This window comes from Colletotrichum truncatum (assembly GCF_014235925.2).
Source record: "Colletotrichum truncatum strain CMES1059 chromosome Unknown Contig_0003, whole genome shotgun sequence".
Lineage (NCBI taxonomy): Eukaryota > Fungi > Ascomycota > Sordariomycetes > Glomerellales > Glomerellaceae > Colletotrichum > Colletotrichum truncatum.
In genome coordinates, this window is record NW_027222400.1 from 4,994,481 (window position 1) to 6,080,929 (window position 1,086,449).

The 1,086,449-nt window shown below is 49.0% G+C and overlaps 323 protein-coding genes across 323 annotated transcripts in view, besides 3 other annotated features; 155 read left to right on the forward strand and 168 right to left on the reverse strand.

Annotated features, from left to right (window-relative positions):
- CTRU02_206229 (DNA mismatch repair protein) overlaps nt 1-181 on the forward strand; it is a gene marked incomplete at both ends in the record, with an annotated part of 2,865 nt that extends 2,684 nt beyond the window's left edge. The window contains one exon of the mRNA XM_036728173.1: nt 1-181. This exon is cut by the window's left edge and continues 2,423 nt beyond it. Within this exon, the coding sequence (XP_036580287.1) occupies nt 1-181 (181 nt within the window).
- A 2,446-nt stretch (nt 182-2,627) lies between these two features.
- Nucleotides 2,628-3,439, reverse strand: CTRU02_206230 (NADH-ubiquinone oxidoreductase subunit (Tim17/Tim22/Tim23 family protein); the record flags this gene model as incomplete). The annotated part of the gene is made up of 4 exons (XM_036728172.1): nt 2,628-2,722; nt 2,788-2,982; nt 3,060-3,179; nt 3,265-3,439. 4 exons carry the CDS (start codon nt 3,437-3,439, stop codon nt 2,628-2,630), a joined length of 585 nt encoding a protein of 194 aa, XP_036580286.1.
- A 1,410-nt stretch (nt 3,440-4,849) lies between these two features.
- On the forward strand, nt 4,850-8,792 carry CTRU02_206231 (ubiquitin carboxyl-terminal hydrolase; the record flags this gene model as incomplete). The annotated part of the gene is made up of 4 exons (XM_036728171.1): nt 4,850-4,961; nt 5,075-6,534; nt 6,587-7,001; nt 7,057-8,792. 4 exons carry the CDS (start codon nt 4,850-4,852, stop codon nt 8,790-8,792), a joined length of 3,723 nt encoding a protein of 1,240 aa, XP_036580285.1.
- A 6,810-nt stretch (nt 8,793-15,602) lies between these two features.
- CTRU02_206232 (xylulose-5-phosphate phosphoketolase) lies at nt 15,603-18,108 on the forward strand (the record flags this gene model as incomplete). Its single annotated transcript, XM_036728169.1, has 2 exons — nt 15,603-17,118; nt 17,168-18,108. 2 exons carry the CDS (start codon nt 15,603-15,605, stop codon nt 18,106-18,108), a joined length of 2,457 nt encoding a protein of 818 aa, XP_036580284.1.
- A 1,110-nt stretch (nt 18,109-19,218) lies between these two features.
- On the reverse strand, nt 19,219-19,797 carry CTRU02_206233 (ras small monomeric; the record flags this gene model as incomplete). Its single annotated transcript, XM_036728170.1, has 1 exon — nt 19,219-19,797. One exon carries the CDS (start codon nt 19,795-19,797, stop codon nt 19,219-19,221), a length of 579 nt encoding a protein of 192 aa, XP_036580283.1.
- Nucleotides 19,798-25,433: 5,636 nt separating this feature from the next.
- Nucleotides 25,434-27,141, forward strand: CTRU02_206234 (uncharacterized protein; the record flags this gene model as incomplete). Its single annotated transcript, XM_036728168.1, has 4 exons — nt 25,434-25,499; nt 25,582-25,872; nt 25,920-25,964; nt 26,014-27,141. 4 exons carry the CDS (start codon nt 25,434-25,436, stop codon nt 27,139-27,141), a joined length of 1,530 nt encoding a protein of 509 aa, XP_036580282.1.
- A 504-nt stretch (nt 27,142-27,645) lies between these two features.
- Nucleotides 27,646-29,772, forward strand: CTRU02_206235 (putative pumilio-family RNA binding repeat domain-containing protein; the record flags this gene model as incomplete). Its single annotated transcript, XM_036728167.1, has 1 exon — nt 27,646-29,772. One exon carries the CDS (start codon nt 27,646-27,648, stop codon nt 29,770-29,772), a length of 2,127 nt encoding a protein of 708 aa, XP_036580281.1.
- Nucleotides 29,773-31,332: 1,560 nt separating this feature from the next.
- Nucleotides 31,333-32,663, reverse strand: CTRU02_206236 (uncharacterized protein; the record flags this gene model as incomplete). Its single annotated transcript, XM_036728166.1, has 2 exons — nt 31,333-32,403; nt 32,595-32,663. 2 exons carry the CDS (start codon nt 32,661-32,663, stop codon nt 31,333-31,335), a joined length of 1,140 nt encoding a protein of 379 aa, XP_036580280.1.
- An 8,652-nt stretch (nt 32,664-41,315) lies between these two features.
- Nucleotides 41,316-42,293, forward strand: CTRU02_206237 (arylesterase monooxygenase; the record flags this gene model as incomplete). The annotated part of the gene is made up of 1 exon (XM_036728165.1): nt 41,316-42,293. The coding sequence occupies one exon, from the start codon at nt 41,316-41,318 to the stop codon at nt 42,291-42,293; it is 978 nt and encodes a 325-aa protein (XP_036580279.1).
- A 4,172-nt stretch (nt 42,294-46,465) lies between these two features.
- On the forward strand, nt 46,466-47,916 carry CTRU02_206238 (oxalate formate antiporter; the record flags this gene model as incomplete). The annotated part of the gene is made up of 4 exons (XM_036728164.1): nt 46,466-46,526; nt 46,582-46,806; nt 46,864-46,956; nt 47,009-47,916. The coding sequence occupies 4 exons, from the start codon at nt 46,466-46,468 to the stop codon at nt 47,914-47,916; spliced, it is 1,287 nt and encodes a 428-aa protein (XP_036580278.1).
- A 3,134-nt stretch (nt 47,917-51,050) lies between these two features.
- Nucleotides 51,051-51,668, reverse strand: CTRU02_206239 (phenylacrylic acid decarboxylase; the record flags this gene model as incomplete). Its single annotated transcript, XM_036728163.1, has 1 exon — nt 51,051-51,668. One exon carries the CDS (start codon nt 51,666-51,668, stop codon nt 51,051-51,053), a length of 618 nt encoding a protein of 205 aa, XP_036580277.1.
- A 1,167-nt stretch (nt 51,669-52,835) lies between these two features.
- On the forward strand, nt 52,836-54,356 carry CTRU02_206240 (uncharacterized protein; the record flags this gene model as incomplete). The annotated part of the gene is made up of 1 exon (XM_036728162.1): nt 52,836-54,356. The coding sequence occupies one exon, from the start codon at nt 52,836-52,838 to the stop codon at nt 54,354-54,356; it is 1,521 nt and encodes a 506-aa protein (XP_036580276.1).
- A 315-nt stretch (nt 54,357-54,671) lies between these two features.
- On the reverse strand, nt 54,672-55,829 carry CTRU02_206241 (transposase; the record flags this gene model as incomplete). Its single annotated transcript, XM_036728161.2, has 1 exon — nt 54,672-55,829. One exon carries the CDS (start codon nt 55,827-55,829, stop codon nt 54,672-54,674), a length of 1,158 nt encoding a protein of 385 aa, XP_036580275.2.
- Nucleotides 55,830-56,477: 648 nt separating this feature from the next.
- On the reverse strand, nt 56,478-57,993 carry CTRU02_206242 (nitrogen assimilation transcription factor nira; the record flags this gene model as incomplete). The annotated part of the gene is made up of 4 exons (XM_036728160.1): nt 56,478-57,018; nt 57,068-57,409; nt 57,465-57,787; nt 57,877-57,993. 4 exons carry the CDS (start codon nt 57,991-57,993, stop codon nt 56,478-56,480), a joined length of 1,323 nt encoding a protein of 440 aa, XP_036580274.1.
- Nucleotides 57,994-60,151: 2,158 nt separating this feature from the next.
- On the reverse strand, nt 60,152-61,113 carry CTRU02_206243 (HpcH/HpaI aldolase; the record flags this gene model as incomplete). Its single annotated transcript, XM_036728159.1, has 3 exons — nt 60,152-60,639; nt 60,673-60,949; nt 61,054-61,113. The coding sequence occupies 3 exons, from the start codon at nt 61,111-61,113 to the stop codon at nt 60,152-60,154; spliced, it is 825 nt and encodes a 274-aa protein (XP_036580273.1).
- Nucleotides 61,114-61,495: 382 nt separating this feature from the next.
- CTRU02_206244 (aspartate aminotransferase) lies at nt 61,496-63,087 on the forward strand (the record flags this gene model as incomplete). The annotated part of the gene is made up of 6 exons (XM_036728158.1): nt 61,496-61,666; nt 61,798-61,905; nt 61,996-62,636; nt 62,689-62,770; nt 62,826-62,872; nt 62,928-63,087. The coding sequence occupies 6 exons, from the start codon at nt 61,496-61,498 to the stop codon at nt 63,085-63,087; spliced, it is 1,209 nt and encodes a 402-aa protein (XP_036580272.1).
- Nucleotides 63,088-63,506: 419 nt separating this feature from the next.
- Nucleotides 63,507-64,963, reverse strand: CTRU02_206245 (uncharacterized protein; the record flags this gene model as incomplete). The annotated part of the gene is made up of 6 exons (XM_036728157.1): nt 63,507-63,787; nt 63,858-64,025; nt 64,088-64,197; nt 64,282-64,541; nt 64,580-64,818; nt 64,915-64,963. 6 exons carry the CDS (start codon nt 64,961-64,963, stop codon nt 63,507-63,509), a joined length of 1,107 nt encoding a protein of 368 aa, XP_036580271.1.
- A 3,815-nt stretch (nt 64,964-68,778) lies between these two features.
- CTRU02_206246 (rare lipoprotein A) lies at nt 68,779-69,544 on the forward strand (the record flags this gene model as incomplete). The annotated part of the gene is made up of 3 exons (XM_036728156.1): nt 68,779-69,018; nt 69,071-69,246; nt 69,301-69,544. The coding sequence occupies 3 exons, from the start codon at nt 68,779-68,781 to the stop codon at nt 69,542-69,544; spliced, it is 660 nt and encodes a 219-aa protein (XP_036580270.1).
- A 1,308-nt stretch (nt 69,545-70,852) lies between these two features.
- Nucleotides 70,853-73,492, forward strand: CTRU02_206247 (uncharacterized protein; the record flags this gene model as incomplete). The annotated part of the gene is made up of 9 exons (XM_070204680.1): nt 70,853-70,944; nt 71,011-71,133; nt 71,188-71,303; nt 71,366-71,566; nt 71,613-72,160; nt 72,216-72,489; nt 72,541-72,713; nt 72,761-72,938; nt 73,017-73,492. 9 exons carry the CDS (start codon nt 70,853-70,855, stop codon nt 73,490-73,492), a joined length of 2,181 nt encoding a protein of 726 aa, XP_070061784.1.
- A 570-nt stretch (nt 73,493-74,062) lies between these two features.
- CTRU02_206248 (dicarboxylic amino acid permease) lies at nt 74,063-75,878 on the forward strand (the record flags this gene model as incomplete). The annotated part of the gene is made up of 3 exons (XM_036728154.1): nt 74,063-74,247; nt 74,323-75,380; nt 75,439-75,878. 3 exons carry the CDS (start codon nt 74,063-74,065, stop codon nt 75,876-75,878), a joined length of 1,683 nt encoding a protein of 560 aa, XP_036580268.1.
- Nucleotides 75,879-76,693: 815 nt separating this feature from the next.
- Nucleotides 76,694-78,311, forward strand: CTRU02_206249 (methyltransferase domain-containing protein; the record flags this gene model as incomplete). The annotated part of the gene is made up of 8 exons (XM_070204681.1): nt 76,694-76,909; nt 76,963-76,986; nt 77,062-77,155; nt 77,225-77,266; nt 77,326-77,518; nt 77,576-77,713; nt 77,770-78,189; nt 78,254-78,311. Coding segments are annotated over 8 exons (1,185 nt in total), but the record flags the coding sequence as incomplete, so codon positions are not given.
- Nucleotides 78,312-80,100: 1,789 nt separating this feature from the next.
- Nucleotides 80,101-80,481, forward strand: CTRU02_206250 (uncharacterized protein; the record flags this gene model as incomplete). The annotated part of the gene is made up of 1 exon (XM_036728152.1): nt 80,101-80,481. One exon carries the CDS (start codon nt 80,101-80,103, stop codon nt 80,479-80,481), a length of 381 nt encoding a protein of 126 aa, XP_036580266.1.
- A 272-nt stretch (nt 80,482-80,753) lies between these two features.
- CTRU02_206251 (transposase) lies at nt 80,754-81,911 on the reverse strand (the record flags this gene model as incomplete). The annotated part of the gene is made up of 2 exons (XM_070204682.1): nt 80,754-81,733; nt 81,791-81,911. 2 exons carry the CDS (start codon nt 81,909-81,911, stop codon nt 80,754-80,756), a joined length of 1,101 nt encoding a protein of 366 aa, XP_070061786.1.
- A 2,690-nt stretch (nt 81,912-84,601) lies between these two features.
- CTRU02_206252 (proteasome regulatory particle subunit) lies at nt 84,602-86,467 on the reverse strand (the record flags this gene model as incomplete). The annotated part of the gene is made up of 3 exons (XM_036728150.1): nt 84,602-84,745; nt 84,804-86,131; nt 86,215-86,467. The coding sequence occupies 3 exons, from the start codon at nt 86,465-86,467 to the stop codon at nt 84,602-84,604; spliced, it is 1,725 nt and encodes a 574-aa protein (XP_036580264.1).
- Nucleotides 86,468-88,140: 1,673 nt separating this feature from the next.
- CTRU02_206253 (transcription initiation factor TFIID subunit A) lies at nt 88,141-90,505 on the reverse strand (the record flags this gene model as incomplete). The annotated part of the gene is made up of 2 exons (XM_036728149.1): nt 88,141-88,395; nt 88,457-90,505. 2 exons carry the CDS (start codon nt 90,503-90,505, stop codon nt 88,141-88,143), a joined length of 2,304 nt encoding a protein of 767 aa, XP_036580263.1.
- A 5,637-nt stretch (nt 90,506-96,142) lies between these two features.
- CTRU02_206254 (uncharacterized protein) lies at nt 96,143-97,489 on the forward strand (the record flags this gene model as incomplete). The annotated part of the gene is made up of 1 exon (XM_036728148.1): nt 96,143-97,489. The coding sequence occupies one exon, from the start codon at nt 96,143-96,145 to the stop codon at nt 97,487-97,489; it is 1,347 nt and encodes a 448-aa protein (XP_036580262.1).
- A 2,330-nt stretch (nt 97,490-99,819) lies between these two features.
- On the reverse strand, nt 99,820-100,512 carry CTRU02_206255 (uncharacterized protein; the record flags this gene model as incomplete). The annotated part of the gene is made up of 3 exons (XM_070204683.1): nt 99,820-100,063; nt 100,120-100,296; nt 100,358-100,512. 3 exons carry the CDS (start codon nt 100,510-100,512, stop codon nt 99,820-99,822), a joined length of 576 nt encoding a protein of 191 aa, XP_070061787.1.
- Nucleotides 100,513-101,964: 1,452 nt separating this feature from the next.
- On the reverse strand, nt 101,965-103,282 carry CTRU02_206256 (methyltransferase domain-containing protein; the record flags this gene model as incomplete). Its single annotated transcript, XM_070204684.1, has 6 exons — nt 101,965-102,388; nt 102,442-102,579; nt 102,634-102,671; nt 102,770-102,915; nt 102,998-103,056; nt 103,182-103,282. The coding sequence occupies 6 exons, from the start codon at nt 103,280-103,282 to the stop codon at nt 101,965-101,967; spliced, it is 906 nt and encodes a 301-aa protein (XP_070061788.1).
- Nucleotides 103,283-105,173: 1,891 nt separating this feature from the next.
- On the reverse strand, nt 105,174-105,545 carry CTRU02_206257 (uncharacterized protein; the record flags this gene model as incomplete). Its single annotated transcript, XM_036728145.2, has 1 exon — nt 105,174-105,545. One exon carries the CDS (start codon nt 105,543-105,545, stop codon nt 105,174-105,176), a length of 372 nt encoding a protein of 123 aa, XP_036580259.2.
- Nucleotides 105,546-108,836: 3,291 nt separating this feature from the next.
- CTRU02_206258 (uncharacterized protein) lies at nt 108,837-109,382 on the reverse strand (the record flags this gene model as incomplete). Its single annotated transcript, XM_036728144.1, has 1 exon — nt 108,837-109,382. The coding sequence occupies one exon, from the start codon at nt 109,380-109,382 to the stop codon at nt 108,837-108,839; it is 546 nt and encodes a 181-aa protein (XP_036580258.1).
- Nucleotides 109,383-113,161: 3,779 nt separating this feature from the next.
- CTRU02_206259 (uncharacterized protein) lies at nt 113,162-114,254 on the forward strand (the record flags this gene model as incomplete). Its single annotated transcript, XM_070204685.1, has 2 exons — nt 113,162-113,289; nt 114,062-114,254. 2 exons carry the CDS (start codon nt 113,162-113,164, stop codon nt 114,252-114,254), a joined length of 321 nt encoding a protein of 106 aa, XP_070061789.1.
- Nucleotides 114,255-114,381: 127 nt separating this feature from the next.
- On the forward strand, nt 114,382-115,600 carry CTRU02_206260 (uncharacterized protein; the record flags this gene model as incomplete). Its single annotated transcript, XM_036728142.1, has 2 exons — nt 114,382-114,443; nt 114,493-115,600. The coding sequence occupies 2 exons, from the start codon at nt 114,382-114,384 to the stop codon at nt 115,598-115,600; spliced, it is 1,170 nt and encodes a 389-aa protein (XP_036580256.1).
- Nucleotides 115,601-116,574: 974 nt separating this feature from the next.
- On the forward strand, nt 116,575-118,096 carry CTRU02_206261 (serine/threonine-protein kinase SRPK3; the record flags this gene model as incomplete). The annotated part of the gene is made up of 3 exons (XM_070204686.1): nt 116,575-116,807; nt 116,875-117,452; nt 117,507-118,096. 3 exons carry the CDS (start codon nt 116,575-116,577, stop codon nt 118,094-118,096), a joined length of 1,401 nt encoding a protein of 466 aa, XP_070061790.1.
- Nucleotides 118,097-119,931: 1,835 nt separating this feature from the next.
- Nucleotides 119,932-120,888, forward strand: CTRU02_206262 (beta-lactamase-like protein; the record flags this gene model as incomplete). The annotated part of the gene is made up of 1 exon (XM_036728140.1): nt 119,932-120,888. The coding sequence occupies one exon, from the start codon at nt 119,932-119,934 to the stop codon at nt 120,886-120,888; it is 957 nt and encodes a 318-aa protein (XP_036580254.1).
- A 993-nt stretch (nt 120,889-121,881) lies between these two features.
- CTRU02_206263 (transposase) lies at nt 121,882-123,039 on the forward strand (the record flags this gene model as incomplete). The annotated part of the gene is made up of 1 exon (XM_036728139.2): nt 121,882-123,039. One exon carries the CDS (start codon nt 121,882-121,884, stop codon nt 123,037-123,039), a length of 1,158 nt encoding a protein of 385 aa, XP_036580253.2.
- An 87-nt stretch (nt 123,040-123,126) lies between these two features.
- CTRU02_206264 (binuclear zinc transcription factor) lies at nt 123,127-125,271 on the reverse strand (the record flags this gene model as incomplete). Its single annotated transcript, XM_036728138.1, has 6 exons — nt 123,127-123,261; nt 123,321-124,037; nt 124,115-124,417; nt 124,477-124,693; nt 124,748-124,991; nt 125,073-125,271. The coding sequence occupies 6 exons, from the start codon at nt 125,269-125,271 to the stop codon at nt 123,127-123,129; spliced, it is 1,815 nt and encodes a 604-aa protein (XP_036580252.1).
- Nucleotides 125,272-128,426: 3,155 nt separating this feature from the next.
- CTRU02_206265 (uncharacterized protein) lies at nt 128,427-128,709 on the forward strand (the record flags this gene model as incomplete). Its single annotated transcript, XM_036728137.2, has 2 exons — nt 128,427-128,608; nt 128,664-128,709. 2 exons carry the CDS (start codon nt 128,427-128,429, stop codon nt 128,707-128,709), a joined length of 228 nt encoding a protein of 75 aa, XP_036580251.2.
- A 1,040-nt stretch (nt 128,710-129,749) lies between these two features.
- On the reverse strand, nt 129,750-131,210 carry CTRU02_206266 (uncharacterized protein; the record flags this gene model as incomplete). Its single annotated transcript, XM_036728135.1, has 1 exon — nt 129,750-131,210. One exon carries the CDS (start codon nt 131,208-131,210, stop codon nt 129,750-129,752), a length of 1,461 nt encoding a protein of 486 aa, XP_036580249.1.
- CTRU02_206267 (uncharacterized protein) lies at nt 130,737-131,072 on the forward strand (the record flags this gene model as incomplete). The annotated part of the gene is made up of 1 exon (XM_036728136.1): nt 130,737-131,072. The coding sequence occupies one exon, from the start codon at nt 130,737-130,739 to the stop codon at nt 131,070-131,072; it is 336 nt and encodes a 111-aa protein (XP_036580250.1).
- A 959-nt stretch (nt 131,211-132,169) lies between the features above and the next one.
- On the forward strand, nt 132,170-133,323 carry CTRU02_206268 (uncharacterized protein; the record flags this gene model as incomplete). Its single annotated transcript, XM_036728134.1, has 2 exons — nt 132,170-132,221; nt 132,281-133,323. The coding sequence occupies 2 exons, from the start codon at nt 132,170-132,172 to the stop codon at nt 133,321-133,323; spliced, it is 1,095 nt and encodes a 364-aa protein (XP_036580248.1).
- Nucleotides 133,324-134,109: 786 nt separating this feature from the next.
- On the reverse strand, nt 134,110-136,049 carry CTRU02_206269 (het domain-containing protein; the record flags this gene model as incomplete). The annotated part of the gene is made up of 2 exons (XM_070204687.1): nt 134,110-135,441; nt 135,705-136,049. The coding sequence occupies 2 exons, from the start codon at nt 136,047-136,049 to the stop codon at nt 134,110-134,112; spliced, it is 1,677 nt and encodes a 558-aa protein (XP_070061791.1).
- A 996-nt stretch (nt 136,050-137,045) lies between these two features.
- Nucleotides 137,046-138,380, forward strand: CTRU02_206270 (uncharacterized protein; the record flags this gene model as incomplete). The annotated part of the gene is made up of 1 exon (XM_036728132.1): nt 137,046-138,380. One exon carries the CDS (start codon nt 137,046-137,048, stop codon nt 138,378-138,380), a length of 1,335 nt encoding a protein of 444 aa, XP_036580246.1.
- A 1,980-nt stretch (nt 138,381-140,360) lies between these two features.
- On the reverse strand, nt 140,361-141,390 carry CTRU02_206271 (NmrA-like family protein; the record flags this gene model as incomplete). Its single annotated transcript, XM_036728131.1, has 3 exons — nt 140,361-140,517; nt 140,565-140,727; nt 140,778-141,390. 3 exons carry the CDS (start codon nt 141,388-141,390, stop codon nt 140,361-140,363), a joined length of 933 nt encoding a protein of 310 aa, XP_036580245.1.
- A 540-nt stretch (nt 141,391-141,930) lies between these two features.
- On the forward strand, nt 141,931-142,860 carry CTRU02_206272 (nucleoside-diphosphate-sugar epimerase family protein; the record flags this gene model as incomplete). The annotated part of the gene is made up of 1 exon (XM_036728130.1): nt 141,931-142,860. One exon carries the CDS (start codon nt 141,931-141,933, stop codon nt 142,858-142,860), a length of 930 nt encoding a protein of 309 aa, XP_036580244.1.
- A 1,168-nt stretch (nt 142,861-144,028) lies between these two features.
- CTRU02_206273 (uncharacterized protein) lies at nt 144,029-144,352 on the forward strand (the record flags this gene model as incomplete). The annotated part of the gene is made up of 1 exon (XM_036728129.1): nt 144,029-144,352. One exon carries the CDS (start codon nt 144,029-144,031, stop codon nt 144,350-144,352), a length of 324 nt encoding a protein of 107 aa, XP_036580243.1.
- A 738-nt stretch (nt 144,353-145,090) lies between these two features.
- On the reverse strand, nt 145,091-146,293 carry CTRU02_206274 (aldehyde reductase ii; the record flags this gene model as incomplete). The annotated part of the gene is made up of 3 exons (XM_036728128.1): nt 145,091-145,389; nt 145,442-145,990; nt 146,041-146,293. 3 exons carry the CDS (start codon nt 146,291-146,293, stop codon nt 145,091-145,093), a joined length of 1,101 nt encoding a protein of 366 aa, XP_036580242.1.
- Nucleotides 146,294-148,037: 1,744 nt separating this feature from the next.
- On the forward strand, nt 148,038-149,471 carry CTRU02_206275 (monocarboxylate transporter; the record flags this gene model as incomplete). The annotated part of the gene is made up of 1 exon (XM_036728127.1): nt 148,038-149,471. One exon carries the CDS (start codon nt 148,038-148,040, stop codon nt 149,469-149,471), a length of 1,434 nt encoding a protein of 477 aa, XP_036580241.1.
- A 1,442-nt stretch (nt 149,472-150,913) lies between these two features.
- CTRU02_206276 (uncharacterized protein) lies at nt 150,914-151,284 on the reverse strand (the record flags this gene model as incomplete). Its single annotated transcript, XM_036728126.1, has 3 exons — nt 150,914-150,988; nt 151,051-151,191; nt 151,249-151,284. 3 exons carry the CDS (start codon nt 151,282-151,284, stop codon nt 150,914-150,916), a joined length of 252 nt encoding a protein of 83 aa, XP_036580240.1.
- Nucleotides 151,285-152,545: 1,261 nt separating this feature from the next.
- On the forward strand, nt 152,546-153,042 carry CTRU02_206277 (uncharacterized protein; the record flags this gene model as incomplete). The annotated part of the gene is made up of 2 exons (XM_036728125.1): nt 152,546-152,548; nt 152,602-153,042. The coding sequence occupies 2 exons, from the start codon at nt 152,546-152,548 to the stop codon at nt 153,040-153,042; spliced, it is 444 nt and encodes a 147-aa protein (XP_036580239.1).
- Nucleotides 153,043-153,114: 72 nt separating this feature from the next.
- CTRU02_206278 (N-acetylglucosaminyl transferase component) lies at nt 153,115-155,434 on the reverse strand (the record flags this gene model as incomplete). Its single annotated transcript, XM_036728124.1, has 4 exons — nt 153,115-153,423; nt 153,479-153,567; nt 153,620-154,081; nt 154,129-155,434. The coding sequence occupies 4 exons, from the start codon at nt 155,432-155,434 to the stop codon at nt 153,115-153,117; spliced, it is 2,166 nt and encodes a 721-aa protein (XP_036580238.1).
- Nucleotides 155,435-157,338: 1,904 nt separating this feature from the next.
- Nucleotides 157,339-157,924, reverse strand: CTRU02_206279 (mitochondrial distribution and morphology; the record flags this gene model as incomplete). The annotated part of the gene is made up of 5 exons (XM_036728123.1): nt 157,339-157,406; nt 157,491-157,581; nt 157,644-157,717; nt 157,794-157,831; nt 157,884-157,924. 5 exons carry the CDS (start codon nt 157,922-157,924, stop codon nt 157,339-157,341), a joined length of 312 nt encoding a protein of 103 aa, XP_036580237.1.
- A 511-nt stretch (nt 157,925-158,435) lies between these two features.
- Nucleotides 158,436-161,327, forward strand: CTRU02_206280 (exosome complex exonuclease; the record flags this gene model as incomplete). Its single annotated transcript, XM_036728122.1, has 4 exons — nt 158,436-158,804; nt 158,865-159,509; nt 159,557-159,747; nt 159,797-161,327. The coding sequence occupies 4 exons, from the start codon at nt 158,436-158,438 to the stop codon at nt 161,325-161,327; spliced, it is 2,736 nt and encodes a 911-aa protein (XP_036580236.1).
- Nucleotides 161,328-162,241: 914 nt separating this feature from the next.
- On the forward strand, nt 162,242-163,497 carry CTRU02_206281 (glycerate dehydrogenase; the record flags this gene model as incomplete). The annotated part of the gene is made up of 3 exons (XM_036728121.1): nt 162,242-162,501; nt 162,576-162,705; nt 162,766-163,497. 3 exons carry the CDS (start codon nt 162,242-162,244, stop codon nt 163,495-163,497), a joined length of 1,122 nt encoding a protein of 373 aa, XP_036580235.1.
- A 1,505-nt stretch (nt 163,498-165,002) lies between these two features.
- CTRU02_206282 (small secreted protein) lies at nt 165,003-165,517 on the forward strand (the record flags this gene model as incomplete). Its single annotated transcript, XM_036728120.1, has 2 exons — nt 165,003-165,316; nt 165,400-165,517. 2 exons carry the CDS (start codon nt 165,003-165,005, stop codon nt 165,515-165,517), a joined length of 432 nt encoding a protein of 143 aa, XP_036580234.1.
- A 1,178-nt stretch (nt 165,518-166,695) lies between these two features.
- Nucleotides 166,696-167,959, forward strand: CTRU02_206283 (uncharacterized protein; the record flags this gene model as incomplete). Its single annotated transcript, XM_036728119.2, has 6 exons — nt 166,696-166,716; nt 166,769-166,855; nt 166,913-166,990; nt 167,043-167,172; nt 167,235-167,404; nt 167,864-167,959. The coding sequence occupies 6 exons, from the start codon at nt 166,696-166,698 to the stop codon at nt 167,957-167,959; spliced, it is 582 nt and encodes a 193-aa protein (XP_036580233.2).
- Nucleotides 167,960-177,277: 9,318 nt separating this feature from the next.
- On the forward strand, nt 177,278-178,057 carry CTRU02_206284 (ATP synthase subunit; the record flags this gene model as incomplete). The annotated part of the gene is made up of 3 exons (XM_036728117.1): nt 177,278-177,383; nt 177,659-177,972; nt 178,052-178,057. The coding sequence occupies 3 exons, from the start codon at nt 177,278-177,280 to the stop codon at nt 178,055-178,057; spliced, it is 426 nt and encodes a 141-aa protein (XP_036580231.1).
- Nucleotides 178,058-182,657: 4,600 nt separating this feature from the next.
- Nucleotides 182,658-182,789: a sequence feature (Protein overlapping with rRNA (CTRU02_206285, KAL0939675.1) was converted to a misc_feature.).
- A 539-nt stretch (nt 182,790-183,328) lies between these two features.
- On the reverse strand, nt 183,329-185,469 carry CTRU02_206286 (histone acetyltransferase; the record flags this gene model as incomplete). Its single annotated transcript, XM_070204688.1, has 3 exons — nt 183,329-184,093; nt 184,162-184,800; nt 184,843-185,469. The coding sequence occupies 3 exons, from the start codon at nt 185,467-185,469 to the stop codon at nt 183,329-183,331; spliced, it is 2,031 nt and encodes a 676-aa protein (XP_070061792.1).
- Nucleotides 185,470-186,340: 871 nt separating this feature from the next.
- CTRU02_206287 (leucine rich repeat protein) lies at nt 186,341-188,410 on the reverse strand (the record flags this gene model as incomplete). The annotated part of the gene is made up of 1 exon (XM_036728115.1): nt 186,341-188,410. The coding sequence occupies one exon, from the start codon at nt 188,408-188,410 to the stop codon at nt 186,341-186,343; it is 2,070 nt and encodes a 689-aa protein (XP_036580229.1).
- A 2,488-nt stretch (nt 188,411-190,898) lies between these two features.
- CTRU02_206288 (uncharacterized protein) lies at nt 190,899-192,470 on the forward strand (the record flags this gene model as incomplete). Its single annotated transcript, XM_036728114.1, has 1 exon — nt 190,899-192,470. The coding sequence occupies one exon, from the start codon at nt 190,899-190,901 to the stop codon at nt 192,468-192,470; it is 1,572 nt and encodes a 523-aa protein (XP_036580228.1).
- A 1,132-nt stretch (nt 192,471-193,602) lies between these two features.
- Nucleotides 193,603-194,374, reverse strand: CTRU02_206289 (uncharacterized protein; the record flags this gene model as incomplete). The annotated part of the gene is made up of 3 exons (XM_036728113.1): nt 193,603-193,729; nt 193,862-193,976; nt 194,146-194,374. 3 exons carry the CDS (start codon nt 194,372-194,374, stop codon nt 193,603-193,605), a joined length of 471 nt encoding a protein of 156 aa, XP_036580227.1.
- Nucleotides 194,375-196,594: 2,220 nt separating this feature from the next.
- Nucleotides 196,595-197,722, forward strand: CTRU02_206290 (uncharacterized protein; the record flags this gene model as incomplete). The annotated part of the gene is made up of 1 exon (XM_036728112.2): nt 196,595-197,722. One exon carries the CDS (start codon nt 196,595-196,597, stop codon nt 197,720-197,722), a length of 1,128 nt encoding a protein of 375 aa, XP_036580226.2.
- A 2,007-nt stretch (nt 197,723-199,729) lies between these two features.
- Nucleotides 199,730-201,063, forward strand: CTRU02_206291 (Tubulin-specific chaperone C; the record flags this gene model as incomplete). Its single annotated transcript, XM_036728110.1, has 4 exons — nt 199,730-199,841; nt 199,918-200,078; nt 200,130-200,810; nt 200,863-201,063. The coding sequence occupies 4 exons, from the start codon at nt 199,730-199,732 to the stop codon at nt 201,061-201,063; spliced, it is 1,155 nt and encodes a 384-aa protein (XP_036580225.1).
- A 300-nt stretch (nt 201,064-201,363) lies between these two features.
- Nucleotides 201,364-201,807, reverse strand: CTRU02_206292 (uncharacterized protein; the record flags this gene model as incomplete). Its single annotated transcript, XM_036728111.1, has 1 exon — nt 201,364-201,807. One exon carries the CDS (start codon nt 201,805-201,807, stop codon nt 201,364-201,366), a length of 444 nt encoding a protein of 147 aa, XP_036580224.1.
- Nucleotides 201,808-202,544: 737 nt separating this feature from the next.
- CTRU02_206293 (2,3-bisphosphoglycerate-independent phosphoglycerate mutase) lies at nt 202,545-204,503 on the forward strand (the record flags this gene model as incomplete). The annotated part of the gene is made up of 5 exons (XM_036728109.2): nt 202,545-202,575; nt 202,600-202,735; nt 202,784-202,856; nt 202,939-203,247; nt 203,313-204,503. The coding sequence occupies 5 exons, from the start codon at nt 202,545-202,547 to the stop codon at nt 204,501-204,503; spliced, it is 1,740 nt and encodes a 579-aa protein (XP_036580223.2).
- A 3,875-nt stretch (nt 204,504-208,378) lies between these two features.
- CTRU02_206294 (ethanolamine utilization protein) lies at nt 208,379-208,988 on the reverse strand (the record flags this gene model as incomplete). Its single annotated transcript, XM_036728108.2, has 4 exons — nt 208,379-208,486; nt 208,545-208,619; nt 208,685-208,820; nt 208,876-208,988. The coding sequence occupies 4 exons, from the start codon at nt 208,986-208,988 to the stop codon at nt 208,379-208,381; spliced, it is 432 nt and encodes a 143-aa protein (XP_036580222.2).
- A 3,619-nt stretch (nt 208,989-212,607) lies between these two features.
- Nucleotides 212,608-213,483, forward strand: CTRU02_206295 (uncharacterized protein; the record flags this gene model as incomplete). Its single annotated transcript, XM_036728107.1, has 1 exon — nt 212,608-213,483. The coding sequence occupies one exon, from the start codon at nt 212,608-212,610 to the stop codon at nt 213,481-213,483; it is 876 nt and encodes a 291-aa protein (XP_036580221.1).
- A 3,975-nt stretch (nt 213,484-217,458) lies between these two features.
- On the forward strand, nt 217,459-218,317 carry CTRU02_206296 (cas1 appressorium specific protein; the record flags this gene model as incomplete). Its single annotated transcript, XM_036728106.1, has 3 exons — nt 217,459-217,611; nt 217,665-218,057; nt 218,123-218,317. 3 exons carry the CDS (start codon nt 217,459-217,461, stop codon nt 218,315-218,317), a joined length of 741 nt encoding a protein of 246 aa, XP_036580220.1.
- Nucleotides 218,318-219,736: 1,419 nt separating this feature from the next.
- Nucleotides 219,737-220,720, forward strand: CTRU02_206297 (extracellular dioxygenase; the record flags this gene model as incomplete). The annotated part of the gene is made up of 2 exons (XM_070204689.1): nt 219,737-219,971; nt 220,032-220,720. 2 exons carry the CDS (start codon nt 219,737-219,739, stop codon nt 220,718-220,720), a joined length of 924 nt encoding a protein of 307 aa, XP_070061793.1.
- Nucleotides 220,721-225,075: 4,355 nt separating this feature from the next.
- CTRU02_206298 (frequency clock protein) lies at nt 225,076-228,058 on the reverse strand (the record flags this gene model as incomplete). Its single annotated transcript, XM_036728104.1, has 2 exons — nt 225,076-227,705; nt 227,758-228,058. The coding sequence occupies 2 exons, from the start codon at nt 228,056-228,058 to the stop codon at nt 225,076-225,078; spliced, it is 2,931 nt and encodes a 976-aa protein (XP_036580218.1).
- An 8,108-nt stretch (nt 228,059-236,166) lies between these two features.
- CTRU02_206299 (mitochondrial carrier C4G9.20c) lies at nt 236,167-237,286 on the reverse strand (the record flags this gene model as incomplete). Its single annotated transcript, XM_036728103.1, has 2 exons — nt 236,167-236,975; nt 237,181-237,286. 2 exons carry the CDS (start codon nt 237,284-237,286, stop codon nt 236,167-236,169), a joined length of 915 nt encoding a protein of 304 aa, XP_036580217.1.
- Nucleotides 237,287-237,902: 616 nt separating this feature from the next.
- Nucleotides 237,903-240,404, reverse strand: CTRU02_206300 (golgi complex component; the record flags this gene model as incomplete). Its single annotated transcript, XM_036728102.2, has 5 exons — nt 237,903-238,499; nt 238,549-239,487; nt 239,539-239,878; nt 239,928-240,229; nt 240,294-240,404. 5 exons carry the CDS (start codon nt 240,402-240,404, stop codon nt 237,903-237,905), a joined length of 2,289 nt encoding a protein of 762 aa, XP_036580216.2.
- A 422-nt stretch (nt 240,405-240,826) lies between these two features.
- Nucleotides 240,827-242,665, forward strand: CTRU02_206301 (mitochondrial protein; the record flags this gene model as incomplete). The annotated part of the gene is made up of 1 exon (XM_036728101.1): nt 240,827-242,665. One exon carries the CDS (start codon nt 240,827-240,829, stop codon nt 242,663-242,665), a length of 1,839 nt encoding a protein of 612 aa, XP_036580215.1.
- Nucleotides 242,666-246,540: 3,875 nt separating this feature from the next.
- On the forward strand, nt 246,541-248,091 carry CTRU02_206302 (Receptor-type tyrosine-protein phosphatase O; the record flags this gene model as incomplete). The annotated part of the gene is made up of 3 exons (XM_070204690.1): nt 246,541-246,624; nt 246,646-247,004; nt 247,026-248,091. 3 exons carry the CDS (start codon nt 246,541-246,543, stop codon nt 248,089-248,091), a joined length of 1,509 nt encoding a protein of 502 aa, XP_070061794.1.
- Nucleotides 248,092-256,443: 8,352 nt separating this feature from the next.
- On the forward strand, nt 256,444-258,156 carry CTRU02_206303 (uncharacterized protein; the record flags this gene model as incomplete). The annotated part of the gene is made up of 1 exon (XM_036728099.1): nt 256,444-258,156. One exon carries the CDS (start codon nt 256,444-256,446, stop codon nt 258,154-258,156), a length of 1,713 nt encoding a protein of 570 aa, XP_036580213.1.
- Nucleotides 258,157-259,807: 1,651 nt separating this feature from the next.
- On the reverse strand, nt 259,808-260,876 carry CTRU02_206304 (26s protease regulatory subunit 6b; the record flags this gene model as incomplete). The annotated part of the gene is made up of 2 exons (XM_036728098.1): nt 259,808-260,777; nt 260,857-260,876. 2 exons carry the CDS (start codon nt 260,874-260,876, stop codon nt 259,808-259,810), a joined length of 990 nt encoding a protein of 329 aa, XP_036580212.1.
- Nucleotides 260,877-262,051: 1,175 nt separating this feature from the next.
- CTRU02_206305 (uncharacterized protein) lies at nt 262,052-262,694 on the forward strand (the record flags this gene model as incomplete). The annotated part of the gene is made up of 4 exons (XM_036728097.1): nt 262,052-262,247; nt 262,358-262,425; nt 262,481-262,523; nt 262,579-262,694. 4 exons carry the CDS (start codon nt 262,052-262,054, stop codon nt 262,692-262,694), a joined length of 423 nt encoding a protein of 140 aa, XP_036580211.1.
- A 1,865-nt stretch (nt 262,695-264,559) lies between these two features.
- Nucleotides 264,560-265,584, forward strand: CTRU02_206306 (uncharacterized protein; the record flags this gene model as incomplete). The annotated part of the gene is made up of 2 exons (XM_036728096.1): nt 264,560-264,937; nt 265,093-265,584. 2 exons carry the CDS (start codon nt 264,560-264,562, stop codon nt 265,582-265,584), a joined length of 870 nt encoding a protein of 289 aa, XP_036580210.1.
- Nucleotides 265,585-266,063: 479 nt separating this feature from the next.
- CTRU02_206307 (sec14 cytosolic factor) lies at nt 266,064-267,293 on the reverse strand (the record flags this gene model as incomplete). Its single annotated transcript, XM_036728095.1, has 4 exons — nt 266,064-266,738; nt 266,803-266,926; nt 266,986-267,035; nt 267,117-267,293. The coding sequence occupies 4 exons, from the start codon at nt 267,291-267,293 to the stop codon at nt 266,064-266,066; spliced, it is 1,026 nt and encodes a 341-aa protein (XP_036580209.1).
- Nucleotides 267,294-268,295: 1,002 nt separating this feature from the next.
- Nucleotides 268,296-269,251, reverse strand: CTRU02_206308 (prefoldin subunit 3; the record flags this gene model as incomplete). Its single annotated transcript, XM_070204691.1, has 6 exons — nt 268,296-268,412; nt 268,466-268,591; nt 268,646-268,744; nt 268,799-268,910; nt 269,025-269,150; nt 269,217-269,251. The coding sequence occupies 6 exons, from the start codon at nt 269,249-269,251 to the stop codon at nt 268,296-268,298; spliced, it is 615 nt and encodes a 204-aa protein (XP_070061795.1).
- A 1,813-nt stretch (nt 269,252-271,064) lies between these two features.
- Nucleotides 271,065-272,636, forward strand: CTRU02_206309 (fungal specific transcription factor; the record flags this gene model as incomplete). The annotated part of the gene is made up of 5 exons (XM_070204692.1): nt 271,065-271,237; nt 271,298-271,320; nt 271,374-271,565; nt 271,637-271,905; nt 271,986-272,636. 5 exons carry the CDS (start codon nt 271,065-271,067, stop codon nt 272,634-272,636), a joined length of 1,308 nt encoding a protein of 435 aa, XP_070061796.1.
- A 249-nt stretch (nt 272,637-272,885) lies between these two features.
- Nucleotides 272,886-275,600, reverse strand: CTRU02_206310 (uncharacterized protein; the record flags this gene model as incomplete). Its single annotated transcript, XM_070204693.1, has 1 exon — nt 272,886-275,600. The coding sequence occupies one exon, from the start codon at nt 275,598-275,600 to the stop codon at nt 272,886-272,888; it is 2,715 nt and encodes a 904-aa protein (XP_070061797.1).
- Nucleotides 275,601-276,920: 1,320 nt separating this feature from the next.
- On the forward strand, nt 276,921-277,534 carry CTRU02_206311 (fungal specific transcription factor; the record flags this gene model as incomplete). The annotated part of the gene is made up of 2 exons (XM_036728092.1): nt 276,921-277,006; nt 277,060-277,534. 2 exons carry the CDS (start codon nt 276,921-276,923, stop codon nt 277,532-277,534), a joined length of 561 nt encoding a protein of 186 aa, XP_036580206.1.
- A 368-nt stretch (nt 277,535-277,902) lies between these two features.
- CTRU02_206312 (uncharacterized protein) lies at nt 277,903-278,560 on the reverse strand (the record flags this gene model as incomplete). The annotated part of the gene is made up of 4 exons (XM_070204694.1): nt 277,903-278,040; nt 278,133-278,245; nt 278,297-278,360; nt 278,459-278,560. The coding sequence occupies 4 exons, from the start codon at nt 278,558-278,560 to the stop codon at nt 277,903-277,905; spliced, it is 417 nt and encodes a 138-aa protein (XP_070061798.1).
- Nucleotides 278,561-279,707: 1,147 nt separating this feature from the next.
- On the reverse strand, nt 279,708-282,175 carry CTRU02_206313 (rint-1 family protein; the record flags this gene model as incomplete). Its single annotated transcript, XM_036728090.1, has 3 exons — nt 279,708-280,127; nt 280,178-280,227; nt 280,276-282,175. The coding sequence occupies 3 exons, from the start codon at nt 282,173-282,175 to the stop codon at nt 279,708-279,710; spliced, it is 2,370 nt and encodes a 789-aa protein (XP_036580204.1).
- Nucleotides 282,176-286,167: 3,992 nt separating this feature from the next.
- Nucleotides 286,168-287,126, forward strand: CTRU02_206314 (factor-induced protein 1; the record flags this gene model as incomplete). The annotated part of the gene is made up of 4 exons (XM_036728089.1): nt 286,168-286,195; nt 286,252-286,320; nt 286,374-286,701; nt 286,754-287,126. 4 exons carry the CDS (start codon nt 286,168-286,170, stop codon nt 287,124-287,126), a joined length of 798 nt encoding a protein of 265 aa, XP_036580203.1.
- Nucleotides 287,127-288,323: 1,197 nt separating this feature from the next.
- On the reverse strand, nt 288,324-291,560 carry CTRU02_206315 (class I alpha-mannosidase 1a; the record flags this gene model as incomplete). Its single annotated transcript, XM_036728088.1, has 3 exons — nt 288,324-288,618; nt 288,713-289,752; nt 289,803-291,560. 3 exons carry the CDS (start codon nt 291,558-291,560, stop codon nt 288,324-288,326), a joined length of 3,093 nt encoding a protein of 1,030 aa, XP_036580202.1.
- Nucleotides 291,561-295,078: 3,518 nt separating this feature from the next.
- CTRU02_206316 (map kinase kinase kinase) lies at nt 295,079-300,458 on the reverse strand (the record flags this gene model as incomplete). Its single annotated transcript, XM_036728087.1, has 2 exons — nt 295,079-295,202; nt 295,252-300,458. 2 exons carry the CDS (start codon nt 300,456-300,458, stop codon nt 295,079-295,081), a joined length of 5,331 nt encoding a protein of 1,776 aa, XP_036580201.1.
- A 2,891-nt stretch (nt 300,459-303,349) lies between these two features.
- Nucleotides 303,350-308,200, reverse strand: CTRU02_206317 (reverse transcriptase domain protein; the record flags this gene model as incomplete). The annotated part of the gene is made up of 1 exon (XM_036728086.1): nt 303,350-308,200. One exon carries the CDS (start codon nt 308,198-308,200, stop codon nt 303,350-303,352), a length of 4,851 nt encoding a protein of 1,616 aa, XP_036580200.1.
- Nucleotides 308,201-309,762: 1,562 nt separating this feature from the next.
- On the reverse strand, nt 309,763-311,212 carry CTRU02_206318 (fungal specific transcription factor domain-containing protein; the record flags this gene model as incomplete). Its single annotated transcript, XM_036728085.1, has 3 exons — nt 309,763-310,675; nt 310,727-310,864; nt 310,920-311,212. 3 exons carry the CDS (start codon nt 311,210-311,212, stop codon nt 309,763-309,765), a joined length of 1,344 nt encoding a protein of 447 aa, XP_036580199.1.
- A 1,206-nt stretch (nt 311,213-312,418) lies between these two features.
- CTRU02_206319 (alcohol dehydrogenase GroES-like domain-containing protein) lies at nt 312,419-313,588 on the reverse strand (the record flags this gene model as incomplete). The annotated part of the gene is made up of 1 exon (XM_070204695.1): nt 312,419-313,588. One exon carries the CDS (start codon nt 313,586-313,588, stop codon nt 312,419-312,421), a length of 1,170 nt encoding a protein of 389 aa, XP_070061799.1.
- A 1,504-nt stretch (nt 313,589-315,092) lies between these two features.
- Nucleotides 315,093-317,481, reverse strand: CTRU02_206320 (glycosyl hydrolase; the record flags this gene model as incomplete). Its single annotated transcript, XM_070204696.1, has 3 exons — nt 315,093-315,743; nt 315,795-317,045; nt 317,098-317,481. The coding sequence occupies 3 exons, from the start codon at nt 317,479-317,481 to the stop codon at nt 315,093-315,095; spliced, it is 2,286 nt and encodes a 761-aa protein (XP_070061800.1).
- A 1,088-nt stretch (nt 317,482-318,569) lies between these two features.
- Nucleotides 318,570-320,826, reverse strand: CTRU02_206321 (uncharacterized protein; the record flags this gene model as incomplete). Its single annotated transcript, XM_036728083.2, has 4 exons — nt 318,570-319,870; nt 319,927-320,256; nt 320,327-320,608; nt 320,712-320,826. 4 exons carry the CDS (start codon nt 320,824-320,826, stop codon nt 318,570-318,572), a joined length of 2,028 nt encoding a protein of 675 aa, XP_036580197.2.
- Nucleotides 320,827-322,487: 1,661 nt separating this feature from the next.
- Nucleotides 322,488-324,875, forward strand: CTRU02_206322 (ankyrin repeat protein; the record flags this gene model as incomplete). The annotated part of the gene is made up of 2 exons (XM_036728082.1): nt 322,488-322,915; nt 322,976-324,875. The coding sequence occupies 2 exons, from the start codon at nt 322,488-322,490 to the stop codon at nt 324,873-324,875; spliced, it is 2,328 nt and encodes a 775-aa protein (XP_036580196.1).
- A 580-nt stretch (nt 324,876-325,455) lies between these two features.
- On the forward strand, nt 325,456-329,754 carry CTRU02_206323 (antiviral protein; the record flags this gene model as incomplete). The annotated part of the gene is made up of 2 exons (XM_036728080.1): nt 325,456-325,574; nt 325,632-329,754. The coding sequence occupies 2 exons, from the start codon at nt 325,456-325,458 to the stop codon at nt 329,752-329,754; spliced, it is 4,242 nt and encodes a 1,413-aa protein (XP_036580195.1).
- A 246-nt stretch (nt 329,755-330,000) lies between these two features.
- CTRU02_206324 (RecQ mediated genome instability protein Rmi1) lies at nt 330,001-330,705 on the reverse strand (the record flags this gene model as incomplete). Its single annotated transcript, XM_036728081.1, has 1 exon — nt 330,001-330,705. One exon carries the CDS (start codon nt 330,703-330,705, stop codon nt 330,001-330,003), a length of 705 nt encoding a protein of 234 aa, XP_036580194.1.
- A 429-nt stretch (nt 330,706-331,134) lies between these two features.
- CTRU02_206325 (uncharacterized protein) lies at nt 331,135-332,127 on the forward strand (the record flags this gene model as incomplete). Its single annotated transcript, XM_036728079.1, has 2 exons — nt 331,135-331,644; nt 331,717-332,127. The coding sequence occupies 2 exons, from the start codon at nt 331,135-331,137 to the stop codon at nt 332,125-332,127; spliced, it is 921 nt and encodes a 306-aa protein (XP_036580193.1).
- A 355-nt stretch (nt 332,128-332,482) lies between these two features.
- On the reverse strand, nt 332,483-333,677 carry CTRU02_206326 (NIF3-like protein; the record flags this gene model as incomplete). Its single annotated transcript, XM_036728078.2, has 3 exons — nt 332,483-333,159; nt 333,213-333,388; nt 333,445-333,677. The coding sequence occupies 3 exons, from the start codon at nt 333,675-333,677 to the stop codon at nt 332,483-332,485; spliced, it is 1,086 nt and encodes a 361-aa protein (XP_036580192.2).
- A 1,472-nt stretch (nt 333,678-335,149) lies between these two features.
- CTRU02_206327 (bolA-like protein C8C9.11) lies at nt 335,150-335,615 on the forward strand (the record flags this gene model as incomplete). Its single annotated transcript, XM_036728077.1, has 2 exons — nt 335,150-335,237; nt 335,374-335,615. 2 exons carry the CDS (start codon nt 335,150-335,152, stop codon nt 335,613-335,615), a joined length of 330 nt encoding a protein of 109 aa, XP_036580191.1.
- A 297-nt stretch (nt 335,616-335,912) lies between these two features.
- On the reverse strand, nt 335,913-338,309 carry CTRU02_206328 (AP-2 complex subunit beta; the record flags this gene model as incomplete). Its single annotated transcript, XM_070204697.1, has 3 exons — nt 335,913-336,779; nt 336,802-338,008; nt 338,080-338,309. 3 exons carry the CDS (start codon nt 338,307-338,309, stop codon nt 335,913-335,915), a joined length of 2,304 nt encoding a protein of 767 aa, XP_070061801.1.
- A 1,863-nt stretch (nt 338,310-340,172) lies between these two features.
- On the reverse strand, nt 340,173-340,893 carry CTRU02_206329 (cupin domain protein; the record flags this gene model as incomplete). The annotated part of the gene is made up of 3 exons (XM_036728075.1): nt 340,173-340,519; nt 340,577-340,634; nt 340,723-340,893. The coding sequence occupies 3 exons, from the start codon at nt 340,891-340,893 to the stop codon at nt 340,173-340,175; spliced, it is 576 nt and encodes a 191-aa protein (XP_036580189.1).
- A 404-nt stretch (nt 340,894-341,297) lies between these two features.
- On the reverse strand, nt 341,298-343,954 carry CTRU02_206330 (DNA ligase; the record flags this gene model as incomplete). Its single annotated transcript, XM_036728074.1, has 2 exons — nt 341,298-342,890; nt 342,944-343,954. 2 exons carry the CDS (start codon nt 343,952-343,954, stop codon nt 341,298-341,300), a joined length of 2,604 nt encoding a protein of 867 aa, XP_036580188.1.
- A 503-nt stretch (nt 343,955-344,457) lies between these two features.
- CTRU02_206331 (eukaryotic translation initiation factor 3 subunit) lies at nt 344,458-345,438 on the forward strand (the record flags this gene model as incomplete). The annotated part of the gene is made up of 2 exons (XM_036728073.1): nt 344,458-344,624; nt 344,904-345,438. The coding sequence occupies 2 exons, from the start codon at nt 344,458-344,460 to the stop codon at nt 345,436-345,438; spliced, it is 702 nt and encodes a 233-aa protein (XP_036580187.1).
- A 305-nt stretch (nt 345,439-345,743) lies between these two features.
- On the reverse strand, nt 345,744-347,074 carry CTRU02_206332 (programmed cell death protein 2, C-terminal domain containing protein; the record flags this gene model as incomplete). Its single annotated transcript, XM_036728072.1, has 2 exons — nt 345,744-346,865; nt 346,958-347,074. The coding sequence occupies 2 exons, from the start codon at nt 347,072-347,074 to the stop codon at nt 345,744-345,746; spliced, it is 1,239 nt and encodes a 412-aa protein (XP_036580186.1).
- A 579-nt stretch (nt 347,075-347,653) lies between these two features.
- Nucleotides 347,654-348,966, reverse strand: CTRU02_206333 (T-complex protein 1; the record flags this gene model as incomplete). The annotated part of the gene is made up of 2 exons (XM_036728071.1): nt 347,654-348,661; nt 348,715-348,966. The coding sequence occupies 2 exons, from the start codon at nt 348,964-348,966 to the stop codon at nt 347,654-347,656; spliced, it is 1,260 nt and encodes a 419-aa protein (XP_036580185.1).
- A 1,154-nt stretch (nt 348,967-350,120) lies between these two features.
- CTRU02_206334 (prenylcysteine oxidase) lies at nt 350,121-351,957 on the forward strand (the record flags this gene model as incomplete). The annotated part of the gene is made up of 3 exons (XM_036728070.1): nt 350,121-350,235; nt 350,341-350,861; nt 350,914-351,957. 3 exons carry the CDS (start codon nt 350,121-350,123, stop codon nt 351,955-351,957), a joined length of 1,680 nt encoding a protein of 559 aa, XP_036580184.1.
- A 1,171-nt stretch (nt 351,958-353,128) lies between these two features.
- Nucleotides 353,129-355,771, forward strand: CTRU02_206335 (vid27 family protein; the record flags this gene model as incomplete). Its single annotated transcript, XM_036728069.1, has 2 exons — nt 353,129-353,147; nt 353,340-355,771. The coding sequence occupies 2 exons, from the start codon at nt 353,129-353,131 to the stop codon at nt 355,769-355,771; spliced, it is 2,451 nt and encodes an 816-aa protein (XP_036580183.1).
- Nucleotides 355,772-356,746: 975 nt separating this feature from the next.
- CTRU02_206336 (trehalose-phosphate synthase) lies at nt 356,747-358,451 on the reverse strand (the record flags this gene model as incomplete). Its single annotated transcript, XM_036728068.1, has 3 exons — nt 356,747-357,659; nt 357,712-358,084; nt 358,148-358,451. The coding sequence occupies 3 exons, from the start codon at nt 358,449-358,451 to the stop codon at nt 356,747-356,749; spliced, it is 1,590 nt and encodes a 529-aa protein (XP_036580182.1).
- Nucleotides 358,452-361,352: 2,901 nt separating this feature from the next.
- On the forward strand, nt 361,353-362,715 carry CTRU02_206337 (transcriptional regulator; the record flags this gene model as incomplete). The annotated part of the gene is made up of 2 exons (XM_036728067.1): nt 361,353-361,544; nt 361,627-362,715. The coding sequence occupies 2 exons, from the start codon at nt 361,353-361,355 to the stop codon at nt 362,713-362,715; spliced, it is 1,281 nt and encodes a 426-aa protein (XP_036580181.1).
- A 907-nt stretch (nt 362,716-363,622) lies between these two features.
- CTRU02_206338 (Bifunctional protein GAL10-like protein 2) lies at nt 363,623-364,648 on the forward strand (the record flags this gene model as incomplete). The annotated part of the gene is made up of 1 exon (XM_036728066.1): nt 363,623-364,648. One exon carries the CDS (start codon nt 363,623-363,625, stop codon nt 364,646-364,648), a length of 1,026 nt encoding a protein of 341 aa, XP_036580180.1.
- A 736-nt stretch (nt 364,649-365,384) lies between these two features.
- On the forward strand, nt 365,385-366,386 carry CTRU02_206340 (uncharacterized protein; the record flags this gene model as incomplete). Its single annotated transcript, XM_036728065.1, has 1 exon — nt 365,385-366,386. The coding sequence occupies one exon, from the start codon at nt 365,385-365,387 to the stop codon at nt 366,384-366,386; it is 1,002 nt and encodes a 333-aa protein (XP_036580179.1).
- A 484-nt stretch (nt 366,387-366,870) lies between these two features.
- CTRU02_206339 (uncharacterized protein) lies at nt 366,871-367,545 on the reverse strand (the record flags this gene model as incomplete). Its single annotated transcript, XM_036728064.1, has 2 exons — nt 366,871-367,112; nt 367,170-367,545. The coding sequence occupies 2 exons, from the start codon at nt 367,543-367,545 to the stop codon at nt 366,871-366,873; spliced, it is 618 nt and encodes a 205-aa protein (XP_036580178.1).
- An 834-nt stretch (nt 367,546-368,379) lies between these two features.
- Nucleotides 368,380-375,187, forward strand: CTRU02_206341 (DNA polymerase family B; the record flags this gene model as incomplete). The annotated part of the gene is made up of 3 exons (XM_036728063.1): nt 368,380-368,996; nt 369,052-369,194; nt 369,249-375,187. 3 exons carry the CDS (start codon nt 368,380-368,382, stop codon nt 375,185-375,187), a joined length of 6,699 nt encoding a protein of 2,232 aa, XP_036580177.1.
- Nucleotides 375,188-376,098: 911 nt separating this feature from the next.
- On the reverse strand, nt 376,099-376,629 carry CTRU02_206342 (uncharacterized protein; the record flags this gene model as incomplete). The annotated part of the gene is made up of 3 exons (XM_036728062.1): nt 376,099-376,210; nt 376,287-376,368; nt 376,446-376,629. 3 exons carry the CDS (start codon nt 376,627-376,629, stop codon nt 376,099-376,101), a joined length of 378 nt encoding a protein of 125 aa, XP_036580176.1.
- Nucleotides 376,630-378,421: 1,792 nt separating this feature from the next.
- On the reverse strand, nt 378,422-379,272 carry CTRU02_206343 (subtilisin-like protease; the record flags this gene model as incomplete). The annotated part of the gene is made up of 2 exons (XM_036728061.1): nt 378,422-378,576; nt 378,648-379,272. The coding sequence occupies 2 exons, from the start codon at nt 379,270-379,272 to the stop codon at nt 378,422-378,424; spliced, it is 780 nt and encodes a 259-aa protein (XP_036580175.1).
- A 105-nt stretch (nt 379,273-379,377) lies between these two features.
- On the reverse strand, nt 379,378-385,364 carry CTRU02_206344 (FAD binding domain protein; the record flags this gene model as incomplete). Its single annotated transcript, XM_070204698.1, has 7 exons — nt 379,378-380,601; nt 383,427-383,657; nt 383,715-384,398; nt 384,467-384,650; nt 384,711-384,734; nt 384,792-385,210; nt 385,293-385,364. 7 exons carry the CDS (start codon nt 385,362-385,364, stop codon nt 379,378-379,380), a joined length of 2,838 nt encoding a protein of 945 aa, XP_070061802.1.
- An 822-nt stretch (nt 385,365-386,186) lies between these two features.
- Nucleotides 386,187-387,560, forward strand: CTRU02_206345 (C6 finger domain protein; the record flags this gene model as incomplete). The annotated part of the gene is made up of 1 exon (XM_036728058.1): nt 386,187-387,560. One exon carries the CDS (start codon nt 386,187-386,189, stop codon nt 387,558-387,560), a length of 1,374 nt encoding a protein of 457 aa, XP_036580172.1.
- A 1,368-nt stretch (nt 387,561-388,928) lies between these two features.
- CTRU02_206346 (phosphorylase superfamily protein) lies at nt 388,929-390,128 on the reverse strand (the record flags this gene model as incomplete). The annotated part of the gene is made up of 1 exon (XM_036728057.1): nt 388,929-390,128. The coding sequence occupies one exon, from the start codon at nt 390,126-390,128 to the stop codon at nt 388,929-388,931; it is 1,200 nt and encodes a 399-aa protein (XP_036580171.1).
- Nucleotides 390,129-390,364: 236 nt separating this feature from the next.
- CTRU02_206347 (kinesin light chain) lies at nt 390,365-393,212 on the forward strand (the record flags this gene model as incomplete). The annotated part of the gene is made up of 3 exons (XM_036728056.1): nt 390,365-390,467; nt 390,518-390,674; nt 390,722-393,212. 3 exons carry the CDS (start codon nt 390,365-390,367, stop codon nt 393,210-393,212), a joined length of 2,751 nt encoding a protein of 916 aa, XP_036580170.1.
- A 503-nt stretch (nt 393,213-393,715) lies between these two features.
- On the reverse strand, nt 393,716-396,193 carry CTRU02_206348 (heterokaryon incompatibility protein; the record flags this gene model as incomplete). Its single annotated transcript, XM_036728055.2, has 1 exon — nt 393,716-396,193. The coding sequence occupies one exon, from the start codon at nt 396,191-396,193 to the stop codon at nt 393,716-393,718; it is 2,478 nt and encodes an 825-aa protein (XP_036580169.2).
- Nucleotides 396,194-396,829: 636 nt separating this feature from the next.
- CTRU02_206349 (t-complex protein 1 subunit eta) lies at nt 396,830-398,670 on the forward strand (the record flags this gene model as incomplete). The annotated part of the gene is made up of 4 exons (XM_036728054.1): nt 396,830-396,875; nt 396,941-397,107; nt 397,162-397,483; nt 397,532-398,670. 4 exons carry the CDS (start codon nt 396,830-396,832, stop codon nt 398,668-398,670), a joined length of 1,674 nt encoding a protein of 557 aa, XP_036580168.1.
- Nucleotides 398,671-399,283: 613 nt separating this feature from the next.
- CTRU02_206350 (acetyltransferase) lies at nt 399,284-400,951 on the reverse strand (the record flags this gene model as incomplete). The annotated part of the gene is made up of 1 exon (XM_036728053.1): nt 399,284-400,951. One exon carries the CDS (start codon nt 400,949-400,951, stop codon nt 399,284-399,286), a length of 1,668 nt encoding a protein of 555 aa, XP_036580167.1.
- Nucleotides 400,952-402,895: 1,944 nt separating this feature from the next.
- CTRU02_206351 (uncharacterized protein) lies at nt 402,896-407,060 on the reverse strand (the record flags this gene model as incomplete). Its single annotated transcript, XM_070204699.1, has 6 exons — nt 402,896-403,265; nt 403,330-404,188; nt 404,252-404,290; nt 404,706-405,668; nt 405,724-406,762; nt 406,863-407,060. 6 exons carry the CDS (start codon nt 407,058-407,060, stop codon nt 402,896-402,898), a joined length of 3,468 nt encoding a protein of 1,155 aa, XP_070061803.1.
- A 6,776-nt stretch (nt 407,061-413,836) lies between these two features.
- On the forward strand, nt 413,837-416,329 carry CTRU02_206352 (Metallothionein expression activator 1; the record flags this gene model as incomplete). Its single annotated transcript, XM_036728051.1, has 2 exons — nt 413,837-414,629; nt 414,681-416,329. The coding sequence occupies 2 exons, from the start codon at nt 413,837-413,839 to the stop codon at nt 416,327-416,329; spliced, it is 2,442 nt and encodes an 813-aa protein (XP_036580165.1).
- An 810-nt stretch (nt 416,330-417,139) lies between these two features.
- On the reverse strand, nt 417,140-418,003 carry CTRU02_206353 (uncharacterized protein; the record flags this gene model as incomplete). The annotated part of the gene is made up of 1 exon (XM_036728050.1): nt 417,140-418,003. The coding sequence occupies one exon, from the start codon at nt 418,001-418,003 to the stop codon at nt 417,140-417,142; it is 864 nt and encodes a 287-aa protein (XP_036580164.1).
- Nucleotides 418,004-420,906: 2,903 nt separating this feature from the next.
- Nucleotides 420,907-421,269, forward strand: CTRU02_206354 (uncharacterized protein; the record flags this gene model as incomplete). Its single annotated transcript, XM_036728049.1, has 2 exons — nt 420,907-421,009; nt 421,076-421,269. 2 exons carry the CDS (start codon nt 420,907-420,909, stop codon nt 421,267-421,269), a joined length of 297 nt encoding a protein of 98 aa, XP_036580163.1.
- A 2,420-nt stretch (nt 421,270-423,689) lies between these two features.
- Nucleotides 423,690-424,338, forward strand: CTRU02_206355 (uncharacterized protein; the record flags this gene model as incomplete). The annotated part of the gene is made up of 2 exons (XM_036728048.1): nt 423,690-423,840; nt 423,887-424,338. 2 exons carry the CDS (start codon nt 423,690-423,692, stop codon nt 424,336-424,338), a joined length of 603 nt encoding a protein of 200 aa, XP_036580162.1.
- Nucleotides 424,339-425,606: 1,268 nt separating this feature from the next.
- CTRU02_206356 (uncharacterized protein) lies at nt 425,607-426,182 on the reverse strand (the record flags this gene model as incomplete). The annotated part of the gene is made up of 2 exons (XM_036728047.1): nt 425,607-425,835; nt 425,941-426,182. The coding sequence occupies 2 exons, from the start codon at nt 426,180-426,182 to the stop codon at nt 425,607-425,609; spliced, it is 471 nt and encodes a 156-aa protein (XP_036580161.1).
- Nucleotides 426,183-428,493: 2,311 nt separating this feature from the next.
- CTRU02_206357 (uncharacterized protein) lies at nt 428,494-429,290 on the forward strand (the record flags this gene model as incomplete). The annotated part of the gene is made up of 2 exons (XM_036728046.1): nt 428,494-429,071; nt 429,137-429,290. 2 exons carry the CDS (start codon nt 428,494-428,496, stop codon nt 429,288-429,290), a joined length of 732 nt encoding a protein of 243 aa, XP_036580160.1.
- Nucleotides 429,291-429,659: 369 nt separating this feature from the next.
- Nucleotides 429,660-431,497, reverse strand: CTRU02_206358 (uncharacterized protein; the record flags this gene model as incomplete). The annotated part of the gene is made up of 5 exons (XM_070204700.1): nt 429,660-430,021; nt 430,087-430,388; nt 430,618-430,745; nt 430,817-431,112; nt 431,134-431,497. 5 exons carry the CDS (start codon nt 431,495-431,497, stop codon nt 429,660-429,662), a joined length of 1,452 nt encoding a protein of 483 aa, XP_070061804.1.
- A 1,033-nt stretch (nt 431,498-432,530) lies between these two features.
- On the forward strand, nt 432,531-433,650 carry CTRU02_206359 (uncharacterized protein; the record flags this gene model as incomplete). Its single annotated transcript, XM_036728044.1, has 3 exons — nt 432,531-432,620; nt 432,699-433,124; nt 433,180-433,650. 3 exons carry the CDS (start codon nt 432,531-432,533, stop codon nt 433,648-433,650), a joined length of 987 nt encoding a protein of 328 aa, XP_036580158.1.
- Nucleotides 433,651-435,012: 1,362 nt separating this feature from the next.
- CTRU02_206360 (uncharacterized protein) lies at nt 435,013-436,349 on the forward strand (the record flags this gene model as incomplete). The annotated part of the gene is made up of 5 exons (XM_070204701.1): nt 435,013-435,192; nt 435,262-435,298; nt 435,360-435,580; nt 435,687-435,913; nt 435,989-436,349. 5 exons carry the CDS (start codon nt 435,013-435,015, stop codon nt 436,347-436,349), a joined length of 1,026 nt encoding a protein of 341 aa, XP_070061805.1.
- A 2,988-nt stretch (nt 436,350-439,337) lies between these two features.
- CTRU02_206361 (uncharacterized protein) lies at nt 439,338-439,648 on the forward strand (the record flags this gene model as incomplete). Its single annotated transcript, XM_036728043.1, has 2 exons — nt 439,338-439,434; nt 439,512-439,648. The coding sequence occupies 2 exons, from the start codon at nt 439,338-439,340 to the stop codon at nt 439,646-439,648; spliced, it is 234 nt and encodes a 77-aa protein (XP_036580157.1).
- Nucleotides 439,649-440,437: 789 nt separating this feature from the next.
- On the reverse strand, nt 440,438-441,972 carry CTRU02_206362 (prolyl 4-hydroxylase; the record flags this gene model as incomplete). The annotated part of the gene is made up of 2 exons (XM_036728042.1): nt 440,438-441,618; nt 441,684-441,972. 2 exons carry the CDS (start codon nt 441,970-441,972, stop codon nt 440,438-440,440), a joined length of 1,470 nt encoding a protein of 489 aa, XP_036580156.1.
- Nucleotides 441,973-443,595: 1,623 nt separating this feature from the next.
- Nucleotides 443,596-445,258, reverse strand: CTRU02_206363 (hydroxymethylglutaryl synthase; the record flags this gene model as incomplete). The annotated part of the gene is made up of 5 exons (XM_036728041.2): nt 443,596-443,733; nt 443,791-443,922; nt 443,988-444,928; nt 445,028-445,130; nt 445,202-445,258. 5 exons carry the CDS (start codon nt 445,256-445,258, stop codon nt 443,596-443,598), a joined length of 1,371 nt encoding a protein of 456 aa, XP_036580155.2.
- Nucleotides 445,259-447,783: 2,525 nt separating this feature from the next.
- On the forward strand, nt 447,784-449,203 carry CTRU02_206364 (uncharacterized protein; the record flags this gene model as incomplete). The annotated part of the gene is made up of 3 exons (XM_036728040.1): nt 447,784-448,293; nt 448,351-448,596; nt 448,646-449,203. The coding sequence occupies 3 exons, from the start codon at nt 447,784-447,786 to the stop codon at nt 449,201-449,203; spliced, it is 1,314 nt and encodes a 437-aa protein (XP_036580154.1).
- A 299-nt stretch (nt 449,204-449,502) lies between these two features.
- Nucleotides 449,503-449,571: a sequence feature (Short protein (CTRU02_206365, KAL0939755.1) was converted to a misc_feature.).
- Nucleotides 449,572-458,201: 8,630 nt separating this feature from the next.
- Nucleotides 458,202-459,152, forward strand: CTRU02_206366 (WSC domain containing protein; the record flags this gene model as incomplete). Its single annotated transcript, XM_070204702.1, has 3 exons — nt 458,202-458,541; nt 458,597-459,078; nt 459,138-459,152. The coding sequence occupies 3 exons, from the start codon at nt 458,202-458,204 to the stop codon at nt 459,150-459,152; spliced, it is 837 nt and encodes a 278-aa protein (XP_070061806.1).
- Nucleotides 459,153-461,966: 2,814 nt separating this feature from the next.
- Nucleotides 461,967-463,730, reverse strand: CTRU02_206367 (het domain protein; the record flags this gene model as incomplete). Its single annotated transcript, XM_036728038.1, has 1 exon — nt 461,967-463,730. One exon carries the CDS (start codon nt 463,728-463,730, stop codon nt 461,967-461,969), a length of 1,764 nt encoding a protein of 587 aa, XP_036580152.1.
- Nucleotides 463,731-464,125: 395 nt separating this feature from the next.
- On the reverse strand, nt 464,126-467,879 carry CTRU02_206368 (mynd finger family protein; the record flags this gene model as incomplete). The annotated part of the gene is made up of 3 exons (XM_036728037.1): nt 464,126-467,556; nt 467,604-467,654; nt 467,708-467,879. The coding sequence occupies 3 exons, from the start codon at nt 467,877-467,879 to the stop codon at nt 464,126-464,128; spliced, it is 3,654 nt and encodes a 1,217-aa protein (XP_036580151.1).
- Nucleotides 467,880-468,728: 849 nt separating this feature from the next.
- CTRU02_206370 (uncharacterized protein) lies at nt 468,729-470,949 on the forward strand (the record flags this gene model as incomplete). The annotated part of the gene is made up of 2 exons (XM_036728036.1): nt 468,729-468,781; nt 468,843-470,949. 2 exons carry the CDS (start codon nt 468,729-468,731, stop codon nt 470,947-470,949), a joined length of 2,160 nt encoding a protein of 719 aa, XP_036580150.1.
- A 933-nt stretch (nt 470,950-471,882) lies between these two features.
- On the reverse strand, nt 471,883-472,906 carry CTRU02_206369 (uncharacterized protein; the record flags this gene model as incomplete). The annotated part of the gene is made up of 4 exons (XM_036728035.1): nt 471,883-472,331; nt 472,410-472,558; nt 472,619-472,760; nt 472,849-472,906. 4 exons carry the CDS (start codon nt 472,904-472,906, stop codon nt 471,883-471,885), a joined length of 798 nt encoding a protein of 265 aa, XP_036580149.1.
- Nucleotides 472,907-482,528: 9,622 nt separating this feature from the next.
- Nucleotides 482,529-483,611, forward strand: CTRU02_206371 (uncharacterized protein; the record flags this gene model as incomplete). Its single annotated transcript, XM_036728034.2, has 3 exons — nt 482,529-482,769; nt 482,834-482,988; nt 483,117-483,611. 3 exons carry the CDS (start codon nt 482,529-482,531, stop codon nt 483,609-483,611), a joined length of 891 nt encoding a protein of 296 aa, XP_036580148.2.
- Nucleotides 483,612-485,372: 1,761 nt separating this feature from the next.
- CTRU02_206372 (alpha-mannosyltransferase och1) lies at nt 485,373-486,494 on the forward strand (the record flags this gene model as incomplete). The annotated part of the gene is made up of 2 exons (XM_036728033.2): nt 485,373-485,728; nt 485,813-486,494. 2 exons carry the CDS (start codon nt 485,373-485,375, stop codon nt 486,492-486,494), a joined length of 1,038 nt encoding a protein of 345 aa, XP_036580147.2.
- Nucleotides 486,495-488,080: 1,586 nt separating this feature from the next.
- On the reverse strand, nt 488,081-488,533 carry CTRU02_206373 (lea domain protein; the record flags this gene model as incomplete). The annotated part of the gene is made up of 2 exons (XM_036728032.1): nt 488,081-488,271; nt 488,335-488,533. 2 exons carry the CDS (start codon nt 488,531-488,533, stop codon nt 488,081-488,083), a joined length of 390 nt encoding a protein of 129 aa, XP_036580146.1.
- A 1,514-nt stretch (nt 488,534-490,047) lies between these two features.
- On the reverse strand, nt 490,048-491,129 carry CTRU02_206374 (mitochondrial methylglutaconyl-hydratase; the record flags this gene model as incomplete). The annotated part of the gene is made up of 2 exons (XM_036728031.1): nt 490,048-490,642; nt 490,702-491,129. 2 exons carry the CDS (start codon nt 491,127-491,129, stop codon nt 490,048-490,050), a joined length of 1,023 nt encoding a protein of 340 aa, XP_036580145.1.
- A 1,056-nt stretch (nt 491,130-492,185) lies between these two features.
- On the forward strand, nt 492,186-493,124 carry CTRU02_206375 (transporter C5D6.04; the record flags this gene model as incomplete). Its single annotated transcript, XM_036728030.2, has 1 exon — nt 492,186-493,124. The coding sequence occupies one exon, from the start codon at nt 492,186-492,188 to the stop codon at nt 493,122-493,124; it is 939 nt and encodes a 312-aa protein (XP_036580144.2).
- A 935-nt stretch (nt 493,125-494,059) lies between these two features.
- On the forward strand, nt 494,060-494,641 carry CTRU02_206376 (ankyrin-like protein; the record flags this gene model as incomplete). The annotated part of the gene is made up of 3 exons (XM_070204703.1): nt 494,060-494,212; nt 494,290-494,430; nt 494,489-494,641. The coding sequence occupies 3 exons, from the start codon at nt 494,060-494,062 to the stop codon at nt 494,639-494,641; spliced, it is 447 nt and encodes a 148-aa protein (XP_070061807.1).
- A 175-nt stretch (nt 494,642-494,816) lies between these two features.
- CTRU02_206377 (methyltransferase domain-containing protein) lies at nt 494,817-496,356 on the reverse strand (the record flags this gene model as incomplete). The annotated part of the gene is made up of 8 exons (XM_070204704.1): nt 494,817-495,240; nt 495,306-495,443; nt 495,496-495,533; nt 495,594-495,631; nt 495,693-495,822; nt 495,885-495,907; nt 495,965-496,156; nt 496,278-496,356. 8 exons carry the CDS (start codon nt 496,354-496,356, stop codon nt 494,817-494,819), a joined length of 1,062 nt encoding a protein of 353 aa, XP_070061808.1.
- A 2,400-nt stretch (nt 496,357-498,756) lies between these two features.
- CTRU02_206378 (Organic hydroperoxide resistance protein) lies at nt 498,757-499,452 on the reverse strand (the record flags this gene model as incomplete). The annotated part of the gene is made up of 1 exon (XM_036728027.1): nt 498,757-499,452. One exon carries the CDS (start codon nt 499,450-499,452, stop codon nt 498,757-498,759), a length of 696 nt encoding a protein of 231 aa, XP_036580141.1.
- A 4,809-nt stretch (nt 499,453-504,261) lies between these two features.
- Nucleotides 504,262-506,012, forward strand: CTRU02_206379 (major facilitator superfamily transporter; the record flags this gene model as incomplete). The annotated part of the gene is made up of 5 exons (XM_036728026.1): nt 504,262-504,462; nt 504,527-504,663; nt 504,722-504,893; nt 504,952-505,124; nt 505,214-506,012. The coding sequence occupies 5 exons, from the start codon at nt 504,262-504,264 to the stop codon at nt 506,010-506,012; spliced, it is 1,482 nt and encodes a 493-aa protein (XP_036580140.1).
- A 412-nt stretch (nt 506,013-506,424) lies between these two features.
- CTRU02_206380 (uncharacterized protein) lies at nt 506,425-506,565 on the reverse strand (the record flags this gene model as incomplete). Its single annotated transcript, XM_036728025.1, has 1 exon — nt 506,425-506,565. One exon carries the CDS (start codon nt 506,563-506,565, stop codon nt 506,425-506,427), a length of 141 nt encoding a protein of 46 aa, XP_036580139.1.
- Nucleotides 506,566-507,676: 1,111 nt separating this feature from the next.
- On the reverse strand, nt 507,677-510,032 carry CTRU02_206381 (uncharacterized protein; the record flags this gene model as incomplete). Its single annotated transcript, XM_070204705.1, has 7 exons — nt 507,677-508,071; nt 508,137-508,353; nt 508,411-508,965; nt 509,019-509,464; nt 509,521-509,557; nt 509,612-509,898; nt 509,957-510,032. 7 exons carry the CDS (start codon nt 510,030-510,032, stop codon nt 507,677-507,679), a joined length of 2,013 nt encoding a protein of 670 aa, XP_070061809.1.
- Nucleotides 510,033-510,645: 613 nt separating this feature from the next.
- Nucleotides 510,646-512,162, reverse strand: CTRU02_206382 (fructosyl amino acid oxidase; the record flags this gene model as incomplete). Its single annotated transcript, XM_036728023.1, has 4 exons — nt 510,646-510,958; nt 511,054-511,279; nt 511,345-511,660; nt 511,722-512,162. 4 exons carry the CDS (start codon nt 512,160-512,162, stop codon nt 510,646-510,648), a joined length of 1,296 nt encoding a protein of 431 aa, XP_036580137.1.
- Nucleotides 512,163-513,760: 1,598 nt separating this feature from the next.
- On the forward strand, nt 513,761-515,181 carry CTRU02_206383 (TNA1 is necessary for nicotinic acid import into the cell; the record flags this gene model as incomplete). Its single annotated transcript, XM_070204706.1, has 3 exons — nt 513,761-513,842; nt 514,172-514,623; nt 514,717-515,181. 3 exons carry the CDS (start codon nt 513,761-513,763, stop codon nt 515,179-515,181), a joined length of 999 nt encoding a protein of 332 aa, XP_070061810.1.
- A 2,828-nt stretch (nt 515,182-518,009) lies between these two features.
- CTRU02_206384 (glucose-methanol-choline oxidoreductase) lies at nt 518,010-520,293 on the reverse strand (the record flags this gene model as incomplete). Its single annotated transcript, XM_036728020.2, has 9 exons — nt 518,010-518,085; nt 518,231-518,391; nt 518,461-518,751; nt 518,818-519,227; nt 519,288-519,501; nt 519,549-519,621; nt 519,668-519,750; nt 519,814-520,163; nt 520,260-520,293. 9 exons carry the CDS (start codon nt 520,291-520,293, stop codon nt 518,010-518,012), a joined length of 1,692 nt encoding a protein of 563 aa, XP_036580134.2.
- Nucleotides 520,294-521,024: 731 nt separating this feature from the next.
- CTRU02_206385 (thermoresistant glucokinase family carbohydrate kinase) lies at nt 521,025-521,661 on the reverse strand (the record flags this gene model as incomplete). Its single annotated transcript, XM_036728019.1, has 2 exons — nt 521,025-521,453; nt 521,545-521,661. The coding sequence occupies 2 exons, from the start codon at nt 521,659-521,661 to the stop codon at nt 521,025-521,027; spliced, it is 546 nt and encodes a 181-aa protein (XP_036580133.1).
- Nucleotides 521,662-523,093: 1,432 nt separating this feature from the next.
- On the reverse strand, nt 523,094-524,901 carry CTRU02_206386 (Phenylacetaldehyde dehydrogenase 2; the record flags this gene model as incomplete). Its single annotated transcript, XM_036728018.1, has 3 exons — nt 523,094-524,543; nt 524,653-524,694; nt 524,840-524,901. 3 exons carry the CDS (start codon nt 524,899-524,901, stop codon nt 523,094-523,096), a joined length of 1,554 nt encoding a protein of 517 aa, XP_036580132.1.
- A 966-nt stretch (nt 524,902-525,867) lies between these two features.
- On the forward strand, nt 525,868-527,623 carry CTRU02_206387 (lysr family regulatory protein; the record flags this gene model as incomplete). The annotated part of the gene is made up of 2 exons (XM_036728017.1): nt 525,868-526,113; nt 526,211-527,623. The coding sequence occupies 2 exons, from the start codon at nt 525,868-525,870 to the stop codon at nt 527,621-527,623; spliced, it is 1,659 nt and encodes a 552-aa protein (XP_036580131.1).
- Nucleotides 527,624-528,330: 707 nt separating this feature from the next.
- On the reverse strand, nt 528,331-531,075 carry CTRU02_206388 (aspartyl-tRNA synthetase; the record flags this gene model as incomplete). The annotated part of the gene is made up of 2 exons (XM_036728016.1): nt 528,331-530,013; nt 530,071-531,075. 2 exons carry the CDS (start codon nt 531,073-531,075, stop codon nt 528,331-528,333), a joined length of 2,688 nt encoding a protein of 895 aa, XP_036580130.1.
- A 2,194-nt stretch (nt 531,076-533,269) lies between these two features.
- On the forward strand, nt 533,270-534,448 carry CTRU02_206389 (uncharacterized protein; the record flags this gene model as incomplete). The annotated part of the gene is made up of 1 exon (XM_036728015.1): nt 533,270-534,448. One exon carries the CDS (start codon nt 533,270-533,272, stop codon nt 534,446-534,448), a length of 1,179 nt encoding a protein of 392 aa, XP_036580129.1.
- A 3,926-nt stretch (nt 534,449-538,374) lies between these two features.
- On the reverse strand, nt 538,375-539,414 carry CTRU02_206390 (uncharacterized protein; the record flags this gene model as incomplete). The annotated part of the gene is made up of 4 exons (XM_036728014.2): nt 538,375-538,752; nt 538,829-538,971; nt 539,069-539,105; nt 539,184-539,414. The coding sequence occupies 4 exons, from the start codon at nt 539,412-539,414 to the stop codon at nt 538,375-538,377; spliced, it is 789 nt and encodes a 262-aa protein (XP_036580128.2).
- A 2,425-nt stretch (nt 539,415-541,839) lies between these two features.
- On the forward strand, nt 541,840-542,661 carry CTRU02_206391 (uncharacterized protein; the record flags this gene model as incomplete). Its single annotated transcript, XM_036728013.1, has 1 exon — nt 541,840-542,661. One exon carries the CDS (start codon nt 541,840-541,842, stop codon nt 542,659-542,661), a length of 822 nt encoding a protein of 273 aa, XP_036580127.1.
- A 6,422-nt stretch (nt 542,662-549,083) lies between these two features.
- On the forward strand, nt 549,084-553,861 carry CTRU02_206392 (sec7 domain-containing protein; the record flags this gene model as incomplete). Its single annotated transcript, XM_036728012.1, has 2 exons — nt 549,084-551,820; nt 551,877-553,861. The coding sequence occupies 2 exons, from the start codon at nt 549,084-549,086 to the stop codon at nt 553,859-553,861; spliced, it is 4,722 nt and encodes a 1,573-aa protein (XP_036580126.1).
- Nucleotides 553,862-555,555: 1,694 nt separating this feature from the next.
- CTRU02_206393 (glycosyl hydrolase family 16 protein) lies at nt 555,556-556,808 on the reverse strand (the record flags this gene model as incomplete). The annotated part of the gene is made up of 2 exons (XM_036728011.1): nt 555,556-556,667; nt 556,724-556,808. The coding sequence occupies 2 exons, from the start codon at nt 556,806-556,808 to the stop codon at nt 555,556-555,558; spliced, it is 1,197 nt and encodes a 398-aa protein (XP_036580125.1).
- Nucleotides 556,809-558,873: 2,065 nt separating this feature from the next.
- On the reverse strand, nt 558,874-559,667 carry CTRU02_206394 (uncharacterized protein; the record flags this gene model as incomplete). The annotated part of the gene is made up of 3 exons (XM_036728010.1): nt 558,874-559,125; nt 559,233-559,523; nt 559,584-559,667. The coding sequence occupies 3 exons, from the start codon at nt 559,665-559,667 to the stop codon at nt 558,874-558,876; spliced, it is 627 nt and encodes a 208-aa protein (XP_036580124.1).
- A 1,225-nt stretch (nt 559,668-560,892) lies between these two features.
- On the reverse strand, nt 560,893-563,769 carry CTRU02_206395 (alpha-ketoglutarate-dependent sulfonate dioxygenase; the record flags this gene model as incomplete). The annotated part of the gene is made up of 8 exons (XM_036728009.1): nt 560,893-560,915; nt 560,972-561,014; nt 561,124-561,581; nt 561,653-561,712; nt 561,803-562,133; nt 562,187-563,005; nt 563,057-563,109; nt 563,163-563,769. 8 exons carry the CDS (start codon nt 563,767-563,769, stop codon nt 560,893-560,895), a joined length of 2,394 nt encoding a protein of 797 aa, XP_036580123.1.
- Nucleotides 563,770-565,223: 1,454 nt separating this feature from the next.
- Nucleotides 565,224-568,182, forward strand: CTRU02_206396 (uncharacterized protein; the record flags this gene model as incomplete). The annotated part of the gene is made up of 2 exons (XM_036728008.1): nt 565,224-565,663; nt 565,731-568,182. 2 exons carry the CDS (start codon nt 565,224-565,226, stop codon nt 568,180-568,182), a joined length of 2,892 nt encoding a protein of 963 aa, XP_036580122.1.
- A 2,746-nt stretch (nt 568,183-570,928) lies between these two features.
- Nucleotides 570,929-571,929, reverse strand: CTRU02_206397 (uncharacterized protein; the record flags this gene model as incomplete). The annotated part of the gene is made up of 4 exons (XM_070204707.1): nt 570,929-571,354; nt 571,435-571,502; nt 571,577-571,599; nt 571,757-571,929. The coding sequence occupies 4 exons, from the start codon at nt 571,927-571,929 to the stop codon at nt 570,929-570,931; spliced, it is 690 nt and encodes a 229-aa protein (XP_070061811.1).
- Nucleotides 571,930-573,563: 1,634 nt separating this feature from the next.
- CTRU02_206398 (uncharacterized protein) lies at nt 573,564-577,300 on the forward strand (the record flags this gene model as incomplete). The annotated part of the gene is made up of 4 exons (XM_036728006.1): nt 573,564-574,214; nt 574,265-574,874; nt 574,936-575,563; nt 575,623-577,300. 4 exons carry the CDS (start codon nt 573,564-573,566, stop codon nt 577,298-577,300), a joined length of 3,567 nt encoding a protein of 1,188 aa, XP_036580120.1.
- Nucleotides 577,301-577,818: 518 nt separating this feature from the next.
- Nucleotides 577,819-579,632, reverse strand: CTRU02_206399 (hexose transporter; the record flags this gene model as incomplete). The annotated part of the gene is made up of 3 exons (XM_036728005.1): nt 577,819-578,253; nt 578,307-579,420; nt 579,475-579,632. The coding sequence occupies 3 exons, from the start codon at nt 579,630-579,632 to the stop codon at nt 577,819-577,821; spliced, it is 1,707 nt and encodes a 568-aa protein (XP_036580119.1).
- Nucleotides 579,633-582,707: 3,075 nt separating this feature from the next.
- Nucleotides 582,708-584,026, reverse strand: CTRU02_206400 (alpha-ketoglutarate-dependent taurine dioxygenase (TfdA family); the record flags this gene model as incomplete). Its single annotated transcript, XM_070204708.1, has 5 exons — nt 582,708-582,911; nt 582,968-583,069; nt 583,122-583,493; nt 583,545-583,892; nt 583,940-584,026. The coding sequence occupies 5 exons, from the start codon at nt 584,024-584,026 to the stop codon at nt 582,708-582,710; spliced, it is 1,113 nt and encodes a 370-aa protein (XP_070061812.1).
- A 719-nt stretch (nt 584,027-584,745) lies between these two features.
- On the reverse strand, nt 584,746-587,033 carry CTRU02_206401 (metallopeptidase; the record flags this gene model as incomplete). Its single annotated transcript, XM_036728003.1, has 3 exons — nt 584,746-584,941; nt 585,008-585,648; nt 585,708-587,033. 3 exons carry the CDS (start codon nt 587,031-587,033, stop codon nt 584,746-584,748), a joined length of 2,163 nt encoding a protein of 720 aa, XP_036580117.1.
- A 788-nt stretch (nt 587,034-587,821) lies between these two features.
- CTRU02_206402 (uncharacterized protein) lies at nt 587,822-589,773 on the reverse strand (the record flags this gene model as incomplete). The annotated part of the gene is made up of 4 exons (XM_036728002.1): nt 587,822-588,688; nt 588,737-589,180; nt 589,232-589,622; nt 589,712-589,773. 4 exons carry the CDS (start codon nt 589,771-589,773, stop codon nt 587,822-587,824), a joined length of 1,764 nt encoding a protein of 587 aa, XP_036580116.1.
- A 710-nt stretch (nt 589,774-590,483) lies between these two features.
- CTRU02_206403 (major facilitator superfamily transporter) lies at nt 590,484-592,380 on the reverse strand (the record flags this gene model as incomplete). The annotated part of the gene is made up of 4 exons (XM_070204709.1): nt 590,484-591,124; nt 591,188-591,691; nt 591,747-592,017; nt 592,075-592,380. 4 exons carry the CDS (start codon nt 592,378-592,380, stop codon nt 590,484-590,486), a joined length of 1,722 nt encoding a protein of 573 aa, XP_070061813.1.
- A 666-nt stretch (nt 592,381-593,046) lies between these two features.
- CTRU02_206404 (C6 transcription factor) lies at nt 593,047-595,099 on the reverse strand (the record flags this gene model as incomplete). The annotated part of the gene is made up of 3 exons (XM_036728000.2): nt 593,047-593,627; nt 593,698-594,884; nt 594,987-595,099. The coding sequence occupies 3 exons, from the start codon at nt 595,097-595,099 to the stop codon at nt 593,047-593,049; spliced, it is 1,881 nt and encodes a 626-aa protein (XP_036580114.2).
- A 677-nt stretch (nt 595,100-595,776) lies between these two features.
- On the reverse strand, nt 595,777-596,844 carry CTRU02_206405 (NAD-dependent epimerase dehydratase; the record flags this gene model as incomplete). The annotated part of the gene is made up of 1 exon (XM_036727999.1): nt 595,777-596,844. One exon carries the CDS (start codon nt 596,842-596,844, stop codon nt 595,777-595,779), a length of 1,068 nt encoding a protein of 355 aa, XP_036580113.1.
- Nucleotides 596,845-598,246: 1,402 nt separating this feature from the next.
- On the forward strand, nt 598,247-599,360 carry CTRU02_206406 (zinc-binding dehydrogenase; the record flags this gene model as incomplete). The annotated part of the gene is made up of 3 exons (XM_036727998.1): nt 598,247-598,271; nt 598,322-598,683; nt 598,740-599,360. The coding sequence occupies 3 exons, from the start codon at nt 598,247-598,249 to the stop codon at nt 599,358-599,360; spliced, it is 1,008 nt and encodes a 335-aa protein (XP_036580112.1).
- Nucleotides 599,361-599,707: 347 nt separating this feature from the next.
- Nucleotides 599,708-600,577, reverse strand: CTRU02_206407 (uncharacterized protein; the record flags this gene model as incomplete). Its single annotated transcript, XM_036727997.1, has 3 exons — nt 599,708-600,055; nt 600,129-600,440; nt 600,527-600,577. 3 exons carry the CDS (start codon nt 600,575-600,577, stop codon nt 599,708-599,710), a joined length of 711 nt encoding a protein of 236 aa, XP_036580111.1.
- A 1,836-nt stretch (nt 600,578-602,413) lies between these two features.
- Nucleotides 602,414-603,704, reverse strand: CTRU02_206408 (Zinc-type alcohol dehydrogenase-like protein C2E1P3.01-like protein 4; the record flags this gene model as incomplete). The annotated part of the gene is made up of 5 exons (XM_036727996.2): nt 602,414-602,596; nt 602,651-603,021; nt 603,116-603,316; nt 603,378-603,512; nt 603,566-603,704. The coding sequence occupies 5 exons, from the start codon at nt 603,702-603,704 to the stop codon at nt 602,414-602,416; spliced, it is 1,029 nt and encodes a 342-aa protein (XP_036580110.2).
- Nucleotides 603,705-608,532: 4,828 nt separating this feature from the next.
- Nucleotides 608,533-608,841, reverse strand: CTRU02_206409 (uncharacterized protein; the record flags this gene model as incomplete). The annotated part of the gene is made up of 1 exon (XM_036727993.2): nt 608,533-608,841. The coding sequence occupies one exon, from the start codon at nt 608,839-608,841 to the stop codon at nt 608,533-608,535; it is 309 nt and encodes a 102-aa protein (XP_036580107.2).
- A 778-nt stretch (nt 608,842-609,619) lies between these two features.
- CTRU02_206410 (glyoxal oxidase precursor) lies at nt 609,620-610,119 on the reverse strand (the record flags this gene model as incomplete). The annotated part of the gene is made up of 2 exons (XM_070204710.1): nt 609,620-609,717; nt 609,843-610,119. 2 exons carry the CDS (start codon nt 610,117-610,119, stop codon nt 609,620-609,622), a joined length of 375 nt encoding a protein of 124 aa, XP_070061814.1.
- A 1,965-nt stretch (nt 610,120-612,084) lies between these two features.
- Nucleotides 612,085-612,818, reverse strand: CTRU02_206411 (uncharacterized protein; the record flags this gene model as incomplete). Its single annotated transcript, XM_070204711.1, has 2 exons — nt 612,085-612,626; nt 612,671-612,818. The coding sequence occupies 2 exons, from the start codon at nt 612,816-612,818 to the stop codon at nt 612,085-612,087; spliced, it is 690 nt and encodes a 229-aa protein (XP_070061815.1).
- Nucleotides 612,819-613,560: 742 nt separating this feature from the next.
- CTRU02_206412 (uncharacterized protein) lies at nt 613,561-614,991 on the reverse strand (the record flags this gene model as incomplete). Its single annotated transcript, XM_070204712.1, has 4 exons — nt 613,561-613,685; nt 613,736-613,772; nt 614,177-614,266; nt 614,839-614,991. The coding sequence occupies 4 exons, from the start codon at nt 614,989-614,991 to the stop codon at nt 613,561-613,563; spliced, it is 405 nt and encodes a 134-aa protein (XP_070061816.1).
- Nucleotides 614,992-621,310: 6,319 nt separating this feature from the next.
- On the forward strand, nt 621,311-621,694 carry CTRU02_206413 (uncharacterized protein; the record flags this gene model as incomplete). The annotated part of the gene is made up of 1 exon (XM_036727990.1): nt 621,311-621,694. The coding sequence occupies one exon, from the start codon at nt 621,311-621,313 to the stop codon at nt 621,692-621,694; it is 384 nt and encodes a 127-aa protein (XP_036580104.1).
- Nucleotides 621,695-622,539: 845 nt separating this feature from the next.
- Nucleotides 622,540-624,363, reverse strand: CTRU02_206414 (C6 zinc finger domain protein; the record flags this gene model as incomplete). The annotated part of the gene is made up of 3 exons (XM_070204713.1): nt 622,540-623,520; nt 623,570-624,014; nt 624,062-624,363. The coding sequence occupies 3 exons, from the start codon at nt 624,361-624,363 to the stop codon at nt 622,540-622,542; spliced, it is 1,728 nt and encodes a 575-aa protein (XP_070061817.1).
- A 1,043-nt stretch (nt 624,364-625,406) lies between these two features.
- CTRU02_206415 (arginine deiminase type-3) lies at nt 625,407-627,251 on the forward strand (the record flags this gene model as incomplete). The annotated part of the gene is made up of 1 exon (XM_070204714.1): nt 625,407-627,251. The coding sequence occupies one exon, from the start codon at nt 625,407-625,409 to the stop codon at nt 627,249-627,251; it is 1,845 nt and encodes a 614-aa protein (XP_070061818.1).
- A 102-nt stretch (nt 627,252-627,353) lies between these two features.
- On the reverse strand, nt 627,354-628,910 carry CTRU02_206416 (uncharacterized protein; the record flags this gene model as incomplete). Its single annotated transcript, XM_036727987.1, has 1 exon — nt 627,354-628,910. One exon carries the CDS (start codon nt 628,908-628,910, stop codon nt 627,354-627,356), a length of 1,557 nt encoding a protein of 518 aa, XP_036580101.1.
- A 904-nt stretch (nt 628,911-629,814) lies between these two features.
- Nucleotides 629,815-631,031, forward strand: CTRU02_206417 (alpha-ketoglutarate-dependent sulfonate; the record flags this gene model as incomplete). Its single annotated transcript, XM_036727986.1, has 4 exons — nt 629,815-630,087; nt 630,147-630,221; nt 630,281-630,348; nt 630,398-631,031. The coding sequence occupies 4 exons, from the start codon at nt 629,815-629,817 to the stop codon at nt 631,029-631,031; spliced, it is 1,050 nt and encodes a 349-aa protein (XP_036580100.1).
- Nucleotides 631,032-631,672: 641 nt separating this feature from the next.
- Nucleotides 631,673-632,409, forward strand: CTRU02_206418 (peroxiredoxin 1 variant 2; the record flags this gene model as incomplete). Its single annotated transcript, XM_036727985.1, has 2 exons — nt 631,673-631,779; nt 631,857-632,409. The coding sequence occupies 2 exons, from the start codon at nt 631,673-631,675 to the stop codon at nt 632,407-632,409; spliced, it is 660 nt and encodes a 219-aa protein (XP_036580099.1).
- Nucleotides 632,410-634,543: 2,134 nt separating this feature from the next.
- CTRU02_206419 (uncharacterized protein) lies at nt 634,544-634,891 on the reverse strand (the record flags this gene model as incomplete). The annotated part of the gene is made up of 2 exons (XM_036727984.1): nt 634,544-634,570; nt 634,679-634,891. The coding sequence occupies 2 exons, from the start codon at nt 634,889-634,891 to the stop codon at nt 634,544-634,546; spliced, it is 240 nt and encodes a 79-aa protein (XP_036580098.1).
- Nucleotides 634,892-642,305: 7,414 nt separating this feature from the next.
- On the forward strand, nt 642,306-643,913 carry CTRU02_206420 (transposase; the record flags this gene model as incomplete). Its single annotated transcript, XM_070204715.1, has 2 exons — nt 642,306-643,315; nt 643,385-643,913. 2 exons carry the CDS (start codon nt 642,306-642,308, stop codon nt 643,911-643,913), a joined length of 1,539 nt encoding a protein of 512 aa, XP_070061819.1.
- Nucleotides 643,914-651,533: 7,620 nt separating this feature from the next.
- CTRU02_206421 (transposase) lies at nt 651,534-652,691 on the reverse strand (the record flags this gene model as incomplete). Its single annotated transcript, XM_036733488.2, has 1 exon — nt 651,534-652,691. One exon carries the CDS (start codon nt 652,689-652,691, stop codon nt 651,534-651,536), a length of 1,158 nt encoding a protein of 385 aa, XP_036574829.2.
- A 2,185-nt stretch (nt 652,692-654,876) lies between these two features.
- CTRU02_206422 (uncharacterized protein) lies at nt 654,877-655,911 on the forward strand (the record flags this gene model as incomplete). The annotated part of the gene is made up of 1 exon (XM_036733487.1): nt 654,877-655,911. One exon carries the CDS (start codon nt 654,877-654,879, stop codon nt 655,909-655,911), a length of 1,035 nt encoding a protein of 344 aa, XP_036574828.1.
- A 469-nt stretch (nt 655,912-656,380) lies between these two features.
- On the reverse strand, nt 656,381-656,584 carry CTRU02_206423 (uncharacterized protein; the record flags this gene model as incomplete). Its single annotated transcript, XM_036733486.1, has 1 exon — nt 656,381-656,584. One exon carries the CDS (start codon nt 656,582-656,584, stop codon nt 656,381-656,383), a length of 204 nt encoding a protein of 67 aa, XP_036574827.1.
- Nucleotides 656,585-658,507: 1,923 nt separating this feature from the next.
- CTRU02_206424 (fungal specific transcription factor domain-containing protein) lies at nt 658,508-660,910 on the reverse strand (the record flags this gene model as incomplete). The annotated part of the gene is made up of 1 exon (XM_036733485.1): nt 658,508-660,910. The coding sequence occupies one exon, from the start codon at nt 660,908-660,910 to the stop codon at nt 658,508-658,510; it is 2,403 nt and encodes an 800-aa protein (XP_036574826.1).
- Nucleotides 660,911-662,474: 1,564 nt separating this feature from the next.
- Nucleotides 662,475-663,629, reverse strand: CTRU02_206425 (major facilitator superfamily transporter; the record flags this gene model as incomplete). Its single annotated transcript, XM_036733484.1, has 4 exons — nt 662,475-662,754; nt 662,813-663,104; nt 663,159-663,286; nt 663,355-663,629. The coding sequence occupies 4 exons, from the start codon at nt 663,627-663,629 to the stop codon at nt 662,475-662,477; spliced, it is 975 nt and encodes a 324-aa protein (XP_036574825.1).
- Nucleotides 663,630-664,315: 686 nt separating this feature from the next.
- Nucleotides 664,316-666,127, forward strand: CTRU02_206426 (x-pro dipeptidyl-peptidase c-terminal non-catalytic domain-containing protein; the record flags this gene model as incomplete). Its single annotated transcript, XM_036733483.1, has 2 exons — nt 664,316-665,284; nt 665,333-666,127. The coding sequence occupies 2 exons, from the start codon at nt 664,316-664,318 to the stop codon at nt 666,125-666,127; spliced, it is 1,764 nt and encodes a 587-aa protein (XP_036574824.1).
- A 648-nt stretch (nt 666,128-666,775) lies between these two features.
- CTRU02_206427 (major facilitator superfamily transporter) lies at nt 666,776-668,674 on the reverse strand (the record flags this gene model as incomplete). The annotated part of the gene is made up of 4 exons (XM_036733482.1): nt 666,776-667,409; nt 667,493-668,346; nt 668,411-668,442; nt 668,515-668,674. The coding sequence occupies 4 exons, from the start codon at nt 668,672-668,674 to the stop codon at nt 666,776-666,778; spliced, it is 1,680 nt and encodes a 559-aa protein (XP_036574823.1).
- A 1,080-nt stretch (nt 668,675-669,754) lies between these two features.
- On the reverse strand, nt 669,755-670,889 carry CTRU02_206428 (phytanoyl- dioxygenase; the record flags this gene model as incomplete). The annotated part of the gene is made up of 4 exons (XM_070204716.1): nt 669,755-669,924; nt 669,991-670,381; nt 670,433-670,700; nt 670,747-670,889. The coding sequence occupies 4 exons, from the start codon at nt 670,887-670,889 to the stop codon at nt 669,755-669,757; spliced, it is 972 nt and encodes a 323-aa protein (XP_070061820.1).
- Nucleotides 670,890-671,476: 587 nt separating this feature from the next.
- Nucleotides 671,477-673,481, forward strand: CTRU02_206429 (uncharacterized protein; the record flags this gene model as incomplete). Its single annotated transcript, XM_036733480.1, has 13 exons — nt 671,477-671,539; nt 671,609-671,691; nt 671,750-671,770; nt 671,834-671,900; nt 671,953-672,024; nt 672,094-672,113; nt 672,163-672,336; nt 672,389-672,453; nt 672,516-672,686; nt 672,744-672,892; nt 672,948-673,127; nt 673,177-673,277; nt 673,328-673,481. 13 exons carry the CDS (start codon nt 671,477-671,479, stop codon nt 673,479-673,481), a joined length of 1,320 nt encoding a protein of 439 aa, XP_036574821.1.
- A 1,140-nt stretch (nt 673,482-674,621) lies between these two features.
- On the forward strand, nt 674,622-677,105 carry CTRU02_206430 (ABC transporter; the record flags this gene model as incomplete). The annotated part of the gene is made up of 1 exon (XM_036733479.1): nt 674,622-677,105. One exon carries the CDS (start codon nt 674,622-674,624, stop codon nt 677,103-677,105), a length of 2,484 nt encoding a protein of 827 aa, XP_036574820.1.
- Nucleotides 677,106-677,234: 129 nt separating this feature from the next.
- CTRU02_206431 (uncharacterized protein) lies at nt 677,235-678,993 on the reverse strand (the record flags this gene model as incomplete). The annotated part of the gene is made up of 6 exons (XM_036733478.1): nt 677,235-677,327; nt 677,380-678,063; nt 678,114-678,331; nt 678,388-678,481; nt 678,536-678,686; nt 678,767-678,993. The coding sequence occupies 6 exons, from the start codon at nt 678,991-678,993 to the stop codon at nt 677,235-677,237; spliced, it is 1,467 nt and encodes a 488-aa protein (XP_036574819.1).
- Nucleotides 678,994-680,174: 1,181 nt separating this feature from the next.
- On the forward strand, nt 680,175-681,882 carry CTRU02_206432 (alkaline phosphatase family protein; the record flags this gene model as incomplete). Its single annotated transcript, XM_036733477.1, has 3 exons — nt 680,175-680,258; nt 680,308-681,531; nt 681,598-681,882. 3 exons carry the CDS (start codon nt 680,175-680,177, stop codon nt 681,880-681,882), a joined length of 1,593 nt encoding a protein of 530 aa, XP_036574818.1.
- Nucleotides 681,883-682,321: 439 nt separating this feature from the next.
- Nucleotides 682,322-682,513, reverse strand: CTRU02_206433 (uncharacterized protein; the record flags this gene model as incomplete). The annotated part of the gene is made up of 1 exon (XM_070204717.1): nt 682,322-682,513. One exon carries the CDS (start codon nt 682,511-682,513, stop codon nt 682,322-682,324), a length of 192 nt encoding a protein of 63 aa, XP_070061821.1.
- Nucleotides 682,514-684,206: 1,693 nt separating this feature from the next.
- On the forward strand, nt 684,207-685,167 carry CTRU02_206434 (methyltransferase domain-containing protein; the record flags this gene model as incomplete). Its single annotated transcript, XM_036733475.2, has 4 exons — nt 684,207-684,351; nt 684,404-684,640; nt 684,689-684,991; nt 685,043-685,167. 4 exons carry the CDS (start codon nt 684,207-684,209, stop codon nt 685,165-685,167), a joined length of 810 nt encoding a protein of 269 aa, XP_036574816.2.
- A 197-nt stretch (nt 685,168-685,364) lies between these two features.
- CTRU02_206435 (uncharacterized protein) lies at nt 685,365-685,556 on the reverse strand (the record flags this gene model as incomplete). The annotated part of the gene is made up of 1 exon (XM_036733474.1): nt 685,365-685,556. The coding sequence occupies one exon, from the start codon at nt 685,554-685,556 to the stop codon at nt 685,365-685,367; it is 192 nt and encodes a 63-aa protein (XP_036574815.1).
- Nucleotides 685,557-686,247: 691 nt separating this feature from the next.
- CTRU02_206436 (P-loop containing nucleoside triphosphate hydrolase (ATPase)) lies at nt 686,248-688,802 on the reverse strand (the record flags this gene model as incomplete). Its single annotated transcript, XM_036733473.2, has 6 exons — nt 686,248-686,453; nt 686,515-686,787; nt 686,846-687,049; nt 687,106-687,348; nt 687,398-687,671; nt 687,732-688,802. The coding sequence occupies 6 exons, from the start codon at nt 688,800-688,802 to the stop codon at nt 686,248-686,250; spliced, it is 2,271 nt and encodes a 756-aa protein (XP_036574814.2).
- A 294-nt stretch (nt 688,803-689,096) lies between these two features.
- On the forward strand, nt 689,097-691,351 carry CTRU02_206437 (phytanoyl- dioxygenase family protein; the record flags this gene model as incomplete). The annotated part of the gene is made up of 5 exons (XM_070204718.1): nt 689,097-689,130; nt 689,181-689,487; nt 689,545-689,869; nt 689,928-690,549; nt 690,603-691,351. 5 exons carry the CDS (start codon nt 689,097-689,099, stop codon nt 691,349-691,351), a joined length of 2,037 nt encoding a protein of 678 aa, XP_070061822.1.
- Nucleotides 691,352-691,768: 417 nt separating this feature from the next.
- On the forward strand, nt 691,769-693,468 carry CTRU02_206438 (carboxylesterase; the record flags this gene model as incomplete). Its single annotated transcript, XM_036733471.1, has 3 exons — nt 691,769-692,225; nt 692,284-692,873; nt 692,938-693,468. 3 exons carry the CDS (start codon nt 691,769-691,771, stop codon nt 693,466-693,468), a joined length of 1,578 nt encoding a protein of 525 aa, XP_036574812.1.
- Nucleotides 693,469-701,090: 7,622 nt separating this feature from the next.
- CTRU02_206439 (reverse transcriptase domain protein) lies at nt 701,091-701,507 on the reverse strand (the record flags this gene model as incomplete). Its single annotated transcript, XM_036733469.1, has 1 exon — nt 701,091-701,507. The coding sequence occupies one exon, from the start codon at nt 701,505-701,507 to the stop codon at nt 701,091-701,093; it is 417 nt and encodes a 138-aa protein (XP_036574810.1).
- A 2,225-nt stretch (nt 701,508-703,732) lies between these two features.
- Nucleotides 703,733-704,480, forward strand: CTRU02_206440 (reverse transcriptase domain protein; the record flags this gene model as incomplete). Its single annotated transcript, XM_070204719.1, has 2 exons — nt 703,733-704,110; nt 704,169-704,480. 2 exons carry the CDS (start codon nt 703,733-703,735, stop codon nt 704,478-704,480), a joined length of 690 nt encoding a protein of 229 aa, XP_070061823.1.
- A 441-nt stretch (nt 704,481-704,921) lies between these two features.
- On the forward strand, nt 704,922-705,598 carry CTRU02_206441 (uncharacterized protein; the record flags this gene model as incomplete). The annotated part of the gene is made up of 2 exons (XM_070204720.1): nt 704,922-705,119; nt 705,236-705,598. The coding sequence occupies 2 exons, from the start codon at nt 704,922-704,924 to the stop codon at nt 705,596-705,598; spliced, it is 561 nt and encodes a 186-aa protein (XP_070061824.1).
- A 3,498-nt stretch (nt 705,599-709,096) lies between these two features.
- Nucleotides 709,097-709,755, reverse strand: CTRU02_206442 (uncharacterized protein; the record flags this gene model as incomplete). Its single annotated transcript, XM_036733467.2, has 2 exons — nt 709,097-709,437; nt 709,569-709,755. 2 exons carry the CDS (start codon nt 709,753-709,755, stop codon nt 709,097-709,099), a joined length of 528 nt encoding a protein of 175 aa, XP_036574808.2.
- A 1,090-nt stretch (nt 709,756-710,845) lies between these two features.
- On the forward strand, nt 710,846-711,382 carry CTRU02_206443 (uncharacterized protein; the record flags this gene model as incomplete). Its single annotated transcript, XM_036733466.2, has 1 exon — nt 710,846-711,382. The coding sequence occupies one exon, from the start codon at nt 710,846-710,848 to the stop codon at nt 711,380-711,382; it is 537 nt and encodes a 178-aa protein (XP_036574807.1).
- Nucleotides 711,383-711,574: 192 nt separating this feature from the next.
- CTRU02_206444 (uncharacterized protein) lies at nt 711,575-711,832 on the reverse strand (the record flags this gene model as incomplete). Its single annotated transcript, XM_036733465.2, has 1 exon — nt 711,575-711,832. The coding sequence occupies one exon, from the start codon at nt 711,830-711,832 to the stop codon at nt 711,575-711,577; it is 258 nt and encodes an 85-aa protein (XP_036574806.2).
- Nucleotides 711,833-713,317: 1,485 nt separating this feature from the next.
- Nucleotides 713,318-713,542, forward strand: CTRU02_206445 (uncharacterized protein; the record flags this gene model as incomplete). The annotated part of the gene is made up of 2 exons (XM_036733464.2): nt 713,318-713,398; nt 713,453-713,542. 2 exons carry the CDS (start codon nt 713,318-713,320, stop codon nt 713,540-713,542), a joined length of 171 nt encoding a protein of 56 aa, XP_036574805.2.
- Nucleotides 713,543-716,368: 2,826 nt separating this feature from the next.
- On the forward strand, nt 716,369-717,457 carry CTRU02_206446 (HMG box protein; the record flags this gene model as incomplete). The annotated part of the gene is made up of 1 exon (XM_036733463.1): nt 716,369-717,457. The coding sequence occupies one exon, from the start codon at nt 716,369-716,371 to the stop codon at nt 717,455-717,457; it is 1,089 nt and encodes a 362-aa protein (XP_036574804.1).
- Nucleotides 717,458-718,256: 799 nt separating this feature from the next.
- On the reverse strand, nt 718,257-720,467 carry CTRU02_206447 (cellulose synthase (udp-forming) family; the record flags this gene model as incomplete). Its single annotated transcript, XM_036733462.1, has 5 exons — nt 718,257-718,732; nt 718,781-718,974; nt 719,025-720,088; nt 720,149-720,250; nt 720,324-720,467. The coding sequence occupies 5 exons, from the start codon at nt 720,465-720,467 to the stop codon at nt 718,257-718,259; spliced, it is 1,980 nt and encodes a 659-aa protein (XP_036574803.1).
- Nucleotides 720,468-725,702: 5,235 nt separating this feature from the next.
- CTRU02_206448 (Endoglucanase cel12A) lies at nt 725,703-727,111 on the reverse strand (the record flags this gene model as incomplete). The annotated part of the gene is made up of 4 exons (XM_070204721.1): nt 725,703-726,063; nt 726,204-726,610; nt 726,858-726,907; nt 726,991-727,111. The coding sequence occupies 4 exons, from the start codon at nt 727,109-727,111 to the stop codon at nt 725,703-725,705; spliced, it is 939 nt and encodes a 312-aa protein (XP_070061825.1).
- Nucleotides 727,112-736,161: 9,050 nt separating this feature from the next.
- CTRU02_206449 (udp-glucose 6-dehydrogenase) lies at nt 736,162-738,438 on the forward strand (the record flags this gene model as incomplete). The annotated part of the gene is made up of 3 exons (XM_036733460.1): nt 736,162-736,420; nt 736,701-737,149; nt 737,218-738,438. The coding sequence occupies 3 exons, from the start codon at nt 736,162-736,164 to the stop codon at nt 738,436-738,438; spliced, it is 1,929 nt and encodes a 642-aa protein (XP_036574801.1).
- Nucleotides 738,439-740,678: 2,240 nt separating this feature from the next.
- CTRU02_206450 (sulfonate biosynthesis enzyme) lies at nt 740,679-741,776 on the reverse strand (the record flags this gene model as incomplete). Its single annotated transcript, XM_036733459.1, has 3 exons — nt 740,679-741,254; nt 741,312-741,429; nt 741,487-741,776. The coding sequence occupies 3 exons, from the start codon at nt 741,774-741,776 to the stop codon at nt 740,679-740,681; spliced, it is 984 nt and encodes a 327-aa protein (XP_036574800.1).
- Nucleotides 741,777-742,988: 1,212 nt separating this feature from the next.
- CTRU02_206451 (C6 zinc finger domain-containing protein) lies at nt 742,989-744,906 on the reverse strand (the record flags this gene model as incomplete). The annotated part of the gene is made up of 3 exons (XM_036733458.1): nt 742,989-743,303; nt 743,350-744,833; nt 744,888-744,906. The coding sequence occupies 3 exons, from the start codon at nt 744,904-744,906 to the stop codon at nt 742,989-742,991; spliced, it is 1,818 nt and encodes a 605-aa protein (XP_036574799.1).
- Nucleotides 744,907-745,369: 463 nt separating this feature from the next.
- On the forward strand, nt 745,370-746,837 carry CTRU02_206452 (signal peptide-containing protein; the record flags this gene model as incomplete). The annotated part of the gene is made up of 3 exons (XM_036733457.1): nt 745,370-745,676; nt 745,728-746,615; nt 746,668-746,837. The coding sequence occupies 3 exons, from the start codon at nt 745,370-745,372 to the stop codon at nt 746,835-746,837; spliced, it is 1,365 nt and encodes a 454-aa protein (XP_036574798.1).
- A 383-nt stretch (nt 746,838-747,220) lies between these two features.
- Nucleotides 747,221-748,299, reverse strand: CTRU02_206453 (putative short-chain dehydrogenase; the record flags this gene model as incomplete). The annotated part of the gene is made up of 2 exons (XM_036733456.1): nt 747,221-747,861; nt 747,918-748,299. The coding sequence occupies 2 exons, from the start codon at nt 748,297-748,299 to the stop codon at nt 747,221-747,223; spliced, it is 1,023 nt and encodes a 340-aa protein (XP_036574797.1).
- An 850-nt stretch (nt 748,300-749,149) lies between these two features.
- CTRU02_206454 (fungal specific transcription factor) lies at nt 749,150-750,929 on the forward strand (the record flags this gene model as incomplete). The annotated part of the gene is made up of 5 exons (XM_036733455.2): nt 749,150-749,178; nt 749,232-749,277; nt 749,333-750,054; nt 750,142-750,830; nt 750,892-750,929. 5 exons carry the CDS (start codon nt 749,150-749,152, stop codon nt 750,927-750,929), a joined length of 1,524 nt encoding a protein of 507 aa, XP_036574796.2.
- Nucleotides 750,930-751,474: 545 nt separating this feature from the next.
- Nucleotides 751,475-752,110, reverse strand: CTRU02_206455 (uncharacterized protein; the record flags this gene model as incomplete). Its single annotated transcript, XM_036733454.1, has 1 exon — nt 751,475-752,110. One exon carries the CDS (start codon nt 752,108-752,110, stop codon nt 751,475-751,477), a length of 636 nt encoding a protein of 211 aa, XP_036574795.1.
- Nucleotides 752,111-756,786: 4,676 nt separating this feature from the next.
- Nucleotides 756,787-757,776, reverse strand: CTRU02_206456 (uncharacterized protein; the record flags this gene model as incomplete). Its single annotated transcript, XM_036733450.2, has 4 exons — nt 756,787-757,056; nt 757,133-757,388; nt 757,444-757,705; nt 757,755-757,776. 4 exons carry the CDS (start codon nt 757,774-757,776, stop codon nt 756,787-756,789), a joined length of 810 nt encoding a protein of 269 aa, XP_036574791.1.
- Nucleotides 757,777-758,152: 376 nt separating this feature from the next.
- CTRU02_206457 (histone H3) lies at nt 758,153-758,374 on the forward strand (the record flags this gene model as incomplete). The annotated part of the gene is made up of 2 exons (XM_036733449.1): nt 758,153-758,198; nt 758,250-758,374. 2 exons carry the CDS (start codon nt 758,153-758,155, stop codon nt 758,372-758,374), a joined length of 171 nt encoding a protein of 56 aa, XP_036574790.1.
- A 537-nt stretch (nt 758,375-758,911) lies between these two features.
- Nucleotides 758,912-759,663, reverse strand: CTRU02_206458 (uncharacterized protein; the record flags this gene model as incomplete). Its single annotated transcript, XM_036733448.1, has 2 exons — nt 758,912-759,370; nt 759,460-759,663. 2 exons carry the CDS (start codon nt 759,661-759,663, stop codon nt 758,912-758,914), a joined length of 663 nt encoding a protein of 220 aa, XP_036574789.1.
- A 2,659-nt stretch (nt 759,664-762,322) lies between these two features.
- Nucleotides 762,323-762,742, reverse strand: CTRU02_206459 (uncharacterized protein; the record flags this gene model as incomplete). Its single annotated transcript, XM_036733447.1, has 2 exons — nt 762,323-762,612; nt 762,667-762,742. 2 exons carry the CDS (start codon nt 762,740-762,742, stop codon nt 762,323-762,325), a joined length of 366 nt encoding a protein of 121 aa, XP_036574788.1.
- Nucleotides 762,743-764,403: 1,661 nt separating this feature from the next.
- On the forward strand, nt 764,404-764,774 carry CTRU02_206460 (uncharacterized protein; the record flags this gene model as incomplete). Its single annotated transcript, XM_036733446.1, has 2 exons — nt 764,404-764,453; nt 764,519-764,774. The coding sequence occupies 2 exons, from the start codon at nt 764,404-764,406 to the stop codon at nt 764,772-764,774; spliced, it is 306 nt and encodes a 101-aa protein (XP_036574787.1).
- Nucleotides 764,775-783,762: 18,988 nt separating this feature from the next.
- On the reverse strand, nt 783,763-784,815 carry CTRU02_206461 (mutator-like element; the record flags this gene model as incomplete). The annotated part of the gene is made up of 1 exon (XM_036731905.1): nt 783,763-784,815. The coding sequence occupies one exon, from the start codon at nt 784,813-784,815 to the stop codon at nt 783,763-783,765; it is 1,053 nt and encodes a 350-aa protein (XP_036576293.1).
- Nucleotides 784,816-788,418: 3,603 nt separating this feature from the next.
- CTRU02_206462 (uncharacterized protein) lies at nt 788,419-788,945 on the forward strand (the record flags this gene model as incomplete). Its single annotated transcript, XM_036726097.2, has 2 exons — nt 788,419-788,551; nt 788,605-788,945. The coding sequence occupies 2 exons, from the start codon at nt 788,419-788,421 to the stop codon at nt 788,943-788,945; spliced, it is 474 nt and encodes a 157-aa protein (XP_036582290.2).
- A 3,275-nt stretch (nt 788,946-792,220) lies between these two features.
- On the reverse strand, nt 792,221-793,284 carry CTRU02_206463 (uncharacterized protein; the record flags this gene model as incomplete). Its single annotated transcript, XM_070204722.1, has 3 exons — nt 792,221-792,575; nt 792,674-793,163; nt 793,194-793,284. The coding sequence occupies 3 exons, from the start codon at nt 793,282-793,284 to the stop codon at nt 792,221-792,223; spliced, it is 936 nt and encodes a 311-aa protein (XP_070061826.1).
- Nucleotides 793,285-795,594: 2,310 nt separating this feature from the next.
- On the reverse strand, nt 795,595-795,963 carry CTRU02_206464 (uncharacterized protein; the record flags this gene model as incomplete). Its single annotated transcript, XM_070204723.1, has 1 exon — nt 795,595-795,963. The coding sequence occupies one exon, from the start codon at nt 795,961-795,963 to the stop codon at nt 795,595-795,597; it is 369 nt and encodes a 122-aa protein (XP_070061827.1).
- A 12,327-nt stretch (nt 795,964-808,290) lies between these two features.
- On the forward strand, nt 808,291-808,668 carry CTRU02_206465 (gag protein; the record flags this gene model as incomplete). Its single annotated transcript, XM_036730074.1, has 1 exon — nt 808,291-808,668. The coding sequence occupies one exon, from the start codon at nt 808,291-808,293 to the stop codon at nt 808,666-808,668; it is 378 nt and encodes a 125-aa protein (XP_036578047.1).
- Nucleotides 808,669-809,047: 379 nt separating this feature from the next.
- On the reverse strand, nt 809,048-810,253 carry CTRU02_206466 (gag protein; the record flags this gene model as incomplete). Its single annotated transcript, XM_036730075.1, has 2 exons — nt 809,048-809,831; nt 809,910-810,253. The coding sequence occupies 2 exons, from the start codon at nt 810,251-810,253 to the stop codon at nt 809,048-809,050; spliced, it is 1,128 nt and encodes a 375-aa protein (XP_036578048.1).
- A 6,017-nt stretch (nt 810,254-816,270) lies between these two features.
- On the forward strand, nt 816,271-816,675 carry CTRU02_206467 (uncharacterized protein; the record flags this gene model as incomplete). Its single annotated transcript, XM_070204724.1, has 1 exon — nt 816,271-816,675. The coding sequence occupies one exon, from the start codon at nt 816,271-816,273 to the stop codon at nt 816,673-816,675; it is 405 nt and encodes a 134-aa protein (XP_070061828.1).
- A 1,417-nt stretch (nt 816,676-818,092) lies between these two features.
- Nucleotides 818,093-819,770, forward strand: CTRU02_206468 (uncharacterized protein; the record flags this gene model as incomplete). The annotated part of the gene is made up of 2 exons (XM_036730078.2): nt 818,093-818,539; nt 818,598-819,770. Coding segments are annotated over 2 exons (1,620 nt in total), but the record flags the coding sequence as incomplete, so codon positions are not given.
- A 754-nt stretch (nt 819,771-820,524) lies between these two features.
- CTRU02_206469 (alpha-rhamnosidase) lies at nt 820,525-823,174 on the forward strand (the record flags this gene model as incomplete). Its single annotated transcript, XM_070204725.1, has 4 exons — nt 820,525-820,800; nt 820,969-821,217; nt 821,251-821,967; nt 822,263-823,174. 4 exons carry the CDS (start codon nt 820,525-820,527, stop codon nt 823,172-823,174), a joined length of 2,154 nt encoding a protein of 717 aa, XP_070061829.1.
- Nucleotides 823,175-824,488: 1,314 nt separating this feature from the next.
- CTRU02_206470 (MFS hexose) lies at nt 824,489-825,856 on the forward strand (the record flags this gene model as incomplete). Its single annotated transcript, XM_036730080.1, has 1 exon — nt 824,489-825,856. The coding sequence occupies one exon, from the start codon at nt 824,489-824,491 to the stop codon at nt 825,854-825,856; it is 1,368 nt and encodes a 455-aa protein (XP_036578053.1).
- A 1,193-nt stretch (nt 825,857-827,049) lies between these two features.
- On the forward strand, nt 827,050-827,238 carry CTRU02_206471 (xylosidase; the record flags this gene model as incomplete). Its single annotated transcript, XM_036730081.1, has 1 exon — nt 827,050-827,238. One exon carries the CDS (start codon nt 827,050-827,052, stop codon nt 827,236-827,238), a length of 189 nt encoding a protein of 62 aa, XP_036578054.1.
- A 4,885-nt stretch (nt 827,239-832,123) lies between these two features.
- Nucleotides 832,124-832,822, reverse strand: CTRU02_206472 (uncharacterized protein; the record flags this gene model as incomplete). The annotated part of the gene is made up of 1 exon (XM_036730083.1): nt 832,124-832,822. One exon carries the CDS (start codon nt 832,820-832,822, stop codon nt 832,124-832,126), a length of 699 nt encoding a protein of 232 aa, XP_036578055.1.
- Nucleotides 832,823-834,551: 1,729 nt separating this feature from the next.
- CTRU02_206473 (uncharacterized protein) lies at nt 834,552-834,998 on the forward strand (the record flags this gene model as incomplete). Its single annotated transcript, XM_036730082.1, has 3 exons — nt 834,552-834,604; nt 834,657-834,795; nt 834,852-834,998. The coding sequence occupies 3 exons, from the start codon at nt 834,552-834,554 to the stop codon at nt 834,996-834,998; spliced, it is 339 nt and encodes a 112-aa protein (XP_036578056.1).
- Nucleotides 834,999-838,061: 3,063 nt separating this feature from the next.
- CTRU02_206474 (DUF567 domain protein) lies at nt 838,062-838,735 on the forward strand (the record flags this gene model as incomplete). The annotated part of the gene is made up of 2 exons (XM_036730084.1): nt 838,062-838,386; nt 838,449-838,735. The coding sequence occupies 2 exons, from the start codon at nt 838,062-838,064 to the stop codon at nt 838,733-838,735; spliced, it is 612 nt and encodes a 203-aa protein (XP_036578057.1).
- Nucleotides 838,736-839,725: 990 nt separating this feature from the next.
- On the forward strand, nt 839,726-842,244 carry CTRU02_206475 (uncharacterized protein; the record flags this gene model as incomplete). Its single annotated transcript, XM_036730085.1, has 2 exons — nt 839,726-840,378; nt 840,441-842,244. Coding segments are annotated over 2 exons (2,457 nt in total), but the record flags the coding sequence as incomplete, so codon positions are not given.
- Nucleotides 842,245-842,968: 724 nt separating this feature from the next.
- On the forward strand, nt 842,969-843,645 carry CTRU02_206476 (ycii-related domain protein; the record flags this gene model as incomplete). The annotated part of the gene is made up of 4 exons (XM_036730087.1): nt 842,969-843,162; nt 843,250-843,305; nt 843,373-843,539; nt 843,616-843,645. The coding sequence occupies 4 exons, from the start codon at nt 842,969-842,971 to the stop codon at nt 843,643-843,645; spliced, it is 447 nt and encodes a 148-aa protein (XP_036578059.1).
- Nucleotides 843,646-843,765: 120 nt separating this feature from the next.
- Nucleotides 843,766-846,269, reverse strand: CTRU02_206477 (C6 transcription factor; the record flags this gene model as incomplete). Its single annotated transcript, XM_070204726.1, has 8 exons — nt 843,766-844,190; nt 844,254-844,440; nt 844,489-844,664; nt 844,722-844,995; nt 845,057-845,598; nt 845,668-845,832; nt 845,922-846,106; nt 846,166-846,269. 8 exons carry the CDS (start codon nt 846,267-846,269, stop codon nt 843,766-843,768), a joined length of 2,058 nt encoding a protein of 685 aa, XP_070061830.1.
- Nucleotides 846,270-847,681: 1,412 nt separating this feature from the next.
- Nucleotides 847,682-848,581, forward strand: CTRU02_206478 (uncharacterized protein; the record flags this gene model as incomplete). The annotated part of the gene is made up of 1 exon (XM_036730088.1): nt 847,682-848,581. The coding sequence occupies one exon, from the start codon at nt 847,682-847,684 to the stop codon at nt 848,579-848,581; it is 900 nt and encodes a 299-aa protein (XP_036578061.1).
- A 147-nt stretch (nt 848,582-848,728) lies between these two features.
- Nucleotides 848,729-850,202, reverse strand: CTRU02_206479 (proline oxidase; the record flags this gene model as incomplete). The annotated part of the gene is made up of 2 exons (XM_036730089.1): nt 848,729-849,542; nt 849,601-850,202. The coding sequence occupies 2 exons, from the start codon at nt 850,200-850,202 to the stop codon at nt 848,729-848,731; spliced, it is 1,416 nt and encodes a 471-aa protein (XP_036578062.1).
- A 7,484-nt stretch (nt 850,203-857,686) lies between these two features.
- CTRU02_206480 (uncharacterized protein) lies at nt 857,687-858,619 on the reverse strand (the record flags this gene model as incomplete). Its single annotated transcript, XM_036730091.1, has 1 exon — nt 857,687-858,619. One exon carries the CDS (start codon nt 858,617-858,619, stop codon nt 857,687-857,689), a length of 933 nt encoding a protein of 310 aa, XP_036578064.1.
- Nucleotides 858,620-860,162: 1,543 nt separating this feature from the next.
- On the forward strand, nt 860,163-861,479 carry CTRU02_206481 (CreD; the record flags this gene model as incomplete). Its single annotated transcript, XM_036730092.1, has 4 exons — nt 860,163-860,221; nt 860,277-860,420; nt 860,494-861,226; nt 861,276-861,479. The coding sequence occupies 4 exons, from the start codon at nt 860,163-860,165 to the stop codon at nt 861,477-861,479; spliced, it is 1,140 nt and encodes a 379-aa protein (XP_036578065.1).
- A 327-nt stretch (nt 861,480-861,806) lies between these two features.
- CTRU02_206482 (major facilitator superfamily transporter) lies at nt 861,807-863,466 on the reverse strand (the record flags this gene model as incomplete). The annotated part of the gene is made up of 6 exons (XM_070204727.1): nt 861,807-862,148; nt 862,202-862,558; nt 862,618-863,022; nt 863,089-863,103; nt 863,159-863,342; nt 863,399-863,466. 6 exons carry the CDS (start codon nt 863,464-863,466, stop codon nt 861,807-861,809), a joined length of 1,371 nt encoding a protein of 456 aa, XP_070061831.1.
- Nucleotides 863,467-864,939: 1,473 nt separating this feature from the next.
- Nucleotides 864,940-865,809, forward strand: CTRU02_206483 (endonuclease exonuclease phosphatase family protein; the record flags this gene model as incomplete). Its single annotated transcript, XM_036730094.1, has 1 exon — nt 864,940-865,809. The coding sequence occupies one exon, from the start codon at nt 864,940-864,942 to the stop codon at nt 865,807-865,809; it is 870 nt and encodes a 289-aa protein (XP_036578067.1).
- A 290-nt stretch (nt 865,810-866,099) lies between these two features.
- CTRU02_206484 (ncs1 nucleoside transporter) lies at nt 866,100-867,890 on the reverse strand (the record flags this gene model as incomplete). Its single annotated transcript, XM_070204728.1, has 3 exons — nt 866,100-867,351; nt 867,401-867,674; nt 867,731-867,890. The coding sequence occupies 3 exons, from the start codon at nt 867,888-867,890 to the stop codon at nt 866,100-866,102; spliced, it is 1,686 nt and encodes a 561-aa protein (XP_070061832.1).
- A 713-nt stretch (nt 867,891-868,603) lies between these two features.
- CTRU02_206485 (hydantoinase/oxoprolinase) lies at nt 868,604-871,735 on the forward strand (the record flags this gene model as incomplete). The annotated part of the gene is made up of 3 exons (XM_036730096.1): nt 868,604-868,658; nt 868,731-870,647; nt 870,714-871,735. The coding sequence occupies 3 exons, from the start codon at nt 868,604-868,606 to the stop codon at nt 871,733-871,735; spliced, it is 2,994 nt and encodes a 997-aa protein (XP_036578069.1).
- A 286-nt stretch (nt 871,736-872,021) lies between these two features.
- On the reverse strand, nt 872,022-873,651 carry CTRU02_206486 (uncharacterized protein; the record flags this gene model as incomplete). The annotated part of the gene is made up of 5 exons (XM_036730097.2): nt 872,022-872,376; nt 872,459-872,860; nt 872,926-873,248; nt 873,308-873,329; nt 873,395-873,651. The coding sequence occupies 5 exons, from the start codon at nt 873,649-873,651 to the stop codon at nt 872,022-872,024; spliced, it is 1,359 nt and encodes a 452-aa protein (XP_036578070.2).
- A 782-nt stretch (nt 873,652-874,433) lies between these two features.
- CTRU02_206487 (sugar transporter) lies at nt 874,434-876,182 on the reverse strand (the record flags this gene model as incomplete). Its single annotated transcript, XM_070204729.1, has 4 exons — nt 874,434-874,803; nt 874,866-875,497; nt 875,553-875,597; nt 875,679-876,182. 4 exons carry the CDS (start codon nt 876,180-876,182, stop codon nt 874,434-874,436), a joined length of 1,551 nt encoding a protein of 516 aa, XP_070061833.1.
- A 3,517-nt stretch (nt 876,183-879,699) lies between these two features.
- CTRU02_206488 (uncharacterized protein) lies at nt 879,700-881,647 on the reverse strand (the record flags this gene model as incomplete). The annotated part of the gene is made up of 2 exons (XM_036730098.1): nt 879,700-880,964; nt 881,023-881,647. The coding sequence occupies 2 exons, from the start codon at nt 881,645-881,647 to the stop codon at nt 879,700-879,702; spliced, it is 1,890 nt and encodes a 629-aa protein (XP_036578071.1).
- A 1,798-nt stretch (nt 881,648-883,445) lies between these two features.
- CTRU02_206489 (glycosyl hydrolase family 61) lies at nt 883,446-884,486 on the reverse strand (the record flags this gene model as incomplete). The annotated part of the gene is made up of 1 exon (XM_036730099.2): nt 883,446-884,486. One exon carries the CDS (start codon nt 884,484-884,486, stop codon nt 883,446-883,448), a length of 1,041 nt encoding a protein of 346 aa, XP_036578072.2.
- Nucleotides 884,487-887,422: 2,936 nt separating this feature from the next.
- Nucleotides 887,423-887,905, reverse strand: CTRU02_206490 (uncharacterized protein; the record flags this gene model as incomplete). The annotated part of the gene is made up of 1 exon (XM_036730100.1): nt 887,423-887,905. The coding sequence occupies one exon, from the start codon at nt 887,903-887,905 to the stop codon at nt 887,423-887,425; it is 483 nt and encodes a 160-aa protein (XP_036578073.1).
- Nucleotides 887,906-889,046: 1,141 nt separating this feature from the next.
- CTRU02_206491 (cobW domain-containing protein) lies at nt 889,047-891,069 on the reverse strand (the record flags this gene model as incomplete). The annotated part of the gene is made up of 6 exons (XM_036730101.1): nt 889,047-889,820; nt 889,873-890,061; nt 890,115-890,325; nt 890,380-890,676; nt 890,740-890,825; nt 890,887-891,069. 6 exons carry the CDS (start codon nt 891,067-891,069, stop codon nt 889,047-889,049), a joined length of 1,740 nt encoding a protein of 579 aa, XP_036578074.1.
- A 2,639-nt stretch (nt 891,070-893,708) lies between these two features.
- On the forward strand, nt 893,709-895,101 carry CTRU02_206492 (uncharacterized protein; the record flags this gene model as incomplete). Its single annotated transcript, XM_036730102.2, has 7 exons — nt 893,709-893,733; nt 894,253-894,290; nt 894,364-894,441; nt 894,494-894,623; nt 894,686-894,825; nt 894,889-894,970; nt 895,025-895,101. 7 exons carry the CDS (start codon nt 893,709-893,711, stop codon nt 895,099-895,101), a joined length of 570 nt encoding a protein of 189 aa, XP_036578075.2.
- Nucleotides 895,102-895,459: 358 nt separating this feature from the next.
- On the reverse strand, nt 895,460-895,666 carry CTRU02_206493 (uncharacterized protein; the record flags this gene model as incomplete). The annotated part of the gene is made up of 1 exon (XM_070204730.1): nt 895,460-895,666. The coding sequence occupies one exon, from the start codon at nt 895,664-895,666 to the stop codon at nt 895,460-895,462; it is 207 nt and encodes a 68-aa protein (XP_070061834.1).
- A 3,835-nt stretch (nt 895,667-899,501) lies between these two features.
- CTRU02_206494 (uncharacterized protein) lies at nt 899,502-901,278 on the forward strand (the record flags this gene model as incomplete). Its single annotated transcript, XM_036730104.2, has 3 exons — nt 899,502-899,533; nt 899,590-900,470; nt 900,524-901,278. The coding sequence occupies 3 exons, from the start codon at nt 899,502-899,504 to the stop codon at nt 901,276-901,278; spliced, it is 1,668 nt and encodes a 555-aa protein (XP_036578077.2).
- Nucleotides 901,279-903,167: 1,889 nt separating this feature from the next.
- CTRU02_206495 (uncharacterized protein) lies at nt 903,168-904,017 on the forward strand (the record flags this gene model as incomplete). Its single annotated transcript, XM_036730105.1, has 3 exons — nt 903,168-903,426; nt 903,484-903,573; nt 903,632-904,017. 3 exons carry the CDS (start codon nt 903,168-903,170, stop codon nt 904,015-904,017), a joined length of 735 nt encoding a protein of 244 aa, XP_036578078.1.
- A 553-nt stretch (nt 904,018-904,570) lies between these two features.
- Nucleotides 904,571-905,563, forward strand: CTRU02_206496 (NmrA family protein; the record flags this gene model as incomplete). Its single annotated transcript, XM_036730106.2, has 1 exon — nt 904,571-905,563. One exon carries the CDS (start codon nt 904,571-904,573, stop codon nt 905,561-905,563), a length of 993 nt encoding a protein of 330 aa, XP_036578079.2.
- Nucleotides 905,564-906,424: 861 nt separating this feature from the next.
- Nucleotides 906,425-907,264, forward strand: CTRU02_206497 (prolyl aminopeptidase protein; the record flags this gene model as incomplete). Its single annotated transcript, XM_036730107.2, has 2 exons — nt 906,425-906,859; nt 906,911-907,264. The coding sequence occupies 2 exons, from the start codon at nt 906,425-906,427 to the stop codon at nt 907,262-907,264; spliced, it is 789 nt and encodes a 262-aa protein (XP_036578080.2).
- Nucleotides 907,265-908,011: 747 nt separating this feature from the next.
- CTRU02_206498 (Cytochrome P450 52A2) lies at nt 908,012-909,663 on the reverse strand (the record flags this gene model as incomplete). The annotated part of the gene is made up of 2 exons (XM_036730108.1): nt 908,012-908,172; nt 908,238-909,663. 2 exons carry the CDS (start codon nt 909,661-909,663, stop codon nt 908,012-908,014), a joined length of 1,587 nt encoding a protein of 528 aa, XP_036578081.1.
- Nucleotides 909,664-911,067: 1,404 nt separating this feature from the next.
- On the reverse strand, nt 911,068-912,396 carry CTRU02_206499 (oligomeric Golgi complex subunit 5; the record flags this gene model as incomplete). Its single annotated transcript, XM_036730109.1, has 1 exon — nt 911,068-912,396. One exon carries the CDS (start codon nt 912,394-912,396, stop codon nt 911,068-911,070), a length of 1,329 nt encoding a protein of 442 aa, XP_036578082.1.
- Nucleotides 912,397-913,354: 958 nt separating this feature from the next.
- On the forward strand, nt 913,355-915,133 carry CTRU02_206500 (uncharacterized protein; the record flags this gene model as incomplete). Its single annotated transcript, XM_036730110.1, has 2 exons — nt 913,355-914,041; nt 914,099-915,133. 2 exons carry the CDS (start codon nt 913,355-913,357, stop codon nt 915,131-915,133), a joined length of 1,722 nt encoding a protein of 573 aa, XP_036578083.1.
- An 11,602-nt stretch (nt 915,134-926,735) lies between these two features.
- Nucleotides 926,736-928,876, forward strand: CTRU02_206501 (C2H2 transcription factor; the record flags this gene model as incomplete). Its single annotated transcript, XM_036730111.1, has 2 exons — nt 926,736-927,247; nt 927,295-928,876. 2 exons carry the CDS (start codon nt 926,736-926,738, stop codon nt 928,874-928,876), a joined length of 2,094 nt encoding a protein of 697 aa, XP_036578084.1.
- A 1,502-nt stretch (nt 928,877-930,378) lies between these two features.
- Nucleotides 930,379-932,043, forward strand: CTRU02_206502 (tannase and feruloyl esterase; the record flags this gene model as incomplete). Its single annotated transcript, XM_036730112.1, has 1 exon — nt 930,379-932,043. The coding sequence occupies one exon, from the start codon at nt 930,379-930,381 to the stop codon at nt 932,041-932,043; it is 1,665 nt and encodes a 554-aa protein (XP_036578085.1).
- A 1,621-nt stretch (nt 932,044-933,664) lies between these two features.
- On the reverse strand, nt 933,665-934,273 carry CTRU02_206503 (Pep1-like protein; the record flags this gene model as incomplete). The annotated part of the gene is made up of 1 exon (XM_036730113.1): nt 933,665-934,273. One exon carries the CDS (start codon nt 934,271-934,273, stop codon nt 933,665-933,667), a length of 609 nt encoding a protein of 202 aa, XP_036578086.1.
- A 2,331-nt stretch (nt 934,274-936,604) lies between these two features.
- On the reverse strand, nt 936,605-938,378 carry CTRU02_206504 (cytochrome p450 oxidoreductase; the record flags this gene model as incomplete). Its single annotated transcript, XM_036730114.1, has 3 exons — nt 936,605-937,305; nt 937,360-938,125; nt 938,187-938,378. 3 exons carry the CDS (start codon nt 938,376-938,378, stop codon nt 936,605-936,607), a joined length of 1,659 nt encoding a protein of 552 aa, XP_036578087.1.
- Nucleotides 938,379-939,694: 1,316 nt separating this feature from the next.
- Nucleotides 939,695-941,816, reverse strand: CTRU02_206505 (squalene-hopene cyclase; the record flags this gene model as incomplete). The annotated part of the gene is made up of 2 exons (XM_036730115.1): nt 939,695-940,549; nt 940,611-941,816. The coding sequence occupies 2 exons, from the start codon at nt 941,814-941,816 to the stop codon at nt 939,695-939,697; spliced, it is 2,061 nt and encodes a 686-aa protein (XP_036578088.1).
- Nucleotides 941,817-942,934: 1,118 nt separating this feature from the next.
- CTRU02_206506 (cytochrome p450 71b25) lies at nt 942,935-944,962 on the forward strand (the record flags this gene model as incomplete). The annotated part of the gene is made up of 2 exons (XM_036730116.1): nt 942,935-944,617; nt 944,678-944,962. The coding sequence occupies 2 exons, from the start codon at nt 942,935-942,937 to the stop codon at nt 944,960-944,962; spliced, it is 1,968 nt and encodes a 655-aa protein (XP_036578089.1).
- An 823-nt stretch (nt 944,963-945,785) lies between these two features.
- On the forward strand, nt 945,786-947,555 carry CTRU02_206507 (cytochrome p450; the record flags this gene model as incomplete). The annotated part of the gene is made up of 4 exons (XM_036730117.1): nt 945,786-946,181; nt 946,245-946,347; nt 946,410-946,478; nt 946,555-947,555. 4 exons carry the CDS (start codon nt 945,786-945,788, stop codon nt 947,553-947,555), a joined length of 1,569 nt encoding a protein of 522 aa, XP_036578090.1.
- A 466-nt stretch (nt 947,556-948,021) lies between these two features.
- CTRU02_206508 (uncharacterized protein) lies at nt 948,022-949,701 on the reverse strand (the record flags this gene model as incomplete). Its single annotated transcript, XM_036730118.1, has 4 exons — nt 948,022-948,846; nt 948,904-948,981; nt 949,045-949,423; nt 949,478-949,701. The coding sequence occupies 4 exons, from the start codon at nt 949,699-949,701 to the stop codon at nt 948,022-948,024; spliced, it is 1,506 nt and encodes a 501-aa protein (XP_036578091.1).
- An 816-nt stretch (nt 949,702-950,517) lies between these two features.
- CTRU02_206509 (cytochrome p450) lies at nt 950,518-952,309 on the forward strand (the record flags this gene model as incomplete). The annotated part of the gene is made up of 5 exons (XM_036730119.1): nt 950,518-950,779; nt 950,839-950,927; nt 950,994-951,078; nt 951,134-951,316; nt 951,372-952,309. The coding sequence occupies 5 exons, from the start codon at nt 950,518-950,520 to the stop codon at nt 952,307-952,309; spliced, it is 1,557 nt and encodes a 518-aa protein (XP_036578092.1).
- Nucleotides 952,310-953,420: 1,111 nt separating this feature from the next.
- Nucleotides 953,421-954,211, forward strand: CTRU02_206510 (rieske domain-containing protein; the record flags this gene model as incomplete). Its single annotated transcript, XM_036730120.1, has 2 exons — nt 953,421-953,610; nt 953,712-954,211. The coding sequence occupies 2 exons, from the start codon at nt 953,421-953,423 to the stop codon at nt 954,209-954,211; spliced, it is 690 nt and encodes a 229-aa protein (XP_036578093.1).
- Nucleotides 954,212-954,886: 675 nt separating this feature from the next.
- Nucleotides 954,887-955,504, forward strand: CTRU02_206511 (rieske domain-containing protein; the record flags this gene model as incomplete). Its single annotated transcript, XM_036730121.1, has 2 exons — nt 954,887-955,183; nt 955,241-955,504. 2 exons carry the CDS (start codon nt 954,887-954,889, stop codon nt 955,502-955,504), a joined length of 561 nt encoding a protein of 186 aa, XP_036578094.1.
- Nucleotides 955,505-955,833: 329 nt separating this feature from the next.
- CTRU02_206512 (carboxylesterase family protein) lies at nt 955,834-957,732 on the reverse strand (the record flags this gene model as incomplete). Its single annotated transcript, XM_036730122.1, has 6 exons — nt 955,834-956,045; nt 956,161-956,259; nt 956,307-956,657; nt 956,707-956,872; nt 956,925-957,014; nt 957,070-957,732. 6 exons carry the CDS (start codon nt 957,730-957,732, stop codon nt 955,834-955,836), a joined length of 1,581 nt encoding a protein of 526 aa, XP_036578095.1.
- A 1,052-nt stretch (nt 957,733-958,784) lies between these two features.
- CTRU02_206513 (MFS transporter) lies at nt 958,785-960,563 on the reverse strand (the record flags this gene model as incomplete). Its single annotated transcript, XM_036730123.1, has 2 exons — nt 958,785-960,260; nt 960,318-960,563. 2 exons carry the CDS (start codon nt 960,561-960,563, stop codon nt 958,785-958,787), a joined length of 1,722 nt encoding a protein of 573 aa, XP_036578096.1.
- Nucleotides 960,564-962,321: 1,758 nt separating this feature from the next.
- On the forward strand, nt 962,322-963,149 carry CTRU02_206514 (glycolipid transfer protein HET-C2; the record flags this gene model as incomplete). The annotated part of the gene is made up of 4 exons (XM_036730124.1): nt 962,322-962,454; nt 962,517-962,575; nt 962,660-962,778; nt 962,852-963,149. The coding sequence occupies 4 exons, from the start codon at nt 962,322-962,324 to the stop codon at nt 963,147-963,149; spliced, it is 609 nt and encodes a 202-aa protein (XP_036578097.1).
- A 1,940-nt stretch (nt 963,150-965,089) lies between these two features.
- On the forward strand, nt 965,090-965,341 carry CTRU02_206515 (uncharacterized protein; the record flags this gene model as incomplete). The annotated part of the gene is made up of 1 exon (XM_036730125.1): nt 965,090-965,341. One exon carries the CDS (start codon nt 965,090-965,092, stop codon nt 965,339-965,341), a length of 252 nt encoding a protein of 83 aa, XP_036578098.1.
- Nucleotides 965,342-966,090: 749 nt separating this feature from the next.
- On the reverse strand, nt 966,091-966,570 carry CTRU02_206516 (uncharacterized protein; the record flags this gene model as incomplete). Its single annotated transcript, XM_036730126.1, has 1 exon — nt 966,091-966,570. One exon carries the CDS (start codon nt 966,568-966,570, stop codon nt 966,091-966,093), a length of 480 nt encoding a protein of 159 aa, XP_036578099.1.
- A 4,886-nt stretch (nt 966,571-971,456) lies between these two features.
- CTRU02_206517 (alpha-l-rhamnosidase) lies at nt 971,457-974,210 on the forward strand (the record flags this gene model as incomplete). The annotated part of the gene is made up of 2 exons (XM_036730127.1): nt 971,457-973,247; nt 973,302-974,210. 2 exons carry the CDS (start codon nt 971,457-971,459, stop codon nt 974,208-974,210), a joined length of 2,700 nt encoding a protein of 899 aa, XP_036578100.1.
- A 429-nt stretch (nt 974,211-974,639) lies between these two features.
- CTRU02_206518 (uncharacterized protein) lies at nt 974,640-975,277 on the reverse strand (the record flags this gene model as incomplete). Its single annotated transcript, XM_036730128.1, has 2 exons — nt 974,640-974,693; nt 974,747-975,277. The coding sequence occupies 2 exons, from the start codon at nt 975,275-975,277 to the stop codon at nt 974,640-974,642; spliced, it is 585 nt and encodes a 194-aa protein (XP_036578101.1).
- An 886-nt stretch (nt 975,278-976,163) lies between these two features.
- CTRU02_206519 (uncharacterized protein) lies at nt 976,164-977,226 on the forward strand (the record flags this gene model as incomplete). The annotated part of the gene is made up of 4 exons (XM_036730129.1): nt 976,164-976,389; nt 976,447-976,727; nt 976,779-976,869; nt 976,940-977,226. The coding sequence occupies 4 exons, from the start codon at nt 976,164-976,166 to the stop codon at nt 977,224-977,226; spliced, it is 885 nt and encodes a 294-aa protein (XP_036578102.1).
- A 1,109-nt stretch (nt 977,227-978,335) lies between these two features.
- Nucleotides 978,336-979,176, forward strand: CTRU02_206520 (GDSL-like lipase acylhydrolase; the record flags this gene model as incomplete). Its single annotated transcript, XM_036730130.1, has 2 exons — nt 978,336-978,761; nt 978,817-979,176. 2 exons carry the CDS (start codon nt 978,336-978,338, stop codon nt 979,174-979,176), a joined length of 786 nt encoding a protein of 261 aa, XP_036578103.1.
- Nucleotides 979,177-979,710: 534 nt separating this feature from the next.
- CTRU02_206521 (Xylosidase/arabinosidase) lies at nt 979,711-981,325 on the reverse strand (the record flags this gene model as incomplete). The annotated part of the gene is made up of 2 exons (XM_036730131.1): nt 979,711-981,107; nt 981,166-981,325. 2 exons carry the CDS (start codon nt 981,323-981,325, stop codon nt 979,711-979,713), a joined length of 1,557 nt encoding a protein of 518 aa, XP_036578104.1.
- Nucleotides 981,326-982,420: 1,095 nt separating this feature from the next.
- CTRU02_206522 (MFS alpha-glucoside) lies at nt 982,421-984,289 on the forward strand (the record flags this gene model as incomplete). Its single annotated transcript, XM_070204731.1, has 4 exons — nt 982,421-982,662; nt 982,753-983,783; nt 983,869-984,121; nt 984,178-984,289. The coding sequence occupies 4 exons, from the start codon at nt 982,421-982,423 to the stop codon at nt 984,287-984,289; spliced, it is 1,638 nt and encodes a 545-aa protein (XP_070061835.1).
- Nucleotides 984,290-984,565: 276 nt separating this feature from the next.
- CTRU02_206523 (udp- transferase) lies at nt 984,566-987,454 on the reverse strand (the record flags this gene model as incomplete). The annotated part of the gene is made up of 3 exons (XM_036730133.1): nt 984,566-984,759; nt 984,867-986,530; nt 986,583-987,454. The coding sequence occupies 3 exons, from the start codon at nt 987,452-987,454 to the stop codon at nt 984,566-984,568; spliced, it is 2,730 nt and encodes a 909-aa protein (XP_036578106.1).
- Nucleotides 987,455-989,467: 2,013 nt separating this feature from the next.
- On the reverse strand, nt 989,468-991,050 carry CTRU02_206524 (tyrosinase central domain containing protein; the record flags this gene model as incomplete). The annotated part of the gene is made up of 7 exons (XM_070204732.1): nt 989,468-989,663; nt 989,737-989,929; nt 989,993-990,338; nt 990,406-990,491; nt 990,545-990,599; nt 990,659-990,767; nt 990,824-991,050. The coding sequence occupies 7 exons, from the start codon at nt 991,048-991,050 to the stop codon at nt 989,468-989,470; spliced, it is 1,212 nt and encodes a 403-aa protein (XP_070061836.1).
- A 1,388-nt stretch (nt 991,051-992,438) lies between these two features.
- On the forward strand, nt 992,439-993,986 carry CTRU02_206525 (integral membrane family protein; the record flags this gene model as incomplete). The annotated part of the gene is made up of 7 exons (XM_036730135.2): nt 992,439-992,609; nt 992,775-992,933; nt 992,979-993,039; nt 993,094-993,204; nt 993,261-993,378; nt 993,457-993,549; nt 993,617-993,986. 7 exons carry the CDS (start codon nt 992,439-992,441, stop codon nt 993,984-993,986), a joined length of 1,083 nt encoding a protein of 360 aa, XP_036578108.2.
- Nucleotides 993,987-994,487: 501 nt separating this feature from the next.
- CTRU02_206526 (6-phosphogluconate decarboxylating) lies at nt 994,488-996,039 on the forward strand (the record flags this gene model as incomplete). The annotated part of the gene is made up of 2 exons (XM_070204733.1): nt 994,488-994,569; nt 994,628-996,039. 2 exons carry the CDS (start codon nt 994,488-994,490, stop codon nt 996,037-996,039), a joined length of 1,494 nt encoding a protein of 497 aa, XP_070061837.1.
- A 1,545-nt stretch (nt 996,040-997,584) lies between these two features.
- CTRU02_206527 (glycoside hydrolase family 18 protein) lies at nt 997,585-998,948 on the forward strand (the record flags this gene model as incomplete). Its single annotated transcript, XM_036730136.2, has 3 exons — nt 997,585-997,989; nt 998,044-998,715; nt 998,772-998,948. 3 exons carry the CDS (start codon nt 997,585-997,587, stop codon nt 998,946-998,948), a joined length of 1,254 nt encoding a protein of 417 aa, XP_036578109.2.
- A 698-nt stretch (nt 998,949-999,646) lies between these two features.
- Nucleotides 999,647-999,835: a sequence feature (Protein overlapping with rRNA (CTRU02_206528, KAL0939918.1) was converted to a misc_feature.).
- Nucleotides 999,836-1,000,756: 921 nt separating this feature from the next.
- CTRU02_206529 (uncharacterized protein) lies at nt 1,000,757-1,001,215 on the forward strand (the record flags this gene model as incomplete). Its single annotated transcript, XM_036730137.1, has 1 exon — nt 1,000,757-1,001,215. The coding sequence occupies one exon, from the start codon at nt 1,000,757-1,000,759 to the stop codon at nt 1,001,213-1,001,215; it is 459 nt and encodes a 152-aa protein (XP_036578110.1).
- Nucleotides 1,001,216-1,002,574: 1,359 nt separating this feature from the next.
- CTRU02_206530 (uncharacterized protein) lies at nt 1,002,575-1,004,197 on the reverse strand (the record flags this gene model as incomplete). Its single annotated transcript, XM_036730138.1, has 1 exon — nt 1,002,575-1,004,197. The coding sequence occupies one exon, from the start codon at nt 1,004,195-1,004,197 to the stop codon at nt 1,002,575-1,002,577; it is 1,623 nt and encodes a 540-aa protein (XP_036578111.1).
- A 518-nt stretch (nt 1,004,198-1,004,715) lies between these two features.
- On the reverse strand, nt 1,004,716-1,005,896 carry CTRU02_206531 (C6 zinc finger domain-containing protein; the record flags this gene model as incomplete). The annotated part of the gene is made up of 2 exons (XM_036730139.1): nt 1,004,716-1,004,903; nt 1,004,963-1,005,896. 2 exons carry the CDS (start codon nt 1,005,894-1,005,896, stop codon nt 1,004,716-1,004,718), a joined length of 1,122 nt encoding a protein of 373 aa, XP_036578112.1.
- Nucleotides 1,005,897-1,007,197: 1,301 nt separating this feature from the next.
- On the reverse strand, nt 1,007,198-1,007,818 carry CTRU02_206532 (uncharacterized protein; the record flags this gene model as incomplete). The annotated part of the gene is made up of 1 exon (XM_036730140.1): nt 1,007,198-1,007,818. The coding sequence occupies one exon, from the start codon at nt 1,007,816-1,007,818 to the stop codon at nt 1,007,198-1,007,200; it is 621 nt and encodes a 206-aa protein (XP_036578113.1).
- Nucleotides 1,007,819-1,008,706: 888 nt separating this feature from the next.
- On the reverse strand, nt 1,008,707-1,010,425 carry CTRU02_206533 (myo-inositol transporter; the record flags this gene model as incomplete). Its single annotated transcript, XM_036730141.1, has 3 exons — nt 1,008,707-1,009,357; nt 1,009,409-1,009,882; nt 1,009,946-1,010,425. The coding sequence occupies 3 exons, from the start codon at nt 1,010,423-1,010,425 to the stop codon at nt 1,008,707-1,008,709; spliced, it is 1,605 nt and encodes a 534-aa protein (XP_036578114.1).
- Nucleotides 1,010,426-1,013,573: 3,148 nt separating this feature from the next.
- On the forward strand, nt 1,013,574-1,014,565 carry CTRU02_206534 (glycosyl hydrolase family 11; the record flags this gene model as incomplete). The annotated part of the gene is made up of 4 exons (XM_036730142.1): nt 1,013,574-1,013,824; nt 1,013,876-1,013,960; nt 1,014,017-1,014,394; nt 1,014,455-1,014,565. The coding sequence occupies 4 exons, from the start codon at nt 1,013,574-1,013,576 to the stop codon at nt 1,014,563-1,014,565; spliced, it is 825 nt and encodes a 274-aa protein (XP_036578115.1).
- An 897-nt stretch (nt 1,014,566-1,015,462) lies between these two features.
- CTRU02_206535 (uncharacterized protein) lies at nt 1,015,463-1,016,764 on the forward strand (the record flags this gene model as incomplete). The annotated part of the gene is made up of 1 exon (XM_036730143.1): nt 1,015,463-1,016,764. The coding sequence occupies one exon, from the start codon at nt 1,015,463-1,015,465 to the stop codon at nt 1,016,762-1,016,764; it is 1,302 nt and encodes a 433-aa protein (XP_036578116.1).
- Nucleotides 1,016,765-1,020,794: 4,030 nt separating this feature from the next.
- CTRU02_206536 (uncharacterized protein) lies at nt 1,020,795-1,023,211 on the forward strand (the record flags this gene model as incomplete). The annotated part of the gene is made up of 3 exons (XM_036730145.1): nt 1,020,795-1,021,029; nt 1,021,082-1,021,351; nt 1,021,398-1,023,211. 3 exons carry the CDS (start codon nt 1,020,795-1,020,797, stop codon nt 1,023,209-1,023,211), a joined length of 2,319 nt encoding a protein of 772 aa, XP_036578118.1.
- A 4,403-nt stretch (nt 1,023,212-1,027,614) lies between these two features.
- CTRU02_206537 (uncharacterized protein) lies at nt 1,027,615-1,028,308 on the forward strand (the record flags this gene model as incomplete). Its single annotated transcript, XM_070204734.1, has 3 exons — nt 1,027,615-1,027,725; nt 1,027,777-1,028,070; nt 1,028,123-1,028,308. 3 exons carry the CDS (start codon nt 1,027,615-1,027,617, stop codon nt 1,028,306-1,028,308), a joined length of 591 nt encoding a protein of 196 aa, XP_070061838.1.
- A 2,910-nt stretch (nt 1,028,309-1,031,218) lies between these two features.
- Nucleotides 1,031,219-1,033,022, forward strand: CTRU02_206538 (zip zinc transporter; the record flags this gene model as incomplete). The annotated part of the gene is made up of 4 exons (XM_036730147.1): nt 1,031,219-1,031,370; nt 1,031,445-1,031,534; nt 1,031,579-1,032,447; nt 1,032,496-1,033,022. The coding sequence occupies 4 exons, from the start codon at nt 1,031,219-1,031,221 to the stop codon at nt 1,033,020-1,033,022; spliced, it is 1,638 nt and encodes a 545-aa protein (XP_036578120.1).
- Nucleotides 1,033,023-1,034,097: 1,075 nt separating this feature from the next.
- CTRU02_206539 (uncharacterized protein) lies at nt 1,034,098-1,035,915 on the reverse strand (the record flags this gene model as incomplete). Its single annotated transcript, XM_036730148.1, has 1 exon — nt 1,034,098-1,035,915. One exon carries the CDS (start codon nt 1,035,913-1,035,915, stop codon nt 1,034,098-1,034,100), a length of 1,818 nt encoding a protein of 605 aa, XP_036578121.1.
- Nucleotides 1,035,916-1,040,956: 5,041 nt separating this feature from the next.
- Nucleotides 1,040,957-1,042,612, forward strand: CTRU02_206540 (transposase; the record flags this gene model as incomplete). The annotated part of the gene is made up of 1 exon (XM_070204735.1): nt 1,040,957-1,042,612. One exon carries the CDS (start codon nt 1,040,957-1,040,959, stop codon nt 1,042,610-1,042,612), a length of 1,656 nt encoding a protein of 551 aa, XP_070061839.1.
- A 2,219-nt stretch (nt 1,042,613-1,044,831) lies between these two features.
- CTRU02_206541 (amidase) lies at nt 1,044,832-1,046,308 on the reverse strand (the record flags this gene model as incomplete). Its single annotated transcript, XM_036730149.1, has 4 exons — nt 1,044,832-1,044,999; nt 1,045,045-1,045,853; nt 1,045,900-1,046,001; nt 1,046,026-1,046,308. The coding sequence occupies 4 exons, from the start codon at nt 1,046,306-1,046,308 to the stop codon at nt 1,044,832-1,044,834; spliced, it is 1,362 nt and encodes a 453-aa protein (XP_036578122.1).
- A 749-nt stretch (nt 1,046,309-1,047,057) lies between these two features.
- CTRU02_206542 (Allantoin permease) lies at nt 1,047,058-1,049,023 on the reverse strand (the record flags this gene model as incomplete). Its single annotated transcript, XM_070204736.1, has 5 exons — nt 1,047,058-1,047,537; nt 1,047,576-1,048,256; nt 1,048,312-1,048,558; nt 1,048,610-1,048,710; nt 1,048,760-1,049,023. 5 exons carry the CDS (start codon nt 1,049,021-1,049,023, stop codon nt 1,047,058-1,047,060), a joined length of 1,773 nt encoding a protein of 590 aa, XP_070061840.1.
- An 844-nt stretch (nt 1,049,024-1,049,867) lies between these two features.
- Nucleotides 1,049,868-1,051,758, reverse strand: CTRU02_206543 (major facilitator superfamily transporter; the record flags this gene model as incomplete). Its single annotated transcript, XM_036730151.2, has 9 exons — nt 1,049,868-1,050,032; nt 1,050,086-1,050,218; nt 1,050,269-1,050,293; nt 1,050,356-1,050,435; nt 1,050,493-1,050,911; nt 1,050,963-1,051,382; nt 1,051,452-1,051,469; nt 1,051,521-1,051,533; nt 1,051,589-1,051,758. 9 exons carry the CDS (start codon nt 1,051,756-1,051,758, stop codon nt 1,049,868-1,049,870), a joined length of 1,443 nt encoding a protein of 480 aa, XP_036578124.2.
- Nucleotides 1,051,759-1,053,985: 2,227 nt separating this feature from the next.
- Nucleotides 1,053,986-1,056,493, forward strand: CTRU02_206544 (fungal specific transcription factor domain-containing protein; the record flags this gene model as incomplete). The annotated part of the gene is made up of 5 exons (XM_036730152.1): nt 1,053,986-1,054,138; nt 1,054,190-1,054,915; nt 1,054,972-1,055,295; nt 1,055,347-1,055,684; nt 1,055,740-1,056,493. 5 exons carry the CDS (start codon nt 1,053,986-1,053,988, stop codon nt 1,056,491-1,056,493), a joined length of 2,295 nt encoding a protein of 764 aa, XP_036578125.1.
- Nucleotides 1,056,494-1,057,167: 674 nt separating this feature from the next.
- On the forward strand, nt 1,057,168-1,058,058 carry CTRU02_206545 (uncharacterized protein; the record flags this gene model as incomplete). Its single annotated transcript, XM_036730153.2, has 6 exons — nt 1,057,168-1,057,263; nt 1,057,321-1,057,398; nt 1,057,451-1,057,580; nt 1,057,643-1,057,782; nt 1,057,846-1,057,927; nt 1,057,982-1,058,058. 6 exons carry the CDS (start codon nt 1,057,168-1,057,170, stop codon nt 1,058,056-1,058,058), a joined length of 603 nt encoding a protein of 200 aa, XP_036578126.2.
- A 358-nt stretch (nt 1,058,059-1,058,416) lies between these two features.
- On the reverse strand, nt 1,058,417-1,058,623 carry CTRU02_206546 (uncharacterized protein; the record flags this gene model as incomplete). Its single annotated transcript, XM_070204737.1, has 1 exon — nt 1,058,417-1,058,623. The coding sequence occupies one exon, from the start codon at nt 1,058,621-1,058,623 to the stop codon at nt 1,058,417-1,058,419; it is 207 nt and encodes a 68-aa protein (XP_070061841.1).
- A 3,552-nt stretch (nt 1,058,624-1,062,175) lies between these two features.
- CTRU02_206547 (chitin deacetylase 1 (polysaccharide deacetylase)) lies at nt 1,062,176-1,063,218 on the reverse strand (the record flags this gene model as incomplete). The annotated part of the gene is made up of 2 exons (XM_036730155.1): nt 1,062,176-1,063,030; nt 1,063,084-1,063,218. The coding sequence occupies 2 exons, from the start codon at nt 1,063,216-1,063,218 to the stop codon at nt 1,062,176-1,062,178; spliced, it is 990 nt and encodes a 329-aa protein (XP_036578128.1).
- Nucleotides 1,063,219-1,064,026: 808 nt separating this feature from the next.
- CTRU02_206548 (major facilitator superfamily transporter) lies at nt 1,064,027-1,065,812 on the reverse strand (the record flags this gene model as incomplete). The annotated part of the gene is made up of 2 exons (XM_036730156.2): nt 1,064,027-1,065,207; nt 1,065,257-1,065,812. 2 exons carry the CDS (start codon nt 1,065,810-1,065,812, stop codon nt 1,064,027-1,064,029), a joined length of 1,737 nt encoding a protein of 578 aa, XP_036578129.2.
- Nucleotides 1,065,813-1,066,553: 741 nt separating this feature from the next.
- Nucleotides 1,066,554-1,067,715, forward strand: CTRU02_206549 (nadh:flavin oxidoreductase nadh oxidase family protein; the record flags this gene model as incomplete). Its single annotated transcript, XM_036730157.1, has 2 exons — nt 1,066,554-1,066,674; nt 1,066,730-1,067,715. 2 exons carry the CDS (start codon nt 1,066,554-1,066,556, stop codon nt 1,067,713-1,067,715), a joined length of 1,107 nt encoding a protein of 368 aa, XP_036578130.1.
- A 271-nt stretch (nt 1,067,716-1,067,986) lies between these two features.
- Nucleotides 1,067,987-1,068,889, reverse strand: CTRU02_206550 (uncharacterized protein; the record flags this gene model as incomplete). The annotated part of the gene is made up of 1 exon (XM_036730158.1): nt 1,067,987-1,068,889. One exon carries the CDS (start codon nt 1,068,887-1,068,889, stop codon nt 1,067,987-1,067,989), a length of 903 nt encoding a protein of 300 aa, XP_036578131.1.
- A 1,293-nt stretch (nt 1,068,890-1,070,182) lies between these two features.
- CTRU02_206551 (nadp-dependent leukotriene b4 12-hydroxydehydrogenase) lies at nt 1,070,183-1,071,344 on the reverse strand (the record flags this gene model as incomplete). The annotated part of the gene is made up of 3 exons (XM_036730159.1): nt 1,070,183-1,070,434; nt 1,070,492-1,071,105; nt 1,071,164-1,071,344. 3 exons carry the CDS (start codon nt 1,071,342-1,071,344, stop codon nt 1,070,183-1,070,185), a joined length of 1,047 nt encoding a protein of 348 aa, XP_036578132.1.
- A 3,959-nt stretch (nt 1,071,345-1,075,303) lies between these two features.
- Nucleotides 1,075,304-1,075,480, reverse strand: CTRU02_206552 (uncharacterized protein; the record flags this gene model as incomplete). Its single annotated transcript, XM_070204738.1, has 1 exon — nt 1,075,304-1,075,480. The coding sequence occupies one exon, from the start codon at nt 1,075,478-1,075,480 to the stop codon at nt 1,075,304-1,075,306; it is 177 nt and encodes a 58-aa protein (XP_070061842.1).
- A 303-nt stretch (nt 1,075,481-1,075,783) lies between these two features.
- Nucleotides 1,075,784-1,078,485, reverse strand: CTRU02_206553 (uncharacterized protein; the record flags this gene model as incomplete). The annotated part of the gene is made up of 4 exons (XM_036730160.1): nt 1,075,784-1,076,325; nt 1,076,383-1,076,507; nt 1,076,567-1,076,785; nt 1,076,843-1,078,485. The coding sequence occupies 4 exons, from the start codon at nt 1,078,483-1,078,485 to the stop codon at nt 1,075,784-1,075,786; spliced, it is 2,529 nt and encodes an 842-aa protein (XP_036578133.1).
- A 1,145-nt stretch (nt 1,078,486-1,079,630) lies between these two features.
- Nucleotides 1,079,631-1,082,891, reverse strand: CTRU02_206554 (serine endopeptidase; the record flags this gene model as incomplete). The annotated part of the gene is made up of 11 exons (XM_036730161.1): nt 1,079,631-1,079,736; nt 1,079,789-1,080,048; nt 1,080,117-1,080,204; nt 1,080,255-1,080,467; nt 1,080,520-1,081,802; nt 1,081,850-1,081,906; nt 1,081,973-1,082,030; nt 1,082,089-1,082,191; nt 1,082,251-1,082,314; nt 1,082,365-1,082,706; nt 1,082,772-1,082,891. 11 exons carry the CDS (start codon nt 1,082,889-1,082,891, stop codon nt 1,079,631-1,079,633), a joined length of 2,694 nt encoding a protein of 897 aa, XP_036578134.1.
- Nucleotides 1,082,892-1,086,449: the final 3,558 nt, after the last annotated feature.

Sequence of the window (1,086,449 nt, forward strand, 5' to 3'; positions counted from 1 at the left end):
CAGCAAGACGGACATGGAGGAGGGCAGTACAATGCTGAAGGAGATCCTCCTCAAGTGGAAGGAGGAGGTTGCTGCCGGATCGATGAGCAAGGAGGAGATGGTGTCGAAGTTGAAGGGTTTGGTTATGGCGGATGAGAAGCTGCTTGCGAACCCTTTCTTCCAATCTGTCAAGACTTTGTAAGGGGGCTTGTGTTAAAAATGGTCCGACTTTGGGGCACGGCGTTTAGGGGTTTTGACAACCGGCACTGGGCACGGGGCAGTGTAATGATATTGGCAAGCCTCTACTGGAATGGCTAAAGGGATTCATGGCTATATAGGACTACATCTGTAGAAATACACTGATAACTTATAAGATTAAACAATAAGACATGGTCAGATGTCAATGATTGCAGATGTCGTGGGGTCTAGACTTTGGATCAGTCAGTACATGGTAAAACCAAACATATGCTAACAAGGTGTCAAGTACAAAAAAAAAAAAAAAGATCAGACAAATGATAGAACGGTGATGTTTCGAATCATAACGATGTTCATAAACAGCCTCTGAAGCTGAGTATCATCATAGTAATAGGGTGGAAGATGCTGAGGAGGATGGCATAGTAACTTACCAGATAGTTTAGGGTTGTACTCACCTGCCACGTCCAAACGACGTCAGCAAGAGAGGTATTAGAAATGCCGGCGAACAAGGGGGTAAATCTAAAACCGTGAGTTAGGATAACGTTTGAACACATGATGGTCAAATAATGGAAGGTTTGGTTGGGAAATCAGAAAAAATGATAGAACGGTGATGTTTCGAATCATATTGATGTAATCATAAACAGCCTCTGAAGCTGAATCTCATCATGGAAGCGGGAAATTGGGTGTTTGCGGTAGGAGATTGGGACTTACCAGTATGGCTGAAAAGTATCGGATACATCGAGGTGGCGGGGTCCATTGAGGTATGATGAAGAACTGAAGATATGGGGTTAGCCACTGTCTGTTCCGGATGCGTCAGGCGTAGCAAGAATTTGTAGTGTGCAAGGGATCAGAAAAATGATAGAACGGTGATATTTCGAATCATTAAATAATTCATAAACAGCCTCTGAAGCTGAGTCTCATCATGGAAAGAACACGGGGGCAAGGATGTATCGAATAGAAGCTTACCTCAGAGTTTAAGTTGTGTGATGTGAATGGCTTTGCTTTACCTTGATGCGAGAGGACGCTATAAACCGATGCACAGTCAGTCACGGTTCCGTAAAACAAAGAGCAAGAATATTAATAGATGTTGGGAAAATATCAGAAAAATGATAGAACGGTGATGGGTCGAATCATAATTGATCATAAACAGCCTCTGAAGCTAGGATTCATCATATGGTAAAAGGGCAGGACTTGAGACTCATAAGATGGGGAACGTACCATTTAACTGACCAATTACAGAAACAGAACGAGAATGAAAACTGAACAGCCATAACTATTCTGAGCATCCTAAGTTAGCCATTGTCAAATAATGATAGCGGTAAAAGAAGGCAGGTGAAAGGTGTAGTAATCAGACAAAAAGATAGAACGGTGATGTTTCGAATCATGAAAAGTTCATAAACAGCCTCTGAAGCTAGTGTATCATCATGGAGAGGAAAAAAAGAAACCACGAGCAGACATACCCTGAGCTACTTCGAAGAGAGTCTCATAGTTTGAGACAGACGGGTGTATGGAAATATGTGAAACTGAGTTGAAGCAGTCAGTGAATGTTGCTAATTCGAGTTGCTTGCAATGCGATAACAGGAGAACTAAATCAGACAAAAAGATAGAACGGTGATGAGTCGAATCATAATTGATCATAAACAGCCTCTGAAGCTAATGTATCATCATATAGAGTAGGGAAGAAAAGAGCCGGGGCGAGGCTTACATCTGTCGTGAGTTACACCCTGGTCGATGTCTTGGCATCTTTATTTGCGAAGATCTAAATTGACGTAGTCAGTAAAAGCTACCAAGATTGAAGAGCAGCAATATTGAGAGTCAAGGAGTGTAAGTCAGACAAATGATAGAACGGTGATGGGTCGAATCATAACAATGTTCATAAACAGCCTCTGAAGCTAGTATATCATCATGTAGAGTGAGGAAGGAAAGGACATGGGCGTGAAGCTTACATTCTATTATGTTGTGAGTTGAGGAGACTTGTCGATGTTTTTGCATCTTGGCTCGCGAAGATCTAACTTGACGTAATTAGCAAAAGCTACCAAGGTTGAAGAGCAACAATATCGAGAATGAAGGAGCGTAAATCAGACAAATGATAGAACGGTGATGGGTCGAATCATAACAATTTTCATAAACAGCCTCTGAAGCTAGTTTATCATCATGAAGGGTAGTAGCGCAAGTTAGCATGCAAGAAGACGTACCGTTTTGATGACGCAGTCGGCGGTGCGTCATTAGAGACAAGCACACATCACGCGAAAGCTACGCGAAAGAAAGCTCAAAGAGCATTGGAAAAAATAGTACAAGTTCTCCATTCCTCTAGCCGATGAGACTCCTCTTCTTATGCCCACAGTTTTTCTCGCGGGCCTGTGTATATACAAACGGGGAAGAAAAAAAGAGCATGCCTCGCTTGGCGGGTTGGGTGTTTCGTAGTGGTGGTGGGGTTTTGGGGAATGTTTCCTTTATTCGACAGTTGCCCTGACGGGGTTGATCTCGACTCCGTACTTCTCCTTAAGTCTCTCACGTCTCCGCTCCTCGTAGCCGGGTGGCCGGATGCCTAACATATGTCAGCCTCCACACACGGATTGTGGTAAAATTGGTAGGAGGGAGGGGAAAATGTACCTCGGCCCTCGCCAATCTCTGCAATCGTCTCCTCAATCGGACGTCTCTTGGCCGCGCGCTGGGCGATCTTGGTCTCGAACTCATCCTCGTCTAATCTGTCGGTCCATCCCCTCAAGCGGCTGCCGGTGACGGTAAAGATACCCTGCCACGCGGCGAAGCCAGCGCCGAGGCCGAGCACGACGGGCATCTTCTTGGCTGTATTTTAGTCGGCTCGTAAGTACGTGTCCTTCGCTAGTGCAACGATTGGGTTTAGGGAGAGGAAATATCCGTACTTGTCATTCCCAAGATAGAACCTGCGACGAAGCCGGCAGTCGCGGTGTTCCACGCATCATCCTTTTCTCTCAGATTGGCCATTGCGGACTGGGTGAAGCCGTATGCGCCTCCACCAATTGCTGTTGTTACGCCCCGTCAGCCATACGTCCCAATGTATTCCTCGGTCCCATGACAAGACTCGTCAAGAAAACCAAGACGGCTTACTCATGACGGCGATGATGCCTCCGCTACGTGTGAAGACAGACATGGCGCCGACATTCTGCTTCTGGAGGGCGTTGGTGACAGCGGCCAGGAAGAAACCAGTACCGCCTAGGGCAGTGGCAGCCGTGATGCCGGACTTGATGGCATCCTTGGGGTGGTACGTGTCGTCGCCGGCCATGGTGGGTTCGGGGGGGCTCTGCGGGCCAAACACTCAATTGGAAAAGACGAAAGTTGGTGAGGGATGTTGCGGAAGTTTGAGGTCGGGTTGAAGCTCCACGGAAAGGTGCTCCACATCCGGTGGTCTAGTCACGTGGTTTCTATCGGTGTAAGGCCAATCAGCGTGCAGGAGATGGTCAACTCGGCTGAGAAAGTTGCGCCTGCGTTGGACTCAGTGAAACTTCCAATAAGCTATTTTGCCAATTGAGTGCATTTAAAAGTCAAGATCCCTCAAATTATCAACAACTCTCCGTAGGATCCTTTTTTTCCTTGTAAAGTTGGTGAACTGTGGTTCATATTTACTATGAAATGACAGCGGCGCTTGCTATTGGCTGGAGCTGAGATGACTAAGCTTTAGATGTTTCCTCTGTAGTCAACTGAAGGATGTCAAAGGTCACGTGCCAAATCACCTGCCTGTCTGTGGTAATGTATGAAGTGAATCCTTGCTTTGGAAGCCATATCCTTGCGTTCCATGTGATTCTAGCCACACAGAACCTAGCGGTAGTACCTTAAAGCTATTTGTTCTCCACGCCGAGTTGGGGGGGCAAACGAAGCAGCACGGGAACAAGGTCGGCCTTACCTCAGTCACCGCAGGTGCCGAGCTACATCTCAGCAGTACCATTGACGGCCTAGGAGTTGCGCTACTGCATTGTACACTAGCACACTACAGCCGATACAGCTACCGCTGTGCGAGGCTGCCAGTTGCGTCAGCCTGTCCACGTTTCCTCCCCGCCACACCTGCCCACCTTTTTGCCTTACCTCACCAGGTCCCGGGGCCACCTTCTAGAAGCTGGCGCATAGTTTAGGCCCGCCATTATTTACCCTTGACGCATTGCATGAAAGCTGGCGTAATGTTTGCTGTGTTTCTGCTGGGACAGCTTCCACGGTTTTCATATTCTCTCCCGGGTTATGTTATTTGCCCTCGCGCATAGATACCCAAAGCTTCCTCCATCTGTTTCGCCCCGCTGTTGCTACAGCTAGTAGCCGTGGCTGCTTCCTGTCGCTCAGATTTCCAACCCTTCAAACAGAGGCACCCTCCGTTTGGATCCAGTCGGAGACTACCTGGCCGGCACATCCAACTTGTCGATGAGAGGTTGTTGAGTCATGTATGTTTTGATTTCACGATTGTTCATATAGACGTGTTGGTACTGACTCTTGCGCAGAAGCCCCCGCTGAACGACACCTTCTCTCCAAGGATCGAACACAGATCTCAGCACGTAACTTCGAAAAGCGATACTATATCCGGCCCGGAATACCTCTTTGACACAAGCGAACGACAGCGATCGATCGAAGACCTAACGAGAGCGGCACCACAGACTGAGCTACGATCCGTCATCCTCACTCCAATTGCAGGTTGGCTGGCAATTAAGAAATGGTTGCGACCGACGGCTACGGCATAATGTCGCCTCATGGTTCACCTCCAACGGCGCAACACTGGGAGGGCTTTTCGCCTCTGATAAAGGAGAGCATGGCCGGCAAGTCGGGTATGTCAAGCTATAGCTGTTATACGGCCTTGCGGTCGTCGCAGTGCTGATGTTCATTGCAACTGGAAACGCCATGATCTCAGGACAAGGAATATAAGCTGACTGTTCTATAGGTCGACTCGCTCCCAGATGGGTTCATGATCTTCTGAATTCTGAGTTGGACGTCGGTTCCTTCACAAACATCCAATGGGACCCGAACGCACGCTGCAGTAGAAAGACCGTAACGCACACTCTCGTTCTTGTTGGGAATCAAAGCAGTGCCGAGGGACGAAACCCTGGCGTCCTCTCGTGCGTTTGCACTACATGTGACTTTCACTTTCTCATAAGGACGGCCTGGGATGCTGACCAGTTGGTGTGTCTTTGCCAACCGTTTCCTGTTCACTTTCCGCCAAAGGACACAGACTTTTACCTACATCACCTTGTCAATATTGAGCAGCCGCCTCAAAACCAAGACTACACGTCTGACTATCATCCCTTGATTCGGGAATCTCTGATTGCCGTCGAACATTTCGGTTGTTCAGCTCCCCGTTGTACGTTCCAAGTGACGGTCGAGATATCACGCCCTCGCCTCAAGCGCGAGTGGGTACAGCTACTAACCGACCAACAACGCATTTTGGACAACCTAGCGCGAGCACGAAAACAGTCGCCTGACCGATTCTCAGATGCTAGGGATGATTGGTGTACCAGCGCGCCGTCAACGCTGAACACGTACTTGAGAGACCTGCTGGATAAGCCAAACCCACGCAATATTTCTCAACGCAACAAGCGTTTCCAGGTAGTTTTTGGTGAGGAATGCTATGTTATCTTTAAAGCGATTGAGTTTTCTGAGGAAATACTCGACAAAGATGGCGTTCTGGAGCCTTACTTCATCCCTCCTGTTCTGGAACCTGGCACTGCGGGTACGCCAACGAGACTGAGTACTTTGCGGGCATTCGTGGAGGATATGCAAGCTGAAGCGGAAAGTCTCATTATTCGCAATGGAAAACCTGGAGAAAACCGGCCTGTGGCAGGAAATCGTGTTTTCAAGGAGCTCCAATGCCTGGACTATCCGCAGAACAAGGTTTCCCCGCGACCAGTCGAAGCTCATCGGACCCTTGGTGTTCTGCCTGACTTTGACAAGGCACTCATTTTCTATGCTTATAACCGCCAGTCTATTTTATGTGAGCAACGTCGGCCTGATTATGTTCAGGCACTTCGTGATATTGCTCAAGAAACTGCTGATGATGAATTCCAAACCCGGGCAATTCAGGAGCTCACCATGGTAGAGAGAATGCCCACTGCGGGTCATTATGGTGCGGGTGATGAGTTGGAGCAGCAGGCATATTCTTTCTTCAGTTTGCAGTACACAGCGACGGACGACGCTGTCATCCATGCTTTCAACAAGAAAATCGAGCATTCGCCCTCCCAGGCTGACTCAGCGCGCGAGATGCTACAAATAATTGGGCGGCACAGGTCCAATGACAGGATTCTCAATCATGCAAGTGGCCCTATGGATGTCGCTGCAGCTTATCGCATTCTTGAGGCGGATCCACAGTGGCCCGACAGTACTATATCGATGATGTGCAGTGTTAAGGTTTGTTGAACGAAGCCGAATACTTGATTGAGACTGTAACTGACCAGTTTAGCTCAACAAACACCCCGAAAATAAAGCTGTTGTTGCGCAAGCAGTTGAGGCTATGGAAGCTATCGCTGCCGACAGAAACAGCGATGAGTTACGACAAGCTGCCATCTCTCTGAAAGCAGATCTTTCGCGCATGCAGCAGCAATCGCAAGATGGTCAAATGTTCTCAGTCGATGCTGGCAGTGTTCAAAATGATCCCAAGCCCCGTCTAGATCTGCCCGCTGGCCTCGAAAATATTGGTAACACGTGTTACCTGAACAGCATTTTGCAGTACTTGAGGACGGTTATCCCAATTAGAGTGTTGCTCGCTCAGTATTCAGAGTATCAGCTGGGACTCGAGGAATCTGATATCACCAACAGACTTATTGGTGGTAATAAGCTCAAGGTCGAAACTGCGGAGGCCGTTATTGGACGTATTTGTGAGTCTAAACGCGAAACCGTCGATTACTGATTTTGATGCTGATTTTTCGCAAGTCGTTGAAGAGCTTGACAGACTATTAGACAACCTCGATAACACCAAGGAGATCGCAATTCGCCCATCCCAACGTCTTGCCAACGCCGTTCTGTTACCCACTAGTCAGATCAAGAAGGAGTCAAACGCGGTAGAGGCTAAAGAGCCCGAGGCACAGAGAACACAAGAGGTTATGGGTGCTCAATTCCCCATCCCTCCTCCCCTGCCAGCACGTCCGGCTCCTGGACCACCTACTAAGAACGTGGACCATGTAGAAGATGTCAACATGGTTAACGTCTCTGTTAACCCTGTCTCCGAATCTGCAAGCAGCGTAAGCTCGCAGACCTTGGTCAGTTTGCCAGATGCTGACGAGGAGAAGAGCGACGTCAAACTCAACTCGAACAAACACGAGCCGGCACCCGAACTTGTACCAGATAACGATGTTCAAATGATCGACGCCGAAACGCCAATCCTATCTGTCCAGCAGATCGAGCAGAGAGTACTGAAAGCCCTCGAGACCCAGAAGCGCTCCTCCGGGACCGATCAACAAGACGTGGAAGAAGTCATGGGCAGTATCATCAACCGCCTGCAGGCAGCAATCCGGCCCACTGAAATAAGTAAAGATGGAGTTCAGTGGGAACCTATTATGAAAACATTCTACGTCGAGTTGACGAACCACACAAGAATGCCGAGTCAGACAAAGTTTACACCGGATTCAACCCTAGAAAGAGCAATCACGGCATACCCTGCGGAAACTGGCCCAAGCACAATTCACGAAGGCCTCAGTCGGAACTTTGATTTGCAAAGAGTTGCTGTTGAGAAGGGTGAAGATATCATGCGGTTTACTTCGATTAAGAATCTTCCTCCTATCTTGCACGTACTCATCCAAAGAACCAAGAATGACGGGCACAAGAATATGAACCCTGTCGAAGTATCGGAGATGCTTTATCTTGATCGATACATGGATACTCCTGGGGACCCTGAGTTCTTCAAGCTGAGACAAAAAGGATGGGCTCTGCAGCAGCGCTTGGAGCAGTTAAACAGCATTTCCAGGACCACTACCGAAGACCTACAAATCATGGATGGCTTTATCAAAGACTTTGTCTGCATTGAAAAATCGGATTTTGAGCCTTCACTTTTAGCAGATCAGCCGGTATCATCGCTCAGCTTTGCCGGGGAAGAAGCTCCATTCAAAACCTACACGCCTCATTCGGAGCCAACATTTGAGAAGATCGAGCCGCCTGCTGCGGCAAGCGTTACTCCAGCTGCACGAGAACAAATCAACAACATGCGTGAAGACGAAGTGAAGAAGTACAAAGCTGAGCTGGACGAATTATTCTCTCAGCACAAACAGCAGGCCTACCGTTTGCATGCCGTCATCTGCCATAGTGGCCGGCTGACAGCTGGTCACTACTGGGTCTGGATTCATGACTTCGAGGACGGCATTTGGCGAAAGTATAATGACGGAATAGTTACCGAAAACGCTAACACTGAAGAGGTCCTGAAAACATTGAACAGCAATGGTGACCCATACTACCTTTGCTACGTCAAAGACGAAATGAGATTCGACCTGGTGCGAGTTCCCAAACGAGTAGAGGCAACATCCGGCCAGGCTCAAAAGGACACCGATGGGGATATCGACTTGATTGACGTGGCAGAGGCGAGGGCTGATGGAGAAGGAATTCCTAACGAGACGGCTTCCGACCGCAATGTGGTCGAGCATGATTCTGTACCGTCACAGAGCAACGACCGGACTTAGAAGGACGGCGTGGATGAAGATGATGACGATGGCGAGAGAGGTAAGCGAGACGAAAACCGGAGAAACCGTCGTCAACAGAAAGCTGAGTTTCGAAAGCTGTTCCACAGGCGCGAAGAGCTCTTCAGCGCTTCCAACTCGACTGAGCTGCGGGCTTCTAAGCTCATTGCGCGCCGCAGAATTAGGCCAACTCCGCGATTGGTGATATTGCACCAATCAAATATTTCGGGGCCAAAACAAAGCAATATGGTCTCTGGCAGGTATCGAAGAGAGTCCCCTGTTCTGGTAGACTATTGGAAGCAAAAAGGCCGAGAAAGTTTGGACCAGCCATAATAGTACTTAAAATGGGTTAAAGACAGCGGATCTTACGATGACGGACGCACACGGGAGCTCTAGCTTTCGTCGACAGCTATTTGGTGGTCTTGCCTCTACCACCAGCATGACTAACGAAGAATATGGCGGCATGGTGGTCGGATAAATTTGCAGCATGGTATTTTTGCTGTACAATACCCATATGTAGACAAGAAAACGATTCACGAACCATACCATTTCTCTTTTCTGAAGTCTTTTATTGACTGTCATAACTGATACTGACTTCCTCACTTGCGTTATGCATTGGAGTGCGAGCCCCGCTCTTCATGCCCCGCTCCATGCCCGATCGAAATTGGGAATCGGTTGATATCTGCAACATCGTCGATTGAGCGAGTGTGGAGATGTTTTACGCATTACCGTCCAACCACGACGAAGTCCACGCCCCTTTGGCTCAGTGGTAGAGCGTCTCACTCGTATCGTGTGCGAATTATGAGAAGGTCCACGGTTCAATCCCGTGAGGGGGCATTCTCTTTTGCCGGATGGAGTTGGATTTCAGCTTTTGCTCGAGTGAGATTTGCCGGCTTTGGCCTTTTGAATGTAGTAGATGCGGACCGGACATCATTGCTAACTAATACCTAGTTACTTACTTACAACTTGAGTGCGTTGGCTCTTCCTAGAGCAGTCTACGATTTTGGTTGCTCCAAAGCACCAGTGGCGGAAATGGCAAACCTATAACGCGTCAAAGAGGCTCCGGTCATGTCACACGCCCAGCTTCATGCGGTGGTTAGCGACTATTTGCTAATGTGTTTTACTTGGAATACCAGAATCAGTGCTTCGACACAGGATAAGTATCTGAAGGCCTTGTAGACTCGGCAGAGCCAAAAGAGTCAAGTATGTAGCGACACCTCAGAATCCAGCGTAACTAGAGAAGCAGGTCGTCATAGCGCCGCGGCATCTGGTATACATTAAACTGTCAGTATCTCACGGAGGTCGTATGTATTTATCCCTTGTGCTCACTGTTTCTCCATCGGCAGTCTATATGAATACGATGACTTGTCCCAACGTAATGTTAACCAAATGCCTTGAAGAGATGTCGGCACCCAGCATCAGACAACAAGACACGTCCATCCCACGCAGTGTTCTAATAAGATGTTACTGCATCACAACTAGCACCCCGGATCCCCCCCCCCTCCCGGACGTTCCCTTACCTTGAATATCAAATATCAGTTATTCCATCCTCTAACGCTCCTTCCTGCAGTTCCCATAAGTTACCATTCCCACATCGGCTGTCCCGGCCGCTGCAAGATTCAGCTCAACCCAACCTGCAAGATCCAAGCCCTGACGCAGTATCATGCAAGATGAGAAAACAGATGTATGCGAGCGCTGCTGCAAGTCGCCGGTATCTGGGTACCTGGACTGCAAGATCTCGCTTGAAGGGGGGCCCGCCGCCTGCCCGCCGAACGGATGAATGGAAGACTGCATCGTCAGGGGGCTTGCGTTCTATGCAATACTCACGTCAAAAGCACGGGGCATATAGTCACCCCGGCGGGAGCTGTGGTCTGATCTCAAGTCGGTGGCGTACATTGATCCGGGTTTCTGGAACCGTAGCAATGTGCGGGGTTTGGGGGGGCGGGCGGTGATCATGGCAGTTCAAAGTGATATGGAAGAGAACCGAGATCCAGCGTCTACGGATACTGAGAGACATGAAGAGTAGGGTTTCAATCACTAGGGTGCAGAGCTAGACGGCATATGGGAGAGCGGTAGAAAATATGCGTTGAACCAAGATAATTAATACAGATTTCTCGAGTTGATATCACAGTCTTCATGATGCGTGTCCTTGTCCCAGTTATAAAGTAAATGTCCAAAATTGCGAGGCCAGTTGCAACAATCCTCAAATCCTGTAGAAGATCTGCATCTGGTTTGATTATCCCTCTTTCGCCATTCAGTAGTCTCTTGTCACATCGCTCTGCTCGTCGTCCCCGTCGTTGATGGGAATAGGAGGGGGAGGTTGCGGGGTCTGGGGCTTATGACTTGGGTACGATGCCATGTCGTCTTTATCTGTGGCAATTTACACATTGTCAGCTGGGTACTGTGATACTTTCATCTTGATCACTCTACCTAGTATCAAATTGTTGATCGCTGTCTGATAGTTGTGGGATGCAAAACTGGAAGAAAGTTCTGTCGTCTGTCGTTCGTACACGATGGCGACAGCGACATGGGAAACCTTATATGCCTCTGCGATGAATCAAATAATCGGAGATCGGTAGCGCCATTGATCGGCGGGGAACGTGACGTCAGGCCACCATGATGTGGGAGTGCGACGACTTTTGGAGATAATCTAACTGAAGCACGGTTATTGTTTGGGCGGTCCTTCCGGGTGTTCGTAGCTCGAAGTGGTCGTCAGCTTCGGGTAAACGGATTGGGAACGAGTATACAAACAGAGGGGTCCAAAAAGTGTCCAAAGTGTGTGGTTTAGGTGTTCGACAGATGAAATTCACGAATGCGCTCTATGGACGGTGGAACGAGACCTCGGAGGTAATCTCGCATGAGAGGAAGCTACTGATCCGTCATTGTCATTTGGGATCAGACCAGAGCGAGCAGCGGGCAGCGTGAGATGTTGTCGCTGGGCAGCGACCCTGGCTAAAACGGATCCGATACAAACACTCTTCTGCCAACTAGGATCGCCAATGACAACTGTAGAAGGGTAAGGAAAAACAGAGAGTCCTACTACATAGTAAGCCTTTCATACAAAGTAGATTTCAAGCATGGCGCAGCTCTCGCCTACACAAACTGTCCTAACTTTCCAAGGCTTTCATTCTAGTTCCTGATCAGCGAGCCCCTCATAACTGTGTCTGCAACGGTAGGCTGTCTCCCGACTGGGCAGCTCTGGTGTCTTGTTAGTTATCCACAATGTTGAACCTCTTGGAAGGTGCTTGTAAAATATTAGCTCCCGCATGTTGACAGTCATTTCCCCATAGACCCCTGTCTCTCCGGGCCCCATCTTGGGTGACCCGCATGCGAATTGCATGCGGCAAAGCACTGATTACAGCTGTCAAAGCCCCTCCAACATCAGAACATCGGATTTTGGAACCCCACCGACGACAAAGCCTCCTGCGGAGATCTCCTCCCCGAGGGTCCCGAGCCAACCGTAGCCTTCTCGTCTGCGATGTTGCGGTGAGAAGACCGTTTTCTGTAGGCTCTTCAAAGGATCATTCAGCCTCGGTCACTGATGAAACCTTGGCTAGAAAGGCCGCTGGGGTCACTGACAGCTCAGACCACAACGATAAGTTGCTAGGATTCGAGTGACTTTCCAGGATCTACACATGTAGCCAACAAGGTTAGTAAGGCAGAGCTGCAAACAGCTCTCGTTGAGATGGTACTTGGTAGCTTCCAGCAAGTAGACGAGTTCTTTGTCTCATATCTTCCATTGCAACTCTCAAAGACCCTTATCCGACAGCCCCGCGTTGTGATGCAATCCCTCGCATTGGTTGCTGATGCTTGTCCCGAAAATGATGAATCCCTCCGACCCTGGTCAAGATGTGTATTTGCTCATTTGTGATATGCACTCTACTCGTGCCGTCGTTTCGAGCGGTTAGTCGGCTTTAAGGGTAGGTTCCAACCTAATCCAATGCTCATGCGAGCTGCCAGGTGGCTTGCAACAGGGCGGTGTCTCATACATATCTGTCCTTCCAATCCATAGCTTGAGCTTCCCCTTGTTAGCCAATGTCCCGCCAAGGTGTTACCCCTCTGTTGACGATGTCTAGCCGACTGGCACGCTGCTTGTTGCTACCCCTCTATATCCATAGCGTCCAAATTTTTGATGATTCATTGTGGCTGGCATATTCATCAAGGGGGCATAAGAGAAGAATCAACAGTCGTGGGTGAAAGAAACGGTAGTGAGGAAGGAAAATCGCCCCGAGCAAAAAATCTGTAAAATGCGATATTTGAATCTCGATGCATGTCACCACCACCCGGTTTCCATGGACTAACACCAAGCTCCAAGCTCCATTTGTTTTGTCGGGGGTTGGTCCTAGCTCCCGTCGTACTCAGGCTGGTGGGGTGATGTCTGCAGGATTGACACTCGGCGGGGTGAGGCAGGCTGCTAGGGTGGGCAGGGGTACTAACCAGGTTTAGGGCAGGCAAAGAGTGACAGGAGAGTAGCGGTGCCATGATCTGCGTGCATATGCCACGATTCAGGCCACCCCCGGAATCAGCTGCTTTTGATTTTGGGCAAGGAGCCTGCCGGCCTCCGCTGGGCTCATTGCCCATGGCCTGCGGCGCCGGCGAAGATGACATACTCAACTGCCATGCAGATACGGTAGTCAGGCGTGTTTCAGCGTAAGTGGCATAGTCGACTTTGAGGTGCACTGCGACTGCGTGGCCAAGAAACACACCATGCAATAGACGGGACATTGCTGCGTGCCTTGGGTTCCATTAGTTGACACCAGTAACAAGGCCGGCGGCTGACCGACCGTTGAATCATTGAAGTTCCGTTTCCCTATCTCTACTTGCCACTAAGTAAAGTTATGTTTCGATATTCATCTTTTTATCCTCTGCTCCGTTCTGCTTCTATCGACGGCGCTGTTGCTGGTGCCGCTGCTGGTTCTGATGCTCAACTTTTGATAGCTACTGGGTCCCGATGCTGAATTAGTGGCCTGCTCTGGTAGGTGAGTTGGCGGGAAATGGCCTGGTGTGCTCTGGTTTGCTCAGGGGCAAGGTTGAGTGCAAGACGCGCTGGTACGAGCAAACGGTCCGAGACGGTATGGCGGTGGGCGGCGACTAACCCAGAACGGAGGCCCTAGAGTCTATGTGCGTTGGGATGAAGAGCATTCTGCTGTTTCCAGCTGTTTTCCGAACAAAAGAGGCCACAGTCCCGTGATGATAGGGAGACATTCTACAGAGGCCATCTGCTTCAGTGCCACGCCAAGCTTCGAATTGTATCTGGCAATATCCTTTTATCTTGGGACATGGTAATCTCATTCCCGAAGATTAGGTAGTGAGACCACTTGGCGAAGACAAAATGAGGCTCCCGACAGGAAACGGGCGGTTTAGATTGGATTGTGTGGATTGTGGTGTTGGTGTTGGTGGTTGGTGTGACTGACCAAGCCGGAAGCCTAAACAGAGCCTCTTCCGGTAGTGGCACTTACAGTAGTGATTGCTATTTTCCAGTGGCCTTACAGTCAACAGTAGCGGAGCCCTAGTTTGCAAGAGCAGTCTGAGGAAGGCCCGATGGCCCGCACCAAAGCACTTTCCTCGTGTTGACCTTGCTTCTTCCCTTTCTACGCGGTGGCAGTTTCCTTACTTGTTAAACCGGTCCTTTTCATAACGGGGTTTTCAATGACCCGGCCAGTAGGCTAACTTCCTGCGTATAGTAATTATTTTATTCTACTTAATATTGCTCGCCATGTTAACCGTTCACCGTTTACCATTTACCGTTTCCCATCAACGTAACTCATTACCTAACAGCTGGAAACAGTAAGTACCTCAACCTAGACACCCTCCCAACTTCTACGCTCCTACCACCTAAGTAGCCGCTTATTCAGACCACAACCGCCCAACATGCATGCAATACAGCCAAAAGTCTGGTAAAACCATCTTTTCTGCATCTGAAAGAAATGGATAGTCAAGATAGGCAAGCATAATGACGCGGTAATCATCACAAAAGCCACCGGCGTGGGGCGTAAGGTGACGTCGGCAACATGTCGGCCGGCGCCATGGCCGCAGTCGAGCGCTTTCAAAAAATCAGACCACCTTTCTCCCCACGCTCAACCACGCAGAGATCAACCTTCAACCGTCAAAACCATGGCAGGAAAACCCCGAAAAGTCCTCAGCTCACCTGCAGCCGCTCCTAGTCACCACCAACACCCCGGCGCCGGCCTGTTATAGGCTCTTTCCGAGCTCCGCAGAAGAAGCCACCAGCACCACTAGAGCCCATGGTTCCAACATTCAATGGAGAATACCGTGACGGATAGAGACCACCACCCCCCACGTTGCCAGTCAACTGGACTCCTCCTCGTCCTGGCCCGCCGATACGTTCTAGACAGATACCAGAATAGTGTCGACATCTACGTACCCTGTCCCATTCCTTCGTAACCCCTCCCCCCCTACTCGCATCTTCTCTTGTGCAGAGCCCGCAGCCCTCGCCTCCTCCCACCCCGGTCAAGGCCGTCAACATCGACTGATAGCTCCCGGACCTGCGTCGCGTTGGATAATGTCTGCTTCCCACCTGAGATCAGCACCATGAGCATGAGCATCAGTCCCAAGCCTGGGCTGAGTTGTCCGCCTGCCGTCCATTCTCTGGGCAAAGACACCGCAACTAACCTCCGGGTTTGTATGTACTCCATCATGTTCTGCTTCGACTGAGAGCTATAAAGACCAAGCCATCTCAAGTCACTTCTGTCTTTCTGTCTCTTGTTTCTACCACCACTCCCAAGGCATTTTAGCCTAAACACAGCTAAATCTTCTACACCCATTACTTACACACCTCCCTCCACCTCGACAATGTCAGACAAGGAGGTCGAGTCCATCAGTCCATATGGACCAGCTCGCTCAACAATCAAGGGCGAGCCTCTCTCGGAGGAGGAGATCGAGAAGTACAATGACTTCTGGAAGGCTAGCTTGTACCTGTCACTAGGTATGATCTACCTTAAGGAAAACCCTCTTCTCAAAGAGCCGCTCAAGATTGAGCATCTTAAGTTGAGGTTACTCGGCCACTTCGGATCAGCTCCGGGCCAGATCTTCACCTGGATGCATTTCAACCGCCTCATTAAGAAATACGACCTCGACTCTATCTTCATCTCTGGTCCCGGTCACGGCGCCCCAGCCGTTCTCTCCCAGTCATACCTCGAAGGTGTCTACTCAGAGGTTTACCCGGAGAAGTCAGAGGACGAGGAGGGCATGCAAAAGTTTTTCAAGTCCTTCTCCTTCCCCGGTGGCATCGGCTCCCACGCCACCCCCGAGACTCCGGGCTCCATTCACGAGGGTGGAGAGCTCGGTTACTCCGTCTCCCACGCCTTCGGCGCCGTCTTCGACCACCCTGACCTCATCGCCTTGACCATGGTCGGTGATGGTGAGGCCGAGACTGGTCCTCTGGCCACTGCCTGGCACAGCACCAAGTTCCTTAACCCCATCGTCGACGGTGCGGTTCTGCCCGTTCTACACCTCAACGGCTACAAGATCAACAACCCTACAATCTTGGCCAGAATCTCACACAAAGAGCTTGAGAACCTGTTCCTGGGCTATGGCTGGCAACCCTACTTCGTTGAAGGTGACGATGTCAACACCATGCACCAAGCCATGGCCGCCACCCTCGAGCACTGCGTTCTCGAGATCCGGAAGTACCAAAAGCAGGCTCGTGACTCTGGCAAGGCCTTCCGTCCCATGTGGCCCTTGATTGTGCTCCGCAGTCCCAAGGGCTGGACCGGTCCGCGGAAGATCGACGGCAACTACATGGAGGGCTACTGGAGGGCTCACCAAGTCCCTATCCCCAGCGTCGCCTCCAACCCAGAGCACCTGAAGATCTTGGAGGACTGGATGCGCAGCTACGAGCCAGATCGTATCTTCAAAGACGGCAAGATTTCCGACGAGCTCAAGTCCCTGTGCCCCACGGGAAACCGCCGCATGAGTGCGAACCCCGTTGCCAATGGTGGTGTTCTCAGGAAGCCGCTTAAGCTCCCCGACTTCAAGGAGTACGCCCTCAAGGTTGACAAGGCCGGCGCTACCAACGCCGCTAGCATGAACAACATGGCGACCTATCTCAGAGATGTTATTGCCCTCAACCAGACCAGCTTCCGTTTGTTCGGTCCTGATGAGACCGAGTCCAACAAGCTTGGAAAGGTCTACGAGGCCGGCCAGAAGGTCTGGATGGGCGAGTACTTTGAAGAGGATGCCAACGGCGGCAACCTCGCCCCCGAGGGACGCGTTATGGAGATGCTTTCCGAACACACCTGCGAGGGTTGGCTCGAGGGTTACATCCTCACTGGCCGTCATGGTTTGCTTAACAGCTACGAACCATTCAGTAAGTCACCTATCAACAGACCTGGTAACACTTCGCTAACAACAGGCAGTTCATGTAATCGACTCCATGGTCAACCAGCACTGCAAGTGGATTGAGAAGGCCCTTGAGGTCGAATGGCGCAACAAGATCGCCTCTCTCAATATCCTCCTCACCGCCGTCGTCTGGCGCCAGGACCACAATGGTTTCACGCACCAAGATCCTGGTTTCCTTGACGTCGTCGCCAACAAGAGCCCTGAGGTCGTTCGTATCTACCTCCCGCCTGATGGAAACTGTCTCCTCTCCACCATGGACCACTGCCTGGCCTCCTCCAACTACGTCAACGTCATTGTTGCCGACAAGCAGGAGCACTTGCAGTACCTCAGCATGGAGAAGGCTGTCGAGCACTGCACCAAGGGCATTGGCATCTGGCCTCAATTCAGCACCGACCAGGGCGAAGAGCCCGACCTCGTCATGGCCTCTTGCGGTGACATCTCCACGCACGAGTCCCTAGCAGCCATTGACCTGCTGCTCCAGCACTTCCCCGAGCTCAAGATCCGCTGTGTCAACTGCGTCGACCTCTTCAAACTCATCTCCCATGAGGACCACCCTCACGGCCTCACCAACGCCGAGTGGATCTCCCTCTTCACGGACGACAAGCCCATCATCTTCAACTTCCACTCCTATCCCTGGCTCGTCCACCGCCTCACCTACAAGCGCCCGGGCTCCATCAACTTGCACGTCCGCGGCTACAAGGAGAAGGGCAACATCGATACGCCCCTCGAGCTTGCCATCCGTAACCAGACGGATCGCTTCTCCCTCGCCATGGACGCCATCGACCGCATGCCCCATCTGCACAACCGGGGTGCTTCGGCTCGGGAGCAGCTCCGCAACCAGCAGATCCACGCCCGCAACGAAGCCTTTGAGACTGGCATGGATCCCCCGTTCCTTAAGAACTGGATGTGGTCCCACAATGGCCTGTGGAAGCAGACCGTTTCCAAGATCACCAACTAGAGTGATATAGACACAGGGCACGGATTACCTAGAGGTAAAAGGGGGAGGGTGTTGATAGACGAGTTTCATGTTTATTATGATTATTTGATGGCGTTGGATGGGAAATTCGGGGGAAATATCTTTGCCTGGAATCGAGGTCGGCGGTGGTGGTAACTTGTGCTCAAACAAAGAATTCAGTAGCTTGCTTTCTTGGTTAGAATACATTCTTTTCAATACATATACACTATGAACATACACACATATATATACAACATGTCCACGCACGAATCAAATCGATGCCTGAGCCAATTATGAAAAGTAATGTCTTCATTTTTGCGATTCGACTGATGAGCCTTGGTATCTAACCACACAACTACAAACACACTGAGCCCGGAAAGAGGCCCACGTCAATGGGACAATGCAGTAAAGGCGGGTACAAATCCAGAACCAGTACAAGATGAACCAGAATATAAAAAAAAAAAAAAAAAAAAAAAAAAGAAAAGAAAAGAAAAGAAAAAGCAACAAACGGAAACATGAACGAAGTGAAAAAGTCCAAGAAAGCTAGCTCCTTTCTCGAATGATGTAAATTTGAGAGGCTGGTTCTCTCTATCTTCTCAAAAAGACTCCATGTACGCCTTCGGTACCTTGTACAACTACCACCCACTCAGTCCGGGGGAGGAGGTGGTGTGTTTACATGTATGCTGTTGAATGCATGACCAAAAACTCAGATACCAGAACAAAGGAGAAGAAGAAGAAGAAAAAGACACTTGCGTGCGTCTAAACCGGACCGGTCTGGGAGTAATAACAAACTCTGCAAAACACCAAAAACCCAAATACAAAGTGATAATTCCAGTGCCGCCGCCCTTTCCTCCCGCCCTTTCTTTCATACAACGTTGGCGCATGTCATGACGTTTCGTTCGTAGTTTCCCTTTCCCGTTCCTTTCCCTTCCCTTACCTTACCTGTTCTAAATGTGTTTCCGGTGTACGGTTACATGAATCCCTCTTTCCGTTTCTTTGCCTGTCTATGGCCTGTGTCATGGTGAATGATAACCTTTAGCCGAGAAGGGATGCGCGGGACAAGTCGAGGTCCCGTCCACTCTAATCGTATACACCCCCTAACTGCAACTACGCTCACCAGCACCGGAGCTTTTTCCATACCGAAGGCTTCTTGTACTTGCCGCCTTCTAACTTCGGTGGTCGCACACCTGCGCCGCGCTTTTCGTCCAAGCCGCTTGGTGGCAAGGGGCTGAGCGGCTTCGTCATGCCGCGGCGGTCCATCTCCATGTTTTCGTTGACGCCCATCTCAGCCAGCCTCCTCGCCTCAGCTACGCGCCGGATAATGAGTGCGAATGTCTCCTCGATATTGACCTCTAAACGTGCGCTGGTCTCCATGAACCCGCAGCCCCTTCGACGTGCCCAGTCGAGGCCCATGGTGGCAGGCACGGCGCGCGACTCCTGCAGGTCGCACTTGTTGCCGGCGACGATCTTGACGGGCGGGACGGTCTTAGCGCCCGGGCCGGCGGCAACAGTGTCGCGGTATGACGCTGGAGAGATGCCGGCGCGTTTTGCGCGGTCTGCATTGTCGAGGCGGGTCTCAGCCTCCATGTCGATCAGGTCGTTGAAGTACTGCAGGGCGTCGAGGGAGTCACGAGAGGTGATGTCGTAGACAAGCAGGAAGGCGTCGGCGCCGAGGTTGGATGAGGCCCACATACCACGGTACTCTTCTTGACCCGCCGTGTCGGTGAGGGAGAGGTGGTAGTTTTGGCCGTCGATCTTGCGGGTGATGGAGTACGAGTCCTCAATGGTGGGGTCGTATTCGGATGTCCATTGAGAGCGCACAAGGCGGAGGGTTATGGAGGACTTTCCGCAACCGCCGTCGCCGCAGATGGTAATGGAAATCGGTATCGGGGGTTGCTGAGAGAGTGACATCTTCTTGTGTGGTTGATTCATACTGAATTGGCGCCGGAGGTAGCTCCTATGTCTTGTAAGGTGGTAGTTTTGAGTCTGATTGCCTCCCTGTGGGAGATGTCGTCACAGGGTGTTGTGCGCGTGCGGTTGGGAGATTCGCGATCGTCGATAATCGATGCGGGTCGCTTGTGTGGTGCCAAGTTGCGTGGATGTCGCAGAGCGGGATGGAGAGAATGCAGGGAGCCTAGCAGGGAAGCAAGAGAATCAAGCTTCCGCAAGAGTTGTTGACGAGATTGGGGGGGAAAGATGTTGGCGAGCAGGTCGAGGAAGGTAATTGTTAAAAGCGAGGCTAAGGGCAATAATTGGGCGACCTATCCTGGGCAATCGGACAGGCTATGTAGCTTAGCTTCGTTTCGGCTCTCAGACCGCGCGCGCGGCTCGATCGTATTTCTTCTTCGAGTTAGGAAGAAAAGAAAAGAGAAGCAGCACAGGCTGAGGCTGCGTCTCCTGGACGAAAAAAGGTTTCGTTCGTTTGGACCTTGTTATGACAAGCGGGGGAAACAAATATAAGCGCGTGCGTCTGTGTTGCGTTCAGCTGTCGAGTCCAGTTCGCCAAAGCCTTTTTTTGTTGGAAGAGTTGGTGATGGTTTGCGATAGTGTGTGTGTGGAGGTTGTAGCTGGGGATGGTCCGTACTTTATTTATGCGGGGGGCAGACGTTGCTGCGAGAGGTGTGCAAAGAACGTATCTGTATTGAACGGCGCGTTTGCTTTTCGTTCGCAACTGGGGCCTGTGTAAGGGGTGGTTGGTTTGTCGAAGGTTGAGCTGGATGCAGCGCGATGCAGTCGACACCCGAGAGGCGCGATGGAAAAAGGTGGGAGTGAGACGCGGGAGTCAGATGCGGGAATCTCAGGTATGACGATGGTGCTGGTGGTAGATGCATGCGCAGTGGCAGATGGTGCTAGTGGATGGATGGATGGACACGGCTGGGCGTGCGCAGGGGAATGGGAAGGGGAGAAGCTCTTGCTTTTTCTGAGCGACGTATTGCTTGTGTGGTTGCAGAAGTTACGAATGTCTGTGGCCAATGCCAAATCTGGTTGATTTTGATAGGGTAAAAAGAAGAATCGAACAACGGCAGGAAGTATCCGTATATCTCCTTCCGCGTCCCTCGTTCCTTCTAATAGCAAAGTACGGATAACAGGAGTGGCAGGTGCACTTGGTCGACTGGTGGCGGGGATGGCAAAATAACCCCCCCAATAATAATAAGAGTGATAATGGCTGTGATAATAAACACTGACCTTCCTTGTGGAATAAGCAGTAGGCGAAGAGGGATGGGGAGAGGCAAAGAGGCGAAAAGAAAAAAAAAAATAAAGGCACACACGAATGAGCAGGGAAGGTCAAGGTAAATACAACACTGCCCTTGCCTTGTCCTTTTTGATCCTGTTCGCGTGATCGCCAAGTTGCTTGAGCACTTGGTCCAGGCCGTTGAGGGATGAAGCTTGTGAGACCCTACAACAGTCAACCGCCCCCAGCTCCTAGCTCGCCTTGGTTCGGGTGCGACTCGGACTGCTGCGCGGCTCTGTCTCGGCGGGTTGTGGGCTATGGAGTTATGGAGGAGCCAGCTCCAAGAAGGGGGTTCCTTGTAACGCGGTGTCTTTTCCTCTTGCAGTCCCGATGAGTTGTGCTCGGATTTGGGAGGGATAATGCTGTTGCGTGGACAAGCGTTTTGTTGTTTTGTTGTGTTGCGGACAGATACAGATACGGTCACGGTTTGTCTTGGTGACAAATGTGCAGATAGAGAGGGATAGGTATGTGTGTGTGTGTGGGTGGGTTGTGTTTGGGAGATCAACAAATGTAACCAAAATGACAGAGAGAAGCGGGCGGTTTGTTCATGTATGAGATATACGGATTCGAATAGGAAGACATCAGGACCAGGTAATCAATCAATGCATGCACGGAAGATGAGGAAATGAAAATTTGATGTATTCCTTTCCTTCCCCCCTTTCTCACGTACTATTTTCCGTACACGGTGAGGATGAATACGGTCTACATCTGCCAATAAATTTCTCGATTGATCAATTTTTTTTACCCAAGCGGATAAGGACAGGGACTCTTTGCTGTTTCTGGAGATGTCGTCCCGAGAGTTCAGGGTGTCGCTGTACGTGCTCGTCCGGGATGTTGTCGGTGCGCCGACGGGGGGGTTTAATGAGATTGCGGGTAAGTAAGGCCGATTCAACGATTACATGTGGCTGGATACAGATCTGAGAGCGCCCTTTTGTGTAAGTCTCTTACCTGTTTGGAAACAGACATGGCAGAGATTCACGAAATGAGCGTGGATCACTGCAATTCAACGGCTGTAGCAAAAAGAAAGCGTCAGGGACTGGGGAGGGAAGGGGCACTCGATTAGGACATGTCATCAATCCTTCTCCCCCTTTGCAGTCGTATTATCCGATTTTCCTGCCGCTGCCGTATTAAATTACCTTCGGAAAAAAATAAAAAATACCAGGTAGATGAAAGATGTCAAAACCATCTCTCGCCTTTTAGGAAACATCGTCGCTTACGTGGAATTCCCGCCACCGTCCAAATAGCTACCCGGAACTCATCGCAATCGCTATTGTTTCGACCGAGAACCCCCGAAAGATAATAATAAACCGCCACGCTGCGCCATGCCGCCCAAATCATCAACGAGCTGGCCCCCAATGTCAGCCACTCTAAAACCACCTCGTTTGCTTTGGTTCGTCCGCCCTGATTCTTAGTGCCCGCCTCCAAACACGGCAGTTGATCGTCCGCAGATGGCCCGGGATCCAAGACCTGACCAGTGACAAACGCAACCAAGACCGTTGCTGAGATTCCTTAACTGGAGCGGGTCCCCACTGAAACCTTCCAAATTCCTCTTGGGCATGTTAGCGGCCGGTTTGTTCGTCGTTGTATGCCCGTTGGACTACGGGTCCTCGTGCCATTGTTCTGCAAACAAAGGTTCCGCCATTGTCAGGGATGCCCCAGCCTTCTTTTCATCGACTGCGGAAATGCCATTCGCAACTAGAAACAAGCATATCTCGTCCTCACTCGACAATCTCACTTGAATCCTTTCTCACATAGGGGCAGGGAAAGAAAAAAACAATATGCAACGAGCTCCGACAGTCTGGTGCTGCAGACCAGAACAGGACCAGTGCTAGGGCAGGGCTCTTTGCAAGGAGATGAACCAGTACAGCGATCTCTCCCCTTAAAAGTGGCGTAACCCAGGGCGAAGGAAACATGCGAGTCCGGTATGACGGAAACTTGATGACGCTCTTCCCGTCGGATCGTCTTGGCCCGATTCCCCCAGTTCCATGACCGATGGACACGCAAGCTTACCATTTCGAGACGCCCTTCCCCTCATCTTCTTCTGGGCATCACTGGTTCCTGGTTCCTGAGATTCGTACCACGTGTGTCACCGGGATGCCGTTTTACACGCCCAATCATGCAATATTGCGTCGGTTCACGGCTCATCAGTAGCAGCTCCCTGTAAGCCACCGCGTCAAGATGCGGTGCCAAACAAATGTCTACTCGATGCTGCAGTTTTTCAGTCTGATTGCATAGAACTTGCGCGGAAAGACGGCTGCATGCAAGCCACACACGGAGACTGCCGTATAGCGTAGATGCAGATCTACATTAACTGCCACTGCGTATCTGATTTTCTTCGTGACGATTGCCCCCCGTCGAGGCCACATGCTGGTCGCACATCACAACGACGCAAGTGCCTGTTTCAAGCCATTGTCAGATGGCACGTACCTGCATTGATCACACTTACACCCGGCACCATGAACACCGAATATTTGTTCCAGCAAATCTCAAAAGGGTCCCTTCAGTGCATGGGAACCCCGTTGAAACTTTCCCCCCTCATGATATCCAAAACCAAACGTTTCTTTGGTCATTTTTCCCAGGCCCTTTCATGCCCAGTCAAGCCCCCTTCCAAGAAGCAAGTAAATGGGCCGGCGGTGACTTGCCATGCGGAGCCATCTCCGGTTTAATGACATTCGGGAGATGGCGAGTCCACCGCTCGGCCTTCAAATAAATATGCGCACGGACGGGCGGTTGAAGCTAGCAACATCACTCTTCGTCAGGACACTGTCCGTCCATGCAGCTGCCGTATTTATTGCAAGTATACGGGGCAAACGGGGAAGACGGGATTGTTGGGCTTGTATGCAGAGAGTTTACGCCACACTATACATGGAGGAAATATCCTACAGTCTATTTTTTTTTTTCCCCTCCTCAAAGTGATGTGGCCTTTTGGGGAGACAGCTAAGGTTTGACTGCCAGCCATATCGGATGGATCTCTTCAATGGAGTGCTGCTATTTACGGTAGCAAAATCACAAAGATCTTGTCCTAAGAATCATATGCTTTGGCGATTACAAACAGGAACTGCCCGGCATATGATCAGTCACTTGTGGCATATCGGACGATGAGTGTTAGTCGGCATGCTCCGTGCTTCGCCACTGCATTGATTGCAGCGTCATCCGCATAATCAATCGACTGCAGTGGAAACAAACAGTCCCGAATCATGTATCATTCTCGTTGAGCGAGAAAAGGAAGGAAAGAAAAAAAGAAAAAAAAACCAAGCAAACACCGAGTGAGCTGCAACAAACGCAGCCAATCTGCCTCGTTGCATGTGATCACAAAGACAAGGCCTGCAGAGACCGGCGCCACGGTGAGACACGGCTAGCTGGAAGCCATAGGACGGAGGCGCGGGGATAGGCGGGGACGGCTGTAAATTTTTCTATTCTTTTCTTTTTTTTAGTACTGCCGCCCGCGGCTGTCGGGTCCGAGTCGCACTGACCTGTCGGCGGCGCCAGCGGGCTCTGAAGGATTGATTCTTCCCCATAGTGCTGTCAAAAACGCTGAAAATTAAAGAGGCGAACGTGCTAAATTTGTTTTAGCCCCTTGTGCCTGTTCCTTTTTTCTTATTTCTTCAGCGGCGGGTTAGCGTCTTCTTTTTAGAGAGATTAAAAAAAAAAAAAACTAAAAACTCTTTAGCTACCGGCTTTGGTCGAACTTCGGGGTTGGTTGCCATCGAGATGACGAAGAATACGCCGCAGATTGTGAAATCCGTCGGCCGCCTCGGCCACGGCGGCTAACACCCCGGCCGCGTTCGCGCCAATTTTTTTGCCTGGGTGTGCCGTCATCGGGGGGGAGGAGGAGACAAGAAGCCGGGCTCTGGGTTCATTTTCACTCTCCATAATCTCCCAATCCAGGTCAGGACATCGCAGTACCGAACAATTCCAGGGCAAGCTTCAGGAATTTCTACCATCGGAGTTGTCTCGTTCGGCGGCAGTTTCGTTTCCACTGAAAAGTTTCCCCTAACAGGAAAAAAAAAGTGACTAAACTTTATCCATCGTAATTAGCTTCTCCGAGAGAATTTTTTTGGCCTGCCTCGTTTCATCTGGTTCTCAAACCATCATCATGAACGGCATCAACGGAAAAAATGCTGTCCCGCAGCAACTCAAGAGGGCTGAGGAAGTCGAGGATGTGAGTATCCCGGAGTTGTAAGTGAGTGCATGTCTCACTGCAACAAAATCAACTGACGTTCGCCTTTTCTCTTGTCTCATAGTTGCTCGATGCCGTCAAGGAGTTGATTGTTCCTTACATCAGAGCTGCCGACGATGCCGCGGGACAGAAGGCTGGCGGGAACACCTCGGTGAACATTCCCGGTGTTCCGAGTAACGTACTAGTCGACACACAAAAGCCGGAGGCCTTGGTAGAGAAGCTGAAGCTCTTACTACCGCAGGGTGATGGCCTTGGCAAGGATGGCTTGCTTGATGTGGTGCAGAAGATCCTGAGGTACAGCGTGAACACTTGGGACCAAGGCTTCATGGACAAGCTCTATGCCAGTAACACACCCGTATGTCTGCTTGTCGACTTCTAGTGCTTCTTCGCTGACTTGGCCAGGTCGGCGTGGTTTCTGATCTTCTCTTGTCCGTGCTAAACACCAATGTGAGTCATCTGTTACTTCATGCTTGGAATTGATGTTGACTTGGAACAGCTCCATGTGTACCAAGTTTCTCCTGCTTTGAGCATCATCGAAAAGATTACCGCTCGAAAGTTTGCGAATCTGTTCGGCTTCACCGGCCCCCGTGCTGGAGGAGTCACATGTCAAGGCGGCAGCTCTTCCAATCTGACGTCGCTGGTCGTCGCTCGCAGCGCTCTCTACCCCGAGACCAAGGCATCCGGCAACGGATCCCATGACTTTGTAGTCTTCACTAGTGCCCACGGGCACTACTCCGTCGAGAAGAGCGCGTTGACTTGCGGCCTTGGTGCCTCAAGCGTATGGGCGGTCCCGATCGACTCTGAGGGTCGTATGATTCCAGGGGCTCTGCGGGAGCTAGTGCTTCATGCCAAGGCTGAAGGCAAGACGCCCCTCTACGTCAACTCTACTGCCGGAACGACAGTTATGGGCTCATATGACCCCTTTGAAGAGATCGCGGCCATCTGCAAGGAATTCGGCATGTGGTTCCACATCGACGCAAGCTGGGGCGGATCCGTCGTCTTCTCGGAGAAGCAGAGGTTGAAGTTGAAGGGCTCCCACCTGGCCGACTCCATCACGGTCAACCCGCACAAGATGCTGAACGTGCCGGTGACGTGCTCGTTCCTTCTGACGCCGGATGAGAAGGTTTTCCACAAGGCCAACACCCTGCCTGCAGGATATCTCTTCCACAACGTCGACGAAACTGACAATGTGTGGGACCTTGCCGACCTGACTCTGCAGTGCGGTCGCAGGGGTGACAGTCTCAAACTGGCCCTGGCCTGGATCTACTACGGCGCCGGCGGTTTCGAGAAGCAGATTGACCAAGCCTTCTTGCTGGCAGAGCACCTGGCCACCCTCGTCCAGGAGAGCGAGAACTTTGTATTGGTGTCATCAAACCCACCGCCATGCCTGCAGGTCTGCTTCTACTACGCACCGAACGGTAAGCTGGCGGAGGACCCTGCGACAAACACGAAGCGTACCAGTGAGATGGTGTCCCGACTCATCAGACGCGGCTTCATGGTTGACTACGCCCCAGGAGAGAAGGGCAGCTTCTTCCGTGTGGTAGTCAACTGCCAGACCTTAAAGGGAACCGTGGAGGGTCTTTTCAAGGCGTTGGAGGAGGTGGGTAAGGAGGTCGTGGTCTAGTGTATGAGCGACGAAGATGATGTAAGACCGTTTGGAATGTCAATAAGCGTATTTTGGACACAAGAATATAGAAAGATAGACGTATACTGGAGGAAATGCTAGCCTTTGTTTATTTGAATTGTGTGGAGACACCTCATTCACGCGGTTTTTATGTCGTAACAGCTCAGCCAGAAATCGATTTTCGTCCTATTTATCTGTTAATTGATGAGATTGTTCACAAAGAAATCTGCACTTCAAACTGAAAAGCGAAAACAAAATTAAGTACAAGCTCGACTAAGAAAGAAAGAACCGATTACGAAGAGCGAGTTTCCGCTGCAATGTTGAAGCTCCACAAAGGACGCCGGGGTCAGCAAGGATATGCATGGCGGGTGGGGTACGATAAGATAACAGATAAGATAGTGCCTCTGCCAAAAGTTTTTTTCGGATCTGCTCCTCAGCACATGCGACAGTCCGCCGTGTTCCCCAGCAACTCAATCGCATCTGCACCGGTCACGCTCAGTCACAATGCCGAAGCCAAGAACGAAAAGACAAGCCATTCGCGACGAGCGAAAGAAGAAGAGGAGAGAGGCTCACGAGGAAAACTTCGAAGAACCGCAATCGAAGCGCAGACGCGTTGAGGGGGAAGAGCAAGAAACCGAGGAGCCCATCTACGATGATGCGGGCGAGCAACAGCAACACTTCCCCAGCAATGGCCCCGAGAAGGAATTCTTCGGCATGCTCGCCGACGAAGAGCAGGAGTACTTCCGTCGCGCTGACGAACTGCTCGAGCTGAACCAGTTCCCCTCCTCTGAGGAGCGCGATGTCTTCCTGCAAAACATTTACAAGGAGGCCCGGGGTAAGGAACTCAAGCTCGCCAGCAGTCAATCGCTGTCACGGTTGATGGAGCGTTTGATTCTCCTGTCCAACACGAAGCAAAAGAAACAGATCTTCAATGCCTTTGCCGGCCACTTTCTGTCTCTTGTTCAGCACCGATTCGCAAGCCATTGCTGCGAGACGCTGTTTTTGCAGTCCGCCCCCTTGGTTACGCAGGAATTGGGAGGCCTTCTTCCGGATGAGACAGCCGAGGACGACGAAGAACAAAACGAGGGCGAGGAGGGTGCTCCGGCGGAAAACACCATGGAGAATCTCTTCTTGTTGACTCTGGACGAGTTCGAGCAGCACATGGGATTCCTTCTCACCGACCGATTCGGCTCTCACACCTTGCGAGTGCTCCTCGTTGTCCTTTCTGGTCGCCCGCTGGAGGATTCGGCTACCAAGTCGATGTTGAAGAGCAAGAAGAAGGAACACATTTCAGTTCACGGAGCCGCGGCATCGTCCAACGAGCTCAGCCACCAGTTGAGAGCCGTCCCCGAGTCTTTCACGCTCGCTACCAAGAAGATCATCCAGGATGCCGTCGCCGGCATGGACTTCACGGCTTTGCGCGTTCTCGCCAAGCACCCGACTGGCAACCCCCTCCTACAGCTCCTGCTGGAACTCGACATTTCCCTCAACCACAAGAGCGACAAGTCGTCCGCCGCGTCCAGCAAGGACACTCTCCTGTATAGACTCTTGCCGGATGCCCCCGCATCTCTCAGCGACAGCACTTCGCAGGCGGCAGACTTCGTCAACAGCATGGTTTACGACCAAATTGGTTCCCGCCTCCTCGAAACCCTTATCACGCACTGCCCTGGAAAGATCTTCAAGGCACTCTCGCAGAACTTCTTTGGTGAGCGCATCGCAACCTACGTCCGAAACGACATCGCTTCGTACCCCGCCCTCCGCGTCCTCAACCGTTTCAGCAAGGACGACCTCGTCGAAGCCGTCAAGAAGATCCTTCCCGCCGTCCCTATCCTGGTGACCAAGGCCCGATACAACGTCCTAAAGACCCTCTTCGAGCGCTGCGAGGCCCGTGGCGCGTACGAGGAGAAGTCCGCCCTCACCAGGGCCCTGACCAATGCCCTGGGCCCCAACCCCAAGGACCTCGTCCCGAAGCTCTGCCACTTGGTGGAGGATGAGCCCGCCGAGAAGGAGGAGTTCCAGCAAGTGACGCAGAATAAGACTGCCGTCGCCGCGCACGGCGCCCATCTCGTCACAGCCATGCTCAAGACCACCGGCAACCCCTCCAAGGCCGCACAAAAGTCGCTCATGGCCCTCCCCTCCGATCTTCTCCTCCAGCTCGCGACGCAGTCCATGGCAACAGTCAACGTCCTAACGACAGCGCTCGCCAACCCCGCCGCCCCGCAGAACGAAATCTTCCACAAGGCCCTTGTCGGCGCCCTCGTCCCGCACATTGGCGACCTGGCTCAGTCGCAGAACGGTCACAACATTGTCAACGCCATCATCGACATCCCCTCTCGCGGCAAGGACCGCTCCGTGCCGTTCCACGTCAAGCAGACCATCATGGCCGCTCTGGCAGAACACGAGCGGACGCTGCGTGACTCGTGGTTCGGACGCAGCGTGTGGCGCACGTGGAAGGGTGACATGTGGAAGACGAGGCGGTCGGACTGGGTCAAGTGGGCGAAGGAGGTGGACGGCCCGGCGGATGAGACGAGGCTCAAGCCGTGGGAGAGGAGGAAATTGGAACAGCAGCAGAAGGGGCCCCTGTCGAGACCGCAGGAGAAGAAGGAACCCGTGGAGGAGAACGGGGAATAAATGTAGCCTTTGTATGATACCCGGCATCAAAAATGAACAACATCTACCTACATCTTAAAAAACTTTCCCCTTTCTACTTGACCGGAAGGTGGCGGGCATAGGGGCGTGGGTAGGAGGACGTAATGATAGGTGGCGACACCAAAATTATTCCATGAATCGATGTGTTCAAAAGCCAAGTCCCTTGCTGATGTTGCCTCAATCTGTCAACCAACCTGTTTTGACAATGTTTCCCAATCTTGAAACCGCCAGACGACGGCTTGACTTGGAAATCTTCCATTTACCAATAGCTGAGATGTGGCATCGTCAGGTATCTCGTCGGGAAGCCTAGTAAAACACACAAATTCTACATTCAAGATGGACCACCGACTTTCCATGGAAACGAACGAATAGTGTGTTTTCCGGCCGCGCCTCGAGGGCTCCGTCTCTGCCCCGCTCCGTATGTGTGTACCCACCCAGCTCCGTGGCCCGGCGAGTGGGCCCTCAACTCCGGACTTATTATATAGTCAAGCAAGGATGAGTGAAATTAGACAAGCGATGTGATGTGATGGGAGCAGAGAGACCTGAAATGTTCAACTTATATGTAATGCAATAATACTTGATATTTCTTGGCATCTATGCATGTTGTTCTCACAGCATTACGTGCCGTCGATAAGCTATTTGGTCAACTTTTCAGAAGGAACACTTGCGTTGGTGATGGCCATTCAGGCGGACTTTAAACTGTCGAAAGATTCCAGAAATATCCTTTCAGTACGGAAGAGAACTACTTTGATGTTCAATTTCCCAGTCAAACAACCTTAGACTGCGTTGAGACCTCGCCAGTGGGTCAAAAAATCTGGCAGGTTCACTTTAGTTTGCAAGATTTCACGTGGAGCTTCCAAAGACATGGTTTGTGACGAATCAGTTTTCTCGTGTTTTCCTGATTTTTTTTTGTAAAGTCTCGACTACAAAACGACCTCGCCGGGTTTCGTGCCTCTTACCAGCACTTGCTTCCGCTGAGTCGCCATATGGCGAGGCCTTGCCAACGACCCATTCGTCTGATTTTGAAGTTTTCTTTCCTCCCATCTCGTCGCCGGTCCTCCTTGTCCTTAATAGTTCCTTTCTTGTGATAAATTCCTTCTCTTCATCATAGCAGAGCGTTGCCTGCTTACACGTTCCATATTTAACACCTCCTCACGGCCAAGCATTCCGTGTATATGGCCTCCTCTGGTGTGTACAACCGAACCCCTCCGACGACGGATTAGTTAATAAAGAAATACGAGGGCATAATAGCCCACAATCCAAATGGCGGATTACAAACTGGGAAAGCAAATAGAAAAAAGTCATCAGGACACTGTCCCAAAATCCATAACGCCGCCATTGAGCTGCCAAATGCCTCCCCCTTGGGTATCCCATGCTCCGCCTTTTGTGGACCGACCGATGCAACGCGTACTCTAAAAAGTCATGCTCATGAACCAGCCAGGGCCCCTTCATCATATCATGCCGCAGTTTCTTCTCTTCTTTTCCTCCTCATTATAATCCTTCAGTTTACACAAAGCCCCCTGCTTGTGAGAAGACAGCCGACTACAATGCCGGGTCGACAGCTCCAGTGTCATTCTGGTCGCCAAAATCAAGGAATGCTTCCCAATTGTCGTTAACCCCCGGCCCCGGAGTGGCGCACTCGCTTTGCAGGCCTTCGTAACGCTGTGTGTACGGGTTCAGGTGACCGTTAAAGTACTCATGAGGAGACAAGCTCGGATCACCCATGGAAGAATCGTGTTTCAAATCAGCCATGTCCGGGTAGTACATTTGCTGCTGTAGCGGGTTTCCCATAAACATTTGAGACATTGGATCGTTCATGTCAAAGTTAGGCGCCATCATTTTGGCGTCCATGGGCAATTCTGCAGTGAAAGAGGATTCGAGAGGGAACAGACTTGCGTCCATGCTTGGCATCGGCGACGGAAAGGTCGACGTGGAATGATTCGACGGTGTAGCATCTGCAGCCTCCGAGGACGGCGATAACGCTGGTGGCGATTGCACGTTGTCCCGCATTACGGGCGTAGAGAGAGCCATAGGTGAGGCAACCGACTGTGATCGATCTCTGGGCTGCTGCTGCGGCGTCTGCTGGTAGCTCATTGTGCTAAAAGTCGGGGACATAGGGCTTGCAGCTGAAATGTCGGTTTCAGCCTGCTGCTGGCGCATGGCATTTGGGGCGACAGATTGATAGTACATGGAGTTCGTGAGGTTACGAGACAGTGCTTGAGCTTGCTTGTTGGCATTGGGAAACTGTTCCGCGAACATCTTGTTGATGGGGTTCTCTGCCCATTCTTGGTTACGAAGACCTGCAACCATGCTGGCCATCGCGACTCGGTTCGCAAGGAAGGCGTTCACTCGATAATCGAATTCGGCGGAGCCGGTCTGCAAATGAGAAGCTAGCATGCGATAGGACCTAGGCATGTCATCTTCCTCCTCCTCGTACATTTCCTCTGCTTGGACGATAGCCTCGGAAATCTTAAAGCCCTTGCCGGTACGTTTCTTGTGAATTTCGCTGGCCATCTTGGCGGACTGCACTCGCGCCTCGATGCTGCGGTCTGCCCGCCGCGAGGCAGCAATATAAGCTCGCTCTTGGTTTTCTTCGTGAGATCTCTCCGTCTGTGGAGCGGGATATTGGTCAGCTCGGGCCAGAAACTTGAGTCAACTGTATCCAGTGTGCACGAAAGGTGGCTGCAGGTAAAGTTTTCACATGAAGGATACGGCAAATGGATCATGGGCAAAAGGAACAATGATAAAAGAGATGGCATATATAGGTTGCAGCCCAGAAAGTGTGTCTAGGAATGGTTTCGTACCTTCTTCTGGCCCCTGTCCAACGGCATCGTGGGCGACAGGCTGCTAGCATCTAGTGATCGCTTCGGCATTATTATTGACGTCGAGGATCGACGACGGTTTTAACAAATGAGTAACCGATAAAATATCAAGGCCTGTTGGTGGCTGATCTCGAGAGGTTCTCAAGCCGTGCCGTAAAGGTCGTTGTCAGGTGTGAAAAGTACAGAGGTGGCGGCGAGTAGGCTTCGAAATGGCTAGAACCTCGAAACTTAAGCCACCTGATATGCTCGGCTCTTGAGGGGATTAGATTTCAGGGCTTGCTGCTTTCAACTTTTATTGCGGTCGTTTTCCTGTATACCTTTCTGGTGATGAAAGAACTTTTCCGTCGAATGGGCACCAAAAGGGTGTGTTGGAAAGGGAAGGCGAAGGTGGGCACAGGGCAAGATCCAAGTCTTATACAAACGTAGGGTTCGCGCTTCGGACTTTGGACTTTGGAGGCTGGACGACTGGGGAGGAGGAGTAGGCAGCATAGCGGGCCAAAAGTAAAATGGAGCAGAGTTCCATACCGCAGATGGGATGGGTATGGGTGTGGGAGCGACGGTTACTGGAGCTGGAGCAGGTGAACGCTGCAGACAGAAAGACCAGGACAGGCTTTCGGCGTTTGCTGCGAGACGTGGTAGTGACAACGAACAGTGGCGGACAGGCATGTGGTAGCGGAAAGGGAAAGTGGCATTTACCTGGTTTCGATTGCTAGGCGATCTGAGTGTACTGTGTATTAGGTACACTTTGATCGGATTATACTCTGCTGATCGATCTCGATGAGAGGGAGGTGTTAGAGCGACCCCCGCCGACGAGGTATCGACCCAGTCACTCTGCAATCGAGGGAAGGGCCCCTTCCCCTAACCCAAAAAGGCGCCTGCCAGTTGCTTTCTGCTTCCCTCTTTCTCGTGCTCTACCGCAAGAGGCTTAGCATCCCGTCTATTGGGCGACACGGAGGCGCGGGCAGAACAGGGCAGGGGTCGCAGAAGGGCAGTAGCGAGAGACATTGAACACTGGGGAAGGAAGGGTGGGGCACACCGGAAGTGGGGCGATCCCAACTCGGGCTCGAGCCCCACCAAGTGCAACCGACAGGGCGGGAAAGAACCCCCGGGCCACTTGGTCCAGGCTGTATCCCAGTTGGGAACCTTCCGGGCGTTCCAGTCACACCTACGCAAGTATTATAATTTGTGCAGCAGGAGGGAACAACTCTCTGCCTGCCTGCAGCACATCAATAGTATGAAGTTGACTTGCTGAATGGATAGCAAGCCAGAAACTCGCTGTACTGAATGGGAAGCAGTCACACCCCTCAAACCCTCAATATGATGCTCTTAATCCCCAGCTACCGAAACCTGATGTCAGGAGGGGGCAGGAAGTAACCCATATGCCATGCCAGCTCCCCTTTTACCCTCTTTGCTTTTCCTCTCCGCTGAACATAATATTTGTGCCAATGGAAGCCCTGAAAAACTCCTAGCTTGGGACAATCGGAGTGGAATTCGATGGAAACGAGCTCACCGCCACCTTTCCTGTCCCACATACATTCCCATTATCACCTGCATCTGCATTGGAATCCTTTCCCTGAACTGCCCGCATGCTACAGTGGCTGGTCTAGAATGCACTAAGGGACATGCCGTCCTGGTGGCCCTTCCCACGCTCACCATGCCCCTCAAGTTGCTGGCTATGTTTATTGATGCTTCCATGATCTACTGATTATGACAGAAAACTTTGGAATCCAAGCCCCCACCTTTATGCCCCGGGCTGTTATACAGCACTTTGAGATTGCTCAGCTTGCTCGGCCTTTGGCGGGCCTCATCGCCATGCTGCCACGACCGACGTACAGCATTTATTTTATCTACCCATAGTTAACTGTAACAACTCGCTGCAAACATGCGGAGTGTAAGACAAAACAGCAATGCATACCGTATCATCTCTCTATACAGACCGGTTGCCCTGCCTCTGCTTAAGAAGAGATGCATTTGCGGATAGACGCCGCTTTCTGCTTCACCTTGGTCGAAACTGGTTCTGGGCCTTGGCAGGCAACTTTGTACCTCGCATTCCGGTTCGGTTTCATGGAGTTGGCTCCGAATGATGGTGAAATTTGACTGGTTGACTACCTAGAATCACCATCTTGGATTTGTGTGGTGCCACCTCTCCGCGTTGTAAGTCGACATGCTTTGCCGCTCCAAAACCTTGCCGTGTGCCAACGTCCTCAGTAAGACACAAGCTGACCAATTACACATGTGGATGGCACACACGGCCCAACTGGCGGGCTAACAAGGTCTAGCTGTACAGACACAGCTCTGAGTTGACCACACCCACCTATTGAGTCTACAAGCTTCCGTCTTCGAAGCTGCACTCCCACGCCGGGTAATATTGTCTATTAACCTCTTTGTACCAAGCCGAGCAACCGGTGGGATCAGATTGCATGCACCGAATCAGGGCCATAGGCGCAGACCGTGGTAGGAAATTACTCTGTTTCGTTGGTCCGACCCCCCTTCAAAGCTCGGTATTCTAATCCCTCCGCGTCCGCTCCTCAGAGAAAAAAAAGGTGGGTTCAATCAATGGGACCCCAGCGATCGATCTAAGGGTCGGGTGTCGATGGACAGGGTCCCAAGCTGCTAGCGATGGGTTATGTGGCATCGCATTTTTAGGGGAATATTCCAGCACTTTTCAAAGGATAAGCTCCCCCCTAAATATGACACGCTCGAGTGCACCGATGTCCACAAAGAATGACTTCTTTGCGGTAGCAGGTTCGAACCAACCTAAGCTGCCGCGCTCTGCAAATGAGCACTTGTTGGATTAGATCGGTCGGCTGCTTGTATGCCTGATGGATCATAGACCTAGCCAAATTCATAGTTCACAGAATGGCTACAGAGTACTCGTCAGATTGATCGACAAGTGGTATAAGCTAGATCAGAGTAGCTGTGTTGCGACCTCCACATGAGGCTTCGGCTCACTCGCAAGACCGACCTTTCATGGAAATGTATCACCAGGGTGATGCGCCAAATTACGGGGTGGCTGCCCGCAACAGGGGCCTGGGAACGTGGCGCCTGCGGGTTGAGAGCAGTAAGTGTGGATGATGCACCACTAAATCTGACTCGACCCTAACTTGGGAGATAAGCCTGGTCCTCCAGGCGTAGCGTTCTTTCTTTCTATGGATCTGATGGCGGAATAGAAGCAGTAAGAAGCTCGCAATCGGCGGCGTATACACGCGTCTTGACGAGATGGCATATGGCTCAGAGACTACCACACGTCTAGCTAGGAATGCTACGAAAACATGGAATTCAGCCTGTGCTTCCTAGCCTTGCAGTTGCTAGCTATAAGAACAAACTACGGTGGAGAAAGACAGTCGACAAAAGCTGTGTGAACAAACAGCTGTTACCCCGCCAAACAGAAGGGAGAAACTTGCTTCTTCAAGGTGACTCCCTTGTGCTCTGCCCCTGAGAGAGGTTTCCTTGGCTGCAACCTTGGCGGTGGGCTTCTAGCCGTAAGTCCAACCGAGAAGCGACTGGGCTTGCCGAAAGGCACTTACTGCTATCTCTCTTATAATCGTGAACGTGATACCATCCAGTAAAGGCTGGCTGCTTCGACTATTACTACGAGAAAAAACAGCCGGCGCTTTGGGAGGCACCCAAATATCTGGAATTTGACGTCACATAGAGATCGACGTAGCAGCTGGTATAGAATTAGAGATGGGCGGGCAGTTAATGGCAGTGGTCCTGTCCGGGTGTGCAATTCGCTTGTCTCGAGCAACAGCCCTGTGCTTGCTTTGGCCGTGGCTGGCTAGGCATGCAGAAGCAACTCCCATTTCTTGTCTCGTCTTTGCCCTACGCGAGAACGGAGCAAACAGTCCGCGCAACTCACACAAGTCGTTTGTGAAACAATACATTGAAGTACATACGCTCTTTAGCCATCCCCCCACCGTAGGGATGAACTACGCTTCAACCAATCAGCAGGTTCTGTTGATCTACAGAGCACAGAGGAATAGCCTCTTGTCGCTGGTTGTTAGTGCCAACACACATCACATCGACATTTCGAATTCCGGTTTCCAGCCACAGCCAGTTCCCCTTCCAGATGGGATTAGACACTACGAATCCCTAACGTCGGCAGCTAGAATCAAGGGAACTCGCCCCACTACACACGACACGGCAGATTGAAGTCGGGATCTTCAGCCACAGGCCTTCGGTTGTAGGTAGTTCGTCGGCAGAAAGCCACCCACAAGAAATGACATCGTCCTTTCATCAGAGAAACGTCCGCAAAAGAATTCCCAGTCAAACACACACCGATTCCCACTTATGGATAGCCAATCTCAGTGCCTTGCCACGTCCAGCATATCATTATGCAGAGCCAATCAGAGACAAGTCGGAATGGTGTCCGTTCGAGCTATACAACACGTTCCCAGCAAGATGTGGCAAATATGGCAAAAAAAACATGTCTAGTCCATCCAGTCTCTGGAACAACAGAGACAATCGTCCAATGCAGAGCGATCTCTGCCCTCCATAATTTTAAGCAAGCGGCACACAAAGATAACCGAGCACCCACATGTCCCGCAAATTCCCATGCTTCGAACCATGGCATTTGACTTTCCCCAACTGCAAATCTGCGACATCCTCACGCTGTCCGCTCATCCGGCCCTGATCGGCAGAGGTGTTTGCAGCTTGCTTTTACTATGTACTTCACACCGAGCACACCCACATGATTATGACGGTAAACCTACAGTGCATGTTTTTGTTAGCCCTTTGCTTCAATCAGCTGTAAGAGTTGCCCGTACCAACCTGCCCTGCCTGGAACAGCTTGGTACACACCCTCGACCTGAACATGCTGCGAAGTAATTTTGGGCATAGGAAGAAATTCTCGGGAAAACAATAAGAGATTTCCTCCAAACCGAGTGAGCGCGCATCAGTAACCTGGAGGCTTGGGGAATGATTGATCATCTACATCAGATCCCCATCTTTGAGCCAAGTTCGACACGCCCTTCTATGCTCATACTATGCTCCCTTCCATAAGCAAACTACAGAAAACGGCGGGCAGCAGCGTCAGCTCCTATTCGGCACGCCCCCGCATGTGGCAAGTTATACCCCGACGACGGCCATTTTACAAAGCACACTTTTACTACTGATGCCGGCAGATACACTTTGGGTACTGGCACACCCCAGGGTCTCCTGATGACAATCAAACGAGAAGTTGACGCCACGTTCCTGAACCTTGACGTAGAGCCTCGTGGGTCTTGCTTGGGCCGGTAATGGGCCCTTCCGACATGGTGTGCTCAGAACGGATCTGGGATAATCAATTCACACCCTCGGGCGGTACGGTACATACGCCAAAGTCTCCATTCATTATCAGGCCCGCAGCAGCCTTGATGGAAGAAGGCGCGCCAAAACATGGACCCTGAAAGATGGGAATAGAGGCTGGGTGTCCTGTGGGATGCCAACTATGCACTCTGTTCGGACCCCTACGTCAACTCTAATCCCCCAACCTCACAGATCATGGTCTAGACCATCACCCAATGTGAGACCGTGCAATGTGCTCCGGCGGTAAGCGTTGCTGCTTGTGATTGTAGGCTCGTGGGTACCTCGAGGCACACTTTTGCACGGCTGATTCTAGTTCAGATCTTGAGTGATCTTGGTCAAACCTACACGTATCTTTCACGTTGATTCCTCATAGTCGCAATGAACACGACGACTACGGCCACTTGCAAATGCTGATCACCAACTACCTGACCGCGGACCATTCCGAGAGCTTTCCTTCTTGGCTTTAGGTGATTGCCAACGCTAGCTTGCATGACTACTGCTGTAAGAGAGCCTTAACCGATGGACTGGCATAGCCGCTAGGACGTGAGGAGACTAACAATGCCTACTTTGACACTCGTTTCCCGCTCAAGAATGTCGATGGTGGTCGAAAAGGACGATGGCAGCTTCCACACAATTCCTTTCTAGTCCGTCCATTGGGCCACTGAAACCCTACCCATTCCTCGATCAGTCGAGAGCAGTGGGGGGAAAGGGACTAGCGTTCCGGAAGCCCACATTCCTCGTAACTGGCCGGGCACGAGACAGCACTGAATTTACCTGTTCATTCTCGAAGCTAGGGGATGGATGTACTGGACTGGATGAAGAAGAAGAAAGAAAGATTGAATCGTATGGGAATGTCGCTCGTCAAATGCAGAGCATCCTTCAGGGGTGGCTCGATTGAAGCGGTCGCAAAGACTACTACTACCTCCCGAGTCCTCCGTGAAGTAACCTATCGATTTTCGTACCTTCAATAGACCGTTGAACAAGCTGGGCCCGTTCCTGGCTGTTGAGTCATTTTCATCTCAATCGACGGCACCGTTCCCGGACAAGGTATAGCCTTTTGGTTTTTTTTTTTTTTTTTTATCCTGGTTTAGGGACACCACCGAGACCTCGAACACCTTAAATGCCAGTGCTATTTTGGGTGAGAAACGCATGCCACCTGTTAATTGAGTGTTTCCCCCAAGACCTCCAATTACTCAAAAAAAAAAAATCCTTAAAATTAGATGTTACCGCCGTTCGTAAATAAACGCTTTTCGTAAACTTCGTATTCCCAGTTACACGCACACACATACACACATGTTGTTCACTACAGGCTCACTGCATAATCCGGAGGTATTGGGGCCGGGAATTATAGAATGGCAGGCAGGTATGACGCGAAAAGCTCGTGGTCGGGGCGTTTGGCAAGCTCTAGAATCCTGGTTTCGGATTAACTGGACGTGTTCGTCGATCGGACGGTGCCGAATTTCGCGATCTACTGAGGCACCCTGGGGGAGTCTGCATCGCCTACTACCTGTGTGTGGTGTACATAGCCCCCCTCCCCCTCTTTCACCCCCTGGCTCCACGAGCTGGTTCCTTTGTTGGACAGATCGAACCAGTTGACGTACCATCGGAGCATTAGGAACCCCGTCTCCAACGTGCTGGATCGCAACTGTCTGCCGGCTCCTAGATCGAGCATGACAAAATCTCGCTATCAGTTTCCCATCAACCCTGCATCACTCGGACGAAAGCCCCCGTCGCCGATCGACGACGGTTGAGGGAGGCTTCCAAGCATGCGTGCAACCTATTACTTATCATTTCCACCTCTTGACGGCCGGAGGTTATACATATCTTTCTTTCCCTCCTTCCCCCATCCTGCAGCTAATCGTCACCGCGAGAGAAGCATTTCGTGATAGTGCATCTGACTGCACGATCTCATTTCCCCTTTCTCGCGTGGCAATATGGGGGTTAAGGTTACTCCAAGATGAAGATTGCCGATCATACACGATGCCGAGATACGCGCTTTGTGGATCGGTGGGTTTGTAGGATTTTCTGATTTTAACCACCATGACTTCAAGATGAGATTATTATATTTCCCCGGATTACCCTCTGGGCGCGTAGTGGTTCCCTCTGGCCGTTAGCGCAATCTGCTTTCGTCGTCTTCGTCGCCGCCAGAGCTATCCTGCAAGTGCAGATAGCTCGCACTGACGGACAAACCGCCGAACGAACTGTTACTGGCTGCAGTTGCGTCGATGCAGTCGGGGGTTGTCGATTTCTGCCCCGTATCGAAACTTGCGATCGTGGAGAAAGGGCCGTACTCTGGACCCCGGACGTTTCAGGAATCACAATCTCAACAGCTTTTTCTTTTTTTTTGCGCTATACAAGTTGTATGGTCATTCCGCCTAGTCGGCGGCTCTGATGACATACATACATATGTCATTTGTTGAGCGAGCTGGGTCATGCAACGCTCCGCCCTCGACTCGCTTTACAAGCGTATTTTGGTGTTTGTAAACTGATACGGTGACTCTCAGTTTCGCTCTAGGGCAGTGCAGGTTGGGTTATGACGCTGGAGATTTGGCACTGCGAAACAGATTGGACAGGTCAATCAATATCTTGCATACAAGCGAGTGCTTGATGGGTATGAAGAATGGTGATCATCGGTCGGTGTCCCTCCAGGAAGCCTCACGATCACTCATCTGGCAGCCAGTCGGGTCCTCCACGCTCTTGACAGTGGAAAGGGACTCTTTGAATATTGGTTATCTACAATATTTTCTGGAAAGCGAATCCTAGATTTCCCTTTGTTGCCAGTAATTAACCATACTGAAGGACTTCAGCCTCGCTACTTCATCGCACTTCAACCCCACTTCTAAACTGCGTTTGCATGGGATTGTTGAAGATACGATGTAAATTTTCCGCGGAACAAGCGAGGGATCCTCCTCAGACCCTTGAAATCTTTATCGCGATAAAAGACCGACGAGGCGTTCGTCCGTGGTCGCCATCCGCGATTATAAACCAATGATACACAGAACAAGGGGCGTCCCACCGTGTCTGGTGTCAATCGGCAATAGGCCCCTGTCAACGAGGCACCTACCACGTATTCTGTCCTAGTATCATGAGTTTCTTCCTTGGAAGGATACAAGTGGCTGACAAAGCGTTACTTTAATCGGGAAGCGACCGCTGCCGGCGGTACGATGGCGATGCTGCGATTGAAAGGCAGCGGGTTGTGTAATCACTGCAGTTGAAGTGGAGGAGGATGCGCTCGTTGGCGCCAAATTTCGGGATTACGGGCAGCTCGCCCAGAACCCATGGCACAGGCGGATGTATTGCTCATAAAAGGCCACGACTCATACGACCGCATCTACCTAACTATCGACGCCCGTTTTACGACAACACATCTTCGCTGCATCAGTCAAGACTTGTAGAAGGAGAAAAAGTCTGGAAACCATGGCCGCCAACGAACTACGCTACGACCCGGAATACCTGGCTGTCATCTCCGCCAGAGATGGAGGAGAGGGCCCGGCGCCATTCAAGGACGTCTGGGAACTCCGCGCCTGGTCTGAGCCGATGATGCGGACCGTCCTCCGCGCGCAGCCCACCCCCGAACACGTCCTCGAGACCAAGATCCCGTTCAAAAGTCACGACGGGCAGGAGGTCAACGTCTTTCGGTATGCGACGAAGGAGATGATCGAGGCCACGGGTCCGCAGGCGGCGATCGTCTACGTGCACGGCGGCGGTTTCATCACATGCGATGTCGACATTTTTGCCCCGCAAATCAAGCGGTTTGTTGACCAGATCGGGCTGCCGTTCTTTGCAGTGGACTACCGCCTCGCGCCAGAGTTTCCGGACGGATTGGGCGCCGAGGATGTGTACTTTGGGTTGAAACATCTCTCAGAGCACGCGGCGGAGTGGAACGTTGACCCCACCAAGATCGTCATGATGGGCGATTCCGCGGGCGGAGGCATCGCGGCCGGCGCAACTCTCATTGCGCGCGACAGGAAGCTCGACCCGCCGTTGAGGAAGCAGGTGCTGGTATACCCCATGCTCGACGACCGCACCAAAGTCGAAGAGACGTCCGGCATATACAAGTTTCTCACGTGGAAGACGAACGACAACCGCATCGCGTGGGATGCTGTGCTCGGGAGCAAGGCGGGTGATCCTGATGCGGATGTGTCGTTGTATGCGGCTCCTGGCAGAGCAACGGTGGAGGACCTGAGGGGCTTGCCACCTACGTACGTTGACGTTGGCAGCTTGGATTTGTTCCGGGACGAGTGTGTTGAGTATGTGTTGAAGTTGAGCAAGGCGGATGTGGAGGTTGAGTTTCACATGTGGCCAGGCCTGCCGCATGGGTTTGAGAGCGCGCCGACGATTCGGTGGGTTAACAAGGCTCTAGAGGCTAGAAGTGAGGCTATGAGAAGGCTATGAGGGGGGTTTTATTAGGATTGAGGCTTAAGAAGAATCTCGCAGGGAGACCGAGGAATTCGATAGGGGATATGTCTAAGGGCTTAATGCGACCATGTATGTGGTTTGAGTAGCTGATCATCACGACTGCACTAGGAAAAGCATATCTCATACGTTCTCTAAACTGCCCATGTAGACCGTCAAAGTCGCAGTTTCGAAGAAAGCTCATGTAACAGCGCTTAACAAATTGATGAAGGGCTGCGGGGGTAGAGACGCTTGGCAAGTGCAGAAGGCAGACCTGTTGATAGAATAACTATGATAGTACAGTACCGCTAGATGGAGCGAGGTTCTCTGTCCATCAGGAAGTATTCGACGGATATCCACACTGGCTGCGTTCCAGAAACAGAAGCGTACGAGTTCAATTCCTTCGTGGATTACGGTATCTACTTCTTGAATTTGTAGTCGACATACTTAGTTTAATGCAACTACTGTTGATGTTGGATGAGATGACGCTTGGAAAGGCTCGAATAAATGCAAGGAAAAGGTAGAAACTAGAGTTGACTTGCCGAGTTTTAGCATCACGTTCATTTTCCTACTGAAGCTGAAGCAGCAGTTCTCCCAAAATCATCCCACCACATTCCACTGGTCATGCTGGTTTGTTGTGGCATCTTGGTGCGTGCATGCAATAGCCCACAGGGTGGCATACCCTTAAGCTTGACATGATAGAAAGAGGGTGTCTGAGAACCGTAGGCCGACTTAGGTATGCTAGGAAATTGGAAAAGTTAGAGAGCTGTGATGTTGCCAATTCAGCTGTTTTTTTCGAATTACATATGCTGTTCCTTCTGATACTCAGAAGGGTGCCATTACTTCGAAGCATGAGAAGGGCAATAGAATTATCGCTTGCGTCGTAGTAGTGAGATAGCTCATATGTCTACTAGGTCGCCATCATTCTCAGTTACGCAAATATAACAGCACTGTACTGACGGCGAATTAATGCGAACATGTAACAGTTACGCTTCCGAGAAATTGAACATCTCCTTAACGTACAAAGACTCAGACATGATGCACCTTCGTTGGATGCAGCCTAGGGTGCATAACAGGTGAAAAAAATCTATATGTCACCAGGCTCACCACAAGCCAAATTCCCAAAAGACACCATATCTGATTGCCCGAAAACTGAAGGGTATATTCATCTTCTGAAGGACTCCATTCCCAGGTATATATCAAATACAAACTGCCTACTTCTGCAGCAATGTAACCTGTCGCCAAGCTCACAACGAGTGAAATGATGAATCTAATCTTTCTGGTGCTGGGGGCAACTGAGGGAAAGCAGCCGTCCTCTGGGTACTTGTCATGCTTATCAAACTTGTCCAGATTAACAGCAAAGTAGTTCTTCTCTGCCTCACGCCCGTCTGACAACTGGGGTTCGCCGCTAGCCTTGTGTGGGGGAAGACCTTTGAAGGCTCTGCCTCTAACTGCAAAACGTTCCATTATAATAGAAAATGATTTGCCATATATTTGTTTTGTTGGCCGTGAAGACGGTAACGATTGTGTGTTCGCGGAGCGACGTGTGGTATATTAACGAAGATGTATGTATGATAGCGCGGGAAATTTGCCAATGGGGATGGAAACGCCGTGCATTTTATGATGCCAACCGGGATGATAGCGTAAATGTCTTGGATGTGAAAACCTCAAGACACTTATGACGGTAAAGCGTACACTCGGGATTTGACCTCTACAATGGGACATGATGAGACTCCATGATGCCCTCGCTGTCCTACGTAGCTTTTCAAGATTTCAATGGTATCAAAGTTAATGTAAAGTCTGAGCTCATGCAGTCTATACCAACCCTGATGTACGAAAGATGCTGTAAGGGTTGAGGATTATTGTTATCAGTAGCCATCTCCACGAGCCATCCCACTTACCAGAATAGAACCTGTTAAGGTTGCGGGCTACTCATCAATATATGTACGTTCGAACTCTGATCTTTAAGCTCTCGGCTGTGGTATTTCGGTTCATGCGCCGAGAAATAGTATTAGTGAGGTAGAAACCGGACACACAAGGTGAGACCACATGGGGTGCAAGCTGCTGATAATAGAGACATAACAGAAGCTAGAAGTAAAAGTACACACGGATCACAGCCCTCCTACGTCTCGCTGTTGAGGGCATCAGTTGACCTTGAGATTACAAAGTAAATTCTTGAGTGATAAGATACCTTACCTGAGCTCTGAACATACGCCATCGACATGAGAAGTAACAGCTAACTATAAAAATACTGTTGTAGCTTTGGAGGGTTGCAAAGGTGAGATTGGGTTCTCGAAACAACACACATGTGATTTCAACTTTCTCAGCTTCCAGCTTTATTCGACGTCTTTGATATTATTCGCATTGCATTGTCTTCAAGTTGTTTTGGATGACCCAGAAGGGAATGAAGGTGCATTGATCAACCCAACTTACTCGTGGAACGCTCATCGTCGAGCATGACCAGAGGACAAGCGCTTCAAATCGGTAATCCGGGATTGCTGCATGCAACCGCTTTTGTAGACGAATTGCGGTTATATCGGCAAGCATACCCTTGCAATGCAGTGCTGGCATTACTCAATAAGGGGCAACAGTTTTCCTAGACCACCAGTTCTTGAAAGTTTCGGCAATGGGTTCTCGGGGTGTGCTAGCGTCAACATTAAACATTGGCCGAAGCCGAACACAGCCCACCGACTTTCGGGGCCGAAGTCTGTGATTGATCTAATTTGCTATAACATAGACCGAACTCCCAGGATTCCGTTCTCTGAAAATAAACAGTATCCAATATCAAAGACAGTGATTGGCAGGGGGCCCTCTTCTTCAATATCAAATCGAAGCCAGCTGAATAGCTTTAGTTGATAAATCCCTGATTGTATAAATAATATCAAAGCACGAATCCTATTCCTGTAAGTATTTGGAGGATGCGCGCTATAACCCAATTTATTTGTATATTCCATGGTCGGCGCGAGCGACTGGAATGTTCTGGGAACTCCCCGATCCCATGGGGTAACTGGTAAGAAATGACATGTTGGCTCCGTAACTTGTGGACCATTCATAGTTCATAATTATTTTATTTTACATACTTGCGGAAGGAGACTTTTTTTTTTTTATGTAAACAAAGCTGCTGGCTGACATACGTATTTGTGGACTTCCTAAGGAGTAACGTTATTCAAGGGTGGAGAGGTTGAGGCAACGGCCCAGCCCTACATCATGACTCCACTGAAGCCTTGCCATACATGATGCTGCATAGACTATTGTGAGAGCCTTGGAGATATGAATGGCAGTTTAGCAATGTTTGAGGAAGTTGATACTAGAATAGTGATGTACCCATGGCGTACAGTCTGTACACTGATACTTGGAGATTAGGCTGTCCATTTTGCCATTCATTCACGAGGAACGGCGGGGGATGAGTTTTGCTTGGGCGTTATCAACCTCTGTTAGCTCGGGCAAGTCAACCACGTCATTCCGGCTTAGTACGCGGGAGGCGACTTGCAGATTCAACCAGACAATTGCTAGTCCCACCTGAAAGCCATTAAGCATAAAGATCGGCTTCGGCCTCTCGGTCGCATTCTCCCGGAATTACTCCGTACCGAATAAACCCTACAGAAGTGTGCAGGAGAGATTGACAGCCATGACTATCAATCAAGAGGCTTGGATATGATATGAACATCGTCATTCAATCCACCGATGACTCACAATAAAGAGTGCAAGACACAATTGGTCCTTGCATGGCTCCCATACGGCTGGTCCGTTTCCATTGAAGCAATAATCGCCGCGGTGAAGAGATTGCACCTGTCAACTACGCCCAAAACAACCTCAGACTAGCGTTCGTATTTATAAGCACTACAAAAGGAAACGAGCAGTGGAGACCACGCCATACGGCTTGCGTTTTCCCGGCTTCGCTGGGCCCACAGCTACACCACCTCGATATCTTACTTATGCTACCAACTACAAACCGACGGGAAGTGGTTGAGATCGGGTCAAGTTCGGATGCGTGATTGGACGAGAGCTGTATAGACAGGCACCACTTGCTGAGAAATACCCGAAAAAATAGTATGAGCCTTAGGTTGGTGTAAGTATTAGCCTGGGGGATCATCTGTATAAAATTTAGCCAGCGCCTGCCTCAGGAAAGAGAAGAGCCTGAATTACTAGCGCAACTACAAGGCTCAACCAACATGCTTGTGAACGAACGTCCGAACTCGAATGTGGAGGAAGAGGCGCGGTCCACTACACATGGTAAGTTCTTGAATTGAAACCTTACGTTTGAGGAAGCTAACCCTTTGGCTGGTAGAGTTGGAATTGGACGAGCTCTCATACCCTGAAGGCGGCAAAGATGCATGGTTAGTTGTGGCTGGGGCTTGGTGTGCCATGATACCATCCATGGGTCTTCTCAACACCTTGGCTGTCCTCCAAGCTTGGGTAGTAGAGTACGAGCTCCACGGACTGTCAGAGTCGACGATTGGCTGGATTTTCAGTACATATGCGTTTTTTCTATATTTTTGCGGCGCTCAAGTTGGTGGGTTATCACAGGAAACTACCCAATGCCTAGGGCTGGACCTGCTAACCTAACTAGGTCCAATTTTTGATGCCCATGATGCAAAGTTTCTTGTGGTACCCGGATGCATTGGTATCGTGGCATCTGTCATGCTGCTGAGTGTCTGCAAAGGTATCATGCCTCATACAATCCTCTCCTATTTCGCCAGTCTAACCAAGAACAGAGTTTTATCAGTTCCTGCTCACTTTTGGTGTGCTTGGCGGTATATCCGCTTCTCTCCTTTTCAACCCAAGCATTGCTTCCATTGGTCACTGGTTCTCCAAGCGACGCGCACTTGCAACTGGCATCGCTTGTACTGCTGGGGGTGTTGGTGGCGTGGTGTTCCCTCTCATCATCCTCTACGTGGCTCCTCGAAAGGGATTTCCATGGGCTATTCGGATAGTCGGCTTCATTTGCGTGGTAATGTCGATCCTAGCATGCCTGCTTCTTAAGAAGAGGCTACCTCACAATAAGCAAGCGGGTGCGGCCATAGACATCAAGGCGTTGAAAGACGCCAAGTTCGCCTTAACAACTCTGGCTGTTTTTCTCATTGAGTTCGCCGTCTTCATCCCATACACCTATATCTGCTCCTACGCCATCCACGGTGGCATTGGACTGCAGAAGTCACTGCTTCTCAACGCCCTTCTCAACACCGGCGCTATCCCTGGCCGTGCCCTTCCAGGTTACGTTGCCGACCGCTTTGGTCCATTCAACGTTATGTGCTTTACGGCTCTTGTCTGTTCCACTTTCATTTTCGCTTTATGGTTGACTGCCCAAGGCGGTGAGGCAGCAACCACTGCCTTTGCCGTTCTCTTCGGATTTTGGTCGGGCGCCGCAATCAGTCTAACGCCAGTTTGTATCGGCCGGGTGTGTAAAACAGAGGACTTAGGCAAGAGAAGCGGAACCGCTTTCTCGATCTCCAGCATCGCCGCATTGGCTGGTGTGCCATTAGCTGGAGCTATTCTGCAGTTTTGCGGTGGTGCTTACTACGGCATAATTCTCTTTGCTGGTGGCTTGTACGTATTGGCTCTTTTGGCCTTCACCGCAGCAAGAGGTGTCGGTGGTGGCTGGGGATTATCAGTAATATACTGATATAATGGCTTGATGATAGAGATTGAATTTGTTCATGCAATCCGATTAACCATAAATACCTTAAACCTTGCGCAAGCCTGGACTCATATATCCTTAGCTGCGTCGATGGCAGAAGCTCAGAAACTGCGGGCCTGTGAAAGTTACTCTACGATTCTCTTGGAAATAATGCTCTGAGTAATGGGCGGTCATCAAGGTCAGAACGCAAAACAAATCTAATGACGGGTTATAAGTAGTCCAAACGAACATGGCCTTTTGATCTGGTAGGTGCTAGTGAGGAAACACGTTGACCAGGGCTTGGTGTGACAGGTTTAATGCAACATAAAGCTAGGCTTGAGACCAGATTTTCACACTAAGCTGTTCCTTTCTCTTTCATCACTTATGCCATTCAACCACCTGACAGCGACAATACACTATCTCACATCAGACCTCAAACAACTGGACTGCAAACTCGTCTTGCGTCCAAAATGCGGGTAGAATTGATAATACTCATTATCGTTAATGCCATGCTGGCGTCAATGGCAGAAGCAAACAGACACAAACACAAGCCGGATTATGTCCCCTGGCCATGCTGGTACGAATGCGATGATTTATGCGGGATTTTCTTTAAAACTATCATACTGATCCCAAAATACGGAAAATGTCGTAAGTTAACCCGGCTTGTTCAAATACTTCTTGTGGATATTCGGAGGTCAGTGTTTGACATTTGAGTTACAACTGCAGAGCAAGAGTGCTTAATGAAGCGCATAGAAGACGAGAAATGTTTCTAAATTAGTTTCCCGGAGAGTAAACAGTGGGAATCTTTATGACAGAACGAATAAGTTCACTTCATCAAACACCGCAGTCCGTCACAGTTTAGTTACTGTATACCTTCTTACTTAGGATGAGATGACAAAGGTGATGACTCGGTGAAATAAACATCTTTCATGTTATATAGATAATAAGGAACATGAATACAATCAATTTTGCCAAATGAAGCTGATGCTAGTATTTGCACTGTCTGAATTGCGCCATAAAACAGCCGTACCCGGAAATCTACACCTGCATTTTTTTCGTTTAATCACTGGTGCTACATCAAATACCTTGTATTTAGACGTCGTAGAAATGATTTATCCGGAAAGATAAACTAACGATTTCAAGTTTCAAGATGTTGGCGATTCAGATGCCGCTGCCTCAGTGAACTCCTGAAACTTTCATGAAGATGCCATACTGGAAGTACTCGGGGGCAAGTTCTACAACCCCCCGAAGTAAGGTGACAATCGTGTTAAATCAGTCTCTGAGAGCATTCATGAAATGATATCTGTAAGGAAGGAGCGAACCTCAGCAACTAATAGGATCCAAATCGACTTCAGGTGTAGCGAACGTATCATCTCTGAATTACACTTTGAATAGAGCGATACGCCACTGGAGTAACTAAGAGATTCTCGAGACCCAGGGCTATGTGATTTGCCATCTATTCAAACAGAGGCCCTTGGGGCTATGGTCTCAGATTTGATATGATTATTCAAACAAGTCACCTCATGTTCACCTTATGCTTGAAGTAGGCGAGGTGTGGTCTGTGAATGCGTTTGTTGAGGCCGAGAGCGTGAGTCCACTATTGTGCAAATGAATATGTGACTCGTGGACCAGCTATTAAGTAAAGTAGAGTTGTACAAGTACAGTGCAGTCTTTACGAAGCTGTCATCGGTTTCCTTGGCACACGTTGCAACAGGATGCGTGATAAAATTCACTATTAGCTGAACTTCACTATCGACACTTTCTACCGGCATTTCCCCAGTTGAAAAAAGTGCAAATCATCACATCACAATGCTCGCCACCTGGGCATTCGATTCATCTCAATCCCCCGGTGGTTTTGGATGGTTGCGCATAAAGGTTAGATTAGTTTACCCCCCAGATACTGATGGTTGTCGATGTACCAGCCTTGTTCGATTGTTTGTATTAAAAATGCCCGTAAGAATGGAAGAAGGTTTGAAATCAAAGAATTTTGGTGGTAACAGGAGCTAATTGGATATAAGAAATGAAGAAGTGTAAGATTGAACTGGTAAGGGGAGATACTTCCCCCAGACTGCCACTTCAATCCTTATTCTAACTGTCGCAACACCTACCATAAATTGTAAATTTATGTGCTAACTATACATCTGGCAATCAATATAAACTGTTTTGCTCTCGGAGGCGTAGAAGCATAAATGTGAATCGTATTTTACGCCGAGGTTGGTATTCAGCATATGTGTGCAGAACTCGCGCGGATAGTAACAATAAATATGACCTACCAATTCCTGACCTAGATTAACTTGCGGCGCATTCCAGCAGGTTTCTGTCAAACATGTATGTTTACGATGTCCTGTTCGTCTGAGGCAAGCGAAAGGCTTGGATACCACAAACTTATTCTCTTGATTTGAAGGAGCGTACCTAGCTAGGCTAAAAGACTGGGTTTCTTAGTTGGATCCCGCTCAACGGATTATCGTAGGCTTATCACTGTGTTCTCGAATGATGTAAATTCTTCAAGAAGTGTACTCAATTTTTCGAAATGGCACGTGTGTCCCCGGTACGAAGGGGATTTGGCTTCGTTGCCTAGCTTTGACATGAGTTCATCTATCTTTTCAGCCTCTAGCGAGACGTAGAACTAAAAAATAAGCAAACAATCTACGTGGGGCAACATGATATACCAGCATTGGGCGTGTGTAATATGGTAACGCATCATTCATCCTTGTATCATAGTTGTGCTCTGCATTTGTCAGCACTGGCTGGGCATCAAACGTCCTCTCATAGATAGTTCGAATCTTGCAACATGAGCTCGTCGAGTTGCATACAATCGATGCCAGTGTAAACGAAGTTGGAACTACCTCTCTAAGAGTGGTGGTCAGCTGTTGCGATACTGATGCTGTTGAATCCCCAGTTCCGCCCATGTGATGGTTGATGGGTCAACGTGGACACATGGGTTGAACCACATTCTACCTCAGGGTAGGTAGTTGGGAAAAGAACGGGTTAATAAGGCAACCGGGCACTGTGGTGGTCAGTCGTTGGTGTTGCTATGACTCGGAGAGTAACGAAAAGCCATGGTCAGACGTAGCAAGCCATATAAGTAACGATGCAAAAAACAAAGAATACAACAAACAAAAGAGGAATATTCTATTGCGCTAATCTTTCTGAAACCCGTCCCAACGGTCAAAGTCCTGAGTATCCAAGTCGAATAAGTCCAGCATTCTCCCTACACTATGGTCCACAATGTCGTCTATGGTTGCCGGTCTTTGGTAGAAAGCCGGGACCGGCGGGAAAATTATGACCCCATTCTGCGTGAGGGAGAGCATGTTTTGGAGGTGGATCCCGCTTAAAGGGCACTCACGTGCTGCAAGAACGAGTTTGCGGCGCTCCTTAATGATGACATCTGCGGCTCGGGCGATAAGAGTATCGCAGAGCCCTGTATTGATGGCAGCAAGGGTCTTCATGCTGCATGGGACGACGATCATTCCGTCCACACGAAAAGATCCGCTTGCGATTGGCGCAGCCATATCGTGGTTGCTGTAGACATGGTCTGCTAGTGCACGCACGTTGGCGACAGTATAATTTGTTTCATATTTAAGGGTGCTCTCTGCCCATTTGCTGATGATGACGTGTGTTTCGATGTTGAGGCGGCGGAGGGCAATTAAGGTCTTGATGCCGAGAATTGAGCCGGTAGCCCCAGTCAGGGCTACAATCATTCTCTTGCGTCTTGGTGTATGAGTGTTTCCGCCATTGTGATTGTTTTCGGTGGTCATTGTGCAGGCCCAAAAGTATAAACTATGATAGATGATGATTGTTTAATGAAGGCTTACAAAGGAGCAATAAACATGCATGCATGGGCGGAGAACTAACGGCTCTTGTAGTTGAGCAGAAGAGGGCTGGCCATCGACTTGAGGAAAGAGATAATGGTATGTTGGTGTAGGTTGAGGGTCAAGACTGAGCAAGCAAGCTGCAGCTCTTACCAAACCTCGACTAAGTACACAAGGAGACGCAGATCCATCCAGCTGAAAACCCTGGTCCATGGAGCTGGAACATGCGCGGTAATGCTGCAGATTCCACCCTGTCAGAAGCCAACAACGACTCAGCACGTAATAGCGGTTAACTAAGACCACCGGTCGCCCCGCCAAGACCGGGAATGTTCGTGGCAATAATAACGTTATACATGAGGTCGATATTTAGTTTCCTCGGTGGGGAATTTTGGGAATACTCGCGGATATAAAAGCTTTGTTTGAGCCTTTTCCCTTTTCGATCAACTATAACGTAAGTTGATGGACGTGTTCCCCATCCAGCGGTGCTGGGTCCCAGTGCTTTTTCCCTACGGATGGCCTCCCGATGAAGACTACGGGAGCTGTCCCGAGTTTCAAAGGAGCTTGCCGCGTCATAAGTGGGCGATTTGTCATATGGATACGGAAAACGCCGAAAGTCCCCATGGGCATATTCTCCGTAGATCCAGTCTCGGGCCGGCTTGTAACATAACTGTGCATCAAGATCTTAAGATCTTGCTAATTCGCTCATGGCCCAAAGAACCATCACTCAGTCTTGATAAAATTTGATAGTCATGACACCACTTCCAAGGACCCATAATGCCCCTCTCTTGAGCACAAACGAGGAGGGGCCTCAGTAAAGAAGGCTATGTCCTAGGCTTCTTTCGGCTGACCAGACAAACAAGCCCCTCAGACATCACAAGCGTTCAGGTGGGCTTCGGAGGGTGCTAGAAGCCACAGTGGCTGCCGACTACGAATGGAATGGTCTCCTTCTCGAAGGCCGCTCTGACCTATAACTGTTTGCCAGGTTTCTGCTCATGGCAGTAGGATTCACTCAATATTCTGAACTAGCTTTATCACACACAAAATAATCGTGTTGTACCTTACCAACGAGACCTCCTTGAAAGATTTCACCAACCTTCGATTCAACATTACACAATGCCTGAACATACAGCTCCGCAGAGCAACAAGCACGCTGCTGCTAGCTTCCGCCAGTATGTTCAGGAGCTAGCGGAGGAGGGTGACCTTGTGTCGATTTCCAAGGAGGTCGACCCTCACCTTGAGCTGGCTGCTATAGTCCGAAAGGTATACGAGACCGAGGACAAAGCTCCCTTGTTTGAAAACGTCAAGGGACGCAATGAAAATGGGCTTTTCCGTGTCTTGGGAGCTCCTGTAGGAGCCAGCAGCCTCCCTGGAAAGCGGTTCATCCGCATCGCCAAGTCTCTGGGATTGCCTTCTACAGCTAGCGGCCGGGATATTGTCCATGCCATCAACCACGCTAAAAAGCTTGATCCTATTCCACCAAAAGAATTTGAATCGGGCCCCGTCAAAGACTTCAAGTTATTTGGGGATGAAATTGATCTGGAGACTCTTCCAGTTCCTCTCTTCCACCAAGATGACGGCGGAAAGTACCTCCAGACTTTCGGCATGTACATCGTACAAAGCCCCGATGGCTCATGGGTTAACTGGTCGATTACCCGCGGCATGGTTAATGGCAAACGCTCCTTGGTTGGGCCTACGATGTCGGCTCAAGACATTGGGGTTATCAGGAAGATGTGGCAGGACCGGGGCGAGGACATGCCTTTTGCACTTTGCTTTGGTGTACCCCCCGCGGCTATCATGGTCGGCGGTATGCCTATTCCCAAGGGCGTCAACGAAAGCGGATTCGTGGGTGGTTTGCTCGGTGAACCCGTGGAAGTAGTCAAATGTGAAACCAACGATATTCGAGTGCCTCGTGGCGCGGAAATTGTACTCGAAGGTGTCGTTTCCAGTACCGAAACTGCCAACGAAGGACCTTTTGTCGAATATCACGGCCACGTGTTCCCCGGTGCGGGTAAACCAGCCCCAGTTTTCAAGATCAACGCCATCACCTACCAAAAAGACCCGATTCTATCAATCTGCGTTGCTGGAAGGGCAACAGAGGAAAGTGAGACTGTGTGGGCTCTCACACAGACGGCGGAGGTGCTCAACATCTGTGAAGCGGCTGGACTACCTATTGAAATGGTTTGGAGTCCGTTTGAGTCTCATTGTCTCTGGTTCGTATTGCAGGTCAACTGGGCAAAGCTGCAAGCCCTCAACACCAATATGAAGGACTTCTGTGAAAAGGTCGGCCGGACAGTCTTTGCATCAAAGCCTGGATTTTATATCCCCAAGATCTACTTGGTTGGAGAGGACATCGATCCGACTAACCTAAATGATGTTATCTGGGCAGAAGCAACCAGGTGCCAGCCAGGCGTGAACGAGTTCTTCTTTGATGATTACGCAAACATTCCCCTCATCCCTTATGTCAGTCATGGACTTAAGGAGAATAAGAACCATGTCAAGGTTGTACGGTGCTGCATGTTCCCTATGGAGTTTACCGACTCCAGAATAGAATGGAAGCATGGTTCTTTCCGTGGTTCATACCCACAGGCACTTCAGGACAAGGTGGATAGTCAGTGGGCTGAGTATGGGTTTTAATTTAGCTATCGACGATAGTACTAATTAATCACGAATATTCCTACCGCTTGAGCCAAAAGCAATGTCCAAAGCCATTCCTAACCATTCCTAACTGCACATTGTGTTCAGCCTTGCTAACAAAATCGAAGATAAGAGCGACGGATTTTCTGTAGAACGCGTAGTACTCAATTGGAATATCAAGCGCACTAGCAGTCAATCCTGTCACATCCTCTCAATGTACGAAAGTAACTAACGTCGCACACCCACTTCTCGCACACCCCCACATTTCGCACACCCATAAATTGGGTCATCATGAGGTATTCATCAACTTCATAACTATAAGTCTGATTCGTCTCCTGCAACTGTGATACTATCGCCAGTTTTAATAGGTAATTCAGGCTCGCTAGATTCATCTGAGCTATCCTCAATTTCGCCAGCCTCAATTTGGGCTTTGTGAATTGCCTCAATGTTGGCAAACTTCGAATTTGGGCTCATTTGGACCTTACGCCGCTTCCGTACCATTCCAGCCTCAACTTCTGCTTCCAACATTGCAATCTTCTTCTCTGCTGTAGCCAATTGATAGTCCTTTTCATCAAATCCCTTTTGAACCTTCCGAAACAACAGTCGCTGCGTTTGCTGATCTTTATCCAACTTGCTGAATAAGCTAAGTTGATCATATAGATCAACTGTCTTCTTGGGCGTTGACCAGGCTACTATGGATGTAGCAGATGCCCAGTTTTCGTCTTTTCCACCATCAGAGGCCCTCATAGGCGTAGAATAGCCTGGCTTTGAGGGCTTGGAAGCATTCTCAAGCAGTAGAGGGCTCATGAGCGGTCGAGCTATCGAAATGGGCCATAGTCCTGTTGCTTTCCAGCCGCTTCTGATATTCTTGCTTGAAAATGCCATCTGGCGTGCTTTTCCATAGCAGGTAAGAAAGTTCCGTTTGCCTACAACTGTAGAATCGTTGTGTTGAATGAGGTATCCAAGCTCTTTTCGATAGGTCGCCTTGAGAGGCCCAAAGACTGCTTGGTCTAGAGGTTGGAGAACGTGGGATGTATGTGGCGGTAGGAAAAGGAGATATATCTTGTGTTTATAACAGAGATACATAAATTCTGTTGTTTCATGACTGCCATGACCGTCTAGGATCAATAGTCTCTGCTCAGAGGGATGATCAGGCTTAGTCAGAGGGATAAAGATGTTCTCAAGCCATTCCACAGCTGTAGAGTCTGAAGTCCAGCCATTCTCAGTTGCTGTGAACTTCCAACCACTGTAAATATCACGTTTATGGATATCAAGAGGAAACCATTGTTGTTGAACCGATTTCCCTCGATAAATAACAAGTGGAGGAAGCGCCTGACCAGTTGCAGAGACACACTCAAGCATAGTTGTCCAAGCCCGAGACCCAGGCTGTTTTTTTCGCATTGATGAGCTTTCTGATGATCCCAGTACTAAGCCATTTGATCCTCTGCCTTCTAGGATACCAGTTTCATCCATGTTATAGCGATGATGTGGTTTGATCGCCTTGATCTCTGGAAGGGCGAGTTGTTGAAACCATTGCCTGATTACATTAGTTGAGGCCCCATTGACACGCTTAGAATCGATGGCTCTAGCTCTATGAACCTTGATTGATGGATTTCTCTTAATAAAGAACTGAATCCAGTTTCTCCCAAGTGGCTGGGTAGTGCCTCTGATGTCTAGGATTCGCTGGGCAAATTCCTTGAGTTGTTGATGTGTTGGCGGCAGCCCTAACGCCGCCTGGATACGCACCCATTCAGCTAAGTGACTTTCCTGTGCTGGAGATAGCTTCTGGAAGCTAGAGAAAGCTACATTTCTTGCCTGTGAACCCTTTAATCGAGACTGGAGGGTTGATGGTGGAATTCCAGCATCATGAGCTGCCTTTCGGACACTCTGCCCACTTGCAACTGCATTGAGAGCTTGATTGACTTCTGTTTCCGTATACTGGCCCATTAAGCGTATAAGAGTAACTATTCAAAGAATTATAATAATCGCTGTAAAAGTGGTGAAGATATTAAAGAATGTTGAAGAGGGTAAAATTCTACATGAGCGATTTATGGGTGTGCGAAATGTGGGGGTGTGCGAGAAGTGGGTGTGCGACGTTATATAACCGTTATCCAACGTGCGTTATTCTACATCAACCACTGCATCGTCGTAACTCTGGATCAATTCAGAGACAGTAAATAGGTCCTTCTCTAGACTTGAGGATCCTTTCGTGACAGACTTTGAGTCTACAGACATGTATGCCTTGTCAATATAGGCGGTACCCGCCAAAGTCTCTAAGCCTGTGAGGTATTGGACAAGGGCCTTCGGAAGCTTGACTTTGTGCGCAGTGAGAAGAGCCCGAATCACCCGAAGGTACTGATTGGCAACGTTGACATTATCGCCGATCTCTCTTAAGGCCTGACATGCCTTGACGAAGATATCGACATACGGCGTGCCGGGTACTAGCTTTTGTATCACAGCTTTTGCAGCACTTACGCAGCCTTGGCAGAACCAGTATTCGTGACGCAATGAGTACATTGATCGGTATTTCCAAATTATCGCCATAGCCGATGCTGCATGAGCCTCACTCAGGGCGACTGGGTCTAGCTGCCGTTCAAGAGGCGGAAATTTGGCCATGGCCATAGGCTCCAACAAGATCATCGCCGCGACCTCAAAGGTGGAGCTATTGAAAGATTAGAAAAATCGGAGGCATGATGATACATGAGACTAACTGAAGGACCATTACAGAAGGAAGAACACTTTCTTCAACCTTGAGATAGTTCGGGAGTTGTGCTTTCCAGTCTAGAAGTCGTGTATAACTGGCAGCGAAAACATCCTTGTGGATTTGAGAAGTTGCTCGTTTGACCTCTTGGCACGTGACCAAAAGGTCGTGAACGATTTTGGAAAGATTTTGTTCGGCGAGAAATAGCTCTTCAAGATGCGAGTCAAATGGCTTCAACGAGACCGGATATGCAAACCAATAACGGCTGTCGTCATCTGGAAAAGTGGGACGATAACCTTCTCGTGGTTGCGGCACGTCTTTTGCCGGTTCTCCAAAAGCGAGACATGATTTCCTGTGACAACTGATGAGCTATAAAGGATAGGAAGCTGTGACATAGAATTCCATACGCATTAGTACACCAAAAGCCCCATAGGGCGTGCAGAGTGGCTCTATGTCTTGTCTGTTCTCTTTGATTTGGGTGAAGTGATCCCTCGAAGTTGCCCATTAGCTGCCTGTAAACTTCGCAGGCATCGTTGAAGTACTGTACGGCCAAAGTACCATCACCACATACCCCATCAAAGAACCACAACAAACAATACGTTTGAAGTAGCGGTATAGATGGACCAGGGCATTCGCTCTCGATTATTCGACGGGCTTCACTCGAAAAGCGGAGACCTTCTTCAGCATTGCTTTTTAAGCCTGTCGAGTACTGATAGTTCACGGAGTGTGCCTGCGAGTTCCATCGATGTTAACTGAAAGGTGCAAAGTTTCAAATAACTAATAATCTTTGAGAAGGAAAAAAAAAGGAAATTTGCTTACACATCCCATAGCTAACATGGCGTTGACCAAAAATGGCGTACAAAAACTTTGGCGTTGATTGGCAATGTCTCTGTCGATCGATTTCAAATCTTCCATGAAGGCTGCTCGGTCAACCATATGGGAGACCGTGTTGTCCCAAGTAAAAAAGAGAGTTAGAAGATGGGTGAGATACCCATCATCCTGGGTAGCGCTAATCCACTTGGATACTGGTAGGGCAATTGAGGGTATGTCAACAATGAGGTTTTCTGCTGTTGAGCGGCGCTCATGCCCAGCATATTGCTGTTCAAACACGAAGTCGGGATTATCGAATCTAGAGCCATGATTTAGATAGTTCTTCGAGTGGAATAAAGAAATTGAGATTAAAAAAAGATAAACCGACCTTGAAGGGAGAAGTTTGGGGGAGAAACTCGAAGTTGACGGGTATGCCGTGCCCTTCTCAATTGTCAAGGAAATCGGATCGGAGGCTGAACCTTTGGCTTAGCTGTCTGCGACTGACCTAGCGAAATATTGAGCAGAAAGTTTAGGAGACCTTACCCGAACCTCCAGTCTTATCAGGAAGGAGTAATGTCGCATATCGAATTGATTCAATAGCATCCTCTACGCTTGGCGACTCTCTTATGTGACGCATGATGGTCTCCACCTCTGCAATGCTTGAGTTGCGAATGAGCTCAATGACAGTCTTTATGTCATCGTGGGCTCTCGAGACCTCCTCAAGCCTCCTTTTTTGAGCTTCTTGGTTCCTTTCGCGATACTCGCATATCAAATTGAATACAGAGCATCGGGAGCAGGTAGGTTTCTTTCCATCACACTTGAATAGGTATTACAACTCAGCTAGGATTCTTGGATGGAATAATTTACGAGGTATAAGAAAATATAAAATACTTGAATAATTCCAAATAAATACTAACCTTGCTTTTCTTCTTTCGGCAGACTGTAACAAAATGTTAGCCAGGAGATGTTTTGTCACAGGTGTATTACCCGACTCCAACTTACTTTCGCAAGCAACAGATACGTTCCGACGCTTAGGGACGGACTCGTTGCCCTCGTCGTCTCTTCTACCTTGGTCGTCTTTCAGGTCGTTTTTAGGTAAATTTGGTCGAAATGGGTGCCCAGCGGTGAGAGAGTAGTACATGCTGGGCCTTGCAGAAGACGTCTAGATTCTTGAGTGGCGTTAAGCATGAACTGCCTAAGCAAATCTTTTGGATCTGTGAGCTGGTGATCGCTAGTGCGAAACGAGGGTTTGAAATATGATCTTTTTAAAAAACAAAATGTTACCGGTGTTTCCTATGCCATTAAACTATCCCTGGCACGGCGGGTCGTTGAAGTTATCCTTTGATGTGCTTCCTCTCTCTCGCATTTGATGCCCATCTTCAGACATCAACAGTGCAGCATCTGGTTGGTTGAGGGAGCAGCGGGTCTCAGACAGTCACCTGATCAGTGACGTCAGGCACCGTGATTGGTCGAATCTGATTGGGCATGAAATAAGATGTCTTATGATTTCTTGCCATAGTCACAAACGCTAGCATATCCTCCCTTGTGAGGCGCTACACCCTTTCACACCACTGCGCTCTTTTTTTGTTTCCTCAATTTTTGTCGAGGTGATATTCTCTTAAAACTTGCGGCTCATATCACAGGTCAGCTAGTGCATGTCTGATCTTTTTGTCGGTAGGTAGCAGGCCAAGAGATGTGTTTCGTCCAAGTATGCATAAATGTTTCAATCTTGCATTGTTTTGCACGGATGTACACTGCCTTTCTTAATACTCTTAGTGGACTTTTGCCAGGAAGCCGGGCATGTCTCTGAATTTTGCTTTCATCTTTTGCTTATACATTCCCCTGGCATGTTTCAATGTGGCCATTAGTAAATCATTTTCTTTTTTAAAGATTCTTGCATTTCCATAGTTGTAACCAAATTAGCAAGTTCTGCCTACCGCGGCTTCAAACGAAGCGGTTAGGCTTAGAATTAATGGCTTCACTAATCAGTTGTCGGAAAGCGCGAAACGTTCTCATTGCGGCACTAGGCACTTTGGCTTTGACTGCCTTTTTATTGACCTTAAAATCTGGATGGAATGCTGCCAAATTGTCTGAGGTATCTTCAGTCGTGAAACTAGTAACGAGGCGATCAAAGCGGCATGAACTTTCAACATAAAAGCCTCGTCTACGCGGCCCATTTTGATGCTGACAAAATTTGAAAGTCCACCGCATGACCTTAATGTACCTCTGTTGGGGTAGTAGAAATAGATGGGTTGTTGGTGGCTGTGCAAATGTTTCCCTTTAGTTATTTAGGGACTTTGGAAATGGCCGACATAACCGCTTTTACGCCTTTGGCTAGAATTGCCGAGTCCTGCCCGCCAAGAAGAAACCGTACACCCAGGTGGTTGATTGCCCAATCATGTAATTCATGATTGTCATAAATACCAGCCAGCCCCATAATCTTTCCATGCTTCTTACAGGCTTCGCTAATCTTTTCCATGGCCGCTCGGAATGCCTCGCTCTTGAATTGACCAGGCACCCCAAGCTCGATAGCAAGATCGTTCGAGCCGACCAGCAGCACATCCGCACCTTCGATGGAAGCAATCTCATCAATATTCTCTATGCTTTCTTTTGTCTCAATCATCAGAAAGACACTTGAACCATGTGAATTGGTCTCCAAGATGATTGTCTCTTGCGGTGTTCCCTTAAGAGAGAACAACGGTAACTGTCCAGTCATAGATCTCTTCCCCTGGGGTGGGTACTTGCATATCGAAACAGCCGCCTCGGCGTCTCCTATTTTTAGTCATCAGTCTCCATCTTGCATATTAGTGTCGACGTTATGAGGTTTACCTCGACCGTGGATGTGAGGAAACACTATCCCCATCGCTCCACCATCTAATACCTTCTGGACGAAGCCGTTACCACACTGATGAGGTACTCTGACGAAAGGAGTGACTCCTAGTTGCAGGCCCACAATGCAATGTTGGCTTGCATCTTTAATAGACAATGTTGAATGTTCTAGATCGATGAAAAGAGCATTAAAGCCTCCATTGGCTGCAAGATGAACAACCTGGGTGTCGGTTACGAGTCTGATGCCCATAGCCTAAGATTTGTAAGCATTTGACGATACACAACAGATTCCAAGAGCTCCCGATACACACGCACGCAGCGGTGTCAGAGAGTAAGGTGGCTTGAAATTCAACGTACTGTACACAGCTTGCCAGCTGCGTTAAGGCGCACCAAGCTATTCGTAAAGAGAGAAGCCATAATGATGGAATAGACAACAAATGCTACGGGTAAAGATACGAGTCGCCGCCTTACAGAGAAAAATTAGGGAAAAACTTCTTGATTAATAAAAGTAGGTTACTCCTGAATGGCTGAAGGGAAAGACTGCTTGCATTCGGCCAGTGTTTCCGTCAGCATGCACGATTCGGTTTCCCTTACCGAGCGCTTGTAAGTCCAAAGTGGGGCCTCGGGAGGCTGGGCCATCGTGATCTCGGGCACGACCACCGCGACCGTCTGCAATGAGATATTATGCCTGTTAAACCTAACATCACTGCCAAGGAACTCTTGCTGAAAAAAAAACCGTCGTTTCGGCATCTTCATAGACATTAGCTCTGTCAACCTGGAAGCACCTTTGTTAGCTACGATGCTGGAACACATTCAATCGGGCCCACCGGACCCTATGTTTGTTCTTAAAAAGATTGCAGACAATGATCTTAGCCCAGGGAAAGTTGATTTGGGTGTTGGGATTTACCGGAGCGAAGCTGGCTCTTATCAAGAGCTAGACGTTGTTAAGCAGGTGGGTGTTCCACTTCCGTTGGGTAATTGCCGGATAAAATAAATGCTGACCACCATCTACCTAGGCCAAAATACACCTTAATCATCTTCACTTAGGACACGACGTAAGACATACTCTTGGAGATCAGTTGAATACTAGTACATGACTAGCCGCTAAATATTTCACAGTATGAGCAGACGACTGGAGATGCAGATTTTCTTAAACTTGCTGCAGGTGTAATGTTTGGAGATGATTCTCAAGCTTTAGCATGCGGAAAGGTAAGCTCTTAAAGCCTAAGAACAATTAAAAGATACCTATCAATCAGCTTTAACAGCGTATGAAACACGACTTTGCTAATAATGTAGTAGATTTCATCTGTTCAAACTATCTCTGGCACTGGTGCCAACTCTCTTGGCGCTCTGCTGATTGCAAAGACAATGCAGCCTAAGCCTAAAGTTTACATCGGCATACCCACGTGGGGAAACCATATCCCGATCTTTGAGAACGTCGGCTTGGAAACAAGCACCTACTCTTATCTCGACTCGACAGGACACGCAGTAGATCTTTCTGCCATTCTTAATGCCGTGCGAACAGCCCCTCGAGGTAGCGTCTTTGTGTTGCAGGGATGCTGTCATAATCCTTCAGGTGTAGATTTGAGTGTCAATCAATGGAGAGAACTAGCTCTGGAGATGAAATCATATGGCCATCTGCCATTCTTCGACACGGCTTACCAAGGTCTTGGAGATGGGCTTGACGAAGATGCCTCCGGCGTTCGAATCTTTGTGGATACTGGCATAGAAATGTTTGTCTGTCAGTCATTTTCAAAGAACTTTGCTTTGTATGGGGAAAGGTGTGGAGCACTGCATGTGGTAGCTGGTTGCACTCAAGTGGCTGCCAATGTCCAAGACCAGCTTCGGAGCTTGATACGTCATACATATTCTTCATCCCCAGCATATGGGAGCCGTTTGGTCAAGACTGTACTGAAAAGTCCTGACTTGAGAGCAGCCTGGTAAGTCTTTTCTCTTACAAAAGCAGGACTTGTAAACTCATTTCTTAATTAGGGCCATGGAACTTGAAGGCATGAGAAAGCGACTGGAGCGAAACCGATCTGCCCTGCATTACCATTTGACACAAGTCCTAGGGGTGAGAGTTACATGAATTGTTTTATTGTAAGAGGCATCGAGCTTACTTCAACCAGACACCTGGGAATTGGGACCATCTTATTAAAGAGAAAGGATTGTTTTCGTAAGTGACATTTATACAATGGTTATTGTATTATCAGACTAACTAGATGAGATAGGTGCCTTGCACTTTCCCCATTTCAATGCAGGATTTTAATTGACACGCACCACATATATTTGCCGCAGTCTGGGCGTATCAATATAGCGGGTTTGAGCGAGGCGAATGTCGGACGTGCAGCTGAGGCCATTGACAAAGTTGTTCGACTCTCAGGAGAATAATATCCCTGAACAATGGTACCTATATTACCAATTCTGAATACTTGAAATATCGAAAGTCGTCATATTTCTGAAATATCAGCTCTTTACCTATGATGCACGACCTTAAATTACACCATCAACAGACAATTGTCCGATACGTGGACCAAACCAATCGCAGCTCAATGCTCGTGAACCATGCCATATAAAACATTGGAGGTGAAAATAAGTGTGTAAGTTAGATATTCTTCTATAAGAACAAATCTAGGAAACTTCTTCGTGATAGATTCGTTCACACATGTCCTATGTACATGAAAGCACCATTAAGGCGCGTATTCTTGTCTACATTATATAAAGTTTAGCCATGCTTTGAAATCCACGCCTTGAATCCCAGCATGCCCATTAATTATGATACTTGAAATTGGCTTGTTGATAGTTCCTCGCTAACAGATGCTCTGAACCTCGAGGCCCGACTTTTGTGACTGTGTTGAAGAACTCGCGGCAGCATTCTCGAGGTCGATGTCTTCTGTAACGGTTGGTAATGTCCTAATATCGAACTCAGTCATGCAAGAAGCTCGCATTGGTGTCTTGACTGTTGACTTGTAGTTGTAACCATGTGAGCCATCGGAATAGCCCAACATACGACTTGATCGAAAATATGGTCGTAGTGATGGTAAGCTAGCAACCAGTAGACCAATGTTGACATCCAGCTCGCTCCACAGTTCTAAATGTAGGTTAGAGCATTCAGTAATGTGCCCAGTCGGAGCGCAAGATTTTGACTTATCATAACTTACCGACTAAGCCAAAAGGCAAATCATCAATGGGAACGGTTTCAATCGTTATAAATCTGACCAGGGAAAATGTCATATTGATTATCCCCAGGCCGAAGGTAAAATAGACCCCCATCTTCAATGTTCGTCTGATCTTCAAATTTGGGATGATGAGCCATGGGAGTAAGAACACTGCTCGAAAATTCAGCTTCATAATTCCCCAGTAGATGGTCTCCCATGACATTCCGACTTACCAAGAACATCCCCGAAGAAGTGTAACGCCCATCCAACCTGGAACACAATGGCTGGCGAAGATGCCGAGCACATCACATCGTCAGTCTCGGCAAGGTGGTCTTGTACCGCCCTACAGTGACAAAACAGTCAGTATGATGGCTCTTGAGACTTAGTAAATGGCCCTGTAGTCCTCGAAACAGGCAATATGTCATACCAGTTTTTACTGAGAGGTAAACAAATCGCAAACAACAGCAAGATGCTGGTTAGATATGCAAGCCCAGTGTAAACAATCGTTGCCCAAACCAGCATCCTTCGATAATACATGAATAGTGGGAAAAATTGAAGGTAGATGACGAGAAGTGCTGCTTTACAAAGATAAAATGTCGTAAAGAATGGAATACTGCTGGCCCAGAAAAGCTGAATGACAGCCAATGTTAGCAACCGTTCAAATAAGGTGCTGGTGTAGTAGCACACCGGACTTCGTCGTGACAAGTATCAGTGGGGTCCCTCACCCGCAAGATTAGGGCAGTGTCAGCGTCACTGCCATCGTAGCCATCCAATGTTATCTTCACATGCTGTTTTAAAGCACCCATAACCGTGAACTGAATATCGAAAGATGCCGTCGCCACCGCGGAGCACCAGGCCAGACAAAGGAGTATATCGCTCGTGAGCAATCTCCTCCCTTGAATATTGATTCGGAGATGAAGGGATGCAGCAATTACTGCACCCGCAGTGAGAATCAGCAACCATCCGGTGGTCTATAGCTCGCGTATGATAAATGTCAGCAAAGAAACATCATAGGTAGTATTTGTGGGTTGGAAGGGCCGAGATCTGGGGCTCGACGCACTATGATTGTTACCCCCTTCGGGGTCGGGTAGTGAGCCATTATCCATCATCACATCTTCATAACACGCTCGTCGAAATGCTTTCTTCGCCAGTGGGTGCCTTCACATATAAGAGCAAGTAATCCTTAACATAAAGCTGAGCCTTACGATTGACTAGTTCGTATTTTCACTAGCGTTGCGAAACCATGCCTCTGCGTGGCCCGTTTCCGTTTTGTAAGTTTCTGTTCGGCCGGATCCATCGTCCGGATTCGGCAGGAGGACCCTAACTCCGTTCTGGATTGTCCCACCTACGGAGTATCATCGACAAGTGAGTGTTTGAAGGATTTCTCCGGAGAAGTTAATCTGGGCAGCGTCACATATGAGGTATAAGAAAGCGTAATAAACAAAACAATGACGATGAAGACGATCCGCTTAAAAAAACCTCATTCAATGCATTCCTTGCCGAAGATATATGTTGAAATTATCAACGTACATTTGTTCCTTCTACAGCATTGAATAGTCGAGTAGAATTGTGTTGGTTGCCTTGGCGGTGATTGGCATGCCATTCGGCCTCCACAGTAAGCCCATGTCTCAGACGCTCCACATTCTGAGTGGTACATAGTCTCTGTTGATGAGGCGTAAATAGTCTCACTCGTCGAAATCCCCGGGCTGATTGTTGCATCACTTAATCTGTTTGTCTTCTTCCAAAGAGCTTTATACAAACCATACGGAAAGAGCCGCAAGATTTTGAACGCCTGTAGCGGTACGAATATGGGGGAATAGAGACTCTACGAGCTTGTCGGCGTTGCCTGCGTGGTTCATCTTTCCATCTCGTGCGTAACCGTGACCCTTTCCGTGTCGATCTCATGAGCCGGTTGCGTAGCTGCTGCGCCACTCTGTCCGATTGCCCGCCACATCGCAGCTTCAGCACGTAATCCAAGCCACTATCCCTGGAAGGTCCCTAAAAATACGATCTAGGCCTCCACTCCTCTTTAGTCTACTGGCACGACTGGTTCCGATTGAAATCGGGGCCAAGATCTGGATTCGGGGGAAGCACGTGGGCCAGCCTATTTATCACTTAATTCAACGGCAACTAGGCTTTTCATGCGCCTTTAACTGTCTATCCGTTGCACGTGATTGAATATGAACAAAGATACCCGACCATCCTAGGCATTTTACGGACGTAGTGAGACCTTGACGACAGGGCTGTCCACTTTCGTCAAGGCCAAGGCTAGCCTCTCGGGTCATTCGGATTAAGCGATGGGTTTGGCGGATTTTACTTATTAATGTGGATTTTTCTAATGAGTTTGTCTCAAGGGCCAGTGAGGCGAGGACTCAAACATAGTTTGAGAACGCAACAGGTGTGCACTTAGGAGCGCGGGCCTGGTGTCTTACTCCAACAACAAGGTGCATGCATGATGATCTTACTTCACCACGTATCCTGTCTGCGTCGATAGATTTCATGTTATATACGTTGTTTGATAAATATTAATATGAAACCATCTAAGAGCAGATGGCTGACAGTTCCTCCCCTGACCTCCCGGCCCCTCATTCAACCCCGGCGCAGTGACGGCCCCACTTGTCACGCAATCCCGGAAGCGGCCCGGCCAAACTTCGATCGACGGGAAAGGGTTGAATAGTGGCGTAGCTGACTAACATACACCGATTCAATCTCACACAGCTCTAGAACCGAGGTTGCTCCGCAGAAGTCTGTACCATCTTTCTAGACGAAAACGGAAACACAAACAGCTATACTCGCGCCCCAACTCCAATACAGCCTTCTCCCTTTCACTTTGATGTGCTAGTAGTAATTTCGGCGAATGTCGCCGTTTCGCCGGCCAATGATAGCCGACGAGATACCCCATTAAAATGACTGACGAGATTAAGCGGCAGCAAGAGTCTCGTATGAGACAAGAGAAGATGTAGTTAGTGGTCGTTCAATGATGACTTACCAATCACCGGTTAGCGTTCAGATGGACAACATCTTGAATATTGATGAATTTGGCTGAACTATGTACAAGGAAAAACGATATAATTCATGCATGTGTGATTATTACCTTTTTCCGATGCAGAACCCAGGTCAAGAAAGTTAAGTTCTTCTAAAAAGATCAACTCTCATTCAAAAACCTCAAATTTGGCGTCACGCAATCTGGATGCACGAGCCTGGATATAAAATTGTGGTATCAGACGAATTTCGAGCTTCACAAACGACCTTTCAATGGTTAGTTTAACTTCAGAAAAGTCCCGAAAAAAGGATACCAGCTTTCATGCTACACTGCCAAATAGCTTCCTGTTCTCAGCTAGTGATAATTAAATTGATACAAACGAAACATTAGTGTAGAGACAGACAATAGAATCAAATTTGCTAACAGAACAAGATTTCTGGAAACTGCGAACGCAAGAGAGTGAGCCTCGAATCCATTTCAGATGCCCTTTTTAAAGCCAATTTAACTTCTTATACCATTTGGCATGAACAGCTGTTAGAAGTTTGCATGAAACCATTGTGGAAGAAAAAAATATATTGATAAAATAGCCAGAGCAGGAGAATAGACACCATCTGCGTGTCCCGACATCGGCAGCTTACTTGTTGCCGAAAGTGTCCTCCGTGAAAGAAGCCTGCCATGTGCAAGACCATCGTGAGCGGCTGTAAAAGGTTTAAGTAGGGAGTAGCTTAGTCAACTTGTAAAGCTACTATCGCCTTTCAGAATGCTATCATCAGCAGCGAAGTAATCCGGATGGACCTAGGTCACTGCTTGTATTCTTAGCAATCTAACCTAATAAACCATGCAATCAGACTGTTACAAAAATGCAACCACATTTCACAATCTGTTCCGAACAATCCGGTAGCAGTCGTAAAGTATTGAACAATCAACATATGAGGAGCAAGAATGAGCAAAAAATGTTACCCACACAGAGGAGCTTTTCTTCCTATCGACTTCTAAGCGGCCACGCCGATGGCAAGGCCTCTGAGGCTGTTTCTGTTGCACGTAGTCCGCCAAAGGATCAAAGAATACGAAGGATTCTTCAGGCATGGGAATTTTGACGCTAGCCATTAAAGTATCATCACCCACATCATAGCCCGTCCGGGTAGTATCAAAAGTGGAAATCTAGCGTAACAACCAGGCTGTGAAGATGGATCAGTCCACTACATCACGACTCATGCTCTCTATCCACTTTGGTCTAGGCCTATAGTGAACTTGCGCTCTTTTGGTCTAATTTCGGCTGTATGAGTGAAAATGATCCCCGAGTTGGGATCCTTATTCTTCCTACCAAGCAGAAGAGGCAGCCCTACACCAAAACACGAGGCATACCCGCAAACACCTGAGAACCTGGCCCAACAGCCTTGCAATTTATAAATTAAATGTAGCCGAAGCCGAGAATCACGGGCCGCGGCTAACTTTAACCTTGACAAAACTGGCAGGCCCTACCACACAACGTCACCTTACCACCTCTTTGGCGCAATTGTGGTGTTTCTACTCATACTCACTAGTAACCTGTCTCAGCGAATGAGAGGGCCGTGTTGAAACATGGAGGTTTGTTCAGGGTTATGAGAGGGGGTTGGCTAGTCTGAGTGGCGGGTTTCTGATTGAGACTGGGCGCTAGACTTCATCAACATCCATGCTCCAGGAGCTTGAGGGGTAAGGCCGTATAGGTCGACACACCAAAGTAAGGTCATTGTTGCGGACTGCCCTACAGCAAACATGTCTTGTCCGGCCTGCCCGTTGTGACCTTCTGTATTTGATTGATTCCCGTGATCGTATTGGTTAGTAGTCGGCTGGTCACTCATGATATAAAAGGCCGCAGATTTCCTTGAATTAAACGAAGTAATCTTCACATCTCATCTTATCTTCAACAAACAACTTGATAGGACTATTTCTCTATAAATCATGCACGGCCTTCTATCCATGGGTACGGCTCTGGCCGTCATGATCCAGGGCACAAATGCTGCGACCAGCGCTATCGCTTCTTGGTATGGCGGTAACTTGAACGGAGGCAACTGCCTGTTTTCCGGCTACACTCTACCCGCCGGAGTCCTCGGAACCGCTTTGTCTTACACCAATTACAATGGTAATTGCGGCACTTGCCTTAATGTTAAGGGCCCTAAAGGAAACACTATCAAGGTCATGGTAAGCTGTTCGGCAATGCTTACTGGAAGAACTTAGCTAAAAATGGAGCCAGGTTGTTGACAAATGCCCTGAGGGTTGCGGAAACGGCCAGCTTGACCTCTTTCCCGACGCCTTCGCCAAACTAGACAACCCGGATAAGGGTCTGATTAATGTTCAGTGGGAGCAGGTACCTTGCGGTATCACTACTCCCCTGGTGGTTCGTAACAAGGAAGGCACATCCAAGTGGTGGTATGTTTCGGCGTCAAGTTTCTCTGCGGCCAAAAATGCTTACCTGAACACTAGGTTCTCCATGCAAGTTATGAACCACAACTACCCCGTCACCAAGTTCGAAGTGAGTACCGATGGCGGTAAGACGTGGCAAAACACCGTCCGTAAGGACTATAACTACTGGCAGAAGAGCAGTGGTGATGGTTTCAATGTCGACACTGTCAGTGTTCGTGTTACCTGCTCCAACGGCAAGCAAGTAGTAGTCAACAACGTTGGCACTACGGAGAAGGCCCAATTCAAGGCTTCCGGCAACTGTTAGATGACGCTCTATTAACAGTACACTTCAAAAGCTTACGGTTCTGTTGCAATTCACGAATTGGAATGATAGCTTTACTTTAGGTCGGCCAACTTTTGTACATACATTCAAATTACTTGTATATATTCTCAGGTATATAACATCAAAGCACTATCATTGATTAGATGTATGCGTGCTATTGCCAGAAGTGCTGTTGCGAGAATATTTGGAGGGTTTTATGAATGGTATAAAAGCTAATTAACTGGTGATGGATAAAGATATCCTTCTTTACCACCTAAATATCGCTGCGTGGAGCAATATTTAGCTAGGTCAATTTTACTTCAAACCAACAGAAAGCAACAAATATTTCACAGCCGAAGTTTGGCGTAGTTCATTCTCGTTCTATATCTTCTTTCGCTGAAGTTCCAACTCAGCACATCCTTCACGGGAAATCAAGATTCCGAGTTGAAAACATGCTGTGAGGACAAAAGCAATTATTCATTTAAAAAAAAAAAAAAAAAAAAGGCTAAGGCCTAGAGGGAAAACAGGCCGTAATATTTTATAATGGAGGAATTTCATGGTTGTATGTCCATTAATAACAAGTTTCGATATCTGAAACCTGGGTGAAAGAAATCTGATTCGAATACACTGCTTGCAATCCCGAGTCAATGCTACTAATGTATTCGACCATATCAGCAGAAAGTGGTCATACTGAATCCGCCAGGCAACATCTTGACTCAAAAACTTGTCCTAAACATGAACGAACCTGTAAAGTCGCAGTTGGTAAGTATTTTGATGAACTCTAAAAAAAAGCAAGCCTTCCCCCAGAGCCACTTAGAGCCATAGAATAGAAGTGTTGAGTTACACGCAACACAGATATTGTGGTGCAAAAGTGGACCCATAGTTGCGGTGATCCAATTGCGGTATAGCTGCTGTACGACAGATATAATTATGCCTGGGACCTATTCCGAGATCGGGGAGCGTTTATGATTTTGTTGTTCTCTTACATTGCCTAGCATCGGACCAGTAGCCAATGATCTAATTGTTCGGCAATCCATTCCGTTAGGTGCTCAATTCTACAACAAGCTAGCTAAATCTCCACAACGAATGCGGAACTTCAGGCCGAGAAATCTGATGGCCCGCCCGCCTTCCGGCAGAGAAATGCGCCACACCTGTGTGGCTGGACGGCACCTGCGGGTCTTCTGATTTCAGAGGGCAAGTGCGCTGGCGGTCGCATCCATTCGTCACTTTGTCGAGAATTTCATCATTGAAGGCCAACTGGGTCTCAACGTTGAAAGTAAAGATTTCTGAGCCAGCCACCTTTAATTCATAATGACTAGAGAAGGGGAAAGTCCTGGCAATGCGGCAGATAACGAAACGGAGATGGGAGCCTCGGGGTCGCGGGGGAAACGCTCAAGTAACGCGTGAGTCCCGCCAGGCTTAATAGATGAATCAGACTCCAAGAGCAGCATGACTAATAAGACTTCAAGATGCATTCGCTGTCGAGAACGAAAGGTCAAATGCTCAGGTTCCGTGCCCTGCGTTAACTGCATACGCAAGGCAACCGAATGCGTGTTCGACAAGGAGGATAGAAAGGTTATGGTCTCTGAGAGGTACATGTCTTCTCTGGTTACCTACATATCTATCATAAGGTTCTCATTCTCTAGGTTTTTAAATGAGCTGAAGCGCAAGTCTGGTTATGCAGACCACGGTGGGCCTTCAACATCGCCCGTTGCGAAGCGGTCTCGATTACACCGAACTCCTTCGCCCACTGCAGACGATAGACAGCATTGTATGTAATCATTCAGGAAATATTGAGTTTCTAACACTAATCTAACCTTGCAGCTAAGACGGACAGGTCTTCTCGAGTAAATGCAGATGGTGATACTGTCCAAGCGTTCACCTCTGTTGCTGTTGACGATGGCACCACAATTGTTGGCGGAGACGAGGACCTGGGCGATCGGCGACATGAAGGTTTTGAAACAATGCGAAACCCTTTGGCAAGCGGATCTTCCAGGTTCCTGACGGATTCAACGGGCAGACGACGTGAGTCTTCTTACTAGTTGTGAATGTTGTCTCTGACCTTCTCTAGGTTGGCTTGGTCCCACTTCAACCTGGGCATACAGTCGGCAAGTCTTGACTATGATTCAAGGACAGCTAGTTCAGCATGAATCACCTGAGGTTCCTTTGAAGGTCGACGCCCAGGCATTTAAATTAGACTGGCCTTCCTCTCGAGAAGTCGTATCGAAACCTCCAGTCGATATTCCCTCACTAGATTACGCCCTCTATCTCACCAATACTGTGAAGTTCCATCTTGGTCAGACCTACCATCTCTTCGAGGAAGAACTTTTCATGAATGGGTTGTATCAATTCTACAGGAGTGGTTTGAAGACAGGATCAACTGCTAATGGCCGATTGTGGTATATTCATTTCCTTCTCATCATGGCTTTCGGCAAGGCCCTCCTCGTTCCAGGTACACCAGATCAAAATCCTCCCGGGAGCGGGCTAGTCTCTCGTGCGCTGGAGCTACTGCCTGATACTCATGGTCTTTATGAAGATCCGGTTCTGTCTGTAGAGATACTGTGCTGCCTTGCTTTGTACTTGCAATCAGTCGATCACAGAAACAGTGCGTATACTTATGTAAGCTGATAACTCCCTCTTTACTGTTGCTATTGAACCCTACTGATGAGATCAGATCGGGATAGCCTTTCGCATTGCTCTCACACAAGGCCTTCACCGAGAGCCTCTACAGCACCTTCTGAGTGAGAATGAAGCCAACCGCCTCCGTTGCATATGGTGGACTCTGTACATCCTGGATCGAAAGCTGTCCTCTTTGATGGGTGCTCCAAACTCAATACAAGATAGCGACATAACTGTGCAGCTTCCCAAGCCAGATCCGGCGATCAACAAGTATAAAGCTCTTGGTATCCATGTAGTTGTCTCCCAGCTACTGGCCAAAGTCCTGAACAGTTAGCTACTACTCCAAACTGTAAGACAGATATAATCTAACATCGCCTTAGCCGTATATGGTGTAGATGGGAGGCTTGATCCATCTTTTTTGAGGAACGTTCAAGAAGTCCTGCGGGACATGGCCAGACTTGTGCCGCAGCTTACAGCTGGCTTCGAATTCAAGTTTAGCAGCAGCGAACCAGCTTCCAGGGTTTCCGCCACTCTTAATTTATGTTATCATCAGGTTCGTGTCTCAGCGCAATTATTAAAGCCTTGACTGACTACTCCGAGTGTGTTGTGCTTGCAACTCGTCCTCTACTGATGTGTCTGTTGCAAGACCTCTTGGCGAGAAAAGACCACACACATCAAAACCTTGCAAGCCCAATAAAGGCACTCCTTCAAACATCATCAGAATCTGCTAGCAAGTCCCTTCGTATTTTATCTAGGTTAAAATCACAACATCTTCTAGGTAAGTTGAGTTGGCGTGCTCTTTCCAGGGCAAATCGCCCGTAACTGTGACAACATAGCATGGCTAAGTTGGCAGCAGAGACTTTCCTTCCGTTCGACCTAGAGCACACTTTCTCATCTGCATTTGTTCTCGCGCTTATGGGTGCCATACCTGGACTTCCCGATCGCGAAAGTAACTATATGAAAACCACATCCAGCATTCTTGATGCCATGATTCTTCGTGGCAACGTGGTTGCACAATTTCGAAAGGAGGAATTAGAGAAGCTGCAGGAGATATTGCGGCTTGTCCAATTTGAATTAGATACCACACCAGCAACATGCAATGGAGGCAGGCAACCATCACAGAATCCTGGGATGGATATAAATCCTTCAGGAGGAGGGCCCCCAACCGACAGCACTGTTAACGGCCTGGCATCCGAGCAAATACTATCAATAGCAGGGCTTCTTGACTGGGAGCCGAACGTATCTACCTTCAGCGACGATCAACTTGTCGGTAGCTGGTTGTGGACAGACACCATTGCTGATGACTTCGACCTCAGTGGAGACCTGCTATGATACTACTTCAAGCAACTCCACGGACGTTTCATTCCGATACGTATCTGATCAAAAGATAGCCATGCTTCCAGATAACGAGAGGGCTCTAGGGCTTCCAGGCGTCATCAGGTGACACTTATCGCTACAGACTTGATACTCATCGTGGCTGATCGGTGTAGATGCATGGGAAAGCCTAGCTAAGCAGCCTATATATCTTAAACAGAGGCAAATTACTATTGACTTAGAAAATGATAAGCAATCGAATCCGCGGAGCTCCAGATAAAGACTTGCCGAGTCAGTGGACCACTGATTGCGGGATGAGAAACCGAGGAAGACTCCCCGCACTCCCCCAGTTTCGGGACCCACTCCCGAGCCATTACCCCGGACCCAAACAGTTGGAATAATGACCAAGCTTGGCGTATCAAACACTTGGAGAGGCGACTCTGAGGTTTGGGGCTGAGGTATAACTGTTCTCATGTTCAATCTTGCGGTCGAAATACTGTCGGTTCGAAAGGCTAGAGTTGCTCTCGTCTTGGTTTGCCTACTTCAAACGTTCGTCAACACACTATTGCCTAAGACTTTCCAAACACCATGAGACACGAAGAAAAGGAGCCCAGAGGCCTGGAGAACCTATCTCATCAGCAAAGCGCAAAGCTCGGCGAGGTTCAAGATGCAGCAAGTCAACCTGGTCACGATCTTCGCAAGCGCCTTGAAACTCGTCATGTTACCATGATCGCTTTGGGCGGAGCTCTCGGCACAGGTCTTTTGATTGGAACGTAAGTCCAAGAGACTGTACATTTGAGAAGTAACGGGGTGTCGTTATTGTTCAAAGCTAATCAAATGTCCCGCAGCGGATCTGCCCTCGTCAAAACCGGACCAGCGGGGATCCTCATCGACTACACGATCGTTGGCTGCATCGTCTTCCTCGTTATGGCCGCCCTTGGCGAAATAATATCTTATATGCCTCTGTCTCACGGCTTTGGTGGTTATGCAACCCGTTTCGTCGACCCAGCTCTAGGTTTCGCAACAGGCTACTCGTATTTCTTCAAGTACCTTCTTGCTACACCAAACCAGCTCTCCGCCTTCGCCCTCATCATGAAGTTCTGGGTCGGTGACCGTATCAACCCCGCGGTCTTCATCACCATCGCGCTTGTCTTAATTCTTGCTATCAACAGCGTCAGTGTTAAGGCATTTGGCGAGTTCGAGTTCTGGCTATCGTCTTTGAAGGTGCTGATAATGATTGGTGTGATCCTCCTCCTCTTCATCCTTGCGGTGGGCGGTGGACCGACCGGTGACCGTCCTGGATTCAGGTACTGGTCTGAACCAGGAGCGTTTGCAGAGTATAAGACGGAGGACGCCACGGGACGTTTACTCGGTGTTTGGAGCGCCATGGTTGCAGCTGTGTATGCCTTTTCAGGCACAGAACTCGTGGGAGTCACTGTTGGCGAGGCAAAGAACCCGCGCCTAAGCATGCCGAAAGCTGTTCGTCTGACCTTCCTTCGCATCGTGTTCTTCTACGTCATTTCAGTCTTCTTGCTGGGGCTTGTCGTCCCTTACAACAGTCAGGAACTCGCCTTTGCTGTTGGAGCCAAGACCAGTGCTGCTGCATCACCATTTGTTGTAGCCATTAAGATCGCAAAGATAAAAGGGCTCGATCATGTTATCAACGGCTGTCTTGTTGTTTTCGTGTTTTCCGCGGCAAATTCGGACATATATATTTCATCTCGCACGCTTTACGGTATTGCCATCGACGGAAAGGCTCCCAAAATATTCACGCGCACAACGAAATCCGGCGTACCTTTTGTGTCGCTGGCTTTATGTGGCGTGTTTTGTGGGTTGGCTTACATGTCTGTCAGCTCGAATGCTGCCACAGTATTTAACAACCTTACTAGCATTGTCACTGTCTTTGGTAAGGAAACAACGCTTAGTAGAAGTACAGCTACCTTATACTTACACCAACCTTTTAGGCCTTCTGACCTGGATATCTATCCTTGTATCTCACATTTTCTTCTGCCGCGCTCGCGAGGTTCAACACATCGACTCAGCCTATATCCCTTACCGAGCCCCATTTGGCGCATGGGGCTCTTACATCGCACTGATCTTCCTCATAATTTTGACCCTTACAAAGGGCGTTGAGGTGTTTGTCGGAACCTTTGACTACAAGAGTTTCATCGTGCAGTATATCGGCATCCCTGTTTACCTTGTTTGCATTTTTGGCTACAAGGTGGCTAGGAAATCACGCCGCGTACGGGCCGAGGTGGCAGATCTAGTAACAGGCGTTCCGCGGGAGACAGTCGCAGAGGAGAGAGCAGCAGTTGAAGCTGCAAGCAGGGAGAAGGAGTTGGTATCAGGTAAGAAAGGTGTGCTAACCAAGGTTTATCGGAAGGGATTCTCCTGGTTGTTCTGAGCAAATGTGGTGCGCATTGCGCACGATACCACATAGATAAATGCAAGAAGTTACATGCCTGCCAGCGCAAGTCAACAATCTTTTCATATGTAGTTTTTGTGATTTTGAATATTTAAACCACTAAACTATAGCTCAAAAGAGGGGTTATTTATGCGAATTCCAACTGCGGAGGTTAAATCATTCTTCCATGAATTATTTAGTCATTCACTCCTCCTCCAACATGAAATTGTTTGCATATATGAAACTGAAATAGCATAGAAAAACTGACCGCTCAATGCAAAACCGCATTGGATACGGAGGGAGATAATGCTGGCTGTTAGAGGCATAGCTTTGGTATTCGGTTTGTTGAAAAAGCGGGATTGGTTGGGAACAACGAAAACTGGGCTTGATTGCGTACTTCATCCCTGGTTTGACTTGGGATGGTGAGACCTAGGTATGCTCATATTGGAAGCTCGAATGCTCCGCAAAAGCTGGGAGTTTGAATGCATCCCGTTCACCTCCGTCAACTTAGCGATTGGGTGATGAACAAGCGAGCGGTTGGAACCATGGGTGTGCAGAAATTGCTTTCTGCAGTTTCGTCCAATGGGAAACACTTGTTGGTAAGTCAGACCAAACATGTCATCTATCATACAAGAGTCCTTTGTATTTCCTGGTCTTTTCATTCGCTTCTGAGCAACGAAGGCTGGTCGCTTGCACCAACAGTACCCGCTCATGAAAACCTCGGCTAACTGCACTCTCATCACCCAGAACCCTGTGCTCAAGGCTCAAAAGAGGGGTATCAGGCAGTAGAAATAAATCTTATGACTCCGTAGCATTGTTCCATTCAATTATTTTGTTACTCAAGGCTAAACAACGTCTTGCAAAGACGAGGTTATAGGAAGACTTTACCAGTGGAGCCACATTTGTTTAAATCCTGTCCATTCAAGATGTCGACTGCTACTGCTGCGGACAGTGCCGCTCAGGCAGCTGCAACCGACGTTCGCTCGAACAATGCAGTTGATCATGAAATTTTCATCCAGGCCGATGACCAGGTAGCCATTCAATATCAATCTAAGCATGTAAAACCTACTAATCGTTTGGTGAGAGCGACACTTCATCTGTTGACTTGGTAATTAATACGCAGATGTCCAAGAAATAGTTAAAAGGGGGCATTAAACGTTGCTAACTCAGAAACTTCATCAAGCAAAGCGTAGCTTCATCAAGCACGAGTGTGACTAGCTCTATGCTTGATTATCGTGTTGAGAATGGCAGAACCTACCACCGATACAAGGATGGAAGTAAGTCCAAACTATTGACAACCCCTTCTTTGATGGAGAAAAAGTGGCACTAACCGCAGATACATCCAGAATATAATTTTCCCAACGATGAGAGGGAGCTTGATAGACTCGGTGATTACCAATAGTGTACCGTTTCCAACTCTGTGCACTGCCTCTAACCCCGTGACTAGACATGCAACACCACTTGTTCCTGCTTACTTTCAACAACAGGCTTGGAACTGCTCCACCAAACGATCCTGGGGCCAAGGTCGGTCGAGTGTTGGATGTGGGAACAGGTACTGGCATCTGGGCTATGGACTTTGGAGATGAACATCCTGAAGCCGAGGTTTACGGCATCGACCTTTCCGCAACCCAGCCCGAGTTGTGAGGCATCCACCAGACACTCCAACTAGTTGTTTTGCTGGTAACTGACTTATCAAGTGCACCACCAAATGTTAGATTTGAGATTGACGATCTGGACGAGCCCTGGACCTTCTCAAAGCCTTTCGATTACATCCATAGCCGCGGTATGAACGCTTCGATCAAGGACTGGGGAGAATATATCCAGAAGTGTTACGAGTAAGCCCGAGTCAGACTTGCAGAGAATTGGACGACTCCAGCTAACCACAGCGAAGTAATCTTGCCCCAGGTGGATATTTGGAGCTCATTGAGCTTTATTTCCTCCCTCTTAGTGATGATGGCACTCTGAAGTCAGACCACAAGATTATGAAAGCCATTCGGCTTTTGGGAGAGGCTTCGCAAAAGTTGGGTCGGTCTGTCCAAGACGTCAAAGAATTGAAGCCCGTGATGATTGAAAGCGGTTTCAAAGATGTGGTCATGGTTCAATACAAATGGCCCACCAATGCCTGGCCAAAGGACAAGCGCTTCAAGGAGCTTGGTATGTGGAGTAACGAAAACATCTTGCAAGGCTGGGAGGGTGTCTGCATGGCACCCTTTACAAGAGCTCTAGGGTGGACAAGGGAAGAAGTGTTGGTGTTGTTGGCTGAGACTCGCAAGGAGTTCAACGACACAAGCATTCATGCGTATTTCTCCCTGTAGGTTGGCCGACGTCTCAATTGACAGACCATTTATTGTATATGACCACTAACATGACTGCAGTTGGACAATCTACGGAAGAAAACCCACCAACGAGGAAGCTGCAGCAGGCGAAAAATAAGGTTTCTGTAAGTCCTTTATCAGAACCGACTGAAACAGAGTTTTATTCTAGCTAGCAATGGTTCTTTCACTTCTTTTCGTTCGGCATCTTCCCTGCCGCGTGAAATCTTGATCAATCCAATCTTTCTTTTCATCTAGACATAATAGAGCATGTCCATAGATGCACTAGAACGGTTTTACATAGTATAGTCAGTTCACACCTGTCTAAATGGCTTCGTCCGCCGAACAGGATGTATTTAGGATGGCAAGGAATAACATGACGTAACCATCATTGAATCGAACGCGTCTACCTTCTGATGATCCTGATAAATCTAGTTGAGAGTGCTGCTTTGCCAATGATATCTACCATTATTATCATGTCGCCTAGAAGATTAAGGAGAAGAATTAGATCGGTTAGCAACAGTAGGAAGACCCATTAAGATTAGGTTGGCTTAGGTTCATGGGTCAGATCAAAGATTCAACTCTTTATCAGAATATGTCAAATTTAAATGGTCCAAGATTTCATCTTTACCGGTACTGTGGTCGATCGCACATTTCTATTATAAGTCGAACGAGCTGTAGACCTTAGGCAGACGTCATGAAACTAGAAATCTGGTAGCAGACGATCCATTAAATGCCTGAAATTATCGAGGCACTGGCTGCAGGCCTGGATTTACCTGGATGTAAGAGATATCGGGTAGAATTATGGACAAACGCATATAATTGCCGAGGTTCCTTCATAGCCCGGAACTGCGGAAAGAGTTACGGACACGATCAGGAATTTATATTTGTGTGTTTGTGAGTCTTGCTTGTTTTGTGATTAGACATGTTTACGTGCGGTCGACCTGCACGCCGGTGTACCCATCACGAGGTCAGAGAAAGCGGGGCGTCGCAATATACTCTATTTGCCGTGTACCGTCGACGATGTTATGTAACAAACGGTCCAGGGCTGCAATCAAAAATTTGTCTCATAGTCCGAATCTAACCAGTATCATATCTCCATTACTCAGACCTTGAAAGAATCATTGATAATCTACCTTATTTGAGGACAACCAGGGCTATTGACAACGTGTAGAGAGGAGGAACAAACCTCTGGGATGAGTTGTGAGTACTTATACTAGTTGCGAACCTTATCTTCGGCAATAACGGTTGAGTTGCCGTTTCAGAACAAACAGGGCAACTTTTGGTCCTCTCTTGACTCAGCAAATAGAACTATCTCTCTGTTGTAATCACGCCTAACGTATCTGCGCAAGTCAGCAGCGGTATCTCATATTTTACAATTGAGAGAAGCCAACTCAATTAAATGGGTCAATTCTCCGGCACCTGGCCAGCAGATGCATATTGAACATGATAGGCTTGTCTTGCATTTGGTCAATTTATCAGATTTCTCTGTTAGGACTTTTCAAAGCTTACTGCAAAACCTGACTCGTTGGAAATGGAGGTTGCATCTGGCCCTGCAGCCCTGGATTTCCGCAGCCCGTCCGGTATCTCATTGTTTGTCAAGTGACTAAACCGCGTATCGAGGGCAGTCTTTCGTAGACGCCGGGTTGGTTGCAGGCCGGAACCAGGCGATAACCACTCTAGAGGGGGCGGTTTGCATTTTAAAAATGCAAGGCCCCTTGCTATAAACAACACACACATCCTCTCAAGTATATAAAGAAGACGTCCTTCCAGAGTTGCAACTTTATCATCCCACGCCAAGACAATCACACATTGCTCTTAACCTAATCCCGCCCACGTAAGTTAGACTTTCCGTCTGTATCTCTGAAATGAGAGAATCTGCGTGTACTTAGGACCCCTTTGTACAGGCCATGCAACCTCAGATTCTCTTGGTCGCGGCCGCCAGCGCCGTCTTCGCCGCACCAGCTCCCGCCCCGGAACCGGCCATCGGGGCTACCGTCCCCGCATACCGCCTCATCTGCTCCGGCGTCCAGAGGGGCAACAAGCTTAGCTTCGACAACATCATGTGGGCGATCAAGAACCGAAGAAACGAGTTGGACCTGCAAGCGGGTTATTGGAACCCAAAGAATGTTGTCTGTACAGACACCGACAGGGATAAGCAACACGCGAACGCAGTCGTCATCACCTACAACCACCAACGCAACGTTAATGCACAGACGACCCTCCGCGGAGGTGAAGGAGTGGTTTGCGCGCCGGCCAGCTGGTGGGAACGTACGAGCTGCCCGGAGTAACGTATTTTGAGCTCCAGGTGTTTCCACAGAGGTAGCTGCCTGCTTAGAATAATCAATGCTCCCAGCTCTTTAATGAGTTCCGTATTGTCATGGCCGAGTAAACTCGGCATCGGAAAAGGCATTCCTGATGCTAGTGTCGCTACCTTAACAGTCCTCAAGGACGTAGAATCGACCAGAGTGAACCAATAACGTCGCACACCCACTTCTCGCACACCCCCACATTTCGCACACCCATAAATTGGGTCATCATGAGGTATTCATCAACTTCATAACTATAAGTCTGATTCGTCTCCTGCAACTGTGATACTATCGCCAGTTTTAATAGGTAATTCAGGCTCGCTAGATTCATCTGAGCTATCCTCAATTTCGCCAGCCTCAATTTGGGCTTTGTGAATTGCCTCAATGTTGGCAAACTTCGAATTTGGGCTCATTTGGACCTTACGCCGCTTCCGTACCATTCCAGCCTCAACTTCTGCTTCCAACATTGCAATCTTCTTCTCTGCTGTAGCCAATTGATAGTCCTTTTCATCAAATCCCTTTTGAACCTTCCGAAACAACAGTCGCTGCGTTTGCTGATCTTTATCCAACTTGCTGAATAAGCTAAGTTGATCATATAGATCAACTGTCTTCTTGGGCGTTGACCAGGCTACTATGGATGTAGCAGATGCCCAGTTTTCGTCTTTTCCACCATCAGAGGCCCTCATAGGCGTAGAATAGCCTGGCTTTGAGGGCTTGGAAGCATTCTCAAGCAGTAGAGGGCTCATGAGCGGTCGAGCTATCGAAATGGGCCATAGTCCTGTTGCTTTCCAGCCGCTTCTGATATTCTTGCTTGAAAATGCCATCTGGCGTGCTTTTCCATAGCAGGTAAGAAAGTTCCGTTTGCCTACAACTGTAGAATCGTTGTGTTGAATGAGGTATCCAAGCTCTTTTCGATAGGTCGCCTTGAGAGGCCCAAAGACTGCTTGGTCTAGAGGTTGGAGAACGTGGGATGTATGTGGCGGTAGGAAAAGGAGATATATCTTGTGTTTATAACAGAGATACATAAATTCTGTTGTTTCATGACTGCCATGACCGTCTAGGATCAATAGTCTCTGCTCAGAGGGATGATCAGGCTTAGTCAGAGGGATAAAGATGTTCTCAAGCCATTCCACAGCTGTAGAGTCTGAAGTCCAGCCATTCTCAGTTGCTGTGAACTTCCAACCACTGTAAATATCACGTTTATGGATATCAAGAGGAAACCATTGTTGTTGAACCGATTTCCCTCGATAAATAACAAGTGGAGGAAGCGCCTGACCAGTTGCAGAGACACACTCAAGCATAGTTGTCCAAGCCCGAGACCCAGGCTGTTTTTTTCGCATTGATGAGCTTTCTGATGATCCCAGTACTAAGCCATTTGATCCTCTGCCTTCTAGGATACCAGTTTCATCCATGTTATAGCGATGATGTGGTTTGATCGCCTTGATCTCTGGAAGGGCGAGTTGTTGAAACCATTGCCTGATTACATTAGTTGAGGCCCCATTGACACGCTTAGAATCGATGGCTCTAGCTCTATGAACCTTGATTGATGGATTTCTCTTAATAAAGAACTGAATCCAGTTTCTCCCAAGTGGCTGGGTAGTGCCTCTGATGTCTAGGATTCGCTGGGCAAATTCCTTGAGTTGTTGATGTGTTGGCGGCAGCCCTAACGCCGCCTGGATACGCACCCATTCAGCTAAGTGACTTTCCTGTGCTGGAGATAGCTTCTGGAAGCTAGAGAAAGCTACATTTCTTGCCTGTGAACCCTTTAATCGAGACTGGAGGGTTGATGGTGGAATTCCAGCATCATGAGCTGCCTTTCGGACACTCTGCCCATGTTACGGCCAGCTATCTGACAGTAGGGTTCTGCTAACAGAAGGTGCAGTAAGAGACTAACACTGGTTCGTAGAGGTCGTTCTGGTAGATCGTAGGGTTAGGGTAAGGTGATCAGTCTTACACTATGGTAACGAGGTTCTTAGTATTCACAATACTGAGAGGTAAGCTGAAAGTCATTCGAGGATGAATCACAAGTTGATTGCTGAAGAACTATCTAGAGGGCTTGAGCAGGTACTCAAGTCCTGGTCTATATAGGAGTCTATCTACACGTATTGTCTGTAGTCGTTGGAGATCATATTGATCGAACATGATCCGTTGGCCCCCAACTCTTCTTGGATCATTCTGACCTAGAATGATTCATCACGTGACTTGTTCCGTTCTATAGTTCTTCCGTTCCGAGAGGTTACCTTTTGTTCCCGTGGCCCTGCATACAAAGTCCTGTCATAACCGCCCAACCGAGTGGGTCCTGTTAAGTGCATCTGACGGGTCGTAACAGCCCACTTGCAACTGCATTGAGAGCTTGATTGACTTCTGTTTCCGTATACTGGCCCATTAAGCGTATAAGAGTAACTATTCAAAGAATTATAATAATCGCTGTAAAAGTGGTGAAGATATTAAAGAATGTTGAAGAGGGTAAAATTCTACATGAGCGATTTATGGGTGTGCGAAATGTGGGGGTGTGCGAGAAGTGGGTGTGCGACGTTATCCCAGAAAAGCGGCATATTATGCATCGTGGCAGCTTCATATGACAACCTCTTTCTCCCATCATGCAAAGCGTGGGCCAGCCGCATCTGTCACCCATCCCGACGCGGATAGAAGAGTTCAGCAACATCGCGAATTTATCATAAAGCCATGTCACTATGGAAGAATGGAGTTTTTTGTACTCAAACTTGGATATTTATGCTACAGCGATAACTCCCATGCACCCGCTCAGCATCTTGATCTCAAAAACAAACCGACAATTCTCAACCCCGAGGCTTCATCGATACTCGTGCTGTGAGAGTAGATTATGCTATAATGACAAAAAAAAAAAAAATCGTTCATGAAATTAGTCGTCGCCTGCAGCATATTCAACTTTCCCACTTCTCCCTCGCATCATGTTATCCCCTTCATCTACCCAAAGACTCCGCAAGCAACCGATCTAAGCCTGAAATTTGTATATCAAGCACAACAGAGATGCCGCCACACTCGATGAGTCCATAGGTACCAACAGGGGTCCATATCACCAGGCCTTGAAAACGGCAATTGTGCAAGAATAAACGATGTGCCTACCAGGTCCCTCATCGTCACGCTAACCCTCACGCGGCGCCCAAGTATCCTCCCATCAACACCCAGAAACATCTCGCCGGCACTAAACTTACGTGACCCTCGACTCACGCTAGATATCCACGGTCGAACCGTCAAGCCGTGCCCTTGTGCCACATTGCCAACCAAGACCAGCATGTTAAACCCCCCAATCCTCAACTTGACAACTGCAGCACTACAAATCAAGTCTATTAGTCACTTATACCATGACACACTGCTGCTTTCCCCCCATCACTACAAGTCTAATCGTGACATACAACCGCCATGATATCTCCAAATGACTTACTCCCGCCGCAGTACCCTACAGTCAAACAGCCTGACTAAGGGACCCCCCCCCCCCCCCCCCGCCCCGTGTTCAGGACTCCTTTAAAAAAGCAGCAGGGCGACCCTCACGCGGAACCCGGGGGGTGACGTTTCCCATCCAGGCACTACGATAATTGACCCGTTAATGTAAACGAGAATATACATCCCATCTTTCAACTCACAGTCTCACCAACTTACAAACATGGACACAAACCCTCACAGTTGAAATCAAACACTTGGGACGAACAGCATTGCTGAAATTGGCAACCTCCTCCATGTCTTTGCGTTATCTAGTACACACACACAACAGAGTCGCAGCCGCAACACACCCTGCCTCTCACACGTACACGTCCGTCGCCTTAAATCTCCTTTACCCGGAGGTCACCACCATCACCCGCGCATGCCCGCATCACTTGGAAGGAGTAAAAAAAACAAAAAAAAAAGGTCTATCATCACCGCCCCTGAATCGTGTGCGGAAGGCATTCCCCCCTCCCAGCGCCGCCCTCTTCATTAAGGAACCAGAAAGAGCTTGCGCCTGCCATTCGTTTCCTTCTCCATGCCACATTGTTGAGAATTTTGCAGTGCGAGGAAGGGGCCGGCAAGCAAGCAAGCATCGGCAAAAGAGTTGATAAGACAACAACACAAGTAGAGAATAGAGTTGTTACATGCCCTCGAACTCGCCACCGAGGTCGTCCTCGTCCAAGTCTCCCTCCTGTATCTCCTTCGCCATCTCACGTTCGCGTTCGCGCGCTTCTTGAGCGTTCTTGAGCTCGAGACGGTGCTGGTTCATGGGGAATCGCATAGCCTAGAAAACAAAACTGTTAGTCTGGGGGGTAGTGCTCAAGAGAATTGTCCAAACTTACCTTGACACTCTCATCGTGCAGAGCCAAGCAGGCGCGAATTCTGTCGTGGAAAGCCTCACCCGGCTCTCGTGTGGCATAGACATCGCCGACCTCCTTGCTCTTCATGTAACCGTGCTCACGGTCCAGGGTGGCCTCGATAACTCCATCGCGGATGGCCTTGGCGACAATGTACTCAGCTGACTCCTCACTGCCGAGGTCGAGACGAATGCAGATGTCGCGCAGGGAAATTCGGGAATATGACAGAGACATCATACGGATACCAGTCTTGATAACGTTTTGGCGGAGACGGAGGATCAGGCTGTAGGTGCCGTCACGGCGGAAAGTATCGGCGTGGTCGGCAATAATAGTCTCGAAGTTCTGTACCTTACCCACTCGCACGGCTTGCACAAGAAGGAAGTAGGGGTGCAGAGCCAGCTCGAGAGTAGGTTGGCGGAAAGTGGATCGCTCGGGGATATCGCCCATCAACAACTCAACGACAAGCAACAGCTTGGTTGCGGTCTGGGAGAAGCCCACAGCGGCCGCACTTGAGGGGGCCTTGCGCGTGGCAGCCGTCAGGTGTTCGTGTGCCTCAGTGTATCTCAGCTGGATGGCGCGAATGCGGCCGAGGTAGTACAGGAAGCGAGCGACCTGGTTGTTGGCAGCGTTCTCGGGGAACTGTGTGTGGGAGACGAGGAGATCCGCTTGTGCGATGTGGGATGTGGACAGGTAGCTGCGAAGCAACAACACAATGACTGATGCTTGCGTGTCAATGTCCTTGCGGAGCACCGCAGTGCGCAGAGCAGCCAGCAGAGTGGGCCGGATAGCCACAACCGGAGACTGAGGAGAAGGGTGCTGAGGAGCGAGGCTCTCGCAGAACATGGAATAGTAGAAGTAGACCTTGGCGGAGAGGGAGTCTAATGTGCGGCGGTTGAGGGTGTGGATGCGGTCGGTCAGCTGCTTGGAGAAGTCGACTCCACGCTGGTGCTGCTTCGAGTCGTAGAGGTATACCTGGACCAGGATACCGAGGAAGATGTCAATCTCCGGGATGGTCTCCTTTGCCTCCTTCTTCTGGCCGTTCTTGGTCGTCTTCGCGGGCTCGGTGTCAACCTCCATCTCCTGGCCACTGGAGCGGCCCAGGGGAACGTTTTCACGACCGATAGCAATCAGAAGCTGCTTGGCAACATTTCCAGAGGTGACGGTCGCGGGGAAGGTCTCGACGATGACCTGGGCGATAATGTCGGGCGTCAGACGCTTACGAATGGTTGAGATTGATCGCAGGGCCCGGAGGGTAAATCTGGCATCGAAGAGGACAACGGCACGGTCTAGCAGAGCAAAATTGCTCTTGATATCTGTTCAACGAAGAGTCATTAGCTTGAAGCTTTGGCGGGAAGGGGAAACCAAGCGAATTCGGAGATGATGAGTCTTCGCGTACCTGCTACAGCCTGCACCACCGGGTCGACCTTGATTTCTGCGTCATCCTTGTTCTCATCGCCCATCTCAACGTCACCATCGGCATCACCAGCTGCAGCAGCAGCCTTCTTTGAGGGGGGAACGACAACAGTCATCTCCTCGTCACCGTCCTTTGCCGCCTTCTTGCTCTTGTTCTTGGCGTCCTTGGTCTCGTCTTTGCGGACGCCGTTCTCGAGGGGCTCCTTCCCGTTGCGCGAGGGTGTTTTGCCCGGCATTTCTGGTTACTGGGCTAGCTGTGGTAATATGTGAGAGGTGATCTGGGTGCTGTTTAGGATGGCACCGGCCGGGTGTCGCTTGGTGATGTCGCGCCCGGAGAGGAGGGAGCAAAGGTGGGTTGTTTTGCGTAGATACGGGGCGCCGTCAGGTGTCTCGTACCGGAGGAAAATGGAGAAAAGTCAGGTGACAGAGGTAGGATGTGCTCAGGTCGATGTCGAAGCTCCGTCGAACTCGGCTACCGTTGATGGGAATGGGTGGATGTTGTGTGGTCGTTTGCCTCGTGATGCAAGAAGGTTCGATGGAGGAGAGCTCAAAGATTGAATACCTGAGGCTTAGGTTGTTGCTCTCAGGCCCTTGGGGCGACGACACACACACCAAGCCCGCCTGGAACCAGGTCACGGTACCTTGTTGAGGTGGGTCGGGTACATACATGAGACGCGGGATAAGCTGACAGAAGAGGGCTGGCAGCGGTATCCTTGATGTACCTTAGCTAAGCGAGCGAGATTGCCGGGCCTGCTGGGAGCGTAGAGCAACCATGCCCAAAACTGAATGGGGGAGGGAAGGCCACACGGGTCTCAGGCGCGAGTGACGTTGTCGATGCTGCCTGCCTGTCTGCAGTGCCACATTTGTGCAGCTCTCAGCTTGAATTATGTAATTATTCACGAATTGCACCTTCACCATCCACCTCCCACACTTCAACATGGAATTACTAAGCAGTTAATTACATAGTAAGCTGCCTCTACTCAATTCTTATGCGCATCTTCTCAAAGAAAAAAACGTTGGTGGTTATAATGCGTCGACCAATTCCTTCGCATAAAAGTCTTGCATGAAAAGCTTCAATATGCAAGAGCCCAACTTTGTCTTGTTGACCTAACGCGACTTCTCTGTCTTCGTCCAAAGATGAGAGACCACATGTATGAAATGCGGCGCCACCTACATGTCTGCGTGTGACGTCCAGCCGAATCCGGACTCCCATGCTCACGGTCTGGCGGTCCGGCACCAGCTGAACATGGCTTGGCAACAGCTGTCCTTGGCAGAGCTGACTCATGCCAGCGACTCATCATATCGACAAATGTGTAGAGAGACGTCATTAGTGAAATAGTTAATATCGTAAATGTCCTGTTGTCAATTTTTGGGTATAGCCTACACTAAGGAAAGAGCATTCTCTGCGGCACTCGGGATGTCAAAAGGTACCCCCAAAAGACTGCATATAGTGCCCTCCGAACGCCTAATCATATCTTCCCATCCTTTCCGTAATGATTATGACCATGTCAAGCAGATGAACCACCTCAATCATGATACAACCCCCCCAACCGTCTTATCCCGTCTTCCAGTTAATCTCAAGCTGAGGAGCAGCCTGCATTCCACCCTGCTGGGTGCTTTCGGTCGAGTATTGAATCTTTGGTGGACCACTGACAGGGAGTGTGACCTGTGCCTCGTTCTGGCAATGGTTTTGGCCGGCTTGTTGAGAGGGAGAAGCAGTCTCATGTGATCCTGATGGAGCAGGAGTGCCAGCGCTGGATGGCTTTGTAGGGGTATTGGGCCTGGATACTCCTCCATCAACTCCACCCTCTTTCTCATCAGCAAAGAAGCGTACGCTCTTGGCCACGCCACGCTTAACGTGGCTCCGCTTCTTCTTCAACGTCGGCTTCGGTACGTCTACGGGCAGGTACTACTCGCCCTTGCCAGAGGTAACCTTGGCAGCTTGGATGGCACTCATCTTAGTAATCCATGCGGTCGAGGGCTGGATCTTGCGAACGGTGCGCAATTCGTCAGAAGAGTAGCCAGGAACACGGATATTGTAGGTCCGTTCAAGGACAAGCTGGATGTCGCGGATTTCAAGAACCTTGGAGCCGCGTTCCTTGGCGTTGCGGCAAGCGGTCTCCAAAACGTTGTCGACGAAGCTATCAGCCATGGTCAAGACGCTCTGTATTCATATTAGCATACGTAAAGACCACAAATGATGATTAAAAAAAAAAAAAACACACCTCTTCGACCTCGGGAGTCAGTAAATTAGGATCCTGACTTTCGCCGCTTCCACCGCAAACCTGTCGGACAAGCTCGTCTAATTTCTTCTTGCTGAGAACGTGGTCACCTTCAGCCTCGTGCACGTAGGCAGGAATCTTAGCCATCGCAGGTTGGCCCATAACACCTCCAGCGATACCGCCGCCACCGGTGTATGTGGGACGACCGGCCCCAGCACCACCACTCATCGCAACAGGCTGGGGAACAGCAGTGGCCTTTTCAGGAAGTTGCTTGGGAATCGGCAGCTTAGACTGAAGAGTTTGAGTAGGCTGGGTCGGATGGGCGTGCTGCTGGTGAGGAACAGCCCCAGAGCCCATCACGTTCTGAGGGCCGGCGGATCCAGGAGCTTGGGCGGGCTGTTGTTGTTGAGCGGGCATAGGAGTGGGTAGAGAGTTGACGCGTTGGTTGGCGCGCGAAACGGCGGCAGAGTGGCTAAGAGCCTGGCCAGGTCCAGCGGGGATGGCGGATTGGGGAGTCGCGACACGGTTTTGAGTGGGTGTACCTGCCGAAGGAAGACCACCTCCTGCAGAAACTGAAGCGATGGCAGTATTGACAGGAGGAGGATGAGGTTGTTGATGACCTTGAGCACCCATGGGTTGTTGTTGTTGCTGCTGTGCAGACACAGGCTGTTGTGGTTGAATAGGCTGAGATGGAGTCGGGGTCTGGGCAGGCGCGGACGGAGTAGGAGCGTGGGCTTGTTGTTGCTGTTGCTGCTGCTGCTGCTGTTGTTGTTGCTGGACTTGGTGTGCCTGCTGCTGTTGAGGAGGAGTGCCTCGTCCGGCCGCCGCAGCCGCCATCTGTTGGTTTTTGGCAGCCTCGATAGCTGCATTCACCGCCGAAGTTGTCTGAGAATTTTGCATCGCGGGGGTTCCTACCGCGGCAGGCACGGGGCTCGGTTGGGCTCCTGCCTGCGTAGCAGGAGTTTGCGCAGCCGCCACAGCTGGGCTAGGCTGCTGCTGCTGTTGCTGCTGTGCCTGTTGCTGGGGAGTCTGCTGCTGCTGCTGCTGCGCTGGTTGTTGCTGTTGCTGAGGTCGAGCAGCCGCCTGGGGACCAGCAGGTTGACCAGCGGCAGCGCGCTGCTTGTTGATCGTGTCCTGACTCTTACGGAAGTTGTCAACAAACTTGTGCGCCTCGGTATACATCTTCTGGGCGTGATCGCGTCGGATCTGCAGCTGCTTAATCTCCTCGGCGTTGTATGGGTTGCCCTTGTCCTGTCTGTCTTTGATGACGGCATCGATGCGCTTCATCTGTGTTCCCTGCTGATCCATCTGCATCAGGGCTCGAAGATACTTCGCCTTGAAGTCGTTGGACCAGCGTGTGACCGCTTCGGGGCCCTTATCAGAAATCGACATTGGAGGGTTGAAAGTCATCTGTCGAATATGCGCAAGGATGTGCTCTGGAAACTGGGTCGTCTGAGGAGCCTGATGGGCGGGAGCAGGAGTCGGCGCGGCGGCGGGGGCGGGGGCAGGGGCAGGCGTGGGAGCATGTGCAGGCTCAGCGGCTGTCGATGGGGTGCCTTCGGGCTTTGGCTCAGTCTTGATCGCAGCACCACCGGCGTTCTGGTTCGCAGCTGGAGCCGCAGCCGGGGCTTGTGCCTGCGCCTGTGTCTGTGCCTGCGGCTGCTGGGGGAGTTGTTGCGGCTGCTGCTGAGGCGTTGGTGCCTGTGCCTGGGCGGGCTGATTCTGCTGTTGGGCAGGCTGAGCAGTCTGCTGCTGCTGGGCCTGTTGCTGTTGTTGGACCTGCATTCTCCGTTGCTGCAACTTATTCAGCAGCATTTTGGTGAAGTCCTGGATCTTCTTTTTCGCATCCTGGTGTTGAGCCGAATCTTCGGGGTGCGTCTCGTAATGGTTCCAAAGCTGGCGTAGGCCGCGCTCGTACTTGGCTTTCTCCTCGTCATTCAGAATAGGGAGGTTTCGCATCATCTCGGGTCGATACATGGGGGGCGCCCGTGTCCCTGGCACAGGTTGACTGGCCATCGGGTTCGGCTGGCCAGGCTGGCCTTGGTTGTTCATCGTCGTGGGATCGTGAGAGTACTGTTTGGGAGACAGGGGCAGTTCTACAGGGAACAGAGTCTACAGGTTCGAACAGACTGCTCGAGCGACGGGATTCTAAGTGTTGCTAAGTTGTGAACAGAAAAGAGTATAAGTACAGGTGCTAATTGTTTCGATGGATGGGATAGAAAAGGCTGACGGAGAAAGATTGACCTTTGGAGTTGAAGTTGCGACATGGCGCGCGAAGCTGGAAAGTTCCGCGTGGAGGTGGTCCGGGCTGTTCTGATTGGCTGGACCGCGTTCTTACCAAAGTCACGCCCCAGCCATCCAGGGTTTTGGAGAAGTATGGGAGAACTAAATATCGATTGACAGGTATTCCTTTATTTTGATTCAAATTTTTAGTTTTTATTCCATTATAGCAGAATGAGTCTTATAGACGGATTGCATGATTTATTTCAGGGGGTTGCATATTAAGAACTTTGAATAGCAAGGCTTGCAGTGCCTTGGGTAAGTTATTGTGTACGGAGTATGTAAACTGAATTCCATCACTCGGGCCAGAGAAGTATCTCGGCCGAGTGATCGGATTCAATCATCAATCATGGTGTGTAAGCAGTGTCATTCGAGGTAAGGGTCGCTGGTTGAATTTTCCGGGAATTAATTTGGTGAGAGGCAGAAAACCACTGTCGAATCTTTTCCCACGTCTTTCCCGCTTGATTATTGCTTCTCTTTCATCACTTGATTCCTTGAAATCACTTGGCACGATACCTTGCCGTAGTCGATAAAGTGCAATGTGATGAGCCCAAAAGTCGGCTCTTCTTTCATCACCAGAATCGTTGTCGGCAATCATCTAACATTATGATGGAGTTGGACGAGAGGAAAAATACCGCCGAGGCTTGCGTCATCAGACAAGTACTTCCTCTTCGAATAATTATCTTCCTCGTTAGAAGGTACTGGGCATTCATCTCGAACGGTGGGTGGTTAATCAGATAGACGGCACTCCGAGATCTTAAAAGCCTCGCCAAATGAGTCCACCTTATTACCTTGCCCTTCCATATTTAGCAGGCTTCTCGAAAGGACAAGGGCCGCAGCACACCGTCATCACCACCAACAGCACACATCGCGTGGAGAGAGCCCAGAAAAAAAAAGACTCTGCTGGTCCTTCTGCGGGAGGCCCGCTGGACCTGCAGATGAATGGAGCCCCTTGGGACTGCCCACTCTCTGGCGCGAACTTAGCCATGCGCAATGGCGCAAGTCGACGATGGCCGCATAAAGCCCTGCACAGGGGGGCTTGTTTAACAAGACGTTTGAGAAGCAAGAAGAAAACGGGGGGGGTCATGCCCTAACCCGGAAACGAAGGAAGGCGAAATGCATCATGGCCGAAATTTTTTTTTTAAAATTTTTTTTAGTTCACGGGAACGAGGGATGGGCAGCCGCTTAGAGGACGGACGGAAGGGAGATTTCTCATGGCGGCCCAACCCAGCCTTCACTTTTTTTTTCCGCCGTGGAACGGGCCGAGATCAAGGCTGTCTTTCGCTCCTGGTTTGTCAAACCCCGTAAGTACTAGGTAAGGCCGTCAGTGTACGTTACCAAGGTACAAGGGAACCCGACTACATCATCTAGAGCCAGGTGCAGGGCCAGCAGTGCTTGGGTTGGGTAAGGGAGTTTGTCTCTCTCATTTAGCGAAGGACGAAGAAAACAAAAAGGCTAAGAAGAGGGGCCGTCAGCGTTGGTCTGCAGGGGGTGGCCAGGTCGTTCTCCGTCATCCCGGCAGCAAATGAACACCTATCAGCATGAGCATGAGAGAGAGAGAGAGAGAGAGAGAGAGAGAGAGAGAGAGAGGATGCCTGCAACTGTAGCCATGTATAGGAGCCGAGTAGTTCACACACACACGAATTTACAGGCACGATAAGTTTCCCAATTGTGGGAGGGATGACCTGGCACCAATGAGTTGAAAATAAGGGCGGGAGGACGGGAAGCTTAAACGTGGCATGGTAAATTGCCGTCGGCTCAAGTTACACGACGTCGAGGCCCGATGTGAAAGCTGCCGTCGCCGTATCTGCACCGGACGTCAGAGAGGACGGAAAGGGAGAGTCGAGACGAGACAAACCTAGACCTTCTAGAAAGCTGGAAATATTGAGGCGGTTTGATTCTTCCATTCAGTGTGTGCGTCTTGACCGCCTTCTTTTTCACTCACTCATATCCTCTCTCCACAAATCCAACCCAGCCACATCAAACCCCCGATTCTGAATTTTTCCTTCCCTTCTCTTTCTTGGAGGTGCAGTTTAGTTGCTACATAGTGCTGCAAGTCCAGCTGCAAGGACCAAAAAAACCTGCAGGGAGTTGGACAAGCACGGTCTCTCTCTGGCCTCCGCTCCGTTGCCGTCTCGTTTTCGAACCCTCGTTCATTGGGCACAAGTGCTGCTACCCAGCCGACCCCTTCAGTATTTGTTGCAATTTATTTTTCTTTCTTCCCAGTTTCTCTACCCGTTTCCATATGGTCCCTATGCCCATCATATGCTGCTTGTGGCTAAAGTCATCCATCCCCGGTCCCTGTCGCTGTCGCTGCCCCCCGGCGGAAAGCAGGTAGCCTTACAGATGGAAATCGCTCAGTAGTAGGTCTAATAAAGCTTGCCGGGGACACGAATCATCGGCGTTGAGGGTGGAATGGAACGCATGATGGATAGTCTTTGCGCTCAAAGAGAACAGATGGCTGGGCCCTACCTCTTCTCATGCCGCTGCATTGACAGCAGAAGGAAGAAAAAAAAAAAACAATTACACTGCCACAGAAGATGATTCGGCAGTAGCCCGCCGAATCCCTAATACGGCTAATGGTTGTCACGCCGGACCGTTGATGTATGGCGTCGATAGGCCAGAGACGGACAGATAAACTGCCTCAGACAAGTTTGACAGGCTGCATAAAGCTTGAGCTAAGGAAACGTCCACGGTGAAACAAAACATCACCAAGAAGCGAATAGAGGGGGGGAAAAAAACATTAGAGAAAATCGCCAATGGTTCGGCGATCTGACGTTTAGTCTACACTACCCAAGTCCTACGCCTCTCCACAAACAACCCCCCTCCAACTCTTACTAGTAGAGCTATTACTACCCCTCCCTCCACTTCTTCCCGGGTCCTGTCTCTCGAACACTGCAACTGGGTTGGTCCTCTTCCCGCTGTTCGTCTCTCCCAATCCAGTCCAGTCCACCCGAGCAGCCAGTCAAGCCGGTCCGGCTCCCATCCCACCCCCCTCCTTAGCCCGCAAAAGCCCAGCGAGCCCGCCGGTGCGGCCTACGCAAATGCGTAAGGGCTCACACATGCCAATTTTCACTCAACTGCGGGATACACACGGGTAGACCAGGGAATCCTGGGAGCATTGCTGCCCAAAGGCTCGAACTTGCGTTGCGGCGCCCCGCGAGAATGCGCAAAAGAGGGCCCCGGGGGGGCCAGTAAAGTACTACTATGTACGGCAAGGTCCAACCCCAGCCGCCGACCACACACACACAAACACACGCACACACTATCGCGAGACTGTTTTTTTTTTTTTTTTGTCTTGTTTCTACTTTTGGGGCTTCTGATAGGAAGACTCGTGAGAGTACCAGTAAAAGGGTTCTGCACCACACTACGTACTGTATGGTATGACAGCAGAGACTGAATTAGAGGTGCCAGCAGGGCCCAGCGGTACAAAGCCTCATAAGCATCCACAAAACCCAGCAGCCAGAAAGAAAGAGAGGCGTTTGGCTGACTAGTTGGCTGGATACTCCAGTCCTTTTTGCTGCATGGCATGGCATGGGCATGGCACAGCTGCAGTGAGCGCACATACGATGACTCTTTTTTTAATAATTCTTAATTCTCCTCCATCCCACACACATTCGTAGAAATTCTCTCCTCTCTCTTTTTTTTTTCTTTCTCCTTCTCTTCTTTTCTTCGTCGTTGACACATGTCTACCTCCTCTTGGACCATCACCATCTTGCTATCTGATCTATTCTGTCCTTGTTCCCCTTGTTAGTCGGTCCGTTTCTCTTTCGCCGGGGAAGACAGAGCGACAGACTACGTAAACGGGACAAATCTGTGGGAATACACAGACTATATCAGCCATTTCTATAAGACCGGACTGTCTGGTCGCGCCATCGACGTCTTCCGACCTATCACGAGCCGCCACCAATAACCCCCCTCGTCCTTTCGAGTCGAATATAGCCAGAGCAGAGACAGGAAGGCGTGAGATTTTCCTCCTCGTGCCCCCAATAGCTCGGACATCCACATCCACATCCACCACAAATTCGCAGCCAGAGACCAAGAATCATTAAACAATATTCCTCTTTCGGCTGTCCGTCCCTTTTTTGGCTGTTCATTCACTTGAAACAACCAATTCATCAACAACGAATCCGTAATCAAGCACGTTTGCGCGGTGCGCGGCAATTCCGGAATTCTCTCTTCTTATCTTGCCATCATTATATTGTAGCCCCGTGGCTTACGGTCTTCATCCCACCCCTCCGACATAGCTAAGCTCGCCTCCAACAAATTCCTGAGCCTCTATTTTCACTAGCCGGGCCCCCCACGCCTGTCTCTCGTCTTCTCTCCAATAACCGTTTCATCCAATTATCTCCCTTCAAGGCCAATATCGGAGCTCGCCTTGTTGACCATTGCTTTTGCTCGCGTGTACACATACATCGCATAGCACCGCTCCTCTCCTTCGTCACTCTGCTCTCGTCAGCCATTCCGTGCTGCTACTGCTGCTGCTGCAACCCCTCTCAACAAGGACCATCCCTTGTCGCCCAGCAGATAGTCCGTCCTATCGTCACCGCCCGCCCGATTTTCGTCGTCCCCACAGCCGGGATCCCGCACCTTGTTCCCCGAAACATTCCTCTCACTCTGATCCTCACTCACTCACTCACTCTCACACACACACCCACACTCTCTCTATTGTCTCTGTCGACGCCAACAACAGGGACTGAGACGTGGATCTGGGGATCGAAAGAAAAACAATAATCGACTGCCTCGGTATCGCCTTTCGCCTTTTGCCAGTCCGCAATTGGCACTTTGTATCCATTCCTCGAAGGGACATCCCGTTGCTGCTGTATCACAAGCGCAATCCGGACCCGTTCTCTTCCCCCCTCCAAGCGCCCGCCCCCAGCTCCGTCTTTCTCGCTTTTCCCCCGAGATCTATCATGACAACCTACAGCCGCAGCCGAATATCCTCTTCTCCTTGTTGGAGGTTCCTACTCTGGGTACTGACCCCTTGACTTTGTTACAACCATTCTGCTTGCCTTTTCTAAAAAAGAAACCCAACCTGCTGCTGCTGCTGCTGCTCACCGCACATCTCCACCACTCATCGACTACCGCACACTTACTAGTAGTACATCTTACCGGGTGGCCATCGCTAGTGGGAAAACTGATCTGATCCCTCCCATTTTCCCCGCCAAATTCCTATTTTTTCCCCACACCAAACACCCAAAAAAAAAGACCCGGGTTCCCAACTGGAGAGGCCCCGATCGATTAGATCAACGCCCAGAAACAGAAACAAGTCGACAATTGCCGGCGGACGTCGATCCCATTCACACGCTCTTGGTTTCTCTGAACCTCGACATTTAGATCGTCTCTTGACCAAATAGAGCCTCAATTACCTTTTTTTTTTTTCTTGTTTGGCCTCGTAACGACGAAATCATGCCTCGCAGGCTGCGCACATCGACGCCCGGCATGATGCTGGGCCCTTTGGGGGGCGGCCCCAACTCACCGCCCCAGTCCCCTACCTCAACCTCGCCTATGCTTAATCACAAGCAGTACGCCGCCCGCCATTTGCCACCATATCACAACATCAACCGTCCGGTCTTGCTGGACGATTCGGGTATCCAACCCACTGGCAACGGCCACCATTTCAGCTTTACTCCTTCCAATCGCTTCGCGCAGTTGTCTCCTCGCACATCGTCAGATGATTCCGACGAGGAAGAGGAATCCGAGTCCGAATCCGAGTCTGATGAGAGCGAAGCACCCCGGACAAAACCAATGCCGGCGGATGAGGACGAGGACAGCGATGAAGAAGACGACAGCGAGGAAGAAAGCATCGATGAGGAGGAAGAATCAGATGAGGATGGTGATATTTCCATGAACATCTATCCTCCCGCCCCAGCTCCGGTACCCATGCCGGCGCCAATGCCAGTATCAATGCCGCCGCCCATATCAGCGCCACTGCATACCCCGCGCATGGCCGTCGATAGCAGTTCCGAGGAAGAATCAAACGACGAAGATGAGGAGGATGATGACGACGACGACGATGACGAAGAAGATGATGATTCCGAAGAAGAAGAACAAGAAGAAGCATCAGACTCGGACTCGGACTCTGAAATCCTCCCTCACGCCCCCGAACTCCCCCAGGAACCCCGTCCGGCCGCCGTCGCGCCCAAGGCCAACTTCACCGTCGAAGAAATGTCCGACTTTGACCCAATGGACCACGACCGCACCGGCACCATCGCCCCGTCAGGCTTCTCCTCTCCAGCATCAGCCCGCTCCCGCTCCCGCGCACCCGCCGCCGCCGCCGCGGCGCCGGCTGAGCTCCCCCCGGGTTTCACCCAGGACATGCGCAACCTGAACTGCAGCGCATCGGACTCGGAATCGGACTCGGACTCCTCCGAGGACGTCGACGAGGACGCCGCTGCGCACCGCGAGTTCGTGCGCATGCAACGGGAGCTCCGCATGCGCAAACGCCGCACGCACGGGTCCAGCATCGGCAAGCGCACCATCTCGGAGCGCAGCGACTCGGACCACGAGGACTGGACGCCGATCGACCCGGACGCCGTCGGGTCCAGCGCCAGGAGGCTCAGGCGCAGGGTCGGCGACCGCAGGAGCTTCATCCACCTGCAGTTCCAGGACCCGCCGCCGCCGCGCATCGACGAGTGCGACGAGCCGGAGAGCGAGGTCGAGGGCGCCGTCTACTTTTGCGACGGCGAGACCCTCGCGAGGGAACTGCCGTATTGGTCCATTGAGATAATGGAATACGAAAGCCCTAGCCCGTGAGCGGGGTCTTATAACGGCCTGCTACACGACGGCTACGCTATATACGTTTTTTGTTTTAAAAACTTTTATATATATATCCACCACACGCTACATCGCGGTGGTGTATCGCATCACGTTGGGGAAGAAAGAACACCTGGTATATATAGACCCAGGGTATCAACGGATCGCAAATACGATGTTTCACGAAATGAACATATACGCGGGGAAGTATAGAATGACGACGACGACAACGACGACGATGATGATAGGAAATGAAGGGGAGAAAAGTCTCGAAGACTTTTTTGTGGTTATCCTTTCGAGGCTTTTCTATTTACTCTCTTGATGAGTGATACCTCGAACCTTTTTTTTTTTTTTTTTTTTTTTTTTTCAATCTTAAGACTCCAGCATCTATCGGGAATGGGCACAGAACATTGGAGGAACGTCACAGCGCGGAGTAGCATTATTTTTTTCCTGCCGATTTTACGATTTTCTGGAGTGCTTTGTTTAGTTTTTTTTTTTTACCGTTAGAACCGGTGTACGTTGAAGAGCCTCATCGCTCTGATGAAATGGATACCCTCGATTACCTACCATCACGTCTCCCACGCCTCTGTCTCTCGGTGCTTCGCATGAATAGTCTATCTTTAGTCTGCGCCCTTCGTACCTAGTAAAAAAAAAAGTAGCAGCAGTGTTCAGAAGTGGGGGAGGCAACTAAGAAAAAAAGTAAAAAATCCCCGCCGCCGTCGACGCCCGTCTCTAGCTCGACGGGCTTTTATCAGGGCGGTGTGTAGAAATGATGGTCGGGGACCCGGACGATGACGTGCAGCGGGAGGTAATGGTGAGGAGGAGGAGGGGGGGGCGGAGGTTTGGTTTGCCTGTGTTGTGCAGGCTTTAACCCTTTCTCACTCAGTCCACATGTGCGTGTACACACGCTTGGTACGCCAGCACGCCCAGCTAGAAAATGACCCGGCCTTCCGCGTAGCCCCGGGACATGTTCGTTTATTGGGTCGAGTGGTCTTTTTTTTTTTTGTGAGATTACTGTTGGCTCATGTTTTCGTCGGTGATTTCATTGGATGTTGTCATGTGAGTGAGTGAGGCGAGCGGGGAGGGGGGGATTTGGGGGCCGCTTGGATGAGGTGTGCGAGCACGTGTTTGGTGAATGCTGCGAATTCGTCGAATTGCATGTGTTGGATTCGCTTACCTCGTTGGAATCTACCTTGTTGGAAGGCATGTGTTTGTTGACGATTGTAGAGGTTCATTTGGATGAGACACTCGGGCTAGCTGGATAACAACGTCTGGGCGTGAGGGTGGGAGGGGGGGATTTGCCGGGACGCACCGGGTTCTGGGGCCGCGAAACGGCGGTCAGCGGATGGTGGGGCGGCATGTGAATAGTCCGTGGGCCGGTCTGGGTCGGGGATCCGGGGAGTCCGTTCCGCGCTTTTGGCGGGTTTGGTTGACTTTGAGGCCCCAGGTGAACGCTCAGTTTCGGGGGTTCGAGTTGTTTGGCTTGCAGTCGAATTGGTTTGGTCGTGTTACTTTTATGGTTTTTGATGTGTTCAAGGGTGATTTGGCTGGGTATGAAGCACATCGCTGGCGCCTGGGTTGACTGTTGAGGTGGCCGTTCCCGTCTCAAGTATGCAGAGTCATTATTAAGTACACAAACAAGAGTTTCAGCGTTGTGCAGAAACATTTCGACTTGATCGGCTTTTCGTAGATAGTTGAGATTTTAACCAAGTCATATTTCTGGATGAGGCTTCAAGCAACACTTCGTGCTACTAATGATTGCCGAGTGGTTATTAACCTCGACGCACATCATTCAATCGTGCCTCTCATGAAATCTCTAGCCCTCTGTTCTTCTTCTTCCTAACCTGATATCGTTGAGTTTAGGGACATGAAATTGATTCCCCAGAATCTCGTTAGGGCCTGGCTAAATATTCTGTGAAGAGCCTATCCGCCCACTGAAAACAATTCGGGCTCCAACGCCAGTGTAAATAAATTGCCAGTGAGGAAACGAAGGGGCAAGTTCAATTTTTCGGATATAACGGCACCTAAGCCATGCACCACCTTCGAAAAGCCTACCAAGTCTGATATAGACGTGAGCTAGGAAGACAGCACGATAGTTAAGTCTAGATGACACGATCAATACATCTCCACAAGCCAAAAGAATTCACAAGTCCTGGAATGATTATATTAAGAGTTCATTATAGACCATCTTATAAGATGGACTAAAGCTTGTAAAACGTAAAACCTTCTCGTGCCTTGACTTCTCAGCGGGAATCAAACAATGCGACCCAAACTCCTTGAACAAATGCAGATGTTGCGTAGACACACAGGCTGAAACACCTCCCCGTCGGTTATTTGTATACCGGAAGACCTTGATTCTGGGCAACCGGTGGCGCGACGGGTTCATACTGAGACGGTACCATCGGGTATATTGGGCCCTGGGGCCCAAAGACCTGGATGGGACCGTCATGCGGCCGCGTCGCGACCCTCTGACGGCAGTTGGAGCACGAGAAGTGGGTATCCTCGCACCAGCCTGCCAAGCAGGGCACGCACGTAAGGCAGACGCAGACGAGGCAGCATAAAGCGCCAGCAAGACTAACGTCACAGTCAGCGTCCGTAATTCCTATCGCTCTTCTCACTGGCTAACTTACATTTGCATACTAGTACCTTCAGTGTCAACCACAGTTGTCGTTCTGCTCTGGCAGAATGGGCAATCGATCCACTGGGGCGAGTCACTAAGCATGTGCAGTGGCGTGACCCCCTGGATCATCACAGGTGGTAGTGCCGCGCTCTGGTTTCCCTTCTCGTTCGTGGGAGGTGCCATGGAGTTGGACCTATCGTGATATCAGCTATGCAAGCTTAATTGGTGGTGGTAGAATAAAGCCTTACTGGGCGTTCAAATTTGTCGGCAAATCCGTCGCGGGTGCTGGGCTAGTTTCTTGCGTCGTGGCCGCGGTCGTCGCGTCCCTCTCGTGAGTTGGTGCTGGTTGTTGGACTGCGGCAACTTGCGGCGCCTCGGCCGTGACTGTCTGCGGCTGCGACATGGTGTTTAGTGTTGTTGGATGTGGTGAGATTTCGATTAGCTATTTTATACACAGCTTTTAAAGAGATTGAACTTGCGTCGACAATTATTTACTGACAATGACTCTGAAGCAGGATCCAGGCACCTTATGTACGGTCCCTAGACGGTGCCAATTTACGCGAAATGCGGCACAGCAAAGACTAATAAACCCACCCAACAGGCAGAACAGCAGCACTAAGACCAAATGAACCAACCATTTGGCCTCAGATACCCTTGGCCCAACGACCCCATGTGGCGCAGCCCTACATTCAGGGCGAGAGGCCTGCAGGGGTGGCAGATTAGGCCGAATAAAGCTTCATGGTCCTCATCTCGGCATGGGGTCTCGTTCCAACAGTCTACCTCTTTACTTTCTACGACTCTCGTTTTTGATTCCACGGTGCCGCTATAATGCATGAGACTCGGTTTTTATCATTGTTTGAGGAATCTATAATTTCAAATCACAACAATGCAAACAAAACTGATAATTGAATGACACTATGTGCTCTTTGTATTTATTCTCTTCCTCATCGCCAGCCCACAAGAGTCGACTCATCTTCTGAAGAATCTGGAATCTATCTTGACCTGAACACCGAGTGACCTTCGTGCTACTCGTGGTTACTAAATACAAAACAAGATAAGACCACTTATAAAGTTGGATTAGTTGTCAGTCGCAAAATAACTACTTATTAAGTATCTGCTCAAGGCATGTTTTAAATCCAAATCCGATCCCTGCTCTCTACCGAGGTGCTCATGAATTTAGAAATGCAAGATTGTCTGAGCTAAGGTTGCAGTGTCTCGTCCGGGAACTATTGGGATGATAATGCAAGACCCAGATCGACTGCTTTACATTCTCACTTTCGTGTGTTACAACTCTATCAGAGATCCTTGTTATACCTGACTTGCATGTTGATAACCATACATTTTGAGAGTCCCCATGTAATATTAGAAATCATATTTCAAACGCGATTAATGCGAGAACCAAACTGATAAAATGCCGATGGGGGTTGCTTGTCGATCACGTCTTCTGGGTTCGGTCCAATTCTTGCTTACATGAAATCTTTTAATGATTAGATACACAGTCAATGATAAGCGTTCCATTGGGCGATCAATTCTTGACCAATCTAGTCGCCTGTTTCAAATTTTCTGCAAGCCTTTGAACAAGCATCTTGATACAACTGCCATGGCAACGTTCATTGGAAGTTCAGTATCTCCTAAAAGAAAATCTAAAAGTGTCTATTTTCTTTTTTCATAACAGAAGGCATTGTTCAAAATGGTCGTGCCAGGTTGAAATAAGAAGCTTCAGTCTTCCTATGCGTCGGCATCTTCATCGTCCGCCTTCAGAGGCTTTTGGGCGTAGACAACACGCCTGCCCAACTTAGTTAACATACAAGCAAGGTGCTGGGAGGAGAGAATAATGTGGAATGAAAATAAAGACTCACATGTTCCAATAGGCGTGCATACCCTTGTTCTTTAGGTCCTTTCGCACATGGGCACACAAAGCAAGAACCTCCTCCTTGCTCCAGTCAAAGGCACGGGTGAGCAGAGCCATACTCATTGCCTCAAGGCCGCTGTCGAGGTTAACATACTGCCATTTTCCAATCTCACTCAGCTTTTCGTCTTTAGGCCATGAGTTAAGCGGCCATATGAGGTCTTTGGCCGTTATGTTGACAAACCCCATCTCCTCCATTTCCTTGGTGTGGTGAGCCAGGCCCTTCATCGGACGGCCTAGCTTCTCAGCTGCCTCTGTAGCTAGCTCGTGCCAGCGTCGAAGGTGGGAATCAGCCGGGACGGTATCATCATCGCAGCCCAGTGGCATTATGAGTTCTCCAAATTCCAGCCATCCACCCGGTGTGAGGGCTCTATGAAGATCTGTAAGTGATATGATGGTTTATCTGTCTTGTGGTTTTCTCACTTGTAGCAGCTTTCTGCAATTTTTGCTGGATCAGCGAAACAGCTTGTCATGCCGCGGCAGAAGATGAAATCAAAAGGTTCGGTCCAAGTCCAGTCTTTCTCGACATCGTCGATTTCGAAGCGGCAGTTGGGAGGTGCCCTTGGAGCTTGTGTTAGCTAGCTGAACCCTATGAACAAGTATAGAACTCTTTACCACTCAGGCTGAATAGGGCTCAGATCAACGCCAATTACCTATAAAGATTAGATAATGCGTCTTTTAGATTGTTTTCCAATTCAAACCTCGGCAGATGGGAAAGCGTCGGCTACCATTGTTGTTAGTAAAGAGGTGTCTCATGCAGACTTATACACGTACCATAATCAATTGCCCAAATACCAGTTCCTGTTCCAATATCAAGGACACGCTTAGCTGTTTTGTGGCCAGGGGCAAGCGCTAACTCTTCATCTAGAGAAATTTGCCAGATGCGGTGTTGGAAATCTGTGGATATTAGTAATTTTAATGGGTCAAAATGGGATATTCAACCAGGCTGCTGAAAGCTTTGGTTGTTCTTCATACACACCCAATCTGTCATTCTCTCGCTGTAGGCAGTTATTACTTATTATTAGCCGACGGTTTCTTCTTTTCACACAACTATTGTTGCTGTAGCAAACATGCGCCACTTACCTCATCATTCGGATAATTATACTCTGCCGCAATATTAGCACAAGAAGCAACACTGTTGGCCGCACTTACTTCCAGCACTCATGGAATGGTATGTGCGCCCATTCTCGACTTGGTGCTCTAAGATGCTCGATCTCAAAGAGGCAACGGAAGAATCCTCATAGAGCTTTTGAAATGTAATCATTTAGCTGGCTGTAAACGATCGTTTTATCGCATGTTGACAGTCACTCACACTTCCAAGCTCCGAGGAGCTATCGTCCTCCACAGCTTGTGCAGGTTGCTCTTGTTGCATGTTGTATAGCGGAGCTATTGACCTTGAACATGGGTCGGTTCTGCGGATTGTGTCAGCTTGGCATGAAGGATCGGATATTCTCTACACGGCTGCACGTTGCCACACCAGCGGCAGCAGTAAAAATACACATGCCTCAGAACCTCAAGTACGAACAACTCTCAAGCTTACCTTACGTTAAATCGCGGCTCGGAATCACTTTTCGCGAATGAAATGGTGAGGAACCTTTCTCCTGCATTGATGGGGGCGAAGCCCTTTGATATATTGGTAGTTGGTGCAGGGTTCTTTGCATCGCTTGTGTCGGCGGTGGAGCAATGTTTTCGCCAAGTGCTGGAAACTGAGGGGGAAAATGCCCAAAAAAGCATCTCGCTGTAACATTTGCAAGCTATTCGCTTGCTGCTAACTTCTTAGTGGACAATACTGTATGCAGTTGGTGGTTGTTGACCCAACGTAGCTTGTTGATAGGTTGAATTGCGACCAGCATGATCTGATGCCTGCACAGAGCCTAGCAAACTTGCGGAAGGAACCAGCTTTTTTTTAGTAGAACCCCTGTATAATCTGCGGGGTGTTGTTTTGACAGTTCCTCACAAGGAGGCAATGAAGAACACATATTTCGCACAACAGACTTACTATTGCTCTTCGATGACTTCGTCGCAACCACGTGGGGGTATTAAAACTGTATGCAGCCTCCGGAACCTTTTGCTTTTGCGGCCTGCTCTTGATAACAAAGCCGCTCCGCTGTGGAGGCCTTGAAACAGAGTTGACTCTAAGCGTCATTTGCCTGCCAAGGAGACACTGCAGCTGGATCTAGCACATTAGTTCACCTTTTAATGATTATGAACTCAAACGCTCACACAATGACCGATCGTTCCTTTTTTTGCAATCGAGGTTTGAACGCTGCTCCATATTCTTCGCCGTTGCTCTGGGCGAAAGCACAAAGCTAAATACCTGTTTTGTCTCGCAGTTGTGGCGACTGGAAAAAGCAAAACAAGAAAATGCACGTGGAGCGAACAGCAAGTGCTTGTAAAGCTAACTCAACAATATATCTGCTTCAATTCCAAGTTGTCCACTGCACATTACATCTCTCTCTCTCCTATTGTTACGCGCCCAACTTTGTTACTGTGATATAATGGCTGGGATATCTTATCAATTCAGGCTTGGGGTTTTCCTGGGATTGTTCTTGTATTGGCGGAGGAAAGGACTCGAGTTTATGGGCTCTCGCTGTTGAGAAGTTTCAAAAATCAACTCTAATATTGTCTTTCGCATGTATTTGATAAGAGATTTTTCCAACGAGGAATGAGAAAAGCATGAATATTTCAGTGTGATATCATGTCTTGGCTCACAGGTTAGAAAGCTTTGGTGATTTCGCTGCTGCGCGTTAGTGAGCATCCTCCTGGCTTTGAAGGCTGCGCCAAGTTTCTTCATTTCTAGGGCACTTTCAAGCACTGAAAAGCGACTTTCAGGAAATGATCGCACTATGAGTGCTATGTATATTGACTATCCTAGCAAACAAGGCATCCTTTGTTTAGAGTTGATTGACCGACACCCCTTACAAATGAAGAAAGAAAGAAGTATGTGCAGTTATAACCCCCCTCAAAGTTCCCATGCGATCCGTTGTGACTAGCTTCATGAACGACTAAAATTGACTTGGCGTGTAAAGTATCCAACCAGCCGCTTCTTCGGATTGTTTAATTAGCCGCCCATTTAGCAGCGCTCGTTGTTGGGGTCAACGCTGGATAAAGGCTATTAGCAATGTACATTAGTGTTTAATTCATAGATAAAGAACCTACCGGAAGCGCCAGCCGCTGACATCGTGCTCGCTGCCCTTGCCGCAGTTGTTGATCTCGTTCTGAAGACGCAGGGTGCAGTCCTGGTCCCCGAGGTCGAATCCAGTGTTCTTGTTCAAGTTTCCAACTGACATTCTGATGCTCTGGGTGCCAGAAATGTTGACGCAGGCGTTCTTGAACTCTCCAGGGGCGAAGCGACCCTGGAAAGCGCCCTTCTTGCCGTCATAGCCCTCACAAGCCCGCTTAGCATGGTACTTGGCAGTCTCCTTGTTTTCGTAGGAAGCACCGGTGACAAAGCACGTGGCTGAGGCAGTCTCGATACCGACACCGAGGAGAACGGTAAGAGTGGTGAGAATAGAAGTGACCTTCATGTTGATGATTTGGAATGTAGATATTTCTCAAAGACTGAGGAATTGATGTTGGTGAACTGTTTAGGAGGCTTGGGTGCTTGTCTTGGTGAGTGATGCTGATGAAGTATCAGAAGATTTCCCATTTTGCGCCGGCGGGATCATTCCTTATATAGTTTAAATCTTGATACAAGCTGCCGCCTGTCGTTATACTTGATTGTAGACAACAGCAAGTGAAAAGGCGAAAACGTACTAGCTGTGGATTCAAAATCCCACCCAAATTCAACGATCGCGTGATTGTCCAAAGGATATTGCGCAGCCACGTGAAGGATACAAGTCAGCTCCATCCAGTAACTGGTGATCAAGACAAGTGGGACGTTTCCATTTGCCTAAAAAGGAAAATTGAAGTAGTGGAACAGTGTTCGTGAGTTAGTTAAAGTAAAGTAGTGGGTCCAATCTGTCGTGGCCTTGTCTAACCGAACTCTAATTGCCCAAACTTTGGTACTGCCAACATGAGATTCGACTTCCCGAACTTTTTGTCTCTACAAGAAATTGATGAAAACCACAGCTAGAGGTGAATCTTTCGAATTAAAGACATTTAGTTCGCTTTGGTTGAAATTTTCAATGTCTCAACCTAAGCGTGGGGAAACTGCAAATCAGACTTCCCCAGTTGATGTGACGAGCAACCTAAACATGTAATTACTAGTACGCAGAGTATTCGATGCAATTGCAACATAAAAGATGGCTCGAAGGTAAGCGTGATAGGGTCTCTAAAGATTTGCGGGTGGGCCTAGTTTGTATTTGACATGCCAAGGATCGTGAGGCACTGCTTAGATGGGACCGAGATCCTGAAAAGTCCTACCAGTTTAGAAGACTTACAATTGGCTCATAGCTCGAACCCTTTCGATTTCATATGCATATACGAGCTGCGGCGTTAAATCTCTCCCATTGAGCCTTACCGAGTTAAGATAATCATCAGGGTCCTGGACCGTGGCCCAATCCTGCATCCTTCCAATACAATGGGAAAACTAAGTGGAATAACACAACTTAAATCAATACTGTTTCCCAAAAGGGCGAATAATCTGGCTACTAGGTTTCGAAGGGAAGAGTTCTGCCTTTTGTATCCGTCATTGCACTTCATTGTAGCAGTCGCAGCTTCGGAACTCCAGCGACAACTACAACTGCTTTGTTGGGCATTCTAATTGAACCGATTCGGTAATCAGCTGGAACAAAAACCCTGTTGCCCACAAATATTACCGAATCTCACGTTCCTCTTTGGTGTGTCGTGAAGGCCATCACCCCTAGACGGCTCTGTGTTCACTTCCGATCCATCCGCGGCAACTTCCCCACTTAGACCCATCTCACAGGGCTCTTTGTCGGCCAAAGAAGTGATCACATGTTGTCTTTGCCTTTGAGCGCTTGGCACTCCCTACCAAGCATTGCCTCAAAACGTCTTTATTTTGACAATGTTAAAGCCAGGGTATCGTACGCTGCAGGCCTTCTGGTATTACTAGTTCATGCGATAGGGTCTAGCTAAACGACGAGGCATTTAAACAACCTGGAAAGGGTTGATCCTGCAGGAACAGTGGCCAGTGGGAATGTCAGCCGAGGTCCTTTACCAGAAGTCCCCTAATTTCCTAAAAGGGAAGAAAAGCTTCTCTCTTCAACTTGTTCGGTCATGTCGGTCTAGCCCGGCCCCTTTACCCTCCACACGGTCCGATCCGTTGATCCAATCGTTCGCCAGGCAAGACACCCGCCCCTCCACTTTGTTGTCCTCGACCCTGTTCTCGCCCAAATTGCCCCACCTATTGAGTGGCAATTAGAGCCCGGTGCTTGTCAACGTTAATTGCCAAGCATTCGCTGGCACTCAGCCATGTCCTGTATTGCGGCTGTGAAATCGTTGCGATGGCCCCTGCGAGTATTGCTTTGGGGGTTCCAAATGTCCCACTGTAGGTATTTGGTCGGGTACCCGATGTTGCCAAATGTGCAGTCTGATGCTTAGCCTTGCACAAAGTTAGGCTTCCAAGTTATTAGTATATTGCTGTCCGGGCGTGGAGTTCATGCCTAGAATCGAAGTCTTGATCCAAGCCAGTCCCAGGCGCAGCAAATTTTGTCCTTTTGTGTATGTTGCCCTGGGATTTAACCGTTCTATCGTTCTGTATTTCTGCCTTCCTCAGTAATGAAAGTTGCCTGTTGAGCCTCGGATAACAGAAGGCACTTCGTGTGCAAACCTCAGTACCTCTAACGCCCCACTCCCAGGGCTCTAGATTTCTTCTCATCCCATGGAATCTACATTCGGATGTTCCTCAGCTAATCAACCGCTATCCTATAGGGTGAGTTGGTTTATTTTCACTGCTTCAAGCTTATTATCTAAGAGAAGCTGGGTGAGGCTGGGGTGAGGCTAAGGGTGAGACTGGATGTCTCGGTGTTACGACCCGTTAGGCATAACATAACCAGGACCGAACCCATAGGACACCTGGCGGCTATATGAAAGTTTTAAGTAGAACAGAATGGAATAAAGGGGTTACCTTAGGACAGAAGAACTATAATAAGTCATGTAATAAAGAATTAATCAAGTAAGAGTCGATGGATAACTTCAACGTTTTTCAAACTAGCTTTAGACAAGAGTTAATAAAGCCGATAGGTAACTCTCTTGACTACTTATCTATATAATACAATAGGATAACTAGGGATATTAGGGCTTGTGTATAGACGGAGATTTAAATACTTACTTTAAAGCTTGTAGATAGTTCTTTAGTAATCAACTTCATGATCTTATACAGCCTCTAGCCCAAGTGTGCCTAAGTATTATAGTAGTATGATGTTTACTACCTCTTTCTTACCGTATACTTACTTGCCGAATGTATTGTCACCTAGAAAACGCTGCGCCGTGGATAGATACGTGGGACCAGATCTACTGCGTATGCTGCCAACAGGTTGGATTTTTCTTAGCTTTCTTTCTCGTAGCTCGAAGGTTTAGAAAAACTCCCTCTCAGCATTATGACTTTAAGCACGATACGCGATGAAAACAATGGTGTTCCTCAGTCATCATGCAAGCCCTTGTCCCCATCGTGTCTCACACAAACTTTCACATGGATCATTTTCTCTACAGACATGCAAGCATCGAATTGGAAGCAATTCGTCTAAATCTTAAATACACATCTAATCCCAAGCGCGTAGACGCTTTTATCTCCTTGAATAATATAGTCAACCCCTCCGAAAACTTTGAGCCACCGACCTGGACCATGCATGGTTATCCACGCTTGACGATGGGGAGGGCATCCTCCCTCCCAATTTTCTTAGAAACAGGTTCCTTTACAGGTCCTGGCCTAGCTTATACAGAAGCGTGATTTTAAATGACCCGTCAGAGCCACCGTCCCCTGTCCTGAAACTCGCCGCCTGCTCGGGTGAGATTCTCACAACGGCCGTCTCGCTACCTATTTGGAGGTTGGAGTGGTTGAAATCGAAGTGCGAGTTACGGATCAACAGGCGAACGTTGATCTCAGCGTGCGCTGGCAGCCTGTAGTGTGTGCCGATCGACGCAAGCACCACTACAGCGCCCGTAGTCTGGGTCTCGACCCGGAGAGTGACCTGGGTGTCCGGGGTGTCGAGGTAGAGCGCGCGGGCCGTTGAGGCGGGGGGGCGGAAGTCGTAGCGGGTCGGGGTGTTAGGCAGGCCGCGGTTGAAGGGGTTGCAGAAGGGCCAGCACCAACCGCCTCCGGCCCGAGGCGTGATGACGGAGTTGTCGGCGGTGGCGGCCTGCGGGCTGCTAATGGCCACAGGGGAGGTGGATACTAGATGAGCGCCGATCAAGACGACGAAGAGGGCGCAGAGGCTACGAAAAAGGTTTGGGGACTGCATCTTGCGTGGTTGAAAGAAGACGTTGAGATTGACCTGAGATGATTCTGTACTGTCTTTGGGTCAACGGTAATGACGATTGCGTGGCTTAAATACTTGGCTTCAATCTCGGCCACAACACCCCGTGCTGAATCCCAAAATGCTGCTTACGGCCACTGAACCTATCTCATCAATCATACTATACTAGAATGAAGTTTATTTAAATACATCAATGCAGCGCAATCTCTTTCAAGAATCACAACAACCCATGATACCGACTTCCAAGTAATTGAGAGCTTTGCATGTTGATCAGGGCACTGGATCAAGTTGCTTCAACCATGGCCGCTTTATGCTCGCCCAAGCCCCCCGACACCTACGTGGTACGCTAGTGCTTGAGTAGCTCATTGGCCCCAAGCAGTGGGATTAAATGAGGCAGACAAATTCTGAAATAGTTGTAGGAACTCTAACTGATTGTGTGAGCCCAGGCCACGCCTACTTGCAAAAGCCGCTTCTCGCCATTCTATTGCACCTGGGATTTAAAACGATCTCCCCCTGGCATGTGAGTAGAAGGCAAGCGGGTGACACAGTAATAGGGACGCTTCTACTTGCACATGGGTGCAAAGTGCCCCTGTTCTTAGTCACTGGCGTATATGGGTTTGCAGACAGAGAAAGCTGCAGCCAAGGGATGAGATAGTTCTGAAAATTCAGTCTGGCTTATTAATGGTGCATATACACTCTAGATATGAGTACTAAACCTTCATGTCGGCGTAACCGGTGCTGCTCTGTTTCCGGAATCCTATTAAAGTGGGGGCGGGGCGGGCATGAGAACTGCATAACCAGTTAATGTGTAGATCCGGACCAATATGCACAGTAAGTCCGTGAACTCGAGACTAATTTATACTCGCAAAAGCTAATTCATATTAACCCACAAACTTATCTCTTCGTTGAATAGATAATATAGAAAAAGCGAACAAAGGGCCGAAAGGGAATTATTTATTCTCTAATATCTTAACTAAATATATGTTATTTTCGCTCAACATTCAATTTTTGATAATCTTGAGAAAACTACTTGTCAACCTAGCTTAATTTTCGTCTTATTCTCAAAGCAGCGCCTGTAGGTGAACCTCGAGAGAGCTTTAAATATGGAAACCGTTCATTATTAAGCCATTCGACATGTAATAATGAGTAAGCGTTGACAGGTTCGTACCTTGAATTGTTGTTGGTCCTCTTGCGTTGGTTCTCTGCCTTTTTGTATTTGTTGTCAGATACAGCGGAGGATCTGACCAGTTGCAGCTCGGCAATACAGAGAAGGTGGAGAATAAAGATGTTTTGAGCAGGACGGACTGCGCTCGTAGGGGTTTGCAGTAAGAAGTAATACCTGCAGTAACAATAATGATTACTTAACTTTAGAGAATTTTCCGCTCGAGGGACAAATCGCGCCCATTATCTACTGCTGCTGGGTTTTGAACCATCAACTTTTCTGTGACGATAGTGTCAACGCTCACCGAACACACCGAGTGAGGTGTGTCTACGTAAGGCATATGAAACACACACCGTAGACGTATGAGTATGTGCTTCCTAACGCATATACCCTCTTTGTAAATCAAGTCGTTCTTTTACACCTTTTCTAGCCTGATTGCTATGTGCCTAGTTCGTCACATTTTCTTATTCCCATTGCTTTTCAGCGGAGCTGTCTTAATTGGTTTTCTTCAGAGAAAGGCAAGAAACTGTCGAAAATGCCGCAGGCAACATTAATCATTTTACAGAATCAAGGATCATCACCAATAGGAAGGCTGTGGCGGGGAAAGGCCAGGCGGTCTCGTTAGCTACGGGCCGTGTCAACAGTGGATAGACAATATGTCTTGCTTCTCTTAGGTTTGGCGTTGATAACAGCCATGAAGATTTCATGGTAGTAAGCAAGTTCTATTTCCGTAAGGATCTGCAACAAATTAATCATTAACTTGTGCGGCCTAGTTTGCAATTTTGGATGCATCCCTTTCAGAGCTGGCCAGTTCCCATCGGCACTAGGCTAGCTGTCGCGAGGAATGAAGGCGCTCCTTGTTCGTTGTTTCCTCAGGTACTCCTTCTCGACCTTGTTTCATGTCTTCATTGAGGCGTTGGTGAATTTACCAGGTTGCTGAAAATTATGACCGAAATGACTTAGTTTGCAATTCATATAAGACAGCGAATGACTTTCAGAAACATGTCGGCCCGAGGGGGCTTCTTAGTCTCCGGAAATGACTGCTTGCCGGTTTCACTCATATGGTCCCATAGCTGGCCACAATCCCTGTGAATATCTGGTACAGAAACCAAGAAAATAACTGTCGTGCCCTCAAATGTGTCAACCACTTGGAGAAACACATGATAGCCAAGACCAGTGAGGCCTTGAGCTGGGAGATTTGTGCAGCTCTTGCTCCTGCGGCGATAATTTTTGGCGTAGTGATCTGGCCTATGGAGATTCAAGTGTAGGTAACCATTGCAGGGAGACTTCAGACCCCTAAAAGTCGTCAACGTTATTGCTGAGGTCCAAAGCAACTATCATCTTAAGCAGGCGCCACGAAAAGTGAGACATCTTCATAGCCAGGAGATTATGTTCCGTCGGTCTGATGCAGGGGTTGATACGGGCCCGTCGTTCAGTACAATGACTTTTTTCTCCCCTGGGGTTTCTCGATAGATACTTGGTCACATTTCGCCGCAGGCAGCCTGATGTTTCCCACACCGAAGTTGTCTTCCAGATACTGCTACGGTGATTTCAACGATGGTTAAGAACACATGGTGAATAGGTAATACCATGACCTTTTCTTTACACATAAATTTTAAAATCACGTCCAGCTATAGACTCGTTGCAAAGAAGTGTTAACAGCCAATATCGACTTCATTAGTTGGTGCATAGCAACTTATATTTGAACATGCCTTGCACAAATCCCTCTCCAGGATGACCCTGATCCAGTACATTCTCCCTCGTATTGTTTGACAATTAGAAGGAGTGGAAAGACATCGCAACTCCCACAATATGGAGGGCTGATTTATTGTACCGTGTAATGCAAGATAGCAGCGTGCCTCAAGATTTACCGTTGTCAATCAGCAGCGGTCGGCTACATAAGTCCATCAGCTTTTCCAGACCATGTTGCCAGAGCAACGAGCCGTCGGAAGCGTCCATTCCGTTAAAGGAATGCACTGATGATTGCAGACCGTAATTAGGAGTTCGAAGGAATTTTTTCATCTTATGTCTACTATAGTTTTTGTTATCTATATAATTTGTTGGCTGAACAAGCGGAAGCCGACTTATCGACGCAGCTCAATACTGTAATTCTTAAAGGAAGGCAAGGCTTTATTGGTTCAATTTCAATTTTAGTCTTAATCGATGGCCCATGGCCTTTTCTTCCTTCTGTCTATAATGCTATGTTAAGTTGGACATCTTGCACTGCTCGACGTACCTACAAGGAAGAGTGGAGCAGGTTCTTTCGACCAGGAACAATTTATTGGAGATCTTTGATCATTATACGATGAGGTCACACCCGGGACAGTACTGGGTCGTAGCTTCGGCAGCTCTATTTGGTAGTATTGCCGGTATCACGATCAACCCAGGCGTGGACTCCGACATCATAGCCTCTGGTGCAATTCAAGATTCTCGCATTGAAAATGTTGTGTCAGAGAGGTATAGATATCCAAGCCCTTTTTCATCCGGGACATTCACAAACGGACCCCCGGGGCTTGAGGCCGGCGCTATATTAACCACTGGCCTTGCAAACCAGGCACCGTCTGATGCCGGTAAAGCTCTGAATGTAAACTTCGGCTACTCAATGATGACGCCGGATGGATGCGTTCTTCCCACGGTATCCTACGAGCATGTGTTGATAGACTTTACCTTTGACATTCCCCCTAGCGTGTCGGGTATCAAGGTTAACCTCCTCTTCGCTTCTCAAGAGATGTGAGTTTTCCACTCAGTTCGGACTTTATAAGCTTTCAAGAAAATTTACTGACAACTAGCAGCCCATATCGTGAAGGTAATACATTTTTAGACAGCGCTCGGTTTTCCTTTGACCATGCGATCAACGGCGAGATAACTGCCGCAGCTGCCGACTTGCTCAAGACGGGAGCAAATTACGGCCTCTCATACGCACGCGCAGGCGATATTAAAACTTTTACTTATACTGCCACTGGTCGTCATCGATTGATTTTCATTGTTTGCGATCAAGGTGACGGGCAATTTGACTCGGCGATCCTTTTCAATGTTGTTGCCTTTCCTCCGGCAACGTCTAGTACAACGTCCAGCATGAGGTCTAGCTCTACAATGTCTACAATATCCAGCACCGTTTCGAGTATGACAATATCCAGCACGATTTCTAGCACTACAACATCCAGCGAGGCCACGAGCATCACAGCATCCAGCACGGCTTCTAGCACCACAACTTCCAGCACAACGTCTGGTTTTACGACTTCCAGCGACAGTTCAACCGGCGGGTTCGCTTCAAGTACTACTAGCGGTTCTAAAACATCCAAAACCATTGATATGAATTCCAGTGGGACAACAACTAGTCAATCTTCTACCATTCTACTAGAATCTTTAAAACTCAATAGTACAAGTAGTCGTTCATCCGAGGGATCGAAAACTTTAATCAGAACAAGTGACAGTAACTAGCCTCTTACAATTCTCCTAATGTTGTTATCAACTTTCTAATCCATATCCACACCTGGAATAGCTCATATCTCGCCAACCGCTTCTTCGTCGTCCTTTTCAACAAGGCCATCTTCCTTGGGCTCAGCTTCAACAGTCTTATCCTCGAGAATTTCATCCTCAATCACATTGACCTCCAAACCGCTATCAACTGCTACGCTGTCAGTCTCGTCAACACCGCCTACATTGCCCAGATCAATAGCCAGGTCGCTCAGTAGTTCTTTAACTTCGTCAGTCAGCCCAAATCCGTCTAGTCTGTCTAGCTTCGGAGCTTTTATTCTTTTAGGCTGCGTAGGCTCTTCATCTGGCTATCCCAGCTTCACCGAGATGGGCAAGGACCCATTCATGACTCCGCAGAGGTGTACTGTCTTGGCTTCGGGACGGAGGTATATCGGAATATTTTTTGAGTATGCGCCAGTCCCCGGCTTAGTAGTTGATCTCTAACAACTTATGCAGCACGTGCTATGCTTCTGATACGCTTGAAGCAACTTCATTCACAGGGCTTGCTGCATGCTCGATTCCTTGTCCTGGGGATAGTACCCAGTTGTGTGGTGGGAACGTATTTCTTAACACCTCTAGAAACCGCCGTCGACATAAGGATCTGCGGCAACTTTTGGGGCGAGCTGCTCCGTCGAACGTTCTACTTATAATCTATGAGTTCACGCTTGCCCTTCCAATCACCAGTACTACGGCATCAGGCGCAACAACGTTTGGAACTTTAGCTACCGCTCTCGAGCCTGAGACCAGTATTCCAGGGCTTGGAACAACTGTTGCCGGGCCCTTAGCAACCTCCCAAATGAGCCTAGGAGGTGTGGGAGCGGCAGGTACAGGAGTAGCTGGACAAGTGAGTCCCGCCGTTGGGCCTGGAAATACTGTTGCCAGCCCAGGAACGATTAATCCGACAAATCTCGGCCCCTTTGTCATCACCTCCGTGGTGACAACAGTGTCATACACAACCATCGACCCGGAAAATCCCACAGCTCTCATTCCAACTGAGTATTGTACGACACTATACTACGAAGACTGCGGATGCCCGACCCAAACTGTTCCAAAGGTCAGCATGGCCACTCTCAGCGTCAACTGCAGCGCATGCGGATACAATGGGGCGAATCATATCCTTCTGACTGTTCCTGGAGGATCAGATGATATCTACTCAACTAAGACCAATCTTTTGGGTAATAGTGGAGTTCCAGGACGAGAGGGCGTCACCCCGAGCTCTGATCCCGATATCAAGCAGTTAGGAGCTTTCCCTGATATTCCAAGCCACGCCTCCACCAACGTCAACAATGATCTAGCTGGATCTGGAACAAAAATACAGGGTTCTGCAACCGTGCTTCGTGCTCCGGGCTTGATTGTTCCTGTGAGCGGAATACAAACTGGAAACGGGCAAGTGGCACAGACGATCGCGTCTGCTGGCGGTTCTTCCAATGGCGAACTATTAACCATGATACCAAGCAATTTTGCAACTGCTGGGACAAACGGCAGGTCTGCCAGCTTCGGAGTGGCTCGCTTTGTTTTCGTAAGCTTTTGTGCTGTAATGATTGTCCATCTTATTACCTTTTGATGATAGCCGCTCTACGTATGGCACTACCACGAATGACATATATAGCCTTGTATCTATGAACGAATCACAGGGAATCAACGCTCGTTTTATAATCTCCTTAAGGTGATCAAGAAACAAAAACAACACAAAAAATCAGCTTGTATGCATCGACCTAGTTATTCCACGCACGGAGGTCATATCTCTTTGTATTCAATAGTTGTATTTAAAAGTTGTGAGTCTGTTTATATTCGGGATCGATTAGGTGCTGCTTTGCTCGATAGGGTATGCGACAGTGTCTACGTACATGGGGTCTGGAGCCATTAGCTTACAACTTGAAGACCCTGGCATCTGCTTTCCCTTTTCTGCTGACTCCAGGTCTAGATTTACCGCAACATAGCTAATCACCAAACTAGTGTTGGTTGCTTATTGGCCTTCCAGCCAACTTCCCAGTTTCGACGCCGACATTCCAAGAACAGAGAATATTATACGAATAATGTCGGGAAACTTTTTATGTTAGAAAAGATGGAATTGAGATGAACAAGTGTAGAGGCTCCTCAGCTGAATAGCTAGATGGTTCTAGCTTGTTGCAACTAATCCATTGAATCGGACCCTAATTGTCTGCAAACTGTTGATAATGATGAGCCTAAAATTGTAAACACTTAGTCCCGAGGACATACAATTGTGGAGAACGGCTTGATCAGAAACACTGGCAAGTTTGAATGATATGTTAGCGCAAATTGAAGGCGGTTTGCTGACTGCTTTAATGGTAATGTGATGCATCAGGTAAGCTGAGGGCCAACAAGGGTAGATTGGGAGTGGTGTTAGGTAGCCATGATACAGTCTTTGTACATTGATTGGAATTATGCCACCGCCCTGATTGAGTAAGGCCCTTCTAATCCTAGGAACTGTGATCACCTGCACCCCCCAACATAACCCCACGTCTCTTGTCCAACAGCTCGCCTGAAATTTCTGGACCAACACCTCCGCTTTTCACCATGAGCGATTCTCCTCCAAGCGATTCTCCTCCAACCCCGCCAACAAGGAACCCGGCACATGATGAGAAAAGGTTCAAACCTATTACCACACCCTGTGAATGGGTGGAGGATTACCATCCCGGCGGTTACCATCCCGTTCACCTTGGCGACATTTTTAATAACGGCCAGTACAAGGCTATCCGGAAGCTAGGAGAGGGCTCTTACTCAACGGTCTGGTTGGCCCGCGATGTTTGGTAAGGCTGTGGTTTATGCCGTCTGCCTGTAACATCATTCTGGTCTTGATTGCTAACGGTATTCAAGGGAAAATAGATATGTCGCGCTGAAGATTCTTGTATCGGCAGTCTCAAGTTCTACAGCCGAGCTAAATATTTTGCGCCACCTTGCCAAGGTCGCCCAAAAAGACGCTGCTCAACATATTGTACATCTATTAGGCGATTTTGATCATCGCGGGCCGAATGGCGTTCATAAGGTCCTAGTGCTTGAACCTATGGGAAGTAGTGTAAACTCTATGGTTGAGGAGCTACCACAGTTCAACCCTCGTACACTTGGAATGAGGGTTCGCTACCCTCCACAGATGGCCAAGAGGATCCTCAAGCAGTCCCTTCAAGGCCTCGCATTTCTTCACAAGAACGGTATCGCCCATGGAGACTTCCAGCCAGGAAACATGCTGTTCTCTCTCAATGACATCAACTCGGAGCCTGAGGACGTGCTCCGACAGGCGGAAGATGCACAGGGCGGATCAATATCGCCCCCAGTCGAGAGGCTGGACGGCAAACCAGACAAATGGGCTCCTCGATATCTTTGTACCGCGCAGCCGCTGAGCACTTTTACTCAGTACACTGAGGGCTTCAAGATAAAGCTATCTGACATGGGTGGCGGTAAGAAACCCCTCTCCCTCCTCCATTTTCCTCTCCTTATTCTTCCTTTGTTCGCTGTTGTCAATGATTGGATTTGTACTAATTGCTATTCATCTCAAACAGCATATTTCTTCACGGATCCGCCACTAAAGCTTGTCACACCGCTCGGTTTGAGAGCTCCCGAACTGATTTTGAAAGGCGCCGTCAACCCAACCCTTGACGTCTGGAGCTTTGGATGTCTGGTGTTTGAGCTCATTACCGGGCAACCCCTCTTTTGCGTACCAGGGGGCGAGTTTAAAGATGATGATCATCTACTCTCGCTTACCTCCCAGCTTGGCCCCCTACCAGATGAGCTCTTTAAGCATTGGAAGACGTCTTCTTTCTACTTCACTCCTGAGGGGAAACTCTTCAATTGCCAGGTCGGCGGGTGTGGGGAAGGCGAGGAACCCCTTATGCTGGAGGAGACGTCGATGGAAGAACTTTTTGATGAGGCTGGTCCAGATATAAGTGACGAGGAAGCCGGCACTATCAAGAGGCTAATTCGGCGAATTCTGCAATATGACCCCGCGAGAAGACCGTCGCCTTCGGAGATTTTGCAAGATCCGTGGTTTTCTGAGCTTGAAATGGTCCAAATGGATGGAGTTGTCGAAACTCAGAATGATTAGATTGGCTCATGAGCTTAAGGTCCTATCCCTTAGAGAAAGTCTCGTCGAGAAATAGATCATACAAGAACTGGCCGCCTTAGCAAAAAGTTTCTTTAGACAAGAGATCAGAATACAAGCCACTGTTAAGAGGTCTTGACTGCAACTCAATGGTCTACCCTAATTTTCATGGAGTGATCAATACGACAATGATACTGACGCTTTTTCTCTGCATATATCAAAAGAATTCCTTATGCATACTTAAAAATTGGAGGCAAAGACTGAACGAGACACAGCATGCAGCCTCTAGAGATGATTATGGCGCGTCTGGATAGCAAAAATCAAGGTTTAGTCGGATTGCAAGCACACTACAAGATATAAACATTTGAGACTCTCACGTATTCGCGTTAGAGAGCAAGACCGCAACAATCTACTTGCAGGGCAAACAAAAACGCTTCGGTAGGGTCATTTTTGCTTCTTGTTCTGCATGAAGTAGAATTGAGTCTTTAAGAAATTACTTACAGCCGCTATTGAGAGCAGATTCTGAGTTCCTGTCTTCAAGATGGATGGTTAATTCAAGCCATTCTATTAGAAAAGAATCAACTCTGGAGCATATCTTACAATGTCATCAACTCTAGTGAATGCGAAACTCCGGAGTAGAAAGCTATCACGGCTATACTTTTCCCCAACGGATCAAGGGGTCAGGCCGCCATCCGCTTCCGGTGGCTAACGGGTATTTAAAAGCTCCCTGACGGCCTATCTTTGACCCATGTAACACTCCTATGGCTAATTATATTGCTCCGGTTCTCGGTTCTTAGGGGCGGCAATACGGCGGCTCGAAATTAAGGCCTTTTTTTTGTACGCAAATTAAGACACCCACTGCAGCACAAAGCAAAAAGTCCGGGAATAACAATCGGCTGTCATTGTCCACTGTTCTGTACTCTATAGATTTGTGCACAGAGACCGATTCTGCGGATCATAAAAGAGAATTTCACTAAGTACCTTGTATAGAGACAGCAAGACATCAAGACATCATCACATATTTGGGGTTTCTTAGAGAGACATGAGATTTGTTCTATTAATAAAAGAACTGCCAATACGAAAAGTGTGAGATTCTCGGAAATTGTGTGAGACTGGGATTTCTACTGTCGTGAATGAAAAATTACGATTGGCGATTGCCATAGCATTGAATTAGTGCATCTTTTCCAAATATACGGTCAATGACTGAGCAATGACTTGGATCGGCATTAGCTATGTCCGTGATGTGATATCGGAGCCGTAAGGCCCGTGAACCGACTGAAACGCGATAATATTGGGGCTAACAGGAGGTCTAGACTAGAAATGCCACCCAACATCATGTCATGGCTCCACGCAATCTCAGCTTCTTGACGTGACAGCCCCAACTACTGAGGCATGAACCCAAATGCAAGCAAGACAACACACTTTCTACTCGAGACGGGCAATTTTAGACAAACCAATAACTCGTTCATTCTCTCTTTCGGGGGCGGCTTCATGGTGAATCTGCTTATCTACGTGCCCGATGGGAACGGTAGCTCGGTAATTAAGAGCACCGAGGGTCCATTTCTGGAACTGGACTTTCAAGATATAAATCAATTTGTAACAACCTTTATACAAAATTGCGTTTTTACAGTTGGAAAATCGCAGCCTTGGGCTTTCTTTGAAATCGCGCTACAGTCAGTTATAAGATATCGCAGTCCACCACAAAGACCAAAAGGGAACCACAGCTTCACAAACTCACAGGTTACAACTTTGTGTTATCTTCTCTTTCTCTGTCTTTCACCCACCAGACTACAAGTCCGTTTTCTGCCTCTGAACTTTGAAACTTTCCAGAGTACACAATGGGGATAAACGCTAAAATCCTCGAAACTGGAACTATCCGCATCCGACCCAGCCACCGTTATCAAACAGCCAACAAGCCGATATGGTTGCGCCGGCTGTCGGTTGCGCTCGATCGATCATGGACGATCCCGTTGCCTATCAATACGTATCTTATCGAACATCCTGAGGGATACATCTTATTTGATTCTGGGGAGTCGCCTCGCACTATGGAACCAGGATATTTCCCTATCTGGATGCCCTTCTACCATCTGGCTGTCGATATCCACGTACGAGAGCATGAAGGAATTGGTGCCCGGCTCGCACAGAACAACCTTCGACCAGAGGACTTGAAAGCTGTTGTTCTTTCTCACCTGCATCATGATCATGGCGACGGGCTTCCGGATCTTATTGGGCCACCGATTTACATTACCTCTGAGCACTGGGATGCTTACAAAAGCCCATTTCATGCCACTATGGAAGGTGCTGTTCCCGGACAATGGCCTAAAGGTTTCGCACCCGAGATCATTGAACCGACAGGAGGACCGATTGGGCTCTGGAACCGTAGTTATCCAATCACCAAAGATGGCAAAGTTGTTGCCATTGACACGCCTGGTCATGTGCCTGGTCATCTATCCTTGATCGTATACGGGGAAGATGTAACATACCTCCTCCTTGGAGATGCCACCTATGATCAAGACTTGCTTGATCAAGAGCTTACTGACGGCGTCAATAGCAACCCGCATCTTGCTATTGAATCTTTGAGGAAAGTGAAGGAGTTTTCAAAACAGCGGTCGGTAGTATTGCTGCCAGCCCACGATCCAAAAGCTGCTTGGCGTTTAAAGAACAAGATTGTTTACAAACCAGGATTATCATCTCGAGATGTAGAGCCAGCATCTACTGGGATCTTTGGGCTTTTGCTTTCATTTCTAACCTTCTTTGCATTCCTTATTGCACTGTTTCGACGCGTAAGGAACTAATTTAGTCTTTATCATGGGGAAAAGGGTTCTTTTTATTTCAATACACTTGTTTTTAGTCCAAGAAGCGTTGGTTTGCAGGAAAATATGAAGCAAGAAGCAAGCATAGTAAGCTAGAGATACGTTGGAAGCATCATATGCGGCACTGCCGCGCGGTCCTTGTCTTAGCTAGACCTTGGCCGGCAAGCTCCTCCCGCATAGGCTTATTAATTGAAAGAAAACGATATCACGTCACTTGTCGCCCAATAAGCTGGGGACAGAGATGTCACAGGTTATGGTGCTTGGGACAGAGATTGGATTGGGTCAACTTCTAGCGGCTGTTGTTCAAAACTTTTGTTATTTTCCACAACCTTGTGTATCATACGTATTATAACGTCGCACACCCACTTCTCGCACACCCCCACATTTCGCACACCCATAAATCGCTCATGTAGAATTTTACCCTCTTCAACATTCTTTAATATCTTCACCACTTTTACAGCGATTATTATAATTCTTTGAATAGTTACTCTTATACGCTTAATGGGCCAGTATACGGAAACAGAAGTCAATCAAGCTCTCAATGCAGTTGCAAGTGGGCAGAGTGTCCGAAAGGCAGCTCATGATGCTGGAATTCCACCATCAACCCTCCAGTCTCGATTAAAGGGTTCACAGGCAAGAAATGTAGCTTTCTCTAGCTTCCAGAAGCTATCTCCAGCACAGGAAAGTCACTTAGCTGAATGGGTGCGTATCCAGGCGGCGTTAGGGCTGCCGCCAACACATCAACAACTCAAGGAATTTGCCCAGCGAATCCTAGACATCAGAGGCACTACCCAGCCACTTGGGAGAAACTGGATTCAGTTCTTTATTAAGAGAAATCCATCAATCAAGGTTCATAGAGCTAGAGCCATCGATTCTAAGCGTGTCAATGGGGCCTCAACTAATGTAATCAGGCAATGGTTTCAACAACTCGCCCTTCCAGAGATCAAGGCGATCAAACCACATCATCGCTATAACATGGATGAAACTGGTATTCTAGAAGGCAGAGGATCAAATGGCTTAGTACTGGGATCATCAGAAAGCTCATCAATGCGAAAAAAACAGCCTGGGTCTCGGGCTTGGACAACTATGCTTGAGTGTGTCTCTGCAACTGGTCAGGCGCTTCCTCCACTTGTTATTTATCGAGGGAAATCGGTTCAACAACAATGGTTTCCTCTTGATATCCATAAACGTGATATTTACAGTGGTTGGAAGTTCACAGCAACTGAGAATGGCTGGACTTCAGACTCTACAGCTGTGGAATGGCTTGAGAACATCTTTATCCCTCTGACTAAGCCTGATCATCCCTCTGAGCAGAGACTATTGATCCTAGACGGTCATGGCAGTCATGAAACAACAGAATTTATGTATCTCTGTTATAAACACAAGATATATCTCCTTTTCCTACCGCCACATACATCCCACGTTCTCCAACCTCTAGACCAAGCAGTCTTTGGGCCTCTCAAGGCGACCTATCGAAAAGAGCTTGGATACCTCATTCAACACAACGATTCTACAGTTGTAGGCAAACGGAACTTTCTTACCTGCTATGGAAAAGCACGCCAGATGGCATTTTCAAGCAAGAATATCAGAAGCGGCTGGAAAGCAACAGGACTATGGCCCATTTCGATAGCTCGACCGCTCATGAGCCCTCTACTGCTTGAGAATGCTTCCAAGCCCTCAAAGCCAGGCTATTCTACGCCTATGAGGGCCTCTGATGGTGGAAAAGACGAAAACTGGGCATCTGCTACATCCATAGTAGCCTGGTCAACGCCCAAGAAGACAGTTGATCTATATGATCAACTTAGCTTATTCAGCAAGTTGGATAAAGATCAGCAAACGCAGCGACTGTTGTTTCGGAAGGTTCAAAAGGGATTTGATGAAAAGGACTATCAATTGGCTACAGCAGAGAAGAAGATTGCAATGTTGGAAGCAGAAGTTGAGGCTGGAATGGTACGGAAGCGGCGTAAGGTCCAAATGAGCCCAAATTCGAAGTTTGCCAACATTGAGGCAATTCACAAAGCCCAAATTGAGGCTGGCGAAATTGAGGATAGCTCAGATGAATCTAGCGAGCCTGAATTACCTATTAAAACTGGCGATAGTATCACAGTTGCAGGAGACGAATCAGACTTATAGTTATGAAGTTGATGAATACCTCATGATGACCCAATTTATGGGTGTGCGAAATGTGGGGGTGTGCGAGAAGTGGGTGTGCGACGTTATTTATAGATTATCCGAAGTAGAGCTCAAGGTACTTCCAGAATTGGGACTTGTGAGCTGAAACAAAAAGTTGGAAGATTGAGAATCTCCCTTGGCAAAAATAGGTACTAAGCTCCTTTGAAGTGGCATTTCCTTTGCCTGACGGCCCATATGTTACTTAAAACCAACTAATCGGTAATGAAAGTGCTTTGGCTTACCTTCTCTACTGCTGGAGAATCTATCCCACGTTGCCGCATATCTGAAGCCAGTTGGGCAGCCATTGAGCCGGTTACCGGGTTATCCCATGTCTTGGCAGCAAGCATCATGATTCTGAGAATGAAGTTCAGGCTATCCTGTCGTTGATAATGCGGATCTGCCGATACCGGCTGATCAAGAAAAACCAGAGAGGCGGTGTACACCGAAAATGTGAGCATCGGGTTCTTTAGCGCCTGGTTGACGTCTGGCATCATTCTGAAGATGTTGAGCAGTTCTTCTGCAGCAGCAATGAGCCTCCCTCTGCTCTGGCGTATTGTTTGTTCTGATAAGCCTAGTCTTTGTGTGCTTGACAACACTCCTCGGTGAAGGCAAATAATCGAAGTTTGTATGATGATGTTGACGAAGGTTGCGTTTTGACAGCGTATCTTGCATGGAAGTTGAAGGTCACCCGGAAGACCTTGAAGGAGCGCAACTAGATCATTGTCGATCTCGTGATGGCGTTTCCAGTATAAGCTTATGTCGACGTCACTGCAAACTCCATTTCGAGGAAGTTGTGTTGAATGTTGGAAAGTTTGATAGAAAAGAGATGTAGCTAGGACTCGGCCGGCGAACGGTGAGAATCCTTGCCCTTCTTGGTGTAATACACTAGTCAAGTAACTCGTGGGCTCTTCTGAGCCCGTTTCAAATGCGTTCTCTGAAGCCGGAAGTCGTGTGTGAAGCTGTGTTTCTGTAAACATCAAGTATAGAGTATGGCCCCGGCGCAGCGCGTGGGAGTGTATGGGTTAGAGTCTCTTACATCTCTCTCGTCGATCATGGCTGGCCAGCCGGTACTGCCACAAACTAGCCGGTCAGAACAATAAATGACCCACCAAGTCCTACGCCTTTCCTCTGCCTCAACCCAGTCCGCTGGCGGCGCAAGTAAAGGTAGAGATTCCATGCTATCTCTATCAATGTGATGTAAGCCCAGCATCTGAGCAGTTCTAATTGCTCGGCAGAGACTCATCGACGATTGGGCGAAAAACAGTTGCTGGGCTTCGAAATTCGCAATCAGGCTCCAAGCCTGGGCATGTGCAAGTGTGGCAAAGAATTGGCCCTCGCCCTAGAACTACAGTGAGATACATTGTACGCCTACAAAGCGGATACACACTGCCAACTTACTCTCATTTCGTCGGACTGGATATAAGCCCTAGCCCGCTGGTAGAAGGGGATTGCTAATTGGCGATGTGTCTTGACAATATCAGCGCCTAGGGCCATTATGATGTATTGAAGGCACATTGGCGGGCGCATATGAGGTGGCAAGTACAAGGACATCATGTACCGATCTTGCTGAAACATGGGAGCAGCATAATGCCATTTTTCAAAGTAACTATTCACCCTGAGGACTGAAGTTAGTTGAATTGATTGTGGAAAAGTGGTGAGTATACTATACAAGAATGTGACAAGTTCTATGGAGGGTTGTTGCTCGAACAAACCCACTGATACCAGTTCTGCAAAATAATTGTCTGCTTGAGAGTGACTTTGGCTGGGCTCGGGAGTTGCGCTTGTTGATTCACTGTTGAAGGTTTCAGTGTTGATGATGAAGTCTCTGGAATCGTCGAAAGCCCCCTGTTGCTCTGTGACTTCTTGGGCAGCTTTCGGTTGTTCAACGCCTCTCGCCAAGCGTTCGAGTTGATCTTACAGGTATCAGCCAATGTCTCTCGAAGTGAAGCTGCTCTTCGTATAAAGGAAACAAAAATTCGAAGTCATTTACCTACCTAGTTTTGTTTCTAGTTCGTGAACCCGTTTCCTTCTTCCCACATTTGCTCGCCTTACTTGTGGGTAACCGCAGGCATCTCCGATCCGAACACAGCGGCCGCAGGAAGGCCGTATTCGATCGCATTTCAGTTTCCTATAACGGCACTGATGGCATGAAAATGGGGTGGCAGATATGTTCTCGCCGGTGTTCCTGGCCATTGATCCATCAATCTGACTGCCGTTTTGTGACTTCATTTTCGAGGTGAGAGGCCATGAACGACTACGAAAACTGCAGACCGTATTTCTTTGAAGTCTCATCCCATGATTGCACGAGCATGATTACATAATACAGGCTTTAAGACACGAGTAATGCACAAGTTGCATTCTACGTAAGATGCCACTGCCTATTACGCCGTAGATGAATATCATTTGACGAATGCGTAGAGCCGGTCTCCGATGAAGTGCGAACTTGTACACTGGACCCACAGTTTCGAATGTGAGCCAATGGCGTCATGGAGCGAGACCGAGCGATCCCTCCCGGACCGAATCGAAGAGGATACCACGACCATGACCCAAGTTCCATGGGTGAAAAGCTGCAAAGATAAACATCCTAGGATGCTATTCTTAAATGCTATCGTACTTTTACACCTACCAATTTTACGTCCCCTCAACACAAACTGGGGCGCTCGGGCTGAAATTGAAATGTCGAAAATGACAAAACGACCTTAATTCCGAGTCCGACAAGTCCCAAAATTGCGAGACAGGCTAATCTTCATTTGACAAATGATCATGCCCAAAGCGGATCGCCTGTTTAACTTTGCTGACAAAGAAGTGATAGGTTTTGCAATGACAACTAGATGTAGACAGATCGCCTGTTACCATGCATCGGTATGAAGAACAGTAGCAGAGAAAACGGCATCTATTGCGAGACCAGCGAATATCTAAAGGTGTCATCACTTTACACCCTTTTTCAGGGGACTTCAGTCAATTTCACTTTCGCAGTCGCTGAAGAAACTGGTTTTTTCGTAAGCACGATTTGATGGTTCATCCCACCTTGATGTCTCGGTATATCTGTATGGACACGAACGGAAAATTGCTCCAAAGCAGCATAATGCGGCTGCAAGTCCTTGCAACAACGGAGCTCCGGCGTCTGAGGCCGTGGAGCTTTATGCCACCACAACTGCATCCGCGTCCCTTGGAAGCATGACCACGTATTAGACAAACTGAATAATAAAGATGGTGAGTCATAGCTGAGCAATTGAGTTAAGAAAAATACCATGTGGCGTCTGAGATGTTAGTATTATGTTGTGCAGGATAAGATAAGGTCCTAAATTTTGCTATCTTAGCTAGGAAAGATTCTCGAGAACTCCTATGGTTCCTCTGGTCTGGCCTTTGGACACCTCGATGACAGGGGTCGGCTTGTAGCGAATATCCGCCTTCATAATGAATGATCCCACTACGATACTAGCTTCACATTGGCAACATTTTTCACCAAGCCAGCATCGTTATTGCGTATTAATCCAGTTTGGTTAATCCAAGTTAAAATGCTTCTCGTCTCGATCGCACTATTGGGAGGATGAACCATTACGGCAATCCAAAAGTCTCATGCGGCGTCAAGCTTGCAATATGCAAGAGACTAGAGTGCACTGAGATACCACGCTCGTGTACTCCGTAATGCTGCATTAGGATAGTATGACAACCGACAATGGGGGTCTTTTACCTAGGCCTCTTTCAATGTAATGTACTGCAGCAGTTTGACGGGCAGCTTGAGTTGATACCCTGTTGATGTTGGTTGACGCAATGGGTAACATCCAAGGCATGAACATCCTTTGCGTGCATTACAGAACCCACTTAGGTCAAGGTTCTTGCTTAAGCTTACTATTGAGAAATCAGGAAAATCGAAGATCACCTAGTAAGCGACCCCAGATTCACTTGCAAAGGGCCGGCTTGTGGAGTTAGTGGCGTCAGAAAACCTAATTAGGACATCAGTCCTCAATTCCGCCTTATGGGATCAGTCTCGAACAGCTACCAGAGGTGGGCTCATATGGGTAATCATACGAAATATCAAGTTCCTGCCGAGGCCTCCGAGGCTCAGCAGCTTCGTGGTGGGGTGGGGTGCCGGAACTTCATGCCAACGGGGCCGGAGTGGATTCCTCCCCGATGGACTTCGCCTCCGATCGGGGAATGACGCCATTCGGAAAGTCAATGGTCACGAGGAACTCTCTCTCTTCTATGGTGTTTCTCAGGTTTGTTGATCAACTAATAACTATGCATGTTACATATTCCTCGGTTGTCTATTGACATAATCTCACCACTGGGACATTAGTCGTAGCGTAGATGTGTGTATCGACGCTTGTATTCAGAGATCTGGATTACCAGTCTCAGCCTCATGATTGGGAATCAGGTGGACTCCATACTACTGTAACCGTAGTATTCCAGCATGCCGCATCACATAGTGCAGCTTATTGTATCCATGTAGGGTCCCAATCCCACCGGAGCGCAGTCCTTGGTAGTCCCCACGATCGCATTGCCCAATCGAGCAAACGTTGAACCTTCCAGAAAAGCGGAGAATTCGACTTGGGACGCCGCACTGATGTAATAGTCTGGGCGGAGTCGGCCTAGTTCACGTGTGTCGAGGTTCTTGCGGAAGGTCCGAGGCATTGCGGTCGTGGGGGCTGCTTGTGAAGTTCCAGCGATTCTAGAAGACCCATCCCCGTTGCTGATCGCCCGTTTGACGTCTCGTCTAAAGCAAAAGTCACCTACCTATCACAAGTCCCCCTCTTAGCTAGGAATTAAAACTTTCAGGACCCTGTATTTGACGTATAGATGACCTTGTCGTCCCATCTTTTGCTTGAAAGCGCAGCCACCATATCCTGTGTGCCACAGTCGAGTCCTACTCAATCGAAGGTGTAACGGACTTACTCCATTAGGCTTTCACATCCCCTCTTTTGTAAATCCCAAAGCGGAAGATTAATGCGAGTATCAAAGTGCCAACAGACGTCATCTGCTGCCACTCCCTAGATCTGACAGCGGGAGCGTCGGCATCCTAGCCGTCATGGCCTATGCATGTGCCGGATGGGCGGTAAAGTACCTTATCTGACGGGACGACGTAATCGTATTCGCAGACCTAGTGAAGCCCGTTGTAAGGAAGAAAAGCTATTTGAATGTCGTAAAAAATATGTATATAATCATCCTGTCGAACCCATCTTTTCCTGACTTAGAATGATCAGCATCAACACCAACACGAATAAGAGAACTCGCAAATAAGCACTCCAGAAACTCATCACACCATCACGAAATCACGATTCAAAAATTTGAAAACTTGAAAATACACTCCAAAGCCTCTATTTAACAAAATCACCAATTCTTTCACAATGCGCTTTTCCATCATCTTCACCATCTTCGCTGCTTCCTTCGCAACTGCCATGCCAGTCGATGCCAAAGACGGCGGTGATAAGGAGGGCGGGGACATCGCCACCTGTGAGACAAAGGCTGCTGCGGATCATGTAGCCTGCATCAATGCATGCAATAAGGATGCTACTTGCATCACTGGTTGGTGAGTTTTGTCCATTATCATCTTACCGTTGCAATAGTAGCTAACGCACACTTAGCACTGCGACTGCCGTGCAGCAATACACTGGATGCGCTGGTGTTTAATACCGCTGCGGGTTTAGGGTCCATGAATCAATGATGAATAGACGAATTACAGAGCGTCGTTAGAATCCCATGTTTTAGTGGGACATGATAGCGTTGACAATTGACCGAATTCAAACCTATGACTTCCTGAGCGTCTGAGTTTCTGTCACCACAGCCTTGACCTAGATAGTGCCACTTGATTGACGAATGTTCCCGGGCCTATCAATGTTCCACACTTATTTTGAACTTCGTGTTTCCCTAGAAGGGCCCCTGAGTAGTGAGACATGACTTTTAATAGTGATCAAAGACTGAGTTGTCTAGGAGCATTACAACCAATTCATGCGGCCGCTGCTGGTTTCCTGCATAATGAAATTGTCATGAGTGAGACAGCACGTAGCTGCGTCAGCAGCTACACATAGTGAAGTGTGGATGTGCTTGGGCAGAAAACTCACTTGTCTCAACCCCCTCAACATCGAAGCTGGCCTTCAGCAGGGTAATGACTTATCATGCTGCGTATAACCTGTTCTATATTCCGGGCATCTGCTGGCAGTACACATTATGGCTTTCACTGTAAGAACAGGAACCCGTCTTTTCGTTCCTGTTCCGGGGTGGCTGGCAAATGAATTATCGATCTGTGCCGAGAATGTCGGCATACAACCAGACTTCAACGAACACCTCAATTAATGAAGTTAGAATCATACGCCTAGGCTCGATGCAAACGCCTAAGAATAAGACAGTTCTTCTTTAACAACATAGTGAGTGTAAGTCTCTGGGGATGACAACGTAGTTACAGAAGAAAAGTGCAGAGTGACATCAAACCCTGCCGTTACAATGTTTGCAATGTTCTAGCGCCGGGCTGGAACAATTGTATTAAGAAAACAGCGATATAGGTACATTGCAGGTCCTTGGCCAATTTTAATAGTCCAAGTAGCAGGTATCTTAAACATGACAGCTAGATGGCCACTCAATCACACAATGCCGAATGTTCAAAGGTAGACACTGCCGTCTGCTAACTACAAACAGCCTGCGCCTGCTCTACCTCAATAACAACATCCACTCGTTTACAGAAATCCAAAGCAGCCCCTTGATTTAGCTTTGCCATTTGTCTTCTTCCCGTCGCTGGATACTGATGGTGACTGGATTCTCTCATCTCTTCTTGGTGCTCCATAGGGGCTGGTGTTGGGATAGACATGTGGGCCAATGGCCACTGAACCCATCCTAGACCCAGCGTCTCGCCTCCCAGCTTGGAGAGGTTGGCCTGGAAGAGGGGGCATAGCTGTTGAAGTCGGCCATGTCCCTGGTCCGTGAGGGTTTCTCTGCTCTCTCCTCGCTCCTGGAGTGACATTGCTTGGATAGCCAATCGGTGGAGGGTAGGCGGACGACATTTCTACCCTTGATGAAGGTCCCACGGCGGCTCGTTGAGGGACAGCTGGAGGTGGTGGTAGGTGTAAAGGTGTGCCCCATGTTCCTGACTTTGGCATTCCTGCTTTGTATGGGATAGGCTGAAGGGGCGGCTGCGGTTGAACCGAAGGGCTGGACAATTTGGTGATCCATAAATCCCACTCTGCGCAGGATGTCGCTCCACTGATACCTCTCTTCTTTACTATTTCTGCCTCAAGAACAGCTAGCTCTGCGGCTTCGGCCTGTTGTGGTCTTTGCATCCGAAAGCGCCAGTAGTCGAGCACGCAAGCTACCTTATACTTTCCCTGAGGCTCGAAGCTGGCTCCCATACCATTGACTACTGCACGATTTGCCTCGGTCCGGAAAGGATTTTCCCAATTATGCCATGTTTTGTCTCTCTCATCCTCATCAACGGCCAAATGTGCTCGTATATCATTTGAGAATCTCTCAATCTCAGTCATGCGTCTCGCCGCTTCGGGTGTGCATCTTGCCTTCATCGTGTCTATATGTCTGAACCTAGCGTCTCTGCCGAAGCTATCAAGGGCCTGCAGACGCATGTAACGAGCTGAAGTCGCAGCGACAGTAAAGATGGAGTGTTCTTCGTGAAGCATGATGCACGGCGCTAGACCGGGAAAGAAACCCTTTCCATGCTCAACCTTTTTGAGACGTTGCTGCAGCCCAACAAGAACATCTCGCAGAGGTCTCAAGCTGCTCCAATCATTGGGGCGAACATTAATCCGCAGTTTGTTGAGGCTCTCGGCAATGATTTGGAGGAGAAGCGTCAACGGGCAGATGTTATCGTAGCGGTCGATTGTAATGTGCCTCGGAAGCACGACATTCTTGTCGGCCACTCGCATGCCGGTGAAATCGACAGAACTATTATGCGACTTCATATCTCGTCTTATGATGCTGAAAATAATTTGAAAATCGGCAACCATGTCTTCAAGACGCTTGATTTGCATGCCATCGGCGAAATGGGATAGTAGAGTTTTCGTGGACACCACGCGGCCAGCTTGCAATATAACGTTGAAATTGTGCTCGGCCGCATTGACTTCGTCAATGCTCTCAGAAAATTTTGTACCCGACTTTGGGAATTTAGAAACTTTGATGCTCGATGTCATCTTCGCTGTTGAAACCAGAATTGACCTGGCTTGGATGTAGCCAACGTCTATGGGAGTGGACTCTTGCCGGGTTCTAACTCAGAGCACTTGTAACTGCAGCACAACATGTTAATAAGAGGAGCCTTGCATTAGAAAGAGTGTGTTTTATTTTTTGGAATACTTACTGGTAATTGTTGGCATATGAAAAGTAGCGTATACACCGATAATTGAGAAAATATCTTTTGGTAGCAAGGACACAGATTCCATAAAGTGAAGCACGGGTGAAATGAGAGACATGCAGTACGTGGGACATCATGAACAAGACTGTAGGCGAACGAGTTAAGTATCTAATAGCACGGCATCTCTCATTGCCAACGTACAACGAAAGAAGGGCGGTTAGGGTATTGCAGGCCCGTTGGTTATCAGAAAGCGGCATGGGCGGCTGCTGCAACGCTGTGCCGTAGTTATTCGTAGCAATGGCCCAGTGGCCGATGTTACCCAGTGCTACCAACATCAGCAGCGATACGCCAGTCATTCTATCTGGAACCAACACAGCTGCAATTCAGTGAGCAGCAGCAGAGTGCTCTGCGAATATGACATGTTGGCTGCAAGCAACACAGCATTTGCAAGGATTAGAGCAGTCGTTGGAGCGAGGTCACGCTCTAGCAATGTTAAGCGCGACTTGCCGCCGCAGCCAGGGCCATTCTAAAAATACCGTACCTATGTCGTTTACAAGGAACCTGAAGTGACCAGCCAATCATACAGTGCTTGTAGGCGCTGCCCAAAGTACAGCCTTGACGCAGGACAGACCCGCACCCTCCTAGTTATAATTGAGAGTGGAATGTTTTCTCAACCAAACAGCCTCTCTTAACTTCGAACAACCCTTTCTTTCTTCGATATTCCGGTAAAAAGCGTCTCAATCACTACGCAGCCAGTTGATCAACACCAGCTCAGAATCCCCGCAATTTTACCTTTTCATCATGTCCTCTGCCGCGGAACAGACCAGCTCGACACGCAAAAGTGTAGAAAAAGGTCAGTTCGCTCATATGATTCTTCGTACGACTCATACGTGGCTCACGGCTCGATTTCAGTAGATCTTAGCTCCCCAGCCTTGCAAGAGGGCGACAGAAGGTCTAGTTTGTCGGATGCTGACACATATGACACTGATGACTCGGATGACTCGGATTTGACCCTTGAGCGACATGAAGATCATATGGATCGAGTTTACTACTCGAATCCGTTCGAACTTCCTGGAGAAGAGTGGCATTGGTTCCATGACTGGCTTGACACAGGGATCGATACCTTTGCAAATGGCAAGCTCTACGAAGAACCAACAACTCAGAACTGGCTGGCAAAGTTACATTTGTCGCACCGAGAAAACGTTGCACAGCTCCTCAAAGTGCACGACTTCCTTGGGATATGTAGAATTCCCCTCTTCGAAGCTGATAATGGAGACGAATATCAGATCAAACTTTCTACTTCATGTACACGCTTGCCAATAATATGCTGTCCTGATATCTTACGTGGCAGAAAATGGGACATGAAGGATCTGATTTTCGAGTTTCGGAGCCGCGATGATTTATCCTTGGATGCACGAAAGGGGAAAGTTCCCGGGCTTCCTAAATTTGCCCTGGATTTGGGAAGCTTGGAAGTTAGGACTACTGCAACACCGGAGCGACATTATCTCACCAGTGGCGAGCGTGTCACCGAATGCACAGGTTACCAAGTCATAGTAGACGTTCTTGGTGACGGCATGCCGCTGTGGATCACCGCGGCGCGAAGGCAGTTGCAAACACGCAACACAGGCGCAGTCAACCAACCGAAATCAGTTTATCCCATCTTCAAAGACCATATGCTTGGAGACAATGGCGGTTTTGATACCGCTTGTTTCTTACCATCAATTCATCAACTTCCTACTTCGAAGCCAGAGACCACGGAGGCAATATTTCGACAAGCTTGCGAACTGGTGAGAAAAACGAGGGTCAGCGTTGATCCTGTAGCTGTCATAATACCGAAGGAGACAGTTGACGAGTATTTTGCAAATCACCCGACTCAGACGCACGTATTAGGAATCAATTTCAAACAGCTCTTGGGTGGTGTGAAGTCGAGGATCTGGACATTTTTGGGAAAGTAAATTTAGGCAAGCTAGTGGACAACTTGGACCTATATCTAGCCTGTAGAACCACCAGAAAAACATTATCGGCTATCCAAATACAAAACCCCGCCTCTTATTAGATACCTAGAGCGTGTTCATCATCGTCACTTTCTCAAAACTTGTGAACAACAAGGTCTGGTCATTGGCATGATCATTCTCGGACGAAGATAGTTGATATTCCAGCTTTTAGAAAACAAAAGATATTTTATGTCAGCCAAAGATTCGACATCATAAGCAAGATCCAAAGAACTGAAAAGATCATAAATCTAAATACAACCCATTCCAGAACAGAGAAAGAACATCATGGGCCGTAAGTAGATCCTTAAAGAGGTAATCTTCGAGATTTCTACCAAATTTTGCGATAAATCGAGTCAAAAACTCACCTTTCAGGGGCATTCGGATTTAAAAGTGGCGTCTTAAAAGCCATCTTCAGATGATCCAATACCGATATCGGTAGTAATTTATAGTTCAGTGTTGGCATAGCTCCTTTCTCAGCACAGAACAACCAGATCATCACTTTATATTTAGTAGACCTGGCTCTGGTTTGACAATACATATTTGCCTCTTCGCCAAACATTCTTCTTATGCAACTACCTTCACTAAAGCTTCGTCTGAAGTAGATATCGCGGCTCTAGATGACAAACGTGACAATGGCCTCGTATTAAAGAACACATCCGCGTTCGATTTTTTCGTACCGAGGCACACTTATATGGTTTCTTGACATGTTAATCTACCGTGAATTATTTCCCTCACCACTAAGTCTCACTAAACTATCTCAAACACTGTCCTTGTCATCTCTTCTCCACGAGATCCATCCACCGCCTGCCCATTCATAATCCCGTGTACGTAGCACTCTCCAAGGAGCAAGTATTTGTTTCCCCAAGGTCGTAAACAAAATGGCATTTTGCCCCCCAACAAAACACACACAATATCTCCTGGCTCCATCGTCTTTGGGCCAAGGACATAATAGCCGTCTTTCGTTTTAGCAAATACCCGGTTTCTTGACGCCCCGTTTGCAGCACGCGCCCACTTTGCCGCATCCCCAGCTTTCGCCAAATCTCGGAGAGATTCTGAAATGGCGCAAGACTTCCCAGCTGCACGAACTAGATACGCTGCGCCGTGAGCTAACCACATGTCCTTTGAGGCAGACTCGTAGGGTTGATTGTCTTGCCACGCAACCGCGACGCAAGCGTTACTTAGTGTCTGAAGATATGCGAAGACTGCACTGCTTTTGCCATCTTCTAGGCCCTTCTCCTTGTCTTGCTGTTGGGAAGTCGTACGTGCTGTAGGAAGATATCGACTTGCTAGGTCAAAGTCGGACTCTTCACATACCTCACGCCAAATTTTCTCGATGACATTCGAATATTCGGAACCGTTGACATGAAACTCGCGGGGTTGGAAGGATTTAGAATGCGCGGCTATGGTGTCAACTATTACCCCTTTGATATAAATAGTCTTGCTTGACCCGTCCACTTGAAGGCTTGATCTAAGTGCTCCACTGGCACGGTGCGGGCTAGTCGGTTCTGAGAGAATGTGTGACTGATACGTTCGCCAGTCAGGGACCCATGACGGCAATTTATTGGGCGACACGGAAGAATAGTCCAGGCTGGACAGCTCTAAAGCATGCTGCTTGGAGGGTACCGTCTTATGCTGGACGGAAGCCAGTGTCAGGAGGGATTTGTCATCTCCGATCAGGCCTCTGGTTGCCACATCATTGTAAACCTCTTCCAAGGTTTTGGAGTAATCTGGCTTCAGAGCTCTTATCTCCTGGTTTGGGGTATTTCGGATTGAGTAATGACCCAGCATAGCATACACTCTGTCTCTGGGGTCGGAAGCCATCAGGTGCCGGGCTCTATGTAGCTCGTATAGAAAGCTGAAGCGGTTGGCATGCCGTGAAGAACGGTCTGGTTCTATGAAGCGGCGATACATATATTTGACCTTAGGTGTCTGGATGTCGACTTCTTTTCGGAGATGATGGTAGTCAGTTAAATCTTTGCAGACCGAGTGCAAAACTTCCCACTCGATATATACGTCGCCCCAAAAAAGTGTCGCGGGTGCTCGAGTGCCTATTTCTTGGACTATCCAAGCTCGGGTAAACTGGGATCAAGCCGTTAATCGATGATGACAAAATTGAGGGCCACTGGCGGCCCCTTGATCATATGTCCTCTTACCCATGAAAGACTTGTTAGTGCCCTTAGTGGAGACCACATATCATGGGAATCATTACAAGAGGCTGAATTCTCCGCTTGACGGCGATCAAATGCTGCTCGTCTTTCTCTATCAGCGAACGTTGCAGCCAGGTCAGAAACCAAGTCGAACGCCGCTCTCGCAACCTTTTGCTCATCGTGACCCAGCCACACCAGCACGTGTTTTGCATTTCGATAAATGACGTTCATCAGGGGGATCTGGCTGCTCTTCTCTTCAGTATTTTCCTGATCAATACAAATCTGATCAGCCCAAAGCCGCCTCGATGCATGAGGAAGGCGGAGGCACGTAAGCGCTCCATGAAGACTCTTGGTGATCAACACTTCGACCCCATCGCAGACCATTCCATGCGTTTTTGACGGATCTCCCCATACATAAGATATGGTTTCATAAGCGCCAGCACCGCTGTCGATGTTCACAAACTCTAGCCCGCCACGGAGCGGATCGCTGGGGACTCCCGGATACAAGGTGAATACCCGGATAGAGCGAGAATCAGGCATCGCGGCATGAATGCGTCCCCCCATGACGGCGGTTTTGTCAAAAAATGATTTTTTTGAAATATTATTTCTGTATTCTTGTCGTCTTTGTGGGGAGGAAATGCAGGTGTGGTGCGGCATACAAGACTTTTAGAAGCTGACACATTGCTTGTGAATTGGACCAATGCTGCCTAATCCTTTTTGCATGCGTGAGAGTTTCCGCAAAGCATGGCATCAGGATTAGACGAGCGATAGGATTGGCCGTGGGTGCGAGCTCAGTAGAAATACCGGGGTTGCTCCGTTCAGCGAACGGTGTTACATTTTGTTTAGGCACCTAGAATACCCCTGCGCAGGATGGTCAGCCTCTCTCTTTCTGGTCAAGGGGGGCGGGAGAGGATTGCGGGATAACAAGGGCTATGGGAATGGCGGAAAGTGGAGATGCTAGAGGGTGGGTGGTGAGTGATTTCGGGACTTTGGTCATGATGTTACTCCGTATGTTTGCGGGGTTTCCAGGAAAATGTCGCTGCTCCCTCTCTCACACACGAGCATGAAAGTGTGATGCGCTTGAAGTGAGAATACTGTATCCCTGTTCCCGCTGGCTATGACAGTCTGTCGCTTCTGCAATCCAAAACTGTGAGATTGGCATTGAATGAAGTTGAAAGCATCAGAGTATCCAGTGGCTTGCGTTATCCGATCTGGTTGTCATCAAGGAGTAGGGCAGCCCACCTTCCAGCCGCTCCATTTTAATCGACTAATCCGGAGTGTGACAGCAAGGATTCATCGCTTGCTCGACAAGGGCATTGGGTCAACGTCAGATATATAGACCCTGCTCTCCTCGCGCCCTCCTCCGTATCGTTCCCTTTGCGAGGCCTGGCTTACGGTTACAATCACGCTCTTGAATGAGTCTTACGCGGGACGTCACGAATAATGGCAGACACACACGATGATGAGCGCTTCGAAAAGCTGCTCAAAGAGTTTGAGGAGGAGCATTGGGTCCGAACAAGAGGTCTCCATGCCCATATGAAAGCAGCATTGGATATCCTCGAATCCAAGAAAGACGGTCTTCGACATGGTAGCTTGAACGTTCAACATACTCCTATATCAGCCCGGCTCAAGGACAAAAGCAAAGCCCTGAGAACTCTCAGGCGCAGGCAAGAAGATCGAAAGCAGCTCGTTGAATTGAAAAGGCTGGTAGAAGCGCGTCAGGAGTCATGGCATGAGTATTGCAAAATCTGGAATATGGAGGATAAGGAGTACGAAGCCGAACCTTTCACCTCTATTGAGCAAATGTTCACAGCCATGCATGATTTGGCCGGCATTCGCATCTCCGTTTATTTTCCAAATGACGTGCAAAAGGTGGTGGACTTCCTCGACGAAAAGTTCCATATTGTCGACGGACCTAGTCGAAAAGGAGGCATGACACGCGACTTTCAAAAGGTCCGCAAGCTGGTGGAGAGACAGCGCCAGATGAAGGATGCGCCCGAGGACAGGAGAATCGGCCCAGCAGTCGAATCGACTTTTGCCGGTTACAGGGCAACACATGTGGTAATTCAACACAAAAGCCTCGACTTTGACGAGCACGCTCGTGGCGACCGCATCACCAATATTGAAATACAAATTGGAAGCATCATTATGCATGCTTGGTCAGACATTGAGCATGATATCCTTTACAAGCCTTCCGGTGCCGGCGAAACGTCACCTGACGTGGTTCGTATGCTGGATCTGATTAACGGTATCGTTATGACAGGCGAGGTTGCATTGCAGCAACTTGCTTCAGTTGCAGCCGCCGAGGCTACGCGTCAAGCCGAGGACCGCACACAGCAAGCCATGAACTGGCAATACATGGTGCCTTGGCTTGATAGGTACTTCAACGACCGTAAAATTCCTTTACCCCCTAGGAACGAGTGGTTGTCTATGCGCTTCCTGTTTGAAATACTGAAGGCCACAGACGACCATACCTTTGGTCGAGTCGAGGAGTTGTTGGAAGAGATGGACCCAAAACCTGATGAGCGTCTGCCCGTTATGATGCTGCACCACATTGGTCGTGAAACATATCCATTCGAGGACAGAGGCTTTGAGCCTTTCAACCTAGCTACTACGTGGAACGCACGATACTGGGCCACATGTCTAGTCAACGCACTCAATCTGGCAATCTTCATGTCCTCTAGTCCCAACCTCTACCGCACAATGTGGTACTACTCCAAAGAGGTTGAATCCATCCATAACTATCGACCTACATTCGCCGAATTCCTCGATATTCTGCACCCCACAAAGCCTCGGAGACGGACAGACCGTGAGTCCCGAATGATCGACTTTTGCAAGAGAGTTCTATCTTCAAGTTCAAAATGTAAGTGAATCATTTCATATTACGTACCGCCTTCAAGTAGAAGGTGGTGGATAGTCGGTGAGAGGATATCCGGCGACAAAGACGATGGAACGATACCCGTGAAAACTACTTGAAGATGTTAATGTGTTAGCAAGTTAACCCACAATCACACGCCTTGGCTGCCATGAAACTCGCTTCTGCTGGGTATGTGGTTCGTCCGCGTCTTTCAGATGAAGAAGAGGCCGCTGTTCAGCTCGACGAGCCATTTGTTTTTGTGCCGGCTCTACTCAAACGTCTCACGTACGACAGTCTCATAGGGTTCCGCATCGCCCTAAGCAGCATAAACGATGAGCTACCGGACGATGACCAACTCTATTTCATTCCGCAGACGGTCGATGGTGATCAGGCCGCAGTGTGGAAACCAATACGTCGCGAGCCTGGCAACAAATGGGTGATCACTAAAACGCCATTCTCCAACGAGAAGTCCAAGTCCCTCGCATTTGAGGACGATAAGCTAGGTCGACGGCTCCTGACGGAGCATCTATGTCGTGTGCTTGATATTGACATTGCCCCCGAAGAAGTCAACACTTTGCGAAAGCTTGCCGTTGACCTAAAGTTCGATGACAAGCCCGAAGAAGTGCGAGCTCTGATCAAGAATACGCACACCCTAAACAGCACAGAACTCGAGGTATACCGCATGTTCCTCAAGGCGCGGGATGGCCTTAAAGTTGATGGAAACAATAAGAAAGATCAAGCACTTGCCGAGCTTGCGCGGCTCCTACAACCCAACGATGCAGAAGAATTGATCGAGTACTACAAGTTGTCTCGGTCACAAGACACGAAAGATCCAGAGGAGCTACGTGCATTGAGACACCTTGCTAGTAGCTACGGTATAGAAGACCCCGAAGAGTTGAGGGCATTGAGAGAACAACAACGAGGCGCAGAGGAGAGCCCGCTCGACGATGACGACGGGAGAAGCTGGGATGAAACTACGAACTCCAGAGGTTACTTGCCTGAGAGTAGTGAAGGAGACGTAGCCAGTCCTGATACCACACAGCAGCAAAACCGTCACGATACGACGCAAGAAATACTGCATGGACCTGACAGCCGGTGGCACTCGCAGCAGAACGTGCATCAGTACTACGACAAATCGCAGGATGAAGCCGCTGGATACCAGCCCCGCCAGGAATGGCAGGGGCACGATTCACCGGAACAAACCTACCAAGTACCCCAAGACCACGTGCAGACTGCATCAACGGTACAATCATGGCAGAATCGGGATGAGTCTGATTATTACAGGCAACAACAATCACAGTCTTACCACCACAATGATGATGAAAGACAGCGGTCGCAGCAACTTGGACAGAACGAAGGATACAGCAAGGATGTGTCCTCGCATGGACTCGCTGATGAGACCAAATACTCGATGAACGAGGGCGCAGATGACAAATGGCGCCGTGCGAAAGATGACGATGATGACTCTCATCTGGGAGTTGAAAGCTCTGCCGGATTGCATGATGATATGTCTATTGAGACCGACGGCGAAGCTCAGTCAGAGACTAAACGTGATAAAATCATCAAGGGATTTGGAGCTCTGAGGACCTCGTGGAACGCTAAGTATAAGCGATAGATAGTGTGTGACGATTGTTACAAAAACAAGGGTCGGGGTTTGTCTTTTTAAGGAACGCTTGGCTTCTTACATGTATACTGTTGGAGATTCGTTTTCAAGCGCAGAAGCAGCAGCTACAGCAGGAGTTATCATAGTCAAGGCGGTAGTGAAGATTGGCTCAGTCTATTAGTTGAAAGTGACAAACACTAAAGCTACCCTATGTATCAGAGTTAAGGAGCAATCTACGATGTTACCCCCCACACTTCACTTGTCCTGGCTCATGTAAGAAACTTCCTCTCTTCCACCTCGCTATCGTAAGATATACCCTACTTTGACTTGGTCCAGTCCATGCTTGGTGTAGCCCTGGTTTACAAATGAACCTTTTTCTTGTGGTAGTTGACTAGGAAGAAAGAGAGTAGTATGCACCAGCCAGCTCTTGCACGGTTCGGTTCTTCATGAAAGCCTCCCAAGTCACCGGCTTAACCTCAGGGTATTTGTCGTTTTGAACATCTGGACCGACGAAAGTCTGGCCGTTGATCCAGTAGTAGAGAAAGAACCTAGGCGGTGTCAGTTTTGGGCCAAAGCACTAGTGTATATGACTTACAAGGACATGTATTTGAAGATATCAGCGGGGTTCTCTTGTCGCAGGCTGTGCATACGAGTCTTAAGTTCATCAAGTGAACCAAGACGTTCCAACTTGGGCTCAATGCCGTACACTTCCTTGAAAGAGGCCGCGATCTCTTTGATGGTTTTCCGGTCTCCCAGGACTGTATCAATTTAGCATTACTCTGCGTACAATCAGCGGAGTTAAACTTACACTTTTGGATGCCAATGGCAGATGGATCGGTCGCAACCGCAGCAGTGTACTCTGCGGCGTTCTCGTATGAAGTTCCCTCCCAAGGTTCGGTGCCTTCTCCCCAGTACCTGAAGGTGTTTGTAGCCGGGTCAAAGACTTGGAAGAAGGGGCTGAAGATAGGGTCCATGAAACCTCCGATAAGGATGTGAACACCCTTGACTGACTTCTGGGTGTCAAGGTATGCCTTGACATGCTTCATGGGATCCTTGGGGAAGAGCTCGCCAAACTCCAACTTGGTATAGTCCAGAGCCCAATCGCTTGCAATGTATCGAGGCACACCCTCTACTTCGCAAGCGTCAATGAGTTGCTTCTGGCCATCCACCATAAGCTTATCATCTCCAAGATAGGCGCAGATAACGACGTCACAGCCTTTGACGAATTCCTGGATCTTTTCTTTATCGTAAGCTCCGCCCTGCCACAAAGATACTTGGGAAGACGATGCGAGCGGGGTGATGACTTTGCTGGGGTCGCGACAGTAACCGCGAAGAACGACATCAGAATTCTGAATGAGCTTGGAAGCAAGAAGGCGACCAAACTTGCCGGTGATACCAGCCAAACCAACAGTGATAGCCATGGCGATAATGTGTTTGATTGAGATTCAAATAGATTGAAAAGTGCAGTAGGATAATTGTAGAGTTTTAAGATTTCTCTCGCTCGCCTCGACGGCAAGCTTTTATATATGATTCCGACCAGTATTGAACTCCCAAAATAAATTCTATTGACTTCGCCTTCATGATTCAATGCGTCAGATCAGTGCTAACTTCGGAGAGGGCTTACAAATGAGACACTTCTCAGGTGATGCAGCTGAGATCCGGAACAAAGACCGGGTGGGTCCGGCCTCCGACCATGTCCGAGATGGACCCCGTTCCATGACATTTCCGGCTTTGCAATCAACCCGCATCAGCGCTGTAAGATGTCCGAGTTAGTAATAGAAAGAAATTTTAACTCTTGGCTTCTGTTTCCTTATATTAATTCCAAATTTGATGTATACCAGAGGTCTTTCGATATAAAATTCTAGAATCCCCCTGCAAGTTGTTTTCTTTTCGCCGAGTCCATTTTCAGTACACAAACTTCTTCAATCGATTTAAGGCGGGAGACTCTTCAAATCGAAACCATGTCGCGGGCACTCTTAATCACAGGTGCAACCGGAAAGCAAGGCGGTGCTGTCATCAATGCCCTTCTCCAACGGCAACCCTCAGACTTCCTCCTACTCGCTGTAACAAGGAACGCACAATCTGCTTCAGCACAGCGTCTCGCCGCTAAATCGAAGAACATTAAGCTCGTCGAAGGCGATCTTGACGCGACACCAGCACTCTTCGCTTCCGCTAAGGCTGCTGCTGGAACGGTCCCTCTATGGGGTGTTTATTCTGTCCAAGTCCCAGCGATGAACAGCAAGAAGTCAGACAGTGAAGTCAGACAGGGAAAGGCCCTTGTTGATGAGTCGATAAAGGCTGGTGTCCAGCACTTTGTCTATAGCAGTGTAGAACGTGGCGGCGATGAGCGGTCGTGGAGCAACCCAACACCGGTACCTCATTTTATTACAAAACACCAGATCGAGCACCATCTGCGTGATTCCACAGCAAATGGAAAGAGCCAAATGGGATGGACCATCCTCCGACCGGTCATTTTCATGGACAATCTGCAGCCTGGATTCTTCGGCAAAGTGTTCTTCACTTTGTTGCGGGACGTCATGAAGGACAAGCCGCTGCAGTGGATTGCGACAAAAGACATTGGCTTTTTTGGAGCTGAAGCTTTCCATAACCCAGAAAAGTGGAACAAGAGAGCTATTGGCTTGGCGTCCGATGAGCTTACCTATGCCCAGTTGAGTCAAACCTTCCAGAAAGTGACTGGAGAGCCAGCCGGAACGACGCTAGGTGTGCTTGGCAAGGCACTGAAGCATGGCGTTTCTGAGGTTGGGGTGATGGTGGACTGGTTCAAGAACGACGGATACAAAGCAAATATTGCGGAGGTCAAGAAGGTCCATCCAAACGCAACTACTTTGGAAGACTGGCTGAAAGAAAGCCCATTTGTTAAGAAGGCTTGAGGGGGGTTTGGCGGAGTGAACAACTTGTAATAGCAGCACCAGGTTGGCGGCTGTTGGTTAAGGTCTAAATATGTTTCGATAATCAACTGTATTAATTTTGCACAACACCACCAAAAAGAACCAGTAAACAATTCTCAAACTTGAGTGCCGCGTTATCAATCATTACTATGGTTCTTCTTTAAGGTTATGACGACTAGTAATTTCCTCTGATTGTAACGCCATCTGTGCTGAGCTACCATGCAACAGAGGTCTATTTGTCATCCGGATTTGTACCACCTTTTGACCCTAATTGTCACCTTCACAAGATATTACACAGCATTATATTATAGTGTTATGCTTGAAGAGTCTTTATTGGTCTTGCATTAACAAGCCTGCAGATCACTTACATGGGATGGCAGTTGGCCGCTGCTCAGTCTGCTCATTTGCTTATGGTACGGATATAAAAGGGCCTTAGATTGCAATCAAGAAGCAAGGTTCTCTAAGAGGCAAACTCTCGGCGAAAGATGCTGCAAACAACTCGAAGAGCGGCCTCTGCCCCTGCCTGAAAGACGAACCATCCACACAAGAGTTGCGCTGCCGCTGTAGTTCCGGGTCCACCGAAACCTAAGAACCGGTTTGTCATACTTTTACAGAGACAGCACCTGCCAACCGCGACTCCATTTATCATTCTTTACATTGTACAAGTTCCCGGCCGGGGTCCCATCGGCAATGATTTCCACATCGAGTCAGTGGCCTGACTTTAATGGTTGCTAGAAGCGGGGATAGTGTCGCATTTATACTACCTTACTACACAATACCGCGCGGGTAGGTCTTCTACATCCTCGGAGTTTACAAACCGAGATCAATACAGCTAGAAAGTATCCTTCTTGCATATAGATACCACTTGGTGATAGGCTGTTATGTGGCCCCTGTTCATATCGGTGACGCATGAAGAGTCAACACTTGAAGGGGAAAAGGGCGGGAATAAGTGGCATCGTAAGATCATGGAAATTTCGGATAGTTTGATACCCTGCTAGTAGGCTAAATGATGAAGATATAAACTGGTTAGAATACCCCAATGGATTCGGAGACCAAACAATCACGAAGACATCTCACACACATCAGAAATCCCAAATCTTTCCCTTGCGCCAAGTAACTATCGTTAAACACTCAATCAGTCATTTTCAAAATGAAGTTCGCCGCTATTCTACTGCCTCTCGTTCCCGCAGCCTTCGCCGCTGAGTGTGTCCGCGATGCTGGATGCCCCGGGTGTGGCACAGTCGACAGCGTAAAGTTTACTCAAAGCGGCAGCACTTACACCGCCACATCACCCTCATATGGGTCCATGATAATGGACGATAAGACCCTCACTGTCAAAAACACGTCGAAGAAGTGGCTGCTGTTCTGCGTCTACGGATCTGTCTGTGTGCCCCTCGGCGCCGGAGATACCTGTACCACAGCCCGAATCTCCTCAGACTCTCCTGCCCTCGGACTGCAGGTGTGGTCTCAGTAGATGAGCCCATTTACCACTTCCACGCGATTTCTCGTCGATTACAAAAAGTTGTTGGAATCTGTCGCAGTCGTTTATCTGCCAAGTGGTTTCGCCAGCTTCAATACTCGAACTGCTCTTGTGTTGCGAGATTCACAGATCTCAACAGTCTACATTGAGATGCTGAACCCAAGGATATCTGATGAAAGGTTCAAATGGAAGCCGCTTGTAACTAAATGCTGGAATCAAACTGGTCTTGAAAAAGACTTATTTGGATCATCATGTAGGCGCGATAAATGGCAGGAAGTGGACCTTGACTTTACTGCATTATTCCGATACGGGCAGTTTTTTGCATACCGTGGCAGCGAGGTAGCACCGGACTCTATAGTAGAAACCTTGGGAATTAAAGTTATTTTCGGCAGATCAGGTGACAGTTCAGCGGCACGCTCCAAGTTGAATACCAATGACGTATATTTAGGCATTGAGCCAAGGCTAAGGAGTGGAGAGTTGGCCGTATTCCTCCGCCTAGATGGGCGTCCTGAGTTTGCACCCTTGCGTGCAGCAGCATCGATGTGACGCTTTGGCCAACAGCTGAGAGATGTCGTATCTCATGTAAAATAGTTGGAAAATATATAAAAGATGAATGAAAGTGTGTTGCCTTTGAAAGCGTCCATCAAGCTTCGTCGTCTTGCCCTCCTGTCGGCCACGCCTCTTCCTCGAACGCATCGTCGCCCAGTCCCCTATCAATACCGGTGTTTTCCTTCAAGGCAAATCATCAACGTTATTCAAAACACTCTCCTCCAAAGAAGTGAAGCCGTCCCTGCCTAGGCGTCTCAGAAGCTGGTTCGCCCGTGCCCGAGCTTTGTCTGCGGCTGAGAGATCTTGGTAATGGTGAAAGTTTTCCACAAAATGCTTGTTGGGGAATTTCCTGCGCAGAACATCTAGAACAACATCGAAGTTGAAAGGTTCGGCCCACGCAAAGATTCTTTCGCCATGGACTTCTGGTAGCACAGCACAGGCCACATGGAGCCTTGCAGTGTCTTCCACGTCGACGAATTGTTCTATTACGACCATTAGTTACTGTGACAAGGCGTCTATCACAACTCAACGTACGTGGTGGACTACAAGCAAGTCGATCCATGTTGATCCCGTACCATAGGCTCTCAATAAAGGATGATGTTGAGGGATGGCCTTGGTTGACGACGTCAAGGCTTCGCCCAAAGTTGCAACCAGGCAGCACTATGGATAGGTCAGTCTTCGTTTGTTCAACAGTTTCGATGCGTCTGGCAGTGTATTTACCTGTATTTACGACCAAGTCCGGCCGGCAGCTTTTGTCCTGGTTATAAAATTTCCATACCGTCCTTTCCGCTTCAATCTTGCTTGCCGCATAGACGTGCCATGCTTGGTGTGGATGAGGCTTCCCCCAGGCAACTGCAACCGACTCGATGTTCCAGCTAGTTGTTGTGATCTCGTCTCCCTTTTGATCAGGCTTAGGCAGAGCCGCGGCGACGGAAGAGCTGGTCAGGACAAATCGCTTGACGCTTGGTGATCTGTTTGCGGCTTTGAGTGCATTCATGGCCCCGGTAATGCTGCTGGGGATGACGCTCTCTGGATCAGGGCTCAAAGACACAGAGGAGGCCACATGAATAACAGCCGATACGTCTAAGCTCAGAGTCATTAAAATCACTTTTGACGAGTTGAAAAAGACAAACCTTTAACAAGAGGATCAAATGCACCCTCCTCTTCCAAGTCCGGCAAAGAGACCAGCGTAAAGCTGGCCCTGTGGCTCTCCTTTTCCATCAAGTCCTCGACCCAGGCGTACTTCGTCCTGTCCCTGACGGTTCCGCGGACATCAAAGCCCAGCTGCAGTAGTTGGCTACAGACATGGGATCCGATGAAGCCATTCACGCCCGTCACAAGAACGGTAGAGCCTTTGGGGATTCCGAAGCTCTCTTCCGAATGCATGTTGACGTTATTGGCGGTTGGTGATCTTGTGGGCCAGCTAAGACTCGATGGGAGACGGTGAAGTCTCGAGGTGCAGAGCTGGGAGCTCGGTTGCTGTAGATCTTAAGTCGATCATGGCTGTCAAAGTTGTCAAGGGTGTCACGATCCCCTGGGGGTGACTGCAAAAATGGAAACCATAATGAAACGATGGCATGCTGAGCAAGAAAAGGCGGCATTTTTTGCGTATGGTATTATCAAGCAATTATTTTTCTTTTACCCCGCCTCAGAATTTTATTTTGGAATGGAGGGGGGGTTTCGCGTCTGTCATTGTGTGACAATTTCTTTCCGGCTTGAAACGCAACTCTCGCCTAGATACCACTGTTGTTGAACGCCAAGTGGGACTCCTGAAAATCATTGGGGTCGTTCTGGACACCCAAACCCCAAGTCCGACATCGTATCAGAACCGTGGAGTAAGAAATCACAGCACTTTCAGCATTGTCGACACGGGCGATCTAGATCTTCGGTACCAAAAATCTGGATTAGAAATTGCGTTTAGGAACCTCAAGTCCGAGGTCGCGCACCAATTTGGCAGTTGGCCGGGGGAGTTGAGACATCAATACGAGGGACTAGCTGGGATGAGAAACGCGAAACGCAACAAGACGATCGATGCGAATGACGACGCTGTCATAGACCCCTGGGTAGATCTTTTCGCTTTACCAGTCACGATATAGACGGCCCGTCGCACGTCTGAGCGTCAGTTAGAAGTTGAGAATGAGGCCGCCGTTGGGGCAGGTGTTTGTCGATGGACTTCTATTTTTCTCGACGATGACAAGGTAGATTTAATCACGTGAGAATGAAGAGCACTTCATACTGTCTTGTCGATTTTTGAAGAGTAAGTATAACTGGGATACAAAGGATCCTGAAATTGTAATGTAATTTGACGAAAAGGCTCGAATGAAACATTCGCCAATAATCCTTAGCAAGGAACTATATTCATTCTTGCTGAGACTAAGCAGATGGTTATGAGATGGCATCTTTCATTGGTTCCGTGCTTCGAAAGTAAATCAGCAAGTCTAAGTTTAGTTTAGAATTCGGGTACCGCGTATCCCAACGGCTGGGGAATTGCAACAGACATATGACCTACGGGATGCCAACCATACAGACACGGATACTGCAACTTTCGCTCGCCTAGTGAGCTCTATGCTATTTGGTATTTGATAAACATGGGTCATTAACAGCAAATGGGCTAAATTGTACCTGTTGACATTCTGTAGTCGATGACATACGACAATCCAACACATATGCCTTCACTTAAGTCCGGCCCTTGTTCCCTCTATGTTCAAATAATTATTTAGCCTCCAGATAAACATATTTAACAAAGCCTTTATTACCCGTAGCAGTTCGACGTATGAGTTCTCTTTCGCATCTTCCAGTTTTACGATAAAACATTATAACCATAAGGCTCTAAGACAGATACGTTAGCCACGTTATGGCAGTGTGCTGACATAAGGCAATGCCGCTTCATTCAGGACAGGTCCCCTCAGGCCCGGCTCAGTTCCCGGCCAAGCTCTAATGACAGCGGCTCACCCGGCCTGTTCACCCGGCTCCACATCTAGCACACCTCTCTCCGGCCAATGCACCTCTGGACTGGTGCGGGCGCTCCCCGATGTCGGGCGGGCCCTCGATGCAGACGCCGCCCGCGACCGGATCCATGAGTTGACGAGTCATAGCCAGTCTTGGCCTGCGCCCTTTGCTTTGGAGAAGAATGTCATTGGGGGTTGGATTTAATCTTTATCACGACCCCGAGGGGAAAACTGAGAGGTTTCCCACAAGCATACCTGGCAAGCTACAACACCTCAAATCGATCAGTCTCAGCGTAGACGACGACACACCCATCATGTCCGCCGAACTGACAACCTTCAACACCAACCGCACCGCGCGCGCCGAGGAGTCGGACCGCGAGGCGACGGAATCACTCGTCCAGACCCTGGCGCCGCCGGACCGTGGCATCGCCGCCTGGAAATTCCTATTCAGCGCCTTCGTCGTCGAGGCGCTCCTCTGGGGATTCCCCCTCGCCTACGGTGTCTTCCAGGAGTACTACTCGACGCACCCGGACTTCGAGGGCAACACGGGTAACATTGCCGTCGTCGGCACCCTCGCGACGAGTATCTACTTCATCGGCGCGCCGTTCGTCACCCCGGTCGTGAAGCGCTACCAGCGGTGGCAGACGCACATGATTGGCGTCGGGTCGATCCTCTGTGTCGTCGCGCTCGTCGCCGCCTCGTTTGCGACGTCTGTCTCGGGCCTCGTCGCCACGCAGGGCGTCATGTACGGCGTCGGCTTCACGATGCTGTACTTCCCTGTGCTGCGCATGTTAAACGAGTGGTTCATTGAGCGTCGCGGTATGGCGTACGGCATCATGTTCGCCGGCGGTGGCTTCAGCGGCGTCGGGTTCCCGTTCCTGCTCGAGGTGCTCCTCTCAAAGTACGGTCACAAGACGACCCTCCGCGCCGTCGCGGTCGGCATCGCCATCTCGACCCTGCCGCTGCTGCCGTTGCTCAAGGGCCGTCTCCCCGTGGCGCACGGCGGTGCCCTGCGCGCTTTGGACGTCAGCTTCTTCAAGCAGCCGCTCTTCTACATTTTTGCCTTGTCCAACCTGTTCCAGGGGCTGGGGTACTACATCCCGAGCATTTACCTGCCGACGTACGCATCTAGCCTTGGTCTGTCCGGTACGACCGGTGCCCTTATCCTTGCGCTCTTCAACTTGTCGACGACGTTTGGGCAGTTGGCAATGGGATGGCTGTCGGACAGGACGAGCAACGCGCTACTGCTCGTCTTCTTATCGTCGTTCCCGTCTGCCCTGGCGGCGTTCCTGTTGTGGGGATTCGCTTCGTCGCTGCCGACGCTAATGGCCTTTTCCATCATTTACGGCTGGTTTGCGGGCAGCTTCGTCATTCTCTGGCCCAAATTCGGCGGCATCCTGTCCGACGACCCGGGCGCCGTGTACAGCATGATGGCGTTCGGCAAGGGCGTCGGAAACCTTTTGACGGGCCCGATCAGCGTGCCGCTCATGAGCGGGCCGGTGCAGTCCGGATATGGACTCAACCGGTTTGAACCGCTGATTCTGTACCTGGGGTCGATGATGCTCGTGTCGTCACTGGGAATTGTCGGGTGGCCGGTTCGCGTGAGGCCCAACTGAGAGGGTGGGTGACTGGATCCAGGTGGCTACTTGGTGAGAAGGACGACGACTAAGCATACGGTAATCATATGGAGACTTGTAAAGAGTGAGTTGATTTAGCATAGAGTGTATTTACAGAAACGCGCGCAAAAATAAGTTTGCGGCATGCGCAGTATAGCTTATAACCGTACCAAGCTTGGCGTATGGGGTAAGCATTGATGTTATCATCACAGAAAAACAGAGAGTTGTGTATCTCTTCGTCAGTAAGATCAACAAGCGACACGGCTAATTGCAAGCTTCTGCGACGCAAACGACAGTTGCAGGTCTATAGAGGCCTGGCTCAAGGGTTGGGAGCTGGGCTTGACCTTGGAGCGCGCCCGTTCTTACTCGCACACATCGACTTGTGCACCAGAATAATCACAAAAAGCAGTAGGTTTGGCGTGGTGGGCTTGGCAAATGTTATATACCGCAGGGTCTCCCTGAACGTGTCATTTCATTTTGGGCGGGCGCTGCGGGCACTCTGTTCCAAATTACAGGGGATGATGGGATGGATGATCAGCCAACAGACCGCTGAGCCGTGGGCCATTCGGCAGGGTAAATGCGTTTGTCGTTATAAGTCAAGATAGTCATCCTCTCGGGCCTCAAGACAGATACTGGTCTACTTGAAACGGCCTGGCCTAGGCCAACGGCACAACTGTCGTCGCTCTAGCGGCCTCCTTATCCCGACAGCCAACCTTGCTGTTCCTGTCATGAACTTGTGCTTTCATGGTGAGCTGCTCTCAATATTAGCCTGGTTGACCTTGCTGCAGCAATCCGCCAGAGTCTGCACCAGTCTGCACCACGGAAGACTCGTGACAGTGATCCAGGAATTGGCAGTGATTCCATGAACAATACACAAGCAAAGAAAGACAATAAACACGGTCCAACTACGACTTAAGACTGCGGGCCTGTTGAATACGATCTTTGGTTTCGGTCCAGTTCCGGCAGATAATGATATACATATCATAGGTCCTGTCTCGACGGGCCGGATAGGCGAACTAAGGTGTGCTGGATAGACTCACGACAGATGTCATGAGCCCCTTTGATAGGAGCAGAAATCTCTGGTATACAGAAGATGTACTTTTTGCAATTGTCTTACCTTATGAATTATCCCAACTGCTTAGTTTAGCAAAATGGTAGACGACTGTTTGGCATAGATTGCTGACTGTAGCAGAATGCAACTCAGATCAGGTTGCTTAAATCGACGCTCATTACCGCACGAGTGTCACATCGAACAAAACGGAGATCTGCTCTCCTAACCCAAAGTCGACAAACTTGAAAACAGTGCATGATTCATATGTGCTTGAAGTTTAATATGTACATGTTGGTATCCAAAATCGCTCCAAGACACCATAAATCAAAGCACAAACACATTCCTACTAATAGCCTCCTTCAAGGCTATTCGACCCCCAAGCCAGGCTTTGTTAGCCGTTGGCAGCGCGGTAGCCGTTGTGAGCGTGGCAGCAGGACTGGAAGCCACGCCAGTTGTTGGTACAGCACTATCTCCGTCAGTCCCCCAAGTCTCGGTTCCCTGGTGTCAAGGTATGTATTTTCAACTCACAAAGCCGTCTTGCATGAAGCTCCCGCCGGGGCAGCACGAGGCAGTGTAGCCCGAGTTGCTGTTATCGCTGCGGAGGCACTGCCATATCAGACTGGGCTGGTTGTTGCACCATTTTGCGGATGCGCCGCCCGCGAAGAGACTCTGTGGTTTTTTTGTTAGGTGATACCGGCCGAGCAAAGCGTGTTAGTGGTTACGTACCGCTGTGAGAAGCACAAACACTTCTTGTACTCTCATCTTGAGAAACGGATGAGTTGCTAGGGGAGGAAGATTGGTGATTTCAGCCCTGAATGTAATCTGGACTGGATTGAATTTCTCTTCTGATGCAAGAAATGGCGAGGACTGTTTACCCTTTAAATACTCTTCGAGGCTGGCATATCTCAACTCAGCATCGTATCTCGCGCGAGTCACAAACGTACCATGATCGGTGTCCCAGCACTGAACAGGGCCGGTGTAATTTAGCGTGGCTAAGCCCAGCGTGACGGGGGCAGAATTTACTAGAGACGCTGAAGAGCCTTTTAGTGCCCAATCACAAGTTGTCTCGAACGTAAGTAGCCCACTGGCTCATCAATTAAAGTTTAGGTAGAGCGTCTTACTCGCGCTGCTTCATAGGGTATCAAATAGCGCTTTGAGAGGACAATCTATAACAAGTACGAGCTGGCTACTTCGGATGTGTCAGGAATATAGTGAAGTGCGTTGAGACGTAGAAAATCCGTCTTGGCGACTTTACTCGTAATTTTACGCCGACTACGATGAGCGGACCGGAGGAGAATACCGTGGGAAGGCCGTTCGGATTCGGGTTTACAAGTCTGTACGCGTTCCTCGTCAATCAAGCTGTGGTTTCATTCTTTTACGGAAGGGGAATGTCTTCACTTTGCCATCTCATACAGAAAGGATCACCGCGCCGAGAGCCAACTCGCTTCATCCGCTTTGGAGTCAACCGCAATTAAGAGCAGATAAGGTTATTACCCTAGCGTTGGGTATGAGATCCAGGGGGTCGAGGCAAAAGTAAAAGCCGTCTAAAGTAAAAGCCGTTTAAAGTTGGCGGGAGCGCGATCCGCGGACCTGCTATTAGTGACGGATGTATAGAACCCCCGACCAGTCCGTCGTACCTTGATTTTTCGCTTACGAGAACCGCAGAAAGATTATTAATGTCATACAGTCTCTCTTTCATGTTTCACCGTTCCTGAGTTTGATGTCGTCCTTGACACCTGTCATTCAACGGCTGTCTCTCGTCGGAAGCATTGGACTTGATATTGAGTTACTCAAACCTCGTCGGTAAACGGTTATCCGTACAACGCATCACCCGTGATGTCTCACACTCGTGTCCCTCAAAAGTCCCTCGTGAAGTTCTCCCACCAAGAAAACGCCAAAGTTGCGTGCGTTAAGACTTGGTCTTAAACCGCCACAACCGTCACTCTGATTCTTAAGACTCCCAGATGTTAAACTTACTCACATCATACAGGCCACTAACTCAGCCCAAATCCCCAGTTTTAAGATGGTAAGTCTCCCATTACAAAGTAAACCACCACCAACCTAACCTCCCACCCCCAGAAACTCAACCTGCTCCACTACCTCCCGACTCTCAGCGACAACCTCTCCCCTCGGTCTCTTTCGCAGCCAACCTACTGGAACTGCACAGCCCACGCCCCGCTCGCGCCAGGCCTCACGGGCCTGCAGACCATCCAAGCGGTCTTCACCGCCCTCTACGGCACAGAGCCTCTGACGCTACAAGCAGAAGAGGCCCGCGTGGCAACTTGTGGCGGTCTCCTTTTCGGCCTCTGGAACGGACATCCTCACAGCGTCACGGAGAAACCTAACTTTCGAGACTGGGTTGCTGAACAGGATCCTGGGAGCAAAGGGACAGAGTGCCTTGGAGATGCAGACGACGAAGATAGCCTGGCTGATGATCTGAAGCTGAGTTACATGTTTGGGTTCGGGCAAGATTCGTGGGTTACGGGGGGGTTAACCGAAATCCGCCGTTGCGAGAATTAGTTACACAGGTCATCTCACTTAAATCATCAACGTATTGCAGCAGGAACAATGAATTATAACGTCGATTCGTATCTAATGGTGGTATCTCGTCCTCCCGCCCCCACCAAGCCCCGAGGGGTACCTCCTCCCGTTTATCATGAACGGCACGAGCTTCCTCGAAGGTTGCGCGGTCGTGATGGCGTCCCACATCTGGCGGATCCCCGCCCGACGCGCAGGCAGCATGCTGTACTGCAGGCTGTACAGGTTCTTGCGGTTGAGAGGCGGTACGAATCTGCCGGTTAGGAGGCAGAGCAGGACGCGAGGTGAGAGGTAATGCTTGCGGATGCGGCTCCCCATTTGGAAGTACTGGTGGAACATAGCACGGAAAGTAAGAGGGATGGACTGCAGCTGTTAGTCGTGTCATCGAGAACTCGGCAAGGCGAGAAATGGCTCGTACCTTAAGGTAGATGACGGAGGTGGGTGGTTCGTTGGAAGTATTACTAAGTCTATAATCATGGGTATCTCGAAGTTCAAAACGGATGCCGCCTGTACGAATGTTAGTCATCCCCCCTTTTGTCTCAGGACAAACTGGTCTCACCTGGAAGTCGTCTCGGGTCTTTAACCCGTAACATCAGCGCGAAGAGGGGAAAGTGGTTTAAGCAAGAAAGAAGTGTGTCAAAGACGGCCTTCAAAGAAATAATGACCATGCGAGCAATGGCAAAATTTAAGTAGAATACCACCACCGTCGGCAGGAGGAAGAAAAGCAATGTGAAGAGGATGGTGCCTACGAGAAGCTGGTCCAGGTCATAGCCGCACGAGTCGATACGGTTACGGAGGACATTATGCTTCTTGCCGCGGAAGAGATGGAAGAGTGAGATGAGGATCGTCAGCTGCCAATGATAGATCCGGGCGGATGCAAGGTAGAAAGAGTAAATGTGGACAGTCAGCCCGGATAGCAAATCAGAAAACATGGCAATTGGCATGCTGGCACCGGCAAAGCTCGAAAAGCCGATGAACCAAATGATGTGAGGCAGCACAGGCTGAAGGGCAGCAATACAATCTGTCAAGTTAGCGTTGGACGCCCCATCGCGAGTCGCTGAGACTTACTTGACCAGTAATCAATGACCCAAAGGAAAAGGTCACCAAGAAACATGGCCAGCTCGCTGTTGATCTTCAAACCGGCGGGCCAGCCCATCAACCATGATATGCTTCGCTGTAGCGCTTCAACAGTGTACTTGCTAAGGAGCTCACTTATGGCATTGGCGGCCCATTCCGCGTTATCGATGATGTACGAACCCAGCGCAATGCCAATGATGACGTCGTTGGCAACAAGCCATAAGCTGTTATAGAACCGAATGTAGTCGGGGTGGCTTGTCGTAACACTCTCCCAGTCGTTTTTTCGCTGCCGCAGTGTCGTATACTGCATGGGCCAATAACAGAATTGCTGGAGCCGAATTTCTACCTGCTGCGCCGTTGCCGAAATATCCTTCAGCGCCAAATAATTGTCCTTCAGTCTGAACTCCAAAATTTGAAGTAGGAATTCGGCGACCGCTCTGTGACCCATCAACATGTAGACGAAACCCCACTGGATCAGTGGCAGGACGTATAAGATCAAGAGATCCCATACGAAATTCCGCATCGTCGTCGCATGTTCAACCACCCTCTCGGAAACGCTCAGAGACCGCTTAGGCCTGGTACCGATTCGAGAAATGTTCTTCTGCAACAGCTGCTCCAGCTCCCAGGACCAATTGATCTGATTCACAATTTTCGGTAGAGCTTTCTCTTTCGGCGACGGGGTCCTCTTGACGATGGTATGCAGCTTCAGCTTCTCAACAAGCTTCCTCTTCTGCTCCTTCATCTTTAGCTCGTACTTTTCCTCCTCTGCCATGTGTTCCGTCGGTGGCAGGCCGGGGGCCTCCTTGTTGCCGAGGGCGAGGGAGATAGGGTTCAACGAGATGTATTGCATTCGGCCAGGGCGGGGTCGGTCGTAGAGTATAATTTGGATACTCAGGGCTTTTGCGCATGTGATCCAAGGGACCTTTGCGTTCGCCGGGGTCGTCGCCACGAACAAGGAAGGGTCGAGAACCACAGCATCGCTGGGGTTGGTCAGGCCCAGCACATGCATAGCGCCATGGCCGCATCGTTCGTATATGCTATTGACAGGGTGAGGTGAGTTGCGAAATAGCGTGCCCGCCTTCAGGGCGAATTCCACATGGCCGGCCTGTTGATTCGTCAATTGGTGTCCATACGGTCGGTATAAGGGTGCGGTTATGCTGACATCGACATCGTCAAGGATGGCCACGACGAAGACATCCAGGCTCGAGTTCCTCCATCCCACGACAACGCCAGGCAGGTCGGAGCGCTGGATGTCCGTCGGCCAGAATATCCTCATCAAGCCATCATTTTCTGGCATATCAACCAAGCACCCAACAACGGGAGACGGCGCTTAGAAGGAACCTCTCCGTCGCAACTGTTCCCTGGCTGAGACGCCAGCTCCGGTGGATCTTGGATGCTGTAGAACGAGCGTGTTGTTAGCTAGAAGCTGTATCCCACCTGCGCAACTATACATATCTCAGCGGGGGACGGTGGAAGAATTCGTCGTACCAAGTTCGCCTCTCTAGTAGCCAGGCGTTCCACGGGGATGAAGACGAGGAGGAAGACGAGGGTCAAGAGGCCAAAACCCTTGGCGGCGCGTGTCTGTTGAGGCGTCGACGTTAGAGACAGGTGGCGCAAGAAAACAAAGGGCTAACGTTAAACCCCGAAAAAGGACGCGAAGTTGAGGGGGCGGGGGAGAGGCAAGCTCCATACCACGACTCCGTAATTCCAGGCAAAAATGGCAAGCTCATAAAGACGAGTAACCAGGTCCCATCGGGCGGTGATGTAGCCAGCTACGAAGATCCCAACGCTGAGAACAGAGAGGGGGTGCATAGAATCGCTATTCCCTAGGGCAGTGCATGCCGAGGCTTGTCGCCAAGAGAAACACGGAGCGCCTTGGGGAGTTTGGGGAGGGATTCAGAATTGGTCGGATCGAAGACGGCGGGCTGTGGGTTTGCGACTGCGGGACAAGCGCGGGGGGGAAGAAAGAAGAGAGGGGGTAGAAGCTTCAGCGGTCTAAGAAGAACCGGGTCGCAAGCTTAATTCGAGCTTCGGTTTCCGGAGAATTTCGAGATGGAAAGGTGGGCGATCGGTGGGAGGAAACACTCGAGGCAGGTTGGTTTTTGTTCGGGTTGTACGACAGCCGTGTTTATGGCGCGTTGTCTGGGGAAGAAGGGGAAACGGGGAGGAGAAGGAGTTGGAGACGGGATGTTTCCGTAGAAGCGTGGGTATCGGGGCGTGGAGGTGGAAGGGCAAGGGACAAGCTTCGCTCATTGATGAGCCTCGCAAATCCGGGAATTGGCAATATAACAATTGGCAGCGAACGGCCTGTTTCCCCCCCTGTTCAATGCATCGATGTGCTCCCACTAGCGAAATCTCTTGACAGCGCCAGCGGGTCTTGCCCACTGAAGGGTCGGCATTGGGTGAGTGAGAAGGCCCACTGGGCCCTGCTGAAGCTGCAACTGGACACGGTTGACAAGTGTGTCTTAGCCAGTCCAGAGCGTGTTCTAGCGCCTGTGACGGGGGGGGTTGTGGGAGGGAGCCCTCTGGCATGCTGGATGGGGGGCACCTAAGAGAGAGGGGGGGAGGGGGGGTCCCCTGGGATGTGGGCGGTCTGGAACCTAGAACAAACCGTGTAGAACTGCAATTGGATTGGTCAAGGAGTGGTCCTTGCTTGACGCGATCTGGAACTGGGACGGGATGGAGCAAGCTCAAATTGGATGGAATGGGAAAAATGTGCAATCACGTGGTGCAGTTGGGAGATCCGAGAACCTTCTGTGCTTCTTCGACTAAAGGTGATGCATCATGCAGGTTTTTCTTCAAATTGGGTACGTCGTAAGCGTACCTATTTGGAGGATGGCGGATCATCTCTCAACATTGGACCTAATGACCGTTGGAAGCGCTGCCAAGAACACAACAGGCTGCTCGGAGAGGAGGACATTGGGAGGGAAGAGCAGATTAACAACAAGAACAACATGAGGCCATCAGGCGAATACACTGACCATGATGCTTTCTTTTTCCTCTGATCATTCCGCACACCATAAATTTAAGGAGGTTTTCCGCCGGGGAATTCAAGCTTACACTCCTCCGAACCGGCAGTCAGTCACAGGGATGCATAGCACACCCAAATGCAGAGACACCACCACACTAGGTTAGGTATTCCGTTCCTTATGGCTGAACACGTCATGGAGAAGAGAATGGGGCTTATTGAGATTGCGGTTTCTACACTGCCACATTGCGCCCAACAAATGCAACCCTGGAAAACGCCATTTCAACCGCGAGATATGCCCCTAGCTTATATAATGTGTCCTGCACGAGTGGTTAGATTCTCCCACCAAAGACTCAACAACGATAAGGGTGCTGCATAAACTCACATTTGCGTCCCAAGTATGTTGCGTCGTTCTCCTTGCTATCTTCCCGTGCCTCATCAAGGAGCTTGTCTATGCCGCGTTCCTTCAGCGCCCCCTGTCAAGCCGCCTCGTCAGCGTCTCTTGGTCCACGGCAGCCAAAAAACCGTCGCGACTTACCGTCAAGCAGTTTTGGTAGTTCTTGAAAAGGTCGGCGCACTCGTTGTTGTCCGTTCCAGCTCCTCTGAGGTATTCTGTGGCAAGTTAGAGTTTGGTTCTTACATACCAGCTTGAAGTCGTCACGGCTTCCATCGTGGCGAGGAAACTCACTCTCGCTGTACCACTTCAAGAAGCACGTATCGTAGCGCCTATTTCGAAAATCAGTCAAGCTCATATGACGACCTCTTAGTCTAATCTTACTCCTTGACTTCATTGCATTCGGGCGCTAGTGAGGCAGACATGGTGACTTGATGTGTTGACGGATACCGCGGAAGGCTTGAGGTTGAAGTTGAGAGATGCGGCGAGAAGCAGAGGCAAAATCCATCTACCCTGGCGCCAGGCACTCAGGCGCGTCACAGCGGCTACACCCGCTGTAAGTGGAAGCCTGGCCAAGCAACTGCTCCTGGGACCGTCCTCCGCGCATCACGTTTTTCTATTTTCTTCAATTTAATAAACCAAAATAGCTTTACTTCAGCAATCTGTCACACATGCATCATTGGTTTTCTAGCTTTGCCTTCTCGAAACCGATATTCCTTAGCTACTTCTTCTACCGTCTTCTTGGCATTCGCCTCCCCTTGGTATAGCTGACTGCGTAGGAAGCTCCTGTGCGCTTATCCTTATCGATAACAAAGTGGGGATGCTCTAATCTTATCGGCCAGGGATCTTTGTTGGCGGGCATAATTTTTGTGATCGTCAAACTTCGCAGTGAAGCCGCGACAAGGCTTTTGGTATCCTAAGCGCCATATCAACACCATGACGTCTCCCCAGGACTTCAAGTCCCTCCAGGACAAGATTCAGTCCGCGCTAGTGGCCACCACTCGATCTGTCAACCGCATTGCCGCTGAGGATCTCGCCTTTCAACGCGCCGTTAACCCCGGCGTGGGCGATGACCTCGACGCCAAAACCGAACGCCTCCTCGAGCTGTCGACCACTCTCCTCAAGTCGGCTGCCGAAATCTGTGGCCTCAATGCCCCCAAGCTCGAAGATGCGGACGATGTCGACATGCGCTGGCGGGGTATTGTGGACGTGATTGACTCCGTCCTGGAGAAGGCCGACACCTCAATCGACGAGTATACAGGAGCCCTGAAGAGAAAGGATGCGCCGACCGCAGATGTGAGCCCTCTGAGATTCGGCATGGACCGAACAGTATATTGACCCAGCGCGCAGGCCTCTCAGGCGAAGAAGACAAAGACGACCACTGGAACTGACAAAGTCATCCGCAACGCAAACATCACGAAGCCCCAGCTCAACTTCGATCCCCCAGTCGACAACAATGTCCCATGGAAGCCCGTCATCACAAGCAAGCCTCACGCCAAGGTGCCACTCGAACAGAGCCTGGTGCCCAGCGAGACGGACGCGGGTTTCGTCCAGTACGATACTACAATTTCCTTACTGTCGCCCCTGCCAGCCACCTTTAATTCACCGATAGTCTCAAAAAAGAAACACAAGAGACTAAAGAGGCCGTTTGTTCGAGTTACTGACAGCCCAATCAGGTACAAGCATCCGTACGAAACCGAGATTCTCGAGGCCAAATATCCCGACCGAGTCTACGAACAAGCCGAGCCGATTCCCTGGCAACCAGTCGAGAAGACCGAACCCACATGGGTTGATACGTACGAGGGCGTGTTGGAGATGCTGGAGGAGCTCAAGAAGGCAAAGGAGATTGCAGTGGATTTGGAACACCACGACTACAGGACATACGTCGGCCTCACCTCACTGATGCAGATCAGCACGCGCGAGAAGGACTGGATCGTCGATACCTTGAAGCCGTGGAGGCAGCAGCTCCAAGTTCTGAACGAAGTCTTTGCCGACCCAAACATCATCAAGGTAATTACGCCTCAGTCTCACCCCGCCGACGTGACTAACAAATCTAGGTCTTCCACGGCGCATACATGGACATTGTATGGCTGCAGCGTGATCTTGGTCTATACGTGAACGGACTCTTTGACACATTCTTTGCATGCGAAGTCTTGAACTACCCACAGAAGAGCTTGGCCTTCCTGTTGAGCAAGTTTGCAAACTTCAACGCCGACAAGAGATATCAAATGGCCGATTGGCGGATGCGGTAGGTGGAAAGTCGGAAGCCCAGGGAGATCAACACTAACACGATACAGACCGTTGCCCACAGAGATGCTCTACTACGCGCGCTCTGACACGCACTACTTGCTCTACGTTTACGACAAGATTCGCAATGAACTTGTGATGAAGTCAGACCGTGGCAATCCCAGTACCGACTACATTGAGATGGTGCTTCAAAAGTCCAAGGCTCAATCGCTGGGCAGATACGAGGGTGATTTCTTCGACCCTGTTTCCGGCAAGGGCGGCAAAGGCTGGTATGGTTCCCTTCTCAAGCACCCCTCGCCCTTCTCCGGTCAGCAATTCGCCGTGTACAGAGCTATCTGGGCTTGGAGAGACGAGGTGGCACGGAGGGAAGACGAAAGCACCGCATACGTTCTGCCCAACGCTATTGTTGGCGACATCGCCAAACGCATGCCGCCCGACGCCAAAGCTTTGCACGCGCTCATCCCGAACAACGCATTCATCGCGAGGAGAAACGTCAACGACCTTTGGGTGCGCTACCAAGAGGCGAGAGAGAAGGGTGTCAACGAGCCTAGCCTGTTCGAGTTCTTCCGCTCAGATATGCCTACAACGGCAGCGAAACCGCTAGCAGAGGTTGCGGAAGACGAAGCGGTCGATGCTGCCCTGGAACCTGCTCAGCTGAAGCAGTCTCAGCTGTTCGGCGGGATGCCTCTAAGCTCTGCGTGGGAAGCAACATCCTCTGCGGCTAATGGCCTTGGAGAGTACGTCATGCTCCCGTGGCAGAAGTTTGTGCAGGAGGTGGCTACGATTGAGGCGTCTGCTCAGGAAGATGTCGCTATGGAGGGAGGCGTAGAGGAAGATGCCAAGGCTTCTGCTGCTGCTGCTCCTGAGCCGGAAGTCGAGGAGGAGTTCACGCTCAAGGCCGGAACGAAACGAAAGACCCCGGCACAGGATGCATCAGACGCGAGCGAAGACGAGTCCGATTCGGACGAGAGCTCCATCGATTTCGTCTTGGAGAGGCCCGGTTCGCAGACCACGCCCAGAGGCAAGAAGGGCAAGGCGAAACACACAGAGGGCGAGCGCAAGGCAAACGTCGACGCGAAGAGGGCAGCCAAGGTCGCCCGGTACACGGAAGACTATACGCGAGCTCAAGCCGAGGTCGAGCGCCTCACTGGCGAGGTCGCTCAAAACCCCGCGTCGTCCACGCAGCTCGAGGAAGCTCAAGGTGTCGCCCAGGAGAAGAAGGAAAAGCTGGACAACTACGTTAAGGCGCTCGGCAACCGCAAGTCAAAGGCGGAACGGAAGGCGGAGAAGAAGGCACTAAAGGATGCTAAGAAGAAGGACAAGAACGCGAAGAAGGCGGACAAGAAGGCAAAGAAGGAGGCAAAGAAGGAGGCAAAGGCGGCGAACAACGAGGGAGAGAATGAGGAGGAGGCTTTCAACTACGGCCAGGCCGCGTCGGTGCTGCATGCAAACCGCAGTGGAGGCAGCAGGGTACCGAAGCCTACGTTCGACCCGTACTCCAAGACGGGAGATGATGCGCCCAAGGCTGCCCGCAAGGCTCCTCCTGCGAGAGGTGAGAGGAGCGCCACCTTTAAGAGATGAGGTGGTGGCTTGGGGTTGCGGGGAAAGGGAGGCGGGGTGTGATAATTTTCAGCATTTTCTTGGGGCGGTCTCGCCTCAAATCACGGCCCATTGCTAGATGAGCATGGGATTAAAAAAATAAAATAAAATAACTAAAAAGATTGAAAGAGCTGTACTCCATAATGTTACTATTCTCATGGGTGGTATGTGCCGTGATTCAAACTTTCCGAGAGTGCGGAATTCCGTCCGCCGCTTATTGAGAGACAACAGGCGCCCTGCGTCTGGGGCAGCATCCAAGACCCCGCGAAGGGCGGGATGTCAAGCCCAGAAACGGTCTTAGTGGCCGGAAGGTCAGACAAACAGTGACTATCCCACCGGTAAAACCCACCTCATGGCGCGGGATGGATCTTCATCCCAAGGGTGGATTGTATGCGAGATGTCAAAAGGGTACCTCCACCCCGCGCCCTATGGTAGACGAGATGCATATGCGGTTGGTCGATGCATCACCTCTTTCTGGGTCCGCATGGCGCTAACGCGGTGAGTAGGGAGCGATTCGACAGATTGCGTATATAGGAAGTGAAGCTCTATCGATGAGATATAAAGTAGAGTTATACTCCTACAGTCTTGAATGTTTACCATTTAAGATTGAATCACCCAGTTACTTTGCCAAACTCTATCAAACACTTTTAAGTTGAACCCTCTAAAAACAGCCACCTCAATATATATATACGGATACCTTGTTATAATAACCTCGGCCATTTTTCCCCACTCTCGGCACCCTGGACATCTTTACAGCCTCAACTCTATATCAACCGCCAATTGTCCGCATTATTTTCGCACGGAGTCTATTGTTAGAGACCGAAATCACTTCTTTTTAAAGGAGCGAGTCATTGAGTCTAGATAGACACAGTTTATTAGACACGCATCAGAACAAAATGGCCGACGACCCCGCAACGGAAGTCAAATCCGCCGTCCGCCTCCCCTCCGCGACACACCATGTCATCGTGAAGCTGGAGACAATCCACGTGTCCCTCCCCGAGATCGACACGGGAGACCTGACGCACGAGGTCATCGGGTACAAGTACACGCGCCCGACGGATACCGCTGTGGCGGCGGCGAGGGTACGGCCCGCGAGTATCCTCATCACCACGACGGTGCCGATCACCGCAGAGACGCTCGGGGAAGCGCCTTATCTGTGAGTTTTAACTAGGACCCCTTGCTTGCATGAAAAATGGTAAGGTGGACGAACAAAGACTGACAAGTCCTAAGGAAATGCGTCATTACGGAGACGACGGGCACGAATCACATTGACCTGGAAGAATGCGAGCGCCGCGGGGTTACAGTGATGTACTCACCCAATGCAACGGCCGAGGCTGTTTCTGAACACGCTATCGGGTTTGTAAGTGTTTCAAACCTCTCCCCTGGAGCCGTTTCGCTCGAGGCATGCTGACGACTGCAGTACTTCTCGACCCGTCGCCGCCTCGTGAAGCTCCACAACACGATGATGGACCACAGTCCCTCCCGCGCGAACGCCTGGCGCGCGACGGGAAGCATGTCTTCTCTTCTCCTGGACTCCGAGGGCCGGCCGCCGCATACCTGCGGCAACGAGGTCGTGGGGATGCTCGGGTACGGGCCCATCGGGCAGAAGATCGCAAAGATGTGCAAGGCGCTAGGGATGGAAGTCCTGGTCGCCGCGAGGAAGTCCGCTCCCTCGCCATCATCCTCTTCTCCGCCGACGTCGGCGCTTGTGAACGGAAATGGAGATGCGGAGCGTACGCCGTTCGAGGAGGTGATTCGCCGCGCGACGACGCTCTTCCTCGTCGTCCCGCTCACTCCGGAGACGAAGAATCTGATCGGGGAGGAGGAGCTGAGGATGATGAGACCTGACGTCGTCATCGTCAACGTCGGGAGAGGCGGGACGATTGATGAGAAGGCTTTGCTTTCTGCGCTTGCCGAGAACAGGATTTATGGCGCCGCGACGGATGTCTATGAGGTTGAGCCTGCGGGCAGCGGGGAGGATAGCGTATTGCTCGGGGATGAGGCGAGGGGGTTGAACTTGACGCTTACGCCGCATCTTGCGTGGTGCGCGGACCAGACGCGGGTGAACATCAGGAGGGTTGTGGGTGAGAATCTGAGGGGGTTTGTGAGGGGGGAGAAGGGGGCCAATGTCGTGCTTGATATGAGGAAATGAGTGGAATGATGGATGGGAATTGTTAGAATATGGGAGACGCCGAGATGCCTTCATAAAGTTCATGACATAGAGCGGTAGTTGGCATATTACATCACATCAACACCCAAGTGTCATCCCATCCTTCACCGAGGATCCCAGGTGTGTCTGGAACCTCCGCTGACTGCAGCACCCCCCACACTTTGCGACGTAAAAATGTCCGATTGTTCCTCGGATTCCATTGGTTGCGTCTGATCCTCCCGCACGACGCCATCTCACCTGCGCGATGCCAAGATAGGGCTGTGGTTGAGGCCGACCGGACACGGGAAGCGCCCCGTTGATTCGCAGTATTCGGCCGAGAAGGTAAATATCATACTTCACAGAGAAACTTACATGTCGCGAGTTTAGTGAGTTGACGACTGAGACCAATCATGCCGTTCTGACACTGCGCTGGCGACTCTATTCGAAACCTCGAGGAGCTTAGCATGGCACCATTTCAAGCATTGGGGAACACGTCTGGCTCATCCCAACCGCCACCTAACGCGGACCCTTACATCTGGAAGTAACTATTCCACTATGAAACAATAACCAGTTCAGTCTCTTCTTGTCTACTAAACAAACTCTTACTAACAGAAAACTTCAAGAAATGAGAGTCAACGGGCGTCGTCATCCGCCGCTCAACCTGACTCTCATCGCCCCTTGAACGTTGTCCCTACCGAGTTACAGAGAGATGGGCGACTGTAAGGCGCAGAAACCCCACTGATCGCCTTTAATTTCCAGAACCCCCTGAGCAGGGCTGCGCTGCCGTAAGCCGATTGTGTGGAGATCATACGCATTGGATGAACCTATGTTGACGTGTGTGTTTTGGTATATACACAAAAGCTCAAGACAATCGAGTGCATGAAACCTGTCTATCTCCTATAATTACCCTAAGTTGTTGAATTCCAAGCGTTTATAGTCTTTAGGTTTCGGCAACAAGTCAATCAACTCGATGCAAGACCGCACGGGTGTCGGCAAGATCCACTCCGGCATATCCTGACTGTGGAGATTCTGAGGTGCCCAAACTGGGTGAGCAATACGAAAAAAAAAAAAAAGAAAAAAAAATCAGGGGATTCAAGCAACTGTCATGACCTCACGGGCATGCTTCCAGAAGTAAACAAAACATAGTACCTAGTGGGGAGCGCGGGCAGGGCGATAGCCCAGACCACCGCGGGAAGCAGGGATGTTTCCCGGCCGGCTAGGATGAACGTGCCGACTAGGCAGCCCGATTCCTCATAGTGACATTATGGGAATCTGTTCGAAACGCGGCGGGCCCCAGCATCCAATTTACATGTCGACGCTACGCGGGTTCAGCCAGGAGGGTGTTATGGAGAAGGAAAACATCACGGGGTGTGAATCGTATAAGACCAGAAGGAAGCTCTGTCTCTCGGTTTCTAAGGAGTCTAGCCAAGCAATAGAACTGCAATCATCCAAAAACCGTCTTTCGCTCCCTTTCAGACGTTTACTAAAGTCACTCGTTTACCAAAAAAATGCAGCTCGCCTACCTCCTCCTCGCCGCTCCCGCCCTCGTGGCCGCCACCCTCGACCCGGCCACCTCCAACACCAAGGGCGCCTGCCCGAGCGTCTACAACTGCAGCGCCGTCAAGGTCTCCAAGGCCATCCAGGCCGCCGAGTGCTCGCACAACACCCGCACCTCCAAGCAGACCTTCGCCGTCTTCGAGACCGACCACCAGTACGACAAGGTCAAGGGTGCCCCCTACGGCACCTGCTCGGCCTACAACTGCGTCTCTCCCACCAAGTCTCAGATGACGAAGGATGCGGATTGCTGGACTTTCTTCTGGAGGTGAGTTTCCTTAACCTCCCTACAGTAGCGTGGAGGTGCGTGTGTAAAAGTAAAAGGCAGTGATGCTGATGAATTGTGAACAGTGGCTCTGGTACCTCCAGCGGCGAGGGAGTCGGATGCATCAAGGACCCCCAGACCGGCATCTGCGGTTGCGAGAACTCGGACGGTACCTTTGTTCCCGGTAGCAGCAGCTGCAAATAGACTACCTTGAAACAGGAAGTTCGTGTAGGAGGAGGCGTGGTTGACATGATGAAAGAGTCAGCGGCCTTCGCATGACACGATATTTGGATCAATTCGTGTATATATCATAGAACATTGTACAAAGCCACAAGAAAGATATTCAAAGACTTTCAGTTGCAGGGCACCTGTGTTGTGTTTGATTCCTCAAGTTACCAACTGTAGTCATTATGAGACAGACGATTGGGGTCCTTGAGAAAGAATACAGCAAATTGATGTTCCAGCTCGATGAAGTGTAGTAGAGAAGCAAGCCCAATATGATGTTGAAGAACTGGCGTGTCTAAGAGCTTGATCGGACGAATTGCGGAACTCGACGTTTCTGGATGGACACCCCCGAGAGAACTATCTTGTACTGCCTTGGGTTTCGATCATGTCATTCCTTTAGGTTCCATGGGCATGAACGATTCATACGTTAGCACTTCCTCATGTCTATTACATTCATCAGCAGCTGGTCTGGAGGGCAGGAATCGAGAATAAAATTGGCGGCAAGGAATTTATATAGTACCTGTCAATCTTCAGCCATTAAATCTAGACAACATAACTCAGTCAGCTCAGTGTTAATATTTTGTGATCATTTTCCCCGAAGAGTAGGCACAACATCGCTGGTGACCGAAAGCCACTGGTATATCTGTACTTGTATACACTTACGCCAACACACGACCAAATTCATAAGCCGTACCATTACTAGGTCACAGGCTATTCTGATTGAACGCTCAATACACAAATGCCGAGATCGACATGACGTTCGGTTAAGAGATAGAGTTCAGGGTGGTGGGGAAGCGGCCCGGGCTTGACGGTGAGGGTGTGGTCAAGGCGACCATTGGGGGGGGGGGATAACCTGACCAATTACCCACTTATTTAAATGAATTATGGGTCTATCTGACCAATTTTATGATTGGCTGTATTGAGGTGAAGTGGGTCCACCTGACCATGGAATTTTTAATCGGTCAGGTGCACGGACCAGTTACTGATTGCGTCCCACTACTGATTGGGGTGCATACCCCATATTAATATTTAAATCCCTATTCCATTCTGATTCTCTTCCTTTTCCCTCCGTAACCCTTTCAAATCGTATGCGCCCCCCCCCCCCCCTGGCGCACCGATTCCTAATTACTTCCGAATCAGTTCAGAAATCCGACATCATGCCTTCATACAAGGATTCTGTAAGTACAATGGAATCGGTTTAGGATCGATTCAGAACTGATTCAGAATCAGGACGATTACAAGACCTACAAAGAAGGTCTTCTCCAGGGCGGCAAGAACCACCGCATGGAGGATCTTCCTCCCTTCGAGTTCAACGAGGTAAGTGATTCAGAAGCGATTCCACAACGATTCAGAAGCAGTTCTGAATCGATTCAGGCTGGCGAAGTCAAGCTCGCCCCTGGCGAACTCTACTGCCGCTGGGGTGGTAGATCCAGCAGCATCACGTGCACCAAGGTAATTCAGAATCAGTTCCGGATCAGTTCAGAACTAATTTCGAATCGATTAGACGGAGCGGTTCTCGAGCGAGTCGAACCTCAAGAACCACATCAAGAAGCACAAGCTCGACGGGGTCCCGGCCAAGGTTAAGAGCCGCAAGTCCGGCGCGAACTCCGTCGAGGAGAACGATGATGCAGCTGGTAAGTGATTCTGAACTGATTCTGTACCGATTCTGAACTAGTTCTAAACTGATTATGAATAGAATTCTACGACCGCATCCACGGCATCGCCATCGGCGCTCGCGATGACAGCGAGCTGCAGACTCCTTCCAAGAAACGGAAGGCGCAGACCCCTCCCCCCCTTCTTGCCGTGCAGTTCAGAACTAATTACGAATCGATTCAGAATGTCCTCCCGCCCTTCGCGATCAGGAATGTGAGGTCTGGGCCCGCTTTGAGGATGATGAAGAAGATGAGGCCTGAATCAATTCAGGATCGGTTTGGAACCAGTTTGGGACTTCTTTCGGGACCGATTTGGAACCGCTTTAGAATCAATTCTTTATAGATACCCGGGGCGTTCGGTTTTTAAGCTTTTTTTTAAAAAAAAAGCATTTCTAAATCAATACAGAAATGATTTAGAATCGATTCTCTACCTATCCTATATGCTATCAAAGTCCTAACCTTCTCCGCCGCTCTGCTAACTCTAGTTCCTTTTCTTGTAGTTCAAGCTTCTGTTTTTCAACTAGAAGTTTTCTTGCTTCTAATTCTAATCGCTTTTCTTCTAATTCTAGACTTTGCTTCTGTAAGTCAAAGTCATCTTGTTGTCCCTGTCTGATTTCGTTTCTTAAGTTAGAAATAGATGTTCTTTGGAGAGTATTTGACCTAATAACCCCAGAAGATGAAGCATGGGAAAGACGAGGGGATCGATTCCGAATCGCTTCTGAAAGACTTCGGGATCGATTCGGAATTGAGGATGGACTTCTTGAATTAGTACCCCTTGAGGGACTAGACGTAAAGAGTCGGGTTGATAAAAGCCTTTCAACACGTTCATTATCTAGTTGCTCACGGGATTCCCTCTGGCGTTGGCGTTTAAGTTCTAAAATAATTTAGAAATAATTATTAATAAATATTAAAGTATTTTTAACTTACGTAAACGGCTTGCAGCTGTATTATAACGGCCAATAATAGAAACATCTTTCCAGGAAAGCCGGATTCCTAGTGTTGTAAACACTGTATCCTGCTCTAAAAGATGGCGATCGTATTCTGCACATCTAAGTACTTTTGAATTAGTTCTCAACGCATTCCAAACCAATTCCGAATCAATTCAGAAGGGATTCCAAACTTACTTCTGGATACATGTAAGTAATGGTAAATACCGATTACTCCAAGTATATGAGGCTTCATGTAAAACCTCAACAGTATTTGTATTAGGTATGAATTGACTCCAATCTGATAAGGGGATTTTAGAGCAGTTCTGATTAAGTCCAGCTGCAATTGTTTTTCGGGCTTTATGTTGAGCCCATGCTTTTATTTGAGGTTCAGCTAAGTAAATTAGTTCCCAAGTGATTCTGAAGCGATTCGGAAGCGATATAGAATTGATCCTTACTCTCAAATGCCTGACATAAAGCGAAGTAGTCTTCTGAGGAACGGCAGAATAGTAGGCTGCGCATTTGATTCCATAGAGAGTCAGGGCTACGGTCTTCTGTACAGTATGCCTCAATCCCTCGTTGGAAATGAATTAAACAGAAGCGTACAGAGCGTTCAACCTGCCATGCCCATGGTCTATGCTCTGGGTCACATTCCAGAGATAGATATTTCCCAAACCCTAGATAATTAGTTATAAATCGGTTCTGAATCGGTTTAGAAACTATTAAGAACCCATACCAATAAGGTTTTTATGGTCTTGATCAACTGTAATACCTAGTAGACCCCTACCATGAAGGTGTTTCCACTTGACTTTATATCCAAATTTCTTATAAAGTAGTTTAAACACAATTGTATACATCTGCTGATACATTTCTGTACTTTCAGAATTGGTAAAAACTCGGATAAGTGGAATTGCTAAAATAGTTAGGAATCTGTTAAGAATCCGTTCTAAATCGATTTAGAAGCGATTACGCACCTTTCGAAGATATCGAATTATACCATCCCCAAATAACCTCAACTTCCTCCTTTCCAGCTAGATGTTTATAGTTTGTATCTACCTGGAAAGTATTAAAAGCCTCTTTCTTCCATAATTCAGCTTGCTCTGCATGAAATACAATACATAGGTATGTATTGCCGTCATCATTAAAGTACTGAATATACTATAAGTAAATTAGTATTGAACCCGCTCAGAACCGATTCAGAATCACTTCATACCCGAATTTGACGCCTAGTTTGAGCATACTGGTATTCATACCAAATCGCTAGACGTGAACAGCCTGCTGGAAAGCTAATTGCTTCTTGTTTACGGATAATTGAGCGTAAGAAGTCTGTATTTGCTAGACTTTGATGAACGCTTGTAATAGTCTGGCTATTATAAGTATCACAGAATTCCTGAAGTTCGCGAGATTGTAGGAATGCATCTAGAATCAATACTGGATTAGTTCTGAATCGGTTCGGAAACGATTCTAAAAGGATTCTCACTTAACCCCGTTCTAGGTTGATTGATCTTCTGGACTACCTGTTGCAGCCCAGATATAATACCAGCTGGGGCTCTAACTGGTGGTGGTGGTGGATGTAAATGGACCCCATGAGAAGTTAGAAGAATAACTGGGGTAGCTTCTAGATCAAGCGGGACCCAGAAGTTCCATTTTACTGAACACGTAATTTGAAGAATTGTTTCAGGAACGATATGATTAGCGTCTAGATTGATTCAGAATCAGTTGGGAACCCATTTGGAATCGATTCGATACTAATTTACTTACCGCATCGTGTAATTCTCCTCTTATTGCTAGCAAAAAGATAACAGCTATCAGTAGGGGAGCTTTCTTCTATACTTCCCCCTTGAAGTATAGTTTTGATTAGAGGTAAATATAGCTGGAATTCGATTGGAGGAAAGCCAATATAATGGTTTTCTCCTTGGAGACTTTGTGACCAGCAGATGCAGCGGGCTGTAATCTGGGAAGTTCCTGGAATATACTAAAGTGATTCCGAATCAGTTCCAAATTGAATCCCAATCCATTCAGAAAGGCTTCTTACCCCATACTCTGTTTTAACTACTTCAAGACTACATCTTTCTGTAAACGGTCGGCAGGCGGTATGTTGTTGGAAACGTTTTATCTGTGCTTGTGCCCATCTATTTATAAGTATTAGTATATTATTTCTAAAAGGGTTCCGAACCCGTTCGGAATCGATTCTGAATGCTTACGAAACTGCTTTCCGTTTGAGATCATACTGTAGTACCTCTGTTCGTAATGCTTCAATACTTTGCAAGATTTCTGGGGTAACTTTCTGATGCTTCCAGCATGGAAGATTCTGATCGAAATAAGAGCATGCCTTTCCACCTGTACAAGTGTAAGTTGAACGTAAACAAACAGCATTTTGAAGGAATGCTGAAGTCGTCCGTTTTGGTGGGAATTGCCGGGCATGGTTGTACTGAATCTGTGATGTAATTAGTTCTGAAGTAGTTCGGGATCGATCCCGGATCGATTCAAAAGTAGTTCGTTTACCATTCTCCAAGGCGATTTAATATCCTCCTCATTTAAAGTCCTTATATCAATAACATAAAGGACTCCATTCTCACTTGTTTCTGGATATTCTATAAATGTAGGTAGAAAGATTACTTTTTGAGCAAGTACATGAACATCCCTGAGGCTATTATGCCCAGAACGGGTTGCCTCTGATGAAACAAGTGTTGGAGGTATTTCTGAATCGGTTTCGAGTTGATCCTGAATCGATTTAGAACTAATTCCAAAGTCGTTCTCATATATCCCTACCTCCTCATTTACTGGTAAGCCAGACTGGGCCTGGGCTGGTAGTTGATAGTAAAGATTTAAGTCTTCTTCAGCTTCTGCATCAAGACTAGTAGGTTCTAATAGAGGACTTATTCCCTCTAGGCGAGGGAAGAGATTTTCAATCGATTGAAGAGCCATTGTAAATCGATTCGGAACGGATTTGGAAGCGTTTAAATGTCGTATGTTCTTACAAAAAGTATGTCAAGGGTGAGGTTTCAAACCGCGCTAAGGAATTTCAACCTGACCATAGCTAACTAGCTGACCATGGTCAGCTGATCTCAGGGTAGCCCCACAAATCACAAAATAAGTGGGTAATTGGTCAGGTTATCCCCCCCCCCCAATGGTCGCCTTGACCACACCCTCCTTGACGGTTGTCGCTGGGATGCCAGAGGCATTCATAATGACACCCCGTAAGAGAATAACACGACTCATGTAGGAGGTTAAACAACTGTCTGTCGTTGGAAAAGCTTAGAAATTGTCCACGAAGGATGGCCGGTGTATGAATGCCTCCTGCCTTCCCAAGCTAGGAGACCATGTATCTCTTCCCGTATCTGGCAGGTTAATCAAACCGTTAGAAACTGGCCTAAAGCAGCGTTGGAGAAGGCTTTGGAGTGAAATATTAACTATTACGAAGTCCTGTAAGGTGCAAAGTCTTGTGTGTAGACAAGTAATATGCGCCAAGTAAGTCTCGCCGTGACACCCTGGCGGCTCTCTTGCATGATCGCTCACTAATTCACACCTTTCACGATTCACCTGACTACCCTCTAAGATTGATGGAATTAGCAGCCGGCTATTGCAGTCCATGGGCATATCCGCAAGTCCTCGCTCTTTTGTCTTCTTTCTCCTACCCTGGTATTCTCCGGTTTCTCCAGTGCTTATACCGATATTGAAGAACGAGGATGCTGACATCCGCGAGAGTTGATATCCAAGTCGGGTTTCTTTCCCTGTCAACCAAAGGACGCGTTCGTTGCTTGCTCCTCGAATACCAGTAGAACCCGGTCTTCTAAATGGCTTTCACATGGACAATGTGGATCAACCCTCATGAGTTTATCGAGGTATACCACTTGTTGTTCCTCCAAGATTCAACCCATAAAAAGCTCGAATAACCAATAAAGTTCATAGAAGCTACTCAAAACTTCTTCTAAATTAATGGTAATCCACCTGATTTGTATGCGGCATTGATTAGGACAACCCCAGGGCACTAATATAGGAAAGATTGAAACCCCTAACAGAGGAGCTTTCGATGGGTTGCGAGCACAGCTCATATATTATTCAAACAGTCCAATTGTGTTATAGATAGCAGGCTCTGAGAAACTCCGACGTCTCAATCACCATGTCACAAGTAGTAAGACTTGAGGAACAACGTCAATACAACTTGCCCGATCCACCTATTCTCTTCCACACGGTCCGACCATTGCCCTGTTGTACCTCTCAAAGACCAGCAAATGGTCATTCCAACTCATTAGCCTTCGTAATCAACTGCGCGCATTTTCCACCGTCAGCAACTCATCTGTCAAGCCTGCAACTCTGGAATGATTGGACTAGGCGCATCAATGAGCAAATTCCATGTAACCGAGACCGGCGAAGTGCCGGCATAAACTATCGACATCGTTCTCATCTACTGGAGCCCAACGAGTTGAACGATCTGGTCTGCTGCACCCTGTTCTACGGTAAGACGACTGACTTAATCGGCCACGACGCCACCTCTTGCACCTGAGCCGGGTCAGAGTGTTGTGATAAGGGAGCTGTCTCGGCTGAGCTCTTGCTACCTGCAGTTTACAACAATAGCTGATTGAAAAGCGGTCCTCAATGGTCACCAACCATAGACACGGAAGAACACCATCTAAATCGACGTTGTTTACACGAAGGAGAACGCCCATCAAGATTCTGGCCTGGCTGATCGGGGGCCTCGTTCTAGGCGCCGTCATACTGCACATTTGCGAACTGCTTCACTTGCTGAATATTTCCCGTCTTAGCTGTGCGGCCAGTCAACCTGGGCATAGGTAGATACGTCCTTGGTCAAGTTTCTCTCGCGCTGAATAGGTGACGTTTGGAGAATTAATCCAACTAGTCATGCTATCTGCTTTGGATCATCTACGCTGCTGAACAAGGCAACCGGAAGTTGACCGCAGGTCTGATTCGGAGAATGACTCCCGCTTATAATCATAGGTCAGAGGGGTTGAGCTTGTCAAGGCCATCGTTATATGCGCCAGACTACACCCGTAAAGTTGCCACCGCAGACCGGTGGTAATTCATCGTTATTGCGGCTCTAACAAGAGCCCAAGGCAGCATCCCTTGGAGTTAAATTATCTTTTCAAGTAGAAAACCATTGGCACCCTGCAAGTGCCTACATTCAAGCCGAAAGTGTCTTTAAGACGCCAAAGTTTGAAAGTAATGGTTCAACAACAACCAGTGATCTATCTGTACTAGATCACTAGACGAACATTTATCTTGCAAAGCTGGCTCTATATAACGTTTCAAGGACAAGCCGAGTACGTACAACAGCCACAAGGTTCACTGCCGAGGAATCCAGAGTATAAGTTGCTTTCACCCTTTGGCTCGAGCTGGAATCTTGTGGGACATTTCTTCGTCACGATGAACGGCATGGGCGCAATGCTGGTTGTACGTCTTTCCAAAGCACGTCGACCCTTGGGTTGTAGTCCATCAAACCGAGCATGATAGACGTATACTAATGGATGACGCTCAGCTGGGTTCAGGAGAGCTGCAAAAGGCACCGACTAGCGGTCATAAGCCCGTCTGCCTGGATGCATCATTGCACATGGAACATACAGCATAGAGAGCAGCCTAGAGAGCTGCCCTTTCGAGTAGCTCGAGATCACAAGCCATACTTCGATATCACAGTCTGGATGCTAGCGCATCACCCACCGGTAAATAACGGGCACCAACAATTGCCTGTCGAGAGCTCCATCGCGTTAATGGCCTTGTACGGCGAGAATTCCTCAGCAGACAATCTGTCCTCATCGTACGGAGCTTCTTGATGCCCTAGATGTGAGGTAATCACAACACCAACATTTGGGAAGGAATGATCGAGTGTAACCCCAGCGGGAGTTGTCGGAAGGCGTAAAACGCCAAAAGTGAAAGGGAGTAGGAGCTATTCGATCGATAGGTCGGAAAAGGAAAGGAGCTTGGGCCAGGCAAAGCTCTGGAACGTCGCGGACGACGCCAACCGAAATGATGCAGCAAAAATTTTTCCTTCTTTTTTTCTTTGTTGACGCCGGGACGGACTCGCTCGGATGGTTTGTTGGTGCTCCCACGCAACACGGTCGATCGATGTAAAGGCGGTCGGTCAATTGATTGGAACTACGCGGTCGCCAAGAGTAAAATGAGCGTCGAGCTCTCGTGTCGGCGTAGTGTTGTCGCAAGGATAGCTGCAAATATTCGCTTGTCGGTCTGGGCTTTGTATGGAATGTTGTAACGAAATGCTGGAAGCTTTCCCAATTGATCCCTTCCGGGATTAATTTTTTGGTTTTCCGTCAGGGTCACCTGCAGCTTTCTCCCGCTTTGGAAGGCTGCATTGTTCTTTTTCTTTGGTTGAAATCTCCTAGCAATCCCGGAAGGACGTTGGGATGTCACCGCACCTTCTGGGCATGTGGCGTCTCACACCCGTTCTTGCCCGCTGGTGCTGGCTAGGCGCTGACTAGGCAGGCATCGGGTGTTTCGGTTGATGATGCAGCCACAACGGAATTTTAAGCTTGAGCCTAAGGCAACGACGTCTCCTTCGGACGGCGCCTACCTTGGCCGGCAGGAGACCGGCACGGCAGGGACGCAGCCATTTGCAGCGAGGGAGGAACTGTCCGAGGGGAGACAAGTAGCCGGAGCTTGGTCCCGGGATAAAGGAGAGAAAAGAATTTTTTTTTTTGGTCCGTAGTCATTCATTGGCGTTGTATCATGCCTTCCCCTAGGCGTCATCGGCTATCCCGCTCAATTGGCTCACTGAAGCAAACAAAAATAATATTGCTTTTTCCTGCGACACTCAATTTTAAGATATGATCGGAATGCAGATGTCAGACACAGTGACTCAGTAGCACAAGAAAAGTTTTCGTCTCAGCCATTGGCTTTTTTGAGAAAGCTCAACGCGAATGACACTGCATTGACGCAGGACACCCAGCAGTGATGCGTCATTTTTGAGGCTCTTGAGCCTCAGGCATGCAGAAACCTTAGTTAGTAGAGAGACAACGGCAATCACAGCCAGAGTCAGTGTGCGCCAACGGCGTTCCGGCATTTCTTCTGCAGCAACCATCAGCAAGAAGGAAAAAACAGCCATCAAACCAGCCAGCAGTATCGGCTTTGCCTTCAGAGCAGTAAAACAGCTTGAAGCTTGAGGCTTGAGGCTTGAGGCTTGGCCAAACAGAATTTTCCTTCTGCCGTCAAGGCTTACTTAGTAGTAGTGTCCGTGTAGAAAGTACCTTCAACCGTACAGGTACTTGTTTCCCCCCGAGACAGGGCAGGACCCACTCGTCATCTTACGGTCTGCACGCTGTGTGTACGTACTGGCAAAGGGCTGCATTTGCATTCGTACCGACAGCTGGGATTGACAACGCTAGATTTACGTTTGACGCTGATTCAATCTCGCAGATAGTCCTTTTGTGGGCCCTGACATTACGGTTGCGGTTGCGGTGTTGCACCCCATCTCGGCCATCTCAGACACTGGAGCCTCGGAGGTCGGCTGAATGGCGCCAGACGTTTTCTCATTGGCGGTTATTCCGAACCGGGCAGCTGTCACCAGCCCAGCAGACGCTGAGTGCCAGCGCACGCCAGCCAGGTTTCTGGGTTTCTGCCGGGATCTCACGTAACACTCGTCTACTGGTCATGCGGTAAGGGGGACAGCCTGGAAGGGGTGTGTGATCGGGTGCAGTCGCCGACACCGTCCCAAAACAGTACTAGGCCTATGCGCAGTGTGCTTCGATTGACTTCATCCCATCAATGGTGAGGGTGGCCTGGCGATATGAGGAAAAACTTTGATACGGTTGGATTGGTCGAAAATTAACGGAAGGAAGAGGGAATGAAAGGGAAAAAAATCTAAACGGAGGGCCATCACTCTTCAGAAGGTCTTTCAATCAGTGATTCGTCTCACCGCGTCCCTTTTTATCTCTGGGACCAACGTTCCAACTTTGGTTGTCGTGTCCACTTTCTTCTTCTTGTTTTCTGAGAGATTTTTCGGGTCCACCCACGTGTGAGTGCTGGGCTGCGGCTGATTGGGCTAACAAGCCTCAAAGTGGGGGCTTAGACGGTGCCGAGTGGGGGTCACCGCAAAAAGCCATGACCGGTTTGATATCAAAGCTGACCTTGTCTCCAGCGTGCTCTGATTGTACCTTTTTTTTTTCCCCTTCCCTGACGGCTTTCCGCTTGCGTGCCTGAGGGAACGTTTTTTTGAGAAAATTTTCTCGTCATGGGAAGCCCGTCTATCGAATTTGGCACCGGGCCGTATCCCCAACATCGACCACCACCGATTTCTTCCATTGCTTGAACGTCTCGAGTGTCTAACGAGGCATCAATGAAAATGTTGTATCAACTCGAGTGAGAGGGTGTATAGTGGATTCGGAGTTGCAAGTTGCTGCTCATCAACCATTGGGAACAATAACGGATTCAATCCGTAACTCTTTCTTTCTCATTGCCGGTCGTGACGGACTCAACCCTGTGGATTCTTCCAGCCTCGACACAAGCAAACCCACTTCTCATGATTCGTGTTCCCGGCCAAGGGGCCCCTTAGGTCCTTTTTCCTTCCACAACGTACCTAAGCCTGAGGCGTCTACGCAGCACGGCAGTACCCAAGATCAACCATTATCCCCTTTCTTTCCAGGATTCCCTTCGCCGCCCAGCCTCCCGACAATGCCCGAGATCGGTGCGAGGGCGTGTGTGTTGGGTCCGTTTGGTGGATGAAGGTCCACGATATGTCAACGAATAGTCACGTCTTAACCTGATTGGGACGCCTCGCACATTGCGAAATCCATCCCGGCGCCGGGCCCACCGAGCGAATGGATTCACCAATGTCTCTCCTGTTTGATCCGATGGATGGCCACAGTATTGCCGCAACAAAGTGCCCAGTCACCGTATCAACCTCAGGTTTCAATTGAACCTGTTCCCTGGTTACTCCGTGGAACCTTGGGCCCAGTGGCCGAGCCATCTGGATCAACTTCCGCCGTCCCGTTGCCCGGGCCCCTGCCCTCTCGTTCTACCGAGCTTGCCATCACCTGAGCAGAGCTTTTCCCATCCTCGAAGCTTTTTCTCTCTTCTCCTTTTCCTCCTTCCACTTTACCTCTCCATCCCCAATCTGTCTCTTGTTTTCCTATCTTCTTCCTTCCAGTCCATCACCGGTCCTATTCCACCACCTCTCCCCTCCATCAGTCACAATGGCCTCCACTCGTGTCCTCGCCTCCAGACTCGCCACCCAGATGGCCACCAAGGCCGCCCGCCCTGCGGTGCGTGTCTCTGCCATGCCCAAGCGCACCATCTCTGGTAAGTTTTTTCTGATGACACGTTCGAGATGAAGTCGAGAAAGAGAAAGAGCGAAGGAAGAGATCAAAGAGGAGGGAAAGAAGGACAACGACGAACCATATACACCCGCCGATGAAGAGCCAATTGGCCTCGCCGGCACCCGATCCGACGTCCATACGATGTCGATATCGGCCTCTTCCTTCCTGTCTTCCCCCCCGACCATCATGAGCACAAGCACATCTCAAAAAAAAGACAATCTCGAATTCACCGTTTCTGACACGACTGCGAATTTTCAGGCTTCAGCCCCCTCCAGGTTGCCCGCAAGCAGGCTGTCCAGGCCAAGCCCTTCGCCCAGACCAAGCGCGCCTACTCTTCTGAGATCGCCCAGGCCATGGTCGAGGTCTCCAAGAACTTGGGTATGGGTTCCGCCGCCATCGGTCTGACTGGTGCTGGTATCGGTATCGGTCTGGTCTTCGCTGCCCTCCTTAACGGTGTTGCCCGCAACCCCGCCCTCCGTGGCCAGCTTTTCTCCTACGCCATTCTGGGTTTCGCTTTCGTCGAGGCCATCGGTCTTTTCGACCTCATGGTTGCCCTCATGGCCAAGTTCGTATGTCACACCCAATATTCCCCCACAATATCTCAATTGAGATGTGTGAAATGTTTCCAATTGATACTGACCAACATCACAGACGTAAGCGATTTATTTCGCACTGGCGAGCTGGGGAGAAACAGGTGGCAGCTTTGGACAAGCTGTCTCTTGATGCCCTTCTCCCCTGGGACAGGTCGCCTTTTCATCTGCGGTTATCACCCTACTGTATGATGAGAAAGAGTAATAGACGGGAAAACTTAGACAGCATGGTGGGCATCTTAGAAGTATAGAGGTCATAGACCGCACGGCTATGTTGTGTTGTATAGATGGAGAAACTTCCGTGGTTGGCGATGAAGAGCCTGGGGACAACGCACTACTCCATCCAGCGAAATGGTTTTTTTGCTTGTTACCACTTTATCCGCTCGCTGGGAATTTTCTTCCCCACGTATCTCCCCCCCGTGGCTCCTGGCCCTGATACATTTTTTCTGTAAAAATACTAGAAACCTCAAAACTCACTCTCTGTGTCTCCTCATCGCGATCGTGACGTGAAATTCTAAACGAACAACGGAAGCACTTGCCTGGATCCGGGCTTCACAATGACATTCCCATAGTGTCTGATTACTTTTCCTCGGCAGTCAGACTCACCCATTAAACATTTTTAGACGAAAAAAGCAGCATGCGGCATCTCCACTCTAGAACGGGAGAGCTCATGAAGCTCTGAGATGTCAAAGTGAATTGGCCAATGTGAGATGAGAATTGGAAAGGGGGCGTGTGAAAAGAAGCTGCGAGCTTCACTTGAGCCGGGAGCTATTGCGGGCTCCCTCACGCGAAAAAAAAAAAAAAAGAGCGGGAAGGGGGCGACAAGGGAAGCCTCTCTCTCCCCATGGGGGAGAGTCACAAGTCCCAAATTGAAACTACCCTTTCGACTTCCCGTCCGTTCCTATCCCTTCTTCTCTGCGGCGGCCCCTCCCCATGGTTCGAACCAACAACCCGTGAGACCGTCCGATTCAGATCTGAGCCTGACGAAGCGCTGACGGGGTAGTTGGGTGGATAGTGGCGCGCCTGTTCTTCAGCAGCTGCCAGCCCATTTCACACCGCTGGACGAACGGATGGGAGACGGCCCTCTCTCTCTCTCTTCTCCCTTTGCTCTGTCTGTCACTCACTTGAGATCCCGGCCATCAATTGAACCAAAGACAACACATAGGTGTCCAACAGCAGCCAAAGTGCTCGGTCTCCGAGGTTCCGCCCGCTCATTGGACCGTATGTCCTTATCTCGCGATTTCGAGTCCCGAGTCGTGTCCGAACGCAAAACAACAAAAAATCCCGCTTTTTTTTTTTTCCTAACCCCCTCCTCCCGCTTGACAGTCCAGCCTAGGTGGGCAAGCTTCCTCTCAAACGGCGACGTCCGAGAGGGTTGAACTCAATTGATCTCTCAAAAAAGGATACCCAACGCAGGCTTTCACTCTGCTTGAACCTTCTGCTCTTCCCGCTGGCAATCTGCTGCGGAAAAAAACCAAAGTGAATGATGGCCCATGTGATGTGACGCCTTTGGCCCCGATCTCGATGGTCGCGACCGAGCTTGCTCGGGCGAGCGCCCGTCTCAACACTCTGTACCGGAGTACCTCTCTTCTTCTTTTTTTCCCTTTCTATTTTTTCCGATGGCAAAACCCCAGTTTCGTGCGAACAGGGCCCCATTCATTTTCTCCCCCCGCCCTTCCGTTTCGCAAAAACCGAAGGGGGAAAGGAAAATCGAAATCCTTTTCTCTTATCGCGGGATCCGCAATCATCGTGGCTCACTAACTCCCCCTTCCCTCCGCCCCCTTGGCCAAAAGTCGGCGGGTCTGACGGGGCGGTTCCACAGTATGGCATCATGACATTTGCTGGAATCGGGTCCGTTACCAATTTCATTTTTCATTAGTAGGGATCTCACCGTTTCTGTTACTTGTGTAGCGACCGTTTTCCATACACACTTTTAGCGGACGGCGGATGTGGTGTGTGCTGTAGTTGCTTGATGAGACGAAATGCTAAATGACGATGGGATGTCGTTGAATGGATTAGATAATTCGCCCAGGGGGTGTGTGTGAGTGTGTGCGCCAAATGTGATATACCAAGGGAAAGGTAATGACATATGTTCCCCTCACGCAGGTCTCGTTCGATTTTTTCCGAGACCTGGGCTCATTTGCATACACACATAAGCACTCACTCACTTTACTCCAACTTTTTTTTTTTTTTTGTTTTTTTTTCTGTGAGGAGGAGGGGATGCCGAACCGAGGGTTTGGTTCGGTACAACGGCGACCGCAGGAGACGAGGGAGAGAAAACCACGCAAATGACAACCCCCACCCCCACTCTTTGCCTGTGTAGGATAGGACATTACTTGGAAGGATTTTTTCTGGAAAAAAACAAGGTACTTGACTTGGGTGGTTTGTTTTGACGACGTGCGTGCATTTCACTGAAGATTTGTTTGGTGGTTGGAAAAGAAGTATATGCGGAGCAAAGCTGTTTTCGGCCTCCCGATTGACAGTCAGTCTTACAAAGTGGATAGATGGATTATCTTAGTTAGACTACAGCGAGTGGACTTGTCAGACCGTTTTCAGAGAACTCCGGGAGACCGTCCGGGATGCGTGGGCATGAGTCAGGGTTCGCGGGATGTATGGTCCGGGTTCCATGACGCGATGGACGGCCTGCTTACCGCGACGCCTGCTTCCAAGGTCGGAAACAGCTTCGCTAAGGGACGCTTTGCTCGGGGGTGGCGAGACGTAGTGACTTTGGCCTGATGTTACTCTTGACCATCGCTCTTTTCGAACACTCGTGAAATAATCTGTAAAATTGCCTCCCCGGAAAGCAACAGGACAGAGGTGACTACTAGACCACGGAGACTTGACATCCCTCTCAATGTAGCACTCCATGAAAACGGAGCAGCAGAACTCAAGTTCGCCCGCCCCCGCCCCCCACGGGGAAAGAGTCCCGCAAGTTCGTGAGGTGATGTGGATGCGGGAGCCGGGGACAGCGTGCTATCGAAAGCGAGCTATCGTGTGTGGATGACTCGGAGGGGGGGGCGTGTGGCTTACTGGCGTGCGAGAGTGACTGACGAGAGTGTTGTGTTGTGGGCGGTGCCTCTCCTGTCTGTCTGTCTCCATTCTCTCAAGGGTATTAATTCATCTAGGCCTGCTTTGGGACTGGCAAGACCTTTTACAGTCCTCTAGGGCGATGTCGAGGGGTTTCATCAGGGGCTGCTGAGGACAAGGGGAGATAACGCTTCGTCGCCCTTTTCTCTGGTCATGGGAGGTTCATCGATTTGTGCGCCTTCAAACGGCAGTCGTAAATCCACTGCTCTCCGTATCCCTCTGTTATCCCTGGTATTTCGTCCATGTCGTCACCCATGCCTTGCCCGTGCTGCCCTTGTTATGCTCCTTTTACGAGCCCACTTATCCATCGGCCTTCCCCAGATATTGCAAGGCGAGATATGACGATGGATGTGGAGGCGGGGATTAGCAGGCTGTGCTTGTTTTTTGAAGTATGGAGAAATGCTTTTAATCAAGGTTGCGTTAAGATGGCTGGTTGTTTGTGGGAGAAGTTGTGATCTCGAACTATGTAAACAACTTAATACTTTTCAACAATTGCTAAGCACCAATCCTTACATCACCGTCAGGAAAAGAAACATCTAAGGGGACAAGGCAGTTGGAAGTAAAAGCCTACCTTTGTATGCCAACTGGTTTCTCTTTCATAGAGAGACGTGTTCCTGTCCTCGTCGTCGGAACATACCATGCCAGCAGCCAACAATTGCGGCGAGGGGGATGATTTGGAGCACCAAATAACTAAGTATGGGTAGTCGACGCCAGCCAGTGAAGCCAACTTGAATCCTCCATGCCGAAGCCAGTGCTCCTCTGTGTTGCTTAGACACCTCATCGGTACGGCAATCTTGACCAGGACGCGGATCATGCTGACTTCGATGAACGGTCCACCACTGCTATCATGTCAAAGTAACCCTCAACTAGACGATGGGAGCGAATACTACTACCACAAGAGTCAATGACCAAGGTCAAGTACATTGTGGAACAATTCCTGTGACCGTACGTGCCCCATACTTCTTCAATGGCGAGGTTGAGGCTCAAGCCCCAGTTGTAGATAGGTGTAGCACATGCCTTACGAAAACAAGCTTGGATTCGGTTTATAAGTCAATATTGCACGGTCTCTACTCGCCATGTCTTGACTTCTGTTGACGAAAAAACGACAAATTTGGCTATGTTAATTGTCACCTTTACCATTCACTTCATGGCTACCAAGTCTGTATACAAAGAGACGTCTTGAGCCAAGTTACAGCAATGAAGAAAGATACCAAAACGGTATTAAACATGAGGCAAGAAGTTACACTCCACGTCTTAGCTGATTCCACGCACATGTAGGCTTTTCACTGTATAGACTCCCGAAGTTTGTCCCGTCATCACCTTCCCAATCCCTGCGTTGACGTCGAAATCCGGTTGGCTCTTTCGGCTAGAAACAGTAATTCGTCAAAGTTACATCTGACTGAATCGTTCGTTAAATCTATGAAGAAAAGTAATTGATAAAAACATTTGTTGCTACGACTACCTCAACGCCGAACCAAAAGAATCTCATGATGCGGCAAAACGAAAAAAAAACATACAACACCAGGTATTCGCTGGTCGTCACCGACCCAACTACTAATCCGGCCCTCATTGGCTTATCTATGGGAGAGCGGACGGGATCCCGAGTTTTCCAATGGGTATGGTCGTATGTGCTAGAAATCAGACAAATGGGTGGCTATATAGGGATGGTTTCTGCCTCTGTCATGGATAACGAGCTTTGCGGTCCACGGTAGGACTTTTATCAAGATACATGAGAGTATCGGTAATAAAGACGAGAATCATAATGATGGTTATAGACAAACCTGACAGAGTATACAACCGAGAGACTAGAAGTAAGCCAGTTGAAATCGAATCTTCATGTTAGCATTCTGGACAACGTCGCCTTTCATGATATACACTCGGGGTTCCATTGTAAACCTTGAATGGCCCTTTCAGCACAAGGCGAACTTCAAGAAAACACCTGCTAACCCTTGTAAAGGCCTCGTAGCATGCTCACCTATACAATAGAAATGAGCGTCTTTAGTATCTCGTCACATTCCCCAAACCACCGGAGAAAAGCTGCGCCATATTACAACGTGACGAAGAATCGCATCCTGACCGTTAGGACTGACAGCCATCCGCAAGATCACTCCAAACCCCAGAACTCACCATACCTAAATCAAAGAATCAGAAGCAAGCACGTAAACACCAAAGCCACGCAGTTGTCGGAGAAGCGAATCAGGGGATATCATAACTCTCTAAATCATCAACTACAGTCCGTCGCCCGCCACTCTCACTCCCCATCCTCTTCATTATCGGGCTGTTTAATGGCATACCCCTCCGCAAACCCGTCCGGGTCGCATATCTTCTCCAGGCTAATCCCATTGGCGGCAATCCACGCTGCCACGGCCGTCTTATCGACCTTGACCCGCGCCACATCGGGCCTCTCTTCCTCCTCCACATCCTCCATCTCGACATCCTCACCCTCTCCTCCTTCTTCCTGCTCCCTCTTCCGCTTAGCAGGCGGCTTCCCAGGGCCCATTCCGGCCTCAGTGACAACCCCCATCTCCCTGAGTGTCGCCAAGCAATCCTCGAGAGCAATCCACGTCGCCTTGGAGCAATCCTCCACATCGACCAGTAACGCTGGATCGGCCGCCGAAACGTTATTAGTAGGACAACTCAGCAACCACCTCGCAATCTCACCTCCCCAGAACCGTTTGTACCCTTTCCTCCCCAACTCAGAAATGGGCTTTTCCGGACCGCCGAGCACGCCTTCGCGTCGCGAAATCTCGTACGAAACACCCATCAGCAGCGCGCCGAGCCCCTTGCGCTGCCAGGGCGGGAAGACAAGAATGCAGGCTAGGTTGTTGTTATCCCACGACATCTTCTCCTTGGAAAAGAAGCCGACGATGTGCGGGCGCGGAGGCGGGTCGGGGGCGTTGGGTTGCGGAGGGGGCGTGTAGACGAGCAGGAAGTAATTGAAGCCGCGGACGTCAAAGAAGACGGATTTGTTATCGAGGAAGAGCTTCGCAAAAAGGGAAAGGTTTTGGCAGAAAAGCTGCATTTCATGTTAGCCACCCCGCTTGCCGATGTTGAACAGCGAAAAAGGAAACAGCCAAGACTTACCACGTCCTGCTCACCGTCCACCTCCCACACGCTCCATTCCCCCTCATCCGTGACATACTCCTCCGTGTATTTTGCCGCAACATTCCCCTTCTTCCCCGCTGGCCTTGGAATCTCCTTGCGCACTAACCTCTTCCCTCGAGGGTGCACGTAGACCTTCCTCCCCGGCACTGTCCCCGCGCGTTCGCACATGCGGACGTGACCCCACCATGCCACCAGTTCTTTCGAGTATTTGAAGCACACGGGGCATACGTATAACCTATCTAGAATCGGAGCGTCGTTGCCCTTGCGGTGGCTATTCTTCGCACCAGCACCACCGGCAATTTCGCCCGTCAACGGGTTCTTCCCGCTCCCTGCATTGCCCTTGGCGCTAGCGGAAGCATCGCCGAGAACTTCCTTGCCGTAGTATGAGGGGTACCACGCTCTGAAGCAGATGTTACCCAGCATTACTTTATCAATGTTGCGATCTGTTCTTGGGGCAGATTTGTCCACTGTCCTCGGAGCAGTCTTTGTTTTGGGTTTTGAGGGGATGGGGGCGGCAGGTTGTTGTTGCTTCTGTAATGCTTGTGGTTGCTGTTGCTGTTGCTGCTGCTGTTGTTGTTGCTGCTGCTGCTGCTGCCTTTGTTGCGGTTGTTGCTGCTGGTACTGCTTCAAGGTCGTCGTTGAGGTGTTTGACGGAGCCAACGTCGATGTCGATGTCGGAGGCACCGGCACAGGTACGGCAGTAACCGTGGCAGGGATAGCATGATGGTATGAAGAAGGCCGTGGCGCCGGACGAAAGTGCGATGTTATCGGCGGCTGATTCGTCGGCGGGCTAGGCCTGACAAGACTTCCCCCCATCCGATGCGGCTGGGGCTGGGAGGCCTGGTATGTTATCTTTGGTGCGACAAGCGTCACCGGGCGCACATTCTCTTTTGCGTCCTTCACTCCCATGGTGGGTGTATCTGCTGCGCCGCCGCTTTTTCGTCGGTTCACGCGGGGTTCGGCGGGAGTGGTAGAGGTATGGCCCGCTGGGGTGGGCTGATGTTGATGTGACGTCGAGGACGAGGAGGGTGTGATGGGTACCGGGATCGGGGTCTCGGAGATCTTTTGAGTGAGGGCCGGTCTAGAAGTTGTTGAGGGACGACGGCGCTTCTCGTCGACGGCGGACGGGGCCTGGGGTTGCGATTGCGAGGTGGCGGTCGGGATCGGAGGGGGCAAGATCGGAGTTTGACGCGTTGCGCGACGCGTTGAGTCGCCGGCGGGAGCGGTGGTGGTGGGGGCCGGAGGTTCAAGCTCGTCGTGGGGTCTTTTGCGCTTCAACGGCGCCATGCTCGGGGCATGCGTGCTTCGGTTTTTTTTTTTTTTTTTTTCCCTTCCCTCTCGCACCCAGAGAATGAGATCGGCCCGATGGGGTCGACAGAATGTGCGATAGCGAAATTCGGTATGATGGTCAATTAAACTTTGCGTTATCGTGGGCGGGAGTGACCTTGCAGGGGTTATGGTTGAGATCGGGAGGTGGGCGGGTTCCACGAAGAATGGAGCAAGACAGTTTCGGGGCTAAAATGCGTAGACGAATGATGCTGGTCTCACTGAGCCGGAGCAAAAGGTATTGGGAGACAAGCGCTCAGCGCCGCAATTGGAATGACTATCGGCGCGATTTGTGTATTCCGACGATCTGTTGACTGTTGATCCAGACCGCGTGTCACAAGCAATGACGTTGAAGCTTATATAAGCAATCGATTCCTTCCAGACTTCGTCTCTGATAAGAAACGACCCACTTTTATTGAGCCTCGTTGCTTATCTTATTTTAATCCTGTACAAACCTTGTGGGACCCAAGTGAGAAAAAGAGATAAAGAAGTGCTTCCACCAAGACTAAGTAAGAGCCTACAAAATTCCAACAAAAGCAAAACGGTAAGGTCCATCCAGGATTCGAACCTGGGCTTACGGAAGGAACTGATGGTAAATCAGAATCCGACGTCCTAACCAACTAGACTAATAGACCTGAGTCATTGGTTGTTGTTGTAGTAGGATGACCCATTGAGATCCATATTTCCTATCAATGCGCAAAATCCTTGAGCCGGTGTTACTTTCCCGTGTACTCCAGAAGAGATCCAAGAGTCTCTTACCTCCGCCAAAACTCACTCATCTTAGTACTATGGGGAATGAATCCTGGCAGAGTCCTTAAACAAGGCTGGGTAATCAGTGTTTGCGCCGAGTGCAGAAAGGACCCTGGGCATTCATCACCCGGTTGAGGGTATCGTCATTCTCATCCCACTCTTTGACTAAAAGTTTAAGTCGCCGACGCGCAAACCCAGCATCGCGGTTGCGGTATACCGAATCAATTTTTCGTACGTCGGTTTTATCGTTGACAATCCAGCGTTTCTCCTCTTCCAGGAAGTGCGAGTAGGTCATTTGGTCGCCATACTTAGCCTTCACGTTGGCTTCTAGATGATCCTCAACGGCTTTTTCGGCAGCCTTCTCATCTTTCGAGGGTGCTGTAAACGAGTGGATATTAGGCATTGTATGATTAGCCGAAGGGTTGAATCTGGGTGCCTTGATTGTCTTGTCTGGGAGAATGGACTCCGCTTCATAATACAGCAGCGAGCTGTTCAGGACAGCAGCGTTAATCTCTCGTAACAGCTGCGGCGTGATCGGGCAATGGCCAAGGTCCAGGTACTCAAGGGTCTGATTTGTCGACAGAAGCTCACGGAAGACCGGCGCAATACCGTCTTCGAAGTAGTTCCATGCCTGTCCGAGATCCACTGTCGCATACGCCTGCGCAAGGTCTAGGGAGCGCATCCCAGGATGTGATGTAACAGCCTGAGCAATGGCGATGGCGCCCGCCGTGTTAAGGCCAGTCGACTGAAGCGACAGACGAGTCAATTGAGGAGCTTGACGAATACCATCGGCCAGTGCCTGTGCACCCGCATCACCAAGTGGGTTGCAAGACAGGTAAAGCGAGGTGACACCGCAGGCTGGCGAGGCGAGGAAGGCTGCAAGTGCTTTGGCGGCCGTTGTCGAGATGCCATTACCGTTCAAGTACAGATGTCGCAGGGGCAACTTACGGCCGGAGACATCACCATACCTTGCCAGAAGAGAAAACAGCTCTGCGAGACCGGCGTCGCCAAGTTCAGTCTGATCAAGATCCAGGGTGCGCAGGTTTTTCGTCTCGGTCATGAGCCGATAAACATCTACTGCGGCCGCAGGACCCAATGGATTGCGTTTCAACCAGACATTTGTCACGGCGTCCGAAGTAACCATGGCATCGACGAGGATCTTGAAGCTGGGAGCGTCAATGCAGTTGCCAGCCAGATACCAAGTATCCATGCGATCAGGAAAATCTTGAATGAAGCGGGCAATCTCATGAGCCCCAACGGGCCCAATAATATTGTTCCCCAGCAGAAAGTGTCGGACGAAGGAGTTCGGCCGTAAGCTGTCCATCAGGCTGCCAATGTGGTCTGGGCCAACAACCATTTTGCACAGATCCATGCGACCATCCTCGTAAACCACACCTTTTCGAAATTCGGCTCCTTTGACACCATAATACGGCTCGCCTTTACCGTTGTCAAGGTCAACGCCGGCAGAGTCCTCGTCAAGCTCGTGAGTGCCGCCCAGCTCGAGGTGGTCAAAGAACGGAGCCAGGTCGGCGGCGTCAGCTACGGCGACGGGCATCGGAATGGCTCTAACGCCTGCAGTCGACACGGGATGTCTTGACGGGTCCCACGGGCCCTGGGCAAGGATCCGGGATGACCAGACAGGCGCATGCACACCGGGAGCAGCTCCGCCAGTCAAGCCGCGGAAGCTGTGACCATTCCGTTTGGTGGCGGTAAATATGTCGTACTTCCGCTGCAGGGCGACCCACGCACGCAGTCTCACACGGGCGGCATCGTACCGGATCACAGATGACAGAGCCTTCTCGTGGGTGGCGGGATACAACAGAGTCGCAATGGCAGAAGCCAGGGAAGACCGCGTAGACTTCCGACGGGGTAGGCCGTGCAACTCGTCAGGCAAGCGAACTGTGTCAACGGGGAGTGCCAAAATCTCATCGGCTGTGTAGGCGTATTGATGATTGAAGTCCGGCACCTTGGCATCGAGGAGATTTAGTGCGTCGCGGCAGAGGGGGGCCAGACGGATTGCCTCCTCAATGTCGGCAATGGTAATGTCGTTCGTGTTACCCATTTGGGTGGCTGGTGACACGCCATAAGGCTGACTGACACCTCCACCAAATATTGACGGGGCTGTCAGTTGGATTGTAGCAGCGGCGGCCATCTTGGATTGTATGCAATTGTTAAAAGGGGATGGCTTTGGCTGCCTTTGATGATGACTGGCTTGATTGAATGGTTGAGTATATGACTTGTTACATCAAGCGGGATGAGATGTTTTATATCAGTCGCTGTAAACATCCAACATTGTTAACTGTAAATTTCCTTTCCTAGCAATGAATGAGTCAAAGTGTAGTTATTCCATCAGACTCGACATGCTTCTCCGCACGGGTTGGTTGGAGATGGCAAGGCTTTCTCTGGGCTGATGCGAACGTTGAGGCTGAGGCAGGCAACCATGGGGATCCTCCAATCACGAAAGCGGACGGTCTCCATTGTGGTCGAATCCCCTGTCGTTCATGTCGTTCATGTCATTATTGAAGGGCGTATATGACTAGACTTTGACATGTAAAAGCCTAGCCCTGCCCCAGATGTGTTGTTGGTATGGCTATCAGACGGAAAGAGTACGAAAGTCCCATCTGAGGTAACCGCTGGGCAGATTGTAACCCACCATCAGTAGGGATAGTGGCAGGTGCATCGTCGGCTGTTCAACGGGCAGCTGCCATCTGACAAGCTTATTTGACTCACGCCTGCTACAAACCCGAAAGAGGTGGCTGCACCCACCTTCCCAATGACTGGTGCTATCTATGTGTTCCTACCTTAATGACGGACTAATGTACCATTTGCTATGTACCTTCCTCATGCTGTATCTAACGAGATGACCTGATGGTCCCTGCACGAAACAGTTGTGGCAGGGCGGGCATGCAACCAGCCACAATAGCCCCCAAGGCCACAATATGCCACATTCTGTTAGTACTGTATTGAGTCTCTCGTTCACCATCTCACCTACATCACACCCCCCCACACACATACATCAGACGGACACCAAGACTCCAATCCTTCGCTTCCTGCTCCGCTCACACCAAAACATTATCTCGGAGCTTTTTCAACTGCACTGCAGCTCGTTCAAAAGCAAACAAAACGCGTCCGCCGTCGCATCGCACCTGCTATCGCTTCTTGTTCCCGGTCGCCTCGCGTTGCATTGCGTTAAACAACGTTACGTCGCTGAACCCTACTTTGCCTCCTTGCACTGCAGCCGCTTTCAATTTACTGCACTTTGGTCTACGACTCCGGCCTCGACTCCGCTGTTCCGCTGCGATCCCCTGTCGGACAGTTTATAATATTGTCTTGTCGCCATTCGCCCCCCCGCCAGCGAGCGGCCTGTCTGAGTCTGTCGCGGCTGGCTACAGCCTCTAGGAATCCACCGCAATCAATATGTGTAACACAACAGACCACGTCAACAAACGCCCATCATCTTCCCCCAAACGATCTTGTCTAGCTGTGACTGGCTTGTAAGAACTGCCACAATTATATATCACGCTCCCTGCGGTTATTTATTTAGTAGCACCCTGATTCGCAGGATGCAACTGTCTTGTCCTGTCTCTGAAAGTCTCATGCCGCCGTGCTCGGACGAGACACTTTGCTTTTCCCGCCTTGCTTCTTCCTTGACACTCACGCCATGTCCCGTTTCTCATCCAGCGGTGAGCAGATGACGGAGCCCGCCGCCGACGTTTTCTTCATTTTTTCTAACTTCAGCCTTCCGAAACTCCATTCCTGATTTCTCGGGAAGTCCTGGCGAGGAATCGTCTCCATGACCACATCGGACCGCGAGCTGTCAGTCCAACAACAAACAGCCAGCATACGTGTTTGCAGATTGATGCTGTTGTGCCCCCCTCCTTTTCGGAAGGACTTGACTTGTTTTGTTCCGCCACGCATGAATGAAATCCTGTAGCTTCCGCAGCTGCAGGTCGCGCTCCTGGTCCCAACCGCCGGCCACTCGCAGGTCCTTGAGACCAACATTGCTTTTCCCGTCATCCTCCCTCGGGCAGCGACGCATGCAATCAATCGGCAATGCCACAATTTCGGCCGGTTGACACGAGGCACTGAACCGGCCAGAAGCACGCGGGAGTGGTTGCCGAGCTCCCTGATTGGACCTCATATTGCTTTTTAGCCAAACACAATGCCGATCTCTTCGGAAGGCATGCAGGGAGATGCCAAGGGCTATTGAGACTGTGGCAGACACTTACGCACACTAACACAGAAGATGGTGGTGTGTCTCCCAAGTGCCCGGTCAGGCGGGGACATTTTTTTTTCTGTCTACCTCAGCGCATACCCATCGACGAGGATAGCCCTACCAACTGTCCCTCAAGTGTCATGCGTTGGATGAGGAAGAAAGAAGAAAAGTAACTTCCTTGGTATGTTGGCTGGTGAGGGATTGGCTCCTGTGGGGAGAACGCAAGACATTATGTCTCGGTGAGCTCTAGTTTGACTGACCGCTCCCCCCCTTGGTCCGATTGTTTGGTTGGCGCTTCTCGTAGAGGATCTTCTGTATATATGATAGACCCGCCGGCAAGTGTGCGGCCGAAGTTCGCTCTTTTCTCACGGGTCCGTTGCTGTTACGAAGCTCTTGTTTACGTCTTGTTTCCTTGTTGTTTAGTATGTCATCGTTGCCAATGTATCGCCCTATGCCTCGAAGAAACGCCGAAGGGCAGGTTTCTCTTGCCAAATGGCCTACCACAACATCATCTCGCTCGCCCGCATCTCCTTGGGATGTAGATGATTCTACAGCTCAAACAGTCAGCAGATTAAATTCGTACTTTGGGTTTCGCCCGCCATCAACCTACAGGAAGCCGGTAGCAACCTCGCCTGACCAAGCGGCCGGCTATTCACCAGAACTTCCGCAACTTTGCCCAGATCGAACTCCTGAACTTCGGCACGATACCCCTTCAGAAGCCAGGGCGCGAACGTCGTCGTTCGGCCCAGAGACGCCGCCAATGATTTTTGACACGTCCTTTCCGAATGAACCTCACGTCCAACCCCTGACCCCAGCCCGACACGGCCCTTCCCACCTGCGCTCGTACTCGGACGGCTGCAGTCTCCAAAGCTTTCGAACCGATTACCGAGCAGAGTCGGAAGTTTCAAATGCGGAACAAGACTACAAGCAACATCTACACACTGCGTTGATGCCTCGAGCTGGAGACAGCCTTCACACTCAATCATCTACCCAAGAAACATCTTCTCCACATCATAGTTACACCGTCAACCTGACACGCGATAACCGAGCTGTAACCCTCTGCTTGACATCGGGCGCATCTCCGAATCCGTCCACCCCAACAATCACTTGTTTTCGGCAAACCTACCTTCCTCTCGGTGGACAGTATGCCGAGTTCTTCAAGGCATCCGAAGCCCTTGCCTTGCTCCAACATATGGTGAATGCCCCATCTCAACCTACCGTGCCTCTTTCAAGGCGGGAGCGCTCTGAATTGATGTTCCGTATGCGCACATCGCAGGGTAGCATGGTTCTAGGTGATCCATGTTCCAACGCCCGAGCATGGACAAGCTTTTTTTCTGCAGAACTCGCTGCTGGAAGGGTCTGGGAAGCTGGCACTATTATTTTTCCTTGGGCGATGCTCCAAAAGCTGATGAACTCGTTGAACTCCGAGTGCGGTCGAAAAAGAAGAATGCAAACGAGGATGGCCACACCCCATGTCAGACAAGACATGGAGGACGACTTCGGATCACGAGCTCATTTTCAACATAGTCAAACGGTCGATTCCCATCCTGTTTCTCTGCAGTTGACCAACGAGTCTGAGCTCTCGGCAATAGAGACGGTCGGAGACCGCAACTCAGTCTCTTCGATGTCTCCTCCGCCTCATACGCCAACAGAACCCAACCCAGCGGCAAGGATACCGTTTATGCGGGACCGGGTAAGATCACCGGTGTCATCAGCCAGCCCTATCCGCCGCAGGCGACAGAACTCTGAGCCGATCCGGAGATTAAGTCTGTCCCCGCCGCGCATTGCGCTGCTCAAGTCCAACCCCTGCCGGCAGAGCTTGCGCCGACTGCATGCCGCTTCGGCGCCCTCGCAGTTGGTATTTTACGACTCTATTCGTACGTGGCCTACAAGTTCGTACCGCTCAAGGGTCAGACTGCCGCCTTGTTCCAAATTCTTGGAGCTAGCGGCCGCCGACCATCAGGGGACAAACCCACGCAACCCGATCGTTCTGTGAATGGTTTTCAGGTGACCCGCCTGTGGTGTGGTTTGGTATCCACTCAGTAAGGGTGTTATTTTGCTTTTTCTTCCTCAGCTATTTCTTTTTCATGACTGTGCATCTGACTGGGATGGGTAGACGGGGTTAGCAGACACGCGTGCTGAAGCCGGCGGCGTCTTCGAACATCTAGAGGGGTCTCGATGTCTTTTGCTTTTTAAAGATCTTGATCGCGGGATCAACGGGTTTATGAGAAACGGTATACGAAGAGATATGGGATTATGAAAGAAACGATGAGAGCATTGCATTAGATTTAGTTTTTTTGACGAACGGGGTTCGCTGGCCGATTCACTGGACGAAGGATTGAGGGAATTATTGCAAATGTGTTATGATACAATGCTCTGAGGCGGTTGGCTATCCAATGTACTACTGGCTTGTGGCTGAGGTTTAGGTTGCAAATACCATCCAAGGATAGATATGTTCAACATACACTGTTTCCATACTCTTGGCAATGGATCGTGCTTGTGTTTAGATGCATGTGACGATAGAGTAGCCTCGGCATTTGCATAGTCAAGAGCCGGACTCTCTCGACTCCTGTAAAGATAGGTTTATGTCATGCTCCCTGTACAGCATCAGCCACCCTCGAGCTGATGCGCATACGGAGCACACTGTATGACAGGGACGCTGAAGACGTGCACATCGGTATTTTCCCACCACCTCCTAACTTCCGCTGAAGACCATCAAAACGAATACATGCCTGAAGTGTGTATCAGTAGAAGACAAGCTGAAAGGTCCCAGGACAGTTTACAAAGACTAGCAGTACTCTCCAGGGTGTTCTCATATTACCACGGCCAAACCAAACTGGCCACCGTTGAGAGGTTCTAAGATTAGCCGTCGTTGGTCAGGGCTCTGAAACGCGGAGGACGGAAAAAGAAAGCAACGCGGGCTCAAGTCAACGCTGTTTTGTAAAGAATAACAAACTACGATGCTTTTCTCACTGGGCGTCCCACTGACGCACCGCCGCAGACCCCCCCCCCCCCCCCCCCCCCCCCCCCCCCGACAGCCAATATATCCAAGGCCAGGAGGTGAGAATAAGAGGTCACAACTGAGACGCATCAATTCAACGCTCGCGATGCTGAACCGCTAATCCCCGCTAAGACGAGACAGTACACTTCACGCCCTTGAGACCATCCGCCGTTGTCGTCTCCTCGCACTTCATCGTCCCCGTGGAGGCGAACACCAAGCTCACGGTTCCGTTCGTCGACGCCTCGAAGTTGACACTTTGTGCGCGCGCGGGTTAGCCACGTCGATCATCATGTACCCACTAGGCCCGGAACAATTGCAGCCAGCAAGAAAAAGCAAAAAATAGTAGAAGGATGGTTAGTTGGGCTTGTGGATTGGGGGCAGCGTACTTTGAGTTGAACTTGATCGGGTTGACGCCAATGCCGAGACCGATGTTCATCTTGTCCTTAGTGATGGTGAATCCACCACCGAGACCGAAAGAGTCGGAGCCGGATTGCAGACCGCCTATTTTTTTGATGAGACAATTTCCGTCAGCCGTCTTCGTCATGATAACTTGGACCGGACCCCCCCTTGTCTTCCCATTCATGGCGAAACCCATCCCCACGATTCGGGTTCATGTTTCTTCCACTCCGCCTGACTCGATATATGTGCCGATGGCTTGCGTACGACTCACCTCCGAAAGACTGGCCTTCCGCCCAGTTAATACCACATCCGACTCCAATGCCTCCAAACGGAGACAGTGTCCCCGCGGCGCTGACTGCGCCGCTACCCGAGGTCGCGGTGACGTTCTTGTTCAGCGCCGTGATGTCGACTGCCGCCGTCTCGTTTTGTTGCTGACGCGGAGCGAGAATGCCTGCGGACGCGAGCCCGGCGAAAAGGAGAAATGCGGCGGAGCTGACCATGTTGGGATTATTCTACGGTAGGATTATTGTTCGTCGGTGTTTGGTGGAGTGCGTTTGATGAGTATCGATGATCGTGGTGGTTGGTGGAACGAGTGACTGTGGTGAGTTGAGCTTGCGATAAGCACCTGCGTCACCATCTCGCGCGGGCCAGGCGAGGGACGGACCAGCTAGTATATATATATATATATACATCTAGTCATTCTCACCGGAGGCGGCGACCGGAAGCCAAGAGCATCCCGTTTCCCACCCCCATCGAGAAAGGGGGAACTACCTAGCACACGCCTGCGAACTTTTAATGAATGAGATTCCTTTGCGGTCCACTACTGTCCCGTCGGTATTTTTGGGGCTGATGTAACTGCGGTTTGCCCGGGAGCTCGTCTCAAGAGAGGCGTTTAATCTATTCTCGAAAGTTTATTTCACACCCCGGTCCCTGGTCCTCCTGTGCCCGCTGAGGGAAACCCCTCTTCCCCGGGGCAATGGTTCCCGCGTATGTGAACGAGTGTGGGTTTCTGGATGACAATAGCATTGGCGACATGACTGCGGATCCTGGAGAACATGATCTCTTTTAAAAAAGAGAGGAACTGGTTTGCTGGTTGTGGTGGTGTTCGCTTGTGTGGACGGTGCTTGACGTGAAACTCTAAAAGGCGATGTCAACGAGTCAGTGGTGATATGTCGCTTCTGGAAGCTTAGTTGGCTGAACTTCAGTCGGCGGGTTTCCGGGGTTCTGGATTGGTCTGTTTCTGGGTGGAATAGCATCGTGAGAGTTGATAGTCGTTGTCACCTAAAGCAGGCGAAGCCTGGTCACTAACTGCTAATGTACAGTACCAAGTACTTCAAGTGCGAAAAAGGAAGATCTGTGGACAGCAAGTGGGAAGTGACTGAGGACCCGAATAGTGGGCGCATTGCTGGTTGTGACGAGGCCTGAATGTGCTATATATTCGCCGGACTGCTAAAAGTATGTGAACGCAAGTGTCATGAGTGACCACGGCAGCGTAATATACCGTCAGATCTAAACTCTGAAGATATCAGATAGGGGCTTTGTTCGTGTCGATTGTCCAGTTCTCAATCGATTCATCAAGCATAGCCTGGCTGGGAAGAAAACACCATCACGTGATCACAGTTCTCTTAATGGACATTATGGAGAAATTAGAATAGGATTGATGTACCTTGTTTAAGAAACTGTGGTGGAAATACAATATGTTTGCTGAAAAGGCAATAGGCTTCGCCTTCTTGTGAAGAATCAAACCCCACCAAAGGAAATGCGGTTTGAGCTGACAATAGTCTGGCAGTACAAACAGAACAGCAACAACGCACAGTGTTAAGGACCCAGAAATTACATGTGTTTCCTTAGCAATGGGTGATTGACACTGATGAAATGAGCTTGATTCCAATTCGGGCACTATGGCTTCTGTCCGTTTTCGCAATGTTGACATATGGCAGCTTGCCTAGTGAGATATGAACTAAAGCTGCTTGTAGATTGCCTCGTGTCGCAGACTCATTGTATTTAAACTTACTCTATGTGAAGAGGCATAATTCTGTCAGCTACAGGTGTACTTCGAATGAGTGTCACGTGTTACCAATGAGTCTCTCAAATTGCTTGATACTAGTTCTACTACACACAGTAGCAGCATACAGGCAATATCAACCTTTACGTTCCCTCGGTAAACAAAAGAGAAATTCTACTAACTCTAGTTACCTAGAAGATGAAGTGGAGTGAACTCCGACGTGTTTGTTTTGATTTGGGAAAGCACCTGCCACTTGGGTGAATTACGACGGCTTGACCAAGGTTGAGACCTTTTTGGAGTACCGTCTGGTAGCTAACGGTCCACTTACAAAACAGAGGAAGGAGGTCGCGAATAAGCTCAACCATACCGTGGTTCCATTCTCAAAACCCATCTCCGACACATCGTGGCCCAAAAGGTCAAAGTCACGGTGGAAGATAAAAGCAGTCCTCTGCTGTTGTTCTGAATCATCCTTCTGTAAGAAAACAATCCCTTGTTCACAGCCTTCCAAGTTGGTCGACAAAAACAAATTCACTTCCTTCTTCCACATAAAGCTGCCAAGATGCCGTTTTCACAACAAAACTCACTACCCCTTCCAGGAAAGCATTCTGACCCTTTCTCCTCCATAGAAAAAACCACTACAACGCGCAAGAAGGTATTCAATTTCACACACAAAAGACATTACTCAAACAGACACAAACAATCCTCCCACAAAAAAATGGAGTCCAGAATTTCACTCGCTCAGAAGCCAACGGATGGTCCAGTTTATGACGCCTTACGCTTCGCCTGGGCCATATGCAAATCCGTGAATGACAGAGTCAGGAATCGCAAGAAGAAATCGAAAAGATCGTCTGAGCAACGTTCTGACGAATGGGATCTGCTCGAAGGGGGTACTGTTCGTACCTCATCTCTCTTGAACAAATACGAAGGTCCCGGCACGAAATCCATCACAGAGGATAAGGAGAACTCCAACCCCCTGCGCAAGAACAAAGTCGCATCTCACAAAAAGAAACATGTTCCCCTTGTTATCCCAACCATTGTTCTCACAACTCCAGAAGGCGAGACAATCGTTGGTAAGGACATCCCCAAAGGCAGACGAGTTCAGGGCAGAAGCAGCACGTACACAGAACAGTGGTTATCCTACGTCAGGAACTGCGAGACCCATCTCCTTCCCATCACGAAATCTGTGCAGAAGGGTCTTGTGGATGACGCGAAAGAAGCACGGAAGAATGAAGCCATTGAGAAGGAAGAGCAAGAAAAACGAGAGTCCGAACTGCGTCAGAAAGAGGAACAAGAGAGGCTCAAACAAGAGAAGCGCCGTCAATCACAAGCCGCGGGATTCTCCCTGGCAGATGTGAAAAACCGCATCAATGGCAACCAAAAGGAAGTGCTGGAGCTAGATTTGCTCAGAAAGGAACGTCAAATCCAAGGATTGAAGCACTTTGAGCAGCAGGAACTATACAAATCACAACAAAAGGAACCACAAGGAGCCTCTATGGAGGCAGCCGCACGTAAGCGCTCTCGCCAGGAGAGACGCGATGTCGTTGCCAGCCAATGGGAGACGACTAGATGCGAGGCCCAGACACACAGAGAGAAGAAGCATGATTTGGTTACGAATAGACGCGGCGCGACTGGACAGAAGTTCTGGGACGAAATGGGGGAGATGGACCGAGCACAGGCCGCGGCCGAGGAGAGGCTGGAGCAGCTGAAGAAGGAACTCTACGAGCTCTGCATTGAGAGCGAGGATGATGACAACGAGAACGAAGAGGCCGTTGCCTTTGATGATGACAATGTTGTTGGTGATGACGATGAAGTCAACGAATTGTGGGAGTACGAGATGATATAATATGCTCGAGTCAGGTGCTGGATGTCACAGCAGAACCTGTCTCAAACGCTGGTTGGGTGTAGTTAGAGTACACCTTATGGAGTTACGGGATTGATAGCCAAATAAAAGTCTTGATTGGCATTTGTAGTTGGTGTTGCCTTGGTGACTTTGGGAGCCTTCCGGGAAGTGATGCCTTGAAAACGGTTGTGAGCAAGTGGAAATCTCATTACTGTACCCCCGTCCCACTGGGCCCTCCCAATGCTAACTGGTCTATGTCAGGTTTACTCAGCCCTTGAGCCGCCAATGAGGTTTCGCTAGCAACTGCCACTAGCATCAACGACATTCATTACATGAACCAGTTCGTGTAAGCCTCGATGCCCACAATCACCCCCGTCAATTACCTCATCCCAAGTCCCACCGGCGGTCGGCACTCGGGTCTCCACGAAAACGACGTCAGATGACCAATGCGCGTGCCTCGCGATGAAATCTACATCTCCGCCGATCCAGGGACCATTCACTACGTAGTACATGGTAGCAAACAGTCAGTGGATGCGGGGGAGGCGAGCCAGTCCATGACAGCGTTCCAAGGCTTCAGATTACCATGTGTTACTCCACTCTTTTCTCTCTCGGCCGGCGATGGAGTCTATCCCTGCAGGGCCGGGTCATCGACCCGTCCTTTCGTCTGCGTGTCGTGAGTGTGTCGTGTGGTGGAGGGAGCCAAGATGGGATGGAAGACACAATAAAAGACCGAAAAGAGAGCTAAAACAGGGTAAGTAGTTGGCAGGTTCCCCACAGGGCGTTGGGTGGGGGAAAGCATCCACTAACCCTGAAGAAAATCCGACCGAGAGAGCCGCCAATCTACGTTGGCTGGAGCCCCCGCTGTCCAGTAACAAGCGTGCTGTCACGCAGTCAATTTGCCCACCACTTATGGGGTAAAAAAAGATGCTTCCATTCATTAGAGACTGTCTAGGGGTTATTGGGTTGATTATATAACCGTCTATTCGGTAATTACCGATTTGAAGGTTTTCATGCACAAAATGACATCCCCGTTAGTTTTATATGGGAAACAATAGCCGGGTGCATGGGTTGATGTTAGATTGACGCCTGCGTCCGGATAAAATGCTAGGAAATCTAGCTTAGTTGCATTCTTGCAATATGCTGAAACCGGGAAGAACGGGTAGATACAAAACAGAACCCCGCTTCAACCGGAATGGGTAGAATCACTCAATCAACAACATGAATCACTCTTTGCTCAATGAACCCCAGGTGTATTGCATCAAACTAATATCGTTTATCTAACAGTTGAATGCATGCCCCGATATATGCAGTGGTCCGTGTGACACGTGCCCTGCCACTGACTGACCCACTTAACACTTTTACGTACCATGCAGCAGTTCTGGGCTGCTAGACGACAGACAGCTACTCACAACCAGGGCTTTTTTCCCCTACCCCCCCTCTGCTGTGAAGATGCAAGTGTGGGTGGGCTTGAATCGATCACCTCACCCTGCAGCCCAACCCTTCCATCGTCCGACCTGGCACCCAGAGTTAAGCCAAGTGAGCTGCTTTCCATACCCGTTTTTGTCCTACTGCTGCAACCCTTCCCGCAGCTAGCACACCCTCAGCGAAAGCGAGGTAACTGCAACTTCGTTTCCCCCGGATATTCCACTCACCCACCCTTCTCCCTGTTACCTGACGACGTCACTCTCACCGACGCAAACTCGTCACAAGCCACCTGCTTCTTCGGAAAGTCGAATGTTATTTTTTTTAATAGTATTTTGTTCCAGAGCATTCTCGAACTCGATGTATTAAAGACTGCTTTCCTCACCGACAAGCTGCATTTGGGGACCGTTTAGCTTGACTGCTGCCCTACACTTTTTTTTTTTACCTTCCCAGGTATAGTAGGTCACTTGTCATATGCCCGTTCACTTTTGAAACACGAGTTCAGAGCTTCTTTGTCCCTCCTCGTATATATAATCATAAAAAAAGAAAACATTGTTTTATTGTTATATTTTACAAATACAACGAACAATGGCGCCTGAAGTGATTCAGCCTGTTGCCTACGGTGGAGGATTGCCAGTAACCAAGATGCAGAGCGATCCTAAAGAGAAGTTTTACCGCCATTTCCAGGAAGCCGTTGCTAGTAGGTTATGACTACTTTTAACTCCTCCCCAGTAATTAGGTTGCGGTGCCTCCGGATTCTGACCGTCCCCGCACAGGCTTGCTGGACGAAATCAACGGCCTCGGCTCTATTGCACAGATTGGTGGTGAGAGGCAGGATGCTATCGATCACATCCTCGCCAGCATTTCGGCGTTGTCAAACGAGGTCGCCGATGCCTCTGACTTTGTGCCCTCATATGACCAGCGGACTTACGCTCAGGTAAGAAGCTCCTGTGAGATTCAAATCAAGGACAGGTTCTAATTTCACCAGGCCATTAAAGCTCTTACAGACAAGTTGAACGAGACCACAACTAAGCTGGCCCCTCGCTCACGCTTCCAATTCAAGAACCGCGGGAAGACCGCAGCGACCAGCGAATTGGCAGCTCCAAAGAATGACCCGCGTCTAGTCGTGGGCGGCAGCCTGGCTGATCCCGTCCCGGCATCCCGAGGCGGCCCCGTCGTGGCGTCCGAACCACAGGCGGAGGCCGATGGTCTCGGCGCCCTTCCCTCGTTCCCCAAGAACTACAACGAGGAGATGGCGAGGCCGAGCGCCTCCAAAGTCCGCAAGCCCAGTTTCTCAACCGCCAAGGACATTGCCATCTTCGGCCAGCAAGGCCTGCACATTATTCTCCCGACCTCGGCATCGAGAGCGACGTCCTCCGGCCGCTTGACGGATTTGAAGGGCTGCATTGTCGACATGTCCCTAGCAATCTCCGGCAACACGTCTTTTGCAAACCTGGCGCTGAAGAACATCGAAAAGAGTCTCATCGTCGCCGGCAACGTCGCCGGGCCGGCGCATATCACTGGTGTGTCGGACAGCATCATCGTCGTCTCGGCCCGGCAGGTGCGCATCCACGAGTGCAAGAACGTCGACATTTACCTGCACTGCTCGAGCCACCCCATCATCGAAGATTGCTCCAACATGCGCTTCGCACCGCTACCCGCGGCTTTCGTAAGTCAAATAGCGTCGTTGTGGCATGGACTTGCGTGGCTGACTTTCACAGGATACCCCCGAAGACCCCGTCAAGAACCAGTGGGACCAGGTCGACGATTTCAAGTGGCTCAAGTCGGAACCGAGCCCGAACTGGAGTGTGTTGCCCGAGGAGCAGAGGTTGTCCGAGGAGATTTGGACGAGGACTGTACCGGGAGAGCGGGGTAAGGACCTGCATGATATCCTCAAGGCCGTCGGTATCATGGAGCACTGAGAGGTCTACGAAGTTTGGCATTGGTGGAAAGTCATTTTAATGATGTGTGTCAGGACAGGAGTTAGTGGCGGTACTTTCTTTGCGAGAGAGAGAGATACGGCACCGGGGCGCAACAAACAACGTGAAATTTTCTCCTCCAAGTGTTCAGTCATGGTTTGAAATTGCATTTCGGGGTATCATAGGAGCAATTTGGTAAAAAGAAAGAAGAAAAAAAAAATGAACAAATGTAATCCCACTCATCAAACCCTCTCCCTCGAACTCGTCTTCCGCCATCCATGTGTTCTCTCGGTGACCAGCCAGTTATTCCGTCTCCATCTTCTCGCCCTTACCGCCCTCCTCCTCATGACCGAACCTGACGCCGGACTCCCGCAGTCGGTCCAGCACCTCACGCTGCATCCTGATCCGCTCCTCGAGTTCCTTGATTTCTTCCTCCTGTTCAGCGGTGGAGCGCTCCATGTCGGGGAGAGTGCGCATCTGCACGCGCGCGCGCTGTAGCTTGTGCTTTAGAGCATCGGTCTGGGCAGGCACGTCTTTGAGAGATAGCGGCGCGTTGGGACTAGCGCCGAGGGGGTTCGGTGTGGCTCCGGGGCCGGTACCGGCGGGCGTGGCGCCTGTGATGCCGCCTGCTGAGCCGGAGGCCTGGATCGCGGTGCGGAGGCGCGTGAGGATGCCCGTCAGCTCGGTAAGGGTGTCCAGGGCATCGGGAGAGAGGGTTGGTGGGAGCTCGAGCGGGTGAGGAGGCATATTTGGTGCTGGGGCGTCTCCGAAGATGTGTGTGTATTGGGCGGTTGAAGGAGCCGCGACGGTTGGTTGGAGGCGGTTCAACAGGTTGAAAGGCTTCTCAATCAAGCGAACTAGCGGAGGTTTGAAGTGTGAGGCAACGGACGTCCAGCCTTGCGGTATGTGCGCTATCGCAGCGGTGTCGTTGGTTGAGGGACGAGGCGTTGAAAGTCAATTGATCAAAAGGTGCGGCTGGTGAGGCGTCAATATGGAGTAGTTTGTTTGTGCAGGGGGAAGCTCCGCCGAGACATTTGCGGTCCGGAAAGCTACCACGGGCGTTTTAGCGCGGCGTCGATTGGCAGCTAAGAAAAAATGTTGAAAGTCAACAGAGGGGCAGCTTTGATCAGCCCACACCGTCGCCAAGGGAGACAGCACTGTGTGGTGGCAGGAGATATGGCGTATTTGGACAGTGTTATTGTGGGCTGGTCCGACACGGAGCTGGTTATCGGTGATACTATGACATAACCCCCCACCAAACACTGACACTGATAAAACGAGAGAAACGGCAGACAGGCCGGAGCTTGTTCAGGGTCGGTCGGGTACATTGGCTGATTCAATCAAATCTCCTCAACCAGGCTCTCTCACCACCACCATAAAAAATAAATACCAAAAAATCACGCAACTAGTTGACTTTTCCCTCTTTCTTCCCCCTTCCATACCCCATTCTATAAAGAATTCGAAGCATTGAAATACCATACACCATGGCCAAGACCGACCAGAAGGCCTGCCTGAGTACGTCTAAAGATCTCCCTCCCAACCCTCCGAGCCCCTCCTCGAAGCCCCGCGGTGGTGTCGGCGTTGGTGGTGGTGGTGGTGGTGTGAGTGCCGCAGCTGGTAGAGGAGTCGCGTTGCAAAACCAGCAGAACCCGCAGAACAAGGACAGCCTGCCTAGGGTAGCAGATTCTCAGCATCATGATGATGATCATCGTCGCCCTCCTACCCCTCCCCCCAAACACAAATCCCCCAGACCCGACTATATTCTCACCCTCGCCTACATTGTCCTGTATCTCGAGGTTGGCTGGCTAATTCTGTGGATTTTGCGCTCGTACAGTCGTGATTGATGGCTGGGGCGTCCCCGGTGCGGAATCCCCCAAGGATGGCGATGCCATCACTAACGCCAACACCCCCGTCATGGACGAGTTCGCCAAGAGTAAGACCGGCTACTGCGAACTTGACGCCTCATCCCTTGCCGTTGGTCTTCCCGAGGGCCTGATGGGCAACTCGGAGGTCGGCCATCTGAACATCGGTGCTGGCCGTGTCGTCTGGCAGGATGTCGTTCGCATCGACCAGACTATCAAGCAGGGCGAGCTCCCCAACAACGCCGTTATCAAGAAGACTTTCGAGAGCGCCAAGAACGGCAACGGCAGACTGCACCTTTGCGGTCTCGTCTCCCACGGTGGCGTGGTCAGTTTTTCCTCGTGATATTTCACTTTTATGATGCCAAATCGCTAACCGCTTTTGACTTGCAGCACTCCAAGCAGGAGCATCTTTACCACCTCCTCAGAGCCGCCAAGCAGTACGGCGTCCCCAAGGTCTACATCCACTTCTTTGGCGACGGCCGTGACACCGACCCCAAGTCCGGTGCCGGTTACATGGAGGAGCTTGTCCAGACCGCCAAGGATATCGGCATTGGCGAGATCGCCACCGTCGTTGGCCGTTACTACGCCATGGACCGTGACAAGAGATGGGAGCGTGTCGAGATCGCCCTCAAGGGTATGATCCTCGGTGAGGGTGAGGAGAGCACCGACCCCGTCAAGACCGTCAAGGAGCGCTACGCACGTGGCGGCGACAAGGACAAGGACGAGTTCCTGACCCCCATCATCGTCGGCGGCGATGAGGGCCGCATCAAGGACGACGACACCGTCTTCTTCTTCAACTACCGCTCCGACCGTGTCCGCCAGATCACTCAGCTCCTCGGCGACGTCGACCGCTCCGTCCTCCCTGACTTCCCCTACCCCAAGATCGACAAGCTCGTCACCATGACCCAGTACAAGACTGACTACCCCTTTGAGATTGCCTTCGAGCCCCAGCGCATGGGCAACGTGCTCGCCGAGTGGCTCGGCAAGCAGGGCGTTGAGCAGGTCCACATCGCCGAGACGGAGAAGTATGCCCACGTCACCTTCTTCTTCAACGGTGGTGTCGAGAAGGTCTTCGCCCTCGAGACCCGTGATGAGAAGCAGGATCTCGTCCCCTCCAACAAGTCCGTTGCCACCTACGACAAGGCCCCCGAGATGTCCGCCGATGGCGTCGCCAACCAGGTCGCCAAGCGTCTCGGCGAGCAGAAGTTCCCCTTCGTCATGAACAACTTCGCGCCCCCCGACATGGTCGGTCACACCGGCGTGTACGAGGCCGCCATCGTCGGTGTCGAGGCCACCGACAAGGCCATCGGTAAGATCTACGAGGCCTGCAAGAAGGAGGGCTACATCCTCTTCATCACCGCCGACCACGGCAACGCCGAGGAGATGAAGTTCCCCGACGGCAAGCCCAAGACCTCCCACACCACCAACAAGGTTCCCTTCATCATGGCCAACGCCCCCGAGGGCTGGAGCCTGAAGCAGGTCGGCGGTGTCCTGGGTGATGTCGCCCCGACCATCCTGGGCGCCATGGGCCTGCCCCAGCCTGAGGAGATGACTGGAGAGAACTTGCTGATCAAGGCATAAATGTGCGTTGATGTTGTTGCGTCGTGGAGTTGCGGATGTGTCTTTGGGGAGCGGGCTACGGGAAAAAAAGGCAGAGAACGTGAGGCGCGAGTGGAATACACCTAGGTTATGATGAGTAATAGACAACCTATAGAGAATGAGAGTACGCTTTGATGACAACAGTTTGGCTTGCAACCGTTATGATTGCCTCTTGACATATGCTCTTCTTCGCCGAAGGCTGTAGCCTAAGCCATTCACTAAGGCTTCAGGTGCTTAAATGAGCAGTTAAGTGCAACCTCATTACAGCTAACATCGCCTTCGCCCCAAATATGATGGAAATTAACGATCTAGCTAGGGTAAAGTCTTGACATCTTGGGAACTGGAGTTTCTAGTTGCGTGGTGATACATCATCGGCAGATCGCAGTGTGGCTTATGGAGAGGACAGCTACCCAAATAACCAGTGGCAGCTGCCTCGAGATCATTTGTAAGTGTGTTCAGGGCTCTTCGCTGCAGTCTTGTCGGATGTGTCACGAGAATTGCCTTGCAATGCATGGAAATTTGGTTACTTCTTTGTCTAAGGTAAAAACTTTTCCTTGATTTTGTTCTTCCAAAGACGGCTTTATTCTCATCAATACCTAGGTAGGAAGCAGGAGCAAGTACGCGGTAGCACAGTCTCTCGCACCCAACCCTGACATTATCTCATTCTCCAATTATTACTGGCTGGAATCCTAGTACATGAGAGACATGAGTCTAGAGTGCTATTTTATCGACTGCTGCTGGACCCCATTTTCGCCGAGACTGCACATGGATAGCCACTGTTTTTTTCCAAATTCGAATCAGTGCCTAAGTGGTACCTCACTTATCCGTATATGTTTCTTATTTTGTAACGTATCTTGACCTTCTGTATCAGTAGAGCTTACTAGTACCCCTGACAAACTCGGAAGCTACAGAGAATAGATGTGCCCTGAAGCTCAGTAAATGATGTGTTGAGAACAGCGGAAAATTGAGCCTTGCCCCTCCCTTGGCGGAGATGGGGTTCAGCGGCACTCGATGGGCTTTGAGTGCTAATGCATATAGTTGCGCTAAAGACAAGGCAACCAATGGCCTTAATGCTGCGCCATTGTAGGGGGTGGTCAGCACAGCCAAGGCTGAATTATGTCTTGAGCGTGGGAGTTCTAGTTTATCAATACCTCCTGTGTTCCCTAGCTAAGCTTTATGTCCTTCTTGTTTCGCCAACTCACTTCATTACTCCCGCGCTAGCTGTACCTAGCCCCAGCACAGCTCATACAAAGTTCAGTCGTAGCAACTGAAACTAACTACTAGAATACTACCATGAGGCTCCAAATTGCGATCTTCACATTGCTCGCTGTATCAACCAGTTCGTTAGCTGATGGTCTAGTAGAAGAAACAGGGGAGCTGTCTCCCGGAGACCCTGGAGGACAGCACACGAACCTCTGTACCTTTAAAGACCATTGGGAAATGGCTGAGGAACTTGGCCATTTTATCGAGCAATCTGATTACAGAGCTGTTATTAATTACGTACAAGAATGCAAAGATGTATGCGTCCAATTATACGGATCAGGCAACCCTGACATAACCGGAATCGGGGTATGTAACAAATCACTCTGTTTTCTTGTTTCTTTCTTCAGACACATACTTTTATTCGCTTGGTCTAACATGTACACGCGCATAACAAGGCCATGGCATGCTATTATATTCAGGCAGTTCTTGTTCTCTTGGGGCCTATACTCAATTTCCTTCTCGATCACCCTGTGATCATGCAAGTGATCCCCACGTCAGCCTCGCTCGAAAACTTACGGAAAAGCGTAACATCATTTTCGAATTCAGTTCATTTCGCCAATATTTTATTCTCGTTAACCATTATCATTGCAGCATGTATTCGTTGCCATGGCTGGAAGGATGTACCACTCATGGAAATTCCAATTCTCAAAACTCTGTCGTTTTACGAATTGGGTACTTGCGGCTACACCTTCCTGAGCCATCTCATCGCGAGGCGTCTTTATTACATTGACGTTGACCGCATCAAAGTTCACGAGGGTCTTGCAGGTGTCTTGAATTTTGTCACTACCGTTGCCCACTCCGCCATAGCGTTTGCAGAGCTCCGGGTGTTTAGTTGTACTGCGTCTCCGCTTGGTTCAAAAGCACTCAACGAGGTCGTGAGGACTTGCGCAACCCTGCACGGATATCCCTTTCCTAGCTACAGCCATGATTTTGTGCATTCTGAGGGTTGGTTTCCTTCGGGCTCTTGGAACGTTCAAGACTTTGCGTTTTTTTATATGGCGCCTGCTATTGGGTTCTTATTTCTCTTGTTTATAGTTTTCAAGTTGCGACATAATGCAGAGGAAGTTCAAGGCAGGGCTTGTGTGGCATGTACACATCAAACTGTTGTAGAAACTCATGGCTCCTTGTGAGTTTGCGGGCCTTGAACAACTTACGACTCAATCTAACCTCGAGTTTAGGTCTTGGGGAGAAACCTGGATCAAGACTCTCAAGAGTCTATTACTCGATCAACGGTTGCTAAGGGATTTGTTCTTTTTAGCCTTTGTTGGAGGAACTTGTGGCATGTTCCTCTACGACGCATTTAACATGTTGCAGCAAGTTTCGAAGAATCAAAAACTCTTGAAGAAAGCAGCAGGTGACGAATTCAAGGATGACCAGTGGGGCTTTGGCCAAATCACCATTATGATGATGTGGCTACCTTTATTGCGAGATGTCGTCAAACTTTATTTCGGTAAGTTAACACTGCAGCCGAGAATTCAATTACTGAAGAAGGAAAGGAAATTAGTGAGAAGACTAGGAAAGGAAAAGCGAGACATGGCTTTTCGAGACTTCGTAATGATACTGAGACTTGAAACAGATCATCGGAAACGAGCAAAAGATATTCAGACCGAACTACAAGAGCAAAACAGTCAAAAGGCGATTGACAACAACGATACGCCTTCCACTTCGAATGACGAGATTGCATCTGGGATCTCAAGGTCCGAAGATATTCCCACCACAAACACCAACGTCAGCACGGCCGATGGGAGCGGGCTGCAAGAGACTTCGGTCGAGGAAGCAGCGGAGTCAATTTCTCGCAGACGACCAAATGCTACTTCGACAGGTGGCGAGCGTGATATAGCCCTGACATCCAGGCTTACATTTTCCCAGAGCTCAGATGGCATTTGACCGTAAGTCGGATGATTTTGGAAACGCCAACAAGCGGGGAGGGCGGGTCTGAAGAGGTGATGGAACATTCGGCAATGTGACAGTTGTCAGTCATTCAAGAACTTGGAACTGTAAATCATCTTTAACGAGGATAAGAAATGTACAAACAGCACGAAACATAGCGAGATCCGCGCTTAGAGATTCAATGTTAAAGTTATTTGACAACGCATAATGCTCATTGGGCGTTGTCTTAACAACTTCATGATCATAATTATACTCGGAGTTCAAGAAAACTTCAATCCCAGACATCAACATGTCATTCTTATCCAGATTTCCCGAATCTCAATTCAGAAAACCTTTTACAGCGAACAATAACCAAGTTCTCCAAATCATAAGATTTTGGAGCAAGACCTTTGCCCATTCGACGCTCTGGTGTGATTAACCCCACATGACTAGGCACTCCTCTCCCAAGCCAGCCACTGCCCCGACTGGTGGTGGAGTGTTTAGAAATGCTCGTCATATCGTCTACTGTGGGTACAAGGAGAACGCAGCGTCTCTTCCATGGGAACCACAGCAACAATCATCGAATAGACAACTTCTTGAACGAACCATGATCTAACAAATTTTAGTCACATGGAGGAAGTAAAGATACGTTTCAAGATCATGATTCATTGCTTGATACCAAGCATCTTCTCATCTTTCATTCAAAATCATTCTGCTTATTCTATTTATAGTCTGGACTTGACATCCTCCTCCCGTCCTTGGAGGTTGGGGTGTGCGACCCTTACGGGCCGAGTAACGGCGTAGAAAGCCAATCCCTCAGACTTGGTTGAAAACTTTCAAGCGGGAATATCAGCTCGTCGCTCACTGTTTGTAAAGAGGGATATCACAAACCTGGACTTTGGAGCCAACGTAGAAAAAGGCAAAATCACCAGGTACCAAGTGGTGTGTAACTCCAGTTGCCTCATCCTATTCCCCAGAAAGGCCATTGTTAACAAAATCTCGACTCACAAAAGGGTAGAGAGGAAACGAACCAAGATGTCTATTTGACCACTGAGGATATACTTCGTCTCCTCAAAGGTGTAGTGTGCTGGCCGAGAGGGACCGGCGACTATTTTATAGAACCCCGAGGTCAGATGGGAAGGGGATTCGGTGGTCTGAGTTCGGATGCTGCAAAATCGAATATTAATAAATGCAAAACCACTCTAGAATAAGTAAATCTTACGAATGAAAGTCGGCAACGGTTGCGTTCTCGCCCTGAGGCAGGGGAATGAACTCGTGGCCGGCGCCCTTGACGATGGTAAGAGGAACTAGTTTTCCAGACACTAAAAAGGTCATTCGTGTTAGTGGTATTAACGGTTACATTGGCGGAGTGCATTTCCAACAAGGTATGCAAATTCAGTTTCAACTTACTAATTGTTGATTTTTTCTTCTCCTTTTCAATATTGAAAGTTGACGTAGGGAGACATACCGACACGTTAGGTTGGTCTCGATTGATATAAGGAATTGGATTGCTTCGGTTAGGGTCCCGAGAAATATCTCGGAGCATTCTCGGGGTGTGTGGGAAACCTTAATGCGATCTCGGAACTCAACCCGGTGACACCTATGTAGTAATAAACCGGCCCGTTGACGTTATTACCCCATTTCCCCAGCTTGTACGGTATTGGGCCAACGGATGATCTACCCGGCTCCGTTCAAGGATGTAGTGTGGTGTTCGGGAGACGACGTCGGGGACGGGGTCATAGCTCCTCTTAGCGGAAGCTTGCCGACCACACACGCGAGGTGAATGACACAAAAGAAGGGACTAGAATTATTTTTCGATGCTTTTCAAATCCGTTGTTGCTGTACTTGATTTTTGTAGTGTACTACTCCAGAGGTAAATGCAGCCTCGGTTCCAGAGTGAATCCCGCCATGAGTTGTAAGAGTTGCACCCTTCCCAACCCTTCCCATATACCAACACAGTATTTGTTGTCTCATGTGCTTGGTTAACCGTCGGCTGCATTTGGACTTCATCTCATAGTCTCCATTGCTGTGCGGGAGAGTCTACCTATTCTCGTAAATAGCTGCATGCCTTTCTAATGTGCCCACTAGCTTACGGTTTCCTTGAAATAGAAGTCCACTGAAACACAGTGAGATTGTCACCAGCAACAGCTATCAACTGGGGTTAGATAAGACCTTCATATCCAAGACAATCTACTGTGATTCCAAAACTATCATTACAATTAAGAAGATCATATCACTGCCATAGTTGATACATCTTTATGACACATTTCGTTATTACCCAAAAACTTATTCATTCGTTTTGAAATGTATAGATTTTCGTGTATGCTATGCAGTTTAGATTAAGCGCGACCGAAAACACCTTGTGCCAAGCAGTTCTTACCCCGCACTTGGCCGGGGAAGAAGGGTGGGGTTATCTTCACTGAGTCTACTAAAGGAACACGGCCCGTGTGGCTGAAGAAAGAAGAAGGCCACATGATGTGGTAGTCGCAGAACAATCCAAGTAACACATGATGTAGTCGAGAGACTCAGGTGAGTAAGAACCCATAAAGCGTTCCGATCAAGTATGGCAAGCATTTCTTACGTATGCCAACGCTTGTAACTGTTTTGGCGTCGAATCTAAAGTAGGTCAAATTGTACTTGAGGACATAGATTTGATCGACTGCGAGAGACAACGAGAGGCTGGACTAGAGACTGTGATCCAATGAAAGTGAAATGGCGGATTTTTTTCTTCTCTCGCACAACTAGCTTTTCACTAGAACATGTATTGACTAACACGTAATGCAGTTGGCAAAGGTTTAGGCATGAAGTTGTCGATCAGTTCGGTTTAATTAAGCGCGTTTTAAATCAAACCAGATACAGACACACTTGACTGGATGCCAGGTCGATGCCTTACCTTTATTTAAGGACATGAAAGTATCGACCTGAATAGTCTAAGATGTTGCTGAGACTATGTATTCTTTCAAGAAATGATTCGGTACGATGAGTCGGACCTAGGGTAGATTAAGTGTGTGTGCAGTCCTGTAGGCGGGGTCTGACCCTTCACACATACAAGCTCTAGGCGTACTAGAGGGGTTAGTGATCTCAATTAATACGTAATGCCTGTGTCGGAACACTTAGAATAATAGAGACAGATAAGCAGTTGTTTGTGTACTAATGTAATACCGAGCCAATGTAGTTATTGAAGTAGAAATTTGAGGGTTTGGCAAAAGCGAGGTCATGCAGCAGCCGATGAGACAACGTTTACTGGCTGCCCCCTGCCGCATTGCTTGGGCGGCCACCTCCGGCTGTTAGTCTGAAAAACTTGTCTTGCACCGTTGGCCTTTTTTTCTCGGTCCTTGCAAGCTAGCATTCTCGAAGAGACTTTTTTCTCATGTGGTAAGCCATCATCAGACAAGGTAAATCGAGTTGTGTCTCAAAATGCTGTAGGACATCGCCCAAAAAAGCGCTTATTAGGAAGAATGAGGAGGTGAAATCAGGAATCCAAATGGGCTGACTTCGCTCCAAAATAGGCGAGATCTACCGCTAAGGCCGTATGCCAAGATACCTTTCCAATGCGGGTTTAGCTCAAGGCGTACTTCTTCCCTTGCAGGTGGCAGGCTTAGCGAGAAAACAGCGCCTGTGTAGGCACTCGTGGTAACATAACTACTTGAGGAGCTCTTATCCCATTTTCTGATTTGTTATATTACCCCGAATCTGCGCCGTCTGCGCCATCGCGCGTTTAGCCATGAATTACGACTTTGGGGCCGTCATACGGCTTCATCGATGGCTTCTTGTGTTCGCCTTTCTATCGCTAGTTGTCTTAGCACTAAACCTCGCTCTCCTTATCGTGTCGTCGAAACTGCCTTTCACTCAAGACAAAACAAATGTTCTCTTACGCAGCGACTGCGTATCCGTCTCGAAATGGAACGTCTTGTCGCATTTGATAATCAACATCATGGGCACTGTGCTTCTCGCTGCATCAAACTATTCGATGCAGTTGGCTATGGCACCTACTCGAGAGGACGTAAACAAAGAACATGCAAGGCGTCGTTGGTTAAACATCGGCGTGCCCTCAATACGCAACCTTCGAGCCATGTCCCTACCAAGGCAGGTTTGCTGGGCACTATTACTGTTTAGCTCGTTCCCCTTACATCTAGTATACAACTCAGCCATTCTAGCTACACAAAGTACGACAGAATACATTGTCGCAGAACTTGATGAAACCTTCCTCGACACTGGTGCGGCAACCATACTTGACGCAAATTGGACCCAAACCTATAACAAAGTTAATCAGGAAAGTGAACGCGCTCTAAAAGAGTATTTCCGCGACGATATTGTTCCCAAAGCCGCTCAATGGGAAAAGCTTACTTTAGAGTCGTGTGCAGCAATCTACTCTGGGGTAATGCAGACCACATACCGCAATCTGATTTTGGTCGTACCGCACGAGGATCCTCCCAGGTTGCCGGGGCTAATCACCACAGCCAAGTATAACAGCTGGATGTGTGATGATGGCCGGTTTAATGCACCTATATGTCCGACTCATCAGGCCAAGTTTGGAAGCCCCGACCGTAGTAGAGGACTCGTGCCTGCCGAGCCAGTATATTGCTTGGCTGAGCCACTTCGTCAACAGTGTAATCTGGAAATATACACGCCATTCTTACTGACGGCTATTTCTTGTAACGCCATAAAGACTTTGGTTATGGTTGCGTTATTCTTTGTGGTGAGGGATCGGTCCTTGAACACGTTGGGAGACGCGATTGCTTCATTTCTCCGACAACCTGATCCATCCACTGAAGGATTTGGTGCCTTTGACTGCAAACAATTGCTATCTCGATGGTCAAAAAACGTTATACCTGAGCCCTTGAGATGGAAAACTCGCAGGTATCGACGGTATAACGCTGTTTCAAAGGCTCGGCTTATTTCTTCCTGGGCCCTGTTCTCCGCTGCGATTGTTGTTGTTACAACATTGTTTATTATGGCAATGGTTTCCGACTCCGAAGGTGAACGCCGTTCAACAGCGTTCTCTCTATCTTCCTTCACAGCAAAGGACTATGCCTCAATTGTGGGTTGGACGACACTGGCAAAAGCCTCGTTTGCTTCCCTTGTTGTATTAGTCAACACCCCCCAGATACTCTTCAGCGCTCTTTACTTCCTGTATAACGCACTACTGTCATCTTTCCTACAAGCATCTGACTGGAACGACTTTTCTCGAGAACATCAGACCCTACGGGTCACGCGACCAGAGCGTGGCCTGAACAGCCTGCAACGCTCGGCGTACTGGCTTCAGATCCCTCCTAAATATGCCATTCCTCTTCTCCTCTTCGGCGGTACGAGTCACTGGCTTATATCACAGGCCTTTTTTCTCTCCAAAATTTCCTTTTTCAGCTATCAGGGAAAGCCAGCAACTTCACTTGGTCGTATGGGTTTTGGGCGTGAGAATAGTGATAGAGATGGAGAATTGCTGGTGGCCAATTATTCAAGCCTCTACCTGATGCTATCTCTAATATTGGCGGTGCTTGCACTCGTTGCATTATTTCTTATCAGCAGAGTACGGCTCGCTGGTAACATGGTTCTTCAGAGTGGCTGCTCCGTGGCCATTGCGGCCGCTTGCCAGCACGCTCAGCGACGAGGCGAGAAGCAGGCTCTGAATAAGTCTGGTAACTATGACTATCAAGAGACAGAGGAAACAGGTGGCTGCGGTGAAAATGAAGCAGACGAATGGACCCAACCATTGATGTGGGGAGAAATCAAGCGGACAGTTCGCGGCGTGACAGGCTCGGAGGAACGACTTTTTGTCGGGTTAACGGCTGGCCTAGCAGAAGAACCAGTGGCGGGTAGGATGTACTCATGATATTTTGATCTTGGCATAATTATATGATGTCTGTTAAACTCAATTGATACTCTATTCGCTCAATAGCTCCTGCTTCTTGATTGCCCGTCGACTCACCTCTTCGGTCTGACTGTCATTAATGCCACCGCAGCCGAATTACCCAAATCAATAGTTGCGACAAGCAAAACTGTTAGCTCTAAAAGAAAAGAAAGAAAAAAAAGGTCCCTTAACTTGCTTTGCAATAGGGCTGTTGCTCATCTTCATCGTTGGTACCAAAGACAACTCCATGGTGTTTGGAGTCTTCAGATTAACTACTCTGAAGTCAACCCGATCCTCCACAAGTGTGATACTTTACACTAATAATTTAGTCTTAAAGCCAGAACAAGCATAAGAAAACTGTAAAATAAAATCCCGAGTTGAAGTGATTCTGTGGCTGCCCAATGTGTGTCTCACATTAACAGTTCAGCTTGCACTTCTTCTAGAACTTCTCCTAGACATGACATAAGATTAACAGACTTTTTACCCTTTGAAAGGAATCCCACTTTACGGGTACCCCTGTAATCCCGACGAAGAAACCTTCCTGTGAACGAAACTTTGAGCATTCGTTAGACGCACCAAACCCGGAAAGTTTATTCGTGAACACGGAAAAGCATATCCAAAATAACAGGTTGAAGGTAATTGGCGCCTATCCGAAGGGCTAAAGAGAGACATAGGAGGTATTGGTGGTGTTTTTTCTAAGCTCCAAAGCAGCGAGGAAGTGTTGCTGCCTTTTTTGGTGCCCTCTAGAGCGTCGCACCCCCGTTGCCTCCACAGCCCAATGAGGATATTAACAACCGATATTAGAAGACGCTCGGATCCTGATTACGTAGCTTTTTGATAACAAACATCATACCGTTTCATTCTCGAAACATTAAAGGCAGGCTCTGAGGCAAAGAGAGGAGAACTGCGGCTTCAACAGCTTGTTGAGTACGGGGGTTGCCCTATGTAAACTTCGTACGAGGTCCGAAGTGCGCGGCATCACATGTTGGCCCACTTGATCGTTTTCTCTACAAGTTTTTCATTCACGAGTAAGGGATGAAAGAATGAGATCTACAATCAAGGTTGTATTTGGGCTGTCTGTTGCTCTAAGTATTACGCATGCCTCTCATTTTTTAGTCTCGAATTGCGTAGACTTCAGCAGCTGTAACTATCGTGTCAAGGTTACCTGCCAACCCAGTGAACAAGAAGAGTTCAGTTAGTCGAAACTGTTGTTCAGAAGCGTCCAAGTAACCCCAATCCTGAATCAACCGAGAAGACCGTTCGTAGAAACTATACTTGACCATACGGTTACCGATAGTACCTAGCTCGAAATCAGAAGTGGACGGTGGTTTGCCTTTTTGGGCAAGATTAGACACATTTGCAAAGTTAGACGACTGGCCCAGGGTATTGGTAAGTGAAGTGTTCCAGAGGCAAATATTGATGATAATTTAGGATTTCGGCTTTATCGAACTCGATAAGAAGGAAACAGTCTGGGGCTTTGTCGGGGGCAGAAGATGTGACAAGTGCTCAAGCAACGCTGAGAAAAGGAGGCACGAAGCCTTCTCCACAACTCTTTCTGTGCTGTATAGCATTATGCTAAGAAACAACCGCGGCCCATTTCACCTTGGGCCTCTATTTGCACGGCCACCAAGCTTATGCTCCTTCTTGTCGTTTTGAGGTAACTTGGTGGACTCCATCGGATATGCCGATACTGAGCTTCATACAAGGAGAGGGGGAAGTTGCAGCTTCAATGCCACATTCGGAAAAGGGGCTGTCTAGGTTTGCAATCAAGCAATCTCGGAGTCTGCAACAACCCCGGAGCTGTTCGTCCTCCTGACAGGTATTCCTTGTAATGGGTAGTTTTGCCGTTTTGATTTGGAGTGGAGGCTGTGGTGATGATGTCAATGATTCACCAATGACAGTGGACCGCAGTGTGGCAGGGCGATCCAACATTGTTGTTTGAAGCGCCAACGTCCTTGGGCCGCTGGGCATCTTAACCCATGATGTATGGCTGTCATGAGACACGTTTGTGGGTGAAGGACTCTTCTAACGGTCCCGTGCACACATGCGGTCCCTTGTTGCGGCCCCTGGCATAACAAGGACGATGCCGGTTTCCCGCCGGTGGGGCCGCGCCCTACACTAGCTGGTTTCCGCATGCTTCAAGTTGATGATTTCTTCTGTCTCGACTCCAGCTTTGTGCTGGTAAAAATCATTTGCAGCGGTATTATTCCCGAAGGATTGACAGTGCTTGGGGAGATCGACGTCGATCATCCTGGAAACACGATCATCTTTTGAAAGTGAAAGGAAGATCATGGCCGCTCAATAAGGTTCCCCCCCCCCCCCCCCCCCCCCCCCCCCCCTCTTTGCCAGGAACCAAACAGTATTCAACGCCGAGTATCTTGGCAAAATCTTGACTGAACGCCCACGGGAAATCAACCGAGTTTGACAGCGGTTAAAACATCGGTACTTGGTCTGTGCTGGGTTTCGATTCAGTAACCATTGTTGGCCTCGTAAGACAAGCCCAGTAACCATTCAGATTACGGAAGAAAAATACATGCGACGGCAGGGTACTCGCGGACTTTAGCGCGGGTGGTAAAGCGACCATACCTTTACTATTACACGCCGATATAGGTTCGAGGGTGGTGGATGACAGGTGTCAGATGACACGCGCGTGTCAGTGTCATCCAATACCTCTGGCCGTTATGCGTCGCACCTCGCTTTCTTCCATCGCCTACAGCTTCATCTCATCTATGTATATGTGGAAGAATTAACGGCCAATTGAGCCGCAAGTATGCTGGGGGGAAGGCCGCTCGTCAAAGGTGTTCTTGGCATGTGAAACATTATGCGTGCGGGACAGCATCGCGCGCGCCCCGACAGTGGTCTCTGATTTCCCAATATGGCCCAGCCCTGTTTCAAGATCGCCATTTTCTAGGGTGGAGACGGCAAAGACAGCGGCAACGCAAAAGGTGATGAGGGCGACGGCAAAATCACGGCCTGTTGCTCGGAGGCACTAGTGGGCCAGGAGCATAGGACGTAGAAACCGAGTTCACTAGAGTCTGAAGATGAGGAAGGATTCATGGGATTTCGGCTAATCGGAGTTGGGCCACGATTCTGCGGGGTGCTTCGGCACAGATCAAGCTTGTGGAGTTGTGAGAACCTACACCTACTCTCTCTATGCCTTGGACTTTTTCTTACCACCTGTAAAAGGAGGATAACATAAGCCATGTCGAATATGATATTCAGGATTCTAAGAATATATGACTCGCTCATATCGAAAAGAATTTGATTCCCCAATGCTTGAATTCACTTTGTTAATAGCTATAGTTAAGATTTGTTTAAGCTGCAGTACTATAGCAGTCCAGAAGATTTTCGTAGGGTAGGCCCCATATGTGGCAGGTTTTGCCTATGTCGAGTGTCCTGACAGTTGCGTATCATTGGATGCCACGGAAATACTCCGAAGCCTTGTTGATATTAGATGGATTTACGCATCGCACTTGCATGCCCCTCCCCCCCCACACATTAGCCGCTGCAGAACTCGAGAGGTGAAGATCTCGAGACGTTTCACACGCTTCAGACGACATGGGGCTGTCACTTCGTCCCTGACTCCCTCGGAATACTCGTGCTAAGAGGATTTCTCAATTTTGCCTAGCTGTAATGTTCCTGAATCGGCAAGCTCACCCGCAAAGCTGTGCGGCTTCAAGGTACATCTCTTGACATACCAATATCCAAGAGTAGGCATCAGTAAGGAACGCCAGTGGTATAAAGGTCTCGCGACGATCCGGCTTTGAATCCGAATCTTTTCTATCCCTCATCAGTATCTTCTTCCTTCATCAGTTCTTTCATCTTCTACTCGCCGATTGATTCGTGCGTCTACTTTTCTCGCTTTCACTTATTCTCAAACCACTTTAATCGCAGTCCACATTTTCCCGTTGCTTTTAATTAACTTAAAATTCATTTTTCATCAACAAATCGATCAAAATGGTTTCCAAGGCTGTCATCTTCGCTCTCGCAGCCACCCCTCTTGTTGCCGCTCACGGCAAGCCCGTTGTGTTGACTGGCAACCTCGGTGGAAACGGCACTGCTTTGGCCAACATGGGCGGTGTTGTTCCCTTGACCGGCCCCAACAGGAAGGTGTGTATATAAACCGCAAATATAAGTGGATTGTGCTAACTCGATGACCAAAGACTGAGGTGGATACCACTGTCTTCAAGAGCAGGAACATCATGACGGACGGCCTTGGCAAGACTACCGGTAATGGCAAGGTCCAGGTCGCTGATATCGACGCCGCCAACCAGATGTCCGGTGGCACCCTGCCTCAGGTCTCCTCCACTGGTGGCAGCATCTCTGGAACTTTCCACGTCGTTACTACCGATGGTGCTGGACCTCTCCGCGCTGTTTTGGACCCCACGGGCACCGGTTCCTTCTCCAATGGCGTTGAACTCACTGCCACTCAACAAGTCCCTGGCAACGGCGGAAACATGAGGCCCAATGGCAGTGTGCCGGGCAAGAAGAACAACGCTCGTGACATCCTGGAGAGGGCTATCTTCAAGCGTGCTGCTAATGTCAATAAGGACTTCGTAAGTAACCTGAACTCGTTTCTGTAGAGATCGATCAGCATCGACTAACACATCTTTCTCCATAGCCTATGGCTTTCTCCGTCCCCGACGGTACCACCTGCACAGGCACTTCCGGCAACCTGCAGAATGTCTGCTTGGTTAAGATTGCCAATAACAACGGTGCTGGTCCTTTTGGCGGAGTCATGGCCATCCAGATCCCTCCCAATGGTGCGGCAGCTGGCGGCGCCGCTGCCAAGCGCGAGGTCGCATTCCAGTCTTAAGGAACGTGGTTAACTCCACACTCCGACAACATTAGACCCCCGGCGGGCATCATCAAAACGGGCACCTATTATGATAGGACCAATTTCTTCTAACAGTAGATATTAGTTAAGTTAGTTCTGCAATTGACTTTTCTCTTCCTTGAAGTAGTGCGTACCTCGGTGCACGCTTTTGGTCGCCAGTCACATTGTGATTCTTTTCAACCTTTTTGAGTTCTGAATTCAAACACCTCCTTGATTATTTTTATACTTGAACCATCGATTAGGTCTTTGATTTGTGCCGAGTCTACTATTTATACGTGAGAAACTGCATTTCAAACAGGCCAATGAATGCATATACTTAAAAGATTCGGAAAGGTGGCCTAAGCAGCCCGAGAAACCTGAGCGTAAGTAGAGATTGAAATCTGCCCAACCTTCCCTCCATTCATCTGGTTACGAGACATAATTCAAAGAGTCTGAAAGAATCAATGCTTCTGCATGTTCGTCACTTTCAGTTGTGGAATCCCACCAAATATGGACTCCAGATGTGGGCTGAAAGGCGTGTTTGACTCTCACACCTTACAACGCAGATGGAGACATCACAAAGCCATCTTGCCAGCGTCTTTCTATGTATTGAGTTCACCATGCTTCTTATGTAATAGTTCTAGACATATAAGAAGCATCTGTAATATAGAGTGACAAAAACCGTCCAATTCCTAATTAATTTCATTTGGGTACCGTGATGAGAGAAAATTATTTTGGCCAACTAACGAACTCCATGAACCCGTCTTATTTTTAGGCTTGAAGAGTAGACGCGTCAGTGATAGCGACGTACGGCAAGGCGTTGGAAAGCAGAGGTCGGGTCTTCGATGGGTACAGGTACACTCTGGCTCCGGTAAGCTGAGTCGCGCGGAGCACTGGTGTCTCCCACATTCCGTGGCCCTTGCATCCCACCTTCCGAGTGGCTTATACCGGCCGTTACTGCCCTACGCGTAGATTTTTATATTCGGCTGCTACTACACTCTATGTCTGTAGCCTGTAGCTTATTGAAAATATTGGTATACGACTGCTTGGCCAATAGAAACATGATCAATTACGAATCTTCACCTAAAAACTATCCACGGCAAATCCGCAATTCAGAACAATGCCGGATATATAAGGGGCCTTCGCAACCAGAGAGCGGGCGATATGAGGCGTAGCATATTGAACAGTCTGTTAGTTTATCAAGACTTCATATGAGTTCATTGAGTATAGGTAGTCGCATCCTCTTATAGCAAAGAGCTCTTTCAGCTCATTAGAACACAACCGCCTTCAAAGTCCATTCCCCCACACATATCTAGCCGCCTGATCCTTATCCTTCCAGATCCTTACATTCTTAGTTTTCTCACGGTACTTCTTTCCAGAAATCACAGAAGCAAAAAGCCTGTCATCAAATACGCAACAATGAGGCTCACTGCTCTCGCTCATGTCACCCTCTCCATTTCAGCTACCGAGATCTTCGCTCACCCCGAGAGGCTGACTAAAGAGACTGCAAAACAAGAGGCTGCTCTTGCAGGCCGTTCCACCAACAAATGCGCTGCCGCTGTTGAGAAACGCAAGGCCGAAAGCATCACCAAGCGCTCTCAGAGCCTCTACGAGCGCCGTGTTGAGAACGGTGACATTGTACCCAATGTTCACGGCATGTCTAAGCGCAACACTCTGCAGTACACCAGCATTCAGAACAACACTTGACTTCTAGCCCCTAAAACAATCTTTGGACGCATTGACGTTCAGACCTGCGAGCCCTTGGGGAGAGCTTCCGCATCCATCTGGCACTGTAATGCTACCGGACTCTATGCCTTGTCCACTGGCATCGACCTAGACACTTCAGAGCTGTTTGATGGCTGGAGAAAGCGTTCCGATGGTACGACTGACGATGAGACATTCCTCCGTGGCGTTCACGTCTCCGACTCGAACGGCATGATTGAGTTTTTGACCAAGTTCCCCGGCTACTACGTCTCCCGTTCCACTCATATTCACGTTGCCGTTCAGGCCAACGCTTCTCAGGGTGTCTCCCACAGCCAGAGCACCGCACATCATGTCGGTCAGCTTTTCTTCGAGGAGGATCTTTTGTCTCAAGTGTACGCTGCTAGCCCTTACTCTTCCCATCAAGAGACTCTGAACCGTACGACCAACGATGAGGACTCTGTTTTGTCTAGCGCTAGCGAGGATGGCTACAGCCCGTCCATCAGTATCTCCCTGCTTGGCGCTAGTATTGAAGATGACCTCGTCGGTTACATTACAATCGGAGTAGACTCCACTGGCGAAGGCGTTGCGACCACTGGTAACGACGTCAATCCCCAGGGTTGGATTCCTACCGTCTCCGTCGGCACGGCAAAGCTGGCACAAGCCACTGCAGCTGACCGCGCTGCTGGCTACACCTCCTAAGTTTGGCGGCAGCGCTGGAATCATCGCATAAAGTCACACGACCAGAATTTATGGAGCTTCGAGAGGTTTAGGGACGGCAGCACTACAGGGCGTTTACATAAGTGTTTGATTCACCAAAAGATTGAAAGTTGCTTAGTCTTCTAGACGCTTCATTGGACCACGTATCTCTTTAGATAAGTTATTATATTATTAAATATTAAATTAATCTAATCCATTGACGGTTGGCCATTTCAACCTCTTGAAAAACTTGTGCATAGGTGCTCCGCTCTTCTTTGCCGTCCAGCCTTCTGTTGAATGATAAGCCCTCTTACTAGTCCCTAGATAGTACGTTATGTGCTTAGGGGTTTGGCAGGGATAAGAACAGAAGGAATTGAATAGAAATACTGCCCCAATGTCCGCTATATTTGCAAATCCCCATCAGGAGGTGCGGCAGGGAATGTACTCAACCCATGGTCATGTGTTAGGCTTACCCCAAACCAATAAATTCGCGATTTCCTAAGTTATGAATGATAGTATATGGAATGTTACTATTTGCAAACCCTCACCCCCAAGACGAAAGTAGTTTCTGGACAAATTCGCAAAGCAGCTCTAGCAAACAGCGTCCACCATTCTTATGCTACCGCCAGTTACCACATCTAACAGAAGCAGAGATCTCCTGTACATGTCAAGACATACATAAAATACACTTCCCCAGGATTTTACCCTCCTTAGCGACGGACGAGTAATTTTAGGTGGCCTCTGAAGGCATTCAATGGCATTTTATCACGAATAGTCCCATTTGCCATGACGCTACACCACATCTCTGAACGCAAGCATGGCGATGGCGGGTGTACGACTGCCTTTGAAAGTTGCTAAAGAAAAAAAGACAACATTGATCAATGGATGGTTACAATATACTTCAAGAAGGGCAATGCAGCTTGCATTCGTCTCTGTGCTTCCACTGGACCTAATTTGAGGGTGATTTATCGACAACCATATCAATAACCTGTCAGAGTTGTTCTTGAGTGGTGGACCACGTTGGTTTGTTAACATGGCATTTGTTTCTTAAAGGATGCTGTCTAGGAGGCCTTGGAACCTTTGAGGACTGACGTCAAAAAGCCCATCCGGCAACAAAATGTCGACGGATCCGCACCGGGTCTACGACCCACTCCGAACTGGCCCCCGGACTGACTCCGCAGCCCCGACACCAGGAAACCAAGTAGCGGCGCTTTTTACCAAGTTTAAGCCCTATCACGTCCGGGAGTTGGCTCACGTACCTCTACGAACACGCATAAATCAAGGGCATCGTGCACGCTAACCTTGGCTGAGAAGAATGGTTCACAGTGAGACCCGAATAGAAACCGACGAGGGGGTGTTTACGCAAGTTGTCTACATACTGACACGCATCGTTACGATGACCGTACAATAATTCGGCAATTGCCTACAATTCCCTCAAAACTTTGATATTTGGGGAGGGGCACGAAGATTGCTTCAGCCTATCATGGCTAAGGGAGGACGGAGGCAGCCACAAAGCCAGCACAGCAAGATGTCCTTCCTAGCAGTTATCATTGTGGCGTTGATTGCCATCACTACACGAAAAATGCCGGTTATAATTTCTAATCGCCTTCAAATACTAGTCTATAAGGCTGCTCGACGCCCACCTGCAGAACAAACACATAAGGTAACATATGTTACTTAGATTCGTTTTCAGAGATTTCTCCAGGTCATCACCCATCATCGAGAACGTCTAGTCGACCTTTCAGTTTTTTCAAGAATCGCTAAAGCACAACTGGAGCGTAGCGGTAAGCTAAAGTGTCACTCTGCAACCAAAGTGTCTCGCTTCTCTAACGGCTCCCCCCCCCCCCCCCCCCAACGTACCGCTTTTATTCGCAACCTTCGCCTACTCAAAGTCGAGATACTGGCAGCGTCTTCCCCGTCTTCCCCAGCGGCAACAACGCCGGAACCATGGCACCGGCTGTCTCGGAAGACGTTCTAAATCGGCAATATCCACCAACAGACCAAGGATGCTGATCTGGCCCGCACCGCAAATTGTCCGTCATCCTAATATGCGTCTTCGTCACTGTAGTGTACGTCATTGGCAGAGTTCTTTTACTTCTTTCGCCAAGGTGAAGACAGCGTCTTTCTGCCACATAGGGGGATGGAGGACACCACGGGTAGAATAGTGCTAGGTAATCGAGAAATGACCTCCGCCATCACGGTGATCACGGTTCAGTTGAATACGTCGGTCCTGGTCTACGCCTGCAACACCTTCCTGGCCATCACTCCACTGACATGTGCCAACTCAAATGTATATATGCGGCCTCGAAGAACCCTTTTGCGGGGGCGGTGCAGCCTTGGGTGCCACGCGCTGGTGTGGTTCGGGGAAAACGAACAGGCGTAAAGTGCCGCCTCAGACATTGGTCTTCTCGGTGGCCGCGTTCCGGTAGGTGCCGCCCATACCAATTAGGGGCGGCGCGTACACAAATATACCCCCATCGGCGTGATTAGTCCCCCGAGTCACGCGAATCTTCCCCCATGGACAAGGTTGCTGACTCTTACCCCGCCACCCCGGTTCATCGAGACTTTGGCCCAAATGGACTCCACGGGCGCCGTCATGATATGGGCGTGCCAATGCCTAGCTTACTATCGAGTTCATCCTGGTTAAACAGCTAATTCGGTGCCCACGGCCTTTGAATCGCGGGAGGTTTGCCAACACGGGGCGGCAGCGTTGACAAGTACTGGCACGCGCTTGAAGGCCGCAAGGTCGTTCAGGTTCAGCGCTGAAATACAAGGACAACGGCTACCAATGTGCAGACATGACCAGTTTTTTCTAGCGTGTATAGCCTTGATATGTTACGTCTACATTCAGGTCGTCTGCAACGGAACCTTTTTTTGGCAGTGCTTCAATATATTGCTGTTCTGTCGGCATTTCTTCATGTAAGTGTCGTAACCGCACGCCTGTCCTTGTGCGAAGATTGAGGGAAGATACAAGACCTGTTCAATGAGTGAGACATGATGCAGATCTTTGTCTTCACTGCGTTGTGGATTTGTTTGAAGCTTTTCAAGGATAAAAAAACGGTCAATATCAGACCGCCCACATACAGGGCATGTCTTAGGTTGTCGGGCACTTTCGCGAAATGCGAGTCGCCACGACCTAAATGCACAAAAGAACCAAGAACTCGCGGAACAGAGAGCTTCGTAACTAATGTGTCGCAACCTCTGGCCTTTCTGCGTGCCCATGGGAGCGACCGCCACCAGATTGAACTTTACTCCAGAGGGTTAGGCTGTCACTGCCTAACAGAGATCACCAAGCCGTACCCCATTTATCAGCGGCAGCAAAGGCGGGTATATCTCAGCCCAAGAGTTGAAACGATGACGATACCCAGAACCAGAACTGTGCAGCACATTCACGCCGGCTTGGGGTTCCGTGTGAACGATGACGATGATCAGAAGGCGATGCAAGCGGGATTTGTCGATACGGGAAGCACCCAAGGACAAGTAAAAGCTGCGCGCTAATAGACTTCGGGGAGGACAGTAGGGATGTGACTTATGTTCCCACTTGCGCAGGGCATGTCAGCAACCACCGGCTCCGCCTCCGAACTTGTCAAAAGAAAGCTACCACCATTCACCATTCCGCGGAAAACAGGTTAAATCTTCAGCGTTTCCCTAATGAAAAGGAAATCGACTCCTCTTTTATGACCTTACTGGCATGTACCTTGTACACGACAACTCCTTTACCCCCTGGATGCTCTTGCTGCGACTAGGATATGCGTGTTCCAACATCAGTAGCGGTAAATATCGTCATGAAACTGGGCCAACGTGGTGCTGTTAAGCTTGGCACTGGGATTCCGGCACAAACTATTGACTGTCGTCAGTTTATGTGGCCATACGGTATTACTTACAATCGGTCCGCCATCGGTAGGCTGTATGGTTTTGTAGTGGGCAGACGTCGCTCTTATCAGTTTCAGGAAAGATTGTGTTGTTACTTTCTTTCTCTGAAAAAGTCACAAGGCCCTTGATATCACCCGAGTGCGTAGGCAGAAACAGTCTAGGTGTAGAAATGGGTATCATTGTTAGAGAAAACATCGCTGTCCAAACACCTCCTATCTATGGCCACTGTCACACAAGAACTTTTGCCTAGTTTCTTATTCATCTCCTTCAAAGGTTCTCCTCGTAAGTCCAATTTCTGTGTAAAGTGCTCAGAATATGAAAGTGACAATGCTGCTGTCCATCCTTGGTATCTCTTGAACAATTCTGCCCGGTAAAACGCCTCGCAATGCTCCATCAAAATAAAATCATAGCAGTGCACAGATCACTGGGCCATAGATTGCTGAACGTCCCATCCTAGCACAATCTTTTGCTTTCAGTTTTCCAATTCAAGTACTCTCTTCGCGACTGCTGCTATAACCGCTCTCAGCACCGCCCGCCGTGGCGACCGAGCTGCCGGTTGCAACAGGTAGCTCAACACTCTGGCTTTTGCTACGGCTTCGAACCGTGCCAGCTGCTGCAAGAGCGCTGCTGCTGCTGCGACGGCGGATATTGCTCAGTGGGATGGGAATCTTGATTTCATCGCTGGATCCATCTTCGTCCTCGGCGTCTGGCTCATCTTCATCGTCGGGTTCACCGCCCTCCTCGTCTCCGCTTGTCATCTCTTCATCGTCTGGGTAAGTGTTTTCAAACATATGAGGACCGGCCCGATTTCCCTTCAGGGATAGAGACTCATCCATGTCACCCGATGCGGAATCGCTCGTCACAAACGAATCGCTTTCAAAGTCGAAGTACATGCCTGGTGGAGGTAGTGGCGCAGGATCCAACTTTTTAATGGATCCGGACGTGTACTGAATACCGACAAGACACGGCTGTCGTTCGTATGGTTGCGGCGATCTTTCGTTTGCTGAGTTCAGAGGAGAAATGATTCTCTTCACAAGCTTGGGAACGTCTTCAGAGTTCAGCTTGCATGAGCTTGCAAGGGTATCAGTTTTGGGTCGTTTGGTGTTAACAAGAACCATAAAGTGATCATCTGGTATGACTCCGCCGAGACCACAGGCGTCCAAAGTGCTTGTTGGAGTACTCTGTGAAGTATCAGACCAGGGAAAGTCCGCCTCCATTTCCGTGTCAGAATCATCAAGCTCTGTCCCTGTTCCAACGGCTTCGTTTGGGATTTGTGTATCCTCGCTAAGGGGTCGGTAAGGGAGTACGGAGCCTGATGCGGTACGCGGGATAGGCTCAGGTCTGAGTAAATCCGTGCTGGAGGACAATCCCTGTTCTTGTTCACTCGATATATAAGAAGGAGATGCGTCGCCAGGATCGCCAGACAAGTCAGTGCAAAATGGGGCACCACTGTAATAAATGATGGCACCGTCAAGCCGACGCTTCTTCCGCCGGGACGATGCTGACCCATCATTATCCCATCGTGAATCGCCATTGATGCTGTCCTCGCCAGCAGCAAAAGACGAGCCGGTCTCATCAAGAGAGGTTTGCTCGGCTGAGGAACCCTGATGCAGAAACAGAGGCTTGTAGTGGAAGCTATCAGCCGACGACAACTGCTGCTCTAATTTGGATTGTTCCGACGTATTGTTTGCGGAAGAGGAAGAAAAGTGCCCATTCTTTGATGACTGGGTCGCTTTCCGCTTCTTCCTGTTTCCTCCTTCCTCGACTTCTTCTGACTCATCTGATCGACTCATCTGGGATGTGTCACCAGAACTGTCGCTGCTGAATTTGGTGCCGTCAGTACCTCCTCGCCATCTAATCTTGCGTCCATCCGGAGAAAGTTGAAACTTTGTGCTCTTTTCAGCTACCGCACTGCGGATATAGTCAGGTGCGACGTTGAGCATGTGTAGTTGTGCCATGTTGCATAACAAATTCAAGTAAACCCAACCGTCGACATCGGGCGCAACGTCATCATGAGTAGCCAGAGCAGTCAAGTGAGGTGGTGCGAGTCCTAGATGGCGAATGTAATCCATGTTCTCGGTCGGGTTTTGCTTCCGGTCCGGGTCCAGATCCCGTGGGCGAGTGGGGCGTTGTTCCGGAGGTGGGGCATCATCCGGTGATGATGACGCGCCGACATCTACCGCAGTGGCCGAGTTGCCACCCGAGTCGAGCTGGTCGTTCGAGTTTGAAGTCGAGTTATTGTCTTTCGACTTGCTCTTCTGTTCCTCCATTGAGAGGATCCGCGCTTCACGAGACGGTTCATTTTGTGCGGTTAGAATATTAGGCGGCCCGTGGTTGGTGGTAGTATTTCCCGTCGCTGGCTCAACCATGATAGGGGCCAAAGGGGCGATGTTGGCGGCGGACTTGGGTTGATTGCGGGTAAGGCTTCGACCAGTTATTCTCCCGGTGAAAATCTGTTCTAGGCGGCGAACAATAAGTTTCTTCTTGTCCTTCTCTGTCATGACCATATGTCGCGGATACAACCCCTCTGGGATGTCTTTCAAATAATTCTCCACCTTCTGCTCCGAGGATCTCGCTCTTGAACTGATTGACGGTCGTGCTAAGGAGGTTCCAGATGAATGGGCACCTGTTGACATTGAAGCATACGCAGAGTCAACTGGTCTTGAGTGGGACCCGGACGACGACGATGCGTGCTTGGACATTGAGCCTGAGCCAAAATCCTGGCGCGTCGTATGCCGCGACTTTTTCCGCGCCGAAGATGCCTCAGCACTGGGGGTATTACTCTCCAACCCGGATGCAAAATCGCGTAAAGTGCTCTCCAGCTCTCTCTTCTTGCGCTTTGGGAGGCCATGAACTTTTATCTCAAACAGTTTGTCCCTCTTCATCATCTCCGGACCATTCTGCTTGTACCGCCGCAATTCATCCTTCAACCTCTTAATCTCAACGGTTAAGTCATCGATTACACTTCGGTAGTCGTCAGCGCTGCTGCTATGAGTGGCGCTAGGTTTGAGAGTGCCTGTCATAGGAGGCTTCAACAAATGCGCGGGATAGCTAGTCGGCTTCCCTGTGTCTTCGTTAGAGGAGTCGGACTCCTTTTGGAAAAATGGAGGGTCAACTGTGACACTGGTTAGATACAATTAGTGAGAGTATCGACTTCCTTCGCTTACCGTCCATTGCATGGGAAAACCCGACCGTTGGGTTTTCATTGTTCTGGTCGAACCACTTCGTCGGATCGCTAGGTCCAGATTTTTGGCTGTCGCCGGATGACTGTCTCCTCGCCGATGAAGAGGACCTGGAGCTAGCAGCGGCAGCGACGCGTGACGACGCAGCTCTTTCACTTGCTTCACGAGCAAGGCGATGGTGACGAAGGGTTATAGAATGCTCAGGTGACGAGCGTCGTGGGAGGGGATGTCCTTTCGGCGACGTCGGGGGTTGCGCTCCATGCGATGTGTGCTTGAGGTCGGGCATGTTGGCGGCATATAGACGTTGTGAACAATATGTCGGTATGAGGCTTGAATGCTGTAGCTACTAGCGGGGTGAGAAGTGAGGCATGAAGTAATAGGACTGCCGGTGTAAATGGTAATAGCTGTGGTGTCGTCGGTTGGTCACCCTGTTCAGTACAGCTGAAGTGTACGAGACGTCTTTGCTGCTAAGTCTGACTTGGCTAACGAGTTGATGAATGGTCAGCAAATGGCAAATCAAATTGTGTTGAGCGTAATGATCTTGTCAAGACGGCTGAGTCCAAAGGTCCAGGCGGGCATGGGCTATGATTGGTCGAGGTATCGATCGATCGATCGAGAGTAAGGAGTGAGGTATGACGACAAACTCTACTCGGTGCAGAAGCTATGAGAGGATAATACCTACAGTATTAACAGAAGTGTGTCGTGTATGACTGTCCAGAGGATTCGAAAGCCCAAGTGTATAAGCTGGAAAGGACTCGATTTCGGATTGACAACTTGAGGTTTGGCAGTTCCGAAGGGCGACAAAGTCAGCCTTGGGAAGCCGGCGTGCCAAAAACCAGTGGAGAATTCGAATGTTGAAAAGCCACAACTAGCGTTTTGTTTGTAGTCGGTTGTCAACTAGAAAACCCAAGTCTACAGCGAGAGATAGCTGTCAATCGTTAAGAATCGTCGGGTGGGTAATTGCGGTGGGGTCCGGCACGACTAGAGAATTCGTCTCCGGGTGCAAGAGACCAAGAGTGAATGACGGAGAGCAATCGAGCTGCTGCTGGTTCACCACGGCATACAGACGACGATCAAAGACGCTTGCCGGAATAAAGTTGAACAGCAAAAAACGGGCAAAATCGATTGTTGCAATAGACTGTCGCGATATTCGAAGCTCGTCTGGGTAGATTGCCGGTAGGTGGATCGTGTGTGGTTGTATTGTGGACGCGCGGGTGCCGGTTTGAAAGGCGAACGTGGACGGGCAGTTGAACGGATGTTGATCAAGATCGATGCGATGCGCAAAGCGCAAAATGGGAGTAAGTAAAAATCCGATGCAACTTTGGTCTTCTTCTACCCTGGGATTGAGAAATATCGACGGGCGTGAGGCGAAAAAGTGCAGAAGGGTTGGAACAAGATTAGGTCTGGTCGGCAGGATGGGAAAAAGGTCCCCACGCCCCCTACGCCAAACAACAAGATCGGCCAATACTGGGCCAATCTTTACTGGGCCAAAGGCAAGGAAAAAGGAGCTTTGTGGTAGGAACGGCAGACATTCGACCCGGAGCTATAGCGAGGGTTACTGGCAGTTGGGGGTGTGAGGCAAGGGCCAAGGGCCACCACGGCAACGTCAGCTCACGCCCTCCGCCCTCAGCAACTTTTTTCGCTGCCTCCAAAAGAGAGGGAAAGGGTAGTGTTGAACGAGGTCAAGTTCAAGGTTGCGAAACGTTTCGAGAGGTCTGGCCAATTCCCCACGCGCAGGTGGCAGGAGAGGACCCACACTAGCTCGCAAGCTCTTTGGTCTGATCTCCAGGACTGAGCAGGGTTCTGGTGATCGAGAGTAAATCGAAGAGAATAGTGGGACCAGTCGTCCGAGAGGGGAGTAGGTTTAGAAAGGGAAAGGGGTGTGAGGGTTTGGTGCTGCACTAATCGAACGAGGGACAGTATACGATGGTACGTACTGGCTGGGGTCTACCTCACCGGCAAGAGTTCTGGTCGGGGTGCACCTGATCCCGGCCTTCTCTAGTGTACTTGCTCATGAGAAGCTGGCAACCGCGGGCGACACAGGGCATTTGCCAACCAGTGCACTCAACTTAGTTCAGTATGAGGCCGAGGACGAGACCGTGCTGAGCCCTCTCTACCCCCTTCAGTATCTCTCGCTCTTTATCTCAACTCCCCCAATCTCATGCCCAATCTCCCAAATCGTTGTCACGTGTACCAGCGCACCACGAGCAAGGTGGCAACTACCAACTTTTTTGGGAAGGGATTCGGACTTTCATCCGGCTACCGTAGCTTATTTTATCCAGGGTTAGGTTTGCAGGACCCCTCAAGTTTTGAAGACGCTTCCACACTTCTCCCTGTTCCATTTCTGTTTTCTTGTTTTTCGCCTCTGGTAATTATGAGAAAAGAGGGTATACGCAACAGGGATTTGTCGCCTTATTGCAAGTCATGCCATGTGTCGGCGAATAGACCAATACTCCAAGCGCTGTTAGATCTACTCGCCCAATAATGGTGTTGTGTCTTGTACTGAAGAAATCGATGGTCGATCATCACTTGATTGCTGGTGTATACAACCAGTGTAAGCAGTAAACTGTGAGTGTTTCTCAGGCTACATTATGTATAATACTGTGTATAACACAGGACGCCTTCTCGCCCCCATCCATCCCCCACCATCTTGCCTGCAGCCAGAGAGACCCTAGAAGAGCTGACCCGATGGGTTAGATCCCAGAAAATTCCTGCAGACACAAGCAGACACCACTAGTAGTGTACAGACAGCGACCACCCACCTTTTTACAAGCCTCCCTATCAACACACCCCTCCCCTGCCCTACCCTTCCAAGCCGTCAAGTCGTATCTGGACTAGCGCTAACTCCCAGGAAATGGCTTGTCGACGTTGGGTTTTGTCAGCGCTGCATCTGCGTACTGGTCGTTCAAACACCCAAACACTGTTACAATGGGTTCAAATGCCTCGATAAACTTTGGGGATTCCCTCTTAACAAATGACCTTTCTTGTTCCAGCTATGATGCATCCAGCGTCCGGCCCACTCCTCAGACCGCAGATACGGCGTCCTCGAGCAGGGCATGTGGTATGTCAGCGGTAGCGGTGCATTCGTCAACGGCGAATCCCCGGGTCCGGGGGGACCACCCGACTGCAGCCAATCCCTGGCCTTGAAGACACCACACGGACCGCAGGACGGTCTGTTAGTTTTAAGTGAATCCACCACGCTCTGAGTCTACGATCTCGCTTTTGCAGTGTCATCGAGTCGTCAGGGGACTCAGGTGCCGCCGCTTCGACAGACAGCGTTACCGAGTGCCCGCTTCTGCGAAGATATTATTCAAATCATTTCCCTAATTATTACTGCCTCAAGCCCTTCTCATTCGATCGCCGATGTTTCTCAACAACCGAACCATAACCAAGCCCTGCGTTTCCTCCCACTAGACAATGTCTGGCTGAGGAGTCGCGATTACATTGCAAATGATGTTATTCAGAACATGCGCCGAAACAATATGGTTCTGTACAATCATTCCACAAGGGTCACTAGTATTTCCCTAATAACCAATCTGCAACCGCTGCTACCTTAATGCGCTTATTGGAACACCCCTCAGACCTTTGATTTTCCATTGCAAAGCTAAAGTCATTCAGCAAACCAATGAACCATTGAACGCTCCCGGAGTCCAGTCCGGCGGTACCCCTCTTTCGTTCCTCTCGATGGTTGGCTGTTTAGGATCCACTTTTAATCATAGCGGATTGATCGACAGGCTCGCCCTTGCAACAGGGCACGTCACGGTCTGACTGTTGCATTTCACCGACTCACAGAGAGGCGAAAGGGAGGGAACCTCTGCCTCGCCCTGCCGCAAGACACTGACAACCAGTGGACATCTGTTGCCGCCACAGTCATCGACAAATCAGGCCTAAATTTGGCTGGTTGACGTGACGATCACCTTCTGTTTACAACACACGCCGCATACGTCATCCAGGTACGGACCCTGGTCATCACCCGCCTTCTTTTTCAGGGTCTTTTGCGGGCAGAGGATTCCCTCAGTTTCCATCAAGTACGATTATGACGAAGGCAGGCTTGCATCCATTCGGCATGTCCCAGGCCCTTCTGGGGGAAAACTCTAGCCATTGACGACTTGTCGCAGAGATGCGTCCGTTCGAGTGGCAGTGCCTTCGGAAGGAATGGGGCAAGCACAAGCTGTCGCCGGCGCCCTTGGATGGTCGGATTGTGCCGGAGAGGTGGATTGAGTGAACGGCCCGCTCTGGTGGGAAGGCCCGTCTTCGTGGTCTCCGGTCGAGCGACGGGGCCGGTCTTCCGGCTACTTCTCCCGAAAAACAGCGCTAAGGAACTCCCAACCAATCACCTGTGTCGTCACTGGGCTCGCGAATTAAGGTTTGCCTCTCGATCTCTGAGAACTGTACTATTAGCGTGGATCGAGAGCACAGAAGACCCTTCGTGCAGCTCCCATTGCTATTTTCACGTCTGGCCACAAGCTACCACCAACGTAGATCGCCATTCTAAGCCAATCGTCACGAACCACTGATTGATTGGTTTATGGCAATGCACGATCTGGACCACGCTGCGAATTCCTGATTCCCGTTCTTGAGGCGACTTTTTCGCATCTGAGAATCATGCGGATCTCGAAATACCAATACATCCCACCCAAGTCAAGTTCTTCCAAAAACCGCCTTGGATGTGGAGCAAGCCCATCCAGAAACTCGGGCACACAACATGGAGGGGGGTGTATTTTGATACCGCACACCATTAGAAACACAAAGAATGAGGAAGGAACAAGGGCATCTTGAGGAACTATGCCGCCTGGCGCTGCGTCTCCAGATACCCCTGGTTGCTCTCGAGGCTCTCCCTTCGACTTCGCTACGTAAGCCAACTCCATCGCCTAGCCATGTGAATTACTTATTACGAGCTCGGTAGGCTGGCTAGACAAAGAGCAGCGGCAATCGCACACCTTGGTCAGGGGGGCTGGCCAACTGACTGCTGGTCTAGGCCATGCTTCCTGCGTCGAACCCCTTACGGACCTCCATCTTAGGGACGAACAAGCTTATTTCGTTAGTAAGATCTCAACGGATTATTAAGCATGCTGCAATCCGATTCAGAAGTTCTGCGGTGCTGCCGTAAATCTGGGAATTGCGCGTTGTAACGACCGATGCCCAGCAAACAACCCCCTGTTTGCCCCATGTCCTGCAGCAGCCGTTTCGAGCGGTCCAGAACTGTACAGCCCCCGTCACCCTCTTTCCGGCCTTTGAGATCAACCCTATTACCCAGATGCCCGGTATCTCTAATGATTGGATGCTTAGCAGGTTTGTGCCTCGCCGTAGTACAAGCTTTCCAACTCATCAAGGGGCTGTGTGGCTGTGTGTGAGAGGGAACGAACGGGAGGCCTGCCGATTTGGCGCAGGACGGGCTGCAATCCTGGTACCCCTCACAAGCGAAGAAACCGATATCGTGCGTGCGTGCTCACCCGCACCTTTGATAGTGTATCGTGCAGGCTAGATCCTACGCTGCTAGGTAACTAGTCCCTCTCCACTCCCTAGTCCATGAGCTTTGCGTATCACATGAGGATCCTCTTATTGAGCGAGTGCCTATTAACGATTACTGGTTGTAGAAGGGCCTACTTCTCCAACGGTAGCAAATACGGTTGTACATCATCAACAACCCACAACGTCGGACATCCTTACCCCGGCTCAACGCACAGTGTTATGGAGGGAATTACATTAGCCAAAACGCACCATCAAGCAAGGCGCGTATTTCAGACATGGACGTGGCAAGTGAGTCTAGTGGTTTCTCACGTTAACTTCGCTACAACTTCATCTGAACAACTACAAGTATTCAGTACGGTCCGTGAAGAACTTGGCAAGGTCTAGATGAGTCCATGCGGCAATGAATGGACCCCTAGTGGTTCCTGGAGACAGGGGAAGAATGGTGGGAAAAGGCCGGAGATTTTCACCCGGATGTGCCCAGGGTAGGTAGTGTGGTGTAACGCTGCAACCGACTCGGCCATTGCGAGGTTTTGTAAAAACCCCATAGCTGAACACTGACATTTCACATCGGAAAATGTTTCTAGTTCCCACAAGCACGTGGCTCCCTCGAAGATTGACGAGACTGTCAACGCCGTGACCCCACCTGGCGGGACAACCCACCAAACGACGCCCCCCACCTAGGGCAATCATCGCCAACATCCGCTCGCTTCTGACATCTACACACAATATCTGGCAAGATGGCCGAGCGGTCTAAGGCGCTAGCTTCAGGTGCTAGTCTAGTAATAGGCGAGGGTTCGAATCCCTCTCTTGTCAACAGTCAGCGGCGTCCAGCTGTTTCTTTTCTTTTTTCCGGGATTTTTTTTCCCTTCTTTTCGCGCGCGACGCGTTCCAGAAAATGCAGGACGTGGTGTCGTATGCTAGCAAGAGCAGCATGCCATCATGAAGCTTTGGGACATATGGTTATGGCACAAAATCGGTCTAGTCGGTCGTCCAGTCGTTGGGGAGAACAGGCAATCCTTGGGTCCTTGATCGCGCCTTTCGTTTCTCATCCAGTCCAAAGTTGCTTAGTTGGGCACGGGACATTGATGGCTCACAGTATGATCACGGTGTGCAAGGTTTTTTTGGTCCACAAAAGGACAGCGATGGCTGTAGTTGTATTGATATGGTAATCTATCACGGATTTGTACTTTCGCATAGTTGAAGAAAACGCTTAATTCACATCGCACTGGTGTATATGAACCTAAGATTACACAATGCGTCCGTATCCTTCCTATCTTCACCTATTCCGAAGGCCGCTGCAAAGATTTGTCCTTGCGGTGGCCGTTGGCGTTACCTTGAAGCCCGGATACACATATTCACAATGTGTGAATGGGAAAGCCCTCGTGGCAGACGCCAACAGTCAACATTGAGCGGGGAGAACTACTACGGGAATAAGATTGAGCTGAGGAGACGGAGTGAGAGGCTGTACAGCCAAACGTCGCAGTGAGAAAGAGCAGTCCTTGAGCCAGGACGACAAGTTTGATGGCTTTTTGTGCAACGCCATTGCCGTTGATCCAAACCCGGTTTCTTCAAGAGGACTGCATTGGTCACGATAAGCACGGCTAGCTAGTCATCTAACAGGCGTGGGGTACGATGAAGATTGCATGCTTTCACGAGTACACGATTGTTCAGTGGTCTGTCGACTGGTTGCAGGGGATAACCCGTTAGTGTCGCGTTAAGATTGACGCAGCCCTTGCTGCCCTATCACATTAGGGTCGCGTGTGGACAATCATGCATACCTCCTGCAAGGAAGTGGATGTCAGTCATTGTGTCAATACCGAGGCATCTGTTTGACTGAGTTGTCAGGGCGTCTCGTCGCCCGATCATGTCGTAAGAGGTTGGCCTTTCTTGCAATCGGCCTCAGATAATCCGTCTCAAAAATCGCTCTATTAGTCTCTTCGACAAGGTTTGCAGATATTAAGGACTTCATGTGGTTCGTTATAAGACGCTAGGCATCTCGAGAACCCGCCTTCTTGATAGTTCAGTGCCTTACGGCCTGGTATCTGGCTTGATGCTGTTATTGCCGGCATTTTCTTCGCAGATTGCCATCGAACTGAACACCAGATGGCAAATAAGTTCGATAACAAGAAGTTCATGATATGTGGCATTTGTAGACAAACTGCACATGTAGGTAACCGTTAATGTAGCCACGGCGTCACGTAATCATGTCACCGAGGAGTCAGTCTTTCCCGCAGGCACGGATAAATATCAAACCTGGTACTGTTAGTGAGCTCTGTTGCGTCCTGCTGGCCCTTCATCCAACCTTGAACGTCAAAAAGTGGATGAAGACTGTACTCAGGAGGATTGTTCAGCACTTGACAGTGCTGTAACTGGATGTTCAAACTCAGACACGCTTGCGAGATTCGAATAGATCTGAAAATCTACTGTGAGAACCTCCGCTGCACTAATCATTGGTCGAAAGGGGGTCTTGGCTATAGTGTTCTTTGAAAGCGGCAAGGAAAAAGCATGAAGTGTCGGACCTGCAGTAAGAAATACACTATAATAAATGAAGACCGCTAATTTCATTGTTTCTTGCGGAGCGGAAAGCTTGCACGCAGCTTGGATGATCTTCTCATTAGATGTTGCGGGTTGGGGCAGAACATAAATGTTATTGTATATTTGCAAAATTCTCTTCTAAATCGCAACTGTTCTAGTGCAGGTTCTTCCATATAACCCAGTAGTAGACGGCAAAGTCCTCGTACTACATGCCGAACATGATGCAACGCGCCGGAGGAAGCGCAGTCATATGCGAAGCCGGCCGAGGTAGATGCTACCCGTCATCCAGACTCTACTCGACGAGACTATATCCCTCACAATCATCACGGGTCTCTTATTGACCCAGATGCAGTGGCCACATTCGGATCATTACTTCCGAGAAAGACCTTAGTTGATAGCCCTCATGGTCATTTCGACCACAGCGAAAGTACCGGCGCTGACAGGCATAGCCCTCAACAAGGTCGGCACGATACCCCTCCAGAAGCCACGCAGGCCCTCGGCGCGGTACGTCTGCTTGAAGCAGTCGCGCATCGTCTTGTACTTCTGGTCGGCACCGAAACCATCGGTCTGCATCTTGCTCTTGACGACGTCGAAGGGATAACTTCCGAGCCACAAAGCCTCACCGGCAAGACCTCCGTAGAAGGCGATCTTGTAGCTGGGGATGTCCTTACGGTCAATCTTGTTCCGCGCCGCATCGGCGTTCATCATCCACTCAAAGGCGAGGAACCACACGCCGTAGGCCTGGGCCTCACGCCAGATGGTCACGGCCTCGCCACGGTACAGACCCTTCAGAACGCCACCGTGAGCGGAGAGCTTGCGCACGCAGTCGAGGGGTCCGGAGTAAAGCTTCGCGGCGCCGTGGGGCTGCGTCTGGAGTCTGATACGGACATGCTCGATAGGGCCGGAGATAACCGAGTTTGCGACACCGGCGAAGGCGCCGGCAGCGTAGTACTGTCCGTAGCTGAGGGCCGGAATTCCGACCTTGGCGGTGTTGGCCGTCTCGAAGTAACGGCGGGCTTGGTGGAAAGCGCCGAACTGAATGGAGACGCAGGCACCAATACCAATGAGAGGTGTCAAAGTTCCCTTGTAGAAGGCGAGGGCACCCTCGTTCTTGTAGATTTGAGTGGCGGCGTTGAGGGCTGATGTTGAGGTGGTGGAGGTTTGAAGACGGACTTTGACAATGTCAAAAGGTTGGCCTGCTCTGGTCAGTCTCGTTCATTTACAAAAAGCAATATCCATCTTTGATTCAGACGCAGTGAGCGGTGTAAATGTGATGGGGATGAGTTCTCATGAGTTCGGATATTGTTCCGAGGTCGGCGCTCATTGCCGAAGCCTCACTCATGAGAAAATAGAGATATCGTGAATGATAAGCGCTTCCGACCACCAATTCGAATAACTCACCCAAAAGAACCTGGGCGATACCGCCCGCGGCACCGGCAAAGAGGTCCTTGGCCGTTTGCAGCGCTCCGCCGCTCACGATCTCGGGGTCAACGGCTGCGTCCGCCATCTTTAGCTGTCGGTTTAGATACCCCGCCGCCGCTTATCGAGCCGCCTGTGATGATGTCGAGGGTTTTTCGGAACCCGAAATTTTTCTCGAGGTAGAACGATGAGAGACGCGGGGTGAGAGGAAGGTTAGACGGCTCAATTGACCAACAGGGCGGAGAGACTATCAGGGTAAGTTGTCGGTGAGGTTGGAAGACACCCTGAGCTTTCACCTTAATCGCGGCTGATTTATTAGCTTTTAGTGCGATTGCTCCCCCGGACAGCTAATGTGGGTCCGGCACGCAAAGGCGTATATGGCGTGCGACAGCGCTAACTTTGTCGTGGTGACGGTAAGGTATTTGACCTGATGAGTCAGCTGGACGTCAAGGTTCACTTACCAGCTCGGCATAGCCTTCCAGTTTTTCAACGTCGGTTCGACTTCAGGATACGCCCTATCACCAGAGTTTGTACGTATAGTCTTGTTTGTCTAATCTTATTTCACATACGGCCTGTGGATCTGATCATAACCGAGTCATTACTTTATACCATACAAATTTGAATATGATGGACATGTATTCCGCCGCTTCTCCTATCTGACTCTCGGCATGCCTCCGAAGCCGAGGTGCAATGCAGCTTTGCATCTAGTACCGTCTGATGCCCTTTTTCTCGCCATTTGCTGCCCCTTGCGCTTGTGCATTAATCTCAATAGCCTCCTTGAGCTTCCCGATAACCTCGGGCTGGTTGCTAAAAGCCCTCTGCAGCAGTTCTTCCAGTTCCTTCTCAACCTTTCCAATCGGCTTCACACCCGGCTTTCGCTCAGTCGCGTCATTTGTCAACTTGCCCCAGCGCTGCGTGAAAGCGACAATGGACTGCCTCAGCAATTCATCCAACTGCTCGCTCATATCCTCGACCGTCAGCGTCTTAGCCGTGACGGATGGCTGTTGCGTGCCGCCACGCGACCAGAGCGATCCGACGCTAATGATGTTGCTGACGAAGCCGACCCAGTTCTGGGGGCTCAAGTGCTCCCAGATATGACCGAAATGCTGCATGGCAGCGGCGTCGCTGCGGATATCGCCGATCTCGAGTGAGACGAGCTCATTCTTGATGATAAGAAGGTTCTTGACCATGAAGAGATCGGGGTCTGTGCCAGCCTTGATGGACTTTATGCGAGCCTCGGCGCGTTGAAGGATGTGAATCGTCTCCCGGACTATTTTGAAAACCACAGTGTTGTTTTTTTGCTGTTGACAGTTAGTATATTACTTTGTACAGGTTTGTAGCTTAACTTACGCTTCGCTCCTTTGGCATGGCCTGGTCGTACATGGAAAGCAGCTTCAGCGCTTGCTTAACCGTTGGGTAGGCGTTGGACGAAGAGACACCGTTTACAACAGGCCCAATAGTGAGAGCGTCGTCTTTCACTGCAGCCTTGGTAACGGTCTTCGTAATCTCCGCCTCGAAGAAGTTGTCTGTAAACACCCACAAATGCTCCGTCAACAGCCTGGCGCTGAGCTCTCGGCATTGGCGTGCAAAAGGAGACTCTTCCTCTTCGTAGTCGAGGACCAGGTACTCGTTGGTCAGCCAGCCAACAACGCTGCAGATCGTATCCAAGTCTGTACTTTGCAGCGCAACCTGCAGGTTCGTGGCCAGGTGAACGAGATTGGCAGGGTTCACCAGTGATCTGTTGTTAGACTTGAGGACCGCATAGGCAGACTCGGGATCCGAACTCCATTGCAAATCCAGGTTGAATATCTTGGCGAACAAGTTCGACTCATTGAAAGCCCGTTCGAAAGTCTGCTTTATGTAGTTTCTCGAGGCTGTTTCTACAGAAAGATCTTTGATCTCTTTCTTGAACTCGTCCAAGTCATGCTGCACTACGGGCTTCAGGTCGCGATCTCGAACAGCTAGGTATGCCTGGAACAGGTTGCTGACGGTGTTGGAGTAGATGTCCTTAGCAACGCTGGCAATCGGAAGACCGTATTCATCATATGCGCCGTTGACCACCCTGTGAATGTTAGGGATGAGCGAGTATGAGTCGAGAATCATCTCCTCGAAGCGCCCGTATGCGAGAGCATGCCGGGTCGCCTCCGATTTCGTTGCCGCAATTTGACTGGCAATCTCTGATGAAATGCCGTCGAGTCTGTTTGTGAAGCCAACCTCGAGTAGGTGGAGTGCCTTTGTGAGCAAAGATTCGTACCGAGCAAGGTAAGACTCGGCATCGCGATAAGTGGTCTAGCGTTGTTGCGTCAGCAGCAGTGCGGTAGCGGGAAACGGAAAACATACGTGTGTGGACATGAAGTTTATGCAAGAGTCTAGGTTCCTGAGGACCTCACCAAAGGAATCATCGTCAACTAGTCGGCCGGCGCCTGGGGCGTTCAAACGCCTCGTGACGTTATCAAGATATACGTAGAAATGAATATCGGTGCCGACCTCGTCCGCGAGTTTCTCGAGCCTGTGTTGCTCAGACAGCAGGTCCTCGCACTGGGACTGAAACGAAGATGTCTGCGCCTCGACGGACTGGAAGGACTCGGATAGCGTCGTCAGGAGCTTAAGAGCCGCATTGGTGTCCTCAATGAGCGCGTCAAGATGTCGTTCGGTGACTGTTAGTTGATCCTTGTAGAGCCTACCAAGTCAGTACTAATTACCCCTCCGAACTAGGATGGACAACCTACAGATACTCCTGCTGGCTAGCTTCAAGAAGCTCCTCGTCATATTGATCCAGCACTGGGCGACGGTTCACACTGGCGTCATGGACCTGTGCTGCAACATCCAACGCATCCCAGCTCTTATCCTTCCTCCGCTTCCGTCTCTTCTTATGCTCATCCTTGGCCAATTGCGCTCGAACAACATGATAGAAGTCGGAGTAGGAATTGGCGCGTCGTAGCACTGTTGCTTCTGGGGGTGTGTTTGTGTCTTCTATTTCTTCAAAAATCTCGTCGAGAGCTTCAGGCGTATCGGAAGCTTGCGCAATACCCTACAAAAGGAGCTATCATCAACATACTATTCAGAAGTGGGGATGGGATGCAGTGCGAGCTTACGTTGGGCTGTTGCAGCAGAGATTCTTTGCGGCGGTGACCAGCGCCCTGAGCGGCAGAGGCAGCCTTCTTGGCCACATCCGGCACGAAGCTGTACCAGGAATCGTCGTACATCGTGGCTTGCTCGGGGAGAGCTCTGGGTGGTGATCGAGATAAGCTGTCCGTGTCCGGTCTGGCGCCGCTCAATGTTCCCACCCGACCTTCTTTCCAGCCAGCTCAGCTTCCTTGCCGTAAACTGGGCGGAAAATCATTGGCCCCAATTGCGACGGTTTTTTTGGGAGTGGGGCCAACGCAGCATGTTCACCCGCTGTGGGGCGCACAGTCCCTGAAGGGACAGGGGTCTGAAAGTCTAGATTAAGTGCTGGCGAATCGAACTTTTAGTTTTCGTGGATGACCTCACGACCTGTCAGCGACGTCCCCGGCAGCACCTCGATCAAACGGTGCTCTATCAACGGGTTTTATGAACTTGGCTTAATAACGACCTCGTCGTTCATCCTACATCATCTTTGTTTTGAGTCAACTGTGTAAGCTAGACGATGAGAGCTTGCAGAGTAGCTTCTCACGCTCGCGCGTCTCTTACAGCGCAGAGATGCTCCTCGGTCGCCCGCCAGCAATGGCGTTACGCCAGCGGAGGTTCTCATCGAGCTGGTGAGAAGTCGGGACTGAGGAAAGCAGTGCCCTTGCTCCTTACAGCTGGAGTCGGTGGCGGTCTTTACTATCTGGACGATTCTATGAACGGGCCTCTCAAGCAGTTGCTCAGCGGCGAGAGCAAGCAGGAAGCTGAGCCCCGCAAGCCAAAGTACCAAAAAGCAGAAATCGAATTCGAAAAGGCTAGGAAGCATTCCGAATCAGCAGAGGAGAATCGCGATCTTATCAGCTCTCAGCACGTCCAGGTCAAGAAGAGCTGGGAGAACCCTGGCGTTTATGCTTGGGGCTCCAACGTTGGCAAAGTCATTGACCCCAACTCCAAGGAGAACGTCGTCAAGCTTCCAAGGAGGATCTCCTACTTTGATGGCCAGCTGTTGCGGGACATCAAGCTCACTCAGGGGTTTGGCGCCGCCGTCACGGAAAAGGGTGACGTTGTGCAGTGGGGATTGGATTTTTCGAAGAAGGACCCTACGCCTCAGGAGACTCTCAAGGGCAAGGACATTTCCAAGATTGCTGTCTCCAACGACCGCATCATTGCTCTTTCATCAAATGGCTCGGTTTACTCTCTTCCAGCATCCCGTAGCGACCAAGAGGTCGGCGCAAAGTTGGAGCCTCAGTCGCAGTCATCATCCTGGATCCCCTTCTGGAGCTCGAACGGGCCCGAGAGTGTCAACTTCAGAAACCTGACACCCAAATCTCTGGGCCGCGGTGAAAAGGTGGTGGACATCAAGAGCGGTCTGCAGCACTGCCTGCTCCTGACGTCCCAGGGACGCGTCTTCTCCGCCGCTGCCAGCACGTCTGAGTTCCCATCCAAGGGCCAGTTGGGCATTCCGGGCTTGACCTGGGCGACGCGCCCCAAGGGTCCCTACGACCAGCCCCATGAGATCAGCGGTCTCTCCGGGTTCAAGATTGCCAAGATCGCCGCCGGTGACCTTCACTCGGTTGCTCTGGACCAGGACGGAAAGATTTTCACCTTTGGCGACAACACGTTCGGCCAGCTCGGATTCCCCTACGACGCGACCTACCAGAAGCTGGATGTACCGTCCCTCCTGCCCATTGCGAAGCTCTATGCCAATAGCGGACTGGTCCCGAAGATCACGTCCGTTGCCGCTGGAGGACTGAACACCTTTTTCACAGTGGACGCTACCGAGTCCGGCAATCAGAACACCAGCGGCGACGTCTCCCCTTCACGCCGCATGCCGCGTGTCACGGCGGATCTTTGGGCCTGCGGACAAGGCGTTCTGGGAGCCCTGGGAACCGGCAAGTGGACACACGTCACTCCTGGCCCAGTCAAGGTCAAGGCCCTCTCGTCGCTCTTTGAGTTTGACGAGAAGTCCAACGGCATGGCGCCCATCCGCCTGTCCAATATTTCCGTCGGCAGCACGCACGTGTCGGCGACAATGGACAACGTCACGCGAACAGGCGCCGGATCCAAGGGCTCTGAGAGCGACACCAACTGGGGCGCGGATGTGCTCTTCTGGGGCGGCAACGAGCACTACCAGTTGGGAACCGGCAAGCGCAACAACCTCAATACGCCGAGTTACATTGGTACGCTGGACGGCGGCGCGAGCGATGCGCTCATGGGCCGCGGCGGCGAGATGCACCGGTTCCAGCTGACGCCCCGGCAAACGGTCCGGCTGGGCGAGGATGGCAAGGGTAGGAAGGTGAGCTTGGAGCAGAGGGTGGAGTGTGGGCGGTTCGTGACGGCCGTCTACTCGGGCGTCTAGGCTCTTGTTATGACGGCATCGGCGACTGTATATGTTTCACCGGGGTGGAGGGATATCAAGGTCCGTGACAGTCACAGAGAAAGACGAATGTGCCATTAGGAAACTTGTAAGGATCTAACCATGTAATATTACCCAACAAAACTCAACTAGGGGAAAGAAAAAAAGGGTCTTTGCGAGGGCTTCTATTGTCGAGATATGGCGTTCTGGCAGGGGTTATAGGCCACTTGGAGGGGGTGGAAGGGGGGTGCGTCGTCGATATCGTCAGAGGTGTTTTCAGTTAAGCAGCCTCACACCTCAGCTCTCTTCTCCCGCTCGGCAACGCGTTCGAAAGCTTGGCAATTCCAACTCACTTTTTCATTTACTCCATCATGTGTTTAACCGTATTTGTGGTACATCATCTCTCGGGGGTCTATCCTTGTGCAAAGAGCGGCGGGTGGGGAGAGAAAAGGGGGATGATGGAAGGATGAAAGTGCTGTACCGGTAGATCGCCGCCAGATGCTGCAAGAGGTGAATCATCTGAAGTCTGGTCTGTGCTTGGCAGTGTTTAAAGAAGGGTGGAAAGATCAGGCGCTTGTTTCCAAAAGGGAGTTGGGCCTGCGGCAAGAAAAGGCCTGGAACGGGAATAAGAGTTTGCAAAGTCCATATGTTGCGTGCATGTTTTTATGTGGTAATTAGCATACAAACAGAATGACACAGTTGAGCGCAAAGACTTGCCGTGGACGACAACTTCAAGCGAATGCGCGTCGGGCTTGGCGGCCGGCTTGGTAGTGACAGGTTTTCATCCCCATTTTTTCTTCTTCTTTCTTTCTTGGCTCTACTGCGACGACGTCCAAGCCGACGGACTTTTTCTAGAAGCTTGTCATCCGGTGGTTGCGTGTATCAACTTGAACTTGTGTTGTTATTTCTAGTAGCTTCAGGCCCAAACGTGGCATGGGCTGGCTGCCTGTTGGTTGGTGTGTGTTTGCGCTGCGTGGAGATTTGTAAACTAATTAGTATGTCTCTAATGGGGCGAGTGATCGCAACTGGCAACGGCAGCAACAGTAGATGATTTGCCCTGTTTGCCTCCCTTGTTTCGGGCACGTCAAGCTTGCCCATTTGATTCGTGTTGGTTGGTCACGTATACGTGTACAGTTGAGAAAGGGTGCTGCTAATCTTAGCCACCACGGCAAATGACCGAATATGACTTGCAGACAAACTTGCTGCGGGTGACTCGGAATACCCACAAGAAAAGAGCAGCACGTCCGGCGGCAACTAATGAGAGTTGCAGAATGACTGTTCTCAGGGCTCTCATTCCGCCTCCAGCAGTAAGCCCGGGCCCGTCCCGTCCGCCACCCACTGAGTAGGAGTAGGTATGTATTTACAGTTGAAGCACCATCGGCAAGTTTCGTCGACTGCAACCCCCAATCACCAGACAAGACAAACTCCGATTTCATGTGTGTGGTTCTCTCGGAGTTGAGAGAGTGTTTGCGTGGAAAAAAAAAAAAAAAAAGATCCACTTGCTTAACAAGTCTCTGCCTCGTATAGAACAACGAGAGGTTTAGTTTAAACTCTCAAGTTTGAAGATACCGAGATAGAAGCGAACGCGACAAGAAAACTATTGAGCTGGAAGTTTCCCGAGAAACTCACAGTGGAAACGGCCAATGAGACGGCGTAGGTTATGCCGTAGATGTCCCGGATACGGGTCGGAACACACGGTGTTTTCCCCCAAGTATGCCCCCAAGCCGAGGCCTAATGGCACCTACCTGCTTAGCTACTTGCATCTGCTTCATTTTCCATTACAGCGGGCTTCCAGCTCCTCGGGACGCGGCGACACAGGGCGGAGGCCAGGCGGGGGCCATACCCCCCTACACGCCCCCTGAACCCGGGAGGGAAGCCAACAAAAAGTGATAAAATGGAAAATGATACCCCCACTAGAAACCACACACCCCTAAAGAAAGCCCCCAGCAGAACCTCCGTGCACTGCCTTGCCTGGCCCTGTCCAACGCCCTGCCCGGCCGGCGGCGGACGGGAAAGCCCACATCAGCCCCAAAGTGCAGGTACCGTACTACTACGCAACAAGAGAAGGAGACCACGCAAGGCCCGGCCCCAGAAACCCTGTCGATTGGCCTAGAAGCCTTGGTGCATTTACAGATTGCAGATTACATACAAGGGGGCAGTGGAATGGATGGAGGAGAGAGGGGGGAAAGTTCAACCACGTCGCGGCGCGCAAAATGTATCGAGGCCCCCAAAGCCCAGAGGGGAGGGGAGAACCAGCCAAGTTTACCGTCTCCCCTTCGGCTGGAAACAGACCGCGCAGCGAAGTGACCTTTGTCAAGGAACCTCCCAACTCTGTGCGGCTGGATGCCCGTACGTAGTATCCCTGAATAAACCCCTTCCCGTCTCCTCGGTTGAAGCATAGCATGGTATGGTAACATGGCATATTCTTCTTCCTTGCCTCTGTTAAACCCCTACCTTAGCTTACCTCCGCAGTAATATCATCTCTCCCCACATGTACAACAGCCTCATCTTGCGGTGCCATCCCCCATCGTCTTTTCTTGGGAACCTCTCTCTGCCTCCCTCTCGCTCTGTCTTTTCTTTTCTTTTTTTTTCTTGATCCTCCCTACTGCTCACCTCTTCCGATTCTTGCAGCTCACAAGCTTGGTTGCTTATTCAGAGTTCCGACGTGGGGCAGGAAAGGAATCTTTTACCGAGGAGAAAGAAAAACTAAAAATAAAAAGAGGCAGAGAGTGTGTGAAGCGGAAGAAAGATACAGAGAGAGAAGAGAGACACAGCTGCGCGAAGCGATACCCGCCTTTTTTTTTTTTTTTTTAACTATCATAATCAAATTTCTACTCCGTTACTTGTCTTCCTAATCGTGGCAATTTCCGCCCCCAGACAAGCCAAACCCTTCTTTCTCTTGCCCATACACTTCTACTCTTCTTCCTCTTCCTCTTTCTTTTCATTTTTGGTTTACAAAACTTCGGATACCTACCTAATCTGGTCCCTCTTTCCTCATTCCACATCAACAAACCTTTTGATTCCCACGACTGGCACGTGCCCTCCCCCCACCACCATCGAGAGAAAGTGACACAGGCTAAAAAGCCACGACTCGTGACGCACGAACGACGCCGTCTCCGAAGGCCCATCCATGCGACCTATTCTGGATCGCCAGGAACGCAACCTTTCGTCGCTAGGCCGTTTCCATTCCCTACCTTCCTATCATCCGTTGATTTAGGTTGACGGTACCTCCTTTCTCTCTTGCGCGCGCGCGTGCCTTTGGCTGGGAATCACGGACACAAGCACACACACAACGACCAGAGATACTTCCCACCCACTTGTCTCTCTCTCTCTCTCTCTTTTCCCTCTTATACTTCTCCCTCCCCATCCTGGATTAAGATTTGGGAAGAGAAACCCCGGCGGAAAATACCAGATACATACACGCGCATACCGAGCTCAACCTCGCGGATAAGCCACACAAAGAAAAGCCCCGACTTGCTTTGTGACTACCCCAGCTTGCATCTTGGGTCCCTCTGCAGCTCCCCATCTCCCGGAGCCACACACCATATCCAAAAAAAGAAAGGAGCTTCCTGCAGGCCGCCGACCACCACCACAACCACACCCCCCCGGCCCCCAAAAAACCCTCTGACGACATTCCAACCTACTTAACCATCCTTTCACGCCAGCCGGTGTTTCGCGCCTCCTCGTCGGTTACCTCATTCTTCTTGTCGCCGTCGTCTATATTATCCTCCCTTACAGCCTTGCCATCTACTCCGCCACTCAAACGATCTCCCGCCGTCATATTTACCGCCGCGACCCCGCGCTCCCCCAATACGCCCCGCGCGATAAGCTCAGCCGCACCACTTCCACCACCACCAAAACCACCCAGCGCAAACAAAATGGATCACCTCCCAAAGTTCCGAAGAAAACCAAAGATTCCCACAATCTCTACCACCGACGTCAAACCTCATCCCTCCCGCAACGGTGGTGGCATTGTCGAACAGGATCAGCACTCCTCCCCCCAGCAAATTTACCCCTCTACCACTGTTACAGTCACCAGCAGCGGCGGACGGTCTCCGACCCCAACGAAGCCCGGCCTGCGCAAATCGGCTTTCCGCGGCCTCCACCTCCGCGGATCAGCCAAGCGCGCCCGCTCGCCTCCTCTGGCCTCACTCCCTTCGTCGCCGCCACCCGCGATCGTCTCCCACGACGGCATCACCTCCCCGCCCTCTTCCACAAGGCATAGGGACAGCAGCAGCAAGGACGAAGGGACGGCGTCGGAGAAGGATGGCCAGGAGAGCACAGGGATGCCGAAGCCTAAGATCCCTGCTTTCCTCGACCTGTCCACACCAGGTAGGAGCCCCTCTCGGAGCCCCTCGCGTTGGAAACCCAGAAAACGAGGACTAGGCGCTGATGATGACATGTCGCGATTGCCCGCAGACCTGGAGAATAAGTTCCAAGAGCTCGTGTGGCAGGAACGCAATCGCCTCGCGGCCGGCATGGCCCCCGATGCCGACGAAAACTCGAAATGGGGTTCCTACAAGCAGACGGACCTGCGCAGGGGCGTGCAGGACCGCTACTTTAATATCAAGCCCTGGAACCATAACCGCATTAAGCTACGCGTCCCCGAGGACGAGCTTGACTATGTAAACGCGTCAACGATAACACTGAATTCGCCCTCGAACAAGGACCTTCCGCCGCTGCGTTACATCGCGATGCAGGGGCCGACGCAGGCATCCCTCGACTTCGTCTGGCGCATGGTCGCCGAGCAGCTCTCTTCGCCCGTGGTCATCGTCCAGCTCACCAACATGTTCGAGAACAACCAAGTCAAATGCTACCCCTACCTTCCCATGGACGAGACAGAGGAGCCTTGGACGCTGAACGAGATGGACGGCTGGAACGACGGCTGGACCGCGACGCTGACGTTCGACTCCCTGCTCTCACTCGAGGACGGCGCTATTGAGGTGCGCAAGCTTTTGTTGCGTGTCGGTGACGAAGAGGACGACAGGACAATATGGCACATGCTCTATACAAAGTGGCCCGACTTTGGCGTACCTGCTGTCGACGACCTTGGGTCCTTCTTCACCCTCATGCGTCTCTCGCGTGAATACAACACGGCCGGTCCTGATACGCCTCGTATTATCCACTGTAGCGCGGGCGTCGGCCGTACGGGGACCTTCATTACGCTGGAGCACCTTATGCGTGAGCTCGACGAGGGCGCGCTGGGCGACTATGACGGCACATCAGAGGGCAGCGACCTCATCTACTCGACCGTGGACGCACTCCGCGAGCAGAGGCGGAGCATGGTCCAGGCCGAAGCGCAATACCTGTTCCTCTATCAAGTCCTGCGGAAGCTGTGGCAAGAGAAATACGACGTCGAGGACAGCGACGGGGACAGCGAACCGGCAGCTAAGAGACTCGAAGTCGAGGACTCGTCGTTTACAGATTAATAGCCGGTTCAACGGCGCAAGAGAGAGAGATAGAGTTACGAGGAGACTACGATTAATTGTAAGAATTGTGTGTGTGTGTGTGTGTGTGTGGGCATGTATATATGTAACTCTGGGTTTTTCTTTTTTTTCCTTTTTTTTTTTCCTGCTCTTATCAAAACACTTGTACTAAGCAAGCAGCATCATCGGCGTCTATTTTCTTGGGAGGTTCAACAGACTATTTCACAGGAGCATACAGCCAACCCAGAAAGGGATGGGAAACTGTGTACGGATACATTGGGTTGTTTTCTTTTTCTTTTCTTTTCTTCTTCTTCTTTTTATTTTATTTTTACTCTATTTCTTTCAAAGCTGTATTGCCCGCATGCTGTATTCTCTTGCGCGTGGAACAGACGGTTGTCGCAGACGACACATGGGCGATTTGGTAGGACCACCAGGTTAAGAATGCCACGTTGAGCGCTGGCAAAAAATACACATCCAGATACCCCCTCTTATAAAAGTGTCTAGGTCCAAGCAAACGAGTTTGCCGTGATGCAATGTATGGACGAAGACTCCTCGGTGAATACTTACAAAGAACATTACTGTATGGGACTTTGGTATCTTATGGTGGGATAGATGTGACAGGCGGGAGCGAAAACCGGCGATCTCGGTGCAGTAGTAGAGGACATTCACATGACAAGCCAAAATGTTCGGAGATGTATCTCGCGAAGAAAGGAGCATCGTCGCATGGAACGTGCGCAGGGGAACATACACAGACAGACACACATGTGCAAAGACATGGACGTACGTGCCCACGTATAGAATGCAACCTCGACTTGACCGGTTCCGGGGACTCCCGCAACTCGGTGTGAGATTGGTGACAAGGGGTGGTAAGCCGGAGAAGGGGGACGAGGGCTTGGATGATAACGGGAGTGAGGGAGGAAGGGAGGTACGGGCCTCTTTACTTCTCAGCTGGCAGTGCTCTATGCCCCGAGCCATTGAGTCAAATGCTCGCGCAGCCTGCCTGTTGCTCGGGATGGGCTAGCTCTCCGATTGAACTCCGCGTTGATCTTTCTTTGGGGGCGTGCGTGTGTGACATATGACCATGTGACGGTGACGAGGGATTGAGCGTGCATGATGCGTCATTGTGTCTCTGTCGGCCGTCTTTGGCGGCGACTGATCGTCGGACATGGGATCGTCCCAACCCGTCTAGACTGTTTGAAGATGCCTGCGTGAATGCTTGATTGTCAGAGATGGGGGATCGGCGAAGATGCGAGGTGAGAGAAGAGAAGACCCTGTGTTGGGTAGAGAGACGGATAAATTAAAGCCCACGAACGGAGCTGTGTCCGCTAGGGTCACGGTCCCCGGCTCCGTGATAATGGATGATGCCCCGGTAGCAGGACCGGCACCATTTAATTACTAGTAGTATTTAAATGTGATTAAAATGCCTGGCCCGATTCGGGAAATAAGCACCGATGAAGCTAGTCGACCGAAGCCGAGAATGTCGGCTAATCGCGATTGATGGTCGATGTTCGTAGGGGCCTCTTTCCCAGGGCCAGGCTCCTGGTGTAGAGCAACAGTAAATTTGCAAAATCTCTCGGCCGGGTTGCTGGGCGAGGGGGGATGATGAGATGAAAGGGGGAAGGGGGGCTTGGATGATCTGATGTGATTTGTGGGTGATGGGCAGTTCGGACCGACGCGGCTAATTTGGGGCCGGCCGTTCTTGGTATTCTGGGGAGTTTTATCTTTCTTCGTATTCTTGCCATTGGTGTTGGGCTTTGGCCAAAATCTGGGTTGGGGCTTTACGACTTTGGAGTATCGAATGTCACAGCTCTCGTACATTCGATGCTACAGAGAGGCTAATCAATCGAATTGGTAAAATTGGCCCCTAAAGATGCGTCACATCTTCGCGATATCATTCGTAACCTGAAAGACGCTTGTGCAACGACGAACTGTTTCTGGGATCCTTGTCAGAGGCGCCCCGAGTTGGCGCGAGACTGGCGTGGACTGTAGAGCTTGCTGCAGTGACATTCTGTGCCGTCGTTACACGGCAGAAAGAGCACGGAGCCCTTCGGGTCACTGGAGCGAAGTGCAGCGAACCTCACTGCGACAAGCGAGGCCATCGAGACGAGATGAACCAGCAAATGAGGGCCTGCCGACAGACCCCAGATTCAGCACTGCAGCGTGACGCATGAATAGGGAGCTTGGAGTTTTGGGGTGCAGGTCGCTACTCTTTCTGTATGCCACATTCGGTGGAGGGGCCAGCCCGTCCGTCGCACTTCATGGCCAGCTGTTTGGGTTAGCATTCCGGAGTTAATGATGTAGTGGATGCTACTCCGTACTTTTTGATGTGGTAAGTTGATGTTGGATGACCTCCATCGCTTTTAGTGAATGTGATGTCTGTGCGTTATGCCGTCACCCATCATTGGCAAGGAGCCGGCTGGCTGGCTGGGCCAGAACGTGGGCCTGACACATGGTAGAGGAGCATCGAAGGCTGCAGGGTTGCGGTGAGGGTCAAGGAGGGGGTCTTTCGTTTTGTGACGCTGGTCAAGTTTTCGTGCTCTCCCGGAGCACGGACACTGCCATGCAAGGTGGCTGCATTATTGCTGGGGTCGAAGTATCGTGACACCCAAAGAAAATTGCCGGTGTGCCTGGATGTAATTGCCTTTTTTACCAACAGCAGATGTGTGATGATGAGCGGGGTATAAAAAGAACATCATGGTGCAAAGAGCATGCTGCCTCATGAAGCGTCAAACTGTTGAGTTAATGCCCAGGAGTAAGGTGGGAACACTGCTAAGTAACCGTGTCTACCAGAGTCCACATAGTGGGTTCCCTAGTCCCGGGCTACAGGTGACGTTTCCCCGAGCAGCGGTTCATGGAGCTTGAGCTCAGTGGAGGAAAGCGTCTCAATCATGATGCATAAATTGGAGGTGCTCCTCACCACCAAACCGGTGGCCAAGAAAGACGACTACCCCAGACGTTGTTGGCGTATTTCAAGGTCGGAACAAACTTTGAATTGGGGCATGATGGCACAGACTTTGTGTGCGCATGTACGTAGGTTGCATTGTCGTGCGGGTGAAATGAAGTGACCCAACGGGCGGTAGTTGAGGGAGACGTGGAGCTGAATTGGGAGTGTAGGAGGGCGAGGCTCCATCTGGCTGCGGCGTTTTTTTTTCCCCCCAGGCTTACGGAACAGCAGGTGTCGCACTTTGGGACGAAGGATTGTAGCGTTTGAGGGTTCCGGGACTTTTAGCTTTGAGGCCGCGAGTATGGCGGTGAGAAGAAAGAGATGAGGCATCATGGGGCCCATACAACCCATTTGAACGAGGTTGAGTTGGACTCGTGTCGTCGGAGCTGCAGTGATTTGATTTGCGGACCTTGGGAGGCATAAAACAGAAGATAAGCTGGAGGGTTGTGACTCGTCCGGCAGAGGAAGGAATTGGGTCCCGAGAAAAGGCAATTCCAGGGAACTGACAGCTACGCAACGCGCTGGTCAGATCTGGGCACAGCTGCATGACGCGGACGACTCTCAGGTGAAGGAGTGGTCGGTGTCCTCAGTTTAGGCACTTCTATGGCATGGTTACAACTGGGGCGGACTTGACAGAAACAAGCTGAAAGCATGACGAGAGGTCGGTGCGTGAAGCATATTGAAGGCACGATGAAATGTTAATGATTATGTGTGCGGTCGCGAGGGCAAAGCGGGCCGAGCGTGTTAGTTGTTACCCTGGATGAGTTGTTTTTGGGAGCGATGAAATAAGTCGCAGGTGAGATACACACCGCTGTAACCAAAGAGACACAGTGGATACAAATATTTTCGCTAATATCTTGGGTTCTCCCGTCGAAATCAATGTGAGGACGAGGTAGTAACGTTTTGGTGTTTCCATGGATGACCCGAGTCTGGCACCGCCAGGTTGACCGTTAAAGCGAAGAGTCCACCCGATATGCCATGCACCGTGATCACATGTGTTTTTGTCAAGGCTGGTGAAGTAGAAAGTGGGCGGCGAAGGAAAGACCAAACAAATCAGCCGGAGGGGATTATGTTTGGGAGAGGCTTTGGCCCACCGGTTGGAGGCTCTCGTCCTTCCTTCGTCTGGAGTTTTGATACGTAAGGTTCCATGTCTTTTTTGTTGCCAAATGAGTCAAAGACGACGGCGCTAGTGCAACTTACCGCCGGTATTGTTTCCGATGTTGCGGTAAGGGGAAGCAGGGAGTTGCGGTCGTGATGTGAAAGTGAATGAGCTCGCTCCGGTAAATGGGAATTGCGGTGGCAGAATTTTTTTTCTTCCCCTCCCAGGACCCTGCGGTTGATGCAGGCCTGCCCTGCAACGTGCCTTCTTCCATTGCCTTAACTTGCAGCTACACCCATGGAAGGAAGTCACAACGCAACAACAACCAATGGCAAGTGTAACTACCCAAAGCGTGGGAATTGGGAATAAGGTGTGAGAGGGGAAGGTACAGAAACAGCCCCGCATTACCTCATCCCCTCCTTCCCAAGTGACACTCGTGCAAAATCGACCCCAGACAATGCACGAACTGGAGAGGGAAGGAGCAGTCCACTTTGAGATGAGACTCGGATCACGAGGCAGCGCTAAGGTAAGGCTAGGAGAAAATTTCTGGCCAGACATGTGTTCTTGTTACCCAATTGTCTGATACTGCCCAATGTCTGAAGCAGGTCTGGTCTATGATTCAGGAACTGACCGAGTCGAGTCGAGCCGAGTTTGTACTTGGTATGCCTGTACCTGTCACAATCCTGGCCGCTATAACAGTCAATGACTGGAATGGCAAGTAATTGATATGCACCTGGAAGAGAGTAGGGGTGAAAGAAACCCCGAGCAAATAAGAAGAAACCTAGGATGGACCATGTCAGCATTACAGTAGGACAAACAGAGGAGGAAAACGACAGTGAGAGACTAAGTGAGTGATCCGTCAGCCTGAACACCTTTCCATCCTGGACAGATTAGCGACACGGATACCTCGCATTTATTCACATTGTGCCAAGCCCCTCTGGGCGACTTTGGTACAGGTACAGTGAAGTAGAGGGTAGTTCTTGCCCAGAATGTGATAAAAATGTTCAAGGCAACAGCCTCGCCTACAGCGAGGTCCCTCCTGGCGGGATTGGGAAGAACATTCCAACTTTTAAGTGGGGAATTGAAAGCTCCTTTCCTGGACCGTGCTTTGCGTTGCCCCTTCTTGTTCCTGAGCGGTCCAAGTCCCCCCCACTGGCTGGAAGCCTTCTGGAAGATGTGGATGATCATCCACCCCCATCCTTCTTTCACACTTCCATTCGATTGCACCTCAATACAGCCCTGGCCGCCCCCTGAGCATGGCACTTGCGGTCCAACTGGGTCTTTGCTTGAGCGCCCATCCGACAGGGGTACTGTTTCTGCTTTTCTACTTCTGCTCCTGTCCGATCCAAGGGGTGGATGGTCGCGTCGGAGAGGAGAGCGAAGAGAGCCCCCTTGCCCTCTCATCTGTCGGGCAACATACAGGGGACGGAAAAAGAAAGCTGTACCGCCAACATGGGCCGTTGTTCGGAGCAGAGCTGGAACTCGGAATGCTTTACTTGCGGAGTTAGACGGAGACTACCTACCACCTGTGCCATGCTTGGGACATCTTGCTCACGGCAGATACTGTGGTTAGGTTTACGGATACTACACGGAAGAGGCAGCGGGGGACACAGAGCATTTCGTGGATGACTGTCGACCTTACACCCTAATCTGGAACGGCAGTCGATTCATCATCAACCGACAGTTCCGCCACTTGGCATTCCCGAACCCTCCACTGCGGCTCCAGTCGGTACAGTTGCGCCCCAACCCAGACCTCTACACGTATTAGTCCACTAGCGTTTCTTTCCCTTCACAGCTACAGAGGTTGAAATCATGCCTTACGGATCTTGCAACCTACAATGTATGGGCTGCAGTGTGCGAGTTTACTGTTTAAGCCATATCAAGTACGAAAGGGCCACTCCCAAAGACGCTGTGACGCGTACTCCGCTGCGAAGCCCCTTCGATACTAGTGCGCCGCTGCAGAGGCAACTGTTTACATACAAGAAATTATCGTCGTCTCCATCAAAACGTTATACTTGCAGCCATTCACTGGCACCGACAAGACAGCAGCCCCCACTTGCAAGCGAATGAGACTTAAAAAAGGATGAAAAAAAAAAAAAAAGAAGAGAGGGAAAAAAGAACAGCCTACAACATCGTGGAGCCTCTCGACCTGTGGGTCTCTGGATCTAGAGCGAGTCAACAGCCCGGCCCCGTCGTCCAGGCCGTCCCACGTCTCCCGGGCCCTAATCCCGCCGTCTTAGCCAGTCATTCTTGGTGTTCTCCAATTTGCTGTCCATGTTCCATCCCCGAGCCCCATGCTTTTCGACTCCTAGTCCCAGTAAGTACCGGGTGTGATTACCCCCAGTTGCGAGTGCCCAATCCTAGTGTACAGAGCCCAAACCAAAGTCCCCCAGGTGTCCTAAATCCACGGTTAACTTTGTCAAAAAAGGCCTCGACAGTGTCTGTGAGGTGCTCTGTCTGAGAAGAAAGTTCTGGACATCCTTTTTTTTTTTTTTTTTCCCTCCCCTACCGGCCCTAGGTTAGGCTTACAGCTTACCCCTTACCCCCACTACATCCAGGTGACCACAAGATTACTACCAAGTAGTATATGTAATGCCCACGGGAACTATGGTACGTGCGTATTTGCCTGTACCTGCTTTGCCCGTATGTCCCGCCGCCGGCCCCGGTTGAGCTTCTCTGAAGTCGCTTTAATTGTTCGGCGGGCTTTCTCATTCAAAGACAGCCACTCAGGAACGACTCATTACTAGCGCGCGTGTCATTTCTGCTGTCAGAACAGACCATAGTGTAAACTATTACTCAGTCTTGTCACTGCCGTCCCAGCCCTTCCGTGAATGTTAGTTACCAAGAGACTTCCTCTTGTCATTTTGCCCTAGTACCATCCTCCCGCCAGTCCGGCCGTTGGTGCTATTTGGTGCTTGTTACCACATCGAGTTACGACCTTCACTCCCCAGCCAACCACACCGGCCATCCCATCCTAAGCCGGCCAGTCCATCAGCATCGAATCGAATTGCCTCGCATCGCATCCGGCCGGGACTTCCCACGCTCCTCATACGACACGAAGCTGCACCTTCCGGGATCCCCGCCCATCGCTACTGCTTAGTGTGTGTGGCCTGCTGCTTTTAGCGTTCGCGGTAGCCAACTTGGCTCTCGCCCATCGTCGTCCTCATCCTCATCCTCGCCTTCACTTTGAGCAGCAAGCCTACTTTTTTGCTGCAGCCGCACCACACCCACTTATTCGCCCACGCCCACTAACTCTCACTTGCCTTAATCTTTTACTCTTTCACTCTCTCACACACACAACTTATTATTGCCATCACATCCATACACCTCCTGCAACGCTACTTTAATCTCTACACCTCTCTTTTTTCATCATTATTATTGCTGTGTTTCCCACCCTTCGGAACCCGTCCTCGCGTCGTCCCCCGCCTCTAACCGTCGTTCCGTGAGGCCGAATAACCAAATAAAATAATCCAAAAAAAACAACAACGAGCCACAGAACATCCTTGTTGTTGTTCCCCCCCGTCGCAGCCATTTCTTTCTTTTCTCTCCCACCTCTAGCTGTCTGGCTTAATTGCCTACCTCTGTCATTGGCGAAACAAACAAGCACCCGGATTCGGCCTGGGGAGGGGATACGTCATGACATCCATAGTGAGTTTGCTTTCCCATTTCCTACCCCCATCTGTCTGAATTGTCACTTTGGCCCCCGGCTGCAAAGTTGCAAGCTTCCAAGTTGCTTCACCTTTCCACGCAGCCAATCTTGATTGCAGCGCAGCGGTCTTGCTGCCCCCGGCCGTCAATAAACCTCCCGTCCGTTGTGTAATTGGCAGGCAAAACGAGAGCCGCTCACTCACCGCTTCACCGCTTCCCGCATATCAGTGCACATCCCCATCCTCTCTCCGTCTTCCCCGTCTCTCAGCCCAGACACTCAGACAAGAGCCAGACACGAGACACCGGCAATCAGGAAACCATTCCCCCTCCACCCCCACGACCGGGGTTCTGCCTGTTGCAACCGGCTTCACCTTGCCCAACTTCCTCATCTCGTCCTATCTGTTCCCATGTTCAAATAATGCTCGTCCCTAATTAGCCCACACCCTTCCCTTACACACACGCAACATTGCTCTCTCTCTCTCCGTCTCTCAATCTCACTCCCATCTTGTTCTTGTCCTCCCCTCCCCCATCTTTCTCATTCAACACACCCAGACCACACCCCCCTTAAAACTTCCCATAAGAAAGGGAGACTGCGCCGCCATGGCCTCTCTGCGCTTCCTCGTCATCCCCTGTCTCTCGCACACATAACTCTACCCACGGTCGCATGTTACGACTCGCAACCGCCTGCCCTCCATCGTGCCCATTCTTCTCATACTTGTTACCCCAAACTTGTATAAGCTGTACCAACAGCCCGACTCTGAGCGGCTTCTGCCATGGCCTTCTTCTTCCCTTGAGGTTGTCTTTTTTTCTCCCCCTGCAGCACGCCACGCTTCTCATTGTTGGCGCTGCCCTTCTTGTCATTTGGCTCAAGGTTGCTGTACTCCTCATAATGCGTGTTCCGTCGTTTGAAGATTCTTTCGTTACGCCTCGCGGAATCACGGAAACAATGCACCAACCACCAAATTCTTTGTCGCTAATGACTGGCATCCAGCTATGCCTCGCTCACTACTGTGACCAACATGGCCCGACCCCGCTTATGGTCACTGAAGGTCTACCTGTCCCATGCACCACATGCTTCGATGATGGCGCCTCCAATTTTGCCGATCAGGAACAACTCCGACCCCGGACCAGCGCCCCAACTACAGCGGCCTCACTAAGCCAGACCGTTGCTATGTCGGACGCCTTACGCAGGATGCATCTGAATGCCAACCGCAGCTCTTCCCTGCCAGCTTCAGAAAATGAGGCTCAGACCCAGCGCGCCGCCCTGTTGCGAGCATCATCCGCAACCGCGTCTCCAGCTTCCCCTCTGTCGCCCTCCGCCATAGAAACCCCACCCGACAGCCCCCGCCGGATATCGGAGCAACCGCAGCCGCGACGAGACTCGAGCTTCCGACGAACCTACGACGAATACGTAACCAAACGCGCCGGCCCTTGCGAAAACTGCGCGTTGACACTTCCGCAGCGACAGGGCGGCAAGGACAAGACCGATCTAAAAGCTGAGCGTGGCCCAACATTACGAACTCGTGCGCCGTACGCAAGGGTATATGGCCAGGCATCTCCGCCAGCTTCCCAAGCGTCTTCGGCTAGTGACACAGACAGCGATGGGCACCCCGAACGAATACACCGAAGAGCCACGGGCTCAACTACAACGAGGTCTAGCATGTCTTCGGGAAGACATGCTAGCCACACCCACTATCTCGATTACACCTCCACCCATGAGCCTTTAATACCGACGTCTTTCTCGATTGTGCGATCATCATGCTTACGGACCCTCTCCCTCGAGACTCTTCCTCGTGCGCCTGCGAACCCGACACCGAGCGCTTCACCGCAATCGAGCACTATGCCCGCCTTCGTCACTACACATAGCGCCGGATCTGCTGCGTCTGGTGGACCCATATTCTTCGGGGACCCCGTGAATGGCTACACCACAGCCTACATCTTCCGTATACCCGACATGCATGCTCGCGGTCACAAACGTGTCTATGCATTCCTCGCTTTAAGCACTCACAAGGAGCGTCTTGCTATGAAGACCTTTGGTTTCATGGCAGCTGCCTTCCGTGACTTGGCCGCATGGATCCAGAAGCTTGCAGAGGCAGAGGCTGAGAAAGCCGCCGAGGCGAGTCCCATTGGAGGTCCTCAACACCAGGGTGCATTTCCTACCATGAATGTGCAAGAGAGGGAGGGCCCCGATCGTGGTGGCAGCAGCTTCCTTACTGGGGGAGGTGGCTTCACGAGGCGGATGGGAGGCGGCCCTGGCGGTGTTTCGCTCAAGGCACGAGGCCTTGCCGAGCTCGTTGGCATGCCCGATTTCTTTATTGAGCTACACGCCAAGTTTGTAAAGCTTATGCTTGAACTTGGTGTGGTCCTGAGCTCATGACAGCCCTTCATATGGGCAAATATACGTTGACAATACAGACGACCATGGCACTTGCCATGGTCTGAAAGATGGAGAGACTAGTCGAGAAAAGATACCCAGGCATTAATGTTGCCACATGACGTTAGCCTGCCAGCAGGCAGGCAGGCACATCCCTTAGCCCTGTTCTTATACAGAACTGGTCTCGAATACCACTATAAGAAAGCAAGCAGCAATGAGTAACGGATAATTTCCGATTACCTTATCCGCAGCTCACAAGGGACAAGAAGAAGTAGTGAGAAGAGGTGGCCAAGGGAAGAAGATATACCCACTCATCCCCCTTAAGAAATGCAAAGGCATCTCATGTTGCGTTACGACTTTTGCATCAGCGACGGTAGCATCCCGGGAGTTTTTTTTTTTTTTCATTTTTTGTTTTTTATTATGTCGTGTTCGAGCTTTCTCAGCGTTCGCTGCTGCTGTGAGTGGGGCAGGCTGGCCTTACTCGCAGAGCTTGGCTTTGATAGAGGTGATCCTTAACGGCACCACTGTTCACACTTTTTCTTTCCATGATTCATGGCCTGCCCTTTGTTCTATTCTTCGTGTCCTTATTTCCGCATTTCTGAGAATTCTTTTTAGACATAAGGCTCCCAGGCCGAGGCACGGAAAAGGGAAATCAAAAAAGGAAAAGAGGAAAAGAAAAACGACCAAGGGAAATCGGCTTGGTAGGGCAAAAGAAAATCGGAAGGCTAGCTTCTAGACAAGGGGATTCGGATTCCTAAAATTGAGAAAAGATTACTTCAACCAGACTTTATATTTTCACGTGATATATTGTGAAGCTTGTATTGTCTACTAGTCACTGGCTAAACTGAATAAGTAGGCATTGACTTCTGCAACACCTGTCGTCATATATCACAGGCCAAGGGGTGTGTGTGTATACGTGATCTGATGAGACAAGAGAGACCTTTGACGAATATGAAGCGACCGTCACCTTCCCTTTATGGTCAAATCTGCAGTTGAGAACTGATAGGGAAAAGGAGACGGTATGTTAAGGAGAAACGAGACGTCTACCACCCCTCATCCGGCCCGAGTCCTTGCACCGAAGGACTCGGCTTGGCCGCCAAGTTTTCGTCCCGGTGGCATGTGATTGTAAGAGGCATGCGAAAGAACTACGCAGGAAAGCCCTAGCCATCAACTTGATGTTTCGCGTCTATCCAGTACAAACATGCACTCGAATGTCCACGTCATGCGGAGCTGTCAGGTGAGATGATTACTTCTTGGAAAAAGCACAACATTTGCCTGTGACACGTACATTAATCGGTCAATACCCCAGATGGCTACATCTCAGTAGGAATTGACCGAGGTGGCCTCGATAAAAATCGGATCTCAGCGTGTTCGGGACACCAGCAGGTCCGAAAACCTCGAACGCCCTCGAAGTGAGTCACTGTGGCACAATACATGCAGGTGGTAACGCAGCTTTTTTATCGAGAATATTGTACAACACAACGCCGAGCTCCGCTCCGCCGAAGCCATTGACTGATGAAGTTGTCTATCCCTGCTCCTCCCGACCATGTCCATCCCATTACATCGCCAGCATTGCAGCGAGCAGTGTTTCCTTCCACTCCCGCCTCTCCCTTTCTTCCGGCTCGTTCGTCCGCGCCTGATCGTAGTTCGTCGTTTATTTGTAGAAATCAAACTTGTTCTCGTCGCTCGTGCCCTTAACCTGGCTTGAGTAGGCATCCTCCAAATCGCTCTGGATGATGTTGTACCGGTTCTTCCGCACGGCACGTAGGCCGGCCTCCTGCATGATGGCAGCAATGACGGCACCACTCAGGGGGTCGTTGCGCACAATCAGCGAATCCAAGTCAACCTCTGGTGCCAGACTCATCTTGCTGGCGATAGTGGAGAAGATGAGTCTACGCTCACGGCGGTCACGTAGACTGGGGAACTCAATCTTTCGGTCTAGACGACCGGGACGCAGCAGGGCGGGATCGAGTGTATCGGCACGGTTGGTGGCCATAATGACCTTCACGTTGGCGGTCTGATCGAAACCGTCCATCTGGTTAAGCAGCTCAAGAAGAATACGCTGGACTTCACGGTCGGCACCCGTCTGCGCGTCGAAACGTTTCGTCGCAATAGCGTCAATCTCGTCGATGAAGATAATGGCCGGGGCATTCTCGCGAGCCATACGGAAGACGTCGCGAACCATGCGAGGACCCTCACCGAGGTACTTCTGGACAAATTCGGAGCCCACGACGCGGATGAAGTTGGCCGTTGTGGAGTTGGCGACGGCCTTAACCAACATGGTCTTTCCGGTTCCAGGCGGACCATACAAGAGAACACCACGTGGAGGATCGATACCAATTTGCTTGTAGAGGTCAAAGTGCGTCAAGGGTAGCTCGACAGCCTCGCGGATCTCTTGCTTCTGCATGTCGAGACCACCAACATCAGCATACGTCACGTCCGGCTTTTCATCGGAGCCAAGCATGGCAATGGAGGAGTCGGCTTCGGGAGGGAGGATGTCGACCAAGGCGTTAGAGTGGCGGTGGAGGGCAACAGAAGACGAGGGCTTCAGTTTCTCGCGGTCGAGAGTAGAGAGAATGCGGACAACATAGTTAGAGCCAGTCGATGACTGGACAATTCCGGTGCTGTTTGAAAGTTAGCTGACTGGACTTCCAAGAGGTACGAGAGCTAGCTGGCCATGGGTCTGCCGCGGGGTCAACGTACTTCTGATCGATGGCCTCCATAAACTGCCCAATGACTAAGGGCACACTCTGAATCCGCTTGATCTCCTCCTGAGCTCGAACAAGCTCACGCTTCAGACTCCTGTGAAAACTAGTCAGCAAGCCGTGTATCCAATGCAAACCTCCGTCTCAAACCTCTGCTCATCCTTGATGTATTCCTCCTGGAGTTGGATGTACTCCAGTTGTCTTTGCAGCTTCTTCAGTGTGGCATAGTCATCACCTCCTTCCGTAGAAATGCCCTCAAAATTCTCGATACTGGGAATTGTTGAGGGCGCCGTCTTCTTCTGAGGAAGGACGTGGTTGGCCGGGTTCTCCACCAAAACGTCACCCATTGTGCCTGAAAGTCGAAAAGTGTCGAAAGCTTTTGTCAGAACAGAGTTATAGCTTATTTGGTACTGGGATCGTATCGAGAGTAAGATCGTGGGGGATGGCGTGGTATCGTTGGCGATGGCAAGGTTGATGTTCTCAGAGCTTGGGTGATGCTACTTGCTTGCCGGAGCTTGCCTGTAGGCGTCAATGGATACGCATGCAGCCTTTCAGCCCGGCTTAGTCAGGAAGAAGATCACTGCTTAGATTGTCACGTGACTTTCACATTGTACGGATAATTGATTGGTAGAGCAGCCTGCCCAGAACAGGGCGAAGTGCCTGTAGCACATTACCCAGCTTGAAGGCAGCGACTGGCGCCGATTGGCTACAAACCGACCCACATACCCCATGTACTATGGAGCCTAATCGACATCCCTGCCATGATGATGCGAGGGTCTCTCCCGCTATCCACTGTTAGAGACTCTAAGCTGGAGTCCATACGTCCCCTTAGCAGTGCCTCCAGTGCCGTCACCTATCTCTTATCAGACCCCAAGGTCTATGGGATGATGTGGGCGTGATTCACCGGATGCCTCGTTAGGCCTCGTCCCAGCAGTTTACCCAGCACTTTGGCACTGTACTGTATCAGTCACAAGCACACTTCTTCTTCGGTCTCGTACCTTTAATCCCCATTCTTGACTCTTTCAACAACTCGTCCTCTTCAGTCCGAAACAAGCTGGTTCCCCTCACCAACGAACCGCCAGTGCGCTTTCCTTGGCTTCCTCAATCACTCAGACCGTTTAAACTATTCTTGGGGTCTCTCGTCTTACTTCGGTGTCCTCGTTCCCCTCTCTAATACCTCAACCCCAATCACCATGTCGTCGTCGATTGCGATTCCGATGACCCCGTCGTCGGCAAATGCCTATGGCCACCACGACCACCACCAGTCGTCTCAAGCTCGAGGTGCAACTAGCTCGTCGTCCTCTTCGTACTCTAGTTCGCCGCGGACTTCTTCCCCGCCTTCCGCCCAGAAACAAAAGATGGCTCACGAGCGTCGTCCCAGCCTTCTCAGTATGTCATTCCACCATGGGTTGGAGCTCCGAAGCCTGAGCCTTACCGGCCTCTTCTGCCTTGGAGCGGCACAACTACAGCCTTTAACCAGTCGCTAATACTGAGATCAGGTTCGGCGCTGTCAAAGCAAGAGAGCACCGTCATCAACATCGGCGAACCCAACGGCACTCCTCGCTTGGTAAAACTCCCTCTGCCCTTGGAGTAAGTCGGCATCGGCTAATAAGGCTTGACAGATTTCCTACCTCTCTTCAAGCCAAGGCTTCGCATGGAACCCAGGTGTGTATCTCGTCCGGCTTGAACATGAGTTGACTAAGCTGACCGGCTGGTACAGAAATATTTCTGCCATCATACGTTGACTGCGATTATGTACCCCTTGAGAATCGCCGGGAGCCTGTACACGAGATTGTCCTGAGCGATGAGGAAATCAACAGCATGTTCCCCCAATAACGGCGCCCTTGCGGGGTCCGCCTGACGAGACCACACGAACATCAACATCCAGAGTGTTTTTAGACCCATGAATTCTCACGAGACACCCTTTTCTGTTCTATACCACGGCGTCCGGATACGACCTGAACCCTTTTCGACTCTTCTTCGGCCTATCACTTGATTTAACTACTGCTGCGGCGGATACGGCCATGCCCGGACCTGAGGACGACGCAAACCGAAAAGGCGGGTAGGAGCAAAAATGCATTTTGCGCCCTGTCCCCTCTGGAGTCATGCCTTTTCTTTTTCCTTTCCTTTACGAATACTAGCTGGGCTTGGAAGGATCATCGGCGGAGTTGGGATTACTGCGGCGAGATGGGTTTCATTGAGAGCTACATTTCTTATTTGTTTGTTGCCGTTTTAATTTTCGTTTTCGCTTGGATTGAGGCGTTTCCCTCGGTATTTCAGCACATACCCTCTTCTCTCATTCGGTCGTGTATTTCTTGCTAGTACGGGTCCCCCGGGACCTTTTTCGATCCCCATGCGATCTTCATAGTCACAATAGAGTCACAAGACACTATTCAAGGCATTAGGTTCCGTCATCGTGCTCCCCACACGAGGGGGGTTTACTCATGTGCAAGATAGTATGTTGATTGTGCTCTCAAGCATATACCCTTCTCCGAATTACGAGAGTTCAGGAGGCCAAGGCGGCACGAATCGGTAGTATTAGGGGGGGCACGGGTTGCATCGGAGTGAGGCCAATCGCCTCTAGGCTGCATGCCTCGTTGAGGCTGACTTAGATAGGTATGGCGTATTTCTACATATGAACCCGGGATAATGCCCACAAAAGGAACCAAAAAGATAAAAAGCAGAGTAAAGTGTAAGACCCCATTCTTGGAATTGTGATGAAACGGGAATCCCTTCGGACATCTTTCTGGACCTTGGTGGTCTGTTACTCACTAGCAGAGTCGTACTGTATGTACGCCATGTCCGCCCCAGATAGCGTCAAAAGCTGAGAAAGAGGGTCCAGTTCCAGGCCCCATCGACCCGTAAGGGTGCCGGCCGCACCACAACGTACGGTGCTGCACCACCAACCACGCCTACCGCTGCGACCCCCATCTTTCTTTCCCGATGTTCCTCCCACAGCGCCCACTACAAGCGACCCCCGGTAGTGTACGCCGCCGCCCCGCCACTGAGCATGACTGTGAATTTCATGCCCCGCCGTGATTCGACGCTGTGGTCTCACCCATGCAGGTCCGTCCCAGTTGCAACTGTCATAGCGCCGAAAGGCATCATCCCTGGGGAACGACGACAAGGTGAAAGGGAAATAAATGGCGGGATAAATAGTAGAGAAGACGGTGTTTTGTTCCTTGGCAGGAGAAATAACGGCCTCTAGCCTGTTAAGAATGAAGTCCTTTAATGTTTTGGCAGTGTGTTGTCTTGTTTACTTTGAACAGTTGTTGCCCACATTTGCCAAAAGCATACTGTCTCATCTGTTCCGTTTGACATACATCGTCATTCTTCATGTACCTCGCCGTATAACGTCGATCTGATCCTAGAATACCCTTACATCATCCAGTTAAAAGTATCCAAGCCAGCGGCCAGACCTCGAAATCCAAGGCCTCAAGCACCCCTTGCACGTCCGGTTACTAATAATGGCCCTCTCACATTCGAACTGCAATGTGGCCCGTGTTTCACACATTGCCGTTACGGCACCTGCGCTGTCATGTCCGATCTCGGCAATTTTCGGGGGTGCGGCACCGCATGGAGTTGCAGCAAATGTGGCTTAAGTCACATGCAGTCTATCGATAAGATAACGGAGAAAAGACGATAAAGATAACACGAGCTAACAGGGAGGGGTCCAGTCACGGTGTCTTGGAAGAGGTCGGATGACGGACTTGACGCGCGCCGACCGAACTACGACCAAAGTAAACACTGCGGGCATCCCCTCCGGCACCGACAACAACCACCGCTTCCGCCTTGCGCCGTATTTCGACATCCGGCGGGGCCCGCTGACACTACGACCGGAAGCATCCGTTTTCTTTGTTATATTTTCTATCGTTGCTGGGAAAACCACAAGGCGTGAGAAAACCATGGAAGACGCCCATCGGAAGATCGAGCTCCAGTCCCATGAGGACTTGGCGTACCTGCTCAACAACGTGCGACGCGCCGCACAAGACCAACTCGACAAAGCTTTCCCCCAGATCGAGGGCAGCAACGCGCAGGAAGACGAGTTGCGTGCGCCTATCGAGCGTCTTGTCAACGAGGTAAGTCGGTCCTTGCACTTTCGACTCTCGATTTTCATCGCCAAAACGTTCCTTTCCACTGGCTCAGGGCAGTTCTCACGCTGAATTGCGTTTAATTATTCCATTTCTTCATGAACAATCAACGGCTGACCGTAGATACGTTGGTCGGCAAATAGTACATTGATAAAACCTTTACCTACGCAGCTCCGAACCTCTCCATTAATGGCATGGACACCAACCCCGCCGTCTTTCTCTCAAACACCCCGTCCAACGAGCCCGAAGAAGCCTATGAGCCTTGGGACGCGCGTCTCCGCCAGCGGGTTGAGGATCTTGCTCGCGAAGAGGAGGACCTGCTCAACGAGATCGCGGCCCTGAAGAAGAGCGTCCCTGGATCCGTAGCGGCTGCCACAACCCAAGCGTTTAAGAACTCGACCGCAGCAGACGAGGCGGCAATTGAAGCCGCTAAAAAGGCGAGCGAGGACGACCTCAAGGCACGGGATGCCGAGGTGCTTCCATTAGAAGAGATGGAGAGGCAGGGCGAGACGAAGGAGGCTTTTGGCACAGTGGTAGAAGGGTTAGGCAAGTTGAAGAAGGATATGCCTGCTACAGTTGCAAAAATGGAGAGGGCAAGGGTTGCGGGAGAGTACACTGTTACGGAACGGTCATAAAGGACTTACGATGGAGATGTTTTTCGTTTTCCGGAGTTTGGCGTTGGAGATCAATACCAACATGAGAATATTATTGGGGGAATTTTTCTTCGTTCTACAAGTACAAGACTACAATCTTTCTACAGGGACCATGCAGAAAAACAATACAGCGTGTCCAGTTAGTTTGAAATTGCGGTGAACTTGGACTATGCTTGGCATTGTGGGAACTTCCAAATCAATGAGCCCAAACGAAAGAGAGAGTATGTAAAAATAAGGTAGCAAATTTACTCAGACCAAAACGTGTATGAGCAACTCTACAGGTGAAGCTCTTGTTTTTTGACCGCCCCTTTCTCCCAACCAACCCCGTAATCTTCATCTTAGATGCAACAACAAATCTTGCAAACGCCTCTTCTTTGACTGGTTCGTCTTGTCTACCAGCACCCATACTTGAAACAACATCATCAGCCCTTCACTGCACGCAAGCAATCGTAACCAGTCGCTTATGCCGCAGCAGGGGCCTTGGCGGGGTCAGCAGCAGTGTCGGTGGTGACAGCAGTGCCCGCGGGAGCCTGACCGCCAGCAGGGGCAGTGACGGTCTCGCCGCCCTTGTTCTCGATAACGTCGTTAGCAGGTTGAGGCTTGGCCCACCAGGGCTCCTTGGTCCACTCCTTCTCGTGCCACGGGCCAGCATCGCTGAGCTCACAACCGCCCTGGCACTCGCACTTTCCGCCCAAAGACTTGGGAAGGTTCTCGGCAGGGATCTGGTTGAGGAGCTCCTTCTGGTAACCGGAGCCGAGGATGTTAATCTTTGAGACGGTAACGGGATCGAGCCAGCCCTTGACGACACCCCAGACGGTAGAGAAGCCCCAGGGGGCGTTGATCATGTAGAGCTTGCCAAGACGCTCGGGGTAGTAGTTCTGGGAGATGACCGAAGCCTGCTTGACGTAGGTGTAGACTTGAGGAACGCGAGAAATACCAACACCCTTAAGGTCCATGATGGTGCAGCAAGTCTCAACAAGGTGGTTGGCCTTGCGCGAGCAGGCAGGGAAACGAGGGTCAGCGCACTTCTCGTACTCGACAGCCAGGTTGGTCAGCATGCGCTCAGCTGTGGTGATCTTGTACATGGCGTTCAAGTCAATACCACCAAGCTGCTCGATGTAAACAGGGCGGCCATCCTGTAGTAGTCCTTTGTAAATAGCTGTCTCAGGAACGAGCGGGATGTTGTTGGAAGGACAGTACCTTGTCAGTCTTGTGATAGTACTGAGGGTAGTACTTGAAGATCTCGGCCTTCTCGGGATACTCCCAAGTTGGGACGGTCGCGTCGAGGTTGGTCGTTTTCCGCCAGTTCTCAAACTCAACGAACCTGGAGGTATAATTGGTTAGTCGGCGCTGTACGAGCGATGAGAATGGGGCATGGCTTACATCTGCTTGGCGAGGTTGACATCAAACTTGCGGGCACGAAGGAAACGCAGCTACAAATTTCCCAAGGTTAGCCAATATGGAGCATGCAACGCATTATCTTGCGACCTAGCTGCTGCAAAAATGTATCGTACCATGGTCAAGGTGTCAAGGCGCTTGTTGTAGCCCTCTGCCTCAAGCATCAGACGCAGCTGAGCAACCTGAGCCTTCTGCTCCTCGGTGAGATGGCCAGGATGACCACTCTGCGCCGTCGGGGCGACGGTCGGGTAGTCGTACTGGTCATACTTGGGATCGAGTTCGTTCTGGGCCATGGTGGGGCTCTTTAAGGGTCTTCTTCACAAGGAAGAAGAACGATGCAGAGAAGGTGGTTGAGAGGGATTTTTGTCCAAACGCGGGGTGGAAGATGAGGTTGAGATTTCGAAACAACAGGTGCTAAGTTGTTGTTCCTAGGGAAAGGTTTGACTAGGATAGTAGGTGTTCAGGAAAAGGAGCTGGTTGTGGGGAAGCAGAGGCGGGAAAGAGATCTTCTGCACAAATGTCGGGGCGCCTTGGGGAGTTGAATTAAAGTGAACGACGCTGGCGGTATGCCAAAATTCGTCATAGCGACCAGTCCCGCACTTTGTTGCCCCTGGTTGCCCCTCAAAATGGCTCTAGCGCCCAGGTCTCACCGCACTTGCACGAGCATCCTGGATACGGAGTACGTATGTCTTCCCACAGTAGACCTTACGTAAGTCATGGAAGCCAACCCACGAGCAACCAGTGGCGCTGTACATTGGTGCGTTCCGGCAGGCGGCACTACCCTGTTGACAGTATACTCAAAGTTATCACAGCACTGAATCAGTTCTAGACTTTCTTTGAGCTGACGTGATTCGGTTACTTGAGGTGGTGGCAGTGCCATCTCGCTGAGGGTGGCTGACGACTTAATATTGCCCTATCGGATTGCGGATGCTGCCAGCCAACTTGCTATTGGGGCATGACGTCTGTCAGTTAAATGTTGCCTACATGCGCCGTGACGATTAAGTCTGTGGTGTCGCACAGATCAAAGCTCCTATGTATACGCTGGCCCTTTATAAAATGGCAAAGGGCCGCCAAGAAAATGCTACATTGTATGGACCTTGCCTCTAAACGTCAAGCCACGCCATCTTGGCTCGTTGCTCTCACTGAATTCATTTGCTCATCCGAGGCTGACAGTTGCCCTGTGAGCAATCATTCACTATCATGGAGAACAGCTACTCGGGGCAATTGCATGAGTTGTCGTCGATAGCTTGATGCTGCGAAAAGTACGGGTTCTTTTGTTTGGTATCGATTCCCATCTAGCCGTTCGACTCGACCTTGTCCTTGCCCTTCTCAGCGCCTTTTCCTTCGTCCTTGTCTTTGCGCTTTTGAACAACTTCCCAGTTGTAAACTCTTGCGATCGCAACCTCCATAGTCTGTCCTTTATTAGCCAGCAGCTCGGAACTAGCTTATAAATTTCACAACGTACCGTGATCTGCTCCCTGAGGAAGTCCAGGTCCTCCTCACAATTTGATAAGCTCAGCTTCGCCGTTGACAGCTTGGATTCCAAAAGAGTCTCGGCTTCGTCAATGGGGTATGATAGCATGACGTTTGCCTATGCTTGGTCAGTCTCGTCGATCACGGTTTCTGTTCGGAGGTGGAAACGAACGCCTAGCCAGATATACACCTCGTCGGTGGCCGGAATCTTCGCCTTGGAGTACAGCGTGTCATTGAGTTCAAAAGTTGTCTCAATCGGCTCCTCCTCGTCCTTCGTCATGTCAGCGCCTCATCCTTGATTGTCGACAGATCGTATAGCTCCCACCTGTCTGAGCTTCAAGAACTGCACAGAGTCGAGAGTCTTCTGGATGTCGGGGATCTTGTCCTTCAAACCAGCCATCCGCTTCTGGAGGTTCAGTTCCATGAACTGATATTTCCTGCACACAGTAAAGTGTTACCAAAATGTCCCTTCGCGTATCTCCCTCTGGTCGTCTCGGTCGCGGCCTGATTCGACTTGCGGGCGGGCGCTGCTCGAGCGCTGGGCGACTCACGAAATCATCTCTTGAAAGTTACGCAGGGTCGGTTCAACATCTTCGCGAGTCGTGACGTAGTCCTCGACCTTGTCGACGAACGGCGCCTTGGGAATACCTCGAGGGTTGCTGGGCGTAGCATCCTTGCTGTGCGATGAGAAAAATGGTTAGTGTGACCTTGAACTATGGAAGAATAAATTCGGCGGTGCTTACCTAGCCGTTTCCGGCTTCTTGCCCTCTGCTGACATGGTGAATATAGCGAGATGCTGCTTCAGCGCATCATCTGTTGCTCGGGAGGAGCTTGCGATTTTTCGCCAACGGTGTGGAGGGGAGCTGCAGTGACGGTCCGCTGCCGAGCCGATTGACGGGTGGTCTGTTCACCGAGGTGAGGGGCACAACCCAAGTCTCTCACCTGGACTGGCAACACCATGGTGGGGCGGCCTATGGCACTGACTTGTATTCTTCCTAATAGCTCTCAACTTCATTTCCTTCCACGGCATTTCTCATTTCTGCATCAGAAAACGATTGTTATTTTCACAGGCCAGCTATTTCATAGACTGTACATACCCCTCGTATGTTAGAGAAATCCTTAACAGTGCGTCTCTTTAGGTTCATGTATTGAACTGACCACTCCTTCCACGCACCTCTGCAAGGCATACTGACTATACACGCCGCTCATAAGCTGGTACTCTGCCGATTACTTCTGTATTATGGCTGAGCGGAACGACTATTTGATCTTGTTTAAAGCCGCTGTATGAAACTTTGTACATACCTCGCTATAGTTTAGTGATAAAACTACATTAGTCTAATGATTAAACTACAATCGAATTTAACTTCAACCCATCACAATAACCATGAACACCGACAGTTTATCCATCGCCAGCAGCATTGAGGGCATTGGATTCTCTAGCCAATCCCTCTAATCGAGCGATCATCCGATCACCCGCCCCAACGTGATTTTTTTTTTTTCTTTGCAAGATTCCATGACATTTTTAGTATCAATATTGACCGACACATTTGCAAACTTAGTTGGGAAATTTCTTTCAATAGCTTCAGAAAAGATAGATCTGGCAACAGTCCCTTTATCAGAAAACTAGAGATAAAAAGCGTTGGATTAGATGCTAGATTTCACTCTTAATAACGATGGAATATGTCCTTGGTGTCCACCACAGCTTCGCCTCTCATTTATTGCAACAATTATTGTTCTCCCTCTTTGATATTTTACCCCAATACCTCAAAATCTAGCATTGTGGCTCTCTGTAGTAGTGGGAAATCTGCATGGCCCGCTGAAGTAGTCTAATCGAGCTATTATTGAAACTTGTACCGATGTCGAAAGCCAAGAAATCGTACATGTCACCATATCGCTTGTACAGTTCTTACGACTAGGTTTATTCAATCTGACATAGGGAAGAGTTATTCTCATTTTCTTATTAAAGCATTTGGTGTTGTTATTCTATAATCTTCCATGTAAGTTGATAATTTACTTTCTGGTTGGACTGCGATGTTCTGACGAAGAATGCCTAGATATGCCGCATATAGTCGTGGTGATGCACTACGCTAAGAACGGACATCCGAGCGCGCCAGCTGTTGACCGAACCCCGCTCATACGCAGAGCTAGAAACTTAATTAAACAGTCATTACCAAGTACGGTACATGTAGTTGCCGTCGCTTTCGCTGCTTTTTGTTGTGAAATACAACTAACGATTACCGTTCTACGTCGTTTCTGGATCTGATTATATCCAAGTACCGCTTTACTATTGCCTACCAACCACTCAGACTCAGAGGCAAATCTTTGTCTTGAAACCTTGAAAGTCAATAAAAATATGCCCAAACTTGCATGTACGAATTGTCGTAGTCGAAAGGTTTCGATTCCACCGATGGCACTCATAAGGCTACTGAAACTAACTTCAGCAGGTCAAATGCGACCATGTAGCCCCGATTTGTTCAAACTGCGCGAGGCAGGGAATCGATTGTCTCTGGCCGGAGAGGCGGACTGCTGCGCGATACCAAAGGTGCGGTACCTGGGCGCTCTTTCGCTGAATAACACTGACAGTAGTCAGAATGTCCCAAGCCATGTTTGGGCGATTGGCAGATATGGAACGTCAGGTTGAGCAGCTCCAGAAATCTCAGGGCTCGGGTATACCTTCTGGTACCACAACAGTTGAACAAACATCTCAGACTGACGCGGTGACACAACTCAACCCACCTACCAACAGCGGCAGGGAAACGGCTAAGTATATGGCATCTTATCAACAGGCAACAAAAGAGAGATCTAGTTACTCAAATGCTTTCAGCGAATCAAGCGTTCATGCCGTTGGTGAGTGTCCTCTCTCCTTCAGAGGCCTCCTACGTTCATTTATATTATCATAGGTGCTTGCTCCCTGTTGTCGCCAGAAGGTGCCAAGAAGGTTGACTACATCATTGGAGACAGCAGATTCTCCAACTTGATCCAAGGTGTGCTGCGCCAAATCCGGCAACGCCCAGGGCGTCCAACACTCCAGGTTTTTGATGCCGTAGAACACCATTTCCCTCCCAATAATATTGCGATGGACCTTGTGGACGGTCTGTATTTTGTTTTCTTTTGCATTTCCCTTGGTTACTGCAAGTGGGCATATGATTAATTTCTTTACCAGATTTTCTCGCTTCTCAAAACCATGCCTTGGGAGTGTTTCGAGCAGCCGAAGTACGTGAAGTGCTACAGCAACACATTTACGGGGAGCCTACAACCAGAGTAGGAGCTAGCATGTGTTTGAATGTTATTGTTGCACATTCCATACGAAAACGTGATAAAATGCAAGTGGCTTGGGACTATGAGAAGTACATTTTCAATGCACTCCGATACCTGCCAAGCGCCCTTATTGAACAGCCCGATCCGTTGACTATTGGCTCCCTCATCTCTTTGGTAAGTCTCCAGTAACATCAGAATTTATAACTTGAGATGAAAGAACAAACTAAAGAACCAGCAATTCTGACTGTTAACAGGTTCGCTATTTCATTTTCACGGGAGATAATCACATTGCCGTATCTCTTCTAGGCTTAACCGTTCAGCTTGTCTTATTGGCGGGTTATCACCTAAAGGACAACCTCTCAGATCTCAATGCCGCAGACATGTTACACCGCCGACGTCTTTTTTGGCATGCTTACATTATCGACCGTGATCTAATGCTCCGGATCGGCAAACCTCCTATCATTAGCGAGGAGTTTCTCGTTGACCTACCCGACGCGCAGCCTCTTGACGGCTACAGTATCTTCTACTACCCTGGCAACGTGCATGTCAACTACTTCCGCCAGCAAGCTGAGCTGGCTGAAATTCAGGGGAGAATCTGGCGTCGAATTTACTCTCGTGTTGACAACGAGAGCTTTTCTAGATCTCAGCTCGAAGCAGAGATTATTTCTCTCGACACCGAGCTTCAAAGCTGGCGCAAAAAGCTTCCAGATATAACTCAATCGATAGCCGAAGCGGTCCCATCCAGCTCAGCAGGCAACAAGATGAAGATCTTGACAGTCCTGCATTTCGCGTACTTCCAGACAGTGGTTGCTGTAGGTTTCACAGGGGGTGAAACAGGGGGTGAAACGGAATTCCGTTCGTCAATAACAAATAACAGTAAATTGGTTCTAATCGATGGTTCATGATGATAGTTGAAAGTGGTGTTGTTGACTAGAAGGTGGGGATATTCCCCCTTGGCCTGTCACGTGGGTCTGGGAGGCTTGGGCCTCTCAGCCTGGCGGGCGTGTGGCTGGAAGTGCCACACGGCTCCGTATTCCAACTATCGCAACACTGGAAACTCTCTTTTTATGGTGTTGAAGCGGTTGGAATACGTTGTCCCTATACAGTTCCGTCTCCTCGTCAATTCGGCCTCCTATCCCTACTTTCTCCCGTAGTTACGGTCTTGTTACCCATCCCTCCATACGTATCGTTATCGTGTTGCTATCAACGAATCTCTCGAGGGCTCGATTTGGTTTGCTCTTCGTGAGGGCATCAGCAGGGTTGTCTTCGCCGTTAATCCAACGAATTTCTTGTAGTTCTCGTCTTTCGTACGATTGTCTCAACGCCATGATATCGATCATGAGTCGCTTTTCTTTGGTAGTGCCCAGCTTCACGAGACACTCGTACAGCGAATAAGAATCGGTACAGACAACTGTCTGAATCGTTGGTAGGTTGAGGTGGTCAGTGATTGTCGCCAGGGTTGTGGCGAGGGCGTAGGCCATATCGACGCCAGCGACCATCCCGTAGATCTCTGACGCTAATACGCTGCGGGTGACTCGTTTACTCTTCGTAGAGCTGTAATGAACGAGGTTACCGTGAATCGTGAATTCTCCGTTGTTGCTGTCAGAGGAAGTGTCGTTGGCTAGGATGATCAGAAACCCTAATTGGGAGGAGAGGTCGTGGTTATTAGCGAACGACCCGTCAACGAAAACGAATAGCTTGGCTGTTGTAAGGTCGAGTGGGATAAACGTTATTCCTCGGTTAGGCGATTCTATTTGCCATCGAATCCGTTGATTCAGTGCTTTTATCGCTTCTGGCGAGGGGTCTTGGTGTTGGGCAGCAGTGGATAAATCGAAACAGGCCTCGGGTTGGCAAATTGACGCGATGTACGCCCCTCTGGCGCGTTGTTCGACATATTGCTGTTTTGGGTTGGGTTTAGTAGTCTCAATACATCGTAACTTCTTGGCTTGTCCCTTTTGCCTCAAATTGATCGAATTGTCGGTTGACAGCGCGATTATCCCTCCGTTGAATTGGAGGGGTTCGTCAATTGTGAGGATATTCTTCGCTTTTGCCGTAAAAGCCGCTTTTTCTAACTGTTCGTCTTCTAATTGTGAGAACGCCTTGTCTGACAAACCGAGGGTATCGTCGGTTTGCATGCCGATACAGCCAAAGTGTGGATTTTCGGTAGATGAGATCAATAGGCATGGATCGTACGAAGAAGTAACCATCTGGAGATTCTCTCTGTGATGCTTGTGATACGTTGCCCACCAGTGGGTTCCAGCTTCTGCGATTCCGTACAGAGGCTTCACAACCTCCATAATGGTCCCTTTTGGGTACTGGTCTTGAATTTGCTTCGGTGGGTAGGCGAGAATAGTACGATTGAGCCTTGTGGAGGATTGAACGTAGGCTTGTGTGATATCTCGAAGCCATAGTTGTTTCCCTTCTCGTAGGAGTGACGGGGTAATTGACAGAATTAGCCGTTGACTCGCCCGTTGAATCGTTGGCGATTGGGTCAATATAGCCTTCTTGCTATCGTCGGCGTAACCCTGTATTACAAGTCTCGATTTCTCGTAGGGTTCGGTTGTTTTACCCTTGACTTCGTTGACGATACGAGATCGGAAGATTCGTACGTTCTGGTGCCTTCTCTTATTGAACTGGGTGAATTTGAACACTCCTCTAGCGATGAGGCTGTTGATCTCTTGTTTAGTTGACTGTTCGAACGGTTCGCCTGGTGTAGTAATAACACCTTCTCGTCGTAGTTTGATTGCCAATTCTTCGTCTGCTTGCTCCTTAATCGATAGGAATATTTGTTGATAATCCGGGTCATCGTTGAATTCCTCTGTGAAGTGGGCGATTGGCAGTGGTCTCTTCCGGGGTCTGCCCGGGCGTCTTCTCGGTGGCTCCGGTGCCTCTTGCGGTTCGTCCGGTTCACTGCCTCCGCCGGCGACGATAATTTCGTCGCGTACTACTTCCTGCTGCGGTATCTCAGCTTCGGGTTCTTCTTCTTCTGGCGCGGCGATGGAATTAGGTGGTTGATCGGGATCTTCGTAGTATGGTTTGACTACGGTAGACCGGAAGGTCTTCGGACCACGTGGCGTATCGACAGTACAGGTTTCGCCGTTTATGGCTGCTAAAGTAAACGGTCCGGTCCAGCCCTTCTTTTCGCGTACATCGTACATATCGCCGCTGTATTTCATATCGTCGGGGTATAGTTTCGCGAATTCTGTTAATTGCTTTCCGATACGGTCTGTTGACTCGTATGGTTGGAAGTCTGTTAACGGAGAGACCGTGGGATGTGGCGGTCGGTACGGTAGTTGCCACTGTTGTTGTTCTTGTGGAGGAGGTGGCTGTAGGGTTGGTTCGACTCTTCCTCCTGTGCTGTTGGCTACTGTTGCCGGTCTCGTGATCTCTTCGTGGAATTCGGGGTCTTTTATCAGAGCCTTCAGGTTGCGATATCTCTTGACGCCTTGTTCGAGTTCTTGGGGTGACCAGTAGTGGAATTCTTCCTTTTTGAGGGCTAATGCCACGTTTTTCGAGATTTTCTTGCCATCCATTTCGACGTAGACGCCGTTACCGATTAAATGGTCTCTGAAGAATCGTAGGATTGGGGGAGGTACGTTCTGGAAGTCTTCTTCTGACCAGTCGGCGAAATCGGGAGAAACTTCGTTCCATAGCTCGAGGCCCGTGAGATTCCTCTTCTCATAGGTCTCAAGTAGGAAACCCATATAGGAACCCAGTTGCTGTGGGCTAGCGTTTGTAAGGTCGATTGCCCAGTTGCCCCATACTGCTGGATCGATCATACTTTCGATTCTCTGTGGGATGGGGACTGTTGATTGGCTTTTGGCAGTGACGCCGCTCGCGGGCGATCCTTCTCGTGAATTTCGCTCCATTCTGACAGTATAAAAGGATTACTTCTGTTTAGAATCTTGAATTCTAATCCTCAACAGCGTCAGCTGCGATTGGTGCAAGATGCAGGCCTGGAAGTGGGAGTCAAAAGACGATTCGGGATATTACGATTCTAAGGGGAAAGAATCGTGAAATCGGGGATTTTCGTCGGTTCGTCGTTTGTTTCCGTCGGCGCCGTTCTCGCTGATGTTCTCGAGGGGTGTGAGGGTATACACAGGTCTCGAATTGGTAGGGAGAGAGTTCTACCGTAGATTCTCTCGTGAATCTCTCTTTCTCGCTTCGGGCTTCGCTCCTCACTGTTGGGAAGTTTAGAATCTAGCGGACAGTTGGCCTTATGACGCCCACAACCACGTGCGTTTCTCCTAAGCCGCAGCCTCGGAGGCGTATACGTATAGCTGTATAGGCGGATTACCGCCGGTAGTCTCCGCTCGCCTTTCGGCGTGTTCTTCTTCTAGTGGGGAGGTCTCTTGTGGCAGGCGCCTCGCGGTTGGCACCTCGTCTGGGGATTTATTGAGAAACTAGCGGGCGCCTCGTGATTGGCACCGCGCGTGGGGGATAGTTGTAGTTGGGGAAGTTGTTGTCCCTTGTGGGATTCGTGAATCTTCGCCCTTGTGGCGTGAAGAGGTTGGAAGACCGTCGATTCGGTAGGTCTCTTCTTCTGGTGATTGAAAACGCGTGATGGAACGCTCTTGCCAGCGATAATTGGCTGCGATTAACCTTATCCCGCCTAGGGTGAGCGTAGCAGTCCCTAGGTTACTCGAATAATCGGATTGCTGGTAGATTCGAGGAAAAGAAGCTTTCTTCTGCTGGTTTCCGTAGATCCCAGTTACTCTCGCTTCTTCTCTCGTTAGCACGAAATCCCTACTTTTACCTGGGCTTGGGTATCCAGTTCAAGAAGTCGTCTCTTCTGGTGTTGACCTTGCTGATCTGCGGTTTGTCCGTAGCAGAGTGGTAATTGTGAAGTTAACCAAATTAATGGCAACTGTGAGGTTTACCACTGATCAGTGTAGGTTTCACAGGGGGTGAAACAGGGGGTGAAACGGAATTCCGTTCGTCAATAACAAATAACAGTAAATTGGTTCTAATCGATGGTTCATGATGATAGTTGAAAGTGGTGTTGTTGACTAGAAGGTGGGGATATTCCCCCTTGGCCTGTCACGTGGGTCTGGGAGGCTTGGGCCTCTCAGCCTGGCGGGCGTGTGGCTGGAAGTGCCACACGGCTCCGTATTCCAACTATCGCAACAGTTGCCATCCACTCCGCCGCATTTCGGCTTCCTATCCAAGACAACACCGTCGAAGACCTGATGCCGAACGTTCCACTTTGTGTGAGTGCATCTCGTGCAGCTATTTTGCTTTTACATCAACACCCAAGCCAACATCCTTTTACAATGTAAGAAACCAATTACCTGGTTCCAGCGAGGACCCACGCTAACATCGTTCCAGCCACTTGCTCTATCAGGTTTCTTGGAGCGTTGACATACTCTTTGTCAGCATCCTCCAGAATAGGCTCAGCCCGCAGGTTTACAAAGATTTGGAGCTTCTAGAGACCGTGGTTCACTTTTTTGAGACTTACGATCCCCAACACGAGACTGTGCCATTGTATCATGTCGTCAAGAGCCTAGCATCAGTGGCATCCTCAGTTCTACAAAGTTCTCGAAACTCGCCAGCGATACTACCAGAAATGCCGTTACAAGAGGAAGTGCCGCAGCAAATGTCGCGAGAAGAGAGTGGTTTTCTTGCAGGAGACACCTCTTTGGTATTTGAGAAACCTTGTCTTGCGGGTGCCAATCCAAACTTGCAGAGCGCTACCCCTACCCTCAACACTTGGGGTCTTCCAATCGACTACAATCCAGAACTTTGGCACTTTGAGTATTTGGAAGATGAGTACTTCACGGATGGAAAATTAGGCACACTTTAAAATCGTCGGAACTCTAGTAGTTATTATTCTTTTAACTACGTCCGCATGTCGCACGTGCGATGCGTACGGCCCCTAAAGAAAGTTTATAGCCAGTTGAGAAAGAAAGAAGACAAACAATTGAGAAAAGTTTCAAGACCACTAAGCTGTGAGTTTGCTTGGATAGCAGCCTGGGCTTTTGCGAATTCTGAAACTGCCACGTATGTACGACAAAATCGTGTAATGGTTCAAGGCATCCCAATATTGAGTTCCACAAGAGTCAAGTACACGACCAAACATGCCATAGATTTAGTAACTTGGGGCTTCAATAACCAACCTGAATACTTATGAATAAAAATAGCTTCAGTATTTGATTATAGTACAATTTCTTTTCAGGTCTGAAATGCCACCTCGTAGATGCTGAAGGCATTGCCAGAAGGGTCGAGATACTTAGCGTACCATCCGTCACCCCGGGCGTCAGTCTTTGCCAGTATTCGCTTTCCTCCGAGACCCATGATCGTATCATGAGTCTGTGGTACGTTAGTTCAGGATGTAGCCCAATGCGACGAGCGACACAGGCCTACTCTTATGCAAACCACAAGGTGAGAACACGGGAACCAACCTCAGCGATGGAATCAACAAGGAAGTACACCGTCATGCCAACCGCCTCAGCAGTTCCATTATTCGTAGAAGTCAGAGTGTGATCATTCACTTTGATGATAGCCCCTTCGATGTCTTGAGCGCGTGAGCAGAAGCAACTGAGTCTTTCTAAAATGCACAACTTACAAGCAGGCTCCTCGATTTTGAATAACGAAATGAACTGTTCGTCGTGTCGCTCAGAGTTGCCAAACTGCCAAGATGGGAAGACTGATTTATAAAATTGCTCCAAGTCGCTTCTTGTTAGCTACTTTTCTCGCGCTTATCGACAAGAGTTCAAGATCGCCTTACCTGAAGCGTAGGCACGTCAAGAGCAGGAATCTCAATCCAGTTAACACCACCCTGGGGAGGGCGGATGGAGAAGGGTTTCGAGATGTTGGTGTACTTGTACATGCTTAAAAATTGAAATTATTTATCTGTTAGATTTCAGCTGAAGTTGGACAATCTTGTATCTGAACGAAGGGTGATTGCTGAATGTGAAAAATGCTTGCTTTGTGGTTCTACGCTCCTGCCTTTATAATGAAGTAACCTGACTAACTTTTCCATAAGAGCAATCGCAAGCTGCACGGGTCAAAGGAAGAGACGCACTATCGGATAGCGACGGAGAAAAAGGGCGGAAGTGCATTATACTCAAAATTCGGTGGTTGATACGTGCACGCTCGGAAAAAATGTCCGAACCTTGGTTTACAGACGGACCAGTAGACGACAAACATCGATTATTTGCCGCCAACTTTTAAGATGAAACCATCAAATCCACTTGTTAAGACTCATTCGGTTTTTTGAACTCTTGAGTTTGACAAAGATCGATCAAGTTGTCATTAGGCCCTACAGTCAGAATCATGTTCCTTAACTCGCACGCGTGTAACTGGTGGTGCTTTGCAGAGTAAAGCAGAAAGATGACAGCTTGCAAGTGTGTCTTACAAGCATCTCTGGCTATCAGGATTTTACTCGATGGTCGTATTGTTTGAGTCTTCACCATCACGTAAAGAACACTAGGTGCAGCTACGTCTTTTAATACAACAGATTGAGATTTCTGCTGCATGCGGAGCTGTGTTTGTCTATCAATATCGCAGATATAAACACTTAGCTCCGACAGAGCAGCGAGGGAAAACACTGAGTACTTTCTGTGGAAGCAATAACTGCCTTGTGAGGGCCTTTACTGCTTCAGCTGTCGGAATAGCGGTCATGGGTGAACAAGAAATGGCTGCCTGCGTTCAAGGAACTATGCCCGTTACCACTGGCGCAAATATGACTGACGCAAGAACTATGATATCAATGGCTTCACGTTGGCCACTACACCAAATCGATTGGTTTGCCGGACCGCCTTGTTGCGGAGCCTTATATTGAGTGCAGCGGTCGCTCTCACCAGGCTGCTGCATCCCAACACACCCCTGAAAACTGGGTAAGGCACACATGCATGATTATTTGGGCATTTCATTGCATTACCTCTGAAAAGTTTTGTTTTCTATAAGTCTAGAAGCCCCGGCGCCGATTATTTGCCGGACCGAATGTCTAGACACGACCTGAGGAGGAAACCCAACTATTCTTTGTTCTCAACCCTGCGCTGTAGAATGTGCCTCGCGTTTGCCGGGGTGAGCGTGTCAATATCCAGCTCTTCCAGCGTCTTCTTTGCTTCAGTGTTGTCTGTGAACACTCGATCAGTTGCCTCTTTCAGTGACAGCGCACCCTCTGCAGGCTCTGTGGGGAGATTAAGAAGCTTCAAGGCGTCAACCAAGCTCGCCATCGAAGCTACTCCATTCGGAATGTATCTCTCAATCAATGAAAAGATAGCATTGACATCGCGGGTGAATTGAGCGGCACCAAATGCTGTGAAGCTCGCCCTCATAAGGACCTCTCCCCATAGCAGATCTTGGAGCTTGTCAAGAGTGGAACGCCATGTACGGCGGAAAGGCGCGGTGCCGATGGCCTTCACCAGAAAATCGAGGTTGCGTTTCAAAATCTGGAAGTCGTTAGGAAAGTGTCCCTTTACACATATAGAAGGGTACTCACTCTCAATGGCTCATCCAGTTCGGGCGTGATGGCAAGCTGTGAGGGGTCAACTGCGAGAGAATTAGACTTCATCATTTATCTCTGGTATCGTTGCTTACTTTCTGAACCACCGTCACTAATGGTTGTCCACTGAGTGCGCGTCGCATAGGCTCGGAAGGCCTTGTAGTGAGAGTCGGAAAGAGCATTGACCAAAAAGTCCTGCGCCGTCTTGCGTCGGAGACTATATGCAGCAATCGTCTCATCGAACAGAATACCATCGTCCGTATCGGCGCCAACCGCCGTGGAAGTACGATCTTTGACCTCCTCATAGCTCATGTCGCCAGACATCCTCGAAGGCTCGCCATCTTTGGTTGCACGAGCCTGGAGCTGATCCCATAGGGTAACGAAGAACTCCTCGTTACTCCAGTCCTTAAGTGTGTTGACAACGTGGTCAGCACTACCATATACCTTACATAGTGACTCTAGGGCACCTGTGCCTTCGAGAGCCGCAAGCTGTTCCTTCGTCACCCCATGGAGAGTCCTACCAACAGTTGACGTAAGGGCTTGATAGGCTTCAAGTGAGCCACGAAGGCGATCATGGAACTCATCCAAGATATCAAGCTGAATACCTATCAAAAAGCGAATCTTGTGCTTGAAGGTGCGGACCCTTTCGTACTGCGTCGTGATCGACTTCAGCAAGTCGGTGACTCGCACCGCTCCAAACGTAGGCTTGGTCTTTCCAGCGCTGGTGTAGTCGTAGTCTATGTTCCGCGCGTCTGGCGTGTCCATTATAGCCTGGAAACGCTCCATTGCAAAGGCCTTTTCAGCCTGGAACCACGGCTCGAACCAGTCCTCTAAGATCTCCGAGGCCAAACCAGGCCAGCCCTGCTCCGGGTTGCCTCCGTCGTAGTTGAATTTTGAACGAACGTTCTCATCGAACGTCATCAGCTGGCCCATGAGGCTACTAAGAAAGGTTGGATCCTTCGCAGCATCTGCTACCACAGCCTTGACTTTCTCTCTCATGACAGGGAGCATACTAGTAATGAAGGCACAAACTGGGTCAACGTACACCAAGCTATTGGCAGCTGGCGTATCACGGAACTTATCTGCCAGAGTGAAGCCTAGATTGTCTCGGAAGAAACCTTCCCATTTTTCTATAGTTGCCAGAAACCAGGGGAAACAGTGCGTCCCTATCGCCTCAGGCTTGCTCGTCGGCTTGTCGCTGAAGAAGTGGAAGCGGAACTCTGAGATGAATATCCGACTCATAACATCAAAAGGTAGGAGACTGACAGTCGCCTTGCTCAGAGTAACCTCAGGGATTTGAAGATCGATTAGCTTCTCGAAGCAAGCAAGCCACTCTTCGTCCATTTCTGAGGTCGGATCCACCATTGGCCACGATCTCTTGCTCAGTATGGCCTCCAGCTCGCTCGACATAATCTTCTTCATCTCTTCCCAGAGCGTCTCGGTGACGCTGCGAACATGGTTCAAAAGATGCACTGCCGCATCGTCGGCAGGCCCGGAAAGCTCCTCCAACCGTCTTGAAAGCTGCTTCAACTTCGAGTACGGCTCTAGCGCAGCTTTAGGACTCTCAGGGAGATATGAGCGTGCTTCGGTTCGCAGTTTTTCAACATCTTGTAGAAGCACCAAATATTTCTGCGCAAGTTCGATTGTCTGGAGCTTCTTCATGGGCCTCTGTAGTCTGGCGATGGCTTGGTTGGGTGCATCCGAGGCCGCAGCGATCTTGACACGAATGTCAATGCTACGCTGTAGCTCTTGAAAGTCATGGATACGCTGAGAAAGCGATGACTGGCGGTCATCTGAAGTGCGACGAGCCTCGTCGAGCTGCTTGATCGCATTGTCAAGCTGGCTTTGAAGCTGGCTCCGCTGAACCTCGACATTGGCAAGCAAGGAGTCGAGGTTTTCGAGATCGGTCGTGGATTGGAGCTTGTCGTCAAGGTAGTCTTCGACGCGGATGTCCAGAGCACCCGCCTGGGGGCGTGTGTCGGACTTTGTGGCCATGGGGGGCTAAGGTGTGATTTTGCGACAGAACAGACGCCCAGGTTCTCGACTTCTCAACGTGTGATGTGAACAATGACGTGGAGCTAAGGATGGCTGTTGTGGTGGGGTTATGCATTTATGAAGCATAATGGCATATATGCAGTATACACGTATATGCAATATTTCTATATCTGCAGCCCGGTCTAGAAACAGATTTTGGTATTTGAGCAACTTCTGCTGTGCTATGAATGTAAGCGCGCACCATAAATCCTGTACGAAAACGGTAAAAGTAGATGAAAACTGGATATGGAGACCGTTATTTCAAAAATCATCTCGTGGCAAGATCTTCCAAGTGTCTAAGGCTCTCTTTTCATTCACAATTGCTGTATCGACGTGGAAGCACGGAGAGAGAGCTCAGCTCTCACGGAGAAATAGAGGTCAAAAAACCTAGGTGCTGCCGCTGCTGATTTTCATCTGTCACCATAATCATATTATCCAAAAAGCCGGCCAACCAGGTCCAGAAATCCTTACTGGAACAGAATCTCTTGGCCATTTGTCGTGCTCCATGAAGCATTATCATAGCCATCTTGAATTGAGTTCAACTTCGCAGATTGTGGAGGCCTTATATTCAATACCATATCATAAAACCAAGCCCCTAATGCTGCGATATTTTGATGCGCTCCATTATCATTCTGCTTCACGCCCGCGAGATCGCCAATTCACATTCTAGGAAGCATATCCTACGGCATTATGTTGCCAGAAAGCTTCAGGCAGCTCTGCACGATCTGTGTTACATCTTTGCCTCAGCTTCCCAATCCGACGAAGTAAGAAGTAAGGGATGATGACATCAGTCGAACATATCTCAGTAATATGCTATTTTAACTGCTAACGAGGTATATGAGCATAGGAATTATATCTTGGTAATGCTTCGATTCAAGTATTGTTGTGACAACCTCACAGGCCTCCATATAACACTACATTTGTATGATGGCTGTAAGACTGTGGCAAGCCCACCATCTACTAAGACGGTCGGGTTAGACTATAATCATCCGGCTATGAGTAATTGTTTATCATAGATAAAAAGAGACTTTCACAGTTCGCTGCCCTAATTGAAGCCAGATGAGGGCGCGTTGCTGAAAGTAATATTTGAACCGTTGGCTTGCAGCTGTCATGCAAAACGTCGAAAATATGGGATCGACAGGATGGCTTCGTCTCTTATGTTTCCTATCTCTTAAAGGTGATCGAGAGCGATGGTTTTAATTTCGACGTACTTCTTTTCTTTTTCTACGTCCTTTCCTTATCGATCACAGCAAATATGGAGAAGAGTACACCATGTTTAGATATCAGGTGGTGGATAACCTTAAGGTTGGTATTGGGAGGAGATCGTCGCTTGGTTCATTACACGTTCGGCAGATACCTGTTGCGTCGAGCTCTTCTTGGCATAGGTGTTTCGCGGATTATGTTATTTCTAAGTCCGGTGGTCTCGGACTGAGCTTCACAGGACAAAACGAACAAGCAAGGTGAGAAGACCTCAGCCTCAACGCACGGGCCGAGTTTACCAGCCTCATGTTCATGTCGAATGAACCCTTCCGCCCAGTTGGGACGTAGACTTCTGACGTAGTGTGGCAGCGACGCAAGTGCGCCCCTCAAGTAGAGTAACTCTGTAGGAGGATCACCCATAAGGCTGGACAGTGTTGCGGGATGCGCTGAAATTACCATCGGTCTACTAATGAGTCATCATGTGATGTTTGTGAGGGAACACGACCCGAAGGTTGTTGTTCCTTCTTGTAAGCACGATTGGCTAGTATGACTGTCTGTGTATCCAACCTCTTGCACAGATAAGAAAGCTGAAATGTGCAAACAGGTTGCGTCAATGGCTTGGAAGGTTACTTTGTGCGAACGGATGCCGTTGCCAATTTTCGCCGCTGTCGAAGGAAGGTTTGTCCACGCAAGCTGTTGGTATTGGAATGGGATTGGAGAAGAAAACACATTGACTTCCGAGATCTGCAGAGAATCGGTGCCTTCAAATCGGGCATATAGACGGCGGAAGTAAGACAGCATTAGCGCCGATCAACAGCAGTCAGTGCAGGATCGGGAGGACAGCGGTCAACCAGTACCTGGGAGGCAGCGAGATATAAGTACAAAGTGGTGAGCATCACACACGGCGAGATATACTGGAGAGCGTTGACCGCCATACGACGAAAGCGGTGTGCTAGAAACAGAGATCCGACTTTTTGTCCTGTGGAGATGCAGAATCGATGGGTCTTCAAGACGGGAACACGGAGCCGTCTGGGGTTCCTGCAGCAAGCGTATCCGCCTTGCAGGGGGGAAGCAACTGCGAATAGCCTCAAAAAGTCTCAGGCTATGTGAAGACAGGTTGGTGACCGCATTTACGGCAAAGTGCGCGCCGATGCCGAGTCCTTCAAGTTCCACGAGATGTGTCTGGGCTGTCATCCGGACTCGAGCCATCAGAGCTGTCACCGTGACAACAGGGGGGCAAAGGCGGCTTGGGATGCCGGGAGCATCGCATCACCAAGACTCAAGGAGAACGAATCGAGACAAAAGCAAGGCGACAACCCAATGCGTCAGACCCTTGCTCACGCCCGAGTGTCATCTCAAATGCAGGAACTCCCGTGTCGAGTCGTGTGCGTGGTTGGATTGGGTAAGGTGAGCGGCAGCCTGAAGCAAGCGATGCACAAACAGGGAAAGCTGCAAGCAAGACACGAGAGCGTTGGAAGCCATTTGGCTATCTACCTGTAGTCAGGTAGATTGCGGATAGGTGTTGAAGAGCTGCCACAGGTTCCAGATTGTAAGAGAACAAGCCAGGAGCTGGGCAAGACTGGGTTAGCTTGACCAGGATGTTAAGTGCACTAAGATGCGGCCTCTTAGATTTGACGGGGGAACAGGGAAGAAACAAACGCCATAGTAACTACTCCGTAGTAAAGAGTGTGTTAACTGGCACCAATGGAGGGGACCCCTGAAAAGACGTCACCCAGCCACCGGGCTTTTTTTTTTTTCCTTGGGCTCTAATGCCTGTTGTCCACTGCGTTGGTGTGCCCGCCTTCCCACTCGGGTAACGCAGAAGCCACAGAAGACCACCCCCGGACAGCTGAGCCCCACTCATAGCCCTGCTCGCCCAGGAACAGCTGCAACGCTGAGAATCGCCCGGACAACCACTTCGCCGCGCCACGAGTAAATAGAGGAGGTTGGCGTAGCTACGTAACTCCTTCCACCATCGCACTTCCTCGTATCTTGGCGGCGATTAGTGGATGGCAGGACCAATTGCGCATCCTCAAACCTCTTGCCATCTCCAGATCCATTCATCACCCTTTATTCTTTCCACTCTCACTTTTCGACCCTGTTACCAGCCATCTGAATATTCGAGTCTGCAAACCGATCTACAAACCTCCCGCAGTGCCCGAACTTGCGGGCATCCCGCTTTACACTCTGGACACACTTTTTTTTTGCTTCCAGAGAGAGACAAATCTAAGTTCCACCCTTTCTTCCCTTCCCAGCCATCCCAATATCCGTACAGATCAACCTCTTCCCACATACCTTGATCACCTACCCGTCCCGCACATCCACACTTGCATTCACACTCACACACACTTTGCCGTCCTTCCCTCATCGTCAATTCCTCAACGACAGCACCAAAAGTGGTAGTTTGTTTTGTGTCTGACAGTAATCAGAAAAGTATCAAAGTATATCTCACAGGTTCAGCACCGTCCCGCATTCCTCGCGGTGTTCTCAAACCAGTCCGATCATTCGCAAGTCGGCCCCATCTCTACATTCCTCATCTACACCGAGGCAACAAAGCCATTCATTCTCGGTACTTCGATCGCTAGTCCCGCCCGTTGCGCGATCTACCCACGACAAGGAGAGACAAGCAGCGTGCCAGCGCTGATAGTGTCGCGATCAGAACCCAACCCTCGCTCCGCTATAACGGAGGACGGGCACGGGTTGAGTAAGACAACTCTACAGGGTGGAGGAGTAGGATCACACAGCCTACCAAGATGGCGAAATTCCAAGTAGGCTGGTATCGTGAGTCGAGTCCCTCCGATTGAGAAACTGACAACTCAGCTAACACGTTTCCCCAGGGTTTGTGCCTTTTCTAGGATACCACCATGTCTTGATGATCTTGATAGCAGTTTCTATCATCCTTCTATGTAGGTTCTCCGGTCATGTGCCTCATGGCCTTGAAATGCTGACTTGCCGGCAGCCCTACTACTTGCAGGTTGCTCATCGTCTTCACCTTTAATACCTGACATCTTCCTCCTGTCCCTGTACTATGACAGATACACGGCGGTCCCCGACACGGCGCAAGTAGACTACAACGTCCACACTGCCATCGAAAACATTGCAGGCGACGCCCGCCTTGCCGCACGCGTTGGCTACTTCGGAATTTGCATCAGCCCTGACGGCGGCAGCTGGCTCTGCAGTAACAACGCCACTGCTCTCGCCAATGAAGTCTCCGTCGACCAGGACCCTCTAAACCTCATCTGGCTTGCCGCTCAGTTCAAGGACATGATTGTGTTCCCCTACCTCATGTGAGTTCTCATTTCAGCTCTCGTTACCAAACATCACGCTGATTGTGCCCAGCATCATCGCCATCATCTTTGCCTTCGTCTGCTTCCTTCTTCTCGCCACCTTTCCGGGCTGGCATGAGGAGGAGGACTCGGAGGGCTCCGACCGCGAAGTCAAGCCATTCCCCTCGCGACCCGTTTCCCAGATCTCGTTGGCTATCATCTTCATCGCCTCCATCTTCGTCCTCGTTTCCGTATTGTGGCAGCACACCGCCTCCGTTGCAGCCTCCATTATCGCGCAAGACTTTGGAAATGGTGCAGTCAAGTCTGGTGTCGGTTCCTCAGCCATGGTTCTCGGTTGGTTCAGCTTCACTCTGCTCATCATTGTCACCATCGGTCTGTTGGTCATGATCCTGAGTATCCGTGTCCTGAGCCAGATGGTTGCGTAACGCGCACCGGACTTCGGGTCAGACGAGATGAATATTCGATAAGGAAATGTGTAGATGATGGGGGCCCAGAGCCCGAAAGGGAGTTTCTTTGTATATGGGCCGGACTTCGATGAGGGAGTACACAAGGTACCCTCTCTCGTCCACCAATCCTTCAGCACATTCCTCATCGCCCCAGCACATAAAACCAAGCATCAGGGAATCCGGCGTTTTATTTCGAGTCATGTTTTCTTTCAAAGCTACTTTTTTTTTCTTTTTGGCATTTCAATTGGGCTGGCAAGGGGGCCTTACGTACAAGGGACGCATCCAGCGTCCCAGGCCCCCATGTTTTTAATGTTGAGGACGCTTTTTAAGCAGCGGATACAGCAAAGAAGAGACGAGAACAGAAAGGATGGACGATAGATGAATCAGCAACGCCGCAGGGGTTTCTGTTCACACCTATTTACCCGCCAATCATTAACCTCTCGAACGACAAACCCTGGCCGTGACACACGGTCACTTTTCAGCTTGGACCACAATCCGAAGAACTGGAGGGAAGAGTCGAAGAGCAGGAGTTTGATGACTGGGAGCGGGCAAAGGAAGAACAGAAACAGAAGCCAGAGAGCAAAGATGAGAAGACCGACACGCGGCATGAGGGACATGAAGGGAATGGGCTTTCTTCTTTTTCAGGACACTATAGGGATTTGGGAATTGTAGGAGTACGTCCACCATGACTATGGGATGAAGAGTGTCCGAGAAAAGACCGAAGACTAAAAAAGATGAAGATGAAAGAGGAAATGAAATTGAATATGCCCAGACCCCAGTCATATCCCCTGCAATGTGAAGTTTGAATGGATCGCGATGAGATTCATATGTAGGTAGACCTGAAGGCGACATCACAGTTTCCGTCCTGATGGAATTGAACATGTTTGCTTGAACCAAATAGGCAGCTTTTTCATAGTTTATACAATGAGAATTAAAAAAAAAAAAAAAAAAAAAGGTCTGATGAACCGGATTTCAAGTTCCTAATACAAAACACGCCTTAAACGCCATTATTCCAACCGGCCCCCTAGTTTCCGTGATATCTCATGCTCAGGCAGGATGCTTCTTTACTCTCTGCTTTCCTGCATTTTGTTTCTCTTATGCACTGCCACAGATAGACCACACACACACACACACACACAAACACACACGCTCATACGCGGCCTTCCGTTAGAGCATCTATACGGGCCTCTTGAAAGGGTGAGCCTCCGTGTTGAGGACCCAGTCGTCGAGGCTGATGACATCGGGTGTCGAGTAGAGGAGGTAAAAGTACTTGAGCGTCTCGGCCACCCAGAAACTCTCCATTTCGTCGACGGGCTCCGGCTTCTCGGACAGGACGTTGTCAACGGCGCTGGCGCCGTACTCGGTGCGCGTCGCCTTGATAACGGCCTGCCACATGTTCCAGCCCTTCTCCTGCCAGATAGGGTCGCCCGTGATGCGGTACATGTACCACACGGATTCGATGGCCTCAGGTCTGTACTATTCGTTAGTTACTGAAGGAGTGAAGTAACGGCTGTAGAGTCGTGAAACTGGGGTTGGGGCATTGGATGTGCATGCCTATGACTTACCGAAGAATGTAGCGCCTGGCATTGATGTTAACAAAACCAGGCGGGATCTTCTCCTCGTCAAGCTTGTTCGCAATATACTCCTTGTGTGACATGGGCTTGGGGTCTGAAGATTCATCAGAGTAGATAGGGATCGAGCCGACGATACCTCCGCTGACCGGCGAGCCGTCGGCGACACTGTCGGAGTTATCGGCGTTGTTCAGGTCGAGCTTGTCCTTGAGAGAGTTGGTAGCCTTCTCTGCGTCGGTTCCCTTGCGGGGGTCATTCTGCTCAGTGGAAGCCCTCTTCTTAAGCAGATGCTCGTCGACGTTGGATGGGGACTTGTTCAGGCCGGGCTCGGGGGCGGGGTACTCGGTCTTCTTAGCCTGGCCGACCTTCTTCGGCTCGTCCTTGGGTACCTCGATACCAGCGAAGGGGTCTGGCTTCTTCTCTTCGACTCTTTTTTGCTCTGCCTCCTCCTCGTCTGCCTTCTTGTCATCTGCCTTCTCATCTGCGGCAGGTTTGTTCTCCGCCGGCGGGGGCATGACCTTGTCCACCGAGTACTTCTCAACGGCCGCCTCCCTCCTGAGTTCCTCGCTCTTCTTGTTGCGCTGTCTCTCTTCCCACTCCTTGACCTGCTCGTCGCGCCAAGAGGAAGAGGGGTCGAGGTGCTCCCACCAAAGAGTTTCGTTCCAAGGGCAGCTCTGCGTGGATGCGCAGGGGACGACGGTAGCGCCCTCGGGCATGATTCCGGAAGGCATCGATTCGTACGCCCAGACACAGCCGTCTGTCAATTTCTTGGCAATCTCAATGTCCTCGGGCCTGTCAAAAATCTTGCCACCAAGACCGAACATGCCACCGATGAAGCAGGTGAGATGCGTGACCTCGTACTCGGTCCGGGCATCCTTCTCAGGTTCGCCAGAGGTGGAAACTTTGGCGGAAAAGAGAATGTCCCTGTCCTTAGGAACCATAGGTCTATAGAGAAGCCACTTCTTGACGGCTTCAATCGTCTTAATGTGCATTGTCTTGTACTTGGGCTCAAGGCCGCCGAGCATAAGATATTCCTGCAAAAGTTAGTTTAGAATTACCATTGTGTCGATGAAGTGAACGTTACCTTGGGGAAGTACTCGTAGGTAGAGTCCTGGCTTCCGCCCATGCTGTACTGCTCATATCCCCAGCCGCCAGGGGCAAGTCCCTGCTTGATGCATTGCCTCTCCTCCCTCTTCTCCGGAGTTGTGGGAGAGGGCATGCGACCGCTCATGCCAGGGTACAAGGGCTGCTCGTTCACCTTGGGTTCGGGGAAAGCCTCCTTTTTTTCAATGTTGGCGTTCTCCACCACAGAAGTGCCGCCTTCGGTGAGACCAACCGCTCGCTTCCGGAGCGAGCTGCTGTCCGACTCACTGTCTTTACCTTTGGGTGCACCGGTCTCCAAAGGAAGGGACGCGGGAACCTGGTCTCGCTTGTCGTCCGTAGCGGGCTTGTGACCCTCGGGTTCCTTGAGAGCAGCAGCGGCGGCAGCGGCGCTGGCGCTTGCAGCCGCGGCTTGTTCCTCCTGGTAACGAATAGACTCGGCGGTCCTGTTGCAGCCTGAAGCGTCCAGCTGCTCCGGGAAAATGCCGTTCAGCGTGGTGCCACGGTTCTGGAGGTCCTCGAAAGCGTTGGTAATGCGAGCAATCGCGTCGTAGTACTTGTTTTCCCCCGTCAACTGCGCAAGACGAGTAAACTCCATACTCATGGAACCCAGCTCGGCCACGCCAACAGTGCCGGCGCGGTGCGGTTGGGAGGCATACTGGGGCTGCCAGTTGTAGTACAGGATGGGCATACGGTTGGGGGTATCGAAGACGCCCATCAGAATCTCGGCGAGCTCGGTGGCCTTGTCCAGCAGCATGTCGTATCCGCCCTCCTTGCCTCCACTCACATCGTACGCCGCCAGCAAACCGCCCAAGTATCTAATAATCGTCTCGAAAACGGGAATGTCGCGGCGCGTCGGGCTGAAAGTGAAATCAATGTTTTTGACGGCCTTGGCGGCCTCGTCGAACTCTTCCTTCATGCCCATGATCCAAAGGGTATCGAGGCCGTCCACAAGGGTGGCAGCCCAGCCGCAAAAGGGGTCGCGGAAACGGGCGCTGACAGGCGACAGTTCGTCATGCATCCAAGCAAACTTGCGGTATCCGCCCCAGGAGCGCAGCATCTCGGCCTTGATTTGCGCCAAACGGCTCTCGCGCTTCTCCTTGGCCACTGCAGACTCAGCGGTGAACTTATACTGGACCTTGGGGATCTCCTTGGGCTTGCCGGTAGGAAGGGGGATGATCTCGTCGGTAGGAACTGGGAAGTGCTCGGAGACCTTATGCCAGTGGATTTGGGACGTCGTCGTGGATGCGCTCTCACGCGCGCGGTCGGGGTTGAGTCTGCCTGGAGGGTTCTTGGCGTGGATATCCTCCTCAACGGGGATCGTTGCGGCCTTCGTGACGTCGGCGGCTTTTTCTGGGTTATAGACAGGCATCGTAGGGGTGTTGACAGACTTGGTAGGGTTGACCTTCTCCTTCGGCGCCGCCTCAGTCTTGAGCTGGGGGATCTTGACGGTCTGCTTGGCCGTTTGCTTTTGGGGGTTCTGTTCAGGTTCATCCTCCTCCTGGTCGTGAGGGTGCTCGTGCTCCGGGGGCGGCTGGTTGTTCAGGGGCTTGTTTACGGCTTGATCGTTGACAGGAGGTTGCTTGCCCGGCTCAGTCTTGACCTTGTCAGGGACATTCTGCTTGATGCTGCCGGTATAGCCTGTCGCATCCCACTCAGGGTTCTTGAAGACCTGGTACAGCATGAAAGCCATGACAAAGGCGACCAGGAGCACATAGCGGCTCCTCCGGCGGGGCATCATGGTTGCGAGCTTGCCTGTGCGAGGTCTTCGATCGTGAGATTCTGCTAAGATGTGATATCCGTCATATGCTACTCAGCAGGTAGCAATTCGACCGCAAAAGTAGGACCGGATGGTCCAGGGAAAAGAAGAGCGGCAAAGATGAAAGCAGGCTAGTAAAGTCTCATCTCTCGGTCTGCAGATTAGTCGTCGTTGGAAGAGGGACCACGACGGAGCAGCACAGGTGGTGATTTGTGACAATCAATGGAGGAAGGTAAAGGATGGGAACTCAATGGGTTGAAGCGTGGCCAGAGTCAGCCAGATGGGAAGAGAAGAAAAAGATACGTAGAGAACGGACAACGGGTCGAGGTAAGGCGAAACCCAGCTGGTCGAGTTAACTTTCCGGTGAAGTAGGTGGCATAGGAAGATTGGCTTAAGGGGGGGCACACAGAGCTTAGCCAGGATGAACCCAAGGGTTCTGGGACGGCCTCAGAGGGGAACTTTGCACAAGTTTAGGTAAGAATAGGTGGGTGGGTGGGTGTGACGGGGACTGGGATGGGATTTCCAAGAATGGATGGATACAACACTAAACAGCACCGACAGCGCGGTAAAGGAAGTACCTCGACTTTCAACCTACTTGCCAAGCCGCCACCGATGGTTGTGGAGGCAGACCCGTGCAACGTACTGGAGCACACGAGAGCAGACGAAAAATAAAAAAGATGAAAAGAACAGCACGGCAGAATGGTGGTACGCGCCAAGACGCGAGATCTGAGCTTTCCCCGTGTCGGATTGAATTAGACCGTCAGGGGTTCAAGACGGCTTTTACTACCTTTAGCTGGCTGCTGGGTCCCCCGCCAAATGCGAGTGTACGGCACGCTGTTCGCTGGTGAGCTACTGCAAAAGTGGACCGTACTCCTTCTTCCTGCCCCTCCCTGTGGCCTGTATAGCGTAGCGAACTATGGAGTACACTGGCCAGGTTCTCCTGAAAAATAACCGTCGCGAATACTGAGGATCGTCCGTATGAAATGTTTGTCTGGAAAGGATGCATTCTCGTTCTCTCTGTGAAAAAGACGTTTTGACACATATCTCATCGCAATCTTTTGACAACGGCCCCATTGCACAGAGCATTCAGCCCGGGCCGCCGCCCGCACTTGTCAGTCAAGGGAGACACGGTACGTCACATAATGTCTCTGCCTCCCTTTCTCGCTATCCGTAGGACTCATTCCAAAGTACTGCTACTACCGCCATGTAGGCGGGAAGTAAATTGTGTGTACCTGGTAAATGGATGGTTTTTGGTACCCCGGACGCGAGCAGCTGGAAGAGAGAAATGTCAGCAGGCAATTGGCTTCCGGAGCGGGTCACACCTTGAGTGATGCTTCAGAGCACTCCAAGCAATCCAAGACACCCTCTCGCCTCTCTGGATGTGCTACAGTCAATCTGATGGCAGGGGTGGCCCGGCGCAGCACAGTAGCGGGGCGGAACGGAGCCCATATGGACCTTATTTTTCCAGGGCATGGGTGGGCCTTTGGGCTTTCTCCTCGTCTTCTCCCCCTCGTCCACCAAAAACGTCGTATCCGCCAAATGGAACATCTCTCAGTAATTTAAAAGATGCTTTTTACAGCAGACAATGACCCCGAAAGAAGAGACAGACGCGCGCAGGGTGAAAAAAGAGAGTAACGTGCAAGTGCCGCCGCCATCCATTTTCGGTTGAGGTCAACTTGGCTTCAAGCTGCATCCCGCCCAATGAATGTCACAAACCATTCGAATGATTTTACAGCACCACCACCTGTAATCCAGCTCAATTAGTCAAACCACCCGACCATATTCAGCCAAGCCGGACGGGCCTTCGCCTTTTAACCGGGTAATCTTCTTGGCAACCCACGACAGCGACCTGGTTGTCACCCTGCTAAAGCTGGAAGAGCTTCTGTTTCCGGTATGCCTCTGTCTGAGACTCTCCACCGAGTCCCTCGTCGCCCCCTGGCAATCAAAAGACACGAACCTCGTTGTTTTCGTATGGTCGTGCCAGTGAAAGCTAGCAAGCTATATACCTAAAAAACCCACGTACAAGCTTTCTAACCCCGAGGAAATGTCAGAGTGACACAAAAATGGAGAGCGGGAGGGGCAGTCGACATGCCCTTTTTCATCCTGATCTCATTCCACCACCCCCCCGCCAGCCCCTTCACGACACAAGATCCCACGGACGGGACGATGTCATTCCAGCCGCCGGCAGCACGGGGAATCCACTCGGGTCCCGCTGATCAGAAACGCCGTCTTTAAGCCGAAACACCTGAGCTCTCTGACATGACTTCACAGCTCCATATCGCATAAGACAAGACAAGGTAAGGTTATAAAAAAATAAAAATAAAAACAGACAGAGTACATAGAGAGCCGGTCCGACAGTGGCAAAAGAAGGAACAGACACAAACAATTGAGGACAGGGCGAAGAAAAACAAAACCAGACACCGTTTCGGCTTTGATGTCCTTGCACCGAGCCGAACAGCAATTTTTGCCGACAATTCACTGGGTAGAATTCAAATTTTGGCTCCATCTACCGAAAGAACCGCGTATATTGCAATGCTTAAAAGCCTAGAACTCAAAACTATATAGCAACAATATAGCATACTTGGGAGGGAACCCCCAGTCCCTGTCAAAATCGCGCGCCCCCGCGCTACAGAAACAATAGTCGGGCTGCCGGTCTCCGAGCCGAACACCATTACAAGCGGGGGAGCTTCTAGTAGAATCAGGCAGCTGGTCGCTCTTTTGCCGGGCCTACCGTACTACCTTACCTTATAAGGTGGTGCACGCGACTACCATGTGACCTGCGAGAATTACGGAAAAATTGACCAAATAACGAATGTAAATGTCTAGAATGGGGCATGCGGAAGGTGGTGTTTGCCCAACCACCCACTCAGATAATTTGGGACTACTGCAACGCATATGCTTAATAAATTCTATATAGTGCGGTAGGAATAGCAGGGGTCCCCCTGTGGAGGACAAGTCCAGGGCGTGGCTTTCCGTCATGGCAGCAAAGTTGGACGGCCAGGCACAGAGTTGGACGAGGAAAGGTAATGATCGTTGAATCAACATACTGGAGGGAAGGCAAACGGACAGAAACTCCCTCTTGAGAGAAGTCTTGGAAATTAGCTCCAACAGACAGTGTCCACTCGACAAGATGACGGATCAAAGTGCTCACGCTGGTTCCTGTTTCAATATGAATTATTGGTCTCGTAGCTAGTATACCATACCGAGCCCAACGGCTCCGAGTCTTGGACGTGGCAATGCCCAAGAGCATAACAGCACCTGGAACTTAAACTAAGAGCGCGCCTCACAGAACAGTGATTCCCAATGCCTTCCATGCGCCATCGCTATAATTCACCAAGCGCCCAACATGGCTGCTTACAAGACGAGGCATCCTTCCTAGGGGATTGGGTGAAATAAAAAACAAGACTGGAATCGCTGCTTCACCTCTGGCTTTGTTAAGTGGTCCAACTTCTCTTTCTCTACCATCGGGTACTATGTTCTCCCCTTGGTCTTTTCATCGCCTAGACGTCTTTACCGCGAATCTTTGTATATAAGCCGGTGTCGAAAAAATTGTAATTGGGATCCAGCTCGCAGAATGGATGCTGCGATAGCAGCACATCTGCTGTTGGCCGCTCCAGAGGATTTCTGTCAAATGTTAGCCTCGTGTCTCCATCTCAGGTATATCTATACTTACACAGTAAAACAATCCAGCATGAAGGCGATCGCCAAGGGACTGATTGTTTCCCGGACCTCATCCGGAATGGGCGGTGTCTCTCCATTCGCAATCTTGTAAATGGCTCCTACAGCTTCCTCCTTGGACCAGGGCCGTCGACCTGCAAACATCTCCAAGACGACGCATCCCAAGCTCCAGATATCGACCTTGGCGCTGTAGCCCTTACCCTCGGAGCGGATGACTTCGGGTGCCATCCAGAATACCGAACCCTGCATTGAGTTCGACTTGTCGTTGCCGTAAATATTATCCGTCTTCTTCGATATACCGAAATCCGAAATCTTGCAGGTGCCGTCAAGATCCAACAAGATGTTGTCGGCCTTCAGATCACGATGTAAGATGCCCTCCCTGTGGAGATAGGCGAGCCCGGAAAGCATCTGCCGTGTGAGCGATGAGACGACCGACTCCTCAAACTTGCCGTGTTTTCGCAGGCAAGATCCAATGCTACCACCAGAGATATACTCAAGAAAGATACTGATCGACGTTTCCTTGCGTTCACAACCAAGGTACTGCACAATGTTGACGTGGTCCAGATGCTGCATGGTCTCGATTTCTTGGTCCAGGGCCGCGACCAGCTCCCGCATCTTGGCCTTGTCGCCTTGTGCTGCCTTGGGGTTGACCTCGACTTCCTTGACGGCCAAGAACTCTCCTGTGGTAGCATTCATACCGAGGTAAACACGACCATATGTACCCTTGCCAATAAGTTGACCCTTGAACCAACGGAATGTGGTCTGGCGTTTGGGCAAAGTGTCCTGAGGGATCTGGGGCATAACCATGCTGCCCCGCTGGTCCGGACGAATCTGCACGATATTGGCGTTGAACATCTTTGTGCTCTTCCTCCTCATCAATGCGGAGGTGTTTTGGCCATTCTGGCCAGGTTGTGTTGTTGTGGTAGTAAACCGCTTGTTGGCCTCATGAGCGCCACGAGCAACTTCACGGATAGATTTCATACGGCCAAGGCCACCTGAGCGTCTGACACTTCTTTGCGCAACGGATGCAACTGAAGCTGGCCGCTCAAGGGCCTTGAGGGTTGACTCGTCTGAGCCCAGAGTATCGCTGTCGTTATAGAATGACCGGTTGGCGGTGCCCATAGCCACACGCAAGCTCGGTGGCGGCGATTGGGGATGCGCCGAGGGGCCCGGTGCGGTTTCCTTCTCCTCTGCCTCAGCTATCGGAGATGGAGGCGATGGCTCTTCGGAACCTTCCTCCAGAACCGGTTGATCAAGGTCCAAGTTGGGGAAGAAATCATCCAGGTTGTTGATAAGGGCGTCGGTAGTAGGACGATTGGCCCAGACGTCTTTCTCTACAAACGACTTTCTGCGACTTAACTTGCTGTCTTCCGACTCCCAGCCTTCTGAGCCAGGTGTGTTAGGGGTTCTTCGAGAGCTTCTTCCGCTCCGTGCGCTCATTAGAGCCTCATCTTCTTCTCCTTCTTTGCTAGAGCCACCATTACCAAAAGACTTTGGCGAGTTGAACGAAACAGAAGCCTTCTTCTTGGACTTGGCAGTGTTCACCGTCAAGTTTGGTCTCTTGTCTTGTGCTTCATCCGGCGAATCGTCACCGTCGAAAATGCGCGTAATCTTTGTCGGCTTGGCGATGGGGATAGCAAACAACCCATCATCTGAATCATCTCCAGAGTCATCATCCCGCTGAGCAGGAGGTGGCTTATCAAAGCTGACTTCCGGTCCGAGGAAGTCAAAATCAGGGCCGTGAGACTTGCGACGAGGGGGCGGGGCTTGTGTACTCGGGGGTATGTGGGGTGGGTTGGAGGAGCTGGGGCTAATCTCACGAGAAGGCACCCGGTGTACTGTTGAGTTTAACTTAGCGACCATACCATTTTGAGATCCTTTTACGGCTTTCATAGTAAACGGAGTCCCGCCGGGAGAATAGTCAGGCACGACGAAGGGCAAATTCCCACGACTCCATGTGAGAGTGCCAGGTGAGCCAGACGCCGAGCGAGGACTGCCTCGATCCGAGCAGGACTTGCCGAAGTCTACCGAAGACATTGCTCCCTTACCTCGGTCTGAGTAATCGCCGCTCATAACTGGTTGCGAAGATACTCTGTTGGGCGACTTGGGTATCCGGTTATTCGAGTGGCCGACTGCTCCGAGGCCTCTGCCCATGCCAACGAGAGCAGCACCTATACCGCCGACAGGTTGGCTGTTTGTCTTCTTCTTCTTATCCTGGATCTGGCCCGGAAGCTCCATGTCTTCGAACAGGGTAGAGGGTCGTCGCGGCGCAGTTCCACCATCAGACGCGCGCATTGAATGTCCTGTCTTTTTACTTAAGGAATTTGCCTTTAGCAAAGTTGCTGACCCATCACTAGGTGGCGCAGGCGGTTTGCGCACGGGGAAGAGAACTTCTGGTTTCTTGTCCTCGTACGGCGACTGGCGTGGCTGGTCAAAGTCAACAGTTCGGCCGTGGATGCCGTAGGGAGTGGATACGCCTTCTGAAGCGTTTCCAGATCCATCCTTCAACGCTGCTCGTCTCCTCTTCTCAAGATACTCTCGTTGCTTCCGTTCCATTTCGGCACGATAATCATTTGCCTCCTGCGCGAGCATCTTATCGTCCACTCTCTCACCTGTCATTGTGTTTTGCCTTGATGTCGGCGGCGATGAGCTCGACCTCGTCCTCGAGACACCATTTAAGCGGTTGTAAGCTTCTTCATCGAGAGATGTGTGTGTCGGTGCGCCGTTAGCCTTGCTTGAACCCTGAGGCACAAAGCCGGCAGGGCGAATAAAGAATTTGAGAGACCCCGTAGCATCAGCCCTGACCTTACGGCTGGTAATAAGTTTTTGGTCATCGAGAGGCTGTTCGTGATCGAATTTACCAAGCTCCGTCAGATAAATTTGCGAGTTCAAGGCATCCATCAACCCCAAATTGCTGCAAATAATCTGGCGAAGGTCCGTTGCCGATTCCGCGTCTGTGATATCGCACATACGATAGTTGTACCCGTCCATGGTGGCCAGAACGAAGGTCCTCCCCGGTCCAGAGCGCCTTGTTCGCGTACCGTCCTTCTCATGCAGGAGGTCCAAAGAGGTCTCACTGTTGTTGGCAAAACGAGAGCCAAAGGAATGGGGCTTGAAAGTAAGGGCCGGTGAAGTGGGTGATTCCATATCGTCAGGACTGGGAAAGCCGTCTTCCTTTTGTTTCTTCTTTCTGGATAAAAAGCTGAGGAAACTCTTAGAGTCCTTGGCAGATGATGGGGGCTCAGTACCAGCAGAGCGGTCGCCGTTAGACTCTTGAGGGGACGGACGCCCGCCGTCCTGACCCAACCGCCGGCTCTCAGTGTTGTTACGGGTAGCCTGGATCATGTCTGCGATATTCATACCGCTGCGCAGCATTTGACTGGCCTCGGGAGGTATCCCAGAACCATAGATGGCAGCATTAGAAGATACGGAGTCGGTGCTGTTCCGTGACCTGTGCCCGAATTTGGCCGAATGTGGGGACGCCGACAAATTGCCTGCCGAGGAAGCAAACAGAGAAGCACTCTGGGGCTTCGGGCTCCCATTCGGGCTATCAGTCCGCAGGGGCGGTGGCGGGCGGAAGGTATCGCCGGGTTCGCTGGCGTTCGGGCTATGACGTCGACCACCGTCTACATCAATCTGCTTCAGGATAGTCCTATGATTAGAATCTGAACTCATGGTGCTGTTCAGCGTGGGCATGGTGGTGGATCTAGTTTGTGAGAATCGTCTACCGCCAAATCCAGGGCCTGGCGCTTTGATTGGCGTCTGCCGTTCATCAGCCTTCGAGATTTCACCCGGACGAACTATCATACTCACGTTGGGAGAGTCTGCACCATCAGTTCCCGCGCTGGGTAGGCTATTGCCGTGGCTTACAGACTCCTTCCTGCCGTGTGAAGATACCTTGGACGGGTCGGCCGGCCGGCCGGTCACGATGCTTCGAATAAGACGCCGCATTCTCTTTCCCTCCTCACGTTCCCTTGGTTGATCCCATCCAGTTCCACTGTTTGTGCACTCTACAGCGAGCCTGGGGTACACTTGTTGGTGCATCATGCCAAAGTTCCCTCGGCCTCCGTGGGCGCTGCCAAGCTCAAGAAAGTGGGATCCGTGAAGGTTCAGCCCCTTAAAGGTCTCCTGCCAATCCTTAGAAAACTGGTTGGAAGCAAGCCAAAGCAAGACCTTTTCCAAAGGCCACTGGGCAGCCAGATCAGGGTGAATGCTCGATGTTGTAGTGTTCGACGCTTGCGAAAGCCCTCGGCTGTGCATGGCCTGGGCATACATCCTGTCCCGTCCAGATATTTCATCTTGGGGTGTCGTCATGGTCGTGTCAGCACTGTTTTGGCTGTTCGTCGGCCATGAACTCTGCGATATTGTCGAGAATGTTGACGATTCGTCAAAGCCACCCAGACCTGGAATTCCCACTCCTTCACCATATGTATCTCCTTGAGGTATGTATGTTGCGGACATGACCGTGGCGTGGTCGCTTGGAGGGGGGGGAGGCGGGATCGACAGGTTCGTGCCGGTCGCGACTTGAGCGTGCAGCTTCGGATTATAGGCCTGATGTTGTCCCAGCGGGGGAGGGGGCACGCCGAAGCCATTGCGACCGTCGTACATGCGCCCGAACGCACCGTGCCATGGCGCCTGACCTGCCATTGCACTTCCCGGTGGTGGGCCCGGCGGAGGCGGCAGCATCATACCACCACCGGCGCCAGTCGCACCGGGAGCAGAAGGGAAGCGAGGTGGAGGGGGTGGTATGGACATCATGTTGTTCATCTGGCCTTGGACGGGCGGCGACATGGGCGGTGGCGGCGGAGGGACCTGGAAAGGCCTCGAGGAGTCGGCGGCCGAGACATGTCGTTGACCGTTTTGATACATGCCGAAGGGTTTCGAAGGCGGGCCAGCTCTGGTAGCTGGCCTCGCGGCGTCGTGACCGAGTAGAGGAGTGGTCGGGACGGAGCTCGCAGTCGCGGCTCTTGGGCGGGAACCGCCGACGGAAAGAAAGCTGGATTGGGAAGACTTGTTGTTCAGCGAGAGGGGCGCAGGTTTGGCGCTAGGAACGGCGTAGTTGGTAGGCAAATGGTCAAAGACGAGGCCGTCGAGGTTGTGAATCTCGTCTCTCGACCGTGGGACGGATGGAAATGGGCTCGAATTTCGGTCGTGGGTATCAGATCTAGTCGCGGAGCGCTGGCGGGAGCTGCCACTACTCATGGTATGCCCAAGCAGGTCCAGTTACCAGTCCAGTCCAGTCGTGGTGGTATGGATAGGTTAGGATGGGATGGGTACGCGGCACATGGCAGGGGTGGTGTGGGCTGCTTTGCTGTGGGCCTTTTAGGCCGTTGCCATGTTCAGTCTATCTTCTTGGTTGCTTCTCCTCAATTAACGTAAAGCGCCCGTGTCGTGCAAGAATCGTTGTCGGCTTATCAGCCGGCGGTGGGTTGAAGCGAAAGATGTTGAAGTTGTAACGCAGATTCCAACTGGCAACCGGATGGGGACTTTTTGGGGGGAGGGGTGAGAGCGAGTGGCACGTATGTGTCTTTGAATGAGCCTTGCTTCGTGCAGCTGCAGCACCAGCAGCAGAGACAGTCGGCGGGGCCTAGGAGCAATGCGTAGTAGCGCGCTTACAGCGACCGATTGAAGGTGGTGTCGAAGAGGGTGAGGAGGGGGGCTGGGCCCTTCACGACTTGCGTCTAGTAGACTAACGCACGGCAGACCGAGATGGGCGAGGGTATGATAGGCGTTTTGGCGTGGACCACCAAGCAGCACAATTGAGATGCAACTTTGGCGGGGCGGATGTACCGTGCAGATCTCCGAACCAATGAAGATAATGTGACGGAAGAGGGGATGGATGTTGGTGTTGAAATGACACTAGATGTTATTCAGTAAGAAAAGGAAGAAGAAGTGGAAGCAATTACAGATATGGGGATTCATTATACGAACGGATAAGGATACGCTTTTTCTGTCTCTCTCTGTTAGAGCTTCAGTGATGATGGACGGTGAAAGGGGCGTGGACGATTGAAAAAGAGTTCGATGGATGATGAGGGGCCACGAAATACATACTATTTAGCACTACGTGGGTTCTTTGGTACTTGTACACATTCCCGCAACAGTGGGAGGTGCCTATTCAACATGTCACTTGGCTCCTGCCTGCACTTGTGCACTCTGTTTGCTGCACCTGCAGCTTTTTTTTCCCCCTCCTCGCCAGTGCCTTCCGTCCCTTCCAACCTCTTTACATATGTCTCCTCTTGATGGTCTTCGATGGGTGGTCAGCCACGTCGGCGCCTCAGTTCGGCGCTTCCTATCATATACATAAATATATACTTTTCTTTATTTTCTACCCTCTCCATCTCCTCTTTGCCCAAAACTCAGACTCACCCAATCACCCCAATTGGATAAAAAGCTCCAGCCTCAACTTTTAGACCAACGCGCTAAGACAGACGGAGACCAGACCCAGAACACACCACACCCGAACTGCACTGCGACCCGACGCGGGACCCCGGTTGTTTCATTTGCTCTGCATGGGTTCGGCTCAGGTTTGTCCCACTGAATGCTCCTTGCCGCTCTTACACGAACAACTCATCAAAAGCCGAATCCGCAATTCGCTTTGCGCAACCCATAAGGGGAATCGCTCATTTAATTCTGAATAAATTTATTCCGATAGAACAATCTGGTCTCTGCCCTGAAACAGGACTCCTCAGAATATATATATATATTGGTGGTTTTCCATTGAGCAGAGCAAGACAGCCTCGAAAGGTTCTAACTTGGCATTATGGGTCCTGTTGTACTTTAAACTCCCCCGTTCTCGGTTTCCGTTACAAGCGAGATTCATTATGAATGTTCAGTGTAAGATCATCTGCCAAGAAGGATCCTATCAGATAGGACAGAGGCTTCGTTATTGAATTATCAGACGTGAAAATCCTCCAACTACGGATACACACTGCCGAGTACCTGATGCTCCAATCTTCCCAATGACAAGGGGCCTTAAAGCAGCAGCGCCTAACCTCCAATCGTCCCACATACCAGGCAGGGGGCCCATCCCGCAGAATGCAAGCAGCCGCCCACGTCCACCCCCTCATTCGCCAGATTCCGCATCCTCCGCGCACCCGCAAGCGCCAGCTCAACGCTCTCGGTCTAGCGCTGTGCTGTCCTCGTGCATGTCTTCCTCGCAAATCGCCATTGTCTGGTACTTGCGCAACAGTAGTGCCCATTCTTACCCTGTCCAACAGTGTAATGTGTGGGGACCTCGTTCTCAGCCTCACCTCTGCCGACGTCGAAAGCAACATACCCGGGGCCCATCTCATAGCATGGCTCATTAAGAAGAACCACGTTCCACGCATCCCACGGCTGTCCAGTCCTATAATACCATTAACGATATAACCTGGCCATCGTCATATCAAAAAAAGGGCGCATGTCAAACCAACTCAATCGACGTCATCCCCCACCACTGAAACTTCCCCATCATGCCCAGGAACCAGGAAACCTCAACTCCATCGACATCTCGGCATACCCATACTTGAAAGGGGCCAAGAATGTCCTTCTGATGCGTACACTATCTACTTAGTGCTTCACGAATCAGTGCCTGCAATTAGCTTTCTTCAACCGACGTGAAGAGTCGCGGCAACAGCTCGAAGCGGAAACTATAGGTCGCGGCCGTGCATGAACCCTTCCTTCCCTTCCACGAACGTCACAGCTTGAGACGCCTCAGTGGCGGCCTCAATAAAGTTTAAATGCGTCCTAGAAGGAGGTCCGCGCTTTCCTCTTGCCTTGTGTCACGCAGTCAATTTGCCCACCACTTATGGGGTCAAAAAAAGATGCTTCCATTCATTAGAGACTGTCTAGGGGTTATTGGGTTGATTATATAACCGTCTATTCGGTAATTACCGATTTGAAGGTTTTCATGCACAAAATGACATCCCCGTTAGTTTTATATGGGAAACAATAGCCGGGTGCATGGGTTGAATGCATGCCCCGATATATGCAGTGGTCCGTGTGACACACCCCCTCAGAGAGGCAACCTGTTGTAGGTTGATTCTCTGTATTCTCATTCAAATACAGAAATGATACTATTCAGAACTCCGTATACTTACTACCAAATTCCAGATTCATACTGCGTTCTTCTCGATCAAATGTTCAATATTCGCCATACCCAATTGGGCGATAAAGTGGTTGTGTTTTTGGGCTGGCATTGCTTTAGTCATACCGTCTGCCACCATTTCGTTGGTTGGAACCCATTGAAAGTCAATTGATCCCTTCTGTAATTCCTGGCGAAGCCATAAGTTGTTGATATTGATATGGCGTAATTTGCTAGTCGCTTGGGGTCTTTCAGCAATCAATAGTCGAAGAGTTTGCTTATTGTCGCATTGCATGATGTATTTATCATCTAATTGGAGATTCAATTGTTCCATGAGTCGAATGGTTGCCATATATTCTCTTGTGGCTGCTGTCAAAGCAGCAAGCTCAGCTTCTGTGCTTGAAGTGACTACTCTTCGTTGTTTGACTGCTTTCCAATGAATTGGACCTCCGAATAGCATCATCACATATCCTTGAGTGCTTTTTCGAGTGACAGAGTCATCAGCGAATGAAGCGTCTGAGGCGCAGTAGAGGACTCCTTTCCCTTTGCAGTTGAACTCGATAGCGAGGTATTTGTTGTCCTCAAGATATTGTAAGCATTCATATGCTGCTTTCTGGTGTTCAGAAGATGGATTTGATAGGAATTCTGCTAGTCTCGAGCTTGTTCGAGCTATATCTGGTCTGCCAATCACTCCAGCATAGTTGATTGATCCAACCTTCCGTTGATAGTAGTTGATTTCCTCTGGCGTAGCCTGACCAGGACTTGGGACCAGGTTATCTATTGCCATAGGTGTTTGGCGTCGCTTGGTTGAGGTTCTGATCTTGAATTCTTCAGTGACCTTAGATATATAGTTGTCGAGACTCATCCATAGTTGACGGGTTTTTCGTTCTCTTATTATTCTGACTCCTAGGAAGATACTCAATTCTCCCATATCTTTCATTTCATACTCCTTTTTGAGTTGTTGAACTGCTTCTTTTACTTTGGTTTCATGCTTTTTATGGTATATAACCCCAATATCGTCCACAAAGTGGAATACTATGAAGTATTGATTGGTGTAGATACAGTCATCTTCTTGGAGTGGGATAAGGCCAAGCTTCTTGAATGATCTCTCCAGATTCTTTTGCCATAGCAGTGGGCTTCGTCTCAATCCATATAGTGCTTTTCGCAGGGCAAGACAGTATCCCTCTTGTCTGAATCCTGGAGGAAACCAAACATAGACTTCCTCATCAATTGTGGCATGTGTAAATGCGTTGACTGCGTCCAATTGAAGAGTCTCTAAGTCAAATCTCGCCACAATTGCCATGAGACTTCGCAGCGATATACCAGCAAGCGTTGAGGCATAGGTCTCTAGTTCATTTGTCGGTTGGAGATCTCCTCGAACACAGATCCTCGCTTTGAACTTCTTGAGATATCCTTTGCTGCCCTTATATGTGAATACCCACTTCAATGGGATAATTCGCTGAGTGTCTTGATCAATATTGCCAAGATCAATCATTTCAAACGTGCCCATTTGCCATAGTGATCTGTTCTCAATATTCATTGCAGCAATCCATTTGTGACTGTATTGGTGTTTGATCGCTTCACTGTAATTCTTTGGAACTGGTGGAAGTGTCTTTTGGTGTGGATTGCCTAAATCATCTGCTGATGCATCCCATTGATCTCTTCCTTTTACTGTATCCGTAGATTGCAGTGTGAAGTGGGATTCTCTTGCTCTTCTCAGTCTTTGTGATGATCTTGTTGCTTCTGGTGGCTGTTGATTTGTTTGACCAAGAGGGGCTGATCGATTGTAGATGTTGTGATTTCTGCTGCCACGAGGTCTTCCCCTTCTCGCTATGTTTGGGATTACTGTGGAGGAATCTTGTGGTATGATTTCTTCTGGTTCCAATTCTATGACTGGTGTCTGTTGTAGTTCGAGTCGGTCTGTTGAGGTTTCCTCTATGGTCTCACTTTGATCCGATTGTTCTGGAGTTGGCGATACTTCTGGAGTTTCTGGAGTCTCCCTCACCCCCTCAGTTGTTTGAGAATCTGACAGCTGTACTGTTGGTGATAGAGAAGTGGGTGTAGGTAATTGAAAATCCCCTGATTCTTTCTCCTGCATCGGTGTTGCCGGTGTTGTTTCTTGAGCGGCTGGATTCGAGGCGGGTAGTGGCCCGGTAATATTATCGCTGAAATCTTCTCCATCCCAGCCAGCTGTGTCTAGGTCTTGTTCAATTGGATTTGTGAATGGGATATCCATTTCTGTGAACTGGAATTCAAGTTCCATTTGGCTTAACTTGCTGGTATCCTCAATCCTTGGATCATACAGCGTGTTTTCGTCGAAAGTAACGTCTCTAGTTCTCATGACTTTTCCTATTGCTGGGATCCAGATTCTGTAGATATTTGTGCTGTCATAACCACATAGATAGCCAATATGAGCTCTTGGCGCAGTTTTGTTTGACTTTTCTATTCCTCTCTTGTAGTTTTGTGTCAAGGGGTAAGCTCTGCAGCCATATCGCCTCAAGTGTGCTAGTTGTGGCTTTTCAGCCCTCTTGTGGGTAGACTGTTGATGAGAGTTCAGCCAAGTGTTGACCAACCCCAATGGTGTCTGCCACTTGTGGCGTCTTCGAGGCAATCTGTTTGACAGATAAACTGCTGCTTTTGCCAGCTCTGGTGCCATCAATTCAGGAAAGCGAGATTGAAATCGAAGTGCTCTCATGATCATAAACACAGCACCTCCAGCTCTTTCTGCTGGGTTTTGAGCACCAGTGTACTCAGCTGATCTTTCAATCATATATCCATTCACAGCTGCCCATAGTTCAAACGCATTGCGTAAAGCAACCTCCCAATCTAGGCGTAGAATAGAGATTTTGATAAAGCACTGTCTCTCGAGGTATGCTGCTAATTCTGTCATAGCTTGTAGTCCCTCCTTTCGAGTACGAAGAGTTCTTATCCAGAAGAACCCTGACCAGCCATCGCTGACCAGCAGGATCACCTTCTCCCCATTGTATGCTTTGCTAAGTGTAAAGAAGTCGAGAGATAGATAATCTCCTACAGCAGTTGGCCAATGGTCTGGGTTTCTGCGGGAAATTTGGCGAGTTGCCTTCCCAACAGCACAGGCATCACATTCCACTTTTGTGATTCCTTTTATCTGTATCCCAAGAGCTGTTTTAAGTAGCTGTTCCAGTCCCTCAGCGCCTGGATGACCAAGTCTCTCATGCCACAACTTGGCTTCTGCTGATGATGTTGGGAGTGGTTGTCTTGTTGACTGAAAACCTTTGGTTGGTTTCCTTTCTACGGTTGGGCTGAATCTCACAGTCTTCTCGGTATTGCTGAACGAGGTATTGTTCAGCAGAGCTGGGCCAGCTTCAATAATGTATTGACCATATCGGTTTGGTGTTTTGAATAGAAGTCTGCCTTTTGAGTCGATAAGACCCGGTATTCCTGTTGTAAAGTTGATCCCTTTTTGCTTCAGCGGTTCTGTCCCAAGGAGCGATGTTGGGTATCCAGGCACAAGCCATACATTTCTGACTTTGATCTCCTTGTTGTTGGATTTGCCGCCTTGGTTTGGTTTGATGATCATTGTGCCTTTCGCAATTGCATGTACATCTCCTCCTCCAGTGATGAAGTCTTTTGTGACTGTGTAGTCGAGATCATGAAGTCTTGAGGAGTCGTTGCAGATGTGGAATCCTGTTCCTGAGTCTACTATCACACTGTCTGACAGTGGGAATCCTGAATAGAGACTTGCTTCTCCTTGATTGACGATAGTGACGAAAGATGAGAGTGATCCTTCTCCATCAGACACTTCTTGAGTATAGTGGGATGATGATTGTGTAGTGTTTCTCCAGTTTGAGGAAGATGTTGCTCGATCTGGGGACTTTTGAGACTGCTGATCGCTTGCCCCTTTTCGTAGTTTTTCAACTATTCTCTTTAAGTGTGGTTTCTTCTGGAGATACTCATTCAATCTTTCCAGTGCTTTCTTATTTTCTGGATTATCTTCATGATAGTTTGGGCCTCGCTTCTTAGGGTTGGCATGTTTGCAATCAACAAATCGGTGACTTTCGTTTGGGCAAGCTGCACACTTTTGCTCTCGTTTTGCCCCCTGTTTTATTCCTTGTTCGTTTTCTCCTTGCCAAGTAGCGAAACTCGTGTCTTTTAATGGAGCAGCATTCAGCCAGTCTGGGTGGAAAGTTCTCACCCAACTGCGGAAATCGTTAGCTTGCTCAATTCCAGCAGTCTTGCTGATCGAACTGTAGGTTGGGTCATCCTTGTATCGCTTTGTGAAGTCGTAAGAGGCAGATGTGTAGTAATCTGGTGCAATTTGCTTGACTGCTTTCAAGAACTCAGAGACTTGAGTAACTGGATCGCTGAGAGCAGGGATTCCGATTGTTTGGGCTTCATCCATGATTTCTCGATAGATTATGAGCCATCCTCCAAGTTTTGCTCTTTTGATTGATAGCATATGCTTGTTATATCTTTCCAATACCATTTGTTGTCTCCCAAAGTTGTCTGGCGCTAGCTGTTTTTCAAGAGCTTTTATGATATCCCTGACTGTTTGCTCCTTGCTGACTTGGCTGATATAAGTGGCTGCTACAGTGTTCATGATCCAACTGTGAATTTCTAGAAGACTTCGCCGAACCTGGTTGTATTGGTCTTTTTCTTCTTGATAGATAGCTTTTCCATAGCTGATAACGTTGCTATAGTTTGCTCGTTCTTCTTGTCTGAGGTCTTTTGGGTCTGGGAATTCCAATCTTGGCTTAGTATTAATCTTGGTTCCTTTTGGATTCACATAGTCCCAGACTTCATGAACGTTTGCCAGCATCTGTAAGTTGTTGAACCAGTGGTTCCAGTCGCTGTCAGTCTGTAGCCGCTGTGTGTATTTTGCAGTTTCCGTAGTTGAATTCATGATCTCTCTTGAAAAGAGAACTGGTCTCTCTCTTCTGATCGTTGTGCAGTTGGTTTTTCGCCGTGGCCAAGATTGAGTTCGTGACTAGACACTTCTTGTTTCAAGTTGGTGATTTTGTCGATTGTTGCCTAGAGGTTTGAGGGTATATAGCCAATCTCAACGCCTCAATTCTCAACAAAACGCAAGACGCCCCCCCTGTCTAATGAACCTGCCGTTTAGTGTAGTTGGTCTAGCCACCCAACTTGTAGCTATTCGCAAGGACCGTAAGACTGGCAAGCTCCCCTTCGTGGGTTCAATTCAGGGTTGTGGAGTTTTCGCAATTTGTAAAAAGTCTTATCGGTTCCGTTACACGAAGACTATAAAGTGAACCACCTGTTCGTCTTATCTGCCCGAAGCTTTCAGAGGCATAAAATGAGCAACTAGGTGTCTCTTCCGTTTCGTAATTCCAACCCTCCTGGCTGCGTATCAGTGGTATGGTCGAGCATGAACTTATATAAGGTTCAAGTTAAGAGTCCTGGGTTCAACTCCTCAGATGTGGTAAGTCCCCCTGAGTTGAGATGAACTTTTTGTGATTTTTTGATAAGTGTTGATGATATGAATTGATGACCAGAAGTTCTTTTGTGATTGAATGTTTCAACACTTCAACGTTCAGCCTTGTGTGATTGGAATTGATGTTTTGTTTGGTGGACTTGACTGCCAAAGTCTCATGGGTCGGTAACTTCGTCAATTGAGTGCCCTTGTCTATGGCATAAGTCTGAACTGCTCCCTTCTGGAAGTCGGTTTTTCAATTGGTAATTGTCACCATGAGGTACTGGGCTCATAACTGTCACGCAGTCAATTTGCCCACCACTTATGGGGTCAAAAAAAGATGCTTCCATTCATTAGAGACTGTCTAGGGGTTATTGGGTTGATTATATAACCGTCTATTCGGTAATTACCGATTTGAAGGTTTTCATGCACAAAATGACATCCCCGTTAGTTTTATATGGGAAACAATAGCCGGGTGCATGGGTTGAATGCATGCCCCGATATATGCAGTGGTCCGTGTGACACCTTGCTTTGCCTTGCATCGGTAAGGTACCGTTGTCATGACCTGCGGCTGCATCTCGGGCCCCGGCAGTAAACATCGACATCGGATGAAATACATTGCCTTTTTGTTCTTCTTAGTCACCCATCTTGGCATGCAGAAGTTTCGTATATGTGATGATTACCTAGCAAGTCACATGAAGAGAATGGTAAGAACCTTGCTCCGATAGTGTCGAAGAACTTGTGATAACACACATATTGGCGAGTTTGGCAACGACAGATGCGTGAAGCTTATTGGTTAGCATCATATGAGAGTTGACCGCTTGGTCTCACCAAACCTGCCCTGCTAGCCTCTCTTACTCAATTTAAATCTGGCCATTGCCAACTCGACAAGACCATGTTATGAGTTACCCGTTCACCCATCACTCATCTTGACAAGCTTCGATATCATTTTAGGATTCTTTTTAACGCCAACCTATTAGGGACAGGAGAGCTCATGATGAATGCTATACCCACCAACGCCCTTGCCATCAATTTTACAGTTCAAAAAGCCCATCCGCTTCTATCTCATAAAACTCCGGTTGAAACCGGCTATTGAGACCGTTCGAGTCTATATCGAACAGAGGGCCAGAAAAATCCAAAACTCTCTTTTCCAACTCCTCTGAAGGGACCGCGAACGGGACGTCACCGGCAGCGCTCTGCTGGACCGCATCCAAACCCAAATGTTCACTCATCACAGCTTCAGCTTTTCTCAGTGCAGCAAACCCCGTCCTGGCAAGCGGGGACCGATCAGCCAGTTTGTCCAACCTGAGAGCGGACTCTCTGGTAGCCAAAAGCGCCTTCTCAGCCGTGTCGCGGTCCATCTTGTCCAGAAACACGACTGCGTATGCGATGAACAAGCACGAGTCGATACAGTGGCATGAGAACCCATACACGCGTTGCTGATGCGCTGGAAGCAGAGCTAGAAGCTTCCCCACAGCCTCCAATAAGGCCAACGCAGCTCGCGTCGCGATCTTCAGGCTCTCCTCGTGCAAGGGGGCGTGATCCCTGTGCAAAGTCAACAACACCGAGGTCGCGAGGACTCTGGCGTACTCCCGTTGCTGTATGATCAAAGGTGTGGTGGCGTCCCATGATGTGTCAGGGTTTTTGCGGCGCAGAGCCGGATGGTGGTTATCCCATAACGACATTATCTCGCCGTGAAACTTACTCACAGCGCTATAGCTTGGAACAGTGCGCTTGTTGGCGGATGTCGTGAGAATTTCGTGAACTTTCCGGCCAAGGGTGTAGCTGAAGAGCCTGTTGGCAAACATGGGCGGCTTCTCTGAGAACGATATCGGACGAGGCAGGCTTGTTAAGCGGTCACGGGGAATGTCGCATCCTGCCGGGGGTTCGGCTGTGCAATCGCTCAAGTTGATCGCTCGCGGGCGAGATAGAATACATGCCATGTGACTTGGGTTGATTAGATGTCTCTCATGAGTTCTTGGGCTTTCAAAGGCGTACCTGTCCCAGGTGAAGAGCGTAATCCAGAGGCGTCGTCGATACTCATCCCACCACACCGAGGCGACGGCATCATCTGCAGTCAAGCTGGGCTGATTTTGAAGGTTTCGTTGAAGGTGCAAGCCCAGGGCTTGAGCCTGCCTGCGATGTATTAGTAAGGAAACATCAGGATCTCTGCTGTGCATCACAAGCTCACCTGATAGCGCTCCCGAGCACCTGCCATGAAGCGGTGCCTCTGCTATTTGTCTTGAGCCACAAGCATTTGACTAGATCATGCTGCACTGTTGCCAGACTCGGGCTGTACTGCCTAAACATGTCGGCCAGTTTACTCCCTGTGGCACTGTAGGAAGCGGACAGGGCGTCGCAAGCCAAGTGGTCGTGAAGATGAAGACCTTCTGCAACTTCAGCATCATCCAAAGGGAGAAAAAGCAGCGCAACGGCCAAAGTCTGGAACAACAGCGCCGGGAAAGCAAGCTCAGAAGCACGCATACTGGCGCCTGGAATGACACTCCGATTAACTAGATCCGTTTCCAGCCAGATCTGCTGCATATCATCAAAGAAGCAGCGCTCCAATACTTGAAAATGCCAATTGGCTTCAGAGAAAAAATGATCCACGAGCCTCTCACAAACTGCCGGGGATGGGAGTAGTGATATGAGTGATTTATATTCGCTCTGAATTCCTTGGGTAAAAACGACTGCATCGGACTCTATGTCTGATAAGCCAGTCTTTAGTCAAGTCAGTTTATACACTCCTAGACAAGGTGATGGGCATTGCTGACGGCTTTCTCGGTCAAGAGGCTATACGCGCTGCTCATCGGACTGTAGCCGACTTGGTCGGCCATCTGGGTTTCCGGAGTGAGCGGGATAAGAGGTTCCTGGACATCAACCAGAAGCGGCTCTGAACTCCCGACTCCCCGAACACTATTCTTTTTCAAACCGCATTCATTAGATGCATCCCGAAAGTAGAAACAGACATAAAAAGGGTCTCTGACGTACTCGGAGTTATCATCATAGTGGCAGCGGTCAGGAACCCCTCGTCGTAGACAGAAGTTACAAGGCTTCTCTCGGTTGCACTGCAATGCATCAAGTCAGCCACAGCAATTAGAAGTTGGCCTTTATTTTCACCTTCTGCTTCCGTCTGTGGCACTCTCTGCAAGTCGTCACCTTTCTTCCATGTCGGGATCTCAGGGGCCAGTCGTTCATGATGATGGCTTACATGGATAACAAGAAGAGGGGAAATTGGACTGGTCTGGGCTAAATGCCAGGCGCACATGCCTACCCCACAAGTGAACGATATCGGACCGGAAAACTCCCGCAGGTATTGAACATGACGTCTCCTGTAAGGAACAACTAATAAATTGTCGTGTCTTTCAACTGCCCCTGAAATGTAGGTTACATCGAATAGGTCAGCAAGCTCTCACATACAAGTGCAAGGTATTGAGCTGCTATTCTGATGTTTATCTCTGGAGGCTTCCAATTACGGTTGTCTTCCATTCACCATATATAGATGTGTTGTGCTCAAAGCCACAGAACAATTATTTGGTTAAAATGGTGCTAGATTGGTTGACTCTGGTTCTTGATTCCAACTGATTTTCAACCAGATTCAGTTTTCTTTTTTTTTGATTGTTCATTATGAATCAAACAACATGTTGAATAACCAAGTTAGATAGACTGAGACAATAGGTCCTTTCTCATCTAGTCAAAATGTATATACACCTTGATCTCCTCCTTGCGATCAAATCTTTCATAATACTCAGCAGCCTGTTCGATCCCGATCTCCGCTGTCTTGATGAACCCAGGCTTCGCCTTGCCGCTGGCAATGAGATTGACCAGTTCCGAAGCGACGAGTTTGACGTCGACAGGTCCGCCCTGCATCCGCAGCCTCTTGGAAAAGAAATCGGACAGCGGGAAGCTCATGTTAGGGGACAGAGTACTGCCCAGAGGCGACCCAGGAGCATCCGCTACGGCTCGCCACACGCCCACCTGGCCGATACCACCGCCAATGTGTGCAACCTGGACAGCCTGCCGCACCACAATCTCAGGGTCACTCTCTCCCCGCGCATTCACAGCTTCATTACCAACTGCATCGATGGCGCGAAGCACACCATTGGGCTCGTACTCCAGTATCTGCGCCACCGGGTCTGAATTCGCGAAGTTGATAGGCACCGCCCCGATGGAAGCGGCAACTTCAAGACGCTGTGCGACGTTGTCAACAACGTAAACTTTGCTGGCGCCGCGAAGGAAAGCTGAGTATGCCACAAGGAGTCCCACGGGTCCGGCGCCGAATACAGCGATTGTGTCACCGGACTCGAAACCGGACCAATCGAGGGCCATCCAAGCCGTGGCAAAGATGTCGGATATGGTAAGGTAATCCTGCTCGACTGTACGGTTTGTAGTTTCAGAGGTCAGGGGTACGGGGATGAGGCTGTGGTCGGCAAAAGGAACGCGGGCGTACTCGGCTAGAAAGAAGATCGTCAGTATTTTAAAACCTTTTGTAAACAGTGGTGAGCGTGACTTACTTTGCAAGCCTCCCAGGCCACCACCGCCGCCACCAAAGAACGAGAAAGAGGGCGGCTCCAAAGCCAGATGGCCCCGATGCGGCGTATCCGCAATGACCACATAGTCACCAACGGACAGCGAAGAAACTCCTTCCCCAATCTCCGTGATGTATCCCATCGCTTCATGTCCCATTGTCCAAGGCGGTGTTCCAGCACCGGCGATGCCGTGATAGGTGTGCAGATCAGAACCGCACAGCGCCGAAGTCGTGATGCGAACAATGGCGTCGTTGGCATTCTGGAGAGTCGGGACCGGTATGTCTTCAACAACCATTTGGTGTGGGACGCCATGATACACAACGCCACGCATCGTGGTGGCGTTGATGCCGATGGTGTGGTTAAACGTAGGGGCTAGAGACATTGTACTGTAAAATATTAAGGTAGACGGTGAATATTGCGCAAACCTATGGCTTCTTTGGTGTAATAGTTTGATCTAAAAGGACTTACACCATGTTTTATAGCCTCGACGAGGCGTTGGCACGATCACTGACGGACACATCAGGCCCCATCATGCCAAGGTTGGCAGTATTGAGGGATTAAACAATGGGTATAGTGAGACTAGAAATGAATGGATATTGCGATGGAAGGCCACAGAATTCATGGCGGTGATTTGATCGGCTGTATTTCCTCGGCTGGTAATGTCCAAGAACCGGCCGAGCTGATGATGTCGTTGCCAATGATGCCATCGTATATTTTAGCATGTCAGCATTCTTGCCAAGGAGGCCGGAGTTAACAACCTTCCAATTTTTCAAGTCAACATGACCGAAGACGCCGATGAATGCTCATTACATCCACGTAATCCTAACAGAGAAAGAACACTGATCGGCCGAAAGTGGATACGACTAACAACCATCGGCCGAAAGTGGGTCTGGAAGGCATCGGCCGAAGAACCCCGGGAGAGGCAGCTCTGAAGCCAGTTCAACCGGCTCATCTGAGGGCTGTGCTCTTGGATGTTGAAAATACGAGGGTTATCTAGGTAGATAGATTCTGGGCATCTAAAAAACAAGGAATGCTTCCGAGAATACTGGACCCTCGGCGACGCCCTCTTGATACAGCATGTTGCAGTACTTGCTTTGCCGTGGTATCATTTGCCAATATGACTGCCAAGTCAAAGTTACAAGGAAATTCTAGCCATTTTAATATTTAGCAAGACCAGAATGTAGTGTTGAAGAGTCAAAGACACTGTAGACGGTTGTGTCAAGTCGTCTATAACGACCTCATATCATTTTACAGACACTGAAGCAGGAAATGGCGGACTGGCTGAGACCTTGGTAAAAAGTAGTCCAGTAATCATAGAAGAACTGTGACTCGAATGTCTTCAAAAGAACCGCTCCTAGACAGCTCAAACTGATCAGTTGTTCAAGGTGCCGCAAAACCCACCAAATATAAACTAGGAACATCCTTAAGCCCTCTTCCTCTGCTACCACTACATAACTACTACATCGACGAGATCTGCTGTGAAAATACGGCACTTTGACAATAGTGATATTCGAAACAGATGCACGCTCTTTCTGGCATTATTTAGACATAACCTGTGCACTGTATACGTAGTAACACCAACAACTTAGATGCTGCATAATTTGATCAATTTGGCCAGTTGTCGCAAAAACGTCCAATTGCTCACAAAGCCAGGCTGGAGATACTATAACGATCAAATCTAGAAGTATTCGGGTACGTACAATGCTGTGGCTTCCATTAAACCTGGCATCAAGTCATGCCTCAAGTGAAAGTCTTCGACCATATGTCATAATGTAACAAAACTCCGTCTCCGAACCCATGCCGCCAAAACAAAGTGTCCACCTCTTTGAAGTCATTTACATAACACTGCAGTTGGCGTAGTTTCTCTGGCACTGTTCCAAGTACCCCATGTCTTCCTCAGAACCCTCAGTTACATTATGCTGCCTTACTAGTCCAGTGACTTTGAGTGTCTGCTCGCCGTCACCGTGCCACCACTTGAGTTTCTGCACAAGCGGCCCCTCGTCGTCATCCATACTGATAGCCCACTTGCCAGAGGAAACCTCGACGTGACAGTGATCTTGCGGGAAATGGAAATCGGGCAAGAACACCTCCGTGGGAGCATTCTCTGCTGGCGGCGCCGGAGCTTTCAACTTGAGGGTGAACTGACAGTTACGCAGGTCGAAGCCGGACTGCAGCACTTTACCAGCGACTAAGAAAGGGCTTGGTCTTACGAAAGCCTCAGCGGCGCGAAGGCCAGGTGCATTGGTGATAGTAGGATCCTTGGTCGGCTCGGTTGAAATTGACGGGTTGGTGATCGTTCTCTGGAGGTTCTCCGGTGTGACCGTTGACTCATCTGGCACATCTCTGCTCATGGAGGTGCGCGGTTTGTCTGATGACTGGTTGGATTCCGGGTCACGCGGTAGAGGTGACATGGGTAAAGTTTTGTCGTCTAGTGAAAAGACAGACAAGTCTTCGCCGTTCCACAAGTCACCATGCTGGTGTGTGTTCTGCTCAAAGTGATTAGTAAGTGCAGTACAGTCATCAGAAAACCTACTTACCTTTGCAACGTAAACCCACAAACAATGGCCCTCCATGCCTGAACCTTCCGCTCCAAAGTAGTTCGCGTCCAAAGCCAGGGACTGATCCGTGTAGTCGCCTGTCTTATATGCCTTCTTGTCACCCATGTCGTAAGGAATACCAAACTCTGTCATGACACAGGGATGGTTACCCATCCTGTCACGGCCTTCCTGCCGTAGAGTCGCAAGTTGGTCTTTGAAGCAGTTGCGAATGGCAGTCTCTCCAACCTTGACCGACAACGCCTCGTGCCAGTACTTTCCGCGTAGGACACCCACAACATCGACGTTCCACACTCTATTCCAGCGCTTCGTCATGAGGGTGATACCGTCGTACCAATGGGGGGCGAAGCCCATCAACGGGTCATCATCCTCGGTTCCCTTGATCTCGGGTGGTAGCTCCAATGTAGGATACTGCATCAACAGAATGCAGTTCTTGTGGATTGGCCGGATGGCATCCCTGAACAGACGGTAAGAGTCCATGAAATAAGTATTAGTATACTCTGGGTGGTCGATCGTTTTCCCTGTATTCGGATTCTTCGCAAAGTAGTTCTTTTTGAGCAGCGTATCTGTTTTTGGGTCCCAGACGCCATGTTGGGCCCAGATACACTCTCCAAGTTTCCAACCCTCGTCTCGCTTCCATCCGTATCTCGAGTCATCGTAATCGGCAGGTAGCCAAGCACTTTCGCCGTGGGGATCAATCAAAGAACGGCCGACCTTATACGGCCCCATGCCGCCCATATCCCAGGTTTCTACTTCACAAGCACGACCAGATCCAGTAAGAATAGCCTGCCAAATAGTCGGAGAGGTGCCCTTCTTGAGCTTCTGCGAACTAGGGATGACGGTGAGATCAGGGTACCCTACCAGTCCGGTGCCCGGCTCGTTCATGCTCTCCCAACCCACAACGACCTCGTTCTCTAGGTCGCCGGCCTCATGTATGCGCCTCGCAAGGTGTGCGCAAGCCCCAACAAAGTGACCCTGAAGGAAGTCTTGGATATTGATGCCGTTGATGATGCACTTTGGCGCAAAGTCCCGGCCACCGAAGTACATGGTGAAGATGGTGGCGGCAGCGAGGCGCCAATAGTTTGTCGACCATATCATCTTCGGGAACTCGTCGGGCTTCGGATAGGTGTTGTGCACGATGGCAGCTTCGGTTGCGGCGAAGCTCTGGGGGTTGAGGCCACAAGCGTAAATCGTCCACATTGGTGCGCCGGAGCCGCCGCAAAACCTGGCCCACTGGGGATGGTCAGTATCGATCTGGTTGGGATGTTGTGAACTGGAAACATACCACATCCTGATGGGGGTCCATGAAGACATAAAATCCGTACTCCTTGGCTATCCTCAAGATATCAATCGTGTGTTGGATCCATTCCTCGTCGTAACGCCCGGGGCCGGCAGCCTCGATGGCCTCCCATGTGAAAACGTAACGGATAGTGTTGTAACCGTAGCGCTTTATCCTTGAGAAATGCTCGTGGGCCTCCTCTTTGGGAAACGGGCGGTTGTGGAACTTGACGTTATCGCCGTCAAAGAAATCTTCGCCCACGTGGGAAGGTTGGTCCGGCTCGCTGGGCAACTTGGCGTCGGCGGCGACGTTGAGGCCTCGAAGAACGACCTGTCTGCCATAGCCGTCACGGAACTGGCCATCTTCGATGGTCAATCGCAAAGAAGTCATGACGGCTGCTCTGCTGGTATCTGGTATCTTGATAGTTGCGTTTTCTCCAACAACGCCCAGAACTTGCGGTGTCTGAAGGGTGCTACTGCGGGCGGAGGAGGTTAGGAGAGCACGAGGGACAAGGACGGCAAGTCGCGGCGGACGGGACACCAAAGGTCCGAGATTGAAATTGGGACGGTTCGATGACGTCTCCTGATGAGGGTCCCGATTTAGTGGGATGTGACAGGGTACTGGTAGTCACCCAGTGCAACCACTTTGGCGACCGCCAAGCGCTAATTTTACTGGGTCTTCTGACAACTACTGCTGTAGAGTCTCTCTGAACAGAACAACCTTGGCGTTCAACTCTTGACGTAAATGAGCTTCCGGATCTTAGTTATGTTTGTTAGGGCTCGGATGGAAAACGGAGAAGAAGAAGAGAAGCATAAGTTTGGAAATTTCAAGTCTAGGTAGGTTTGCAGAGATTTAAATAGATAAAATCGCAATATGTCCGTAAGTTTGCTTTCAAGGCATCTTTCAACATCACTTTGGACGCCTCCGGAGTATCGTCGGGTCTCGCTGATTGCCTGAAAGGGAAGCATGACCGCACCTTCCATCTTCACTTGTTTTCGTGTTACACGCATGGCCAATGGGCGTTGGCGTCTATGAGCTTTGGCGGGCTGTGTGGGCCGATAGCGTCGGTTGCCGCTAGAACTCCGGGTCGACGCCGCCAATATTCCGGGGGGCTTTGGTCTGCGGGGAAGACGCTCATCTGGTGTACCCTGTTGGTACGCCCACACTCCCAGGTGAGTGGTAAGTTGGGGAACGAGACACAACGCCACCTGATTGATTCGATGTCCTAGGGGGCAGTGTTGGGTGGGATTACCCTGAAGTTTACCCGATGATACTGAAAGCACACAGAACCGCGTAATCATCGGGGGCCATGTAGTGAGATAGTCTCGTCGCAAGCTTCAACTCAGGAACATTGGTATTTGAGTTTCCTGGCGGACGAACTCTGGACCCGAAGGGTAAACTTAGAACACCGATCAACGCATACAACAGACAAAAAGGTGGATTAATTGATGACGAATTATTTGATTCATTACGCCTCTTCAAGCGTGAATACTACTCCTCTCAGACTCTGAACTGTACCTTGGCCCGTTGCCAAAGGTTCCTCCTCTAGGCCTTTCCTCACTTACAGACCCCCAAATCAAGTCGATGTATAAGCTCGGCTTGACATCCTTCTTCCTCAACAAATAGTGCCTGAGGAACCACGGAAGGTACTCAGTAACCTGGTGGTGCATGAATTTGCGCTTCGACACTGCAAATACCAAGTCCAAGTCCTCCAGGCTCCGCCTCTTGGTCTCCTCCAACAGTAAGAACGCCAACACGAAGGCAACTATATTTAATCCCGCAAACAGGTATAGAGATCCGTCGTCGCCCAGTCCAGAGTTGATCCTCGGGAAGAACATTGACAGAAGACCGGCAAATGTAAGGTTGACGGCAATAGCGAACGCCGCGCCGGCTTCACGATGGGAGAGAGGAAAACTCTCTGAGGCATAGGTGAAAGGTATCGGTCCTAAACCCGGCGAGTAGGCTGCCGCGAATAAGAGGATGAAGAGTGCCACCACACCGATCTTGGCGTCGTTGTCTGAGATGTTGAAAGACACGCCCGCCAGTAACATGAAGAGCGCCATGACTGGTAGAGTCAGCATGAGCCACTTCCGCCGTCCGAGAGTGTCGATTGTCCGGATGGCCGGGAGACCAAAGATGAAGTTGACCGCGCCATAACCTAGACTGAAAACCATCGAGATGCGCTTGTTCAAGCCGGCACGGTTAAACAGCGTTCCACTGTAGAATGCCAAAACGTTGATTCCGCAAAGCTGTTGCGCCAGAGCCACGGTTGAACTGCTAATCAAGGCGTTCCGTAGTCGCCTCTCCAGAAACAGCTGCTTGTACTGTCGTAGAAACCCAACTATAGTCGACAGGAAACCAGTTGCCGCCCGAGGACGCGAGGTCCTATCTGGCAGCTCTTCTTGTTCGATGGACTTGTGGACGAGGTAAATGTCCCGTAGTGCTTGTAATTCCGTGTTTCTAAGCTTCTTGAGGATCTCAAATGCGCGCTGTGGGTTGTAGCGGGGACTCGAGATGCGCATTAGGTACCGTGGACTTTCGTCGCAAAACCAGATAACTAAGACCAGTAGTGCTAGTGCTGGAACCAGGGGGGCGGCAACCATGAGTTGAAAAGTCAATCTCTTATCTGATGCCGTGTCGAATATCAGGTTGAAAGCGAACCCTATCATCAAACCCGCGGCTACCCAAAGTTGCCACGCTAGGATGGATGTGCCACGCCAAAACCCAACTGCAGTCTCACTGGCCAGAATAGGAGTACTGACGGCTTTGAGACCCATGCCTATTGTTCATATTAGTGCGATCTGTGCATGCATGTGCAGCCCATATCAAACTCACCGATACCGTTGACGAGACGAATAGCAAATAATTCCTGCCATGTTCTTGCAAACGCAGAGCCCAAAGAGCTGGCAAATATCAACACAGCAGCAATTACCATCCCACCTTTGCGGCCGAGGTAGTGGTTAACGGGGAGTGCCAACGGACATCCTAGCACCCCGGCGAACAGGAACGGTGATGCGTTGGCAGCTCCGAGCTTCCAATCGTCGCGACCAAGCTCGGCATGCGCTCCCGTGGTGATATCGTTGCTTTGCTCGTTCGAGGTCGTAGTGTTTAGACCAAATTGATTATCGTACAACGATGAGCCGTTGAACGATGCTTGGACATGTCCTCGTAAACAGTAAGCATTTACAAGTCGTATTAAAACGCCAGCACACAACAAAGGCACTACCTAGCATACCTTGAAGAAAGGCCGCGAGGGACACTGTAATAATGATGGTCCACATTCCTCGCTCACTGAAAGGAACGTCGCGTTCCCGACGAAGTGCTCGTTTTTCTTCTTCCGTCAACTGAACTGGCAGTTCTTTGCCGGCTCCAGGGGTTTGGTTTCGTGCAACTTCATCATAGAGCCGTATATCCTTGGCCACGCGAGCAGCGCGCAGGAGATCTGCTGTGTCGACGGTGAGGCACTTCTCGGCAAAAGATTTAACGTCTGCTTCAAGTTGTTCATCTGTATAATGCGCTAAATCTGAAGTTAGCTCATGAGGAACAAGGACCAAGAGAGATGCGGAGCTTCTTCTGCGCCATGTCTTGACTAGACCTTATTACATGAAGTGCTAACATACCAAGTGGGTTTTCGATAACGGCACGCTCATTGATGCGCCGACGATGAGCCTGTGCCGTCAGCCTATCATTACTAGAGTATGGCTCAGCCTGCTCGAAGTGTTCTAGAGACGCCATTTCGAGGGAGAGATGGTCGAACCAATCAGTTCTAAGCTCGTTGGAAGTAGATCACTGTCAAACGACATGTAAAGAAGCTCAACATAGGGCTGCGTTTCTCAGAAACCAGGTCCATCCCAGGTAATACTAAAATGTTGCCGGGTATTCATTCATTTTAAGGTATTCGAACCAGACTTGCGAAATAGCACGAACCCTACCCAGCCCTCGAAACTGAGACCCTTGCGCTAGAGCTCCAATAGGGACCCAATGTGCACTTCCGCATTGTAATTAAACCTGCTTGGTTAACGTTTCCCTCGACAGGCTGTGTAGAACATAATATGCAACATATGCACACGTCCGTCATATGAATCCTTCCGGCAGTGGTGATCGTCAACGACCGAGCCTTCTATACTCGTATATCCCCCATTCGCAGGGCAAGGGAGATGTGTGGAGAGTCAGTTGTCTGGTTGCATAGTTTATCATGTAGGGCTGTGGTGGCGAAGCCGATCCTCCCCATATCCCTTGTCATACCATGAGGTGGGCGATCAACAGTCTTGTATGGACGAGCTGCGTGTCTGAATCCACCTACTACGCTGCAATCCTTCGTCCCATTGCTTTTCGAAAGACAAACGGCCGCCTAAATCAAGACAAAACTGTAGATTCGCCCCGAAATGCGGGCGTAGGATTTTCTCTTGCGTTAACTGAGTAGGAAAGAACTCGTCACCTGGAAGCCTCGTTTCGGGCGCAAACAAACCCAGTCCTGAACCTCGATTGCCGTACTATTAATCTTCACCGAGGTCAAGGGCTCAAGTAGGCGACTAACGTACTCAGGAAACACCAAGAACAGGCAGCAATGGCAAGGTGGCTTGCGTCTGGCCAATGGCTGTTCAGAGCGAGCGTATACGGTTTTTCAAGGCTGCAGCGCGCGCAGATCCCAACCCTCATTGTCATCATGAGCAAACAATTCGACAACTGGCATGAACTCGTCCCGTGTCTTGCTGCGCCACTCGCGTGCGGTCAACACCAAGACAATCTTGGCAGTCAGGGTGAGCTGAAGTAAAACTGCTGCGGGGGACAACTGCATGAGATCCTGGTGAGCGCAATACCCCGCGGGGTTGGTTGTTCAGCCATCCATTGGTGATGGCATCCGGCATGAAGCTTGAGAATACAAGGGAAAAGACGAAAAAAGGCAATAAAGAAATAAAGTCATAAACTGTCAAAATGACAAAGATAGTACCGCTAGAAACAAGCTACACTGGGCTATCAAGCCTTCATTGATGGTGAGAGTTTCCAAGTAGCAGAAGTATTGCATATAATAATAGTTACCTGTTGTGCACTCGTGATGACCGCTTTTGTGGCCATGCCCCCCAAGAGTCCAGTAGAGCAATGTCTCGGGGGAGGGGCTGGACATGGGTCGTTGTCTGTCGATCGCGGAGAGAGCAGGGGAGGGAGTACCTTACCTTCTAATAAGAAGGGTCCTGAATAAATCTCCGTGCTGTCGTCAAGTACAATTCGATGCATCTTCAGTTGTCAAGTGTTTCCAGCCAGGTAGACTGTCCATAATCCGCATAACATGTGCCTCAACACACGATTGAGGCCAGATTTGATCGACTCCCATATCCCGAACGACTAATCATAAAATCTAATCGATATTGCGCGGAACTTTGCCCGACAGCAACATCATGGACCCCCTAAGCATCGCGGCGTTTACCATGACGCTCATCGGCGTGGCTGGCAAGGTCGTCGAAGGTACTGCCAAGTTCGTGGAAGAAACCAAAATGATTGATACGAGTATTCGCGACTTCCATGAGACGATTCGGAATCTTTATACTGCGTTGCGTAACGTAGCTAGGATTCTCGATCAGCATCCGACTCAGTTTCCGTTTGAAAGAGAGCATCATCAAGATATCTTCCGCATTCTCAAGTCATGCAGCGGAGCACTTGAGAGATTGCGATCCGCGCTACCGGAGCTGGCTCAAAACCCGGGGCCGATTGCGAAAGCTCGCGCGAGTTTCTCTGCTACACTGAAAACGAGCGTCATACGAGACCTCGTCTCTCACATTACCTCGTACACCCAGGTCCTTCAATTAAGTCTCATCACTCTCTCATTGTAAGTAGATCAAGTTGAAGTGTGAAAGCCTTGAACAGCCGGTTCACTAACACTAATCAGGGGTTCTGTCTGGAACCAACAAAAATCCCAGGACCAGATTCACGTAGAGATTAGAAAGTTGACTGACGCCATTCGGTCCGCCAATCTCGCTTCGCGTGCTCCTGCAGTGCCGCGAAGGCCATCAACAGAATGGGATGATGACGACGAAACCAGAGTGGAAGAAAACTTGTCAGTAACGAAGGAAATCCACGCATGGAGGATGTCAGCAGATGAGGTCGCAGCCGCAGTCACGCTTCATGATGCTGAGAGAGATCCATCCATACTGTCATTCGGCTCATCGTTTACCCAATTGCCCAGTGGAAAGGAACACAGCTGGAAAGAGACAATGAACGACGTCGATTCGGATGGTTGGGACCCAGAGCCTGAACGCAAGGATGGACCGAGCAAAGAGATTCTGAAGCATCAATTTGAGGCCAACCAGGATATTGTCAACCAACTGGTAAAGTGTGGCATATTTCTACGAGCATCATTGTACCAGAAACGGGGCATCGAACTCCGAGAACAGCTAAGCCAATCGGGCCTTGAAGACATATTCACCTTCTCAGAACAAGTTATTATGAGAGAGAGACTTGCCGAGATTCTTCTCTACTGTGAGACTGAGGACGAAACTGTTGAGGCGAAGACGATCCTCCAGAAACTACTACAAGAGGAAGTGAAGCAGCCAGAAGAGGAAAGGGATGACAAGCGCCGCAGTCGACTTTATCACGACCTTGGAAACATTTACATCAAGCTGGGGAATCTGAAACAGGCAAAGATCTTCCTGAGTCGAGCTCTCGAAGGCAGGAAGAATGAAGTCCCCATGCCAGTAGACTTGGTTATGGAAACCGCCAACCAGTATATCAAAGCCTTGCAACTCGCCGAAGCCTTTGACGAAGCTCGCGGTGTGAAGAATTGGGTCGAAACAGACGTCATGCCGCTGACCAATAGATTTGTTTCACCACCTCTGTCGGATCCAATATCGAGCCCTCGAAGACAGTCCGCGATGGGAGAACTCTCCCTAGTTTATGCATGGTGCAGCAAGAGCGGATTTGACATTGACTCGCCGAGCGGGTTCCACTTTGATGTTTGCGACTTCATGACGAGCACATCACCCCTCCACAAGGCTATTCAAGACGAGAACGTGGAAATTATGGCCCTGATGATGGGCCATATTACAAGCCTCGAGAACGGCGGCAACGTTGGTCTGCCAACGCCATTGCTACTCGCTGCTTCTACAAGAAACCGTGAAAGCGTTGGCTTGTTGCTGAGGAATAATGCGCGAACAGATGTGAGGGATAGTGCAGGAATGAGCCCCCTGCACCGGTGCCAGAGCGAGTCTGGCGGTGTGAATGTTGCCCAGCTTCTTCTCGACCACACTCCTAGTCTTCTCAACCTGGTTGACAACTCGGGCAAGACAGCGCTATATATGGCGTGCGAAATGGGAAACAAGGGGATGGTTCGATTTTTGCTGATTCAAGGGGCAGACCCTAATATCTGCCATCAGGCACGGAGGGGTTCGGCATCATCTGCGCTGGACGCCGCCAACATATGCACTCCACTGATAGCTGCCATCCAAGTGGTGGCAACAAGGAGTTCTCGTAAGATTGCCATGATTGATATGCTTCTCTCTCACGGAGCAAACCCGCACCTCACAGATGCTAGCGGGAGAAATGCCTTTCAGGCGGCGAACAATTCTGGGTTGGCTGGATCGGAAATCAAGCGGCTCCTTCAACAACACGCCCAGATACCAACTCGTAAATCGAGTGACGCATCTTCATCAACTGTCTTTACGCGGTCTTCAACGTCGAGCGAGCGTGTAGCCCAAGGCCAATCTGGGCAGCACCGGCGTGGACTGATGAGGTTTCTGAGCAAAACCGACTCGCATCATTCAGGTGTTGAATCAGTCCCAGAAAGGGATTAGGCGAATGGTTGATATGTTTGATACACGCGATGATTGATTTGATAAGTTTAGATACCCCTGCAAGTAATCGAATAAGATTCTAAAGACAGGACCCGATCGTATGCCATAAGGACATGTTGCTGAATCATTTTTGGTCCACTAACGGTTGTGTACTTCATAGGTTGTTTGGCGGCGAATGCAAGTGTCCTAAGATGGTAAGCTGATGGGAAAACGGCAATGTGGAACTTAGCGAATACCTTATCTTATCGGGTTGTCACAAATGCTCGAAGCGGGGCATGATGTAATAAGGGAGGCGTTGGTGGGGCATGCACTTTGGAGCACTCATCACAGCTCATCACAGCTTCTCACCCAACACAACCAGCGTGTGCATACGCTAGAAAGAGCCACAATAGACTCGACCTAGCCTCAAAAGCTACACCCGCGCCTTCATTTGAAGTTCTTAATCTTTTGGCCGGGTTTTGCCCCTCTTATTGCCTTTTAATCTCGCCGGTCAACCGTCTTCGAGCTACGAGCAGTTAGGTGGTGCCCCGCCATCAGAAGATCTCACCTTCATGATTGAGGATACCTCTCACTAGTCACAATGTCAGGGTCCAAGGCTGCGCTCAAGGCAATTGGCGACTTTGTCAAGCAACAAAAATGGGACGATGCTATCCAGAAAGCAAGCGAGTTTCTTGAGCGCGAACCCAAAAACTACCAGGCGTATGGGACTTTTCGCTGCTCCTGCTCCGCTTGCAAGGCTGCTAACTCGAGTCACAGAAACATCTTCTTAGCCTTCGCGCTTGATAAGAAGAGCCGAGTAGACGAGGCTGAAAAGGCATATAAAGCTGCCGCAGCGCTCCGGCCAAAAGAAAGCCAAGCATGGCAAGGCCTTATCAAACTCTACGAAAAACAGGATCGCAAGCGCATAGGAGCGTATCAGCAAGCTGCAGTTAGCTTGGCAGAGATCTACCGGGACGCTGAAGACATGTATAAGTGTCAAGACGTCATTGATAAGTTCATAGATTTTGCCAGATCTCAGGGTGACACCAACCAGTATGTCGAGGCTCTGAGCGTCATCCTCCCAGGAAGCCCTATCTATCCTGCTCTCGAAGGCAGAGTGCCACACCCTGCCAAGACGTACGAGACGATGGCACAGATCATAGAAGCCGACGAGAAGAAGCGCATCAACACACTCATTGGCGAGCGAAGGACAAGAATAGGAGCGCGCTTAAACGAAGTCACATTGGAAGTGAAGCGCGAGGTGATCAAACAGAGCAAGCTCGAGTGGATTTACCAGCAACTGATCAATTGGACTAACGACGACGAGCTGCGGCGGAGATATGAGGAAAAGCTTCTGCAGTGGTGCTATGATCGTTTGTTAGTTGCACCACTTGGCCCCGAAAAGGGCCAGGCCTTGCAAGCTGTCTTGAAACTAGCCCTCGACATGGTCATTATCAAGCATCCGTTCAGGCTTGCCTGGGAGATCGCCATCAACTGGAAGGATGCGAAAGAAATCAGAGAATGGGATATCAACATGTTGAGAGACTATTGCACGTTTTTCCCGGAAACCGACTTATATAAAGTCATCACTGGCTTCCTGACGAGTACCATTTCCCCATTCCCGAAGCCAACACCCGCAGAGCTTGAAGCAGAAGAAACCGAAGAAGAGAGTGAGGATGATGAAGGAGGAGGCGTGTCGATGGTTCCGTTGACAGAACAGGATAGAATTCTGATGATGACTGATGGCATCACCACCTCGGACTCGCTTTTCGCTCACCGTCTGATGGGAGAGTACTATCAACATCTCGAGGAGTATGAGAGCACTGCAGAGCTGATGCGGAAGTCTATGGAACACCTCAAGGCGGAGAGGACCAAAACTGGAATGACCTTCCAAAACACCAGCGATGCCTTTTCGTTGTATCTAGGCACAGCCCTGGTATTTTACCATTCCCCAAGAAACCACGGCGAGGCCAAGAAGCTATTTGAAGAGGTTCTTACTCATGATCCTTCGTCTACTCCCGCACTGATTGGTATCGGCCTTATTTACGAGGAGGAGGAGGACTATGACGACGCTATTGACTTCTTTGGCCGCGCGCTACAGAGGGATCCAAATAATCTCCGCGTCAAGACCGAATCTGCCTGGGTTCAAGCACTGAAAGGGGACTACGAAACAGCCAAGACTGAGTTGGAAGCTTCCCTTCCTCTGATTGAAAAACTCACGCCACCCGCAAAGGAATTGCTCGCCCAAACACAATATCGTCTCGGTTCCTGCATATGGAATTTGGACTCGTCAAAAGCAGCTCGCAAGAGCCGCACAGGCGCTTATGCTTACTTCTTGGAGGCCCTGAAGAACAATCTGAATTTCGCATCCGCCTACACTAGTCTAGGTATTTACTACGCTGACTACGCCAAAGATAAGAAGAGGGCTAGACGATGCTTCCAGAAAGCTGTCGAACTTTCGTCCTCTGAAGTGGAAGCTGCTAAACGCCTTGCGCAATCGTTTGCGGATGAGGGTGATTGGGATCGCGTTGAGTTGGTGGCTCAGCGGGTGGTTGACTCCGGAAAAGTTAAGCCACCACCAGGTTCTAAGAGGAAGGGTATTAGCTGGCCCTTCGCTGCTCTCGGAGTTGCGGAACTCAACAAGCAGGGCTTCCACAAATCTATTGTGTCTTTCCAATCGGCTCTTAGAATATCACCTGAAGATTACCACTCCTGGGTTGGCTTAGGGGAAAGTTACTACTCCTCAGGCCGATACATTGCCGCAACAAAGGCTATTCTGAACGCGCAGAAATTAGAAGAAACTGCGCCGAAGGAGGTGCTGGGAGATACCTGGTTCACCAAATACATGCTTGCTAATGTCAAGCGTGAGTTGGCTGAGTTTGATGACGCCATCGGACTTTACCAGGATGTTATTGAGGGCCGGCCCAATGAAGACGGCGTCGCTATTGCTTTGATACAGACCATGGTCGACAACGCACTTGATTGTGTGGAAAAGGGTCTCTTTGGTAAGGCAGTGCAGTTAGCGAAGGATACCATTGCCTTTGCGTCTAATGCGGCTGTTAGTGTGGTTGAGACCTTTAACTTCTGGAAGTCACTGGCGGAGGCTTGCTCTGTGTTCTCTGCAGTGCAGAGCCGCGCGGTCGATTTCCCAAAAGAAGCGATTATGACTCTTCTTGACAGTGGTGACAAGCAAGCCTACGACACATTTTCAGACGTCGACAATGTTGGCACTGGGGTTATTTCCGCAAAGGGCCTTTTCTCCGAAGACGAGAGGCTAGGAGTCGATCTGACGAGATGTATTCATGCAACGATACTCTGCCACAAGCGGGCCATTCATGCGTCGGCAAATGACTTGCATGCTCAGGCTGTTGCGTATTATAACCTGGGCTGGGCAGAGCACCGAGCTCACATCTGCCTGCCTTCAAGCATCCGGAAGAAATCGAGCGTATACCTCAAGACCGCAATGAAATGTTTCAAGCGTGCTATCGAGCTCGAGGCTGGAAACTCGGAATTCTGGAACTCATTGGGCGTCGTTACGAGCGAAATCAGCCCAGCAGTCTCTCAACACTCGTTCGTCCGAAGTCTGCATCTTAATGAGCGAAGCCCTGCAGCCTGGACGAACCTTGGAACTCTCGCGCTTTTGCAGAATGACGTGCAATTTGCCAATGAGGCCTTCAACCGGGCTCAATCAACAGATCCTGATTACGCACATGCTTGGCTTGGCCAGGGCTTTGTGGCCCTCCTTTTCGGAAAGACGAAGGAGGCAAGAGGTCTGTTCACTCATGCGATGGACATCGCAGAGTCTTCCTCTGTCCTTACTAGGCGTCAGTTCCCCGTGTCGGTGTTTGACCATATCCTGACAGCGACCTCTGTCAACATCACCTCTTTAATCCAGCCTATCTTTGCTCTGGGCCAACTCAACAGCCTGAAGCCCCAAGATCTGGCCTATGGACACTTGTCAACCATGTTTTTGGAACGGACCCATGACAATGTGAAGGCAGTGGAGATGTTGGAGAAAATCTGCAGTATCCTGGAGGCCGACTTTGAAGTGACCGAATCCACCAAGGCTCTCGCACAATTCGCGCTTGCAAAGGCTGATTTGGCGAGATCATACCTGGCATCCGGTTCCTATGAACAGGCTATCGAATGTGGCGAGATGGCCCTCCAATTGAGCAGTGACGAATCTGACAATGAGTTGACCAAAGAAGAGCGGAAGAAGGCACGTCTCTCAGCTCATTTGACAGTTGGTTTGGCGCAATATTATAGTGAGGATATTAGCGAGGCACTCTTGTGCTTTGAAGCGGCACTTGAAGAATCCGACGGCAACCCGGATGCTGTGTGCCTCCTTGCCCAAGTCCTATGGGCCAACGGCACAGAAGAATCCCGTGAAAAGGCTCGAAATTCGCTCTTCGAAGTGATTGAAAAGCAGCCCGACCATGTCCAGTCCGTCCTACTGCTCGGTGTTGTCGCAGTTCTTGACAACGACGAAGAATCCATCGAGGCAGTTGTGTCCGAACTGGAGGGTCTTCGAACCAGCGACAAGATTTCGGACGCAGATCAGTCTCAGATTGGTGAGGTGCTTGGCGCCATCGCCAAGCTTGGAGAGACAAGCACAGACGAAGACGTCCAGACCCAGATCCAGAGGGATATAATGTTGTACCCTAACCTTCCTCATGGCTGGTCTAATCTTGGAGACTTCAGTGGGGAACAGTACCCTGCGGAGATGGCGTTGACAGTGGCCAAGAAGGGAATTCCGCCGCGGGGAACACTCGAGGCGGCGGATCTGGCCAAGGCGTACGCAGGTACTGGTGTTGCTGCGGATGCTCAGACAGCAATTTTCTTGTCTCCTTGGACTGCGGACGGTTGGAACTCCCTGCAGGAAGTTGTTTCTGGAAACTAGATATGCTGCATTTACTTCTACAGTTGATGTCAATGAATCCGCCCAGACTAGGCAGAGGCAAGTGTTTGGGCATGATAGAGCATTAGGAGAAAATAGATCGCCATGAGAGTTATCTGACATGGTTGTAAAGCACAAAGTTCCAGGCTGGTGACCACAAATTGTTTCCCAACGCCTTCGTCGTCTCAACAGCTAGTTTATAGGTATCAAAATTTCTAAGCAATACAATCTCCATCTTCCTATATCCCACTATGCCCCTTCGGCCCCAATAGCTTCCTTTAGTCTCGCAATTCTCTCCTCGACCCAGGCCTTCTGCCAAGCATCAACTTTTCCACCCAACATCACGCAATTGTCCGGCTCAAGCAACACTGTGCCCCTTGCCACAACTGCCCCAGCCTTGAGCATAATCTTCTCTCCGATGTTCGTACTCCCGATCCCAATCTTCTCAATCCGCCTCAGCTCAACGGCATAAATTTTCTGACCCGTGCAATCCTCCAACACAAGTCTATGCGTTGCATTCTTCCTTTGCTGCGGCTGAGGTTGTGCTCTCCCAGAGCCCTCATCGACATTATCGTATTCGGACTCCTCTGCCGCAATCCTCACAACTCTCCGGCCGGTGGTTTGCTCCCCACGCGCTATGGCCTCTAGCTCCTCTACCTGCTCCCAGCGCGAGAGGCTCAAATTCTCAACATCGAGGATCTGGCAATGAACATTCTGGGAGAGGATCGTCTCCGGAGTGGTGGGCCTTGGAGGAGGAAGATGTGCTGTAGAAGAGGGTTCGATGAGACCCGGAGTGGTAAGATTGGATGCGAGGAGACGTGCTTTGGCGGTCGCAATGAGTGAGGGGAGCGGGGGAGTTGGAACGCGGGATGTCAAGGTCGTAATCCAGGGGATTGAAGGCACGGGGAAGGATTGAGACTGTAGCGCGGCGCGAATTTGAGTTGCCAGGTCCATTTTCCCGGTCACGTCTGTCTTTTTACATCTCGAATGCTTCGTCTTTGTTGTGAGTTGACCGGAAACTTTTAGCTCTGGAAGCTTGCGGGTTCCATTGCAATTCTTCCAAAGGCGGGAATAGCTTCAGTGGGGTACCTACCCCAAATTCCTGGGTCGTGTACCCCTCCACTGTAGATCTCCGAAATTAGCATGTGTCAACTAGCGCAGCCTCGCTGAACAGCTGAAGTCCAGGGGCCAACCCCACAGGAGCTCTGCCAGCCTATCGCCTGCATCCCCGTTTTCCCTCGACGCTGTAGCCTTGCCAACCCCGAAACCCATCGTCACGAGCTTCGCGACAGATTGTCATCAACTTGCGACAGCCTTCAATTGGCTCTCTTCTATAGAATCTCTCTGTTCAGTCAATAGCACTCTAAAAGCCACTTCAGAAAAATGTCTACAATTGCATCTCCCCGCGAACCGCCTGCCCTTACAAGGCGCATCTCAGCCCAGCCACACACCCCAACGTCCTCCACCAGGCCTTCCCTCGACGTCCCGCGCTCCCTCACAAGCTCCCCAAACCCAGGTTCTTCGGCTACATTCGGTGCTCCAGCGGCTCCAGGAGCAGCTCCTTCTAAACGCGCGAACCGTGCCGCCCTCCGCGAGTATTACAATCTCAAGAAAGCCGGTGGCGCCGCTGGTCCTCCGTCCTTAGAAGTTACCGACGATTCTTCCGAACGCGGTGCCGTAGAATACTCCGAAGTTCCTCCTAGCGAGCTGGATAATCTGTCTTTCGATGCGGAGGCGTATGTTCGCAAGGCGCTGGCGGAGAACAGCCTTGACGATCTGTTGAGAGTGTACACGCGCGTGCTGGGCGAGATTCGGGCTCTGGATGCGGAGAAGAAAGCTTTGGTCTATGATAACTACTCAAAGCTCATCTCTGCTACAGAGACCATTCGAAAGGTGAGTGTCCTTTTCTCCGATTTTATCCCTGGTTGGTGAGATGTGGAAGCACGGCTGAGACGAGATAAACAGATGCGCGCGAACATGGACCCGCTGAACCCAATGGCTTCAACACTTGACCCGGCAATTGCGGGCATTTATGCCCAGGCGAGCTCGATTCGAGAGGCACTGCGCAAGACTGTTGCTGCACCTGACTCAAAGGAAAGACAAGAAGAAGCGGCGGCGGCGAGGAGGAGGAGAACAAGACAACTTGCAAAAGAGGCGCTAGGAACACCAGAAAAGCTGAGAAAGCTGGTTAAGGAGGGCAAGATTGAGGAAGCCAAGAAGGAGTGGGAGATGCCTCGACGATTATTAGAGGTCTGGAAGGAGAAAGGGCTCGGCGGGAAGGATGTTTTGGACTGCCTTGAAGAGGGGGATGCAGCATTGAGGGGCGGTACTGGGGACAGTAGTGTGCGGACGTCGAAGGATAGCGGCATGTCATAAGCATAAATTGTTCCGCACAGGACTGGGTGTGTGGTAGATGTTTCGATCATAGCGAGGGAGTTTTGGCGTTGAAGACGAGTCATTTTGTGGTTACAAATTAGCAGAGATAATCGGAAGAACTGAACGATGTCCCAATCATCTCAGCTGCATGCTGGGTGGGTGTACGTTAGTGGGCTTTTCCGTCGAATATAGCTGTTATATACAACAGAGAGAGATATTAGTACTTTCACGCCGGCTACCCATAGATACGTCGACGAGTGCCAATTGTTGACAGCAACAGCTCAAAGACGACGTTCACTTTTCTCTAAACCCCTTTTCTTCTGCTTTATACTCCAACGCCCCTAAAGAAGCCCACTCAAAGCTCGGAAACATCAATAATGTCAAACGGATCCCGATCCGCCTCGCTCACAAGAACCTGCACGCCCGCCTCCTTCTGCTTCAGCTCTTCCTCCAGCAGAGGCTTCATCACCTCCTTGAGGTACCCTCTCTCCGAGTTGCTGTGGAAGACTGTCACAACAGTCTTGCCCTCCTGCACTGCCTTGAGCGCATTATGGTGGCTCATCTCGCCAGTGACCACCAAATCAGCCTTGGCACTCTTGACAACATCCCAGCCGCTGCCCGCACACACCGCCACGGCATCTACACGTGCGGTTGAGATCCTTGCTGGATCCGGGCTCGCAACCATGACGCGGCGCATGCCTACACGCTCCGACACGCGGCGGATAATAGTCGCCAGTGACTCGGGCTGACGGAAAGTGCACAGCAGACCGTACCCAGAGCCCTCAAATCCAGCAGGAGTTGCGGATGGTGAGATGGGCGTGATCACAGTGCGTTCGCTGGGCGTCGCTGACGACGAAGACACAGGCCCGCCGGAGACAACATCGCCAAGCCAAGCATTCAAGCCATTAGGGGCAGCATCAATAGCAGTGTGCGGGCAGTAGACCGCAATACCTTGCGCTGCAAGACGAATGAGGGTTGCCTGCTGCGGGTCTTTTGTGGTGATGGATTTGAGGCCAGAGAAAATGAAGGGGTCTGTTTAGTAAGTGATTAGATAGGATTGAGATGAACAGACGCGGGAAACATACGATAGCTGACGATGACACTGGCGTTTTTCTTGATGGCCTCTTCGGCAACTGCATAGGTGAGGTCATTGGTGAGTAGAACGACAGGGGATTTAGCCTGGCGGGACTCGGGGGTTTCGATGTTGCCTAGAAGAAGACCGACATTGTCCCAGCGCCTATCAGCAAGCTCTTCGGGGTAGCTACAAAAGACATCAGTGCATGATCTCTTATATGTGAGTAGCAGTTACGGTCTTACTGCTTCTTCATGGCCTCCACGACCAAGCCGGTGAAGCTAGGCGAAGAGTACTTGTTGCTGGCCGCCATTTTCAAAGTAGTGTGAGGTGTCTGAAAAAAAGGGATCGTGGAAAATGGCGCTTTGCAGGTCTGTCTTGCAAAACTTGTTTGGGATGGATGGAATCGAGGTGTGAATGCAACCCCGCAGGCTTGTGGACTTATATGCGTGGATGCCCTTAAAAGCTTAGTCCTCATGGACGGGAGAGTGGTCCTGAAGCCAGTGAGCATAGTGCAACTTTGAAGCATTCAATACGAATGGACGCACTCTTTGAGTAGCTGGTAACCCTTTTTACAGAAGCCTTTAGCTTTTAAACCGGAGTATTTAAATGTTTTCACAAGATGCAGAAGGCAAATCCAAGTTGATGAAATCTCTGGTAAGTGCATATCATTTGTTTCCCTTATAGAGGAAGCCAAATAGATGTTGGTGGCCTTACATAAGCCCCGTAAAGACACTACCCCACTCTCACGTCATTTCTTGCTCCCAAATGCATTCACAGAGTTGGTATTGCAAGCCACCCTTTGGCTTTCAAGGGAACCAATAGAAGAAACGTTTCTGAACAAATCACGCCTGGCCTGGGTATTCATCAGCATACGAAAGGCCCCGTCCCATGTCGATATCCGTTGACATTGAGTACCCTGCTTCAACAATCCCATATCCGATCTATTGTAGTGGGCAATATGACGCCCTCCCACCCTGATGCGAGGTTAGATATAACCTCGATTTAATTTCTCGGTTTCGAAACATCCTGGACATTGTGTTCATTTTCCCTATTTCCTGTGAAAGGCCCATCATATTTTCCTTGGAGAGCTTTATCTTGCAGGCACAAGTGGCAATTAAGCTGTCAAGTCGTCTATCATTATCCAGGCCTAACTAGAGCCTCAACCACACCCCAGCAGGCTTACGTTCCCACTGCTACTTCAGGCGAATTTATATTGCGCTGGGGTGATGTTTGGCTAGTTTGGAAGCTTTGAATCGATTCAACCACGAAATCCACTGCAGAGGCCATGGATGTGTTAGAATCAAAAGTTGACAGGTTTGAGAAGAATCTTTCAAGTAAATTTGGAATGTGTGACATTTAGATATCGCCTTGAATGAGGGAGTTTATGATGGTATATGAAAAGGTAGTATCTCGTTATAAAAATGTGAAAACATCGCTGTATCAATCGGACAAGAACCTGCTGAATCGGTCTTTGTTGAAGCTCTACTCCTACCGTTTGCGGCAGGTTCGAAACAGCACCCTATGTCGACATCCAATCCCGGAGTGAAGTCCATACCAAGGCAAAGAATGAAAGCTTATTAGGTGCAAAAACCCTTGCCAACTATGAGGAAGCTTAAAAAGAATGCGTACCTCGTTCACTGCATAACAGTAGGCAAACTAGCCACAAGCTTGACATGGGCAAATCTGTTGGCACGGAGGTGGGGCCGAAGCTTAGCTAAGCACAAGTCGCAACTAAGTACTTTGCTGTGGTACGGGACGAGGCCACTACAATGACGGAACCACGCCGACAGGACCTCATTGTGACCCCACCATCTAATCAATCTAATCAGGCCTGCCCAAGCACCTCTGATTTTCAGCAACTCTCCCAACCGCGACTAACTTGACCCTGTTGCGCAAAACCACACCCCCGCAAGTTTCTTTTCTAGAGACATTTCACAAACAAGCAAAATGTCGAACCAAATATCAGAGGCCTACCTAAAGGACGCGCTCACTCAGCGCCTTCAGGCAGTCTTTGTGAAGGTGACAGACATGTCTGGTACGCGATCGAACCCCTCGATCTGCCGCATTTCCCCCCCACGTCATGCCCCGCCGTATTAGAAATGCGACACCGGCGCAATTGCGACTCGTTCTTCCTCGCGGCCAGCTTGTCACTAACACATTTCTTTGCTTAGGCGGCTGCGGCCAATCCTTTACCTCCCTAATCGTTTCCCCCCTCTTCGAGAAGCAGACCTCCCTCAAGCGCCATCGCCTCGTCAACGCCGCGCTTAAGGACGAGATCGCCAGCATCCATGCCTGGAGTGCAAAGTGCCAAACCCCTGACGAGTGGGAGCGCGATATGGCAGCTAGCAACGGGAATGACGGTCCGCCGTTGGACGGAACAGTCGATGGGAGAGTGCAGGGTGTTGCCCAGTGAAGACAAAAGAGCGTCATATAATGCATTTTGGTCTACAAGGTTGTGAAACATGGTATAGGGCGAGGCATGAGTTCAGATACGATTGAAGGTTCATCATCATCACGATCTCGGACGGCGCGATAGGTGTTTGGACCAAGACACCACTTTTTGAGTATATACATTTGGTTTGCAGGAAATGAATAAAATTGAAGCAGGCTTTTCGTGGCTTCGTTCTTGTCATATATCAACCTATTTGAATTTACTGCGCCTAAACAGCATGCCTGGAGCCCAGACGAAATAGCCGCATTATTCACAGATCTAGAACAAACCCAGCAAATCCTCGTTCGTCTTCTTCCCGCTGCCTTCACTAGGTTGTGACTGCGGGTCCTGGGTCTGGTTCAATTGCATGGCAGCCGGGAGCGGCTGGCTCGATCCCGTGTTTCCAAAATCAAGCCCGGAGAAGCCGTTCATCAAGTCATTCATGCCACTACCGCCGCCAGGGCTCATGGGGTTCGCAGCCGATTGCTGCTGCTGCTGCTGCTGCTGCTGTTGAGGCGGAGGGGCGTCAAACAAGCCCATCATGTCCGCCATGGCACTTGAGGGGGCGCCACCTGAAGGACTGGCAACTCTGTCTGGGGTGTTGATGTTGCTGTTCTGCTCAGCTGATGCAGGGGCAGCGCCATCGAAGTCAATGTCCAGCAGGTTTTCGATATTGTTTTGCGATGAAGCATTGCCGTTTGCAGCTGCCGCTGCCGCAACCGACGCTGCGATCGGGTTTTCGGCCGCCTCTTGCCGTTGTTCGCGGATAGCAGCACGCTGGATCTCGTCTGCTCCGAAGCGGCCCTTGCCGACGAATGATTCCGGCGGCTTGTGGTATACCGAGGCCAGGGTAGAGAGCTCAGCAAGTAGTTGTTCCAAAAGAGCGGGAGGGAGGCTGGTCATCGTTGTAGAAATAGCAGGCTTTTGTGAGAGGATGATGCTCTTGGCGACATCCAAGTCGCCTGACAACAAACGCCAGTAAACATAAGCTCTGTCACGAATATCCGGATTGTCGTTATCTGTTGTGGCTGACTGAAGAACCTTCTGTACCAGACCTTGGTTATTGCCAGGTTTTTTCAAGAAGAGCTTTACAACTGCTGTAAGGATTTGGAGTTGCGTCTGCTTCAGATCAGTCTTGCGTTCTAGTTAGGAGAATGTAACGACGAACCTGTGTGAACTCTTCCATGAAACCGTCCACAAAGCTTTCCAGAATCTCGTCGGCATTGTTGATCTTTTCCGCATACTCTCCGACGATCCAGATCAGGGATCCTCTTGCTGTTGGCTCGTCAAGCTCATCAATATGCTGGCAAAGTGTAGGAATAACGCCCTCGTAGCCAGGGTATTTTCGGAGAATATCCTTAATAACCACAACGACCTCTTGCACAACGTAATTGACCTTGGTAGCAATCAGATCCAAAAGGGCATTAACGCACTTTTGGCTAGCGCTTTCGATCTTGATGGCGACCTGCCCAATCGCCTTGACTGCTCGCTTGACGAAGTCCATGTCGACCTCAAGAGCGTACTCCTTCAACTCGGCGAGCAACTGATCAAAGTTCTTGTCGTTGGCTATCCGAACCATGATTTCGAGCTTCTGAAGTTTAACGTATGGGGGATCGTTATATTTGCAGAAGAAGACGCGGAGCTCTTTGCTAAGGATATCGGGCTTCGCCTGGAGAAGAAGGTCGATGTTACGGAGAGCGACGTACTGAACTTCAGGGGCGGAAGCTACTAGGGTGACCAGGGGTGGTGCCATCTTCTTAAGGTAAGACCGCACCAATTCCGAGTTAATTGCTTTCATGTGGGTAAAGACAACCTTGACAGCTGCCAAAACGACACTGGGGTTGACGTGCTGGAACTGCGGTGCTACCCTCTCACAAATGTGCTCAGACTCCTTAACATCCACAGCGGGATAGTCGGCTAACGTAGTCAGAATTGTGACACGACCCCATTCCGTACACTCGTTCAAAGCCATCAGCAACTTCTTCAAAGTCGCTGGGGTTACCACAAGCGCTCTGGTCTCCGGTGCGGTTTCGGATATCTCAGACAGAGCCTGAACCGAGTTCGCGACGACCATGGGATTCGGGTCACCGATCAGTTCCTGTAAGGACTCCAAGAAGCCGTTTTCTATGCACATGGTCGGATTCAGATCGAAAAGTTTGGCCACGCAAATAGCAGCTGTCTTGCGAACATATGGCGATTCGTCTCGTAACGTCTTCCGTAGCGGCTCTTCCATATAATCTACCATCTTGTCGACTCTAATACATCCCATCGTCCGGATCGCCAATGCCCTAATGAGAGGATTCGGGTCTTCGGAGTCTTGTACGAATGTGTTGACGGCAAGGATACAGAGATCGGGGTGCGACTTTGCATAGTTCCTTGAGCTCCCATCAGCACCTTGCTAGCATAATACTTGCCGTTTGAATCCGATTGTAATGCGCAAACTCACATCAGATATAGATAAACCAGCTTCTTCTGGTCGAGATCGCCCGTCGCGATATTCTTCAAGACGTCAGGGAATAAGGCTGACACGTCCTTGCCCAGCGTCATCGCCATGATCGTCTTCTGGATGGATTCCTTGCGCTCGTACGCATATTGAGAAACAAGTCCTGCCCGCAACTCGAAAGTCTCTCCCTTCCTCGGGGGAGCAAAGGCTCCACGGATGCGATTGACCGCCATGGTGTTCGATGTGTTTTGGTCGTAGAGGGGCTCGATAGCTGAGGTTAAATGGACGAAGGATGGTGACTTGCGTCACGAGCCAGTCGGCGGGTTAGGGGAGACAGCCAGTCCTACGAGGACGTGGACAAGCGCATCCAAATCGGAGACGTCGGTGGTTGACAACAGCCTGTTTCGTTCGTATCGTCGGTGTTTTGTAGAGATGCAGCAAGTGCAGCTCAGGGAATCTGCCAAGACGATGAGGTGGTCGAAGAAGTACCTGCCAGTGGAATGGCCCCCTAACCTTAATCCCGGCCTGGCCAGCCTGGCAGTGCCAGGTGCTCAGGCACCCCCATTTCGCTAAGTGAATGGACCTCATCCCTGGATGCTCCACAATCTTTCCATGCATGTATCGGGTCGCTGGTCGCTGGTGATACTCAGGTACCTACCTACATGCATCTCAGTCTTGCTTTCACATCAGTCACTCTCGTAATTTCTCCTCACACAGCACCTCACTTCTCAATCGCCTCTTTTACTGGTTATTCTTTTTTGCCGAACTACTTGCCATCAAAATACAAATAAAGCGCTCTTTTTTTATAGTTCATCATCCGCAAGTCAAGACGCCTTCTGAGTCAAAAGACGTAAACAACCAGGGTCACCATGGTAAGTCATCACAGTCAAGGCTCCTAGTTCTACCTCTCATTCTGATCACCGTCGCCAAGGCAACATTGCCAAATCTGCGTCGCCTATTCATTGAGGCAAGGTCAGACGACGAAGAACGGGAGGTGTCAAGAAAAGCTGTAAGTCCGGTCGACAGCTTGTAGTTGCTCCTAACTCACGAATTGTTCATAGTTTTACAATGCAGTGCTTTTCATGAGCTCAGTAGCCGTCTTCAGCTTGATAGCTCAAAGAATGAACGCAACTAAATGAATGTGCTTGCTGCCATGAATTAAGCTCCGTCAATCACCAGGGTGCTGGTGATCTTGGCACCAACAACACCCAGTCTATGCAGAAGCAAGGCTGGGTTCTCGGTACAACATCCACGAGAGGGCCAGAAACATATACATCCAAATCGAACTGGATATGGTGTTCAATCCTCGACTATAGACGCCGCTACGAGCTCGGGGCACGGCCGGGTATATCCTCAACGCTATCAGCGATCTGCTTGATGATCGCGTATAACTCCTGTCGACGTCACGCTTTCGTGTCTTCGAGTAATGAAAGCCCGGTGGGGTTGCTTAGCTTCTTATGGTGAATAAATGCCCGAAAACTGGCTGCGGAATATGAAAGGGAAAGTTAGTATGACAAAGGAAGCCGTCAGCAGTATGGTTGAGGGGACAAACGGTTGAAAGAAGAGACTCCAGTCAAAGACTGAGTACTTGCAGGGAGGCGGTTCAACTGCACTCCTGTTTTTTCACACTTGGAAAAAACATCTGAAGCTTTCCACTATCACTGAATCCCAGTGCAACATAGCAAAGAAGCATGAATATAGGCCAACGAAGAATGTACATGTGAGGAGAGCGATGTCGAACGCTGTCCAACAATTTGGATTTACCAAACTACATGCCTAATACTACTGATAATTCTGAATATAATCAGTTATGTAAACTTTGCTCAACGCCTCTTCACCATGGCAGTCATGTACCTAACCATGTACACCACCGAAGATGTAAGAGAACCTACAAGGGCAAGATTAGCCCAATACTACATATGAAGTCTATTGTGTAAATAGTACAATTGTATCCCCAACAAATATTGGTACTTTTACATTGGCTCCTCAACATCATCATCTTTTAAATGTTTGATCTTCCACCCTCTCAAGCTCGTAAGGAGTAAGCAAACAAGAACAGCCCGATTCAATTGAGTATTACCAAATTTTTCATCACATTATCCTCTAACACTCTTCCATATCTGCACCAAGGGTCCATCGAGCCCATACACAGGATCGCAAGGAGGCACAGGCACACCCGCTACCTCTGCTACGAGATCCGGTTTCTCCATCAGGGATTTCTTTCCCATCTCAATACTATAATGAGGTGAACCCTCAGGATAGACGCCAATGTAACGGTACTCATTCTCACCCGATGCTTCTTCGCTTTCTGGAGTAGATGCATGTGCCACCCCGGCTGGAACAACCACCACATCGCCGGCATGCACTTCGCATTTCACACCGCTGCCAGTGGAATCTGAACTGCCTTCGCCAAAGACCAGCTCTGAACGGCCTTGGAAGATGCCTAATTTTTATTTTCCGAAAGATTAGTCAGGGATTTATCACCTGATTGTTGACTTACCATAGCATTCATGTGTATTGGGATGGAAGTGCTTCAGCTTTATAGTCCCCCAAGTGCCCTATTGCCGTTATAAAAGTTAGTGTTCTTCCAATGGTGTAATTTACCCAGATCTTAGTTGAAGAAGCGTTAGTTCAAATGACACCCACCTTCTTCACCCAGCCATTCCGCTGCAGCCGCTCAGACACACTTGTCTCATCCAGTTGCTCTCCCAAGACGTTTCGATATATAAGCACAGGGAGATCATTGTTAGGACAGTGCGTGGTGCGCCTCAACAAATAGGTCTCTGGCTTCGTCTGTTTTCCGTTCGCAGCCATCATGTAAACGGCGCCAGTGGGTTGTGCGATCACTGAGTCGGGCGGTTGCCATTTAACTAACGACCCAATCGATCTTCAAGATGACAGGCCCCATTATCATCACTTTCTTATCACACGCGGCGGCCGGCCATCGGAAGACTCTTCGGGAAAACTGTACAGGAGACCTACTCCGTCATTCTTTCCTCAATTGCATGGTTCAATGCCAAGCTTTGACTACCAGGTGGCGGTACGCGGGTGCTCCGATGAAGGAGGAAGCTCCAGTTATCTCCGAATGCATGTAGATCCCTGGATCGGCTCCGACAACCACTAATGACCGAGGCCTGCATGACGAACATGCAGATATGTTGGTATCTTTATTTCTCCGAGCCTCAGCTGATGATGACCTTACTCGTACAACCTTGCACACATCACTCCTCATACTCATTAACATCATCAACCGTACCCTCCTTCGACGGCGTCTTCGCTTCTTGCTTTCTCCATAGCCCAGCAAGAAACTCATTTGTGCTTGCCTCATCAAGACTTTTGTCCTCACGCTTCTTCAAGAACCTCGGAAACCGCAAACTCAGGCCACGATCCTCGCTCACCAGTCCAATGGCAGCAGTATAAGTTGGGCTCAGTGTGATGTCCGCAAATGCCATTTCCCACACTTCCTGTGCCTCGAACCATACATCAGGTTCCGGCCCGGAGTACTCGACGAAAGCAGGCTTCGTTGTTCGCGTGTTCCTCCGCTCGCCCGTAGTCTCTCCGTCGTCGTAAAAATCTCTATTGGCCTTGTAGAATGCATCTGTAAAACCGGACATACATTTGCAGACGACTTCGAGGGACCCGCTGTCCTCGTTTCGGACGGCCATAAGAATTGGTGACCACCATTTAGCTTTGCGGCCTTGACCGTGCCAGCCTGCTACTGGGATCATGTCAAGTGTATCGAAGCTTGAGCTGTAATCCTTTTTGACCTTAAGCCATGAGTCGAGACGTTTGTCGGGCTCATATGTAGCGAGGAGGGGCTTGCGACGACCTTTCTTCTTGGGACCTGCTTCTTCATCTTTGCCGGATTTACCCCTTTTCGACTTGGAAGGCGTCCTTGGTTCTTCGGCGATGTCTATTTCGGCTTCGGCTGTGTCATCACCCTGGTATGGGACATCGGTCAGATTGTCTAGAATCTTGACCATGATGCCTTCGCACTTGATATCCGTTGCCTGTTTGAAGAAGTCCAGCACAGCATCGGCATCTTGTGATGTTGCGTCCAGACTTCTAACCCAGGTGAACTGGTGGGGAACTTCAGTAAACATCGAGCGCAGGAGCTCGCGTCTTTCTCTGAAGGATCTGTCCAGAAGAGGCTGGCCATTCAGGAACATAAGATCGAATGCAAACATGCAGACATCAACCTGAATGCTGCCAAGTGCAACATCTTTACGGGCGCGGTTGGTCAAAGTCTGGAAGTTCTTCATCTCTCCAGTCTCTCTATCCACCGCAACTACTTCGCCTTCCATAATGAAGCTTTCTACCCCTTCACCACGGATCTTCGGCATTAGTGCCACCAAATCCGGATATTTGTCGGTCATAAGTTCCAAATGCCGAGAAAATATAGTCACTTTGCCCTTATCGTCGCAGTGAATTTGGGCGCGCTGGCCATCGTATTTGAACTCGCATGCAAAGTCTCTTCCCTGAAGTTTAGTGAGCATTTCGGAGAGGTCGCGGGTGATGCTACCCAGCATGGGCCTCAGCGGAATGTGTAGAGTCAGCCCGCAACGTAGGAGTAACTCGTCGCAAACGCCAATTTCTAACAAAACCGGCACAAGGTCATTGTAGTTTGGCCGTCGGGCAAAGCAGGCCTTCACTATTTCTTCTGGCCTACTCCACACCTCAGCCAGCTCCTCTTTCTTCAGCCTTTGCAGATCCTTCACAGATCGCAAGGGGAAGTCAGCTCCTGGTGGACGCGAAAGCATAAACGCTCTTGAGAGCGCGATCAACATAGTGGTTTTCACTGCGCCGATACGCAACTGTAAGAGTTGTTAGCCTGGTCGAAATTGTAAAACAATAGGGGCACTCTCACATGCTGGCATAGCGTCCGCACGATATATCTACTTTCTTCGCCGCCCCTAGCATCTTGCAGAAGCCGGTCAACTATCCTCTGCTTGGCTTCCCCACTACCCTGGCCTTGACTGTTGGCGATTTTGACCAGAGATTGATAGACGGCCTTGATCGTGAGCGGTTTTGGTTTGCGCAAAGTGAAGCTCTGCTTCTTCTTTGCCTCGAAAGCTACATCGCCGGCATCGCCATACTTGTCGTATATAGTTTTCAAAGCTCGACTGTCTAAACCGCAGACTTGTTTAAGTGCCTTGGATATTGCTGACCCGCCCAGGCCAAGCTCTAAAGAAATATAAGGAGGCGAGATAGCATTTGTGGCAAGCCACACAGCTGGTAGCAGACTATCTGGATCTGCCTCGATCAAGACTCTGATGCAGTTGACGAGGGTATCTACAATCTTGATTCGGCTTTGCGTACCATTCACAAGGACAAAGCATCTAGTCAAGAAGGCATACGAAGCATGCCCACCATCTGTATCCCAGTGCTCTTTGAGTTGAGGAATGAACTCTGATGGGTCAAAGGTCAGAGGGCTTTGATCCAATGGAATAGTCGTTGATACGGTATCTTCGGCGTTAGCTACCGAAGACAACGACAAAGTGTTCTTTGGAGCCTGTGGAAGAATGGAAATTGGTTTTGAGAGTTCAACAGCAGATTCTGGCGCATCTTCTTCTTCCCTAACCTGCGGGGTCGGGTCTTTTGCAGGCTCAGGGCATGGTGTTGAGGCAGCCCTCTCATTCTGCACTTCGGCATCCCACTCTGCTTGAAGTTTCCTTGCCAGCTCCTCATCTGTCAATACAGAATGCTCGCTATTTGATCCAGTACCATTTACTGTGGCTTCCGGTGTTTCTTTTCCAGTCTCCGTTGGCTTTGAGTTGCCATTTTGTCTTTGTTTTGAGAAGAAGTACTCTAGACCCCTCGACGGTGTTGCGGATGAGGATTGGTCGTTAAGCTTCCGCTTCTTTGTTGGGCTCGGCATGGTGTCAAAGGTCAATGAGCGAAAGTGGCCGAAAGAGCCATATGCTTCACAAGACAGAACTAACAAAGCCAGACAGTAGGGAATTCTGATTGGTAATGAAAGATCTCTAGAGAGCTGTCAACATATTTGTGTCAGCACTTAAGAGGCCTTGAATGTATTGCTTGCCTGTCGAGGCCTTCTCAGTCAATGACGCTTCACCATAGTGTTACAGGGTCCAAGCTCCCTGCGATGGATTAGTCATCAAAAAGTATATGCCACTCCAGCTGGGGTTGAAATTTCGGCTACACCTTTTGCCTATGACCGGCGCTAAACCTCATTCGTTCACCCAAGCGACTTTCACACAACAATCCGCCAACTTTGAGAAATCTTTCCCAGGTGGCCCCAAAGTGTGCAGAGAGCCCCACCAAAGCGGTTTTCTCTCTCGAACCCCCTCCACGAACCTCGAACTCCCGACACCACCACCCAACCCCCGTGATACCCCCCCGCCCAGACAACCAGCAACCATGTTGAACGGCGAAGATCCGCCCGAGCGGCCCGACTACATTGTCAACATCATCAATGGCCTTGAGAGGTACAACCCCGAGGCCGTTGTCACCCTTGAGGCCTACCTCCAGGAGCAGTGCGAGCAGAAGTACTGCGACTGCAACGCGAACCGGACACTCCTGAAGCTGTGAGTTTACGCCTCCATAGCTACTGCGTGACTTGAACGTCAGCAGTTGCTCATTTCTCCCGTTGTCCTTCATTGGTCCTGCACCGGTTATATGATGACCAAAACGTTTCCTATTACCTGACATGCGCCGGCCCGGATTCTACTTGAACCACCGATCGCAAAGGAAGTCAACTTTGGTGATTACTGAATAAAACCTGGAATCTCTCTGGAGCAAACTATCAAGAAGAATGCGACAGTCCCGAACACGTTCGCTAACGATTCCTCCTTCTCTCTGTATAGGTACCAGCTGAACCCCGACCGCATGAAGGATGAGGTTGCTACCAACATCCTCGTTAAGGCCATGACCCAGTTCCCCTCGCCCCAGTTCAGCCTGGCTCTTCACCTGATCAACGCCTCTGCCGCTGCCCAGGGTGAGCTCCACGAGGCTATCACCAAGCTGCGTACCCTTAACGGCCAGCTCGAGGGTGCCCAGTACGCTCGCTTCTGGAACACCATCGACGGCGATGACCTCTGCGCCGACCTCATTGCCGACATCTCCGGCTTCGAGGACCTTATCCGCAACAACATCGTTGGTCAGATCTCTCAGGCCTTCCGCGAGATTTCTGTGTCCCAACTGGAGTCCTGGCTCGGCCTGAGCGCCGAGGCCACCGCTAAGTTCGTCTCCGAGGTTGCTGGCTGGACTGTCGGCGACAACGGCGTCGTCACTATCCCCCGCAACGCCGAGAACGAGGCCAAGAAGGCCGAGATCAGAGAGGATGTCAACATCGACATGTTCTCAAGGGTTCTGCGGAGATCATGGGAGGAGACTGCCTAAGGGGAGAAGAAATCGAAAACTGGTGAGAGGATGAACATCAAGGGGATGAGCAAGGGTGCAAAGGTCCCTTGGCTGCTTGACGGCTCCGTTAATGGAGTTAGGGCTGAACGAGAGCATGGCGGCAAAATTACCGGCGTTCAATGTGACTTTGGAATTGGGAGCCATAGAGGATATCCCTGAATATGAGACATGCCATAAATATTTGAGATGTCGTATAATTCCTCATCATTCCTGCGTGTCTATATAACTTTTGGCCTCTCCTTTTTTTTTTTTTCCCTCCCAGTAAACCTGACATGCTTATGCTTTTATCGCTTTGCAAGCTCCTCCCATTGAACACCACACCACTCCTCCAAATATCCGTCTCCACCAACCTCGACTCCTCTTTGTTGGCAATCCGCCTCGCAGACACCCACGATAATCGTGCCCCAATCCATACCCTCGAGCGATAACTCCTCAGCCTCGAGTTCCGTAATGGCGTGCGGCGTCATCTGGACCTCAAACACACGTCCGGCACCGCAGTTGCCGCACCGCGGCAACTTGCCACCAGAAGCAGTAAGGGCCTTGCCCACGGCGTCGGCCTTTGAGTACAGCAAGGGCACGCCGCCATACTCGTAGCGGATGGCCTGCTCGGGATTCTGAGCCATGCGGTCCGCAAACTTCTGGAAGATGGCGTCCATAGATGATTCAAAGACGTCCTTAGTGTCCGTGGACCCGCCCGCACCTCCCGCACCATCGTCAACTTCCATTCGCACGTTCTGCGGCACCGCCGCAGGCTCCGGGTCCAAAGTCTCGAACTCGGCGTCCGCAAGGTAGGACAACGGGTAAGGCTTGGGTTGAGCCGATACCTCAGGCCAAGGCTCCGAGGGCGGCGGTGGGCCGGAGGGTGTCTGAGGGTTGTTGAGGGAGAGCGTTTCGGCGAAAGTCTTCGGGAGGGATTCTGCCGTGACCTCCGGCTCAGGCTTGGCTTCTTCGGTAGGCTTGGGCTCGGAAGGCTTTGAGAAAGGGTTGGAGGATGGCGCAGTCGTGCTAAAGGGGCTGCTTGAGGAACCGGTGCTGAAAGGGTTCGTATTGCTGGCGAAGGGGTTGGCAGCGCCTGAGCCGCCACCAAACAGCGCGCTGCCAAGGCCGGGACCGTCGTCTTTCTTGGGCTCCTCCTCCTTCTTCACTTCCGTCTTCTGCGCAGGCTGTTTCTTCGAGGAAACTGAAGGCGCGTCCTTGGATATTCTAACTCCTCTCAGGGCGCGAATGCTGCCTTGTTTGCGCCGACAGGAGGGCCTGCGGCATGCAAAGACGTACAAGCGGCGCTCGTGGCCGGGAAACTTTTCGGGGAGCTCGCCGTTAAGCTGCAGAAGCTGGACCATGATATCATTGCAGATCTTGCAGCGTGCGAGAGCCGCAGACGGCGGTTGGTCAGGGTTCAACCAATCCTGAATTAAAAGCACCATGTCAGTCAATTGTTTAAACAGATGTTTGGCGGGGTGACTCTGATTTTGGAACTGAGCTGTCGCGATGTACTTACAGGTCGACCGCCGAGACGGCTAATGGTGTCCTCATCAGCATCCTTAGTGGCGTAACCAAGAAGGACATTTGTCTCGGTAAACTCCTGCTCGGAGGAATCACTGTCGTAATCTGCCATGGTTTCGGGGATGTGGCATGCAATTGCTGGGTTGGGCTGTGTACGTGGGGTCAAGATTTTCTGGCTCTCGAAATATTCGATGCGGGGCTTATCTTATCGCACCGGCTTCCAGCGAGGGGTCAACGCTTGCCACTCGTCTAACATCAATCACTGGGAAAAAGTCCATAAAACCACGCAACGTATACATCATGAATGTTCTTCGTAAATGGATATCATTCCAGTTCTCAGCTTTTGACAGGTCTAAGAGCAACGCCTTTTGTCTACCATGCCAATACTTTACAATGAAATCCGTTCAGCTCATTACTCCTCAGGTCCGTCCATACCGGGGCCTGGGCCGCCTTGTCTACCCATCTGTCTTGCCTTCAGCAACTCGTCGCAAAGCAGCAGGTTGGATGCGATGCTGGAGCTGGAGGCGATGCAGTTTCTCAACACCCTGAAGGAGTCAAAGATACCCTCAAGCTCGGGGTCCATCGGCTCACCCGTCGCGAGGTCCAAGCCCACAACGTTGCCATCGGCATGCTCGTCTTGCAGAGCAGCAACTGTGACATGTTAGCTTAGCTGAATCAAGAGGAAGGTTAATTACTCACGGGCATCCTGGATGTCAAGACCAGCGTTGGCAGCCAAAGTCTTGGGGATAATGAGAAGAGCATCAGCGAACGCCTCGACACCCCACTTGGCCTTGCCCTTGACCGTCTTGGAGAAAGCATCGCTCTTCAGGTGCGCCGCGCAAGCCACCTGGAAGGCGCCAGCACCTGGGACAACGCTCTTGTCGACAATCATGTTGTAGACGCTGCGGAGACCGTCGCGGACGGCGTCGGTAACCTGGGTGATGGTGTGTGCGTTGGGGCCCTTAATCAGAAGGGTAACAGACTTGGGGTCCTTGACCTCCTCGATGAAGGTGTATTTCTCCTCACCCAGAGTCTGCTCGTAGACAAGGCCAGCCCATCCCAGAACGTCGGGTGTCAGGTCGTCAACGCTGTTCTGTGCAATACCGCCGCAGATGAGCTGCAGTCTTTCCATGTTTCTCCTCTTGGCCCGGCGCAGGGCAAGGATGCCGTTCTTGGCCAGCACGTCAAGAGACAAGGGGTCAATACCCTTCTGGTTAATGATGACAAAGTTCTTGTTGGGGTCGTTTCCGCAAACCTCCTTCTTCAGCTCGACAATCTTCTTCAGCTTAGCATCGACGAATCTGCGCTCGCTCTCCACCAGCTTGTCTCTCTGCTCCGCGCTGGAGTAGAAGAATCCGGAGTTGATCTCAGTCTTCTCGTACTCCAAGCTCACGTTCATTGTAAGAATGTAGGCGTTCTCAAGGCGCTTCGGCATATCGGGGTGGCGGGCACCGTGGTCCAAAGCCAAGCCCTTAATCAGCTGGGTATCGGAAGCTGTCCGGTGCTGCATCTTCATAATCTCAACCATGTGCAAGTCGGGCTTGGCGGGTGCCTGGTAAATAGCGAGCACGGCATCGACGATATCGGGCGTAAGCTTAGCAGCAAGGCTAGAGTTGAGCTTCGTGGACAGCGATGTGCGGGCAACAGAGAGGAGAAGCTCGCGGTCAACCTCCTTGTCAAGCTTGAAGCCGTCAAGGAACTGTAACATATTAGCCCCCTGTATTCTTGTTCGTTTTCTGACTAAAGACGCACCTTGAGTGCCTCGTTCTTGGCAATCTCGAAACCGTCGGTGATGATTCTGGGGTGCAGTCCTTCGGAGATGTAACGATCCGCCTGCTTGAGAAGCTCGCCAATCAACAAAACAGCGGACGTCGTGCCATCGCCGCAAATGTCGTCCTGAGCAGTAGCAGCTCGTGCAATCATGACGGCGGTAGGGTTTTGTATTTGCATCTCTCTGAGAAGAACGTTTCCATCTTTTGTCAACTTGATCTGTTCGAGGCGCATTAGCAGCGGTCCAGGGGAAGAGGGGCGGTAAGTCGCACTTGGCCGGCGCCGTCAACAAGCCTACGAAAATGTCAGTGATAACTATTCCATGAAGAATACGGCGTGCCTACATCTTGATGGTGCCCAGAGGGCCGAGGTTGGACTTGAGGACATCTTGCAGGCCTTCACCAGCGCTGATGTTGACCTTCAGGGCTTCACCCCGCCGCTACTTGAATGATTAGCAACACAACCCAAAACGGCAGAAAATTGCAGTGCGCACCCTGGATTCGGCCTTGGGGTTGAGCAGTTGAGCCGCGGACATTTTGGCTGAAGGTCGTCTAGAGGCTCGTGAGGGGGTATCGATCGGTAAGTTAATTGGATTAGCGACCTGGCGTGGAGTGTTCTCGAGGGTTGACCTGGCCTGGGGAGCTTCAGGTGCGGGACCTGGTGGTGACTTTTTTTCTGCCTCGAGGTGGCAGGCGGTCAGTCAGTGGTAGAAGGTGCTGGCTGCTGGCCGGTGCCTGGCGTAGTCATGCCCGGTTGATGAAAACGATGTTTAGATGTATATACCCACTTGGGTCAATAAATTGCATATGTATATAGGGAGGTCACACCTGTCAGAACCTGACGACATGTACTGTGGTCTGTGCATCATTAGCTAGTGGCCGATGGCTACTGCACGGCCGACGGGAGGCAGGGACATTGGGGGTGTTTTGGGGACCACCTGAATGAAACCTCCACTTGGGGATTCAACCGCTGCTTTATCGGAGCTGTCTAACCGCCATGCTATGTACCTTTGGCTCGAAACTACGGCTCTTCTCAAATTAATTAGGATTTTTCTTTCCAACCGATTATCTTGCAAACCAAAGATCTCCGTTTTGGCTCTTACATAGTTTTCTTGGTCCTGATGATGCTTGCCCTGTCCACCTCCTGAGTACTCAATACCCCCCGGTGACGCTAATAAAGCGGCGGTTTGTTTACTCACCCTGAGTCTAATTCATTGGGGGACCACCCGGGGATACGAATTACGAATCTCATTCATGCTCCCTCCCATCCGCTTTATCCCCAAAACATGTCTTGAATTTCGTCCGCCTTCCTTTCATTTTCATCACTCAGTATTCTAGTTGTAACATCGCATTCTAAGTTCGCATTGTTGGACAAGCCTACGCTACGCAATGTGGGGGTCCAAGCTCTCTGCTCTGCTCTCCGCGATCAGCTTGACGGGGGTCCCCGCGACCGAGGTCGAAGTCGCTACTGTTGACAGTAACGTCAAGCAGGTCGCAATCATTGGTCCGTGAATTTTGCCCGTGTTACGCCCCCAAAAACTTCAACACGCTTAATGATTTCTCGATACTCATTCGTCTCTTTGAAGAACATTACTGACATCTCACTCAGGAGCTGGAGCGGGTGGTTCTAGTGCAGCTTATTACTTGCAGCAATATGCCGAAGCAGAGGGTCTTCCGGTCAATATTACCGTCTTTGAAAAGACCAATCACATCGGAGGTCGAACTTTGACTGTAGAGGCGTATGACAACCCGCTCGAACAAGTTGAGCTGGGTGCCTCCATCTTTATTGAAGCCAACCACATTCTCTACAATGCTAGTCATCGTTTCGGGCTTCCATTGAAGGAGCCCGAATCTGGCAGTGACGGTTTCCTGGGTATTTGGGACGGAGAAAAGTTTGTCTATACTCAGGATGATAGTTCCTGGCAATGGTGGAACTTGGCCAAACTCTTTTGGAAGTACGGCTTGGCTCCTTACAAAGCGCAGAAGCTCGTTCAGTCGACAGTTGATACCTTTCTCAAGTTGTATGAGGCGCCTCACTTCCCTTTCAGATCGCTCACTCAAAGAGCCTTCGAGCTGGATCTTCTCAAGGCAACTTCTGTAACCGGAGAACAATTTCTGGCCAACAATGAGGTACGTTTGACAAGCCTTGGACATCTCTGTGACAGCAGCTCATCTCGTGCAGATCGGCGAATTATTTTCTCAGCACATTATCCAAGCAGCCACTCGCGTCAACTATGCTTCAAACTTGAAGTACATTCATGGCCTTGAAACCATGGTCTCGATGGCTCCGGAGGGCGCTAAGCAAGTTATTGGCGGCAACTGGCAGATCTTCGAGACGATGCTTCGGCATAGTAATGCGACTGTCAACCGGAACACTCGGGTAGCTTCCATTGAGCTCAAGTCCGGTCCCGCAAGCTCCAAATATTTGCTCTCGACTCAGAACACCAACTCCGAAGTTGTTGCCGATGCCGAACAATATCCCGTCGCCTTTGACAATGTTGTTATTGCTAGCCCTTGGCAATACAGCGACATCAGCGTCGCCGATGACTTGTTCCAGCATAAGATCGACGAAATCCCTTATACCAAGCTCCATGTTACACTCTTTGCATCCCCATTCCGTCTGTCTCCTGAGTATTTCGGTTTAGCGTCCGGGTCAAAGGCTCCTGACACGGTATTGACAACCCTGACTCTGGACGAAGAAGCAAAGACTGGAGCCGAGGGCGCTGGAAAAGCCGGTTTCTACTCCATTAGCACACTGAGAATCGCTACGAACCCCAACACCCTTAAAGATGAATTTATCTACAAGATATTTTCTCCTAACAAGGTCACAGCTGAATTTCTTTCAGAGCTTCTTGGTGTTAAGGTACCTGAGAGTATTGTACCAGAAAAGACTGCCGAGAGCAGTCAGAGCACTGTCGATCCCATCTCATGGTATCACCCGCATGTCTTCAACTCGTATCCTATCGAATACCCTCGCGTCACCTTCCAGGACCCTATTCTAAGAGACGGCCTGTACTATCTCTCTGGAATTGAGAGTTTCATCTCTTGCATGGAAACCAGCGCGCTTATGGGAATGAATATTGCCAAGTTGATTGCTGAGGACTTTGTGAGCTTCGCTAAGTCTGCCCAAGAGGAAGGGGAGAAATTTGAGAAGGTTGACATGGATGAAGCTCAAGAGGTGCTTGGGCAAACGGATGAAGAGGCTACCACTCCTGACGAGCTGTAGCCTTATCAGATTTTCTTTCTGGCGCTGCCATTTTCGGGTCAACAATATCGAATGTTGCGTTTTTTGTTTAAATAGGTTCTCAAGAAGGCGCAAACAAGCAATAAAGGGCGTTTCGTTTCATGCATGAGATTCAAAGGCAATGCTTTTTTTGACAACTAGGTAGTCCCTGGTATATCTTGGCCGGTAGAAGCAAGTTGGAAAGAAGACTGAAAGCTTGGTTATGATATCACTTGTTTCAGAGAGACTCAAATTACATATCATAAGTCACTTGACGTGCTTGAGTGAGATCCATGTCTAGTTGAACCGTTTGTGCTTCTGTTTTAATAGTTCTCAATCAGACACGTTAGGAGCAAGCAAGGTGTCTGCAGGTTGAATGCTGGACCAGCTAATGTCGTTTGAAGGTGAAATGCGTGCAGGCCGCAGCTGCATTTCATAATCTAGTTTGGGCACTTGCATTTGCATATTTGAAAAGTGATGCTCAACTCAAACGGGCGAGCCCATAACCACGGTTTCTAAGAGCCATGATACGTCACAATCTCAAATGTGATGGCCCCAACAACTGCACAAAGCTTAACTCTGATTTTCATTTAAGCCAGGTGTGTGGATCCTGAGAGTTAGGATATTTTGAGGGTGGATTTATGTAATTTTTTTTTTCTTAGTACAGTGAAGCCAAAAAGTACTCCTAGGCGCAGCAACCTAGCATGAAGTAAGAAATTCCAGATCATGGAAAGATGTACACACCACAGTAACCTGCAGTGTTAGTGAAGAGTGAGTAAAGTGAAGGCCGTTTGGGCCTAGACCGCTAGACCCACCCCTGCCGGGGCCCCACGTGATACCCCAGTCCTTGTGGCTGACGTATCCGCAGGTTGCTGTGGCGAGAAAATTTGGAGGAAAAAAGGGACGTGCACGGCCATAATTTACTTCACCCCTCCATCAGTTGGACCGTGACCCCCCAACGCAGGAAGCTATTGTTATGACGCATTTTCTTCCCCGTGGTGCCTGATCTCTTCTGTTCTGTGGCCAAGGTCTGGGATTTTCCGCCTCTCTTTGTCTCTCATTCATCTAAGTGGACGGGAATGCTCTGTGAAGATCCATAAATACTGGCAGAAGCTCTCCGGTCCAGTCTACGATCTACCCGCTTTCATTACAAGCCCCTCCCTTCAACTTCAAAATGTTTGTCCTCAGAAACGGTAAGTTTACCCCGCCACTCAACCGTCGCTGATAACCTGTTCTGCCACCACAAATCGCACGTTAAGTTGTTGGTTGGGCCAGTTCGTCATCACCAGGTTTCGGCCAACGATTTGGCCGCTCTCCCACTTTTTCTTACCCTTTGCGCCATCTCAGCTAGTCACATTTACACTGACATTTTTTTGCTTTTCTAGTTGGCAAACTCATCTTTGGATCCAGTAACCAAGAGTCCCTTATTGAGCTCCCCCAAGGACAACTCTATCTTGTTCGTCCGCTTTCACCCAAAGGCTACTCCGAGCTCATCTTCAAAGACGCCGCCGCTCGTATCCGACGAACCGCGCAGGATTTCCAGTACCAGCTGGTGATCCAGAGAGTATACGAGGAAGGAGAGGCTGAACTTCTAGCCGAGGAAGAAGGAGAGGACGCCGAGATTGACGCACTTGCCGCCGCTGAGAGAGACGAGAAGACATTTCTGCTTGACGAGGCCCTCCACTTCCGAGTTGAGTTTCGCGAGGGTTCTGAGAAGGTTCTTGCTTGGCGGGATCTGAGCGGTGACACCGGCGACGTTTACGAGTTTGTTTGCGATAACGTCGTGTCTCCTGGTCAAGTCGCACAGTTCGAGCGTATCGCAAAGGAGTGCCAGTACGAGCGCAAGTACCGCAAGCCGCATACCACCGCTTCCGACGCGGACCTTGACCAGTTCGAATTTCAAGACGAGCAGCCTATTCCTCCCGCGAGTCCCATCCACAGTCCGTCTCTGACCAGGTCGATCGACTCGGCCGACGGTTTGTTTGTGCCCCAGACTCCACCCAAAGCCGCGAATACATCTGCAAAGAGAGAAGAGACGCCTGTCAAAACGCCCGTCAAAACGCCCGTCATGCCCGAGAAGAAAAAGGATATGGGCCCGCCCAAGTCTGCCGAAGCCCCACCTGCTCTCAGCACGTATGCCGCCGAGAGCGCCGAGCTGCACTTCTTCGACTTCCCTTCAGGCTCCTTCGTCCAGCAAGACGGCGCAGTCACTGCTACTGTCACTGAGGTTGGCAAGTGGCAGTACTGGCTGCAGATTGAGAGCGAAGACCGGGCATGGCTTGGCATCCCTATTGTGGCCGATATCAACCCAGTCTTCAACTTTGAATTTCTCTCATTCATCTTCAATCAATTCTCACCTGACGGCTCAGCTTACTCATGGCTTCTTCGTTTCAAAGACCAGCCGACTCTGGAGCGTTTCCAAGACGCTCTTCTTCGCGCCTTGTGGGAGCAGTTGAACGAGACAAAGTGGGAGAAGATCAAGGAGAGGGAGCAAGAGTACATTACGGATGCCTTCAACGATTTGACGATGGAAGATAGGCCTGAGGAAGAGGAAGAAGAAGAAGAAGATGACGAGGACGATGCTCAGCGAAGTGAGCATTACGACAGCGACGAGGAGGAGGATGATGTTGCTACGAAGGATGAGGATGGCAACGTCAACTCACAGCTTGCTGTTGGTTATAAGCATGACCGCTCTTTCGTCGTCCGTGGATCCAAGATTGGTGTTTTCAAGCATACCAACAGCAACAACCTTGAATTCTCAACCAACATCTCAAAGGTTGAGACTCCCAAGGGCACATTGTTTAGCCCGAAGAAGGTCATGCTTCATAACGAGGACCGCAATATGATCCTACAGAATGAGGCAGACCCGAACAAACTCTACCGCATGGATCTTGAGTATGGCAAGGTTGTGGACGAGTGGAACGTACATGAGGACATCCCTGTCCTCAACTTCGCTCCGGAGAACAAGTTTGCCCAGATGACGCACGAGCCTACCTTCCTCGGTATCTCGAAGAATGCGCTCTACCGTGTCGATCCTCGTTTGGCCGGCTCTAAGCTGGTTGACTCGCAGCTGAAGCAATATGTCTCGAAGAACGACTTCTCTGCCATTTCAACGACGGAGAAGGGCTACATTGCTGTCGCTTCCAACAAAGGTGATGTTCGTCTATTTGATCGTTTGGGTATCAACGCCAAGACTCACATCCCCGCCCTTGGTGAGGCTATCATCGGTCTCGATGTCTCTGCCGATGGTCGCTGGGTCCTCGCCACCTGCCGGACATATATCCTCCTCATCGATGCCATGCAAAAATCTGGCAAGAACGAAGGCAAGCTTGGTTTCGAAAAGTCGTTTGCGGCCAACGATAAGCCTCAACCGCGCCGTCTGGCTCTCACCCCCGAGCACGTCGCTCAGTTTGCCCATGAGACCGGCAAGCCCGTGTCGTTCACCCCGGCACGTTTCAACACTGGCACAGGCGCCGAGGAGACGAGCATCATCACGGCCACTGGACCGTACATCGTCGAATGGAACCTCAAGAAGGTGCTTCGCGGCGCCAAGGCTCCGTACCTCATCAAGCGCTATGCCGAGGAGGTCAAGGCCGACGACTTCAAGTACGGCTCTGACAAGAATGTCATTGTCGCCCTGCCTAACGAAGTTAACATGATCGGCAAACAGGGCCTTAAGAGGCCCACTCGTGAGAGTATTGCCGGCCCCGGATGGGCGAGACTCAGCATGGGACGCAGAGATTCAGGGCGTATCGGCACGCCACAAAGCGGACGGTACAAGCTTGGCAAGGAGGACATTGTCGCGTCGCCGTTCTAATCTCACTTAGTAGCGATTGGGGTACGCAACCTCTCCGGTTTTGTCATGTCATGTTTGATGTTCACGTTGATGTTGGAAGTCGCCTTTCACCGACGACGGGCGTTTTCTTGGACTCTTTTTTTTTTACAAACGCGAGCGCGCAACGCGAGGGGGAGAGGGAAGGGGGGAGAATAAGAGGGACGGAAATGGATCATTCAGCATCAAAGGAACACACATTTGCTTCATGTTTTACCCCATTAACCTTTCGCTTTCCTTTCTATTCTTTCCGCAGCCAAACAGCTGGGAATCCTCTTTAGATACCTTTTGAAAGCCGAGCCGACAGAGACTTTTCTTTTCCGCGTGTGTAGCTGGCAATGCAATCCATCCTCTTTTTTTTTCTAAAGATCTTGCTGAGTTTTCGGAAATTGTTTGCTTGTTTTTTCTAATTTGCCTTGTTGCCTGGTGCCGTGTCTCTTGACCTTTTCTTCCTAGTGATTGACTAAACATGAGTTTGTTTGAATGTATTTGTGATAAATCGAGTACATGTCGCCAAGATCATACACATCAGGCAGAGGTTCTCGTCAGATAAGTAGATAGTCTAATGCTAAACCAACATAAACTCGAAATACATAGCGGGATAAGAGAGGTATTGACGAGATGTGTTCCTGTGTGTGATCCCGCCCCAACACCCCGTTCCATCCCTCTCCCTCTCGACACAGGACGTAAACCTTTAAATAAAAATGAAAAAACAAACTCCGCTAGGCTCGATGCCTTTCCCAACCGACAATTAAGATATGATTTCGCCTCGCTCATGTGCAATCCTTTCCCAAAGAGCTATATGCCTTGGTGATGAATGTTTGTAATCGGTACGATTTGCGAGGTCGGGTATGTATGTGTGTTTATCTTGTTCCTCATGCTTTCATCAAAACGCTGTCCTTTTGACAGCTTGCGAGGCGGGATAAAACGAAAATGTGTAGTAGGATGTACAATGAGCCGTTACGCTTCTTGCTTCTCCTGCTTCGCCTCCTCAGAGGTATTGCCCTTGCCCGCCAGGTTTTGGGCGCCTTCAACGGCTCCTTGAAGAGCCTTGCTCACCTGACCCACAACATTGCCACTGATGTTTCTCAACGTCTTTGACTGCATCGTCTCGTGGGAGAGGCGGGTCATCTCAGCGACGAAGGACTGGCCCCACCAGGCGGACGTGTACTTGAAGACATAACGCTCAAGCTTGCGGTAGTTGGTCTCGCGCTGCTCGGGTGACATGGTAACGGCGTCGTGGATGGCGTTTGCGAGCTCCTCTGTGTTCCAGGGGTTGACAATGAGGGAGCCATTGAGGGACTGGGCGGCACCAGTGAACTCGGACAGAATCATGACACCGTGACGCTCGCGCTGAGTTGCGATGTACTCGTATGAGACCAGGTTCATGCCGTCACGCGTTGAAGAAACAAGGCAGACGTCCGAGACGGCGTACAGAGCGGTCAGTTCGTCGAAAGAGACACTCTGATGGAGGAAATGGATGGGCATAAATTCGATGGTGCCAAACTTTCCGTTAATACGACCGACGAGCTCGTTGACAACAGCACGGAGGTTTTGGTACTCCTCAACGTCCTGGCGCGACGGAACGGCAACTTGGACGAGGACGATCTTACCAATCCATTCAGGATGCTCTGTCAGGAAAACCTCCAGAGCATGGAGCTTCTGCGGTACGCCCTTGATGTAATCAAGACGGTCAACACCAACAATGAGCTTGACGCCGTTGAACTTGCGCTTGAGCGCTTCAATACGCTCCTGCACCTTCGGTTTCTTGAGACCCTCAACGAACTTCTCGGGGTCGATACCAATGGGAAATGCGCCCACAGTGACGAATCTGCCATTGTAATCAACGCCATTGGGAGTTGTGGGAGTTCCACTGGATTCCTGTTAACTCAAGGACATGTGTGGATGGAGAGAGCTTGACATACAGAATACGAGAGCAACTGCTCAGAAAGTGGCGAGCATAGTCGTAGGTGTGGAAACCGATGAGATCGCAGTCGAGAACGCCAGTCAAGAGTGCTTCACGGACGGGAAGAATACGGTAGATTTCTGAAGAAGGGAAGGGCGTGTGTAGGAAAAAGCCGATCTTGACATTCTTCTTGGAGTCACCAATCTCTTCGCGCAGCATCTCGGGAAGCAGCATGAGATGGTAGTCGTGAACCCAGATAAGGTCTCCATCCTGTACGTCCTGTACAACTGCCTTGGCAAACAGGCGGTTGACTTCGCGATAGGCGCTCCATGCGCTCTCATCGAATGTAATCTCACCGGGGTGGTAGTGGAAGAGGGGCCAGAGAATGGAGTCTGTAACGGGCGGCTGTTAGTTCGGAAGACAGATACTGTTGAAATAGGAATAGTTTTCCGTACTGGAGAAGCCATTGTAATGCTTGTCGGCGAGCTCATCATCAATGAAGACGGGATGGGCGTTATACTCGTCCTTGAGACGCTGCTTCATGCCGGCAATCTCACTCTCAGGAACCTCGAGGCCTGGCCAGCCGTACCATTGGAAGCTTGTGGTTTTTGACAAACCGCTGAGGCCGGTAACGAGACCACCAGAAGACATGGAAAAGGAATAACTGCCATCATCGGAGCGCTTGATAGTGATGGGGAGTCGGTTGGAAAGGAGCAAGAGGCGCCCAGGGGCGGTGTCTTCGTCGACGAGGGCAGGCATGGTGAAGATGCTTTGCCCGGCGGTGCGGTTGTGGCGAAGAGTGGAAGAAATTCGAGGACGGGTTCGGAGAGTGGGAATTGGGGAACAGCAGCTGATGAGCTTAGTGGATGTTCTGGTGGGTTGGGAAAAGATGTTAGCTGAGTCGCGTTGTCGGGCTGGGATGAGCTTGCGGGGGAATGGAGGGGTAATTGTAGGCTCGGCTGGCTTAGCAGTACTGTAAAGCAAGGTACCCAATGCGATAGCGACGCAACACACAGCTGAGGGCTTCCTTTTGCTATTGTTACTTTGCAGGAGAGGGCAAGACAAAGCTTAAGATAAAAACAAGCTTCCTTACCCTTTGAGTTGCTAGCTACTGAAGCTGAAGCTGATTGCTGCTTGGTGCTTGCTGGCAATCGTATAGTGAGGCAAGCAACTGACGTAGGTATAAGCAGGGCGAGGGCGGGAGCTGTTGATGGGAGAAAGGGCAGCAGCACTAAGTGGCTGGACAACAGCGGACTGAATGCGTGGAGAGGAATGTCACAAGACAGCAAGCAGTGCAAATACGATGCAGCGCAGGTAGCAGTTTTAGAAAGAAAGAAGAGAGGAGGAGGAGGAAGAAGGAAAACAAGATGGAAAGAAACGGAAGAAGGCGGCTTGGTCGGCGGTTGGCTAAAGGTGCCCTTTTCTCACACCCAATTACCCGTTTGGCAACAGAAGGTGACGGAGCTGGTTTCTCACTGGGTACAGCCCAGGGTGTGGCAAGGCAACATGTGAGGTGAGGGAGGGATTGGAGGGCGGGGTGTTGAGGGACATGGGCAAGCAGAAGCAGAATGAATGCCAATCCGATGGCCTGCAGGTAAGAAAGAGCAATCCAGACCCTGGAGCTCTCCCGCAGAAGTCAAAGTACTTACGTCGTGGTGTTGTAAGGCCATCAGGGAATGTACGTACAGGTTACTCTCGGGGAAAGGAATACCTTACTATGGTAGACAGCTCCAAAAAAAACTGCTGGGCTTTAACTGTTGACTAGCGGCACCAAGGAGCCATCTACGTAATTTTTGGTGCGGGACCCATGCTGTCTCATTGCGAGAAAATTCCGGCCTGTCACTAGTGTATTGATTATTATTCTTATTATTATTATTATTTCAAAGTATTTTTTTTTCTTCCATTGCCGTTTCTGGCCCCCTCCCCTCCAACATCTTCCCGTCACCCTCCGGCATCTGCACCCAATCTCTTTTGTAAGATGGATGTGTATGATCGCCTTTGCCGAGGGGGTTTTCCGGACAATTAGGGAACGAGGCCGAGTGATTTTTGGGTGAGCGATATAAATCTGCAGGGCCGCTGAGCCGAACCTCCTCAGCTCTTGGGTGCAACCGAAAAAAGAGAATATCAATTAGGTATCGGTACCTGAGGAACCTCGCCATGTTACCCGCTCGACTGGTGGGGTCCGGCGCCGAGGTGTGGGCACCGCATCGCCGATAGAACACAGAAGATTCACGATGCCTCTACTTTGGAAATTCTTCCCTTCCAGCCATCCACCCTGCTTTTCTTCAGCGCCCGGCCAGAGCCCAACACAGCTTTTAAAACCCACTGGCCAAAGCAAGGATGATGGCGCATCGTCTGCAGATTTCCATCCATCCCCGCCAGCAGTCAGTCTTTCTTGAGGGAAGTCTCGGTTGGCTAAGCTGTGGCTTCGGAGGGCTGTCCGAAAATGTCCATTAAGGTTGGCTTGACTTACACAGAGGCTGTCGTGGCTGTCTAAGCCTTGTTTGCCCTTTCCCAATGAATGCCAGGGGCTTTACATTGTAATCATGGCCATTCTGTGCTTATGCAAGAACCCGACCAGTTCTAATGATGCACGGAGCCTCATGCTGGCAAGTGAATAATGCTCTGTGTTCTAGGCCCCTGAAAACCGACGCAACCGTGCCGTCATTTTCAAGGCCAGGCCTTTATCCAAGGAAATGGAGAAAGCCAGGAAGCTCCCGTCAGTCTGGTGCTTTCAAAGGAGCTTCAGCCCCGGCACCTGCACGACGTTTCAACGTTGAACCCGTCTCAGTGACCAATAAGGGAGACCAAAATCCCAGGGAACACTCTAGCCCAATCATTCAGCCCACAAGGTCCCTGTTGGGCTACCGCAGACTGACATCGAAGGCCCCATTATCTCCCCCGGAATCCGGACCAAAACTTCCACACAGGCATTGCGCAACGGTGCAAGGCCGATTGCCTTCAGTGCCCGGCCCGAATTGACGCGGGCTTGCGTCGATGTATCGAGATATTCCCGATTGCAACTAACTTCATCGTGGAGAAGAGATGCCAAGCGGTGGATAAAATCGGTAAGCCTCCTTTGAAATCTGCGGATTTGATAAAGGGAGGTTGAGTATCTGTATTGTCTTTAACCTGCCAGTGCTTCTCTTCCTGCTCCTCTGCTGATGACGCCTATTTGTTTAGAATGGGATGCTCATCATCATCATTATCCTTAAAATGCCCATAACATGCTAATAAATCAATCAAAATCAAAGCGTCAAGCAAAGCATCAAGTGATGTTTTCTCTTTGTGTTCTGTTTTTCTCTTCTTTATACTCTTCTCCAGAGTCCTCAATGCCCTTATTCAGAATTCCTCCTCTGCTGTTGTTGCTTGACAGAGCCAGGAGCACAGACCAGTACCGGGTGACTTGAGCCCCACTCCCGGTCCAAGCCAGTCGTAGCTGCCCCCGGTTTCGATTGATCTACGCCTGCCCGCGCCGGCTTTGTTGATGCGCTCCATCCGTTGTTCCTCGACGCGACGACAACCGCGACAAGGCAGTTCGAGCTTTACCGGATCACAGTAATATCGCAATTGTCTGTTTGAGGATCCGCCAGTGTTGTTTGTTAGAATTTTTGTAGCGCCACATCCATCAACCTCTATCCCTGTCATCGTGCCCTGGTCATGGCTCCCTCGGACGAGAAGCTCGAGACAGAGCTCCTCAATGCTGTTCGCGATATCTGGAAGTCCGATAGAGAACAACTCACCGTAAACTTTATCCGAAAACGCGTCGAAGACGATCTTGATCTGGAAGATGGCTTCTTCTCGTCTGGTAAATGGAAGGATAAGAGCAAGAAACTGATCAAGGAGCTTGCTGTAATTGATCCCTGCCTCGGCGCGCGCACGCGTGCACAAATTCTATTTGGAAAGCTGACTCGGCTAACAACATCTTTTCTAGGCTGAGCTTCTCGAAAACAATACCGCACCCGAAGCGAAATCATCTCCAGCTCCGGAAGACGCAAAACCTACAAAGTCTGGCAAGCGCCAATCGACCGAAGCATCTCCGCCGTCGAAGCGCAGAAAGCGTACATCTGGCGCCAAAGACGCAAATATCGAGGATGAAGAGTCGCAGAATGAGAAATCGAAACCGAAGAAGGCTGCCGGCCGGAAAAAGTCGCGTGCCACGGTTGACTCTGAGGACGAGCTGAGCCCTGCCAAGGCAAAGCCTGTCAAAAGCCGAAGCGGGCGCGCAGACAAGGTGGAAAACAGCGACTCAGACGCGTTGACTACGCCGCCCGAGAGCGAGGACGAGAAGGATGATAACGAAGAGGAAATATCACAAGACAAGGAGGCAAAACCGTCTTCCAAGGCTTCGGTCACAAAAGAGAAACCCGCCGCAGAATCTCACAAAGCGGACGAATCTTCCAAGAAGGATGCCGAATCTGCCAATGAAAAGAAGACAGAACAGGCAGCACTCGACGACACGTCCAGCGAATTATCTGATGTCATAGATGAGCCGCCCAAACCAAAACGAAAGAAGAAAGAGACTGGAAAGGCACCGAAGGCGTCCAAGCAGAAAAAAGCGCCTGCAACTTCTGACAACCCGGATGATGCCGAGATTAAGAAGCTGCAGTCTCAATTGGTCAAGTGTGGCGTGCGCAAGATTTGGGGTTTCGAGCTGAAGCAATACGGAGACAATTCGAAAGCGAAAATTAAGCATCTCAAAGACATGCTCAATGACATTGGCATGGACGGCCGCTTCTCAGAAGCCAAGGCACGGGAGATCAAAGAGCGCAGGGAACTAGAGGCGGATCTTGAGGCAGTCCAAGAGATGAATGCCAATTGGGGCGCCGGAGGTCGAGCATCACGGAGCAAGGCGCGTGGACAACCTGCGCAGGTTCAAAAAGATGATGCTGCCGAGGAAGAAAAGGGCGACGAGGAAGACGATGACGAGGATGAAGAGGATGCTGTTGTGTCATCGCGTGCACGAGGCAAGGCGCGGGCTGACCTCGCCTTCCTCGGTGACGATGACGAGGAATCGGATTGATGGATCTTCATGGCAAAGGAGCATTTATGGTTTACGGAGCATCTGTTGACTGATTGCACTTGTTGCAGGTTGTATTATATACCATAACGTACACGCAACGATGTTTTTGCGGTTGGCGCCATCGCGGAATGTCGGCCGAGACGATAATGAGCATGGAGTTCCCCCCATGATTATCCGCCCCAATGTACTATCCAATTTTGCACGGCAGTGGGTTTCCCATGAAATTGGAGCTTGTTGCCAACTAATACCTCACTTCGTGACCAGAGCAGGCAGGATTATGGTATTAGTGGCATTTTTTTCTCTTGTCAAGCGGACCTTTAAAGGATACTAGTGCCCATCCACCACTACCACCAGCACCACATTGGCCCCGGCTTCCCCAAAGCTGGAGATACGAGGCAAGCTGCCCGTATTTAAACGCGCCAGTCAGACGACAGCATGGCCGCTCGGGATGGGGCTAGAGACCGGGTTGGAGTCTTGGTGCGAGGAACTTAAGCCCAGGGAGAGGGGAAGCTTGGGTTTCTGGGCTCTGTGCCACGCAGCTTCCAATCCCCCCAATTTACCCCGCCGCGGGCGAATGCCCCGCAGATGCCATCATGTCTCTTCAACACCCTTCTTCCCCCTCTATCCTCGTCCAACCCCCCACTAAACCCGCCAACAAGCGCAAATACAAGCAATAATAGCCTGAATTGCAAGTCTCGCCGTGGTGGCCCAGTCAAGTAAAGGGGAGCTCTGCTAGACTTAAAGGAGACACCCCCCTCTCATCGCCTTGCGTGATTTCACCTTCGCCGCGTCAATAAAACAAACAAAAGCAACCGGCAGTTTGTGATTTGTACACTCGCATCAGGCTTCTACTCCTGGACACTCACAGCTTCCTTACTTGAAACTTTTCTTCACATTATCCATCGCCATGGCTGACGCACCCTTCGAATTCCTGCCCTTGGGCGCCATCCTCCAGTCCTTCAAGGTAAAGGGCACCAACATTGTTCAGGGTTTCCCTACCCAGGAGCTTTACGAGAAGCACAACTCACCTTACTTTGGTGTCACCGTCGGCCGCGTTGCGAACCGTCTCGAGTCCGCCCAGATCAAGTCTCTTAACGGTGGTCAGACTTACAAGCTCGCCGCCAACGACGGTCCCAACAACCTGCACGGTGGCATCAAGCCATGGAGCAAGCGCGTTTGGAACGGCCCCAAGCCCGTCGGCACCCGCGAGATCCCCGGCGTCGAGGGCCTCAAGGGCGGTGAGAGCATTGAGTTCTCCCTCGTAAGCGAGGACGGCGACGAGGGCTTCCCCGGAACTGTCAAGGTTACTGTTGTCTACACCGCAGGCACGCAGGAGGTCGATGGCAAGGAGGTTTCTGTTCTGGGCATGGAGTACGAGGCACAGCTGGTTGACGGCGCTGACGAGACGGCCATTAACATGACGAACCACTCCTACTTCAACCTCACCGGAGACGAGACCTTTGCTGGCACCATCGCCACTCTGGCGACGAACGCCCATCTGCCCCGCGACTCTGTCGGTATTCCTACTGGCGGCCCCGTGCCGTTCCCCGGTATTGAGGGCGGCAAGCCCTTCGAGCTGGGCGTTGACGGACCTGCTGTTGACGACTGCTTCATCGTGAACGAGAAGCCTGACTCTGTGCCCATTGACACCCGCAAGGAGCCTCTGAAGCTGCACGTACACGCGAAGCACCCCAAGAACGGTGTCAACCTGGAGGTGCTCAGCACTGAGCCCGCGTTCCAGTTCTACACCGGCGAGGGTATTGACGTTCCCGCTGTCGAGGGTGCGCCGGCGCGTGGTAAGCGCAGCGGTTTCTGTGTTGAGCCCAGCCGCTGGGTCAACGCCATCAACGTCCCCGAATGGAAGAACCAGATGTTGCTGAAGAAGGGCGAGACATACGGTACCAGAATTGTGTACAAGGCTTGGAGCGAGTAAAGCGATCTTGGGACAAAACGGGTCGATGATAAAATATTTTTAGGGAGCCAAAATGGTTATGAATGATTTCAACGGATAGGAGTGAATAGTATTTGAATAGGAGTTGGCTATGTTGGCCCTCAGCAACATGCGAAGCTCATTTCGTGAATCACCAGAGTTCGAAGATGGTATTGCTGAATTTCTTGCCTCGGCCGGCGTGTCAAGAAACATCATACTCAGCAAAGGTAAAACTGTAAACGCCCGGGGTCCAGCTCAATGCCGCGCGTCTGTGTGTCAATAAACAGCCGGTTTGACTAAGCTGATGGTAAAATTGGGAAACATAAACTTGGGATGAAGATAAGATCTCGCTGCGCTGCTCACCGAGGGGCTCTAGCTTTATCTTAGCGCGCCTCTTCCTGCTGCTTATCGTACCGATGCACCGGCCGGTTAGCGCAGGGACAACGACCTTAAGGTGAGTGCTGCCCCAAAGTGTAACTGCCGGGTTACCCAAAGAACCCAAGGCCGATCAAATCCTCTCGAACAACAAACCCCTACTACTCCAGACTCTATCCTCAACAACCCCGGAATATTCGGTACAGCAATTTCCATCACAATTGGCCGTATGACGCAGAATAATTACGGCACCCACGCTGCCGCTCCTACTCTTTGAATCCATCGCTTCCAAAACTCGACGAGTCAGGACATATACACTCCAGCTTTCCTCTACGCTGACCGAGGGCGAACGACCTCCGCAATTATGACAGACACCTTCCCGACTCTAACAACAACGCCAAAACGGAAGAGAGATGACGAAGAACCACACCCATCGCCGATACACACTACCGCACAATTCTCCTTCCAGCTTCCCGAGGCTAAGAGCGACGAGGATGGGAGCGCAAGCCCACGCAGCAAAGTGGTGCACAAGTTCCGTGGTCTGGCGCTGGGTGGTGGGGGCGGGGTAGCCCAGCAACAGAGCAACAGCCAACAGCGCCAGGGCCCGTATGACCCGACTCGCGACGTCGGCGATGACGGGCTCTACAGCGACGACCCGTTCGCGAGTCGTAAGAGAATGAAGGTACCAGAGCTGGAGATGAAGGACGCCGACGCAGCCGATGCCGCTGAGCCAGCTCCCGTTCCAGATCCTGACATTAAGAGCGACCCGGAACTCGTTTCAACGCCAAGTGTGGTTGGGCCTGATGCGGCGGCTGTAGACACGAATGATCAACTCATCACGGCAACTACTGCTACAGCGGCAACCGCGGATACTACTACAAGTACACAACGGTCACTTCCTTTTCTCAACCGAATACAAAACTCGAAATCTGCAGCACGGAGACGAGCCGGGACACCCCCTCTCAAGGGTCGTAAGGGCAAGGTTGCCGCGGATACAAGTACACCAACAGAAGAAGACGGAAAGATGGAGATTGTTGATCCAGTCAGAGCTGCGCTGACATGGAAAGAGGAGGAAATTACGATTTACGACCCCGACGACGAGGACGACGACGGCACTGGTATTAACGGTGTCGGGTTTATGCCAACGGCCGCGATGGCGTACGCACGCACACAGAAGCGCCGGCTGCAGCTGGCCGAGTACAAGAAACGGGAAGAGAGCGAGGCTAGAGCTCGGCGGAACCAACGTCGACGAGGCAGCGGTGCGGGATTGGGCGCCAAGGTTGATTCAAAGCCGGCACCTGGCAGTGGTGTGCGAAAAGTGCGGTTTATGGAGTCGGAACCAAATACGATTGTGACGAATGGATGAGATGCAAATGACCCGAGACGGGAAGAGCTGATGAGGAAATATTCCACCCAATCTTTTAACTCACATGGTCCCAATAGAGGGCTGATTATTGGCGTTTGGTTGGCCGTGTTTATGCACAGGGCGCGGGCGAAGGCATGGCTGCATTTGAGGCACATGCCACTGGGTTCTCACGGATGCATTTCTTTCATTGGACGACAAGTATTGGCAACCTCTTTTTTTTATTATTCTTTTCTATATCAATAAGCGAGGGCATCATAACTGGGACAGTAGATGCAGGAGTCCGGACGGACGATATGAATAGTCTTTCTTTTATACCCCAAAGTTGAAATGGACTGAGATGATACAAGGCTTTATTTTTCGGTTCCCCACGCATCGTGCCCAACGCCTGTGATGTGATGCTTCTGTATGTGAGGGAAAGATATTCGTACACGGAGGATCGATCGTCCTCAGAAAGGGTTTTGATGATGGTTACAAAGGTCAAAGATTACCAGAACTTGTACCAAGACTTCTGGCTGGCCTTGACGGCCGCCTGCTCCTCGAGCTTCTTCTTCTCCAGCGCCTCTGCATCGCGGCGGTGCTTCTCCGCCATGCTCTCCTGGTAGACCTCGACAGTCCTCTTCATCCTAATGCGCTCTTGACGGCGCTGGTACTGGCAGTACTCAAAGTAGCCTGCGGCACCAGCGAGGAAGCTACCGACGGCCCAGTTTGCGGACTTGATAGGTGTGCCTGGCTGATGTGAGTTGATGGTCACTCATATCTTTGGTTTTTAAAGAAAAGACTCACCCCTAAAGACATATCTCAAACCACCAACACCGGCGCCAGTCGCAATACCAGTAAGGAACCCGCCTCTCGCGCACGGTGTCTGCGCGACGTTGAGGAAATCCTCACTCTTGATCGTCTTGACGGCCTCACTGATGGTCGAACCGTGCGGCTTGTGCTCGCCTCCCTCGTTGATGGGAAAATTGGCCTGGAAATCCTTGGGATCAGGCTTTGCAGCTGCACCTGTCGCTTCCGCCAGCGTCGTAGACGTCTCTGGTGTCTCTGAGCCCGGAGCGCCCTCTCCTACCGGCTTGTTCGCCGATCGGGACCAGAGGTACAGCTTCTTCCCATCCTTCCTCGGCTCCGGGAGGTTGGGGGTGTCTGGTGTTTCTTGTGCCATTTGCCGGGATAGGCTAGGGGTGTGTGTGCATTTACGTTTCGATTATCTCAACTCTTCTTCCTCTCAAAGAAAAAAAAGTGCTTCCTTCTCACTCACTCACTCAAAATCTGCCCATGGCCTGAGATGACGTCCACCAAAATTCCGCCGTTGCTGGGCCGTGAATGGTCCGTGCGTCTCGGTTGATTGACACGAACCTAACTACAGAGTACCCCACCCACCACCCACCCCTGTGTAGGTACCGCCAGGAGCCTTAGTATACTTAGTACTTACTTCCAGGCGTTAATTGATTGTGGGGCCCCTTTTCGCAGTAAAAGCGTGCATTTTGTCGCGTAAAGTCGCGCCCAGGACGCGTCTTTTCGTCGCTGGGCTGGACCTGGACCGTACAACTCTCTCTCCCACACCCCGGCCCGCGCCATCTAAAGATTGTGCACTACGGCCCCTCCAGAAAGCCCATGCCTACACAAAAGTGACAATTGCCAAACTCCCACTCGTCCAATTCCTACATTGTAGCGGACGTAACCCAGTTCTGTTCTGTATCTTCGACTTCGTCCTTTTTTTTTCTTAATTCCCCAAAACAGAACTTTCTTGATACCCCCCCGTACAGCTGCGGAAAGGTTTCTATGCCTTTGCCCCCCTTCTTGTTTACGACACCAGGCGTCCGAATTCGATATCCAGCTCTTTCGCCTAATGGTTCCTTAGAGAAGATTTGATCCTCCCCGAGAGTCTCGACTTCTAAGAGCCCCTCGACGGAGAACTCGATTATACCACCTCGTCATCGTTCCGAACATATCCAACCTACGGAACACTGATAGACGGAGAGCAAGGACACACACGATGCCCAACACAAGCCTTCGGCGCCCGCAAAAGGGCTACCGCGGCCGCGGCAGGAAACAATCATATCATGGCGGCGGTCGTACAACCCGCACCTTCGCCGCTTCAAGCCGCAACGAAGCGACGTCTGCCGATGAGAAATGGGAGCGCACCCGTCTGGCGCACAGCATCGACGAGAACATGGGCTTCGCGCGGTACGAGGGCGGCAAGCGCAAGGATGGATGGCTGGTCAACGTCCAGCCGACGTCGGTTGAGGACGAGCGGATACCGGGCGGCCGCGCGGCGCTAGACTGCTACTTCCTGGAAGACGACGGAACGACGTTCAAGGCGACGGTCGAGTACGACCCGTATTTCCTGATTGCCGTGAAGAAGGGCAGGGAGAGCGAGGTCGAGGAGTGGGTGAAGCGCGTGCCCGGTGGCGGCGTCGTCAAGACAGTAAAGCGGATCGACAAGGAGGATCTCAGCATGCCGAACCATCTGCTTGGGTACCGCCGGACATTTCTGGAACTGAGGTTCGCGAATGTGGCCGATCTAATGGCGGCGAGGAAGGACATCATGCCCATTGCGGCGAAGAACAGGAAGAATGTGGATGCGATGGACGCATATGCCGAGGTCTCTACGTAGGTGTTGCGATCAGGTTTGGCTTGCGAGGGGAGGCGGCTGACGAGTTTCTAGGACCAACGGCGACTTTGACCTTTTTGACGACTCACGAGATGACGATAGACGAGCTAATGCTTCTTTTGCTGATGCCAGCGACTTCATTGTCGATATTAGAGAGTACGACGTACCATACCATGTAAGAGTAATGATAGATATGGGTACGTTTGGAGTTTGTTTATGAGTCTTTGGCTGGGTTATGCTGACAGCGACAGATATCCGGGTGGGAAAGTGGTATTTCGTAGACGTCAAGCACGGCGTTACGAAGGTGACCATCAATGAAGACAGACTGGCCATGGCGGACCCGGTCGTCATGGCCTACGATATCGAGACCACGAAGTTGCCCTTAAAGTTCCCCGACGCCGCCATCGACCAGGTCATGATGATTTCGTACATGATCGATGGCCAGGGTTTCCTAATCACCAACCGAGAGATCGTTTCTGAAGACATCGCCGACTTCGACTACACGCCCAAGCCAGAATACCCCGGCCCGTTCATGATCTTCAACGAACCCAACGAGAAGGCCGTGCTCGAGCGGTTCTTCCTGCACATCAAGGAGGCGCGGCCAACCGTCATCGCGACGTACAACGGTGACTTTTTCGATTGGCCCTTCGTAGAAGCTCGAGCCAGCGTCAACGGAATCGACATGTACCAGGAGATCGGCTGGAAGAAGGACAGCGAGGACCAGTACAAGTGCAATTACAGCGTGCACATGGACTGCTTCCACTGGGTTAACCGAGACTCCTACCTGCCTCAGGGCTCTCGAGGTTTGAAGGCCGTCACGGTTGCTAAGCTAGGATACGACCCTGACGAGCTCGACCCCGAACTGATGACGCCTTATGCGGCGGAGCGCCCCCAGACGCTGGCAGAGTACTCAGTTTCCGATGCCGTGGCAACGTACTACCTGTACATGAAATACGTCCACCCCTTCATCTTCTCATTGTGTACCATTCTGCCACTCGGCGGTGATGACACGCTAAGGAAAGGTACCGGTACCCTTTGCGAGATGTTGTTGATGGTCCAGGCGTACCAGAAGGAGATTGTCCTGCCCAACAAGCACGTTTCGCCCAGGGAAGCCTTCTACGAAGGTCACCTGCTTGAATCAGAGACATATGTCGGTGGTCACGTCGAGAGTATCGAGGCCGGTGTCTTCCGGTCAGATATCCCCGTCAACTTTGCGGTTGATACGGGTGCCGTAGACGAACTGCTCAAGGACTTGGACGCAGCATTGACGTTCAGTATCACTGTCGAAGAAAAGAAGTCCATGGACGACATTGAGAACTACGAAGAGATCAAAGAGCAGATTGCCGCGCGACTGCGTTCCCTGAAGGAGACCCCAAACCGGAGCGAGCGACCCCTGATTTACCATCTTGATGTCGCATCCATGTATCCCAATATTATGACAACGAATCGTCTTCAGCCGGATTCCATGATCCAAGAGTCAGACTGCGCGGCGTGCGACTTTAACCGACCTGGTAAGACATGCGACAGACGGTTGCCGTGGGCCTGGAGAGGAGAGTACCTCCCAGCGAAGCGCGACGAGTACAACATGATCAGGAACGCCCTGGAAAACGAAAAGTTCCCCGGCAAGTGGCCCAATTCACCGATGCGGACGTTCCAGGATCTGAGCCCGGATGAACAGACGGCGTTGCTGAGGAAGCGTCTGCAAATATACTCGCAAAAGGTCTACCACAAGATCCGCGACTCGACAACTATCGTCAAGGAAGCTATTATCTGCCAGCGCGAGAACCCCTTCTATATCAACACCGTAAGAGACTTCCGTGACCGTCGTTACGACTACAAGGGCAAGGCCAAGGTGTGGAAGGGCAAGACGGAGGCTCTCAAGTCGTCCGGCGCGGGGTCTTCCGAAGTCGACGCGGCGAAGAAGATGATTATTCTCTTCGACTCGTTACAGCTTGCCCATAAGGTCATTTTGAATTCGTTCTACGGCTACGTCATGAGAAAGGGATCACGTTGGTACTCCATGGAAATGGCCGGCGTGACCTGTCTGACGGGAGCGACGATTATCCAGCTCGCCAGAAGTCTCGTTGAGCGTTTGGGTCGCCCGCTCGAGTTGGACACTGACGGTATCTGGTGTATGCTTCCCGCCACGTTCCCAGAAAACTTTTCGTTCAAGACGAAGAATGGCAAGAAGGTCACTATTTCGTACCCCTGTACCATGTTGAACCACTTGGTCCACGCCAAGTTCACGAACCACCAATACCAGACGCTTGTCGACCCCAAGACATTCAAGTACGAGACACACAGCGACAATTCTATCTTCTTCGAAGTCGACGGTCCTTATAAGGCCATGGTTCTGCCCACATCAAAGGAGGAGGACAAGAACTTGAAGAAGCGTTATGCAGTCTTCAACGACGACGGCAGTCTGGCTGAGTTGAAAGGTTTCGAGGTCAAGCGCAGAGGTGAGCTTAAGCTCATCAAGATCTTCCAGCAGCAAATTTTCAAGTTCTTCCTGGAGGGCACGACGCTGGCAGAATGTTACACTGCCGTCGCCAAGGTCGCCAACAGGTGGCTTGACGTTTTACATAGCAAGGGCGCGACGTTGGCGGACGAAGAGCTCATGGAGCTGATTTCTGAGAACCGAAGCATGTCCAAGACGCTTGAGGAGTACGGCAGCCAGAAGTCAACATCCATTACCACGGCGAAGCGTCTGGCCGATTTCCTGGGCGAGCAGATGGTCAAAGATAAGGGTCTGAACTGTAAATTTATCATCTGCGCCAGGCCAAAGAATGCTCCTGTCACCGAACGAGCCGTGCCGGTTGCAATCTTCTCTGCCGAAGAGACCACGAAGCGCTTCTACCTCAAGAAGTGGCTGAAGGAAGAACCTGCTGACACTGACCCGAGAGCCCTTTTGGACTGGGATTACTACCTGGAGCGTCTGGGCTCCGTCATCCAGAAGCTCATCACCATCCCCGCCGCGCTCCAGAAAGTCCGGAACCCCGTCCCGCGTGTTCCCCACCCCGACTGGCTCCAGCGGAGAATCAACATCAAGGAAGACAAGATGAAGCAGAAGAAGCTTACCGATTTGTTTACAAAGGGCCCTCTGGAAGATATTACCAACCTCAACGGTCGGAATATGGATGACATGGAGGACTTTGGCAGCAAGCTTCTCAAGCCGAAGCCAGTCGCTTCTGCGGTTGCTTCTTCGCAGCCAGCACCAACTGCTCAGAAGAGAAAGTCACCTGAACCGGCCGAAAGTGCGGACCCCTTTGCAGCGCTTCCCAAGGTCATGCCCTCGCCTTCGGAGGACTATGTCGGCTTCCTGAAGTATCAGAAGCAAAAGTGGAACATCCAGAAACAAGCCCGTATCCGCAGGCGACAACTCTTTGGTGACCGACGCGGCAACCAGAGTAACATCCAGGCGACGTTCATGAAACAGGCTCACATAACGTTTATGAACACATGGCAGCTTTTGCATCTCAAAGCAACTGAAACTCCTGGTATTGTAAACGCGCATGTTCTTATTGATGCCAAAATCCATTCGCTCAAGATCAAAGTCCCGCGGCAGGTATTCTTGAATTTGAAGAGTGGCGATATGCCTGACGTTGATATTCCCGGCTGCGAGGTAGAGCAGGTCAACCACACTCTCCCTAACGGACACTCATCTGTTCACCTGTTCAAGCTCACTGTTCCTGAGGATGTCTACTTTACTGAGGCTGACAAGTTCTCGCTGCTATTCAACCATCCCAGTGTCGAAGGCGTGTATGAGAAGCATCTGCCGCTCAACATCCGTGCCGTTCTTCAGCTTGGCAATCTCTGCACCATTGACGAACAACAACATGCTGTGCTCGGAAAGGGACTGGATCAAGGATTCGACCTCACTGGCCTCAAGCGGCCCCTGAAGCCTAGGACATACCTTGACTCTTCGCCGCTGGCATACATCTACATTTCTCACATCACCGCTGGTGACAAACAGATCTTTGGCGTGTTCTCAACAACAAGAGACGAGGCACACGTTATTATTCTGCAAAAGAGCAGAGACTCGGGTCAGGAGCTACCAAACATTTCGAAGATCTACACTGAGCTGCTTGCTCGCCGGGGCGAAGAAGCTGAAGGTACCAACTGGCAAGACTGCTTCCGGTACCAGGAGAAGATGACTTTCAAAATCACGCAAGTGACGACTAAAAGGAAGGCTCACTTGGAGCTCAGCGACGTTGTCAAGAAGATGAGGAAGGACGAGCTGAGGCCGCAAATGATGGTCATTCAGTCCTCACAGCGTAATATGCTCATCACCGACGTACCGATCCTGGGCGACTTCCCTGTCCTCCCGCTCAAGTATGATCCTGCGGATAGTTCTCTCCCGCCTCTTGGTTGGCAGGCTGCCGTGGCAAAGCGTCTTGTTGGGCATTACCTCGGGCTTGGCTCTTGGATCCTGCACTTGACAACCCTTGCGCGGTACGGCGATGTTCCTCTATGCAACTTGGAGAGAGAAGATCCGCGGTTCCTTATCGATATTACATATGCCAGACGACTTCAAAACAACAATATCGTTCTCTGGTGGTCTGCCAGCCCCCGACCTGATCACGCAGGATACGAGAAGGATGATATTACCGGTCCCCTCCAAACTGTACAGATGCCGTCGATCAACAACCCGGGCACGTTCTCGTCTGTCTGTATTGACCTGGAAGTCAGAAATCTCGCAATCAACACCATCTTGACTTCGTCTCTGATCAACGAGTTGGAAGGGGCTGATTCCATCTCTTTCAACCCTGCCGGCGATGGAGGCGCATCTGGAGAGGAAGTTATCTCATCGGAGGGCACATTCGCCAACGCCGGTATCCTCGTTCTCCGCGAGATGGTGAAGAACTGGTGGCAAGAAGCCTGTAAGGGCAACACGATGGCCGACGTCATGGTCCAGCACCTCGTCCGCTGGGTCGAGAACCCGGATTCATTCTTGTACGACCGCGCTCTGCACTATTACGTTCAAATGATGTCCCGCAAGGCTTTCCAGCAACTTATGGCAGACTTCCGCCGCGTCGGTTCACAGGTCGTATTTGCCAACTCAAACCGTCTACTCCTGCAAACCACCAAGGCCGAGGTCGGTACCGCATACGCATACAGCCAGTACATCATCAAGTCAATCAAGAGCAAGCCCCTCTTCCACTTTATCGATCTTGAGATCAAGGAGTACTGGGACTACCTGGTATGGTACGATGAGTTCAACTACGGAGGCAAGGCGTGCCAGGAGGTCGTCGAGGCGGACCAGCAGGCCCTGGACACCGTCATGCACTGGCAGATGGCCACATTTCTTCCGATCCGGCTGCAGCCGACGTTCCAGGACTGGGTCATTGAGTTCATCCAGCTCATGCACGCCCTCAAGAGGCCGCAGAACGGAGAGTTCGATTCCACGCCGAGACTTACTCAAATCCCGCAGAAGTCGCTTGCCGAAGGAGCGGAAGGACAGATCATTCTCGGCAAGAAGTTTGAGAAGCCCCTGAAAAAGGACATTGCCAACCTAGTCAATCTGCAAAAGAGGGAGCTGCTACACCCAGAGCTGGCGGAGGACTACTCATTCCCGCAGCTGCCTGGCTCGCATCTGTCCCACTTATCGTCGCGAAACGCTGTGCTGGAGCTCGTAAAGGCGCTGATGCAGGTGCTCTCTCTCGACAAGAACATTACCCTCGAAGCCCGTCTCCTAAGAAAAGAACTGCTTGCCATGTTCGATATTAGGGAATTCAGCAAAGAAGGAGCCTTCCAAAATCCGAGCGAGAGTCTCAAGCTCACGCAGCTCAGCTGCGACAGCTGCACCATGGCGCGCGACCTCGATTTCTGTAGAGATGAGGACTTGGTACCTGAGCTCGGGCCCGATGGCAAGAGACTGGGCCCTGAGACGCGGCCCTGGAGGTGTTCGTTCTGTGAGGCGGAGTACGACCGCAACGCGATCGAGGAGATGTTGCTCGCTAACGTCGAGGCTTTCGTGGTTGAGTGGAGCACGCAGGACCTGAAGTGTGCCAAGTGTGGCGCGTTGAGGCTGAACGAATTCATGGAGCATTGTACGTGCAGTGGCGAGTGGGTTGAGAGTGTGAAGAGACAGGAGATTGTGAGTAGATTGGGTGTTTATTCGAATGTGGCGAAGTTTTTTGGTTTGAAGATGCTGATGGATGTTACGGAGGGGCTGAAGAAGGGGTTGTAAGTGCCGCGTGACGGGGATGAAGGTTTACGAATGTATCATGTTACGGTGTTTTGGAGTTGATGTGGGAGCCTTTGATGAATTTGAATTAAACAATTTCAACTCGAGCCTTTGTACTTGTGTGACTTATTGACTGTGAGCCCGGCTTCTTCCCCATGTCCAAGGACAAATATTCAGAAGACTGCCTTGAACCATGCTACCCCAGCATCTGTCACACAGTATCATTGCCGTATTGGGCCATGAGCATACACCCACCGCCGCTCTGATGTTTACGCCGACCTCCTTTGGATTCCAACAACACAGACCGCCGGTTGAGCCTGACTTGGAAGGACCTGACTCGATTGACTGTCAGCCCATAATCTCAGCCGCCGACATTAAGCTTATATTGAGATGAAACTCGTTTACAACAAATCTACACAATCTACTGTAGAGCCTATGACGCAACACCTCTCTTCTGGTCAGGTAGAGGCGTGGTGGTGTAATTTTTGACAAGATGATTGACTTGATGCATGCCACAAGCACATACGACATATCACCAACCAGAAGTGGTAATCTTAAAGAACTGGTATGTTTCGAAAGATAGAATTTATTAAACTTTCAGCCAGCTTACCGAAGCTGACGAGAATAAATATACCGCAAGAATTTGACACAGGTACAGACTGCTGAGCCGTAACAAGACATACATGTTGCTGAGCGACCATTGTGATTAACAGAAGTCGGGTGGTTGCACGAAATGTTCAGACTACCTCGGTTGGTTCGTATTAGTGCGATTAGTTGTGCAACTCCCGTGACTTGCCAGACAGTAAACTACCCCCGTCAACGACAAGAAACTGCTCGGTTGTAAGCGGTGTTCCTTTGAAGGTAGGCTCGGGGGCACCTTACGACGATGACTGGATGTTGTGGATAGTCAACCATTACTTCCTGTTGCACTCGTAGCTGCGGATGGCGTCGTTGAAGCGGCCGTTGCCGTCTCCTAGATCCCTATCTTCCTGATTGCGATAGGTGTCACCACGGCAGTCGCGCTCGCTGCCAATCACAAAAAGTCAATCGTTAGAAACGTCCCTTGCACATGAAAGTTAGTGCTGGGCGCTGGAAAACTCACCGGTACCAGGTGCAAGTGGTAGACTCTCGGTCGTTGTTACGAATTGAGCTGATGCGGTCGATGAATTCAGACGGTGCATTGTCTAGGTACATCACATCATGTTAACGTTTTCCAACTCTCTTCGGACGCATTAACAGTCGCAGCAAAGGGGAAGCGTACAGCATGATCCAGTCTGGATTACGTCGTCCCGGCAGAGGCCCCTGTAGCGGGTATCCTCACACATGAAGATGGTGACCTGATCCCGAGCCACTAGAACCGAGCCAGAAGACTCTTCCACGGGGGCAGCGATGACAACAGCGGCAGAGGCTGCCAAAGCATTGAGGATCAATTTGAACGAGACCATTATGATTAAAGTGTAGGGGTTTGTGAGAAGGACGGGGTTGAATTTAGAAAAGATATCGACAGTGAGCGCTGTTATATGTACCGATCGGAGGCTCTGGGGAGAAAGGGCATGGTAAAGTACGAACCGCTGCGTCCTATTTATCTCAACACCCGTCCAATCAGAGCGTGTGCGCTTCGATCAGATAACTTTTGATCATCACGACAACTCACAAATCTTAACCAGGACTCCGCATGACCTCCCCCGGTAGTCCGGTTTCATGGATTCATGGGTATCCTTAATCGTATTGAACGTAGTTAATCAAGCTTGTTCAACTTGGCGCGAAGCTTTAAGGTTATGGTAGTTTAACGTATGAACGGTGCTCTACAGTTTGCCGTTTGGTTATCAGCGGCTAAGTACGGAGGACGAGACGAAACCAGGCGTTTCCACAAAGTAGATGAGGCGTAAATTCAGAGAAGTATTGAAGGAGAAATCTACAAGTCCATATGTGTCCGTCAAGTGGCGTGGTGACATACCTGGAATCACCTCGCTGCCCACTTACAAACGATGGTTGGCCAGTGTCACGTCATACTTCTAGGCATACGTAGTTCATGTAAGTGGTGTAAGTACGAAACTCGGAAAATGTGTCCGGAAGAGTTAAGTTCGTCATTACCTTTCTCCCTGGGTGACATCTTGTGATCGTTTTCCGACTGCGAAAGTCTAGACGAAATTACGTTTTGGGCTCGAACCTTGATTTCTTGGCCAGTATTCCCAAAACTCAACTCAGCATTTTATGGCCATATTTTTGTTTGCCCGCTCGGCCCTTTGACATTAAACAACTTTGGTTTGATGCCGCACTTTGTCAAAGCGGTTGGATAGTTTTTTTTTGCTAGCTGAAGTATCTTCTCCCCATCATGATGTTAGCTGGACGATTTCTGATGGATCTAGTTGAGCATGGACCGACTTCGTCTAAGTAGCTGTCTACAATCGCATAAATTTCAATCGCCCTGAGAGGAAACGCGCTGTTTTAAGAGGAGTTGCAGAATCTCTTAGAGAGATGGCCAAGGTTTGAGGAAGCGGGCGCGTCTTTAACCGCTTACGGAAAATCTGAGATGAGAGGCTTCGCCAGAACAGATTGAAGCGCCAATTGCATACGTATGGGAAACACTGAAAACGTTTCATTCGAAATTTTGCTTAACCTTTTAGGAGTTGAACAGACACAGAATGATTTGACATACTGGCTAAGGGTTCAGGGTCACTGTGTGGAAGAGTTATAAACAGCAAACGTCTTTCAGTCACAAGCGTACCTTTGTTGTGTATAGATCGTAGCATCGTTTCCATTTAGGAGAACTCGCCGCGGCTTTACTTTGGTAGCAATGTACTAAGTGCCATCACATGGCCCAGCTAGCTGAGAAAGCCGTGGAAACTGTGCAGAAGCAGGATGAATAACCGTAGCATCCACAGAAAGCTATATAAAAACGAAAGAAATGATAACAAAGAAAATAGGCTCTAGATCAAAGCGGAAACTCTAGTAGACAAACGATTGCAAGATGCTCAATAGAAATGTTACCCCATACAGCTTCACGAAGCCAGAGTTTGAGCTTTGGCTGACTTGCCGTTCACTGATATATCTTGTCATCACCACAGTCATTCTTACATTTGCAGGCAACTGCCTTGCAATTTTCTAAATTGTATGAGTAGAATTAATCCTACTGACTTTGGCAGTTGGCAAAGCCGTGCCGACGCGAATGTAGTTACCTCCAGTACTTGGCCAAGCATACCCACCGCCTGAAGGTTGCACAACCTGAGCGAGGCTCTAAAGCGGTGGGCAACCCTTGTCATTATATCTAAAGGGGCATTTGCCCTCTGGGTCAGGCGGCGCTTCACTAACAACTTCTGTGGCGGATTTGTCGAAAAACAGACAGACATCGATGCTATACGTGACCCTGTCTTCCTTGCCAAATGCCCAGGCTATTACAACAAGTTAGCAATCATGTCTTTAACAATGAAATGGATATCGAGTGTTAAGATTAGTTCCTCACATTTGCAGTTGGGGTTCGTTTCGCAAGAACTCCGCGCGTATTCAGCCCCCGAGCAGCCAACTTGTCCTCCTATCATGCCAGGCGCACTATCTGCAGCCTCAGCACCGCATGAGTTGCACCTTAACGGCGTGGTAGCTGTCTCTGTGATTGAGGTAGTTGTCGTTGTGGGAACATCAGCTGCTGGCTTGGAAGGGGCGACGGATGCTGTTGGAGCCGCTGAAGGCGCTGAAACTGCTGATGTAGGCGCATACGAACATGCCTTGCCGAGATCGCGTCTCCTGTCTCGCCGGGCCCGGGTTCCAGTTCCACTGCCTGGGTTGCCGCACTCCTCTGCCAGGTCATGCCCGTTCCACGCGATGGGGGGGTAACCCGCCTCCTTGATGCGCGGGTAGGCGAGGGCGCCCACCATGTCGCGTAACGTCGTAGCAACTTGGCCTGCGGGCAACTCACCGGCGAATTCTGGATGCGACATCCAATACGCTACCATACCGGCGACCTGGGGTGCGGCGAAAGATGTACCCGAGTCCGTTGCAAGGCTGGCCAGGTCGAACACATCAGCACATTTAATGTCAACGCCAATGGCCCATGCTGTCACAAGGTTGCCACGCTGACTCGTAGCAGCCATCTCAAATTTCTGTGTAGCCGAGCCTACTACGATGATAGGCAACTCCTTGGCTAAGATCGCTGGTAACTTGTCGGGGTCTGAGAGGCCTTGCTGCCCAAACTTATTTCAAGCTGCAGCGACAATAGGGATGTCCAGGTTGACAAAAGACTTCAAGACGCTGCGCATCGAGGCAGTGTAAATAGTGTCAGGCGGTCGCATGAGAATCGAAGTTGTTACGACAGCCTTGCCCTTCAGTCCCTTTTGCTTAATCTCGTTGAAGGCGGACTGAAGGCCGCGGAGCAGGCCAAACGCGGTAAAGTCAATACGCACGCCGACCAAGTTTGCGCGTTTTGCCGCTCCAGTTGTCTTGCCGACAGCCTTGGATGCTACGCATGTTCCATGTTGAGTGTCTGGAATGGTGAATTTCTTGTTCCTGGCCACATTCAACTCTCGACGAGTGACTTGCTTGTCGGTTGACTCGAATTCTTCATGATTCAGGACGAACGGGCCTGTATCGACTACATAGATAGTTATACCCTCGCCTGCGAAATCGTCATATCGGTAATTGGGAAGGATATCCTTTTCTTTCGGAGGCGTTGAAAGTGTGCGTAGGTCAAATATGTCGTTGTTGCCAACGGGGCTCTGGGTGACCTCTGCCCGCTTCTGTTGAGAGGCCGTGGGTGCCTGGCTCTCAGCTGCATCTGGGTCGTCGCGTGTAAGAGGATCATTTATCCTAGCTTCAGCAACAACACGGTCAGCTTTAACTTTGGCAAGCTGATCCGGAGTGAGATTTGCACGCCAAACAATGGCAACACCGCTATCGTTGTGAATGATATCAACATTATCTGCTCCGACCAAGCCTGCCAATGTGTTACCGAAACCATCGCCGTCTTCCTTTGTGGTGCCCTCCTTGGCAAAAATGATGTAGTCTGCACTTGTGCCGCTCGGTGCTGCGGATGATGATGACGTCTTGCTTGGGTTCGAACTTGAAATGGGTTCACTGGTTGTGCTTGCTGCTGGTAATTCCGAGCTCACTGGACCGCTCGACTTTGGTCCTGGGGTTGTCTCCGCGTCGGTATCGCGGGACTTCTCCTTGCTTGGGTCTTCTGGGTCATTTGGGTTGTCCGGAATCTGCGGCGCTGTTGACCCGGCGACAGCAACTGCGCCTGCCGCAATGGGTGTCTTGACACCGTTGACTGTGAAGAAACCTCCTATTCCGGCACCGACGACGACAACTCCGGGCAAAACGTCAACATTCTCGCCATTGCTTACAGTAACAGTAGTAGCAGGGGCAGATGACGTCGTTGACGGGGCTGATGATCGAACTGGCGTTGGCGTAATTGATATAAACTGCGATTTGAATGTTGAAGGAGCCGAGCTTGGCTTTTTTGATGGGGGACGAGACGAGGTTGTATTACGCTAAGTGAATTGCTGAGAATGAGTGGTGACTTCTCCGTGAGATTGTTGAGAGTAACACACGGGAACAAGTGCAAAGAAAAGAGTGATCAAGTGAATGTGATACATAACGAAAGGAATGGTTAGAGTATCTAACCTCTGAAATGAATGATGATTCAAGGCTGATGTAAAGACAGGCTTGTCAACGACATGCTGGAATGTTGAGCATCAGCTCGGACACTCAGGTGTTGATATATACGGCATAGATATGTCTTTTGCTCCATCCCCAGAACATGATCTCTCATTCAACTCGAATGACTTGCCCTGACTCACGGTAGTGGAAGGCTGTGACTTAATTAAACTGAAGAAAAAGCAGCGCAAATGTCATAAATCATAGTGATAAGAATGGACTCATGCCGATACTCCTAGGTGAGCTACGTTAATCAGATTTGTCAAAGACTGCAAATCATCTCTGAACGACTCTTTCAATGTCGATCTTTTGTCTTATTGGCCTTAGCCCCCGTCTGAAGTGTAACTAGTGTGCCACAGGATGGGGATGCGCCCTGATTATGGCTGTTTGGGCGGATGCCAGCTCGGCTGTGTTCGTGAGCAACCCGGGGCTGGGTAGTCATCTTTTCATGGATTGGGGACTAGATTACCATGAAATGGATTAAATTGATTATTATAGCCAAGTCCATGTGTGCAATAGATTGAGAGACAGTGCTATTTTCGGGAACTCGAGACATACTTCCTTGGCAGACACACCATTAATGTGTGCAAAGTAGTCGTGCAAAGTCACCTGTAGCGACTAACACGCATCCACATAATGTCGATCATACATTGCGCGACCGCCTCACTATATGTAGGTTTGTTGTAGTGGGTCAGATAGGCAGAGTTAACCCTTATATAAGGTAGTTGGACGCTCTTAAGAAGCTAGCGTCTGTTGCATGAGGGATTGCCGACTTACCCGAGCTCGTCGGCCTCTTCTTCTCTTGATGACGAAAAACTACTGGTTAAACCAACATTTATTCAATCAGTAATAGTCTTTTTATTGCGTATAAGGAGGGAAGTTAGTCAGCTCATACTCTTTGTGGGCGTTGTGTATTTAGAAGGCTTTTTAGAGCTTTGCATCCTCAATGGGCGTAGGCCCAACGCACACTTTGAGGCTCGGCCCTCAACAAGCGTAAGATGAAACCATAACAGACTTTGTTATTCTCGCTCCCGAAAACGAGCCTCATTGTTGCCCCCGCCAAGATCCTCGCAGAAGTCTTTAGACATTTGTAGTATCCTTCTCGATACCTGGTAAAGTATTTAAGTATAGGATCATACCAAAACAGTACATGATTCTGCATAAAATAGTTTGCCAACCCCTGTTACCGTGAAGTCCCGGCAAAGACGGCAGTCCTTCGTAAAGACATTGTCATGCCGCCACCGCCAGGAAGCGAGGCAGAAGTCACTTGGGACATGACTGGTGGTGTCCCTCAACGGCAACAATTTTAATCCTTGAAGCTCGAATTTGAACTGCATGATCTTGGAACGGTGTCTGCAAGCCCAACAAAACTTGCTAGCAACCGACAGCTTATTAAGGCAGTGCTGTCTCTTCAGCGTCTCTAGGCGTAATTTGCAGCAAGAAAACATGGGATATGAATTATTTCTTCCTTTTTTAAGAAGTTCAATCTTAATTTCCGTTTAGTTCGCAACTTTTTGGATGCGAACCTCAAAATTCCACGTCGTGGTTGAAAGTTTATGGTCTCTTGTCGAAGCACAAAACACGACAACCGCAGATTTGACAACATTAGCAGTATAGGCAACTATGGCTACAGTGGTATTAATGAATGATGGTAAAAGTGACTGTGCGATTGACTGTGTAAGTGACAATAGTGCGACTTAATGTATGCGTTGAAATCGCCTGCGCACGTTGGTTCCACTCCGTGTAGACCCAGATCATTCATTGCGCGGAGTATTATGTCGCAGCCAACTTAGTAGTAACTGTGGGTGGAATTTTCATGCGAACTTTTTCGCACGGTAATTACCTCAGGCTTGTTACACATTTTCGATTCATCTGAGTGCCTAGTGAGTGATAAAGCCATCCACTGTGCTCTCCTCAACACGTATCGCACCACCAACATGTTTTTAAGAGGTTGCGAGGCAAGCCACTCGTGCTATTGTTACGGTAGCTGTTCAAACTATCTCTCACATTGCCTGGCATGACTTCCCTTACTCCGCTAACTCATAGGGTAGTACATTATTCATTTGTTTATTTCCAATCTTGGACTTGGGTCCAAAGTCTTTAGGTAATCGGCGCCGGGATATTGTCATATGCTTCCTAAGGCACTCATCCACTGAGGCTGTCTATTCCTAGACGTTGACTATCTTTACAATTACTCAGTAACTACACCTATGGTAGATACATTTCAGCAACGATTTTGTAATTGCTGTGTCCGAAACTACTTTTAACCAAACATTGGTGCCGTGTGGGCAGGGAGGAAGTGAGAAGGCGCTTCTCAGAACTGTGATTTACACTGAAAAGGGCTGATAGTTGTGGCACAGTTTTCCGTCCTCCTGCTGGATCCAATCTTCACTGCCAACGCATTGAGGACACCAAAGCAGACCCTCTGGATCGATCTTCCCTTTGATCTCTCTTAAGCGTCCGTAATTGGTGCCGAAGAAAGACCATTGCCACCCTGGCTCTAGTGAATTCGCCTATTGGGGAAAGAAACTGGATTAGCTCGTGTCTTGACAGGCAAGGACATGGGTACCGATTAAGAAGTGAAACTAACCTCGTTCAAGTATGTGCCAGAGCTGGGATCCAGTCTCTGAAGAGCGTTGAGTTTCTTGTAAGTCATGTTATTGACCGCCTCTGAGACCTTTGATTGCGGTAGTGAGTCTTTCCAAGACTGAGAGACAATGAGGTGAACAACTGAATCGCGCCAAGCCGGGTTCAGAGAGTTGTCGATTGGCTCGTGGCTAATTGTCATTGTCCCTGAAATAGATGGGTTGGACACCCCATCCTATTGGTTCTTTATTAATTCCGGCCTCGCGAATCTCGAGTCTTAAGTTTTACTTACTGTTGGTTCAACTGCCAGTGGGCCAATTTCTTCGAGAACACGGGCCAGTTCTTCCTGTTCCTCCATAACCACTTTTCGAGTAATGAGCCTCGCAGCTGTGATTGCCGTAGACTTTCCCACATTCTCAATAGCGGAGACAGATCCAATAAGATCATAGATATTTGAGACGGGCATTGTAGACACCGATCCAGTCACAGTATCGTTATTTGCGGAAAGAAGCTGTCTGATGGGAGCCACGGCTTTGTCGGCAGTTCCATTACTGGCATTCCAAAGGAACAGAGAACCAGCAACTCCGATCGTCTGGCTGGAGGGTGGCCCCCCCATGGTGTAATATCCTTTGACACCCTGATCCTGAAGTGCAGGCAGCAGCCCATGAAGTTGTGCAACAAACTTCCACCAGGACTTGGTAGAAGTACCATTCTTTGCAGCAATTTCAAATCCCATGAATGTCATTTTCGGTATGGGGTACGCTTTGAGAGTCATGTTGATGATGACGCCGAAGGTGCCACCGCCGCCGCCGCGGATGGCCCAGAAGATATCTTCGTTTTGACAGGCGTTTGCAATTATGAGCTCTCCATTTGGAGTAACGATAGAGGCTTCGAGGATGTTGTCTGCTCCCATGCCATATTCGCCGGTGAGATAGCCATGGCCACCTCCAGTAGCCCATCCCACCACTCCCACGTCCTAAAGCAGCAATCGGTCATTTTAAGCTCATCGAAAAGCACCTTTGAAAAACGAAATGTTGTACTCACTGCGTTAGTTCCTCCAACTGCTACCACATTGTTCTTTTTGGCGAAGTCATAAATCTCACCATCTTGGATACCTGCACCAATTGTGATGGCCATCTGGCTATCCTTCCACGTCATGTTGGCGGAGCAAGATGTAGGCTGGAATACCTGGTGAAATACGGTCTGTTTCATGTTGTGCGTCCATATTCTTACGGAGATTGTTAAAACACAGCTTGTTAAGACTCAGTTTAGGGCGGAGAAAACATACGAGAGGCTGCTGAACCCAAGGTTTCTACAATTGAAGATTAGTGCTGTACCTGGAACTAGGTGGTTGAAGAGACAGCCTTACCTTCCTGAGCCGTTGTGTCCAGTGTTTTTAATGCTGATTCTCAAGTTACGCTTTTTCGCAAATTGAAGTGTCTCGTTCACGTGAGTTGCTTCCGTTGCATTCACGACGAAAGGTGGCAAAGCACCCAACGAACAACCCTTTTTCCCTGCATCAGGATCACCAGCGACGCTGGTTCCATTTGGGTAGATTGGATTACAACTGTTGTTTGACCATGCCGATGGGACACTTGCTGGATCAGAAGAGTGGAAAACGGAGGTAGTCCACTTAGAGAGAACTGTGTTGCAGGCTTGTTCATCATAGTTCGGTTCGGAGGGATAACAGACAGAGGCGGGTGGAATGGTACGAATGAGCCTCCCAGAAATCGTCTCATTGAAGTCATTCCACTCGGACGCCGAAGGCCAGCAAGGATCTAACGAAGACTAGCATACGATTAGCATTTGGTGTTTTGGGACTTTTTGGGGCCAACAAAGGATGTAGATTCAGAATGCCAACATGACTTACACACTTGCAAACGTCCCCCAGGGCCGTATGGCCCATGAGTAAGAGGGAGACAAAGGTTAAAGTGAATGACATCTTGAAAAAGAATCAAAAGACTGGCAGTGTTGAAGCAGGAAGGGGAGGAGATAGTATTGTTGCTTTCCTGTCCAGCTCGTGTGGCCAGAGCAAGTCTAAGCTGGATGGTTCCTATCTTATATTCTTCAATGGCTCCAGTGGCAAGAACATGGTTCTCCGGAAGCACGGCCTACCCATACCTTGGTAGCGGCATATCAGGTTGTGGGTGGTGACGGATTCGTCAGTGTATTCAATCCCTGGATATCAAGTCCCAGTCGAGGTGCTCGATGGCATGCAAAGGCCACCAGGCCATCCCGGCTACTACCGATCCAGAATGGATACCAAAGGTGATCTCATAATTAAAGCGTACTACTGACTCTCCGAAAATACGGCAATTACACGAGTGATCGTCTTTAGACCCATCGGCTCTTATTTTGTGAGCAATGGGCAGTGAAGAAGCGACTAGGATTTAGACCAACTGCATAGAATGGGCTTGAGCAGTCGGAGAGTACAGAAACGGAAATTTTTGGGTCTGGCAGTTGCACTAAAGTCGGGTTGCGTAACCACGCCTTGTTGTTGACTACATACCCTTGCTTTGCTCAATTATTAGGTATCCCTGTTTTGGGAGGAGGCTTATTTTGTTTGATGTATTTAACCTATCGTGTGCCAAGCAGTCTCGCATCCTAGCATTCTATCCGCGCATTTCTCGTTTACAACATCGCCACGACTCTTGCTGACGCTTGGTCTTCCAACTCGACTCCTTTCGTTGCTTGTCCAGACGTGCCGCTTGTCTCCTTGGAAAGCAGCCATACCTGATTTCCTAAGAACCCATTACCTCTCCAAATGAGCTCACCTGAAAGCAGAAACAAGCATCGGCGGTCCCACCGAAAGTCCAGGCTGGGCTGTCAACAGTGCAAAAGGAGGAAGATCAAATGCGATGAAGCCAGACCTTCCTGTCTCAATTGTGTCCGCAGGGATGAAGACTGCAGCTTCGCACTCGAGCCTGAGGACCGAGGGTCGCGATCTGAAGGTTGCAGTTGCAAATGCTTGGGATGTCACCCCAGTAGCAGCAATGCCAACCAACGTCATGATTTGTCCTCGACGAATTCTCCCGACACACAGATGGATCAAGTAGGTTGCAACAGCAAAACGCTCGAAATGAGAGAAACGCTGCTTGAACAGTCCGCAAAACTAGATGCCATGTCTCGACGACTTACTTCTATGGAAAATCTTATCCTTCAATCCAGCCGACCCGAAACATCGCAGCCTGCCTTGAGCTACACTGATATGGAGCTGCTCCATCATTTCTTCTCCATGACCGTACCTACAGTAGCGATGGACGACCAAGCATATGAGTTCTGGAGCATTCGCTTGCCAGAAATTGGGTTTGCACATCCACACGTGTTGCACCTGATGCTCGCATTTGCTGCGCTGCACAAAGCTCGACTTTATCCGTACCAACGCGACAGCCTAGTTATCCAATCTCAACGGCATTACAATTTGGGGGTCAGAGGATCTACTGAAATGCTCAAGGACATCAACGATGACAACTATGAGTTTGTGCACGCATCGGCTACTCTGATCGGCCTCATCAACCTTGCGATAGGTCCTCGGCCAGGGGAATACATCGCGTTCAGCGAATGCAACGATATCAGCTTCTTAAGCTTACTGCGAGGGGTGCGGGCTATTAGGAGCCACAAAGAACATTTGTCGACAGCGGATAGTGTGTCCTCTGGGTCGTTCAACCCAATGACTCCACAAACACCATCCGCGGAGGCTCAGTTACTGTACGATTGTAAAGTTCATTTACGTCACATCCGTCGGCTTATTCGAGAAATACCTGACCTAAAGCTTCAAAGCTCGTACCTCGTAGCTTTAGAGGATCTGGAACAATTCTTCCTCCGGGCGCATGGTGCTTCCCCTGAAGCACCTAATGCCTTAGTACAAATCGACACAGCCCATCGCGCAACCCCTTTAGGCTGGCTTTACCGAATTTCAGACGATTTTCTATCGCAAATACAGATAAAGCACCCTCTGGCTTTAGCAATGCTCTATTTATTCTGTGTAGTTTTGAAAGAATTGGAACTAGGGTGGCCCGCAGAGGGTTGGGCAGAGCACATAATGTCTGGCATCTGGGAATCTATAAGGATGGAAGACAGGCATTTGATCCGATGGCCGATGAACAGAATGAAATGGGAACCAGTGGAGAGACAATGAATATCAGTTTGAATCAGTTTGATACTTATAGTTGTTCTGCTGCGATTGCCATGGGCTACTACTGCGCGTGTCATACTCTAATCAGCTCCTGTCAAGCCAGAAATGCCTTGAATCAGTAGAAATCAGTACACACGTAGTATGAATCTCTTGGGACTAAGGTATGTGTGGGTGGCAGGCCTCGCCGGCCCGTCACGTGGGCTGACGGCCGCCACCACTGGTCTTAGCCAGCCTCCACAGCCCTCTAGCCAGTTAGTTAGTTCTTCCAACCAACAACACCACTTTTCCCATTCTGAGCGTTCTGTGCTGGTTTCGCCCACAGTATGTTACCCTTGCTTGACTAGGTAACCCGCATGTTCCGGCTAGAGACGGCGTATTTTCGTATTCTATGCGAGAATACGATTCACATCGGTCCGGCCGCCACGGGGTTTCTGTTTTAGGAAGCCCGACTACTTACCAACAAGGATGTTCCCTTACCACCAGCAAGAGCATAATCAACTCGGAGAACAATATTCAACACTTAACCGCCTAAACTACAGACAACATAAACCCTTTTCATGTTTCTGCCTGCTTCTCAAATCATGGATCTCTCATTGCCCCAGCTACCATGGCCAATTTTACATCACAATAATCTCGAGAAACTACCCTACGGCCAACAAAACACTTGTGACTACTGTAAGGGTGAAGACCCTATAGTCTCATTGTTGCCATAGCCGGAACTCTGGGTTGAAGTGGTTCCGCCGTCGGCGAGACTGCCGTTTGCCGGCTGCCCACAGACGGGTATAAGTCTCGCGACCACTTCAGCCAGCCCTTCTACTAGATCTCCTCCCAGTCATGACACAGGAATATACACCAGTTCCACACCTTTGAAAAGTATACACCATTTTACGGGCTAAGATACCCTGTGATCCCAGCACTATAGACCTCACATCGGGTCAACAATGTCACCAGGATCTCAAAGAAGAGTGGTCAAAACAGTGGTTTCAAAAGTGGAAGTAACAGTAGAAATTGGCTAGATCCGGCGGTGCCAGAGCTTAATTTGGATTCATCGCTTTAACCATCACTCCCGCCAATCTTGCCGTATTAACATTCAGTCAAGACGTTCTGGCCACACTCACAATTGCTTTCACAGTCGCTACTGCTGTGGCCCGCTTCCAGTTACCATAAGGTTCAACAGGTCAATGGTTGCTAAATGAGTTTCGCCGCTACTACGCAAACTGACTGTTGGCGTAAGGTAGCCAGCCTACAGACACATTGCGCACCGGACTTCTAACATGGAAAACCGGAGAAGTGGGCCCCACCCGACTATGGCGACCGTCTCCGCCCTGAACGGCTGCCACACCAGGCGCCGCGCCGTTTACAAGCAACCCGTCAATTGCCAAAGTTCATGTTCGTGACTCCTCCGCTCGTGTGTTGCCCTGCAACCACATATTTTCCTGTGATGGCCCCGTTGAAGATTGGACCCTGGCTGCCGGAGGGCGTGGTCGTTGCCTCTCTGCTATTGTGATCGACTGCGTCTCTGTCCGTTCGGATGTAGCGTGCCAGGAGGGCTTTCATCACAGATGCGGCTGTTGCAGCGGCGTATGTCTGCCACTTCTTGTTCTTGTGACTGTCCGCGTAGTCACAGACGCCCTTGACGACGATGCATGGCACTTCATCCCACACACCGGCCCCTTCCATTTCAAAGGCAATAACGTTTAGCTCCTGAGCGATCCTATCGCGATCTGCGCCAGACTTCATCACCGTATCGCCTGATGCAATGCTGCCAATGTGGATCTCGAACTCCTGGCTGTCGCCGCCTGTGCCATTTCTCTCCAACTCGTCCATCTCATCGAGTCTTTCTCGTCGCTCCAGCTCAGCTATGTCGCAATGGAGCTCGTCGCACGATGAGGCCCGAGCCGTCTCGCAAACTTGCAAGCCGCAGCCGCAATCAGTTCTTTCATGATGCATGTGCACATATTTCGGCTTGAAAAGCTTGTCTTCGGACGAAGGGGGACGTTTATATTTTGCGGAACGTCGTTTCTTTGCCGCTTTCTTCTGGATCTGGTCGAGGAATAGCGAAGCTGCCAGCTGAAGACGTTCACGCACAAGGTTTGTCTGCGTTGTAGCCAGCAGAGATCGGATGTCTTTGTTTGGTCGCCCAAGATTGTCATCCACGGTATCCTTTCGGATGAACCTGTCTGTATATTGTCGCCCGAAATCATACTGAACGACCGTCTTACTGATCACGACGTCGCCCAGAATGATCTCATTTTCAGTCCCTAGGCCGGGGACTCCACCACAAATCCCTGTCAAAAGGGCCAGCCTTAGGCCTGTGTAGCTGGATCGCAGGCTTGCCGCAGCACTCGCCGCATTAACCTTACCCATACCTGACAGGAGTGCGAGGACGACATTATAATGTCCAATTCGGCCGGTCGTATAGGTGTTTGTGTCGCCCTGGGCTCTTCCGTACTTGTCGTCTTCTTCGTCCCAGAATTCGTCGAAAGCAAGCGCCACAGCATCGTACTCTAGGGGCAGAGCACACACTACTGCGATTTCAAAACCGTCACGGCTGGTAGGACGCATGGCCATTATGATGATGTATAGTCAGTAGAAAAGATGACTGAACGAAAAAGTGAGAGGGGATCTGTTGGAACGATGAGGCTGAGGGGTGTAAACACGTGTTGGCTGCCCCTGTTGGCCGAGCTGCAGCCTGATTTCCCCCGCTTTGTCGACACTCGTTGATGTCTGCTTCGACAAGGGCAAACTTGTAGAACATCTTTACTGCCACCTGTACCCAGGTAGTCGCTCACCTTTTGGGCATCAATATGGAAACGCAACAGACATTCGGATCGACGGCTGGACATATCGCGTTTCCCGGCGCGCACGTCGAAACCGGTGGAACGTTAAATGTGACAGTTTCCAACAGTCGTAAGTAGACCGCTGCCCCGCCTCTCGAAGACAAACTTATAATGTCCTAGGCCCGCCACCGACGGTTGCCCGACCCCATTTCGTGGTTCCTTTCAAGCAAAATAAGGAAGTCATTGATCGCCCAGATATTTTTGTCAAACTCGACGACCTGCTCCCGCCCGTTGACGAATACCAATGTGCGGCGCTCTGGGGTCTTGGTGGGTCTGGGTAAGCTATCGCGCCTTTGTGAAAGGAAATAGGACTGATCGTGATAGCAAAACCCAAATAGCACTCGAGTTTGCCTACCGCCGTTTCTACGACAACAAATGCCCCGTTTACTGGGTCCACGCAGACAACGAAGCGACGTTCACGCAAGGCTATGAAGTGCTTGCAAGACTAGCTGGTGTGACTGACAAGCAAGGCCAGGAGCTACTAGTGGCTGTGCGCGAGTGGATAGAGGCGCAAGAATCTTGGCTTCTCGTCGTCGACAACGCAGATGATCTCAGCATCTTCGGTGTTGGATCAAACATGTCAATTACTCGGAAATCGAGTGGTGAAGCCTGTTTGAATGACTACATACCACAGGCGCCTTACGGCACGGTGCTCTGGACAAGCCGTGACAAGAGGATTGTGGATATTGTGGGCTCTCGCCAGGCAATTGAGGTCAGCCGTATGACAGTTAAAGAGGCTACTGCACTATTTGAGGCCTCGAGTAACGAAAACATTGCAGTTGAGGATAAGCTCACCGTCTCTGAGTTGTTGATACAACTAGACCACCTTCCCCTTGCCGTTTCTCAAGCTGCTGCATACATCCGCCGAACATCTACACCAGTTTCAGAATACCTCTCGAGGCTGCGGGAAGGTAAAAAGAGGTGGAGACTTTTGCAGAGATCAGAACACGATCGGCATCGTCGACGCGAAGTCCCAAACAGCATCCTGGAAACATGGACCATTTCGATGGAACATTTGAAGCGGGAGAACGGCGCTGCATACCGGATTCTTCTTGTTCTTGCGTATGTTCATAACCAAAATATTCCGGAAAGTCTTATTCGGGCTGCCGCTCTGGAAGACTGCAGAGACGACACAAACGACACAGACGACACAGACGACACAGACGATGCGGACGACGCGGACGACGCGGACGAAGATGATGATAGCGAAATCTCCACCGACGACAGTTCATATGCAGAAAGTGAAACTGACTCGGATGACAACAACGATGCGTTTACTGACGCATTAACTCGTCTGAGAGAGTTCTCCTTTCTATCTCCACAGAAACAGGGATCCGAGTTGGCTGAAAAGACGTACAAGATGCACAAACTTGTCCAGGATGCAGCACGGTATAGCATGAACCAGAAAGGACGCTTACATGAGGCCGCTCGATATGCCAAGGAAGCACTCAATCTTGTGCTATTTCTTTTTCCGCCAAGCCAGCCTGGCAAATGGGAGAAGACTGAATTATGGCTTCCCCATGCATTGCAGGTCAGTGACTGGGCCGAATTATGCAAAGCTGGCACAGATTCAGAGACAGTGAACCTGTTAAGTCAAGTTTCAGGTTTTCTACTTGACCGCGGGCGATGGAGAGAGAAAGAAACGGTGGATACGAAGGCGTATGCATTAAGCAAGCGAGCACAGGGTGATGGACACCCGGTCACTTTAGAAACCATGCATAATCTGGGAATCACATACTCTAGCCAAGGGCGATATAGTGAGGCAGAAAAGATCATTAGAGAAGTACTAAAGCTACGCCAGGAGATTCTCAGCGAGAGACACCCAGATACTCTCGCCAGTATGGCTAGTCTTGCAGCAACATACCATAGCCAGGGGCGGTATAGCGAAGCAGAAGAGATCAAGAGAGAAGCACTAACGCTATATCAAGAGGTCCTAGGCGAGAGGCACCCAGATACTCTCGCTAGTATAGCTAGTCTTGCAGCAACATACCATAGCCAGGGGCGGTATAGCGAAGCAGAAGAGATTAGGAGAGAAGTACTAAAGCTATATCAAGAGGTCCTAGGCGAGAGGCACCCAGGCACTATTAATAATATAGCTAGCCTTGCAGTAGTATACCATAGCCAGGGGCGGTATAACGAGGCAGGAGAAATCAAGAGAGAAGCACTAAAGCTATATCAAGAGGTCCTAGGCGAGAAGCACCCAGAGACTCTCGCTTGTATAGCTGATCTTGCAGCAACATACCATAGCCAGGAGCGGTATAGCGAAGCAGAAGAGATCAAGAGAGAAGCACTAAAGCTATATCAAGAGGTCCTAGGCGAGAGGCACCCAGAGACTCTCGCTAGTATAGCTAGTCTTGCAGCAACATACTATAGCCAAGGGCGGTATAGCGAAGCAGAAGTGCTCGAGAGAGAAGCACTAAAGCTACGTCAAGAGGTTCTAGGCGAGAGACACCTAGATACTATTACTAGTATGACTGGCCTTGCAGTAATATACCATAGCCAGGGGCGGTATAGCGAAGCAGAAGTGCTCGAGAGAGAAGCACTAAAGCTACGTCAAGAGGTTCTAGGCGAGAGACACCTAGATACTATTACTAGTATGACTGGCCTTGCAGTAATATACCATAGCCAGGGGCGGTATAGCGAAGCAGAAGTGCTCGAGAGAGAAGCACTAAAGCTACGTCAAGAGGTTCTAGGCGAGAGACACCTAGACAATATTACTAGTATGACTGGCCTTGCAGTAATATACCATAGCCAGGGGCGGTATAGCGAAGCAGAAGAGATCTTGAGAGAAGCAATAGAGCTACGTCAAGAGTGAGGGCTGAAATGTCAGGGTGAGATTGTTGGGATCACAGGGGCACCCCTAAAGTGGGATAATTTCTTGAGGGGAAAACTGACGTATTATCTTGTGTCTTTTGTACTTTTTGTAGGAAGAAGTTTCAGCAGAAATGCTGGAGGAAAGGGGCGCGGAACTTATAGCTGTCTGGCGGACTTCCCGTCACGTAGGCAGCCAGGGTCGCCGGCAGACCTGCCGGCGACGGAGCCACTTCAACCCGGAGTTCTGGCTACTTCAACAGAGATATATCCAGTTTGGTTACGCTTCAACTGGGTATCAAGCAGGCGAGAGGTTAATAAGCTGTGAAATATAGCATGGCAAGTGATGCGAATGAACAGTAAATCCTCCCACTCTTGGATAACCAAGACAGCTGTCGATTATGACCAAGAGTTCTACTCTTCATGGGCATGACTGACAAGTGGCTAGCATATACCTAGAACACCAAATATTGGATTACAACTCCCATTACAATAATTAGACTGAATTCAATAAAGAATAAATTCCTCCCTATGACTACTCCAAGCCTGTCGCAGTTGCTGTTGTAGCATATCCCTTGAACCTATGTATTCCGAGTTGCTTCCACGGACGCTATCTCCTTGCCCCCGGTGCATGATTCCTTCAACGTAACAAGTTCCTACCATTGCCATGATCCGTTTTTTCAGTCTTTTCCGCAGTATGTATGGCATCAAGCCGCCTTCCAGGATGCATACTTCGTCGCCCGCGCGCATGGCTTCCGGACCCAAGCCAACAAGTCCTCTCGAGGTCACAAACAGGCGACAGCCGCCCGCCACGGCTCTGATGGTATCTTCAATCCATCGTTTATCTTCAGACCAAAGTCTCACGGAATGATCTGAATCGAATTCACCTCTTGGACTAAAGTCTCGGGTAAAAGTGAAAAGTCGAACTCCTCCTTGCGCAGAATATGTGCTGTCATCAGCCGCGGGATGACTACAGCACCACATCGCCAATTTCTCTTTTGACCTCAGGTCCCAGAACGTATGATCTCTTATTATTTTGATGTAAATGCTCAGTTCTGTGTCTTCTTTGAGCGCTGCTATCCAAGAAATAAGGTTGTCTTCAAAGTCAGCTTCAAACAAATTGATAAGCCTGGGGTCGTAGTAACGTGTATTCGGCAGGTGTTCCATAGCATGCCTCAACGCCCAATATGAGGCTTGTCTCATTTGATCTGTGCTAAGAATACTAGGAGCTTTGTAACCATCGGGTCCGCTCTCAGTTCGTATTGAAGAGCAGAGAGCGCACGCCAGAATCTCCATTAGGGGCTTGCGGTGTAATAATTCCCCCCCTTGAACGAGCTGCCAGCACTTTGAGATGGTTTGGAGTATGACTTCTGGTAGATTGGACAGGTCACTCATGATTGGGTCGCTGATGTCCTCTATCAACCCGCAAGAAATCCCATTGAGGTTTAAGGCGAGGCGTAGTTGTTCTTCGATATCTACCTCCATTACAGAAGTGCCTGTGCTTGTGGCATAAATGGAAAGGACTGGTAGGCGGTGCGTTGTTTCCCACCTTAGGTCAACATCAACCTCTCCATTAGCCAAACGCTCGTAGTGCTGTTGGGGTGAGACAACGTCTTCTTTGATGACACCATCAACGGCATGGAAATGCCGGAACATGGCACCACTGGTGTTGAAAACTTGAAATAGTTCCCCGTGAAAGCGTACACGTTGCTGACTGAAGCCAGGTATAGGGTTATCCGACGACCAATCAGGGACCCAAGAAGGAATGTCTTTTCTTGATTTGGCAAGCAAGTCGGACGTTGTCACCCACATGAGGCCGGTTTGTTTGAAGATCTCGTAAGCCACTTGTGAGAACAGATTGCTTACGCTAATTTCGTAGTCTGTATCAATGTTCAAGTCAACATGGCTGAATAGTGTCTCTCTTTTGAGATCCTTTGCAAGACGAAGGAGTGCGTATATCTTATCTCGTGGTTCGGATGACCTTCTGTCGCGGAAGTTCCTCAGGAGCCACAAAAGAGAGCTGTTGGTTGCAACGGAGGATGTGCGGAAAGAGCCTCGAAACCGGAAGAAATCAATCGCGTCTGCTTTCTCTGCCATATAGGATACCACCTTCATGAACTCAAAGGGCTTCGGAGAGGACGAGTCTAGGAATTCGCGAGCCCCTTGTACGATTACCCTGAAGGGAATAGAAGCACGGCCATATAGAATGGTCAGTTTTTTGGCGACACAAGCTTCCTGCACAACCCACATGCGATTCCACCAGTCACTGACTGCAAATACCCTCATCCTCTCGGAAATTTGCTGCAGTCGGTGTTCATCAGCCGGACTCTCCCTTTTCGGGAACCACTGATTCGCAGAGTATGTCTCTTCTCCCTCTTGTTGAGGCTTTTTGGTGTTGAAAAAACTCTCGTGTAACGCTGCGGAAATGAGGCTGTAAAGGCAAATGATCTCGTCTTGCTCTGACAACGATCCCGGTGGTGAGCGCTTCCACAGGTCAATGGATCTTTCGATTAGAGGTATGTCGCTCTGATCTCCAGCAAAGGTAATTGGAGATAATTTGCCCAACTTTTCAAAACGACGAGTGTAGTCTTTGAGACTGCGGTCCAAGCCATCGCCCACACATGCAACAACTTCAATAGCTGAGCTGAAAATGTCATGCATGAGTCCAACTTGGTGACCCTTTTCGACAGCATCATTTTGGTTGATGCATATAGAATCGATCCATATTACAACGGGCTTCGTCTTTTGACGAATCGCACGCAAGGCCCTGTCCAGATTAAAGGTTATGTGTTTAACTTCGCCGTTGACAATGATTTGATTCGATCTTTTAGTACTGCCCCAAGCATATGACAAGGCAATATACCGCCATGTCTGATCGGCCAAGTGCAACTGTGCCTCAAGGTCATCCAGCCAATCTCCAGGTAAAAGTCGAAGAAGCCGGATCTCATCATCCTGCAGTATGTCGCGATACTTGAAGGTTGACATGGCCATTTGGGCATGAGGCTCAATTCCACCTGCGATTATGGTGCCAACAGACATGAAAAAGGCATTTAGAAGTACACGTAGGCTTTATTAAGCTAGGCAGCGGCTGAGAAGCCTTTGAAGGTCAGCCTGCAGTTCATGGTGTTGCTGATTGGTAGGGCCAACACGCTGCAGCAGTAACGCAGCCATCTCAGTCAGGCATATTTAGTTTTGGATTGTGAAAAAAAAAAAAAATTGCCAAGTAATAGTTTACAGGCCTCACTTCAGCAATTGTTCCATGACTATACTCTTCTGTACTGCGCCTGTTGAAAGAGGGAAGCTCTTCCTGGCTGATTAACCGTAGTTGAGAGGGATGTTGAAAAGAGCAGGCACGAATGTGGGGTTCAGCAGGCAGACCTGACCAGGGTAGGAAATACCCCTCCTCAATTACATAAGCTTTATCAGGTAAGGCAACAAGACAGGCTGGTCCGTGCCCGGGGGGCATCACGAAAGGCTGCAATAATTTTTTGGAGCTCCAGAAGCTTCTTGGGCCACGAACAGTTGAACTACAGCCTCCCCACGACGACACACGAACCCCGCCATATCCCTCGTTACGAACACTTGGGCGCTGTACTCGTCGTCTCACACTAATACTTCAAGATGTCGTTCGGAGGCCAGACCCCGACTATTATCGTCCTGAAAGAGGGTGCGTTACCCCACCGCCTTCTCCTTGCTGGCCCTGGAACCATGATTGACGAGTCTGTTGCGCAGGAACCGATACCTCTCAGGGCAAGGGTCAGATTGTTTCCAACATCAACGCATGTTTGGCTGTTCAGGCCACGATCAAGTCTACTCTCGGTCCCTATGGAGGCGACCTTTTGATGGTCGATGCCAACGGCAGGCAGACCATTACCAACGATGGTGCTACCGTCATGAAGGTCAGGATGACACAGGCAGACTGTCGACCACAAGGGATGTTAACGTGATTCTAGCTCCTCGACATTATTCACCCCGCAGCCCGTATTCTCGTCGACATTGCGAGATCACAAGATGCCGAAGTTGGCGACGGCACAACATCCGTGGTGGTTCTGGCTGGAGAGATCCTCAAGGAGATTAAGGAGCACGTCGAGCAGGGTGTCAGCTCCCAGGTCATCGTCAAGGGCCTGAGAAGGGCGTCGATGATGGCTGTCAACAAGATTAAGGAGATCGCAGTCGACACCAACGAGGGTAACAGAAGGGAAACGCTCGGCAAGCTCGCCGCTACTGCCATGACGAGCAAGCTGATTAAGCGCAACACTGAGTTCTTCACAAAGAGTACGTCAAATCACTCCCTTGAAGCCTTTTGATTCTAACCTTCCATAGTGGTCGTCGATGCCGTCCTGTCCCTCGACCAAGATGACCTGAACGAGAAGTTGATCGGCGTCAAGAAGATTCCCGGCGGTTCCCTTACCGACTCCCTCTTCGTCAATGGTGTCGCTTTCAAGAAGACTTTCTCCTACGCCGGTTTCGAGCAACAACCCAAGTCTTTCCAGAAGCCCAAGATTGTGTGCCTGAACGTCGAGTTGGAGCTGAAGGCCGAGAAGGACAACGCCGAGGTCCGTGTCGAGCAGGTGTCGGATTACCAGGCTGTTGTCGATGCGGAGTGGCAGATTATCTACAAGAAGTTGGAGGCTATCTACAAGACCGGCGCGAAGGTGGTCCTGAGCAAGCTGCCCATTGGTGACTTGGCCACCCAGTACTTCGCGGACCGCGACATCTTCTGCGCTGGCCGCGTTGCATCTGAGGATATGGAGCGTGTGGTTCAGGCTACTGGCGCAACTGTCCAGTCAACATGCTCTGATATCCTGGCGGAGCACCTCGGTACCTGCGGCAGCTTTGAGGAGCGCCAGATTGGTGGCGAGCGCTTCAACTTCTTCGAGGGCTGCCCTGAGGCCAAGACCTGCACGTTGGTTCTCCGTGGTGGTGCGGAGCAGTTCATTGCTGAGGTCGAGCGATCTCTGCACGACGCCATTATGATCGTCAAGCGCGCGATCAAGAACCACACCATCGTCGGTGGTGGTGGTGCCGCCGAGATGGAGATCTCTGCCTACCTCCACAGCTTCGCCGACAAGAACATTCCTCACAAGCAACAAGCTATCATCAAGAGTTTCGCCAAGGCTCTTGAGGTCATCCCGCGCCAGCTCTGCGACAACGCCGGCTTCGACGCGACTGACATTCTCAACAAGCTGCGTGTGGAGCACCGCAAGGGCAACACCTGGGCTGGTGTTGACTTCACCAACGAGGGCGTTGCCGACATGATGGAGCGCTTCGTCTGGGAGCCGGCGCTGGTCAAGATCAACGCCATCCAGGCGGCTACCGAGGCCAGTTGCCTCATCCTCGGCGTCGACGAGACGATCCGCAACGAGGAGAGCGCGGCGCCCCAGGCCCCAGGCCAGCAGCTGCCTCCTGGCGCGGCTCAGCGTGCTCTGAGAGGCAGAGGACGGGGCATGCCTCGTCGGTAAAGTAGTCATGACCGGAAAATGAAGGGAAAAAGGAAAATAAAGGAATTGATGAATGGCGTCTGTATGATACCTAGAATGGCCCTCAGGGGTCTTGGCTTCCAAAAGTCCAAATAGACTGGGTCATTTGTCGTCTGTCAAAACGTTTAAGTTACTTTGATTGAAAGCTAAGCCGAGTCAAGAAGTGATCGGTGAGCCTTGGCAGTTGTTGCTCCTGGGTGAGATAAAAATGCAGTGCAAGGCGCCAGTAGAAGGCCTCCTGCTTCTGCAGCCATCAGGCGCCATGTCGTTGGCCAACATGACTATGGCTTGATAATCTCTAATGCTGCACTAAGACGTTCCAGGCTACTATTATTTCCTCACGCAGGTTCATCTATGCATGATGGAATGAGTTGAGCAAGGTAGGTAAGCCACAACTCCATAACACTTGAAACGTATCAACAACCATTCAGTTTTACGGCCCACAGTAGACAAACTAAAGTGTGTGTGTCTAATGGTTCATCTTTTGACTGCCGATGCTTGCCTACAAGGTATGAAATGAGAAAAGAAAACCAAAATGCCGCCCCCAACCCGCCAACCAACGCCAAACAGCAAAACAAAAACAATCCGCCATCCTTCATGTTCCAGAGTACCCCATGGCGTACATTTCTTTGTCTCTCTCTTTATCCACCATCGGCTCGTCGACATCCTCTTCCTCCTCGTCCCCTTGCTCTATCAACATGTCCAGGTCTCGGTCCACGGCAGCTGCCTCCTCCGGCGTCTCCTCCGCCTCCGTCGCGTTCAACAAGGCTTGGAAGTCTGTGTGGTGCGGGTGATAGTGGTTGTAAGGGTCGTGAGTAGTTGTTGCGGGTCCGATAATTTGAGGGTCGATGGGCTGATATGATTCGTCTTGTAACATGGGATTATGATGTGGATGCCGGGGTAACGGGGAGGCTGAAGGGTCTCGGAGAGTGTGTGACGGTGGTATTGATGCGACCTCTGTATACGGCGAGGACCGCGGTGAAGAAAGTGACGGGAGATGATGGGATTGAAGTGCAAGAACAGGGCTGGTAGTGGTGTCGACGTTTGTGGCGGGCGGTGTCGACGTTGAAGAATTATTCGATAACGAGTGATTCGAAAGAGAATTGTTTGAAATAGCAGCATTGCTTTTATTCGAGGACGAAGCGGCGGCGGCGGCGGCGGCAGCAGCAGCAGCAGCAGCAGCCGCAGCCGCCCTACCCCTCGCACCTCCGTTCCCGCCAGGCGCAGGCATCTTCCCCAGCTCCTTACACTCGGTGCAGTTGCGGATGACATCGCTGACGGTCTCCTTGATGCGGCTCCAGTGGTACTTTTCGGCGATGGTGGCCGTGGTCTTGTTGATGCCGCCGTGCTGGGCGACGTGGACCTCGCGGGCGATCTCGTACTGGCGGCGCGGGTCCGGGACGACCTCCTTGTCCTTGAGCATCAACCGGTCGCCGTCGAGGAGTTTATAGTGCGTCGCGGCGCTGCGGAGCCTGGATTTCTCGGCGCGGTCAGCCCCGGCCGGGTACTTGCCGTACTTGAGGTAGAACTTGATCTTGTCGAAACGCTCTTCACTCACGAGTTCCTCGGTCTCGCCGGGTACGAGGTCGCGCCCGTATATGATGGCGTCGATGAGCTGGCCGGGGTGCGACTTGAGGTTGCCGCAGCCCTTGACGCGGCCGATGCGCTTGAAGCCCAGCGCGTCCCAAATCTTGCACGACGCTACGTTGGTCTCGTACACGAGGTTGAACACCGAGTACGTGTACCCCAGCTTCGGCGCCCAGTCGATGTAGCACTCGCCCATGAGGCGGCCCACGCCGCGGTTTCGCGAGGCGTCGGTGACTAGAAAACCGGCGTTGCACACGTGGCTGCTGCGACCCGGGTAGTTTGGCTTGATGTAGACGCTGCCGAGACACTCGCGGGACCAGTCCATGTCGTCGGAGAGGTCGGAGCGCTCGATGTTGCCGAGGAGCATGATGGCGCCGAAGTTCTGGAACCAGTAGGCGCCGAACTTGTCTGCGGGCATGGGGTCAGTCATCGGGTAGGTGTCGCCGCCCTCGATTTCCTTGTTGAGCTGGTCGCTGAGGTAGCGGACGAGGGATTGGGGCACTTCATGGCGGGAGGCGAATGGGATGATTGTCGCGACGGTCTGGCGGTCCCTGAGCGTCACTTGACGGGGGACGATGTCGGCCGGTAGTTCGGGCTTGTTCGGGTCCGGATACGGCGGCGCCCCGGAGACGCGGTAGATTGTGGGGCTCGCCGGATCATCTAGCATGGCCGGCATCTTGACTGACTCGTCGGCGGATTTCGACTCCGCAGGGGCCTCTCTCTAAACGATGTAAGTTGAGTGAGGGGAGGGGTTATAGCGAGAGTGAGAGTGAGAGTGAGAGCCCTTGCAATCTGGCCGTTTGCCCCTTTCTCAACACAACAAGTAGGCTCTAACCGACTTGATGCTAGAAAAGTCACAAGCGACAAATGAGTTAGTTAACATTTCACATGGTGGTACGGTATGTAGCAAGAAAGCAGCAGTCGACATGGTGGTCTGCCCCCCCTCTTCCCCCCTCATCCTGCGTGTTGCGTTGTCTCTTCTCTCCCTTTTCTCCCCTTCCTTGTCTCTTCTCTCTCTCGCTCTACTTTCTTCTTCTCTCCTTTTGTCTCTCTCGGACCATTCTTGGTCCATCTAAATAAGGAAAATGCAACATGATTTGTAAGGAAAAGGCTGCAAAGTAAGCCTACCGAAAATCTGTGGATGCGTGCCGCCGAAAAAGCGAGGTCAAGACCGACTGGTTGTCGGGGGGCCACCAATAAAACGACCTCGGCTCAAACGCCGATTCGCGAAACCAAATAATTGTTTGTCCAGAGGGGTGGCTTGCCGCTGGCTGCACTTGGTTATGATATGCGCGGTGCGCGCGTGCGTGCACGTTTGCCTGCTGCCAGTTTTTAGCTGCGATGACACCACAGCTACACCATGCACGAATGCCTAACCTTGGCGGGGTATGTGTGTGTGTGTGTGTGCGTGTTAATACGGAGCCGTCTGGCCGCCCTGGGCTTGTGCGTGCTGAAATGTTCGTTTGGTGATGAGTTTTGGACCTTGGGGAGGGGAAATGCGCAGGCGCGAAGTTTTCAACATGGGGGGCGGGGTCTGGCGTTATGTAAGCTGGAAACTCTATTCGCAAGCCTCACTGTGGCTTGATGGTTATCAGATATCATCTTGTTCACGACACATGAAGTTGAGGTTGCCAAGAGATTGTTAGAGCCTCAGTGGCGATCAGACCAGGCTATTGCAGAGTTGACGTCGATGTCAGATTATTGGTCAGTCACGATTAATGTTCTGACTGACTGACGAGACTGCTGTATGTCTCAAAGTTTAAGCCTGGAGACATGCTCTGAAGCCTGAATCATATTGGCAATGACACTACGCATAATTGAAAGAAACAGACCGTGAAGAAAGTAGTTAAATAGAATTTGGTGTAGATTGTGTTGTGTCAGGGTGTGCTTATTTGACAACCCGGCGCCTGAAAGAGTTCGCTGTTGGAACATGTAGAGATAAGTTTGTAAGTCAAATAAATCGGAATTGAGAGAGTACAAAAAGTTGATACTGGTTATTAACTGTACTCTGAAACAACTACATTAAAATCCACATCGTCTAAAATCTCTTATTCATCAGATTAGAGAGGTGGCCACGACAGTCACACCACGAGACGCTTGCACATGGTACAGCAGTCACAGCCTGTCCATTCATGCCGAGTTATCTTGGTGGAGAAACGTTTGACTTACTATATGGGTAGGAATTATACAAAGAGAAACCCCAAGTACTCTGCTTCAGGACAACAGAGACACCCAGCCTAGTTTCGACGAGACAGCTCAACAACAATGCGAGAATGAGCCACTACCAACAACCAAGTCATGGTCAGTAAACATCCATGTCCTGGCAAAAGCAACAGGTTAGACCGTCATCGTCAAAAATTCCAAAAACACCAAGACTACAACAGGTGATCGCTTCACTCACAGAACCCAACATATCAATCACGAAAGAGCTCAAACACTTCCAGAGCAAGAAACCCTCAACGGGCAAGATTTCTATAATACTGTACATGTTCATACATTAGTGTATCTGTACAAAAGCCCTCGTCAACCCATCCGACAGGCCCCTTTTTACACTTTTTTCTTTTTCCCTGTTTCTCAAAAAAGCAGCACCACTAGCACCACCATCACCACCACCACCAGCCTACTCCATCAACTGCTTCCTCAGCTGCTCGTTCAGCGCACCCTCCTTCATCTGCTCAGCAGTCAACTCCTGCTCCATCTCGTCCTCGACAACCTCCTCGCCGAACATGGCGTGCTTGCGCTGCGCCTGCACCATCTCGAGGAGCTGCGCCTCGCCACCCTGGCCCTGCTCCTCCGCGAGGTTGGCGTTCTCGCGCTGCCAGCGCTTCCTCTCGTTGGCCCACCTGCTCTTCGCCTCGCGCATGAACCGGTTCGTGTCCTGCGGCGTCTGCCAGCTGGTAACGCCATTGCTGGCGTCATCAAGACGGCGCTTCTGGCCCTGTTCGCCGGCGCGGCCGAGGATGCCTCCGATGACGGCGACGGAACGGTAGCTATCATGTGTTAGTTAAAGATTAGCTTCTCAAGTGAAAAGGACGTGAAAAAATGGACACATACCTGTCGTCGTTGGCGGGGATGGTGTACGTAACCCAGTCAGGGTTCGCGTTGGTGTCAATGATACCAATGGTAGGGATGTTGGCCAATCCGCACTCGTACAGCATGGTGTAGTTCTCCATAGGGTTCAGACAGACAACGAGGTCAGGCAGCAGAGGACGAGCGATACGCTCGTACCGCTCGAAACCCTTCAACTTCTTGTCGGCCTCGTCGACGACCTTGATCTCCTTGCCGCGGTTGATCAGGTCACGGTTCGTAATGTTACCGGGCGTCCACTTGCTGAACAAGTGGCATCCGCCCGCGAGCTTCGCCGCCTTGGTCACGATATCCATCTGGCCCTTGCGGGTGCCGACGAACAGCACCAGACCGCCGCGGTACGAGACCTCCTCGACCACCCTCGCGGCCCTCCGCAGGTGCGAGGCGGTGACTTCGAGGGAGATGAGGTGGATACCCTGCCTCGCGCCGTAAATGTACCGCGCGTTGGCCGGGTTCCAGAGCGACGTGTGGTGACCCATGTGCGTCTGCGAGGCCATGAGCATCTCGAGGGAGATATCCTTGGGCGAAGGCGGGTTGTGGATGAGCGATGAGGGGGCGTAGTGCTTGCCGACGGAGGAGCCGATGCGGTCGGTGGCCTTCTGCACGTCGCGGAACCGCTCGTAGGTCTCTTTGATGGTCCACTGAGGGCCGAAGTCCCGTTTTTGACCGTCGCGGGTCTTTCTGCGCGGCGTGATGCCAGCGGCGGCCTTTGCGGCGCGGTAGGTGAAGGCCTCGATCTGCTCGGGGGTGATCTCGCCCGTGAGGGACTCGGTCTTGATGGTGCGGTGGCATGATCGGACGACTGGCGCCGCCAGGGCTCTGCGGCCTGAGAGAAAATGTTTCGTTAGTGACATGTTCAATTGGGTTTTGTGGAACACGGGCAACATACCGTGCAGACCAACTATGCTCCTCACAATCATGGCGTCGGCTGCAGCGTGATAGTCAGGAGTGATTGCTGCAGTCTGCGCTGGGAATATTTTTTGGAGCTTCGGGAGCTGGGACGGAAGTCTCCGCCGTGCCTATGCCGCGGATTGCTTAGGTAAGCAGCCAAGGATACGCGACTGGCTATGCATAATTCTCAGCAGCGATATTTCATACTCAAGAAGTCAATTGGATATTTTTTTACAAAAGAAGTTTAAGAAAGAATTTCAGGCTCATTCAGATTTATAGAGAAAATGTTTTTTTATGTCCAATCCATAGAGGTGCGCGGTGTATTAATTAACGTCGGGGTACTCAGTCTAAAGACAACCATACTCGATACATATTTACAATGCTCGCCAAGGACTTTCGTGAAGTCATGAATGAGATCCGCCCCCTTCTATCCCTTGACATCCCTTACCTACTGGTCAGGCGCGAGATGGTGAAGACACCGACAATAACAACCGCCAACGTCACAATCGCACCGGGGAGCAACAGCTCATTCGGAACACCCGCAATGACCTGGTCGGGATCTTGTGCGGGAGCCGCCCTGGAGCGGCGCGACCTCCGGACGTGAGAAACATCATCATCCTCATCCTCCGCATCATCGTCCTCGTCATCGTATCTCCTCCGGTGGCGCAGATCGGGGGTGGCAGAGATGGGGGGAGTGGGGAGAGCGACGGGCTCCACGGGCAGCGCGGCAGCGACGGGAGGCTTCTCGGGGTCGTGGACAAACAGATCGACCTTTTCCCTGCGTCCCTGGCGGGCGAGGAGAATGGACTCGAGGAGATCGTTGTCTGTCGTGATGGAGACAGAGTCGCCCTCGTCGTCGAGGTAGCTGAGCGCAAAGCCACCCGAAATTCTGCCCTCCTCGATTGTGGGAGCACCGCCAATGGCGTCCACCTCGTTGCCGAGCTTGGAAATTACGTTGGCCACCATGGCACCGATGCCCTGGGAGGCAATGACCTGCAAACGGTGGACACGTCCGGAGGGTGCCTTGAACTTGAAAGGGAACGGCAGCTCGGCGGGAGACTGCTGGGCCGGGCTGTTTCCGGTGACGATGGAATGCGGCGGAGACTCAAGGCCGACATGGGAGGCGGAGTCGCCAGGAGCGACGCTGTCGCCGATACGCTCACGAGTGATATCGGGAGACATGATGCGGGAACCGAGGTTCGTGTGGTGGGTGTGGCTGCCCTCGCCGGACATCATGGACTCTGTGCCGTCGTCGAGCGAAAGCCAGAACTTGTTCCACGCGGGTCCCTCGCTATCAGCTGTGGACATGGTGTTGATTTGCTCGAGAGTAGCGTAGGTGAGCTTGAGAACATCGACCATGCCGACGATCTCGCCGCCGTCGGCCGTCATGACGGGCAGGTTGAGGTAGTGACCATCTGGAATTTGTCAGTTGTCTGTGTTTCTCTTCATGTTTGACAGAATCGGTCTTACCGTGCATCTTGCGCAGAGCGGCCTGGATGCTCATGTCCATGGGAGCAAAGTCGGGATGAGGCGTCATGACGCGAACGACGCTGCAGGTTGCGGGGTCCAGACCGGGAGCAATGACACGAAGGACGACGTCCTTGCTGGTGAAGATACCGGTAATCGCTCCCTGATCTTGCACAAGGACGGCAGTGGTGCGGTTCTCCTTCATCTGCTGAGCAGCCTCCTTCACCGACGTGCGCACGCTGACAGTCGTAGGGGGGCGTCCGTCGAGGACAGACTCCAGGGTCGGGCCGGACATCTTGCTACGAAGTGCCTCAACGTACTGGATGATCTGCTGCGGCTGGCTCGTGCCGAGCTCAGACTGCACACCCTCGAGGGCGTCGTACAAGCGTCTTGAGGACGAGTAGGCACGCTCCAACTTCTCCATAGCATCGTAGAAGCACTTTGTAATATCCAGAATACCCGAAATGTCCTGGTTCTCGTCCATGACAGGCAAGTGACGGAAACCCTTGCGGACCATCAGATCGAGGGCGTCGGTAGCGCTGGTGTCGGTGCGGGCGCAGAGGGGGTTCTTGGTCATGATCTCGGCGATGGTGATGTGGTTCGGCTTCTGGCCAGCCCCGACGACGCGGAAGGCCAGATCCTTGGCGGTGAAGATACCGGCGATGCGGTCGTCATCGTCGGTGACGAGCACGCAGTCCTCGCGCTTCGCGGCCATGAGCTGGGCGGCCTCGGCAACGGTCGTGGCGGGCTTGATCTGGAGGGCAGGACTGGGCTTCAGGGCGAGAACGGTGCCCGGCGGGGCCTTGCGCGAGTGGCGGGCTCGGCTCGTGAGGTGCTTCTTCTTGGAGAGATCGCTCTCCATCTTCTTGCGGATGGCCTTGACGTAGTAGTCAGTATCCATTGTGTCGAGCAGTCTGGCTCTCTCAAGCTCGCGATAGGTGAGGTTTCCCATTCTGTTCCCTGGAGTTTCGTCTGTGTCTCGTCCAGTCTGGCAGATATTCGAGGCGGACAGACCAAGAACAGGGTAAAGCAGACGGATAGACTATACTAGACAGAAAGGGAAAGAAAAAAAATAACCTCCCCGGATCCAGAGGGGCAGAAAATATCACACATCGTGGGGTAATAGCACAGGAGTAACATACCTCATCTCTCTTGGTCTGCTTCTGCCGGCTTGCACTGACTCCCGATCCACCAGCTTCGCTCTGGGAAGCCTGGGTCTCTAGCACGGGGCGAGGAATGCCAGAGGCAGCGGCAGGAGTGGAAGAAGGGCTATTGTTGAAGGGGATGCCTCCACGGGCCTGGCCGCGATTGGGCGTGCCTCTAAGGGTGTTGCCTGACATCGCATAAACTTGGTAGATTGCGAGATGATGGGTGTTGATGCGAGGTCTCTATTTTTGAGTGTGTGTGCGTGTGTGCGTGGGTGGATGCCGAGGAGAGCCGGACTCGGAACTGGGGGCGGTGATGGAAGTTTATTGTTGTTTGTTTTGTTTGCCTGTCTGCTTGAAGGGGGGCCGCAGAGGTGTAGTGTAAAATGTGTATGTGTATATACACGTGTTTGTGTGTATCGGAGAGAGGAAGAACAAAGGAAGCAGACGAGCTAGACTGGAATATCCAAAATCTAGCCTAGTCGGCGGTGAGGTGAACGGCAAAGAGACCGACGCAGGAAACGGAGAGAGCTTTTGGAGGGATTCCCAAGCGGGTGGATATTTGGGCAGCTTGTCGCTGGGCCTGGGTCTGGGCTGATGAGTTTTGGAACAGGGGGGAGGAATTGCTTTCTGGGTCGGTGCCGGGTCAGTTATTTCCAGAGTTCCTCAAGGGGAGATGGTGGTCATGGGTGCTGGAAATTTGGCTGCAGAGAGAAAATCGATCGGAATGGGACGCCCCGACGACCTGTTGTACGCTACAGTGCCACCTTACGACGTGGTTTAGGGGAGACCAATTGGCCACTGAAGGACACGGATAGGGCAGGTAGGCGGTAGTACACTACAGGCCAGTGGACTTTTTTTTTTTTCACCGACTGACCCCTGGTTGTCGCGGTGACCCAACTGGAGGTGAAGACTCGGTGCACGAGCCACTATCGGCACCTGTGCAAGCCAAACTTGTCCAAATCCGTCTTCGCGTCCTGTTTCCAATGCTCCACTCTCTCTTCTCTGGTCCCTGAAGCTCCCGAGGCCACAGGTCATTCGGCCTCGGGATGCCACTAGAATAAGCAACGGGGACAGTGACAAATTTTTGAATTTCACAAGCCCATTCATTCTGCTTAAGGTATTGGTTAGTGCACAACACCCGCCAGAGACAATAGTGACAATAATTTTCATCTCTTGGCTTAACTTGCAATCCATCATCCTCATCATCAATGTTGCGCTTCACAAGAAAAGAGAAGAAGAAGAAAAAAAAGATATTAAAAACTCAATTGCTCGCTCTCAAAATTCATGCAAACTTTTGTGGAAACAATCTTCCATTCGCCCACCCCTGGCTCCCCTTGCATGAACCAACCAGGCCGCACTGAATATCAACCTTTTCTTAACACACCTGAACCCTGTCGGGTCCGAGAGATGCATGTCATCTGATGTTTGCACCTGTATTTCCCTCTCAAGAGCCATACTATGCCGCAAGTAACGAATACTGGAACGATAAAACCTTCCGTGCAGTCCTCGTCGCCTCATCGAAACAACGCATCATCATCGGCCGACTCTTACACCACCTCCCACATATCCTCCAACCAACAAACAGTACTTTTCTGCCAGCCCCAGACTTCCCCAAGTCTTGCATGATTCGAGCCACCATTTAATGCAGCACATCTTCGTCCATCTTCACAAACTGACCCGACGCGGCGGGTCTCTTCCTCCCCTTTTCAGCTAAGGCTGAGTGAGGTCCAATATCGCCTGACTTGCTGACCCCATTGATCATTTTCTTTTCTCCCCTAGTTCACTACCGAGCTCAAGAGTCGCCGGATTATCCGCTGCCATGCGGTCGGGCGATCGGCGTGAGCTAAGCACCCGGGCCGTAATAGTGACCACATAAACCTATCCGTAGAATTGCTGGTAGCCGCCTTTCTCATTTGGTGAATATTGACAATGTCCGTGTGTCAGGCTTAGAGCTATGGAGGTCAGACCTTTAATTGACCCCCACCCCTTTTCTCCTGACCCTTCCTCTAGTGATTTTACTTTTCGATATCACCATCGGCGTCTATCTTGGGCGTGAGTGGAGGCAGAAGCTCAGACCGGGTAGCTGGTGGTAAGAATGCGACATTGGAACCCGATCTGACATATTTAGAGCTGCAAAGGCTGGAAACAGCATTGTTTCTCTGATTTTAGGTCCAGGTTCCGGGGCGGGCCCGTTGGTCGGCCGTGTTTTACATCTTGGTATTTCATAATTCAACCTCGGATCAACAGCCAGCTCTCCTACTTTGACACAACTGATGAAGACTTGGTCAAATATCAAGACATTGCAAGCCGCTTTTGAAAACCACACATTGAAATGATTTTGATCATATAGATAGACTTATGCCACCGATGACTTCGACTCCTGGTAGAGAGAGCACCAAAATGGCACAGTACCTCACGAGCGAGGCCCGATTACATTTGTCGTGGCGTTCCGGTTTCACAAAGCCAAGGGCTGAGATACCAAAGTCCCTTTTTTCTGTCTTTTGATTCACTGTCATAGGTAACAGCTTTGCCCCATCGTCCAATTCAGTATAATATGAGCTTGTCATGGATTTTCCACACTTCACTTGCCGCGAGCCCAATGGGAAGATGCTGATTCTATGCTCTTTACTCCGGCTACTTGTGTTTTTACTCGTGCCTGTGATGCACCCATTCTCTGTACATATCGACGTTAGAAATGCCAAAGGTTAATTACCTAGTTAGGTAGTTGTAACCTGCATTTCTCAGCCAGAAGGTTCAGCCGGCTTGGCCAATCAGTGGCAAGGAAAAGCAATGAGTGGGAAGGACGATGCCGTGATACGACTTGCCTTTATATATCGTTACTGTCTATGTTTACTTTTTGTGTCTAACGGCGCGCCGCAGCTTTTCTTCTCTTCCACACAACCGTGACGGTCTCTCGAACTTTGATTTGACAATCTTGAGGTTCTCAATCTTGGAGTTGCCCATTGCGACGAACTAGGCACATGATAATCAGGCTAGAAAAGTTGTAAAAGATTGACTTGATTCAGAGAGAGAATGTGCGCAAGAAAGTACCTGCTTTTACGTCTACGGTGTACCTTTAAGAAGGTTTACATAAACACGTCTCGCTCGGTGTGTCCCGCGAATATTGACGTTGTCGTCACACATCTTTTGCTAGGTAAGTTAACACATGTTTTAGTGTTCAATAACTTGTATTTGACATTCATTCACCGAATTGCGTATGCAAGGCTACATAAATTTGCTGGTCTTATACAAGAATCATGATTTCTCATACTTTTTCCACAGCCGCTTCATGCTATTATGGCTGCTGAAGATGAGTAAGGATTACGAAGTTTGATTTAACGCTTCAGTCCCTTTAGGAAGTCACGACAAGGCGATTGTGAGGAAACTTCAGTACATTAAAGCCCGGTAATATAAGACTATAATCAATCCTTAATAGCTGTAAGACTGGTATGATAGAGATGCTAACGTTTTGACGGCAAGGAAGGAAGCCATTTGCCATGCAAGACTCTTTTCCTTCGGCCGTGATTTTAGCTGGCTGGGATGCACCATAAACCATACAAAATGTTGACCAGAACGGTTAGAGTGAACACACATGTATTTAGAAACCTTGAGTGCAATAGTTGTTGCCATCTAATTCATGGAGTTGCCACAAAACCTCAGAAATCGCTTGTAGTAAGTCATGGTCAACAAGTGAGACACCACGTGATTAATAGCATCCCTCCTTGTAGTCTTTCAGTACTTTCACAGCTTGGCAACAACCATGATGCAGGTCAATCAGAGTAAAAGTTTCCATTCTAGGAGTGCGTTATGCCTTTTCCTATCGTTGTTGGTGCACGATGTTGCCCAACAAGTTCGGTGAGCCAAGGGAGACTAGGTAAAGACTAGGCAAGGACCTTGGAAGAGAATGGATTGGGCAACACACTGTCACCCTCAGACACACGCAAGGCTGAATCGTGGGGTGGTAACGGCGGGTAAACGTCAACAGGAATATACTCTCCGATCCGCATCGATTCCGATCTACCGAGTACATCACCCAGGATAGCCCCGTGTCCCCAGCAATGGCCCAACACCACGAAAGGCACACTTTACAGTTAGAGTACCTAGCCCAGTTGTAGTAAGATGTTCTTTCTGCGACGCCAGCTCATAAAATAATCCTGACACCTCTAAAGTCTCGCCGTCTGCCTGCCCTTACCCAGAAGGGAAAACACGCCCACCGTGGCCGTTGGGCAGTCTAACCTAGAGCAATCATCATTTGCGAGCTCGCCAAACTCCTTGCGGGCGGGCCCACGATATGCATCAATCAGTCTGTCCCACACGTTGCATTCTTCACCGCGACAGTCTTGCTGCTCTAGTCAGATGGCACAGCCAAAGCCCGCCAAGTCTGCTTTCGAGTGGCTTGCAGCGCATGCCAGTTCCTCCATCTCCGCTGCAGAAGGGCTCTGAAACTCCATGACTAGGCCAGGCCACCTGGCGAGAAACCAATCGAGATGTTTGGAAGCGGCCTCACCGCAAGATACCTGGCCAATGAACTCCACGATGCTTGGCACGTATCACCCTCAAATGCACGATGACTCTTTCGATGGGACCGAAGCGATATGCGGAAACCTAGCGACGTCGCGTGTGATTTTATTGCTCCTGTCATTGATGAGTTTGATGTCGAGGCTTTTGGTATCGTCGATTACGCAGGGATGTAGTTCCCGTCGGAAGTCAATGTCGGTTCCCACGTGAGGTTTTGTCTTTATTGCGAGACGAGTAGCTCAGGAAAGTGATTTGATGACCTCGTCTCGGGGTTTGAATCAAGGTTGCAAGGGATAAACCCTCAGCAGCAAGTCTTTTTGTAGCAGAAACGGCTTTCATCTCATGGGTTCGCTCTCAGGATGTAGACTCCAGAACAACAGGCCTAGGCGCTTGCCGCGAGCTCCAGGATGTCCTAGTCAAAATAAAAATGTAATTGCGATGAGTTTGCTGTGAATAAATGTACAATTGGATTCACTGGGATATTTGGTCGTTGGGTGAAGCTATTCACAGGGGTGGATATGTTGGTGGGCCGGGTATCAAATTCGGTAATGCATTGGCCATGGGGGCTGGTAATGAAATCGGGAAACAATGTCAGGCCATCGGACGACGGAAGAAAAGGCCCTTGGTGCTCTTGAGCACGGGGATTCCGGATGCAATGAAGAGTGCTCAAGGAAAACCGTCCGATGGCCCTCGCTCAGTCATCTCATGTTACGGCGTACGAATACTCAACTTCGACAACATCAGGTGGCAGCAATGGAGCAGGTGATACAGAAAAGACGCAGGGAGGGACAGAGTGTTAAAGCAAGGGATAAGGGATGGTTACAGGGCCTCTCTTGTTCCCGTCTTTGACAGACAATTAGGCTGATGAGAGACAGCAGGTGAAACCAGACTTTGGTGATTGTGGCTGGACAAACACACCATGGCGGATGTTGTGCGTGGTCGGTTCCAAGTCGCTGGCAGCGGTGGTGAGACTTGGGTGTTCGGTGGGCGTCGGCTACCCTCCACAAGTCCGGTTGCTGGGGTTGTACGATCGGAGGATCGAATCGAGAGGTGACGAAACGGGAGCACGTCCTCTTTTTTTTTTTTTTTTTCTCTCCTTGAATTGCGGAGAAGAATGAGGTTGACGGGGATGTTTGTTTGGTGGTCCACTCTGCTTATGGGTGAGGAGGATGGGATACTAGGAGTAATTGGACAGCAACAAGATTTGCGGTGTAAGCCAATTAGTTGGGTTCACGTTGTTGTTCTCCAGTCTTTATAATAGAACCAACTTGGATGATGCTGATCCGGAAAATACATGTATACATCTTGAGTGGAACAGCATGCTCAGGGAGAAGAAAATGATGGGAATATGAGTGAACGGCAACCAGAAGCAACCGTCGCAAAACTTGGCCCAAGATGCGACGGACCTGGGCTCGGCTAGAGAATAGACCAGGAGGCCTTGTCTTAGCCGACAAGATTTCCTAGTGTTTTAGAGTGAAATGGCCCTGGGCGATGACGAGAGAAAGTTAGTTACCTGGGTCATAGTGTGGTGCCAGTGCGGGAGCTCCAACTGCCTGCAAAGTACCTGGGCCAGGGCCACTAGCTGTGTTTGGTAGTCCGTAGTCTGGGAGTCTGTTAGTATGGGCGGCAGCTGCGGTCCAGGTCCAGCTGGTGCAAACCCACGCTACTCGATCTCGTTGCTGTGGAGACGACTGGGCTCTCCCATGTCAACAAAGCCCATCACGCCTTGGGTACCCGCCCACCACCGTAAGCCTGGTCTGGTTTCCTCAGATACAACACCCCTCCAACCAACTCTGGTGCTGTTGCTATCTTTACCCCGTCAGCTTGTCTGTTTGCCGCTACTACTACTACTCCTACCCACCCAGATCACCTCCAGAGTGGAATCTTGAATTTCCTCCCCTCCCCTCCCGCCCAAACCCACTACTGCAGGAAGACAACCTCTACTCCAACTTTCTCCGTCGTCCATCGCGACTACATCTCACACTACCACTACCACTACCGCTACCGCTACTACTACTACTACTACTACTACTACTACTACTCAAGAAGCCAATACTTCTTGTGTATCCATACATCACCATTTATTGCCATTGACAAGTTTACCTTTGCCTAGGTAGAGAGCGCACGCTCGTATCGCTCTCATCTTATCTTACATCGCCTGTATAAGGCGTAACAGAACAGATTCTATCTGATTTTAACCGCGAAGTCGACCTCGACTGAGCACAACCAACCCTTACCCCTAGCCCGGCAGCTCTGCTTGCGCTGCGTGAGGTGAGTTCATCATCATCTTTTTTTCTCTCTTTTAACCAAAAAGATCAAAACCAAAAGGCCCAACATATGCGCCATGCGCAACTCCGATGCTGACAACTTACATCCAGTTTCGGACCAAAAGGTTCCCTCGACAACCAACCGACCGACGACAATTCCCTCCGGACTCGACTTGCGACACCATGCTGTCTAACCATCCGCCAACTAGCAGTCTTCATGCCCGTCACCGGCACCGACGCCAAAATTCGACACCGACGGCCTTTGAAGGAGTGAAGATCCAGCCATTGCCTAACAATGTCCAGCGTCAACGTGCCCTCGGCCACCGCCGAGGCCTTAGCCTGGACACTCGCAGACAAGTGATGTCTCCCACGACAGCCACAAGGCAGGACTTTGCGACGGTAAGTATCACTAACAACACAGGACTAGCACAACAACCGCAGCACGTACTGCGAGAAGCGCAGCAGCAACGCATACAAGCACGCCCGGGCCCCAGGCAGCAAGCACACTTTCACCAACAGCAGCAGCAACAACAACAACAACAACTCCAACATCAACAGCACATGTTCGTGGCCGCTAACGATCACGAAAACTACCTCGTTTCCCCCAACGGCACCCCGCAGACCCAGCGGTTCGACGCCTCGTGTTTTGATTCGACTCCCATTCAGTTCGATCAGTATGGAAACCCGATCAACGGCATGATGGCGAAGAACCAGCAGGCCTACGGCGCCAACATGGGAGGAAACAAGGACTTCGAACTCTTTGGCCCTGACACTTCCCTCTCGACACCCTCCTTCATGAACTTTAGCGACGCCCCCAATACCCCACAGGGCTGGATCTCTGAGGGCGACACCGCCAGCACGAGGCGATCCTCGAGGAGAATCAGCAACGGTATCATGGACAGGGTAAACAAGTTCGAGACCATGGGCATTGAACAAATGTCAAGACCTATGACGCCCCCTCATCAGAATGCAAACAGTATGTCGTCCGATGACCAATCAACGATGCTCAGTCACTTACAAGGTCTAGATTACTTCCCCCCTACTCCAACGGAGACGCCTCATGATCGGGCCGTTAAGCACGAGCCCATGTCGGCCAGACCAAGCCGCTTCGCTGACGGATATGATGAGTCTATGGAAGAGACGCTCAAGCCGACGAGGAAGTCAAACCAGCGGACCCAGAACATCTTTGAAGAGATGAGGAGACAGTCTGAACAGAACGCCATGCCTGGTCAGCCGCAGCCTACTCAGGTTACCGACGGCGCCATGTATGAGCAGGTGCCCACGGCCGACTTCATGAACATGAACAACTTCAACGCCGAGTTCATGAAGATCCAGGGCGGCTACGATGGCATCACCGACGACTTCAACGGCTCTGACCTGTCGGCACAATCAACTCCTCACACTCCTCTGATGAATTTCCACGCCGCGTTCGACCACAGACCCGATCTGCGTCATCCTAATATTGAAATCTCATCCATGTCTCCCGCTCGATCCCTTGACATGTCTTGCCGCACTTCACCTCATCGTCGTACCGAGTCTCTTGCCAGCATCGCCAGCGCAGCCAGCATCGCAAGCATCAACATTGAGGAAACCAAGACTGAAACCGGTGTCACCCTCGAGGATATTGCAAATTACATCCAAGGCCCCGATCCTGCCGATGGCAAGTGGACTTGTGTGTACGACGACTGCGGCAAGAAGTTTGGCAGGAAAGAAAACATAAAGTCCCACGTTCAAACCCATCTCAACGACCGACAATACCAGTGCCCTACCTGCAAGAAGTGCTTCGTTCGCCAGCACGACCTGAAGCGGCACGCCAAGATCCACACCGGTATCAAGCCCTACCCCTGCGAGTGTGGCAACAGCTTCGCCCGCCACGATGCTCTTACTCGCCATCGCCAGCGCGGTATGTGCATTGGCGCCTTCGACGGAATCGTGAAGAAGGTCGTCAAGCGCGGCCGCCCTCGCAAGCACCGCCCCGAAATGGACGAGCGCGTCAACAAGTCGGCTCGTACCAGGACCAAGAACAAGTCTACCACCTCCACCTCGTCGCAATCCGGATACTCTGACAGCTCTGCGGTCAACTCCCCAGAGAACGACTTCATGATGTCCGACGACCACTTCGAGATGGGTGGTATCAGCATCGAACGACCGGGTCTGGACATGCCTCTCCAAATCACCACGGTATCCTCTGCGCCGATGCCTTCGTCGCCGCCCCGGATTCACAGAGAATTGGATATTGAGCCATCACCCGCTGCAAGCCACAACTCGGGCTACGTCTCGCCGGAAGCCCTCATGGAGGCGCCAGCTTCGTTGCCCCAGCAACCCGAATCACCATCCAAGAGCGAGTACAACACCCCGCCAGAGCTTTCCCAGTCCTCATCGCCTCCCCCGAACCAGTTCTTTGACGCCGAGCCTAACGCCTCTGGCTTCAGCGACGATTCACTTTTGGCTGGAATGAGAGGCACTTCTGGCGCGGTCGGCAACACCAGCATCTCCAGCCTCGGTCTGGGCGACCCTGATGATGAGATGCTCATGAAGGCGTTCACCAGCGAGGAGGGACTGGTCCAATTCGACCGCGACCCCAACATGCTCATGATGAGCAAGTTTGATGAGGAGTTCGATGACGCGGTGAACATGTTCACCAACAACGACGACATCTTTTTCGGTAGCTCATGAGCAACTTGGGGATGTCTTGTTCGGCGTTTCGGTCCCACTCGGGGAAAACAAAAAAAACGTTATCTTGGACGATGTCACGACTTCACAATTTGGCGACCTGTACGTTAATGACGCTTTTACGCTTGTGTGCTTGATGTATGGTTTCACTCCCAGCACCACCCCGGATCACGTAATGACGACAACTATTTGGCGACGCTTTCTTTTCTTTCGTTCGCTGAACGGATGTACTACTACTGGGGGTTCATAAAAAGAAACTTTCTTTGGGGGTACGGCTATTCGGTCGGAGGGGGTGGGGGTTACGGTTGAAATTTCTTTGGCGATCTTGGTCAAGGTTCTATTTCCGGGTTTTTTTTTATTTTTATTTCATCGGTATTCAACGGGGGGAAAGATGGGTTATTGGAATGAACGAACTCAAATGTTGGTACGAGGCACACTACCTATGTCTGCTGCCCCCCTTAACCAACGGTTTTTGAGTTCTGGGACTTTATGCGATAGAGTGGCATATGAAGAATTGAATTTGGTATGGATTTCATCAACGTTTTTTTTTATGACTCGATTAGTGACATATGTGACATGAACCTTGAATATGTGATTCGTTTCTTCGTGAACCCCCTCCCTTTCCCATGCGTGTGTAACATTCTTCTCCCATGACCCCATGCGCCGCCACCACCACATATGCCTCGTGCGTATATGACATCCTCCCCTCCCCAAAATATCCACCGTCTGGAATGCAAGACGTCTTGGGCAACAAAGAACAGAGCCAAAAAAAAAAAAAAAAAAAAAGAAGGTCAAAAAAAAAAGGTCTCAAACTCAGTTGGGTATCTCATTCCAGCAGTGTCCCCTCGCAACGGCGGTGAAGCAGTCGCTGCCGGGGAACGCGAACTTGTTGCTGTGGTTGTCGCACGACTTGATGGGCCAGCCGTTGTAGTCTATGCACGAGGAGTAGTCGCGGGGGCACCGGCCGTGGTTGATGTTGTACACCTGCGAGCACACCCTGCCGCCGTGGTTCTGTTTGCAGGAGCCGCCTTTTCCCTCGTCTCTTGGGCCAATGTGTTTTCCAACGTCGTCGTTGTCATTGTCGTGATCGTCATGATCGTGATCGTGGTCGTGGCCGTGACCGTGGGCGTGTGCGCCCTCGCGCCAGCCAAAGTCGTACACTAGAATGTTCGAGTCCGCGCCGTACCTGCGGACGGGGTACGCCGGCTCGCTGAGGTAAATGACGCCGTCTCTGACGACGTTGCCCTTGACGCCCGTCACGTGGGCCGTCTGATAGCGTCCCACGACGGCGAGGTCGCCGTCCAGGACCGGGTGCGGGTGCTCGCCAAAGGTGTTGGCCTCGACGAGGGAGCCGGCGTGGTACATTAGGGCGTTCTCGACGGGGAAGTAGACGCGCATCGTGGACTCGTGGGGGTCGTGGTAGGCGGATGTGAAGGCGGCCCATTCCGAGGGCGAGGAGCGGATGTTGAGTTTCAGGTCCTCGTGCTGGGAGGCCGTCATGACGATGCGCTTGAAGCCTACCAGCTTTACGGTGTTGTTTGGGTGCGTCCAGGTGAGGGTTGAGAGGAAGGATTCTTCAAAGTTGCGGATGGAGAGGTCGCGGGCTACGAGGTCCGGGGTTGGTGAGGCGGTGGTCAGGGAAATGAGGGAGAGGAGAGGTAGCGTGAGGGACTTCATGTTGGGAGATGGGAGAGGGCCGTTGTTTCGGGATGTCTTTGTCACCTGGATGCTGGTGAGAATGTGATTTTGAATGACAGAGGGTAGAAGGAGATTGACGAGCGGCTTCTTTATAGTTGACCATGATGGGCAACTTCATCATCACGAAATGGCTTACTGCGGATCAGCCTGAGGGATCGATTTAGCAACATGAGGTTGTATGTATCTCGGCCTGAACTAGGTAGATAGAGACATGCAAGGACCTCGTCACTCCTTCGATTTGCAGATTATCAACGGCTGAATTATCCCTAGAACAGGGCTGACAGATCCTTCCTGCGTCCGTAGGTGATGTTCGGATTATCATGAGGCTAGAGACAAGCGCCGCGATGATCGATTGCAGCGCCCTATGAGAATGCCTAACATGACGAGCAGCTAACACGAGGAATCCGAGGGGACGCATCGAAAGGCGTGATGGTTATTTCCAGGCTTGAAGTGACATCGTGCGACGAGCTACGGTACTGTCGTATGTTTACAATAGATTCAAGGCATATTTAGACTGCTGATTGTGGTGCTCCTTACATTGTGAAGCGCCGGTGAGCGGCTACGTCTGCGCGGAACCCTGCGCTTGTACAGCCGCGTGAGGCGTTTTTCCCTCTGGTATTTCAGTCGTCGTGCAGAAGCTGGACAGGATACGTTTGAGCTTAAATTGGTTTATTGGCAATTCAGTAGTTTACTGGCTCCAAACACGTTATAAGGTGTGAGCCGGATATAGAGATTTAGAGCGACGTCGAAAGATAAGACGGAGAAGGGTTCACCCGTTTTGCATCCCATCCCCACAAGAACGTGTACTGCGGAGGCTCCGGATGGGGGCCGATTGGGGGCCTATTATTTGCTTGATGTGCAGAAGCTGAATGCGATGCGGGCGATTTTGGTGGTTGCGCGTTATGTCAGGGGCGCTGCAAGGGCGGGACGGGAAGCCGGAGTGTGGCTGGGGGCATGAAGTGAAACGCTTAGCCTGGGTTTTGGGGTGACATGGTGAAGTGGGATGTAGTCACATCACCTTCTTTTCGAGACTGAAGTTGTTCACGCTGGTTTGGCATTCGACATAGATGAGGATGCTGTCAAGTAGTTGTTGGTGAGTTGACGAGGTCGACATAATGTACTACAGGCTATGAAGCGTGAGATTGCCTTGGTAAGACGGAGAGTCTGAGCGCCGGTGATGTGTTAGTGTTTTCAGCTGAAAAGATGTCTTCGCCACGCTTCACAGATCAGCGATGATCCTGAAGCCTCATGGCCGTAGCGCCTTGTCTAGGTGATAACGGTGGTCACGATGTTCATCACCAAACCTAACATATCAGGACGATGGATTCCATGAGCAGAGAAGTGTTGTTTGAGGCGAGTCGACGTAGGCTGATGGCTTGACCCCCTGGCCTGGTCTTTTGGTCTAATAAGTGGGACAATGCCAGCACGATCATCTTAGGAAGATGGATGACAAGCACAGGCTTGAAATTGCATGCCTATTGAGGACAATACGCAGAGGAACCGACTTGCAAAACGTCTGATTCCTAACTTCCCGCTTATAATGCGATTCCCGAGTCAAGCGTCGGCTAACCCGTAGGGCATCCATAATTTGCAAGGAACGCCCTGTAGTATTTCATCTGGTCTCTCCCGTCCCACTTTCGTCGGCGAATGTGATCCAACAGTTGCTCGAGCCCTGTCCAGAATCATGACAGATAAGAGGCAGAAAGCTTACGAATGTTGAAACCGCTGCGTAGCCCTGTATTCCAAAGAATAGTTTATTTCTCGCTGGAATTCTGCGTTTTCAACAGTAGGCTCTCAAAAAGATCTGATGTTTGAAGCTGACGATGGTTGTCCGAGTTCGGGATTCTTTGAGGAGGGATCGGTAACGGTCATCAGGAGGGATTGCTACCCCGATCGCTACCGTGCCGTGTTTGATAAACTACCACTCTATGAGACTCAAGCTCCCTCATCGCCCTTTTTCAAACTTTTCGTCTCGTGCGGGGTTCACTCTCTCATGGTTTCAGTAGATAGTCTTGGTAGATTTCCAATCAACGCGCAGAACCTTACCCGGCAGTTTTTCGTCTATTAACACTCTGAAGGCGACAATCGCCAAGCTTGTCAATATTAAGCCTACATTCCGAACGCTGCACACTATGGCTTTGAATCACCGAGTCGCTCTGGCTTTCATCTCAACCTCACTACGGACGACACGCGTGTCCCTTAAAGCAATGTAAAAATAGCCATCTGCTATCCTTCGCTGTTGCCGTGCCATCCCGATTGGCTGGGAGCACGACGTCAGACTCTTCTGAAACCAAATTTGTCTCTTGGAGGCAGTCTTCTAGAATCAATGCACAAGGATGCGACAAACGCTATTCCTGCCGGCACCACACAATGCGTTTATCCCCCTCCTCGTGCCCGTTGCCATGGGACGGCTTTCGATGGGACACCTATTCTGACGAACCCGAAGACTCGAGACAGGGCGTACGTAACCAGCTCGAACCCGGTACGCCTGGGCCGGCATGCACGCCGGCCGGGCTCCTCCACGAGACGATTGTCGATCTTGATCTGGTTGCAGCACGCCAAGCCGTGCGACTAGAGAAACTACACAGCCTCGAAAAGATCAGATGTATTACGACTCCTTGATTACCATCTCTGACTCGTGGATCGTGGAGAACACAACGGCAATCTATATAGCTTCAGCAAGGCCCGCGGATCTACAAGATATCCTTTCTCCTCATTAAACTCAACTGTCAGCACCGGGAAACACAGGGCTATATTCAAATAACACACTCGCTTACAAAAAAACTGCTTAAAACCAACGGCACGCACCTGCTCCAACTTTTATTACACATACATCAACACAAGCACATACACTGCACAACCGCTGTACAAAGATCGCCAAAATGAAGTTTACTCTCACCACATTCGTTGCAATCATTGGCGTTGCTTCCGCTATCAGCGTCGATGCCGGCCTTGTCAAGAGACAATGCGTCTCCAAAGTAGGAGGTTGGTTCTCCCCCCAATCCAATGCAATGCCTGTAGGTAACGGTGAGCTAACATTTTCTATCTCAGATACCTGCGGTACTCGACCATGCTGCAGCGGCCTGACCTGCCAACCAGTCGCAGGAAGCAGCCAGTCTACCTGCGTCAAAGAGATCGCCAAGAGAGACGAGAACCATCTCTCCGGGCGGTCCGAGAAGAAGTCCGCTCGGCTGCAAACGAGGAGATACCCTGAAATCCCTGCGGACGAGCCCCGGTGGGGCTAGGTCCTGCGTATAAGAGAAACAAGGGGGGGAAAAGCATAATCAAGGAAAGATGCCTTTCGTTTCTTGGCCTTGACGGCTGGTTTTTTTTTTTTTTTTTTTAAAGGCGCAATTTATTTGCGGCGAATTAGCTTTGCAAAGCATTTAGACATTGATACCACTTGGAAGGCTTACGAATCTGGCCTTTTTTCATTTCTTTTATTTTCATTTCTTTCTATATAGATATCCTGTTTCATCAATTCACGATAACATTTACCCTACTGGATTGGGTCAACTTCATACAAATCTTCATTTTCAATGTGCATCCTCTTCCGCCATCTCTATCTGTGAGCATGTCGTCCCGGCTGTTGAAAGTCGATACGAGTTTACCTCCTACACGTATCTTAAGTTTTTTCTTCTTGGCAATCACTACACGCTGAGATTGTCAATTTTTTCAGTTAAATTGGCCTACACATAAGCTTTTCGGTTCGTCTGTTGGAAGATAAGCATCCATGCAGCCGGTGGTGCAGGGAGCATGGTTAACGACATTGCCATCTGTCAAACTGGAGCCATCCACATTTACGGGGACGAACAAGTACATGTGAAGGGTCCAATAACGTTATAGATAAAGTAACATGTATATGAAGTTTTTGCAGACTCGCAGCATGTGTTAATGTTCATATATTTGACGATGTTGCAGGTAAATCCTAATGTCCTGACAGCACTCATTGTGGGAATATGAAGTAGCATTTCTGTCTCTAGCAAGACTGACGTAACGGCAGCAATTTCTGACAGAAATATAGTAAAACCCTGCGGGCTTTGTTGTAGTACGGGGACTATTAACCTCTGGTCAAACGAGGTATTGAAGAGCGCGTATCCTACAGCATGTTCCCTCCTACTCTTTCTACTCAGCCTCTCTTCATCGCCATCAACGACTGATGAGTGATAAAATATTGAAAAGTGAGAAGGGAGTGAAATGGAAACCGTTCAGCAAATTTCACGATGAATAAAAAAGAAACAACCAAGCCTGGCTTCGTTGATTCATACGTATCAATCCAATCAAACGCTGACTGGCAACAGGTCTGTTACTCCCGGTTCATTTTTTCCTGCCTACCTTTTCCTCTAACAACAGAATTGCAATTGTATGGCAATACGTTAGAAACCCATCTGTTTCCTCTGCCATATCCACTACTGAGCGTAAAAGTGACGTCTAGCGGCCTGTTAAAAACGGTCTAAGATGTCTCGTAGGAGCTTGCCTCTGTTCCTGCTAATCGTGCTACTTTGGCCTTTTGCTGTCTCCTTCTCAGCACGGCTATCAATGCGTCCCCACCGTTTCAAAGTTGTATGTGGAAGAAGAAGGAAGGGAGGGGAAGATGCAGAGAGGTGAAAAGGAAGCAATGAGATTTCAGGCAGCTCAGTATGAAAACCGCACAACTTTATGAACAGGGAACATAAGTGGAAAGCCTAACAACTTCCAGAGACGATTTCCTTAAAAGAAAAAGGTGAGAGGAGCAATAGTTGAATATGAGCATTGCGTACACAGACGACAATTATGGGGTGCCTCTACACTTTCAGCAACTGCCCTCTAATCCCTGCGAGTCGCTGGTATCTTACTACTGTCCCCCAATTCGCAGACTTTCCTTGGTATACCTAATGATTGATGCACATGATGCTCGAAGTGCTTGCCTACCTTTCCCCACCCACAGCATTCATCCTGACGATCGAAAATCAAAGTTGCAACGTTGGTTAGGACTTGATCAGCCGAGTCACATTCTCACAAATAACATAAGAGATGTAATATAGAGTTCCAATCCTTAAGAACCTGACTTGAACCGAAGCTGCAGTTCATGAAAATGTCGAGAATCGACAGCTTCAATCATTCAGCAAGTTATTTGCCTTGTGGAAGTATCTGATATAAATTCGCCATTGCTATGATCTGTTTCTCCGCTTATGAGAGATATTAGAATCAGAAGCCGAGTTGAGATCTTATCCTACAAATGATTGACTTCGGGGTTTACCATCGGAGATATGAAAGCAGTCGCATGGTGTTCAACTTTGTTGAAAGACTCACTAGACTTGATTGGGCTCCATGACCTTGAGATGTTGAACATGCGAAGAAGGTCAGACTCCTTGGTTGAGCCGTCAGCCGACAAGGATTCCCTCAAGTCGAACATCGAACAGTCTGGCTGTCTAGGGTTATCTGATTCGTATCATGTTTGCATAGCTCAGTCATCCGTGCGATTTGAGTGGATATGTCCCATGTTTGGGGACAGTTTGTGTGGAACACGTTCGAGCACGTTCGAGCTGGATCCCTGCTAACTCGATATGCTTTCACCACGCCGCTCGGTTGGTATAAGACGACAGCCCATCTCCTAGGATAAACTTCGTCTCCAATCCATTCATATTCCCCAGTGTCGTGAGAATTTTGACAAACTACCGCACCGATGCAGCACTCTACCATCGCCCTCTTATTGAGCAACGCCCTGTTGACCTGGGCTGCGACTCCCGCAGGCTTTCAGCCTGCTTCCAATGTCGATCTCATCGTTGCTTACGGTGACCAGTCGGCTCTCAATGGCGTTGATTTGGCCAAAAGCCGTAGGTAAAACTCATGCGCTAAAGAAACCCAGGCTAATCATATCAGTTACACAATCGGAGCCTACAGTTGGCACGACGGAGCCCTTGACCGGAAAAAGCTATGCCCTCATCATGGTTGACATTGATATTCCTACCAACAACCCTCCGGCCACCGGTACCTTTCTTCACTGGGCCCAGGCGGATCTCACTCCCGCCGCCTCGACCACCACAGTCAAGCTGAACGACGGCGAGCGCACCATTCACACTTTGACTACCAATGCACAGGCTATTGCGCCTTACAAGGGCCCTTCGCCACCCGCAAAGGTTCCCCTGTCGCACCGATACGTCGAGATACTGGTCGACACCAGCGACATCACACCAGAAGGAACCGCAGCTCTGCAAACCCTCTCGAACCGTCTGGGCGTTCAAGTTAACGATGTTCTCACCCAAGCGGGGCTGGCAAACAAGGTGGTGGCTGGCAACTTCTTCAACGTCACCAACGCGGGACCTGCGGCATAGAGTAGCTATTCCATCACGGCACTAACCTGTTGAACGAGGGGGGGAAAATTATCTGACGCCGGAAATTCCGAGACGAGAACGCGCGGCGCGCATTCTGCGTCATGGTTTTGAACAGTGTGTTGTCTGGGTAATGATAATACAAGCTCAGTTTCATCTGATTGTCGAGTACATGTTCCATGTTTCATAACGGCAATGACACCAAGAGGCACGAACTGCCGAAGTGGGGCCGAAACCGGCAAACGTCGGACGGACACCGTCCAATCGCGAATACTACCTCCATCTTAATCAAATGTTATTGCAAGTGCCCTATTCTTGATGATGCAGGTGTGATATCTTAAGCGGCGACGCGTATTTGTTGAGGATCCTGCCCTGCCAACTTTCGTCAACAGTTCGGGGCTCTTGTAGCAGGAATAAGGTAGTTCAGGATCAACTCGCTGGCACTCAGTAGGTAGCTCAACGTGGTCGTTCCCGAGTCATAAGCTTACCAGGCCTATTCGACACCCTATCATTAACATAAGTTTACAACAGAAAATTTTGTTTTCTTTCCCTTTTCTCGTTTCTTCAGGGTAGGGAAGTCTCAAAAAAATAAAAAATAAAATACGACGATACCAGAACAAATGAAATACGCAGCTTTGTTTTACTGTGCTGGTTTGGGGTGTCTATCTCCCCAAAGAATACCTGGGTAATAGGGTTTAATGGCAGTTGAAAATCCGTGCTATGACGAAAACTGATCTTTATTGAAGCTCTGGTTCAATTGAACCGCATTCAGAACAACTTACTTCATCCCTCTATTTTATCCCAAAGTTTAGACTAAGCACTGAACTCCGGCAAGAGAATTGAATTGTTACCAAAAGGCTCAAGTAACATTTTTTTTTATTACAATGGACCTTCAGGGCTTTGGAGAAAACGTGTTAAAGCCGAGCTGTTGTATTAAAAGAACTTTACGTTAAGAAAGGCACAACTGCTACGAAGATTGCGGCTCTTTGGGAGCAGCGTGGTGTGGTTACATACACAGCAAACTAGAGCAAAGTTGGAGAGCTAAAATATTACAACAAGTAAAGACCATGTTCTTCGCAAGCTTGGCTGAAACAAGAAACAGTCACAATCAATTAAGTGATATCATGTAGTTAACCCATGCATATCTTGCAAGAATAACCGAGTCCCAATTCCAAGATACTAGGTAAAAAACCGGAATTTATATTGGTAGAGGCTAAGCTATGTAGTAGAAGAGGTTGAAAACGGCATGCGTGTATGATGGATGGCGATTCCTATTTGCCCCAGGAAGAGCTGGAGCATCCAGAAACGTAGTTGATGGTAGTCAAGCATCCGTTGCCCCAATGCTTCGATCCACAGATTCTGCAACCACTCTTGCGGATGTCCTGGTAGTCCCACCACATCTGATTACCACTGCGCGTGCAGTGCGACGGGCCTTGGATGAAGACACCGCATCCCATGGGACCAAAAGGAGCCGAGCACGAGCCGGAAGGCTTTCCACTTCTAAAATCCCAATAAGATATTGTAATTAGTCTCAGGGTTGGATTATTGCCTCGAACTAACCGAATTTGCTCGGTTTTGAGTTGATATTCAGAGAGGAGTTCTTACCCAGGGGCGCCGTAGTTAATGTCATCGTTGCGGATCAGCTTGTTGTTTACTGCATCGTCGCAGGTTGTAAGGCTACCGCAAAGGCCACTGCCCTTGCAGTCGTATGTGTCGCGCTTGTCCAGAACGTTTCCAGGGTTCGGCGAGATATCAATGGCGAGGTCGTGTTCATGAGAGTGCTCAGGAATCACCCCGGCAGCGCAGGAGGCGACAAGAACGGACATAGAGAGAAGCTGGAGCTGCATTTTGAAGATTTTGATAACGAGCTCGATCTTCTAGAGAATTCTTTTTTGAACTTGATCTTGTTGATGTGATGAGTTGAAGTACATTATTTCAGTCACGCTGGCCGACCCTTTATATGTCATTGAAGGACAGTTCTTACTGTTCAAACCACAACATATGCCGTATATCTCCGCCGCCAATATGGAATTATCTCTCGAATTAGGGAAGTTTACTAAAAAGAGATCGCATCAAAGAGACGTTGGAATACGGATGAGACCCATCAACCCACTCATCAACCATTTCCATGGCGCAACTAAATTTCCATTGACCTTGAACAACTTTAACGAGTCAAGGGTTGCAGAGATTTTGCTTGCCGTATTAGGAAATTTTACCAGATGCGTTGGTGGGCTCAAGCGAACCATTCCCCTAGAGACCCTTTAAATTGTTGCCTAAACTCGTAAATCTTTGGGTTGCTGCCTGTTATAGGATCCACTTGTATACAACACGGTTGAAGAAGCGATATTCTACGAAATGGCGGTAAATTGAAGGATTCTATTGTGAACTAGGCCCACAGGTTATGTTGAACATGTTGCTGTAGGGCGGCTTGGCTGATTTTAAAGGCCTATTCTTCGCTCCTGGCTCTCAGGTGGAGTAAATAGCACCAGCCATAGCTAACTTGGACTATCGTAGCTATACCCATTGTCACCTGCCGGAAAAGTGTTAGCAGTTAGAGCGGAACACGACACACCTTTTCGCCTTGTTGAAAAAACCTAGCTGGTGAAGGAGTCGGGTTAGCTGTTAGCCGACGTATATAAACGTGTAGGCCTCTGTTGACTCTCTTAACGACCCCTGCATTTTATTCTGAAAACTTTATTTCTTACTAATAGACATGAATGAGATAACTCTAGAGGAGAACTTCAAAGGAAAGATGTGTGCAGTTTATACCTAGCGTAGGGACACTGCCTGTTGACGATATTCACATCTGGGCAAAGCCATTGCGTTGTGGTCCCTCTAGCCCCCACAAGGGAAGCTCCACAGACCGCCTTACACCCAGACATCTGCCAATTGCCGTGAAATACGGAGGCTGAAGGTTTGGGTCCCGAAAACCTTTTATTCTATGTATTCTTAAAGATGTATTGATGTATGAAGCCCTTCTTCATCTGCAGCCCTTGTTGTGGAAGTTGCGAATTAAAGTACTTTTCCATGTTCAGATATTATGCACTCAAATTTTACTCACCAGCATTAGTCTTGAAGCTTCAAGGCAAAACAAATTGAAAACATGGATATGAAAGGTGCAGCGAATGACTGACAGGGAAAATTCGAACACTGCAGGCAGAAAATGCTTCCAAGCTGCAACAATACCCAAGTCAGACCTCGAGATCGTAAAACTATCGGCACTAGTCTATGAAAGGGCGCAACTCACTTACCTACTTATGATCATTATCCTCAAGTTTGAGCGTGTTTCATTTCAATTTAGGCATTGTAGATATTCTCAGTCATTGGACGCGGTCGTCGTCGACACTTATCCATGCAGCGATAAGCATTGTTAAGATCCAAGAGGAACACTTGCGTTCGAAGCATCCACTCACTAAATTACACGTAGACTTTTTCCTTTCCTTCTTTTGTTTCATTCTTAATAAATTTTAATTTTCTTGAAATAAAGGGCAGACTTTGTGTTTTGAAAGCTGTTTGTTCAGTGCTTTCAACTTTCCGTGGGCTTGTCATTCTCATCGCAACGGCTAAATCGGCATTGCTACGTCAATCGCCAAGTGCTTCACTCTGGTCCGCCATGAAATAATGGTGAGATAATATGCCACTCCACCTCCCAATCCAGACACCACGCTAGGTGATCATGATCTTCGCTTGAATTTACCGAGAGCTTGTTAGAGCTGCTGATAATTGAACGCGTCGGCCAAGGCGCTCACTACGTATTTTTAACCCCTACATCAACACATGACCGTTTGCCGCCGAACAGAAACATATCGAAATGAAGCAGAAAGTCAACGAGATGATTGGACTTCAGCCGGAGGTAGCATGGGTAGAAGCCTGCTGGATTCTCGCCTCGTCGTCACGTCTTGGTGACGAAAAAATCTGGAAAATAAATGCATTTAGCCAGGGGCATGTTTATCCACAAGCATCCAAAGAATATAAAGCTTAGCTAGTCTTTCCTGACTAGAAAGCTTATACCTCTTCATGAGTAAACAGTTTGCACACATTAGATTACAGTCACTTCTCCCTATCAGCAACGATAACTGGTCTATCACCAAAAAAACCCACAGTCTCAGCACCTCTTCCTCCCAGACTTCCGCGCGCATACTATAGCAGATCATTAAGATGCAGCGTCAACCTCTAGATGGCCCCGCCTACGTAGACGGTCCTGCATATAATAATGAGAAACCCACCGGCCTTCTGACGCGCTTCGTACCCGAGAGAATCCGAAACACAGGTCTTTATCGTTGGTTTCTTCGCCTAACTCGCCTTCTTCAGTTTATCTCTTCGGTCGTCTCTCTTGGAATTTTCTCTCAGCGTTTCTATAAGGTCTACCGGCTGGTCAATTCTATCAAGACCCGTCGGGGCGTCAACGGCTCGTACGGCGCTGTGGAGGGCATTCTTGCGGCTGCGGTTCTTTACACCCTCATCACCACACTATTCAGTTGCATCAAGAAAAACAGTAGCCCTGGCACCGCGAGGTGGCTGCGCTGGCTGTGGGTCCTCCTCGACCTTGCCTTCGTGGGTGCCTTCATTGCCGTTTCTGTCCTCACCAGACCCAATGGTGGAATGGCCGGGCCTAGACACTGCTACTCTATCGATCGCCTTACAGACGGATCGAGCAATGCAACTGGCGAGACGGCGAGCAACGATGACAGTTGCAACTTGCCCTGGGGCACATTCATCCTGGCCATTGTCAGCACGTAAGTATCTCCTCTGTTTGAAGCCTTGGGAGTGAAATAGAAGGCTAATAAAATCTCCCATCCAGTGTCCTTCACGCAATCACTGCCGCATTCCACGAGGTTCGAGACCGACACCGAAGACACAAGCGTGCCCTTGAAGAGGAGAAGGCCATCAGTCAAGGATACGGGGGTCGAAGCATGGGAGCTGCAGGGCCCACGGTAGCCAACAACCGGTATTAAAAGATGAGAAACTGGTCTTTTAGACTGGTTAATGTTGCTAGATTAATTATTAACGGCCTGGAACCTGGTTTGGGAGTACATCAATACCAGCGATTGAGGAAGAATATTCAATATCCCACTCTAGTGTGTTTCAATTATTGTAAGAAATGGGGCGATTTGGATATTTGTAGTAATTCAATGGTAAACTTGAATAAATAACGTAAAATATTTCACATCCTTATTAAAGGCGCTGATTATTTGCCATCTTAAACTGAGGGGAAAAAAAAAGAGATTGATTTAATGGCCAATATTGATTGTCTTTGAACATTAATGCTACGGCTCTTTGGTCCAACTATCAACTGCAATCCGACAACAAAAACGCGTGCCCAATTATGTCACTGTTACATGTCCGACTTTTGTCCATGTAACCCCATCAAATGCCACTTCCATTAACTGCCCACCTCTCTGAAAATAGCATCTCGTCTCTTTTGAAGCTTCTTCCAAAAGTACCTCGCCGAAATCCGGGTCTCGGTATGTAGTTGCCATAGTAAGGCATGAAATGTCTGTGTCAGAATCCACATTTTTCAAATCAGACGGCTGCACCGTCTTCCACGACCCAGATTCAACGTAAACTACGTTTATGTTGAAAGATGCGTCGAGATAAAGAACGTATGTGTTGACGCGCTGCAACGGGTCCGACGGTCGAGCAACTGAAAAAGCGGCAAACACAGCATGCTCTGGCAAAGTTATAGATGGGAAGTCTGCTCAATACCTTAGAATGGAACTTCCAGTTAAAGAAAATGACTTGAAAACTTACTTGTAGGCCAAGAAGAAGCATATTCACCAGCAATTGCTAACTCTAGGCGTGGCACGGTTGTAGCCAATCGACCATCCGTACTCTGATAAATTATCCCATAACCTCCTGCGTCCGCAATCTTGCTAAAGTTCGTCGACAAAGGCACCAGTGCCAACCTGCTTGCATTAGCGGCTTGAATACCCAGGTCAATCCAGTTCCAGTTCTTTTCAGGTGAAAGTTTGGCACCAAGGCGGTTCCGCACTTCGACAAGTTCACCACTAGGTTTTTGGAATGTTATCCATGGCCAGTATGCACTGATACTGTTGCGACAGTTGGAATACGGAGTCGTGTGGCACTTCCAGCCACACGCCCGCCAGGCTGAGAGGCCCAAGCCTCCCAGACCCACGTGACAGGCCAAGGGGGAATATCCCCACCTTCTAGTCAACAACACCACTTTCAACTATCATGAACCATCGATTAGAACCAATTTACTGTTATTTGTTATTGACGAACGGAATTCCGTTTCACCCCCTGTGAAACCTACAGATACTACTGTTTACCCCAGTAGCGAAAGCGATATTCTTGATATTGTTCTCCTCGTATGATGTTATGAGTTTTTCGTTGATGCTAACGCCGAGAAGCCGGTTCTTATCACTAGTATAGAAGAGCTCGATTTGTGGCTGAGAAGGTCATGTGTCAGCACCTTTAGTTGATTTACATGAGGAATGGACGAAACAGAAACGCCAATTACCAGGTAGCCTTGACCCCAGTGGATTATTGTTCCGGCCAGGCGAGTACCCTCACTGGCAAAGGAGTTGTATTTGTCAAGTTTGTGCCAAGAGTTGCCCCAATATCGTGTACCATCGTATATGTAACCCCGAATCTCGTTGTTGTAGTCCTGATAGTAGAGATATATCTCAACACCATCATGTTTTCGCCAACCAGTAACGGTCAACGGTGAGCCCTGTCGTATTGACTGTTGTTTTTGAGTCGTGTTGGTGCTCGGGGTAGAGGTAGGTGTGCTGGCTGGTTTCTCTTCATCAGAGTCTCCGGTTGCTAAGCCGCTGCTGTCGTGCGTCTTCTTTCGGCTTGCTATTAAGCCTCCGAGAGCAGCGCCAATGACAACAAGTATAAACAATGTAACTCCCACAATGTACCGAATGGGCTTTCGACGTTTTGTTGGTGATACTGCTCTCTCGTTTTGTGGGAGTTCAGCATAGTCCGTGACCACAGTTATCTTATCGTTTGTGCAATATCCTGATACTACTTCTTTCCCATTGTTCTGATAGTATTCGGATGGGCTGCTGGCTACTTGAAGTCTCGACCATTCTTCTGAGTGCTCGAGTTGTTCTTGAGGGGTGACCTCCAAGCCAGGTTGTTCGTATGGCCCTGTAGCCTGGTCTTCGTGAGTCTGCAAACAACCCAGAGGCATCAGTATTAGAGCAACAAAATTACTGAGAAGCAAAAGATTCACATCCATCATAGACTTACATCAACTGAAGGCATGGCTAGGGCCACCGACATCAAAACGTAGCATTACAAAAACGCGGTTGTTGCGGTTCACGCGTAGGGGAAAGGAAAATCATTGCGATTAGGAGTAGCAGCGCGTTGAAGCGTACCGTAAACGATTCAAAGCAAGGGGCTTGATTGTTTGAATTCAGCCTTGGATGGAAACGTCTCATGTCACTTCCTACGAATTTGCAACCTGCATGAACAGCACCAACAACACAATGCGATTCGTCCAAGTCTTTGGAAGCCATACCAACGTACATTGTGATCCCCACTTTTTGCCAGATTTGGTTTATTCTAATAGGGGTGAGCGATACCAAAAGCCTAGGATGCATTGCTGCAGCCAAGCCAGAACGACACACCTCACCGGAGCAACAAGAATTGATAAATTGTTAAATCTCTGGAGCCGGATCGGTCAGGACAAAAAAACCTGCCTTTCAGGTCGGTATTGGCAATTTTGACGTGTGCTGAGATTTTGTATCCGGCGGCGAGGCCCGAAATGAGTAGTTGACGAAAATGGCCAAGCTTCCGCCGTAGTCCCCAATAGTCGCACACAATTTCTGCGCGAAGTTGTGACAGTGAACTTTCTTCAACTTCAAGCGAAGCCGACACAAAGAAGCTCATTACTTTTCATATGCCATTTGAGCTGGCTACCAAACGTGGCAGCGCCTCATCATTTGACGTGGGCAACCATTAGGTTTTCTCCGCGCTTGTACGGAGCCGCTCCCACACTCCGTCTGCTTCGGTCATGAAGCCCCTATTCTTAGTCTTATCCACACAACAGGGGTTCCAGCCAGTGAATGCCTCTAAATGCATACATGTAGCCCACCTTCCACGTCAGTCTATGCCGCGTTGCTTCGCATATCATCTTCAGCGAATTTCTTCATTCATTATTTGTGACCTCTTTCTTTTTAGATGCTGGTTTCTACATTATTTTACGCCAACTATATTTTACAATGCCTTCTATAGGGACGCCTCTGAAAATCGGTGTCATCACGGTCGTGTTCTTAATCGTGACAGCCACATGGATTTTCCCCTTCCACATTGTATGTATCATTCCAAGATAACAGTTTGGTGTCATTTTTGAATTGGTGGCTAACAAGGGGATTCCCGCCGGAAAATAGCCCCAAGCGAGGCATTCTATAAAACATGGTTCTTTTCAACACGGCTCTCCAGCATCAAAGAACAAGGGCTCGAGTGACAGGCCACTCATTGTCTATGCTTATCACGAGTCTGATAGTGCGCGAGCAAACTTGGAGTACTTCGTCGCAAAGGGCCTTCACAATGCAGCGGATTTCGTTTTCATTTTCAACGGGGATGCAAAGTCGTCGAGTATTATCCCCGAATTGCCCCATGTGAAAATTGTGAAGCGAGAAAACACATGCTTCGATATGGGTGCTATCGGAGAAGTTCTCCGTGAAGGGGACCTATGGAAGAAGTACAAGCGGTTTATCACTATGAACGCGAGCATCAGGGGTCCCTTCTTGCCGATGTGGAGTTTCTCCTGCTGGACCGACCTGTTTCTTAGCAAGCTGACGGACAAAACCAAGGTAAGTACTCCTGCTCTTTGGATACAAGGTATTCAATAGGCTAACAAACATTCAGCTCGTTGGCATGACGCTCAACTGCCAACCTAGATTGCATGTGCAGTCTATGATATTTGCGACAGACGACATCGGCATGGGGATTCTCCTTGACCCCACCATCGCAACATCAGCATCAGAAGACGACCCGTTCGGGTCGAAAGATGCCCCCGTTGGCCTCAGCGGATGTTACGCCGACTGGAACGCCGCGGTTCATGCTGAAGTCGGTACTACAGGTCTGATCATGAAGTCTGGCTATGATGTCGACGTTATGATGACCTCTATGCATCCTGATGGCGATGTTAAGAAATATTGCAAGGCTCATCCGGACTCCGGTGATGTCCTATGGGACAAGAAGTACTTTGGGAGCAATGTTCATCCCTATGAGACGATATTCATCAAGGCAAACCGGGATGTTGATCCACAACTAATGTCTTCGATGACGGATTGGCACCTACGGATGAACGTCACTAGTTTCGATACGTGCGGGTGATTATGCGCAACGTGGTGGGATGTTCCACAGATCCTGCGATCAAAGCTCACCGGAGGCTCACAGTAACACCGGGATAAGGGTGGGGCTGAGGGTGAAAGCAGCTCAATCCAAAGGAAAACAAAGAAGCAGGGTCAGCAAAGCCATCTTTATCGGCCGGCAGTGACCGACGATTCTATCAACCGAACTTGGGGATATGTGAGGAGAACATCCTCGGGTCTTCAAGTCCTCTTTCTTCTCGAGCGACAAGCTTCTCCGCATTCAACGCTAAAACAAACAAAGATACCCACGTTAAAGGGGAGGGAGCTTAAAAACTCACTCACGCCACAATAGATCTCACCTCACTAGTTAAGAGATTAATAGAAGAGGTCATTATACAGTTATAATACAAAAAGCGTTCAAAAAAGTTCAAGCAATATACCAAAGATACACTTTCCCTTAAAGATAACAGAGGACTTAATAAACAAAAAGATCGAGAAACAGCAGACGAAAGTACTCGGAATTAAAAAGAAAAAAAAGCTAGCCAAGCTTGCAAAGTCTCAGAGCTAGGCTACGGAATGATTAGATGAGGCATTGCTAAGGCTGATAGCCTCGTATAGTGGGACATGACAGGAAGGTTCCAGCCGGCTGGAACATTATGTCTAAGCGGGAGCTGTTGAACCCATAACTTGCTGTTTGGCTATTCCAAAAAGGGACAAACAGCCGCTCCTATTGTGCTTCGCGACGCCTAGTATTCCAGAAGATTGCTCCGAAGCCACCCTCGCTCAGCTCTTAATCAGACTGAGGTAGTTGAGATGAAAGAAACATCCCCATTTGCCGTGAACGGACAGCGGGCCCTTCTGATGTCAGAATTTCCGACTTTCATGTGTGCCACATGCGAAATTTATTATGAAGTGCTTTTTTTTTTTGGCGCGCGTACATGGCTAAGAATTCACATCAGCCCGTCCTTTTGGTATCAAGGAGCTATGCCAAGAACAGCTTGGTTACAGTTAAAGAGCTGACGCCTCCAAATACACATCTGGATAACTGCCTCGCTACCCAATAAGATCGCATGCTTGTTCGCTTGTGCTATTGTCGAATCGAACTCAAAGTGGGCTTCCAGTACGCGCCACTTCGCGTTCTGGAATCTTTCAGCGCTGCTTGGTTTTGGATGAAAACGGAGAAGGACAGGCCGTTATTATCCACAACTTCGAAGTATGCGATATCTGGTTAGATCGCTGATAAAGAAATTGGCCTGTGCTGTAATTGTGTCTCGTAAGCACGATAAATACTCTAACGACCTCCAGAGGATGGCCTCGGGTGTTGGTAGTGTGTTGGTTTGTGTTCAGCAGGACCTTCAATGAACTTATCACTTGTCTAACGGAGATGTCAGAGCTGTCCTCGGCAAATGTGGCCTACCTCACCCTTGAGTATCGTAATCGGACAATCATAACGACTAGCGTCTGTTTTCCATTAGGTCTTCTTGCAGTTGTTCTTCGTTTTGTCTCTCGCAGGATATCGAGGGCAGGCATATGGTACGATGACTGGCTTGCTCTCTTCGCACTGGTATGCCACATCCAACCCTTTTTGATACCGTTTGTTCTTTAGTCCCAAGACTGACAACATGTCTTCCAGACATCAGTAGGAGTCTTCATCGGTCTTATGATCGTTGGTAAGAATACGTAGTCTCGACAATTCTTCTAGCTTACACGCTGACATTTGTGTCTTCATAGATCTACCTACTGACGCTACCATCCGCGGGGAGCCGATTCCCGAGAGCACTCTTCTCTCAAATGCAAAGACGGTTTACATCGCTGAGCTCTTCTATTACATTATCCAGATGAGCCTAAAAGCCTCAATACTCGCATTTTACTGGAGACTGTTTGAATCTACTTCAATGCGTGTTCCTATTTATCTTGTCGCGTGCTTTTCAGCATGTTGGTTCATTGCCTCGGTAGGTCATCTCGTCCCCAATGGCCCACCTACGCGGCCATACCGGATAACTCTCCACCTTCCGTTCCTTACGAACAGTGTAATGCTCACTGCCTGTCTAAGCGCAGCTCCTCGTCACAGCTTTTCAATGTATACCAGTCGCATCTCTTTGGGACCCTGAGCTGCAAGCCACAGCGCGGTGTGTTGAGCTAGGGCCCTTCTTTTTCGGCACCTCGATCCCAAACATTCTTGCCGATCTGTTCCTGCTTATACTGCCCATGCCCTACGTATGGCAGCTAAAGATCCGCTCCACCCAAAAAGGCTTCGTCATTGGTTTCTTTCTACTGGGAGGATTGTAAGTCCATTATAAGCCCCTTGTACGGGAGGGCGATCATGATTCCAGAAACGCTAACGACTGAAATTACCTCAGCGTGCTCATAGCATCGGCCCTACGACTCCGCTTCTTACTCCTTCTGGACCTTCGAGGATTTAATGCGAACTGGGCAGTCGAAAACGCCTGCTTCTGGAGTGCTGTAGAAGGATGTATGGGTGTTGTCTGCATCTGTCTGCCTTCTCTGAGGCCCATCCTCAGGCTACTCCCTTTCTCATCACGCTTTCTCGAGAACTCCGGTACAAATGACAATAAGATTGTGACCATTGGAAGAGCAGGATCTGAGAAATATAGGCAAAGGCTCAAGCGAATAGGGCTGAGTGATGATGAGATGCTTGTATCGACCGGCACAATGGCCCGGATCGAATTAGAGAAGTCTGTGGAACGGTCTTCTGTTTAATCAGGAAACACTTAAGAGATATCTAGAATCCATGGTTGCCTGCCCTGCTTGTGATACTTGCTTAGTAATTATGTTATTTAAATTCACCACAGGAATGTTCGTTAGGGATCATTTCTAGCTGTCTACATTATCCGTACTTTGAGCCTGAAATATGAGACTGGCCGAAAGTAATGGAGACGACCCAGGTGCAGTGCATAGCTCACCACGGCCCAGCAAGCGTGTTTGGCGCAATTAGTTGGTTCCGTAGGTAGAAACAACCCGAATCTGTTTAATGACTGTCTTCAGAGACACATCACGGGAGAATTGACGGAATAACGAGCTTCCCAATGGGTGCGATCACGTTGTGAATGAATACCTACTGGTGCTTGGTGTTGAAGACCTAGCAGTGGAGAGACTCGGCCGAACGGCAATCTTCGTCGAACAGTAGGAAACGTGGCCAGCCCCGTAACCCCTGGCACGCAGTAGTTTATAGATGTCTATAGCAGTACATTCGCCTTCCTCTTTTCCGCTGAACTGAGGCAGAGAAGTGGATGAGGGAATAAATCACATCGTGGTCCTGAGTTCGCAACAGCCCTACTATCCGGGTGCGGCCGGATTACCCGCCATCTAAACCCGTCCAAGCTGTGAGCGATATGAGCAGGATGTGTCAGTTCCCTGCAGGTTTAACAGGGGACCGACAGAGATGGGATATGCGTTACGCTACAACAATCCCAATAGGATTCCAGCACATAGACGCCAAATATTCTTGGCGCTGTGCTATACACCATTGACTAGGTAGCTTCGGTTAGCTTTATGGAATACCAATTGCTTCTTCTGGCAAAAGCCAAGAAATAGCCGAGCTTATCTTCGTGCATGAACCTGTAATGGGCTGAGGAGGCCGCATGCTTCTGAACTTCGGCCTCACATTTGCTTAGAGAGAATGGCTTTGCCATCAATGGCTGCTGTGTGGCCCCTGTCTCGAAAACAACTGCCTTAGTCGCTCTAGTGCGGTTACGGAAGGGCAAAAATCACCAAAGTTCTTCCGCCATGCCTATGCTGCTTAGAACAGTTGCGGGAGGATTTGCTTGGCACTTTTGGGGGTTGGTGCTAAAGACAATTTAACCTGAATACACATATTGCAGACGCACAGCATCGTGTTGTCTTTGTATGTAAACCCAATGCCACGCTCGAGAGGGCTGCTTCCACCGGACAAATATAGTCGGATGAGGCGCTAAAAGTAAAATTTTAGTAATTCGAAGAGCAATTCGGAAGATGGGAGAGTTTCATCTGTGCTTTCTTTTAGTCTATTGAGAGTAGAAGTGACTGCACAGGCTGCGTCGGGTACATATCGGACTTGTTGATGTTGGAGAATGCCTGGTTGTGTATTGAACAACACTTGATAGGCCGATTTCAAAACTGGCTTCCATCTAAGCCAGTGTAATGTATTCCCATGATACCAAGGTGTCTAAAATTTCATTCTCCACCACTTTCCCACCAGCCGCCAACACTATATGCTGGCAGCTGAATCTTTAATCAATAGTCAATGTCTCACTCTCTCCGACACTCAGATACGCAGATGTATGTCTCCACTGATTTTCTAGAGAGCCTGACGGTTCAATCTTGTTCAAATTGTGACATAAGTTGGTCTCGTTGAGCTGCGGCCTGGTTGATCGGTCATCCTGCAGATTCCAGCTCCATGAGCCTATATCTGCGCTATGCATTGCGCGTCAGGATTCGTCACTAGCTCAGAGTAACGAGCCAGATACGACACTTCGGAAAAGGAAATATAGGGCCCAGACTCTGCTCTATCCCCTGTCATACCTGTTCCTCCCGATCCCCGCATTGCTGCTGTCGCCGTATTTAACACCGAGGGCTGTAAAGCGGGGAGAGGCATGCTTCAGCTCCTCAGTACACAAGCCCATGCCAGCAGTATCTAAGTTACATATTGATAGTCACCCAACTGCAATGCCAAATCAACAGGTTCTGTCGGGTTGCTCAACTAACATTCAAAGATTTCATAACTAGTGCAGCTTGTTCTTATGTCAGGGGCCCGATCAGAACAAGTATAGACATTGGCTATCTTAAAGAATGCCAATGGAACGCGTCACGCCGGCTTTGAGGTATAATTTCTTACGTTCTCCTCAACGACTACTCCGTACTTCAGCTGGAGTCACTTCGCCCGAGCACCCCCATGTTCCATAGCATTAGCGCCTACTGAGTAGGATGAGGATCCATAATAGGAACCTTATCCGTACTCAACGGCAAAATACTGAGACCCTATTGGTTTTTCCAGTGACTTGAACAGCGCGAATTTATACTATTTTCTTACTTAATGATCCTTCAGTTGTCTCGTTGATCTGATTGGTCAAATAAGTAGTATACCCTAGACGCCAGTCCTGCACGATCTGGCTGGGGAACGGGAAGGTCCATAATCCTTTCCCTGCAAGGCATAACAGAAGGCGGGGTAGAGGTAACCTTGTCATAACTGTTGAAGGTGTAAGTGGTCCAATCATTATGTCTCAAGCAAGCCTCAACTCTTGCAACTGCATCAGTAACGAACCGTCTTTCAAGAAGCAGACCCAGCACTGGCTAATGCGTGATGTAAGCACCCGATCCTCGTAGTTGAACGAGACTATTTCGGCCGAGAGATTTTGAAAGTCGCACCAATGGCCGCTCCTAGTAGCTCTCTACTATCCCTTTCGAGTGTAGAAGAAGCAATTCCTGGCGCTGTGCCTTGAAGATACGTCTACAGAGGACCCAAGCGTCCGAAGGCTATGTGGAGAGCTCAGTGCTACACCTGCAAGACACGCCAGCAATGGAGACTCAAGCGCTTGCTCAAGATTTCCAAGAAGAATGTCATATACCAAAGTTTCAGCTTCCAAAAAGTATATAAAAAGAAGCTCCTGCCCTTTCCCTAGAGTCTACCCTTCTCTTCTTCACACAACAGCTCCAGAGCAAGAATCAGTCATCGCCAACACTTCTCAAGCACCACGACTTCAAGTCTTCAAAATGCGTTTCACCTCGGTCCTCGCTACCCTTGTCGCTGTGGCTGCTGCTGCGCCTACGGTTTCCGTTGAGGAGCGTGATGTTGAGGCTCCCAAGTCCCGTACGAGCGCCCTCCTGTCCTCATATTATTCGAAGTAGTGGCAACTTAGCTAACTATCCTTCTCTTCTCAACTCCAGAATTGGTTGACGTTCACATCCAAATGCAGTGCAGAGACTACGACAAGTACTTTTGGTGCATTGAGCAGGGTTGCCAGACTCCCAACCCCGACCTGTGCTTCCCTGGTTTCACGTGCGCTATCATCTGGTGCACCTAAGTGGTCAGAAGCCCTTGGCTGCAAGCTGGGTCGTATGCCAGCATGGTGAACATCAAAGAGAAATGAGGGTTTAGGAGGCTTGGAAGGGCGGAATGTAGCCCTTTCAGCACTGGCTGCATGTTGATAGCATGTAGGCATCCTATAGATTCGATGGTAGCTGGGAGCTGCGTGGGAAAGACACGGTTTTCTCGCAACTTCGACTTCCATCTTCTTTGCTTTGGTTCCTTTGAGATTCACGTTTAGCTCCGTATTAAACTTATGGCCATATTTTCTCGTTCCCGGTCATTGACCACTTACCTAAATGAGATTTTGACTTCTTCTTAAGACGACTATGACGCTGCTTAAGTGTGGGGGAAGACCATGACTGCCTGCCTGACCACATTAAATCTCCTTCACAATGTTTTTGCTGTCTACGGCGAGAACGTTTCTACATGTCTTTTTGCCAGGCTGCACACTTACATGTTTGCTAACCTAAACACTGGCCCTTTTCATGAACGTAACCATGACGCTTACTCCAAGCTCATCTAAAATCACTTTACTACTTCATAAGAACTTTATACAGATATGCATCTAAAGTGATTTCGCGTGAATAGCACTTTCTTTCAATTCAATCAGATGTTATTTCGCAGGCGACGCAGAGATGCGTACCTTTCATTATCATTATCTCACTAAATACTCTTAGCGCTGGCTTATTCATTATCATTGCCCGCTAGCAATCTGCGTTTTGACTGCATCTTATAAAACAAAAGACTGTATTTTGTTTTTAGAAAGTAACAAAGACATTTACTTTTATTCAGATGGCTCAACATCATATTCCACTTCTGTCCTGATGACATACTTAGCCCCCTTTCTCACGCCCGTCCCCTCATGCAGTAGCGCGCCTCTAGTGTCTCCATGCGGGAACAAGGCTACATTTCCCATCACTGGGCGGATTGGGTACGCATTAAGGGTTCCTTCCCGCGCCGCAGGTAGGAAATAAGTTGTCTCTCCACCCTCGAACTCGTCATTCAAATAGATCAGGAACGTGAAGAGCGAACTTTGCTTTTTGTCTTTGGGCGATGCATCGTACACATAAGTGTCATCAGGAAGTACATCAGAGGGTGGCCACGCCCCGTCAATGTGAGCACGGTACTCAGCACCAGGAACGTAACGATATACGCGGAAGCGACGGTTGAGGCCGCGGGCTTGACGTCCCCTAACGGAGGCGGGGACGTGTGGTGCAACGCGTGACCAGAGGGTGTCGTGAAAGAGAGGGTCGACAACCCAATAAAAGTTGTGTGCTAGAATGCTGATGTCTCCGTCCTCGCGGAGAGGAGCATCGGGGAGAAAATTGACAGTTTCACCTGCGGCAATGATGGCCTTGCACTCCTCTGGCGAAAGAACATTGCTCAAGACCCCGAGGTCAGGGACAACCGGGTGCGGCTGATATGATACGGAGGGCCGGTCTGTGGCAAGAGGAACTGTATTTGGGGCGGAAGTATAAAGAAGTGCATCATGATGGTTAGGTGGCTTGCGCTGAGGACCAGGGGTTTTCTCGATCATGCGAAGGCCGGTCGCCAAAGATGCTGGCGCGGAGTCAAAGATTGACTTGTCTAGGACGGAAGCATAGACTTGCTCTGATGGTGTAGAGGGGCGGAGATCCCAGATCTCTTGAAGGGCGATGCCGGGCGTTGTTGAGATGGGCAGGGCCTCTGGATTGATATCGACAGGGCCGGTAACTCGTAGGACAGCATCAATAACGCGAAGGCGTTGCTCGTCTCGTTCACTACGCTGAATAGCAGTTCCATCTCCTCCAGGTATTGTCGATAATCCGCTGATAACGTCCAGGTCTCGGACCCATCGACACAGGGCACCGAGTTTCGGTTCTTGATCGCGAATTCTCATCTCAGCCAGAAGGATTCTCGCTTCGGTATATCGTTCATCGGTAAGGGCAGAAGTGATTCGGGCAGTGAGACTGAGGTTTGATCCGGCTAGAAAGCTCAATTGTCAATAGCTGTTTTCAATGCCATTTTAAGCTGGGTGGCGAGAAACGTACGAGCATCGCTGACCGAGGCCTGCCGAAAGTCGTAGACAGCCACGCGAAGGTCCTTACATGGCCTTGACTTGATCAGGCCTGGGTATTGTGCGAGTGTCTTGAGAGTGTCAACCGTAATCTCGAGTTCTTCATCCGAAATGACCGTCTGTAAGCTCTTGGGTTCGAGTGATGCGCCGTCGCCGTCGCTGTCAGGTGGAGGAGTAATCGTCACGCCATTCGTCTTGGCGACTTTGTTGGGTACGTCGGACGGCGCATTCTGCTTTCTCTTCTTCGATTTAGACTTCGTCATGGCTATTCAGTTGATTCCGACAACGGTGGGTGCGCGGGGTGATTGGCGGGGTGGTGTGGTGGGTAATGAGGTCCAGGTATTTGAGAAGCTTCAATCCAAAATTATCGGGACGGCAGATTTTACGGCGTAAAGCACCACCGGGCTTTTCCCGGCAAGACCCCGCTTGTGGGGCAAGTGGCCGGCACCTGCCCCCAGATGAATGCACGCACCATTTCAACGCCCGGCCACTGTGGACGAAAGGTTCTCGTTAGCGAGCCAATTAGGTCGCATTTCCATCCCCCCACTCCCTGCTGCACAAATAAGGTAGTTGAGTAGCCTTGGAAAAAAAGGTACCTGAAAGAAGGTCTACCTCGCAGTGAATCAGACATTTCCTGTATTAAGAGTCTCGTATAAAGTCAAATTTTTATTTACTTGGGCTCACTTAACAAGCGGATTCAAGTCTCGTTGTCATAAGAGCTTCAAGTTGCTGGCGGCACGTTGTCTTTGGGTCTATCAATATCTCAACTTGTATTAGACACTTGATACACACGCAATTATTGACAATGTAAATCTAGTCTGATAGCATCACAGCTCCTCTACAGTAAGAGCTACATGGGTGGCCGACAAACGTGGGACATTCTCGAGTTGCAGTACACATACGGTATGACCACACTACTCATTCACTTGTTTCTTTACTTGGCGACGGGCTTTTAAGTATTTTGGGAACACTGACGATTTCAATTTTCCCCAAGGTCCTTTTGTTCGTATCTCCGCTTAAAATTTGTCAATTAACACGGCAAAATCATGGTCCGGTTTTCAGGGTGTTGGCCATGCTGTAATTTGTTAACATTTGATAGAACTTGACGTAAACGCATCAGGGGCATTTCATCAAACTTGCTAACTAACTTCTTTTGCTAAAAAGTAGAAATATTCGAGAATTGGCTTTCGGAAGAGACTTTCAAGGCATTGAAACGCATATGAAAACACCTGCGGAGGGTCCTGGGTCGTGCTGGATGAATCCCCTCAACTGACGAACTTGATTCTAACCACGCTCAAATTCCTTAGGCCAACCCATTTCTGGATTAATTACGTTCTATGCAGCATGCTTTAGGCGAGTGTTTCGTTGGATGCCAGCAGGCTGACTTGTCTGGAACTACACGTCACTGCAGCTAAGATTATCTACACTTACGAGATTGAGCTTGTCGAGGGAACCTTGGATTGAAGCAAGGATGCACGGATAATTTTGCTGTGGAAAAAGCCTAATCTTGTCATCAAGTTGATGAAGAGGACCCGGCAAATGACCAGGCTTCTTTTGTTCATAGTATACATGCTGAGGCCGATCATTCTATTACTCGCAACTTCATTTCAACCAGATACTGTGACACGTAACACGGTACATTCAACAACCTCTGTCATCTTGAACTGGAAACTTGCTACGATGGGACTAAGGTAGGGGCACATAGAAGAGGGAAAAAACAATGTACTTTATTAATTGGGTTATAATAATTCATTCAAAGCCGCTGAACAGTGTATGCTCTCTGTCTGTCTAATCTCTGCTTTCTAGACTCAATCTTCTATATGCTTTGGGTCGAACTTGGATAACAACTACGAGAGATTAACACCGGTCATCATCACATCATCTATTTACTCCTTCACGGCGTATGTCCTCCTGTACGCCTCGTCGATTTCCTTCAGATAGTATGTGCCCGGAGCCATGTTCTCAATGCTGCCAGTGGGCTCAAAGTTCTTAGCGCCGTAAGCCTTCAATCTGAGGTCGCAAGCCTGATCGTCTGCGATCAGCAAAAGCTCAGTATCATAATGTTAGGCACAGTTGATTACCTCTTCATATTCTTCAGGAGTAGAGATCTTGCGCTGACTCAATCGGTTCATCAAATCAATCTTTTGTACTAATTCAGTAAGATCACCTGTCACCTTGACCGCAAACAAAGTACTGGCGATTCCGCTGCCGTACTGGTAGGAACAAGGATAATTAGTATAAATAGGGCGTCGGAGAATGCAGCAACACGATGACTTACGCTGAACATGCCAATCGTCTTCCCCACTGAAGTCTTCAGGTCGATGTTGCTGATCAAGCTGATAAGGGAGCAGTACAGACTGGCGGTGTACATGTTGCCGCATTGCGTGGGAGCGGCAATACACGGCTCGACTCGCGACTTAAAACGATCCTTGGACAAAGCGACAAACAGCTTTTCCAGCTCCTTGCTCTTTAGGGAGTCCTCATAGCTCAGCTCGCGGAGCTCGGCAGGGACCTTCCCCCAGGTGTCCTCGTTACCACCCAGCTTGTAGTCGTTGTACAGCAGACGTCCGTAAGACTTGCTGACCAGCTTGCAATTAGGGGTATGGAACGCCATGTAGTCGAAGATGTCCAAAAGGCTGCGCGTGTCAGTTTTGGGCCCGTGGCCGTTCGCCTTCACATTGGCCTCCTCGACTCTCTCCCGGAGACGGTTGTAGCAGCCATCAAGCGCTGAGGTGTAGCATCGAAGAGACTCGTGTCCGTTGACCACGGGAAATTCTGCCTTGAGGTCGGGCTTGTAGAAGTCGTAGGCGTGTGTCATGAAGGTGCCCTTGAGCGTTGGATCCAGGGAGAGCACCGCATCGGGGCCCACGAGCATGGCGACACAGCCGGCGCCGCCGGTCGGCCGGGAAGAGGCCTCCTTATAGAGCGCAATGTCCGATGCCACTACGATTGCGTCGCGGCCGTCCCATGAGCGAGACTCGACCCAATTAACGGCATTGAAAAGAGCACTTGTGCCTCCGTAGCACGCATTGACGGTGTCGATACCCTCCAGGCTTGTGTTCCCGGCAGGCTCAAACAGCTGGGTCAACACAGTCTTGATGGACTTTGCCTTGTCGATCAGGGACTCCGTACCGACCTCGAGGCGGCCAATGGACTTGGGCTCGATGTTGTACTTCTTCAGGAGAGAAGAGACTGCCGTGAGAGCAAGGGATGTCGCATCTAAGGTCGCTATGTCAGTAGTTGATGGGCATGCGGAGCGCCACTCCGAAAATCGTGCTTCCTCCAGAAGCAGGGGGTTGACGCATCACAAGCACTAACCTTCGCGGTCATTGCAGAAGTTCATGTACTTGAGACCCAAGCCGATGGTGTATTTGCCAGCCGAAACTCCCTGATATTGTTCGAAGAGCGACTGGTCCAAGGCCTGGAAATCTGCATTAATTGCTGGGCAAAAGTGAGGATGAAGCTGGGGAGTGTTGCTAGCAAACCACGAACCTGGCCGGGGACGTAGATCTCCATGGCCTTGATGCCAACATTGTTAGGGTACGCCATCGTGAATACCGGAGTCGTAGAATACACTGAGCGGGTGTCTCGTGCCCGGCGGTGAGGAGGCAAAGAAAGAGGTCTGGATGAAAAGGTGGCGGTTTCTGGTGATGCCAATGGATGTGGGAGAGACTGTAGTTAAAAAAGAAGTGAACCAACCGATGCGTGAATGTCACTGTCCAGCGGAATTCGGGCCAAGGCCGCCCAACCCTGACAAGCTGAGGACCAGCGCAGGCACCGGGGTCCCCATGCTTACAACCCCTGTTGAATGAGCAGTAGCTGTCAGGGATTGAAGATCAGAAGTCCCTTAGTTCCATATGTGTGCACCGCGAGTGAGGACTGTTTGCTTGCGAAGTGAAAACAAGCGGCGGTAGCGAGTCTCTTTTGGAAGGCATCGAGCTTAGTCACCGACAGGGTTATCCGGCACGCCATTCCGAGTTTGCCTTGGTAGTCCACTATATCCGTAAGACGGGATTTATGATTTGCTAACACTTGGCGGGCTGCGCAGATTTGGAAGTCGACCACCGATGCAGGTTCACGGCGTAGAAGCAGGAACTGCTCTGCTGTAAACACAATCTACGCCAATGCACAGACTCGACACACCCGAGGAGACTCATACCCCCCCTTCCGAAGCGAACACTTTGATGTCTGCTTTGGAGGCTTCGTGAGCTCCACCAAACTCGAATGGGTACCCACAATATGGACTTGCTAACGAAGCTTCAGAGGGAGAGACTGCGTCACAAGATAAGGCATGTATCAAAGGTTGCAAGAACTGTAAAGGGATCTTGTGTTGTCTGTTCTGTTATTTCGGTTAGATCTTACTCCTCGACTTTTAATAAAAACACATCACGACAACAATACCACCAAAATGACTCTCTTAGTTCCTTTCCGGAATAAACAGACATAAAACGGGTCGGGGCCCATGAGAAAGCCTGTGAAGAATGGTAATGGCATGTTCAAGCTTAATGGTACCCACTCGCCGGTGTACATTGGAGAGGATACCTGCTTGGTACCTTATATTAACGTCTGCCTGCTCGATGGAACGGCCTGGTGTACTGAAGCGCTTCGCCATGAACTTGCACCTGAATGACGAGAAGCTCGCCGATATGAGAGAGGTGGAGATGAACTGTGCCAAGCACATCTCCATCTCCAATATAATTCATAACTGGGATAAGGAGTTGGAGCAATCACAAGCTGCGTAGGAAGAGGAATCCGTGCTCTGTTCGGGATTTAAGGGGCTTGCAGACAGCACAGGACTTGACATCGAGGCAGCGAGACAAGGCAGAGTTGCCTTGGTAAAGAAAGGAATGTGAGGGTCGCTAAACCTCGCAGTGAAGCAGAGACATTTCCTGTAACGCTTGACAGTTCAAAACGTAACAAGAGTCTCGTATGAAGTCAAGTCTTAATTAACACGCGCTCACCCAAGAAGAAGAAAAGATAGTCGAAGTCAAGTTTTGTTGTCATAAGAGCATCAAGTTGTTGGCTGAACATTGCCTTTCAAGTGCTGTTTATCGATATCTCAACATGTGTTAGAGACTCGACAACACTCCACTATTGGCAATGTAACCAAGGCACTTTTGAGATTTCTGATACTCAATATCTTGTAACTGAATAGTACGTATTAAGCTTACAATCACCTACCTTATTTCATTGATATTTCTAACGCTACCATAGAAGCTCATGTTGACGTTGTCTCCGCTTTTTGGACAACTAGGTGTAGAAGGAGCATCTTGATGACGTTCTTTCCGGCGCTTATTACTGCATGCAGTCCGTTCAGATCTATGGGAATGATTGAGTTTGATGACAGCCTCTTCTTCCCGTCTCTAATCTGTTGATCCTCGGCCCGGATGTTCAACCAGTAATGACGCTCATTGTTGTCATAGTATGTAGTAGTTTCCTAATTAAGCGTTGTGACGATTCGTTTTAGCCTTTCTAGAGGTTAGACCGTGGAGAAATACTCCGAGTTGTCAAAGCGCTAGTTGCTGGCGATGCGAAGCCAGCAACGGCGCCATGTTCGCGGGCTACCAGTAGACGCTAGTCGTTCGGAATCTTTGTTTTCCGTCTTGAAGAACTTGAAGTTCGTGATTCCATCCGTGTTCTTGGCCCATTCGACGCTTTTTTGAGTTTGACGGTGTCCTCAAGTGCCCGGTCTTTGGTTAACATTCTTAATGCTCTGAAATGGTGATCTACAAAGCAGACGATGGATAGCGCTGACGCACTGAGTGTTTTTACGCCCTAGAATAAAGCTTTTGCTCTTGCCAAGCGGTTGACGATTTGGGCCATTGGAAAGGCGAATATGTTCATGTTATCGCGAATGGCTCTGACCTCATCTAGGAGTCTTGCTGTCTAGCTTCTCAAATGTTTTTGTCGTCATAAGAATTCTCCATGTTGCTATTTATGGCCGGTGGAACTTATATAATGCGATGTTGGCCCTCTCAATGCTATAGTCTTGCATTTCTAATTCATCCGTGGTCGTTCAGAAGACAGAGTTACTATTCATTGGCCGAATTCTTGCATTCACACAATTTGTCAATATGAAGCTCCAAAGCGCAACAGCAGTCTCTCTCGCTGCTCTAGGAGCAGCTTTCCCATCCATGCTGGGCTCAAAAGAGCAGCTCGAAGAACTTCTCAAGCGTGACCCTGAACCCGTGGCAAAACCAGAACCTCAACTCCTAGGCAATATCATCAGTTCTCTTACAAACACCGTCACCGGTCTCCTTGGAGCGATCGCTCAGAATGTTAGCCCAGAGAATGCCCGTCCGGAGAAGGGCTTCGAGTTTCGGGCTCCTGGCCCTAACGACAGCAGAGGTCCTTGCCCGGGGTTGAATCTGCTCGCCAACCATGGCTATCTTCCCCGCAACGGCCATGTCACCCTCGGCCAAGTCATTGAGGCGACTGCGCGTGGTTTCAACATGGGACCTGATTTATCCACCATTCTTGGTGTATTTGCTGTTCTCACTGACGGAGACATCGCCACAGAATCTTTCTATCTGGGGGCTGGCCCGGGTAAAGTTGGTGGTTTGAACCGACACTCCACCGTTGAGGTAAGCATTCACGGAATCAAAGGGATGAGAATGAGAGTAACTTAACGACGTCATTAGGTCGATATTTCTGTCAATCGAGAAGACTTTTACAACGGGTGTGGTGATAACCACCACCTTTCGTCCCGTATGTTTAAGCAAAACGTCAACATAGTCGCCAGCAGCGCAAGCAAGCAGTTCGACCTCACAAATATGGGTACTCAGTATCAAAAGAACTCCATGTTCTCTCAAAAGTACAATCCATACATTTACTACTTCCCTTTCCCTCTTATTGTTTCAATCGGTGCCTTCGCGTTTTACCCCCAGGTAGGTTTTGCAAAACTTCTCAAAGCATGTTCGAGGCTAAACCTCTTAGTTCATGAGCAACGGTACCTATGGAGCTGGAGGAGTTGCCAACTACGAGTCCATCTCTTCCATCATCGGCGCCAAGTATGACAGCAAGACCGGAGAGTTCCAGTACGTTCCGGAGACCTGGCCCAAGAACTGGTATCGCCGCGCGACCCCCTACGGCACCGTGCAGACGGTTTTAGAGGGTCTTCTTGACATCTACCTCCGCAACCCTGTGGTCCCGGGTGTTGCTCAACTCGGAACCGGAAATCTCAATGCCACAACTCTCCTATGCGACCTGTACCAGGGCTTGAACTCTGTCGTTCCTCTTTTCGTCGCGGGCACTACGGAAGAGGTGGCGGCTGCAACTACATGGGCAGCCTCGAAGCTCGATCCATACTTTAGCAACACTGTTCTCGGATGCCCGACCAGCGTTCTTTCTCCCAACCCACCTTCGCTGCTGTTCCCTAATCCTCGTAACGAGGGAGGCCCGCTCAACCCCCCGCCGAGTGTTGCGAAGAACATTGGCGATAACGTGTACTACAAGACGTATTTCACCACCGCACCTACATCACCCGCATGTTAGCAGAGAGAACTATTTCGAAATGAGATATGACGGGCGATTGGTTGTAAGTGCGAGCATTGTAACGGCGGGGGCTTCGTTGCCGGCATGATAATAAGGGAGTACATTGGTTTGAGTTGAAATGACTGTTGATGACCTTTTTGTTCTAAAATTTAACTTCTATTAAGAGATGAAATTATGATTTTCTCAGTAATTGAGTTTTCAGAAAATTGAGTTTTCAGAAAAGATTTACAATGTTTCTTTCCTTACCCTGATGGTGTCCTCAACTCGAATACCTAGATGCAGTTTAGGTTATAGCCTATCTAACAACAGGAAACCATCACATACGACCATACCCATTGGAAAACTCGGGATCCCGTCCGCTCTCCCATAGATAAGCCAATGAGGGCCGGATTAGTAGTTGGGTCGGTGACGACCAGCGAATACCTGGTGTTGTATGTTTTTGGTTGTTGCTGTCAGTTCTTTTTGCTGAGAGTCACGATACTATGGATGGGGACGACATACGCAACGAATGTGTCATTGTACACAACCACTTTACTTTCTAGTCTCAATTTTGATGTTAGAATTAAATTAGAGAAGCTGCTAATAGTTATGTCCAAACAATATTGTTAGATGTGATGCCGTTGGGGACGTGCCTATTTTATCTTGCCTATTATGTTTTGTGCAATATAAAATCAACTATATTTCCACCTTTTTTGTTGTACTCATGTTTCAAAGTCCTTTCTCTCAACATTGATTTATACAATCATCAGACTACAATGATTTGGCTTGAATAAACACAACTCTCTCTTTTTATTCGGTTATCATCCAAATCTTGAGTATTTACCAAGGTTGTAAACATACGCCACCTGCATGTCACGATAAGCAGCGCCACCATCCACACGCCAACAATCACGTGTCGTTCAATAGCTTATATGTATTAGAAATCCCAGCTTTGGCTGAGCTGACTGCACGAAAATCTTTGTACAACAGATAGACGCCCCTATTATTTCGATCAACAGCTACCACGCGGCCAAATCCGCTAGTTGACGGCAAAAGGCATGTTCCATGTCCATCCTTGCCTGCAAGAGCCATCAAGCGTTGACGAAGAATAGGCACTAGCCACTAACTAGAAGTAAACTTAAAATGCCTTTAGTGCCGTTCCAAAGGGGGCTCGGAGTGATAACCGCAGCTGAAAAAGGAGACATTGAGAGGTTAACCCCAAGAAAGTATATCCGAGCTTTTGGAAAAAAAAAATTAAAAAATTCATTCATGTCATGGTGCACTTATGCCAGGCACACGCGGCCGCTGCTCCTTTTTCCAAGTCCCGTTTCCATGACTGATTTCAGAACTACCGAGCCGCACGGAACAAGCAAAAAAACCTGGAGTCTCTCTACTAGCTACCTTACCCATCAGAATCAACGGCACGTGTGTCCGGGCTGTGTGAAGAGAGGGTTGGTAATCAGGCCCCCTTTTCTCCACCGGCAAGGCACATCTCCTCCTGTGGCGAAAAAAGGGTGCAAATCCGACTTCACAAGGACAGTTCGACGTTCAAATGGATGACGCAAGAAGCATGCTCGCTTAGAGATGCGGAGGCATCTCGAACAGAAAGAAGCGGAATAAAAAGCACTCGGTCTAGACTCAATCGGCACTGGGAAGGGCAGCGAGTGTTATGTGGGTGAGCGAGAACGAGACGCGTCCCCCCTCGATTTCAAAAGGTGGAGTTGTAAACAGGTTCCACTATTTCTTGTTCGGACATTATGATGACTGGTGAAGTCTCAACCTGCACAAAGATGTGCACAAGTAGTTTGTGACGGATGGGACTTCTATGGCTGACACGGGGAAACTATCGAATGATAAACGCGAGCTAAGGTGGTAGGTATGAGAGACAGAAAGCACTGCCGCCTGAAGATTGAGGACACATGAAGATACAACTCTGCCAACGTCGAATGTGGTCCGCATGTTCCTGGTCTCCGATCTTGTTATAGCATATCGGGTGTTGTGGACGGCGGGCGTAAGCCGGCCTTCCGGCTCGTAAGATCTTGTTGCTGCAGCCTGCAGGGGGGATTTGCGTCGGCATGGGGGCGGCTTAAACTAGAACCCTGACGATATGTACCTACTTCTAGATACCTTCGAGGTTCACGTTCGGCGTGTTGGCACATTGTCCGGGATTTAGTTTGATCCCGACCTCAATAGGATGTTTTCCTGATATCTTTGATGCGGTGGGAGTACGTAAGAAAGGTGGCTGTCGATTGCGAGGCTGGCGCCCGAGATACGGCTGTCATAACCCTTTCCAGCTTTTCTCTGGACCTAAAATTACAGCCAAGAGCTCTATTTTTGGCCCAGGAAGTATCGTGTGGTATGCCGATGGACCTTGACTAGTTGGTCAAGGAATTCACCATAAAGATCTTGTGTTTTTTTTTTTTTTTTTCAAGCCCGACATGTGGTAGCCCGCATTTTTAGAAGACGTGAGCGATGCAATGGTTTTTCTGAAGCAGCGTGGAAGCTGGAATAGGCATGTAAACACACAAAAAAACACACAGTCCTTTGGGCTCGCGTAATTAAACATCCAAGACTCGGTCTTGCACGGCTGACGGAACTGTCACAACCGAGACGGCTGCTGTCTTGGAATTTGAGTTTGCTCCAGATGTTCCATGCCACAAAATCGTTCACGCAAGCCCTCAAAGCATCATGAACGCCAAGTTCAGACCCTGAAAAAAAGGACGGGGAGAGTGAGGTTTTGTTGCGTTGACTTCTGGGAGGACGGGCTCGAGCGTCTCGAGAGAGAGAGAGAGAGAGACCAGACTAGTGGGAAACTAGGGCGACACGATGCGGGCGGGATCTGCGGTAAGGCCAGGGGAAGAGAGATGAGGGCAAGGCTAATATCTTTTCGACGGAGGCGAATCCATCTAGGAGCCGTCGAAAGCCATACTAGTAGCTGGACCGAATGCGCTGAACCTAGGCGATTTCGATTTCGTTGTTCAGACGACGAAAGACGACACCGGATAAGAAACGTGACAAGCAGGGCCCCATGAGGTCCTTCGTCATATCCCGTCGGCATGTAAGGGGGCCAGAAAATCGGGGTCCCGCTCGTCACGGAGAGCGATGATGGGTTTGGGGGCGTACGGAGTACTACGTACTGCCTGACAAGCCCCCCCCCATGAGGAAGAAGCCTGGCCGAGCCCGATGGCGGTTTGGACTATCAGAAGATGGGACGACCGTTCACGTCGGGCTAGCTGGCAGTGCCTTGGTTTGGCCGACTCTTGGGCTAAATTGTGTCTCTCATTGAAGGGGAGGGCTCTGGGCACACCTGAAAGGGGGGACTTCAATTGGAAAGGTGCTCCGGGCAAGCCATGACTCGGCCATCTCCAGAGCATCCACAGCGAGGGCAGCACGACACTGTGGATTTTTTGGTCATGTTGGCTGTGCAGGATCGCCCCTGCAGGAACGCGCCTTGGAAGATGGGTGATTTGATGGGCTAACAGGACGAGTCTACAGGCTCCGTTGAGCGTCGCAATCAATAATCAATAATGGGGGGGCCCAGCGGTACGGAGTACGGCGTGTAGGCCCGGAGGTTGCAATCAAGGATGAACCGGAAGCCGGGAACCGGCTCAAGTTAGGAAGTCCCAGGGACCGATCAGCGGACATTTAGAGTATACCGGGGAATCTGATTGCTTGGACGGTGGGCTTATTGGAAAAAAAAAAAGAGTTTTCGTCCTTCACTGATGGCAGCTCGTATTAATCAAGCATATCCGTGATGGGGCCTCATTGGAACGCTGGGAAACCTTCTTCCCGGGTCACGGTAAGAGCGGGTGTTTGTGCGCGCGCGTGTCATGGTTGTTTTTCTGATGGTTGGCATCTGGTGATGGTCGCGAGCGTCCGTCTTGTCGGAATCCAGTGACAGGTTGCTTTTTCCTTTGGCTTGTAGGTTTGAGCTCGGTGGAATTGTAAGCTGGAAATGTACAAGTACGGGGATGGATTGAAGAGAGGGCACGTTCATAAGCAGACAGGGAGAGCGTTGCTTCTTCAGGGGCTAGTTTGTCAGCTGGAATAGCCCCCCCCCCCCCCAATCAACCCACGGCACTGAAGCCGCGGCCGCGGTCAGTGTCTCCCTCCTTTTTCTCAATGCTGACATGGTAACAAATACAGTTACTGACACACCCTTCGAGGATAAGGCCTACGAGGTTATTTATTTGAAGACAAAGTGAGGCGAGCCGAAAGAGCTCAGCCGGAATATGCCGCGAATAGGAGGAACAGAGGCAATAAACCAATGCTTCAAATCAAGCACCATATGAATGCTTAAAATGCGAATCTAACCTACAAAGGATAACGGCATGGGCAAATGCGATGAACTGCCCAGCATTGGCACATGCCGGTCCAAGTTTGCGGGCGACAACTGTTCAGCTCTCTTGTTCAAGACGGCGGCGCGCCTGGAACGCAGATGACTCTCGAAACATTCGGCGTCATCTCCCCATCTCTCGGTAGCCGTCGGCTCGTAGAATCCTGCCTAGGTGGGATGCTGTGCATCCATCCGGCTTCCTCGGCGACCCTTGCTGGAGGATTCGGACTTTGAAGCATCAGGGGAAGGGAGGGGGGAAAAAAGACTAACAGACACAAAAAAGAAGTTCGCTTGCAGAACGCCAACGGCAACGCCAACAGTGACATGACGCAGATGCTCTGTAAAATTGATTGCTGAGGCTGTGCACAGAAAGCAACATCAGTCTCAAGCCCAAAAGCAAATTGACCTTTGGGCTGTCCAAGCATAACCTGTGCTGCAATGCCCGGATTTTTTCAGACGACTAAGGACAAGCTTCTTGATTAAGCGTTTCCCTCTCCCAAACCCCCCCACCCCCTCTCTTCCGCAACCTGGCCGGGGGGTTGTGTGTTTGTACACGTACTCATGCATCCAGTCTTTTACAGACTAGAGCTAAGAATGGCCTGAAGAAAATACGTCTCTGCCCAAAAATGACAAACCCTTGGAGATCTATTATCCGATATACTCATAGTAGAGGAGATGGGATGTAAGCTCCCTTTTAGATTTGGGTTTGCTTCGTGGGGGGTGTGTGTGTGGTTGGGAGCACGTTTTTCTGGCGTGATGGAATGATGAGTTCTCATTTACAGTGTCTCTTTTTGACTCGCCATCGTTTCGCTCAAAGTCTTGGGTGTCTTTATCTTTTATGATGTCTTCCCGTACTGGAAGGAGGTTTGACATAACCCCCGACGAGAAAGGCCAGGCAGAAAGACTCGCAGCACACTGCACACACCATTAATTACAACAGCGGCACGGTTGGGAGGGGGCCCTATCGATGATTCCGGCCCCTCTGCCCGGCCCCAATGCAAGCCACCTGATCAAGACTACGCAGCGATTATGGGTGACTGGAACAGACAGACAGGTCAGAAAAGAGAAGAAGAATGGATACGCTGCAAGCCTCTCTGCAAGTCCTTCTCCAAGTTTCTTGGCCCGACCGCCCAGCCTCGTATCGTCTCCCAAAAGGAGAGACAGACATTTGAGGGGAGTGGGAATATCCCGCTGCCCAATCTCGCCTCTGTCAGTTAGCGTGGCGTGTCGTGTGCGCACCACGGGCATCTTCGTTCAGGCGCAGAGTCCTCCCCCCCTGGAGATTCGCTGACTGGGCTTAGGCTGTCCAGCCAGAGAGTATCAGTATACATAACGTTGGATATGAAACGCTGTTGTGCACAGCAGGTACTTTATACGGCACAACAGCTGATCATGGGCACTCTTGACGGGTGCTGACATGTACAGTTTTGTAGGTTTTGTCTAGGAGCCGTCACCGTTCAGGCCACAAACCAGCTGATTATTCATGCACGGAAACTGCATACATGTCCCCCCAGGTAATAGATAATTCAACTTGGTAGTGTACGTAGTTAGTGGTGCCTCCAGGTTTGCCAGCAGACCAATCTGCCTTACCGATCTCGACCCCCTCATCTGGGGGACCCAATTTCAGTGGCACCGTCTCCATGTCCAGGCATTGGTGTCGGACAATAATAGCAGACGGCAGCGCCCCAAACGTTCCTGCTGGTCCTGATTGTATGCTGATGAAAGTGAGGAAGCAATTAAGAAAAAAAAAAAAAAAAAAAAGGGCGGTCGGCATTCGTCCTCGACTGCTATTTTACCGTTTGTTTCTTTTGTTTCAAGTTTCACCCTGCGACTCTGGTCAGCTCCTTGGCGGAGTTTTGATTCTCATCAGCTCGTCGCTTGGAGCGACTATGGTATGAAGGATGACCATGAGAAATGCATGATCGGCATTTTCGCCATCTGTCTTGTCTGTCTTGTGCTTGTGCTTGTGCTGGTGCTTGTGCTCGCCGTGCCCCAACCGTCAGTCGACAGCGGCTCACAGTCTGGGGGCTGCCCGTCAAGTCATCGCGGACAGGAGTGATCGGTGAAGAGAAGTTCCAACTACTGCATCCCATGAATCAAAGCAGACGGTCCGTCCAAACAGTCAGGCGGGAAGGAGTTACGCCTCCTCTGCTTCGGCTACAGAGGTCAGATTTTCAGCACGTTCAGCTGGGACGACAGTTGAGACGAAAGGAAACGTCAAGGAGAGGGTTAATTGGCATGGGACCGAGCAAAAAAAGGTTCATCCTGTCAGGCTATCGTGGCACCAGAGGCCCCCAAGGTGTAACGGACGCCGGTGCGCAGGCGTCCCGTAAAACCGTGGTACGAACGGCTTAAAACGGGTACCTGAGTTTGTGCCACCCAAAGTAACCAACCAGTACGTTCCTGGATCCAGGTTCATCCACATGCATTTTCTTGGTCAGGGATACCATATGCAGCTCGAGGCGCGTGGCACCCTGACAATCAGCGTCAAACACACACAAAGCACGCCAGAGAGCGAGCAACGGGTTTTTGGTACACCGTACTGGTACACCCCAAGCGGGAGGAGAGGGGGGAGAAGAAAAAAGGACTCGTCCAGTCTTCAACAAATTGGCGCAGTGTTGTTGTACAGCATATACACCGTCACCGAGACAGAATTTCGCTTCGCAAACTTTGCAACATCAGTTTGAGCGAGATTGAAGTTCTCCCGTTCTGGTACCCATGGCTGTGCAAACGGCCAGCACCCACAAGGTATGGAATAATGTATTGTGCAGTATACCATGGGGGGTGGCATGTCCGGCTCTAAAAATGACTCTCCCCATGAGAAGATCACGAGCTTCGATGCAGGCGAGCAAGCGCTTCACTTTCGCTAGACACAACCAGCGTCGTGTCGTCTTTCATAACTCAACAGGATGCCCCATTTCATATGCCATGCCCGGTATCGCTATCGCTTATGATGTAGTTGAGTGGGTGTGACAAGTTATCCACGGCCCTCCCCCCTTTTTTTTTTTTTTTTTTTTTTCCTGGCTGCACAAACCAAGATTTTATGAAGGCTGCCAAGTGTATTGGCGGTGGTTGTGGTGTTGTGTTGTATTTTGTGAAGGATTTAATTGGAAAGTGGATCTGATCACTGACGGTGACGATTGTGTGTACTGGAAACCAAGCCCATGTTAGACTAGAGTAATGATGTTAAGGCGCAATCGCTAACAGGGTTGTGACGCAGCTGTAGGTATAGGATACTATGGAGGCCCATAATGTCAGTGATCTGCACAGCCAACTGCGCCCCTGACGGTGCTTCTGGTTCCTGGATTCTTCCGGGAGAAGACTTGATTAGGGACCCCTGTTGGCATCTAGTGGGCGTATCCAATCGTCGGCGCCGTTGGACAACAGAACGGGCAACTTCATCCAATAAAATCAGGACGGATGGAGTCTGTGCCAGGCACGGCATGGAGCCATTGGACGATGGCCGCGTCAAACTGTTGCCCAGCCTAAGCCCAAAACCGCCTGGGTTCCAATCGTGGCTGCTTCCCTCAGAGACTCCAAGCCCAGACTAGAGTGACTAGGAAGGGGTTAAGTGCCCGTTTGGCCTCCCCTAGTCCCAAGCGTCAGTGTCCCCGTCTGAAGGCCCCTTGGAGCTTTTGCCAGGGGAGCCTGGGCTGTTACTGGTGCCTCTGTATCATGCTCTTCAAGGCTTGCCCCAGTACGAGTCCGTCCCTCGCAGGTGATGACTGGCGGATACCACGGCTTTTTTGCTTCCTTTTTGACGAAAGGGTGGATGACAATTCTGTGACTCCTTGCCTTTTTATGCAGATGTTGTGCAAAATACGAACAAGAGAGAAGATGGTGTGTGTATTGTATGTATGCACATGTGGGCGAGGAGTGACTGACAGACATAACGGTTGATTATACTGCTAAACTGTACGGTAGTGCGTAAAGACGGTAGAGAATAGAAAGGTACGTACTCTGGGTCTACACCCACACTGCCTCCCCCGAACCCCCCGGGATGTGCTGCAAAGTGGATTCGCAATCTCGCTTTTCCTCCTCATCTCAACCCACTCCGTGCTCGTTTCCCTCTTTTCAACAAAACAAGCCATTCCCTCCAATTCCGCCCGCTGTCACTCGTTCCAATTTCCTCCCCTACCCCCCCAATTCTCTCTCTCCCTCTTCCAACCGCCTGTTACTCATCCACGATCCGCCAAGGTCTCCTCCTTTCCCTTGTTCTGTTGCGCTCACCTTCGATGTCATTTATTCGGTGATATCTCTTTTGCTGCAAAAAAGGAGACGACGACGACGACAACAATACCTTGAGCAAACCCTCGACACCTGCGAAAAGGAAAGTAGGCCTGCCGTGCCCACACATTCGTTCGGACTCGTCTTGCTTCTCGGACGCACGACCTAGTCACGGTCCTCCCCAGTTCCGACACGCTCGCTCGCCCAACATTTCCGTATCCTCGACCGATCGAACAACCGGCTCATCGACGGACAACAGTTTGAACGAACGGGAGGGATTTTGCAAGATTATCGAGTTGGAAATATTCGTCGCCGATCCCACAGCAGAAGTCATTAGCCCCTGACCCGCGTGAACGACTCTGGTCGTCACTTCGAATTCCTAGACTTCCTTAAACAACGCCCTTCATTCGACTTTATTTTTTTTCTCACATTCGCTCAACACCATCATAACCGAAAATGAAGTTTTCATCAGCCTTTTTGGCAGCCGTGGCTTTCGGCGTCGCCGCTGCCCAGTCATCCACTGGTGGTATTTGGCAGAGACCCAGCAAGCTTCCCACGCAAAATCAAATCACCTCCCATGGCTGCTTCAACGCAAATGCTACCTCGTGGAAGAAATACCCCGTGGATAACCTGAGTGTGGGCAGTTGCACGGGAGAATGCAAGGACAAACAGCAACAGGAGGTTGCTGCCATCAACGGCGAAGATTGCTACTGTGGTAACGAATATCCGCCAGCGGACTCTCTTGTTGCCGACACCAAGTGCAACTTCCCCTGTCCAGGCTATAACTTGGAGGCCTGTACGTTGTTCTCCATCCCTACTAATATGGCGAATCTTACTGACTTGGACCACAGGCGGTGGTGTTGACCTTCCTACTTTGTTCTACTCGGTTTACAACACTGGCATCAAACTAGTTGTGCCAAACGCGCAGCCTGTGTCGACCTCGGTGGCCTCTACTGCCAAGCCCACAACAAGTTCACCAGGCCCCATGCAAACGATCATTGAGACTCCGACTACGGAACCGACGCCCACTGGTGATTCCAAGAAGGGTGGCACAAACGTAGCCGGCATCGCCGCCGGTGTCGTTGTTGGCGTTGTCGTCATTGCTGCCATTGTCGGAGGCGCCTTCTTCTTCATCCGTCGCAAGCGCAACCAGGAGATTGAGGAGGAGCACCGCCGCAACGCTGCCGTGAACGCCTTCATTGGCGGTTCCAAGCCTCCCAGCAGCAGCGGTGTCTCCATGACGGACTCTCGCATGGATCCCACGCTTGCTCACCGCCGCATGAGCGACGGAAGTATCGCGGACAACCAAGATTACTCGCGAAAGATTCTTCGAGTGAGTATATCTGACAGTTTCTTGGGGGATGCAAAAATATATTGACTGTTTATTTTTAGGTTACAAACGCATGAACAACTCACGTCGCGACGACCAACGACGAGCCTACGGCTACTAAATTACTTTACATTCTGGCATCTATGGCGTTTTGAGGTGTTTAATTTCCCGACGCTGGCTTACTCGGGGACATCTTCCGAAAACGACCAGTGTCGTCGGATTTCATATGTATTAAGGTGTAGGGAACAGAAGTCGAATTTTCCGATATGGGTTTGCGTTAGATTCATCGTTTTGGACACAAAAATCGCCTTTTTAGCACGAAACCCCCTACGCCGTTCACTCCTTTTGCAAATACTTTTTAGACATTTTCTCGGATATATCCAAGGGGGCGTCTCGAGACAGTTTCCCAGACCAACCCGCCATCACCATCACTACCACCAAAAAATCTCAATCCATCACCAAACATCCCGGTCCGCCATCCACACCACCCCCGCTGGGCATCTTTTTATTTTTCACACGATTCCTCTCACCGGGGGTTTGGCCGGCCGGAATATCTCCTTAAAATCTATCGGCGGCGGTTAGGGATATCCTCTTTTTTATTTAACGACATTTGATGGAAAGTGTTGCGACGGAGTATGGTGGCGCCCTTTCCATCTTGTGTGTATAGTACAACGGCCCTCATATTATGGACGACGCGGCGGCCTTGCCGGGGCTGCATATACACGGCTGTACTCGAGCCCGACAATGCCAGCATCCGGAGGGTGTCGTGACGGCGGAAAGGAAGGAGGGCCGACTTTGGGAGTGTTGGTTGAAAGTATTCTCTGCTCGAAGGAAAGGGCCATGAGGCCGCGGTGCTGGAATTTTTTCTGATAACCTAAGCGTTCGATGTACTTGGAGGAAATGGGCATAGTAATCGAGCATTCAATGACCTCATCTTCACGAGTCTTGTCTCACATATGACAGTTCTCAGACCGCCTTGGCCCGTCTACTTGTAGTGATATCAGTAGTGGAAGGGCCGTGAACTTTGCAGTAGACAAACCCCCGTTGGCCGGCGTAGCGTCGTCACCGAGCCCCCCGTGTCACGGACCCGGGTTTTAACCTCGTGACTTGCTTTTTCCGGGGAACACAACTTGGCATGTTCTCTCAATTGAGGATAACCAAGTCACATGACATGGCGATCCGTCATACTGACTCTCTTGTCGACCGCCCCGTTCACTTGACCGCCTCAAGGACTCTCTTTACTACGCCTACTAAAGACTCTCTATGTTTCCCGTGTGCTAATTGTGCCTATCGACCTTGTCCTCCACGATCCACTCGGAGAAAAAATCACAAACACAAAACGAAGGAGAATCAAACATGTAAATAAAACGCTCAGTGCTACCTACTCTGTTCTGTACACCGACTAATGATTTATGATTTAAGCTTGGCAAATAAACGCCGTTCAACTTGGCCCGCGATTATATTTTACCAAGTTTTTTTTTTTTTCCAAAACCCGGTTTTTTTGTAAGGATCTGTTTGGGCCCCCATTCCCACAAGGCAGGCCTCCGGGCACGTGGAGATGGAACGACAATGGTAAAAAGACGCCGGATTGGATGTTAAAAGGGGGGGTGATCGCGAATGCCGGTTGTGTTAGGTTGCGAGGTCCGGTGCGTGTTGGACCGCGGTTCGGCGGTGGGTGCGCTGGGGAAAGAAAAACGGGGCTGGGTGTGTCATGTTAAGGACCCCTGACGATCGCTGGCGGTTTTCTTTTTTTTGCTGTTTTTTTTGTGAGGGGTTTAGTTAGCCTCTCTCTGTGTGTGTGTGTGTGTGTGCGTATGTGGGTGGTCGACTGATCAACCGTTCGGCGCTTAGACTTGACGATGCACCAGCCGGTGCCGCTTATGTCGATGCCTTTGGTATTATTGGATTTTGTGATTGTCTATTTGGATGGTGCAAGTAACGGACGTTGACCGCTCTTATTATCATTGGTTTTGTTAAGCTGTGAGTTGTCTGGGTGGGTAGTATGTGGTATATACTGATGGTGTGACTTGATGGAGGGGCAGACCCTGATCCTCCGTGGCCATCGGGTCCCGGTCTAGCTTGACGGCATTTGTTCACGCCAAGTCGGACACTCGAGATGCCTCTACATGTTATGACGGTGGCAACGGGGGGGGGGGGGGGGGGGATAACAAGGTGGCTGGGAATGTGTTTCAAGGCGAGGGACAATCCCATGATGCTTCGACGCGCCCTATTGTAATTCGGGTTCATGAAGAAGAAACCAGGGCTGGGAGCGGTGGGGAGGTGGGTTTGTGTGGTGTCTGTCTGCCTTGCGACTTACACTAATGTCGTCCACATCTTCAAGGCCCCTCGCCCTCCCGGGACCTTTCTGACGGGGACTAGAGAAATGGGGATTTCTGACTTTCGTGGCAGGATTTCGGGATACCGAGCTGGGTCCTGTGACGGGTTTAACTGGATTCTTGGCACACTGCCCTCGTGTGTCGACTCCCCGAGTCCCGGGTTTTATGATGTGGTATTCGGACGGGCTGTGTGACGTCTTGATCGGCCTGGGGGCGAAACGACGATCGGCTCTGGAAATCTTTTGGGCCCCGGCAAGGGAACTTTTTTCTTTGGTCTGAAGGAGGGACAGGTGAGTAGAGTTAGGGGGGCTCCCCCCCCCCCCGTGTGTTTCGTTGTAGAATATACTGGGATTCCAAAATTGGGGGACATTGCTGGAAATAAATACAAGGCTGATTTGTTTCTCTTCATACGAAACTAAAAGGAAATTGGACTGCGAGAGTCGGATATCATCATCTCCCAAGACCTTAAATCGTGTGACATGACCGCTTCTGGCTTTTGCTCCCACACACGACTAACTAACGTAGAGCACACACCACCACCACCCGTACAGCAAACTAACTCCTTGCTATTTGAGAACCACCAAACTCCGAATTTGCGGAGTCTGAGTGTACATCTTCCCAGTCCTTCGCGTCCCCAGAGTCTTCAGAGTCATACTCGCAGTTCTGGTGTAGCACAATCCTGGGGCCCTCCTCGACGACGGCATCAAACATTACGCTGCGGGGCCGCCCGTCCGGCTCACCGAGTCTCTGGACCTTCACATTCGCCTTTGGCTGATACTCCCCGCTTTCCTTTGCGAGTTTGTACTTTGCGAAAAGCCCGTCAATCTCGATGCGGCCTTGGCCGTAGAGAGCGCGAAAACTGCTATCCTCGGCGACTTCCCATATCTTCTCGTCGGATATGGGCACTGCGTAAATCTCCACGTCGGGATCCTGGCCCGCTATCTTGAAAATCAGCATGGCCAGCACCAGCGGCTCCTTGAACTCGGCGTAGACGTTGATGTAGCCCGTGAAGTCCTCCGAGAACGCGTCGCCGCTGTACCCGTAAAAGCCAAAGTCCCAGAAGTCGGTGGGGTACGGGTCGATGGACTTGAGCGCGCCCGGGTCGAACCTGTACGACAGCCTCAGCGGGCGGCGCACGAGCTGTTCGAGGGCGGCGCTCTCCAGGGGGTCGACCTGCTTGCACGTGTATATGTCCTTGTCCTGGTTCCGTTCCCCGGCCGGCCACGGGCAGCATCTCTCGGAAGACGTGCGCACGCAACCCTTGGCCGTGGAGACGAGCAGCACGAGCACGTCATGCCTCTCGAGGCACGTCGGACAGTCGTTCTGGAGACCCAGGGGCATCACCGTGGAGGTGTCGTCTTCGCACTGATACGACGACACGTGGAACCTGACGCCCTTGTTCGTGAGGGAGAACTCTGGCTTCGCGAACATGGATCGGTTTCCGAGCTTGACTCCCGAACACCCTGCGAACTCCATCGGGGATTTGGCAAAGACGCCGCGGTAGACTTGGCTCGCGTCGGTGGAATGCCACGAGAATAGAGAGGCGTCGTCGGACTGAGTGGCGATTTGTTCTTGTAGTCTCAGGAAAGCCTTGCTTCCCTCGCCGTAAAGCATGGGCATGTTGATGTCGAATATGCCGAGGAGGCAGTAAGCTATATCCTCGGGCCGCCTCGTCTGGCGTTTCGACGCCCATGACATCTTGACGGCGACGAGCACAGATTTGAGGGGCTTGGTCATCCTCAAAACGCCGACGTCGATCTGGGTGATGGACGACAGCTTCGACGCCACTTCTTCCTTGGTGAAGCGGAACTGCCAGTCGACGTCGTAGAACTCTACGTTGGCTGGCGCTATGAGTTCTTGTAACGTCCAGCCCCGGCTGAACCATCTGCAGGAGCCAAGGTCCGATAGGTCATGGAGCGAGTCCGTCTTGCTGGACGGCGGAGCCGTCGAGGGTGATGATGGGGTTTCTGGGTCTTGGGTGCTCGCCGATGGTGCGAGGTCTGCCAGGTAGACTATGCAGACGGCCGATCGTTGGTACCATGGGAACATGGAGTTGATGGCCTCGCTGAGCTCCGCGCTGCTCGTCTTGTCGATACAGCACGTGTCTACCCAGGCATACTTGAGGTCTTTGCGTCGTGCAATTTCGCATGTTTTTGCAATCTTTACAAAACCCTTCTTTTTCTCTGCTTTCGAAAGACAACTTATGTCCTTGAAGGTGACTTCCTCCTCGCCCCAGGTATGGGAGAGGATGGCGTAGACAGTGGCGGAGGGGTCCTCGATTTCCTCCAGCTGTAGCGTCTCTGTATTGATGAGCCACATTGCGACTAAACTGAGAGGTTTCAAACAAAGTGAACCATGTATCGACAGCTGATGCGTTAAGTATTCTCAAAATCTCGTCAAGTTGTTGTGAGGAAGCGAAATGGGAAGCGCGTAAGCACAATTATCTCGAGGCTGTCCCGCGACTTTAATGTGCTGTTGTTGGTTGCCTCGCTGCCATAGCCACTGCGAAGCGACCTATTAGGGATCAGTCGCATCCGCCAAAGTACAATAGCTGAATCCTTAGCGTGTGGATTGGAAACCCATGTAGAATAAGGCTGCAGCTCTAACGAGCAATTACATCAAAATGGAAAAAAAAAGGAATAGAGCTGGGGAAGCCTTTTGAGGGGGTGTTGCCATTTGACGTTGTTCATCGCTAATTAAACCTATAGCAGCCATCATTTCAGGTACTCATCGCTTTCCTCGCACTCCCCGCGATGCTTGCGCCAATCCTTCTTCTGACATTCACCACTGCAATACTTTACCCGCAAACACCGCATACATTTCTTCAACGCGGCGCCATCCTTGCCGGAGGTCTTGCCGCAATTGGTGCATCTCTCCTGTGGTTCTTGGCGGGCCGCACCGCCGCCGCTCTGCTTCCACGCGTCAAAATCAACGACATCGTCGACGAATGGCACCGCAAAGGTAGGACTGATGGCAACACGCGTGGCATATTTCGCCGCGGTATCCCATTCAGGGAGGCCGACGAAATCATCCGGCAACCGCCCGGCACCGCACGAGCACAGGATCGGCTCGCCTATCCTCAGCGACACGGGTGCAGAGCCGGCTTTGCTATACTCGCACGATGACTTGTGATCCCACGTGCGACTGCGTTCCGCAAGAGAAGGAAGCACCTTGCGCCAGAAGACGAGCTCCTCGTCATTGACGGTGATGGAGCACATCTCCAGCGTGCGGAGGATGAGCAGGAAGGACTCGAGCTCCTTGACGATGGACTCCGTAAAGGGGATCACGGCCGCATCGAGAACGATGGAGCCCGACGAGGCGTCAAGTCGGACCGCTGATACGAAAATGAGCATGTGCGTGCCGCTGCCGTCGGGATGGCTGAGGCTGAAGAGGCCCGTCTGGCCACCCTGCAGGCCCGTGGAGAGCATGAACATTGTGAAGAGGGATTCTTTGAAATTGAGGCGGTTGGAGGTGGAGAGGCTCTCTCTGCCTGCGTTGACTTCCTCGCGCATCGCCTTCTCGCGGACGGAGAACTGGAATGATAGGAGAGTCGTGATCCAGCGGTTGGCGGCCTTGTCAGTAAGGTCGATGATGGGGAGCCGATCAAGGTTGAAGTGCGGGGTGTTGAGGTCCGCGGGAATATTAGACAGGTTCCGGGCGAGGGTTGTTGGGTAGACAAAGTCCGAGAGGACTGATTTGGTCTGAGGATCGGTGGAGGGCGTGGCAAGAGGGGCGATGACCTCAAAGTAGGCTGACTTGCGGGCGATGCGCGTTTTGGCTTTGCTTGCGTCAACCGGGATGGGGAAGACGAGAGGGTATACGTGCTCTTTGTTGCCGAATACGATGTTGATCGTGAAGGGCGATTCTTGCTCCATGGTGACCGGGACCTTGTCGGTGAGAAGTTTCTTGCCCTTGTCAGACAAGAAGTCGAGATGGCCTGTGATAGTAGCGATCTTGTCCTGCTCCTTGGTTATATCGGCGGTAAATATGGCTTGTGTCTCGCCCTTGGTCTGCGTCTCCGATTCCGCGACAGCGCCGGCAGCTTCACAAGTAGCAGGATACCTGGTCTGGCCAGGCAGGTGCTTCGCAATGTACACGCTGGATTCATCTCCCAGTTTTGCTTCGTGAATTTTCAACTCCTCGCCCAGCGTCTTTTGATAGACGGCAATGTTTTGCGCAGAGGCTTGGACCTCCAGACGAACGTACGAAGTCTTGCGCTCCACCTGAAGGGCCGCTGCAGGTACGTAGAATGACGCGATGAGGGGGGAGTCTCCGGCCCAACCAGCGGGATCAGGCTCAATGGTCACGGAGAAGGCGTTTGTTTCTCTGTCACCGCTGGTTTTGATGGTACCGAAGGCGAGCTGGACATCGTCGAAGAAGTTGTGCCATTTATGATCGGCATCTTTGCCAGAGACCATGGCTCCTCTTACGGTTGGAGATGCTATCTTTGCCTGATCTGAGCCGCTGAACATGCGAGTTATCCCCTCCTTTGGGACGACAAGGCTCACGGCGACGACCTCCGGAATAGATTCCCACGAATCGAAGCCACCGAGATTTCGGTTAGGACGAATGTCCCTTCGGAGCCAGTCTTCGGAGAAAAGGTCCTGGGTATGCAGTTGGAGGGACAATTCCTGTCTCAAATTGCCTGTAAACATCAGGCTTCTCTCGAAAGAGTACTTCTCGAGGAGGATTCTGATCGTGGTTTCGAAATCAGACACAGAGAGTCGCAGTTTCAGATAACGCAGCAAGGCAACGAGAGTTCCGCGGTGGAAGTTGGTGTAGGCAGTGTTCCTGATCAGCTGCGTCATGGAAGCCTTGGAGATGGAGAGAAGCTTCATTGGATTCTCATGGGCGAAGATGTCAAGATACGTCTTAAAGACGACGCCGGCAAGAGCTTCAGGGTCAACCTTGAGGGGTTGCGCGGTGTTGACACCGGAGAAGAATTTGCTCTGTTTCCAGTTTATGCGACAGTGACACTGGCTCTGGGTTTGATTGTCAGGACTGGACATGCCAGAGGTAAGGCCGATGAGTATCTCATCAACCCATGATACCGCGGTAGAGTTGGTCCAATATTCAACCGGACTGGCACCCAGCAACAGAGATATCGTGGGCCCGTCGCCAAAGAGTAGCTTATCGAATGCCTGTTTCGTAGTTTCCTCTGTCTTGAGAAGAGTCTCTGTGAAGAGAGACGACCAAGGGCGGGCAGTGAGAAGAGGTAGTGCGGATGTGATCAAGCTAAGTGTACCGAGATAGTCTGCGAGGTTGGATGTGTCGATGGCATCGAACGATGTAGGTGCGGCTCGTTTGCTGCCGTAAACGTCGGGGTCCAAAGAAAGGGATCGAACATCGAACTGCCTGCGGTACCAGCCGCCCGACCTCTCTTTCGTCACCACAAAGTGTTGGAGTGTCTGGCAAAAGGCCAAAGCATCGCTAACAACGGAGCGAATGACAAGTTTCTTGGTTTTAAGCAGGGTGCCGCACGCAGCTGCCCATTCTCTGAACTGGGTCTTGGCCGCTGCGTAAGCTTTCAGCTCATCATCTTTCTGTTCAGGTCTCAGAGGCGATGAATTGCTCAAAGTAACGAAAGCATTGGCGAGGTGGAAGCCAAGGATTGGGTCGGTGCCGTAGTGGAGGACTCTGTGCTTTGACAAGGTAGCGGCAAAGAGGGGGTTCGGGATATTGGCAGAGCCACTGGGTTCGGCAAAGGCAGATTTCCAGTACGACTCGGAGGCCTCGATGATGTTTTGGAAATTTTGCAAAGCGACTGGGGCAGCGGATCGTAGACCAGTCATAACCTGGGCGTCGTTGCCGAAAGCGATTCCTCGAATCTCTAAAGAATACCTCAAATTCGCCTGGAGGGCCGCCATGTTCGCGGATATGTCGTCTGAGGAGGCGGCATCATGAAAGCTTTTCCAGATCGTACGAACATCGTCAAAGGTGGCTTGATCGGAGAAAGGCAAGGCTTTGCCATATGAGCTGGCTTTCCACGAAGCCAAGGACTCTGACGCCGCAATAAGCTTCTTGAGTTGTGCCGAAAGAATGTCGAGGTCTGATTTGGAAAGACGAAGGTCATAATAGAGACTCCAGGGTGTATTTGTCGATGCGTCATTGTCTAGTAGTAGCGAAAATAGCAGGATGTTACGCGCTTTAACTGGTCAGTATAGGTATCTGCGACATGAAGAGGCTACATACCGATGATGGCCTCATCCAAATCGTTGCACGTAATATCTAGACTTCGGCTGGCTAATCCCGTGTCAGTGGATTCTAGCGGGCAAAAATAGGGGAAAGTGCCTTACGTAGTCCAACCTCATTGTAGGCTGTGTGCAAGATGTGTCTCACGTCCCCGCACCCCAAGAGTAGTAAACTGACATCGAGACCTTGAGGCAAAGCTCTTGCAAGGTTCAAAGCTGGAGTGTTGCCAACGGGATAGAAAAAGGTTGTGGAGTTGGCAACCGTCGGGGTCAGCATCTTGTCGGTTTGGTGAGACTAGCTGAGTGACAGGTATTGCGCTGTAGTAAACGCTGGTCGACGAGAAACGAGTGAATAAAGGCGAACTTTTGATGTTTATATGATTTAGTAAGATTGTACAATTATGGAATTGCTAAGAAACTCGGCTTTGTTGGGAACTTACTAGGCGGCGATGGGATCTTGAGTCTCACTATTCACCACATTAAGCTGGGTGGAGTTGAGTATTGGCCAGTAGCTGGTGTGTAGATCCAGGTAATTGCCAATTTCTAGGCTCGGATGGCGAGAAACGAAGTTAGACAAGAATAAACTTGGTATCTCGAAAGATCTGCACGGAGCGATTCAAAGGCGGGCCAATGTCCCTGTCGCCTCAATAAACAGATCAACTGGTGAGCGATGGAAGCTCTGAGCTCACACAGCTGGAGCTCTAAGAGTTTCGGTATGGAGCGGGGGGCTTGGACACAGATGGTGCCAGGTGGTGACAGCCCTATTATCAGCCGAATCACTGCACTGCATCAGACACACCGCCTAATGCTAGCCACACTGGCAGAAAAAGCCCTGTGGGGACCAGCCACAGAAGCTGCCGCCTGCGATGCTTTTCGCGACTCTCATCGCGTTTTTGCTTGAGAACCAGCTCCAACTTCAGTATCCGGGAAGTTAATCGCAGTCTGCGTGCAATTGCTCCCCGCAACATCTCAACCCCCAATTCATTGCCTTGTGTATCATCTTTACTCCTGGACGAAAAACAACCAAGGCAGGCACTCTCGAGCGCCCATCGTTTACGCCGATCGCGAGGCTTCGGTATTGCTTCCTTCCACCATCCATCGAAAACAACCATCACAAGAATCAGCCATGGCCCAGCCCACGCCACGGGTTCGACGCACGTCGCAAAACACACAATATACGTACGCGCATTGCCTGGAAATATACTGCTTTGCGCCAGATTACATGCTAACTTCGTTCTAGCTACAACCTCTCGAGACGCATCCACAATGTGAAGACCTACCCTGTCCAGTCTCCTCAAGGAGCCACCATCCTTCTTTACGGTCACGATAATGGTGTTACCATTGTATGGAAGGGAGGGCGTCGATTCAAGCCAACGAAGAAGCCATTGCCATCTCCAAAACAAAATGGGGCCCCGGACGATGCGGTCATGATTATTGATTCCGACGAGGACGAACCACCAGCCAAGTCATCGAAGGCTTCAGCGCCCTTTATTGATAAACCCGAGTTTGAAGATGCTGAGGAGGATACGCCATATCCTGAAATCATTCAGACTCTCGATCTTTCTCTTGGCACCGCTGCTCTGCATTTGGCGGTATTGCCCATGACACCATGCCCCGCTGAAGACGCAGCTTGGGAAGGAGCTGATGTCCTCAAGGAGAAGATGGTCTTCACAGTGGCTTGTGCCACCAACGAAGTCTATGTCGTTACTCTTCCACTAACGCCACCGAGCCCTGAGAGTAAGGCAAGACCGGAGCTGAGATCCAGTCTGTTAGCTGGCAAGGCAGGTTCGGGCCAGTGGGGTGAGAGGGTCATCTTCCTCGGCGGCCAGTACAAGCACAGTGAAGGCGTCGCCATGTCATTAATCAAACCCAAGACATCCTCCAACTCAGAACGGATACGGGAACAGTCTGGTGCCTCACAGAAACCCCGTCTCGTGGTGGCATCTCATACCCGCGAGGCAGCTGGTACCCTACGCCTTTGGGATGTTCCCTTGGATGTTCAGCCTGGTGAAGCTAGCGGCCGTATCAACCCTTTCCAAACCGAGTATCTGCCTAGCCCCCTCTCGAGCATATCCTTTAATCCTACACACCTCACTCAACTGCTGACGGTAGCTTCACCGCATGCCGTCCGTATCTACGATTTTGCACTGCCTTCCCTGCCGCCTGATGACCAGGCCACAGGCCCCTTCCCGAGCCAAGGATCATGGCTCCTCTCCCTGTTCCAGCCTTTCACACGCCCTACATCTACACGGAAACCCATTCTCGATGCAGCTTGGATCGCCCATGGCAGAGCTGTTCTTGCTCTACTCGCCGACGGTACTTGGGGAATATGGGATGTGGACGGTGCCAGCCCACTAGGCGGCTCTATTTTGGGAAAGAACAGCTCTGGAATCAAGGGCGCTGCGCTGACAGCTTTCAGTGCCACTGGGCATGTCGAGGGTACGGGCCCCTTGCGAACCACGGCTGCTGTGCCAAGGTCAAATGGAAACGGAGACTTTGTACCCATGACACCCCACAGCCGACGTGATGCTGCTGCATCCTTGAGCGCTGGTGGCTCTCTAGAACGCCTTGTGGCTATTAGAGGCGGCATTGCTGTTACTCCCTTGCCTGGCAGTGGCTCGGGCTCTGCTGACGAGAGCGTCGTTCTGTGGATTGGCGGACTCGATAACGTTTCTGTCATTCCTGCTGTTTCTCGTTTCTGGGATTCCCAGCTGAGACGCGGCTCTGGAGGCGGTGTCAACCTATTCAGTGGCACCACTCCCACGAAGATGATCCGACTACATGACCTATCCACGGGACTTCTGGGCGAGCGTTGCTGCGGTGTGGGAGCTGCTGTGAACTTCGCCAAGCTCGAGGACAATGACGGAGGCTTGCAGATCGAAGTTCTTGTCATGGGCGAGAGCCGATTGGTTATCGTTCACGAATCAGAAGATGCACCTGGCGCTAAGATCGGGGGTGTAGTATCAACTCGCCGGCGTCTATTCGGCGACAAGAAAGCAGAGCCGCCTAGCGCCATCATTGTCCATCCCCGACCAGACCAGCCTCGCAACGTCTCCTTCAACCTGAGCGTTAACAAGACGAGAAGCCTGCGCCCGAAGTCCCGCGGACGCGACAGTTCTGTTCCCGATGACGACCCCACCCACGATTTCACGTTGCCGATCGGACGGCCAAAGTCTGGTTTCGGTTTCGCCGAAACTCTCAGCGCTGCCGCGGATTTGCAAGACGACGTAACGACACGTGATGTTGAGGTGGAGATGTTGGATATCTTGGAGATTGATCGAGCTCTGGAGAATATGGAAGACGACCGTGGCAGTGGACGCAAGAAGGTCTTCTTTGAGGATAACTGAGGTGGCCATTTCGCTATGCTGGCTAACGAATCTTGAATCAGACGAGACAACAAAATGTACGATACCCATAGGCCGTTCCAGCTACAGCACGACCCTTGGTACGCGCCAAAGACTAATGCCGTTGATGCCTTATTACTATTATCTTCTTTTTCTTTTCCCTGTCTTTCACATGAACCACACTATGCACATTAGCCGAGTCTTTCGAGGCTAAGGCATCCGCACGTCAAGGTGGAGCGCAAGGAGAGATTCATCCTTGATCCAGCTCTGTATTACGAGCGGTACATTAAGAAGCCGTCCTCTGGGCTCTTTCGCAAGGCACAAGATCGCAAGATGAAGTGTTGTCGGGGATGCCACAAGACGGAGCCAACGTTTCCTACATATTGGACAGGGAATTTTTACGGGCGGGGGCAACTGGGTGGTTCTGCTTGCGAATTGACCATTTGCTCTCCCAGCCTCCGCGTCATCCTGCTATCTGCCCCAATCCCGGACTCTGGTTGCTCTGCAGCCGGGGAAAGATGGGAGGGGTGGGGGATGTCAGGGTTGGGAGGTGGTATCGTTGGTACATATTATCGATTGTTTGTGATCTGAAGTGATGATTGTTGATGTCCCTTGTTTGTACCTCATCTCCAATTTGTGAGCACATGTTTTCTTCCTCCGCATATGCGCCCATTGTCCTTGTCCTTGCCCGCCACTACCATAGCCTCGGAATTCATCGTCTTCGTCTTTAATTCATTTGCCGTCGTCCTCATCTGGGGCTCCCACCGGGTATTCGTACAAAGAGAGGGTCGTCCAAGCTGCTATAATCACCTAAGCAGCGCCATGCAGAAATAGCATCCAGTTGTATCTCCAACACATCCCTACCTCTTGCAACGCTTTCACTCATATATCTTTGACAACCTTACATGCCAAGCGTTCATTCACCTTCAAGCTTCTTCATATGTGTCCATTTCCAGCATTCCGTGTTGTACTTTGTCCGTTCATCTCGTAGACGGTCCCTGAATCCAACTCCGCTGGCGGAGGCGGGTAGCTCCCATTCATCTCGTACACTGGCTGCGGATTCTGCTGCCAGTTTCCCACCGGCGAGGGGCCGCCATGCGACTTTGCGTATGCCGAACCCAGGACAGACGAGTCGGGTGCTTCAGCCAAGTCTCCGTTCTTCCGCGGGTCGTCTCTTCCAGCTGCTCCCCTCCGTCGCCGCCTCCACACCATGAAGACAACAAGGCCGATTATTGCGATGCCTGCCAAAGGCCCGATGACTGCGCCGGCTATCCACGCTTTACTCGACTGGGACTCGGAAGGGCCGGGGGCGGGCGTATCGCTCGGGGCGGATGTGGCTGGTGGTTCTGTGATGAGGGGATCTGTTTCTGTTGCTGCGGCTGTGGCTGTTTAAAGGGGGCAAGGGGTTAGCTCTTGATCTCGTTGCGAAAATATGTTGAACGTGATTGAAACAAGACACTTACACCTTGCGGTCATGGTCGCACCGAGCTCCCGGTACATGATGGTGCCCCAAGTCGAGAGGCGGCAGTGGATATGCGTCATGATAGGCTCCCCTGACGGGTAATTCTGGTAGATGGATACCGTGCCACATTGATCGCCGGCACGGGTACCGCTGTGATGGCTTTGTTAGCTATTTCTGATATAATCTCTCGTCCTACGGACAACGTCTTACCAGAACCGGCCGGTGCCGCTATCAGAGTATAACGTGTTGTCGCGGCATGCCGTGACCATTTTGCAAGAGGCGGAGGGGCAACATGTCGCGTAGCTCCCGGAGGTGATGTGTGTTTGCTTGAGAGGGCAATAGATGGCGGTGACTATACGGCGTTCGAAAACCCCATGAGTTACTCGCACTCTTCAAAATGAAAGCATCATGATAGACTCAGGCAAGGCAGAGTGGCTTACACGTGTCTCCGTCCATCAACCAAGCCCTAAAGTCATGTCGCGTAGAAGTCGGTTCCATCTTGCGGCTACCACTGCGATTTGCAAATGTTTTTTTTAGAGACAATGGGCACGCCGCGGATGACAATAGGGATAATTCAGTGGTTAATGTGAGCGATGGAGCAGGGACATAGGTCTGGATCCAAGGGCCGCGGTGGGTAAAGGGCACTGATGCCAACAGGCCACAATGGAAGGATTCTTGGGAAATCTCTTTGAATTAAAACTATTTGCTCGCCAATTCAGGATTTCTGTGTATCGACCAATGACTGTTTACAGAATCCTACTCGGCGTCGCAGCATACACGGAACCCGGGCGAAGATGGGCGGCAGTAGGGCGGAAGTCCATTCGCTTGTTCCTAGCTGTAAGGCTTTCTTTGCCACTTCGCCTTGCACTAGACAGCAGGCTCTTGGTAAGTTGAACGCGGGTGGTGTGATTTGTCCGGTAGTGCGTGGCACAAGCGGATGTAGGGGAAATGAGCGGGCTGCTATTCTTGATACGGGAATTGCCAAGGTCTTACATGCATACAAAGACCGGGGGGGATTCGTGGGGTCCGTATGCCCAATGACGTTTTCTATCTCGAGCTCAGTTTCAAGTGTTAGGTACATACTGATTGTAGTTCTGAAATAGCTTGTCGTGGAGGAGGCAGCTTTGTCGCTTTTGCGCTGCCTTTAGAACTACTCGGTGGCGTCTTTAACGTCGACATCTATACTATAACTTATTTAACGAACTCTACGATAGCAACAAGACCCATCATATGATTCATATCCCAGCGTTGATGCGGGCTTGAAAAAGATCGACATAGAGCTTAAATTAGCAGCCCATACGACTGCTGGCAGTTGGAGGGTTGCATGTTGTTCTTGACTTTGATAGCGATACTCGTGCTATTGTAACGACACTCTAATTGAAAAACTGCGATCGGTGGTTTTGTTCGGCTATTCTTCTTGGAAGACCTATCCAGCTACTTGCCTCTAATGTTAAGAGGTGAAATATATTTGAGTGCGCTACCTATAAAGGGGGCCACCTTAGCTTCAGCAATCAATACTACCTAGTACTGATATTTTCAAATTGTAAGGCGAGTTTGAGTCCATCGCATACCAATTGATACGTAACTGTTGGGTTGATTCGCGCAAAGGTTCGTATCAGGCTGTCACTTTGATGAACAATTGCATGCCGATTTTGTTCCGATGAATGGTTTACTCGCATACCAACACGCAGATCATTCATAAGCAATTAATCCACTAAATAATAGTGTGCCAAATGTCAATATCTTCTGAGAACACTCATTTTCAGGTGCTTGATGAAACTTACATTGTGCATGGATTCGGGCTAACTGTTATGAAACGTCGAAGACAATGAACGGTTTTCAAGCAGTATGAGATACCCTAAGTCATTAGTATCTTGAAAGAAATCCAATGCCCACATTAATGTTCCTAAAATATCTTTCTCTAGAGATCTATCCGCCTTGCGTTCCTGTTTCTTGCTGTTCCATGGCTTGAGTCTAGTCTACCTTTCCATGATCTTGAGAGCCCCATATAATGTTCACCCATCACAACACTACATGAAGCTTGCTTGTTGACAGCATGCCACGTGACTGAAAGCAAATGGAATGCTGATAGCCTTAGCTGTGTATTTATATGAAAAATGAAAGTCTCATACCCCTCCCAGGAACCTTTCTCGATACTACCTGAGTTGCCCAAGCCTACCTTAGTACGATAAAGTCAAACTTGAAAAGGGGGCTAACATCACGGTATATAGCTTTAAAAAAGCTCCAGACTATGAATTTGGACCGTGAAATTAAAGAATAACTACTTAATCACAGCCAGCAGTTGTGTAAGCGCATCAGTGCTGTCCCATGAACCTGTATCCTGTTCACATGATTTACCATCGAGGTTCCAACGATGATTAGTTGATGAAGAAAGCTTAGGAAATTAATTTCTCCCAGTATCACAAAAGACATATACATTGAAAAAATAGAGAATCGACCAGTAACAATAGATTCGAGTTTTGATTTGTTTTTAGATACGGATAATATAGGTTTCACAGGGGGTGAAACGGAATTCCGTTCGTCAATAACAAATAACAGTAAATTGGTTCTAATCGATGGTTCATGATAGTTGAAAGTGGTGTTGTTGACTAGAAGGTGGGGATATTCCCCCTTGGCCTGTCACGTGGGTCTGGGAGGCTTGGGCCTCTCAGCCTGGCGGGCGTATGGCTGGAAGTGCCACACGACTCCGTATTCTAACTATCGCAACACTAGAAACTCTCTTTTTATAGTGTTGAAGCGGTTGGAATACGTTATCCCTATATAGTTCCGTCTCCTCGTCAATTCAGCCTCCTATCCCTACTTTCTCCCGTAGTTACGGTCTTATTACCTATCCCTCTATACGTATCGTTATCGTATTGCTATCAACGAATCTCTCGAAGGCTCGATTTAGTTTGCTCTTCGTAAAAGCATTAGCAAGGTTGTCTTCGCCGTTAATCTAACGAATTTCTTATAGTTCTCGTCTTTCGTACGATTATCTTAACGCTATAATATCGATTATAAGTCGCTTTTCTTTAGTAATACCTAGCTTTACGAGATACTCGTATAGCAAATAAGAATTAGTATAGATAACTATCTAAATCGTTAATAGGTTAAGGTAGTTAGTAATTATTACTAAGGTTATAGCGAAGGCGTAAGCTATATCGACGCTAGCGACTATCCCGTAGATCTCTAACGCTAATACGCTACGGGTAACTTATTTACTCTTCGTAAAGCTATAATAAATAAGGTTACCGTAAATCGTAAATTCTCCGTTATTACTATTAGAGGAAGTATCGTTAGCTAAGGTGATTAAAAACCTTAATTAGGAAGAAAGGTCGTAGTTATTAGCAAACGACCTGTTAACAAAAACGAATAGCTTAGCTATTATAAGGTCGAGTAGGATAAACGTTATTCCTCGGTTAGGCGATTCTATTTACTATCGAATCTGTTAATTTAGTACTTTTATTACTTCTAGTAAAAGGTCTTAGTATTAGGTAGTAGTAGATAAATCGAAACAAGCCTTAGGTTAGCAAATTGACGCGATATACGCCTTTCTAGCGTGTTATTTGATATATTGCTATTTTAGGTTAGGTTTAGTAGTCTTAATATATTGTAACTTCTTAGCTTATCCCTTTTGCCTTAAATTGATCGAATTATCGGTTAATAGCGCGATTATCCCTTTATTAAATTAGAAGGGTTTATTAATTATAAGGATATTCTTCGCTTTTGCTATAAAAGCCGCTTTTTCTAACTATTCGTCTTCTAATTATAAGAACGCCTTGTCTAACAAACCGAGGGTATCGTCGGTTTACATGCCGATATAGCCAAAGTATAGATTTTCGATAGATAAGATTAATAAGCATAGATCGTACGAAGAAGTAACTATCTAGAGATTCTCTCTATAATGCTTATAATATATTGCCTACTAGTAGGTTCTAGCTTCTGCGATTCCGTACAAAGGCTTCATAACCTTTATAATAATCCCTTTTAAGTACTAGTCTTAAATTTACTTCGGTAGGTAGGCAAGAATAGTACGATTAAGCCTTATAGAGGATTAAACGTAGGCTTATATAATATCTTAAAGCTATAGTTATTTCCCTTCTCGTAGGAGTAACAAGGTAATTAATAGAATTAGCTGTTAACTTGCCTGCTAAATCGTTAGCGATTAGGTTAATATAGCCTTCTTACTATCGTTAGCGTAACCCTGTATTATAAGTCTCGATTTCTCGTAAGGTTCGGTTGTTTTACCCTTAACTTCGTTAACGATACGAGATCGGAAGATTTATACGTTCTAATACCTTCTCTTATTAAACTAGGTAAATTTAAACACTCCTCTAGCGATAAGGCTATTAATCTCTTATTTAGTTAACTATTCGAACGGTTTGCCTAGTATAGTAATAATACCTTCTCGTCGTAGTTTAATTACTAATTCTTCGTCTACTTACTCCTTAATCGATAAGAATATTTATTAATAATCCGGGTTATCGTTAAATTCCTTTATAAAGTAGGCGATTAGCAGTAGTCTCTTCCGGGGTCTACCTAGGCGTCTTCTCGGTAGCTCTAGTGCCTCTTACGGTTCGTCCGGTTTACTGCTTCTGCTAGCGACGATAATTTCGTCGCGTACTACTTCCTACTACGGTATCTTAGCTTCAGGTTCTTCTTCTTCTAGCGTAGCGATAGAATTAGGTAGTTAATCAAGATCTTCGTAGTATAGTTTAACTATAGTAGACCGGAAGGTCTTTAGACTATATAGCGTATTGATAGTATAGGTTTTGCCGTTTATAGCTACTAAAGTAAACAGTCTAGTCTAGCCCTTCTTTTCGCGCTATACTCGTATTTATAACTATAGTAGTAAATTAATAATTAGCCTTATATTAAGGCTATTATAGGTAGCGATAGCTTCTACTACCTATCGCCTTACGTAAAGTTCGTATACTTTGCTTATCGCCTTCTTAATCGCTTTCGCCTGCCTTATAACTTCGGGAGATAGTAGCAAATCGTTAGTAATTTGTAAGTATAAGCTAAATACTAAGAGTATTAGTACTATTCCGTTTAGGCTAGTAGTATCGTTAACTACTTTAACTACTATTTAAAATGCTAATTCTAGCATAATTATTAAGTCTTTTACTTTAATAATTTTGTACGCCTTCCTTAAAGGTATATAGTATCGTTTAACTTTCCTAATACTATTATAGGCTTTTATAGGAATTTCCTTGATTTTAATTGCTATTTCTCTCGCCGCGTTTCGGAATTTTATTAAGCAGAAGTTTATTCTAGCGTTAGTAACTAGCTAGTCTAGGGGTCCCTAATACACATCTATCTAGCAAAGGCGTAAGGCTTCCTAAGTAGCTTTCGCAGAAATATCCTTAAGGAACTAGGCAGCGTTAAACGCCGTAGCAGTATCGACGACGTAGAAGACCAGTCTATTACCCTCAAGGTACATCACGTCGGCGATAACCTCGTAGTTAAATTCGTAATCGTCTCGTAACGTAAATTTAAACCGTAATAGCGTTAGTATATATATTTAGTATCGATAGCAGACTTTCGATAGTTACTTAATTACCGTAATTTCAACTAGGTAGCTAGCCTTCTAAAGCACCTTATATAATCGTTAAACAGATAGGTATCCGAAGCGATAGTAAACCTGTCGCAATTTAGCATCTATAAGGTAGTTCTAAGCAAGTAGTTTCTCCTTATCAAGTAATAACTATAGGTAGCCTTATTTGCAAATAATAGGTACGACCTTGTTTCCTTAGATAAAGGTATTTGTAACGTTATTAAAATAAACCTTTAATCGGTCTATATCTCCTAGGCATATAAGGAAGGGAGTATTAGTCTTAATAACGTGAAATTTAACGCTTCTAAACAGCGTTAGCACTTTAGTAGTCCCTATAGACTCTAGTAGTATCCTATCGCCGAATTTTACTATAACGCCGCTAGCCGCCTTAGTATTTAACGTAATTCCTTCGTAAATTTATTATAAGGCTACGAATTATAGGTAGCTAGCGGTTAAGAATCCTGCTACGCCCGAGTCGGGCATAATCCCTTAGAAGTTCTAGGTAGAGTAGCATCCCTCGAGTATAAATTACGAAGGTAGCTCTTTCGGTTCTAGTTAGTTACGGAAGAGGTCTTCTTTCGTAATAGCATAGTAGGTTAACTAGTCTACTAGGATCGTAACGATCCTATTACCGTCAATTACTATTATAGTAAAATAGGCGGTAACTTAGAATTAACTATCGCTACTAGTCTCTTCCTCTTCGTTACCTTTACTAGTTTGTTCGGTTACGTAGTAGTATTGCTAGGGGTCTTCGGCGGTAGGTTATAAGTCTAATCCGTCGAAACCCTTGTATTAGACGAGAAATTAGCTATATGCTAGAAGTAACGTATCCTAGGCATATTAAGTAGTTTTAAACTTCTCGTACGCTTTTCGTCTCTCTTCTATAGTATATTTAGTTAACTAGCAGTTAGGTTTTCTATATACGTAGCACTTCTTAGGTGTTAGTAGTAATAAAGGTCTATTACGGCTTCTTCCTCGTAATAATCGACTTCGTAATAAACGACTATATCGTAAATAACGCCCTCGACCGTTAAAAGTTCTATCAGTCTAGTACTACTCTAGTAGGTTAGCTACTATATTAAATTATTATTAGTTAAGACAGGTAGCTATCTCGATCGACAAGATTAATTAGCTACGAAGTCCCTCGTACGTCTCAGCCGGTATAAATAACGCTATTACATACTCTAGAATATCTCTATAAGCATATAGAAGTTAGGTATAGAGGGATCGGTCGTTATAATCCTGTTATAGCAAACCAGGCTAAATCTTGCTTAATTTATCATATAGTATGTCAAAATACTCTGATTTAGTCTTTCTAAGGTTATTGCGAATAATTTAGGGAAAAGTAGTTATATTCTACTACGTAACGTATGCTTATTGCCTTTCCCTAGTCTCGAAGTATAATTTCAATTAGTTAATTATAGTCTCGAAGTTAGGCTATAGGTTGATTACTTTAATCGAGGCGTAGAAGTAGGTTTTAGCTATTCCTTTTAGTATTAGGGGAAGTACCTTATTATATTAAGAGGTATAAATTCCTAGCATTCTATAATAATCTACAAATACTAGCATCTTCTTTTCGAGTACATCGTATATATCGCCGCTATATTTTATATCGTCGGGGTATAGTTTTGCAAATTCTATTAATTGCTTTCTAATACGGTCTATTAACTTGTATAGTTAGAAGTCTATTAACAGAGAGACTATAGGATATAGCGGTCGGTACGGTAGTTGCTACTATTATTATTCTTATAGAGGAGGTAGCTATAGGGTTAGTTCGACTCTTCCTCCTATACTATTAGCTACTATTGCTAGTCTCGTAATCTCTTCGTAGAATTCGGGGTCTTTTATCAAAGCCTTTAGGTTACGATATCTCTTAACGCCTTGTTCGAGTTCTTAAGGTAACTAGTAGTAGAATTCTTCCTTTTTAAAGGCTAATGCTACGTTTTTCGAGATTTTCTTACTATCTATTTCGACGTAGACGCCGTTACCGATTAAATAGTCTCTAAAGAATCGTAGGATTAGGGGAGGTATATTCTAGAAGTCTTCTTCTAACTAGTCGGCGAAATCAGGAGAAACTTCGTTCTATAGCTCGAAGCCTATAAGATTTCTCTTCTTATAAGTCTTAAGTAGGAAACCTATATAGAAACCTAATTACTATAGGCTAGCGTTTATAAGGTTAATTGCCTAGTACCCTATACTACTAGATCGATTATACTTTCGATTCTTTATAAGATAGGGACTATTAATTAGCTTTTAGTAGTAACGCCGCTTGCAGGCGATCCTTCTCGTAAATTTCGCTCTATTCGTAGATTTCCTCGTAAATCTCTCTTTCTCGCTTCAGGCTTCGCTCCTCACTATTAAGAAGTTTAGAATCTAGCAGACAGTTAGCCTTATAACGCCTACAACTACGTACGTTTCTCCTAAGCCGTAGCCTCGGAGGCGTATACGTATAGCTATATAGGCGGATTACCGCCGGTAGTCTCCGCTCGCCTTTCAGCATGTTCTTCTTCTAGTAGGGAGGTCTTTTATAACAAGCGCCTCGCGGTTGGCACCTTGTCTAGGGATTTATTAAGAAACTAGCAGGCGCTTCGTGATTAGCACCGTGCGTAGGGGATAGTTATAGTTAAGGAAGTTATTATCCCTTATAAGATTCGTGAATCTTCGCCTTTATAGCGTAAAGAGGTTAGAAGACTGTTGATTCGGTAGGTCTCTTCTTCTAGTAATTGAAAACGCGTGATAGAACGCTTTTGCTAGCGATAATTAGCTACGATTAACCTTATCCTACCTAAGGTAAGCATAGTAGTCCTTAGGTTACTTAAATAATCGGATTACTAGTAGATTCGAGGAAAAGAAGCTTTCTTCTACTAGTTTCCGTAGATCCTAGTTACTCTCGCTTCTTCTCTCGTTAATACGAAATCCCTACTTTTACCTAGGCTTAGGTATCCAGTTTAAGAAGTCGTCTCTTCTAGTATTAACCTTACTAATCTACGGTTTATCCGTAGCAAAGTAGTAATTATAAAGTTAACTAAATTAATAGCAACTATAAGGTTTACTACTAATCAGTATAGGTTTCACAGGGTGTGAAACGGAATTCCGTTCGTTAATAACAAATAATAGTAAATTGGTTCTAATCGATAGTTTATGATAGTTGAAAGTAGTGTTGTTGACTAGAAGATAGGGATATTCCCCCTTGGCCTGTCACGTGGGTCTGGGAGGCTTGGGCCTCTCAGCCTGGCGGGCGTGTGGCTGGAAGTGCCACACGACTCCGTATTCCAACTATCGCAACAGATAATCTGAGTTGAAGTTCAGTCGTACTAACCTTGTTTCCCTCTTCAAAACAGGCGTTGATTTTCTAGTGAAGAGAAATTGAACTGCGTTGAAATTTTCCAAGAAATGTTCGTCATTATGAAGGACCTTGTTATCAGGCGTTCCACAATGTCGGCCAAGACATACAATCGACAGGCATTGAAGCCGTTGGCCATTCGTTGCCACGCATGGGGCTCACACAAGACCTGGGATCAAAGTCATGGAAGAATCCATTTATAGGAGATTCAAATTGAAAAAGAGAGTCAAGACACCAGGGCAGTCAACGCCTCCCGTTGCGAAAGACATGCGGCTCGAAATATTAGGCGCCCAAAGCGATGTCCACCCCCTTTCCCAGAAAAAGGATGCTGAAGAATGCGAGGAGCAAGGAGAAAGTGGGATTGAATTCCATCGCAGTGAGAGGGCCTTTATTTAGTATGTTGACTTAATTCCTGAAATGGCGTTTTGTCTCAGCGGCCCTTCGGGGGCGCAATCAGTCGCAGAGGCTGGAACATCCTCATAGCCTATCTGCCACTCTTTCATCTGAATGTCAAGGGATAGAAGTGGCCTAGATGACGAAGACAGAAATGATCTCTGAATTTTGCAGCGGAGCGAATCGCCGAGGTCAGTCATTCAAATTCGAATAAATGCAGATAAAGATCCACTGATATCAATGCCGAAAAGGTCATCCTACAAATAGAGAAGAGGGGGAGGTTTTCCCGTCTGGACACCAGCTCGTAACCGATAATCCTGAACTGCCAAGTTGCTTGCAGAACGCACCCTCCCTTGATACCGGGCCCCAAGACATAATGCGAACTTTCCCACCTCCTGAACAACGCAAGGGAACTTACACTACTGTTTCTTTCAGGGTGATATAAGAGAAACCATGACACCAAACAGGCTTTCAAAGTGTAGGTTACTGTGTTTTGCTTCTCTACTTGCTTCTTTCTTGAACAGCGGCGTCAGGGGCAAACTGTATTGGATGTCGTTTTCTTTTTTATGGCAAAGACATACAGGTAGCATTGGCTTACGATGCCATCATTAGCATACTGGCGATTGCTCGCCATGGTGGGATTGGCCTCACTATGGATCATGTGCACACTGCCCATTGGGCCGGATCGTCTAGTAGGTCACTGCCTCATGAATGTGTGGTCTTGAAAGCCTGACTAACAGTACATCTTGAAATAGGCCGCGAGATCGAGAGCGCATAGGGGATTAGGGGCTTCATCCTCGTTAGACGGCACAGGGAGAGATGTGCTGATGAACCAAAAAGCAATGAGCCAAAAGGGTCAGAAGCTTCTGGTGACATTTACATACTACGAATCGGTGTCGGCACGAGCGAACCTGAAGTATTTCCTCAAGCATGGCCTACACGACGCCGCCGACTTCGTCTTCATTTTCAACGGAGACACCCCTCAAGGCCAGGAGAAAGCAGCTAAACTCATCCCGAAGCGGAACAACATCAAGATTGTGGAGCGAAACAATACGTGTTTCGACCTCGGTATGTTTTGGCAACAGATGTTTTTTTTCTAAAGTGATTGTATTGATATTTATTCTCGATGTAGGCGCCACTGGTGAAGTACTGAAGAAGAATAAAATGTGGAAGAAGTACGACAAGTTCATCGTCATGAACGCGAGTTTGCGAGGACCGTTTTTGCCGCACTGGAGTGATAGCTGCTGGTCGGACTTATTCCTGGCGAAGGTCACAGATGAGGTCAAGGTCAGTAATGACAATATGTTTACCCCTTCAGCCTCGATGGAAATCAGTCTTTTCCACCTACGCAGGTCAACTTGAGCATGTAAGCAACTATGTAAGACGATGTTAAAGCTAACGCATGCGCCGAATAGTTGGTGGGCATTACCGCAAACTGCTACCCGCGCTTCCATGTACAGTCCATGATTTGGGCTACGGATAGGATTGGTATGGAGCTCCTTCTCGACCCTTTCCAAGGACTTGCGGCATCCGTAGGTGACGGATGGGGCTCGCGCGAGGACCTGGTCGGATTGGGAGGGTGCTACAATGAGTACATCAAAGCCATCCACGCGGAAATCGGCAGTACGAGCATCATTACGGGAGCGGGCTACAAGGTCGACGTGATGATGACTTCGTACCACGGAATCTCGACGCCCGACCCGCGAACCTACTGCACATCGATTCCGTCCCACGTCCAGGACACGCTGCGAGAGGGCGAATACTTTGGTTTCACGATCCACCCATACGAGACCATCTTCATCAAGACGAATCGAAATATCAACCCGGCGCAAATTGAGCACCTGTCGAGATGGATGGGGAACGGAGGTTATACGAGTTATGAGAAATGTAAAGCCACTAGAAGAGCCTGATTTTCAAAGAAGAATAAGGGGGAAAGAAGATTTGATGAATGAAATTTTCGCTCATGGGTCTTGTTTCAATGATTTCGGCTCACGATCTGACATTGTTAGGGGTAAGGGTTATCTTGAACTTAGCGTCCAGTTGGCAGAGTTCCAGCTGGATGGTTTTGGCTGGTGGTTTCATGTGAATAAGGAGGCCTGCCAAATTTTAGCAGTAATTTAGTAGATAAATCCGTGGCCGACTTATTCTCGATACGGAAGTGGCCGTCGCATTTCAACATCAGCATTGGCGCGATCCGCCACTAGTTTGCATCTCAGCATGCAGCTATTGAATCTTAGCTTGACGGCTTCGTGTGTACACGTCTTGCGTCATGCACAGATTTTCCAGCTCCATCCGCTAGCGATAGGAGGTTGCTGGAGTTAGCTAAGCCAGCTACTTCTCCCAATCTATTAATTCTACCATAAGGGCTTTCGTGTCCAGCGTCGTGACAAGCTGACCGGACTGGTTTCTCAGCTAGGGCAGATAAGAATTTGATAGGAGTGGGTTTCACCTGCGAGTCTCCTTTTCTTAGTCGCATTCCAACGTTATGAGCACAAAACCCATTGAAGGGGGGTTTTGCCCCTGAATGGGAGATTCCAACATGGCCGCCGGAAAATGCAACAATTTTCTCGACTGGTCTAGTCTCCACGCGAATCGCTTGCTACCAAAAGAGAGACAAGCTTTCCGCTCGTCTTAACTGCTCGTATGCACAGGTAATCGGACGGAGCCGCCCCTTTGAACGGAGTTCGGGCGAAGCATACAGTCTGCTGATTCACGACAAGCTTTCTCTCAAGACGCAGGAAAGACAAATGTCTGGAATGGATATACCCATTCTACGTAGTAGATAAACATGTGCGTTGTTGTTTCCGCCATGGCTGAGACACAAACGTTCCCTCGAGCCAGCCCCGTGGCACGATCATTGGCTGACATTCTGGGATATGTTGATCTGTACCACATTCAACCCCAAATTCGTGCGTATTTTTGCCTCCAGCTGGCTAAAGAAATGTGGGATGCTTCGCCCAGCCTGTGTCGCCCATTCCCAACGGTAGGCCAACCGCGCCAGCAGCCTTGGCAGGAGAAGAGTTATGTTCGCTGGACTTTCTTGGGGGCCAACTCAGGAGCTGGCGTTTGATTCGCGAGCCTCTAGGCTGTTAGGTTAAATGAGCTCCGATAGTCTGGAAGTGCCGTCCACAAGCGCCTACTAGCAAGTCGCTTAACATTGCCTCCGGTCCACAGACTGATACGCGATAGTAGTGTAGAGCTTACTGCGGCTGAGTAAATACGCCTAGAGGACTGCCAGAATGATGCTCGGATACACACACATCTAGGAGCATAAGCCTTGGTGTCTTTCTCGAGAACGGATTGCCGGGATCTCCGGTATACTTGCCTCCCCCCTGAGGCAGAACGGCAAGTGACAATCTGACACTAAAACAGTCTTGTGGCGCACCGTCCGGTTGGCCCAACTGCAAAAAAAGGGAGTGTAGGCCGGAACATCGTGCGGTATGAGATGAGCCTCCCTGGCTTCCCCGCGTCTGTCCGCATGGGTCTAGGTTAAGGGGAGAGAGATGATAGTCTGCCGAACATTCTTGTATAATACTCGATGGGGGCACCCTCAGCTTCTTCGATGGTTTCGTGGGACTTTGCCCAGGTTTTCCCTCCAAGTCTTCCTCATCCCAACTGACTGGTTCAACATCTGGTACTTGTTGATCGGCTATTGGACTATATCGGAAATCATGTTCTTGTCGCATCAACAGAAGCCGCCGAGCTCGCCCATCTGGGCGCAGCCTATCCAGATCCAGCACCCTGCACGATTCCGGTACAGGACTATTGTCGCCGCCCTCTGTCTCACGTTGCTCTCTCTTCTCTGGGTTTACAACAGTCACAACGACTCATTTCATTTTGGGACGCGGAAGGATGGCGCAGTACCGGCAGCGGCATGGAGAAGTAGAGTCACTCAACTGGTGCCGCCCAAGATTTGGCAAATCGTCTTGCCCAAGAAGAACCCAGAATCGGAGAAGGATCTCACTATCGACCCTGAAAAGGTGGTAGCCTCGGCCTCATGGATCGCTATGAACTCGGGATATTCATAGTAAGTGGCCCACAGCCTTCCACTCATGCATTCTACACGCTTTCTTTTCCGACGGCCGATGTCGCTAACTCGATCTTGTAATAGCACCCTGGTCGGCGAGCCATCGGGCTTGAAGTTCATCCAGCAGCACTTCCCAAACCGGCCAGAGATCCTTGAGGCCTACATCAACATGCCCAACGTCGGCATGAAATCCGACTTTCTCCGATACCTCATCCTGGGTCTCGAGGGTGGCGTATACACTGACACTGACACCGTCGCGCTGAAGCCCATCGATAAGTGGGTGCCCGAAGAGTACCGAGACAAGGTGCGACTCATTGTCGGCATCGAGTTTGACCGTCGAAGCGGCAGCGGCTGGTTCGACATCCTCCACTGGGTTCAGTTCTGCCAGTGGACGATCGCCGCAGCGCCAGGCCACCCCGTATTCGGCAAGATGGTTTCGCGAATCCTGCAGTCGCTGGACAGCTTAGCGGCGACACACTCGATGCCGATCAACCAGGTGAAGCCAACTAGCACGGAGGTCATGAACTCCACGGGCCCGGCGGCCTGGACGGAGACCGTGTTCAAGCAACTGCAGGAGTACGATAATACTCTGACGGACATTAAGAACCTTTCCTATCTTACGGAGCCAAAGTTGATTGGCGACGTGCTTGTTCTGCCGATTGATGGTTTCGGCATGGGCCAACCACACTCGAACAGCACGGTGGGCGAACCGCCTGAGGGTGCGTTGATGAAGCATCTGTTCCACGGGTCTTGGAGAGGTGATTAGAATAGGTGAAGTTTGGTTATAAAATTTGAAGCATTGGCGTTTTGGGAACTGGGTCGGCAATACCTACAGTACATACCATAATCTTTTTCTTTGTCAACCTTCTGCAGCCAGAGGACTTAATATATATATATATCCCAATGATAACTAATTGAACCTAAAAATCGCACGGATATTATTCTTGTCATGGAACGTTGTGTGAATCAGAAGCCTTGAAAAGTACAGTAAACCAGGAGCAAGATCGTGTCTGATTACAGCAAACTTGTTCTCATTGACTTGATGCCATGGAAAGCTTCACGCAGCAAAGACTTCCAACGTAAAAGACAAGACTGTGGCTCTGGAAAATGTGCAATGTGCAGTTGTAATACTCTTCAATTATGCCCTGCCAGCGCTCGACAAGATATTTACTTCTTGTCCGGTCTGATTCAGAATCTTTAATGAAGCTTTTAAAAAGCCTATCGGGCGCGCTCCAGGCCTATACTGAACCTGAGCAAAGATGACCAGGCCATCGTCTTATAAGACATTGGAACGCCCTCCAGAAGAAACGAAATACTGCTGTAACATGGCAGTGTAGGAATAAAGCCAAAGAGATAAGTTGAAAAGAGGAAATGGTTAGTTTCAGTGAGGTATACTGCCTTCTTCGTTTCTAGGTAAGTCATCGTATGAGAGACGGTAGGAGGTCTCGTTGCAGGACCCAACTTGTGATTTCATCTTTCTTTCTCAAGCAATCATGAGGGATTCTACGTATATCAAGTAAACAGTCTCCCAGTTGAAAGTGGAACAAGTCTTTTCACCTACATGTCTTGATCGGGTAGGAAGAGTTTGATTAAAGCTTAGACTGTCTGTGGTCGTTAAAGATGTTAAAGTCTTGATAGTTGTATTTAGAAAACTATCATTGTCTTTGTGCTTTCAACCCTTTCTCAGCCGTACTCGACATGGCAGCCACAAGACTGTTCCTCGCATTGACTGAAGCGAATCACAACGCAGTCGGCTTTTGAGACTCTTGGGCTCTCTAGATGGCGGTGGCTAAAATGACTGCTCAAAAACAAGATATATCGCTTAACTATTTCAATTTATGAGAGATGAATCCGTGGAATCAGCGAGAATGCGGTGAGCCCCTTGTGACTGGCTTGTCTCGGTATTGTCATCTGGGCAGTCGTGGTGGCTGGTAGGCCGACCGTGGCGCGAGGCTTCTGGATCGAGTGATGTCACTAAGTGCACATCGGAACACAGGCGAGCCATTCAATTCTAATGAAAAAAACTGGCCACTCGGGAATTTGAAGGTATGAATGGATGGAGCTCTAGCTTCAGAGCTCATATTGGGAATAAGGACGCAAAACTCTAGAGCAACGTCGACGTGTATGGTAAAATCACGAGATACCGAAGCATTCACATAAATAAAGCCCAAATTTAATCATCAATCGCAATATTGATTGAACTTGCTAAACGCCCCTTGTTAAACCCGATAACCCTTCCATGCTATGAGGTGGTGGTGGTAGTATACAATGGACATCTCAGTCCGTCATAAGCCATGCCGGTTTGGTTTTTGATAATGGATTTAAAAAGAAAAAACATCTCGCTTCCGCGATTTACAGGTTCTTCTGAACCCGGTCGGCGGCACCCTTGGCCTTGCCGGCCAACTCGTTCGCCTTGCCCTTGGCCTGACCCTCGAGCTCCTGGGCCTTGCCCTTGGCCTCGCCTCGCAGCTCTTCCGCGGTGCCCTTAGTGTTGCCCTGGGCGACTTCGGAGCTGGCATCCTTGACCTTGCTGGCGACGTTGGCTTGATGATGTTAGTAAATGTCTCCAGAAGAAGAGGAAACGAAGGTATGCCAGGTAAACTTACATCCGATGTTGATGCCATCGACGAGCTTGTCACTGACCTTGCGGTCGACAGTCTTCAGACCATCCTTGACGGTCTCGGTCGCGGACTTCTGGGCGGGAGTGGTAGTGGCGAAGCTTCTAGGGGCGACGGCAACAGCTCTAGGGACGACGCGGGGGAGAGTAGCCATGCGGCGGCCGGCAGTCTCGATGAGGAACGACATTTTGATATGTGGTTTTGTGGTGTGGTTTTGTGGTTGTTTATTTTAGGTGATGAAATCGCAATTGGTTTGGCGGTTGGTTGAAATTCGCAGTTTGTTATTGTACAAGTAAAAACAATCGAGGATCAGAAGTACTGGTTCGAGGAGCAAGGGAGCTCAAATATGAGAGGAAGAGCAGCCAACCTCTTCCCGAGGATAGCTCCCAGCTAGCTATGAGCTACAGGTGATGTCATCGCGGTCGTCTAGGGAGGTAAGGATGGGCGCGGCGCACGGGTGGCCGCTGCACTTTCACCCTGATTTCGCGGGGGGCCTCGCTGGGCTTCGTCTTCGTTAGCGGACGGACGGGAGCTGCTGCTAGGCCATCACTGCAGTGCAGACACATGCCAAAACAAAAAACGCCGCCTGGAGCGTGCTTAACCCCACTGAAAGGCCGCCATGACGTTCAGGGCCACAGCGTTCTGGCCAGTGAGACATTGTATCACACCTACATCATCGATCCCACCTGCAGCTACCCAGCAAAAAAAGGACGCAGCCGCAATTTTCATCATGTTTGTACTGTCAAGGTATCGTAGCCTGGCCGTCTCTATGACACTCGCACGGAACGAGCATGGGCTCGATGCAGGTAATGACGCCATAGCTACCTTGACACCATCACCCCATTTACGTGTAGGGCCGCTTGCATTGCCTCGGTATTTTGGGGAGTCCTGAATTCCTGACGGGCGGAAAAATGCGATTATTTTTCAGCTACGGCTGCTGAGGATACAGTATAGATCCAAATGTAGATTCTTCAATGTGGACGGGTGACGGATTTGGGTGGTTACCAATGCATCTTGAAAAATGAGTAGATAATGTCGGTCGAAGATCTCGATCGATCGGACTTGGAGGGCCCGGACGTATGCCAAATGGATCCGGGTTATTGATTCACTCCGGAACAGTTCCGTATGCCGTTCTGGACCGGCCATTTCGGGGTTTGGCGTGTGCAGGTTCTGCTTAAGTGCTGCGTTTGTGCCATTGGCGTTGTGCCATTGGCGCTTTCGGTCTGCATCTTGACTTTCCTATATACCAAGTGATGGGCTTACAGTATATGTGCTGGTATGCCTAATTTAAGTATGGCTATAGGAACCCTCCTGGAGTGATATTCCTCAACTTGTATAGCATTTGCTAAAGGTTCAAGACGTATTCAGAAGCCAGGGCATATTATTCTCCAGCCAGTAAAGCAGGCTTGCTACTAGGCTCTCTTGTAATGTAATCACAACCACACAACACCCTGCAAGAGTCGATCGATACGGAATACCTAATAGTATGGGACTAACAACACATTCGTGACACTTCTATACTTCAACTTGACAAGCACTGCTAACGCATGCACTTTTTACTTCTCATGATTCTTATCTGTTACCTCAATAGGCGTAAATGTACAACATAAGGTAGCTTAAGCTACTAGAGGTCATGTGAACCTATAAAACAAGTCTTCCTGACATCCGACAGTCAGTTTTCATTAAAGCCAGGGCAGATATTTATCGGCCCTTGAAAACGGGCTTCCTCTTCTCCTGGAACGCCTTAAGCGCCTCGTTGCGGTCCTCGGTCGCAACAACCCGCTCGTACATCTTGTTCTCAACCTCCTCACGCGCCCAGTTAACAGCCTGCAGACCAGCGCGGATGGCAATGGGACCGCCCTCGCAGATCTCACCAGCAAGACGCACACTCTCGCTCAACACGGCCTTTCTCGCCGCAAGCAATACGCCCTTGTCCTTGTCTCCCTCGCCGAGCTTCTCAGCCTCCTCGTGCGTAATCTCGACCAAGCGGTCCGCAATGCCCAAAAAGTAGGCCTCGGGCGCCGAGACGCGGCGGCCGGTCAGGATGAGATCGCGAGCGCGAGAAATGCCGATGAGAGCAGGCAGGCGGTGGGTGCCACCGGCGCCGGGGATGATGCCCAGACGTGTTTCGGGAAGGCCGATGAGAGCATTGGAGGAGAGAACGCGGAAGTGCGTTGAAAGGGCCAGCTCGAGGCCGCCGCCGAGGGCGAGAGAGGAGATGGCGGAGATGGTGGGGATGGGGAGGTTCTGAAGAGCGTTGAAGGTGCCGCGGAGGTTGGAGAGGAAAATGTCGGTCCTGTGACAAGGAGTTTAGTGATTGATCTCCAACTTCAATGCTCAATTGGAGGAACTTACTGCTCCTGCGTGAAGCCCCGTCTCTCCTTCAGATCTGCGCCAGCGCAGAAGCTCGTCTCGACAGCACTCGCCAGAATAAGAGCACGAGTCGGGCCCTTGGCATCGACACCAGCGGCTCCTCCAAAGGTCTGTTTTTGGGCAACCTCATCTCCCTCCTCGGTATACTGGGAATGTATATCGTCAATCTCAGCGCGGAGCTGAGAAAGCAGGGCGCCAGAAATGGCGTTACGAGCTTTAGGACGGTTCAACTCGAGGATGCGAATGTGTCCTGACCCGGGCGCGGGGAGCTGGGTGACGGTTATCAACGGCTGGTTAGAGTCGCTGGCTGTTGCGGTCGAGTACAAGGCCGCAGCCACAGGTGTCGTCTTGGAGGAGCATCGCGGGATGCGGACGGCTAAGCGGAGCGGGGCGGCGAGACGGGGAGGCATTGTGGGCGTCTAAGGATATATTAGACGGGTATAATGGAGGAATGTGAAGGACAGATACCGTTGATGGTGTTTAGGCCGAATGGGAATTGGCTAAGCCGTTGAGCCTGTAGCTTGTGGACCGGGAAAAGCTCAGTTTTGGCCGAGGGAGAAGGAGCTTCATTGGTGAAAAATAGCTATGACGTTAATGGCAGGTCGGCTTTGCTCGGTTATTTATGGGGACATCAGGTACGAGAAGCCTTCTGAATGGTCAACTTCCAGCGCTCGTTCTCGGTGAAGAGGGTCCCCAAGTAGCTTCACCGAACTGCCAACGCTTGGGCTGCACCTATAATTACTCTTGGGGCTATTCTAGCCATTTTTACCTCTATAAATGATGGTCAAAGTCTCAAGAATTCCAATTTAAATCACAACAACAGAAAATAACTCAAGTCATGAGGAAATCAACCCCCCGGAAGCAGCCAAGACGAATCATCAGGGAAAGCCATCAAGGGGCGTCTTTGGCCCGTGCACAGTGACGTCCATCGTTTGTCGCCAAGAATATACGCCAAGCTCTTCTGTCCCTGCGCAAGTCTGGTTTGGCTGTTGACGGAGTGTCGCGTGCCTCTCTACTGCTCACCTTTAAAAGCCTCACCTTGCCGCCCTACTATTATAGTCTCTAGTTCGGTTTTCATTTTATACACCAAAATGTCAGGGAACACGGCAGAGAGCTTTCTTATTCCCTTCCTGGGTGCCTTCCAGGCCTCTTTATCAGTTATTCTCACCATCGCTGCCGGTGTCATTGCTGCCCAGTATGGCCTCCTCGATGGAGACAGTAGCAAGAAGATTTCGACCTTTTGCGTCCGTATGGCCTTGCCAGCACTCTTGATCACAAACGTTGGATCTCAACTTGACCTCGACACTGTATGTGCTCATCATCATCATCCATGATCATACCATCACCACCGGCAACTACTAACCGACTGACCCCAGGGGCTAAGATATGTCCCCATTGTATTGTGGGCCATCTTCTACACCATCGTCTCTATCGGCATCGGCCTCTTCCTGAATAAGGTCCTGGGCATGCCTGACTGGGTCACACCGGCTATTGCCTTCAACAACACTACCAGTCTGCCCCTTTTGCTGGTCCAGTCATTAGATGCCACTGGCATTCTCAGTTCCATCGATGACAGCTCCGGAGTTGTTGCCAAGGCGAAGAGCTACTTCTTGGTGAATGCCATGATTGGCAACTCTCTGACATTCGCTCTGGGTCCCAAGCTGCTCAACGGCCAGGAGGAAGAGGCACCCGACAATGAAGATGACGACTATGAGAGCGAAGACGAAGATGATGTCGAGTCTCAGGAACAGGATGCCATAGAGAGGAACGAGCGGACGTCACTTCTGCCTCGCAGTGTAGCCGCCAAGCGCACACGTGCCCAACACCGTACCCTGCGCAAGGGTCGGCGCTATTGGTCTTCCCTATCACCTAGATCACAGAGCATCCTCGACTTCTTGTACAGCTTCATCAACGCCCCGGTCATTGGCGCTCTCCTCGGTGCCCTCGTTGGACTTGTGCCCGCGTTGCACCGTCTGTTTTTCAACGAACCGGAAGAAGGCGGCTACTTCAACGCCTGGTTGACTTCGGCCATCAAGAATGTCGGTGACCTCTTCGCCGTGCTCCAGGTTATCGTCGTTGGCGTCAAGCTCTCCAAGGCGTTGTTGGAGTTCAAGAACGGATCCGAGTCGAAGGAGAGCAAGATTCCCATGGTACCATTCCTGGCTGTGACGGCGGTAAGATTCGTCTTGTGGCCCATTATCTCGATCGGCATCATCTATGTGCTCGCCAGCAAGACAACTGTGCTGTCCAACGACGCACTTCTGTGGTTCTGTATGATGCTCATGCCCACGGGTCCACCGGCGATGAAGTTGTCTGCGCTGGCGGACTGCGAAGGGTCTGATGAGTCACAAAAGATGTTGATTGCCAAATTCTTGACTGTAAGTGTTGCCCCTCAAGTCACCTGAAACGGTTTCTGACATGTCCTAGATGTCCTACATCATTTCGCCGTTGATCTGCTTCACCGTTGTAGGCGCTCTGAAGGCGAGCGAAGCCGCTGTCGGTAGCTGAAGCACAGCTTCAACGCGACTTCAGACTACTTCAGGGTCAAGCTCCCTGAAACAACCTGCGATAATCGCAAAGTTGAAGTAGAGCATTAGCTTGTGCTTCTGGGCACTTGCACACTTGTGCGCTGAGGGTATCAACAACAGGCAACAGTTGATTCTGCCTCAAACATGTTCGATGCATCTCTTACGGGTGCGCTCTTCCTGGTGGAATTGGCAAAGGCCTCGACGAAGGAAAGAGAGGCCTGCCACACAGTAATAAGAAGGCTCTATACGATACACAAAGATACCGACGGCTGAGATGAGAACAGCCTGTAGTTGCGCAGAGACGGTAAATGCGTTGGAAATGGGCCTGATTGCCGAAGAAATAAGTAGCCAACCAGAAAAACAATAAGAAGCATTACTGAGCCGCCTCCTGAATAAAATGTACATGATTGGCCTGTAACGCCCCAGGTTTGGCACTGTGGTCGCTGTCCCCGCTGAAGCCGTGGGTCCCGCGAAGACTTTCCCATTCCCTCACGTCATCCACTTACTCTCACTCACTCATCGGCTTGGACTTCTTACCCCACCATCCCGAATGCCGGCAGCTTACCTTACTACTCTCAACCCAGCCTCCAACTTCTTTGATAATTCCTGATATCTCTGGATCTCTGGTAATGCTCTTCAGCTTCACTAGTGTTTCCTAAGTAATCATTTATCCTAAAAAGAAATTCATTAAGGTAAGATTATACAGGTGCGCGGGGTAACCAGAGTACCTAACCTCGGCTCATTCCCTAGCTCATCTCATGCTCTGTTTCTCGTTCATTTCATGTTATGCTCACCTTCACAGCACACTCAAAATGGAACCAGCCTCCCAGACACTGCCACCAGAGGCCATTGCCCTTGCGGGAAGGCTGTACGATGGCGCGCGCAGCGGCAACATTGAGCTATTCCAGCAGGCCCTTCCCGCCGGTCTGCCGGCAAACATGACCAATGAGAAGGGTGACACTCTGGTTCGTTACCACATATTATTTAGCGTCATACCTAATCGTCGAAGAGTTCCGAGAGCTGATGAACGTGAAATTGATAGCTTATGCTGGCCGCTTACCACGGTCACGCAGAGCTGGTCAAGCTCCTGATACAGCACGGCGCGGACCCCAACAGGTTGAATGATAGGGGGCAGAGCCCCTTGGCGGGTGCGGTGTTCAAGAAGGAGGACGACGTCATTGAGGTTTGTCCTTTCCACTGCACTTTTCTGACCAGAACAAGATGGGATCCGGACTAACATGACTGACTTCCAGGTCCTCCTCGAGGGCGGTGCGGATCCGGACTACGGAAACCCGAGCGCATTGCAATGCGTCGCCATGTTTAAGCAGGAAGACAAGTGGCAGGCAAAATTTGAAGCCGCGCCAGGACGAGGGAAGGCTGAGTCGAAAGCTTGATGGGAGGCCGCATGTAAATAATGGAAAAAATGCGTTGAAGATTCACATCATCAGAGATCACGATCGAAGCGATGAGTTCCAAAGGGGGTGTCATGCAAGTCCTGGTTTCTGCGCGTAAACTATATGACTGCAACTCGGTTAGCTTTCTCACCTCGCCCACGACATAGAGACATACTCACTGGTCAAACATGGCATGGACCGCAGCACTCTTCATCTCCTCCCTTACCTTCCCCAGCAACTCCCTCAGCCAACCCTCACTCTGCCCCAGGAACCCGCAAAACACCTTTAAACTAAACCCTTCCAGCCCCTCGAGGAGCTGCACCAAGTTGAGCATCCCCACGTCCTTGAAGTGCGGGTCTCTAGGCCAGGGCCCTATCGGAACCTTGAATCTCCGGTGGACGACGTTCTGGAAACCCGCGTGCCTGACCCAGCCTTCCAGCTGCGGACCGGGGCGGGCCGTCCGGCCCATTGCTTCGCAGGCTTCGATGAATTTCTTGTTCCACTGGTACATGGCGTGTTCTTCGGTGTAGGTGCCGTCGTCGGAGTAGTATTTGCCGTCCATGTCTTGGAACTCTACCCACCCGCCGGGGTTTAGGTGGCTATTGTTCACAGCCGGTTATTACTGATGTTCAAGGATGACAACTGAGTTCCGGGGCACGCTTACTCAAAAATGTTCGCAACCAACTTTGGCCAGTCCGCTATGGCTACCAGCATGTACCGAACGAAGATGTAATCGTACTTTTTCGGATCGATCCATTCGCTCTCCACGTCGTCGACTACGAACTTGACGTTGGAAGGCAGCCTGTCTTGGATTAGCATCTGACCAGGGTAACGCCCGGTGGATTTGGTCATACCAGTCCGGTTGGATGGCGCTGAGATCGTTTCCGACGACCTGGTTTTGTTCTCTTTAGCGCCCCTTTCGCCGAGGTCCTTGGTCGTTGAGGGGTTTTACTTCTGCGTTGGGGAAGAGATCGCCCATTTCTATCGACCCTGGGGCATTTTAGCTGTCTTGTAGCGTTTGTTTACGATGCGGGGAGTTGGTTGTGCGTACATAAACCGGTTCCTGTTCCAACATCAAGTATTCTTTGAACGTTCTCTGGTTGGATCGGGGCGAGGTATAGCTTATAACCGATGGATTTGAACATTAGAGTATGCGTCATGTCGAGACGGTGCATTTCGGTCTGCCAGCGTCAGAAATGGGTTCGGATACAGGTAACGCAATCTCGAACGGTGGAAAGCTAACCTCGTCATTCGGGAACGAATAAGCTGCGCACGCACATTAGGTATTGGTCTTATAGCACTAACAAGGACGACACAACTAACCGCCCTGCCGAAAAGCATGATATCGCCGTCCGTATTCCACGGGGTAATCCACGACGCTCGACGATATCGATCGGGTATACGACGATCTATTCGCGTAAAGTAAGCCTAAAACAAAACCCCCGCCAAACTGGGAAGATGACGTCTTCGTTCCGGGATCTCGTACATTCGATCGTCCATGACAGAGTCGTAATCCTGCCGGCGAAAATCAGTATCTTTAAACCAATACCAAAAGGGGAAAATGGGAAAGATCAAACATTAAACCCCTCGTCGGCCTCCGGCTCAATAGTCGCGGTTTCTGCAGCGTGAAACTGACCATCTGCCGCCGGTGGGTATGCGGGAGCGCCCGCAGCGCTGGAACCAGACTGTCGGGTCGTCGCCCACGAATCGTCCATCCCGGCTCGCGACGTCTAGTTTTGGGGGCCGAAACAAAACGAGTATAGCCCTTAAAATTTCCTGTAAAATAAAAAGAAGCCGAGAATACGCGGACGATGAGACGGGGGGGAATAACCAAGCCCTATGCGGTATTTTCGCGTTTACGACAGGTCTAGGAATTGCAGAGACAGACCTGGTACCCGGAATCCTTCGTAGCAAGGTGGGAGAGAGACCGCCTTTTGACGAAGAAGGGGGGTGGTGGGCTCAGCCCAGCGAGCTTTTAGCGAACACAGCCTTACTGGAGGGACCCGCTGTTCGGGACTGCGTACTGTTGGATCTTCTGCTGCAGGGCCCTTGTCCAAGCAAGGCTCTCGGAAGTTATTCGCTTGCCGTGGAACCCGCCGAAGAAGCCTGGTCTGCGCGTGTGACGGAGGGGAGAACAATAACGGTCCATAATTGGCACATTGTGGCACTATCTGCCCAGGAATAGGACAAAGTGGTGTAGCCCGCTTTGCCGGGTTGGGCAAGCAATGCGTGACGTCGACCCGGTTTTCGTGAGGACCTCTTGGGTGTTTGATTTAAGGGGAGGAGAACTATTTGAGGGTATAGAACCTAGACAGTTTACTTCTGAGTCTCTGAGGAAACTACTAGGTGGGTTTTTGAATCGAGTCAACTTTCCTCGGGGCTGTAATTGGTATCAGTTCATTTGCATCCTCTCTTAGTATCTCGAACAAAGCGATAAGAATGTGAATCTTTGGACTAGGTTGTGGCTATGCCAAGTCTACTGCAACACTTTAGGCAGCCGTGGGGCTGCAGCATGGTCAGATTCTCATTGACCACTTAGTAAGGGCCATTATTGTGAAGCATATTTTGCCTCACAAGTGAGCTGGTGTTTACAAGAGTTGCTGTTGTGGTGGTTGAATTTAAAGCTAGCATTACAGCCTTCACGATGGTCGCTGACAATAGAGTTTCAACTTCTCTTGGTGGTTGTCACGGGGAATGTATCTCTGGTAGTTTCTTTCCACTTTTGTGGCTCGCGGGGCCATACTCATCGGAGAAAGTAATCCGATTTTAGTACTTTAAAACATGGGAAGTTCTATTGCATCATTCCACTTATAATAAACCAGACCTTTATAATCCAACCCTGGAAAAAAGCATATTCCGTTCATTTCACTGGACGACAGCTTCATATTTCTTTCAACTTTGGAACAAAAGTTCCCTAGTAGTACGAGCTCTCAAATTACAATATTCCTGAGTTCATTCCCAAGTTCTGAAAAAAGTCACCATGTCATCGAGCAATCGTCAAGGGGCTAGGTTACCCCACGTCGACAACAGTCATGATTTCCAGTCTGTCCAGGGACAAGTGACACTACCCTTTAGAGAAATAACTTCAGAACATTCGAATGAAAGTGTCAACAAAACTGAAACAAATTTCGGTCAGCCGCAGACACAAGTGTCATTAGGTTATTTACACCTGACACCTGATGGTCCATTCGGCAGGCGTTGGGGCCGAGGACAACATGCTCAACACGTAGAGCTGACAACAGACCCTTTGAACTACGTTACACAAGCCAGCCAGGAGATCCCTATGCGAATTTGGCGACTAACTCCTGATGACGAGACTATACGACAACTCAATATGCTCCATGGCATTGAGTTGAGACCGGAAGTGGCCTTAGGAGAGCATTCTACTCTCCCTAGACAACAAACCATTAATTACAACAATGCTCCTCCAATATTACGAGTTGAAAATTCGAGTAATGCAACTGGATGGGCATCCACTAGTAGTGTTGAGAACCCCAGGCAACCGACTTCGGCTCCAGTTGTTGCTCTGCCCCCAATTAACCCTCAACTCCCATATCCATGGGCAACCCATTCAGCAACCATAGCCAACGATGAAGAGGAGGATGACTCGAGTTCTGCATGGAGAGATTTGCATCGGATTACTAACCGTTGGGGTCCGCCGACTCGAATAGTCGCCTGTCAAGTGCTTCCTCCATGATGAGAAAATGGCTAGGGAATGCTGTCAGCAAGAATCAAGACATGCATTGCTACCAGTGTCGATACGATTTTTTCATGAGCTATACACTAGAGAATGGAAGTCTCAAATTATAATGGTGAGGCGCAGTTGGAGGCGTTGGAAAGTATGTAAATGAGACTGAGTTCCGTCAATAGCATCGTAAGGAATGAAAAGGCGGTTTGGCTGTTATAACAAGTGAGGTTGCGAGGTTATTTGAGGCAGTCCCGCTTTTCTTATTGTTAAAATACCATCACCGCTACGCCAACTGTCAGAAACGAAGTTTTTATCATTGTGAATTTGCGCCGTGGAGGCCACGCGACCTGGTGATTGAATCGAGGTTTGAAAACCCTCGTCTAATATTACACTTCTATTTACACTTTAAATTGTTCGCAATTACCACTTACTGATAGTCGCTGTGTCCCTCTGGCTTCACGCCCGACATCTTCGTGGGGTCATCAGACTTCTTAGAGCTACCAGAACTCTCAGAGCCCGATGAACTTCCGGAGCTTCCAGACTCATCAAACTTGACAACCTCAATGTTCGTCGTGACGTTACCCTGTGTCGCCCGGCTGTACGGGCAGACTTCCTTCGCCTTGTCAACAACCTTTTGAACCTCCTCGTTGCTGAGTCCCTTGACGCGAACCCTCATATCCACGCGGATGCCCATGTCGAGCCCCTTCATGTCTCCCACGAGGTGAACAGTCGTGTCGACGATGGAGTCCTCGGGCTTCTTGGGCATCTGGATCTTCATACTCGTCGCCGAAGCATTCATGGCACTTTGGAAACACGCGCCGTAGCCCGCGGCGAAGAGCTCCTCTGGGTTCGTCTTGCCCTTGTCACCCGCGCCGCCGAGGGCCTTGGCCATGGTGAGGTCAATGTCAAGATCATCGCCTTGGACGTGGCCTGTTCTCGCACCAATGACCTTGGCATGAGCACTGTAGAGGACTGGCGCAGTATCGGTGTTGAGGAGGCGTTTTTGGAGTAATGCAATACGTGATTGGCTGGGGAAAAGACGCGATGAAGGTGCGGATGCACGTGAGAGCGCCTGAGGGGCGCGTTGGGTGAGACGCAGAGCTCGGAAAGAAGCAGCAGCCATTGTGAAAATATTATAATCTGATGATGTAATTTGGATCTTGAGATTGTGACAGGATTGAAAAACCAACTCTGATTGAAGGCCTTTGGCAGGCCTTAATTATAGCCAGCTCCCAGAAATCGAAATGTGGATCGTCAGGTGTACTGGTCACGGTGACGTAAAGTATTTCAGCCCTCAGACCGGAAACCATCATCGTTTAATGCTGAGTCATCTATGAGCTTTTATGGAAGAATGCTGATCTCACAAGCAAATTTGAATGGGTTCATCAATGAAACTTGAATTTTGTTGTGGCCCATTAAGTTGTGGAGGCGCTGCAACGTCGTGTAGTGCTTGGATTCTCTTTCTGCCTTACCATGGTGGAAGTGAAAGAAACGATAGTCAAATCAGCATGATAAAAGATTTGATAAACTAGCAACCCGGTACAGCAGAATAAGGTCGCTGAGTTTTGAGATGAACGCGAATCAGACATCAGGGTGAAATCTGTAGCACACGCTAGAAAATGCAAAATGAGGAAGGGTGGGCGAAATTCGTGAAAGTTCTTTAAACGACCGTATATTGCTACAGAGAGTCGAAAGCGACACGTTCTCACTAATGACCATGAAGAGTATCCGTACATTGAAAGTATCTATCGAGATCACTGTTGGGTTCGCTTTCAGATGGATGCCATATGCACACTACCAAATGAATTTAATTAGTGTAAGGTTGATCATTGAAGACGAAACGAGTTGGGAGGGTGATTCTAGCTTACTTTACCCAGCTTGGCCACCCTTTCTCATGCCAAGTACACACCGCTATTGCATACCATGCCCAATGGAAACATGATTGGAGCAGCAAGTACAATAAGGGACAATAAGAAGTCCAAACATTAAATATCGCTTGCTTTTTCGGCTGTCTGGGATTCTGAATAGTTTCACCGTCCAACTGTGTTAAATAGCCAGACATGACTACTGAGGATCCAGAATGATGCAAAAGCGAACGTGACATGAAGGGCAATCCGGAACGTGGTTGCTAAAATAGGAGTCAATAGTTACTTGAGACTTTTCTGGGGCACGCTAGCCGTTATAAGACTTCTCTTCCATGTGAATATGACTGACAAGTCTCTTCTGAGGAAGTGTACATTTTTGACTCCCCCCTTCACAAGAAAGCGGTGGCGAGGAGCATATGCAAAGCCTACTTTTAAGCAGAATTTGATATTGGTAATCTTAGTGTATTGAAGATGAAGACAGCCTTGACCAAGATGGCACAAAAGAGTTATTGTCTAGCAGCTATTTGAAATGCGATGTTTCCGGCCATTGGGGAGCGGAGTGCTGCTGAAAAGTCATCAGGTCGGGGTCCCCTGTCTCAACCTTTTTGGTTCATCGCATATGCAAGTGTGGGAGGGAACAACGGCGGATTGCGGTACATTACCATGTGGAAATTCTGTGGTAGCAAGGTATGATTAATGTTGCACCCAAAACAGTATGCAAGTTGACCAAGGTGGAAGCATAAAAGAGGTAGCATGCAAATGTGACAGATCGACCCACCACTCGGTCAACCCAGACTCAGTATGCAACCAGATTACCGGGCTGTCTCGTTCATGGAGGGCGAGACTGATGTTACATTGATGGAAGCTGTGAAGTTCTCAAAGCAGAGTGATTAACAAGACCACACCCCTTTTCAGTGGAGGCACGAAATGCTACATGTATCCTGGCACAACGAGCCACGCGACTTCCATGATGGTATAACCAATCGCAAAGCGGACAGCTTCACCTTCAGCAATGTTTCATTCCTTCTAATTAGTCCAAAACGCCACCAACTCAGATATTGCATTCTTCCACGAATGAAGCGTAGTTCACTTCCAGGTTCACTGAGCGGCTGACTAGGCCTGGAACGCCGCTCTGTATCGCAAATGTGGCACCCTCTTGAAAGGGGTTCAAGTGGGACATACATGACAAAAGTGTCCAATCTAGGTAGTAGCTGTATTTGAAGATGCGTTACCATCATTGCTACTTTTGAATGTATTAGAGCTCGGCGAGAATGATCCGAATGACCCATGCCTCGCTTGAACCGCACTGAACCTAGCGTAGCCACTTCAACAAACGGTGTTCCAGGATAACACTAATAAACGGTCATGGAGAGCAGAAAGGATAAAACAGACTAGAGGATACATTATCACGCCTAATGCTCTTCTAAACCCTACAGCATAGCCCTTCAGAAAGTAGCGAACGAATGAACTCCCTCGAGGCACTTTAGATGAATCGTTTCGTGGCTCACGAGGCATCAAATCCAGTGATTCTTTAGAAGGCTCTCGTACATGATTTGGATGTCTGCTTAATGATCGTTCTTTTCTTTCTTTGGTTACTAAATGCCTGGTGTGCCACCTGACTACTTGTTGAGATGAAAGAATGTTGAGGCAGGCAATCATCGCCCGCAGCACAGAAGCGGCAATCCAGAGTCTAAGAAGCAATAGTATCATTTACCATTGCCCGATTGACACGTAAAGGAATGGCCAAATGTCGAGGTCTAGCCGATATATTGAATGGCGGATGTAATCAGTGGATAAGTCCGATATCTCTGTCATTCTGTCGACATCTCTGGAGGATAAGTCCGAATTTCGACGGCGATTAAGAAACAACAAGCTCCCTCTGTCTGAGGACGTGACTTTTCCGAAGCCACATCGGCCGGAATAGGTGCTTAGCCGTTGTCGACTCGGAGCTGTAAAGTGGCAGCCTCTTACCCTGGAAACTCATTGGCTCGACTGTGTGTAACTACCGCCTCTTCGGGACCGCTAAGCTAGCTCTTCTTGGCAGCGACGTCGAGATGGGTGTGGGATGAGATGGCAGACGCGGCTGGCTCATGGGAGGCCATGTCCAAGCTCAAGACTTCACGGAGATGCCCAAGCCAGCCAAGAGGTCACAAGAGATGAGTGCAAGCACATCTGCATTGCTTGGCAACAGCCTCCAATACCTGGAAAACAGCGAGCCATAACGACATCCTTGTCGGTCCAACACCGACCTGCACCACTATGGCATGATGTCTCGTGGAATGACCGTGTCCTGACTTGACCATTAAGCCGAACGCAGATCTATGTCCCCTGGGGACATCTCCCCCACCTTCAAATGATGGCCGGGGTTCAGATACCTCCTCGGCCCAACAAAGGAGCACCTCCAAAGAGAGATTATCGCTGCACAGCAGCGCCTGAAGCGAACCCCCCAGGTTCGGGGAAAACAACCGACAGGCGGTGACTAACACCTGCTGGGGACCAATCCTGAATGGACAAGCATGCCATGTCACTTCGCGTTGTAACCCTGGTAGTGAGGAGGTCGGTGAGGGGGTATTTCATATGCACCTCAAACAAACTCCACTGAACAAACACCCTCGCAACTTGCACTGGAGTCAAGGCACACATGCAGGCCAAAACAACTGGTGTCCGTTTTTTTTTTATAAGATCTGGAGCTAACAACTCAAAGTTATCTCTACGCATGCGTAGTTACGCTCATACCCACAATGGGCAGGGCATCTGTATGGTTGAGCGGCACTCCGCCCGAGGGAGGAGGAGTCATGGTTGGGAATGCGGCGTGCAGGATGCTGAAGGGGAGCATTTACCGTGGGTCAGCAATCTGCATGCCTTTACACAAAAGGTCAGAAATGTTCAAGCGCCATTGGGGAACCTGCATGGCAGATGACCATGATCTTTGATGAGCGGGTAAGTTGGAAACTGCTGGGGATGTACGGAGCATTCCCATTCTTTTTGTTTTTATTTGTAGCGTCCAAGTCATCCTGCGGTTTTCCGACAGGCAACCAAGGCCATTCAAATAAGCTCATCTGCAGGTGTTTCCCTTGGTGTGGCTGATGATCGACGCTGCCAATAAATTGAGAGGAAGACGAATTCTCAACATATCCGTTTGAAAACATGTTTTCCGTTTGTCTTTTCCGTGTCGACCTTGGCGCACCGGCACAACGCCAACGGGGGTGTGATGAAAAACTGGTGAAGGGACGCCATCACCGCCAAGCATTCTCGTACTTGGAGTGGTATGTACCGACAGGGGGACATCATGGCGCTGCGCCACCCGTATCTCTTGCGCGCGTACCGCAACGGCTTGCAACATCATACTAAGTAATCCAAGAGAGGGGAAAATGTGTAGGCCAAGGCGTTGGCAAACCCGGAGTTGAGGGTAACAAGTATGTGAGAGTCATTTGAATATCGAGTTCGGGAAGATTTTAACAGTAGAAAATGTGTAAGAGAATCATGGCCCATGAAGTAAAGAGATGGATATAGATCAGATGTCGCAGCGCGCGCCGGCTCAGACTGTGTTGTGTCTTTACGAATGGCTAGAACCGTTCGACGCCAGGCTCCGGTAGTAGACCCTGACTGCCCAGACTTTAATGAGACTAAAAGATGCACCTCAGGCTCTGGCTCTAGTTCAGGATGTCAACGCCTTTTTAAGAGTCTTGGCTGCTTCCCCTTCCCCGCACTCCGCACTCGCGGAAAAGCCGTTGTACCCCATCTACCCCATGGGGAGACTCCTCTTCTCCACCAATTAGGCCTACCAAACTCCGCCTTTGAGACCCGGCTAGATGGCTGCGAACTGTAGGAGAAGATGGGGGCTGGTAAGGATAAGGTCAATTAGAGATGAGGATATATATCTGAGCTCCCTCAGCTATAAGTTACTACATCTCAGTCTGCAACCTGCGAATTCAGGGAAAACCCGCCGTCATCAACCTTGTGAAAGTAACGGCTGGAATCTTGTCCGGGCTTGCTTCTCTCCATTTCATACATCAGACTTCTATCTTTTCTTTGAACGGCTGTAGAACAAGGCCGACGAAGTCAAAATGGCTGCCAAAAACGAAACCGACAGGCCCGAGTCGCCTCAGGACAAGGCCGGTGTCAACCAGATGGAGCATGTCTTCACAGCGGACGACCCGGCGCTCATGAAGCAGCCCGTCATCGAGAAGGTGGACGAGTTCGGAGCTCACAAGAAAACCGACCCAAAGGAGATTGCGCTAGTGAAGAAGCTTGACTGGTACATTCTGGTATGGCACTCGACATTGTGGCAATTGAACTTGAAGAGCTACGCTGACAAAGCACTTTGGACAGCCCATTCTCTGGGTTATGTACTTCCTCAACTTCCTGGACCGAAACGCGATGATTAACGGAAAGCTCAACAATCTTGATAAGCACCTGGGTCTCAAGGGACAACAGTATAACACCTGTGTCTCCATTCTTTTCGTCGGGTAGGCGCCCATCATTTTAAAGCAATCATTCTGCGAATATTCAGCTAATCCCTCAAAGTTACCTCTGTGGCCAAGTTCCCTCCAACATGATTCTCAACAGAGTCCGCCCTTCTTGGTACATGGCTGGCTTCATGATGGCCTGGTCTGTCGTCAGTTTGTTGACCTACAAGTGCCACGACTTCGCCACGATGGTGGTGTGCCGTTTCCTCCTTGGAATCACCGAAGCTCCCGTGAGTTACCCTCATCTAATGTCTGTAATCCATTGCATGGCCTGACCTACCAAACTAGTTCTACCCCGGTGCCTTGTACATGCTCTCCATGTTTTACACTCGCAAGGAGATTTCCAGCCGCATGGCTGTCTTCTACACCGGAAACATGGCTGCCAGTGCTTTCTCTGGTCTCATCGCCGCCCCCATCTTTTCCGAATTGCACGGCGTGCGAGGTCTTTACGGCTGGCAATGGTTAGTCATCTCCTAACGAAAGCTCCAAAGACTACGGTTATTACGGTACCTACATGATCAAAGCGTTTGCTAATCTTGGCTTTTTCCAGGCTTTTCATCATCCAGGGCGCCGCCTCCATCCTCGTAGCCTTCTTCGCATTCTTCCTCCTGCCCGACAGCCCCCTCAAGACTCGTTGGTTGACCGAGGAGGAGCGCCAGCTCGCCCACACCCGAATCTACAACGACACTACTGACCGTCGGGAGGGAACCTCCGTCTGGACTGGTCTGCGCGAGGCATGCACGGACTGGCGCACCTGGGTCTTCTGCCTCATGGACAACCTCCACTTGTCTGCCAACGGCTTCAAGAACTTCCTCCCCAGCGTCGTCAAGACCCTCAAGTTCAACACCACCATCACCCTCGTCCTCACCTGCCCGCCTTACGTCTTCTCCGCCTTCTTCTCCGTCTTGGTTCCCTGGTCGTCTGGAAAGTACAACGAGCGCACGTGGCATATCACCATCAGCAAGCTCATCGTCTGTGTTGGTTTTGTCATGTCTGTCGCCTCCCTCAACATGGGTGTCCGCTACACTGGTATCATGCTCTTCGTTGGTGCCACCTACGGCGTGAACAACCTCATTCTCGGCTGGACATCTTCGGTTCTCGGCCAGACCGACGAGAAGAAGGCCGTCGCAATTGCCATGGCTAACACCCTTGGAAACGCCGCTAGTATCTACACCCCTTACCTCTGGCCCAGCTCTGATGAGCCTCGTTATCTCACCGCCATGTGTGCTAGCATTGGCTTCTCCCTTGGCGTTGTTGCCTGCGCTTGGTTCATGAAGTTCATGCTTATCCGGATGAACAACAAGAAGAAAAGGGAGGACCCCACCGCTACCAACTTCTACGTTTACTAAGCGGGTAATGGGAGCTCGTATACATGGATATATCCAGAGAGTTTTATTTTGTTGATAATGGACGCAAGGAGGCGAGGATGATTTAGCGCTTACATGTGTCGGCACATAGTACCGTGAACAAGTAATGTAACGAGGTCGATACCAAGCTGTCAATGACATCACAAAGTCTTCAATGACAGAAGACACATGAAAACTACCAAGAGCTCATACTGCAATTTCAAAGTTGTGATTTCAATGTGATTTGTATACTCGTAGCTGCATTCTAGAAGCAATCTTTCTCGAATCCGTTAACAGTTTTGCGTTACAGTCTGATAAATAGTTCTGCATCCAATCTTGTTGCAAACGCCAGGATCATTGCATGGAAAGTTGGTGGTGACTGTCGGAATAGCGTTGGGGCACCCGCACTGTTGCGTCAATGTCTCCTTGGCCGTGCATTGAGGCACAAAACAGGTCTTGCATGCCGTTCCTGTAGCAGTTGCAGCTGGGCAATTTGCCGGCGGCTGGGCCTTCGTCGTCGTTCTCGCAGGGGCGGATGTGCTCGGACCTGGACCATCTCGCGTGCTTACCGACGAAGTGGTTGTTACGACTGGTTTGGAGCTTGATGTAATCAATAGGGGTGTAGTAGTTGAGGGTTCCTCTGGAGGGTCAGGTGTAAAGGAAGGCCAGTCTGGAAAACCACCTCTGGAAGATTTCGTAATTGTGATGGGCGTCAAGGTAATAGGACGCTGAGGAGCCCCTAGACCTCCACTGAGAACGAAACTTGACTTAGCACTAATCACATTCTGCGTTCCTACTTACTTACACTGCTAGGCACGCCAAAAGGCAAAGTTTCGATAACATGATGTCAATGATCTGATGGGGAACTCAGATGTATAGTTGAAGTATGATGATGGAAGAACGAGTGGATGCCTGACAGCTGGATACAGCTTTCCTTTTATAATTAAGAGATGTGTTTGCTTCCATTCAGCAGGATCTTCCGGTAACGGAGCGAATTAGACATGTCCAAGTTGACTCCTATGGCCCCATAGACCTTGGTTCTCTGCAACTTGCATGCATGATGGTATAGTTTCAGACGTCTCAGCTGGACTCCCAGGTGTGGTGCCACAGAGTGCCTGGGCCTTGTTTAATATCGCCAGTGGCATCAGTCAGATTTTCATTAATTTACACGATCTCATGCCTCGCCACAGTCCAATTAAAGTCTGATTGAAGTCCATACAAGCTTTTGACAGAGTCGCGTCATCTCGGACGGAGGCCGAGGCTATTACTCCCCGAATGTGTCTAGGCCATGTGGGAAGTTGCGTTGAGCCAATATCGGTCTCAGCTGAACAGATCAATTTCGCTAGGTCCTGACATTCTGCGTATGAGAACTGCATTGTAATAAATAATTTGCTATTTACCAACCGAGAAGTGCGGAGCAGTGTTCCGAATCGTGCGGGTTGATTTTAGCCTACAAGAATGACAATATGGCCGGGCTTATTGCCTGCAGAGAGCATTGGCTAGACCACTACCATGTAGCTCTTATCCACGGTAGACAAGCTATAAGTTGCCTTTGGTACACAGTTCCTCCCGATTTGATGGTCGGAGCGGGGATAAAGTCCGTGGCATAGCCGAAGAGAATATCGACTGGTCTTTCAATTTCACCACACTGAATGGGAGACTACAGACTATATGCCTTGGGTGTATGTACTCAGTATGCTTTCCCAATCTGCATCACACCATATACTCTGCTCGCTGTCCAGGTCCGCAAAATTAAGTTCCGGAAAGTTCAGAGACACATTCATGTCCTCGGTCCCCACGATTACCTGAGACGTCGACTTCTCCTCTTCTGAGACTCTCTTCACCATTGCCTCAACATCGGATAGCAAAGCATCGTGATCTTTCGCTGCTGGGTTTCCGACACAGGCCATTTCACTGAGAAGGGCTCTTGTTCTAGTGTATAGTGCCGTGTCATCTTCAGCAGGAGGGAAGAGTTGTTCTGTCCGATCAACGGACACGCGGGCTAAGACAAGAATAGCCAAGCCCGAGAAAAGATGGAGCGACTCCCAATAGCCGAATTTTGCTGTTGTAGAATTACAAATCAGCTACGCACGTATGCCAAGTTGATTATTGTTAGAAAGAACTTACCAATCTTGTCATAGTTCCAGAGGCCAAGTAGAATCTTGCAGTTATTGCGTGCTGCTTGAAGGCATTGAATTTTGACAGCATTCATAGGGTCATCTTCTACTGCTACCGATGGGACTATATGGCGACTACTATTGAATTGTTGAATGCTCATCCGCCGCTGCTGTAATATCGATGAAAGTTTCTGAAGATATAGCGGTCTGAGGAGCAGAATATAACACTATGAAAGCTAGTTAACCAGAGACCCGAGAACCGAAAAAAAGAACAATCTTCTCACCTGATGGTATCTTAGGTAAATAGACGCTAGTATTCGGCCATACTGGGCCTCCATCAGCCTCGTTGGCAGGTCATCATCAAAACTAAAGGCCATGGCCTGTGGCAAGCCAGCCCTCCACTGCTGCAACATGTCGATACAAGGCTTAATAGCATCTAAGCGCTTCTCATCGTCAATGTCGCCATGCTGTGCAGCAGTCACAATAACGTTACGTTTAATCTCGCAGAGCTGAATGGATGCAGTCAACAGGCTAGGATCTGAGAACTCTTCCGACTGCTCAGGAGTGAGACCAAAGGAGCTGGGAAGCTTCATTCCCTCAGGTACGGATGCAAGTGTCGGAGTAACACCCAGTTCTAGACTAATCATTCGATCCATGCAATAGGATGTCCACCACAGCCTTTTTCTATGTTCATTTTCCATGCAGACGCTTTCACGTTCCGTCGTGGATTCTGGCAACGCGCGAGGTTTGTGTAGTTGCAGGAGCTTAGCTAGTGCGACGCTCTGGCTGGCGTACGAGTATGCTGTCTTGCGTCGGTTCAGTGAGTAACAGTAGAATGCCTGTACGTCTGTCAACTGGCGTATCCACCTCGAGTGCTTCCCATGTAACTCACAATCAAATTCAATGCTTCAACATCCTCCGGTACTGGTTCTTCATGCGACATTTTTAGCAGCTTCAAGCCTTGATCAAAGAAATCAGACCCGGGAGGCAGTGGGAGGGACTGCGATGGATGAGCCAAGTCGAAGAGAGGAGGCGACACAGAATCGAGGGTAGCCGATATTCCTGCGTTGCTTGACGGCTGTTGCCCTGCGACTTTCAAATGGGTTGATGAAGTCATTCGCGACCGGTTGAAGCTCTCTGCTAACGCCAGTACCACGGAGACTCTGCACAACCAGTTGCGATCGTGAGACTGAGAGTCTGGATCAGAGTAGGTCAGTATTAGGCGTTCTTGAAATCTCTTTCGACGGAACCAGTGATATTCGCTAAATCCTTCTTCAAAAGCTTTCAATAAGAGAAAAGCATATGGCCGAGGCGGAAGTCGGAACGAGACCTCGGGTTCTGAGGGTGCCTGTTAGTTCTCAGTTACACAACATATTGCACATGACTTGACTTACGCAGAAAGTCGAAATCCAAACGGGAGTATGTGTAACTCTCGGAAACGGCGGTGGCAGAGGTTTTGAACTCGCCATCAGTGTGTGTGTTTGCCCAGGATAATTGTTTCAACCTCCGAACGAAAAACTCCGGACTACAGTCTTCTAGGAGTTCCTCCTTGACTGCTCGACTACGCTTTTCTGGAGATATTGGAGATGCGAAATTATGACTCTCCCTATGGACTGGCTCTGGAAGAAGGCCCGGGCTTGAAGGCGCTATGGCTGCTCCTCGCTGTGCCCTCTCCAAGTGACGCAAATAGCTCTCTGGGACGTGTATGAATTTATCTCTGACGGGATAAACACATTCTTTACGACGTAACTGGCAGCGTTCGCATGGTGTGCCTTAAAACCCTCGATTAATCAGTCAATTCGGGCACGGTCGGCGATATGGCTCACATACCGCCGTTGCATTTCAACTTTTGTGCATGGCATGCTTTGCAAGCCATGGCACTTCGGCCCTTGGAAGTTCTGCCCATAACCACAGACTTGCTTAATTGGGTCTTTTGAGGTGACACAAGATGTTCCGAGGTCTTTGTTGAACGAGGTAATATTGCAGATAATCGTCTCTATTGGAGGCGTTGGGCGACACCGTAGACAAGCAGGCCCAGACTGTTGGGAATCGGAAAAGAGTTGACACTGCACAAAGTGTGTGCAGACGCGTCTCCTATTAACGGGCATTGTGCTGCGCATTTAAGGAACTGGCAAGTCAGGTTGTACAAGCAGATAGTGTCGCCAAGCGGGGCACTTGCACCGGTTTAAAGCGCTAGAGGGTGGGTATCTTTTAGGGACGGTGTTGCACACGTTTGATCTATTGCGAGTCGTTGCTAATGCAGGGGCTAGGGTCTTAAGAAGTTGGGGTAATCGGCATTTCATTCTACGTGGCTTTGCGGATAATATCTTGTTAAACGAGCTGTTTTCTATTCAAACTGAGAAGCAAACAACCTTACATCAATCATTGTATCCTTTTAACTACCTAGCAACTGCATGTGTAGACCAAGTTGTAATAAGGTACTTGGTAGTAAACTCGAAAGAGTCAACTCATGTCAACATATGTTGTATAGCTACATCGTGTATAGCTCACATCAATAATCATAGACGACTCCAAGTCCATGGCAGCTTGCCAGCCCCGGGTGCATTTCTCCCGCGCCAACCGGAAAGGTCTGAAAGGTCCCGGAGGGGCCACGGATGGGGATCTTGTGTGCCTTCAGGAATCCTTCCATTCTTCCAAGCCCATAAGTCCTGCCACTCCTTGCCCAGTTTACCCTCGAGCATGTCAGCGACGTATTTCCCGATGACTGGCAAAAACTTAAAACCGTGATTCGACCCGACTGTGGCAACGAATAAGTTCTTAGTGTTGGGATAAGGGCAGATTCTGAAGTTAAGGTCCGTCGCCATACCATCCCTAGTTGAGATTAGCAGTTGCCGTGCATGTGATGTCGCCGCATCATAGAAAGAGACTCATTTGAATAAGGGTAATTGGACTTTTTGCAAACATACCAACAAAGCTTGGTTGAGATGAATGGCCTATCTGCCAGCTCTGGTATCATTTCCCGTACAAATGACCGCATCTCATCCTCAATCTCCTTTGGGCATCCATCGTCGGGATAGTCTCCTAAGGAGTGCAGAACAGAGGCCCCAGCGACAGACTTATTGCGGTAGTTGGTGAGTAGTCGTACACTACAGAGCTTGATCAAGCCATTCTCATCTGGCGGAAAGATGATGCCTTTGATCCTGGTAAGCATGCATTATCATCAACTGCGTTGTCTTATTAGGGCGGGATCAAGTTACCTTGTTCGAAATCGTCGATGATGGGAATGTCCTTGTACTTTTCGACCTCGTGTGGTTCAAGCTTCATGACACAGATAACTGATGTCTGTGCCACAATCTCCCTCTTGGCTTCAACGAGCGACGCCGTGTTCGCGCCAGTGGCGAGCACGACAATGTCAGCTGTGTAGAGAGTGCCATCAGCAGCGACAGCGCCCTTGCAGGTTCCATCGCTATCATATAATAACTTTTTAATGTGGCCGGCATCTCCACTGACATACTTGACACCCTGTGCTTTGGCAGCGTTGGCCATTCTCAAAAGCGCTTGAGCCGATGGCACCTAAACAAGGAAGTAATTTGTTAGCAGATATAGAAATTTCTAGCAGGATAAAAAGACCAACCCAACCAGCAGCAGGACTCCAAAGGTTAGTCCAGTCCGGAAAGTCACCTGTCAGCGCAGGCCACTTCTCCTTCATTTCATCGGCCGTCATGAATTTGACACCTTGACGACCAGCTTTCTTGGCTGTCTCAACCGCACTGTTGAGCCAACTTCGCGTCATGCTATGGCCTCCCATGATCCAGCCAGTCTCCTGATACATACCGGCAAAGAGGGAGCTTGGATTAGTCCACTCACGCATGGTCTCTTCACCGAGTTTTGCGTATAATGGGTTTGGATAGTCGGCGCGCACAACTTTGTTTAGGTCAGTTGCGGCTGAATCTTTGGATGGGGCATCAAAACGATCGAGAACTGTAATGGAGCTGTACCCGCGCAGGGAAAGGTGATAAGCGGTAGACGTGCCGAAGACGCCACCGCCAACGATCAAAACGGAGGGTTTAGCCATGTTGCTTGATACTGACGGCAGCACAGTAGTTGAATAATTTGGATGAAAAATAGAGGACGAAATGACAAGGTATGTTAAACCTTATGTGTAGATAGTACCAATTTTGACTTTCTTGCTGCGTTTGCTTCAAGCCGCCCATTTTGAATCATCAGATTGGAATCTTATAACCACAAGCCACAAGCGTCATTCGGCTCACAACGCAATTTCGACCGACCGTGAAGCCGAACAACTCCTTAGGGACTGTTGCCACGCCGCACGAATCGGTATGTGACGGACAGGTTTCCCCGCGTTTATGGGGTGAGCTAAGACGACCACGATCCAGCCTACATGAATGGATACAGCGTACATTGGTGACCGACTCATATTGATGTGCGGCACTCAAGCCGGGCATTGTGACAGTTAACCCAACGACTTGCACATTGGTTGGAACAGGGCCCCTGGTCAGAGATAGGCCAACAGACAAGTGACATTGCCGCCGGGTATCCGGGTTCAGGCTCCGTGAATTTTGCTTGCCCAGACTTTCGGCTTGAACTGACCGAACGGAAGCAAACATTGTCTGAAAAAGATAAAGAGGGACAAGGCCCGCTTCTGCTTCGGTTTCTCATGCTCTAGCGGCCGATTGATAAGTAACGCATTCCCTGATTCAAACCCACCACCCCCGCAATCCTATGAATCCAGCAGACCCACCGGCATCCGTGCATTAACAACCGATACTTAGCACCCAGTGGACGAATCTGGGGGTTGACATCGGAGTGGAGTACGTTACATCTGCTTTGTCTTCCTCTTGGTTATCGAGACTTATCTCGAGAAAAGATAGCGCTATCGCCGGTTGGATGGGGGATTCTAACTTGAACTTACACATCAATCATACATCTGCCTCTATACTACAGGCCTCCGGACTGGGCTGGGCATTTTCGCGGGGTATTGTTAGCCTGAAGAAGCAGAGGGTAGATCAAGTCCGATGGGCGTAAGAACACTTCCGGGTTTATTACCATGTCGCATATATAATCCAGAAGTTCGTCTGGAACTGAAATTCTTTGTCTCTTAGATTCAAGACAATTATAGTTGCATCACCTGGTTTGATTGACAAGATGGTGAACGACAAGAAAGGCTCGACCGACGCTGATTCGCATAAGCAACACCAAACCACAGACGATAACAAGACCAGTCTCGAAGGACAAAGCACAGAATGGCAGACAAGGCAGTTGCCAGAACTACTGAGAGATCTCTCGGAGGAAGAGTTCAAAGCTCTCGAGAAAAGCTTAATCCGAAAAGTTGGTCATTTCTGTAAAAATCACACCAGCACTCTAACAATCACAAAGGTTGACTATCGAATGCTGCCAACCATGATTCTCATATACATCATGAATTATCTCGACAGGTTAGATCTTTTCGACTTCATCATATCTAGAAAAAAAGAGGCTAAACAAGCAGCAGAAATGCCATTGGGTCCGCCAGATTGGGTGGATTGGAAGAAGACCTTGGTTTGACGGGCAATGAGTTCCAGGTAAGCTGATTCTTGTCAAAGTGGAATAACAAACGCCTAACATTTTTTTTATGACAGACTTGTGTATCGATCCTTTTCGTCGGATACACTCATGCAGGTACCCTCAAACCTATTCCTCAACAAGATCGGACGTCCTGCCATGTACTTGACGGGATGCATGGCAGTTTGGGTAAGTGAGAAAAGTCAAGCACTCGTCAATCATGTTGTTTGCTCGGCACATCCCTATGCGCCTGTTGGGCCGCATTACATGGTTGTAACGTGATGGCGACTCGGTCGAATCGCATGCTGTGTAACCACGTGCGAACCAACGCCTATATAACATTGACTGATAATTGCACAGGGGGTATTGTGCGCTTGTAGTGGTGCGGCTCAAAATTATGGCGGTCTTTTGGCAACACGATTCCTCCTTGGATTTGTAGAAGCAGCCTTCTACCCAGGCAAGATTTCTCCAATGTCGATACCCGGTCGTGAACTTGGCATCTCTAACGCGTATCATAAATAGGATGCCTTGCAACACTTAGTGCTTGGTATGTTCGCAAAGAACTCGGTGTTCGCACTGGTATCTTCTACAGCGGCTCCATGCTCTCCGGTGCATTCTCGGGCCTTATTGCGGCAGGCATAACAAACGGCATGGATGGCCTCGGTGGGCTGCTCGCCTGGCGCTGGCTCTTCATCATCGAGGGTTCTTTAACTGTAGTTATTGCTATCGGCGCCTACTTCGTCCTTCCTGACTTCCCTGCAAACACGAAGTGGCTGACTGAACAGGAGCGGCAGATGGCGATGTGGCGTATGGAGGCCGATGCCGCTGGCGAGGAGGACTGGACTTCTTCATCTGCGCAACCCTTATTAGCCGGGTTCAAGATGATCATAGTCGATCCTATCAACTGGATTCTTGTTGTTGTTGTTTACGGCGCAGCGAGCTCCATTTCCATCAACAGTTTCTTTCCAACTGTCGTGGGCAGTCTCGGAAAAGATCGCATTACGACACTACTTCTTACATCACCTCCCTATCTCCTCGCTTGCATCGCATGTGCGGGAGTGTCGTAGAATGCAGATCGAACAAATGAGAGATTTTGGCATACCGTTGGGCCGCTGTCGTGCGCCCTTGTCGGGTTCATCGTCTCCAGCGCCGCGACAGGTATAGGACCACGATACTTTGGCGCCATGGTCATGTTGCCAGGGATCTACACGGGCTTTAACATGTCAATGGTATGGACTGCCAACACCATGTACCGGCCGGCCGCCAAACGTGCAGCTGCAGTAGCGTTCAACAACGCTTGCTCCACGTTGGCTAGCATTTACGGCTCATACCTGTACCCGAATGATGCTGCTCCTCGCTTCGTGTTGGCTTTCAGCGTGAATGCGGCAATGGCGCTGATGGCCATTCTTGCGAGTACGCTACTGCACTTTGTGCTGAAGAGGGAGAACCGAAAGCTGGAGTTGAAAGAGCGGGAGGCTGAAGCTGCTGGCCACGTCAATGTTGTGGGCAAGGGTTTCAGGTATCTCATTTGAGGCCAAGGCAAAGGTGTGGGAGATGAAATCTTGGTTGCCTCGATTTTTTAAAAGCTTCTATTTCTATTTCAAGGTGTATAATTTAACAGCTGTCGCGAAGGCAGCATATAGTTCACGCGTGTTTGTCATGTTACTCCTATATGAGCAACTATATGTTACTGTTGCCCTTTGTAGAGTTACCTTACAAAGGCGCATTGCATAAAGCCGGGAATGCATGTGCCTCGGGCTCCTGCAAAGCATCTAAGATCGCTTCAAACGTGTGATCTCTACAAATCTACGGCTGCTTGCTCCGGTGATCACGCAGTCGCCACCGTTGACCCCCGTATCGAGCACTGTTGCGATGTCCTTGGAAGGTGTCAAGTTCAACTCCGAGGCTAAGCTCCGCTGGTGCTGGCTACGACAAGTTGGTATCCTACATTTGATGGCAAGTTTGACACCCTCCGTTTAAGCCATAGTGCAGCCTGTGTGGTACTCAGGTCTGAGGTGCCTAGCGTGATTAGAAGTATTCCAAATATGGCATCGAACCCATCTATCGGTAACCGGTCGCTCTTAGCCTTACCCTCATCTTCCCGCTCAATGTACTGTATGTACCCTTTCTGGATTTCTGTAGTAATTCTTGACTTCCTCAGTTGATCACAAAAATCACATCGCAGGTCGGTGTTGTACCAAGCAGTTTGGCTCAGTACAGTGGTGCATCCCCTAGGGGCGAGGGCCGTGCCAGGGAACTGGAGTCCAGTTCTGCTACGTCAAGTCAACACAAGGGTCGATACGTGTTAGATGAAGAGATATGCAGCATAAAAGCTTTCAATCCATTCGCCTTCTGTCCAACAAAGGTAACTAAACATCAGCATACCGAACAGCATCTCTTGGGGCTGGCTTCATGATGTAAATGTTGTCCATTGTCGACAAAAAAGGTAATAACGACGAGAGGCGCAAGCATTGCGCTGCAATTCTACTTACAGATGGATAGAGTTTGTTTATAGTTATGTGAACTACGGTAGGAAACAGCGGTGTATCCCTTCGGAATCAAACAGTCCCCCTCCAAGACCACAAATGCTTATCCAAGAGTAATTTTATTAAAGGAAAAGAATTTAGCTTATCAAAGGGGATTGTTCTAACTTTGGTAACGAGATTGATGCTGCTGGGATGGCAAGGCAACCTTCTTGACTGCGCATATACAATTGATCGTCGTCCCGAATGAGCTTGAAGACAGAAACTTTCTATAATTGAAGATTTTGGGAAACCCAAAACGTCGGCGGGGCCTCTAGTACCCCAAAAGTGTCTGATGACAACATATTAATGAATTATAGGGGCCGAATCAATTAATTATGTTATGTTTTAGAGTTATTGGAAGTGAAATCACTCAGCGGATCTATGACTCGACGTTCCTATTGCCGCTGAGCATTCGCTGGGCTGCCCGAGCCAACTGGCTAACTAGAACTATTTTTCGCTTTTACTATAGCCTCCTCGTTTTTAAGTCTTTCTAAGCTGCACTTTATTGATTAGGTCAACTTAATTGTACTACAGCCTCTGCAGGTTTATAACACTTCATCCTACTAGTGAGCACTCCGATACAAAGGTAGGCAAAACTTGTAACACTACGTGTGTTCTGCGTTGAATCTATCTCAGAAAAGGCTCAGAAAAAGATCACGTCCCAGCTGATCTTGCCTAGCCCCAGTTTGCTAGTCTGGGATATAGATATGCCGTACTTTTCCAAATTCGGAAAGTATGGAGGGTACATCTATATGCCTTGGGTCAGAAAAGAGGCATAGGTCGGGTCAGGTTGCAACTAGTCCGATGGGGTCTACTATATGACGAATAATTATTGGGGAGACGCTGCTGATCTTACTGTTGACATAAAAGTCTATCCTGAAATGGGACTCTATAACAAGGCCTTCAATTGCAAACACGGGGCTTTCATGTAACTATTTATTGTAAAACGAGTTCCAGAGTCTTGCTCTCACCAGAGAAGATCATTCAGTTCTCAACATTTCCAATTTCACTTCAAGAAATCTGATCAATCAAATAACCTTGCGCCTACAAGATGAAGGTGTCAATCATGCAGCCCAAGATGTTGATGCTTGCCTCGATCTTGCTTTTCGAGGCTGTTACGGCACGGTTTTGCGCAGGGTTTTGGATCAATTGCAGCTACAACAATGGCCAAAAGTGTGCTAATAACTGTTGGACAAAGTGCCGGTGCCCTGCCGAGTTCAATGGAGGCTCCCTGGTAGGAAGCGGATGCACCGACACTATCCAGGCCTTTCCCCTAGGATGCTGAAATGTATGGTAGGCATTGCAATGAGTTACGCAGATTATTTGCATTGTGCTAATGGAAATTTGCAGGGGAATCGCTTTTTGTTTCTTAGATTGTTAGGAGTCTCACTATTTGGGGTGGCGAGGCGGGATCAGGGCATCATATCAACATCTCCGGACGAGAAGAAGAGCGGCCAAGGGAGGCTGGCACTGGTCTCCTGTCATTAACCATCTGAGAATCGTTGTTTTATGTTGGAACAGCTTATACACGACCGACTTTCAGAGAGCAGCTTCCCACCAATAGAAGCTGAGAGGTTTTCGAGGTATCTCTAAGCTGCCCCAATACCAGCTGGGTTCCATGTGAGAATACATGCCTAACAGACCTTTCCATAATACACAACTTATTAGCCCACAACTACATCACAGCTAACTTTGAGAAAGTATGAGTGCCATTTATTTATTTAAAGCCAATACAGCATATACACTAAATAATTCGCAAGTACATAGCGTCAAGTTGAGTGACCAAGAAACAAACCATCACAAACGTGCATGTCCTGAATACCTATTGTATTTTGTCAAAGCTTATGGTCCTGCGCGATCTTCTCGGCTGCAACCTGCCCGATAGCATATGCAATAATTTGGGGATCTGCAAATGGATTAGCATTAAAATGTACAGTCGCGCATGTCGAACTCAATGAAGGCGGGTGGTCCTGATTGAGCTTGCACTTACGGCCACTATTGCACGTTAGTTGTGTTACTTATCTCACGCTCCAATGATAGGATAGGGCAGACGTACCTGGGGAGAATTGGTGTGACGCTCAGGTCAGCAACTCTCAGCCCACCGATGCCGTGGACCTTTAGATCACTGTCAACGCAGCTACCATCCATCTCACTCTTCCCCATCTTTACACTGCACGAAGGATGCCACAAGCCGGCCACACTCTCCTCGATAAACTCCTGAATAAGAGTAAGTAATTGCGATTACAAAATCATCAGGAATATACTAAAAGTTGCCCATTAACTTACAACAAGATCATCATCATTTGAAGACTTTGGTGCAAAAACAGGCGCAACAAAGTGCTCCTTCATGGTCGGGGTCTGCATCAGATTGAGAGCCTCACGCAGGCCTTCCTTTAGATTAACTAAATCGAAAGGATGGTTAAGATATCTCGGATCAATTGAAGGTGGATCGTTGGGATCAGAAGATGTCAGTTTGACTTGTCCGCGGGATATCGAGTTCATGGTTGCCACAAAGATGGAAAAGAACCCATCATCCGGTGACTCGAACTTATGGGTTGGTGGGATCAAAGGTCCATTCTGCAGCAAAAAAAAAAAAACCTCTGATTAAACATAATTTGGCACATGCCTAGTAGGGTGACTTACTACAAGCTCATAACTTGGAACGCCAGGTTTCAGTAAGAACTCCTTCGTCTCTTCTGGCAGCTGTTGAAACTCAGGCGTCTTGTAAGCTCGATCGTTCTTGAGAAAAGCATGGGGAATAGATGAAAAGTGTCGTAGGAGAGGTCCCGTTCCGGTCTCAGTGAACTGCTTGACGGCCTCCTGGTACTTTTCGGGATCAGCTAGCTGCATTCTGTCGGTGAATCCAGGCTTCATCTGGAAGCAGACGACGACCATGGGGTGGTCTGTAAAGGATTTTCCAACACCTTCGAGGTCCTTGACTACCTCGATTCCGAGGTCTTCCAGTTCTGACCTGGGCCCGACGCCAGAAAGGAGCAAAAGGCGAGGGGTATCTATGGCGCCGGCGGAAACTATGACCTCCTTCTTCGCGCGTACTGGCAGCGATAGGCGTTAGAAGATTCAGCACATCCCTGGAACCATCTTCATATGCTCACTTTCAGTCCCGTCTTCCTTCAAAACGCCAACGGCTTGTTTGTTCTCGAACAGGATCTTGACGATACGGGTTTCCGTGAGGATGTGTAAGTTTGGCGGTACATCTTTCTCGAGGAATGCTGAAGCGCTCGTGGTTCGCACGCTGTTGAGACTAGTAACTGGGTTTAGTGAGAATCCAATGAGATCACCACTATTTGCGTCCAGGTTCCTTCTATGCTGTTCCCGCATCAATAAGCATTCTTTCTCTCGGCAGCCCAACTTACCCCCAAGTCTTCACCAGCATCGATGAAAGACTTCGTCTCACGCTCCACGTATCCGATGGAGACATCAATGGGCCTTTCCAGTCAGCCTGTTGTAACTCACTAAGCGATGCTTTACTCACCCCGAAAAGCCGTGGCTTTCAGGCCCTGGTTTGATATATTCGTCCCACTCCTCTGTCACTCCCTCGAGGTGCAAGTTTTCCAGCTTTTCACGGGTCAGAAATCTCCCGTCTTGGACGAGTGTAATTTTCAGAGAGCATCTCCATACCTGCTTGATTCTCTGAATAATGCTCTCAAACCCCCAAGCCTCATCCCCTGCCTCCTCCGCCCATGCATCAAACTCCTCTCTTGCGCCCAGTGACCAAGCCTGGAAGTTTACTGCACTGGATCCGCCGAGCCCTTTCCCGCGTGACTGCAACACCTCGCGGTTTCGCGCGTGCTTCTGAGGCGTCGATAGGTAGCCATAATCAAGGCCAGGCTGCAGCAAAGTGAAAAACCGCTCGGCAGTCAGCCTGTATTCGGGCTTGTCAAGATCTTTTCCGCCCTCAAGCAGCGCAACGCTGGGCCTGGACTCTGTGTTTGCGAGGCGGGAAGCGAGAAGACAACCGGCTGTGCCACCTGGCGGGAGAATTGAAAGTGTCAGCGATGTTCTGATCTTTTGAGCCTATGACGAATTCATTCAAGACAAATTCCTAGCAGAAATTGAGGACTTACCGCCGACGATTACAAAGTCGAATTCCTGTGTCATCTTAGCAAGCTCTGCGATATATAGTTGCGTTGTTGAAGTATGATAGATACGAACTGGTTATGGAGTTCTTTTATAGACATCAGGTTTACCCATAGCACTTTGCAATTTCTTTTTCGTTGCAGATGAAACTATTGACAGCATGTCTCTCGTATGTGGTAACCCAACCCACATGACTGACTGATCCAGCATTGTCAGCTTAGTCTGCCTCCACATGTTCGAAACCTCACCTATCGGCTTCGAGATTTGGATACAATTAGAAACCATGGTAGATGATAGCCGAAAGTGATACCCGGCCATTCATGGTAGGGCTTCAGCTCGGGTTTAGAATGGTTCTAAGAAAGGCATGCATGATACAGAATAGGTTTGCTTTTACTTATTGCTTAGTTTTTGCGGGCTTGTGGGAGAACACACTTGGCATGTGGTGTGTGGTGTGTGGTGTGTGGTTACACAAAAGCAAAATCAGCTCATTAGGCAAGGTGAGAACTATCGGTGGCTGCTTATATGGATTACTGAGGGAAATTTCTTAGACCGGATGATGCAAAGTGCCAGGGACGAATAACAAGCTGCCATAAACGCAAGTACTTGTGTTATTGGTGTTTTTGTTTGTCATTATATAATTCATTGCTTTCTAAAGTCTTTAGAATACTAAGAAAATGCCTAGAGACCCCTGGGACAGGAAACTCGTAACTGTAATCGAGGCATGGCATAAGCAGCCACCATGCGGTAACACCCTATCTACCGAGCAGGTCCTTCACCTTCTGTAGCGCATTCTTCTGCACCTCGTCCACTGGAGGCTGTACGTCAACACCAACAACGTCCTCTTCATCCTCCTGCGGGGGGTCCAGACTCTGGAACTGGCTGTGCACCAGGTTCGCACCGGCAAAGTGACCGTGGCGGCCCTTGACGCGCTCGAAAAGAACGTCCTCTGGCGCGTGTAGGGTGACGAAGTTGACAAAGATATCCTTGTCAGGATGTGATGCTCCCCGCAACACGTCGCGGTAGGTCCGCTTCAGGGCCGAGCAGGCGACGACGACGCCTGGCAGGTCCTGGTCTAACCCCTTCAGGGCTTCGTCGCGCAGAGTGTCGAGCCAACCCCAACGGTCCTCATCAGTGAGGGGCTCACCCCTGTGCATCTTTTCCACGTTTTCTTTGGGGTGATACTGAGGCGGGAAGAATGTCAGTGCACTGCGGCGGCGACGAGAATTACAGCTGTTATGAGTTTTGGAGGAGGGGGGGAAGAGGAGCACGGACATCGTCACCCTCGATGAAGGTCATGTGGAGCGATTCGGTTAGATATTTCGCTATTGTCGTCTTGCCGGTTCCAGTCGGCCCCGTGAGGAATATGATGTGCTGTTTCGGGCGCGACATGTTTGAGTTGGGCCTATGAAAACTCGCAGGGAAAAGGAAAAAGTCTGTCAGAGAATCGGCGATATTGGTCTAGAAGACTCGGAAAACAAGGCAAGAATGGTGATTTGGGTTGATTGGAGCTCGATCTTCTGACTCTCAGACTTGGATGTTCAGGCGAAAGACCGAAGAGGTTGCTTTAACGTTGATGTGTTTGCCAATGCGACGACGCTCCTGTGATCTCAATAGGGCAATAGTCGAGAAGGGGGAGACAAGAGGTTGTCGTCAGTCGACTGGAGGCTTCTGCGTCTTGTTACTTTCCATTCGTCCCGGCTGGACTGATGTCTAACTTTCTTCATCGCCGTTCCCACTGTTTCCTATGGCGTTCGGATGATGTCATGCGGCCCCAACCGCAGCACCTTTGAGGTGAACTGCTGGTTTGTGGCTCTTGGACGCTGCCCTCTTTTGGTGACCTTTTGTTCAGTTTGAGCCGAATGATGATCGGATTAATATCCAAAAACAACATCTCAACGAGGCATAATCAGGCACATTGACGAGTGTTTGTAATGCGGAAAGCTTGCCAATGTCAAGAGACAGGGGACAGCCCAATTGAATTATGCGGCCCGGTGTTTCTCTCATTTCCACCCGAGAGCGACCCAAGATTGACAGGGAATGGTAATGCAGAGAAGCCATCCGGATACAAAGGCATGGACATACGGAAAACTATGCCGAGTTGATTTCATGTCGATTACAGATTTGACGTGGTTATTTTAGGGCGGCTGGCAAAAGTAAATGGCCAAATGGCTGACATTATAGTTGGTACTGCCCCATGGCTAGTGGCTAACAGCACTATGCTCAACAGCTGCCACAGGGATTCCCACCAAAGCACGGCACTTAGGCCGGTTCCACACCAGAATACCCAACAATCAATAGGCACTGGTCTATTAGTCTAGTTGGTTAGGACGTCGGATTCTGATTAACCCCAGATCTTCCGTAAGCCCAGGTTCGAATCCTGGATGGACCTATTCTTTTGCCCTTTTTTGGCCTCCATATCATTCCAAACAACTGCTTGTGCTGTACTGCTACCAAGTTTCGAGTATGCAGTTAATTAAGCCTTTACATTCTTAGTCCATTCTAATCCTTAAGTTTTCTTAGCGTTGCGGCCCGAGATACAGAAGCACTACATGGGTAATTAATGTTCGCCCTGCAGGCTAGAAACATGTCAAGCCATGGCGCACTGACAGGTTCTCCCCTGCTGAAACAAAAGTCTTCGCTTGTTCATCCCCGAACATCAGCAGAAGTAGCGCCCTTTTTCCCTCGCTTTACCCTCTACTGCGTAGTAATCATCCTTTACACACTCTCTCTTTCGTACTGCTATTTTCGTATCTCCTCTCGCATACAACCTTTTTGTATTGGTCAATGGCTTCTACTCTACCAAATGCCTACCAGTATTGGTCTATCCATACCGCACATCACCAGCTCCCTCTCGGAACCAGTCATCCGTCGCCAATGCTTCCTCTGAGCTTGCATAGCTTATGATGGTACTCTTGGTCGTCGTGTAAGCATCGTACGCATCCTTTCCGTTCTCGCTCCCGACGCCGCTCGCACTCTTTGCGCCACCCCACGGACTGCTGGGGTCGTTTCGATGATGTGTGTTCACCCACACGATGCCTGCGTCAATCTGCTCCGATATTCGAAACGCTTGCGCCACGTCGCGAGTCCAGATGCCCGCTCCCAGTCCAAAGTCGCTGTCGTTGGCGAGCGCCACGGCCTCTGACTCCGTCTTGAACGGCGCCACCACTATGACGGGCCCAAACGCCTCCTCCCGCCAGATGCGTGTCTTGAGGATGTCGCCCTCGGCCTTCGACACCAGCACAGTTGGCTCGAAGAAGTAGCCCTTGGCAAAATCGATACCGTCGAGGCTGCTTGTTCCAGACATGCGACGCCCGCCCGCTAGAGCTGCACCCTCTGCCTCAAGCGCCTCGTTGACAAGCGCCTCTACGTTTTGTAACTGCTTCGCAGAGATCAGCGGTCCCATCATTGAGTCTGGGTTGCTCGGAGAGCCTATCCTCCGCAGGATAGATTCCGTCTTGGTTTTGAGCTTGTCTAGCAGTGGTTGCAGGGCTTTCTCTTCCACGAGGATCCTGGTGCTGGCGACGCACGTCTGTCCGCTGGCGATGAACGAACCGAAAGCGATCCCGTTCACCGCGACGTCAATGTCTGCTTGCTCAAACACGATGAGCGGTGCCTTTCCTCCCAGCTCTGCCGTATACCGCGCCAAATTGCCGCCAACGATTGATCCGATGGCTCTTCCCGCCACCGTCCCGCCAGTGACGTCGACTTTGCGAACCAGAGGGTGCTCAACGAGGGCCTTGCCCGTTGTCGCACCGTAACCGGGCAAAACACTAAAGACTCCGTCCGGCACGCCCGCCTCCTTTAGGATTTTGCCTAGCAGAAGTGTCGTGAGGGGCGTCAATTCGCTGGGCTTCACGATAACACTGTTTCCTGCTGCGAGGGCAGGCGCTATTTTCTTTACAGCGATGAGCAGCGGGTGGTTGAAGGGTGTAATCTGCACAACGACACCGAGAGGCAAGCGATCAATCCAGTTGTGCAGCTTGCCTACTGTCGGTAGAACCGCACGCTCTTCGGTGCGCAGCAGGGCGGCGTAGTATTTAAACCACTTGACCAGCGTAGGCACTTGCGCGCGCATCTCGCGTATCGCCCGTCCGGTTTGGCGTACCTCGAGGGGGATCAGTGAGGGAAGCTCCGCGGTGAGGAGCTCCGCCGTCTTATCGAGGACCTCGGCCCGGACATGACGGGGAGCTCTGGACCATGTCCCAGCCTTGAAGGTGTCGTGCGCCAGCTGGATAGCTTCATGTACATCTTGGGAGGATGCGGCGTGGCAGCTGCATGTTGTCAGAATCCGATAAACGTCCTGAGTGAGTTTTGCGCCACGTTGGCAATTGACGGGCATGAAGATAAGGGTTGGGGTGGCTTGCGGGCTGAGAACCTTACTTTGCGAATATTTCACCTGTTGCAGGGTCTTCGACTGGTATCCTGTTGATTGCTGTGTCAGTCCTGAGTTATGAAGCGAAGCTCGAGCCACGAGCATGAAGCGCGAGCACAGATGAGCCTGCTGCAGATGCAACGCGTGCGCGGGGTCACCAAGATAGAGAGGGGGGGAGGGAGAACCGTCACGAACTGCTCTGCATTGCCCGGCTTTTCCTGGCCTCCCACCCAAAGATTATACGCCTGTGCTGTCATCTTGTCTCGTGGGTATCCTGTCACTCAAGGTTCGTCCGCCAATGTAACGAAGAAAGGGGCGTTTCCAACGGTCGGGAGCTTTGGTTTATTAAGGGAACATTGAGAGTTTTGTTATCTTCATGCGGGGAATAAGTGCGGGCGGGCTACATGCGATGCGATAGCTCCTCATTCTCGTCCGGCCGGCTCCGTGTAAAGGTTGTTTCCCCGCTCATTTCCTGTCTTGGAAGGTCACTTTTCTGCTGCCGATAGCAGCTGGAACCGCCCCTCCGATTTGGGTCTCTTTGTCAACCAATCTCGTAACACGTGCTGCAACGACCATCGACAGGGATGTCGATCAACTCCTTACAAGATCTCGACAACAAACAAGGCGAAATTGAATTGCTTTGTTACTCTCCTGCCAAGCTGGGGAACGGATGGGGAATAACACCACAGCCCGCCTTGAATGTGGAACTACTACTGCAAGTGTTATACTTCAAGGGGGCACCATCTCGCTCGGCTTCTGTACGAAACGCACATACATTCTCGACAAAGGCTGTTTCTCGGTGCTGCATCAAGAACGCAATGAACTCCTCTTGGGAGGTATCAGCCGCCTATGGCCGTGCTTCAAACCAACAGGAAACCTCCGTGACAGCGGAAACAACGGTTACCTGCTGGGAAGATGCCATGGTCCTGGGCCCGGGTTTGCGTAGCCCTGACAATAAGACAGTCTACCGGTGTCTGGTAATATAAGCTGGCATCCGACGACGTGTGGAACCCTCTACGGCCTGGAGCCCAGGTATTTTGTTTTCGAAATACTGGTTGGTTTGCTTGCACCGACAGACGGCTGGATTGAATCCCCTCTTACTCTCTTTTAATTTTGGTCTGCGACCGACAAGTCTTGCTTGTTGGAGGCTCTGGGTAGCCCGCAAGCAACGGCGACAAAGACAGCGCTTCAAGTTCTCCTCTCTCTCCGTCCGCGCAGCAACCATGGCTGTCGACATAGTGAAGACGATCTTCGCCCGCAAACCCAAGGTCGTGCAGCCGCCTAGGGTAGCAACCGACGATGTTTATCCGGTCCACTTCTTCGATGACACGAAGCCCTTCCGAGAGATGCTTCTCAACTGGACATTGAGGTTTGACGACGTCCTCGACGCGGACAAGCTTGAAACCGCTCTTGCCAGGCTGCTCGAGATTGGTGACTGGAAGAAGTTTGGAGGTCGCATGCGCTTGACGGTAAATCCACTCTGACGGCGGATACCCTTTTGTTTTCCACCCTCCCTCGGGGTATGTCAAGTCAAGTAATGGGACTAACACATGCACTCTACTCTAGGATGACGATAGGCTGGAACTTCATGTACCACAAGTGTTTACGCCGGAACGCCCAGCTATCCGCACCTCCCACGATGTACATGATTGCAGCATCAATGACCACGAAGTCGCCAAGCACCTCCCGAGGACGACGAGCGAACCATCCATCCAACCGGGCGTTGTCAACTTTTACAACCTCGGCGCCCGTTCCGACGCCCCCATGACCCTCGAAGACCTCCTCTCCTCCGATGAGCCCCAGATCCACCTCCACATCGTCTCGTTCAACGATGCCACCGTCATCGGCCTTCTCTTCTCCCACGTCCTCTTCGGCGCCGCCGGTATGCAGTCCCTCGTCGTCAACTGGTCTCGTGTCCTCGCCGGCCGCGAGCACGAGGTGCCCGCCCTCTGCGGCAGCCGTCAAGACATTCTCGACGACGTCGGCGTCGCCTCGGACCCGGATAAGGAGCCCTTCATCCTCGACCACCGCCACCTCAAGGGCCTGCGCCACTTCCGCTTCACCCTGCAGACCGTGTGGGATATCTTCCGCCGCCCAGAAATCGAATCCAAGATCCTCTGCCTGCCGGCCAAGTTCGTGTCCGACCTCCGCGCCCGCGCCATGGCCGACCTGCACGCCATGGACGAGAAGGGACTCGGCGGCGAGGAGGCCCCCTTCGTCAGCGAGGGCGACGTCCTCACCGCCTGGTGGACCCGTCTCGTGTGCACCGCCCGCGGCAGCAAGCGCTCCGTCACCGTCCTCAACGCCGTCGACATCACGGGCCGCCTCAGGTCCGTCTTCGCCCCGGACAAGCACTACGTCCAGAACGTCGCCCTGGGCACCTGGACCATCCTCAACTCCAACGAGGTCGTCAAGGCGCCCCTCGGCTACGGCGCCCGCTGCTTCCGCTACGACATCCAGACCCAGACCACCCCCTCCCAGATCATGGCCTACATGCGCCGCCTCCGCGAGGGCGGCCGCTGCGGCAAGCAGCCCCTCTACGGGAAGCCCGACAGCATGCTCATCATCTTCACCAACTGGGCCCGCTGCAAGTTCTTCGAGTGCATCGACTTCAGCCCGGCCGTTATCCCCCGTCCCGCCGACTCCGAGGAGGCTACCGTCGTCGTCGTCGACACGGAGGAGGCCGTTGCCGACAAGACGTCCGAGGACAGCGAAATCACCAGCGCCAGCAGCACCGGCGACCCGGAGAAGCGCGCTCCCGAAGATACGGTGACCACCGAGGTGCTGCCGCCGCCCCTCGGCCGTCCCCCGCCGGGAAGGCTCTCGTACCACCACTCCCTCGCGCGCACGCGCACCGTGCTCTCCCGCAACGTCTTCACGATCCTGGGTAAGGATCTGCAGGGCAACGTATGGGTCTCGGCCCTAGGACACCCGGAGTGCTGGGAACATTTGGAGAAGGCGATTGCCGAGGCGAGCTGAGCGAGCTGAGCGAGCTGAGGATCTTTCATTTCTTGGAAATCCACAAACATGCCGCCCACATCCATCTCTCTCTCTCTCTCTTCCTCCAATGTTTAAGCTCTCTCCTCCGATTAAGTAGAACACACACACACACACACACACACACACACACACACACACCAACCAACCAACACTCCCTAACTAGATGGTCGCGCACATTCATTCGTACCTGCACTGCCTAGGAGTTTTAGGGCAGAACGTCAAACATCCGCATCACTTGAATTATTACTATTTTCTTTTTTCCTTCCAAAATTTGATCACTGGTGACACGTATAGTTGAGTGACATGTCAGTACACCATCGTCTTTTTCATTTTATGATGAAATTGAATAAGTCCATGGTATTACTATGACCTTGACAAAGGAGACTGCGCTCTACGCTGGTATCAAATTCTAAATCGAAAACAAAACGTAATAGAAAAACAAGACGTCAAGGTATCGTTGACATTATCCATTGCGTTGCGTGAGGGTTGTGATTGAACCAAGGAAAAGAAGAAGAAAAACAAATGAAACAATTGCCCGATCCCTAATGGAACCCGAACCCTGTGGCTATCCAACTCCCTCCTCCATGCTCATTACCAGCATTATCAAATCTTTCTATAACTTGTTTATTTTCGTTCCAAGTAATCGCGTGCAACCGGGCACGAGAGTACGTTTCAATTGTGCTGCCTTAGTTGTCGTCATCCATGAAGAACTTTACAATCTCCTTCAAGTCAAACAATGTGACGCCGCGCCGGGGGTAGCATATGTACACCTGCTCGCCCAGGACGCCAAACTTGCCACGGAACTCGGACTTCTTCATCAAGCCCATGCTCTTGACGATGGTGGCGTAGGTCTTGCTCAAAAATTTGGCCCGGACGCCGTGTAGGTGCTGGCCGGGGATCAACTTCTCGCTCACGCCCGCGCCGAAGGTCACGGGTCCCGAGATGCATGAGAGTGCATACTCGATGAGAACCTCGATCGTGCCGTTTGGTGCATCAGGGAAATCGAGGGCCCACTTCACTTGCCATCCGTACCGCGGCGCCAGCTGGGCGAGGACGACCATGCACAGCACTTTGCCATCCTTCTCTGCGGCGAAGTACCGACGGTGAGCCTGATCGACCCAAGGCCGAATCTCGGTGAGATGGACCTGCTTCTTGCCCTTACGCTTCTCCTTCCACGCCTCGATAGACTTGTCGGCGCGTTTGATGAAGTCATCATCAGGCTTCAGCTCATGGATCTTGATGCCCTCGCGCTTCACGCGGCGGGCGGCGCGGTTGTCTGTACCGGTGTGCTGGTCGGCGTCGGTGCGCTGCTCTTCGGTGCAGGACATGGTGCGCCAACCGATGCGGCGGCCCAGGATTTCCTGCACTCTACTGGACACGAGCATCCAGACGGGAGTAAGTTTGAGCTCCTTGGTAACAAACTCTACAAAGGCCGGAATGACTTCTTCGTATTGACCTCGGTCACAGAGAGGATCACCAGTGATCATGGCAAATTTGCCCTGTCTCACGTAACCCACTGCGGCACCGCAGCTGTGGCGCCAGATTTCGAAACGCTCATCGAGCCATGATGTGTTGGATGCATCGCCGTAGTTGGCAATGAGTTCCTCAAGGGGAGGCAGCTCTCTGCCTGCCCAAATCTTGGTGGTGTCAGCATTGGGGTGTGGCAAGGAGAAGGACCGCGAGGGGAGAGATTTCGGGTCGCGGTAAAACAGCGATCCGTATCGAATATCGCCCAAGTTGAGAAGGAGGAAGACGACACGGTCCAGGCCCAAGCCGGCACCACCATGAGGAGGAGCGCCGAGGTCGAATGCTTCAAGGTATTCAGACATTTCGTCCTCTGAAATGCCTTTTTCTGCCATGTTCTTTCTCAGCTCTTTGGGGTCGTTAATGCGTTGACCGCCTGTACAGATTTCCTGTCCACGGACAAAGATATCGAAGGAGTTCGTCCAGAATGGGTCTTCGGCCTTGTGGGTGTAGAATGGTCGGGCATTGGCAGGGAACTTGTCGAGGATGTAGTAGTCGGTTCCATACTTCTCCTTGACCAACTCTCCTAGTCGAATCTCATCTGGAGTCGAAAGATCCTCGTCCGCGACATCTCGATCATCATCGCGCAGCATTTGGAGACCTTCTGGGAAGGGAATGATAGGTGTCTCGTCCAGCCAAACAAGATCTTCACTCGGCCATCGCTCACGGACAATCTTGAGCTCGGGCATAGAATGAACAGCTGTGAAGATGTTCTTGAGTACCTGATCAATGACCTTGATGAGCTCATGGTAGTGCTTGTGAATCTTCATTTCAATGTCGAGGCCGGTGTACTCGGTCAAGTGCCGGTGGGTGTTGGAGTTTTCGGCACGGAAGACAGGGCCAATCTTACATTGTCAGCAATGGATCGTTTCATTGGTTTGTTCGGGGAATTTTTTTCTTACCTCGTAGACTTTGCCAAAGTCGGCAGAAATCGCCATCTGCTTGGCCAATTGGGGGCTCTGCGCCAAGAAGGCACGACGACCAAAATAGTTGAGCTTGAAGACCTCAGCACCACTTTCCGTCGCAGCGGGTTGGAGCTTTGGGGTCTGGATTTCAATGAAGCCACTGTTGTCAAGGGTTTCACGGAACTTGCGGGTGATCATGGCACGAATGCGAAAGAGAGCCTGGTTAGAGGGGTGGCGCAGATCAAGAACGCGGTTGTTGAGCCTGTAATTCATGCTGTCGGGGGGCAAGTAGTTGCTGAACGGAGGTGCCTGAGCAGGGTTGATGAGGTGAATGGAGTAGATGTCGACCTCGACATCATGGTGGTTGGCAGACTTAATGTCTTCAACCGGCTTCTTCAACGTACCGGACACCTGGACGATGGATTCGGGGTGCAGTCGCTGTACCCATTTTACCATGTTGGGGCTCACATTGGCCAGGACACCTTGGATAGTTTCGGTCTGGTCGCGGAAAAGGATGAAGTCGAGGTGCTTCGAGATGTTGCGCTGTGTGTGAATTCTGGCGCGGAATGTAACTTTGGTGCCGATGCCCATCTCGCTCACCTCGGCGATGGTGTTAAGCTCGGATGGGTAATCATCCTCGTCACCCTCGCCGTAACGTGCCCTCGTTTCTTCATCTTCACTCTTACGAGCCTCTTCGTATTCTCGCCTCCTGCGCTCTTCCAGCTCACGCTGCTCCTGTTCACGACGGAGAAGCTTCTCAGCGCGTTCCCTGCGTCTGGACTCACTGCTCCTAGCGGGGCTTCTCGTTGGGCTTCTACCGTCGCTCGACTTGCTTGTTTGACTCGTCTTGCTGGATGTTGGAGTCTGTTTCTCATAGACGGTGGTCTTGGTAGAAGAGGTCGAACTCGTGGGGCTGTGGGTCTTCAATGGTGATGTTATCTTCTGTGCAATGCGAGATAGGGCGCCGGAAGGGGGCGCTTGTACGGTTTCCTGTTCCGTCATTGTGGTGTTACCTCCCCTTGGCGAGGGTTGGATAGCGTCGTGATTGAGATGCTAGTTGGCTTGGCGTATGTGTTGACGTTTGGGCAGAAAGGATAAAGTAAAAGGGGAAATGTGCGAGTAGGCCAAGACTGGGTTTACATATGAAGGGAGGGGGAGTGAGAGGGGCTTGGGTGCTTTTGGGGGTAGATCACTGCAGGTACAAAATAATGATGATTAAACAAGCGGTGGGAAGGCGGGAAGCAGAAAGCGGCGAGGATGGAGGGGAGGATGAAAAATAAGAATGATAATGATGAGGGCACTCGGCGCACATCACGGTCCGCATCGGACAACCCTCGGTTCCGGGAAGGACGCTGCTCTCTATTTTAGTAGACTACGTATACATTTTTGTACTGGCGACTTGGCTGCCGCAACAGAGTCTGCCCAAGTCTTGATTTTTAGGCAAGACCAAGACGGGGTTAAACGGCATGCGGCAGGGCAATAATGTTCCAGCCTGACGTCCAGCTGGTCGAGGTACGTCACAAGATTCAGGGACGAACGAGGTATCATGTACCGTCCCACCCGGTAGCCAAGGTACCTTTGAAACTCGAGTAATTGAGCCCGGGTGCCTTCCGTTTGACGGTGCCCGGGAAAAGGATGCGCGTACTGCTAGTTTAGAGTAGGTGTAGGTGCGTCTGGTAGGCTAGCCACGGGTCGTGAGAAAAGTTTGCTGAATGCAACGATAGGGAATCGATCGCATCGGACAAGTGGCTCCCAGTGGTCCCTTCCCTTGTAATAGTGTACAGGTGAGGCAGGTGGCAGGCAGGGGATAAACTCCTTACCTTACCTAGTGGTCCCCTTCGCCTTCCCATCAATTTCTTCATGGGTTGACTGGGTAGGCACGCAAAGCAAGGGAAGCTTCCTAAACTTTCCAGCCCGCGCTTGCCATGTGGTGTCAGTACGGCGTCATTGTTGGTGGGGCGAAATACGTACCCTGGTTCGAAACTGCATGGAAAGGCACGAGGGTCGTCAAATGGCCCTTCCTCAGTGGCCAGTTGGCTATAGCTCTTTCCCAATAGTCACTCATGGACCGTTTGCTCCGAGACCAAATCCCTGGAGAGGCTCCGCTCCTTCCCGTGTTCAGGGGATCTAGTTTGCCCTAAGCAATACCTAAAAATCAGAAGGCCCCCCAAGTGGCCCCTCCCAGGTCTTCTGGTATCGTCTGGAAAGCGCGTCCATCTGTAGCCCGCTGGGAGCCCCGATCGCATCCCGGAAACCACGGCCCCACACTGAGCCTCGACTGACGTCACCTTCTCGGCATCTACTGCTCTTGCGGTTTTCGCCCAGTCACCAGCCACCAACTGCCAACTCAATTCACCCACCAATTCATTCACGTCCAATATCCGTACCTAAGAGAAAATGAGCACCTGACGAGTCACTACTGCTCACTATAGGCTTTCTTTGAACAAGCCACGACTACACGTACTCTGGTGTACCATGCCTGCGTCAATGACATCGCAACATTTGCCCCCCTGTTCCCTAATCGTTCTCCTGCTCTTCCTCCCCTCTCTTTGTCTGGCTTTTGCTTCGGCCGATACGGAGTACACGTACTCACTATCGTCCCCCCTTACCGCCTACCGTCTTAAGCCAGCATGTTGCTCTTCCATCACTGATACAGCACCTTAGTATACTACCCATACGCGTACTGAAAGACTTGTCGTATTGACGCTTGATACCCCCAAAGAGGTTACCTCATCAAAGCTGGTGCTCCATCCTCCATCTATACTAGAGTGACTAGCTCCTAATCTATCTGATCTTCAATTGCCAAGACCGCCCCCGGGCGCAAGGCACTACCGGCGCCCAGTTGGCCAACTTTTTCAACGTCAACGACCACCTGACTCTGCACGTCCACCACTTGCCCAGAGCCTACACTAGAATTGTCCTGCAAGCTCAGTACCCTTGCCCCGACAGTGGTACCAAAAAGCTCTTCATCTCTCGCTGTTGATTTGTCACAATCTTTCCCCATCTTCCCTCCCTTCCATTCCGCCAACCTATTATCAATCGCTGCCTGTTCCGCTCTACCCGAGACACCATCGCACTCATTGACTGCATCCGTCGTCCGATGCTGTTTATTCACTCTTGTCCGATTGTCCGCACCTCCTAGCCTACACCAGGCCGCCAGTCCCTTGTGCGGGCTCCGCGTATTCCGCACCCCCCGATGAAGTCAAACAGACTCACGCGTACCGTTTCCAGCATATCAAACCTATCCAGGAGCAGCAAAAAAGGCAGCAAAGTCAACAGCGCGGCCAACAGTGCTCCCGGCACTCCCGAGGGTGAATATGATAACCCACTCGAGAGCATGGCCCGCTGGCGGCTGAACGCCAACGCAGTAGCCCTTCGCTCTGGGGCTGCCTTTGCCTTCGGGTTACAAAACCTCTCTGCCCCGGTTCCTCCCGCTGTAAATAGAGTCATCTGGCTCGACTCCACTTTGTCTGAATGGAAGGGCAAGGAAAAGATACGGGTCGACGTTTGGCTTCCTCCTCGAACCACCAATACCAAACCGGCGGGGACGGTCCCTGCAGTTATTAACTTTCATGGCGGGGGCTTCATCCTGGGACAGGGGACAGATGATGCCCGATGGGCCGGCGCCGTGTCAACCGCTTTGAATGCCGTCGTCTTCTCCGTCAACTACCGACTTGCTCCGGGCTACCCATTCCCTACTCCGGTGGAGGATGCTGCCGACTCTATCCTTCAGATCGTTGCACGTGCTGACGAATTCCGCATTGACAAATCAAATATCCTGTTGTCGGGCTTCTCGGCCGGCGGCACGCTAGCGCTTGCTAGCTGGAATCTCCTTCAAGAGCCCCAGAGGTGGGGTTATGAGCTTAAATTTCCTATCCCCGACATATCCGGGATTGTCCTCTTCTATCCCCTCCTCGACTGGACAATCACAAGGCCCATGAAGCGTGAGACATGTGGCAGGCCAGACATGACTTTGCCAAAAGGCATGACCGATCTTTTTGACGCGTCTTATGTGTATCCTCCCCGGCCCAGGTCCGAGCGCTACGATCCAAGGCTATCTCCAGGGTTGATGACAGACGAGATGGTGGATCGTCTGCCACCCATTCACCTGTGCATGTGCGAATACGACATGTTGCTTTTGGAGGGACAGAACTTTGCTGAAAGGCTACAATCCCGAGGACGCCGGATCAGCACTCGCGTGGTCGCCGCAGAAAAGCATGCGTGGGATAAACCACCGCCGTTCACGCCAAAGGCGAGCGTGACCGTGGAGTACAACGCAGCCATCGCCGTCGTCAAGGAATGGCTTGCCCGTAATCTGTCTGGCAAGAATAAATCCGATAATGATACAGAAAGCGCTAGAGTAGACAGTGTGTAAGATAATAGAAGACCATCCACAAGTGAAACATGTGACAATGTTCCAACTCATATCTGCGGGATTTATGTGCCCAAAAACATGTTTTGGACCACATGCCAATGCTTCACAAGGGTCTTGGCCTTGTAGGGAAGCTTGGGGGTTTATTTTCGTGGAGATGAGCAAGCTTTATCATCTGACCTTGGCGGCCGTCTAGACTCTCGGCAGAAGGGCTGGTACATAGTTTGCAACAAAAGATGGTGTCGAATAGTACAAAAGAGTGGTAACCATGGGAAGCTTGCCGCTTAATCATGTTTGCTGCTAGTATCGTCGACGACAGTTGTGATTTCCTGCTTATTCGTGATGATGGCATGGAATAGTAACGCCGAGTTGCTTTAAATAAGCAGAATTCGAAAGAGAGGCTACCTAAGTGGACATATATTTCGTTTATTCAGACTTTGTTCGAATGTTTCGAGTTTTCGAAATTAGTTAAAATTGATGTGTTAACGCCAACGCCCAAAATAGGATTCAATAGACGGTCAAGTCCTTCAAACATTCTGTACTGAAATTGTAAGGCTTTTGTTATATACCAATGCTTTAATTGCAAGAAGAAGCTCAGTTTTTGTTGTTGCTGGTTCGGAGACCTTTGTGTAGACACTGCTCTGACAAGTTTTACAGAAGCAGTATCCACGGGCCCCGATATTGAATCTGTGCCCCATTTGAACCTCATCTCCTTGACCTTTTCGTCTTTGTTGGACCATGTTATTTTTCGAGATATCAGGTTCTGGGCCATGAGATAGGAATACTTGGGTTTCACCTAAATCACTTATATACTGTGGTAAAAAGTCACAACTCATCTTAATTATCTTGGTCTCAAACCAAATCATCTTGAATCCTCATTCTCGATGTGATTTTGATAACAATCTGCTTAATCTTCAAGAATCCACCTTCCCTTACATTATGAGAGCCGACAAGACTAATCGTCATTCCCACCGTCATGATAAACTTATCATTTGCCCTCATAATCCAGTGAGAACCTGTAATACCATCTTGTTCAACCACTCTTTTCTAAAATGAAGTCACTATCTTGGGCAAAGGTTATCTCACGGATTGAAAACACATGGGGGACGGGATATGTAGCCAACTCATGCAGGTTTTGTATTCCCACCTAACGTAATTGCCCAGATGCCCAGCAATATTCTGCTGCTGTAAGGTGATAAATGTCAAAATTGAATCTCTGTGATAAACTGGAAGGGGAAGGTAAACTATAAGATCTTGTGAAAAGATAGAGATGATACTTATTGTCTTCGCCTTGAAGACAGGTGCAGATTTCCTCCTGGCATCTAGCGACTGTATCTAGGCAAGAGTTGTTTGGTATCCCACATTTCGGATTCATGGCATCGAGCAGCCGGGAATGTGGCCTCCTGGCTAGTTTGAACTATATAAATCCGCAACCTCGAAGGAATTAAGCACTCTGCGCGCATCCTTTCGAGGTTATCAGACCCGCTGGTTGTACTGAAGTTAAGGAAATGATGCCCAATAGCAGCATCATGTTGAAACTCTGTGTAACCATCAACCGTTCGAAGGTTTTCCTATTTTATTTCTACTAGACATGCGACAAGAGTAAAAATATAGGTAACTGGTGTGGTAACCATGCTGCAGCTGAAGGTCTTTACACAGTTGGGTATGGTTACGTCGTCGAGGAGGTAATGGCTATTGCCCATTGCATAATTGGCTAGGCACCCTTTGTTGAAATGAACTGGCTTGTGTTCATTGAAATTCTTCGATAAAATTTCCGAACGCTTTGGTGCCTTTCTCCTGGAACGAATTCTAGAGGGGTGCATGTGAGAAGCTATCGCCGCCATCAACAAGCATCGGAACACGCTCAAGCAACCATAAATTGAGTCATTGGTAGACCTCTTAGTTCGCCCTCCGGCATAGCCGAACAATATACCCACATCAGTAAAGTACATAGTCCATCCTCGCAAGCCGAAAAAGAGATACAGTCTCTAAAAGGCATAAATATTTCTCCCTTAGTGTTTTGGTTAAAGCAAAGTTCCAATCTTGCAGTTCTGATTGATTTCTTACGATGATTTCAACCAAAGATCACGTAATGTTCAGTCAGATTTGTCAGTGAGTAGGAATGCTCTTACATTCAGTATTACAGCATCCTTATCGTTAACAAAGTCCCACGGAGTTCGCCATCAAATATCACAAGGAAAACAGCTCAGTTCAGCCGGTTTTCCCAGACAATAATCCATAGATGATCACAGATACCCAAAAGAGTTGGCGCTTATGCTCAACTACGGCATAGTCGTCATAATAGAAGCTCTAATGGCCAAGACCGTCTTCTCATAGGGACTAATCGGTATGCTCGTTCAAGCTAGTTTCATCTCAGCAAGGTCGACATCCTGCTCTGCCGTGAGACCCGAGTTATGAAAGATTTCGTACCATTTGATGGGAGCCACACATACGGGACAGCAAGTACCTATCATGTTCCTGTCCTTGACTTCCTTGTGAATACCATAAGACTTCGTCCAGGTCAACTTTCTGGCTAATTAAAAACATAAAGCCTGAGGTCTCCATGGCGTTTTAGGGACGTCTGTGGTTTAATCGTTACAGCTGGGATTAAGAACAGCAGCATAGGCTGCGGGAGATAGAAGCGACGTTTTGATAACGTAAAGGAACAAATGTTATGGGGCATCAACAGATTACCGAATGAGCTAAACATGACAGTAAGTTGGTACGTCCTTACCTAATTAACTAAACAAGTGAAGGCACACGGTACCTATTCTGTTTTGATTTTCGTCTCTCGTCTTTCGGCTTCGCTATTCTTACCTTACTACTTGGTATCAATGTCCGCCTCCTGTGTGATTGTTGGAGCTTTAACCATCACCTATATGATGTTCATCGCCAGCCTGCTTGCTGCCCCTGCTTTTGTTAAAGTTCTCGTCTGGGCGCACCAGCTGAGGCACCGGCTGACCTACCAAGTCGAAGGGCACCTCATCTGGCACCTCGCATATCGTTGTTCTCTTATTGGCCTGTATGAACGACATCGCTTACTGCAGTGGCGGTATTTAATGCTGTCAATAAATTTTGTCTAGCCTCTGGTCTGTCATCTCTATGGACGTAATCCTGTACCTGAAGCTTACCAACGACCTGTACCTTTAGCGCTCCTAATACCCCCGTCGTAGTCGGACTCTCATGGGAGAGCCTGCTCAGTGATCACGGCGTGCCCTGGTTTGTCGGCTGTCTTGGTATTGCCAGATCTTGTACTCGCTGTATGTGTTGGTAAACCGTCTTCCTGTAGGTCATAGCAGTCCGGGATGTTATTGCGGGCCAACAGTCTCCGGTTCCTTACCACTATCCGAGTTACCGTCAATACTGTCGCTCGTCTAGACGAGTCCCACAACCTCCGTATTAGAAATCGGGATATTATTGGCAAGTTGCAAACTGCAGAGCCAACTGCTAACTCCATGTAACTCCAGAATACTGTAGTAGCAGACCAGCCTAATGCGGCTCATCAGCATTTCTTCGAGATACAGCCCAATATGCTTCAGAGATGTTATATTGGCGAACAAAAATTGTTGGGAGCGTAGAAAGGAAAATGAGCGTAGGAAAAGGCGAAATGCCCTTACCGAGTGCGTCCCCATCGCCAGCCCCGTGTTCACGTAGCCACGTATAGAGGTAGCCATCTTAAAGAGTCAGTTGATAATTACACTATACCAACCTTGGCAACTCACCTCGAAACAAATACAATGGTAGGGTTAGAACTAAGCCGAAGTATGAAGATACGACGGCTCTGGGATAATAAGGAGTGAGCTTGTGTCAAATGAATGATTGAGGATAGGTTCGAAAGAACGACGTACAAGAATCCCAAGGCAAAAACGGCCAATATGTATCTCTGTTGGTCTTTGGCCACTTCAGCGTAGGTAAAGTCAGCAGGAGTCCTACAACAACCCAAACCCGGTAGTGCGCAACATACTCGTTAGCGTTATCTTGTATAGCGGCCACATCGGTAAGATGAACACAATTGTGTCGATAATGACCATGCAAACTCCGATGCCGAAGTTGTAAGCGTACAATTGTAGGCACTGTTGCGCCGCCGTGTCATGATTGATCCACCGCGCTTCCGGATGTACTCCGCAGGCGAAGATTGTCATTGCGGTATGTACCACCATAAACAAGACCACAAGGCCGACGAGGACGTTTATTAACATTACGTATCGCTTTCCCTGGTACGAGAAGAGCTTCCGAAAGAGGAAGAGGAAGGCCAGTCGAACAGTCCCAACGCCGACACCTTGGAGGCAGTTCAAAATATAGATGATCTATAACACCAAGAATTGGTTATTGTCAACAGCTTACAGCAAGTTTGAGCGGGGGAATCAGGGTTCGCAGATGTACCTCGACATGGAGTTGGTATAACTTCATGAACACTGGGTGCTCTGTGTCCTTACTGGCCAATGTATAGTCGCTCCTTGGCCAGGGTCCTTCTGGCAGTGGCCACGGATCCCAATCGTGCCGGCCGATGACACGGTTAACCGCACCTGTTTCCAGGTGAGAATCAGTTATGAACCTGCAAGATTCCGCCGAATTACTCGCGAGAAACCGTCGGCTTAGAATTCAGTGCATGTAGGTACGCACCATATAATGTGATGATTCCTGTCACAATGGAGACAAACTTGCGTTCCCAAAATTGTCAGCTTGCACCTTGACTATCTTATAAGAAAATGACGTGGCCGAGCGACTGGTCACTCACACATGCGAGCATGGCAGAATAATCATCGGCCTGGGGCCGTGACCTTCGCTGTCGGACGGACGCGAAACGGAGGGACAGCGTCAACAGGTCGATAAAGGTCATCACCGGCACGATTGCATAGAGTGTTTCGTAGGTAACAAAATTGAAAAATCCAATGTTCGTATTATTTGTATCCTCAGTGATGTACGCGCGCTTTTGTGGCGAAGTTGATAGTGCCGTCCTTACCATCATCCTTCATTATGCCCTTGTCGTCGTCGGCGGCACAGAGGGAATGGCAGACTACATCGAAGTAGGAGCGATGTGCTAAGAGTCCATCCCAAGTTCAGCGGCAGGACTCTTGGTGAGTATGTAATTGTGTACGGCAATTGACTGGCGATTGCCTGCGGGTGGCTCACCTCGAATCTGGGATCTGGTGGAGATCAAAGCGTTCTGCATGGCTTCTTCGAGGCAACTGTGCTTTATACGTCTGCTTAGGTTCCTCATGACTCAGCTAACTGCATATCGTGTGTACCTAATGAGGCAATGCTGAACATCGGCTGCGTTGACTTTTATCAAAAAGCCTAAAGGCAGTTTGCTCAGTAGAGCATCCTGCAGTCAACTGCCATAATGGTTTCGACCAGCGCTACTATACGAGCAGCGCTAAGCGACTCTAGCAAAACTTTCTTCTAGTCGAAACTTTCTTCAACTTTGAGTTGTTACCGCGAGGTGCACCATGCAGTGCTGACCCGGAAAAGGTTGTTCGACTGGGGAGTTTCTTTTACCCAAGAAGGTTTCGGCGTCAGCATTCTATTCAAAGGTATGCCAGACTTAGCCCAATATAAGCGGCAGAACGCAACATGTCCCTTTTGTTCAGAAATTCTGCCCTCGAGTTCAGGTGTGTTATTGCGTGAACTTTAAGCAGGGGCAGTCATCCAGTCCTAGCTCATTTAGTATCGCATTTCGCTTCATCTATGCTGCTTTTGCAATGCGTGGAAGTGAGGCAAAAGTATCCTAAACCCCGCGGGGCATTGTTTTGTGGATATCAGAATACCATTGGTGGGAAGAATTCCACATTGCCGGGAGGAAACCAAATAATTAAGGATTGACTCCTGGTCGAGACGCCGGCAGTTTGGTTCAACACGTGGTCAACCCATGGAGGACTAGAATGAACTGAGAGAAAGCGCGCATTGGGCAATGGGAGCACATACAGGCGTGTCTGGTATGGCTAAGCCACGATGGACAGCAATACAGACCGACGTCTAAAGAGAGGAGTCAGGAGACAGCGTTGCAAAGCATTGCTTCCGCAGCACCTGCGTCCTGGTTTCAATGTTTCACATGCCGCGTAAGCCCTGTCTGTGAACAAGGCTAGGTTGTTGTTATGTTTCGTAATATGGGTTTCAAGATATAGAAACTTCGTGTACAAACTTCGACCACTTACGGGGGTGAACCGCCACTCATATAGTCACTCCCCACTTATAGCCACACCTTTATACAAATAACCAGTTGTTGTTCAAAACAATCAACATTGAGTTGTTACAGACTAATGGGGGATCAACAGTAGTCTTCGACAGGCAAGCTGAACACGAGGAGGTCATGGTAACAGACGCCTGGAATCCTAGCGATCAGTTTTAACGAATTCGGTCCACGCGCGGAGAAACAACTCTTTCTATTTAACACCAAAATACACTGCAGTTTTCTACTTGATTTCGTTCCCCAACATAAGAGTGAGCTGACACCTATCTATCTCATGGAAAGCTATGTAGATTGTATTTCAGATGTTTATTCAACTGCCTTTAAGCCACGATCAGGTTAGAAAATGGATCTGAGGCAAGAAGATTTAACGAAACCAACTATCATTTATCACTTTCATTATGGAACAGACCTGGTTCATTATTGAGTCATTGAGTGCTGAGATCTTTGGGCTTCGTGTCTTCTCTCTGTCCCAGGCATCACGTTTGTACACTGGGTGAAGGTCCCATTACGTATGTTGTAGAACGTAAATTGAGAAGCCCAATTTTGTAGTTAAAACCCAGTCCAATTCACTCTGTTAACTACCATTGAATGGAGTCGCTCCAGAGATGGAAAGAGTTGCGGTATCCAAATAACCTCGCTGGATATATGCCCCGTGCCAAAGGAATAAATCAAATTATAATGGGCTGCTGGTAAGTCTATTACCTCATCAAAACACACCAAGCAGACTCAACTAATTACCAACACTCAGCGAATTACCCCGGCGATCTCATCTTCTTTCCGCGCTAAGTATTCCTCTACAAGTATCGACGAGCGACAATCCGCCGTGTCCTTAGCCCATCATCTCCCAGACCCTCCCCCCCCCCTTGCCATGAAAACACATGGCATACTCCCCAACAAATCGCCAGATAATGTTTAACTTGATCTAATTTTCCGACCTCCCAGAGCCCTATTTTCATTTCCAGAACCGACGATCACCATGTGTCCGACCCCTTGCCTGTCGCCCCCGGCCGCGTCGATGTGGGTCACTCGGCCGAGCCCAGCCAACGGGGGCGGCACAGTCGCTAATTTCTCACCTACCTCCTTTTTCCCCATCACGAACTCGACAAGTACCATGACTCTCATTCCCCAAGGGCGTTGAGTCGTGAACACGCCAGACAAGGGGTTTTACCAAAGAAGAAAAAGTCCGAAAAGGGAGACTAGGAAAATGCGGAGCTACAGCTTCCAGTGGCTCCTCGCCGCGCTCACGACAACCCGGCTGTTCCACCAAGCACTCTCTCTACCAGACAACACAATAGAGTTGGACCTGCTCTTCCCCCGTCCCGGAGGTACCTACGCCGAGACACCCTCCGGCCTGCCCGTCCTCATCGCCCTGCACAACCCGGACGTCGCGTACCACTACGGCTGGGTCTTCTCCTGGGACGTATACAAGCAACCGCACCGAGCCGTCCCGGGTCTACCATTCAACACCATCGGCGCCGTCATCGGCAACGGCACAACCTACCCTGACAACCCGCACCTCGAGACGGCGTCGACGGGGCGTCTCGAGGCGGGCAAGTACACATTCTCATGGACCTTCCACACGGGGCCGTGGTGCGAGATCTCCCGCAGCAGCGCAGAATACGACCATACGAAAAAGGTCAGCAACGGCACGTTCGAGTTCACCGTCGCGAGCGGCGCGCCGACGCCGACTTTTACCGGGACGTGCGCGACGGCTCTGGGGATGGTGAGTTATGTGTCGACGACGGTGTACGGGGGTTTGCCGTTCGACTTCGAGGCCGACACCGCGACGCAGACGCTGACCTGCGGCGTTACGACGAGCGTCACGGCAGAGCCGGAGCCCTGCAGTGCGAGTGTGGATGCGGCGCAGGAGACGAGCATATCTAGCCGGCTTCACTGGGGCGCGTTTGCCACCGCCACTGCCTCTTCTTCGTCTACGACCGCGTCGCCTAGTGCCGGGTGTTTGTTGACGGTGTCGTTTTGGTCATGGGTGGTTGTGTGGACGGCTGCGATGTGGCTGGTTGTATGAGTGAGAGGAATTTGCATGTAATTTTCAAGTTATATACCCTGATTCGTCGTTCTGTGTTGAAGTTCGAGTTCTAACGGGTTACCATTGTGACATGTTGACTCACGAAACCTGGCTTATCATCGCGAACATGGTGAAAAACTAAGAATATAGTGATGTGAAAGGATTGAAGGCTGTCATAAGCCCCTCGCATCAGACAAGATTAGCTTGTGTGCCACTTGGGATATCAAGTATAGGCCAACGAAATATCTGGAGAGTCCTTTGCTTGTTGAAGCTTGTCACAATAATTGCAGAAAAAGGAAGGTTGCCTATCAGGTAGTCAAACAGCCTAGCCCTTATCTTCTTCAAAGATACCGTTCAAAGGACAGTACAACATATATACGCATAGAGCGAAGCGTCATCCGGAGAACCTCCTCCTTAAAGTACGTCTCTCACGCTTCTTAAGCAAAGATACTTGGCGTCGTCTCGGGCTAGCACGCAACCTTCCAATTCCATCGTTTGCACCATCTGCTGTTGTACGGGTTGTCTCCTCCGAACGTATCAACGAGACAACACAAGCTCACCATTTTAGCACTGAGATCCTACTTTCTCAAACATCCTCTATGCAGTCCCCAGAGCAATATTCATAACTACTGCATTCTATAAGGGGCAACTCAACATCGCATTACTCAGGCCGGTGCTTGGCGTTGTATCGTCAGTCGGATCGGTTCGCATGTCATGATTCGAGTCATCAGAGTCACAGAGTGCCATTTCAGAACTTCGCAACATGTCCGCCGCTTTGGCGCTTAACCGCAAAAAAGTGGTGACAAGAAAGACCAAACTGCAGGCATACCGGCAAAGGATGTCTCGGGATCTGCTGCAGTTTTGATTTGATTTTTGTTGTTGCATCTGTTTTGGTCTCATGAAGTACCGTCTCATTCCCCTGCCCATTCCACGTGTGACCGAAATAGGTAGACAGTAAACAGCCGAAAATGTGGGTTTGGTCGTAGAGGCTCTGGAGGTAGCCAACAGGACAAAGGGCATCAAAGTTTCGAGCTACATGCGTATATGCGAAGCCCCAGCACCACTGGCCTTGAGCTGATGTTCAAAATCCAAATTTGGAGGGGAAAATGGGGAAATTTCTCCCTGCGTATGTCCAAAACGAGAGGAAAGAAATCCTTTCGCTCGTTGTACTTTTCGGGACCGATGTTCGGATGATTTGCATTGACCGAGTGACCGTCGCGACGACATGGCTGCCGACATGGTGTGGAGGGTTGACTCCGAGTAATGTGGAGGGTGTATAGTTCGGATCACTCAGTAAATGGGTGCCAGGTTGATGATCTCCAGATCTACGCCGGCTAGTCTTTACGACGACGAAGGACTGCGATGATATTCGCTGGAGTATCCCACGTTCCAGATTTAACAGGAAACTGTCTTGTATTTGGGCGAGGTTAAGCAGACAAGCTTATTCAGGGCTCGGATGCTCTGGCACGACTTGCTCGCCTTTTTACCACCCTATTGTATGCTTCTCATTTCCGGCTTCCTACATTTGTCTGTATCTCTACCTTTTAGTGTGGTTGTCTTGAAGAACCGGGAAAACTATCGCTCTGATCATTTTTCGTTTTTGTGGTTACCCAAGATGTGTGTCGTTCAGGAATGCCACTAAGGCATTCGGCAAGCGAATTGATGGCTGAACAAGCAACTGTTTGTCATGCTGTCGAAAGGGTGACAAATGGCTCGACCAATACCCGTACCCTTCTGCTTAACGTCAACATGCAAGGGTTCGTGAAGAGTGGAACGATGGCCAGACGGTTGCCAACCTTGAAGTTTGTCGGTGTGTTTTGAGTTTGACAATTTAGCGCAGACAGATTCAGGATGGGGGCCGCCGGTGTTGGAGATTGAGTCGCTAGAGGGTGGGCTTGAATTGAAGCGGGCATAGAGGCCGAGCTCAATCTGAGTTGAATGGAGAACTGTTGGTCAGTGGCTGGCGTGTGTCCCGCAGATCACTAGCACAAGCAGAACCGTTGGAATGTAGTTGGAGCCAGTCGACGATCGTGGGCAGACGCCGCCACTGGTGGTACAGCCAGTGACGCCAGGCCTGTGGAATGCAACTCGACCACTCCAAGACAGTGTGTGGCAAAATCAATCACATTATTGGGCTTCTAGTGTGCCATCACAGACCCTCTCAACGTAGTGCAGTGATTGGCAGGGCTCAGGATGGAGGCGACGCCATGTTTGCCGGCAACCATTTGGGGCTCCAGGTGGGTGTCGCAGAGCCGTCAAGTGACAATTAATGTCCTCGTTATGACATCGGCACTTGGCGGCCATGAGTGTTGTTACCGAAGGCATGTCTGGTCTGAGTCTGGGGAAGACGGCATATGGAAACTTTGTGGCCAGGGATTACCACTCAGTATGGAACCTGGGGCGAAATTCAGGATCCCTTTCCTCATTCTTTGATGCGTCAGTTTTTCCTGACAATCCCTCCTGAATGGAGTTACAGCGCGCCGTCAGTATTCTGGTAGCGAGCCGTGTCCCCTATCATTGGACGCTCAGGCACCGCCGGACAGTAGCTCACGAGGCCAGACTTACAGACACTGTTCCATCCCGCCGTCCTGTAATCCCACGATCCGAGGATCTCACATCCAGCCAGCCAGGGAAGGCGGTGGACCAGGCAAAGAGTACTGTAGCCTGGAAGCGTGGGGATGCGGAAAGACGCCGATGGTGACGAGGACTGTCGGAAGGATTTCGAAGCGGGCGAATGAGCAGATAGCAGGAGGTAAGTGGGCGAGTCGCGTATGGCACGGTCCTCTTGTTGCTAAGTTGGTGTCTGCATCTACTCAGGGGAAACCATAGGTGCCTGCATGCAAGTGCTCCCTTCCATGTCGGCGCGAATGAATGGGCACATCCGACGGTTGATGGAGACGTACGGATGGAGGCGCGTGCGGTGGGAGGAGGCGAGAGAAAAAGCAGGAGCCGCAACATTAATAGACGTGATAAGGCGCGGCTCGAAGAATGGGTATGCCTTCTCTCGGTGACCGAATGCTCTGGGCTCTAGGGTGAAGCGTCCATTTTCGTTGTAGTGTGTCCGGACCAACTTCGCATTGGTGGAAGGGTACAGAGGAGCGTTGCATTTGGTACAGCGGTTGCACTGAGAGCATGAATCCATGCTCACGGCCGGCCTGCCACGCGTGGTAATTGCCCATCACGTTTGTGGAGTTGTGTGTTTTCTGGAAAGCATCCGTATCTTGGGTCGGTTTCCATGACCCGTTTTCCCGCCTCTGGTGTTGGGCTTGTCAGCGACCGGATGCTAGCGAATAAGAAAGGCTACGGCGAATAGTGTTGATTTTGACAGACAAACATAGCGAAAGGGGTCTCTCGACTCCCCTGGGGGGGGGCCCTGGAACTAACTGCTTCTTTGGGACAAAAGCTATGGGTGAGCTGGCTGCATCTCGCATACCCCCTGCAGCCCTGTCCAATGTTGTCCCATTTGGCGCGCAGGGTCTGGCCTGTCGGAGAGTAGGGGCTGCTTGTCGGTCGTGTGTCTGGCGCCCTGAGGTGTCGTGTCTCGGACCGGTAGGCCAGCGTTCTTCGCTGTGGAAGACTAGCCGTTGGTGGGAATGTCTCGAGATGTGGCGGACACCAATTGAGATACTGGGGCAGTGGGAATCATGTGGGTGTTTTGAAGTGAAATTAGTGGTGATTGATGGCGAGAGATTATACGCAGTTCTTTAAGTATCTTATCTCTAAGCACGCCAAAGGATAAGAAAGATAAATAAAAGAAAAAGCGATGCGGTGGAAGAGGAAGAAGTAAGCGGGAAAAGGGGGGAAACCCTGTATGATCAGGGGACTCTATTGAGTTTAGGCGTGGTCGACAACAATTGGCAAGGGCGACCACAAGGAATTGACAAGGTTACAGGGTCCGGACCATGTGTCTCAAGGCCCCCAAGAAGAAAGAGAGAGAGAGAGAGCGAGCGAACGAGTGACGGCAGGAACGTCTGGAAATGGAGGGCATGGGGGCCAGGCTGAGGGGCCTCAGGAACCTGTAAAGAAGGTTCAGTGCGCTGTCCTCATTCTCTCAGGTCTGGAGGTACGTACCATAAGAGAGTTCATTTGATTGGCAGGACCTATCTATTACGGAGGGGGGATCAGGTACATGGAGAAATTAAATACAATTTGAAGATGAGAACAAGAATGCCAATGAAAGGAAGGAAGGAACGAGGAACAGAGTCGCCTGAACGAACGAATGACAGAAGGAAAGAAAAAAAAAAGGACCAGAGAGGGGAGGAGCAGTAGCACCGCCTGCCCTGAACAGAGGAAAGGATTAAGAAAAAAAAAAAAAAAAGGGCAAGAAGGCATGAGAGGGTCCATCCATCTGCAGGTACAGCTGGCAACTGCAGGTGCTTCGTGACTGCCCCAACTCAATGGGTCCAGTCCCGGTAGCCCCTCCCCATCTATTACCACCACTACATAGTACATACGACCACTGCATACGTAGTATTACATCCGTAGTACCTTGCACTATGTAGGTATCCTCTCGGTCATCGTCTGGTCCTTTTTCCCTCTTCAGTTCCTGCCGTGCCCACCTCGTCCAAGGTGTTCCAAGGATGAGCATGTTTTGTGCCGTCCGTGCAGTTCTATTGTGCCCGTTATTTCTGTTATTGTTGTATCGTCTGGTGTTTCTATTGTTTACCCCGGCAGACTAGCTGGTCGCATCACCGACCCATCATTTACTCCTTTATCGTTGCATCCGATGTCGTTGTTGTTTATTTTGAATACGAGAGACGTTGATTGCATATCGTCAGACAGCCAACGGAGACATTAAAGCGTTGCAGAAAAGTACTGCAGACATTGAAACATTGGACATTAGACATTTCCTTAGACACAGATACAGATACAGAAAGATACTGGACTTGGTCACACAGACATTAAGCCTGTCGCCGTTTGCACAACAACTAAAGGCGTTTTTCTTTAGTGGTCTTTAGCTCCTTAGAACCTTTTTTGATTTTTTTTTCCGGGTCGGTCTCACTTTTTTTTTTCCTGCTGTAGATCCATGGCCGTTCACATCCACCATGTCGGATACCATGTCGTCACGCCCGGCATCTAGCATCTAGGTGATAATATCACAGGTACGCAGTAATACTACTGTTGGTATTATTGCCAATGTCCTTGGTCCTGCAAATCGCATCACAATCAGAAATCCCCCATTGCCCCGTGCTCTTCTCAAATATCCACAATCTTCTATTGCTAATCCCCCTGTTCCCAGGCCAACATAACTGGCTTCCATCATTAATCCAACTCTCTTTCTATTCCGCATCTTTTCCCTCTTCGACTCTCCACGTGCGTTTCATGGTGGCGCGGCTTATGCCCATCATCAAAAACCATCCTCAGCGCCGTCTCTTCTCCGACTCCTCCGCCTTCAGCCCACCCCCCCAGCTCGCATCATCGCATCATCGCATCGGGACGCTGGCCAACAACCCTCCCTCGTCGACTGGTACGCGCACTACCACATAGTGTAGACAAGCACATCCACAGGCAGGCCAGCCCACGCATACTCAACACTAATAATACTGTCCGGGGCCCCCTTTCACCCTGGGCTGTCATTCCTCCCGTCGTTATACACACACACATAAATCCTCACCCCCCTCGGTCGATCACCTTCTCTCCCCTACTCCAGAAGCCTAGCTAGTCTAGGTCAGGGGAAGATTGAGGGTAGCATTCCTCGCTTGTTGCGGATTACCATCCAATACGGAGTACTAAAACGACCAAATCCAACAAAAAAAAAAACCATATTAATACATAATAAACACGCCCGCTCACAATACACCAATTCTCGCTTCCCGTGGCACTTGTTGCCTATGATTGATTACTCCCCCACACCTTGCTCAATCCAATCTATAGGGGGGCAACAGCAAGACGGAAACAGAGAGAGAGAGAGGAAGAAAAAGGAAGCAATCCGCACGAGCAAAAGGAAAAAAAAGAAAATATTACGACGTCGCCCACCAAAAGGAGAAAGTCGCCTACGTTCATTTCGGCCACTGATTACTGGGTTAGGCCTCGTTCATGGGACAAAGCCCGCGGCTAGTCCGTGTAATCCCTCGATTCCGAACCCGGCGTTGTGGACATTGCGACTGAGTAGCCTTTCGGTTTGGCTCGATTGCGGCGTTTCTATCCGCCTAGGATTGGATCGCTTTGTCTTGGGTCGCATTGGATTTGCAGGACGGCACTTTCGACCTGCACCTATTCCGCAACCCACCATATCCAAGTAGTCCGGCCTTTTACAGCTGGTGCTGCACCTGTCCCTACCTAGTTTTTGGACCCGGACCTGAACCTAGAACCAGGACCTGGGCTTGTGCCTGTTAGGCTTATTGGATTGGAAAGCTGGAAATGAGTTGAAAACACTTCCTGACCCGCACGATACCCCGTTCCGTTCTTTTTTTTCCTTCACAATGTACGCCGACATCCCTCGACGTTCAAGCCGTCGTCGTCCTAATCTCAACATTGACACATCTCCTACTGGCCGCCCTAGGTCGCCAGTCGTGTCGCGAGGAGAACGAGAGCCCTCCGTCTCTGCTTTGGCCGACCCCCAGACGCCGCCAAGCAACAGAAATAAGCAGCCGCCGCCAATTTCTCTCAAGTCCAGCTCCCGAGCGCTTAGAGGCCCCTCCTCCCGCCATGCCGACGACTCTTTCCTAGACACCCCCGATTCTGCCGATAGTTTCGACATGTCCTCGAATAAGGAGAACGACAATCCCGATCAATCTCGTCCTCGCGATTCTCACGACCTGTCCCTGTCCCCGCGCAATGTTACACGCGACTCTCTCATGACTAATATGCTCATCTCTCTTGACCAATTCTCCATGGGCGGTCCATTTGGAAGCGGAAGAGGAGGTCTGTTCGACGACCCGTCACAACAATACCCTTACGATACAGACGGAGACAGCATGCCGAGGCCAGTGAGAGGAGCCCGGGCCAACGGCCACAGTTACTCATACAGTTCCGATTTCGACGCCGACGATGCAAGCAGGATATCCTCACGAGGACGACGGAGTAATAGTAGTTCCAATTTTCAGAGCGGACTGCACCGCATCAGCAGTATGCGCGAATCTATGCGGAGCACTCCAGGCACCCCACGTCACATGCATTCCAGGGGAGGTAAGGGGAGCACAAAAAGCAGCAGTTCGAATAGCATCGACGCGGGCTATGCTCAGGTCCTCGGCAGCACTAGGTGGGCGTCGGGCTTCGGTGGCAGATCCTCGAGTTTCGATTACGGTCATCGTCCCCCGGCATTTCAATTCACCCAGCAGCAGCAGCAACAACAACAACAACAACAACAACATGGACAGGCGCCATGGCACATTGAGTTTTCCAACACTTTTTTTAGCGAAGACTACGATGCCGCGCCGACGCCCACAGTGCCTGGAGGACCTAGACGCATAGCCCAGCCCATGACCCCTCCCGCCACATCCTATCCCCGATCGCCTGTAATCGCTCCCGAGACTGATGACCAAATAGAGCCGCCGCCAGTTGCTCTCGAACGCAAACGCTCGAACCGATCTGCCAAAAGCACATCGACAAACCGCAAGACAGAAAATAATGCCACCAAGGCTCGTGAAGAGGTGCCTCCATTACCCGCGCCAGTAGCCGCACCCGCACCCGTACCCGCACCCGCGCCCACACCTGCAGCAGCTCCCACGTTCGAGATTGATTCCGCACCCGCGCCACACGTGGGCTACGGCAAGACAAAAGAGGCCGTGCACGGAGCTCCGATTCCGACACATACACCGTCGCAAACAAAAGAAAAACCGGGGTTTTTCAGGCGAGTCTTTGGCTCGTCCAGAAACAATGCCTCCAATAACTCATCCGAGACGCAAAACTCGTCGGGCGTACCGTCCTCAACACCTGTGGATACTGCCGATCAGAGATCCGGGAATCGATCTCTCCACATCGCCAACCAGATGAAGCCGTCCACATCCGCCCCGCCCTCGAGGGACACGTCTTCATCCCATTCTCACCATCACGTGCTGCAAAAGAAGCCGAGCTCTTTCTTCCGTCGCAGAAAGAAGTCTGTGTCCGCCGACGACGTGCCTCCAGTACCTGCTCCTACCGCCCTCGAGCCGCCTATGCCCCCTCTCGTGCCTCCAATCCAGCTGGGCGTTACTAAGGACAAGCTTTCCGCGAAGCCTGAGCCCAGTCCAATCAGCAGCTTGCGTAGGGTTATGAATCCCTACCTTAAAGGAAGCCCCTTGACGCCCAACGCGCCGCTCTCTCCTCCATCTGCTTCCCTCCAAGCTACTGATGCAGATATGGCGGCCACTTCGCAAGACGAGGGAACATCCGCAGAGGAGCACCCACGTTCATTCTCGCCCGACTACGACCCGAGTCCCAATGCACGCATTCGAGAGGTCAGGCCTGGCTCTCACAGCGACGAGCATTCTTATTCCGAAAGCGAACGTCGCACCGACACCCCAACTCGACCGCCGCCTAAACCCCCCGTTTCGAGCGAGAAGAGGAATAACTCGTTCCTGGACATTGATGGCAGCGACAACGAGGCCGATTCCGAGTCGAAACAACGGGGTAAGACAAGAAGAGACAAGGGTCAGAAACCGGGCAGAAGAGATGATTCCACAATCAGAGGCAGGAAAATCAACAATCTTACTGTTGACACAGCAGACTCTGATGAGGAAGGCCACAAGCCGGGACTCGTGCTACCGATCGAGGGCACCAGATCTACCAGCAGGGCATCCGGATCCACTACTACTGAATACAAGTCTGCAATCAGCGGAACGCCCAGCGTCAGAGTCGAAAATCTCGACAACAGCCCCAAGGTTTTGGGTACGTTCGAGTCGATGAACGCGAAACCACTGGACGAACCCGAATTTGTGGTCGGAGACCCAACCGATGACGATCGCCAAAAGGCACAGAAGATCTTTGACGGTAATGAGGACTTCATCCAGAAGGAGAAGGCCGCTGCATGGATGGGCGAGGAAGGCCCCATCCGGCAGAGAACCCTGCGTGCATACATGGACCTTTATGATTTCACCAACAAGAGCATCCTGCAAAGTCTTCGTTTGATTTGCGAACGTTTGGTTTTTAGAGCAGAGACCCAACAGGTGGATCGTATTCTGGTTGCTTTTTCAAAGCGCTGGTGCGATTGCAACACCAACCATGGGTTCAAAGCTTCTGGTGAGTTATTGCCTATTAACGATGGCTTAATCATCCTGCTAACTAGCTTCATACAGATGTCATTCACACAATCTGCTATTCGATCATGCTGCTCAACACTGACCTACATCTTGCTGACATCGACCAAAAGATGACTCGGAGTCAGTTCGTGAAAAATACCATGACTACGATCATTCAAGCGGTGGCCGAGTCTGCTCCTGAAGCCTTTGAGCGACCGACCGTTCTGCCCGGCAAACCCAACAGCTCCCTCGGAGGCGATGACTCCAGGCACTCGATCGAAGAACGGTTCGTTTCACGCCGATTGTCGTTCCGACCGCCGCCGAGAAACGAAGAAGGTTCCTCGGAGAACGCCCACGACGAATGCGGACCGCTGGTCAAGGCACCGTTCGACGGTTCGATGCGAGCTTGGGAAAGCCAGGTTGAAGTCGTCCTCAAGGACATTTATACCTCGATCCGCGACGAGCGATTACCACTATTCGGTGCGGACCCGTCCAAGAACTTGACGCCCAGTAATACCAATAGCCTGTCCGTTATCGGCATGTTGAAGCGAACGCCTAGCGTTCTGAGTAAGGCCCCGTCAGAGAGTCAGGCATCTATGCGAGGGCGCATAGCTGAACATGGTCGTGCCAATTCTTCCAGATGGAATTCGAAGAGCAGGTCACGACCTCGTATGGGCAATCCGGGATTCTCTTCGTCGAGAACGAGCTTCGAGGACGGAAATTCGGTTTGGAGCCCTACGGCTTCGTCCGCGACGTGGAGCAAGCTCTCGCTGGGGAGAACGCAAACCTCGATGTCTGTGGATTCGCTCCACTCATCTTTCAAGGGAGGAGACTATCAACAGTCCATCGGATTTGCCAACGCCCTTAGCCAGGCCATCATCCGTGATGATGAGTCAAGCTTCGGCAAGGCCCCCTCGATCATGAGCGACGAACTAAGACCCGCGCACCTCCTCGAAGATGAGTCCCTCGAGCTAGCCGGACCCCCGTGGGTGAAGGAGGGTATCGTGATTCACAAGCACCACCTGGATGGTATTGACAAGAAAGCAAAGGATAGGCACTGGAACGAGGTTTTTGCGGTCATTCAAAAAGGCCAGATGAGCATCTTTTCGTTTGGCACTAACAAATCGTCGTTGGGACGAAAGCACCGCAATCGTCAAGCGCCCAAAGGCCCTGCTATTGTTGGAGGCGGAAATTGGCAGGAGAATGCTACTAACCTTGGCACATTTAGCCTTCGCCAGACGTTAGCATCCGCCCTGCCACCGCCCGGCTATTCGAGAGCCCGACCTCATGTATGGGCGCTCAGCTTGCCCAGCGGCGCCGTTCACCTTTTCCAGGTCGGCACGCCCGAAATCAGTAAGGAGTTTGTAACCACGGCCAACTACTGGAGCGCGCGGTTGAGTACGCACCCGTTGGTCGGTGGTATCAGCAACATTGAGTACGGCTGGAGCGACGCCATTATTAACAACGCCCTCGTCACAGCTATCAACGAACAGACTTCGGGGCAGCCATCGGGCCGCACCTCGCGGCCGGGAAGCAGCGCTGCCAACACTCGCCCGAGTATGCAAAGCGGCACCTTCCGCTCCGCGTCTCTTGATTACGGCTCCGGCCGCCCCTACTCAGCTGGCCGCGGCAACAAGCTGCCTGGAGACAGGATTACCGTTGCCGACTGGGCACCCCCGACGCAAAGCATGCGGCCTAGCAACCTGCCCGAGGAGGAGCAGCTCGGTAGCCTGGTGGCGTACGTCAAGGGCATTGAGGACGAGCTGCAAACGCACAACCAGCTGCGCAGCCCCATGCTCCTTGCCTTTACGCCCCGCGGGACCAACGCGAACAAGGCCATGGCCAACTGGGAACGCAAGAGCGCTTACCTCTTGAGAGAGATTGTCAAGTTCCGCACGTACGTTGACTGCCTACAGCAGGCGGCGGTACGCAAGAACGAGATCTACTCGGAGAGAGACTTGGCTCGCCGAGCTGCGAGGGGAGAATTGGATGAAGGAGAGATTGAATTTGATGTCCCGCAAAACATGACTATCAGAGCATGAAAAGGGACGGGTGTAATCAGAAGAAAAAGAGGGAGGTCTAATCAGGAAATTCACGAGAGGAAGGTTTACAGGCAAATACGGCCGAGCCCACGACGACATGACCACGTTGGACTCTAGGAGTTTGGGTGGGCATGGGCATTATCAGGGTGTTGGCAATGGTGCATTTTCAAGTTTGTTTTAATTCTTTTATCTTTTTTTTCCCTTTCCATTTGTACAAACCTAGTTTGATACCCAGACTTTTTCTCCGTCAAGCGGACAACACACACACACACACACACACACACATACACCCTCGTCTGTAACGGAGTCACTGGCCGACCCTCTGCAATGCTTGAGGGGAGATATAATAATGGGATCGCTCGCAGTTTTGAATCCTGCTGCTCCGAGTGGCCTCGTTGAACGAGGATAGTCTGCGTCCTGGCATTTCTGGCTTTGAACGGAGGGCGGGGACTTGGGTAATGGGGTGTAAAATAATAATTAACGGGGCAAGACAAAAAGAAATGAAGACTGGTTTTTTTTTTAAAACTCTTGTTTTGTGATTGGGTGTCTTTTTTTTTTTTTTTAACGGTCGTGGAGATAGGTCGAGGGCCGTTTAGGGGATGCGTCAATGAGTATCATGTCTGCTGGGGACGTAAATGAAGACGTTTATGTGAGATGTGTGCGGCACCGTTTGAGGGTATGGTATGTAAAACGCTTGCTTGGAGGGGGGATTTCGATTGTGTGAGGCGAGAGACATGGGCGCGCGGCTCAACGGGTGCCCCCGTTGATGTTATTTTGGGAGAAGTCGTCGTTGTGAATATTTGAGACAGGGGGCGGCGGTTGGTTGCGTGGGCGGGGGGTTTTTTTTTTTTTTTCTCACGCGCCGAGATCGAGCCGTTTTCCGTTGCTGGCTTGGGATTGGGGTCATTGAGTCTGTCACGTTTTCGACTCACTGGATTTGTGAATCTCTTTTTTTAGCGAGGCATCAAAGAAAAGAGAGATACTGGATGTGTCGAGGATATTGGCGTCATTCTTTCCCGTTTCTTGGCTTTCTTGGAAACATTACTGGGTTCTGTTTGTTTGCTTGTGATGGGACGATAGGGAGTTGAGTGCACTGATACTGATGAGCCTGGATGTATGCATCCCAAATTGTAGAAGACGCTCTTGTTCCCAAGTTTGCATGTATACATGTATTGCTTCTTCTTTTGCCATCATCATTGGATCGTATGTTTAGGCCAGGTCGACGTGATGTCCTCGAACGGTGGATAATAGGGTAACAATGAAAACTGAAATTTTATTGCTTTGGCTTTATGGTGCCGTTTTCTGATAGATGTTTTCATCATTTGTATCCCTGCATACGCTTGTTTAACAGCGGATAGCCCAGAGGCACTTGCTTTCACCAAGTAATGAAAGAAAGATCTTGGGATAACCAAAGATCGAGAATCAAAAAATGAGTCCGCTGGGGGCTTTATACATGTCACAACTTCCAACGCTGGCGTTACACATCACTTGTCGATAAAAGTAAAAGAAGGATTCATTCATTGTGGTATTATTAAAACGAGTAGCAAAACTCCGTGGTTGTCTCCAAAGACAAACCATGTAACCACTCTGTTACCCCAACGTACAATCATACACAGCGCCTGGCCCATAAGCATTATTTACACATTAAATATGGGTCGGGCGTCGAAAGCTCCAAACTGTACAAAGGCACCAGGCTATAGCATCATGGCGGCAAAGAAGGCGGCGACACCAGCAATGAAGACGCTTCCTTGAACAGAAGAAGCAGCAGCAGGTGCCGGCTCGGTGGGTCTGGCGGAGGCACTGGGAAGAGTGGTCTGGGCGTGGACGGATCCAGTAGCCGACTCGGCCTTGCTGGTCAGTCTTGTCACAAGCGTCGCGTTGACGGCGGCAGTCGTCGTGGATTTGCTGTCGGCGATAACAGGAGGCGAGGAAACACTGGGAGAACTGCTGGCAGTGGAAGCGGCCTTGGTAGCAGATCCAGTGGTGGGTGCAACGGAGCCCGTGGACTCGGCGCTGGGCTGCTCCTTGTAAACACCGTCGGAGCCTCCCTTCTTCTCGCCGACGCCGTTGACGCGGATGCTCTGCCACTTGCCGTCGGAGCCCTTCTTGTATTCGTAAGAGGTGGCACCGGCCTTGTCACCGCCAGCGTAGTCCGAGATCTTAAGAGAGCGGTAATAAGCGGCGAAAGGAGCCTGGTCCCATTGTGCGAGACCACCAGCCCAGTCGATAGTGCCCTGAGCATCACCCTTGCCACCGACCCAGGTTCCAAGCTTCAGCTGCATGGGCGTCTGCGGGTAGTTGCCCTCGGCAGGGGTGGCGGTGCGGTACACCTTGCCGTCAATGGAGAAGACGATGGCCTCCTTGGTCCACTCGATGGTGTACGTGTGTATCGAGGTCATGGGGTTGAAGGGAACCTCGTAGTACCTGGCACGGGTGTAGTCGTTGACACCAAGGGCGTAGAAGTTGGTTTGGACGCGGGCCTGGTCGGCGCCGACGAATTCCCAGTCGATCTCATCCAGAGCGTCGGACTGGAGTACGATACTGGTGACGATACCCTGGCCGGGAGCGGCTTGGAGCTCGACTTCGACCTTGCCAAAGAAGATGTAATTCTTGGAGGTGAGGGTGGGGGCGTTGTTTTCTTCAAAGATGATCATCTTTGCGCCTGTGTCCTTGGAGAATGTCATGACCTTGGGGTTGTACTTGACACCACCATCGACGATGAAGAATGACTCCAGATCGTCAATCTTGGCCGCGTTACGGAAGTCATAGCTGGCATCACCACCGAAAGCTGGGTTTGCAGGGCAAGCTGATGGATGTTAGGGTATTCCAAGTTACTGGTGTAAGTGGGGGGTTTAGACTCACTGTCTCCTTTAACGGGGTTGCACAACGACCAAGTCTGCGCAGAAGCCAGGCCGGCGACGGCCAGAGTGAGGGCTGTAAACTTCATCTTGACTGGTGGAAAGCAATGAAAGCTCGATGAGGTTGGGTTGGGTTGCTGGAAGAGAAATGAACGAAAGTGGGATGTGATATATCACAGAGACGAGAACGAGCTGTGGTCCGAGTGACGAGATCAGACGGCTAACTTGATGTAAGGATCTCTCCAAATATAGAAATCGGAGGGCTTAGAGGCAGTGGCGGCCAGGGTCAGTGACGGACAGTGAAAAGAATGGCACTGACGGTAGTCACTAGGGCGAAAACGTATAAACGAGAGGCTGGGGGGGAAAGCTACAAAGTGCTCAGAGAATGTGAGCGATCAGAGAAGGCCAAAAAGAAAAAGAAGAAGCTGAAAGCAGGCAAATGGCAAGTAACACGAGTGCGGATGTGACCCAGTAATTGTACCTGCGTTTTCTCAGCCGCCCCTGCCCAGAACGACGGGACTTTGTCCATCCCAAGGCTCCAAGAAAGGCTGTGCCTCATTTTGTGCCGCATTAGGGGCGTCTTGGTCGCCCGTTGTTGCCCATTCACTGGCAAGGAGAGACCACCTGCCAAGGACCAGAATAGGCAGAATGCACCAGTGACAGGAGCGGGTTTGGCTGGGCGGATGCAGGGAAAGAGCAGGTAGAATTGGAAGGAGGGGGAAGGTGCGACGCAGGCAAGGCCCAAGGTATCTTTTCTGCAAACGGAGTATGGAGAGATACATTAGCAAACCCAAGTGCTTACTTACTAGTAGCTTCTTGGTTCTTTTGGGATTGGCTGCTGCGAGTGGAAATTACCTTAGCTGCACCTTCTTTTTTTTTTTTTTTTTTTTGCCGCCTTTGCGGTCCTTCCTTCCCAGAATTCCATCCACCTTTCAGAGGAAAAGGGCAAATAGTTACTGTGGTCACTCCTGAATGGCGATGCAGGAAAGTGTGAGGGTCCGACAGTGTTGGTTGCCCGTTGTTGCTGTGCCGAAACTGCCCATCTCAGTCCAGACCCGGGCGCTGCTTCCGTCTCACTCCGCCGTCATCAAGTTCCAGATGTTCCAATTCCCAACCTCTCTCCATTCTCGCCCTTTTTTGGCTTCATGGCCTCTTAATCATCTCACGCCTTTTCTTGTCGTCTCCTAGGTTTCTTGTCTTCCGTCTTGACCAATCTATGCCGATACCATCCAATATGACGGCGCTTGTGTTCACTCGCAAACATCCATCCATCATTTACGACAACGCTGTCGTCAAGATTGTTCCAGTCTCGATTTCCCCCCAGCCCTCGGCTGACATTCTTTTCGACGCCACTGTCTGAAGCCTAAACGTTCGACAAGATACCCCCTCTTTTTGCCCGCCGAGGTCTCGGCTCGCATTGGCGCAATTTCGGGTTGTTGGTCCACTGTCGCAAAGAGGATTAGCTCTGACATAGTAGTGCTCACCCTGCGAGACCCCGAGGAGACAGCATTTCTGGCAAATCTGCTGCACACCAACACCAACTCGTTGCCCTGCCCAGCCCTACGGCGCAGCAGACTGAACACACGATCATATGGGATGCCAAGAGCGTTGGTCGTCTCGTGACTTTCGCAAATTAGACGAGACCCTTGGAGTTGTACCGAGATTGCCGATCGCAGTTATCAATGATTGAAACCAGCATATAATCGCATCAAGCAAGGCAAAGACGGCTCCTTACATTTCAAGAGCAGCGGTGACTCGTTGCTTTTTTCCATTTTTTGTTGCATATCTGGTCCGAGGCTAGAGCGACATCATCAAGATTTTCTACACCATTAGCATCTGGATTTGCCTCCCTTTGATGCATCATGCAACAATGGCCTTGTTTTTCTGGCCTCAGAATCAATCCGTTTCAAATCGTCATCATACGCCAGCTTTGGCGCCAAGCGGAACCGGTCCTTCAACCATCCACCACCGTTCTCGGCTGGCCCATATTCCATAGCCGATGGCCTGTTTTGGGAAAAAGAACTTCCCCTGAAGAAAAAAAAAGTTGAAGAGAAGAAAATACTAAAGGGCAAAAACACCCACTCAACCCGTTGGCTACCATCGGGCCACGCTATCCTCATCAACAGATTCATCACTCGTTTCCGTCTCTGTCGCTTAGCAAGTGTTGAGCATCGTTGTGAGCGCGGTCTTCTCAGCCGACGTTACGGAGAGAGCCCAGTAGCTCTTGACCTGCACCCAAGACTTGGCATAGGTGCAGTGGAAGCTGGATACGGAAGGCTTCCAAGAGTCAGGGCTCTTGTCACTCTTGGACTGGTTGACTGAGTCGGTAACCGCCCACAGCTGGGGACGAGTGAGGTCGTTGGCGAACTGCTCGCGCTTGGAGGTGGTCCAAGATGCGGCACCGGACTGTCATCCAATGTTAGATTCCATTTTTTCATTCGGTCGAAGCGCACAGAAGTGCGACGCCGGCATGCAACCGTGCGGGATCAAAATTAGGGCAGCATATCACTTACAACCCAGGCGTTCTTCAAGGGGACCATGTGGTCAATGTCAACATCGCTGGCCGCCGTCCAGGTGGCTCCATCGTAAGGGCTCACCCAGGTGCCGCTGGTGGAAGCGCAGGCCGAGTTGGTCACGACGTTGGTGCCGTCGCGCTTGAGAACCGTCTCGCGGGTGTTGCAAGTGCCAGAGACGGTTGACCAGTGGGGGAAAAGGTCACGGTCGTATGTGTCCGTGTTGGTCCATGCACGCACAGTCAGAGCAGCCAGCTGAGACTTGGCATTTGCGGCCGTGGGAATACCAGGCTTTGAATTGTCAGCACAAATTTATTTGTCTTGGTGGTGGTGGAGGGCGTGGCGACTTACAGGAGCGGGCATCGGCATGGGCTCCGGGACGGGGGCGGCCATGCCGGTGCCGGCGAGCATGAAAAGAGCGGCGGTAACCTTCATATTGACAGAGACGACCGGTGTAACTGAGCGGGAACAGGGATGACTGTTGTGAGATGTCGTGAACGAGTGTCTTGGCACTTACTGAGGTAAACCATTGCCCCAGAGCGGGAGATCCGCCGTCAGTTTATATCTTTTTGTTTGTCTCCTTCCTCTTTGTCTCGTGGGTATCCAGACGGGTCCTTCATCATCCGTTTGCGATAGTCCCAAGCCCACGTTTCCTTCTATCTAACAAGGACAAAACCCCACCTCTCCGGCTCTCAGGTGCCGCTGAACCAGTCACGATCCTTCCCGACCCCACGATTGCTTGACCAGCTGTCTTTAATCTCAGCCCGACCCTCCAGGAACCCGCCGTCACAGCTTCATTGAAACGACAAAACGGCGCATTTCTCTGAAAACAGATGCAAAGTCCGGTCGCAGTGTGACCCGAGGCAAACGACTCGAGGACCTTCGCAGGGGGGTCTTCAGGGTTCAGCGGGCGAGCTGACTGCTGTGTGCGGCTTTATCGCTGTTCTTATTGGCGGGGTAATCTAATAATGTTTATCCTCAGTGCCGATGAACGGCGCGCACCCTTTCCCGTTCCCTTGTTCAGAGTCTACTCTAACCTCAAACCAAGTCCGGGACCAGCCACTCATATCTTCCAGTAACTGCACGTTATCTTATCGGACCCTGTCAATCACCTGCAGAACACCCCAAACGGACTGTTTAGAGTCGAGATATCTTGTCCATCTCCGCTGCGCGTCAATCCGTCATGTGCAGGACCTTTCCTTCCAGCGCACCAGGCTCTAAAGGAACCTTCCTATTCGGGCACCAGATGCCGATCTTGCGTAATGGGGACAAAGTGCCGGGCGATGGTCAAACTCTTGGGGGCCAACGAAGAGTTTCTTGGGCTGCAGTAGTGAAGCCTGATGTCTCACGCCAGACGAAGAGAGGCAGGTGAGCGGTCGAGTTGTCTGTATCACCAAAATGCAAGCCTAGCCTAGACACGGCGCTATCGAACGCAGGTTGATTTGCTTTGTTAAGCAGCCAAGCAAGCGCGAATGGTGATCGACTCGTTAAGCGGTGTACACATTATCAATGGCTACTCTCTCATTAAACATGGTTTCCACAATTTGCTTGAGCCAGGCTCCGTATCCTCGTCCTCTCATTACTCGTGTGACGGGGCTTCTCTTGGACGCCGTGCCCACATCCCGACCTCCGATTAGACATTGTATTCAACCGAATAAGCTTAAAAACCGACTGAACCTGAATCTGCAGTCCAAGTACGTTAGAAATACGCATCCCACCAGCAACATTGTGGCACTCACCACCGAAACCTACGCAGCCGGCTTTGCCGCCGAACCACGCGCTCTGTAACTTTGTCAGCGCTCACGTCCAAAACCCTCGGTGTAGATAAGGGAAAAGGAACCAGGGATATATATCGCGCAATACCAAAAGAGGTACTAGGACAAGAACTTACCCCTACACATCCGGCGGAGCACAATCCCAATGTCTCCGAGCCGCATCCAGTCGCACCACCACACGTGCCCGTTGCGCAGCTGCCTACTGATCCAGGACCCGTATGGACGAAGCCTGGCGGAGATGGGTATATCGCACTAGTTGAAGCAGCGGCCATACCTGACGCCCACGGTCCGTCGACTTGGATGTTCTTCCCCCAGAAGCGCGTTGTGTCCTCACCTCTTGGTCCCATTCGCTTTCCTTTCTCAACCTTGAATGTCTTGTTAGCTCTCTTTCGCGCTTTGGAGTGTGTCACCTCCAGCCTGTTACGGTACTCAAGACGCAGCGGACGGGTTGTCACCCGCCTGGCTGTTGTCTCGTTGGTGTGCACCGCCGGGTGCGATGAGACATGCGCTGATTCGGCAGCCGGAGCTATGGGTACGTCTTTGGCTTGAGGAGATTCATGCCATGCTTCCAGAACTGGCCACAGATTGTGAGTGTGGTTGCACGGCAGATGAGAGATGCGGGGGAGGGGTTAGGTGCATGCTTACGTTTTTCCTCCTTCCCTAAACCGAACATCTTGGTTACAGGCAGGGCCATTACTCTTACAGCTGATAGCAAAGGGCCGTCAGTATCATTCCTTCATCAGCATCGGAAAGCGCCGACTGGCGATATGATGCTATCGCAGATGATAAACTTACTCTCACAATACCAGCACTTGCACTCGGAGTATATCTCTCCGAATTTGTCCTGATACGTCTTACATGTCCATTCGAAGGCGGTACTGAGTCTATCCTCATCGACTTTGTCGTTATGGTCGACGAAAACCTCCGTTTTTAGGACGGAGTAGTTGTAATACGATTGTGGACTGAGCTGATGTGTGTGCCAGGCGAGGTCGACGTCAAGCGTTGGGACAGCGACCTTGTCTTTGGTGGCTGCTGCAATGGCAACGATTTCGATGAAGCGTGTGTATTTTTGGATCAATTGGGCCACGATGGTGCGAGCATTGGGAAAACTTAACCAGTTGATCCGCTTTTGTCAACAGGATACCACGGAGAAAAGTAGATAGAGTGAAGATGACTGACCTTGCACATCTTTTCGGTGAAAGCCCCCTGCCGCATGACGCAGCCGACCAAGTCGATGCTCAAAGGCGACGCGTTCTCCCAATACCGAGACATCATCTTCCTTGTCTGCCTCCGGCCGTCCAAACTGAGCCGGAACTCAGTCACCTTCTTATGGCCATGTCTGTCCATCAATTCTCTTAGGTTCTTTGAGTCCGCAAACCTTCCCGTGAAGTTTTCCTCCATGACGTTGCGCACTGCCATCATTGAGGGTGCCACGGAGCTTTCGGGCTTCAGCATCTCGACAACCTCAACAAGTAGCCCACGACGTGCGAGACGGGCGGGAAAGAGCTGGTCTGGGCATCCCCCGTCCGAGCTGTCGTCGTCGTATTTGACAAGCTTTGGTATTCCGGTTTTCAAGTCCAGAATCGTGCCGGGGATGGCGTGGTCCTGCGTGATGGAGGCTTGCAGGTCGGCTCGGAATTTAGAGATGCGGAGAGATTCGTGGGTCACCTTTTTAGCGCAGGAAGGGCACTGATGAGATAGCTGGCCATCTGCGAGACCTTCTCCCACAATACCGGGGCGTCTGGTTCCTTGATAGTCCTCAGCCTGACCGCACGTCGTCCAAGGGATCGTCACCGTAGCCGCGCACACGGGACATTTGACGTCTTTGGTGTCCGGGTCGTCCTCGTTCCGCCATGCGAGATCAGTCCTGGCGGTCCACTGCGCGACGCACTCGTTTGAGGCGACGTATTGGAATGTCGGCCCCTGGATGGCGGCGTTCACAACTTGCCAGGGCATCCCGGCGGCCCAGAGAGTCCCGTGGCCGTACCGGATGCAATCCTGTGGCCGGTATCAGCAGCTACCGTCAGCAGAGCAAAATGTGCTTCTTACCTCGAGGTAGAGTCTGGGGTTGAGCATATGCGCATGCCATACCATCAACACATCTAGGACGATTAGCAACGTCTTTTCAAACGGTGGCTGGGGAGAAAATGCGTACCTAAAGGCGGCAGCATATCACCGTTCCAGACCATGCCATCGCCTTTCACAAAACCCTCGTACCGATCCTTTCTGTCTTGGTCCGGGTCAATCATGTCATTCTCCTGCAACATGTCCGGGACGAAACTCTTCCACCACGCAACGTAGCGATCCACCGCCCGCGCGACGTAGACTGCCCATCTCTTCTCGCGGATCTTGACGAGAACGTCCTCGTTGAACCCCGGACCTGCCGCTGCTGCAGCTTTACCATTGTTGCTGGCTGGGGAAGGGGCGGCTTTGGCGCGGCAATCGAAAAGATCCCATAGCCCCTCGCGATACCCCATCTCCGTCTTGAGGCGTTCGAACGCTTTCAGGAGACGCAGGTGTGCGAGGCACGCGTCTTCAGTGGGGATTGGGGACGGTGATAGCGTGAGGTTGGTAATGAGGGTGGAGAAGTCGTCTGGTGCGACGGAGTGGGTTGCGTCTTGGGCGGTGTAGGCTGGAGGGGCTACGGAGGCGGCAACGGGGTTGCTGTGGTTTGTGGAGTCCTGTGTGCCGGGGCCGGAGCCGGAGCCGGAGCCGGAGCCCGCTTCGTCTTGTGCGACTTTGTCCTTCTTTCTCCTCCACATGTTTTCTTATTTACGTGGCGATGATACTGGGGTCTGTGATGTAGAAGGTTCTGCGGCGAAAGGGAAGAAAGCTCGGGTCAGAGGAGCTTGGCTGTCGAAGCTATTTAAAATGCGGCCCCCTGGTCTCTCGCTTGTGTCGCGATTCCGAAGTCAGCGGACGAATGAATAGATTAAGTTCCTGCCGGGCGTCGTCCGTTATTGAAGCTTCAGGTCAGCCTCGAAAAGATTTCCTTGGAGAAAGCCGCGTAATTCGACTTTTTATCGGATTTCTCTCTTCACCCCCGCAGATAACGCGGTACGGAACGACGGTCCCGGGCGCCGAGGCGTATGAGGGTATCTGTTAGGGATGCTTAACTTGCTGCTGAGAATAATCCGACTGGTGGTTTTGATTGTGCTGTGCCGCTTGCCCAAGAGAGGGGGGGAGGGCGACTTTAGGTGATTGGGCGAGACGGTGGACTGCGCCTCACTTCTAGAAGGAATGGTGCTCTACCAGCCGGGCGATGGACGCGTGTTTTTTTTTGGCTTTGGTGGTGGGTTGCATGTTGCATCTCGATATGGCTGATGAGAAGTCATTTGATTGCCGATGTGTGTTTTCTTTGCGATGAGATTGGGGGGTGACTTGACTGCCGCGGTCAGGGAAGGGCTGATGGGGGTTAGGGGCTTGTGTTTTTGGTGTTTGTCTGTGGGATGTGACGCTGCCCCGCGTTTATGATATGTTAGGGGTGTTGATAGTAGGTAACTGAGAGAGGGGTGTTGGGTTACGTGAAGATTTGAGCACTTTGCGTTGGATCTAGAATGCGGGCTTTTGTGGTGATGCAAGATATGCATGCCATGCAATGTTTCTTGCCTTTTAGACTGGTGAGTACTAAGGAATGAGGCTGTTTAAGTAACTACATGTGTTCAGACGTTGTTGATATTGGATGAAGTTTTTAAGCCTCGAATGAGCTTGGTCGAACTCATATCCAACTTTATTATTGGCTAGGCGTCATTCCTATTATTTCGTAGCTAGACTTAATTCTGTTGAGATTATAATCGCTTTACTCTGAAAGACTTCGGAGTAATCTGTGTGGGATGAGCATACAGATATGCGGACATTCACTACTCGAGCTGCCTCACCAAATATCTATCGAGGCTGATAGGTTATGGCAATTCCTCAGCTGAGTACTTCGCCTGATTGCCTCGGTGGCGCAGGAAAAATATTGAACGCCTGCATATGCAACATGACCTTGCCATCCCTGGTCCCCCTGCTAACCGCCCGAGCTAAATGCTTCTCGTTTGATAAGCGAAAATCGTAGCTGAACTCGAATGCAGACACAGCCTGTTCTCATGAAGGATCTACCAATAAGCAGATGTTTGAATGGTAAACAAGCTATAAAAGTACACTGCCCGCATCGTGAACCGGCGCCTTGCACACTGGGCCCTTTCTGGCGTCCGCCCGACTGAACGTCGCTCAAATGGACCCAGCAAGCATCATCGGCGTCGTCGCCGCTTCTCTCCAATTCCTTGAATTCGGTACCAAGATAGCCACCAGAGCGTACCAAATCAAGAACTCGACTACTGGCCAGACTAAAGAAAATGCTACAATCCTTGAAACCGTGAATAGCCTCGATAAACATGTCACTCATTTGGAAGACAGATGGCGCGAGCACACGGCCAAGGCGACACCATCGCAAAACGAGGGAGAGCTTCAAGATGCGGTCAGCGAGTGCCGAGAAATTGGCAGCACGATGCAAGACATTCTACACGGCCTCGCTAATAACAAGAGCTCAAAGCCGTTTCAATCATTTCAACACGCCATTCAAAGCGTAATGGCGCGGGGGGACATTGAAAAGCTCGCCGCAAGGTTAGAGGTTGCTAGAACCAGGATCACCATGGCCACTGTGTCGTGTGTTTTGTTAGTATTTATGCTCGTTTACCTCTTGATCCGGGCCGTCGCTCACTCTTGCGGATACTTTCTTTAGAGACGAAATACACGTAACAAATGCCTCTCTCGCACAAATACACAAGAAGGCGGACTTTCTTGTCCAGTCCAGGCTGAGGGAAGAGATTGCCTCTGATGAAGATCCATCAGAGGATGAAAAGGACGACGATCCTGCCTTGGCAAGGTTCCCACATGCTGAACTCCTCGGGATTCCGGCCCAGATTAAGACGGCATGGGGTTCGATTGATCCGGATAACCCGCTTCTAACGGCATTATTCGATGAATTGGTAACGAAGATCTGGAAGCCAGACTGGGACGCAAATTTCGACAACCACCAACGGGACCTTCCCTCCATCCTGGAGCCATCTTTGGATGTAATTAGGCAGGGAATCGTGGCATCTCTTCAGTTCCATGTCATTGACAAACGAGAGAATGAAATTGTGCAAAGCGCCGAAAACACCTTTGAGTGGATATGGCACAACGAACCGCCAAACGTCGATGGGCATCCTGCGTGGTCGAGTTTTCCTACCTGGCTCCGGCAAGACCAAACGAAGGTGTTCTGGGTCACTGGAGTCCCTGGATCAGGCAAATCTACTCTGATGAAGTATATTCTTGGGCATAATGAGCTGAGAACGCTACTCTCAGAATTGCGACCCGAACTGCCTACCGTTGTGCTGCACTACTACGCCTGGCACACTGGCACAAACGAGCAAAAGTCATATGAGGGATTGCTCCGAACCATACTTGCCCAAGGCCTGGCGGCAGTGCCCGATATTGTGGGAGTCGCTGCCAAAAGAAGATGGGCCCTTTTCCGGGCTATCCAGCCCGCCTCTCTCCGGGACTTTGAGCAATTACCTAGAAAGCTCTGGGAACTCGACGAGTTGGAAGAAGTTCTTGGCTGTTTTCTTGCAGAACTGAAGGCGCGAAAGCAAGAAATTGTCATTTTCATAGACGGCCTGGACGAATTTGAAGCCCCTCCTACCGCCATTGTTAAAAAGATACAAATATTGGGCGCAAGTGGTGGTATTAAAATCTGTGCTGCGAGCCGTCCATGGAGGGAATTCGAGAAGGCGTTTGACCAAGGCCCTCTCCTGCGCATGCACGACTTGACGAAAAACGACATCTCAGCCTTCATTAAACAAGAACTCGAGGAACTTCAAGCGTTCAAGGACCGCCAGTATGAGATTAGTGAGCTTACAGAACAGATACGCACTAAGGCCAGAGGCGTTTTCCTCTGGGTCTCGCTTGTTGTCAAGCAGCTACGTCTCGGTGTGGATGGTGGCAGAAGCTTTGCGGCTCTTCAACAATCAATCGACCAACTTCCCGAGAGGATCCAGGAGCTATATAGCGTCATCTGGAAAAGAATACCCGTGGCGTTTAAAACGGATGCTTCCAAGCTGTTTCAGTTATTCAAGGCTTCGGAGCGCTCTCGAAACATGCTGTTCATGTGGGTAGCCTATGAGGGCAAACCGGCAAGCTTCATGTTCGGATCAAAAACGATGCGTGGGATCAAGGCGACCACGCGGAGGCGACTAGACAGCCACACAAGAGGAATCATACAACTCTCACATACAGACGACCTCGAACTACTCCATCGGACAGCGCAGGAGTGGATGCTGGCGGCCTGGGACGAGATCTGCTCGGAGGCTCCTTTATTCAATCCGCACATCCATCTCATGAATGCATGGTTGGTGTTTTCCTGGCATTGGGGCCCGAAATCTTTTAACAACGCTTTGTTTCATGCCTGCAGAGCAGCTTTACCGGCCGAAGCCCGAACAAGGGAGACAATATCTGAACGCGATGCAGTAAACGATCTCATCAATTCCTTTGAGGCGTTTGAGGAGACTACTTTGCAATGGGGCAATCAACATTACCATTGGAGGCCTTGGTTGAACGAGCTCGAAATCCCCAACTTCGTGTCTCTGATGGGACTCGTCGGTGCTTCCGATTATCTTCGAAAATTGTCACAATCGGGCAGGTTGGCAAAGTTTATCAACTCCACAGATTCCACAGAGCGACTCGAATTGGCATGGGTTATCCTGGATTCTAGACTGCTCAACTCTAAAGGCGAAGTACCGCAGACAGTCTTGGACTCAAAGTTCGAGTGCGTTAAGCTCTATTTTGCAGGAGTGGATGACCCAAAAGCCCTGTGCGGGGCAGTTGCTGCAGCAAGCGCAATGGCTGAAGGCTGCTTAAGACTTTCCGGGACCCAGAGCCGCATAGACTATTATAACAAGGTAATAGCGTACGTGAAGCAGTGGACTAGGGATCAAGGGCTGGAAAAGCAGTTTGCCGCAGCACGCAAAGCGCGAAGAAAGCTAGGCCTTGACGACGTACCAGTAAATGGCTCCCAAGCTCAAGAACTCGACTCAGCTGAAGATCAGCATTCACCCTACGGAGTAGCTTTCACTGCTTTTAGCAACCCTCCGACTCCGAAAAAGTCATTCCTCAGGAATAGAATGGCAAAACTTCGAGGTCGTCTATCTAATTAACTGAATGGTTGGGAAAGGGGATTCCCTCTTCATCAATCCAGTCTCTCAAACAGCTTGAACTGATTACTTATAGAGTAAGGTATGCCACACATGGACATACTAGTTAACACTGTCACGTGTGGCATCAGTAAATCATCTTTTTAGTTGCTCATCCTGCAATTCTATAGAAACATTGATAGAGAAAAATCATCTTCGTCTAAGTATAGGGTGATAAGTATTTTCTGAAGAACAGAGAGGCAATATAGGCGCAGTTGTTCATCCATCGTCGCCGCGGGCGTCAAAACCACCTTGAAAGGAATTCTGAACCGTACAATAAATGGTTTCTGACCCCCCAACCCAATCCTCGTTGGCATATTCTCCCCCATACGCAAAGCCAAAGTTGAGAGAAAACCAGGCTAGAATGAATCATACATACCCCTTCAGACACCAAGACACTCATTGTAAAAGTAAAAAAAGAAAAAAAAAAAAGAAAAACCATGAATTAGAAAGAGTTTTATTGTAATGATAAAGTGGTGTACAATGTTTGTAAACAGCTTTATAATTCTTATGACCAATTATAAGTTTCCCTTTAAAATCTTAAGATTACTTAGAATCAAAGATATGAGCAAGTAGGTGAATATAAATTCGTTTCATAGTCAGAACTTTGAAGCAAGCCACCTTCGAGTCCTAACACGTAAACAAAAATAGGTAGACAGAAACAAACACAAGAGTACTTGAGAGTATCAACCGATCGAAAATGTGCCGAGATTCTGATGCAGCAGCAACAGGAATAGTGGTGATGACTGAAAAAGTCGGACTTGCGGTGCTCAAATTGGCACCATCTATAGCTTTGGAGGGCACAGTATCAGCTGATCTAGTCAAAGGTTGGAGAGACAACTCCACATCTTGATTTGATGCTTGAGCTGCGGCAGTGGAACCCGCTGTGTCTTTCTCATCAGGGAGCGGCCTCTTTCTTGTTTGTTGAAATTCCGACGGAAAGGACGATAGTGGAAGGAGTTCGTTCGATGGAAAATCGGCATGGTGTTTTGACTCGGCACCACGTTGCAATGGCACAACAAGGGTAACAGTGTCCTCCCCTTTGGGACCACAGGCATGACACTGGGCGATAGTGGTTACCATAGGCACTATCGGATTAACTTGCGTGGGACAGCCACAGTCGCTAAAATATAGAGTTGTACAAAGCTCGGTTTTGACCAAAGCTGCAGAATTAAACGGATTGACCGTGGTGTAAAAGAGAGTGGTAACCACAGATGTGATGGTTTCAACTTTACTCGTTAGAACCATGGCTGTTATGCTGCTTTGGCCACTCGGCAATGGGGCCACTTGAATGGCCGGGCTGGATAAGGGAGCCACGCCTCTGGTTGAGCTGCCCGGTTGGGATGATGGGTTTGGTAGAGTCGATACAGGGCTTGTGGAGATAGACCCAGTAACGTCCCACACCCACTTCTGGGCACCCCCCACATTTGGGCACCCCATTTACACCAAAAACGCCGTTTTTCGAAATTCTATATTAAACTAACTACTATACTTACTAAGAAAAGAAAATATATATAAACTATGTTAAGTATAATTATAGCCATCTAATTTTTTATAAAGGTTTAAATATAATAATAGTTATAATATAGAAGTTTAAAACTAAAAGCTTTAAAATGTTAGTAGATACTAGTAACTTACTAGTATTCCTTAACATTAGAAAAATATATTTTCGCTTATATATACTTATTTAAAAAATCTAGGAAATTAATATTTATACTTATTAAAAGTATATAATTATATCTAAAAGAGATTTAAAAGTATTACTTTAGTAAATATAGTATAATTAAGGGTTAAAATTCTATAATAGAAACTTTTCTTAAGGGAAATTTTAAAATATTATTCTAAGCTTAAAGAATTTTTTACTAAGTATAAGAATATATAAATCTACTATATCTTACTTAAAAATTCTAATCATATTAGTTAAATATCTCTACCTATTTTATATATTAAGATATAGGCTAGGTAAATTAGTATTATAAATGTTAAACTTTGAATTTATAATACTTATTATCAATAATACTAGTATATAGCTACTTAAGTATTATAATTAAGTCTTAATCTATTTAACATATATTTATTCTCTTTAATAAGTAAAGTATTTAGTTTAATATAGAATTTCGAAAAACGGCGTTTTTGGTGTAAATGGGGTGCCCAAATGTGGGGGGTGCCCAGAAGTGGGTGTGGGACGTTAGTGGCTGAGTTAGAACTAGTATTATCGATGACAGCAAACAAGCTGAGGAGTACATTCGGTGGTGCAGCGCGTCGGAATTTTGGCGAACCATAATGATTCCGTTCGCGAAGTGTGGTAATGCCATTGATTAAGCCACCACAGATCTGGGTAGCATCACCGGGGCAGGGCAACCCACACCGGTCAAGCGTTACAATCTCAGTCGCCGCCAGGGAGTCCGATTCATAGCATGTGCTGTATATATTTCAGATTTTTCGAGCTATCACGTGCCAAAGGGAAACTTACTCATTAAATACGCCTAAGTAGCGACGCCCTTGGCCTAATATGATGCATTTCATCTGAGTCATTGTTGGATCTCGACCAATCTCGTTGAATCCTGGATACCCTGATGTTGACTCCAAGCAACCAAGAAACGAATAATTGTTAACGAAAGGAACGTTGGTTGCTGGTGTTGATGGGGCAGGCACAGTTCTTGGACTCGAAAAGGAAGACGATGAACCGTCCGAGCCTCGGGAAGTGACGTTACTCGGTAGCGTGCTTGTACCAGCGGATGTTGGATAAAAGCTCCCGGCTGGGACGACAATATTGGCAGACTGTGTGCTCGATGACGACAAGCTTAAGGATGACGACATGCTCAAGGATGATGATATGTTCAAGGATAATGGTACTCCGACGGAATTCTGACTTTGCAAGGCTGACGCCATAGTAGGCGCGCTGGTAGATGTTCTGAGAAATGCACTGGGTGAAAGTGAGGTGACTGAGAGGGAAGACACGACTGGATTTGACTCTGAAGTCAAGGTTAGGGTCGTGGCTGGCAATGTTGGTGTGACAGAAGGAGTTATGGTGGGAGGTAAAGTCAACATTGAAGATGAGGCTGATGACGTTGGTTCTGTCCAGGAAGTTGACTGAGAAAAAGCCGTTGAGCCAGAAACCGTACTCTGGGATAAGCTAGGCGATGAAATAGAATCAGATGAAGAAGTTGAAGTCGAGCTAGCCGTGGAAGACGCTGAGGAAGAAGTGCTACTAACTACCGGGTCAACAGCCTCTATGTTGTACAGCAAAGCCATGTCGCGAGTGCCAGGTGGAAACTCGCATACTATAAGCACAACGTAAAACGCTTGGTTTTGGCGAGTGAATTCAATTGAGCGAAGTGTAGTTGACCTTGCATACGATATGCCGTTACCTGGTGTTGTCTGGTTCATTAGCTGAGATTGGGATGACAACCACGTCGAGGTTCCATCGAGGGGTGTCGCGGTACCCAAATTTACTAATGCGCTATCTGGGTCTCCGCCGACTCTATTCTTATGTGTAAGCCATGGGGGATCTTGTGGACAAAGAGAGATAGCTTACAGTTCCTGAGTGGCAATGATAAAATTGATGCGCGCTTTGGCAATCTCTGGAGGTGCATTAAACTCCACGTATTGTATAGTGTATTCCTCGGAGGTAAAGTAATTGCTGCCACAGATGTTACCTGGATCGTACCCAGAGGTAACCCAGTTCTTGTTAGGGGTTTGTCCAATCATGGCTTCTGTTGCTATGCCAGTGGTGATAATAACGCCGGTCTCAAGCCCCGGCGGCCCACCCGTAAAGTATCCCATAGCAGAGGGATCTGGAGCATCGATGTAGCGAGTTCCTGCTAGTCTAGTCAATCGGCTATCTACAAGTGCCTTTGCCTCTAAGACGTTGGAATTATAGTTTGCCGTGATAGCAATGCCTGCTGAAAGAGTGAGAAGCCCGGCCCATGGTCCGGTTAGAGCCAAGAGCGCATTCCTCCTGCTAACAAGCTTCATTTGGAGCGCGTGATTCCTACAAGGCTTGAAAGAACGTTGTAAACTGAAAACTCTCAAGCAAAAAGATACCTTTAAGCTCTCGGGAAGGGGGGAAAGGGGTATAGATTTAATAAGATGACGGACGCTTATATTTGTATGGTTAACGCATCATCATTTTTTTGTCTTGCATATTATTTGATGAAGCATTTTTTGTGTGTTGATTATGTTGAGCTTGTTCCAATGCAAGGGATGGTTTGCCTTTGGCCATTGTTGTCAGAGAAAATCCCCACATTCCACGTACGATCAATGGTACGTGAAGTAATGAGTTTATCCGGAGCGCCTGCTCCTGGAGCGGAAGCGCGAACTCCAGGAGCAGACGTTCATACTTTATAATGGATGAAAATGCCTTCCTGTTTACCCATTGAACGGTTGGGGAAGTCATTTAAGAAGGCCCGGTGATGGTTTAGTGTTCATTATGATCCGATGGTCTGCATTGCAGATATCCGCAGGAGCTTGTCTGTACCGTACCAATCAGGGTGTCAGCTTTAGGCTTGCCAGACGTATACACATCACTATGACCTACGGTACGAAAACGGTAGATACCTTTCCATGCCTGCGTGACTATAAAGAATAGTCGACTCAATGAGATCCAAACCACCTGGCCGTATGTGTGACGAGGATTCTGTGTATCAAAGCTTATATGCCAGCTGCATGCTAATATTCGTATGCGAGGTTCAGCTCAGTACGCGTTGGAGAAACGGTTTGAAGAATTCAAGTACCATCCCAATGGCATATGATAAAGACCAGACGACAGAATTAAAAGTGTGTGAGGTTAATGCTTACTGATCTCAACCAACTGCTTTAAAAATCTACACGGTAAATAGGGATAGACAAGGTAGGAAAGTAGACAGCCGCCATACTGTTTACAGGTGCCATACATCGTCTTGCATGCTGACCCCTGCAGGTTGGGCTGGACCAATCTGTTTGGCAGACGATGCACTCCGTACCCTTACCCTTGCTCCAGACATTGTTTGCCCCTCTTCAGCCGCACGAAAGAGCTGACAGTGCTGTTCGGGGTTTCAATCGGACCACCACACATGCACCTACTCGTCTTGACTTACTCTCGTTATCTAGAAATCAACAGCTTGAAACACATCCGAACTTGCTTTCCGCCGTCTGCAAAGCGCGCGGGTAGCTTTCACTGGCCTGTGTTGCTACGCCACTTACATGAGTTATCAGCGGAGAAATTGAAGAACTGAGTCTTCTACGTCAGCACGTTATCTCGTTGTTGAGCCGCGTCCTCATTGCCACAGCTCCGGTAGCAGTCAGTAAACACTATAAAACTAACTAAAGTAACCCACAAAGTCTCCGGCTTACCAGTGCCCGAAATGGCCGGCACTGAGTTCCCTGCGGAGGGTAAATCCAGCTGTCTCCCCGCGTTGACCTCGTGCTTCAAGCCTAAAAGAACGTTGAGCTCTGTAACGACATCTGAATTAAACACGAGACCAGCAACTATAAAAGTAGATAAGGAAACAGCGACGTCAGCTGGCCGCTCGCTGTCCAAGGATCCGGTCGCAAGCGCCGTAACAAAACCTTCATCACAATCCACAACGTCGACTCATTCCGCCCGTAAGGAATCGCTCTCACAGGGAAGAGGGCTAGACAAATCCGACAGTCTTGTTGAAAGCCCATCGTCAGGAGACCCCATTCTCTCTAAACACGAACCTACCTCAAGTCGCGCTATCGATCTATGGCTGGCCGCCTTTGAGAAGACGGACGAAGAGACAAAAAAATGGATTGGAGACTTTGGCGACCGTAAAAGTAACATCCAAGTCCAAGAGCTGACGAGGATCGTAAGGGAAAAGGAAGAGGCATACAAAGACAACGGATCAAGTATGAAGGTCAATGGGCAAAAGCTCCTGTGGAGAGATTACGCAAGCCGAGTAGTAACATGGGTGACGGCGATTGGGGATATTTCCGTTCAATTCGCTCCTGCACCGGCCTCACCTATCTGGTCGGCTTTGAAAGTGCTCTTAAAGGTGAGTTTTGAGACCAAGAATGTCTCTGAACCTTACAATAACGACGATAGGCCCATGTGACTCAGTTAGACCAAGTCGTGGCTGTGTTTGGATGCGCAGACAAAGTGCTCCAGCTTGTTAGACGCGGCCAGGTGTATGAGATTGTTTACGACCTTCCCACTGCGACAGAGAATTCGAAAGTCGCCCTGAGAAACTCGTTGATTGAACTTTACAAAGCCTTGCTGGAATTCTTGGCTTCGGCAGTCAAACAACTCAATGGGGGCTGGGCTAAGCAATTCGTTCGCGCGCTTGCTAACCCCGGTGAAGCTGAATCGATGACATCGCAGCTTTCGAGGCTGGAGAGAGCCGTTTCCGAGGATTCTCGAATTTGCGAAATTCAGTGGGCTCAGGCTGCGGATGAAAAGCAGCGTGAACTTTTGCAAACTCTCCATGCCCCTCTGAGGCGGATTGACGACAACGTGGCAAAGTTCTTTGAGAGTTTCGATGAAAGCAAAAGGAGGAACGCGATGAACCATATCAGTCGAATTGAAGTTGATATAATACATCTTGCGAAGAAAGAATCAAGGACAGAGGGGACATGTGAGTGGTTAATTCAGCACCCACGATTTATTCAATGGGAAGAGTCAAGTTGTTCCTCTCTCTTATGGCTGAATGGCCAGAGTAAGTCGCCCTAATCAAAAGGCTTAAATAGCGTAACTGATAAGTTTTCGCTTCCAAACAGTGGGATTTGGAAAGTCATACCTTACTTCGAAAGTCATCGACCGGTACCGTTATCAATCGGGCATCGCCCCATCAACGGCAGCCACGAACGACGAGGGTTTTGCACATTTCTACTGCGACCGCTCAAACATTGACCGAAGAAATGCCAAGTCTGTTCTCAGCAGCTACATCGTCCAGCTTCTCGCTGTGTCGCGCCATCAACATAAGTGGCACGGACTGCTCCGCCCTTTTTGCGACGACTCAGATGCTGCCAGGCGAGGCCTCGAACTTACTGACTGCAAACGGATTGTAACCCAGCTAATTGAAACATATCCCCGGTCTATTTTGGTTCTGGATGCTCTAGATGAGTGCGAGGAAGAATCTAGGCAGGATCTTATTGACTTTTTCCGCGGTCTAGTCGATGAGGCGACCAAGCCCGTGAAGATCTTTGTCTCTAGCCGCCCGGAAACCGACATTGCGAAGTCAATGGGGCGGTCGAATATCATTGAAATTAGTACTCTCGATAACAAGGGTGATATTGAGCGGTACATCCATACTGTCCTCAGAAAACACAGACCCGGGTCAGTGTGGGAGGAAAATCGGATCCAAGATAATGTGAAAGAAGCACTGCTAAGCAAAAGCGACGGCATGTAAGTCAAACTTTCTAGCTCGAGAGCTCCAGAGCCACGCTAACTCACCTACTTACAAGGTTCAAATGGGTGGAGCTCCAGTGGGAACAACTAAAAGGGCTGAATACCGAGAAGTCAATTATGAGGCGGCTCGGAGCGCTACCTCGCAATCTAATGGACGCGTACGGAGAGATCTACTCCCAACAAGAAGACCACGATCTGGTTGTGTTGCAACGAGCCGTGATGTGGGCCAAATCCTCCCTTAAACCGTTGACAACAAAGATGCTTCTTGAGGCTATTCGGCTCTCTTTTTCAAAAGATAACTCTGCATTCAAGCTTGAGATCGACCAGGAGAGCTTACAAGAGTCGAACTTGGAATTCATCTGTCGTCATTTGATTGTCAAGGACCCTCTTCAAAAGACGTGGAAATTCCCACATGCTTCCGTTGCAGAATTCTTCGAGTTAGAGCAACACAGCGGCTGGATCGGTAAATCAGAGCAAGATGTAGTAACCTTGCAGCTTCTCTCCTTATTAGATTGCTACACGAACTGGGAGTTGCCCAAGTACGTTATGCCTGGGCTCTCATCTACGCTTTACATGCAGCCTAGGGTCGATATGAACGAGCGCAAGAGTGCAGATTGTCTCCGCCCGGGGGGCCCTTTTATGCATTATGCCAGCACATACTGCATCCAACACATTCAAATGATATATTGGAACGACCCCAAGACGAAGGAAATGTCTGATATCCTCGAGTACTTTTTGGGGGCGATCGATCCTCAACGCCAGTCAAGTTTTCAGTACCAAGCATGGATCAAGCATATCACGGTCCAAATTGAGGAGATGTACGATGACAATTTCCAGACGCTGATTGAAAATCTCCCGCCCTTGCAAAACCCTATTTTCGCGCTTTGCACCTTTGGCTCACTTGACCTGGTACAAAAGTGGCACGGCATGGGCCTCGACATCACCCAGGTGAACTCCAAAGGGTACGACTTGCTCTCCATCGCAGCCAGAAACGGCCACGACCAGCTTTGTGTCTATCTCATCAGCCAGGGAAGCGACGTCAACAGGTCATGCAACGGTGAGACAGCGTTGCACGTAGCTATCCAAGACAAACGCGTCACGACAGCGAAGATGCTGCTCGACAACAATGCAGACCCGAACATGCAACGGAACGAACGCTACTCGAGAAGGAAGACGACGTCGCTTTGCGACGCTCTCGCCTTTTGTTCCATACTAGCCCCGACACTGTTGGAAAATGGCGCGGACCCAAACCTCCGATGTCAAGAATGCGACTTTCAATTTCCTTTGACAGCTGCGTTTGGGACCGACGACGATCTAACAATGAGAATCCTCCTCGAGCACGGAGCTGATACGGAAATCATCGAGGATGAACACGGAACTGCGGTAGGCATCGCGGCGTTCTACGGAGCGGTGAAGTGTCTCAAGATTCTCGTGGAGGAGCTCGGGGCGGACGTGAATGCGCCGACGGGGGGGGATTACGGCAGCGCGCTCGTTGCTGCCCTCTTCGGACAAGGGGGGATCGAAACTGTTCGATATTTGGTTGAAACTTGCAAGGCGGATCCGTCGTCGATCAAGTCATGGTCGAATCCCACCTGCATTACCATTTGGGACGTCCCGAAAAGGCTCGAAAAGGCAATGTACTTGTTGGATGCGGGCCACGTGCAGAACGAAGACCTGATGAAAATCGAGTATCTGCGAGACTGGGATTTGGATTCGGTGGATATGCCATACTGACACTTACCATTTACAAATCCCAATACGACTGTCAAAAATAAGGCCTTGGTCCCTGTCGACCGTCTACGTGACAAGCTTGAATGTAGACTATGGAATAGCCTAACTTCGACTATGACTGGAAGTCCGTCAAAGGCTATAATAGCTTTCACAACTATGCTAGTCCTGAAAGTGTCAGATTACTTTAACCTTCATCACCAAAGCATTCCGATTTCATTATTTACACCTCTCATGATCTCACATTGCAGTTCTAAAATATTAACGGAGTTTAGAGCAAAGACACAACGAATATCACTCAAAGCAATCACTCCAGTTGGCACGCTGAATAGTATGAAGTAGTTGAAATTGGTATAAAAAGTATTGAAAATCGCCATGCGCCAATGCAAATCACCTAAACCCATGCCTCAACTCCATGCCACGCAATTTCGTCATCTTAAACAAGCCACCCATTATATGTGTACATCTCTACCTGACATTTCAGGCTTTATGATGCGAATCACTTGTCTTGATCTTAAATGGAATTAAACTCTCTCCGCATGAGCAGTGTCCTGCTGCGTGTCCTTTGGCCGAAGAGGCTCGTTCTTCTCATTGTGTGCACCAGATTCGCTTGCGCTGGCGTCCAGCTCAGTGCCAGCCTGCTTGCGGATTCTAGCCATCTCCTCAGCAGAGGGAGGCTCCCACTTGGTGCTCTTCCAAGGAGTGACGCGCTCGAGGTACATGGTGTCGATCTCCTCGAGTGTGCGGCCCTGGCCCTCAATGACAAAGAAGTAGACGATGGCGGCGGCGACGATGTTGCAGCCGGCAAAGACGTAGCCGTAACGGAAGTCAATGGCCTTGGTGATGAAGGGCGAGAAGAAACCAATGAAGAAGTTCCAGGTCCAGTTGCTGGCGGTTGAAAGGGCCATGGCCTTGGCGCGGTAGCGGGAGGGGAAAAGCTCGGCCTGAATTGTCCAGATCTGGGAAGTGTTAGTTGGTTGTCAAAATACTTGATGAGCGCGAGGGTGCTTACCATAGGTCCCCAAGTCGTGGCAAAGCCGAGAATGAAGAGTGAGGCAAAGACGATGAGGGCAATACCAGGTCCTGGAGTGTTTTGGGGGTTCGCAATGTCAAGGCTGAAGTGGCCGACAGAGGCAAAGATCATGAAGCAGATGAACATCCAGAGGGAACCGGCAATGAGAGACTTGCGACGGCCGTAGTGCTCAACAATGTACAGACCGATGAAGGTAGTACCGAAGTTGATGGCGTTGAGAATGATCTGCGTAATGAAGGAGTTGATGTTGACAGACGCGAAGATGGTGGTTCCGTAGTAAAAGAAGTAGTTGGCACCCGTGAGCTGTTGGAACATCTGCAGAATCATTCCCAGGGCGATGCGGTAGGCCATGCGAGGCGCCTTGAACATGCCTGTAAACTCGCTGATAGCACTGCCCTTGATCTGGGACTCGGCACGGAGCTTGCTCTCAATCTCCTCGAGCTGAACGTAGATACTGTAGTGGTTCTCGGGAGCGCCATAGACGCGGCAGAGGGTGCGCTTAGCCTCTTCGACCTTACCAAGGCGGTAGTTGAAACGAGGAGTCTCGGGGAAGGCTAGGATACCAACACCAAGAATGATGGTCCAAAGCCAGCCAAGGCCAATGACAATACGCCATGATGCGGAGCTGTGCTCCTGGTGCGTGACAGTACCGTAGTTGAAGCAAGCCGCGAGGAAGATACCGAGGGTAATGAACAATTGGTAGGCGCAGACTAGGGCGCCACGAATCCAAGGCGGTGCGGTCTCAGCTTGGAACATGGGCACGATGAGACTGAGAGCGCCGACACCGAAGCCGGCAACAAGACGTCCAACCATGATCTGTTCCCAGGTACGCTCGGCAGCAATCTGGATGACGAAGCCGATAGAGGTGATGATGCACCAGAAAGAGATGGAATTCCTGCGGCCGAACTTATCGGCGATGGGAGCGGCAACAAGAGCGCCGATGAGGGTACCAATGGAGAGGAGACCGACGATCAAACCGGAGCGGACATTGCTAAAAGTCGGGGTGCCATCAGGGGTGTCACGCTCTCCGAAGCGGTCGAGAAAGTCGGGCATCTCGAGAAAACCGGAGATCTGACCGGTGTCATATCCGAAGCTAGGGTCGAGTTAGTATAGTGCGCATCGGGGGAGATATTTTTCGTTTACTTACACCATGCCACCCATGGAGACGAGAAGTCCCATGGCCCATGTGCGCCCTGTGATGCGCTTGAGCGGGGAGTAGTCGAGATGGGCGAGGTCCTGGCGGGCATCGCTCGCCTTCTCGGAGGCGGGGTTGTATTTGTCGAACTCGATCGTCGAGAACCCCATGATGGGCAATGACGATGTATGTGATTAGTTGAGGTGAGTGTAGGTTGAAGGGGCTTTGGAGTGCCTGTGATGGTTCATCCGAGACACAAGAGAAATGTCTTGGGGGGACATGGCGGGGAGTATATATGGACGTTTCGAAGATCGACACACGAGCGTTCGACTGTTGCTCGCAAAGCTGGACCAGAAAAAAAAAAGAGCCTTCTGCGCGCGTGAGAGGGAGGGGTGTCTGAATAGCACAGAGGCGTGACGTCAAGAGACGAGGGCCGAGGGCCAGGTCAGAGCATCAGAATATGAGTGACTGGCCGATGACTTGGGATGGAGTGGAAGGCACCGAGGTGCAGCCGTCCCGGTTCTGGGGTCTCCAGGCGTCGAAATCGGTCCGGCCGCATCAGTTGGGATTCGACCAAGGGGTTCTTTTGGGGAAGACGACATGGGGGGATTGGATGACGGGGGCAAAGTATGGGGCAGGTGTATTACGAATGCGGCTCTCGTGGTGATGGGAATTTGAGAAATTGTGGAGGGCGATAGCTTGATGTCTGCGGGAAGGCCGTGGGCAGCAGACCGGGCGGGCAGTTGGGCCACAATTCCCTGGAACGAATCTCGAGGTTGATGAATGATTGTATGACGTTGGTCGAGATGAGTGGATCGTTTGAGCAACGGGGGGCGTGTGGAATGATGTGATGATGTAAACGTGAGAATGGAAAAGCCCATGGAGAGAACAGACCCGCTGTCGGATCCGAGGTCGTTGCGTGGTATACGTACATAGCAATACCTTTTTGCTGCATGATTAATGGATAACACGGAGAGGGTTATTGCCGGACATGCAAGTATCAGGTGTGAAGGCGAGGCGTGTCGGATGAGCCGGGACTGGGGGGTGTGAAAGTGGGTGCTAGAAACCTGCGAGGGTTGCCACAACCATGGTAAAGATGCTCCGTACACTAGAAGAATAGTACTCCGTACAGAAGACCTAGACTCAGTTTTCTTTCTGGAGCTCCCATGGGGTTGAACACGAAGGTAAAATAGTGCTCCCCGTGGAGTTTGGAGGGGAGTCAGTGCCAGAACGATCTATTAGAGTCTGGACTGTGCTAGCCGGTCTCTAAGGTGTTTGTTTTTTTTCAAATTCCCAGCTGGAATAAATCGTTGTGCTGTGATATGTTTCTTGTTGCTGGCTGTAGTGAAGTAAAGCCACTGTGACGTACTATACACATGCGAGTCGAGTATATTGCCAGGTTAATTTGTATGAGCAGGTACATCGAGTCAGTGTCGTACGCCAAATGACGGCATCTTTCCGCGGCTGCAGCAGTGCTGCCTTCCTTCCCTGGACTGTCCAGGAAATAGGAAAGAACGTCTATTGCAGTATCCGTACCTTGCTGACCCGTAAACACGGATAGGGACCAACTGAAGGCGGTTGCAGTTCCATCTTGGCCAATCATGAATCCACTACGTAGTATTTACCGCCTACCTCCCGTCAGCGCCTACCCGTAAACCCGTTCCCCTACCGCATCGCCAATCGCGCCAAGCAGGCCTTCCCGACCGGGTGGATCGGATCTTGCCTGCTTGCCCAGCCTCGATCGCCGCACAAATTCCTCCAAAAAAGCAAACAAGCACCTGTTCCAAGCCGCCAATAATTCTTGATTGAACCGCCGGCCGGCCGTCTTCTTCAATTCACATTTCACCATCCTCTAAGTCCGGCCCCACTGTCAGATGACGTCGCCGCTCGCTCCGGTTTTTTTTTTTTTTTTTTTTTTTTTTGTATTTCAATTTTTATCTTTATTTTTTTGTCGTCTCCCCCTTCTTCCAGCGGCCATGGCCTCTCTTCGGCCCTTTTCATCCTCTCCTCCAGAGTCTCCAGCCAAGCCCCAGACATTCTCCAGAAATCTCCAGTCTTTTGCTTCGTGTCTCCCCGAGCCAGACTGACTTTCCTTATTCTACAGGTCTAACCGGTCTGTCGGTCGCCGTCCGAGGCGCTGACTCCAATGCCTCCACCGTTGTTCCCCGAGGGGCTCCCAGATTTTGTCTCGACGCGCTTTTTCTCTGGGTCACTCGGGGCCCCTTCTGGGGAGATAAGCCAATCCCAAAAAAAGGGTCTCTCATTGAGTCTGAGCAGGGAATTGGAATAAATCAATACTGAGGAAAGACGAAAAAAAAAGAAGACCCATTGTTTCGGCCTCCGCCTGTATCCCGCTCCCGCCAATCACACCATCATCCTGCTGAGTCTTGCTCTCCCCCTTCCGGTTGTCGTGAGGATCGATGAGGCTCTCACGGAATTCGGCGGTGTCAGCGGGCGTCGTTGACGCTCCGCTTTTCATCAGTCACAGTCATCAGCTCGGCATGCCCAGCCTCGGCCGGAGACAAAAGTCGGCACTGAGCCTCACCACCATGGAGAGAACCGGATCGACGATGCCCAGACTGGCTGGCTCCACTCTCCTTCTGTCACGCGTCCCTTCTAGAATCACCCGTCTTTATCATCACACGAGACGAAGCACTGGCCTTGGATGAGAAATCAGTCTTTGGCTCCTGGGGAGATTTTTCCTACCTCCACATCTCGGGAATAACGCTCCAGTTACCCCCTGAGACAGGAGACTGACTGTTGGGACAGCCACGTGCCTCCATCCCCGACTAGACGCCACTTCGCTACTGTCCCTCATCTCCATTAATCATGTTAACAGTGTTGGCATAGGCACGTCTCGCTGATCACTAGATTTCGCAACTTGTCCACTTTTCTCGGTCGCACTGCGGAATATTTCCCCATTGCTATGCGCAAGCTTTCTGCAAGGTACATCACATCACCCATACGACAAAAGAGGCGCACGGATCGACCCCTTTCTCCAGCGACACCCCCGTGTTCCGACTGTTGTCTCGGGATCCCTTGGGCACAAATCATGGGAACGCATGGCCCGCCTCTTTTACTCCCGCAATAATCGTTCTTCCCGTTTCAACAACTTCCGAGCTTCCATGCCCACCCCTGACTTCGCGAAAGTTTTTGAACAGAAAGTCCAGACTTTGGATTCGTCCAATTTGCAAGTCCAACCATTACGTGATCTGTGGGCAACGGACCGAATGCTGTTATGCAGCCTACCACGTGGACTCCAAGCCATTCACCCCCGTTGGTTTGTCTGCCAGCGTTGTGATCCGGAACCCGTGCCGCAGCCCTTCTTGGGGGTTGTGGACGTTGTAGTCCGAGATGGCCGTGTGCGCTGTTACGCGGTTATCCCAAAGGGCTACTGTGCCCTCCTCCCACTTGATGCGGACCTGGAAGTCCTGGCCAAGGGTGATGTGCTGTCTTATTTTTAACACTTATTTTGACAGGCATGAACTTTGAATGGTTCACAAACCTTAAAGAGAAGCTTCAGCAGCGCGTCAGACTCCTCGTCACGAAGTCCAATGATCTTCTTTGTAAAGCCCGGGTTGATAAACAACGCCTTCTGACCAGTCGCCTGTTCGAAATGTTAGTGTCCGGGTTATTGATATGGAGGCATTGTAACATACCGGGTGAATCCGGACGACCGGATGCGCCGACTTGACCGGCTCCCTCCTTACGAACTTACCATCTCGTCTCGCGTTGTCCGCTTGTGGAAACCCGCTGTGCTCAGCCCTCAAACCTTCGAGAAGCGCCTGAATGGGCCGAGAGAGCCGCGCATATGCAGCTGTTTGCGATACCCATGCCGTATCACCCCCCGTCTCCGGCACCGAGAGGAGTGTCAGAATGGTGACACCTGGCGACTGGTGCTCGTACGACACGTCTGAGTGATAACCGATCGTCGAGAGCTTGTTGCTCTTGCTGCGGTTGCGGTACTCGTTGTCGGGGCCCAGGTAGATGTTGTGGAACTCGAGATGGTCCTTGACGTGCGCGCCTACGGGCTGTTTAAATTCGTCAAAGAAGCTCTTTTGGATGATTCAAGGGATACCTACGTGGATATGAAGAGGCCCAAAGTATCGCCCAAATTCTTTTTGTTGCTCAATACTGATATCCTTGAAATCCTGATCGCGAAAGACAACCACGCCTCGCTCGGCGATGAGAAGTGCTAGTTCATCCTTCTGTCTGTCGTCAAGCTGAGAGAGTTGAAGCCCTCGAATTTCGGTTCCAATGACCGGCGTGAGTTTGGTGGCTTTAATGGTAGTATTGTCTTTCGGGAGGAGATTTGGCTTTTCCTTGTTCGCTGCCAGCCCGCGATCGTTGAACTCGAACGGCTGCAGCGGGGGAAGCGATGTTTTCTCGTCATAGACAGGTAGGTACTGTGAGTATTTGTACTTGCTCCTCTGTGAGTAGTGTGTTGTGAAATATTAAGCGATAGACTTGTTCTTACCTGGTCATGAATCTTGTCATCGTACGCCAAAGTCAACTTGATGGGCGGCGCTTCGGCTTCCGTCGCAGTAGCGGTCGTAGTGGACATGATGAATGCTCTACTGTAGATGTTCTGTATGATGAAATTCAGGCTGCTGCCAAATCAGGAATATGTTTCTTTATCGTTGTTTAATCTCTTCGCGGTTTTATATGGCCTCGTTTCAAATCCATCGCGTCAGTCAATCCGAAATGACGAGTCCTCATACCATCCATCCGGCGTTTCACGCAATCGATATATATGTGCGGGGTGTTGAAGATACGCGGCATCGTAGCAATTGTCGAGCATGTCACTGGTCGCGAGATCCGGGGATATGCATGGCATCACACTGATCAGCGCCCACTGCTCGGCAGTGAAGCGATTAGCTCTAGCGAGAAACTTCAATGGTAAACTTCCATGCACGACTTGCCGCACGGTAGCATTACAGCTTCATTTCGCTCGCACTTGATAGGATATCTGTCGGGGGTTCGTGATTCGGACAAGAATTGCATCAGAGCTGCTGACCAAACTGGGGGAGGACAGTACCGATTCGGCACCGGTTCGGCGATGCCGCCGGCTGGTTGAAGATGCCCCACTTCGGACCCGAATCTCCGGTCCCTCAGCGGCGCATCGGCGCCTTCAGTCTGATGCAAGGATTAAGACTATCAAGACATATCAACGAATGTGTACTCTCAAATTTTACACAAAAGCTTTTATTGCGCGGGTCTCAATATATCTAGGACGAAAAGGAACGTCATATACACTTGCTCGTCTTGCAACATCTAAGAAGATTAAACAACGAGCCCTAAATCCTCGTAAAACGGCTCCATTTTTGCCTCTCTGCCCAGAAACTCCATCAAAGTCGTCATCTCGGGCTGACTTCCTCCTTTTTCAAGCACACCATACCGATACTTCCTCCCAGCCTCAGCGCTCATCGGATCCTGTTCGAAAATGGTTGAAAAGATGTCCTGCGCATACACTTTCGAGCTGTTACCGTGTTAGACACCTGCTACCACGCCCCCCTCTAATATCCTGAGCATAAAGAAGACTTACAATAAATAACTGTAAAACCCAGCATCATACTCCTTTATAAAGTGCGTAATGTTAGTATACCCATGTCCCCATTTATCGCCCTCCCCGAGCACAAACGGGTCCTGCGTAGGCACGATCTCCCGTCTCAGCGCAGTCCACAACGCGGTGAAATCCACGCTTTCAAAATCATCCCCCGGCTTGTGGACAGCCATGTCAAACACGCCCATGAACAACTGGTGCAGCGTGCTCAACGCTTGGCCGACGTGTCTCGCCCTCAGCAGACTATCAACCATGTCCCGCGGCAACTCCTCCGCCGGCTGCTGCGCAGCGCCCCCGGACGTCGCCCGCCACGCGGAGAGGTATTTGTCCGAGAGATGGGAGTAATGTTTGCTCAGCGAAGTAAGTTGCGAGGGCGTCCAGCACCAGTTCTCGAGGACCTGGCTGGGCGCCTCGCCAAAGTCGACGACGGTGCCCATTGGTCCGTGGAAGCGCGCATATTGCGTCCGCGAGACGAGGTCGTGGATCCCGTGGCCTAGCTCGTGGAACAGGATCACGACGTCTGGGTGCCGCAGGAGCGTCGGTTTTGCGGATGTCGGTTTGGGGAAGCTGCAGATTAGGGCTGTTGAGGGGTATACCCTTTTCCCGTCTGGTTTTGTGAAGCCCTGGGTGAAGTTAGAGTGGACTCTGAGAAGGTTAGAGGGGGGAGGGGGTGGTTTTTTACGGGGACGAGACTGAAGTTTGCTGGGTTTCTGGATTTTCCATCGCGGTGGTAGAGGTCTAGGTAGATGTATCCTAGAAATTCACCACCTTCGGAAGGGGAGTCCCAGGCTGCGAAGAGCTGTACGTCAGGATTCCAGAGGAGGTCCTCTCCTTTTCCTGTCAGTGACAGGGAAGCTCGCTCTGCGTCGTGGATCTCGTGGAATACGATGCCGAAGAGGTGCTCGAAGGTGCTCAGCATGCCTTCCACCGTGGACTGCAGTGGGAAGTACTCTGATATCTTTGCGTGATCGACGGAGTACTCCTTTTGCAGAAGCAGATTGTCATAGAATGGGACATCCCAGGTGAAGAATCGCCCGTCGAAGTCTTCCCCTCTCGCTTCGACATCGTGTGTCTTGAGCAGCAGCAGGGTTTCTGCCTCCTGCTTCCCACAATCTGTTAGTTTCGAGCGGAGGGATGCGAGGAAGGCGTTCACTCGAGCGGGCGTCTCGGCCATTTTATCTTCGATGCTGAGAGTTGCGTGGTTCGGGTAGCCGAGAAGTTGCGCGGCTTCATGGCGGAGACTTACGACTTCGCTAAACACGGCGATGTTTGCGGGACAGCGGTTGTCGAACGCTAGTCTGGCGCGCTTCCTAGTGGAAGGGCTCTTGGTGGTCCGGAGGAGCGCAGCCAAGTCCATTGGAATCTCAACCTTTACTTTCCCCTCGTTATCAGTCCCAGGTTGTCCCTTCTCGAGCTGTGATAAACTATCCTTAGGGAACCCCGCGAGTTCGTCAGGGTGAAAGTATACTGCCGTCTTATCCTCTGCCAGGTTCTTTGAGAATTGGGAAGTGAGAGTGTCGATGCGACTGCGGATATGCTTAAACCGCTCTCGTTTGGGTCCAGGAGGAATTCTCAGGCCGTTTTTGACGAATTCTTTGTGCTTTTTGTTCAGAAAGTTGCGTTGCTCCGCGGTAAGTGACTCATTGGCCGTGGTATTATATACGGCGTCGACGAGTCTGAAGACGTCTTCGTCCATTGATGCCTCAGTTTGATAGTCTCGCAGCATACTCCGAGCTTTGCTGGAGGCATCGCGAACCTGTTTGTCTGTAGAGACGGAATCGTAGAAGATCAAAAGGTTTGACTCTGAAAGTAGAGCGTTCTCTGCGTGGGCGAGGGGGAGGAGCACTTTGGCAAACGTTGCGGACTGAACGGTAACAGCATTGGTGAGGTTGTGATGAGCTTGCTTTGAGGCTTGGATTAGTCGAGTTATGGACTCGATGATTGCGGTTGAGGTTAAGGTGAAGGTGGGGGGTGCTTGTGGTGGGGTATGGAGTTGAGTTGATGCCATTTTGAATGTGTAAATTGATTATGGTGATGATGTCCAGGATTGCTTATGACGGGAGCTTTCAATTGTGTCTTATAAATGTTTTGGTCATTCAGGCAACTACTTTGTCCCATGCGGATTAATCAAAGTTGGCGATGTTGGTGCAGGACAAGATAGGAAGGTAGATAGCTGCGGCGTATGTCACTGCTGTTGGTTTCAGGTTATTTGACGCAGGGGTTAGATTGATAATTGGGTGGTTTTCGGGAAATGGCATCGGTGCCTTTGAATGATCGACTCCCAGTAGTATACAACTTTAATGTGCCCAGGCTTCCTCACAGATTCGCCGCAGGCAACTTTCACCTGTCACGTCTGAGCCCCAAAGCTAGGGTCCGTTGGTCTCCTGCATATCACTCATCCCGGGGTTTCTACCAGGATTACTATGTGGAGCAACATGCCGCCGTAGCCGGCCCGGGTCTCCGCCGACTTCCCCGGCTTGATCGGTGGGGTTGAAATCGTGCACGGCCTTCTGAGCCCAGGCAGCATGATTTTTCTGTTCGAGATATGGATATAGTTCTTCAGAATGTGGGAGCCTGTTCATTCTAAGAGGAGGATAAAAGTTGTCAACAATGTACAATTGGGGATTTTTAGGCTCCAGCTAACAACCCCGACGAATCTTTACATCTCCTCGGTGATCAAAGCAGTCCATGTTATCGACGCTATTACTTTTGTACAAATAGAACTCAAAATTGCGGACTTAGTGATTAGCTACCTCCTCTTGATCAAATGCAAAAAACTACGTTGTATCAGTAGCATTAGCTCTTCTGATCAACCGGAGCATCCGATTGTAAGCTCTCAAAGTCACTCAACCCTGTCAGATTTCTCCTGAGAGTGTTGGCGCTGAGGTATTTCGTGTACCTGTCGACAGCGAGGATTGCTAGGAATATTAGTGCAACAGTAGGCAGCGTCGCAGCACTCTTGAGATATTTGAAGATAAACTCGTCCGATGCCGCACCAGCTGCTAGCCCAATAGCCAGCAAAGAAGCCAGCCCTCTACTTGTAACAGCCGCCTTGTCAAAGATGTTGAGAGGCCGGTCCTTGTGTCTGGTAATGAGGATGAACACGCCAAAGAAGGCGACGACGAACAGAAAAGAGCTCCAGTAGTACACATACACTGTAGTGTATGCTGGCTCTGCAATATCCCCGGGATCTGCCTCATCCGACGAGCTCAGTCCGTTATACGACTTGAATAGCACACCAATCACTCGTCTCGTCAGTTTCTTATAAGGAGAAGGCAAGAAGAGATCGTCTCCGCCAGTGGTGTTTGCTGCGGAACACAAGCCCGTCATGTTGCCCAGGTTGTATATCTCTTGGTAGACGAAAGGAATCATATCCCGCACCTCGAGACTATTCGGCATCTGAAGGCTTTGGAAGGATGTTATGGTGGAGTTGGTCAGAGCCAGGCCATCTTCGTTTCGTGAGACGCAGGCTTTGCGGATATCGCTGAAAAAGCTGCCAAATTGACTCATGACCTGCCAGGCAAGAGCGATCTGTTGGGAACCTTCAACAACACCAATCATGCCGAGATGAAAGGGAAAGTGAAGAACAGCCCAAATTTGCTGACGGACGGTACCGAATTTACATTCGGGGGGGTTGTCGAAGTAGAGCATCCAACAAAACATCTAGAAGGCCTGTTAGTTACCCGCTGAAGACAAAAAGGGATGACATACCAAGATGAAGACTATGCAGCCGACAACTAGACAGGCGTCAAGTCTGAGGCCGGTATCACTCATGAGATTACCGACTGTCTTGGTGGCACCAATGGCTCCCTCGCCGATGATGACAAGCGTAAACAGTCCCATTCGCTCGGTAAGATGGGTGTGCTTGAAGCCCATGTTTCGCCATATTGACGAGATGCCTAGGGTGATTGCTGCCTCAATGGCGAGAATGATGTACCAGACGTAGTAGATACCAAGCCCGTTCCCAGATTCAGGAGCGAAAGCCGGCGTCATGGAGTAGAATGATCCGCCGGAGAAGATGAAAAGAGTGATGGTAAGGGAGAGGGGCCATGTCAAGGCCTTTGTTTTCTTTCGGACAAAGTGCAACGCGACCGAATACTGTGCAACCATCAAGAGCCGGCTTGCGAAAAGGATGTTACAGAGAAGTTTGAAGCTCTACTCCATCATCAACAAACACACATAATGCGCTCGAGTAATCAAACCTACCGCATTGTTGTGCTCCTTAGTTCCAGGACTGAACGACGACCCTACCAAAGCGAATCCCACAAATAGCAAGAATTGCAGGATCTTACACATCCGTTCGTATCCAGAGTCAATCGAGAACCGCACATCATGTAGTGTGATTTGGAACCATGTGAACCAGATAATACCGAAAAAACCGAGATATGCTGCCAGACTACTGAGGTTGGTGATGCTGTGTGTTTGCGTAAAAGTTTCGAGGTTTGCAACGAAGAAGAGGTCGGAAAACAGCTCGATGGTGTTGGCATTGTGCCTGACAAACAGCTTTACTTCGCCAGTGTCCTCATCAGAGGATATTACGGGGGTCTCGATCCATGTGAGAGGCGTGATCTTTTCTTCCTGCAGGTAGTCTAGGCCCCTATACACATTTAGCCAGGTGCATAAAGAAGTATGTCACTTTCAAGACGAGTGCATTTAAAAGTGACATGATGGTTAGGCGCTACTTACCAGCTGATTGACGAAGCGTCGGAATCGACCCGGCGAACCTGACTGCTCGGAAGCTTCACCATTGCGTGGCGTTGTTGGGCGCTGAACGCCTCTACTCGTTTGCTAGGTAGTTGACGATAAAATGTTTCTTGCGAGTCCGAAAGAGAGACATGAAAGAGGTGGAGGAAAGAAACGGTTCTCAATATGTGATAGGCATATTGGGCCAGGCGGGTAGGTCCGTGTAACTGGACTTCTCCGACATGTTCAAGATTCGTAGTTCTCGAGTCATACCCTCTATCCTAATCCCTCTCCATCTGGTTGTCAAAACTTTGGAACATGGTTGCGTTTGTGCTTAAGCTTTATGGACACGCACTAATTATAGTGGACCCGCACACGGTGCCGGGATTTCGGTCTCGGTCTCGGTCTCGTCGTTATGGGTAAGGGTCCTGGCAATTGCCGTCTACCTTATGGTATTTGCCAGTTAAATAGCAGGAGAACATGTGTTAATATTTAGAATTGGAGCTTGTTCAATTGTCTTATTGAGCACTTGCTCATCTTGGTTCCCACTTTCGTTACATTCTTCAAACCAGCCAATTCCCAACCTGTCCCCATAGCGTTTATCTAGGTACTACAGTGCTGCTTCAGTGCTCTTCAGGTAGTGATACTTGGCTTCGTGGCCAAGATTTCCTTGAGAGCATGCCGCCCTTTCCCCTGAAATTGTGACTACCGCGACCAACAGACATGCCGTGAGGCCTGACTTCATTGGGTCCGGGATATAACTACAAAAACCCGCCTATCTCCGAGGTATCTGTTTCTGGTCTTCGGCCTCAGATTTCAATGCTTTAAGCTTCCTCTCAACCCGAATATCCTTCCATCCAAGGCCCCAGGCAAAAGAAAAGGTGGCAAAGCCGATGCCGATGCCGAGGTACATGACGGTGTCGACACTATCACTGTATGCCTGCAGCGTGTGGCGAAGCTGATCCCCTGAGACGAGCCTGCGGATGGAGTTCAGCCCAGAGTTAACAATTACGTCTGGTTCAACTCCAATCAAAAGGGCACGCTGTTGTAGTTCCTTCCGCAGAGTGTTGCTGAAGACTGCATTTGCTGCAACTAGAAATATCGCACCACCCATATTTTGCATGAAGATAACGATTGCCATGGCGATGGGTATTTGGGGAGCCGGTACAAGATTTTGGACAGCAATGTAGTGCTGAGAACAGGAATAACAAAGGTCAGCTTTTAGAAACCATAAAGAATACAGGACGGTACTTACACCTGATGACATAGATCCACTACCAACTCCATAAAATAGTTGATACCCAATCCATTTCGCTGTAGAGGTCGTTGGACTCAGTGTGGACAAGAGCCCATACCCGATGGCCGCGATAGAACTGCCTCCTGTGACCCATGGAAGGTAGTAACCGAGCTTTTCAACTGCGAAGAATTAGTTTGTCATTCTCCAGAGGACTAAAAAATAATAAAAATCTAAACACATACTCATCACTCCCGAGATCATGGTGAATAGAACCAAACTGAGAGTTGTGGGCAACAAATGAACTCCACTCATAAAAGGCGAATCTCCATGGACCGCTTGGAAGTATATAGCCAGGTAAAAGTCGGCAACGAGAACAGTACCCAGAAGGAAGAAGGCACAGCCTGCGGCAGACCATATGATTCGGTGCTTCAACATGGCGAACGGTACCATAGCTCCGTCTCCTTGGCGATGTTCCCAGAACAGAAACGCGACAAAGGTCATGCCGCCGCCAACTAATAGGCCAATGACGACAGAGCTGTTCCAGGCATATTCGTTTCCTCCATATTGCAAGCCAAGAAGGAACATTACCGCGGCGGGGCTGATGAGTAGGAACCCCGGAAGGTCCAAAGACTTGATCGCTGTACCGAGGACCTGTCGTGCAGGAGGCTTGGGTTCCAAGTCGGGAATGCGGGATAGAATGAGGAGTACGGCGATGGGTACACCGACTGGGAGATTGATGTAAAAGCCTCATAATTACTGTCAGCTTTCATCGACAGGGAACTGCCTAGGGATTACACTTACACCATCTCCAGGAAACGTATTCAGTGAACAAGCCTCCAAGAACGGGACCCAATGCAATACCCAGCTGGCCGAGGCCCATGCTAACGCCCAAGAATTTGGCCTGCTCTTTAGGTGGCATGATGCACGAGATGATGGTCAAAGTCCCCGTGGACAGGCCCGAAGATCCCACACCAGCAATGGCTCTTCCAATGATGAACATGGACGAGGATGTAGCAACTCCGCATAGCAGTGAGCCGAGCTCAAATATGCCAAAGAAGACAAGAAACGACCACTGGGTGAGCATGTTAGATGGGGGGATCGATGGGAAATGGTTCTGGTAGTGTCTTACCTTTGCCGAGAAGTGTTGATATATCTTGCCACTCAAGGGTTGAAAAGCTGAACCTCCCAACTGATACGCCCCGCCGTACCAACCGACGTCGACTAAGGACTGGAAGCTCGATGTGATGGCTGGTGTAGCAGTAGATACGACGGCCAGGTCAAGAAAGACAAGAAAGAAAGACAAAGTAGCGGGCAATATTATCAAAATCCGCTTGATTCCTGTAGGATATTCTTTCTTCTCGTCTGCTTCATCTGCAACTGCAGTTATGTTCTTTTCAGCGTCAGACGTTTCTTGCGGTGCCTCTGTGGAAATCATCGGTGCAACCTTGTTGTCGTCAGTCACCTGAGTGCCATTTAAGTCGGAAGATAAAGAAGCCATGTCGAGGGAATTGTGTTATCGCTTGAATGAAGATTGGATATAGAGTGTTGTACATGGTATCGCTTTAACTTTTATATGATGTATTTGAAGGTGAAGTGTGTTGAGAGAAGAGAGCAGAACGAACACGGCCCTCAACACATTTCTCTTCTAGTGATTTATCAGCGGTAGCCTTTCCATCGGCCTGAATTGAACCGGCTGAATATGAAGAATTCTCAATTTGCCCCGGGTTTGAAGTCCAGCCGAACGTGGGTCGGGATCGGATTCTGAAATCCGATGCATCGGGCTAATCGTATTTCTTGGCCTCACGTGGAAGTTTTGTGTACTGTTTTGTCCATCCAGGCACCTTCAATCGCACAGCTCGACGAAATGAGAGATACAGGGCATGACTCTCATCTGGTCATTTCTTTCTTTTTCACCCAAAAATTGGCATGTTGAAATTACAGTAAATGGATGGCATTAAAACCGACGTGGTAAATATGCAAAGAGGTGAAAAGCCTTCCACAATCTCTAATAGAGGTTTTAGACAGAGCCGCATAATTCTACATGAGAAACGATACATAATATGTAGCAGTCCTGGCTACTCATCTCTATATTAGTATATAATTAGGCCCTCTTAGCCCAAAAGTTCTCTATCCAAGACCCGATGTTCCCATCAAATCCGCTCGTGCTCGTCATGAGCCCTGGTCCGGGCTCCCCCCAGTTGCCTGTTTCTTGGCTCTGTAAGTTCCTACAAAACACGCCAAAACTATCTGCCAGACTCGCAAATACTCCGTCTGACTCTGACTCTCCAGATTCGTTGGCAGCTAACTGGAAAATATCAACTAGCCGGCCCAGCATAACTGGTAGCTCAGCTATAGCTCTAATGATGGCTGGATCTTTTTCTGAACCTCCAAAAGACGCACCAGCACGACACAAAATCGCGACACAGTTCGCAAGATATGTCCACTGAGCCGCTTGAAGAAAAGAAGCGTAAAGGAAACAAGAGGGGGTAAGTGCCAAAAGTGCCGTTGCGAAGTTCTTGACAGCGAGCTGGGCTTTCCATAAGCAGAAAGTATGATCACTCTGCAAGGATACACTGGCATTGCTTGGGCCAGCACAAGGAATTCCGGAGGATACAGTTATGTCTGGCTTGGCAGCTTCAAGGATACGTAATTCCGTAAAATAAGTATGGCCCATAAGAGTTTCTACGTTATCCAGAGTTATGTCAGCAAATTTGCATCAGCATTATCACAGCGTTACTCGACAAGGACTTACTACTATCGGGTAGTGCTTTCGAAGAAATGAATGTTCGAATCTCTTGCAATCGCATCAGCATGTCTCGAGTATGCAAGATGGTCGGAGGAGGTAGCCCCATGATCCCAACTTGATCCATTTCAAGCTTGCACGATTGTGCGGCTTGCAAGGCAAGCAATTGAAGGCGGACCTGTACGGCGAGAACCATATCAGACGGATATTCTGTGTCACCTGCGATGGCGGCAAGGTCTTCTTCCATTTGCGGCGTCCACGTCAAAGGTTCTATCTCGCCAAAGTGTGTCGAGACCATAGAGCTGAGCGCGAAACATCCCAGAACTGTACGCCGACGTTCCATGAGTTTTTCTTTCGCCAGTTCATCATTTCTTTCGTCGTCTTGTTTGTCGTGACTTGCAACTGATAACATTAGTGGGCTTGACTGATGTGCTGTCGGCTTATCCAGATGCATCTCTCCAACCAGCGACAAAGCCAGCATCATGAGGCGTGACAAGCTGCGACCGCCAATTACGTGATCCCAACCCCAGGCGATAAAGACTAGCAGTCCCAGTAGGAGGTCTGTTGTTTTTTCCATGCTTTCATGATGATTCTTAATGTCCTCACTATGGAAAAAGGCCAGTCCACTCAGCACGCGTTTCAGCTCATGCCCATGCTCCCGCTTCTCATGCGTTGGGAGAGAGGCAACGCAGGTGATAGCGCGAAATAGGAATGGCCGATCGAGCTGTAGTTTCTCAGCCGTCACCTCGGTGGATAAGTGGATGAAAGGAAACTTGGGAAGCATGCGGGATCGAAATCTTTGGAGTTTCGCCACATCTGAAGAGACTGAAAGTTCCGATGCATTAGTTGCAGGTCCTGGTGAAATGGTTGTCGGTGGCGATAGCATTTCTTCATCTTCGTAATGTCGGTCACTACCATCGATGATGAGGCTTGTATCATCATCAATGTCACCGGTCATTGAGATGCTGCGATTAAGTTCGCCAGTACCACAAGACTCTGGTTCCGCAGCCTGGTATCGTGTGTGTTGTTGTGCTAGCCCGTTGTCGTCGATAACCTTGCGATCTTGCAGCAACGCCACGAGACTTTCAAGTTTCCCTTCAAGCTCAGCAATCCGCGTGTTTGCTTTTTGGTTCCTGTCGGCTGCACGCCGCCGGACGGAGTCACCGGGGCGGCATGGTTTCTTGAGGCGGTGGCACCTGTGGATTGCAACAGGAATGGTTGGTACTACTTTCTCGCCATCGCTCGTCTGGCTTTTGCATGCTTGTGCGATCTGCTAGCTGTACAGGGAATGGACTGACCTTTCACACTCGTCGCCATTAGGGCGTAAGATACATTTGCACTTGGATTTAAAGCATCCAATGCATGATTGCCCATAGGCAGCTGGACGGCCTGGAACTCTTCGGCTTTCCATTACTGATAAGACAGAAAGATGGTTGAATGGCAAAGGTGTTTGACCCAGGGCTTTGGGATGCTGTTTGGTCCTCGGATTTCGTCGACTACGTAGCGTCAGAACGGATTTCGGATTCCGGTCTTGGCAATGAGAGTGAGACGGTGTGAGATTGGATGATACTAGGGGGTTCAGTCTCAAGCTCAAAAGACTGATTGGTTCGGTCCACATTAGTAATTCATCGTCAGATTACCCGGCTTTCATATTCTGCCGACCGCATGCAGCCCAACAATCCGAGGAATCTAGAACAGCAGGGGTCAACGTGCCGCTAACTATATTTCTAGAGAGGTAAGCAGAGTGATGCCTGCACGAATGAGATGCAAACATTATATGACAGATGTTAGCGTTAGCTACTTTACAGCATGAGGAAGGGGGTTCCTCTATTCCGGGCATTGATATCGGCTTACTTGTTTGCTTTTGTTGATGCTCTTTATGGGTTTCATCTTTTGAATGAGCTTCATGTACCTTACCACACGAATCCCTTCAGGCCAGCGGCGGTATTGCTACTAAAAGCTTTAATAACCTTATCGTGAGAGTCATTGCAATGAGATACTCGATTCTCACGGTAAATTCGGCAAATTCGGCTCATAAAAGTATTAAATTATCTATCATTACAACGCTCATACCATCACAAAATACGATCATGCCGTCTTTTGTGCCAGCTCATCAATATGGGCTAGCTGCACAGCAACCTGTTTGAAAGTGTCTTCAATACTAGTGTATTTTAGACCCAGAACTTTCTGAATCAGAGAAGAATCCACCTTGAACAAGCCCTTTGGAAGTTCAGCATTGTCCGGCTCTCCCTCGGGTATCCTATCCGCCAACTTAGGCAGCGCCTCTCTGAAAAGGTTTGCAATCTTCTGGTTCGAGACCCCTCCGTTGCCGATGACGAACCTCTTGCCTCCAGCCTCAGGCGTAACAACTGAAAGAACATGTGCTCGTGCTACATCACGAACGTCCACATAAAGGTGTAAGCCCTCAGGCGGCACAGGTGATGCAGATGTCAGGCCCGGGTCAAGGAAGTTGCGCCACAGGTTGAAATTGCTCTGGTTGAGCGCTTGTGGGCTCTTGTAAGTGTTTGGATCGGCGAGCGGTCCGTATACCATGGGAGGGTTGATGATGACAAGATCGAAACCGGGGTTCTTCTTGGCAACAAAATCCCACGCTGCCTCTTCAGCGAACTTCTTACTGGCGCCATATGCCAGATTCAAGACCTTGGTACTGACGGCCTCGTCCCAAGTAATAGGGTTCCAATCGGCTTCTGTGTATATCTTCGCGGGATCTGTCTGCTTCGGCAAGAACCAGTTGATCACGGCAGCCATAGAGCTGGTCATTACAACACGCTTAACCGATGGAGCGACGCGGGCGATACCAGAGAGGATCTCGGTAGTACCCTTGATGGCCGGGTCTATGAAGTCAAGGTTTGAGGAAACGACTCGGTAGTTAAATGGCGACGCAGTATGCAGGACTGCGTCAAAGGGCCGGTTTGATGCGAGTGCTGCATCGAACGCGCCAGGGGTGGTGATGTCGGGAACGAGAGCTGTGTCCAGCTGTGTGGAGGGGTAGGAGGCGAAGGTGGAGAGCAGCTGGTCGGCCTTTGGCTGGTTTCGTACCACAGCTCGAACTGAATGGCCTGCTTCAAGGAGCTGTGTAAGAATATGCTGGGCGATGAAGCCATTTGCACCGGTGAGAAGGATGCGATGGGCCATATTGATGAAGAGTGATTTGTGTTATTAGAGACGAGGGTATTCTGAATTGATTGTTGAATGATGTTGTAGAATGTATGATTTCATGTTTAAACTAAACCTTCGGAGACTGCATTTATATAATTCTAGGGTTGATGCCATTGTGCAAAATAACTTGTTGCTGATCTTGAAACGGCTTTGCTGACTGTGTTGTTCGTCAAGTGTAATTGTTTGGGGGATGGCCACTAACGCCGAAGCTTACACAATTCGTCAGCCACAGCCCAAACGCCGAACAACCAACGATTCGAGACGGTGATAACCGGTTAAGCGGCTTGTAGCATCAGTAAGTCGCTGACGAAGAATAACCTGTCTTGATGGCGCGCCCAAGAAAACATAGTAGATCAGTTGTTATGCACTAACTTGACTTGCAAGTTTATCAATATCCCTTATTGGATTCACATTTTCAGTTTTGTGCGCTTCTATTAGATAGATTAGGAACTCAGTAAGAGTCAAATCTCTCGGTGTTGGATAACCAAGGCAGCAAAGCAATTGCAGAGCCAGCGACACACAGTCCATCAAGGCCATAGAAAAAAACCGCACGAGTGCAATTTTCAGATTCCATCCTAGTAAAACCTTTGCGGGTAGCTTCTGTGGTGAGGTGACGGCGATTGACAGCCAGCAAGGAATTGAGTTGCGGAACTCCACGAGATAAGGTAGTAATCAGTAGGTAGGTAACTAGTGCCCATGTCGTAGTTTAGTTTGGCTCAGCTCGCCCTATCTGCTAATCGCCGAACAAGGAGACGATGACGTCAGACAATGAAAGCAAACCACCATTGAAGAGGTTCCTAAATTACTAATAAGGTGCATGCGAATGGAGTCGAAGGCGTCAACTGTTCCCTGAATCATGATGGCCCAATACGTTTTGTCTCGCAAGTGTTGCACGCTGGATTGTCCAGGGAATGCTGGAATAGTGGCCGCAAATGGCCTGAAAGATTGAGTCTAGTGGCCAGCAGTCGGCCATGCCGCCTGTGGCATTACTCATCACCGGTTCTTCGGCAACCAATGTTAGTGCGCTACAGGTAACCGTGTTCGCCCGGCTAGTGAGCTAGGTTACGTTGGCTTGATACTCCAAAGTATCAATAATTGTTTCATTGGATTACTGTTCAAGTGAGAGAATAAGCATCCAGCTTGATTTAAGGTTTGGTTAGCACCAAGCTTGATCAGTAAGTGACCATCGGAGGAATCTAGGACATGATAAATCAACGATCGACATCATTCACTACCTACATTAAGACCTGGGCAAGACAGCTTAGAAAATAAGAGTTGGGGAACACCAGGAACTACAACAATCCAAGCCTTCACCACCGCAAACCAAACCCACCGCGTCTCTATTTTAATCTCTATAAATACACTACCACCATAAAAAATGAGTGATAAAATGAGGGCAATAGGTAAGTAAGAGCAAACCCATCACACAGGCGTTTCTAACTCGTTATGCTAGACATCAAGGGGGGAAGGGGCCCCAAAGAGAATTTGTTCATCAATGCAGATACGCCCAAGCCAACACCCAGCGAGGGTGAAGTTCTTGTAAAGATTAAGGCATTCGGGATCAATCGTATGGACCAGATTCAACGCCTCGGCGACTATCCCCTTCCGCCACAGGCACCCAAAACGCTCGGCGTAGAATTCAGCGGTAAAATCGAATCGTTCGGACCAGGAGACCGTGGCACTTTCAAGGAAGACGACGAGGTTTTTGGCCTGGCATATGGAGGTGCATACGCTGAGTACATCGCCGTGAACCACAAGATGCTACTGCATAAGCCAGCCGACCTTACCTGGGAGCAGGCTGCCGGTATTCCAGAGGTAAACTCACTTGAAAATGGCACCTTTTAGAGAGCGTACAACTAACAGGCCTGTAGACTTGGATCACCGCAACACAGGCCCTTTTCATTGTTGGAGAATTCTTTGCAGGCAAGTCAGTACTTTGGCATGCTGGGGCTTCCAGCGTTTCCGTTGCCGGTATCCAACTGGCAAAAGACGCTGGCGCATCCGCCATATATGCAACAGCGGGGTCCCAGGCGAAATGCGACTTTGTTGTCCGGGATTTAGGCGCAACGGCAGCCTTCAATTACAAGACAGAAGACTGGGCTGAGCGAATCAAAGAAGCAACAGGTGGCAAGGGAGTGGACATCATTGTGGACTTCATTGGTGGCGGTTACTTCCAGAAGAACCTCGACGTCGCAGCACGAGACGCTCGTATTGTGGTGTTAGGACTGTTGGGCGGAGGCAGGATTGAGGGTGCAGACATCGATCAGCTACTCTACAAGAGGATCCGGATGGAGGGAAGCACCTTGAGAAGCAGGGATGTTGAGTATCAGGGGAGGTTACGGGATCGCCTTGAAGAGTATATCCCGCGCTTTAAGATGGGGAAGCTTAAAGTGGTAATTGATACGGTATTGCCGTGGGAGGAGATACAGAAAGCTCACGGTATGCTGGAGGATAATGCCAACTCGGGAAAAATCATTTGCACCATCTCTTAGCGACAGAATGGGGCCATCAGAATAGCAGTGAGATAGAAAGCATGATAACTTAACCCAAGGCAGAGGACCTCTCGTTTTTTGGAGGGCTGCTGCAAGAAATCATTTCATGTGCTGGCACTGTCGAAGTTTTATACATGGATAGATTCAGTGCATATTTATTTGTGATATTGAGTTGTGATAGCTGGCTACATTTACATTAAGTCATACAATAACCATGTCCACATTCTACTCATCTTCGCCCTCGGCCCAGACAAAACTACATCATGTTTTCAGGTTGGTACAGACTGAAATCTGATTCTCGTTGTTAACCTGGTCTTTTCCAGCAAGCTATGTTCGAGTAAGTTCTCTTAGACCGGCTGGCCACTGGAGCTGAAAAAGCGGCAAGTAGCAGTGATGACATTGTATCCCTTGTCGACGTTGAAGCGCTGAGCAGAGGGCTGGAAAATGGCACTGACGGTGGTCAGGACGCAACCTGACACGACGTCCTCAATCATGTTTGCCAAGTGACTGCAAGCCATGTCGATAGCATATGTGTTGTCGTTGCAAAACACAGTGGCAGAGGTGCCGTCGCAGGTAGTCCTGATGCACTGCCTGGCTTGGACAACGCATCTGCTGACACTTCTGAGATGCCTGACACCCTTGTCCAAGTCCCAGTAGGTGATGCCTCCCCAAGGCTTATCACACTCGTTCCTGTACTGTAGTGAAGACAGTGATTAGCTCAAAGTTCTAGTAACGCTAGGCAATAGCAACAAGAGAAAGGTCACCAACTCTGTCGTCACGGGTTTCCAACTCCCGCTCATCCAGTCGAACCACCTCTGATCCGCCGAATGAAGCGCCGTCCGGGACACCGACAGCGGTGCTGTTGTCGGAGAATTCCATTGTGCCATCAAAAAGGGACACTTCGGGATGATCAGACTTGATTTGGGCGTCGATGTCGGTCAAGTCATCTCCCTCGTAGTAAACAGCAGGGCCACCTTCAGTCACAGCTCCGTACCATCCCAGACGACCGACTGGGTAAGGAGGCGAGACGTCAACATCAGTCTGTTGGACATCGGCAGCGGTGGCGTCGACGGCAGCTGCCTAGTCACGTTGTCAGCACTTCGCCAGCAACATAATAGCATAATCTGATGAATCACAACTTTTGAGGAGGCGAGGAGGGGACATACCGAAACAACGCCAGCGCAGGCAACAAGGAACGCGGGAATGAAGCTCTTCATTTTCGAACTGTTTATGATGGCGACTGAGAAGTGTACAATCGGGAGAGGTCTGCAGTAAGCTGGATGAGCGGCTGAAGAATTGAGATACGAATGAGAGTACACGAGCCCTTTTATACTTCTCGTCCCTCTGGCAAAAGCTGGAGTTTCTTCAAGACCTGAGGTTTTAAATCTTCTACACTGCCCTTTGCGGTAATCTGTCTCCGCCAAAGGATTCAAGGTAAGCGCTAGTACTTGTCAAAGAACCAAAGTCCCTTTTAAATTTCGGGTAAAGAGTAACCTTATTTCTCCACAACTGCCTTCTTGGTCAATCTAGGTTAATACAGATTCTTCCGGCGTTGAACTGATCCACAACCATAAGCTTAGCAGAATACGGGGTACTTCGCTCACGTGGTCCCACTTCTCGAGAGCGTCCTTGTTCTGAGTCATACAGAACAGAATCTCTCTGTGACTGCCGCTTAACTGCGGAGTTCGTGATTCTAGAAAGCTTTGAAGACAAGAGCTCTCCGAGACATCTTTTTAATTAGTCATTGGTGAAAGGAAGTGGAGAGCCGTCCAGTTAGGTCGTGATATGTCAAAACAGCTCGCGTGATGCGTGTACTGCAGCTTCATGTGAACTGATGGACCAATGGATACTTGTCGACCTTCTTGATGGTTATTAGCTGGGTCTTGGCAAAAGAGGATTGGAATCTGCCTGTTCAAGTCATGGGTTTCTAGGCAACAAGAAAATCTCAAGACTCTGTAAGGGTCTTTACTACTGGTTGACAGGGATGGGGCGGCCGACCCCTGTGTAAAGAATCCTTAGGCAGAGATAGTCCACTCACTCAGCCGCAGCACCCACAACTCTCGCTGTCTTTTACTTCGGATGACCGAAATGATTACCCCGAGTGTCGAATAACCTTAGGCCGCATCTTTGCCAACAGCATCTTGCAAGTGAATGGAGTTCGAACAGCCGAAATCTCATGCGTTGGACGGGTAGATTTCTTGGTAACGATCACTACGTTGATTCATCTGCAGGCTCTCGAACTGATTGTATGTTTCAAACTCCAGAATTCAGACACAAAGTCTCAGCGGCCCCGTTCTTCAAACGCCAACGTGATCCTTATTTTCAACTCTGCCAGTTGATGTAGAGGGATTATTACATGCGCAGGAGGGCATTATGCATCATAACGTAATTCTAAGCCAGGTCAGCGCTTACATTACCACTCAGGATATAGCATTTCGAGATGGTTTGCATGGAACCTACCCATTTTCCATCCGATCAGGGACGGTAAGGGTGGGGCGTCCCCAGTATCGGCCTGGTGCGACTGGTGCCGACGCTGCTCTCAATCTTCGACGGTAGTGCGACACCATCATCGGGGCGGATCTGCCGGGTCCTGACGGGCCGAGGTACATCAGTTCGCTTTGGCTGCATGCATGCAGCTCAACAACAAAACACAACCATATCCACAGCTCGGTTTCGGGGCTTTTCGTATGAGAAGTTCTGAGAGTCTTTGAATTCCTCTTTATGAGGACGCTCCTATTATACTCAGCCTAACTAGTGAGATTTTGCATCTACAATGCCTCGAGTCTCGTCGAGGCATATTGCTTAGTGTTTTCTCTGCCACGAGTGTAATAATCAAAGGCAAGACTCTATGCAGTGGTCCTTGTAAATTAAAAAAAGAAAAAGAAAATAGATTCCTCCAACCTCATACAGAACCCCAATCAGAGTGTGTATCAGGTTCTGGCTTCCACAACATTAGGTGACTTTGTATTTCGTAACGAAGTAATGAATGTAGCTTTCAATGGGTAAAATGTATTATCATGAAGTCCACAGTGTTATTTCTCTATAAACTGTTGTTAAATCCTATAGACAACCTTCTTGCCCGAGATCTTGCCATCGCGGTGCATTTGAAAGCCTTTAGGTATCGACTGAAGCCCTTCCAGCTGAAGAACAGCATTAGGTCTAACCTTGCCCTCGGCAACCCACTTGGGGATATTATCAAAAAGCTCGGCTGCAAGATCTCGGTCTTTCTGACTTTTCTAAAGAAGATTTTTAGTAAATATAAAACATGTTAGGATGGACAATTGTCTTACAAGCCACTGATGTCCCTTGTAATTAACCTCCTTCAGGAATGCGGTCCAGATCATGACGTCAACGCACTTTACTGTGTCCGGCACGCCTTCAGTATTGACTAGCCCTGGCCGGACAGTACACAGTATGGAGTCGGCGTTGGCTGAGGTCGCCGCAAGGCCTGACGAGTTTTGTTCGTTGCCAATCGTGTCGAAGACATACTTCAGATCGGGCACGTCTTTCCGGATCTGTTGGCTTACATTGATGGCGTTGTAGTCATAGACGTGCTTGGCTCCGAGATCTTTAACTAGGTCAAAGTTGTGCGGACTGCAAGTAGTCACGACGTCGAGACCGAAAATGCAGGCAAGCTGAATAGCGAACTGTCCGACGCTCGCTGTATTCATGAGGTTAGTATTGTGGCATGAAACGATGTTGAAAATCGGATAACTGAGGCCAACGTAAAAGAATCTAGCGGTTTGGTAACTTACAACTCCCGCCCCAAATGAGTACACTTTCTTTTCTGGACCGATCGATGTTTAGGCAGCGTTCAGAGAAGAGTGCCAGCCAAGCTGTACATGCAGCCAGAGGAATCGTGGCAGCCGAAGCCTCGGAGATGTCAGAAACCCTAAAGGATATCTTTTCATCAGCCAGTGTGTGAGTCGCGAAGGCTCCGATGCCTTTAGTCTCGCCTGTTCAGACCTGGTTTAAGTAGGTGATGACTAGAGAATGACCTCGCTTGCAAAAGCTTACCTCCCCAGACCGTCGAAGCAACCAAATCGCCCACGTTATACTTGGTCACACTCTCTCCAAGCTCTATAATCTTGCCAACAAAGTCGCAGCCTAGCACCGCACCGTCTCCGAACATGAAAATATCATAGCTCTGAACTGCCCAAAGTTTAGCAGATTATTTTTCCATACTACAAAATCGCTCGACATACCATCAGTAGGGTTTTGGGCAGCATATTGCACCTCGACGAGCATCTGGCCGCTGCCGGGCTTGGGGGTATTGATTTCTTTGTATTCCAGCGAGGGGCCAGGACCGGTAACCATAGCCATTGTCTTTTTGGAGTTTTGCATATTGCCAAGTTGAAAGAAAGTCAGGTGAATTGAGTTGGTTTTGGATCCGCTAGCAATAGTGAAAATAGTCGATGAAAAATGAGCTGAGTAGATGCTTTTGAGGTCAACATATATACCCAACAGGAGGGCCCATGACTGCAAGATCAGAGCAATCCATCGTGTGTTAAACTAGTGCGAGGAGCCAGGTATCCATTTGGGGATGAAAGAAACGAAATGCTGCCTCCAGTTGTGGTCTCTCGTCAATGTTTTCTATTTAAGGCAGTGGGGAGCGAGTCCATTTTTTGCACCTTGTAGTGTTGGTCTTGTTAGCACAATTTGGGTTGAGCTCCCACTGCATTACGTCATTAGCTTTTGCAGAGGATGGATGCAGTCGGATGATAATTCGTCTGTGACTTCCTAATTGAGAACCCTTAGACGAAAGTACCCATAAAGCTGATTATCAATCCCGCAGTATCGCCTGAGTCATGACCATAGATACATCGGATCATGAATTCAACACATACATCAAGAAAATATCTTCCATATCAGACTAAGGTAACGAGGTTGGCAATCAACGTATGAAATTCCTATGAGATGCAGGTTACTGCCCTTTGATATGCAGATAGCCGTTTCCAACTGAAAAATAACTTTGCACAGTGAACGGTCGTCCATGCCTATGCGTGGTATTAACTAATGTGACGGATTGTTTGTTTCCATGTTTTTTTCCGTTTTCGCTTTTTTCCTTATTTTAGACAATAGTTGTCTATATAAATTATAGCAAAGCCTATGAGTTGAATAGATCATTACAGGTTTCATCGGAAGGTCCGCTTATCTCGATGTAAGAAACAGGAATCAGGTTCACACTTTGCTGTGAAGGGGGTTATTTTGCCTGGATAGCAACTTAAAACCTTTCCACCTTCTTCGTCTAGTACTCTTTGATTGTATCTTGATGGAAACAACTGTTTGAGAGCATCGAGAACCGTCGGGCTGGATCCCATGCCGCCACGGCATGGACTACCATTGACGCCTGCCGTTTCGGACTATGCCTACATTGAGCGCTGCCGTAAGGACCCCTTCGGCTTTCATCCCTTTGGTAGCCCGTTCTTCACAGAAAACATACGGTGGCACATGATGAATCCAGACATAATCTGATCATCCCACTCTACTTCCTGGCGACATATCTGAAAAGCTATGACGCATTAATTTTGTCACGCGTAGCAATAGGTACTCGTGGTATGGGCTTGGGATCGATTTAGCAGTGCAAAACTCTTTTTGGTCATGCTACTCCGGGCTTCAGCTATTCATTCCATACCGCTCTTGTGGGACATGATTGATTGGAATTCTAAGTCTGACCCAGGGACTCGACAAGCGCAGAGCCACATGCGTGTGATGAACCTGAAGGCCTCTACGCCCTTTTTCGTCAGGCTATTCCCCATAGCTTACGCAACTCACTGGTTCGCCATTCAGTTTTCCACCCAGTCTGACTATGGATGAGACCAAATATCTCAAGTACAGCAAACTTCTCAGATCGCGTACGCATGTGTCGGCCACATATATAAGCTGGCTGCAACGAATTGACTAGACAACATCTATGCAACTACCGTCAATCAGAGACTTATGGTATTTCCAACAAATAATACGCTTACGTTTGAGGGTTTGTTTTGATGACTCCGCAGGCTAGTCGAGCGTGACGGTAAATCTCGTGAGAGGTGGTCGAATGGAGATCAGAGCCATCTGACGCTGCAACTTCCAAGAGAAGCACCATTGCTGTATGAAACATACATCGCCCGATCACTGTGCATCCGGGATAAGCGCGGTCTCTAATTATTGACAAGATATCAAACACACCTGAGCTAGAATTGGCGAGCAAGACCATCGGAAACGGCTCATCTTCCACGTTCTCAGTGTCAATGTAAACAAGCGGCTGCGTAGCTAAGGATCCTTTAGCCTCCCACAGAGACAATAACGACTGTAGTATCTCAATTTCTTGCTGAAATTTAGTGTGATGTTTTCGGGACTGCTTTGACAACAAGTTGACAACTCTGGCACACAGCCACTGCGCAACATGAGCATGTGCTTCTTCATTCATGTTCTCCTGCTCCATGACTGCGACAGGGTCATCAAACCAAATATCCGTTGGTACGACTGTAGAATTTTGAGAGCAAAAGGCAGCCCATATATCTAAACAATAAGCTTCAAAAAACGAACATTATAAAGAACGGCGAGAAAAAGAAACGAGAATCGTCGGGCTCACCTGTGCGTGAAAACGACCAGAATGACTGTGAGACGAATCTATCATCCGCTGAGCCGTTCCAATGATTTGTGAGAAATATGCTTGCACAGCCATTGAGATGACGAGACCAGTCCGCGTAGGCAAAAGTCATCATTTCATATACGGCGAGTATTTGACATGCGGCAAGTCCTTCAGTATCTCGGTGCCCTTGGGAAAAATACCTGATCACGCGTTGAACAGCGATTTGATAAAGTTCGAGTGATAGAGATCCTCTTTCTAGACTGTAATCCCCTCGAAGCTCAAGGTTCTTGGCCGAGAGTGCCAAAGCAGCTGCCTTCCATGGAGGACAGTGCATCATGCGCTGAATCTTCCTAGAAGCAAAGTGGCGAAATGGATCAGTTGCGTCAAACCACGGGGCTACCTCGCCAATGTAATTACGGATGAGCAGTATTTCTTTTGCAGCCGATAAATTTAGCGAACTTAAGTCCACATCCTGGTTCGGAGAGCTTCTTCGAGTGACCCTTGGAGTTGATAGTGTGCTCAGGACATCCTCAGTCAAAGATGTTCCAAAACTAGGGGTGCCTCCGTCTAAATTTGGTGTATTGTGTACATTGACAGAAGAAGTGTGAGCTTGTTGAACATCTGTAGATGTGGTTTCTGTGCCGTCGCGAATGCGAGAGCTGGTACGCTCTGTTACCGGCAAGGTACGAGGACTTGGAATGATTGATTCACTTGAGGAGCACCCCGCAGCATCGTCTGCGGTCACAACCGCTTCGCCAGGCTCTGACACAAATGAGGTCGCAGAAGCCGTCAAGGCACGCTTAACACTATCAGAGGAATGTGTAGCTGGCGTTTGTGACTAAAGATTATCAACACACATGAAAAGAACAAATTCGTCGTGGCCCCAACCACCTCGCTAACTTGCTCATCGGCTCCTTGGGAAGCGACGGACGCCACGCTATCATCCTGATAGACGAATCGAATTGCCTTCTGCCAGTTGCATTCAACATCGCGTTTGCGGCAGTTAAGGCAGACAGGTTTTGCCTCATCACACCGGACACGACGTCGCCGACAGGTGAGGCAACCAGTTCGACGTCGAGTGGTTGCCCTCTGTGACATGTTTGTTTCATCATACACACGAGTTGCTGATAATAGATGCACAGAGTCCCTTGCATGTGGTTTAGTTGAGTAGACCGCCTTGTTGAGCCGTATTGCTGATGTAACATTATGCATTAGGAAGACGAAGAGGAGATGAAGAAACGGAAACGAACGGGTGCTGACGTCATCAGCAACAGACCCGCGGCTCTTGCTCAAGTGTGTCAAGCCCAACTACACTATCTACGGTTGGATCTTATAATAAACACATTTAAATCAGTTTATTTCGATTACAATTAATAATGAGAAATATTAAACCGTTAGTCTTTAGAATAGGGGGAAACCACGGAGGTCTACGGAATATCACAATGATTAACACGGTCTACAGACTAGCACTCCGCTGGCTTCACACAATGTTAAAACGGCAAAACCTCGGACATATACCACAGACTATTTTATTAGTCGGGAAGAAGTCAAGGAAACTACCGTGTGTGCCTCTAAGAGTGCATACTCGCAATAAGAATAAAGATTTCTCACAAGTAGGCTGATTCTTTGCCCCAAATATAGTTCCATGAGGAGACTCTCTCCCACAGGGCCCAGAAAGCCACCGGGCGCTTGATCGGCCTTGATTTCGAAGGATATGACGATACAACATTTCTCCAAGGCTGATGAGTAGATTGAGTGATATCGACCTTAGGCTCTCTTAACTACGCCGATCAAAATTTTCACTGTTGCGTTACAACTAGAGCGCCTTGCCTCCCGCACTTGATCCGTATCGCACCTTCTGATGGGCCCGCCTTGGCTATCAGTACCCTGACATTTATTAAGATTCCTGTCCACATCGATCTTTTAGGATTGCTAGGTATCCGTGAAGTAGTATATTCTTTCAAGAGGAAAAAAAAAACTTTTCTTGTCCTTTAGTTTGGTGTGCCTAGTTCTGGAGAAATTCTGGTAGAACTAAAAACTGAATTAGCAGTAGAAGTTATATTCCGTATGGTTACACTTCTAGAATACCTAACGCGCTTGTCTAAGTTCTAGTAGGTGATACCTCTCAAAGGCTTATCACAAGACTGCCTCCAGCGCGCTGCCCCGTGCCTCCTCATTAGTAGGCCTTCTGCGCTCTCGAACCCTCCTGTGACTACTTCTCCTACGCTCTGACTTAATAAGTATAGAGCCCCTTAACTGCCTTGACTTGCCTAAGGTCAGCTGCAGATCTGATTAATTCAAATCTGGGGTCGAAATTGACTGGAGAGTAACGTTTGAAGTGCTGGAGAACATGATCTCAGTTTGCAGAAAGTCATGTTTTATTTCTCTGTAGCTTAGAAGGTCATTAATTGTCAAAATTCAAAAGATGTATTTATCTGCTCTAAAGTCTATGAGTAGTTCTATGACGCTAGTAATCATAAGAATTACAAGCCCTCTACAAACCAACAATACTTAAGGAATTTTCGATCTGCTTTATTAGAGGGGGAAAAAGAAAAAGGGCTGGCGGATGACGTTATCTGCCCGACAGGATGCAGTCTAATCAAGCTGTATGAGCGTGACATCGTCAATATACAGTTGGTTGGTGCCCTCTGCGATCGTTCCCGTGGCATTTCCGTTCAAGCCCAACATAATCTTTGTGAAAGATGAGGTAGCCTTGAAGGTCAGGGATCTCTTCTCCCACTGATTCACCGTGAAGAACATGGATTCATCATTAGTGGTGCTGTCTTCATTAGGTAAGACATAAAGATGAAGACCGTTGGCCGCTTTTGGGTTGGTCGACCAGCCGTACGCTTCGAACCTGTACGTCTTTCCAGGAATAATCTTAAGCTGGCGATTGAAAACCATCGCGCCAACGATTTGGTTCGTATAGAAAGCCGAGAGACTGAATTTACCTGATCGAGGACGGACAGAATTTACTAAAGGGTTAAAATGGGCTGCATTTCCAATTGCAGCCCAGTCTCCCATATTACCAGATTCCCACCCGCCGTCCCCAAGCAAGTCGACGCCGGTAGCCGGGGTAGCCGGAGTAGCTGACGGTGTCTGGCTAGCCGGATAGGTTTTTGTAACACAATTCGTGTCATAACTGCAGATTAGCGACGCTTCTGGTGTATTCAAGCAGGCTATGGCGCTGGCGGTATTCGCAACTTTACTTGGGTCCAAACAAGCTGACGCCTTGGGGTTTATAGTCATGCTGCTAAACTGGGAAAGCGCATATTTGCAAGATCTGATGAAATAGGTCAGATCATAGGGAGCAACAACGAATCTAGTAGACGGCCTGCATCCTGGAGGCAAGCCTCCAGGTGCAAAGCAGTATTCCGGAGTTCCGTTGTATGTGGCCGCCGCAGGACAGCTGGTGACAGTTGTCATCACGGGGTCGCTATTTGTTAAGGTAGCGAGTGCCATTGACAATGCTGTTGAGGATGTTGAGGATATTGCGGATATTGAGGATATTGAGGATATTGAGGATGTGGACGATGTAGACGATGTAGACGATGTAGACGATGTAGACGATGTAGACGATGTAGACGATGTAGACGATGTAGACGATGTAGACGATGTAGACGATGTAGACGATGTAGACGATGTAGACGATGTAGACGATGTAGACGATGTAGACGATGTATCAGAAGTCGATGTTAATGGCTTCAGCGATAAGGACTGTGAAGTCGATATTGTATCTGATGTTGATGACGATGAGGACTTTGAAGCTGACAATGCCCCCTTTGAGTATAAATTCAGTCTGTTTGAGTCTCCACACTTCTGGCTGAGTGCGCCTACACATGGCATGTTGCATTCTTTCTCTGGAGCGGCTTTTCCAGTTAAATCATTGCCACAATAGCACTCACGGGAGTACTCAAGTCCAAAGAACGTATAGGCCTTACATCTTTCAGCGCATTTGTCGATAGTCATGTCATCCGTCCGGTAGTCGATAGCCTTGAGCGATCGGTCGTAGGTATCATCAGTCCAGCAAGACTGGTAAGTAAACCCGCTAAGAGAGTTCCCGGTGCTTGTAGTAGAGGCGGTGTCGGGAGCTGATGTTGCTGCTGGAGTTTGACTAAGCTTGTAGACGTTCAGGCGCATACCGCCACCACAAAACTCTCCAAAATTGCCAGAGCAGACCATATTGCAATCGGACGCAGGTGCCGAGACTTCCGGAGCGGCATTTCCACAGTAACATTCCGAAGACCATTGAGTCCCAAAGTAGGTATAACCAGCGCAGTTAGCCGCACATTTAGCTGCCGTCATATCGCTATCGGAAATGCTTTTGCTTGGAAGTTGGCGGGGAATGGCATCGACAAAGCAGCCAAGAGACGCAATTCCCGGCAGAGTAGCAGGTCCCTGGACTTTAACATCTATATTGCTATAGATATTTAATCGATTCCCGGCGCCGCAGAAGTTCTTTGAATTGCCAGAACAAGGAAAGTTACAGTCGGTAGGGTCTGCTACCTTGCTGCTGAGATCCCGAGAGTTACCGCAGAAGCATTCGCGGCCGAATTCAAGGCCAAACAGCGCAAAGTTGGAGCAGAATGCGGCGCACTTCTCAATTGTCATATCGTCGGAAGCGGTGTTACGAGCGTTAAGAGCCCGTTTACCATCCACAAGATCGGTAAAGCAACCGAGTGAAGTAGGCGAGAGGACTCTCTTAGGGTGCTGATTCGGCAAGGCAGATACAGCGGCGATGAAAGAAAGAGAGTAGAGCGGCAGAAGCCGCAAGATCAAATGAATGAGAGCCATTGGTATTACAGAAGTGGCGGTATGATCAAAAAAGAGTGGATAAAGCGAGTGGGTTATAGAACTGAAGCAAGGTTAGCAGAACAAGTCCTGAGATCACCTTTATACATCAGATAATCCATACCCAGGTCCCAAACCACTTTGAAGTCTTTGCAGCTAGCTACCTAGCTAGTTAATAAGTTCTAGAACATTTGCCCTCGGCCTGGGCGGTATACAAAGGGCTTTGTTGTATCCAAAAGTGGCGTCACTTGGTCGATCACGCTAGGAAAGGGATAGTCAGAGCTAAAACACTAGGATTTGCGGAGGGTATACACACGTGGTAATAAAACCACTCACAAAATGGAACATCAAAGCGGTCTTCTAGACCAGCTTTATATGCCATAAGCCCACTACTCTTCTTACTCGCCACTTTCGTTGCTCTTGTTACTTCTGTTATCCTGAACTCTTCAGGCGCTCTGCCCACTCTATCTGCTTCAGCGGCTCTCCCGATTACACCAAAGGGAACAACACTGCCACTGTCTCTGCCCTGCTGGAGGGCCTATCCCCGCATTTGATCCGTAGCGCACTTTCCCAGGCGCCTCGTAAAGGTACTCTTACATATGGCAGGTTTCCCACCCACATCGATTCAGTGGACAGATTTTCTCCTTTCAACAAGTATACCGGTCGTCTTGACACGGCATTGCCACTTAATTGGTTTTCCTACTTTGCCTTTGTCTACTAGAGAACAAGGTCAGAGGCACTCTACCTCCCCCATCTCCCGGAAAAGCGCCACCGCCTAGTGTCAAATCTCGGCCCGTGACTAACGTGGTCTTCGGCTCAGTAGTGACTGTATACCTTACCCAGTAGTCTCCATTTCCTCCACCTATAACTTTTCTTTCGGCGCCTCCTAGTCGTTCATGATAACTTCCATGCCTATGTGAACGGTTTCAAAGTAGTCTTTGCCATCATCGTCGCTGGCGTGGGTGTCTTCTTCGTCCCGCCTGACACGAGGTGGACAAAGTTAACAATAAGAGCCTCACCAGTGCCGCTTTAAAAAAGGGAGCAAATTTGGGATTGGTTGGGACCAAAGGGGTACCCCTAAAGTGAGATCATCTTTTGAGGGAAAAACTGATATTTGTTCTTGTATCTGATGTCTAAGAAGAAATTCCCAACAGAAGTGCTGGATGAAGTGATTGCAGCACTTGTACCCGTTTGTCTGGCTGCCGGCAGGTCTGCCATCGACGGAGCCACTTCAAACCCAACACTGGCAATCTTTTCTTTTCTGCTGTGGCCGTAGTAAGCGGAACTCGTTGTCTGCTACTGTACACTTTTCCCATTACACTGGTTACAACCGGAAAACCCCCTTTTTCCTCAACTCTAGTCTCGAGTTACCCATCCCTCCATGCGAACCGTCATGACGTTGTTGTCAACCAGACGCTCCAGCGCCCGGTTTGGATTTGCTTTAGTTAGCGCATCTGCCTGGTTATCCTCACCGTTAATCCACCGGATCTCCTGGAGCTCCCGGCGCTCGTATGACTGCCTCAGCGCCATTATATCGATCATGAGACGCTTTTCCTTTGTTGTGCCCAACTTTACCAGACACTCGTACAGGGAGTACGAATCTGTACATACAGCGGTGGGAAGTCCCAGTCTGTCAGTGATAGTATGCAGGGTGGTGGCAAGAGCGTACGGCAAGTCTACTCCTGCGACCATACCATAGATTTCGGAGGCTAAGACGCTCCGGGTTACCCTTTTGCTCTTTGTCGAGCTGTAGTGGACTATACTGCCGGTCAAAGTGAACTGGCCGTCAGCCGGCGCCTCGTTGGCTAGGGTGATGATAAATCCTAGTTGCGACGACAGATCTGTATTGTTGGCTAATGAGCCGTCAACAAATACAAATATTTTTGCCGTCGCTACGTCTAGCGGAACGAACGTCAGCCCTCGTTCTAGGGAACTAATCTGCCAGTCAATCCGCCGTTTGATGACTTTGATCGCTTCTGGCGAGGGTTTCTGGTGCTGATCGGCAGTAGAAAGGTCGTGTTAGGCATATTGCTGGCAATTGAGGCGATGTAGGCGCCTCTTGCCCGATGTTCGACGTACTGTTGTTTCATGTTGGCCAAAGTGGTGTTAAAACTAAAGACTGTCTTCCCTTGCCACTTGTGCCTGAGAATTACTGATCCATCGGTCTTCAGTGTTACTATTCCTCCTTTGAAAGCGAGGGATTCATCTACTTTTTGAGGAACCTTCTCTTTGGCGGTAAAAGCGGCATTACCAGCTGTTCGTCCCCACGTTTAGAGAACGCTTTGTCTGATAGACCCCTTGGCTATCCGTCCGCGATAAAGTACTGGTTCCCTCATGCTCAAACATCCTGAACGCCGGTGCGAAAAACCCTTTCCAAAGACGCGATACGCACAAAAAGGCGGCAAAAGAGACATGGCGTTATTGCTCGCCAAGTTCTTCTACCCCCCCTAGCACAGGCGGATTAGAGTCCCACACCCTTCCCATAAGGGTCGCAAGGGGCAACTTGCGAATCTCCTTGCTACTCTTCGCGAGATGCCTATCGTCGATGGGTAATATATCGCGGGTTGATCTGATGATACAAACGTCGCGTTAGGCAAGCTGTCCATGCCTGAATAGCCCAAATACACATCCTCTCCGACCTGCGCCAAGTGGGAGAAGAGCCCGTCGGCGACGGCCTTCAGCTCGTTGAAGGCCCCGCGGAGGACTTCGAGCGTGGTGAAGGCTTATCCACCTCGGTCCCTAGAAGAAGTAATAATTGGCAATACGCATATAACAGGTAAGGGGTTCCGAGCTATACTTTGTCTTCGTAAGGCTGCAAAACATCAAGCCACCCTATCCAAAGGCGTCGTACAGCGCCCTCGGCACCACTGCGTCCTTCATCTCGTTGTCGTAATACGACTTGGAGAAGGAGAGCGTCTGGAGCATGATGGCCTTCAACTTGTCGAAGTTGCTGAAGCCTATCTTGTCATGGTTTCCCTTGTGCTATACAACCGGATCAACTCGGCACCTTCTTCCGTCTCGGCCAGTTCCTGTAGCCGGTCGTTCTACAAGGAGAAGAGGACCATGAGGCAACTATGTCGGATGGGATTTACAGCGACGGACGAGCTCTGAAACTCGGAGATGGTATACGCCATCCTCCGAAGCCCTTCCTGCACCTGTTGGTCGAGAAAGACATTGGCTATGGCAGCCTGTCTGCGTACTGCAGTTGAGTAAGAATAGATCGCAACTATATTGTCCTTATATTTGCTGATCATGGTGCTTAGCATGAATGTGGCCTGTTTTGCGGCTTGATCGACCGTGAAAGTCTGTCTAACGACCATGGTGTTTCTCTTTAACGGGAACACCGTAATCGTAAGCCAGGTTATGAGCTTAACCTACAGCATACCCATGGCTACCTTGTCAGTCGTGGCGGAAATCGGTTCGTCTTTGTGTCTCCCGCGCTGCATACACTACTCTCGTCCCCGGCGTAGTTGCCATCTTCCTCGGGACTTTCGACCTCGGGCTGCTCGTCGCCCTCATCGGCGTTGCCATCTTCCAACTAAGTCTCGACCTCGGGCTGACCATCGCCCTCAGCGGCCAAAGTGACGTCGTCCTGCGTGCCAACACGCCCATAGTCAGGGTTTATAGCCGAAGAAATTAATAGGCATAGTTCGTACGAAGAGGGTATCATCTGGAGATTCTCTCTGTGGTGATTATAGTAGCTTCCTTACCAGTGAGTTCCAGCCACTGCTATTCAGTGCAGTGGCTTCACTGCTGCTCCGGGAACGTTCTTGAAACCGCGCTGCAGAGTGGCGACATCGACCTCCGATGTCATTTCGACATCAACTTCAGCATCAACGCCGGTATCATCAACTTCAACCACGGCAGATGGAGCGACGGGAAGTGGCTATATAGGCTCAGCCATCTCGGTGTCGTTGTTGCCCAGGCTACCTCCAGGGAGACAGGAGGTGTAGAGTGTGTAACTTTCCCCCTCAGGATCTCCATCTTGTAGTTCCCACGCAACCAGAAAGTTGTCGGTGTCGATGCCGTCATGATTCGCCTGTCCGACAGCCTTAATCATTCTCTCGAGAGTATGGAAGAACTCGCCACGAAGGCCAACTATACCCTTACCCCAAATCGTGCCACTGTGTGTGATAGCGTTGTGAAGATGAGGACCTTTGTCGGATCAAAGTCAGGGAAATATCTTTTCACGATCCTGTTGAACTTCACAAGTTCTTCGACGGATTTGAGAGGGTCGGACGCAGCCCAGATCACGTTGAACATGATGTTGGTTTTTCCGGTGCCTACTCCATTGGCAAACATACTCCCCTTCCAAGGCTTACGTTCGCTATCCCGCATCCAACCGGAGTCTACAATGAGACAATGAGTTAGCAGGGAGTCCATCGAAGGGAAGGTCACCTAGGGGCTGTTGAGTGGGCTTTCTTCACGGCCGTGAGAGGGATGGGGCAGGGTCTCACGGCCGTGAAGATAGGGCACCCAACAGCCTGGCTGTCTGTCACGTGGGCAGATGACAGACTCGCCTACGACGGAACCACTTCAACCCGGAATTCCGGCTATTACAAGAGATTTGAAAGCGGTTTTACAAGTTCTGTCTGTGTTCCGCAGAGTTCCTGGTAGACCAGCAGTTCTGTTTGCCACAGACGTAACACTTCTTTCGAACATAGGATCGGAGGATGCGGTAGTTCTGGGAGTGGTTGTGGTTGTGGCTACTAGTGTTTTAATCCTGCCGGCCGTGTGGTTGCCCGGAGAGATATATTCATGCCCTCGACAGCTGTAGGTACGGTTGCTCCAGAAATGCTCGCACGTTGATTCTGTCGTGAACCATTGTTCCTGATGTTGGGTAGCAGTACCTCGGGCGGAGAACAATTGGGTTTCAGACCCGGTCCTTGGTGAGGGTAGGGATGGGGTTGTAGAGGCAAAGGTCACATTCCCTGACACCTCGACAGGGACTTGGCAATTAGTCTTGGAGGACTTTGTCAGACTGGCCGATGGTTGACATAGTGAGTTGCAGTTGCGTCAGTCTATCGACAAAAGTTCTAGGCGGTCGGGCTCATTCTTGTCGGGGTTTTCCTGGATATCCTGTGGGAAGGCGCCATCACGCCGTTGTTGAAGGTTATTTTGCTGGGTCCCTGTCGTCTCAAACTTGGTTTTGACACAGCAGACCATAGGGTGAGAGCCTCGGGGGCTGATGTTGGCAAGAGTGGTTGTAGTAAAACGAAAGTGCCCGGCCCTTTAGCATGACTGAGAAAGCGCCGGCAAAATTTTTGAGCCTGAAGGTTGCTGTCATCGGATGAGGGGGTTGAGGCGGAACTCGAAAAATCGTCAACGGCCTTGACCAAGATGGGTATTCTTTGCTTATGACCTTGGGGTGATCGGGGCCAGCCTCTGGAGCGGTTTCGGGCAGGACCCTAGGGATTCCGGGGTAAATTTCGCCTTGATTATCAATTGTGGGGGTGTCCGTGGACAGTTCTTCGTCCGGGGAAGATTCTTTCGAGTTGGATAAAGTGGTTTCATTCGTACGGGTGTCGGGTCCAGCTGAGGATGAATGTGGCTGCGTATTCTCGGCATTGCCGTCTTGAGTGATTGGATCCGAGACGTCACCTCTCCTAGTCTCATCGGGCAGTTCGGTGGGTGAGTGCGCCTGGGTCTCCATGATGTCCTAACTTTGCATTAAGGGAGGTGGAAGCGAACTGGCTGTAGATGTTGATAGCTACTGAGGATTCCAAGTTTGTGACAGTCGTTGGGAAAGATAGTTGCTTAGATGTGTGGAAATCTAGCAATCTATCGCCAAGACTTCCGCTCAAAGGTCGAAAAAGTATTGTAGCGTCTCGCCTTCCAGCATGGTGGACAATCCAGAACATTATACTTGCCGCCTCCGTATTTCAAGTCGGGTATATATACTCTGCCGAGACCCGTTGGTTGTTTAGGCGTAGGGCCTGGGGCAGTCAACTACTACTGTAGCGGTAATCTTGGATAGGTGGTGGTGGGGTTGGCTGTTGTTGTCGATGACTCGTAGTGAATGTAGAAGGGGACTGGTTGTGAGGCTGGCGGCTTTGTGATTGTGCCTGTAGGTCTTATAGTTGCTGACCTTGTGGCTGCCGGTCTTATCTTTGCCAGTGGAGGCGTGGTAATTGTGGCGAGAAAACATTAGGTTCTAGCATGGCTCAGAAGTTCCTATTGTCAAAGACGGCTTTGTTTATATCTGCGGTGGAACAGTAGTAGAAGAATCTGACGTGAGCTCGACATTCCGCTTCAGAAAGTTGCCTCAGGCCCTGAAGGACTAGGGTTCCAGTAGGTATACCAGAAACACCCTTTTCCAATAATTGACTGTACCCCTGGCGACGTTTAAGCTGTTGATCCGTTGCGACTGCATTGGCCGAGTTCTTCCGGGGGCCTTGTCTCGCCAGCTCCGCCTTCGAGATTGCTTGAAGCTCATTGAAGGGGACACCCGTGCTTCAACAACGGAATCGGTGCAGAATTCGAACGAGCTGTCCTACCGCTAATAGTAAAATCCAACCATGTTCGAACTGACGACATTGCAGGAGGCGCAGTAACAAAGAGCCGGTAACTCGTCTTCCACCTTTCAATGATCTAATAAGTGACAGACAATGGGTTCTTTGTTTGTATGACCCTCGTCGAAGATGCACACAAGGAAATCCATATCGCATGGATGACCGAACTTCGTCTTGCTCATGGGATTGGGATCGGCATCGTCATCGCGACGCACAGCCATGTCCGTGTCTTCGTCAAGTCCATCCCCGTTGTGGTTGTGGTAGTACTTGGGAAGGTAGCCAAAAGCAGAGGCTAGTTCCTTTCCCAAGCGTTCTTCAATGTGTTTAACATTCCAGTAGGCCCAGGTGCTTCAGCTAATCAGTATCAGATGCCTGGTAGGGTTTGGTAACTCTCGGTCGAAGTCGCCGATGTGGTCTGCCACAGTGGCGTATTCGTAGGCGTTGTGGAAGCTATAGTAGACATTGGAAGTGGAAAAGACGTGGGGGCGAGGTATAGGGGAGAGTAAAAGTGAAAGTGAGAGTAGAAATAGAAGGTGAAGGATAAGTGTGTAGGGAAAAGTTGACTCATCGACTGCCATAGGGCTACAGGTATATTGCAAGCCATACATCGATCCATGTTTCTCTATAATCCATGAAAAATAGGCATGCGATTGGAAAGAAACTCATAATGTCTGTTTCTGGCTGGCTATGACCTCAGATACGATGTCCCTGTGGCCGAATGGCAGTCGACGAGACGTAAAGTAGCGTGGAAGATGGCAGCAAAAGTTGAATGTTTGAGAAAGTACCTAGCGATGTTGTTGGTAGAAAGAAGAGATCTCGAGAGGACGAAAGTTGGGTCCTTATAGTAGACTGTCGCTCGAGGATTCTCCGCAGAAATCATGAGGCTTGCACGAGGTTGACAGGCTTCTGTAGAGTGTTAGCCGAGCGGTGGAAAAACCAGCAGGATAGGCGGATAGCCACGTCCGCCAGCTGAGGCCACGGGAGGGGGAAATCTGGCGGTCAAACAGGTCAAACGAAGCAGTTTGGCGGGTAGTTGGCTAATTGAAAGATAGTTGACCGTTAGGAGGTGGGCAGTTAACGGGAAGTTGCCGTCTCAACAAAAATCAAATAGCGCAAGGGTTTGCGGGTATGGAGATCGGTGGGATTCGGTTGTGAAAGTGACAGAGACTGAAATTGCAAAACTAGAGGGCGTCAATTCTTCCGGTTGCTAGGTAGGGAAGCGGCAGGTCCCCTCTTCAAACAATAATGACTGCATGGTGGACGCTCTGCCAGCTTGTCAAACGCAATCATGGTTTATTTACAGGTAGATTCCATAGGTTTCTTTTGCTGAGACGTTGTGAAAACTTTGGTTTGAGGATAGCAGCTTCAGCTTTCTTTCACTTGTCTATTCAAGATCAGGGATAGTGTGTAATAGTACTCATAAAGGACTCAAGATCGAAATGATGTTGCGCGCGTAATGGTTAGACCAGCCTATCATAACATGCCAAGACTATGCTGATGCGCAAAAGTTTGAATGGTTATAGTAAAATATTGGACTTATGAACATGATGCAGCCTTGACTAACCAACAATCAATCGCCGCCTTTTCTGAGGCATGGAAGTGGTCCCGATGAATGCATGGTAGGTTCACGAACATCAGTTACGAAGCACAGATGGCATTGGCACCAATCCCTTGGCGTGATGTCTCTGTCATCGTTCAACGAATCAAAATGTTGATTAAGAAAAACCATGGTAGGTGAAAACATATTCCTGTCGTTCAGCACAATGTCCGTGAGTGGAGAGAACCCCATGTCAAGCAACTGAGGATGCATCAGTGCGATGAGAGGTTGCAAACAGATGGGAACCCGATAAGATAAGGGACCAAAAGCAGAGATGCACCTGGAAAAGGTCACAACAGTTGACCCGACGGCGAAGATGTAATATCGCTTAAAACCAAGTTTTCCCCGGGTTGGTAAACTCGGAAGGCAGGGAGGGCGGAAGGACCCCTGGAGCCCAGTTCCACAGATGGCGCTGGAACGATGTAACACCGAATGCGAAGGTTCAGGAGATTCTGGTGGCGGCGGGGCAGCAGGGTGGCAGAGCAGACACGAGAGCCCAGGGGGTGGGATGACGGCGGTAGCATGGATGCATTTCTGGCATCTGCATTTCTCAAGGTGCGCTACCAGTGTTACGGAGTAGGTATAGACGGTCTGAGCCTACTGGGAGCGAGAAGAAATGAAGGAACTGGTTCCATCCCGGGAGGTTTAGTGGACAGAGTGATGCAGGACAAACGGCGTCATGGAGCATTCCAGGCCGGATCTGCACTATGGATGCATGTCTTTGGAGTCTGGAGAACTAGTGAGTTTAACCGTCGAGGATGTAGGTGTGACGGTTGAAGAAAAAACAAAGGAATATGAGACATTTTGACATGTAGCGAGAAACGGTGGGAAAAATTAAGTAAAAATAAAAAAGAAAAAGACGAAAAAAAAAGAAGAAAAACAAGGGGGGAAAACAGAGACCAAAGAGGAGGAAAGCCGACGCCGCTGAGCACGCAAGACGCTGCATTGGAAGCCTCGGAGACCCACCGAAAGAGGAACAGCAGCCGGGCCAGAGAGCAAGAAAAAGCACCGTGTCCGGGGTGGGAAGGGGCAAGAGAGCACATGGCCGGACAAGGAAGTCGTCCAATATTGTTGGCTGACAATGCGTGGTAAGTGGGGGCTAATGGGACCATGTGGATATTGATGGAGCCGTTTTGGACGCCATGTCCTGAAGAGGGAAAGATGGGCAGGGACTGACAGGGAAAGGACGAAGCATGAACCAGTCCATCGGGGGACCGTCCCTTCTATCCTGGATAATTTGTCCCGCGCCGCCTCAGCACCTCCCCCCCCATCGTGGGCAGCAATGCAACTAATCCGGTTTTGGCCTGGCCTCCCAGGATACGAGCCAATGAGGAGCTGTGGCTTGCTGGAGGAACGAGGAAATGCAAAGAGAAAGTGGGAAAGTGCCATGCATCCACCCCCATGGAAGTTCCTGCACTGTTTGTTGCACCTGCAACTGTGCCTGCAACCCGCACCTGCTGCACCTGCACTTTCAGCCGCCCTCGACGCTGACTACTACTGCACAAACGGTTAAGTCGCTTCGCCTTCATTCGTTCCTTTCCCCTTCCTTCCCATTGTTGAGCGAGTCGCCAAAAACTGCAACCACGAGTCCGCCGGTCGAGTCTTTCCTCTCTTTTCTTCCCCCTCCTCTTTTCTTGTGATTTTTACCCTTTAACCTCTTCCCATCCAAATCCAACCAACCAATTTACCTTGTCATTCATTTTACCCCCTCCTCCAAAAACGGCCAAGCCGTCGTCAACCATCCATCCCGATTCAGTCCAGTCCATCACAGACAAGTCTAGTCCAGCCACTCGGAAATACCTCATCCTACCGTGCTACCCTCGCTATCACTTGACACCATCGGCCGTTCTAGTCCTGTCCACTCCTTCTCTCATAATACTACATTGAGGTCTCGAAGCCCGGCGTTTTGACATACTCTTGTTCACTCTCTCTCTCTTTCTCGCCCGCTCCGCCTCGCCACACAGACGTTGAGCTACTCCGAGCTACCTCCAAGCTACTTGAAGCTACTGCCGCCGGCCCGTATTTCAGATTGCATTCAGAGACGCTCCAACATCTGCCATCGTCAGTCAGACATTACTGACCACTGAGCACGTACCTCCCATTAATTCCCGACACGAGTCCCCGACGCAAACGCCAAAAGGGCACCAAACGGAAGAGAAAAAAAAAGGGGGGAGCATACCTTGACCCGGTACTTCGCTTCCATCAGAGACATTTGTGTCACAGCCTTGCAACAGTCTTTCCACCCATTCCAGCTGCCGCGATAAGCTTTCCGTCCGATCATTTACGCTCTCTAAAATACCACCTGCATCTGCCACCGACCACGGACATTGCCTAATAGGTTTCCTGTCGTCCGTATTGTGTTCCTTTGCCTGCCATTATTGTCTAGCAACACAATTATCTCTCGAACCCTATTGACGCACACTCCAACAACAAATCTACAACCGTTGTAACCGTGATCAAAACAAAAGTCAAGATGGCTCCCAACATTATCGAACGCATTCAACAAAAGATTGAGCTTTTCCGTCTCGAGCAGCGTTACACCCGCCGTCGTGACCGCCGTTCTACCTTCGTCTCCAACGCCGTCTACGTGGATGGTGAGTACGTCTACCAGACTCCCAACTCGACCGGCTCCTCCTCGACCGGCAGCACCAGGAGCAAGGAGTCTGCCTCAGCCCGCGTCAACGCTCTACACCACTCAGAGCCCGTCTCTCCCACGATCGCTTCCACACAAACCGAACCCAGCAAGAAGCGACTGAGCCGTTTCGCTTCCATTTCCGGCTTCGGATCATCAAACAAGCAGAGCCCAACACAGGACTGGCGGACAAGCCACGTCACGGTCGATGAGGTCCGACGGTAGGAGCGTTTGGCCAAGGGGCTTTGACGAAGACAAATAAGGAAGAAGGGGAAAAAAAGGTGTATGATACTCGCGTCAGAAGAGCGATTTCATGACGGCGATACGATAACCCTCGGGGCCCGGCCTTTGAGGTGCGACGAAGCATTGCTGAACGGCAAAATGGCACATTGCTCTATACGACTTTCCTGGGTCACGGCTCTACAGCGGCGCATTGCAATTGCATTGGGGGGTTGCCTGTTTGGGTTGTTTCTTTTTTTGGTTGGGGAGGTTTTTACTTGTTGATGTTGCATCCGCGCACATTTGCATTCGTCACCCCCAAAATCACCAGATGTCGTGTCATCCCGCACATCGACACTGGACATGCTTGTCTGGATACATTACACCGACTTGTAATTTTGACTGTTGCTCGGGATACCCTCCAGCATACCGGCGTTTTGCACGCACTTTTCTATTGTACATATCCATAGGATTATAAGACTTTTTCATTTTTTACCACACAACTGCTGTTCAACTCATTTGTTATGATTTGTTGACTGACATTCTGCAGAGGCGGCGGAAATGAGCAGGGCGGGAAATTCCTCTGGGACTACAAACGCTGAAGCCGTTCCGTGTCTCAGAATTTGAAGCCGTACCGGCAATGATCGGCCGTTATTTTTGATGAGCCACGCGATGTGTGAAGGACATTCGGGCGATCGTTCCGCTCGCACCGGCGACGCTTGGCTGTTTGATCCAGAGTTTCCAAGGGGCGAGACCCATCAAGACCCTTGCGGGGTCAACAGTCCCAAGCTCCCGTTGAGGGTTTTCAGCTGATGTCGGGTTAACCTTGGTTTGCCCGTCACACATTTTGTTTACATCAAGAACAAGGGTGCCCCGTCGAACAGATCATCCCACGACCTGGGCTCGTTGCCGTTTTTGTACGACTGCTGTAACTTCTCCACGAGGCGGGCACCGTCTATCATGCTGACCGTGCCTAGCTCTTCGCCTATGGACTGCATTCCGGCGCACAGATATGCCGCGGCCTCTTCGTCGCGGTGTACGAGCGCGGCTTGTATGCCGCCTATCACCATCGGCCAAATGACGAACTTGTGAAGCAGACCCGCGCTGGTTGCGGCGGGGTCGGAGGTCGTTTCGTCTTTGCGTTGATCTCGCCGTTGGGTTCTTTGGTCAAAGAGGAAACGGACCGAAGCCAGAAGCGCATGGTATGCCGTCATCTCCCGTCCGGTTAGGGATGTAGTCCATTCCTGAGAGGACGCAGCCACGCGCAGGTGAGTACCGCCCAATCCGGCGAGACCGTTGATGGCGTATAGGACGGTGGCGTTGAGAAACGCCGTCATCAAAGCTCGCCAAGCTGCCTTGCTTTCTGCGTCTTCACTCAGCTGGCCGGGCGCCACCCAGACGGTGGCATTTGTGGCTACCTCCTTGGCCCAGCTGTCGGGCGAAGCGGTGTCGAGGGCGCTTAATACGGCTGAAAGGCCTTCATGGCGGGATGCTGCTGAGGGGGCCAAGGTGTTTTGTGCCCGTAGCATGTTGATTTGGCTGAGCGCCTTGGCTAGGCCGTTGGGCATCAGCGTCCATGGGTTGAGGATGTCGATTGCACTGGCGTCAAAAATCATGGCATACGACGCGTGACGAGATAGAATCGTCCTCGCTGATGTTTCTGTCAGGTGGTGTGTCGACATGCCAAAGATGTCGACGACGGCAATCTGTTGAAACACGCGACAGAGGTCCTTATCCATCCTGGCCAGAACTTCCATGCCGCCTTGAGCGGCAATCAGGCCCCAGGCGCCGTGGATGTGGGCTTGCCATGGGGCGTACGCGGAGTATTGGATCTGTTGCGTGTTAGAAAAGAGATATTGATGGTTTGTTTAGAGACTCTACCTGGGACGACAGCATCAGCATGATGCCGTGGAGCGTATCTGCCCCAGCGGCGGCGGCGGCGGCTTCATTGGCCTGGTGTTTATGGAGTTCCTCGCTCAACGCCCTCAAAGCAGCAGCTTGAGCAGCGAAATGTACGCTCTGGAAGTCGCCTGCGCCCATCAACTCCGCAAGGTCCGACGGATCCGTCGCGGCCGGATTTCCCCTGGCCCGAGACCGCACAACAGATAAAGAACTGACGCTGCCGTCCGAGGACAAGCTACTCGTCGTCCCCGGTTCTCGGCTCACGAACCTGTGAAGCGCGGAAATGGAAATGTACGACTTGCGAACATACTCAGCCAGCTCGCCGACTGCGCTAGGCGCAATCTGGTAGGGGCTCTGCTGCGTCGCGTACGGCACCAAGTCGGGCGCCACGCGCATATTATCTGCAACGTAATAAATCAGCCGACTGGGCCACAAAGGTCCCTCCAGGCTGGCAAGGGTTCGCCTATTTACCCACAATACTCAATGGCGTCGGCGGTCATCCTCAGCTCGAGTTCGGACCCGACGGTCCTTGGCGACCGGCATATGATGCCCATGACGGAGGCCGAGGCCGGCTTGTCGTGCGCCCCGTTTTCGCGCACCCGGACGATGCCCTTGTCCGTCAGCACCAGCGGGTTGCGCCACGCGATGGGCCGTTTGTCGCCGTAGCCTGGGCAGTCGACGTCTGCGGCTGTGCATTTACGGCAGTTTGGGACCGAGGAGTCGCACCGGAGACGTTTTTTGCGGCAGCGCCAGCACTGCGGGCCTAGACTCATTCTATGCCTTGGAGTGGATGATGATGATGATGATCCTTGTACGGGAAAAAAAAGAGTTTACTGTCTACGAGAAAAAGGTGGATGCCATTACTTGTTGTGCGCTGTGAAGAGGTTCATCTCTCAGTTAGCCACACGTTCTTTTTTGCGGTGAGAGGCTTGACAGTGGACGCTTTTGGTAGATTGCCTCTCCGCCCCTCGGAGTTTATCGGCAGTTGAGATGCGGAACGGCGATGTCGGCCCCCGACGGGGGTTGCGCACGGAGCACCAGCTGCCGCTTCGGGAAATCGCCTTTGGCATTTCTTGTAAGTGGATAGGGCGGCCTCGGAGGGGCTGGTTTTTGTTGGTGCATGTTTGATGGTATCTGTGAATTGCGTGTGTGTCTGTGTAACCCACTGATAAGGTTATCTATCAACAAACAATGCTGTAGCAATGACGGAAACGATATCCTTGGGCACCGGTAACGCCGTTTCCCACGGTCTGTACTATGTAGTAGTATCCATATCCCATATCCACCTGGGGAACCCGGCTGGTGATCCACCGAAAAGTCTTGGCCACGAAATCTTCCCGATGTGGTTTAGTGACGCACTGATGTTAGTCGAGATGGCTTCAACTACTGTGGCTCTCGTCGACTATCGTGCGTGCTTTTTTATCTCCTTCTTCTTGCTTGCTTGGTTGATAAGGGGGCGGTTCATATCCCATTGCATTGCTCATGGGTGGTTACTCAAGAGGTGTTATCTCGTGCTAATCATTACTACGCTGAGGACCACACAATATCTTTGTCGAATCATACAAACTGCCATAATGGGGAATGGAGCAGGCAAAGAGGCCAAGGCCCTTACGGGGACACGCGGTGAGGCAGCCAAGCCAATATCTGCATTCGCAATCATCATCTCGGTTCTATTTGTTCGCAACGACGCCTTCCAAGTATAAATACGGACCTCCTCTCGCCAGATGGACTGACATGAGACCAGGCAGCCAGCGCGCTCTTAACGGTGAAGCAGCCCAGACTCTCAACTTCTCCTTCCGAATCAAAGATCGGCGACATGTACTTCTCGACAAAGTCGGCGGCCATCGCCCTGGCCACCCTCCAACTTGGAGCGGTCTTCGGAAACGCCCAGCAGGTTCGCCCCGTCATCAGGGCGGACACCAACCGCGACGGTGTCGTCGATGAGGCTGACGAAGCTGGCAAGGCCTACTGGACCTCGTCTCGCGGCGCCATCTTCCTGCCCAACGTCGGCGATTCCCACGGTCGGTGCGCGACCAAGGACCTTCAGGGCAACCCCCTGAGCAACCACGAACTTGCGTCCTGCCACGATGCCTCTGGCCATCTGCTCCTCGAGCCCCAATACGTTGCTCCGTTGAAGACTCTCCCGGTCGATGTTGCGGACGACGCCTTTGCGCACATTTACGCCACCCCCGATGCTGCTTCTGAGCGAGTCCGGTTGTTCCTGAACGACTTCCCCGACCGCGCGGGCGAGACGGCTTCCTGGCGCTTCGTGGACCCCGAGTTCATCTTCAACGCGACCCAGTTGAAAGCCGGAATTACCCTTGGCATCGACGGCAGGGAGTTCGTCAAGGATGCGACCAAGTGGGACGGTAAGGTCAAGGTCCACTTTGATCTCTACAACAACAATACTATCTTGTCCGACGCAGTCGAGCTCAAGGTTGCCCCCGTCCTCACGCACCACCACCTCCAGCGCGTGGATACTCTTCTCAGCACAGCGGCCAACGACTCAGAGCCCATCCAGCTGGAGTTCCTGCGCCAGCTCGACCAGGGCCGCAAGGACGCGGGACTCGAGACGCCGCTTTACCTCTTCAACCAGAGCAGCGATATCTGGGCGCAGGATATCATCGAGCCGGCGTACGCGAGCATGCCTGGTCCCAATGGCACCGTTTCCATCCGTATTATTTTGAGGTCCGCCCAGTCTACTCGTACCGGTGGCCGTCAGGTTTTTGAGCAGCTGCGCGGTAAGGGCATCGGTGGGTTCCAGCCGGAAGGTGGCCGTCGCGGGTTCGGACATCTCGAGATCAACTCCTTTGGTAACCTCGAGACTATCCCTCCCTACACCTCCAAGAGCGGTATCAAGTACCCCGCCGGCCGCATTATCCAGGGAAAGCATTTCGAGAAGCTGCCCGCGGAGGCGATGACTGCGTTCCTCAACGGCCAGGAGCTCCAGAAGCCTCTGCTGCTTGAGTCCGGATGGCTGCTTATCGGCCACGTTGATGAGTTCGTCCAGTTCCTGCCGTCCGACAAAACTGGTCTCGGCTTCACTATCGCCATCGCGGATACTACTTCCGCCCTTGGAGCATTGAAGAACGCATCGACTGCAGGAAACGGTGGCGTCCGCGCCATCTCCTTCAACGGCAGCGTTGACGACGCGTTTACGGTTTCCAAGGAGGAGCTCGCCACCACCATCGAACAGATCCTCGCCAACGAAACTTTCCACCAAGTGAACGCCTACGCGCAGAAGCACCTCGACGCTAACCTCGAGACTCTCCTCGCCGAGATCCCCATTGCGAGGGAGCACGTCATTCGCGTGCCTGTGCTTTTCAAGGACCTCAACATTGGTGGCGGGGGCTTCAGCCGTACCAACGACGGTTTGCCTTCGCATACTGACGTTGTCATGAAGGACGAGTGGCTTGTGGCGTCTTTCAGCCCTGCTGCCATCAACGGTATCGTTCTCGGGAAGCATTATCTGTCCCCGAAGCCGTGGGGTCCCGTCGTCAACGGCGTGGACGTGTTTGAGACGGCGATCAAGGAGGCGTATGGCAGGGCTGGCATGACGGTCAGTTTCGTGGATGACTTTTTGTCGCACCATGTCGGGCTGGGAGAGATTCACTGCGGTTCCAACACTTTCAGGGAGACCGATGTGAAGTGGTGGGAGTAAGCTACCTAGGTGGAGAGATTGTCTCGAAAGTGTATTTATAATATTATGTGGTTTTTTTGCCTGCTGGTATAGATATATATGTAATGCGAATACGACAAATGGCTACGAAGACACGCTCTTGGTGCTCTCCCTCACAGTCTCCTTCCGTCTCTCGTCGTCGTCGGAACCGTCCACTTCAACCTTGTCTAGGCTCGCGACGCTCTCCCCGGCCCCCTTCAACGCCTTCCAGTTGAGGCCGAAGTCGAGAATGTCCGGGTACCTCTTGACGTACCAGTACATCCCCATTATCGCCGCGATGCTACCCACGCTGAACGCCGCTGCGAGGGGGAAACCGATGGGGTACCGCGGCGAGTCGGCCGTGCGCCAGGCGCGCAGGGGGATGGTGGCGTGGCCCACGTATACCAGCGTGACCGCGAGACCGACGATGACGGAGCGCGCCTCGGGTTCCTTGCGCAGAATGATGGCCAGCCACGCCAGCAAAGCGTAGCCCCATGCCGCGGTCGCGAAGGTGAGAAAGTAGAACGTCATGATGGTCCCGCGGCCGTTCGGCCAGGCTGCGAGCACCGATGTCGCGACGACCTGGAGGAGCGCCGCGCCCACGGCGACCTGCCAGCGCCAGTTCTTCCAATCCGATAGCGCGTTGAGGGAGATGTTGGCCACGATGGAGATGGCGTAGCCGCCCAGCGGGATCAGGTTGACGGTGTACACCGAGTAAAGCGCCTTCCCGTCGGCGCCCTTGAGGCCTTTGAGGTACAGCAGGAAATACGAGTTTGCGCGCTGGGACCAGGCGAACTGGAGGTATGCCGCCAGGAAGAGGTAGGTCACGGGCGAGGTGAAGAGCTTCTTGATCTTGTCCCAGAGGGCCCTGCCCTTGATGACTTCCTGCGTCGTGGTTCCCGACTTGGCCATCCGCGAGGCCGCGATCACGCGCTCCTCCTTTGTGAGCCAGAGAGCCCTCGTGGTCGTCGGCGCGTCCGGGATGACGAGGAAGCCGTAGAGGCCCCAGACGATGGTCATGATTCCCGAGACGACGAACAGCCACTGCCAACCCTCGATGCCGTGGGCGCCGTTGAGGTTCTTGTACAGCGCGGCCTGGAGGATGCCGAGGAACATGCTGCCGGCGACGCCGCTGACGCCGAAGATGGCGAGGCGCTTGCCGAGCTCGGAGGGCGTGTACCAGTTGAAGATGAGGTTGACGATGCCCGGCCAGGAGGTCGCCTCGAAGACGCCGAGGAAGAAGCGGAGGACGAAGACGGTCCGCGCGTTGCGCGCGGCGAAGGTCGCGAGGGTGATGGCGCCCCAGACGACTTCGCAGAAGGGCAGCCAGAGCGAGGGCCGGACGCGGGTCTGGACCAGCTGCGAGGGCACGATGAAGAGGGCGTAGCCGATGGAGAAGTAGGTCGTGAACTCGACGAGCTCGTTCCCGTACAGGGAGAGCGCCTCCTGCATCCCCGAGACGTAGGCCGCCGTCGTGGCCGACTGGTCCATGTCCTTCATGAGGCCGGCGACGAAGGCCCAGCTGAGGAGGAGGATGTCGAGCTTCAGGACCAGCACGTGTTCTGCGTCGTGGAAGTACGGGTGTATCTTGGCGAGCCATGATGTGGATTTCGGTCTCTGGTTGGCGTCCGCCAGCGACGTTTGTTCCGTTATCGTCGCCATGGCTTTTTTTTTTTTTTTTTTTTTTTTAAGGGGGGTTGTGGTTTTGTCGTCCTGTTCCACCGACTTTGGTCTGTGAGATATTACAGGATGGATTTACGAGGCGGGACGAGTGAGGACCTTTATGGGTTTGTCGACGCTCATGAAGTTTGCAACCCAGAGATGATGTCTTTCAAGAGGCGTAATCACGTAGTGTGTCTGTTGTCTTACACCGTTCCAAGGCTCACCGAGCGGTCTCTTCCCGACGTGATGTCGGGACGCCCCGACGTTTTAGACTGGTTGAGGCTTGCACTAGGCGGTATCGCAACATGGACAACATCAATGATGAAATCGAGGATAACTGCGTTTTGGAAGTCTTTGTGTTGAAAAAGAACAACCAAAGTTTCCCCTTTTGGCTTTTCCCCAGGCAATTTTGGGTGTCGCCAAAACTAGGGCTTGGCATTTGATGGTAGCGCACCGGCGATTCATGGGTCATCCTAGCTTTGGGGAATTGTGCACCAGCACATTCAACGCGATGTCGCCATCGCCACGGACGATGCCGTCAGTCGTCGGGACCCCACCGAAACACTCAGCCGGCAGAGATTTCTGACCCGTCCCCCCGGGGTTATCTGGATCGTACGGGGTAAGATTGGTCGGGGTGGCGCCGACGGTGGCTCCTCTGCCATGCGCCGTCGGACGATTAACGTGCTTAGAGATACCGCTGGGATAAATGGCTGGACTGGTAGACACATCGGCGAGACCAGATACATATACCGAGAGGCAGACGCAAGTTCTCAAAAGGGGGGTTATTGCGTGCTCACATCACTTTTGCATAAACCGCGCGTCGTTCACAAATTGACGTTGCAGTCTTCCATAAAAGTCTCTTTTGCGTACGGAGTACTCCTCTGCAGAGCGAGTCAGTTCAACAATGTCGACGCAGCCGCTGTACCCGGCGTACCTCCCCACCCGGCCCGACGGCTTCCAGCCGACGATTGACGTGCCGTTCTTTGAGGCAGACGAGCCCGGACTGCGCGCGAAGAAGTCGAACAAGTTGTCGGTATTCAAGACCGGGGATGCCAAGGTGGAGAACATCACGCCCCGCGTTGGCTCCGAGGTTAGGGGCGTGCAGTTGACCCAGTTGTCCAAGGCGGGCCTTGATGAGGTTGCGCTGTTGGCGGCTGAGAGGGGCGTGCTGGTGTTTGTGAGTTGAAGTTGGTCGTATCATTGATCTGTACGGGTTGGCTAATGGGACGATAATAGAGAGACCAAGACTTTGCCGATGCTGGTTTCGAGAAGCAAAAGGAGATTGTCCAACACTATGGGCCATTGCACCAGGTAAGTTCATGGCAGAGACGCTGTGAAATGTTTGACAAGTCCACTAACAATGGCGATAGCATCCTACGATGGGGTACCCCGAGGGAACTGGGCCAGAGTTTCACGTCGTCTATGCAGACGAAAAGGCGTAAGCTGTGCCTTTCTCATTACTATTTATCGTTACTTACCATCAACAGAGGCAACCTCCGCAACCTTCTCGGACCCCATACAGCCTACGACCTGTGGCATGTAGACCAAACCTTCACCCCAAATGTCCCCTCAACGACGTTCTTTTGGGTCCTCGAACAGCCGGCTTCCGGAGGTGGAGACACGGCCTTTACTTCCCTGACCGCCGCATACGCCGCTCTTTCCCCGTCTTTCCGCCGCACTCTCCACGGTCTCCGCTTATTCCACACCTCCGCCTCCGTGGGGGAGGTCGCCCGTGTCGGCGCGGAGCGGGCGCTTAAAGAGGCAGTTTCAACCACGCATCCTCTTGTTATCAGACACCCCGTCACGGGAAAGCCGAGTTTGTTCGTGAACCCGACCATCGCGCGCAGGGTGGAGGGATTTCTGCCCGAGGAGTCGGATGCACTTTTGGGATTCCTGCACAACCATATCCGCAGCCTAGACTTCAACTGCAGGGTCAAGTGGGAGAAGGGGAGCGTTGTGGTTTGGGATCAACGGAGCGTGGCGCATAGTGCCGTGCCGGATTTCAAGGATGGTGAGAGGAGGCACATGGTTAGAATCATTCCGTACGGGACAAGACCTGAGCCGGCTTTTCCTGAAGAGTATGAGCGGGCGAGGAAAGATGAGGCGCAAGATAAAGCTTAGGTGAGTATGTGAGATTCTACCACGTGAAGGGTAGATAATGATGTCTTTTCCATGTGGCAGCACGTTTCTTCATCCCTGCAGATTCTTTGAAATTCGATAGACGTATCAGCCACATTAAACGAACACGCGAAAAGGCGGCGTCAGTAGTTTGCTTTATTGCTTGGCATTTTAGTCAATGCTGAGCTCAATTAACAATTCTTTCTTATTGCAAAATGTCAGCTATGGTTTTCTTAGTCACATCCAACGACAAACGGTCTCAATGCAGGGGTTTGATAAACGAAGATCTCGAGCCAGCGGCGGGTTTCCTATCCAAGCCGCCCCTTTTCAAGCAGCAAAAGCAAACATGCGCAGGAAAAGCAAAGTTAATTAACGCGAGTAACACGCGACGCATTAAAACAGTGAGTCACGTCATGGCCGAGTCGCGATTAGTGAGACAATTAAATGGAGCAATCTGTGGATACGAAGGCTCCGCAATTGCGAATGGTCGCACGGCAACAGATACCGAAGCTTTCTTGTTACAGATAATGAGAATTTTCCTCTCCTGAAGCAGCTGAAGCTTTTCTATCGCCATCATCTTCTCTATTCATACTCCGTCTATACGCACATACACGATACCCCAGTTACTCGTCCAAACCGCCACAATGTCTTCCGCCTTCGTTCAGCGCCCTGCTCCCGACTTCAAGGCCACCACCCTTTTCCCCGGTGCCGAGTTCAAGGACATCTCTCTGTCCGACTACCTCGGCCAGTGGTAAGAGCTCCCCGCTACTATCTTGCGCGATGCCCCCCCGCCTCGCGAAAAGAAGCCAAACACTAACATGATCCCAGGGTCGTTCTCCTCTTCTACCCCCTCGACTTCACCTTCGTCTGCCCGACCGAGATCATCCAGTACAACGATGCGCTCCCCCGTTTCCGCGCAATCAACACCACCGTCCTCGGTGTTTCTACCGACTCCCACTTCTCCCACTTGGCCTGGACTGAGCGCCCCCGCAAGCAGGGTGGTCTCGGCGACGACCTGCAGCTGCCCCTCGTCGCTGACAAGTCCCACAAGATCTCCCGCAGCTACGGCGTGCTGATCGAGGACGAGGGCGTCGCCCTGCGCGGCCTCTTCATCATCGACCCCAAGGGTATCCTCAGACAGATCACCGTCAACGACCTGCCCGTCGGCCGCAACGTCGAGGAGACGATCCGCCTCGTCGAGGCCTTCCAGTTCACCGACGAGCACGGCGAGGTCTGCCCCGCCGGCTGGCAGAACGGCAGCAAGGGCATGAAGGCCGACCCCAAGGGCAGCTTGGAGTACTTCGCCGCCCAGGGCGAGAACGGCCATGCCAACGGCAACGGTACCAACGGCAACGGTGTCAAGCGGGCGCGTGTCGAGTAATGTGGTAGAGGGGAAGAAAAGTGTAATTTGCGTGTATATTTATAGATGTAGATCATAGATGTAGAATTAGAACGGGCAAAAGAACCGTATGCATCCATTTTGTTGCCAAGTTACGGATTCGTGCATTTGCTGCGGTTTATTATTCTATGAATTATCAGCTATTTCAATCAGGTATCACTATTCGCACTTTTATTGGTGCCCCACCTAAGAAGAGTGCCTCAGCATCCACGTTTGGAAGTCAAGATCGCCTCAACCGCGTGTAAGCCATCTCCTGCAGGGCCTCGATCATCTCCCTTCTTTTGTCGCCAATGCTGACAGGATCTTCGGAAGCGGTGCCAGAGCGAGAAGCTGAACCCAAGGGCGTATGTGAGTTCCTTTAATTAATGCTGTTTTGGCCAAAGTCTGCATCCGCGAATTTAATCTGATCTCGACCATTCACGGATAGGCTTGAAGAAGTTGGTGGCCGCAGATGTAGCACGAGCCACTTGCCAGATATGGCAACCGTGAAAGCCGGCCAACGTATCACATGTGGTGAAGAGCGTTGACAGGCCAGAAACGTTGCCCTTGGCAGTTGCAAGGACGGCACCATAAGCCTAGTATTTACTGTCTGTTTATTACATCCATGTGAGTTGTTCTTGGGTACATACGTCGTGGTACAAATTTCATTGCTGCACGAAACTTCATGTGATGAGTACAAGTTTCATCCGTTGGAACGGCCTGTTCCAGGTTGTCGCCAGTATACACAGTCAATCTCATTACAGATGCTTCTCCTTGTTGTCCTCATCATCTATTAAAAAGCTTGGCGTAGAAAGCACCCTTAGTAGCAGTAAGATTGTTGCAGTGGGATTGTTGTAAACCCTGCTCCGCTACCTATCGGTGTTCTTCGATACATTCGCTTCACTCATGCGCAGCTTCGCAGCATGATACTAACAGCCCTAATGGAAAGAGGCAGTATGGACCAGCTTCAATTGGTATAGTTGCCATGCCTTGTATCCGTCCCACTAGGAACATCGAAGAGAGGGCATGATTGCGGGACCTACTGGAGGCTTCCGTCTTGGTGAATTACCCCCTCAAACGTTCAGAGATAAGAAGGCAGACGATAATTCGGATATCGACACTCATATGACTATGCTTGCCGATGGATAGAATCAACACGGATGGCTGCAACTGATAGCGTGACTTTTTCATTCCGCAGCTCGTTCGGCCCCGCTTAATACTGCTGATGAGCCAATGCTGGTCGAGGACAGCCAAGCATGAAAATGAGTTCCGGGGATGCGCCAGCCAGAGAGCCACCTAAGCATTCTGCCTTAACATGAAAGAAGATCTACTAAGATATGAGGTACAGACGGATACACACACATGTATCTGCCTCCAGATAAAAGATTTAAGGGATTTGAGCAAATATTTGAGTCAAAATGACCAAAAGCAAAAGTATTGGGCCCTAACCAGGGATCGAACCTGGGACCTCTCCCAGGATGAGGCATCAGAAGATAACCCTAAGGGAGAATCATACCGCTAGACCATCAGGGCTGACTATTTTCTTTTTCCTGTGATCAACCACACTGCATTCTCGCAAAATATCGCAAGACTCGTACATTCTATCCCATCGATTGTGGCATGACAACAGGCATAAACCGGTTCATTTCAAGACTTATATTTCGCCAAAATCGAGCGAAAGTTCCAGTAGCCTAGTCTGATTGGTAGTACGCTTCAGGCTTTGTACCTTTTGCTATGCCGCAGTTGATGCGATAGTTATTACTATCTACAATTACGGATAATTTGTGATAAATCAAATGTAGCTGATATGATTCGGCAACTGTTTTGAAACTCAACCGTTCAACTTTTAGAGCAAATGTGTAAATTGGATGTAATGATTGCTACCTAGGTATTCTGAGAGAGTGACATGTAAGGGAGACACACCCATATAATTTGAAGTAAGTAATGACTGCGTCAGAATTTTCTCACATCCACACCCCTTTTTAATATTTCTCCTAGTCACCAAGTTTGTGGGGTTGGTTTCCTCATAGCTTCATAAAACTGTCTGGTATTGGCTACCTGTTGCGAAAGAAAGTGTTTCCAGACTTGTTGTGAACTAACCAATCATCAAAGTACGCATTCTACTCCGATAAACCTTTTAACAGGCACAGCCCTTTCCTCCGGACTGTTTCAAAGGTCAAACTGTTAGCTATGCTTAAATTACGAACCAAAGAAGAGAATCTGATCTATCCTAGAACGGGACTTTTGAGAGGTATGGACGTGTAACACTTACAGTACATTGACCAACGGGGCAATTGTTACAGTCGCAGGGAGGTACAAACTTAGTTGAGCAGCATGAAGCAAGACTTCCTCTTGTGTCTAGAAGAACATTGCGAACATGTAACTGATGAGGACTGGCTTCGCCTTGGAAGGGCTGAATCGGCTCCGGCCCGGCTGCGGCGAATGGCGCAGCAGCGAGAATGATAGACAAAAGGAAGAAGCGCATCTTGATAGTGTGTTTATGAAATGGGATGTTGGAAGCCTGGAATATGAGGAGGTATAAAGAGGAAGGGCAAGAATGTGACGAGATACTCCGGCAGAATTACTCTTTTTATATGTTTTTGGCAGCAGCTCTCTGTGCTATGTCTGATTCTTTCCTTCACTACTTCACCCCTGTTCACATTACGCGTCTCTCGACTGTTACCTTCTCTAGAGTTCTAACCTTGTACATCTTTACCAGCCTGTGGCTCTTAAATAACGCAATCTTACAATTCTGTGCAGCAGTAACCTAGATACCGCCTATTCAGTACTAGGTGTTGTTACGACCCGTTAAGTATGCCTAACAGAGAAACTAGCCCCACTCGAGGACAGCGGCTAGAGACAAGATATATGCAGGCTTGATTGATTGATTGATTTATTCCTACTCGGTTATGAAGCCGCTCTTATGCCAGCAGCTATGCCCGGAAAGCGGGGTTTGGCAGGTAGCCGAAGCGTCGACAATGAACAGCGACGCCCCACTTCGCCCTGATGTTGCATCAGGGCCAGCTATCCCCAAGCTCCCTACTATGTTCTCTATTCTGTGTGTTTGTGCCCTCTGTTGAAGAAGTGTGTTGCTCTCCTGTCTGCTTTCTCGCTTTTGTGTTGCTCTCTAGAATGCTTGTTTTGCGTCCTCCTGCTTCGGTTCAGTTGGTGCTGGTAGCACCGTATCTGGTTCTTTGTACCTACAGTCTCCCCCCAGCGCTCAGCTTTGTCTCTTTGTTTTGTCCGTATCCTCCCGGACTTGTATGTGCCGTTTTCTCAGTTGCATCTGTAAATTCTTTGTTGCCTCCTGCCGGGTTCCTATGTGGCCTCTTGTTTCTTGCCTGTTGACCACTATTGCCCTCCACTACATTGGCCCAAGGGTCTTCCACGAAGCACAATGCTCCACTGACTCCGACATGTTCGATTACTGGGTATGAGAGCTCCCGCACAGATTCCGCAGACATTGTCGCGCGTTGAAGGGACACCAATCCTTCTTCGCAAAAGGGGCGACAGGGGACCAGTCTGTCTATGGTCTGTAGTATTGTGTGGCATCGATCGTAGCATGCCTAATGCCTGGTGCTTTCTCCGTGCGGAAGGTGATACTGTTCTGTCGGACTTATCTTCGTCGTTGTGGGACGTTGCAAACTTTGTCGGGGGTGACAGGTGACCCAAAACCTGTCGGCGGCTGTTGTGTTGAAGTTGATTGTTTGGGCGCAGTCTTAGTGCTTCGTGTAGCGGCTTGTGGCTCGCCTGTGGTGGTGGTAACAGTGTTGTCTATTGATATGTCGTATTTTGCGGCTTGCTCTCAAGTTTTTCATTGTAGTCGGGGCGTGCTCTGCGGCCATCTTGGGCCCCTTTGGGACGTAGAATCAAGGCCGAGGATGGCATTGCATCGAAGGGGGCTCTGTGGCCGCGAGCACGCGTATTTGGGGCCGTTTTTGCTCCGATTTTCAAAAATTTCGTTCTCGCTGTTGTTGATGTTTTAGAGATATATGCAGGCGACGGAAGGGACAAGGGTCGCCCCGCCGGAAAAGGAAGAACTATGTTCAAGTCACGTGATGATAAGAAAGGAATAAGAGATACGACTCTTGGCATGTCGGCTGCCGACAATTGAGATATCGGCAAGCGACGACGCGGACGTCGGCCTTGGGAAACGGGACTTGTATATAGACCAGGACTTGAGCACCTGCTCAAGCCCTCTAGATAGTTCTTCAGCAATCAACTTGTAATTCATCCTCGATGACTTTCAGCTTAGCTCACAGTTTGTGATATTACTATACCTCGTTACCTAGTGTAAGACTGATCACCTTACCCTAACCCTCGATCTACCAGTACGACATACCTGTATACGACGCAAGACCTATTGTTAGTATCGTAGCCTCAACTTCTGTTAGCAGAAACCCTACTGTCACTAGCTGGCCGTAACAGGTGTCCTCTCTTATGAGACATTTTCCATTTGTATATACTTGTAGATACTGGCTCTGAACTTTAGACATATCAGGCTTTTACCGGACTCGCGTCCAATGCAGAGTACTGACAATACTCACGAGATTCGAAATACTCAATCTCGACTGCCCCTCTGTGATTTCATGATTTTTATGTAACTCAATAATCGGAAAAAATACTTCACCAAAATCAGAAAAGCATATTAAGTGGAGTTTTTGGAAACACGAGTAACGCATAGGTTATAAAACTAGTCAATGCACCACTCTAAGCGGTTGTCAGCAACTATGCTAGTATCCGCGCTTAATACCGGCGGATGTTTTTCCTAAACGAACGATTTCTCTGCAAGGTATGTGGAGTTCATTGTATGCGGGGAACAGTTAGGTTTGCAAAAAGGGAGCAACGAAACAGCTTGGCTAAGGTATACTAGGTCCACACGTGAACTGCTTGTCTTAGCTCCAGCCAGACCACCTGACAATGGCAGTTATACAAATCCAACCAAAGCCGCTATAGCTTGGGTAAGCCAATGTCCCCGCTCGGAAAGAAGTCACAGGAGTTGTTGCGGCCGTTTATCTAACCTTTAGAGCTAAGCAGTCAGCTGACTTTGTCGCAGAGTTGAGCTAGTGATTTGAAAGCTCGTTGTCTCGACTCCTGGCCCTTTTTGTATGCATGCGACTGTGGACATGACACTGAGCAGATCACTACCTCGAAGTAACCCTAATGAGTCGAAATACACCTTTGTAGCTTCTCTCATCTTCCACAGACACTGCTTATTAACTCCCTAAGTTTGTAGCTGTCTACAAACCGTTCAAGCCATCTCCGTCAGATTAATTTACTTAATCCATGTAAGATGCTATGTACTGAGTCAGCTATAGTCTATGGCCGAAGAGAGTCTTCAAACTCAAATTTTAGAGTTCTCAAGAGTTGAGGTTGTCTCTTACAGGCAAGTATTAGCATCGACTCTGCACTTTGTGGCTTCCTCACATGGTGCAGAACCTTACGCCTAATAACCTTTCAAGCTAAAAAACGGCTGCAAATCATTAGTCGCAAACGTGATGGCTGAAAGGTCACCAGCACCGCTAACACGTTCTTTTAGTACTTGAAGTGCCCGGGTTATTATAACGCAAAAGACTTTACAGATCTTCTTGACAAAGCGCAAGCTGTACAATCTCGCTTAATTGACCTTATCTGACGGCTTATGTATACAAGCAAGATTAGGGGATTTTGAGGGCGCCGTTAGCACAAGAACTGCACAGCGAAACGTAACCTTATTTGAGCTTCACCGAGTCATGGTATAGTGTAGGCAAGAAAGCAAGATTTTTGTTGGTTGATCGCCGTGCATATATTTACGTACAATTTACTGCACTTACCGTTGTAACCCGCTGTTTGCCAAAGAGCTACCATACTTGTCTGGACTCCCATACTTCGTGGAAACGCTGAGTCAGATCTTGTATCCCAATATGCACATATTTAATATCCTTTTCCTTTTGCTTTCGTTTCTACTTCACTTCGGCTTGTCTATTATCTTCAATCAGAGCCGCGATCATAGTAGAAGCCATAGACTAGAATACTAGGTACACACATAAATATTTGTCAGCAAATGTCTTTCCTCTTCTTCTGTAGTATGATTTAATACCTGGTTCTAGTGAACTCAAAAGCCTTCGGTAGAGAGATTGTGGTGGACAGTTAGAAGCCGGAAGCTTCATAGTCGAATTCTAACCTTTACACAGCATAAGTCAACTTCGCCATACCTTCAAGATTACGCACATGGAAAGAGCGGGAAGCTCACTCTACACAAAAACTTACTCTCTGTTACGGAGCGTTCTATAATAAATCCAGCAGGGTGCCGGCCAAGTCCCGATAATCCTGGCATTTTGTTTGTCATACATTTGTGTACGTGTACTGATTTCTAGCAGCATGAGTCCTGCCTCCTCTTTACCGAGCTGTTCTCTAGCATATACCTGGCAGTGAAACCACAGGTTGCCCCGGTCTTGAGAATGAGGAATGACTTTCTCCTCTCACAGAGACATAACCCCGCATTTTCAGCGTCAGTTATCGTGTAAGAGTCTGGGAAATCTCCATAACCATTTCACGCCGAAAATAGTGTATAAAGTTCCGTATGACACAACGGTAGTTTTTCTTGGGTCAGCTTGATCAAAAGTTCTACGTCTCAGTTTGGTATATGAGTCGGGATCCTTAGGATCACAATATTAAACTGTAGCAGAGTCTGACCGGGGCTTGAAAGCTCTTGCCGCGTGAATACCGGGAGCGTATAGTAGATGCTATAGTCAAGGACGAAGAAAAAATATTAAGGAAGAATATGAAAATGGGATGTTACGAGTTCAGCAGCAGCAGCAAGGCAAGTGGGTTGAGGTATTATCAAAGTACGCCACGATGATAAAGCACATGCACCCTATCTCGAATTTACTAGATTTTAACCGTGAAGGATAATAGTGCAACCTCGAATTATAACTCTACTTCCTGTTTCTGAAGTCTGCCTAGCTACTCCCGTTACTGGTTGCTTCACAACGTTGAAGTTTCAGGATAGGTGCTCAGACCGGCGTGAGTAACGCAGTGAAAAGGTCTTGTTGCTGGCTCTGAGCCTCAGGGCTAAGAACATAAAAGAAAGTAATGTTTGGGTTACCTAAAAACTACCTTGTGTGAGCAACAAGAGCGCGACGTTTCAGTTATTCGCTGACTTTAGCTTCAATTTGCAAACAGTATACTCAATGGTCTATAAGGTTTCGAAGCAGTTCATGGCGGATTCAGGAATACATGCAAGGTCAAGTCACCAAAAACGGCTGGCTAAGGCAAAACAATCCCTCGCACGTGCTATCCAAAATTACAGTTGGTATTGAGGCAGGCGCAAACAGAGGTATGCATAGCCACCGACCACAGAAGGAACAGGGTTCGGCCCGGCATATAACGTCCCGCACCCACATTTGGGCACCCCCCACATTTAGGCACCCCAAAAATCGCTTAACACCATAACTACCCCTCAACTTCAATTATTTACTACTTTTTCAACTTTTTACTAATTATAATCAAACTTTATATACTTATTATTTATATCTATATACGCTAATATACCGAAGATAACATACTTAAGGCACTTAAGGCTATTACTAGCGGCTATAGTATAAAAAAAGCAGCTTATAATAAGGGTATCCTACGAACTATACTATAAAATAGAATAAGAGGTTACTAAACAAGAGGTATTGCTTTCGCTAGGTTATAAAGGCTATTATTAACCTAGGAAAGTTACTTAGCTAAATAGATTCGAATATAAGCTACCCTAAGCCTTCTACTAACCTATTAATAGCTTAAGGATTTTACTAAGAAGATTCTATAGATACGTAGAGACTTCTAGCCTCTTAGAAGAAACTAGGTTTAATTATTTATTAAGAGAAATCTATTAATCAAGGTTTAGAGAAGTAAAGCAATTAATTCTTAGTATATTAATAATACCTTAACTAATATAATTAGGGAATAGTTTAAATATCTTGCTTTACCTAAGATATAAGTAATTAAAGTAAGTAATTAATATAATATAGATAAAATAAGTATTTTAGAAGGTAGAGAATTAAATAGATTAGTTCTTAGATTATTAGAAACTTGCTTTATTTAAAAGAAATAGCCTAGGTTTTAGGCTTAGATATCTCTAATTAAGTATATCTTTATAACTAGTAAAGCATTACCTCTATTTATAATATATAAAGGGAAGACTATTTAATAGTAGTAGTTTTTTCTTAATTTAACTAAATATAATAGCTAGAAGTTTATAGTAATAGAAAATAGCTAGACGTTGGATTTTACTACTATTAAATAGCTATAGAAAGTCTTTATATTATTAACCTAACCTTAAAACCTTAAAAAGTCTAGATTACTTATTCTTAATAAGTATAGTAGTTATAAAATAATAGAATTTATATATATCTACTTTAAGAATAAGATATTTTTACTTTTCTTATTACTATATATATCCTATATTTTTTAGTTACTTAATTAGTTAGTATTTAGGCTACTAAAAGCTATATATAAGAAAAAGCTTTTATACCTAGATTAATAGGATGCTAGTATTATTATAAGTAAGAGAAATTTTCTCCTCTACTATAGAAAAGCATATTATATAGTATTTATAAATAAGAATATTATTAGTAGTTAGAAATATATAAGTCTATAGCTTATAAATATAGCTAAACTGTTAATAAGCCTTCTTTTACTTAGAAACCTATTAATACTAGCTAGATAGACTGATAAGCTTTATAAGAGATTATCTAATATTATAGTAGGCAAAAAATAAGTATTAGAGATATTAGTAGTATACTAGTTAACGCTAACGAAGTAGTCTAAGCTATAAGATTAATTTAACTTATATAATAAGGTTAGGTATAATCGAAATACTTAACGATTACTTTTTCATAAGGTTTTAAAGGGATTTAATAAATAAAGCTATAAACTAGCTATAGCTTAGTAAAAGATTAAGGTATTAGAAGTAGAAGTTAAGGCATCTAGGGCTAGGAAGTAGAAGAAGGTTATAATAAGCCTAAATTCGAAGTTTATTAATATTAAATGTTACGGTTAGCTAGTAATAGTAGGGTTTCTGCTAATAGAAGTTAAGGCTATGTTTATTAATAATAGGTCTTACCTTATATATTAGTAGGTCGTACTAGTAGATCGAGGGTTAGGGTAAGGTGATTAGTCTTATACTAGATATCGAGGTAAAGTAATATTATAAACTATAAGCTAAGTTGAAAGTTATTAGGGATGAATTATAAGTTGATTGCTAAAGAACTATCTAAGAGGCTTTAAGTAGGTATTTAAGTCTTAATCTATATATACGTCTTGAAGTAAGTATCCTAGGTAGCTTTAGTAAGCGTTTACCTTGCTTATTATAAGCGCTTACTTCCCTTAGCGTAAATGCTTACTAATTCCTTATTAATACTTACTTCTTTATCATTATATAATCTATATAATAGTTCTTCCGTCCCGGTAGTGACTTATTATTCCTTATATATCTTGTATATATTTAACGGCATAGCTACTAGCTTAAGTAGGTTTGTTAACCTTTTGTTAAGTAAAATAAATAAGTTATAATATTAAGTCTCTTCCGAAAGGTTTTATCCTTAAGGCTTATAAGTAGGTATGTTAGTCTTAGGTTAGGGATCCTTAATTATACTTCCTTTGATAGTGCTAATACTATGTTAGGTTATATTGAAAAATCAAAGTCTTTTTCTAGCTAAGGTACTTCTACTTTTTATTATTTTACTTAATTGCTTAAGATCGCTTAGTCTAGTTTTAAGGTTATAACGTACATGATAAGCGAGTGAGACAGACAAGCGAGTGAGACAGTAAACCGCGACCGTCGCACCTTGACGCAACCGGCACCTTTTCCTCTACAATAAATCATGGAATCAGCTAGTATTGAAAGAAGGTTACAAATTGCCCTTCAAGCAATGAGAAATGACCCAAAACTTAGTGCTCGGGCCGCAGGTGCACTCTATACAGTCAGTCACGCAACATTAAGCCGGCGACTAAAGGGAATAGTCTCACGACGCGACAGCATGCCTAATTCACGGAATTTATCAGATTTAGAAGAGAAGACAATAGTTGAGTATATTCTCGACCTAGATGCGCGATCATTTCCTCCCCGGCTGAGTGGTGTGGAAGAAATGGCCAATCGACTTCTCGCAGAGCGCGACGCGCCTCCAGTTGGGAAGCGCTGGGCTTCTAATTTCGTCAAGCGACAACCACAGCTTAGGACGCGTTTCTTTCGCAAGTATGACTATAAGAGAGCTCAATGCGAAGATCCAGAGGTGATTCGTGGCTGGTTTTCGCTTGTGAAGAATACAATTGCGAAGTATGGTATTGCTGATGCTGATATCTACAACTTTGATGAGACCGGCTTTATGATGGGCGTTATTGCTTCTGGAATGGTTGTTACAAGTGCTGAAAGGCGTTCAAATACGAAGATGACACAGCCTGGCAATAGGGAATGGGTTACAGTTATCCAGGCTATTAATTCCCAAGGGGAGAGCATCCCGCCATACATCATCGTTGCAGGCCAGTATCACCTCTCAAGCTGGTATACAGAAACCTCTCTTCCGGGCGATTGGGCTATTGCAACGTCTGAAAATGGATGGACAACAAACGAGAGAGGTATTGACTGGATCAGACACTTCGACATTTATACAAAACCACGTACGTCTGGGAAATATCGCCTCCTCGTTGTTGATGGTCATGAAAGTCACCACTCCGCAGCCTTCGAGCTCTTTTGTCAAGAAAACAACATTATTACACTGTGCATGCCGGCTCACTCGTCTCATCTACTTCAACCCTTAGATGTTGGTTGTTTTCAGCCGTTAAAGAATGCCTACGGTCGGCAAATTGAGAATAAGATGCGGCGAGGCATAACCCATATCTCGAAGGAAGATTTCTTTGCAGCATTTCACGAAGCTTTTAAGCAGTCTTTTACGAGGAAAAATATCTAGGGAGGTTTCCGAGGAGCTGGACTTGTCCCTTTGAATGCAGAAAGTGTTCTCTCAAAGCTGGATGTAAAGTTCCGAACGCCAACGCCTGAGGAGGGGGTCCCTCAGACACCAGACCCTTGGATCTCTAGGACGCCGAGCAACCCAAGCGAAGCAAGATCACAGTCTACTTTTATTAAGAGTCGAATCTCACGCCACCGAAGCAGCTCTCCAGCATCAATTTATAGTGCTGTGAGTAAGCTAGCCAGAGGGACAGAAGGACTAGGGCATCGGGTAGCATTACTAGAGTCAGAGGTTCAAATCCTTCGAGAGGAGAATGCAATATTAAGTCGGCGTCGAAGGGCTAAGAAAACACGTCTACAGAAAGGAGGAAGTCTTACTATATCTACTGGAGAGGATATACAGTCGCAAAGAGAGGCAGACACGCAACTACAAGAGGAAACGCGACGGAGTAGTGGTCGCAAAGTGAGGTCTGAGACGACTCATCGTCGGTGTGGCGTATGCGGGAATACAGGCCACAACGCGAGAACATGTCAATTTATTGAGGAAACATCCGAAGAACAGGAATCCGAGTAGTATTAATCAATCTAAGATTTCTTGTTATAGATTTCGATATTATTGTCGCGAAGGTCTGGTTTACTGTCTCACTCGCTTGTCTGTCTCACTCGCTTATCATGTACGTTAGCTTATATATTTTATTATTTAAAGGGGTTACGATATAAAATACTTAAGTATTATAAGAAGTATAGTAAGTATACTTATTATAATCGTTCTTACGATACTATTAGTATTACTATCTATACTTATAAGTTTCCTTTTTGCTTATATTATATGTTTTACTAAGTCTTTTAGTAAATTAATTACTAGATAAGTCTAGTTATCTTAAGCGTAAAGAGATAGCTAAGGAGGAGGTATTTAAAATGAAAGTTACTACTTTACGTAAGGCATAAGCAGAGATAGATAAGTCGTTAGCTTGTCTTAAGAGGTTGCGTAGTAAAAAATAGATAGTATTTAAAAAGGGTTAGTTAGTAATAGATAAGCTACTTATAAAGGTAATCTAAGCTTTAGAGTCTCTAAGTCTAGAGTCTTCCGTAGTAATAGGTTTATAAGTAGATAGTTATATAGACCTAATCGATTAGGATATAGTATTACAAAGTAATAATTTCGTAGCTTAGGTTATGCTAACCCCTTATTCTTTTAACTATTTTAGTTGCTAAGCGTTATTCTCTTTGTCTTAGTATTTTATATCCTTTTAGTAGTTATATTTCTCCTTAGCTTATATCCTTTTCTTCTTCTTAGTATTTATATAGCTTCTCTAAGGTATTTTTTAGGTATTCTGCCGGTTTTTATAAGTTGTCTTTATATCTATATCTTTTCTATTTAATAAAGTATTCTAGTTAGTAGTCTTTCGTTATATAATAGTCTAAGATCTTCTCGACTTTATATTTATTATTATTAGTATCTACTTTAATATAGTTGCTTATATATAAGCCTTCTAAAGCTAGTTTAAAAAGTAAGATGTAAAAGACTAGGTAGTATTTTATAATATTTAGTAGTTTTAACTCGTAGTTAACTTTAGAAATTTTCTTAGTAATTTCGAAGGGTTTTAGTTTTTTAAAATCGAGTTTATCGCTTAGTTACTTTATTTTAATATTACGTCTAAGGAGGTAGGCGTTATCTCCTTCTTTAAAAGATAGTCTTTTTATCTTTAAACGGTCTATATATTTCTTTATCTATTTGTTACGACCCGTAAACAAGGATAACAGCTGAACGACCCACTTGGGCGTCGGGCGGCTAGAACAGGACATTTGTACTGCAGGATCACGGGAACAACAGGGACTCACTCGGGAACGGAAGAACTATGGTACAAGTCACGTGATGATAAGATAAGACTGAGCAGGTAGTATGGGTCACTGAGCGCTCAGTCAGAGCTACTGAGCGCTCACCAACGATCACTGATCGCTCACCGGTACCTGATCAGTGATCAGCGACAAGACACAGGGACTGTCCAGGACTTGTATATAGTATGACCTGAGCTCGGCCCATGGTCAGACTTCCATAGCTCTTCAGCAATCAACTTTGTGATTACCCTAACCGGTACTTTCAGCTATACCTAAGTGACGACTACTCTACGACTCTTGTTGAGGCCTTGACTGATCACTAAGACCTTTGAAGATCTACGATCTATTCGACCAGGACCACGGAACGACTGTTACTACTCTCAATCCCTGGCTTACTGTTAACACAAACCCACTGTCAGTTAGCTGGCCGTAACACTATTATCGTATAAATTCTAAATCTTTTAATAGGTTTTCTTAGATTTTCTTAAGTTTCTTAATATCTATAATAGCTTTTATCGTTATTAAGCCTTATTAAGGTTTTCTATATATAGTAAGGTTAAATCCATAGTTAAGAAAGAAAGGTAATTCCTAAGTATTTTCTCTTACTATATTATTATATACGAATTATATTATAGGTAGTAGTTTAACTTAATTATCTTATTTATAATTAATATAATATTTTAGATATATTTTTAAAATCTAGTTAATTCTTTTTATTTACTTATTAATCTATAGGTAGAAAAAGGTATTAAGTTTATATTTCGCTCCTAGTTACGAGATTAAGGATCTTTAAAACTTAGACGTAAAAGTTAATCTTCTATTAGATATAATTTCTTATAATAGTCTATATTAGCTAATAATAATCCTAAGGAAGGTATATACTAAGTCTTTAGTTATGCTTAACTTTAAGTAAGGTATAAAATAAGCATATTTAGTAAGTTAGTTTACTATAACTAGTATACTATTATATTTTACCTTAGTAAGGGTTTTTTTTAATTAAGGTAGTTTTATTATAAAGTCTAGTAAAATTAAGTATTATAATATAGGAGGTATTAGTAAGGGTTATAATTCTCTATATAGTTTATATCTACTAGGCTTACTTTTAGTATAGACTTTATAGTTTTTGTTGGAACGGTAGGTAGGAATCTCGTAGATAGTACGATATCCTTATAACAGGGTATTAGAGTAAGGGAACTTGTACTTATGAAGTAGGGCTTTAATAGTAAAGAATGTATAGGCTTATATTGAAGCTGAGTTGGTTGAGGAACTAATAGCTAGCTAAGGGAGAGAATTAGGCTAGTTATATAGTAGTATAACGTCGCCTATAATAGCTAATATAGGAAGCTATAAGCTAGGTTTAGTATACGTAAGTATATACGTCAACTAGCTTATAAAGCAGCTTATAAATCAGACTAGAATCTTCTTTAACTAAATAGACTTTTAGATAAGGTTAAAGAGAGTATTCCATAGGGATCTGAATATCATATGTTTAAACTAGCAAGCAGCCATTCTTAGCTAGTTACTTTTGTAAGTCCTACTAAGTCTTAGATAAGACTAAATAGGATAAATAAGTAAAATAGAAGTATAATATACTTATACTTCTAACAGTTTTTAATTACTTTAGCTATATCCTTATAGGTAGTTTATTTATTAAAGTATTATTTAATTCTTTTTTAAGTCTTAGTAATACCTTAGTAGCTATATATAGGTATATTATAAATTTCTATAATCTAGTCGTAAGTTATTCTTCTAGTCGTATTAGTTTTAACTTTTTTACTAATTATTAAGAGTTTTTATATTAGTATAAGCCTTCTTTTATATTTCTTAAGAATAACTTAAGTTTTTTCTTATTACGGCTAGCTAGTAATAGTAGGGTTTCTACTAATAGAAGTTAAGGTGTTACGACCTGTTCGTTATGCCTAACAGAGGGTTGACAAACCTACCTAGGTTAGCAGCTAAAACAAGGCATTTATATATAAGACACGGGATAAAGTAATAAAGGAACCTCGGAAGAGAAAAACTATCATACAGGTCACGTAGAGATAAGATAATATAATAAGCGCCTAGCTAAGGAAGTAAGCGCTTACTTTTAGCAATAAGTGCTTATCGTATATAACGAACGCTTATTAAGATCTATTACGCAATTATTAAGGACTTATATATAGATTAGGACTTAAGCTTTACTTAAGACTTTTTAGATAGTTCTTTAGTAATTAACTTATAATTTATCCTCGATAACTTTTAGCTTAGCTTATAGTTTATAATATTACTATACCTTATTACCTAGTATAAGACTAATTACCTTACCCTAACCCTCGATCTACTAATATGTAGGTGGCAGGCCTCGCCGGCCCGTCACGTGGGCTGACGGCCGCTACCACTGGTCTTAGCCAGCCTCCACAGCCCTCTAGTCAGTTAGTTAGTTCTTCCAACCAACAACACCACTTTCCCCATTCTGAGCGTTCTGTGCCGGTTCTCGCCCACAGGTTATGAGCCTAGCGTTATTCTTTCGGAATAACGTCGTTTTACCTATTATTCTACTCGTCTGTTAATTTTCTATTGATTTACGAATTTTTACGATTTTATTCGCTTTATTTACCCTTCTATGCGATTTTCTCGCTTTCTTTCCTCTTCGCTAACGAATTTCACTTTCTGACGCGATATTGGCTGCCTGGCGCGCACGAATATCACGTAGCACGCGACCGACCACCACAACCTACTAGTTTTCACAAACACTACGGAATTCCACCATAACAACAGACTTTTCAGTCATAACCACACTATAACTATAACTTTTACTTCGATTCCTCGTTTTCACGAGAATTTAACTATTTCAGCTTCGGTTTTTCAAACTAGCTTATCAGTTTCTCGTATCTTCTACGAGTATTTATTCTTCCTTTCGATTTACTATATTTCTACGGTCGGATCTTATAATTCTACCTATTTCTCGTATTCTTACGTAAGATTCTCCCTCCTATATAATCTAACAGCACGCGTAGGTAGCAGCGAAAGTAAGCCATCTAACGTATAGACATACTTCTAAAGCTACGGCCTCGGAGAAACGCCTATAATCGAGGTACGACTATAAGTCTATCCCGTACTATTATGATACCCTTATTTTTTACTTTAAGATGTCTTAAAACGATTTTAAGACCGTCTTTACGCTTCTTCCTTGCTTGAAAGGTAAATTTAATTAGAATATATAGCGTATGCTTGTTATAGCGACCTTGTAAGGATACGACTTCGAGATATTCCTCGAGACTAACGTCTTTCGCCTTGCTAACCCTATCGCTATAGAGGAATAGAGAAAGAACCGTAACGTTACGTATAGTCTCCTTATAAACGCTAGCGAATCGGTTCTTAACAGACTCTGCATAGCGGGTTAGGTTAACGATAGAAACCCTTACGAGTTATAGTAGGCGCTCGAGAAGCATATTCCGAGAATCTTATAAGACGCTATAGCTACCTTTGTTAACGAGTTTGCTAAGACTACTACTAACGATTATAAGACTTTTTACGATGCTTTTAATTACTATTACTACCTTAGAAAGCGTATTAAGACTATTTACGGTTGTCTGCTAGACTCCTTCCTTGCTATTTTCCTCCTTAATTTCTTTAAGGACCGACTTCCTGATATATATAAGCATTTTACCTCGAAAGGCGCTACCTATCCTACGTAGAATAAGGTAGCCGATACGATTTATATACTTGCCTAAGACGAAGATCAAAAGCATAGTTATGCTACTATTCGCAATATACCTAGAGGCAAGTCTGCTAGCAGTAGGGGTCTTGCTTCTCTAGCCGTTATTACTACTATTACCTCTACTATTACTACTTCTAAGGAAAAGAAGAAGTACGACTACTATAACTATGATTACGAGACTATGAAGTACTATATCGCCTACCTTAATCTTATCCCTCTATACTATGTTAACCGGGATAAGTTGATTGAAAAAGCGAGAAAGTATGTATATAGCGATCGCTACCGCTAGGATTAGCTTACTTTTGTTAATAGTACCTGCTAGACTGTTATTAAAGCGTTACCTACTATCTTAGGTTAGTCTACCCTAGCCTCTATCGCTAGCCTAGTAGTTTTTACTACTGCCTGCGATAACCTTATTACCTAAGACGATATCGTTCTCGATTCTGGTTATACTACTTTAACCTTTAACAACTTGCGATATTTCGTTAAGTACGCTGAAAAGAGCGATTTGATACCTTCTACTTCTGCTTCCGGCGCCTTAGTCTGGTTACTTAGCGTAGGTACCGTCTTCTTCTAGACCTAAGACCCTACTAACCCTAACGTTATTTACGATTAGATACTTTATAACGTTAAGTATAACCCTTCTAGCCTAGCTAACTTACTAAGCCTTGGAAAACTTTGTTATAATTACGTAGAATATAATTAGCAGACCTTAAGCCTTATATATATAATATAAAGTACTTCCCTTACTAAAGTTTATTAGGTTTCTAACGTCTACGTCGTTAAGACTTATGATATTGGAAATTACATGCCTTGAGATATTGCTATTAGCCTTGCCGCCTTCTAGGCTACCTAGCGACCGTCTCTTAAACTAATATACCGCCGGCTGGTTTACGCCTACCTATTACGTATTATAAAGGCTTGCCGCCGTGTTGGTATTCGGTTTATAACGTTAGAAATTGACGCTTTCTTCTGTAAGTCTTGCTATCTTAGTAAATCTACTAAACGGATTAGTCGAGACTACTTACTTCTACTTACGAGTATTAGCGATGAAATTTACCTTGATCTCGTTAGTATTCTTCCCTTATTAATAAAAGGGAACCGTTAGGTTTTATACCTTATAGATAAGTATAGTAGTTACTACTAGGTTGTTTTTCTACTTAACTATAAGTTTGCTACTATCCTAGTAGCTATTAAGAAATAGGATACTGAATTCTATAGTCTTACTAGCCTTAAGCCTAAGGTTTGGGTTTCTAATAATGCTCCCGAGCTAATCAAGGTTTTTAACAACCCCTACTTCGAGGGTACTTGCTATAATACGACTATTGCTTATACGCCTTTTATAAACGGTACTATTAAGCATGCTAGTTATACTATCGTCGAAGGCGCCTAGATATAGCTGATTGATATATCCTTTCTAGAGGAACTATGGGATTATAGTATCGATTCGGTAACTTAGATTCTTAACCTCTTGCTTATACCTTTTAAAGGTAACTTAAGCCTTTACGAGATTATAGCAAGAAAGCTAAACTTGGCTGCTAAACGTGAGGCCCCCTATATTGAATATCTCCGAACGTTTAGCTATGCTGCCTACGTATATAAGAAGGGCCTTCGACGCCTTATGCGTTTTGCTAAGATAGAACTATAAGTAATTAAGGGATTTCTCGTCGGTTACGGTTCTCTTCGTAGCTATATTTATTACGTTTACCTGCCTGATCGAAAGGAGGTTATTTGCTATAGAGATGTTTGATTTCGTAAGGAACCGTATAAGATAGTATTGCTTCTAACTACTAGCATACCTAATATTGATAAAATTAAATATGATACTGCGTTTATCGAACTAGATATTATTATCTAGTATACTATCTATTAGAAGCCTATTAAAGGTGAAAAACCCGTGACTAGTGATCCTAAACTAGATAAGACTATCGTTAAAAAAGCGATAGCACTTACTAATACATATCTTATGTCTCCGCTACTAGAGAACCTGTTAGAGACTACTGCTATACCTCGTAATAGTATTGTTAATGAATTAAACAACGACGAATTCGTTGCCTCCGTGGAAATAATAGAAACTGATCACTAGGACCCTGATTCCCTCTCTACGATTGTTAAGGAAGCAACGAGTCAACCGGCAGAGTCCTCTCGACCTTGCCGCGCCTTAGCTTAGCGACTACCTAGTTACTACCGAGCCGCTAGTAGCGTACGCTCTTATGCTAAAAAGACCTTCCTATCTGCTAATATTCTAGCTTTACTGACTTCTTGTTAATTTTCTCTTAGCGTGCTTTCTGCTACTGCCTTTTCGAAAGTCCTACCTGACGGCGTAGTAATCCCGAAGTCCTACCGTAAGGCGTAGAAGAGCCTATAGTAGCCTTAGTGGGAATAAGCCTTCGAACGAGAGATGACTTAATTTACGGAAAAGGGGGTTTACAAAGTCGTTTACTTACTACGTAATGCTAAAGTCCTGCCTAGCAAGTAGGTATATAATATCAAAACTAATAAAAATAACGAAATCGTATGCTATAAGGCTTGATATATAGTTTATAGAAACTATAAGAAAGGTAACTAACGTCGCACACCCACTTCTCGCACACCCCCACATTTCGCACACCCATAAATTGGGTCATCATGAGGTATTCATCAACTTCATAACTATAAGTCTGATTCGTCTCCTGCAACTGTGATACTATCGCCAGTTTTAATAGGTAATTCAGGCTCGCTAGATTCATCTGAGCTATCTTCAATTTCGCCAGCCTCAATTTGGGCTTTGTGAATTGCCTCAATGTTGGCAAACTTCGAATTTGGGCTCATTTGGACCTTACGCCGCTTCCGTACCATTCCAGCCTCAACTTCTGCTTCCAACATTGCAATCTTCTTCTCTGCTGTAGCTAATTGATAGTCCTTTTCATCAAATCCCTTTTGAACCTTCCGAAACAACAGTCGCTGCGTTTGCTGATCTTTATCCAACTTGCTGAATAAGCTAAGTTGATCATATAGATCAACTGTCTTCTTGGGCGTTGACCAGGCTACTATGGATGTAGCAGATGCCCAGTTTTCGTCTTTTCCACCATCAGAGGCCCTCATAGGCGTAGAATAGCCTGGCTTTGAGGGCTTGGAAGCATTCTCAAGCAGTAGAGGGCTCATGAGCGGTCGAGCTATCGAAATGGGCCATAGTCCTGTTGCTTTCCAGCCGCTTCTGATATTCTTGCTTGAAAATGCCATCTGGCGTGCTTTTCCATAGCAGGTAAGAAAGTTCCGTTTGCCTACAACTGTAGAATCGTTGTGTTGAATGAGGTATCCAAGCTCTTTTCGATAGGTCGCCTTGAGAGGCCCAAAGACTGCTTGGTCTAGAGGTTGGAGAACGTGGGATGTATGTGGCGGTAGGAAAAGGAGATATATCTTGTGTTTATAACAGAGATACATAAATTCTGTTGTTTCATGACTGCCATGACCGTCTAGGATCAATAGTCTCTGCTCAGAGGGATGATCAGGCTTAGTCAGAGGGATAAAGATGTTCTCAAGCCATTCCACAGCTGTAGAGTCTGAAGTCCAGCCATTCTCAGTTGCTGTGAACTTCCAACCACTGTAAATATCACGTTTATGGATATCAAGAGGAAACCATTGTTGTTGAACCGATTTCCCTCGATAAATAACAAGTGGAGGAAGCGCCTGACCAGTTGCAGAGACACACTCAAGCATAGTTGTCCAAGCCCGAGACCCAGGCTGTTTTTTTCGCATTGATGAGCTTTCTGATGATCCCAGTACTAAGCCATTTGATCCTCTGCCTTCTAGGATACCAGTTTCATCCATGTTATAGCGATGATGTGGTTTGATCGCCTTGATCTCTGGAAGGGCGAGTTGTTGAAACCATTGCCTGATTACATTAGTTGAGGCCCCATTGACACGCTTAGAATCGATGGCTCTAGCTCTATGAACCTTGATTGATGGATTTCTCTTAATAAAGAACTGAATCCAGTTTCTCCCAAGTGGCTGGGTAGTGCCTCTGATGTCTAGGATTCGCTGGGCAAATTCCTTGAGTTGTTGATGTGTTGGCGGCAGCCCTAACGCCGCCTGGATACGCACCCATTCAGCTAAGTGACTTTCCTGTGCTGGAGATAGCTTCTGGAAGCTAGAGAAAGCTACATTTCTTGCCTGTGAACCCTTTAATCGAGACTGGAGGGTTGATGGTGGAATTCCAGCATCATGAGCTGCCTTTCGGACACTCTGCCCACTTGCAACTGCATTGAGAGCTTGATTGACTTCTGTTTCCGTATACTGGCCCATTAAGCGTATAAGAGTAACTATTCAAAGAATTATAATAATCGCTGTAAAAGTGGTGAAGATATTAAAGAATGTTGAAGAGGGTAAAATTCTACATGAGCGATTTATGGGTGTGCGAAATGTGGGGGTGTGCGAGAAGTGGGTGTGCGACGTTATAACAGCTAGTGGCCGACACGAGGAACTTTTGTCTGATGCTTAAACGAATTAACAGTTCCCCATGTGCAACCTTGATTTGTCTCCCTGATTCTCACATTTCTTCAAGTGTCCCAAACTCTTCTATGACTCTTCACTTTATCTCAATCTTTGGGCAAAGAAGATGGCAGGCTACGCTGCTTTGCCGGTTGAAGATCCTTGTCATGAAGCTGGGACCACCTCGGCCAGACTAAAGCTGGCGGCGAGCTGGGACTCTGGCTTCTGCCAACTGGCAAGGAGATGCGTCCTCGAAACCTGCGTTGCAGGCGCATTTTGCCAGTATTATGTAGCAAAATACAAATGTGCATTTATGAATCAAAGACGTGCCTTACTATTGACGATTAACCTGACACATCTTTAAATCTCTGTATGGGTAGTCAGTAGTTCGTGACATTGCGAAGCTCTCGTGAAGCAAGACGCGCATGTAGTTGCAAGCGTGATTAAATTAAGCCCGGGTCTCCGCACCACCCCTTCGGTCTCCGGGCCACTCTTTGGGTCTCCGGGCCACCCCTCCGATCTCTGCGCTATCTTCCGGATCTCCACAATTCGCAACAGGCCTCTGTCCCCTATAAGTCCCCCCCTTCCCGGCGACAAACTGATCCCCGTAGACGCCATACTCGGGGATAGTAATGCATCTTTGGTGAACTGCCCATGCCGTTGAGCAAAACGACTGTGATCCGGCAGGCCCGTCTGGTGCCGGCTTCCGACGGGCCCCCGGGGGTCATCAAGCGATTACTCGCGGTACGAGTAAGCGAGTAATTATTGAACAAGGCAAGGTAGCATATAATGTACCTGCAGCAGCCAGCCTGTAGGACTGCGAGTGCGGGGTAAGCATGGGAGCTAGAACAGCAATGCTTACTATCCAGTTACCTACATAGGGGACGCCCGTGCCTAAAGCTTGGTGGGTGACTACTTCAAATTATTAGACGTCAACATGAATAACAACGCGTGTACTGCCGGGAGGCAACCGTACTCTTTCTATTCAAGTTGTCACACGCATTCTGTTCGTGCCGGCGACTAACCAAGTGTCTGTTTGACAACCGAGTTAATGCAAAATCCACTGATTTAATCGAAACCATCATGCATCTTACTCCCTTAGGCAGCCCATTATGTCTGCAGCTGATAACCGGCGGTTTGCGGCCACGGAACTAATTCAGCCTAAAGTTCCAGCTAGTGTAACAAGAAAGAGAAGAACCATCTTCGAATCCTCTTGCATCATCAATATGAGATATCCAACTTTATAATCTACCAGATGTTGAAACTGTACCTTGGTGGCTTGCACTTTGTATGCCGTTTTGCGACCTCTCTGTCCGCAACCAACAAAGCTTGGAAGGGTATTTCAGGCTTATCTCCGAAACATATCTTACCTTCCTTACGTATAAACGAGCGTTTCTCTAAGCGATCCTACATCTTGTTCTCTCTGAGTTTCACATGTAAAGTTATTTCTTCAAATTCAATAGATTTCAATCTACGTACCACCCTCTGATGTTACAGCCGATCATCCACAGAAGTTTCAGGGAATATGACAGCCAGTATCAAGACGAGATTCATGGTTATTTCTGACACTCATGGAAGAAATTTCAAAAGCGAATCCATGCCTCATGAATCCGTTGACATTATAATACACTGTGGCGACCTTACGCAGCACTCGAAGCTAGATGAATTTCGAGAAACACTTCAAATGCTCAAGCAGTTAAAAGCGTCGCTCAAACTCATAATCGCAGGAAACCATGACTTCTCGCTAGATACCGAGGCGTTTAAAGCAAAAGTCGAGGAAGCAAATAAAATCATTGGGGAACCTTTGGAGACAGACCTGGTTGAGAGGGAATTTGGCCATGAGGGAGAGGCTAAAAGATTGCTTCAAGATGCGAAAGAAGATGGCATCATATTTTTGGATGAGGGAACCTACACATTCGCTCTTCCAAACCGTGACAGCCTCAAAGTTTATGCGAGCCCTTACACTCCTTCGACGGAGCTTTGGGGTTTTACTTACAACGACAATAACGACCACCACTTCCATATCGAACCGGATACGGATGTTGTCATAACCCATGGACCGTCTCATGGGATTTTGGATATGTCAGCAGAGAGGATACGTATCGGCTGCTCGCGGCTCTTCGCTGCTGTAGCGAGGTGTCAGCCCCGCATGCATTGCTTTGGACATGTACATGGCGGTTGGGGAGCAAAAATGGTAACTTGGCGCCATATCATATCAGATCCACCCTCACATTTCAGGGATATTGATAACAATCGGTCATGGCTAATCGAGAGTCTCCCAAAGCTCAGGGGGACTCAGTTCAAATCCGAGGATGATAAAAAACGAAGGGAGGAAAAGATCGCACACTGCAGGCAGCAAAGGTACTATCACACAAGCTTCTTCCGCAACGACGGCAACCATGCTGAGCCGAAGAGCACCATATTTGTCAACGCGGCAATCGAAGCAGATGGAGAACTGGTGCAGTTCCCATGGGTTATCGATATTGACTTGCCGGTGATGGAAGCGACACAAGCTCCTAAAGATGTCAAACGACCCGTACCTAATCTCTCGGAAACGTAACGTTTGATCCTCTCATATGAACAAACCAAATTTTGGAATGATTAGTGGTTTAGGAGAGAAAAAGTAACAAATTCAAAGGAGAGAAGTAGAATCAATCGATATGGGACTACAGAGGAAATACACGGTTTTTGTTGACTTGCATCATGACCTCAGCAGAATTTCTTAATCTTGGTACAATTTAAACAGCTTTAGTCACCTGTGAAAGGCGTATATGGGTTTCGGGTAGCTGAGGAGGCCAATACCTACCTTTTCTCAATACAGGTCATCAGTCAGCCTAATTCCTACGGCTAAAGGGTCAAGATCATGGGTGCTTTGGCTTTAGCACCACGCTTTCACTAATGCAAGTATAGTCTGAGAAAAGCCCATGTATTATTGACAAGATGGACTAGTACCACCTATCTAGCGGCAAGGTGGAAAACCCCCGTCCCCTGAAGCCAAGACTTGCAGATTTCTGACAAAGTTTCTCCGCTTAGCATTTGCCAGTGTAGCAGGCACCCATGGCGCCGCAGCAGACATTCTTGTGGTTGGTGCAAGTGCAAGTCCAGATCTGGCGGGCAACAAGCTCCTCAGCGGCGGCAACGACTCGAGCCTCGAGGACCTCGGCGCTCTCCATAGCAGGGGCGGCAACGGCGATGGTGGCGAAGAGGCCGACGATGACAGTGGTGAACTTCATTTTGGATGATTGGAGATGGGATTGAAAATCTAGTGAAATGTTAGTCTCTTGTAGGTCCAGACATGAGTTTATCAGGAACCAACCCGAAGTGTTTGAAGGCTGTGGTTTGAGGAGTAGACTGGATTGTTTGAGTTGCTGGCTGATGCTGATGAGGACTTCAGAAAACAGGCAGAACAGTCGAGAGAGATGCCAGCTTTTATAGATGATTCTACAGCCGGACTTTGGGTACATTTCCTTTTTCCGAGTTTTGTAACGCGAAGTTACGCTCCGTTACACGTTCATGATGGAAAGAGGTTGAGGAGTGGGTTGCATTTCCTCTCAGCCGATGTGCTCAAGAAGCACATATTGCAGAAGGATTCCTGGAATCGGGATGTAAACGAGATGATTCGTATGATGCAAAGTCAACTTGGAAAGGATGCAAGACTGTTTCTCCTCTCATAGAAGGCATACGTGTGAAGTTGACTAGCCTTGTTTGAAAGTAGATCGGCGCACCAAAAGCTCAATAGCCTTCACGTGGTAGCACTCACTGCGTTCACTGGCCTAACGATTGTTAATAAGAATACATCCATGCTAATCATTGAGAAATATTTTGCCCTGTGAGGTTGGGCCTTTGAGATAGTGTTGCAAGAGTTGAACATACTGTAAGAAGGTCAACAGCTCTAAGACAGGTTGAATCCACCAGCCAATGACAAGCATCACACACATCCAGAGCTATAGCCCGCACTCATGCTAAGCTGCTCCAGGAGGCACAGTTCCTCAAGTCATAAGTAACTCAAATGACAACAGCGCATAGTATAAAGCTATACTATGCAGTTTGTGTAAACACCTATGATAGGGAAGTTGCATCGAGAACTGTTCCAGTAACATAGGATGGAGCTTGATCTTCCGTAGGATTGCATTGCAGAATGGCCCAACCCCGCGTTTCATGTAGCCCTACGATTCACAAATCCCTCTAGGCATGCGTGAATTAGAATGATTTGTTGCAAGGTGATAGGAAGACACTTCTATAATTTTGACGTTACATTTATCTACAAGTTGAGGATGCAATCAGACTTGGTAGGATTTGATGTTGCGTTAAAAAGATGGTTGTAGTCGGTACCTATTCCGGAGTATGCGGGGTTTCACAGCAGGTAACTCTAGACCCCGAACTTTTTTGTGCCGATCTAAGATCCTCATCGACAATAAACACATAACATACCTGTGGCCAGATTGGTTACCTTGATAGACGCTCAATGCGACCATTCTCTAAAAAGGAATGTGGATTCATCTCTGTGCATACGGACCGTATGTCCGACGCCACATCGAATGTTTCAGCCAACCTGCGACAAATCCTTATCATTCCTACGTCGTTCGATACGGCGTATTAAGACAGATTATGTAGACATTGCATTACGTTGGGGGCCAGACATTGCGGGGTTGAATCCTACTGGGACTCGATACTACCGGATTAGGATCAACTTCTAAAGGATTGCCTGCGCCAAAATGGCTGAAGTGGAGGAGAGGCAACGTGGACGGCTAAAACAAGGGGATGGTTCAAGTCGGCCAATAGACGGAAGCGGAAGTTTTTCTAGTTAAGCTCGGATTCTATACGAGCTTGTTAGGCAGAGAAAAATGTGTAATTTTATGTCAAGGTGATGCTTTAGGGCGGCTACATATGTACAGGCAACACCCAAATTGGACGGCGTCCATCAAACATTACAGCAAACCTTGCATCAGCCGCATGAGATAGTTCTCTTAGTTGTTCTTCTTAACCTGTTATGGATTTCAAATGTCACTGGCGAGCGGGGGCAGTCCTTGCAAGACTTCTATTCAATGTTACAACGCGTTTAACACGTACATGAGACAAATCCTCGCACGACTGCGAAGTATTAAGAATTAATGAGGCAAACGCAGAGCCATGCATGCATCAACTTGCGTCTGCTCTCATGATCGAGACCAGGAAGTATCTGAGACTTCCGCGCCTTGGCCATTCGCTGGTGCTCCCAGCATCCCCCAAAGATCCTCCAATCTTACTCCTCCAAACAAGTCCGTGTTGCTGATCTCGGTAAACATGCCCGTCAGGTCCGGTAGCTCAAGGTCCATCAAATCCATCTCAACTCTTACACCATCGGAGGCCGAAGCCTCCCTCGGGGTGCGGTTCTCGTCCTGCCAGCTCATATCATACGAGGTGACGGAGCCACGATGGCTCTGGCTAGAATGGCTGGAATGATGCTGGTGGGCCTGCAAGGACACAATTTCGGACATGTTGGACTGCAGAACGGAGCACGCCTGGATGAAGCGTGGGTTCTGCGAGACTCTGGTGTACTGCTCCTCCGCATACTGGGCCGCTATACCCAGAAGCTCTAGATCGGACCGCGCGAGGCGTGAGCGGGGCTGCTTGAGTATGTGAAGCGCCAAGGCCACTGCTGATAAGAGGGGTTGCGTGATGGTGAAGACGACTGATTCTGACCTGTTTGTGGGTGTTTCGCCTAGCTGTCCTCCTCTCGCGCGAGGAGTCGGCGTCGAGTCGTCGGCTATTTCGCCGGTAAGTCTCACTATCGCCCTGGCTGAGCCGATGCAGATATCTGCGCCTCTACGCAGACGGGAGAGTTCTACTGTAGACAGACCAGCGGAATCGGCCTGTGAGTTGATGTGGGTGCGGTACATGGCTTCCGGGAATACGAGCGCTGCACGATGAAGGCAGATTAGGGCGTGGTGGTAATGAATGGCCAGAAATGCAGCAAGGTGTTTGTGCCCGGTCTCGCATAGAATCACATTTCCGCTGTGCGGTCCTGGGGGGCGAATTTCGGGAGGAAGTGATTGTGCCCATTCAGTCAGAGCCGAGTCAAGACGAACGGTGCCACCAAGGAGGATCCGGGGAGACTTAGCTTGCCCCGAACGTCCGTAAATATGAGCACTGATGCTACTGATGATTCTTGTTAAAGAGGCCCACGGCTGAAAGTAGTCAATAGTTTGGCGGTCGGCTTGTCCCTCTGGGGAAGATCCAATGGACATGGCTATTCCGGCGGCAGGAACAGGCACAGGTTCCGGTAGTGTTTGATCACAATCCGAGTCGTGGATTGCACTTGGACGACCAGTTTCAAGTTCCATCAGCTTCTCGAGTGTATAACAACTCCACCATAATTGCCCGTGGAGCTTTCGGTTGCCCTGATACCCCGGCGACGGTGCAGAATCAGCTCTTTGAGGGGCATTATGTGGGCTTTTTGTTGATGCATGTCTGTGTAGACCAATCGAGTGTGCTATGCGGATGGCTTGGCCTAGTGTCTGCCATCCTTGGCCTTCTTTGCTTCGGCCTCGTAATGCGATGGTAAGAAGGACCAAAGCTTGTACGGAAGCCAGATATGGGGTGGAGATTACATGAGCCAGAAGGCCGTATGCTGCAGTCAAGAAATGTGTGCCGATCTCTGTCAACGAGCCCGTTTCCTCGTCGGCACCAATGCAGATGATAGAGTAAATAGCGACGAGGATGGGAACTTGAGGAGAGTCGATTGCACCTTGGAGGCTACCTGACGGTTCTGCCTCTTGAAGCGAGACCAGGCGGTCCATATCCGATCGCATGGTAGTCTCATCAAAGACAGGGAAGAGGGGAAATACTCTCTTCATGTAGACGTCCAGGTATGCGTCAAGGGTTGACAGAGGGGGAAGAGATGGCAGTTGTAGCGACAGAGGAAGCTGGAATTCCTCAACATGATGCATACCGAAGCGAAAGTAAGGCGACAAGGTACGAAGACCTCGTTTCTTAAAGAACAAATCGGCAAACATTGTCAGAGACTGGACGCTGCTGCCGCCCATGAACTTGAGCCTATGTGAACTCTCATCGGTGTTGAGGGCTATATCGGGGTTGAGATCTGAGTGGCCGGGTGGTGCATGGCCGCTGTCATTGTCTCTAACATTGGCCCGATAAGCCTGTGCAACCCAAGAGAGGCGGCGAGAAGCCGCGTCTTCACCCTCAGAGCCATTATCGTACGCTGGTGACAGATATTGGCGTGGCCGCGGCGAAACTGTCCGAAGGTGACGATCACGGGCAGGCTCAGATCCCTCGTGGGTGCTGTTGTCGCTCTGGGTAGTGCTGCTTTTAGAAGCCCATTTCCGAACGGCGTGCTCCTTGGGATTCCTGGGATTTGTTGTCTGACAGTCGTCTCCTCGGAGAATACAGTTGTGACATTTTGGGGTCTGGGCGTCGCATCGTACTTTGCGTTTACGACATTGATTGCAGGCCAGAGAAAGACGTATTCGTTTTGAATGTGATTGATTTGATGTTACCGGAGGATGCTCGCTTGAACTCGACACGGAGTCGGCCATGACGGCAGAGGAAGGGCTATTCATGGTGATCTGAACGACTCCGAGGGTGAACGGTCCGGAGCTGAGACGGAAGGGGATTGAAGAAGTCCTCGGTCGGGCTCGGTTGGCTCACTGGCAAACCTGGTATATAACGGAAATCCCAGCATGGAGCAGGGACCCTCTAGGGGATGTCAGAGGAGTATCCAGTCAAAGCGGAGAGAGTAGCAGCTAATCTTGCATTTCCCCCAGCTTGGATGACCCGAGAGTGGGGTTCAAGGGAACCCCGACTGACCCATGAACGCTGTACCCCGCCCCTAAGAATCCGGGGGTGGGCGTTGGCGGCAATAGGCCTCGGGTGCTGAGGTCCAGTCGAAGCCCTGGAATTAATAATTGGCCATCAAGCTTGGTTTAACCCGCAATTGTGGCCTTGTTTCGGTGTTTGGTGTATTGTGGGGTTCTGTTATCTGTGGGAAAAAATGTAATTCCAAAGTATGGTATGCTTTCAGCAACCTGAAGAATCGATGTGTCTGAACATGAAAACTAGCAAACTGCAATTTAGTCATTGAGGCATATTGGCAGACAAAGGTGGGCTCATAGCTGCAACGGCAAAGGTATATCTACAGTTGCTTACAGCATCACCAGCTATCGGGATAGTCTGTAGTTCAGTTAGTTTTCGTTAGTCATTCCTCATACGTCAATATCTAAGGTAGTTACACCATATCCCGTAGATAAGCAGCAGAATAAGCACAACCGACAACCCAAACTTCCATGAGAATGGCCGCCGCCACAAAAGCTATCAACAGGTGGCAAGCCGCCTTTGAAGATCCGCGTGCATTTTGTCGTCGAAGAGGTACCGAGCCGCGACAATACACCCTGCTTCACCGCTTGGGAACGTGAAGAATTCGTTACAGTTCCTGTCAAATCATCGGATTCAGACTCAGACTATTCCATTCAAGATACCCGCCCCCAACGGTCTTTTCGGATTTACGACACCACCCCGCAGTCTCACAATCTCGGCCACCTCAGAACCCTGGTTGAGAAGGTTTACAAGGAGACGCTGAATGCACGCGAGATTTGCGATCGGTTGATCGGATCGATGTGTGGGGTATGCCACTCGCTACCGATGCGTCTGACGAGGAGAAAATTCCGAAATGCAAGGCACACTCCTCGGCTGAGATTGCCTTCCGAGACCACATTGAAGACGATGAGTTTCATATTTCGCGACTCACTACTCATGTGCGTTGGCATCCACTCATCATCATCGACCGGTTACCAGAACTCTGCAACAAGGACGAGAGTGGCTTCTTGATCGCGTATTGGGGTCCGGTTGTAGAGGAACATGATGAAATTCGACGAGAGCAGGAGACAAAAGCGTTACGGTACACTTATGCCGAACTGGCGATGAAACTTTTGACTTTAGGAGAAGCCTTCTAGTCGAATTGGGTCTAAGGCGGCCATGCCGGCACAGCCGTCCCGGATGTGACAGTATTCAGCAATTTTTACAATCCTATTGTCAGCATTCATGACCGGAAAATATTTAATGACACAATGGCAATTTCACAGGAACATCAGATGAAATTCAAGCTACTATCATTGCCTATCTCGACCTTCAGTATGCTTTGACTGCAGCCAACTGCAACAACCTATCCGTAATCACTGGCTTCTCCAACGGCTCTTCGCGTTCTTGGGGGTCAACCACACCATTCCTCTTGGCCTTTCCTTGTGGGTGAATGTTAGTATGAGGCCAGTGGGTAGTGCCGCCCCAAGCTCGGAAAATATCAGCCTTTTCCTTCAGACTTTGGGGGTCTGCATATTTGGCCGGAGTGAAGCAGACATATTGAGCGTGGCGGATCTGAGTGCCCTCTGGATGTTTAGCAAAGTGCATAGTTCTGCATTTGATAGTTAGTTGGGATCTAACAGTAGAAGACTTCTCGTCGGAAAGCATACCTAGAATCCCACAGAACTAGATCACCAGGCTCCAGATTCGGCTTAATAAGACTGCAGCCACGGTCCTCGAACCACTTGACATCCTCCTCCTTGAAGATAAACAGGTCGCGGTAGTTCTCCTCTGGCGGCGGAGCGTCTTCATGGTTATCCATGACGCGAGTTTCTTGAAAGAATTGGTCGTAAAGCTTAGAGGAACCATCCATGAGGATCAGGCCGCCATCCTTGTCTCCATTAGGGGCAAAGTTGAGGAGCCCTTGAATGCATTGGAGCCCCTTGCGTTTTGGGTCTTGGTCTAGACACAGTGGGATGAGCAAAGTCTACCCATCATGATTCCAAATGGACTTACCACAATGCGGCCATGGGGACCACTTCAAGTCCTTCTGGCGGGGAAGAGTGATGTTGAACATATCGAAGCTTACTAACAGCTCCTCGGTTTCCCAGATATGGACAAACGGGTTCAAAACACCCGGCTCCCTGTCACAGCGTTAGCGAAATCGGCCCTTTCCCCAGGTCTAGAGCCTTCGCGACAGTATGCTACCCACATTCTCGCCTCCCATGCAAATCGCTCATGTGGGGCGCAGTACGAGCCATACATGCCTCCCTTGAAGGAGACTGGGAGGTGCTCTGAGGTCCACGTGTCCTCGTTTTCGGGGTCAAACCCGCGGTTGAAGGATTTGAGCCAGTCGAGCTGCTTCTGTTTGTAATACTCAGCTCGCTCAGGAGTAATAGCGTTCTTAAGGATGGCGTAGCCATGTTCAAAGAAGAAGTCTCTCCAATCGCCGTAGTTTGACTTGGGTTCGAGGAGGGACTTTGACATTTTGGATATCGCAATTAGGTAGTGAGGCGAATGATTATCTCAGATCTTGTTGTTTGAATTGTCAGAACTCTTAAGATAGAGAGGTTTACTTTTGGTACTGAGTTCGAGAATTCCACCTGTTGTTATAGGCAGCTCTGATTAGAGGGAGCATTAGATGCTACGATGGCTATGAACTGATGACTACTTTCACAGCGACTGCCCCGGTTTCCTTGCCTCGGGCGAGAATATTGCTTGGCTACCCCTTCTCAGCAGATTCATGCGGTTCGGTCTGGTCGCCGTCTTCCTCGGTTTGTTCGTCTCGAAATAGATCGTTGGGCGTGCAACTCGGTTCGGTTCGGTTCGGTTCGGGGTTGGGTTTTGGCTATCAAACACGGCTGTGGGGCCGGTAACTGTAGCTGATCCGAACGGATCTGAGCTGAACCCAACCCCGCTGCTTCAACCCACGTAATGTCTTCACTGGAACATATCCGATGCGGGGATTGCAGCGGGTTCCAATAGACCGAGGTTCTAGAGTCTTGAAGCATCAAGCTACGCGTTTGATGAGCAATTGGTTCTTCTGATAGGATGAAGGAACATGTCCAACGCGTTCAATAAAAAGCGCCATGTCGGCAGACCCCTTGACCTGAACATGAGCTGTACGAGCTTATCCATTTCCCAACATCCTAGTTCATCCATATCACCCAATCATGCCCCTCCCAATTCAGATCGCGTATAAGCCTATCGGCAAGCCCGAAATCGGAGTAAACAACTATCAAGGCTTCACTCCAGGGCGCACCGAAGTCCTTCCCAAGGGCTGGAACGGCTACAATGCGAAACCTCTGGAGAGCGACATCCGCATTGATCATGACGTCGAGATCAAAGTCCGCGATGGCTGCCGATTGTATATCGACGTATACCGCCCTGCAGACTCGACGGAGAAGATACCCGCCATCGTCGGCTGGTCCCCATACGGCAAGAAGTACAGCGCTCTGACGATGTTGCCCATGACACCGTGGTCATGCTGCGTCAAAAAGAGTGACCTTAGCGGCCTTGAAAAGTTTGAGGGACTTGACCCTCAAAGGTGGTGTCCCAAGGGCTACGCTATTATCAGCGTCGACAGCAGAGGTGCTGGCAATAGCGATGGCCAAGTCCCCATTATGGGTCTCCAAGACGCGGAGGACGCGTACGATGTCATCGAGGCTATTGCTAAGATGGATTGGTGCAACGGCAGCGTTGGCATGGCCGGCAACTCAGCATTAGCTATTGCACAATGGCACGTCGCAGCCTTGAACCCTCCATCTTTGAAAGCCATTGCTCCTTGGGAGGCAAGCGGTGACCTCTTCCGAGAGCAATTCGTTAGAGGCGGCATATTTTCCATGAGCAACTTCGACCTGATTACGAGCCTCATCATCAAGGGTGGCTCAGGAGTCGAGGATTTCGCCGAGATGTACCGCCGAAGCCCTCTTTCCAACATCTGGTGGGAAGACAAGCGAGCGAACATGAAGGCAATCAACATCCCTGCGTATATCTCCGGGTCAGACTTTAGTTCTATCCACACAATGGGCAGCATTAGAGGCTTCATGGAGTTGGGCTGTGAGAAGAAGTGGATCCGCTGGAGTGCTTGGCAAGAGTGGTTTGATTTGTACAGTGTTCACGAGACGAACGAGGACTTGGCGGTATGTTCCATCGAGTCTTTTTTCTGGTTCTGAGCTAACGGTTTTTAGAAATTCTTCGATAGATACCTGAAAGGGATTGAAAATGATTGGGAGAAGACGCCGAAAGTACGGTGGACATCTCTCAAGTTCGGCGACCGAGAACCCGAAAGCGATATCATCTACGAAGATTTTCCTCCTCCTAACACAGACTACAAGACCTTCTATCTAGAAAACGGCAGTCTGTCGGAATCAGTTCCTTCAGCTCCATCGAAAGCTTCTTATAACTCCGAGGATGGCAACTCATTAGCCAAGTTCACTTACACATTCGACAAGCCATCGCGTCTGATCGGATTGCCAAAAGCAATCCTCTACATGTCCTGCCCTTCCCACGACGATATGAATGTGTTCATCAACATCCGCAAGCTTGACAAGGAGGGCAACCCGATGATGCACCTTTGCTTCCCATTCTGGGCGGCACCCGTCAAGTCCATTCACGATATCCCGCCCAAGGAGCGGAGCAGCACGAACCTGCACCTGGGCTCGGTTGGTCAGCTAAGGGCATCTCATCGCAAAATCGATCCCTCCCGGTCTATGCATTCGCAATTTCCCTTCCACCCACACAACGAGGAGCGGAAAATTCCTGCTGGCGAAATCGTGGAGTTGGAGATTGGCATTTGGGCCATGGGCGTTGACTACGAAGCCGGTGAGTCCGTGCAGGTTCAGGTTGGCGGACAGTTCCCGTCGATTGCAGAATACAAGGCGTTCTCGACGGAGCGGCCGGAGCACGAGCGGAACAAGGGAGACCATTACATCCACTGTGGACCGGAGCATCAAAGCAGAATTATCTTGCCGTTCATTCAGTAATGGAAAGGCCTTTCGTTAGTTAGATAAGAAATAAAGCAAAATCGCTATTTTATGAAGAACAAGTTGTTTGCATTCAATGTACATATAACGAGTGCTGAGAATGGAAACGTGAGAAGAACAAGACGCAAAATCGAAAAGGAGAGCTTGGCAGTTACAATGTTTTCGCTAGAGTTGGTGGAAGACTTGCGCAGTCCATGGATTGCTCCCTTTCAACTTTGAACATATCAGCTACTTATAGGAGTAAATTCTTATAGAGGGCTTGCCTCATGGGTACTAGAGCCATGTTGTTAGCTCATCATATCTAACTTAGACTGATCGAGTTCAGAGTGCAACGCACTGAAAGTTTCTTATAGACACACGTGATCTGCAGTAGCTAGCAAGCTGACAACTCTGCTGCATATAATTAGGTACATCCTGTAAATTCTCGCTCGTACTACGCTTGTCTTCGCTCAATATCCGCAACCAAAACAGTCAATCTCGTTTCAACAGCTTTCAGACTCTGAAATTGCGCCAGCATTCCAGTGACTTGTCATTCCCTCGCAATTCAAACACACATACACACAATAAACAGTCTCGTCGCTTAAATAAAAGAAACATCCCAAACAGCAGATGGCCAATTTGTATCCTTGGAGCTCCTGGGAAATAGCGCTAATGGTTGTAAGATGGTGAAGCAGAGGTGTCGGCAACAGCCCACTTGGAAACCATGGCCCTAATCTGAGTACCCCAGATAAAGACAAAGATGCCAAGGGCTCCGATCCCAGCTGTAAGAGCACCGTAAACGCCAAAAGCTCCATCATACCCAATCGCCTTTACGAAAGGCGTCACTCCGTAGCTAGTGCCAAAGGAAATGACGCCACGCATAGCGCAAATGATGACCAGAACAGGCCCAGAGCGAGTCGGGTAGGCGTCGAGAGCATATGTAATGCCGACCTGGTTCGCGCCAACAAAGCCAAAGTAGTAGGCATTTATGGCGAACACAATTGCAAACCAGTGGTATCGTTCAGGATGCTCGGCCGCCTGACCATAAATCACCGAGGCAATAGTGCCCACGATAAGGGGAATGATGAGGGGAATCAGTCGGTACTCAGGCTTGTGCAAACCGCCATTGCGACGAGCGAAGAATTGAATGATCCAATCAGAGCCACGTCCCAACAGAGGCAAAGCCAGGAAAGCAACAACGATTTGCCCCGTCAATGCAAAGCTTACTACGGATGAGTCCCAGCTGTATGGAGCCTTTTGTAGGATCTCTCCATAGGTAGTACCCAGTGCAATGTTGACGCCGCTGCGGAAAACAATTGTCAGTGACAGCATACAGGAACTTTGTGGGATGCTTCTTGGTGGACACCAGAGCGTGATGTATCTTACATGGTCAAGCCGTTGAGCAAAAGAGCCCACAACATATCAGGGAAAAATGTGACAATGGCCATGCCAGTGCAGCATTGCCAGCCCTCTTTCCAATCGGGCTTCTGGTTCAGCAAACGGAGGTCGGAGGCGAAGGTGCGGGGCTTGAAGTTGACAAAGTCGAGCGTGCGAGGCTCAGTAGTGGTTTTTCGGGTGAGCATTTCGGTGTAGACGCCAGTGGTATCGTCAACGCCCGGGGCACGGGCAGTGACAAACCGTGATACTGCGGCTTCCTGGCCCTGGTACGCAGCAAGAGGTCTGTCGTATTTGGTTTCTGGAACCATGAAGACAGCAAAGAGGAATGTCAGAGCGGAGAAGCCAGCGCCGAGGAAGTACCATCCCGAAGACCCGATGCCGGCGGCGATGTAGGAGGTGAGAAGGGAGTATACAGCGCTGAGGGTTGACTGCCAGAGGGTGAACCACATCAAGCACCGGGCTCGCTCGTGTAGAAAGTGGACTTCTTGAACCATCAAAGGGCATAGAGCTTCACTTTGACCAGCTGCCAAGCCGAGGACCATTCGAGCACCGAGATGCGCGTTGTAGCCCTTGGCCGTTGCGCAAAGAATTGACCCCACAACAGCTAGAGCGCAAGAACCCAGGAAGACGGGTCGGCGTCCGATGGCGAGAGCCAAAGGCATTCCGATGAGGTTGCCGAGACCCATGAATAGAGAAGGATAGGTCATGAGATGAGATATGTCTTCGTAGCTCCCCTTGCCCTCGGCTTGGTATTCCGGGATGAATTCGCCCAAGAGTGCGCCGAGTCCAGAAACTTGAACTAGACCGACGGCGGCAAATGTAGCGCAGGTCATCGTGATAATCTAATATGGCAACATGTTAGCTTTTCTTTGTCAGTCTTTGCGTTGCAGAACACGATTGACTCACCCATTTTCGTAGTTTGCTCAAGTTTAAGGGGTCTAAGGACTTTAGTACGTAGTTCTTAAAACCAATTGGTTATTCGCCGGTAAGTGTGCCAAGATTCGACTTACCACGCGGGTCAGAACTAGGCGTTGGAATGAGGTATGTGTTCTCTCCATCAGCCAGCTGTACATTTGGCTTGTAATCGACATTGTCAACAGGAGGCTTTTGGGGAAGATCAGAAGTCGACTCGATCCTCTCCTCTGTAACCTTGTTGTCTGAATCGCCCATCTCGACGTACAACGAAATCGACTTCTGATTTCAAGAGATTGGCGATTTCCTGCGCCGTGGTTCGTGAGAAAAAGAATCTCTTGTTGAAAGAACCCCGAGAAGATGGGTTGAGTTTGATTTGATTCAATGCTAGCCTGGGGAACCTGGGTCTATTTCTGCAATTCGCACAACCTGACAAATGTCGAAGGTGCCATTCGCCAAGTCCGACACGTCTCTACGATTCTCACTTGGAATTGTCTTGTCATGGCTTGTCTGTACCTCCCTTACCCCGTCCTTCTTCTGTACCCAACGTGGGGTGCAGGCTGGGGAACTGGGGTGCAGTCTGGTGAGAGAGAGGGGCCCCGGCTTGGGATCCATCACTAGTGTTGCTGTTCGGCGCTCCGTATCAGCTCGATTGCGGGGAAGGCTAGCCAGGCATGGACCGGCTTGTCATCAGCCCCTCACGGCTCTCCGGGGTAACTGGGCCCCTCGGTTTGATTCTCGCCACGACACCCATCACTTTTCGGTTCGGAAGAGAAACCTTGCTTGTTTTGTTATTATCACTTCTTGCCATAACACGCGGCATGGTTCTTGGCCGCCACCACCACTACTACGCCTCGATAATGGTCATCGATAACTAGAATGGATACGGTTCGGATTCAGAAACCAATGTATTTTGCTCAAGAGCCGAGCAAATTCCCGATGGCAATCATGGCCTGGATAGTCTAGACCACCTCTACGGAAGGTTTCTTCAGAAACGAGGAGACAGCAAGGCATCCGAAAAACGAAACTCGGATCAGTCACCTCTCAGGTTACTACAGGCTCCGTAGGTTATGCCATTAGGAGAGTAAGGGAACCGAGTTTTTGCCGAATCCGAAGCCGTCCCTCGGACGGAACACTGTAACAGTGGTCAATACAGGCCTTCCCCTGCTCGTGGTATTCACGCGACGATCACATCTTTTCGGAAGGTTCTGCTAACTCTTGAAGAGAAATGTGATAAACGTATTGAGCGGTTTGCTCATTCATTGTATGCTAATGATTGACACTATGTTGAAATACATTGAGCTGTGAAAAATAGATATTCCCCCAAGAACTACGTGTTCAAGCCGTTGTGCGGATGTAAGGAATTCCCGTGAGCTTGAAGGCTCTCTCACTCAAGGTCGCATCATTGAGCGGCCTCTCCCGCACAACATGGTCAGGTTTTCCGTTTCTAACAGCAGCATTAGAGCCGGTATGTCTGGCGTTTGGCCAGTGGGTAGTTCCAAGTCGGGCTGTTAAACACAAGTGTTAGAATGATTTGCAACTGACGGGATGAGGAGGATTTGACTCTGACTTACCCTCATATGCAGCCTTCTTTCGCACAAGGTCCTCCTGAGTGGCGTCGGCAACGGGCATGTAGCATGTGTAAACAGCCATGCGATCAATATCTCCTTTGACGGGGACATTGTAGTGCGCCGCCCGAGAGTCCCAGACAATCAGATCGCCAGGGTCGGCGCAAACCTTGATCCACTCCCCGCCGTGATCCTTGAGCCACTGCATGCCGCGATCAGTGAATCCGTACCATTCCTTCGTCCACGCTGGGATGCGGGGCTCGTCTTTGAGCTCCTCGTGGAATTGGGCGCTGAGGTTGTGGGATCCCTTGCAGACAATAAGACCACCATCGTTAGGGCCACAAGGGTGCAGGTTAACCAGGCCCTGGAGGCAGCGGAAGCCGGGCTTTTCGGGATCCTGTGGCAATGTTAGTCACTGTCATTCAATATATTTGATGGGAGACTTTACCTGGTCCTGGTGAGGCCAAGGCTTGTTCTCGGGCAGGTTAGAGCGGTTTGCGAACCCATAGTTGATGACATCGAAGGAGACAATCAGGTCTTCAGTGTTGAAGACCTTCTCAAATGCACCAACAACGCCGGGCTCGCTGCGAATGTTCCAAACAAAGTCTTCATGGCAAGCACCATAAGACATCAACATGCCCTTCTCGTTGATGACGGGGAGCTTGTCAGGGTGGACAGTGGAAGGGTCATTGCGGTCGTAACCCAAGCCGCTGGAGAGCATTAGTTGGATAGCTCAAAAGTGTAAACTAGGGGGAAACCTACAAAGACTCCAAGAGCGAATACATCTTGTCAGCGTACCCGTCGGCTCGCTCACGCGGAATGGCTCCTTTGATAACTGTATAGCCATCTCGGAGGAGATCATCTCTCCAGTCCTCGAACACAGGGTCAGATCCGTCCATCTTCATGCGTCCATCATCAATAGCTGTGATGGGTGCGCTGGGTTGTTCAACGACAGTGGTAGTGGTAGCCATAACGGATGTTGATCTGATTGCTTCAAGTGCTTCTGAATTCTTGCAGGGCCAAGATGACTACTAGCTCAGCTTAAGTGATTGAGCCTCTTTTTGAGATGCAAATTAATCTGTAGAAGGTTCGCCACAAAATAGCCATTGAATCAGCCTGTCTTTTTTGCCCCGAGAATATCGAGCTTTCCGAGGTTGGTGCTGTCAGGTCGCAGGGGACTTACACTCGGGCTCTTGTAAGCTCCTCGGTTCGGAGACTTCGGTTCGGATCCGCGGTTCCAAACTACTTCTGATCGCCCGCACACGCGTTTCGGTTGGCGACCGGAAAGTGGGGAACCGGCAACGGAGGAGGCATCACCCTGAACGGGACGGGAAGGCTTTTGCTTTCTCTCAGGACTCTCTTCCCGCTACTGAAAGAGGCTGTTTATCTCGTATTATTCAGATACCTAGTTATCCTAGAGCGTCCGATTCTAACGAAGAGTCTTGGACAACTTTCTTGGCGTTTAGTGCAACCACGTCACCTATTCTTCATCATGGTTGGCAATAATCAATTTGATATTGTTATTGTTGGTGGTGGGATCGCAGGCCTTTCGGCGGTATGTCTTCACTGCTTTTTCATTTTTTCCCTAAGACATTTTCATGACATCCAATATTGATTCTGCTAGGCAATCGCTTTGAGGGGACCCAATCGGCGTATTACTGTGTTGGAACAGAGCCACCTGAACAAGGAAATTGGTGCAACAATATCGTATGACGCCTACACCAATTTAATGTGAGGGACGAATTACTAATCACTCATCTCTCAGACTACAACCAAATGCTTCAAAGTATGTACTATTCAAAGCTCTTTCGTAGTTGCATCTATGTATTTGGCTGACAAGATGACGTAGAATTGTTAAGAAGCAATGGGGCCTTGAAGACGTCCTTGCCAAAAAGGGCGCAATGGCCGATAAAGCTGTAGGTGCTGTGATGCTGTTGATGGTGCCATGCATTGATCGCGTCACTTCAGTTCCGCATCTACGATACAGATGGCAAATTGCATGCAGAAATCCCATTTCATTTGAAAAAGAGCTATGGCGCTGTGAGTAGCCTCATTTTTGTATAGACCGAAATGTCTTTCATAGTCTGTTGGTCCTAACATCTGATGCAGGAGCGCATGGTTTACCACAGGTAGGAGAAAAGCCCATGTCTCGTTAAATGGGTCTGACTATAGGTGAAGGGTTGATTTGCATGATGCATTGAAAGAAGGCGCGACGAAACAAAGTCCCGAGAACGGCTCGGTCAGCATCCGTACCGGATGTGTCGTTCAGAGTTGCGATCCCGATGCTGGTGTTGTGAAGCTTGAGTCCGGCGAGGAAATCTCGGGAGATCTCATAGTCGGAGCAGACGGAATGTGAGTGAACGGTAAATGTGAGTAATTCACATGCAAACTGACTGCATGATAGTAAGAGTGTTTTGAGGAAATCTGTTATTGGTGTGGAAGAGCCTGCAATTCCTACTGGATTATCAGGTTAGTTGACAACCCTCATATTCTACATATTCTGGCCCTGTAGAGGCTGACAATAAGTTTAGCTTATCGGCTCATCATGGACAGCTCCGAGCTGGAGGAAGATAAGGACTTTACGGCGGTCATTGACCCCCGAGAATCTTTGACAACCATGATCATGGGCCACGACCGCAGGATTATCATGGGTCCCGCAAGGAATGGCTCTATTTACAGTATTATCGCTCTTGTGCCTGACGGTAAGATTGTTCATGTGTGATCTGCCATAAGATGGGTCCATGGCTTACTCGTAGTAGACCAGATGCAAGAAAACGCAGAAGGAAAGTCATGGACGACCAAGGGAGATCCTGATAAGCTTAGGAAGACATTTGAGATGTTTCCAAAGTGGGCTCAAGCAGTTTTCAAGAACTGCAAAGAGGTCGGACTATGGCAGCTGCGTGACCTGGTAAACCAAATTCATCTCGCAATGAGCGATTGCCGTACTAATGACGAAAAATCAGGACCCGTTAAAGACATGGTACCGTGGCCGCACAATCTTAATTGGGGATGCAAGTCACCCAATGCTTCCCACGCAAGGTCAGGGGGCAAGCCAAAGTGTGGAAGACGCCGAGGCTCTCGGGGCGATCTTTGCCGAAGTCAAGATCAAGCCCGCAACAGCCGAAGTTACCGCTCTTCTCAAGGTCAATACTAATCCTACCAGGCGTTTTATCGTCACTGACATGCTGTTAGACTGTTTTCGAATGTAGATATGACCGCGCAACGATCATACAAGCTTACAGCCGGCAGTCCGGGAAACCAGCGACAGAGAAGTCGAGCAACAAAATCACCATGTGAGTGGGACCTAACACCGCCACAGAAGATTTTCGTAAGCTAATTTTAGGAGGAACCCTGGCGAGTTTATGGATTACAACTGCACCTACAGCGGAGCGCGAGACTGGATGGAGAAGCGCGTGAAGACATCGGAGCGGAATTGCGGGGATCCACTTCATACGGCGACGAAGCAGATGACGACTCTCAGTCTTGGTAGCGATTAAGAATGGTTAGCAGCTCGCCGGATTTGTACTTTGAGTATGAAGCTAAAATCTTGATCAATTTGGCTTCCAATGATTTACGCGTTTTTCAAAGATTCATTACTTACCTGGGTAGACTTTTCCAATTCATACACATAAGGTAGACTAGGAACTGGCTGGAAGAGATGATCGCCCGAGATGATGTTCGTGTAACCTTTATGGCTGAAACTTCACGAGCCATATTGGATCGAAAAGTTGTCTTGTGACGTCGTTTTCGCATCACTGTTCAATTCGTTATGGATTTGACTCATGTACAGCTAGGGTTGTCTTTGACTCCGTTTTCAAGCACTTTCACAGGAGTCAAAATTCCAGCGTGACATTCTCCTCGTCGATTGACCTTAAAGTTGGATTTAAGATGTACGGCAATGTGAGTCAGAGGTGCATAGCCAGTTAACACCACAAAGAATGTTATAAGGCTGTATAGAGTTGGCGAATGATATTGCTCGGAAGTAAATCGTTACAGCTTAACAGGGGGGCATTGGTCAGGAAGGGGAGTGCCCCCGTTGCCCAGAAGGTTTTAGTGGATATGTGGGTGCATTTTGGCCTCAATGGGGCCGGCGGCTCTTAAAGTCTTAAACAGGATAAAATTCTACGATCTTAGAGGCACGTTAAATTTTCACAATGTCAAAATGCCCTTCAGTATTACATAAACAGGTTAAATTAGGAAGTTATAGCCCGCAAGTAATTTCGAGTCCAAATAACGTCTTACTCGCAAATGCGCAACATGCCGGGACCCGCGCATTCCGCATAGTACCGTACAGTGGCTTACAACTGAGCCACACATTTTTTACCCATCCCGATGAGTCAGACCATACGTAGCGTTTGAGTCTGTGTGAGAAACACTCACTAATTACTGCAAGAAAGAAAAACTGCCGACTGTGGGCCCTCGTAAACGTACTGCGGGTAGCAGTGGCGAAAATATCAGCGCTAGGTATACAGCCAACCAGTTTCGGTTGCTACTACGGTAGCTATACTAGGTAACATACGAAACTTCATAATCTAACACAGCCCACTAGGTAATTTGATATTTAACATTACCTCTCCCATGAAGACAAGATTTTGTATAACGAATCCTCATCATCAGATTCATCGCCTTTGTCGATCATGCTCGACCGACTCGTCGCTTGCCGTGCACTAGACTACGGCTGTGCCTTGAGTGTCACTCTTGTTGCCTTGCTATCGACCTTGTCTCGGCTTGGTAGAGTGACAGACAAGACACAACCTCCGATATCACAACGCGGTTCAAAACTATCAATATTTTTATTTTTCTTCATTTTTGTTACCTACCTTGGTGAGATTTTTGCCACCGCTAATCAAGAAGACGCCTTAAACAAGGCCAAAGCTCGCTTCACACACCTTGTTCTATCCGCCTTCGTTTGGTCCGCCGTTGCGATTCGACGCACTCATGATCGACGCTTGTTTTGGGCTGTCTCCACCGTCACACCTCTCTTCGAGATTCCGATACTCATTTTATCCGCTCTTGGTAACCTCAAATCGCCTGCGAGTGTAATCAGCATTTTCTGTCAATCTAGCAGAGTTCTGGCAGTGGTGTTTCTGGTGGTGGCCTATGCGAGCCAATCGTCGCGCAGAAAACGCCATGAAACCTCCGAAGAAAGCCAGCCTTTTCTTCAACCAAGCTCAGCAAATCGGGATTGTGGCCCAGACAACTACGGCGCTGTACCCTTCCAAGATGACGCCGACACTATAACCGTCCAAGAGTCCGATGCCGATTCAAAATATGACAGCGACAGTGACTCTGATGATGATGACAGTGCCAGCATCAAACGGCGACGACAAAAGCGACTTGAAGAAACAGGAGGGTGGCTGGGCTATCTGAAAGACTTTTCCATCTTCCTACCCTTTCTGGTTCCCAGGAAAGATCGCAAAGTCCAATTCTCAATCTTCCTCTGCTTCATGTGCATCGCCGGAAAAAGAGCGTTGAATATCCTCATTCCCCGGCAACTCGGACTCATTACCGATCAAATAATGAACAAGCAGGCGCCTTATGGCGCCTTGGGCATATGGTTGCTCCTGACGCTGATAAGTGACGATGCATGCCTAGGACTTATTTTGTCCCTGGCCAAGATTCCCATCACGCAGTTCTCTTATCGGCAACTCACCAATGCGGCTTTCAACCACGTCATGAGTCTGTCGATGGACTTTCACTCCGATAGAGACTCTGCAGAAGTCATGAAGGCCATTGAGCAGGGCGATGCACTCACAAACCTGCTTGACTCGCTTGTCCTCGATATTCTTCCGACGACTGTAGACATCTTCATCTCAGTCTGGATGTTGTACGGGAAATTCAACATCTATGTCGCTCTCGTCATGGTCGTGGCCTCGGCCATATTCATGACCCTTGAGATATACACTTCGAACTTGAATATCGAAAACCGTCGCGTCAGCAGCAAAGCCCAAAGAGAGGAGGCCAGGGTCATGCACCAGGCCGTTCAAGGATGGCAAACTGTCACTTACTTCAACATGTTTAGCTTTGAAAAGTTCCGTTTCGGCGGTGCTGTTGAGTCTCGACTCAAGGCAAGCCGGAGGTACGACATTGGAGATGCCCTTGTCCAAGGACTCCTTGAGGTGACTGGTCCCGTCACGTTTTTCACTCTAGCCAGCTTGGTGCTGTATGAAATTTCCCAGGGCCGCGCTTCCGCCGGAGACTTTGTTTTCCTTCTCCAGTACTGGGACTATCTCATCTACCCGATGAAGTGGCTCTCGCACGAATACCGTTACCTGATGACGAATTTGGTTGACGCAGAACGCCTTCTCGGCCTGTTCCAGACCAAATCGACCATTCCCGAGAAAGAAAATGCAGTGGAGCTCAGCAACGTCAAGGGCTATGTTGCTTTTGAGAATGTCAGCTTCTCATATGACTTGAAAAGGCCAACCATCCAAGAAATGAGTCTCTCTGTTGAGCCGGGACAAACTGTTGCCCTCGTCGGCGAGACGGGCGCTGGAAAGTCTTCTGTCATGAAGCTCCTCCTCCGATTCTACGACGTAACCTCCGGCCGCATCACAATCGACGGCCACGATATCCGCGACCTCAGCCTCAGCTCTCTACGAGATGCCCTTGGCGTAGTGCCTCAAGATCCACTGCTGTTTAATGCGTCGATAATGGAAAACTTGCGCTATGCCAAGCCCACTGCTACGGATGAGGAAATCTTCGAGGCTTGCCGGGCCGCTGCTATCCACGACCGTATTCTCAGCTTTACAAATGGTTATGAGACCCGCGTCGGAGAGCAGGGCGTGAAACTTTCTGGTGGTGAAATTCAGCGCCTGGCCATCGCACGCGTGTTCTTGAAGGATCCGCCAATCTTGATTCTGGACGAGGCCACCAGTGCAGTGGACACAAAGACGGAAGGTCTTATTCAAAATTCCCTCGAGGTGTTGAAGAGCGGAAGGACCACCTTTATAATTGCACACAGATTATCGACGATTGTCAACTCAGACAAGATCGTTGTTGTTCACGAAGGGAGGATACTAGAGAGCGGAACCCATAACGAGTTGCTTGACAAGGGAGGCAGGTATAAGGAATTATGGTCGAGACAGGTTGGGGGCACATTAGAGAAGAAGGATCTCTAAAAGTATTATGTGCGCATTGTTTTAGTATCTCGCTATATACCTAGTTGTCTTTTATTTATTCACGTCTATTACCTCCATATCGCGGGTTATCAATTACTCTATGTGATTTAAGCTGCTCTCAGAAGCATCTCAAGCCTTAAGTCCCATCTTGCTAGTGTCATATCCGTTCGCTTCGAGATATTTCTTGAATCTTACATCCTCGTCTTCGAGGTTTTTAGGTGCCTTAAGAGAATTAGTAAAGCTTATGGCGGGAAATAAATGTAGTTAAACTCACGTCAGGAATCAAGAACCAAACGCATAAAGTGCCAACGACCGAGATGCCACTTCCGATGAGGAAAATAGCTTGCTGACCCTTTAGACGGTCATCAAAGCTGGCGAGGGCTTCGCTCAGGGCAGTTGTGCCGATCGCTGCACCAGCTTTGCCAACAGCCGCCGCGAATCCAAGGAAATGTCCTCTCAATGGGGTCGGGAAAGACTCGCTAGAGACAAGGAAGTTGCAGTCGCCAGGTCCTACCGACAAAAACGTCTGAAACAAGCCGTACAAAGTAACAAACAACGGGAAAATGTTGTTGAGCTGGATCATGGAGCCGCCGATGGCGAAGCCAAAGACGCAAACAATAGTCCAGCCAAGTGCGTAAGTCTGACGACGGCCAATTCGATCCATCAACAAAGCTCCGATAAAAGCACCTGGAAGAGCGAATGCATTGATCAGGGCTGACCAGCCGATGGACTGAATCATTGTTTGCTGGGATGAGAAGCCGGCAACAAGAGTCGGGGCGAGCAGGTTGAAGGGATAGACCACAGCGTCGTAGAGAAACCAGGCGGTGCAGCAACCTAGAAGGGCCTTCCAATAGAACTTGATGGCGAGCCAGTAGGGGATGTTCTGTTGGATGGCGTGTTTTTGGTACTGTTGCGAGTCGGCCAGCCGCATGCGGAAGAAGAAGATGACAAGAGGCAACTGCTGGTATGTTAGGACAACTTATAAATGGTTTGCCTGGTCCAACTCACAAAGATGCCAATTCCAAAGCAAATTCGCCAGATGCCATCGCTGGCTTGGCCGTTGTAGGCAGCAATTACAATCAGGGAAACGATGCTGGAGCCCACAAAGCCAGAAATGATTGCAGCATTTGTGGAAACGGCAACGAGCATTCCTCGTTTCTTCCTCATTGCCTCGGTGCTGTCGGCGCACTCGAGAGCTTGAGATGTGCAAACGGTGTATTCTCCACCTGAAAGGGATCAGTCATGATAACGGCGAGAAACAACGCGAAGACTGTGTGCTTACCGGCGCCCACTCCTGCAACACCGCGGCCGATCACCATCATCCAGAACATGCCCTCTACCGTAGTTCCATGAGCTGCGGTCGCGATGACAATACCCTGAGTGAGTCAGCAGTGCAACGATATCCAAGCTTCAGTAAAAGGTTTGCTTACAAGGACCAAGAAGAGGGTGGTAAGAATGATGCCAACTCTTCTACCGAATTTGTCGATGCAAAGTCCAAAGATCAGCATACCAAAAATGTCACCAATTAGAATTGAGTTGGATAGTCTCGTCTTGACTTGGCTGGTCATCTCTTTCGGATATCTGTAGATTTTTAGCATGTGCTCTAATCTCCCGACATTATCTGCACCAACATGTTGTCGGGACGACGAAGATTCACTTACAACTTAGCCAAAACAGTATTCATGTAACCGATAATCTGGATGTTATATCCGTCCGAGAACAAGGCGACGCCCTGGACAAGTACATCAAACTTTCCAGGGGTTCTGGCTGGGGAAGTCTGCTCTTGCGATGAAGCATCATCACGGTCGGATGACATCACGACTGCATTGTCTTTGATTAAATCATGGGGCTGATCCGAGCCGGCTTCCGAGCGCGTGACAGACTCCATAGTGAAAGCACTTCGGCTTGTATGAGATAGGCGATGAATGTCTGATTAACACGATCAGTAGTCGAATTACGACGGAAGTCGTGAACTAAATATATACACCTCAATATAAACCATGCGAGAAGCTCATCTGCATATACACGTGGAACCCCTGCCAGTCCCAAGCCCTTGGTACGTTCGGATCTTGATGCATACGGCCTTTTTCAGGGGCCAAAACCGACTACGCTGAGGTGCGAACCGTCCTTGAAGCCCTGGAACCTCAGCTTGCTAAGGCCAGGCCTCCACCCGTCTGGCCAATGTGTGCCACTTTTCTCGAAGAGCAGAATGTTTTCCTGTTATCTTTTACGCCTAAAAATCACGTTGTTGGCCACTTGAGGCAAGTTTTCTGACACGTGCGTTAGAATCGTCGCCGCGTACCATCAAGCGACTGAGACTGAGATGTACGGAAGATGACCGAGACGTGGGAACTGCTAGGAATAGCCCCAAGTAAATGTACGAACCATTTGCTATTGAACCACGGGCACTGGGATGAGTGGTAGAAACAAGCTTCGTGTAACTTCAGTTGAATGGGCTTGAATTCTTGGATGGTCTCCGCCGTCGGAGGAAAGCCGTTGCGCACCATCACCCACGTGGTGCAATGCGATCTTGTCAGACGTCAGTCGGGGTGGGGTTCCGCTTGCCGCGGTCCACTTGTTGGCTTCCGCACAAACATGGCCGATTGTGTGCGGGATCCTTTGGTGGGGGTTGATATGGTTCTACAGAAACTCGAGTTTTCTTTGGCCTACCACCCGAGATGCTCGGAAGGACGGCATTAGACAAAAACATCTGCCCACAAGCCCTTCGCTGGCGTCTGGAAAATTGACTTGCTGGTGTCCAAGCTGGTGAAAGAGGCACGTGCTAACCTTATTGGCAGCTTATCACTCGAATCACCCAATGTTACTCTTCTTAACTCCACATGGGTTGAATACAGCCTCCACCGCAGATGAATTGAATGAACGGCTTAGTAACAACATCGCCGGAAATGTACTGTAGAAAAGCTTCTTCGCCCAAAGACAGTCATACTCAACGACCTGGATAGAGGTAGTGGAAAGGGAACATTTGCGTTGAAGTCATTTTACTGCAAGGGCCGTTACACCTACCAGATCTAACACGCGGTGTCTGTCGGTTCTTCAACAGCAGGCAAGATGGTTATCTCCAGCGTTCTGGATGCCATACTGGCGGTTACGACGATCATCCTTCGGTGCACTGCAGTATTATTCACACGATTTGTAAGACAAATTTGGGAATACCTCATAACTCATGCTTACTCTCCAGCAGCATCCTCTTGGAAGAAGATACTTGAACCAAATCTACGGCAACGGCGTAACCTACTTTATTTGCCTTCTTGCTAAGATCCTTACCAATAAGTCGCAAGCCGCCTCCAAACGCCGCCGTTCAGGCCTCGTGTTGCTATTTGGCTGGTTCGACCCAAGGCAACCGCTTGCTAGCTTCATCACAGTATTCTTGAACCTCTTATCATTGGGAGCAGTCTGGGACTTTCTTTACAGAAGTCATATCTTCCATCAGAGCAATGAGCTGTCTTTCTCCCGCGTGGGTTATGTGGACGAGACATCGGCTCGCATCGTCGTTCGCGCCCCGGCAGAGCCGGCCACGTATGTTGAGATAAGACTGAGTTCCGCTGAAGAGAGTGTCGACCAAGTCGAGCCTCAAACGATCGCTGTCACCGAGTCAGGTGACTATGTCGGCACATTTGTGTTGGAGGGACTGAGGCCTAATACGAAGTATTCTTACTCGACCAATGTTAGCCATACCGGCTCGTTCAAGACGGCAGATCAAAGTCAAAAGCGATGGGGCCTTGTTTCGACCAGCTGCATCAAACCATTCTACCCCTATAGCCCTCTGGACCATGGACTTGGAATTCGTGGGTTAGAGTACTTGGACCAGTATATCTCAGTCAATCCAGTTGACATGATGCTCTTCCTCGGCGACTTCATCTACATCGACTTGCCTGTCGCCCTAGGCTGGACACCAGATCACTACACAAGTGCGTACCGCCAGGTTTATGCTTCCCCGAGCTGGACACCGGCATTGCGCTCCTTGCCTTGGCTTCATGCTTATGATGACCATGAAATCATCAACGACTGGGCGGCCAACGAGACCGGGCTGTACCAGTCCGCCATGCAGCCATTTTGGGCTTATCACGGTCATGCAAACCCGGCATCACAGTTCGGTCAGGGCAAAACGCACTATATTTTCCGCCGAGGCGATATTTCGTTTTTCGTAATGGATACTCGGCGCTACAGATCCGCCGAATCGACGGAAGACGGACCCGGAAAGACGATGCTCGGTTCGGCCCAGCTTGCCGACCTCCAACAGTGGCTAGCGTCTGAAAAGGCGTGGAAAGTGGTTGTAAGCAGCGTGCCGTTTACTCGAAATTGGAGGGGACCCGATTCGGCCGACAGCTGGTCGGGATACCTCTGGGAACGAGAGCAAGTCTTAGACATGATGAGACGGACGGACGGAGTCGTTATCTTGAGTGGAGTAAGCAAAGTCCAACCCTTGCAGTGGAGTAGGCTATTACGATTGTCGAGATTAACATCAATTTAGGACCGTCACGAACACGCTACGACAATTTTTCCACCTGGCCGCAAGGGTGGTAAGTCGATCATAGAATTTTCCACTTCCCCTCTCAACCAGTTCTACGAACCGTTCTCCCGGTTCCATGAACAGATCGAGGATACTGATGTTTCTGTTCATTCTCACCCGTGGGGGAACTCCAAATTCGGTGTCGTCTTCTTCGACACGTCGCGTCAGGATCGTTTGCAAGTAGATTTTGATCTCGTGGTAGATGGGGAGAAGACATGGAACTACACATGGACTTATGAGCGATAAATACGTCATCTTTTACGGCTGTGGCGGCATCCAGGGTAGAAAGCCTAATGTGATCACCACAGTCAGCCTGAAAGGCTGCAGGGGTTTGGACAAATCTTAAATATCTTCTCATTTAATCCTTCAAATGTGTCTGTCATGTCGATGTGGGCCAGTCCAGGCGGGTATCGTCAATCCCCTCCCGTATCCTCTTGTCCCGTACCATTCATCCAGATCCCAACAAACGCCTTCCTCCAATGCCCTCCTTGTCCCTAACTCCCGCTGCTGTCCCCTAAATGGCATGCTTGAAGCACGCAAGAATCGGATGGTGAAAATGCGTTATGTACGAAAAAAGTCTAAACCGTGCCGTATTGGTGGAGGTAACTGCGCTTTTTCACGGTCAAATGCTCCGTGCTAGTTTGCGTTTCCCCTCGAGGTGCCGGTTGGCAATTGTGAGATGTCCTTAGACAATGGGTTGCAGGACGTCCGCCGCAGGTTCATGGACCACCTCATCGCGGCGGCCGAGGCCTCCGTGCACACCAGTTCTGGCGTTCAACTTGTATTCGTGGCGGAGGATGTTGTTCAATGGGGTGACGGCGGCCTGGGAAACGCCGAAGAGGGCGAAGACGATGGCGGAAGCGAGCGTGACCTTCATGATGAGCTGAATGTAGAGTGATTGGCGCTGACTCGCAAGTTCGGAGGTAAACGTATGAGATGTATGAGTTGTTTGGTCGTGTCGAGCTTAAATCGAGGGAGACAGGCAGTGGATAAATGCAGTAAACAGTTCTCTTCTTCAATCTCAGTTTGAAAAGCGCTTAAAGGACCAAATCGAGAATAACGGGGGCAGATGCACATTATTATATTGGATACGAGACACCTGCAGACGATTAAGATGGGATCTTTTGAGTGATCAAACCTTGACCGTCTCTAGGGTGGAGTCATGCAATAAGATTCGGATCTTCGAACAAGCCATGAGGGAAGGTGGTATGAGATCGCCCAAATGACTCGCTGTGACTGGCGAGAGTGTTTGCGTGCTGCCGCTTCAGCTGCGACGGTCGGCGTTCAGAGCGAGAGCCAAGAAACAGCCCTACGGCGAACAGCGAGTGTTTCTCAAGGATGGCGTGCCTCAGATCAATTAGCTCAAGATTGGGCCCAAGGTTTCATGTGGGTTGGGATGTGAGCAGTAATATATGGTGCATTGCATGGATCACCCACTTTGCTCAGGCGAGATGACACAGTATTGTAACCTATCCGTGCTCTTAAGACCACGGCAATGACTGAAATGTCCTTACTGGATTCTCCGAATAGCATACAGGTCCAGCCAAGCAATTTACTCGGATCACCCGAAGAATGCCCAGCCTCAAGTTGATGCTTTGCTTTCTGAGAACGCTCTCCCGAAAGCAAACGCCGCTACTATTTGTGGATATCGTGCTAAATGGAGAGGGGCCAGGGGGGGATGCATGCGCACCATCTAGCCAGTCAGCTGTTCTGCTCGAACTCAATTGCAAACAAACAGAAGCAAGCGTCGGCCGGTTCGCACGTTCATGACAGTTTGATAGCACATTGGGTAATCACAGTAATAGCTCGTTGGTACCATGTTTCGTGGGAACAAACGGAGGACAGCAAATGCGGAGTGGTTACTAAGTAGGCGACTGATCCCCATACCCCAGAAACTGGCCACCCTACACCATGTCATTGAGCTCCGCTTCCTTACCAAACAGAGCAAACGTCCGGGGGATAGTTGATGGCTGCCAGCCAGATGATATCTAAGGTACCCCGGGAACTGCGGGTTTGCGTCATCTGATTCTTTTCACTAGGTCGGAGTTGTCGCGCTTTCAATACGGCGTAAACTGGTCAGTTTCGGTATCGCAACCGTTTATCAGTGTTTAGGCTTTCCTGCCATCTAAACTTCGCCCTAACATGAATGAGCAGTTTGAGGTAAAGCCCAAAGCAGTTAATCTTGCCGAATAAGGAAAGTTATCTCATCTTGATGTTGCGATTACATGTTGCTGGCATCTTACTGCGGCGTTTTGTTCCCGTCTTGCGGGGAATTTGTGCATTTTGGACCTGTTTGAATAGTTTTGCAGATCCCGAATGCAGCTAAAGTTGAGCTTGTGATTGTTGATGAGTCACGTCGAAACGGCGATGCTAATTTAATAGCTCCAGCGTCCTCTCCCAACTGTCTGGGATAAATTGATGTTGGCTATCATTCCTTTCTATGCGGTCGTAGAAACAAACCCGACATATTTAACCAAACCATGAGCGGCACAGTCATTGCCAACAGTGTGAACGATGCAACCAGCACTCACAACCCTGGTGGCCGGGGCGGCCCCAATACGTACCTGAGCATGGTAGGAGATGTCCAGGAAGAGTTGGAAAGGCTTCGTATTCAGCATCGCTGGCTGCAAATGTGCCTGAAAGACAAAATTGTGTTCGCCCCAGTTGACCTTAACAAGGAGGGATTGAAGATCCTCGACATGGGTTGCGCGGACGGTGCGTTGTCTTGTTACAATTGAACAGACTTGAGTTTAACGCGCATGACTAGGGACGCTTCTCAGGGACTTGCAGAAGAATGTTCCATCGTCAGCCGAACTGGTTGGCGCAGATGTGTCGACCATTTTTATGCCTACCTCAAGCCAAGGCAATATTCGATACGTAACCCAAGATGTCTGCGACCCACCCGCAAATAACCTAAAAGGCATATTCGACTTGACCCATGTCCGTCATGTGCTTCATAGTACCAGCAGATCTGGCGTCGAAAAAGCGGTGGCCCATCTTGCTGGTAAGTGTTGATCGGCTTGAACCTGACTCATTGATCTGACCTACGCAGAAACGCTCGCTCCGGGCGGCTGGTTGCAAACGATGGAAATGGACTTTTCCTTAGAGCAGCCAGGACAACCCCAAGCCCTCAAGGACGCCATCCGGGTTGTCGGAGATCTCATGGAAGCGGTAGGCATGGACCGTGAGTATCCGAGACAATTACCGGAGGCGTTCAAAAAAGCCGGCCTCCAGAACGTGGTTGTCGAAAAGATTGACTGTAAGATTGGCAGAGTTTATGGCAATGATGCAGACATGAATCTCTCAATAGAGCCATTCAAGCGGGCCATCCCTTTAATGGCCAAAAGATGCAAGAGCAAGTTTGCCCTGGCCATTTGCAAGCCATCTGACTAATGTTGCTTTTCAGTGGTTTGTTTGGATACTCCATCGTCTATTTCGGAAAATCTGGAAGAAAGGTATGTGAAGGAAATGACAGAGAAAGGCGGTGTATTCCCTATATTCATTGTCTACGGCCAGAAGCCACTGGCGTAGGTTGGGGTTATACTCCAGCATGCTATGCTAGAGAGATAGTCAAAATTCGGTGCTCTTGTTTGGAAGACTTGGTAATTGAATGCGGATAAGCGTTGCTGTTACAAAAGGGCTACAATCTCCAACGTTGCCTCATTGACTACCTCCTTCGCTAAATAAATGTATCTTTATGTTTCCAGTAATACTCAATCACCACAGTTCTAGCAAGGCATTGGAGGGGCAAACTCGTAGCAAGAGGAGGAGCTGTAGCAGCACCAAGCCCACCCTTCACGGCAAACTGTGTAGTCGGGCTGGCATCCAGCGGCTTGACGAGCCTCAGGCTGGACAGCAGCAGGGCTGCCAAAGGCCAAGGAGCTAGCGGCGAGAAGCAAGACAATGCTGAACTTGGCCATTTTGAACTTTCAAGGGTCAGCCCTAGCCATTCCTGAAATATAGAACCTTGATACAACTTACATCGTTTGAAGCAGAAAGAAAATTCTTCAGCTGTGTCTGAGACAGATGGTGTTTTTGCGATTTGATCTTGTTGTGAATCCAAGTTGGCGGTCTTGTATCTAGTAGCTTTTCTCTGTGATCTGTCTATCAAGATCAAGAGATCATGGTAAGACGAGGGTTTTATATACTTACATATAGAGCTAATGGAGGCGCGATAGTCAATAGACGATCCAATCACCAGAACATATAAGCTTACTTCTCCAGGAAGGTGTTGTTGAAGGATCGGAGGATTACTCTTGGCAAAAACGGCTTCTTACGGAAGTCAGTATTAGGGCGCATGCTGATCAAATCCTTTCGACTAGGTCGTTTAAGCGGAGCCACTCTCATCACGAGCACTATGGCCCGATATAGCAGAACATCCACAGGCGGGAGAACAGTCTTAGTGTTTCTCACAGGGGTTTTTTACAGTCTGCGGGGTCTACGCCCGTTTGATATGTCTCCTAGGCCGGTTTACTTCGACTGGTGGTCTCAAGGCTCACTCTGACAAGGTAAATGAGGGGTTTGCATTTGGAAGCCCTATCGCAAAACCTCCACCTTCCATCTTGGTTATGCCTAGAAACACGAGCTGCAGCTAAGCTAAATATGCGGACGCTACTTGTTGCCTTCGTAGCTATCCAATCTTTCATATCTATGCTCCGCTCGTTTCCCTTCGTCCCTATGGTGCAGATCGTCTAAATAACCCTTGAAATCTTTGGACAACTCGACTACGGCTCGCAAATGGTCATCCTTTACCATAATTCTGCCCTCACTGTCTTTGTCAGCATCATATTCTGCGAGCGCGACAGCGGTTTGAAACGCTACAAAAGACACCATGTTAGCAAGATGTTCCCCTTGTCAGATCGTTCGAGTTCCGCGTACCGTTTCTTATCTCTCTGCCGTTCCATTTAATGCCATGTTTTCTCGTCGACTGAATGTACTCTTTGGCGTCAATTGTAAGACGCATGGTGTCCCCTCTGTCCTTTGCCAGCTTGTCGATGAACGTCTTCCACACTCGCTGTCGCTCATCGTCGGTGAAATCAGGGTAGTACAGCTGAATGTGGATGCGGGAGATAAAAGCATCATCAAATGATCCCACTCTGTTGGTCGTGAGGAAGAGAATCCCGTCATAGAATTCGAGGGCTCTTAGGAATCCTTCAATGCTATTAGCGGGGCCTGGTAGTTTTTTGACGTTCCGGGTGTATGTCCTCACCTGCTACCAAGCTGTTACGGGTTAGATCAGACGTCGTTCTACGTTCCATGAACACATCGGCCTCGTCAATCAATAAGACAGCACCCCATTTCATTGCCCGTTTGAAATTGGCAGTAAGATTATCCTCCACTTCTCTAGGCTCAGTTCCAATGTCGCTGCTTGTCAAAATCATTAACGGACGACGTGTGAACTCGGCTATGCATTCTAGAACAGACGTCTGTCAGTATACATCTTGATTGAGCGAGGAGTGATTATGTTACCGGCAGTGCACGTCTTTCCCACACCAGGTTTTCCGTGCAGAAGAAATATCAGTCCATTGCCTTTTCCACGCACAAAGTCGGCACTCCATCGGCTATTTTTCAGTTCTTCCCCATGTTGCGTCACTCTAGCGAAGCTTTTGGAGAGAGCCTTCAAGGTCTTTAATCGCTGCTCGCTCATTACAAGGTGACTGATCATGTTCTCATCGAACTGGGGTTCGAAAAGATTCCGAAGGTGGACATCCTCTGGTTCCATTAGTCTTCATCATTGTATGGCCATTGGAGAACGACTCACCCCAGCTTCGAGTACGAAAAACGTATGCAACCACCTTTGAGGGGAATAAGAGGTATTCATGGTTACTTATTCTACCATCTTTGCTCACGCCTCCGACATCGATGAACAGCGGCGCCTTGGCTTTGGAGTGATTGCCGTTGTGCTTTCGTTGACACACGTCGCAAGTGCACTCACTCGTCCAATTCCGTATATCTTCTTCTCCTATTGTCGAAGGGACATCACCTGGACAATAGGCATGATAGCTCTTCATATCTACCATTGCCAGTCCCTCAACCTGTTTGCGATCTTATAAGTATAAGGCCTTTGCGCGGCATGGGTTCAATTTCCGACTCACCTCATTGTATGGGAAGCTTGCAGTCTTTCCTCTATGATGGTAGCAAGCTGGATTGAGAACCTGAACAAACCTTTTCCCGTTCTCTATTAGTCCTTTCGTAACTTCATCGTGTAGATAGCTGTCGTCAACTGTTGGGTCAGTAAACCTTGTCTCATTGGCAACTGTCGTCTCCGGTCTCTCGCCATCAAACTTCGGCCATGTCACCTCACCAGCCCAGACTCGTTCGATATAGGTACCATCCCAGTCTAGGCGCCAGCTCTGAACACACCACTGTTTTGGCGGATTTTCCAACACGCCTCCTGTCACGGAGTGGACCACAGAAGCTTCCCAGTCTCCATGTATCTGCCTCTCCACTACTGTCACTCCAGGTTTATATGCCACCCATCTCCAATCAAACGTAGAGAACCCTCTTTTATTTCTTTCTTTCTCCTCTCTAACATCCTCCATTACCTCATTGTCCAAGAACTCGAGAAGAATCTTCAGGTGCTCTGCGGCGTCTTTCTCTCGCACACAGAGTTCTTCATCCGACTTTGCCAGACATTCCTTGCGGAACTGCTGCAGTTCATCATAGTAATGAACCAGCACTGGATACGGCTTCGGGATGGTGATGTATTCACCAGATAATTCTTGACTGGGATAGTATCGAACCACTGACTGAATGGCGTTGATGAGGCTTGTTGAATGTATCCGAATGTTGTAAGTTGGGAGCGATTGGGAATTGACGGCCAGGGAATTATTGGCATCCATCGATTGAGATACTACTTTGTACGTAGTCACAACCTCGAATATTGGTCCGTCCACTTCGTCGATGATGGGTTTGCTATCCTTCTCATGAACTCTTTCCGCAATCAAATCGCTCGTCCACCGGTTACGGTACTCAACCCGATAACCAACCCATGGTTTCTTGGGGGTTTTGTGATTGTTGACTTCGCATGATGCAGAGTTCTCATCGGGGATTGGCCTATTCTCACTTTCGCTGGTGGTCGGCGAGATGCTTTGATCGGGAGTCTTTTCCGTACACTCGCTTGTGTCAATGTGGTTGAAAGGCTCATTACCAGCGATGGTTGCCATCGTGTCGGTTGTGACCTCCGTAGACGACATTGTGTCGGTTACGGTGGATTAGAATCAGTGTCAGATAGTTGTTCTTGGGATTGTAGGAAATGAGAATATGCACTCTTTTCATCGCGAAAGGAAAACCCTATGGAGACAAGGCTACCAATGAGGCACCGCCACGAGCGGGGTTGCGAATTGGACTTTGGTGAGATGATCTATGCAACTAGCCGCTGACGCAAAGGATAGATGGAGGGGATATCCATAGATTAGCGAATAAGACGACTCGTATACCCTGCCGACTCTCAGCCACTCATGCATCTCTGCGACCTGGGTCCAATCAACTGGGGTACATCTCTCGAACGGCTGACAAGCTGAGAAGCTTGCCATATTTGAAAGACGTTGTCAGCAAGATCATCGCTCGGGTCGCAGCCTCGTCTAGCAACAATCAGGCGACTTTACTGCTTGTCGACTGGCTAGATGAACGCCTGCGGGAATCTTGGATAGCACAAGTAATCATGAATGATGAAAGAGACGCCAGGCACCTTATTCGCGCATATAGTTTTGAGGCCGAGGAGCGTTTGACGTCGGAAAGTGGTGCACATTCCCTGGCTCACATACTGGCCGAGAACCAAGGTAGTCGAGATGATGCCCTAGATCCCTGGCGGCGGTTCTTTGAACCTCCCGAGATGAGCGATGGCGCCAGGTACACAAAAAGAATCATCGAGCAAACCAGATCGTATGTGGCTGACAACATATTCAGAGATGACAACCCGATTACGAAAGTCCTCGCTGTGGAGACAGCTGAGCTACGCAACAAATGGAAAGCATTTGTAGAATCTAGTCCGGCGGCAGACCGCCTGAATCTCCAAACGTCTGAGCCGACCATGGATGGTGTGATTGACACAGTTCAGCAAATTCAAAAGTCATGGGAAGCAAAGCGGGGAAATGGCCGATTAGCAAAGGCGAAGAGGTTTTTCCACAAGTTTTGCAGCACACTTGACTCCCACAAATTATTGATCCAGATCTTACCGTCAGGAAACGAGTATGTGTCCATCTTCACTGGGACACTCAACGTTGTTATACAGGTACGTGTAGTCGCATAGGCTCTTGGTTGAGATGAACTAATCAAACTCCCTACTACAGGCCAGTGCCAACCATGAAAAGGTTGCAGAAGGACTGTCAGAGGCGCTGTGTGCAATGAGTCAACATGTCAACGCCTGCAAGACAGACCTCGAGATGTTCAACATGGAAGATATGCAGAGTCTCATCGCCGAACTATATGCTCACATTTTTCTCCTCTTGACCAGCGTGATGGACTGGATGATGAAGAAGAGGTTAAAGAGGTTATTGGATTCTTTCAATGACGACTTACCAAGTGTTTTTGAAAATGAAATGGGAAAGATCAAGGCTATATCCGACCGCATCCGCAATCTAGCCGCACAGAAGGCGCGAGCAGAGCTGCGGTCAACACGGATAACTGCCGAGAGCTCTGCCAGCATGTTGAGAGATATCCGCGTGGGGCTGGAAGGCGACAGACGCCACCAGGCCGAGATGAGACACTTTGCGGAGAGCATATTGAGAGAACAAATGAGAAGTTCAGATATGTGGGCTGCAGAGAAACGTCATCAGCTGGCAGTCAGCATTGTCGACATGTTGAAAGAAGAAGCGATTGGGTTGTTGGAGGCTAGGAGAGCGGCTCCAAACCAGATGCGGACATTCCAAACAGCAACTACTGCATTATCCCTCGGTGGAAGTGCTGAGCGAGGTATGTTGAATTCCCGTTTTACCTAGTTGACCTCACAATAATCGTGTTTCTAGTAACTGAGTACACCTCTGATGGTATTATCATGATTTCCCTTCACTTGGAAGACTTCTTCCACAGAGATCGAGTCCGACTTTCTGGGGACGAACTCAGTCCCGTGATGATCCAGCCAGAAGCTTACAGGTACATCAGCGACTGGGTAAGCGCTTCTGCGCCTAAAATATTATGGATTGAAGGCGAACCTCTCGAAGCCGACGATCTCGATAATCCCGTCACAATGATGGCTGCCAGAATAGCGGGAATCGCCGAAAAGACAAAGGTGCCAGTCATATCTTACTTTTGCGAGCTGCGCAGAGGCGAGAAATTGCGACCTGGCAATGATTCAAAGGAAACGCAGGCGATGCTGTCACTGGTTTACGCACTTATACGACAGCTGATTGAACTGCTCCCACCAGTGCTGGAAACAAGCGCGGATCTTACAGAGAGTCGATTTCAATCTCTCGACGGATCACTAGCCACGTGGAGTTCGGCAACATCGATTCTTGCGGAGCTCATCGCACTCATGCCTGGCCCGGTGTTCTGTATCATTGACGCGTTCCACTGGCTAAACGACCGAAGCACTGGGAACTACCTTTCTGACCTTCTCAGGGTACTGCGCGGTAATAACATGAAGGTATTGCTGTTTACAACGGGAAGGTCTGTGGCTTTGCGAGATGAGTTGTTGAGGTCGGAAACATTCTCGCTTGATGCAAGACAATCATTCAGGCATGGTGTTGCACTGGATAGACAAAGCTTAAGTGGATAGTATGTAACAATTAACCTGCGTGCAACTCCGCAAGAACTGAAATACAACGAGGTTTCCTTCATACTGTCCAGGTCATGGTATGGTATTGTCACGCCTATACGTTTATTGCTCGTACAGTGACACTATTACCGCTTCTTGGCCGCAATCTATTTGGACAGGGGTTAAGCAGCCGACTCTAACAAGGGTTCTGCGCGTATTACCAGCTAACCACGGCCCTGGCTACCATGCATAGATTAGCGGCGGGGAGACTACACCGCTATATAGCCTGAAAGGCGGCGCACAGTAATCCAAGTGAAGCTCCGGAGCCGACGCGGGATTGACGCGAGAATCAACCGCCACTCCGCAGACTGACAAGAACTCTGCATCTCCCACGGCCGCAGGACTTCAACTTCTCCTCCCCACCTCTGCACTCTCACAATGAAGTCCGAAATCACCGTCACATTGGTCTTGGCCTTGTGGACCGCCGTCTGGACACCGGCCGCGGCATCGCCGTGCTCGCCTTGGCTCACGGTAAACACCACCAACGGCGCCATCACCGGCCACGCCGCGTCCAACAGCTCAAGCGTGATCGAATACCTGGGCATCCCCTACGCAAAGCCTCCAGTCGGCAACCTACGCTTCGCCGCCCCTGAGAGATTCTCCGGCGATGCGCCCTTCGAAGCGTCGTCTTTTGGCTTCGACTGCCCTCTCACACCCTCTCGCAGAGTCGACTACCCCGACATGACTCCCCAAGCACAGCAAATCATCGGCTACTTCGCTTCCGCCGCCGGAACACCCCAAAGTGAAGACTGTCTGACGCTGAACATCTGGTCGAAGCCCAGCAGGAAATCGCATTCCGCACAGAAACCGGTGATCGTCTTCTTCTACGGCGGCCGTGAGTAATCCCCAGCGGACTTCCACCCATAATCCGCCGTTTCCCTAACGTCAACTAGGCTTCGCAATCGGGAACACTCATAGTCCGTTTTACAACGGTAAGTACTTCGCCGAGGCTCAGGACGTGGTGGTTGTGACGGTGAACTACCGCCTCAACATCTTCGGCTTTCCCGGTGCCCCCGGTGAGCCGCAGAATCTCGGCCTCCGCGACCAGCGCGCTGCCGTCGAATGGGTCCGCGACAACATTGCCGGTTTCGGCGGTGACCCCGGAAAAATCACCATTGCTGGACAATCCTCGGGCGGCGTAGCGGTGGATTACTGGACGTACGCGTACACCGAGGACCCCATCGTCAACGGCCTCATCGCGCCCTCCGGTAACGCCTTCAGTTTCCCGTTAAACAGCCCCGAAGTCCCCGAGCGGAACTGGAACACGGTTGTCGCGGCCGTCAACTGCACTTCCGCCGAGGACGCGATGGTCTGCATGCGCGGGAAATCCTGGGAGGACATCAAGGCTGCCGCCGCAGCGGTCAGACCGACGTCTAGCAGCAGCGTTCTCCGCGCCATCCCCCCCTTTTACCCCGTGGTCGACAACGAGATCGTGTTTTCGGATTACGTCGCTTTGACCAAAGCTGGCAAGTTTTCCAAATTGGTGAGAATACCCCCTGTCTGAACACTCCTACCAGCCCCAACTAACAGAATGTCAAATTTCCCAGCCGGCATTGTTCGGGAACAACGACAACGAGGACGGGTACTACAGAATCCCCGCCTACGGCAACGGGGTCGTCCCAACACCAGAGCAAGTCTCGTCCTTCCTTCTCGAATCCTTCACGTGCCCCAACTCGTATCAGGGCGCCGCACGTCTCGCGCAGGGCGTGCCGGTCTGGGTGTACCGGTACCTTGGCGACTGGGATAACACGCGGTTGTTCCCCACCAGCGGCGCGTACCACGGCGTGGACCTGCACATGATCTTCGGGGCGTCGGGGGATGTCAGCGGTATTCCGCCGTCAGAAACGCAAAGGCAGCTCACGCGGCTTATGCAGAGCGCCTGGGCGGCATTCGCAAATGACCCGGAAAACGGTCTGAGTGAGGTTTTGGGGTGGCCCAAGTTTGATCTCAACGGGGAGTCATTGATTGTGTTGGGTAAGGGTAATGATCCGGAGCCGCAGTTTGTGAAACCAGCGTTGTATGACGCGCCGTGTTCAACTGTGACTCTGGGAGCTTTGGCTACGTCAGCGCCTGCATAGGTTTAATCTTCTTGGGCTGTTGAGTGCTTGATAGGTGAATGGATTCAAGATAAGCATAGGCCGCAGGCGAAATATCCCTAGCATCACCTTGGTGCCTATCCTCTTCCTCTCTGGCTTGCAAGATGAGATCGTCCCGTAAGTACTGTGCAACTCAAACCTAAAGCTATTTCAGTATAGCGATTCTATAAACCCTGCTGACCTAGGTTTATTAGCCTACCAAAACTCTTTATAGTGGCGAACTAGGTTTGGGCGTTTTCGGTACTGAACGTTGGGAAGGCTATCCCTGTGGGGAAGGCATGTTATCTATCGAGCAGAGCGGTTCCAGGCTGCACTCCGCTGCTAGTCAATCGTTGTGAATTTGAAGTAATATATTTGGGGTTCATGGAGCAAAGAGCGCGCTATTTATGTTGTTGATTTACTGATTCTCCTATCCCGGTTGAAGCAGGGTTCTGTTTTGTATCTACCTGTTTTTCCCGGTTCCTGCATATTGCAATAATTCAACTAAGCTAGCTTTCTAGCCTTTTTATCCGGACGTAGGTGTTGATCTAACTTGAACCCTTGAACACGGTTCTTGTTTCCAATATAAAACTAACGGGGTCCGCATTTTATCCATGAAAACTTCAAATCCGAGTTTATATAAATGCCTAGTAGAAATCAGATAGTCTCTTCCTGATTGAAGCACACATTACACCCTATTAGCGGTGGGCCTTGGGCTGCGTAACATGAGAGGTAAAGGTTTACTTAAATTAACTCGCAATGTTGAACGTAGCTACATGGGTCTAGAAGTTAGTCACCACAAGGCCAAAGGAACCGCATCCCTAATAAGTCTCTGAAGCCAGATTCTTGTACTGATGCTTCTGGTGCTACTAGTAAGTGTATACCCGGAGGCCCGGCAGCCTATAAGTGATTGCGCAATACTCTTGTCCATAAGATGCTTTTTACCGTCGTGCTTACCTCATCAGGGTCTCTCTCTGAGTCTAACTTTCAGTCCGAGTCGGTATTAACGGTTTTTGACTCCACTGCAAAGGACTGATAGTCCGATTATACTTTGTGCCCCCCATTCCAGTAAGAAGTCCTCCCAAGACGCTGGTGGAAGTATACTGTGTAGATGCCTGTAGGAGCAATAGTTTGATTGCAGTTGCGCTGACTCATGCGCAATAACGCAAGACCGCTATATTACTTCCAGGACGAGGAAGCCCTAGGCCAAAGATATAGAGTGGCTACGAGCCGCAAAACGTCCGGACCAACTAGAACATCCATAAGTGCGTAAAGAGCCACTCAGGTTAGCTGTTACGGCCAGCTAGTGACAGTAGGGTTTCTGCTAACAGAAGTTGAGGCTACGATACTAACAATAGGTCTTGCGTCGTATACAGGTATGTCGTACTGGTAGATCGAGGGTTAGGGTAAGGTGATCAGTCTTACACTAGGTAACGGGGTATAGTAATATCACAAACTGTGAGCTAAGCTGAAAGTCATCGAGGATGAATCACAAGTTGATTGCTGAAGAACTATCTAGAGGGCTTGAGCAGGTGCTTAAGTCCTGGTCTATATATAAGTCCCGTTTCCTAAGGCCGACGTCCGCGTCGTCGCTTGCCGATATCTTAATTGTCGGCAGCCGACATGCTAAGAGTCGTATCTCTTATTCCTTTCTTATCATCACGTGACTTAAACACAGTTCTTCCTTTTCCGGCGGGGCGACCCTTGTCCCTTCCGTCGCCTGCATATATCTTGTCTCTAGCCGCTGTCCTCGAGTAGGGCTAGTTTCTCTGTTAGGCATACTTAACGGGTCGTAACATCAGGTCTCCCTCTCGAAGGTCTTGTCCTCAAGGCCTATAAGTAGGTTGGCTGGTGTGGTTGGTGACCTTCGGTTTCTTGGGGTTCCTAATGACCCTTCCTGGTCTTCCTTCGGTGTTGGGGAGGAGTTCGCTGATCTTGGTCCCTTAGTGGGTGATCCCGCTGGGTCTAGTACTGTTGGAGTTCCTCCTGAGCGTGTTCCAAGTTCTTAGCTGGTTCCCATGAGTCATCTTCATGTCTATAGTTTTTCCATTTGATGAAGTATTCTGTTATTTCGCCATTCTTTCGGTAGTCTAGAATGCGTTCTACTTCATATTCGGTATCGTCTGTTTCCACAATGATGCAGTCTTCGGTGTGTGTACCGTCCGGTGCTGGTTCTAATAATGAGACGTGAAAGACTGGGTGACATTTCATTGTTTCCGGTAGTTTCAACTCGTAGTTAACTTCGGAAATTTTCTTCGTGATTTCGAAAGGTCCTAGTTTTTTGAAGTCGAGTTTGTCGCTAGGTCGTTTCGTTTTGATGTTTCGCCGTATGAGATAGGCGCTACCTCCCTCTTTTAGGGGTGGGCCTCTCACCCTATGTCGGTCGGCGTGTTTCTTCATTCTCCGTCGTACGAATTCGAGTTCTTGGGGTAGTTCTTGTTGGATTTCCTTAAGTTTCTTGATGTCTGCAATGGCTTTTATCGCTGCCGAACCTTGTCGAGGTTCTCCGTATGCAGTGGGGTTGAATCCATAGTTAAGAAAGAAAGGTGATTCCTGAGTACTTTCTCCTACCGCGCTGTTGTATGCGAATTGTGCTATAGGTAGTAACTTAACCTAATTGTCTTGTTCATAGTTAACGTAGCATCTGAGATATGTTTCTAGAATCTGATTGATTCTTTCTGTTTGTCCGTCGGTCTGCGGATGGAAAGCGGTGCTGAGTTTATGCTTCGCTCCTAGTTGCGAGATCAGGGATCTCCAAAACTTGGATGTGAAGACAGGTCCTCTGTCGGACACGATTTCCTGTGGCAGTCCGTGTTGGCTAACGATGATTCTGAGGAAGGTGTATGCTAAATCTTCGGCTGTGCTTGATTCCAAGTAGGGTACGAAATAGGCGTATTTAGTGAGTCGATCTACTATGACTAGTACGCTGTCGTATTTTACCTTGGTAAGCGGTTCTTTTGACAGTGGTAGCTTGACTATAAAGTCTAGTGAAATCGAGTGCCATGGTGCAGGAGGTGTCGGTAGTGGCTGCAATTCTCCATATGGTTTGTGTCTGCTGGGCTTGCTTTTGGCGCAGACTTTACAATCCTTGATTACTTCGGCTACATCCTTGCGGGTGACTCGTTTGTCGTGATGTTGTCTGATTCTCTTCCAGGTTTTGGTAACACCTTGGTGGCCATGTGCGGGTGCAGTGTGGATTTCCATGATCTGGTCGTGAGTCATTCTTCCAGTCGTGCTGGTCCTGACTCTTTCGCCAATCATCAAGAGTTTCTGTGCTGGCACAAGTCCTCCGTCGTGTTCTTTAAGGATAACCTGAGTTTCTTCTAGGACCGGGACTATGAGGTCCGGTCGTCGGCTGAGAGCATCGGCTCTGCCGTTTTCTAATCCTTTGCGATAGATGATTTTAAAGTTAAATTCTGATAGGAATTCTGACTATCGTATTTATCGCTTGTTAAGTTCTTTGGATGTTGTGAAATATGCTAGGTTCTTGTGGTCGGTATAGACCTTGACTTGATACTTGGTTCCTGAAAGTTGCGGTCTCCATTCCTTGAATGCTTCGATAATTGCTATGAGTTCTTTGTCATGAATTTGGTAATTGAGCTCTGGTCCTGAAAGTTTCCGAGAGTAAAAGGCACATGGGTGCAGAACACCGTCTTCATCTCGTTGCCCGAGTTGTCCTCCCATAGCGGAATCCGAAGCATCGGTTTCCAACTCGAAAGGTTTCTCAGGGTTTGGGATCATGATGACGGGTTCTGAGCTGACATGGTCTTTTACCTTCTGGAATGCTTCTTGTTGTTTTCCTGACCATTCCCATGGAACGTCTTTCCGTGTAAGCTCGGTAAGGGGCAATATCGTCTTGGAATAGTTTTTAAGGAATCTTCGGTAGAAGTTGATAAATCCTAAGAACGCTAGGATGTCTTTAGGGTTTTCTGGCGTAGGCCAATCCCTGATGGCTTTGACCTTGTTTGCTGACATCTTGATTTGTCTAGGTGTGATGGTGAATCCTAAGAACTCGACTTCTTGTCTGTGGAAAAGGCTTTTATCTGGTTCTACAAGCAGTTTGGCTGCTTCTAGTGCTTTGAGGATCTGATGGACGTGTTGTTTATGTTCTTCGAGTGTCTTTGAGAATATAAGTATGTCGTCAAGGTAGACGACAACTGTCTTGTCCAGGTATTCCCTGAGTACGTGGTTAATCATGGTTTGGAAAGTGGCGGGTGCGTTGGTGAGTCCGAACGGCATGACGAGAGTCTTAAATTGTCCTCGCCTTGTTCTAAAAGCTGCTTTCCATTCGTCTCCTTCAGCTATTCGGATGAGATTATAAGCTCCTTTGAGGTCCAAGGCAGTAAACCATTGGGCGTCATAGAGTAGGTCTCGTAGTTCCGAGATCAAGGGCAATGGGTAGCAGTTTTTAATAGTGATGTCGTTCAATTTCCTGTAATCCACGCATAGTCGTTTCTTGCCATTTTTCTTTGGTACAAAGAGTACTGGGTATCCGGCCGGTGATGTCGAGGGTCGGATAAATCCTTTAGCTAGGTTCTCATCTAGCCATTCGTCGAGGGCGTCCATTTCTTCTTGGTTAAGGGGGTAGATTTTACTGAAGGTAGGTTCACAACCTTCCTTGAGTTCGATTTTGTGGTCGTATCCACTGTGTTCCGGTAGTCCGGTCTCGAGCTCTGATGCAAAGAGCTTGCTGTATATCCTGTATTCAACAGGTATCTTCGATAGCGGGTCTTCTGTAACTTTGTTGGTGGCTGTCGCAGCTAGCGTCCTAGTGCGCATGTCTTTCGTTCTGAGGAACAAGCCTGGTCTGGTTCCTTGTGCCGCTAGTAATCCGCGTGAGGGCTTCTGCGAGCGCTGCTCAGGGGCTGGATTGTCGTATGTAATTAGGCCTTTTCCCCAGTCTATCCGGGGGTTATTCTTTCTTAGCCATGGGATTCCAAGGATGACCTCGTGTCGTCCTATCTCAGTGATGTCAAGCGTGATGTGTTCCTGATGGCCATGGTGAATCAAAGGGAGTGGCGCGGTCTCCGAATCAATAATGCCTCCGCCATACTTGACTCTTTTCCCTTCTACCGTATTCAAAGGGTAGGGGTTCTGTTTCTTGGCCCATGGTATTTCTCTTTCTTGTATTATTCGTGGGGATATGAAGTTTCCCTGGGCTCCCGAGTCGATCAGGGCCTCCGTAGTGTAACCTCCCAGGTTCACTGTGATCTTGAGATGTGCGTCGTTTGCTGTGGTTGCACATAGGGACTTTTCCCTAGAGCCTATCTCTTGTCCCTCTAAGAGTGGCTCTGCTCGTTTTTTGACGATTTCTTTCCCTTACGTTTGTTTTTTCGCAGGATGGCAAGGTCGGGTATTTCTTTGGATGGTCCACTGGGTTGTTGTGATAGTCTCCATGCTCTGGATTTGTCCTCGCAATGTACCTTGCAAATGTCCCGAGTGCATTCTTCCTACGACATTGTCCTATCGTGTTGGCATCTCATTGGGTACTCACAATTGGGTGCGAAGATAGCGATACCTTCCTCCTTCTCGTATCTCACCAAATCCCACATGGGTAGTTCGACTTCAGTATAGACTTGCGTGATGGGCTCAGTGCCCTATCTGCGTGGGTAGAATTTGTATTCGTGTTTGTTGACGACGTGCAGCTTGCAGCTGTCAATAATGCATTGTCCCCAAAATAAGTCATAGTGTTTCTTAGCTCTTGGGTCGAGGATTGGGTGGTCGTTGGCTTGGATGGAAGATTCAAAGTATGTTTTCCTCTTCTTGGCTGGTATCCCGAAGAAATATAGTTGTTGGTTATCATCGTAAGGATCAATTTCTTGGTACTGAAGGATTTCTGTCAGGTGTCGGATCCTGTCTTGTCGTTCCTGGTCCTCCTCGGAACTAGTGTCATCGATGCTGACTACGTCTTGTAGGGTCGCATCCACATAGTCGTCTTCGATCTGGTCAGGTTCTTCAGATTGGTAGGGGGATTCGCTTATCCCGAAGTGCTAGTGCTGAGTAATTTTTTGAAGCTGTTGTTCCCTTTTAGGGTTATATTTATTGATTTCTTCTTCCTTGATTTTGTTCATTTCCTCGAGCTCCTGGTTGATCCTACGGATTCGTTCGGGGTTATCTCGAGCACTAATTCGTCGTTCAATCTGGGCGTCCAGCGCTCTAGTCTGTTGTTGCCAAGTAGGGTTACTTGGGTCTTGTTGGGCTCGTTGTTGGCAAGCGTCTCGTCCTTGCTGCAGTCGGGCGATCCGTCGCTCATTGTCTTGATATGTCGAGCTCGCGTCTAGTCGCTGGTTTTGAAGCATCTCATCGAGTTGCTCGATTGTTTTTCGTTCTATCTTGCTAGCGACTGCTAGGGTGCGGGTGTTCTTTGCATCTCCATCGTCTCTGGGTACGAACCGGGTGGTTCTGTGCTGGAGTGCATATTGTCCGCGCGTGTTACCTTATAGTAGGACGCGTTCGTTTCGTTTTTTTGTAAGGTATAGGGTGACCCTGTTGTCTGGAATGGTTGCTCGGGTCCCCGCTCCTATAGCTTCGTCAAGTCGTCGAATGGCTTGATCATTTTCGTCTTCTAGTTGTTGAATTTCTTCCGGGGTGAAGGAGTCAGGAGTTGTGACTTGGTCAACTTAGGTATAGTTGGTAAGTCGTCGGCTGTCCCAGAGCAGCCCGGGGTGATTTACGATTGTTCCGTCTGCAAAGGCTTTGTTGAGTTTGTTGGCAACTTCTTCTTGTTCATACCGGTCCAGGGGTCGGTTATTATTGTTAAAGAAGCTGATGTCTTGTCGGTCTGCTACCGCGAGAATTTTGTCGTTCATCCCGGTGGTGTCGCATCCAGATCGTCCAGAAGGGTCCTTAGGGTACCATCCACTGTTTTCTTTAGCTTCCCTGTGGTCGTTACAGAGATCGTTGAAGCAGTTGGTCCATTTTTCACTACTATGATCTCGTTGTTTTTGTGCCACGCTGGCTTGTCGCGGTGGTCCTTGGATCCGTTTGGGTTGTCTGCAGTCTCTGGCCATATGTCCGGGTTTGTCGCAGTTGTAGCACTTGAATTCCTTCTTTTGTTGAGGTTTCTGGTTCCATCGGTTGTCCTTATTAGCGACGCTTAGGTCCATAGGGCCGCTGTGATGTCCGTAAGCGGTGCTCCGCTGTTGATTCTGCTGAGAGCGGTTTTTGTCGTGTTGATGAAACTTCTTCTGAGGTTGCCATTGGTATTTCTTGGCCGAATTGGCGGGTTGTCGTCTTTCGCCCTTTTCTCTTCTTCGCTCATAAAGTCGGTTGTCTATCTTGATGGCGAGTTCGGTGTAGCTGAGAAAGTCTTCTGGTTTGTCTAACTTAACGATCTCGTCCTTGACCTCGTCTTTGAGTCCTGAGTAGAAGATAAATATCTTGGACTCATCAGTCATGTCTAGGGTAGCGCAGAGGCGTCGAAACTCGGCGGCGTAGTGAATTGCCGACTTGGTTTGTCTAAGGTTGTTAAGTTCCCTTTCTGCCCTGCTGCGTTCATCTGGGTCCTGGAATAGGGATTTGAGTGCATGCTCGAATCCTTCGAAGCTGTCGAAAATATCACGGGTCTCCGTGTTACAGTCTTCTAACGTTTCGTTCTGCTAGTAATTTTCCAAAAACGGTTCGAACTACTGAAGGGCTTTCCCGTCCAGGAGGGTCGAAGCGTGTAAAACTTTCTCAGACTCATTTCTGAAGTTGGAGCAGTGAAAGTTGTGGTAATTCTTGAGTTGAATCAGGAATCCCTTGAGTTTGCCAGGAGTACCATCATACTTGCTTAGGGTGCTGAAACGGAGCTTCTCTCGTCCGTCTACAGGGGTTTGGATGATATTAGCAGCACCTTGTAGGGTACGGTTCTGGTTCAGGAGTTCCTGGTTGCGTCCTTCGAGGTTCCGGATAGTAGCTTGGAGTTGCTCGAGGACTACGGCGTTCGAATTGAACATTTCCTGAAGTCTTCCAACGTCACGGTTGTTCTTGCGAACTTGACGCTGAAGTTCTTCATTGCCGTCATCTTCTTCTTCTTCAGATTCTTCTTCCACGTCCTTCATTTCTTCTTCTCCAAGTTCCTGAGCAAGGTTCTTGACGGGTGCCTTCCCCTTGGAGGAGTTGGGGAAAGTAGTAGGAGTTTTGGCGGTGCTGGATGAAGACATCTTGTCGAAGGTACTGTTTGTTAGTTTCGCAGGGTCAACTTACCAAACAGGAGCAATCAAAGTGTTACGGCCAGCTAGTGACAGTAGGGTTTCTGCTAACAGAAGTTGAGGCTACGATACTAACAATAGGTCTTGCGTCGTATACAGGTATGTCGTACTAGTAGATCGAGGGTAAGGGTAAGGTGATCAGTCTTACACTAGGTAACGGGGTATAGTAATATCACAAACTGTGAGCTAAGCTGAAAGTCATCGAGGATGAATCACAAGTTGATTGCTGAAGAACTATCTAGAGGGCTTGAGCAGGTGCTCAATGTTACGACCCGACAGTTAACAGACCACTGACGACGACCCCGCAGGGGCTCAGCGGTTATAGATTGATTGATTGATTTATTCCTACTCGGTTATGAAGCCGCTCTTATGCCAGCAGCTATGCCCGGAAAGCGGGGTTTGGCAGGTAGCCGAAGCGTCGACAATGAACAGCGACGCCCCACTTCGCCCTGATGTTGCATCAGGGCCAGCTATCCCCAAGCTCCCCACTATGTTCTCTATTCTGTGTGTTTGTGCCCTCTGTTGAAGAAGTGTGTTGCTCTCCTGTCTGCTTTCTCGCTTTTGTGTTGCTCTCTAGAATGCTTGTTTTGCGTCCTCCTGCTTCGGTTCAGTTGGTGCTGGTAGCACCGTATCTGGTTCTTTGTACCTACAGTCTCCCCCCAGCGCTCAGCTTTGTCTCTTTGTTTTGTCCGTATCCTCCCGGACTTGTATGTGCCGTTTTCTCAGTTGCATCTGTAAATTCTTTGTTGCCTCCTGCCGGGTTCCTATGTGGCCTCTTGTTTCTTGCCTGTTGACCACTATTGCCCTCCACCACATTGGCCCAAGGGTCTTCCACGAAGCACAATGCTCCACTGACTCCGACATGTTCGATTACTGGGTATGAGAGCTCCCGCACAGATTCCGCAGACATTGTCGCGCGTTGAAGGGACACCAATCCTTCTTCGCAAAAGGGGCGACAGGGGACCAGTCTGTCTGTGGTCTGTAGTATTGTGTGGCATCGATCGTAGCATGCCTAATGCCTGGTGCTTTCTCCGTGCGGAAGGTGATACTGTTCTGTCGGACTCATCTTCGTCGTTATGGGACGTTGCAAACTTTGTCGGGGGTGACAGGTGACCCAAAACCTGTCGGCGGCTGTTGTGTTGAAGTTGATTGTTTGGGCGCAGTCTTAGTGCTTCGTGTAGCGGCTTGTGGCTCGCCTGTGGTGGTGGTAACAGTGTTGTCTATTGATATGTCGTATTTTGCGGCTTGCTCTTAAGTTTTTCATTGTAGTCGGGGCGTGCTCTGCGGCCATCTTGGGCCCCTTTGGGACGTAGAATCAAGGCCGAGGATGGCATTGCATCGAAGGGGGCTCTGTGGCCGCGAGCACGCGTATTTGGGGCCGTTTTTGCTCCGATTTTCAAAAATTTCGTTCTCGCTGTTGTTGATGTTTCGCTCAGCGGTTATAGGGACGGCCGTCAGCCGTTACGTCGTAACAACCCCCACGGAACGGAAGAACTAGGATACAGGTCACGTGACGATAAGCAGGACCGACGGACGATAAGCGGTCCTGGGACAGGACCGACGGTGCCAAGGGCGGTCCATGGCGATGGACCGACGTCCTGGGTGTCGGTCCCCCAGGATCAGGAAGTGTTCAGCATGGAACCAGACTTGTATATAGTTGGGACTCGAGTCCTCTCGAGTCCTACCTTTCCTAGTTCTTCAGCAATCAACTTCGTGATTACCCTAACCGGTACTTTCAGCTATACCTAAGTGACGACTACTCTACGACTCTTGTTGAGGCCTTGACTGATCACCAAGACCTTTGAAGATCTACGATCTATTCGACCAGGACCACGGAACGACTGTTACTACTCTCAATCCCTGGCTTACTGTTAACACAAACCCACTGTCAGTTAGCTGGCCGTAACACTTTGATTGCTCCTGTTCAGTAAGTCACCTTTTGAGAACTACTAAACAGTATAGACAAGATGTCTTCTCGCGCTTCTGCCAAATCACCCACTCCAGGATCCTCATCCTCTTCGCGCAACCAGCCTCAGAGCCTCGCGCAGGAGCCCGCCAACACTGAGGACTTCGACATGCCGGACCTCAAGTACGACTCCGATGGAGATGGCTCTTTCACCAAGGAAAGCTACGATAAGCTCCGACGCATAATCCAGAAACAAGAAGCCGAGACAAAAGACATGCAGAAAATCGTCAACGAAAACCGACAAGCAATGGAAAACCTCAACGAGCAACTCCAGCACGCTGGACAGGCCTACAAGAAGCTGGAAGAAGACATCAAGGGGGACGCTAACCTCCGGAAGATCCAGGAACTCCAGGGGGAAATCACCACCCTCCGGGCCGCCGCCAACATCGTCACCACGCCCGTCCACGGAGGACGACAAAAGCTCAAGCTCAGTGCGCCTGTCACCTACGACGGAACCCCCGGGACCCTTAAAGGATTCCTGATTCAGGTCAAAAACTACCAGAACTTTCACCATGGAGATTTCACCAACGAAACCGAAAAAGTAGTACACGCAGCCACCTACCTCCGAGGAAAGGCCCTCAAGTGGTTTGAACCAATCCAGGAAGAATACCTCAAATGCGAGACCCTCGACGAGTGCACCACCGAGACCCGCGACATCTACGCCAATTTTAAAGGATTCGAGGATGCGCTCAGGTCACTCTTCCAAGACCCCGACGAAAAGCGACAAGCCGAACGAGATCTGGCACAACTTAAGCAGACTAAGTCCGCCAAAGACTACTCCGCCAATTTCCGACAACTTAGCGTTCAACTCGACCTTACCGAGGAAACCAAGATCTTCATGTTCTATCAAGGACTAAAAGACGAAGTCAAGGACGAGATCATCAAGATTGATCGACCTGACGACTTTCTCCAGTACGCCGAACTCGCCATCAAAATCGACAACCGGCTTTTCGAACGACGAAAGGAAAGAGGCGAAAAACGACAAAACCCCAACTCAGGACGCAAGTACTAGTGGCAGCCTTAGTACTAGTTTAACAACTAGCGAAACGACAATAGACCCTGTAACAACTGGAACAACCCCCGACAAAGTACTGCCTATGGTCACCACAGTGGACTAATGGACCTTAGTGCTATACAGAGAAACGACAAAAAGAACGACAGTTGGAAGAAAGATAGACAGTGCTATAACTGCTAGAAGATTGGATACCTAGCATACGAATGCAGGTTACCTAAGAAGGAACGCTTCCAACCGGTACTAGAGAAACGACAAGCGAGTATCGCTACGAAGACGATCCCTTATGAACAACTCAACTGGACCACCTGCTTCGATGACAACTGCCATATCTACTCTAGTAGTAAGGAACACGCAGGATGGTACCCCCAGAAACCTTAAGAACGATCTGGTTACGACACTACCAACGCACCTAAACGGACCCTCGCTGTGGGATATAGAAGCAATAGCAAAATCGAGCGCAAGACAATCGAACAGCTCGATAGTATGAACGATAACGAGGAATTAGAACAAGACAATCAGCGAAGACTGAACCTCCTCTACGCAGGACGACAAGCCAACCTGCAGCGGATTCAACAGGACTTACAAAACCCTATGTAGCAACGACAACTCGGTGCGCTGGACGCACACATCGAACGACGACAACATGCACAAGGAGATCCCGCACGGATCCGCCAAATCAACCAAGAACTGGAAGAACAGGTCGAATCAGAAACGACCAAGAACACCCCCAACGACTCGGAAACACCTCGCGATGTTGCCCGCCAACATGCCCAACTGGAAGTCGCCTTTGAAGTCGCTTCAGTCAACGACACCAGCTCTGGAGAGGACTCTGACGAAGAAATACAGTGGTATCACTGCTACCAAGACCAGCGCCGAGTCCACTATATCAAGAAAGACGAAGCATGGAAGAAACAGCAAGAAAACGACGAACAAGGAACGGACGAGCAGTCAAAAAACTAGACTCGCCTACCGAAGACAAGGGACAACGACAGGCAGTCCAGACAAGGTCCCTATGTAGCGCAACGACGCCCACGACACAACGACACGAGCATGTACAAGTCTAAATACAGCTTAACGGAAGAACAGCTACCGCCATGATCGACAGCGGAGCCCAAGGAAACTTCATATCACCAAGAACGGTGAATGAAAGAAAGATAACCTGGAAAAGAAAAGCAGCCGAAGACTGCTACGAACTCAGCACCGTTGAAGGAGAACAAGTCCAGTACGGCGGAGGACGCATTGCTATGGAGACAGCGCAACTCCCTTTGCAGATCCATGGCCGGAATGAGCGACTGAACTTCGATATTACGGAGATAGGAGACAAGTACGATGTCATCCTTGGAAGACCATGGTTATACGACAGTAACCCACGGATAGATTGGAGAACAGGCCAACTCCATTGGGACCAGGATTCAGTCACTGAGAAGCAACCACGGAACGGTGCCTTAAACGAACCTCTCAAGACTCCTGAAGCGAAGAGATTTCTAGCATACCTACGGATAAAGGATGCAAACGCTAGGACGTTATCAGCAACAGACATCGGCAAGGAAGACCGACTTCTGTCTATCCCAGAAGAATACCGGCAATACCAGAAGCTATTCGCCGAAGAACTCGAGACCGGACTCCCGGAACACAGCAACTACGACCACGAGATACCCCTTAAGGAAGGGAAGGAGCCAAAGCTAGAAGCAATCTACGGACTCAACCAGAAAGAAATGGAAGCACTCGACGCTTACCTCAAAGAAAATCTACAGAAGGGATACATCAGACCCTCTACATCACCAGCGGGATACCCAATCCTGTTCGTACCAAAAAAGAACGGCAAACTACGACTCTGCGTCGACTACCGGAAACTCAACGACATTACGATCAAGAACTGCTACCCACTACCGCTCATCTCCGAACTACGAGACCTGTTGCACGGAGCACAGTGGTTTACAGCACTCGACCTAAAAGGAGCCTATAACCTGATCCGGATGAAATCAGGTGAAGAATGGAAGACAGCGTTTCGAACACGCCAAGGACATTACGAGTACCTTGTGATGCCCTTCGGACTCACCAACGCACCCGCGACATTCCAGACGATGATCAACCACGTCTTACGAGAATTTCTAGATGTGTTCGTCGTAGTTTACCTCGACGACATCCTAATCTTCTCCAAGACTCTGGAAGACCACAAAAAACACGTACACCAAGTACTGCGGAAACTGCAAGACGCCAAACTCCTAGTGGAACCCGAGAAGAGCAAGTTTCACGCCAAAGAAGTCGAATTCCTAGGTTTTACGATAGCCCCAGGAATCCTCAAAATGTCCAAAGACAAAATCGCAGCAGTACGAGACTGGCCTACACCACAGAACGTTAAGGACGTACAATCCTTTATTGGATATGTGAACTACTACCGACGGTTCCTAGAAGGGTACTTAGACAAAAACGACCCTCTCACGAGACTCTCGAAGAAAGATGTTCCCTGGCAATGGGAAGAAGAACAAGAACAAGCCTTCAACGAGATCAAACAACAAGTCACATCGGAACCAATACTTGTTATACCAAACCCCGAGAAACCATTCGAAGTCGAGACCGACTCCTCAGACTACGCTATAGGAGGACAACTAGGCTAACGAGACGACGAAGGACGACTACACCCTTGCGCCTTCTTCTTACGCAAGTTACACGGCCTAGAACTCAACTACCAGATACACGACAAGGAACTTATGGCAATTATCGAGGCATTTAAAGAATGGAGACCGCAACTCTCAGGAACCAAGTACGAGGTCAAAGTATACACCGACCACAAGAACCTCGCACACTTTACTACATCGAAAGATCTTAATAAACGACAAATTCGATGGTCCGAATTCTTGTCAGAATTCAATTTCAGAATCATCTACCGGAAGGGCAAGGAGAACGGCAGGGCCGACGCCCTCAGCCGACGACCGGACCACGAGGTCTAGGTACCTGAGGAAACCCGAGTTATCCTCAAAACAGACAAAAACGGAGACCTTGTGCCAGCAGCCAGACTCTTAATGATGGCTAGAAGAGACAGTACCAGCACGCCTGGAAGGATGTCTCCTGAAGCCATTAGGGAGATACACTCCGCACCCGCACATGGTCACCAAGGCGTAACCAAAACGTGGAAACGCATCCGTCAACACTACGACAAAACGGCTACACGACAAGAAGTATCTTTAGCGATTAAGGACTGTGAGGTTTGCGCAAAAAGCAAACCCAGCCGACATCAGCCTTATGGAAAGATACAGCCGCTCCCAGTGCCGCAAACCGTATGGGAATCCATCTCGCTGGACTTTGTTACTAAGTTACCTAAGTCCCGAGAACCGATAACTAACGTCCACTACGACAGTGTCCTCGTCATCGTCGACAGACTCACAAAGTACTTATACTTCATTCCGTACATGGAGTCAAGCACTGCAGAAGACCTCGCCTATAAGTTTCTGCAGGTGATCGTAAGCTAACACGGAATGCCGAAGGAAATCGTATCCGACAGAGACAAGCTGTTCACTTCCAAGTTTTGGAGATCCCTGATCTCGCAGCTAGGATCTGACTACAAGATGTCTACCGCTTTCCATCCGCAAACCGATGGCTAGACAGAACGAATCAATCAGATTATGGAAACCTACTTATGCTGCTACGTCAACTATCAGCAAAACAACTGGGTCTAACTGCTACCTATGGCCCAGTTCGCCTACAATAGCGCAGTAGGAGAAAGTATAAAAGAATCACTATTCTACTTGAACTACGGATTTAACCCGACAGCCTATGGACAACCCCGACAAGGCTTAACAGCTCTGAAAGCTGTGGCAGATATTAACAAACTCAAGGAAATCTAACGAGATCTTCCTAGAGACCTTGAATTTGTGCGCGAACGCATGCGCAAATACGCTGACAAGACAAGAGTTGAGGGACCAACTCTGAAGGAGGGGGATAGCGCATACCTTCTCCGCCGGAACATTAAAACAAAACGACTAAGCGATAAGTTGGATTTTAAGAAACTTGGACCCTTCGAAATCACGAAGAAGGTATCTAACGTTAACTTCAAACTCGCACTACCAGACACTATGAAGTGTCATCCAGTTTTTCATATTTCACTTCTCGAGCCAGCACTAAAAGGATTACGAACTATGGACTATATCGAAGTCGACCCGGAACAGGACTACGAGGTCGAAAGGATCCTCGATCACATCGATCAGCACGATGACACAGAAATACAATACCTAATCAAGTGGAAAAACTACGGACACGAAGAAAATACATGGGAACCCGCATCAAACTTGGAGCACGCATAAGAGGAACTTCAAGAATACTGGACGCAATGGGAAACACGACAGCACGCCAAAGTCATGCAAAGACTAACACACAACCCTCGCGTCAGAAACCCTCAACCTAAGTTTCGACCAACCAAGAAACCCCAGGGCAATAAAACGTTTCTTCGCCTAGGAACACCTAGCCCTGAGTAGCCGAGGAACCTCCAACACTCCCCGCACCCGCGCCATCCACCAGAGGACCCAAACCTACAAACTCGTCACCAAAACCAAAAAGGGACCAAGGAGGATCATTCCCGAGACCCACTGCCTGGAGGTCACTAACGACGAACCTCTCGTAAGCATCCAAGGCAGGTAGGACTTCGTCGTCCGCCAGGACGCCATCCTCCCTGTCAACCTCCTGTATACCACGCTTAAAAACTTCGGTCTGCCGCTCCCGAACCATCTTACGGACCGTCCGAATCCGTTTCAGACGACCCGCAGCATCCGCCATTTGAACTTGCAAACGAGCAAACTCTTGATGAAGCGCGAATAGCTCCTTACCCGCTTTCTCTTCTTTCTCATCCTACTCCTTTTGCTAAGAGTTTAACTTCTAAACTAGAAGCAAACATTAGCAACCCCTAGAACAGCGAAAACACAAAAACACGACTTACGAGTAGACGCCACGAGGACGCCGTCACAAGGTTTCTTCGCCTCGATGCAAGTCCTACAGCGTGTAGACTTCTCGCTAAAACGACACGGGACCTTTGCACGGAAACAACGAGTGCAAGGCATGTCGCTAGCAATCGATCGGGACTCCACGTATTCAATAAGCGCAGCTCTCTCACGATCTTTTATCATAGTCAAGTGCGACTTTGTCTTTCGAACGCGACCTGACATGGTGTCGGCATTATGAAAAACAAAGGAAGCAAATTTGTAGATCCCCAACCTGGGACCAACGACCTACCTATACTCAGGTCTCGAGGACAAGACCTTTAAGAGGGGAGCTGATGTTACGACCCGACAGTTAACAGACTACTGACGACGACCCCGCAGGGGCTCAGCGGTTATAGGTTTGATTGATTGATTGATTCCTACACGGTTATGAAGCCGCTCTTATGCTAGCAGCTATGCCCGGAAAGCGGGGTTTGGCAGACAGCCGAAGCATCGACGATAAACCGCGACGCCCCACTTCGCCCTGTTGTTGGATCAGGACCAGCTGTCCCCAAGCTCCCACTATGCTATCTATTCTTGTGTGTTTATGCCCTCTGTTGAAGATTGTTGTCCTCCTGCCTGCTCTCTCGCTTGGTGTTGCCTTCTAGAATCCTTCTTTCGCGTCCTCCTACTTCGGTTCTGTTGGTGCTAGGCACCATGTCTGGTTCTGTATACCTATAGTCTCCCCCCAGCCCTCAGCTTCGTCTCTTTATCTTGTCCGCATCCTCTCAGACTCGCATGTGCTATATCTCAGTTGAATCTGTAAATCTTTTTGTTGCCTCATGCTGGGTTCCTATGTGGCTCTATGTTTCCATCTTTCGACTACTACCTCCATCTACCGCCTGGAGTCGGACTTAATCCGCAAAACACAATGCTCCAACCGCTTCGATTCGTCCGATTACTAAGTATGAGAGCTCGTACACAGATTCCGCAGACATTGTCATACGTTGAAGGGGCGACAATCCTTCTTCGCGGAGGGGGCGACAGGGGACCAATCTGTCTGCAAACTGTAGTATTTTGTAGCATCGATCGTAGCATGCCTGGTGTCTGGTGCTTTCTCTATGTAGGAGGTGATACCGTTCTGTCGGGCTTGTCGTCGTTGTTGTCGCGGGACGTTGCAAACTTTGTCGGGGGTGATAGGCGACCTATAACCTATCGGTGGCTGTGGTGTTGATGTTTGTTTGGGCTTGGTCGTTATGCTCACGTGATAGCCCGTGACTCAACCGCGGTGGTGTCGATGGTGTTGTCTATTGACGTGTCATACTTTGTGGCTTGCTCTCGAATTTTTCGTGGTCAGAGCCCGCCCGCGGCCACGAGCAGGCTCTTTGGGAGCAGAATCAATGCCGAGGATGACATTATGCCCAAAGTGACCTCTGAGAGCGCGAGCGGGCGTGGTTTGATCAATTTGATGCTGTTTTCAAAAATTTCGTTCTCGCTGTTGTTGATTGGGCGGCTGTCCAGCGGTTATAGGGACGGCCGTCAGCCGTTACGTCGTAACAACCCCCACGGAACGGAAGAACTAGGATATAGGTCACGTGACGATAAGCAGGACCGACGGACGATAAGCGGTCCTGGGACAGGACCGACGGTGCTAAGGGCGGTCCATGGCGATGGACCGACGTCCTGGGTGTCGGTCCCCCAGGATCAGGAAGTGTTTAGCATGGAACCAGACTTGTATATAGTTGGGACTCGAGTCCTCTCGAGTCCTACCTTTCCTAGTTCTTTAGCAATCAACTTCGTGATTACCCTAACCGGTACTTTCAGCTATACCTAAGTGACGACTACTCTACGACTCTTGTTGAGGCCTTGACTGATCACCAAGACCTTTGAAGATCTACGATCTATTCGACCAGGACCACGGAACGACTGTTACTACTCTCAATCCCTGGCTTACTGTTAACACAAACCCACTGTCAGTTAGCTGGCCGTAACACTCAAGTCCTGGTCTATATACAAGTCCCGTTTCCTAAGGCCGACGTCCGCGTCGTCGCTTGCCGATATCTCGATTGTCGGCAGCCGACATGCCAAGAGTCGTATCTCTTATTCCTTTCTTATCATCACGTGACTTGAACATAGTTCTTCCTTTTCCGGCGGGGCGACCCTTGTCCCTTCCGTCGCCTGCATATATCAAAAACATCAACAACAGCGAGAACGAAATTTTTGAAAACAGCATCAAATTGATCAAACCACGCCCGCTCGCGCTCTCAGAGGTCACTTTGGGCATAATGTCATCCTCGGCATTGATTCTGCTCCCAAAGAGCCTGCTCGTGGCCGCGGGCGGGCTCTGACCACGAAAAATTCGAGAGCAAGCCACAAAGTATGACACGTCAATAGACAACACTATCGACACCACCGCGGTTGAGTCACGGGCTATCACGTGAGCACAACGACCAAGCCTAAACAAACATCAACACCATAGCCACCGATAGGTTATGGGTCGCCTATCACCCCCGACAAAGTTTGCAACGTCCCGCGACAACAACGACGACAAGCCCGACAGAACGGTATCACCTCCTGCATAGAGAAAGCACTAGACACCAGGCATGCTACGATCGATGCCACAAAATACTACAGTTTGCAGACAGATTGGTCCCCTGTCGCCCCCTCCGCGAAGAAGGATTGTCGCCCCTTCAACGTATGACAATGTCTGCGGAATCTGTGTACGAGCTCTCATACTTAGTAATCGGACGAATCGAAGCGGTTGGAGCATTGTGTTTTGCGGATTGAGTCCGACTCCAGGCGGTGGATGGAGGTGGTGGTCGAAAGATGGAAACATAGAGCCACATAGGAACCCAGCATGAGGCAACAAAAAGATTTACAGATTCAACTGAGATATAGCACATGCGAGTCTGAGAGGATGCGGACAAGATAAAGAGACGAAGCTGAGGGCTGGGGGGAGACTATAGGTATACAGAACCAGACATGGTGCCTAGCACCAACAGAACCGAAGTAGGAGGACGCGAAAGAAGGATTCTAGAAGGCAACACCAAGCGAGAGAGCAGGCAGGAGGACAACAATCTTCAACAGAGGGCATAAACACACAAGAATAGATAGCATAGTGGGAGCTTGGGGACAGCTGGTCCTGATCCAACAACAGGGCGAAGTGGGGCGTCGCGGTTTATCGTCGATGCTTCGGCTGTCTGCCAAACCCCGCTTTCCGGGCATAGCTGCTAGCATAAGAGCGGCTTCATAACCGTGTAGGAATCAATCAATCAATCAATCAAAGCCTGCATATATCTTGTCTCTAGCCGCTGTCCTCGAGTGGGGCTAGTTTCTCTGTTAGGCATACTTAACGGGTCGTAACATTAGCGATCGGGGATTGGCCGTGTGTATATACTACCCTGCCAAGGATTGTCCTGCTCACAAGCGCGATTAAGAGTCGTCCTACGAGTCAGGCAGAAGGTAATAGCTTAGTGCTGACCGCCCGCTCCCCACCTCACTATCTCATCACCGCCGTCTGTCTTAAGAATAAAGGCGTCCGGCTCCCAACCGGTGGCGGCTTGAGTTTGATCTTCTACCCCAATACATCCACGGTCAACACTGTACATTCAAGGAAAATAAAGGAAACCCGCCTTAACAATTCGGGATGAAGATTGATGTCGTTCTCGCTTTCGCGATCGTGCAGACTAGGTATGCCCCACTATCACTACATCAATTTCATGCTCCAGCTAAAGTTGGCAGCCCGGTGCTTGCTGGTCTCCTGTGTGTCATGCCCGACGGGAATATGAACCCAGGCGTGCCCATCTGTACGTCGGTCGGCGGAAAGCCTGCGCCGGACTATCAACCCGCGGTAACTACTTATAAATTTTAGATTCAAACACGAGTGTACGCTGACTGGTGATAGTGCTGTGGCGTTGACGAGAAGCAAAGAACTTACGAAATAGGATGCCAACATAACGGCGGTGTTCGCGCGCAATATACTTACTATTGTTGAGATACAAGCTTCGGGATCGTAGAGCCAACAAAGAGTCCTAACTATAGGATGTTGATGTAGTAGAGTTGACGATTAGGGAAGCGTTCTTGTTGATCGGCTGTTGGCAGGATCGTTCAATTAATATAAGCAGCCCCTTCAGTTGTTCACCACCAGTACATGATATTTAATCTGTTGTTACGTTTATATATTGATGTCCATGGGAGATGGCTTAAACAAACCAGAGCAGCATAAGGTTGAAAGGGAGTTCATATCAGCTAATCCAGACTGTTCGTATTATCAACGAATTACATTAGCGAATAACCAAAAACCCATGAAAGATAGAACGATGCTGATCATTTCCTGATCATCTACTTTTAAAACCGGGAGTCGAACTCGGGACTACACCTACACTATCATGAGCTGAGAGCATCATGGTGGCCACTACACCATATCGGATGCGCATATGGGGACCTCGCTGTGGAAGTGGCTGAATTCACTCTCCGCATGCCGTTGTCTTGCTTAACTACATAGCCTCTTTCGATTATGACGATACTATCTCTTTAAAGCCCTACGTCACGAGAGAAGAGATAGATAAGTTTCGCAAGTATGAAGACCCGCGTCTACGATCAATCACAACCGTAGGTAAGGCAACGGGTGAGGATGTCAGCGCTCGCCTCAGACATATCGAACCATATTTCGACCCCATCAAAGAGTAAATACCTGAAGCCGATGAGATAATGAAGGGTAGAAACCGATTGATTAAGGTGTTCATGCAATAGTGCCTTCTCTGGAACTGATCTCCCAGATTCAGCCCGCTGCAGTATCTCAATAATAGCCCCTGTCTAGCCGTATTCTGAAGAGTTTCCTCGAATGCCGCAGAGGTCTAATTGCTAGGCGTCCTAATCCGAATCTTAGCGTCTGATGCTTCGACTCCCTTATCGACTATTATGAGATAACCGACCTACTTCCCCCCCCCGATGACGAGTTTATCATCTTAGCAAAGGGAAGACTGCGGTTGGAGTACTGAGGGGTTCCTTGGACTCAGAGAAATTCATCGAGTTCAATATGCGAGGGCAAACCTCGAACGAGGAAGTAGCCGCCAGACCCGCTCGGTGGCTCTCTTCATATCTTCCATACTATCAGACCATTACCTGGTGAGACTTCATATTCTATTTCGCTCTCGAAAGAGTCGGAAGAAGCCTGAATTTGTTGGGAGGGCTCGCTCTGCTCCGTCTGAAAATCATCCCCCGTATGAATGCTCCTACAGTAGGGCATTCGCCATCAAATCGGCAGCGAACGCCGTGTCTGAAATTCGTTACCCGTGTTTCAACTATGGATTGATCATGTTCAAATATTGCTGGACCCGAATCTTAGAGTTCCCTCCATGCAGAGGCGGGCTGACCGCTGGCTATACTTGACTCGCGACCTAGCGTGCCTTCAAACCTAAAGCTGCAAATCTCCAAACCAGAGGGGGATGCTTCTATGGACTATAAAGTAACTATTGTACCTTCCTCCAACCAAATACGCCAATGGAGAGCTGTGTTGCGATCAGGGCGCCTAGCAATTGGCCACAAACATACCGTATACGCCCACCAGAGTCAGGGTAACTTGGCTCTTATTCTTATAATTATGTAAACTAAGTCCGTTTATACCCCCCACACAACAACCAAATTCGCGCCCACAGGATTGCCCCTCTTCTACTTCACCACCCCAAATCTCACCACAATGGCTTCAAATTTACGCTCTTTTTGTTCAAGAAATAAGCGGGAATTGTCAGGAAAACGATGAACTTTCCCCAGACGCCTGAAGTGGGATTCTCGCTGCAGTTGCGAGTGGTCAGAGTAAAGCTCAAACGTTGAGACGAGTTGCCCTACTAAAACGGCCTCGGGTCTGCGTCCATAACGTCTGCTTACGCACTCTCTTGTGTCTGCAGCTATTCTTACGATCAGAGATGTGTACGAAGGTTCGCTTACATACCTCTCTGCGCACGCAGCTATTCTCACAGCTTATCACGACCTGGCCACAGTAAACTATACGACTCCTGTGCCGACCTTAACCTTTCGCCTCTTTTTAACCTGGCCTTAGGTACCTCTATACATAGATTCTACTTTTGTCTATTACTCTTGGTTACTGTACCCCTTTCCGACCGAATGAATCCGTTCTCGTGCCGAATCGCCTATCGGTTTTGGTCGCCTCGCTTGCCTTCACTATATCCTTCCAGCGGATCATATTAAAATCCGCATGCCCGGAGCAATGTTTAAGGTGCATATAGCCCATTACGCCGAGGGTTTCCAGTAGCCCGTATCATGTCTTCATTGGCTTCGTACTACTCCATCTGCTGCGTGAACGTTTCCTTCAGCCAATGGTACTCCTTGCGAAGTTCACAAGTAACTCCAACGCCTTCTGAAGTATTGCTCTGCCATCGTTGTCTACGCTGTTTTCACCGCCGCCACCGTTGCTTCTGAAGTTGCTTATTCGCTTCGTAGTCCCGTTAATTAGGACTGATCGCGTCGCGTTTAGGGTTGTCACCTTACTTCCTACGCTATCTCTTCCTCCTACTAACATAGCACGAGTTTTAATAGTAGATCGCGCGCTTTAGTACTAAAGTGGGTGCGTTTTCCCGTTTTACTATAATCTCCACCCCTCACTACTCACTAGTGGGCAAAATACCAAAAACTGGAGAGAGTAAGACACCTAAGCAAGCCCCCGTTGTTTGTGGCCGTAAAAAAGAGAGACTTGACTTACTACGCCGATGACAAAAAACCCCGCACTCACAATGACCTCACAGCTTCTAACCCCCCACTAAACTTCACCATCCCATCAACTCTAATCTTCAACTCCATCAAAATGGATTATCCACAACATGACACGCCTACAAAGGCCCGGGTTCTAGGTACTATATCATACCTGGAGAGATATAAGATCCCTTATTTTAAAAGTAGGGTTTTCGAGCATGCCGGCGTAAGCCATCGGCAAGGCTGGCAAATTCTAAACGAGGGCCGGGCCCGACGGCACAATGGCGACACCCAAACTACCGAACGACGTGGCCGTAAGAAGGTCCTTAGCAAAGAGGATCTCCAGGCGATGGAAGACCTGGTCTGGTCTCGAGACTTTGAGGCCGCGGCTCTGACATGGCAGTCTCTGGCATGGGAAGCCGGAATTCATACATCCTGCAGTTGGCGTACTATTCAACGCGCTATAGGTACTCTTGGCTATCGGAAGTGTATTACCTGCGATAAAGGTTGGGTCTCGTCGGATACAGCAGCCCGTAGGGTCAAAGACGCCCAAGTCGCCCTCGAGAAGAGGCCTCGGCCGCAAGACTGGCACGATGTCCGGTTTGCTGATGAGTTGCTTTTTAGCATCGGGCCTCAAGGGAAGGCACGGATCATTAGGAAGCCAGGCGAGCGATACTGTCCAGAGTGTACCCAGGACCGGGTTCTTCCGAAGCAGAAGGATGTTAAGAGGCTCCACGCATGGGCGGCAGTCGGCCATGGCTTTAAATCGTCCCTCATATTCTATGAAGGCCCTACTAATACCAACGGCAAGATATCTCATCAGGCCTATCGCGATTCTGTTCTTGAGCCTGTAGTGGGTTCGTGGATCGATGCCAGCCACCAGTTTGTCCTCGAGGAAGATGGAGACTCCAAGAATGGTTTAGGGTCTGACGGTATCGTCGAGAAGTGGAAAGATGAGCATGGCTTAAAGCGATATTTGAATACGCCTCAATCGCCAGATCTCTCCGTGATGGAAGACTGCTGGAAGGCCCTGAAAGCCCAAATTGGAGAGCGTGATACCTGGGATGTAAATGAGTTGAAAAAGCTGGTAATTTTTGGTTGGGATCGTGTTGAACAGAAAACAATCGACCAATGGGTCGAATCTATGACGCAGAGAATGAGGGATGTGATTAGCTGTGAGGGTCGAATGACTGAGCGGTAGGAATACCTCGATTTGTGTGCGTCGGGATCACAGAGGCTCGGCAAATGCAACAGTCTTCTTAAGCTTAGATTTCCGTAGTAGAAGCAGCTCTTTGTTAGATAAAGCCGCAAGCCAAGTGCTCCGCAAATGCGCAACAAGTTTTTACATCTGATCAAAACTTAAGATCTGCTGGAGAACTATCCGACGCAGTTAAGAACTCTACGATGCCATCTTTATCTGGTTAGAAGTCTGGTAAATCATAAGCTCACAGACGGCCATCAGTTGGACTGCGCTGTCAAGCGCTCTTATTGCCTGGATGAACTACTGTGGCAGTTGCGAAATTGTCATGACTTAATCCTCAAAATGCCTCCTAGAACGTTAGTAAAGTTCATTCTTCACGGAGAGCTTTGAATTTAGTCGGTCCAACAGCTGGTCAGACGGTCTACAACCTCTCGAGGCAAATAAACAAACATTTCCTCAGGATCTCGTGTTCTATTTCTGACAGAAGACTACTATGTACTATTATTACTAAAATCGGCGGCGCTTAATCCCCGCGCTCACTCTATCCGTCCTGATTTACAAAGATGCCAAATGTATGTATGCTGCCGAAGCCGTGTGTGGCATGCGCCCCGACGGATGCTCATGCGCGAGTCCAAGTGAAATGGTATAGGCCGTCTCCATGCGGTTGACATGCTCAATGTCCACCTGTCGTTATGTAAAATCAAATGTCTGACTCCATTGCCCATGTATAATGCAAGTTTTAATCACAACCCCCTCCTTGTCGATCCTCTTCTGTAGACACAACGCGGTACAGAAAAAGCTACCAGTTGCAGAACATGAAGTAATGGTTGATGAACAGATTATAGACGTTAATGATGATTAATGGCAGCGGGTGGTACCAGGTGAATCCGTTGATGAGCCGCCATGTGACGACGCCGACCATGGCTCCGGTAACGATGACGGTCCAAAAGATGCAGAGCAGTCGCATGTTGCGGTACTTGTTACTCTTATGGGCCTTGGCGTCTCCTGAGGCGGCCCAGAGAAGTTCAATGTTGAAGAGGCGATCCTTGATGGCGGTGAGGTAGGCGTAACTCTGGATTGTCATGACGTGCTGCACGTTGAAGCCGTACTTGGCCTTTGCCCATACACGCATGAGAATGACACCGTAAAGAATTGAGGGGATCGCGAATGCCAAGTTCCAGAACTTGAACCACTCCGGGCGAATGGCAAGCAGGAGAGTACCGGCGATAGGGGCGAGGAAAATATTGAGAGAAACGGCCGAGTAGTAGAGGAATCCTGGTAGAGGTTAGCCATGAACATTGCATGCTCTCTAACAAAACATACCTGAGAGGTAGCAGATTTTCTGCATCAAAGTCAGGTTTGAAACCCAGAAGTGGCCGTTGGTTAGGAGAGTGGTAGAGCCACGAGCCCATCGCATCTGCTGGGAGAAGAAGGCACGAGGAGAGTTGGGGCAGACACCGGTGGCGAGACAGAGGGGAATGTACTTGACCTTCCAGCCACGGTCGACGGCGCCAAAACTGTGCGATGTTAACAAACAGTATTTCAAGCTGATCAAAATTTTACTAACCCAGTGTGAACATCCTCGGAGAAGCCAATCTCAGCAGTTCCACCGACTTCGACAAGAGACTCGCGACGGTAAAGAGCGTTGCTTCCAACGCAAATTGAAGCTCCCCATCTGTTGCGGTTGACCTGAACGACACGGTAAAACAGCTCCTGTGTGGCTCCAGCTCCCTGCTCGACCCACGTCTGGTCGTCGGTGACTCGGAAATACTGAGGACTCTGAACCAGCGCGGTCTTCTCGTCGGCCAAGTGCTCCACAATCAACTCCTTCACGAAGTCCGGACGGGGGCAGAAGTCGGCATCGAAGATGGCAAAGAAATCTCCATTGGTACGGGCAAATGTCCATCGCAGGTTGCCGGCCTTGCGGAGACGAGGGCGATCATCGCGGACAGAGTAGTTGAAGCCATATGTCTCAGCAAGAGCGCGGACAGTATCCGAAGCACTGTCATCCATAACGTGAACCTGAAGCTTAGACGCAGGCCAGTCAATCTTGACAATGTGCTTATAAGTGTTCTCTAGAATTTCGAGAGGTTCCGAGCAGCACGGCAGGAAGATGTCGACGGTAGGAGCGTTCTCTTCGGTGATGGGGAAACGCTCTACCATCTCCAAATGGGCCTTGTAGTCCCAATCTCTTCCGATGATGCCAACAGCGTACGAAATCAAGAGGTAGATGCACATGGCACCGGCGAAGACACCATACCAATAGAACGCCGGAGCGGACAGCGCAAACAGCCACATACCGGCGCCAAGGGAGAGAAAAGAAAAGACTCCAAAGATGTAAAGCAGGATACGGTTCGTGTGTACGTATGTCAGCTTTTCGGTGTCATTGGGGCAGACGGGAAGAACCAGAGGCGGCTCTTCCTTGGGACAATATGTTGCGCGAAACTTGTTGTACAGCCTCTTGGGGAATGATTCACCCGAAGAGTGCCGCAAAGCAGTCGTATGCTTTTCATTTGCCTTCTCGGGATCGGAAACTACAGGCGGTACGGCGGTGTTTTCAATATCAGTGTCGGATGCCGAGTTTTGGTGACCTTTTTCACTGTAGACTTCTCTGGCCAACGGTGAAGGCTCCTAGGCACACGTTAGCCATGTTCCTTCCGCAGCTTTGGATATGCGGAACAAATAACCTACAATTTCGGGTCTGCTGAGGCGGTGGTTGGAAGATTCTGCTAAGCTTGTTCTTTGTGCTGACCTCTCCGGCGTGTCTATGGGAGAAGGCCCATGTACAGCATTCTGAAGGAGATCAGTCAATGCTTTGGAAAGCTTGGGAGGGCCGTTCATGGCAAGTAATAATGGTCAAACATACCACAGTAAATGTTGAATCACTAGCAAGCGAGGCAACAGCGCTGCTATCGTTGTCGGTGTCGAAAGGGTTTGATCCAAACGGATTATTCGGGGGCGTCAAGCCCGAGTCGGGGGTTTCTCCCCTCGGAGTGAAAGGACGCGACATTATGGTATTATCGGGGGTGACCGGGAACTAGCAGAAATGTTCTCAAACGGTCTTATGTTGATGAATATATGAAAGTGCTTTCCAACTACCACAGGAAAAGGGTACAAGCGGAAAGCAAGTCAAAGAGAAGACAGCTTAAAAAAAGTCGAAGATTTCCCGTGACGATGCCCAATGAACAGGTAACGGCGCCTGGACAAACAAAGGCCGGGGGAGGGTAAAGCGAGACACGAGCGGCAGAAAGCACCAAAATCCAGCAAACGTCGTCGAAGCGAGTGACCGAAGACGTGGTTGTGAAACTTGGTGATCAGCCTCGTAATGCTAGCGAGTGTGAGGCGACGAGACCACAGTAGGTAGTGACGAGAGCAGTTTATGCAAAAGCAAGCAGCAACTGACGACCAGGCTGTGCGAGTAGCGAATGGACGGAGGCAGAAAAAAGGTTGTCAGAGGCAAGCCACCCGGCAGTTGACGGAGTAAGAGGAGGAGGCTGAGGTGGAGGGGAGACGAGTGGAGGGGAATAGATGGGAGGGGTGAAGGGGTAAGAGACAAAAACGAGTGTTCATGGATGAAGACGTCAGGTGAGACTGGAGGTGAGAGTGAGGTGAAGGGTGAAACGAGATAGTGAATGTTAGCATCAACCAAGAGCGGCAGGAGGCTGGGGGGGAGGAAGCCACATCCACGCACCACAGCAATTACTGGAAATACAATCACAGAAAGAGAGGCAAAAACAGGAGACCCAAGGCCAAGGCGGGCAGGAGTGAGTTCTCCGTTGGTTTCTTTGGCGATTTACAAGGATCAATACGGTACGGGGGGGTTAGGTTGGGCTACGGGATAAGGATGCGTATTTGCTAGGCAGACGATAGATACCATGTATGTGTATTTCCCCATCTCCATTCATTGAACAAAAATCAGATGCAGGTAGATTCTTGACCAGCGGCACATGGGCATGTATGGAGTACTACTGTTGTTGCCATGGATTCTACAGTTGGATATGGATCATGGGTTTACCAGCTCAGTCACCAAGACACGGCGATTGGAGGGATACGTGGGCAATCTCCCGCTTTCTCGGTCTCGTACCGCGGTGGCATGGCCCGACAAGACGAGTTGGTGACATCAGTGCCAAGGTGAAGTCAGATTGTCCGGCACCGTTGATATCTGCAGTTTTTAGGGCGACCCACGGGGGACACGGACGAACTCCACAGATGGAGGATGCGAGGTTTCCATGAAGCTGCAGATGGTCTACACTAGCTGAATTAGGTTATTTCTCGGCATGGCTTGGTGGCAGGGGGAAAGGGCCGTCATGAATGGAACGAGTGGATGGTGATGAAGGAAGATGGGAGAAGAAGGAAGACGAGTGACAGGGGGGTGGATGGTAAAGACATTAAGCAATGGGTTTAGGAGAGAGAGAAAAATGGAACTAGAAGAAAAAAGCGTGTCTCTGCGGAGTGGAAAATACCAAGGCCGCATCACACATTACCTTGCATGTATACGGGAGTGACTCCCAAGAGTAACTACCAATTTTTCAAGACGAATACGTGGACGTGGGGGAGGAAACATACACACGGATGGTCATCAGATCGAACACTGGGAATAACGGCGGACATGACCCGAGACTCCTGCTCCTGCCAAAAGGTAGAAATCATCAAGCCACCGCCATCATCACTGACAGGGGAGACTCCAGCTCAAAACGGGGATTATTCATCTCCCGCATGACTTCCCTGCTCTGCTTGTTGGTTTTCTCGGAGGTTTTGCGGTGGCTAACGTCAAATGTGGAAGGTATCTACTGAAAACATGTGCTTCAGTTCAAAGAGAAAAAGGAAAAAAGGCAAGGCAGAGGGAAAGAGCCGCCTAGGTGGACACTGGAAAGAGCATGGGTTGGTTGGTGTTGTTGCTAGTTGCGCCTGCCCAGACCTAGGAAGGAAACGCAACATGCGACCTCAGTGACGGCGACGGCGGGAAGGAGATCATGGTTGGTGAGGCAGGTACACAGTGGTATGTGCATGGGGGCTGCAGTCACGACGAAGTTATCGTATCTGATCCTTCCCGGCCAGATTATAGACAGGCCCACCACTGCTGCTGCCACTCTTGTGGGTTCTGTGGTCTTTTGTGAGGTCGTTCCTTCCTTCACGTCGTGTTCTGGTGTCTTCGGTCCTACTCAGTTTGGAAAAGATACCTCATTGGGGTACGTACCCTTTTCCACCACGGAAAGCGGGAGCAGGGGTGGTGAGCTCGGGCAGGTGGCTGTCTCCTCCTCTCCTTTTTGCTATTTGACGGTCGGGGCAGGGGTCTTGACATGATGGTGACCCGTATCTGCGAGTTCCTCCTTTCTCACTTCCTCCTTCCTGTCCGCCACGACCGTCTCATTTCCGCCGCCAAACTTGGAATATTTGATACCAGCCTACGATTTGGACTTTGTCTTCTGCTTCCAAGGTACCCCTGGCCAGGAAGAGCGAATATTCCGACACACTGACAGCAGCCGTCCTTATCAAATGCCATCTCCAGCAGGATTCCAGCGGCGGTTGCAAACGATGAGATGCACTAAAACCTGAACCAACGTCCTAGCCGCTGGAACCGGGCCAATAAGATGAACAAATCTCACCACCAAACGATAAGACAAACGAGGCTGGCTTCTCCAAGAGTTTGATATTTCGTCATAGTGAGTGATGGCCTGTCTCATCTTGATTCTGTGGGCATCTGTATTCCGCTGTAACAAACAGCGCTGTTGCAAGGCCTATAATCAAAAATCCGGCCTTGGATCTCGCCAAACACCACACACCATAGCACACTATACATGCACAAAAGAATCAACAATACGTGCTGTTAAACAACCAACTGGCATGTGTCCCACCTCAGAACGCCTCAGTGGAGTAGATCAAGAGACATTGGGGGCCGAACACGCACACGCTGTTCCCCAGACAGAAACCGTTTTGTCTCCAGCATTTACTTTCCTGACATTGGGCCGAGTTGTTTGCTGTGTGTGCATAGACCGCATCTAACGTAATAAGCGTAATCTTGACAGCCTCCACTACGTAGGCTAATCCAACATCTCATTCGTTGGTGTGTGCCTCTTGACACTTCGTCTTGGGTGGACTCTGCTTCGTGCCAACGGCAAGCCTTGAGCTTTGGAGAGACGGCGTGGCAGTGGTCCCGCCACTACCAGTTGCTGACGAGTCTGTTTAGGACATTTGCATGGCTATATCGGCATTTTCAGAGGTCTCCAGATCCCAAGAACCCGCATGAGAAGAAATTTTCATTTCAGCCAATACACTTCAGGAGCCTGCAGAAAGCAAGGCACCGGGCCAGCCGGACTGTTAGCCCACAGATTCCAAGATCACAAGCATCTTGGCCATCTGGGCAGCGAGCACAGTCAAACTTGGGCCAGTCATCTCACCATCGGGAGACTTCACTCTGCATCGAAACCGCTGAACTTCCAATCACCATCTCCTTGCCGCCCCTGCTCCTCCATGACCCCTGTCAAACCCAACAAAAGGGCATTTTTCCCCACTGCACACGCGCGCAAAATCAAAAGTCGGCCACTTGCCCAACCGCTTCGCCGATCCGGGTTGCCTCTGCCGAGACTAGAGAAGAAAGACTCCAGGCCGCTCCTTGTCTTGCGTTTTGACCACCGCTCTCACTTACGAGCCAAGGCAACGACATGCGTCAACGATGCATCTCCTACAACGCCGTCATCAACTGTTAACAAATATTTCTTCCTCAATATCATGTCTTTGAGGATTGAAATCGTGGATTCTGGTCAACTTGGAGGGACCGTGGTAGTCAAAACTGCGCAAGACAGGGACTACTACAAGTGACACTTGCAGAGAGTCACGTAAAGCACGTAATTGCTCTAAATGACCTTCTCATCTCGGTTCTTTTTTTTGACAGGCCTGACGGCACGACAGCGGCGCAAATATTTTTTTCTTCCCCTCCAATCCCTAGCGGCCGGGCTTCTCCCCCCTCCACGGCTCCTCATCTTTGACCGTTTTCTTGGCCTTGTCGGTTTGGCGGCACGGGCGCCAAGGCGCCAAAACGAAGGCATGTCGCCAGATAAGCACCCAATATTTCGCCAACGCCTGCTCAACTTGCTCGGTATTTGCAGTTTTTGACTGGTGGGGGTTGAGGTGACGTATACATGTTTATGAGTGCTTTTGGAGCGGGACGTCAAAACATGCCCAATCTGTTTTGAGACCTGTGTCCGGCGGGCTCATCTCGATGACAACATGCCATGGAATTATGTCCTCCATGGTTGGCCTCACTGAGCCCCTCTTTGAAGTCCATTCCCCAATCCCGCTCCGCCCTCCCCCCGCCTCGGATGCCAACCATTCCGCCAAGGCCCGCGGTGCATGTACCTCCCAGGGACCGGTTCCTTCGCGAGATGCGTGACGGCACAGCACACCACCGCCATACTGGCAAACGCGCCACGAAGAAACCCGCAAGAAAGGCAGGCCAGCTGGGTGCCACGGCCAGAGCACGGGAGTAAAGGGTCAACCAGCGATTGTTCAGGTCCCAGCCTTGGTAATATGCGCATCGTCTGCGGCCTGCGGCAATCGTATGTAGTAGCGCATGAGATAATGCCCGTTTTACACCAGTAGTTGTCAGGTTTGTTTTTGAACATTACAAATGGGTGCATCATAAGCTGCAGCCAGTGGATGAGGCTACTGATGCCCGTATCGGACAGCCAGCCCCCCCGACTGGCGTGCGAAGCAGCTGATGGTTGTCGCTGCCCTTGATTGTAAAGCATGCATCTTATGTGGCTGGAATTTGGTGTCTGCGTATGTGTGAGACAAAGAGGAGTGAGACCTATTGTCTGTATGTACCCGTGGTTCTGAGCCTAGTCCGGGATTCAACGACGGGGTTTTCTGCAGGTATACACTGCATATCCAAGGTTTCGACTGCTCGACTATCTACATACACGATCTTGCATATGGGGTGACGTGGAATAATACGCAGGTTCCTGCGGATCAGGTTTAACTTGTAGGTGGGCTGGATCGAGACTAGTTGTTCACCGTGTAGTCCTTCCATCTTGAAAGTCTTTTAATGGGTTTGAAGGTGGCGTGTAGAATTCAGCACCTTGAATTGTAGTGTTGACAAGGCTATTGATGTTCATGAGGACTATGTTCATGATACTATGTCAATAGTCGGTAGACGAAAATGACTGCAAGATATGAATTACTAAGGCATTAAAACCCCGTGAACTAAATAAACTACGCGTATACAGCCTCACGCGCGCTCTCACATCTACCAGAAGGCGGACAGCAACATCAACACCACGGGCGCCGCGAGCAGGAAAGAGGCTCTGACCGTGACAGCCGCGTCTTTTTCCCCGTCGCCGGAGCCGGAGCCAGAGCTGCCGCTGTCGCCGTTGTCGAGTTCCATGCTAAAGTGCGCGGCGCTGAAGGTGACGTTCCCCTTGGAGTGCCACGTCTCCGTCCCGAACTCGACGAGACCGAGCCAGGACTCCTTGTCGATTTCGCCGGACTCGAGGACGTAGTTGAAGAGCGGCGTGACGTCCTCGTCGAACTCGTTCACGTCCTCGCCGTTGCGGGTGACCCAGGTAAAGACCTTTTGCTCGCGCTGGTTGGTGTCGTACCAGAGGGAGCTATTGGTGGGGCAAGGTTAGTATGGATTTTGAATACGAGAAGGATTGCATTCTACGCTGGACTCCTCCGGACAAGGGGGGTAGGGGAAAGCGCTGTGCAGCTTTTACAGAGGGGATGACAATTGGTGAAATTGACTTACAACTCGGTCGAACCCAGCGTGATGTTCGTGAGGATGGAGTCGCCCATGAGCGGGTACGGGTTGCCGACCTTGCCCAGCCAGATCATGATCTCGGCCTCAGCGTCGACGGGGTTGTACGTGCGGCTCTTGTTCTTGTCGACGAAGAAGTCCCACGCGGCATTGGCGACGGTGCCCGTGAGGTTCTTTTTGTTCTCCGACCAGACGTTCGCCGAGAAGTCCCGCGGCGGGCTGTCGCCTGGGTTACCTGCCCTCATGGTCCATTGGGTCGCGAGGCGCAACGACTTGATGGCGTCGAGGCGCGTGGGCAGCTTGGTCGAGTTGAAGCGGACGTGGGGGAACGAGTGGACGTTCTCCGGGTTCTCCTCCCAGTTCCACGGCGCGTCGAACGCCGGGACGGACTGGTCGACCTGTGAGCCGGCATCAGCGGGGTGATCGGGGGGAGGGGAAGGGGTCTGAGATGTGAGATGTTGTGAAGGGAGAAATATGCAGGGTCTTGAGATGGGGAGAGAGCAGTGGGGGGTGAAGACCGGCCGGAGGCCGGAGGATAGCAGACAGATACAAGAATAGGAACAAGAACAGGAACAGGAAGAGGAATAGGAATAGGGTCACGCGTGGCTACATGCTATGGCAGCACCTCACGTCACATTGACTTACCGATACGCATTGGAAGCCGTCGCCGACTGCGGACCAGGCGTTTGACTGGACTGCATGTCTCTGGGGTCAGCCTCTGGTGCGGGAGAAAATGCATGAGGCTCACGTGAAAGAGTTTTTGAGGTTCCTCACTTACAGATGAACTGGTTATCGTCGCTTGTGAACTTGTTTTCCCTTCCGCAGATGGTGGCATCATAGTCTGCGTACACGGACCTGACGGCGGCCAGACCGGCGGCAGCAAACAGGACGTTTCTCATTGTGCGGGTATTATCCAGTGATCCGCGAGGTGTGTGAGATGACTGTTCCTGCGGATGTCGAGGAGTTAAAGAGCGGTGGACGATGAGCGAATGTAAACGGGTCGATTCCCTTGTGACGTGGGGGAGGAGGAAGAGAAGGGTGATAAAAAAGGGGACGCGAGCAGGCCTAGACCGTCGTGATGTTGTTCTATACTAGTATGTACTGGGGAAAGAGGAAAAACAAATTCGAAAAGAGCCAGGCTCGAAAAGCGAAGCGAGACCCTGCGTGCTTATTCCCCCACGTCGAATGACAGCAGGAACTGCGGAGCGGCGGCGAGCAGTGACGAAGGCTGGGCGTTGGAGGTCCGGATCTGGCTGTACCAAGAGTTGAGTGAGTGTACGGATATGCCAGGTACGTACGTCACTGTCTTTTCTGTTGCCTTGTTTAGTTTTATTATTCCTTCTGATGAGATTGATTCATATGAAATTCACTTACTGACAATGTATTGAATTCTCAAAGTCAACAGGTGAATGAGATGAGAGAGGATTTGGTGTTGACTGTCGTCAGCGTGTAGGCTGGTATATGCGTATAAAACCCAGTATGTAAATCACGGAAAAGCTACTTTTTCTGGCATGGGCAAGTGACGTGTGATGAGGTACCACCAAGAGTGAGTGGGATAAGTCCAAGTGAGTGGGAATAAGCAACCACACCGCGCCGTCTAGCCGGTTGTGTCCAACGGCCACCATTGAATGCCTTTCCTGGTATGGTAATGCTCATTTTCTGTTTGCGGTTAGTCGCTGGCTACCGAAATGGGTATAAGAGATAACGCGAGTGAATAAGCAGATAGATGTTGATGGTGAATGCTGTTTTGCGAATTTGCACGCATTGTACTGTACTGACGGCCAAATGCATTTCATTCAATGTAGACTAATGCCAAGCTCTTGGAAGACTTGGGTCCAAGACGCATTATCTTGGTGTCACAGTATTTCAACCACCAGCGAAGAAATATTGCGGACGCGTCAGACAGTGAACAATGGACGGACGGCTCAGCGTAAATGCTGTAGAGTCCAAGGGTGGCTGCCGCTAGACAAAACACCAAAAGTCTTGGGTGTCATGGCTAGGCGGATGATGACGATGGCTTCCCAGTTTTTCTTCCCCATAGCACACCGCATAATTGGGGACTTCCCCAGTGAAGATTCCGGACTCGCGGGGCGGAAGAAACAGGCTTGGTGAGTGTAGTCAACGGAGAAGCTTAAGCAGCTTTCACTAAAGAATTATGGTTATTCGCTCTGCAGCTCCCTACAGAGTAGTCTCCGTCAACTGCTGAATTATTCTCTTTCATTTAAAATGTCGATATCCTAGACAACATGAACTGAAATGCATCAATGTGAACAACGCTCATGAGCGCTTCGTTGAGATTCGTTGGGAAATCACCCGTATTCGGGCGAGTCTCAATAGTGAGCACTGGGAAATGAGATAAAACTCACCCTATCGCGACCATTCATATGGCCTCATTGCATTCAACTCACGCAGGCGAGATGCCTCTTTCAGGGCATCTCATCTCAGAGCCGCACCAAGTTTAAACTCACCACGGTAAACGACCGCCCTGTAAAGGCCTGGACCACCGTAGACTGACTAAGCCCCTGGCCTCTCACTCACTGCTCAGAGGCACCCCTAGACTTCGCTTAGAGGGGGCCCTCGCAGCCCTCGGGCACCGCCAAAGATCACTTCTCGTAACCCGTAACTGCCCCAAAACAGAATGGAACGGCAGAGATGGGATCCCAGAATCTCGTATAGCCCAGGCCGCTGAAGTACATAATCGTCAGCCGTCGCCCCCCTCGTCGCTTCGGACTACTCCCTCTTTAACACGAATCGACGACGAGTAAGCAAAAAACGAGGATGTCTCGTGAAAGAAAAACGAGGTCATCAGGATCCGATGTATTCATGTGGGAAACCCGACCACCCACCACCACTACTACAGGGTCTACAAACCCGGATTTCGACCCAGCACAACGGTGAACAGAGACCCCCCTTTTTCGCTTCCCCCCTCCCATCCGAAAGATTGGCAGGCTGTACCACCAAGCACACCAAGGAACACCAAGAGCTTGGACAACCAACTCGGACGGCTTTCGGAGGAGAGGGAGGACTCCAACACACACAATGACCCCAATTGTTGGTCCCAATTTGCTGCCGATGAACACCTACATCTACTCCGCCGAGAAGAACCAGAAAAGGGGGCCGCTTTTTCTGGGCAAAGTGCCGCCGTAACCGACGTTCCTGACGCCAAATGTCGGGTGTCTCCAGATGCAGCTCTTAACAGACGGAATGGATTTCACGACAGCCGCCGAGACGAGATTGAGATTACCTGGGTCAAGATGCCAACAGCCTGAACGGGATTGGGGTCAGGGGAAGAGGCGGGTAAAAATTCATCAGGTGATGAGAATCAGGGGGAAAAAAAAAAAACACAGTTACCAAAATTAGCGGTTATAGGCGGAAGACGAAGGGCGCAAAGTCGAGCATTGTAATGCTTCGGTAGGTAAACCAAACCGAGTCCGATCCGATATAGACGACGACCACAGGCCTGAAAAGAGCATCAACCAGCGAGGACCACAGCACCGAACAGCAGCCTCGCATAACCTCTCTCTCCCCCTAGTTACCCCCGCCAACTCCGACTGAATCCTTCCGGTGTCCACACTCTCACACTTAAAGCTCCAGACTGCCGCGCCACACCAGGAATCAACCGAGACGAAAGATGGAGAGAGTGCCCCATCGAGCCCATCTCCAAGTCCTGTTCCGTGCCCACGATCCACCATGCCGAGCCTGTAATCAACGAGGCGTCGTCAGCAGTGACAGGGGTAGAGGCTTGGTCTGGGTGGGAACCTGCATCTCTCCGCCCTGGTGCCAGCTTGGCGGTCCGCTGGGCCTACCCACACCAGGTTTTCGAGGTCACCTTCAAAGGGGGAACCAGCTAACGGCGACACGGCTGTGTGTACTGTGGTACTGTATGCGTACATACGCAGCTGAATGGTGAGTGTTTGTGCGTGGCCTCCCTTCCGCTGCGTATAGACGCTTCGGCATACGGATGTGACTGTCCCCCCAGCTCCGGCAAAAGACGGGCTTGCTTATTTCTACTCTTGGCGTGACTTTTCAGCACCGTCTCGCGGCTGAAGCAGTCCTACACGGGTCCTTCGGGTAGTCGCGAGATGAAAAGACCCCGAAAGCTTACAGTAAACGCACCTCAGCTCCAGCAAACAAAACCCACCTGGAGGGCAGAAGATAACGGTGCCTCTTGACCCCCCAAGGTTCATGTCTAGCGAGACGAGAGAAAGTCTACGTTATTACGGTTGCCAGATTCGGCCCTGTGCGCCCCCCTATGCCTTATCGATCTAACGGGGATCTACCTCGTCAGGTGTTGGACTCACCTGCGTCGAAGAGGGACTCTCTCAAAGTACCCACAGACGTTATTTCATTACCATCATGGTTTTATTATTTTATCTTGTCATTTTCTTTTCCTCTGCAAGTTTGAATTCCCTATCCGTAATCGGGTTTCCAGCTCCCCAATCGGCTGTGCGCAAAAGCACGTCAGAATGGGGGAGCCCGAGTTTCATCGCTCCGTGACAGATGCGCAAGCTCCTGTTCCTCTGATTCCCTACTGCTGATGACACCTGTCCCTGCATAATCCTTCCTGGTTTGGGGTTTTTTTTTTTTCTCCCCCTTCCTGTCCAGTGTCTGATTCAGGTCCTCTCTTCCCCCCCTTTGGTTTGATGTCTTGTCTTGTGTCTCTCGCTCACGCTGCCTTGCTCGTCCGTTCCATTCCCTGGACTCAGCCTTCGTGCTGTGTGGGACAAGACCGAGCCAACAGCAAGCCCTGCTGCATGACTGTGGCGTCCCCGCGCTGCGGCAATTGTTCAATGGTCTGGCCAGCCCGTGGTTGTGGATGTCTCGTGCCTGAAGATCGGACGTCTTTCCTCTGCCTTTTCCTGCTAGCCCTGCAGTGTGCATGGCGTTCAGCAGGGGACGCAGGTTCAGTCAAAAAGTATTTTGCCATCGCGCTACTATTCCCGTCCTCCCGGCCCAATCTGTGCGAGACACACACACACAACTTTGGCTTAATGAGCCTCATTTTCATATCCGGTATGATTTCTATTTTTTGTTTTATTTCCCTTTTTCGCCTCCCCAGTATCTCGTCAATTTTGGCCCCCATTGGCCATATACCCCCCCTTGGGCCACCCCTGCTGATGTACAGTTTCCGTCACTCACTATGCTGGCACCAAGACTGTCTCTGAGCGCTGGCGATTGGGGGAGCAGCGGGTTCTGTCGGAGGGCGAGATGATCGGCTCTCGATTAACCACTCACCAGTCTAGGTAATCCTGTACTTTGAGGCCAAGGCGATGTTGTGATTGCACTTTGTAATGAGGTCCCCTCTCCAATGCCCCTACCTCATCTCCTGACTTCCGCCACTCCGATGGAGGAGAGGAAGGCGGGAAGTCAGAGGAGTGGAGGTACATGGTGAGAGAGGATGCAAGCAAGCTTGGGGGGCATCTAGAGTGGTTCGTAAGCCGGTGTTTCGGGGTAGTCCGGCCGCCCAATCGCCCCAATTTCATCCCACGAACGAGAGCAGCTTCTAGAGAAGAGCGATAGCGTTTACGGGTTTTGATATAATCTCTTACAGATCGGCCGGCGGAGCCAGTACCGCATCGCTGGCCGTCGCCGTGGCCACTATGAGTGAGGCCGAAGTGGGCTGGGAGGCTCTCTGTATGAGGTGGCAGGGTTGGGATGACCCCTCTGCGGGCTGTATGGATAAAACATGAGGGCAAACGGATGATGGCGATCAGCGAGAGTATCAGACCGATCCCAGTCCACTACCTTAATTCCGAAGCGCTGGGAGTCCAACTGCCATGTTTCGACGACGGCAATAGAATGGGCGCGCGACATGGGGGCCTGGGAACCGTTACCGTCATGACTGGCACGCATACAGTCTTGATTATTCCCCCCCTAGTCCCCCTCATGAGCGGCCGTTGTGGGCATAATCTGACGACGAGCAGGCCACACGGAGAGAGTCAGTTCAGTTACATTGTGGACCGTGAGTGATGACCAACAATGACGATGATGAAGCCGAAATAAACAGACTGTGGATATGGCGTCAACCGGTGGGGGAGAGGTCTCTCTTTTTTTTCTCGTGTTTACTGTACTTGCTGGCCGTTGGCAGGATTCAACTCGCGGTAACGAATGCAGCCAAGGCCTCGTGATAGATGAGACCGAGAGGCCATCACGAAGATGACCTTGTTCCCTGGCCGGTGGCCTTAAGATTTTGGATAGCCGCCCAGAACCACGCAGCTTCTAGTAGCTGTGGAGTCTCGTCAAGATTACCTCTAATGGTAACGGCCATGCTGGCTCGCAGAATATGTCGATACATTAGTGTCGCTGCACAGGTGGAGTGATGAGCAGTGGCACTTCCTAGAAGGTTGGCATTGTTACACCCTTTTTTTTGGTTTTTTCTTTCTTCTTGACGAGCAGGCTTCTTCGCCAAGTAAGGAGTACCTCAACCAATTGAATCGGGAACTTGGGTAAGGCCACCCGATATGCCTGAGAAGGCGGGTAAACTCATTTTGGTCAGATTGGACAGTTTGTGCATGAACTGATGGCGACAATGGAGAGATATTGTCTTGGTGGACTTCAGTGGAGGCACTTTAAGCTTGTACTCTCCCACACCACAACACACTAGGGTACCTCACTATCGTGTCTCGAATGTTTCTTTTTTTTTCTCTTTTCTCACCCTTACTTGCTTGGCTTCGCTACTGTCCCTCGGGCACCAATGCACCGCTGGAACATCGAAAAAGCCCTTGCTGCGGCTTAAACCACTTCCACATAACCCAAAGACTAGCTCTATGCACAAAGGTCGAGAACCGCCCACCAACCGAGATGATGTCACAGACTTTGACTTGACAGGCCTGACAGCAATAGGCGGGCCGGCTAAGACACAAGCAGGTCCCTTGCTGCCAGGCCTGCCATGCCAACACTGCCTGCTAGCGTTGGTCTTAGGGTCCCCGGTAACTGAAGCGAATCTGCTTTTGCCCACCTGTCCGTCTCCATTCAGCAGAACAGCAGGGAGGCAAGGTTACAAGAGACCAAGTAGTACACGGACATGGGAATCTACTGATACCCGCGCGGTACGTACTCGCAGTGAGTGCTGAATCTCTATTACTCTCAGGCAGCTTGTGGCCCCTACGCATAGCGGTAGCATGTATTTGTAACTGCCGCTAAATTTCAGCTTTTTCTTGAGCTTAGTTTTGGAGGCCAGCAGCAGCAGGTACTTGGTTCTTTGTGCACTGGCACTGTACCACTTTCATAGTGATGGAGTCTTCCCCCCCTCCCTCATCTCCAATCTCCAATCTCCATGGCACCAGCCAGCACCCGCTTCTAATGTTCCAGACGATCAGGTACATCCTTCGGCACCGGTGGAAGCCAATGGGGCAATGTACCTGTCATCGGATGGGGCAGAAATAGGAAGGCAATATCATACACCTGGCACTGATGGAGGAGCGAGCCACTGTAACTTTGGGGAAACTGGAGCGTATTCGTTCGCTGCTTATCCCGCCAATCCGTTTTGCCCTTGTTTTTCTTTCCTCTATGGCCTCCCCCTCTTGTTGGGCTGTCATTTACTTTTTCATTTCACAGACATGGGACCGCGTCATGGAGAGACTTGTCATTAGTCAACGGTAACCATCCATCGGCTGTAAAATGATACCGCTACTTCTCGTCGTCAACATTGGCGCAGGCTGTGGTTTGCAGGTTACAGATCCATCTGTAAAAGCTTGAGACAAAGACCCCTTTTCAAGGGCCTTACTCTCATGTTTATCGTTGATCATCGCCGTCGCCTCCCGATGATGGGCTAGGCCCCCTGAGAAGGAAAGCTCTTTTTCAGGGACCGGGCCAAGGTGTTCCCGTTATTGTCCTACACTAGAGCGCCTGAGCCCCTCGTTTTCAAAACGGAGGACACGCATCCCTTCCACGCCATCCCGTCCCTCATGATGCTGCGACTGTCCGGGGGATCCCGCCACTGTCGCAGCGCGGGCCATCCGGAGCAGCCCGGCTTCTCCTAGGTGGGCAGTAAATGGTATACCGCTGCCTCATGAGTGAATATGTGTGCAAAGCAAGCTGAGCCGGTGAGCAGAAAACGACCGACGATGACAACAGCTCTCCTGCGTGGATGTGTAAAACATGCCCACTGGGCCCCATATCCCTAGCCCGACATCCTGTCCGCCAACTGCTTCTGCTTCCGCTACTACTGCAAGGCGGAGGAGTCTTGGGTACGTACGGTACGGTTGGTGTACCGAATGCCAAGCTTCCAGCGGTGGAAACGGTGCCGTGCGATAAGGCCAAGCGTCTCGAAGGCGAAAATTGGCGATTATCACCTAGAAGGGGCATTGTCTCTTCGTCCCTCTCGTCCTGTAGTTTGTCTATCGTTGCTTTTGCCCGACTACTTCCTCACATCACCTCGACATTCTACTTTGTGTATGTGCCCGCCTTCCGAGTCTTCAGCTTCAGCCCTCAACGGTATGAGCAAAAGGTAACGACAATAAACTGAACGTACCATAAACCACCAGTTGAGACGCCTCACTATTCTAGGAAGCCCTCAACCCGGACCTGGCCCCGGCCTCGTCTTGCCCTGTCCTGGTTCCTCTCTATGTACTATGTATACGTAGCACACTGTGGTCCGGTCTCTCTCGGCTGGGATGGATGGGAAGTGGTGCTTCCTGGTACTCTCTTTTGCAAGGATGTGATGCCCATGCCATGCCTATCTCCTTCTCTCACACGCACTCTCTCTCTCCATGCTCCTCTCACCCGCCCATCCAATCCACTTGCAATCCCCATCCCATCCTATCCCATCTCATCCCATTACCCATCCCCTTTCCCACCATCCAATGCTGTGGTCCACAGTTTACAAGCCGCCGCCTGCACCGTCAAAGCAGGAGTAAATAGAGAGACACCTCTGAAGAGAGCCAAGACCCTGGGGAATATATCAAGAAAGAGCCCCTGTGCCCTGCTGGCCCTTTTCCACTTGCAGGATCGTCCAGCCCGCTTTGTCGCCTGTTGTTACTTGCGCTTGTTTGTGGTACATTTTTCCTCACCTTCGTTGGAGATTGATGATTCCCCAGGTTGAATAAACCTGCCACTCGCTCCACGCCCTCCTTATTCGTGCCTCGGCGCATTACATTAAAATCAGACACATACCCCCCCCCCCCCCCCCCCCCCCCCCATCCATTCGCTTCAAGCGCAGCAAGACATTGCTCTTGTCTCCAAGACCTCATCGTCAACCTCTTATAACGGGCGCCACCTCCATGTGAACCTGGGTTTAAGCGTTAGTGTCACTATTCATCCCACTCTCGCTTTCATACGGTTCTTTCGCGTCTCACTTCCACGCCGATATCCGCGCCCACACACCCATCCCCCCTCTCAAGTCCCGCCACAGTGACTTGCTTCGACTGTTCTGAACCGGCTTGTCTTGTCCTTCGTTCACTCAGCCAGACTGCCAGAGCTTCAACTTGGGAAGCCACATAAAAAAGGAAGAAAAAAGGAAGCAGTGCTTAGGAAGCCAAGCAAAGCAAGGGAATTCAGCTTTGGACTTTTCAGGAACTTCGTCTCGCCTTTCTGTCTCTGCCAGCCAGGACCACCGGTTTCTCTCCACAACCCTTGAATCCGCTGGTGTCATCGATCCCCAGCACCATACTCTCTCCACACATTCAAAAAGGCACTCTTGTCCGCCCTCCACCTCCCATTACACAACGTGGTCATCAGCAACGTCAACCATTATTCCGCTCGTTTCACTCTTCGCCGGAACTTTCGGTCGCTTGCCAGGCTTTTTAATTCGATACTCTCGGGCTTTAGGTGAAAAGCCAGTTTTCTGAATCCTCAGATATCTCTATCGAGGTCGCCGAATCCAGTAATCGGTTCCGCCTCGCACTCTAACGCCAGTAACGCCAGTCGTTACCTCTCAACACTCGGGAAGCCAACCCGTTTGCACTCTACCCGGTCGCTGGCTCTGTTGCCCAACAGAGCAGATCACTCGATGGCTGCAAGCTTCGCTCGTGTAGGCCTCATCACAACAGATTCATCCTCTACCGTCGGCAGCATGGTTTCTCAGTCGCCCGCCCTCAGCCCGGGGCACTCCGATGCCGACTCCAGCAACGGAACACCCAATTCCTCTCCTCCCGCCTCCAGACCTCGCAGTCCCGAGCTGAAGCACAATGCGAGGAGCTCTTCTGAACTCGACCCTCTCCCTCCTATGGACGTCAAGAACGTCTGCTTTGTTGGCGCTGGTTTTGTTGGTAAGTGTTTGTGATTTGGTAGCAGCCCTTAGATCATCTTCTATCCACCCCTAGCCCTGACTCGCCGAAACCTTCGTCCTGGCAAATTTATGAGCTGGTGCAGCTTGATTTCGGAAATTAGGCCGACAGACGACGGTCTTGCTTTCTAAAAAAGCTGGTGCGCTGCTCTGTGCTTTGGCAGCCTGCGTCCAGTTGTGTCACTTACACACATCGTCAAAACTGCCTTTTCAAGATCTCGTATTCGATGTAGTCAAAAATCCGAGCTAACCACAACTTGCAGGTGGCCCAACTGCTGCTCTGATTGCTCTCCACAACCCCAACCTCACCGTCAACGTCGTCGATCTCAACGCCGACCGCATTGCGGCATGGAACTCTCCTCACCTGCCCATCCACGAGGCCGGTCTTCCCAAGATCGTCCGCATCGCCCGCGACGGCACCAACGAGACGAGCGCTTTCCTCCCCTCGGTGGGCAAGGCAGTGCAGCTCCCTTCCCGCCAGCCCAACCTCACCTTCACCACCGATGTAAAGCGATGCATCGGCGAGGCGGACATTGTCCTCATCTGCGTTAACACGCCTACCAAGACATACGGTCTCGGTGCGGGTTACACTGCCGATCTCAGTGCTCTTGAGGGAGCCAGCGAGACAGTGGCCAAGTACGCAAGGAACGGCGCCGTCATCGTGGAGAAGAGCACTGTTCCTACGGGAACTGCCCGCATGATCAAGGAGATTGTAAGTTGGGACATTTAAAAAAAAATAGAGCCGCAGGGCTACCAGAATCAGGCACTAATACGCAGCAGATGGCTCAATACCAGCCCGAGTCTGAGTTCGAGATTGTCTCCAACCCGGAGTTCCTTGCTGAGGGAACCGCAGTTCGTGATCTCATGCACCCCGACCGCATTTTGATCGGCAGCTCTACCACTCCCGCCGGCATCCGCGCCGCCAACGCCCTCAAGAGCGTCTATGCCGCCTGGGTACCCGAGTCCAAGATTCTTACCGTCAACACCTGGTCCAGCGAGCTGACCAAGCTGGTCGCCAACGCAATGCTTGCTCAGCGTATCAGCAGCATCAACAGCATCAGCGCTCTCTGCGAGGAGCTTGGTGCCGACGTCCAGGAGATCAGCCAGGGTATCGGTGCTGATTCCCGCCTGGGCAAGAAATTCCTCCACGCCGGTGTTGGTTTCGGAGGTTCTTGTTTCGAGAAGGACATCCTGAACCTTACTTACATGGCCCGTACTCTTCACCTGGACACTGTCGCCGACTACTGGATGGGAGTCCTCGACATTAACAAGTACCAGCGCGAGCGCTTTGCCCAGAAGGTCCACCGCGCTTTGAACGGTAACCTGCGTGGCAAGAAGGTCGCCATCCTTGGCTTTGCCTTCAAGGAGAACACCAACGACACCCGCAACAGCATTGCTGTCCACATTATTGCCGAGCTCGCCCACGAGATGCCCAGCGAAATCGCCATCTTCGACCCCGGCTGCGACCCCCGCGAGGTCATGGAAGAGGTCCGCAGCTCGATCCACGACGAGCGCGTGCTGGAGCGGGTCAAGGTCCGCTCTACCTGGCGTGAAACTGTCCACGGCTCGAGCGCCATGTGCATCCTGACCCCCTGGTATCACTTCCGCTACCCCAAGAAGGCCCAGGCTACTGCCCGCCGCTCCTCAATCTGGAGCGGTGGTGAGGCTTCTCGCGAGGAGGCTGCCGCTTTCCTCAAGGAGGCCCCCCTGTCCGAGATGGACGTCGTCGAGCTTGAGAAGTTCGTCTCCCGCGGTGCTCCCGACACACCCCTTGATCCCCTCAAGCGCATGATGCCCGAAAACGAGTGCCCTCAAGACTGCAAGGGATGCAAATTGGACGCCGCAAGCGAGGACCTCGGCGACCCGATCGACTGGGAGTGGACCGCCTCCGTCATGAAGCGCCCTCGACTCGTGCTTGACGGCCGCAACGTCGTCTCTGGACCGGAGCTCGAGAAGCTCGGCTTCACGGTACAGGGCATCGGCAAGGGACTCAACATTTGAGGCATCGGGAGACGCGCGTTGTGTGATTACGGAATTATCAGAAAAAGAGCGGTTGCGGAGCGACGCATTGGGGATGCTGTGCATTTTTTATTTTTCCAACCAACATTGACGACGGCCGAACGTACAATTACATGAGTACTCCGCTGCAAAGAACGGCGTTTAGGAAAGGGCAAAGGGCAATAGGCGGCGTAAACATCATTATTCTTTCATGATTTAGGGATCACCTTATTTTTTTTTTCCCCGATCTCTAGATCTGCTTTTTCTTTCTTTACTTTCACTTCCGCTAGCTGGAGGAACATTTAGACCTAGCCAAATCTTGTAATTCTGGCCGGTGACAAGAGACGCCCTAGGGGTTGAAGCTTTTGCTGAAAGTGGGATAAATATACCCAATTTACAAGTTCTACTCTATTTGACTGTGGTTTTGGTGATTGTGACGATTGGCTCGAGTGCATCAGTTAACTATTAGTTGATGAGCCCTCTGTAATCAACGTGAGAAAGATGTCAAATATTTACATGAACCATAAGCAGAGCCATCTACGTGATATCGTGCCATTCAATTTGGTCCCCGTGCAACGCTGATTCAGTAACCAGATCCCAAAGACCAGGATGTCCCAGCGGCGTTCCGCTCTCCGAGCACAACAAAAGAATCCACCTTGTGCCGCGGGGTGATTGCGCGTCCGTCACAGCCTCCGCCGAAAAGAAGAAGGGAAAAAAAAAAAAAACTGTGCGTCTCAGAGTCCGTACTGTTCGCTTCAACCATCCGGCGGTCACCCTGGGTGGCCAGGTTGTAATCTATCTGAAGTTGGCCTTGGTGGAGACAATAATAATGGGGGTTTCATTCGAGCGTGTCCCGGTACCAACTTTATTTGAATAAACTCGAGGGGACGACTCGCACGGTGGTCCACTGAGGGTCCCTCTAGAGAAAATATACGCGGGACTGACTGGTCATTATTCTCTGCTTTTTTTCTTTTCCTCTTCTTCTTTTCTGGCCTGGCTTCTTCAGTCGTCATCTCATTCCGGCATGGGGGCGGGTTTGCGGGTCCCCTTTCCCACCCCCTGGATTGCGCTTCTTGTCTGGGCATATTGCGGACGGGAATTGGGCCAGATTCGGGGTGCTCTGGGCTGACGATCTTGGTTCGTTCGTTTCATCTGGGGACGAGGTCTGTAATTGATTATTTGCCCATGGACTAGGGGGGGGGGGGGGGGGGGGGGGGGGTCACCTGGTTGAAATTTCGACGCCGTCTACCGGTTACAGGTCTGCTGGTTTCCCATTGGCGGGATCTATGGACGTGGTATATCACGGTTGTAGGTTCCTTGTACATTGTTTTAGGCCGTACTGTATTTGTTTTGTCTACATTTCTATGGTGACTTGTTGAATAGACAGACTGGGTTTTTAGTGTCTACTTTATGAACAACGTCATTTGTTTGATGCCGAAGTACCTTACTCTGCATCCGTAGCGAAGCAGTGCCAAGAACATCTGGGCTTGTTCGTGAACCGAAAAGCTTGGTCTGGTTCCCCCCTGGAAACTTTACCCTGAAGACTGAAGCGTGGAACGGTGTCTCACCGTCATTGGAGGATTTCAAACGCCGTGTTTCTGTTGCATTGCAGTAGTGGTGTCCGTTATCGCGAATGCCGATGTGGATTGTTTGGAGTTGGGCAGGCTTTGCGGCTCCGCTGTGGAGGAGAGTCGGGCGACGGTCTGGATGCGAATAGGGGCTGCCGACTCGGCGCCGGCGCCATTTTCGCCTTGTAACCAACGGCCAGACCCCCCTTCCTTAATTGAGGATCCGCGTCGAGAATGGTCTGTTGGGCTGCTGGTGGCGTTTGCGGAGGAAGTCTGTTTTGCGAGTAAGGCCCGGCTAACACGGAATGGATAAGTGAGGTGATGACGAGGCCTCTTCCCGCTAGAGGTACAGATCACCGGCTGCTTCATGGGGTGATTTCCTTGGGGTTTAGGACGCGTATGCTCGCCGTTTGGTAATGCTTCTCGCAATAGAGGTGGGCTTCATCAGACGGATATTACACATTCCATGCAGTGTTAAGATTAGATGATTGCAAACTAGCCATCACAGGCTTGGCGACTAGTGAATCCCATGCCTATACTGTTTCAATTACAACAAGATGGTCAAGTCTCGAAATGTTCTTGTCTTGGCCCTATACCATGTCCTCAAAAGAATACATCTTGACTAAACAATAGATCTTTGGTGTTTATAATTGTAGCTTTCGATCAACCGACATCTCATCGAAATGTCGTGATCTTGCCAAATGTGTCTGCCATGCCCCAGATGCCGGCTCTCAAACCGCTCAATTGCACAATTTGCGAATGATCCACAAACAAGTTGACATCAACCCCAAACTCCCTGACATACCAGTTGAATACTGCTGGGTCTGCCGCCTCGAACATGACCTTCTCCATCGGCAGATCCCGCAGAATCTTCTGGATCACGTCCGTCCGCCAGGACTTTACATTTTCCGTGATTCCCTCGCTCTCAATCATGATCCGCTCGACGCCCATGTCAATGAACTTTTTGCCGAGGTCGACCACCTTTGAAGGGTCTGATTGGCTGCCCAAACTCTCCAAGTCAGCCGACGCCGTGTCGCCGCCGGCGCCGAACTGAATACCGATTTCAGGTTTGGGAATGAGACCGGCTGATTGCACTCGTTCAACGAGGCGGAACCAGTCGGACGGCGGCAGGGAAAGGAAGCCTGTTGAGAGCTCGATCACGTCGAAGCCTAGCCGCTTGCAGGTTTCAAGGTAGCGATCGACGGCATTTTGGGGGTTGGATTGGGTCACGATGTGTTCGATCCAGCCGCCCTGTAAGTGTGAGCTTGCAACCGTTTTCATGAAGGGATGTGACTTGGAGAGGCATACCGTTGAAACGTAGACATCGTGTTGATGCGCAAGGTCAATGAGTTCCTTGAGCTTCTCTTCTGGGAATAGCGAGAATGAACCACCGGCGAATTTGAGGCCGTCAACATAGTGGCCCATCCTAAGACTTTGTTCAGTCTATCTGACTTGGGACGGAGGGGAGAAGTCGCCGACTCACGTATCGAGTACATCCTCGAGATACCGCTTACCCATGACAGAGTAATAAGGGCCGCGAATCTCGGTGACGGACTTGGTGCGCGGCTTGGGATCGCGTGGGTTATGACGGATAAATCCGTAACCCTTTTCATCCTCAAGCATGACTCTAGGTCGCGGAGCTGCCATCGGAACACTCGTTGACGCCGCAAAGGACCGTGCGAGCGGAGCGGGAACCGCCGGGCGGAGAGTGGAGGGGGCTGCTCGGAGTAAGGCCGACCGGCCTGCGGCTCGGGATAGCACACCGGCAGACATATTGTTGTTCACTAAGATATGTGGGAGATATAAATTCAGGGTAAGTTTTTTCTGCTTCTTTCAAATAATGCGTACTGGGAGACAGTTTGCAATTAATTGTTAGAACTATACGGAATCTTGCATGTTGTCTTTAGAGAAGCACTTTTAAAGTACTTGAGCTGTTCTCCGTGTCACGTCTTTGTGAGGTCGAGATGACATCACAATTCTGAACTTGGTCGAATGCCCACTCAAATTGCTCGGCAGCCGCTCATTGACTGATACTTGAGACGGAATTAGTCATTTTTCAGTCGAAGAAGATGTTGGTATTGCTTGAGATAATAATTACTTTCACCGTAGCCGGCCTTGATTTTATCTTAGTGGTCAACCGACTAATAACAGCGCAATTATGACAATGGTACGAATAGAGACAACTGCCATTACTTTATCATAACCAAATTAAATACAAACATGGATTTTCTGCCCCGAATATCTAAGAGGTAGTCGACGAGAGTCCTTAAAAGATGCTGACTCAGGTACACGGTGGGTTATCAAATTGGTCAAGGTGCCAAAGCCTCCCATCTCCGAGTTATTTCTGGGGGATGCACCAGGCAGAAGATAATTGAGGTAAATTTTGATATTTTGGAGGCAGACAGGCTTAAGTGCAACTGGTGTGAAGATTGCTGGAGCGTCAACGCTTTCTTCATGATGGAGAAGCCATGTCGACAATTTGCTTGGATAAACTAGGGCTACTCAAGTGGACCTATTGCAGAATTAGCACAAGCAAATCCGGAATGGTGTAATGGTCAACATTTGACGCTCTCATACGAGAGCTCCGTCAGGCTCGGGGTTCAATTCCCCGTTCCGGAATTTCGTTTTGATTTTTTTTTTTTTGCGCGATGAGTTACGTTCTGCTAGCATCCACCTACGAAAAGTGATCGATTCAATTCCAACAGAGTGAGAGCAAGCTAGACAATGTGTCTGTCAACTTTTTATTTTTGTCGATGACCGATTTTGATGTTTGTTACCATACAGACAACAAAACCAGCGTAATGAAATCCAACTAAACTGAGCCAACGGATAACCTCGTTTGAATAAATCAGGGCCAGGTCACTGTTTGCATGGCTTCATTAAAGCGTCAAAGGCTCCGGCGGTAAATATAAACCGACCGTTTGACTAAACAGGACTCGGAAAGGATGAAACCTTCTTATAAATTCGTTCTGCTTTGGTGTTGTATTATATGAAGAATTTGCCCGTAACTTGGTCCATTACATGACGGACGTCAACTTTTTGACCTGCAACTTGCATCTTGAATACTGCATCCAGCAATTTCCTTGTCTTCCGTATATACAGGCCCCATTGTTCTCCTTCTTTCAAGGATCTGAGCACCCAGTCGCGATGGATGGGGTCAGTGGTGGACAGGCCGGCCAGGAACAGCGAAGACGGCAGTATCGAAGTAGGGGTGTTGGCTCGAGAGGGGTCTTGCTGAATCTTCAGTTGATACTGTAGAATCTTTGAAACGGAGGTATGAGTGTTGACGCATGGTAATGGCTAACTTGGTCAGCGTGGACAATCGCTAGCTCAGCCCTGTACTTACATATACCCAATAGAGGTAAAGAAGCGCTGAGTGAAGCGCCGAGGATACAGCATAATAATTGTATTGAGCCGACTCAAGGACTTCGCCCATTGCATGATTCGGTTCCAGTCCTTTACAAGAATATAGTGCCTCGTGATCGCAGCGATCAAGTTCACGCTGAATATCGTCGTACAGAGACTTGACATAGTCCATCCGTATGGGTGGACCCGTTAAGAACTCTGCCTGCAACTGTTCCTGGAGTCTTGTATCAAGTTCGCCGATTCGGTTGCGAAGAATATCTGCTCGAAGCAAATTCATGGCTGCGCTATATGAGGGAGTAGAGGAATCAGAGGCGTGAAAGTTAAAAACAGACGACAACGCAGGTGACTGCCGGAGCAGCCTCACAAGCTGACCGCCTCCTAGTCCAAAGCAGGTAGCCCGTGAATCTAGAAGAGCAAGCCGCAAGACGATACGTCGCACTAGACTGTTGGGATCTGCAAGTGCTTTTTCTCCAGCGTTTGTTGACACGATGTCGACTGCGGCTGCGATGAGATCAAAAAAGTCGTCAACGCAGCCACCCATAACATGCACTTGTTTAATGCGGACGAAAAGAGCACCGAGGAGGCTGGCGATATCTGTGCCCTGGAGATTCTTGTGTTCGTGGAAGGTTTCTTCTGCAAGTTTGTTGAATTTGTTGGCTTGCTCAAAGCAGAGCGGGTCTTTTATTGATAGATGGGATGCAGAAAACGCCAAAATAGCGTAAAGAAGGGGCGGAAAAGTCAGGGACTGAGTAAATGCTGAGATGAAGAGATTATTTGACTCCTTGGGACGATCATCCACCTTCGAGTACCCTTTCATGACCTCGAGATAGTGCTGAATTAGATGACGATTGTCATCATTGATAACGGACGGCACGTCTCCAGTGCTCTGAGATTGAAAGCCGGGACGAATGATGCGATCAGCGTCATTGTTTGGCTGCCATGTGGAGGTTGAGATAACAGCTAAGGGGTCAGATAGGTTGAGAAGCGAGGTGTCTGTATTTGAAAAAGGAAAGAAATCGTCCAAGCCCTCTCCTGTAAGATTGAAAGCCAAACACTCGCTTTCAAATTTGAAGTCTAGTTCAAAGGCGCCTGTTTGGTAGACAGAAGGACTAAAAGGTTGACTTGGATCACAGCCATCTTTGTCGAGCGGACGCTCTTGGACACCTTGAGACAATGGAATGTCGGAAGCCGAACACTTGTCGTTTGCAACTGATTCCGGGTTGGGACTATTTGCTACAGAAGGGGATTTTGAGGTTTTCGCTAGTGATCGTGGCCGCCGCTGCCCTATTGCCCGTCTTCGTTTCGGCGGGGGCACATAGCTCTCTCCAATCTCTGGTGGCTTCCATTGGCATTGGAACTCAAGCCTCCGGCAGTTGGCGCACTTTGAGGGCAAGCCATCCTTGGCTCCTGGCACTGGCGTAGGTCCTCCACACCGAACTTTGCGTATTCTGCAGGTATAGCATGCTGCAGCCTTGCGGTCAGTTCACGTTATGAGCAGACAGTTATCGGTGCCCGAACCTTTGAGGGTCGCCTTCATGTTTGCTGTCTTCAACCGTTACAAAAGTCTTCCGCAAACACACCAGTAGTGGACTGAGGTATAATCGATGTTACCCTATACACTAGCTTGTGTGGTTATGCTTTTGAAGCGTCTGGATTTTGAGGTTGGGGCACCTGTCGCCCTTTTGACGACAGGAAAGTGATAAGCGACACGCGGAGAGCGACTGAATCGGCTTTTCTACCCAAGTGAGGCTTGTCGGTAAGCAGGTTTATTGGCTATGTTGGCAAGCGACAATGTCGGACATCCTTGTCATGTGACACTATCGGCATTTCTTGTAAGTAGTTGGTCACGGGATCCTGTCGGCAACCAGCAACTTCGCGAAATGTTCAACAATCATGTGGTTAAAACTATGCAGTTGATCTATTTAAACATCATGATGTGCGTATTTTGTTTATGTCTGCTCCTCAGTTCTATAACATCTTAAGTAACCACCATACTTGCCATGACGAATCAGCCAACGCCCAAGATTCGGGTTCCAGTACCAACAACAACCTTTCTTCCGGAAACAGTGACATCGCACGCTGTTATCATTGAGCCTTACCATGTAGATCTCCTTGAAGAGTATGGCTACATCAGTCGCGAGTATCTTTTGAGCGGGATCGCTTCTGGAGAATCTTATTGTACCCGGATTCTTCTCCGCTGTCCAGCTGTTATTTCGAACTTCACTGGATTGGTAATCCTAGAACCATCACACTTGTGGGGTGGAACAAGCATCTGGAGACATATAAACCGATGGCTTATGCGCAATGGTAACTGACTCAGAACTGTGTGAAATTCTATCGCTAATAACATCCCTACAGGGCATGCTTGGTTGGAAGTTGACTCTCAAGCGCCTTCAGCACTGGGTAAAATCAAACGGGTAAACCCTACAAGATATAAAGACTTGCATTTCATACCAGGCCCGCTGGCCGACGAGTTTCAGGAGTCGATTCCATACGCTGCCGTTACCACCAAGGAATCACTTCGCATTGCTTACGATTCATTCAAAGCCAAGTGGTGGCCAGCAACTATTCAGTGTCCTGAAATAATTGTCCAGGCTTCCTATGCCCTCCGGGCAGGCGACTTGGGGCTCAAGGCTACTCGAGTAATCTTAACCGGATTGTCACAGACAGGAGGACTTACAAGACGCTTCATTACACACTCGTCTCATTTGAGGCTGCCAAATGGTAACTTGCCCTTTGAAGCATTCGTTCCCTGCCAATCAGGTGGAGAGGCTCTGCCTGACATACCTGGAGCAAAGATCATGGAGCTCCTGGGCGAGTCAGAGTTTCTATCTGTTCGAGCACTCTGTGGAGTGGGTGGCCAGATGAAGGACATTTCACACCGGCGATCAGATAGCGATGGATTCCGACTGTATGAAGTTGCCGGCATGGGGCACCGGGAGTCAAGATATGCATCCGAGGTTGACCTTGCCAGATGGTCCGTGGCTAAACTTCACGGAGCGAAATGGAGCACATTTGCGAACTCATTCATTTATCATGCCATCTTCGAGAGAATGGAGAAATGGATAAGCGAATCGGCTATATCGCCTCCTCCAAGCGCCATCATTCAGACAATAGCCCTAAGTGATGAGATTTTTCGCGATGAGCATGGAAACGCCGCTGGAGGTGTCAGAACCGTGCACACAGAAGCACCTCTATCTAGAATCGTCGCAGCGACCCCCAAAGGAAGACCGAGTTGGTATTGTGGTAAGTTTGTACCCCAAACCTGATTAGAATAATGGCTGACCGGTTGAATTAGGTTCTGAGTGGCCTTTTGACAATGACAAGCTTCGAAATCTGTATGGATCTGTGGTGAACTTTCGACGTATGGCTGGTCAGGCCATCAGTGACCAACTTAGATCCGGGTTCCTTCTCCAAGCGGACGCGGAGACGCTTCGTCGCGAAACCATTGAGAATGTCCACTTTTGAATTTGGTTAGCCTAGATACATGAAGCGTTAGAAGATGTGTGGGGGCGAATGCAGAGTGATTTGAGCTGGATATTCAGAGCAACCGGGAGAACTATACAGTCGTTACTGAAGCCGCCTGAGGAGTGCAATCAATTTCCGTAACCTTTATCGTCCCTCGATCAATGAGCTGTGATGTGCTGGCAAATATGTGACTGACTCTTACCAACGTAGACTTATGATGAGCGGTCTCTTGTTGCGTTTGGATGAAAGTGTGTGTAATAATGTTTCTTGCAGACCTGATTTCGTCGGCGTTCTATAGATCAAATTGAAACTAAGCTCTATAATGATACAATTCAAAGATTACTTGTAGATGCGTTTACAAAATGAAATGCCGTTTTAGTCCCCTACTGTTCACTCTGAACACCAGTCAAAGTCTCGCTTGACTTCCATAATTTATTCTCTCCCTCCTCATCAAATGCGTGAGGCGCGTAGCCAAAGTCCGCCATGGAGGCCAAGTCCTTTGCTGGACCACTGACTCCGACATCATAAAGATACTTTCCTCCCTTTCCTTCCCAGACGTCCGCCGTAGCAGCCCACGTAGAAGTCGCCGCGCCTTGAGCTGGCGTCTTCACCTCAGCTGCCACAGCTGCATCGGATTGCCAAGATGAAGCCGTCGCCAAGTCGACGTGCGCATGCAATCCCGTCATGACGATGCCGGGCTGAACGGAAACAGCGTGTACGCCTTTTGGGCCGTAGACGCGGTCGATGTAGTTCGCCATCCAGAGGTTCGCCGTCTTTGACTGGCCGTACGCGACCCAAGGGTTGTATTCGGTTTGGCTGAAGTTTGGGTCGTCCCAGTTGATTGATGAAGCTCTATGCCCTGAAGAGGTGAGGACCACAACGCGGGAGTTGAAGGCGGTTGTACTGCTCCGGATAAGGGTGGGAAGAAGCAAGGTAGTGAGTGTGAAGTGTGCGAGATGATTTACACCAAGTTGCTGGTCGAAGCCATCAGCTGTCTTGGCGGGTTCCGGAATGGCCATGATTCCTAAGGAGAACATGTGTCAGTCAAGAACTTGATATTGGAAAGATCTTTCAACTTACCAGCATTGTTGATAAGGACATTAAGCTTGTCAGACTTTTCCAAAAATGACTGCGAGGCTTTTTTGACTGAGTCGAGAGAGTTCATGTCCATTTCGATAGACTCAAGCTTGCCATTTCCCTCAGATGATTTGGTGATTTCTTCAATGACAGTCTTAGCCTTTGCGGAGTCTCGAGCCGTGATGTAGATGTCGGCACCGGTAGTATGAAGGGCACGCGCCGTCTCGAGACCCATACCAGACGTGCCGCCGGTAATGAGGATAACCCTGCCTGACCACTTATTGGTGAGGTCGTTGTCGCGAATGATTTGAAGAGCAGTAGGGCGAGCATCGCCAGGGCCTTTAGGGTTGGCGAAGATATTGGCATAGGGGTGGAAGGCGTCCATTGCGAGAGATGCGTGTGATATTTGGATCGATGATAAGGGCTTGGATGGAGTATGATGGGTTCAATTAAGTTACTGTTCAAGTGTGTGATGCTGTTCTATTTTCTTTTCTCAAACAGAGGAATCTATAGCCCTTTTTATATCCTGTGAGTCCAATGTCGCCGGGAGGATTTGACTGTCCCAAAAAGCGATATATCCTGCATGATGCCATTGCCGCTTTGTGTGTTTTCTGAATTGTCCGCTCCTCATGTTGATGCTAAGCGACCGCGATGCTACTCAAATTGTCCGCTGGCGATGAGGGGAGAGCGGCAATTTTGGAAGGATTCCGTGGTGTGAAATGTCCGCTTGAGGGTACCCAATTGTCCGCTCGTGCATATTCCCTGCCCCATGTTCCCCAACGCTTAGCGATGAGGGAGGGCGCTGGGAGAAGCGTCATGTTTAGGATGCGAGGGACTTTGGGCTTATGTCCGTCCCTAACGGCACTGTAAAGGCCGAAATGTCAGAAAAAATTCAGTATCGGCGTTCTATAACGCCGCCCGAGATGCAAACCGAACTCAGTTAGCGGCATCGGGGTAAGTCAGCATCACTCCTGCAAGTAAGACATGAAAGGAATTGTATTATTCGCTCACCTTTTAATTTCGCATAGTAACCTCTGACGCATCTATTTTCTCCGTAGATAGGAAGCTTCTACTCGCCAATGAACACGCGGACAACAGCTAAGGTTCTAATTATCCTGCTGTCCTTTGCAACATCGCTCTTTCAGCGGCCAGTGTACTTGGTCACTTCTGAGCAAACAAACATGGCGTCCTCGGCCTTCACGAGCTCTGAGCATCACTTGGAAAGAGTGAAAGACATGGCACCTCAGTCTTGTCGCCAATGTAGGCACGTCTCACCCCAAAGCTGCTGATGCCTGAAGCATACTGACCTCTCGTCAGGCGTCTAAAGAGGAAATGCCCGCGGGAGTTCCCTTCTTGTTCACTAGTTGGGTTTTCATTCAAACCCTTGAACCGTGACCACGACTGACTACCTGTCCAAGTGTACTCGACTGGGTAAAACATGTCAGTATCCAGCAGGGCGAAAAGCATATGGCTCGCCACAAGGGGAATCTGAAAAACCCCAGTTCATATCTACGCCAACGCCATCCATCGACTCTGAGATCTGGAGCGGCACGACGAAGCCATATTCGTCTTTCCCTACTACTTTCTTTCTCGATACCGACATATTTCAACCCGTCTCCCATGATTCCTTGAGCGGGACATGCTCTGTACCCAAGTATGTTTTAGAGTTACTTGGCCAAGACCTGGTATCGGTTTGCAATGCGTACTTCAGTTCTATCGACCCTTGGTTCCCGTTCGTGAGCAGAAAGAAGCTGCGGCAGGATCTGGAGATTGGGCTGTCAGCAGATTTGGCCCTCTTGCTGCTCAGCATGAAACTAGTCATGGAACCAGATGCAGGCACTTACTTGGTCGCCATCGAGTCACCAACATACGAGGCTGTCCGAAGGTACATTAGCACCTTGGAGACTGTATTGCCAATGACGATGCGCTTCTTCCAGTCACTTGTTCTCATGGCTACCTATGAAATCGGCCATGGCATTTTCCCTGCGGCATACTTGACCGTAGGCCGCGCAGCAAGACTCGGCCTTCTGAGAGGAGTACACGATCGAAACCACACAACCCAACTTTTCCAGACTCCGCCAACATGGACTCACTGGGAAGAAGAGCGTCGAACATGGTGGGCTACAATAATCTTAGAACGGTCAGTCTATCTTCAGCACTTTCGACCGACGAGTGCTTTCTTCGTTAGTTGCTCTTGACTTCACAGGTCGCTTACACACAAAATCAGCTACATGAGCCTCGGCCCTGTAGGTCTTCCGCTCGCAACACCCGAGCCAGTTCAGGGCGACTTGTTACCAACGTCAGACTTGGATTGGTTTCGGGGATCAATAGGCACAAGCCAACCTCTATACACAACCGGCTTCTCCACTGATTCAGAGATTGGTCCTTTCGCACGAGTTTGTCAAGCATCACATATTCTCGGACGAGTACTCTCCCACAGAAGCTCAAGGAAAGGCTCCCTAGTCAGCAAAGACATACTAAATGAAGCACTTCAGCTAGAAGCGACGTTGTCGGCGCTCGATATGCACCTCTCCCAGTCGTTTCATGCTGCCGCTACGGCTGTAGATGTTGCTCTCTGCACGGTCGCGCGACTAACTCTGTATCATGGCTACGCTTGCATACAGCCCGCTGCTGTAGGAGAACGACTGCCAGAGGAAAGTGAAATGCAGAATGTATCCATACGCGGACTGAAGCAGATTATTTCAGTGTGTGGGCCTATGCTCGCATCAGTCGTCATTCAACAAGCTGCGCAGAACTTCAATAGTCTGAGCCCGTTGGTCATCCAGGTTCTGTACGATATCGCCACTGAATGCCAATGGTTTGTCCGTGAGGGCGATGTTGTAGAGGGAGCGGATACAACATTGCAGTTAGTCACTGAAGCGTTGGGCCTGATTTCACAGCGCTGGAGGGTTGCAGGTAAATGACCTTGATTTTGACCTCCAGGCTAGAAAACTGACTTTTTTTTCCTTTTTCATAGCGAAATGTCTTCAACTCTTGAATGGTTCGAGCGGTTAGTAAGTCAGTAAAAGCACCGCCTCTGCAGACTCTTTTCACATTTGGTGTGTCGCGGATACGAAGCTCATTGTTGCTGCCACATGCACTACCTTGCTGGCGTAAACCTCGGGTCTTGCGGCTCCACGGTTGAATCAAGTCAGAAATCGGTATGCAACACGACGAAGAGTGAATGGCGTGCCGCGAAGAGAGTTGATTTCATGAGCGCAGCATGATTTAAGATAGCCAAGGGCGGGTATATTGGATTTCAATCCTTTTAGCGTCATTGCAGACATAAGACGAGTAAGGGATACTTTAATGATATTCCGTCAACGAGCTTGGTGTTCAATTGCTCCGCAAACTGCGTCCTGGTCGGACACCTAAACATCTGCTTTTAATGTGCAGTGGATGGAAAGCCGCTCAGACTAGCCTAAGAGCAGGCTTTCCCAACGAGAAATCGGATAACTCTGGAGGCGGTAACAACACTTCTTTTACGGATATCATTTGGTGTACTTGCCTATACCTGTACTCGTTGAATTTCTATGAGGCGCTTTCAGATACGGTCATGTCTAATGTGTCAAGATCCTTTCCAGCCACATCTGAACCTCCTGAGCTACCCGGTCGCTATTCTTCTCAAGGAACATCATGTGCCCATTACCGAGGATTCCTACGTCCTCTAATTTCAGGTGGTCAGCGTCTACCCCCGCTTGTCGCAAATACTCAACAGTGCACCAATCGTAAGGGGCGTGGTAGGAGGCCTGGCCAGTAACCACCAGAACGAGAACGTCTCGTAGGTTAACAAGCTTCCGTGGTGGCAGCTCACTTTTGCTCGCCTGTAACAGTCCATCCAGCAGGCCCGTTACCCCCGCCTTGACTTGACAGCGTACCAAATCCACGGCGGGATCATTCACCGGGGGATCATACGTGAGCGGTGCATTGGAAATGCCGTACGGAGACCCGGGCGCCGTTCTAATAGTGACCTTGGAGAATGGCGGGCCTAAGGGCTCAAGGGCGACGATGGCCTTTACCAGCGCCGGTCGTGCATCGGCTAATAGCCAAAGGATAGGGTTGGGTAATACCCGCGGGTACCCGTATGGGTAGTACCCAAAACTACCCGTGGGTAGTTTGGGTAAACCCGAATTACCCACGGGCAGTCCCACTATATTTACCCGCGGGTTGAAAGGCCCGTGGGTAAAACGACCCATGGGTTACACTACCCACGGGTAATTTTGCTACCCACAAGAAACGCGGGAAATACTGTAACTAAGATAGAAAGAAAATATAACTAGTTAGTTATAGGGAGAAAGAGTAAGTTACATAAAACATAGATGGCTAGAATAGATTACTATAAATATAAGAAACTAATAGAGAATAATACGATAAAGTCGGAGTGAAATCAGAGGAACAATGTATATTTAATCGCTATCCTCGTCAGGAGAGAGTTCGACAAGATCTAGCCGAGTAAGTCTCTTCCTTTTGCGACCCCCAAGCTCGGAGAAGTTTGGGAGTTCTTGGGATACAGAAGGCGTAGGTGAGTTGCTAAGTTGGGAAACTTGACTCGATAGTTTTGGCTGTTGAGAGCTAGATAAGGATGGCAGCTCCTCATCTCTATCGCTAATATCCTCCTCTTCTACTGAGACTTCGTAAGGAGGCGGGGAGGGAGCATCTCCTGTAGCAGTAATAGAGATCTTAGTAAGATCATCAGAGACCTTCAGATATCTCTGAATATCAGCTTTATCCAATAGAGAAGAGTAGTTAAAAGCTTCTCTAATAATATGCTGGCGCTCTTCAGATGCTTCAGTGATATTCGTGTCATCTAGAACTTCCTCAAGTGTGGTTTGGGAAAGCCAGGCCTCATTATTCTGGCTAATTTTGATAGTCAAAGTATCAAAAATAGTATCAGCCGAAAGGTTGAACCAAGCGTAGTGACAGATATGGCGAGCAAGGCTGAATGATCGCTCTAAGGGTATTGACGTCGGTTGAATAGATAAGAAGTCTCGAGCCATGCGACAAATACTATGGAATCTGGGATAGCTATTGTCTAGGCGGACCCAAAATTGCTGAACAGTTTCATCAGGGAACATAACTAAATATAGTTATTAGCTGTTAAGCCTAGTAAGATATAAGTCTTTATCTTACCAATATTAAAAAAGTCATTACAGATATTTCGTGCGTCTTGGGATGATGACATTTTGCCCTTATAATAGGTTAGTACAGTGAGTTGCTACAATAGATTGCTACAAATACCCTTTTCTTTGAACTGCGTGATAGTAAACTATGCAGAGTGTATCGGAGTCCTTCAGTTGCAGCTTTTTGAGTATTGGTATGGCGTTCCGAATCTTGATGGTACTGCTTTGTATATACCTCGATAAATTCTTGCTGTACTCGAGTTCGAAGTGAGGCTGAAGAAGGAAGGTATTCGAAGTAATTTGCGAATTGGAATCGCGTGTCAAAAGTACTCGAAACTGATGTCCCAGCTTCAGGGGTAAGGAGAGTTGCAATACCATATACCTTGAAGGAATCCTCTTCAATTAGCTTTTGAACGTATTTTTCCAGCTTCTCTTGGCCCTTTTTCGTAGCAGCCTGAAGGATTGATATCCAAGTAAAGTCTTTGCTAGTAACTTTATCTTTAAGTGCAGAGGCGCAAAAGTACAAGTGAACTGTTGCAACTTGTAATAAAGTAAAGGTATGACCAGGGGTAAGGTTATTTAACCGGCTGAGGATGTTTGTAAAGAGTAAAAACGGGCTGGTGATATCAAGCAGAATATCAAGAGCCTCCCAATCGGTCTCCACAAGAGAGAATTGTTCCTGTAGAGAGTGCTTTTCAACCCAAGCTGAAATCGTTGTTTTAAGCTCTCTTGCGCGGAGACACATAAGTATAGTAGAGTTCCACCTTGTCTTAACATCGCGGAGGAGGCGTAGTGGTCGCTGGCCAATGCGAGTCGATTTCTAGAGGTCGAGAAACTCTTGCGTCTTCTTACTAGAAAGCTTAAGGGAAACTGCGAGGTCACGAATCTAGAGGTATATATGTTAATATAAAATCTTATAACTAGGTGAAGTATCTAACCTTTTGAATAACAGCTCCAAAAGGATTTTCCCCAGCAGTAGAATCTTCAGTATCAAAATCATCGTCAGAGTCCTCTTGATCTTTAGCTCGAGTAGTAGAAGGCTCAAACTCTGTAGAGGCTTCTACCATCGAAATTCGAAGAGCCTCAAAAATCGCTCGAACAACAAGGTTGAAAATATGGGCTAAACAGCGAATATGATATATCGGCTGTACTATGGATGTCGACCCTTTTGCAAGTTCTTATGCTAGGACTTTTGGCTTAAAAGAACTTGCGTTGTCTGCAGAGACTGTCTGAAATCGAATTGTCTTCTTCGTCCTCTGGCGAATATTTTCTAACAGAGTCGATAAAGCCGTTGCTTGCTTAGAGGCTGTATAACCATCTGTCATATCAATAGCACCAAGAAGAACCTGTTGTAACCTCCAGTGCTTGTCGATAAAATGGCATAAAACACCAAGCAGTGAATATTTTAACCCAGGTGTACTCCAGATATCAATCATCAGAGAGACATAGCTACCAGGCGGAATTAGCTGAAGAGTGTAGTGTTGAATGCGTAAGGCCTCCTCGGATATCCAGCTTCGGAGCGTCTTTCGAGATGGGAGGTGGTAGAGAGGATTCAGGTGTGAACAGAATTGCCGGAAACTTAAGTTGTCAACAGTATTAAGCGCTAAGTTGGATCCAACAATACAGTAAACTAATGCTTGATGCTCCGAGACTGCTTTCAATTAGGTACCCTAGATTGCGATTACTACAAATGATTGCTACAATGACCTGTAAAACTTACAGGCACCTGGTTTGCGCCTAAACGTCGAGTCTTACAAGACTTTGCAGCAAGGTGTCGTTGCATAGCACTTGTACCAGAGTTTTTGATTGTTGGATGATTGAAAACTTGGTGACAGTGCTTGCAGACTAATTTTGGCTCCCCTGATGTCATATGGTAGCCTTGGTGAAAGTGATCCCAGAATGATACTCGGCGTTGTAAAGTCCACAAGGATTTGGCGAAGCGTTTTCGTTCAGGTTGAGGGGATTTGGACAACGGTGTGTGTTTGCCAAGGATTACCCATTGGAGATACCATGGCAGGGTTTTGAAAAACGAGAGAAAAGTCTGGAAAGTCTCAATAACAAATAAAATGATTTCCGACTGTATCTGTAAACCAGAAGGTAGAGTATTGATTGTTAGAGTCTGCGTAGAATTTACAAGCTCGAAAGCAGCAGAACAATCGGATGCAAAAGGGTCTGGCCCAAAAGGGTCAGACGCAATTGAGTTCGACATCATACGTAGTAAGAATTACCTTTAGTATAAACAGGAAGTAGTTTGCAGGATTACTACAAGATGAATACAAACATTTGATTATATAGCCTTACGTAAATTTCTATTTTAGGGTTTCTAACTAATACGTTTCGTATACAAATCTAAAAGCTCTGAATTCTCCTTCGACTTGTTTTTTCTCCCACTTACATTCATCCTTCAATGCCTCGCTTATCAACTAGCCCTGTGTCAGATCAGAGCTCTCCGCTAACAGTGGAGGGCTCTTCACCGCCAAATAGTTACCCCTCATCATCAGCGAGGGGTAATCCCCTGAAACAGCCAATTACAGAGATTCGGGAGACTCCGCCAAGAAGTTCAAGTCATGCAACCTACTATAGCCAGGCTAGCCCAGACCTGAGTCAACCAGAATTACCACCGCTAAAGCGGAACTTTGCGACGAAGTTGGCGAGACGAACAGATACTGGCCAACCACCAACCATTGCACGGAAAGATCAGCTGAACTTCGCGCCAAAGAAGCAGCTAAAAGCTGCTCGAAAAAAGCCCGTCCAGATCACTAAACGCTAGAAAGTTCGTAGATGGAGGCCTGGTAGTAAGTAAGAAGTAACTCTTTATTATTTAATTACTGAAATGTGAAGCAAATGCACTTCGTGAGATTCGAAAATATCAAAAGACCACCAATCTTTTAATTCCGCGGAGCAGTTTCGCAAGAGTAGTTCGAGAAATAACACTTGATCTTCCACTAAGAAACCGCCATAAGATCCGCTACCAGTCAATGGCTATAGAGGCTCTCCATGAGATGAGCGAACAGTTTCTAATCAACATGTTCGAGAGTAAGATATCCTATCCTGATCTTCAAACTATTATATTAACATGAATATTAATAGATGCAAATCTCTGTGCTATTCACGCTAAAAGAGTAACTTTGCAGAAGAAAGATCTTGACTTAGTTAAATAGTTAATAAAGAAGATGGGAGCATGGAGTACTAGATTGTTTTAGCAGCTGTAGATTACTACAAACGATTGCTACAATACGAGAATCAGACTAGAGAGAATTCATGTCCTTATTCATGCTAGCCTTATTGCTAATTCTTAATTCTTAATCTGTCAAACAAACCCTCTCGCTATGCTTATCTGCAATTATAGAGAAAAGTCAAGCAAACGAGTTAGCTTCTAAGCCAACTCATGGACCTGACGCCAGTTGTATGGCGCTTTATCCCGAGCAAGGTCAAGCTTCAGGAAGAATGGTATCAGCTTTAGTATAGCTGAGAACTTCTTATCCATCGCAGATAAGATGTTGGCTGTTTTATCGAGAGCAGTAAACTCTTCCCAAACTTCAGCAGGGCCCAGAAGCTCCCAAACACCTTTCTTGATCATCGAGTCACTGATCTCAGAGAACATAGCCTTCACTAAAGGCTTTGGAGTGGAGGCATATCGGCGCTGAGCTGTAGTGAAGAGAGATCCTTGAATCTTGATGGCTGGGCGGTGCGCGAGTGCGAATTAGCTGAGAATATTAGTATTACTACAAAGGATTGCTACAATTAAGCACTTACGTCTTCTTCTTCTTGACAGAAGAATTAAGAACCAGGCGTATCTTCTTCTTCTTAGACAAGCGGTTCAGGTGCCAGTACTTGGCGAGTGCAAACCAAAGAAGCACTTCCTCTTTGGTGAAGATGTCGCCAGCTACTGGAAATTTAAAGCCAGGTCGAATGAAGCCATAATCCTCCATCGCAGCTAGGGTAAAGGCAGGATTGCTGTTCAGCCGCTTGACCTTGATGTAAAGTATCTCAAGAGTCATCTCCCAGGTATCACGGAAGAACTAGTATTCTCGGATCTGGTTTTCCTGTCTGTTTGTTAGCTATTGCTATAGTAATTAATTATAGTCATCCAGTTACCTGGATCATCTTGTCGATAATCGCATTCGACTGCTCAGCAACATTAATAGTCGGCAACTGGTTATCAAGGTCAACGTCAAAGTTGAGCATGCCCTCAACTCCATCCAGGTTTTCCTGGGTAGCCTCATCAATCTCATTCAAAGGGATATCCTCCCAAGCCTCGTCTTCATCGTCATCGACGATATTATAGGAGCTAGACGAGACTGGGCCAGTCATCTGAGCTAGCAGCTGGTCTGGATGGTTGCCTTTGAGGAAGCTAAAAGCACTTAAGCACTGATTTGAAACACCAAAAGAAATAAAAAAGAACTCACTATCGTGCATCAACTTGCTGGATTTCCCTAGCCTCAAGGGCCGCGCGCTCATCAGCAGACGCACTAATATAGGAGCTTTTAGCCCTCAAGGCTTTAAGCTTGCGGGATTTCTGCTGGTTGATCGACTTCTTCGAGCGATCAAGTGCCTTCTGCTTCTCAGTCATCTTATCGATGCGCTGACGAGACTTCTTGGTGTGCGCGTTGTCGGAATAATCCTCTTCAGCTTTACGCTTGGCTCCAGCACCAGATCCAAGCGGTCGGCCTAGAAGAGATTAGTACAAATGATTGCTACAAAGCTGGTGTGAACGTACCGCGATCCTGTCCTGAGGACATATTTTACTACTATTCCCTAATTGATTTAATAAGTCAAAACTAATAATTGTAAGATCAAAGTATCAAATTACCTTAATTGAGAGGCTTGTCGGTGCGGCTGGGTGTTAGTGGTGGAGGTAGGTTGTAGTATTGTCTGGGGAGAAGTTTTCTGAAGCTTCAGAACCTCACAAAAAAAAAACAAAATACGCCAAAAAGTGGTCTGTGCGCAGCCGCGGCTTCTTGTTTTTTTTCTCAAAAAGAATCTCTTTGAAAACCTCTGTTCAGTAGTTATCTGTAAAAGATTCTATATTGATTGGACCTGGACTTGTGTTTCTAGGAGTCCTACCTGATTCATGGTTAACTTTATAATATGATGCCTGGCATAGCCCGAAAGACTATGCCTGGTGCTAAGGAGCAGCAGAAACGCCGTTGGCGCCCTGGCAGTAAGTCTAGATTGCTACAAAAGATGGCTACACACTAACCCTAATACCTAGCAAAAGCTCTCCGGGAGGTCAGGAACTACCAGAAGACATTTGACTTCCTGATTCCGAAGCCCCCATTCCAGCGACTCTGGAAGGAAATCTGCGATGACATCGACCCCTCCAAGCGCCTGCGCTAGCAGGCGACTGCTATTAGCGCTCTTCAAGAGTCTTCGGAGTCTCTTCTCTTTGGTGTTTTCGACAGTAAGCTTCACTTGCAAACTCTTATCGAGTTGAACGAACTATCTAGTGATTAACTTTGCTGCGATCCACACCAATCGCGTCACCATTAAGCCGAAGGATCTGCATCTCGTCCAGGCTATCTTGAAGGCCGGCAGAGTCCACGGAGACAAGTGGTTCGACCCCGAGTCTGGGAAATGCGGGCGATTAATTGAAGGCATTCAGGGCGTTCGGAAGTTAGGAGTAACAAGGTAGCAGGTCTATTCGTTGCGCAATATGTCCACTCTTGAGGCTGGCTACTACAAAAGATGTCTAAAATTCGTGATGCATACTTACTGAAATCTACCCACGGGTATACACCCGTGGGTACCCAAACCCGTGGGTACCCAAACCCGTGGGCCCCCCTTCAGTTTACTACCCGTGGGCTTTTTTACCCAAACCTACTTTACCCATGGGTACCCGTGGGTAATAGTAAAACTTTCGGGCACTACCCATAACTACCCGACCCATTTCGCGGGTACCCGTGGGACCCGCGGGCCGGGTAATGCCCATGCGTACCAAAGGATGGGCCCGCCGGCCGAATGGCCCACAGCAATAATCGGCCGGTCGATGGCATCGACCAAAGCCGTGCACGCCGCCTGCGATGCCGCCTCCTGCACAGTTGGATCGGCAATCATCTGCACTCCCGAGGCATAAAAGCGGTCGAAGATGGTGTCTCCCATCACTCCGTTGCCGGGCCATTGTGTGTGCAGCTCAGCCTGCGGCCAGAGCCTGTACTTGCTGCACCCGGTAAACATTTTTTGTATTTGCTCTGCGGGGTATGCGACAACTTTCTCGGCTCCGGGCAACCAGGGACTCCTGCCCCGGAAGGGCAAGTCGACAACGTAGACCTCGTAGCCTTGGGAGAGGAAATATGATGCCCAGCCAGGATCGCCATCTGGTTTTGTGATCCAGTCCTGATTTGTTATTCTTGGGTTTTTACATCGAACATTTGGAAAAAGCCATGCCCCAGGCGGTGGGCAATAGAGGGGTAAAGGTGGCTTACCTGTCCTGTGCGAGTTCCTCCGTGGATGAAGAGGACCGGAAACGGCTTGGTCTTTTGGCCGGGTCTGGGCTGGAGATGTTCTACATACATCTGTCCATGCATTGAGTGGTTTCCATCCTCATCCGTCAAATATTGTCCCCCAATGTAGAACGTTTCACGAGCATGAAGGACCTCCTCAGCGGTTAATGCTGCAATATCTTCCATCGTGGAGGTAGCGACTAGCCGGTGTGAAAAGTGGTGAAGGCGTTGATGTGGTAAGGCTGTTACCCTGGGCTATTGCGTCTTTCAAAAGTGCACTGGTACTGAGACGGTAGTAATCGTCTTCCAGATCCTTTCAGAATTCCGCCTGGGTAAATCATGTGACCGGGCAAATGGAACCTGCATGACACTGGCTGTTGGCACAGCCAGTAGCAGATGGAACCTCACAGAGTACCATCAATGAAAGACCTATCAGACGTACGTCCGTGAGGAAGCCTAGAGTTATCAACAAAATCGGAATTCAGGATTCTGTTTTTTTCTTTTTTCTTTTGCATAATTAAATTCACTTTCTAGCCCATTTTCGTATAGCCTTGTTCTAACTATGGCATAATTAGAATAAACATAGCGCACGGTTTGAGCCTGCTCAAGAGTGAGCAATGTGGTAGCATTCCTGCCGCTGCAAGTCAGTCGCTTGGTCTCAAGACGACATTGATAGGGCGCGCTGATGGTGCCGTCAACCATACCGTCAACAGAGTCACGCTGCACCACTACATTGGCAGTAGTTCTGGTCGTCCGGGTAAAGTTAGGCATCCTTTAGTCCTGGCCTTCCGCTTGCCAGAAAGCCCGAATACTCGGAGTATTTGATTTTCGAGGCCTAGAAGGACTCGGCCAGTTGCTTGGCGAGGACAGTGGTGCCATGGGTTTCGCGGAAAGCAAAGTCGTGGTTTTTTTCAGGTTATCCCAGCGGCCATGTGATGTCTAGCAGAGATGAGTTGTGGCCTACATCGGTAGACTCGGTGCTGGAACCGTGGCGGGTGTGTAGATTCAGCCGATAACGCCGGAAAAGCCCCCGTTACCAATATTCAGGTAAGGCTGGTTTTCATGACAACTCACGACAACAAGTATCAGCGGACTCAAGGAAGTGGCCCAGCAAAGGCCTACCTCCGTTTGTAGAAGTACGTTGACCAAGATGAATCGTTCCAACATTTCGATTGCTATATCGTTTTGCCAACTGGGAATAGCATCAGGCAAGCAAAGACGCCATAGCCAGGGTATGAACTTGGCGGGCCGAAACTTCTGGTTCGAATTCTCAGGCTCCTGATATGCGGGTGAGCGTTCGATTGCTGTATGCCAGGCTCCCTCAAGCAATTTCATACAGGGCCGATTCAGCACAGGTCACTCGCAACCAAAGCTTCAATAAGCAAGAAGTATTTCTATCCAAATTAAAAAAGAAACTTTTGTTGGCCAAAATGACCACATTGCCTTGACTAAACGGCTGACCCGAGATAGAAAATGCCGTCCAATAATGCTCGTCAATGACTGCGCCAGGGTTGCATGGTAGGTGATATTTACCCGTCAATAAGAAGCCAGATTATGGTAAGTCGAAAGCTAGGCACTAAGATGTTGCCGTTGCTATCACGCCTGGATCTTGAAGGGGCATAGACCTGGCGAATACCAGGATTGTGACATTTTTCATCGTCATGCTGACTTGTTTGATTGTCTCGGGCATTGATCTAAGTGAAAATAACGGATGTCAGAGACGTTACAGTGTTCCAGTAGAAGTTCAAAGTTGATAACGGGTAAAGGTTGTGGTATTCAGATGCCACTGCAACAATATGGCTTAATAAATCCATAGTAGAGACTGGCTGTTCGGATACAGGGCAGCAGCTACTAATCGTTGACAAGCTTCCCAGTTTGGCAGGTTGCAACGGCTAGGCGAGTGCTCACTAAGATAGAAGGCGTGGCCCTTCCCCTCGCCAGTAACAACCAAAGAAGGTTTGGTGCTGGTTTCGCGTGTCATTTCCTCTACGGAAGGATGCGCTGGGCCGAACATACTTGCCTGGGGATCCCTCTTCATCATGCCCTGAAGCCTTTTATATTTGCGGTGGTTCATTCCCCGGAAGCTCACTTTGTTGTTGCCTCAAGCATGGGCGCCTATATTGTAGTTTGTTTTACACTAAATAGATAACTTTCTTGCTTTCCGATCTGGTGATATTGGTACCGCAGCATCACCGTATCCGAGGACATTCTATACCCGCCAGCGTAGCGGAGGCTATCCACCGAAGTGACTTTTCCTACTGATGCCGTTCTCTTATGTAGGGTCTCGTGGCCCATAAAGACGGTGTAGGCTGTCTTCGCAGGCCGATTTGTCTCAAGGCTAGGCTCAAAATGCTGGAGATTTAGTCAATTATTTATCACCGAGTGGTAGATTTGTTCCTTCACTTCTGTTTTTGTGTCAAGTATTGTGGTATGGGATCTTGATAATTGAACATGGAGTAGCCAAACTTGTTGCTCCAAGCCAAGCCCTAAATTTGGGACGCACTATCTAGATATAGGTTTACAGGCAGCCCCTGAGCGGCGGAGATCAGCAATGTATCTTGCCACGCTGGTGAGAGGACCCTTCTTCGAAGCCGTCTCATCATAAACCATCTAAATCACATAGCGCACGACAATACCCATTACACATATATGTCCCATTGTCACAGGTAGCTACTTGAGTAGGTGAACTGACATGAAACCATGTTTGTTGGACTGCTACCTTTGCTGCTATCGTCAAGTCTACATAAGCTGATTTATTTAATCGAACACCCTTGAACTGGCGGTGCCCAACCTTTTATCAGACCTGGAGAAATTGTTTGGTAGTAGACTTCGTTGAGGGCCGATCCTATTTGGTACAACCTCCTTGTGATGCCACGGTGTATGTAGCACCCCGAATATCATTCGACCCAATTTTTCCCTTGTCTTGGCTGCGGGCGTCAATGATTCTAAAATCTCCGTCAAGGAAGATATTCAGGTTCGCTGACGTATTGATGCCATTGGCAATGTCAACAACGTGACACTGCGCATTCTGACAGCAGCAGGTGGGTGTGCCAACAAAGCCCGGTGCGCCACCCGAAGTTTGATCGGGTGATCTGAAGATTTGGAAGATCTTGCATCTCTTGGCCTGTCGATTTTCTAAAATTTGGTCAGTCGACGTCGTAGGAACTAATTTCGAGCGTCAGAAGATACCTAAAGCGTTATCTGGAATGGCCGAGGCAACAGCTAGAGCTGCACCAATGACAGAAAGAATGACGGATGACTTCATTGTATCAATTTTCGAGCTAGATAATGACTAGAACGTGAGAACCCGGTTTCAAATTCTTGGGACGGAAAGCGTGCTGATGAGTGGTTTTATAACGTCCCACACCCACTTCTGGGCACCCCCCACATTTGGGCACCCCATTTACACCAAAAACGCCGTTTTTCGAAATTCTATATTAAACTAACTACTATACTTACTAAGAAAAGAAAATATATATAAACTATGTTAAGTATAATTATAGCCATCTAATTTTTTATAAAGGTTTAAATATAATAATAGTTATAATATAGAAGTTTAAAACTAAAAGCTTTAAAATGTTAGTAGATACTAGTAACTTACTAGTATTCCTTAACATTAGAAAAATATATTTTCGCTTATATATACTTATTTAAAAAATCTAGGAAATTAATATTTATACTTATTAAAAGTATATAACTATATCTAAAAGAGATTTAAAAGTATTACTTTAGTAAATATAGTATAATTAAGGGTTAAAATTCTATAATAGAAACTTTTCTTAAGGGAAATTTTAAAATATTATTCTAAGCTTAAAGAATTTTTTACTAAGTATAAGAATATATAAATCTACTATATCTTACTTAAAAATTCTAATCATATTAGTTAAATATCTCTACCTATTTTATATATTAAGATATAGGCTAGGTAAATTAGTATTATAAATGTTAAACCTTGAATTTATAATACTTATTATCAATAATACTAGTATATAGCTACTTAAGTATTATAATTAAGTCTTAATCTATTTAACATATATTTATTCTCTTTAATAAGTAAAGTATTTAGTTTAATATAGAATTTCGAAAAACGGCGTTTTTGGTGTAAATGGGGTGCCCAAATGTGGGGGGTGCCCAGAAGTGGGTGTGGGACGTTACTGGTCCCCTGAGACTACCGTTTTCCAAGTACTCTGTTGAGTGTTGGACTTACAATGAAAATGCATACTATTCAATCTCAGAAATCAGAAGCACAGCCAAACCAATTTTCGTATTAGTTAAAAGCTAAATATATGAATCGAGCATTGTACGAATTATCGCTTGAATCAAGTGACTGCAACAAAAGTATTTGTAATTTTGAACACAGTTGTATCTAGTTTCAAGATAATGTAAAGCTTAACACGCACAGCCAATTGCACTCAAGAAATTGCGAGAGTATTACTCAAACTCAGGTATACTATACAGCTATAGAATTATATCCAACAGAAGAAGTAAAATAAATTGCTAATAGTTCAAGCTTTTTTTTAATTTCCTAAAGAGCTTCAAAATGGCAAAAGTTCATAAGCTTTCACTAGTTCGTCTCATGTGCGAATCGTACACCCATTAGGCCGCATCGGTTAAGGCCATTGGGCCAGCCAAACTCGTTTTACTTACATTAGTCCCGCATTGGACAATTAGTCGGCTCATGTCATTCGGCAACACCGACCTACTCCTGTCCATGTTGCAATACACTGACTCTTCGGTATCAAGGCTTCATTTTTTAAGAGGAATCAAAAAGCTGTTGACAAACGATGTTGATTTGTTGAGCATCTTATTCTTTTTTTCTTTGATTTACAAGAGCAGATATTGCCGCTTACATCGAGAACATTCCTATAAAGCTACCCGAAGCAAATTGTCAAGGTCAATCTAATTCACAGCTTTTTTTGCGTTAAAATGAAGGCCACTTTAGTTTCCATCATTCTGGTGACTCTGGGCACCATTTCGTAAGTTGCGCATTCTGCTGTTTGCAGATTGGGTTATTGTCATCCTGAACTAATAGATGGTATAGCCAGGCAAATCGCTTCCAGTGTGCAGGAACCAACGGCGAGACACTTGCCTATGAGCCATCTGGATTTCTGACGGCAACCTTGACGGGGGCTGCGTGTAAAGGTGTAAAGGGAACCATCGATCTCAACACCAACTTGAAAGGCAATCGTAAATGCTGCGTCACGACCGATTTTAATGCATTCAAGACTGCTTGCGAAGGACAGAAGCTTCCAATTCAGTTTGCTAAGAACTACGTCGCTGCTGCTCAGCCTTGCTAAACACGAAAGCTGGATCAACCTGATATCACTCTGGACCGAGGACTGTAGCAACTCTAGACTATGAATATAACTACTACATACATGGGTGAAACCGGCACAGAACGCTCAGAATATGGTAGTGTGTCATGTGTAGAACTAACTAGCTAGCCCGTGGGCTGTGGAGGTTGTAAAAGCCCCACAGTGGGCGGCTGCTTCGCGTAGCAGGCGGTCCGCCAAATTCACAAGTGAGCCTCCTACCCATTGCTCATGCTATGCATGCATCCATGGATTGTCAGCACCACATTGCCCTAATGCTCCGTACCTGATTCTCAGTTCAAACCTGCGATGGCGTTTTTTTGCAGCGAATACAGTTATTATTCGTGCGGAAGTACATCTCATTTCGAGACACCATAAGCGGTCGGTCTGAATGACAGTAGATAACATAGGTTGGGTGTATTGGAAGTTGAAACTGTGTGATAGCATCGTGCTATGTGTTGTCATCAATCCCCAAACGGAAAGGTTGAGGCATTTCTTTTCCTTAATTTCATTAACTAGGTAACCACAGTGTAACCTCCATGCCGAGAAAAGCATTACTGCACACTCATATATCAAGAACATATCTATCCATAGCCTCAAATCTATTCCCTTTCACGATGATGAGTATCTAAAATTAGTTGCACTAGAGTACAAGCCGCACTTCGTGGTCGACGACGATTGCTTCTACTATCAGAAATGTGAAGGGAACAACACACCCGTGACGAACACAAGGACACGATAATTAGCACATAAATTGCGTTGGTTCTTCTAGACATAACTCAGTATCCGAGCGGCAGAGGCTATCGGTGTATCCTACCATAGGCGCAGGGAGGAACGTCTACCCTATTAGGTAGCTAGTCATGACTAACACTAATCTCATATTGCATAGCAAGTGATAATTACTATACACACCCGTAGGTACTTCCTTCACTACATAGTATTCTGAGTGTGCTGTGCCGGTTTTTCCCAACAGATCATGAGACTGACTCCTCCCCCCCTCCTCTTTTTTTTTTTTTTTTTTTAACCATTCAGAGATTCTATTCTGAATAATTTTATACTTCTGTTCTAGCGAAAGAGTACAGAAGAACTCTTCACTACGCCCTTGATGGCTGATGCTTACTTTGGAAGCGAGTCGAGATCGAGGCCATCTGCGGCTAAATACTAGACTTCTCTATTACAATCCTGCTGCTGAATTGGATAAAAGGCCGGCTTCCTGATGTACATAAGTATTATACTTTGAATGGCTTCGGGAAGCTTGCGTGGAACGAAGCTGTGGATACTATCTCTATCCTTGCCTACCTAGGACGAGGAGCAGAAGGTGACGTCGAGATGCTACCTGTCCTGATCTCGTCCTTGCCGATCATCGCCACCCCAGCCAGTTGCTCGAAAAGGATTTCCCCCACATCTGCACTACTGCTCGTGCCAGGTATCTCAAGACTTACTGTTGGGGTTATTTTCACAAGCTTTCTGGTATATGAGCCCTGATTTGAGAGGAGGGTCAAGAGGGGGGAGAACAGTCTGGGAGGGACGTTCTCACTCTGAAAATTGATGACCTTCTATTAGCCCCCAGTGCAGCTGATAATTGACTGGGTTTTTGGATCGTCGAAAGTTCGTAGAATTTGGAGGAACCGAGTCTGTATGTAATCACTATTAGAAAAGTCTTCAACTGGAAGATGTCCTCATCAGCAGACTGATCACAAGAGTATGCACCAGATTTACCCTTTGAAAGGACATCTCACTTTGTGGGTTCCCTGCTACAGCAACATTGGTCAATGTTCAACATTATAGTTACCACACGCGACAAACGAGCCGCAGCTTGGTAGGGTTTCCCAGAAGAGATGATTATTCTAGTAACCTGGGCTTTATATAACGCTTTGGCGAAGAAAGCTTATCGAATCCATCCGCAGATAAATCAGGATGCACTTCTCAACTGTCAAATTGTGGTTACAACAGCCACTTCTACAATTTCCCATTTCCATATCCCCACTTATCAAATGTAATTACTCGCTTGATTAGCAGGCTTTTCTACCACTCTAGTCGCCACTTCACGGAACGTTGACAAACTATCATGTGTCTAGTGATTCCTCTGTAACAGGCAGTGAGCAACAGCTGTCTCCAAAAGCACAAGTTTCGTACTCCCATGCGTTTTCCCCCGTCACATAAAGCATCATTACTTTCACAGCCTTTCAATTTTCTCTCTTTACATTTCCGCTCTGCCATATACATATTTCTCCGTTTCTGCCTCGACCTTCATTTTCGCTTTTGCTTTCTCCTCTACGTTCACCCTCGCTTACGCTATTTACTTTCATTTCCACTTTCTACTTCTACTCCTACCCTTGCATCTGCCTCTGGTTTTACTGTTGCGATAGTTGGAATACGGAGTCGTGTGGCACTTCTAGCTACACGCCCGCCACGCTGAGAGGCCCAAGCCTCCTAGACCTACGTAATAGGCTAAGGGGGAATATCCCCACCTTCTAGTTAATAATACTACTTTTAACTATTATGAACTATTAATTAGAACTAATTTACTATTATTTATTATTAATAAACGGAATTCCGTTTTACCCCCCTATGAAACCTATACTAATTAGTAGTAAATCTTATAGTTATTATTAATTTAGTTAACTTTATAATTACTACTCTATTATAAATAAACTATAGATTAGTAAGGTTAATACTAGAAGAGACGACTTCTTAAACTAGATACCTAAGCCTAGGTAAAAGTAGGGATTTCGTACTAATAAGAGAAGAAGTAAGAGTAACTAGGATCTATAGAAACTAGTAGAAGAAAGCTTCTTTTCTTTAAATCTACTAGTAATCTAATTATTTAAGTAACCTAGGGACTACTATGCTTACCCTAGGCGGGATAAGGTTAATTATAGCTAATTATTATTAGTAAGAGCATTCTATTATGCATTTTTAATTACTAGAAGAAGAGACCTACTAAATCAATAGTCTTCTAACCTCTTTACGCTATAAGGGCGAAGATTTATAAATCCTATAAGGGATAATAACTTCCCTAACTATAACTATCCCCTACGCGCAGTGCTAATTACAAGGCGCCTACTAGTTTCTTAATAAATCCCTAGATAAGGTATTAACTATGAGGCGCTTACTATAAGAGACCTCCCTATTAAAAGAAGAATATACTAAAAGGTAAGTAGAGACTATTAGTAGTAATCTACCTATATAGCTATATATATATACCTCTAAGGCTATAACTTAAGAGAAATATACGTAGTTATAAGCATTATAAAGCTAATTATCTACTAGATTCTAAACTTCTTAATAATAAGGAGTAAAGCTTGAAATAAGAAAGAGAGATTTATAAGAGAATCTATAATAGAACTCTCTCCTTACTAATTCGAGACTTATATATACTCTTATACCCCTTAAGAATATTAATAAGAACAGTACTAATAGAAATAAATAACGAACTAATAAAAATCCTTAATTTTATAATTCTTCTCTTTAGAATTATAATATCCTAAATCGTCTTTTAACTCCTACTTCTAGGCTTATATCTTATACTAATTATAACTAATACTATTAAGGATTAGAATTTTAGATTCTAAATAGAAGTAATCCTTTTATATTATTAAAATAGAGTAAAATTTATAAGAAGGATCGCCTATAAGTAGCATTACTACTAAAAGCTAATTAATAATCCCTATCTTATAGAGAATTAAAAGTATAATTAATTTAGTAGTATAGAGTAACTAAGTAATCGACCTTATAAGTATTAGTTTATAATAACTAGGTTCTTATATAGGTTCCTACTTAAGACTTATAAGAAGAGGAATCTTATAAGCCTTAAGCTATAAAACGAAGTTTCTCTTAATTTTGCTAACTAGTTAGAAGAAGACTTCTAGAACGTACCTTTCCTAATCTTATAATTCTTTAGAGACTATTTAATTAGTAACGGCGTCTACGTCGAAATAGATAGTAAGAAAATCTTAAGAAACATAGTATTAGCCTTTAAAGAGGAAGAATTCTACTACTAGTTACTTTAAGAACTTAAATAAGGCGTTAAGAGATATTATAACCTAAAGGCTTTAATAAAAGACCTTAAATTCTATAAAGAGATTATGAGACTAGTAATAATAGCTAATAGTATAGGAGGAAGAGTTAAACTAACTTTATAGCTACCTTCTCTATAAGACTAACCTTTATAAGAATAATAATAGTAGTAATTACTATACTAACTATTATATCTTATAGTCTCTCTATTAATAGACTTTTAACTATATAAGTTAGTAGACTATATTAGAAAGTAATTAATAGAATTTATAAAACTATACTTTAATAATATAAAATATAGTAGTAATATATATAATATACTTAAAAAGAAGATACTAATGTCCCACACCCACTTCTGGGCACCCCCCACATTTGGGCACCCCATTTACACCAAAAACGCCGTTTTTCGAAATTCTATATTAAACTGTTAGAAGTATAAGTATATTATACTTCTATTTTACTTATTTATCCTATTTAGTCTTATCTAAGACTTAGTAGGACTTACAAAAGTAACTAGCTAAGAATGGCTGCTTGCTAGTTTAAACATATGACATTCAGATCCCTATGGAATACTCTCTTTAACCTTATCTAAAAGTCTATTTAGTTAAAGAAGATTCTAGTCTGATTTATAAGCTGCTTTATAAGCTAGTTGACGTATATACTTACGTATACTAAACCTAGCTTATAGCTTCCTATATTAGCTATTATAGGCGACGTTATACTACTATATAACTAGCCTAATTCTCTCCCTTAGCTAGCTATTAGTTCCTCAACCAACTCAGCTTCAATATAAGCCTATACATTCTTTACTATTAAAGCCCTACTTCATAAGTACAAGTTCCCTTACTCTAATACCCTGTTATAAGGATATCGTACTATCTACGAGATTCCTACCTACCGTTCCAACAGGTTATGAGCCCAGCGGAGTAATAACTTTACTTATTCTTTTATCCTCAACTCTTCGGTTATTAAATATCTTAAACTCTATTTTATTCCTATAAACGATATAAGTTTTAGGAATTTATATTTATTATTCTTTTAAACCGTATATTATTATAACGGTTATTATTATAACGGCTATATTCCCCTAAGACGAAAAGTCTAAAACTTTAACTCTATTCTAGTACTATTAAGGCAGACGAAGTGTAAGTCCTTAGTACTACTAAATACGAGACTATTAAGGGGATTACGTCTTAGAAACTATTATTCTAAGATATTACTTGCTGCTTTTAGTGCTTATATACCCTATTATAAAGGCATATCCTAGGGCTTAGCACTTAATAACAAGGCAAAATACCTGTTATTTACTCAAGGCATAGCTCCTTAGTATCTTCAGCAGCCTATTAAGGGATAAATTCCCTATATTATAAGCAGTTTTTGGGCTATAAGTCCCCTATCTCAAGGGCAATAAGTACCCAAGGGCTATAAGTCCCTATATTTAAGGGCAATAAGCACCCTATTAAAAGTCAATATGTCTTCGACTACTACGACTACTACTACTGCTATAAGAGCCGTTACAGGCTGTTTAATGCCTGAAAATCAACGATTAAAGGGTATAGATAACTGGAATACCTGGATTACTACCCTTCAAATCTATTTTAAATTGCTGAATTTATCCCAATACTTTGAGGATCAAGAGAAATATTCAGCTATAACCGAAGAGCAAAAATCACAAGCCTTACTAGTTATAAGGCAAAATTTACAGCCAGAACCTCTTAGCCTGGTTTTTAATAATAAAGACCCAGCAGAAGCCCTAAAGTTACTAAAGGATACCTATGAAGGTTCCGGGCCGGTTCTAAGGCAACAGCTATATCTCGAATTCTACGCTATTAAATTCGAGGATTATAGCTCTTTAAATCTATTTATTAGCTCTTTTAAGGCTTATTTATCTAAATTAGCCTCTGTAGGAGCAAAAATGAGACTATAGACCAAAATACGGTCTTTATAGCTGCCTTATCAAAATCATTTCCTATTTGGGCTGAAAGGCAAAGGGCTGCCTTACGTTCTAAAGAGATACCTACTTTAGAAGCCCTTATTACGGATATATTAGATGAAAATAGGCGTGATGAGGACACCCCTATGTCTAATTCCTATATCCATAGGCAACAGTCTCAACAACGGTCTAAAAAGACTAAGAGGTCTAACTATAGACCTAATGCCTCTAAAGGCAATAATAAAAGGGAAAACCAACAGCCTCCTAGCAACTCCTACTCTTTCTATAATTTAGAATATTATAGTGGGATTGATGCTAGTTACTTTAATAAGAGGCCTAATAGCCCTAGTTCTAGTTCTAGTCCTAAGAACTGGTGGCTGTATGATTCCGGTTCTACTGTTCACATAGCTAACAGTAGAGAATTCTTTACAGCCTATACTTCTAAAGACAACCTCCCAAAAGTCAAAACAGGCGCTGGACCTATAAAACCTAAGGGCCAAGGTACTATAGACCTACCGCTCTACTTTAAAGGTCAAAGGTCAACTATTAGGCTTGAACAAGCCTTATATATACCGGATTTCCCTATAAATATTATTTCAGGTCTAAGGCACTATCTCTCAGGAGGCTATATTAACGGGAATTATTTGTATTACCCGTCTCACAAAGCCTTTGCTGCCTTAAATATCCCTAAAAGGGGATTTTTCCTATCTATATATGGGAAATTAGAACCTGATATTCATAGTTTGAGGAATAAGAAGACGAATAAGTGCTCCTCAACTAATAAGACTAAAAAGTCTACTACCTCTAATTATAACGAGGTTGATTTATCCTCTAGAATCGATGAACTTTCCGATTCTGAAGCCTCTAACTATATGGCTTTTGAGGAATTACAAGGTAACCCTAATCCTAAGGGTCTAAAGGGTCAAAATAACCCTAATCTTTAGGGTAATAACTCTACTAATCCTACTATGGATTGGCATAACAAATTAGGACATCCTAGTTACTCTTACCTATATAAGACAGCTAAGATAACTAAGGGGATTCCTATCAACCAGCTTAAAAAGGACGATTTACAGTGCCCTAGCTGTGAGAAAGCTAAGTTAACTAGACAACAGTCTATAGTTAACTATAACAGGGCTACTAAACCTCTCGATCGACTATGTATCGATACGATTAAGATTACGCCTTCTACTATAGCTGGGAATATCTACGCTATCCCATATACTGACGATTATACTAGCTATAGAGATATAGATTTCAGTCCTACTAAGGATAAAATCTTATCTCTTATACAAAATAAGCTAGAATATTATTATACGCAGTATAACCAGTACCCTAAGTCATTACGAATTGATAATGGTACTGAATTCGCTATAAGCGAATTAGAAGCCTATACTAAACCTAAAGGGATAGTTATAGAGCTTACTACTGCATACACGCCAGAACAAAACGGTATAGCTAAACGAGCAAATCGAATCATAGTTGAAAAGGCTAGAACTATATTACTAGCTTTAAAACTACCTCTATTTCTATGGGATGAAGTCTTTAAAGCTGTTATTAAGTTATTAAACTATACAGCTACTTCAAGACTCCCTATTACACCATACGAGGCATTTTTCAACTATATATTTCCTAATAAGGATAATCGACCTGATTTATCTTCCTTATATAACATAGGAGATTCGGTCTATATATATTATCCTAAGGAAAAACAAGTCAAATCGAATAAGGTTTATACCTATACTCAAGAGGGCATATACCTCTATACAGAGGCAACGAATATTCATATTATATACTGCCCTACTAAGCCTTATAAATCACGAATCATAAGGGCTACTCATATTCGTTTTATACGAAATACTATAAGAGAGGGGGAACAAGAGGCTCAAGATTCCTCTAAATCCATTACTTCTAGTATTTCTAAAGACGTCTCTAGAGACGTTAAAGAAGCTAAAGAAGTTATACCCTCTAAAGACGTCTGTTATAGTCTCTAAAGACTTTAAAAACAAAATCGAAATCAGGCTTCTTTCTATTAAGAACAAGGAGGAATATATAACTATTAAAGAGAATAACTATATTATTCACTATCTCTTTTCTAGTTACTATACTAAGGAACCGTCTACTATTAAACAGGTTCTTAAAAGCCCTGAAAAAGACAAATGGCTTAAAGCTATATATCAAGAGATTTCCCAACTTATCTCTAAAGGCACCTTTAAGGCTATAAATTCTAAGTTAGCCTCAACCCAGCCTATAACGGCTAGATGGGTATTTAAGCGGAAATTATTACCTAATGGAAAAATCGATAAATATAAAGCCCGCCTTGTGGCTAGAGGCTTTGAACAACGTTACGGAATCGATTATTTCCAGACTTTCGCTATAGGGTCTAACCCTACAACTTATAGGGTTTTATTTGCCCTTGCCGCCTATTACGATTGGGAAATTCATCATATCGATATCATAGGAGCTTTTTTAAACGGCGAATTAGAGGAAGATATCTATTTAGATCCCTCTAATATTCCTCTAGCTGAATTCTTTAAACAGAACCCTAAACAAAACACTATAGGATATAATCCTACTAGTAATCAGGTTCTAAAGCTAGAAAAAGCCCTATACGGCCTAAAACAGAGCCCTCGACAGTGGCAACTTAAGGTTAAGGCTATATTTAAACAACTAGGCCTACAACCTCTTAAATCCGACGAGGCAACCTACTATAATAATAATAAGGACAATCCTATTATCATAGTAACCCACGTCGACGATTTTATTATATTCGCTAAGAATCTTAACGAAATAAAGAAGCTTAAGTTATTGGTTTCTAAATTCGTTGAAATTAAGGATCTAGGCGAAATCAGCTATTTTCTAGGTCTCAAGATCACTAGAGATAGACCTAATGGGTCTTTACAAATCTCTCAAAGCCACTATATTCAACAAATCCTAGAAAACAACAACTTTAACGGCATTCAAGAGGCTATACGAGAGGCTATTTGGCTTCAAGGTCTTTTATCTGAACTAGGCTTTAACTATAAGCCGATACCAATCAAAACCGATAATAACGGAGCCCTAAACCTAGCCTATAACCCAGAATATCATAATCGAACAAAACACACGGCGATATACTATTATTATACTAGGCAAGAAGTAGAAAAAGGAAATATCTCTATATCCTATATTCCTTCTACTAGTATGCCGGCTGACGGGTTAACTAAGCCTCTATCTAGACCTAACTTTATTAAGTTTATTAAACTTATAGGTTTAGATCCTTCTTCTAGTATTAACTAGAATTACCCTTTTATCTTTTCTACTAAATAGTATAAAAGAGGGGGTGTTAGAAGTATAAGTATATTATACTTCTATTTTACTTATTTATCCTATTTAGTCTTATCTAAGACTTAGTAGGACTTACAAAAGTAACTAGCTAAGAATGGCTGCTTGCTAGTTTAAACATATGACATTCAGATCCCTATGGAATACTCTCTTTAACCTTATCTAAAAGTCTATTTAGTTAAAGAAGATTCTAGTCTGATTTATAAGCTGCTTTATAAGCTAGTTGACGTATATACTTACGTATACTAAACCTAGCTTATAGCTTCCTATATTAGCTATTATAGGCGACGTTATACTACTATATAACTAGCCTAATTCTCTCCCTTAGCTAGCTATTAGTTCCTCAACCAACTCAGCTTCAATATAAGCCTATACATTCTTTACTATTAAAGCCCTACTTCATAAGTACAAGTTCCCTTACTCTAATACCCTGTTATAAGGATATCGTACTATCTACGAGATTCCTACCTACCGTTCCAACATAAACTAACTACTATACTTACTAAGAAAAGAAAATATATATAAACTATGTTAAGTATAATTATAGCCATCTAATTTTTTATAAAGGTTTAATATAATAATAGTTATAATATAGAAGTTTAAAACTAAAAGCTTTAAAATGTTAGTAGATACTAGTAACTTACTAGTATTCCTTAACATTAGAAAAATATATTTTTGCTTATATATACTTATTTAAAAAATCTAGGAAATTAATATTTATACTTATTAAAAGTATATAATTATATCTAAAAGAGATTTAAAAGTATTACTTTAGTAAATATAGTATAATTGTTGAATAGGCTCTCTGTACGATCGTACTGTCATAAATGTAGGGTGAACCAAAGATTCTATTTTCCGTGATTACCTTTCCTAACTAGATGTTGCCTTCCTTACGAACAGATATATCTCTGTCCATACCTAGACACGAGTCGTGCATGACAGGTAATAAACCATGATCCCTTCCTCAGACATTTAGGTGTTACAGGTGCTAGTCATGCCACCTATACACCCCTTTGCCTGTGACAGCCTTGTCGTACGGTCATGTGATTATCGTTATTCCAACAATAATTAAGGGTTAAAATTCTATAATAGAAACTTTTCTTAAGGGAAATTTTAAAATATTATTCTAAGCTTAAAGAATTTTTTACTAAGTATAAGAATATATAAATCTACTATATCTTACTTAAAAATTCTAATCATATTAGTTAAATATCTCTACCTATTTTATATATTAAGATATAGGCTAGGTAAATTAGTATTATAAATGTTAAACCTTGAATTTATAATACTTATTATTAATAATACTAGTATATAGCTACTTAAGTATTATAATTAAGTCTTAATCTATTTAATATATATTTATTCTCTTTAATAAGTAAAGTATTTAGTTTAATATAGAATTTCGAAAAACGGCGTTTTTGGTGTAAATGGGGTGCCCAAATGTGGGGGGTGCCCAGAAGTGGGTGTGGGACGTTAGTATTTATAGATTACTATAGAATACTAAGAATTTATACTTCTTAATATAATAGAGTACTTCCCTTAATATTAAAAGGAATAGCTAAAACCTACTTCTACGCCTTAATTAAAGTAATTAACTTATAGCCTAACTTTAAGACTATAATTAACTAATTAAAATTATACTTTAAGACTAGAGAGAGGTAATAAGCGTACGTTACGTAGTAGAATATAACTACTCTTCTCTAAATTATTTATAATAACCTTAGAAAGACTAAATCGGAGTATTTTAATATACTATATAATAAATTAAGTAAGATTTAGCCCGGTTTACTATAATAGGATCATAATAACTAATCCCTCTATACCTAACTTCTATATACTTATAGAGATATTCTAGAGTATATAATAGCGTTATTTATACTAGCTGAGACGTATAAGGGACTTTATAGCTAATTAATCTTATTAATCGAGATAGCTACTTATCTTAACTAATAATAATTTAATATAGTAGCTAACCTACTAGAGTAGTACTAGACTAATAGAACTTTTAATAGTTAAGGGCGTTATTTATAATATAGTCGTTTATTATAAAGTCAATTATTATAAGGAAGAAGCTGTAATAGACCCTTATTACTACTAACGCCTAAGAAGTACTATATATATAGAAAACCTAACTACTAGTTAAATAAATATACTATAGAAGAGAGATAAAAAGCATATAAGAAGTTTAAGACTACTTAATATATCTAGGATATATTACTTCTAGTATATAGCTAATTTCTTATTTAATATAAGGGTTTTAATAAGTTAGACTTATAACTTACTACTAAAGACCCTTAGTAATACTACTATATAACTAAATAACCTAGTAAAAGTAATGAAGAGGAAGATACTAGTAGTAATAGTTAATTCTAAGTTACTACCTACTTTACTATAATAGTAATTAATAGCAATAAGATCACTACGATCCTAGTAGACTAGATAACTTACTATACTATTATAAAAGAAGACCTCTTTTATAACTAACTAGAACTAAAAGAGCTACCTTTATAATTTATACTCGAGGGACGCTACTCTACTTAGAACTTCTAAGGGATCATGCCTAACTCGGGCGTAGCAGGATTCTTAACTACTAGCTACTTATAATTCATAGCCTTATAATAAATTTATAAAGGGATTATATTAAATACCGAGGCAGCTAGTAGCGTTATAATAAAATTTAGTAATAAGATACTACTAAAGTCTATAAGGACTACTAAAGTACTAATGCTATTTAGAAGTATTAAATTTTATATTATTAAGACTAATACCCCCTTCCTTATATACCTAGGAGATATAGACTAATTAAAGGTCTACTTTAATAACGTTATAAATACCCTTATCTAAGAAAATAAGGTTATACCTATTATTTATAAATAGGGCTACCTATAGTTATTACTTAATAAGGAGAAACTACTTACTTAGAACTACTTTATAGATACTAAATTATAACGAGTTTACTATTACTTTAGATACCTATCTATTTAATGATTATATAAAGTGCTTTAGAGGGCTAGCTACCTAGTTAAAATTATAGTAATTAAGTAACTATTAAAAGTCTATTATTACTACTAAATATACGTACTAGTACTATTATAGTTTAAATTCACATTACGAGATAATTATGAATTTAACTACGAGGTTATTACTAACGTAATATACCTTAAGGGTAATAGACTGGTCCTCTACGTCGTTAATACTACTATAGCGTTTAACGCCGTTCGGTTCCTTAAGGATATTTCTATAAAAGCTATATAGGAAGCCTTATACCTCTACTAAATAGATATATATTAGGGACCCCTAGACTAGCTAGTTACTAATACTAGAATAAACTTCTACTTAATAGAATTCCGAAACGCAGCGAGAGGAATAGTAATCAAAATTAAGGAAATTCCTATAAAAGCCTATAATAATATTAAGAAAGTTAAGCAATACTATATACCTCTATAGAGGGTGTATAAAATTATTAAGATAGAAGACCTAATAATTATACTAAAATTAGCGCTTTAAATAGTAATTAAAGTAGTTAATAATACTACTAACCTAAACGGAATAGTATTAATACTCTTAATATTTAGCTTATACTTATAAATTACTAATGATTCGCTACTATCTCCTAAAGTTATATAGTAAGTAAAAGTAATTAAGAAGGTAATAAGCGAAATATATAAACTTTATATAAGGTAATAAGTAGTAGAAGCTATTACTACTTATAATAGCCTTAATATAGGGCTAATTATTAATTTATTACTATAGTTATAAGTATGAGTATAGCGCGAAAAGAAGGGCTAGACTAGACTATTTACTTTAGTAGTTATAAATAGCGAAACCTATACTATTAATATGCTATATAGTTTAAAGACCTTCTAGTCTACTATAGTTAAACTATATTATAAAGATCCTAATTAACTATTTAATTCTACTACTATGCTAGAAGAAGAAGAACTTAAAGCTAAGATACTATAGTAGGAAGTAGTACGCAACGAAATTATCGTTACTAGTAGAGGTAGTAAACTAGACGAACTATAAAAGGCACTAGAGCTACTAAGAAGACGCCCGGGCAGACCCTAGAAGAGACTATTATTAATCACCTACTTTATAAAGGAATTTAATAATAACCTAGATTATTAATAAATATTCTTATTAATTAAGGAGTAAGTAGATAAAGAATTAGTAATTAAATTATAATAAGAAGGTATTATTACTATACTAAGTAAACTATTTAAATAGTTAACTAAATAAGAGATTAATAGCCTTATTACTAGAGGAGTATTTAAATTTACTTAGTTTAATAAGAGAAGGTATTAGAATATATAAATCTTCTGATCTCGTATTATTAATAAAGTTAAGGGTAAAATAACCGAACCCTATAAGAAATCGAGACTTATAATATAGAGTTATACTAATGATAGTAAGAAGGCTATATTAACCTAATTACTAACGATTTAGTAGGCGAGTTAATAGCTAATTCTATTAATTACCCTATTACTCTTATAAGAAGGGAAATAACTATAGCTTTAAGATATTATATAAGCCTACGTTTAATCCTCTATAAGGCTTAATTATACTATTCTCGCCTACTTACTAAAGTAAATTCAAGACTAGTACTTAAAAGGGACTATTATAGAGGTTATAAAGCCTTTATATAGAATTATAGAAGCTAGAACCTACTAGTAAGTAATGTATTATAAGTATTATAGAGAGAATCTCTAGATAGTTACTTCTTTATATAATCTATGCTTATTAATCTTATTTATTAAAAATCTATACTTTAGCTATATTAGTATATAAACTAATAATACTCTCGGTTTATTAGACAAGGCGTTCTTATAATTAAAAGATAAATAGTTAGAAAAAGCGGCTTTTTATTACGGCTAGCTAGTAATAGTAGGGTTTCTATTAATAGAAGCTAAGGTAAGGGACTAACTTAGGCGTCTTAACTTATACTACTAACTAGTAGATCGAGGGTTAGGATAAGGTAATTAGTCTTATACTAAGTAACGAGGTAGTAATATTATAAATTATAAACTAAGTTAAAAGTTATCTAGGATAAATTATAAGTTAATTACTAAAGAACTATCTAGGAGGACCTTAAGTAAGGCTTAAGTCCTAATCTATATATAAGTTAGTCTTAAGTAGGATAAGCGTATATCCTAGTATAGGTAGTAAGTACTTATTCTTAACTAGGATAAGTGCTTATTTTAGTATTTACTAAGTGCTTATTCCTTATTAGCTTATCTATACTTATTCTACTTATTATATAACTTTATAAGATAGTTCTCCCTTACTCTAAGAGAGGTCTTCTTATTATCCCTATATTACTTATATATAACTTACTTATAACTACTATCCTTGAGTAGGGTAGTTCCTCTATTAGGTATAACTAATAAGTTATAATATTAGGTCTCCCTCTTAAAGGTCTTATTCCTAAGACTTATTATAAGTAGGTTATTATTCTTAAGTTAGGAAATTATTAATTTTACTTCCTTATTTTATCTATAATGCTAATACTATGTTAAGTTATATAGAGAAATTAAAATTATCTAGGGCTTCTACTTATTATTATTTATTATATATTCTTTATTTTATTAATAAAGGTGTTAAGGTTAATATACTTTATTCTAATTGTTATTTATAAGGGGTGCGTTATTTACTACTTCTTAATTCTAATATTTATAATACTTATTACTACCTTAGTATTCCTTATAATATATTTAAAGATGCAATCTATACTTATAGGTATTGCTTTTTTTATTTTACTTACTCTTACTAATCTATACTTAGTAAATTACCTTATAGTAGAATCCGATCGGTTAAATTAAGAAAAAGAGGTAAAGGAGTTGTATTTTTATAAGAGGGCTATAGTTTTATAATAGAAGGCTGAGGCTTATTAAAAGGCTTAGGCTAAGTTAACTAAGTTACTTATAAAGTTAAAGCGTCTTTATACTTAGAAGTAAATAGTATTTAAGAAGGGGGTAGGGGTAGTAGAGGAGTCTCCTAAGGAGTTATTATCTAAGTCGTTCTTAGTAAATAAAGTTTAAGTAATAGGTGCGTTTAGTATAGTAGATCTTTTATTAGTTTTTAAGGATTAGAATCTAGGTTCCCTAAGTTTTATACTTAGAGGGGTATCTAGGAGTAGTTAGGCCCTTATTTATAGAATTAGGTTTTCCTTTATTACTTTATCTTAGAATTCTTAAAGTTTCTCTTATATATTCTTAAGATGCTTTTTAAGTTCTTATAAATCCTCTTTATATCTATATCCCTTTTATTTAATAAAGTACTTCTATCCTCTAGTCTTTTTATTATTATTATAATCTAGAATAGTTTCTACTTTATATTCTTCCTCTACTTCTTTTATTTTAATATAATCTCATATATACAAGCCCTTAGGCGCGGGTTCTAGTAGTAATATATAAAAGATCAGGTATATCCTTATAGTATTTAGTAAGTTAAGTTTATAATTAACTTTAAATATTTTTCTTATAATTTTAAAAGGTTTGAGTTTTTTAAAGTTAAGTTTGTTACTAGGCTGCTTTATTTTAATATTTTATTAAATAAGGTATGTACTATCTCCCTCTTTAAAGGATAGTCCCTTTATCCTTAAGTAGTTAGTATATTTTTATATTTATTATTTAATATACTTAAGGTCCTTTTTTAGATCTTAGTAGACTTTCTTAAGTTCCTTAATTATAACTATAGCTTTTATAACTATAGGTCCTTATTTAAGTTCGTTATAAGTTATTAGATTAAATTTATAATTTAAAAAGAAAGGTAATTCTTATATACTTTCTCCTACTACGCTATTATATATAAACTATACTATTAGTAGTATTTTTACTTAATTATCTTATTTATAATTAAGGTAGTATCTTAAGTAAGTCTCTAAGATCTAGTTAATTCTTTTTATTTATCTATTAGTTTATAAGTAGAAAGTAGTACTAAGTTTATATTTCGCTCCTAGTTATGAGATTAGTAATCTCTAGAACTTAGATATAAAAATAGATCCTCTATTAGATACGATTTCCTTTAGTATTCTATGTTAGCTAATAATAGTTTTAAGGAATATATATACTAAGTCTTTTACTATACTTAATTCTTTATAAGGTATAAAGTAGGCATATTTAGTAAGTTAGTTTATTATAACTAGGATGTTATTATAGATTACCTCTATAAGTAGTTCCTTAAATAGGAGTAGTTTTATTATAAAATTAAGAGATATTAATTACTATAGTTTAGCTAGTATTAATAGTAGTTATAGTTCTCTATAAGGTTTATATCTACTAGGTTTGCTTTTCATATAGATTTTATAATTCTTAATTACTTTAGTAATATCCTTTCTTATAACTTATTTATTATAATGCTATCTAATTCTCTTCTAAGTTTTTATAATTCCTTAATAGCTATATATAAGTACGGTATGAATTTCTATGATTAGTTATAAGTTATTCTTCTAGTTATACTAGTCCTAACTCTTTTACTAATTATTAGGAGTTTCTATATAGGTATAAGTCCTCCTTTATATTCTTTAAGGATAACCTAAGTTTCTTCTAGGACTAGAATTATAAGGTCTAGTTATTAACTAAGAGCATTAGCTCTATTATTTTCTAATCCTTTATAATAGATAATTTTAAAATTAAATTTAGATAGGAATTCTAACTATCTTACTTATTATTTATTAAGTTCCTTTAATATTATAAAGTATACTAAGTTCTTATAATTAGTATAAACTTTTACTTAATACTTAGTTTTTAAGAGTTATAGCCTCTATTCCTTAAATACTTTAATAATTATTATAAGTTCTTTATTATAAATCTAGTAATTAAGTTCTAGTTTAGAAAGTTTCTAAGAGTAAAAAGCGCAGGGGTATAGAATATTATCTTTATCCCGTTATTTAAGTTATCCTCTTATAATAGAATCTAAGGTATTAGTTTCTAGCTTAAAAGGCTTCTTAGAGTTTAGAATCATAATAATAGGTTCTAAGCTTATATAGTCTTTTACTTTTTAAAAGGCTTCTTATTACTTATTAAACTATTCTTAAGGTACGTCTTTTTAAGTAAGTTTAATAAGTAGTAATATTATCTTAGAGTAGTTTTTAAGGAATTATTAGTAAAAGTTAATAAATCTTAAAAAAGCTAGGATATCCTTAAGGTTTTCTAATATTAGCTATTTACTAATAGCTTTAACTTTATTTACTAATATCTTAATTTATTTAAGTATAATAGTAAATCTTAAAAATTTAACTTCTTACTTATAAAATAGGCTTTTCTTAGGTTCTATAAGTAGTTTAGCTACTTTTAATACTTTGAGGATTTAGTAAATGTATTATTTATATTCTTTAAGTATTTTTAAAAATATAAGAATATCATTAAGATAGATAATAATAGTCTTATCTAAGTATTCTTATAGTACGTAGTTAATTATAGTTTAAAATATAGTAGGTATATTAGTAAGTCTAAATAATATAATAAGAGTCTTAAATTATCCTCATCTTATCTTAAAAGCTACTTTCTATTTATCTCCTTTAGCTATTTAAATAAGGTTATAAGCTCCTTTAAAGTCTAAGGTAGTAAACTATTAAGTATTATAAAGTAAGTCTCTTAATTCTAAAATTAAGGGTAATAAGTAGTAGTTTTTAATAGTAATATTGTTTAGTTTCTAATAGTTTATATATAATCATTTCTTATTATTCTTCTTTAATATAAAGAGTACTAAGTATCTAGTTAGTAATATTAAGGGTTAAATAAATCCTTTAACTAAGTTTTTATTTAACTACTTATTAAGGGTGTCTATTTCTTCTTAATTAAGGAGATAGATTTTATTAAAAGTAGGTTTATAACCTTCCTTTAGTTTAATCTTATAGTTAAAACTACTATGTTTTAGTAATTTAGTTTTAAGTTCTAGTATAAAAAGTTTATTATAGATTCTATACTCTATAGGTATCTTTAATAGTAGGTCTTTTATAATTTCTTTCTTTGTTATTATAGCTAGCGTCCTAGTGCGTATGTCTTTTATCTTAAGGATTAAGGCTAGTCTTATTCTTTATACTACTAGTAATCTACGTAAAGGCTTTATTAAGCGCTACTTAGGGGCTAGATTTTTATATATAATTAGGCCTATTCCTTAATCTATTTAGGGGTTATTCTTTTATAACTATAGGATTTTAAAAATAACATCGTATTATCTTATTTTAGTAATATTAAGAGTTATAAACTTAGTATAACTATAGTAAATTAAAGGGAGTTATACTATCTCTAAATTAATAATACTTCTATTATATTTAGGGAATTGATAGGGACGCATCACGAATTGATAGGGACGCATCATCCTTAGGGACGCATCACATTCTAAGGTTGTGATTGGCTAGAAATTTTGGTGACCCACAGGTACAAGTCGGCGAAGGCGGTGAGGCCAGCGTTGCTAACGCCCCACCTTTTCACAGCCATAAGAGGCCTGCCTCCGTTTCATAGACATAAAGCCGGCCCGCCCTACTAGCCTACGTTTCTTGGCTATTCCTCCCATTTGAGATTTGCAAAACCATCTAAACGACCGCTTTTGCAAATCTCAAATGGTAGGTCTTTTTCTTCCCTTCTAAGGAGGAATTGGGTTTTATCAAACTAAACTGAAACGGCTTTTATAAATCTCAATTGATTTCTACTTCTATTTCCTCTTATATAATAATAAAGAATGCCCCCCCTACCCTCAACGTTTGAGACTCTCATCACTACTACTAAGTAGTTCCCATTGACTCCTCGTCCTACGGATGCTTGCCTGTAATCTTCTTCCATTCGAACGAAGGCCAGTTGATCGGCCAGTACTAAGAGTAGTTACTTGGCTTCGTGTCTGCCGCTGGGAAGAGGTTGGCGCCTGGCTACTGGCTGTCTCTTGTGTAAGCCTTGCTAAGGTGGTCCTATTACGGCTTCCTGGTGGTCTGCCACGCCTGCGCCCTGCTGCTAATTGGCTAGGTTGTTGACTTTGTAGTTGGCTGTGTGATTGTCTAGCTAGCTGGTTGCTTGATTGGGTGCTATCCCTTAATGATAGGGATGATGGGACTGGCTGCATTGAGTTCTTAGGTCTGCCACGGAGGTTTCCTGCAATCTTCGGATCAAGGATCCGTCGATATGGATCCTGGGAAGAAGACTCCCGCAGCCGCCATCGTGGGTGAACCTCATCCTTCATAAACTGTACCCCATCTACAAGTTTAGAGTAGATCTTATGGCAGCATGGGATACCATACTCTATAGAGACAGTACAGTCCTCTGTGCAGTCTCTAAGAGGCGCTGGAAATGGATTTCTACCTGTTGGTAGAGCCTTCTTTGCCAGACGGTATTGCTTCGTAATCAAACCAAGACACTGCGATGAGAGTATTGTTCGAAGCTCCCCAAGGTACTCAGATCTGTTCCCTATAAACTCACGGCTTGTGAGGATCTCATCCTGTGCACAAGCTTGCTTGAAGCGAACCTCTTGATCCTTAAGCATATCCTGCATCACATTAACTAAGTGATATAGGTGGCTAAGTCCATTAAGAAGATAGCCCTTGATGTTGTTGTTGCTTGATTCCGTCCCTGAGGTTACACGGATGCCGAAGTTTCGGTACTGGCGAATAGAATAACGTGCCCACTGCTCCCTTAGTGGTAGATATATTCCATGCAGGTAGTTCAGAATAGGCCGTTGGTCCTTAAACTCTTTGCAAAGGTTTGCCCATGCTTTCCTAAAGGCATCCTCTGTCTCAGCAAATAGAACCAACTTCCACATTATAAGAACCCCCCGGTAGCTATGTAGCGTAGCCCCATCTACTGAAGTATGGATATAGGCATGGTCCTCATCGCTAAGTTCGGTAACTGGTTGTGGAGCTAGATCGTCTTCTTCAGACCCACTACTACTAGAATAGCTCTGAAGCCACTTCTGCTTGGCTTTAAGCATAACGTTTGAGTTGATATGGTGAATACAAAGCTGTTGTTGCACATTCGGAAAGTATTCGTTAAGAGCTGCCTTCATCTGTCTGTCGTAGTCGGTGATAATAACATCTGGTTGGCGAATAGAGTTCTGATTAATGAGTTGTAAGATACTCTGCGATAAGAACTGGAACCCCTCTAGTCTCTCATTATCGATGAGACCAAATGCTGCATTGAATACCGATCCAAGACATGTTTGCCCTGTAGCTTGGAAGAGTGGAAGCTTGAAGCGATTGGTGTTATAGGTGTTGTCAAAGCTGATAACCTCGGGGAACCGCTTCCACATCCGGAGAGAGTATGGAAACGTCCAGACAAGCCCAACAAGCCGATTCGGCTCATCATCCGCCCACTTCACAATATAAGGGATCTCCCGCTCATCAAAAAGCTTGATTAGAGCTGCATGTTACGGTCAGCTATCCGACAGTAGGGTCTGCTAACAGAAGTTGGGGATTGACGCTAGTAAACAGTATTGTCGTGTCGTAAGTCTGGTTCGTAGGTCGTAGGCTGTGTCGTAGATCGGTAGTCAGAGGCTAAGGTGATCAATCTTAGGCTCAACAAGTATTCGCAGTGAAGGTAAGCTGAAAGTATCCTGAGGATGAATACAAAGTTGATTGCTGAAGAGCTATGGAAGTCTGACTATGAGTCGAGCTCAGGTCATACTATATACAAGTCCGAACAGTACCCTTTGTTTGTTTTACCGTTCCTGATCCTGACGGGGTCCGTTCCTCGTTCATACGGATCCCGTATGTGCCAAGGACGGACTCCGTATTCTTGGCGTACGGATCTAATCTCTTATCTTATCGTCACGTGACTTGCACCATAGTTCTTCCGTTCCCGAGTGAGTCCCTGTTGTTCCCGTGATCCTGCAGTACAAATGTGTGGAAAAAAACATCAACAACAGCGAGAACGAAATTTTTGAAAATCGGAGCAAAAACGGCCCCAAATACGCGTGCTCGCGGCCACAGAGCCCCCTTCGATGCAATGCCATCCTCGGCCTTGATTCTACGTCCCAAAGGGGCCCAAGATGGCCGCAGAGCACGCCCCGACTACAATGAAAAACTTGAGAGCAAGCCGCAAAATACGACATATCAATAGACAACACTGTTACCACCACCACAGGCGAGCCACAAGCCGCTACACGAAGCACTAAGACTGCGCCCAAACAATCAACTTCAACACAACAGCCGCCGACAGGTTTTGGGTCACCTGTCACCCCCGACAAAGTTTGCAACGTCCCACAACGACGAAGATGAGTCCGACAGAACAGTATCACCTTCCGCACGGAGAAAGCACCAGGCATTAGGCATGCTACGATCGATGCCACACAATACTACAGACCACAGACAGACTAGTCCCCTGTCGCCCCTTTTGCGAAGAAGGATTGGTGTCCCTTCAACGCGCGACAATGTCTGCGGAATCTGTGCGGGAGCTCTCATACCCAGTAATCGAACATGTCGGAGTCAGTGGAGCATTGTGCTTCGTGGAAGACCCTTGGGCCAATGTGGTGGAGGGCAATAGTGGTCAACAGGCAAGAAACAAGAGGCCACATAGGAACCCGGCAGGAGGCAACAAAGAATTTACAGATGCAACTGAGAAAACGGCACATACAAGTCCGGGAGGATACGGACAAAACAAAGAGACAAAGCTGAGCGCTGGGGGGAGACTGTAGGTACAAAGAACCAGATACGGTGCTACCAGCACCAACTGAACCGAAGCAGGAGGACGCAAAACAAGCATTCTAGAGAGCAACACAAAAGCGAGAAAGCAGACAGGAGAGCAACACACTTCTTCAACAGAAGGCACAAACACACAGAATAGAGAACATAGTGGGGAGCTTGGGGATAGCTGGCCCTGATGCAACATCAGGGCGAAGTGGGGCGTCGCTGTTCATTGTCGACGCTTCGGCTACCTGCCAAACCCCGCTTTCCGGGCATAGCTGCTGGCATAAGAGCGGCTTCATAACCGAGTAGGAATAAATCAATCAATCAATCATGCAGTACAAATGTCCTGTTCTAGCCGCCCGAAAAAAAAAAACATCAACAACAGCGAGAACGAAATTTTTGAAAATCGGAGCAAAAACGGCCCTAAATACGCGTGCTCGCGGCCACAGAGCCCCCTTCGATGCAATGCCATCCTCGGCCTTGATTCTACGTCCCAAAGGGGCCCAAGATGGCCGCAGAGCACGCCCCGACTATAATGAAAAACTTGAGAGCAAGCCGCAAAATACGACATATCAATAGACAACACTGTTACCACCACCACAGGCGAGCCACAAGCCGCTACACGAAGCACTAAGACTGCGCCCAAACAATCAACTTCAACACAACAGCCGCCGACAGGTTTTGGGTCACCTGTCACCCCCGACAAAGTTTGCAACGTCCCACAACGACGAAGATGAGTCCGACAGAACAGTATCACCTTCCGCACGGAGAAAGCACCAGGCATTAGGCATGCTACGATCGATGCCACACAATACTACAGACCACAGACAGACTGGTCCCCTGTCGCCCCTTTTGCGAAGAAGGATTGGTGTCCCTTCAACGCGCGACAATGTCTGCGGAATCTGTGCGGGAGCTCTCATACCCAGTAATCGAACATGTCGGAGTCAGTGGAGCATTGTGCTTCGTGGAAGACCCTTGGGCCAATGTGGTGGAGGGCAATAGTGGTCAACAGGCAAGAAACAAGAGGCCACATAGGAACCCGGCAGGAGGCAACAAAGAATTTACAGATGCAACTGAGAAAACGGCACATACAAGTCCGGGAGGATACGGACAAAACAAAGAGACAAAGCTGAGCGCTGGGGGGAGACTGTAGGTACAAAGAACCAGATACGGTGCTACCAGCACCAACTGAACCGAAGCAGGAGGACGCAAAACAAGCATTCTAGAGAGCAACACAAAAGCGAGAAAGCAGACAGGAGAGCAACACACTTCTTCAACAGAGGGCACAAACACACAGAATAGAGAACATAGTAGGGAGCTTGGGGATAGCTGGCCCTGATGCAACATCAGGGCGAAGTGGGGCGTCGCTGTTCATTGTCGACGCTTCGGCTACCTGCCAAACCCCGCTTTCCGGGCATAGCTGCTGGCATAAGAGCGGCTTCATAACCGAGTAGGAATAAATCAATCAATCAATCATGTTCTAGCCGCCCGACGCCTAAGTAGGTCGTTCAGCTGTTATCCTTGTTTACGGGTCGTAACATCAGGTCCTCTCTCCAAAGGTCTTGTCCTCAAGACCCAACATAAGTAGGTCGTTGGTCCCAGGTTGGGGATCCGTCAATCGTGCTTCCTGATTTACCTATGATGCTGACACTATGTCAGGTCGCGTTTCTGAAAATCCTGCGATTTCCACTCTTCGTCGTTATCGTCGTTCCCTTAACATTGCGGAGAACGGGTTTGAGGTCATGCCTTGTCGTCGCTGTCGGTCTAAGGGATTGCGCTGTAAAATGCTGCCCGGTTCCTTGGTTTGTGGAGAGTGTGTCGCGGTGGGCGGCACTCGTCGTTCGTGCAACGCTTCCGATGATGCGATCTGTCAACGTTCGTGTGGTTTTGGGTCCGTTTGTTTTTTGCTCGTGCTAATTCGTATATAGTGGAACGTCTGATGGTTGAATCTCGGCGTTTGGACGATGAGGAGGAAAAAACCGAGGAATTGTTTCGAAAAAGGATGGAGGCGCTGCAAAAGGCGCAGGCCGAAGTGAATGAGACACTTGCGAAGTTGGATCGTGTTCGCAAGGCTAAGCGAATAGTGTTCAAAAAAGGTCGCAAGGAGACCTCGGTGGTGGCTGAAGAGGGGGTAGCGGAGCCTTCTCTTGCCGAGTCTTCCTTGGTTCTTGAGGCACAGTCGGTGGGTGCTTTTAGTGCGGTAGACCTGGATGCCGTCTTCGGTGATTGGAATCCGGGTACTCTAAACTTCTTATCGGGGGAGTCTTAGTTGGGTTCGGGTGTTCCTAGGCGAATAAATGGTTTTCCTTGTCGCGGTCTGTCTGCCTCTGCTGGTGGTCTGACATGTCTGTGTGGGTGTTTGATGCGTTGGTAACCAGTGTTGTCTGTCGGGGTTGGTGTCGCTGGCGCTGCTGGCGTCGTTTCTCGTTCTTGGTGTTGTTGCCAGTAGGTCGCGAGTTCGTCCTTCGCATTGGTGATGTTCTTGGCTGGTTCCCATGTGTTGTCTTCGTGACCATATCCTTTCCACTTGATGAGGTATTGGTATCCTTCTGGTTCTTCAAGGTGGTCGATGATTCGTTCGACTTCGTACTCTGGTTCGTTGTCTTCCACAATGATGAGGTCGTTTGTCTGTGATCCTTGTGGTGCTGGTTCGAGTAGCGAAATGTGGAATGTTGGAAAACACTTTATCGTGTCGGGTAGGTCGAGTTCGTAATTGACTGGTGAAACTTTTCGGAGGATTTTGAAAGGTCCGAGTTTCTTGAAATCTAACTTATCGTTTGGTCGTTTCGTTTTAATGTTTCGCCGTATGAGATAGGCGCTATCTCCCTCCTTCAAGGTTGGTCCCTCAATCCTTCGTTTGTTGCTAAATCGTGTCATTCGTTATCGTACAAATTCGAGTTCTTTTCGTGCGTTGTCTTGGATTTCCTTGATTTGGTTGGCTGTGGCGACGGCCTTGATTGCTGCAGACGTGCCTGATCGTGGTTCTCCGTATGCGGTTGGCTCGAATCCGTAGTTAAGGTAGAAAGGGGATTCCTTGGTGCTTTCTCCTACTGCGCTGTTGTAGGCGAATTGGGCCATTGGTAGTAGTACTACCCAATTGTCTTGGTTGTAGTTAACGTAGGCGCGGAGGTAGGTTTCGAGGATCTGGTTGACTCTTTCTGTTTGTCCGTCGGTCTGCGGGTGAAATGCGGTGGACATTGCTTGCTTGATGCCGAGTTGCGATGTAATTGATTTCCAAAATTTGGAAGTGAAGATCTTGTCTCTGTCTGACACAATTTCCTTAGGTGTTCCGTGATTGGCGATGATGTACTTGAGGAATGTGTAGGCGAATTCTTCGGCGTTGCTTGCTTCCTTGTACGGGATGAAGTAGGCGTACTTCGTGAGTCTGTCGACGATGACGAGAACGCTGTCAAAGTAGACTCCCGTAAGGGGTTCTCGAGACTTCGGTAGTTTGACAATAAAGTCGAGTGATATAGAGTGCCAGGCGGTTTGCGGCACAGGCAAAGGTTGTAACAATCCATAAGGTTGGTGTCAGGCTGGTTTGCTTTTGAGGCAAACCTCGCAATCCTTAATTGCTATTGCGACACGTTCTCTAGTGACCTTTTCTCCATATTGTTGTCGTAGTCGTTTCCAGGTTTTTGTGATTCCTTGGTGACCGTATGCTGGCCGAGCGTGGAACTCCATGATTGCTTCATCGTCCAGTCCGCTAGTCGAGCTAGCACTAGATCGTCTGGCCATCATCAAGAGTTTTGTGGCGGGCACGAGGTCTCCATTCTCGTTGTGTTTGAGAATCACCTGGGTCTCGTTTGGTACCGGGATATTGTAGTCCGGTCGTCGGCTGAGGGCGTCGGCCCTGCCGTTCTCTGATCCTTTCCGATAGATGATTCGGAAATTGAATTCTAAGAGGAATTCTGACCATCTGATTTGTCGTTTGTTGAGTTCCTTCGAAGTGGTGAAGTGGGCTAGGTTCTTGTGGTCCGTATACATAAGTACTTGGTGGATGGTTCCTGAGAGTTGGGGTCGCTATTCCTTGAATGCTTCGATGATTGCTATGAGTTCTTTGTCGTGGATCTGGTAGTTGAGTTCTGATCCGCGGAGCTTGCGTGAGAAGAAGCCACAGGGGTGCAGGCGTCCTTCTGAGTCTCGTTGAGATAATTGTGCTCCTAGCGCGAAATCTGAGGCGTCTGTTTCTACTTCGAATTGTTCTAGTAGGTTGGGAATCATCAGGACTAGTTCGCTAGTGATGCGGTCCTTGATTGTTTAAAAGGCGGTTTCCTATTTTTCTTTCTACTCGAATGGTTGGTCTTTCTTGCTGAGGTCTGTAAGGGGTGCGTTGATTTTTCCGTAGAGTCCGATGAACTTTCGGTAAAAATTGACGAATCCGAGGAATCCTTGGACTTCCTTGAGGTTCGTCGGTGTCGGCCATTCTTTAACGGCTTGAACTTTCTTTTTAGACATGCTGATGTGTCCGGGAGTAATGGTGAATCCGAGGTATTCTACTTCTTGGGTGTGAAATGTGCTTTTCTCGGGTTTAACCAGGAGTTTGGCGTCTTGGAGGGCTTGAAGTACGAGGTATACGTGCTCCTTGTGTTGTTCCATCGTTGGTGAGAAGATGAGGATGTCGTCAAGGTAGACGACTACGAAGATGTCCACGTATTTCCTGAGAACTTGGTTGATCATGTTCTGGAAAGTGGCTGGGGCATTGGTGAGACCGAAAGGCATGACGAGGTACTCGAAATGTCCTCTGCGTGTTCTGAAGGCGGTCTTCCATTCTTCTCCTTGCTTTATTCTGATGAGGTTGTAGGCACCCTTGAGGTCTAGTGCCGTGAAGTAGTTGGCTCCGTGGAGGAGTCGTTGTAGTTCTTCGATTAATGGTAGCGGGTACCGATTTTTAATCGTCATTTCGTTGAGCATTCGGTAGTCGATACAAAGTCGTAGTTTTCCGTTCTTTTTTGGTACGAACAGGATTAGGCTTCCTGCTGGTGATGTTGATTCTCTGATGTAGCCTTTCTCGAGGTTTTCGTCGAGGTATTTGTCGAGGGCTTCTATTTCTGTTGGGTTGAGTCCGTAAATTTTGTTGAACTTGGGTTCCTTCCCCTCCTTAATGGGGATTTCGTGATCGAAATTCGTGTGTTTGGGCAGTCCGGTTTCTAGTTCGGCTGCGAAGAGTTTTTCGTAGACTCTGTATTCTTCTGGGATAGACAGAAGTGGATCGTCTTTTTGTTCGAGATCCGTTTGCTTTAATGGTCGTGATGCGGCTTCTTTCGCCTTGAGGTAGTAGATGTATCGTTTTGCTGTTCTTTGGTGGGTGGATCTGTTTGAGGCCTGGGTTCTGCAGGGCTGCTCAGGGACTAGATCGTCGTTGTCCTAATGGAGTTGGCCTGTTCTCTAATCTATCCGTGGGTTGTTCTTTTCTAGCCATGGTATTCCTAACACAATGTCGTATGCACCGAGTTCGGCAATGTCGAATTGGAGTTGTTCGTTTCGATCTAGGTAACTCATCTCGAGGGGCGCAGTCTCGTTTTTGATGGTTCCTCCTTCGTACTAGACTTGTTCTCCTTCTATGTTGCTAAGCTGGTACGTGTATTCCTTCTTCTGCCATGGTAGTCGTAGTCGGTTCACCGCTTGGGGTGATATAAAATTCATTTCGGCTCCGCTGTCGATGAGCGCGATGGTTGTCGTGTCGTTGATGGTAACTGCGAGTTGCAGGTGTACTTTCTGGTCTAGGAATGCTAGACAGATGGACCTTGTCGTTGTTGCCTGTCTCGGTCCTTTATCGGTAGGCGAGTCTAGTTTTTTGACTGCTTTAGTTGTCTTGGGTAGGTGATGTGCTTCCCTTCTCGTCGTGCCTTCGTGAGGCGATTTTCCTGGAATCGGAGCCTCGGGGGGCTTGATCCTTCTTGTAGGAGTCTGTAGGCTTTTGCCTTTTGGGTTGCGTGGATGAGGCATTCGTCCGTTCGACATTCTTCCCACTTCATGTTTTTGTCGTGGGTGCACCTTATGGGGTATTGTCGGCTGGGGGTGAACGTGGCGATGTTGCCGTCGAACTTCCTGAGTTCCCACCCTGTGAGAGTGTGGGCGGTGTAGACGTTTCGTAGGGGGGTGTTGTCGTATTTCCTGGGTTGGAAGTGGTGTTCGTATTTTTCTCCTATGTGCGTCTCGTAGTAGTCGAAGAAGCACTGGGCCCAAAAGAGGTAGCGATGGCTTGGGTCTGTGATTCTGAGGTAGGGGTGATCTTCGATCCTGAGTTGCGGGGTGTAGTGCGTCCTGGGTCCTATGTTTGGCATGCTATAAAGTTCGATGAATTGCTTATCATTGTGCTGATTTACTTGCTTGTGTGCAATGCGTTCGGGGGTGTTGTCCTTCTCGGGTTCCTCTTCAGAGCTGGTGTCGTCTACACTGGGGGTGAGCCCATAGGCGATCTCCGTCTGAGCACGTTGGCAGGCAACGTCACGAGGTTCGTCCGAGTCGTAGGGTGAATCTTCTCCTTCTCCGAACGTCTAGTTGCTAGTGAGACTGAGGATTTGTTGTTCAGTCAGGGGGTCGTGCTGATATTCAGGTTCCTTATCCGAATCTTCTTCGTTCTCGAATTCCCTGATTCGATTCATTTCGCGTTGAACTTATGCTTCGGAGTCTCTGATCCTTTGTCGGGTTTCTTTATCGTAACCCATGGGATTGTCGTAGGTGGCTTGCCTTGAGGTGATGCGTGGGGCTGACGAGCCTGCGGGTTTAAGTTGTTGTACTCGTAGCCTCCCGTCAAGTTGTTCGGTGGTTTTTCTGATTATCTTGCTGTTGGCCTGGGAGGCTATTGCAAGGGTTTTGCTGGTAGGCTAGTGTCCTGTCATTTCTTTGTTGCTGAGGTGTATAGGGCATTTGTCGTCGTAGCATCCTGTCTATGATAGGGATGCGTGGGGTGTCTTAGTTGCTATACTAGCTTGCTTGGTTCGCTCGGGTACTGGCTTCCAGTTGGGCTTCTTGGGTTGTCCGCAGTCTCTGGCGATGTATCTTATTTTTTCGCAATTGTAGTACTTGGGGTTCTAAGGTTTCTTGTCGTTGCTCTTGGTAGCGGCACTGAGGTCTATGGGTCCGCTGTGTTGTCTATAGGAAGTGCTTTGTCGGGTGTTGTTCTAGTTGTTGCGGGGTCTGTTGTCGTTCCGCTGGTTGTTGAACTTGTGCTGAGGCTGCCATTGGTACTTGCGTCCTGAGTTCGGGTTTTGTCTTTTCTCTCCTCGTTCCTTTCGTCGTTTATAGAGGCGGTTGTCGATCTTGATAGCATGTTCGACGTAGGCGAGGAAACTGGGGGGTGTTTCTAACTTGGCTATTTCGTCCTTAACGTTATCTTTGAGTCCTTGGTAGAAGGCGAAGACCTTGCTTTCGTCGGTCATGTGGAGTCTTGCAGCTAATCGTCTGAACTCGGCGGCGTAGAGCGTGGCTGACTTGGTTTGTCGCAGGTGTGATAGGTCTCGCTCGGCCTGCCTTCGCTCATCGGGGTCGAGGAAGAGGGATTCCAGGGCTTTAACATAGCCTGCGAAGCTGAAGAAGATGCTCTTCACCTCTTCGCTGTATTTTTCGACCGGGTTGTCGAGCCATTCTTGTTGCAGGGGCTCGAACCAGGCGAGGGCTCTTCCTCGTAGGAAAGTGGCCGCGTGCACTACGCGTTCGGTGTCGTTCTGGAAAGTGTTGATGTGGAAGGCTTGGTAGGTCCGTACCTGAACCAAGTGTCCTTTAAGTTGTCCTGGGGTCCCGTCGAAGGTAGAGGGGGTGTTGAGCTTGAGGCGTTCGCGTCCTTCGACCGGGGCGGAAATCACGTTGGCGGCAGCTCGAAGGGTGTTGACTTCCTTCTCAAGTTCCTGAGTCTTGCGCGCTTGCTCCTGAAGTTCCTTGAGAGCAGTGGCGTTTTGGTTGAACATGTCGCGCATCTCCTTGAAGTCCTTGGTAGTTTTGTCGAGCTGTCGTTTGAGTTCTTCGGTGTCGTCCTCGCTGTCTGAGTCGTCCTTCATTTTCTGGTCCTCGACTTCCTGGGCCAGGCTCTGAGGAGCTTTTCCTCCAGAGGTGGATGAGGATCCGGGGGTAGGAGACTTGACAGAGGCGCGGGAAGACATTCTGTACTGTTTAGTAGGTATCAATAGTCAACTTACTGAACAGGAGCAATCAAAGTGTTACGGTCAGCTATCCGACAGTAGGGTCTGCTAACAGAAGTTGGGGATTGACGCTAGTAAACAGTATTGTCGTGTCGTAAGTCTGGTTCGTAGGTCGTAGGCTGTGTCGTAGATCGGTAGTCAGAGGCTAAGGTGATCAATCTTAGGCTCAACAAGTATTCGCAGTGAAGGTAAGCTGAAAGTATCCTGAGGATGAATACAAAGTTGATTGCTGAAGAGCTATGGAAGTCTGACTATGAGTCGAGCTCAGGTCATACTATATACAAGTCCGAACAGTACCCTTTGTTTGTTTTACCGTTCCTGATCCTGACGGGGTCCGTTCCTCGTTCATACGGATCCCGTATATACCAAGGACGGACTCCGTATTCTTGGCGTACGGATCTAATCTCTTATCTTATCGTTACGTGACTTGCACCATAGTTCTTCCGTTCCCGAGTGAGTCCCTGTTGTTCCCGTGATCCTGCAGTACAAATGTCCTGTTCTAAACATCAACAACAGCGAGAACGAAATTTTTGAAAACAGCATCAAATTGATCAAACCACGCCCGCTCGCGCTCTCAGAGGTCACTTTGGGCATAATGTCATCCTCGGCATTGATTCTGCTCCCAAAGAGCCTGCTCGTGGCCGCGGGCGGGCTCTGACCACGAAAAATTCGAGAGCAAGCCACAAAGTATGACACGTCAATAGACAACACCATCGACACCACCGCGGTTGAGTCACGGGCTATCACGTGAGCACAACGACCAAGCCCAAACAAACATCAACACCACAGCCACCGATAGGTTATGGGTCGCCTATCACCCCCGACAAAGTTTGCAACGTCCCGCGACAACAACGACGACAAGCCCGACAGAACGGTATCACCTCCTGCATAGAGAAAGCACCAGACACCAGGCATGCTACGATCGATGCCACAAAATACTACAGTTTGCAGACAGATTGGTCCCCTGTCGCCCCCTCCGCGAAGAAGGATTGTCGCCCCTTCAACGTATGACAATGTCTGCGGAATCTGTGTACGAGCTCTCATACTTAGTAATCGGACGAATCGAAGCGGTTGGAGCATTGTGTTTTGCGGATTGAGTCCGACTCCAGGCGGTGGATGGAGGTGGTGGTCGAAAGATGGAAACATAGAGCCACATAGGAACCCAGCATGAGGCAACAAAAAGATTTACAGATTCAACTGAGATATAGCATATGCGAGTCTGAGAGGATGCGGACAAGATAAAGAGACGAAGCTGAGGGCTGGGGGGAGACTATAGGTATACAGAACCAGACATGGTGCCTAGCACCAACAGAACCGAAGTAGGAGGACGCGAAAGAAGGATTCTAGAAGGCAACACCAAGCGAGAGAGCAGGCAGGAGGACAACAATCTTCAACAGAGGGCATAAACACACAAGAATAGATAGCATAGTGGGAGCTTGGGGACAGCTGGTCCTGATCCAACAACAGGGCGAAGTGGGGCGTCGCGGTTTATCGTCGATGCTTCGGCTGTCTGCCAAACCCCGCTTTCCGGGCATAGCTGCTAGCATAAGAGCGGCTTCATAACCGTGTAGGAATCAATCAATCAATCAATCAAATGTCCTGTTCTAGCCGCCCGACGCCCAAGTAGGTCGTTCAGCTGTTATCCTTGTTTACGGGTCGTAACACTGCAGTTGGTGTATACACATTAAGCTTTTCGCGATTGATTCGGGCTCTAGCGTTATAGATATCCCGCTGGGTGAAAACAGATTTAGGAAACTGCTCCTGAATAATAGCACCTACGTCGCGTGCCCGAATACCAACCCGCCGACTAGTAGTCTCAACTGCATCCTTAATAGGCTCAGTCAACCTCCTATAGGCTGGGTGTGCAGATGATGCTAAGCTAGGGATATGATTATGCTGGCTGTGTATTGGGTTGGAATGCTGACGTAAAAGCCATTTCCCCTCCTCTATTGCTTCAGCAATAATTTGCCATTGGCAATCACACTTCCGAGATGCGCGGGCTCGGATGCCAGCACCTCTACCTCGCTTTGGTAGCCTAAATCGATCGCAACGAAGTGTATAGCGAATTATACGTCCTTTACGATAGCATCTATTATACTTTGCAATCCCAAATCCATGCTCTTTTGCAAATTTATTAACTCGGTCGAGGAGGGTTTCAATTGTTGCTTCTGGTTCGCCAGGGATCGGTGGGTTTGGAATAGTTTCGGGGGTAGGTGATTTCGACCTTTCGCTTGTAGTAAGGAATAAAGTACTTGGAGAAGATGGTATCGCTATCACTTCTGGGCTTTGTCGGGGAGGTGAATAAGGTGGAGGAGGAGGAGACTCGCCGATTGAGGATATGTCTGAAGGGTGTGGTGAGTAGCCCCAAGCCTCACGATATCGACGAACGCGTTCACATTGTTGGAGGAGAGCACGCGTAAGACGTCGGTTTGTCCCAACAACCTCTTGAATGAGGCTTAGAACAGTAGAGAACTGATCTGAAGTGGGTTGTAAGGGTTGATTTTCAGGTTGTAATACTAATTGGCTTTCTTTTGGTTGACGTTCAGGTAAAATTGTACGCTGCATACGTATTGTCCCCTTTGGAAAGGAACATAGAAGATATAATTCATCTCCCTGGGGGTTGTAGCTTGTGTCGGAATCTTGCTGTAATTGTTCAGGTGGAATCTCAGAGATTAGGTCAGGTTGACCCTCACGATCGCCAGCCCCATAGAATTGACTGATAGTGGCATCACTACTAACTGAGATAGCACGGCGTTGGCGCTTGGGAGAAGGCAATTGATTGTATATACTAGAGCTGCTGGGTCGGCGACGCGATTGGGGCCTTGATTGACTTGTAGAGGTAGACATCTTGACGTTGTAAAGGAGAATAAATTGAATATGTCTAATGCGCTTTCGTAGTTATGAAGGGATGGGCTAAGAAGATAAGAAAGATACTTCATTAGATGATGGCAGAATTCGGATGCACTAACAATAAAATTTTGAGCTAATCACAACCTTAGAATGTGATGCGTCCCTAAGGATGATGCGTCCCTATCAATTCGTGATGCGTCCCTATCAATTCCCTTTTTATTACTATGGTCTTCCTATTTTTATACTATGTTAGCTTATTATAATAGTCCTTAGATCCTTTTTAGCTCCTTATAATATTTTATAATATATCTTCGTTTATTATAGTTATAATATTTATAATCTTTCTTCTTATTAAGGTTCTTTTAATATCCTTTATTAGTAATGCTTAGGTCTATAGGTTTGCTATATTATCTATAAGTAGTATTCTTAAGTACGTTTTATAATTTATATTGCTTATGATTCTATTAGAAGTTCCTTTAATTTTATTATTAATATTTCTTTACTAAGTTAGTAAGTTATTATTTTTCTCTCTTTTCTTTTCTTTACTTAAATAGCTAGTTATTAATCTTAATAGTATATTTAGTATAAGTAAGGAAGGTTAATAGTGCGTCTACCTTAACTATCTTATCTTTAATATTATCCTTAAAGCCTTAATAGAAAGTAAAGACCTTGCTTTTATTAATTATATTAAGTCTAGCTATTAGTTATTAAAATTCTATAGTATATAAGGTAGCTAATTTAGTTTATTATAGGTTTATAAGTTTCTTTTCTACTTACCTTTTCTTATTAAGGTCTAGGAATAATAACTAGAGGGCTTTAATATATCCTCTAAAGCTAAAGAAAATGTCTTTTACTTCTTAATAGTACTTCTTAGGGGGGTTGTCTAGCTATTCCTACTATAAGGGTTTAAACTAAGTAAGGGCTCTTCCTTATAAGAACGTAGTAGTATAAATAACTCATTCTATATTGTTCTAGAATGTATTTATATAGAAGGCTTGATAGGTGCATATCTAAACTAGATATTCTTTAAGTTAACTAGGGGTTTTATTAAACGTAGTAGGTATGTTAAGCTTGAGACACTCTCTCCCTTTAATAGGTATAAATATAATATTCACAGCAGCCTTAAGAGTTATAACTTCCTTTTTAAGTTCTTTAGTATAGCGGCCTTATTCTTAAAGTTCTCTAAGGGCCTTAACGTTTTAGTTAAATAGATTTTTTATTTCTCTAAGGTCGTTATAATTCTATTTAAGTTATTATTTAAGGTCCTTATTATTATAATTAGTTTCTTCTTTTATTTCCTAATTCTTAAGTTCTTAAGCTAGGTTCTAAGTAACGGGTCTATTAGAGTTAGTTAAGGAGTTAAGAGTAGGGGCTTTAATAGTTCTATATAAAGACATCTTATCTTATACTATTTATTAGTCTCTTAGGGTTAACTTATTAAATAGGAGTAATTAAAGTATTATAACTAGTTAGTAATAGTAAGGTTTCTATTAATAGAAGCTAAGGTAAGGGACTAACTGTTGGAACGGTAGGTAGGAATCTCGTAGATAGTACGATATCCTTATAACAGGGTATTAGAGTAAGGGAACTTGTACTTATGAAGTAGGGCTTTAATAGTAAAGAATGTATAGGCTTATATTGAAGCTGAGTTGGTTGAGGAACTAATAGCTAGCTAAGGGAGAGAATTAGGCTAGTTATATAGTAGTATAACGTCGCCTATAATAGCTAATATAGGAAGCTATAAGCTAGGTTTAGTATACGTAAGTATATACGTCAACTAGCTTATAAAGCAGCTTATAAATCAGACTAGAATCTTCTTTAACTAAATAGACTTTTAGATAAGGTTAAAGAGAGTATTCCATAGGGATCTGAATGTCATATGTTTAAACTAGCAAGCAGCCATTCTTAGCTAGTTACTTTTGTAAGTCCTACTAAGTCTTAGATAAGACTAAATAGGATAAATAAGTAAAATAGAAGTATAATATACTTATACTTCTAACACTAACTTAGGTATCTTAACTTATACTACTAACTAGTAGATTAAGGGTTAGTATTACGACCTGTTAGATATACTTAATAAACCTACTAGGTCGGGCGGCTACGACAAGATATATATACGTAAGATCACGGGAACAAGGGTAAACCTCTCGGCAAGGAAGAACTATGTTACAAGTCACGTAACAATCGACTAATCAGGATAAAGTCGATAAAGTCGACAAGCAACTCTATAGACTCTTGTAAAGGACTAATTAGAAGAGAGTCGATAGAGTCGACGAGCGACTCTATAGACTCTCTAAGACATTAGGAAACGGGACTTATATATAGACCAGGACTTAAGCATCTACTTAAGCCTTCTAGATAGTTCTTTAGCAATCAACTTATGATTTATCCTCGAATAACTTTCAGCTTACCTCTTAGTATTATAAATACTAAGAACCTTATTACTATAATATAAGACTAATTACCTTACCTTAACCTTACGATCTATTAGAACGACTTCTACGAACTAGTATTAGTCTCTTACTATACCTTCTATTAGCAAAACCCTACTATTAGATAGCTAGCCGTAATACTTTGATTACTCCTATTTAGTAAGTTACTTTTTAAGACTAACGAATAGTATAAGACAAGATGTCTTCGCACGGAACTACCGAAAACCCTACTCTTAGAACCTTGTCTACGTCCGAGAGACATATTCCCTAGAATCTAGCCTAAAAGATTTAAGACTAGGAAATAAAGGAGGAATCCGATAGCGATAACGATAATAAAGAACTTAAGTAGCAACTTAAGCGGAATAATAACAAGCTTAGGGAAATGAAAAACCTATTTAACTAGAACGTTAAAGCCTTCAAGGAGCTATAGGAATAAGCCTACCGTACTAAAGAACTAGAAAAGGAAGTTATAACCCTTCGAGCTACTACGAATATTATATTAACTCCTATCGAAGGAAGAAAACGCCTTAAGCTTAATACCCCTACTACCTTCGACGAAACCCTTAGATAGCTTAAAAGATACTTAATATAGATATAGACCTATTAAGCCTTCTATATTAATACGTTTTAAAACGATACCGAACGTATTATCTATGCTACTACCTTCTTAAGAGGGAAGGCTTTTGCTTAGTTTAAACCCTTCTAATAAGAATAGCTAGATACCTTTATCGAGAGATATAGTTAAGAAGTAAAAGATATCTTTTTCAGCTTTAGTAGATATATTAAAGCCTTTTAATCTCTTTTCTTAGACCTTAATAAGAAAAGATAAGTAGAAAGAGAACTAGCAAGCCTATAATAAAACAAATTAGCTATAATATACGCTATAGAATTTCGACGACTTATAGCTAGACTCGATATAACCGACGAAAGCAAAGTTTTTACTTTCTACTAAGGTCTTAAGGACGATATTAAGGACGAAATAGCTAAAGTAGATATGCTACCTAGCTTTCTTAATTATGTCGAATACGCTATTAAGATTAATAACCGACTATTTAAACGATGTAAGGAAAAAAGAGAAAAACATTAAATAGCTAACTTAGGAAAGAAATATTAATAGCAACCTTAATATAAGTTTAATAATAAAAACTAGAATAATAGGAATAATAATTAGTAAAGCACTGTATATAGATAATATAGTAGACCTATAGACCTGAGCGTCGCGTAAAAAGATAAACCTAGACGTAGAGAATTTAAATGCTATAACTACGACAAGCTAGGATATATAGCTAGACACTATATATAGCCTAAGAAACTTACGATACCCCTTAAGCAAGCTAACGCTATAACTAAAATCCCTAGCTATAAAGAAAAGGGATAGATAGCTTGCTATAATAATAATTATATTATGCATAAGCATATAAAAGAGAATAGTAGATAGTATTTTTAAAACCTTATAAGACGATTAGGATACGATACTACTAACATACCTAAGGCTATTATTATAATAGACCGATATACTAGTAGACCGGATTATACTAAGTAGCGATAAAAGCTACTTAACGACTAGGAATAAGTAAAGAAGGCTACGGAACTTAATAACGCCTTCTAAGATAGTAGTATTATATACTAACCGGGACTTTTATAAGATATCCTATACCTTGCTAACTATTGATAGACGAATAAAGTAAATACCTTGGAAAGTTTTTTAGAAGAAGAAGCTAGGAAACTTAAAGAAGAAAACGAGATAGCTATTAAACGGATATAAGACGTTATTAACTATACGATATAAATTCGAAATAATAGCGAAGTTAGAGATACCTTTTAATATATATAGAAAACCCGAGACTGCTATATCGTACTATACGGAAATACCTAAGGATAGTATTAACTTAAGTATAAAACAACTTAATTTGTCTACCGACCTTAAAACGATAGAAAGACGGAACGAACCCTCGCGGTAGCTAGCAAATACGCTTATAAAGCTACTAAGTAATTAGATAAAATACTAAGATAATAACAATTTAGGGATGCTAGCATCTAAACCTAAGTATACTAAGTAAAAGATAACCTAAGCTAACGATAGAGCTTACTATATACTACGGTAGCTAGCGACTCGACCTTTGAATTGCTATAAAGAACCCGCGCTATTCCTTAACCTATTTCGGAATAGGCTAAAGACGTCGTAGACAGACTACCCTCGGCGGAAGTATGTTTATAAGGAACGTCGATAGACGATACCGACCTAGAAAACGTAGAAGAAGAATACTAGCTTCTAAGAAGTACTTAACAAAGGCCTTACGCAGATTACTAGTAGCAACTAGAGCAAGACTACGCCTAATGCTAAGGATAAGAGATATTAGTACTAAGATGCTAGCAGCTATAACGATTAATAAAGTTACGGAAGATCTAATATTAAAGATACTTATTAAATATAGGGTTTATAGCAAACTCTTTATACTAGAACTCGAGACCGGATTACTAGAATATAGCAAGTAGGATTATAAGATCGAAATTAAGGAAGGATATAAACCTACTTTTAATAAAATATACCTACTTAACTAAGAAGAAATAAAAGCTTTAGACGAATAGCTTAACGAAAATCTTGCAAAAGGATTTATTAGACTTTCGAAATTACTTATAAGATACCTTATACTATTTATATTAAAGAAGAACGGGAAGAAACGACTTTATATCGATTATTGACGACTTAACGATATTACGATTAAAGACTATTACCTACTACCCTTTATATCGGAACTAAGAGACTTATTCTACGAGGCTTAATAGTTTATAGCCTTAGACTTTAAAAGAGCTTATAACCTTATCCAAATTATAGAAGGAGATAAGTAGAAAATAGCCTTCCGAACGAGAAGAGGATAGTTTAAAACGTTAGTTATGCTATTTAGACTTACTAACGCACCGGCTATATTCTAAACTATAATTAACTAAGTATTATAAGAATATCTAGATAAGTCTATTATTATATACCTTAACGATATCTTTATATTCTCTAAAACGTTAGAAGAATATAAGAAGCATGTCTACGAGATTCTTAAAGCACTTAAATAAGCAAAGCTACTTATAAAACTAGAGAAGAGTCTGTTTTATAAATAGGAAGTAGAATTTTTAAGGTTTATAATCACGCTAGGCGTAATCAAGATATCCCCTAATAAAATCAAGGCTATATAAGAATAGCTTATACTAAAGAACCTAAAGGATATACTATCCTTCTTAGGATTTATTAACTTCTACCGAAAATTCCTTAAAGACTATTCTAAAACGATATTGCCTCTTACCGAACTTACTAAGAAAAATATACCTTAGGAATAGATAGATAAATAATAGAAAGCGTTCTAAGAAGTTAAGGATAAGGTTATATCGGAACCCGTTATCTAGATTCTAAACCCTAAGAAGCCTTTCAAGCTTGAAACGGATGCTTCGAACGAAGCTAAAGGAGCGTAGCTAGGCTAAAGGGATAAGAACGGAGTCTTATACCCTTGTAGATTCTTTTTAAGGATGTTCTAAGGACCTAAACTAAATTACTAGATCTATAATAAGGAACTTATAGTAATTATCGACGTATTTAAAGAATAGAGACCCTAATTATTAGGAATAAAGTACGAAGTAAAAGTATATACGGATTATAAGAATCTAGCATACTTTACTATTTTAAAAAAGCTTAATAAACGATAAATTAGATAGTTAGAATTCCTCTTAGAATTTAACTTTAGAATTATCTATAGGAAAGGATTAGAAAACAATAGAGTAGACGCGTTTAGCTGAAGACTTGATTATAAAGACGAAGTCTTAGAAGAAACTTAGGTTATCCTTAAAGAAGATAATAGCGACCTTATACCTGCTATAAAACTCTTAATAATCGGCGACTGTATTAAGACTAGTACGACTAGGAGGATAATATACGACTAGATTAGGGAGATATATAGCATACCTACTTATAGTTACTAAGGAGTTACGAAAACCTAGAAACGAATTAGATAATACTATAATAAGTAAGTAATAAGAAAAGACGTTGCTAACGTAATTAAGGATTACGAAGTCTATATAAAAAGTAAGCCTAGTAGATATAAACTATATAGAGAACTATAACTATTGCTAGTATTACTAGCACCTTAGTACTTAATCTTTCTAGACTTTATCGTTAAACTACTAAAATCGAGAGAACTACTTACTAAAGTATAGTATAATAGTATATTAGTAGTTATAGATAGATTTACGAAGTATACGTATTTTATATTATACTTAGAATTAAGCATAGTAGAAGACTTAGTATATACTTTTCTTAGGATTATTATTAGCTAATACGGCCTGCCTTAGGAAATAGTATTAGATAGAGGATTAGTCTTTACGTCTAAGTTCTAGAGATCCTTGATCTTATAACTTAAAGCAAAGCATAGCCTTAGTATTACCTTCTACCTATAGTCTAACGGATAAACAGAAAGAATTAACTAGATCTTAGAAACATACCTAAGGAGTTATATAAACTACGACTAAGATAACTAGGTTAAGTTATTACTAACTATATAGTTTGCATATAATAGTTTAATAGGAGAAAGTATACGAGAATTACCTTTCTTCCTTAACTATAGATTTAACCTTACTACTTATAAAAAACCCCGAACTAGCTTTACCGTAATAAAAATAGTAGTAGATATTAAGAAACTTAAGGAAATCTAATAAAAACTACCTTAAAAACTCGAATTCGTATAGTAAAGAATAAAGAAATACGCCAACCGATATAAGGTAAGAAGCCTACCTTTAAAAGAAGGAGGTAGCGCCTATCTTATATAGCGAAATATTAAAACGAAACGACTTAGTAATAAACTCGACTTTAAAAAACTAAGACCTTTCGAAATTATAAAGAAAATTTCCGAAGTTAACTACGAGTTAAAACTACTAGAAATAATAAAATATTACCTAGTCTTTTATATCTTATTATTAGAATTAGTACTAGACGGTATATATACCGAAGACTATATTATTATAGAAATAAATAATACTAAATACGAAGTAGAACGTATTCTAGACTATTAGAGGAATAACGAAATAATAAAATACTTTATTAAGTAGAAAAACTATAGATACAAAGACGATTCGTAGGAACTAGCTAAGAACCTAGAATACGCTTAGGAAGAACTTTAACAATACTAGCATTAGAGGACGTCTCTAGACCTTAGTCGTCTAAACCGACGCTAGACTAATCTACGACGTTAATAATACCTAGGGAATAAAGTATACCTATAGTTTCTAAGCTAGCACTTTGTAAACTAAAAACCTCGGAACGATACTTATTCTTAACCTCCTCTATATGCTATAAACTAGATCGAATAAGATTAGTCGCTTTACGATTAATATCCTTACGACGCCTTCGTAAACGACGAATCTTCGCTATAAAAGCTAACTATTCTTCTTTAGCTTTCTTAAGCTTATTATTAATTTTTATTTTTTATTACCGAACCTGAATAAGTGAAGTGTTACGAGCAGGTCAGGGCAACTAACTGTGGCATAAAGCAAAAGCTTCGGTAATGATGACTCCGGCATCATTATCCCCTGTTCTGCACTATATAGCTACGCCGGCCAGGCACCAACTGGTTAGGCCGTAACACCATGTCTCCCCTCTAAGAGGCATGTCCCTATGCCGAGGACCAATCGGACATATCGCGGGTATAAGCAGGGAAACTCCAGGCTAGTAGGGAACCAATCTACATAATTGCCTGCCCACGGTCGGGCGTCACAGGGACCAGGGAGGACTGGCGACGTATGGGATTTGAACCCACAACCCTCTACGCGGGGTGGAGTCATCATTGTGTTACGAGCAGGTCAGGGCAACCAACTATGGCATAAAGCAAAAGCTTCGGTAATGATGACTCCGGCATTATTATCCCCTGTTCTGCACTATATAGCTACGCCGGCCAGGCACCAACTGGTTAGGCCGTAACAGGAAGCCGCGGAAGGACCGTAAATATCGTAAGAATGCTTATCGGCAACATAACGCGAATAACGAGAAGAATTAACTTCGGAAACGATGTAGTCGATACCGGCAGCCGCGCAACCGGAATAAAGGATAAGCATAATAAACCTAAACAAATCGATAAGCTAGCTAAGTTCCTTATAAGCTATAGGGTTCTTTAATTTAGATTTTTAAACGCAACCTAACATAATATTAGCATTATAAATAAACAAGGAAGTACGATTAACGACTTTCTAACCTAAGAGCTACGACCTACTTATATTAGCCTTAAGGATAAGACTATCGAAGGGAGACCTAATATTACGACCTGTTAGATATACTTAACAAACCTACTAGGTCGGGCGGCTACGATAAGACATATATACGTAGGATTACGGGAACAAAGGTAAACCTCTCGGCAAGGAAGAACTATATTATAAATCATGTAATAATCGACTAATCAGGATAGAGTCGACAGAGTCGACAAGCGACTCTATAGACTCTTATAAAGGACTAATTAGAAGAGAGTCGATAGAGTCGACAAGCGACTCTATAGACTCTCCAAGACATTAGGAAACGGGACTTGTATATAGACCAGGACTTAAGCATCTGCTCAAGCCCTCTAGATAGTTCTTCAGCAATCAACTTATAATTCATCCTCGAATAACTTTTAGCTTACTTCTTAGTATTATAAATACTAAGAACCTCGTTACTATAGTGTTACGAGCAGGTCAGGGCAACCAACTGTGGCACAAAGCAAAAGCTTCGGTAATGATGACTCCGGCATCATTATCCCCTGTTCTGCACTATATAGCTACGCCGGCCAGGCACCAACTGGTTGGGCCGTAACACCATGTCTCCCCTCTAAGAGGCATGTCCCTATGCCGAGGACCAATCGGACATATCGCGGGTATAAGCAGGGAAACTCCAGGCTAGTAGGGAACCAATCTACATAATTGCCTGCCCACGGTCGGGCGTCGCAGGGACCAGGGAGGACTGGCGACGTATGGGATTTGAACCCACAACCCTCTACGCGGGGTGGAGTCATCATTGTGTTACGAGCAGGTCAGGGCAACTAACTGTGGCACAAAGCAAAAGCTTCGGTAATGATGACTCCGGCATCATTATCCCCTGTTCTGCACTATATAGCTACGCCGGCCAGGCACCAACTGGTTGGGCCGTAACATATAGTATAAGACTGATTACCTTACCCTAACCTTACGATCTACTAGAACGACCTCTACGAACCAGTGTTAGTCTCTTACTATACCTTCTGTTAGCAAAACCCTACTGTTAGATAGCTAGCCGTAATAGTTAGGGTAAGGTAATTAGTCTTATACTAAGTAATAAAGTAGTAATATTATAAACTATAAACTAAGTTAAAAGTTATCTAGGATGAATTATAAGTTGATTATTAAAGAACTATTTAGGAGGACCTTAAGTAGGGCTTAAGTCCTGATCTATATATAAGTTAGTCCTAAGTAGGATGTTACGGCCAGCTAGTGACAGTAGGGTTTCTGCTAACAGAAGTTGAGGCTACGATACTAACAATAGGTCTTGCGTCGTATACAGGTATGTCGTACTGGTAGATCGAGGGTTAGGGTAAGGTGATCAGTCTTACACTAGGTAACGAGGTATAGTAATATCACAAACTGTGAGCTAAGCTGAAAGTCATCGAGGATGAATTACAAGTTGATTGCTGAAGAACTATCTAGAGGGCTTGAGCAGGTGCTCAAGTCCTGGTCTATATACAAGTCCCGTTTCCCAAGGCCGACGTCCGCGTCGTCGCTTGCCGATATCTCGATTGTCGGCAGCCGACATGCCAAGAGTCGTATCTCTTATTCCTTTCTTATCATCACGTGACTTGAACATAGTTCTTCCTTTTCCGGCGGGGCGACCCTTGTCCCTTCCGTCGCCTGCATATATCTTGTCTCTAGCCGCTGTTGTCAGATTGAGCGCGCTACGCGAGGCTTCGGCAACGCTCGGCAGAACACTATTTCCGAGCGCCGAGCCCCGGGTCAGGGGGTGGCATACCCCCTTCCCTACGCGCCCCTGAAGGGCCCTTAGACAGTTACACACATAACGGAATATACATCGTTCTGAACCCTCAATTCGACAATTAACAGTCTGATACGTGCTGCGTTTACGTTAAACGCCGCCAGCCATCTATTCTACGCATACGAAAGCCCTTTCTACGCGCCCAATTGAACCCCTATCGTCGAAATGTCCTCCTCAAGCGCGAAAATCACCCTGAATACCCCTGCCGACTGGATCCTATGGATCGACCAGCTGCAGTCGAAGGCTAAGTCCTACGACCTCTGGCGATATATCGATCCCCAGCGCCTAGGCGCCTTAAACACGGGACAAACGCGTCTCGAGCGGCAGATGGAGCGGCCGAAGCGCCCCGAAATATACGATCACCCTAAGACCGGCAAAGCCGAAGTGCTAAACGAAGACGCCGACTACGAAACGCGCGCACAAGCGCTGGAGGAGCTCTCGGCAGCCAATCTCGCCCTGTATAAGGAACGTCGGTCTGAATATATGGAGCGCTCCAAGACCCATGAAGCGTTCCTGAAAGGGATTCGCGTGCTCGAAGACTAGGTCCGAGATACAGTCAGCACCTCTCTCCTTAAGAGCTGCTGTACCGCGGACCGCGCACTGGACCGCTGGGTCTACGCGTTGAAGGAACGCGTAGGGATAACCACTCGTGAGAGACGCACCGCCGCGAGAGCTTCGTAACAGTGCTCCCCTGCTCTCTGACTCTGATGTCGACGGTTCCGTATGCTTCGATAGCCACTTGCTGAGCGCCTGCCCATAAGTAGTCGCCTGCTGGCGCTCCTGACAGTGTGGTGAACCACGAGGGGTCGTTGAATACATGGATCGTTGATCCAGAGTCCAGGATCGCCGATCTGAAGAGCTCGTATGTCTCCGGAGCGGTGTGGAAGGCACTCGGGACGGTCCCCTTGCTTCGGCCATATAGTCAGTGTTCTTCTTTCGCTGGTTCTCTCACCTTCCTGACACGGTTTGCGAGCGTTTCGTCTTTTCTCATCCGCTCGTCGAGGTTCGCGAGAAGCTTTCTACTCGGCTCGTACCACTCAGGGCGCTCCCGTTCGTTGACGAGCCAGCACTTCGAGAGCGGGTGAGGTTTCAGGCACGCAGGGCACAGCCGGTTGCCCTCGCTCTCCCCATCGCTTCTCTTCCGCGACCGGTCTCTGCGAGCTCCTCCTCTGGAGCGCGTGTTTCCTCGAGATCCCCGGCTGCTTCTCATTGGTACCGTTAGGCGCGCGGGGGAAGTTCGTTCCCCTTCCTCTTCGTTTCTTGAAGTGGCTTCTGTGGTAGGACCAAACGCTCCGCGTCCGGCCTGCTTCTTCGGGTTGTGTTGAGAGGTTGTTTGTAGGAACCGCCGCGCGTCTGACAGGACTTCTCCAACGCTCAGTTTCTCGCTTTCGACGCGTTCGTCCTTGACGGTCTGGTATGAGAAGATCCATGTATCGGCGTAGCTGTGGCTCACGGCGTAGGTGAATTCCGGGAACCATATACTGGGGAGCTCGGTACCCGGGACGCCCGCCGCTGCTGCTTCGTGGATTGATTCTTCCCACTTCGTAAGCCACTCTTCTAGCTCTTTCTTCGTTGCGAGTCGCTTCCGCTCCGGTATCTGGAGCGCTCTCTTATATGCTTCGCTCGCGGCGGTGCGTCTCTCACGAGTGGTTATCCCTACGCGTTCCTTCAACGCGTAGACCCAGCGGTCCAGTGCGCGGTCCGCGGTACAGCAGCTCTTGAGGAGAGAGGTGCTAACTGTATCTCGGACCTAGTCTTCGAGCACGCGAATCCCTTTCAGGAACGCTTCATGGGTCTTGGAGCGCTCCATATATTCAGACCGACGTTCCTTATACAGGGCGAGATTGGCTGCCGAGAGCTCCTCTAGCGCTTGTGCGCGCGTTTCGTAGTCGGCGTCTTCGTTTAGCACTTCGGCTTTGCCGGTCTTGGGGTGATCGTATATTTCGGGGCGCTTCGGCCGCTCCATCCGCCGCTCGAGACGCGTTTGTCCCGTGTTTAAGGCGCCTGGGCGCTGGGGATCGATATATCGCCAGAGGTCGTAGGACTTGGCCTTCGACTGCAGCTGGTCGATCCATAGGATCCAGTCGGCAGGGGTATTCAGGGTGATTTTCGCGCTTGAGGAGGACATTTCGACGATAGGGGTTCAATTGGGCGCGTAGAAAGGGCTTTCGTATGCGTAGAATAGATGGCTAGCGGCGTTTAACGTAAACGCAGCACGTATCAGACTGTTAATTGTCGAATTGAGGGTTCAGAACGATGTATATTCCGTTATGTGTGTAACTGTCTAAGGGCCCTTCAGGGGCGCGTAGGGAAGGGGGTATGCCACCCCCTGACCCGGGGCTCGGCGCTTGGAAATAGTGTTCTGCCGAGCGTTGCCGAAGCCTCGCGTAGCGCGCTCAATCTGACAAAAGTACTAAATTAATGGATTTAATAGCAAATAGAATCGCCTAATTAAAAAATAACATTTATCCTACTCGACCTTATAATAACTAAGCTATTCATTTTTATTAATAGGTCGTTTACTAATAACTACGACCTCTCCTCCTAATTAGGGTTTCTAATTATCCTAGTTAATAATACTTCCTCTAATAATAATAATAGAGAATTTATAATTTATAATAACCTCGTTTATTATAACTTTATAAAGAGTAAATAAGTTACTTATAGCGTATTAATATTAGAGATCTATAAGATAGTTACTAGTATTAATATAGCCTACGCCCTTACTATAACCCTAGTAATAATTACTAATTACTTCAACTTATTAACGATTTAGATAGTTATCTATACTAATTCTTATTTACTATATAAGTATCTTATAAAGCTAAGTACTATTAAAGAAAAGCAACTTATAATTAATATTATAATATTAAGATAATTATATAAGAGATAAGAACTATAAGAAATTTATTAGATTAATAGTAAAGACAACCCTACTAATGCCCTCACAAAGAGCAAACTAAATTAAGCCCTTGAGAGATTTATTAATAGCAATATAATAACAATACGTATAGAGGGATAAGTAATAAGACTGTAACTATGGGAGAAAGTAGGGATAGGAGGCCGAATTAACGAGGAGACGGAACTATATAGGGATAACGTATTCCAACCGCTTTAATACTATAAAAAGAGAGTTTCTAGTATTACGATAGTTAGAATACGGAGTCGTGTAGCACTTCCAGCCACACGCCCGCCACGCTGAGAGGCCCAAGCCTCCCAGACCCACGTGACAGGCCAAGGGGGAATATCCCCACCTTCTAGTCAACAACACCACTTTCAACTATCATGAACCATTGATTAGAACCAATTTACTGTTATTTGTTATTGACGAACGGAATTCCGTTTCACCCCCCTGTGAAACCTACATTTACCTCTTGTCCTACTTTATCTCATGCCTTCACCTTCAACTTCCGCTTTGTATCTCGCTTCCACTGTGTCCTCCTCAGCACCGACGATAATACCAACTGTGGCGAAGAGTCTGGGCGACTTTGAGTGAGATTTTCCAATCCCAATCAAGATTCTGCCACTCATTGACCGAGGGACCTGGGCGTCCAGGCACAATAGCCGCACGGGGGAATACTTAGAAAGCAACAAGCCTTCGGTCGTGGCTTTCTTGATGAGTACCACCGCAACCATACCCTTACAGAGCCGGAACTATGGCGGTAGTTCCAGAGTGACCACGAAGATCGACTGGGAGAAGCGTCTCCGCCTGTTTTTTCGCCAATGCTAAAGTACCTGCGAGACTTCCTGACAATGTATGGTGTATACGTCATGGAAGACGGCAAATGGATTGGCAAACAGTTTGCCGACACTGCTAAACAGCCTGGCTCCCCTAAGACTCTGCTGCAGAAGTCGACGGTATTGCCTGCAAAAACAGGCACTTTTGGATTATGCTGGAAACCCCCAGATTTCTAGACAGCGGTATAAAACAACCGCTGGCAACTGTAAGGTCTGCAGTCACGTTCACATGCACAATTACGCAGCCGCCAGCTTCTCGGTTCGTAGTGCTTCCAACAGTCGATAACAATAGCCACATCTAGCTATGCTACTACCTCGTCAAAATCAATTGCTATAGTGGTGGCAGCCTGTTCCAGATGTTACGCCAACTCCTCGGCAACTGACGGATCTTTGCGAGCTATCCACATCTGACATCAGATACAGTAGTGGCTGGTATAAAGTTCTAGAATTCCAGCTGTTGATTTCTGGCATAACTGCCACAAAGGCTAAATTCCCCAATCTCCATCCCCAAGGGCCAGGCGCTGTAGTTCTGCTACAACCACCTTTCTCAATATAACAGGTTATCCAATAGCTGTAGTAGGACAAGCACTCCTTTGGGGCTTTCTAATCAGGGCGCAAAGGGGAGGAATTTCATTTGGGGAATTTTCGCCTATTCTTGCAGCAGACATCGTCAGAAGTCTTGATCAGAGTGCCAGAATGGTGGACACGCAGTCAACGGACACTTTTCATTCAACCTTTTCATAGCGATTCTTCCTGATCAGAGCCAGAGAGATTCGATTGACGAAAGTGAACCAGTACACACAACAGCCCCTCATTAGACCTGATCAGCGAGATCCTAACATGAGCTGTGGTTATGGTTGTGTTTGTGTTTGCTGTTCAATCGCTGACGGTCCGCATGCTGAATTTCTCCGATCTCGCTTCATTAAGACGCTAGAACCCACTGGTGGGCAACCTACCAAAAACATCGTGTACAGAATCGTCAGATGGATGCTGTTGCAATTGCCAGAACTCAGGATTGAAGTGGTTCTGTCTCCGACGAGACTGCTGCCCGCCGGCTGCCCACGCAACGGGCAGACAGGGCTCACTTCCGCGATCACTTCAACCAGTACTTTGAATTCAACTTCTCCTAAGCATCGGACATAGGCACATACGTTGTTTTCTTCCTGAAAAGGATATCCCACCCATCAGTATTGCTGTGTTCACAACAATAGGAACTAGCTAGAAAGGAGCTAACAACGCGGAGAAGTCGTTTCTAAAGCCTGGAGCAAGTTTGCATAGAAGCATTTATATTTATAATGGGAGACTAGGCTTATGCCAGTCAGCATAGGATCAACGGTGCACAGCCATGGAATCTTCATCAGCCTGATAAAGCACTATTATGTAGCGGGCACGAGCATCAAGCATGTCTTGGTAAACGACCGTTACGACATGTAAGATTTGATCTCTATGACGATTTATTGATTCGAAGCTAGCCTGTCGAAAAGCACTTTCAGCTCTGGCTGGCTTATCGATCAGAATCACTAAACATGCCATAGGTTTGCACTAGTGTCTCGACGATAGCGATCCAAAGGGGCATTTGACGGGGACTGCTCAGTGTCACGCAGTCAATTTGCCCACCACTTATGGGGTAAAAAAAGATGCTTCCATTCATTAGAGACTGTCTAGGGGTTATTGGGTTGATTATATAACCGTCTATTCGGTAATTACCGATTTGAAGGTTTTCATGCACAAAATGACATCCCCGTTAGTTTTATATGGGAAACAATAGCCGGGTGCATGGGTTGAATGCATGCCCCGATATATGCAGTGGTCCGTGTGACACTCAGCTTGACCCACTGACGAAAAGCTTCATCAACTTTTTGGCGCCTTTTTCATCGGGTTCACAGGGACACCCGCACGGCAAACGAAGGACCCCTTCCAAATTGGGGCCAATGTGGAAGAAGAAGCTGGAAAGTAGAGGATTGAAGGTTGTGGGAGAGGTTAATATTCTCCAGTTGCCCGGCACTTGAGTAAGGTTGTTGAGGTCGCCTACCCACGTGAGGCATCGCGGCTGGTAGCCCGCATTTAGGCTGTAACGGAGCCACTTCAAGCCGGACTTCCGACGATTGCAATATCCTTGTCCTCAAAGAAGAAGCCTTACTATGTCCATGCTTCTGTAGCTGGGCTACTAAGAATTAATTCACTATTATCTCTACGTGAGTTCACGCTATGAAAGTTGAACGCATCAATAGTCACGGGGTCCATATTTCCCGACTTGATTTAGCGTCGAAATAGAGTTAACAAGCAGAAGTACATGCTTCGGATTCGGGACGTTGGCATCTCGGGTTTCTCACTGTAGGCCGACAATATTCCACATCTAGTTGCTTCCCCCCACCCACCCACTGGTGCACCGAGTCCGACATTTAGACTCGATTAGAATGCCGCAACTACGTGAGACGCATTTCACATTACGTTTAGTTGTCGACGATGTCGAAATTATGAACTTTCAATGACTCGAAAAATGAATTTTACAGTACCTCTTTAAAAAGCCATAGGACTCTGTTTCTGTAGCATAGGATGCCGAGTTTCCTAAGAAAGTAGCAGTGTCAGTTAACTACGGACAAAGAATAACTTGGGTCTCTAATGGGACTTTGAAAAGACAATCATGAGTTTGCAGTTGATAAAATTTATGGTTTGCCCGGTCTTATTATATTTCAGCATTACTTGACACTATTTTAGAGTCTGCTAGTTGGTGATTAAATTAAAGCACCCAATTCTCAGTCGAAAATTAAATACATTGTGAATCAAAGCTGTGAAATTTTCCTACGGACCTTGAAGCTGAAGAATGAAGGAACCTAACGCAAGCTTTTTCGTCGTCGATGCAAAGCCTCAATAATAGAGCTTGTTCTTTTTTTCCAGTCTCTGAATTTCCTAGCACAAGGCAGCAAAATCACCCCAGACTTGGCCTGCAGAGCTTGATGAAGTGGTCGGTCCGACCGTACATGGCCAGGGAGCAAGTCAAAGAGTGGTAGTTGAGCTTAGCTATAACGACGGCAGCTTCGTACTTGGCCAAAAAAAAAAAAAAAAAAAAAAAAAAAAGAATGCCAGCTTAAGTCTACGGCAACCGCGGATTCTGCCTCGATACCTGTATGCAATCCCCAATTTCGTACCTAATACAAAACTTGACACACACAGAGTTCAACCTGCCAATTGGCATCGCCACGCGGCTTCTAAAGCATCGGTTAAGTTAGAATTCTCGACATCATTCAACACCGTACCGGATGTGTGGGTGGAGTTCGCTTGACGCTGTTCTGTCATGACCTTTGACGAACAATCTGGCAATCTCGGGTTGACGTGGCCCCGTCCGCCATACAGTCATGGGCCGGAGGCGTTCGAAAGCCCCATAGACCATGAAATGAACTTGTACAGCTCGGACATTAATTTGCGGCAAGGTAAAAGACAAAGGAAGGGATAACAAATTATCTTACGTTACTCTGTAATTGGCGGCACGCAGCAGGCCCCAATGAACCTACCAGCATCAAACTTTCAACTACTTACCTACCTGGGCTCGAGCTTCGAGGGTTAAATACCGCAGCCCTGGTCTTCCATTACTACTGACATTCGCAACGATGCAAAGAGCACTAAAGTCTTTGTGCTGTGTCATGGAGATGCAATAAATCAATTTTAATATAACAGTCTTTTCGGTATACGCCAGTGCCTCATTCTCTGGCTAGAGAAAATGCAAATGCTACGGATAGTGCGGAACCTGTGTAACCCTTGGCATTTCTGCACCTTACGATGACAGTCTGATGCCCCTGAACATTGTCAAGAGCGTAGGACAGAAGTGTGATGAATTTTCAGTATGTAAACACTGAAAATCCGTGATAGGTTTTTAGAAAGCGGTCTGAGTTGTTCAAGATCAAACACTGGAGTGATTGTCAGTATGCTCATTCGGAATCCATGAGGATATCACGCGACTCAAGTCTCCACATGACACAAGACCTGCTAGTAAAGTTTAATGGGCTGCAAGATGGCCAATCAGGCCATTGTCTTCCTGCGTATACGTGCGCGAATGGACCTCTCTTAGGTCTGTCTACTGACTCAATCATACAGTCATGCCAACCATGAACGGCTAGCCACCTCGTACCTTACATGCCCTGAGGCTTAGCATAAGCACATCAAATTCAGGCATAATCTTTTCTTTAGACGAACGATCCTTTCGGTTCTTGCGGGAGTTTAATAGATTAATCAATTGTTTTTACTCGTATGGTCCGGTGTTTCTCCTGTCTTCGCGTTGAACAGTATCCGACAAGCCATTACGAGCTGAAAGATTGTCTGACGCCTTAACTATAAGTATCAAGCTGCATTTTCTTCAAAACAGCATTTTTTATTTACTCACAACCTCAACCATTTCTCATAAGTTCAAATATGCATTTTCAATCGACTATTATTCTCTCTTCTTTGGTGGCAGCCGCGAGTGCTGTTTCGACATGCGCATCCGGGGCCCCATCGGTATCCAGCCGAGACAACTACTGGTTCTCTCGGCAGTCGAACGGAATTCATGTTGCAACGTGGCCACAAGGATATGCCAACTATGCAGCGCCTTCTCTCAACTCTAAGCAAGGCGTACTGCAGATTGTCAACCAAAGTCAGACACGAAAGAGCATTTGCCTGATGAAGGGTGATGTTGGGTTTACTTGCTACTGGCTGAACGCTGGAGATACTTGCAAAACCAACATTCAGGTATCACCTGAGTGGTCTGTCAAGGTAAGTTTCAAACGCTGCATGTCTGATGTGTTACTAAGACTGCTCTTTAAGGTTGGCGACGTTTAAGATACAGGCAGCATCCATAGGGTGCGGTAGTTGGCAACGCACCTTGCCATTCCAAGTGCAGATGTAACCCGCTATAACCTCAAGTTGGAAAGAGACCTCCGAGAATCAGGGACTGTTAACGAGCAATCACCGAGCGGAACCTGCTAGTCTAGATGGCGGAAGGTCGATGCGCGGATTGCCAACTACCCACCAAAGTGGCAGTTGCATTATAAGTACCAATAAATAGACTAAGCTCTTGCTCCTTTCGGGGCTCTAAGTCAAATTTCAATTGGAATTGTTTTTGAAACTAGCACACTAGCCCACATGAAGTGCAACTGTTTATCTGAGTACTCACTCGCCGCATGTGCGATACAGCGTTTGAAAACTTGCATTGCATGAAGCACTGGGTAAAGCTACCATATTCGAACAGCTGAGTTGACTTCAATTCCAAGGTTAAAGCATTGATTTCTGTGTAAACATTGCGGCAGGCAACTCGGTTTTGGTACGAAAGAAACTCTGGTAAGCGTGAATTTGCTCAACAAATGCTTTCTCGCCATACAACTAGATCAGCCCCGAAGAAGTTTCAAGGCTCGACGCATAGATGTGCGGATTGAATAACGGTTCGAAGGTAACTTCTGGGACGTAGAGACCGCCTTTGGCTTTAGAGTATGATAATTTGAATACGGGAGATTGTGTTGGGATGGATTGGTTAATGTTACAGCGGTATTTGATTGGTGCTGGGACTGTCGGACTATCGTAAGTGCAATGTTTGAAGGTTGATAAAAGATGATACGACTTTTGAAACTATTGAAACTACCGTGGCTACTAATGGCTCTTTCTATCCAGTATACTAGGAACTTCTGTCGAGCCACACTGCATTATGGTGCTAGTCAACGGGGGTTGTCGTTGACGGACGAAATCGTCGAAGTCAAATTCTGAACCCCACAATTTTTGAGATTTCACTGCACGACAAAGGGTAAGAAGAAGGTAGGTCCAGCATCGACCTTTACCGAAGTATTAGAGGCTTACTTCTCAACGATCTATAGTAAGGCGTAAGGTACGTTACTATTTGTCGCGCTTTCCCTCCTACGGCCTCCACACATTAGATTTGAAGTTCAGATAAAATAGTAATGCAATAACATAGACAACATGAGTGCCAAGGCAGGTTGAATCATACGAGTACTTAGGGATACTCAATCGGGACTCACACTCGGAGAACTAGGACTATGAGCCATTTGATCCACCAAGGCCATGGTGCCACCTACAACCGTGCATGGTCTCCAAGCATCCAGCTGCTTACTTCTCGGTGCATAGCGCACCGAGATCTCCTTGTTGATGGATCAAGACTTTGGTTTGTTCGAATCACATGTATGTCAATTTCTTCTCTGATCGAAAAGCTTGTCCGTTATATAAATACTAGTCTAAACCAGTATCCAGATTGGAGAACGTCGCTTACTTCAAAGCAAAGTTTTCATATGCACCAGCAACTTTACGCCACCTATCACCAAGCTTGTTACTACGAGGTGATTCAGCTGTTCACTATACTCCACGAGATACTCTAATTATGGACAGAGTACTGCCTGAGTTGAAAAAGCTAGCCTCGTTTCCTTCGAAGCTTCGAGTCTACATCACTTCCGACATTGAGAATGAGCCTGACGACCAAGAGTCCCTCGTCCGATATCTTCTGTATGCGAACGAATTCGATACCAGAGGTATCTGCGCGGTCACCTCTGCATGGTTGTCGTCGTGTACGGCTCCCGAGTCGATGCATCAGATCATCGATGGGTACAAATTGGTAGTCGACAATCTGAACAAACATGTCCATCCTGATGCGCAGTACCCCTCCGCGGAGGATCTGCACAAACTTGTTGTTTCAGGCCACCCTGTAGGTAGTATTCGTAACATTCTTTTTCATTGCCTTTGGAGCTGACAGTATATACTAGGTGTACGGCAAAGAGGCTTTAGCTCTCCCTCCGAGTCGAGGAGCACTAGATCTGGTGGAAAAACTATGCGAGTTTCCAAACCCGCTTTGGGTTGTTTGCTGGGGTGGAACAAACGTCATTGCGGAAGCATTGCAGCATATTCGCAGGACGAAGGCCTCGACAGACGAGGCTGCGCTGCATGCACGCCTTCGAGTATACGCTATATCGGACCAAGACGACACAGGAGAATGGATTAGGAACACGTTCCCCGAGGTCTTTTACATTGCATCCATTCATGGGTTCGGAGCGTTCGACATGTCTACATGGCAGGGCATTTCCCACCCCATCTCAGGTGGTGACTTGAGCAAAGCATCCAAGGAATGGCTCCGCGAGAACATCCAAAAAGGTCCACTTGGAAACGTCTACCCCACTCCCATGCACATTATGGAAGGGGATACCCCGACGTTTCTATATCTAATCCAAAACGGCCTGGGTGACCCGGAGCATCCGAGCTTCGGAAGCTGGGGTGGACGGTATCGGGCAATCAAAGTTGGCAGCGCGCACTATGCCGACGTCGTTGACACGATTGTTGACGTCCATGGGACTGAGCGGACTGATCAGAAGGCGACCATTGCCCGGTGGCGTGACCACTTCCAGAACGACTTCGCAACCCGAATGAGCTGGTCTCTAGAAGCCAATTTCTGGGATGCCAGCCACCATCCAGTGCCAATCATTGACGGGTGCTGCGGTCCCCAAGTTATCAGACGGAGGGTGCAGTCAGGCGATGTGATTGTGCTAGATGCCAGCGCTTCATATGACCCTGACAGCCCCTTGGATAACTCGGGATTGGAGTTTCAGTGGTATCAATATCATGAGCCGACAATCAACCATCCTATTGGTGCGCAGGCAACTCCACGCTGCAAGCTGAGGCCGTTGGCGCCGCCGGCGGAAGGAGACTCAATGCTGGCCTATAACGACGCGGGTTTCACCAATGTTGCCCTCGGCCCCAAGGTCGAGATCACGGTGCCGGATGCAAAAGCCCCGGCAATCTTAAACTACCCAGCACTTCACTGGCTGCCCCACACAGGCCTTGATGGCATGTCATATCACATTATTCTGCAAGTGTCTAACAAGACGGCAAAATTTCCTGTGCGGAGATACCTCCGAGTGATCTTAGATGCTGGTATGTCGTAAGTGGACTGACGCTACGTTAAAACCCTCATGGACTGGAAAATGTTTATAGTTATACGATCATAGACGATGAATTCGGAATTGGGAAGTCTTGGTGTTGGTATGCCAAAGCTTTTAAGCAAAACTGGTAGTAAATATCATTCTGATCATTATGGCTGCGTTTTCGCACTGGTAACATTCATCATCTCCAAGGCCTTAGCTACTGTAGTTAAGTTTAGGCCAGAGACATTTCGTGACCAGAAGAATCATCCCTGGTTCTTTGGGTTGCCGGGATCCTCACTGAGGTCGGGTTGCTCATATCAAGGCATACGGAGCGACAAGACAGATCGATGTCCATCCTGTTTCTTTTGCACTTAGACTTCGTTTCTCCCACACAGTAGCGCAAACAGCACGTGTGAGCTGCTGATTCAAAGGTACATTATCAAGACGCCAAGATAGGCTATCATTAGGGCAGGAAAAAGTCTACTAGGTATGGGAACCACCATTTGAGCGAGCGTGGCTATCCGAGAAGTCGAATGTGTGAGGCGCAGCGAACGTATCGTAAACGAGAGCGAAAAATGGGGAGTTGAATTATTACGTCGATCTGGTCCCAGCACTGGCCAACCAGCAACGGATAGCGACACACACCCAACGCCCTTTGGGATATTCTTGACACGACAGGACAAGATGCCCTCACCAATAGTTTGTTGAACTGTAATTATAAGAGATATCCTTATGCACAGCTCCCAGGCATGCGTTATGAACTTTCAAATCAAAAATGGGGGAACCAAATGTTGTCGACGTCCGCATCGAGCACTATGCTCCGGGCAGGATCCTCGGCATCCACGAGCAAACACCCCGGATATCGTGGCGCTTCATCGAAACACCAACCGACTTTCAGCAGGAACAATATGAGATAGAGCTTACGCGGTATACAGACAGTGGCGGCGTGGCTGAGGTGACGTCAACCAAGGTCGCCTCTGCCGAGTCCCATCTCGTCCCTTGGCCAGCTATCACTTCTGCTTTTGTATCCAGAGAAAAGTGGTCCATTCGCGTGCGTGCCACGGGAAAAGGGCATAGTTCAGACCACACCATGGAGCGAACCTTGCACACTGGAAGCCGGACTCATTTCACGCTCTGATTGGAACTGCGATCGCATATCCTCGCCTTGGGCGACCACTTTCTGGCACCGGGCTGGACGGTTTATGACCGGCGACTCCAGTATCAAAGCTATGACATTACCGAACTTTTGCAGTCTGGCGCCAATTATCTCGGTATCAGAGTTGCTGAGGGCTGGTGTACCGGTCGCTTTGGGTTCGGCAGCCGTCGCGCCATTTGGGCCGATCGAACGGCTCTGCTTGCGCAGTTACACATTAACTACTCCGACGGGACAAAAGAGTGCGTCGCCACGGATGGGTCGTGGGAGGTGTTGCATGGCCCAATTCGGCTTGCTGAGCTGTATGATGGAGAGGTATACGACGCTCGGGCTGAAGTCGGCGGCTAGTCATCTCCTGGCCGGCCACACTGTCAGCAATCCTGGAGCAAGGTTGAGGTACTATCATCCCTGCCTGCAGATGTAGTTCTCAAACCCGGGTATGGGGAGCCGGCACGCCATATCGAGCGAGTGCTGCCGAAGAAAAAGATCACTACACCCTCAGGCAAGGTTGTGCTTGACTTTGGTCAGAACCTGGTCGGTGTGGTGCAGATTAACGACATCAGGGGCCAAGCGGGCGACTGCATCGCCTTGACGCACGCAGAGGTCCTGGAGCATGGTGAGCTGGGCTTACGGCCGCTGCGGGCATGTAAAGCCCGGGATATGTATACCCTACGAGGAGACGAGGCGGGAGAAACGTACCGGCCCCGGTTTACTTTCCACGGGTTTCGCTACGTCCAGGTCGACGGCTGGCCGAGCGCGTCTGATGATGTCCTGTCATCTGTGGAGGCCCTCGTCGTGCATACCGACATGCAACCTACCGGTGACTTCTCCTGCTCCGACAGCGATATTAACCAGCTGTTCAGCAATGTGCGGTGGAGTATGAAGGGCAACTTTCTCTCGGTGCCTACCGACTGTCCTCAACGAGACGAACGCCTTGGGTGGACTGGAGATGCCGCCCTCTTTACCCCAACCCCCACCCGGTTATACAAATGTTTCGGGATTCTCCGGAACTGGATGGAGGACGTCAGGATTGATCAGAGCCTCCGCGGAGGAATCCCCCCATTGGTATGTCCAGACATACTTAAAGGGTTTAAGGTGTGGGGAGACATTTGGCCAACGGCCATTTGGCACGACGTCGTCATCCTCACTCCCTGGGCTCTCTGGTTAGAATCTGGTGACAAAGTCATTTTGGAGGAGAGCTACGATTCTATGTTGACTTGGTTACGCGAGATTCCCTGAAACAAAAAGTACCCTGGCGGCGGTGTTTTGTTCGATCCCAGTACTATTCAGCTCGGAGTAAGACTGTTGTTATCTCACTCCCTTTCAACACCAATGTTGAGGCATCCACTAACATCGACAGGATTGGCTTGACCCTACTGCACCGGCAGATCAGCCCCAGAAAGCAGTTACTGACCCCATATTAGTCGCCGACGCTTTTCTGATTAACTCCCTGGATCTTGTGCTGCAGACAGCTCGCATCCTCAACCGTGGAGAAGACGTAGAATGCCTAGAAAAAGAAACTCAAGCGGCGCGCAAACAGTTCACAGCCGAATACATTACAAGCAACGGCCGGCTCATTTCGGATTCCCAGACAGCCTACGCCCTGGCAATATGCTTCAACCTCCTGTCGCCTGCATTGTTCAAACATGCAGGCGATCGGTTGGTTGAAATTGTCAGACAAAGCCAGTTCAAAATTGGCACGGGATTCGCGGGGACCCCATTCATCTGCGAAGCCTTGGTTCTGACCGGACACGCCAACATCGCATTCGCAATGCTCCTCAACAAGCAGTGCCCATCGTGGCTGTACCCGGTCAACATGGGTGCCACCACCATCTGGGAACGGTGGGATAGCATGCTGCCCGACGGGTCCATTAATGAAGGGGAGATGACATCCTTCAACCACTATGCCCTTGGCGCTATAGCCACGTTTCTCATGAAGCGCCTCGCGGGCCTGGCTCCAGCCGAGCCCGGCTGGCGGTCATCAGTGGCACGCCCTGTGATCGGCGGCGGATTCCGCCACGCAAAAACCGAGCATACGACCCCGTATGGTACGGCCTCATGTTCTTGGGAACTGGTATCTGACGCCACTGCTGTCGGCGGACAGATGCTCAAAGTAAACGTTCAAGTGCCGCCGACCACTGAGATGGAAGTGATACTTCCTGGGGCTGAGCAGGGAAAGTCTGTCAAGGTCGGCGCGGGAACTTGGTCTTTCTCGGTCGACTACCAAGAATCACAAGAATGGCCCGTTGAACCGATGTCTTATCCATTTTGAGGAGAGGGGGCATGTGTACGTCGATTGCAATGGGTCCTGTCCATGCCAAGTCTAGAAATTCCACATTAATGGCCTCCTATCCCCTGCATACTCAACAATACATAAACAGTACGCGAAAAACCCCTATGTGCTCTTTGTTGCTGCAATGTAGCGTTATGTATCGATGAAGGTTCCCGGTACCTCTGGGGTACTCAGAATTCATACAAAATGGTTGTATTACAAATCTCAGCATATGACCTGATGAGTGAAGATGTAAATTAGTTCTCTCCTAGGCTAATTTGAGCCAATCAGCTTATTTTCGCTTTGCATGGCTCTAATATAGAAATTTTCGTATTTGAAGATTCCTGGGCGCCATTTACCCCCCCCCCCCCCCCCCGGCGTTGACCCAAACTAGGTATTTCGCCTTACTTGAAGTCTCTTATCTCTTTCCGGGGTATTCTGTGTAACCTGCTGTATGTTACAACTGATGTCTTCGGTTAGAGTACCGCAGGGCGAACCATGGGAACGTTTAGCTTCGATACGTTAGTCTTCGCCGTCGGCCAGAGATACTTAACATTTCCTAGAGCTTTGGAGTTCCCTTCAATCTTACGGGAGCTTTTGGAGCTCGGTTAGCGAGAGATTGACATGAATGTTTCGCTCTATATAGCACCGCACCAGAACGTATTTCTTGCGACTGAGCTGAACGCCTTTAGGAACAAGATGGTACACCTTAATTCCCGAGTCGTCAGATGACATAGAGCGTCCGCCAATGTCCCTTTGGGTCAAGTGTCAGCCAGCTAGGTTAAAAAGGTTCGCCAGCCATTGCTCACGCTAGATGGGCTTCTCTAACTTTCTCTATGCGCTCCAATGGTGAACTGCGTTGTACTGTCTGCGATTCGACTTATGGCCACAGATGGAATAAAACTATACCCTCGATGAATGGCCGTAAAAGGAATCTTTAAGCACAAAGCACCACAATTGAATGAGGAAATAATACGCCATTGGCCTTTGCCCCTCCCTCGATGGTTCGATGCTATGGCTCAGCTTGGCGTTGCAGTCAATCGCCAATCCTTTTCTCTCCTATCAGATGCATTTACTGTTAGTCGGTCCATGTGATTTACCCCATGGGGAGATCCCCTCACATTTGGATGCTTGACCATGTCAGCAGATTACGACCGAGACCGGATGCGAGAGCTTGTGAAAGAAGCTCCTCCGTGGTATCGCACTCCTAGTTTGATCAAACTCTATCTGCTTCTCATCGCCCCTCTACTTACGTCAACTGCTTGGGGTTTCGACAGCAGCCTCACCAACGGCCTTCAGTCCATCGATCATTTCATGGACAACTTCGGCCGCCCAACGGGACCAACGCTTGGCTTCTTTGGTGCCGCTGCATCTGTGGGCGGCATCATTAGTTGTCTCATCAGTGGCCCTCTGAAGGAGCGATTCGGACGACGACCAATGGTTTCGGCGGGAGCCGTCTTGGTGGTTGGAATGGCTATAATGCAAGCCTTTTCCACCAACTTCCACATGTTTGTCGCTGGGAAGCTTCTGATCGGGCTAGGCTCCTTCTCCCAGCAGGTAGCTGCTCCAGTGCTTGTTTCCGAGCTTGCACACCCTAAGCAGCGAGTGGCCTTGAGCTCTTTGTATAGTACCAGCATCTTCATCGGTCTTATTATCGGTAGCTGGGCAACTTTTGCCACCTATTCCATGAACTCAAATTGGTCCTGGAAGCTGCCATGCCTCCTGCAGGCCGCTTTACCTGCTTACCAAGCAGTCATGGCATGCTTTTGCCCCGAGAGCCCAAGGTGGCTTATTTTCAAGGGGCGCATCGAGGAAGCCCGTGCCATTTTGATCAAATATCATGGCAATGGCGTCGAGACTGAGATCGTCAAGCTTGAGCTACAAGAGATGATTGCTGGTGTCGAGGCCGACAAGACCATACTGAAATTCAACATCGACGGCCTTAAGAGCATTTTCGGGACAAAGGGTAACCGCCACCGATTGTGGCTCTGCTTATGGACAGCAATCGGCTCGCAGACAATCGGTGGAGGGTTTACCGCCAACTATCTGCCCCTTATCCTCGACCAGATTGGCATGAAGTCCCAAAAGCAAAAGACGCTGATAAATGCCTTGCTCAACGTGTGGAACTGGGTCGTGGCATTCATCGCAGCTTTTATCATTCCCAAGGTCGGCCGCCGAACTATTTTTCTTATTTCATCTATCGGCGTCAACGTTACCTTCGTCATCTGGACCATTTTGTCGGCTTTGTGCGATCAGACGCCTCATGTGGGGCTCGGAATCGGCGTTCTCGTCATGATATGCGCGGGCGCCTTCTTCGTCTGTCTCTGCTGGATTCCTCTGGTCATTGCATACCCCATCGAGACCGTCACCACAAAGCAACGCGGTATGTACTTTGCCATTACACTTTTTACAATCAACATCACGAGCTTCACCAGTTCTTACTTGAGTCCCATTGGTATTACGAATATCGGGTGGCGTTACTACATCTTCAGCTGTATCTGGAATGCCATTCTTCTCGCGGTTGTTTACTTCACGTTTGTGGAGACGACCGGTTTGACTTTGGAGGAGATCGCCGGTATCTTCGATGGTACTGACGCCTATGATGCTGCGGCTGCTATAGGTCATGGCCTTGAAAAGGATGAAGGGCTTGTGAGCATCGGTCTGCAAGTCGAGAAGGCTTAAAAACGGACTTGGCGGTATACTTGGATTTTATATCGCTGGGTGGGATGCTTGTAGTATGCCAACAAATTTGTTCGTTTCTATGTTGGATCTAGATATACGTTGTCTCCATCACGTACAATGGCAAATGCTGTCTGATTACCCTGTATCAAGAAAAGAGCGTACTATGTCATCGAGCGCTGTTCGTCAAAAGGTACAATTTGCCGGCTATCTACTCACCATGACTCCACTCGAGCGAGAAAGATGCGTGATAAGCATTAATATATCTTTACGTTTTTTATCTTTTTTCACCCCTGAAACCAATATCTGGGTAGCGCTTTGGAAGTCTGAAAGTCTTTGGTACCCATTGAACAGGAAGAAGATGTAGTTCATGGAGATATTGATGATCTACTTGGTTTGGTTGAGTTGACAACGTTTGGCTGTCTCCCAGGTAGCTATATGCCCACAGTTGCTGCCCACCAACATTTGAAGGGATGGAGATACTTCCCAGAGGTTTGTACCCGGTTGGAGGGGAATAGTAATCTGACAAAGAGTTTACTCCGCAGCTAAAATTCAGTGACCACTCCCTCCACCCCCAGGTGTAAGTAACAATCAACCTCTAGCTGCGAACCTCTAGACATACTCAAAGAATGCGATGTATGGAGCGAGCTAACCATTCAAAAGATTTTCGGCTGCAAATACGAATAATCCGTTTTGGGAAACCCATAGTGGAGCCTCTCGTCACACAGGCTTGGAGATCAATTGTGCTATTTGAGGTAAATGCAAGCGCTTCGCGCTTGTTTGCATGCCGCCACCATATTTTCTGTCCTTGATTTCATTGTGCATTGGCATTGGGATCAATCGATGGCTTCTTTGGTCTCTCTTCGGGGAACATTAAGCCGGGAACTAATGTGGGCTGAGTATAGGCGACACAGACTGAATAATGCTTCGCATCCATCTACAGTGCTGCCTTAAGTGCGTCGATTAGCTGCTATCGGTAGCTATCCTGGTCAGTGACTAGCCCAAGAGCTTTCTTATCGTTTATGCTTATGGTGACTACTCGGTTTATATCATGCCGACCACAATTGAATTTGTTTGAGCGTCAATATGATTCTCCTCCTTCGATGTCTTTTTTATAGATAGCAACACGCCAGCAACATCTTGAGAATAGCCAGTCACTATCAAGTTTATCTGATTACAATCTTTTGTAAAACACTATGGACTTATCGAACGGAGAGGTGCCAATAATCCGCGGCTTTGCTCCGGATCCCTCGGTCGTCCGTATAAACGATACCTATTTTCTTGTAACGTCCTCCTTTCATCTATTTCCTGGGCTTCCTATTTTCGCTTCGAAAGACTTGATCTCTTGGGCGCATATCGGCATTTCAATACACTGTGCATTTTGATGACTGGATTTCTAACCATTTTCCAAGGGAATGCTGTCAACAGAAGTGACCAACTGAGTTTGGCTTTGTCGACTACACGACTGAGACGTCATGCCTGATTTTGTCGGTCCCGTTACTGGTGTGTTTGCTACCTACGCCGGAGTGAAGCTAGACTCGAAGACGCGCGTGCAGTTTACAAATTTAGATGTTAACTAATTTAGAATAATGAGTTGCTTTGTTTCGGGTTGGATGACTCTAAGCAGATTCGTTGGTTTCAGAAGACTTGCGGATACAGTTGGGTGAGAGTTAAAATTGATTTGCAAACGGACAACTTCTCCTTTCTTCTATAGTCAAAAGATTTTAGTTAAATCTACGGTGAGAACCTCGTCTCGATGTCCAGAAATGTCTCATGATTACACGGCCTATCTTACTTGCACAGCGAGTTGCGTAAGAGTCTGGCTCATGCTCAAGATCTTCGGGAGACAGCGCCAGTTTGTTAGCATTAAGCATCGTTTCATCTTCCAAGATTCTAAGTCGGCATTTCATCTGTAGCCATTCAGCATCCGATAGGATAGCACATTGCATTAAACATTTGAGAGAGTAAAAAGAGACAGCGAAAGAGATAACAGTTAGGCAGGGGAGTACAGTAAATATGTAGCTCATCCTCTGGAAATCGAATAGTCATAACCCGGTCTTTATTACAGTCGATGGCTATCCTATACCATTTTACACTTAGCATCCCTATTCGGTAATCAGGTAGCATACATAGTACATTTAATAGAGTGTCTCATGATCTAAGGTATATTCTATTCTGTTGGTGCTAATTGTTTAGTTGTGAGAAAGCTCAGCTCTTTACAATAACTAAGGGCAGTAATACTGATTAACTACTATTAGATGCTGTTTCTAAGTTGGTGGTGCCTATTTCCATGGGTGGCTGCTATCCGTTCTTGGAAAAAGAATCTGAAACCCGGATTGATCTAAAAAGTCGTCTGGAGACACTAGCTTGTCATGCCACCCCCTGACATTCTTGTCGTGGGATATGATGCTAGCTAGGTGCTGTTGCGTAAGAAAGCTACTTTTATAACAGCATGGTTATGGCCGTCGAGCGTTTTGAGACATTGGCCGATGATAATATCCCAGATGTGAATAATCCCGTCATAGCAGCTTGGCGCTAAATGGGTGCCGTCATTCGAGACGACTACTAAATTAACCCGGCTGATATGACCCTCAAGCGCCTGAATACACTGACATATAGCGCTATCCCAGACCTTGACAGTTCCGTTAGTTGACCCTAATACTAGTTTGCATAAATGCTGCTCATGACGGAAAAGGTCGCGTGTGATGCTACGCTTAACAGCATCATGGACCTAGGGTAATGGTGTTTACTGTGACGAACCTGATAGAAGTCTCGCAACAGGCTGCCTTTCGTCCGCTCGATACGTGCGATGTTGTCCTTCGGGTCAGTAGACTGAAGGTTAGAAATGAATCTCTTATCCTGCGCGGAACAGTCTTGGACGTCTATTCAACTCCTAAAAGTGACCCTGGCGAAGTCTTGCAAAATTCCTACTGATCTTTACATTCCTAACGACGCTGAAGTTTCCATTCCCCGAGTACGGGGTACGGGACTCCCTGACTGTCAAATGTCGACATCGCCACAGCCTAGCGATCGTTTGGCGTGTCCCGGTGGTTTGATATGGGGACACTAGTTATTGTATCTTTTTATCTCTTGAGGAGCCCTTCTTCCACAATTATATCAAAGGCTGATTTGCAAAAAGGTTGTTGTTTGGACAGTTGATTCAGATAGCTGATGTGATGGTAATTGACGAAAAATTAGACAGCGGTTGCTTTTTCCTCATAATGGGAAATCAGGCTGAGCAGCAGCGGGCTAATCAGAGTGTGGATACGTGAGGGCATGAGGTGTTGGGAAATGTAGACTGTGCCGATCGCTAAAGTCGCATTTTACCACAGGACATCCAGTCTGCTATCTTTACAAACCATTCACTCTTTTTCCTCTGAATGATGATTATTTGACCTCTCATAATATCCCCTTGGGAAGCACAGAGACTTTACGCGGCAACAACTCGTTCGAAGACATCTGGGGTGGCGGCAATCGCCAGCTCCTAATTTTGTCTACTGGTTTTCACGGTAGACAAAATTAAGGCTATAGTTTATTTTATTAGCAAGGTTGATAGCATCATGCGGGTAAGGAGCCGTTGATGACCCTAGTTCGGGTTGGAGGGAGCTGGACACCCTCAAGCATGCAGTTCATCGTCGGGATCAACGTGTAGCTTATCTGTGGTACGGAGATTGAGTATTAATGAAGACAACTGGATAGGATTGGAAAATGGTTAACTTTGGCAACAACCAAGGTAAAGAGAAGGATAGCAAAAGCTAGAGCGACAGAACCAGCGAATACACATAATTAGCATAAAACAACCTAGGGCTTCAAAACAGACCGCAAAATGACGGAACAGCTGGAAATAATTGCTTTCCCACTCTTCAATTAGTTGCCTGTTACTGTTTTTACTCCTGTTGCCTTCGTCAGTTGGTCACTGGTCGCTTTAGCAACTTTTCCCACCAAAAGAAAAGGCAACATTGGTGGGGCAGTTACCACTTGAGCGCCTGACCTCGCACTTAACACAAAGTCGTACTTTTAAATTATACAGATTCACCTTGTGTACATTAATCTTCGATCCATCACGGGAGAGGCAATCACGTTATCTGTGGATATCAAAAGAAACAAGATTACTCGCATGGGTTTATCTTTTGCAGCATGATTTTAGGTATCAGCTTCTGGCGGTGGGCTACCTTCACGGTCAGAGGTGACCCCGAAAATGCATGTAGGTAATAAACAGAGATGCTGTCAAAACGCAAAGAAAATTGCTTGGCAGGTGCATCTCGTCTTCGTTATCGGCATCAGTTAAATGCGAACACAAATCACTCAACTTGAATCGCGGCAGTGGTAGTATGATCCGCATGAGCTTCGGGCGTAGAGTCCAATGTGGCAATCATGTGCCGAACTTCTTGCTCGGCTTCCCGGGGACTAACAGCAAGGAGTCGTCGGTCGGACGGAAATGGACTAAGGAATAGAATGGATGGAACGGTACACTCAGTTACGAGAAATTAGCGGAGAACGTTAACGTCTGCTTTGGGCGAATTTTGGATGATCGCAATCGGATGGCCAGGACGGGGAAACGCCGACCCACGTGGCCCGGGCTCCGTGTTTTTTCGGGGGGAGAGGGATAATATCGGCTCGGTAAACGTGCCGGAAGACGCAACGAGTCGACGGCCGATCACTTCCGTAAAGCAGAATAAAAACGATTAAGACGCCACTGTTTTAACTTGGGTGTGCAACATCTCCCGCAATAAAGCTGTGGTGCCTGTAAACTCTGTTAACTTCCCGAAAGTTTGACGCTGGCATTGGTCTAAATGTGGTCAATGCTTGCTACAGCGAGTCATCAACTGACTCAGCTTCGTGACGATCACTTCACAGCTCTCCACCCACTGCTGAGCTACATTTGACGTACTTCGTCCATTGGGTGGCTCAGAGGCAATCATGGGCTGGTGTGTGGTGATATATAATCTGATGGATAGATAAGGAGTGTGGGAGCCGAAGGGGACGCCTCGGAGATGTCCAGGTTGAAATTCGGAATGACTGAGCCACTAGGAATAGCGTGGAGTAATCCGACGGGCCCACTGTGCCCCTTTGGGATGCTGCTTTTTTTTTTCTTTTTTTCGGCGAGGCCAAGCGGGTAAGGTCTTTCTGTTGATGAGATTGCAACCAACTGCTCTATAGACATATGGAGTCGGTGATGGCATCTGACGAAACCAAGTTCATTTCAAATATTGACATCCATGTGCTCATTGCGCTTGCGAGGCCTCCAGTGGAATTATCACGAACTTGCGGACTGATGAATATCAGATATCATTTCTGAAAACCTGCGACGCCCTTTTTGCAACTGACTCGTTAGGCGAGGCTTCCCGCATGTAGGTGCTCTACCCGCAAGCAACAACGCAATCTGTCAGTGTTGTTGGGACCCTCGGGCCGCAGTCACTCCTACCATATTCCCCAGACCCTCCTGATGAACGGCGGGGCGAAATGCCTTTTCGCTGCGTACATTACTCACGATCCATGAGAGGCATCAGACGTCGGGAACAAGTTACCGTTTAGCGGTCGAAGTCCGGAATAGGCAAGGGAGATTGCCAACAATTAGCTGAAAAGGACAAGTGCAGAATTGATTCAGGTGAGGCGACAATCTTTGCCCACTGACGGAAAACATGAAGCCCGGCTTTTTGACCAGAACAAGAACTGATGGGGGTTCGCGGTGTGACGTTACATGCCGTACAATCTGGAGTTGACGATGAAATTTCTACTAGCCATTTCGGGATGCGGGCACTGGGGTGCATAGTACTACTATGTACAAGCCTTGAAGGCTCCATCGCCGTCACTGTAAAAGCGGCAGTTTAAATTAGGATATCCAAGGCTAAGGCTTGATTAGGCCCAAGGCGACATCAACAGCGACATGGGCATTGCGATTCCAAGCCACTTGCTTTGACCATCTCACTTTCTCACTTGTAGGGCGGGGAGGCGATTGACGAGCTTAGAAAATGCATATTGCTAAAGTCTATCTTATTTTCTATCCAGGGCCCAAAACACTAAACAGAACACAATGACAAGCATAAGTTGCATAACAGATGTAGATGTTGGTATAAAATTGGACAGTGTATTGACATTAACTCGTGGCAGTGTCCTGGGTGGTTCTAAGAGAAGACCTCCAAAACTCCTATCCGTTCCAGACGTCCCTGAGGTTTGATGGCTTCCTCGCAAAATTGGCAAATGCCTCTCGCCAGGTCTCGTCTACGAGAGGCTATCAATGGCGGTATGTTGGGCGGCAAAGTAAGGCGCTTATCGGTGGGCACCCTCACCGTTGCAGTAGGGAACGGGGTAGGTGGTGCTGTTGCAGAGACGGATGACACCCTTGACCCAGTTAAGGTTACCGTAGTTCTGGCTAGAGTAGGTGTCGGAGGTGAACTCCGTCTTCTTGGGGCTGTCGGTGCAGCCGGACAGGATGTTACCCTTGACGCGGCGGACGTTGGGCTGGGAGACGACGAGGCCGTACTGGCCCTCGGGGACGGTGAAGCCAAGAGTCTGGGTCTCGGTGGTGGTCCAAGACTGGGCGTAAGAGACGGAGAGGGACAGACCCAAGACACCCTCAGCGAAGCTGCCGGTGATACCGGAGCTGACAGTGACGGTGTTGGAGAGGGAGTAGCCGTTGGCAACAGAGACGGTAGCGCTGCCGCCAATGGAGCTCAGGACGGGGGAGATGGCAATGTCCCAGTTAAGGAACTCATCGTCAGAGAGGACCTGGACCTCGGTGGACTCGGCACAGCCGCGGGCAGAGACGCCCTCGCTGCGGGGAAGAACAGCGGGAGCAACCTCGAGAGAGGCACGAGCCTGGAGAGCGTCGTACTCGGCAGACTTCATGATCTGGTGGGAGCCATCCTCACCAACGACGACGACATCATCGTACTGAAGGGCAACAGGGGCCGGGGCAGCGGCAACGGCGCCGATAAGGCCGGTAGCAGCGAGAACAGAGAAGCGCATCTTGATTTAAGGGGGTTGAAAGGAGTGTAAATGGGTCTTTTGCAAAAAGGAGTGGCTTTGAGAAGTAAAGACTGGAAGAGTTGTTTGAGAAAAGAGTGTGAGGGACGAATGGTAATGGAGAATGGACTGGCCTTTCAGAATGATGAGTTCCAAGTGTTTTGGAGGATGGCGGCTATCTTTATACAGGAGGGGGTAGCTGCGTTTCGTCGCGGCTGTGGTGGGTTGATCTCCAGTTTGACAGGTTCAGGCTTTCGGTATCTGTTCACGTTCACAAGTCTCGGGCTGCCCGCTGCGCAAGATAGTTCCCACTGGCTGTGCCCCCTTGTTCCGGATAGGTAGAAGACGAAGCGCACATGCGCGCGCGCGCTCACCTCAAAGTGTCGGTCATCGGGAAGCCGTATCCTCGCCAAGAAGCAATCTGGGGTCAAGGATGGGAGAGTATCTGGTGATCGGACCAGCCGGTCAAGGAATCATGGTATCGAATTCGGTCTTCTAGGATACTTGATATCATCAAGGTGATAATATGACTGAAGCAGGCCCAAATGCGATACGACCATGAACTGACTCAAGAAAGAATTCGTCACTCGGTCTCTTCCCGGCGTGGGGGACCGGTTCAGATGGATCGCAGACGTGATGGGATGGGACGAACACCAAGTAGGGCCAAGACATATTCGGTGGGTGGACCCATTCAAGAGGGGCCAAGCGATCCAACGAGACCTAAAATCAATTAGAAGGGGAAACTTGTAAATTAGCATTGCCAGCAGAACGCCAGCAGAACACGCAGTCTGGGACGAACTTGGACAAGGCAAATACTGCTGTTTTCCGGTTTCAGATTGAGGGTATAGACACCAAGCCTGGGCACACAAGGTGAGCGGAGCGTGGAGTTGTGCGGCTCTTGATGTGGCCCATCACCCAATCGACTTTCGGCAGAGCGACCGAGTCATGCTAACCTCAACGCGGGCCCCGGTTCACCGTTTCATGCGACATCATCCATGCCCGTATACAGCCCAATGTGGAAGGAACTTATTAGCTCATGCATTCCTTAACACCCCCTGCTTGACCCCGTCTCTCCCCTCGACCACGATGCCCACCATCAGACGCAAATAGGATCAGCCAACCCAACTAGTACAGGCTGAATGATAGTGATGCCCCAAAGGGCTGAAGGATTGCCCGGTTCTCTCTCAGCTGCTCCTCCGTAAGGCGCACATGTAGTTTGGTAGCGAGATGGGGGAGATTGGACTCCGCTCGTCTTTGCACCGCCTAGAGGGGCGCCCAGAGGTAACATCCATCCACCGGCCATTCCGCGGTCAATGACGATGAAACTCCTTTTACGGGCCACGGGGGTCCATGAACTCGGTGACAGCCTGCCGGGCGTGACCGCGGATAAGGTGGATATCCAGATAGGAAGAGAGGTGGGATGACCTTTACCGCTGGTTGGCACAGCTCGAGTGGTGCGGTATCCGGGAGCGATAGATTGATCCTCAGGAGTTTGCCATGATTCGTAACATGCGCATGAGGTAAGTGAAGTGTCGATATAAACCGTCTGGAGTTCCGCCCCTAGGCTCATGAAGTTTACTCCCCAGCTTCACTCACGCCCACACATTCTTTTCTTCGGTTCAGATCTAGTAATCAGTACCAACTCAGTTCATTCATTTCACAACCAACTCCGTTTCAGTCACTACCTTCACCAAACAAACTCCCACACACAATCTTTATCAATACCGCCAAAATGCAGCTCTCTATCGCCAAGGTCGCCTCCGTCTTCTTTTTCCTCTCTGTCGCGTACGTATTCCCAGCTGCCCCGTTCAAGACATTTCTCTGACTCTAATCCCAGTTCGGCCGACTTGCACGATAACTGTGCTTGCCACAACGGCGACAGCTACAACTGGCGCATCACCACCAAGGCTTGCGAGCTCTACAGCTCCAAGAACTACGAGTGGGGTGTTGGCGTCTACGACGAGGCTTCCGGACGCGTGAGTGACACTCGGTACCTTTACCAATCCAACGGACTCGCTAACCGGCCCGCTAGTGCGTCAAGAAGGGTGACAACGACCAGCTTGCTGGTAAGGAGTGGGAGGCTGCGTGCCGCGAGGTCGCCACCTCCGGCTTCCAGTGTGCCGACGGCCAGGGCCTGTACTGCAAGGCCGCGCCTAAGGATGTTCGCGGCCGCTGCTAAGCGTCTCGCGGAGACGCCGGGGTCCAGATATTAAGGCTTATGCCTTTTTCTTTGCATCTATGAACCAGCATTAGCCTGTTCATAAGGCTGACTGGGACATCATCATCATGCTCCACCCATACATTCTTAGCCGGTCCTCTGGATTATGGTGCGTGGGAGCACGAGTACAAAACAAACATCTTGACCAGGAAGTGGCTTTTGACAAATCGTTAGCGGAAATGGTCCGTTTAGTTACGAAATCTAGGCGTTGTTGGTGTTCGTATACCTGCAGTGTGGTGTCGTGTATCCTCAATCTGCTCGCATCATTAAGACTTGTCCTATAGATGATTAACTTATGCATTCAATTTTCTTATCCCCAATCTAAACAGTGATGTTTGTGTTTATGGCCTGTGCACATTGTGTTAAGCCTTACAAATGACATTTTACCCAAGTCATCTTGCTCCTTGGCTAGCCAAGCTACGATGACATGGCTGTACGTTTTTTAGTGCATTTCTCGCATTAGGCGAGAACCAACACTTCATAACAAAAACCTGGGGAAGATGGCCGAACTCCCATCGCATAGTGAGCATACCTGCTGAAAAAGCTGCTTTTTGAAAATTCACATCGTATTGGATTCCAAGCGTCCCCAATGAAAAATTCTGAAACACAATCCATAGAATCAGTGGACCCCCATGAAAATGATTTCATCCCTGGCTGCAGCTCCAACTATAACAGCTTTTCCTCTTTCTTCACCTTTCCTGAATATCACTTCATGGATCAGTGCTTTCGCATTTTGCAAAAAAAAACATGATAATCACTAAAAATTCTCTGAAGCCAAAGTCCAGAACCGCATCCAAAAGATCGTGGTGGATAGTTTTCCCATCTTCCTATTCATAGACATCACGAACCTTTCCCTAAAAGGCTAGAAGTCCGCCGGTAAGTGGGAATCTAGACCACATGTCGTGCCAGTTAGCTGCTGTAAAACCTGGATATTCCTGGCCTCTTTTGGCGAAACTCTAATTAAGGGTGATAGTCGGTTGCATCCGCGCCAGAGCTCCGAGGGCCCTGCCAAGTAAAAGCTGGGATACACCCTGGTCTGAATCTGCACCCTGCATACCGCACTGTTCCAGATTTAGTCCCTACCCTGATGTCGAACCCATCAAAGACTGCACAAAACAGGCTCTTGTTACCTATCGTGGATTGCTAAGAATTGCATTTGTGGACATCCGGAAACCGCGGAAGTGGAACAATCAATAGCCAACACGTGCAACAACTGGTACGGTATGAGCTTTTCTTGTTTAAACAGTGGCCCGAGCAGCCTGTGAATATTCAGTACCTGTGCCATAATTCCCATTTTCCACAATTGGGTGACGCGTTGAGACGTTCATGCATTCATTATACGAACACGGTCTTAATGCCTTGTAGGGCTCAGCGAGATTAGAGGTGGTCTTTGCTTCGAAATCGATGAAGGATACGACCTGTATGAACATGTTTGTAATATCACACTCAATGCCCCGATGATACACCGAGTTTTGTACAGGGTGGGGCGATTCCGACGCAAAATCCGACCCCGGTACGGATAAAGTCGGCATCGGCCAGTCGGAGTTTCGAAGATCCGAGAGGTCCGCCCGGAATCCAAGAATCACGGCGAAGTCTCATAAGAGGCCGTACGCCGTAAGTACTGACGGCCCGGCGCCGGGGATGATCAATTCCATTTGGACTCGACACTCACAATGTTTCACGGACCATCGTGACCTGGGGATGTTTGCTTGGACAATCGTAATCAGAAAGCCATAGCTGGAATAATCGTTCAGCCTACCGCGCTGGCGGGTTGGACCATCCAAACTCAAAGTGCTTCAGCTGTGACCAAGCGTGGACCGATGAGTGATGTGGCTCATTGTTTCACTGTGTCTTTGTTGAGTTGAGATCTCTCAAGATCGCCTATTTGTGTTGCTTGCAGGTGACATAAAATTCAAGGCAGGTCAGCAAATCGGGCTGCTGTTTGGAAACATTTTCAATGTTCTTGCTGATTTGTTTGAAACTATGTGGCGATACAAGATTCATTGTTGAATGCGTTGTAGCCAATCATCTAGGAGAAAGCTTGAAATATGCAGTGTACACATGTGACAAACCCATTGAATAATCACGCGATTTGTGGCTGAGAGAATTTGTGAGAAGTATCTTTGATAGTAAGAGGTAAAGGTGGCTGAAGCTGAAAGCAGAGTGCTGCACTATGGCTGTGCCATCAAACCTTCGCTGAAAACCAGAGTGGCGGTTGACAGAAAGCCTTGGGCATACATTAGCGGATAATCGTAAAGTCTGTGCAGAATCCCTCTGAACAATGCTTCATTTCATGTGGCATGCACTTAGTAATGATGGTTACTTCACCCCCAGACTGCTTCGAAATCGCCAACCATCTTCGTGGTCTGCCTTGCAATGAAAGACATTGTCTGAGCTTCTCTTATTGCACGGACTCTGTGTATCGAATAGCACCATTCATAAAGGAATGAGCACTAATCTGGGTCTGTGCCACTTTCCTTTGGCACGCTCTTTGGCGTTTATGTCGATCCCCGGTTCGTAGTCATACCGTTTGTTCTTCCCTTTAAAAGTTAAGGCCAGGCGTTATCCCCGCATCTCAGCTCCTTCTTGTGGCTGAAGCCACAGAGTTTCATCCGTTGACGTCGATTGGGAAGTCTAATGAGGCCTCTCCTCCCCAACCATCTTGCCGGGTAGTTTCCTCGCTTTGGAGAGGTTAACAAGCGAGTCTAATTCATTTAGTCATCACTAGTGGCGTCGACATAGTCCTCTCCTTCATCCCTTCCTACTCAGCCGCATGCAGGCCAGCCGTCGGGATTAGAGTCAATAGTGCCAGGCGCATTCTTGGCATTACCGTTGATGCTTTTCACGTGTAGCTTTCCATATCTCGTCCAGCTGAAGCCTGCTTTGATGTCTGTCGACCTTTGAATATTAAAATAACACCTGGACCACCTAAAATCAGGCTCATATTCTCGTCATCACTCTTGTCGCAAATTCCTCAATCACAAAACCTTCCATCAAGCTATTTCTCACCCGACACACCCCAAGATGGCAGCTCCTGTACAGCTGGCTCAGGCCACCAATGCCGTTGGCGTCTTTCCCCAACTGATTGCCAAGCAAACAGAAACCCTAATCCTGAAGGAGAGGATGCTCTCCCTCACTGGCGACTGTTTCGACATTAAGCTTGCAAACGGCCAGCCAATCTTCAAAGTGCAAGGCAAGGTCATGTCCATTTCCGGGCGCAAGTCTGTCTTTGACATGGCGGGGACCCATCTTTTCGACATCGTCAAGGAACACTTCCATATTCACACTACGTTCGCCGCGATCGACCCCTCAGACAGGAAGATAATGGAAGTCAAGAGTAGCTTCGCACGTATGTTGTTCATATAACCCCCATGGTTCAAATACCTGATAACTAACTAACTGTACGTTTAGTTCTCGGCTCTAAGGCGACGGCGACTTTCATTTCACCTAGTACTGGCAAGAGCGAATCTCTCCAAATGAAAGGAAACTGGATGTCAACACAAGCGGACATTGTCGACACCAGCACCGGCCAGGTGGTCGCACGAATTGACCGTAACATGCTCAGGGTGCGTGACATTATTGGAGGAAAACAAACGTATTCTCTTACAGTGGCTCCCGGCATGGACATGGCGTTGATGGCGGCTATGTGTATTTGCTTAGATGAGAAGAAGAACGACAAGGGGGGTCTGTTCCTTTGATGTCAGAACTACTGGAAGCGTGACTTTCGTATGGAGCAGCATTTACGACATTCGGTTCAGCATATGCATCGTGTGGTGGAGGAAATTGAGGTGGCGCGGCTTCTTGTTAATATCACCTATCCGAATTAAGTATACATTTTCCAGCAATAATTGGCTCTTCGCGGCGCACTTTGTCCTTTTTCGTAACAAGACTCCATAACAACACTAAGCGAATTATAATGGGGATTACTAAGCCGGATCAGATGCACTTGAACGGCATGCTATCAAGTCATCTAGCAAGACCTCGAAGGCGCTTTGAATGAAGTTCAACCGGCCTGGTGTCGGCTCGGTTCGGCTCCACCATCGGTTTGGGGCTGCGACAATGATCCACCGAGCTCATATACCGGCTCAAGTCCCGAGCAGCGACTCGTGTACTTGGCTCGTGACCCAATGACATTACTTGTCGTCTTCCCCGCAAACTACAGAGGCTTTGGGGGACATGTTTTTCGGAGAATTCACGTAGAAATTGGTAATGGATTGCGCGGTCCAATCGGGTTGTGGGAGGATAGCAAGATCTAAGAGTCGATCGAAATATTGTCAATTGACAGCCACAATGGAGAGCAATATCTCGTCTCCAGCTCGGCATCTTATTTCCCGAGCATTCAAACTTAAAAGCTCGAGCTTTAGCATCGTTTGTTCATTTGTTGACTGGGACGCTCGCAACTTGGGTCTGTGTTTGCAATCCAACCTGTAACATCCTCCCATCCGTCCCAACTCTCTCAGGCGGATCGGATTGCGATCTAGTCGCGAGTTCTTCTCCGTCACATATCCTACGGACAGCTAGAAAGCAGCACGAGTTATGACAATTCATCTTCTGTTGTTATGGGTTGCGGCCGCGGCTCGAGCTTCGCCGTTGGTGACAGGTGATAACTCTTCCACTGACCGGTAAGCACCTCCCCAACGACAAACACACAAAAAGGAGATATTGTTCTAACATCCTTCACCATAAGCACATTCTTTCCTCGCGGTGTAGCTCTCGGTGTAGAAGCCCAAGTGCAGACACAGGCGTTTGCCCCTTTCACGCTTACCCCGGAAATTCCGGTGGCCACGCTCGACTATGGGGCCGAGAGGGGGGGATATCCGATCTTTGACGTTTCGGCTGTCGACCGCCCCACGCAAATCGAAGTGAAGTACACCGAGCATTTTGACGGTCTAAATCATCCTTTCGGCGATGGACCGTACAGCTTTTCGAATCAGCTGGGAAACAGTTTTCGCGTGGAGACGTTCAACATCACCGCCGCAGGCAAAGTGGTGTCGCCCCTCATTCAGGGAGGCCAGAAATGGCAATCAATCAGGCTTTTGACCAATGGGACGATCTCGTTCTCGAACGTTGGGTTCGAGGCGACAATTGACACCGTCGAGCCAGAGAATCTACCCGGGAAATTCCACAGTGACGATGAGAAGCTTAATGAAATTTGGAAGCTTGGTGCTCGAGCAGCAATCGCTGCCTGTGTTGACAAGGGAACACAAAAGGCCATCTGGGAGGTGGACGAGGAGAATGGAGTTCTCGCAACCAGTGTGAGGCCCTCCTTGACGTGGAAAGGCACGACTTGGACGAACTACACTGTCGATTTCGATACAAAGATCAAGAAGGGTGGCAGCTGGTGGACGACGGTGAGTTTCCAACAATCAACGTACCAAAAGCCATGAACTAATACAATCCCAGGGAGCCAGCGATCGCAGGTAACGGATACACACTAATGCTCACTGGCGAACTTCCAGAGGGAAGCAGATTTGAAAACGCCAACACGACTCTAACGCCACCAAACACGATTTCCCTCGCTTACGGACCCGACTTTGTGAACCAAACCACGTTGACCAGCTATCATCTGGGTGTCTTCAAGGTTCCCTTCGCCGTGAAGGAGGACACCTGGTACCGCATCTCGACTTCGATGTCGCCAAACGGCCACTTGACAGTTTCGGTCAACGACACGCAGGTGCTGAACATTTCTCGATCCGATTACCCATGGGCGCTTGCATCTGCAGGCATGGCTTACGGAGGATCGCCAGACTTCACCGGCTCCTTCGGATTCGGCGCATACCAAGACCAAGCAGCCTACTTTAAAAATGTGCATGCCTATGATACTGCCAACGGGTCGACGTTGTACTTGAACAGTTTGACCAGTCAGGAAGTGCTGGTCGAATACGGCACGCGAGCCAACTACGAAAGCATATGCATGGACGGCCCGAAGCGTGACAGACTTGTCTGGCTGGGCGACTTTTACCACACGGCTCGCATCCTGGCTGTCAGCACGTCACGCACTGATCAATCTAGGGGCACTCTGCAAGTTTCGCTGGATACACAGATCCAGAACGGCCAGTTGAGCATTTCGCCTAATCTAGGATACGACCTAAAGTCCATTGCTACTGCACTGGCGCCCTCGGGAAGCTACGGATTGCAGGATTACCAGCTCCTCGGTCTCATGGGATTCCACGATCATGTGCGACTTACAAACGACCTCGAATGGGCGCGATCGACTTGGCCGCAGTGGCAGAAAGTAATCGACTGGCTGCTCCCGCAAATAAACTCCACAACGGGACTCGTGTCCTTTGATGGCGGCTTTGCTTTCTCTGGACCGGCGGACGGTGGATCGGCCGTTTCCTGCGAGGCTGTTCAGAGCTTGGTCGGCGCCGCAGATGTGGCTGCTGCTCTTAACGACACCGAATCCGAGAAGAAGTACCGTGAGGTTGCGGCCTCGCTGGCGAGTGCGATTAACGAAAAGCTGTGGAACGACGACATTGGCGCCTACGGGTTGTCGCTCGCCTCTTTGGGAGACATCTCGGTAGCAGGGACTGCTTTTTGCATTACTTCGGGAGTCGCATCTGCTAACCAGACAGCGCGATCCATCGAGGCGCTGTCACGTTTGAGACTCGGCCCCGGATACAAGGACACTTCCCTGGTCTCTTCCAATGACACCAGCGTCAACATCTCGCCCAACACCAACGGCTTTCTCCTCGCGGCGTTGTTCATGGGCAACGCCACAAAGACGGGCAAGAAGCTCATTGACAGCCTCTGGAGCACCATGCTCCCCGGTACCGAAGCGCAAAACAAGAGCGCTGTCGGCACGAGTTGGGAGTACGTCAACGCCGCTACGTCGGAGCCTGGCTTGGGCTTGTTCACCAGCTTGAGCCATCCTTGGGGTGGAGCAGCTACGTACGTATTGACGGAGTGGGCTGCAGGTATCCAACCTGCTGCTGGAACCGGTGGTTTTGGTTATAAGAACTGGGTCATTGCGCCTGCAGCTGGAGTTGAGATGGGGTTGAAGACGGCGAGCGCTACAGTTGTCACAGCCTTTGACGGCAGCTTGAGTGCTGAGTGGAAGATTGAGGGCAATGACCTGTTTGTCACGATTAAGGCACCTACAGCTACCCAGGGCAAGTTCGTTTATGGCGAGAAGAGCATCGAGCTGAAGGGCCGCGAGGTGTATGAGTTCCATGTCGATTCTTCATTAGAAGCCGGCATAATTTAGCCGACCATGTCACGCTAGATTCTAATGATAATAGTACACAGTATATAGATACATTAAAAGCCATTTCTAGATCATACGAGATGGTGGTTTTGAGTTTGCTCATCTTAAGATATCGTCGTCCAAACGTGGTTTACTGCTTCGCGTGCTGGCAAGACGCGTCTCGACGTCATCCATTATAGAGTGGATTCGTGGGTCTGGCTGTCATCGCGTGCCTCCACTCTGTGCACACATTCGGTTGTATAGTGTAGTGGTTATCACTGTAAGCTCCATTCCGAACACCTTGCATGTCTCAACTCAATCCTGACCTTAACCAGCCGGATTTTGATCATCCTCAAAGTCTTCCGGTAACCCCGGTTCGAACCCGGGTACGACCTCACTTTTTGTAGCAATTTCAATCATTTTGCTAAAAAAAAAGCCTGCTTTTTGCTATCCCAAGGTCAATGAACCTATGCAATCGTGGGACTTCACTCGTTGTGTTGCCACAATTATCGCGACTAGACAGCCGGAAGTCCCGGGGGCGGCTTTGCGGATTAGCACCAGCCACAGGCGGTCTCCGGCTAGTCTCGGTTGTTCCGGCCGACCTCGGAATCGCGGCGCACGCAATGTACGTGTGATGATTGAATCCCAACCTCCGCACATCACATGACGCGTACTCAACGATCTGAACCTGGTGAGTGAGCAGTACTGCGCAGCACCTCCGCAAAAACCTTCGTGTAAACCCACAATGTCTATCCCCACACAATTCGTGCGGAAGTCTCTCTTCCCCGCATCTCGATACGTAACACGAAGCCACTTTGTTGCTCCATCCTCACCTTTCAACTTCTGTTACCGCACAATGGCTACCGCTGGAAAGAAAGAGTTCCTCTGCATCCTCCCGGATAAGCCGGACGCGCTGGCACGGCGTCTGGAGGTCAGACCGTGAGTCGGAATATCCCTGTCTAGCCGAGCGATGCCCCGAGGCTTTAATCTCGTTGTGGACGCAAGAGCTGGGCTAACCTGTTGTAGCACTCATTTGGCTGAGGCCAAGTCGTCTGCATCGGTTGGAAAGGTGGTTGTTGGCGGTGCGTCCTCACACATTTTTCTTATGCGTCGAATGATGTGAAATTAGGTCTGATAGAACCGCAACAGGAGCCATGTTTGAGACGGAACACCCCTCTGAGGGAAAGCCGCCTGCTTTCAAGGGAAGCATGATTATCTACACCGTCAGCAGTGCCGATGAGGCATGGGAGCTGATCAAGAACGATGTTTACGCCAAGAACGACGTCTGGGACCTTGAGAAGGCCCAGGTAATTCCGGTAAGTGGTCATACGTCGATGCAATTCACTGGGAGAATGCTACCATTTGAGGCTAACACCTCTTGTTTGCATACAGTTTGTTTCCGCTATTCGCGAGAGTCTCTAGATCAACGCCCTTCAGCTGGTTTAAAAAAAGAAGCATAGACAGCATATCCCTTTGAATCATTATACGGAGACATGTGCTAATTACGTTATCCGTTTGCATTCTACATGACCTTCGTTATCGTCATTGCACTTCGTGATCCACAGACTGCATCAAGTCTTCAACGTCCAGTCGCTCAGCCAGGTCCAGTAATGCCTGCGGCGAGAGACCGCCCATTCCGCTGGTATCAAATATGTCCCACCCAGGCTCTTCCATCTGATCCAAGAATGAACCATGGTCGTGGTGGTGCGGATGTGCCGTGCTCGGTGACGGAGTAGGAGCCTGTTCCGGGGCGGGAGTCAAGGCGGTCATGATGTGCTCGAGCTGGCTGAGTTCCAGCTTTCTCAGAGGAGCCACGAGACTTCCCTTTGCAATCATCCTGTCCAAGACGCATTTGATGTTCTCGCACCAGGTGTCGTCATGGAGTAAAGAAGGGTCGATAACGCGGATGAGGTAGAGGAGGAATGCGGATGAGAAGGCGTCTTCCAGTTGGAATGGCAAGAAAGCTTCTGAAGGGGAGTCAGCATTGTGTACGGAAACCGGGTTCAAATGAATGTGCCAAAAAAGCTTACCTAGCAAGTCGTCGTCGCCCAATACTCGGAGAGTTCGGAGAACTGTCTGAGCAGAGTCCACACAGGATTGTAGTAATGATGCGACAGGCGGTGTCAACGAGACTGTTTGCGTATTCCTTAGGTCGGAATGCTCGATATGAATGTGCAGGGCACACATTACGAGAGGTCGGGTGGTGAGAACTACACACTGATGTGGGTTAGCTAGTGTGCTTAAGGATTGCCGAGTCTTACGTACGTGGTGATACGAGAGTATAAGTCTCAATGCCATCCTCGACGCCCTACTCACCGACCCCTGGAAGTGGGTGTCGAGGAGCGCTGTCAAATCTCTGGATAGACGAGCCAAGTCCCTTAGGATTGACTGAGTGTTGGGGACAAGTGAGCCGTCGAACGACTTGCCCACGCCGTACACAGCTGGTTACTCTAGATCAGCACGAGTCAATCAATTGTGAATGATGACAGATTGCTCACTTGTAAGAATGCGCGCCATGAGGCGCGAAATCCGAACGTGAAGAGTCATGTTCAGTGCGTCGAGCGAATTGTCGACCTGAGAAGGAAGCTTCACGGTAATATCTTCGTCCCGGATGGAACTCGGCGCTCCCATGAGAGCGGCAAACTCGCGGTCCAGGGTGTACACCACCCAAAAGACGATATTGCAGCGCCTTGAGTGCTCGATGCCGACGACTTCTTCTGGCATGTGCCTGTAAATGCCTTCAACGATGCTAATACGCAACGCCTGGCCGATCTACGAGTGTGTGTTAGCTTCCTGGTAAATACGCCTCAGATATTGATTGTAGAGTCCTTACGTGTTGAAATGCTGCTAATCTCATATCCAGACACTGGAAGTAGACAGCCGCCAACGCAAGAGCCTGGATGGAAGAGATCGTATCCGGATTAAGACCCGACAGATCTGGCAGCAGTGCCATTGCCCTGGTAGCGTATTGGACGCCCGCCGGTCCCGTATGTGCGCTGCCACTGGATACCACAAAGGCTTTCCCGAATGCGAGTATCAAAAGGTACTGCGCGTACCATAACCTTGACGAGCTGGCTTTGGCGGAAGGGTCTTCATAAAATTCGTGAAGGTGCTTCATGAACGCTGGCTCGTCGATGAGGTAGAAGACTGCACCAAGGTAAAACTTGGCTGTGTTGAAAAGGAACTTGGCATAGTCGAGAGGCGGGAGGTTCGACACGTCAGGCGTCTCGTTGTAACCTAATGGTTTCCATTGCATCCTGAAAGCACCTTCATGAGGGAGATGCCATGGGTCTGGCGCTGCCTCTGGAATTCTCTTGCCAAGCAGGGCTAGCACCCGACGGCAAAAGGACCATGATGAGGTCGGTCCCATGTACCCTTGGAACCATAATCAGCATGCATGCATTGGTTGGATACCGGGATCGAGAGTCATAGACATAGACTTACAGTACTTGCCACCGGCTTTCGCAAACGTATAGTCATTATCTACCAAAGGGTTCTGCCGGAATCCTGGCCCAAAGTCCCCATGGTGTGGAGGCACACGATCGTGTTCATGTTCATCACGATCGGACTCGGGCTCAGATTGCGGGTCCCCGCCGAGCTGTGGGCTGTCTATTCAAGTCATGTCAGTCAGAAACCGGCTGCAGGTGGATCTCAATCTCCAGATCCCCCGGGGGTCCAGCGTGTGCATGTCGGCTTACCATGACTTGGCGTTTCCAACTGGCCAACCGCTTCCTCCTGTCGGGGCAACGGATTCCGGTGTGGCGTTGCATACGGCTCACTGTAGCGAGGCGGAACATCTTCAGCATCATCTCCTCGACTCGGCGCCCTGACCGACCGGTCCGAGGCCTGGTCACTGTTTCGACTCTGGAGTTCACGGAGGTAACTGGAGTGGGTCAGCCTTTGAACCGCTTTGAGCAACTCATCGATCACCAAACAACTCACCTTTCCGGAACTGATACCCTCTTGTCCTCAGCGGCAAAGATACATCTGTGCTTCTTGCGGTCGCATCGTGTACACGGTTGCGATCCAGAGCACTTGACCTTCATCACCCGACATCTCTCGCAACTTTGGACTCAAAAGTTAGTCATGTGACTCAATTTTCCGTTTTCGGGACATTCGGGTTTGGGAGGGAAAAAACCCCGCACGCACGCTTTTTGACATTTTTTCGTCACTTTGTATTGTCCGTGACTTAATTGTGGCATTTTGAACGATTTCCTGGACTTGAGTCGAAAAATTCCATATCAATTGACATGAGCAGTTGTTGTGAGAATGTTGTCGTCGCGTAGAGATGTCGGACCAGTCTTCCGACGTTGTTCATGGCTGCGGCAGCGCGTTGTCTTTATTTAGCTGGCCCTCTGACAAATTGGGACAAACCCAAGAGGCTTAGCACTTGGCTTATCAATGTTGGCTGGGGTAGTACCGCGCCCGCAGATAACCGGAGAGATGCTTGCTTTTCCCCACATTCCCTACCTCCTGGCATCGGAGGTGATCTGGGGATGATATACATGACTGACACATACAAACAGTCAGGTGGGATGGCCAACTGTGTCATGTCAACGCAAGAGGCGTCGAGAATTCTGATTTCTGGGGTACATGCCGATCAAGCATTGGGCACCAGATTAACGATCTTCATGTCACTTCGGCATGTTTGCGGGGAAAAGGGGGTTCCCCCTAGAGCACCGACCAAGTTGCTCTAGATTTTATTTGCCGTTAAAAGCCAGGAAACCTTTTTTCCGGACTTTCGGTTTTTGTTCATTGCGATTTCTTTGGTCATTTATTAAGACAAAGTTTGTCAGAAGGTTTTGGCGGTAAGCTTCTCTATGTTTGCCAGGAGATGCTGGAGTTGTGACCGAAAAGTGATGCGGAGATGACTTATCCGCCAAGAACAACTTCCCTTGAAAGACCTAATTGAAGATACGTTGCGAAACATTAGAAGTCATCAACGACTATTAAAAGCACACGAGTCGATCTTCGGAAGCCGAACCTCGATGTCTTGGCCGCTACTCGATATGGGTTAGTTCAATGGTTGGCATAATGTCGGAGAACACATCCGACATTCCATACATCCGAGCACGCGACCAAAGGTGGATATCGGGATATTCTTCCGACATTTTCTGTCAACCAATCATGTTTGTGATTGTTATCAACCAACCTACTGGGGCATGTCCTAGGAAAGGCGCGCCAGGACTGTGGATGTGTCAAACCCAAAAACGAAATTCAGCTTGAAATGGCGAAAGGCCTGAATCAAGCGCAGTGAATGTGTAGTTATAGAGCATTTGCAAATTTGAGCAATCAAGATGGCAACTAGAATCAATTTAACCAGGCGATTCTTTTTGCACAGGTTGGTAACAGCTGTCGATGAGACTAAGGTAGACAAGACGTAACTAATAATACTCCACAATCCAGACCTACGGCCTCAACCCCGCTGTTCCTGGGTCAGTCAATTGGCCCCTTGAGAATGGCATCTTCGGATGGGTCAGCAGCAGCCTCCGCGGCGCAATCAAGCTACAAGATTGTAGAAAGAGTCGACAAGTTTGAAGAAGCCCAAGCAAAACGTCCTGACTTTGACCATACCGGCACTGCCATTGAAGTAACTAAGTCACCTAATCCGACTTGGAAGTATGGCCACGGAATTCGCTCGCAACATCCGCCAGCGGAACCGAAACATACAGAGATAGACCCCTACGCCCCGGATCGGCCTATGGTGAACAACTATAGGCTTCTAGTTTCGGGGATTGCACCTCGTCCTATAGGTTTCTTGAGTACTGTATCAAGCAACGGCAGCAAAAATCTGGCGCCATTCAGCTACTTCCAGGTCATTGATCATGACCCGCCAATGTTTATAGTTGGCTTTTCTTCCAGGCCTGGTCGAATGAAAGACACCTATCGCAACTTGAAAGAAACCGGAGAGTGTGTCATAAATACTGTGTCGGAAGATATGATTGAGGCGGTCAACGCAACATCTATTGATGCGCCTTACGGTGTCTCAGAATGGGAGATTTCAGGGCTCCATGAAGCGCCCACGACCACCGTGAAACCCTCGAGAGTCAAGGAATCGGTGTTTTCTATCGAAGCAAAAGTGGTGGACTCTAAAGACTTCAATGATCATTCCAAGGAGGGTATGAGCATTGCCGGAATGATCTTGCTAAAGGCGACTCGTTTTTGGGTCAGAGATGATGCCGCCAACTCCGACTTCAGTCATATTGAATTGGATAAGCTGCGGCCCGTTGGCCAGCTCGGTGGAATGTCCTACGGGCGAATCACATCCACTTTTGAAGTGCCTCGGAAGAGATGGCAAGATGAAATGCCCGAGAGTGAGTTGTTGCAAGACTTGGAAAAGCCGAAGCCTAGGGAATGAACATTCAGCATTTGCAAGCCACTCATTGTGTAAAAAAATAAGAGTATATATGAAATTCAAATCGCTCGTCATTATCTAAGGATATAATTTTTATCATCATGCCCCCCACCAAGTCGCCTTTTAACACCAACCTAGCCTTCTAACCATCTAGCCAAAGATGCGCCGACGCAACTCCTTCTTCAGAATAACAGCCTCATGCTTTGTCCTCTCCACCGCTCCCTTATTCTCAATAGCTCGCCTGTGCAGGTAACCCATGCACTCGGCCACGGATCCCCACGGAATGTACTTGAAGGGCTTGGGAATGTCGTCCCTCTTCAAGCCAGAGTCGGTAACGCAGGTGTCGTAGTTGTCCAGCAACTCGCAGCTCAGCTCGTCAGCCAGACCCATGAGCTGTCCACACTCCAATGTCGTCGTCGGTTGGCCGTCGAGCAATCTGCGGCGGTGGGCAGCGATGGCTTTGGTGGAGCTGTTGGCGTTGTGGGTGGCCAGGAAGAGAGCGCTGTGGGGGAACTGAAGGCCTTCGGCTCCCTTGGGGAGTCTCTGGCTGATGAACATGTCGGCAATGTTGTCGAAGCAGTTGTGGGTGTCCTCAATGGTGTCGTGGATCAGAGAGCGGACTTCATGCTCGATGTAGGCGCCGCGGACGAGCTTGATTCCAAGGCTCCAGCCTTCCTTTGCAGCCAATGCGATGTGACGTTCGGCGTTGGCAGTGGAACCCTTCAGGTATCCCTGGATGGTGTTGAAGACCAAGGGGCGTGCCTCGCGGTTGTGTCGTCTCATGAGATCAATCGTCCACTCATCCAAAGTTGGTTGAAGGGCCTGCTGCTCGGCGTCAATCCAGACGCGGGATCCTTGCTGTCTTGTGGCGTCGCAAATCTCATCTAGGGCTTCACGGAGAACATCAGGGATGGGCTTGCATCCCCTCATGGCATCAACCGCGATGGGGCCAGCACCGGTAACCCTAAGTTGTGAATGTTAGTCTTATAATTCGCTGCATTAAAGCCTTGAGTGTCACTTACTTGACGGCAATAAAGTCGCCAGGTTGCATCATTTGCAGTGTGTCGAGGTTTCCCTTCTTCCATTCCTGGACCATCTGGTAGAAAGCCGGCGCATAATCCCCATCTTTCGCCTCCGCATTCGCCTTCTTGGTGTCAAGGACAATTTCCCGGGCGTAGTTAAGAATCACGCCCTGGTAGCCTGTCCGCTTGATGTTTTCCACAGCCTTCCTGACTTCCGGAACGTTTGTTCCCGCACAAAAGTGATCATAGATTGTCCACCGAAGTAGCTTGTTCAAGATGGGGTTTCTGTCGGGGTTGAATAATGCAGATTTGGATGTTGTGATGAAGCCCAGGATTGGTAGGGATAGCCTCATAAGCAAGGGTGAGGATGTGAATTGTGTAAGGAAAAGTGATCGGAGGAGAGTTGGTGTTGGTAATCTTGAGAGAGCTGGTTTTCTTGTGGTGGTGGTGGTGGCTTGAGGGATGAGTGCCTGGGGCTTGTCTACCGTGGTGCTGACACGGTTCGCCGCCGTGGTGCTCACATACCTCCTCGCCGCTCCCTGAGAGAGGGACCTGCACAGAGGCACGGACACCTGGCTGCACACGACGAGTTTGGCAGGCATCGTGAGATTGAAGGGTTTGGATGATGAGGAACTCCAATGACGAAGGGAAGGGGAAAGAGATAGGGTTAGATATAGTTATGGACGGCTAAGGGCGGCATAAAGCTTGTTGTGTCAAAGTGGCTGCGTGACTAGTATCTCGAGCGTCGCCGAGCCACCCCACACACCGACCGGCTTTCCGATCTTGTCTCAGAGCTAAATGTCAGTGTCATTGTGAGGCTCTGCATATCACGGGTTCTAGCGGCGTTCATCCAATTAGCATGATCCACTTGTGGATGGGTAAGATGCAACTTCGAGATGAAAGAATGGATGCCATTGGTAGTAATTGTATCCCACGGGACCCAAAATCTGGAGAAGAGGCGTTATCGGATCCTTTGAGTAGAGTTTCATTAGATAACAATGACTATTTTTTGCAGTGTCGGAGGCGACAGACTGGGGGCAACCCTTGAAGAAACTGGTCGGTGCGGGCTTCCGACATATCGGATCGGACGCTTGGCTCAATGTCGGAGTGCCATTCCGACAACGCCAGTGACACCCCCAAATTTCAAAACCGCCACGTCTGAACGCAGCACCCGACATCGGCATATCACAAAGAGCTGTAAACTTGAGAGTAAAATAATGATAGGCAAGAATTACTTATACAAATGCTCGAATTAATAAAGAGCTGGGTGTTCTTCTATATTGCATGGCTATACGCTGTACTTGCCCCCCTCTTGGGTGAGCGCAATCACTTAGGGTTACATACAGCACAAGTGTATTGTTACGGCCAGCTAACTGACAGTGGGTTTGTGTTAACAGTAAGCCAGGGATTGAGAGTAGTAACAGTCGTTCCGTGGTCCTGGTCGAATAGATCGTAGATCTTCAAAGGTCTTGGTGATCAGTCAAGGCCTCAACAAGAGTCGTAGAGTAGTCGTCACTTAGGTATAGCTGAAAGTACCGGTTAGGGTAATCACAAAGTTGATTGCTGAAGAGCTATGGAAGTCTGACCTTGAGCCAGGCTCAGGTCATACTATATACAAGTCCTGAACAGTGTTTTTTGTCTACCTGGGGGTGATCACCTAGGTGCATAAGGTGATCGCGATCAGTTGGCAATGCCAACTGATCCCAACTGATCACTGAGCGTCCCGTCCTGTGCTCCACTGATCGTTTCCTTATCTTATCGTCACGTGACTTGTACCATAGTTCTTCCGTGCCGAGTGAGTTCCCGCTGTTCCCGTGATCCTGTAGTACAAATGGAAAATGTGAAAAACATCAACAACAGCGAGAACGAAATTTTTGAAAATCGGAGCAAAAACGGCCCCAAATACGCGTGCTCGCGGCCACAGAGCCCCCTTCGATGCAATGCCATCCTCGGCCTTGATTCTACGTCCCAAAGGGGCCCAAGATGGCCGCAGAGCACGCCCCGACTACAATGAAAAACTTGAGAGCAAGCCGCAAAATACGACATATCAATAGACAACACTGTTACCACCACCACAGGCGAGCCACAAGCCGCTACACGAAGCACTAAGACTGCGCCCAAACAATCAACTTCAACACAACAGCCGCCGACAGGTTTTGGGTTACCTGTCACCCCCGACAAAGTTTGCAACGTCCCACAACGACGAAGATGAGTCCGACAGAACAGTATCACCTTCCGCACGGAGAAAGCACCAGGCATTAGGCATGCTACGATCGATGCCACACAATACTACAGACCACAGACAGACTGGTCCCCTGTCGCCCCTTTTGCGAAGAAGGATTGGTGTCCCTTCAACGCGCGACAATGTCTGCGGAATCTGTGCGGGAGCTCTCATACCTAGTAATCGAACATGTCGGAGTTAGTGGAGCATTGTGCTTCGTGGAAGACCCTTGGGCCAATGTGGTGGAGGGCAATAGTGGTCAACAGGCAAGAAACAAGAGGCTACATAGGAACCCGGCAGGAGGCAACAAAGAATTTACAGATGCAACTGAGAAAACGGCACATACAAGTCCGGGAGGATACGGACAAAACAAAGAGACAAAGCTGAGCGCTGGGGGGAGACTGTAGGTACAAAGAACCAGATACGGTGCTACCAGCACCAACTGAACCGAAGCAGGAGGACGCAAAACAAGCATTCTAGAGAGCAACACAAAAGCGAGAAAGCAGACAGGAGAGCAACACACTTCTTCAACAGAGGGCACAAACACACAGAATAGAGAACATAGTGGGGAGCTTGGGGATAGCTGGCCCTGATGCAACATCAGGGCGAAGTGGGGCGTCGCTGTTCATTGTCGACGCTTCGGCTACCTGCCAAACCCCGCTTTCCGGGCATAGCTGCTGGCATAAGAGCGGCTTCATAACCGAGTAGGAATAAATCAATCAATCAATGTAGTACAAATGTGAAAAAACATCAACAACAGCGAGAACGAAATTTTTGAAAATCGGAGCAAAAACGGCCCCAAATACGCGTGCTCGCGGCCATAGAGCCCCCTTCGATGCAATGCCATCCTCGGCCTTGATTCTACGTCCCAAAGGGGCCCAAGATGGCCGCAGAGCACGCCCCGACTACAATGAAAAACTTGAGAGCAAGCCGCAAAATACGACATATCAATAGACAACACTGTTACCACCACCACAGGCGAGCCACAAGCCGCTACACGAAGCACTAAGACTGCGCCCAAACAATCAACTTCAACACAACAGCCGCCGACAGGTTTTGGGTCACCTGTCACCCCCGACAAAGTTTGCAACGTCCTACAACGACGAAGATGAGTCCGACAGAACAGTATCACCTTCCGCACGGAGAAAGCACTAGGCATTAGGCATGCTACGATCGATGCCACACAATACTACAGACCACAGACAGACTGGTCCCCTGTCGCCCCTTTTGCGAAGAAGGATTGGTGTCCCTTCAACGCGCGACAATGTCTGCGGAATCTGTGCGGGAGCTCTCATACCTAGTAATCGAACATGTCGGAGTCAGTAGAGCATTATGCTTCGTGGAAGACCCTTGGGCCAATGTGGTGGAGGGCAATAGTGGTCAACAGGCAAGAAACAAGAGGCTACATAGGAACCCGGCAGGAGGCAACAAAGAATTTACAGATGCAACTGAGAAAACGGCATATACAAGTCCGGGAGGATACGGACAAAACAAAGAGACAAAGCTGAGCGCTGGGGGGAGACTGTAGGTACAAAGAACCAGATACGGTGCTACCAGCACCAACTGAACCGAAGCAGGAGGACGCAAAACAAGCATTCTAGAGAGCAACACAAAAGCGAGAAAGCAGACAGGAGAGCAACACACTTCTTCAACAGAGGGCACAAACACACAGAATAGAGAACATAGTGGGGAGCTTGGGGATAGCTGGCCCTGATGCAACATCAGGGCGAAGTGGGGCGTCGCTGTTCATTGTCGACGCTTCGGCTACCTGCCAAACCCCGCTTTCCGGGCATAGCTGCTGGCATAAGAGCGGCTTCATAACCGAGTAGGAATAAATCAATCAATCATGTAGTACAAATGTCCTGTCCTAGCCGCCCGACGCCTAAGTGGGTCGTTCGGCTGTTATCCTTGTTTACGGGTCGTAACATGTATTGCCATGAATCAATCGCTATGTTTGAGTATTCTAAACCCTCTCTCCAAGTTAACAACTGTAGCGGTTGTAATTGAACCAGTCTGAGGCGACATGTGATACAAACTCCAAATCATCTAACCTGGATATGTTAGGGAGTAGCTGAAATGAAACACAAGCATAATTTTGAAGTTGTTTATCTCGCTTGTTTTTCAACTCTTTTAAAATTAACAGCAAGTGATCGGCGTGTCCCGCGGGGTTTGGGTGCAGGGGTGAACCATTATAACTCTGCGATATCCGGCGTTAAGCCCTTTTCTAACTTTCTCCAGTTAATGCTGTCGAAGCTGCTGGTTTTGGACACTTGGTGCCAGTATTCTTCGCCTGATGGCCTGAGTTTGATTCTCACTGCGCAAGAGGACGTGGTTGACGACATTCGTGAGCGTCAACAACGCGGGGACTAGACGGACTCGCCGACGCCAATAGATGTATTACAGCGAGTATTAACGAACGAGGAACGTGAATGACTTTTTAAAGAATGTTTTAGAATTAATGCAGCGACTCTGGGGAGGGAAAGATGATCGACTCTTAACAGGCTTTTGCCACGCCAAGGGAGCCATCGAAAACAGGGCGGCCGGTCTCCCCAGTAGCACCTAGGATGGCGACCTTTTTTTGTATTTATTTTTGGATTTGCAAAATTTGAGACTTCATAATGGAACGTTGATCTTTATTCATATTATTTAGATAACTCGAGAGTCTTTATAGCCAATTTTGAAAATATTACTTCGCAGCCGCTCCCAAGTAGCGAGACAGAGTAACTGCGGAGTTGTGGACATCAGCGTTTAGAGCAACTTACGCACTGAGTATCCACTTTACCGCTACTTCAATTAGAAAATGACCTTAAATTGCTTTAGAACCTTTAAAAACCATGAATAGGCTTTCATCAATGATCCGAAGCAGGACATAGTGTAATTCTTGGGTGTTGTCTGCTATTGGTACAGCACGATCGATACTCTTAAGTTTGTACTCACCGGCCATCTGATACGCACAGTATTTTCACGATTGACTGATGTTTCGGTGATAAAAGATAGTGTGGTTCTAGTCATCCTGACTGCATGCGGAAGCAGTAGCCTATGGAACGAGTGCTTGCGGTCTAGCCAGACTCCTACCTACTTCATCCTGTCTTCAACAACTTGGCCTTCGTTTAGGACTAGTCCGCCGGCCCAGCAACAACGTACAGAAGTAATAGCCTTTCCGTTGGAGGCGATGAGAAGAAAGCACTGAGAGCGTCCCTATCTGTTATTATGTGCAAATTTTGGCTTCAGCATTTAAGTCCAAAATGTGGCTAGTATCTGAGCTACAATTGAATACTATCAAATGTTTATACATTTGGAAGATGCCCAAAGCAACCGCAAATACATCCATTTATCAGGTGAAAAGTACCGAAAGCCAGAAGATTCTCAAGTGAAAGAGGGTAGATCGATCCTGCGCTACAGTAATTTCATCCAATTGCACTGGCAGTAAAAGAGCGATGTATGATCAATGTTTTCCCTTTGTGTAGGTGGCATATTGAGAGAACAGCCATTTATGAGGGAACCCAAATATGATACATGCTTTTGGATGCTGCATAGGAAGACAACCAATGTCAAGGGCAAGGTGGTCAAGAGATCGCACGACAACACTACTTAATGTTAAATAAAGAGACCGCAATTAGTCGACCAATGCGTAATAAAGTGGAGACGGAACTCGGTGCTCAGGACTGAAGGATGACAGTTGCTCCACCAGAGTTTCTAAGATTACTGAGTGCCGTTATTGCCGTGTGGCGTTCCCCGCACTATGACAAGGCGCGCTCGTGCATTATGAAGCTACTACGGATTTTATGATCCAAGAACGATCTAGTTTGAGGGCCTGAGTTCCGCATTAAATAGTAACAATGCATCCGCTCTTAATTTTATACTAAGAACCTCTTTATCTACCCCAAGAAGACAACTTCGAAAGAAAATGAATATGGAGGTTACAAAGAGGTTCGGGCTAGACCGACCTTGAAAGTTATATATTTTACCTTTTGTCTAAACCTTAGAGTTTAATAACTTATATTGCTACATCTCAAAATATCCACCTAAATGCGGTTTGGGTAACTACTCTGCGTATATTTCCGTCTCGGCCCGTTTGAGAAGGCCGATTGGCCGTATGCAGTAAAACTATAAAGCCTGCAAATCAACTAATCAAGGTGGGAGAGTTTCTTTCTTATAGCAGCCACCGTAGTTAACAAAACTATATCCTCTTTATATACTACGCTTTCATCCATAGTTAGCAATTCCTTGCCGACAAAGACATTGAATACTACCACACGACGCTGTCCTTCGTCACCTCTTACAACAAACAACCAGATTTGCACAACAGCCTTGCTCAACACAATGCAACTCTCCTTACCTCTTATCTTAGCCTTGCAGGCGACTACTATCTCAGCCGCCACGACTGTTGTGTGCATGCCTGGAAATGGCGCTAAAATCAGTGATGCCCAATGGGCTATCACGAACCGAAGAAACGATTTACGTTTGAACGACGATGGATTCTGGAACGGAGGCGTAACCACTTGCGGCGGCCAACAAGTTGTAGCACTATGCCGCTCCAAAGACTACGGCCAAATATGGTCGACAGTCCTTAAGAACGGTTTTGTCCAGTGCTTTAAGCCAGAGCTCAAACACTGGTGGGACTGTAACCGATGCAAATGAGTTAAATTCTCTTATTTGGAAGTAAACTACAATAGGAAGCTGAGCCAATGAATCGATTTTTTAATTTTGCGGGAGTAACTAATTGTTTGAAAAGAAAGAGATATCAAGGGAAATGCAAGACTGAGGTACTAAGTTTCGGCTGACGTCTCGGCCGTCAGAAACCCTCATTAACCAAATACGGTTACGAGCTAAAGTCGCCCAAATGAAAGTGAATTCCCCGGGCATTGTTTATGTATGATGGTGAAAGGTTTGTAGGATGAAGCATTATGATTTGGTTCTTTCTAAATCGGTGACATTTCAGTCTCAGATTTCCCTTCATCTTGCGGTAAATAAATGCTGCTTAACACAAAATATATAAATACAGTACGGGTGTTACCAAATAGTAGGCTGTATTTTTAACATAAGTTGCAAGACGAATGGGGTGCTATTTCAAATCAAGGAAAATGCATCACCGCCGCCTGAAGCATTCAGCCTATGAAAGATAGTGTCACAGGTAGGTTGGGGCAACCAACTACGCCACAAAGAAAAGGCTTGAGTATTCACAACTCTGTTGTTATTTTCCCCCTTCTGCATTCTATAGCTACGCTGGCCAGCTTCCAGCTAGTTGGGTCGTGAGAACTATCCTCGCTCATCTGATTTCGCTACGCAAGAGTTTCAAGCAAGTTTCCTTAGCATAAAGAGCAGGTAAAAAAGAAAGGAGCATTGGTATGTTACAGTACCACATTAAACGTCTTATGCGGCTGTTAAATCTCACATCTCATGCATAACTTTCGATACGCAGTTTCTGTTATGTGCCTATAACCCAACCGAGGTCGATGGGCCACCATTCTCTTCAGAACTTCAATTACTCATTTGATGAAACATTACAGTCTTTTCTTGCCTAAATGAATGACTATTTAAACTGACATGAGTTGTGTGTCGCCATCAAGAAGTATGAAGAGCGTTAACAACAAAAGACAAGCAAGCAAAATATCAAACTTCAAAACATTACTGCCAGGCAACTAACGTATGCCAATTTGGTCAAAACGCTTGAAATAGGGTGAGAAGAAACGTACTACAAGGTATTTGCGGCTAGGGTATTAGTGAAACTGATCTGCGATCAAGACTTATTTCCAAAATCCAAGATACCACCCATTGACAAGAATAAATGGGTCGACGTCCCTCAACGGCAAAGTCCTTGCTCATACTGAAAGGATAAATTAAAGTTAGCCTACAAAAGACTCATCATGATCTTCCCAGGACTCTTTTTATGAGGGACTTTTTCCTTGGCCGTGGTACAGGCCGGTTGATATGTCGAACTTGCCGGAGCAGGCCGAGGAGACTGGTGACTGCCAGAATCTCGGCTTCGCCGTCTAGATTTCCAGAAAGAAGCAAAATGCCTTCGCTATATTCATGCGGAAGATCAAATCCGATACCGACGTGATGATAGATTGCGTAAATCGTAGGCGTGCCTTTACGGGCATCCACTCCAGAATCCACAAGGGTGTATCTCATAGCTCCATGCTCCTTTGGGTGGGTTTGCCATTCGAGGCTTGGCGGCTGTGATGGAGTCTCGTTCATGGTTTCATGTGTGATGGTGAACCAAGGATGACGGACAGGCCGTTGAGGTGTCATCGTGTCGGGAATCGGATAAAAACTCGCCAATTGGAGGCAAGGTCTGTGGGTCGTATTTAAGGAACTGATTTGAAAATGCTCGAGCTCCTCTCGTGGTAGGAACCTGTGATAGGTGTTATTGGATCTCTGCGATACCTGTTCTCTCTGGTTGGGAGTAACAAACATATTGGCCGTCTCCCCATCGAAAGTGGGAACCCTTCTTTCCACAGTACCAGCTGTTTTCTTCGCCTCTTCATCAAAATTGACGAGGTAACGAACTTCGCCATCTGTGCCGTCTCCGGTTGGTCTTTTCATCGTTGCCAAGATGAGTTTAAAATTGCTGCTGCCTATTGGCTCCGATTTGGTAGTGTCGGCGTAGGTCTGAGATATGTCATAAAGCGGGAGATGACTGGTGGTGTCGTTATGCCTCGGAATATACACCACGCGAGATAGGTAAGCTGGTGTGATTGAGAGCTGACGCCCCAACCTTTGTTCAATGGAAGAATTGGAACCCTCGTTGTGCCGAACTGTATTGTGTTTCCTATACACAGGATGTGCCGCCATGCTAGAGATTGCAGCCATGGTAGAGGAGACGGCTTATACCTTTGGAAAGAGTCTGAAATGGCCGATAGAACGAGTTTCCCTTAATTTTACGTTGATGATTGAATGGAGGGTCTAGCGATACCCATATAAGTGCAATAAAGGGAATCGAAGGCCAGATTGGATCAGACCACAATGCGTCTACACAAAGGTCACTGGATGCGTTGCAACTTAAGAACAAGCGAATAGCGCAAGAGTATTTGATTCTTTCTAGTCTGCAATCAAATCATCTTATTATACCTGGATGATCTTCGGCTACCCAAGACGTGACTGTAAATGGTGACAAGCCCAACGAAATCTGGTCTGTACAAAACGGGAAGCACTGTCAGCAAGACAAGAATATTTCCCCATGGGGTAAGAGTCTAAGCTTGAAGCAAACATAGACTGCCAAGTCATGTGACCGAGAATGCAGCCAAAACCAGTGTGAAGTCGACAAGGGCTATATTGTTAGTGCAAACAGCCTCGTCAGATTGTCTGCCGTCACGCCAGGTAATATGACCAGCTGCGGCCCGCTAGTCCGCGGCGAAGGAGATGTGGGAAGTTGATTCGTTGAAGGAATATGTATTCCGTCCCACAGATCTCTGACGTCTTTTCTGCAAAGCTCAGTAGCAGATTTACCGGAGCTTACCCGCCATTTCATTCTTGCTGCATCAGGTAAATCCGATGGCCGTAGCTCCAACCATCGACCCCGGTCAACTCCGCCGAACTCCGCGTCATTCTCAAGTTAACGGGAAATATGTCCCGTTCTGCGACCAACACGGCTTTTTGATTTTTCATTGGTCACAAACGACAGATTTTTTTTTAACCTTAACGTTTTATGATCTCTTGACGGTTTACTAGGCGCCGATGTGTGGGTAGATTTAGTTCAGGAAGAGTCACGGTGCTTTAACGGGATACAAATTCCGCCGTTGCCACGAGAAATGCTTCAGAACCACTGCCGATCTGGCACGCTGTAACGAAGTTCAACAAGGCTCATGCGCCGCGTAACTATTGTCAATGGGGAAAAGAAAATCAGATGTTCGCAAAAATATATGATGCTATGACATTAAACCTGGCTTTTTTTTTACTTATGATCGAAGCCATGAATTACCAGCCAAGGAACCAGAAGCCAAGTAATCAATGCACTTGATGCACACGCTATACCCCCATTAGGAAATACTTCCAGCCGACAGATGGCTTCTGGAGCTACGCAATTGGGCCCCTGTTCTGATCCCGTGTGATCCTTGCACCTCCATGGATACCTTAACTCACCATGTAAGGTTGAACATGGCCTTCGGCACTACCCGGAATAAACCGAGAAAGGTCTGGGGCAGGTCAAGTGGCCCCTTGATTATCTTGGCTTAAGTCGATGGCGTGGCGACGACAAACGCCCTTCCGTCTTTGACTAATTGTTTTCTCGCCTACATATCATTGCGCCTCGTCGTGCCGTTCATAATGGATGCGATATATGCGATATGCCCGCAGCTTCAGCAAAATAGGTTCAACGATTAACAGAGATACCAGCTCAATGCTTTCTCTACTATCGCGACTGACAGGCGGAGACAGGAACGCTTGTTTGAAGATCTGGTAGGCGTCTCTTTTCTCTTGAAAGTGACCGTCTGCTAACAACTTTCATGGAAAGCTTACAGAATGACTTTTTGTTCTTGAGAGGGACCAGAAGCGAGGCCGGGGAACAACCATTGAATGGCGTGATCAGTCTGCAGTTACCAGCTGGACAGCATGCAAACGGCGTACGGCTTCGGATGGTTGGTTTTCTGAGGTGCAGGTAGGTACAGCTTCAGTGATTCAGTTTCCAAGTTGTCAATTACAGAGAGTTTCTAACAACCTGAACTTTTAAGGGATCATGATATAAGCTCAAGTTCTCCTAGTTCCTTTAGAACTGTTCGTGTCTTTGAGCATGAATGGGCGCCGTTCATCATCGACCATAGTCTGAAAGTCGACTCTGCCCAATCACCAAACATCGAGACACACGAATGGCCTTTCGAATTCATGATTCCGGGCGATACTCCAGAGACCTTTCGCGGATGTAGTTGTTGCAGCGTCACCTACCAGCTTACTGGAACCACGATACGAGGGAAATCATCAACGGCAACTCCACAAGCATATCAGCCAATACGAATCAGTAGGACACTGCAAAACTCCGAGTTTGAGCTAATGGATCCAACAACCATGGAGGGAACGTGGGGGGACAGGATATCTTACTGCATCTCTATTGGACATCGGGCAGTTGCCCTGGGGACAGCCATTCCGTTGGAAATGCGTCTGACGCCACTGGATAAGAAGTCGAAGATCTCGAAGGTCAGGTGCGAACTTTTGGAGAGCCATAAATTTGACTATGGGGGGCCTCGCCCTTTAACATCCTTTAGTGGGGAAAGGCAGGTTGCTGAATGGTTTGCTACCGTGGAAAGTCAAGAGGACTCTGCACGACAAGAATACCGAATCACTCAAAAGCTTCCACTTCCGAATGAACCAAAGAGATGCTCCCCAGACGTTGACATGGACAATCTCAGCACGAACCATGTCCTTCATGTTGAGGTAGATGTGGCCGAACCTGGAGATGACTTATTCAGGGCAAGTTCGACTTTCTACTGCCAGGGCCTATGCACTGACTGGAATACAGGCGCGTTACCATGCTACCATTCCTATTGTTTTGTTTATTTCTCCAAAGATACCCATCGATGCGTCTGAAAATTTTGTTCGACCAAAGAGTCCCACCGGGGAATGCCTGCCAATGTTGTTTGGGGGCTTGGATGTGCCGCCTTTGTATGGCGAACATAAGTGCGATAAAATCTTGGAGCAGACCAGCTGGGAAACCCCAGTGTAACAAGAGATGGGGAAACAATACGAGGAGCGTTAAACGGCAGCTCTTGATCACCTCCTTCATTAGTAACTTTTCTTGGAAAGAATTCCGTTCAATAACGTAATAGACAAGTTAATAACTGCGACTATGGCTCTATTTGTGAGTCTCGACGGTGCATGAATGAATGATAATCGGTATAAGATCACCAGGTCGGTCTATCAAGAGTACCATAATAATGGCTACGAAACATTAATACCGCAGCACAAAATACTGTTCAAAACGGTACAAACCTACCTAAGTTTTAGTTCATGACGGCGATGAAGAGCATTATAATGGTATGTATAGATAAAGTTACTCTCGCTTGCTACTAAATTTTGGAAGAAAGAACCAAGTGAGTAGTAGGACCACCAATGCCCCGAGGACGATTGGGGAAAGTATTTGTACACCATGACGCTGGGCTTGAGCCCCGATAGCTAATGGGAGAATCGCCGCTCCGCTTCCACCGAGTCCTATGGCGAAGCCAATGGCGCTGATATGCAGATGTCTTGGGAGCAGCTTGGTAATTGCCACAATGACTGCTGGGAAGAGGGGGCCAAGGAAAAATCCTTGCAACGAGACGGTAAGAGCTGATACAAAGAATTGGGGAATCAACCAGAAGAGTAGCTGCAAACAAATGGCAGCGCCAAGATAGATCTAAAGTGAGTTAATGGGTGTAACAAATCTAAGCTGGCGATAGACCAACATACCATGACTGCGGACCTCTCGCCGATCCGAGGCGTCACGAAACTCAACGTTATGCGACCTGCGGCGAGGCCAGCCCAAAAGCCCGTAGCCGTCATGCCGCTGGCAAACTCTTCACCATGTCGAACTTGTAACATGAATGTGACAATCCAACCACCCAAAGACACCTCAAGCCCAACATATCCAAGGGTGAATATCGCACACAGCCATGTAACTCTCGCAGAGGGAAGCTTAAACAGTATTTCATGAATGATGGACTCTCTTGGCTCTGGGCCTTTGGGATTGGCCTTTCGATAGGCATCCGCTGACGCAGACCAGAATGTCGTGACTGTCGCAATGAGTTCTACGACCGCGATACCAGCCTACCGCCCCATGTAACTTAGCAAAGTCCGATGACGAAAAGCGCTTAGAAACGACATACCATGACATAATAAAACATGTACCACGGAAGCCCAGCCTTGGTGACCATGATGGTTGCGATTACGGGGCCCATGACGGCTCCGAGGCCATAGCAGGCATGCATCGCATTGACCAGCATACTGGAATCTGCCAAGTTACTGGCTACCCAAGAATTCCACGCAGCATCGCCGATTCCATTACCTAGGCCGGCCAGCATGTAAATGAAAACGAGAGCTGGATAGGGAAGATGGAGGGAGATGGCGATATACGCAATAAGATGACAACCAGACCCTATGATGGCGATGCCTCTTTGCCCCACATTTTCATGGAGGCTGCTATTAAGAGCAGCAGAGAGCGAATAGCCGATAAAGGGAGCGAGAAATATAAGTGAGGTGAAAGAGTAAGGTAGATCATAGTATTTTCCCAACTGATATTAGTTTATTAGATTAATGATATGTAAAACCTAGCCTATAGAACTTGTGAGGTAACTTACATGGGGTATTATGGCCTATGAGCAGTGTGTAAGCGATAACTCTAACGACTGGTTACTTACAGAAACTTACTCCATACGAGGCATCATTAGCCCCCATGACCATCAGACTCCAAAAGACAGCTGCGATGCGGGTAATGTTTGAACGCGGATGATTCCATTTTTGCAAGACATGAGCGGCGTCTTCGGGAGGAGCAGGTGTGGGAGACTCATAGCTCCGACGTTGAAGCAAGTGACTGAAGTCCTCCTGACATCCCCTTGCCGCGACAGGTCCGCGACAGGTGCAGTCCCTTCGCCTGTGGGGTTTGCTGACAGCCGAGCGTCAGGCGGCAGCGCAGGAAGACTCTGCAGTTCGAGCGTTTGCGTACTACCATGACCCATTTTCGATGTCTATAATCTGTGCTGGATTGAGTTGTAAGGGCTGGTAAGCAAGGCCTGCCCAAGAGCGCACAAGTGAAAAAAGGCCTAGTTATTGATGACACTGAATCATGAAATACGGCTGAACGTCGGGTAACTGCTTTGGTGAACATGAACAACAATGACACAAATTGTGGGATCGGACCTAGCTTGGCTTTAGGTAAAGACGGATGTCGGACTTCCCAAAATGGCAAAAGTGGCAACCACTCACAAGGGTGTCACGTTGGTTGTTGAGGTAAGCAACAAGCTATCCGAAGACCTTTCTGAGGCTACGTAATAGCATGGGTATGGCTCACATGTTGTTGCAGATGATGGTGGTAACTGTGGGAGCCAAGCTCGCACCACCTTGCTGGATTTAGCATGAAACTGAATGAAGCCACAATCTGACGAATAATTAGATGTGCAGTGCTCTCTGCCTGTACACAGAAAGTCGGCTCTAGGTAAATACAAGGCCGATGGGCTCACTGAGATGTGACTTATCACACCTCATTAATGATGACTTACTTGTAAATTCTGCCAACTCTGAAGTGGTATGCAATGCAAAGCTTGTATCAAACTGTACCTTGTTGCGACCGTTGGACCCGGGTACGGGAGACCGGCAATGTGGAGTTCAGCTGCCAGTCTAGAAAGTGGGCCGTGTACGGTATCAAGAGACGAAAGTTCCCGAACCAGGTGCCACAATAAAAGGCTCGGTAAAAGCCGTTGTTAAACAAACGTTTCGCCGGTGGGTGGTTCGGTACAATATTCGCTGTCCCCACGGAACATGTTTTCCTTCTGACGGGCACAAGCCAAGAAGTGTGCTAGTGTAACAATAAGCTACTCACTACCGGTAGTCCGGCATTCGTTTAGGTCCTTTGCCTACCCAATAATCAAAGACGCCACTTTGGTTTTATTATGCCACGGGTTGATTATTTTTTCCCCCCACCTCCAAGACTATTTCTGGCATGTTAGATTCCAGGCATAGCTTGCCATGAGTTGTTGCCCAATGGTGAATGGTCCGCAGAGGTCATTCTCGAGGACCCCGCACCAGTGAAGGCATGCCAGCCATATGTGAGTCAGCCGACATGACGGAGTGGCTGGCATTAATGGTTCGTTCTGACCTCCACATTCCTCTAACAACCTCGTATTACTAATTGGTGGTTGGCGGAGAGAGTTGGTCAAGGGGCCACGATGGCCTTTTGTCCTGGTTTTGGTATTCAAGCCCTTGTTTGCTACAGGTCATAGTTTAATAGTCCATTGAGCCAAAGTCACAACGGCAAACAGACGCTGGCATTTCATTGCTTCAGCGCTGTTAAATTATTGGATATTGTTCCTGGAAAATAACCGTCTTGTTTCTGTGTGACTGTGGCTACCGCAGGGTTGATTTGCTTGATTGGCAAAAAGAAGATACTCAGAAAGGAATACCAACATTGCCGGCCGATCATTCTACCTAGCAACATGGAACTTGGCGACTCCAAGGGGAAAATACCTATTCGCATTATTACACTAAATGTCAGATACGCCGTCAAAAAGACCCTGGTCCCGAATGAACAGCCATGGGAAATTCGCCTCCCAAAGTTGGTCGCCCAACTGAGGGTGCATACCGCGGGCCAAATGAATGCATTTGTTTGCATCCAAGAGGCTCAGTATCAGCAACTTCGCGACATTCAAGACAACCTTGGACCACGATGGGCACACATCGGCCGCGGACGCGCTGATGGGCAGTTAGATGGAGAGTTCTCACCCATCTTTTATAGAACTGACCATTGGACCCTTGAGGAAAACCAAACGTACTGGCTAAGCCCTACGCCAGACATTCCCTCAAATGGCTGGGGTGCCCAGATCAACCGTATTGTCACCATTGGGCTGTTCCGACACAAGGCATCATCCACCAAAGTGGTCGTCATGAGCACGCATCTCGATCATCGCAGTCACGAAGCACGTTCTGAGAGTGCAAAATTGCTTCTTAAATTGGCCCAGAAATGGCAGGCAGACTCCTCACAGAACACTGGGGATATCGTTCATGTGTTTCTTGGCGGAGATTTCAACAGCGGTCCTGGCGATGAGCCCCACAGGCTGTTGACTAGCGAGCCTGGCGGTATGGTCGACATCAAAAACCTCGTTCCCGAGTCTCACCATTGCGGGAATAAGATAACCTACACGACGTTTGGGGAGGCGGAGCCAACGATAATTGACCACCTCTTCGTTTTGAACCCCACTGCAATTGACTTTGTCAACTTTGCGGTGCTTTCAAATAGGTTCGATGATGGCATATACTATTCAGACCACCGGCCTGTTCTAGCAGATATAGAGATTCCTGTTGTTTAGAGCAGTTCTCATAGTCAATCAACCTGAGAGAGACTTTTTACTATAGAAGAGACAGAAAGACACCATCATATGCCCCGATGACCCGCGTTTAACTTCTTGCACGAGGTTAAACATTCAGGCCATGTCACGCAGTAGTGGACAGATATAGTTCTGCTATGTTATGTGAAAAGGGTCTTCATTCCAAAAATTATAATCGTGAATCTCGTTTCCCTTGAACTATAACAAAAGGATCATTTTGAACAGAATAGGCTCACTTAAAAAAAGCATACATAAGAATACTGCGTGCCTTGCTACTTAAGCATTGCCTTGAGCCATCCTCGAGGACCTTGATCATCAGCTGTTTCCGCAAACTTTGACGAACCTTCAATAACATCTGTATCCAATGTAAGAACGCCCATCTTTCTTGCCTCGTCTTCTGTGAACGTCCCGTAGTAGTCCATATCATCCATCACCCCTGCCTCTGGCGGGGGCCAAACAGTGTTGATTGCTAAATGAAGAAGGAATGATATGGCGAAACCGAGAGGAAAGGCAAGGTAGTACAAATTGATCCACGCAGAAGCAACATGGACGCTGTTTGGTGTAACACTGGCTGCGAACCCAGGGAGTTGGGTCGCAAATCCACAGACCCACGCTACAAACATCCTGGGATTGATACCGTTCCAGTAGTAATAAGAACCATCGGGCCGGGGGTGAAAAAGGTCTGTAAGCTTAATCTTACGACGACGGATGATGAAATAATCGCATATCTGTATCCCGATGACCGGCCCAAGAAACACGCTGTACGCTGACAGGACGCTGATGAACACCGCGGCTGAGGATAGCAACTCCCAGGGGCAGAGAGCAATGCTCAACACGAGACCGATATAAGCGCCTCGGCGGATGTTAATATAGCGGGAGAACAATCCGGCAAGGTCCATGCCAGCTGAAAAGGCATTATCGACGGAGTTGATGCTCAATTGAATACACAGAAGACCAAGACCAGCGAAGAAAGCTCCAGCACGACTTTTCGCATCGTAGTTGGAGTTAAGCCAAGCTTGTACAATCAATGGTGGATTCCAGATCGGTTCTCCATAGATGACACCAGTGGCTGAAGCGGCCAGGCAACCAAAGGTGGGGAAGATTGCTCCGAAAAATATGATGCTAAACCATTGACCGAATATCTGGTCGCCAGGCCGGCGTGCGAATCGGCAGTAATCGGGTTGATTGGTAAGTCCTACAGCTATACTTCCAATGACGGTGGTGATTCCGTGGACGATCTGCCAGCCTAGTTCGTTGGACGACATCGGCTTCGCGCCCTGCCTAACCAGGGGGCCTGCCTCACCCGCGGTTGCTAATGCCCATATCATGATTGAAACAAGGGTTATCGACGAGATGATGTTGAAAGCCAGGAGCAACTTCTGAATCCGCTCAGGTCTGATATAAAGAATGGGTATGAGCAGCACATTGAAGATAATCCAGCCGATGAAGTCCTTGGTTGTGAGATGTGATGACTCTGGGAACACGTTGCCGAGAGACTCAAAGGATGGGAAGATTGCTGATAAACTGGAGCCATTGTGTTAGCTTCTTTTCGATTATGGGGTATAGCACTTACCAGTTGACAACAGTCAAGCCACCAGTCCATGACTGAACAGCAAACCACACGAGGCTAAGAATAATTCTTTGAACCAGTATGAGGTATTGCCCATAGACACCCCAAATGTAACGAGACACAACGGGGAACCCAATGTGCCACTCAGCACCGACACAGCCGTTTGCTATGGCGACGACAGCGATGATGATCTTGCCTATAATGATGGAGATGACGCTCTGCCAGACTGAGAGACCAGCTGCAACAAGGGAGGCACCCAATTGCCAGTTGGAAACTACTGGATAATCAGTCACCGGTTCTCACAAATCAAATCTTTGCTCGAGAGAAACTGACTAGCCACTTGGTTGGTCAACCAGAAGGAAATGAACGTAGATGTCGTCCATCTTCGGCGCTCCGGCGGCATAGGCCGAATATCCTCATTGATCCAGATATTCGATTCAGCTACATCCGTATCTGGTAGCCTTAGTGATCTGATTATACTGTTAAGATTCATCTTCAAAATCGGTGTCTCAACTGTCGAGCCTCACACGGTTATGATAGAAAAAGGATGTGTGCAGCGTCCAATTTTATGGGACTGGTTCAAAGATGAATTGATCGTTTGTCGCATTTCAAGACACATGCTACCGCGTTATCACTACGAAAGCGTCGCATTCACGCCCACATTCTTCCTGTGCTTATCACCCCAAATACCTCCGCAGTCAAATCACACGGACATCCTGGATATCCAATAGATGTGCTCTTATCATTGGAGGCAGAACTCCAACTCTGAACCTTCACCCATCGATTACCGCGGACTGTTCTTATCAAAGTTTCCCGCTGTTTGTGGGGTCGCTGTTGATAAGAACAAATTGGGCAAAGAAGAACATGTCTCAAACAAGGGCAGCCTAGTCAACCCCGCATCTCTTCTCGGCATCTGACACCCGACATAACTAGTTGCATGGCTTTTGAGGGATTGTCGCGCTTGTACCTTCCAATTTTCATCCCTAATCATCTCTTATGTCGGGTTATCATCGTACGGTCAACAAGTTGGGTACAGGTCGAACATTTAGCCGTTTAACCGCTTAGATAACTAATACGATCTCCAACAATATCATGTACCGTAGATAAGTGACGCGATCACCAGTATGAAGCTCAACAGGCTGGCATATAGACCATCTCCAGGCACTATCTTACTATCAAGCTATTTTCATAGTTGAGTGTTACAATATGGGAGAGCTACCACCGCCAAAGAAAACGGTCCGCATTGGTGTTGATGTAGGCGGTAAGTTGCATCCATGGAATACCAATTTGATATCCGTTAGATCCATCTTGACCTGACTTTTTCGAATTAAAGGGACAAACACCGATGCGGTCGCTATTGATCTTAGTCTCCAACAAACCGTCAATCGCGGCGTTTTGGCCCATTTCAAAACTCCCACGACCCCCGATGCAACCTCTGGTATTGAGGTTGCAGTTTGCACCGTTCTCGCCGCGGCTGGTCTGACCAACTCACCAGAACGCATTGCAAGTGTCACCATCGGAACGACACATTTCATCAATGCCGTTATTGAGCGTGATGTGCGACGGCTGCAGCGCGTTGGCGTTCTTCGACTAAGCAAATCATTCCTGCGCGAAGTTCCGGCCTTCGCCGAATTCCCACCAGACCTGGCAGCCGTCCTCAAGTCATATGTTGGCATTGTTGATGGTGGCCTTCACATCGACGGCTCACAGGAGGCACCTGTCGTGGAGGCCCAAGTTGTAGCCGAGTGTGCAAAGATTCGCGAGAGCGGTGTCACTGCCTTGGTTATTTCAGGGGTGTACTCGCCTATCGATGAAGTATTTGGCCAAGAGGAAAAAGTTCGTAACATCATCCTTCGAGAAATCCCTGGCATCGACGTGGTCTGCAGTAAGGAGGCCAGCGCTAGTATTGGCTTCATCGAAAGGGAGAACGCGGCGATTTTGAACGGCGCTATTCTGCGGTACGCCAGGAAAACAGTCAGCAGGTTTCGCTTAGCCATGAAGAGGCTCAATCTCGAATGTCCATTGTTCCTCACGCAGAACGATGGTACTATTCTGGATGCTGCTTCGGCCGCCAAGATTCCGATCAGGACGTTTTCGAGCGGCCCAACAAACTCCATGCGGGGTGCAGCTTACCTCGCAGGTCTGGATTCCGGCGCCGACAATTCAGCGATTGTGGTCGACATTGGAGGCACGACGTCAGACGTTGGAGTCTTGCTTCCCTCAGGCATGCCTCGACAGGCTTCAGCATATGTTACGGTGGCTGGTGTTAGAGTCAACTACTCCATGCCTCATCTTCATTCCATTGGTCTTGGTGGAGGTTCGATCGTGAGGACGATAGATGACAAGGTTAAAGTCGGCCCTGAGTCAGTTGGACTAGAGCTTGTAACGCGCAGTCTTGTTTTTGGAGGAGACGTCTGCACAACAACGGATATTGCTGTGGCCGCTGGTAAAGCAGTCATTGGTGCTACTGAGAAAGTCAAGGGCCTGGAAACTGGATTCGTCGAACAAGCCATCTCCCGTATCCGAACACTGCTTGAAGGGGCTGTTGATGTTATCAAAACGTCTCCAGACCCAGTGCCAGTTCTTCTGGTTGGCGGAGGCGCGATACTATCACCTGAAAGTTTGAAAGGCGCTTCAAAGCTGGTCAGACCACCATTTCACGATGTGGCAAATGCCGTCGGCGCCGCCATCGCCAGAGTCTGCGGAGCGGTTGACATTGTACAAGGGACAACAAATCAAACAGAAGGCCAGGCAGTCGAAAATGCTAAGAAACTAGCTATCGAACGTGCTATTTCTGCAGGTGCCATCCCGGAAAGCATCAAGATTGCGGAGATTGAGACGATGCCATTGCAATATGTTGCCAACCAGGTCAGGACTCTCGTTAAGGCTGTTGGGGATATTGATCTCCATGCCAAGCTAGATGATACGGATGCATTCAACTTTGAGGACGATGTTGAAGAGCAGGTGGAGAGTACTAAAGACTTCACCCGCGCAACAAAGGAGGAGGAGATAATCGACCCGGTTCTATATAAGCCTGAAGTCAAAGTGAACGACAATGGTGTCGCAGAGTGGCTTATTAGCGAGACGGATTTAGAATATTTAGCCGATGGCTGTTATGTTCTCGGGTGTGCGGGAGGTGGAAGCCCGGCCGCTTCGAAAATACAACTTCGAAACATGTTGCGAGCGGGATATACAATGCGAATTATTGAACCCTCCGCGCTCAAAGAGAGAGACGTCATTTACTGGGGTGGTAAGTTTCACGAATTCGTTTATGCCAGTCTTTTTTGTATATCGCAGCTTGACTAACTGAATGTAGGACATATGGGCTCTCCAGCCGTTTCAATAGAACGTCTCCAGTCGATAGAGACAGTTGACGCCTTCCGAGCCTTGATGGAATATTTGCACCACGACAGATTTGACGCAGTTATGGGTCTAGAAATTGGTGGTGCTAATGGCCTTGAGCCATTCCTGGTTGGCTCCTCTCGGTTCTACGACAGCCCAATCATCGACGGGGACTGGATGGGAAGAGCATATCCCACTTACTGGCAAACCACGTTAGCTGTGCACGCGCCTTTGGAGCTAGTCCCATGTGCCATTGATTCAGGCGACGGCAAGACCATAGTCATGACGAGGGCTCCTAACGATGAGATAGTTGATCGCGCATTGCGCGCCTCGTGCTCAGAAATGGGCTCGCGGGTAGGCATGGCAGCTAAGCCTACAACTGCTGAAAAGGTGAAGAGTTTTGGTGTGCTTAACACAGTATCGCTAGCCTGGAGAATCGGCCGATCAATCGCCCTCTGCCAAGCAACAAATACCATGAGCACAGTTGCTGAGTCGATCATTGCGGAGGCTGGAGGCCCTGAAAGTGCCAAGGTCTTATTTAGGGGTAAGATTATTCGAGTTGAAAGACGCCTCTTCAAAGGCCATTCTTATGGAGAAGTCCATATTGCTGCTTTTGAAGGGGGAGAGGAGGAAGAGGCAAGCAACGTTAAGGATAGGGCTGTTGCTGTGGCAGAGTCCGGCACTTTGAAAATCCCTTTCAAGAACGAGAATATTCTTGCGGAGCACACTAACGAAGATGGTAGTGCTCAAATACTGGCATGTGTGCCGGACTTGATTTCCATCCTGGATAACGAGTCTGGGAGAGCACTTGGCGTTCCCGAGTTCAAATATGGTTATAGGGTTACGGTTATCGGCATTACATGCTCGCCTAGATGGACTGAGACAAAAGCAGGACTGGATATCGGCGGGCCGAGGGCATTTGGTTATGATCTAGATTACAAACCTTTGGGAAAATATGTCGAACCACGAAGTGTTATTCAGGAGTATCTCTCATAGAAATACAATAAGACGTAACTGTATAGTTCTATGGTGTCAGGACTTAGTGTCTACTTCGTGCTTTTTTGGGGGACTTGTACTTTGTGGATAAGGTTTCCTTTCTAAATAGTCATACATTCGGACTTGCGGTGCCGCGCAACGGCGTAACGGAGCGAAAGGCGTGGAAAAGGTGTGAAGACGGTTGATTCTATAAACAGGGGTATGAAGCGAAGGCAGGGTTTTACACCCCTGTAGAGGCACCTCAGAAGCCTACCCTCACAACAGGACTAAACTAGAATTGCAGGCCTTAATTCATGTATAGGGGCTTTCCAATCATTGCAACAACTGTTGCAAAGGCTCCATCGGCAGTAGGAAGAACTTCCAGGACGCCATTGTTGTTATCCCAAGTTCCGACGTGTGAAGTGTCGTCAGTGCTACTGTCTCCACCAATTTTGACTGGAACACCCAAAATCCTCAAAAACCCACCTGAAGTCCGGATTAAATCGATCTTCTCGCTCACTTCGGATACCAAAACGCCTCTAAAACCGATTCGGAAACTCAAGTTTTGTATGACAATGATCGCTTGTGGTTGAACGAGTTGCGTTGGCACTTTTGATGCGTGCTTCATCCTCCGATATGCTGATTCGGGATTCTCAACATCCCTGCTCACGAGGATCAAGTTAGCTTGAGAAACTTTGGAAAGGCGAACTAGTTGAATAGCAAACAATGTGCATCTTAACATACCATGTGCCTGGAGAAACGGCTAATGCTCTGATATCGTTAAAGGTGATAGTAATGTCAACCGAGTCGTCCGCAATATCTGACTCCAAAAGAATCTCACTTTCAGCAGTATTGAAGGAGACCCAGGGCGTGTATGTAAAATCGAACTCCCCTTGATCCGCAGTTTGGCCGAAATCTCCCTCAGCGGCTATTTCCCCTTCTGCATACCGGATGTACATCCTGTCGCTTGGCTTATCACTACTACGCGCGTCTGTCCAGTTCGGTACTACATCTTGATACAGTGGGCAGTAGTATGCAGGAACGCAAACAGAGCTTTTAGGAGCAGCCAGTCTCCTTCCTGATCGGACAGCGATCAACATTCTCTGGCGTTGCTCTGCAGATGCGGAATTACTATCCATAGTGATTCTAAGATGTCTCTGTTAACAATATCTCCCTCCGCCAGTTGTAATGAGATACCTAAGATATCTTACCCTGGTATTTGCTGTTCGCATTTGAGCGCGAAAACAAGCTTCCTCAAGTCTTTGGCCCATCTTTGAGCCAAAGTGCTTCCGACGTTGTTGGCAGACGTTATCAGCGCGGCTAACGCTGCGTCAACATCTCGACTGGAATTACAGAATGCCAATGCGTTGGTATGATACCACTGCAAAAATGTCAAATCACCAGTATCGCCGGTGTCTGAGTGTTTTCTGAATGTCTTCAACGCCTTTTCTTTTAGTCTTCCGTAGATTTCTAGGTTGTGATCTAGGTCTTTAATATATGACTCGATCTGAACTGCGACTTGGTCTTCAGCTCCCTAACCAATCACTGTCAGCTTAGTGTTAAGAGACGTTACTCGGATGTGATTTTACTAACGATATCAACTAGCATTAGATAGCTGTGAGATTTCATGCGTGGTTAAAGAATGTTATTTCTCTCGTCTAGGAGGATTTAATTACTTACTCCTTCAAAGATTCGATGTACGAATCCTTAGAGGTAGGATCATAAAACAGACTGTTCGGATGAAGATAGTTGTTACAAGCTTCAAAGATCCCTGAGTTGGTATAGTCTGCTGGGACTCTTGGGGATACAAAGGGTCCTTTCTGAGTCTTGCTGGCAATGTATATGGCAGTATCTCCACTCGGTTCGAAGTCGAGTGCCTCCTTAATCGCATTGGCATAGGCTAGCCAGAAGTTTCTGCAGGCTTTCGTATATGCCATTGTTATTCTCAGTCCTGAATTCAAGACGATGACTTAGCATGCAAATTCAACCAGACTTCATGACGCACGATATCGCCAAGTCTCATCAATGGGATAAATGTCTGGCCCGAGACACACAACCATCAATGGTATCCTGGGTCGAAATCAATACGATGTATGATGATTGCTTCTCAACTTACTTTCACTAGATGCCGAACCGGCTCTTTGCTGGCTCTAATCGAGGAGCTATGTCTTGCGGGCTTTCCGAAGTTGCTCTTGCAAGTACTTTGTTTACCTCCCCGCATCTTGAATATGACACACGCAATCAAATCTGTTCGATATTGGATAATTTCCGCTTGTGGAAAGGTACCAAAAATTTGGCAGTGTGCGTACAACTTTCTTGATTTGTCTTGACCAGAAAAGGTAAGGATGTCTCAGTTTTTGAGATTGTGGGCCCATTCTAAGCTTCAATGGAGTATACCAAACAGGTATCCGAGAATATGCAGCTACTGACAGAATCTTTGCTCTGAACAGACGCATATCTAGATGCAATTTGATTACTTATGAACAAAATTTCAAAATCACACCTTGCCATGATTGTCATTAGCTTTAGTATCACCATACCTGACAACAATTTAAGACTTTCACGCTTACACAAATTCCATTAATGCATACTTCATGAGTCCCTGGTTATACCTTTGTTTCTACTGACTAGACAACTTGGAGATTCATATTTTCTTAACTGTCAGTCACCAGATAGCCCGACTGCTTCACAAGATGATTTTCTTCTTCTTAATGCTAGGTTATTTCTTATCAGTTTCTTCGACATGTTCGCTAGCGTTTTTGAAAACATTCTCGGATGTAACAACACCGACGTTGGCCTCCTGGCCATCAAAGAGCCAAGCAATGCTTTCAAGTGTATGACCTCGAGTTTCGGGGTAGGTGAACCAAACAGATATAAGCATGGCAACCAAGATTGCAACGAAGACAAAGTAGTACTTCCACTGGATGGCATCGAGAGCAATCGGATTAATAAAAGTATTGAAGAAAATGGCCCCGAGAGAAACCATTTGACACATGGCCAGCCCTCGGGCTCGTAGTTGATATGTCCAGATCTCGACCGGGTACGAGACGACAAGTGGCGTAAGTGCAATATCGTAACCGAGGAAATAGCTAAGAAAACCAGTCAGTAAGCTGCCATCTTGAGCAAAAGTAAAGGGCGAAACAATACGTACATGAATAAGAAGGGGACGACTGCAAGTCCAGTGGGGCCGTGGCCGGTAGCGGCAAAACTGCCAGAAAGCCCAGTGACAATAATATAAGAAACTAGCATAATAACACCACTGGTCATAAATAATGCCTTACGTCCAACCTTATCAACACAGGCGGCTGCGGCGATGGACCAGATAAAGTTCCAGATTTGTAGACAGCCTGAAATAAGCGTCTGGTTGGTGACAGATGTGATGCCGACAGAGTCCAGGATGATGGCTAGGTAGTAACTGACAACGCCGTTGCCGCACCACTGCGCAAAGATGCCGAGACTAACAGAGATCCATAGACGGTGGCGATTTCCAGGTGTAGACCACAAATCGGCCCAGGAAGAACTTTCGTTAGCTTCTTTTTCGGCCTTGAGAGTTTCTTCAATTTCGGCCATCTCAAAAGCAACAAGAGGCGCGTTGAGGTCACCACCGCAATGAGACTTGGCAAGATTCATGCGTGCCTCGTCGGCGCGATCCATTGACACAAGCCATCGGGGAGATTCGTCCATCATAAAGAGAGACGGAATTATGATGACTGGAAGTAGAGCCATCAGTCCAGATGGAATCCTCCATGAGGCTGAACTTTCCATGTTTCGGGTGCCGAAGGTCTGCCAAATATTCTTAGTGCTTGTACGAAGAACTCGAGGTTTGAGAGCTCCTTACCGCCCAAGCCGCCACAATACTACCGATATACCAGCCGCAGTTATACTTTCAACGCATGTTCGATTAGCTAGGTATTGGAAAGAAAGAAAGAACACCGAAATGTCTTCCAGGGGTAATGCTACGAACCACGCTGGATGCAATACCACGGTGCGTGGGGAAAGCGTTCTCGGCAATGAGCAGTGGGGCGCCGACCGATAGGCCTTGGGAAACTCCCATGATGAATCGGGCAACAATGAAGGCAGCCTGGTTTGGAGCAGCAGTCTGTAAAGCGGTGCCGACTAAAGCAGCCAAAACGCTTAGCCAGAGGCCGATCTTGCGACCCCAACGGTTGCAAATAATGGCGGAGGCTGGAAACCCAACGACGGCACCAAGAGAATACACGGCATTGATAAAACCAAGCCATGCGCCAGTTGGGTTGCTCATGAATTCACGCCATTGTGGCAGAGCTAGAAAGCCGTTCATAATGGAGCCGTCAAATCCGTTCGAGCTTGTGAACAGCATGAATGAGGCGATACAAAAGTTGAGCTTGATGAGGTGCCTTTTTTTCCACCACGGAACTCCATCGTTGGGAAGTACGCTCGCCAGCTCGTGGCCAACAGCCTTAGCGTCTCCTACTGATGGCTGCTTCATTGTGATGTTGTTCGATGAACGGACCCGGAAGGAACAATGTGCATGAGGAAGATATCAAGGCGAAGGGATCAGAAAAGCATGTAGAAAGAAGGCAACACAGTTCGTCCTATCACGATCCTTTTAAACACGAAAAGAAGACTTCAGTTGCATGCAGAATCAGCCCATGTTAAGGAAACCGACCACCGTTTGACCTCATGTCGTCAGAGTTGTACTAGAAAGCGGGCTACCCCAAGCAGCAAGGCCGAGCCCCAGAGGACCCAATCAACCCCAGAGATTCCACACATAAGCCCTCCGGGTGAGGCAAGAGCTCTGGGGATTCTCAGTTCTGGGTGAGACCAGTCCAATGAGTATCTTGGCAGTTAACCCCCTTCGGACCGCGAGTCGGGGGCAGTGGAGTCTATAGACTGCAAAGCGGGGCACACGCTTGCTTGGTCTAACTTGGCGTATCATTGAATGGCAGTTGGAAGCGCCTGCAGGGCGAGGAAGCACATCAACCTGATGGAAACCTCTTTCATTTAGGATGATACCGGACGGAGTAGCTCGGAAATATTCGGTCATAATCCTTCCTGGTGTTTATCAAAGTCGTGGACTTATAGAGCGTTGCGCAAAGTTGTATGGGTAGCATTGACGGTATTTCGCCCTTTGTGGCTCCGCTTAAGCACATCAGCTGGCACAGTCATTGAAAGTATACAGAGGCTTGAAATATTCAAATTCAGTCTCTTTTACCAAAAGAAACCTTGCTATGAAGTCGCTCAAGTGAGGCTGAATACCAAGCAACGATTGTGTTCACGTGTCAAAGTGATGACGTTTCTTAGGCAGGCCCCTGTATAAAGCACCGCTAAGGGGTAACCCACTTTGTCTTAGGGACCTTGAAACCAATCAACTAGTCACAACTTAGCAAGTCGGAGCTCAGGCTCATCAACGATTACACTACATCTTCCTTCACTCTGGTACACCGAGGACTTGAAAGACTACGCGCGGCGCCAGGACAAGAACAAGGCCAGTTTTAAGGATAACCTTGTCTTCAAGAAGTTGCTCATACAGTTTTGATATCTTCGGCATGTCCTTTTCATGAGGTGAAAGTCCTATCTTATTTTCAAGGCAAGGTCAGCACCGTGGACATGAGTTATGGCTAAAGTTCGGTTATTACCCCGTGAGGCCGGGGAGAACTCCGTGTTGCTTCTGTCCATTTTGGGCGGAACATCGGGCCGACAAGCTCAAGACCCACTCTTGAGCAGGAATTGGACGTGTCCCCATGCTCATGTGGCCGAATCATCCTGGGATTACGGCAACTATTGGCATGGTCAAGACTTACAAGACTTACACTATGAACCCTTTGGACACAATGAATGGGTCTGCTTGCTTATGGGATTCTCATCTAAGCGCCCTCTCAAGTCGAGATTGCTTTACTACGAAGCCCTTGTATTTAAGGGCTTAGTTAATTCTTATAGCGAGCGAAGCAGTACACGTGGACTTGTACCTGTAGGTAACCTTCACAGAAGCCAGACCGAGAGCCAATTGCCAAGGGAAGATTCTTCCATGACGGCAAACCGGCTACCGATATTGCATTATCCAAAGTCCCGGACACGGCGAAAATTGGCGGCTACTTAACCTAAGGGACAACTGGAGGCTTTCTGAGCATATCACGTGTTGTTTCCACCAATGGTTCCACAGGTCTTGGCTGGTTGTTAAGATAAGCGACGATTACCAATTCCTTTTCTCAATGTGCCAACGCTTAAATGATTAGGAAAACTCAGACTCCTTGTTCCTTGTAAAAACTATATAAGCCCATCGTTGTGTTTCTGGTTAGTCTGCAAGTTTTATGACATCAACATCGACTAATAAGGAATTATAACAGGCACGCAATTAGTTTCGTTTCGGAAGACCTGCATCATTATCAACAAGAAGCCAACCACAGTTCTACCTTGAGAAGCAACTGAAACAAGCGAGCAATTAAACAACTCTCTCTGCATTTGCAAGCCGAGAAAACTAATGCTTACGGTGTTTGCCGATCCAGCGCAGAGTGGACTTCTCTACTCTCTACCGTTCAACAAGACTATTCGTCCGACTTTATCGAAAAAAAAAAAAAAAAAAAGATCGAGATTCACACTAGTGTCGCAGGAGGCGGCGACACAATCAAGAGCCCATGTCTCAACAACCAGATGCACAGTCCAGTGCTCAATATCAGCAATTCAACTGGCACCAAGACCTAAGAATGGATGACGAAGGGAATTCCCCAACTCTCTCTCGGTCAGCTTTGAACGCAGAAGTACCACGTGGACAGCAGCTGAAGGCGTATCGCGACCTTCTTCAGAGCCTGGATAAGGAGAACGAGAAGAGAGCAGAGAGATTACTCTCCGATATGGGCAAGAAAACGGAGAAAAGGTCGTAAGAATATTGATAGAAGCTCAATTCATGGATTGCACTATAAGAACGGGATTCTACGTTCTATGTTTGCATTCCAGTCATTTTATGATGCCGCGACTTAAATTAAGAAGAGTAAAACATAGCTCAGCATCTCAACCTTATAAAGGAGAAAACATTAACAAGCGGGTGAGTCTATTGATCAATCGGAAAGTACCGTGTGCTTCAAAACTCGAATTGCATACTTTCCGTGCAATTGGCCCACACAAGCAACTGAGTTTTTGAGGTGTGACGGAACTAGAGATATGACAATTGGGCTAGGAAGGTGTAAAAGAGTGCCTTAATTTAGAAAGAAAGGATTTGCGTGAGGAAGCACATGCATACGTCTACGGTGTGCGATTCAGAAGCTTATGTAAAACACACCTTGCTCGGTGTGCTGGGTGAGCATTGTCTCCACCTAGTTTGAAGCACCTAGCTTTACATGCTTTACTATCGTCGTTCATGTCTAACTTCCTTCCACGACTTTCATCACACTTCCGTTATCATACCATAGCGTGCATCTCTTCCTGGCTATATACAAGTGCATATATTTGGTTCTGACTTATCGTGACACATCGTGCCTAAACACCTTCATGGCGTTGAGAGTCAAATTACAACTTTGATCACGTCATTCTAGGCGATCTAAACGAGATGACTTTGGTTCGTGTTCTTAAGCTGCTTGCATGATAGAAATGGCTAGCTTCATGGTTAGATTACCAAAGGCATAGCGCGCAACGAAGGCGAACCCGCGTAGGTAGTCCAGCTTGTGTGAAGTAATATCAATTAGCTCACTATCGAATAACCTTTGTAGTCTGTCTGTCTCACGTTGAAAGAGAGCCGGATTGATTATGGTATTTAACATTTGTAGGTCGGATGAGATGCATAGGATGAGAGCTTTAGGGGTGCGTTAGCCAGGGAAATTTTGACATCATTCCAATAGACAGTTTTCTCAGCCGGTGTCAGCAATTTCTCGGTTGTCGCGTTACCTATTCGGCTACAAAAGTAGTATTGAACAGGCAAGACAGGAACTCTGACAATCATTATATACAGATTCGGGGTTCAATCTTGATCTTGTACAATCACAAAAACCGGCTATACTCTAATTACATAAGGTTTAGAGCCTCGGCAAAGGCTTGGACTGGCCGTCTTGGTCAATTCCAGCCTCGACAGCTTTGATCTGCAGCGCCAAAATCTTGGAGAAATATCGGCAGATTGCGAGGTTGCCGCCCATAAACCAGAACCCGGGGTGTCCGCTCCGCCGCCACATTGTCCTGAACTCACCTTCCTCGTCATAACCCCAAACATCACCAATCCTGTCTGCAAGCTCATCGCCAAAGATGTTCCTGGCCTCGGTCCTCATGTTTTGGTATCCCGTCGCGAAGATGACCTCATCCGCCTGGAGCTCTGACCCGTCGGCGAATCGTAGACCGTGAGGAAGCACCTCCGTGATCTCCTGCCCCTGCTTGATCTTGATCTCGCCGTCGATAATGAGCTGGCTGCATCCGACATCGATGTAATATCCGCCGCCTCGCTGGAAATACTTGACGAAAAAGCCGCCACCGCTGGGGCCCATGTCAAGCTGGAAGCCGACCTTTTGTAGCCCTTCGAGGAGTTTGGCATCGTTGGCATTTTCCAGTTCGGTCATGCCGATTTGGAGCGACTTGAAAATCTCCGCGGGTAAGCTCCACAACCAGAGATCGGCGTCGTCGACGGGCGCGGAGTCCTCATCATAGAGCCCCTTCAGTCCGATATCAGTAATGGAAGCAGATGAAACGACACTGGTGGAACTGCGTTGGACCATCGTCACATCGTATCCGTTCTCGTAGAAATCCTGGGCTATATCATGGCCGGAATTGCAAGATCCGACAACAATAGCCTTCTTCCCTTTGGAGTTGGGCTTTGCGCCGGCAAACTCTGAACTGTGACACAGGCGGTCGCCTTTGAAGTTGCTCATGCCCTTGATGTCAGGGAAGAACATCTTGCCAGAGTGGCCTGTGGCCTGGATGACGTGGCGGGGGTGCAGGACCCGAGTTTCCTTGGTCCCGTCGGGCTTTTGACGGTCCAAGGTAAGCGTCCACTGCCTCTTTGAGTCGTCCCAAGACGATTTGGTCATTGTCGTCGACGTCCAGACATTGAGCTCGAGAAGACTGGCATATGCTTCGAAAAAGTCCGCGATCTTGTCTTTGGGAGTGAAAACTGGCCAGTTTGCTGGAAAGTTGATGTAGGGTAAATGGTCGTACCAAACGGGGTCGTGCAGCACAAGTTGGTGGTATCTCTTGCGCCAGCTATCCCCCACCCGGCCGTGCTTGTCGACGACCAACGCATTTATGTTGAGCATCTTTAAACGAGCAGCGACGGTAAGTCCGGCTTGGCCAGCACCTAATACGAGGATAAGCTACTTGTCCGACGCGAGCAGTTCCGGGCTTTAGGTACTTACCGATGACCACCACTGTCGGTTCCGTGTTTGTGTAGTTGAGCTCGTCGTCCCTCTTTTCTTTCCAGTTTTTACCGTCTCGAATGCCAACATGCTCGACCCCCTTCTCACGGCGGTGCCGCAGGGGTTCCTCATGGCCGTTCAACTCTCGTAGAACGGTGAAGAAGGTGAGGATCTCCCACTTGTCACCCGACTCCACCATCCGGACGACACCCTGGCCGGGCCCGACCTGGGTCTGGACGTTGATGTAGAACTGGAGACATAGGACCTTGCCGTAAGCATCAATGGGAGCAAGTCGAGGAGCCCGATTATCGGAAGACGCGTCCACGGCGACCTCGGTCAATCGGCACCGGTCGGCAAGAAACTTTTCGATTTTTTCTCTGCCCTTCAGAGTCCGTAGATCCCATGATAAACAGAGGTGGTCCCTCCAATACCCGTCTGACACGAACAGCTGTGCGAGAGCTTTGTAGTTCTTGGACCTCAAAGCAGCGTTGAAGGCGTTGACAGCCTCCACGGCCACCTTCCCCGCATCAACCGATGTTGAACGGACTGTTGGAGGATATGGGCGGGGTGGGAGGTTCACCGAGCCTGGCTCGACACGTTCGTTGTGCGGAAACTTTCCTGTCATGGTGTATTTGGTCTGAAGGAAGAAATTGGAGGCAGTCGTCCAAGCAAAGATGGGCGGGTATGGTTCAAAATAGCTTCAAAACCGAGGCTAAGATGCAGGATTTAAACACGATTGCTACCCCTCTTGACAAGGATAGGAACCCTCCCGTTACTCCGCGCCAAAGTTGAGTCGTGACATCACCTGATAAGCCAGACGCGGCCCGTAGGATGAGGGGTTCCCGGGGATAGATCGGCCTCAGCGATGGATATCCGTAACTGGCGACGAACCTGTTACCAACTCTGCATCGATATGCGGGTGTCAGTTCTGGCGACTCAACAAGTTTCGCCATTCTGGAGCTCGTTGGCTCAAGAGCTGCCAAGAATGGACCATAAGCTCCAGTTTCCCGCCGGTCTCTGTCTCGGTTTGTCTCTCAGCTGCATGCTGTGGGCGCGAGGAGCTGCCCCAAGGGTGCATATTGCGGGGGGGCCAGGCCGTAACCCGTAGCCTCCGGGCAAATCACAGAGCTCGGGGATGCAGATGCTGGAGGAGACAATGATGTGTTTGGCCCAGACAGCCTGAACTCTGCCTTGAATGGGGGCTTGTGGGACCCGTTGGCGGCTCGAATTACCCCAGAATGGGGCGGCGGCAGCATGAATGCAGGACGGGCGACTCTCCGCCGTCTGTCTTCTCCGCATTTCAGTTCGCGGGGGTTGGGCATGGAGGCTTTTGTTGCCTTTGGCTAAAGGTGCCTCCAGATGGTCCCAAGCATTCAGCAATAGATGCCTGGGTCATCTCAGGTAAGCTCTTAACTTGAAGGGAGTTGTGGCTACTCTTCTAGCTCATTCGTGAATCTCCCTATCTCAGCATCTCTGCAGTGGCAATGCAAGAAAGCAGGACAAATCCTACAGAGCAAACTGGGATACGCCAGCAGGTCAGGATGTGTGGGGGTAAGTGCGGGGAATTGCGGCAGCCCGCATCAAGTAATCCGGGGAAAAGGAAAAGTCCGACACAATCCGTTTCCAATGGCGCGCTATCTGTGTCGAGAAACATCGAATTTATGGGGGCTCGGATTTCAATGATGACATTGGCTAATCACTCTATTGGAGAACTTGTCTGATTTCATATGATCGTATTAGAAGGTGGACTTGTTGACCTTCTGTGTTGGTAATTCACACAACCGTCCCTAACTTGAAGAAAGTTTTTGAAAATGAGAATAAGATTTTTGAGTCTTTCATAAAATTTCTTTAATACAGACCCCAAACCCAAAAGCAATGTCCCATAATTATGACTTTCGAAAGTTAATTACGCGGTGTTGAGGGTATAGTAACTAAGTTAGTTGTTGATGGAAAGGCATATTAGATTAAGCTTACGGTTGCTAATGGATATTGTCCTATAGTAGGACTGAACTATGAAAAATGTTTCTTCTGTCTAAACGCCGACCCACTAAATGGCCAACAAAGTGAAGATCAGATCAAATGGGTCCGGCAATGATGTGCTTCGGAGAGCAGACACTGATACAATCACAGATGTTGAGGACCTGGAGCTTACCATCCATATCATCATCAAAGAAATTATCAACGTTCAGGCAACGTCTCGGAAATGATTTCTACCAGGAAACCACAGACACTGATGCTGTTGGCTTAAATATTACGAGGTATTCACGGAACAGGAACCAAAGATTTTTGAAATGATCTCATATATCAAACATGAGGACGCCTCGGCACAAAGGATCGTCCGATATCTAATCGCATTTACATCCAGTGTCTTAAATCATACTTATGTACAAGAAAGTTTGTGAGCAAGCATACCCAAGTGGGCATCACAAGCTCGGAACAACGCAACAACTTCTAGGTTTTTTTTTCTCCATCCATCTTCGCCTTCCAAGTCCCCAATGGGGATACTTAGTAGGCAGCGCGGGCAAGGCGGGCAGCGCGGCGGTGCATAGAGCGAGCACGGCGGCGAGCAGCAGACTTGTCACAGTCGCTGTCGGCGGAAGCGGTCTGGGAGGGCTGGGCAGAGGGCTCAGCGGGGACGGTGCCGTTGCCGGAAGCGGGAGTAGAGGGGACGGGGGTGACGGGGGTGGTGGCGCCGTCGCTGCCAGTGCAGTCACCGTCGGAGGTCTGGCCGAGGAGGTTGGCGGTGTGGTCCTCGCAAGAGTTGGGCCAGGTGACGGGGCCGGGGGCGGTGTAGTTCTTGGGGCAGGGTAGTAGATGTTGATCAGCAGACCGGGCTCCTCGCCGGTGTAGGCACCGGGGAACTTGACGGTGGGAGCGGGGGTACCGGAGGCAGCACCCTCGACGGAGATCTGAGCGCAAGCAATGTAGAACTGGGCACCACCCTTGGAGCCGGCGCCGTGGAGACCGACGTGCTCAGCACGGAGCAGGTACTCGCCGGTAGGGACCTCCTTGGGGAGGGTGAAGGTGAAGTTGTGGATACCGGCGTTGTTCACGTACGTGGCCCACTGGAGACCGGCGTCGGTGATGTCGGAGGTGGTCAGCTCGTAGATCTTGAACCAGTCACCGTCACCCTTGTAGGAGGAGACGGAGTCGGGAGCCTTGGAGAGGTAGACGGCGAGGGGGCCGGGGTGGCCCATGTCGTTCTCGACGATGAAGCCGAGCTCGTCGCCGGCCTTGACGGCCTTGGTCTTGGTCTTGGCCAGGACGTCATCGTCGTTGCCGCCCTTGTTGCAGACGATGCCCTCAGAGGTGACATCCTCGACGGGGGAGTTGGAGTTCTTGGCCTCACGGACGAACTCGTAGCGCTCGGTCTGTTCGCCGTTGACGATCAGGGTAGGGAAGACGTAGTGGGCGGTGGCCTGGGACACGAGGGCCGCGGCGGCGAGGAAACCGAAGGTACGCATCTTGGTTGTTGGTTTTTGGTTGTTTTTGGGGAGGTGGTAGAGAGAATGTGGTTGTTGTCGAACAAAGACTGGACGGGAGAAAATGAAGAAGCTTGATTTTCCACCAGGGAATGAATGAATGAAGATTCGAAAAAAAAGAAAGAGAGTGGTTTGTACAATGACAAAAGACAGTGATGTATGGTTGAGAACGAAGAGAGAAAGGGAAATCAGAGTTTAACGGCCGCGAAGAAAGGATATCTTATATCTCGAGCCGTCATTCTCTCACCCCTGGCAGTCGTTACCCATCAGCGGCCCATGGCATCCCATGAACCAAACAATATTTCTGCCTTCTCCACTCTCTGTCATTCCATCTTCTTTCTCCCTAGGCATCGTGGGCTTGACCACAAAAAGGGGTGATTCGCCCACGTTGGCTAAGCAAGGGTTCGATATCGTCCACTAGAATCAAAAGAGGATTCTGGGCAAGCTCGTTTGAAACGTTGGAGCGACCCATCTGCAGGATCAAATTCCCACCAAGCACGGCTCCCACGGCCGGGGATGATCCCCTCATCGGGTCAGAACTAGAGTACGGTTGACGACATCCACCCCTGAAGGACTGTCCACGATGGGGGGGGCATCACGGTCGAAATATGGTCGCCAAGCTTGGCTCATGCGCCGATTCCTATATGATCCTGTTCATCTAAAGTCGCCCTTACGATAGGTTCGAAAAGCGCTCCCCTGCAAACTACGGGTCCTCGGCTGCGTGTGCCTGGCATGGGCCTCCAAATCGGTCGCTTATAGATTGCCCGGGGTCCACACAACTCGCCTCATTCGACTAAGCCGTTGACGGGCATGCCCGTCCAGGTCTATCGCCGTTTGGCGGTTAACAATTTCGGACGATATGCCACGTTTGTTGGTCAAGCCCTGGCAGTATGTTGTCAGGGGCTATGCGAGATTTGGGACCAGAAGTACCCATTTACAAATATTGGTTGACATCTTTTTGGGCCAAGTACACAAGCTACTACAGCAAGGCATCACGTATAGCAGAAAACAGCGGTATTTCCAAAAAGAACACATAGTTCCCCAGATACAATATAAGTAGGTTTCCCTTCAGACGGGATCGTAGCCGGGAGGTCATGTTGTGCTGAACTTTGTTCTGGTTTGTGATCGACGCGCCCCGAAGTGTGGTGGGCGCCACCTGAAACATGGGCCAGCGGCACAGCGAGAGAAAAACCGCTGGGCCCAATTCCCTGTCGCAGATCAATTTACTCGGGACGAAAACTACACCAGAAAAAAAAAAAAAAAAAAAGGAGGTGTCCACTGTTGTGCCGTGCTCGCAGCCATCACAGGACTCTCCATGTTCGGACACGTCCAGAATGTGCAGTTGATTGCAAGTCACAATTTCTCGGTCCCTAAAGCCGAGGCCAGTTAGGCGTGGGCAACTGAATTTGATCTTTGTGTTTTGTAATCATGCACCGTGACGGCCATGACTTGACCAGCATTGGGCCTGTGGCAATCGTCATGATGCCCCTCCAGCTTGACCCAGCGCTTCACATTTAGAGTGAAAATAGAGTACGGTTGTTTAAGTGCCGCCTGCCGAGATATCATAGCAACTCCTATTAAGACCTGGATCAGCCAACTGGGCGGTGCTCTCATCCCATGTTGAGAGAAAAGATGCCTGTTGTGCTGGTCAGACTCCGCTAAAGATCTTCAGTAGATCCAGATTACGACATGTACCGTGGCTCCTCTTTGCTCCATCAAAGGAGAAGGCCGTCTGTGAGAAAAACACCAAGACCATTCCATCCGTAATATAGGTTAATATCGGACTCCATGGATATTTTCTTACCATGGGCGCTGCCCAAAGAGCCCATGGATGTAAATCGAATTTTTTTCAGGCGCCTCTGCAGAATCGGATTGAACGAGAGCCAACCAATACTTGAAATATTTGCCGTATCCACTGCTCCTTAGCATTTGTCTGCTCCCGGATCCATTGCATAGTCAACCAAAGAGGGCAATGATGTGCTCACCGCAGCGATACGACTCATTTCACTGCTGCAGAAGAGTTCTTGTGGTTTCAGATGCCCTTCGCTTTGAGTGAAGTTATTTGGAAAGGTATCCGAAGCCGACTTCCCTGACGATGAGATGACGGGATGTTATTACACGAAACATTGGCGGTGTATTCGTCTAAATTTTACAATCTTGGGCCTGTCATGTCCTGGCAAAACAAATTGCTGCCAGCGAGGTCAGGGTCAAATATTGCCAATATTGTACTATTTCTGGGAAGCGGTAGGCATGATACGAATCCATCCATAGCTGGTGCTATGTTCGGCCTGTAAAGTGGGTTTAGCGAGCGTATTCGCCATATGGAAATCCCCAGCTGCTGTGCCGTCTCGGAATACGAATACCGTTGTTTATATGGCTGCCATTGTTATAACTTTTACGATCGTAGGAGAGAAACAAAGCAACCACTAAGCCTAAACTAGTTCTTCCTCAATCCAAAAACGCTGCTGTAGGCTAGGTAGTTTGGTTCTTGGCAATACATGAAGCGGAAGCGAGGAAACATCGTGCCTCCTAACTGGGGGCCAGACGCCCACTTGGGAGATGTGTCCGCACCATGACGATTCCATACGATACACTAGATTTGGCGGGTCTCCCACAACCGGTTTTACATGGAGCAATCCACATTAGAGCAGTAAATTTTTTCATGGGCAGAAAATACTCGACGAAGTGCCGGCTGTCATGCCAGCGTCAAGCCGTCAAGCACAAGTGCGAGATCATGTTTTCTTTGGTTCGGGTGGCAGAAGAGATCAACGTGTTCCCATCGCTTCATTTTTCGTTGTTGTATATTTAAATACCCATTTATACCTTATGTACTGAAACTCAAACTCAGGGCATGAGGTCAACGTGGAACATTAGATTGTTCAACGTCTTTCTCACGGTTTAGCTTCCTCGAGTATTTACTAGGAGTCCTTCTTCTCTTCCCCAGCGTTTGGTTGATCATCCTCGCTAGCCTCTTTCTTGTCTTGTCCCTCCAACTTGTACCACGGCCCATGTATCGCGCCGGTGCCAGCACCAACCAAGAGTCCCAGCCCGGTGGTTGGTATCGCAGCCACACCACCAACGACGGCAGATGTGATGGTTCCCACACCAGCACCCAGCCCAGCTCCTAATCCAGCCCCAATGCCTGCGCCACCTACGCCACCCTGCCACACACCGCTCTGCAACCTCTGGGATTCTTTGTTCAACGATTTGGCCTTCTTTTCGTGTCGTGATGCTTCATCCAGTAGCTTCTTCTTTTCCTCTGTATCTTCGGTCTCTTCGCCCTGTTGACGAGAGCGTTGGGCTGCTTCTGCCTCTTTTTGTGCTTCCTCGAGTTTGGCGGAAGCCTGGGCAAGGATCTTGTCCTTGTTAGTCTGCTTGTCCTCTGGTGGCGGAGAAGACATTGAGAATATGTGATGACGTAATTTGTGATATGAATGGACTTGTTGTAAGGCTTGAAAGTTTGCTGCTTAAAAAGTATTACGAAGATGCGGTTTCTAAGGTATCACGAAGGTGGTCCGTCAAGCGGCGATGTTGTTAAGAGCAGATTGTTTACATCACTCGCTTGTTTGCACAATGCCCACATATGATGCGTTGATGATAGTGTCCGAGGTGGCGTTTGCAAGCCACATCCAATAGAAAGTATCTGGACCATATCTAGGTTTGGAGCTAGCCACGTCGTCACCAAATCGTCCACTCATACTGCTTCCTTACCATCCTCTGTATTTTGGTGGCTTGAACATCTCTGGTTCTACCCAATCTTCTCAAGCGCAGGTAATCGCGTAATGCAACTTGAAGATGAATCAAGCTCATGACCTGCGATTGTCGCATTCGTTGTGTGGGGCGTTTAACGGGATGTGGAGCATCAAGCCCTCTGAGGTAGTGATTGGTTGGGGGCGAATAATGGGCATCGATAACTTGGTGAAGGTCGCAGCATGTATCTTCCACGTAAGGTCGAGCAGTTGATACTTATGAAGCATTCTCCATGCTCGACATTCTTGCATTAAATTACTCTTGAGTGCTTAATATCCGGCCAGTTCTGTCGTCAGAGAGTCCTCTGTAGAATGTAAGCTCTGTGTGCAAGAACCGAGACGTTACGCAATACACCTCTTGACATTATCGTTGGAAGAATTAATAGACACCTTTCCCACCAATTATATGGCGTCAAAATATCACAATAATATTCACGAGCGTTCTCCTGTTATCTACTGGGTATCTCAGTTGCTGGAATGAAGATCAACTATACCCACCTAACATGTGAAGCAACCGTAGCTAATGCCTCAACATGGGTAAAAATGACGTCTTTGCTCAATTCTGATACCTCAAAGCATGCACTCGTCATTCCAACCGTTCCAATAAATACCAGCTTCATTTCTCACTGACTGTCGAAGAGAAAAGCCGGGGGAAAAAACCCCAATCTCGTAACAGAACTAAATCAAACCCAGCACACTTGAACGAACACCAAGAAGAGCATGTTAAATGGTAATTTTTTAATCATATTTCACTTTATTCGTGTCTATTAACTTTTGAACGCCAAATTATTGATCATGCATGGTCATGTCCCTCGTGGTCCTCTTCGTCATCCGCCCAGTCAGGGAACCCGTCATCAAACATGTCCTGCAGCTTATCCATCTTCTTCTCATCGTTCCACTTCTTGTTCTTCATCACCTTCTGCCACTTCTTCCACTCGTCGTCATTCAACAAGCACTCATCCAGCGCCTTCTCAAGACCCTTGATGTCGAGGTTCTCTCCGATAAACACCAGCTCCTGCCGGCGGTCACCCCACTCGCCGCCCTTCTTGATGTCATGTGCAACAAGAGCGTCGACCTCTGGGTCACCCGTCAGGTAATCTTCGGGGGATAATGTGCAGAACCAAGGACGACCACCAGTCATGGTCAGCATCGCGCCAGCCTGGGACCAGTCGCCGGCTCTGTGCGGTCGAGTGGCGAGGTAAAATTCGCCCTTTGAGCGGAAGAGACGGTTGAAGAGCGGGTCAGCAGTCTTGTTGGCGAGGATAACGTCGTTTGACGGAGGCTCGAGGGAGTCCTCCATGTCGTCGTCTTCATCGTCTTTCTCCTCCTCATCGTCTTCCCATTCTTCGTCTTCCTTCTCGACGTCACTCATGTCGGCGTCGTCGTCTTCATCTTCATCCATCTCGTCATCTTCGCCTTCAGGGGCTTCCATTTGGAGGATAAATTTGTCGTAGATGAGAGACCAGAGTCTCCTAGGGTGGAAGGGTCGTGTTCTTGAGTAGATGAAGTTGCGGACATTGTATTCTTCCGTCTCAGGCTTGGGTGTAATTTTCTTTCGGCCGTTGACCTGTACATGGGTTAGTCCGGAGTTCGTTGTGAATTGTTCCTGAAAAGCTTACCTCACGGACGGTCATGGCGTGCAGATCTTGCAGCCAACCGACACCGGACTGTGCGACCTTGAGGTCGAATGTGTTGGTGTTGACAATTTCATTGACGTCAATCTTTCCGTAGTTGGACTCGAGGATCTTGGCTCTTGGGTTAAGTTTCTTGATCAAGTCAAGGACGCGAGCCAGGTCCTTCTTCGTGACCTAAGTTAACTATGTTAGCAGAGGAATACCAGTTGTGGAACAAGAAGGCGTACCATATCGATCTTGTTCAAGACGATAACATCAGCGAACTCGATTTGATCCACCATGAGATCAGACACAGTTCTCTCATCTTCGGGCACGACATCGTCTCGTCTTGAGGAGAGCAGGTCGCTTGTGTGGAAGTCATTGAAGATTGTAAAGGCATCAATGACGGTGACGGTTGTGTCAAGGCGGGCAAACTTATCGACGCCACCTGCATCAGCTCTGAGGAAAGCTTTGTTAACTTTGTTTCGTCACAGATTCAAGTCAGACACTTACAGTCTTTTAAGGAGCTTCAAGGTATCCTCATCAAGACCCTCGGGACCCTCGCCCATGGCTTGCATCTGTTCCGCGAGCCGAGCATCGAACGTCTCAGCGACCTGCTCGGGCTCACTAATACCACTGCTCTCGATAACGACGTAGTCGAATTCGTGGAGCTCAGAGAGGTTGACCAACTCTTCCAGCAGATCTCCTCGGAGGGTGCAGCAGATACAGCCATTCTGTAGAGCGATGACCTTCTCTTCCGTTTTTGTAAGTCGGTGGCTCTTCTTGATCAAGGATGCATCGACGTTGACACTGTAAATAACATCGTCAGTAAGTCGTCAATGTAGCAAATTCAGCGTGGACTAGTTTACTTACGCTCCAATGTCATTCACAATAACTGCAATGCGAAGACCATGTTCGCTCTTGAGGAGGTGTTGGAGAAGAGTGGTTTTTCCGCTGCCCTGCATTCGGTGTAAGTGGTAGCCCTGGCCTTATTGACCTGTTTCCAAGGATGCTACTGACCAAGAATCCAGAAAGAAGAGTAACCGGCAATGGCTTTGCTTGGGAAACTTTGGATACATCGACTCCAGAATCGTTACGGGTAAGCTTTGGAACGTCGCTGTTGGCCTTTGGGTTGGTCGTCGCCGGGACGACAACACTGCCCGACTTGGGCTTGGTTGATGACGCAGAAAGCTTCTTGCCCATTTTGACGGCTTAATTTCCTCCTTATTTTCTCGACGAACTGAAAGACTTGAGGATGAAATCAAACCAAGCCCGATTCTTTCGACTGCAGGATATTTATATCATCTCTCTGAACATTCCATCGTTTGATATCTGATCATCTTCCAGGGAATCAAATGCCATCAAGGTGCTCTGAGCACGTATCGTACAAGTCGGGCCATCCAGGTTCTGATGATGAACCCCGGACTGCAATACGGGATTGGCTAGCTTGGGTCCGGGGCGGTAATCAGGAATCGGCCTCGTCATGATTGGTCGATAAGACCTCCACCGGGGCCGTTTTCCCAGGAACATGTTCCCAAAGTTGAAAAGTATGTCAGGGAAGCAGGGTCTAATGTCGGTAAGACCCTTAAGGACCCTGAGGGTTTCGGCGATCTAGATGGCGGGAGTACTTCAGCAAAGGAGCCGATGATACGATCGAGAAGAGGGTTTTGAGCCCTCGGGTTTGCTTAGACCGGCACATATTTGAGCGATTGGGATCGGGGTTTTCCTTTGATCAGCTGGGCACAAGCAGAACTACAAACGAAAAGACGGACGAGGGTGTATATGCATACTCCTAGTCAAGCACCGAGGTCACCTTGCCGACAGAAGATACCACTATGACAGCCGGACCACGGTGAATAAGGTGCATTGCCCAAGACACTACTGTAGACTATAGTATCGTTTTCTAAACATATGGATAGAGTATCGTTTAAGATAGGCGATACTCAATCAAGCTAATGCTTTCCGTGCCCGTGTTACTAACTGAGTAGTCTATTGAACCGTTGTCTTCCACTAGGTAGTTGTGCCGTCTTCTCATGTTCTCAAAGGCGACAACGCGCGGTGGATAATGCAGCACAGGTTGACAGAAATGGCGGTATGAATTGTCCCCCACTCCTTGCTACTCTGATCGGGATCTCATTATCCGTATCAGCGCGGAAATGATTGGAATGATGCAGGACGGCACTGACGGCAGCACTGAGTATGCGAAGCTTTGGACACGTGCAACGCGACGGATAAATCATACAATTTATTATTCATCAGACCCTGGTCACCCGAACAAGGGCAAATAAATTGTCGGACAAATTGATAAGGCCACTGATAAGCCCACCAAACTGAGGGCTGGAGACCCAATTGATACTACTGCATTCGTCATCAGATGAGCGATCCTCTGGAATCAAGAGAAGTCATCACTGATTGCAAGTGTACTTGAACACTGTTTCCCATATCAAACAGTTCATTTCATTTTCTCTATGAAGACGACATCATAAATAGATACGAAACCTTGGGCGTATATTTGTGACCACCACCTCATCTCCAGCACTAGCAGTTACTTGTGCCAAGGAAGTCCATGATTCATTAGATGAATTTCAGTGTGCAGATTGAGCCTCTCACAGCCGTGGAGTCGAGATCTTCCACTTTGGACTTAAAACAGACGAAAGGGAAGCAAATTAAGCTTGCGATTGGCTTCCCAGATTTTGCGACCCTACAACGGTACGTAGGCGGCGACGTGAACTAGTTTTGAGACAGGCTGGCGTGAGTTCCGAAGGATGTGTAGTGCAATTGGCCTTGATGACTTCAAAGCGGGTATGGCTTGTGGGGATGGAAGTTGGCTTCCGCAGGCTTGAGTTCTCATGCTAACGTCTGTGTGGCAAGTGAGGGAACCTAGCCTAACGTGATATAGTCCTTCTTGCGATCACTAAATACACGTCGGATCCGTTGTTGTACCAACCATGGAACGCGTTAGCTCTTGTTGAGCACAAGAGTTGCCTCCAAAGGATATCGTAGCCGAAAGACTGGTAGTATCAAGGCCACCCGAGCAAAAACCGGCGCGGGGCTTTCAGAAAGGGTATTAAAAGAAGTATGCCGTATAAATAGAATATTAAGACAGACGGATTTAGGCCGGATGGTAGAGAAAGGAACGTCATTGTCAGACGACGAGTCGCAAAGATGGGCGCAGGGTGCCCATGCATTTTCGTTTCATCGACGACCCCGTAGTGGGCAACCCACGGCTCCTTGAACCACGAACTGACGGAGATCCATGGCCTTCGTTACCCCAGGCACCACCAGCCCTAGCCACGATAGACAGTGATGGCGAGTGTTGATTGATCATTTGGATGGGCCTTCAAACATAGCCAGCATGGCACTCTTGCAATTTTTGCCGCTCGAGTCGGCACGAGTTGACCTGACTAGGAACGATGAATCTTGGCCAGTCCAGAGGACGGCTCCCTAATCCCAGTCTTCTAAGTGGTTTCTGTTGTTGCCGATGACGAACGCAGAAAGCCATCACTTCTGCTAAAATCTGCAATTATTTGGTTTGCTGCATCATGCGTCCTAAGCCGACAAATTGCAGAACCTGATGGGTGAGAATTCATGAGCCGAGGAACAGAGATAATGCCATGATGATGACGAGAGCCTCGGGTTTTAGGACAATTTCATCAACGTCGACATTTAAAAAAAGACGATGGATGTTTCTAAACCCCGACAAGGACCCCCAATGAAAGGCCTCCCACGCGAGCTCATCTGCCCTGTTTACTCCATTGCCCTCAGTCCTCATGGCGTTCAAGTGGAGATATTGTCAAGAAAACCCCGACATGGTGGATAACGATTCCCAAAGATAGTGAATCATGGACTCCAGAATTCGCAAAAACTGTGAGTGCAGTCACATTTTTGGGGGGTTTCAGGCGCCCTCAGGCCAAGCGCCAAGAAGCGCGTCAAACACCATCGAGGGGCTTGTGGTGCGGCATGCGGGTTGACCTAGAGTGACAGCGGCCGGGGCTCACTTGAAACCCGCCGGACGGAGGAGGGTATGGTCAAGGCGACCATTGGGGGGGGGGGATAACCTGACCAATTACCCACTTATTTAAATGAATTATGGGTCTATCTGACCAATTTTATGATTGGCTGTATTGAGGTGAAGTGGGTCCACCTGACCATGGAATTTTTAATCGGTCAGGTGCACGGACCAGTTACTGATTGCGTCCCACTACTGATTGGGGTGCATACCCCATATTAATATTTAAATCCCTATTCCATTCTGATTCTCTTCCTTTTCCCTCCGTAACCCTTTTCCATTCTGATTCTCTTCCTTTTCCCTCCGTAACCCTTTCAAATCGTATGCGCCCCCCCCCCCCCCCCTGGCGCACCGATTCCTAATTACTTCCGAATCAGTTCAGAAATCCGACATCATGCCTTCATACAAGGATTCTGTAAGTGTTCAACGAGGTAAGTGATTCAGAAGCGATTCCACAACGATTCAGAAACAGTTCTGAATCGATTCAGGCTGGCGAAGTCAAGCTCGCCCCTGGCGAACTCTACTGCCGCTGGGGTGGTAGATCCAGCAGCATCACGTGCACCAAGGTAATTCAGAATCAGTTCCGGATCAGTTCAGAACTAATTTCGAATCGATTAGACGGAGCGGTTCTCGAGCGAGTCGAACCTCAAGAACCACATCAAGAAGCACAAGCTCGACGGGGTCCCGGCCAAGGTTAAGAGCCGCAAGTCCGGCGCGAACTCCGTCGAGGAGAACGATGATGCAGCTGGTAAGTGATTCTGAACTGATTCTGTACCGATTCTGAACTAGTTCTAAACTGATTATGAATAGAATTCTACGACCGCATCCACGGCATCGCCATCGGCGCTCGCGATGACAGCGAGCTGCAGACTCCTTCCAAGAAACGGAAGGCGCAGACCCCTCCCCCCCTTCTTGCCGTGCCCACGCGCAAGCGGGGCAACCAAACTGTGGTAAGTGATTCTCAATCGATCCGGAATCCTTTTGGAACCCATTCTGAATCGATTCTGCAACAGATCAACTTCGCCGAAATGCGTCGCGCCGCCGGCTTCCCTGCCAAGGGCAAGTGCACCTACTGCACCACTGCCCGCAATGCTAGTAAGTTTAGAATCAGTCTTGAAGCAGTTCAGAACTAATTACGAATCGATTCAGAATGTCCTCCCGCCCTTCGCGATCAGGAATGTGAGGTCTGGGCCCGCTTTGAGGATGATGAAGAAGATGAGGCCTGAATCAATTCAGGATCGGTTTGGAACCAGTTTGGGACTTCTTTCGGGACCGATTTGGAACCGCTTTAGAATCAATTCTTTATAGATACCCGGGGCGTTCGGTTTTTAAGCTTTTTTTTAAAAAAGCATTTCTAAATCAATATAGAAATGATTTAGAATCGATTCTCTACCTATCCTATATGCTATCAAAGTCCTAACCTTCTCCGCCGCTCTGCTAACTCTAGTTCCTTTTCTTGTAATTCAAGCTTCTGTTTTTCAACTAGAAGTTTTCTTGCTTCTAATTCTAATCGCTTTTCTTCTAATTCTAGACTTTGCTTCTGTAAGTCAAAGTCATCTTGTTGTCCCTGTCTGATTTCGTTTCTTAAGTTAGAAATAGATGTTCTTTGGAGAGTATTTGACCTAATAACCCCAGAAGATGAAGCATGGGAAAGACGAGGGGATCGATTCCGAATCGCTTCTGAAAGACTTCGGGATCGATTCGGAATTGAGGATGGACTTCTTGAATTAGTACCCCTTGAGGGACTAGACGTAAAGAGTCGGGTTGATAAAAGCCTTTCAACACGTTCATTATCTAGTTGCTCACGGGATTACCTCTGGCGTTGGCGTTTAAGTTCTAAAATAATTTAGAAATAATTATTAATAAATATTAAAGTATTTTTAACTTACGTAAACGGCTTGCAGCTGTATTATAACGGCCAATAATAGAAACATCTTTCCAGGAAAGCCGGATTCCTAGTGTTGTAAACACTGTATCCTGCTCTAAAAGATGGCGATCGTATTCTGCACATCTAAGTACTTTTGAATTAGTTCTCAACGCATTCCAAACCAATTCCGAATCAATTCAGAAGGGATTCCAAACTTACTTCTGGATACATCTAAGTAATGGTAAATACCGATTACTCCAAGTATATGAGGCTTCATGTAAAACCTCAACAGTATTTGTATTAGGTATGAATTGACTCCAATCTGATAAGGGGATTTTAGAGCAGTTCTGATTAAGTCCAGCTGCAATTGTTTTTCGGGCTTTATGTTGAGCCCATGCTTTTATTTGAGGTTCAGCTAAGTAAATTAGTTCCCAAGTGATTCTGAAGCGATTCGGAAGCGATATAGAATTGATCCTTACTCTCAAATGCCTGACATAAAGCGAAGTAGTCTTCTGAGGAACGGCAGAATAGTAGGCTGCGCATTTGATTCCATAGAGAGTCAGGGCTACGGTCTTCTGTACAGTATGCCTCAATCCCTCGTTGGAAATGAATTAAACAGAAGCGTACAGAGCGTTCAACCTGCCATGCCCATGGTCTATGCTCTGGGTCACATTCCAGAGATAGATATTTCCCAAACCCTAGATAATTAGTTATAAATCGGTTCTGAATCGGTTTAGAAACTATTAAGAACCCATACCAATAAGGTTTTTATGGTCTTGATCAACTGTAATACCTAGTAGACCCCTACCATGAAGGTGTTTCCACTTGACTTTATATCCAAATTTCTTATAAAGTAGTTTAAACACAATTGTATACATCTGCTGATACATTTCTGTACTTTCAGAATTGGTAAAAACTCGGATAAGTGGAATTGCTAAAATAGTTAGGAATCTGTTAAGAATCCGTTCTAAATCGATTTAGAAGCGATTACGCACCTTTCGAAGATATCGAATTATACCATCCCCAAATAACCTCAACTTCCTCCTTTCCAGCTAGATGTTTATAGTTTGTATCTACCTGGAAAGTATTAAAAGCCTCTTTCTTCCATAATTCAGCTTGCTCTGCATGAAATACAATACATAGGTATGTATTGCCGTCATCATTAAAGTACTGAATATACTATAAGTAAATTAGTATTGAACCCGCTCAGAACCGATTCAGAATCACTTCATACCCGAATTTGACGCCTAGTTTGAGCATACTGGTATTCATACCAAATCGCTAGACGTGAACAGCCTGCTGGAAAGCTAATTGCTTCTTGTTTACGGATAATTGAGCGTAAGAAGTCTGTATTTGCTAGACTTTGATGAACGCTTGTAATAGTCTGGCTATTATAAGTATCACAGAATTCCTGAAGTTCGCGAGATTGTAGGAATGCATCTAGAATCAATACTGGATTAGTTCTGAATCGGTTCGGAAACGATTCTAGAAGGATTCTCACTTAACCCCGTTCTAGGTTGATTGATCTTCTGGACTACCTGTTGCAGCCTAGATATAATACTAGCTGGGGCTCTAACTGGTGGTGGTGGTGGATGTAAATGGACCCCATGAGAAGTTAGAAGAATAACTGGGGTAGCTTCTAGATCAAGCGGGACCCAGAAGTTCCATTTTACTGAACACGTAATTTGAAGAATTGTTTCAGGAACGATATGATTAGCGTCTAGATTGATTCAGAATCAGTTGGGAACCCATTTGGAATCGATTCGATACTAATTTACTTACCGCATCGTGTAATTCTCCTCTTATTGCTAGCAAAAAGATAACAGCTATCAGTAGGGGAGCTTTCTTCTATACTTCCCCCTTGAAGTATAGTTTTGATTAGAGGTAAATATAGCTGGAATTCGATTGGAGGAAAGCCAATATAATGGTTTTCTCCTTGGAGACTTTGTGACCAGCAGATGCAGCGGGCTGTAATCTGGGAAGTTCCTGGAATATACTAAAGTGATTCCGAATCAGTTCCAAATTGATTCCCGATCCATTCAGAAAGGCTTCTTACCCCATACTCTGTATTAACTACTTCAAGACTACATCTTTCTGTAAACGGTCGGCAGGCGGTATGTTGTTGGAAACGTTTTATCTGTGCTTGTGCCCATCTATTTATAAGTATTAGTATATTATTTCTAAAAGGGTTCCGAACCCGTTCGGAATCGATTCTGAATGCTTACGAAACTGCTTTCCGTTTGAGATCATACTGTAGTACCTCTGTTCGTAATGCTTCAATACTTTGCAAGATTTCTGGGGTAACTTTCTGATGCTTCCAGCATGGAAGATTCTGATCGAAATAAGAGCATGCCTTTCCACCTGTACAAGTGTAAGTTGAACGTAAACAAACAGCATTTTGAAGGAATGCTGAAGTCGTCCGTTTTGGTGGGAATTGCCGGGCATGGTTGTACTGAATCTGTGATGTAATTAGTTCTGAAGTAGTTCGGGATCGATCCCGGATCGATTCAAAAGTAGTTCGTTTACCATTCTCCAAGGCGATTTAATATCCTCCTCATTTAAAGTCCTTATATCAATAACATAAAGGACTCCATTCTCACTTGTTTCTGGATATTCTATAAATGTAGGTAGAAAGATTACTTTTTGAGCAAGTACATGAACATCCCTGAGGCTATTATGCCCAGAACGGGTTGCCTCTGATGAAACAAGTGTTGGAGGTATTTCTGAATCGGTTTCGAGTTGATCCTGAATCGATTTAGAACTAATTCCAAAGTCGTTCTCATATATCCCTACCTCCTCATTTACTGGTAAGCCAGACTGGGCCTGGGCTGGTAGTTGATAGTAAAGATTTAAGTCTTCTTCAGCTTCTGCATCAAGACTAGTAGGTTCTAACAGAGGACTTATTCCCTCTAGGCGAGGGAAGAGATTTTCAATCGATTGAAGAGCCATTGTAAATCGATTCGGAACGGATTTGGAAGCGTTTAAATGTCGTATGTTCTTACAAAAAGTATGTCAAGGGTGAGGTTTCAAACCGCGCTAAGGAATTTCAACCTGACCATAGCTAACTAGCTGACCATGGTCAGCTGATCTCAGGGTAGCCCCACAAATCACAAAATAAGTGGGTAATTGGTCAGGTTATCCCCCCCCCCCCAATGGTCGCCTTGACCACACCCTCGGACGGAGCTCCTGGGTACGACTCTCCGGGGGTAGGTTCCAGCGCTGAACAGTGTTGGTGGCCGTAGCGTCGGGGTCATTGTAAGGCCATGATTGGGCACTCAGTCCCCTGTCACATCCCCGGAGGTTTCCTCGCGTGCACTTGTCGCACCAGAGACGGACACCATCTCCACCAGAGACGATGTTCATCGTCTACCCCCTTGTTCCGTCTTCTGGGGGTGGTGTTTGATGTGAGTGTACGATAAGACATGGGCGCGGAATAGGCCTGTGTGGCGGGAGAAGAACGGGAGAAGCCCTGTTAGGCGTGGTGGTATTGATAATTGTTGGGTTCCCAAGCTCTGATCTTTTGGAGTGCCTCCTCTCGACCTTTTCCTTGGTTCTTGGTCCGTTTCTTTTCAGGGACTCGCCGGGTTCGAGATTCGATTCTTTCTCAGACGCTTGCGTCTTTTTATTTTCTCGTTCTGCTTCTCTTTTCACAGCTGTGCTGTTCTTTTTCTCCATAGAATTGGATTACCGCTGGTCGATTTCGTCTGTTAGTTCGTCAAAGCCGTTAATGTTGAGGAAGGCACTGAGCAAATGCCCGTCATGGAGGGAACAGAAACAAGGTCGATGCTGAGGTGAGCTAAGGCAATCCTTCAAACGATGATTCCTCCGAAACTAACTGCAAAACCAGACAGAGGAGGAGAAGAGCAGGTTCCAAATTCCCAGGCAGGCCGCGTCACAACTTGGTCCGTCACCTAGAACGCCGCTCACCAACTCCGGAACAAGAGGCAGAAGACGCAGACGGAGAGCAGGAGCCTGCGAATGGAAAGGAAGAGGAAGAGGAAGAGGAGGAAGATGAGGACAAAAAAGAAGAGGAACAAAGCAACCCGGCTGGAAACAACCGAAAGGCGGAAGAGGAGGAAGAAGAAAGTGGAGGAGAAGAGGAAAAGAAGGGTGTCACCAACGGCGCGCAAAAAGAAGCCGAATCAGCCAGTGACTCTGACGCCCCGAAAGCTCCGGGAGCTCCTGCATCTGAATCTGATTCAAGTGCCAGCGATTCCGAACAAGAACAACGACCTCCCGCAGTGACACCGCCTCCGGGAGCAGCACCGCCGGCATCAACTCCAACAATTCTACCAACCGCGCCACCGGCTGCCTTGAACCCGGCGGTACCGAGTAGTATTCCACCATCAAGGGGGTTCATCACACTTGTCCCCGGTGCACCGCCGGCGGCAGTTCCGCCGCCAGAGTCGTCTGATCCACCAGCTGCAACACCTTCATCACGTCCAGTTACAACACCCCAACGATCTCCTCCGTCTAGGCAAACTCCTTCGCTGCCACCACAAATTTCGCAGCCATCTACACCTCCTGCTGCAGAAACGCCATCAGCATCATTACCACCACCACCACCACCACCTGCCGTGGAAAATGCAGCCTCTGGAACCCCTCGACCGGATCTTGTTCCATCAAACGCACAGATGGAGGCGACCAACAGCCCGGTCTCGGCAGCACCTGCAACTTCAGACAACAACAATCGTAGCCTCAACATAGGTATCGCCTTCACGGTTGTGGGTACGTAAAACGCTATCGTTCTGTTTCGTGAGACACGGCTAACAAACCTACAGCTGTTATTGCTTTGCTGATCGGAGCCTACATCTTCATCAGGAAGAGATACAAGCGCAAGAAGAAGGTTGCGGCCGTAGCTGAGAATATGAACCAGAATGCAGCCCCTACGCCTCCTGGCCCTGGGCCTAACGCAGCTGGTGGTTTCTTCCCGCGCGAATCAGTCATACTTAGTCAACCAAAGCGAGACACTCGCGAAATGGAACAGGCCATGGTCGCAACCTACCGCCAAACCAAGATTGCAAACCGTACAACTAGGGAGATGGAGGAGCAAATGGTTGCTCAGTTCATGGCAGCCAACGCCGCGATACCGGATCCCCAACCACTGGCCCCTCCTCCTCCCGCCAAGGGCGCCACCACGAGGAACATGCAGGCAACAAGCTTCTACTACGAGAAGTCAATTAACGAGCCCAACAACGATCCCCACGACGAGCCTCCTTTCGTTCCTGCGCCACTAAGGATAAGCACCGCTCAACGACAACCACCGGTATCAATAGCACGAGCTCCATACCCAACATCCACATACGACATGTATCAGGAACTTGGCCAAGGGCCGTACCGAGAGTCAATCAATATAGGGTTCCAGCCTTACAACCCAGATAGTTACTACCAGGCGCAACCTCCACCACAGCCCCCAGCACAATCCCAACCACAGCCCCAAATGCTGTCCCAACAGCAGTACCAACCTCAATACCAGCCACAGCCGGGTGGCTTGCCTCGCGCCGAGAGAGGCCCGGATGGAAGATACATCGGATAGCCCGCATAAACATTCAGAAAAATCACGACGCTCTTTACTGCGATAACACGGCGACATTCCGTTTGGTGTGGGGGATGACCATGTTCGGAGGGTCCAAGGGAAGACCGGATGAGGATCGGATGATTGACCTTCCAAACGATGGACAAAGCATAAAAAGTACGGATGACGTCTTGTTTTCCTGTCATGCCACAATAACACATTTTCCTTGCTGTCAAGTTACAACCGAAACTGGTCAAGATCACCAAAGACCATGTACAATACTCAATCAATACCACGGCTAATGATGAACGCTCTCACATTGCAAAGCTCATGAATGTACTCGCTGAACCTGCTGCATACGAGACTGACTGTTTACTAAAGTGAAAATGATCCCACAAGCTATTACTTCGAGTTTTTTCCTTCTTCTTTTCTGCTTAGAATGCGTCTGCCTCTCGGCGCCCAAGATCAGTGGGTGTGGGGATTGCACGAATGCTGAAACTGAGGACGTATCCAACCCCTGACTCGGCCAAAAATAGCCACCGTGAAAAATTTCCAAGAGTTTTAGACGGATGTGGTCTTTAGAAAGAGGAAGGAAGAGCCGAGTACACGTGGCAATCAACAGGATCTGGGTATGTCACTGCAGAAGGGGAAGAGTGTGCGGCCTGACATCTGCCCTTCTTTGCCTCGCTCCTGGGGATGAGTGAGTTGTTGGTACGGCGATGATGTGAGACTACTGACGTGCAATTTGCCCACGGTGAAATCGGTTAGGAAATGATAAATTGTTCGGTATCGCTTTTTAGTTGGCTTTGCTCGTGCCTCGACCCACGCTCTTTTATCTTGACAATTCATGAGCCCCGGAGGTGAAGCAGCCCCCAACGAAAGAGGATGAGTAGTCCGGTTTTTGACTTCGGATTAGACGGTAGTCAATATTCTGTGATACTTTCATGTCTATTTGGGGGCAATATCCAGAACAAGCAGCAAGCAAAGTTGGGATGAGTCGCGGAGGGAGCTGATGTTAATGTCGCTGTGTTGGCAGGCGAATAAAAGCAAAGGTGGTGATAATTGTCAACGGTATCGCGATATCGTTAATGTCATTCGCGGATTCCCATCCACAGGCGCAACTCATCGTAAAAAAGACTAGAACTTTAGAAAAAGGAAATGATATTGTCTAACATGCTTGGTTTTCTCCTGCTATTTAAAAGCATATGATCATTACAACTTCAACACAAGGTATAACACGACATGACTGACGAAGAGGACTTGAATGTTACAGACATTCTTAGAAGACGGTGGGCTAAAAATCGACACTATAGCTCTTCAATCTCAACCCCTCAAAAAACTTTGATGACGTCGGCAATGGCTTTTAGATCATCTTATATATTCTTTTTCAAATAATGTACTACCATCATCTAGCAGGAAAGAAAATTGACATGAGTGTACTTATTCCGGTAGTGAACGCTGTGGTAACAATAATGTACCTATTACCATTAATAATGAACCCATGCGTCTGCAGGTAGAAAGTTTAACTTGACGGTAGCTACGGCATCCCACTTCGCGCGTTCGCGGGTTCGCGCGAAACCAATTAATCAGCGTCCGGACTATTCATATGCTTCAACATAGTGGACTCGGATGGATAACGGGTCAAATCAGTATTAAATGACCGAATAAAATAAATGCCGCCCAAAGGTAGAGACATCTGATTGATAATCTTCTTGCTCCATTGAGTCGCTCATGCGAACGCCCTCGGAGGACGAGCTCGGAGCTTGAACTTTGTCTCCAGCTTGATCTAGTATAAGAAGCGTCTTCACCTTCAGTAAACTGATTAAAATTTGATTTGAAGCCTTAAAATAACCAAAAACCGATTGCCTTTTCCTTAATTCTCAACAGAACCAACTGACAACTGAGACAAGATGACCGAAACTGTTCTTGTGTTTGGCGCATCTGGCAACATAGGCGTTGCTGCCATCATTGGTGCTCGGCGGGCCAATCGCCATGTCATTGCTGTCGTCCGCAACCAAGCCGGTGCGGAAAAGATGTTCCGTCACGTCGGTAGCCGTGAAGGCATCACGGTTGTGGAGGCAGACGTGACTTCAGAGGAATCAGTTCATGACATCGTCGACCAAGTTCGAGCTGGGAAGCTTCCCGCTTTCCAGCATGTCTGGGCCTCACGTACGTGGAATCGGTGATTTTCAGCCGGTCAGGTCAGAGCTAACATAATTGCTCTAGCTGGTGGTTCTTACGCAAGAAATCCCATATTAGACTTCAAGATTGCGGACCTTCGCGAGGTCATGGCGGTGAACTTTGAATCTTACGTCAGTAAGTGGCACAAATAATAATTCAATGCCCACGGAATGATTATCTAACAAGCTTTCAGTTGCCTATCATGCTACTGTGCCATACCTGCTCGAACAAGGCTTTGCGGATAGCACTTGGACAATGTGCACCGGTGCCTCCGGTGACTTTGGCACACCCGCAGCAGCAGCCATGTCACAAGGAGCCCTGTATAGCTTTGCCATTGCAGCCTCTCGGGAGAACGAAGGGAATGCGATTCGTTTCAACGAGGTTTATCTTGCCTATCGGGTTCAGTACCAATTGGAGCCGGATTCAGAGAGATTTGCTGGTTTTCATATGACTACCTGCTCAGATTTTGCCCCTCTATACGAACAGCTCCTTGGCAGGGTGGATATTAGAGGAACCAGGGTCATGGTAAAAACCCCAGAGGATGTTAACAACCTGAAGTATGAGAAGCGGTACAACTAAGTGTCATATCCCTGACGCCCAAGATGGAGCCACCGTTAGGCGTTTGGGACAGGGCACGTCCTCAACATGACTAAGCACGCTATTATTAATGTTGTTTATTCATCTTTGATACCTATACTGGGATCGATAAAAGAAGGCAGCTATGCGAAAACATCAGTTCTTACGTTCACTCATTGCCAAGAAACAATCCGAATTTAGCTTGCTTTTTTCATATTATAATAGCCAATGTGAATAATCTAATCAGCGAGTTGAGGTTGTACGGCCATCAAAATCTCGGGGTAGTTTCTCTAACAGGTAGAATAGTCCCGAGTATCATGACTTTAGACGAACCATATTTGATGAGATAGTGCTGTTATTGCTTCTGATTGGTTGTTAAGATCTCCTGCGTAGTTACCACTCGGGTCCGTCCTTCGCCGACTCGATACTATCCATCCGCGAACGGGTCTTTCATTGAAACCGTTAGCCGAAAGACTGTCTTCATCTGATATAAAACACATATATCTGCCTCCAACTAGAATGAGGGGGATGGAGTACACATCACTTTCAATCTTCTATGCCTTTTCAAAATTTCTGCAATCCATTCACAATGCCAGCATTCACGAAAGCAATTCCGACCAGCATTCTCATATTTGGGGCTTCGGGTCACATCGGTCGGCCGTTGACCGAATTTCTAACCCGGGAGGCGCCCACAATCAAGCTCCGCCTTGCCACGAGCAATCAATCCAAAGAAGAGACACTTCGAAACGCATTTCCCAACGCCGAAGTCGTTCAAGCCAATTACGCGGACTCCGCGTCAATTTCGGCCGCGGTGGCCGGCATAGAGGGTGTCTTCATCATCACACCTCCGGGGCTGGTAGAAGAAGGCCCTATGACAAACCTGGTGTCTGCTTTGAAGCAAGCCAGCAGCGTCATTCACATCATCCGCTTTACAGGTCTATTTCCCGAATTTTCACCATCACGCATACCTGCCACGCTCGGCAGAGGATCTTTGCCGGTCGAGCATCGCGTCGCCAAACGCGTACTTGACGAAAGCGGTCTGCCCGTTACCTATGTCAATTGCGGAGCCACTTTTATAGATAACTTATCAATCCAGATGCAATCAGTCCTGGCGAAGAACACGCTAATCTGGCCGGAACATCGTGTGCCGTTCTTGGATCCAAGGGATATCGCAGAAGTTGTCGGAAGACTGTTTTTGTCCGCCAACGCCAAGCACATCGGCGCCTTTCATACTATGAATAATGGCCAGGACCGGCTGAAGTTTGAAGAGCTAGCTGGCATTATCTCCGAAGTTTTGGGAGAGAAGGTCAACTATGACGGGAGCTTTGAGGCGTTCTCTGGGTTCTATGGCCCTTTCATGGGACCTCACCTTGTGCAGGAATTGTGGAACTTCTTCAAGTTTGAGGAGGCCAATGAAGAAATTTGGGCTTTGAATAATTTTGTTGAGAGGACGATTGGAAGGAAACCTACCTCTGTGAGGGAATGGCTTTTGGAACACAAGGATGAGCTGACGCGAGGACCGGGTGATCTTAGATGGGCTGCAAACTAGGCACAGAAGCTCCCAAAGAAAGGGTGATTAAGGAATCTCTCATGTATGATGTGGTCAAATAAGGGTGACTTATATAAATCTTTTAAATCTTATCATGCAATTTTACCTCTGGTGAGTTCCTGACCGGGCTCGCGACAAGAGAAACCCTGGATACCCCGACAACTTGACATCCCCAACGTGGGGTTAGTTGTTCCACCATGATTGAGAGAGCCGTCTACCAAACGAAGTGAATAACGTAAATGAGATAGCCCAGTTATGGACTATCGGGGCGGTGCTGCACGATTCTGTTGCTCGTTTACGTGGCAACCCTCAACAGGTAAGAAACGGCCACATTCAATGCGGTGTCTGTTGAGTAAATCAGTGCATGTCGTTGATATTCTCAGCGGTAAACAATTTGCGCCTGTGCCAGAACTGGAAACAGGACATGTTTACTTGTATGATATTGTCCGTTTACACCCCGCAAGGAAGAATTAAAAAAATAAAAAAGATACGTCAACATAAATCCCCACAGCCGAGCTCCAGAATTCTGCCTCACTTTTTACCTTGGCGGTATAAGTGCCCAGTTTATTATTGTGAACCCATGCTGTTAAGGGTTGGCAACAGTCGTCACTAGTGGGACTATACGATTAGCAGTATCTGGACAGCAATAAGCACTAAGCTGCTAGGAGGGGTGGGAGGCTAAACCGAGGCACCCGGCCGATCTTTTGCCTTGACCAAGACGTTGCACCCATGCTTAGCGCTTACTAGCCGTGGAAGACGAAAGCGATGATATAAATGAGGGGTTGTGACGGCCGAAAATGCTTCATCCAACGTAGAAACTCGTCTAAGCTAAGACAAGACGACTGCTCATACCCATCAGCCATGTCTACTATCGATCACGCTCAAGTACCGCCCGTGGTTGTCGTTGTCCCCGGGTCATTCGCGCCGGCCAAACTCTACGATACTTTTACTGCAGTTTTGCGGAAGCATGGTATTGAGTCTGAGGTGGTTGACACCCCGTCAGTTGGCATCCGAGAAGGCCTAGGCCCTCAGTCCATGAGTGACGATGTGGCTGAGATCGTCAAGGTGGTGTCTGATCTCTTAGAAAAGGGAAAGCAAGTTATCTTGTTGACGCACTCTTACGGTGGTATACCCGGAACTCAAAGTCTCCAGCAACTATCTCGGGTCTCGCGAGAGGCAGCAGGCAAGGCAGGAGGTATCGACAAGATCATCTACTTGACAGCCATAGTACCTCCGGTTGGCGTGGGCAACTTTGATTTCTTGGGCACCAATGTCCCTGATTTTCTGACAGTTGATGTACGTAAACTACCTTGTAGTGTTTTCTCTGCTCACATGTTACCGATGTAGGACGACTACATGCGCATTACTCCCGAAGGAACCGCATCTCTGACGTTTTCGGACTTGCCGCCCGGTCAGGCGTTGGAGGCTGCAAAGCAAATGTCCGAGCACTCTACGCCAAGCTTCAAAGAGAAGCTGACGTACCCTGGATATAACGATGTCGAGGTCCACTACATCGTGTGCGAGGAAGACCGGCTGGTTCTACCAGAACACCAACTCGCAATGGTTGAGTTCCTCAAGGGATCCACTGGACGGGATATTAATGTGCACAAGCTGCAGAGCGGGCACGCACCTGTTGCCAGCCAGCCTGAAAATTTGGCAAAGATCGTGGCAGAAATTTGTGGAGGAGCTGAAAGCGTTTAGAGATGGACTGGAGATTGGTGTCCAGATGAGCGCGTGGTCATGTTTGATATACCACACCGTAAAATGTTCATTATCATATGTTCGATGAAAGCGTCATGCAGACAGTTCACTGGATCTTGCCTTCGATCTGTATCCTGCTGATAGATTTCGAGCCTCCGTCTTTGTTGAATTAGGTACGTCGAGGTATGTCAACTTCATACCATCCTACGCCAGCATGGTTTCCAATTTGGGCACGTCTCACTAGTTCAAGTGTCTTTGAATATGTTCGTTTCCGGTAGGGATCAAGCTAAACCTAAATCTAAATTCATCTTAGTAGCTAATCACGATTGTCGGCCTTAACCGTTTTATTGGACATGTCGATACCAAGAAGCACAGATGGTCATTCACCCTCGAGCATACTTCATATGTTGAACAAGGTCCTTTTCAACAGTCTCTAGGTTAGCCGAGCTCAGTCTGCTTATCGGCAGAAAAAAAAAAGGTCAGTCATGCCGGGTGTAGATTGTACAATTTCTGGAGGTTTATGACATCAATCCTGCATACAAAAAGCCTTTCAATCTTGACACGATGATTAAGAAACAAAAGTTGTGTGTATCCCTGACAATCTTCCGACCATGCTTACTTATTTCAAGACCCATCTTGAATCCTCAAAGCTGGGACCGCGTTCCACAGAGCAATCGCATCATCGCAAACCTATCATTCAAACGAACCCAGTGTCGGGCATAACCATAGCCACAAACATCAAATTCATCAGTTAGCGTAACGCAACTTCACCGGAACACCATCCCTCGGCGCCATGGTGAAGTGAACGTCCTTCCTCGGCTTGCCCTGGCGGCCAACCCAATCCATCTTGTCAAACTTCTGCAGCAGCCGCACAAGAAGGAACGCAGCTTCCGTGAGGGCAAATTGTTCTACACCAAAGTCAGTCAATCTCGCTGTCAAAATTCTCCTCACACGATGGGTTGTTAAAACTCACGTCCAATGCAGATACGCGGCCCGCCGCTGAAGGGGATATAGTTCCAGTCCAGCCTCATACCCTCCCATCTCTCAGGCTTAAACTCCAGCGCGTCCGAAGACCAGATGTCCTGTCTCCGATGCAGCACATACGGCGCAAAGTTCACCGTCTGGCCCTTGGGGACCACGATAGGCGAGAGCCCATCCGGGCCTCCGCCCCTCGGCAGGACCGTGTCGCGGACGGCCTTGCGGAGGTTCATCGGGACCGGGTTGTATATTCTCATCGTCTCGCGCAGGACAAACTGCAGGTACTGGGAGTCCTTGAGCGTGGCAAAGTTGATGTGGCTCGCGTCGTCGCTGTAGGGGCCGAAGTCGTTGATGACGGACTCGCGGAGCTTTTCGAAAACATCAGGGTGCTGCGCGATGAGCAGCAACACCCAGGAGAGCAGCGTGGCAGTGGTATCGCGTCCGGCCAGGAGGAGGCCCAGGATCTGGTCTCTCAGCTCGTACTGGTCGCGCGTCTGTTCGACGAGGGCGTCGATGAGACTGTACTTCTCCGACGAGGGCTTCGCGGAGCTGAGGGCGAGCTTCACGTAGTGGCTGACGTACTTGCGCATGTAATCCACGGCCTTCTGGCCTCTTTTCACGGGCGCGAGCCAGTAGAGCCCCTGGAACCGGACGCGCAGGGTGATCCACATTTGCGCCTCGTGGAAGGCTTCGGCGAAGGTCATGTCGCTGTCGTCCTGGTCGGCCGCCATGGCCGTCGCGGCGCTCGTCTCGGAGGTCTTGCCGGTGGCGGCAGCCATCTGCGACTCTACGCTCTCTCCGAAAAGGAAACCCGTGGCGGTGTCGAGGGTGAAGCGGAAGAGCAGAGGCATGATGTCGATCTCCACGGCGCCGTCGCTCTGCTTTCCGGATAGCTGCATAGCCTTGAACAGCGACTGCACTGCCAACTCCGTCTTTTGCAAGTCGTTGATGTTGTCGCGGGAGAATTGCGGTCTGAACATTGCTCTGGAATGCTCCCAGAACGGGCCGTCTGCAGTGAAGATGCTGGTTCCCAGCAGAGGGCGGAATTGCTCGATCCTCAACTCTCCCAAATCGAAGTCTTTGAACTTCGTGGCCAGGATGGCCTGGATGTTGGCAGGTTCGACGGTGTGCAGCGTCCTACGACTAAAGAAGCCCGGCATGGTGTATGTGGGCCCGTTGGTCTGGTAGTCCTTCTCGAAGATGTCGTCGATCAGGTCACCTCCGTTTTTGCCATTTTCGAGGATTCTCCATAGGAACCCAATGCCAAATGGAATGTTGGAGGACACATGTTTTGGGAAAGTAGCGTTGTTGGCTTTGGCAAAGCGCTGAAGGCGGTGGCGGCCGAGGTAGTACGCAACGGCGTAGTAAAAGATGCACAGCGGAACAGCGTATGCAAGCGTTGCAAAGGAGAGCAGCGCCATGATGGGCAATATTCAGTCTGATCGACTGTTGTTTTCTGCCACCAAAAAACACTCTCTGGGTCTCGGGGCTGGCTACAGGTTTTGTATTTCCTCTGAACCCTTTCCAGGGTGTGGGTTTGTTGGAAGGTCATCAAGGGGTTGCAGTAACCCTGTTGGTCCCCATCTCCCTCCTGGGGTCTGCAGGTTTGCGCACTCTCGGGCTTCTTCTTTAGCCTTAGTGAAACTCCAGTTTTCTCTGCTGCTCAGCAAAAGACAAGGGCGGTGTTTGTCAGCGATGTAACAGGGCCCGTACGCAGATCTGATGTCTTTCTCATGTCGTCCCCGTCGTTCTCGCTATCGGTGTTAGGGAGTCCGCCTAGGGCGTGCTTAGCGAACTAGGTGCAACTTTAACGTTAAAGACATCTATTTGAATAGGAATAACCATATCCGCTACGGTGCTCCTGCGAGTAATGAATCGTCGGCCGTGATTGAGTGAGAGTTCGGCCGAGGTAACCTAGGTCTGTGGGCCGCGGTTGAGATCGAGCCGTCTGGGAGTTGGCTCGATCTAGCCCGCGGGGCAGGGGTAACGTGGAGAACGTCACAATTTTAGACTCTGGCGATGACGGTAGCCATGCCTTGGTAAGCGAGTCGTTTGTATGGCCCTTGATAATCGACATGACTCAAGTTGCGTTCATCTCAAGGCGGGGAATGGCTCTGGCACCGGTCAAGAATACTAATCACAACCAATGCCGAATCTGTGTGACAGGTTTTTCAGAATCGTTTGAATCAACAACTGTCCAACAGACGTAGGGTCTCCTCGGACACGTAGTGTTACACACTTCAAGGCCAGACCCTCTCGGACATCGGAGTATTGTATGAATATAGCAACTCCTCCACAAAACTGGAGCACAGACGAATATCTCAGAAGTTCCCACCAATGGAGGCTTGCTAGGAGTTAGTTGCGGTAGATTTCTACAACATCCAATGGAAGGGTGGCCGAGTTGGTTATGGCGCCAGGTTAAGGTCAGCTTAACATCTGTTTCCTGGCGGGGCAACCCGCGCGAGTTCGAGTCTCGTCCCTTTCATTTTGCTTTTGTTAGTTCGACCTGAACAACTTGTTTGGCTGTTTTACTGTAAACAATCCATATCTATTGGCAGAGGATCTTAACCAAAAAATGATCAACTGCTTCAGCTGATGATAGTTTCACAGGACACTACCGGCTCAAGAAGGTATCTCTATCTGCTGAACGTTAGCTCAGAGTATGTTCAAATGTCGCTCGTCCACAAGACATCGCATAGCGTGGTTTCTAAAACCGCAACGAACGTTTGAATAATGAGCTTTTTCCATCATCGCTTCCATGAATGTGTTTCGGCATTTCATGCAAAGTTGGCGTAGACACAAGAGCTTATATCGGAGATGATCACTCATCGTCCGAGGTTGTTCACGACACTGCCAACCATGACAGCAACCTCCCTCTCCCAATTGCCTTCCACTCTGCCCTTCCCCTTCAGAGCACTAGGCATCTGGCATCCCTTAACAACACACTCCCTCACAGCCTCACCCACATTCGCCCTATTCGATCGAAGAGTTCTCGCCGAGACTCCACCTCTGTTGACAATTTCCTGTACTCTGGTGCCCAAACTACCCGCCATTGTTCTCCAAAAGTAGCTTGGCAGGCTGCCCGTTTCGAGGTACGCAAGCAGCGGCTGTAGCATGTTTGTTTGCTTCTGGGGCGCAGTGATTAGAGGATGCGCTGGCAGTTTAGTCGATTCGAGGACCAATTCAAGCGCAACGATATTTTGGCATCTCGCCGAGATTTCAGACAAGGTCCTATCCAGGGTCGGCAGCTGACTCAAGGATCGCGACAGCGACGCGATTGATGACTGGAGCGCAGAACGGAAATACACCTCCAGAGCCTGCAACAGCAGGGTCGGTGTCCATTTCTCGCCCTTCATGGCAGGCATGGGTGAGAGCAAGAAGAGGGTTACCATGGCGGACACGGTCCTGGCCTTGGTTTCCTCACCCTGTGAAAAGGTGGCCGAATTCGGGACCGCAAAGTCGCGGATGATCTTCTCAGCCGTTTCTTTGACAGACCTCTCAATTGGCGCAATAACGCTGTCTCTCAGAGTGCGAATCGCATCCACCCTGGCCAGTCCGTGTCCTTCCTCACCGGGGGCAGTACGGTCAAGCACATCGCGCAGGGAGAGGAGGGTGTGCGAGCACCGTACAAGAGCCCTGTGATCCTCCTTCTTTCCAGCAGCAGCAGCAGCTGTGCTAACGCTTCCACTCGCAATCTCTGCGTGCTGCACCTCGAGCTGGCGACCAAGCTGGAGACATCGTCCCACAGAGCGACCGAGCTTTAGTGTCTCCCACAACCTTGTAGCCACTTGACGAACCTCCTCAGCCTCAGCATGCTTATCGATGACTTCCTTCTCCAGTTGGCGGTAGCTGTCGTTTAAACTTTTGATCTGGGCGTCGAGCTCCCCGATGATGCGTTTACTAGATGCTGTTTGCTCTTCGGTGTATTTCAGTAGCGGCGCCGCAGACTTTGTGGTCAAGAGGTCAATGTGCGAGTCAATCTCCTGGGTATCGAAAAGAACCCTCGAAAGCGGGGTGGAGAGGTCGAGGGGTGCATCGTTTGGATTGTTAGTCGCGAGAACGAGTGTATTAGCAAAGGAGGCGGGGTTGAAGTCGGGAGACAGGAAGGTCTCATAGTCGATATAGGAGGCGTCTTCTGGGTCGTGGGTCGTCATGATGGCTTCTGGGGAGCCATTGACCGTATGCAGCCGACACAAAGGGTGTTTCCGTCGTGGTGGTGCACAAGGCTAGGTGGAACTGGAGCTTTGAAGCTGCAGATGAACAACCCAAGCTCCAAGTGTCCTGTCTCGGGAAGAGAACGGTACGTACCGGTGGATGAGAAAGCTGGGAGGACGCTTACATAACACAAGCCCCGGATTATGTGGCTGGTGAAAACGGGTGCAAGATCTGATGTGGCTAAAAGGTCTCCACCGTTTTTGTTTCTCCCCAGCCACACTCTAATCAGCGACCAACCTGCCCGGACCACCTTTGGAGCGCCCGATGACGCTGTGCGCCACTAAACCAACAATGGCCGTAAACAGTCAGCAAATGGAACTGCGGGATATTGTTTCTCTGCCGATTGTTTGTCACCATCATCTCTACTCTGGTGTTGTTGTTTTTTTCGTCCGGAGCTTCGGCATCTCCACTTTTTGACGCAAAAAACCACTTGACAAACAACCCGACCATTCCGCATGGATCAGGTCCTCTCCCGCGCATACCAGGCTGTCTCTCCATCTCCCCTCTCTTCCTTTACTACTGTGGTAAAGCGTGCCTTTATGATCAGCGAAAGCGGGTACTAATCAACTCCGTCGTCAAGGTACGCTGACTTACCTAGTGTATTATCCGACTAAAAATCCATACTCCGCCTTTCCGAACGTTCCATACATACCGATACCTATCATCTTGTAATAATCATAATTTCGCCATCATCTTTTTGATTTTTCTCTCTCTCTTTTTCCATCCACCTCATGTCGCCCGTTCTCCCTTTGTCTCTGAACCTGCGAAGCCTATCCCTCTCCCCCTCGTCAGCAATGTCCTAATAACCCCCGCGCCGACCTCGTCTTCTCAATTGACGATCGCGGACATTCGACGACCATCGTCATACCTCCGGACAACCCGGCAGCAACCGCCACAATGCATATCAACTTCGCTCACCTCTTCCACCGCGACCTGCTCCCCCTCCCCGCTGGCGCGAACGATTCCGACACCATCCTTGGCGGCGTTCACTTCAACCGTACCGTCCTCAACTTCTGGAACTACACCCTCTATTCCAACGGCACCATCTCCAACGGCTCGAATTGCTTCCTTACAGAGCAACCTCATACCCCCGTCTACCTGTTCCCGAATGGCTCCTTCGTCAACTCGACATGGTGCTACGACCCCGTCCGTACTATCGGTCCCCGCGCAAAGGCCGGCGTGGGAATTGGTGTGATTTTCGCTGTCGCCCTAATGCTCATTCTCGCCTGCCTCAAGAAACACGGCAAACAATATCTGCCGACGGTCAAACGTTTCTATCCCGTCGGAAAGAGATGGCAGTGGTACTACGCCATTCTCGTCTGCGTCACAGCCTTCATCAGTCTCTTCACCACTATTGATGTCGATCGCTTCTGGGTCGTCGGACTGCCCATCATCCTCAACAGCTTCTTCTGGTATATTATGCAGCAGTTTACCATGGCGCTGGTATGGGAGGCCGTTCGTCACTGGGGCAGCTGGAGCGAGCGCCAATTCATCGATCCGGATCCGTTCTCCCTGCGCGAGGGTGACAAGCGGAGCAAATTCGAGTTCTGGCTTCCGTTGTGGTATTATCTCTGGCTATGGCTGGTATGTTTCGCTCTCCATCCACCAATGCACATGCCGTCGCTAACAAGACATCTACAGAACTTCTTCCTCATCATCCCCCGCAACTGGGGCGAAATCGAGAAACAGCGCTCCCCAGATCAAACCGCCTCTCGCGCCGCCCCGAACGCAACCGACGTCCGCTTCAAAGTTGCTACCTTCTGCCTTGTCGTCTGCTGGCTCACCATCATTGTCTCCCTCCGACACTCGATCCTACACTACTACCCTCGCAACCGGGGCATCGTCAACAAGGCCCGCGGCTTCATTCGCTACCTACCATGGCGCTTTGTGCTAATCGTCCCCCTCGCGGCCTGTCTCGTCGCCTACCAGGGACTAGTTTCGTTCAAATGGGACTATTCCGTCCTCAACACCAAAGCGAACCTGGGCGCCGTCTACGCCGGAGGCTACGGTCCGGCGCTGCTGATTCTCTATATCCAAATCATATACGGCTTCACCTCCCCGAACGAGGACAAGGAGCTCATCCGCCAGCGTCGCGTACGCGGGGCCGAAATCGACCGGGACATGGGTTACGTCCCGAAGCCCGCGTGGTGGAAGCGCATAAACAGAGACGACCACCTCGTCGGCAAGATGTCCCTGCGTGACCGCATCGCGCGCAACGTCCGCGAAGTGGGCGGCGGCAACGCAACGGCGCGCGGCGTACAACAAAACATTGATGCGCAGAATGCCGATCACGAGCAGGCGGACCGCGAAATCGAGATGGGCAACATGGCCGGCAACAGCTCCACGTCCACCCCGGTACGGCCGGGCTTCGACGCCGCAAAGGGCTCGACGTTTTCCACGTACAGTGGCAAGTCGGACCGCCGTCGGCAGGAGCGGACTATGAACGCCGCAGCCGAGCTTCTCTTCCCCAACTCGGGACCTGCTCGTGCGGACCGCTCGGCAGAGCTGATGCAGGATGGTCCCCCGCCGGCGTACAGTGACGTCCAGGCCAGGGGTAGACAGTCCGACAACAACTCGGTCAACTCCTTGACCCCCGGGCAGCGGAGCAACAGCACCAGCACCGCCGTCTCCTTGTCCCAGCAGCCCCAACAAGTGAAGAGCATGCTGGATGTGTAAAAGTCTTGGAGACCAAAGAAAGGCGGAGATGTGTAAAAACCAAAAAGACATGTGACCCCTTAACCAACTCGGGGGAGCGCAGCAACAGTTTAAAGCTCATGAGCCATGACGACCAAGGGGGGGTTTATACTAGTATCTATTATTAAAGGCGTTTTTGGAGCTTACTCTGGAAGAGACATTTTACGGCCCGAGCCGAAGCAAGCAGATTGTGTTGTAGGCATAATGGTAAAATTTAAAAAAGAATATCACAAATGATACCGTATCAAATGAGTCTTTTTTGCAGCCGTCTGCTCTGTCCGAGGCGTTGATGAAAGTGACATGAGCAGCCGTTTCTCTCTCTCTCTCTCTCTCTTAGGATTCAAAACTGGCATCTATCTGTACATGCCATCCTTCGCCGGGGGCTATGCATACATTCACCACTTCTCCAGTTCCGTCCGTCCGTACGGGTGCTACAGACGTATGTATCCACGACCGGACGGGCCTCGACATGGATATATGCAGTGCATTGCCCATCTTAACCCGCGCGGCCTGCCCCCTTTTCAAACGCCGGGGACGCGATACCGCCAGTGAATAATAATAAATACCCCTGCCATCACTTTTCCAAGATTCTCCCCGACGCAATACCGCCATCGCCGTCAGACTAATGGACGAAAGGTAGGTATTCAATCAGCAGCAGCAGCAGCAGCAGCAGCGGCAGCAGCAACAACAGTGGACTTCCGCCTCGGCAACCCGGAAATCACAAGGCTATCGGATACCGGCGGCAGTCTGCAGTCTACAAAGATTACAAAGTCAACACCACATTCGTATAAGACAAGTCTCTCTCGTCGCCCTGGCTTTTGCAATAATACACCTCATTCTCACAAGGGGAAACCCGGAAAATCCTCCATCGGAACTAAAACATGGCGTTCAATCTCATGTAAGAAACAGTGAGTAAAATCAACGCAGTGGCTGTGCCAAAACTCTTCTTTCCCCCCCCCCCCCGGAGCGACAGACACACATGTGAATCGCCGCCAAAGACAACCTACACGTGAAGTCGTACGCCCATGACTCGTCAGCAGCCGTCCCATCCCCCCTCGATTCCTTCCAGATGCCACCACGGAAAGGTCAGAGCACCGGGGGAGGGGGAGGAGGAGGGGGAGGGGGGATATGTCGTTCATCCAATGACAGAAGGTATATAAACCCGAGAACAACGAATCTCGGTCTATGCGGAGTAACAAAAAAGAGTGCCATCTGGTGGAGAGGGGTGAGAACCTTTTAGCAAGGTACGACGACGACCAAGTACCTGACGGCGCTCTGCGCTAAGATTTGGCGGCGGAAGGGGGGGAGAAGAGAGGGAGAGGGGGGGGGGGAGGGAGTGGACGGGTTGTGCAAAAAAAAACAAAAAACCCGGCATCTCAAGTGTTGGTGCGGTTACATGTGGTTATGTGCCTGAATAGACCCATATCGGCAAGAGGGGAAGCAAAAAAAATAAAATAAAATAAAACAGTCCGCTTGTTAACGTTATGCAAGTCAGCGGCCTTCGTTCCTCGATCTAGGCCTCAATCTCGGCCAGTCTACCAGACTGTTGGGGAGGGAGGGGAGGGGCGGTCGTGCTTTTCGCGTAGGAGCAAAATGGTCCGGTCTGTCGCTCGGTCGGTCGCGGAAGAAGATGGATGACTGACTGCATGCTGAGTTAGCCCACAAGAGAAAGGAAATAAAAGTCCTTCTTCCACTGGCAGACGGGAACATTGGCATACAATGCAGCCACGGCCGCCACCAGTGCGTTGGCTGCATGACACGACAGGGGAGAGGGGGAATGTTCTCACGACGAGCGCCTTTGCTCGCCGAATGAAAAACAGTCTGGGGTGGGCTTTTGGTAACTGGCGGGAGTGCCAGCAGAACCAACAAGCTCCTCTCATGTGCGGCTCCTGCTTGCGACGTAGGGGAAGGGGACATGGGGGATACTACGGGGGAATCAAATAGTTCATGTGAGTCTCCTTCGGATGCGAGCCTACGCACGTCTTCCCTATCTGTGCCTATGCTGTGCGCCGAACTGGAGACAGCTCGCGACTAAACTGTATGTTCATGCATGGCGCCATTCATGCACCTAGGTCGTTGCTCTCTTATTCTCATCCGAGTATCTATACGGAGAGGATACGGTACGTGTGTACCGTTCAGTCGCGGGGGCCCCAAGGTTCTTCGCGATTCAGGCTTACGAGGCATATCTGGCGTGGGAGACCGAGAGTTTGACGTCGCCATGCTACGACGGCGTGGGTGAGGTTGGATTGACACCGAGGTCAATGCCTCATGAAAGAGCGGTGAAGAATGGATTTCGGTGACAAGAGACAAAAAAAAAAGTGTTGGAATGGGGCGTCAACCGGCATCCCAAGAGAAGAAAAGCCTCAGGGATAGGTCTAGTCTGAGAGAATTCAAGCCAACTCCAACAGTGCAACGCAGCTTTTTTAGATCTGCGCGAGGCGGGATCGAGGTCGATGACTTCTGGGGCCGTGGGGAACATTGTTGTCTCTCGCAAGGCAGGGGTTGGCTTGTCGTCCGCTGGCAGGTGACTTGTTCTCCTAGCAAATTGTACGTGTAGGGCTAGTTAGTTGCATTGGTTCGAGGCACAAGCCCACCTTACAACGTAGTCAAAGTAAGTCGGCGGCCCTGAGTTGTTCAAAGATCAGCAGAGGGATCTCTAAATTTCAGTTTCACTGGGTTTGCTTCGGTATGAAGACTCCAATAGTCTGGAATTTCCCGATCGACATGATCCACAAAAGCTGTTTTACATTGCATCAGACTGGGCCAAGAACCAGAAACCCAACAGTTCACATGTCCTGCTTCCAGAAATCTGATTCACTTTGTGATTTCTTAGCGACAAACTCACCACCTGGTCAAACACCAGGTTGAAAGATAGTCTTGAAGACCCCGCCAAACCCCCACAGATGGACACCAAAAGCTACGGCTGAGGTGCAAAGGATAGTCGGCGCCAGGCGATTGCCGATAATGTTTCCATTCCCGCCTTATGGTTTGCGCCGTTTGACTCCGGTAGCGTGGACGTGGTCTCCCTTACTCGAGATGCATAATGCTCACCCAAGCTTGCGAGCTACTAAGCACAATCGAAGGCAAGCTAGCTGTTCAACGCTAGGAAAGCTTGACTACTGGAGCGTTCAATTCTCGTCACATGCTATGTCGAACCAATAGTGCGCAAGACCGACATATCCTTCTGGCATTACCCTGTCTCTAGTTGCAATTATCATGAGATTTGATGGATGTAGCATGGTGCTTTCTGCACCGTGCCTTGCATCGTGCAGCTTGGTCTTTGCCAAATCGCGGAACACCAGTAGGTGGGCTCTGGCTCTGCCAGGCACAATCACAGTCGTGCTGTCATAATACCATGGTAACATGGTAAGGTTGAGATGGCTGCCCTGTAGCTTCAGCGCTGCCATTTGCCAACAAGGACTACCCTGTCCGAGCCCGATGGCCACGTTTCTACCATCGTCCCACCCATATTATACTCTCCCACTGGCAGTTGACAACTGCAAGCCTGGAGCTTTTTGGCCAGCTCCGCTCACCCATTGGTCCTGAGTCCTTGGGAAGCGGTCCTGAATGGATATAAACAAATCGTAATGTATGGAGACGTTGAGGTGAATGTCTCTTCATCTTTGGGACTCGTACCTGCGAATAAGGGTGTCGTCAGCACAGGGTAATTAATACTCCAAGGCTGGCACCGCTGCTGGGACTAACGTCTCCGGAATAATTGCACTGTGACACCCCCCAGTGACTCTTCACCTTTAACTGTGTCTCAATCTTTGAATGGTGAAATAGAGGCGGCGTCACTTCCGCTGATTCAAGTAGAATATCGGGTCATTTATGACAAAAACGACTGTGGCTGGCCATGTCTCATGCTTGAGAAAGGTACCCGTGAGCCACCACCTGGCCGCGTTCAGAAGACAATCGGCAAGGCACTGTTAAGGAGCAAACTCGACTGACTCGAAAAGCAGCCGTTCGCGCAGAAGAAACTGGTCCTCCTTTCGAAGGGAGATGCTTGGGTAGTTCAAACTCTTATTTCAGTGTTGGTAGTATGTCAGCGGAAGTTTGGTGACGGTGTTATCTGCCCTGGCATCATTGTTAGTTTTCAGATTCGGAACCGCGAGTCACCAAGTCGACATCTTAACACCTGTCCGCTTACCTCCGCCGCGGGGTAATGACTAGCAGCCAAACCGGATGTGCAGGTTGTACAAAGCAAATGGAAGTCGACTCGCCCATCAGGATGCGGCACTATCCAACCCCAGGGCCAGCTTCAGTTCCAGCAATCTGCATGTGGCTGCAGCTTCCAAGCGCGTCCCAAAAAAGGCATCCCGTTAATTGACAACAATGGGCTCACATCATCCTCCTCATCCTATTGGCACTCCCGCTTAATCTGAAACGGGCCAAGCTGCGTTATACTGCCGGCGGTTCTAGATCGAGCTCCCTTGCCTACTTCGCATCTTCCGTTTGCAGCCTTGCAGGCACTCCGTGTATGATTTGGGAAAACCTGGCGAAGGCGGATATGCGATAGAAAACTGTTTAAGGACCGACGGATATCGGAAGGTGACATCAAGGTTTTGGCAGAATGTTTGCTGGGAGGGACCCTGTCTGCTGCGACGGCCCCGAACGTGTCATTACGTCGATGGCCATTGTGCGCGGAATGCTCCAACCGCGCAGACATCCTGAGCCTGGCCTGAGGGAAAGGATCTGGCCTTACTTAGTGCCTAGGTCTTGATCAGCAGTCCGGTGAGCTTGCGTGCCCACCCTCTCCGCTGATGGACAGCGGTGCGCCCCTAAGCCGTCGGTACTGGCATCTTCCTGGCAGGGATAGGACACGCGAAGCCAGGGGCGGGGATCCCTTTGCATCGCTTTACCCTGCGTAGAGTTTATTTCTCCATCTTCCGATGAAGGAATCCATCTCCTTGCAAACTGGGAGGATGCCACGCGTTGGTCGCTCTAAGCCCGGTGGCTGTGTGTCTTCGTCGGTTGGTCGTCTACTTGCCGCAATGCAACCCGTGCGTAGCGAACCCTAACCGTCTCTTCATCTCATACCTAGCCACAACATCTGCGTCATCAATATTCCAACTGTACCACATCGTAGGATCTTCAGTGCAGACTGCATTGCAAACCCAATGTCAAGGTGCGGTTCATTGATACCAACATGGATGGCAACAAATTTATTGAATGTTAACGTCTCTCAAGCTACCGGCAGTATGGTTGCATGACTCTCTTTAGTCGTTAATTCACGATGACCTTCTATGAAATTGACATGCTTCGTACCTGCGAGGATATGTTGAAGGAGGATGGGATTGCATTGTAGCAGAAGCTGCGATTGCCAGTAGGATGACATCTATACAACTGAAAGAGGTCGAGTCAAACTCATCCTTGAAAATTAACTAGCATCGAAAACGGGCTCGCAGAAAAGAATGGACCATTAGACAAGATAAGGCTCATTGGTGAAGCCATCCGAGCCACTAGATATGGTATAATGGTATTGGATCTTGGTGATCTTCAGCAGCGACAGTTGTACACTGATAAAGGGAATATTCTGTGATACGTCCTGCAGATCAGCGGGTACCCCTGCCCTCCTAGAGGTGACAAGCGCCAACCCTGCCGGGCGATCGAGAAGAGCACTGTCATTACGTCCTTGCGGCCATCCTTTAGTGCTTGCAAGGGTTACTGCGCCGTATTGTATGCTGCCAGCCCCCGTGTTCAGCCCAAGGCGGGGGGGCACCGTCGGCAGATTTTCATACCGAGCAGCAAGCGCGAAAAAGTACGTCAGGCGTTGAGCGCTTGCCGAGCATGCGTCTCTGGTGCGTGTTCTCGAGGGGAACAGTTGGAAGACAACGTGAAGAACGAAACTGACGGCACTAGCATTTGTCAGGGAGAAAACAGTAATAGGCCGGAATTGGTGAAAAGGGCCATTGTATCAACAGGGGACCGCAGGGCTAGGTGCCTGCGACAAGCGCTGAACGAGGTAATGTGGCCGTCCTAGGCTTTCTAGTGCCAGGTCGGGACCAACATAGCGGGTCAAAGCATGTTAGTACAGATATCAACAGCTGGAACCGGACTTTTACAAGACGGTGATGAGATACCGTACCAATCCGAGGTGGTGGTTGCGATTTTGGAGCCCAGTTGGCTTTCCTCATCTGGGCCCAGACGTTGTGCGGAGCAAAAGAGCAATCGCGAATGCGACCCAGGGGCACAGATAAGCATTTCAGTTCGATTTTTTGTTCCACGCACATCTTGCCAGTAATAGGCAGCCTTGGCGTTTGGGATTAGGAGATGAGAATCCGAACGTCTCGCCTTCTTTCGAGCTCTCCCATCTAGTTATGTAAAGGCAACTGCATAGTCCGTTTCGAATGGTAATACAGTCTCTTGGCCGAGACGGAAGTTAACGTTGCCCTGGTGGCAGATCCAGGCACAGGGTTGTGCTCACATCATCATAGTGAACATGATGGGGGTCACGGGACAAAGACGGAGTTCATCATCTCGGTGATGTGATAGCGATGACATGGTTAGCATCTTGGTCCTTTTTTTCCTTTTGGTTGTTGTTGGTGGTGGTGGTGGTGGTGGTGGTACGTAGTACCCATGTTGGATTGAACCTGACTTAGTCTGGGCCTGGTAGGCAGGGTCAACTTTTGCCTACCGTCGAACACGGCACCTATACTTCTAGGTCACGCTGGAGTTAGTCAGGGCCAGCAAAGGGAGAGGACTGTCTTGTCACAATGAGTGTCTGGGTTTGGAGTAGGGAGAGAGGACTACCGAGAACTCATGTCCACATGAACAGGGCAAACACAGCCGTCAAGCCAGCGTCGGGAGGTCGGAAGGATGATTGGTAAGAGGTTGATTGATGGCCTTTTGTCTAGCGTCTGCAATGTCGACAAGAAAAAGTGTGTGTGTGTGTGTGTGTGGGTTGGTGGGTTGGCGTGCATCTTGGGTGCGACATTCCTTGAGCTACCTCGAAGCCAGGTACCTGAAGAAGGGCGTCGGGGCCGTTGGAGACGAGGAATGTGACAGGTGACCCAAAGACACCTTAGCTGACTGGGCTGGAATGAAGACGCGCAGCGCGATACGTTAAAGACAGTTGTGTCAAAACACCGGTAGAGGACAGGGAAGCAACGTGGTCAACGACCCGGTCATGCTGAAGGACAATCTGAGACGAGACTGATAGGAGGGAGAGCGGCCAAAAGAAGAAAAAAAAAAAAAAAAAAAAGACATGGAATATCAGAGACAAACGGTAATCCATATTTACCACGAAAGGGAAGGAAGTCAGGGGTCAGAGCAGCGACCTTCCCTTGATAGGACGTGTATTCGGGAATAAAGCCTACTTTTTCAAGGCAGGCAAGTTCGGTCTTTCTCTCGATATCAAACAGACCACAGAACAGCAGGCACAATGTGTGTCGAGTAGACTGAACCCTGAATAAGCAGGCTCTACCTCTAGTTCCTTCTGCTCTCATTTACCAGACACTCCAAGGTAATACCAGACACCATATCAGATGCAGGTGTTGTTGCACCAGAGAATCGCCTTCATCCCGTCTGGTCCTGGCGCCTTCATCAATATGCTTCTGCGCTCTGTCATCCATTATTATGCGACTCGCAAGAAACACAAAGAGCCTTTACGCAAAACGGAAGCATCGGAAGCAGAACCCAACAGATTCGGCTACGGCTGGCCGTCAATCTGGTACCTACCTGGTTCATGCCTTCGCTTGTTTCCTACTTTTTTCTCCTTCCCGCCTCCCGTTCGGCGTCCCGCATGGCAGGTGGCCCGTGTAGCTCTGGGCCGTTAATTCGAAATAGTTTTCCCTTCTAATATAGTGCACCGGCCGCAGAATAAGGTATCGTGGTCCGGACATTTAACTGCTAGTGAGCGATGCTGAGACGGAAGGAAGGCGGGGCTGGAGGGGACTGGACCGGCGCTTCAATGCGGGGTGGGCTCTCGCTTGGCGGGTGACGGCGGCGCACAGGTCCCTTCCCAGCACCCGTAGTGCCTTTTTATAGAAAGGGGAAGCTCCCTGGGAGGCTATTAAAGTGCTTCGCGGCCACTCGGCCTTGACAGGGACGGGGGGGTTGGCCCACGGACGCCAACAGCTGGCCCCATCCCGTGCGTTGTAGTGTAAATGTACCTTATCTCCCAGGTCGGTATGCATGTACCTGGCCCTAAGCCGCGCTAGCAGATGCTCCCAGTAGCCTGAGGCCTGTGAGAGAGCTCCCAACCCCTCGCATGATGCAGCAAAAAGAGGGGCAGGACAATGGAGGGGTGGGCAAGGAGGGGAGGGGACGAGGGGCACGGGTAAGTACCTTCGGTATGACACACTCAGCAAGCCGATACTTCCGCTATGGGCGTACCTTCCTGGAACCGACCACTTGCTTTTTGTGAAGAAAGTACCTGCCGTGCCTGCCTCCGCTGTGCCTGCCTTCCTTTCGGCGGTGCGGGTCTCTACCTGCCTGAAGCTGCATTCTATATTATACGTGCAGTAGTAGGAAGGTACGGGGATAGAAGAAGGAACAGACGGGCAGGATACTGAAGCAAACTAAGCAAAAGCAAATGTGTGCCTGCCTCAAGTAAGGTGCTAATAGTGGGTGCCTTCCTGCGTAGCCCTGTCAAACTGTGCCTCCCGAACCTGCGGGTGTTGAATGGAAGAACGGAGAGGGGGAAAGGGAAAAAGAAGAAGAAGAAAGAACAAACGCGGAAGCTGCAACCTGGCAACTGTACCTCTAGTCGTTGTTGCTTTCTTTCTCACTCAAGTTGTGAACCGTAGCTTACCCTATCATCGTCCTTTTCCTCGTCTTACCCAAGTAGGTGCCCATATGATAATGACCTCTGGACCTTATCGCATTGTCCCGGATCTTGCATTGCTTATCGTCGCCGCCGCCGTGTCCGCCGGTACCCCTCCTCCACCACCACCGCCTCGAAACTACCTGGTCCACCCCTCATATCCTCACCACCATAACCAACACACACCTCGCCTACCGTCACCGACACGTACTCTGACCACACCTTCCCGACGTTTTCCTGACACGGATATCCATGGTGTCTGTCTTAGTGACAGTTCAGCTGCCGTCATTCCCCTCCACCACCGGTCGGTCGCCTCCACATCTGCCCCTCCAAGCAAACAATCGAAAGACAGCCATCCCCAGGCCGAAACATCCAGGCATCGTAGCACCGAATGCATCCTGCCGAATTCCCCTTTGCGTCCGTATCCGTCCAACATGTCTCCGCCTTCTGTGTACCCCTGCGTGTGTACTAGTAGGCTCGCTGCCCAGGACCAGGCACCTCGAGGCACAAGACAGGTCAAAGAAAAGCCAGGGAATGCCAAGGTTTTGGACGGTTTGTCTGCTGTGTTGGCTTGGACGCAGCGCTATATCCTTACAGAAGTCCAACTGTAAACTGATGGCTTGGGGGGTCGGCGAGCGTCAGCGCCCATCAAACTTCCATCGCATCTTCGGCGGTCAGCCACCGTCCCAGACCGACTCGTTGCTGTTCCCCATTTTTAACCACCGCCCTTGACTTCGACCTCGACCCGTCAAATCGTCATCCCTTCTGCCAATCGTCGCCCGTCCCTTGACACTTTCATCCTTTGTGCCTGGCAGCGTTCTAACCCACAGACAGTCAAGTCATATCTCGTACAGTAAATCCCGGTCCCTCGCTCAGCCAGTCAGCCAGCCCTCATCGGTACCTTACGTCTGGCCCTGACTGCCCTGACGGCGCCTGTCAACATTACCAACCCCCCCCTTGTCTCGACTCAAGAGCCACCACGTTCTTCTCCCATTCGCAGACGCCATGTCGCTTATTGTGCCCGCTAGTCGGTCTGCCTAAGCAAGGCGAGGCCTTAATACGCAGTACCAGGTACGCCGTGCCCCACGGACACACTCTCTCGTCGCCGCCTCCATCCTCCGTTTCCACGGGGCCGTCAGAGTGCCAAAGCCGTCAGCTTCACCTTTCACCTTCGTGGATGGCGAGCACACCATTTCCCCTCCGTCGTGGACCATTATCGCCTCCCGTCCGTCGTCAATCCGTCTTAGTTTGAGAGACCCCCAACCGCCCGGCTGACTGGGATCCCACCGTCAAACCGTCTGACTTTGATGGTGTACCGCCTGTACCCCCCCCCCCCCCCTCCCTTGTACCTCCCGCCAATCGATCCATCGATACCACTACCGCCGTCACGTCCTGGCTCTGACCCTGGCCCTGGCGAGAGGACAGGCCCTAGCTGTGGTCCTGGACCTGGCTTGCCCGCCCTTGTGTCCACCCAAGTCACCTCGTACCGCCTGCGCTTCCGCTCGCTTTGAGTGCCATTAACGGCCATCGTCAACTACTTACCAACCCTCTCTCGCACCTCTTCGCGGACATTTTCCCTCTTCTTTCCCTCTTCAGCATCTAGTCCTGCGACCCTCTTTCCATCGGACACGACTCTTTTGAGGTTCTTGGACCGGCAGATCGTATATCGCCTCAGCAACGGCTTGGGATACACACTCCACAATCAGGCACCCTGCCCTACGTTCGGTACTTGAGCCGATCACCGTCAAGTAACAGCAAACTGACGCACTGTTAACGATAACTTTCAGTATCGTTGAGCTAGGACGGACGCAAAGCATTCATCATCTTCGCCTCCTTCTCCTCCTCCTTCTTTCTGTCCCACTACTGAAATCAGACGGCTCTTCCAACAGGCCGGAAACCCGTCACCTCGGTTCTTGTTTGGCATTGGACCGGACTGCATTGGCTCTACGATAGCCCACAGACGCTCCCACCCAAATTCGCCGACTTGGTGCACCGGATCCCCCCAATACGCACCCCCTTCAGAGGAGGCTGGTTGGCTGGCTACTCCAACCTACCTGGACAAGACTCCGCCCAGCTCTTGACGCTACCGCCCGCTAGGCTCGAACGAACGCAGGCAGGCGCAAAACCAGAGGCAGGGGGAAGAAAAGTCAGCGAGGAACCACTGGGAACCACTTTACTGCAGCCAGCAGGGTCAGATCAGGGCAGGTCTTTCATCATCGACCATTCATCGCCACACTCCCCTGGCAGCCCTTTTCTAGAGCCGCCTGCCCCTCGCCCTACCAAAGTGTCTCTCTTCTCTTCGTCCTCCACTTCAGCACGCTGCGCTACCGACCGTACCGTACCAAAACCGGCCTTGCACCTTGTCCAGCAAAACCACCCCACTCAGGCCCGGGATCCATCATCGACTCGCCGTCGCATTTCTACCGGCACTCTGCGACCCTCACCTCTTCAAACCTGGGTCACAACTTCTTCTTCGTTGTCGCTCCTTGGACCCAGCGAGTCACAAAGCACGATCTACACATTTGACGGCACCGCATTTTATCTCCTTCAGGCAGGAAATTCTACTCGGATGATTTGAACAACTGTTTCTTTATCCTTTCTCTTTCTTGTCATCCCTTCTACCGGCCGCCTTCCCCCCCCTCAACCCTTCGTCACTGCTGCACCAGGCATCTCCGCAGGCTATCCTCTCCACGCAGCTAGACATTTAAGCTCGCCTCAGCCTCGCCAGCTTGCGTGCACATGGTTATTTGACGGTCGCAGTCCCCCGCCAGAATATTCTTCACATCGCCGACCCTCGCACATTTCAAACGAGACATTATGGCCGCCGCTTTCAGGCCAGTAAACTCGCCTCTGCCTGTAGAGGTCAAGGTGGACAGCAGGATGATCACTACACCCACCACCCCCAGGATAAACACAGCACCGCACCCTAACGCTTCGCAACCTTTGCCGGAGGATGTAAAGACCCCGACAAAAGCAACGTTCGGGGGTGTAGGCAGCAGTGGTAACAGCGGCTTAGCGTCGCAAAAACCTTTACCAAGCTCACCATTTCCCCAGGCCGTTCAGGTTCCTGAGAGTGCTGAAAAGGCAAAAACACCTACCAGAGCAAATTCGCAGCATTCGAGAAAGTCAAGAGACTCTGAAGACGTGGACATGGACGAGTCAGACGGCGAGGGTGCCGGAGAGGATGGAGCAGGGTCAGACGACGACAGCGTGAACGCCGACGGCACCAGGTCGAACAAGAAGAAGAAGTCTCAACGATTCTACTGCACAGACTATCCGCCCTGCAACTTGAGCTTCACGCGGAGTGAGCATTTGGCGAGACACATTCGGTAGGCGCCCATCTTTCCCAAGTGACGCTAGTTGCTGACCGATCCAGAAAACACACAGGCGAGAGACCATTCCAGTGTCACTGTTCCCGACGGTTCTCCCGGCTCGATAACCTGCGACAGCACGCACAGACGGTGCACGTCAACGAGGACATTCCGATCGATTCCCTAGCGGCCACTGGCGCCAGATTCCAAAGACAAATGCGCACAGAGCGGGTACGTCAACAGGGCGGTAGAGCTCGCGCGTCAACGGCTGGAAGTGCCTCTGGCCCGGTCAGAGGACACTCAAAGTCTCTATCGACGTCCAGCATTGCCAGCGTCGGCTCCATCTCCTCCGCCTTTGGTATTCGGGACGATATTCGTAGGCGTCCCCCACCTCTCGTCATGGCTGACCCCCGCTCGCGCTTGTCTCTGGAGTCGTACCGGAACGACGGCCCATATGGATATCGCCCGGCATCGCCGACTGAATACGGCACACCGACGTCAGCAACCTTTTCAACCGGTCAAAGCAGTCCACGATGGGGTTCTGGTGTTGCATCCCCAACCACATCTCATTCTCGCTCACAGAGCATGTATTCGTCTGGTTCAAGGACCCCTGGACGCCGGCTCAGCGTACCGTCCGGTGCAAACCCTTTCCAATCGCCTCATGGAGGCCCGGTCAACAGACTTGTGTATGGTGCCCCTGTTAACACCTCCAACAATGGGACATTCTCTCCAGCCGCGAGCAGTCACCTGGCATCTCCCACGACTCCTACCTCTGGTTGGTCAGGTAGGCGTGATTCGACATCATCCGCAGCGGACGAAGCATGGCGTCGCCGCACCTGGCACCCTGATACCAGGAACTTCAATACCAACACTAGCCATCTTAGCAACGTCTTGACACCAAGTCAAATTCAGCCAAACCCCGCACCACCCATTGCCAACGCACCAAACCCGCAGCAAACCCTTCGGTTGCCTGGTATTGAGTCGTTCGATCCCCTTCCGTCGCGACAAATCTCGCCGCCCAGGCGTATTCCGTCCCCAATGATGGTCGACTCGGAGGCCGCTCACCCGCCGGCTCTTCTTCCCAGCACTGATGCTGCTGCTGTTGAAGATCGGAGGAACGTTTCGCAGTGGGATATGGGGCTTCACCGAGGCTTGACTAGATTGGATATAACCTCTAACACAACTCCCCCTCGCGATAGTGCAGGCGCGTGGGCGAACGAGGCAAATCAGGCCGTGCAGGCTCAGGCGGAGCAGGTCAGGTTGAACCCGCCGACTGTTCGATTCGAAGTGGATCCGCCTTCGTATTCCCACTCAAGCGCCTTTAGCCGTAACCACCAGCACACAATGTCCGCCCCGTCTATTGCTTCTAGAGACTCCAAAAGGCACGGTTGGTATCATGGGCCTAGTGCAAGTCACGTTCATGGACCTCGACCCGAGGCACCTGGCCACGATCCTCGCGGTCCGCACGTTAACCGGATGGTCCACCCGAATATTAACGCCTTTCCCGGCTTTCCCGCTCGTCAGGCCGAACCGCAGCCGACCCAACAGCAGCAACCAGGCCGTGGACCCAACCCCGACCCTCTGAGGCGCCTTGAAGCCCTGGTTGCAGTTGCAACAAGCGAGGGCACTACCGCAACCGCCTACTAAACCTACGAATTATCATGAATATAACACCATACCTCACGGATGGTCTATACATACGCTACGACTGATGACTTTCCGACTCTATCCATATCGGCAGGAACCACTGACACCACTCTGCATGATATACGGTCGCTTTTATTGATGATATCCCGTTTTACTTTGCTGGTGATCAGCTTGCATTATTTTTGTTGGCGTTGTTACATAGCGTTGTTTTTGTTTCCTCTCTTTCGGGTGATGACCCTCGTTGTCTCTCAACTCAGTCTTGTCAACCTTTGCTTGTTGGTTATGCTCTTGATATCCGGGTTCTGGGCCCGCCTTTCTGGACATTTATGACTTTCTAATCCGATTTGGGAGGCTCGTACGGTTTTGGTCTTTTTTTTTCCTCTCTCTTTTTCACTATTCGTACTAGAGTTACTTGTTTGCTTTTTTTGATTCCCCGTAACGCTGGCTCACGATCAATGAGAGATACCCACTCATTATGGGATGGATCTAAGAGATGGATGGTAATGTGCCGCACTTCTGGCGGTTGATGATGGGCATCTGTATCCACCTGTGAGCCTCGCTAGGCTAGGAATTGAAAGGGAACGATCGACGGGTAGGTGGGCTTGATACCCGAGCTTGATCATGGCCGTTTCTCTAGTTTGCGGGGCCAGGATGATGCTCAAGGATTTTCTTATTAGGATATGGTGGTTTACATGCCATCACGTTGGCGGCACACATCTGTCTGTAGGGCGTACGATCAGCAGGAATAACGATGCACATGCTTTGAATAAGTTACCCTTTTCGTGATGAACATTGTACATGCCACCACGATGTCTGCATTTCATTTGCCAGTGATTCAGGGTCTGAAATGTAGAGACAAGAGTAGGCCAGTCTGTATGTATGCACAATGATGCCAATGTCGGCAGCCCCGAATCTTGGTCATCAGCAACTAGCCAATCAGGTTGGTTTTTTACCGACGATCAAGACGGACCTTCACGGGGGTTGAGAGCGCCAACACACCAACGCCTCAAAATGATACCAGGCGACCAGGGAGCAATGGCCCACCTCTTGGAATATGCCGATCCCCGGTCGGCGCGTATTTCTCTAGAGGCTACAGAGACGGCTCCGGGGTCTATCATGACAAAGGACCGGTTCGAGAACCGCTGCCGGTCAATCCTCCGTTACGTGCCGCGCTGACGACAGATCGACGGACCCTGCGGCTGTTTTGTCTCTGACGGGAGGAATCAGGCAGATTATCCAGCTCACATAAGCGCTAGTAAGAAAGCAGGCTGTCGTATGCTGTCTGCAGCATCGTTTATGTTTCACAGGACACAGGGCCGAACTGCGAGGGAGGAATAAGGATCCATGAGGAGGAGTATGAGATGCTTTAAATAATGGGGAATTGCATGATCCCCAATACCACCAGCCCGGAGTTTCTATTTCGAACATCCACCACGTTTTCTTATTCAACCAGAAAACGAACTACACTGTGACTTTGTTTGACTGACTGTGTTGCAACGACCATGTTGACGAGGCACGGGAAATCCCATGGCTTCGTCGTCGTAGCCTCTCTCCTCGGCCTTGCGGGTGTCGTTGGCGCTTCGCCATGCGACCCTGCTACCTTTTCCTTCCCTTCTTCCATCCTCGGCGCAGAGCACGTGCGAACTACGGCTGCGGTGGTGAGAAACTACACCGGCCTCGGCCGCTTCCGGCCAGACCCGACTGTGGTCATACCGCCGGAGGGCGTAAACCCGTTTTGCAATGTCACGGTGTCTTACACGCATCCCGGGCACGACGACACGGTCAACGTCCACGTCTGGCTGCCGCTCGACAAGGGTGAGTGGAACGAGCGGTTCATGGGTACGGGCGGAGGAGGCTTTGCCGCCGGCGACGTCGACGGCGACTACCCTTCCAAGGCGGTCCAGGCCGGGTACGTCGCCGCGGCCACCGACGCCGGACATCTGGTGACTGAGGGCGTGGACTCGTGGAGCCTGAAGGCGCCGGGGAACGTCAACTGGCCGCTGTTGTTCAACTTTGCGTACCGGTCGCTTCACGAGCTTGCTGTTGTCGGGAAGCACGTTACTCGGGAGTATTACGGCCAGGAGGCCAAGTTCAGTTATTGGAGGGGTTGCTCGACGGGCGGGAGACAGGGGCTGGCCGTTGCGCAGAGGTATCCGGGGGATTTCGACGGCGTTCTGTCCATGTGTCCTGCCGTTGATCTGCCTGCGCTCAGCGCCGTGTTGTATTACCCGCAGATGGTTATGAACGAGGCCAAGTGGTGGCCTGAGAAGTGCGAGTTGGAGGCTGTGGTCGAGGCTGCCGTTGAAGCGTGCGATGGGACTGATGGGAGAAAAGACGGCATCATTGGGAGGCTGAGTAAGTGTGAGTTTGAAGTTGAGAAGGTCTTGGGGAGGAAGTTTAAGTGTGAGGGCCGGGAGAGCAGAGTCCACGAGAAGACTGTTGAGGTCGTCAAAAAGGTGATGAGGGGGTTGGAGGATGAGGAGGGAAAGGTGATGTTTCCGGGTTACGTGCCCGGTGCGCCTTTCACGGGCATGTTTGCGCTGATGAACTCTGTCTGTGAAGGGGAAGATCGAGGGAAGTGCAAGGGGATCCCGTTTAATGTCGGCGAAGCGTGGATTCGGTTGTTCGTCTTCAAGGATCCGACGTTCGACCCGACGTCGGTTACTCTGCAGCAATTCCGTGACGCCTTCCGCCTGGGTGTGGAACAGTACGATTCTATCCTCGCGAGTTCTCACGACCTTAGAGGGTTCAAGAACCGCGGGGGCAAGCTGTTGATGTGGCATGGCGTCGCGGACCAAGTTGTTACCGTGCTGGCGGGGAGGAACTTTTACGAGCGGGCCAAGAAGCTTGACAGGGAGAGAGGGGTGGTGACTAAGGATTACTGGAGATACTTCGAGGTGCCAGGGGTGAATCACTGTTCCTCGATGACTGGCGCTCCGTTTCCGTGGGATGCGATGGATAATTTGAGGAAGTGGGTGGAAGAAGGGGTTGCGCCCGAGGTGTTGCATGCTCGTAAAGTTGAGGACAAGGACGGGAAGAAGACGCTCGGTGAGGAGTCCAGGACCATCTGCCTGTGGCCTGAGGAGGGTGTTTGGGATGGAAAGGGGTGGAAGTGTGTTCCGCCTGGAGATAAGGTCGCTGTTGAGACGGGGCATGGTGAGCTTTGAGGTCCTTGGAGTTGGACTGATCACAGACACTGATGGTTAACCAGGTCAGCTAAGAACACAAACACCTGTCGTAGCTTCGACTATACTTGAGCATGCGACACAACATTAGCAAGCTCAGAAGACAGCACTTGCTACACACATGAGGTAGAATACTCAAGAGTCCTATTGCAGTCTATCCCTCTATCATTTACCATTTACTCTTAGTGCTTAAGTCCCACTTCGTGTTAATGTTAGCTCGGAAATGTGACATCTTTCGCATGAAACCATCATGATTTACATTCTCGCCGCACTGTATAGACATCTCGTGGTGTTTGCTGCTATCAAGTGACATGCAAGCTCCCTTGACTGGCCTGTTGTCAGTGATTGTCTCGTCGTACCACTCTTCTTGCGTCTTCATTGTAGAAGAACTACACTTTTATGTCACGATAATCTTCATACTACGAGTGTGAATTAACATTTAACTCCAAGTTCTTATCGGATAGCCAAACCCTCAGAGATAATCTATCATTTTCGCTTCTTGTCACGCCGCCTACGAGTATCACTCGAGGCCACATGGTAAATAGCAAAGAAATAAAAGAACACAGCAATAACCAGACAGCTAACTAACTAATTACAAAGGTACTTTGGAGGCACCAGCTTGATTTCCCAAATGCAGGCTGACGCCAAGCACACATGCAGGCTCTTCCATTGGTCGTACCATTCTATCGGGACGAAAACTCCATTTCTATTCGTCTTATCTTCTGTTGGCCATTTGGTGATGACTTGGCTAACGCTTATGTGGCCTATCATGATGTTCCGTTTCCATTCTTTGTAAGTTGAAGCATACACTGGCCCTGCGTGAGGAGTTGTTGGCTTCCGAATCACGAAAACTGCATGAGTGTTGCACAATTGACGCCCCGAACGATAGCTACACTTTGGAATACCTCCCAAATATTGAGATAAGCCATACACAAGACAATCCCGTCTGTCAACCGTCGACGGACGGTGTCGATCGAGTCGAAAGGTTGCGTACTACCAGGTACTAGTTGAAAGGAAAAGTTACTCGATAATCTAGTTCACCATTTAACTTTTTATGCTAAACCTACAATCCCAAAACAATCTTTCACTATTGCATCTCACTCAGACATCCCCGAGCTTTCTTCTATCCTCGGTGGTAGTATTTATGACAGTTAAAATTCCTCAGCTGTCTTGTTCGGTAGATCGGTGCAGACCAATAACATCAAATTAGTTTTGAGATTGCTTTCCTTTCCTGGAAGTTCGTCCAACCAGTATCTAACTTTCCTAGGGCATGACAACAAGCTTCGTTAGCGTACCAGCAATAACTAATAGGCTTTATGCTTATATTATAGCTCCTATTGCCGTGATCTGTTATTAGCTTGTTCGTTCACATCAGTATGAAAATCCCCAACCTGGAAGTGGTGTATAAATTGAGCTACGCAACTGTCGGTAGTCTATTCAAACTATCATACAATTTCTCTTTCCTCAAGATGTGTCAAGCCATGAAAGAGAATATCTGATGGCTTTCATCCCCTCGTCGGACCCAACAGCAGAATGCATTTACTGTGTACTGCCGACGGTGGTGGCGAAACTTATGGGAAAATCGCCCCATTCAGTATACACACTAGACCCTCACAAGAGAGGTAAGAGCACCCAGCATGTTCAAAATCTGACCAGCAATAGGGGTGACGCAAGCTTGAAGTGAACCGCCCGGGGGAATGATGACTGAGCCTGATCCAACTTCGGAGTCATATCCACGAGAAACGCCGATGCGCTTCTGGTTGAGCAGGTAGTAGACCTCCTGAGGCGCAATGCGGTTCAGCCCGGCAGAATCCATGACGTCAACCTCCAAGGTAGCCTTGAGGTTGGTTTTTCCTCTGTTGTTCCATCCGGCACTGCAAGCCGATTTGCCCGGGTTGTGGAAGCTGTTGAGGGCCCAAGTGTGAATTTGTCCCTTGTCGACACAGACAATGTCATGGCCAGCTTGTCCGAGCTCACTGTAGCCGTGGTACTCGACGCACCACTGTCCTGATTCGCACTGTCCCGGGACCCTATAGATGATATCGGCGTGCTGGGTGGATGCCTGGCATGTGAGCTTGAAGGTGTTCACATCTGTTCCAGTGCGGTCGCCGTAGCCGTCCATAAACAGCCACTGCCCGCCGCTGCGAGGCCCCGGCTCACGGAATCGGCACACGGGAACGGTGAAGGAGCTGCGCTTCTCAAGGTCTCTCATCACGACTGCCCCAGGGTTGGGGTTTTGGGACGGATTTTGTGATTGAAGATTGAAGTCGGCCAACTTGGAAATATCGATGTGTTTAGTAGTAGTTTCCCATACTGCTCTTCGTTCTAGGGACGAAGCAGTGACAGCTTGAAGGTAGCGAGTGATAAAAGTTAGGTATGCAATGAGAAATGAGCGAAATTGGTAATGAATGAGGTTGGTGGCTGATTGAGATTGTGAGTGCCGAAAACCTTTTGCTACTTGGAAGTTGGCATCGAACTTTTATAGACGAAATGTCTGACTGAGGCTGGAGATGGTTTTCACCGTTGAAATCTGATGACTGAATTATAGCGAGTTCAAGCGAGAGTTCCAGCTAGCCTCACTGACAGCTTCAAAGATCTAAAGCACGATGCGAAAACGGAGCCAACTCCTGCCATTGGGCAAGATTTTAGGTCCTACTCAGCTCCTCATTCCAAGAGAGTTTTCATTAGCGTGTGAGTTAAAGACAGAAAGGACTAGCTACCCAATTTCGGGCCATGAAACTTTGAAATCATTTAGTAAGGCAGTTAGTTGATCAGCTATCAGCTGGATTGGTACTTACCTACATCAGAACAATTTGAAATACAATTTATATAAATGAGCATGAACATTTTCTCGATTCTGCTATTGACAGCGCCACGTCTAGTCCCTTGTGAAATTACTGCAAATAACGGCAGTCTGCTGCAGCGGGGGAATGGTGAGAGTTGTTGAGACATCTCTTGGTATTGCCTAGCAATAGTAAATATAAATCAAAGCAGGCACAGCCCAAGTGTCTTTGAGAACTAGCGAGGAAAGCCCTCAAGAGACAGAATCATCATTTCCCCTTACATGCTGCCCAAAGTAAGCTGTTGAAACTTTCCGCATGTTGCGCCTTGTCAAATAAATTTATTTTGCTTTTTGTAAGTTCCATCTTCGGTTTGGCTCACTAAAATAGTCCCATCTCTTGCCGGCAGCAGACCCAGATACGACTTCTGCCCATGACCCCCACTTAGTTCAATCATATTCTTATTGCGCGACTCAGCTTCGGTCTCCCTTCTCGCGAATTTCTCATCTGAGGCTGTATGGCGGAGACCTTTATGCTCTGGCCCGGTCTGGCCGGGCTTTCGTATCGAATTCTCATTTTCTTTCCAAACACGGTGCTGTGTTCCCACCTGGACAGCGGCTACTACGGATGTCATGCAGGCTGGGCCTTGAGTTTGTCTTCCGGCAACTTAGCCGCTTAGGCAATGCCTGTTGAACCGTAGAGAGCACCGTATCTTTGCCGATGCCGTCCACCAGAATGCAAAGTCCTTTTCTGCTTTTGATATTCAGTGTTATGACTGAGATCATGGTGGTTTGACGACATGTTTGTGGCTTCCGATAAAGTTAATCTCGAGCGGATGGTGTCGACTGTGTATAACTTCACATGATCCGGATACTTCGGATAATGACTGGAGTTTACTTGATTCTATTATCCAGAATCTAGAAGAACTCCCCATCATTGCAGGCCATGTAAGTAAATGGTTGAACGCCATGTGAGATTCTAGCTGGTAACGGGATCGCCGGATCTGTGTCCAGGGGATGTGTATACTGAGGGAGCCTGCACGTAACCAAGCTTGCTTCAATTCGATAGAGTGTCAAATAAATTTTTACTTACCCTCATTCAACGAGGCACCTCACGTGTTCCGTAAGGTAAGACCAGAGCCATGACTCGGACTTTGAGGCTATGGATTGAGGCTAGGGCTTAGGCATCATCATTTTCCATGCATGCTCAGGTGCCGTTGCTAGCTGGTAGTTTATTTCAAAGAAGGCAACCCACAACACTTAAGATAGCGAATCGATACAGCTTTCACAGGCAAACGAAGATTCTCCTTGCAGATTTATTTACCTTATTACACAAACATAAAAGCTCCCTGTGATATTAGATATCGATTTGAGGCGACTTGTACTACGTAATGAAAAAGGGATACGCGTTCGGTTATCCGGCTGTTGTAACAACCCACTAGCAGCATTTTGCTTTTTTTAAGTTTACATTTACAACGTAAGACACAGGACTGCAAGTAGTTGTCCACTCTTTTCTTTAGGACTACTTGACATGAACCAGGCGTCAGGTAACATCTCGTTTTGCACGGATCAATAAAAGTACTTGCGGAAATTGCAGGTTAACTCAAATTCATGTACAGGTCTCCAAAGAGTATTTTCGCCTGACATAGCCCACGCTGTGCCTTCGCTTTCGGTCTTATGAACTTCAAACTAAAATACGTGACTGTTAATCCAGAAGCCGTACGTCTATCGGCGCATGACAGAGAACTAAGCAGTTATGCAACTCTAATTTGCACCTTCTCGGCGCTTGATCTCAAGTGGAACCGTGACGTCGGTCGTAAGAGTGAAGTCATTCAGCCGGTGGCCGACAGGCGGACCACCCTTACGATCAACATCGCCCACAAGTCGGAAGTCCCAGAATCGCAACATCTCCACAAACAGCACCTTGATAGCGGTGCTGCTGAAGAACCGGCCTGGACAGCTATGTGTGCCTAGGCCCCAGGCCAAGTAGTCAGAGGTTGTTGTGATGTAATGGAACTTGTTCTCGTTGCCCTCCTTCTGACGCAGCTTGTAGTAGCGGAATCCATCGAACTCGCTCGCTGGGGCCATATCCGCCACCTCAGCGTAACTTTGCTGAGTGCTGGGGGAGGTCATAACATGGTATACTGGAACACCAATACGGGTGCCCGCAGGCAAGGTGTGGCCAGTCGAGAGAGTGACGGGGGACTGCACGATACGAGCCATATTGACCAGCTTATTGGGACACAAACGCATGCTCTCCTTGAGGAAGGAATCGAGTTTGCGAAGCTTGACATATGAGGTGCGACCCATGATGCGGCGGCCCTTGTCATCCATGGTGAAACCGTCCTGTTGCAGAACATCCTCAATCTCCTGGCGAAGAGGCGCGAAGTACTCTGGTCTAGTTGCCAAATCATACATGGCACGGGTCACTGTGTAACTCACGCTGTGGATGGAAACCCATGAAACTTGAGAAAAGTCAGCAATAGTTCAGCGGGAACGAATTCGATGTGGACACTTACGGGCTAGTTGATTGAGTGCCAGCGATTCTGCGATATCCTCGTGGGTGGCGCCTTTAGGAATGATAGTATACTTCAAGAGCCACGAGCAAAATGTCCCTTGTGCGTCATCGAATTCAAGAGCCTCTTCGTCTGACATGTAGTGTTGCAAAGGCTTCTTCTCGTCCATGAAAGCGTTTGGATCCTCCATTGCCGCCCTTTCTTTGACCAGATTTTCAACGATGGGCATCAGGATCTTCTTGCCACCCTCAAGATGTGACTGCATTTGCTTGACTTCTGGCAGGTACTTTCCGATAATCAGACGAAGCCAGTAAGGATATTTGTTCAGCGCATGGCGGGCGCGCATCAGATCGATTGTGTATCCAATCGAGGAGCGCAACCATTCAGGTCGACGGCTGATGGGACGCCCAATAAAGATGCGGGAGAGCATCAGAGCTGAAATTTTAGTGACGCTCATATGAAGCCCCTTTGTTGACCACTTCTCACTGCCAACGTCATTGAGCTCGATATCCATCGCAAAGCGTAACTCGTCCAAAATGGCAGGGATAGCGCCATTCGTATGCCGCGTCAGGTCGATACGAACGGTAGGCAACAGCTCTGTTCCATAGGTACCTCCGCCAACCTTGGTAACGGCCATAGAGTGGTCAATCTTGACTTCAGCATGGAGAGACACCTTCTCTTCAGGCATGTTCTTGACATCATCTACAAGGTTACCGGGAAGAATGACAATGGGTCTCGAAGTTTTGAGAATGAAAGGCGTGTCTGGGTACTATTTGCATAGTTAGATAGACTGGTCTTTGAATTGCAAATGTTGAGAATGAGAAACATACCTTTTCATACATCCGCGTGAGAGTGTTGAAAACACCCTCCGGGCCAGGGTCCGGAACCTCGACGGGCATATTGAGATTGGGTTTCCTGAAGAACACATAGTATGAAAATGTGGAGATGGCTAGGACAAGAGCGAGCAGAGTGGTTGGCTGGCAACTTGAAAGAGAGCCCACAACGGTCTGCGTTATAGCCATGATGGGAACTTATACACTGGCAGGCGATGCTGGACTATGCGCTGTAATGAAACGATTCGAGGACCTTTAGTAATCGAGGATAAAGAGTAATGAAAATAGCTAGCGATGATGTAGTAAGAAGGTGCTGTTTCTGGACTTTAGAGATTGGTTCTGGCAATCTAACAGTCTCAAAAATCAGGAAGTAGACTATCATATATGGCTAATCGCTGGCCTCGCAAATGTCAGCTGTTAAGACCAAACCCCGCTAATACGGCATGATTGTAATTGTGCCAAACACCATCCTCTTGGTATTCCGGCTGTGCTACTCTTTAGCAAGACCCAACGGACCGGTCCAAATACACCAGTTTGAATCATGCCGGACCCAGCCCGGCTTGGCCATACTCCACCATACAATGACTGAACTGATACATTGCCAGTGCACAGACATCCATGCCCCTACGGAGACTTTGTTGTTGCAATTGCGTTCCAAGGCGCGTGCTGAACAACAATCATCTCGTTGAAAAGATATGCACTTTGCGGGGTTAGCTAAAGCTGGAGAATTGTCGAGTCATTGCATTCTCACATAATCTAGGTACAGGGATGATGGGGGTTGGGTGCCCTGCGAGGCTGCAATTGACTTGACAAAATAATTTCCCGGACAAGATAAATTAGGCATGTTTATTGCTACAATCAGCTGAACCGGAGACTTTTCAAGAACCAGTCGATCCGTTACAACGATCTTGGCATCTGAAACTTGGGTTGGGGAATTTGCGCAGCAGCTTCAATCCCTGTTCCGCCTCGTCTAATAACCTCTGCCGGCATGGTATGTCGTTCCTAAACGATCCCATCATATGCAAGTCTTGGCGATCTGCGAATGGAATGGACCCAATTACTAATTACTGCCTTTTCGATGCAGGATTTGATATGCTTAGCTAGGTAGTGCAAGAGTAAACTCTAAGATCAAATGGCACCTCTGTGGATTTCAATGTATCATACGAGTCTTCCATAGGTTCTCCAACCTACCAATACCCAGAGAAAAGTTGCGAGTGACTGATTGCCAAAGTATGCGATGCTTAACTTTGCCGATGCAGATGGTGTGCTGTCACCACACAGCGGTTAAACGGCTCAATTTTTAGATGAGATAAGTTTATAGCGTAGAGTCCTAACTACGTAATCCACAAATGCTATCTACTGAGGTACAAACGACTTGCTAAAGCCTTAGATTGATGTAAAGTCTTGTTTCGGACCAGTCCCATGATTCAATGTAAATCAATATCCCGCTCACTCCATATGCCAAGTAAACAAAATCAAGAAATGAACCCGAGGTGGTGCAAACCTTATGCCTTGTGCATCCTGCTAGCATGCAGATAACGGCCAAGAGCCACCATCGGATAACCATGTCGCATACAACCAAAGTCCAACCACAAAGTATTTGGGAATCCGACGCTCACATAGGCTTCCTGCTCCCAAGTGACACCTGCAGAGGAATTGACCTGAGTACGGAGAAGATACTGTACACCTCTCTCAACTGCGGGGTCTGTATGAGGTAGATGCGATAGAAGAGCCATGAGAGCCCAGGCAGTCTGTGTGGGAGTCGAAACAAGACCTTGGCCAGCCAAAGACTCGTCTCGGTATGTGCCGAGACTCTCGCCCCAACCCCCGTCAGGATTTTGCACGGCCTTAATCCAGGAAAGGGGTTCAGATACAAGAATCTCCTCCTCTGGTTGTTCTATCGATTGTAGATAGGGTAGGGCACAAAGAACACTACTGGTGCCGTTGAGGTAGTTCACATGCCACCTTGCCCACCATGTTCCCGTAAGTTTGTCTTGCGTTTTTGCCAAATACCGAAGTCCCAGTTTACACGCGTTACAGACACGCTCGTAAACGGCTGGAGGCAAGACAGAGGAGCAAGTTGAATCAGTGAGTATGTAGCCGAGTACTTCAAGAACGCGACCGGTGATGTCAGGGACACTTGGGTCGAAAAACTCGACACCATCAGCAAAGGGGAAGAGATTTGCAACTTTGCTGGTGTTGTCGATGTCATATGCACCCCATCCGCCGTCGCCACCTTGCATGGCTAGGAGCCAATTGAGTGCTCGTGCTCCACTGGCGGAGTTGATATCTTTCGGATTTCGCATGATGATTGCGAAGAGACAAACCAGGGTGTCGTCGTTGTCAGGGAAGTATTCGTTCTATTTCAGTCGTTAGAGCTCTGTGTTGTTTTCACAAGAATGGAGTCAAGGGATGTCTTACGCAGTATTGGAATGACCATCCTCCTGGAAGAGCCGCTCTCGGATTTGTCTTGACGTAGTCGCCGTGCACCTTGAGGATTTGGTGGTCCTTAAACCATTTTATTGACAGATCTGTTCGATTGTCGGCAAGACCAGTCTCCAAGAGCCCAAGTGTCATGAGTGCTGTATCCCAAACTGGCCCGATAGTTACTTGCATGCGGAGGCCGTCGGCGTCTTCCCAAAGTGCGTCTTCCATAGCTCGGGTCAAGTGTCCCATGACTGGGTGGCTCGCAGGGAGACCTGAGGCGTGTAGGCCGACGACGCACAAGAAGTTGGAAATAGTAAGAGAGCCGAATCCCCCTGCGTCTAGATGATTGTAGATATATTGCACACACTGATCGAGGCAATAGGTCCGCAAGAAAGACTTCTTCAAGAGGGGCTCAACGACGCTGGCAGCCTTGTCGATCATTGTACACGCAAAACGACCAAGCTGTCCCTCATTCCACAAAGTCGACAATTGTGGAATAGACTTGAGTGTCCGATCTAACGGATTCAAGAATAACTCATCGAGGAACGTGGCCCCGAGAACCTCTTCATCATCTTTGGCCCCGACCGGGTACAGCGGAAATACTGGTTGATGATGCTTCAGCAACATCACAGGTACAGCCGATACCCGAGACCAGTACGAAAAAGAGTAGATGTTGACTGGCGATAGTCCCGCAGGGAGAGCCATGAGCTCAGCTGGAACCTGAGCCATATCTTTCCACGCGATGATGCCGAAAAGTGCCAGAACCAGTTGTGTTAAAACTCCAACTTTACTGACGCCTCCATGACGCAACACAAAGGCCCTTGCTCTGCGCATAGCCTTGGAATCTATAGGTGTTCCGAGTAGCTTCAGCCCAAAATAGGCTTCGACTGTTGTTGAGACATCGCCGTCCCACTCGTGCACACAAGGAGCCAGGCCCCATGACCCATCTTCTGTATTTTGCTGAGACAAAAGCCAGCTCTGGAACTTGGAGGCCTCATCTTGCGATAGAGGCGGGCCAAGGATTTGTCGGATGCATAACCATTGGACTGTGAAAGAGATGCTACTTCGAACTTCGAGATACCAATGGCCATCAGGCTTCATTTGATCGTAGGCATGGTCTGCAGCTTGTTTGACGCAATGGGCGACCGAATCCGCAAGGGGATTATCTTGTTGTGTAAGGAGAACAGTGTCTGTCGACATGATTGTATTTGATCAATTTTTGAAGTTTACGGTTTTCACATACAACCTTCGAGGTCGACCCGATGATCTTGAATTAATGTACTCGCGATACGTTGCAGACCATCCTATTCTGGTGCTAGCATTTTCCCTAAACCAAACCACAACCCCACAACATACTGACTGCCGCAGGAGACTTATTCAGTGGGACTGGTCTGTGATTCTTAGTGTCATGGATTTCCAAAAAGATGAGACAATAAAGATCCTTGACCTTGTTTTCCGCTCGCCGGCTCAAAACGTTCGCGATGCCTTGGATAGATCTGTGTGCCAAGCAACGCCGAGCGTGTCGACATCCGGAAATCAATGAAGATTTTCTTGGCCAGGCGGTGCTAGACAACACTCGGTGTATAGACTTTCCTAAGGCTGCTACTTTCGGAAACAAAGACTGCAGTCAGTCATATTACACCATATATGGAGCCCTCGCCAAGACGTTAGACGAAAGAACCACCACTTGGATGGTGGGGGCCCTCCATGGAGATCGCTTATGCGGGGTTATAGTCTTCCAGTTAGGCAGGTTGTGCTGTACAACGCAGCGGAACGCTCCGCTTAACAACTCGAGTCAGGCCTATTAGTCTAGTGACAGGTAGCCTAGTTTCAAGAGGTATATCGGTTTCTTGCATAAAACAGACGCTTCACATGGAATGACTCTTGAGCCAGGGTAACCCAACCTGAATCTGACGCGTCCCAATTGCCCGGCCCGCTTGCTCAGTGACCAGAGCTTGCTAGGATATGACACGGAGTATTGTCAAGCAACTTGATAGGGCGCATTCAAATGGCCGTAGCGAATCCTGGACTGGCATTTACACACGGCCAGTTACAACTTTTTAACGCGTTAGTCTATTCCCGTATGGGATACGGTTGGAATGAGACAGGCATCAATGAATCAAGTTATGATTTTTTGATCACTAAATGTCACCGAGAGTGGGAACGGCTAGCATTCCAGTTCATATGAAAGAGCAACAATGCAGACGTTATCAATGGCTACAGCTTCCGAGAACCCCAAAGTTGTACAATCCTGTACAATGCTATTCTTCTGACAAACCAATACCCAACTCTATGGATTCCAACATTGACTGATACCCATGCTTTTTCTCATTTCAGACCTGAATAAGTGCCTCATTCGAGACTCCTGCCAGGGGGACTGTACACTTGTTACCATTTTCCCCCGCATAGTCAAAGTTTTGATTTTGTTGTTCATTCTCATACAATCCCTGTGCGTCAGCGTGCAGAATCTCTTCAGTTCTGTACAAACTCCAACGACGTTTTCCTCTCAAACACACAAAAAAACCACCCTCGCGGTTTCCATCACTACTGGCACCTATACAAACACAACCATTGTCAACACCACCGTCAGCACCATGCATCTGACGCAAATCAACATGCTGCTTATCACTGCGGTGATAGGTGGCATTACGTACTTTGCTTTTTCATTGTATAAAGCTCGCAGCTTCTTTCGTCGCTTACAGAACGATGGCATCCCTATGCCTCCTCACAATTTCATCTTAGGACATCTCGGTCTGATGATGAGTATCATGATCTCTTTACCGCGCGATGTCATGCCTACGGTTGTGCTGGCCGATCAGGTCAGGCGGCGGTATCCGCATCTCGATAAGGCCTTCTATCTCGACATGTGGCCGTTTACTGGGCCCATGTTGATGGTTATCTCACCAGACCTTATGCGCCAAGCAACACAAGGAGAGAACTCTCTGCCAAAAGTTGCATTCCTGAAGAATTATATCAAGCCATTAAGCGGCGGACACGACCTTGTTAGCATGGAAGGAGACGAGTGGAAGCGCTGGCGAGACGTGTTTCGTCCGGCTTTTGGTCGCGCAACAGAACTCGTCCCTAACCTTGTCGAAAGCATTTGCGTCTTCCGGGACCAGCTCGTAGGCCGAGCAAAGACGCAGGGTGGCGTGTTCCAATTGCATCATTCTGCTCTTATGCTGGCCATGGACATGTCTGGCAAGGCGATTTGGAACCACAACATGGACAGCCAGAAATCCTACAACGATATGGCCGATGCGATTGTATCACAGTTGCGGTGGCTTTTGGTCGATGGATTCATGCCTTTCGCAAGCCTGAACTTTATTCGACCGCTGGTGCACATGTATAACGGCTTTAGGATGGAAAGATACATCGCCGGTCTACAACAAAAGAACAGGAGCAGCAACAATGAAGATGATTGTATCATCAACAGGGCTATATCCAAAGTCAATAACCGCTATACCGACACAAAAGCTACAGTCGATCCATACGCTGAACTCGGTGGGAAAGATCACTTCGACCGGGTTATTAGAAGCCAGATGCGATTCCTACTCCTCGCTGGCTACGACACAACGGGCTCAACAATTACATATGTTTTACACATTCTATCAAAACACCCCGAAGTCCTTGCCAAGGTGCGCGAGGAACACAATCGAGTGTTGGGATCAGATGTCTCTTGTGCGGCTCAGCAGCTCAAAAGGAATCCGCATCTCGTAAACAATGTCCCATATACCATGGCCGTCATTAAAGAAACACTTCGACTTTATCCACCTACGTCCACCTTGAGAAATGGAAAGCCGGGCTTCTATCTCTATGATCGCGACAGTACAGGGTCTATGACCAAATATCCTACCGAAGGGTGCATCGTTTTCGGAAATCATCACGGTCTTCATCATAATCCTCGCTACTGGAAAGAGCCAGACACATTTCTCCCTGAACGCTTTCTAACAGACCCAAGTGACCCATCAGGGTTGCATCCACTTCCAGACACCTGGCGTCCTGTATGTCCTTCCAACTCTGATACATCGATGATGCAGTCTGACTAACATCGTGCTCAATAGTTTGAAAAGGGCCCTAGAGCTTGCATGGGCTCAGAGTTGGCCATGGTCGAAATCAAAGCTGTTATCATGCTAGTGGCGCGCGAGTTTGATTTTACACCTGCATACGAAGAATTGGAGGCCATCCAATCAAAAACGGCCAAAGGAGAAGCAAAGATCGGCTTGGGTGTTTTACTACCAGGCAAGGCACCAAAACATGTAAACGGTGATAGAGTATATCAAACCACAGGAGGGGGAGGAAGCCACCCAGCTGATGGGTATCCGTCTCGAGTTAGGTTTGCATTATGAAGTTATTCAGTTGTCAATATACTATCATCCATTTGGGTTCCATGAACAGCCACGATTTCTTCCCCACTGTCCACTTAATTAGGATTAATGAATCAGCTTCACGTGATATAAAAGCATGAGGATCGAAGGTTTAATGATAGATGACTTCAATATACTGAGGGCTAGATAGCCAGATACTGTTAGGCCTGGGAAGGATCTCAACACTAGTTTTCATAGAAGGTTTCAGTGAAACCATCAAAAATGGGTAATGACCGCCTGCCGAGGAATCAACCCTCCGTATCAAAAATACGGTCTTGGCGGTCTAAGATGCACAGATAGATGATAGATACTAGAGCGGCATGTTGTTTAGTCCTAAGATAGGAAGGTGTTTGTATCAACGCGTATTTTTGATTTATGTCCATTATCGTTCATGATCGCCTGTCCATAACCATGCCGAAGCGACGATTTTTTCTTGGCAAACTTTAGCCCACTCTTGGCCTATATACGGGTCTACGATCTGACACCGGCCTGGGTTGTGATACCAATTCTCCGGTAGCTTGGTGGGGGGGCTTCCCCACAAGCATTGGCGCCTGCGCCTGCCGGCCGGCAGGGGGTGTTTTGGGGGACTATCCCTGTGCTGGTTTTCCGGTGTTGATATCGCTATAACGGGGGATATCTAATCCAACACCATATTCCACGTCGTTGTGCCTTGGTTGTCAGCTTCTTTGGCGGCGATATCTTTACCACAACCACTTTCTAATTGGAATTGACTCACGACAATTCTAGCTCTTTGATTCAGACGTTTTATCTTACTCTTTAAGCATATTCTCTTGCGGTGCTCACCATGGATACCGCAATTGGCCAAGAGGCCATCACCATGGTTATGGCCAACAGCACAACAGCTTTTTCAAAGGAATGGAATGAAGGGTATTCGTACTACATCGCAGTGTCAGTTTTAATTGCCACCATATCAATTCTGTCTTTCTTCAAAAGTTCGTCCAAGTCAACCCCCTTACCATGGGTAAACCGACCTGGCTATTTAGATCTTTTTCACATGAAGGCAAAGTACAGATTCCTCATGGGTGCAAGAGATATGGTGCTACAAGGCTTTGAAAAATTCCGCGACAGTCCAGGATTCCGAATGGTTGCAGACGGTGGCGAGATCGTCATGTTGGCACCTAAATATGCAGCTGAATTGAAAAACGACCACCGAGTTGATTTTGTAAAGTTATTCCTGCAGGTAACCATCCGAGATTCTAAGATGCGAAAAGATGAAGGGCCTCGACTGATAGCGGAGTGGTAGGATTTCCACGAAGGCATCCCTGGATTTGACTTTACACAACAAGGTGCCCGAGACGCCAAAATCTTGCGAGAGGTTACAAAGAGCCAATTAACACACCATTTAAGTAGGTGTTTCGAGAATGTCTTCAGCTTGGGATATTTTTCTAATTTAGTCACTCACTACCAGGCAAAATTACAGATTCACTTTCATCAGAATGTGTAGCGTCTATGCAGCAAATATTTACAGACGATGAGGGTACGTAGTGTGATTTGAATAGTCACCATTGACCAAAGAAGTCAAGCTAGAGAGTTGCACTAATATGAAATAACAGAATTTCATGAGGTTGAACTAAGATCTTCGCTCTTGAACATGATTTCTCGGATATCGTCAAAAGCGTTCCTTGGGGGGGACCCGTTATATCAAAACGAGGAATGGCTCAAGATAACTACCACATATGCTGGCACGGTGAACCGCGCAGCAGTGATGCTTCGACTCTGGCCACGTTACATGCGCCCTCTGGTACATTGGATTCTACCATCTTGCCGCGAAGCACGAACACAGGTTCGCCTAGCCCGCCGACTATTTGAGCCGATGCTTGAGCGTAGGAGACGTGCAAAGGCAGAAGATCCAAATGTTCAGTTCGACGACACCGTTGAGTGGGCCGAAAAAGCCGCCAAAGGAATGCCTTATGATGCCTCCGCTGTTCAGCTACTTTTCTCGATGGCTGCAATGCACACAACAACAGACCTTCTGACTCAAATCATACTTGATCTTGCAGCTCACCCGGAGATTCTGAGTCCACTTCGCAAGGAGATAGAGACAGTCTTGGATGAAGAGGGTGGCTGGACCAAGATGGCCTTACACAAGATGAAGTTACTTGACAGCGTTTTGAAAGAATGCCAGCGGATGAAGCCGGCAGCAATTAGCGGCCTTCGCGGGATTCTTAACGCAGACGTAACAATGTCGGACGGACTTCATCTGACCAAAGGCACATCTATAGCAGTTTCGTCGCATCTTCATTGGGACGAAAATGTCTATAAGAACCCAAGTAAGTGGGATGGATGGCGCTTTTACAACCTTCGCCAAGAACCAGGTATGGAACACCGATCACAACTTGTGTCATCAACTTCGCCCGAACATATGGGTTTCGGTATTGGAACACACGCGTGCCCGGGCCGGTTCTTCGGAGCTCACGAAGTCAAAGTTGCGCTGTGCCACTTTCTCTTGAAATATGACTGGAAGCTGGCCGAGGGATCCGTACCTCAAACGCGAACTTTCATGTGGTCGCTTGTTGCTGATCCTAAGGCAAGGATTATGATCAAGAGACGATAATTAAAGAATCAGGATATATGCAGATTCTTAAACGAAGTGTATGGAATTACACTGGATTATGAAGAAGAACTGAGGTGATTCAAAATGCTGTCTCTCTCTGCATCTTTCCATTAAAAAAGACCAACACGCTCTTGTCTAAGCATGTCGACTTTGCATTTTTTGCAAAGCTTTTCTTCATCAGAATGCATAGTTTTCATTAATAAAGACTCTAAAGGATGGAAAATCAAATAGTAAAGGGATCTTCATGTGCAGATAGTACTATGTAGAGTAGACTGTTAACAAAAGCTTCGTGTTTTGGTATGCACTACAAAAATCAACTGTCTAAGTTTTGAATGCGAGAAAGTCAATAGGGAACGCTAGAGTAACACGTTGACTGTCAACAATTGAGCAGATATCTACGGGATAATGAAATCTAAGTAATTGCCATTTGAATACAGCAATCTAATCCATGCTTAAACTTAACCAGCTAGTAGTCCACAGGAAATCTTGCGCGAAGGCGCTCGCCATACTTGTAAAACAGAAATGGAACAGGGATAAATGCCAATCCAATAAACGCCAGCAAACTGTTACCCCAGCCTAGGCCCAGCCCCTTATACAATCCTGGACCTGCAAGAGGTAGGAATGCGCCAAAAAGGCTTCTCATAAATGTGTTTGCAGCCAAAGCCGATGCTGAGGCTTCTGCTCCGAAAGCGTCCACGAGGTAGATTTGGGACGGCATAAGAATGATGAAAGAACCAAATCCAATCACGAATGTGCCTAATACAGGCACAATCCAATGGGTGTTCGCATTGGCACTCCAGCCATACCAAAAGAATCCAATGGACACGACCGGTGACATCCAGACGGACAATAAAAGGCGAATTTCAGGCCTTGCAGGGGCTCCTGTGGCCTTGGTCTTCTTCATCTGCTTATCGCTTACTGCGCCGACAAGTCCAACACCGAATATCATGCCGATCGCAATTCCGAGATAGGCAAGTCCAGCAAGGCTAGGACCCCAGCCGTACTTTGTCTGAAAAACGGAAGGGAAAGTCGTGTATAGAAGATAGGTAAGTCCAAACATGAGTGCGCAGTATAGAGACAAGAGTAGAATGATGGGCGAGAAGAGTAGCATCTTTGTAGGTCGTACAACTGCACGGCCGAGAAGTTGCCATCGTGTTATGTCTTTGGTCGTTCGAGCTCGGAGTTGGTCGTTACCAGTTTGCTTGCGCAGGAAGGCAGCTTTTCGTTCTAATAGGACAGGCTCGAAGGTTTCGCGCATGACAAATACTCCGATAAGGGACACAACTGCAGCCTTGAATATTCTGTTAGAATCAATTCTGAATGTTCATCAGAGGGCCCGGGGTAATACCAATATGAAGATCAACCAGAACGTCCAGCGCCAACCGCTGTATTGAGTGAGAAAACCACCCAAAACTGGCCCAATAACCTGGTTGAAAGTCAGATAAAAGAGGTTGAAACTGTTGAAAAAACTTCCTCATGCATTACTCACCGGACCTAGTAGAGGACCAAGGCTGAAGAGGGCCATTGCCTTGCCGCGCTCATCGGCGCTATACATATCTGCGATTGTCCCACCTCCAACGGCCATTGGAGCTGCACCGGCACAACCAGCAAGAAATCGAAAGCCGAGAAACATCGAAGTATTGGTACTTAGAGCGCATCCGACAGTGAAGAGTTCATATGTCAAGTTACACATGTGATAGACACCAAGTCGGCCGTATATCTCGGACAATGGTGCAATAAGAAAAGGTCCGACACAGTATCCAAGGACATAGATCGAGACAGTCAGTGATGAGACCATTGGACTGGTAACCCCGAATTCTTTAACCAAATACTGAGCACCAGGAGCAAACATGACTGCAGCCAGGTTGCTATTTTCATATAAGTCAATGAGAATTGTCTCCAGTATTCAAGAGCTTACTCACGAGTAAAGCGTGAAAGAGCTAACAAGAAGCACATGAGCAAGCTTAGTTCGGGAACTCCATTTTTGAGGATTCAAGACGTCATCAGGTCCCTCCCAATCAATGACAAAAGGGTCATCTTTGACTTTCTCCAAGCTAAGATTACTTCCAGAACCCATAGAGACATGACGGTCCTCGTATGGAGAACTGCTTTGTTGTGACGTGCCTTTCGAGTTTTGCGATGGCATATTGAAATCTTAAAGATGAATGTTGGAAACGGTAACTTTGAAGGAGAAGTTGAGTGTAGAATGACACAAGTGGAACAAATGCTGTGAGGAGAATAACGAAGATATGAAGTTCTTCAGATACTTTACATGCAGTCTCACCTAAATTCCAAGCGCTGATTCTCGTTTCCTCTGACCCATCATTCAAAGTCTAGCAAGCCCTGTCAATCCTAAACCTTCTACGTGGTGGTTATGAGGCAGAATTCCATCTGCCATAAATAGCCACATTTCGCTACCCCGACACTCAGAATATGCATCTAATGAATATGCTAATATTCTGGGAAACCACGGCGATTCAGTTGGTGCATATCTGCACTGCCTACTAGAAACGTCAAAAGTCGCCGTATGAACAAGGCGTATCGATTCGGGAAACCCAGTGCTCAGGTTTGCTGGTAGGATGTGACGTCTCAGGCATACCCACCCGTACCCGGATGTTTCTGCATAGTACCCACCGCCTTGCTTTTGCCAACTTTGACCCAAAGCCAAGGGGCCTAATGAAAACGCACCGGCTCCGGCGCTCCACAGGCATAAACAATCAGACTTGACCATACTGTCAGATTAACCGCCAAGTAATACCTCGAAAGCGAGAAAAGTACCTAAACAGGGTCTTGTGTTACATGGACGAGGATCATGCGACAATGCTGAAGTCTGCCGTACCCATTACTGCCACATATAGCTAGATGCGGTGGCGCTGATGAGGCTACTTGCCATCGTGTTCTCCTCTTTGTAATCAATTAACAGCTGTAAATCAACCATTTGCACCTCTCCTCGTCATTCATCATGTCTCAAGTCAAAGACATCTTTCTATCCGCCTTGAGTGAGCGGGGCGCACTGCTGGTCATTATTGCAGTTATCTTCTCTGCCACATACATTTACCCTCGCTTGCGTATACGAAAAAAAATCAGCCAAATCCCTCTCATGGGAGAGGAAATTGGAGGTTACTACAAACGGCGAAACGAGTTCTTGAGGGACCCTATGAGATTCTACTGGGATGGATATCAAAAATGCAAGAACAAAGCTTTTCGAGTCACACACTATGAAGGTATTGATTGTTCTGCGAGGCACCGGATCGGACCCAATTAACAAAGTACCTTTACCTAGGTGAACGAATTGTTTTGCCAGGAAATGCACTGGATGAGCTCTGGAATATGTCTGAGGCTGTCCTCAATAAAAATAAAGCATATGATCAAGTAAGTCTTAACTTCATAAAGTAAAGCATGTCAAGACCTCTTGCTAAATATCGTCATCATTTGAAGAGGGTACTCAGACAGTACACAGGTCTGCCTTCCGGCAACCCCTTCCTGGTGCACTGCATCCGCTCAGACCTAACTAGAAACCTAAGTAAGTACCATCAACTTTCAATTTGTTTGCTTTCCCTCATGCTAATCGGCAAAAGAACGCATCAACCAGCATCTTGTCTCTGAAGTTGAAAGAACAGTTGATGAGATCATCGGAACCTGCAATGACTGGACTTCACATCCAATTTATCGGACATCTCTTCGCATCGTTGCTATCGTCTCTGGATCTGTTTATGTTGGCCCAGAAGTGTGCCGTGACGAACAGTTCATCCATGATAGCAGTGAGTCTCTACACTACCAATCTTATCGAGCACCAAACTAATATCATAACTATAGTACATTTCACTGAAAATGTTTTGGCTTCTGTGCACATGCTTCAGATGTACCCAGGATGGATGCGTCCGGTGGCTCGCTTCTTTAAACGCGAACGTACTCAGCTCGCCAAATCATGGAACCATTTGAAAGCTTCCAAAAGACTTGTTGTGCCAATTATTGAGCAACGACGTAAAGAGGTTGAAGCTGGCCATGCCTCATACGACGACATGCTAGCCTGGATGATGGCGAAACAGGACGCATGGAAACAAACAGATGACGATTTGGCTGGCTCAATGGTACAACTTGGTGTCGCTTCAACTCACAACACATCTTCTACGATTGCTCAAACTCTATACCAATTGGCCATTCGCCCAGAACTGGTGAAAGAGCTGCGAGAGGAGGCCCGCAGCGTCTGCGAGCAATTTGACGGAAAATTAAGTCCGAGCGCATTGCACGAACTAAAGCTGCTCGACAGCGTCATGAAAGAAGCACAGAGGCTGAACCCCACGACGCCTTCACACTTTCACCGTTATGTCGAGAAAGACATTACTTTGAAGGATGGAACATTTATCCCCGAGGGTATCACTGTTGAAGCGATATTCGCGCCCCCTCTCTTCGATCCGGTCCTTTTCCCCGACCCGCAAAAATTTGATCCATATCGATTTCTCAAGCTTCGCAGCGGAGAGACCCCAGACCCCAACCATTACAAGAACAAGGAGCAATACACTTTCAGCCATGCGACGAAGGAGAACCTGGCTTGGGGTTATGGCTCCCACGTGTGCCCTGGCCGCTACTTTGCTAACAACGAGATCAAACTGATCCTTGCTCGCATGCTCTTGCGTTATGATATCCGGATGCCGGGTGGAGTGAATGAGGTGATGAAGCCCCAGAGAGCTGGAATGGGCTGGACACCTGACTTGAGAAAGCCAATTGAATTCAGGGCTATAGGCCGGGAATAGTGATGATGCGCGGTCTATGTTGCTAAAAGTTCTCTTGCTTTATATTAAGATTGATTGTTAAATCGAGAGCATTTCGGAGGGCAAGAATGCATTGTATTTCTGAGCGTTTAGGTCTCGAGCGCATGCCGCAATTGCTTAGCAATAAAGTGCCAATTCTTTCCTTCCTCAATTTGTCGTGATGCCAGGGATCACTATACATCTTGCGATTTTCAGAAATTTGTATTGTATTTTGCCAAATTTCCAAGTGCATCCTGCTCCATAGTAAGAACATGAAGACATAACATAGAGCAATCCCCGTGTGTACCATCTTTGCCCAAGATATCGCTAGTCCTGCCAGATGACAGAGCTTATAATAATGTCCTTGTAACTGACTGTGAGTTACTGTAGGCTTTCTGTGCTCAAAGACACATCGTATGAACCGTAACGTGTAAGGTTTTGAGTGAAATTTTAAACTGACGTGAGACGCAGGGTTTAGGATTATTCCGTGGATGAGGGTGGTGACACCATACCTTGCAACATATAGGTGCCAGACCATAAGAGCACAGGCCGGCTTTCCCAAGAGTCTTAATGTGTCAGAGAAAGAAGATTTGGCAATGCCTGGTTAAGCATCCGACGGCTACCGTTCATCATACTCGATCAAGGCCAGGCTGGAGCTTTGCGGGTATATCCGTTTGGACTTGCAGGATTGGAATCCACAGGGAGCACCCTCCTGACACGCTCGAAATGGTCATGTTGCATATCTTTAGGATCTAATATGGGTAACATTGGGTCTCGTTTCTGTATCAGAGCAATTTGAGGCAACACGGAGACTTGGCAGCTCCCCGCCGGTCACCTTGTGAGATGCATGATAACTTAGTAAAGTAGATCGACCGGGTGGAAGGTTGAGCGAGCTGGCTTTGTTTGGAGCAAAGGCTAATGTACCTTAGTTTGAATGCCAATAACCTTTCTTCTGTTGTTCACATTATCACCGTCATCAACGGAACCCCCTGTTTTTCCAACCCTAGATAAAAGGATAACTAGCCGCTCAGCATCTAGTATTTACTACCAAACACCGATTGAATAAACACCTATTTGCACCCAATTATCGAACGTACATATCCACCTGCCAATCATGTCTCAAATCGTCGAATTAGGGTGGATTCCTGTCAAGCAGGACTACGAAAACTTACCTGCAACTAAAGAGATAAAGGAACTTCACTCTAAAGCCGTAGGCATTACCAACCTTCTGGCCCAATGGGAGAGTGTTCAAGGACCCGGCGGATTGAACGACAGCCCTTGCAAGAGTGTTCATTTAGCCGCAGGTGAAGTCTCCCCATCCGTAACACATCAACATTATGATCAGTTTCGATGCTTTCATCCGAAAAAACACTGCTTCGAAATATTTTACTTACTCTGTCATTAGTCTGGAGTTCCGTTGAAGCTGCAGATGCTGCAAAACAATCTCCCGATGGCCAAGCAATGAGAAGCCTTTGGGGCCAAGTCATCGACATGTCTAGTCCATCAGGTCCAGTTCTACCTTGGACCGGTTACTTCGATCTAAAGGGCGACGACTTTGCTAAAGTTGCGGATGCCAAGGTCGTCCTCCTTACTGGGTGCTACCTCTCCGTCGACGTCGATGCTGGAGCTTTTCAGGAAAAGTGGCAGTCACTTATGCGTGCCCAAGCTAGCTCTGGAGGTGTCACTAAAGGGTATGTCGCAGGCGCACATGGTTGGTCGATTGGCGAGATTGTTCACAAAGGTGAAAAGAAGAAGGTTTTCATGGTTGCGACTGGTTGGGAAAGTGAAGATGATGTGAAGGCCGTCGTTGGTGGAGACAAGAGCGCCAAGTTTGAGGAGGCTTTAAAGGATTTCAATATGCAGCAGCAACAATATGTCTGCAATGGTATGAATAAAGTCAAGTAAAAGAGTATGAGAAGGGGCGATAAGCCTTAAAATCAAATAAAAATAAGTATCATGGCATGCCTTCTTTAAAGTTTACATTGAGCACCTGCCTTACTCAAGGTACAAGAAAATTCATTCTTTCATCCAGTCTCTTGGCTGTCTCTATATGAATCCGTGTCTCTACTGTTATGTGAGGATTTCACAGATGATGACAGAAATGCTATTTCCGAGACATATGCACTTCGGATCTTCCAATGGTATCATTTGGGTGCAATTTTGAAGTTATTACTCTTTTTGTGATTCATTAACTGCAGATCGAAATAAAAATGAAACAAAAACTTGGGAATAGCGCTCTTTTCTCCCATGTTGAAAATCATATTTTTGGTAAGAAGTGACAAACACTGTGTTTCTGAACAAATCACGATACGAACATTCGCAAGCTGGCAATTATAAACAGAGGATCAAGTAAAAAGGACTAACCAACATCAATAAATTCTAGCAACTAATTCATAGGCCTTATCTTGCTGAATGACATGGGGGACGCTTCGGAGGAGTCCGGATACTTAGAGTGCCACGTGATACGTCACATGACCAACCCACCGGTCTCCCAAATTTACCTTTATCGACGCGGCCAAAGCCGTTTAGTTCAAGAAACCGGCATGGGGCACTTAACACAGAACAACCGCCCGTAAGGAAATGAACACCTTCAAACCGCGGTCCCGAGCCGATGCAGGGTGGTTCTCGGTCGGTGTCGCTTCGTCTTTCCCCGATTTAGGGTCGGATGATGGCAACCTCTCGGATCTTCGCTTCTGCAGCACAGATCTCCAGCCGGGATGCAAGGTCTTTCACGCACCCAAAACAAACGGCTCTACGCCGCAGGCCACTGAGGTGCCCATTGGGACAGACGATATCCAGAGTGCCGAAATGGAGGCGGATCTGAAAGACCAGGTCCTTGTGTTCAGGTTCAAAGGAAAGTTTCATGCGATCGACCATGTGAGTCAGTCGCTGTAGGTGTCGAGATTTCTTCAAGCTGACCACCATTGATTTCAGAAATGCCCACATTCGTCATACCCGCTTTCTCAAGGTGTACCTTTTGACATTGAGGATTTTGGTATAGTTCTTAGCGCTGGTATAACGTGCCCGAAGCATAGCTGGTCATTTGACCTTTTCTCGGGAATGTCAGATCGGGCTCGGTATAAACTTGGCGTTTGGGAGGTGCAGCTGCGGGACTTTACAGCATCGGAAGCTTTGATTTCGATAGATGATGTTGCAGAGAAAGAAGTTTGGGTGAGGAGAAAGCAGAGAATTGGTTAGATATCCCTACAAATGTATGATTCCCCTTTTGCGCACTCCGAGCAAACAGACGACAGCACTCGAGTAGACTTGTAAGCTTGGACGTGAAGATTAGTCAAATAACGGACGGCAATGTATCTCAAATATTATGTTACTCGCAAGAGCATTGGTTTGGGACTGATTTTATCCTGCGTGGATTATGAAATGTCTTGAGTTTATTGGGCAAACAATAGTCAAGTTTTGGGAATGAACTTTGAAAAAGTATGGCACTGAAGAAGATGTAAAGGAAAATGTATAGTATTGAAACATGCATTTATGTGGAGAAAAGTCACCGTAGTCATTGCTGGAACTCAGTACCAGAGTGCCTTGTTCCAGAACAGTGCCTTGTCGTTGGCCAGGTCATCTTCGTCCAAGTAGAAGGTGGTGTTGAAGACGATCTGGGTGCCAGCGGTAGAAGAGTTACCGTACTGGGGCCACTCTAGCTTGTCCTCCGTCCACTTGGTGTTGGGGTTTCCAGTGAGAACAAAAGACAGGAGATACTTCTGCATCATGACCTTGAAACTTGTCAGCATGAGCTTATCTAGGTAACCAGATATGATAGCTTACAGCAATGGTAGCATTGACAGAGGAACCGCCACCAGGACCACCGGCGCCGCCGGAAGGGGGCCCGCCAGCACTGGAAGTGGCGGTGGCAGCCGCAGATGCAGATGTGGCCGTGGAGTTGGAGACTTCGCTGCTAGTGGAAGTGGAGCTGGAAAGTGTGTATGTGCTGTACCCTGGAAAGAGTTAGACTACATCGACGTGAGTCGGTTATTATACTTACAGTAATAACTCTGATCAGTGCCGTGGGTGGCAGAGTCAAGAGCAACCAGTCCGTTCCATGTTTGGTTATTCATAGCGTGCGTGAGAGCAAGGTTGTGGGCGGTCAAATCAAAATGCTGCTTCATGTCCGCGAAACGCAGACCAGGCTCGGTATAATCGCTCTCGGGGTATAGTGCAAGGATCTCATCAACGACACTGTCGGTGATAGAAGGGAAGAAGATACGGAGGTATGTGGCGACGTCCTCTGTGGTGTTCACATCGTCGTAGGGACTCGAGTTGGCTTCATGTTGTTCGTGTGTAGCAACAACGGGGCCGGTGAAGTTGAATCGGCCCTGGTAAAGCTGAGCCTCGTCTGTCTCTGGTTAGCTGGCTATGCAGAGATTATTTGTTAGGGGTCATACAAGTATCAGCAATGATGTCGCCGTCAACACGGGGCTGGAACTGATAAGTATAGGCGGATTTGACGGTGGAGGCAGCAGTGTTGAGTGTATCGAAATCAATGCTACGCATGCACTCCAAATTTCCACCAGCGCAACCGGCTTCAGAAGAGACGTTCAGCCAGAATGCCTTTCGGTAGTGTTAGTATTAGCTTCGACATGGAAATAGTAATTGTGCATACCTCGGCGTGCTGGTGGCCAGCACCAGGAACGAAACCTGGCGACATGACATAGGCGCGGTTGTATAGCTGCTCAGCGTGGCCAGCAAATCGCTGCAAATGTGACGTTAGTTTAATCACCTGGCCTAAAGAGCGGTCTAGAACTTACAGTCATCTGGAAGAGTACCTGTGACCCGCCAGCGGAAAAGCCAACGGCGGTAATCTCATCAGGGTTGCCGCCAAAGTTGCTAATGTACTTCTTTGTCCACTTGAAAGCAGCTTCAACATCCCAGATGGCAGTGTTGGAAGTGCCACCCTCGTGCAAGAAGGTGGGTCCATTGGCCAAGCCGGTAAGGCCGAGGCGGTAGTTATAGGCGACGTAAACGAACTCCTTGGATAGATCGAAAAGACCTTCAGGGGTGTTCTCTGATTTGCTGCCGCCTTCAAAGCCGCCGCCGTACGTCCAAACCATAACGGGGAGGTTCTTGCCTTCAGAACCAGCAGGGGCCCAGACGTCGACGTAGAGACAGTCTTCCTCGGAGCTACATGCAACATCGGCCGACGCCAAAGTACCGGTGTTGACTTCCGTCTCTACGGGAGGTTCTTGCGGCTTGGCCCAACGAAGGTCGCCGGTCGGAACGGCGGCGAAACGAATGTTTTGGTACTTGTAATATCCCAAAGACTCATTGCCTGCAGCAGCCGCGACAGTACAGTAGTCAAGAGTTACGGAGGGCATGCTGCCGGTACTTGAGGTTGCAGTAGGGGCTAAGGTCGTAGTCTGAGCCAGAGTTGTCGAGGCTGCCATCAGCAGCGATGAATGTTGGAACTTCATATTAAACACAGGGAGAGTTGCTTGTGGTCGGTTGAAGGTTGTTGTGATCACTCTGCGCTTACAACAAAAGGCCACCACTCATATGATCGCGATGGCACCAAATATATATATTTGATTAATCATGCTTAAGAAGACTCTGTATATAAGAGTCTCCGCATTCATCGGAGAGCACGACGCGTAGTCCCAGCCGCGTAAGGTATCACACCACTAAGCCTCAATGATGAATGTTGTCTTAGTCTTTTTTCAACATTAAGGATCACCTTGGATGCTTTCCCGTACGAGAAGGATAAGTCTTTGATGTTGTATTTAGAAACAATCAGTTCCTGCTATTGGCTCGCATCTGCCCCACAAGGCTTCGTAGCCTGGGATGAACTTGCTCAATAGCTCTTGTTCACGAAGCGGCGGCTGATTTAGCACGGAAAATGCCGTCCTTGTCCGGGGCATCGGAGAAGTGGCCCACAGTTTAAATCACACTTCGCCCCCTGAAAATATTCCAGAAGGTATTTTACATAAGGTAGATATCTCCGGTCTACCAAGAGCGGGAACGTGGGGTTGAAGCGAGAACTCAGGGCGGTATTGGGGCGGAATGATGCTTGCTGCGCCCACCTTCCGTTGATTGTGGGTCAGGTGCGACTGAGCCATCATCGACAATTTCTCGCAGGTCCTGCAAAAGTCGGGGAGTGCCGCTATTGTTTCTTATACTATTTGTAGCGTGTTTCCATTCTTGTCTTTATGGAATCTTGTGTCTGTACACCTTATGAACATCTAGGGTAGCAATTGTTGATCATTCTCAGAATGGCGCTTGTCGTTAAATCAAAGTCTTCTGAGTTTGGACTGTAAACGTATTTCCTATCCCAACTACTACTAATTACCTTATAAAGACAAAATGAACATGAATGTGGCTAGTCTACCCGGGTGCTTTGCATAGGCTCCGCAAGGGATTTGGTGCAGTATTACTCCAAGAATACTGATTGACACGAAAACGTCAGTGTTAAATACAGCTTCGTGCCTGACATCACTATTGACAAACAAGCTTTTATCGTTGAGAGACCCTACTGCTTCTCACTTCTTGGTGCACCAGCTTCAAAGTGTTGCCTACCCAATTCTTCCGTCTCAAGCGTAAGTTCTTCCATCCAGAATGACAGAATAAGTCCAATTCCACCAAATGCTGTCAGGGTGTACCAAATCGACCTCATGCTATCATTGTAAACGGCCTTGATAGCACTTATCACCTCTATTGGCATTGAAGATTCGAGGTCTCTCAAGTATGGTATGAAGCCGACCGCTTCACTTGGATTTTCCAAAGCAGACAAGGCTTCAGGAAGCGGTAGCAATGGAGCAATTTTCTTTCCAAAAATGCTACTGAATATGGTCGATCCCATGGACAGACCAATGAGAGCACCGAACAACCTGAAAGATACCAAAATCCCACTTGCTAGCCCATGATCATCAGCGCTTTCCATGGCGGCCTGAAGCGGAATGCTGGGGAGCGTGAAGAGTGTGCCAATGCCGATGCCAAGGAGGATCTGGAACCCAGCAATCTCGGCAACGGAAGACTCTCTGTCCCAAAGAACACAGAGACCAGTGCCCACTGTGCAAGCGATCCAGCCTAGCCAAATCTCCCAGCGGTATCGTCTTGTGTACTCGACGCCAACCGCTGAAAGACCGGAGAAGGTAACTACCATCGCACACATGGGGAGGACGTTAACAGCGGATCGTAAAGGCGACTGGAGAAGGACTGCCTGGAATTGTAGAGGCACGTATATCAAGATGGCGTACGTAATCATGCCGTGGATGAGGGCCCCGGTGAGCGCGACTTGTGCAGTTCTAGACTGAAAGATTCGATACGGAAAAACAGGTTCGGACGGTTTCGATTCCCAGACGCAGAATGCCAGGATGAAAATGACACCGACAAGGAGCGGTACGATCGTCTTCCATGACGACCAAGGGTACATTGCGCCGGCCCAACTGAGCGGCAGGCAGAACAGAGTGCAGCCGACGGCAAACAGAAGCATGCCAACCATGTCAAGCCTCCCCAACCTAGAACGAAGACTACCGCTAATCGGTTTGAGATCCAGGAAGAAAAAGGCCAAAATGACGGCAACGGCAAGAATGGGTATGTTCATCCAGCCAATCCATCGCCAATCGGAGTATTCACTGAGTAATGCACCGATTATGGGGCCTGCAAGTGTCCCTGCCGCCATTGGTATACTGTGTAGTCCAATCCAGAGTGGCCGTTCTTTCAAAGTCGTGATGTCGGCAGTAATAATCTCGGAAAGGACGTCTAGACCACCTCCGCCTAGACCCTGGATCACGCGCCCAAGAATGACGATGGGCATGGACTTTGCTACGGCAAAGATGATAGATCCAATCAAGAAGAGAATGCACGCCGCATACATGGACATCTTTCGGCCGAGAACGTCAGATGCGCTAGTGTAAATCGGTTGTGTTACGACGACACCGAGCATGAAGGAGATGCTGGCCCAAAAGGCTTCAAGGGTTGTGCCGCCGAGTTGCGATGTGATGGCCTTTAGGATGCCGTGGTCAGCGCGGTTGAGGCCGGGTAAGAATAGCTAGAAACTCACTGGGATAGCAACAGCTAGCATTGTGGCATCAAGCGATACTACCAGAACCATTATGCCGAGAGAGGTGAATGCTACGTAAAATGGAACAGGTTTATTCCAATTTGATTTATATGTCTTCGTGGCAGGCCCCTCCATCACCTGCTGCATCTTGTTCGGAATGTGCTCGACTTGCTTCTCGATATCGGTGACTGTGGAATTAGTCGATACGGCAGTGATGCCATTGTCGCAGTCAGCTTGTGGTGGCATTTTGATAATCGTGCAGGCGGCGAACTGCTGGGGGCCTTTAGTGTTGGCTTTTCAAGTGGCCCAGGGTTCCAGGTGATATGCCTCGTCCGTACCGTTTCAGTCTGAAAGTTGAAGTGACAACGGCCGGCGGGATAGCGCCGAATTATAGAGTCTGAAGGCATAGTGATGTGTCCTAGTTGTGGCGGTATTGCGCGTAGGTGCTCAACCAACGTTCTGTTCTGTACATTCGATGCGGCTCTTTTTCCCTGATGTGGCCACATGTTGTTTGAGCTTTTTGATCCTTTGGTTATGAGCTTAATCTTTTCAGCCACTTCATTTTGACTGGTTAATATGTGCACTTTCAAATCGTTTCGGTTTTGGAGTGCATGCAACTAGCCATTCTCGGAGTCGTGGTCAGAAACTGTGTCAGCTTGGCTTACTGGCTTGACGGTTTTTACCAAAACAGCAACGAAGTTAGCGAATAACATGCAAGGGCGACAAGTTTGGGCATCATGTATTGGTGGCCTGTTTCGTTCACGCCAATTCAGTAACTTGGATTGGAATTTTGCCCACACTAGCACGCTTGGCGACTTGAGCTCTGTGCTCGATTTGGATCACGATTGGTTCACACAATACCACGTCTGTATCCCTTAATCTTGCTACCTAGCCTTACCAACCCACACAACACAAGAAAATCCCCTCATATGACGTGTTTAACTGAGAAGTTAGCCTCCCTGTCATGGCTACAATGTGGATCATGGTGGCGGAGACAACAAGCCGCCTCAACGCTTGTTACAGGAACTGTTTAAGTTCAGTAAACATCTGTCCCACGGACAGCGCCGAGCTGAAATGGACCGGCTGGGGCTACTCTCGGTCCAAGCTCCAGTGCAAGTTCATATTACATACTTAATACAAACAGCATTACTCAACAATTCTTTTTGGCTCATCAGCGACAAAGATAGATAGGATAATGACATCACATAAAATAGGGGTCTTCATGGCGCTGCTCCGGTTGAAAGCTTGGTATGACCCACTATCAGAGGGTAGTGGGGGAAAACCTTAGTCATATTCATCCAAGCGCGCAGTTAAAATACGGTGTCCTAAATAGGATGGCCTAAAGAGAATGACCTAAATAGGATGACACTGTATGAAGCCACAATCCAAAGGATTTGCAATTTCCACTCCTGATATCACATATTACATATCATGAGGTACGCAGGTTTCCATTAATGTAAGAGACGATACGTCCAAGTTCCAGAGTATCCAGACTTTCGAGTCTCTGCCTGATGGCTGTTCCCGTGCTGTCCAGTCCTAGCTATGATTACGGAAACTTTTATACAATAAGATCTCTTTGCTTTCTGGATGCAAATCATGTAGAATGATTTCATAACTACCACCTTTGCGCATCTCCAATTTTCGACGCTTTGTATACCGTTGACTAGAGACATTTGTACTGACTACGTATGTCTGAAGGCTTACTAGGAGGTCCTTTTAACCGTTACCATTGACTAGGGTGACTGTAAAACTTAGCTACATATTATAAGTTTGTAGGATTTTCCTGCTGCTTGTGGTTGCTTCGGAGGCCGCGCGCAGCAGGTTAAGCAATGGCCACCACGCCCTACCAGAGGAGGTCCACTAGGTGGCTAGGGCGTATAAACAGAGTAAGGTAGGTTGCCGCAAGGCTTAAAAAGAGCAATTCCCTCTTCTTAGTAGAAACTTTTCAAGAAAATCGGCATTCTTTTCGCAATATCTTGAACGGCATTAACTTCTCAAGTCAAAATGGCTCAAGATAACAGCAGCGTCGAACAACTTTACCATAAGTTGAGCCCAATTGATGCCGCCATCAACAGAGGAGATCCCATTGGCACAGAGGAGTTTTTAGCGGCCTTGGATTCTTTGACCGCCGTGTTTGGTATGTGATTCTAGGGTCATATGGTGCCATCCTTAGGAAACTAATGGAACTCTCCCAATCAGATACTGCCGGAGTCGACATGTTAGAGGGGGGAAGAAATGATATGGCAGAGAACATTGGTGTAAGTCAAGATTAAATTATTTTGCGAACCTTAGAGCATGTAAATTCCGCATCATAAATGGCCTGCTTACGGATTATGTTTTAGAAACTTCGTAATCGGGCAAGCAGATCCCCAGAAAAGTCGCAGCGTCTGCAAGACATGATCCTGGCAGAGCGTGCCGAAGGACAGCACGATGCAACCGAGGCACTCCTGTGGCTCACCAGGTATACTTCCATTTACGCCCTTTTAACAAGCTACATTTTCACAAAACGAAGAAGCCTAACTTGGTTGATACAGGGGTCTTGAGTTTTTCGTCGCGGCAATGAAGCGAACTTTGGCCAACAGCTCCGAAAAGCTCTCGGATAGCATCATGTCTGGATATAAGGATACCTTAAAAAAGCACCACGGGTTCATAGCTAAGACAGCTATTAAGGTCGGTGTGTCGAAAACCTGTCCTTCCAGAGAGGATCTGTTTGGTAGATTGGGACAGGACAGCAGTTTAACGACGCGTTCACTTCAGGCGTCTGTTGGCTCATTTGAAAAGATTCTTGGAGTGCTGCAGCCTTTCCTTGCTAGGGCGGATGTTAAATTTTAGAACATGCCTTCTACATGAACATTTAAGACTTGTGCTATAGTATGATTATATCTTTTATTAGTTCCACTTCTTCATCATACGAGACCAAAATAGCATTGATTGTGAGTGTTGCCTTTGTAACTGAAATACACTTGACGCCCTCATCCATAATAACAGGGGTTTTATATGCGTCATCTTATCACTCGCATTCATAAAGACGACTGCGTGTAGAATTTTGTTTTCATAGACCATGTGAATTACGTGATTGGTAGTAAGCCTGCCTAGAGTATGATGACACGTGAAAGCCGTAGTAGCGGCAGGCTTTGTGGAAACAAAGACGGCCAGTTCCACCTGCATCAAAGACGATGGCGCTGAAGCCTAGCCAATTACCCTGGATACCTTAGGTTGGGGAAAGAAGTGAAATATTTGTATCTGGAAGGAAGAAAAGGCTTTCAAGCCTTAGGGACACGCCTTCTATTTTGCCGTAACTAGAGTAAGTGGAAGGTCTACCCTTCAGATTTAATCTCCATGTCCCCATCTTCTACCACTCAACACCAAGAGAAAACACCTTTAGACTGCCAACCAGACACGAAGCCCCGATATTCTGTTTGGTTTGAAATATCCTTCAAGACCAATACAGCATACCTTAGCATACCAACACTCTTGCGCTTATGTCGCTCGCAATTTAACTCGCTACGACTGTGGAGATCATGTCTGTTCTCGGCTTTGCCGTCAAGTTGCATCCCGCGGGATCCTCCAAAACCGAACCCGAAACCGACACCGACGCCCAAGCTAGCACTGCGACAATCTACTCCGAAAAGCCGCGCTGGAAGCTCCACGATTCGCCACCCTTCTCATTATCGGAGAAGCAACTGAAAGGTCGTGAGCTTTGTGTAGTGTGCATCAAGGCGGCGCTGGATGAACACGCCTGTCCCGACTGCAAGCTTGCTCGATACTGCTCCGTCAAATGTCAGGATCTAGACTCGTCTACTCACAAACGAATTTGTGCCGGTTTCCGCAACCATCTGTCCGAAGCACGCCCTTCCGAAAACCATTACAGAGCTGTTTTCTTCCCTTGCAACAGCGAAGACCCTGAGTTTGTCTGGCTCAAAGTTTTACTCGATCACGCAACCGGCATTCTTCACTTTGAGACGGACAAAAGTCATGCCCTCGACTATGTGGAACAGCTTGGGCAGCCGAATGTTTGCTGCCTGAACCTCAACAACGAGGACGTTATTGAGAATGCACGGTTCTCACATGGCTTCGACCTTATTGTTTTTAACAAAAACGAAAACAACTCTAGAGACCTTCAATGGTCAAATCGTTGCCTCCTTAGCTTTGGAAAGCCTGGTTTCCTCAGCTGCGTTTTCGGCCCAACTTTTCTCTGGGCATACGACCTCAACACCGACATAGATAACGAAAACGGCGAAAGTTCCAACGGTGATTGGTCTTTGAACAGATGTCGCGATATCGAGCTTCGTGACCTTCGGCATACAATCGACTGCTACGTTCTGAACATTAATAACCCAGCTGTTAGCGACGACTCAATGCTCGGGATAGCACCGTACATTATGCCCGCTCTTAAAATCAATGATCTCGATGACAAGACAATGCAGGCACTTGGCGTAACGCAACAGATGGAAATGACCAAAGCCTGGAGGCCACTTGAGGGTCAAGCTCTTTCGACTTTTCGAGACCTGAACATGTTTTACATCGGCCTACGTTGGTACATTCGCAGTGCCTTGCCTGTTCTGAGAGATCCTCTGCTTGAAGCGCATGGGCGACATGGGGATGTTTTGAACATCTTCAAGTACACTTTTGAATGCAAGGACAAGAGTAATGACTTTGAACACTTGGATACGCCCCGGTATCTCAAGCTTTGTGAGTTTCGTCACACTGCCAGCTTCAATCTTTTTCAGGTCAATGGTGGATTTATTCGTCCGGCCCATGTTCAGGCGGTGATGGGATATTTTAAAATGGCTAAAGCGACTCGAACTGAGCCATCCGAAAAGGGATTTCGCGCGTACTGGGACTGGTTCAAGCGCAGCGAGACAAAGAAAGGCCATTCACTCGACGATGTTCCCTCTCCATACGATCTAGAAGAAGTGGACGACGTCGGTTTCGACATATGGTCTCAGCACCTGGTTTCTATCATCCAGTCTCGGCCGTCTCTAGAAAGCTTTTTGAATACTACCAGAGTCTCTAGAGTCTGACATGGATTTTGGAACCTTAAAACATATTCTTCTCGTTTACCTCCGGTTAAGAGCCCAGGCTAGGGAGTTTATGGGAGAATACATGCAGAGTCGACAATCCTGGTCGCAGACATGACTGTGAATGAAGAACGGCAAAGATTGTGGTTTGTTAAATGTATGACCTACTGGTATTCGTTGCTGTTGTCAACAGAGCGGTGGGAACGTCAAGCTCAAGAAACAGGCAGCAGATGCTCGGAAACAATCACACTTGGTGTTTAGAACTTCCGAGACCCAAATCTCGTATGCCGTAGCATGAAATTGAAGAAAATGACACTTGACTTCTTGTTGTCCAACACTAGGTAATTTTTGATTGCCTATCTAACGATACCTTATATAATGGACGATAGGTTTGAGCTGTTGGATTTTCACACGACCCTTCACCGGAGCTCAGCATGATTCATAACCGTAGAAGTAGCAAGTCTTTCGACGATGGAAAAGGAATCCTAATGGAGCCTAAGGTTTGTGTAACAGAAATCACCATCGGTGGGAAGATTAGGAGCGGTATTTTAAGGCAATTCTGATATGATATTGAAGTGAAGGGGATCAACCTATGACAACCCTAAGTAAATCCTTGTCTAAGTAGCTACCCTTCCCCAGTAAATAACCTTGGTTTAAAGCGACTTGTCGACTACGCGTCAGCAAAGGTTGCACTCCTAACAGATTGCTTAGAGCGATCTGTGCCAGGATTGCAGCTCCAAGCCGGAATGAACTTAGCAGCCGCAGCCACACCGGGAGCAGCCCTCACCGCAAGCCGAGCCAGCAGCCGAGCCACAGTCACGGTTTGCACCACAAGTTCTCCAGGAGCCAAAGCCACCGTTCCAAGCAGTCCAGCACCATCTTCCGGCTCCCTCGCCGCATCTCTTCCAGCAGTACCCGTCCGTGCATCCAAACGAGGGCTCGTTGTCCTTCAAGCAGGCATCAGGTTCCTCCTGGCGTCCGATAAGGTTGCGCTTCGCGTTGGAGGAGCCAGGGCTGACAACAGCACCGCTCGGTCGAACACTGGGGCCCAGAGGGTGCTCCTTGCAGGCGCGGACCATGGCAGGGTCCGCTCCCTTGAGAGCAACCGCCGCGTCGGTGTAGGTCATGACACCAAGGCTGCCGCAGACTGCGGCGGCCTCAGCGGGAGCCACGCCGGCAAGAATAGGGTTGGCGAGGAGGACGGCCGAAGCGATGATGGCAGTGAACTTCATTTTGAAAGTTTCTATGTCCTTGTTAGTATTTTGTCAAACTTGAATCTGGTTTGATGAAGGCCAGTACCGTGGAGTATTGGAACAAGAGTGGTTCTTTGTGTTGGTGGAGTGTGACTTGATTGAATGAGTCTGTGATGGTCTGGTTTTCCGAATTTTCAGATATGGAGGACAGCACCAGTCTTTATACTTGATTGCTCCCCTACTTTCTCATGTCCTCGTTAACATAGCTACAGCTTCCTTTTCCCAATGCTACTAAAGGTTAGGCAAGTATCATTCACACTTGCCGCCAGAAACCTCTCACATGCAGCCAAGACAAGTAGGCTGAATGTTCCATCTCGCCAAGATGTAGGTCAAGCATCCAGGAAAGAATCCATAAGAGGAAAGAGAAAGTATAATTGATATTCTTACTATCTTTGAGTAGGACCTGATGGGAGGTAATAGGCGGAGTGACAAGGGACAGTGATTGAGATGAGCGCTACGCGACTATCAGCTGCATATGCGGAGAGAATGCTGGCTTGGAGCTCAACCTAGTCCCAGAGAAGATTACGAAGAACCTATTCTGTATTTATTTCTCAAGGAAAGTTTAACATACGAATCCTGGATCTATTAAAGGAAAGTGGGAGTTGTCTACATCTTCCATTCGGTTTTGTTCCGCGACAATGGATCCAGTCATTTTACACAGTGAGCAACCAGAGAGAAATACATTGGCACTTCCGAAGAAAGGCTTGGATCAGTAACACATGATTGAGAATGCGATTTTGTTCACTGTGCGGCATGGCTATTTAACGCAGAACAGGGGTCATTGACATCGACTTTGAAATTACCCATATGTTTACTTTGCGGCACAGTTGGTTACCTTGCCCCACACATACATATACGAGCAGTATACCTCGCTTATGAGCTTTGCTTAGGTCTGCTAAGCGACTTAGACTTAAAGAGACCTTCCTAAAAGTCTCTAGACCCTTAAAAATCAAAAGCAAGTTCCTAGGGTTAAGCCTCTGCTGTGCGACTATGCAATTCATGCAGTCATCTACATTGTCTTTAAGCAATAGATAACATCTGTTGATTCTTAGTAAGAAAATGAAACATGTCATATGAGAGGTGAGCCAAAAGTCTTCGGCCAAGTATGTGTAGAATGTGTATGGGCGAATGACTAGAATTTGTGGGGCTTTCATATAGGAGCTCAGATGATTGTTTGCCTAAAAGGGGCAATGTTTAACAGACTGCCTACCTACCTTGTCTATACCCTGCAGCCAGTCACCAATGTAACCGTAAGCAACATCTGATCCTTCCTCCAATTATGTCTCACGCATTGTTACATTTCGAGGGTCCAAATCACATTCTAAACAAATTCGCATGCACGGCATGGAGGTTCACTTAAACAGCTTGTAATGCAGACGCTAAAATTGAAAATGGAATAGTATCTCACATTAAAGACCCTCAGAAACAAGGGTATCATCAAATCAATGAGCTGGAACTTCTGTTTAATGCCTTGCCGATAACCCACAGTAATCCTTCGCTTTGTAGATCCACTCTACCTTTGTTTTAACCAGTGGGATGCAAGCGGCTGGGCGTCAGCCGCTGCAGGTCGAATTATTCCACTAGATTCGGCTCTATCCGCGAGAAGCTCGGCTTGGCAACAGGCACAAAGTCTGCGGGGTATTATCCGATCGAACACAGATACTGCAATTTCTACTCGAATAGGAAGTATTATGCTATTAGCATTTGGAGAAACATGGCCCTTAAAATGGGCTGGTTTGTGCCCTGTTGCCAGGCCGCAGTCGATGGAATAGTCACGAGAGCAAATCACCTCCCATGTTTGTTACCCCGCCATGCCATGGCCGCCTGCCGCCCTTACGCCCAGCCCGCAAAGCCGGGCGTAAATAGATCCTGGATATGGATACGCTAGGTGCAAGAATTATGAAACTTCCGAGTTGAGAACGATAAACTAGAAGAAATACTAATCAGTCTCACAAGAGGATCGCATACACATTGTACCGTAACGTTTCACGTTCTGGCCGTAATATTGGCTGCTGCAGCGGTATTGGCTTTCGCAGTTTGTATCATACGATTGTCGCTTAAACACCTGGCCCTTATCATTCTTGGCGAGATGGATTCTAAGCTGACAGGTCTCAGATGTTGTTCCCAGTGGCAACCTTGATAGACCTATTGTCAAGGAGCAGTCAATCCGCATTCGCAGACTCGTAAAGGATCATTGCTTGCAGGATGAAAATTGCCTCAATGGCTGTTCCGAGGAAAAGCATCGGTCTTGAGTCCCGAAACACGGAGAAGATGTCCACGCAGTTCTTGGTACGTAAGTGAAGGCTTTTGTTACGGGCTATGCCACGGTTTATGAGCTGTGCCTATGCATTATCCCTACCCAAGTGCAGCCAAACAACAAGTGGACGACTTATTGTTACGTATCCTTTTGGGCTTTTGGCTTAATGAGCTAGCACCTCTGTTTTCAATACGCGCTGGAGGCTAGTGTGCGGCTACCACTGCAACCCTATAAGCAGGTTCTGGCAACCTACAGCATCTCCGTTTTTTTTATGTTGGAGGCTGGTGTACGACTGCCACTGCAACCTTGTTGGCGGGGTCTGCTCCTTCACAGCTTTTTTCCTAAAACGCTCTGTGATTTTTGACTTCCGTGAGTAATTTTGATTATTGAAGATTTTGTATTTAGTAAACTTGAGAGCACAGGTAAAATGCTCACACATGTCTACGATGGCCCAGGTAATATACACGGTCTGCTCTATAACTGATGCATTTGGCGGTCGTGGTAACGCATCAGATGACCAAAGCAGGCATATATTAGAAGCGGAGCCAACAAACAGTGAGGGGCTCATTAGAGCAGTGCATTTACAATAGCCATTGGTCACATTATGGGCTGAAAATTCTCTTCAATCTAACTGAAAAATGGGCAACTGTATAACCACCGACATGACTTGGTACTACGTAGCTAGCTATGCATGCGTAGCATGGGAAAACAACAATGGATGAGTTCTTATCAGATTTTCGGTATTTTACAGCAGTTTAATTGATGTTTTAATCACCTTCTACTGCTTCTTATTACGGGCGATATGATAGAACACCATCGTCATCGTTTAAATATAACAAAGCAACACAAAACACAACCCATAGCAAAACTGCTCGGAATTAAAAGTGAGTATATGAAATAAGATGCGCTTCCGACCCTGCTTTCAATAACATACTTTAGTAATATACCTAATTGTGTAACTTATAACCTAGTGATTCCGTCACTTATGTTCATTGGCCCAGGGGTTGGTGCTCTAGTGGCTTGCGGCAACCCGATTAACGAGGTCTTAGCAACACAAAAGGGTGCAAGCAACCATTCTATTAATACGATTTGTTATCATGTATCCATAGGTCTAATAACGTAGCTACTGGAGAGATTTTGAAATGGGAAAAGATTTCCAAGTGGGTGTTTCGGAGTGTTGAGACTTTGATATAGTGTGATGGGTTAAGCACCAGGCCCAGGGCTTCCTTATTACCTAGTTTATGTAGCATGGTATGGCTGTGTTGTATTCAATCATATCGTATCATGTGGTGTCCTTTTATCGCATAACATTTGTGACGAACACGCTAGGCACGAAGATGCTGGCCCGGAAAGGGCGTTCATTCTCCAAGAGTTTACAGCTTTAGAGGCACACTAAATATATCCAGCCGGCTGGCAGGTATCTCTCTAGTACAGACTGTATCAGGTTATCTCATCGTGACTCGTGCCATTCATCCCACAAACGTCCCATCGTTACAACATTTGTGCTAGGAAATTAGTCGTCCAACTTCTATAGAATTTAGACGGAATGTGACATAGGTGTGGACTTTGAATAGAAGCATATGTTGATTCAGAAGTTTATGCTAGCGAACTTAAACGGTGCATTGCCTTCAATTCCGGACTCTTCTCCTCTTCGTTTTGCTGGGTTGTTCTTACGTCGCGCCTCCTACATCACGCCCTTGTTGAGCTATTTGAAATAGTCCGATCGCTGTGATCACCGTTCGACCTGCCCTTTGACTTCATTGCGGACGTCACACCTGCTTAGGGCCACAGTAGTGCGTCTCTTATTCCATCAAGTGCTATTGGGCTACAATTCCATTGAGAACCATAAAGGGGTCCATATTTTTACAAATTCCGTGGAAATAGGTATATGATTGGTAAAAGCCTCACGATATCTGTTCTTGACTGGCCAACACTGTGGATGATATGTATCTGTAACCCAGCACCACTTGGTGGGATAGAATGAAGTGACAGTGCATTGTTAACCTCCACTAAATCGACCCCGAGCAGCTTGTTCCGCAATTGCTTCCTTTTTCTATTCATGGACCTCGGTATTCTCGCTATGCTAACTTGCCTAGTCATCCTCTAAAATCCATGAAATGGTTCTCTAGGACGAGGTTTCACTGCATTTTTAACCCCCTGAGGGACAATTAGACTGAGTGTGGGAAAACAGCGGCTCATCTAAGGGAAAACCAACACATCTAAGTGGCTCATTCATCCGACACTGGAGACAACGGCATTACCCCGGTTATTGTTAATGTCATGATTGGCTGGACACAGTCCCACCCGCTCTTGGTGGGGTTTCCCTCCGCCTGCCAAGCACAAATCCAGCCCATAAGGCACAAGTGCTCTCCACTGATCTCATCACCGGACTCATATCCAAGAACACCTCGGGCTGTGTTGGCCCGGTCGTGGTAGATACGAACCGATGTACGTTAGACGTGGATATAAATGTCGCCGGCTTCAAGAGGCGGGGTGAACTCATAAGCAAACCTCATTTTCCGACTAAGTGAACCCCTATTTGTTCATCCAGAAGCAGCGCTTTTCAGTGCTCAAGAAACGATTCAAGTTGACGGAACACGACTCAGGTATGGCGGACTTCAAGGTCGTCGACGTACGCGTCGACCACTACCGACCTGGCAACACACTGGGAATTCACGTCACGAAACCTCGTCTGTCATGGAGATTTGAGAACGCGCCACCAGGATTCAAACAGGGGGAAAGAACAATCAGAGTATCGCGACATTCTGGATCTGGGTTTGCCGCTATCGGCGAATACTCTAGCAGTGACTCCGATACACAAGGATTGCCTTGGCCTATTGATGAGGCAATCTCGTCTCGAGAAAAATACCAAATCGAAGTTCGAGTTCGAGGTACTGACCACGCGGAACTATCCTCGTGGAGCGAGCCATATGTCTTTGAAACAGGTCTGCTGAGCCGCAGGGAATGGAGTTGTGCACGCATTTCCTCGCCGTGGGCTGAGGACGGCAAAGATGCACCACAGCCCGAAGACTTGTTTCGCAAAGAGTTTACATCTGAAGGGAACATCCAATCAGCAAGACTCTATGTCACGGCGCAGGGTATCTACGAAGCTGAAATCAATGGGAAGAAAGTTGGCGACTATTTCCTTGCCCCTGGCTGGACTGCATACGACGGCAGACTCCAGTACCAGACATACGACATCACCGAGTACATCACCTCTTCCAACTGCATCGGCATCCGCGTGGCCGAAGGCTGGTTCAATGGCCGCATTGGATTCGAAGGTGGTCGGCGAAACATCTGGGGAACGAGGACTGCGCTCATGGCCCAGCTTGAGATCAAGTATGAGGACGGCACACTCAAGACCGTCGTTACAGATGGCACTTGGAAAGTATGTCGTGGGCCAACGAAGCTCGCCGAAATCTATGATGGTGAAAAGTACGACGCAACCGCAGAAATAAACGGATGGTCGACAACGTCAACTCTGGGAGACTGGAAATCTGTTGTGACTCTTCCAACGATTGATAACAGCATCGAGTTAATTGCTGGTTTCGGTGAACCCGTCCGACGTCTGGATAGTATCAAGGCCGTCGAGCAGATTAATACTCAGTCAGGGAAGACGATCTTGGACTTTGGCCAGAACCTCGTTGGATACGTCCGCATTCAAGGCGTCAAAGGCCGACGGGGGGACAAGGTAACTCTGACTCATGCTGAAGTCATTGAGAACGGCGAGTTAGGAACGAGACCGCTACGTGAGTGCGAAGCAAAAGATGTCTACACTCTCAAAGGAGACGAGAATGGAGAATCTTGGGAACCGCGCTTCAGCTTTCACGGCTTCCGCTACGTCCAGGTTGACGGGTGGCCTTCACCAGACATTGATCTTACCAACGCATTAGAGGCCATCGTTTGTCACACGGATATGCAGGAAACCGGTGCGTTTACCTGTTCCGACGCTCTGTTGAATCAACTCTTCAGCAACGTACGCTGGTCGATGAGGGGAAACTTCTTATCCCTTCCAACTGATTGCCCGCAACGGGACGAGCGTCTTGGATGGACTGGGGACCTCGCTCTATTCGCACCTACTGCTACGTTTATCTATGACTGCTTTGGCATTCTGAAGAACTGGTTAGCCGACGTCGCCATCGACCAAAAGGCCCTGGACGGAATTCCGCCAATGGTGTCGCCCAACGTTCTTGTTGGCCATAAGAACTGGGGCAAGATCACCGCTAACGCCATCTGGAACGATGTGGTTGTCCTAGCACCTTGGGCTCTTTACGAAGAAACGGCTGACGCCAGCATTCTCCAAGATCAATACGAGTCCATGACAACTTGGCTTGAAAATGTGCCTAGAAACAAGACAGGCGCGGTTCACCTTTGGGACTTTGAACTGTTCCAGCTAGGGGTGAGTGCACATAGTTGACGTCCGAATCATTCAAAGTATGACTTATATAAATAGGACTGGCTGGATCCCAATGCTCCTCCGGATGAGCCAATGAAGGCACTGACGGACCCTCCTCTGGTTGCCAATGCGTTCCTAGTTAGATCACTCTACCTGATGAGCAAAATCGCCACCGTTCTACAGAAGCCCGCGGACGCTGAGCGCTACCGTCAGGAAGCAGAGGCAGGTCGCAAGGAGTTCCAGGATGAGTATGTCAGTGCCAACGGGCGTCTGACATCGGATTCTCAAACCGCGTATGCTCTCGCAATAGCCTTCGACCTTCTCTCCCCGTCACAGACCATACGAGCTGGGAATAGACTTTCCGAGGTCGTCAGGCGCAATGGATTTAAAATCGGCACTGGCTTCGGCGGTACTCCTTTCATCTGCGAGGCGCTCACCCGCACAGGTCACAGCGATGTTGCGTATGCAATGCTCTTGAACCGCAATTGTCCATCTTGGCTCTATCCCGTCACAATGGGTGCGACAACAGTTTGGGAGCGTTGGGATAGTATGTTGCCCGACGGAACTATCAACCCTGGTGACATGACATCGTTCAATCACTATGCCTTTGGTGCTGTGGCGAAGTTTCTCGCTGAGCGGCTGGCAGGTCTGCAACGTTTAGAGCCTGGTTGGAAGAAGTCAAGGGCGGAGCCAGTACTGGGTGCTGAGTTTACACGTGCGTCGGCGTCACACATCACGCCATATGGCAAGGTGTCTTGTTCATGGCAGCTGAACAACAAAGGCAGCGGTGTATCACAACTCAAGGTCGACGTCGTTGTCCCGCCGCTCACGGAGATGGAGGTGATATTGCCTGATAATGAGGGGAAGAGAGTTGAGCTTGTTGGATCTGGAGAGTGGACTTTCGTTGCCGAATACAAGCGGGATTACAAGTGGCCAGTAAAGCCACTTTCTTTCTTCCCGGAGTAGAGAAGAAGCGGCCAAATCACGGGGATCGATTGCTGTGCCGCCAACAAAATCCCGAAACTTGGCGATTCTTGCAAGCAAGTATCAAAACAGCGCCCTTCAAGCTAATGCAGGCCGAGAAGTCTGCCAAGGCTTGTGTCGCATAACGCCAAGGAGAATGTGGCCCTTCAGTTGCTGGGCTTTGAAGCCTTTTCCAACGTCAGGTTATTGGCATGTTCGGGACAGAAAGGCCTTGTAGGTTATCAAACAATCAATAGCATGTAGCACGCAAGGTTCTTCAACGTCATTTAATAGTTAGGTCGTACACCACATACAAAGTCGTCCAAATGTTACTCCCATCAAAAATGAAAGCCCAAAACGCTTTTCTTCATATGCCAAGTGAGTAAGCATATAAAAAGACCGAGCGAAACTTTCACAGAGTATTAGAAATGCTTAGTAGGTACCAGCAGACTTGATGACGATGCTATCCTTTGCCAGATCGGCGTACTGCAACTTTGATGTCAGCAACTGTTAACTAAATCATCTAAAGGAGTTCTTACCTCCTCATCGCGTTTGTAGGTACCAGCAGACTTGATCTGAATGGAGTTCTTGGCTGCCTCAGCGTACTCTTCGCCACGCTTGTAGGTACCAGCAGACTTGATTTGGATAGAGTTCTTGGCTGCCTCAGCGTATTCCTCGCCACGCTTGTAGGTTCCGGCAGACTTGATGACAATGCTGTCCTTGGCGAGGTCGGCATACTCCTCGTTTCGCTTGTAGGTACCAGCAGACTTGATCTGGATAGAGTTCTTGGCTGCCTCGGCGTATTCCTCGTCGCGCTTGTATGTGCCAGCGGACTTGATCTGGATGGAGTTCTTGGCTGCCTCGGCGTATTCCTCGTCGCGCTTGTATGTGCCAGCGGACTTAATCTGGATGGAGTTCTTGGCTGCCGCAGCGTATTCCTCGCCACGCTTGTAGGTACCGGCAGACTTGATGACAATGCTGTCCTTGGCGAGGTCGGCATAATCGGCAACAGGGGCGGCAACGGCCACGAGGGCCTGGACGGCGAGAACAGTAAGGACGGACAACTGCATCTTGATGGGTATTGGGACAACTTTTGCAGGAGAGATTATGGATGAGAATCTTTGATGGTGTGACACCTTTATATTTCAGGCTGGTTCTAGGTGGTAACCAACGAAGCCCTCTCCCCTCATTGTTTCGGAGTATTGCGCCTTACCAGGTTCTTCGCATTGTGTCAACCTCAAGGAGCCATTAGGCATCTCTGGAGTGCACATTCTTCGTCATACGCGCAGGATTGAATGGCCTATACAGGAAGGTACTTATGGCTTACCGTGATACTGATAGGACGATGACAATCGACGGCCTTTCCAGATCCTGCAATGGAACGCTACTCCTTGAACAACCCTAGGCTTTTCGCGGATCCAAAAAGTGCAGAACTGCAGCCTTTACTTTCGATTTGTCTTTTTTATTACTCCTGATAGGTTAACCGACTACCCCTCTGCCTTGTAACCTGGCAATTGGACCACTCAGGAGCGGGGTTCCGCCTCCATACGCTTCGGACTTCCACGATCAGGCATGTCTTCTCCTCGAGATTCTATCATTCTGCAATCCTAAGTGGTTGGGAGTATCTGCGGTTCTTGAATTATATAGATCCACACGCCCGTAAAATTGGACTTTTGTAAAGACCCATGTGGCAGCTAAGCCGAATACAGAAGCTCGAGTATCTGAAGGAATATCCTACATGAATGTGGATAAGTAAGGGTGTCATCAGCACACCAAGATATTATGGGACTCACATTTGCCACAGTATAATGCCGATGATAGAGAACTACCGCGGGATTAATGTGTCTGGTTTTCTCGAAAGCTGCATGAATTACTTTATCTAGCTCACTTTTTCACCTCTCATAATCATCTCGTTCTTTCCAAATCCCCGAAGAGCGTGCTGTATTGAGTTTCGATATGTGGTGGAAATTTGGAGCAGCTTACGAAAGCCTTCCGCAATCGGAGGGAAAAGTCAGCGAGACAGCCGGGCATCCGCTAAGGGTATTAAACCACCGATGGCCAAAATCAACTGTCATCTTGGGGATAACTAACCTGGTCACGATCCTCGCACTCGCCTACAGTTTCAGCAGAGGGCAAATAAATGACGTGGTAGACAAGTGCACGCAAAAACTTTCTACTCCTTGTAAGTTGTGCCACCAGTCGGTTAGTCATGAGAATAATCCAATTGATCACTTTATAGCACCGGCGCTTGAAGCCGTCAAATACCAAACACCTCGACATTATAATGCTGAGTTCAGACAAACCAACAAATGGCGTGGTCCACCTGGGAACCATTCCAATGACGTTGATCTGGCGTGGCACGAGATCGAGCTTGGAGCCGGAGGCATTTGGGTTTCTGAAGATGAAGTGAGATTATTAAACATGACCGACTCCGCAGAGCTTCCATTCCATAAAATTCCCGAAGAGCATGGTGGCGGCTACTTGGCTATGCTTGAAGTTTTTCATTTGCTCCATTGTCTAGTAAGAACGCGTCTTCACCATGCCGTAAACCATGTCTAACCCGTCGCGCAGAACTCCCTGAGGATGGGGCTATTTTACAACTATGATCATTACAAGTTTCTTGACGAAGGCGTCCCCGATGAGAATATTTATTCTCACTTTGGTAAGCCTTCCTACCATTTGCAAGACATGTTGCAGCGAGCTTAGAGTTAATACTTGCCTCTCCCATTCAGATCATTGTATCGACATGTTACGGATGAACCTTATGTGTTACGCGGACGTAACGCCAGCCCTATTTGTGGATCCTTTGAGCAATCCACTGCGTCGAGATGCGCTGCCAAACTGGTCATCCATGCACACATGCAGAGACTTTGACGCTATTCTGGAGTGGAACAAGCATGGCCCACGATCGGTGCGTTGGCGCGACGCTGGGGCCAATCCGTCGTGGAATCCAGATTTAGAGGGTGCTGAGCAACCTTTTCCACCGGAGGGACACGGGGACGGAGACCATCACCACTGAGAATGCTCATGAGAAAGTTGTGGATTGGTTTTGGCGGTTGGTAAATTGTGGAGCGTTGAGAGATTGTAGATCCCAGGTGATTGTGACAAAGCTCATGGCCGTTGCTCCGTATTCCCGTTCAGACATTTTTGGTCAATTGAAGGTGCATGGTATTTGATTTGTTATTGCCTTATACTAGATTTACTGAGATTTCTGAATGGTACAGAATTGGCAATCTGTATCCTTGAGAAAGCAAATAGGCTAAGAGTATTGCCATAACCAGGTGCCACTGAAGCTTTATTACCAATCAATTCTCGACATTAGCTGTTAAAAATGATCACTTTTGATTATATTCAGATCAATGCTTTAAGCAAACAATATCTACATATTGAGTTGGAATCCATATTCACATTACCTCATGGCTGGTTCCCAATGTTGAGCCCCCACCATTCTCGGCACAAAGAAAGCCGGAGCGGCTATTGGTGCTCTTCCACTGCACCTAAAATTGTCATACTCGAGACATAGTTATAGGCGAGCAGATGGTATCCATACACCTAAAGAAACAAGGTTGTCAAGGGGACTTTGACAAGCTTGCCTACATGTCGGCATATGGACTGTCGGGACAATCCCGCACGCGCATTTCGGCCGAATATCCCACGGGACAAGCCGAATGACATATGTGGCCCCCCGCATTCATCCCCGCACTAGCCCAGCTTCCCGTGGCCCGAGATCGTAAACACACAATAAGGTAAGGTCGGCGGCAGCAAAATTGAATTTCCGACTGGATTGCCCCGCGTCATATGTACGCCTGAACGTTTTCTGGAATAACTTCATTTGTAGTCTACAACCCATTGGTGGAATAGCGTGGAGCCATCACGGAATTGGCCACAAAACTGGCTTGGGTTGTCGTGATCGCGCCTTTCGGCGTAGTCCCACCCGAGATGCGACTCTAACATAGTTTAAAGGGGCCGAAATAAATTGATGCCAATTTCCTGAGAATATAAACCACGTTTGCTGGCCGTTGACTTGTTTAGCCGTTCAGTAAATCGGGTTTGCTGCGTGTTTCTCTGCCAATCTTTCTGCATCGTCTGGATCTGTTTCCCCACGTTTGACTTCAACACACCAGCAAAATGAGAGTACAAAGTATCGCGACCGCCTTGGTCACCGCCTTGTCCTCTGTCTCCGCTGCCCCTGTCAGTGAAGTCAATCCACTCCGAGTTCGCCAAGAATGCAAGCCTCCCTACTTTCTCCTCACGGGTGACTCCACCGTCGCTGTGAACGGAGGCTGGGGCGACGGATTCCTCAGCTTTCTTCAGTCTCCAGCAGATGGAAAGAATTATGGCAAGAGTGGAGCAACAACGGTTTCCTTCAGAGCGGCGGGTATCTGGAATACTGTGATCAACGAGGTCAAGGCAAACAAGGATGCCTTCAGCCCAATTGTGACGATCCAGTTCGGTCACAACGACCAAAAGGCGGCAGCCAACATTTCTCTGGATCAGTTCCAAACCAACCTGCAAGACCTTGCAAATGAAGTGACGGCTGCTGGTGGGACTCCGGTAAGAAGAAGACGCCGTTGGTGAAGAATTGAAATGTTTGTTAACTTAACCGAAGATTTTGATTTCCTCTCTCACTCGGCGCGTTTTCAGCGGAGGCAAAGTCATCCAAAACCTCGAGAACGAGCGAATCAGAGCCGAGGCCGCAGCTGCAGTGGTTGGCGCCACTTACCTTGATCTCAACACAGCCAGCACCAACTACGTTAACGCTATTGGTAACGCGAACGGAAAGCTTTACGACCTGTCGACTGGCGACTCTACCCACTTGAACACGGCCGGTGAGGTTGTGTTTGGGCGCCTGGTTGCGGACCTGCTTCTCGAGAAGCGCACCGACCTTGTGCGGTACTTCAAGGAGAACAAGGCTATCAGTGACAAGATCAGGAACGGAGAGTTCGCGACCGGAAACGAGACAGACTAGATGCGTCAATGACTGGGAAGATTTATGATAGGGGCATGATTCAATGTTTGCAGACGAGATGGAGTTGTCAATTACCAGTTACCCCATACCTATTTGAAGCAACTGAACTGTACATACACTTTAAGAAGCCTTGTACAAACCGTTGTTTGTCTCGGATTCAGAATCGTTGGTATAAACTACTAAACAACTAAATTTTGACCAGCATATCCTTTCGAGAACATTGGTACTAGTTGCCCAGATAAGAACAGACAGATATTGAAGTTCCCAATATGGATTCAAAATCGAACTATATCAAGTTGTAGTTCTTATCTAGACGACCGATACAACTTTGCATGGACCTGACGGCATTCAGTTAAGCATAGCTCTGATGTAGGGACTTAGCACTAGCGAATCGCTTGGCCTGTCATCATACATCTGCAGCTTTCTTATCTTTGCTATTCTATTAGCTAGGGTAAATGTGAATCAGTGCTTGATGCCGTGTTGTTACTTTCAGAGGTTTTGACTCGGCCCACGCTCTCTGGCCGGTAGCTTCGGTTATAGATCAATTGCCTCGAATGTAACCGGGTGCTCATCTGATGCTGCGGTCGCAAATACACCGATTAATGGTCCGACAAAATCTGGATCCGTCATTTCTAACGTATCGACAGCGGCAATTTCCGATGGAAGCCTTTCAGTAGAAGGATCTACCGTGTAGAACAGCTTGAATTCTTGCTCCGTATAGGCCATCGTGATGGAAATCCCAGAAGGAAAGCTCTCAAGTTTGTGTTCTTTTCTCTCATCAATCTCTTGTGCAGTGTTCTTCTGTTGGAACACCATCGTAGATTTTGAAGCATCAAAAAAGAGGCGAAAGTATCGGTGTTCATCCTTGTAGTATGCCAGTCCACAGTTCACACCTGTTGTTGCCCAGTCTTCTGAAATCCCCGCAACTGTTGCACTACTTTTCCCTTGCAGCCTTCGTTGCCTCTTGCCGACGAAGGTGGGTGATTCCTGTCGGTTCGAAAGTTCCACGGCCGACGGAATGAGTTTGACGGTGGTGTCCGACTCGGCGAACTGGTATCTGTTCAAGATGGCGTTGCGAATGTAAACCCAGTCAACAGAAAGCGTCGAAGAAGTCAAAGAGCTCTCAGCTGTTGTTCTTATTAAACCGGGAACTGACTTCACAGGCTCAAATATAGGCCACTCGCTGGTCCAGTCGACTGAAGTCAAGAATGTTTCCCTGCCCATCGCGTACCTGCCTTCCATGTCCTTTCGAACACCCAAACAGACAGTCCACCAACTCCCATTGTGGTCTTCGAAAAGGTCGCCGTGGCCAGTGTGTTGGACGTACTCGTTAGTTCCATAGGCAGTCAAGACTGGATTATGCGGGCACGGCTCGTAGGGCCCCCATATGTTTCTTGATCGAGCCATAGTGATCATGTGGGTTATGTGTGTGCCACCCTCGGCGATGAGAAGATAATACCATCCATCTCGCTTGTAAATATGGGGCCCTTCTGGGTATATGCCACCCGTGCCGGTCCAGATTGTGCGTTCCTCGGACAGTCTTTTGCCGGTAACAACGTCAACTTCAAAGGTGTTGATCCGAGTCCATGGGCCAGGAGTTGCAGAGCCTGTTATGTACTTTTTACCATCTTGATCGAAGAAAATGTCGGGGTCGATGCCAATGAAGTCGAAGTGGACGGGATCGCTCCATCTACCAGCCCATATATCGTTTGTCGAGATGAGAAAGTTCTCCTTGTCCACAGACTTCTTTTCTTTATCGTACCTAGCGTTCGTGCAGACAATGTAGAACGTCCCCGAGTGGTGTCGGATTGTCGGGGCATAAAGTCCTGCCGTAGCAGGAAGCGTCTTGCCATCTGTCTCCGGCGCTGGTGGTGAGAGTCTTGTCGATGATCTGAAGAGATCTATCTGACCAGGTCTGTCAATGGCGTTTCCTAAAGAGCGGAATATCAGTCTCCTGCTAGCCCATTCGGAGCTCTTGTAAATAATTACCTATATGTTTCCATGACTTCAGATCGTCAGAGGCAAATATGGGCAGTGCCGGGAACAAATGAAAAGAAGAATTAACGAGAAAGAACCAGTCCCCAACACGCACTATGGAGGGATCAGGCGCAAAACCTGGGATGATGGGGTTAACTTCGGCTAGATTCATGACTGCTGTGTTGCTTTGGTTGCCGAATTGTTGGTGCAAACCTGTGTTCAGTCCATTTTTGAGAGTCAATCTTCACCTTGCCGTCGTGTTCGAGTTCGTAATCGTCAGCACGCTCAACGTGTACCAACCTACTACATATGCATAATCATCATAAACTACTGGTTAGAACCGCCTGGCTTTGTTTTTCTCGGGGCATCTCCGCTGGTAATACCGAGATATCGGGTCACAGGGTTGCATTGTAATACGGAGGATTCGCGTATTCCCGTATAGGACTCTGGGGTTAGAGCTTGCCCCAATTCGGGCATGGTCATAAGTGAGTAGCGAGGATCTTTTGGAGACAGACTTGGGGTATGGTATGATGTCTCCGCATCTAGACTCAATCAGCCGCTTTGACCAACCCAACCTCCAATGTAGTCCGTGAAAAGGCAGCCGGGGCATGGCCAACTATGGGGATCACATTTGCCTCCAGTTCACGTCGGCAACTTTTCTATTCGTCCTAACTGACAAATCTGGTGACACGGCTAGTCCGGTGCAGTCTAATACTCTTTGGGAAATGATACGCCTTGTAGTTCATAGTCTATTCTGTTCTAGTGAAACCCTTACGGTACAAATGGCCGTGGGACCTGGACATCAGCTTTGGAGGCGAAGATTACCTAAATGGTACGGGTGCCATGCGATGTTTAACCATTGGGTGGGAACGTAATCCGCCTAGTTTTCCGCCCTGAGCATCTCCCCATGGGGTAACTACCCCTCAAATCCATACTATTCCGGGGTCTAGAACTAACGCAGAAGTTCCTTGTATGTAGATACACTAGAGACTAATTGTTTCTACGCAGTAGAGGTATCCAATACGTTGGTTCATGTTATTTTCCTTCCTTATGCTCGCTCAGATATACCCCGCAAACCGAATCTATCCAATGTATGCTGCAGGCAATGAGAAAGGAGGGTAAGATGCACACGTGACGGCCAAGCTATCCCAATGGCTCGGGTCATGCCACGGATATATCAAAACCAACTGCATAAATAAGCCGCCGAGTCCTACCCTACCCTCACAGGCATTTATCACCAACCGATTATCTTTCTTTGCATGCAATCATGGCTGGCAATCCAGTATCCGTGTCGCCAAGCGAAAAGCGCCCCGATGGCAACGCTGACCTGGACCATATCGAGACGCCGATGAAGCCGGCTGAGCTTGTCTCGGAGGCTATCGCCAAGGGCCAGATCACTTCAGGATATGAAAACCTGACCGCTTGGGAGACAGTTAAGAAGTTCAAGTTTGTGAGTCTCGTCTGTTTCCTGGCGGCCCTGAGTGCTGCCACTGATGGATATCAAGTTGCGTAAGTGTCACCCATTTTTGCCTCCTCTCGCGTTTCAACACGAGTGTTACACGGCCATGACCTGGATTTGGTTCGCTAAATGTGATGCAGAATGAGTGCGAGTATCATTGCGAACAAAGGCTTTGTCCAACAGTTCGCAACCACGACAAATGCCGCGGGACAGAAGTTTATCGATTCACCCATCATCAGTGCTTGGGGCGCCTGCATGAATGTCGGTCAAATGATTGGTCAGACTACCGTGTCTTTCATAAGCGCGAGGTTCGGCCGAAAGGTTGCCATGTACTGGCTCTGGTTTACTCTTTTGGCCAGTGTACTGGCAGAAACTCTTGCAAGACATTGGGCTGTTTGGCTGGTGGCCAAGATGCTCGCTGGTTATGGTGTTGGTTGCCTGCAGGCTGTCACCCTTGGATACATCACCGAGATTGCGCCTCCTCGAATCAGAGGTGGTCTTCTCATGTGCTACAGCTTTTGGTGGACTCTGGGCTCTTTCCTTACCCATGTTGCCTTGCAAAGCATGAGCAAGAGAGCCCCGTACAACTGGCTGACCCCAGTTTATACCCAATGGGCCCAAGTAGGGTTGATGCTCATCATCTATGTCTTCCTCCCCGAGTCTCCGGCATGGCTTGCGACTATTGGCCGCGAAGAACAGGCGAAGAAGTGCCTGACGTGGTTGCATCGCGGAGTCGAAGGGTATGATGTCGATCATCAGTACAGCATTCTCGCACTAGCACTCGAACACGAACGCAATGTCGCAGCCGAGAGCCGAAAGGTATCCTGGACGAACATCTTCCGCGGAACGGACGGTCGCAGAACTCTGACGGCCTTGTGGACCGTTGTCGCACAGCAGTTCACCGGTCTAGCGCTCTTCGGTACTTTCGGAACCTACTTCTTCCAGCAGGCCGGTCTGGCGGACCCCTTCGCAATCAAGGCCATCACGGTATCTCTCCAGATTGTCACAGTCATCGCAGCCGTGTTCCTGGTCGATAGACTCGGTCGAAGGCTCATGGCTTGCCTTGCCACAACAACAATGTGGGTTACTTGCCTGGTCGTAGGCATCTTGGGCGTTGCACCTCAAGTCAAGGCCACCACTTACATCTTCGTCCTGTTCGCTAGTTTGTGGAGTAAGTTCAGCAAGCAAGTTCTTTTGTTTTTATATAGCAATCGGTCGCACTGGAACATGTTGCTAATTGCTCTTTTGCGTATTAGACGTCGGTATTGCAGCTAACGGTGCCGCTGGCTGGGGCTTCGTTGGAGAGATTTCATCTCAGCGCCTTCGACCGTACACCTCAGGCTTCGCAGCCTCCGCCAATTCCTTTGCGGGGTTGATCATGTCCATTCTGATGCCGTATATGGTCAATGCGAACCGCTGGAACTGGGGTTATAAGACTGGCTTCTTCTATGCCGGTGTTGGTGCCCCATTTGTGGCTGGGATGTGGTTCTTGATCCCTGAAGTTGCTGGGTAAGTGCCGAATCGATTTTCTTCACAATATGGTGTAAGTACTAACTCGTGCATAGACGATCTGCTGCAGAACTGGACGAGCTCTTCGAGCGGAAGATCAAGCCTTGGCGCTTCCACAAGACCGAAACAGCCACCCAGCGCTTGCTCCGAGCTGAGCGGGAAGAATAATATGGCATATCCGGTATATCCTTGTCATCTAACAATGCGCTGCGCTTGCCGTAATATAGTTGCACATGGTTGATTTCGAATTTACATGAGGAGCCGGCTTCTTCCGATCCAGGTGTTCGTATGTGGGCTAAAACAGAATATGCGCCTAGTTTGAGTTTGTTCTCTAGTGATGTTTATAATGGATAATTCTTTGAAAATAATGCTTGACAAATTACATTAATCTTATCTCTCGAAATAGTTACATGAAGACAAAGGAAATCTGGGGTATAACCAAGTTTAAGCCTGTCCTGACCGGAATTTGTTCCAATGTGCCACCACCTCCTCCCGTTCCTCTCGAGTCGCATTTCTATAGTCGTTGATACCTTGCCTGAGTCTAATTAATAAAACTTCAGCCTTCAACTTTGTGAGGCTACGCTTTGAAAGCTCTTTCTCTATGCCCTTCAAAGTATAGCCAGGCAAACCAAATATAGCTGCAGTTTATTCTTGTTAGTTACTTTCTTGTTCAATAGATTAAGGATGGTTGTATCCCATGCTGCACCCATGGAGATCCGAAATCGGCGTGGACGAAGAAACTTACCTGCAAAAAGATTACAACCGAACCCGCGGGGGGCTTGATAAAGCCCTTTACCAAATCCCTTGATTCCCTCCTCCTTAGCTCCTTTGTAAGGTCGTACCACAATGCCACGGAATGCGTCCCAGGTCCCCAGAACAGCTTCTTTCCCAGCAGTCCTGAGACCACTACCAAGTCCTGTGATCTCATCTCGTCTGCGGACCTCATGGCTGAAAGCTCCGTAGGAAGGATAGTTGTGGAAGCCATTCGCGACATTATAGAATACCGCGACTGGCGCTTTCAAGCCAGCTTTGGCTATCTCAAACCCATATCGGCCTGTCGCACGCGTGACCTCCTTAGCCCTTCCTCGTCGACGTTGCTGATAAGATACAACCGATGCCTTTCTCTTGCCATCCGGGACATTATCTAGCATGGCAACATCGGTTGCTGGATCGACATTTTGCAAAGACTTTGTTGCCATCTTGAGAGCGACGGCGTTCATTTGCGCTGGTGTCATGGTGTTCTCGCGCATGACATGTCTTAATCGCCCTTGAGGTTCATCTCCGTTAATCTGACCAGGTGCGTCGCTTGTAGTAGTATCGGTACCATCCCCTTCTGACTTTGTCCTTTCTAGTTGGATCTGTTCGGTCGTTTGACCGGGAGGAGTTACCGTGTCGTATTTCGCATGCAGCCGGTGGGAATAATCAGATGTCGCTATCCCAATGGCAGTAAAAAAGCCAGAGACGGCGGCAACGAGCCCGATCACAGGATGCTCAGCGCCTTCATCAACATACCAGTGCTTGTGTCTCAGAAGCTTGAAATCGTGCGGCTTCACCAACCCCTTGTCCACAAGACAGGTGACGGCAAAACTACTGAGGTGCGCCCCTGTCTTTTTGTGCCGCCAATTTGCCAGCCTCTCCGGACAAATGTCACAGCGCATACCATCGACGGCCAAGCGCTCTTGAATATCACTAGCTGTATCGCGTGCGCCGTCCTCAGCGGCAATACGCTCAGCCATTTGCTGCACCGCAACCTGTACTTCAGGCTTCAGCGCAAAAGTGATACTCGCTGCTAGAGTTTCTGCCGTCATCTCCTTGAACGGCACTGGCGCAGGACCCGCGCCCGCTCGAGCAATCATCTGGCCCCAGAAAGGTTGGTCTCCAAAGAATGGAACAACCACCGTGGGCCGACCAGCAGCGATGCCGGCTGCCGAAGTACCTGCACCACCATGATGCACGACAGCAGAGACCCTTTTGAAGAGCCAGTCGTGAGGGCAATTACCAATTAGGTAGATGTTTTCTGGAACGTTGTCCCCACCACCAACACCGCCCCAGCCCTTGGAGACAATAGCTCGGACCCCTGAGATCCTAACCGCATCGAAGATTAGTTGTGTAAGGGCCTTTGGATCATCTACGACAATAGATCCAAACCCGATATAGATAGGCGGGGGACCGCTTTCAAGAAATGCAGTCAAGTCTGCTGGTGGTGAATACTTGTCTGCTAAGGAAAGGAATGAAAATCCGGTAATGTTTATATGAGAATCCCAGTCGGCGGGCTTTGGAATAAGCGACTCGGACCAGAGAAAGGTAAAGGGAACGCGAAGTCTTGGGAGGAGCTGACAACCCCACATCGGGCTGATAGGATCTAATCCTAGTGTTTGGGTGCGGAACTTGTTGATCAAGTCGCCAAGTCTGATGTCTTATTAGCTTTGACTTCAGAGCCTAGGCTTAACAAGAAACAAACCCTTGCCAAGTAAGAAGCTCCATCATCACAAAGGATAAGTAGTTGGCGACACTCGTATCTGCTTCGCCGTAACTCATCGACGCCAGTGGATGGTGAAAAGCTTGCGTCGGACACCACGGCATGGTAAACACCATGTGTAGCGGTATACCGAGCTTTTCTGCACAGTGAATATGTGCCATTGACGGAGGATTAGCGATGATGGCATCGGCAACGAAAAGGTCGTCGGCGTTCTTCACGTTGGCAGCTGTAATTTGCTCACCAGTACCATCGCCGGCTTCGATGCAACTTCTCCATGCGCCATTGATAATCTCGGCCATTTCCTTTCTTCTTTGCCCAATGTCGCCGGCTTTCACACTTTCACGGCTGGGCAGCAAACCCGGATTCTTCACCATGTATGCCATGAGTGCCTCCGGATCCCCGCCAATGCTGAAAAACTCAACCCCATTCGATTCTACAAAATCCTTGAAAACTGGGTGAGTACATATCCTTACGCGATGGCCAAAGGGTGGCTTCATGAGAAGCTGGGCGATAGGGATAAATGGCTGGATATCTCCGCGAGATCCGACGATATGGATGGCAATATTGAGTCGGGGGTTCCTCTCCGGAGGGTTGTTCCTCAGCTTCTCAAGAACCTCGCTTGTTCGTCGTCGCTGTAGGGTTTCCTCCAATTCTTCATTCTTGTCGCCACCGGGCCTGGCCTTGAAAGCGCCCTCAAAGTCCTGGCACCATTTTGCAAGCTTTTGCGGGTTGGCGTGAAATCGCACCTTGACGCGTCCATCGTTTCCGACGTTGCCGGTCGTTGCCGTCTCTGATCTCTCAGTGTTGAACTGGATATGGCCGGGCCCATTGGATTTCATGCGACTGAGTGCCATGACACAGATTTTGACAGAGCCCAGGTCCGAGGACCGAGCTAAGTTGGAAATAAAATGTGATATGTAATGTTCTCTCAGTCAAGTTTGTTGAAACGCGACCGTATTTAATGCGATGCAATGTGATGAAATGAAGTCGAAATCTGCGCGGCAAAATCAACAGCTTGACTCGCGACAAATCACGTGTGGTTTTCCTGTCTTCCAGTCAAGCCGAAAAGCATTATGCCATAAACGTCATAGGGGTCTATCATTTACATAAGCGTTCATTTAAGAGTGAGAAAAGTACATATAGGCAATGCTGGGAACAGGTGAAGGTTTGCGCCGCTTATGGTTAGTGCACTTAGTGGACCCTCACTGCGAAAACAAGTCGCTCGTTATGGTAATTCTAGCCTAAGTAAAAGCCATCTGAGTTGATGTAATTGGCATCTAGCATTTTGTTGCAGCATACAATCAGCTCAGGAATAAAAGCACAACCACAATCAACTCAAAAAATGCAGCACAAGTGCGATCAATATTGTCTATATCAATGGCGAAAAATATTAAGGTCTTGTTGGCTGGGTGACTGGCTGTTGATCATAACAGGGTCTGCCAGGTTATAGCCTGTAGCACCCTCTGATCCACTCTTTCCAGGCTCTGTGTGCTTGTCGCTCGCAAACGTAGACACACCAAGATAGGAGGATTAATGCGATTCTTCAGTCACGCAAAAAAATGAAGAGGCAAACAGAGGAGAAAGAGAAAAGAAACTCGGGAAAACACTTGCCAACTGCATCAAGTGTCTGATTAAAAGTGAAGATTGAATCGCAAGTTTGCAATCATGAACCCCGTCACTAACTTATACTGTTAGATAAGTCAAGACTGGGAGGGTATTAGATCTTCGTATCATATGTTAACTTCTCTCCCAATCCTAAACCATTACCAATTCCCAAATGGAAATTCGCAATGCTTCATCTTACAAAACCATGGTTTGAGAAGGGGGCCCGTATCACACGACCAATAGTTGATGTTTTCGTCAAGGGCTTCATTATCAGCATGGGCAACATCTAGGCATTTGTAATATTAGAGTCTTATCCACGTCTTTTGTCACTGAACTTCATTAAAGCTACATTAAGACTCAATGGAGTGTGTTATAGTGATCAATAAGAGATTCGCAGTGCGATTTGAATTGAAATAGATAGTGTTATAGTGTTAGGAGTTTGGAGAAGGTGAACCAGCAAGATGTATCAGTTTGTGCTGTAGATTATTGACAAGCAATAGAATACACTTCTCACCCCTCCTTTATTCAAAGTCTGACTCGAAGTCAAATATTGACACGGATCAACCCGACGCCTGTTTATTCTATTTTGTCAGGTACAGAGCAATTAGGGAATGATTCATGACAATCACTTCCAATTACCCTCGTTATTTTTGCCAGTCTGCCTTTCTCTCTAGTGCCCATTATAGATAGAAATGGCTTCAATTTAGTTTTGTCTATAGACAAAAACAGAAAGTCAGTATCACCAGATCCATACTGGTAAGGTTGCGCTTGGGATCTTGATAGTTCTGTTTACTCCTTAAACACGAAAAGAACTACCTCAGTTGATAACAAGCCAGACACAGAATACCTTCTCATGTACTGTTGAGTCTTTTCCCGCCCTCTGATCCACTGAATGATGCTCTCAACGGCCCATGAACTTCTCGAGGATTACATCTACGAAGCAAAGCTTGCTTCACAGCATTGGATTTGGCATATTTCTGGCGCACCGCGTTTTTCTTGATCCCGCGATTCCAAGTCTTCATCAAAACAAGTACCACTTCAAGGAAATAACTCATCTTCGAAAACACAGCTTTTGGCCGATAAACGGCCTGTGGCTATTAGCGTGGAGCGGCAGCATTCATAGAAATCACGATGAATCTTGGGGTAGCACCGTGTTAGACGTTCTTAACTCTTTGATTCGCTATCGTTACTGGATAACTAGACATTATAAGACGTAGATTCCATAATTGCATGCCTGCACCTCCTTGAGCCGTCTATCTACCTTACAGGTAGAAGTAGCAGAAAGGTCCAGACAGCGTGTCCATCACGTCTTGGATCTGGATCGAGGGGCCAGTGTATCCCATCTCAATAACGTCCGTGAGCTGGGTCTTGTTGGAAGGGGGGTTGTTCGCCCAGGTGAGGTGGCCGTAGTCGCCACCGTTGACGTCCTTGTGGCGTGTGGCAGGGTCAAGTGCTTGCCTGGGAAGATTTCCATGTCAGACCCGGAACGTTACATTCACAGACGGGCGCGATTAAGCTTAAATAAACTCACCAGAAGGTCCACATCCGGTCCATCATGCCGTGATGAACCCAAAAAGCAGGGTCACCAGGAGAAGTGAACAGGTCAGCGCCCGGGTCACCGCTGATTGCGTAATGCATGCCTCCATGGGGTCCGATTTCAACAGTGTAGGGCACGCCCTCGGAAAGGAGGCGGTATTCCGCGAAACTGGGCTTCAGCAGCAGATCTGTGGATCCAGTTAGCCTGTTTTTCTTATTTTTGTCATCTGATGGGTCCAGGCATTGCATACTCAGCACAGTGGTGTAGTTGGCATATCTCTGGTTCATGGCCGGGCCGACGTCTCTCTTCAAACGGCGGGGGTTGTAACCAAGACCACCATCGGGACCTGGCGCGGTTCCCTCGAGACCACCCACGGGACCGAGATGCACCGTCATGTTGGCAAAGGGCCCGGTGGTCACGTAACCGCCTCCAACACCAGCGGGCAGCTGGATGTTGCCACCGCCGACACCATCGGGTGGGGTGATGACGGGTCCGTCATGGGGCACGTAATCTCCGTTTCCACCCAGGCTGTAGGGGTCGCCGTTGAAAATTGGGGACTTTTCAGGCGCCGAGGCATACCTGGGCCAGTCCCAGTACTGATTCAAGGTGTCAGTTACTGAGTCGTTCTCACTAGGTGGAAAAATATTTCAATGGAGAACCTACGGGTTGGTAGCCGGTGTAGCCGCACTCCTCCCGGAGCGCCTTTTCATACAGATGGACAAACCAACGGTGCCATGGCATGAAGTTACCTTTCAGAACGTTAGCTTCTAGGACAATCAATCAAAAGACCATCCATACTAACCCGTGTAATGGATGGTCATCGTCTGTTGAATGTGTGTCACGGTAAAATCGTCAAACTAATTTGGTACAAACAGGTTAATATCGGTTCGGTCCGAAAAGGGGGCGGCGGCCTTACCCGCGACCGTGCGCCAGCTGCAACATTAGCAGGTGTGCGCGGCGGCAATCTCTGAAGACACTTAACAGCATTGACATAGGCAAGTCTTTCTTTCTTGGAAAGAGAGCCACTGCATCTAGTCAGTTTGTAACTCGGGGATTCCAGATGGTTAGGTGAACTTACTACTCCCGACGGAACGCGATATTCCTGGCCGTGCAAGTGGCCTTTTCGCCACGCTTGCGCAGAGCTGCTTCACGCTCATCAAGAGACTTCAGCACGTCAGCCTTGATGCTCTCAGTGAGATCGATGAACTCGGCTTTATCGGCAGCGATGTCGTTGCGAGCCTGGACCGCTGGAAGAGCCAGGGCGGAGGAGGCTAGGATAGCCGAAGAGACGATGGAGCTGATCTTCATGTTGGCGGGCTCTTTTGCAAATCCAGAATCTGGTTGCAAGGTTTCAGTGATTCAACGACGCCCCCGTGTCAAGACTGAGTGCGAGTCGTGCTTGATGAGGAGGAAGAAATAAAAAACAGGCATGTCAAAGGGCGATGGGGGCAAGATAATAAAGCTGTGGCACTTCCGAGCAACGGAGCAATATGCCGGCAAATTGCCATGTCCGATTTTCATTTTGAGGACGATTTATTCAATAGGATGTTCCAACTTTCATTCTATAGCCAAGCTAGGTATAACCCGATGCAGGCCTGCGGCGCAGCTGCTTCCAACTTGCAGGATGATGTGGAGGCATCTTCAGGTGGTGCAGGTGGCGCCCAATAGCCGGAACAGTGCCGAGACCAACCACAACTACCATGGAACTGTTGATGCAGGATCTGAGATACCACCAACGCGGAATACGTTCGCAAAAGGGAAGTTAGTTTTCTTTTTTGGCTCCCTGATGTGTGGAATCTGGGTTCATCGGGTCACGCCCATGGTACCACAATTTTCATACTACGTAGGATTCAGCTAATAAATTAGACTAGTCGACAAGCAATATCATCGCCGCAGCGAATCACAGGGTTGTGTACATAACGCCATGATCCATAACATAGGTAGAGATAGGTTATATCGCCACAAGGGCATGCAGTCCCCCCTGACCGCGGCGAGGTCCGCAGAGCCGCTATGAGGGGGCACAACAAGGTATTCCGGTAGCCGAAAGTTCCGGGAATCACACACCTTTGCCGCAATATTGTGCTAGGCTCTTCTTTTTGTTGCCGAGCCGCCGCAACCCGTGAAGAACTGCGGGCGCTAGACAATTCTTCCCCGGACGTATCCTTGTATCTTGTGAATAGTCGAATTGCCCCACAGGTGCCCCTGTTAATGCCTCCAGTTAGTCGAACGATTTCTGGCCTCTGTGGCCTGGAATAAAAGGAAGAAACACTTCAGTTCTATAATGGCGTAATAGCAAGGTTTGCCTCGTGTTATATCTCTTCGGGCCCCTGTAGCCTCGGAGGTTAGCCCACATGCCGGTAGCCTACTGCATGTGTAATTGCAGGACATGATGTGTCATGTTTGTGTGTCTCTTTGGTTGGATGCTTGGGTCCTGCTCCTGCATCTCATCATGCGAGCCACAATACTAAGCGTACCAACACGTGGGATCAGAAATTTCTTTTTCTTCTCTGTGCCGCTGGGGTGCAGCACTGCTGCCGACATTCTACAGCGGAGCTTACCACAGCAATGGGACGGTGACGGCTTGGCTATGGCGAGATAAAACTTTTTGCGCCACTCCTTAGAGTCCCGCTCTTGATTTTTGCTTTCACTTGGTTCCTCTTTCATCTTCAGGCTTCCGCTGCCTGGATTTCGTCAAGATGGCTGATTCAACTCATCTTCCGCCAGATATTAACAGAGGTCCCGAGATTCTCGCAATATGCGGGACTTTGGTAGGGATTACTGTGGTAATTGTCCTGTTGAGGATATACGTAAGGGCAAGAATTGTTCGGATAGTTGGTTGGGATGACTGGTGCATGATTGCAGCGACGGTAAGTGGCCATCACAACACGCACATTTCATAGGTGCGAAAATCTCGCCTGTCACCACGTCTTTCCATCTTTGCTGTGTTCTTGCAGACGTTTTTCAACAAACCCGATGTTATACTTCCAATATTTAAATGTTTGAAGGTCCAGAATCTGACTAGCTGCTCACAGGTCGTGCTATTTGCCGAGATGATGGTCATCATCCCCGAGGTCGAAATGGGCGGTGGCAGGCATTTCCAGTATATTCAACCACCGGAAAACATCATCAAAGGCCTTCATCTCAACTTTGTTACTCAACCGTTGTGTTTGATTGGCTTGTGTTTGGCAAAAGTCAGTGTCGGATTGTTCTTGCTAAGGATGACACCTTCGGCTTAGATGCGAAACTTCATTCTCGGCACAATCGTATTTACAATTCTCTCCGCGATCGGAAACTTGTGTAAGACTTTGCCAGCAGAAACATATAGGGAGCAATATTTTCTAACGCGCGTAGTAACCGTCTTTTTCCAATGCCGACCGCTGGCATTTACCTGGGATACGTCAATCGAGGGAGGCGAATGCATTCCACCCGGTAACTTGAAGTTTGCTGCATTCTTCAACTCAGGTAATTCCCAACTGAATGGATATATCACGTATCATTCTAATCAAGGTTGACTTCAGGTGTTTCCGTGTTTACCGATCTACTTTTCGCTCTGCTGCCGATCCCGATGTTATGGAAGGTTCAACTCAACTGGAAGGTCAAGTCTGCAGTAATTGGAGTTTTGTCCCTGGGCATCTTGTTAGTCAATTCTATCTCATCTGGCTGTGTTTTAAGGCCGGATACTGCACGTATACATATGCTAACGGCCTTTCTTAGTGCTACCGTCGCTGCTATCGTCAAGATATCGTTTCTGCCCAATTACGGAAAGCATGGAGACTTTCTATTCGACAGTTCAGACATTACGATCTGGTACGTCGCTTTGCTCTTTGTACAGCCCTCGTTTATTCAATAACTTGTTCTAACAAACTTCGTCCAGGACCACGGTGGAAATTTGCACAGCCATCGTCGCGGCATCGATCCCCTGCCTCAAGCCCCTTTTCAAAGCGCTGCTCGCCGGCTCTTCGGCAAAATACACATCAAAGTATAACAATAACAACCATGGATATGTTCGTAACGATGGAACAAACCGTACTGGGGCTCCAGGAAATGGCTCAGGCAATATCGAAATGTTTTCCAGATCACGACATACCACCGCAATCAATTCGGCATTTCGATCAAAGATGGATTCGGAAGAGAGCATTGTTGGACCTCAAGGTAGCGCACAGTCTGATGGTATCACCAAAACGATGCATATTTCTGTATCTGTCGACGACGGCCAGCAGAAGAACCCGAAAGACCTCGTATAATTCGGATGTGTCGTGTGTCGCTGCATAACTCAGTAGGTAAATCCAGGTACTGCGAAACATGAAAAAGAAACGATTGACAATAGAGAAGAATGATTGATTTTGTATCTGATGCCTTTGGATAAGAACTCAAATGCCCGATGATTACAATGAAAATGTTATGCACCGGACCCGTGGCCCCGCACAACCATGCCAATTGATTGATGACTGCATGTATGGGACGTCACTATGACTTTCGTAGAGCTCGATTACATTTCATGGACATCATCGATTGAAAGATAGCGTTAAGGCTTATTTCTACTGATAACCTCCGTGTGTATGTTCTTGGAACCAATTTCTTGGGTAGGTAGTCTATAACCGCCATTCTGATACGCCCAAAGTTGAGCTTGGCAAGATGTCTCCCGACAAAGTAGCATTCACCACCGTAAGCAAAACTTGATCTTTGTGGATTTGTAACAGCGGGACAATTTCTCAGTACTAACCATTGACGCGCCATAGATTGGCATGATAGGAGTTGGCAGCATGGGAGCTGCCATGAGCCTCCTCTTTGCCGAAAATGACTATCGAGTCTTCTTCTTCGATCCGAGTGCGCATATGCCCACAGCAACTTTCCCATGGAGTCTACGGTGCTAACTCGCTCGCAGACAAAGACAATGTGGACAAACTGAGACGCGATGCAATGAACCTTGGCCTCGATGACCGAATTACCGGAAGAGAAAGTTACGAGGATCTATGCCAGACTGTGAAGGACAAGAGCAAGCCGGGAGTTTTTGTTTTCAGCACTCCACATGGCTCGGTCGGTGACAAAGCTGTTGATGGGCTATTATCAGGCGGTCTTGAGAAGGGTGACATCATCATCGACTGCGCCAATGAACATTGGCAGGTTACTGAACGTCGTCAACGAAAACTCGATCCCAAGGACATCCATTACATCGGATGCGGTGTCTCAGGCGGATACCAGAGTGCCCGTTCGGGTCCCTCTTTCTCCCCCGGCGGCAGCCAGGATGCTGTGCGTCAAGTTCTGCCTTTTCTTGAACAACTCGCCGCAAAAGGACGAAATGGCAAGCCCTGCACAGGCATAGTCGGGCCCGGTGGAAGCGGGCATTTTGTTAAGATGATCCACAATGGCATCGAGCAGGGCATGATGTCGGTCTTGGCTGAGGTGTGGTCAATCATGGTCCGGGGATTAGGGATGAGCTATTCAGAGATTGGAAAAGTATTCAAAGACTGGAACGATTCCGGGCCTTTGCATGACTGTTTCCTCATCAGTATCGGAGTCGACATCTCAAATGCGAAGGACGAAAAGGGTGACAACCCTCTTGCACATGTTCGAGACAAGGTGGTCCAAGACGCGGAGGAATCTGAAGGGACGGGCAATTGGACGTGCGAAGCGGCTGTCGGTCTTCATCAGCCAGCTGCGACCATCGTTAGCGCCCACCTTTTCCGTTACGCATCTGCATATGCAGGCCAGCGCAGAGACAACAAAGAAGCCGCAGGTGGCGGCATCGAGTCTAAAACTTTGGACGTGAGCGACAAACAAAAGTTCATCTCCACGTTACACATGGCAACTTATTTCGGCTTTTTAACGTGCTTCGCGCAAGGAATGGATATTATCCAAGCTCAGGACAGGAAGATGGGCTGGAAGCTCAACTACCGGAGTATCCTACAGCTCTGGCGTGGCGGTTGTATCATTCAGGCTGATCACATTGTCGATTTATTCGACGAACTATACAGCCGAGAGGATCGCAACGACGACGATGATGTTCTCTCCAATCATGAAATTGCCAAAGAACTCTCTCAGAACTTTGCCGCTCTCAAACAGACCGTTTTGAAAGCAGTCGAGGCCGATTTGTGCGTCCCATCTCTCAGTCAGAGTTTGGAGTACTACAAGTACTCGATGTCGACGGAACTTCCCACGCAGTTCATGGAGGCAGAATTGGACTACTTTGGAAAGCACATGTTTGACAAGAAAGAGGATCCCTGGCCAGGTGAGCCTAAAACCGGGCAGCATCATTTCGAATGGAAACAAGCCAAGGGAAAAAAGGATGAGCAGTGAGCCTTGAGTTGGAACAGGGCCGCAACGCGTTTTAAATAGTCTGTTTGTAACGTGACAGCGGAATCAGAATTCTAGTGCGTGTTTATTTGCCAATGAATATGAAAGCGCCAGTTTCGAAAATTCTCAAGGTTGACTGGAGCAACACGCATCGTCGCTGTAGGCACAAATTAGCTGTAGTAACGGTGATTCATTATTAAAGATAACGTAGAACAGCAAATTTAGTCTTGTATTTGTCGCTCTGTTTGACATATGATGCAGTTAAAGTAAGCCAAATTCGGTTACGGCTGAGATGGCGGTCGGTCGCGTGGCTGTGGAGGGTGCATGTCCAGTCCACCTTAAAGGTGGGCGTTTGCGGCACTGGTCAATGAGGGGGGTCATCTGCATCTGCGGGGAGACACTAATCCCCAACGTCCCAGTAGTTTGGGAACTAAACAGGAGCCAAATCCAATGTCGTTCCAGATATCATACGTTGAAAGCTGTTCGGTACCTCATACAAAGACGACATCGTAAGTCTGCTCGACTTTACACGCGCTGTGCTGTTTCTCGCAGTCTCCGTATTGAAAAGTAGAGACGCCAGGAGGAGTGCTTGACTCGGTGACTTGCATCTTTTGTCGTGCATTGCACCCTCACCTGTATGGTAGCATGAGATGAACCGGAACGCGCAGACAACGGTGCACGTTCACGTCTGCGGCCAGAACGAGAGCGAGTAGACGTTTGCCTTGGGCTCATCCATTGCATGTTCTTGTCATCTGTCGGCGGCCTCATTGGGGCAAAGTTTATAGTTTACTGCTGGAAACGGAACGGCTGGAACATATTACGACAGTCAGACTTAATAACCTTTGCGAATGCACAAACTCTCACCGTCAGCTCTCCAGGGTTGCATAACCTTGCCCATCTCGCCAATCGCTATCAAAAACGAGGAGATGGATAGCATTACTTGTAACGGGCAATGCTAAGCTGCGCCATTCCTGCGCCAGCCCTTGCCCCTTTGCCCCTCATGGCAATATCAAGCCGCATCGCCGAGCCCGAGCTCCCGTCGCTTGGCGTGATCACCCGTTGCTTGTACCGGGCGGCCCGGATAAAAACAAACCAACATGGTCGAGAGATAGGGGGGCACGTCACTGTAGGTTGCAGCCAGAAAATACCCGGATCGCCGCCACTTTCCCTTTCTTAGGCTCAGGGGCTATTACATGGACGTATTAATGGTCACTGCCCCATAAAGCAAATAAACATCAGACCGAACTCTAGGTGCCGACATCTGGGCACACCCCTGACGGCGAGTCATGGTTGGACCATAGCTACCACCACGTTTGGTTGCAAGACCCAGAAAAACAATTAGCTTGCGTGGTCGAGCTGGGGCTTTGCTGAACTCTATCCAAAAATTGCTGGTCGCCTCGTCCGACATGAGCGTTGTTTACTGTCAGCGCAATGCTATATATGAAGGACTTGGATGTCCGACCGCGTAGTCTAGAGGTGAAAGAGTTCCCTTACACCACCGCCACATTCTTTAACAACTTCTTTTTTGGTGTTTCTTCGAGAACAATAATGTCGCTCGCTAGAATTTCCAAGGCTTCGGTCTTGGCCGTGCTGGCCGTGTGCGCCTCCGCCACATGCGCTTCCAGCAGCAAGAACTCTACTTCCGGTCTTGTGGCTTCGACCTACTTCGCCGGATACCACGCCAACCGCGGCTTCCCCGTGTCTGCCATGCCATGGGAGAAGTACACCGATGTCAAGTATGCCTTCGCTGAGACATCCGAGGACGGCAGCCTCAACTTGACCAAGTCCGCTCCCGATCAGCTCCCCGCCTTCGTCTCGGCGGCCCACGAGAAGGGTGTCAAGGCCCTTGTCTCTATTGGAGGTTGGACTGGCAGCCGCTGGTTCAGCACTGCCTTTGGTAGCGCAGAGAACCGTACCGCCTTTGTCAAGACTTGCCTCGACCTTGTCGAGAAGGTATGATTATCCCGCACACAATATTCAAAGCAGTAGCGCTAACTATAACGCAAGTATTCTTTGGACGGTCTGGACTTTGATTGGGAGTACCCTAACCGCCAGGGTCTTGGTTGCAACGCCATCAACAAGGACGATACCGCCAACTTCCTTACCTTCCTTAAGGAGCTCCGCCAGAAGCAGCCCAAGGAGCTCTACCTGACTGCTGCCAGCAGTCTGTTCCCCTGGTACGACGCTACTGGTGTCAGCAGTGTCAACGGCACTCTGAGTGGCTTTGCCGATGTCCTTGACTACGTCATGGTCATGGCCTACGACATCTACGGTGCCTGGGCAACTACTGGCGGCCCCAACGCGCCTTTGGCTTTCGGTTGCGACTCGCGCAACAACCAGGGCGGTGCCAAGGAGGGTGTCGAGAAGTGGGTTAACTCTGGCATTCCCGCCAACAAGATCGTCCTCGCCGTCGCTGCTTACGGACACGGCTTCTCCGTCAACTCCACGAGCGCTTTCTCTGGAAGCAACACCCTCAACGCCTACCCCCCTCAGAACAGCAGCAACCGCTTCCAGGGCAGCAGCTGGGATGACGACCCGCGCGTTGATGAGTGCGGCAACGCCTCGCCCCCTAGTGGTACTTATCCATTCTGGAGCTTGATCAAGGAGGCCAACTTCCTTGACGAGACCGGCAAGCCTCGCGAAAACATTGCCTACGGCTTTGACAACTGCAGCATGACTGTAAGTTACATATTATTAAAATTACTCTCCCCAACTGTTACTGACCATCTTAAAAGCCCTTTGCCTACAACGAGACCGCTCAGATCTGGGTTTCTTACGACAACCCGGAGTCCCTTACCGCCAAGGGCAAGTACATTAAGAGTGCCAACCTGGCTGGGTTCGCCATGTGGGAGGCTGGTGGCGACTACAAGAACACTCTTGTTGATGCTATTCGCTCTGCTGTCGGATTGTAAAGCGCTGTATTTGAATATTCCCATGTAATTATTAGAGAGCTGTCTCAACGACATAAACCTATAATAACCAAATACTTTCTTTTCTCATTCTCACTACGAACCAGACCAATCGCATACCAGTGCTGTGTCCCTCTGCATCATGAAAGCACTCGACTCGAACCAAAATGTCGGCAATGCTGTGATCAGTGATCAGGTTTGACTCTAAATTGCGAGAAACACCATGCCGCGAGAAGCATTGCCAATGACACTTTGAGTGGAGTCTCTTGGCGATCTCAATCACGGACAACTCTGCAGGTCAAATGTCCGACTCGTGCACGCTACATATATTACGGACAACGCCATCGGCATTCATGTCCCGGGAACCCAAAAAAGCCCAAAGCTTGTTTAGGCGGGGCTTTTTTTCTTTCGGGGTGGAACTATTTCTGGCGTTTCTGAACGGGGCCCAAGCGCCTTGTTGCTGGGGTTTTTTTAAGGAGGTTAGGTTCAAGGCCAGTCTTTGAAGCTGACAAGCTTCGATCAATAGCAGTGGACAACCCATCCGATGTGGTTTTTAAAAACTTGCGATTACTAAAGACTTTAAACCAAAATAGAGTAAAGTATATATCACCAAAAAAGAAAAAAAAAATAAAACATACAACACCAGGGATTCCCCAGTCGTCACCGACCTGAGTACTAGTCCGGCCCTTTCCAGCTTGACTATGGGAGAGCGGACGGGATCCCGTATTTTCTGGAAGGTATGGTCGTATGTGATTGTACTGAAGGTCTGTTGTCTTATGAACTCTAGTGATTGTTGGTGTCTCGACTTACCACCCTGTAAGAATGAAATATCCCTCGACAGTGTAAGTGAAAAGCGCACTAGGCATCAAAAACACGTTGAGGCACCATAAAGAGGTGAAGCATGAAAAAAGAGTCTAGCGAGTATTAAGTCTGCAATCAAAGTCACAAAAATGCATTGGTTCATTGTTGACTAAATATGTCATCTCCTCGGAGCTTCTATATGTTTCCAAGATGCAGAGTCTTGCATCCCAACGGTATGGTTGCAAAGGACTCACTTCCGTATCCTTTCATAGTACATCCAATAGAGTATATCTCGAATACACCATGACACTTTTATGAACAGCAGCCTGTTTATTGAACCCACAGGCGAAACAGAAGCATATCACTTTACATGGTTGCCTTTCGCAGGCTACCCACATCCATTGTAGCACAGTCAACTTTAAGCCAAAGAAAAAGCCGCCTTGTTAAGAAAACGGCGAGAAAAAAGTGCCAACTTCTGGTGTGATTTCAAGCTTGTCCCGACTTCCGCTGGCACCCGCTTCTTGTGCAATTCCCAAACCAAAACGTAATGGAAGGAGATCGCGATGCCGTGACTTTCTCTACAACCTGCTCAGTTTATCTAGGACATTCTTAACTTCTTTGGAAAGAACGACTTCTTGTGTTATCAAGCCCCAGTTGAGAACTTTCCACTCTACACTTTCATAGGCTTCACAAAAAAAGCCTGTACCTGAAAAGAGGTTAATTTCTTTTCTCTTGCTCCTTCCATTATCTGGCTTTTCTCTCAACCACTTGTCTTCTTGAACAGATCACCAATATCTTTCTCCCCCACGCCAAATTTCTCTCAGCAGCAGACTTATCCCTCAACAAAACTCATCACCCTCCCTCTGATATTCGCAACTACACAACGCTTATCTGCCATCCGCTTATTGCAATCAATCCATTGTAAGTTTCATCAGCAAATTCGGGTTTAATGGTCTCCATCTATTCTTCGTTCACTAATACTCTTTCCGCTACCAAGTCAATCAATCATCATGGCTCCCAAGAAGAACACCGCCACCGAGGCAGGCGCTGCCCCTACCAGTCATGTATGCACTGAGTCCGAAATTTCACTCATGGTAGCCATGCTCAAGTTCATGCCTCGCCCGTCCACCTTCAACCTCGAGAAGATTACCCAGGAGATTGGGGCTGCCAGCCCTCACAGCACCCGCGAGCGCATCCGCGTCGCTGGCAACAAGCATGGCTGGTTCCAGGGCGCCACCGGTGCCTCTGACGGCACTCCCAAGAAAAGCCGTACGCCCAAGGCTCCCGGCTCTGGTGTTGGCCGCAAGAAGAAGGCTCCTTCCGATGACGACGAAGCAGCTGAGCAGGAAACTCCTTCGAAGAAGAAGGCCCGCACCAGCAAAGCCAAGGCTGCGGCTGCTGATGAGATTGAGAAGGATGACGTTCAGGATGCTCAGGATGAGGATAACACCGCCGATGGTCAGGTTTAAGAGAATTACAGTTACGCTTACTTATTGGCGATAGCAGGTGATAGATGAGTTTCTATCCTATCTTTAGTAGTCTAGATGACGGAGAAAGTCGCCATCAGAATCAGCGGTAGCTTCATTAAGGTCATTTATTTTTCAAGGATAACTAGATGTGTGTTTCGTCTCTTCTAGAGCATGTTGTCGCGACTTCGTATCTTCTGTTCTGAATGCGTAAAAGTTTCTTTCATAGATGACTCTGCATTTTTGATACCTTCCCGTTTCTTCTGTTCACACAATCTCACTTTATGACGTTGCATCGCATAATACTTATACCATCAGATCGTTTATAATCCATTACTTCATATACCACGCTTCCCTCTCGTGATTTCTTTTCTATTCACTTCTTCGTTCATATCCATTCAATTCTAATACTTTGGGCTGGGCTTCCCAGTCGGCAAAAGCGAAATGATCAGTATCCGCCCGGCGTTGGAAATGCCCGCCAAGGGCAATTCTTCCGACAAAAACATCGTCATCACGAGACCATGGTTCCAAGCGCAAAGCAAACAGGTAGACGAAGTGGAGGAAGACTCAAATGTCAAAGAAACCAACTCAAGGAAAACGAAAACGCAATCAGAAGTATCTGGCATTGTTGAGTGGTCTTTGAGTGACGAGACTGGGTAGCTCGTCATTCCCTCTATCCCACGAAGCCATGAAGAACTCCATTGGAACGGAAGACCACAGGAATGAATACCCTCTCCGTCGGAAAAATGCATAACAAAACATGCCTGAAGGCGCCGACTAAACTGGCCTCGGTGACGAGCTTATTCTACCCTATCCAGCATCGGACCCAACACCAATTCAAAACCTGGTCGCCGCACTGCTGCTCAGCATACAATCTCTCAACATCTAGGCCTCAGGGCGACAAACGTCCTTCTTAACCTGACTATGCGGCTGCGTACGTTGAACGACCTGGATGAATCTGGCTGTGAAGGACCAAAAACATTGATGTGAGAAGCTAGAACACAGCATAGGGAGAAGGCGGATGCGCAGCTTGGCGACCCCGTGGAAAGTATGAGCAGAATTCACGACGTTGAGTGCTCTGACGGTGAAGGCACCGAGCAAACGGAAGGCTTATATGATTGAATCAAGAATTGCCCGACACCAAGAAAGGCGCAGGAGCTGGTGAAAGAGCGGGAAGAAGACACATGAAGCCATCAAGAAGACGACTACTGTGGAATGGAACCAATTGATAATCATAATTAATTGAGGTTTAGCAAGTTGTTCTTCATATCATTTGACAAATCAGACCCTAGCTTGCTCGATCCGCCTGCAGATGCCAATCCTCTTTTCTGCTCTGCAGTCTATGACTTTTGGGTAACGACCCTAATACCGCGGGTTCTGTCCATAGCCCTGGTTCGGGTCGTATCCCTGGTTTCCTCCATAGTTCTGAGGTTGGCCAGAGTAATGCTGCTCGGGCTGGTATCCCTGATGCTGCTGGTACTGATCGGGCCTGTACTCCTGGTGTTGTTGGTATTGGTCAGGCCGGTATTCCTGATGCTGCTGATGTTGCTGGTAGTTTCCAGGGTTGTAACCTTGCTGAGGTCCGCCAGTCTCGTGATGTGAAGGAGGAGGAGGGTAGTTGCCCTGCACCGGAGGGACGGGCTGGTGGCCTCCGCCAAGCTGCACATTTGGAGAGCCCACGCTAACTCCCTCGTTGCCGATGTCGTCGGGAACGCTGATCTTCACCTTTGGAAGATACTTTTGAACCTTGCCCTCCACAATAGTTTGCACGAATACCCAACTCTCGCGCTCAAACTTGCGGTGTCCACCATTGACAACTCCCAAGATGCTTTCACGCAGGGTCTCCTGGACCTTGCGGATCAGACCACGGATCTTGTTGACCAGCTTCATCTTGATATCATCACCAAAACCACGGTCCGCTTGCCCACCAGCTTCTCTGTCAAGCTGTGAATCAAAGGGGTTGCCTCCCAAGATCTTCTCGAGAGGCCGTTGGAACTCGTCCGGTAGAAGCTCGAACAGCTGCTTCTCAATACCTCCCAACACACTGCGGAACTCAAGACGGACCTCCCTATGGACCTTGGCAAGACCGGTGCTCAGTTTGTCGCTGATGACCTTTGAAAAACCGCCACCGCTTCCGCTGTCCTCTCCATCGCGGTCACCAAAGCCTCTAGAAGCGCCCTCGTCAGATGATTGTTTCTTGCCGAAAAGCCCGCCGAGGCCCTTCACCAGGTCCTTGACCTGGTCCTCTACCTCTCCCTTTACACCGTCACCAATGTCACGCGTGCTCGTGTTACCGCGCAACCAGCGCTTGATGTGATCCAGTGCGATACGGGTGAACTGCTCGGCGATGGGAGCATGTTGCTCTCTGAGCTTCGCACCAACCTTCTCCTTGATTTCAGGGCTGATAACGCGAGCTTTTTCCTCGGGATTGCGCGCGGCATCCTTGACGGTATTACTGATGACTCCCAAGAGGCCATCGAGCTCGAACTTGTTTCCTCCTTGTCTATCGTCGCCAATGTGATCCTGCACAGCATTGATTGCGGCGGAGAAGAAACCCTTAGCACCACGAGAGAAGGAATCAGTGTGTTCAATGCCGCGAGATTGATCGCCGCCACCACCGCTGCGGTTCTCGGTCAGGTCGAAGATATCCCTGAGGTCATCGCCAGCCTCATCTGTGATTTTGCTGAAGTTCCGAGTAAGGCTGGCAATCTCGTCAGCGAAAGGCAGAGACTGTGCACCGTAGGCATCCGGAGGCGAGTCATTCAAGCTTCGAGCGCCACTGGGATCCTTGTCCTTGTTGAACAGTGAACGGAAGGCGTCGATGACCTGATCCTCAAGACTATCAATTGTCTTCTGCTGAAAAGTCTCCAGCTCGGAGGTTATGCGGGGTTGGATTTGGGGTGCAAGTGAGTCGACATAGTTGTCGATCTTCTCAAACACGATGTCCGGAATGCCGTGGCGGCTCTTGCCGAGGTCGGAAGACATGACTGCAGTGAAAATGAGGGTATGGAAGGGGTCTGGCGGACGATATGTTGTCTAGGGCTGGTGCTATGCCCAACTTGTACTCCCGCTGGTAAGGCAGAGGCAGCCAAAGCTAGGGGTGCGGGGAGAGCTGAGCTGAGGTGAGCTGAGCTGGCAATGCGGGGTGGTGGGGTGGACGCGACTGAGTCACGTGCTATGACGTCGAATCCCCGTGCGGTTTATAACGGTTGCTTTGTAACAGAACCAGCTCACACGTTTTAAAAAAAACGGACAACGGATTATGAAACGGCATTTGCATAGATGGTCTATGCTAGCTACGGCACAACTCTTATGAACATATAGCGTCAAACTTGGTAAGATGCGAAAACAGTTTTAAAATGCCAGAGAATGAAATTACCAACACAGCCTGTCATTCACACAAAGTTGCTGATATCAACTGGTTTTCCCACTTAACTCCACTACCTGCCCGCCTAGAGTTTCCCTGAGTGCGAGTGCCAACGGTAAGCAAGAGGTTTGATTCATCATTTCTTCAAAGACTCTAAAATGAGTGTCTTGTAGCCCTCAACAGCCGTTTCAAGGTCGGAAACAGTGATGTGCTCGTCGTTTGAGTGGGCCACAAGAATCGTCCCTGGACCATACAAATAGCGCTTGTGTGTGCCCTTCAAGTTGGGGACATCTGTGAAATAGTTCACGACAGTGGTGTTGAAGCCTATCTGCATTAGCCATGTTTCCATAACGCGTCGCCTATCCCATGCAGATGTAGCTTACCATCAATATCATAATCCAGACTTACTGGCTTTGCGCCTGCGTTAAAAGAGAGGCTCACATGCTCTGGCGTGGCGGCATATGCTGCCTGGCTGATGATGCTTTTGACTGAGTCTACGTCCTCGACAGCAACTCGAATAGACGTCCGCGCAGTAGCATTCTCAGGAATGACATTGCTCGCAATTCCACCCTCTATGACGCCTACGTTCAAAGTAGTGTTTCCGAATTGTTCAGAAGACGGCAAGTCGACGTCGATGATCGCACCCAACGAGCGAACAAGTAGATCAATTGCATTGCGTCCTTGTTCGGGATACCCAGAATGCCCCGCAATTCCGCTGGCCGTGACATTAAGGCCCAACACTCCCTTGTGGGCACGTACAAGTTTGTTCTCTGTCGGCTCGCCAAAGATGACCGCCTCCCATGTAACATTGAGGTTGTTGGCAGTCTGCATCCCTTGACCGCCTGATTCCTCGCCCACAACGAACAACAGAGAGACATCACCGTCTTTGATGTCACCACTCTCGAGGAGTTCCTCTACGGCAATGATCTGGGCGGCGACGCTACCCTTAGCGTCCGCAGTGCCACGTCCCCTAATCTCTTCGCCATTGCGTGAGTATGGAATGTAAGGCGGCACGGTATCAATGTGTGACGTGAGAAGAACGCGGCTGTTGCGAGAGTTTCCGGGATACGCGTAGACGTTCTTGCGGTCGCCTTCAACAGCCTGAAGCTCAACCGTAAATTTTGTTTCGAGGTAGGTCTTCAGAGCTTCCGTTCCAGGTGCCTCGGATTTTGTGGTTGAGTCAACCTCCACAAGTGTTTTGTGCAGACTGATAAGTGCTTCGGTGTAACTCTCAGCCTGTACAGACGACGCAGCAAGCGAGCAAGCGAGGGCGGCAATTCCGAGGGACTTCATAATGAAGACTTGTTCTCGTCGCATTTGTGCGAAAGTAATTAGAAAAAAAAAAAAAAGATGAACAAAAGGGCGGCAATAAGGACGTTTTCTTTTGCTGCGTTATCGGCGGGAATGATATTGATCATCGACAGTAAACATTGCGTGATGACGCAAACCCTGTTGCTTATCCAAATCGAACGCGGGTGGCTGCATACGCAGCGGGAGGGGTAACACGGCGCCAAGCTGATAAGTGTGGGGAGACGATACCCGATCTCTACTACTTGATGCCCGCGGTTATTGAGCGGGAGGTCGTTGAATTCATTAGAACTTAGGTTGTTGAGATTTTGTTACATACTTTAGCTCAACGGGAGATGTTCGAAAGGTGCCATGTTCAGCTAAAGCCGTTTAGGTGATGCGGGTGGCGCTCCACATTCCCACCGCACTGTTCGTAAATGTTGGAACAGATGCATCCATTGGCCTGATGTTGCTGTGGTCTGAATCTCGTGTATAAGAAAGCTGGAAAAATGAAAGACATGGCCGAGACATTGACATCAGCTACCGTATAAGCCATCCTTAAGACTCAAGAAGTGAACGGAACTCATTGATGGGATGACAGTTTGCTTTGCCGTATCTGTTGTTTTTCTGTTGAAGCTTCTGCCACTATCTGATGCTGGTAGCCATCCTCCAAACGTATGGGCGAGCAAAAGAGGCATGTCGCTGACGCGCTTTACTTCATTCATGCGCTCATAAACTCCATTCCAGGTTGAGTATGTCTCCCAGCTCAGTCAATAACATAAGACTCCCTGCTGGTGCCTAAACTTACGGCCGCAGGAAGATCTTGGAACAATTTGTACATAAGCGCTCCGCGTATCAGTAGTTCATTCATCTCAGGAACTATCTCAGTTGGGAGAATGGTAGTAAAATTCTACACAGCCAATCATTTCACAGTGCCTGCTTTGTGTGTCTGTCTTGTCAGAACGTATGGCCACGATGTCAACATCATACATACAAGGAGAGGTAATAGTTGCCAGAGTATCCTGCGAACTATGAATACGGCTTAAGAGGAACCCACCCTTTAGCAATACCTTCGCTTGATATAACTACCACTCATGTCGTTGCTGTGTACAGGCGGTGCTTGTTCTTTCCGACCTTAAACATGGGTTTAGGCGTTTTCTGACGTAGAACACTCATCCCCGCCTGAAGAGTAAAAACTCAAAAATCAGAGAAACGAATACACTCGGTTCCTCTTAGGCTTTGAGGATCTTGGTTCGGACTAGAAAGTAAGGCAAGAAGAGTAAAGTAATAAAAACTCTAATACATTGTTGTAGCCATTGTGGCGAGGGAAACTAAGAGGTATCTTTGTCTGCCCAAAATTCCCAGGGGCGTTGTTGTCGTAATTCCTGTTCTCGGAGATGCTCCCTCGTCACCATCAATGCTCTGCCAAGCCGGTTCTCCCCCCAATGCTTCCGTTGATTCATGGCATGTTTTGCAGTATACCCGATACCCCATACGCGATCACGAGATGCAGCTTCGCAGAGCAATCGATTGCCGGTGGCTAACAGTTTCCGTCCCAGATGCGCGTTTTGGCTGAATTTTGCGATGTTTCCTGCTTCCACAACGGCACTCTTGATCTGGTCCCAGCTTTCATGTGTGAATCCTATAGTTTCCCTGCCTAGCCGCTTTTGCTTTTTAGGGCTGTCTGAGGCGAGTATGCGAGATTGCCGGTCTGTGTCGCGAAACCGTGCAGCTTTGCAGTACATCATAAATTGTTCTGCGCAGTTAAACGTAATCGAACCCGCAGGGTCGCAATCGTCTACAGTGTGTCCAACAAGCTTGGATATCTCCTCTTTGCTGATTGTGAAACAGGACTTGTACCACTGGCAGAACTCGCCCCATTGTGCGTCTGGCATGAAGAAGAACAGCGGGTCATCCTGCTCTTCGCCCTGCGGCTGTGTTTGGGAGGTCATGTTGAGCTGGTTGTTGCGGTTGTTTCTTCAGATGCCTCATTGACCTTGTGTTGTAGGCGGTGTTCGGTGGTCAAGGTATGTTAGGAGACATGGTTAGACAATCGCTCGGTCATTAGCAGACATGCAGTCTAATCATTTGGTGAAGAAAACGCCATGTGAAAGGATTGTTGGTACCTGAGCATAAACGTAAAACCTTAAAAACAAAAGAGCCTTCAAGGTCATCTGGGCGGATAGCAAAACTCTAGGTTGTTACCTTAGGCATCAAAGCAAATGTAAACTAACATTGTCTGGGCCGAGGTGCCGACATCTGGTGGTACCATAATACGGTTTGTCTTGTCGTAAGGCTGCTAGTACAGCTCAAAACCCTTCCAAAGCTTAGCGTTGAATATCCAGCCGGGAAGCACCGGGTTCATATCAGCAAGCCTCGCGAAATGCAGATTGCCGAAGATGATTGGTTATATCCTCAATTTTGCATGCAGTTGTTGGGTCATTGGAGCGCTTCGTCCTTTGACGAGTTGCAATGACAGCATGTTCAACGAAGGGCGAGGTGGGTATAACTGGCGAGTGCACGCCTAATTAGAACAAGCACATTTTAAAACGTCAGAAAAGACAATCAGTCTGCCGATACGAGCCGGGTGTTAATTACGTTCAACCTCATTCTCGGTGTATTGATCATAACATTTGTTACCCTACTCACTTAGGCACCCTGAACCAGTTTAACCGCTCCAGCACCTCTCCCAACTATTGGGACAGGCTACACAGTCACAATCGCCGCGAAAGTGCCACACCCTACGCCTGACCCGTATCGAAACTTCCGTCAGGTCTCCCTGCTTCTGTAGCCGTCTAGTTCTGAGGCGATTCAAACAACAAAACCGATTCAGCCTGTCCTCACACCGAAGCTTCTTTACGAGCCTGAATGTCCAACTTCCTTTGTTTCCTCCACTCTTCCGCGTATCTTACTCCAAATCCATGTTCGAAGACGACACGAATCTCCTCCAACGTCATGTTCGCTGCTTCAGGGAAACAGAAGATCACAAAGACCCAGCCAAGGAATGATAACCCCGCATAGAAGCCAAATGTGCCTGATGGTGTCATTCCGCGCATCATTGACAGAAATGTCGACGAGACGACGATGTTAGGACCCCAATTGAAGATGTTGATCATCATCGTGCCCATAGCTCGAACTTCCATCGGGAGAAACTCGTTGGCTTGCCAGGGCACGCAACCAAGACCAGCTGCATAGAATGCCACGAACATGATCATGGCGACCAAGACTAGAATAGCAGGCCAGCCAACCTCTTGAGTGGTAAGTTTGAGAGTGTCTCGGTCTAACGGGATCCAATGGAACGCAATAGCTGCAACTGCGAGGCAAACCGGCATGCCCCACATTGTCCATATCAAGATTCTTCGACGGCCGATTCTGTCAATGAGGAAGATAGAGAGTACGGTAAAAATGAAGTTCGTTCCTGCCACAACGGTTCCTACAGCAATAGGATTCGAAAAGCCGACGATGTCGAATAAAGTGCTCGAATAATACATCTGGAACTTTGTTAGCCAAGCTACTGAGAACAGGACATTGATGTTACGTACAAGAGTGTTGAACCCGCACAGCTGTTGAAAGGCCATGAGACCGCACGCACATATAACTGCTCGCAAGTTTGCTGGGACGGTCCATAGACTTGTGACGGATTTGCGGAGTGAGATTTCCTCGTTTAGGGCTTTGGCTTGATTGACTCCGCGCTCAATGGAAGTGACTTTGTCGACAAGTTCGTCCTCCGTTCCGTTTGGATAGATTCGCCGCAACACCTGAATGCATTCATCACGCCGACCATGGAACATCAGTTGTCGAGGTGACTCAGGGCACCAAAACAGAAGAACACCGAGTATGATGGAAGGGATACCACCGATTCCTACCATGTACCTCCATCCATGCGGTGTCGTGTAAAAGGCAGCGTCGAATGCGTACGCAAGGACTGATCCACTTCCGAGGAAAATCATGTCGACAGAAATCATACGACCTCGGAATCTTGCAGGCGAGATTTCGGCGATGTAGAGTGGGACAATCTTACACGTTCAACGTCAGCCTCTTCAGGGCGTTCTCCGAAAGTTGAAAAATCATTAACATACCATGGAAGCAGATCCAACGCCAAGACCAATGACCAATCTTCCAACTGACATCTGAGCAACTGTGTAAGATGTCGCCTGGATGAGGGCGCCTATGGTGAAAAGCACTGATGCAAACCAGATAGCAGGCTTACGACCATACTTGTCGGCGGTAATACCAGCAATAATGGCACCGATGAAGGCTCCAGCTGCAGTAAGGGCCGTGACCAGCTCTTTCTCTGAATGGGTAAGCTCTTTGCCGCCAAGGTCTGTGCCGAGGACGACTAGAACTCCAGAGATTACACCAGTGTCGTATCCAAACAACATGCCACCGATGGCAGTTGCAGCAGCACAGAGCCACACAAAGGCACCAGGCTGTGTCTCTTCGATACGCTCTAGATCACGATGATCAACAGCCTTTATGGCATCAGTAACGGCATCGTTCTGCTCGATGTGTTGTACTCCGGATTTTGGAGTTTCATCCTCGTTTGCTGGGAGGCCCATCCTGGTGGTCCTTTTGAGTGTTCAAATTTTAATGAAGAAAGACTCTGATGACAGGCATCAATGAAACAACAGAAAGACTTTGACAGGTGATGAAAGGTGATGTTGTCTTAGGGAAGTCAATACGGACTCGGAAAAGGCGTCCGAGGTTTGAACTTATATAGATTGGGCCGCTTGGCTTCCACCTCGTAAGCGCGTAACGGCTGAGAGTCAAGGTTCAGGTGTTAAGTTCGTGACAGCAAGGATAAGTCAGGTCAAACCTAACACTAACCTATGGAAAGACGGCCACAGCTTGTTAAGCCTCCATTGCGGGGTTTTTCTACGCTTCGATATGTTCGACATGCTCATCGTCTGCAGTAGTCGCCCGGACATCACGGAAAATGCATCCGCTTTGCAAGTGCCAACATTCAATTGGACAGTAGGGGCCATGTGTGAACTATTCTGCTCCAGTTTGTAGCGGGGCCGCCAACAGATCGTGAACATACAACGGGGAGAAGTTGGGGAAGCCAGGAATGCTCGCGGGGTAGTTGGCAGGGGTTCATCTGGGGAAATAGCGTGCATGTTTCTTTTCTCCACTGAATCTGTGACGTTCTATGGATTGAACGATCGAGTCATGGCTTTTAGCGTCGCGTAAATATTACTATGTCTGGATGACAAGGCAGGTATTCCCGCAGACAGGTTTCAAGTCCTGGTGAAATTACCTCTTCAAAACTATACTACCTGGGTATTTGGAGGCTCTCAATTCGGCCTTGCTTTTCCAGCCCAGGCGATGGTATGTTGATAACTCGCTCAACATGGTAATATTCACGCGTCGTTCATTACAAGCATCGGAATTATATTCCGTTCAGAGCAAGCAATCTGAGCCCTGATGGAGTTGATGTCATTGTACATTATCTAGATATATTGTCACACTGTTAACATATCTTGGGTACATAACCATGGTGCTGCCGAAACAATGTTGTAGAGCAACTGCGCTATGGCCAAGACAAATGCTAGATGAAAACATGGGGTGATTACATAGGACTTAAACCGTACGTTTTGAACAAGCGGGGCAGATTGGATGGTCTCGTTCTAAGATGGGCAGGGAAGATAGCAGAAATTGGCCTCAATCCATGATACTGACGGCAGGCGCAAGTATCTGCGGGAATAAAGGTTATTCTGATGGCAAGCCAATACTGAACGGGTGAGGAGAAATGGTGTTGCGGTCCGAAAGTCATGTACGATGCATAGGATACTAGGAATCGTTAAACCGCATAGGTCAAGATAGCATACATAGCTATTTAATAGCCTTATATGGTTTAGCCTCAAATTGAATAGCCACAAATCCTGAAAAACGTTGTTGGGCTGACAGCCAACTTGATTTTTGGCTTGAGGTTAACTTAGTCATCGAACGGGAAAGACAAGTGATCGCCGAAGATCGGGGGAGGATTTACTTTGCTACTATATTGCCGTGCTTACGAGTTATCATTGACGAGGCCGGCGACCTTCGGAACTTGTGTCGGGGTATGTCGGGACCGTAAAGACTTGGTTGAGGCCTCGGGCCGCCCCCTTCTCCATTTCTCGCCGTTTTCTCGAAAAACCACTGGTCCTAGCAAATACGAGTGGTGTCAATCTCCAGCAATGAACCCCAAAGAATGTGCTAGTCTTCAACTTTTATATTTTAAACTCTATGATCAGGCTGCCATCAACGTAGAATTGTCCATTGATTTCTATGGGCAGCCTCCCCGCCTATGCCAACAGGAAAGCCAGGCAAGCGTTGGATTGTCAAAGATTATGTTAAAAATGGATTTGGATTCTCACTACCAATTTTAAGATGCCCATACACTTAGGTACTGGATGAAAGCAGTCTCTGGGCTATCCATACTCCTTCTTGAGGATTGTTCTTTTACAAGGTATCAAGGGTTTTCAACGTGCCCTGTATTGTGCCACATACCGCCTGCGTACCTACTGTGAACGCAAATTCATGTCTTTTTGGGATCCTAAATATGAATTGTCCAGATAGCATTTTGGGCCCGAACCTCGCCCGTGATTCTTTTACCCCATTGCTTGACTTTCATAATCCCTTCAAAACAACGTCGCTCCGTAATCTGACTGGATAACTCCGCTGGCCAACCTTCAAGATGTTCCATCTACTGCCACCGTAGAAAGTGTCATTCGGAATGGTCAGTATACGATAAGTTGCTTGGCTCCGTTACCCATCCGGTTTAGATATTTCTCTGACGCCTCGCGATCTTGCGACGTCTTCGGACGAGGCATTGGTCGCCACATCAATACCACCTGAAGTCCCGTGAACTAGCCCGGGTATTAACGAGTGCATCCAGCCCTTGAGAGGCTCTACGGCAAATATACAAATTAACACACTTCATCGTCTTTTTCCGGCGGCTAAATGAGGTGCCCCAGACCATCGGCGCCCAATTGACACGCAAAATGTGGAGAACCCAGTATGCGGGCTGCAACCTCCGAATTCCTTTTAATGGTTGATGGCTGCTGCACGCCGGAAGGCTTCCTCAAGTGACACAAACTATTGAATGTGTGGGGAAAAGCCCAAAACTAGAGGACCAAAAAGATTTTGATTGTCACTAGACTCGGATTTGGGTTCTGAGGGGATCAAAACAAGAGATGTTATAGGGTGTCAATATAGATGGTTTGGTAAAAAGAGAAAAGTCCTCGGCCGATTTTGCTGCAAAGCAAAGATACATCCAAAGAATTGCACATGAATTTATTAATCAGAAGAGTGAATGATAATGCCTTACGGATATTGGGATGTTTTCTACAATTTCCCAGTGCCAAGAAACGGGTAATGGGAGAGTTGAGGCGCATGGACAGTTGCAATATGTGCTTTAATGCAACCCAAATCTCCTTGTTCCCGGATTTGATTCCCGGTTAGAACTTACGAAGTACGGTTTCGGAAACTAAGAGGGTGTGTAAACAGATTACTAGACCTTCCATAGGCAGGCAGTACCACTAGCCTAGAATGTCCATTCCGTGACAGGTGATGTGTGAAGCTCCAAAGTCTTGTGAGTCTCCGCCTGTCAAAGTGTGGTCAGACCATTACTTCACAGACAGGAAGTATATAAGGCAAGCAATTACCCCCTTTCATCGAAGAACAGAGAAGTACCAAATCGAAAGAAAAAGTCGTCCGCTCTGCACCATGGTTTCTTTTGCTTCTCTTTTCGTGGCACTTACAGCCGCCGTGGGAGCGCTCGCAGCTCCAGGCGAGCTGGTCAAACGCCAGTCCACGCCGAGCTCCACCGGGACACACAATGGTTATTATTACTCCTGGTGGACTGACGGCGGCTCGCAAGTCACATACATCAACGGAGCTGGTGGTCAGTATAGTGTCACTTGGCAATCCGGAGGCAACTTCGTGGGCGGAAAGGGATGGAATCCTGGTGGATCCAGGTGAGTTCACTGATGCTATGCTATGGGCCGTCCTGACGTCTTTTCATACAGAACCATCACATACTCGGGCACCTATAATCCAAACGGTAACAGCTACCTCGCCGTATACGGCTGGACTAGAAACCCTTTGATTGAGGTATAATATTTCTACCCCTTTGCACCTAGAGTAGACCCCAGCTAATTGTTGAAAAGTACTACATCGTCGAGTCTTTCGGTACTTACAACCCATCCTCGGGTGCTACGAGGAAGGGCTCTGTGACCAGCGATGGCGGCACCTACGACATTTACGTGAGCACACGAACCAATGCCCCTTCCATCGAAGGCACTAGGACCTTTCAGCAGTATTGGTCCGTCCGTCAAAGCAAGCGTGTAGGCGGAACGGTCACGACAGGCAACCATTTTGCCGCCTGGGCTCAGGTTGGACTCAACCTTGGATCCCATGATTATATGATCGTTGCCACCGAAGGATACTTTAGCAGTGGCTCCGCAACAATCACCGTTGGTTCATCTAGTGGCGGTACCAGCCCACCACCGACCACCAACCCGCCTCCCAGCAGCGGCGGTGGCAATGTGAGTTAACCATTATACCAATTTGAACAATAATCCCCACTACTAACATCATGTCTACAGTGCGCTGCTAAGTGGACCCAATGTGGCGGCTCGGGGTGGTCTGGAGCTACTTGCTGCGCATCAGGCTCTACATGCCAAGCTCAGAACCAGTGGTATTCCCAGTGCCTCTAATTTGAATTTGGTACCAATCTGGATTGCATTGTTACCATCTGGCGTGTGTAGTTCTGTTGCCATACATCAACTATCCATAGCGACATACATGAGGATATGCCCGAAGACTTCAGGTCGACAGGCTTACATCCAGTCTTCCATTCGAAAGTTGGAAATATGCTTAGTCTTTTATGTACATACTTATTGAGAGTAGTTTATATGCGTTTTTACTTCGCTTCATGAGCTAGTGACGTGATGGTAGCATGCACCTCTTCACAGCTCTATGCAGAGACCTCGAGGACCATTGCATAGTGTTTAAGACTTCTTAATCTACGATGATTCTGAGTTTCTAGTCCAGAATACCCTTAATAAATTGGATGGTCATTATTAATTACGACAGAAAATGAAAGCTGGGTTTTGTTTCCTTCCGCTACTCCGAAAAGAAAAATTTCTTCAACTTAGGTATGTGGAGGCCTGAGCGAAGTTCCTCTGTACCAAGGGGTCACTACAACACAGTTTTGGTCCAAAGTATAATAAGATATTCGGTAAGAAAACAGAAGTTAGCAGATAACAATCAAATTTTCGACAATCCACAGACTCATAATTAGCATCTTCCTTACTGCGAGGCAGCATGGCGATTCAAGGGTCCCAAGTCCGACGACACTAAGCAAGTACCTCTTTCGACCTTGTCCCTGTCGTGTCGGCTATTTCTTCAAATGTCTTTTTTGCGAAACTTTATGGACGGACTTCCATAAACGAACGGGCCGCATTTATCAGTACTGCCACGAGCTGATACGGAGATGACAGTGCGGAGTTGATTGTGATAGGTATTTATAACCGGCCAATTCTTTGTCATTTACTCATTTAGTGAACCCATAATCTATATACTAGTCTGCCAGTCAACAATAGCTCATTACAATGCCTTCGCACGCTTCATTAGATATAGTTATAGTTGGTGCCGGACCCTCCGGGAACACTGCTGCAGCAGCGTTAGCCTCCGGTGGTCACAATGTTACCGTTCTTGAACGCCATCCGCATCTCCAGACACGAGGAGGAAACATAATTATTCAGCCAGCAGCAGTCCAATGTCTTGACCATCTTGGTCTTACAAAAGCTTTGGACGATATTTCTGTCGATACAACGAATCATTACCTATGGAGATGGAGGGATGTCAAGCCATTTACGGAAACAAAGGCTGTTCCGGACGGTGCGATTCGGAAACCTGCCGATAGACCAGCATTACAGCGAATCACATATGAAGCTGCTGTTGCCGCGGGAGCCGAATACCTTTTCAGCAAGGCTGTTGTCCAGATCCTTGACCAAAAAGGCATTCGACTCCTAGTCAAAGCGGCAGACAACAGCGAGTATTCAGCGGACTTGGTTATCGGCGCAGATGGCGTTAAATCGGTCGTCCGTAAGCTCATGTTTCCTGACCAGGATATGAGAGCGGTCGTAACGCCTGAATGTATCTTCCAGACAGAGGTGAAACTCCGCAATGTTCTACTCGACACAGTTGCCGCGCCTCTCGGTATTCCCTCCCATCATCTAATTTTCGGTCCTGGGCGTTACTGCGTTGGGCGGCCAACTCGCCATGGCACAATGCGTCTGCTGCTTTGCGATTTTCGATACGGCGACTCGTCTACTGATGAAGACCTTGTTGACGGAACGTGGAACTCTGATGGGGACCCAGCAGAGGTCCGCAAGATTTTTGAAGATTTCGGAGCCCCCCTGCGTGCCTACATCGAGTGCGTGGTGCGCGGTGGATACCCAATAGACAAGTGGCGTGTTGCAACAGCGCCTAAAATGGAATCCTGGCTGGGATTTGGGGGACGTTGCGCTCTCATAGGAGATGCTGCTCATGCCATGGTGCCGCATACTGCTATGGGGGCGAGCCAGGGTATTGAGGATGGGTTGGCGATGAGCACAGCTCTTCGCGGAATAATTACCCGAGAGGATCTGCCCTTAATCCTGAAGAAATGGGAATCGCTGCGCAAACCACGTGCCGAGAAAATGTTTGAACTCGGTAAACAGAACGTTGCGATGTTCTCCCTCCCGGATGGGCTGGAACAGGAAATCAGAGACGCGAAGCTTTCAACGGACGGTCTTACTGGGCATGCCACAAATTGGGATGACGTGGTGATGGACGAAGATGCAACTCACAGGTCACCTGAATTCACAAAGTGGGCAATGTGTTATGATGTAGTTGCTGAGGTGAGTTGAGCTGGAAGTCAAACATACGAAGCGCTCTAACAGCCATCAGACTACTAGGTTCTGCGGCAAGTAACACGTATCATGGACGATAATAATACAATTTGGATCTGAACCACTGCGTAGGGATTTGATTTTATTCTGAACGATGTTATTACTGTTAGCGAGTTTGCTTCAGCAGCATAGTCTTGGTTCTAGACCTTGGGCTATTGCCGATTTCCAGGCAGAGTAGAGTACATTACAAAACGACAAACTATACAGGCCTTAGACACCAGAGAACCAAATAGCCAGAAGTTAATCAATAACGTTTGTGAACAAGCTGCAGTCGGCTATCAAATATGTAATTCAAAGTAACTATGGAATTTTTGGTCGCCAAGTATGCCGATAACACATCCAACATCCCTTAGGAGTCACCTGAAAGACGCTGTTCAAATTCGCAGTTCACCTGCCGAAGCATGTTCTTCCAGTCATACAGAATAATCTTGTCGTATCGGCTCTGTGTGTCTCGCATGAAAGTTTCCAAGTTTGGGCCAGCATCAGGCGCAAGCCATTTAGAAGCCTTACCCTGATAACGGCTGTTGGTGACAACCCATTGTGAGCGCTCCCGACGAACAGAGTCGAAGGCCTTGAAGGCGGCTGTCAGAGCTGCGTGAGCTCGAACCTGTTTTGTCTTGATAGCTGTCACCGCACACTCAAGAACGGTCGCCAATGCCAATGCATCTTCTACCCCTATCCCGGCGCCCACGCCAAAGTGGGGTGTTGAAGCATGAGCAGCATCTCCGACAAGAACGATGCCACCATCCGCAAAAGTGTGAAGTGGATGGTCCAATGTATCAAAAAGCGCCCAAACACTCATTTCTTCTGGAAGTGTTTCAACCAAGGCTTGCACATTTGGAGCAAACTTTGCAAGGGCCTCCAAAAGCTCCCTCTTGCTTCCCACAGTTGTAAGAGGCTCCCCATCTATCCAATCACTGCCGTCGCGAACAAACGCAGCAAAGTTAAGATACTTGCGGTTAGCCACAGGATATGCTACGATTCCTGCGCCTTATCCCATGTAAGTTGTCGGCCCTTCTATGCTTTGGCACAGAGCCGCCTCAGCTTTCGACAATTCTCCAAGGCAGCGGTATACTTTTTCGTTGGCGTAGGAGGGGAACGCCGCTGGATTATTCTCGCCCGCCACGATTTGGCGAACGCGGGATTTGACACCGTCACACCCAATGACTTACACCGATGGCGTTAGCTTTAAGCTCAAACATATCTCTTGGGTCTAAAGATAGGGTACATACCAGCATCTTTCTCCGCGATTGTACCGTCAGAGAACTCAATCAAGTACCTTTTGTTCTTTTCATTGAAAAAAATGGAAGTGAGACGCTTCCTGAGTTCGATGGTTTTTGGTGGCATTAGATCAATCAACTCATTCAGGAGCTGAGCGCGATGACAAGCAATCATTGCCCCTTCAAGTCTTTGATATTCGACGCCGCATAGCTGATCTTTGTGCTGTCTCTTTTCGCCTTTCTGAGTGAAACCGTCCACAAAGCGCATACCCGATGTTTTGGCAGCCACTTTAGACAACCCTTTGGAAATACGAGGGTCCAAAAAGTCCATACATTCCACAATGTAAGATGGGAAGGCCAGGCCGGCGCCAATTTCTTTGAGTTCAGAGGCTTGTTCGAAGATTGTAAAAGGTATGTTCCGTTTTTGAAGTCCTAGGGCGACGTGAAGGCCAATAATGCCAGCACCAATGATCGCAACATCGAAGGGTTGGACATCGTTCGAAGCAATATTGGCCATGTTCGCCAGCTGCGTCCACGAATTTATTCACACAAAAAAAGTCTAAAATAAAGAGAAAAGAAATAGCTTGTTCAGTAATGCCCTGTAGGCCTTTCTGCGCGTCAAGAGTAGCGTGCTTATATAAGAAAGGTTTGGGAGGCTAGGAGTTCTAGACATGATCTATATGGTCATCGACACAATTCCTCCAGGTAGGCCGCTTAGTCAATCCGGATTTTGGACTTAAGCAGCGTACCGCCGGTATCCATTTTTTGTGTCATTTGAAACATAGACTGGCCTTGTTGACGATCGTTCTTGGGAACCTCTCCCCATCGGGCAAGCCGTTATCGATCGCGGTATTGAAGATTGACGGTGGTGGCCATTCGGCATGCTACCTTAGGTGAGCGGCCTTCCTATAAAGGGAGGTCCGATGGGCTGAACCATACCGGCGTGCTTTACGCTACTTCAAATTAATGTATAACAAAGTGTCGGCAATCGTTCGCGACGCGACGGAGCTCGGCGAGTCAATAGCACCGGCCGAGGTGAGCTTACTCTGGTACGCGTATCCGTATGCAATACGTCTTCCAACTACTCATTGATACAGATCATCATCCATGCAAGCAGAAATCAAGATTATCGTATTTTGATGGTTCATATAAGAATAGCAGTGAGTCTAACAGTTTCCTGCATCCTTCTATTGTTGCAATAACCGGAACTCCGGGTTGAAGTGGTTCCGTTGCCGGCACGCCTGCCGACTGCCGGCGGCCCATGTGACGGGCAGCCAGAAGGCTGGGCTTAAGGTCCGTGATCACTTCAGCCAGTATTTTTGCTGGAGTTTCTTCTTAGACACCAGACACAAGGAACAGACACTGAATTTCCCCTTTGAAAAGATACCCCACCATACGGGTAGCCCTGTGATCCCAATAGTTTCAATCTACCTAAACAGAAGGATGCACCTGCTCACACCTCCGTGTGTTGGCGGCTATGTTTAACAGCTTGCGCAAAATATAACTCCCCAGTCTTCTATAAAAGCAATCGTAGGACATAAAACTCCCCTGCCAAACAGCAAGTTGTCGCACCCATTAAAAAAAGCTCCCACCCCCCAAAGGAACTAGCCACCATCTGTCGTAAAATTAGTCGAAAAAGGAACATCCGTCCACAGTTGGTTATCATGCTGCTGCTCTTTTTTTTTTTTTTGGAGCAGCCCCGAAGAGTCGGCAGCGAAACTTCTCCCCCTGGTCTGGTTTGAACTTGTTGTGCCTCTTAGGTAAGTGTAGACGGTCTTGTTCCGAAGGCTGGTGATGGTGATAGCGGGGAGGGAAGGCATCTTGAAAAGAACTTCTTTTAAAAAGGAAAAAAACACGAAATTATTGGAAGGATGAAAAAAACAGACGAAAAACGCAAACGGCGACTTGGGACGTGTTGGTGATGTTGGAAGAAAAAGGAAGACGAGAATGAGACGTTGATATGGTAGAAGGTCCGTGGAGGGAACACCCCAGGGAAGTCGCGTACAAGTCGGAAGGCACACGTCCATCGTCAGTCTTTCCCTCAACGCGTTTTCTTCGAAGACACTGATCGAAGGTCCTTAGCCCTCCTCTTGATACCAACCAGCAGGAAGGATCATATTGGTACAATGATTATGCCGGAGACTCAAGGAGTATTTAAACACATCTCATGAGTTATCTTCCCTTAGTTCCCTCAGAGGAAATTATTACATAAGCAATTATGAGACTTAACATGCTGGCTGTTTGTTGCCAACTTCATAGGCACTGTGTTTCTTGACGTGATACTGCTGGCAGGCGCAGTCATGTGCCTTTATCCAACAAACCCAACAATCGGCTGATGTGAAAACACCGAACCGTGAGTCTGGCAATTGCAGCTTAGGGCAGTGGCCTGCGTCGCAATATGTCCAACCACATGTCTCTTGCCGTTAGGTACTGCATGCCTTTGGCATTTGAAAGGCTCTTTCCTTTACTTCGCCAGAGCAATGTGCTGGTGCCTGCCTTTTGTGAGTTAGAAGGACGACACGGAAAGAGCGTTTGTCCACCTGGTTTTGGTTTGAAATTTTTTTCATCTGCTACTGAATTTCCACTTAATTGGAACCAGTGAATATTTCTCTCTTTCCATAACTTCACCCACTGACTTTATTTTTGTCAACTTTTATTTTTCCCACTTTCCCTCATCAAAACCATCACTTCTTCCCCATCCCTTCCCCAATCCTCTATTCTTTTCTTCCTCTCATCACATCGCCTCTCCTATTACCAACCTAACCATCATGGCGCCCGCGCCGTCTTTCCAGGTCCTTGGGCCTGCGGAGATCGCCAGTGGCGACGGAATCGTTTCGGCCCAAAACATGCGGGCGATTATCATTCCGAACGAGGTTGTTGTCAACCACCCGCAAGGTGAAATTCGTATTCCACCTGGTACGATCGGCTATTTCATCAAGGATAGCCCAGTCAACCAAGACGATGTCTTCCTTCAGCTCATTCATCATGGAAAGCGAGGAACTAGTGAGTTTCGGTCCTCTCAGACAACAGCCTTTGCTAATATTAATTTTTACAGTCACTATTCCTCGTATTCATGTCCGTTTCGGGGCTTTCCACCACGAATTTCACATCGACATTCCCAGCGTCCGGTTCCAGCGTGTTGCCTTCTCTTTGGGACATGACAGAGCCTCGTCCATCACGGGGCGGGCGGTTTGGCAGATGTGGTCTAACATCAGGGACAATTTGCCCGTCTTGCGCCAATATGGTCTCAAGAAAATCGACGAATTGGAGGCCATACTCACTAACGAGACCAAATTTAACGAGACCGTAAGCTACTTGATCGGAGGTAAGTCATTTGTTCCCCTTAGGATAACTGCGCTAATATTTCACAGCTTTCACTGCCGATGCCTGGGACAAGATTAAGGAAGGCGGACACATCAAGTCTCTCATGAGTATCAAACCAGTATCTGAGGACTACCCTGGCCTTTCCAGCCAGCAGCAAGTCATTTATGCCCGCATCGCGATCAACGACCTTGATACTAGCCCCGAGCACACGGACTTTGGCAAGTATGGAGGACGTACTGTCGGAAACCCCATTGACCGACACAATCAGCATGAGGAACACATGAATGGCCGTCTTGCCCAGTCTCCCCACTATCAGATCGCCAAAAAGTACGCCTACAGAGTCATGATCCCATTGATGAAAATAAAGGGAGCCCCGGAGCTTATCATGGCGATGGCCGAGACTACTGTCTGTTGCCTTTTTGATACATGGCATTCAGGCGTATCATTTGCCAACGGAGAAATCAAGGATCCCATCAGTGCGGGTACTGTCGACCATTATATGCTCGTCACGCTTTTCCGAGAACTGTCTCTGAAGACTTTCAAGGATGTCGGGTTCCCTCTGTACCCCGGTAAGGGCTGCAATTGGTCATTCCCTCTTGAGAACAAGGGTCACAATCAACGTGGCTGGTTGCGCTGCAAGGTCACCGGCGAAGATGGACGAGCCATGCTCGTGCACAGAACTACAACTTCCATCGCCTATCTACGCAACCAGGAAAAGAAGAACAGCCCAGAGCTGGGCTTGAGAATCAGATTCACGCCTTTGGAAGAGATTGAGATGTCGGACGGCACAATGATCAGTTCGCAACTCCTCGGACTCTCCATCAGTTACAACTTGATGCACCTCAAAGACCAACTTAGTCTTCGACACGGGCAGCTGGTGATTGTTTCGATTGAAAAGATGGAAGATCCGCGAGAACGTCATCCCAACCCTTGGTACCGACATTCTTACGTTGGCGCTTGGAATAACTCCGACGAACTCCACAGTTTTGGTATCCGTATCGAGGTCATGCGTGAGACTACCAAGGAATGGTTTTCATTTCCCATTCAGTGCAATAACCTCTTCGTTGTTTACGACCCGAGCAAGAGCCTGGAGCATGTCGAACGGAAGGACAAGAAGCTTATGACGTATCTCGTCGACAAGAGGGTCACCACCTCTTGGCGGATGGCCACGCATATCATTCAATTGCTGGACCACCGCCGCTACAAGCTTGAGGAGTGCCCTGTCCACCTTTGCCCTTATCTTGGGGCTCGTGTTCAAGAGGTCGTTTTCGACCACCTGAACCAGAAAGTAACCTTCAAGCTTGTCGAAGAGAAACTCGTTGACCCCCCGAAGGCGGTCTCGTTCCATCACAACACGGTCAAGATGAAGCAGAACTTCCCGGAGGTCATCATTGGCCCTCAGCCACCCAATGGGTGGTTTAGGGAAGGTGGTCGAAAGCTCCGTTCACCTTCCTGCCTGGCATGCTGGACCAATGGCCAGAGCCTTGCAGTGAGAGAGAATGGATGCAATTCGCGGCGGCCAGTCGATGTGAAGGACTCGGATGATCCCGATGCAGAATATATCCGCAGCTCTCAGTCCACATGTTCGCTGTGCTGGGACAATTATCGCCGGCCATGCGCGTGGATCAAGCCAAGCGCTGGTCATGTCGAAGGAAAGTCGTTCGTCATTGACAATGGTCCTCAGTGCGAAGGCCTTTACCCTAAGCGGTTTGTGCAAGCTACCCCAGAGGCTATTCCAGACCCCATGCGTCTAGAAGAGTATTATGCTATGGAGGAAGACAAGTTCGCTCATGAAGGGATGACTAATGACGATGATGGCGATGGCGACGATATTGAAGACGGTTTCGAGGCGGAGGATTAAGCAGTGATTGATCATGTACCAGCGCAAGCTATTCAACATAGCAGCCAACATAGGGATGTAATGAGGTGCATAGGCGGGGGTTTCAACCATCTTTTGGCCATCAAAAGTTTTTGTTTTGCAGGTAGATAGGTATTCCATAGGTCAGATCACTTCGTCGTGGCTCAGAAGACGCAGACTCTGGACTTTCTTATTATGAACTTGGCGTTTTAAATCATTGATTGTGAGATCTTTCTTTGTAGCATTTCCACAATTGAAGATATTCTCTCCAGGGAATAAATTGATGTTTATTTCTTGTGTTCAATTTCTAAAAATGAATTTTCAGCAGAAATGCTGGCTGAAGTGGTCGTGGACCCCGTCCGTCTGGCTGCTCGTCGGCAGCCGGCGCCGGAACCCCTTCAACTCGGAGTTTTGGCCAAATGCCATACGGCTAGAGACCGTCATTTGCCATAAACGAGCGCTGGCCACCTTATTTGACATGGCAGCTAATGCAGAGAGCTTTACCCTTCGCCGTTTATACGAGCTGAGCCGGAGGCTATCCCAGATCCCATGCGTCTGGAGGAATACTATGCTATGGAGGATGACAGACTCGCCCAAGATGACATGGCTATTGATGAAGACAACGATGATGCTATTCAGGACGGTTTTGAGGCGGAAGAGTGAGTTTGTATGCAAGTAAGTAGCACGGTCATTCATAAATATCCAGCTAGGATTGCCGCTGGTATGTCCAAACGATAATGTTCTTCCCTGTGATAACTTTCCAGCTATGACTTCCCAACTCGATCTTCACAAGATACCACGACGTCACTCTAACCAAATTAGCAATGTCATAATGGCTTATCTTATGGTGGCAGACTTTTGGAAAAGCCGCAGAAAACCATTTATCAACCCAACGTGGACACCATGTGTGGCGTCATGTGATGTTATTAGCCAGCGGCTTGAGTTTCCAGTACGCGAGCCCACACACCCACTGTACGACGGAAGCACACCATGAGCCTTTTCTTATTTCATTGTGCTTACATGAACCCCCACGATTTTCATCGTTGGGTAAATCTAAATCCAGCCGAAGAAGGCATCAAGGACAAGCTAGGTAGTTGGGCAACATTTCGATAGCTTACGGCGGCACATAACCCTCACGGAAAAGGCCAGGCAGCCGTACTCTGAAGTGATGGGGCAATGATGTTGACAGCTCTGGAATAAACAACCTTTGTCTTGGACCATTCATGACTCGGATTCTGCTTGAGCTTTGCGCGTATGTGCCAGTACCTGTCAGGCAAAGCAGGATCATCAATTAGCAAACCAGGGTCATGCTTTCGCTTTAGCTGCATCTTTTAGAAATATTACTAGAGGCAACGGTTCAGCCCATGGTAAAGTGAGCTGGTAATCGAACGGCTCGAACCTTATTTCCTAAGCGTGTCAATTAGAGGGGAAACAACTGGGTTAAGGCCACTCTTCACGCTAACTCACCGCCACCTAAAAGAACAACTTTTCCGACATCTTGTCACAACTCTCCGAAAGGAAGCCCAACGTGGGCTTTGAAACTGCTTAGGCAACTATCAAACGCTCTTTCATGCCCTGAAATCAGAGTGCCAGATAGCATAGACTACTGCCCACGTGCCCGTCCCAAGGAAGAATTCGATGGAGATGTTCTTGAAATAGAGTCAAATACTGGTCAATCATCACCATCGGTGACGACCGATATTACGAAAAACACCGTGTCCTCTGGCAGCAAACCAAACCGGAATACATGAAGGAGATATCATTGCATTGTTCATCATGCCTTTGAGGCTGACATCAAGTCGTGTTCCCCAAAAGGTAGAGAACATCACGACCGAGGTGAAACCAGACGAGTGCCATCGGAATAACCCATGAGAACCACGACAAGTCAATACCCAGGATCGCATCTGAAGGCATTATGAAAGCTATTCTGGGCGGGAGTTCTGGGATACGGCGCTGAGAGCGCGACGTGGAGAAACTCTTCCTTGTCGCCGCGTAGGAGCCATGCAGGGCAAGGAACCAGCTTGCTGGGTGGCCATACGCCATATGGCCCGAATATTACCGTGGCATAGTGGCTCGATATCTTTGTGATACAAGTTGATGGCGAGAAGATTGCCGCTGAAGGTCAACAGTTCTTCATCGATGTTGACATGATCGATGTTGGAGAGAATTGCAAGTTGATCCTGAGCAACGGTGTTCTTGTTTGCCATCGGCTGCATTAAGTCAAGAACGTAAAAGTAAAGGATAGGGTGAATCGGAAAGTAGCATTGAAGAAGATCGAGTTGCCGCAAATTCTCAGAGGCAGAGACCTTGACTTCCCGCGGCGGCAATGTAGAATCGATGCGTGGAAGCAGCTGACCAACCCCGTCACCGTGCCGCAGGGTGCGAAACGCGGACCTAGTCAGACCTGAGTGATCTAGAGCTGAATGCTAGTTATACACGTCACTAAGTCGCTATGCTCGTTATTATGGCGCTAGGTTGCACGAATCCGAGGTAGCGGGTGGTCCAGCCGCAGCTGACAAGGACGCACTAAGTCCAAACAGGTGTAGACAAGCGTGCTGGAATCAAAATTGGGGGGCGTTTCGATGAAAAAGATCCTGCAAGTTTGAGTCGGTTAAAAGGCAGAACTATGTCCAAAGATATGAGATTAGTGAAGACAAGTTACGTCCGCAGCGATTAAGACAACGGAAGTTGGGCAGATCGTTGTCAGGCTAAACTCTCGGTCAAAAGTGAAAAAGCTCAGGGGTCCACCCCAACAGCAATAGGCGCGGACCACTTCGAAGGAAGAGACGCCGACCTTGAGCTTCTGGATTCTTGGTGATCCGTCAATTCATTGCAAAGGTCCAGTTCTCGGTCTTGCTTCGGTGTCGCCGGTAGGTGCATCGGACGAACTCAAGCCGAAGAAGTACCGGGATAGACTGTTGGAACTTTTTTTTAAAGACCGCGGCGATCTTTTCTCAGAAGAAGAATAGTCCAATGAAATCTGCCGTGAAAGGACGATCAGAAAGTGAGCTGATCTGGTTGGATACGATGCAGCGGTGTCCGTTCGACTTCGGATCACCTATCCTGCAGAGCAGGTGAGAGGTTATTGGTATACTAGTGTGAGTGGACTCTCGAAAGCAAAAGCTCGTTTGGTGGCGAGTGAAGCAGGCGTCAAGCTTCAGGCTTTCGATTCAAACATTCCTGCCTTTGCCAATGTCTTCGAATGCGCAACTCATCCAGGTCGGTTCAGTGACGAGTGTCAAATCCAGTCAAAACCAGTTTCTCGAGAAATATCACATTTGAGACGTCCGAGTTAAATTGCGAGAACCTTGAGGCTGATGAGATTGTCATGCCGTTGGCCACTACTTGTTCGAATCGAGAAGGTAGACCGAGGGTGTCTGAGCTGTGCCGCGCGGTGGACGGGTGACGAAAGGATTCACATGGAAAAGACCATTCCCTTTCGGCTACTTGGCGGCGATAGTGAGTCCAGGACATGGAAGAGGCAACTGAGGGGCGTGGGAATGGTAGCATGATATATGGAGCAAAGCAAACAGGCATCGGAATGAACTAGAATGGCAAATGATCCTTTGTCTGAAGAGCCATTCATATGTGAGTTAATAAGTTGTCTCTCTGCAAAAGCAGAAGAATTCTCCGCCTGTTCTCTCCACTCGATGCAAGTTACGATCTCTGAAAACAAGCCAGTCGGCCGCGGTTGAGGTGTACAGGAATACGATTCCGGGATAGTGAATTTTGCCGCCTCCCCCCGTGGTGTGTGTGGTGTGTGGATGATGTTGGAGTTTTCGGCTTGAGAACCTTGATGGCCCGGCCCGCCTCTCGCGGCTAGGCATAACCTGGGCGACGACATGGATGAGGCGTGGTGAGGGGGTGTGCAGACCACACAACTCAACCTGGCCGTGGGGGAAAACGAGGGAATCCCTGTTTTTTTTTCGTTTAGTTTCTCTCTCTCCGATCGTATGGAACAAGGGCACATCTTTACGTTTGCCAAGTTGACAGGCGCTGACGGGGAGGGATAAGCACGTTGTTGTGTCTCTCATAGGCTTGGCGATGTGAGGGGGGGTTGAGGACCAACCACCATGAATCGACGAATTGATCCTCGTAATTCTGTTTACCTTGTGCCAAGAAGTAGTAGCCTGTACCTTTTAGACCCTGTAATTTTTATTTGCGCGCGACTTATTTTCTGGGTAATAGTTCACTTGGCGATCGGAACCTTCACCAGCCTGACCTTGAGCTCATGCGTATATATCCTCCTCACCTCAACTTCTGCCCACCCTTCTTAATTCTTTTTACCTTCCACGCCTCAGCTCGCATTCATTCGCTGCTTATCTGATAAGTACTTACTTTCGCTTTTACCCGAAGCTATCCCGAGATACCGAAATCCCGTTTCCAGCTCCCAAACCACCACCAAAATGAAGGCTGCTCAGATCCTCGCCATCCTTGGCTTCTCTGCCATCTCCATGGCTCAATCTCTTGCTCCCTCGCCTACTGAGAGCATTGGCTGCGTCCCGCATGATGACCACGCGCGTTTACCTCTCTTCTACTCGTTGTGGTTGTATTCTAACAGTTTGTAGTGGCACTGCGAAGGTCCCCGCGAGACCGGGGCTGCAGCCAGCTCCGCCAGCGTCAGTCTCGCCCCCTCGCCCACTGAAAGCCAGGGGTGCTCGCCTCATGGAGATCACTGGCATTGTGAGGGCCCTCGTGTTACGACTGGTGCCGTAACTGGAACCACGTTGAGCACCGCCGTGGCCGTCACCACCACCGCCGCGGACCATGATCACGACCACGACGATGACCACTCATCTGGAAGCGCCAGTCTTCCCCCTTCTCCTACCGGAAGAGGAAACTGCAGCCCTCATGTTGACCACGTCAGTTTGTTCCTATCTGCTGGCTAAAATGTTGATTCTAACGTTTACATAGTGGCACTGCGACGTCCCGGCCACCAAGGCCGCCTCCAGTGTCTCCGGCACGGCCCCGGCGACCACCAACGCTGCTGCCACCACCGCCGGCAACAGCACTTCTCCCACTCCCACTGCTGTCCCTGCCGGCGCTGCCCGCGCTGGCTTCGGTGCTGCTGCCATCGTCGCCGCTCTCATGGCCTTCTAAGCTGGTGCGGATCGGGTCATGTTGACCCCACTGATGAAGAAGCGGAACATGTACCTTATGACGGGAAAAATCACGCGGATTCGGAATCACGAACATGATATTGGGACGGAGGTTTTTGGCATGGCACATCGGGATATCAAAAACGGGAACATACATTTGATTCTGTTTTCGCCATAGGCGTTTACCTTTCTTTTTCGTCTCCGGGATGGAGACGAGTAATACCTTGTAGCATAAAACCAACGAATATGGCATTTACTCTTATTTATCTGTCAAGTCATTGTGAGTTTAGCATGTTGCTGTATGAGATTGCCTGTTGAGTAAGGCTCACTACAAAGTAAACTCATGTCCAAATCAACATAGCACATTCAGTGAGAAGAGATTAATGAGAGTCTTCTCAAACCTTTAACTTTTATGAAGCTTGCACTATGTTTTTGAGTTTTCAAGGCTGAGTTGGCGGTGACACTTTCACCCCTCGTGTTCATCCAGTGCCACACGACAATCACCGCATGAACATCTAGCACGCCACACAACTTGAGACGGGCCGCAACACAGACCAGGCAAAGACCCGAGAGCGTGGTTAAGCTCATATAATCACGGGTAGAAAAGCATGCAACCCTACGCAACTGTAGCCGTTGCGGAAACGACGCACATCACCCGGGGAACGCCATCCGGAATGAAGATTGCAGGTGTCTCTGGAGTCCCCTGAATTCAGGGCAAGTGAGGTTATCAGGGTGTCAACACCAAACCAGAACATCACGTAGGGAATTTTTTTTTGGCGTAGAGGCTGCGAGATGGGATAGTGACCAGAGGGTCTGCTGCAGGGAAGAGTGGGCAAAGCAGCTTTGGGCTATACATGGCGCAAACTCAGATCTCACTACTTTGGGTTCTCACCGCGACATGGGCCATGCTGCATGCGTGAGGAAAATGTCTCACCCTGTCAGCAACCCAACCAACCAACTCGCTCATGCGGTTAACATGTCTTGATGTGTCACGCAAGAATTCTCGCAGCGATTACGGGATAAGGTTGGAAGCCATATTCGTGCTATTCTGCTAGCATGCAGATGTAGGATGGATCAAGGACATGGGGTTCGGGGGTGTGCGACAATATTCTTGGCATTGTGACTGCAGCCAGTGAGGCGAGAATCGAGTAAACTGAACCGAGGATTGGACGGGTTTTGCAGCATCACCATCATATTGTTAGTCCATTTGTTGGCGATGATGGTCCTTTAGAAGGTCTTGGCACATATTCATCGCCCACTTTATTAACCATCAAGGTTGAAAGGGAACCTTTGAAAGGTAAGAGGGTCAAGTAACTGCGGGGGGTTGGGGGTAGCTACATAGGGAAGCCATAGAAGGAAGGAATGGGCTACGGGTACGCTAGAGAAGAAGATTAAAAGTAAGAATAAAACTTGAATTAAAAAAAAAAAAAAAAAAAAAAAAAGAGAATCATGGAGAAGTCGAGACAGAGGAGAAGGAAGGGACGTTGCTTTGCGGTTGCGGGTTCCGTAGAGGCCATCAAGGTCCTCAAACCTGACGTGCATGTGGCAGGCACCATTGGTCCAAAACGGCATGTGGATCCAGGTTTCCTGCACCCTGGTTCGCCGGGGCATTGGCGGCTCCAATCAGGGCTGAGCAAGATACCAGCTGGACCAGCTAGAGCGGGCAACAGCAAGACACACCACACACATCGTGACTTCCACAACTGCAAGCTGACCCCAGGAGGCCATCCGGGTGCTCAGCCTTGGCAACGGGTCCTTCAGCCTTGGCATTCAGACCGCGTCGTTTTTGGCTCTTTCCTTCCTTCTCTTCCATAGTCCACATGTCCACATTTTTATTCCCAGCAAACATTCACACCCCCGGTGTCTCTCTCATCACCCACATCCCACGTCCCCATGTCCCACGATTCTATCCCAACTTTGCCATGGCGATTCGACAGCTGTCCACCCACAGTGGCACAATGGCGCCCAATGAGTTCATGGATCATCCCTCGGCCGTGAGCTGAACTCTTCCGACACACCCCCAAATCACCTCGTCCATGATTGGCGCGCTGTTCCCTCACTGCTGGAAACATATACCGAATAGAGGGAAATCATGGTGCTGGAACCGGCCCAGCCGCTGGCTCCAAACCTACCAGGTTGGCGATGCTCGCGTGGAGACGACGCAGTTAGGCCCAGTAAACCATTCCTCCGAGACACCACTTTCGTTGCGTAAAGGAAACGGTTACGATTTCCACCGAGTTTAGGCCCTTATTGGATGTCATCCTCACTGATACGGGATTGCCTACCTAGGACGGAAAAAGAGGGGAGGGCAAAATCGTTTCGACGTTAGAGGCACAAAATGAGAAGGAAAAAAAAAACACTAAATCTCGGCATGGCATATTCGACAGGGGTCTAAATCCATGTCTTCATCACGCTCTTTTGCCGCACCTGTCCGACTACATTCTTCTTCTTCCAACACCTATACCTGTCGACCATCATCCAATCCTCCACCTCCCTCTCCCTCCTTCCGACTGCCTGTCCCTCTTGAGAAGTCATCCCGCTGCCCTGCGACCTCTCATTGACCGACCCCCCAATCTTATCCCACTTCGGTCAGGCAGTCTTCTCGGCGAATTCACCTCTGAACCCCCGTTCGCCGCCTCTCAAGGTGCTCATTCTTGACATCCTCCACCCTTCCCGGGACCAACCTCGCTTCATCCCGGCCGCCTCAGTCCCGGTCTCATTCCCATAAAGCAGCCGGCTGAGAACCCTCCGATAAGCCGCAACTTGAGACCATCTGCAGAAGCAGTCGCAGCACCAGCTTCCAGCCTTGGACTTCAAGCAACTCAACTCAGCCCTGTCAAGTCCGGCACAGACAAGGTCCTAACTCGTTTCTCATTTTACACCCCCTCGAGAACGCCCTAATCCCATCATCATGGCAAGGTTCTCTGTTGCCGCCGTTGCGGCTCTCCTGAGCACCGCTTCCGCGTCCCTTGTCGCACGACAGACGGCTGCTGCCAGTACCACTGCCGCTGCAGCTTCGACTCCTACGGCCATCTCGCAGTGTGCAGTCACCTCTTCTACCCAGTAAGTAATTTTGGCGTCGACCTCATTTCCCGACTCACTTATAACTATGAAGATGCCCGCTCACACTCACGCAGAATCTGCAAGGCTGGCACGACTGAGTTCAGAGTTGCCTCCACCCCTACTGGCGCGTTGCCCAGCTCATACACAGGATGTCACCCGCACTTGTGAGTTTCATCGCCGTTATATTGGCGTTCGCTTCACTCATTCTTTATGCTAGATACTGCTTCTACGATGGCGGCGAGGTTCCTGTCTCGCCCGTTAACGCCCCTGCTGCCACAGCCGCAGCAACGACTACTCATGCTGAGGCGGGCGCCGCCACTGGTGCCCCTACCGCCGTATCAGACTGCCATCTCCATGGCACGAGTGTCTTTTGCATGTGGGGTACCTCCGAGTATCAGGTCATGACCACGCCCACCAACACGGCCGCTTCCGCTATCCCTACCGCCTTTACTGGCTGTCACGCTCATGGTTCTGACACTTACTGTCTTGCCCCGAACGGTGACGATGTTCAGATCGTGGCCGAGGGCGCCACGTCCTCCGACTCCGGATCTGGCCACGGCGAGGAACCCCAAGGAGAGAACTGCCACTTCCACGCTGGTGTTGAGCACTGTGTTGGTGCTGGTGAAAGCGAGAGCGGGGGTACGAGAAACTGCGCAAAGGTTGCTCGCGACTACAACATTCCCCTTCGAATCGGTCTTCTCTTCGTCATTCTCGTCACCAGTGCTTTCGGTGTCTACTTCCCCATCCTTATGATCAAGTGGATGCCTACCAAGACGCACACAGTATTCCTCATCCTTAAGCAGTTCGGTACCGGTATCATTATCTCTACCGCCTTCGTTCACCTGTACACCCACGCTCAGCTTATGTTTGCCAACGAGTGCTTGGGCGAGCTTGGATACGAGGGAACCACGTCTGCTATCGTCATGGCTGGTATCTTCCTTTCCTTCCTTGTTGAGTACTTGGGAAAGCGTTTTGTGATGGCCAAGGTTGCTGCCAATCCTACTGCTGTGTCCCGCCTGTCTCCCGAGACCGTCACTGTTTTGGTTCTCGAGTGCGGAATCATCTTCCACTCCATCCGTAAGCCGTCCAAACCTTGCTCTTGCCAATTTCAACTAACAAAAATAGTCATTGGTATCACCCTTGTTGTTGCTGGAGACAGCTTCTTCATCACTCTGTTCATCGTCATCCTCTTCCACCAAATGTTTGAGGGTATCGCTCTCGGAACCCGTATCGCCCAGCTCGGCGAGCGTTCCCCCGAAATGACCCAACGCCCCGCCGCTCCCACCGAAGTTGAACAGACCTCTTCCGCTCCCGACAGCCTGAACTCCCTCAAGGCGCCTACCTTCTCCCTCGTTAAGAAGCTCCTTCTCGCTTCTCCCTTTGCTGTTGTCACTCCCATCGGCATGGCTATCGGCATTGGCGTCCTGCAGCAATTCAACGGTAACGACCGTAGCACCATCCTTGCTATTGGAACTCTTGACGCCGTGTCTGCCGGTATTCTCGTCTGGGTCGGTGTGGTGGAGATGTGGGCTGAGGACTGGATGCACGGCGATGCTGAGCTCCTCCGCACTAGCCCCATTGTCACTTTCCTCGCTGGTTTCGGCCTGATTTCTGGCATGATCATCATGAGCGTGCTCGGCAAGTGGGCTTGAGCAGTTTGAGAGTCTCGAATGAATATGACGCCAATGGTAATGAATATGGTGCCTGTTAGCAGTGCACCCATAATGGGATGGGAATGGGAAAAGTTTGGCATGACATTGCATGGATTCGGTCCTTTGTTTTAGATAGATATTATACCCTAAACGAGTGTAATGATGTTTTCTCCCTCGTCTTCACTTTTAACAAGGTCGACCGCCTCCCCTTGCATGATGCCATGCAGATATACCTCGCCGATCAAGACGTGACTGTTCTCACCGGAAGGCCGGAGGATATAACGTCCCACACCCACTTCTGGGCACCCCCCACATTTGGGCACCCCATTTACACCAAAAACGCCGTTTTTCGAAATTCTATATTAAACTAAATACTTTACTTATTAAAGAGAATAAATATATGTTAAATAGATTAAGACTTAATTATAATACTTAAGTAGCTATATACTAGTATTATTAATAATAAGTATTATAAATTCAAGGTTTAACATTTATAATACTAATTTACCTAGCCTATATCTTAATATATAAAATAGGTAGAGATATTTAACTAATATGATTAGAATTTTTAAGTAAGATATAGTAGATTTATATATTCTTATACTTAGTAAAAAATTCTTTAAGCTTAGAATAATATTTTAAAATTTCCCTTAAGAAAAGTTTCTATTATAGAATTTTAACCCTTAATTATACTATATTTACTAAAGTAATACTTTTAAATCTCTTTTAGATATAATTATATACTTTTAATAAGTATAAATATTAATTTCCTAGATTTTTTAAATAAGTATATATAAGCGAAAATATATTTTTCTAATGTTAAGGAATACTAGTAAGTTACTAGTATCTACTAACATTTTAAAGCTTTTAGTTTTAAACTTCTATATTATAACTATTATTATATTTAAACCTTTATAAAAAATAGATGGCTATAATTATACTTAACATAGTTTATATATATTTTCTTTTCTTAGTAAGTATAGTAGTTAGTTTAATATAGAATTTCGAAAAACGGCGTTTTTGGTGTAAATGGGGTGCCCAAATGTGGGGGGTGCCCAGAAGTGGGTGTGGGACGTTAGAACATGTCGGCTCCAGGGATGAGCCATACAATGTCACCCTTTTCGGCCTCTTCTGGCACGATACTGACGAAGCCACGGCTCGTACGCGCGAACCGCCGACGATTGAGCCGACCTGTCATTGCCCGGTTCATTTGCCAGTCTTCCTGGATGAACATGGGAAACTTTGAGGCGTTGCGCGAAAGTTGAATGATTTTGGGATGCGTCTCGACGCCCGCCGCCGCCCGGAAAGCCTGATGCACCGTTTCTCCCGTCGGCTCATACTTTTCCCCTGGGTTGTGCAGGGCGTATGTCGGGTACTCCTTTTTCTCGCCCATGTCGCGCGAATCAAACACATCCCATAGCTCAGTGACGGTGTCGACGCGCACGACACCCTTGAGCTGCAGCTTGTCTTCGTCGATAATGCTCCATGACCGCTCGCCGTCCGCTGGCGAAAGTCCGCGGCTCGCGCAAACTTCCGAAAGCCCGGTCTTGGGATCGCGGCAGATTATTTTCCGCGGAAAAACGCGCCAGTCGGGGACCCATGACGGGAGGTCTGGCGACGTACCGTATCGGCAGATTTCGAGGATACTAAAGGGCCAGAAGTCTATGTTTTCCAGGAGGTACCGCGCGACGGCCGTATAGAGTTGGCGGACCGTGAGGGAGTAGTCTACTTTGAAGAGCGGCGCGCTGCTGCTGCCTTTGTGAGAGTGGACGAGGTTCAGGGGCGCGTAGATGCGGTCTCGCGGATCGGTTGCGTTGAGTTGGCGGAAGGATGTGAGGAGGGAGAGGATGTTGAAGTGTCCGCTTTCCCCTTTCAGACCTTGCCTCGGGGGTGTCTTGTCTTCGTTGTCGTCATCATCATCCGCTTCTGCACTGTTTACCCCTTTCTCGAGACGAAGTCGTCGATACCCCATCCTATTCCACTTTTCAATCTTTGTAACCTGCCGCACCGACATGTCTATCCATAAGAAGTCCTTGCGTTGTCGCTGGAGAGAGTTGCGCATTCGCTCAAAGACCTGGAGGTATAGCGTTGTAGCCGGCAGAAACGCGGTGCGGTCAATCCAGACAGTGCCCGACAGGAAGACGCCGAGTTTCGTCGGCGCAGAGTACTCCTGGACCGTCCACACCCGCTCCCAATATACCGATACATACACTTTGACAGCGGCGCGGATGTCGGCAAACCGGTCCTGGACGTGGCTAGTTAGAATCTCGGGGTTTTGAGGTCTCTCTCCCACCATCTGCGGCGGTGCGTACGGGTCTTCCGGGCCGCTCATGAAGTACTTTGAAAAGGCGTGGTCGCCCAGTTCGCGGAGGTAGAGCAGGCCATCGCCGAGGTCCGGACCAAGCCAGGTTAGTACGAGGTCTGCGGCGGAGTATATCTCGCGCATGCGGGCGACCTGGTGGTTCCGCTCCAGCGTGTCATTCTGGTTGATGCAGATGGCGTCGATCCAGAGGGGTACCACGTCCGAGGAGTCTAGGATGACGCGGATGTGCAGGAGCGCGGAGTGGAGGTTCTTGGTTGCGTGGAAGATGTGGTTGTCGACGTGGATCGGGAGCGTATCTATGGCATCGCCCCAGACGTATGATAGCGCCGTGTAATTCGAGTGTGCTTCTGAGGTTGAGACGATTTCTGTGGTGAGGGTTATGGGGGAGGAGGGCGGTCCCGGATGTAGCTTTACGAGGCGGATTTCGCCGTCTTTTAGACGTGTATAGGGGACTGGCGCTTCAGATGGGGGCTCTTTTTGTTTGAAGAGTCTTTTGAGAAGTGATGATTTCTTCTTGTCTACGATTAGAGGGATGGGTGGAATCGAGGTGTTGGGTGTTAGAGTAGACATTGCGGTTGAGGGGATGTCAAGACGTCAGTCTGGGATGTTGTATGTTTGAGTGATGGGTCCTGGTTATATGAGGAATAAGCTTGATGCTTAAACTTGATCATTGACGTCAGGGAAGGGTGAGGCTTCAGAGATGTCAGATTACCCAATCAGGCAACAGTGTTACTGTTGCGACAGTTGGAATACGGAGTCGTGTAGCACTTCCAGCCACACGCCCGCCAGGCTGAGAGGCCCAAGCCTCCCAGACCCACGTAACAGGCCAAGGGGGAATATCCCTACCTTCTAGTCAACAATACCACTTTCAACTATCATAAACCATCGATTAGAACCAATTTACTATTATTTGTTATTAACAAACGGAATTCCGTTTCACCCCTTGTAAAACCTATACTAATCAGTAGTAAACCTTATAGTTACTATTAATTTGGTTAACTTTATAATTACTACTCTGCTACGGATAAACCGTAGATTAGCAAGGTTAATACTAGAAGAGACGACTTCTTAAACTAGATACCTAAGCCTAGGTAAAAGTAGGGATTTCGTACTAACGAGAGAAGAAGCGAGAGTAACTAGGATCTACGGAAACTAGTAGAAGAAAGCTTCTTTTCCTTGAATCTACTAGTAATCCGATTATTCGAGTAACCTAGGGACTGTTACGCTTACCTTAGGCAGGATAAGGTTAATCGTAGCTAATTATCGCTAGCAAGAGCGTTCTATCACGCGTTTTCAATTATTAGAAGAAGAAACCTACCGAATCGACGGTCTTCTAACCTCTTTACGTTATAAAGGCGAAGATTTACGAATCTTATAAGGGATAATAACTTCCTTAACTATAACTATCCCCTATGCGCGGTGCTAATTACAAAGCGCCTGCTAGTTTCTTAATAAATCCCTAGACAAAGTACTAACTGCGAGGCGTTTGCTATAAAAGACCTCCCTACTAGAAGAAAAACACGCCGAAAGGCAAGTAAAGACTACTAGTAGTAATCCGCCTATATAGCTATATATATACGCCTCCGAGGCTACGGCTTAAGAGAAACGTATATAGTTATAAGTATTATAAAGCTAACTATCTACTAGATTCTAAACTTCCTAATAATAAGGAGCAAAGCTTGAAGTAAGAAAGAGAGATTTATAAGAGAATCTATAGTAAAACTCTCTCCTTACTAATTCGAGACCTATATATACCCTTATACCCTTCGAGAATATTAGTAAGAACGGCGCTGATAGAAATAAACGACGAACCGACGAAAATCCCCGATTTTACGATTCTTTCCCCTTAGAATCGTAATATCCCGAATCGCCTTTTAACTCCTACTTCTAGGCTTATATCTTATACTAATCGCAGCTAACGCTATTAAGGATTAGAATTTAAGATTCTAAATAGAAGTAATCCTTTTATACTATTAGAATAGAGCGAAATTTATAAGAAGGATTGCTTATAAGTAGCGTTACTACTAAAAGCTAATTAATAGTCCCTATCCTATAGAGAATCGAAAGTATAATCGATCTAGTAGTATAAGGCAACTAGGCAATCGACCTTATAAACGCTAGCCTATAGCAACTAGGTTCCTATATAGGTTTCCTACTTAAGACTTATAAGAAGAGGAATCTTATAAGCCTTAAGCTATAGAACGAAGTTTCTCCCGATTTCGCCGACTAGTTAGAAAAAGACTTCTAGAATATACCTCCCCTAATCCTACGATTTTTTAAAGACTATTTAATCGGTAACGGCATCTACGTCGAAATAGATAGCAAGAAAATCTCGAAAAACATAGCATTAGCCTTTAAAAAGGAAGAATTCTACTACTAGTCACCTTAAGAACTCGAACAAGGCGTTAAGAGATATCGCAACCTGAAGGCTTTAATAAAAGACCCCGAATTCTACGAAGAGATTACGAGACTAGCAATAGTAGCTAACAGTATAGGAGGAAGAGTTAAACCAACCCTATAGCTACCTCCTCTATAAGAATAATAATAGTAATAACTACCGTACCGACTATTATATCCTACGGTCTCTTCGTTAACAGACTTCTAACTATATAAGTTAACAAACCGTATCAGAAAGTAATTAATAGAATTTGCAAAACTATACCCCGACGATATAAAATATAGTAGCGATATATACGATATACTCGAAAAGAAGATGCTAGTATTCGTAGATTACTATAGAATGCTAGGAATTTATACCTCTTAATATAATAAAGTACTTCCTTTAATACTAAAAGAAATAGCTAAAACCTACTTCTACGCCTTGATTAAAGTAATTAACCTATAGCTTAACTTCGAAACTATGATTAACTAATTAAAATTATACTTCGAGACTAGGGAAAGGTAATAAGCGTACGTTACGCAGTAGAATATAACTACTCTTCCCTAAATTATTCGCGATAACCTTAGAAAGACTAAATCGGAGTATTTTAACATACTATATAATAAATTAAGCAAGATTTAGCCCGGTTTGCTATAATAAGATCATAACGACCGATCCCTCTATACCTAACTTCTACACGCTTATAGAGATATTCTAAAGTATATAATAGCGTTATTTATACCGGCTAAAACGTATGAAGGACTTCGTAGCTAATTAATCTCGTCGATCGAGACAGCTACCCGTCTTAACTAATAATAATTCAACATAGTAGCCAACCTACTAAAGTAGTACTAGACCGATAGAACTTTTAATAGTCGAAGGCGTTATTTACGATATAGTCGTTTATTACGAAGTCGATCATTACGAAGAAGAAGCCGTAACAGACCCTTATTACCGCTAACGCCTAAGAAGTACTACGTATATAGAAAACCTAACTACTAGTCAACTAAACATACTATAGAAGAGAGACGAAAAGCGTACGAGAAGTTTAAAACTACCTAATATGCCTAGGATACGTTACTTCTAGCATATAGCTAATTTCTCGTCTAATACGAGGGTTTCGACGGGTTAGACTTATAACCTACCGCCGAAGACCCTTAGCAATACTACTACGTAACTAAACAAACTAGTAAAGGTAACGAAGAAGAAGAGACTAGTAGCGATAGTCAATTCTAAGTTACCGCTTATTTTACTATAATAGCAATTAACGGCAACAGGATCGCTACGATCCTAGCAGACTAGTCAACCTGCTATGCTATTACGAAAGAAGACTTCTTCCGTAACTAACTAGAACCGAAAAAGCTACTTTTGCAATTTATACTCGAGGGACGCTATTCTGCCTAGAACTTCTAAGGGATTATGCCCGACTCGGGCATAGCAGGATTCTCAACCGCTAGCCACCTACAATTCGTAGCCCTATAACAAATTTACAAAGGAATTACGTTAAATACTAAGGCGGCTAGTAGCGTTATAGTAAAATTCGGCGATAAGATACTACTAGAGTCTATAGGGACTACTAAAGTGCTAACGCCGTTTAAAAGCGTTAAATTTCACGTTATTAAGACTAATACTCCCTTCCTTATATACCTAGGAGATATAGACCGATTAAAAGTCTACTTTAACAACGTTACGAATACCCTTATCTAAGGAAACAAGGTCGTACCTATTATTTGCAAATAAGGCTACCTATAGTTATTACTTAATAAGGAGAAACTACTTGCTTAGAACTACCTTATAGATGCTAAATTGCGACGGGTTTACTATCGCTTCGGATACCTATCTATTTGACGATTATATAAAGTACTCTAGAAGGCTAGCTACCTAGTTAAAATTACGGTAATTAAGTAACTATCGAAAGTCTGCTATCGATACTAAATATATATACTAGCGCTATTACGGTTTAAATTTACATTACGAGACGATTACGAATTTAACTACGAGGTTATTACCGACGTAATATACCTTAAGGGTAATAGACCGGTCTTTTATATCGTCGATACCGCTATAGCGTTTAACACCGCCTGGTTCCTTAAGGATATTTCTACGAAAGCTACTTAGGAAGCCTTATGCCTCTGCTAGATAGATGTATATCAGGGACCCCTAGACTAGCTAGTTACCGACGCTAGAACAAACTTCTGCTTAATAGAATTCCGAAACGCAGCGAGAGGAATAGCAATTAAAATCAAGGAAATTCCTATAAAAGCCTATAATAATATTAAGAAAGTTAAACGATACTATATACCTCTAAGGAAGGCATACGAAATCATCAAAGCAGAAGACCTAATAATTACGCTAGAATCAGCACTTTAAATAGTAGTTAAAGCAGTTAACAATACTATTAGCCCGAACGGAATAATGCTAATACTTTTAGTATTCGGCTTATACCTACGAATTACTAACGATTTACTACTATCTCCCGAAGTTATAAGGCAGGCGAAAGCGATTAAGAAGGCGATAAGCAAAGTATATAAACTTTACGTAAGGTAATAAGTAGTAGAAGCTATTACTACCTATAATAGCCTTAATATAAAGCTAATTATTAATTTACTACTATAGTTATAAGTATAAGTATAGCGCGAAAAGAAAGGCTAGACCGGACTATTTACTTTAGTAGCTATAAACGGCGAAACCTATACTATCGATATACTACGTAGTCTAAAGACCTTCCGGTTTACTATAGTTAAACTATACTACGAAGATCCTAATTAACTACTTAATTCTATCGCTACGCTAGAAGAAGAAGAACCTAAAGCTAAGATACCGTAGTAGGAAGTAGTACGCGACGAAATTATCGTCGCTAGCAGAGGTAGTAAACCGGACGAACCGCAAGAGGTACCGGAGCTACCGAGAAAACGCCTAGGCAGACCCTAGAAGAGACTACTACTAATCGCCTACTTTATAAAGGAATTTAATAATAACCCGGATTATTAATAAATATTCTTATCGATTAAAAAGTAAGTAGACGAAGAATTAGTAATCAAACTATAACGAGAAAGTATTATTACTATACTAAGTAAACCGTTCGAATAGTTAACTAAATAAGAGATTAATAGCCTTATCGCTAGAAGAGTAACGTACATGATAAGCGAGTGAGACAGACAAGCGAGTGAGACAGTAAACCGCGACCGTCGCACCTTGACGCGACCGGCACCTTTTCCTCTACAATAAATCATGGAATCAGCTAGTATTGAAAGAAGGTTACAAATTGCCCTTCAAGCAATGAGAAATGACCCAAAACTTAGTGCTCGGGCCGCAGGTGCACTCTATACAGTCAGTCACGCAACATTAAGCCGGCGACTAAAGGGAATAGTCTCACGACGCGACAGCATGCCTAATTCACGGAATTTATCAGATTTAGAAGAGAAGACAATAGTTGAGTATATTCTCGACCTAGATGCGCGATCATTTCCTCCCCGGCTGAGTGGTGTGGAAGAAATGGCCAATCGACTTCTCGCAGAGCGCGACGCGCCTCCAGTTGGGAAGCGCTGGGCTTCTAATTTCGTCAAGCGACAACCACAGCTTAGGACGCGTTTCTTTCGCAAGTATGACTATAAGAGAGCTCAATGCGAAGATCCAGAGGTGATTCGTGGCTGGTTTTCGCTTGTGAAGAATACAATTGCGAAGTATGGTATTGCTGATGCTGATATCTACAACTTTGATGAGACCGGCTTTATGATGGGCGTTATTGCTTCTGGAATGGTTGTTACAAGTGCTGAAAGGCGTTCAAATACGAAGATGACACAGCCTGGCAATAGGGAATGGGTTACAGTTATCCAGGCTATTAATTCCCAAGGGGAGAGCATCCCGCCATACATCATCGTTGCAGGCCAGTATCACCTCTCAAGCTGGTATACAGAAACCTCTCTTCCGGGCGATTGGGCTATTGCAACGTCTGAAAATGGATGGACAACAAACGAGAGAGGTATTGACTGGATCAGACACTTCGACATTTATACAAAACCACGTACGTCTGGGAAATATCGCCTCCTCGTTGTTGATGGTCATGAAAGTCACCACTCCGCAGCCTTCGAGCTCTTTTGTCAAGAAAACAACATTATTACACTGTGCATGCCGGCTCACTCGTCTCATCTACTTCAACCCTTAGATGTTGGTTGTTTTCAGCCGTTAAAGAATGCCTACGGTCGGCAAATTGAGAATAAGATGCGGCGAGGCACAACCCATATCTCGAAGGAAGATTTCTTTGCAGCATTTCACGAAGCTTTTAAGCAGTCTTTTACGAGGAAAAATATCCAGGGAGGTTTCCGAGGAGCTGGACTTGTCCCTTTGAATGCAGAAAGTGTTCTCTCAAAGCTGGATGTAAAGTTCCGAACGCCAACGCCTGAGGAGGGGGTCCCTCAGACACCAGACCCTTGGATCTCTAGGACGCCGAGCAACCCAAGCGAAGCAAGATCACAGTCTACTTTTATTAAGAGTCGAATCTCACGCCACCGAAGCAGCTCTCCAGCATCAATTTATAGTGCTGTGAGTAAGCTAGCCAGAGGGACAGAAGGACTAGGGCATCGGGTAGCATTACTAGAGTCAGAGGTTCAAATCCTTCGAGAGGAGAATGCAATATTAAGTCGGCGTCGAAGGGCTAAGAAAACACGTCTACAGAAAGGAGGAAGTCTTACTATATCTACTGGAGAGGATATACAGTCGCAAAGAGAGGCAGACACGCAACTACAAGAGGAAACGCGACGGAGTAGTGGTCGCAAAGTGAGGTCTGAGACGACTCATCGTCGGTGTGGCGTATGCGGGAATACAGGCCACAACGCGAGAACATGTCAATTTATTGAGGAAACATCCGAAGAACAGGAATCCGAGTAGTATTAATCAATCTAAGATTTCTTGTTATAGATTTCGATATTATTGTCGCGAAGGTCTGGTTTACTGTCTCACTCGCTTGTCTGTCTCACTCGCTTATCATGTACGTTATTTAAATTTACTTAATTTAATAAGAGAAGGTATTAGAACGTACGAATCTTCCGATCTCGTATCGTTAACAAAGTTAAAAGTAAAACAACTAGTTAAACCTTATAAAAAATCAAGACTTATAATATAAGGTTATGCCGACGATAGTAAGAAGGCTATATTAACCTAATCGCTAACGATTTAGCAAGCAAGTTAATAGCTAATTCTATTAATTACCTTATTACTCTTACGAGAAGGGAAATAACTATAGCTTCGAGATATTATATAAGCCTACGTTTAATCCTTTATAAAGCTTAATCATACTATTCTCGCCTACCTATTAAAGCAAATTTAAGACTAATACCTAAAAGAGACTATTATAAAGGTTATAAAGCCTTTATACGGAATTATAAAAGCTAGAACCTACTAGTAGGCAACGTATTATAAGTATTATAGAGAGAATCTCTAGATAGTTACTTTTTTATACGATCTATACTTATTAATCTTATCTACCGAAAATCTATACTTTAGCTATATTAGTATATAAACCGACAATACCTTCGGTTTATTAGACAAGGCGTTCTTATAATTAGAAGACGAATAGTTAGAAAAAGTAGTTTTTATAATAAAAGCGAAGAATATCCTTATAATTAACAAACCTTTCTAATTTAACAGAGGGATAATCGCGTTGTTAACTAATAATTCGATTAATTTAAAGCAAAAAGGATAAGCTAAGAAGTTATAATATATTAAGACTACTAAACCTAACCTAAAATAGTAATATATCGAACAACGCGCTAGAGGGGCGTACATCGCGTTAATTTGCTAACCCGAGGCTTGTTTCGATTTATCTACTACTGCCTAATACTAAGACCCCTTGCTAGAAGTAATAAAAGTACTAAATTAATAGATTCGATAGCAAATAGAATCGCCTAACCGAGGAATAACGTTTATCCTACTCGACCTTATAATAGCTAAGCTATTCGTTTTCGTTAATAAGTCGTTTACTAATAACTATAACCTCTCCTCCTAATTAAGGTTTCTAATTATCCTAGCTAACGATACTTCCTCTAATAGTAATAACGGAGAATTTACGATTTATAATAACCTTGTTTATTATAGCTTTACGAAAAGTAAATAAGTTACCCGTAGCGTATTAGCGTTAGAGATCTACGGGATAGTCGCTAACGTCGATATAGCCTACGCCCTCGCTATAACCCTAGCGATAATTACTAACTACCTTAACCTACTAACGATTTAGATAGTTATCTATACCGATTCTTATTCGCTATATAAGTATCTCGTAAAGCTAGGTACTACTAAAGAAAAGTAACTTATAATCGATATCATAGTATTAAGATAATCGTACGAAAGACGAGAACTATAAGAAATTCGTTAGATTAATAGCGAAGACAACCTTACTAATACCCTTATGAAGAGCAAACCAAATCAAGCCTTCGAAAGATTCGTTAATAGCAATACGATAACGATATGTATAGAGGGATAAGTAATAAGACCGTAACTACGGGAGAAAGTAAGGATAGGAGGCCGAATTAACGAGGAGACGGAACTATATAGGGATAACGTATTCCAACCGCTTCAACACTATAAAAAGAGAGTTTCCAGTGTTGCGACAGTTAGAATACGGAGTCGTGTAGCACTTCCAGCCACACGCCCGCCAGGCTGAGAGGCCCAAGCCTCCCAGACCCACGTGACAGGCCAAGGGGGAATATCCCCACCTTCTAGTCAACAACACCACTTTCAACTATCATGAACCATCGATTAGAACCAATTTACTGTTATTTATTATTAACGAACGGAATTCCGTTTCACCCCCTGTGAAACCTACAGTTACACTGAATCCTTCGATATAGGTGTGGCTGTGCAACTGTAGAAGGATGTAGCTGGGTTGCATGAGATGACTCTCGCTGTAAATATGAAGAGGATTTCTTGTCTTCAAGTGACATTTTAGTACTTTAACATACAGACAGCACGTATATTCATCAATATGTTTTGTCCAAACCCCTGATATTGCAGTGATTGTTAGTATTATAGTCTTAGTTATTTTGTATAGTACCTAGGTAGCAGCTGAAGCTGAGTCTAGGTCTAATCTATCCAGAAGCATCATTCTTAGTCTATAGCTGCGACTTCCATCCACCCTCCGACTCAAAAATCTTTGCGGCAGCCTTGGCGACCGTCAAAAGGTGTCGGTCGTGGTAACGGGGAGCAACCAGCGACACTCCCACCGGCATTCCGTTGGGTCCCCCGAAACCAATGAGATTGACTACGGGCACATGGAGAGCCTGAACTGGTCAGCAAGAATCATCACAGCACTTCAGATGACTTACTGTCCATGGAGCGTTAAAGGCAGCACTGCCTGTGCTCTCAATACCTTCGGGCGCCTCATCCACCGAGCTCGGCACCAGGACGGCGTCGTATTTGGCCAGCATCTTGTCCGCCTTGGGGCGCGCCAACGAAATGTTATCGAATGCTTCCAACTGCTGCGCCCGGGTAATCTTGTTCTCGTTTTCCACGTGGCCAATCAGGAACTCATGCAACTTGTCCTTACCAACCCGGTATTCCGGCAAAAAGTTCACCCTTCCTTCGGCATGCAGCACCGTCGCATGCCACTTTGGCAAGTCCTGGAGCTCGGGCGCGAATTCAATCTCTTGGACATCGGCACCATGTGCCTTGAGCAGCTCTGCGGCCTTAGCTAGCGCAGACTTGGTTCCGGGCCCGGCGTGAGGCCAGACCATGGTCTTCAACAGAGCAATCTTGGCGCCCTTGATCTCAAAATTCTCCTTGGGGGGCTCGTCGTCCCGGAGCTCAAAAACATCGGCGAGGAGCTCCAAATCCTCGACGCTGCGGGCGAAGAAGCCTAGCGTGTCCAGAATGAGGGAGTAAATCTTTTGGCCCTCCCGGCTGATGGCGTTCCACGTCGGCTTGAGGGCGTAGATGCCGTTGAAAGACGCCGGGCGGATGGTGCTGCCGCCGGTCTGAGTGCCCAGGGCGATCGGGGCCTGGAAGTCGGCGACGGCGGCGCCTGAGCCGGAGGAGGAGCCGCCTGGCGTCCGCGTCTTGCCCTGAGCGATGGCGTGGGGGTTGAAAGTCTTGGGGCCTTGGACCGTCGCCGCGAACTCTGTTGTCGTTGTCTTGCCTACGGGCTGTCAGTTTTGGTTGACGCAGGGTTCAACACGGCTTACCAAGCAGCAATGCACCGGCATCTCGCAGAATGATGATGGAGCCAGCGTCCACCTGCGGCGCGTCGCCTTTGTATATCGCCGAGCCATGTTGTGTCGGCATGCCTGTACAAAGTCAGAATTACCCACGCGGTATGCATTGCAGTGTATGCTCGCCTTTGGTGTAGATGATGTCCTTGACGGCGATGGCAACGCCGTGCAGAGGGCCGCGTTGCTCTGGCGGTATCGCATCGAGCTTCTTTGCCTGCTCAATCACTTGCTCCGGATTGACATACTCCCACGCCTTGACGACGGGGTCTCGCTTCTCAATGTGAGAGAGCAGCGATCGGGCGTACTGTTCCAAGGTCAACTCGCCCGCCAGGATCTTGGCACGGGCTGCGGAAGCCATCAGTCTGTAAGGCTCGTCTGCCATCTTTTCCGATAATGCTCTTGTTTCGAGGACTTGTTTTCGAGTTGAGAGAATTGCAGTTCACAACACAAGCTGACGATGATGGGGGTTGTGTGTGAGTTGGTTGAAGTTGAAACAAAGGGGTTTGAGTCAACAACGCGGGGTCAAGGTGTCACAACTATCAAAATTGAAATCGGCCTGCGAATGCGTCTTGCCGACCGGTGCTACAATGCCAAGTCCGAATTCGCAAGATTGAAAAGATGCCATGACTAAACTTTGAACCAGGGGGGACGGCTCCTTTTATGAGGCAATTCGGCATCGTCAACAGGTCATTCGGGGCGACGGCCAACCCCGCGTTGCCGTTATCGCCGCTGGCGGGCCGCCATAGCTGTTATGCTTCCCCGCAACCAACCAAACTCGAACCCCCTTAGTGTTGCAGCGGTTGGAAAGTCATCGGTATGTTTGGCCCGAATGGAAATTGCCCGCCGCCGAAATGATCGGTTTGTAGCGCACGATAAGCCGAAAGGCCCCACTGAATTACGCAACAGATTGACGCCGTTGAGCGCCTGCGGGGATAGTGTGTCAATGCCACCAACAGAGCCACGAATCAAGGGACCCAATCACTAATCCGGACTGAGCATGGCGTCAACACGACAACGCCAGTGATGGAGTTGCAACTCCGTCTCAATGGTTTTAACAAGTTCCAACTCAATATTGTATCAGTTACTTTACATTTCGGCTAAATGTGTCATTGCTAATCTCAGAGACAACGTTCAAGCTTCCATCTTCTTCGATTTCTCTCCAATTTGCAATTCCTCTCCGTCTGTCATCTGCGGCGAAGGAGGCGCATACAATTCGCCCTCCCTCTCACCTTCAAAGAATCCGTCCCGTCCCTCCTTCGCCAACATCTCATACTCCATCGGTGTGTTCTCATATCCCCTCGGAAAAACCTTGACCTTGAATATCTTAGTCAAGGCAACGTAGATGATGGAAGATGTACAGAAGGTCAGGACCCAGCCCATCATGTACATGTACTTAGCCGGCTGGCTGACGCTCTGCGGCTGGTACTGTCCAACAAGACCGGGAAGACCCATTACGGTACCGCCGATCCAGGCGAAAACACCAATCCAATTTACCCCAGATTTGAACCAGTAAATGCCGTCCTTGGAACCTTTGTAAAGAGAAGGCACGTGGATGTTACCTCTTCGAACAATGATGTAGTCGAAAATGATGATCTGCGACAGGTCAGCCATGTCCACCGATACCGAATGTTCGATGACCAAGTACTCACAGCACAGAGAGGAGCCATAAAGATGTTGTAACTCCCAAGGAAAGATAGAAAAGTCGACGCATTCGCAATCAGCTTCCACGGGAGCACCACAATCCCGAGAATAGCGCATACTACCTGCCCTCGGCGAATGGTCAGATACTTGGGGAACAGCCCTGTCATATCCGCTCCGAACGGAATCGAGTTTGATCCGAAATTGGTCGCAAACATGCTGAGAATGAAGCTAAAAGACACGAAAAAGACCCCGGCGCGGCCTGCGGGTGTCCAGTAGTGGTCGAGGATGGCGTCCAGCAGATCCCACAGATTCCAATACGCCACTCCCCATGCGCCCTGCAGAGATGTAGTCGACGCGAGACCGAGGAAAAAGACGAGTATCTTGGCGAAAAATACACAGGCACCCTGAAGCCAGCCTGCGTCACGAGGTTCTTTGCAATACCGTGCGAGGTCGGGCTGGTTGACGAGCATGGGCGAGAGCGATCCCATGATGACGTTGATGCCGCTCATGACTGCCCATCCCAGAGGCGTCTTCGCCGCAGCACTGGCACCGGCGGCTGATGCAGCGTTAATATTGGAGATACCCGTGCCGTGAGCCATGCACCAGCCGAACAACCCGAAGCAGGCGAACGGCATGATGAAGCCTTTGATGGTGAAGATGTAGTGGATGTGGGTTGGGTGTACCCAAGTCTGGAACGGCCTGTTAGCGAACCGTGTTGGATAAACACTTTCGGTAAACACTTACAAACGGAAACTCGGCCAGCCACACGATGAAGAAGGCCAAAAGCTGCTTCGACGTCACGTCGGCCCCGGCGGGGAGAAGGTTGGCAAAGTTCTCCCAGCCACTGCCGAATATGCAGCGGAAACAAACAGACAATAAGTTTGCGCCGTAGTACGTCTGGATGCCGTACCAGATGATGCATACGATAGCCCGAATGAAGACGAAGAAGTAGGAGCCGTACATTCCCATCACTGATCGTGCGAGAACAGGGCTGGGGACGAGTTAACGACCAAACATTGTGAATTTCAAGGACGCAACTTACTATCCCAGGTGATACATGACACCCGGTCTCGCCATGCCCGTGACGATAATGGCCGATATGAGTGAGCCGAGAACACATGAGATGAACGCTTGTTGCCATGTCTGCCAATGTTAGTTCTCACGCCTTGAACTTTGTTCGTGAGGGCCATACCAAGCCTACGGCGACTAGCGAGGACGCCACGTTCCAGCCAGTCGTTCCAAACATGTTGGAGAACCAGTACAACGGCAGGTTGTACCACGTCCATGTGCGCTGTTCCGGCGGGGTCGGTTCGAGGTCCTTGTTCGACCATCGCGAGTCGCCGATTTGCGTCTGTCCGTCAACTGTCTCGGAAGCCTTGATCCAGTCCTTGAAAGCCTCCTTGGACTGGAACGGTGCGGCCAATTCGGCTCTGCTCGGCATGCTTACACGAACCATCTTGTTGATAAGTCGGGTGTTCAGCCGTGCTAATTCCAGACGAACGTCGCTGGGCCGATGGAGCTGGCGACATCTTCCTTCTTCAACGCGGACGGCTGAGCAGCGCCCAGGCTAAATCGGCGCTACATCATGATGAACCTACCGCGCAAGTCTGACGGTCGACCTTGGTATCGGGCTCTTTCGAACCGATAGCGTCGCGTCGCCACGCGAACGGTAAAGACCAGATTCGATCCCCGATAAGGATTACATGGGCGCATGCGGAGTGGTGCTTGGCGTGGTGATGTCGGCCGGGGACCCGGTTCTGGTTCCCCACCGAGATAAGGCGGCGTGTTTTTGTTGGCCTCGTTTGTGATGGGCGATATGATAGCCCGACTTGGGAATGGTTAGTGTGTCGGTTCAAAACTACCGATGTTGACATGCCCACGTGGATTGTGCTTGGGGTAGCATGCGAATGGGTCAACTTCGGTATCCGTTGTCTGTTTAAGGCTGTGCAACTGCAGATTGACAGATGGACTCCTAGGTCCTGGACTACAAACAAGACACAAACCTATCTAAGTGTATGTGACGGTTAATGTTGCACCGGTCTAATCACGGGAATTGGGCAACATTCAAGTCAAGCCCGCAATAAGATCAATGAAAGCCTTGAGTAATTGACTTGGCGCAATCTCTTTTCTTTATTTGAGATAGGTGACAGTCGCACCAGTGAGATTGATCCATGATGTATGACTATTTGACAGTGCCATTTCACAGTCCGACCACCACTGATTCCTACACTATACCCTGATGCTACATGATACGCTACTTTCAGCTCTTGATTTAGACACAAAGGCGTTCCAAGATGCATCTAGTAAGCGTAGAACAACACATTCTCATTCTCTGAGCGCCGTATCTTCTTGTTCTCTGCCATCAACCAGAATCGCATCGCCCACGCACCAGCAGCTGTCGCAACACTAAGGGCAGCGCTTGTGGACATGGCCATGGTGTAGCGAGGCTCGTCACTTTTGGGCCACTAGAGTTCGGTTAAAACTACTGAGGACGGTATACAAATAGGGGTCAACGTACCATATACGGGGTCCAAATGAAGGAACTAACGGCGATACAGTTTACAATGGCCAGCGAGGACGCCTTCTTCTCCTTGGTCTGAGAGCAAGTTGCTGATACCCAGCCAAGAATAATACTGTTGACGGCGTATGTCCTTCACAATTGTCAGCGACTGTTATTGTTGTCAGATATGTTGAACCTTACCCAATAGAAAAGACACACATGGCGACTATTAATGACGGTAGTTAGCGTTGGGTGTTCCTGAGTATAGAAATGGAGTGAAAGACCTACAATATCTAGCGGCTGTATTCAACGTTGCGCAGCCCAGGACAAAACCAAAGACGGCAATCGCTTTGGCGATGGTAATATGCCTGCAAATTTTTGGTCAACTGCTGTTTGCATTTGTGATCTGATATTGAACAACTCACCAAGTTCGCTCGTTAAATCTTCCGGAAGACCAAGACCATGCAATTGAAATGATGCCCGCAATGAGATAAGGTAGGCAGGTCAAGACAAGCGTTAGAGTCTCATTGAAACCTAGAGTCTTGACGGCGGTCGGGAAGAAGTTTTTGAAACCATTGGCTCCGAGATGGAAATGCTGCATCGCTGTAAAAAGCCAAACCTTAGGGTCTTTGGCTGCCTCCAGGAGACCAGTCCAAGTCGTTGTTTGACCGGTGTTGCCCACAGTGTCGCGGAGAATGCGCTCATTGGCTAGTATTCTCTCCTCTGGGGTAAGCCATCGTGTTGTCAGAGGCTCGTCGGGCAGAATGAAGAAGGCAATAACGGCGATGATGAAAGTGACAACTCCTTGGAGTATGAACAGCCACCGCCAACCGGCGAGTCCGGCCTAGAATTACGTTAGTGACAAGAACAAGGAGACTATCAGATTTGTGCGTACCATTCCATCCATTTGGAAGATACCCAGCGCGATCAACCCCGCAAAGGCCGTGGCCAGAATATTGCCCGTATACAGGATGGATATCCGCGTAGCCAGCTCTTTGCGCGTGTAAAAGGTTGCGAGGACGTACAAAGCGCCAGGATAGTACGGGGCTTCAGTAATTCCCAGGAAAAAACGGGTGAGGAGCAAACCCGTGTAATCCTTGCTTACGGCTGTGAGCCCGCTGATGATTGCCCAGACTGCCATGCAGGACCCCATCCACCAACTAGGGCGGACTCGAGTCACAACCATGTTGGCAGGAATGCCTACAATGACGTATCCTGCGAACAGGATTGCAACGCATGTCTGGTATTGTGTCGGAGTGAGGCCAAGGTCTTCCTCAAGCGTATTCAGTCTCGCGAGCGCAATAGCGTTACGATCCTATTCACAGAGAAAAGTGGTCAGTCTGGGATCGTAAACGAGAGATGCAATCTTGTCTGTGGCACCTACCAGATAGTTCAACCAGTACTTAAAGCATTAGTCAGATCATCATCATCTTTAGGAGCTCGTCAAACTTACCATCAACCACAAACTGTCATGCAAGTCAGTCTCCACTCTGCTCGACTCGTGTAGGGGGATAGACTTACATTGGCATAATCCACCAATCAAGCTTGCGCACAAGAGCTATCTCACGGGGGTCTGTCTTTTCGTGTGCCCCAGAGTAGTCTCGTATGGTTGAGTCAACCTTGAGGGTGCTCTCGACCTCCTCCAGCACCCCCGGTAAAGTATCGTCTTTCTCAGCTTTTCGCCGGTCCATGGTGGGGAATATTCTACTCGACAACTGTACAGCTTCGTAATCCCCTAGAGTGACAGAAAGATGAACAAAAGGATCTTTGGCCAGGCTAGATACACCTGGCGCCTGGCACTTTATATTCTCCTCATGGCTCCATTCTGGTGACATCTTTTTAACCAATAATTACAAAACTTCACCATTTCCGGGCTCACTACTGGGTGCCGAACGTGAACAAGCCTCTCCCCCGCACTGCCAAGTTATCTTGCCAAGACCTTTTTGAGTGGTTGATGTCTTGGTCTCGTTTCTTACTCGCGGCCACGATGGTGTGCTCAAGGCTTATGTGGCCACGAGCGGTAAGATGTCAACCACATCTCTAGGCCCAGTCGGTGTAATGTCTGGGCGATTTTGGGGGTAAAGCTGGGCAAAGAGGGGTAAGCCCGAGACAGGCAGTATTACATGGGCGAAAAACTTTCAAACTTGGCAGCAATGCCAAGCTTTGTTGACGTGGGTGGTGGCACAAATAAGCATTTTTTCAACGGGATGGCTGTTGTACCATTTAGGGCTTCTCTTAACGGCTGCCGTTCGAATTGGTCTCCTCAAATTCTCTTCAGGAGTCTTTAAATAAGCACATCATGAAACTAGACGTATGATGTGACCTCCCATGTGCCTACCTTGCACAGCGCAAAGCCCAGAGCTTCTAGAGACATAGCAATCATGTGTGAGAGACAGGAAAGTTGAAATCATGCATTATTGGGATCTTAGGTATCGTCATGCTAAGATTTGTAAGCTAATATGCTTTGCGATTAATTGCTTGTTATATTTAGCTTTGTATACGTCGTGGTTTGCTGGGCATATTCGTCGGGCCTCATGATATCTGAGGCACTACAGGCTACATATGGATGTCGCCAGAAGAAAACAGCAGCTTACCTAGTACGAAAGCTCAGGGGTAGGAACTACAGGGTGTCGTACCGGGCGACGACAATCCAGACGGCAGGCTACGCACAACTTGCTCTAGTCTACTTTTAAGGCTATCCCATCCACCCATAGACTCGATACCTATGGATCAATTAGGTCCATGGATGGGACTTCAACAGACCGCCTTAATTTCAAACATTTTAAATTTCAAACATTTTACAAAATACACGAAATTAACAAATGCCATTCCCCTGCCCAAGGCGAATTATCAGTATCACGATGCCATCTTGCTTGCGGCCAACCTTCGGGTTTCAATATAGATTTGCAAAAACTTTGCTTCCTCCCATCACCACCATACTTACAGTTTGGTGGTATTGGATTACCGGTTACTTGCACAGCAACATTCGTTCAACCACATTCTATTTAACAAGTAATAAAGGGCGAAGCAATGCCAAGAAAGAAAGTGGTCCATAATGAAAGGCGGAAATATCATAGGCGGAGACAAGGGTGTCATACGTCGAAACGGGCGACATGGAACAAGTGCGGCATTAGGCAAATTCTTAGTATTGGCTCTGTTGCCAAATCTCAATTAGCCGTGACCTATCATCTCTGACTTCGGCTGGTAAAAATTTGAGCAACAGTTTCTAATGGAGTTGTCTAGCTGCACTTGTCCAACCAGACGATTGCTCTTTGCTTTATGATTCCTCTTCGAAAATGACTTGCTATTTAGGCTCCAAATATTTCAAGTTTATCTTTGTTTTGTTGATTCTTGTAAGCTCTGCTACTGAGCTCATCTTTTACATTCTACCTAGCCGAACTTATCCCAGCTATGATTATCACCATCGCACCGGTAGTTTAGTCTTACTTTTACATTAGCCTCAGCTTGGGCTAGCACGGGCTACCCACTGGTGTCATAGAGATAAAGTGAGTAGGCAAAGTGAAACGTAGCAAGAAATAGTACACAGCCGTCAGATAGCCTGAGCATACGCCAAGGAACCTAGAGACGGAAATATCATAGGCGGAGATAAGGAGGCTATGGTATACCCCCTGACAGCATCTCTTATCTGTGATGTGCATTTGGTTAACCGACTACGGGTCAGCTATCTGTGGGGTATTTACGGAGTCCTGCCACCTTGAAAGACATTCGTCCATGTTAATCGGGCATACACTTCAGCATCGGAGATTTTGGATAGGTCCCTAGTTCCACTATCTCTCCAGGAATCCGATCGGTTGGAATTCTTCCCAATTATTTTCTTCCTCCTTTCCTCGATTTGCGAATGACTCAATCCTGTACCATCAATAGAAGGGATTTGTGGACCAGCTTATGCTCATTAAGATGTTCGGATATCAGACTTCCGCCTCAAGGACGGGATCTCATCCTGAGAGCCCGGTGAGCCCACATACGATCCCGCCTGTTGGGCCACCTCCACCACCCCGCAAAGCGCGGGTATCTCTGGCTTGCAAGCGCTGCAAGCGGAGGAAGCAACGTGTATGTATTTCTCGGGTACTTGGGACACACTTTAAGTGCTAAACATGACAGTGTGATGGCGAACACCCAGGCTGCAAATCTTGCGAAAAGGCTAATGTGGTCTGTGTCTATGAAAGACCAGTTAGACCGCAGTACCCTGGTGGCAAGTCGTTATACATCAGTGCCTTGGAAGAGCGTATAGCCTTCCTCGAAGCGCAAATGCCAGATTATGCTGAGGACCACTTTCTAAAAACAGGTTCAAGCGTCGTGCCAGAGCAGCAGGGCTTTCGACGTCGCGAATCTCAAGAATCATATTCTGAAGATGAGCCTTCTTCGCTGGTCAACGGGGTGGCATACTTGTCGCTCTGCGCTTCCGGCACAACAGACACTGCGCCGGAGCCTTTCTATCTTGGCTCCAGTTCTGGGGCGACAATAGCACGTATGCTTCAAAGTTCCATCTTTCACAAAGATGGTAGTAGAGCCACTAGTGATGCCATGCCCTTTCCGCAGCCACGTCTTTTGCGGCCACCCTCGAACCCACCTTCGTCTTCAAGTTTGGATGATTTCACCTCAGAACTTCCTTGTCTATCACAGGCGAAGATACTTTTCAATGTTTTCTTCGACCGCCTGCATACTCGTTGGCCCATATTAGACCGCAAGTTGTATGCCGTTCTGTTTGAAAAGCAGCATAACCAAGAGGCTCTGTCGGTGCATGAACGAAGCATTATGCATTTAATCTACGCAATTTCCGCAAGATTCCTACAACTAATGAAAAAGCCATGCGAAGTAAATCCCGAGGTAAAATGCACCTTGTTCCTTTATCCTCCTTTACTATTATTGATTAACAATTATAGGGACATCTTCTTGCAGCGATTGAGCACATGGACTTCGTTTTGGAGCAGCACAATCTGGCCACGGTTCAATTCCTCATATTACTTGCAGTCCATGGGCAGCGGAGTCCATTCGGAGCAGGTTGCTGGTCACAAGTTCGATATGCCATGACCCTTTGCATAGAACTTGGCCTGCATAGAAAGCATGCAAGCATGATATCGACTCAGAGCCCACGTGAGAATGAGATTCGAAAGAGAGTGTTTTGGGCCTGTTACTGTTTGGATAGAATGACCAGTGTGGTGCTTGGACGCCCGTTTGCGATTGATGACAGAGATATTGACGTTGAGGCAAGTTCAGTCCTAGCTCTAGAGGCTCTTTATGCTTACATAGTGTGGCAGCTTTCGAGCGACAGCGACATCTTTTGGGATCTGACTGCACTTGGAAACCCCCCGATGCCTCCAATGGTGGCTTGGTCAAATATGAAACCCTTCATCCATATTATCAAGTTGTGCAAGATCAAGTCAAGAATCCATAAATACGCTTACCGCGTCGATAAGGAGGTGTTTACTGGGCCTGCAGAAGTAAGGGTCAAGATTGACTCAAAAATGGCTATCATTCGGGCAGAATTAGATGAATGGGCGAAAACGATTCCTCACCCGCCAAAAGACGCCACATCGATCACTTGGATGTACGATCCGGAAAGCGCTTACCACGACTCCAGAGATTTCTTTCACTTGTAAGCAGAGGTTCCAACAAATGGACCTATAATGAAAGCTGATTTCCATGTGCAGGCAATACCACAAATCAGTGCTCTCGCTCTTTACCGTTCTCCTCCCGACTTTGAATACCAGAGACTCTAGATTTCTCACTTGCATGCAATCAGCAGCTTGCATTTGTACGGCATACAAACGTCTCAACCAGCAAAAGACGCTGAGTTATACCATGATGGCATTACACTCGTGTTTTATAGCTGGCCTGACGCTGGTGTATTGTCTTTGGCGAGACAAATCCGTGTTCTCCTATGACGCACTGGAAGCTACTCGTGCCTGCTCCCAATCTCTCACCATATTTGGTGAAAAATGGCCAGGTGCCGTCAAATACCGCGACGTGTTCGATGCCCTCTCAGACAGCCTATTCAAGACCATAGTTAACCCGTCTATGGCTTCATTTACTACTCTAGACCCGCTGGGGGCGGGCTCTGAAACCCAGCCACCTGCAACTGCTGCCATAGCTTTACAAAGTGGCGCGGCAGAGAAACCGACCATCAGTAACACCATTTCAGATGCTGTCAAGGAGGCCTTCATGGAGGTCGATGAAGAAGCACCGGGAGGCTGGCAGGGATGGAGGATGTTCAATGAGATGGTGCAAAACGACTTTACCGTTAAGGAAATAGAGTCCACAGAGTTCGGTGAACAAACTACCAACTGGCATGACTCAGAACTTTTGCAAGATGAGTCGCAACAGAGCCAAGGAAGCACACAGATGCATATTGGAGTCACGACAGATCCAGACTGGGATTTTGGAGCATTGGAGGGGCTGCAATAAGCCTAGAGATGGCTGCAGCGGGTCTGGAGGAGGGTATGGTCAAGGCGACCATTGGGGGGGGGGGATAACCTGACCAATTACCCACTTATTTAAATGAATTATGGGTCTATCTGACCAATTTTATGATTGGCTGTATTGAGGTGAAGTGGGTCCACCTGACCATGGAATTTTTAATCGGTCAGGTGCACGGACCAGTTACTGATTGCGTCCCACTACTGATTAGGGTGCATACCCCATATTAATATTTAAATCCCTATTCTATTCTGATTCTCTTCCTTTTCCCTCCGTAACCCTTTCAAATCGTATGCGCCCCCCCCCCCCCTGGCGCACCGATTCCTAATTACTTCCGAATCAGTTCAGAAATCCGACATCATGCCTTCATACAGGGATTCTGTAAGTACAATGGAATCGGTTTAGGATCGATTCAGAACTGATTCAGAATCAGGACGATTACAAGACCTACAAATGTCAAAAAGGGTGGTAGGCCAGGGGCGCTGGAAGCGATGCACACGCAGAGCGCCTAGGATGCCAGGAAGGCGCTAGGAGGAATGTTTGGCCGAGGACCGCGCTAGGTGCGCTTAGTCACAGGGAACACGCCGGAAGAAGGCGCGTAAGGGATACGGACAGGTCTTAGGAAAAGAAGAAGCACAATACACATCACGATTGACCCCTGAATGTGCGCCTACGAATATTCGAACAACAAAGAAGGTCTTCTCCAGGGCGGCAAGAACCACCGCATGGAGGATCTTCCTCCCTTCGAGTTCAACGAGGTAAGTGATTCAGAAGCGATTCCACAACGATTCAGAAACAGTTCTGAATCGATTCAGGCTGGCGAAGTCAAGCTCGCCCCTGGCGAACTCTACTGCCGCTGGGGTGGTAGATCCAGCAGCATCACGTGCACCAAGGTAATTCAGAATCAGTTCCGGATCAGTTCAGAACTAATTTCGAATCGATTAGACGGAGCGGTTCTCGAGCGAGTCGAACCTCAAGAACCACATCAAGAAGCACAAGCTCGACGGGGTCCCGGCCAAGGTTAAGAGCCGCAAGTCCGGCGCGAACTCCGTCGAGGAGAACGATGATGCAGCTGGTAAGTGATTCTGAACTGATTCTGTACCGATTCTGAACTAGTTCTAAACTGATTATGAATAGAATTCTACGACCGCATCCACGGCATCGCCATCGGCGCTCGCGATGACAGCGAGCTGCAGACTCCTTCCAAGAAACGGAAGGCGCAGACCCCTCCCCCCCTTCTTGCCGTGCCCACGCGCAAGCGGGGCAACCAAACTGTGGTAAGTGATTCTCAATCGATCCGGAATCCTTTTGGAACCCATTCTGAATTGATTCTGCAACAGATCAACTTCGCCGAAATGCGTCGCGCCGCCGGCTTCCCTGCCAAGGGCAAGTGCACCTACTGCACCACTGCCCGCAATGATAGTAAGTTTAGAATCAGTCTTGAAGCAGTTCAGAACTAATTACGAATCGATTCAGAATGTCCTCCCGCCCTTCGCGATCAGGAATGTGAGGTCTGGGCCCGCTTTGAGGATGATGAAGAAGATGAGGCCTGAATCAATTCAGGATCGGTTTGGAACCAGTTTGGGACTTCTTTCGGGACCGATTTGGAACCGCTTTAGAATCAATTCTTTATAGATACCCGGGGCGTTCGGTTTTTAAGCTTTTTTTTAAAAAAGCATTTCTAAATCAATATAGAAATGATTTAGAATCGATTCTCTACCTATCCTATATGCTATCAAAGTCCTAACCTTCTCCGCCGCTCTGCTAACTCTAGTTCCTTTTCTTGTAGTTCAAGCTTCTGTTTTTCAACTAGAAGTTTTCTTGCTTCTAATTCTAATCGCTTTTCTTCTAATTCTAGACTTTGCTTCTGTAAGTCAAAGTCATCTTGTTGTCCCTGTCTGATTTCGTTTCTTAAGTTAGAAATAGATGTTCTTTGGAGAGTATTTGACCTAATAACCCCAGAAGATGAAGCATGGGAAAGACGAGGGGATCGATTCCGAATCGCTTCTGAAAGACTTCGGGATCGATTCGGAATTGAGGATGGACTTCTTGAATTAGTACCCCTTGAGGGACTAGACGTAAAGAGTCGGGTTGATAAAAGCCTTTCAACACGTTCATTATCTAGTTGCTCACGGGATTACCTCTGGCGTTGGCGTTTAAGTTCTAAAATAATTTAGAAATAATTATTAATAAATATTAAAGTATTTTTAACTTACGTAAACGGCTTGCAGCTGTATTATAACGGCCAATAATAGAAACATCTTTCCAGGAAAGCCGGATTCCTAGTGTTGTAAACACTGTATCCTGCTCTAAAAGATGGCGATCGTATTCTGCACATCTAAGTACTTTTGAATTAGTTCTCAACGCATTCCAAACCAATTCCGAATCAATTCAGAAGGGATTCCAAACTTACTTCTGGATACATCTAAGTAATGGTAAATACCGATTACTCCAAGTATATGAGGCTTCATGTAAAACCTCAACAGTATTTGTATTAGGTATGAATTGACTCCAATCTGATAAGGGGATTTTAGAGCAGTTCTGATTAAGTCCAGCTGCAATTGTTTTTCGGGCTTTATGTTGAGCCCATGCTTTTATTTGAGGTTCAGCTAAGTAAATTAGTTCCCAAGTGATTCTGAAGCGATTCGGAAGCGATATAGAATTGATCCTTACTCTCAAATGCCTGACATAAAGCGAAGTAGTCTTCTGAGGAACGGCAGAATAGTAGGCTGCGCATTTGATTCCATAGAGAGTCAGGGCTACGGTCTTCTGTACAGTATGCCTCAATCCCTCGTTGGAAATGAATTAAACAGAAGCGTACAGAGCGTTCAACCTGCCATGCCCATGGTCTATGCTCTGGGTCACATTCCAGAGATAGATATTTCCCAAACCCTAGATAATTAGTTATAAATCGGTTCTGAATCGGTTTAGAAACTATTAAGAACCCATACCAATAAGGTTTTTATGGTCTTGATCAACTGTAATACCTAGTAGACCCCTACCATGAAGGTGTTTCCACTTGACTTTATATCCAAATTTCTTATAAAGTAGTTTAAACACAATTGTATACATCTGCTGATACATTTCTGTACTTTCAGAATTGGTAAAAACTCGGATAAGTGGAATTGCTAAAATAGTTAGGAATCTGTTAAGAATCCGTTCTAAATCGATTTAGAAGCGATTACGCACCTTTCGAAGATATCGAATTATACCATCCCCAAATAACCTCAACTTCCTCCTTTCCAGCTAGATGTTTATAGTTTGTATCTACCTGGAAAGTATTAAAAGCCTCTTTCTTCCATAATTCAGCTTGCTCTGCATGAAATACAATACATAGGTATGTATTGCCGTCATCATTAAAGTACTGAATATACTATAAGTAAATTAGTATTGAACCCGCTCAGAACCGATTCAGAATCACTTCATACCCGAATTTGACGCCTAGTTTGAGCATACTGGTATTCATACCAAATCGCTAGACGTGAACAGCCTGCTGGAAAGCTAATTGCTTCTTGTTTACGGATAATTGAGCGTAAGAAGTCTGTATTTGCTAGACTTTGATGAACGCTTGTAATAGTCTGGCTATTATAAGTATCACAGAATTCCTGAAGTTCGCGAGATTGTAGGAATGCATCTAGAATCAATACTGGATTAGTTCTGAATCGGTTCGGAAACGATTCTAGAAGGATTCTCACTTAACCCCGTTCTAGGTTGATTGATCTTCTGGACTACCTGTTGCAGCCTAGATATAATACTAGCTGGGGCTCTAACTGGTGGTGGTGGTGGATGTAAATGGACCCCATGAGAAGTTAGAAGAATAACTGGGGTAGCTTCTAGATCAAGCGGGACCCAGAAGTTCCATTTTACTGAACACGTAATTTGAAGAATTGTTTCAGGAACGATATGATTAGCGTCTAGATTGATTCAGAATCAGTTGGGAACCCATTTGGAATCGATTCGATACTAATTTACTTACCGCATCGTGTAATTCTCCTCTTATTGCTAGCAAAAAGATAACAGCTATCAGTAGGGGAGCTTTCTTCTATACTTCCCCCTTGAAGTATAGTTTTGATTAGAGGTAAATATAGCTGGAATTCGATTGGAGGAAAGCCAATATAATGGTTTTCTCCTTGGAGACTTTGTGACCAGCAGATGCAGCGGGCTGTAATCTGGGAAGTTCCTGGAATATACTAAAGTGATTCCGAATCAGTTCCAAATTGATTCCCGATCCATTCAGAAAGGCTTCTTACCCCATACTCTGTATTAACTACTTCAAGACTACATCTTTCTGTAAACGGTCGGCAGGCGGTATGTTGTTGGAAACGTTTTATCTGTGCTTGTGCCCATCTATTTATAAGTATTAGTATATTATTTCTAAAAGGGTTCCGAACCCGTTCGGAATCGATTCTGAATGCTTATGAAACTGCTTTCCGTTTGAGATCATACTGTAGTACCTCTGTTCGTAATGCTTCAATACTTTGCAAGATTTCTGGGGTAACTTTCTGATGCTTCCAGCATGGAAGATTCTGATCGAAATAAGAGCATGCCTTTCCACCTGTACAAGTGTAAGTTGAACGTAAACAAACAGCATTTTGAAGGAATGCTGAAGTCGTCCGTTTTGGTGGGAATTGCCGGGCATGGTTGTACTGAATCTGTGATGTAATTAGTTCTGAAGTAGTTCGGGATCGATCCCGGATCGATTCAAAAGTAGTTCGTTTACCATTCTCCAAGGCGATTTAATATCCTCCTCATTTAAAGTCCTTATATCAATAACATAAAGGACTCCATTCTCACTTGTTTCTGGATATTCTATAAATGTAGGTAGAAAGATTACTTTTTGAGCAAGTACATGAACATCCCTGAGGCTATTATGCCCAGAACGGGTTGCCTCTGATGAAACAAGTGTTGGAGGTATTTCTGAATCGGTTTCGAGTTGATCCTGAATCGATTTAGAACTAATTCCAAAGTCGTTCTCATATATCCCTACCTCCTCATTTACTGGTAAGCCAGACTGGGCCTGGGCTGGTAGTTGATAGTAAAGATTTAAGTCTTCTTCAGCTTCTGCATCAAGACTAGTAGGTTCTAATAGAGGACTTATTCCCTCTAGGCGAGGGAAGAGATTTTCAATCGATTGAAGAGCCATTGTAAATCGATTCGGAACGGATTTGGAAGCGTTTCAATGTCGTATGTTCTTACAAAAAGTATGTCAAGGGTGAGGTTTCAAACCGCGCTAAGGAATTTCAACCTGACCATAGCTAACTAGCTGACCATGGTCAGCTGATCTCAGGGTAGCCCCACAAATCACAAAATAAGTGGGTAATTGGTCAGGTTATCCCCCCCCCCCAATGGTCGCCTTGACCACACCCTCGTCTGGAGTGTTCCTGATGAACTTGCAAAAACAGAGTCTCGACAACAACTGATTAGTCATCGCATCGGGTCGGTTAGCTCAGTTGGTTAGAGCGTGGTACTAATATGTCATACGACATGTCTGGTAATGCCAAGGTCGGGAGTTCAAGCCTCCCACTGATCATATCTTTTTGTTTTTCGTCCATTTGTACATTCTCTGTCGATCAGTGAAGAAGAACGGCACTCATTATAGCTCCAAACTTAAAAAAAAAAAAAAAAAAAAAAAAAAGCTTTTACTTCCTAGCCTATCAACGTCTACTCGGTTTATACCAACTGCCCCTTCTTATAAGGGTATTTGCTCTTGAAGGCCTCTGCGATCTCTGTCCTTGTCGCTACCCAAACGCCTTCTTTTTGTGCAATGTAATCTACAAAGTCTCTCAGAGCTCCCAGTCTGCCAGGACGACCAATAATGCGGCAGTGTAAGCCAATGGTCATCATCTTTGGCGTACCTTCCTGTCCCTCTTCATACAACACATCGAACGCATTCTTTAAGTGAGTATAGAACCCCATAGGGTCGCGGAACCCCGAGCCAGCAACGTGAAACTTGAAATCGTTGCAGTCATAACTGTACGGCACCATCAAGCAGCCCTTCGCATCCTCCCTATCTCGCTCCAGAGGAAGGTCAATCCAGTAGGGTACGTCGTCAGCGTAAGTATCACTAGCCCAGACTAACTCCTCGCCCATCTCCTCGTACACCTGGGGCACCAGAGTCCTCGAGTGTGGCGAGTTGCGACCATAGTACCATCCCTTGGGCGCGTATCCCGTCAGCGACTTTAAAGATGTGATGGCTTTGCGGATATACTCCTTTTCCTTCTCCACAGGAAAATCATGGTAGTCGACCCAGCGGTACGCATGCGATGCAACATCATGACCTTCCTCGACGCAGCGAGTCGCAACCTCTGGCTGCTCCTCTACGGCTTGCGCGACGGCATATAGAGTGAATTTCATGTGGCGTGAGTTGAATAGACGGAAGAGGCGCCAAAAGCCTGCGCGAGAGCCATACTCATACTCGGACTCAACATTGTAATTTCGCTCGTTGATGCGAGGCGGGCCACTGGGGTTCTCGCGGAGGTTCGCCTCGGAGACACCATCGCCGGCAAGGACGGATTTCTCGCCACCCTGGAGCCGCGTTAGTAGTCGTCGGATTAGATAATTGGGGGAAAAGGACTCACTTCTTCGTAGTTGATGACAAAAGAAACGGCGATTTTAGCGTCGTTGGGCCACGTGCAGGCAAGACCTTTTTCACCGTATCCCTTGAAGTCACGGGGGAAACCGTAATCCGGGTGCGAGTGGTAGATTTCAGGCATGTTTAGTTCGATTCTTTACTTCGATTATGGTGATAGTAAACATATGTTGTCTGACTTGAATGACTCTTCATGAGGTCAGAGAGGTGAGAAAGGGAACCTTTTGAGGCTGATATTGATCGTACACAGTCGTCCGCTTCCCAGCGTACGGATACACAACTACAGCCTTTACATCGGCTCAATTTTCCCGTCTGATCTTCTATCCCTATCAATACCCCGCTGCATTGAACGGAATACTGTTTACCGCAATGTTCGCACCTCAAGCTGCCGCTCTATGCAACCCCGCTATCCCATCAAAGCTGCATGAATTCAGTTTCTTATCGCGATAAGTTTCGCGGGGTAAGACGTAGCAGGGGTTAGGGTCCCAAGATCTTCGTCGGACCAAATGAACCGTCGGAGCTTAGGGACTTTTGCCACATGGATGCTGATAAGGAGGCCAAGTGGTGGGGCCTTTGCGGGCGTCAACGAGTTTGCAAATTGGAGATAAGAAAGTACTGGAAGGATGATTGTTGAAGTAATGTCCACTCGGATAGTGACATTTGGAAACGATAGGTGATTGTTGAAGGGAGATGAATTGAGTTGCGGGAGGGAAAAGACGTCATCCCGGTTAGCTGAGTTAAACTTCCGGGCTGGAGCCGAATGAAACCTTGCATTTTGATGTGTTCATCTTCTATGTGATATGTATTGAAGCCTGTTTTTGGGGTCTTCCATGTCCTAACTCCGACTAAATGCAACATTTTGTGAATTATTGACGCTCATCCAGATGCTTGATAGTACTTTCGCTGAATCCAATGCTTCCATCTAAACGCACTCAATGGCTGTCCTTCTTCTCGCCCTCAAGTTCGATAGGTGTCGATTGCGAGGGGCCTTCGTCTGATGCCTCTTCAGATGCTGGCTTCTTCGCCTTCAAACTGGTGTTTCCCACGCCCAGAGTAAGGACCAGACTGATGCCAGAGCATACAACGTAGTAAATGAAGATGTAATGCAATCCCTCCATGTATGCCTTCAAAATGACTGTCTTCTCTTCTTCAGAGAATCCCTTCTCGTCTAGCGCATATGTCGAAGACGTGAGCTCTGCAATCACATCATCTGTAACGAAATCCTTCCCACGCAACTCTTTTCTCAAAGTGTTTGACAGAATGACTCCTGATATAACAAGACCGAAAGCGCCGCCGATGGTCCGGATGAAGTTTCGCAAGCCGGTAGTCACAGCTCGGTCCTCGCTGCGGGAATTGGCGTACATCCCTACCAACGTCGGCTGTAGAGTGAGTCCAATGCCTGAACCGACGATGATGAGCAGTCCAATGAGTTCTCCTAGTCCAGTATCGCGGTCAAACATGATAGTAAGACCGTTACCGAGCGTCCAGAGAAAGAAGCCTGCGAGAATGCAGGGCATGTAGCGTCCGACACGGAGCATATACTGCCCAGAGAGGATAGAGAGCACCGACGTTGAGAGGATAACGGGCAGAATAAGCGCTCCAGCAACAAGCGGAGAGTATTTGAGAATAGACTGAAAGTAGATCGGAAAGTAGAACAGATTGCCAAAGTATGCCTGGCCCATGAGAAATGTTTGCCCGTACAGACAACTGCAATGTGGCGCCTGATACAGGCGCAAAGGCATGATGGGTAGTTTTGCGAGCTTCCATTCAAAAAGCACAAACAGAACTCCTAGCACACCACCTATAGTGACGGCTGAAATAACAAATGGCGATGACCATGGGTACGTCACACCGCCGCCAGATAGCGGGATGAGAAGCAATAGGACCGAAGCCATGTTAAGTACTATGCCACCGTAATCAATCTTTTTAATCTTCTCAGCGTAACTGCCGGATTGGTGTTTCAAAGGCAAGCAGAAGAGAATCGTGAGAGCTGCCGGGGCACTGATGATTGGAACCATCCAGAAAACCCATCGCCAGGTCGACTTCTGAACGACCGCACCGCCAACGAAGGGACCAACTCCGTTTGCGAGAGCTAGAACAGCTCCAAGGACACCTGTAGCTGATGAGCATCCAGCATTCCATTAAAAAACGCAAACACTCACCTTGGTATTTTCCTCGATTCTCCAATGTCGTGATATCACTGACGATGATCATCACAATGCTGTTGATCCCGCCACCCCCAATACCTGCGATAGCCCTAAAAGCAAACAACTGCTCTTTCGTTTTCGAGAACCCGCAGAGAATATCTCCGAGAGCCATTAACACCAGGCATATCATGAGAAGATTCTTGCGCCCGAAAAGGTCAGATAGACGCCCGTTGATAAGCTGGAAGGCGGTAGAGGCGATAAGGAACGACGTCCCAATCCATGACGTCGCCGTGCCGGTATCCAGGTCGCCTGCAATCGCCGGGACCGCCGTCGAGACGCTGGTCTGGTCGATGAAGGAGACAAAAAGACACACCGACAAGGCAGAGAAGGCCAGCAGCATACGCTTTCGTGACATGGTGTTTCTCTGCCCGCCAATGCTCTCCGCGTCGCTGTCTTTCCCATCCTGCTGACTTGTAGATGATGTTGGCATGTCGACTTCATCACCACTTGAAGCCCTGTCAGCGACCAAGGCTTCTTGTCGAGAATGTTTGGATGTGGCATCGTCTTTCATCATGGTATTCCCCGTGGCCCCTAAAGAACGGCGTGCCAAAAATGGAAAACTTCTGGTGTCGAAGACATTGCGAAGTGCACATTCGACTCAAATCAATGCGCCGCAGCTCTCGGTGCCGAAGCGCCGGTTCTTCCATCTCGCAATTCGATCCGTTAATGCTTACACAAATCCACTACGTCAACACCGCCAATGGAAACCGTTCACCAAGGGGGAATTGTTCGAGTCCGAAGCGAGCGATCCACTAAGGATATGTCGGCAGGAGGCCCGATGCGGATTGGTAGTCCCCTCCGCCGATCGTTGGCTGGATTTCTTTATCGGCATGTTTTGAGCCGATGCGCACCCGCAAGTCGTCTTTAGCGTACGTGTGGGTTGATTTTTGTTAATACCTGACTTTTTTTTTTTTTATTCGTTTTAGTGACATTATGAATGCTTAACAATTGGGCGTTTCAAAACGGTTTACTGCAACCCGTAGCTGACGATAATTGCGGTATTCATTCAACCGAATGATGAGATCAAGGCGGAGGATTTCCGGCGGCATGCATCGGCAAGTTGTGCGGCGGGAGCCAGGATGTTGCGCCTTACGGCGTAGCGTCAGTAGTGTTCGGGAAGAATGATAATAAGCTGCTTTATAATACTCTAATCTCGTCATTGCGACATTTCTTCCAACGACACCGAGAACTCCCCAAACGCAGAATCGTGATTCAACCTGGAAAACAACGTCCAGATTGATAGCTCGTAACAATGTCAAAACTCTTTTCGCCGTTAAAGGTCGGAGCCATTCAGCTGGAAAACCGGCTGGCGTTGGCTCCATTGACACGATATCGGGCAGACGATGAATGGACTCCAACGCCCATGATGAAAGGTGGGCGCGACACACCACGCTTCAATTCCGGTGCGCTAACTCAAGACAATCGTAGAGTATTACGAGCAGAGAGCCTGTGTACCGGGTACACTGCTCATTTCAGAGGGGACTCTCATCTCGTATCGCACAGCCGGCCGATGGAATGTGCCTGGCATCTGGACTGAAGCGCAGATTGCGGGCTGGAAAGAAGTGACAGACGCCGTTCATGCGAAAAGATCATTTATTTACTGCCAGCTGTGGCACCTCGGTCGTGGCGGGCGACAAGATATACTGCAGCAGCTGGGCTTGAACTTGGAATCATCAAGCGCAGTTCCCATCAACGAAGACAGTCCGACACCTGTTGAATTAAGTGAGGAGGACATTTTGCAAACAATTCAAGACTATGCGCAGGCCGCTCGGAACGCAATCAAGGCTGGCTTTGATGGCGTGGAAATACACGGCGCCAATGGTTATCTGCCGGACCAGTTTCTCCAAGACACCTGCAACAAACGCACCGATGCCTGGGGCGGTAGTATCGAAAAGCGGGCGCGTTTCCACCTCGAGGTGACGAAGGCTGTTATTGACGCCGTAGGGGCTGACAAGACGGCCGTCCGGTTGAGCCCGTACAGCGATTTCCAAGGCATGCTGATGGACGATCCGGACCCGACCTTCAAGTACCTAACGGAGGAGTTGAAGCCCTTGGGTCTGGCGTACCTGCACCTCATCGAGGCGCGAATCAGCGGAAACGACGACACGAGTTCGGGCGGTCAGCGGACGGTGCAGTGGCTGGTTGAGCTTTGGGACAACACTAGCCCCGTATTGATCGCCGGTGGACTGGATGCAGAGAAGGCAAGGGAAGCAGTTGACGAGACGTACAAGAAGTACGATGTTGCTATTGTCTTCGGCCGCTTCTTCATTTCCAACCCTGACCTTGTCTTCCGCGTTAAAGAAGGCATTGACCTAGAGAAATATGATAGAACGACCTTTTACACGCCCAAACTGCCAGCAGGGTACATCGACTACCCTTTCTCGCCCGAATTTCAGGCAACCTTGAAGGCGTGACGATACATCAACAAAGAGAACAAGAAGGCGAGTGGTTTCAGCATGGAGTTCATATAGTAGACAGGGTATCATTAATATAGAAAAGTACTAGCGTTTGTACCATCACGGTATATGGTCAGTATAGATAGTCGTGGTCTGCCTAGCAAATTATGTCCAATCATAAAACATTTCTTCGTGCGCCGAGCTTCTATGGGTCCTGGTCTGGATCTTGGTCGTCAACTGCCCGATGGTCGGGAGGACATTTTCTGTATCGTTTCATTGTATTTCCTGGTCATGCTTCTTCGTTGACAGTGTCTAAGCGGCGCCGGCGAATGCGTGTAGCTGAATACCGCAACAGACTTCTAGTAGACTTGTTGTGTTGCAAGGTAATGCCGTTGCTGGGTTCCGAATCGTCTTCAGTAGAGCGTAGTTCAAAAGCGCTCGCCACTCTCCGAATCTTATCCTTCAGCGCACGTATAGAGCTCCTTTTTGTGAGAGTTCCCCGAGGCATAGGGGCATCTGACGGAGGTATTGCTGTCGGGCTTGACTGGCTGCGACTATGTTTTGGTTTATAGTCTGGTTTGGTGTTTTCCTTTTCACTAGGGTCCGACTTTGGGGGTATTGCAGATACAGATGCCACTCTGCGGATGGACTTGTTCGGCTTAGAAACGTTCGTAGTTGACCTAGACGGTGAGGTAGCCGATATTCCAGTTGATTTTATGCCCACAGAATCCAACGTCGTGGTCGAAGGCCTCTGGATATTTTGCAACAAGTCATGTTGACTTTTCGAGCGTTCTCGAGACCAGCCTCGGAATGAGACACTGGTCTTTGTGGATATTCTTGCTGTTGACTTGCTGCTCGGAGTTTCCTTGACTTTCGATGTCGATGGAGTTCTAGGAGCACTGGGTCCTCGAGCTCCTTTCGGGGTCGCTGTTGATCGTGGAGGATGGGGAGTTCGCCTAGGATTGGGAGAGTGGCTGGCCTTGAGTGGCGGAATATCCGTCTCGTCTTCAATCTCTACCGCAGCGGGGATATCTTCGATTTCGAATGGTCTCCCTGGACGTCTTCTCGCTCTAAGTCGTTTGAGATAATCTTCTGAGCTGACCTTATTAAACGACATCTCCTCCGCTGCTCTTTCAGCCCGACGCCTTGCTTGTCGGTTCAGGTGCGCGACCTGCTCTGGTGACAAGCCCATCTCGAATCTTTGCGAAAGGATCGGCTTCCCTCGCCAAGCTTTTAGAATATGAAGCTGTGTAAGAAGCTGAATATTCGGCCTCGGATCTGATGTAGGAGCAGCTTGGTTTAATGACTTTGGTTTCGAGTTCGGTCGCTTGATCTGTCGGTCGGTGTCGCAATAAAAATTCAGCCTCCCCCTGAGCTGAAGGAAAATGAAGTAGGGGTCTATGATGCCCTCTTCTATTGTACCATGATCATCCAAGCCATAGCGGGCTATCGCATCTGCAGTCGAATTCTTGAGGGTGGCAGAGTGTCTCAGATGCGGTCACGACGGAGGCAGGGCTTCTCAGGGTGTTGGATACCGATTATGTCGTCAACGTTACCACTTCCGTCTCTGGCTAAGAGAAAGAGCTATGAGAACGCGTTCGTAGTCGGGGGAACCAGTCGCATCGTGGAGAAAGTAGCGGGTAATCTTGTTCGCCGGGATGATCCTTCGATGGGCCGGTTGCCTCGGTCAAAGATTTCGAGCTTAGATGCGGCTCAAAATGGATGCAGCAGCATTAACGTGATATACCGTTAAAGCATTCGGAGGAGAAGCGCATCAGACGGCACGCATCGTTCGCCCTAGGTAGGCTGTTGTCGAGGCGAGCTCAAGAAATGAAGCTCGTCGAAGATGATTCGGTGCGGAAGGGAAGCTCGGGAAGTGCAATGCAATCAGCCAAGTGGGTCCTTCGCTTCATTGCATATATGTGATACCTGCATCGTTTCTACCTCTTTATCTCCCTACTACCTCTACCTGCATTCGAGAACCTAGCTGTACATACAAACAATAGACCCCGCAATGTAAAAAGCTAAATAAAACTTGTTTATCAGCAACACGTCGTATAATTCTGCAACCAGCCTTTTCCTTGGCCTGTGTGACATGAAGAAGCTGCCAGAAATATGGCCGAACCTATGTCAACCGTGTCCTTAATCGGCGTAATTGTCATTTAACAGAGCGCGAATACCTGCCTATGTAGGAAGAGGCTCATTTTGATTCATCTGAGCTGCGCAACCAGGTGTTATACTGGGCATTATACACTATAGCTATTAAAGCAGAAGAATCAGAAATATTAAAGTGTGGGATAGTGCGTAAATATCTACGACTTGTATGATGGCTTCGCTGCAGTTCACATTGATAGTAACGATTTTTGCTCATGATTTAACTATTTTGATTTGTTGGCCACCTTTTAGTCCAACGTTGGGTCATTATGATAGTAATACACGTCATCAAGTCATTCATGGGGTGAAATCCCTCATAGCCATCGATCCCTTACAACTTAGCAGCATCCTTGGGGTTCTTGACCTCCACAATCAGCTTGCCGGTGTTGATGCCCTTGTACAGGTCGACCAGAGCCTGCTCAGCCGCCTTGAGACCGCCCTTGATGATCGTCTCCTTGCGCTTAAGTTTGCCCTCCTCGAGCCACTGCGCAAGGTCCTTGCGAGCCTGCGGGAACTCCTTGACGAAGTCGAGGACGATGAAGCCCTGCATCTTGATGCGCATGGTAATGATGTTGGAGTAGTTCTGTAGTTCGTTAGACTCCGTGCCCGAGAATCAAGTGCACAGGGTTGCTTTTCTTACCTTGGGGCCCTGGGGGTTTGCGGAGTTGTACTGGCTGATGCCACCGCACATGACGAAACGGGCGTGCTCCTTGGCCCGCGCCAGCGCCATGTCCAAAATCTCGCCACCGACGTTGTCAAAGTAGACGTTGATGTAGTTGGGCGTCGCCTCCTTGAACTTCTGTCTGAACTCGGGGTCCTTGTAGTTCAGAGCGACATCGAAGCCAAGCTCCTCAGTCAACCAGCGGCACTTGTCATCAGATCCAGCGATACCAACGACGCGCGCGCCCTTGAGCTTAGCAATCTGACCGGCGACGCTACCAGTGGCACCAGCAGCGCCGGAAACGACAACAGTCTCGCCGGGCTGGGGGTCACCGATGCGGAGCATGCCGAAGTAGGCGGTCAGGCCAGTCATGCCGATGCCGGACAGGTAGTCGACGGGTTGAGAGACCTTGGGGTAGGCGGAGACGGGCTCGATACGGCTTTCATGCAGGACGCTGTACTCGGACCAGCCGCCGAAGGCAGGGAGAACATCGCCGACGTTGGCCTTGGAGGACTTGGAGGCGATGACACGGCCTACGGTCGAGCCACGCATGGTCTCGCCAATCTGGACGGGAGGGAGGTAGGAGCGCTTGTCTTGACGGGAATCAGCGGTCGTTCGGCGAGTGGTTGATTAAGGGCAGAAGAGGCTTACCGTTGAGCCAGCCGCGCATGGCAGGGTCAAGACTGAGGTACCAGTTCTCGACGAGGATCTCGCCATCCTTGAGGTCATCGGCCTTGGGAATGGGCTTCTGCTCAGCTCTGAAAGTCTTGCCAGGAATAATCTCTGCCGTGGGGCGCTCGGCCAGGACGATGGAAAGGTTTTGATCAGACATGTTAGGAATCGTTTAACTTTCTCAACGACAAAAAAATATTGGGAAATTTTAATCGAATAATTGATACTAAAAAGATGGCAGAGTCCAACACGAAGTTGAAAGGGTCTGTTCATATATAAGGAGGGAGCTTAGGAGGGGGGTTAAAGTACTTGACTTGAGTCGTTTGTTCCTCGGCCGACCTTACCCCTCCAAGACCATCACCGTGAGTAGGTACTTTTTGCACCAGTTTTATTTTTTTTATTTTTTATTTTACCTTTGACTATGTCATGATTTCATGCCCCGCGCCGGAGCACCAGGTCGAAGAGGGACATAGGCCCGCATGAGCTCCGAGCCTCAACGAACGATCGAGGAATGTTCTCCGGTGCACGGGGCACGGGCTAGTAGGGATGAGGCTTGGACGTGTTTCTTTCTGTGTCTACGGGCGAACTGATGGCCCGTATTCCCCGGAGTCACCGCCCGGGCAGCTGTGTTAGTGACTGGAGACGGAGATTTTCCCATCGAGATGTGCGTTTGAGGAGGGTCTAAGAGGGGCTGACCGTTGAAAGGTTTGAGGGGGCCTGGACTACTCCAAGATACACGTACGCAGACACGGTGGTGGTGGGCATTTCATTGGCAAGTCTTGGTGACCAGGACCAGCCTGCTGCGTCTCGCTCTCCGTTCCCGTGGTGGGGCTGACTGATCAGACATGACGCCATGCCGAGGTAGGGGGGTGAACTTTGCGACAGTGACACCTCAGCTTCGTGAGTGATCAGTCGTGTCTGCCGACGGGGTCGGATCTGTCGCTGCCTCAGCTTCTCAAAGGGACCCTATGGAGCAGAGACGGGAACCAGGGACATCGGAGCGGAGTTACTGGGAGGGGGGACCCAGTGGAGGGGTTGGGTGGGTGAGAGCGGCGCGACTTGCATACCGCACTCTGGATTAGAAATGCGATGTGAAACTCTCGAGCCACAAAGCTAGGACGGAGACTTTTCTGTTCCCAGTACGGATATACATGAAAACAACCAATTACTGCAATGTTGAGCTAGTGGGTGTGGCAGGGAGAATAGGAATGGAGCTTCGACATTCACTCCATTGGTTAGCCTCATTCTTTGCGCTCTTTTGTCTTGTATGCGAAGCCGAGGCACATTACTAGTGTTTTTATTTTTATTTTTTAACCTTTTTCTTTTTTAGGGTCCCCATCGGTCAAGATTCCCAATGCGGTCCGGCTGGCGGCGCAGTTTGGCCAACTGGCCCGTTGTCAGCATCTAGCCCCGTCTAGCCGATCGCTGGATCTGTTTACCGCTCGTTGCGACGACTGCTTAAAGCTTAGCGTCGTTCACCGAACATATGCCGAGGTCCTCTCGGTCAGGGTCGGTAAGACAGGTGAAGTCTTTGACTAAAACATCTCTACTGTGACATCCTTCAACATAGACCGAGCTCATGTATTCATTTCGGTATTCAGACGCTTACATAACCCTATGTTCATAAAGGCTCCCAATAGGTTCACGGGTACCCGTGCGTGTAAAATTTCACGGGTACCCGTGGAAATGACTAAGCAACCTGCCCACGTCAATGAACGCGTCTTGTGTCATACACCTTTCACGCGTTATTTGCATCCAGCACTTCAGTCATATATTCTTAAAAATGGAAATAGCTCTCAAAGACTTAATACTCACATTCCCAGACGACAGTCTCCCCCCTGAAAGCGATCATAAATCTCGCGATGAGCTTTTTATGTCAATCAACAACTGGGCGGCGACAAAGGGATACGTATTCACTACCGGGAGATCAACAAAGGAGAAAAGCGGACGACGGACGATTACATATTCATGCGATAGGTCGTGTCATCCGCCAAGCACATCAATAGCGCGGCAAAGGCAAACTACTAGTAGGGGGACTGGTTGTCAATTTTCCGTCCTTGCTAAGGAATCTTTGGATAAGAGCATATGGAGCTTGAGACACCGGCCCGATAAGCGTTTTTCTTCTCATAATCATCCCCCAAGCCAACATCCGTCTGCTCACCCAACGCATCGCAAGCTATCTGAGGAGGATCAAGCCAAGGTGGCCGGTCTTTCAAACGCTGGCGTCGCACCCAGGGACATCAGAACATACATACGACAAACGACAGACTCTATAGCGACCCAGCAGGATATCTACAATCATATTGCAGCCGCTAAACGAGATGTTCGTGAAGGGCAGACCTCGATCCATGCACTTGCCAATCAACTTGATGAGGAAGGCTTCTGGAGTCGCATGCAGTTTGCACCAGATGGCCGAGTTACGGCTGTCTTGTTCGCTTATCTAGATTCCTTAGCCCTTCTCCAAGCCTACCTAGACATCATGTTACTAGACTGTACTTATAAGACTAATAAGTATGGTATGCTACTTCTTGATATAGTTGGCGTCGATGCTTGCTAACGGTCGTTCTGTATTGCGTTTGCATTTCTTAGCGGCGAGGCAGAAGATGACTATACCTGGGCTTTGGAGCGGGTCAAATCCTTGTATAGTCAGTGCAACGCTAGCCTACCTGCGGTTATCCTCACAGATCGCTGCTTAGCATGCATTAACGCTGTTGCAACCATCTTCCCCTCTTCTGCATCTTTGCTTTGCCTCTGGCATGCGAACAAGGCCGTTCTTCAACATTGTAATCCAGCTTTTGACTCTACTAAGCCAAAGACAGTCAACAATCCTGCAGCGCTCAAACCTTCAACTCAGAGCTGGGAAGAATTCTATAACTCCTGGCATTCGATCATCAGCTCGCCATCTGAGGTGGTTTTTGAGGAGCGCGTTTCCCAGTTTGAGGAACGCTATCTTCTGGACCATCTCGAAGAAGTCGGCTATGTTACGTCCGTTTGGTTGAAACCATACAAGGAGAAGCTAGTGAAAGCCTGGGTCGATCAGCATACCCATTTTGGCAATGTAGCTACTTCGCGAGTTGAGGGTATTCATGCACTACTTAAATCGCACTTGAAACGATCTACATTAGACCTTTTTGAAGCTTGGCGAGCAATGAAGCATGCTTTACTAAATTAGCTATCGGATCTAAAGTTAAATCAAGTTAAATAGCAAATATAGATACTAGTTGAGCTTTCAGGGTCAATATACGGCGCAGTGCTTGGCTAGGTATCGCATGAAGCCTTGCGCAAAGTAGAAGAGCAACGGAAGCTGCTCACGAAGAAAGACACAAATCCTTCCACAGCCTGTACGGGGATGTTTTCTCGAGTATATGGTCTCCTATGCTTACACAAATTGAAGACTTTACAAGAATAGAATCTTGTTCTTCTACGTGAGCACTTCCATGCATATTGGCATTTGAGGCGTGATGGAGCGCCGTAGCTATTGCTGGAGCCTCGCCAGCGCATAGAGCCCAGGTTGCAATTAGAGAATCCCAGTATTCCCAAATCAAGCACTAGACGAGAGCCTAGCGGGTTCGAAGTTGTTGAAGTTGCTTCACGGGCCCCAAGCAAATGCAGTAGGTGTCATACAGTTGGCCATACTATGACTTCAAAGGCGTGCCCTCTGCGATACATGCATTTATTGCCTGAACCGACACCTACTCTAGATCTAGCTATAGTATCAACTGCGATATTTACCGGGACGACGACAGATACACAAGAACCTCCTTCAAACGCCGTGCAGGACGTACCAGAGTTGGTTCAACCGACTATTGCTATAGTGGTAGAGACCAGTATATCACCACCTCGGGTATTATCACCATTTGCGCATTCGCATTCACCTTCGCTGCCAGGATACGATTCACCTCAGGCGATATACGGACGGTACTGTGCAGCAAGAAGCGCCTGGTACGGTGCTCAACCTCGTGGGAGTGTCAAAACAAACCAGGAGTATCGAAGGGCAATGGGACTTCCGCTACGTTATGACAAAAAGTGTTATGAGTGGTGTCTTGACTATAAGCAGATGAAAGGACGCTGCACTACCTCACACGGGTCAAGGGATTGGACGAAGGAGGAGATGATGGCTTATCTGGACTGGGATAGGGCTGAACACAAACGGGTCGATGAGCTGATTATTGCGGAAGATGGACAAAACCCCTTTAAAAACAGTGAGAGAGGTATGAGCGAAGTCTGGAAACGAGTCGAGCAAGATAAGGCAGAGCAGGAGGCGTTATACGCTGGTAGTAAGCCCGAAGAGTGCATCGTAGTAAAGTCGTAAACTTTCCGGATAAGTTTGATGCAGGCCGTGCCTCTCATTGGCTCATGAGCCCCATATCAGAGTTGCTTAGTCATTTCCACGGGTACCCGTGAAATTTTACACGCACGGGTACCCGTGAACCTATTGGGAGCCGTTCATAAACCTGCGCTTAGTAATACATTGCCGCATTATATGTCAATGGACTGTTTAATGCAAATTGATTGTAATACCATACCATACCCATTTCTTTTAGAATACCATGGTTTTTCTTTAACCAACACACTACACCTTACTAATACAGCCCAGTTCTACATGTAGAAGCGCCCCTCAACCGGTGGTTTTGGATCGTCTAGCACAGTCCCAAAGCTCAAATGTCCCACCCGCTCATTCGTCTGGCCATCAATCGCAACTCGATCGTACCAATCTTGAGGCATTTCAACCTCACCCCATTTTAGAGGATGGTAAGCCATCTCCCCAGATTCACACGCAAACCTATCTCCACTAGTCTGCAGGCTTTGCTTCGATCCCACCACAAGCTCTTCTAGCTCGGTATCCTCACCACTGCCTCCCTTATACTCTGTTGTGGGAACCTTTGACAGCGGCGAAACTCGGCACGCAGCAGCCATTGCTAGTGAGTTGGATCCCACCACGGGCATATACCCAGGTAGCCGTTTCAAAGACAAAATAATTGGACCGGCCATCATGATTGATCCAAGAATAATCAACATCAAAACGGGCAAAGATGAGGTCCCAAGCCCAACTACGGCGTCTGGCGGAAGACTAATCGTGTCGGCCTTGTAACCACCTGGCTCGTCGGGGTTATCCGTGCCTGAGCCTATGCGGAAATAGTCTGTAGCGTGTTAGTGAAAGGTGAGACTGTACTCGCCCTGAAGGTAGATCAACTTACTGCCCTGCGATACAATGATGAAAAGCGCATTTGAGAGTAACCAATGCAACATTGTACTTGTAACCATAAGGGGTATGCTATACCTGTAAGGCAATTGCAGCCGGTACGTAGCGATTTGTTGCCCTCTTTGTAGCGTCAGCATCTGCCCAAACTGTGTCACCATAAGGGCAATAGATATACTCACTTCGGTGAAGATACGCGTAAGGGGCGATACTCGGTGGAGAAACGCGACCACTCACGACCCATCTCCAATCGTGTAATAAGGGCGTTGTACGCGAGATACCAAAAAGATAAGTACAGTTGCGGCGCGTTAGCAACAAGCACGGATGCAATAAAGGCGATGCCGCCGTCGACTGGCGAGATGACGCTGGTTGCATCTGCAGGATTGGCCTTTATCCAGGAGCTTGCAGCAGATCAGCTTCACTCTTCAGCATCCATGGTATGGAAAAAAAATACTCACAGCGGTACACCCTCAACCAACTGTTTCGCGAAGCAAGCAATTGCTACCACGTCACCAAAAACCAAGATACTGTAAGTGCCGAACCAAGCCGTTCGAGGTACGCACGCAGCTCTCCGGACATGCTGATCTACCCACTGTCGAGGCCCTACCTGGACGTAAGCTGCATCTGATTCCTTATTCTTCCCCTTGTTCCTGGCTTTCTTCCTCACCATATCTTGTGTAAGGAGTCCAGGTCTATTGGTCTCACCATCATGCGTGGATAAGAACGATGCAATGGCATCGCCAGGAGTTACCAGGGATTCCTCCGATCCCAGAGCGTACAGGATACCGATGCAGGTAAGTATCTTGATCAAAATCGATACCACGACGCCGAGAAGTAGAGGCTTGGAAAGAGCGACGGCGCAAGTAGTTCCTAAATCTCTCGGTTTTGCTAGGCAGTGGGAAATCTCCAACGTATCATGGCTTTTCTGGAAGCCGAATGTGATGTTCTCGCTGGAAGCAGAGTAAAGAGTACTGTTCCATCCTGAAACGATGATGGTGCTTTCGTTCCGCCAAGGGTAGTTTCCACCCCCAATGTCTGCCGCTGAAGGATAACGATACCAGTCAGAGGTATTCATGTGCCAAGGTCCGTCTGTACTCTCTGTAGTCATGAAGGCATTGCATTTGTTATTGCAAAGTGGCACGTTCTCTTGAATGGTGCCTTCCATGTGACACTGTGTGGCAAACCACAATGCGTTTGTTTCGTCTTTGGGCACGAGGGGCTCCCAGAGGTCTTCGGCGGTGCTGCTCAGATTCCATAGATCTGATCTACGCCATGGAGAACCTTTCGTGACTAACACGACGTCGCTATAGTCGCGAAGCCCGTTGCATCGCTCCGCAGTGTACATTGTCCTGCATGTCGAAGTGTCCAATCTGGACCACTCGGATGCATTGGTTGCCGCAATCGACACGTTGGTTCTTTCGGAAGAAACGGTGTTGTTGCGATAGTTTTCGAAAGCAAAAATAGTCTCTTTGGTCCCGTATCCGTTATAGCTCCACCACCAGGTGCTGGGATCTTTGACAAACAAGTCGCGAGTGAACAAGCTGGCACCCGGTAGGTAGTAGCGGCCTCCTTCAAGGAAAGATTCAGTGGCCACTGTGACGTGAAAGTCACCCATTCGCCCGTCCATCTGGAAGATGGAGCTGTTGAAAAACATGTGAATTGGAAGAGAAGTGATGAAAAGAATTATCCACGCTATTGCCTTGAATCGCGAGAGGCGAAATGCATTTCGCCATGATGGGATACCGATATCAAGCCAGTCTCCTCTGGCATGTGCGGCTGCGACCTCCCGCCTAGATGGCGCGTTTAGAACCTGCATAAAGAAGTTGGATGAAGCGAGTACCGTGGTTGAAAGCACGTTGAGAAACAAGTGAAGGAGGGTATTGGTGATGCTGACACTCCGGCTTTTACAGTCTGCCGTGTAAAACTTCCACACTTGTGCCACGTTTTGAGTCCTTGAAATTGCCGTCGCTAGGATTCCCAGGAGAATGAGCACGCATGTCGACATGAGCCCGATGTTGACGATGGCTGACCGCCGCCATCCGCTCGGAAGCCAGCCTTGCCTGGGCTTCAACTTCCGGGCCCATCTGGAAAAGGATGGCATTGGGGATGCATTTAATAGCAAAAAAACAAGGGGATATTGGGTTGCAAATCAGCTTTCGCGGCCGGGTAGTCCACTTCAGACTTGTCGCATCCACTACTACGATCAAATGCACAATATGAAGCTGTGAAAGATGGAAATTCAGTCGTTACGTGCGAAGATCCACGCGTTTTGTCAGGCATACAAAAGGTCCAAAGCGGTGACGCGACCAACTAGATCGTACAGAGAGTTGCAACGGAAGTGAGGCAGTGAAGTCTTTCATTGGTCAAACCTTGGGCTTTGGCTAGGATCGACAGTTCGGAGCCTCCTACGTGCATCCTCCCATGTCTTTTTTTAATCATCAGCATTGGATCCAAGCCTTTGTGCAATCCTGTATTGCAACCTATACCGACAGGCATTGAAGCTCAATTTACACCCATGGAACCCGCTCGGCAAATCCTTTGGCGGGTCATGGGCTGACAGGAGCCCAAGGAGCGTCTGGGGTATGACGAGGCTCAACAGAATGAATTTCTCCGCTGTAGATAGACTCTATAAGTCATAATAGACTACATATTTTTGACTACCAGGAAGCTTAATATTGGCCGATGCAACCTCTGGCTGCGTCAGGAAGGCTCAGATAATAACATCGATTTAAGGTCGACGTTTGGATGGAACGGAGATTGAATTTCCGCGGTCTAGATAATCCTGATAAATTGTTCTTCGTCCATGGAGTAGATGATTGGCTTTGGGCCGGCTTAGCAGTGGTCACTGCTTGAGTGGACAGGAGACTGTTAGACGAATGTTGTGAGCTGGGTCCAACCAGAGGGTCCCAAGTCCACCAAAACAATTGCTAAGTAAATCGCCACCAACCCAGAGGCCTAAACATCACCTCTTTAGATGACTACATATTGATTTCAACGTTTTGTTTGGAACAAAGTCTATTCGGCCTGTATTCTAGCTTGCCAATAACAATCAACTGTGTTCGGTCAGTCTATATCCGTCTCCTCTAGGCATTTACTTGGGCAGACATCCTCTTTCCCGTTTATAATTCACCCTTAGTACGTTAAACAAACATTATCCCGAATACTGACTTGCTCGAAATCGAAGTATAAAGAACCTGAATCTAACTTTGAGTATGGATACTTCTAGAGTGCGGAAAAGTGTCTGAATTAAGCAGTTGGCTTCGGAAGAACAGTAATGACAGGAGTCTTGAAGACATCCCAATCGTTTGCTTCCTGGGGAACGCCGAAAGGCTTGAGCGCTGCAAAGCGCATTCTGAGTAAAGTTAGTATATCTGCAAACTCATCATACCGGAGGGAACGCTTACTGGTATTGTCCAGGTGCAATGTTGGAATCATTTGCAAGCTTGCCCAGCCATATGTATGTATGCCGAGGGAAACTGGTCTTGGTGTTGCGAGTTACGACATGAATGGGAAACGGCACGACATCATCTGGAGTATGGATGTCCTCGCTATAGTAGCCGAGTGAATCGGCATAGATGAAGTTGGTAGCCGAGCCCACATAGCCGTCTTTGCCGACGACCGGGGGGTATTTCCATTGGCTCTCCTCGAAACCAGGTTCAAAAATCTAAAGTGATCTGCAGTTAGTATGCCTGTATAACACAGGCTGTCATGGCAAGGAAACCGAAGACTCACGTCCCAGCGAAGCTCGCTGCATCCGTATCTGAAAGTTGCATAGACACGAAAGTAGTCATGAACATATCTACCAAGGTCGAACGTTACGCTTGCGATTTGATCAGCTCTCTTAGAATATTCTAGTTGAATTGAGCTTACTTTGGTTTCTGGTCAACATCTAGAGAAGGAGTGCCCGAGTGCATGGACACCGTGCCAGGTTCCAGCAGTGTATCGTATTGCTCATTGAGGCTAAAAGCTGCGCCAAAGTAAGGAACAGCGAGCTCTTCACCCAGACTCGATGAGATAAGAATCTTTCCACTGAAGAGTGGTTGTCGCGTCTGGTCCAGACCTTGTGGATAGTCGAAGATGAACCTATTGATCGCTTTAGCTGCTTGTCTATTACGCCCATATCAAGGTCGCATACTCTGCTTTTCTAGCCTCGCCCGGCTTCAACTTGAAGGTGCCAGAAGGAAGCTCAACAGAAGGGACCATCTTTAAAGGCTTGAGGTCGGCAAGAACATTCAAAAAGGGCGTCGACGGGGTCTTGGCTTCGATTCCAGCTGCCGGCTGAAGGGCAAAGTGGTACTCTACCTCAACGTCCGCATTATTAGCGATCTCGACCGTTTGTACTTTGTTGAAGTGCTCCGTGTCGTTCAGTGCAAACTTGTCAAAAGTAAGGCCAGTCTTGTAGCTCAGAACCTTCCACGCATTGACTATACCTGAGCCGACTTGGATAGTTGGGGCCCAGAAACCGGTGTCCAGTGGCTTGTTGCTGTCGGCGATTGACCAGGGCATACTCGCACCACTAGAGATGATGCGACGGTTGAGCATCTTGCCAAAGCCGCGACCGTGAACTTTGCGGCCGCCATACTTTCCGATATACAACGCCGCAATACCAGCGACATACGGGCACGACATTGATGTTCCAGAGAGGACGGCCCATCTGTTTCCTGGGACAGGGCTTAGGATGCGACCCCCAGGAGCGGCAACATCGGGTTTCAACTCCAAGTTGTAAAGACCTCCCCAGGAGGTAAACTGGTTGGGGTAAAGTCCGACTGAGTTGTGCATACCGACATAGTAGTCAGGATCGGTGAACTTGCTGAAATCTGCAGTGACGTTGCCGCCGGCCTTGATAGTCTCGATGATCGCCTCCCCGACCTTAGCGTCTACGAGAGACTTTGGCTTGCTCAACCAGCTCAAAGGATCCTGGGTCGCCTCTTCATTGTTATAAAACATGACGTAGGTGGCATTGTACGGCATAAGAGCAGACTCCTTTTCCAGGAGATCACATCCTCCTCGACGCACCAGCACAATCTTGTCAGAGAGATCGGGAGTGTTTTCGGGAACATCTTTGCAAGCTTGTGCAGGGTCCGACGTGTCGAAAGAGAGGGGTAAGATGGACCAATCCTTGATGGTCCATGGGTTATAGTTGCTGAGATATCCCGACAGCGTAGTATTGCTCTGATCGCCCAGGTTGAAGGTCAACTCAAAAGGCATGCCGGGCCAAGTGCCCGCCTCGCCGGACGCAATAGCAAGCACCTCTTTGCCCGCTGCTCCACTGCTCCCGTAAATGGGCCCTTCAACGCCACTGTTAGCTGCAGAAATGGTGACAACCACTCCCTGCTCTGCAATTCGAGATGCAACCGTCGCCCAGGGACCACCGGAGAAGCCACCAGCGCCGCCAATACTAGCAGTAATCACATCGGCCTTGGCAATGTCAACGTAATTCTTCTCATTCATTTTCCATCACTCACCCCTTCTTCGTACGCTCTGATGAGAGCGTCGATCAGAGTCGCATCATCAGTACTACCCTGATGCTCGACGTCAGTTCACAACCTTCTTACAACAATGACTATTATCTGATCGTCAAAACTTACAAGTTGCGAAAAGACTTTGTAAAGGTAAAGCTCTGCTTCGGGAGCCACTCCGGTGAACCTGATTAGGCCAATGAGTAAATCCACACCTGCTAAGAAAAAGAAGTTGAAGTTCTTACCACTCGCTTTTTCCAGCGATAATACCAGCAACATGGGTGCCATGATGTTTAGAGTCCATCGGGTCATTATCAGGTTTCTTCACGGCCCCAAGCGAAGGCCATCCTTGAAACTTGGTTAGGTGCAAGTCCAACAGAGTACCAAGAGCCAGGGATATTACTGACCTTCGTCGCCAACAAAGTCCCATCCACCAGCGGCTTTGAATCCAGGACCGAAACCACCCCCAAGCTGAATATTCAGTCTACCTGTCACCGAATAAAACGCAAGGAGAGACTCACGGCAGGATGATTGTAGTCAGCACCAGTGTCGATAACAGCAACCCTGGCACCTTTTCCGAAGATACCAGCTTCATGTGCCTTGTCAACACCAGTGTGTTTATGCTGTGAGTAATTGAGGGCCGCGATATCGCTATCAAACTGAGCAACCGGTTCATACGGGGAAAGCCAAATCTGGTTCGCAGTCCAAGCCTTGGAAATTCCCGCGTCTAGCTGCAGACTGTCGATGTTGTCTGTCTCTGATTCGATGGTCAGACCAGTAAAGACATCTGACTTGAACGTCTTCACGATCTTCGCCCCTCGATTAGATGAGAGCTTGGCAGAGAGGGCGTCTACATCGGTACCCTTCATCGACGATGTTAGAAAATGGGTGACCAAATGGAATCCAAAGGAAATGGGATGGGTAAGACCTTTTCGACTTCGATAATGAATTGCTTGGTAGCGACAATCGAATCGGCATCGTCGCGACGGCGAATAGCGAGCACACCGCAAGCCAAAGGCAAGGCATGCAAGATGTGTGAGACACGCATCCTGTCGAATTCTCTCGATGCTAGAATCAAGAGCTTGTGTGATCTCCTCAATCTTTCGTCTTTGCTCTTCCAGTATAGGTTTTATACTCGTTTTTCAACTCTATCGCTATCGCTTCGCGAGTTTTGAACTATCCAAGAGCCTTCGCACAAGCTTCAACAAGCTTTCCTGATTGAGATGGGAGTGCATGTATGCGTTCCAATGACAGAAGCTGATAGTACGTGATGCAAAGGCAGCAGGGCCCTAGACGCCTCACATCCCTTGCTCATAGCCGGGACAGGATGCAAACATCCGGTGAGTCGTGAGCTTCCCCCTGTTTCTCGGGCTATCACACAATAATCTTTCGTTGTAATTTTGATGCTGCATTACTTGCTTGGCGTTCAAATGAAGGAAGGACTGCAGCATCGTCTTCAAAGTAGGACTCCGTGGGGGTAACTAAACTATCAGACTAACAGGCATAGGCTGAGACCCAATTAGGAAACCTTCATAGTTCCGAGAAGTACATGTTGAACGAAACGCGTGTTCTTCTTTTCTTCATCTTCATCAAGTCACATTCTGTTCACAAGCCAAGGTCTGTTGTATAGCATTAGTCCTTCCGTTACCAAGTCCCAGGCCAACAACGACCTGTACCATCTTGCATCAAAGTCAAGCATGTCAAACTAGTGTCGGTTACGATCTTTACTATGTACACCTTGTGGAACCCAAGACAAGGGCGGAAGTACGGGATGGCGGGATAGGCGCAAGACTACAAGACCCTGGGTCAATCGGAAGTGGTTCGTGGGAATGGTGCCGAGCCGCAGAGTTAAATTTTAAGGGTCATGGTATGCTTAAAGAAAGGCATGACGAGCTCCAGGGTATCCGAATGGTATGTTTCTTGAGATCCTTGTGCCTGTATGCTTCCACCCTAGCCGGACAGATTGGTTGGCCAACATTTGTGTAGAATCCTCAGATATGCAGGTCCAATCCTCTAGTAGCAGGTTGAGATAGGCTATCTGATGGTCAGGGTGTTCGGGGAAACGGGAAAGATTCCGAATAATTGCAGTCTTCATAGGGCATTAGCGAGCAATGGAACCTTGATAACCGACATTATAATACGAGACCAGTGGGTTATGACCTTGTAGCCTTCTGAATATAGAATAGCGCTGGCTTCAGACTCAAAACAGCTGCTCGCAGAGCTATTCAATATCAGGTCCATCAACTTATTCCGTGATTGGGTGAAGGTAACTTCGAATGTCTCCGTGATGAAACCCCGCTTACTCGGGGCACTAAACCTCTCTTCTGACGACCTGAATCAGTAATCCTACGTAGTAGTCATGACATTTGGACCAAAATATGTGGGAGTCATGATTCAAATCAGTATTTACTTTGGATCCGGTTCTGTGGGGAGAGTGATTGAAGCGATGAACCATATCGATGAAGAGCAAATCTGTGATCTGAAGTTTCACACCCACTTTCACAGGATGACAGCCCCCGATGCTTGAGATTTGAGATTCACATCGGTGAAAAATCACTCAGGGGCCGTTCTCGAAAACTTCCAGCCACCGGCCGTGCTGCCGCTCAGTCACATTGATGTTACAATCTAGACCCAGCGCAACGGTGCTCTGACAATCTCGGAGCTGAACGATTCCACAGATCGCATGGCAATCTCCAATGCGGCACATCATCTACAAATTCCTTCGCTCTCCGTTCATCTGAAAAGTGGCCAAAGCAACAAAAATTCGCCTCGCTTCGGTATGGAACGGTTTGGAATCTTTCTCGATGCATCTGGGATAGAGGTCCAGGCATTCCAAGATCTGCTACGTCATGGCGGCCCGGCGAGAGCGGGGCGCCCTTATGATCACAGCTTTGACGATGTCACGGTTGACTCCTGGCAAGTTTGCAGTCGATGTTTTGACAAGATTGAATCATTCATTCCTCTCTGACAAAATGTAGTTTGTGCCTAAGACATTGATTGTTGTGCGACTCGTTCGCTCTGAAAGAACGACTCATGAAAATGGCCAGGTTCGGCTTGACAGCTCATAAGCGCGGCGGCTAAGGCCAAAAACACTGAATATGGCACCCGTCAAAGAATAGCGGCGTTCTGCGTAGCTTATTCAAGGCTACCCATAGATGGACATCCTCGAATGTCGCCGTACTGCGGAGCAGCCACACCGTCGGTGTGGTACAAGTGGGCGCCCGTCAAAGAGGTAGCACGTGGTCTCTGCGACTTCGCTCTACAGATGACTGGAGGCCGCGGGACAGCCGTCAATATCCTGGGGCCGGCGCATCCTGGGATAGATTCGCTTCTGGGTGCCTGGGCTGGGGGTGCAACAGCGAATGCGATCTCGCCGTTGAAGAGGGAGACAAGGGGACGACATGGCTTTGGGATGACAGTAGAGTCATGTTCCTCCCCTTGCATCACGACGATGACATCCGTCCCTGGTTGATCTCGAGATAAGGGAGGGCTGTGTTGCTCTTGGACAAGTGTTCTTATCCATCTCCATTACTCGGTTCAGCAGTCCGCGGGTATGGTGGCCACGGAACCACTGGCAAAGAGAACAAACCTTCACTCGGATGGTTATTGTTTTCTCCGTCCGCAGGCCTGCCCGGATGTCCAGCGTCGCTGCTGCAAACCTTTTATTCGCCCGCTGTCTGATAAAAGGCCGTAGCGTAGCTTTCGCTGAGTTGCACTCCACACATTCAATACCTAGCCCTTGGCTGGAACCTGGGAAAACAGATCGGCACGAGAGCGGGTGGAAAGGCTGACTACGGATGTTGGTGGTTTCATAGGTAGAGTGACAAGTAAAACAAGTTAGCAAAAAATACTTAATCTCAGGGTCGAACAATAAAAGCTGCACCAGCAAGGGGATTTGAGCGACGCAGAAGACGCTTGCGCAGGGCAGAACCTTGACGGAGGTCGTGGCATGCCTGCATGGAAAAGGAGGAAACATGGAAGAGTCTCATGGGAGAGTCTCATGGGATGGGGAAAATGCAGAACTGGGACAATGGGAGAATAAGAGGAAGAAAAGGACTGTGCGTTGCAGCTTGCTGTGAGTTGCACCAAGCACTTTGAGCAAGCTCAAGGATGAGCTGTCCTGGTTGGCACAGGTCTCAGCTCAACTTCCGCCTTGGAAGTACGTATGTCCATGCCAGAGCTTCCTCAATGCTCCTTTGCTCTGCTCTGTTCAGTTGAACTCGACCTGTTCGGTCCCTCCTGTGCTCCGTTCTGGCTACACTTGGGTGCTGAGTTCGAGTTGTGCTCTGATGTCCGGACTTGACTCCGCACTAGCGTTTGACGCTAGACACCATTACAACCGAGCAAGGACGTTTATGGCTTAAGTCAAAAGCATGGAAGTCCCGGGCTCGTCGGCTCGCAACTTAAGGAGTGTGCCTTGGATAGCCAATTACTGCGCGGCTAGGTCCTGTGTGGTTTACGCCGGGGCTGGGCCAAAGCAAACACCAGGGCCGGTCCCTGTGTCGGGAGCTAATCGCTGTTCCGCAACGGAGTCCGGTGTCGATCGTGGAGAGGCGAATACTCCGAAAGTTCAGGCTCCGGCAGTGGCTGGATCCCGGGAAACCAA